Genomic DNA, 1,153,433 nt, shown 5'->3' on the forward strand with positions numbered 1-1,153,433 from the left:
AAGTAATTATTATATAACGATTAATTAATTATAAAAAGAATATATAAATGTACTTTGCTTTTTTTTTTTTTTATAAATACGCAAAGATCCAATTTAATTCGTTTTAAAAATATTATAAAGTAATAAGGTAAATAATATTTCATATATAATTCAGTTAAGAGTTGATATTATTTTCTAACTTAGTTAATTTTATATTACAGCATGTCGGTATATCCCTCTGAGCATTCCTCCCTTAATTAATACTATCTAGGCCTCTATTGCCCTTGCGTTCTCAGTGACCCGTTGTAAATAAATATTACTTAGTCTATATCATTGGATGTTTTATTCAAGTATGTTTTTACAAGCACTTTCGAATAGGAATTTTCCAGGATTATATTAAAGATCAACCTACATTGGAGCAGCGTGGGAGTACGATCTCAAAAAGGAGGGAAGCCTTAACTCAACAGTGGGAGATTACAGGATGTTACTTATTACTTTTTGAAACTCAGTAGTCACTAATTTCAATAATTTAAATTACAAAATTATGTGAAACAAATACAGTTAAATGAATATACGAGTTTTATCCTACTGAACAGTCAACAAGTATTAACTCAATGCCTTTTTTATCTATATTAAAATTATAAATGCGAAAGTAACTCTGTCTGTTTGTCTGTTGTTCTTTCACGGTCAAACCACTGAATATGATGAAATTTAGTATTGAATGAACTACCCCTAAAACGCGAACGAAATCGCGGCAGTTAACTAGTACGCTATATATAATCTTCTATGAATTATATGCCTTATTTAATAAAGTTTTTAATTGTTCGTTATATTTGCACGGTTTATTTGGTTACTATTCCATCGACATTTTTAAATAAGTAGATTCTTAATGTCACTGTCTATGTAAATTTGGTCCAATTAGACAATACCGCAGAGAGCTGAGATGGCACAGTGGTTAGAACGCGTGCATCTGAACCGATGATTGCGGGTTCAAACCCAAGCAATATAGAATTTTCATGTTGCATGTGCTAAGGGATGGAAGGTCTTAGCCCGGTAGTGGTACATTAATAGGCTGTTAGTTTTAAGACAATTTCTAAAATTTCTTGCAAATGTAATTGTATATTATAATGCCACATTCGAAACCCCTTGAATAAATCATTTATTTTTATGTAGCTAAGAACCATTATTTGTGTTTCATTTAATATTTCAAAAATCAACGAAATATAAAATTTGTTTGAAATTTGGCGCACCTTACCTTTCAAAGCCTTTATAGAGAGTATTCACATATGAAACAGGATTATTAATAAAGAAAAAGCCCCTTAATTGAATTTTGCAAAAATTTAATCACTATGCAATTTCGCCTCGGCGATTGCTTTAAAATACATTTCATTGTTTGAGCTCGGGGTTAACGTTCAACTTATTACGAATATATAATAAATTGATACATTAATTCCCATACATAGAATATAATAAAAAAAAAAAAACAAAAATTTGTATCCAACTCTATGGGCCTCGAGACCTGCTTATAATCTTTTTTTTTTAAGTAATAGGTAGGCGAAGGGGCAAATGGACTGGTAAGTGCTCACCATCGCCCGTAGACATTTGTGCTGTAAGAAATAACATTGCTTAAGTAATATACATAAGATTTTATGTCATGTGCAACCCGAAACACAACAATACTACGTGAAACTTATACCACAAGATGCGGCGCTTTTGAAACAAGGTATTCTCCTTTAATATACAAGCTACCGTCCCAACTTCGCGCGGGTAGAATAAGGATAACATAAAACGGTAATATATATAACTCTTAATTTAAAAAATAACTTTTATTACTGTAAAGAAACACATTACTTTTTTAATTTTTTTGAAGAGGATTTTTTATGGAATTGACAAGATGCTTTTTACAGCTTTATGGTAATGAGATGAACGTTAAAGGGACGGATAACAAAATATCAGATAATTCATTTCAAGCTTTATTAATCGAGAGAGAGAGAGAGTATTTAATCGAGAGAAAGCTCTATTTTTTTTTTATTGAAATAAATACAGTTATTGTAGAATTTATAATAAATATTTACCAATTTTATTGACCTAGTGTACTGGTAGGTTGCAGACATTCATCAGATATTCTACTGCCAAACTTATATTGTTGATTTCCGTATTGAAGGATTAGGTTAATTTAGGTTTATGTAAAATGTCATGTCGCAGAAGGAAGCCGCGGAGCGGGAGCAGGAAGAGGATGCTACTGCAGACCCGCTCCGCTGAAGACGACCGGGGAGAAGGAAGTGAGGAAGGTGCTACGCGCATCTTCTCCCCCCGCCTCAATAGGCGTCGCAGGGACTTCTGAGTACCCCGGGTTTCCCCCCTAGGTGTTGGAGGCCCGCATAAGCGGGCCGACCGTCAGGGCGTCACGGTAGCATGCAAAAGCGATCCCGTGGTGCCCGCCGAAATAACGGTACCGCTGGTTTTTTGGTGAGCATTCTGGTGTACCGGGGCGCACTCGGCGTCCAGGGCACCGGCGAGTCGCACATACACCCCCACTTCCACATGGGGGAAACGCATAAATGCGTTTTTCTAGCGAGAAAAATATAGATTAGGTTTATGTATAAATATATACTAAATAACAATACGATAGTATGTAATAGTATTTACTTACAGCAAGTAATATATTTAAAGATTATTAATAAGCAATATGAGTAGATAAGAGGAAGTTTGAAAGTGGCACCGGTAACCGAGAAGCTATCTGGAAACCGGCTGTCTTGGTATGGGCATGTTATGCGGAGGAATGAGGACCATGTTGTGAGAAAGGTTTTAAAAATGGATGTGGATGGATATAGAGGTAGGGGAAGACCCAAGAAACGATGGATGGATTGCGTGAAAGACGATATGGTTAGAAAGAATGTTACTAGTGAGATGACGTCCGACAGAGAAGTATGGAAGAAGAAGACATGCTGCGCCGACCCCAAGTAAAATTGGGATAAGGGCAGGAGGATGATAATAAGCAATATGACAATTTGCTATACAATATCCGAGAATAATAAGTATGTGGAATAATAGGTGGATTTTCTTATAATTGTAATGTTTATGTTAGTTATTTTCACAGTTCATAAAAGATACCATCGATTTTATGTATAACATATTATGTCTATAATAACAATTTATTACTATCCACCGTTATTTTTAACTTGGCCTGTTAAAAAAATTAATCTCATCTCAAAAAAAACATTGATAATTAAGGCATATTAATCAATACAAGATTATATTAATAATAAAAAGTGTGGACTTAATATTTGTTGATTTCTAGGCCGGATATACATAAATATATTTGTGCTTTATCGAAATACTCGGTAATTGAAACGGTGGACTAGAACCTACTAGAGTTTCTTATCCATTAATTTCGGTAGAATCTACTTTCCGAACCGCCGGTAGCTGTACGACATACATTACGATTCAAAAGTGTTTTGCGAGCCTACTTGAATTATTTTGATTTCCCGTCGATTTTTTCGCAGTTAAATCTACATTCTGAACCAGTGGCAGCCTTTAGATTTAATCTCGTTAATTGTCAATGTTCTCTTTTAACAAATATTATTTTAATTCTGGCAATTTTTCCGACCCTGACTTTGATTCTGAGAATAATTCTAAGGTAAATTAGAAAATTTATAAACTGTTGTCAAACCGGTGGAACAATTCTGCTGCAATTTCGTTTTAAGTTACATCTGAATATTATACAAAGTAAAATCATATTATTAATGTTTATGGGATATGCATATTAACATAGTATATCTTTTCATTTATTCGAAAGATAAACTGAATGCAGTAGCCCGTGGTTAATTGCTTCTTTAGATTGTAGAGAGGGTGGACATATGTGACGCAATTGTGGCTAACAGTGAGCTTTCTAAGCAAAAGCGCATAAGCGTTATTCCTCTGAGGATTTAATGAAAATGATAAATGAAATTCTGCTATACATAATAATGTTTTGGTTTATGACTTTTTTAAATTAATTTCGACTTGTTTAAGAAACTGCTTTTGTAACTTTTAGGTTTTAGGCGATTTTAACACAAGTTATACTTTTATATAAAAATGATATGTACATACATATACATTAAAGCCTTAATTGTATACGAATAAAAATTAAAAATGACCGCGTTGAATGGGGGCAAGAATACATTTCATCATTGACTCGTAATTCCGATGCTCTGGGCAAAAAATTAACCAGCTCTCCTGTCACCAGTGAAGGCAATAACGCTGTTTTATACTTTTATTAAAAGTTTTTGCACTAATACACCAAGGTTTCAACTACAAACGGGACAAAGAGATTATTTAGAAAAAGAGACAAATATTCCTATAGTTAGTTAGCTTCTGCTTTTTCCAGAGCGACTCCGGCTCTTAAGTTTCCCTGATATGAGACGGGGTTAGAGTGTCGACATATGTAGCAGCACACCAGGGCCCGACCACGTTCCCAGGGAACCAGTGTTAGTTCAACAGGTCTCTTGCCATCATAACAACTAATTTACGAGGCTAAATAAAATCAGGAATGTTGATGGTGGCAAGAGCCCTTTTTATTGTATCATTAGAGAACCCTGGTGAAAAAGCATACCTGAACTCTTTGGACAAGATAGACAAAGGAGTATCGTATCTGTTTAAATTAAACTTTACTTAAAATATTAATATATAAATTTTGTAATATGAATATAAAATTCTATTTAGTAATAATTGTTAAATAAATATGTCCCACACAAATTATCTATACATATAATAAAATTGGAGTGTCTGTTTGTAACATTAAAATAACCGCTTTCTACTAAATACATATGTATATACGGTACATATAACAAAATAAAAAAAAATTACAAGTTTTTCCAGTCTGTCTGTATGTTTGTTCCGAAAAAAATAAAGTCACGCTGCAATGTCCAAATAACTTAAAAATAAAATATATATATATATGTTACTATAAAAGCTCGAACTAAGGTAAATCTAAAGATTTTCCAGTAAAACCTAAGATTTACCGATTATGAATGGTAATGTTTATGTGCAATGTTTACGTGGAATTAATTAATAACAAATTGTTTCGTCATATTCGGAGAAACGTCAACGCTTATTCAGCAAGCACGTGTGCCTTCACTAAAGTTGTAGTTTTAATACAATGATACGTCTATCTGCCACTACAAACAAGACCTGTGGTAGCTGAACTTCACGATCAATATCTATTGGTCAAAACTTGCAAATAAACTTTAAACCAGTATACCTAACTGAGCTGAGGTTTTGAATTCACTATTTACGTATACGTATTACGTACGTAAATCTAGCTTTGTAAATATGACCGTTTATATGAATAAATATTTAAATATTTGATCAGTAAGTGCCTATATATCGTTTAGAGTCAATTAATTACAAGTTGAGTCAGATAAGGATTTATAGGTTAACGATGCTATGTCAATCGTGTATACTGTATATCTAGTACAAAGATACTTTCAAAGCCACAGAGTATAAACACGGTGAAGTATAATCAGTGACGATTACCAGCAGGCTGAGGAGGTACCTGGGGCGGTAGATTAGAAACAGTTCTTTTGAGATGGTTGACAAGAAATTTGCACGAAACGAAAAGGACGACAAGACTTATATAGGCTTAAAAAAAGTTGAAGTACACTTATAAAATAATAAAACAATAATAGATTATTATCGGTATAATTATGTTTAAACTGTATTCCCCAGCATATTAATAGTACTTATTTTAATTTCATTAGGGAAGTACCAATTAAAGCAGGCACGCAAATGATGGCTATGTTATTGAAGTTTGTAAGGAGGTTAGCAGCGGTGTAACCCAGAGCTGTGACCATCCAATACCTGGTAACATCGGAAAATATATTTTTCTCTTTGCAATATTATTGTAATTACACGGTATAGTGCTGCCCCCATATTTAAGTCAATTATAGTAGCTTAATTAGGCACGGTATTAAGTAAATAAAGTAACGCAGTACCTGGATTATGTACTTTTATTTTCCTTTGGAAAACCTAAACCAGTTAAATTATTTGCTGTCCATTCAAATGCAATTACTCAACTATAAATTCCAATATAGATAAATAATGATACTATTGAACTATGTAGATAAAAAATCTACATTTAAAGTGTAGGTTGATGTTATATATTTCAGATATGTTTTGATTAGATATAAATCATCAAATAGTAGTTTCATCCTGGTTTCATCTGCGCCCAATCATGAATAGAAGCGCGTCCGTTTCCTTTAGGGATCGATTACTTTTTTATTACTTCAGTTGCAACTGAGACAGTATTCATATCGTTCACTTGGTGGTGAGGCATTGTGAAAACCCATCTGGTTAAGTACCACCAACTCATCACCTATTCTACCACCAAACAACAATACTTAGTATTGTTGTTTGTTCTGTTTTGAAGGGTGAGTGAGCCAGAGTAAAGCAATTGATATAAACATCTTAGTAGTCGAGATTGGTACCGCACTGACAATATAAAGGATGGCTACATTTTTGTAGTACTTAGAGTCAATGTCAATAGGTCGTGCTGACCACTAACCATCAGATAGCCCTTAAAATAGTCTGCCCACTTTGAAATGAAAAAGGAGGGCAACCCAGTTGGAACGAAGTTGCTTTCACAATACATTACGTATTAAATGTAAGACACAATAAAATAAATTGACAGTGTTTGAGAATAATTCAATGACAAGAAATATAATTGTTATTAAAAATCCCGCGTGAATTAAAACAATAAAAATTAATTTAAATAACGTTCTATAAAACCGTATATAATAGAAAGAGACAAAAAAAGGAGGGGTAAAGATCTTTTGGAAGGGCCAAAACGCTATTTAAGCCGCGTATGAGAACTTGGTTCCAAAAACGGTCGGAAATTGTGTAAATTCGCCTTTGAGTTCAATGAATGGCAAACATTTGTATGATAGAATATATCGAATATATGGAATCGGAGCCCGGGATCTCTAAAGTAAGACACGCAAACCATGTTATGAGGAAGGTCTTGAGCACGGATGTGGATTGAAATAGAGGTAAGGGCCGACCAAAGAAACGATGGATGGATTGTGTGAAAGACGATATGGCTAGAAAGGATGTTACTTGTGAGATGACAGAGAAGTATGGAAGAAGAAGACATGCTGCGCCGACCCCGAGTAAAATTTGGGTAAGGGCAGGAGGATGATGATGATGATTATGATGATTTATTACTGGCATCGCATGCCGCGCATTTCAATTCATTCCTTTACAATTCCGTAAATAAATAATAGACGATAAATTCACGATGCGGATCTCTACGGTCTAATGGTTATATGCTTTATGGTTTTTGGTAAAAGTATGATATTTGTCCTGTAGCTGAACTCTTTCCAATCGTCTCGGATTTGCCGTCCCATCGGATATCATAATGAGGGAATGGAAAGTGCATCGATGTGCGCCCGCACTCGTGCAGTATATGTTCTGCGTTCTGCAGTGAACAGTGAATGTACTCTAATATCACGCTTGCGTTACATTCATTTGTCGAATTTTAATCAATTTAGAATAAAGTATTTAGCTCCATTGCAAATTGAAATTAAATTAAATCATTTAATTTCAATTATAGAACCCTTTACAAACGCTTACCGAATTCAACTATTTAATATGACAAAGTGATAACTTTAATTCATACATATTATTATTATACTCACATACAACTATGCGATAGTAATTTTAATTGAGAATACACTCAGTTTGAATAAACCACTGCGATGTCGCAATTGTTACCGATTTAATCAATCCATTCGAATAGAAACTATACATAATATTCCTATCGCTTTTGTGTCTACGACTATAAGGATTAAAATAGCTTGAACTACAGTTACTCAATATTAATTGTTGAACGCGGTACGAATAATTGAAGATATTCCATTTCTAGTGCACTAATGTTTGTCTGTTCGTTTTAATATGACTCGTTTGTTTTCAAGTCGTATATCAACGATGCTATATGTTTGAGCAACGGTGCTCATGACTATAATACTCAATGCAAAAGTATTCCCAGAACGCGTGCATCTTAACCGATGATTTCGGGTTCAAACCCAGGCAAGCACCACTAAATTTTCATGTGTTTAATTTATGTTTATAATTCATCTCGTGCTCGGCGAAGGAAAACATCGTGAAGAAACCTGCATGTGTCTAATTTCTAATTTCGCATTGGAGTAGCGTGGTGAAATATGCTCCAAACCTTCTCGAAAAAGGGAGAGGAGGCCTTAGCCCAGCAGTGGGAAATTTACAGGCTGTTACTGTTTACATCCATTTAATGTATCAACTGGTCAGTCAAAGACCAAAAGTCATCTTCATTATTAAATCATATAATTAATCCCAATAAAAAGCCGCGTGCACAAATTGTTTAAAATAAAAGAGCTTATCATCCCTGTATGTAATATGTATTTTTGTATGTTTGTTTGACATTAGTTCACCGTGCTTTACGGGTTAATGACTGCGACTTACTCATAATTATATCAAAGTCCAGGGTTTCCTCGTAACGTTTAGATTATATGCGAGTTGCTGTCTACTCTTTATCATTTTCGTAAGCACCAAATGGAAGATGAATTATAAACAAAAAAGCAATTAATAACTTCAAAACAATCCTTTAAAATTGGACCAAAATTCACGCAGCCTCCTGGAATTATATAAAAAGGTACAAATTTAAACGACAAATCACATTAAGCCACTCCATTAATACCGCATACTTACTCGAGTTACCTAAGCATCCCTTGTGATCCGAAGTAATCTTTTTGCTCAGCATTAAGCCGTAGCATAGGTACTATTTGGCCTACTTCGAGCGCACATAGAATTATTTTTGAATAATAAAACTAAAATCAAACTTTCAATCGCAAAATACATTTCAAACAAGTATAATCAGTTTTCAAAATCGCCATATAGTTATTAAATGGATTTTGTTTAACAAAACTGTGACACCCCGAAAGTCTAAGAGTGTCGGGTCCCGTAGCTCAGGTACATTATCTGTGCATATTTAGCACCTCATCTGAGAAATTTCGAAACGATAATGACTTTAACCGATAGGCCCATAATTTTTAACATCAAATTAATTTTTAACTTTTATAAATTAATTAAACTGACCTCCGTGGTCGAGTAGTGTGTACACCGGTTTTCATGGAAACGCTACTCCGAGGTCTCGGGTTCGATTCCCGGCCGAGTCGATGTAGAAAAAGTTCATTAGTTTTCTATGTCGTCTTGGGTCTGGGTGTTTGTGGTACCGTCGTTACTTCTGATTTTCCATAACACAAGTGCTTTAGCTACTTACATTGGGATCAGAGTAATGTATGTGATGTTGTCCAATATTTATATATTTATTATTATTATTAAAGACCGCGCATTGCGTTTATTCTATAAATGGGGCGGAATTAAAATTCATTATCTTCCTCATATTTATTAAATTAATATTTAATAAATAATTTATATAACATTATATGTTAAATCAAATAGCATTTAAGGATGCAACTTGTCTCTTTAACTCAACTACATTAAAGTAAACTACTGTTAAACTCATCGCTACGACCGACGCGTATATAATTTAGAATTAATATTTAGAGCCTCATATGTATTTAAGCTAAGTTGATTATAAATTTTGTTTCAATGTTATTAAATTTCGTGATGTGATTTTAACATCTACCGTCTACGAACATTAATTATTATTTGAATTTTGTATAAACAGCGACGTATTTACAAATAACGATTATAATTATTGTTGAAGTTGAGCAGGGTGGTTACTCTACAACAATACAACAATTCTTTTGCTACCCTGGCCCACCATCCGTATCACTATATATATAAAAAAAAAAAAAAAACGAACCTAACGAAGGAGATCTATTGAGCGCTACATATGCATAGCTTTACACTAAATCAATTATAACACATACACTTACGAAGATAATATTATAATATGGCTTGTAAAAAACATACTGAATATTTGGATTATCGTATTCTAATACTTATAAGTAACAATAATTGACTTAAAGTTCCTAATATACGTCTACGTTATTAATTGCTGGATTAACACCTTTTCAATATATACACAAATCGCATGAAATACGTAAATCTAAGATTTGTTCATCTTTTTTCCTTCCAATGGAATAGGCTATTGTTTGCAAAACGAATAACCATAACGCCATCTAGTTTTGACTAGCGTAACTTTCAAAGAATATGTATTTAACAACAAAGTTTATATAGCAAGTTTATTAAGAATTGAAAATTTGATAAATTAAATTAATATCTACATAATCAACATCAAAATTTTTGTATTTACCGGAGACCAGCTTATTTTACCAAATTTTTTGAAGTCTCGTGTAACTACGAAGACGTTTTATATATTGAGTATTATTATATATTCAGTACTGTGTTACAAAACTATCGATAGATTGAATATAGATAGTTGACCTCGAAAACTATTCAAGATATCGATAGTATCGTTTTGACCAATACCATCGATAGTCAGTGAATGAATTTTGAGAAAAGGATAATGACGAAGTCTAAGTTCTCGTTAATGTTTCTTGAATCGAGGCCCTGATATATCATTGAATATTATTATTTTTTTTAACGCGTCTTTGGGCATCGACGATCGTATGTATGTACCTAAATTTTACACTTTTATATTGTCGTTACCTGTGTTACTAAATAACTTATTTTGAGAAAGTAACATTATCGAAAAATAACTGCCTATCGATACTACAAACCTATCGATACTATGCGATAGTTTCGGTTAAAAGTAATGGTTTTTGTAATATTGTCGATAGTATCAATCAGGTCATGGGGAGCTATCGATACTATCGATACTATCGCTAACACCTTAACTATCGATAGACTATCGATTGTCTGTCTAGCGATAGTGGACTATCGATATGCAGCACTAATTCCGTATAATTTTACCGGTTTAAGTTTACCGATTTAAAAAATATATGTTTTCGAAACATGCACATTATGTTTGTTATAAGACAAACGTATCAAAATCCGTTCAGTAGTTTAGAAGAAGAAAACGACTTTGTTTAATACTTTCTATTATTGTTATAGATAAAACAGTGGCCCGAGCGGACCAACATATAAAAATAACGTTTAGTAATAGATTTTTCCTAAAATAAGGCGAAGAGCGAGTCTGTAACAGTCAACTTTAGCATTTACAATAAATATGAATTACTTAAGTATTATTTTAATGATTTATTCACTTTATTCTATCGTGGCACGTGTTGGCATCGACTTCTGAGAGTTGATTTTCCACTTTTTCACAATGCAATTTTTTAAGTCGCTCCCTCGTGGAACTATGCAAGACAACTGAGTCCTGACGTTAGTTACAAAAACAATTTTACAACATTATGACCGAACTAATCATTTTCAAAAGTTATTTTTACATGTATTTCGTATAAAATCATTGAACCGAACAAATTAACACGACGAGAAAGATAGGGAGGCATAGAATACGAAGAAAAACTAACTTTAATATATAAAAAATAACGGGTTCATTAAAATAACTGTATTTTTTTTATGTTAAAGGACAAACGAGCAGGAGGCTCACCTGATGGAAAGTGATTGCAGCAGATAAGAGAGAGAGAGAGGAATACAGATAAATCTTAGATTTGCGTATTTCATGCGATTTGCTAATAGCTCAGCTATATTTCTCATCTCAGCTCAGTTTTTGATTAATATATCTTTATTTATAATAATACACTAGTACACTTAACTACTTCAATTTTACTTCGAGTTAACGTTCCGATAACAGTTTCATCGACGTTCAAAACGCCATTTTGGCAAATCCATTGTGAATATCATAGATCAATCAAGCTCTCGTTCGACCAATGATATCACGTCAATTTGCTGTCAAATGTTGTCTATTTAGCATTTCTCCTCTTATGGCTGGAATAGAGTATAGTAAGCAGTACTAGCTTAACATTAAATCAACACTGTGCATTACGATTTAAAAATGCTCTTATGAGCCTACTTGAATAAAGAATATTTTAAATTGATTCCATTTGATACCAAATTCCATGAAATTCAGACAGGCAGAACTACTTTCGGAATATATAATATTAGTATAGATACTGTTCCAATTCCTAGTTTCGGATTTAATCACACACTTAAACATTCAGTCTGTATTCCTTAGTGGTCCATCAGAATCAGTAACAATGGAATACATTACTGAACCCGAACAGCACAATTTCCCAATAGTTAATATAATATATAATTTATTAAAGAACAAAATCAAAGCTGCTTGAGGTTATTCTAACGTCACAATATAAATAAACGATTTAAATAACTAGCTCGGCTTACCCGAAGTTTATAAAACACAAACTTCCAACCCCCGTTTTACCCCCCTTTGGGTGGATGTTAGTAAAATCCGTTCTTAGCGATGTCTACAGCCTGCCAAATTAAAAGTTTGTAGGTGTTAAAGTTTCTGAGATTACGATATTAATCAGTGAGTGGTATTTATATACATAATATATAGAATATCATTGTCGTTCGTTCCATAAACATTCAATTATTTCATTTCCAACTCCTCGACATTGATTTTATAAATTTTACATGAAAAATTTTTAAGCATTCTAAGTTTCATTATACATTTCAACATATTGAACATCGACATCCTTAATGGACTATAACTAACTTAGCAGGAAATATTTAAGTGCAGAATTGTTTGCGTCAAATCATAGATGGCGCTAGTTATACATTAAATCGCGGTATCGTTTGCGTGACGCCAAACCATCTAGACCGTGATGCACGTACCTGCGACAGGACCGGCTTTCCGGAGCCTATTTTATCAAACTATCTATGTCTCGTGGACGCACGCACTACGTAGACTCTAAATTGATAAGAAAGTCCTTTAGGATTTTAATACCCTGTCCATGTCCATTGTCCAGTGTCCACCACCACGATAGACACTTACACAATACACTACTTATGCAATCCAATTCAATGGTAATTTAAAATTAAGTACATTTAAAGATTAAATTTTAATTTTCGATTGGAAGATACTTTTGACCGCATCTTTTTAGCTGGAAACGTAAGCTTTACGCGTTTCCAGCAATTAAATACCCTCCTGTCATATGTGGGACTCGTCGTTGCCCACGACGCGACGTCTTGTACGCCCTATTACACCAGAAGACCAAGTAAAAAACCAGCGGTAGCCTCTTCGTTGTTGCTGTTGTGAACAGAGTTACAATTTTAGCTACAGATATATTAACTAATTGTGTAGTCAATAAAAAACATATACAATACATAGTACATAAACATATAAATTATCTAGGTACAAAATAATTATACATGTTACAAACACAGTAATTATTGTTAAATGACCACAATTTTTATCAAGAAGTACTCGACATCATTGGAAATATTACGGCCCTCATCACACACGTACCAGCGCCATCTATCCCTACAGAGTGAAAACGTTATGACAAATACCACGTTCTATATTTTACCCCACGGCTTTATAGTAGTTCTAATAAAATCCAATAGATGGCAGAAAGAAGAAATAATTAAAATCAAATTTATTTACCGAGATGGTGCTATTAACTAAATATTTATTACTTATTGATAACATTGAAAATATCTATGTTACATAATATTTTAAATAGAAACATATTATTTTGTAATCCGAAACTATTATAAATGTGTTTAAATTTGCACTTTGATTCTTATACTTCGTTTAATTTTATGTAGACGTTCAAATTTAATAAAGGTAATATTTACTAACATTTAAAATAATTTTATTTGAAGCCGCGGCTGGACACAACTTCGTCGGTATAAATAATCAAACTACTAGTCAAAAAACTTATATTGCGTTTTGTACGAGGTTTGACAGTACAATCTTTGCTACATGGTACTTACTCCGTTCTCCGTACCCTTTTTTTTTTTTTTTTTCTCGCTGGAAAAACGCGTTACGCGCTTCCCCCACGTGAAAGAAGGTGGGGGGGTGTGTGGGACTCCCCGGAGCCCTGGACGCCGAGTGCGCCCAGGTACGCCGGGTTTACCCACTAAAAAACCAGCGCTACCCTCTCCGTCTTTCGGCGGGCGCCACGGGATCGCTTGCGCATGCTACCGTGACGCCCTGACGGTCAGCCCGCTTATGCGGGCCTCCAACACCTAGAGGGGGTTCTCGGGGCACTGAGACCCCCGCCCCTAGTCCGTTCTCCGTACCCACTCAACCCAAAGCACGCCAGGAAACGATATACCTGCTTTAAATAGTCTCAAAATGTATGTGAAGTAAATAATTTATTTAAAGTAAAATTAAAGTTTATAGTGTCTATGCTTAAGAAAAGAAAGTGCAAGGACCTTTAATTGTGCGGCACCAAAACACAATCTCGCTCTACCAAGGTTAATAATTGGGCTGCAGTCTACGCTGCTTCAACATAGCTGGTCTAACTAACTATAAGATAAATCCCGATTCAAACTATTATTATTAATAGAAAAAAATATTTGTTCTTCTAAAACGGTATACCTACCGTACCAATTCGATTGACACTTGGTATTCTACCGAGATACTCTGAAATATAACTTTGTTATTTATTGGAACGAAGTTCTTCCATGCGTCTTACAGTAGAGTGAACTGTCTAAAATCGTCACGTAAGAATTAAGCATTTTACCCCCTCCAAGCGACCTTTCCCCTCTATCTATTTATCATATATGAGAAACGGTTTTGTATGACATTATTTAATCTTTTTTTTTTTTCTTTTTCTAATTCACACAATTTATTTAATCATTCTCAAACGTTGTCAATCTGTTCCATCTGTTATATAATACATAATATATAGAATTATAGAGAAGGCAACTTCGTTCTACCCGGATACTAATAATTTCAATACATGTCTCGGGAAACCAGTGACTCACTTATAAATAAAGGTACATTCAGGTAAAGTTTTTATAAATGGAGGAATAAAAAACCTGTTTGATATGTCATTATAATATTATTTATTCATGTATATTATTTGAATACATCAAAAAATTTTTGGTGTAAGACGAAAGTCGTTAATGCGTCTGGCCGCAAAACTATCAGCAACAGGTAGTAGGCCAGTTTATAATTTTCTTAAAAATTATTGTACATCGTCAGGAATGTACTACACTATATCTACTTAAAAGAATTTTACAATAACCGGTAGTATTTAAAACCATTAAATTAATCGTAAATTATTAAAATCAGTCATTTACAAAACATCGCATAATTTTATATTAAAATGCTAATTCTAATTTTATGTTTAAATCCGATTCGATTATATTGGAGATTTTATTCATTTTTTTTTTTTTGTTTGGATATCGCTTATTGCACTTATAAAACACACGCGCCATGTTGAATGGCCGTAATATTTCTTAACACTGAAGAGATAAATACTTTTTCTTAATTATAAAAAATAAAAAAGTTTGTGATGTCGCTGCCGCTGTCTGATTCGATTCGACGGCTATTTCTTAATATTACTTTAAACAACAACTAGACTAAACCTATTCTAGGGAAATGGCATAAAATTGAAACTTCAAAGATTAACGCCACACCACAATGTTTATTTTAAGTAGTGTGCCTTCTAATTATCTTACAAACTCCTTATATAATAAAATATCAGAATTGACGTCGATCACTAAGTTTAAACTAAGTAGAAAGCCACAGTTTCAGGATAGTTAGGCATGAACTAAGATTTCCTTAGAAGCTTCCCACGTAATTTAAAAAAATGACACGCATTTCGTATTATTCGAGTTACATGTTAAAATCGGACATTTTAAACATTTACAATCGCCGTTTTAATTATCCAAGTACTCACTTGGGAAACGCTATAATTTTAGACAATCGCTCTTATATCAAACGCCATAAAGTTCAAATCTGTCTGCAATAAAAAAAAGACTTAGCTTTTTATTTAGAAGCGAATTATGAATATTTCAAATGAATACGGCTGACGTGAACTATAAATAACTAAACTACAATACAATACTGACAACGTCATAGATGATTAAAATATACACCTTCTAATAAAATAGGTACGTAATAATCACAAACATACAATGCAGTGTAAATAATGATACTACCATTTACACGAACTATTTACAAAAATTTACATCGAAAAATCATATAAAAAAACAAACACGCCGCCCTTCACGCATGCGCCACGCCTATCAGTAACATAAATAAGTAACATAAATGTTATAAGAAACTATATTTACAAAAAAAAATTGTCATACTTTTGACCTTTAAAATTTATTAAAAATATACAAAACATCCACTAAAGAACTCGCCTCGATATTGTGTTCATATCGTCCTCTCTCGGGCAGTGACAATGGCGTAACAATTATAAAAGAAAACATATCTCAGAATTTAACTTTGTCGGATGATCCGTACGCAAAATTATAAAAAATCGTTGAGTTCATATCCATAATCAGCGAGCGTTAAGTCCCAGAATTACATTTCAAAAAAGCATAAACTGAACGCACCAAAATTAAGAAACAAGCGAAGTATCTCCTCTACTTAAGTGCTTTTTTACTACATCAAAAAACAAAAGATGGTCACACTATTTTGAACGTCAGTTAGAATAGCAAACAGCACGTAGGAACTAAACACTGAGACTTTGTTCGATATAGTAAAAAAACACGAGAGACTATCGCCGATTGTCAAAATGGTGACAGATGACAGATGACAGGTGACAGCTGACAGCTGGAAACCTACGCCCATTAATATTTGAAATCTACCCTCTTTTCTTTATTAATAAACAGAGATATGAGAAATATTTTGCACTGGTTCTCTAAGAGCTTACTTTGTTTTGAGAGTTGGAAACGTTTGACGCGAACCTAAAAAATACATTATGTTATATGCGAAGTTAAGAGACCATTTGCCGATGTCCGTTTTGACCGTTGCCGTTCTGTGATGGGAATAGGACGCCTTCGTATGTCACGCCGTTGAGTTCGATTGACACTACCAGCTGTTGATCGCCTGTGGTCGAATCACCTAAAAAAAGAAATGTTTAGTATGAAAATATGAATAGGTATCTGCAGGAAGGAGGAGGAGTGAGGAAAAGAACTATTAGCGATCTTTATTAGAGAGCGTTTGATAGTACTTTTCGTAATCCTTGTCTTTACACGTGTTTTTTAATTTTCTTATTTTATATGATATAGTTTTTACCAAATGTATATAAACTCTTTTGACTTTTTAAAGTTTTGACTAATCAAAACACAAATGTTTTAAGATAAGTACATACCTCGCGTGGTGATCTTAAAAGCGGCTCCGTGCACCCCATTGGAGTTTCCATTGTGATGCGCGTGCGAGCGCGGCGGAGTGAGCTGCGGGGAGGTGGACGCGGGGGGCGCGGGGGAGGGCGGGCGCGGGGTGCGGCGCTTGGCGGCGGGGGGAGGCGAGCGGCACGCCTCGCGCTTGATGCCGGTGAGACTGGAGTTGGGACTCTCGCTCAGGTTAAGAGCCTCGCTGCAGAACAACAGTTATATCGTTAGTGCTTGTCCTATAATCGACATGGGTCGGGTCGACCCAGCTCAACACTCCTTCGCTAACGTCAAAATTAAATTGAAGCAACGTATAAAAATAATCATCTATTTTTCGGCAACAATTATAAAGTTGCTTTCGATGGTGGCGATATTTCGCTTATTTAATTACAAATAAAGTTTATTATTAAATAGTGATCACCACATATTTATTTAAATATTGTAAAGTGTTGTTTTGGTGTATTTACCATCTGTCTGTGGTGGGTCGACAGCGTTGTTTTAATATCTGTCCCAGCAAAAAATCATTGCCAAGCACTTGATTGTTGAAGAGTGTTTTTTCAAAAGTTTCACAACTGAATTGGAAAAACAATAACTATATTGGCAACCGTTCCTGATATCAAATCATTTAAAATATGGAACAAATTTAACATAGATATTTGGAGTAAAAATATATACGTCCAAAACTTAAATTACTAAAATATTAATAAACACTCGCATTAAACATTTTTTTCATATCTACTACTGTACTGTACTATTTATGGATTATGATCAATTCAATGTTATTAATTGTGATATTTACCGCTGCGGTTCGAGATCAGGCTGTGGGCTGTTGTTATTGTTGTTATATAATGACCAGAGAGTGAGTCGCGATACGTCGATGGCGGAGAGAGCCGCGTCGCGAGGTGATACCATCGGAGCATTCGGTGGAGATTCTGAGCCTGTGAATAATTAAATCATTAACATCATATATGATTAAATATAACGGCATTACTATAGCGCCTTGTGGAACTCCTTCATATCTATAAATAATATACACCTAATATATTTGACTTCATATAAAATAAAATAAAAATAATTATAAATGTGTTATTTAAAATGGATATTATTTACCCATTATAGTACAAAAGGAATAACATTAAAAGTTATACAAAACATTTTTTTACAGTATCGACTTCATCAAAAGCCTATCCATAATCAAAAACTTAAACAGTCTTTATCATTATTCATTATTAACCGCAAAGTTTGTAGAAACGGTAAAATGGCTTTGATAAAACAACTGTGAGCAAAAATTATTACCATTTCTAATTAAGTCACGCTGTTGCTGTATCATCTTCATATACTCGCGAACGCGGAACTCTATATCATGTTGAGAGATGTGGGGCGCGTGTGGTGGTAAGGGAGGCAGGCGTGGTACCCCAGCGACTCCTCCACCGAGAGAGAGGGAGAGAGGCTGCATGTGCTGGGTTAACTGTGCAAGAGACGCGGGAACTCTGTTGAGCTGTGGCTGGAAATAATATTGAACGTAAAAGTTATGGTAACACCTTGATCGCTATTATTGAAGACGATCTATGGCTTATAAATAGTAAAGCTACTTCATCAAGTATATTTTGAAGAACAATGAATAACGAAATATGTAAATAACTTCAATAGGTAAACCTACTTATTACTCGAGTAACGGATTTCATATTTAGAAACTCCGCTCTAACAAAACACAACCAAAACCGTTTTGTTTAAAACTTAATGTATAAATAACATACGATTTTATAACTGGCTGCAAATTTATATTATTAGATATTTCTTTTGTTATATTTCATAAATGTTTCATATTCACCATGGCTAAAGCGGCCTGCGCGTCGTATTGTCCAGAGGCACGCCGTCCTTCGCGCTTGTTGCCCTCTATAGCGGCGTCCAGCTCGCTTCTAGTTGACAGGTTCTTCTTTTCGCACTCGTAGTCGTACAGATACTTCATGTATCTGAAAATAATTAGATCAATATTTAACACCAATTTAAGAAATAAGTTTGGCCAAGAGATTTAAAATATAACAAAGAAAGTCAAATGACTTTCGACCAAAAGCAAAAACCAGGATTGTAGATCTAAGCCCTAAGCCATTGAAAAAAATTCGATAAATTAAATCCTTAAGTTGTAAATGTTAATACTGTTATAAAACATCTTTTAGCTGTTCTATTATCACCGAAGCCTTTCAAATCGTGATGTAAGCTCCTAAGTCAACGTACCTATCAACCGAAACGCGACATTTATAAATCATATTTCAAACTACATTATCAATCGCGTATTATAAAGGAATATAACATTCCTAATCCTATTCTATGACGAGTCAATTTTATTCAAGAACATTGTCAACCAGACCATACAATAACTCATATAAAACGTTTCATATTAAACGCGCTCCACAAAGCGGCGATGCGTCATAAAAAGTCGGCTACCTTTACACGAACTGTCAAATGGGTAAGCTAATTATATGACATTCGTCATTACCGTCTTCTAATTTTATGTATAGCTCGCCTGTCTACGAAATCGTTCATTAAAACGTTTGAAAAATGTTTCAACGCTATCGTAATAATAAATTAAATGAAATTGCGTTCAAATTAAATTTACGAACGTCGATTGAACTTTGAACTCTAGTGTCTTATAATTAATACATATCCTTTAATATAAATGTATGATGAGTTGGGTCCCAATTTTAATATGGAGCGTTTCCACTGAATCACTTGGAATCTTCTGTATTTGCAACTGTTTGCAATTCGGTAACTAACGATTCAAGTGACTTATGTCAACAATTTGACTACCAATACGTTATCGATTCTAATGAGAATTACAAAAGGTGCAGCTCTCCTTTTTAAATCAAGACACATTCAATTTCTTCGTTACGTCTTGAACAATCCGTGTGCCAAATTTTAAGATGATGGAGTTGTACTGAGGCGTGATAGTAGGACAAACGATGATCATTTGTATCATTATAGGTTAACATTTCTATTATAGTGTAATATTTTTATATTCTTTGTGTTAATACGTACATAATTAAATACTTCACTTAGTAAGTGAAACACTAGGTAATTAGTAATCGTAAGGACCGTGCATTTGAAATCCGTGTCGTGCGTAACGATGGCCAGTTTGAATTAGAATACACCTTTATGAGAACCGACAAAAGACGAGGTGAAGGAACTTGAGATAAACGAGAAATTATATCGGTTGAGATGAGTTAGAGGTTATTAATTATGAAGTTGTCATAATGTCGCGCTGGCGGCTCACGTACGGCCATTGTGGGGGAGGCTTTGTCTCCGAGTCGTGAGAGTTCGTAAGGTATAATGACGCAGTGTCGAATATGGAAGGGCTCCTGACAGACCACACGTGGACAATTGAATCCTTTGTGGGTAATCTTCGCCTATATTATTCAACTTCAATATTATCATGCGCTGTGCTGTGCTGTGCTATATTCACTTAAAATATTATGATACTTAAATACCATAAAGCTAGCTTTCTTATGTCATTATTTTTAATGCTGCCATCAGCTTCAACATTTATACTTTATTGCCTATACCTCTCTATAAAATATATTTAGGGGTGCTTAGATAAATAATGCTGCCTTCGTCTTTCCAATGGAAAATCAAAGATGTACGAATGAGATAAATTAGTTTTTCACTAAACCGCCAAACAACGTTTATAAGCAAGACCGTTAGTTGTTAAGTTAATTTCTTACTGTGTGCGTAAGGTGAAGGCTGCCGAGGTGATAGAGGAAGGCAGTCGCAGACCCTTGATGATTTCTTGCCAGAGCTTTTTGTTGATGACCTCTACGAGACCGCCACGGGCTATCACCAGGTTGTAAAGCTCGTAGAGATCAAGAACAGACTTCGCCATTATAGGAAGTCGGTTGATTGGAGTACCTGCAACAATATAGATAAGAATATCAATACATGTAATTACCATTTTTATACATTATAAAGTATTGAAGTCACAATCAGTGAGTTAGTACTCTATTAAAACATATTCCAGTACATATTCAGTACCCATTCAAGCGACAAAAAGACCATTACCGAGTTATCGAACAGCTATAAACGAGCGCTCTATTTAGAGTAGTTAAACCCTTTACAGCGAAACGTAAGGGCAGTAAAGTCGCTAGCATGTTAAATCGCAACGCATCGCGCGATCGATGATTTATGTCGGCGCGAGCGCGTCAGATCACTCGTTTACGATGCGTTACGGACGGATTTAGCGCAGCCGGTGTGGCCCGCGGAAACCGGCGATTGTTCGCGAGTTGATTTACTGTGATTCGGTGGTAAGCGTAATGGCGTGACGAAAAATAGACAACACGTCTCTCGACGTTGCGTTGTGTAAGTACCGCATATTTAACGCATTCCGTACGATCGATGGGAGAGCAAACAACGTCGCTTGTTTAATGCGTATATAAACAAGACTTGTTATAACTTGTTACAACGGAAGAACCATACGTTTTTAAAAAAAATAACTTCTTGTTATTATTATTTTAATAATCTTGTACGGTAATATCTTTATATACTTCGATATAGAATATTAATCAAATACATAGTCTCGTAAGTATATGTGTAAGTATAAAAAGTGTGAGATTCGGCGTCAAAATGTAAAACGAACAATTCGCGCCAATAAAACACTGCGACCTCCGATCGTTTATTGATGAACTGGAGGCATTAGCAAATACCAACAGACTATTTGTCAATCCGTCTTCCTGTCTGCAGTTAATCATTCCCCTGGTTACTCCAGGGTGGGAGCGGGCGCCGGGGGGAGGGGGCGACTGATGGGTTTCCAAACGTCACCCGTTCAGAGATTAATTGCTGTGCTTATGTTTAAGCACAACGTGATGCGCTAAAATTGGAGCAAATGAAGCGTAACTTATTTGTATTTAGGACGCGTTCATTTTATCCGTTTCATGGTAAAGGTTTGGGGAATGTTAACAAAAGACGGAATTATTAACTTCATTATCTGTGGTTATATTAACACTTTATTGTATTTGTCGTTTGTATCATTGGTAATTTATAACAAAGCATTTTTCAAGCTAATGAAGCTATTAATATATAACAAATAATATCTGTGGTTTGCATTTATAATAATAGAGCATAGCATATTTAGTATAGAATATTAATATACTTAGACATATAAGCAGAAAGTAACTGTTAATTTTATTACATCTTCATTTTTTACAATTTGTCCTCTGCCCAAAGGTTGCCTGGAAGAGATCGGTGCTTTAGCGATTAGGGCGCTTGGTGTACCTACCTAATGCAACGTTGTACATTCAATAATGTATTGTGTAAATAATTTGTTAATTGGATATCTTTACTGATCTTTAAAAATATTATAAATGTAAAAGTAACTCTGATTGTCTGTCGATCTTTCACTGCCAAACCAATGAACCGAACTTGACGAAATTTGGTATGAACTTGTACTCCAAGGAAGGACATAGGCTACTTTTTCTGCCTAACACATGACAACCAACCCCCTAAATCGCGAACAAAGCCGCGGGCGACAATTAGTAGAAAAATAAATAAGCAAATTCCCAAACCGATTTCGTTCTATTTCAATATTTCGTATTTACATCGAATCAAAGTAAATGTTAAAATTACTTGAAAGATTAACAAATTAACTAAATTATTTACCTACTGGTTATTTTTAGGCAATAGATAGGTTGTTTCATTCGAACGGGTATTGGCTTCACGTAGACTTGACATAATATACTTATTTGTAAAGTGACCATTCAAAAGTGTTTGTAAAAGCTAATAAGTACTTGAAGCCGTATTGCACTTTCAACGGTTCTCACACTTATTAACGTTCTACATAAGCGGGGTAGGTAGTTATATTACCTATTGGTAGGAAAATCTGAAATGTGCGCTTAACCTTATATTCGTACCTACTATTTCGATATCAGATATTGTATCTACGTAAAAAATATTCAATTAAGTATAAATTAATACTTTTGTTTTTGTTTCACAGTTATTCATTTCCATATTGATACGTCAAACGCCCAAAGCTTTGAGGAATACCTTTGGTTGCAAATAATTGTTCACAATTTTTGCGCACAGTTTGAGCAAAAATTGTGTTTAATTTATATCGTCTTGAGATGTTAAAAATACCTATAAGGAATTATGCTTCAAATGTGTCCAAGGCCTAAGTACTAACGCGCATTTGAGTAACGTAGGTAATGAATTTCGATGAAATTCAAATACAAACTTTTTGCTACATAGAAATAAGGCCTGTTTTAATTTAAGCAATGACACATTAACAAGATATTAAGTGGGGTACATACTTACTTTGCTTAAATAGAAACAGATAGTTTATTGCTTAAATAGCAGTTTCGTGTTATTATGAAATATATTAACTTATATGTAATATTTTTATAAACATAGGAAGGAACAATACCTGTTAAAAAAAGCCGACAGCCTTGTCAATTTTGTCAAGATTTGCGTGTCGAGCAGACAGATTAGCTTCGAAATAGTTCGATATATAATTTCGTATTGCACAAAATATGTTGTCAACGAGAGAGGACGTAATTGGAACCGACGGCTACATTAAATAGCATATACCTAAGTATCTACCTATATGGTCTTAATTCATTTCAAAACAGTTGGCAACTCACACAGTTTTACTATAATTCATTAGGTATCATAAAAAATTACGATTAATAACGCAAATATAACTCACCTATCAACTATATAGGTAATAGACATAAAATAAAGTTTTGATAATTTTAACATTTTATAGGTACCATAAGGTCTGTAAAATACTTTACATAGATACCTAAGTAGTTTAGGTTTAGATTGTTACATATTTTGTCCAACGATAGGTACCTGGGTTTATCTTAAAAAGTGGTTATTATATTATTTCTGAAATCGTTTGCAAATGCTTACCAATATTTAATAACTTGTATAAAATAAATGCAGAAGTATTTCTATCACATAAACCCTAACCTCCATTATCCATCTATATAACGAGTGAGTTCCAAGAAAACGTGGACAAAACCTATTGTTTATGAAAGCAATCACCCCAATAACGATTTCCACTAACCGCCTTCCCCGGCGGAAAACGCGCGATTCGATGCGCGTGCGCCCAGCACCGTGCACTTGCTATTTGAATAACCCTACCGCAAACAAAATCCAAGCATCACACAATATACACACTCCACAAAGTCACACGCAACTTCGTCGGTTAACCAGTAATTTACGACGTATGTCCAATCGCCGACAGAGCCGATCTAATCGTGCCCAATTGTGACAAATTATTGCTTTTCCTACGAAACCTTATGCTAAATATGTATTATGAATTTCACTTTATGAACCAACGTTTTATGAGGCTTCGAATAGAATGAATCCTTTCTCGATACCGCAATAGTTACAGTGTTGCATTCGCATCGATTATATTCTCACCTCGCTCGATATTTATTAGCAGTCGATGCCTCTTAGAAGGGCTAACCCTTTTGTGAGCAAAACTCGCGACTGTCGTAAATCGTCAGCTCCTAACGCCCCCGAATGCTGATAAAGGATTGTAAATAACGAATGATTTGTTCCCTAATCTCCTTTAAGTGTAACATCGCATAAATGTACATTGCGGTTGCAGTTTATAACCGGATTAAAGTTATGATACATTTTTATGGTTAAACTAAGCTTCTTTAACGGGAAGAGTTAAATTGTAATAGGAATTACGTAATGGAAGATGTCATTTGCTAATGTTATATCTAGGTAAGACGTTTGACCTATCAGATGCCTCTCGCCTTCGACGACACGAGCTATAACCGATCGAATCGACATTCAACGCCTACCTCTTATCGAGAGCTATATCAAGGCCCTTTATGCCTCAACCCTGCGATCGGCCAATAGCGAGCCACGGAGAGTCGTCGCCGGCCGTTCATTGGCTTGATACGCTTTTGATTGCGCCGCCCCTCTCGATTCACGACTCGATCAATCTCAATTACTCGCCTGTGCTCTTAACGCACCTACATTCACGCTGTTATTATAAGTTTTCAATAATAAAACGAATGAAATGAAGTGGAATAACAATATTATTTTTATACTGCAATTGGAGATCAGACATCGCGATATGATATTAATGGAATTAATTATTAAACAGTTCAAAATTATAAATCTCAACCGAAATAGAATCACACATATGTTAGAAATGCGAATTGCAAGGAACTAACGCCGATGCGGTTGTAAAATATTTACGATTTCAGATATACATACATACGTTAAATATAGTGCGACGGATATAACTTGAACAATTAAACCGAGGCATTGAATGACATAGGAAAAATCTTTAGAGACAAACGCGTTTAATCAAACGATGAGAAAAACGTTAAAGATTACAAAACACGCTGATATATGATAATTAAGAGTGTGTAATATTATTTCTCATTCGTATATTAAGGTTGTAAACGACAGCTAGCCCCTGTTTAGACAGTCGTTACGAGTTTATGAGCGGAAGAATTTATTGCAGGCCCAAGTGAAGTTTTAATTTAGAAATACGATCACTCTAGTGTTAATTTCCACACTTTTAGAACTTGAGTGGGTATTCATTTTTCATTTAAAAGAAATGTATTAAAACACATCCAAATAGATATTAGGTATCTGTATTGATTAGGAAAGGAATTGTTATATATTATATAATGTTTCGAGTTTCGATTCGTCCACCAAATCGCATTGGAACAGCATGGCGAGATAAGCTCAGAACCTTTTCCTCAAGAGGCCTTTTCCCAATAGTGGGACAAAACATTTTGTATCACACATAATCTTGTGTATATTGTGTGTGTGTTTTTTTTTGTCAAAAACCAAAGGTTATTGATAAGGGTTTCGTATTTAGCAATCCTACAAACTTATCATAACTCAAAATGTATTTATTGCCTGTAGTACAAATTCCGAGAGATACGGTTCGAAAATGACATAAGGCCGAGGATACAACGATCAATCATGAGGGGAGCAGTAAAGTTGAGAACAATCCAGCGTAATTCCGTCTGAGAGACATTAAAATGGCGGCCGCCCTATCCGGTGCAACATTGTGGGGAACTGCGCGCGCGCACAATAACACTTTCTTATTAGAATCACTCGGGAAACTGACAGTTATATCACGACTGTAATACCGAACTCGTGATTAATAATGAACGATTGACGTCGAAATTCTCAAATAATTCAAGATCTTATTCCAGTAAAATATAAAAAAATAACCTTTAAACGTCGCATCATTCAAACCTTAATAACGCATAAATCATTTATACGGACGCAAATCAAAACCGCGCACAATATTTAAGTATTGTATCGCTTAGTGGAATTCAGGAGGCCATTCGATGTAATTGGCAATCATTCAGAAAAGAATATTCTCTCGCTCCAACAATCAAGACAAAGGCGGCCGATAGTACCTACAGGCGAGCCATTACAGGTCAATACCCATTATTATGCGATATTTTCGCGAGCACAGCCCTCCGATATCCCTTACACTCGCATAAGACGGCAAATATCTGTAATTAAAGGTTGTAAAGTTGATTTACAACCGAGGCCCGAGTATCGAACCTCGGGGTACGCCTCGACCAATCCCGTGCCTCGAGAGCCGTCGCACCGCGCCTCGTATCAATTTATTAGAAACGAATGAAAATCGCTGTTGCGGTGGCTTCGGTTCGCTATAATACGCATCCTGCGGTCGCGGATCCCATCTACTCCCCAGCGGATCGTGGTAGATAGTATCGAAGGCTGTTCCGTGCTTTACGACTTCAGCGGGGACGGTAACACCGGCAATAAAATTGCAACAATGGAAATGTCGGATGCGGCTAAAGGCGACGCAACTACGGCGGATCATTGCGATGAATGCAACAATGGAATCCTTGAAATGATGGTGGCAACTATCGCTAAGCATAAAGTTCGACAAAGTTCAAAGAGAAACTAGGCAATCGTACGATCTGACGTCATTTTAGCAGAAGCCGCACTTAAAAAAATTTACAGCAATTATTTGTCTTCACCATTATAGATGACAATTCATTAATAAAAAATGTCATTAATATGTGAACTTTTAATACGAAATATTGATTTTTTTTCAATATTTAGAATAATGGTCAATTTTTCTGAACGATTACAAGTGTAATTTATTATAAACGAAGTCAGTTTACGTTTTTATGGTTGCGGAGAAAATCAACCGTCAAAACGAGTCCACACTCGGTTACAAAGTCGCAACTCAGCTTAGTAATTATGATTTGAAAGAAAAGTTTAACAGCATTTGCCATATTAATTATGTATTATATGGTGATTATATGTGCAAGGGTCTTGAAATCAATTACAAATAAAATATAATGTGCTACGAGTAGACATTAACAAATCGTGTTAGTTAAACTGGTTCCAAATGTGTATTCTACTATACATAACCAATAAGCTTTATTTTGTATGGAGTTTATATAAGCAGTTCAAAAAAAACATTTTAATAGATGTATTCAAGGCTTTTCTTCGCTTTCCGTCTAGGTATTGTTATAATAACATATCTGCCCAACTCTACTTATTTTTATGACCATCGTTTGTCGCTTACGGGAATCGTAAAATAACATCGCAAACCTTTAATTTTCTTTATCATTTATTTTGTTACAAATACAATGTTGCTAATCGCCATTGTACATTGTTAATACGTAGGTACCTACAGATATATTTAACTTTTTAATTATTTTTTTTTTGTTAATGGCATCTGTTTATTATTTTTTTCTAGATATTATGATAAAGGTGTGTGCTCATTGATATAAAAATATTTACTTTTTAAATATATTTTAATGATTTGTTCATTTTTATAAGTTAGTAGAAAATCATTTGATTTTCTACTAACTTATATACTTCATAATTAAATACTTCATAACCATACATTTTAGAATTAATCTAAAATGTATGGTTATGAAGTATTTAATATGTAACTTATGATCATTGTATTCTTGGTTAAAGGTGTCGAGACAACGACTGCCACCGCGTTTAGGGCCTCGCCTATCACTCATTTGAATGACAATCTAAAACACAATACGTAACGACCCGGTCGTGACAAAGCTGATTTAAATCGTCACTTCGGTATTAAACGAAAATATATTTAGATCTTTCGAGATGAGCAATTGTTTTAGGGCCAAGCCAAATAATAAAACTTGACTATATTATCTTTCTATCTATATAAAAAAGCAATTATGAAACACAAGCAACCGGGATGTGGATTCACGTGGAATTAAATCGTAGTTTAAAAAGTCTAAATGCAGAATTAAATCATCATAAGGATACGGAGATGGACCAACTCACACTAGAGCAACGTCATATAATTAGCTCCTAGAAGTCTTGGCTATTGTCTCGCAATTGGACGTTTTCAAGCAATTACTATATAACGACAATAATCCAGCAAAGAAATAGTTAAATAAGACGATCATTTCATTGAAGAAAATATATTTCATAACAATAAAATCATTTACAAAATGAAACCCTAGATTCAATTTAATGAGTAACATGAGACAACAAAGCGTTATAACATAACGGAAATAAAATAATCCAGCGCGTAAGAAAAAACAGACAATGGAGTCAAAGGGCAGGATGACAATAGCAGTCTCTCCGATAGAACAAATGAAGAGGCTGTCACAATGCACCATTAGCATAAACGGACCGAAGACAGTGTCACACTCCGCGCGAGAGAGGTAAACGAAAGGGTCAATTGGAGACTTACTCATAAATAATATTTATGTACATACTTATATACTTTCTAGTTTAACAATGGACGCGTATCACGTTTGATTTACGCTTCGAGATGCATTGTGTGACATATATAATGAGTTTTTTTTTTCATTTCAACGTCTCGTCATTTTGGTTTTAATCCTTGTTAATCTATAGGTACTATACTCACTGCCTCGTTGGTACTATAGAACCCGAGATCTTGGATCCCTAAGTCGGGCTGATAAAAAATTATTGACGTTTTCTATCGTAAAATTGTCAGTAACAGCCCGGAGTCTGGAAGTGCGTAGGTGCCCTGGATAGCAAGTAAACCTGTTGGTCCTGCGCCTAAAATCTGTATCGATGTCTATGGACGAAATCGGGACATCATCATCGTCATCATAATAGGTATCTATTATTATAAGAAACCGAAGAATTTCGTTGTTTTACAATTGCAGTTGTAGTAAATAGATTAATTAAAAAAAGTATTAAATGGAAAATGGGCCTGAAGGTAAATCACCACCACATAGACAGTGACGCCTTAAGAAATTTTAACTTTGACTTACATCACCAAAGACAGTAGCCACTGATGTTGCACTGGCTCACTCAATCTTCAAACCGGAATACAACAATACTGAGCATAGCTGCTTTGCGGTTGGATGTTATGGAATATTTAAAATTACACGACAACCTACGGGAGGCGGAGCAGTGACGTTAAAAGTGAATGATAGCTTCAATAAGTAATTGATTCATAATGAGATGTGTTTATTAAGGATCAGTCTAAGTGGTTACATATACTTTCTAGTAAGTAACGATAATACAGTGAATCAATTCATTCCAAACGGAGTCATCATTGCGTTCGAAGCTAATCCAATTTAACTACTACACGATATTTCAAACACAATTTCCTACCTTGTATAACATTTCGATTCGAGATATAGCTTTCGCTACACGTTTTGAACTATTGACATTTAAGATAATCGAATTAGAGTCCAATTTTGTTTCGAATTAATCAAGAAAGAGATCTCGGTCGTTGCAATGTTCGATAATGTTCAGAGGTATCGTTAATTCAATATCGGCGCTTCCGCCGTCTAACGACCACTGATATGATTACGAGTAAGGAGATATACCTATATTTAAGATTCAGTTAAATTATGACTTAGTTTTTAATATCACACGTTTATTTTTTTTCATTTTCAGGATTGAATAGGATAAATGCGACCTATTTTTAATACCATACGTTTGTTTTAAAGGTCTTTATTTTTTAAATTAAGTTTAGGTTTTTATCAGATAGAAGTTTTTAGGAAGGACCCGCCCTGACTTGGGCGGGTATCAAGGGCAAAATGACAACGCCTACTTTAATTCGGTTTTGATACAATATATTAAATATGATATGATAATGAATAATGATAAAAATGCAACAGTTGAGTTACAAAGTTAAGTCAATTAAATACCATTATTTTTTTTTAACATATCCTGTCTGAAAGTCAACTAGTCATTAGCTCCGAGTTTCTTATTATACATATATATAATCTTGTGTTGAATAATATGCCTTATTTGAATTCGTGAATAGTAAAAGTTATGGAACTCGCAATTGAACTTCTTAAAAAATATCTGTCCAATATTTTCTTTATAAAACAGTTTGGCAATTGTAAATGTAATAAAGAATATCTAAAGGCTCCATAAAACAATTGGGCGCCGTGACATCCGTGAGAAATGTACATAATTGTGTGTCGCGGATGAGATAATACCTCCTTATAAGATAACGAATATCCGGCGCCTACTTAGATACTGACCAAGGAAATGAAAGACATAATTATATTTGCGAAACTAAAAGCCTTTTACAGACGTGGATAAGTTTCTAAATTTAAACAAGAATATATTTGTGGTCTTGTTATTATTAACAGTTACATAAATGTATCATTGTCGGGGAATGGCCTCCCGTTTCAGATTCAGGAAATTCTGCACTTAAATATGTACTGTAGTATGTATGATGTTCGCCTTAGTTTAAACCTCGTTTTATTAAAAACATCTAACTATTGCCACCATCCCCACTATTAATACAACGTACTTATTTAATATTTAATTTTAAGCTTTTTTTTGAGGTTTTTAATAAAATATTATACCTATTTAAAAAGTAAAACCATTTTCTTTCTTGGTGTTCCATTATTCCGAACAAAATTTCGTCAAAATCGTTTCAGTGGTTAAGTGTTACTTTGGCATTTACAATTTTAAGTATTTAACTTGAATTTTATTATTAATAATCTTTACATTAGCCTGGTAATAATTAATTTATATATTTATTTTTATAAAACAGAGAAAGCTACGAACAATCATCTCGAAATAGTTCCAAGATTCAATCCTATCTCTAAATCAGAAGTATAAGTCGGAAGTGCTGTCATCACTATTATAAATAATCTTTTGGCTATAGCTCGTTAACGTGGAGAGGGGAAGGGGGGTGGAAAGGTAATTTAGCCTCATCCATCACCTTCCCTGACCTGAATACAGCTTTCAATCAAGCGAGTATTTGAAATATAGTCTAATTACTATTTATTTCTAGTATTAATTATTAGACAATCAAATTTAAAATACAAAACTTGGAATATTGTACGCAAAAAAAATATGGAGTTTTCTATGGATTTCCCAGAATGTAATCAAATTTTGTAGTGTTGCTAGTACTAATTCAATTGAACGATCATTTATTTCTTAAATTGATGTAACGAGCAATGTGATTAAATTATTATTGAAGTTAATTGGACAATTTTTAAAGTTGATTAGTATGAGTTATCAATTTTATTATTAAGAGATTTTCTTAAAACCTCAGTTAAATTAACAGATTAATTTAATAATTACACAATTTAGTATGATTGTATTATGACGTAAATATAAGGCAATCTATTTCTCATTGGACGTCATTAGTTTTGGGTGTATCCCAATATATGTTTCAATCGATTCTTGTTAGAATGACAATAGTCTTCATTAATATATCTTATAAGATAGCTGGTTAAAATTTGTGTTTATTATTCACGTCGCGCTAACGGTTCATGGGTCGGAAGAAATCGGTCACATGTGAATACTTCAAGCCATTGAAGCATGGAATAAACTCCAAAACTTCTGCTCAGAGATGTCTCAGCCCACCAGTTACTGCACTTGAAATATCTCAGCCACCTGAGAATTAGATTGAATATTTTTGCGAATAACATATCTAGTCACTGGCCAAAATCCATCGGATATAAATTGTTTTTCATCTATTTAAATAGACCGCGCCGAGTGATCCGTGAGCTAATTACCCTCTAACGAGCGGCAATCTGTGACGTCTCCTGTGTATATTTCGATGGCCGTCGGTCGACGAGTGATGCCCTTTATTTCATAGCGAACTGAAGGTGGTACTATTCTTGGTTTTAGGAAATGGATACGCGTCAATCGTCCGAGAAAAAAGTTAAGAACAATGATCTTCCGCGGACGCGACTATCTTTGGAATCTATCGTATCGGTTACGTTCAAGGAAAAGCTGTCATAAGCGTTACAGTTATACCCGATTGAGAAATACTATACTGTCATATACCATGGTATTATTACCTACTGTGTCTTGTATTCTGAGGGTTAAAGACTAAACTATTTAAATAAGCAAAAGTAAACACATCAACAACGTAAAATGTGTCATAAAACAATCTATTTTAACATTTTTCTGTAGGAATGATAAAAATGGACGCCTCCCGCATAACGAGCTATCACGGTTTCAAATGACGAAAAACATGCATTATTTGCAGTAGCGAATATTTGATCTCATTTCGACACGGAATCGAAAGTCCAAGATAGCTGGCGGGCCCTTGTTAGCACCTCGAACTCGGATACGATCGATTAGGCCCGCGGCCGCTCACATTCAATTATTTATTTATTTATTCGTAATTAAGCTGCGCGAGTTATGGATGCGGTCCCGATTTACGACCGAGATGACTTATCAGTTATACTCGATTACGATTATTCGATGAAACATCGACTAGAGAGAATAGTCGATGAAATTGTGTTTGTTTAATATTTTCAAATTTTCTATTTTATCATGTGATTATAAATATATGTTAATAATAAATATGGATATTGGTACTTATAATAAATGTTCGAGTTCGAATCGCTTCATACGATTAGTTGTGAAAGCAGTCGATACTCATTACGACACACAATAAGTTAACCATTAATAATGTACGTTTATCGGAATATCGACAAGGATTTTATCGCATTTCGTTACTCGATAAGTCGGCCCGTCACGAGACCAATTTGCTGGTGGTCATAAATTACTTTATTAAAATAAATCAACCGGTTTATTGTTCTCTTCTCGCCTCATATTTTGTTGTTTTGGAAGCAGTTACTTTTGTTGATACTCTGCGCGTTCTTGAATTCACATCGTAAAATTTAACGTCTGTTTTTCGAATTACGACAAATAAATCAAATATCTTAACAATAATACTTAAATAAATGTTTTATAAATAGCAGCATTTACATTAAATATATTAAAAAGAAAAAATATACATATCCAGTAATTATAATTTGTTTAAAAATGTTAATTAGTTGATATATTATTTTCCTTTTTATTATTCGTATTTTATCGAGTTTATTTGTTCCAATAATATGCGTGTATGACGAATGCAACCGATTGATAAAATTAAAATATTTTAATGGTTTATTAGTATTTTTATGCCTCAGCAAGCTTCGTGAGTTACAATTTAATATAATGCTTAGTAAGGATACACGATACGAGAGCCCGAGGTTACATCTGAACTGTAATTCATCCATTATTGGACTATGCCATAAATATAGACGCCTTCAGCCGAGGTGAAGCTTATTAACGAAGATATATGAAAAATAGTCTCGGTATTGTTATATCCAATAAGTTGTAAGTGCAATTTCAAAAGAACTTCATGTAAATAAATAATTTAAACGATTTAACTATTATCCCAAAATGTATCTACACGAAATATTTTATGAAGGCTTAATATTTTGCTACCTTTACTAAAATTCAAAATTATACTAAAAAAAAAAACGTTCATATATAATTCATTCAACTAGTATCAGAATCATTGCTATAATAATTATTCAAAAGATAAACGGTCCCAGCAATCGTTGCGAGGCGCGAAAGTCGACGGCTTTAATCTGCTATTAATAAGTTGTGTTTTTAATTACAAGTCGATCGCAGCCTTATTTATTCGTATAATTTTATAGGGCCCCGCGGCGAGGACGGCACGCCGGCATAACAATAAAATATATGTGCCCAATGAATAAATTCGATTCATAACGAGAATTATTACGTGTGGCATTCCTTTCTTGATATCGACGTTCGTATTAATCGAAACATCTGATGACTAAGGATGTTGCTATAAAAGTACGACAGCCAATTAACTTACTCGATGAGAATAGTATTACATCACTAGTTATCGTTCTTATTTTAAAAGAAAACTTTAGGCAGACGATCGAATTTTATTAACCTAAATACAGTTTATTTATTTTTTAGTAGAAGTTGATTTGGAATGTTCTTTATTTCGTTTGACTGACGGATTTGGTGCATCTAGTGTTGAACTTTGAATTACATAAAATAGAACTATTTTCGTGTCGTCTGCCAAATTTGATACTGTTAAAATCATGTGACAAATCGAAAAAGAAGGTGACATACGGAGACGTATGTCTAGCCAACGTCCACGGAAACGCGAATAACGAAATATATAAGAAATAAAATAAATTCCGAACGCAGACATCATCAGTATTTGACGTTGACGACGCTCCAATTCTTAAATGCGAAAACAAAGAATTAAAGAAACTTCGTCAGCTGTGTAGGTATTACATCATACGAAATATCTCGAGTAGATTATTCGATATATTATTGTAATTGGTCCTTCCAGTGAAACAATGACATTAATAATGTTTTTGTTATTTACAGATTTGTAATAATTGACGCAAAGATTGTTACGTCTGGAACTCTCGCCAAAATATCGAGAACTTGATACGTAAATGGGTCAATGCAACATTGTACGACCTTTAACAAATGCATCGCAAGTTATTAATCAAGTTTTACACCGTCGTAAAACCAGGGCGGGATTAAAACCACTCGAAATAATATTTTTATGGGATTTAGATCCGAGGTTATAAAGGTTTTATTGTACAAAGTTCAGCCGTGTTTCTAATTTCTTGTAGAGTGATTTACGATTGGAATGACGCTAGACGCGACGTAGACGCGACGGTCGCTTTGTTGCACGCACTTTAAGTAGCATTGCTTTAAAAAAAACGCCATCGATCTGAAGTGGCCGAATCTTTATTAATTAGGTACGTGTTAATATTATATATAGACATAGACATATATAGACAGACTTTAGTATTGCTTAATACGACTGGTGCAAAAACAATGAAGAACTGTCTTTTGGTAAAAACGTACGATGGTAATAGATATTTATTTAAGTTTGTTTTTCTTATGAGAATCAATTCAAATTTCATTGACGAAATATATATCAAATAAAAAAAAAGTATAATTTCGTTTGCGATGTTCATAAATAATAAATAATCAAGGCAACTTCCTTTAACATCCGCCGTTTCAGCTTACCAATCAGTGGAACCCGATCGAATGTAATACAATTACATTGGACGATCTCCCATTGGGAATCGGGATCCGACATATGATTTCCGCTGTCCACTAGAAATAGCCATATTTCAACGAATTCTAGGCATCATAGGTTCATTTCAAAAACAGACAAAAACGAAATAAAAAAAAATCTCTAAGCAATGTAGTATTAGACATATGTTCATCAATTTAAAATAAGATAAAGTGAATTAATATTTTAAATACACAATCATATTGATAATTTATATAAGATAACTGACACATGAATCCTTTAAAAAATTGATTGAATCGAACTCAAAGGAACTCGCAAACATCAGCTGTCAAAATAATAAATAAAATTTTTAATCGGACAATTGCTCCCAAAGTAAACAATAAAATTAAACCTGTTATTATATTAGTTACATTTCAAAATGATTAAATGAATGAATCGCCATCAGTTGGTTTGGTTGTTTGGTATTAGTGGAGTTAAATTAGCACAGTGTTCGCCGTCCGAGCCGGCTCTGCGCTCCGCTACCGTCTTCTAAGACGCGTATAAAATCTTTGATACGCAGCACCGATGGAATCGAAATTCGATATTCGACTCACAAGTTTATTTATCGCGAAATGCGACGATATTTTAGACCGTCCATCATTCAGACAGTTCACAGAAGCGGTAAGATTAATTGTATTTCGGTTGAGTCATCAAAATAATTAGAATGACGCTATTTTCGTTTGTGATGCTAATTTGACAGACGTCGCGGGAGATACCACATCTTCTTGTTTGCCGGCTGGATTCTTTGATTGCTTCGGTTATTTGTTTTAATAAAACACACACATTAATATTCTATTATATCCAACCGAATTAAAAATCACATCAACAATTCGCATTGAACATATATCCTGTGACAAAATAATTTGAACATATCATTAATGTCATAAACTGGCTCGACTCCAAATATATGATAACGCATTTATCATAAAACGGGCGAAGTTTAGGAAAGAACAGAAACGGGTTTAATGTAGGAAATATTTGATAGCCACTTCTAAGAACCGAGTATTTAATATACAGTAGTTAATTTCGAATACGACCGCAATAAATGTATTTGATTAATATCATTCCGGCGAAACAAATGTAACGGCTGTGCGCTATGATCAAAGAGCTGTGTAAATCAGCTCGGAACGGTGCGTGGAACAAAGGCTAAGGTGTTGTGAATTAAAATATAAACATTATAAATTATATAACATCCTTTAATTATAAATTTCATCGCATAAATCTCACCTTCAATGGAATTGCTCGCTAAATACTGAATGAATGAGAAAACAAAATCCTATGAAGAAAGTTGTCGCTTAAGTTTTTTTGTCAATAAATCAACGATTTTTACGTTATAGCAGAAAAGTCAACCTACGTATTTTATCTTCATTTCATTGCATCTAACTTACTACTCTATACTAAAATAAATGATTACAATCGAAGTTGTTTAAACATCGTGAAAAGTTTTAAAATAATATGGTTTCGAAAAATAAATATTGATTTATATAATCGCGGAATATGTTCCGATGATCTTAACAATGACCACGAACTGGAAACTCGCCAATCTTAACATCCAATAATAAACAGCCTTCGTTTGCCATTATTACAATAAATGAAAATTAATTACATGTTTTGTGAAATAGTTTTGGACATGTATATTATTCTTCTAATAATATAAATAGCGCAAGAATTTCAATTTGTCGCTTTAGAGAGTGCCATTTTATGTGCGTATTTTATCTGTTTATTGATTATGTTTTAGAACTAAATTCATAGCATTCATTCTGTCTCTTCAAGTATTTATCTGTTATTGATTTTTCCAATAAGAAGTCACTATTATTATAATGCTCTACAAATTAATTCGAAATGAATGTATTTACTGTTCAGGCGAAGGAAACCTGCATGTTTCGGATGAAATTTTGATACACGTGTATCCACCATCTTTGGAGAAGTGTGGTGATACCAATTAGACTAGACTTACCCTCGAGAGTAGGGAAGATCTTTGACCAACAGTATCCCACTATTGGTCAAAGATAACCGACGATTACTATGTATTTATATTATTAGTTTTAACACACTTTCTTACTAATTACTAGTGTAAGTCTGTACGTGGATTTGTAGTTAACGTACAATTTATGCAATAAAGTATCTAAATATTTAAAATAAGATTTTAGTTACTAATTTATGTAAATACTGCAGTTTTATACGGTCAGAAGCAATTCAACTTCCTAGTGTAAGAGAAAATTAGTTATTTTAAAAGCAATTAAGTTGGTTCCATTATCAAAAGAGTTGGGAAAGTCTGAATGGCGCGAAGATCAGAGAGTGTGTGGACATGTTGTGACAGAGCTCCGAATGATTAATGAGAGAAAACTAATCGCGACCGATTTATTTATAGCTCGCCCAGGAGATCATTTGTTGATATTTAAATAGGCCACTGGGTCTGACTTTAATATATAACTGCAGGATTCGTTTATAATTAACTTAAGTTTTTTTTTTTACGAGCTTCAGTTTAACTTCATGTGAGACGACCAATGGTTGGTTTTATATGGAATAAGAAAAATATTTTCAGTTTTTAGCCGTCGTAGTTCATTAAATTAAATATTCAATTTGTGCCTTACAGTGCTTAATTGACAATACTTTTTATCTATACTAATATTATAAGTGCGAAAGTAACTCTGTTACTTATCCAGGCTTCAACCGCTGAGCCGATTTAGATGAAATTTGGTATCTAGATAGTTTACGTCATCGGGAAGGACATAGGTTACTTTTTTTAATACACTCCTCGGCGGGGTAAAATGGGAATTAAGAATTTGTGTGCAATAGGTAAAGTTTCATAAGATTTCGAACGAGTAAAGCCGTAGGTTCGGCTAGTAATCATATAATATGACAATTTTAAATTGTTTTCATGCAGCTATGCGTTTGATTATTTCTACGTTGATATTTCTAAATGTCGGTCGGTGTAATTGCATTTAATAAAGAATAATTACTTAATTGGAGCAGACTGACTCGCTTTGATTACTTGGAATCATACTTTGCAATCTTAAAGATTACTTTGACGTTCAACAACATATGCCCCTGACTCCGTTTGAGTTAACTTAGAACTAAAGATGGAAGTTCTATTTAAATTACTCATATATTTCAAAGTTACGATTGACATTCAGTGTAATCGTTATCAAAATTATTTAATATTTATTTTATTTAAGTTTATATATAATGTTCAATTTTTTTTAATATGTGGGGACTTAAATTAGAATACAATTAAACGAATTAGATTTGACAATATGGGTTACAAGCAAAGTTGAACGTCTGAACGTGTTATCTAAAAATTTTGATTCCAATTCGATAAAGGAATATTAACCAACAAGATCTTTGTATAAACTATATAATCTTTAACAGTTTAATTTCATAGCAAACATATAACATAAAAAAATAGATATTTCCAAAACATAATATAAGACAAAATGGGGAAATACAACTTATCATAAAAAGGATCTTTACCGGAATAATAAAAGCCCGTACATGTCCTAAATATTGAATCTCTTTTCTTAAGGAAAATGTAAACCCTAAGATAATTACGTTTCTAATTCTGAAATAATTAAAATATTAAAAACCGAGTGTTTAATTGACTTCTTTGGTAATGGGAGAGCAATTTTTGGTTTTAGGACACGCGTTCAAGTTTTGTACATATTTAATTAATTTCTCATACGTAAACATTGTATTTTTATATGAGTATTTTAACGCAGACGTGCTGTATAATTATTAATTAATTAATGTGTTCGCCAATGTTCTGTAATGTTGATATCAGGTTTCTCAGCCGTTATTAACGTTCTAGTTGAACGTACTGACCTCTGATGTACTATTACACTGAATTTAGACGATTACAACATTTCTATTTCTATCGACTTTTTCGTTTATAAATTTATGTACACGAGTTTATATAATAATGGTGGTTTTATTTGTACATTCGATACATTTAGATAAACTATTTCATATTATATCATAGCTATAATATGAAATAGTTTATCATAGTGGTTTCACGCGTGTTATTCGTTCTGCGTCTTAAAACCAAAACTATTTAGGTAACAGTTAAATTTTACTATGATAGAAAGTTCAATCACAATGAGTCCAGTGGTTATCGATATAATCGAATGATTAAATATTAATATAAAAATCTCTATGAATTTAATATAAAAGCTCTATCAAAGTCCTACTATATGGCATGGCAATAAAATATTAATTTCTTAAAAAGCGTTAATATGACTTAAGCCTTTAAATCGGTAAACGAATAAGTTGCACGCTAGAAACATTTAGAGGGGGCGGCAAGGGTGCAATTACCTCTAAATAAGCAATAAATTACATAGCAATGGTGCGCGGGCGCCGCGTGACGCTGCGCGCTGCTTCCGCGAAACGCCATCTAGTAAGTGAGAAAATTGCACTCGGATCACGATCGATATAGACATGAAACATCGACATATCGGACCGAGTCGTGACTTTGAATGATTCCCTTAATATAATTAAAATGCATTTTTTTGCTTAAATATTTAGATATTCGTGGTAAATAATATTCAACAACACAAATTAAACTTATGTTAAATTATTGTAGTTGGTTGCAATGATGCGTAAGTTAATTTTTGTTTATTTATTGAAATATGAGGTACCTATAGATTCATTCACTCACGAAGGCGTACCACGTTGAAATATAATCGTTTTAATGTATTTTTTTGCTGTCGTTACTCTTAGTAGAGTTACACACACTAAGGCATTTTGTAGGCATAAGCGTCACTCATACTAATGCACGCCGTTTATAATTTAACGAGGAGGGGCGCGCCTTCGTTAGCTAACAGATAATTACATCAAATTTATTTAAAAGAAATGAACAAATTTAATCCAAAAGCACGAACATAATTAGATAGATGACTCGATTTTGATAAAATTTAGTAAAGCGATAGCGGGAGAAGTACGTTCATGTTTGAAATTATCCAGTGGCTTTAAATTTTCAATGTTATTAAACTATTGTAGACAGTGGTAGTGGTACAACAATGTTGCAAATCAGTGCATTATCCCCTTTTCCTCATGCCTTGTTGTTGACATTTCCAGAATAGCCCTTTGTTGGGTCCACTCTTTCTGCCTCGTAGAAGTATTATACTTTGTAACTGTGGTCACGTGGGAACGCTTAAAAGCGTTAACTACGTATGTAACATTGACTTATAATCTTTATCTTCTGACAGTTAAATATTTAAAACATCTATTAAATAATTATTAAACAACTTATATTTATGTTTACGCGTATCAATACATAAGTATTATGAAATACGCGATACTTAAAAACTACTAAACTGATTTTTATACAGTTTTCACTAATGGTCGGGGTGATTCATGAGAAATGTTTAGGTGTATAATTCATTAAGATTTTGTGTATATTGTCTGAAATATTATGATGATTGTTGAAGTTGTCTGAAAAAAATTGACGACCAATAGAGATATAGAAGAACCTTATTCCTCCCTGTGTGAAGCCGAATCTGGAAGCTATTTTTTTTTTGTCAATGTTGAGACGAAGGTTTATGGTAATAAAAGGAAAAAAATATTACAGTAATAGAGACTATAGGATTAAAAATTAAATAAAAAAATTAATGAATGGCTGACTATATCTACAATAGTTGTTATCTAAAACAAAACAAAGATTAAATTCCTGCCCTATCAAATACTCGAACGGTACATAGTATTGGCAAATGAGTCATACTCGAAAATTCTAAGCTTTACAATCGTATCGCTGTCTCCAATTCAGGTAGACAAGGTACATACAATAAAACATTTACCCGACGTTGAAAAAAAAACACATTTCAAAGCAATTAACTGGGAGTAAACCTTCATGGCGTCAGAGAGGACTTATCACTTTTTTTTTTAAATGATATTTGTGGTAAATTAAATCCTAAATTGAATAACATAAGATTGAATTCCGTTTACAGTGCTAACAGTGTTGGTGGCCACGTATTTGTTTCTACTTGATAACAAATTGGTCATCTTTGACGAACCTCCGCGATGAAATAATGACTTACTTGTTTGTAAATTAACTTACGAAAAAAGCTACAATCGTTGCTAACAAAAAAATAAATCCATAAAATGGTCAGACTATATTAAACATGTCACGCGAATAATTAAATCACTTCTGCATACGTATAGTTAAAATAAGTCGATCGTCTGCCTTGACTATTAAATTTACTACGGCTCTTGACCTCTCCGTCTTTGAAATAAGGGTCACAGGCATGATTCTACGTAGAGCAGATGTCGCGGCGACAAAGTAAGACGTACGTGCCTGTCGCATAAACAAGGCGTGATGTGTGGGGCCGGCAGCAACAATAGCTAGAGCGCAATTTGTGATTCGACTCTATAATACGCTGTAATTGCTTCAAAGAGAAAACCACCCTTTATTTTTGCTAATTCGGTAACAGAGAAAGGTGGTCCGTGTTCAAATAGCTCATTCTAAACATCACAAAGGTTATTTATGCAACATTGTTTCATTTAATAATTAACAATTGTATAACTGTATACATTATGTAGTTCCATATTTGAATGAGACCGTTCAAAAAGATCATAAAATCAGTCTAGAAACTTCAAAAGCTCTTTCATACAGAGTCATTTATTAAATGTTATTAAAAAAAAGAAATGTCACACACGAATTCGAAATTTAAATAAGAACAGATCTTTCATTGTAGCTCGTATCGAATTTATGACGAATATGATTTATGAGGGTATTTGATGCGGATGGACAGACGGACAACAATAGCCTCATACAAATTGGTGAGGAAAGAATCGTCGGGCCATGTTTTTAGTATTATAATGCGGTCACACTCCCCCTCCCAGCTTTTTATTGCATGATATTCTCAGAAATACAATGAATACTGATTTTATTACTTCAATTACTAATAACATATTCAAAACATAGACAACATATCCATAATCAAATAATCATAAATGTTTGAAAAATAAAATTCGTGCAAAAGCCGAAAAAAATTATAAAAAGGAATAAAGGGTTCGATTTTCAAACATCAATTAAGTCTCGACTGGAGTCGAATTCGATACCTAAACATAATCGATTAAACACGCGCGTATATTGAACAATGCTTTTTGGCGCGAATTAAATTTCGTTCATAATTCCGGTCATTGACCAATGGTTACGATTTTACAGCCCTAAATTCCTTTAAATCAAATCACTTAAATCTATTAACTGGAACTAAGTCTATTTAAATTCTATTTAAATTTTATGAGCCATTTCTATTAATATCTTCCTAAAATATAAATAAATCGTAAAATCATTAACTTTTTTTAAATATGAGAACTCATTTCTAAAGACTTGATTAAACGATTAACAGCCGAATGACCGAATAATTACTTAAAATAAAAAATAACAAGGCTGGTAAATCATTATTTCGAGGTTATATCTCGCTAATTCATCTCATCATTCACATCTCGATTAATCAAAGTTTATCTTACTCGGTCACGGCCCATATTGACTTTTATTAATGAACATTAAAAATATGCAAAACGCTTCGAACGTAAAACGAAAAGGCAGAACTTGATGGGCCGGCGTTTATGGCGTCGGAACTTATCAAAAAGTATTTATTAGAATTAGAATGATTTAATGCCATATTTTAATTCTAGGTTACAATCTATAATAAGCTTTTAATAATCGTATCTTTTGTGTTTTATTTGTATTGCAGTGTATTGTGTACCTACATTATAAATCAGTACGGCGTCAGTAATCAACCAGGCGTAATTAAATGTGCCAATCAGTTATGGTGGCGAGGATGATAGCAAGTTTTCGAGTTTCACGTCATATTTAGATCAAATGTTAACTAAAATAAAGGTAACTTAGTATAAAAACCAGACTTGCGTTATGTTTTATACATCCTTACATTATATTCTAATCATTAGCGTTCGAAAAAAATAAAAATAAATAAAAACATCCGTCTCTTTTCCTCGTTTATGAATTCATTGTGTGTGACAATGTAAGGTACATAAGGCGAAGTACATGTATTTTCTATTTTCAAATATCAACATTTTTAAAATAATGAATGAGTTCGTGTTCATGAATGAAATGTTAATTGTTAATAATATAACCGGGGATCAAAACGCGTCGTACGCTAATAAACTAATTTTATTGGTGCTGAAACAAAGAAACGTTTAAGCCGCTATAAAATATATTTATAGATATATTAACGTAGGCGAGACAATTTCATCAGAAAAATCTCGGGCGGCTGCTGTGATTTATTAATAATCTTTAAGATTACTATCTAATGCGAATGAAAATACAGACACAACTCGCACTTCTTTCCTAGTGATGTAAATAGAAAAAAAAAAAACATTTTCAACGTTTTTTTATAAGTATAAAATTGTATTGAAATTAAAAAGTTGTATTGTTGTCCAAAGAGATTTTATTTAAAAAAATAAATAAACATTATTAATCTCAAACTTTTACTTTTAAATTGAATTTTTTAAATACACTTTTTATTATTAGATATTATGGTAATATTTTTATGTGAAAGTTAGGACGTTGCTATTATATTTATTATAATGAGGTACTTGTAAAGTAACTAACGTCATTTAAATACCTTATAATTGCCATTACAGACTCATTATCTTCGGTTATTGTAAGTTATATTTTGATATCTACTATAAAATATTGGTGCATTTTTTTTAAATTACATAAACATATAGTAATTAAACCTCTTAATATAGTTTATATATTTCCTACGAGTCTACACAATAGGTCATGTACAAAAGCCACAGTACAATTATTATTCAAACTGTTCTTAATATTGATATAATGTGATTATGACAGAAACAATGAAAAATAAACGTTTCATTCTAAATTTAAATTTTAAAATAAATCATAATCATGTTGCGGTAAGACCGTTAAACTTTTGTGTCTGCTATTGAAATAATTCACATCAAACGCAACGAAAATAAATGAATTAAGTTTCGCCTGTTCACATCACTATCAACCTTGATTAATTCTACTTTTATATGTTTGTGGATAAGGCAGCTGTTTCGTTTGATCGCGATACGCCACAGTCGACAGAATGTCTCTAGAATTTTTCACAACGGTGAAAACACGACGAAAATAATCGATCATAATCTTGAGAATTCCTCGGAGTGAAACAATATTATTCGTTTAACGCTGCGGAATTAGAACTACGCGTTATTAATTCGAGTTGAATTTAGTCTGTTCCCTTGACAGTTTTAAAATATGCACTCTATTTTATTTTATCGTTTGGAAGAACGTGTAAAACAATTATGTGTTGCAATACGAAAAAAATACAATAAATATTACATTTTTTTTAATATGTTATTCGATGCTTACTCGGAGTATTAAAAAAGGCAACTAAATTAAATTACGTTTATCTGACACAAAGTCATTCAGTCACTTCCCTTTTCACGTCATTCATTCATTGGACGCGAACATCGACAGACTTGTGCGCTTCTGTTGCTCTGGTACACTTCGTAAGCGTAAAACTACTATCACATTCGTCTTTATTTGAAAACTTTTTTGTTGCAATGACTGGGTGATATAGTATTAATTTATTGCAATATACAGAAAAAAAGCATGACAGCAAAAGAAGTTGCAAAACAGAACAGATAAAACGAATACGAATTTCAAATAAGATTACTGGAGACGTCATAATGCTAATTTTTTTTTATTATTTGTTCCCAAATTGAAATATATAGCAGCGCGTCACAGAAAAGGTTTTTGTATATAATACATGGCAAACAACTTCTGCATATAGTTTTGCTTGTACCATATAGAACTGGTAAGTGAATCCCATGGTGCAACAGATTAAAACGCATACTAAGAATATTTAAATAAATACATGCGATATTTTTTTTAATCGCTGTATTTTTTAACTTGGGCAGAATGAAGGCAGATCACCCTGCATGACTGGCGCGTTTTGTCCGTTATTGGCGCGAGATGACCGTCACAATGTTGCCTGCCAGTGCTATCGACTGACGTTTACCGATTTATTACAAACGATCTGTCAAATGTACTATGTTGGTTTACTGTTTCAATTTTAAATAAATACATTATACTCATTTGCATGTGTGCAGATATTATACATTATTTTTTCATTATTTTTATTTTATCCTTATCGTATTATAGGTTTCGTTTATGATTAAACGTCATTCTGTGTTGAAGAATAATAAGATGTTAAACATGGGAGTTTTATCACATAAGATCAATCAAATTGACCCAAAGTCATGACCAGAAGTTTTATAACACGGTTACTGAATGATAATTTAATAATCATACATACTACAATTCAAACCAACGATGATTCTGAATAAAGTCAATTTAGTTAATCTGACTTTTAATAGTAAAGAAACCTAAGATATCTATTGAATCACCACATAGACAATTATGAGCGTGGACATTAACAATGTTATATTTGGGTCATATATCGGTTTTAAAATTCAATTTCCAGAATAAATACGTGTCAGGGATATACACCCAATTAACATTACTTACAGATAAAAATATAAAAATTTTATCTCCATTTTTAAATATATGTTGCAGTCAGAATAAAAATGATATACATTAATAATAGTCGAACATTGCATAAACTAGCCAGTTGAGTATAAAACAAACACTTCAATAAAGTGTAACATTGCAGTGACAATCGCAATCATCAATCTTCGCCCCAGTGAGATCGGACCGATCATTAATTTAGTTATTTCAAGCCCCGAGGTGACAATATGCTTCAATGAAACGCCGAACGAATTAAAAATTTCATTAAATTTAAAAATTAGTGGTGCATTATAATGCGTTCTTTTTAAATTCCGAACCAATTCTCATTGATAGATAATTCGAATGCATTATTTTCAAATTTAGAACGTCGAAAATAATTGTAAGTACGTTTGTAAAACTTGCGATAGAGAATTTTAGAAGTTTTCAAATAAATCTTGGAGAATTCTTAATTCTACGATTGAACCATTTACATTGGAATTCGGAAATTCCAAATTTAAATCTAAATCAAATGCGTCGCTCATTCCTCTATTTATAAGACTTATAATGCTATAATATTTTTTAATGGTAGTTTTATTTTTCTAAATCAATACAATGATTGTCATACACGACAATCCATGTATAAATTATAAACGTTAATGCGATAGTTATAACTTTTTATATTATAATAAGATTCCAGTTAATCCAGTTACACTTCTAGAACACTATGCATATCGGCCCTTGTATTCCATCTTTCATTCAAAATCCATTTGAACAATAATTGTTCCACGCCCATATATCGAAGTCCCGTCTAATCAATCAGTTGGAAATGAGCATTCGTAGCTAAACAGACGCAAACAAATGAGCGCATAACCCAAAATCGAATTAACTAAAGCTAGTTTAAGATACCAATTAAACCTCTAACAAAGGCTATCCTCGATGACGAAGAAAAAAGTTTGATAGATCCACTCTTTAATCTAATCTATGATCTGCTATATTGTAAACGATAAGCAACTCTATCATGTATAATGTAATGTTCAAATTAAGTTGACGTACAAGGGTTAGACATTTGAGAAGGCTGTTGGCACAACATCTTATATCGATTAAACAGATAATTAATCACGGGAAATGAATCCGAATGAGATGTTATTAGTTATAGTATACTCGCTATTAACAAGCGAAACAATACCATCGCTTGTACAGGTGGTGACATTTGTTTATTTTTTTATTTTAAATTTTATTTTGAAGTAGATCTTTAAAATTAGGTACAAATTAAATGTTTCGGTTTTTATACAAAGCGTAGAAAGTGTTTTTTTTTAAATATTTAAAATCGGAAAACAATAACGTTTAGTAAGAACTAGGAATTAATAAATAAGTTTGAATTTTTATTGTTAATTTTGTTTAATATTTCGCAGTACGCAGTTGCACCCTGTATAATGATGCAGACAGAAGCGGGTTGATGGCCGATCAATCAGTTACTAACGAGTTAGTCACGTGGTAACTATCGTCTCCCCACCTCGATATGAGAAAATCGAATAAAGACGCCCAAAAATTAATCGGTTAAATCGAAATTATAAAGAACGTTAAAAGTTAATTGTTATTGTTGAAAATAAACATACTGGCTCAAGTTATATGTACACTTGAAAAATTTTTTAAGTATTTTTTTAATATATCGCATAATCCTACTACAACCAAAAACTTTGAGTCGGTATATAAATAATAAAATAGTAATCACTTTCATCTCTCATGTTGCAAATAATTAAATAGTTAAATCGATAATTGCGATTTACATGAATCGATTAAAGAACACCCACATCGATATCCCGATTAACATTACCATAATGGTTTGTCGCTTGCCTTAAACTAAACGTCTGAGATTGATTAAAAACAAAAAAGATATAGTGATGTGATGTTAATTTTTTTAACGGTGATGAAGACAGAGTGCCGCGCAGGCGCGGGGCGTGTCGGGTTAACTTTCATTACTCATGAGCAATAATAAATGATAAAACATTATTAATACGAGATCAGAAATGGAGGCTGGCATAAGGATAAGCTGGGTCGAATAAATTAATTCTAGTAATTAAAATACGAGTAAATGATCATAACGAAGTAAGTAATTGACAATAACCAGAGCTATGAACGGACAAATTTTGCTTTTGTAAGTTCACAGATATTTATTGACTTATTAACTAGACAAATAATTATGAGGCAACGAAATTTATTCAAATACCTCAAAGTTAATACGATTAACAAAACATCGATTCGATTCGATTCGAATTGGCTCTCGATACAAATCGTGAAAGAAAAACGACGATTAGTTTCGCTGTTATCGCCTCGCGTAATAACAGCCAGAAGTTTATTGGCCGTGTTCTGAAGTGATAAATTGAATAATAATTTATTACGTACCAGATAAGACCCGGTTCGATTCCGATTCCTGATATCACCAACGCGAAGACTATTGCACGGCCGTGTAAATATTATTTATAACATTTATTTCAATTATGACAAGTCGGACAAGGATGTACGATTAACGAGCCAACTCGTAAAATAGTTCTGAAGTCACTTATTAATTCCGATTTATGGGCTATATTTTATCAGCTTTTCACAAATCTTAAATTTTACACATAACCCGTTATAAATGTCAAATATACGAAAATAAATATCAGGCTGTATTAAAAACTATCGATGCACTAAAAACATTTCAATATATAGATTTAAATAATAAATGAACAGGATAAATTTCACAAATCTTGTGAATCAAAAATTATAAAACAACACAAACATAACAAATATTAATAATAATATGACGAGAAACATAATCTATCCAACGACAACGATGGCGCTATTAAAAAGAGCGATCAATTAAAGATGGAAAGAGAAAAAATATAAAAATCCACTCAAAGATCGAGAAAGACGGACATAGTTATCAATCAAATCGCGCATGCACACGATCTGAACGCTCGAGGCGATTAACGAATCTCAAGCTTAATTATTTCTATTATGATATTTAAAATATAATGATTATCTTAAATAATACAGCGCGTATGGCGAATTCCCACAGTGGAAACAACGAATGTATTTTAACTCATGTAAAAACATTACCAGTAAAGATTTATGCAATGAATGTTAATACAAGAATATTGTGCCTTATAAATAATCTTACAAATCGTTAAGCATCTTATTCATTTAATTTACGATTTAAGTAAAGTGTGGTCCAGTGGCTAGATCACGTGTTCAGTGTTTATAATTCATCTCGCTTAATGCTGAGGTTGTGTCTGATGAATGTCTGTGTGTGTCCTATGTGTATCAACTAAACCACATCGAAGCAGGGAGGTGGACTGAGCTTCCCAACAGAACAGGAGACCTTAGCTCAACGTTGACTTATTAACAAGCTGTTATTTATTTTAAAAAAAAAACATAATAATAATAAGTTGAGATTAAGAAATAAGTTGACACATAAATGTCAAGTAAGATACATTTTAAATAACACTCGTAATACATTCTAGATATTTCATAGTCGAGCTAATTACGTCTAATAGTTCTACATAGACGACGTACGGACATCGTTAATCATATGCGATCTTATCACCCATATGTCGATCCCCACAATATAAAACAGTTTGTAAGAGAAGATAACCTATATCTGATTGTCTAAAACCATACCACCAAGACCTCCCAGATACAACGTCTGCTCCACTAAAATAGCTCATTTTAATTCGGACATGTTATATAAAGGATCGTCGATCGTGGATCGAACATTGAAATCTATGATAAATTACAAGTAATATCAATTGGTTGAGAATTAATCAATAGCAATGATTGTTGGACTTATGTGGGAACTTACCTCGCTTTTGCATGAAGGAAAACAAATCATCAAGGAATTCTTTCCTCTGCGGCTCATCGCTTATCTCGTACAACTGTAACAAAAACAAAAATGAATTAATAATTATATCACATAATTATATAACATCAATAAAATAATACCTTTCAGATTTGAAGAGTAATTCAAAAAAAGAATAATAAATTAAAACACTTGAAGATCACGATGCTAAGTGTGGGTAGTTAAAAATAAACAAAGAAGTGTCAATCATAACTATTTATTATTAGATGACGGTAATCGTGGCCTGAAAACTATACTCAGACGTGAATAAGACAAAGACGGCAACAATGAAACGCTTATCACGTGTATAATATGAAAAATAGCAACGTTATCGAAGCTAGGAATAATGAAAACATTAATATTCACAAGAGGAAGCTAACGGTGCGCAGTGGCCACGTGCGCCGGGCCCGCATGTCCGGAAAAAAAAACATCGCAAATGCATTACATTTCTCATACATTCATGAATAATCTAGCGACGAACATGATAATACTCAAACGAGAATTTGAATATCAACGAGTTGGAAAGATCGGGTGGGAAACGAAACTTAGCCGGCAAAGCTAGCAATAACATTCTTGGTTCTCATGGAGTCGTTGGAATATCATTTTGATAGCCAATTGTGAGTACATGCTATAAGCATTTGTCATGAAGAGCTTGCATTGGATGTGGTGGATTAAGCTCTTATTCATGTCCTTCAGATGTTGGAATGAGCTTCAAAACATAAGATACTTGGAACTTTGTCCATCAGTGGGAGATACACATAAATATTACTATTATTATACTAGAACATATTAAAACACCAGACGATTGAGACGTTCAAAGCGACACATTTTCTTGTTAACATTAAGTCTACAGATAATATATCAACTATTAGTTATTTTTACTAAAATCGAAAAAGAAGTATGTTTTCAAATCGGGAGTATTCATTCGAGTATTTATGAACCGATTTTCATAATTATATTTGCTATGATTACAGGACAGTTCTAATTTGTGGTTTCTGTACCGCGAAATGGGCATATCCCATTTCATTTGAATCGGAAATTTTTAAATTTATTTAGCGTACTTATATAATTACAGACATTTTTTGGATGAAAACATTATTGTATTATTATATATTATAAAACGTTCAATTGCAAGGCCTAATAGCAGCGATAAAAAAAGTTTTTTCACAATTAGACTAGCAGATCTACTTTGTATAAGCGATACACCCCGTTGCCACCGCGCATGTCATTGGTAATAATTGCCCCGATATCCGGCACTTAAATGTACTGGCAATTTAAAATAGAGATAAAACATATCACTTACATACTATGACGATAAACGGTACATTGAAATAAGCGAAGGAAAATTTATTCGGTTTAGCGAATAATTAATAGTCTATCGAGTCTCATATAGAGAATACAGGGAGATCTATATTTTGTTGATAACATTTTACAGTGAGTTACGTAATACATTTCATTTTACTTGTCTCTGACCTATCTATTTACTCTGTGGAAATGAGCGACTCGAACTCTTAATTACTCCCGACATACAATGTTGACAAAAATATTTGTTAAGGTAGAAGTAAATAAATATTTCACTTTATTTTTTTTAACTATTGAGATGTTTTATGAACCTTCTCGATACGTATTTAGTTATTGGGTTTTTCTATTTAATCTACACTATTAATCTATAAAATAAACTGACATACGACATGTAAATGAAATAGTTAGGAGTTAAACGACTTATTAAATTAACATCACCATAAGAAATTCTACAGATAGTTTACATAAACCAACATTCATTTAAAATCATGTCAAAACAAGCGTGTCAAGACAAACATCAAAGACGCCGAATCAAATCTATAAGCACGTGACATCAATATGGGAAAAACCGTTAAGCAAACGTACATCGTCCGGTTTACTTCGAAACGGGCAAAAGCTCATGGACGCGGCGCCGGAGAATCAAACACGAGCTATTTGCATTGAACGAACAATTACATCAGGGCACTTAGCGGCGAGACGAACTGGGCCGTGTACGGACAGCGAAACGCCATTTGACACTTCCTGTTTCCTCTCCTTATATTTGAATACTAGCTTCATTAAAACATTGACACATTCGGGTCATGGCACGCGAAAAAATTTGCATTAATGCGTTGCTGACATTTTCTTTACTCAACGGTGACGTTTCTAAGAACAATTATCAAAGCTTGCCCTAGTCTCATTTATAAAGGCAGGCATTGTTCGAAGAATACAAGTGACGACAAACTTAAAACACACGACTAAGAATTTAAATGAATAATTATCATAACATAATTAAATTAATATAATGAATAAAACTACTACTTCCTTTTCCGAAAGACGAAAAACGATGTTGTTACTTTGACGCCGTATTTTGACAGGGAGATTGGATTAAAAGATCATCTTGACATGTTTTTAAATATAAAGGTTTGGATAGATAATAGAAAATTAATGAATGTTTATATATTTTGTCGTAATTAGTCATCGCATATTTAAAACATCGTACGTTTTATCTGAAAACGACGTTGTACCAATGGTAGCATAGACAGCTAGACAAGATACTTTTGTCGAAAATGCCAAAATGTGTAGAAACGGCTTAAATATTTTTAAATACTAGTTGTCGCACGCGGCTTCCCTCGCGTTTTAGGGGTTGGTTGTCAAGTGTTAGGCAAAATAAGTAGCCCATGTCCTTCCTTGGAGTACAAGTTTGCTTCATACCAAATTTCATCAAATTCGGTTCATTGGTTTGGTAGTGAAAGAGCGACAGATAGACAGATAGACAGACAGAGCTACTTTCACATTTATAATATGTATTAGTATAGCTTCATCTCGACTCGAATGCTTCTATCTAAGACCGATGTGAAGAAGTTTATGTGAAAATTGCCTAAATACCGGGAGCGATGAAAAATTTATTTAATTTAAATAAGTCCAATTTTCATCGGCCTTTGCTAAGCATTTATTCGTAATGTGTGTCTGTCGTCATGCTTGAAGGGTGTTACTAATGATAGCTGCCGGTACTAGCGACATAAACGAGTATAAAAATTTCAATAATTAACCAGCTTAAATTTAAGAAGCAAAAGGTTACATATGAATATACATACATCCATAAGTTCCCAAGCAACGACACGGTTCATTATATATTCCAATTATTACAAAACAGACGTCGAAAGCGCCATAAAGATTTCAACGGCCACTCGATGTGAACAGTTTGCGGACAAATTATTGTATGAAACGTCAGAAATATTATCATAACAGGGTCGCATTGTCGCCCACCGGCCCGTCAATATTTGAATCACAAAACTCGACTGTAAGCCGCTTAATCCCTATTGTCGTGGACCAATTAACGACTCTCCCCTTCCGCTTGAATAAATAAATAAATAACGCAACACCGCTATGATAGAGATTAATAATAATATTTTGACGCGTCGCCAGCTTTAAATGTATTTTGTTATATTTTTATAATTCAAAATAACGTCTTTAGATATTATTATCCGAAAAAAAAATGTACGAAATTGTTAATTGCCTGTACCGAGTTATGTAAATATAATTCTAACAGCACATTAAAAATACTATTAGGAGTAAAAGCGATCAGCGGTAGCTTCGGAAATAATTGATCTCCAGATAATATTATAGATGATATTGTAGTAAATTCGATTTGCGAAAAGGTTAATTCAATGTTTAAACAATACATGAATATATATAAAATATAAGTTATAACCGTTAAATACCCTTGAATATACACGTTATAATCCATGTATTAATTTATCAAATGCATATCCATTCAATTAATGTTTCTTGTTATTTCGTCATTTGTATTTTATAAAGACAATATAAAAACTATATTTTAATGATAAAGTATTAGATATATTAATTTCACATGCAGTTCTCACGTCTTGTTCTCTCACCGCATCACAAGATAAGTAACGCATGAAAATTGTAGAGATCTAGGCAAGATGTTCTTTATTACGTTTCAATCGGCAACTTTCGGTTAAGAAATAATTGTGCTAACTAAAGGCTGTCTTGGTACTCTCTCTATTTAATTTTTATTCTTAGATAATAACATAACTAAGTAACATTTTAAATCAAACTTTAATAAGCTATTATGTGTTACATTAAGTTGAATATTTTTAGTAAATAAAATCAATGTTTACAAAACTTAGAATTCATGAAATCACCGTGAATTCACTAAATATTAATCAATTTTCAAATATAAACGACAGAGCTCAACCATTTTGTTATAATGGCTATGCATCTTCAGTTTTTATATTAATCAGTTAACTTTATGTACATTTTGTATAAGAGATAAATCCTTAATAAGAATCGCCATTAGACAGTCCAAGGCTTCTTTATAAGACATCTAACAGCTGCAATATTATTTGATAGACTATTGTATTCCAATCGATACGAATTGCGTTACAACCTTCACAGTACAATGTAGCACAGTAAACCTAATTCGTTTGAAGTAGTGTCGCCTCATAATCGAAATTCGAACATTATCATTTAAAAAAAAATAAGAAAACAAATGAATGTATATGTTTCGAAAATTTCTTCTAGTGGTAACACTGAAATTCATCGTGAGTTACAGGAAAAAAAATCTGGTCCCAAACAAAGGAGAAAAAGTTACTGTTCTGTCTGTCCATTTATATATATACTCTCGAAACGGAAATTTAATGAATTTTCAAATTAAGTTGCGTTAAGTTTATAGTGTTAAACTATTTATTAAATACCTATATTTCATAGATCATTTTACAAATACTATTTTGATAAAATTTAGTCGTAATAATAACTTAAAAATAATCTATCCAGACAAAACAATTAGAAATTAATAATTCAGATATTACACAAAATATTTCATTATACAATGAAAAAATACATAATAAAACTAAACAGATATAAGGTTATTTAAATGTATAGTTTAGTTATACAGATAGAGTACCATAAACCTGTCTTGTGATGTAATGATTTAAACGAAATGAGTTCGTGATATTGTATTAAGACGATTGGTAAAATTAATTCAATTGTAATTTCATGAGTGACATGATAATAGAAGGGCTTTTACAATAATTGTGTGATATATATATGAATACATTTTGTACATACAATAATAATGACGTTTAGTACGTCCGTTTATTTGATATCCAGTAACCTAAGGTATATAATTACTTTAAGATTTGCGGTTAAAATTCTTTATTGTGTGAAGTGTTGAACTACATCAGATATATCATAAAATAATTTAAATAAAATCTCTTCAACATAAATATGTGAAGACAAACGCGCACGGATGAGAACACTAAAGTACAACGGCACGCCGCCTCAAGACAATTTCAAATTGCTAGCAATAATTCAACGTGTAATATAAGAGGGATGGGTTTATAAATAAACTCCGTACTCACTAGTAAGTAAGACAGCGTTTATGGAAATGCCGTGGATTTACACTTATTGAGTTTGGTTAAATATTGAGCTGAATTTGATGAGCCTATATACATTTATTTGCCCTAGGCTCGGCGGCGCTAGTACGAAATATCATTACAAGTTACTTGAACGGTGTCTTTATGTAATAACTTAAATAAACCTGTGGGAAGACGATTTGCGTAGAATATATTTATGACATTAGTAATTTAATTGTATCATAAATTATTTAAATCTTGCATACTCAATACAGCCAAGTTCTATTAAGAAATATTTATCAATCAATATATAAATCCGTATTCCGGTATAAAGGATGAGTGAGCCAGTGTTATTTTAGGTGCATCTTTGGTATCATATTTGTAAGTACCTACCACATACGTATACCAATATGAATATATTCACTCTGATACTAATTCAATACAAATCTAAATTACTATACAAAGATTAAAAGTCAAAGAACGAATTCCAAAAACTTTTACTTCAAAGCATCCAAAGAAGTCTTACGTCAAAATGAACAGTTTTTATGATAATAAAATTATCGATGTTAATAAATATTCAAGCTATTGTTTTGTTATATTGCAATTTCCTGTCATTTCACACACACAACAATGTAACCTCCATCAAGCATGGCTGTAAAACGACGCACCTTAATGTCTTGTCGTGTGTACGCGAGCTATGATAAGTTGACCTATTTTCAAACCAATCGCTAGCGTATCGCATTTAGTCGTAATTATATCACCCAGTAGCACTTTCCGTTGACAATGATAACAGAAACATATTTATAACCAATAACATCATTTATATTTTTGTAGTAGTAGTTATGTAGGTGAGTTCCGAATCATCTTGCGAGCACATAACTATACTTTACCTTGTGAAATTATTCGAAGAAGACACAGACACAATAAATATCCTGATATAAATGTTTACAATTTACCATTTGAAGTATATTTAATCCTCTGTCTTTCAAAAATCAATGAAAATACTGTAAACTCAAAATTAACAACATCAAATCAACAACAGCTGCGACTGAAGGGTTGAGCAAAAACGCAATGTGACGCAAAGAGCGATATGATAATAATCCTTTGAGATCCACAGGTTTGTCTAGTGGTGATCAGGTATTTCAAGTTTATGTGTGCATAAGGTCCGCACGAGACTTGATTAATACGTATTAAATAATAGTCTTTATATGGTGAGGCAAAAAGGGAGTTATAATCTCGCTCCATGATCAAGGCAACTCCAGTGACAAATACATTAAAATTGCTTAAAATAACCACCCTTACTTTAGGACACACAACGAGCGTAACCGATTAATCACATGTCATCGGTAGATATTTGTAAATTTTTGTTTGTGTACAGTCAATCATAAATGTTTTGCCAGTTAAAATATTAATAGATAAAATTTTAATTGAATTATTGTTAATATACGGTTATAACATTAAAATGACGAACAATATAAGTCATTCCAATTGGTGAGCTGTATTCGGTATTTGCAATCATAATCTTAGTATAACATCGATAAATCGATAATTTGTAGCCGAGTTTCATGTAAACCCTTCGTGTTTATTTATATACCGAAGTCAATGTAACCACAAAATGTTTTGTCACGATCGTACTTAACTGTACCAGTAATCGTGAAGTGTTACCACTTACGCAAAATATAAATAAATCGTAGATGAAAATAAAAATTGTTTGTGTGAATGTATATTATTTCCTTTGTGTGCGATACTTTTCTACTCGAACGATGGCGTCATAGAGAATCTTAAAATGTTGTCATTGATTAACTTTCGATACATTAACAAAGCTAATAATTAAAATAAAATTATATATGATTAAGAAATTGATATAGAAAATAAACTTTCTAAGTTGCTAGTTATAAATTACCTATTTGTTTAAATGTAAGTTTATCTAATCTATGCAATAGAACTCAAAGTCATTTCGCCAATGACACGTGAAATTTCACAGAAGTCCTGAACGTAAACCGCAAGGATTAAAGCTAACTTCGTAGGCGACAACGCGCAAGTGTGTGCGCCACACAGGTGCACCTCACTAGATTTCATTTTTATTCCACTATTAAATAATAACGATCGCTAATGGCCGGTTACTATGTTGAAGAAACGATTCGTCTTCATCGATAGTATATCTGTCTTATTGAAGTTTATGTAATTTTATCAAAAGACTACCATCTGCTACATTCATTGGTACTTACTTACTAGCTGTTATTTAGTAATCGATTTACCTTCGATGTAATGTTAAGTTAGCGTTAAGTATTAAAGTTACAAAACAAATAATCATATGTAAACAAAAATTGAAATTAACTTATTTATGGTGTTTAAAATTAAGGTAAACATGAACAACACTGTCGTTACTTGTGCAACATATGTTAGGAGTTAAGTTTCATAGTACTATGTCAAGCCACTAATACGATTTGCTATACAGATCTGGCGCAATCACTAGTTCAAGTTGCTATATATGTACACCTTGCTATACCTAAATAGGTACCTATATAATAAATACGTACAATTATTTTTCAAATATTTATTAACTATTTACTTTTTAATATCAAGGTGTCATATTTGTATCTTCACATAGTCAATAATAATACGAAAATAAAATATTTAAACTCAAACCTATTTTACTTGACTTGTGTTAACTATCATGGGTTAATAGGTCACGTAACAAGTTGAAAAACGGTAGGCTGACTATCAATTGATGCAAACTTTATAGTATAACGATCCTAGATATTAAGTTTTGTAAGAGAAGTTAAATATACATAGTTTATGTCATTTAGACTAATACCAACGTTATGTCCCTTGTACATGGCATGGCTTGGAAGTCCAACCTTCAAACGGGAACAAAGCAATAATGAGTAATTCTTAATTTAAAATGAAAAAAAAAAATCAAAGGAATTTATTAATTTATCTTTTAATTCGATGTACATTTAAAACTATAACAATGTTGAGAATATATTAAAAATGAATCGTATTATAAAAAAATAAATTTCCGTTACAAACATTGTAACAAAATAATAACGACAGCCGGCGCGACTAAGCGACAATCGTAAAACGGTAAAAAGCAATCAATTTCAAGAAACACCTTAAATAAGCGTTACGAAATTTAAAGAGTTTCAAAGAAGTAACAAAACTGAGTGCTGGGAGAGTCAGTGATGGCAGGTGCGGATTCTCAGTTTCGTTGCTTTAACTGAATTTAATGAGTTAAGCAAATACGCAATCAACGCTCGGTTTAATTTACTAGCGAGTTATACAGATTGTCGCTATTTTAAGTGCGTTGAGAGTTCAATAAAAAAATATTTAAAAAATCTTAAAGTGATGAAACGTGATATGTACGATTCACTTTGATTTTACCCATTTTCATGAGACATTTTTATCTTAAGATTCTTATCTTTATGAATATGTAAAACAAATTATTTTTAGAAAATGTCAATTAAATCGTCATTGATTAAATTACGTACAAACTTTTGCATTTATAATATTAATCAGATTTTTGCGAATGAAAAGTAGAGCGGATTAAATTAATAATTAAAATCGCCTCAGCCTGTCACTTAAGGAGCATAGACTAAATGAGTTAATTGTTACACGGCAAGTCAAAGGTTGTTGACCGCTGAAACAAAGCCTCAATTGATACGAGTGTTGAAATAGTATTCAATGGATTTCAACTAAGGAGCGGCAGATCTCCATAGATAGGTATAATTTGTCCGCTTAAAACACTTACCAATAGTTCGTAGCAACTTACAGCTGAGTTTTAACTTTTTTTTAATGCATCAAAAAAAAGGAAAGTTTTGGAAAAGGTCGCAAAGCCTAGTAGCCTAGTTTTGTTTACAGAAATTAAGAAAGACATCGTCAGGTAACTTCTTGTATCGGACGTTTTACGCATTTATATACATGGAAGGCTTTACTTAGTTGGGAGATGTATTTGTTACTTAAAACGGCTCCTCGCGATTATTAATCTAATAAAATAAACAGAGCTTGGCTGAATTAGAACATGCAACAGAAAATAAATCTTGCTTTATAACGAATTAAACCGTCCATCCTGAGAACGATATCTGATAGAGCGGCCGGTCTTCGCGCTAACTGACTCGCAACCGAGTGTTTACATAAAAATTAAACTTCGTTAACATTCATTCTCTCTTAGATCAATTGACTTCATAACATTGATAATGATTTTTAGAATTTCAAGATAACTTAAGCTAACTATTAAGTAAATAGCCAATAATACGTATGTATTAATAAAATAACATTTATTCCTTGACTTCGTTCGTCACATGATTTATGTGTGATATACAATCTAAATATAAATTTATATTCGCACCGAACCTTAAACATAATACAGCCATAGTATTTAAATATATACTATAAATCATAAAACACTATAAAACAAATAATAGTAATTAAATGAGTAATTATTTACAAGTTTCATTTTCAATAGGAAATATATTAAACGATAAAATTACTTATGAAGATTTATTAGCATAATTAAGGTACCTTGATGTATATATTAAAACAGTTTATATAAATAACAGCTGAGTTTAAGTGTTACAAGAATTATATATAGCATATTTATTATGTATAATTCTATATATTAATACGTCCGCTGTCCATCCATAATGGGTTGCCGAATGCCGCCCTAGTATTATTCCGGCCAAATAATCTTGTTATCGTCAAAAACAATAGAATGCCTAGCCATTAGCGCATAACAGGAAATATTACGAGGTACTGGAAGTGACGTGAGCGATGCAGAGATACAAATTAAAACGTAGTTGCAATATGTATTAGTAATTTGTAGATATCATATTTGATTATTATCTGTAAATTTTAGGAATATGATTGAGAAAAATAAATGTCAATTATTTTGATGTTTGTAGCTGCCAAGTCCACATGTGTATAGGGATAAAATAATCATGATAAACCGATATAATGATTAATACTTATTTTCTTAATTTCGATTTATTATATAAAAATCTATTGACCGAACGTTTTTTTTTTGCAAAAAAATTATGTAAGAAGGACTTTATGTAGCTTTTATCAATTGTTAATATTAATATTATCATCTTGTAATAATGAAAACCGATCATCAATCGTACAAAAAGGCTTATCATTGAAATTAGTCTTGAGTCGCGCCAAAAAAAGTTTCACTTCGATAAATAGTGTTGCCACATCCAGTAATTGTGTTGCTACATATTAATAATTATCCTGTATCGAGTACGCCTCAAGCCGTGTACGCGATTACACGCCCTCCTTTGATCTCCAATTAGATGAACATTTTGGGGTTCCGCATTAACTGCCCCGTGATAGGGGAGCGATACATGCTCATAGACCCCTAATATGATGGGTGTGAATGTAAATACTGTGACATAAACGTAAAGAAAGGGTTGCTAAAGAATGCCTACATATCTCGAAAAATAACGAAATATTGAAAGAAACAAAAATAGTTAAAAAAAAGTCCTAAAAACATTGTCTTCTTTCTATGCCTCTAAAATTAGTAATTTTTTTTTTTAAATAATTTTGAGTCTAGTTATCTCTTTTCTTTTTTATACAATTTAGAATATTAAACGAAACAGACTATTCAATTCTATTTTATAATCAACAAAAATCGATGTATATTCTGACACTAAAATTTATAAAAACATTTAATCGAACTAAAACCACAAAACGCAGTAATTTGATAGGGTGTCCAATTTCAGACCGTCGTGAAGCTATAATCCGTTCTTAAGAGTGTATTACACACCCCATAATAATCTATTGAGGATAAAGCTCTACTCGGTGTGATAAGGCTGAAACCGAATAAATATGTAACATTTAAAAAAATTTAATGATATTTTAAAAAACTACACATATTTGAATTTCGAATCAATATAATATATATAAGAATTTTATCGTTTGATCATTCCACAATGGCGTTCGATATTATTATTCGAAATTCGAATCGATATTCAATGGTCAAAATATTAATGAAATACTTTTTATTTTACGAAAGTGGTGTAAAATAAAATTACTTCTATAAATTTATTATTAGTGAAATAGATTGAATGAATTCTTTACTTCAAATAGAGCTCGGGAAACTCATTCGAATCACTTTGACCGATAAATTGCGAAATTCAACTGAGGTTTTTCACGTTAAGCTGTCATTTGGGATTAGGTACTATATTGCGTCGAAAAAGAATTTGAAAAGTGTATTTTTTACGGCCTGACTTGTCACTGTGAATATTTAGGAAATGAATCATATAATATTAATGTTTTTAATTGAATTTAATTATTCATTTATGTGTGTTAAATTTTAGCTTCATTTTTTTTATACTTCTTGTAGACTTATGCAATTCTAGAATCTAATTATTTAACTGTAGTTTTTATACTGTAGGGACTGTTGATTTTCCTTCATTCTTCAATTGATTAATTAAAACAGTTCCTATTACTGATATAATTTTAATTGTATTTTCAAATTATTTCCATGACAATCTGTAGTTCCTGTTGTTGATTTTCGCATGTAAAAATTCCTACTATCAAATCTAAAAAATGATAATTCGCTAACAAGTGACGTATAAATAATACAATAAAATTTATTTCTATTATTTAAGCGATGATGAAAACATACATTATAATTGACTTTCTCGAGTTTTAAACATTGGATGGTATTTGTAAACGCCATATTGTCACAGCGCTGGTCGATGCGTGTAAATGGTGTTAGCGAGTGCATGCGAGATGCACACACACGCTTTCATTCATTGGAAAATAATAATTAGCGCTAAATTAAAACACGAATACATTTTTTTTAAAAATCTCATAGTCTTATGAAAGCAGACTATAGCAGATAAAAAATATATAACCTCTTGCAAATAAAAAACAGTTTTTTATTTATTTAAATTGTTTTAATTTTAGAATATTGGCATTCTTAATTTAAGTTCTTTATTTTTAAACGCTCTCGTGTAGAATGAGTCTATTATCTATATTGACAATGAACGGAAGTTTATATAACATGAAGTTATTAGTAGATAAATACTAATTGTCTGTGACGTCTTCACCTGAGAAAGACGTTGAAGGAATTTCCCGTATTAACACTTTGCATAAAGATCGGACTTAACGCATAAAGGATTTTCACGTAAAGACTTGAATATCATCACAAAGCTCGAAACAAAGACACATATATGCATCTCACTCTAACGCGTTGTAAATTCTAATGCTTATCTTGTTTAACATTGCTTCACGAGAGAAAGATGAATTGTACGATTTGTAGGGCTGTCAACCTTTAAGAGATCTAAACCGACTAATTTAGCGAAGGTTAATTAAATATTTGATTTAAATTGTGATTTTTATTACTCTTATAGATCATGTTCAATAAAAACGATGTATTTAGTATACGTTCATAATAATTTTGTTTATTTCTTATATAGTTCCAGTACTAATTCACCGCAATCCTTTCAAATGTATATATAAATATTTCTGTCGAAACGTCAATGTTGGTAGCCCTTGATTTGTGCCAAGTATTCGTTCGAACTTCGACGGTCAGTCTAAAAGGCCTAATGAACACGCACACATGCAAATACTTGCATTTATACGTCGCGAATGGTTTGCGTTATTTGCAGGTGTAACAAACGTGCGGTCAATCACCCGTTCGTGTACGGGTGATGCATGTGTGCAATCGTGATAGAGTAGTTCGGACACAACGCTTTTCTATTTATTTCATAATTCATATACAATATAAGCTCTTGACAAAATTAATGATTTTGGTAAGTTTAGTCAATTTAAGGAACGATATTAATGGACTTTCCATTTAATTCAAAAAGCGGTTTAGATATCGCTGTCAATATATTTAATTAATATAGATATGCTTGGGTTTAGACATAGACGCAGTAAATATCATCTTGCAGTTATACGTAGATTTTAATATCAGCTGTAATAATTACTTCTGTAACACTTTACGGTCGCGAAATGACATAATTGATACATACTGCTAAATTTATTAAAATTATGTACACAGCGAATTCATGCAAAACAATAACGTACAATCTAAATACTTTTAACGAGTACTCTTGATTCTATTTAAATTTAACTCAGAAGAAATGGTAAGAAATTCAGTACCTTGTTCCCCTTTAACCAATAAAATTCACGAACAACTAGATACGTAAATAAAAAAAAAATCCTTTAAAATTTGACTATGAATTTTGATATTTTAATTTCGAAGTATACACACTTTTGTGATGATTTCTGATGAGTAATAATAAACAAAACACATACACTTAAGACTTATAGTAAGCCATTAAAGCAAATATTTATCAAGACGTTTCAAAAAGAATTAACATTAATGTATTCTAATTGCTTATTTCACTGAAGGCAACCGAATCGACATTAAAAATTGATGTCACATTTTATAGGATCATCGTAAATTATTAATCTCCTTAATAACGCCGTTTGCAGTAAAAATATAAGTTCCTATGACAGATAAATCATCACGGATAAAAAGGGGTTCTAATCCGATCATTACGATATAGCCATGTTATAAAATCATACGTTTCACGCATTATCCGGTAATAAAATGTAACTCGTAAAGGTAAACGGCCACAGATTGACCACCCCTGGCATTACAGATTATTAGTCTCAAAGTTAATCGTGACTCATTTGACACACCACTATGGATAGCCCCTGACATTTGAGTCTATATTGGTTTTAGTCTATTTTAAAATTAAAAACATTCAACCAAAGAACGAACGAAAAAACTGACATTTCTCTGAATGATAACGCCATAGATATATACCTACACCTCTGAAAAAAAAAACAGTGACTGGTCGATATAGATGTTATATAAGAAACAAACTTGATACTCAGTGCTCGAACCGAGAGTTAACATTTTAAAACAATTAGCGATAAGCTATTTTGATGCTTATTTCCTTAATATATCATAATAACGGTTGTCAATATCGCGTAACAATTTCACGATCGACGTCTAAGAGTAACTTCGAATTTGTTCTAGAATAGTTCCACAGATCTAAGAGTCAATGTATGTAGTAGTCACTAATATTGTAAATAAGATTTATGTAATTTCACAAGAGTCTTTTTTTTTTTTATTTTAACGTAAAATGTTATTACGATTTATAAGTACAACTAGATATACAATCTACAGATCAAGTAAGTCAACGTATTAAGCGTAATACCTATTAAAATATAGACTTAGGTATTAAAAACATATATATTTATTTAAATCGTTGGAATATACATTTAAATATCTTTCGTTTAAAATAAACATTTGTAATTTTGGACTAAATGAATGATGCCTTTGCCATTTAAATTAAATGAATTTTAAAATGTAATAAACACTATGTGTTATATTATGTTCAGTCCGTGTGACGCTCTAGGTAACTTATATAACTTTGTGTTTCATTACATCGTAATATATTTTTTTATAATCAATATAATATTTCCTACAATTTAGTTTCACGATCTCCTAAGGTGACCTTACCTCCTAATTGAACGATTAAATTAATGATGTATTACTAAGAAATTCGATATTGTTACTAATTTCGCTCTAATATTAATCATATCAAAACCAGTTCACCTCGCGTTAATGACAAAAGATTAAACGCCTATTAAAAAATCTCATAAATTATAAAAATTTATATCGAATACTTTTTTAATCCCGATATTAATTTAGTATCGTTTCATATTAAGACTATAATTAAGTTTCACATAAAAAGACCCTAAAATATATCGTCAAAGTTTTATGGAACAGTCTGATTTTCATATAGGTAGGTTATCATCGTCAGCTTTCTGCGCTACTTCATTATGTTATTAATTAAATATTTTGACTTAATAACGTAAATTCGGATACGCGTACCAACTCATCAAAACAAATCATCTTACAGATTATTTGGTACGATTATTCAACTTATACCCGCTAATGATATGACAATATTAGATGAATTTATAAAAACAGTCTACTGTCAAAACTAATCTAATGATAATTTTGTGAGAATTAGAAATGGTTTCTTATACTAATTATTATACCTTATATTGTCGGCATATTTAAATGATAGCATGTACCGGTTATAATATACATTTCAAAATACTTATGTAAATAAAAAAAAATGGTAGGATTTTAATTATATAGGTAGACGTAGGTAAGATAGACGCATATTTGATTCTCATACTTACTCCGTAGCATTTAAAAACAATATTTGCAATGTCCTTATCAAAATACATTACATTATGATCAGATTTTTTTATTATTATCGTATTAACGATTTAATAAACTAAATTTTTAAAATAAAAAATAATGTATATATAATTCAATACATTCAAATTAAGTACATAAACAATAACAATGTAATATTTTTTATTTACTACTTTGATTCCAAAATATTTAGTGACTTTAATTAGTTATTTTATAACTTGCTTAATGACTGCAAACAGAACATGTTTAATCTTCTTAATTTAAATAATTAACATTAAATAAATTATAAAGGTTAGACAATCAACAATTATATCCCATTATGATACATTTATAAAAATACACTTATAATCATGATCGACATTGACTTTTCAATCTGATATTAGATGTTTAAGCAATCGCTACAATATATCGTTTATCGATAATTTTGACAAATGTCTCACATCACTATTTACACTAGACGTTAAACGGATTACTTAACATATATACTTACTTTCTTCTTATCAACTTCAAAAAAGTTAGGCATCTTCGGCGGCTCGGAGTGCATTGAGTTCGAGAGCTGCTCGCCCATTAATGTATTGAAGAAATCCATTAATTCCATCGAATAATAAACGGATACGTTATAAACACTCCGGGGGTCAGTCCGAATCGATTTGGAGATCGCGAAATATTGTAAAAATCTGACCCGAGCGCGACACACTAGCACGTGGGTGACGAGCGATGGCGATCCGCCAGACGTCTTGCTCGTGCCAACATCCGATATAAACTAAATTGAAAATTGAAAACAAAATACAATGCTCGAATCTTGATATGACAATAATAGGCGAGACGGCGATAAGAAAATGAGTCAGAGAGAGCGAGACAAAAGTACGCGCTAGACGGCTCCGCTCCACCCCATCGGCATTGGCGGCGCAGGGGTTGTCGCCAGACGAGATCGCTTGAAATTTAAAATTCCTACCTGCTCGAAAGATAGCAATATATCCATCTAATCGTTGAACGATTTTCGGCTTTATTACGACTACTCAAAATACCTTTTATATCTAAGGAATGTAAGCAGATAAGCTGTTTGCACGGAGCGTTTTATAAGTTGTAATTATAAATAGCAAACGTGTGGATACAATGCGCAAGGTTATTCCAAGAATTCCGTTTGTTTTATAATATATAGGCGTTTTGTTTGATTGAATGATGGCTGAAGAACCAATCATAATTTATCCGATGACTTAGAGCTAAATAAATACAATATATTAAAAATCAATAGACGCTTAGATTTTAGATTACAAATTATTATTATTAAAAATTAAAGTAAATATGACTTGAAATATATTAGTAATGATGACCTGTCAAACCGAACCAAGCTGGTGGTCATCTGAGTCCCACAACATACCCTAATATTATCATAAATTGAAGGGTGGCGGTAAATTTGGAAGTTGGCAGAAAATTATTTCATCACAAATAATCAATTAAAATCCGTCTATTGAACAACATTGCATGGGGCGATCATCTCGTTATTGATATCTGTGTAACGGAGTAAAGTGGGCAAATCTGGCAATACGGGCGACAGAATTGATACGGGTGGTTTTATCCTGATTTTGACATCAAAAGAGTTATTCTATTCAACCTAATAACCAGTTTCGTTAACCACGAATTAAAATTAAAAAAATACTTATACATTTGATTTTTTAAATAAGGAACATATTCCAAAACGAAAATGTGTAAAAGATTAAAATTTATTATAATATTTTGTCCATGGGATTTGCTTGCGTGAGATCTGGGAACCTGCTTTTGAATTAGCTATTTTAATGACGTCATCAAAACCCTCTCAATAACATTGAGATGTCACTGTCATTTAGAAAAATCGATTTTATTATTAACATGTTATCTAGATTGTTCTTATATGTTATCTTAATAATAATTTATTTTTATCTAATTATTTATTATTGTGTTGTTTTAGGTTATGTGTTAACAGAGAGTCTACTACTATTATGCCTTCAAAATTGAATTAAGCCTGTAATCTCGACCGTACCGTTGAATCTCCATCGCACGTGACATTGGCGAAATAATCTGTGCCCTCTTGGCACAAATAAAAGCCAGAATAAAAACAAAAAAAAACATGTTATCTAAATAATTCGTCATATGTATTTTTGTATAGGTCATTTTGTTATTTACCGGCTGTGGTTTTCACCACGTTTTATACAATATTATTTATTTAGCCTTTTTTTCCTCAGTCAAAGTAAACGGTTTAAAATGTTTTTATGCCCTAATAAAGAACTAAATAGCGAGTTTATCACCGACAAACGTAATTCCAAAAATAATAATATCTAAGTGCAATAAAAATTACAATGGAACGGGTCGACGCAGTCATTCTGGCAAAAAGGATCTTTGAAATAACGATTAAAATATTATTTTCGAAATGCACAAACAATAGAGCGAAAGAATGTTTATTTTATTATCAGAAAGGAAGTGAATAGATACAGAGCATTATTGGTTAGGCTTCGGGGAATTTGCCTGTGAAATGGTGAAACAATGGACGGGCCCAGATTGTTATTACCATATGTATAAATAACGCTAAATAAAGGAGATTTTGCTTCGGACAGATTCCATTTTCTTTTCATTTAGATTTGACTGCATTTGACTCCAACAATAATAAAAAAAAAATTGGCAATTTTCCATACTTATTAATTTTATATAAGTAAATTCCCAGAAGAATACTGCTTGCTTGCTTAAATCGTTATTTTATAATAAGCTAGTTCTCGACCGCGCCTTCGCATGCGAGTAGCACATGTCCTTCCTTTAGGTTCAAGCTTGCTATCTATCGAATTCGGTTGAGTGACAGGTAGAGTTACTTTCATATTTATAATATTAGTATAATTTAATCTAAAGCTACTAAAGAACTATTCTATAAAAATAACTCGAAGCTCACCGTAGAATGCTATCGTGAAATATCGTTTAATGGCGACATTCGACATATATAATAATTTTTTTATAAAGCATCATCGCATCATATCATTTCAACACACCGTAACAGCTTATCGCGAAGTGAAAAATGAAGAGAGTCCTTACAGATTATTATAATATGTATCATAAAAATGTATTAAGCAAATAAGAAATTATATCTTTGCTGAATTTTGTGCAAACATTTTGAAAATCTAAATATGACATATAAAATTACATGTGTTCGGTCTGCTGAGTACAATATAAATTTTAACTGGCATAAGTATTTATATATTCCTACATTTTTTTTACTATTGCATACTAATATACAATATATGCTCACATATATACATATAGTAACATCAATTATACTATTTCCTGGAGTTTATCCTTCTGACATTATCTGTATAAGCGGTAAAGACCTTCGCAATTAACATTCTTAGATACCCACCCCCGAGTAGGAATTAGACGTGACATTTCTATCGTTAAATCCTCATTGTTTTCGAAATATCTGGAATTTATTATCCATTATTACAAAGAATGAGTCATAAATTGATAAGTTATATTTCAAGCGAAAAAATCTGTGTATTCGCCTATTATATTCATGATGAGTAATGGTTTCTTTATAATTATTATTTTAAGGGTTAGTTTTGAAAGATAACAATATATTATTATAAATATATCATGTAAGATACATGATTCGATTGCGATGTACGTAAATAACAATGAAACAAATCAAAGAAAAAACAAAAGTTACTCTATGATTAAAATATAGAGCTATATTAGATATATATTACATAACCTCTTTTGAAATTTGGACCAGGGGGTAGTAGTGCAAAAACCTTCATTAAAAGCATAACATCTCGCCTTATTGCCTCCATTGGTGACAGGAGGGCTGGTTCATTATTTGTCTTGTATTTGGAATTGTCATTCAACGGGGAAATGCTGCTAGTATTCTTGTCATCATTTCAGGCGGTCGCGATTTGTACAGTAACATTTTTTTTATTTATTTGCTTAAGGTCTTAATGTAAATAATTCTTATGTAATAAAACTTAATATACCTTTTCAATAATTGTTGAAGTTTTATTACCTAAAATGGTAAAAATGTCTCACAATAACACGAAGATCCCATTTGTGACATTTCGTCTGACGCAAGTTGAAATAAGATATGGCGGACGGTAGCTGTCATTCCCTCCTTTTATTTTCGTAATTCTTCAAAATATACCTATTACTTTATTACAATTATTAGTATCTTAATTATTTATCTGTATTTTCAATTATTATAGATGATTTAACTCCTAACATAAGTGGAGCTATTATGCAAGTATAATCTCGAAATACGTCGCAGATAACCAATAGAGACTCTTGATTAAGCCTTATTCATATAACATTTCACATTTGTATTAACCTGATACAAATAGAGTTCAGAACATTCATTAGATATATTCCAGCGAAATGTTACTGTTGAGGTGTAAAGAGAAACCCTAAGACAATAGACATAACTCATATTTTAGGTATTATTTTTTTTTTGGTAATTAATTAAACGCGTAAGACTACAGCCAAGATTATGGGTCGGTCTTTTTTTAAATTTTAATACCTAAATGGGTACTGGCAACACAGTTATAATACATTTAAAATCTTCATGAATATTTCATACTGGATTTGTCAAAAAAGTTTTTATTGCCAGCATAGAGTTTGAGTATCAGAGATATTTTTAAAACATCCTAGCGATATAAATCTCAATGTTAGCGCCTCATTTACGCTTTTAAATGATAGTTTGAAAACTCGGACATAACCTAGTCGTCGTGTTTAGAAAACATTATTATATTTTTTGCACCATTTGCTAACGTAATCTTATGTAGCAGACGAGTGATGTTTTAGAGCATTTCGAATCTAAAATTGAGATTAGTTTTGTTTTTTTTTAATATAAATATTCTTCTTACTCATTTCGTTAATTAAGATTTAATCTAGTGTGAGATCCTTTCTCTCTTTTAGATTAATATCAATGGACATTTATATCTCTTAGTATAAATACATAGTCTATGTACATTTTTTAAACTATTATACAAATTTTCTTAACTAAAACCTTATTGTTTGTTCGTTCGTTTTTTATTGCTTAAATGCCATTAAATAATGATTAAAAGTGTTAGGCACAAATATAATTAATTTAACAAACAAATTAACAAAGTGGTTTTTTAATTGTATCTTATAATATTTTACAGGTAATTAAAAATATTCTTAGATAATCAAATATGCTTACATACAAATTTATCAACTTTTCCGAACCTATAAGCCATGTTATAAAACCAACTATACCAAATTGTTATTTCGCAAAAAATTAAAATAAATCTATATGACAATCATATTAATAAACTAAACCTATTAAAACGAACACCTTATTTGTATCGAGACATGCACAACAACCCTATTTTAATCGATTATTACGATTAAAAACAGAACACGTTTCGCACAATCCATCGTAGCATCGACACAAGTGAACCCTATTTTTATAATTGAAAACTCATCCACAATTACGAGTTTCTATTATAGTTAACACTCCTCTTTTCGCACGGGGGAAGATTTATCTGCGTCCGATTTTAATTATCACCCAATAGTCAATAGACCCCAAAATAGCCCCCTTTAATTATGTTACAACACATTTAGTTTTGATGTCTATATTAGTAACGTATTCTCTGGATAAGTGTATTATTGCATAATGTTGTTGAACTACTATTTACGATGTTAATGTACTTCTCATTTTCTTTATTTAGTGTTTATTTTTTCGACATAAAATGAATCAACTTAATTATTTAACTGATTATGTCATTGACCTCGGCAATGGCAACATTGTAATAAGTACTTAAACCCTTAAGCGATAAACAAAAATAAACGCTCGATCAGTTGTCAACGAGACGATTAAGGAAAAATAGGACACTATCAATATTCCTTGATGTAACAAAAAGATGGCAACAAATACACGATAGCCCCCATCAGTCATGGCTTACGTTTCACAATAATTAAAGCAGTGTGTAAAACACCTATAAACTGCTAGTAAAGAGTTAATGGACTGGCTTCATTACCACGCCACGCCCTCCCGCTAGGTGGCGCGCTTGTTTTATTGCGTTTCATTCCAATCGAATGATTGATTGTGCGATATCAACTTTAATCATAATTTCTAATAGGAAACATTTCGCGGTTCCAATTTTAAATTAACTTATTCGAACTGGAATCGAACGACATAAAATTTTGAAAATGGAATTAGCAGAATTTTTTTTAAAATAGTAGTAGTTTAAAGGACGATCCATAATGGCAAACTAAAGAAACGACTGTAATTTTTAAAATATTTGAAGTTTAATAAATAAGCATACAGTCATCTAGTAGGATATTCAAAACTGACTTGATTTATAAAAAAAAAACAGCTCTTATAAATAGCCAACCCTAAGTAATTTCTAAGAGATAATCAACGTCAAAATTAAACCCAAGCATTTCGAAAATAGAAAGAAACTCGAATCGTAAGCGTTGTTTACGCTGGAAAATCAAGAATCACATGATATTTTATGTGTAGACGGACGCGTTCCGTTCTCGGCCGGGGATAAATTATTGAAATTGATAAAACAATGGATAACGATACAAAGTGTTTCACAGTTGGGAAGGTCGTAAAAAGGAAATGTTGCAGGCCGTGCTTTGTGATTGCCGCTGTCCAAACAAATCTAGCGCACGCGTTGTTCTTGTGACGTATGTGGGATTAGATAGCGATTTAAGCGCTTTAAGTAGCGCTAAATGGTTCAATCAAACAGATGAAATTAAGCTGTTTTTATATTTAATAATATTTTACTAATGATGTATACGAATAATAAAGATTATACGAATTACCAGATAATGTAATCATATAAATATTAGTATTTATAAAATATTCATTAAATATTTTTAAGCTAATTAATAAATAGTTATCTGTCATCATTAATAATATAAACAAGAGTTCTATAATTAATGATTATTTATATGTAATTTATTTCAATAACAAATATACCTATTTATTTATACTCAAGATTGTGAGATCGGTAGTATGTTTGTGGTTTACGTTAAGCTCATTAAGTGATTTCTCGGAAACTCGTAATTAAGCCCTGATCAAAGGGATTGATTGTTTTGAGTGGAAATGTTAGTATTCCCTGTATAAAGACTTTTAAGGGTCGCTATACGAGAGCCATATTGTCATTTTCCTTGTAATGTATAAATCTTTTTAGGAAAGATTTTTCGCGGAAGCCTTTTGTTAAGAAGGAAATAAAAATTAAAGGTCGAGATTCTTCAAATTGAAGATATTTATGTTCTTAATATACCGACGACTAACGTCGCTATATTGCTAGTGATTATAGTAAGAATTGTGATTAGATGTTACAATATTTTATGTTTAATTAAATTTATACTTTTGAGTTGCGTGATCAAATTCGAAAGTTTATTTATTGTGAAACTTTTTTTTGTAAAATGTCAAGGTCGAATTCGAGTTGATACACGTTTGAACTATATATCGTTGCTATATTTACATTTTTAAATTACAATAGTACCTATTTAATAATAATACTATTTTTCATCTAGTGTAGAGCCTTCAATATTGTTATTATAAATATCACACTATGATTCCCTTTACGTATGTTACGATCGGTAAAGGTGTTGCCATCTTTCAGATATTATTAAATTGTTATAAAATAAGTTACCTAATTACTTTTAATTTATACAAAACTATAAACTGCTCCAGTGAATTCTATTAAGTTTATTTAATAACATTACAAATAAAAGATTCAAGTCAAGCTATACACGATAAAGGCGTGTTCACAGTTATAAATTTGAATGAAATAAAGGCGAATCCATATAGTATGTGGATCGAATTGGAAGGTAATAAAAACAGTGTCGCCACAAAGCGCGCCGACCGTGTTCGACCTAATAAACAATTACCTATATAAATTGTACAATAAAATTGTTGGTCAACGGTTTTATCGAGCGAATCGTAGCCGTGTCGTGTGCATGCAACTTTATAAACAATTCAAGTGATTTTTTTTTTCTTTTTTCAACAATGAAACTACTATTTGTAATTCTGAAAGTGAAAACTGTTTATCATTTCATGTTTTTTACTTTATAAATGGATATTATATAACATAATCTTAGTGGGATTTATTTAAAAAGTGCCATTAAAATCGAGTGAATGACGCTCCCGCCCTAACATGAAATATTCAGGCGATATGTATAATAATAAAACTTCAGCCTGCCCGCTGTAAGCAAAAAACGTAGTGTTGTAAATTTAAAATGAGAACAGGAAATGATAACCCGCGGGTCGACTGCGCCTGCGCCACCCCCGCACGCACACTTACAAATTCGCTTTAAAATTATGTACATCATTTCGAAACTAATAATAAAAAATATTAAAAGCGAATTAAGTATTTGCTAGTAAAATAATTTTTTTCTACTTTAGTATATGATTAAGATATTTTTAAATTGTACGTATAATTACGTCAAAGTCAATATTACAGCTCACAGTCCTACGAATTAATAATAAAAATAACAAATCTTAGGTTTCTTGGAATATGACAAGGTACGTTACGACTTAGTTTTAATATTATCGCTGTAAAATAACATGTATTTAAAACGAAACGACTTTGGAACGACATTAGCCATAAATGGATTCGTATCGATAAATAACTGTAACTGTATTTCAAGGGGATGGTAATCTCAAGGATTGGGTCATTTTTTGTGCTAGTGGATTTATTATTTTTTGCCCGGGTGGCAATCTGGAAATTTTAGAATAATCTTCAGTTGAGAGTCACATGTGCATCCAACGCAACGGCGATAAACATTTTATTGGAATGTTCGGAGCAAAAACTGCTAACCAAATGTTGGTTACGATTTAGGGACTAGAGGAAGTTGTTATTTAAATATCATTTCTCTTCCCTCCCCGTGCTGCAGCGCTACCTGATTCGTGACGTCATCGATATTACATAATTAATAAGTTATGTGATAAATCTCTAATGTAATATCAAGAAGTATTTAAATATATATGTTTAGAATAGTTATAAATATTTTTTTAAATACTTTCAATATATTTCCGATTTTCAAACAACAGATATACCTACATATGCCTATAAAAAAAACAATTTGCAAAATCCAAAAGCACGCAGCGATCTGATTTGGTGTTGCGAGGATGATGACATAAACAGACATGTCCTTGATACTACTGAGGGTTCTATTTATACACGGCAGATGCTCCCCGTGTCCCGTGCGAGGCTATTTCAGGCCTCCCTTTGGACCATCCCTGATCTAATCCTTGCGCGTGGCCCTCTTGTAATACGAAACTAACATCATACTATTTTTTATGAAGGCGTGTGTACTCAGCCTTAAATAACATTGCAAATAACATAAAGCCATTTTATTAATATAACAATATATATTTATTTATATGCACTGAATTTAAAAATAAATCAAAGTTAGCATCTCAGTAAATGGGTAGAGATAAATACATTTTACGACAGAAAGTTTCACTTAAACGTTACATAAAATAAGCGTTGCACTGACATTCGAACCTAAACCTGATTCTGATTACAACCAGGTATTTTTAGTTAAGTAAAAGTTTTTAATACCGCAATTTAAATACGCTATTTGTACGCTACAGACTATATCAATAAAAAAAATTATTACAGATTAAATAGAATATGTTCAATTTGATTAGCGGACATTTAAAATCAGTAATAAATCAGCAAACTCGATATTCAATTAGTACAAAACGTATTTATTTATAGAAGTTGCATAGAGTGCATCGTTGCAGGAGTGACGGGTCACCCGACACGTTAATGTGCGTTGAGTCGATACATATGGCGAGATATCAGATTAGTGGCCATTTTGAATTTTCTGTATTACGCTCGCGTTGGATGGTTTATATTTTGCAATTATAAGTAATTCTTTATGACGATAAAAAATACTAATTTGTATCATTTCATATATATATATCTATATATATGTAATTATTTTGTGTCTGTCTCTGATCTTTTAAGAGGCTGGATTCTTTTTTATTTATGTTTGCGTGGGTCCCTGACTTGTTTAGGTTGGACCTGGCATGCTGGGATCGAGTTTTAAGAATTTTTTAACATAAAAAATTGAATAAACAATATTCTTATTTCAATTAATAAATATGTACACTACTTGGTAGGGTTGTCTGGGAAGTACCAGTCATCACTTATTGGAGCGATATTGTAAGTACAGACACAGAATACATTTCTTCTTGGTTTTAAATGTTGCTGTTCGATTTTTGAAAATATATTACCTACAGCGCCAATGTTTGCTGGGCCTTTACTAGTCAGTATAAATCAAACAGACAAAAAGACTGTTATTAACTATTATAATTTAAATTATTTTTTCATTGTTAGTTTTTATGTATTCGTTAATGAATATTAAACTTTTATATAAACAACACATTGTTGAGTTAATATAAAACATATTGTCTTTAATAGCCGACTTAAAATCGTTAAATACAAAAATATCACAATAACATAAAATAATTACGTATTTAGTTTCACGTAGTCGATATGCAAACACTTGGATAGGTATATTGAAGCAAGTTTTTTGCAAACAATCATATTATAATTTATTTACATATTATCTTAATGATTTTGTCGTAAATTGTTAAATCACGCGAAGATAATATTTGCGGCGTAATAGTTTTATATGACAATGTATCTAAAAATACTTTACAACTGAAGTATAAAAAAATATAAATACTTATTATAATTAAAGAATGAAGTCATACATGCTTAGAAGCATATTTTAAAAATATTTTATTGTTGAATTATTTTAATTATTTATGAATTAAATTACTCAGTGATAATAATTTATATTAAATGAATATTATACAACATAGATCCATTTAAGCCTGAAAAAAAAATCTTAAGCTGGCGTTCGATATTTGAAAACTTCATTCGTTCCATTTATTTCATAATAGGTCTATTTATACTTTTTTTCTTTCTTGCTTTTTTAATTTATCTTTTTTTTAATAGTTAATAATACTTATTGTATTCTTACGTTCGTATACGGCTTTACTTATCGTTATTCTATACACTAATTTAAAATATATTAGATTTTTTTAATAAATTAACAGGGCACCCTATTTTTACTACTTAATATTCACACTCATATATTTTTAATATTAAATTTCTATTACATTTAAATAAACACATATTCGCGATAGACCTTATCATTGTATTTTAGATAGTACTTAACAATTTTTTTATTATTTTACCTAACCAATAATAATTAAATCATTAATATGTTTTTTTTTAATAATTGTTTGCTTAAAATGTTATGCCAGTGTCATACATTAGGATCCTTGATTCCTTAAACGTTTTCAAATTATAAGTAGGTACATACTTCGTAAAAATCATGATTTAACTAGAACCTTCATAATTTATCCGAACATATGTAATAATATTTGTCGTTCATTGTATTGATAATCGTAAAAGGGTATTACAATGTTTGCAAATGTGTAGGTGACGGTTAAGTTTAGAGTCATCGTGGTTGGTAATAAAATTATTTGTGGTATGTATTTGTTATAGATAAATATATTGAAATTTATTGCGACATGATCATACGAATCGTATTAAACATACTGATCATAGCTTATATCAATGTGTTATTTAGTAGGTAAAGAATTTTTAATTCATCATTGAGTCCGTACATATTTATTTCATGCCTCAATAAGAAAAGCGATGAAAAATTAATACGAATATCTGGAATATTCCTTTTTTGAATAATGTTAAATTAATTTAAATAATAATGAAAGATTATTTAAGAAATTTTGATAATTAGCCCCTGAGAGAGGACACGCAGTTACTATCAATGCAACTGTAGCCCCCCGTGCACTGTCTGCCAGAAATAGCCAGTCAGCTGGGGTGCGTCAGAGCGCGATAATACGCAACCGACGCGTGCAGAAAAAAATGTTTATAAATTAAAAAAACTAATTAACATATTCAGATTATCTTCTGATAAACTTATATAATATAAGCTATGTTCAAAGTTACAATATACTGACACCGATCCTAGCTACGAGGTATGCGGATTTTGTTGTTTTTAATTCTAATATCTTTATGACTACCAATTGTAATCAAATATAAACGGTACGCTACTGTTTATAATGACAAAAAAATATAATTTTACTATTTACGCATATTTTATTTTATTTTACAAAGATAAAAAAAAAGAATCGATTAATTATAACGGAACGAGAATATATATTTAATATTTATATAATTTAACATAAAAAACACTGATAACTGAATAAATAATCATAGTTCAAAAAAAGAAGAAGATAATGAATGCAGAATTCTTGTTTTCCATTTTTAAAACATTTCGAATTTTGTCATCGTTTTAAAATGTTACATCGAAACGTCCACAGATAACGTTACAATAACATTACTCAAAGACAATTAGTTATGTTCGTCTAAATGACATTATTATTCAAACGCAAATGACATACATCATCATTGACCAATCGGTGTCATTTACGAATGTTTAAATCAGTTTAGTAAATTTTCATTAGGATGGACCTACACTATAAAAAAAATTATATACCAAGAAAAAAACAATTTACCAAATCACATAAGAAATATTGAACGAAATACACATTATTTTTGACAGTTAGTTGTGATACTAGTAAATAAATCTAATTGCTCTGTCCAACTTAAAAAGTCAACGATAACGTCGTTGATAGACGTAATCGTACCGATTTATGAACAACTGACCATTTTAAGGCTAATTGCGACGACAAATCGGCTATTTAACGATAATAGCTGCATCTAAATTAAAAAAAATATATATATAATGACACGAACGCGTCTTAATTAGGATCGGAAGTCTCGAACGTTTTTTAATGTTTAACTAATTTGTTTGTTAGCTTCATTGTTATTGTATATTTATATTTGGTAAAAGTTAGGTATTGATTTTTATGTTTAAGTGATTGTAGCTCTTATCTGAAGGTAATATAACTGATAGTGGCATGTAGTAGCTCAGGTTTTCTTGTAACAAGTAAATGTACAAAGCGATAATAGAAACTCCTTGTTGTATATTGAGTTACTTATTAAAATTCGACTCGCTTTCAAAGTTAACCTAATTGGCTGAAAACAGCTTCTACATTACACCCATAGTATATTTTCTACGTGATATTTTGTATTACAGAGTTTAAAATCAATAAAATATTTTCTGATACCTAGTAAGCGGTGGAATATTATATTGACTACTTTTCGACATAGCAAAAACTACCTCCTGGACATATGGTTACGAAATCGTTTGTTTCAAGTGTATAAAACATTCCATCCCGATAAACGTATCGAAGCGACCAAACGATAACACGTCTAGACGGAATAAATATCCAAAACACTCGAATACCAGCTCGATGGCTCACTTGGCTAATCGTTTAAGTTGCCAGATTAAAAAAACAACATTTGTTTTTTTCGAACGCACCCATAACCTACTGCCACTTAAAAAGGTTGAAGGCGAATCTAATAGGGCACGTGCATTTAAAACATTTTAAACAAGCTTGTTTCGAGATTACGGAGAGCTTTTTGTGTTGTAATGTTTCAAATACTTTTATTTACGAATTTATACTACTTACCTAAACTACCTACATGTTATAAAATAAAGTAACCACTCTCGAAACACCTTAAACTAAAGCAAAGTGTGGACTCGTGTAAGTTATGGCGCGAAAAGTAATTTGTCATCGACAGTTACTGGTTGATATTATTAAATGAAATTGATCGAAAACATTACAAATCAACGTCAAGGTTTGATCGAGTCTTTTGGTTTTAATAAAACCCTTGAAAAATATATTGCAAAATTATAAGTGATAAATTATATAAATCAAACGTGTAGTCCATAAACAAGGGTGCCCCCCAGTGAGCGTTTCGCGCGTTGTGACAAATGCTGTATCGGCGTGCGCGCTCCATAAAATACTACGTGATGGTATTAAACGATTCATCCATATGCTTCGTTTTTGTTATGTAATTTATTATTTTATTAATATTGATTGGAAATTTAAAAACAGAAGTTTAATATATTGGCATAATAAATTACAGCCTAAGTCATTTAAATATTTAAGTACATCTAATTTAACGTCCAGTACTTATACACCTGCTAAATATTACGTATGCTTGTTTAATTTTAAAAGTTAGAATAAATAAAATAGTTTATTTATGTCCTAATTAAAAAATAAAGAACAATTTTTGATGGTAATATTTACGTTGGTTTAAACTATTATGATCTTTACAACATATACACAATTCTAAGTTAAATTCAATACAAATTCGAGTTGAGTTCGCGTATGACTAAAAATTGTTATGTTTAATTAAAAAATCCTGATACATTTATTTTTGTTAACATGACTTTTTCCGTTAAATAATTTGCTTCATATTTATAAATGAAAAACCAAAAGTAGAAGGTATATTCTGCTCCAGCTAATCGAAATATGTACGAAAACAAGAATTAACTTTAAATCAAACGTCAATCAATCAAAATAAAGTTCTAATTACAAATTAATATACAACAATTTAATTTTAATTCAAATTTAATACGACTTAAACTTATAGTATACTTATAGTATTAATTTTAAAAACAACTAGTAGTTTATATCATGGATTCGGTCGAATCGCACAAAGCGAGCACGTCCAATCGCAAGCTATCAAATCGTTCTATCAAACGCGCCGCAACGTTGCATGCAAAATTTACGTTATCGCGCGACGCCTTCACGGATTTCATTTAATACGATAAAAATATACAAAATTAACCTACACATACTTTTATTAGCGGGATAAAATTGTTATATAGTACAATTATAGCGCAGTACAATTTTTAAAGTCAATAATTCAGATCTGTGAATATATTGGAACCATTTTCAAACTAACTAAATATAAAAAATTTAAGAGTTAGCCTGTAACTTTCCCATTGCAGAGGACTACTACATACATTACATTTTTACATTAACAGCCTGTAAATTGGCCACTGCTGGGCTAAGGCCTCCTCTCCCTTTGAGAAGGTTTGGAGCATATTCCACCACTCTGCTCCAATGCGGGTTGGTAGAGGACTAGATAGTATTAAAACAAAATTCCACCTCTTTTTGGCAAGATCCGACGCATTTTGGCAAGCTCAGATATGGCAAGGCACTTTTCGAACTACAATTTTTTAAATTCCTCAATAACGAATACTAAATAATAAATTATATTTTTAAAAAAATGTGTTCTTCAAACTATGGGCTAATAATTAAATTTTCATTACATTCTTGTAAGAAATGTATTTGTATACATTTTTTTTAAATGCTATAAAGATTATTAAACATTTCAAACAAAGTTATTAAGTCCTTCGCATATTACTTTACTGTACGCTCGCTGAATAGATATTAAAGATTAAATAAATTAACACTACAATTTTAATTGGGCGACGTTCACACCTCGACAATGTTGCTTTTAGAATCGAATATTATTACTTTTGCTTTGTGTAGACACGCATTGTGTGATGCGTTTCAATTTACGAGAGTCGGAGGAATTAGCGCGTGCTCTTTTATAAAGTGCAAGGAACAAAGGCTGCCTGACCAACGCCTTATGGTAAGTGGCGAAAGCAAGGACTTGATGCATAGCGAAACACGTAACTCTTTTCATTTAATTTTAAGAATTGGGTAAGTTTCGGAAATGCTATCGTAAATTATATCGACCTATATTCTTGAAATACATATATTCAATCTCCTGCCGTCTCTTTATGGTAGCTAATGAGTGAACGGAACCTGTTTTAAAAATTGGTAAACGAAACTTTAAAATCCAGGAAAGAATAGCCAGTTCATTCGTGAACCAATTACCGTTTACTTTCACTGGTATACTCATAACATTTATAAAGTATCCACATAGCACAAAGGAGTCGATTAAATGTCCTTTGATGTGAGGCACGGAGCGCGAAGACCAAGATAAAAGCAGTTAACACGTTAATTTTAGTCAAAACCATGCCATATGCGACGCTGCAAAAGTCCGCCACTCATGCGATTACAAACTATGCAACAGATGAAACAGCTAAGCATAATAAAATTATTCATAAAATAGTTATTTATGTTCTGTTAATTTAGTAAAATCTACAGCAACTGTGGGAAGCGCTTGCTTGCTACGAGTACGTAATAGACGCTGAGTTGCCTACAGATCTCCATTATGTCGTCTAATTTTCGAGAAACATCCAATTTTCTATATAATTGTTTTCGAAATAATTGCATAATACGCAAATTACAGAATCTTCTTCGTCTTTTAAAAAAAAGCAAACGAGCTTCGGAGAACTGTCTGATAATGAATGGTAGTCCTTATCCAGCACGTCTTAAACACACGTTTTTACATATTCTTACCGTTAATCGTCGTGTAACAAGGTAACGCAAGCGTGATCAATGAAGGCCTATAATTTTATTTCTTTCTTCCAATGATAAAAGACTTAACGGCTCGTTAACGCCCACGTCGTGAACACTGATATGTTGTGAAAACAATAATACATCTAAATGATTTCTGACGGTCAAAGCTAAATGTTTTAACCGGCAAGCATATCCCGTGGAAGCTCCTGTTGTATTCTGATATATCTCATTTATTATCCTGATTGGACAGGAATCATTGAAAAAAACCAATTTAATTTCGACTGGGATGAAACCGATAATTGATATAATTATGTAAGTACGTATAATAATATTTTTAGCCATAAATTTGTAAGTACGCAGTAAGTTATGGAATTACTTGTATACCAAAATTCATGGATTGTTTTACTAAGCAGTTGTACCAACATTCAAAACTTCAATCTGCAATCAATGAATCGAATAATTCGTTTAACCTATTTTTCATTCGTCCAATATATTAACATTGTTCAATAAACACATCTCCTCAAACCCTTGACTATTCTCGTTAACCCTTAAATGGGTGACAGAAAATTATTATTTCTCAATCCGAACGGAATGAATGACCCCTCGTTTGTACAAAACCAATGAAATATGTAACAAAGAAAGAAACGAGTTGTGTCGGGGTGTTCGGACGAGTAAAGAAAGCGATTATTGGATATACCGACGCATGTTGTGATGGAAGTTATGAATAACGAATTAAGGGGTTGTCAGAGGGGTTCAACAGTTTACAGCGATTACGTTGTTGGAGGGTAAATATTTACCATGCTTTATGTAAATTGACAGATGTCATTTAGCTAATAAAAGATTTGCGAAAAAGATTACCGAAATACGACCTAAAAGCAATTCTCAATCCTTTTGGAATTGTAATTTGAAATTTATTAAATGTAAAAATAAAACAAAAACCTCTACATACCTGACGGACCTGCTTATATTGTTCTTCAAAGCTCCATCCAGCGGCGCTTCCCTCTGATGACGAGGACGAGGCGGATCCTGCTGGTTGGGCGGGCGGTGGAGGGGCGGGAGCGAGGAACGCTGGAGGAGCATAGGGGAAATTTCCACCGCCACCAGCGAGAGCGAACACGCTGCTTGGAGTGGACAATGGCGCTCCTTGTGCCAGTGATGCCAGAGAAGACAGATGAGGGTGTAACGAAGTCTTGAGAGATTCGAAGTCATCACGTACCTGGAAGAATACATTTTTAAGTCATCTTTTCACCTTTTATACGTGTACCTATGTTGTAATATATATTCATATATTGTGAGCATTTTTTTTTTAAACTTAAGTGGCATAAGTTACTAGATTTTACTGCTTAATAAATTATTCAGCATTTTAAGAAGACTTTCACTTGTACAAAATTTTAGCTTAAATTTTACATATTTTAAGAAATATCTCTTAAATTAGGATATATTATTGTTTTTGATAAAGCCTTACTTTCAACTCCCTTTCGAGCGGCCGTGGCGAGTTCCTCTGATGAGTATGGTTAATTTGGTGATTATTTATCTGGTGGCCCAGAGACCCGTGGTGGCTCATGTTGTGGTGTGGTTGGTGGGGTTGATGCATTGGTTGGTGTTGAGGCTGGTGGTTTGCTGGAACGTCTCGCCCCACACCCTCGTCTGAACTATCACAAGACTGGTCTCCGGAGGAATCACCTTCAGACCGCGCAGACTGTGGAAGATTTCATATAGTTAGAAATCAAAGAAGCGTATTATCTTAACCCGTGAATATTTTAACGAAAAATTATGAGGATGATACAATAAAATATAAATCTAAAATTCAAAATTCATATCTACTTCAGTGTTGCAACTACACTTATTTCAATGAAATCATAAAGAGAAAAAATATTGGAAACAAGTAACAATGTATCAGAAAATGTTCAGTAAATAATACCTTTAACGGAGAAATGGTATCGCGCAAGTTTTAAAATAGTTCAAGTCTATCATTATATATGCCTTGAACACCGGCTCAATGTACTGATTTTTCCATTCATATCTAAGCGTCTACGGTCCTGGTCTTAGTAATTGGCGTATTTTTAAATAAGCAAGAAGCAGGTGTCCTGTGAACTAGTCGCCTGGACCTGCAATTACGCATAAATGTCGCGAGGCGTCAGGCGATTAAATATAAAAAGGAAAAATTCGCCCGACTCATTAAATGTCCCTTGTGTCCCTGTATGTTATGTTGCGTGTGTCCAACCTGAGTTTGTTAAATTGCAGAATTATAGTGAGACTCCCGCAATGTATTAAGGTATTTACACAAAAGTTTTTTTTCTTAAATGCCGTAAATAATGTGAGGGACTGGGACGAACGGATTTGCCCTTTATGCGTGTTTTTTTTTTTAAAGAACTAACCAACCAACACTAAAGCACTTTTAAAGCTTTTCAATTTCGTTATGCCAGATATCACAGAAAACTTAATAATAAGACAAATAACATCGAATAAAATAAACATTTTAATGTCACCATTAATCTTACTTAAAATTAAAAGCTTATGAACTCTTAAGATTATTAACTCAACTCAATGGGACTTATTATAGTCAGCTTTAATTAATAATAATAACAAATCAAGCTGTTTTTTATAAAAATATCTCAATTTCCGAATGAGGTGTAACTTACTGAGTGGTAAAATATAAATAGTGCCTTAATGGTTTACATAATTGTACTGTTATTCGATACCTTGTATCGAAATTACTTGCGTATTGAATAACGTACTATGTTAACATAGCAATCGGGTCACTTGGCTAATAATCGCTCGCAAATATTCACGTACAAGTAATTCTAAACACATTTTAATTGATACTTCAATAACGTACAATGTTTAGGTTTTCCATCCGCAATTATTTTAGTTTATGTTCATACTGGTTTCTCGCTCTGATTTCGTACGGGATTAATTATTATTCAAATATATGAAATTACACTGATACAAAGTACTTATAACACTACCGATGTGGGTACGCCTTTGAAAAGTTAAAGGAATGTATTATAAATACATGTTGATATATTTATAAAATTATTAACAAAACAAAACAGAACTAATTCTAAGGAAACCAAAAAATTACAATTATTTAAAGTACGGCTAAATAGAATTAACAAACCTAAAACACAGTCAGCCTGTCAGTCGAATAATCAAACAATATTAAGGATTTCAATGACGCCTTTGATCTAACCTATCATTCAATAAATAATTTATAAGAGAGTACACAGGTACGGTGTCTTCCTAGGTATAGCCTGATCTGTTCTGTAGTCTGTTCTGACCCCATTTTGTACACATTACAAATATAAATATGTGCAACACCAATGGAAAACTTATGACTCGTAGGACATTAGTCCAGACTAACTTCGGGTAAGCACTTGAAAATTGAGATCAAGTTGGGTGGTGTATTTATTTATACACATGTATACCGTAAACTAAACGTATTAAATTTTAATAATACAAAAGAAATCAATACTATGAAACATACAGACCAGTACCAATGTACATATATATGTATAATCAATACATAATGTCGTTCTATTAATATGAAATTTAAAAAAAAAATTCAAATTTATGTGCACACAAAATTATTTAGCAAATGAAGTTAATTATTTGTGGTTCGTTGTTTCTGCCTAAGGCGTTAACTTTTGAAAATTATTTCGCAAACTTACGTACATATATAATGTGATAACGGCACCGATAACAGATGGTTGGCTCCGAAAACACCCGAAGCGACCTATAACGATGCTTTAAATTGTCGCAAATACAACGAAATAATATACTTTATTGCCAGCCATCATTTAAAATACGAAAAGTATTTTTATTATAAAGATAAGTGGTCACCACCGCCCATAGACACTATACAGGCGCTTTAAGAAATATTAACCATTTCTTACATCACTAATACGCTACCAACCTTGGTAACTAAGATGTTATGTCCCTTGTGCCTGTAGTTACACTGGCTCACTCGCCCTTCATACCGGAACACAACAATACTGAGTAATGCTGTATGGCGGTAGAGTATATGATGAGCTAGTGGTACCTACCTAGACGGGCTTGCACAAATTCCTACCACCAAGTGAAAAGTAACTGAAAACTTGAACTTAAACCTATTCATTATTATGCAAAAGATTGATGTCTCGCTTTAGACGAGTTTTACTTGTTGTAATAAGTCCGTTGTGCCAAACATGACAACCAGTTTAGTCGAAGAAACGATCGCCTCCTGGCAATAAATATATGTAAATAATCACAAATTGACAAAAAAAAACCGCTGAGTTTCTTTCGCCGGTCAGCGTATTTTCTTTTCCATAAGTAAGTTTCTTTAACGTAATGCTTGTATAATGAATGAAGGAATTTGATTTAAGATGAAATGACAAAAAAAAAACATTTTCATATTGATTACGTTCGTAGATTATAATTATAAAAGCGTACTGATAACTTCTATATCAACAGTTCTTGAAATACCTTATCAAATATCTGATCATCTAGCGCTGAGTTTTGATCGGATAATACATTGTAGATATCAGTTGACGTAAGTTCAAATCATTACTATTATTAGTAATTATTAAGAATTAGTTATGCTTAAACACAATATCAAATAGGTTACAATAATAGTAACACGTCTTTGTAACGTAGGTAGGTATCTAACAGTCACTACAATAATATCTATGAATGTTAGTAGTAAATGACAGATCATTTTAAAATCTCTAGTCTCAACGGTCAACTCTTCTAGTTTCACCAGTTAATATATTTAATTTAACATTTCCCTTTCCAAGAAGTTGGATACGCTGCACATTGATGACAAACCTCACATTAAACTCCCAAGGCTAGGTATAAATGGCGCGTTTATATAAGAAAACAAGGCATTGCGGATCCATTTCACGCGAACCGACTGTAATGAGGTTGGGGAACCAGTCCCGAGTCGATAGCCGAGTACTTTAAGTTCCATCGGAATCAATATAACAAAACTGTAGGTAATCAGATCGTTCGAAATGAGCGCGGTCGCCGCCAGCCCGCGGCCTCAATTACGGCATTAAAATTATTATTTTATTTCCATTTTTATTTATTATTCGCATTATTATATTGTGTGGAGTTATTATCGGTGAAATGTTTCGTTCGGATAAACGCTTCGTTGGGAACGACACGCAACCTTCCCGCAACGCTCCGTTTTAGGGTACTTTCGGTCGATTCCGATTTTAATACTTTTTCTTTGCAGAACATCGTCCTCGATCCTTACGCTTAACTTTGATTAACTTCGATGTTTGTTTTTCATTGAATATGTAAAATTTACATTAAAGAATTATGATTTAATTATTTCATAATGAACCTTAAACGCGTATACGAAATAAATGTTCCTCAAATCGTCAATAGCTTGTATTAAAACTTCATCAATTCCTACAGAACCCTCCAAATCCATATCGATAAATGTATCCCTATAAGTAACTTAACATATTATACCACTTTCTCATGGTTCACGACTGCTACCGAATTCCGTGTTTATTTTTTTTCATCTTGACCGCAATTTGATTTAAACGCTTTATCAATAAACATAAGACGATTTTGGTAATACGAAATCAACGTTAGGTGCGTAGGTAAATAACTTCCCTGAGATATGATTATATTGTTATCGTTGAACAAAGTAAACAGCTGCAAGCATCGATAAGTAGGATAGAGTTAGCACAATGTGCGCTAATTCCAACTCAAACAGATTCAGTAACGCATTCGTCTTCGACGTCGTTTGTCGAAATCTGTCGCGTGATTTTATGATAAAACTCTAACTGTACTCCGATAAAAGACTCGTCTATATGTGATATTGTATTGTATATGTCAATAAAAGTGACCGGAATTTTACTATAACTTAACACTTAGGACGTCGTAATATTTATCTCCGCTCGGAGCTATCTGCCCTTAGGGTCAGTATGTTTTTCTATTGTAACTGCTTTTCATTGGAAATCATTTACAAACAATTTTTGTACTTATGGAGAGCGAATTGTACATATATGTATGTCCTTGTGTATTGTTTATTAGTCATTGTTACATCAGAGCCAAGATGAGCCAATAGTTAGACCACGTGAATCTTAACCGAAGATTTTGGGTTCAATCTTGTGCTCAAAAGTAATGGAGAGGAAATATATCAATGTCAGATGAAAATCAGCCTTTACCAACACTTCTCATTGGAGCAGCGTGAAATAAGCAGAAGACCTTAGCCCAGCAGTGGATTTATTTAAATTTTTTATAGTTACTTTAGCTTAGAATTCTATTATCATGACAGTTTTTAAAATATCTCCATTTCCGAAGCAACGATATGAAAAGTAAAGGAATTTATCGATCGGAACCATTAAAAACGGACACGCTTATTGTTTAAACAAATAAGGAATGAACTCAACAGCATTCTCAGAAGATTCCCGAACCAATACTAGCCGCGATACAAACAGAAGGACACACCATTGATTAACGCCTTCATCAAACCCATGCAAAGGACTTTACACCCAATCGTATAATATATGAGCACCATATTAGAATGTCATAAAATTTTGGACAGATAGCAATGAATGAGCCATACTTAGAAAAGTGCTACTTTATGTTAAAGTTACCGAACGTTAGACGTAATCTTTACCGGCCGTAAATTTGTTTTACGACGAATATTGAATCCTAATCCGAAACGATATTGTCAACATCATTTGAAGATAAAGCTTTCAGTGAAATCGCTGCATCTTTCCACGATATATACTAAGTTATATTTGTTATAGAAATCGTAATCGTCTCTACGCGAGCAGCTTTTATGAGCCGTAATCAAATAGAAACTTGTAATGAAAGATGTCGTGTACGCTCAGCTTGTTTGATATTCAAAGCAAATACACCAGTAATAAAATATTGAACATTAAGTTGTTAATATCGTCGAATATATACCAGTGCGAAAGCGTGATTTAAAAAATATTAAGTATTCGTGTTAATCACACATGTACGAAGAGCACTGATGTGTCTCTTTAACTATTATTTGATTTGTTAAATTTCTTTGAATACATACATATTATAGAATAGAAATATTATATTTGTCTGATGATATTAAAACTACATTCGAAATTTGAACAAAAACAAAATAAAAGTGCGCGTTCCCGCAGGCTACGTGATGTATACGTTCGCGCATCCTCACTCCCTGGAACATTTATTAGCGGTATCCGTCACGACCAGCTTTGTCCACACATTAGCAGAGTTAGCACCAGGATCCCAGCTACCTGCGTATTTACCTAGACCGAACTACGTATTTGTCTAGATATCCACACTTATCTGGCGTTTCACGAACCTATTGCGACATTCATTTGTGCAATGTCTTGTTGACGGTGTAGGGAAATCTGCCTTTAGGTTTGCGTAAGCGACGAAGGAATTGTTGATTGTACAAGATGCATATTTAACTAATAAACTTACTTATTCTATGGCATAATCGTTCAACGTGTATAGGAAATACTATAAAAGCGACTTGAACGACTTCATATAATTCCGTCAGATACTTTTATGAATCTTATTTCAATGTTAACAAATACAGTCATCATAAAACTGTATAAAAGTGAACAAAGACGAACACAAAACGATATCATAGAGGGAGATAGTTCCCGAGTGTGTCACAATGTTGCGGTATTAACTGCTGCAGTAACATTAACATTAGCGCACATAAAATAACCGCCAATAAGTCGAAGCACACATCAAACCGTCGACAAAGCAACAGGTTCTTGGCTCGACAAACACACGATGTTTACATTACGATCCTGGGTCTTCATTTAATAATTCTCGGGAACTAAAAGCCTTTGAACATTTCATCAGATGACCCTCGCTGTTTGCACACACTCCTGCGTCGAGATGCTAATGTGGACACAAGGACTTGTATCGCCGATCGGCCTCCGATGCTTTTATTGTTAGCTATCCCTTCGAATAGCTCGGCTCCTTCTATTTCACTGTTGTCCTTCACTGTTCGATCTTCAGTGATATCTTCTTTAAACATTCCATCTAACACTTTTTTGTTCGATTACTTTTTTTTTGATAAAAAAATATCTTCTAAATTAAACTGATTTAATTACATTTAAGTAACGACGCAATCGGTAAGTCTATTCGTCAACGTCGAATAGACAAGCCAGGAAGCTACTACAACTGTTCAAAATGAGCCAAGTGTTTGAGCAAAACAAAAGGTGATAAGGAGAGGTAAATAACCTGACCCATTGACGGCGTGACGCCGCGCCGTCACCGGCACACATCACAGCGCACTGGACGCAGCGCGCCGCTAACTCATGCCTAACAGCTGTTTAACGCTTCAAATACTCGCTAAAATATTTTCAGCGTCGATTACGTACCAACTAAATATTCACTTCTTTGCGTTTACTAGCTCTACTATGAGACAAAGAGATTAAAGTCTACCTACTTCAATGAGGTATTTTTTAATTATTCCGATTTGAAATCCGCTTAATGAGGCGACTTAAACACAATTCGTTCGACAATTTGTAATAGATGTCACTTAAAATAAACCGACACATTGAATTCGATCACTTAATTTTATTCAAAATACCGCAACAGCGGTAAGTAAAAAGAGATCGTGTCGCTTATTGTGATGATAATTATTTTGGAAAACAAAAACTAGAAAGCGGTCGGTCAAAGATACCTATCTGTTAATTATTGTCACCAAAATGGCGGACGCTATTGTAAATGATTCAAAATGGCGGAGTAACAAATCAGTGAGTTTCATGTACATTCGTTTGATTGACGCGTGCCAGATAGCACGGCGTTAATATACCTTAATATATATTTATTTATGCATAGAAAGCGCAAATAAAAACGAGTTCTTTCGAATTAGAATCGAGATAAATCTGTGCTTGCATAGTCGTACACGTGACGCAAGACGGCCGACAACATCGATGAGCAATTAATAGAGTGCGCAGGAACATCGGTCCGTAGGGCTATTAACACAATATTTGACATTGGAAAATATCGAAATCGTTGAGACAATTTCGAAGCGTAGCAACGCGAGGCGTTTAAATATTGACGTTTCTCACGAGCGTCGCCGGCGGACGCGGCTCGTGCCTGTAACACACCTCAATGCTTTACTAGCCCTATTCCTTCCGCTTTTCACACAAATAGGTAATAATCGATTGGTTTTATTGCGTGCTATGTGTAGGCGCGCCCGCTCCGCCGCCGGGGTGATACTTCGAAGAATCTTTTAAAATGTAACATGTCGTATTCCTTCGAAGTCAATGCGAGGCGTCGCGCTAAGTGGATGGTCAAACTAAAACATAACTTTGCTTACATAAATATATGTATTGAACTCTTTCCGATCACTCTGAGTGATCAAATGACACATTGCATTAATATTTTGTAAAACTTGAATTTGTCATGTAAACGTCAAGGATCGCTTTTGTTTACATTACTCAGTTCCGTAAACTGTAAACAACCATCATTGCATATAAAAAGCCTTTGTGATTCTCGTTTATTTGAGCTGAGTCATTGCGAAGGTACAAATCGCAAATCCGCGAATTCGTCGCGACTTCGTGTACTTTTAGATGAATAAGGAAGTTTGCTTGATGATAAAATTTAACGTAAAAAAAAAAAAAATTAAAGGTTACATTTTAAATTAGTTTATTTAATTTTCTGTATTGAATTATGTCGAACGGATGTGACGTGCTTAAGAGTATTTGAATAAATCACCTTATTAGGCATTCTCCTTTTGTCAGTTCCCGTATACAAAGTAATTATGACGTCTTTAGATATCTCTGATTTATATTTTCAATGTTATTTCTTCTATCCTTGCCTATAGTTTTCCTTATATTTTAAAGGCTATTTCCTTCACTAATCTAAAATTAACATAAGTATATCTGACTTTATCAGTGATTAATACGTAAAATTAAGTTGTATTAGTTAAAACACCTGATAGGTAACAGTGGATATAGACAGTATCACTGTGGTCTGTAAATGAAAGAAAACCGGCAAAGTACAATACGAACTCTCGAACTGAGGGTTCCGTAGCACCGCAAACAGACACTGATGTAACAAATTTTACAATTTTGGAATGTTTTCCTATACTTGTTTTACAAGAAATTAGTTCTTGACAAGTTTCATGATTCTAGGTCAACGGGTAGTATAGGTATATTCCCTATAGGATTTGATTCTTTGCCAATGTATGGGAAATGCGACATAAACGGCCATATCTTTTGATTGCGTAAACAGGTTTAATATTTTCACAGCTCCAAGGGACCGCAGACCTTAATATTCGGCATTAATTTTAACTTTAAACCTCCACCCGTTCCTGAGACAAGGGTCTTGACGGACAGAAAAACAGACAACGAAGTGATCATCATAAGGGTTCCTTTTTTCCTGTTGAAGTATAGAACCCTAGTAATCATAACATCGTCCAAACGGACAAATAAAACCAATACCAATATATATAACTGATGTAGGTTTATAGGCAATTAAAATGGCTACTAAATATGTAATATATTTACAATTATCTATGAACATTGTAGTTTATTTCGTAACGCATGAGACAATGGCATATGCGGTGTATCGTTAAAGGTTACACCGAAGTTTAATTACTGAGGGTTTGTGGTGCTCGTAAACGTTGGACCAGGAAACTAATGCCATAACCGCAGATAGGTCACCTAACGAAACGGATACCACTTTGTAACTGTACCCGATGATAAAATTAACTTATATTAATTTTTTTTTTCTAACCAAGACGAAGGCATCTGGTATTATCTATAATTTTTTTAATGTTTATATATTTCATAAGTTACTTAATAAACCTCTTAGACTTAAAAGAATACAAATTTGGCTTGAAAGAGCACTCCACATTTAATCAAGTTGATTTAATCAATAAAGATCAACTTTTTTTAAACAACGTATTGTTTTTTTATACAAAAATATTGTCATAATAAATACCCTTGCCATAAATTTAAATGATGGGTAGCTGGCAATGTTTATAAATCTTCCTTCGCCCAAAGAACGAGCAGAGCTGTTATCAATCACATATCGATGTCGGTCCAGTAGGCATGTATTGTCGCGTATCGACAATCGACATCATTAATTTAATTTGAATATTTCTGACTGATATCGATTTGACATTTGACATGGACAACGAGTGTATTGTTTTAGATTAATATTTTAATACCGCTAAAGACAAGGTTAAAATCATCATTTGACTTTGTCAAACTATGCGACGTTATCGCCAAGAAACTGGGAGGCGTTTTATTGTTCCGCAGCCGCAGATTTCCATTTTTGTGAACTAGCCTTATGACAATTGTTTAATTTCCAATTTGTGGTATCGGCTATAAAGTCGCTCTTACTCAATAAAATAACAAATATTAATTATAATATTATAAATTATACTTAACGGTATTTATAAATTATTGTTTTAATCATTTTTAAAAATCATCTTAGTTAAAACTACCTACTGTTAAATTTAAGTAGATATACCAATTACAAACAAAAAAAAAATGTTTCCATCCATCAATTTGATTTCAATAAGAAATTAGTATACCTATTATTTGTAGAAAAAATAAAAGAAAGGCTAAGTATGGTAATTTTAAATTGAACGACAAAATCATTACCAAAGTTACTCAAAAAATACGGGTTATCCAATAATGAGTGTGTTTTATTTTTTTAAAAAAAAAACAACCACAGAGTATATTTTACATTAGCCTTCGAAAAGTCACCCATCAAAACAAACAGGCAAAATCAATATGAACCCTTCCCGATAGCGTTCAAATAACGTCACGTCGATTTAAATAAGGCATAAAAAAAAAGTCGTTTAATATTGACGACAGAGCTTTTTATATAAAAGAACGTGTCATTCGTCTGTCCGTAACGTATCGAAAAAGTCTAAACATTTCACCCATCGAACAAGCAAATTTAATTTTTGTTTTTTTATTTTTTATAAGACGAAGAAATGCTATCGTACGTTTATAATTTAAACTGAATTATGTTATACGGAATAGTATTTTGTAACTAATTTAATGTAAATAATAGTACAAATTAAAAAAAAATTGCTTTAAAAAAAGTTTTCATAATGTTACGAGAAATTTTATTTTATTTATGACATACTAGACGAAAAAATGCTGATTCTGTACATGTTTATAATTTAAAAAATCAAATGAATGTAAAAGTTAATATAACGAATAATTTCGTAACAAATTTATTGTATATATACTGATATAACATGAAACTTATAAAACTTAACATAATCAATAAAATCGTTTAAAGAACAGATAAAGTTGTAGGACGTTCGTAGTATAGTTTGATGGAATCTAACCGATCTGTCAACCATCATTGTATTATGTTAATATATAGGTTTATTCACATCAACCCACGTTTGAATAAATCATAACAATTCCATCGTGAATCTAAATTGTTATTGTGATTTATTTAAGATGTTATCATTAGATTACTGACATGATATTTTTTTACTGAACTTCTGACGTAAGATGTTATTAAAGAAGGGTTAATCTAAAGATAAGTAGGTAAAATATATATACTACAACAGATATGAAAGCTAAGCATTTAATAATTATCTAAGTTTATCTTTCTAGCTCATAAAATTCTACATACGAAAAAATAGATAAAAAGTATAAAAAGGTATTTAAAAAAAACTCCTTACTTCTTTTTTCAAAGTTATTCCGCAATTCCAAATCTGTAACAAAATGATTTATTTTAATTTATTTAATAGTATTAAACAAAACAACATTAAACTCAGTGATGATGTTATAAAAATAAAAAGATACAAATGGTCACACTTTCTTCGTGTTTCCGATTAAAGAGCCGCACCCCGCAGCGCGGGCGCATCTTATTTACAAACAATCGCAGCTTAACTCGCATTCGCCTTTATTAATTTCCTAATACTACCTGAATACTTCAACACAATAAACATATTAACTGTACTCTTTCATTCTATATAAATAAATACGCGAAAATTAAACGCAGAACAAATATGTTATTAACTGATTTGTTTCAAATCCTTAGGCTCGAAACAATAATATAATATAAATCTCCACAGGTAATAAATTTAATATGAATGTCAATCTCAATATATTTTTACTGGTCTCTCATAATAATAATATGACCCGTTCGATTACGCCGTCATAATACAGATTATAATATTTTATTCCGACATTCCCAGTATGATATTAAAGAATTACTCATCCAAATCAGATAATACGAAATACGCATCGAACACGATAATTAATGAATAATCTCAGATGGTATGACATGAAAGTAAGATCGTACTTAAAAATACCAAGCTCACATGCTTCGAATTATTGATAAATCAAAGGAGTTCTCGATGAAAGAGGCACTAAATCAAAGGCTTCATATTTTGACGTATAGCGCACGCCTCCCGGTCACACTGTTTCCGCTAGATGGCGCGATAACCACCTGTCAAACGGAGCTGTCATTACCTTATTAATGGCCATTGGTCATCATTTTGATAGTTAACAAAATTGTGTCATTATTAAATTACTAAAATGTGTGTCAAATATTCCTTATAAATGAGTACAAGTAACTTATAACGTCTTTTTTAAGGATAAGTTAAGATATATATTTCAATGAAAGTGAGTAATACTGTAATTAGACATATCAGCGACATAACAGTATTTCAAAGAACAATGGTTCACCCACGCAACGTCTGGCGTGAATCTTACATTTGCAAATTCATTCTAATTTGCATTTACAGATGTAAATATAATTCCGCATCCGAATGCACTCGGAACCGTGTTAAAAACACAGGCCAGAATTAACACTTTCGCTATTATCCTTAAAAAAACCTACAAACGAAACCAAAGATTGTCCAAACGAAAACGTATCAAATAAAATTCGACTTAACTCCAGTAAATCAAGGTTGAAAATGATTATGTATGAAGTGACTTTGGCTGTTTTGAATTGTGAGTTTTTTTTAAAAGACCACACACGGTCGGCGTCAGCCCCTAGAACAACACCATATCACTTAGTACACTTTACAGGTATATCTAGTAGCGTTAAAGAATCACGTCTTTAATTTGATAGACGCTGTCCTTTAGTCTGTGGTTCAAATAAGAACGCATTCCAAATTTGAAATGTTGTTTATAATAAACATTATGACTGCTTCATCAAGAAGTGATTCTTCAAACATGAATAATGAATTCAAATCGCGTTTAATGAAATGGAAATATTATTTATCTTTAATTAAGGTCACAAAAGAAATTATAATCAATATTTGTGGTGGACATTAATAAATTATGATCAGTGATTTAATTTAAACTGTTAACAGGTTTAATTGCTATGAGGAGAATTATTTGACATTTTAAGATTGCGTTTTTTTTTTTAATTTATTAATTAAAAAGCATTTTTTTAACAATTTCTAATACTTATTTGGGATTGGTATATTAAGACGAATTAAATTACTTTAAGTATACACCATACAATGGTGCTCAACGGAAGCTCATAGGCATTTCTAACATAAAGAATATAGATAACATAATCCTAGCCAAGAAATTCGTAATATATTAACCAAAACAGGAAATGTCCCAACATATAAAGAATCTTTATAGGTAACTAAAAACAAAAATACTGTGACGAATTAACAGTTTTAACTTTCCATGTGACAGGGCCGAGTTGGATAAGTGCACATGTGTAACAAACTTAACGTATAAATAAATACTTATTTTATGTACTTTAAATAAGTATTTCATTTATCACATCACAGTTCACAAATCTTGTGAAGTTTGAGTGAATTTCGAAAATGTCAGGCATGTGTAACGGAAGTGAACAGGCGCTCATACTTAATTTAATTAATTATAGTTTAAGTTTAATCTGTATATAAATACGTTAACTTCAAATTTTAACGTATTTCGTTAACTTGCTAGGGCTTTTACCACTTTTACCACCAAAAGGTAATTCCTACATAGTACCTATTATGTTACGTTTTGAAAGGATGAGTGAGCCAGTGTAACTACATACACAAGCGACACAATATCTTAGTACCCAGGATTGACGAAATTCTAACAGCGGCAATCTCTATGGGGCGGTGGTGACCATTTACCATCAGGTGACTGATTTGTCTGTCCACCTGTATATATTATTTAAAAATTAGTATGGATGGTTTTAAACTGCATTATTTCGAAAAGTCATAGATATTTAATACTTAGGTACTCAGTCATCTCTCCAAACGTCTTTATTGCATTCACGCTTTTGGGGGTGTAAAGAATAACACATAAATAAAAAAATAAAATAATTGGGCATATGTATGGCTTCTGGAACTATTAGTGATAACAAATGTTACCTCACTCTGACTTTAAATTGACTCGTTTAATTTTTGTTTATCCGCAACATGATCTTTAAAAAAAAACACTCCAAAATCCTTGACCAAAAGATGCTAATAGATTCCCAGCTACACGATATTTATTTAAATGTTCAAATATTTCTACTGTTCAAAAAAAAAACTGGAATGCACTATGGAATAAATAACCTTGAAATCAAATTAATAGAACGAATCAATTACTTATATTAAAATACGTATATATTTGTATATGTATCTATATAATGTTTCGTATCTTTATTTGTACATACGTACCCACTTATTTAGTTACAAAACATATTATTGCAAATAATATGCTACTGTATGTGGCTAAGGTTCATCTTAGTGGGCTCCGCAAAATTTTATCATTGCCTTCATTGATAAAAAAGGAAAATGGTGAATTTTGTTTATATATACATAACACAGTAAGCATTAAGTTAATCTTAACAAAATATTTTAATAAATATAACATTGAATATCTTTGTTAATAAATGGGAGCCTTTTCTTGTAATGCTCAACTAAATATATACCTCACATAATACTTATACAAGAAGTCGCAGCGTCTTTTGAAGAAGGTTTTAGGATATAATATTATTATATAAGGTGCTTGAAACACTCGCTTTTTTAAACTATTGATTAGTGTTCTTGTAAAACATAAATTAAAGCATACAAAACAAATTACCATGATAATAAATTATTGGTGTTTAGTCCATCGTTATGAAACCGTAAGGATTTTAGTAACTTTTGGAAGAGCCAAAAAGCTATTAGCCGCAGCTATTAAAAAAAATCTCTCCAGAAAAACAGTGTTCGAGAATTGTGAGAGAGAGTTTCGATGTTTGGTTAGGAGCGACTTTAATAACATTAATTACAAATCCAACAGTTTAAATAACTAAGTCGAATAATTAATTGCAAAAAAACAGATAAAAGGCCAAACATGGGGAAACTATAATTCGTCAAACGCATATTGCATACCACAATTGCATAACACAAGTAAACCCGTATTATATTAACAGAAATCGCCAATTTATATTTTTTTTTTATCAATGAATGCAATGATAAAATTTCGCAGAGCCCAACACAGGAAGAGGCGTGGTCTACAAGCTCCAAGTTAGCGACTTCGACGAATCGCTTGCCACACGTTGCGACGCTTTAAACATTGATAAACAAGTTATTGATATAATATTAAACGACTATTCGACAAATATTACGTATAATACGAAATTATTTCATGTTTTCGAAATACAATTCTATAAATTTTACACTATTAGAATAAATATTATGTTCTAACTTCGCAGTCAAAATTTATCAATTTTCATATATATTTTTGAAATGTCAAGTTACGAATCTACCGTGACAGTTTTATGTGAAGCTACCATCTTTTTTAAACGTCTATTTTATCGAGAATAGTAGGTACCACCCACTAATCGACCTACTGCTGAGTATTAACCTCATTAAAAGGTCTTTTATTATGAGGACATAAGGATCAAATTAATTCTACGACGGTCACCACGTTCACGATAGTTTTCATCAAGCATGATATAATTATAAATATTAATTAAATACTTAAAAAACTGCAGTATTGCCAGGATTAAAAACGATCTTCTATTAATATCGTCATCAAATAAAGTTACAATGACATAGAGAAATCATTTTCAAGTTGCTTTACTGTAGGTAGGTAGTCCTTAATGGTCAAATGGCTACTGTAGTTACGAGACCACACAAGACAAAGTAATTGTGTGACAACTTTACATTCGAGAGGGCAAACAGAGGGGGCGGAGGATCCGTAACCCGGAGGCCCTCGACGAACCGATATGGGGGGCCTTTTTTATTCGGGTGTTTCTTTAAATGGTACATTCGATTCGATTGTAATTAGATATTATTATGTACCTTTCTAATATTAAAAAAATGTTTTTTTGTGTATCGTCAACTTAACAGATTTAAATCATAAAAATGAACCAAACTGAATTTGTTATTAATTTTAGTTAGTCATAGCAATGTTTATTTTCTTAAAAACTTACACACATACATACATGTAATCAGAACTAAAAATAATTTGAATACTTATGTATTTTCCGAAATATCTATAAATACATAAACCGTTAATCTTATGTCATTATATTTATATTTTCACTTAGTTATATATGTAGTTACTTTATTTTATATTAATTTACATAATTATATACGAGCATAACCCTCTGAATTTATACTTTGTGATATTTACAAACACAAGAGGACGTAAGGACCCCACCGGTTGTTATATCAGCAAGTATAATGCAGCGAAAACTTGAAAGTCATTTTAGGGTTGAATCCAGTAACAGTTATAAATATACATTGGATATAAGCCAATTTTATAATACTTTTTAATATAAGATTCTATTTTCAAATTTCCTGATATGTACAGATGTCAAATCATGATATCATCTAATTCTTAAAAAAAAAACTTGAATCATCGCACATTTAATTGAATGATTGAACAAAATGAATGAGTCAAACAACTTTGACTAGTTTATGAGCGTTCCGTTATTCTTGCATGGATTCGAAACGCTAACTACATCGTTTACTTTAATACTTTGTACTTGATTATTGGAATTCCCAATACATAGACACGATTTGTACAAACTGTAATGTGATTATTTCAACATTTTCCCTTATATTTAAGATTTATATCACGTACATAATAAGTTTATAAACTGTTACAGTTGCTATCAACCTTCATTTTAAAAAAACATCCTATTTCAGTAACTCTTTGTGTGATATATATTGATCTTTTATTGCTTTATTTAAATTATTATTATTATACAATTAAATTATTGAATTTCTATATAATAAATAAATATTTGTTTAACTAATTCACGTCTCTGTACAAAAGCAACGAGACTAACGGTACGGAAGACGGTTTACAAATTAAAAGTCATACCTAATTGTCTTTGATAAGCTTCACTATTGTGTTTTTTTCCAGCCATTTTCAAATTGCATTTTTTTCAGCCTATTATCGCATTTTTTGGAGCAGAAAATGACATATAGCACTAGATATCTTCGCTTCGTCGAAGTGATGAGTTGGAAGCTTTATAGAGGCGCTTAGAACGAGCTCCCGGCTACTGATCTACACAATGCATGGATCGCTGTCATTGTTATAATATATCTAATTATAATACGTCGGTAATCAAAAGCGATATAGCTTTATATATTTATTGATTTTTTTTGTCAACACCTTCGACTATTACTAATGCACGTAAGACTACCTATCTATATAAAGAAATTAAAACATAACTAATTTTTTGTAGTAGGTACTTTAAGGTATGTATGTGTGTGTATCTGAAAATGTTAGTATTCGTAGCTATATACCTATTCGTATCTTTATTTTGGCTATTATAAATAAAAAACGAATCCACTAAATTTTTTGTGTTATCTTTTTTAATTCTACTTAAGAGACACAAACGGACTTTATTACTTAAACATACATTACGTATAACAACAAACAACAAATAATAGCATTTCGACTATCAATGCGTCGTCCAATCTGAATCGACAATAACAATGTGTAACACACACGACGCAGCACTCACACATGCACAAGAAATAACTAATTAGCATACGCGATAAAAGAGGCCAGTAAACATCCATGATGTATTAAAATCACGTCCCCGTAACAATTAACACAAACGAGCGAACGATCAAATAATAAAAAGTCTCTTTGTCATTACAAACACTCGACTCGTTCGTGGAATCATTAACAATAATAACTTAAACTCGATCGGTTTCAGAACGAAGATGGCGAACCGCAATTCAACATGGCGGCGGTAATTATTTACGATAGCTATATTATTATATTAATTTTGTTAACATTGTTGATAAACTTGAGTATTTAACATAACTATAAAATTTATAGCGTTTTTGTCCGACTATACGTAATTACATACTTATATAAGTACATTTTCCAACACCCATTATAAGTACGTTTAACAAGACTTCAATCTTCAAGTTTTCATTCAATTTGTAATATTCTAGTTCTAACAACATGTATTTTATTCAGTTCCTTATTTTTGTGTAACTAAATTTAATTTTACTAGCAGGTAGGTATACTTCTATTATATGAGTTCGTAATGAGTATTACGTCGATTTGTTATATTCCGCACTTGTCAATCAAACGAGTACACCTAACTTGGATGAAACAATGTCATTCGATACGTTAAAAGCGCCAAAGCAATCTAAATATTACAAGCACAAATAACTATTCGTATTCAGACATTATTAGGAATTCGAAAACAATTTTCCGTCATAGATATATTCACGCGTTTCAACCTCAAAACTTCATACGCTAACAAAGAGCGAGACGAGCCGCATCACCTCCAACCTCCGATTGAGAAACCCTATTTGAATAACAATCAATAAATTAATGTACGGACGTAATTTATTCATAAGCAGGAGTCTGTGACACACCGACGCGACGAGCGCTGAATCCAAATGTAATTTTATAAGAAACTCGTCTTTTCAACGTTCCATTATGGGCAGAATGTAATACTTTTCTTAACGTATCATCATTATCGGGACACATCACAATGCCCCTTTGAACGAGTGTCGTTTAAGTCGACTAATCTCTCTTTACACGTAAAAACGGACGACACCGAATGAGTTTCTCGTGTTGGAATAATTAGTCTGCAATTGAAAGCGTGCTTTATTTCAAGAGTCCGGACAAAATGGACACGACACGGTTGGGCAACGGTAAAACACTTTCACGAATACAATGATATTTCAAAGGATTGTAATTCCGAAACGGTTGCCTCCCTTTTGTTTGTCGTACGAAGTGGTAACATTTGAATAGTCGTCTGGTAGCGATATAAATAGCCGCTCGTTAATTACCGACTGTAATCACATTTCGCCAAACGCGTTACGACACACATGTCCCATCCCTTCGCTGTTCTAAATTTAAATATTATTTAGGCGGGAGCTCGAGCCACGCTCCCTGTCTCGATAGAATCGAAAATAATTTATGGATCTTTGTCAGAACTCTCAAATAGGTAAGATGTCGCTACGAAGAATCTAAATGAAGAGAACTGCGATATATTCTTGGGGTGTTTTAATTAACAAGTAAACAGTTTCAAGCAGTTTGAAATGAGAATAAATATATACCGATTTATCGAACAGGAACCGGTAAATGGATTTGTTAGTAAATGGTCATCACTGCCTATAATTATTGGCATTGTACCGTACCGTCAATATACCGGTACTCTTCGAATTTCTGACCTCAGTGTTACATCCCTTGTGCTAGTAAACACCGTTTCACATATGCCATAAGTTAGAATATAGATATTCAAAGTAAATATTTATAAAATATTTTTTTTATTAAACCGACAAGTGGTACCTCCTTCGAGGTGCTTGCATAAAGTTCTACAACCTGTAAAAAACGCGGTAATATTTCTAAAACATATATTTGTATAATGTTTCTTCGATTGATTTGACTTATAAAATACTAGCTGCCTGAACCTGCGGCTTTACCCGCGCGAAATTTTTAAAACTTGACCTATGCACACAATCCGTCACCCGTATTTACCCCCTAGATTTAAAATGGAATAAAAATATTTTATTCATACTTATCTATGACACTAGAGGGTTTAGGGTTGCATTTTGTTTTTAAATCAGCGTTACTCATTAACATGCAAGGAACTATTTTTAGAAGTTTTAAAATACGACCACGGTGCTAAAATTAATATGCCACGTACATTTTCGGATCGAATTACTAAGATGTAAATCACATTATATAAAGCAACTCACTAACCATGACAGTGTTAAATCATTTTTGTTCATCTTGTCTAAATTAATGACTTTTATATCTATCTTCGATATGAAATCAGAATGTCTTTGGGGATTATCTGTAAAATGTCTTTATTTACTGTAACTCAAAAATAGATCTATATATTATGTGTAATTATCAATCAATCAACGTCTACGTCAACAATCAAGTAACATGTCTGCCTACTAATAATACCTAAATAATAATTAAAAAACTAATTAAATTGTACACAACTATTAATAGTTAAGTATTTTATATGATATAGGTAGTCGGACAGGCAAATGAGCTACCTGATGGTTACAAAAGTGGTTACCACCGCCCTATACAATGGTACTGTAAGAAATATCATCAATTCACTACCTTCGGAACTATAATTTTATGTCCCTCGTGGCTGTACTTACTCTGATAAGGTCTATATATTTCTGTCAAATATATACATGATTTTATATAATAATGTCATAAGATATATATATATATATATGTCGAAATCTAATTAAAAATGCTTAATACTTTGCTTCAAAAAAGTAAACAAATCTTATGAAACGAAACACGATAATCAAGTGGACAAATTTCGCTTGAAATATTTCCCTTTCACTTCGAGCTATCTTCATAAAAAACGCAATCTAATAACTATAGGAACAAAGATGATTATAATCAATATACCTAAATTAAGCCAGAACCACTGAATTCGCGTGTCGTCACGATCGCCCGGAGCGCGATCCTCGATCCTCCAAACATTTCCAAATCACATCAATTTGACATTATATTATTAGCTGTTATTATATTTAACAATTGCGATTTAATATTTTACCAAGATCTGTTTGTAACCAAAGTAAACTGTATAATTTAAAATAGCAACTATTGTAACTCTTCTTCAAACATAAGGGCTTAATAGGTACTGCCAATTTTATAAAGGTGATATCTCTTGATAAATTTTAAAAACAGTTTCAATTCTGAACGAACAAAGGGTAGGTTACTCTTTCTGTTTTCTGTATTTTGTAAGAAAGAAATGATGATGAACGTACGACATTGAATATAATAATTATAACATTTATAGGGTACACGTATCAAAATGGCGTATCTCCGTATGTCGTCGTCAACATTTCACGAGTGGGGTACGAAATGAACTAACAGAATCGCACTGATATACAGGTTATACGATAGAGCTTATGGGTCCTCTATTTCCGCATTCTCATAATCCGATATGACCGGAGAGAGTTCAGACACAGGACCAAAAAGTTTAAGTAATTTCCTAGGCACGGGAGTATTAACACTGCTATCTTCCGAACCTCGGAATCCAACTATTATTTAGCCCTACAGTCCTATGAAAATTAGCCCAACCTATAGAACTGTGAACCCAAGAACTCAGGCGCTACTAGGTCCTAGAATACAAAACTAAAGAGGCAATAGAATTAAATTTACATGGATATGTTGTATACAATATCATGGTTAGTGTTATAAATTGTAGATAATATATATAGATTAGCCGCAGGGAAACAGAAGCTGTGGTAGCGGCAAATTGATGCCTGTCAGTTTCACCACAATTAGAATCTCGAATGGCGATTGAGTCCGATTTGACGATCGTGAGAATCGATTATTGTAATTATGCGATCAATGCCGCAAGCGATTTTCGATGCATCGAGTAAAATATTAAAATTATTTGAATGCACTTATTTTTGTCCTGGAATTAAATTAATTTAATTTCTAAAATGTCTTGTATTGTAAAGCAAGGTGAAATAAGCGTAGAATTATCCAACTGCTGGGCTAAGGCCCATCTCCTTTTGATGCTTTTCAACTTATTACTTTACGCACGCAATTAATTATAAACACAAATTAAGCACACGAAAATAGACTGTGTTTATTTCGGACTTAAACCCAATACTTTCAATTAAGATTCGCGTGCACTCACCACCAGACATAGTATAGTCATCATTTTGTATAGTTCAATGTCTTACATAACAATTTATTTAATAAATAAAACGACCAATCAAAGTCCACAAATTTACAATCTGTTTTGTTATTAGCGTTATTGCTACAAACATACGAAACAATGTAATAAAGCTATTATAGATCGTATACACAAACAAGACGCTGTTTTAATTTGATTGCACCAATTATTGCTTACAGTTGCAAGATTCCTCGCGGGAAAAACAACTGTCAATCACGACAGGTCTGAGATATCGCACGATTCCGTCTATATACACTGATACCTCAACACGCTATGCCAGTTGATAGATACTCAAACTTTGAGGAACTCACCCCAAAATCTTACTTGGAATTTCATTAGTATTTACTTTAAATATAAGATAAATAAGTATAGCTAACTCACGCAAGATATCATGGGAACATTGGAAAAATGTTGAGAACCGTTGCCTTAGACCGCATTCAATGTTCCACGTAAACGATGTCGATTCCCAGAATAATGATCAGTATCGCGGACCTAATGATACGTTGTGAATTATACCTCTACAAATATAAACCTAGACTAAATAAAATAGAAGTGACACGTTTCAAATACGAGTAGAAAATGTGTTACGATTATCACTTTGATATAACTTAGTTACTTAGCTTACTACTAAGCTATTTACCCAGTTAAGCAAGCATAAGAACCAGTTGACAGCTTCAATTAACTTATTGTTATTTGATATTGGCAACACTGCGTGCTTACTGTAGATTAATTAAGAAAAAATAAATAAAAAATAAGTATTGAAAATAAAAATTTAATGAGCTCTTTTCGAAAATGAAGTGTAATATGACATAAAATAATAAATAAAAAAGTATATCTATAATGACCGTAGTCTCCACTAAAAATAAGCTACCGTTTAATGGGATACGATTTGATATGAATTATTATAATTATAGACTTCTTTGACTAGCTGTGACTCGAATGAGAGGCGTATCGTTCGCACACGCCATTCACATTTCTTAATATAAAATTATTTTAGTTTGTACTGAAACAAAATATTTTCTAATAACTAAAAAAATTAAAATATCTTGATAGGAAGAATAAGAAGTGTTAATAATACTGCACACCTCAAATTCGAATGTTTTGTGTAACCTACGTTTTTCCTAGTATAGACTTTTTGGTCAAAAAATGAATACTAATTACTACTGTACTAAGTACTGAAATTAAATAAAAAAATAACGTATTTGATAACATAATAGACATTTAAAATAATTCGCAATAACATAATTATAAAATATGGTCCAAATGACGTTTACATCACGCATTTTTTTATTTCAATATTCGTTCGACGTGAGCAGTTTGGATTGCCATATTAAAAAAATAATAATAATATAGAATCCTTGCAGAATCGTAGCAAAAATATTTTAAAAAGCGAATATAATCTTGTCCACTCAAATGACCGTTAACACAGATTACATGCGATTACGTGTATATTTTCACTATTTCAATAACACGCATATTAATTAAGCAGACTATTTCCCGCGTTTAGCGTTCGTATCGCTGCTGAGCTGTGATATTTCCTGCGTAATATAAAATTACATTACCTGGTTGCTGTAATGAGAGGATATCGGGCGGGTCGTATTATAAGTAGTCTTAATATTTATAATGAACGACAACGACACCTTGGATTCGCAATTAGTGACAGCTTGGCCTCGTTACCGTAAGGGGCTCGCCCGACACCTTGCGCGCCGTCTTCGCTCGGGCGGACTAATCTGAGTACACCTCAAAGGTTAGCCCCGCTGCAAACACGACTTTGTGAGATCCTACTTAGGACGGAAATCTGTCTGGAGCGAGTATCTTTGGTGGTGATATGGAAGACGATGATTAAGACGGTCAACTTCGAGAGATGACTTACCCTGGATTTGACAATTAATTACCATCTATTAAATGTTACCCCTGGGCCTAAAGAAATTGACTTTAACCTTTAAAAACAAAAAAAAATGATCTTGGTCAACGTTACCAATGAGTGTTCGGGTAACGATGTAGGCCTCGAGGCTGTACCCAGACTAGCCTTAGTCCTTTCACGTTACTGTACCGACTAACGACGGTTAGACAAAAAATTGACATCGTATTTTTTAATGTATTTATCTAATTTATGCTATGTCAAAAATATATAGTAAATGTTTGTAGGAATTTGGAAGAACTATTTCGTTTTGGTAATAATCAATATTCCCTTCGTGTATTTGGTAAAAAAATAAGTAGGTAGGTAACTCGTACATGTCTAAATATTTATGCACCTACTTAAAACCTTTATCATGTGTCAGATTTATGAGATATTCAGTAAAATATAGATGTATAACCCCATTTAACCATTTTCTTTTAAAGCATTTATTATATAAAATCTTCAACAAAGAATCGGTTGCATCTTAATACCTTCGAGTCTTCATAACTTTAAAAGAATGAAGTCGATATGTTCTTAGAAGAAACCACTAACCAAAATGCAAAGACAAAAAAGCATAAATACATTGAAACAAATTCGTACTCTCTCTATTTATATCATTAGAGATAAAAAAAATAATGATGGAATGATTAATCTTGAGAAATACGGCGCCACTTCACTTATAGTGCACAATAACCGTCTAAGTACTTAGAAGTCAGCGCCATTCAAACTTCAGTGAATATCTCAATGCGAGATATTATGCGCTTAATTAATTATATTTAATGTAGCCGCAGCTTTTGTTGAATGAGAAAACTATTATTTTATAAAAGAATTAATTTATCATCTTTATTGTATTGCGGCAGTCGTTTACACGGTAACGTTTTATTATTTTAAGCTGTATGCGCAACGGTTTTCGTTTTATTTTATTTAATATTAATTTAAAAAAACACTTTGATATGAATGTAAATGATAACTTAATATGCGTCAAATGTAAAAAAAATATCTCAAACCCGTTGCACCTAAATGCGATCATGCAATTTTACTAACAAAGCGCCCAAATGTTTATTTAAAAATGTATATCTAAATTGAAGTTGTTTTTTAAAGCATAAAGTAATATGATAAAGTTTAAGAGAAAGAACCATGAACCGGTAGCGGTTGCGTGTTTGCATATATTTTTTTAAACTTTACTAATTTATACGACGTTAGTACAATCGTATGGTATCATACAATAAAATTTACTGTCTCTGGTTGAAATATATCTCACGTTGTCATTGTAAAAAAATATATTAATTTCTTATTATAAAATAAATTCTGATAAAAACATGTTACATAAAGATACAAAACTCCATAATACATTTTACCTTTTTCCTATGAATTATTATATGTTTAAAAAAAATTGAGTTCTATTTATCAACTTACGTTACTCTCTTTAGAAAAAAGTTGTTTTCAATTACTCTTAAGAGATAATTGTTTGAAACACTATTGAATCACTTTTTTATTAAAAATTTGGCAAAAAAAGTTTAAATTGCCTTAACAAAGATAAATGAACAACGGTACTCGACCCAACGATGACCACTGTCAAACAAAAATACCGATATATAGGTACAGTGACTCGAGTCGTTTTGATATTTGTGGAGATCAATTTATTTATAATATTAGATTTAAAATTAAATTTAATAGTCAAATTAAAATTAATTTTTTAGATTGTTTCTTTGTAATGGCTCATTTTATTTAGATTTCAAGCAATATTTTGGTCGAAAATGAATATACATTCTTATAAATAAAGATATAAATAAAAATACCATATTATAATCGTATTACATACATATATAATTGGACCCTAATAACAAATTATTTTACGATGTAATTGTATTTAAAGTACAGTATAGGACTAAATCGTAATACAAATATGTATCAAGATGAGTCGAATGAAGTATAAACGAAAGTGTCAAAAAGGAAATACCCAGATACCTTCCGAGAAGTTTCAATTATTAACAGAAATCTAAATATTTCACTTTTATTGTTTTATTATCATTGAAGAATTTATTTTTAAAATGCATACAGGCATAACAGTTATCTAACTTATAAAAAAATACATATTATAGTAATAACAAAAAATAGTTTAAAAATTAAGTTAACATTCAAAAGTGCTTCTCAAATTATCACAAAATTATGTAATTATGTCCTTATGTTGGTATTGTCTTCATATAAGTAATATTTATTATACATCAGTATAGATATAAAATGAGTGCAGTATGTTTTGTATAATTTACTATATATTTACTGTTTAACATATACTTTAAAGTCCAAATGTGTTTTTTTTAATAATAGGTTATTTATTTTGAAGAGATTCACATTATTTCCTAAATCACAATTGTCGAAATCTGTAATTTAATCATTAATTCCATTACGTTTTGCTCTTTCTACGTCAATTGAACCGTAATGTCAAAAGCACAGAGTATAATATTTAAAAAAAAATATATATATAAGGGAAGTAAACTTGTTTATCGTTGTAAGAAATATTTTTTAATTCGTTTAAAGTTTATCATCTTCAATACTACATATTATAAATCTACGATATAGTGTTTACTCATTTCAATTTGAAACTTGAAAGATGTTAAAATCGGTTATATTATATCGGTCGGCATTTATGATGTGTGTGTCAACAAAACGCCGACATAGTTTGCCGACATCACTCAAATCTTCTCGGGTGTGCTAGTTGTCGGTAAACACATCGACATAATTGAAATTATTTGTCAAGTATTGTGCAATGACGTTGGATTATTGCAATACAGAACTGGCTGAGACCACTTGTGGGTATGTAATGGATTACCAAAGAACATATCTTTATTTATGTACTCAATCAATAAGTAAGTATGTGCTTAGTATTCATTAATTATATCTATATCACCGTGTAAATGGTCAAGCCGCTTTGGAGCAGCATGGTGGAAAGCTTCTCCTAAAACGGGACAGGCCTTTGTCCAGCAGTGGGATGTTATCATGCTTATAGCATGATAGTAAAGTTATAACTTTACTTTTACTTTAGGTATATAATAATCGCATAAAAGTAAACTTATTATGTTATCAATTTTATGACTTCCAAATAACCCTCCCACCAAGTAAACTATTTATTGAGGAAGGTTATTATTATAACAAGGTATGACCCACGGGGGTAAGGAAGGAACGAGTATAACGCGGGTGGAACCACGCGAAGCTGGTACCTTAATAAGCCGCTACCTGTTTGGCTTAACGCAAATTTTAATTATGATTATTTATAGTTCTAATTTTAATATATATAACCAATCCTTATCCAAGACGTAAACAAATAACTTGAATGCTACTTTGTACACGATCTATCCAGCATTATAAAAAATCTAAATTGTTATTATATACCTATGTATGTAGAAGTTACTAGGTTTTATTTACAATATTACTCATAATTATAATACGGAAGATCGAACCTGCTGTTATATTTGCTTACAACGCATGGCCTGAACCATTCGGATATTGTGTCTTAAAATATTTAGTTATATGTTACAATCAGCTTAAATCGATTTCAATTTACATATAACCCTCTTCTCTACTGCTCTGTACTTATGTTATATATAAAACTGGTCACGTATTATATACTAAATACATAAGACAATATATATCTTACCGTAGAAGTAATAACGCGTCCATCTTTACTTGAGGCAAATTAAGTACAAAAAAAAGAAAATACAACATATAATTAAGTCCTTAATTCAGCTGCCTGGAAAAATACACCTGCCCTGAGTCCAGGCGCCACATTTATTTCCCGAAGCGTTTTACTACACCCAAAACGACTATTTTACTTTGATCCCTTACCTACATTCATCTAACCTCACTTTCTTCTTGTTTTATTATACGAGAGAGAGGAGAGGTAGGTCATGGAGTTCTGTTCACTTTTAGTGTTACGTTTTAGTGGTAGTAAATAATTAAGCAGATAATTTGATGAGAGGAAGCTGCTCCGGTGAGGTGTTTATGTGCGGTTGTCTAGATAGTATGACAGGGAACTTTCATTGTTATTTCTCTCGCATGCGATGAGAGCAAAGAGGGTAATGCCAATAATTAGGTTCTCAACATTCATAAAATTTACACCGATGAGGTTTTAATTCGAGATGTTTTAACATACATTCGGCATTCGTTCAATAATCAAATTAAAAAAATAATTATACCATTTATTTTTTAATTCGATATTTGAACGAATGCGTTCTATTCAATAATTATTATTTACTTATTGCAATGGCAATTTATCGTAATCTTAATTAACATATTTAAATGTAGTTATTAAAAATATTACAAATTCAACATTTTACTAATCGAAATAAGTTCGTTTTAAAACATGCGAAAATATTGTAGGTATGATGCTGCTAATTTGGTATAAAACGCTGTTATATTCGGACTTGAATAAAATTTCTAAAGATATAGCAAATGTATAAAATACATGTATAATTGTATATGTAATACGTTATTTACATAATGGTTTACAATCGTGTCTAGTTCGATAACTGTGCAAAATTTACGTATTATTCAAAAGCGGGTTTTCCTACGATGTTTTGTACGTTATTGTGATAAGTAGTTAATTTTTTTATTTTGGTACACGGTAATGTGATACGTAAATACAGTAACCGTTAAATAATCGGTACTATTCGAGGTTTTTATTGTATACGAAATAAAAAAGTAGTGGAACCTTAGTTTTGAAATTTATTAAAAAAATATGCAATAAAAAAATTGCAATGTATTCCGTTCATTCATCAAAATATATGTCGAAGCATCAAAAAGTTTAATTAAGTAGGATTCATTTATTGTTTATCTACATGCTGGCAGCGTCAGTATGGCGTAGAATATCACGTGACAAACGAAAAGTGTCATAATTGAAGTGAATATCGAAAATAGATTACTAACATGAACGACAATCTATATTTCGAATATCATCATTTCTGATAACGAGTTTACGCCTAACCCATCGCTATATATAATATTTTGTATGAATTATTGTGCAATAATTACATGTCAAAGACATAACTTATTACATAGATGACGAACGTTTTTTTCAATATATTCTAAATCGTGATATATTTCTATATTATTCGAATTAAGTCACATGAGATTGACTATAACTGAGTCATACTCCACTATAATATGTATTCACCTAAGATCATACTACTTTATCTTGTTTCATTAAAATATATATTAAAATAACAAACCATATATAGAAACTTTAAAAGAATCGGACTTTGTATTTATTCCTTTGACTTCATAAAATAATAAAATACTAAAAAAAAATTACTAAAACGCGTCTTTACAAAGAAAGCTACATTATTCAAAAGGAACAAGACCGCAAAGCTCGAAATAAAAAAAAAGGATTTTTCATGACATTCTCATTACAATTTATATAAATATTTGTAGTGGAGAAACAACCACTGAGCAAGATTATTTAAAGTCCTATAATATATCTTGATGACTAGTTAAAAATAAACCCTTATATCTACTAGTTAAATAAAATCAAAGTAAAGAATAATATCGATTCGATATCAATACTCGGCTATCGAGTTACGTCTCAAGGGAAGCCTGACAAATGCTGTTAGAATGATTAGTATCAAAACATAAGCTTATGAATGTTGAATAAACGTGGTGTTATATCCGCTTTAATCGAGTTACTGATTTATTTTTATATTTTCCAGAATAATTATATTATAATCCTATTTGTTTTTAAATCGATATTAAGCTACGAGTGACATTTTACCTCATTTATATCGATTCAAATACGATCTACAATAATTTACATACTATTTATAAACATCGATTTTTAAAAGGATAAAATATGATCAATACCTATATTTTACATTAATATGTTTTTTTATGATATAATTTCTATTGTCATCGTTATATCAATGATTTATCTACTTAGATTGAATACACTTAATAAGTTAACTTTATCGACTAATAATAAACTGAAACAAATAATTAGTTTATGGACTAGTATAGTTAATAACTACATGACTGTATTTTTACATGAAAAACAGTAACTACTGAACATCTTGCCGGTTCTTCTCGGTAGAATCTACATTCCGAACCGGCGGTAGCTTCACTTAAAATAGTTTGTTTAATGACGATTCAAAAGTGCTTGTAAAAGTCTACTTGAATAAAGTATATTTTGATTTGATTTGTATATTATTCTTTAAACTCGCTGTGGTTTAATTAAACGTGATCATAATAAGATCATTACTATGTTGTTTCATAAAATTTCTACGTTGTTCACATATTATTATGTAAACCATATTAATTAAATATTACTTGGCGGTAGGGCTTTGCGTAAGCTGGTCTGGATAGGTGTAACCTACTCATGAGATATTGAACCTCCAAAAAGCTGTTCTTAGAATTGTGTTCCGATTAGAAGGATGGGTGAGCCAGTGTTACTACAGCCACGTGGGACATAACATCATTGCTCATAAGGTAAGTGTTGCATTGGCGACGTAAGGAATGGTTAATATTTCTTATAGTGCCAATGTCCCACTTGCCAGACGCCTTCCTATATAATTAATTATATTACCAATTTTTAACCGATTAAATAATAAGGTCTTGTATTAACTTTACTTGTTTGTGTGCGAGTAATTTTGTTATTAACTATGTTTTATGTAAATCTAAATCGTATTTATCTTTACACATTTTTCGACCGGATTGAACCTAATAGTAGAGTCAATGATCTTCAAATAAACTAATAATACCGTTATATAAATAATATTGTAATATTGTTTATCTAAATTTACAATTTTATAAAATCAACCGTTTCATGATAAATATTTAGACTATTATACTAAAGTACATGTTCACACGATGGTTGAATTCGGTTGACGAATAGAAAAGGTACTGAACTATAAAGATTGAATTGTGTCATATGATAGGAATCTGACAAAATAATGAAATAATTTTTCATATTCTGGTATTAGTGCGTTTATAAGGGCGTTCAAAAAAAAAAGATATTTAATGCTGTTTAACATTCATAATGTCTTATAAACCACATAATCCTCTGATATCAATGTAAGTATACGGAAGCTCCTTAAAACGATCGTGTTTCGATCGATGGATAGTCATATTTCCAACGTATCCCATTACGATGTTCGTCTCTGATGTGACATTATTAATATCAATGTATATTTATATCGTATGAAATCTTAATGTAATATATGTTTGTCACTGTAATTAATGAATTATTTTAAAGTTTTTATTCGAATATATCGTGTAAGATCTTCTAAATACTTATTTTCATAAAGTTTCCTCTGTATAGAATCTAGTTACGAAACCAAAAATGTGACTTATATCAAAGGCTGTATAGACTTATCATCTATTTTAAAATATACTATACATTTTTTCAAAACATGGCTCCATAAAATTGTACCTTTGACTAAAATTATTATAGCATACTTATGGCTTTGTTAAAAAAAAATAAAGATATTCTCACTTAACATACTCATCATATTACATACATATGCGAACGGAGATATATTAACAAGAGTAGAGAGAGAAAGCATTATATAGAATACAAGTTAATAGCAAACATCAAATTCAATTAATAATCATGTAGGTACTTTATAGCATTAGCAAAATATTCATACACAAAATAATGCATTAGGCTGTTAACAATAAAAGGGTTTGCTATGAAATATTTAACGCTTTACCGAAGTATACAATAAAACAGCTTTCTCCCTTTCATATGGGATTTACTCCATCGCATCATTAGTAACACGCTAATGACCGCTTCACATGCTTGATCGTTGCCCGCAAAACAATAAATGGCCGTGTATTATTACATTGAATAATTATAAAGAATTAACCTTTTTTTTTTTTAATTTCACCTCTACCTGTAAATAATAAGCATGAGTAAAATATGTTTTTGAACGTTACAGTCTTGCATTTTTTTTTTGTTCAATAGATAAAGATCCTTTATTAATAGATAAAGGAATCTCACACACGACCTATGGCCTATTCAGCATAACGCTAATTTTAAAACTTAACACACAACGTACCTACAACTACATATATTTTCATAATTGTAAATTGAAATTTAAAAAGTTTTAATAATTAATGTTTTTTTTTTGTCCTGTATTTTTATCGTGTGAAAAAATATTCAGCCAAAGACTTTTTTATTGATTCGTGATTGGTTGAAATTTTCTAAATTTTATTTTAGTGAGATAATAATGTTATGAATTATTTATAATGCATAGGTATGTTTAAATTACAACTGTTAGAACACAATTGTCCTTGTCAATCGAATAGTAAAATGTCATTCGTAGTGCCCAAGTATATTAATTAATTAAGTCAGCGGCAGCCTTAAGGGACAAGAAATGTCATGGTGAGTAACATATGTATCACACGAATGATTAAATATGAATACTGTTTAGCATATATTTCATTTTTTTTTTGTTTCTATGCCTACTGGCAATCAAGAAAATTGCAATAATAGTTTATTGTATACAGTATTAATAAATTTAGAATTATTACGTACTTATTAAGACGGTGTATGTGGAATTAAAACAATCTTGTATCATCTTAACCCCTTCTTGACAGATAATGTTATGTAAATGTTAAAGTTCGTTAATAGCTGATCATACAGGTAATCATCTGTAAAAAGCTAAAATAAAAAAAAAGAGAATAAGATATTTTTAGTATGAGACTGAGTACTGATTTGGTTTGATTTGATCCGTACATAAGCTTTCAACGTATAGGTACTTAGCTTGTTTGACAAAATCCCGCGGAATAGAAATACATTTTCACCAATTGACAATACGTAACATAAACACTATGTTAAAAAATAACTTTATCTATATACCTTATTAGGCGAAATTCGTCTTAATAGGTACGTGAAATTACATCTTAGTACGAACAAAGAAAATAAGAAAAATTAACCTTAAGATTTTACTCTTGCCTATTCTTAATGACAACGAAAAAAAAAAAATCAAAATGTCAACTCCAAATGCAACACAAAATTGCAACCGCGAGCCGCGTCATACTTTTAATTAAGGACAGTGCACTGATCATATCGGAACGCGATTATAATCTTCATATGACTTCGCGAAGACCCGGCAATGCCCGCTGCCCGCCGTGATACGAACGTATCGTTTTACATAACTCATTGTTTGCTAGCTACGTTTGTTTATGATACTAATATTTAAACTCACTCACTTATGTGAACTCACTTAAATCCATTTTACGTATGTAACGACGAAATAATTGAGTGATCGGGTTTCAGTATTTATTATTGTTTCTTATATTTGTCCCCATTCATTTAGTCTCAATTCTGAATGTTTATTTCTTACATTCCTCACTATCGCGACTCCTCTCAGTTTAATTTTTTGTTTTTCGTTCTTCATTCATTTCATTCAATTTTTTTTTGTGCTGTCATAGCCTATACTCTCAAACTCTTTTTGACTTTTCATACCTTTTATACAAGTACTTTAATTAGGTAAATTTAACTGCATTGTTTACAAGTAGACAATTGTATTTTTCATAAGATTTTGCTTTTAGTATCGAGATTTAGATATGCCTTTTCCCAATCTGCACGACGGATTGAATGACAATTTATACTTTTTTAATAATATCGCTATCTGTACTTTGATACATCATACTATTTTGACTTTAAAAAATCAACTATGATTTTGCTAGGGACGACCTTTCAAACGAATATCCACAACATCAAATAAAAACCTTATCATTAATGTGGATTATAACAGAGAGACTGATGAATTCGTACGATACAGATATTTTATCACGAATAAAAACTATTTTCAAATCTGTATAATTCATGGTTGACGTTGATTGGTTAAGAATCGATCACAAAAAGGCCTTCTGGAAGTTCGTCACTTTGCGTCATTACTTACTGTCCTCCCGCCTACACCACCCAGGGTTCAAAATATCAGGGATCCTCATGTAATGATTACCGTGACGATTTATAATAAAAACTTTAAGTACTTACGTGATAAAATTTTTAGCAAAGTCTATCATCAACATACCTATATGACTATATATGTATGTCACATATATGACTTTTTGCTATTCATGGTCATGTTCTGTGATGAGTTTCGACTCTTGCAAGATAGCGCATAGTTCAAAATCGCTCGTAAATGGAATTTGGGAGGGAGATGTAGACAATCACGGACCCCTCTTCTTATTATCCTTAGCAATACTCAACAAGTGATACCATTCCCTATACTAAAACACGAATTCACTGGCAGAACGGAATCTAGCATATTAAATACCATAATTATGCTTGATCAATCATAAACCAGCAATATAAAGTGTTGGTGATGTGCGCTTGAATAGCTAACCGATAACTTGACTCTATTGAGTCATCTCGACACATTAATATGACTAGTTATTGTCACATGACTGACAATCTGAAAATGACTGAAAACTATAATGGAAAACGTCATAGTAATTCTTATCATATTAGTTCCCTTGGTTAATAGTCCATTGGAGATGTAGGTATGGTTTATATTCTGATATGGTGAACACGGTGCTATTCGCCAGTCTGCTTAGCTAATTTAAAAAAACCCCTGTCCTCTTCAATTTTTTTTTAATTAAAATGTTTCGATACCGTTCTAAACGATTGACTGTAAAACACAATCAAACAAACATACATTTATATTTGTATTTACAAGTATGTGTTGTCGAAATTCATTAGCTTTAACCGACTTCAAAAATAAGAGGTATTATATTCAACTCGTAAGTTTCTTTTGTCTATAACTGAAAGGGACATTCGTATAAAATTATATTCCTCTTCGTTGATAATAAATTAAAAAAAAGAATTATTTTAAGTCTTTAATTTTCGGTGATCAAGGATTAATAATGTTTTAGTAAGATGAACCACTTTATCAAATCTGTCCTAGAAATATACCTTATTGATTTAACTGTCGTTAGTAAAAGGTACCCAAGTTTGAACAATTGATTGTTCAAAGACACATTTACAGTAACAAACTTAGGTATTAAAATGGCAAATTAATTAAATCAAATCAAATCTAAATTTGACATGACATTTTAAAAAAAGAACTTTCAGAACATTCTAGAAAATACCTACAAAGACTAAACGCTTCTAAAGAAGAGTTGATTTGAATAACAGTCGCGTACAAAATTACCGCCCTATCATTAATAACTCACGAATGAGTGCGATTATAAACATGCAAATTGAATACCGCTGGCAATAATGATAGGTGATATAAATAACATAAGGTACATTAAAACAACTATATATAAAAGGACGTAAGTACAGAACACCTCGGTTAACAAGTCGAACAAATAGCAGACCGTTTGTTACGTTACTAACATAATTCTTATTCAATAAAAATACTTAAAAAATTGTCTGAATAAATTCTCCAAAGCATCGAAAAAGGCTTAGGACTTAAATTTAATCCCCTACTAAAGCAATATAATACTAAAACATCACAGAGTTGAACGGATAGTGTACAAAATTTCAAGTCAATGGGATGGAACTGGATAAGATGAATTACATGGAACTGGTTTACAATTTAGTTGCGAGACTTGACGGACACATGCTACTCGGTGGAGTTAAATCTTATAAAATGAGTGAATGATTATGTTCGTATTCTATGCGTTCACGAAACGTTTAATATTATTCAATTAATTAATTAGTTACATCAACTGATCGTAAAAGGAGGCCTGTCAACGATTTTATTGCAATTTATCGAGGTAGCCCTCATCATAGAAGCCACAAGCCAATCAATATACTAGGAAGGAATAATAACTTAAACGTTAAAGAAAACCGTTAACCAACAGAGTTTTTAATTAACGCGATTAATATAAATGCTATATAAGTCATCGAAGAGGTACCTATTATTGAATAATTTGTTTTTATGCGGGTACCCGCGCCAGCCCGCGAACTATCAAACCACGCATCATACTGAAACATTACAAACTCCTAATAAATATATTGCAAATCAAACTTTATTTTGTACTTGATAGAGTTTTTATTTGATAACTTTTTTAATTAAAGTTAATTGTAATAAAATATAGATAGAAAAACGTCGTGAGCGATAACGTATGCTTATAGCTACGGGTTTAATTTGATAAGTGTGTAGTGGAGTTATAAACGTCCAACTTAAGGTAAATAAGGTAAAATAATCACTTACAAGTGATAAATTGAATTCTCAAACAATAATTCATAGATTCAAGTCAATTGTAAAAAATACATTGGTAAAGAAGGCATATTATTCGATACAAGATTACATTGATGATAAAAAATCGTGGAGTTAATGCTTGTTGACTTCCAGGCAGGAGACATAACATACATATATAATTGTATTTAACTAACATGACTGTATTTTTAGATATTGAAAAAGAGTAACTACTGAGTTTCTTGCCGGTTCTTCTCGGTAGAATCTACATTCCGAACCGGTGATAGCTTTACTTTGAATGGTTTGTTAAATGACGATTCAAAAGTGCTTGTAAAAGCCTACTTGAATAAAGTATATTTTGATTTTGAATATTAAAATAATACTATAATAGGTAGATACTAATAAATATATGACTACATTATACAATGACGATAATAAGTAGGTACTACTAATTAACAAACTATATTAATTATTTTGAATCTGTTATTATATTATGTACTTACAGAAATATTAAACGTATCGTTAATGTTAAGTTATAAAAAGGCTTTATTCTGATAATATTAAGACAAGTAAATTCAACGAACGTAAGTAGATAGCTACTTAGTTATTCTTACGGTAAACAATATTTTATCATTGTGACATGGTTTTGTCTTGGCGAAGTTTAATTTGACGGGCAAAACCACGAGGCGCAGTCAATATTCAATAGTAGTCAAAGTAATCACTTTCCATCAGGTGAGTCTTTTACCACCTATACCATAAAAAAACATTTGAGATAACGTAAAGGAATACAAAATAAATGGGCGATTTAATAACCTCCTTTTTTAAAGTTAGCTAAAATCAAACGATTTAAACATGCGCTTTGAGATCAATGATAGAAGTATTTATTTATAGAATTTCACACTACCGTTGTAACAATAAAGGTCGCCTTCTTACACACCGTTGTGTAACAAGTTTGAAGGTGTTCTTTGTAACCTACCTACATACCTACTTAGTTATGTTAAATGACAATTTATTTTAAACATTATACGTGTAAGATAAGTAACTACTACCAAACGCGTTGACTGGCTATAATAAGATTTATTTAATTATTTTTGTAGTAGTAACAATTAAAAAGAGTATTTCAATACAATAGATAGATATCTATATGTACTTACCTACAAATTTACTCATATCTAATATTCATTTGATTTTGGCCTTTCATAAACGCTACGAGGACTAAACGTCTAAGAAACAAACGAACTTTAAAACATCTGGATAATATTGGAACAATAATTTTATTTACATATAAGAATTGTTCACATTATTGGTATTTGTATATAGTTAAAGCCTTAATGTTACTAATTCTGATGATGATAATATTAATTAAATAATTATTGAGATTGGTATTTGTGTCACCATTTGCATAATCAATACTTAATATAATATTATGTAAAGATCTTTGTATCGCGGTTTCAAATAGGCAATTCGAATCCGATGAAAATCTTGAGATTAGAATCTTTCAATTTACTGACATACAGACTCCCCAATTTTTAATATGAAAGATGTACTTACATATAAGTTATTGTCTGTCAAAATCGAAAAAAGAATATCAGAAATTTTTATAACAATAATAAAATGACTTATTCTTTCCCAAATAAAATATGAAAAGCAATATAAAAATATATGAAAATATATTACTAATTATCAATTTTTTTTTCTCATTTGTCTATGACAAAAGTAAATATTGTACGAGAACAGACATTTTTTTTTATTCTGTTATATTTTTGATCAAACACAATGCTGGAAAACACTTTGAATATTTTATTCTTAACTGGACTTACCCATACAACAAGTAAAAACTTAGAAATTTTCCAACAATTTTTAACAAGGAGATTACTATGTTACAACATTATATGTGCGTTTTACTGACATTTTAATATATTAAGTTTATTATAGTATATAGTTTGTTATATCCACGATAACATTTTTTTTTTATATTTTTGTGATTTTATGTGCGAGCTAAGTTTTCTGTTAAGGATGCTGTATTTGAACAAGTCGTTATTTATACAAATACGAACATAATTTAGCTTTCATTTTTGTAATTACACGTTTTATTTTTTCAGTATTTTAAATAATTCGTAATTAACAATCAGTTTCTCTAATAATAATTATTATTATTAATTAATCACCTATGCATTCCATAGAAATATAATTGCAGAAGGTTAAAAAAAAATTGAAATAAATTAATGTTTTCCTAATATAACAATGATAATTACCAAAATTGGCAAATAGATTGCAAACTGTGAACAAAACCGAAAGACGGCTGAAGTTTTAAATATTATTATGTAGGTATTTTTTTTTATTTTTCCAAATGTTGCCAGCTACATTAAACAATGGTCAATATGTAGGTACATTCAAAGTGATACATATTATTAGTTAATAGACGTCACAGATCGGTGTAACAGTAGAGGACGTCACCCACGCAACCTTTTCTTTATAAATATTGTATGTCAATACCATTATTTACTACATTGAATATAAATAAGCGATAAACCATCGAGTTCGATTCCGGTGAAGATTGGTGACAATGGCGCTTTTGTCGAGTCAGCCATTTTATTTGTATGCAAATTAAAATTCTAACAAAGGGGTCGTATCAAATCAAATCATGGAAAATGACGTTCAAATAGAAACGTAGAAAAAAACAAACACAAAACACAACAAACTTTATTCATCCGTAGTGATCAAAATTGAATATTGATTTTATTATCAAATACTATCAAAATAAAAATAAACTCACAATTTAAAAATATATTAACTATTTAAATTTTTGATATTATTATGACGTATGTAAGTATATTTTATTAATAATCTCAAAGATGTGCTCTTCTTATCTTGAGCATCAGGAATTACCAATTTTTCTTTAGAAATTTATTGTGAAATGTGAAAGTAAGAACATAATACCTATGATGTCTAGGTAAGAAATATTCAATAGAATATTTTTTTCGAAATGACTTTTTAAATCTGTAGGCGCCAACCTTCGTGTAGGATGCGCACGCGACCAGGTAGAGTCTGTAATTCACCTGACGACTTTTTAACACTCGTCAAACCCATTGTTACCCAAACTATGATACGGCATTTATATTTTTTTAAATATAGCAACATTTTCGACACTCTATTTTTAAATAGGTGACACGTTATACACAATTTTTATATTTCGTAGAATAAGTACGAAAATAAATATCAAATCACGACCGCCATATGTCGAGAAGTGTTGTCAACACGAAAAAAATAAATGAATCGAGAGAGAGTCGCCAATTATTTCAATTAATGAAACGTCGCGGTGTCGACAGGAAAAGGAAGCTGGGCTCTGAATACGAGCTAACTTTAGTAGATTGTGCACTGAGTGACAGCTAGATTTGATTAATTAATTCGTGGCCATTCGCCGAGTGGGGATAATAAATCGTGCTCTTCGGCCTCCCGTGAGATGTCGCCAGCGTCGGACACACCGCTGAATAAATGATTGACTCAAACGCAGACATTATATCTGTCTAGACCGAAATAGCATGCTAACGACGTCTTATACAGGTAAGTAATAATGAAGTCGTCAGATGCACTTCCGTTAGATCATTAAAATTTTAAGTTATTTCAAGAAAACCTCACTATGTTTTGTTTGCAACTTCGACTCATGCACTTACAAGTACTGGAAAGTCTGCATTCCTCGTACAGAGTGAATGGATGGTTTATGACCGATTGATATTTACTTTCTATATAAGAATTTCTCTCCATTACATCAATCAACAACAATCCAAGATAAATCTAACGGATGGGTGTGTTTGCGGAAAACACGGTAAGTATAAAAACGAAAATATTTCGGCTGAAATTATTAATAGCAATTAAAAAAAAAGTCCTCAACCCCAGCTGTATTATTTAATATCTTTGATATTGAGATATTAAAAAAATACATTTACTCTTCCACAGATATATTTTAATTTAATCTTCAAATTATCATTTATAATTATTAATCTTGAATTTAATTTATGCCAGGATCATTGCTGTTGCGTTGATAGAATAAAAATAACTTCATAATTCGTTCATAGTAATGGTTTGTTTTACTATGTCTATATATAATAATAAAAAAACAGATAGTTCAAAGTATAATACTCTCACAATAAAATTTATATAAGTAGTTGTCTCCTTCATTTATTTACATTATATGTATGTTATAACACATTATAGCTACGTAAGTATATAATTACATAGAAGCCAACAAAGTTTCAACATAATATATAGAGAATAACTAATAGAATAATTATTATTAACCCGATACAGACTACAACAATGTATTTATATATTTAACTTATATCGAATGATGTCAACTGGCTTTTTAATCTCATTTTAAATTAAGAATGTATACCGTTGTAACTTGTACTCTATGATAGTTGATCAAATAATGTCTTATTAAATGTAACATTTATTATCTGTAGCAATAAAAAGTATACATAAATTATAAAAACAAATAGCTTTTATAAATAATATGTATAATTTGTATTAAGTATAAAATTTATGGCTTCCATGCTAAGCAAAAAGTTGTGTAACTTAATAATCACGCTACTTTGTAATTTATATACTAAGTATATTTTGTACTTAATCTTAATAAAGTTACGTGTGTTTGGAAAACTTAACGTAACGTCAGTGGTAACTGTTTTGCTGCCACTGTCCTAATAGTTTTTTTAAATATATCCAAAAGTCATAATAATTATATCTTCAGAAGGTAGTTAAATTTTTTATTAAAGTTACCACAGTTAGTATTTTCAATGTGAAATTCGAGGAGAACAGTTAGATATTTAGGTACCTATTTCTTTATTCGGAAGTACTATTTCCAGATATTATTTAAAATTTAATTAGTAGGTATATTTTGTAAAGCAACGAATCGAATATTATTAATATTTAAATATAACTACGCTTTTATTTATGAAGTCGTAGATCAATTCGATATTATTAATTATTGTTATTTATTGGTTGGCAATGCGTATATAACTTTAGGTAAGAATACCTACCCAATTTCAATAGATCGTGGTGATCGCAAGATAATATTAGAACCTATTATTGAAATATTGCTACTTACTAAATATTTTAATAATAGGACCCTACTAAATAGAAACGTTTCTTATTTTAGAGCTCGAAGAACCAACAATAAAATTAACAATTAAAAACACCTTTTTGAACAATTTTATAAATAAAATAGGTATCTTCTATTAATAATTAATAAGATTTATTAACTACGGTCTGAGTAAAACAATCCTCTTGCCCTAAACACTTTTACAAGTTTCCGTTATAAAAAAGTAAAACGCCAAAGACAATAATAAGTTTTAAAAATCATTTAAGTATTTGTTTTTCCCGGAATTATACATAACTACATAAATGGTTCCGCTACATAAACAATGCTCAAATACTAAGTCGGCACAGATGGCAAAGGGTCGGCCTTCATCCTGCATTATAAAATCCGGCAAAGAATTTTTTATTAATAATCGTATCGGCGCCATTTTGGTTAAAACCGCCGACACTAGTAACCCCACATGTGAAAATATGTTCTTGCCATAATCGATCACTTAAGCTATAAAGCTGTTAATTAATAATCCTAAGAAAATATCATTTTTAGATTTCATTGAAAGAATTGCTTTTCGATTCGTAAATTAAGATATCTACCTTAATAGATTAATATGATTTGTATAAAGCGTTATATAAGGTTAGGTTCAATAGATTATCTTAAACTCTAAAGCAAATTCTAGCAATAACTAACACTTTTAATACTGCGATACAAAAAAAATCAGGAACAACTTTAAGTAGAAATAAATCGATTACAAATCGATATTCTTATTTGAATCTGACAAGACAAAAGGACATAGATAATATCAAAGTCACTATATATACACTTATTGATTTTATCAATATAATCTGTCACCGGAAAAAGATATACATTAAATATAACCGCAAAGGGAAAACTTTTTTTGTAATTCATTGAAGTAAGAAAAACCTAAAAGTGATAGTTTCTTTCCCAAGTTATATCGTTTGAAATGTTTCATAAGCAGTTAACACAAAACCACGGTTAACTTTAATTTTATCAGTAGCTTCCTAATTAAAACTAAATTAATCATATATCAAAAGTGAAATAGTATAAAAACTTTCTAGTAAGTGTCAACGTCTACATTCCCGTCTCAGGGCGTTATTTTTTTTAAACATATATTGCGGTCTGTCTAAAGTCGATGCAGGTCTGCTCCACACGTGTAGATAAAGTTTTATCATGTTTTTGCAGTAGCTTTGAACATGTGTAAACTGTAACTATTATACAGCATCAGCTTATTTTTTAACGATATTATTGCCGTAAAATTAATACTAATAAAAATCACTTCACCTGATAAAAACGACATGTAATCATTACAAGTTTTTACGATTATGACACAGATAAAAATATCTTTAACGTAAGGTATGTTGTACAAATTCGAAGTACCTATAACTTTATCAATGAAAAAAATTACCTCTTTATTAATCAAAATTAATTAATAAATATTTTTATACACATAGCACAGGACAATAGAATTATAAATATACATATAATACTAATGCATATGTATTGTGAGTAGGTACTATAATTTTTAAAAGTGCCACAAATTAATTTTCAAATACTTTTTTATGTCGGTATGTTTGTGACATTTGTAGCGACGGCTTTGTATGGTTGCCATGCAAAATTTACTTGATCAATTGAAAATATTTCACTGCAGTTTACGATAACAATACAATACTTATATAATACAAAATTATCAAAAATAATAAAACTGTACCTAAATGTTTACAAAAGGAGGTACACTAACAAAATAAATGAGACAATAGCTAAATAACAGGTAAAGTTAACGGTTAAAAGCAAATCAGAAAACATGACTTACCACGGGACTATCGTCTCCAAGGTCTGAATCACGGTCGGCGTCGGCCATGGCGTACGCCGGCACCGGCTCACGATTCTTAACCCGAATCTTGGCGGTTTTTGAAACACGGGAACGACAACACGCCACACAGCGGCACGTGTTCACACGCTCACACACGCACGGTACATGCAATGCAGCGGAAAGTTCGCGCGAAAATATCTACCGTGTATACGAGCGTTACCGCGGCTCGCACGGAATGGTATGGCGAGCCGGTAACACGGCGCCCCCTCTCTACCGAGGCCCCGCCCCAAGGCGTCTCGCGTCACGGCGAATCAAACCTCGCGATATCAAAGTGATATTTCTGTTATACGCTCCGCCCGCCGCATTTATATTGTTTTTATTCGAGCTATAAAACAATCGCGAGCTATCGATTTGTGATTAATAGCAGAAATGAAAAACGACATTGACAAACAATTAGCTCATCTTCACTGAATTAGTTTATGAATGATAATTATTTAATAATTATCATCTCACTGTATTTTCTATGAGGTAAGTAAAACTCATTTTTTGTACCTCCGTGGAATGTATAAATAAATCGATATGTCACAATAAACACAGCGTACTTACTACTTGGCGGTAGGTTTTTGTGTAAGCCCGTTTGGGTAGGGTACCACAGAGTCAACACGTGTTCTACCGTCAAACAGCAATAGCTACCTACTTAGTAGATACTGTTGTGTTCCGGTTTGAAGGGTAAATGAAGCAGTGTAATTACAGGCGCAAGGGGCATAACATCTTATTCCCCAATGTTGGTGTCACAATGGTGATACCTAATATGAAGAATTATTTTATTTCACTACTAATGTCATTTAGCAGTGGTAACTATCTACCATCAGGAGGCTAATTTGCCAGTCTCCCTTTTTATAATATAAAAAAAACTGACTCGAAAGTCGCTCATCCAAACCCTGTAACAGTTAGGTAGGCAGCTAACGACGACTTGGGATACATGTCAGTCACCTCCTCGTGGTGTACCCTGGGCAACGGGGCCGGCTTGAGCTTGCTCGCCGGCCTCGGCTAAGACTGGCGGGAAGAATGCCGCGGGGACGCTCCTGGTACGTCCCTGATCGGCATCAGGGCGGACCATGTGCGTGGCCTCGTTGGCTAGGCGGGAGTGGGAGTGTTCGCTACTCGAGCCTCCCAGGTGTTTTACACCGGCGGTCAGCTGCGGAGCCTACCATCTTATCCGCCGCAGGGCGTCAGCTTCGTTGACGCCCAGCCTCCAGTGGCGGACTCGGGGGAGTTCGCCACATTCCCATGTGGAGGATGAGGGGGAAGGCGCGCACTAGGCGCGCTTTCCATGAATATTCAGCCGCCTTTCGGCGGCTGCCGCTGGTGGGATCGCGGTTGCATGCCCTTGGCGATTCCGTGGCCTGACCACTCGGCGGCATGGTGGAAACCCGAGGATGGTTTTAGTGGGTAGGACAGGGCATTAGCATCAGCGTGCCCTGGCATGGGGCATTAGGCCCCGGTTGAGTCCCACATACCCGTCCCGGTCCCCCGACCGGGCGGCATGCGTAAATGCATTTCCTCTTCGTTAAACAAAAAAAAAGGCAGCTAACGACTTAGATCATGAATTAGGGTAGGTATTTACCGAATGCAGTTATGCAATTTAGAATGTATTTACCTACTAAGTAAGTAATACGATATCAGTACTTAGCATCCTAAAGAACTGTCATATTGATCGTATATTTTATTGTTAATAAACTAGAGGAACTTTCCTCGGAAACAAGAGGAACCAAATTTGAATACCATTTTGTTAATAAGTATGACATAAATAAATGAATTACCTATTCCATTGTTACGTACTTTCCTCTATAGGTAATAATACTCATTTACTTAAGATATACCGAAATATATATTTACGATTTATAGTTACAATTGAAACTCAAAATCATAAGCCAATTTCGAAGCTATTAGTAAAGTAAGATTACATTACATTACATTTACATTAGCAGCCTGTAAATTTCCCACTGCTGGGCTAAGGCCTCCTCTCCCTTTGAGGAGAAGGTTTCGAGCATATTCCACCAAGCTGCTCCTATGCGGGTTGGTGGAATACACATGTGGCAGAATTTCGTTGAAATTAGACACATGAAGGTTTCCTCACGATGTTTTCCTCCACCGCCGAGCACGAGATGAATTATAAACACAAATTTGATTATAAGCACATGAAATTCAGTGGTTTTTGCCTGGGTTTGAACCCGAAATCATCGGTTAAGATGCACGCGTTCTAACCACTGGGCCATCTCGGCTCAGTAAAGTAAGATACAAGACGTAAAACATTAAATGTTAAATTCAAATACTAAACTAAACCTGAAATATAAAAGGTGAAACATCAGGTAATAGATAGGTAAGTATTCATTAAATGAAAAATAACAAGTCTAATGCTATTTCGTCTGCTTCCAGCCCTACTGTTGTTTAACGTACCGTAGGTACCATTTAACTCCAATGGAGGAAGGATTAATCTACTTCTAATGGAGTTTTGTTATTATGAAAGCATCTTTAGAAAATCTAAGGAAACTTAATTTCATTTTGTAATAATACGAATAAGTACCACGTTGCTCCATAACATTGTGCGGAACACACCCAGTGCCGGATTCAACATAAACGCCGACTTTTTGAAGAAAACAAAGATATCAGAATTAGCAGGCCCTAGTAGAACTAAAAAACAGAAATCTACTTTAAAACCTAAAAATAGGAATGCTAAATCTGAATATTTCTGTTTGGTGTGCGTTGAAAAGTATATTGAACTAACCACCGAGGATTGGATTGAGTGCAACCAGTGCAAAAAATGGGCACATGAAGAATGCACATCATATGCAGGAGTGGGCAGTTATTTCTGTGATGAATGCCAAGAGTAACCCACAAAATTTTGTGACTATCCTTTTTGCCCTAATGGTATATCCATTATGCCCGACCCCTACGGGCAAAACGGATATTTGACATATTTTGTGTTGACTTTATTTATTCTCACTCATGTATAATACATTTTTAAATATAAAATACAAAATATATAAAATATATTTAAAAAATATAAAATACAGAGGCCAACCAGTGGCGGGAACAGGGTCCAAGCCATCGGTGGTCAGGGCCCCAGAGAGAGGAACTTCCTCACAATACGCGCCGTGCCGAGGAGTAATGGCTTCTGCATCAGGCTCTTGACCCAGCTGCCTAACGAGAGCCTCTTAAGGTGTTGATCGAGGCTCTTGGCCATTAGGCCATTCGCTGAAACGACTATCGGCACAATAACTGCTGTATCCACATCCCACATGTCGACAACCTCGTGAGCTAAGTCAAGATATTTTATATGCTTATCCTTCTCAGCCTTCACGAGATTCTCGTCACGAGGGATGGTGACGTCAACAATTATCGTGCGGCGCTCTGACCGATCTATCACCACTATATCAGGCTTGTTGGCGACAACAGTCCTGTCAGTGATTATTGATCGGTCCCAGTACAGTGTGATATTACCATTCTCGAGAACTGGGTCGGACACATACCTGTAGTATGGTACCTCTGATACCACAAGACCGTATCGAAGTGCAAGTTGTTAATGGATAATCTTGGCTACTTGATTATGTCTGTGCAAATACTCTCCGTTAGCAAGACGAGAACAACCGGAAATAATATGTCTAAGGGATTCGCCCAGAATGTGACACGCCCGACATATGTCCACCGTGCCATCCCTCACAATATACTTCCGGTAATTGTTCGTCATGATAATTTCGTCCATAAGTGCACAGACAAAACCTTTGGTTTCACCGAATAGGTTGCCGAACCGTAGCCAAGATACGGACGCGATAAAGTCCACATCGGGTCCATGAAAGGCCCGATAGAAGCGTCCGTGTAACTCCTTGCTTTTCCATACCCCCTTGCGATTCTCAGTACTTAGTACTACAGGTTTGCGCCAGTTCTCTTTGCCTAAGGAGAGCGGAGTTAGCCCCTTGTCCATTGTAACTACATCTCGGTACATATCCAAGTCAGTGTGGAAAAAATACTCCCTGAGTTTGTATACCTCACGGTTATGTAGGGTCTTGACATTTAAAAAGCCACGGCCACCACATCTCCGTGGGATATACAATCTCATCACCGAAGACCGAGGATGATGCATCCGATATGCAGTCAGCAGGACACGGACTTTCCTATCCAAGGCGTCTAGTTCTTTTTGATTCCACTTGAGTATGTCAAAAGAGTACATCAAGACCGGCATGACCCAAACATTGAAGGCGCGAACCTTATTGCCACCCGCCAAAAGACTTTTGAGTACTTTTTTCAGGCGACCAAAGAAACGCTCCTGCAATGATTGTTTCATGTCGGTCACATTGATGCCTAACGCTTCCGACACACCCAAGTATTTGTATGATTCGTTAGCGGTCAGTGATCTAAAGTTAATAGAGTTGTATTTTGTGCAGATAGAATGAGTGAAAAGCGCATAAGCAAATAATCAAAACACCTCTTTCAATAATAGAAAAATATTCCATTTTTTAACATTGTTACATACCCTATGCCCTTTGAACATTTTAATACTAACTAGGTACATACATACATAAGTAGGTACAATACATAACTATTTCGTGTTTAGGTACAGGTACGTTTACACGACGAACAGCACCCTATTCCACGGATTATATAACTGTTGTAACATACATACCTTATAGGTTCATTTAAATTCTGTATAATTCGTGTTATCAAGAAATAATAAAATGTATATAGTAATTCTATTAGGTAGGTATTTAAATTATTACAAAAATATAAGATGTCCAAAGACTTACCATTTACCTACAGTTTATAAACAAATTTAAACATAAACAATATAAAAACATCACTTCGTAACTAGGATGAAAAAAATGTTACCTAAGTTTCATACAATTATCAAAAAAGAAAAAAATATCGTCGGTATTTTACAAAAAATAAATAAATAAAAGATTTAAAATAATAGAAAGCTTTCGACATAGGATTAGGTACATCGTAATAATTCGTAAAGGTGTAGGTTTCAGGCTGAGGCTCAGACAAGAGCAATTAATACGGCCGCCAGATCAATCGCTTGTCGAACTGCGCGCTGGACTTGTTTGTTTACTGGACTAAAGTATAAAAGATCGGCGATTATATTTTATGAACTAATATAAATCAATAATAAACTCTAACTACCTGTACATTATCTATATTGTAAAATATTTTTATTGATCTTTATATTCCTACCTGAATGTTTTTTTTTTACAGAAAGTGTAAAATTATTGCACAGAAATGAAATTATACATCCTATGGCTTTATAATGTTCCGTTTGCACTACAATAGATTGTAATTTCTGTATCTGTGATTAATTGTATTTTTTTAGATTCACGAAGAATTAGAAAGAGTAGGTAGATACTTATTTTATTTTTTATTGATAACTTAAATAAAAAAAATCGATACATGCCATGCGTACATACAAACGATGTCAACCATTTTATAACTACATCTTAAAGCAATATCTACCATTTGTTTCTTAAAAGTGGAAATTTTCGCACTTCGTTAACCAAGAAACTTATTTAAATATTAGTTTCTTTGAATTTCATTATTTTGAAAGGCTGTTGTCACTAAGTAAATGTTTAACTAATAAGCAAAGAGTTATTCTTCAATCGAGTCTGCAAAATGATGAACACTAGTGTTGCCAGCCATTAAAACCGAATTTTCTCCAAAATTTGCAAACAAATACCTCAGTTGTGCATTTAATGAGCACTTACCTAATTTTCGATGAGAACTAACTCCGTCTGTACGTTTCAACTTATTGATCGCTAGCCAAAATTGTTTGATGATTTGACGTCTGTATAGCGTTTCAATTATATTCGTAACATTAACGTTTTCGGTCGGTTTTAATCTTCATAAATCAATCAAGTTTATGTGTGATGTTAGTTGAATTCATCGGTTTTTCTACAAAATATTCTCAATCATACCCGCTGTCCTTCGTCCCTTATGGCAAGCCCGCAGTAATCGCTCTGGGCTGATTGATGGACCCCCCTCCCCTCGTCCGCCCGGAATGATCCATGGCCACGAGTTCTATTACTTGCGCCTCATCCTGCTCTTATTTCGCACATTAACTAATGCGAAATTTGTTAAAACAAATAAAAGCAAAAACTGAGTAATTTTCTAGTAATGGCGTGGAATATTAAAGTAAGTAGTTATTATTATTGGTTATCATTACTGACTTCCATTTTAGATTTTTGTCGAAAGTTAATTTATACCATGATAACAGTATGAAGTCCTCCAGACATAACGTCCTCCAGATTTAGCGGTATTGTCTGATTTCAATTTATCACACAATAGTATTCATTTGTAGAGAACTTTTACGGTTTTGTATACTGACCAACTCAATTTTTATCTTACTTTCTTTAGTCTCGAGATTCTACCTCATTGTTACAGTTGGAATATTTGAAGGCGGCAGTTTTAAGAGGTCGAGGCAGAATTCAAATCGTGAGTAGTGATACGCCCGGTGAAGTATTATTGATTTTATTTCTCAAGTATAAAATCATTACCCATCTGAAGGTAGGAATTTGACAATGTTACACAATCACATAAAGATTTTGGACTAGGATCAGCACAAGGCAGGATAAACAGTCCTGGGCCACTACTAACACGTAACCAAACTGGCAATTGGGCAAGTTGATACTAAGTGATCTTCATTGCACTGTAAGAAATATTAAACAACCCATACATCGTTAATGCGCCTCCAACCTTGGGCACTGTTATGTTAAGTTCCTTGTGTAAGTTACGTAGTAAAATCAAATTTTGATTGCCGTTAATCAGTGCAACTATATTAGCGCAACATCCACTGCGTAGATGACTATTCCTTGAGCTCTTCAATTTTCAGCCAAAACATTGGGAGGACTTCTTCTTGACCCAGTCAGCACGTACCAAAAAATAGTTCTGATGAAAGTCTGCTTCTACGACCGAAGAACTTTTCTACAAATTAGTAAAAACTATTTTTATATTGGAATTAATTACACTTTTAATGTTATTATGTCGTTTCTCTTCCTGAAAAATTAGTATCTTGGGACAAAATTCAAATTTTGCCATAGGTGCTTTTGACCCTAACTAGGATGATATTTACTGTGCTTGACATTGGGTTAAAGTTAATATGATTTTTACACCAGTTAAATTTATTTATATAAATATTTACTTCTTTTGTATGTACCCACACTCATAAGGTTAGTCCTAAACTCTTAGTATCGAACACGTTACATACTGTGTAGTAACTGTAGATACACTACCTATTCCCCACCTCGCATAGTAGAAAAACCTTTAAACTTTATCCTTAAATACACAGGTGGCTATTATCCATGTGCCGAGTATTTTCAGGCTGTTAGATAGTTACCTCACAAACCTGTTACAATCGATAAAAGAAAAGTTTAAAAGAAAGTAGCCTGTTCTTATAATATCTACATAAATGCAATTGAACTTCCAATACAGTAGTAGAGCAAATTCATTGGAATACAAGACCAAAAAATGTGGGCGTATAAATATAATAATTTACTATGTATATTTATTGGTCTCTTTGGTCAACGGTTCCAAATACTCTTTGGGCATCTGGAGCACGACCCTGATGGCCTGATGTGGCACGAAACTTAGTACCATTTGGTCTTTAAAATGCCTGTACCTGTACTAATAATACTATTAATACAGGAATAGACGAAAAACAAAATTATCTTAAAGTAGTTAACGGTTGAAGTTTGCTTTATATTAATATTGAACGACTCTTACATTTCGTCTATAAATACATGACGTGACATGACTTATACAATACTATTTATTCCATGCTTATATCAACTAGCAACATTTGGGGTAAGGGATATGGCAACACATTTACTAACGTCATTAAAAGTGTTAAAAATCGAACATAGATGTCGCTTCTGGTTAGTTCTAATAGCTAAACTGGCTAAGTGTGTGATCTAAAACTCCATCGATAGATGTCGTTTTTACTAATGATACTTGTTAATTGAACTATTTGTAATTGAACAAACAAATTAAATACAAGAATACATAGTTCTCATAGTACAAGATATACGACATCGAATTATTGTGTAAATGGTATATAATACGTACGTGTATTGAAAAATAAATTATTCATTTAATGAGTTATTAAACAACAGAAATATTATGAAGTAGAAGTTAGTAATCATAAACATTGACATATACTTATGTATACTACTAGAGAAGCTGTTCAAAATTAAAATTATGTCACAGTGACGGAAAAGGGATTTAAAACGGAATGGGAAGTTAGTTCAGTGATTAAGTAAAGAATATTGCGCGAATGTGGCACAATATCTTGCATCTTTTACTGTTTGTCTCTGAGAGTATTATAGTTAAATTATTTGATTCAGAGTCATAATTGTAATGATATTAAGTAGATTAGAATGATTACATTACATGATCAACATAACAGCTTTTGGTTAGAACCTAAATCTAATCTAAATGTTTTCTAGAAGAAAACAAAAATAAATTTAATACTTGTCAGTAGAAGCAAGATGCTCGTGCCCACAGAAGATTATTGGTCTCTGAGAGAAACTTTTTACGGTATCGAAGAATTAATTTCGGCATTTTTGTAAAAATAGTAGTTTTTAATAATATTTGTGAAAATTAATTATTTTTATTATATTTTCGCTATTGATATATCTGATTTAATTATGTTTGTTAATCTATGTCAGCATGTCGGTTGTACTGCTCCCTCTTAGTTGAATCTAGTAAAGAGTAAGCGAAATGGCATATCAAAATGCCTGTCATGCATGTAATTTTCTCGAAATAATTTGTTTACAAGAAAATACGAATTTAATTATTTACTAACCATAAATAATTATTTAATCATGAAAACAAAGTGCGTATGTAGGTAGGTAAACAATAATGCCTTTTATCATTAAAAAAAATTACACACTAAACAAAAATGTCCGAATTTATTAAGAATACAAAAAAATTGCTGCTTTCAACAACTGTCAGCTCCTCTCGGTCGCTCGCATTCGACTAAATGATTAATGAGTTGTTGTCAATTGACCGTAACTTAGTGACTAGTGCGCAAATCTCAGTAGCGAACAGCGCGTCTAGTAGTATCTACACATATAACTCGAAGATCATCAAAACTCATGTTACGATTAAAACTAAAACAATTATCATGAAATTATATAATTAACGTCATAATCGCTAATATTTTTCATTTATTAACTACTAGCGACTCACTCGGCTTCGCACGGGATATATTTTTTAGTTAAGGAAATAAGATGTGCGCTTAGCAATAAAATAAAAATATTGTGTATTTATAAAAAATGATAAAACAAATTATACATAATATTAACTTAGACCGAAAGACGCTGATTACATATAATAATGTCCATATAATAATGTCCCTACACGGTCGACCCGCGTCGACATTATTACATTGACAATTCCTAATAATTTAAATGTTTTACGGCTAGAAAACTTAGGTTTGCCTGTAGGCTACCTTCTTATAACCTTTTGGTTTTGTGTAATTTTCTGTAATATGTAGTGGACTGTCTGTAGCCCAAAAGCTACGAAAACCTTATTAAAGTCTGTGCGGCTATTTTTATCAGTAATAAATACATACATTTTTTTACATAGATTATGATAACGTTCAAATCATTGAAATAAGGATATGTAATATATAAAATATATAACAAAGTAGATCCTGACTAAACAAAACCTCCCCTGTTAAGAAGAAGCCTTGGAGTTTATTCCACTACGCCGCTGCAGAGCGAGTTGTTGGATACATTGAGCAGAATTTCATCCAAGAGATTTCATGTAGATTATCCTTCACTGTTGAGCGCAAGATAAACACAAAAATATGAGAACTATACTTAGTTGGATTTGAAACCACGACCGTCTGTCGATATCCACGTGTACTAGGTACAATATTCAATACATGAACAGTAAAAAAATAATGTGCCTTTAACCACGATAGAACACAAACTTTATATTTTCCAAAATGATTAAGCATTTAAAGCAATACTTTTTGCTTTTACTGAATTTCATGATAGAACATTTTCTCGGTGGTAGGGCTTTGTGCAAGCTCATTTGGGAAGATACCACCCATTCATCATATATTCTACCGCAAAGCTGTAATATTAGTTATTTTCAATTAGATGAAAAAAAAAAAACAAAATATAAAACATTACGTTTTACCCGTGACAGGCAAGGCAATAGCCAAATAATTTAGAAATGCTTTATAAAATATAAGCTAATTCAAATGCTGTAACAAAATTAAAACACTATTAAATATTTATATGTTTATTCCACTTTCCAATAGTATTTACTCAGCCTACACATATACAACAATCTATTTTAAACGAGAACATTTCAAACACGAACAATAACTTAGTATAAAGGGTCATCAACATTCCTCACTCCCCAACCCTCAGACAATGATAAATTAACATTATTATTGAACTGTACGACTCGGCGCGAAAATTAAATTAGTCAAACACCTTTATTGCTTTCTAGACCGAGTTGAATTATAGAAAGTCCGTCACTATCTTGACATTTTTACATCACACCACACGCGGCTGAACCGCGACGCTCTTCGCCTCGGTTTACATTAACTAGTCGACGAATTATTATTCATTATTTGCTGTTTGGTTGTGTGGGACGTGTTCTCTTATTGCTTTCTGTGGCATTTCGCATTTGCTAAACATTAATGTACGGTCGCGGTTTGCTCAGAACGTGAACAAGTATACTTAAGAATTTCTCGGTAATGCATGACGGTCCTTTATATAAGGCGTGAATGAATAGTCTCATGCTCGCAAAATCTGCCTCGGTATGGCAACACAGCCACATTTGTTTCTTATTGTGTTTGAAAATGCATGTCTTTTATTTGGTACTAAATTCCTAACATTGTTTAAATTCTAGTTCAATTTTATTATGTATTTACATTGGTTCTGTATCAACTAGATTTAAAGAACTGAAGTAATAGCTCGCAGGTCCAGAGCAGGGGTCAGCACGTAGTTTTAAGTGGGGTCCGAATACTATTGAAAAGGTTTTATCGAGGTCCGAAAAATATTAACATAACATTACTTATTTTTTGCCTATTTTTACTATAATATCGAATGTATTGTTCAGTGTGTGGATGTATCCATGTAGTAGGGTATTTATTATCCATTACATACCTACATTACAAAACAGAGATCTCTTCCAAACTTCCATGTCTTTGTATGGTATAGGCTAGATTAATAAAACCACCCAATGTCCTGACATTGCCCGTTTTTATATTATGCCTGCCGATTTTTCGATAAAGAAACGTTTAGTTATATAACGCATAGAGTTTATATAACACCAAACGTATAGAGCTTATACTGTTATACATAACACTATTTCATTTAAATATAAATGTGTAGAAACGTAGATAAAAATCTGTAAAGATAGATCCTTAATGGAATAAGTGTTTTTTCTAAGTTTTCAGTGTGTAAAGGTTCGATGTTTGATTTTTTTTTTCTCAAATTAAAATATTGCTATACGAGTAATATTTATAACAGTATCTATTAATGAACTTCCTCCGAATGGGATCGTAGCGCGCTTCGCCCAGGAAATATTTACTGATAAACTAATTACAAAATGCTTATATTATTTAGTACCTTATGCATATTAAGAGTTTCAAACCTGTTAAATATTTTTGAGTTATACATACACTATTTATTATAGACTTAAAAAAAAAATTCACTTCACGACTGTTATCAATTTTTTTTAATGTTGTCTTAAATAAGTATATAATTATAAATCTAAATTAATTGTCTTATAATGACTATAATCTGCATGGTTTCACTGTTAAAAAAATATATGATTTATAAATAATAATGTTTTCATATAGGCAATCGGATTTCAGAATCAATAAAAGTCAGATTTAGAAAAAGTATAATATATTATACATTTTTTTTTTTACAAATGAGTGAATGAATGCATGATGTTGTATAGCATTCCTTTTAAAAAACCTAATTCGTTTTCAATCGTTCCCGTTGTTGGCCAACAGCGGGTTAAAAATAAATGCTTTTCATATTTCGATCGTTGCCTTATCTAACTGTATCGACGTCTCATTAATTAGGGGGAAGTGACAATGGGGACGGTTTGTTCGCGGGGCTGTTCCGTCACTTGAGCTTGAGGTTCAGGTTGCTTCGCTGGTCCGGTTTTCATGATAGGAATTATCCTCTCTCCAGCGTTCGGTGGAGGGCGCTTCGGTGCTGTTATTGTCAGGACTCCATCAGAGGATAGAGTGCTTGTGAGGTCGACCAGCTCGTAGCCCGAGGGGAGGATGTATCTACGAGTGAACTGTCGGGATATGAACCCGTGCTCGTCTGGCTTCTCTTCGTGCTTGCCTTCTACTACGATTGAGTTATTAGTGGCTTTGACTGTTATTTCTTCAGGAGCGAATTGTTGGACATCTAGTATGACCTGCAAATAGATATATTCATTGATTACATCATAAACAACTTTGTTAAAACATCTTAGTTCCCAAGGTTAAAAAACAAATTGTAAAAATATTTTAAACGTTTCATTTGATCTTTTAATGATAAATCGAATTACCTACCTCAAATTTTTCCTTGGTCAGATTAATAGTAGAAGATGACTCTTGTCTTGCTAGATTCGCCCTCCAGGGTCTGAAGTATGAATTTCTGAGGAGAGAGCTGGATGGGAAGCTGGAAATTGAAGACAGTAGGTCGTCTTTCCTGAGCCCCACACCGAAGTGCTGGTCCAGCAGTCTAGAGGGACGCTCCCAGTCATCCCACCAGTCACGGAACATCATGGGGACAATCGACATCTACAAGAATGATAATTTTAATGATTTTTTCTTTTCATTATCTAATGATAACACGATTTTAATAACATAAAAGTTAACATAAAATTTTAGTAATAGGAACTATTATAATATTTCGTTGAGATATAATTAGAAATAAAATATTGACTAAAATAAAATACATTTTATATGACAATGCTGATACGAATTCAAATTATGTAAGAATCTAAAATTGCTTGCATTATTTTGACGTGAGCAATAAGCATCATTCAAGAACGATCGTTTGTTTTCGTTGTGCGTATTTTTGGCGATGAAGAGCGTCCATCAATTAGTTACCAACGTAATGCCAACGTAAAGATTAACAAAATTATTATTAACATTATCTCATTAAAGATAACAAAACTGCATATATAATAATATCGATATCAATTTGCATTTAAATTAATTTAGAGGAAATAAAATTTAAAAAATCCGAAATTAAAATAATGACAACAAAGTAAATTAAGTAATATTAGTATTCATATGTTTTTGGTATTATTATTGTCAGAAAAGTAAATAAAAATAAATAATTTAATAAGCATAACGCTATTCGGTATTTAAAAAGTTTTTTTTTTAAATTTATAACTGACGGACACATAATTTAATACATACTTTAAATTTTAATAAATACTTAAATTTGTTTCACTCGCGCTTTAATTCCGAAAACTATATAGAGTTATAGCTACATACGTCTGGTTTGTTTGGTTTGTAAATCTATACTAAACACTAATCGCGATTCAAAGTTGTTATTTTGGCAAGAAATAGAGATTATTGTAAAGACACAAACGTCTGGAACGATTCCTCTAGTGATTCACCTGGAAACACATTTAGATCTGATGCAACAAACTGAACTAAATTTCTCTACGTTAACAACTTTGAGTCAAATCTTACATTTGTCACAGATAAAAATAGTTCATTATTTTTGAATATAGAATGATGAGTCATTAGTTTAATTCGATTTGTTTTTCTATTGGTATAACAATTACATTTTAAAATGAAAACAATTTTATCGTTAGGTACCTATGATACCTACTTAACAGTCAGGTTAATTTTATATTTCATTAAAATCTTGTAATTTATTTCGATACACCTCCCTTATCGAAATACTTAAAATGCACAACTAAATACTCGTTTATTTTTTTAATCGTAACGTGGATTAAAATATCAACAGAATTAAAAATTTGAAATATTTACATTTAACTTAAAACCACAAAATAATAATTTAAATACAGTTTATTTTGTTTGTTTTGAACACAAAATAATCGATAAGAATAATTTAAAAAACGCTTAGGTACCTTTAGTGTTTTGTTTCGTTGCAGGCGCGCGCTGCGTAGTGCTCGTGAGACTACGGAGCGAGATTTCAGAACGGATTTAAATAGAACTTTTCAGCGACCCACACTGAAATGATTCAGCGGCGCACCTTGAACTTGAAAATTGTATGAACACCATACTACATGTTTAAAGAAGACAAACATCTCAAATTTAATCGTAAATAGAATAGATAGAGAGAAATAGAGTTGATTTTCTTAATGAAATAGTATTTACCAATATAAAATTATCTTTTCGTCCTTATCGTCGTTAAGTCATAGTTAATACATAATAAATAACTTAGGTAATAAAATTGACATAAAGGACATTAATGTCCTCCCAAATATGTTCAGCTCCTATATATTAGTGCACAAGTGTTTGTGATTTTTAACTTTTGATTTATAAATAAATTATAGCTTAATGATTGAAATTAAAATATTCAAATTTGCCTCTGTTGCTCTAGGGCATCCACCCCTGGGGTACATGTCAGTCACCTCCTCGTGGTGTACCCTGGGCAACGGGGCCGCCTTGAGCTTGCTCGCCGGCCTCGGCTAAGACTGGCGGGAAGGATGCCGCGGGGCCGCTCCTGGTACGTCCCTGATCGGCGTCAGGACGGACCATGTGTGTGGCCTTGTTGGCTAGGAGGGAGTGGGAGGGCTCGCTACTCGAGCCTCCCAGGTGTTTTACACCGGCGATCAGCGGCGGAGCCTACCATCTTATCCGCTGCAGGGCGTCAGCTTCGTTGACACCCAGCCTCCAGTGGCGGATTCGGGGGAGTTCGCCACATGATGATACCATCCCAATTATATTTCAATCCAACTTCGACCCAAACGGAATTGGATCGTTGTCTTATTAGAATATTTCCTATTCTACGGCTGAACAAGTGTGAAAAAGGTTGATTAAGTGTAAATTTGTTAATATATAATAAATAAATGTAATTTCCTCATTATCATAATTTAATCGAAGAGAAGCGGACTGTAGCCTTGCGGCACTTACGTGACAATAATTCAGTGACTGCTAAACCTTTTAATACCAGGACTTCGAGATCTGCAGCCTTATAGGCTAGCCACTTGAATATTGGTCCGGTCGTCATAAAATCTATATTTGTCAAGTACTACTACCTAGTACATACGTAAGGTACGTATCTACTTTGTAGGAAAGATTACATTAGTTTCGACTAACTCTCCATAATTATTAATCGTGTAGGACACTCCCTAACGGAAAAAAGGTTTCCGTAAGTCATGTGTGAGCTATTTACAAGTTATAAGGCCGGATCACCCATTAGGCAGTATAGGCAGCTGTCTAGGTTTTAGGTGCCTGCCTAGGATCTCTATAAATTGGGCAATGAGGTTAATTGTTTATGAAATTGTTAAAACCAAATTCACTTAATGATGAATTAATCATGAATTCATCTTAAAGTAATATAAGTACGTAAAAAAAACCATTCTAATTATAAATAAAAGTGCATTGTGGTAGAAAAAATATATTGTCTAGGGGTTCGAAAAGGTTAATTAATTCCTGCATAGATAGGTACTTATTTAATCTTTCCTTATTCATATACTTAATTGTCTACAAAAATTGTAAGGCTATTAAATAATGTATAAATACCTACTAGTTATAATAGTTTGATTAAAATATTTTTTTATAAAAATTATGGTCACTTTAGTATATGACGTATTTGAATGACTGAAAAAATAATTGTACATTCAAAACAGTAGGTGTCTTTCGAGAATAAACAGTTCAGGAATGGTGGGCGGCAATGAACAAGCGATACAGCGTCTTAATTTAATTCTGCATTGTCTAATGAAATTCATAAAAAATTCCGATTTGTTTCGAGGAAGTGTGACGTTTGGCAATGAGCAATGACATTTAATGAGATTAATTAATCAGTCGTTAAAAGTAGATAATTTATCACTAATGTTTTCACTCAGCTACAAATAGTCCTGACAGGTTATATCCACGTATTACATATTCTACCGACAATCAGCAATACTTTGTAGGTATTGTCATGGTCGGTTCGAGAGGTGAGTGACCACTGTAATTACTGGCACAGGGGTCATACAAACTTGGTTCCTAAGGTAAATACGGTGGCATTGATAACGTAAGGGCCATCCCTTACTATTTTTATTTTTGTTAAATTGGCAGTGTATATGGCCACTAGCCATAGGGTGACTTATTTGCTAGTCAGCTTACATAAAAAATATATTCAGGTGAATGAAATTTTAAAAATCTATAAAAAAAATGTATGCTGATCGGTTTAGTAGTCAAGTCTTCCATTAAAAAGATCATATAATCTAACCTTACGTAGGTTAAAGATTATATGTAGTACTAATAGGTGGTAGGTAAAGAACCTACGTTATGATTTCCAACAGCCGACCGATTATGAAAAGTAGGAAACTAATTTAACTGGCTATATGGCATTGAATTATATTTCAAATATGGAATTCATTTCAAATTTCATCTTAACTCATCAGATTTATTATTACTTCGATATGATACACAATGCCTGGTCTATAAATGTATGTACGCATATTACAATCAGGCGGGTATTTCAATAGGTTACCAAATGGATAGACTGAAATCTATATGTGTAAAAAAAAATTTTTAAAATTCTAAATATATCTACTAATAAATAAAACCGAAATTTCTGTAATTGATAAGAGTAACAGAGCATTAAGGACCGAAACCTCTACTTTCTTGAAGAACAATAAATACCTTTTCACAAACTATAACTACCTCTAATTTAGAAACTGTTATGAATTCTTACTTACTTTTCAAGTTAGTTAGATTTTGATACTACGTAAAATACTATTTCGTAATGTGTTGGGTATACTTATCGAAATAGTAATTTATTTACGAAATAATATTTTGCGAACGCAACAATATATTGTTTCCCTATAGGGAAAATAAAATTAAGTATACGTATACACTTCGCAGAATGCGAATGAAATCGTATCTCCAGTTTTCAATTCGGCACCTTTTATATATTTTATAATTTTATACATACCATAGGAAATAAAATTTGTTTTTGTTATTGTTATTCACAAACTTTGAAGTGTAGAGTGTAATGTCTAAAGAATTCTTAAAAATTTAGACTGCACCGCTGGTTATAATTTTGAAAGCATTGCTCAAAAAATTGTGTTCTAAGATTTATTTATGATAAATAAATAAATCTTAGTGGCACATAAATTCAATTAAAATATTAAACATACACGTTTTAGTTTCATGCTATTCTTTGAAAAGTTTTATAGAAAGCAATAATAATGGAACACAATATATCTGACATTGATAGCTGTCAAAAATCTAAATATCAATAAGTCAGTTGACCTTTTACTAAAATAATCGTGAACGAAACCGCAACTTCAATAATCAATTCCTTTAAATTTTTATTATTTATTTTTAATAGAATGTAACACAATTTTATAATTTCAATATGATGTCATACATCATATAAAAAAATACTAAACAATTTCACAACTAACAATAATTTAAAACGTAAACAAAATAAACCAGTCCTTTAGCCGATCAAGCTTATCAAAAATATTTTGATACACTGATAATGTTACCAATGAATCAAATGAAGTAATAAGTATGTACTTCTTCATTTATTAGTGGGGAAGATTGCGTAGATACGAAACACACGAGAATTGAAAGTGCGTGGTTAAACGTATTAACATTTTATTACCGGCGAATAAGTTAATTCAACATTATGTTACACTGGGTTCAGCATCGATGGACCAGCCTTTGGTTGCTTATATCGGCATTGGCAGCCTTATGTCTATTTCTATATGGTTTTTTCCCTTTGAAATATCATTCTGGCAAACTAGCCTCGATGGACGATCTACCAAATGTTATTAATGGAGTTAGGTAAGTTATTGTCAAAGAAAATATATCTGAAATATATAGGTCGTAATTTTTATATCATATTAGGTTAAGATTAAAAAAATACAGATTATTATCATAATAAAAAAAATTGGTTACATTCCTAGTTAACGAAACAGAACTTTATAGAATTTTATAAATTTTAGTATTGATGGTCAAGAAGTATACAATTCTGGTGAAAATAGTGTAATTCTGATGGTGATAGATGGCTTGAGATATGACTTTGCCACAGAGGAGTATATGCCATTCACTGGCCAGCTGATAAAAAATAAATCAGCATGTCTTTATGTGTCCGTCGCAGAACCACCTACAGTTACCATGCCTCGGATAAAGGTAATTAATACAGAATTACATTTATAATCATCTTGCATATTGTAAATATAAAATACTTTAGTTTATAATGAGTCTGATTGTAGATTATACTGAAATATGTAAAAAATTATTTAGTCACACAACCAAAGAAAAAGTTTAAATTATTAACATGAACCTGTCATTCATAATCAAGTTTAAGAAAAAAAAATTTAAACAATAAATTTTATTTTGTCTGTAAAAGTGTAAGAAAAGTGATTTGTTTTTTGTTATTTTAAATCAATATATTTAATATAAAAAATATTACACAGTCACCAGACAGAAAGAAGGAAAAGGCACAGTGGAGGCGCACAATAAACTTCTGGAGGGATATCTTTGCAAGTGTCACTTTTTGTAATTATATCACATTGCTTTATATTTGGTGCTAGTGCCAAAGAAAAAACAATCATTTCTTTTTTTTATATAATCAGTCTGTTTTTTATGTAAAAAAATTTCATAACTATTTACAAAAAAAGTTTTTTCTTTGGTATTGTGATTTAATGACACTACATAAATTAGTTATTTAGCACCATAGCTTTTATTTTAGCCATGAAATCATTACCATCATAAAACCTTTTATCATTTTGTCTATACTAATATTATAAATGCGATAGTAACTGTCTGTTTCTCTGTCTCTCTTTTGTCTAATACCTGACGACTGACCCCTTTAACAAGCTGCGGGCAATAACCAGTTATGAAATATAAATACCCTAATCCAACCAAAGAATTAGTAAAGATAACCAAACCTTATATTTACATTTTCCATGCGCTTTGCTAATAACTCTGCCATATTATTTAACAAAATATTGTGTAGTGGCAATTAATATATTATTTTATTTTAAGTGAATATACATTTTATTTATATTGTACTGTTTTAAAAACGATGTAACAAAAACCCTATTGGATTTATCCGTACATCGGTATTCGTTGTCAACACTTATAGACTTAAAACTATACAATAAAAACAAAGTAAAATATAAAAGAAACAAAAAGCTGGTACATGGCAAATAAATAATGTTACAATTAGTTGTTTATTCCTTTTTTTTTATGACTATTCATTAACCGGATTAGAACAATATCGTTATTTAATATTACCTTTATAAAGTAAGCATTTCATATAATATTGTCTTAGAACATTCTTGAACTATTTTCATAGCCATTTCACATATTTCATTTCATATATGTAATCACCCAGTCGAAAATGTTGCTAAATGTGGTACTTTGTAAAAAGCCATTGTAGACATTATCGCCTGTAAATAAGTGTTATTTTAACATGAACGTAGTTAGGTTTTGCATGAATAATCACAGTTATAGTAATACTAGTAATAATTGCAATGTGTAAATCTGAGAAGGGTTTTTCAAATCAAAATTAAATGTCAATTTCATGTAATAGTGATTTAAGATTTCTTCCTAAAGAAGTAGAGACATTATGCTTGCCAGTTATGGATAGTTTTGGAAAAGAAAGCATAAAATTTCAATTGGTCACAAATGGTACTAAAATTAGGGTTATGAAAACTAACATTTATGTAATGCATTGTTGCATGTATTTTTCATGAACTTAAAGTGTAATGGACTGAAAAAGTAATATATGAACAAGGTCACTTTAACACATCATTGTTGTTTTTATCATATTGCGTCCAACCTTTGAACCAATTTTTGCCAAACGCAAATTACTTTTTTAAACCTACACAGGAGAAAGAGATAACAATATATTTCTTTGTTTTCCACTTTATTTGATAAAACCAAGTGAATTCATATATTATTTTATCATGCTTATTGATAATAAGAAATGGATTTTCGTTGTTTATTTAACAAAACCTATTGTATATCTTCAGGCAATGATGACTGGAAGCGTTTCGACGTTTGCGGACGTAGCGTTAAACTTCGGCGCTCCCGCCGTGGTCGGTGACAGTGTGTTGCGAGTAGCGGCGGCGAAGGGCCGTCGCACCGTCATGTACGGAGACGACACGTGGCTCAGACTCTTTCCTGGATTGTGGACGGAGTCTGATGGCACCACATCGTTTTTTGTCACAGATTATACAGAAGTAGGTATTGAATACTAACATAAATACGTTCCTATATAGGTTCGCTTCAGGGATGTTATGAATATGTCATTTTCTGAATTTGGATATGTAAATAATATCGTACCAGTGTCAGATAGAGTTATGAAATTAATTGGATTATCCGATTGTTTCGAATAGTTTCAGTTACGAATAGACTTAGAATAAGATTAAATAAAATTTATTAATTAAAAAAATTACAATTGGTATTAAGTTCTATTACCTATAACATCCCTGGTTAGGCGCCCCCACGGGAGCATATGCCTGTATTGTATCAGTACAGATTTGAAAGTTACGTTAATGCTGAAAAGTACTTATATATATTCTGTGGAGTAGGTTTGATGCAAGTATGCTTTGATGACTTTTAACTTCATTTGTTTTCCTTTTAGGTAGATAAAAACGTAACGCGCCATCTTGATAGAATTCTAACACCAGATGAAAAAAAGAAACCTCCGTTTGATCTGCTCGTCCTCCACTACTTGGGGCTCGATCACATCGGACACTTAGAAGGAGCCAGGAGTCCGAAAATTAAACCTAAACTTTTGGAAATGGACGACGTAGTCAAGAAAATATACAAAGCTATGCAAACATGGGTGATTTTGCTTATTTAATGTAATTTTCCAGCAAATAATAAAGCAGTAACTGGAACACGAGATTCTTAGCAAGCAAGCACGACTAAGTTTTCATGTGCTTAATTTGTGTTTATAAAACATCTCGTGTTTGGCGGTGAAGGAAAACATCACGAGGAAACTTACACGTGGCGGATGAAAATCTGTCGCGTCACCAACGCATCGGCACTGCGTGGTAGAGGAAGCACCTTCTCCTCAGATATAAAAGGAGCCCAGCAGTGTGACATATAAACGTTTGTTACTTTTAACAAAAATTAAATTCATAAATATTGTTATTTCCATCGTTCATTTCGTGCTTAGGGGTGAGGTCAGATGATAAGCAAGAAAAGTTAAAAGTAACCCCCCCCCCCTTTGCCCAGGAGCGCAAAGGCGTGCTGCTGCTGTGCGGCGACCACGGCATGCGCGACGCGGGCGGACACGGCGGCGCCTCGCCCGCCGAGCTGCTCGTGCCGCTCGTCGTGCTCACGAGCGACGGCTTCCGCTGCCCGCACGAGTTAGTTTACCTTAATTGAGGCACACGACTACTAGAATTCGAAGTTACTATTTATATTTATATATTCCCAAAAACAATGTAAAGTTGGTCCTACCAGGTGCAACTCCTGACTTGGTAGTACAATCATCAAACATTCAACCAAATTTTCTAGCTGTAGAGCTTTGTGCAAGCCCTGGTCTGGGTGGGTAACATCATATATATATATTGTTGTGTTTCGGTTTGAAGGTTGAGCCAGTGTAATTACAGGCATTACATTTTATACATTACAAGGGACATAACATCTTAGTTCCCAAGGTTGGTGGCGCATTGGTGATGTAAGGAATGGTTAGTATTTATTACAGCGCTGTTGTCTATGGGCGGCGGTGAATCACACAACATCAGGTGGTCCATTTGCTCGTCTACCAATCTATAACATAAACAAAACTTACTAACATTGACTGCGCCACCAACATTGAGAAGTAAGATGTTGTCCTATATTATACCTCGTGTCTTTACTTATACTGGTTCTACTACATCAATATTTTGTCTTGTTCTTAACTCACTCGGAGGCGCTCGTACTGAGTTACTAACTTCGAATTGACGCGATGTCAATGTTCAGAACATTCCGAATGTCAACGAAGCTGTCATCGCAACTTTGAAAGTAAAATGAAGTGTTCCCTCGGCGCCGGCAGGGCGGGCGCGGGCGGCACGGTGGCGCAGACGGACGTGGCGCCGTCGCTGGCGTGGCTGCTGGGCGCGCCGCCGCCGGGCGACAGCGCGGGCCGCGTGCTGGCGGCGCTGCTGCCGCGCGACCCGCGCCAGCACCTCTACCTGCTGCACGTGCTGGCCGAGCGGAACGCGCGCCTCGTGCCCTCCACCGACAAGGGTGAGATCCGATCCCGGCGCTCGAGCCGACCGGTTCGTTTACGTAGTTTTATTGGTGGTCGTCTGCTTCATTAATCTAGTGGCTAGATTTGAGGCCTTAGAGCCTCGCTCGAAACCCCTAGTTGGCCCGAAAAGTTATTGAGTTTTTCAGTAGTAAATATTTCAGTAAAAGCCTGGAGTCCGGAATTTGGAATTCTGTACAATCCCGTCCCTCAAAGAACACGTAAATCAGTAAATAGGTCCTGCGCTTGAACGCGTTTCGATCGTGTTGGATTTTCCTTCCCATAGGACAATGAGAGTGAGGGAATACAGAGTGCACCTGTGTTTGCGCACACACTTGCACAATATAATATGTCTTACGTAGTTGACTAGTCTCCTTGGAGATTAGCCGCGAGGTCAGGGCGACAGTGTCATTATTATTATTGGTAATGTTCAGACCGACCGTAAATCATCTCTATGTTTATGGTGCTTGTTAAAGACTTACACAATTAAAAAATAGTATGAGAATATATTCGCCTATAGATAATTATTAAAATGAAATATAAGTTTAGGCGAATTTACCGAAAATTAAAGATAACTCTCAACAGAATAACTAATCTTGATCTAGATTAAAAGCAAAAAGGTATATTGTATTTCACTTATATTAAACATGTCAAAAAATAACAACTAAAACATAAAAATATAATAAGTTCAATTAATTATCTCGATATTCAGTTTAGGGATACCTCAGGTATATGTACTTGGTCCATTTCTTTTCCTCATTTACATAGATGACTTTTGGTAGTTATTGAACATACGATTGTATTGTAAGCTGATTACTCTTTAATTTTTTAAATAAAACAATATATGTGAGGATAAAAACAACACTCTGATAAAGTTGAATTAGTCAACATACAAAATGTATCAAATTTACTTCTAAAATCAAATAAAGTACTTTAGATACTTAACTTCTATGGTAAATAAAATTATTGATTTTTGATTTTTATATTTTGGTAATATACGATTAAATGGATTTCGACGCAATAACATAAATATATTATGCTGTTCATTTTCTATAAAATTTCACAGATTAACTTGAGGAAAGAAAACAAATTTTTCAAATATAAAAAAAAACTTTGGTAATTTCAGAATTTTACAAACAATTCGAACGCGCTAAAGTACAATTCGCCCATTTCTTGGCCACGGGACAGCAGAGCGCCGCCAAGATCGCAAAGGAATTTTACGAAGAATCCTTGGAGGAAATGTCCAAGTACCTAACGGAGACGACAACCGACTTCGATATGTTTGCTCTCATCAGCGCTACGTGTATTTTGTATCTTGTAAGTACTGCAAATATGTATAGTATACTTGATAAGACAATTAACACCCCTTTAGGGTTACATTCTGAAACAATTAAGATGTCTGTAATCTAAGACTTTTCATGGAGCCATTTCAAATATCGAAAATATATTATTATTATTTTATGAAAACAATAATTGTAAAACATGACATTAAGCAAAAATCCTGCAGAGTTCCTTTCGCCGGTTCTTCTATTTTAACTTTTGACTTATATTGACAGATATTTTTGTTGCACATGAATATCATATTTCGAACAATAAAAAAAATATAATCTTCAAACTTAAATCGTGCAGCTGCTTGGTTACAAAAACATGCAGGCACACTGAAATAAAATACAAATTAAAAATAAAATACACCAAGACATGGACAATTTTTTTTTAGCCATTTCAAAAGACTACATACATACATTACCTAATTATAATATTATGTTAGTTTGTATTTATCTTTGAAGTATTTGAATTTTGTAATTTCCAGCTAGCCGGGGCCCTTCTCTGCATCACACTCTACTCTCTCCAATCGGAGGCGCGAAGAAAAATAAGCTTTCCAAAACTACATCGATCCAAGGCCAGTTCATTGATCGCATTCGTCGTTGTGCTAGTCATTTCCGCATTTACGCTGATTACAGCTTGTTTTATAACGGAAACGAAGAGCCAGTTCTGTTCGTTCAGCCCCCTTTGGAGTATAGCCTTCATAGCAGCGGCCGTGACGATAACAGTGGCGTACTTCATTATCAAGACGACCATAGAAAACACGAAGGATCTTTCCATATTGAGAGATCTGAACGCGATCGACTATTTACTGATCATAGGCACGCTGTTCCATTCTTGGTCGTTCTTCGGCACGAGTTTCATAGAAGAAGAACACATGACGTGGTATTTCTTCTGGAATACGCTCATGTTCTTCATCCTGGTCCGGACGATCGTTGTCGTGGTGATGTATTTCGCGAAACGATGGTCGGGAGCTACGGAATTTCAAGAGAAACCGCATCTTGAGAACCGGATGAGCTCGGTCGGTGTCAGCATCGTGCCACAGTGGGTCTTGCTGATCGCTCTGCATAGGTAAGTTATTTTATTCCATAGCTTCAAGTATATACTACTAGCAAACTTATCATACCAGTCAAGTGACCACCAACACACCAAGGGACACATCGGTTTGTAATTACATTATGTTAGATACCTAATGTAATTACTGGTACAAGGGACATAATATCTTAGATCTCAAGTTAGGATATGAATGGAGGTGACCCAAAATACCAAATAGATTTTATTCATATGTGGAAGGCTGACGAGCAAAGTATGGCTCGTATATCACTACCATCCGTATACTGCTTCAGAACGATTATGTTAAATCCCTTGTACCTGTAATTAAATTGGTTCAGCGGTCACAGGCTCTCGTTCTTGACTAGGTCGTAGAAGGCATGACACTTTTTAAAACAGAAATATACCAAAATTAAATTTTTATATAAAATAATCAAAATAATTTTACATTTTCATATCATGGGTACTATTAAATTTTAGGGTATCTGTTTTTAAAGTAAATTTTACAAATTCCAGGTATTTAAGGACAATGAATCAAACCGGGGATCGTTGGTTGTTTCTCCCAGATACGGCGGACTGGTTGAATTCACCAGAAAACTCTTTCTATCTAGAAGCACATCTTGTTATAGGTGAATCTTTATAAAAATAGTTTTATACAAAAATAAATAAAGTACCTCTTAGTACTCCCTCAATTAAATAGAATATTTGGTACGATTTAAATCAAAGAAAACGGTTTGTCAAAATTTAAACGGTTTTCTGAATACTCAATTCAGTATAATATCGCGTCTTACATAAAATCGCCAGTCTTTTGAAAATCTATCTCTTATGACATAGATGGCTCACCCCTCACGAATCATCATACAATTATCGATTAAATTATTTACATCAGTTAACTGCACTTTAAAACATCTTATACAAATTCTATTTACTTTTTATATTATTTTCTATTTTTAAAGCATTGTAATTACTATTCACATGTGATATGTAATTTTGACAAATTCGTATCTCTAAGCATGTAAAAATTTTCAAATATAATATAAGAATGTCACATTGATTCAATTGTATTTTTTTTTTCAGGGAGTCTTCTAACTCTGGCGATATGTCTTTGGAACATTCGCTTCATGAATAATTATATGCAAATACACTCGGCGCTAACCGTCCTGGCAACGGCGTGCACACTCTGCCATCGGATCGCTACCAACGCCTTAGTTACGCCCTTCCCTATCATAAAGACTTGGGATCCCGTATTAATAGTTAACATATTTTGGGGTCTACTCATAAGCCAAGTTATATTCGAACTCCTCACTTACATTGGCCTCTTTAAAACTTGCGGCTTCCCACTGAAGGGTGATAATAAGTTCGCATATAACAAGCCCAAAGCGAAGAACGAAGATTACTTCTACGATCAAATGGAAGAGCCTTGGAATATAGACGAGGTGAAGCTGAACCTCGCTCGATCGATCACTCACATCATGTACAATGATTTGATGTTGATAATAATTCTTTTGATGAAGCCGCATAATGTTATAATGGTCCCGAGCATTTATTTCACCTGCAAGTTGACGTCCAAGTGTTTGGACCACAAACTGTTGGACGCTAGGATGAGGAAGGGTACAGAAATTCTAGACGTATTGAGCAAGTCCCTCGTCCATCTTTGGATTGGATTCCTGTTTTACTTTTATCAGGTACGCGTAGAGTTGTTTTATTATTTTATGTAAAATTTTATATTATTTTAATGTATAGGCTATTTCAATGTCAATAGGAGTAGGATATTTAAACAATTTTAACCTTGAATCGACATTTAAGCATGACATCATTGGTCGAAATCTAAATATTGAAGTTGTAATCGGATATTTGGAAATAAAGCATATAGAAGTACTTACGTGGAATAGTGTTGTATTATAAATAAAGATTTATTAATAAAGAACCGTTTTTTTAAATTAATAAATCAGGTTTTTTTATGTAGCGATATCGCCTACGATTTTATATTTAAATATTATTATTTACGTCAACTTCCGTCGCACTAGACGTCGAGTGTACAACGTGGGATATTTTATTCAAAACTACCCCGCGTTGGAAGATCTAAGCGGAAAAGTCAGTGCTAATGGGCACGCGTGTTCGTCGGCAGGGCAACTCGAACAGCCTGGCGTCCGTGGAGCTGGGCGCGGGCTACGTGGGGCTGCGCGAGTACAGCGCGGCGCGCGTGGCGGCGCGCGTGGGGCTGCACGCCTACGCCGCGCCCGCGCTGGCCGGCGCGCAGCTGTTCTGCGCCGCCGCCGCGCGCGCGCACCACTGGAAGGGGTGCGTGCGCCACTCCTTTTCATTCTAGATCGTATTGTTGGCACTCGGGGGGGGGGGGTCTCGTTTAGAGCTAAAATTATTTATTTAATATTATAAGTAGTCATCTAATTATTTCATTAATTTTATAACATCAGTACCTACCCTGCCGACTGTTAGAGTAAGCAATTAAATGACGTTTTGACGTTTGTTTCCAGGTATCTGGAATCGGTGTGGAGGGTGATAAACATATTCGCCCTGCAGAGGGTGTACCAGCTCGTAATATATTGTCTTATAGCGATTCTGTTCAGACATCATCTATTCGTGTGGACAGTTTTTTCACCCAAGTTGCTATATGACTTTGTGGCGACGGTGTTTTCGGTGCAAGCTTTGTCGACGATATGCGTGATCGTGCTGTTGACGCATGCGTCGAGTTGGATGGCTAAAAAGTTAACGTACAAATCGACGCTGTGAAGTAAATTTTAGACAACATGTACATTATTATAGTACAATAATTCTATTTAAAAAATATTAGAATCTTAAATGTACATATATACTATTCTTTACGAGGCACGGGAACGGCGAAGAGTCTAGAATAAAATCGAATTAAAAAATCGATTGAATATCTAATCAAGATTATTTATAGTAAATAAAAAATTGATGTGTATTTATAAAAAAAAAAATCAATCGATATTGCGATTGCATAATTTATTCACCATAGCAATGTTTCGACTTGATGCCACTCCTTTGATTTGTTATTTGCGCATCTGTAGTATTTTTTACATTTGTAATAATACTATTATACTTCAAATGTGTTATTATGACAAACAGATATAGTTCAAATGTATTTTTATGAATTATTTATAAAGTTTTATTATATTGTATATACCTTCTCCTCAAAAAGAAACATATTTAGCCCAAACAGTGGGACATTTAGAGGTTGTTACTTTAGTTTTATCATAATTACATGTATGACAATTATATAATAATATGTACTAATCATAATTTTTTTTTTCAATTGTAAATATTTTGAAATGTTTAAAATATGCAAATGAAAACTTTCATACTGTTCTTCTATAATTTCATTAACTTCAAAATCATCCAATGTAATTAAATATATTTTGTAAAAAAGATTATATACCTACAAATCACTAACGTTTGAATTAAGCCACATTCCTTTTTAAATATCATGCTATGTGTACAGAACTTGTGGATCCTTACAAAAGTCGAGGATTCTAATGCCAGCAAACGCCACTCAGTTTTAAATATACTTTTGTATATTACTGTTAAACTTTCTTATATAACATTTATATTATGTTGTTAGAATCAAAGTTATGCTAAAATTAAATGAAGAGATTTATTTATAAATGCGAGCATTGAGTTTATTTGAACCCGTTATAATAAAATACGAATTTATGTATGCATGTAAGATGGATTAATTAAGTTTCAAAGCGCCCAAAGAAGTTTTATTTGAGTTTATACTTCCACCAGCAATTTATTCATCAATAACTTGACATCATCACTTATATGCTTTTTTAGTTCAATTTAAGGTAAACAAAGTTAAATTAATTAATTTTTACGATTTAAGAATAGATTAATACCTAAGCTGCAAAGTGTTGTGTGATGCAATAACTACCTATATATATAACATAACAAAACAAATTTGAACAATTATCTAACCAAAAGTAAATCATAAGTCAATGTTAACATCTTAATTTTTTTTTCTTTTATAATCTTGCACTTATTTGTTTCCGATATTTTATTTATTAATCATTCTGAAAACGAATCGAGTAGTGTCTCGGAACATGTAGTTACCAAATTTTAGGGAGGAACCATTTAAGTAATTACTTCGCCATTGTGAAAATTAAACTGGCTGATCAATGTCTCACCTCTTCGACATTTTCCATATTTACTTCTTGGCAATTATAGAACAATGATGTTGATAAATATGATGATGTATAAATATACCACTTCCACGAAACTGACTTATAACTCAAAAAAAATTGAAATTTAAGTTACTACTATCATGCTTTTTTCGAAATATTTCGATTTTTGTATTTTTTATTAAAAAGAATTTGTTATACTGCGTGTACAATATTTTAAAACGTTTCACCATTCCAATTGTTATATATATAAAAGCTGAATAATTGTACTGATGTGAAGAATATAATAAAACTAAGTTATTTTCAATGCTTTTTATTTCTTGTTACATAATAATGGTACCACCATTGACCTACAAAACCAATATATAAGGATATAACATAAATTTTAACATCTATATCTAATTTGAAAAAGAAGTGATTATGACGGGCGAAAAATCAAAAATATAAGGTATATTTATATACTAAGTTATTCACTATGTGAAAGAAAAGTTTATAAACTGGGCATGAAAATCGTCATCACAGTGTTACCAGAATTCCGAATGATTAGAAAAAGCACCAAGTAATTTTAACAATAAAAACAAAAATATCAAATCAAATATTTCATAAATGCCTATAACATCACCTGGATATAGTCTTAATTTATTTATACAAACTGACAAAACTGTTAAAAATGTTTCCCTTAATACTTTAAGATAAATGTTTAATTATTTTTTTTTCGTATGGAATGAAAGTTGTAAGCAGGTGATAGTCAAAATAAAAAAAATAATACAATCTATTATAAGACTGCACATAGGGTAAGTACATATTTACATTTGGAATGCAAATTCTTTTTCTTTCCTAAAGCATGTAAAGTTTCAAAAAATATTTTTTGCATTATTATATTATCTATCACACTATTAAACCTTGAAGGTTATATATAAATATGTTTGATACTTAAATTATGTATAATACAATTTTATTGGCACTGCCTTTAATAAATATCAAACAGTTGAACATAAAATAAGCTAAAATAATTAAATAAACATCCATAGTCATTACACAAAGGTTTAGCTGTCTGTATTTCTAACCTAAAACCCATTTTATACAATTAAAAAAAATTGTTATAAATATTTTCAATCCAGTGCTCTAGACCAATATTTGAACTGAAATCTATCATAAAAGAAATGCAATTATCTAGTCTGCAAAGCGTAGGAAATTGGAAGATATTATATTTCTAAAAATAAATTTAGCGAGTTATGAATCTGGTTTTTTTTCACTGCTTCTGTCTCGAAGTTATCTCTCCTTGTTCTGTCGACTTGTAAATATTTAAAGCTAGATGATATTTAAACAGCTAGAACTATGTTGTATTTATTATTATTCTGGAACCACAAGAACTTGATACACCTCTCCCCCTTATCTTACCATTTATTCGTTATAAACCTGTAAACAAAAGTATAAATGCATTAAATAATTTTCAGTATTATATTTCGTTGTTTATTGACAAACCCTACACTCCGAATTAAACTAAAAATAACATTTTTATATACAAAAAATAGCTTTCAAGGACACATTGACCAATATAACTATTTATAAGCAACTAGTTGTCGCTCGCGGCTTCGCTCGCATTTTGGGGAGTTAGTTAGGTATTAGACATAAAAATAGCTTATGTCCGTCCTTGAGTTCCAGCTTTCTTTATACTAAATTTCATCAAATTCGAGTCAGTGGTTTGGCCGTGAAAAGTCAACAGGCATACAGACTGAGTTATTTTTGCTTTTATGATGTTATAGATTTGTTCTCATTTAAATGACAAAACAAAGTGTTAGATTACTTGCTAGGTGTAGCGTGTCCTCATTGAGACTGCATCTTGTAACGATATACCAGCACGCTGGCCACCCCCACCAGCAGGCTCAAGAGCAAAGAGCCCCACATTAACATCTGCATAGAATATATTTTAAACATATTACACATAATAATCCAATACTTTAACAATAGCTTCTTTCTGTCTTTTAATAGTTATAAATATTTTCAATCCAGTGCTCTAGACCAATATTAGAATTGAAATCTATCATAAATGAAATGCAATTATCTAGTCTGCAAAGCGTAGGAAATTGGAATATTTATATTTATAAATATATTTTAAACATACTACACTTAATAATCCAATACATTAAAGCTTATTCCCTAACATAATATCTTATTTCCGTCGCTTTATATTATTTACGACATACAAAACATCATATTATGTTAATTTGGTCGAAATTCACACCGAACCACCAAATAAAATCTGACACTGGAGTAATACGAATGTTTGCGTACACTGAGATCACGTGTCGACGCCTACCGCCCGTACCTTGGCCGTGCTGGGCTTGCTGTCGGGCGCCGGCTCGTCGGTGCCCAGCATGCGGCGCGCCAGGCGGCGCTCGAGCGAGCGGTCGCGCGCTCGCTGGCGCTCGCAGCTGGCCAGCTCGCTGCGCACGGCGCCGTCGGCGGGCGCCGCCCGCGCCGCCGCGCGCGCCGCCTCCAGCGCCTCCCCCGCGCGCCCCACCGCGCTCAGGATGCGCGACTTGCGGTACAGCGCCTTCGCGTTCGTCGGCTGGCACGTCAGCACTCGGGTCACGGCCTGGACGGTTTCAATTTACATTTCAATTAAGTATATCGACACTAAAGCGAGGACGACGACGGATCGCATAAATATAATAGCTACTTATATCGTACTTAAAACACTATTTTTTATTTCCCATAATTAAAAATCTACATTCTATATTATTATATTTTGAAGTCTGTCAATTTAATTGTAACTACAATAACTCATGTTGTTACCTCAAGATCGATTCGCTATTAAACCAGGGATTAATGACTACACATACTACTGAGCTTTTATTTTTAATTTCAATAAAAAAATATTTGAATATTATTATATATAAGATAGACCTTACTTGCAACGCAGCGTCATAGGCTCCCGCTTTCAGTTGTGCGGCTGCCATATTGTTATAAACGCGAAGTCGTTCCTCCAAGAGTGCGTGCAATGAGTCCGAAGTGGGAGTTACATCCCCTGAGGGCGTGGGGTCGGTGATCCCGCCCTCGCTCTCATCGAGCACGTCAAGTGCTCGTCGATATAACTGCACAGCCAACTGAGCCTCACCGCGGCCATACCACCAATTACCACGACAACGACGACGTGTACTAAAATTATACATACAATTTGATTATTAATTAAATAAGTTCATCTTAAAGTACTTGCGACATGCTAGGCTCTTTACAAACGACATCGCAAAAGAAACATAAGCCATGGGTCTACTATAATAATAATTTACAAGCAAATCTTTTTAAATAAATGTTAATTAAATAATGTATTTTTTTAATTAACATCAGTTTAATAATACAGTTATTTCAGTTGCCTTTATAATTACAGAATATATATATTGACTTTAAGCTAAATTATCAAACAAAAATATATGCAAATCCTAGTTATAGAATATAAACAATCATTTGAAACAAGTTGATAAACATTTGGCATCATTTTATTATTAAAATATTCATCTATAACAGAGATATTGTGTATGTCATCAAAGCATTCAGTTTTTAATAATAATTTAATAATATTCTTGGCTGTATAACCTTAGTCAAAACAACATATTATTTACTATACTTTGAAAATTTATCAGTTTAAAAATTACTTTATTAGTACATACATACATACATACAACATACAAAGTACAATTATTTTAGTTTACTGGAAATACAAAATTGTATTATAATAAAATCTATTTATAAAAATGGTTTATCACACACCCAATTTCCATCCTTTCTGCGATAGGTAATGTTTCATGGTCCGGCTCCTCAGTCCAGTCATGTAATTCTAGGCGAGCTTCGAGCCATGTGTCAGCATCAATTGGTGTACCTTCATATTTGGCTCCGTTCACTTCCCCGACTAATCCCAGACTCTCACCAGGCTTGAGACCTGTCTCTCCATATGCAAATCTTGGTGCTATTTGAAGAAGACAAACTTCGCCTTTATACATAAGAGTTAGTGCTAAGTCCAATGCTTGAAGGACCTGAAATCACACAGATAAGAAAATAAAATATAGTGAACCAAAGAGCAAATCCCAAACTTAGAGTAAAAGGTATATGTAATACCAAAATTTATGACCAGTGATGACCTGAGCCGGATTCACTAACACAGTCTTTAAAAATGTGTTTATTAACACCTAGTAACTTCAAATAAGCTACTGACATATTTTATGTCCATGATTGACTTGTGACCAAATTTGACTGTGACACCAACTTAGTGTTAAAATGGAATGTTAACATATTAATGGAGGTTGTCTTATTAATTGTATTATTTATTAAATATCTAGTTACACTTAAGTATTTTAGTGCCTAATATAATCTCAAGGAACATTTTAAACATTGATAATTTCTCCTTCATTCTTTTTAATACTGAAATAACTTTGTCTTGAATATAATTCTTATTGAATCATAAGATTTCCTCAACTATCATTCATCATTTAATTCCCAACATACACTTTCGCTTTAAGGTCAATTAACCATAACAATCACGGACAAGAAATTAAATGAGATAATAATCAGGTAATGATAAGGAACTAATTACCACAAAGATAACACATCATCGTCAATGAACTTACGTATGCAAAATATAAATACTTTATTAACTAAATAAATAATATTATCTTACTTCATTGTCACCCAAATAAATCTTAATATGATCCCGTTTCTCTACCAGATCTTGAGACCCATCCCGTAATTTAAGTTCATAAGTAATTCTGCATATATCTGTTCTTTGTGGTCTAGAGCCGTCTGATTCATCGCCTGCCTTTAGAATCTAAGAGAAAAACAAACTTCTTTTTTAAGTTGCTCCAGTTGCAAAATAGTTTTCTGTGTATAATTTATTTTTACCTTCTTTAAAAGTGCCCCTGAGCCTAACACATCCTGCCATTCTTCTACTGGTTTATCACCATGTTTTTCTTTTTCTGAAAAAGCTGCCTCAGCAAGTTTCGCTTCCTCGATCTCATGCGCTGCAGCTGAAGCTAAGTCTTCGAACGAACTACTCTCAGACTTGTCAATCAACGTAGGCTCTCCTTCACTCATCTTTAAACAAAAATTTACTCGTGATTTATACAACGTTTAACTACGTAAATAACCAGTTTGTTAAAGCATAACTTAAAATTGCGTATATAATAATTGTACAACATTTTGTGATAAACCTACCTTTTTATTTTATAACACAAGTATTTTTAATTTATACCTTAATACGAAATATAAACAATGATCAAAACACTTGACATTTATACCTAATTTAATTGTATGAAATACGTGTTAAGATGACAATTCAACTTTCTGAATTGATTGACCATTTGTTTGTTGAATGTAATGAATTTTGCCAAAATGTACAAGAACTATAATTTGCACACAGATAAAAAATACAGTTTACATTAACGATAAGACAAGACAAGTCATATGTTTATGACTTATGTACCTTATGTGTAAGAAACTGGATATGGTAGGTAGTCTTTGGAAAAGTTGTGGGGCTATATTATTCTACTGTTTATTATAGCAATTGGAATTACTTTCTTGGAGGACTACACATCTTGTATCTACATTTTGCAAATCATTAGTTTGTACAATTCTTACTCATTGTTCCTAAATAACTGTGATACATTTCGTTCTACTTCGTTAAATACATGTCTTCCAAATGATATTTATTTAATTTGTAAATAAATATTTATCGAATCGTTATATATAATTCAAATAAATTGTAATGCTTAGAGCTTAGATCCAAAACACAAATAATTAATAATTATTATCAGCTCCCTTATTGTATAATTTTAAAATAATAAAAAATATGCATTCGGAGTACTTTAACCATCTGTTATAAGTAAAATGTCGTGAGATGACAGTGACATAAAACACTTCATAAATTGAAATTTACATTTTGTAATTTTAAAAATCAAATCATTTCACTGATACAAATTAGTGAAAATGCAGAAATATGAAAAACTCGAGAAAATCGGTGAAGGCACATACGGCACTGTTTTTAAAGCAAAAAATAAAGAAACTCATGAAATAGTGGCACTTAAACGAGTAAGATTAGATGATGACGATGAAGGGGTTCCATCTTCTGCCCTTCGTGAGATATGTCTACTTAAGGAATTAAAGCATAAAAATATTGTCCGTCTGTATGATGTGTTACACAGTGAGAAAAAATTGACTTTAGTCTTTGAACATTGCGACCAAGACTTAAAGAAATATTTCGACAGTCTTAACGGTGAAATCGACTTAGACGTGGTCAAGTCATTTATGTACCAGCTTCTTCGAGGTCTCGCTTTTTGTCACAGTCACAATGTACTTCATCGTGATTTAAAACCACAAAACTTGTTAATAAACAAAAACGGAGAACTAAAATTAGCCGATTTTGGCCTTGCAAGAGCATTTGGTATTCCTGTGAAATGTTACTCAGCAGAGGTTGTTACCCTATGGTACAGACCTCCTGATGTTTTATTCGGGGCTAAGTTATATACAACTAGTATTGATATGTGGTCTGCTGGGTGCATTTTTGCAGAACTTGCAAATTCTGGAAGACCCCTGTTTCCTGGATCTGATGTTGATGATCAACTTAAAAGAATTTTTAAACTGCTTGGTAGTATATATACAAATTTATTAAATTTTTTACTATTATTATAAAATTGAATATCTACTTCTATCCTTAAATATTTCAATTATAATGTACCACTTTAAATTATACAGAAGTTTTTCCTTAGGTACACCAAATGAAGACACTTGGGCAGGAGTAACGCAATTACCAGACTACAAACCACTAGCAGCTTACCAGCCTAGCTTGGGTCTTGCACAAGTAGTACCAAGGCTGCCAGCACGAGGAAGAGATCTCCTAACTCGTCTGCTCACATGCAACCCAGCTTTAAGAATGCCAGCTGATGATGCTATGGCACATGCCTATTTCCATGACCTCAATCCATCGGTTAAGAATGACCGATGTTAACAATCAATACACCCCTACAGGTGTACCTCAGAACTCTTATTTAGTGTTAAGAATCAAGACATTGATGAAGTGCAACAGTGTTGTGAAGAAGACACATGAATTTTCTAGAAAAATAATACTTTTCTACTTGTTTGAGTGATCATACAGTTAAGGTTTACATTATTGAATATTTCAAAAAAAATATATACATTTTAAAATCATCAATGATTAAGCTTATCTGTGCATTTTAACAATATTTATATTATTTTATATAAGTGTAACAAGAATTTATGTAACTAATATTTTTTAACATATTTAACTGCCAAATTATTTTGCATCTTGCATTTATTACAAAAATAAAATATTTGTATATTAGATTGAGTAATCCGTAGATGTGATAGTATACATTAGAAAATAGGGTATATAACTGTATCCTTAGATTGAAATTAGGATTTTTAGGCTTAAAGATTTAAATAATATTCTTTATTTGTTTGCATTGTTTGTTGATTTTAATAGGTTTAATTTGCTAGATGCCTTCACATTGAAATTAAAAATAATCAGGAATTATTTACTATTAGGTGGCAACATTTTTTTATTTTTTTTTTATGTTTGTTGACATTAATATAATAAATAGGGGTAAAAAGTAAGATTACCTATTAACATAGAACTTGTTGAAATTCTACATTATATAATATGTCTTAATGTATAAAATAAACAATAATTGATATAATATTAAGGAAATTGTTCCAGTTAATACGATCTCATTGAATTTCTCTTGTAACATAATTTATAAGGGTATATAAATTACTAATAGTAACAAATTTTTCAGGTCTGACTGAATTTAATGTTAACTGACTGTATACCATTTTATAGTGAAGTTCATTAAATATTTGAATTAAACAAAAACTTTATTTTAGTGTTTAGTGTGTGTGCTTATATTTCAAATAAGATAATGTTTACACAATATTAGTACATTTTCCCTTAATTTAAAATAATACTTTTTATGACAATTCCATTTCTGCTCTCTTCCTTTTTCTGTGATTTGCTATCATACTAGCTGTTGTTAGGGGGCAGTCGCCTATTTTTAACCAACTAGAAAGAGCCCTTTCTGTAACTACTGCAGATTTAGTTCTTTCCCGCTCACTCGCTGATAAAGGTTGTACAGAATTTATAGAATCAGTTGATACAGTTGCAGATAATATCATTTTGAATCTTTGTCTATATGTCTGCAAATAGTAATTAATGTTTCATTAGATTTTATAAACTGATAATATAAAATAGTTAAGTGAACATATTTTTGAGCTTGTGTTTTTGATTAACAACAGAACAGATAAGAAAAAAAATTATACATATTCAAATCTTTATTATTTAAATCATTCTTAACATAATTTATTGTCTTTGTTAGACAAATAATTGTAAATTGAGAATGTAAAAATTAAATTTAGCTAACTCACATTTAATAGTGTTGCTGAAACTTCACTTTTGATATCATGTTTTGCAATATAACATCCCAGTTCATAAAAATGCTGTCCCAATTTATGCATATCGACTGTACATGCGTCAGCATTTAGGATTTCTCTATATGTTTCTTTATATATTTTAGGTAGATCCACACTTACTAATGGAGGTCTTCGTGTATATAATGATTCAGCAAGCCATAGAGGTATTTCTATATTAGTTCCAGCTTTTAGGTCATTTTCAGCAGCAGAAGGATCCAGAAAACCTTAAAGATAATTGTAATATAATATAAAAATAATTGAAATAGAACAACTTGCAAAACTTTACTGAGGTGAATCAAACATTACCCATTTTAGGTAAATCGAGCAAAAATTTACACGGAACTTTCTCATTTGTTACTAAAATATCGGATATGGAAAGGTAATTTGAACTAGACATTGTAATAATAGGAATCGAATCGAATAAAACAACAAATAAAAATTAGGTTTCGAATCTTGACATTGACATTTGTCATCATACAACAGATACCGGCTTTGTCATTTAAAAATTGACAGTTAGACAGATGTACCAACCTAAGAACAGTTGCGAAAAAGAAAAAAAGTATAAAGATAGATTAGGATTCCAAATTATGAGACACATTTCTGATATGCTTGAACTAGGTTAATCAACGTGAAGTTGGCTCTCTGAGAAATTCAAGCATGTATCGCGGGTTGAAAATATAATAATAATCACCCAATTCAGATTCGCTCTTAGATTGGTTAAGAAATTGACTTTTTTTGTCTCCATTAAACCAGTCTCATCATCTTTTTTTATCAAGAAATAAACTAAATATTAAAAAAAAGCTGTACATGAATCAATAAACAGGCTAATCTATATATATAATCATTAACATGTTTTGGAGAAATGTGTATAGTGGGTATCAAGCCCAAGTAATATCTCCCTTATTATGAATAATAAGTTGCGATTTTGTATTATATTTTTTGATTGCTATTCATATATTTATTTATATTTTTCACACTTTTATCAATAAATCGTTTCTGTAGCAGTCAAACCAGAGTGCAATCCATTTGTACCTAATGCATCACTACTTATTTTTAGTATGGTTAAGTTAAAACTAAACATCGTGAACTAAATACAGCCTAGGGTATAAAGTTTTTTTATCATATACAATATGAGTATCTCATAAAAAATAAAAACATATATACATATATATTAAAACAGTCTGTTCAATGGCTTCCACAAAACAAAAAACACATTTTTTTTTACAAAAAAGACAAATAAGATTGTCAATTGTCAAATACTAAATAAATTTATTCCAACTGAAAATAAAAAAAAAATTGAACATATTTTCAGAAATTAATACAACTATTGGTAAGAATAACAAAATATATAATTAAGTACTGAATAATTAATGCAACAATTTATTAACAATGCTTATAGACTAAGTCAACAAGTTCACTCTTCTTCAATCCAGTTAAAGCTGGTAAATTTTTGATATCCTTATATTTTAATATTTGTTTTAATTGTGGTACTGTATACTCATTGACTTTTTCACTTTGCAGTCTAGCACTTAAGAGACTTTCATCAATATCATCAACTTTTTGCTTCTTGGTGCCACTTTGTGCTGATGATGAAGCAGTTCTTTTTATAGATAAGGCACCAAATAGTCCAAACAGTTCTTCAAACAAATCCTCATCTATGTCCTGAAACTTATCAGGATTTGCCTTTGTTGTATCAATAAATGGTTCATTGCCATCATCCTCTAATGCAATTGCTTCTATAGCTCTATATTCTAATTCTAATTTGGGATTTATAAACATGTCTGCTTTATAATCAATTGTTATTTTATTCAAAATATCTGACATTAATCTTTTATGTGCTTTTTCAACTGACGGGCTAGCCTCATTCTCATCATCCTCATTTATATTTAATTCTCTGACACTTTCAACAAACGGAATAATAACAACATCAAAGCCAACTTCTACATCTAAGTTAAGGGGTCTTGAACAAGGGCTTAGTGCTACAATAAGTGGCTTAGCGTTCACTCTTGGTGACAGAACACATATAGCAACCATATCCATATCTTTGCAAGCTCTGTGTAAAGCTTTGAAAGCTACTGTTGAACCTTCTATAATACTTTCATTTGGAAATAGAAAGTATCCCATTTTCAAGTACCACTTCTCTTTACAAACAATGGTTGCAGGCTTAAAACCTAAGAGTTTCAACATAGGTGGACCAAATGGATTGGTTATTAATTTTTTTTCACTATCAGTGAACTCAATCCTTTCACCTCCAATGTCTTGATAATGTAGTAACTCTGATTTCAGCAAGGGAATTTGTTTTGGTTGACTATCCTCACCATCCTCCAGAGTGACTTTCATAGTTTTTGTCATACTTGTTAGAACTGTATTAGTATCTCTATCCAAATTAACTTTTGTTTTACCATTTTGGCCAGGCCTCTTTAAGAGTGTATACAAACCAACACCAATATTGAAGTCCTCACCAATTTCGAAATTTAGTTTTGCTACAGCTAAGTTTCTGTGTGACTCTTGATACATTAATTTTTCAATTTCTTCAGAATCCCATATAGGCTTTGGCATAACAAAATCTAGCCCTCTATTAGCTATTGTAAAAAGTTTTTCATAGTATGTGTCTATTTTATACTCATGTTGCGAAACATTTATTACTCTTATATTTATACTTGCATCAACTAAGTCTATCGCTCGGTTAAGTGTTGGCTTTTGATCTACTCCAATAGGTGGGGTATCGAGATAAGTCAACATGATAACAGTTCTAGAAGACAACTGTTTTTTACAATTGGCAAATGTTTTACTACAATGCCATAACACATCTGAGAGCTTTAATTCTTTAGCTTCTTTAAACGAAGTTATATCGCTATTTTTAAGTTTGTTATAATCGTCGAGGCTAGGAGAAGTTAAGGGAATTATCTCAACAACTGGTTTAGAGTCAAAAGCTGATGCAGTAGTCTCTTCAGTACCGAATATGCAAACGCTAATGTTTTGACTACTCGATGAACGTAAATGTTGTCTTATCAGACGACATGTTGCAACATGTACGGTTGCAAATATATTGTGCTTTGAATTTTCAAATGCGTTAATTAAAATAATTGTACCAGGCACACCTCTCCATGATGGTTGAAAATCATTCTCTTCATCGGAATCCATACTGTTTTTATTATTATATCTAGGTTCAAATATTTCTTGAAGTATTAAACTTTCATAAGATTAGGTTTATAAACATTAAGCTTACAGCTACAAATTACAACAGTGGACTGTCAACTGTCATTTGTCATATGAATGACATTTTTTAAAATTGACATTACTAATTTATTTTTATTTTTAGGCAAAGATTATTAACATAATGGATTATAAAATATCTTGAATTGAACCACATTATCATTGGCCTTAAATAAACTTTAACCATGAAAAAAGGGGGAATACTAAATAAAATTAAAAAAATTGATAGCTTATAAGTTGTTAACATCTATGGACGGATCGTCGTAGAATGGTTATAGTCACATACCGATACGTTCAATAATTATAAGACAAACAAAAACATACATATATTTAAACAAGACAGGCAAATAAGTTGTATTAAATATTAATAATTACATCACTAATACGGCACCAACGTTGAGAGCTATTATGATTTGTGTCCCTTATGCCTGATGTTACACTAGAAAACTAAGTATTGTTAGTTGATGATTAATGATGATTATGTCTATGTGAACAGTATCTATATCTTATTTCTTAGCATCGATTTTAAATATCTATTTTTAATTTTAAAATGGTCATTATAAACGTTTTACTATTTCAATCAAAAATTATAAGAGACCATTCCTTTAATCTCGCTTTTATCAGAATATAGTTCAACCTGCTTAAGTTATAGTTCTGAAAAACTATTTTTTGAACGCTGAAAATGTCCCTATCATTGAGTTAAAGTTAAATTGAAATATAAAACTTAAAAGTCATGGTTTTTCTTAATATTGTATAAGAAAACTGAATACAAAAAAAGTCGATAAATTTTATGAATAAAAAAACAATGTATTTAATTTTAAATTTTGATGTAAATGAAGAGTTTTATTCTTAGAAAATAAAACGAAATAACTCGAAAGGAAAGATTCATTCTTTCCTATGGAGTTGTTACTTATTAGTTCTCAACGGAAGGATTAACGGTATGCTATTAACAAAAAATGCAATCTTTGCATACTCTTTGTTAACCGATTGAATATTAGCATGAAAAGACTAGTACTGTAAGCGAATCCTATAACCACCCAGCGGAGGGTGTGATTAGCGTGTCAGGGGGCACTGGGCGGGCGAGGCAGGCAGGGCGCGAGGCGCGAGCTTGCGCAGTGCAGCCGGCGTCACGGGCGTGCGCGACCCGTCATTCGTTTGCGGGATCACGTCGCGGTGCCATCTAGTCGTGCCGCCGAGACCGATCTCGAGTGAGCTTGCGACAGCGTAGCGGCGACCAGAGCCGTGTGACGTGGCCCTCGGGCACGACAAATTCGTACCAGTAGCACGCGTGCGCGATCGTGCGCGTGCGCGGCGGTCCCTGCGCGCGACGACGAGCCGCGAGCATGCAAGGAGCACGGCGCTGCCGCGCGTAGCGAGCCAGGCCGTGCGCGCTATCGCCATGGGCTGCGCCTCGTCCGCCGAGGAGCGCGCCGCTCTTGCACGCAGCAAGCAGATCGAGAAGAACCTGAAGGAGGATGGCATCCAGGCAGCCAAGGACATCAAGCTGCTGCTCCTTGGTAATAGGGCTTCCTCTCTCTTTTTCGATGATGCGCGCGCAAGTCCCGCGCCCGCCGGTGCTCTATCGACTGCCCGTCCGTTCTTTCCAAAACCGGCATCCAGCGCATTTGTATTACCGCTTGTTGCTTTATGATTTTTACTTCCTTATTTGTTCACAATTTGATGAACAATAGTAACTATTTATTTGCTCCTCGAAACAAACGCTATAAATTAAGAGATATTTGTAATGGACAATAAAAAATATTTATTCTTTATTTTAAATATTTGTTCATGTTAAGTGAAGCACTGAATAAAAATAGGTACGGTAAACAGTTTAGACAAAACGAACTAGTACTTAACCACACTCCACAGCCTTGTCATTCTCTATAAAATATAATGACTAATAAGTTTGTTTCATAAATATAAAATAATATAGATGTTTGATGGAGCCTTATAATAAATGTTTAATTAAAGAAGAAATTGGTAATCTAGCGAAAGAATAAACTATTTAAAAAAATACCTTTATATAAAACTTAACGGATGTTTCTATAATTATTAATTTAATATTTTTAGAAATGATCCAGAAACATTCTCTAGAAATTTGTTATTAAAAAAATTGAGAATATTGTTTGTTTGATGTAACTCTCTTATTCAGCATTATCTACTAGTTTACAATAATGTAACTTATTACCAGACAACGGTTGTTGTCTCAATCACTAGAAACTACCTGTAGGCTATAAGTTCTTTGGGGTATTGCCAAGTGATGTCGATTAGGCAGGGCGATAACTTATCGTTATCAATATTACCAACTACATGCTGTAACAGCATCATCTGCCATTTATTTTAAATTATTATATATATTATTTTTTTGTCAATTATGACTTTTTATTTGATATCTAATCGACTTTAATTTATTTAGGGTAATAATATTATCAATTTAAGTGTATTTAAAATGTCTAATATTCAGTCGTAATAATTAAAATATTGATCATTTTATTGTAGCACTTATTTTAATAATAATAAATAAACAAGGTTCAAAATAACTTTAATTGTTCGCAAAATATAAAAATATCGCAATTTTAATATCATTTTGGGCAGTCGTATTATTTTAACATAATTTTTCTACTCTTTCTCGTGAGCATTTAGTTTTACGCATGTGTGAGAGAGCCGGAACGAACGATGCCGAATCAAGCCGAACGTCAGTCGAGCGGGGCGCGGTCGCCGTCAGTCGTCACGGAGTGGAGCTGGTGCTTGTCATCCGGCCGCCATTATCTCATATGAATTCATAAAATCAATTAAAGTTTTCGCTGTCGTTACGGGTTTGAGTGTCGTGTTTAGTACAGGATCGTGAAAGTTACAAAGATTCGATCGTTTTTACCAGTGTTTTTACACGCTGAAACAGTGATCAGTGATATAGTTAGGTTACTGTGTTGAGTGTTAACGTTGTGTAGGGTGGCTCCGGTTAGGCCGGGGCGGCAGGACGCGATCGGAGCGTATGCAAAGGGAGCGGTGAGAGCGCGCCCGGCTCGGGAGTCGGGGCGGACGGCAGCCAGAGCACAGGAACAGCTGCCGACATGGGTTGTACTCAGTCGGCCGAGGAGCGCGCGGCAGCTGCCCGAAGCCGACAGATCGAGAGGGACTTGAAAGAGGATGGCATTCAAGCCTCTAAAGATATAAAGTTACTGCTGTTAGGTACGATTTATCGGTAATGTAGTTGCCGGCATTCATGGCCGCACCCCAACTTGGCTGTTTGGGTTTGTGGAAGTTCTGAACGAATGTTTATTTGCGGTTTATAAAACGCTACGTATTCAATTATTGAGTACTCAGTATAAATATAATGAAATAATAAATAGGTGCATAGTTAAATTTATTGATGATTATGTACAATCAGGTCATAGGCATGTAGGAATTGCAATTAGCTTTCTCTTGAAAGTAATCAATATTCTGGTATGCATCATTGTTCCGTATTCGTACGAAAGTGTTTATTTGTTTCATAATTAACATACAAATAATACACTATCACATTTTGTTTGTATCAATCAATAAAATTGATAATTTTGTCATGTTTTCTATCATGTTTTTGTTTAAACTAACTTATTGTAAAAGTGTATATCAGTAATACAATGTGTAATAATTTTTCCTGCATATCACATTTTCCTCATAATAATGTATATATCAACATAATTTAAACAATGTGATACATATAATATATGTATTATATTACATGAATATATTTATATGCATTTATATTGCCATTTTAAAATTAAAATAATAAAAACCAGGTCTGGGTTGTTAACATCAATCAGAAGACAGAACGTTTTTATATTTGGTTATAAGATAATACATAGTTCTGTATTAAGTAGATATTATACAGTTGATGTATATAAAACTTTTCACAAGAAAACCCTTCTCTTTGTTACAAGAAAAGATTAAAAGCCATAGATAAAAATATAATTCTATTCAATACAGTTTTTTTTCATAATGAGTACCAAATAAACACAATAAAATACTATGTGTGTTGGATTTGGCTGTTTTTTAAATAAAACATGGACAACAAATATAACATTTATTGATGGGAAATTAAGGCATAACTGCAATATTAAAATAACCAATGTAATTAAAATGTACGTTAATGAAATATTAACAAGAAAAGATATTATACTATTAAAATAAAAGTATTACTTTTGAAACAAAGATAGGTATAATTATATCAGGATTCAAATAATACTTTTGTAGGAATTGTTTTGAAAATGAAAACAATTTCCTTTTTTTTAATCATATTATACAATAATAAAAGACAAAAACAGTTTAAAACTGAAATGTAATTGTTTGTAAAGATGGAAAACTATTTTAAAGGAACTATATACTATAATTTAAATTGCTAAGCAATAACTAACATGCTAAACTAATATTGCTCCTATTCAGCTATTTTTCCTTATATTTTATAAAAAGCAAACTCAAATCTCAACAAAGGTCATCGGCTACTTTATATTATACCTAACATGTGACAACCATCCTCAAAAACACAAGTGAATCTACAGGCGACAGCTGGTTTTATATGTAATGTAACTTTTGAAGCATTTCATGAAATTACAATAAATTGTATGACTTATTGCAGTTTTGCAATAACTTTATATTTACATACTTTAGCACTTACAGAAGCATAAATATATGTAGTAACGTTAGGTTTTCCTGAATACAGTAGTAAGTCATAATCAGATATTGCGAATAGGTATTTATTTACAATTCAAATTAAATTCAGTTAATTTTAAATGAATGCAATTAAATAAATTATTGACTTAATTTTGCAAAATGGCTTTACTTGGAATTGGGACAGTATTTTGTAAATATTGTTTTAAGTGTTTGCAAAACTTAGAAAATAATCAAAAAGAGTGCCATTTTATATCAGAAATTTATTTTCGATTCAAAAACTACATTCAACAACAATCACTATCTGTCTATGAAAAATAATCTTAAAATTTGGTATCAAATAAATTACATACAATTGTGCTGTCTAAAATGACATCACACATATTTTTTCTAAGTTTTTATCTATAAGATAATTTGTAATCCTGTACATTTCTTATTTGGTAAATTTCTTACACAATGCTACACTGGTTAAATCGTACCTCTGCTAAAATATGTATTATTCAAGTACCTATCTATTAAGATACATTCATACAAGGAAATGGTTAACTTTATTAGTCATTTACAAAGTTTTTTTTCTTTATGACTCAGTAGGTGTCAAGAAGAGAATTGGAATGATTTTTAGATCAGAAATAAATATGAGTTAACTTATTCTTGGAAGTGTTTTGACTTTTACTTTTAAAAGCTTATTTACATTAGGGTAATAACCACTTTTTCATAACGCGGTACATAAATTAATTAGAACTTTAATTTCGCAAATGAAATAGGATTTTTCGTGCAGTCTAATGGTAAATCAAAATTCGTCCACTGACAGCGGAGGGCGCATTGCAGTCTTGGATAAAATTTCCAAGCTGCTTACTTTTGCGTTTTTATATTTATTTTATACTTTTTAATGGTGCACTGCTCATTTATAATTAATTAAAAGCTATTTACTAATGAAATAATTTTAAACGTGCAAATTAACCTTCAGATTTCCATTGAATGATGCGATCGTTATTAAATGTAAACTTACGAAAGCTTAATACATTCATAGACTTTTTGAACAAAATATTTGTAAATACGATTTTTATACATGGCTTCCTATTCAAGTACCAAATTAGATATCTGTCTTTATGTTACTTATCTTATATCTATGGCATTGATAATCTAATCTTAAAATATGATATAACAAAATCCAATGTCAGATTTTCAAGCCTCTTTATTGAAACAACACGAAAGAACTGTTAATGATATTGGCCGTTTTTTTTTATTTAAACCATTGAATTATCGGCATTATTTCTGTTCGAGTCCGTATTATCTGATCTTGAACCCGCTATTTATTTATACGTAGTATGAAATGATAGACGATTTTATTGATTCTGATTGAGTCCTTAGCCAATAAGTTATCACCACATCTTTACGCCCCCATAGAGAAACTTAATCTATCACGTCCTTCCAATTACTTTTATACGTTCTTGTTTGGACAACGTTATTAACGAACATATAGTCTCTTGTTAATATTGTCTAGAATTATATGCGGAAAAGAAACATGAAAAATGTTTGGAAAATGAAACAAAACTAATAGAACTCTCTGTAGTATTAGATAATAGTTAAGTTCGAACTATTTTGTTTTGTCAGCAATAAAAGTGCTGCTTTATTCGATCCTCCACTGAAGGTGTTCTACATCGTTATCATTTGACTTTTTTGTTTATTTGAACCAACTTTTTATGGAGTACCTTTCTAAAAACACAAATATATCAAAATCAACACCATATTTTCTAATACCTAAACTATGCGTTTTAGAATACATTTTACGATTCAATATAGCAAGTATTCTACGCATTATCATGCCTTACATTTTATCACTTTGATTTATTTGTAATGTCATTCACGAACGGGATATCTAACCCATATTTTAACATAATAAATATATAATTTGTTCGTGACAATGTAATATTAAATATGTTTCGTATTATGTACACAACATATTTTATGGTACGGATCGGGATCGTTTCACTGTCTATCAGTGACGCTGTTGAAACTTTAATAACCCTATCGTTTAACGTTACCAAAAAGCCGGCAGGTCGGATGTTATAGACAGGTTTATCACGCGGTCCGCGCTCGAGCACGCGACCAACGGTTTTATCACGATGATATCACAAAAGCCCCTATTTCGACACATCAGATCGCACAGATAGAATATCCGAAGATTGACGGGTTTAATATTTTATGTAACAACGTTTACGTGGTTATTTTGAATCATCAAAGAGCGAATTGAACGTGAGATTGATATGATTCGAATAAAACTTGATTAAATATTGAGAATCGAAACATTTGTGTCTGATGTCTCGAGACAATTCGACTTATGAATCTTCTGTCTTTGACCGTATACACAATTATGAGTTGAAGCATGTGTTTAAAATATTCAATCTTTTGCATCTGATAGTTTTCATGAATATTCGGGTCATAACGATACCAATACAAGATAATTAAATTAAATGAAACAATCACGTATACAAGCTCAAGGTAAGGATAATAAGTAATATATCAAAATATTTTGACAATAGATAATACTATCAGATGATATTTAATTAATTCAATTAAAACTCAATTAACTAATTATAATCGGTAATTCACTTCAATTGAATCCTTGCTGTAGTAATTATCTACGATGCATTATTTGAAGGTAAGAACAATAATTGTGTGATTGCAACTATAAATTGAATCAAGAGTGGACTCGGTAGGTGATATGTGTATCGGAGGTCAAAGATCGGCCGTTCGCGTCGACGGCGAGCCAATTAGATACAAGCGGGGTCACAATGATCAGCCTGGTATTTGACAGGGTTACTTTTGCAACACCCACGTTACCTACAGTGACTTTTATTGATTATGATTATTATAGTCTTACGAGTTATTAGTAATGCCAAATTAAAATATTTTATTTATTTAGTAGGCTTAATTTGATTCGATTTGCTGTAATTATCTTGTATTTTTTAATAAAATGCGTTTATAGTACGAGTAGCACAAGGTTCGAGCTGTAGAAGCTGAATGTTATAAAAAAATATACATTCACTATAATATCCTAGTATAGGCTAGACTAATACAAAGGGCTTAAGGATACACACTCAAACAGAAGCCTAGACTTCACAAATAACAATAAATATTTGTACAAGATTACTCGAATATATGAAAAAATACCTTCATAACAAAAAATCAGTATTTGAAAAAGGAACGATAAAATTAATATTTTTATAAAAATATGTAATTAATTATTGTGTTTAAGATTTCCTATACTAGAGACAACTTTTTGAATAATAAAATTCAGCTGCAATTCATGAAATAATTACAGACCCATTTTATTCAAGCTTTTCTCTCAACTATTTTGTTATATCTATTATTACCTCATACTTAGATTTTATCTAAGCACTTTTATATCCGATTCCTATACATAACTTACTAATTCTACTATTAATACTAATTTCCGAGCAGCGAGCTCATACATGCGGTCTGTAGAAAATTCTGGCATGCAAGAAATTGTATTGAGCTATTATATAATAATCAATATTTTAAAATTACTTTTTAATATATAATATGGATCGAATTTTAAATCTATAAATTTCTGGGAGTTTTTGAAAATTTGTGTTAAGAAGAAGTCTTACTACAGCCAAAATTTTATATATGAATATTCGTCAATCAAAATCAGTCTAGAGAACTAACTAGAGAAAAAATCTGTCTAGAGAACTGTCTTTCGTAGCTCAAATCGATCAAAATATTATTATCGAGTTGAAATCGAGAACTAATTTGTAGTGGAATTATTCCTTCCTAAACTCCACGACTATAATTTATTTCGTGTTAGACGGTAATGAATTTCATCAGGACGTAAGGAAATATTCATGTATCGCATGAAATTCTTCCTCATCTGTATCCACTAAACTACATTTGAACAGTGATTCAGGAGATCTTTAACATAGCTTCCTCCATTGTCCAGCTTACCTTGGGACATTTACGGGCTACTACATATACTTGTTATATACATATATATATATTTGTTAAGTGGCATATAGTATAATAATAATAAGTACAAGGTATGTACGTTTTTATTAGAAATCTTAAAACGTTTTGTTTCGAAAGCTCGCATTCGTATCGTGTTTCCCGCAATCGACGATCGAAAATCCCGCCGTAGTAATCCTATGTTCTCTTCTATTTTTATTTCAGATACGAGACATACATTTAGTTGAAAATGTACGGTTTACATTCGTGAGGCAATTAACTGTTTTTATATCATTGCTAGTTTTATTGCGGTGCTTTTTATTCGTGCTAACGTCTATTCTTAACCTATCAACTTATGGTATATTATATTGTATTTCATTACAATTGATTTCTTCCTAATCTCCTGGTTTGCTTGCGCGCTTTTTCCCGGATAAAAGCCGATGACATAGACTATTATTTAAAAACGAAGGGGTGCTTTATAAATAAATTAAAGATGATTATCTTAAATATCTAAATGAAATGAAAGATAAAAGTGACAGTTAATATTATTATAGTATTATTACTACTAGCTGCTCCGCTCGGTTATACTCGCGTAAACACAACTGCTCCACCACTGAATGATTTATCTAACGCAAAAATATTTTTTGAAATCGTACTGGAATCTATAGGTAGCTATAGATCCGAGTACGATTAGTACAGTAGTGCTATCTCTGTTTCATGTGTGTTTAAAAAGGGTAGGAAGTGTTTTACTCCTGTAAAAGTATAGTTTATAGATAGATACATTTATGTATGTATATCCGGATTGGTGCCATTGTAAAATTCTTATGCTATTATAATATTTTTAAAAGTGAACTGTACACTTATGCGTTTCATAGCAATGGTTTTGTATTAAAGCGACTGTGTTATCAAAACTATGTTAGATACATTATTTAAAATATTTAGTCATTGAATTAATAGTGCACTTCCAACTGTTGGGGTAATTAAGAAATCTTCACCTGCGGTGTTCTCTGCACCTTTCGCTTGGAAAAAACTGCCTGCCCAAATTCGAACCTGCTAACTCTTAAGTGAATAATGACCACTGTTTTTTAAGTAGCTATATTTATTAATAAAATAAACCTTCTAAAACTTAAAGACCCAAATACTTTTCAAATTATAATAACAATAATATTTTACAATATTAAATTCGACACAAATTAGAATGTTTTTTTCATAACTAGCGTATTCGACATATTTAGAAATCGTTATCGAAACAACATACATTGTTCATGACAGTATATTAATTTAATTTTTTATTTCAGGTGCTGGCGAGTCGGGAAAGAGTACTATAGTTAAACAAATGAAGTGAGTATATTAACTTTAATAATATAATATATGATATAACTATCTATAAATGTTTTAAGTGGTATAGATCTTCAGTGACAAATAATAATTTTAATTATCAAATAAATAAATATTGTTTAATAGTTTTTTTGCTGTCGTTACCTTTAGGTGTCTTACGCACACTAAGACATATAAGCCCGAGTGTTATACACTTATACTAATACACGCTTGTGATAATTTAACGTGGAGGGGCGCGCCTTTGTGATTTAATATAGATCTATATACTAGGATGGGGCAAGACCTTTTAATAGTGACAATTACTTGACAACAAGTATACGCAGTTAAAAAAAAACAAATGAATAACTAAGTAACGACAGATATATGTCGACTGCTTTTAATTTAGTTGAATAAAGTCACTTTTCAAACGTCAAACCGAACATTATGATACACAGATAATTTAATGAATTTAAAAATCGCAACCGAGTTATGCGCACGCGTGTTACACGGTACCTTTCGAATAATATTAGTTTGTTTTTCCACTATAGTAAATACTACGTATATATATATTGATGAAGGTGTTGGTATTACCGTAGGTTCGTTCAAAATAGATTAATTGAGATAAATTTTCAAAACACTCATCTATTAAACAAGTCTTTAGCTTACATTTGAAATTTTTTTTTTTATTCCTTGGTTTCATACGGTAGCTTATGAAAAATCTTTACAGCCATGAAATAAATGTATTTTAAGACTTTCCCGTCATATTGATTCGATTTTGTAATAAAAGATTAATTAGCAATCACGATTTGCATGATGCAATTTGAATAACGATATTGTAACAGAAAGCGCACATTGAATAATTATTTCTTATTGCACGCAAGTCGTTAGGCTAAACGAAGCCCAGTGCGGTGTTAAATTAATTGAACAATTTTTCACTAATATTTACCACGTATATAAAGAAAATTATTCAAATATCTTTAAAGTATCAAACTGTTTAAACATCGACGTTTAGTTAGCCCGAAAAATAGAGAAACCGTTATTCGAACGTCAAAACTCTTTCCGGTTATATTGTATACTCGCCGCTCCCTAAAGAGGCAGGGAGAAGGACGAGTGTTAATGTGTTTGCGCATACATTTGTGAAAAAATTCTGCGCAGCGGACTGACGGAATCCCGTCGCCGAAATTCGACTAGGACTCGGAAGTAATTTATCTATCTGCTCTCTGAAATTTTAATAAGAGACGTCGCAAATTTTCTGTTGCAATGAGTACCACAGATCACGTTAAGCAAATGTGTGAATGCAAATCTGTGCAACGAGGCCACTTTAATATATCATATGCTTATGAATGCTCTTCACATCAGTTATCTCACGATGTGAGTATCTGAAACTGCATTACAACGATTGGTAGATGATTGAAGAAGTAAATGTTGTTTACATTATAATTATTTACTAAAGTTACTTTTTACGGTATAGGTATTCGAGACGATATTAGTATTATTTATATTGTTAATTACTACTAGTCTATGACAACAAATTTAAAAGATAATTTTATTAGTTTATACATTCAAAAATCTTAGTATAATTACAACTTATTTCTTTTTTTAATGATTAAAATAGAATGGTATTGTCTTTTTATATACAAATTCTCACCTCAAATTCTTGCACTTTATGGAAATGTAATTATTAATACGCGTTGTATTCTGATTATCTCGACAAAATGTGAAACAGTTCCGTTTCCTGTGTAGTCCATTGAAATGTTACAATTTTAGAGTCAAACTGAACATTTTCTAGAGGACGCAATTTTATTTGTGGAACATGTAGAGGATGTCAATACAACCTTAACCCCAAGTTTGTGGGGTTGCCGCCCTTGTCCCCCGCCCGCCATCTTGAAAAAAGGGGTGGAAACATATTTTTAACTATATCTCCGAAAATATTAATTGTACGGAAAATTTGTGAAGATATAATTTGTAGCAAATCGTTGTGACTGGTTTAGAAAATGTTCAGTCAATGTAATAATTCAATGGACTAGTGTAATATAATCGTTTATCGAAAAAGTTAGATTTTATTAAAGATGAACTTAATCATTCTATGTAAGTTGAATCAATAACAAGCTAGCAATGCGTACAATTATTGGCAAGTGACGAACAGAAGCGACAGACGTCAAGGAGCTCCATTAGCAGTTTATGATGAAGTAATTGTCGAGAACGATAAAAGCTCAGTCGTCATCGAGTAGGCTTCATTGTATGCGACTTCGAGTATTGACCAATCAAATAATTGGGATTAATCTCCCTTTTTGTGTGTCCACTCTCATCATAAGTAGTATTTTTGTGATAATGTATTTTTTTTTTTTTAAATTATATAGGGCCCAAAAAGGAGCAAGCTAATCAGTAATTATTTTCTTCTTTTTTTTCTAAATAAGAAAGTATGTTCTTAGAAGAATTTAATGAGATTTAATTTGATGACGAAGTATGTGCTTACATATTATTAGCATTTATCTATGCTATTTATGTAATAATATAAGGATAAGGATACTTATATTATTCGGAAGTATTGCTATGGATATATGGTCACAAAAAATTAAGCTAATTTCGACGAAAAACTGTATTAGTTAAATATAGTAAGCTCGTATTGCAAGGCGTAATTAAAAACCTAACATATTATGTAATGTTAAAAAATAAGTTAAGAAATCGACGTTATATATTTCTGTAGCATTATAGAATCGGACAAGTGTTTCTAGTTTGATTTAGCAACATACATCTAAAGTCAGAAACTTTTAATATTACCGAGATAGAAACAGCACCATGTGTTTGAGTTTGTCGTAGTACGTAGCTTGGGATCGAAGGATGACTTAAATCTTGTATATATTAGCAACAAATAAAATCAGGATCAAGTGTACTGAGCAGCTGTGTTTCCATAAACAAACAGTTTAACCGTCTTTTAAATGGTTTAGCTTAAAGCGTGTGTAAATAATTTGTCGCTTGTTATATTTTAAATATAGAATTATTACACTTATTATAAAGTCAATACCATAGTTACGGCAAATACTTCAATGGTACGAATTATCGATTATATACGGAAGTATACCAAAAGTTAGAAAATGTTAATGTCGAGGGGCGACTTGTAAAGGGTTTTTCGAAAGAGTCAGAATACGAAATACTTGTCTAAGATTAATAATTCTGAAACATACTTTGAATGATAATTTAATATCATAAGACAAATTATAACATTCGTAGATATTTTATTGGTATTAAATATTATATCCAAATTATATCTGATTTGCGATGGATAAATGGAACTTTGGTGACGCCATTCGCGTCCCGGATGCGGGCAAGCGGCCCTGTGATAACTATGTAAGTGTGACGTCAAATTTGCGACGCATGCGCGCTGTCATGTCCTCCACGCCTTTACCAATATACGAAAGTCGATGATAGAATCGTCATGACGTATGAAAACACTCATCCAGTTATTTTTTAAGTTCAATGTTTGATTTTTCATAACCCGAAGATTTCAAGCAATTAGCACAAATGTTATGTATTTCACCGCCGTGACTTATGGTTTTCCCCAAAATAAATGCTAGTTTCAAATAATAAACGGGTTAGTAAACCGAGCTGTGTATAATTTAATAACAGTAGAAAATATATTCTTACTGCTTATAAACAGTCTACATTTCTCGTTAATGTCATTGTTTTTTAAAAATAGAATTTCGCTGAGATTTTATATGTCCGGCGCTTCCTTTGTTCGTATTCTTGAAACGTATTGCCATAAAAAAGTTATAATAAAACACTGGCCGAATTATATATGCGGGACTTCACCAATTTATAAATTCTATTTCATGATTTATATTTACAATCGTTTTTATGCCTAAATATATTCCAAGATGGCTCGTGTTCACGCTAATATACCCTCTAACGTTTTTAATATTATGTCTAGTTCTTTTTTTAAACTTATCAGTATGTTTTACATTAACATTATTCCAAATACATATATAAAATCTGGGACATTATAAACATATTGATAAACCTTTATTAAATTACCTATACGATAAAACAGAATCGATACAAGTTTATTATTGAAAATAATAATTAATTGTAAGAATTTGTAATGAGTGACATATTACGAACGTTTAGTAAACTGTTTCTTTTCAAATGTAGGCGTTCTCTTTGAAGTTTTTTTTTTTTGGTATAATATATATTTTTATTCAACAGAATCATTCACGAGAGTGGTTTCACAAATGAAGATTTCAAACAGTATCGGCCCGTGGTATACAGCAACACGATCCAGTCACTCGTCGCCATATTGCGCGCCATGCCTAACCTGGGCATCACTTACGGGAATAAGGATCGTGAGGTATAGTATAACCATTCTTTTTTAAATAAAATAATTCCCAATTTTATCCAGGGATAAATGTCAGAACTTTTGAATGCTTTTAAAGTTTTTTAATAAAATTTAATTTTTATTCTATTTTTAAATTTCAAGGACCACTTTTTAACTTGTACCTTGCACTCTTAATAGGCATAATTATATGTTTATATTGTTAGCATATTGTTCTTAAAACAAAATCAAGTCTATAATGCGAAGTCAATTAGTTGTTTATATTTAGAAACGTAATAGATAAACAAGTTATTTTAGTATTTTTAATAATGAAGATGGATTATTTGATATCTAATATAATCAGATGCTTAAGAATACAATGCTGTTATTAACTAATATGTATGTTTTATTTATAAAAATAATATATATTGTATCACAAGTGACTTAAACTTACTTATGTTCAAAAAATAATTACTATTTTCCGCAACGAAAAACGTGGATATTATTGAAATTGATTATGCTTATATAGTTTATAGTAATCATACTAGAGAATAATTTTTAAGGTCTTTACGAATAAATGTATTGGATTATATAAATTTAACCTTCATATACAGTTAAGGCAAACGCTATAGGCTCAGGTTGTACGTAATATAGTCTGTGAATTTAGCTTGACATACTGCAGTATAAAGTAAAAATAGTCGAATCAATACCTTATCTACGTTTGAACGATAAATTGTATATACTATACTGACCCGTCTTTAACAAAAATGTTTTCGTGTGTGTGCGTATATCATTTCTCTGGAATGTTTTAGAATATAAAAAAATTTAACATACCATTTACTTGGTGGTAAGCCTTTGAAGGGTGAGTGAGCCAGTGTAACTACAGGCACAAGGGACATATCTTAGTTCCCAAGATTGGTGGCGCATTGGCGAAGTAACTTGGTTAATTATTCTAACAGCGTCTATGGGCGGTGACCAATTAAAATCAGGGGGCAAATAAAAAAAAAAATAGAATAATAACTACTTTCTTAACATGATTGTTTGGGTTTATATAGTCGGTATCTTATTTAAAACATATATTCAGTTTTTATTGATGAAGTAAATAATATTATTTCTAAGCTCCCGCTAACCGACTATGAGAAGTTGTTAGTTTGAATTTTAAGTGTATCAATAACAATAAAACGTTAGTTCTCGTTACATTTCACACGAGCCGGATTTTGGCACACTGGAGCTACTAATGCACCTCTTAGTATCTAATATACAGTTTGAATTGTCGAGTTGTAGTTGATTTTGAAACACGAAGTATAACGAATGTGTTTCTTATGTTAGTGTAATGTTAATACAATATATGAAAATCGGCTCTTGTCTGCGGATTAAAATAGCCTAAAAAAATTGGTATGTGTTTTAAACAAGCAAAAAATGTTATAATGTTATTTAATTGTTATAAAAATATTAATATATTACACTAATTAGTCGTACCCTTACATAATACTATTGATAACGATTACGAATCGATCAATACAATATCTAAAACATTGCATGTTTGAGTTTTAAATGAATTCGACAGTTATCGATTTCTCTATTCGAGAGCAAAATCGATCTAAACTGTAGCAATGTTTAGTGTTTTGTGTGTGCGTGTAATTTGTATTCGGTTCCAAAAATGTAAAACATTCATGCTCTGCAAAGTCATTGTAGTTCACAGTGTTATCTTAATGTTTTCTTTCACTTGTGGCGTGGAATCATAAAAATGTTAAATATTACCAACATTAAGAAATATTTTATAGGAGATAGTGTTTTTATCTTGTAGCGTACACGTATAGCCTATACAGGAGACTTAAATATAGCAATAAGCAGCTTTTATATCGAATTGATATAACATTACATGAGATCTTGTAATCTATGGTAAATTATTTATGGTATTCATTATGGATCTTAAAAAAATTGCGTTTTCAAAGTTGGTACAGTTTTAATAGTAGTTAAGTGAAACAGTTTTGTATTATAAATAAAGATATATTAATCAAGAACTGTTTATAATCAAATCGCATGTAATATGTAAATCTAAGTAAAATCTAAGTTTGTTTATCCTCACTCCTCCCATTGAAATAAACTTCATACAAAATACGATTAATACAAAGATAATGACATAAATATTAATCTTATTATTAAATATTCCAAACTGTTCAGGTTTCGTTTTTTTGGTGGTTTTGCTCGTCGCTCTACTGTTCTTAATTTAAAATAAAAAATAACGCATTATTATAATCTTCGTTTTAAGTATTTGATTCCGATTATAGAATAGTATATCGGCCCGTTAACCATAAAACATGTATTACTCGGAACGTTCTATAAATAATATTTAGTTCGTAAAAATTAATCTATTGCATCAGGCATCGCTCACTAAGTGCCCGAGTTTCCCCTCGATGATAACTCGCATTACGAAGTAATTTCACTAAGGCAACATTGCCATAAAATATTTTTATAACCTACAACGTGCTTGATACAGATTAATTTCTAAAAATCACTTGTGTCGTTTTTATTATCTGTTTGTCTTTTATTCTTAATATTCTTTTTTTAAACGATCGCATAAGTTTAAGATTAAACAGGCTTAGGTATTATTATAAATAGTATTTCAAAGCGAAATGGCTGTTTTATGTAATGTATGATGCTAATTTGTGCATTGATCTTGGTTTATATCTGTAACATTTATTGTTCATTAAAATATGTTAAGTGCGTTTAGAACGTATTTATGTCACTAGATAATAAAAACGTGAATGTATGATTTTCCTCGAATCAAATTGAAATGATCAAACGAGCTGTATACATTTTTGTGAATCATTATCAGTCGTTGGAAATTAACACGATTTTTTAAAAATATTTTCTTCAAGTCGTTAATTAAAGTATAAATGTTAATATATATTAATCTTCCTTATTATAGATTACTCTTGATTATCTTACTATTAGCGCTTGGATATTTTATTAACAGATCGTTGATGATGATGTAATAAAACGTAGCTTATTTCTGTCTATCTATTAAAATTGTCCTCCTTTTTTTGTTATTGATACTCAGCTGAATCTGCGGCTGTACCCTCGCGAAATTTATAAAACTTTACCTTTCGCATACAAACCGTCAACCCCAGTTATAACTCCTCGAGGATTGAATTAAAAAAAAAGGAATGTGCATCCCCGGTACTCTAAATCTCGACTCAAACTATCTTCATATCAAATTTCATCTAAATCGGTTCAGCGGCTTAGCATCAGTAAATAGTTTCAGAACTTACGTTGAATAGTTTTAAAACTTTGCGAGGCGCGGTAGTGTGAAACCTACGAATGGAATACGTCGCTACTTTAGTTGAGTTAGCCTACTGGCTAACCAACACGATCTGGCTAGCTTAATTTTTATTAGTGTCAGTGTGATACACCATTAAACAATTGGATACATAGTAACAGAGCCATCTTGCATCTTGCAGAAACAAAAGGAAAGGTCACCGGTCAGTATTTCCTTATTCATGAGGGTGGGCTTTGCTTTAAGACTTCAATTACGATATTTACATTTACTTGAACAATAGTTACTTGTTCATTCCGACTCTTTTAATGGTATTATTTATAGAGGGCGTGGGAGGGTGTGCTCTATGTAATTCTAATTACTTTACCTGTGTTTGCCAATCGTCATCTAGTAACATCATTCATCAGCTATTCTATTGATAAATATTAATATAGTATGTTGTGTCCCGGTTTATAGGATGAATTAGCCAGTTTTATTAAAGGCGCAAGGAATATAATATCAGATTTAGTGGTCGGTAGTGCAATTATGGTGTTACTAGTTGTTTACATTTCATGTAGTGTCATTGTTTATAGAGGGATGGTCACCATTTAATTATCAATAGATGGCTTATTAGCCGATCTGCAATTCTAATAAAAAAATGTGTACATATTTTTTTAAATATAGTTTTATGACTTTAATTACTCTGAGCAAGCTGATATGATCGAGTGGTTCGAACGCTGCATGCGTCTTAACCGATGATTGCGGGTTCAAACCCTGTCAAGTACTACTGAATTTGCATGTGCTTAATTTGTGTTTATAATTCATCTCGTGCTGGGTAATGAAGAAAAACAGCATGAGGAAACCTGTATATGTCTAATTTCAATAAAATTATGCCACATGTATGCACTACCAACCCGCATTGCTACAAAACTCCTCAAAGAGAGAGGAGGTATACAAAAGTCAAAATAAAAATGGATATGGTACCAATAATGACTGCCGCGCGTAGAATGTTGGCAATAACGTATACAATGACAATTTTTCCGTTATAGTAAAATAAAAAAAAATTGTGTACTCAAGTTGTTGTACCTTGATTTCTTTCGTATTCTAATTTTTGTTGATTTTTTTTGTATTCGCAACCCAATTAAAATTTCGTATCTCATTCTCTTCGCCCCTTGCATATTTATAATGTATACAGTTTGGCGACAAACAATGGATCAATCGGATACGCCATTCAATTTATTATGCCGTACCGATCGAGGCATTGTTCTATAATATTTGATAATTAGTTTGGTGCTCGATGAATCAATACAATGCCATTTGAATATACTTTGTAATATTTTATAACGTGTCTGAGACAGCTTTTTAACAATATCAAAAACACAATTTGATTTTAACATAAATCTAACAGGCACAAAGGACCACGAGGGACATAACATCCTGGTTCCCAAAGTTGATGATGCATTACTGATGTAGGAAAATGGTTAATATTTCTTTCGCCCTTGTCTATGGGGCTTATAAGTACTTACCAACAGACCCATTTGCCCGTCAGCCTTAAATAGGTTTTATATTATATAAGAAATAAACACGTTATTGTCCATTAATTAAATTATATATTTAAATGAATTGGATTTAAACAAACCTTTTAAATAGTTGCTTATAAAATTTATATAATAATGGACATTTGAGCTAAAGTTTTAATGGAAATAAAATTAACTCGTAACGATGTTATATACATATTTAAAAATGAAGTAGTACGCTGTAAATAATTCTAGTTTATAGATAAGACAATAATTTATAAATACGTTGCGCAATTACAATTCTATACATTGTTATTGAACAAATAATATTTTAATAAGTGATTTAAATATAAATATTATAATATTTATCGCAAAGGTGAAACAGAGACAATTGAAATATATACAAATACGCGCCAATATTTTTAACCGGTAAACGAATGATATGTGGATTTTTATCTAAGTTTATATATTTGTAAACGTTTTGTAACGTTACCATAATATTGTGCATTTAGAAACAATGTTAATGACCAAAATGTCTTATGTGATACGTACCTGTCCTACTAATGTTGTATATGAAAGTTTGGATGGATAGCTGTTTGTTATTCAATCACGCCAGACCGGCTGAACGAATTTGAATTTAATCTGCCACAGAGATAGAAGAAGTCTGGAATGGAAAATATGTTACTTTTTATCGCCGACTCGTGCATGACTGACCCGCGGTAGCAAGCTCGTAGGTAATATTTTCCTTTCATTGTAATATAATATGTGCTGAGAATGTCAAACAATAGGTGCACATGTATGCGTTACGATAGCTTATCTAAGTCTGGTTCCTCACTTTAAACTAGAATGTACACTGTTAGGATTTGGATGTTTACATTAAAAATAACAATCAAAAGATAAACCTTATGACGTCATTCATGGTGAGAAAAATGTCTATTGTGCATTTATCTATAGTCTGTCTTATTTCAATTACAAAAAAAGTATAAATTTTGCCATCATCATAACGTTATCCTAGAGCACCAAATCAATGACAAATGAAAGTATTAGTATGTATAAATAACTTGGTTTACATTATGGGCTCTAAGCGACTTTTACAATGAACGTGAAGAGTGATCAGCGAGTGAGTGAGGCGTTCAGCGTCACACATATCCTGAACGATTCGATTACGCAATCGCTGAAACAGAGGACGTTTTGTGAAAACATTGTAATTAATCGCTTCGTCACAAGTCGTGACGCGACTTGTTGTCACATCGGATCTACTATTTGTGTCCTTACTGTACAAAATGTTTACAAATTGTGTCAATGATTCGACGAAAACACGCTATTAATAAAAAACGAAAGTAAGTTTATCCGCCTGTTCGTTATTTCGTCATCGAACCATCGTAATGACGTATGTACATTTAATTTAACATCTATACATAATATGACAACATAGTCAAACAGACAAACAGATTTTAGGGCTATTGAATAAAAAAATTAAATAAGGTCACATAGGATTCTAAAAAAAATTTGAAGTAGGTAGAGTACCTACAGGGAAAAGTAACTATGAAGTTTAATTATATTAAGGCGATTTAAATAATCTTTCTATTCTAAGTTTTTAGTAAAGCGAAACGTCGTCGTCAAAAATATATTTAAGAAGGAAATTGTTTTTGAATTTATAGTTGGGAAACGGTATAAATATTGAAATGAATTTGTATGCTAGGAAAGCCTTTAATCCAATTAAAGTGTTAAGCTGTGCATACATAAAACGCATTGAAATGGCTCAACCGTTTTTATTTAAATGTTTTCCAAAACAATTTTAAAATCTAGTTTATTCGGGAGTTAAAACATTATACGTTATATATTATATTTTACAATTGTTACTTTGAGTGTTTTACTAGGTTTTTTTTTTCATATAAGCTTATAAATATGTTAATAGTGTTTCTGATTTTCATGTCGCGTTTTAGTAATGAGATCTGTATTCAATTCAACTTATTTAGTTTACCAACAGGGATATACAAACCTTACAACATAGGATTCTTAAAAAAAAAACCATTTCTGAACCAACAAAATCGAAATGTGCTTAACTTTTTTTTACTTCGTAGATTTTTTAATTAACATTAAAAATGTTTTCAAGTGTCAAGAGATTTGCTTTAAAGTAGTTTATATTATTTGTATATATCCTTCTGGTCAGCTTTCTATTATGTATTTTCTAAATTATGAATGTTAAATATGTTATAAGTGTCTTACATAATGAACATACATAATTTTGCCTGTTTAAATAATTAAAACTGAAAGTGTGTACAAAATTATTCGTTCCGTTCCGTTTCCACAAAAAAAAAAAATAATTGCTCATGATTATTCGGTCATAGTACAACTACGGAACTATACGAATTGAATTAGACGAAAATGTATGTACGTGCGCGACTTCGTTTTAAAATATTTTATAACAGATTGTATATGAGAGTTCCCTGCTCTTGTGATATGAAAGGAGTTTAATTACACGGTTCGCACCCTTTGGATCGTTTCTGTTTATTATCTAAGTGTGAGTCAGTCACGTTGGCGCATAAATGGCGCCTCATCTAAAAACTTCACGTTTGTACGAGTGGATCCATATCGCTAGCTATGAATATGTCTATTCGGATGATACGGCACATGCAGGTTTCCTCACGATAATTTCCTTCGCCACCGATCAGAGGATTAATTTTAAAAACAGATAAACACAGGGAAGGTCTCTGGTGCATGCCCAGATTTTAATTCGTAATCCTTGAATAAAATTCACTTCAATTCTAATAAGACGTCTCGGCCCTTATGCAGCAGCTGGCGTTTATACAGATATTACTAATTCGATATTATATAATATCAATTTGACGATGAAATTTTGATTTGAACTAAAATCGATATTATATATTTACTGAACCATTTTTATCACTGTTATGCTATCGCGTTTTATATTTAGATGGCAACATCGAACGTATGTATATAAAAAATGGTTAATTCTATTGATATTAAATGTTAAAATGGAATGTAATATAATATTGTATGATTACGATGTACCAACATTAAAATTTAATATAATTACGTGGTTACAAATTCGAATATTATTTTTTTGGTACAATTATTTATTAATTATACAAATGTTTATTATTATAAATTATTTCATGTATTTTATGTAAGTAAGGATTTATTTTACTTTAATGATAGGAAAATATTTTTTGAATGTTCCATTTCGATGTATTATAATAAATACATGATCATTTAATTATGAAGTTTAATATTGTCATGAAAGGATTTTGAATTTGCACAACATACGCTACACACTAATTGCAAATTAAAATAAATTTAAAAATATTATTCTTCACTATTCTGTGTGTGATTTACAAGTTTTAGTTCCTAAAATATATATTATTATTCAGAGCGACGGCAAGATGGTATTCGACGTCATTCAACGGATGGAAGACACGGAGCCGTTCAGCGAGGAACTTCTAGCGGCCATGAAGAGGCTGTGGGCGGACGCCGGTGTTCAGGAGTGCTTCGGCAGATCTAATGAGTACCAGCTCAATGACTCGGCTAAATAGTAAGTGGAATGTTACTTAATTATTTTTGAAACTTTATATTGCCAGATGTCAGGATCGCACGAGTTAACTAATTACGGTAACTTATTTTAAATTCACGTTTATTGGTTGTTATGATTGCTATCTAAGACGGAGACAGCCGATCATATTTCTAACTAACATAAAGTTAAGAAATGCTAATTAAATTTAATCCACAATCGCAAAATTTATCAGTATTAAATATTAAATGCTCAAAATAAACAGGGATCATTGTATCAAACATATTGCAGCGATGATAAAAATCATAATTGTATTATGTAAGAAATAAATTATCTAGTATGTTTGAATGATCATTAATCATCATCATCTTCATATATTTGTTAAAGGTATATTTTTAAAGGTTAGGTAATATCATAACGTACCAATAGGAGTTCTATAAAAATATTAAAAAACAACTCACAATCTAATGTTTCTTAAAAGAACTTACGTACAAACTTTATTTGAATTTATATATAAATATAGGATATAAAGGAATATAAAGTAATATCTAAGAATTAATTGTGTAGGTTAAGTCTTCAATTTGTCATTTTCCTTTTTTTCTGTTGTCTAATGTAAACTGCAGGGGTTCATTTGGTACGTAGGTCGGTGTAACACTGTACGTCAGTTCCCCGTACCTCCAAGACACGTTGTATTTATGAAATATCTGTAACACGAACATAACTTTACATACCTCTAGTCTGTGAAACGCTGATCACAATCGGATTAACTAAATTAAATTCATTCTCAATGGTCATTGGTCGGTGTTAGCTGATGACGCTAAATGCGACCAATGAGATTTCAGTATTTAGTCGGATTATTTTAACTAACTTTGCTCATAATTCCGGAAACTGGCGGTAAGTCGGCTACAAATAAAATAAAATCTAGAATGTTCTACAGTTTTCCGAGAACTTTCTTTATCTTGGTATAAATAATTAGTACTGGTATTAAATATTAATATCATTTCCACTTAAGTATGTTTCTTAATTACAATTTTTCTATTCATTCGCTTCGAGCTTTGTTCGCTTATACAAGCGTGGAATTAATGAAAGTATATACAAACAGAGGGTTGTACTTGTACCTTTGTAAGATTTTAATTTTTTTTTTCAGACGGTACCTCTGCATTTTTATTAAAATGAAACACTTTAATTGCGTTAACGGCTTTCTTTGTCGTATAACACAGTGGACGTCATTAAAATCCTTCCTATTATATTTCACGTGCAACCATGACAGAGACGAGTGTAGTTTTCAATTATTTTTATGCGTACTAACTAACTAGTAACACGTGATTTTTTTCCTCATACGCCGTCAACTTGTTCAGTACAGTTTAATAGCACTTATACGATTATTATTGTTAGCATAGAGAATGCTTATAAATGCTTATTAAACACACGTTAATAAAACCTTTACGTATGTAGTTTGTTTGAATAGACGTACAAACAAAGAAACGTTCAAATTACTACAAGAGTTTTTAATTTAGCGACTTTTTTTAATGAAGTGGCAAATATTAGTTTTTTTTTAACTTTATTTTTATCTGTGGTAATTCTGTGTACGTTTCACGAGTGCTGAGATGACCTTATGGTAAATCGAGTAATTATTAATCGAAAAACGCGAGTTCAAGCCCAAAAAAGTGCATAAATAGACTCAGGTGAATACTCACGTGCTTAGTTTGTGCTATAATTCATTTCGTACTCGATGATGAAGGAAAACATCGTGACGAAATCTGATTATGGTGGATTAAAATTTGCCCACGTGTTCTCAACAACTCGCCTTGAAGCAGAGTAGTATAACTAGAAACCTTCTCCTTAAAAGGAACGGACTAATAAGGACTAAAGAAATAGCATTAGGGCTGTATTGTGGTTCCATTACTTTCCCTTGATAAGTTTCACTGATAGAGATTACTTAATATTCGATATTTGAAATTCTTTTCAGTGAAACTGTATTTTTAGTGTAGCAAAGAAATATTTGGCCGAAATGTGAATAGCAAAAATTCGATACATTTACGTTACCTTAGCGAGCATAAGTTGCAGTTCCACTTCAGCGAATCTCTTCCCGATACACATACGTCTGCCAAAACCAAATGGAAGAGACGCAAATGGATGGATTCCTACTTCCCTCTGCCTTTTAGCTATTAATGCTGCTTTAGCGTGTTCGCAAATCTTATCATTCGATTCGTTTTCTATGTAACAAGATTTGGAAGATACATGATCGTCGGTGCGTTCTGTGTCTCTCAACCAACGTTCCGGTGTATAGTCGTGCGGATTTGGAAAGTATCGTTCCTCATTCGACATGATGTAGTGAGGGAAAACGATGTGCGACTGCGAAACGATATCTAACATTATAATTAATTTAAGTTTTCTAATTTTAAATGTCTTACTCATGAAAGCGAAAATCTATGTGTGCTTAGGATAATGTTAATGAAGGAAATTTTATCGTTAACTAGTTGCCGACCGCGGCGCCGCTCGCGTTTTGGAGATTGGTCGTCAGGTGTTATCTTGCTTCAAAGGAAATTTCATCATTTTTCGCTTCAATAGTTTGTCCGTGAAAGAGCAACATACTGACAGACATGCAGAATATTAGTATATATGATGTTCTTTTAGTTGATGATATGTGATAAAATGAAGATAATAAACAAACCCCTTTCGGAACTTCATATCCAGATATGATAGCGTCGGATTGTAAGCAACGTCCATTTCCTAAGATGACCGGTTTCATTCTAAAGGCAAGAAAAAAATCAATCAAAAATAAAAATCGTTACATAGTCAAGTTAAATATATCAGGTTTATGTATCATAGATAATACTAGTAAATCAACGCGTTATATATAACTATCGAGTTTCTACTATGCCGCTGAACTTGTTCTTACATAGCTTCTGGTTCTTATGTTACATATACTTCATCGATAATCCGAACGAGGTATGTCCTAAATTTGATCGTATATTACGTATAAAATTTATCGTTATATTAAAAGAAAAATATTACAACATTTACTTTATATCGTATAAAATAAGACGCGACATTGAATAAAACATGAGCTGAAGCCCGAGGTTTTCAGTAAATATATCTGCATTGCTTTTACGTAGTGCTGCAACATAAATAAGAAACCGCTTAAACCACAAAGCGTTGGGAAGTATGAGTTACGCTGCATACAAAGCAACTTAATACTTAACTCAGATCAAAAGCGAGCTGCACCTTCATGTCAAATTCGTGTAAATCTATATATTTTCTAAATCCTCTACGATAAGAATTGTTAAGTCTCTTTAATGTCTATGTTAAATTTAACTCACCGCAAAGCTTCCTTTATACAAGCGCGTAAATACGGTAGTCGTTCTAAATCTTGGCTATTGAGCAATCTACCCACAGGAAGGCTATTGTCTAGTTCCGCTTGCAACCTGCATTGTGCTCTTGAATTTTTCGCAAGTAAATACATCGTGCTGGCCGCAGCCGCTGCGGTTGTGTCTACACCGACCAATAATAAATCTAAAGCCAATATCGTTGCGACTTTCTCGCCGGAACTTTTAGCAATTTTAGCGCAAACTCCTTTATCTGTCAATCTCTTCAAGCAAAGATTTCTGAAGGAGTCCAAGGCGTCGACGTAGGTTTTGTATGCTTTAGTTGAATATATCCTCCACAGTGGAGCAGATAGTTCGAGTTCTGGTACACTGTGGAAGAAACCGTGAATGTTTTTTATGATTTCTTTTGCATCGTTATCTTTTTCACTTAAACATCCTAATCTCGTGCCCAGGGCCCACGCCCCAACTGCTGAAAATGGTAATTTGATATAAATATGCCCGTAAGCCATGATCAATCAATGTGACATTGATGAATTCTCGTGTTTCACTTACATTCTAAAGCCCATTTGTATAATTCCGTTAGAAAATCTTTAGGCATTTCTCTATTATGATCCATAATTTTTTCCATTCTGAAACAATTTTTATTCCCAAATTAGTTATTGATTAGAACGAATAATTATTTGTATTCGTAGGACAAGTTCTTGGACATAGTGTCCAAGAGGCGAAATTCTTAATTTTCCTAAGTGTGATAAATTTGAACGCGTCAAATCAACATAATCGGAACGTAACTTTTTCATTGAATGAGATTGTTGTTTCCCGCAGTGACTCAGTACACACACACAGCATACAAAACAAATAAGCAGACGCCGTCGATGTTAGGAACGGATGTGGTCATTAAACCGTGATTCTGCACTCCGCTTACATTTGCCACTAGACTCTTAGATCTCGTATTATAACATACTCAGACGTGGAAACGTTTCGATGAAGTCGGTTTCATGATAATGTTATGTACATTATTTTAAATTTATGTAAATTTAATTCGAATAATAAATTCGCGTTCGCATTCCGTTGAATTGTTGATGTGCTTCGATTTGAATTCACGTTCGAAACACGACAGGTTTTTGATAACGCGATAGCGAAGAGTGCCTAATGATGTCTTGATTCCAGAACACATTAAAGAAGGTGCTACTGTCTATCTAAGGCTATAAATATTTTATAGAAACCTTTATAATGGTGCTGTTCGTGTGGAAACATATAAGGCTTTGATATAGCAACGCTGCACTTTTATATTTTTGGATAAATTTAATAGTAGACATCTACATTGTAAACATAATTCTATGGAAACTCTAAATCTAAAAACTACTGAACGTATCGGAATCGTCCGAAGATGGTTAGTAGGCTATTATTTTTTGAATTCCGTTGATCTATTCCTATTTTTTTAATCATTATTCAGCCAAGCGGTCTGGTAACAGTGTATAGATAAATATAATTATTAAACAAAAATTAATATAAGTTTATAAGAAAAAAGTATTTCAAATAAAAAGTAGACGTATAACATCAATCACACACTACAATTTGTGCGTCTTTTTATTGCAATAAATATGTAGTAATTAGCACGAATTATAGTTAATATTACTATTGTGAAGAAAATTACATTAATGTTTAAATTATCAGTTCTGAAATGTTTGGAGCTGTTCTGTATGAAGATAATCTAAATCTGAACGCAATGAGCAGAACACGATCATGAAATAACCAAAAATCATGTGCGACATTGACAATTAAACATACATCTTCACATAAGTAGCACTTGCTATTAAAAGTAGTTTATTTGTAATTTGCACATCTGCTTATTTGCCATTAGCGAAACAAGATACGAATTATTCAAAAATAATAAATAATTATTGAGTTTTTGCCATGTTAATATTCAAAATATTATGTATGCAAATTTTCAGTATAACCTTTAATTATCCGAAGTACAATAGACATACAATATACCTTTGTTCTATAACATAGGTTTCAAACATAAACAATGCAACTATAATCTGTAAAAACTAAAACATAGTCGCTATTTTAAAGAAGAACACGTGGATCATAAACTAAGATAACCACTGCTGTTTCATGTGCTTAATTTGTGTTAATCATTAATCTCGTGATCGGCAGTCAAGGCCAAAATCATAAAGTAACCTGCATGAGTCGGTTCATGGTGGTTCTCTGTGATATATAAGATCGAATCGTTCTTGTTTTATATATCCTATAGATAGCCTGTTTAAATTGAAATTTATTTATATATCTCATTATTTAAAAAATAAACATCATTTGGTAATAATAAACCCTTGAAGAATACGCCAAAATATGGTTCTGTTACCTAGTGAATAATAAATTACTGCTTACCTGTCCAAAAAATCTACGGCCACGTCGTCAAGTGATGGTACAGCCGCTTTTGCTGCTTCCGGAGCCACGAGAGCTTTCGAAACTTTTGATCTGAACTTTGACCAAGGCATGCCGTGTCTGTATGCAAATATTAATAATTAATGCCATTTTTCCCCTTCATAATTAAATTTATCTCATTGAAAAAAGTTACAACCACGGCTAACACTTACACGCCTATTAAGCCGGGCTCATCGCCAAAAAAATCCTTCCGTAGTTCCTGTTTGTAATGCTTTAGACATGGTGCCACTGCTCTGTGCGGCATAGAGTCCTCCCGCCTATACACTTTTGCTGTTTCTTCGGCACAAAATGGAAATACTAAATCTGGATGTCCAAACAATTTGGCCACTTTAGCGGCTCCGCCAGCACCAGCTAGTGCTCGTAGATTCCATAGCGTAACATCTAAGCTCCGTGTTTGCCACGGTTTCTGTCCAATAGCAAAGCGCCAGGAGTTCCCCAGCAGAGGAAGAGGCCTAGGACCCGGAATAGTCGCGAAACGCCTTACAACACTCATTGCGTGCAAAACACTAATGGTGCTTCAGCTCCAGGAGATGTTACGATGAAGGAAGTGGGGCGACTACGTTACGTTTTCAGTCATTTCGTAATAGCTGTCCAAGTTGACGACGCACACGTTCCTTAACAATGCTCTTCGCTCTAATATTTATCGTTATATTTTTTTATTACCGAACATGTTGCCTTTGCCTAATATAGATTTATTATGATTATGTATGGATATATTCAAAACAAATAATGATTGGTGCGACTTTTTTTAATAATACATTTTCATAATATATATTACCCTTAAAATTATAGAATTTAACAATGTTGTACTCGGTTTCACAAAAAAAGTAAGTTAAATTAGTTATCTATTGAGAGAGCAAGAAACTAAAGTTGCATGGAAGCACTAATCGTTCCTTTTTCACCATGCGATGGTATGTTGTCATGCTCTTTAACGTGTGTATGTTAATAATAGTAATCTGTTCACAAAAATGCTGTCATTTTCGTTTAAAGTTTAAAACAACTAGATGTTCTTTGCGCAATTTTTCGTTTAGATTTGTTCCATTCGTTTATATAGTCGGTTGCCAATTGAATCAAGTGACGTCATAGACCAATGTGATGTGTCCAATTAATGGTTCCCTCAATGGGAGTTGGGTGCGGTGCGCTCACGCCGATTGATTCGTCCGGTCTTCGGGAACATACATCATTTGCACATCTTCCGCAATCTCTCCATTCAAACATGACAATACATAGTTGACATACAATCGAGATTTTCATTCCGGAAATTTTTAAATATATTTTTTCGTTAATTATGAAGCTTTTATGCCATTTCACGCTTCTACTAATTGGACATTTGCGACTACGCACCGTAAATTCAGAAGGACAATACACTGTTAGTTAGAACATAGTTAACATCACCGCATACTTGGGAAATTCATAGAAATACTATTGTTTATTTAAAACATGTAGGTACTTTGAATACAATTGATAATTGAGTTGCAATACTCAATTTTTAATACTCGGCTTTGTGCAAGCCCGTCTGGGTAGGTACCGCCCACTTATCAGATATTCTACCGCCCAACAGCAGTACTGTGTGGAACACAACAATACTGGGTAAACACATTTTTATATGGATAGTGTCGATGTGAGCACGCATCGGGGTTGCATTTTTAAAGAGAAGTTTAAGCTGAATAAAAATGTATTGATGTGGAAAAATAAATTCTGTGGGATAAATTGCTTTCGATGCGTTTTTACAAAAATATTTTCAGTTCCAATATGCTAACAATCTCTTGGAATCGATGTGCAGCGTAAATTTTATCTGAAAATATAAGACAATTATGAATTATTCGAAGTATTATTAAATGAGCCGCGATAACGCCAGTAACATGATACCTTAAGTCGTGTTTGATTTGCATGAGAAATGCGTCCGACGGATGCAGTCGCGTCTACAAGAAGTTCTCTGTTCCTTCATCCTCTCGTCTCGATTCGAATAAAGAACGATTGCGTTACTCCATGAATATATTATACAACGTAGCGTTACGATATTAGTTCTTAATGTCTGTCATGAAACGCTCAAACAGTCGGAAAATTGCTACTTAATGTCATCCTTTCTATGCACGTAACGCGTATTGCATTATGAAGTTGCCCGTAATACCACTTTTCAACTCGTATTCTAAATACTTGTAATTTAACTAACATAATTCATAAAATTATTTATTTTATTATTATTATATTTAAAATGTTGGACAATAGTAACTAGTTTGTTTTTTGTCGGTTATTCTCAAGTGCTTGTAGAGCCTACTTAAATGTTTATTGTTTTGGTATAGTATATGAGGTCAATGACATTTTATCTGAAACGCATTATGGTTTTAAACACGGTGTGACAAGTGTGTCCTTTTCATTTAGAGACATACGATTATTTAAAATTAGTTTTATTTTAAATAGCTAGACAGACTAGAATATGTACCTCCTGATGCTGAATGGCCATCACCACACTAAGAAATATTAACCACTATTGGTCGCCCGTGGCTTTGCTCACTTTTTAGGGGGTTTCGGGTTAGGTATCATAAATATAGCCAATGTCCTTCCTTGGGGTTCAATTTTGCTTCATACTATAATTTCATCTAATTCTCCTATACGTAGACAGACAAACAGACTAAGTTACGCGTCACCGCTTTAGGAACTATAATGTTATGTCCTTGTTGCCTCTAGATACACTGTTATTTTGGGATTATTTCGTAAAATACCCGTCTCTTATAAAGTTATGTATTATTACATATTGCGAGGCTTGAAGGTAATTTCATTTTCAATTAAACTTAACGCGGAGAGGAGGATGCCATTCGACTAAGAGAGGACGCTATAACTATAAAGTTTGTGCTTTAAAAAGTATTTAATTATTTCATTGTTAAATAATATATTATGTTAAATAATAATGGCTTACTGTTATTGTTTTTAGAGATAGTTTAATAACAGACTGAGCGAAATTAAACCAATATTTTTGGACAATTCGAAAACAACTGAATAGTTTTTTCTTCGAATCGAATTCGAATGATAAAGATTTATTTTTTTTATTTCACAAAACAAAACACTTATACCGTGTACCTAAGACAATTTTCGATGTTCAAGTATTTTGGGTCAAAGAATGTATAGATTTTGAAGACACAAGTAAAGAAACATTGAACCTATTTATAAGTTAGTCATCCTTTCCAAAAAAATTTTTTTTTTTATGTACTAGATGAGAGTCAATAACATGAGATAAACAGTTACAGATATGTTTAGAGCAGCGTATGATCAATACTTCGCATGGGCGACAGCAATTGAGATAGTAGAGGATGTGCACGCTACGACGAGGGTTGCTAGGGTTGACAGATTTATGTACAGTTCGCATGTCGCCCGCGCCAATTTGGAAACCTCTTTGCATAGTTTCGAGTTGCCTACGCTATTGCGGTACAGCGATGAAACCTATGCTCTTGTCGCTATTTTATCGTAAATATATGCGACACTTATACTACATAACGTAATGTTTATAAAACAAATTCATAACGTTATTTCGAAATAGTCATAAAACCTAGTGCTCCATTTTTAAATAATTCATTGTAAATGACATATCTGTCCCCGAAAAGCAATATTATTTCATTTGTTAACATGAATCGCTTCAATGAGCATCATTGTACATCGATTGCGATATTTGAATGTGTGAAGTAGACACAGCGAATCGGGTGTGCGTGTCGTGCGAACGAGATCGCGCTGGCGATCGGTAACCGTAGCAAGACATTAAGCTTACCGTACATAGAATACTTAACGTGCATCAATGTAGTAAATGTCGCCGTTGACAATCTCTGTCTCACTCACACCTATTTGCGTTTATCAAATACGTCAGAAGCCGCAAACTGTGAGAGTGAGAAGGATATATAGTAGCGCCTCGTTGTACGTAGCTGTGGACGCACGGGATTTAAAGGGCTCGGTCGGCGGCGTGCGGCGGCGCGGCGCTAGCTCGTATTGATCGGGCGTTGCGCCCTGGACCTGTTGCCGGGCACCCAAGCACTTGAGCCCCGATGTACGCATATATGCAATCTTTGTCTGAAACGTCCGTTGCAGAAAAATTATTGCATAAAGATACTTCCTTTTCTATACTCTAACATGAGTCATTTTTTACATAAATGATAAAATAATTTATGACTCATTCGACTCTACCTGATTGTAACAACACATAACTTAGCATTTTAAATAACTTCGGTAAATTTGTATTTTAATTTATGTATTCCATATAATCTACGTAATCTTTATATAGATCAGTATAAAATTGAAGTCTTAGCAACGAAGGATGATTTCATATCTGAAGTCCAAATCTCTCTTTACTCAATCGTGATACGTGTTACGCGTAAAACAAATACTGCAGTGATATTGATTTATTTGAATAATTTCAAGACTCAATTGATATGCTTAACGTGTAAAAAATATGCCATTAATTTACACGTACATATTTCTGAGACACACTTATAATAAACACTTCATAATTTCAAATGGAAACATTGTGGTTCCTTTGTCTCCCTTCCTCTAATATTTGATGACGTAACTGTTTTCTGATTGAAATTAAACTCATTTACGGAAATTGAGTTCTAATATAATAGTTTCGGGTGATACGAATATGTTTCATTCTCCTCTACTGACCCATTTAGTGTTGACAGTGTCTTGACGTCATCGAACCGCAACCGGCGAAAGAGTATACACCCGCTTGGAATATTTACCGCCTACGACGTTGATTAGACACGTGTACCTATTAATATAATCATGGAAATTTTAAATTATACATGACATTACGTTTCAATAAAATATAACGATCGAATATAGAAAACGAGAACAAAAATACAGAGTGCGCAATCGATACAATTTAAATCTCCGATCTATTGGTACTCGAAGCAATTAAGCAACGTATTCGCCGAGTCCGTAGCGTATCAATTTTCCAGTATAATATAATAGGTCTTTAGGCTGGCAAACGTCCAAACGAGCCACTAGTGACATTGAAACCCTCGACGGTACTTCAAGCTCTCGCTTTCAGCACATTGTGCTGACGAGAGTAAGATGCAAATGTGCGGTACGAATTTTTGTACTCGACTAAACTTTCACATTCGCTCGTTGTCATGGTTTTTGTCTCGTGTGCTTTAAAATCGTTTCACGCGAACAAACCACTTGTTTAACGGCTTTAATAGTGTCGATGTCGACTGTTGGTACACATCCGTACTCGTAGAAGACGAGTACGGATGTGTTCGGAATTACAGATACATACGACAGTGCCATTATGAGATATATTTTGGTAATTGGCTGTTGTACTGGTTAGTGATTCATGTTGAGATTGTTGGAGTTCTAGTTAGATTAGTTGAGTGTTTTCAATCAGGTAAGAATGTGTTTTACGTGGAAGGATCTAATATACCTATTATGAAAAAATATTATGAAGGTTACAGTTGTGGGTTAATTACGTTTAATTCTTAGTAACATCGTGCATGTATTGTTTGTCTTATGTCACTAATCGATATACATAAAACGTCATCTCGTTAAACCGAGTAAAGACAAAAACCTCGTAAGTAGCTAAAAATTTACAGAATTCTTTAAATTTTTTATACTTCATTATTAAATACGTTATGGTGCTGCCACACTGTAGTTTTGAAATATTTTTAAACATACACTACCTAGCTTATTATATTAGATACTGTTACGTTTCGTTAGATGTTTTCAACTCTTTATACTGATGAAAACTTAGCAACATTGTTGTATGATATTTTACATATATGTATGTGTTGCATAAACGCCCCGAGAATGCAAGTCGCAATGAAAAAAAGATTTGTAAATGTAAATAGAAGCGAACGCGATGGGCTTTTATTTTTAGTTTAGAAAAAAGAAAAAAATGCATACTATGTTGCAATTTGCTTTGCAAATAAGAAAACATAAAAATATTTATTTTGTCACGAATTTTAGTTTGCAACAAATGTTTAATAACTGTCTTTGAAATATAACTGTTGTATGGCAGCACCATATAATATTGTATAATAATAATAATAAAATATCGTGAAATGTTACGATCTATTCCGATTAAGAAAGTTTGTTTTTGAAAACATTTCGTCTTCAAAATGTCGTTTGCCTCAGACACTGTTGCACGCTATTGTTTAAAAACCCTGACATATATCAAGGGGTGTCCGTATAGGTAGAGTTTGGGTTTAGCCTTTTGGCCGATCGCCAGCCGTTGCCAGTTGCCTAGACTTGTGATCAGCCTTGATCGTAAACCGCGATCGGCGAACGCTGAACTAAGCGTTTGTTTCGAATTCATAACATGCCAAATGTTACTTAATTCTTCAGATATATTTAACTTTCGTTTTCGACATTGATACTTGTCTATACATATTTTGTATACATAAAATGGAAAACTTTTTGTTTGTCAGGCTTATAGACTTCGACTACCTTGGACGGACCATCACTGAGATATATTTTTATTATGCGTTTTGTCACAGAGAAGGTTTTTATGCTGTCCGTCGAATATTGTTGTAAATATATTGTGCTGCAGTATATATCTTTATCGTTTAACTAACCGCCATGATTATTGGTATTTATAACTACATAAAGACTGTATAAAAAAGAGATTCTTCTCGGTAGAATCTACATTCCGAATCGATGATAGCTTTGTTTTAATCATGTAAAATGATACAAGAGTACTCGCAAGAACCTACTTGAATAAAGTATATCTTTAGTTTGATTTGATTTGTTATACACGCACGACATCTGTCAGGTTTTGCTAGTGTCTTAAATTTGATAATTTATTCATTGCTGTTAGATAATTGAACAAAAGTTCTATGAAAAATCGTTATTGCTAATCTATGGAAATGTGTGTCAAATTAAGGAAGATTTATTATAAATATTTTACAACGTTACGTGCTTAGGTAACAAGTTAAGCACGAAAAGCTTGCGTGCGCTGGACAAAGTTTCATTTGGTTCGCCGATTACCAGGTGCCTTGCCGGCCTTTCACACGACACTTAGCGAATAATCTCTCTAGGTCAACAATAGGAACAGATATTATGTGAAAATAACTCGTCTAATCTTATACTATTCATTTCTAATTCGACCCAGATTAATACTTCTCTCTTTTATGAATGAATACGAGGATATAATTGGTCAAGGTAATTCTGTAGGTGTAACCAAATTATGTTTTCTTTCTTTAATGGAGTTATTGAAGTGGATTATTTAAACGGTCTGTAAGTTGCTCGGACGCATCTATTGGCTTGATTCGAATACAATTACTTGGTAGCAAGATTCCGTCACAACTGACTCATCGTGGCCGACTCTCGACCTATTGTCATTGAAATGTTCTAATGTTTTATATTATCATCCATTGAAACGAGCCACGGTATAACTCAAAAATTATAATTTCTTGCCTAAATATTACTATGACAACCGAAATTATCGAAATAATTTCCATGGATAAAAGAACATCTCAAATGTGTATACCCACCTAATTTAATGTCACAGATAATGGAGCTGTCGGAATCAACAAAATAGTAATTACTTGGTGGTAGAACTTTGTGCAAGCTCGGGTAGGTACTATCCTTTCATCACACATGCTACCGCAAATCAGTAATACTTGTAATGTATTTTGGAGGGCGAGTGAGACAGTATAGCTACGGGTACCAAGGATGGCAATGTAAGTCATAGTTAATATTCCTTACAGTGTAAATGTCTATTGGTGGTTGGCTACTTACCGTCAGTTGGCCTGTTTGCCAGTCTGCCTACCTAATTTAAATATAACTAAATAAATAGAAATGGGAATTCCAATTCTATAATTATGGGCGCGTTTGTAATTTGTAGGCTACCCGGCTGTGTGAAGTTCCTGTATATAATAATATTCAAGAATCGCGTGTTGTCTGGTCGGTTCCAACTCGTTAATATGTATGTTGTGCCGACGCCCCGACTCGAAGTCGCCGTTTGCAACTGGTGGCGCACCGATTCGAATGTCTGCTTTACAAATAACAACTGTATTAAGTAAAAACCAGCTGATTATTTCGTTTTTCATCAATAATTTATGTACAAATGTTTACTTTCTTATTACGACTAGTGTTAACTCGCGTCTTTATAGTTCTCCTTGATTATCACTCCGCACAACACATTTTACTTAGTAACGGTAATTATCGTTTTTTATTGACAGCCTGGTCATGAATTAATTCATTACAAGTCTCGATTGGTTGACTCGCCATTGTCAAAACCGAATGAATGCTGACGAAGGTTGTATTTTCCAAAGTTACGTGAATTGAAATCGCGCGAAATTGTATGTCATAATCACATCGATGAATTTTAGTCATTCGATTGGTCGTTATAGTTTTTGTTTCTAACGAGAGTTAGTTAAATATTGTGACACATAAACCATACTCGCCGCAATATTTTACATAAGGCGATAAAGGAAAAACCCATGACTAAGACTCGCCCTGACTACATTTTATGGTCGCGTTCGAAAACGTATGCTCGCAAGCTTCTGCTACCATATTTTTTATACTCGCTCTGTGACAATGGATAAATATATTTAATCTTTAAGGTATTATTACGAGTACACGCATAATTAACCACTAATGATAATGAAATATTTCTAAAGTACTTTAAATTGGAAAAGTATTAAATTTCCGGACTATATATATGGATATTAATATCAAAGTATATATTCAATGAAGTCAATGTTTTCAATTTTAAAGGATCTTTGAAACAAAAATACAATATGAGGCAGTTTTAAGCCTTTATAGACACTAGATTTTGCGCGGTACTCCATCTTGGTCAAATTTCATTTACCATCTCACTCTACGTCTCTCGTCTACGACTCCATTCCGATAACTTCAGTTGTTTAATCGTGATGATAAACAAAACTATCAGCCAATCTTTCACATATACTTATATACTTACGTATATCATACAATATTATTCCATATTACTAAGATAAATACCTCGTCTCATATAGTCAAGGAATGTGACACGTACTTCAATTGCACGACACCGATAAAATTACATGAGTAATACAATTGGCTCGGTTTTATTAAGAGCACTTACCTTCATATTCTATTAGTAATTGTCGAGTTAATTAGATATTCGTATTAAGAAGGGGGGGGGGGGGGCTATTGTCGTCCCCACTCCTAACGCAAGTGATAAGCTTAAAATGAGGGCTGAATAGGAATATTAGTTACTCCTTAATTAATTTAGAGCATTGCTAGTATTCTTTTCTAATAGTATTTAATTTATTTTATACAAGTGGACATTATAAATTATTTGAATATAAAAACTATTTATGGGTGTAATATGAGACAATACGATAGGAATGGCCGATGAAATATCAACATAGATATAATATTTTACTATTAAGTCATCTAACGAGCTGTCGGCATCTAATTAGCATGAATCACACAGCTGCCGTTGGTCTAGCGTTTGCATTATTTGAAGTACTTGATTCAACCGAAATTGTGGTTTACTGTTAACATATAATAAGAAGTAGACTTAGAATTGGAAATCACACTCCTGTATTTCGGAAAGCACATGAAGTCCTTGCATTAACTCATTCCGTTCGTCTCAGATTTGAGTTCCATGATCGTCATCATCATCATCGTTATATACTTGTGTATGCGCACGCTTTTTAACTATAAATATGCCCTGCACGTCCCATAGGACATAATAACGTATACTCTATTCCAAAAATAACAGGAAAAAAGCCAAATAAACAACATTTGACAGAAAATTGACGCGTATTGTGTTGAGGGCTTGTTTAATCTATGATATTGACTATGGATTTGGGAAAAAAAGGCGCTTAGAACGTCGGCGAAACTGTTATCGGAATTTTGGAAAAATTAAAGTGGAAAGAAGTAGTTAAGTGTAATAGTTTTGTATTATAAATACAGATATATTAATTATAAACTCTTAAAAGTGTACAATATAGCTGAGTTATTAGCAAATCGCATGAAATACGTAAATCTAAGGTTTGTTTATCTTTTTTCCTACTTCCATTGAAATAGGCTATATGGTATAATTCGCTTGCTGTCGTTCCATTTGTTTGGAATAGGCGCATGTTCCTCCTTTATTAAATTATATTCTTTTCATTCATTCATTTCAAGTCATCGTCCTTTCCATTCATACCTAACAAAGACTTTTCTAGTGAATGCTCGCCCTTCGAATTACACGTCCATGACAATCGGCTTTTTTGTCAGTTGTACTTTGTAGCATTAGACGCACCCATGACAAACGTACGTTCAGTTAAAAAAATCGAAGTTGGTATTTGATACGTCTTAAAAATATATAATATACCAACGACTTTGATGATTCTTTCAAATATTTATACTTAGCATTTAATAGGGAAGGGTCTCATATAACTTTGTTTATGATTTCAGAAATCCTTTCATTTAATACAAACTTGTGACAAAAACAACATATATTTGAGTTTTTAATCTTCTCCGTAAGTAATTAATGCTCAATCTGTGATGAAAACTCCATTCATTTCGGTATTAACATGATGCCGCTAGCAATCCACTTTATTGATCGCAATGCCGCTCTGATACATATCTTCGCGTTTGAAACTACAAATTAACTACTCGAGTTTGTGTTTCAAGTTCGTTATTGTGTATTCGTAAGTGCAAAAATATTTTTCCTGTTTGCTCTTCGTTAGCGAATCATATAATGTCATTAATTCGATCACACTTCGAAAACCATCATGATAATTACTAAGCAATTGAATAATTAATCCAGTAACACTTTTTTTATTATTGTGAATGTAGAAAGGCTGGCAAAAATCGCATAAGCACTGGAAAAAAAACATATAACGTCAACTATAGGAATTAAGATGTCCCCGTTATTATTCTTGGCCTCATACTTGAAACCATAACTCAGTATTTTTTTTTGTGTAATAGGTAGGTGGACGGGCAAATGGGCCACCTGATGGTACGTGGTCACCGCCGCCCATAGACATTGACGCAGTTAGAAATAATAACGTTTCCTTAGATTAATGCGCCACGAACCTTGGAGTTAAGATGTTATGTCCCTTGTGCATAGTTACACGGCTCACTCACCCTTCAAACCGGAACACAACAATATCTGATGAGTGAGTGGTACCTACCCAGACGGACTTGCACAAAGCCCTGCCACCTTTCAAACCTTTGGATTTGCACACAAACCACCATTGCATATAATTATTCATTCATAAGGCTATTTCAACCAGAGCTTTGTAATACTCAATTGTGTACATTTAACTTTCAGTTTCCTCGATGATCTCGACCGGTTAGGTGCCAGAGACTATCAACCCACCGAGCAAGATATTTTAAGAACCAGAGTCAAAACCACCGGTATCGTCGAAGTGCACTTTTCTTTCAAAAACCTTAATTTCAAGTAAGTTTTAAAACTTCCCACTGAATAAAAATCTGAATTAATTTTAATTTATATTTCGTCCCGTTCGAATAAAATATTTGATGAGTAGTCTTTTTATTGCAGATTGTTTGACGTGGGCGGGCAGAGATCGGAGAGAAAGAAATGGATTCATTGCTTCGAAGATGTGACTGCGATTATTTTCTGCGTCGCCATGTCCGAGTATGACCAGGTCTTGCATGAAGATGAAACAACGGTAAATCAATTAAATTCATATAGGTTTAACCAAAGATAACTTCATACAAATATACTTTATTCAATGTCTTTAGAAAAAAGTGGTGCTTATAACTCGTAGATTTCTACGAATGTGTTCTTCTGTACATACGACAATGATGCCTTTATGTGTCATACGGCACTGATGTACTCGTTAGATTACAAGTTAAGTTATTAGAGCTACACTTTGCTTATTTGAGTCTTATCAATTGATATACCTAATTAGATAATAATGAGTTTTCAAGGCGAGGGATTCAATAAACGAATTACTAAGATTTGTTGTAAAGTTTGGAAGGGAACTTTCTAAATTTTGTGATAATTGCGTTCAATTTGCGTCTTTTGTCATCGTAGAGATGATAATAATTCAGTTTATGATACAAGCGACAATAGGTTTTCTATTTAAATCATAATATTCGAGCCAATGCAAATATTATATAACATTCGCGGTGCAACTGATAGAAGATTTACGCGTATTGATTTATTGTTTTTTTTTTCAGTTAGGTAATAAAAAAAGTCTCCTTATTTATTAATATATATTATTTTAATAGTAAACCATAACCAATAATAACCAGATTGTGTAAAGTACCTCCAAGTTACCCTGCATTGATGGGATGTGTTTTTACTTTATTTTTATGATGATGTAAGTATCCGGACGACCAAATGGGCCACCTGGTGGTAAGTTGTCCCAACCGCTCATAGACAATGGTGCTGTAAGGAATATGAACCATTCCTCACATCGTCAATGCGCCACCGGGCTTGGGAACTAAGGTGTCTTGTGCCTGTAGTTACACTGGCTCACTTAATCTTCAAACCGGAACGAAAAAATGCTGAGTACTGCTGTTCGGTTGTACAATAACTGATGAGTGTTTCGTAGCTCTTCCACCAAGAAAAACTCTTCTACTTAAAGTCCGTCGTATTATTCTGTTATATATCTACGGATCTTCGTACTGTTTATAGATTCTATGTGCACGCTAAGTTAATAACGTAAACTCTTTAAGCAATACAGTGTACCTCATATTTGCTTTGAAATATTTGCTGTATTTCCTAAGGCTACATGAATTCTTTGACAAGAAAACTATTACGAGTAATTCGTGTACTATTCATGTTATTATACGTTTCGTTTTAAGTGTTTTCGTTTAAACTTGTGCAATATTTCTGGCTGTTACGCAATCGCACCACTTGTGTATTAGTTATCAATGTTTGTAATACTCTAACTTCGTTCAGATAACTTTTTCTCCTTTGCAAGTGATTACAGTCCGACTACGTACGTGTTATCTCAAAAAAAAAAAATCATATCGTTTATCTTGAACGCTACCGAAATATTCAAAAATATATTTTCGACTTTTTTTTTTGTCTGATAGTAATAATTGTTTTTTTTTTATCTGTTTATAATTTTTGTATGTGCTATAATTAAATATGTTACAAGGAAAAACGCATTGAATACTTCGTTTTCTTGTGATAAATCTCTTTTACATACAACAATGTATAGCATAAACGACTCTTTAGTGATTTGAATATCGCTTGGAGTGTAGGGCCTGTCAGAACTAATTCCATCCGCTTTTATCTAGATCATTTCAAAAATGACTTGTTATTCTAGAACCGTATGCAAGAGAGTTTGAAGCTGTTCGACTCGATCTGTAACAACAAATGGTTCACCGACACGAGCATCATTCTCTTCCTCAACAAGAAGGATTTGTTCGAAGAGAAGATCCGCAAGTCGCCGCTCACCATTTGCTTCCCTGAATACACGGGTGAGAACTACATCTAATATGATCTTTAAGTAACGGTGTGTTTGTAGTCATTTTTATTTCAAGTGTATACTGAGGAATTGTTAGTATTGATTGTAACCTGGAGTACATATTAGCAAACGGGCAACAATACCCAATATTATCCAATAACTAGTGAATGTGTTTATCGGTCAAGCTCTGTAAAAACATTTAGTATGTATATAACGCGTGCCTCCGACGCAGGTGCGCAAGAGTACGGCGAGGCGGCGGCCTACATCCAGGCGCAGTTCGAGGCCAAGAACAAGTCGACCACGAAGGAGATCTACTGCCACATGACGTGCGCCACCGACACCAACAACATCCAGTTCGTGTTCGACGCCGTCACCGACGTCATCATAGCCAACAACCTGCGCGGCTGCGGCCTCTACTAGTTAGTGCGGGCTACGGCGAGCCTGTCTCTCAACCTTAATGTCTATTCGTTAACGTATTACTTGCCGCCATGCCTCCGAGCGCCGAGCACCGCCGCCGACCGCCGCCGACGCCACCGCGCGACCGGCGTCAGACACGCATCGGGACTTCCGCGTCCTCGAACGAAATTAAATACATTTTGTACCGGTTGGATACAGATCAAAAAATAAGTCGTCTTAGGACACGTTACTGTAATTCATACAATATTCCACTGACGCGGCGCCCGCGCCGGCCGCCCGCGCCGCCGCGGCGCCGTCGCCCGGCCTCGTTCGCGGCGCTCGGCCGCTACTGCGAGCGAACCAGTGAACGATTTTTTCATAATATTTATCATAGAATGTATTTTTGTGGTCGTACAGCAGTGTCACTCCCTCGTTACGCGTATCGTATATATTTTCGAGAAGTAAGCTTCGCGGCCCCGCCTAGACCGGACCATCGACTAGACCGCCTCGCGAGTGGCCCCCACGGCGTTACGGCGTTTAGCTTCCGTTCGTACGGTCGTCCTACGCGACACGCATCTCACACGAATCAGCGCAGTTGCAATTTTATATATCTAGTGTTCAATTCTAAATTTTGGTGCTAGGCATAAATTGACACGTGGGTCGTGTTCGCGGTCTAGTCGCGGTCTAGGCGCGGCCCAGTCGCGGCCCAGTCGCGGCACCGACGAGTCGCTCCGGACGCATGTGCTTATATACTCACTCTCTTACGGACCAAAATCAGAAAGGAACCAATATTTAGCGCAGAACAGTAGTGATATGCATGACTACGTTCACAGGCCTACTTTAACTTACAAAATATCATTCCATTGTTAGGTATTATCACTTACGATGAAAAATTTATTTTTTATAAACTTTTGAATGCACAAACTGTAACCGGCTCGGATTAAGGAGATTCGTTTCGCATAACTTGTGTCTAAGCTAAGATTGTATCCTCGAACAAGTCAAGTATTGTTTAAGTTAAGCGACGTACTATGCACAAACTGTTTATTCCTACGAGAGAATTCGTTCTTTATGCCATATACAAACATATATATAATTCTTTTGTGTTCATATTTTTTCTATATCACGTTTACTGTAACCTTAAGACGTAGCTATTTAAGATCAACTGTTTTATGCAATTATAAATCATGGTAGGTATTTATTTGTCTAGCGTACTCTTATTAAACGATGGATCGTATTCACGTTTAGTTCTTGTTATGAGTGGTAACGGTCATGTGAGTGTTGATCATTAGTTTGGAGGGCGGCGGAGTCTGTACCGCCGACGCAGCGATCGTTATATTAAAATTGTATAAATTCAGAGACGGTCGTCACCAGGATCGCACGTATCCCCGGACCGGGTTCTGTTAGCATTATGTGTAAGATATGTGAGTATATAAACTTGTATACACTCGCGAATTGGCGTAATCAATATTATACATATATAAACTATATAACATAATTTATTATTAATACTAAAATAAAAAAAAACATCTTACTTTTAAGCGTTAGGACAGTAATTGTATCAATAAACATTAATTAATAATGCGATTAGGCAGTACCTTTACTATTATCATAGTTAGGTGATTTAATTTCATTTTATGTTTTATGAGTATGTAAAAAGTGATTACTTAAATGAAAATGTAACGCCTACATGTGACCGCGCGGGCCACTCGCCCGAGGACACCTGGCGGGAGGGGGGCGCCACGGGCGGCCGGCAGAGGTAAGGAGAGGCACGCAGAGGCACTGAGTGGTCCGCGCCCGAGCGTCCGGCGCTCGCTTGTTGCTAGGTAGGTTTTTTATGTAACAATATGTGTATGTAAAACAGAACTAATAATTATAATTAGCGCAGTTCTACATTCGATCCCGATACATAATTTAGGTAAGCTTCATACTACATTTAGAGAGGAACGCCGCCGGCGTGCGCGCAGCGGGCGTCCCGTCGCTTTGCATTTCGATGCGTTCCTCCTTTGCTGAGCATTAACTTGTATGCTTTAATATTTCGAGTGAATGTGATGTAAATTTTGTACACTGCCGCATTGTTTATTCGCTCGAATCACATTTAGTTTATAAGAATCGTGACAGTGACCGAAACGCACACGCCACAACACGCGACAACACGCGACAACACGCGACGTCTCCTTAGTTAGGGATACAAAAATTGTGCACAAACTACTCGGCGACTCCCGCGACCCTCGCGACTCGTCTGCAAGCTCAAAGCGACCTTTCGGCAAAGTCACGTCACGTGGTTTGTGCGTTGGCTTCTTATTTGAAGACTGAAATGTTGCGGCTCAAGAGTTCTTGCGCTTATTAGAGTCACTGGAGGACGTTTATGAAGTTTTTAAATAAATTAGCGTCGAACGGGACGAAATAGATGCCCCTATGCATTTACGACGTGTTTCGGATCCGAAGGCATTGAATTTCGACGTTCAGTTTCGTTTTTTAATATTCAACATTGTAATTTAGTCACTGAGACTCGAATACGTTATCACCGTGCTTCATTCATATTTACCAAAGTTATTACTAACCTCACTATTTATACGAACTTCGTTCTCTTGACTAACTCGCGTCTGAGATTCGCGGTAAGGGCGAGTGTGGCCGCACCGGATATAGTCGTGTGGAAACTAATCCGAGTGCGATGTGAACCTTATTTAGAATTGAAGACATGTAACGTTAACTTGTAGCGCGTGTGTGGGACGGCGAGGTGCAGTCCGACTGCCCGCGGGGGGAAGGGGGGGGGTCTTGTGGGGTCGATTCCGCGAACTCTTTCACAGAAGACAGCGCGCCGAGCGGTCCCGTTTATTAAAAAAAACAAGCGTTTTAAGAGAGTAAAATTTTTAGTCACTAGTGGGTAATTTTTGAATGTGATTCAATCTTATCTTTATTTTTCTATATCGAGTGACTTTGTAACTGTTTATTTCTTTACGTTAAAACTTATTTTTTGTAATGCATTTACTGAAAGCGAAGTATTTAACCAACGATGTAATTAAACAATATTTTCTCTTTTTTGTATCTCGTCTGCACTGGTATTTTTTATTGAATTTACTATAAATGTACTTTAAGTGTATAATTTTAAATAATTACTGAAAATGATTATATTCTAATTTTTATGTTCAAATAATAATGTTTGTTTTATTTCTTAAACCTCATTTATATCCCAACCACATCCCACATTGACGATAAAACACACAAATAGGAAGGATACATTTTTATTTTAAATAAAGAATAAATAAAATGAACTTAAGCTACACATAACATAAAGCATCATGTATGTCTTTAGATCCTAGCATTACTATTCGACTTACAAACTGGAGTGCTATCTGTAGACGGCTCACTTGCATTACTACAAAATATACATTTCTCTCACGCTTATTCCAATACCGTTACTAAACTAAATTTAAGAAAATTTATATTTTAACACTATCTACTTGCTGAGAGCGGAATTTACATTTTGCATCGATTCTTGTGTCTTAATTCGCAGCCGTTGATCAAGAAAGCAGTAGTTGCGGATCGACACTTAACGAACTCCTCTCCTCCGTCTATTCCTTCAACGACAGTAAACGGATAAGTACGTGTCGTTGTTTATAAAATACAATTATTTTGAGTGTTAAACCGTCGTTTTAAGTTTACTGTCAACTTTTGACTCTCATGATTGTGTAAACTTAGGATTGACTTAAGTAATAAAACGACACTTTTTGTTTAGGGCCAGTTTTCTGTTACGTTAGATTACATATTGTTTGTATATTGCGATTTCAAGTGTCACTGTTTGTTTTATGACGCTTTTAAAATTATTAAAAACGTTTTGTGTTGAAAGTTATCTGCAATTAATGTTTCATTATGTTTAATGACGTTATGACTTATCCCAGATACGGCTCACTTGCATTACTACAAGATATACCTATATGTCTATGGCAATATTATGCGATATTAATACAAGCCGGTACTTGCTAAAAGGCATTGTAATGCCTCTTGAACTTATTTTTTAAGGAATTATTTGATCATCTTACGCGCCGACACTTGTCCCTAAATCACTGATGTTAGCCAGCAACCTACATGCCGTTGATAAAATATCTATTTTAACTACTATACACATACGTATGCTATAGGTATAGTTAAAGTTTAAAGGTATGTCCCGGTATGTCATATTTCTTCCAAATGACTTTTTACTTAGTTAATGAAAGTTCCAGTCAAATATAAAACAGACATTTCGCAGTTTCTCTGAAGAATCGCTTCGAATATCAGATAATTAGAAGGAACTACTTTACTACGGAGGTAGGACTACACCTACCATAAAACCGATAACCGATTATAGTAACGACAGGCACAAGGGACATAAAATCTTAGCTCCCTTGGCGGCCTATCGGCATTTTAAGGAATGTTTAATATTTCTTACAGCGTCAAATTTTAATGCAGGTAGGCGTAGGGACAATTTTGCCACCTGATGGTAAGTGGTCATCCCGCCCAGAATCATTAGCGATGTTTAGCGAGGTTCAAAGTTGTTGGCTTTTCGCTCAGACAATGCAAAAAATTTAAAAATACCAACCTTGTTCGACCATTCTTAGAATTTAATTAATATATTAAACAATATGATAAGAGTCATTACCGTATGCATTGTAACTCCTGCAGCAAGGTTTTTTTAGGTATTCATGAATTTCAAAATTCAATGGATGTACTGCGTGATTTGACCCCATACACATCCTTAATTTCATCTATAATTGCAAAAAGTAACCTACGGAGTAGGTTTACTACGATTTAGTGCTTACAATTTATTTCAAATTCCCAGTTATAAAATCTACCTCGGATATAACTACTACGAGACTAGCCAACTGCGAAACATATTATAGTGTCAACTGAGTTCGCAAACACAAGTACAATCTCTGACTCTCATGATTTAATCAACGAGAGGTCAAATCCGCCACGGCCGAAAAGAGTTCTTTTATAGGCACTGGAGTTTACAAATATTCAGATTGTAATTCCAAGACTCTGGGCTGTTACCGATACTTCTCGACTGGAAAATGAATTAACTTAAATGGCCCAATGATTGTGGCCTACATTTAGGCTCTCGGGATCTTCGGTCGGATGATGACCTATAGCTATAAAGCTATAGGTCATCATAGTCTATTTCAACCACAAGGATAAAAGTCAAATAATCAATATTTGACATCGAATTGACGCGATATCATTGGTCGAGAGCTACAATAATCTGTTATATTCATTATGGATTTGCGAAAAAATTGGGGTTTTGAACGTTGACGAAGCTTTGAAAGTAAAATTAAAGCGTGTGTATATACGTAGTTAAGTGGAACAGTATAGTATATAAAGGCATATTACTCGAGAACTGTTAGTAATATACAATGTAGCTGTGTTTTTAGCAAATCACATGAATTTCTTTATCATTTTCACATCAGGTTTATGTATCTTTATTCCTTCCTCGATTAGAATACAATTTAGAGTAGACAATTTAATAACGAAAAAATGCTAAAAATCTAAATGGCCTTAATTAAAATAAAATCTCAGAAAAAAAAAATATTTTGGAGTATTAGTATTTCACATAGTTTTTTTTTTATATTTTCAAAATTTAGTTGTGCGGTTTTATTGAAAGATCACATATAAATAAATCAAATTCTGAATGGTAGATAATTGTTTGTTATAACGTTTCTGATTTTGATGCATACCGTGTGAATTATATACATGAGAAATAATAAATAATAAAATTAGACTTTAGTTATTTATTATCTACTCTAATTTTTCATTCTCAACAATAATCAAATTCATTAAAATAATTTTTTGCTATAAAATATTTTATATAAAAAAAAACATAATTTTTTTACGTTAGTCTGTACTCTATAGTAATGCTATCTGTAATCTGTGCATTCACTTGTCAAATTTTGTTTTGCATGCTTATGCTTATAGTTGCTATAGTTTCAATAACTCCTACGTATTAAGTGCTTGGATTTAAATCTAATTTCTACTAAACAATAATGAAAGACGTGATTGATGTAATGGCGTTACAAAGTAGTCGTCGAGATCGGCGATTACCTGATTATAGAAGTGCTCCTAGTCACAGTTTAGCAACAAATTTCATTTTTGAGTGCGGTATAAAACTTGGATTACAGCCGGCAACCGTTGCTACTGCTGCGATATTTTATCATAAATTTTTTAAAGAAGCAGATAAAAATGATTATGACTGCTATGTCATCTGCACAGCTTGTCTTTGTGCTGCTGGGAAGTCGCGGGATGAGGCGGTGAGGCTAAGAGACGCCGTGAACGTAGCCTACAATTCTATTAATCGCGGAGCTGGACCTTTAGAGTTAGGCGAAGAATACTGGTCATGGAGAGGTTCTGTGGCTCAAGCTGAACTGCTTGTTCTACGTTTATTGGGTTTTAACTTGGACGCACCATCGCCTCATCGATATTTACTGCATTACCTACGCTCGCTGCAGGAATGGTTCCCAGTAGCTCAGTGGCGATCAGCACCGATAGCTCGGACAGCAATGGCCTTCTTGCAAGACTTCCATCATTCGCCTTTAATATTGGATTACCGAGCTCCTCATGTTGCTGTAGCATGCTTGACTTTGGCATTGCATGTGCTAGGAGTATCAGTTCCACTGGCCTCCACATTAGACGATGATGCTGCCTGGTATTCTGTTAGTAATTTTTTATCTTGAGTAAAGTTAGAAATTTCATTGATTTTAAAATTCTAGAAAAATCTGCAGTTTGATTGGCATCAATCTATTGTTTAATTTTTATCTTTATTGTATTATTACAGGTATTTACAAAGGACTTACAGAAGGAAAAGAACTGGGAAATTATGGAAAAAATAATGCAAGTATATGGTAGAGAACCAGAACCCATATGATATAGAAAGAAATGAATGTTCTTAAAAAGATATCCAAAATAAATATATCAATAATTAAAGTATTGTTTTTCTCTACGCATAATATTATGTATCATATCAGAAAAAAGACAATGCACATTATAAATTTAATGGACTGTAAATATAAACAACACATATTTTGAGACTAACAAAATATGTTTATTAAAAAGGACTTTAAACCAAAAATATAGGATACACAATCTTTAATTATAATTATTGTAAATAAAGATTTTTGCACTTATAAAATTTAATCGCTTCTTGAATAAAGAACTTTCTGAATTAGAGTTTTATTTTATATCCACTATCAATTTGTAGCAAAAAAAGATAATTATTGATATAAAATCAGGTGTTATGTCAGTATGTTTCAATGATTGGTTGGAATGTTTTGTGATTGATAAGTTTATTACTTTCGATACTTTTTTTGTAATAGTAGAAATCAGGTTTATCATCACCTTTGCCATAAATGGCTGTAAATTATGGGAATTCATTTTGTTTGTCAACAATAGTGAATCTTTGCTAAACTGTTTGCCATGTATTAGAAATAGGCTTTTAACTTGTACTACCTTTATGCTTTAATCTTAAGGTTTTAATTTTGAGATGCAGAGAAATCATTTTTCTTGGTTTTCTAATAAATATTTCAGAAACGTAAATTCATAAGTAAGGTAAAATATTGAAAGAAGTTAATAAATATAACTATATAATTGATTTCTCATTCCTTTGAGGTCACCGGTTAACTGCAGGGGATATATTGCACAAATGTGTGTGGCAGTCAACACGACTATGAGGTGCACTGGGTTCATATGGTCTTTACGCGGCACGGGTTTGCTAGCTATTCTAACTTACAAACTGAGCTGATATTGAGAATTTCTTGACTAAAAAAATCCTGTTACCCTATATTGGCCTGATCCTGATTTGAATCAAGGATCTCAAGATACGCAGCCTCATAAGCGAACTACTATACTAAAGAGACAATTTATCCATACGCACCACAAACATACTAATTTTTAATAGCAACTGTTTCAACATACCAACAAGTCGGCATTATAAATAGCTGATCTAGAAATAACTGATAAACAAGTTAGAATATATTTTGTTAATTAAATAATTGACTCCAGCCATTTCATTGAAAATCATATATACGAGTACTATAATCATACAATTATATTATTAACTTTAATTCCACCTATGGGTTTTATTTTATTTAAATAAGAAAAGTAAGTACCTACAATTAATTTTTGGTGTAAATTATGATTTTTTAAAATTGAATTATGTTTTTTATATATTTTATCATAGGTAGGCGGATGGGCTAATGGGCCAGCCGATGACGGGTGGACCACTGTCCATAGACATGGGCGGAAATCTAAATCTCTTTACATCGCCAAAGCGTCACCATCCTCGGGAACTAACATGTTATGTCTCTTGTGCCGGTACTCACCCTTCAAACCGGAACAAAACAATACAAGTATTACTCTCCCCCCGGACCACTGCCAAGTGTAGACGTGTATACCGTGTGTTTTTGATTTTTATTTTAATATATGTTTATTGAAAAATTTTTCAATTCCATTAAAATGTTAGGAGCACATAATTGCGCAGGAGTTCATACAAATTGTTAACGGTTGCGCAGGAGTACTTTCAGCCTGAGAAGAAGCCATCCTCGTCAACTAGCCCCTCCTCCTTGATCCGCCCAAGAAGTGGTGAGTGTTAATCAGACCCGCCCAGTGACCAATCATCAACACTGTGGGCGGTTGCGCCTGGTGCTTGGACCTTCCCTCCATATTGTTAACGCAAGCTACTATCATAGTCCTCTGTGGTCCTGGTACTTAGTGAGTGCCTAACGTCAACGTTGCATAAGTAAACTATTAAAATGTTACGAACTCCTGAAAAGTCTAGTTCCGAGTCTAATTTACGTCAGATCGAAGTTAACGAAGAATTTACACCGAATACTAGTTTCGTAAACACCCGTATAAAGCGTAAGCGCTCGGAAGAGATTCTTTTTGAATTTTCTGAGTTTAAGAACGACATTAAGGATATGTTATCTTCTTGGATGTGCGAACAGAATAGAGAAAGGGCGCAACTTACGGCTTCCTTAAAAACTATCGAAGATTCACTGTCGTTTTTGTCCGCCCAATACGAAGATATGAGAAAAGCAATGGAAGCTTTGGAACGCGAAAAACAGAAGGATAAAGAATACATACAAATCTTAGAAAACCAAATTGAAAGCTTACAAAAATCGCAACGTAAATGCTCATTAGAGATTAAAAATGTTCCCAAGTTAAACGGTGAAACAAAAACCTCGCTTATGGACATGGTTACCAAATTATCGAATACCCTGAATATTAAACTCGAAACAAATGACATCAAAGATATCTATAGATCGTCCAACAAAGGAGATAAAAAACCTATAATTCTGGAACTGTGTTCATATATACAGAAAACGAATATAATGAAAGCCACTAAAAAGTACAACAATCAAAACAAAACTAATAAACTAAATGCACAACACTTGGGGTTATCGAGCCATAATACACCGGTTTTTCTATCAGATCACCTAACCCAAAAAGGTAATAGATTGTTTTTCTTAGCCAGAGAATTCAGCAGAACAAACAACTACACATTTTGCTGGACCGCCATTGGTGATGTGTTAGTGAGGAAGGATGAAAACTCTCCAATTATAAAAATTATAAGTGAATCACAAATTAAGAGTATGTATGAATCTAACAAATGACTAGTTACTCTAGAAAATTACTTACTTCCTTCTATATACTTTACCGTTCTTTCCTACTTCAAAATAATTGTATGTTTAACTATACATTTAATATTACAAATAATACTCATATACACTAACTCGTATCACTATGCACACCATATATACAACTACTCAAGTTGTTCACACACTCATACTACACTGCTACACATCTATTTCGTATTAATAAGTTTATTATGTGAAAGTTATTTGGTTTTTGTTAGATTTCTTGTGTTACTTTCCTTATATTATACGTGCTATATTCATTTAACTGTAACCTTAAATTCTCAAATCTTTTATCACGGTTATTTATTGTTTGACAATACAACCTTATATAATAATGGATAACACGCTGCAAACAAGTACAGATATAGACAATTTTCAAATTGCCCAGGCTTTAACGTGTAACCCTGACGAATGTTATTCCCATATTATTCAAACTAATCATCTCACTATCCTGACACAAAATATAAGGAGTATTTATAAAAATTTTGACACTTTTCAAGTAACACTAAAATCATTGAAAATAGAATGTGATATACTTGTTATGACAGTGTCATTTATCGAATGATAAACCCATACCTACTCTAAATAGCAATTATAACTCATATTTTACGAAAAATATTTTAAATCGCTGTGACGGAGTAATCATGTATGTAAATAAGAATCTTAATTGTAACGTATCGGAACCTTGTATAAAAAATTCTTCTTGTCTAGTGCTAACGCTTCCGGACACGGTGATAATAGGTATATATCGTACACCTTCTATAAGAAATACGGATGACTTTATTTTTTCACTTCAAGCTTTACTTCAGCGATTTGATAATTTCAAGAACATTATTCTAACTGGCGATATCAATATAGACATTAAACATGATAGTATAGACCCAAGCTGCCCTAATTATTTAAATACACTCGCATTTCATGGAATTTTACCAGCTCATAGGTTACCTACTCGCGACAAAATGTGTTATGATCATATGATGCTCAAAACTACTATATCTGCAAAGTCAATTGTACTTAATAACGCTCCTACTGATCATTCAACGGTCCTTTTAAATCTTACATACAAGTATAACCGAGTTTTATTTAAAACAAAAGTTATTACTGATTATGTTTCAGCTTTTAATGATATAAAAAACAACCTTGTGGATATATTGACTATTGAGGACCCGACAATCGCTACCGAAACGTTGATGAATAGTATAAAGGTAGCATTTAATAGTAACAAAAAAACAATTACGATACCTAACAGAAAACGTCACTTACAGCCTTGGATTACCCCTGGTGTTTTACGTTGCCTTAGGAATCGTGATAAACTCCATTTAAAACTTAAAAGGAATCCTGATAATCAGATATTAAAAATAACTTACACTCGGTACAGAAAATTTTGTCATAAACTCGTAAGAAAACTAAAAACTAGCTATGAAAAAAATAAACTAGATAGCGCTCAAAATTCTAAAACACATTGGAAAGCTATTAAATCAATATGTTATATTAGTAAAAATAAAACTGAAAATACACATAAACTCATTAATCTTTCGACGTCCCCTGTACAATCTGCTAACCTTATCAATGAACATTTTTCTAATATGGGTAGGAATTTGGCTGAAAAAGTTAAAGATTCACCCCCCTCCTCATCTCACAGTAATTTGTCAGAAACCTTCACCCATATAAACTCCTTTGTTCTCCTCCATACCGACCCTACTGAAGTAGATATGATTATAAATAGTCTTTCAAGTGACTCTGCTCCTGGTTGGGACAATATTCCTACGTCATTTATTAAAATGGCCAGGCACACTCTTGTACCAATATTGTGTCACATCTATAATCTTTGCTTCACAAACAGTTGCTTTCCCAAACCTTTTAAACAGGCTATTGTAACACCAATATATAAGGGTGGGGATGGGGACGATGTCGATAACTACAGGCCGATCTCTGTAATTTCCGTACTAGCTAAAATTTTTGAAAAACTCATTAACAATCGCTTAAAACAATATCTCACTAATAATAATCTGTTGTCTTCAAACCAATATGGCTTTAGAAATAGCATTTCCACTGAAGACGCAGTTCTAGCATTAACGAATGAAATAAGCAATCAATTGGATTCTGGTAACAAATGCGCTGGAGTGTTCCTTGACTTGGCTAAAGCTTTCGACACCGTGTCCATTCCCATCCTTCTTGAAAAGTTATATAATTTTGGTATAAGAGGATTGCCCCACGCACTACTCTCGGATTACTTAACCGACCGTCAGCAACTACTAAAGTTGAATGAGTATGTGAGCCAACCCTCAAGTGTCAGTTATGGTGTCCCACAGGGAAGCGTATTAGGACCTACCCTGTTCCTAATTTATGTAAACGATCTCTGTAATTATAACGTTGAAAACTGCAAAATTTACACGTATGCTGATGATACAGCCCTCATCTTTAATGCTAAATCTTGGGACGAGTTACATTCTATAGCTGAGTCGGGAATTCATCGAATTTCTTGCTGGTTAAGGTCTAATCTGTTAACATTAAATATAAATAAAACTAAATATGTAACCTTTTCCATCCGCAAAACTACACAACCTGACTCCCACTTTAATCTAAAAGTTCATAACTGTAATTATCCTGATTTAAACACTTGCTTTTGTGATAACATATCGAAAACAGATAAGATAAAATATCTTGGTGTAATTATTGACCAGCATCTCACCTGGAGACCTCATATTGAGAGCGTCGTTGACAAGATAAGAAAAATTACTTGGGTTTTCAAAAAACTTAGACACGTTGCGAGCGAGGCCACTCTTATTACCACCTACAAAGCACTAGCCCAATCTATATTGAGCTACTGTATCCCTGTATGGGGAGGTGCGGCTAAAACGCATTTAATAATTTTAGAAAGAGCGCAGAGGTCTCTCATAAAAGTAATGTTTTTCAAACCGTACCTTTTTCCAACTTTTGATTTACACAATCAGTACAAATTACTGACTACTCGTCAAATATATATATTAAATTGTATACTTAAAATTCATCATCATTTACCTTTTGTTCCCTCTCAAACCCAAAACCGTAGGCGTAAATCTGTTTGTCCTATCCCAACTAGTAAAACCAAATTTAAGAAAATGCAATACAATTATCAATCGTCATATCTTTATAATAAACTAAACAGTAGACTTGACTTCTACAGACTGACAAAGACCAAAGTAAAGCGTGTTCTAACTGAAACATTACTCACGTAAATTATGATGAAACTGAAAAATTGATAATCAATCTAAACCTTTCGCAATTATAATAAAATTTATACATGTTTAAGCGCACGCACGCACACACACACAGACACACACACACACTTTTCTAGTTGTAACAAAGTCATTGTTGACTTTCTAGTTGTCCTGGTGGATGAGCGGGGCACCCAGTAATACGGGTTTGCACCTAGTACAGGGGCCCTTGCAACTTGTTTGTAATGTAATCCTTAAGTCAATAAAGTTTATTTTGTTTGTTTGTTTGTCTATAGGTAGCTTTTTATTATGTATTTCACTTCGAGCACATTTAATTGAAAACGAAACGTCCATAATCTCCAATCTTGGCATCATTGATTTTTTTTTATTAGATTTAATATTATGGATAGGAAATATTTTTAGTATACAAAACTACGTTTAAATATGAGAAGGTGAAAGTAAACAGCAATTAGATCTACAAACAAATATAATTCAGTTTTCTAACATTTTACGATACATAATTTTTATAAATGTACAGGGTAAGCTCATGACGTGGTAAAGCGGTACTAGTTGCGGTTCAGACTTGCTACCAGACGTACAGTGGGAGTGCACCGAGGACATGGGGGCGGCTGCACCGCTCTGATATGCTTTATCGTGGAACATGTATGACGAACTTACAGCTAACATGAATTTAGAATAATGAAACGTTCGAATTCAATGTGCTGTCAGGTTACAAATCTACATTAGACACCAATGACTAGTAATTTATAAAAATTTACGCTAAGTTTAAGCGTATCGAATTTCAATTTTACATCAAATTGCCAGAAATGTTCACCGCGCCGAGTGATCGATGGGAGCGCTCGGCGTTACTTCTGTGCGTCCCTTTGGAAGACAACAGAATTTGAGTCATTTCGACACACGAGTTTAACATAACATTTGTGCTATCAAAACATTGTGTGCGAGTTGAACAAAACAATTTATACGGATTTACAATTACATAATTACCTAAAGCCTCCTAGCTGATGCGTTAGGACATTAACATCAGTATAAAGAGAAATATTACGTCTTATGCTATCATTTTATTTTAATCTATAATTTATTTCACACTGACGATTCAACATGATATCCACGTAGAGGACATAAATGACAGTAATTATTGCACAATACTATTTAACAACTACTGGGTTCAGTACATCGGGGACACACAGACACAGCGTCATACAAGGAAATATCAAACGTCGAACTTATGTTAGGTTGCCATGTGTATCAATTTACTTTAATTTGAATAATTCTATATTTTATTAAAAGTATCATGTAGGTTGGAAGAATATAATTTCCGAATTAGAAATATAATTCACAAGTTCATCAATATCTTATTCTGATATATTTTTATAGATGGCAACCCCAAAAATGTATTACAGAAGAGATAACTTTCAATCACATTCCACACACATCAAAAACCAATATAACATTATCTGGATGCATGGAAGTTAAACATTTCATTGCATAAATAGATACAATTTGTATATTTAATAATATAAATAAATCTGTTCTAAAAAGTTGTAATCAGACCCGCTGATTATTATATGGTCATTGGAAATGTCCACCATGTTTTTAGATATATTGCTATATTATAATGTACTAAGAAATTTTGAAATTTACATTAAAGTTAGAAATAAAATAATTAATAAAAATTAAATTTAATTCCCAACGGTTACATATAGTAAAACATGGCGCACATTATTTACACAAAGCGAAAGTCTAGCTCTCAGAATACAGAGTATAACAATATAATCAAATATACAAAAAAATTAGTTTTAGTCAAATTTCAATGAAAATTTAACTAAAAATAATAATTTATACGGTTGCAGACAGACCAATTTTGTTATACTCCCTATTCAAAGTACACGGCGTTTTAATTGAACTCGACTGTGAGACTGGTTCGTAATGGACTAAACAAACTCACAATACACACAAGTCCATATAGAAAAAAGCAGTACGAGTGAGTCAAAACACGAGATTAACAATAAAGTTCTACAAAGACAGTTTCAATTATAAATTTACCAGATGTGCTCATGAAGGCACTTGAAGTGATTTCCTCTATTGCAAAATAAATTTAAAAAATAAACTATAATTCGATAACAAAAATAAATCATTTTTAATAAACTTTGATATTAGCAACTCGGGAATGTATAAGCTAAATGAGGAACACAAACCTGTCGCATTGAAACTGTTAATATACAAGCAAGCATCGAGAACTATGGACGAATCAATCGATATGATATTATGTACTAGAGACGAAACTTCCAAATGGAAGTCGATAGAGACAGTAGGGCGGCGTTATATTAAAATTAAAAGTATCATGACATCATATTTTAATATAATTAAATAATTAAAATGTTCTATGGCAACTGAAATATTTTGTACACGTTTTGTACGTCAAAAAAAAAAAAAACAAACAACACACGACACCCCTCAGGATCTGTCTATACTCCATTAATTTCCTAATCTACAAATATTTAAATTACAATAAGAAGTGACAAAAACTAACTACTACATGTAAATATAGACTTACATATTTAGTGCTACATATGATTTTATGTATTCAACTACTTTGGCTGGATTTACAAATGAAGGCAGGAATTGAAATAATACTGGGGCGCTATACCTGAGGGTTGGATTATGGCGCGCACTCGATATGCGGAGGTAGCACACAGACACCGCTCCATTCAGCCCGAACCGAATAGTTCCGACCGAGGAGTTTGCATAACATATCGTTATATATACGCGACGAGGGAGTATCATCATGAACAGACAATGCAGGCCCGTTTCAGTTCACACGCTTCTCTGTATGGTGTTCTCAGTAGACATGTTACAATCATAACAAACCTCAGATCTATTTACTAAAATAGGACGAGGAAATGACAATAAAGAATATTTTATAAACGTAATATTTAAAATAGATAACATAAACAAACTTCTCATTTAAAATATACACGCAATGGTTTATATAAAAATAATAATTAAATAAAATAAAAATGAATTCGTCGGCAACGCAGCGACCACATCTCAATTTGTTCTTTACAATATGCCTCATTGTAAATACGCATCGTCCTGTACTGTTTACACTCACGTAAATATTAAATAATTTGGCATTCACTAACTGATTGTAATATAACATTCTCAATATACATAAATATAGAAACATTTTTTAAATTAATAAAATTAATAAATTAATTAGTTAGTGAGAAGATTTAATCTAATCACCGATAAAATGAAACTTTACCTAATTTAATATATATTTTTTTTAATGAATTCAAGCCAGTGTTAGGTGTAACGAACAATCTTAAAAAATAGAAAATGGCGGTAGCAGAGATTATCCTAATATAAGACAGGATTCAGCGCCGTTTAGTATTGCATTGTCGTCCCACTACTAAAACATCTTTTTTTTTTTAATTTAAAGACTAAATGCCATCTTCCCAGTACATACTTATCATGATTTGACACCCGCCCTGTCACCGAACTGACATTTGACACTTCAAGGATAAATTCCTTTTTTAAATTATTTCAGTCAAATTGAACATTTGTGAAAAAAATTACAAGAAACTACGTTACAAATGGAGATGCGTCACGTTAAGTCGTTTATTAAACAGTAATGAGCTGAGCTTCACTCGAGAACACGATAACACTACATAGTTTCACAAATTTGTACGCAAATCATTCAAAAAGCGCCAGTCTAAAATGGACTCTTCTACATTAAAATAAAGTTCAACGAATTAGTTTAGTCTACATCAAACGAGCAGTGTAATCGATGACAAAGCGTGGGATCATTATTTACATAGCTACTAAGGCATTTTATCTATCTAAAATAAGCGTATTATTGTTACAATGCAATATTATCCGACGCTGGTAGATTTATTCCCCCCTTCCTTAACAACGTAATCTTTATTTTAATTAATACAAAATAACATGGCACAAACTTCAAATATTTATGAATATACGAAGAACGAAAATAAAATATAATGGTATCGTTATTAAATGATGAATAACTAGGGTATAAATAACTTCAGTAAAATTACTACAGCATCATTTAGATGGAATCCATCTGTTAAACGGCTGAAAACCATATTTTAAGTAAATGTTGCCATTAAATTTTTCAACTCCATCGAATATCCCGACTCCGGTTGTTATAGCTTTAAGTCACATTCAAAACAATTTTCCACAAAAAGAAATACCCTGTTATATAAAACAATCCAATGCTATTGAAGAAAATACTCGCGATTTTAGAAAATATCGAAGATAACGTTTCACGATTTGAGCATGAATTGTTTAAATATCAACTATGGTTTCCAGCCACATCCGTTTATGTTAAAACTGAACACGAAAGGTAATAGAGGGTGTGATTACGGCAAAGGGGGGCTCGGTGGGGGGGCCGGTCGTTCATCGCACGTCGGTGAGGTTGCTCTTGTCGCCGAACAGCTTGACGAGCTGCTCCTCGTAGTCGTCGATGTTGCGTTTCATTATCTCCATGCACGGGCCCAGCAGCCGCTCGAAGGTTTCCACGTCGAGGACTGGAGTATTTAGTCATATTTATTAATGATTGTTCGAAATGTTTACAAATAGCGGGTTTGAAACTATTGCCATCATTATAATGATCATAAATTTATACTGGTCCACATTAAATAAACATTAATAACACATAAATGTCCCAATTCTGGGCTAAGGTGCAACAATAGATCAAGTTCCTCTTTGAAAAGGTAATGGCTTATTAGCAATACGATTTGACGTCTAACCTCGTGGATAACTGTTATTCACATACGCAAGTTAGATTGAATATTTTCCTTCATAACATAATATCAGACAAATAAAATTTTGTGAGTGACAGGGTTCGAACCCGCAATCTTCGGTTAATATTCACGTGCTCAACTTATTATAAACATTTTAAATAGTATACGTTAACATGTATCATTGTCCCCTGTCCGATGACACAATACGCATATAACTTATTAAGGATTTAATAAGGTCGTGAATTGGGAATTATTTATTTTTTACTTTTTGAATTGAAACTAAAAACAAGTACAGTTTTTATGTATCATATTTAATAATTGAGCGATTTAAAGCCATGTTTGTATCCAACATATATCACGAACGTGCGAAAACGTTAAGAAAACATTACGCTATAAGTATTTCGCCCTTGGAGTTAAAATGATCACTCGTTATTTTACGCAATGAACTCCAACGAATTTAACCGATACTTAAATATAAGACATATTCAGCACCGCCTTAAGGAATACAAGAACCCGAGCACGAGCAGTGTTCTGGTGATCTCTCCTCTAAGTAAATATTTTTGGGAAAACTGGTGCGCCTCACCGATGCCCTTCGTTAAGACAAGTCTATTCATAAATCGCCAGAAATCGAGACGAAATGACTGATTTATCGTCGTGATGATCTTTATATTTTCCAAACGCACCGAATACTATGATGCTAATAGATAAGTCATATTATGTAATCAGAGCGACAACGCACAACTTAACATATTATTATAAGTGTCTGTTGTAATATTGCAAACGTTGCTTCGTAAAACTTACATGCGACTTTGGTGGGGCCAACGGCATATGCAGAAGCAGCACGAGGCTTATGGGTGACGAGAGCCAGCTCACCGAAGTATCCACCTTTGCCTGTAACAACAAAGACGGTAACTCGTAATTAAAAATAAATGTTCGTATATATTTTCATGATTAGTAGGAATAGAAAAGGTTATGGTCTGTATAAGATCACGCTTTGAGTTATTTATACGTATCAGATAATTTTAATAGAACTTATATTGTAAATATATATCGTTTTAAAAACATTAATTTCTCAAAAAACAGTAGTTTTTAGTCTACTCTTTTAAACTTTTATGATATCAATCTTTCTAGTTACTAGAACGTTTCTTTAACATCTAAGCTTCTTCATATAGTATAAGCTAAATTATGTGACATAATATTATATATCAACAAAATGATAAATATGTAACTGTATCGAAGTATAAGAAATTGATGAATCATTTCCATCTATCGCTAAACTTAACTTTGAACGGTAACCTTATCGCCATATTCCATTGTTTACTTTCAACGTGACTTCTGATGAAACGGACCATATAACTTCTGAACTTATAACCCGTGCAAATTCTAAGCCATTTATAAATGGCGTCGACATCGACGCTGATAAAAAATACACGTTTTCTAATATATATTTTATGTTATATTGACATAAAATGACCTAGGATTTTTTTAGTGTATGTTTGAAATAAATTTTAATTTAATTAAAATTTATTTCAAACATATTTTATTTTTCTAGGGTTTAAAGCCAAGTGCCGTAAACGGAGCGTTTCGAATCCAGGAGCTAGGGTTCGGGGAGCCCTGTGTAAGGGATGGGTCAGACAGTGCGAGTATATCTCACCGAGCCGTTTGATCTCGTGCTCGTTGCCGTCGTCGCGCGCGATGCGGATGCTGACGGAGCCGTCCTCCACGAAGTACATCCCGTCGGCCGTGTCGCCCTGCCGGATGATCAGCTCGCAGTCGATCAGCGTGCGCGGCAGCAGCGCGTCCGCGAGGTTGGCGCGCTCGTACGGCTGGTGGACAGATAAGATATTATTTATTTACAGACAAAAATATATATACGAAGGAACGAAGTTGCTTTCGCTATATATTAGGTATGTTAGGTACATAACAGACACAATGAAATAAATTAACAGAGTACGAGAAAAATTAAATAACAATGACCATTTATTTTGTTAAAATACCGTGTGAATTAAAAAAAATAACAAGAACAGTTTAAATAAAATATACGTTGTATAAAACAGTTAACAATGGAATGAGACAGAGATTGAAAAAGACGAAAGGTCGCCTAGAGGGTGCATAACTGTTCACCATACTGTAAGTTGCGTGAAGGAACATTGTTCAAAATAGCTTAAAATATTCTTATATATAAACGCTGATAAAATATGCAGCTTCAAATAAAATGCAAAAAATAAACCGTTGTAGACACAATATGACGTAGTTTTATTTAAAATATGATGTTATTAATTTATTTTTTAATTTAAAATGTGACAAACGCATTAATTATCTGTTTATTTAACCTTGCAACATTTCTCAGGGTTCTCAATAACGCATTAAAATTATAAATGTAAAAAATCGAATATTTAACGACAAATATAATCATTAGAGAATATAATAATATCCGCGAGTTCGTAAAAAAATAGGTTGAAGCACTTGTTTATTTTTCAACGCACACATGTATACTTTGAATAATAAACATTTACACGTGTGAAGGTGGGTTGGTATGCTGTTTTGAAATATGGTCAAACGATACAATCATGTTCTGTTTGGCTACCAAGTGTAAGTTCACAATTTGTATAAAATTATTTTTTAAACTGTCACAAGTTTAAATCTATGTTTATTCTATTTTTTTTGTTTTATACATCACCATCAGTATTGAAATAAAAGATTTAGACATATATCATGATAGTCGCCCTCAGTTCAATCGAAAAATAAAGAATTTTATTCGTGCCTAATTCTAATTTTATGGTTTATCTTATTGGTTTTTATTAATTATTATTTAATAAATAACACCTAGTTAAAATGTATTATACCTCTTATTTTTAATTATTGCTTATGTTTAATTTATATTTTCAATACATATATTGTGTAATATTATATTGATATTGCATGATGATACCTGTAAGTAGTAGAACTTTTGCCTTGATAATTTTGAAATGTATTTTTTTTTGGATGTAATATTGTATCTACTGTTGGTCGTCCTAACGAAAATAAAATAATTCTTAGACGAAGTTCTAGACCATTTACTCCTGTCAGTCTGATTTTCTTTTGTTTTTTGTTCGTTTGCTACCCATTGAAGAGCTTTAATGTTATCAACAAAAAAAATTGGAAAAAAGAGTACAAAAGTTTTTTCGCAACACACAAACATCTTCCAAAAATTACACTCATTATTTTAACATCGTAATATTATTATTATTGTTTTTTTTTTTTGTTTTACTCTTATAATGTATTTTCAATATAAAATTGAATTACCCGCAATAAGTGAATTATCAATTCTGAGAGCCGAGATATGCCAGTGGATAGAACGAATTGATCTTCACCGAAGATAGCAGGTTCATATCCGGACAAGTACGACTTATCAAGTATGAATTTGCATCATCTACAAACAACGCGACGAAATAAGTACCAGAACTTTGTCATTTCGAGTAGAAACCTTTGTGTAGGAGTGTTATATATACGAGCTGTTATATATTCTACGCGCATTCTCATTTGAAGTATATCACCCAATTTATCAATTTCAATATTTTGAATAGATTTACGAACGTTCGGGTTTATGTTCGGTATTTCGTAGTTTATTATCACACATATGACGTTGGCGACAACTTGGCCTCGTCATATGTCATTTGGTGCTGACGTCAGAGATACCTTTGCCAGTTAGTGATACTACATAAATAGACTATACGCCTTTGTATTTTGCATTTTTGCATATTTAACAAGCGCTATTCAAGAAATGTAGGATTTGTATAACAAGAGCTGAAATTATCTGCCTATCTTATGCACATTATGAATGAGATGGGGGTCAAAGGTCCCGACGTCTGCCCGTGTTTACACTTCTTTCTTAGCACCAGTAGTGCTATTCTGTTATAACTCGCTTCGTATCTCACTCGTGAATTATTTAAACTGATTAACAGTGTCAAACATTGCATCAATATTATGACTCTTACAGTTTCATATCATTATTTGACAATTAGCGATCGAGTGAGCTTCGAGTTCGTTCTTGCAGAACATCTCTAATATTCTTATCTTTTTCACGTAGCATGTTTACGATGACGTTTGTGATTTGAAGTTTTTGTGGTGATTTAAATTGTCGTGGTAAATATATAAAGGACACTCGTATCATAATTAGAATAACTTTAGACGATAATATCGAAATATTGCCGTTTAAACCATATGGTCATTATATATGAAGTAACAGATATTACATATGCCTGATGAAAATACATGTTTTTCTATTTAAAAAAGTCCACATTTTATTTTGAAATATATTTTACTATTTTGCACTTTTGACGACACTTGAATTTATTCAAATAATTACACGATCAATATGTTGCAGCGGTCGAATTGATATATCATTGCCAATAGGAAATACGAAACTGTTTCATTGAATCTGTCGATCGAAATTTTTAAAAAGTCTGATAAAACTAAGGATTATATTAATATTTAAAATGAAACTAAATTCATGACTTTGCACAGAAACAACATTACATTCAATAAACAATTATTTAAAACGATAAAATGAATTACAAATTTTATTTAATCATGACAACTATCTTTACGAATAACGCCAAACTACTGTACCGATTTTGATGAAATTTGTTATGAAGCAAGCTTGAAAACCGAGGAAGCAGTACTTTTTTTATACCTGGCATCTGACGATCAACCCTTAAAACGAAAGTAAACTGTAACTGTCGTCTTTTAATAAATGAACTTAAATATCGGTTATATTTAAACATTCGCAACATCCGATTTGGATTTCACATATGTTCTGAATTATAAAGTAAATAAGTGAAAAATTATTCAGTTATGTATTCTAACTTCACTGCGATCGCATATTTAAAGCTTGCTCGATTATTCAAGGTAGCTACGTGAGTTAAAACTGTGACATTTAACCGTGAACGTAACGCTTGACTAGGCATATAGGTATTTCAAATTTCAGGGATAGGTCAAGAAACACGTCAATAGAGTAACAGAGATACTAATTAGGTACTTTTTAAAATCTGGATAAATTGTACAATATGATAATCGTTCAGAGTATCGGTTATTGTAAGGACATATATTCTAACTACGTATAGTTCATAGTGGTATGTTCCGGTAGGATGGATTCCAGTGTGATTACTGGCAAAGATATAACCGACCACAAAATGCCACTGGTCCTGCACTTGAAGTTTATCCGGTAACGTCAGATTGCCATTCTTTCTGACACACTACGTACATATATGTACTTGTATATATGATGTCCTGCGCAGTTGGATAATATGTCTTGAAAATGGAAAACATCATTAGAATAATGTGTGACTGGAAACGCTCCTGCAGTGTCCAAAATAAATTTTCTTTATTCAATTAACAATAGTAAAGCAGACCATTAAATGAGATAATATATCTCGATGGTGATATTGGGGGTGGTGGTTTTTTTTTAATATGATATCGGTAGGCGGACGAGCAAATGGGCCACCTAATGGTAAGTGGTCACCACCGCCCACAGACAATGGCGTTGTAAGAAATATTAACCATTCCTTACATCACCAGTGCGCTACCAAACTTGGGAACTAATATGTTAGGTCCCTTGTTCCTGTAGTTACACTGGCTCATTCACCCTTCAAACCGGAACACAACAATACTGAGTACTGCTGTTTGGCGGTAAAATATCTGATGAGTGGGTGGTACCTACCCAGACGGCCTTGCACAAAGCCCTACCTCCAAGTAAAAGATTGGTGGTTTAAGAAGTTTAGACATAAGTACTGTCGTCTTATACCAATCAGATCTCCTGATATAAAAAATTCGAACAGTACAGTGAGGAAAAATATTCCGAGTAGAATTAGTCCTGAAGTAAATTTTAAAGTAGTAGGGTAAGTAGTCCGTATTTTTCTTTTATTGATTAATGATAATTAATATTGTACACGGTGTCCTACTTTACGTCGCGCTAAGCCGTGAGGTAGGCTGGGGCGAAAAGGTCTCTAGGCCATGTACTGATTACTTTATAATAATTATTTATGACAGACGTATGAAGCATTACCTAGTCACTTAAAATAGTGTTGTTTTAAGTTAGGAACTATTATTCGCCTTTTAATTATTCCAACTAAACTATCGACTTTGTATGAGTGCGTTATTAAAGATAATAAATTAAATGTGTGAAGAAAGAAGAAACTATAGTATAAATTACTAGGTGCTCATAAGTAAAGCCTCCGAGCACGCGATACATTAGTCCAGGGTCAACGGTTTAGGGGCCATTTTTATCCAAACTCAGAACTGTTGATTTTCTTGGACTATCTATATTAGCCACTAACCATTCTTTATCAAATATTTTTATGCCAGTGAAATATTTTTTATCTCGTGCCTGTAATTATGCTGATTCCAAGCGCTAAAGAAACAAACTATCAAACTGAGATTGAATAACACTAAGACGAAACTATCTTAATCTTTCTCTATATACATTAACATTAATAAGTAATACCCAAGAGATATATAGACCTTAGAGATATATACCTTTGGAAATATTAACCAACGATTCAAATCTGGATGGGTACCAAATAGTTTACATGTCTTAAATAAAATATTGTTCGACGAAGAAGAAAAAGAAACAAATCGCGAACAAACTGTTTTCGAATACTCTACACCTTCTCCACGGAGGAGACTTAATAAATTGATTACTAAGCGAATTAATTATAACGTACTTTTAAAAACGCAAGGTATCTTCAATGTCAAATACCTTCAGTGTAATTTTCATTAGTGGTATTCAATCCAAGCAAACGTAGCAGCCGATACTCTAACCACTTCGACCGACCGGCGCCCTATTTAAAAAGCTAATAAACCTTTTACTCATAGAATTCTAGCCGATGCTCGCCTCGCTGGACGTAATTAAACTTCAGCAATGATTCTTTTTTTTTTTTAAATAACCCATACTTTAATTTGATATGTTCAACCGCTTTGCAATATTTTATTTAAAGTCTACCTTTTTGAAACCATTTAGGTAACAATTATACAAAATCTTATTAATATTATTATCAAGGAGTAAGATTACACATTTTGGTTATTCTTAAGTAGAAAACTTTATCTAAATTTAGAACGATTTCATCGCAATAATGAAATAGATTAGGTATTAGTAGCCAGGCAGATTATTTTAATGAAACAGCTGGGAAATATAGTTAATCTGAGTAAGGAAAAACGACTGATTACTTTTAAAGTACGAATTTATAAATAGATACTCTTTTTTATGGTATAGGTAGGCAGACGGGCAAATGGGCCACTTGTCGGTAAGTGGTCACCACCGCCTAGAGACATTGGCGCTGTAAAAAATGTTAAATGAAACAAGCTTGAACCCCAATGAAGGACATTTTCTATACGTAAAAATTACGACCGTTACATACGGACGAGGACACGTGTGAAAACGAGTATTCTAGTATATATAACATATGATCAATAAATAAACTCGTACAACTTGTTTAAACAAGTACATATCTGGCTCGAAGTTGTCAGCTAACTCAAAGCTAAGCTACCTTAATTAGATCAATATTGCGACACTTTGCCTACAATATAATATGACCAGTTAATCTGGTCTTTGATCTGAATTAAAAGATTTCGTTGATAAGTTTTATATCTCAGCACTAGACTTTTTCGTGACTTGTGACCTGACGTCATCGATTATATAGTTTATCAAAGTTGATTTGATAAAGTACATGTGAAATATTTGCGGAATATTCTTTGATATCGTTATGTCCGTTATATAATGAATCCATAACAGGGTGTGTTTGTACACGTAATATAATTATAAAACTTTTTGGTTCCAAGTTTATTTTTTTCTTCTGATTTATTTTCTAAAGCAAACAAAAATCGTTCACAAGGATGGTGGATATTAGTAGGAGGGATCATCAAATCTACCATTACATTCGGAGTTAATGATTGTTCTTATGACATAATCCACCGTATTTCTTTATTTAAAAAACACCAGCTCAAATAGTCGAAGATTCTTATTTAATCTTATATATGAATATGTTTACGGGCTGACCAGCGATGAAAAGTCGCAGGTTTGATTCTGATCGCTTTGTCTATTGTAGTCCCCACTCCTAGTATAAGGTTTAGGCGAAATTGGGGGGTTAAATAGGATAATAAATAGGATAATATACCTATGTTTTTACGTTAAATTTCTGCTATTATTCTTAAAAAGAATAATTGTTATTTCTTAACTCAATAGTTATATATAGTCTTTGCTGCTGGGCCATTTCAGGCGATAGATCATGGGGTTCTTAGCCGAAAGTCACCAGATCAAATCCGAGTATGCACCAATGACTTTACTTAGGCTTTAATTACGTTTATAATTCATCTCGTGCTCGGTGATGTAACAAAACATCGCGAGCAACTGTTTTGTTAGCGGAATAAATAAAAAATATATGAATTACCAAAACTGAAATTATCTTTAATAAAATAAACGGAATAGAAAGCTTGTTTCTTCTTAACATTTATATCGCTCGTATGAAGCACTTACGTCGAAAGTCAATTTAGTTAAATTGGAATTTTTCTGTCGGTGTCACTTGGAGATCGAGATACTTTTGGGATGGTTTCCGAGCGCTCTCACGGGAGCAAAAACTTTAGCTTTGAATGTTTAAGTAGTAATTGTCTTCAGTCTGTTTCATTCCATATTGTAAGAATAAACAGAAAAAATATGTATATTTTACCAAAACTGTCATATTACTAAGTCAAGAGGTACGTTTGTTTGATGGATTTAAAGTGTGATTCTAACACATTAATACAATTTTATTATAAAACTGGATTTTTTATCCGCAATCCGATTAGAGTAATCCTTTTCGCGTTAGATAGTCCGTATTGACGAAGTTTATAGGATATATGACTTCAGTACAAATAGCAATACAGTAAATATAAAGATCAACCAATACAGAGATTTCTATATTGTATAAAACTGACACGCATATATTACAAATTGAAGGCGAAAATCGCGACTCTGGTAATTTGAAATTAAATGAAAATAATCGACATTCTTGATGGTAAATTCAAGTTGAACTGATTTTTAAAATTACATTTTAACTTGAAGTTGCCGTATAGTTATATGTAACGAGTTATCGTCCGCGGTTGCCTCGCGTTTTAGACGTTGGTGTTGGTATAAAAAGTAGTAAAGTCCTTCCTTGGGAATCAAGCTTGCTTACTAAATTGAGTATGCCCTTGAAAATTTTTCAGACAGAAAATAACTTTTGCATTCTTACATAACATATATACATTTTAAAATAATAAAAAAAAACCGACTACAATTTTTTTTATTCAAATTTAATTGAGACAAAGAGATGAATATTATCTTAAGAAAAAAAAAATACAAATCGTTTAATGACGGAATTTCTAAAGAAACAAACATATAAAAATTAACAACCGAAAAAAACCTCCTTCTTTTATGAAATCGGTCAAAAAACACAGAGACTGCTTGATAATAATAATCTGTAAATGTCCTAAGCCTAGTTTACACAGCTGTTTTCACAGCTGGGACAAGGCCTCTCGTCCATTTAGAGAAGACAATTTGGCCAACTACGCTACTCCTGTGCATGTTTTTACATGTGACAGATTTTAATCCGATACATGCATGATTCTTACGATAATTTCTTATGAAGATGTAACCACCAGTTCTGACCACAGTTTAAGCACATGAAAATTCAGTGGTAATCAGGGTTTTATCTCGCAATCTTCAGTTAAGTTTCAAATATTCCAACTATCTCGTTTCTAAACTCTAAAAAGTCTATATTAAAATAAAGTACTGTTTTTTTTTTGTTTTCAGTAAAACCACGTCACGTCCAACCGAAAGAAGTCTGCAGCTCGTTTGAAAACTGTTGACGTACATAAGCGGCTGTTATAACGTAAGCATTTACACGGAAAACGTGTGTATTGATTGATGTTAAGTTTTTTAAAACCGGCCATGCGTATTTTCGGAAGTGCCGACGAAATAAGTCGGTCACGTGAGAAAGGTATTCTCTTTGTAATGGGGATCATTTTTTTAACGATTACTCATTCACGTATACTGGAAAATAAATAAAATTTAATTGACTTAACGTATGACGCACTTGAAATTAAGATGTCTATTAAAACGACACTTGTACAAATATTGTTACTTATTTATGTTGTAAAAAAGAGTTAACTAAGTCTCTAACAGCCTGCTGCTGGGCTCACGAATATCACGATAAAAGATAAATCTGACTGATTCATTGGTTTAGATGCGTTTATTTAGGAATCGAACAGTCACACAATTATTTAGAAGGATAAAAGATATCCTTTCGTATTGCATCATAATTTGTTATTTATATCATGTTTTTTCTTCTTCAGATAATCGTATCTCAACGGACAATTTTTTCGTGACTTTAGTGAATCTTCATACTTTGCCCTTACGTCCCTGCATGTTTCTATTATCAGATGCTTGGTGCGAATAACATTTAAGCTGAGACTTTAATGTAACATTTACTGGATCTTTTCCAGTGTTCCGAAACTTTTCAGGCGCTAATTACCGATCAACTTACAAAAATACAAGGTTTTAATTACCAAAAATAATTAGGAATGTGTCCCTTGCTTGTTGTGTACAATTCTACGAGGACGACTTTTTAATTGAATATGTATCTGTAATCTTCCTTGAGGGGTGACCCACGAGGGCATAGCAGTAACGTTTAACGTGGGCGGAACCGCGCTGAGCTAGTCAAGTGCCCATATAGCGTATGATTATTGTCAAAGCAGTTGTATTACAATTTCGCGACATCACAATTGGACGGAATTTCGTCATTCACAATATCACGGGCTAATTTTAGTCACGTTGAAATTTCAATGTACACATTCTGTGACATTTGGCTTGATATCGTTTCATGAAAATAGTGATCGTGTTCGGTCCTCGTGTTTGAAATTCGACCACAATCATTAATTAAATAAATAAATAAATTAAATAAATATTGGACAACATCACATACATTACTCTGATCCCAATGTAAGTAGCTAAAGCACTTGTGTTATGGACATCAGAAGTAACGACGGTACCACAAACACCCAGACCCAAGACAACATAGAAAACTAATGAAGTTTTTCTACATCGACTCGGACATTAATAAACGAACATTTTTCTAAAATTTAATGGTGAAACCTCTTACACAGCTTCTTCTCTACAGATGGACGAGAATCGAGTTTAAAAATGTAATAATGAGTCACACACACACACACATATTATTACACGAGAGAGAAGCAATATATGATGTAGAAAGAAAGAGGTATATTTTTAATACTTTTTTTATTGATGTGCAAGGTCTTTCCTCTCACTTACCTACAATCTATCGTGATCGTTAAAAGGGACGGAAGTGTGTAACAGGAAGTCGGCGAAGCGCGCCCTATTGGATTTGACTAATGACGCGATGCTAGAGTTAGCCGTCAGTTTGTACCAACTCATTTTACGAGAGGATATTAATGTCGCTTATTACAAAGGGGAGATGTCACACGTTGAATATCATATAAGATACTGTAAGATTCATTAAATCGTTTTGAATTTCGACCACACCGATTCTTCGCGTCTTCTTCGTCCTACGTGACATTAGCGAAATAGTCTTCGTCTAGTCGGCTCAACTTAGCCTTTAATATAAGATTTTTTGCCTGCACATGAAAAATCATTCCGACTATTTGAATTGAATAGATAAAACCCACAAATCAAAACGCTCAAGCTGTGCTACATCCTACAACTATGAATAACAATTGTAATTTAATTGAAAATAATGTTTAATGATTAATCATAACCAAAGTTCCGTACAGTTTCAGTTAATATCCACCGCTATTGTAATGTCCTTGCGACATATCCATTATGAAAGTTTTGAAGAGTATTTGTCCGTCATAATATTATTTGTTATAAGTAGATGTGCCCAGCATGTCGCAGTTGCCGTTACCCTCATGTAAATCCTGAGTATTTCCTTACTATGCTTCACCAGTCACCGTTAAATTGAAATACTTAATACAGATTTGTTTTGGCGTTGACGCTACCTGTGTTGTATGTGCATGGCATATAATTACTCACTTGAATACAGAACGGCAGTGAATAGTTGTTTTGCTGCATATTAAAGAACCTTTCGAACTTATAGATTCTGGACTACTATATTATTGATTACTATGGAATAATTTGATTCTGACTACGTTAATGTCTACCATCGAATGAAAACAATCCTCACAAATATAACATAGTGTAAAGTAGTTGAGGTTATACCTGGAGCGCCTTCAGCATGGGCACCTTGTCGAGCAGCTCCTCGTAGAGCTTGCGCTTCTTGAAGGCGCTCTTGAGCAGGATGCGGCGGAAGGTGTGGCGGTCCATGGCCCACAGCGCGCCGGGCGACTGCGCGCGCACGGACGCGGCGCGCGGCATGTTGTACATCAGCGCCAGCTCGCCGAACGAGCCCGAGCCCTCGTACGTGTGCACCGCCTGCACACACGCGCCCCGTTACTACTCCCCTCGCTGCCCTAGGGACCGGCTCACTCACTCTATGACAAGGGTCCCGCACCTCCATGAGCACGTAGTCATTAGTCCTGCGCCTGAACTGCAGTCTCCGTTCGTTTTGGATTGCCGTCAACATATTATTTTAAAGATCGGTTATTCTTAAAGACGAGCCAACTTGAAGCGCAAGATATATGTCGGCGAGAGAGAGTGAGCGAATACAGACACAATTCCCTCACACTTCGTCCAATGAGACCCAGCTGGAGGAATGATCAGGCGCAGTACTAAAGGCCTGACATGCTTCCCTTTTCGCGGCAAAGTGTACGATGAAATTTAATTTTGTAAATAAGTTACATACATTGTATATTATATCTATGTACATTGGTACCTATTACACCTAAAATATTTTAACCACATACGCAATAATTAAAATATAATATTATTGCAGCAAAATTATATTTAATAAAAAGCGTACCTATTCAAATTATTATTAAATATTCAATCGATATAATATTACAAGTAAAGAATCAACAGTTTATGAATAAAAATATACAGAAAAAAGTACCTTTTCGACGCCATCGTCTCCAGTAACGAGTACATCGAACACTCCATTCTCGATGACGTAAAAGTTGTCGCCATCGTCGCCTTGTCGAATAACGTACTCGCCGGGTACTGAGCGCTTCTCAAACATCGCATCTAGTACCTAACAATTTAAATAAATATATACATTTTTATTCGTGTTATATAACTAAAAAACTTATTTTATTTGATGTCGATGTTTGTTTCTTTACCCATTACTAATATTAAATGGATAATGATCCCTTTAATAATAGTAACCATCGCTGTGTTTAACTAAGCATCCGCTAGACAAGGTTCAAAGGGAACGCCGTTAGTTTTCAACATTTTACATCTGTTTTTTCTATAATTATACTATTCAAATAATATCAGTAATATAATAATTGATAAAAGTTTGAGTTTAAGAAAGTATGTCTCTTTCAGTACTAAAGTCGCAAGAATATAAAAAAAATATTTAATTCAATTTCAACTACGAATTATAGAAAAATGCAAAAAATCATATTACTCGATCAAGTTAAGTCAAATTTAAAATAAATAATGTCGAAGGATTAAGGAAAAATACAATCGTGTCTTAGTGACACGATTTTGTTAATTTAAAATGAACACACATATTTGCTCCACCTTACGTCGATAACTAGACCGACATTATGCATGCAAAAGTTGTTCATACATGATTACACTAAGCCCTATCCTCTACGGGCGCGATGAACATGAATCCAAGCGAAAACCGACATTTTTAGTTGGAAAAGTATTGCCATCGTTCAGTTTAGGGGGACGCATTTTAATATAACTATTGCAAGGTTTTGATAGATGTACTTGTTAAAATTGCTATGTATTTCGCATAATATGTAAAACATTGCAAATTATTAAAGTTGTTTAAAATTTATTATTAATAACTTAAGTTGGTTTTATCCGATTAATATAATATTTCGATTATTGGATGTTAATTTGACTAAAATTGCGATAATCAAGCAGAAGCGTTCGCCAATCACAGCGACGACTTGTTCATAGTAGAGAATGGCTGGATAACAGCAGGCACTCTGGCCTGAGCGCTCAACGAGGACACAACCACATAGTGTAATATTATATTATAATTAACGAAAGTAATTACGGTGTTTAATTACCTAAGACCCCTATACTATTACATATTACAAATTAAAAAAAAATTAATAGAATTTGAATCAATGGAAAAAAAGTAATAATGATTTATTTCTACGCGCGTTATGTCCTTTCGCAGGTTCTACGTGATGGACACCGTAATGGCACGTAGTGGATGCCATTATTGTTTTTTTTTTATGGTTCTATGGCTGTGATCGTTCGTCGTAATATAAATTGGTTTGATGTGTGAGCAAAAAAAATACATTGCCATTTGCAATTGCTTGTCAAGAGTCATCACAAGCTAACTTGACGATTGAATGACCAGAACAGTAAAATTATACTATTTTTTACACAAAAGAGATAGTTAATTTTAGTAAAACATAACTATTGAAACGAAACACAGATTTAAAATCCATCTTCGTTAGAAATAAGTTATATATTGCTTAGCCCGCCCGCAATTTTCAGTGACAAAAGTAATATTTTTTACGGAAAATTTTAACATAACTTTAACTTAAACTCATTATGTGTGGAATGACAATGGTTTGAAGTCGATATGATAAAAATATTGTAAGTGAAAAACAGTTACGGACATAGATAATATTTACAGACAAAATCAAGCTATCTGATAAAACAACCTTCATAAATAGAAAAGGACTATTAGAACTTAAGCTTTAAAAAATGTGTACACGTCACGTGTTAATATACTATTTATATTTAACGTTTGATAATGAAATATATTGATATTATTAATTTTACAACTGATTTATGATAATTTATTATTGCTTTATGGTATTAGTGTAACTACATTTTCTGAATACGCATGACGGCGGGATTTTTGATAACACGAAGAGATAAAAAAATAGGTAAAGTTATTTTGAGTATTTAAAGGAACGCGGCTTTATAATATGTATATAAAATAATGTCAAACCTGCTGCATTTGTTGTGCATCGAGCGAACGGAATAACAAAATGCCACGGACTGCCTCGGCGAGACGAGCGCGTTGCGCGTCCGACTTCGGAAACACGGCCGGTGCTCCCTCATCAGAATCATCCTCCTCTGGATCATAGGTCTCAGCAAATACCGACTTACGTCGATTGTTGAAGCGCGCCACTGGCGGCTCTGTTTAAACACACCTCATATAAGCGAAATGAATTTTAAATATGGAACACTTTCTAATAATAGACAAACTAATTTCATTTTAATTGCACTAGTTACTAGAACAATGGTAATGACCAAAATCGACCTTGGCATTGTAAACCGTAAAATGGAATTTGCAGTTAAAAACTGTCTTATGTTTTTATAGCTTGTGTTAATACAGATAATAAATTGATTTCATTAATTTTCGGTGCGAAATATTACTCTACAAATATCTTGTTCTCTGTATTTAAAATGTAAAAAAAAAACATGTTCCTATGTAACCTACTTAGTGCAATACAGGATGTGAACTATTATACAGCTATTGCATAATTACACTAGCCCTGAGTCTTGTCTTGTCTTTAAATATACCATTTGACAATTTTGTAACCAAGTATCACCTCTAAAAATGTAATATTACATCCACACATGAAAGTCAACTTTGAATCGAAATTAGTGAATTTTAGTTAATTAGAAACAGTCACAAACAAGATTTATCAAAATGTTTGCTTTACAAACGAAATATGATATGGAAGAGTAATATTGAGACTATGATTTATTTGTTTACATTTGCACTGGCAGCCTGCCTAAATTATGTGTGCTACATACCATGTATGAGGTATTTGCTGATACCTTTCTATTTCCATATTGTAACCAATTTCTTATACCCTAACATATATTTTTGTTTAGAAGATATACGCTTCATTCAAATCAATAAATAATCCAAAGCACATCTTTAAATTGCACATGTGACATAATCACAGTTCACATCTGTTAACAGTGAATGATTTTAATTTTTACTTAAATAAATTCCAAGGCTTGTTTACTGGTATTTTTCATCATATGTCAACACTTGGTTTTGGTAATTGTATGTAACATTTCAAAAGGCCACACCTGTTCCGGCTCACGTTGAAGTGAGTAGTGGACGTAAAAGATTTAAGCTTATAATCTCAAAACTTCAAAGTGTTTGAAAATAAACAAATAAATGAGATCACCATATAGTAAAACAGATAAATTGGAGGATAACACTACATCATAACAAAACAAGAGTCTAAAATATCTTGAGATTGGTTTAAATTATATACCTATGATTTCATAATTGTAGTTTTAAAGCAACTATTAATTTAAATTATTGTTTATCTACAAGCATGGACTATAATTATATTATTATTTTTGGGCAAGAGATTAATGAAAGACTATTTGGCAACAACATTTTATGTCAATTTTGAGTATAAACCCAAATATCATTGAACTAATTGTTTGTGGCACAGTGCCAATCATTCGGATTAGTTTTTCAAAGTATCATGTAAGATAATACATGATGTTAAAATACATATAAAATAATATTTAATGATTTAATTATTGCTATTTATATCCTTCTAGAACTAATTCAAAATCTTTTTATTATTCCATTAATAGTATTGTTTAGAAAATAATCACTATCGATCAATTTTGTTACTTATATTATTGAATATGAATATAAAATATCAGTAATTATAAAAAATATGTGCTATTAATATTATTTTAAAGCTTATGCCAACAAAATTATTTCCAAACAGATTATTTTATATTTTATTTTGGCAGTCGCATAAAATGTAGCTATATGGCAATAGCATCTAAAAGCAATCAACCACATAATATGATAAATGTATGATAATTTTATAACCATATAAATAATAAAAGTACTACATCAATTTCGGTCTTGAATTATATTGATTTGAAAGAAAAACATATTTAAAAATGTTTTTCTTTCAAAAATGTGGTTTGCATTCAAGTATTTATAGTTTACTACAATCATTGAGCTTTTACTATGTAATCTCTTATGTCTTTATCAAAAACTTATTTTAATTTGATTCTCTAGTAAAATGCAATTAATATGTGTGTGTTTTTAAACACAAAAATGTATATTAAGTATCACATGTATAGACAATCTGAAAAATCAATAGTGCAACAGATTGTACAAGAAAATTTATAGTTGTATATAAAATAGTATCTTGTTGCAACAGTTTCATGAGTATGTATTTAAAATTAAGTATTCAGTTCATTCATATGGAAATGACATTATGATCACACTATAGCAATCTCATTAACTAACCTTTCGACGTCGTATCGTCGGGAGAGATTATTATAGAGAGAAATAGAGATAAATGTACCTTCTTCATCTGATATTATAGATTCGTCAGGAGTGCCTGCTGATGGGCCCCGCACTATCGTCGTCGTTCTGTTGTTCTGTAACCTCGTGAAGAACTCGACTGCGTAGTTAATAACGTCTCCCGGTTGTTCCAGTAAATAACTTATGGTAAATTCCAATAAGATTTCTCTAAGGTCATCCGGGACTTGGATCCGTCCACCTTGAGGCCTGCTCATCTCTAACCGCGCCGCTTTGCTTCTTCGTTACTATGCCCCTTAGGGAACGTCAAGCGACTCACCAAATTAAAACTTTGATATCATAGCCATTGAATTAGCTAAGCGACACACCAACGAGCAATCTTACGATGGGGAAGTAGCACTTCATACAAACGTTAGTAATAAACAAAACCACACTATTAACTGATACTTTTAAAATAAATAATTCTGACTACGAATGGTTAAATGTAATGACACACTTTTCTCAAAATATTCGTCGTCCTCCAGCCTGACAATTATAAAATCTCCTTTCACTGAAAAGTAAAAATGGCGAAATCTGGATTGCCCTACTTCTCTAGACTACTAATCGGTCGCCTAGTTTTCAATTTGCATTGCCATATAAAAATTATAAAGGCATAGACTAAGGACAGATGCACAAAAAGAAAAAAAAATAACGATACATAATTTATAACTGTTACATAAATTAACTATTATATAACTTTTGTAGCTATAATAAATTAAATGGTTATATTAAATGAAATAAAAATTTTTTATTGCAATACGTTGTTTTTCGAGTAATTATGATTGCTCTCAAATATCTCACATTTTAATGCATAACATTTAAAGAGGTTACCTTTTATTTATATAATAATCTAACAAATCTATACCTAATTTGTGTAAAAGATTCAGTCGTATAGGATGGGAACAAATTTAAAATCACGTGATTAGGAGTAAAATTAAGTAAAATGTACGAAAAAGTATTTCAAAACAATCAAAACATTTCACTTATAAATAAATCAATATTATTTGCCAATAAAGAATCAATGTTCTTTATTCATTATTTCTGTTAAAATCTATTGTCTAAAGTGTTTAAGTTCTTCATATTGTTAGTTTTTATATGTATAGCAAGAACATGGAATTCGTCCTTGTCACGTCTATCTGAATTTAAAGGAGATGAAACTGTAAAGCGCAGCTAATATTATTATTTTTTTATTTTTTATAGGTGTATGGAATTGGCGTTTGTCTTCCATCTCACCTGATGGAAAGTGTAGATGAAGACGAAGGTGGTACACGCCCATCCAAAAGAAACCTGTTCACTCTACTCTTAAAGGCTCCAGAGTTCAACTCATCAGGAAAAATAGACCCAGGCAGGTCGTTCCAAATTTTGGCGACTCTCACCAAAAACGAGCTGTCAAACCGTTTAGTTCGAATTTTGGGTATGTCAACACGTATGGATGAAACTTTTGCCTGCGCCTAGTAGTCCGATAAAGGAATGGAGATGGCTCAATCAGTTCGAAAAGAGCCTTCGAGCACTCTCCGAAGTGTATCCTATAAAAAACCGATAAGCTGGCAACTCGACGACGATGCTCAAGGGTGTGTAGTCTGCTATTTGAGAGCTTTTCGTTGTTAATTAACCTACGGGCTCTTCGGTCAACTGAATCCAAAGCTTCCAGATGAAATTTGGCTGCACCGTCCAAGAGATGACTGCAGTACTCCATGCGGGATCGAACTTGGGCAGTGTAAAGATTAAGCAGCTGTTCAGTGCTGAAGTACCGCCGAAACTTTGAAGAAAAAAGCTATTATTATTATATTAAAATAACCATCTCTGAAACGCGCTACATCTTCTAGTACAAGTTTTATGAATATTGGTGCAGTAGTCTTTTTCAGTTAGGCTTTAAGAAAAAAAAAAACATTTTCACATTTATTATTATAATTTGTATGTAACGTGAAATATCTAATTTTCAACTAATCAATAAATAATCGTCCATGGTTGGAAGATATCTTAGTATGCGTGAGAAGATTTACATATTAAATTAATATTAAATTATATTTGTTAATTAAGTTGATGATTTAACCTGAGGGGCGCGTTTTTATGAGTGAATAGAGATTTATAAGAATGTCTAGCATGGTTTGCGCAAACCCTTTGTAATAATTTAAATGAATACGAAAAACTTGCGATCACCGATTGCAATATAAATTACTAATGGTTAGTGAGACTAAAATATGATGATTTCTTTTTTGTGTCCTACTTTTTATCGAATCAAGCATAATCTGTTGGTGCGAAATAATCTGTGTCATTGACAAAATTATGTAATATTTTGATATGTATTATTGTGATCAATATAAACATTTACGATTTCAGTAAAGCGTTTTATGAAGTGAATGACGCTATTTTACTTATTATGTTAAATAAATGGAAATTGAGCTGGCTTACAATTTAGTTTGATGATAGCACTTAAGTCGTAATTGTTAATGTAAATTAATCCCTTGAATTATTTTATCTAATTTTCCAGCGTACCACAAGGTTCACATTTGGGACCATTTTTGTTTAAAACTTTTAATTTTTAAACAAACTGAATTTTACTGTTTTTTTTTAATTCAAATTATTGCTTATTTGCTGATAGTTTAAAATTATCAATAGATATTAATATAATGGTTTTAATATTATATTAATATATGTAAAAAAAAAATCGGTTTTTATAAGTCTGCTTTTAATCAAGTAGGTAAATACGATCGTGTTATATTGTTTTTGATATTTCGTTATTTTAGATATTGAATTGTTTTGTGCCACATATTGAATACTATCTAAGGTACTTTGAAAAAATGAACGAATTACATTATTCATACAGTTATACAAAATAATCTATGTTATGTAGTTTGAAATCCCGACTAAGCAGAGAAGTAGAAACATACTTTTTGTTTAAAATTATTAATAAAATTGTGTTTTATTATATATGAGTCAAACTTCTTATTCTATGAGTCAAGTTTTATTCTATGAGTCAAACTCAAACTCAAAATGGACCAAATATTGTCAATTTAACATATCTTTATTGTATATAAATAGTAATAGTTATTTCAATAAAATTTCAATCTATATTTTATTATTAAGAATTGGAAGCATTGAAACATTACGATTTGTTGTTAATCTATAATCATATTCTATATATTATATAAGTCTAGCCTAGCCTCGACTTTGGATTGTTTTTCTTGTTGGCATTTCTGTTCAACTAATTACAATAATCCAGATCTTCTAACGTTTTTATTTAATTTTAAGGCATGAGTTTTCAGAATCCATAGCCAAATATTATATTTTTTATTATGTGCAACATGTTCGTAGTATGTTTAAACCAAAATATACTTACAAATTTCGAAAAAAATGCGTTCATGTATTGCTAAAGTGAAAGTGAAAGTCAAATAAAACATAATTTTATTATTAACATTTGTTTATTATTTCTCCTTATAGATCCCATTTGTATTAGATAGTTTTGGGAAGTAATTAGTTTGTATAAATATAAATTTCAATTAATCAGTTACTACTTCTAACTTGCTTAACATATTTTTTCTTATGTAAGCATATTTTGTGAAGGAATTTTTCACTGGAAACACGATTATCTGATCAGGTGAATCATAACTAATGTATTTAAATAACTCTGGTACATGTTCATCATCTGAAAATAAATCTATCTCTCTCTTCTCTATAGTATGGAGTGTGACACATTCGCATTTATTTAAATATATGCAAATATCTTGCACACTCCGAGTGGAAATAAATTCAAAATTGTTACTCAAAAACGTCAGAGAACAGCCTGGGCATTCGAACACCTTGTTCATTATAACTCCCGCCCATTTAAAGAATACGTCATATTGTATCTGTGCTTCTAGATTGATCCACGGTGTAGGTATTATACAAAAGTCTGGCCTCACTTGTAATAAATAACGTTTCGAGAACTTCGTTAAAACTATTCGGTTCTCGTATATGCCCACTCGTTTGATGACCGTTTTTGCCTCGAGACCTTCGAGTTTAGTATTCAGCATGTCTCTTTCCATCGACAGTTTTTCCTGAAATAAATTAACAATTTTCATTATGTATCCCTATTTCTGATGTATTTATATTAAATATTATATTGGTTCTTACCTTTAGTTCTGAAAAAGTAAAACCCTCTTTCTTTTTTAGTAAATGTGATATTATGACGTCATCTGTATCAAGGTCATGTGTATTTGAAAAGTCAACTACTGAATCCCTGAAAGATGAGTTTAAAATAAATTTATCAGCATCAAATAATTTTAAATATGATGTCCAATAATTAAAGTATTTATTACAATATACACACTCATATCAAATATATATAAGATAACTGAAACAACTATATCTTTTGATGAAAGTTAAGACTGCAATTTTATCCTAAAAAGAAAACTTAAAAGTATGCAAAGTAAGATAATAAGTATATAGTATATTTTTTGAGCTTTAATTGATTACGTCAGATAAACCTGTTCCATAATAATTGATTTCGGCTCAAGAATTTAAAAAAATATAACAAATAGATACCAAAAGGGTTATACCAATATTGCATTTGTAAACTTGTGAGATGTATTAAAAAAAAATTTCATAAATTAATTGACTAAAGACAATTGGTCAAGGTGCCGCTATCTTAAAATTTGTATATTATTCAAATTACTTACTTCGATAAGGTTTCTAAAATGCTCTTATATTCAAGATTTTTATAAATTTCTGCAAAGTTATTCCAACTAACTTTACCCTTCCAACCGACCATACCAGATTTTAATTTGTACTTTGTCTCAATGTCGATCACATTCATTTGTTCTTCTTGTACAATGGAACCAGCAGACCCGGTGACCACGGGTATTGTGTCAGAGGTTATGTCCAAAACGTCACAACTGCACATTTCACACAATAAACAGTTAAGCTCACATGATCCTTTCAATCCATTTTGAGGTAAGTCAGTACTTAAAATTTCTGCTAAATTGTCTCCAAATTCTGCCTCTAACCTGTTGATCCACTTTCGCTTGTACACTGCGGCAATTTTATAGGATGACTGGACTATGTCATCAAAGTTGATCTTATTAAAGTGGTTGTTCAAAATTTTTTCTCTAGCAGCAATCGCACCACATTTCCTAAGATGTTCTATTGCACTCCGTAAAACTGGTTCAGAATATTCTTTGAATATTAGATATATTTTTTTCGCAGTCTCCGTATTTAATAACTGTTTTATAGACATCATAATGCTTAAGATAATTGCTTCCTTTAATGTTGCAAATTCCGGTCCAGAGGTTATTGGCGTTTTGTACATATTGTATGATCGATTAGCGGATGACGGTGTAATAGTGTAATTTTTATCGAAATCATTTAGATCCATGGCTATGCAGGGTACTCGTTTGAGAAATGGTTTTGTTTTCTCTATCTGTGATATAAGCCAAACTAATTCCATCATTGGTAGCCTAGCTTCATTAACATATCTGGATATGTTGGCGTGATGACGAAGCCTCAAAACCTTCAAAAACCCTTCATATTTTTTTATCATATTACGGCGACGTCTTAATTCATTTATGATACAGTCCTTTTCATGAGTCAGCACAGAATTTGATTCCAGGCTTAGAGCTCTTTTATGGCAATAAGCTGCTGTTTTTTTAGGATCGTTTATAGTTAAAAGATCCCTTGCCACAGTATTCCTTATCTTCAAGCAACCAGGCTGCGAGATTGGGCTCATTATTGTAATTGCAGCTTTACACATCATAATAATTTTATCCTCAAATTCTGACCATACAATTTGCGAATCTACGGCTTTCTTGCGTGAGACTCTATCGGTGCCTTTTTCGGTAGTTCGATCTTTCTTCGTCTTTTGATTTTTTATGACATCTGATTTCGGTTTGGGCTTTTTCTTTCGAATTCTTTTCGCTTTGATTTTTTTTGGTAATGGCTGTGGCACTGTCGGATTTCTAAAGATGAACGTACGCCACAAACGTGGTATATCCATAAATATGCTTGAATCAAAACCGCATGGTCCTAAGCCATCTCCAAACCGTTGTCCATTATCATAATCAGTTACATTGTATTCATTACGCATTGGGTGAACTAATCTGTACCGCTCACGTTTTGGCATATTGATTGTTGTATTCGAACTGATAGCGATTACTTCGTTCCAATAATTTGTAATATCTTCCATTGAGTTAAAGGAAAATGTTTTCTCTAGTGCACACATGTCAGCTTCTTGTCGTGGCCACTTTCCTGATGTATCTATTATTTTTGCATTTCGATTGACATAAAAAACATAAGTGATAATACTTCCATCTCTACTCATGATTGTTGACGGTTGATTGATCAACTGAACGAGTCCCAGAACCGCAAGAACTTTAAGGCCGACCCTTACTGAATTTTGGAGACTTTTTGACTGTAGCAGAATCCTACTCAAATGATCTGACGTGTCTCGTAATTTTGTGACGTAAGAATCCTCATTTAATTTAAGATGACAAATATCTGATATGTCTATATTATTTATATTGCCAAGAGCAAATTCAACAGTCATTTCCGGTATAATATAGAATAGCGAACCAAAACCAGGAGGGTATGTTGGGTCAAATTTAGTATCACTGAAGTATATCAATTTAGCGATAAATTCATGCAGTTTTTGGATTTTCATATATCTTGGATAAACAAACTGTGACAATGGTCTTGTTATTTCTGACGGATTGTTATGTTTCGGTTTTGCATTCTTTTTAGTTTTAGCACAAATTTCTTTATATTTAGATTTTATTATAGAGTCGGTGGCTTTTATGTTAGGCGAGCAAATTAAAAATGTAAACTTGTTATAGTTTTTGGGTCTTTTTAGTTTTAAAATTTTAAGCTGACCATCTTTCACCAACTTTTGGACAAATAATTTAAGTGCCTTCGTATCCATCGGTGGCTCATCAATTTCTTTGGAAACCAAGGTACTTAATGTTTGAAAGCCAATGACGTATTGAACTTCATTTATTATTTTTAAAATTCCATTTGCGAATTTTAATTGTCTCAAAGTTGGATTTTTTCTAGAGTTTAGTATTGAATCCTTGACATTTTCGAAGCCTTCTAACACTTTGATTTCCGTAATTTCAGGTTCAGCATTATCTTCAGTTTCTTTGTTATCCATTTCAAGCTTGATTTTCTTTACCGGTACTTCATATTCAGTTTCATCACTAGGTTCAGCTGCAGGTTTAACATCTGTTTTATCGCTTACAACTTTGCTACTGTTAACATAATTCATAAGTTTATTTCTTTCATTTGCATATTCCTTATCCATTTCTTTTGTAGCTGCTAATGCTATATATCTAAAATAATAAGTTAATGAGTTGTGGTTATACTTGCTCGGCAAACAATAATTTTCTTTTATAAAAAAACATGTTTAATTTTTAAATGACCTGATGGCTGGTGAATAGTTAACATATCAATTAAAAGTAAAATTAAAAAAAAAAACATATGAGCTGTGTGGGTATGTGTATGTTTTAAAAACTATGCATACCTGGCAGTTCTTTGTCTGCCTTTGTCTTCTAAAAATTCTCTCACTATATTTCTTGCCTTAAAGTTTCTACAAATAGTTCTACTTGTGTAAAACTCAACACCAAGAAGCTGTGCAACTTCAATTTGTGTCAATCCATTTAGACCTGCATCTAAAAATCTTTCATAAGCTTGTCTCATTAAGGTGACTCCAACTTTGTACTGACATTTCAGAGGAACATCATTGCTTTCTTCATCTGACTGTGATTCATCACTTTGTGACGCAAGTGTTATGAATCTTTTTTTAACAACAATTTTTTGCTTTTCATTTTTGTTATTAGGATTTCTTTCTAACTTAACTTCCCTGTCTTCCTGTTAAACAAGAGTTCCTGATTAATACATATTAAAATAAGGTATTTTCAGACTGTTCTTAAGTCCTTTGACTTAGATTACACCTACTTTTTTATCATTATTTATTGTCCACAGGAGTTTTCTTATATCTGGTTTACTAAATCAGAAAGTATATGGACATAGATTGTAAACTAAAGGTAAGTGCTCTTTTGAACAAAATGTGTTATATTTTTAGATTTCCTTCATCTAAACCATAACAATTTAATTTTCAAGTCACACCTGATTGGTACTCTAGGATTATACTTAACATAACATTAACATTGCAAAATTATTCTTGTAGTTTTGTTATCTCTACATCCTCTACTGAAAGGTATACATAATTTCATAATTAATAGTAAATTTTATCTTTTTATTAATTTGAGACAATTCAACTTAAAATAAATATTATTCAAAAGCAGAAAGTGTACTTACAAAACTGAAAACATTGATGGCCTTTTGAAGTCTTTTACTCTGTTGGGGAGTCATCAAGCCCTTCTTGATCATCACTTCGTTTTGTTCAGAATGATCTTCTTGATTCAGTAAATACTTGACCATCTCAAATATCTTTCCAACTTTAGGCAGTGATTTCAGTGTTGGCTGGTGGAACCTTTTTAAGCGAAGAAGTATACTTTTCATTGCTTTTCCACCAGTTACTTGAGTGCAATACTGATTTTTGATTAAGTCTAGTTTTTGTAGTGCATTTCTATTGTAGAATAATAGTTTTGGTTGCTTTACAATTTTGTTTAAATTCGTCATTCCTATTGTCATTTGGCCCTAAAATTTTATAAGATGATAAAATTTAAATTTGGCAATATTTTTATCTTTAAAGACACAGTAGGGAAAACTTAATGTCAATAGTAAAAGTAAAGATGTATCGGTGCACGGCAAATGTTTACCTCAATCAATCAGCTTCAAACTCAAAATTTACATAAACACACAACTGTAAATTATATTAGTATAGAATATTTGTTCCTGTGAAATTGAAGTAAGATATGGTAAAGTATTATAGTATCAAAGAATTAAGTGTTTTGTTTTTGAATGTATCTTTACAGAGCTAATTAATTAATGATATAAATCATATTATTTTTATGATACATTTCTGAATATTACATACATTTTCTCTCCCTTTTCCAATGACTTCTAAAATGCAATAATGTACAGGAGTCAGTTGATTTAGGTATGTCATTGGCAAATGTGATGCCAAAGATCTCCATCTTTCTTCCAATGATGCAACTAGAACCAATTTATCACCATATTGTGATAATAATTCTTCATAAGTCATTAATTGTGCAGCATCCTTTGGTATCAAAAGTCTTGTATCATAATTAGGGCATGAGCCATACTCATTGGGCACTGGATGAAACTCATAGGGACCGTCTAGGTAATTAGGCTGAAAAGTTGGTGACAAATAAACAGTTTTATTTAATATTAAAAATATTTATTTAGTTAAACAATAATAAACAAATAAAAACAGAGTTTATACTATTTTCATATATTTTTACTTTGTATAGCCTTATCAAATAGCAGGAGGAATAATGATAACTTTGGCATTGAATTGATATAATATAATTGATTCAAGGATTAGATTGATGGAAAATATGTGTTTTCTATATTGGTGACACTAGTTATCAGAACTTTGGAAGTAAAATGAAAGCAGATATAAGTAGAATAGTAGTGTATCATTAATAAAGATATATTAATCAAGAACTGTTTGTTGTGTACTATAGAAACAATATAGCAGAGCTCTTAGCAACAATTATTTCTTTATATTATGTGTGTGTAAACAATAATTAACACTTACTGGGTCTAACATGTGTCCCGTGCGTTCCTCTATTATTGAAAATCGATCTAAGATTTCTATGTATGGGTGTGGTTGGCTGAGTTGGTAAAGCATAATTGATTCTGAATCCACGATGAATTTCCAAAATTTTATCTTCATCTTTAAAGTTATTGTAGAAGAAATACGCTTTTCCATGCGTCTCCATAATAGATCAATTCCTATACCTTCTAAGCCATCTAATGCGATTTCATCTATCAAAAATTGCTTATAATCAAATGTAAAATGGCTATGTGAATTGCATTGCATTTTAATTAAAAATAATGTAATTTTAAACTATTTTGAAAAATATTTTTATTTGAGACTCTGTCAAATTAACTATTGGTTGACACTGACAGTTGTATAGATACGATCAAATTGACTTACAACGTTTCGTTTTTTTGTTTACGCATAATCAGAACCATTAATATTAGGAATGATATCGATATAAACTATCTACTATTGTGAGCGCATTAAATTTTTAATTACTCTTGTTTGTATTTTGCATGGAGTAGTTTATATTTTAGTAATGTTAACTGCATTGCTTAACGATAAATCCCTTCAACAGATTCAGTGTCAATTTTATCCACCATAAAAACTCATCAGTTTTATAACAAAGATAAATATATCTAAGAATAGCACTTCAAATATGTGCTATATTGAATGTGCTGTTCCTAGGTATATTTATTTTCATTAAAGATAATTTTTACAGATTTTTTACGATGAAGGAATTATAATTAAATTCTGTCATAATTTGAGTTCTATGATAATTCATATTATTCACACTTTATCTTATAGTTATAGTTGCTTGAATATTCTATTTTTCCTTGAATATCTACTTAGTGCGTATCCAAAACTAGAATGTAGATCTCCAGGTAAAATGTTTGGCAACATAATCTACAGTAATATCCGATCTACAACATTGTACAACTGAAAATGCTTTTATGTATTTGTTATTTCTTTGCAGCGTCAACATCAGCGTATTCATTTTATAACTAAAATCTGACTGACTTATTATTCTGTTTTTAGAATTAGAAAGTGTTAATATCTTACTTCTGTCATCCTTCATCAGATTTTAAATTATGGATAACAAACAGAAAATACATTCACTGGTATAAGTTAGGGTCATCAATAATATAAGATATCTCAATCTTATAAACATAGTAGTAATAAAAAACAGTACCAAGTTTCAATATTTTATTTACTAAAGAAAAGGAATACATTTTATCCTTTGCTAAAATATTTAGCATATATTAATAATATTTTAATGAGAAAATGATCATAACATTTGTAGACAATGAGGTCAAAAATACAAAACAGTGCCCTTTAGACCGTCTATTTTATATTTTACACGTCAATGTTTCCCTTCTATTCGTCTCTAGTTATAAAAATTGCACTCTATAAATATGGGCAGCGAATACGGTGTTACAGTTCTATCACTGCGTTTGCATTTGCATTATAATATTATAAAACTCCTACTTAACCTATGGAGTGTCTAAAAAGCAAACCAACGCGGTCAACGTAAGATATATTATTAAAAGTTCATGATTAAACGCTATGTTGATGAGATAGGTAACTCATAATGAAATTACTTCGTATGTTAAGAACAGATTCCTCAAACTACCATCTGATCCGTGTGGAGATGAGATTAAAAATATCCATTCAAAAAAACTTTACTCGTAACAAAATTTAAGATAATTTTAAATGGGTATTTAAAATCTATTCTGTCAATATGGGTGGTTACTAAATAGTTTTACTAAAGGCACACTAAATAAACTCACTAAGGCCGGGTTCTGGGATTATATATTTTGCTGTAAAGTCTACAGATGCAAGTTATTTTACTTAGGCACTTCCATAGTTACCGAACCTTCTATTTGTCGTGTACGCTGATATACTAACGATCCGAAAGAGTAAGAAGTAGAAAAATATTGCACGCGCGTTTAACAGACTTTCTTCGAGAGTGATCGCGATAATCGTCACTGATTCTAGACACTAATAATAAGAGAAATGATGATTGTTTAATATAATTTTTGTCATTTTTTTGGAATAATTTATGTCATCTTAATTGTATTATGTGTATTTGTATTAAAAATGTGAATGTACGTATGTGTAATATAATAGCGTTACAACGGTTAATTACGAATATCCTTCAGTTACTTTAAACAATATGCTCAAATATAGAGATTCTTACAAGTTCATGTCAAAAACTAAATACAAAAATAATAGTTTTAAATGACCTTTGTAAGCTATACAACTGTTAAAGTTAAATTCAATGAACGAAATATAAATTTAAAAATGATATATGATGGCTCCATAAAATTTGGCTTTCGTTATCCTTAAAAAGAAAAAAAAATAATATTCGTGATTGTGACTCTTAATAATTACACAAGTTCTTATTTGTTTGGTTATGTTTTGGTGTACGGGATAATACCAGTTCAATGAAAGTATAAATTTTTGTAACCCTTTTTTAAATGTATTGGCGCTGCCACACTCATAAAAAAATATTGAACATTTGTTAAATAACATTGATCACAAATTGTAGCAAACATTATCAAATGTTTTCTTGTAAATGTATGATACATAAAGCCATTAAACATACGATATACTTCGAAAAGTAGATCCAAACTGATAGTTATAAAATATTATTCAACAACGATATAACTTATGACGCTTTCATCAGTATGGGACCGAAAAAAACATGTAACGAATTCTAACTAAAACCTAGCTTATACATATTAGTAAATGTTTGTTTAATAACGTTTTAAAACTTTCCAAAGATGCTTGCAGTGTGGCAGCACCATAACGTCCGTATACTGTTTTAATCATTGTTATTGTAATTAATATTCTGCAGGTAATATATAATTGTATTCATTGCACAAACCACATTGCACTTATTAAAAAAAAAATGCTCTTCCTTGTCCAGAATTCTTGTCGGTGATATAAATTTATTTAAAGTTCTAAAACTAGTGATTATTATCGCTCCACCACATCTAACAGGCGTAGCTACTCCTATAAACAAATTCCGTCATATATACACGCTATAGTTAACCTATGTGATGGTTAGTTTGAGACAACGTGATGCAAACTTGCTATTACTTAATAATATATTTTCATTAATGTATCGGATCTTCATTAAATCGAATAATCTGTCATAACAGATATTTATCATTATCATAAAGTCTTCAATTTCTAACACTAAGGCTCCAAGTCTCAAAACAAAATTAAGCGGTCTATATAAACTACGTATGTACGTTAATACGCTCTAATATAATTCTCAATATTTCATAAATAATTAATAATTTACGCTTAATACGAGACTTTCTAGGCATGTAACTTTTACGAGTATAAAAGGTGGTTCAGTAATTTTAAATGTAGAAATGGTTATTGTACATTTCGTTAATATTACTTTTTTTTTAATTATTACAAAACAATTGTTAACAATCCGCCTTCAAAAATTTCTTCGCACTTAAAACTAACTTATTCTATGTACTCGACAAAAAGTATAAATTACGTTACAGAAACCGCTATTTACATTTACATACTAGCCTCTTACGTATGTTGCATTTTTATATATATTTCAAACTTTTAAAATGGTAACATTATTCGACATTAATGAGATATTATTTAACTGTGTTGACAAAAAAAATATTTGAAACAAAAAAAAGATTAAAAAAATATTTAATGTATTTTAATGATTATTTAAATATATTTTTATCATTACTATCATTATTATCGTCTTGTAAAATTATAATTTTCAGTATCATTTTCAAAAATGGAATCCGTTTATGTTATCTATTTCATTTAAAGTTTGACAGTTACCGTTCTAAAAGTTCAAAATTATGTTCGCCCGAATTATTCTTGCCGAATATAAAGCGTCTAATTATCAAATGATTTAATATAATTATTAGAAACAATTATGTGCGTTATCATTATCAAAATATATAAGAAAATTGGCAGTTACGTTTACAATTAAAAATAACAATTACAATTTACTAATAATAAGTTTAATTGATTAATTCTATAAATAAATAATATACTTATTTATATTAAAAGTCATGGCATCTTTGGTATATTCGTGTGAAATAATGTGAGTATTGTTACGTCAAGGCAATATTTAGAATGCCTTTTTATGAATTATAATATATAAAAAGTTAACATACTTATGCGGTTTTTTATTTATTCTCAGCTATTGTTATCGCTACTCTAGTTTTCATTATAACATCAAACCAAAATAAATACTTAGCAGTGTAGCATTTACACTAGTTTAGTAACACGCGCAAGTAATTTTTTTTATTAATACAATTAAGGTATCATTCTGTGATTATTATTCTATTTCATGGTGTCTTTTTACACAATTTAGTGATTAAATTTGTTTTGCAGTGCAGTCTTAAATATTGATAGAATCATTAATTATTTAATCGCGCTAATACTTGCCCGTGTGACTAAGCCAATAGTGTTCACGATACAACATACAAATTACAATCTTGCCACACACACTTAGGCACTAGATCATTACAAATAGAATTGACATTTTCTTTACACGCATTAAATTGTCAACAATTAGCGAAAATGATTATTAAACATTCCGTTTTCAAAACAACTCGCTAGCTAGTTCAAAGCTTTTGTGTTCATAAAATAGCAACAGGAACGTTTCAGAACAGAGTTTTTTAAAGTTTGGCCCACGTGTATGGATTTTTTTTTAATTTAGAATCAACGGTTATTTTAAAGAAGACTTTATTAAGTTAAGCGTACACAGTTATTTATTTTGTGACGTTTAAACAAACAACTGTGTGCGTTTAGCTTTAACGTTTTACTTATGTACACAATGATCGTTTGATCACAGCATCTTTACAAATGGCGTATACCAACACTCTAAATTGGCAATATTGCACCGCAGTGCGCTTACGCTCTAGTATCTATGTATACATAATCACTATTTCTAGAACATTATCGAATAATTATCAAAACGATCCCCTAATAATCTAGATACACCCATAAGAAGCACTTTTTAATCAATGAATGAATATCAGAATTTACATATTATTTATACATGGTAAATATAATTTATATCATATCTTTATTCTTTTTCGTTTACTTACTATAAAACGCAAACGGTTTTTTTTTTTCTCAATATAAGTCGAAAACATCAATTATTGTGCGGTTAAAATGTATTTAATTCGTTTTTAACTTTTTGTTAAGATATGTGAAATGCGACACATTCTTATCAGGAGTTTTATCACGCAGCAGTTAAGAGAAATTAAATCTGAATACTGGAACCTTTACAAAGTTAAGGTTTAAGTTCTGTTCCCGCCCGATGTTTTCGACTTATATACGATGTTCTATTTTAGAAATTCCTTAATATAACCTTAATCTTGTGCTACTAATAGTAGTAAAAAGCGATTTGTGAGTTCATTGCAATTTTTCATTTTAATACTTCGTTCTTTATCGTAGAGTAAATATTAAAAGAAAACTTGCAATGTCCCCAACAACTCCACACTAACTAGTCATCAACATGGTACCAACAAAACTTATATTTTTACCTAAAATATAAGTAAACTATGTATATTCTAAACAATCTACAAATTTGTTACATTTTTCATCATACATATCGTTAATATTGTTCTGTCGTTTAAAAAAAATACATTTTTGTCATCTTCTCCGATGTACCATCGACTTGTTTTCGGGTAAAGACGAGTACGTATATTTATCATGGAAGAGAGATTTCCGTCACGATAACGGTGACTTTGTTTACAATCCTAGTCGTAACAAATTACATGAACAACACGCTATATTCTTTGCCTATCTTGCAAATTTAGAAATTTGTAAAATAGGCTCTAAGTTACTAATTTATAGGCAGCTCACTTGTACGACGCGTCGTAACATTACATTCGCGAACAAGTGTCTTCGTTCGCGCGAAACTGACCGACGACCTCGTTGAACATTCAATTTTTTAGTCACTTCAACTACTTCGCTTACGGACGGTCGATAGGTCAAAGTTATATCGATTCGAAATTTGAATATTCACGTTTCGATTCGTGCGCCGTCAGTCAGCTCGGTCGGCTATACTAATCACTATCAATCGGTACAATAACAATGTGATCCATCCATTACAGTTCGAATAACGATCACGCACCATTCTGGAATGTCTTTTGAGTTTCAAAAGTTCGTATCGCACGTTCGCGGCGAGCCGAACGGGGAAGGCGCTCGGGTCGACGACGGAACGCGGTGGAGGTCCGTTCGGGCGTTGCAGAGCCGCGGGGGAAGTGTTTGAGGGGGCGGGGCGGGCGCGCTAGTTGCGGTAGATGTACGCGCAGGGCTGCGGCGCGGGCGGCGGGGGCGTGGGCGGGCGCTCGCCCGACGGCGACGGCGAGGACGAGGGCGGTGAAGGCGACGATGACGACCCGCTCGCAGACGCCGAGCCTGACCCGCTGCTGCGCTGCGACACTGCAATCGGAATGCTTTATTGTAGCGAATAGTACTTTTTCGCACTATTGAGTGTGTCTCAACACCACTTAGCTTAGCTTAGCTGTCAGTCGCTCGTGGACTATTCTCGAACAAGACAGATAAGAGGAGTCTTCTTCCTTTGCAGCATCAGTTAGTTAATAAAGTACTCCTATTTGAGAAAATCCTTGTCTTTTTAAATAGGATTTCGATAAAAGATAAGAGTCTAATAAAATTTTAAGTCTAGTGACAAACATTAAGATTTTTCACGCCCTATCTTTTTTTAACTTTGCGTGCTAATCAAAAAATGATCACTGATTCTATAAAAAAATAATGTTATAGTATATACATAATAATGTTTAAAATTATATTGTGTTAAATATTTCTTTTTTTTTTAAATCAAGTTAAGATTTTTAATTAAATAGGGTCAGCTCCCTTTATAAAATGGAAACAGCGTCAATACATATACTATTGAATTTTATAATATTAAGTGTAAAACGAACGTACCCAACGTATGGTGGTGGTGCGTATTATGCTTATGATGGTGCATCTGGTCGCGCGCGTCCGCCCCACTTGTTTCTCAGAGGTACACTTTTTTCACTGAGCGCGTGGTCGAGAAGCCATTGTCGTTCCCACGCCGGTACCCATCGCCCTGCGGTCCGAATATTCCTGCGTTAACTGACATGCCGCAGTGAATATGGATGCATGAGAACATGAAATTAATGATGCGTTAGTGATATTATGAAATTATTATGAGTTAATGGCATATTTGTTAAAGTAAATATATCATTTCAAACTCATTGTAATTTCTTAATGAATACAAGCAATGATTAGAATGATTAATTGATGTAAAATGATTAATGAAATTGATTAGTTAAATAGACACTGAGATATAATAAAACAACAAGCCACGAAGCAAATTAGATTATCGGTGCGAAAATTGTCGTGTTAATAATATTATTCAAATGATTATTGATAGTGAGGTGCAGACGATTTAATAGTAAAGTAATTGTGATGGAAATTGACTGAGACAAACCTCTTCATGGCGATCATAAGCTTTAGACATTTTTTTTAAACTTTTGTTGTTCTTATAAAAATATAAAGGAATGATTAAAACGTTCCAATTCAGTTAAACAGTTACACCTACATACAAAGTGCTAAATAACTCGGAAAAAGTGCCTTATTAAAAAACTACTTAGGTGAAACATTATTTAAATGATGATAGAAAGCATTTTAACATCAATATACGACTCGTAAATGAAATATAACTGCAAAATAAAACGGAGTCAACGTCTGAAAATTTGACAGCGGTTATAAAATTTAAAATATTAATTTAATTTTAAATACGAGCGAGTACTCGCTCTAACCACTATCATCATTCAAACGAGCTCAAGAAAGAAGAAGAACAAAGCACAACTGACATTGACCTGGTGGGAGCGAAGCGTCCCGAAGTTGTCCCGGCGGTATGCATCGGGCTGGAACTGGAACAGGGTCTCGTGGTGGGGATGGTAGGGGGGATGCTTGCGCAGAGTGGCGCGTGGAGACGCAGGCTTCGGCTGTGGCGCCAGCACCGGCTCCGCGTATGTCACCTCTTCTACCTGCTGTAGGAGCTTCGGCTCGGCTTGGATTCTGGAAGAAGAGAAATATTCACGTTCAGAACAATTTAATGCTCAGATTCATTTGTCACATTGATTACTGCTATATTATACACTACTCATACTGTGACCCTCATATCTGATACCTAAAAGAGAGTACTTGAAATACTATACCTGTTAATATTCTGCCGCTGCTCAAAATATTCATACTCCGTATCTGGATAAGGCATATTATCGTCGTCGTCCTTCTTGCATCGTCTGCCGCATATGTAGCCGGCTGCAAAACCAGCACCTAACGCTGCAAGCGCTCCCGCTGCGACTGCTAGCGCTAGTGTTTCTACAGAATAAGCGGCGGGCGGTGGATCTGCTTGTAGAACTTCAGGACCTGTACAAAAAGGCGTGATTTGAAGCAATAGGAAATAATGAAAGCCAGTTATTGATTTTTAATTATTATTTTCAATTATTATACCTTAATCTACACATCTATAATTGTTTTAACTCTTATTCAAAACATACAATCAAATTTAAATTATTCTTAATGTCAGAAGCTTTTATAAGTTTTATAACTTTAGAATAATCATGTTATTATTAAATTGAATGTAAAGCTACCAAATAATATTGCGTTATTAAAGCAGTTATCATACCTTCGTTGTTATTGTTGTTGCCTTTGCCATCTTTATCTTGCACAATGTTGATAACTTCTCCCTTATTCTCACCTCTTGCATCATCATATAACCCCGAGCTGAGCCCTCCTACAGCACCTGCGTCTTTACCTTAACAGAAAAATTATATTTGGTCAGTATCTTTTTTACGTTTATGTCATAAAAGAGTAACGCTTAGCAAGTTAGCTTACTATGTGGACAAGCAGCATGGCTTCCTGTGCTGACGCTTTGATAAAATGAGTTCTCATCCAGCCAGCGACTGACTCCGTGAGAGTACGCACGACACCTGCCGGCCTGCTTGTCCCAGGCACAGTATGGGTCTTGAAGCGCTACGCATTCCCTGTTAATAAAGAATATATATGAGTACAGATTTGTCAGCAATACAAGGAAATATCCACTTATATATTTAATTAGAAAAGTTTAGAGACGAATTGTAATATTTTTCTTTCTAAAATATATAATAAATTAAAAACAATTTGTTAAATTTTCACAATTTAAATTTATTGTAATTGATTTCTTCAACAATTGTTTGTATTTTATAACTTACGAGCAAGAGCTTATCTTGTCACTGGAACAACGATGTAGTCTCAGGCTGAGCACTTCTCTATCTGATACGGCGATGAGTCTTGCTGCATCACGACCAGCCCTGGCTACTCTCAATGCCCTAACAGGAGAACCAGCAGCAAAAGCTTGTAACTCTTCAATAACGACTGGTACAGCACGCTTGTTTGAATCGTATGATACGGCATTTATAGCTTTGATAATTTTGCCATTATCTGAAAGAGAGAACAGCGTTTGTATTGAAATGTACATTTTCAGACAGAATTATTAGTTTCTATACCTAAAAAAAATTGGTCTTATCATGATAATTACGACATACCAGTTCCTATAAATAAAACATCGTACGCTTTTCCACCAGGCGTTTTCACTTGAGGATCCACAGCGATTTGCGTAAAGCGATAGCTGAAAATATTATCAATTATTAATACCAGAAAAACACCATCCTATTTTTTTTTTTAAACAAATCATTAAAACTTACTGAAAACTGGTTCTTATAACTATTGGCTCTCCAAAGAAAGCTGGAACTGATTCGTCCATCAACGCATGAGTCTTGATGAAGTTTAATGTTTGATCTGGCAATTGTCTTGAGTCGTTGTGACAAGTACCTGGTCGAGGTTCTGGTACCTGTAAAATAACAAAGAACCATATTATTAACGGAATATTCTTCATAGATCAGAACTAAATCTAAATAATTTTCTCCAACACAACTGTTAAGACTTCTGGCTGGCCGCTAGACCAGTTAGTTAAGAAGGAAGCTTTCAGTATGAAAACATGGTATTTAAATCTAGTCAATATATTTTAATACCTTTGCACTATTTACTGGCAGCCAGTTGGAATTAATTGCACTTTGTTCCTTAAAAGTTCCTTCAAAAGTATCAGCAATATCTTGCATGCTGAACGCGCAAACTGCACTCCCTGATATACTGTTAGGAGGAGTTGTGAATGTGCCATAAATTAATTGAGCGTTTAAGCCACCGTAAACGCCTTCAATCAGCTCCGTCGTTGATTCTAAAAAAAACAGTTTTTATATATTAAATAAAAATATGGAATTGTATTATCACCGGTAAGAATTTATGAAGTCCACAAAATCTTCTAAAATTATTGTTAATTTAAGTAATATTTATATATTGTTGTACTTACGGATTTCGTTGAAATAGAAAGGGAAATCCCCAGCAACAGAACAGTTCAGTCTTGACTTAAGAAACGAAGTCCATCGTTGCTTGAAACGATGCGGCCCGCCGCGGTCGTCGCGACATACGCGAGCAACGCGCGAGAATACCGACTGTTAAAATAAATTAATGATATATTCATGAAATTTGTAAATTTGTACATCATTCATACATATACAAATAAGACCTTCACCTTAAAACACAATTAATGCAGTTTCATGAAACTAATAATTTTGATAAATATTTAAAAAAATATTCTCTATGTTTTTTTATTATTATTAATGGAGGAGTATTAAACATTTTTCAGAACAGTTCTCATCATCACAAAGATTATACGTCGTTTTTAAACGACATATGAAACCAAATGTAAGCAATAATTTTCTTAACATCTACGATATTTTTTATTATTAAATTGCTTATATTAAGAAAGCTCACTGTGCAAATGCGTAGTAATAATATTTTCTACCAAAAATTGTAAATACAATACATACTTTTCCGCAATTGATGTATTCGACAGCAGTTTCTCTAAAGAAAAAGTAGACGAAGTTCCCATGTACTAATGAATTCACAAAATCAGGAGCTGTGAACAGAATAATTACCATTAGTCGCAAACAGTTCGATATTAATGCATTATGTAAACTAACATGATTAACTACAGCTCCCTTAATCTAGGGTTGCCTTCAGTCCTTTGCTTATAAAGCAAAGTTAAAATCTGTAAATGAAATTGCATAATATCAGACTTTCATACTAACTGAATTTTTAAAAAATATCGTTTTTTTGTTATTTCAAATGATATGCTTATGTATTATTTTTGAGTATACCGAGCGTGTGATGTCAGCAACAACTCTATGAATATCACAACATAGTGTCGATAATTTTAATACGATCCTAATCTGATTTATCGTCTGTCGCATCGGATATCATGGCTTTGACGGCAGTTCCCACCAAAACGCGTTCTAAATTCAATTAATTTGACGGATGTATATTTGACAGCGATGTTCGTGAGCAATAGAGCATACCATGTGTAAATATTATTGTCGTCGAATCAGCGTAGAAGGGATGTTTAATAACTTTAGATACATTTATTTATTAAATTAATATTTAATTAATTCAGAGAGACAACTTATAGTTAGGAATTGTTAATCTAACGATTATCAGAATACATTTTATCAAAATCTATATATTAAAGAAGGTTAATTCCTATAAAATATTTACAACATGACCCTAAATAGCGGACTAGGTTATGCCGGTATATAATCAATGTAAGAAATACATGTATAGCTTAGCTATATTGTGTGCTACTAATAGTTATTTATTTATAATAGAACTATTCCACTTTAATTTTATTTCCAAATTTCTGATAACAGCTCCGTCGACGTTCAGAACGCCATTTTGAAAATCCACAATGTCATAGATTATTCAAGCTCTCGACCAATGATATGGCGTCAATATGATCGCAAATATTGTTTATTTGGCTTTTGTACTTTTGTGGTTGGAATAGACTATAGAATATAGTTTAGCTGACTTGAATGGTGTGAAATCACAAGGAATAGCTAGTTAGTTTAAGTTTAAGGTAAAATACAATAAAGTTGTGATAATTTTAATATGTACCTATAGCTCGAATTGGTACATCATACCATAAAATAGAAAGAAGTATTTTACGAATTTTATATCAAAGAAAACATTTTTGTGCTATCGTGTAAAAACTATCGTGTTAGGTCAGAAATATAAAAACTTTTTAGAATATACGGGAGTTCCGATATGTAAATTGTTTACCATTCAAAGTCATGGAGTCGTACGGTTCTGTTTGTAACGGCTCTCTGTAGATAATAGGTTCCATGCCGCTGAAGTCTGCCACTGTTCCCGAATACAGTTCTCCATCTGGAAAGATAAGCCAAACGTTATTTTATTATCTTTTGTCACTCAAAAATGAATTTATTAATTAAGACTTTATAATATGGTGTATTGGCCACTAAAAGGAAAAAGTTATATTAAATAGTACAATTAAAAAAAAAAAACATTAAAATTAAAAACTATGGTATACTAGGCGTTTTGTAATGAATTTTATAATACAATAATTTAGAGTCAGAGCGTTTTAATGCCTCGTTGTAATTTTTTCTATAAAAAAGGAGCCGATACCACTCACGGCATTTTCAAGTTTGCTATATTTAATATATTCTTAATCAGCTTGTCTTTGTCTCTTAATTAAATATGTGAAGGTTAAACCTGTATGCTTATTAGAATGAAGATTTATATTTACTGTGCTTCCGTGCGTATAATATTGCTTTCATCATCAACGATAAAAAATAACGGAAGCCTGCAAATCGTATTTGCTATTTCATGACGACTCATAAATATCAGTGAAATTGCCTACTAACCGTACGTTCCATCCTTTGTTTCACAGTCAGCTTCAAGTTAAAACGCAAAACAGTGTATGCAAAAGTGTACTCTATCGTATTCTGGGTGATATCAAAATGGCTCGTTCGAATTTAATTCATCGCCATATGTATAGTGTGGTGGTCTGTGCCCTGCAATGTACCGCATTGCAGTGCTTCAGTCGTTAAGAGAAAGCCATTGCAGTAATAGTCAACTAATATATAGTAATTAACGATTCTCTCTTAATTGGTAGAGAATTCAGTATAAGTTTCGTTCAGAATTTAGTGTTAATTATAGTTTTAAAGTTTTTAGGTACTTACTTGCTATTCTTTTTCAGTTTTTAACCCCAACATAAGAAAGAGATAGGTATATTAGTTTAAGTAATATCAAATTCGTTAACGAGATTTGTGTACAAAATAATTGTCCAATCAGAATTTCGTATCAATGAATTAAATTTCAACCATTAAATAATTTGAAAGTAAATAGAAATCATTTAAATAAATGTTCTATATTTGAAAATTTAAATAGTTTTGGAATAATAAAAAACTTTACAAAACATCGTTGCATTTATACCAAAACGCGAAGTTAAATATATTGCTCGTGCAAACGGCGCTGAATTGACGCAACTGTAGTAAATTGCACACCTGAATAATAATTACCATTTTAAAAGACATCATTACCATGTCACTGAATAAACTTTAAATGTCTGCATAAGCTACGTTTTAGTTTCAACGCCTTTACTTGCAGGATAAATGTATGTGTCCATAAAACTGCGTTACACTACTGCAGACGTTAGTACAGTGTAGTGGTCCCATGGGGCGCATGGCTTAATTGGTCCAGATCAATAGAAGATAACTATCTCTACCCTTGGTAATGGACGCCCGTACTACACTTTCTACTTAGTAATGCAGTATATTGTACAGATAAATTAGTGGTTTATTACGATCTATTGGTTGATATATAATACTTGGTGTTATTTACAGTAACAATACTGCCAAGCATTTATGAATACATATATCGATTTTAAAATAACTCCACATTAGTCATTAAAATGCAAAGGGAAATATATATTCGAATAATAAATCTCAGTGTTGCCCGATGTAATAATCTTTGTTCGAATCGAATATTGACTTATAGGCTTAATAAAACAAACTGATGCGTATATCTTCAAAAATACTGAAATCTGTATGATGAATTTCCACAATTCCATTCTTAACAAAACGACATTCACAATTATAAGTTTAAATGATAATGGAATGAATACACTTGCATAATTATATTTCTCTGTCATTTTTAGATATATTCGGGTGATGAATGAGCTCGAATTTGTAAGGGGGAATGTTACGCAAAGAAAATTGTACAAAGGACGGTAATTGATGATGTTCACCGTTGTTGCATTAAGTGTTTATTTTAGGGTGAATTGTGCTGAATTGTCCAAATAAAGTTTGCCATTTAATAAATATTTTCTATGTTCGTTTGAAATTTAATCGGTGTAAATGCGGTTAACAGATATTTTATAGTTTATGGACGGAACTCGTAGTAACTAGTAGTGAATACCTTTTTAAATATATTTTAAAAAGTTTAAATTTATATCGTTTAATTTTTGACACATGCACTAACAATTATATATATTTTTTCTCATTACACGAATTGATTTTTATTAACTGTGGGGAGTTCATTTGTAGTTTCTATATTTATTTCCGTAAATAAGCACGATACCCATTTAACAATAGGAATATCATATTTACTACATTAACCTAGAGTTATATATTTTAATAGCACGACTGTTCAATCGATTGATTTTATCTGCGTGTGTCTGTCATATTTATAGATAAAAGAAACTAAGTTATTTTTCCCATATCCGATCAGGTTAGATATTAACATTAAAGTCATTGTTTTGTCTCCAAATCTTCGGAATAACGTTAACCATAGGAATTCTTATCGGTCTGTTGAACCTCTGCCTTCTGTGACCAATAATACAATGTTAACGTGTCCTAAGAAACGAATAATAAATGAATTTCTCTCGCAAAGGTGAATGGGTAAGAAAATTATGTTTGTTTGTTTGGGATAATCTCCAACTTGTATACTTCCGAGCACAATGAAGGCCCGAGGTATAAGGAAAACATATGGGTTCTTTTGAACAAAAAAAAAATATCACTAACTAAACATTCCCGGATTCGTTGGAGATTTTCGTCACGGCTGGAGTTTATTTATGAGTGTTTAGACTAGTATCACGTTCTTACGTCTTATGTTTTATGAGTTTTCCGCTCATAAGACAGATTTATGTCTTATTAGGATAATGTATTACGTTTATAAATATGTGTGAGAAGTGCTAAATTCAGAAAGGTTTTATTAACATTTATGATATATTTACAAAGGTGAGACAATGTTAGGCGAGCCACACGTAAGTGTATGTCTCGTTTGGTGACATATATATGTTTTAAATTTTGAATGTTATTTTCCAAGGGACATGACATCTTATTTCTAAAGGTTAGATAATATATAATATATTACATATTTCTTATAGTATCAATGTCTACGGGAGGTGATGACAACTTATGATTAGGTGAACATGTATTTAATAAAAATGTGATATTCATAAGTCTTTTCTTCTAAAAATTTCCGTGTTATCCTTACACGTACTAACGTCCACAGTACATCATTTTGTATAGTTGTCACGTTATAAAACGTACTCGATCCCTTTCAACGCAACAATGAGTGGCCATTGTACGCCACCAGACTGTAAAAGTGGGTTCATTCGATATAAAAAAGATTTCTTTTCCCTAATTTCCTGACTATGAGACTTTGTAACGGCACATATGTGACCCCATTGTCGTTGACGTACCCAGATTATTTATCTAGGAGGGTCACAGCGGGCCGGTATAAAAAATTGCAATTTTTAGCCAATTTGGTGAACTTTTTTTAATTAGTATGTTTCCTTTTATGACATACAACAATTTCACTTTTGTTTTTTTATTTTCGAATGGATATAAATGTTTAACCGTTATAAATAGAAATTGTTTGCCTGTATAAAATATCGCTTAGAAAGAATAAAAGCGATAGAAACTTTATACCAATTAAAACAGTAAACGTAAAAGTGAAACGTACAGGTGAATCTTAGCCAATGATTGCGGGTTAAAATCTAAGCAAATACTACAGTAATTTAATGTTCTTAATTTGTGTATATATTTCATCTGGTGCTAGGAGATGAAGGAAAACATTTTCCTTATGATAATAATCGATAAAATACTATATATGTAATTGTGTTTCAAATGTTATTCTCAAAATGAAGAGAACATCGAAGTCCAGCAATGGTTTATATAGTCAGTTTAGAGGCAGGAGTGACCTGTAACTTTTTTAATAATTAAAATATTACGAGGGAAGTAAAAGAAGATAGTTACCTATACATATAAATATTTCAATTATTTAATTCAATAAAGTATTAGATTCAGAGTTCGAGTTGGTAATTCAGAGTCTAAGGATAAATGTAACAGTAATCGTGAACGATGCGGGTATAAGATTGAATTGTGACCGTGAATCGCTTAACGTCCACGTAAATCGTGCGAGCCGTTGCTTTTCGCCCATTCATTTGGAGCTTATTCGTGCGCAATCGGCTTTAGTGCCCCATGACGCGTCACATGTCCTCAACCGACTGCCTAATTGCGAGGACATTCTTTAGTGATAAATCCAGCTCTATATTTTTAGTAAAGCATTTAATTTAATTTTGTTTTAAGCTGAAATTATTAAAACCAAATTTAAATTATTTAAAATGTGCTCTTATAGGCACTTCAGAATTGTCGTTTTACAAGATCATATTAAATGTAAAGCTACCATCGGTTCGGACCGTGGAAGTTCTTTGAATAACATATGTAGGAATATTATTAAAAAAAATGGAATCATGCATGGACATCAACAAATACAGCAGTAATACGGCTTATTCATTACCTACTGTTTTTTTAATATAAGTTTTAATTTTGTTAATTGGCAAGATATAATTTATCTGCGAAAATAAAAAAAAAACGAATATCTCGCTCCAGGAAGGATTTATTGATACTGTCCAGTCAGAAAATATATTAATGAATTATATTTACGATCATATTGAGGTTTTATTTTTGATTAAAGTGTATAATTACTTGATGTGATTTATTTTTCTTAATTTAAAATGATTTTATTTAGTATTAAGATATGATGTTATTAATGAATTCACTTTAGTAATTTGCTTTCCTTGTTAATGTTAATTTGTATTATTACATATAATACAAATTATCAAGTATTTGTCTATTATCTTTAAAAATATTGTGAGGAAAGAGAGTTTTTTATATTCATATTGTAGTAACAACTTTTGCGAGTTATATGACAAGTTTTCCAATAAAGCTTCAGTTTGTTTGGAAATACCCAGATATATAGTTATAAATTTAAACTCACCGGCATAAACAGCAGTGGAATTGTGTTCTGGGTCGTACGGGCACACCGCTTGACCGGATTTCTCTTTCTCCATGTGATAGGAGTCTCTCTGCACGCTGTACTCTCTGCAGAATGGTCTGAAGCTGTTGGTGCCGCAGACCAGCAGCCGCCCCGTGCCGAGAGACACGAGTACGCGAATGTAGTTCTGACAGCTCTCCTGTAAAAATAATGACCATTTTAAATACAATTTTATTAAATGATGAATGTTTCTTGCTTAAACACTTTCTGAGCGAATGAACGGATTCCAATGAAATTATATATATATTATATAAGTCTATTCTATCGTGGACTATAAGAAATCTTCATTTTATTTGTTTTGAAATCATAAAATAGATTGTTACATTTTAATTCCCGTTTAGTTTAATAATAAGAATACTTAGGTTTTTTATGACATTTGTAAATATATAAATCTAATATAAAATTTCATTTAGTTGGCAGGTCTCCCCAACGTAATACGTTTTATAAATACCATCATACCATTAACATATAAAGCAAAGCTCATTTATTTCTACGCCGATACCCCACAAGATAACCCTCTGAAAAGCCCGTACAATACAAGCGTTACGTACGAAACAGGAAAACCGTTTTGTTTTTCCTAGAGATCATGTCACTAGCAATTTGGCTTGGTTTCACGAGAAGTCATGGTGTCTTCTACGCCATTATCCTCGCCCGATACGCATAAATGACAATATTTCTGACGCTTTATGAGAATTCACAGACAGTCACTGTAGAGAATCGTGATCATTTGATCGAGTAATTCGTGAATGTATTTAAAATTGAATTCCTTTAACGTTTCGATGTGATGTTCTGTATTTTTTGTGAATGCCTTGTTTTCCAATTAATTGAATAGGGTTCGGTTTTGTCAATGTAAATTCGTTTAAACATCTGAAAGCCAATATGTAAGGAATTCAATTTGTTTAATCATTTCATTGTGTATGTTTTATAAATCGGATGTTATCATCTTGTTTGTAAAAAGTAAAAATAATCTAACGTATTGAGACGATCGATTAAAATTTTAACGTGTACCAATAATTTTCTATATTTCTTGTAACTTCTTGTGTACAAATATATCTTGTCATTGTTTCGTATCGTATTTTAGTTTCATTTGTTACTTATACGATAATATTATTCTATCTATCTAGGTGATCTTGTATCAATCTTTGATGAAGTTCAACTCATCTTGTCTCCGTATTCCGTCTGATAACATGCAATGAACGTGGATATGATTACATTTGCATTGCCATACACCTCTAGCTGTCCGTCTGTAATTCTATTCGAGCACAGTGAGTCGGAGTCTGATTGGATCTCATAGTAGACACGTATTGAGCATCATCGGTATGAACTAATACTAAAATGAAAACATGTACCCGTTTTAACATTTAGCTATTCCTCGATATATATGTACATATTATATATAATTATAAGTATTCATATTTATTAAACATTGGAACTATTTCATTGTGTGTGAAATCAATTAGGTTGTGATGAGTACTTTGGAATCGACATTTTAGAAGATACATTTAAGCTACCACTAGTTGCTATTGTAGATTATGTTTTTTATGAAGGTGGTGGTAAGTAGGCAAACTAGCAGTCGGGCCACCTGGTGGTAAGTCGTTATCACTGCCCATAGAGATTGGTACTGTAGGAAATATTAATGATTTCTCATATTCATATCATATTACCAATGCGCTATCGATCTTGAGGATATGTTACGCCCTTATGCCTGTAGTTACCCTGGCTCACTCACACTTCAAACCGGATCACAAATATTGCTGGTTGGCGGTACAATATACGATGAGTGGGTGGTACCTATCCAGACCACCAACATAACAGTACCATAATTGTAGAATAATTATTACGATCGTAACTCTGTCTGTTCGTTACCCTCTCACAACAAACGACCGAATTGATCGCAATGAAAGATAACATGGATGCGTTCCTTACATTTTATTGAATCCTCTAATATGACGATTCAAAAATGAACATACAATATTACTCCGTTAAATAATATTTTCATTTACACTTCATATCAGCAGAACCAATCATAATTAAGAATAATTTGATTACAAATAACGTTATATATGTATGTAGATAATATTATCAAGGGGTAAAATTTGTTTGTTTGTATGTACGAGGTTATCTCAGAAACGAATGATCACTTCCAAAGAAAAATCACTGCTAGAAATATATTATTCTTGAGTGTTATAGAGTGTAAGCTACATTTATATCATATAATTTTCTTTATTAATAAATTGCCACGTGCGAAGTTGCGGCGGGTGGCTAGTCATAATATATTGCTAATATAACTTTATATGCATATTAAATTACACCGAGCCTTAGAGATTATCGTGTCAAGTCCGACACCTGTGAAGCAATAATCCTGACAATGAAGACATGCACAGTATATTAAGATGAAGAGATTAGGCTGGTTTTCAAAGGATGCGAGGCGAACAATGGATTTTAGTTTGTATATAAGTCACTAGATTTGTATGGATAATTTTCAATGTTTAATACGCTTCATTGATCCCTCGTCATTATTGTTAAATTGTAATTGAAATGAATGATTATTCATTACTGTGTCGTGTATGTTAAATCTACTGTATTGGTGGACTGTTGGATGGGTTTTAATATACATAGTCTTCGATATACATTTTTCATTATTATATATATACATTTTAAGTTGGAAAAATCGTAATCAAAATTAGATATACTGTGTTTTAATAAATTAAATTCGCTCGTAATAAATTCGTATTTATGAGTATTTCCAATTTAAGGTTTCGTACATAAAAAGGCAAAACAGAACTCTCGTAGGTTCACTGCGTTGTCCGTCTGCCCTAAGATCATTTTTCGCAGAAATGCGTTGAGATACCTAGCTTAAATACCCAAGAGTGCTATCCTCCAAAGGAGTAATTATAATTAACTTCTAAGTCAAAGTAATCAAAAGATACGGCCGCTTATGCTAGTAAAGCGCCAGTAAAGAGAAAAATCCAAAAACTGTAAATTTTTACGTACGTCTTAAAAACCAAAACAATAATACTCGAGTCGCATAACGGATTAAATTGAGATATTATAACTATAGTTTTTACTGAAATCTTGGTACGCGATAACAACTCGCACTTGGCCGTTTGCTAACAATTTGCAACATGATATCTAAAGTCTCAGATCGAGTGTTAAAGTTGTATAATATTCGTCTAACGATGGCATCCTAAATATATTTACTTTTTTTAAAATGTTATCGGAGACTAGCCTGTCAGATTTTTCTTAAAAATTTTAGGTATACCAGGAGATTAACAATAGGTTTATATAGTATCTTTTATAATAAAAAATATTGTTTTATTTATCTACCTCTGGTTATTGTTCCTTGAATATTGGTAGAATACGTTTCTACTACCATAATAGTTTCATGGTGAATCTACAGAAACAAGATTTTTTTTTTCTTTTAATTCAAAAGAGTCCGGTAAAGTTTAACGTACCTTATTTCGTTAGTGTGTGGGTGTTGCAGTAATAACACAGCGATTAATTTTGCAAACTTATCCTGATGCCAAACCTCCTTGCGAACGCTTTTGATGGAGTTCCGCCACCATGCGGGCGGTTGGAGCCATTAAGGGATCGATCGATATGTGCTGTTTAACAATTTCTTGTTTTAAATTGACATTATAATAGGCAGAGTCACTTTGTGATATATCCAAATATATTTCAATTTGTCATGTATCTAAAAAGAAGATTTAAATATTTTTTTTTATAATTAAAATCTGTTTTAAGAGACTAGAGATGAAATCTAAAGTAACTATCGGTTGTACCGATGAGAATCGGCGAGAGACTCTGTATTTACACTTTGCCAATTAAAAATCATTAGTAGTTTATTAAATACAATTAAATTTGAAATTATTATATCTGCTGCAATATTGTATCAAATTATTATTTATTTGTATATAGAAACATAAATACAGGGATAATAAATAAACATCGTCCTCAGGGAAATGCAAATATGAAGATATGTTTTTATTAATTCCGTAACTAGTTCGGAGTCGACCGTATCGAATTTCACACTCAAGTGTCAGTCGTTTCGCAAACATTGGACCGCCATTAAACGCATCCGCAATTCCAAATTACGTTGTTAATGCCTACGTTGGAAGCGATTTATGGCGATTCATACACCATGGATAGCTTCTGGAACTGCGGTTAACTTATTGTACTTTTTATATGACAGGAACAGTCAATGTAACGGATATGTTTTATATTTATTTTCCGTTTATATCGGTAATTACAGACTTTCATCAATTTTTTTTTAAACTGAGTTTAATCAACGGGTTTGATACAAAGGACTGCTTCTACCAGATCAAATTAGTAGCATGCGTCTTAAGTTTTAAAAAAACTTTTCCTACGAGAAATTATTTTGTTCTCGATGTTCGACGATTAATAGAATTCAAAATGATTAATAAATGTATGAGAGAACTTTCCAAAATAGAATAAGACTTTTAAAGATTCTCATTTGGAAATTGGAATATTTAGTGCTAGAATATATTACGACGGCGCGGCGTGTTTCATTTAAAAGCCTTATTTAGCAATTTATTCAGAGTTTATATTCACGTAATCTTGTAGTTTATAAATTACGTTGAACTAGATTTTTTCAGTAAACTAATTTCGGCCTTACTTATAATTAAACCTCGTTTAGCGGTGTTCAGTTAAACTAAAGATACTCTAAAGAATAAAACAGCATTGCTTAAATATTCAACCCCAAAGCAACACTTGGAGATAAAGCCATTAGATTTCACTTTTAATTATAACTTTTTTTATAGTATTGTTTGACGGAAGTCCTAATGGATCACGTAGTGGTTACAACTGCCCTAAAAACAATGGACTGTGAGAAATATTAACCATTCCTTACATACATATATACATACAACCAATTCGACACCAGCCTTGGGAACTAAGATGTCATGTCCCTTGTGCCTGTAGTTACAGTGGTTTACTCACCCTTCAAACCGTAACCCAACAATACTAAGTATTGCTGTTTGGCGAAAGAATATCTATTGGGTAGCAGGTATTACCTGCTACATCCTGTAACTATACCAAAAATTCCTAATGTTATGTATAAACTCTCAGTGAGTAAAGTTCAATGATTAAACCGAAATTTAAATTCAATTACTATAAACTAGAATACCTTATTTCAATTTAGCAAAGTTTAGAAAATTGCATTCGTGTATTCTAAACAGTTTATTTTAAATACAGAATGCATTTAAATTAAATTCGGGTTGGAAACGTCTCCAGACGAAGCACGTCTGGCAACTGACGACTCGCAACTGAGGCATGAATATCCGAACGAGCCACCAACAGCCTAATCTACTTGCAGATGAACGTGAGATGTCGACAAGGAACATATACGACCCAGGAACTGTATTTAACTTAATTTGTCGTACAAACACTGTTTTTTTAAACCTTCGATCGAATGTAAAATAAAATAAAATAAAATGTATATATTTTTGTTCAATGAGGTTTTCATATAAAACTCTTTCGTTGAAACTTGCGTATTGTATAAATTCCAGACCACATAATAACCTTACCTGAAATAAAATGTTCAGGTATTCAAACGTGCAGCGAACGAAATTTCGCTCGATTGGCATTTTAATTTGCCGGTATTCGGTAGATGTTCACAAAGTACGGGCCCATTTCATATGCTAGTGCTAGCCCAATTCAATTACCCTCCAAGGTAACAGTGGTATTGAATAAGGTGAAGTTATTGTTCTATTGTATTAAAATATCTGAATAGTTTACTTAACGTGTGGGCGACGGTGTAATTGTTTAAGCATGTGTGTGTGAAGCGATTTTTACATAATTTATTGTAAGCGTTTATGAGAGTAATTATTTAATGTTGAATATTTTATAACCATTATTCTGGTACATTATTTAAGGTTTCGGTGAAAGAATTATTATCGTTTCTGTTTAAATAAAGTTTAATAGCATTATTTAATGTATTTTATAAGTTTTTAATTTTACTTTTAAAATTTTTTGTGTCCCTACAATTTTCGTTTCGTTTAATTTCGATCGGCTTATTGCGAATTGCGAAATTATATAACATCAACATATATAATTTATTCCAATTGGTATTATTATTATTATTTTAACGTTTTACTATTCTTGATTTTTCATCTTTGTATTGATAGTCATCGATTCTGCACCGCAGAGTAACATTAGATTGAATTACGCAAGGGTTTCATTCATCTTTTCGAAACCATGATAACTCTTTTCTTCAGGACAATTTTGATGTTTCTATATTTTATTAGTTAATCTCTAATGACTTACCTCATCTTTTCCTTTGACGACACACATTTGTACGTCATTTTCGGATGAATACCACACCAGTCTTCTCTGTTCTGTTAAATCTGTCAAACTGAGATTGTAGACGACATTTCTGTAACAAAGAAAAACATCATATTAGTTAATTTAATCCATTTTTTTAAATAGTCTGGCAAATGCGCTGTCTGCTCATCACCATGGTATTGTAGTAAATATTAAATACGCTTTATATCCCTAATGCTCCCTATACTTTGGGAATCACTCGTCCCTCAATCAACTACAATCAACCCGAAAGACTTCTGCTAGTTTGTTTAAAATTAAGAAAACATAATGATTTAGTTATGTGGTAAGATTCAGGCAAGTTTATAATTCATTAAATTTTGAGAGCGTGTCTGCGTTGTAGCGTAATTGCGAAAGTCGCACCCCTTAATTAAGATATTTGGGATGAAATTTCATAAAGAAATTACTGTGAACTTTAGCAATTATAACACGCTAGATGGCCGGTGTGACTTACCTACATAATGTTTTTGAGATTCAACAGACAAAGTTGGGCGTGTCTGAAATTTGAATTGATAGCACGGTTCAACTGGCGTCGATTGACAAGTTACAATCGCTGTTTGATTGTTTTATTGTTATGTATTATGAAGCTAATCCTTTTTAATTAACGTTTCGAAATAATTTTGTATAATGTTTTGATAAGTAATTGTTAATTTCCTTCAACTATACATTTTTCTCACCTCTTCAGTAACTACTTTAATTTTGAAAGAAATACTGCGAAAAATTGTATATATATGTATATTATTTAAGTTTGTATTATGTTTTTTGTATCATATTGAGATTAAATTGAATTTAAAGCTACTTCAGTAGGAAACATTTTTATTTTATTGTTTCTTGATAAGATTTTTTTTAAGGTTTTAAATATGGTAAATAAGTGGTACACTACACCACTCGCGTTTTAGGGGTTATCCCGTCCGTGGGGCATAAAAAAGTAGCTTATGTCCTTCCTTGGAATTTAAGCTTGATTTAAATCACATTAAATTCAGTTCAGTGGTTTGGCTGTGAAAAAGCAACAGACAGACAGAGTTAATTTCGCATTTATAATATTAGTGAACTACCATTAGAGCTGTGCAGACCCTTCCGAGTTAATACTTACCGATTTTATTCCACCGCCAAACACTGATACTTTGTATTTCTGTTTGATGCTTATGTAATTACAGACACAAGGGACATAAGTAACATACTCTGGATCCACTATTAGACAAAGACCTCCTTTCTTCTTAAGTAGTCTTGATCTACGCTACTCCAAAGCGAATTGGCGGATGAATATTTTACTAAATGGTACATTGTTTAGTTTTGTTTGAGTTATAATTAGAAAAGATTTTGGAAAGTTGGTTGAAGTGGTCTCAAATAGACCACGTATGTTACATATAATTACATATTTAATGTACTCCTATGTACAGTAATGGAATTTACTCGAACCATTACTTGAACGAATTAGATACATAATTGTAAATGCGGTCTAAAACAATTATTATTATAAATTTATTTAAGCTCCAACTGTTTTTGAGGTCATCGTTCGTAAGTTTATGAATATGTACTTTAATTATATTCTACGAAAACTTTGATTTCCCAAAAACAAATATACAATATTAAAGTGCGCTTCTGAATCGTCATTTATTATAATAATAATAATAATAATAAATAAATATTGGACATCACATGCATTACTCTGACCCCAATGTAAGTAGCTAAAGCACTTGTGTTATGGAAAATCAGAAGTAACGACGGTACCACAAACACCCAGACCCGAGACAACAAAGAAAACTAATGAACTTTTTCTACATCGACTCGGTCGGGAATCGAACCCGAGACCTCGGAGTAGCGTACCCATGAAAACCGGGACTAATGTATATTTAACCGCGAAAAACCAGCAATAAACTCAGCAGTTGCTTGTATTTGACAACTAAATTACACGGGTAGTAATAAATTATTATAATTATTATCATATTAAACTTCATTAACCAATCACGTGATCTTGTGATGCGTTTGCAAAATGGCAGTCAGAACAAAAGATATATTTAAGAGTATTTTATGAGAAGAATTTTTCGTAATAACTAATTACAGTATTTTTAAATTAATTTAATTCTCTTTTGATGAGGAGATACTGCTACAATTTATATTATAATTTGAAATCCTCCCCTTCATTTAATATTGCTAGCACTGGATGACATAGGAATTTTTCTCATGAGCATTTTACCGTTGAAAAATTCTGTCAATACGATGATTCTTGCTCATTCTTGCACATGCTTCATTTTGCTCTGTAGTTACGTTCATGGTTCATAGTACATTGGAATAATGCATAACCTTCAGCGAGGGCTCACTATAAAAGAAGCAAAGTGCCTGTAATTTGGCAAGAATATGGGGGAGCAAATTTGTGGGTTTCGGACCCTATCTATATTTTATACGCAAACTGTTTTTTGTTCCCTTAACGAACTGGGATGAGCCAATCAATTTACCCGTATACTGACAATAGCTAATAATCCCATTACATGAAGAGAAGTACCGTAACAAGATTTCAGAAGATCAACGTCGATCAAATTTACCAATATCGCTTCTTTCATTAAGACTCGTGTTGTGTTATAATGTAAACAATAGATCATTACATTACGTTCCATAAATATATTTGTCAAAAGCTTTCGAATAAGGTAAAATAATAAGAATTTTTATGCTATTCAATAATAAAGGTTAGGTAAAACAAAATAAATGTCTTAGCATTGATGCTAATTTGATCGGAAAATGTTTTCGTTTTAGGTATAATAGCGTTTTTATAAACATATTTTCATACTTCTTAATTATCGTATTATCTGTAGTGGAAATAGTTTTGTCTTAACTGTCCTGAGCAGATTCGGAAATTAGCATTCGCTAAGATATGATTTTTTGAAATTCCAATTTTAAATTTTAACTTTGTGTTAATTTTAAACGTAAGATGTTAGAAATAATAACTACTTTTCATTTATAGTGTCTAAAAATTAGAGAAAAATGTTATATCTTCATATATATAGGCAATATTCATTATTAAATATCTCTTGCTGAGATTATGCTATTTCATAATTTATCGCCGTAATATATTCGAGACTGAAACAATTTATAAATTATGTTATATTTAGGACAGCAGGGCTTGTTCAAGAAACTACACAAAGGCTGTCCTCTATCAATTATTCGCTTCAGTGATTCCCGCCAAAAGCCCGCGGCCATCTTGGGCCGTTTGAATCAGCGCCATCTATTATTCGGTATTCGCTCATGTTTTTTGTTGCCGAGACATTCTCTAGTCACAGTTCTCTGATTGATGATTCAAGTTACAATTACTTTCGCGTCTCCATTGGGACTTCTTCGTGTGGTTTTATTGCTTCTTTAATAAAACATTATATTACTAGATATTTTGGGAATAAAAAACTGACTTTAATTTAAGAATGTTCGTCAAATATTTTGATTACTACGTTGAAACTTTTCAAATGTTAAGAATTACTTTCTTGACAAGTATTTATATTTAAACTTTTTTGGGCACGTAAAGGAGAATGTCGTATCAAGACAAAGCTAGTTGAAATTTTTATAACTTTTACGAAAAGAAGATTAAAAGTTTACACGATATGGTAATTGGATGAAAAAGTTAAAATTCAATACGTTGCTCGTTTTTGTTATAAAAATGATTTTCTCATATGAATTCGCATCTGCCAATCAGTCTGTCTCATCAATAAACATGACTGGCACGGACCCAATGATCGAATCGAAATCGAAACATCAAACACGATGGGGCTTTTAAAACGAGATTTACATATTAAATAATATTATTGGTTAATCCACAGTTCGTATTTGCGTGTGTCGACGATACGATGTATTTAGTTTATTGAGCAGTGACACTTGTGGCTATATAATTAAAACGTATCATTAGTTTTAGAATTATACCAAAACGTTTGCAATGTGAACATTGCGTACGTATTGGTACGTTTTCAATACAACATTTTCGCTCTTATGTTCTATTCATTGAGTTCTCATGATTTAAAACTTATAATAAATATATATTACAAATAGGCAATAATGTCAGTAAATAAAAATATTTATTAATAATAATAAAACGAAGTATAAGATAGATTTATTTAAATAAAACAAAAATTATTACAAAACTTATTTTTAATTTAAAACATAAGGTAATTTTTTTTTGAATAAAAACAATAAATCATCATTTTTTATATACCTTTAATATCAACAACAAAAAAAGTTACTTAATTAATATTCATACAATCAAGCGGTTGTTTTAAATTAAATCAGTATTAGAGTTAAATAAAACGAAAAACAAACTAAATGAATTAGCTCACGTCGTCACGCCATGTCCGTACTTCGTGTTAAATTTTTCTGAAAAGGATATATCGGCCTTAAGGGATTACTGGCGCATAAAGTGCACACAGGAATAAAACAACGGAGGGAGATACAACAGTATTGTCGTCGGAAGAATAAATTATTAGCGTAGCCGGCTAACAATGTGACTTTATCTTAGCAACAAAAATCCCCCTTCGATCTGATGTTTTCATTTGTAATCAGTACAAAACTACCGCAGCTCCACCACCCCCGGGTACAATACGGTAAAAAGCGAATGTCTAATCTGAGGCCATTCATTTCGGCTAATTCTCGACGGGAGTCAGTAAAACAGAGGTATTTATAAATTAATCTCTTGTTTATTTTCGGACTAATTTGAATATTATTTTCTAGGTATTTGTCGTTGTTTAAATTTTAATATTCAGTAATCTGTGTTCGGTAATATCGATTTAAATACGCTTTTGTAATTTATAAATATCAAATTATAATATTATATGAAATTCAAAAGTTATAAAAATGTGTATAAGATTTGTGATTTTTTGATGCATGACGAAAATATCGTATTAATATTTCCGCTGTAGCTTATCAGTAACAAAATGGTAAGAACGTTTTTAGAAAAATTCGAGTGTATAAAAGATAGAACTTCACTTTAGTAGAATAAAGTTGGAAAGGAGTCCATATTTTAATGTCTTGAAATATATCGTCTAGTTTTATAAATTACTTTTAGACTGATTTATATATTTTCTTCCGAATTGTACTTGTTTGAACGGAGACGGTCTAGGAATATGAATTTCAGCGCTAACCGGCGAATTCCAGCTGATGCAATTTGTTTGCATGTACTCGACACTGTTTCGATATTGGAAAACTTTACGACGTTCAGTTTAGAACAATATCAATACGACATTCGGGCACGTGTACTATATTATATATATATCTAGATGTGTTTACTTTCCGCTGGAATTCACTGCGTCCGATTTGATTTGGCGCACCGATACCTTTGAACTGAGCGGTTTGATTTTTTTTCTCAAGATATAAAATAGTACAGAAATGTTCTTTCAAAGTTCGGGTTGCAATGTAATAGGGGAATTTGTTGATGGTATATTACTTACTAAATTTTGATTTAATTAATAACTTGTATATGAATTTGGTTTGGGACTTGGGCTGGGTTTTGATGACTTTAAATTTGACAAATTTAACAGCTGTTAATATTTCAATGGAAAAAGTTAATTTTAAAATCAGTCAGTTTACAAGCATTCAAAATTATGCACATTATATTTTAATTTCTAATTCGTGGAGAAAAAATATGTTTGATATGATTACCATTTCTAACAACTTAGACTAGCTTACTACTTGTAAGCTTGAAAAGTAAATACGTAGAAATTCTAGACACAAAAGAATTCGGTTTCAGTGTTTGTCAAGTGATAATAATTTACGTATAAAGTTATCACACTCGTCATACGTTTTTACGGACTTTAAAGAGGTGTCGACTTCATCGAGGCGTCACGTCGGAGTTATAAGCGTAAGTTTTCGATGTTTGTCATCAGCATTTGACTGTCAAATGGGCACTCACGTGAGATGCTGGTGCTTGATATACGGCAGCCATCTTGTGAACGTTTTTACATGGCGGCGGCGTCAATATTGGAAAAGTTCTGGCGCTCAACCGGCCGAGATAGCACTTCACATGCTGCAGAGATTTATTGCAATTGTTTCTAAGCAACATTTATCACTCATTCCCTCGATTTATGACTTCTTTTAGAATTATATTGGCGCGACCAAACTTCTCTTCATCTCTATTTAATTCCCATAATAATACAAGTTTTATCGACTCGAAAAAGCAGAATACGCGATATTTGCTACGAAAATCATTTACAAATTGTCTAAAAATATTTGCATTGATTTCGAACGAAATGTTAAAATAAATACGGATGTGAATAAGTGCACTGTTTGTTGTTTATTTTAAACAATAACATTAATATCCGGAGTTTTAGTTTGATAACTGTCAAATACGAATGAAATATTTACAAAATTTGTGTTTGAAAATTGGTCGGAATGGGAAAATAAAACTTGACTCATTGGAGCATTCACTCAGCGTTTTATTTACCTAACGAACTGAAACGAATACCAAATAACGTTACCGATTGACTTGTGCAAAAATTCAATGTTTGCGTGTCAATAGTAGGTACATGCGTAATACTATGTGCATATAGATATAAATATATTGTGTTTACCGTACGCAATTTATTTTTTAATGCGACGTTGTTATCGTTGATATTATTTAAATATCAATAGTTTATTCATCATTATTTTGAATCACTGAAAACATTTTAATATTTAAATTTCCTCGCGAGTAACTAATCATTGTTTTTACACCTCTTATGAATTACGATTATTTAAAGAATGTATTCTTAATACGTGCCTATAAAATTATAAGATCCTTTTAAAGAATGCGATAAGTTTAACGCTAAAATTAGTAAACTAAAAAATAGTTCGTTGTTTTACGAAATTTAAATACGTTCCGTTTTTATTTTTTATTTTAATGTTCTCCAAAATAATATCTTACGTTATCTAAAAGGAAAAGTTCAGCATACATATGTTCAAACAATAGAAATTCTTAGCGATTTAATTAAAATCCTACAAAATACCAAGTAGCACGCTATTGTTGTCACTCTGACGTTGCCTTGATTTATGACACTACAATGAGAAGGGTTGTTGGAATATAAATTGATGATGGGATTTTTGTCGAGGAGTCATATAAAAGTAGCAGAAACATTAATCTGGTTTTGAAAGTTGAAACGAAATACAGCAATATATTATATGATCCTTGAAAATAAATCGTGAAAAAGATTAATTTTATTAAATAAAATTAGTGATAAATTTGAGCATTCATTTTTTAAACTCACAATCACAGATATTATATTATATTTCTTAAAGGAGGTACGTAAGAAATATAAACCATCCATTACTAGGTATTGCTGATCGGCGGTAGAATATGTAATAAGTGGGCAACAGCTACCCAGACGTTATTTACTTGATGGTAGGGCTTTGTGCCCTGTCTGGGTAGGTACCACCCACACGTCAGATATTCTACCCCTAAACAATAGTACCTAATTAGTATTGTTGTATTCCGGCTTGAAAGATGAGTGAGCCAGTGTAACTACAGGCACATGCGACATAACATCTTAGTTACCAAGGTTAGTGGCGCAATGGCGATGTAAGGAATGGTTAATATTTTTTACAGCGCCATTGTTTATGGGAGGTGGTGATCACTCACTTCAGGTGGCTCATGTGCACGTCCGCCAACCTATGCCATAAAAAAGACGGTAGCCCGCTCATTCATTTTTAAATAGTTTATTTTGTAAACAGGCAACATTTATTTAGAATAATACTCATATTACTATTATTCCCAACAACTGAATGTTGAACTCGTGTTAGAGGCCGAGATTGATTCGGCAACATTTCACTTTACCTGCTAGATTGCCATTAAGATAATATTTAATTTATTATTACATTACACTTTTAATAAGCCATTATTTCTTAAATCATTTCTTTACGTATATCCAACGAAATGACGGCCTAGATTACTTCTTATCGAAAGTGAATCGTAAGAATTTCCCTAAGTCTCCTTATCTCGACTCAACCCCTCTATTTGCAAATATAATATATGCCTCACTGTCTATACTATAAACTTATATACGTTGTATAATATATTGTCTTATTTCGAGGGTAGGTAAAAATTCACCACTTGATGGTGGTTATCACTGCCAGTATACATTCATATTGTAAGAAATACTAATCAGTCAGGGTATCACCAATACGCAACCAACCTTTTTTTTTCTCGCTGGAAAAACTACCAACCTAAGGAACTAGGATGTTATGTCCCTTGTGCCTGTAGCTACATTGGCTAATCACCCTTAAAACCGGAACTTAACCATATATTTCTGTTTGGCGGCATAATATGTGACCGTGCAATAAATGTACATATTAATTATTCATATTTTAAATTAAGAACGCGTTATAATAAGCAATACGCATACATTAGGAAAAAATTGCATTTTAAGTAGTGTATTCCTTCCATGCCTTATAACACAGAAATATGTATGTATATAATTTTTCTAAGCGTAAATAATTCGTATGGAAGAAGAATTAGGTCAGAGAATTCGCATGGGAATTAAGATGTCATGTCCCTTGTACCATAGACTCGCAGAAGTCAGGAATACAAAGTAGGTAGTGCTGTTTTGCGGTAGAATATTTGAATAGTTAGGAGGTACCCACTTGTAACTTATCATCAACATCAACATCAAAATACGACCATCAACATTATTACTAAATAACAAAAAATAATATTATGACATATAGGCGCGTTCATGACATATTTTATTGTATTAGAATCTTATTTATTGTTATAATTATGATAATGGCATTCGCGGGGTAGGTCTGTGATTATGCAATTACAGTATTATGTAAGTATAACCTAGCATGACATAAACCAAAACTTGCGTGACTCGGTATAACTAAAATGTAAAAGCTTTAAATGGAATACGGATCAGTTTTACGTAAACCGAAACGTAATTACCATAGTCAAAAATATTACTTAATTTAAATAAATAATTATATTTTTTAAGTACTTTCGAGGTCGAATTATTCATTAAAATTGTTAATCAAGATTGTAGATCTTTTAAATTAAAACCTTTATCATATAAAAAATAAATAAAATTCGTTTTTTTATTTTTAAAGTATAGAAGAATAGGCAAAGACAAAATTGTTCAGTACATTTTTCTTCATTCTTTGTCATCCCATTTTATTTTCATATCAGTTGCTATTGACAACCTTTAGAGTCAACAATAAAAACAATATAGAAATAAGAGTAGAAAAAAAATGTTCGTAACTTGCAAAGTTATGTTTTCATTGGAACTTAATTCACCACACTTCTCCAATGCGTGGTGATGGATACTTGTTTTCTTCATACGGATCATGAGATGATTTATATACACAAATCAAGCACATAAAAACTCTGGTCCTTCCCGAGTTTGATCCCACAATCTTTGGTTAAGATGAATGCATTAATACACTGTTTATTTTTCATGAATAAATATATTTTTTATTAAGTTAGTATTGTCGTTACTCGAACTGAGTTTAAGAATTACATTGTATTCAAAAAGAGAATAATACTTTTTGTGTGATAGATTTATACAGGGCTATTGGTAATTCGACGTATTCCCGTTAGTAGGTGATAGGGGTGACTATTTGCGATAATTTTAACCCCCATATGCATAATGCAAAAGTGAACCATTTTTGGGTTATCGCGTTTTTTAGATTTTTCAAAATAAGTCAAAAATGCAACTTCAAAAATTTATTTTAAAAAAAGTATCAATTAAAATCTATTTTTTTCTTCTGATTTATAAAAACGATTAAACACTGGATATTTTTCAATATTCAAACAATAATTGTCGGTCCAAATTTAAAATTGCGAGACGGAAAACGATATTTTTTCAATATTTTGTTTTTATTTTTTTCCCTCAAATATGCCTGAAAAACAAAAAAAAACATTATTAAACTTGTTCTGCAGATTATTTTAAAAACATAATCGTTTACTTAGCTTTCTGAAAATGTATAAAAACCAGGAATTTATTTCAAAGCAACTGAAATAAAATGATCAGAAAGGACGCTGGTGTAAATTCGTATTGTACGAATTCGGTCATGTTCGAATATTGAAAAATATCCAGTGTTTAATCGTTTTTATAAATCAGAAGAAAAAAGTAGATTTTAATCGAAACTTTTTTTTAAATAAATTTTTGAAGTTGCAATTTTGACTTATTTTGAAAAAATCTAAAAAACATGATAACTTAAAAATGGTTCACTTTTGCATTATGCATATGGGGGTTCAAATTATCGCAAATAGTCACTACTATCACCTCCTAACGGGAATACGTCGAATTACCAATAACCCTGTATATATATTTTCTAGTAAATATTTACTAAAAACAAACCAAACCTTTTGAAACGAGAAACCCGTTCCAAGCCAGTGATTTATTATTCATGCGTTGTAAAACGAAATTTAGTAAAATTCCCCCAGGTTAAAACAAATAATTGTTTAATATATATTTGCTGTCCATACGGGCGCTTGTGAAAGGCGGTAATAATATCTGAGCGAGAGGCAAATAGTGCCGCCATTAGCAATTTGAGTATAAATTCGCTCTCGAAGGCGCGCCCCCCACGTAGATTATTTTTAAATGAAATACACTCAACAAATATAATCTAATTATTATTTTTTCGCTGTTTTTACTCTTAGTCGTCCCACGCACATTAATACATCTTATAAGTACTAGCGTCACTCACTCATTCCAATGCACGCAGATAATATTAAAATGAGCGCGCCTTTGTGAGTGAACAGATCAAATACTCTACCGTGTGCATAAAATAATTAAACTAAAGCAAATTACGATTATTCATTGCATATATTATTGGAATTTTATATTCTAACTTGGCTCTATTCTATTGTTGTTAAAGTTGTTTTGAATATTTTCTAGCTAGTAAACATACACTTTACAATTATTGACGCTTATATTTAATGTACAGAGTTACTTTAAACATTGGTATCATAGATGGCGCTAGTAGTATTACCAATGACAATTGGTTCGCCATCTTGTAATAATTTGGATGATTAGTTAAACCATGCTGTATTATTTTTTCGATTGTAAAATCTATGATGAGAGAAAGAGAGAAATCGAAGTTTATATAAAAACCCACAAATCTTTATAAAAAAAAACCATTTGACATGGTTTCATTTATCTTTATATATGTGTATGTTTTTTTATGAACTTACTTTATATTTATATTGAAATATAAAATTTGTTTCGTAATAGTTAAAATGATTAAAGCAAACTTTCATGGGTTCAAAAGTACTGAACTAGATTTACAGGAATATTATCGCGGAAAACATAAAACAAAGGTCCGTAACAACTGGGAGAAAGTGGCGTCCGTACACTTAATAAGTTAGAGATCTATTTTCCTCTAAACTACTTTATTTGTTTGGGCCACAACAAATACGCAGTTCACAAAGTTTCCTGGGCACCTGAAATTGCATCTACGCTGTGTTGTTTAATCAAAAGAGAGTTGAGAGATTACTAATGGTGCTCTTTACACGCGCTTCGTCTACTAGTCGGACTAATGACATTAATTTTAGTTTAGTTTAACTTGATTTATTTAAAAGTTAGCTCAAAAATGTAAGATATTAGCGAGCTGTTACTGTTGCCTTGACCAAAGACTCTTATTAAGGTAGTAGTAGAAAGTATGGCGGAGGAGGTGAATTTGGTGAATCCGCTGCTCTACTGCGGGTACACCCGACAGTTTTATTGCGACTCATGTAAGGTTTCCAAAGACGTCCAATGATTTGATTTGGCTATGATTATATAAACTCACTTGATGTGGATTGCTTGACTTTGACAGATCTATGTCTTCAATCTTCTTAACAATTGCAGCTAGTTGATACTTTGGACACAAAAGTTTTGGTCAAAGACCTTTTGGATAATTTTTGTACAAACTGGAGATCAACAGTTGCAATGATAATGACGATGACTTCCCTTGATTAATTTCAATCACGGCGAACAGTCTTAAAGAGATTAGGCAACTGCACACGGGATAATACAAGCATGTGCGTAAACACAGGTCCACTCTGTACGCTGACTGTTATAATCCAACCGTAATAGGACGACTATTTCGACACGAGAGAATGAATTCAGGAGGTAGACCAAGAGTTTTTAATGTTTTCGTGGCAAGGGAACGTCAAATGGCAAATTTCTAAGCTCCAGGCCGCTACTGAGATTTTTTTGACCAAAAAATCATTGGTTTGAAATATTATACGCATTGATTTATTTTAGTTACAGTTAATGGACTTTCTTTCAGGTATCCAGTTAATATGCAATCATTATACCGAAGTCATTAAAATACAACTATTTATTTTCGCGTGATGCGTGCACAGTCAGACTGTATTTTGTTCTCTGTGTCAATAGTAATTTAATAATTATATATATATCATGAATATCTGTAATTGACGAAGGGTTATCATCGAAGCTGTGATTGACAGTTATCGCAGCTTCGATCTATGGCATGACTGCCATAGACATTGGCTCCGTAAGAAATATTAACCATTCCTTACATCGCTAATGGGCCACCAAACTTAGCTAGTAAAATGCTACCCACGGGCCTGTAGTTACACTGGCTCAGTCACCCTTTTAACCAGGACAAAATTTCGTATGTAAAATAATTAATTAATAAAAGTTACAAAGTGTACCTAACCAGAAGAGCTTCCACAAAGCCCTATCACCAAGGACAATACAGGTATTTGGGTTATACGTATTTCCGGTGATTTGATATTGTTTTTCCTAAAAGTTGTTCTGTGTAAAACGTTTATTTTAATTGCTTTTCAAATAATAATGATTTAATTAATTTTATGGCGTTTGATTGAAATCTTTACCCCTGTTTTCCTGTAGGCCGTTATAGTAAGTTTTATTAAATTGTTAATATTGCGTTTGTGATTGTTGTTATACAAGACAATTGTTATAAAAATTAAAGCTGGCTATACACATGGCTAAATTTAACACACTTACAATCAGACAGTAGAGCGGTAGTTACGGCAGTATTGACGACTACGTTCGTTGAGCTGTTGTATCTTTCATGCAAATTATTTTTTTTCTTAATTCAATTAGTGTGCTTAATTTAGTCAGGTGTATAGCCAGCGTAATGATTATAAGGGCTGTGTTAGATGTAGTTCAGTTTATCTTTATATATTATAAATTGAAGTTGCGTCAAACAAAGTCGGCTATCTACACAAACTATCTGAGGAATATAGTCGTGGATATTGTGGGCGGTACAAAGACCAATGCTATCTGTTAAGTTAGCCAGTAAGCCAGATGTCTGAATTGCACTAACGTTATATTTAGTTGAGGATAACTAGTCGACAATGGCTTCTATTTATATATTGTTAAATAATAGTTTTATATTAGCTTAAGCAGTAGTTAAGTTTAGATGTTAATATAATATGTACATTTACAATGATACAGAGATAACGTTCTATAATTGGTAGGATTGAATTGACATTAAGTTGGTAATAGTACAAGTAATTGTCTTGCTTTTTGATAGCCTGTAAAGTTGTAAAGGAATTTCCGCAATGATTGTGATTATTCGGTTCTTTGGTCAATATTTTTTCAGTTGCAGAACATAGTTGAGAAGTGGGCAGTGCGTAATGCTTTAGTGTTTCGATTTTCTTTCCTGTTCTGTCCGATTGCTGTTTCATCAGAATATGGTAAAGTAGAGTAGTACGTAAATATATTCCACCTAAGTAAAAGGAATACTGTTTAGGTGAAAATTTGGAGTTTATTCCATCAGCTAATTCGGATAATATTGGTAGAATTTCATCCGACAAAAAAAAATTTCCTCGCCCGATTTTTCTCTTATTATGTTTCTCTGGGCTTGAATCTGAGGTATTTGGTTATACCCATGTGTTTTATCGATTTGGCCATTTCAGTTGAATTTTTATACATTTATTTACAAATAACAAGCACAGCAAAGGAGACGGCGTTAATTTAAGTACGCCGCATCCGATGGGGTGAGCAAATGAACAGAAATCAGAGCAGAGAGGCCCAGGGGAGCACTCGGGTCTAGCCGAGCTCTTGATGGATGCGATGATTACCTTAATTTCTTTTTTGCCACGGAGTCGAGTCGAGTGTTCAAAAGATCCAAAGACCTACGCGGATTGATGGAATGTTTGGTTTTTCGTGTTTGACTTACATCGTCATGAATGTAGGTTACGATATACTTGTGTATTAATCCAAGTATTTGTTATTTCTCAACGTAATCGTGATCTGATCATATACTAATAAAGTATGATAACAAAATTATGTGTTGCCACATATTATTTATTATTATATAGTTTAGTCATTATGTTTATTCTATAAATACTAGAAACTCTAATGTCACAGTAATTTATGCCGTGGGTCTTAGCTGAAGGTTACTAGGTCAAATCAGGACGTGGGTGGTGGTTAAAGAAAATTTACGAGGAAATGTTGTTATGTTAGAAATTTTACGTTTTGTTACTTACTAAAGTTTATCGATATATGAGCTGTATATGTACATACGTCTGTCTTAAAAATAATCTATATACTACTAATAAAGTAGAAATGCATATTTATGACTAAATTTATATGTAAATAGTAACAAAAAATATAGTTTGTTGATGTTGTAATATGTTGTATGTATGATCTAAAAATACTCTATAACATAGTGCCTCGCGTCCGCCATATTAGATTTGTGACGTCATCAACGTGAATTAAAAACTGTGACGAGGTTCGTACATGAAATAGTTTTTGAAACGATGCTGATAAACTATCTAGATAAAAAAATAAAAAATGCGTTACGGGATCTATACTCAAAAACCGAATGAATCAAATAATATGAAAATATTTGTAACAGCTCCACAGAATTTATAATTTATTACGATTTAATTAATGATGATATAATGATAAATTATTTAAGATTTATAAAATGAAGCCGAGGTGGGCCAGTGGTTAGACCGCTTGCATCTCAACCGATGATTGCAGGTTCAAACCCAGGCAAGCACCACTGCATTCATATGCTTAATTTGTGTTTATAATATATCTCGTGTTCGGCGCTAAGAAAAAATAGTGAGGAAACCTGCTTGTGTCTGGTTTCAATGAAATTTTACATGTGTAACTAACCTAACCTAACCAACCTGCATTGGAGCAGGGTGGTCGAATAAGCTCCAAAAACTTCTAAACAAAGGGAGAGGAGGCCTTAGTCCAGCAGTAGGAAATTAACAGGTTGTTTCTTACTCTTTTTAACTAACAAACAGATGTATGTTCATATCTCATAATCCATTAATCTCCACACGACCCCGAGAAATTTAGATGAGAAACAAAATTTCGTATGTAAAATAATTAATTAATAAAAGTTACAAAGTTGATAAAGTTACGAAGGGGTGGCTTAATCGGAAGTTTTGCGCAAACATGATAAGCGCTTTCGCTTATCAAAATTCTTAACTTAAAAATTATTCAGCCCACAGCATACTGTACACTGTAATCTGAATTTTTCGTTACATATTTGTGTACGTCTAATGATGGAACTGCTCTTCGTAATTCGGGGCTTTGCATTATGTTTGTCTAAGGAGGTAATGATTAAAAAAGTTAAATGTCGGTCTAAAATATTTACTATTGGCTTTTATTTACAATGTTACATTTAGATTAATAAAAAAAACACGACTGCCCTGAATAATTGAATGAATTTATACATAACAAGTGTCACTTGGGATCGTGTAATGATTCTTATACATCAAAATCTGTTCAGGATATCAAAAAAGAAATTCTCGTACATTTTTTCCTTTTTTTGGGCTCCGGGCTTGGTCATGTACTTAACTCCTGTTTAAAAATATTTAAAAGATCTTAATAAGGTCGAGATAAATCGATGATTTAAGGCATATACAGAGTATTTATTTTTATTTTCATGCGAGATATTATATAAATTTAAATGGAAACAATCAAAGTAGCTTCCTATTTAATTGTACCACTAGGTGGTAGGACTTTTTACAACCTTAGGTAGGTATCACCTATTCATCACCTGTTCTACCGCCAAACAGCAATACTTAGTATCGTTGTGTTCCGGTTTGAAGGGAGAGTGAGCCAGTATAGCCTGTAATGGCTTTACAAGGGACATAGATCTTAGTTCCCAAGGACAGTCCAGCCAAAGTATGACACAAAAAATGATATATATGCTGTAATGTGAAGATTCAAACATGCTTACAAGGGTTTATTGATACAGGGTACATTGTTTTTAGGTGAATTTATAAGTCATGATACGGTTCCTTATTAAAATGACATAACGCTTTGTTTTAAACTAATGGCACATTTAGATATTATCTGTGCACACAGCTGGTACGGCGGTCGAAACGTTAATTTACTTAAAAGGGCACAAAAGGCTCACACCCTGTATGCCGGAATAATATTACAGGGACGCGGGTCAAATAAAGGTTAAAATCCACTTAACATAGCGCGATGAATCGTTTTCGTTTTATTTACCTGTATCGCATGTGGTTTTTGAATTCTCATTAAACTAGTATAGTAGAGAAAGAATAAAATATAAAATTAAAAGTGTATATTAATTTATTAAGCCGAAGGCAATAAGGCGAGTTTTTCACTTGAGGCTTCGTTTGGAAACGTATGAGTAGCCATCATAAGGTTAGATTAGAAAAAGTGCATTCGACAATTGAGGTGAAGTGATTCCGGATTCTGCTTTTGTCTAAATGAAATACATAAATTATTAATCACGTGCTTAATTTAATTCAAATCTATTTCATTCATACATTACTTCGTATCAAATTTTATTAATCTAACTTAGACAGACGAGTGTTACTTTCACATTTCTAATGTTTTTTTACGATTCATATTGTCAACTAGCTTCAATGATTTAAATTAATTAAAAAAAAAGTCGATTTCGTATCATGTATCCTGTTTGAATGACATCACATAACATACATTTATGTACTTCGTTCTTTATTAAATGTAACAAAAGGAAGCAAAAAACACTATAACAGGTGATTGTTCTATATTATTGTCAACATATATTTCAATTATTCAATCGAACTTTATAAATAAGTTGATGATGGTAACGTTTATTTAATAATTCCATTTATTAGCAGCGATTTGTTTATCATGCGAGATATTTGTTACCCTTTGTTAAATAATGCAATCATTTACTATATATATATATATATATATATATATATATATACATACACAATATAATTGTTGTTGAGTTATATTAAGTACTAACTATAAAGCATGCGTTACAATGGCTTTTCATTTCTTAATTGTAATTGATACAACTCGCGTGGCTATTATACGATTGTGGCACTACGCCAGAAACCTTCACGGAACTGCCGACGATAACTGTACAAAGTTCAACTCAATGGAACGAACGATGCGTAAACGCATACGCATAGAATACGAACAGAAGTTTATTTTATATATTGTAATTATTATGTAATTTTTTAAGGAGACATAGGGATTTAAAGATTAAGACATATTTTTAAAGAGACATTTTTTAAAGAGACATAGAGCATAGGCTTTATGTTTTCGTTACATTAATAAATTAATTATTTAGTAATTATAAGGAGGATGATGATTATGTTTTTTAATTGTAACACCCGAAATGATTTGTTGGATACTCAGGTTTTTCCAATCTTGAAACAAATCCCAATTGAAAAATCCATTAATACATACATTTAGGACATTTCAATCGACAAAGATATTTTTTTCTTTGATTACCAAAAAAAAAACTAGTGTAATATTTGTTGTCCTATTTTGTAGGTGGACAACAATCCGATTTTAACACGTAGGCGAAGCTAAGGAAATTAACCGTGGGCCATAAAACATGCAGATTAACATATGATAGTATCATGATACGTGGTATAAGTTATGTTGCGGATTATTTTGAAGTTACATTATTATAACTTCTTGGAAAACATTTGTGAAATTTGAAATTCTAGTAATATCGTCTCGTAATAATAATTAAAACCACTCTAAAACAACATTATTACTTAGCATGACATTATATATTTATACAATTACCTTTGGTTTTCTTTAGACGCATTTGGGTAGGTAGGTGAGTGGGTATATTCTAACGCCAAACAGTAATACTCAGTATTGTTATGCTTCGGTTTTTGAAGGGTGAGTGAGTCAGTGCTACTATAGGCACAACGGACATAACATCTTTGTATTCATTGAATTGTGCTCACTAACGCGAATTACTTTGAGTGGTGGTGACCACTTACTATCAATCATATGAACCGTATGCCTGACATCCAATGTATTTCATAAAATTATTTGATACATATGTAAAAGTATTATCCTTTATTACTTTTTAACATAAAAGTAAAAAAAAAAAAACAAAACTAAAAAATGCTCGCTAAGAACAAAAGATTTAATAAAAACCACAAAACCGCCCGAAGGGATTGAATATTATCTTCTATATAAAGAAAATCAATAGCATATTTTCGGAGTCAGCCGAGTTCGGCGCCGTCTCGTTAAAACAATGCGACCCCAGCTCTAAAGAAGTTCAAGGTGAGAGTACATTTTTTAGGCTAAAGACAGACGATGAAAACGGGTCGACAGCCGACACTGATTCTTATAACAACCTCTTTGCGCTCTATAGTATATCCCGAGTTCTAGTTATGCGAATTTCATAGCGGGGCGTAACCATGTCATGTAAATCTGATTTGGAAAGAAATGCAAAGTTTGCAGGAACGGATGAATATTTCAAATTAAAACTCGACTCCGCGCTCATTGTGAGAAATATTGTCCAATTTGTCACACACTCGAGTTTTCTTTATGAACTCGTTTGTGGTAGCTATTTTGTGCATTCGGTAACGTATGTCTTTCTCTCTAAATAATAGATGCAATTTACTTGTTTAATTATCGTGTAACTAACTTGTGCTACTAGAGCTTTATGCTAGCCTGGTAGTTACGACTCATTCATCAGTTATTCGACCGTTAAATAGCAATACTTTTTGCATTGCTACGTTTGGATTTGAATGGTGTCTGTGTGTATGTAATTTTGTATAGTGTCAATGTATATGGGAGAGGCGGAAAATTCCCGACTTCCTCGCCAATAAAAGTAAATAAACCGATTTATGGAGGACTGCGTAATCTCAAAAAATCTAAAGATGTCAATAATAGTTTTGTAATTACTGTAAAATTTGACTCCTTCTTTGGTTTTGTTAGCCGATATGACGCAGAACGCGTGCATCTTAACCTACGCTTGCGGGTTCAAGCCCAAGCAAGCATCACTGAATTTTCATGTGCTCAATTAGTGTTTATAATTCAGCTCGTGCTCAGCGGTGAAGGAAAACATCGTGAGGAAACCTACATCTGTCTAATTTCAGCGAAATTCTGCCACATATGTATCCACCAACCCGCATTGGAGCAGCGTGATGGAATATGCTTCGAACCTTCTTCTCAAAGGGAGAGGAGGCCTTAGCCCAGCAGTGGGAAATTTAAAGGGCCGTTAATGATTTTCATTGTTAATGTTGGTTTAGTGGCAAGACAAATGGTCGCAGATCCTGAGGTCCTGGACTAAAACCCTAGGTCGGGCCGTTAAAATGTTACTGGATTTTTCTATCGACACATTTTAGCAATAGAAAGAAAGAATTGAAGTCCATAGTCTGAAAGTTGGAAGTCTGTACACTCCCGTGCTTAGGAAGGAACGTCAAGCCGTTGTACCTGCGCCTGAGCTCGCCGTTCGTGTCGGATTACCGTCCCATCGGATTATAAGAATAAGGGAAAAGCGAGTGCACCTGTGTTTGCCCACACACTTGTGCACTATAGTATGTCCTGCGTAGATGACTAATCTTTCTTGAGATTGCCGCCGTGGCCACAATCGGTCAGGATGACATTATCAATACCGAAATTGCGTTTAAAATATCTGCATTTTTTGAGTTTGCAACTAACTACATGCAATTTTTATTTGTTGTTGTGATTTGTTTTTAATGAATTTAATATACACTTCGAGAAAATTAGTCTAAAGAGTTTTTTATAAATACTAAAAGAAAAAAATATAGATTAATGTTTAAGCTGGCGGCATATCTGCTGACAACGCATTGGAAAGTCATATTAGGCTAATATTAAGCCATAAAAAAATGTATGTTTAAATCAAAAAAAGCTTTAAAAGTAGGCGAGGAGAAATGGTTCCCTTTTCTATATTGTCAGTGCAACTATTTTCATTTAACATTATGTAATATATATTTAAATGCAAACTTTTATTATTTGAATAATATCAAATTAGAGTTGAAATTTAAACAAATTAAATTTCGTTTAAGGTATAAATTTATATTCAAAGAAATGTACTAATGCCTTCCGAAAGAGGACACAGGCATAACAGTCAGTAAATATTTATTTTCGTTATTTTGAGTAAACAAGCTATGATACCGTGATAACGTGACATGTCTTAAGTGATGCGATAGAAAATATCGATAAAACCTAATTTATTTGTATACCAGTTTGTAATATAACAGGATGCTTATAATTACAAGATATAGTTATATACTTTGAATATTGTACTAATTAAAATTAGAAATATAAGAAAAAAAAATATTACCATGAGAAAAAGTAAAGTTATCCGGTGCCTAACAACTACTTTTTATAATCTGTTATCTTGAAAGTGAACGAGTTTTAATTAAAGAAATATTTTTCTCTGTAGGAATAAACGTTAACATAGAAGTTATAGCCAATTATATAATAAAACAATTATTACTAACACTAAATCAATTCGATTAATAAATTAAATCAATTATTTATCGAGTTAAAGCGTATTGCGATATATTATCGACATCCCTTTACGCAGCACTAAAAACATGGCGTCTATAGGCCGTCGGGCGAGGGGTGCTTTAAGTTTTCCTCCAAACACCAGCCAAAAATCTTTACAAATGCAAGCGAGAGGAAATGATCCGACATAGCACGCGTTTGAAAGAGAAGGATATATTGCATTCGACTTAGCTCCGCGGTCGCGGTTGATACAAGAGGTTCCATACTTCATCCGGTATGGTTAAAAGTACCCTAACTTAGCTACGAATTCAAGTGGAGTTGCAAAAACAAATAAGTATCTCGTCTGAATGTAATGTTGCCTTTATAAATAAAGAGGTGTTGCTGTGCATATATTTAAAGCTAGAACATATACTTTGATAAAACTTTCAGTCACCGTTTAGTGGTTTTATTTGCTTTCTTTGCAAGACTTAAAAGTGAATTAAATTACCTTTTAAAAATACTAACTCACTTATAAACCTTGTTTAGCGCGTGTCTAGTTAAACATTGATTTCTCTCTTTCGTTCACCGTTGACTTTACATTCGAAATAAGAAGAGAGCAATGTTACACTAATTCCCGAACCAATATTAAAAGTAAGGCTATAAGTGATCAGTTTGAAATCGTTTTATAAATACTTTTACCTATAATGTGTATTGCATGACGTTTTGTTTGTGATCTCATTCGTGAGGACGTGCGACAATTGTTGATTATTTCACTATCAACTTTTTGACCGAAGAACATTTGTATTGAATCAGATTCAAGTCAGTATGAATTTTCGTCAATGTTCAAATATTAAATATTGGACAACATCACATACCTTACTCTGATGTAAATACCCCATGTAAAGACCCAATGTAAATAGCTAAAGCATTTGTGTTATGGTAAATCAGACGCAACACGGTACCACAAACACCCAGATCCAAGACAACATAGAAAACTAATGAACTTTTTCTACATCGACTCGGCCGGGAATCGAACCCGGGACCTCGGAGTGGCGTACCCATGAAAATCGGTGTACACACTACCCGACCACGGAGGTCGTCAAATAATAATAATTTAGATATCTATAGCGCAGTATATTTTTATATTTAATGAATAATATAATAATTATATTTGTATATAAATTAAAGTGAGAAGTGCCGTTTCTTGGTTTCATTTAATTATCTTTAATAATATTATAAAGGCGAAAAATTGTATGTGGATGTTTGTTATTCTTTCACGCAAAAAATACTAAATGTATTTTAATATTTTTTTTTAATAATATAGCTTATACATCAAAATAACACGAAGGTTATCACTTATAAAGATATTGTTTGAATAATATCCGACAAACACTTAAAACGCGAGCGAAGCCGTGAGCGGAAATAGTAGGATGTAAATACGGGTCAAGGGATACTCACTGTCATAATCTCATGGAATGACAAATCCTAAACTCTCGGAAATCATTCGGGAATAGGATCAATGATTTGAATAGTTTTCCGAAGAACGGGAGTGAAAACATTGCCATCTATTTTGAATTTATTGATGAAAAAATCAAATAAATTGTCGTTGGCCTAATCCGGGGTTTGAACCCAGGAACTCCAGACCTGAAGTCTTATGAGTTAGCCTCTCCACCAGTTTTATAAATCGCATTGGACGGGTATCCGATTATGTAATAAATTTGCTATTGCTTTTTTATACATAGTCTAATATTAAATTCTTAAAATATCATGAAATATCAATTCAATTTGTGGATAGTTAAATAGACTCGAGTAAGTGGTTATTGATTTTCATAAATAGGATGTACATTTAATTCTAAGTACCTCTTATACGAGAGTGTATGAGTTCCTACTGGTACTCGTCGGTTTATTCCGCATTTCAGAACAGAAGGTGATAGTTGGTAGTTTTGTTTCAATTCGCTTGATTGTATTTTAATTGTTCATTTATTTTTTTATTTTTATTCATGAATAATGTAATTGTAAAAAGGCATAAAAACCATATTTTTTTTTTTGATTAATTTTAAATTTAAATTTGGATTGATAGATTATGATACTTCAGGCTCAAGAGACATGATAGTCAACGAGGTTAGTGGCACATTGTCAATGCCTACAATATTTGGACGTTTAATGTTTAGAGTGGTAATATATGGGTGATGGTGATCGTTTTCTATTACCAGGCTCATAACTATTTTAAATAATAATAATGGAAATAAAAACAAACTTATTTTTGTAAAATATACTAAGAGTGCTTAAATTATGTAGATATTTTCTAACTGAGATCATATCATTTTCGATGGCTCACATCAATTAATTTGGAACCAATATTATGTACGTATTATATTGTTATAACGTATTATATTGATTGTAAAAGAAAGTGTGATATATGATTTATTTAGATCTCGAACTAAAGTAAGATGAACAGTAAATACGGCACGTAAGAAAAGCAAAAAGATTCATTTAATTGAATCCCCTAGGAGAGTTTGTCGAAAAAAATCTTATAAATGAACGTCGAGAAAATGAAATAAAGAGAGGATCGGATTAAATTGATATCTGAACAATGTGTTTAATGAATAATTTTAGTTAAATACACATTACACCATGACAAATAAAAATTTAACATAGTTCAATACACACACTTTCCAACACATCACATCATGACAAATAAAAATTTAACATAGTTCAATACCGCAATTAAGATGATAGCATTTGACATACAACTGACTATGTTAAACGCCTGTCTATACCAACGCAAAATTCATACATTCAAATCATAACAATCCACGAAGAAAAAGGTATATAATATACAAATGGTATGATACCCTCCTCGTCAGATTTGAGAATCTTCGTTTAAATTTGTTTTTTCTTGTTTTCCACGTGAATTAATTCTTAATTTGCTACTGATATTCCACTGCCTTTGATGTAAACGTTTTAGAAAACCTAACGTATTTAGATTTTTCAATTAATTCATATCTAGTTCAAGTCATAGTCATCAAGTCTAGTTAAAAATTCAAAACGGTCGTCAGGGTAAATATGAAGTATTATAATGGTTATTGAAAGATTTTTTAATAAAAGAACACCAAATATTAATTACGGCATCATTCGTTTTTTTTTTTAAATTATAGTTATAAAAATATAGCAAAGATCTACAAGAGGTTATAGTTTACGTGCTACGCTTACAAAAGTAGTGTAGTGTAGGAGTAGAGAGTGGCGGCGGAGAGGGGCATAAGGGCATAAGGGAGGCAAGGCATACAGTAGGTCTTACACTTAAGGCGTTTCAATTGTGGTTTCATATCAACAAGCTTTTATTTAATGAACATGAATTATAGAAGATAATTTTATAATTCGTCTCGTGCTCGGCGGTGAAGGAAAACATCGCGAGGAAACCTGAATGTGTCTAATTTCAATGAAATTCTTCCACATGTATATCAAACCCGTGAACAGATTGTGAATTTACTTATTTTTATAAGACGTGAACTTAAATAGCGTGTACGAAATGTCAGCAATATAGGTTGCGTGGTATAGTTTTTAATTGTTATATTTGAACCGACGCACTAGCAACTGTAATAAAATTAAAACTGTTAAAATTAAATTTACCTTAAAATTTGCGACAGCAAATGTCTAATTATTTTAAGATTAGTTCTCTAGGCCGTTAGGGTAAACGAATAAATTTTTGTACTCCAACTTTAAACATTTAAGAACATTAAAATATAGAATGAAGTTTTAACATAATTATTCATTAACTTTTTGGCAATATTAATATTTAACTACAGTAAATATTTTAAAATAATTTATTGATGTCTTTAAAAGAAAAGAAAAATAGGTTTTCTAAGAATGCACGATGTCGTCCTGATCGATTTTAGTCACGGCGGACAATCTTAACTATCCAGCCTATAATACAGGTGATTTAGTGCACAAGTCTGTGTGCAAACACTGATTTATTCTCTATTCAATCTCATAATCAGATGCAATATCAAATACGACACGAACGGAACGGAACGGAGGCGTAGAACCAACGGCTTTTCATGCTTTCTGAGGCACGGGAGTATTCCAGAATAACAGAACAGAACTTTCGAAAGAAATTACTCAATATATTTTTATTGCTTCGACTTGGGGTTTAGCCCAGAAGTAACTGTAGCCTTATATCTAGCCACTAGATTAGCTATACAAAATACATATGTACACATATACATAAATGGTATGTTTGTTTTATAGTTTTATACTAATAACAAGAGCCCGAACACTAACAATAAAATGTACCACAGTTGGACAATGGTCTTGTTTTCTGTCCGTCCTGTTACCCCCTAACAGAATGCTTAGAGTGTATTTTATGACATTGTTTATGCGTGCAATGAAATTTCCTCCACATGTTTTCCTTCACAGCCGAACATAATATTTTGTACACAAATATAGAGTCCGTGAAAACTCATCGGATTTAAACTTGCGATCATTTAAGATTAACATTTTCTATCCAATCAGTCAACAAAGGTATCAGCAAAAGTAAACTTTATTGATTTACAAAGATGTTATATCGATAAAAAGAGTTACATACCTGCTACCAACGAGTAAGTAATTTCCATCTCGTAACAATAATCTGAAGAAGTCTGTGTGTGTCTCGTTTCCAAGAAACTTGTGCGTGTCGTCGACCCCTAGAAGCAGAAAAACAAGATATTAACGACCATTACGTAGTATCATTGGCATATACAGAGGATTTTAAAAACTTATCTTTATTGCTTAGAATGTTCTTAATCATTTGAATGTTTTCTAACAAACATAATTTTAGTATTGCGGGCGATCGGTTTGGCTCAAGCTACCTGTACCCAACCCTAATGTGGGTTATTCGACGAATCTTAGAATGTTAATGTCAGTACAGCAGTGCTATTTTGTAAAAACTCACTTCGTATATCACTCGTTAAAAGCTGAATATTACGAGTGACTCACGAAGTAATGCTGTTCAGCAATAATTTTCTAGTTTGCTTTTACAGAATAGGTCTTTGCAAACATCATACTGATCTTATCTCATATTTTTATTATTGTCTTCCATCTTTAATATTAATTAAATTGAAGCGTCATACGTCATACGTATTTTGCAGATGCGTAACGTAAACGCAGTCAATGTAACTTATCACACTCATTGTGGACGTCATTTGACGTAGGGTTATAACCAGCTCATTCTGTTGGGTGGAATAAACCCAGACAATCATATTAAGATAAAACAGTATGCTATTATTATAATCACTGGCATTCGTTTTTATATTCATTCAATTACTACAAATGTTATAAAAGTATATATTCGTATGTATTTAATAGAATAATTGTTTCATTTACAAACAAAATACATACAATATTGAATCATTTTGGAACAGATTGATAGATAAATAAATAATTTTCAAATTGAACCATTAGTTTAATCAATGTCGACTGTAATAAAACAATTTAATAAACTGTTTTATTTATATAGTTGTTACTGTAATATCAAAATATTCTTTAAATATAAAAACATTACGCTTATTTATTGATCGTCAAGTATTTACCACCGGTTCTGAAAGTAACCTCAGATTTTTCAACAGCTGTTGTTTAAACTGTATATTTATAGTTAAAGCAGGCATCATTTAATTTCCAAGGTATGTTATTAAATATAAATAACCATTATATCAATACAAGTATGTAATCGTAAAGTGAAAGAAAATGGAAATAATTTCATAGCAAAAAAATTAAATCGAATATTTTTTTCTTTCAGCAATATAACATATTCATAATACGTGAATTGAAACGTTAAATATAATATTCTCGATCAGATTTCTGTATTCACATACACCTGATACCAATTATGTTAAAAGTAACGTAAAAGTTTCGATTTTATCTCATTAGTATACTGTTACAATATTCTATAAAGCCGGGAAGAAATTTGCATTTCCATTAGTCGGGTAACAATTTATCGTGAGAGTTAAAGGTATAATGTGACTTATACGGTACATTTAGGGTAATGGCGGAACGTTTTACTTAGATAAACTACGATTTTAACAACGTTGGTATTAGACAAGATGTTATCTTTTATGCGGAACTTCTTTTGGCGCGATGAGAACAATTTAAATTTCGAATTAGAATATAACGCCAAATTATACTCTGTATCTGTATACTAGTGAGTGGCGAGCTCCTTTTTTTTTAAATTAATACAAGCCTAAGATTATAATTTATAATACCTCTATAATTAAACTTTTCTTGCATTATTAAAATATAACGTAGGTAAATATATTTTATTACACTTTTTTTTTAAATAACGATACATATACCGTAGAAGACTTAAATTTTTATTTTATTTTTTATTTACTTTTAATATAAATATCTAAACGTACTATTCAGTTATGTAATTAAATTGTTAACAATATTTTCATATAATCAATTTTCCTCCAATAGTTGTGAGCAATATGTTCGGTGCAATGATTAATTAATTATTTTTAGCTAAATACTTCCAATTAATTGAAATTCAAAATTCAAATTCCTCATAGTGGTCGTTTTACAACACGCTAGATAATTAGAATTTATACAATACAATGCTTTTCAAAATTAGACTTGTTTTCACACTGACGTATTTTATAAAATTTATGTATCGCTCTATTTATTAAAGATTATAATTACGTCCAAGAATTTATATAAGATATTTTTCAAAGTAGCCAACCGAATGGATAAGCTAAGCTCATTTTGCAGTAGCGATCGATGTAAAGATAAAAGCGTTCACTTGTGCATGAAACGATATTCATAAAGGAACCTACTTCGATCACTGTTTGCAAGATATAAAACGCGCAGTGAGAATAAGACGACAAGTAAAGTATTCTGGCACGTGCGATAAAATCTGAGATTACTCAAAGGGTCTTTTTATGTGTAAAGATAGGTTCAAGTTTTTCACAATGATATTGGCAGTTAAGCTCCCAATCTATTCGTCGGCAAGTAGGAGTTATGTATTCTGTAAATCATTCGTTCAGGATTATCGTTTCATTTTCGTTTCTATTTATATATCTTTATAATTTCGTCGTTCGTTTTAAGTCATTAAACAGGGTTGCCATAAAATTTGACATTTACAAAATTTTCACGAATATTTAATACTTGGCAGATATATTACGTAAATGTGTAATGTTTTTTTTTATATTTCAATTCAAAATACTTGATTAGTAATTATTAGAAAATAAAACTAGTATAATAATAATTTCTAAGCAACACAACATGTTAGAGTTCATATTTAAAATAATTTTGTCACGTCGTAATGGGTGTACTTTTAATTTGTATAGTTATTTATCATCTGTATTTGTCCTTATATTTGATGAATGTATACTAAGATGAATATGTCTAAACATACAAGTATCACGATGTCCACATTTGTGCCCCATATCTTGAGTTTTTTTCCGTAACAAGATGGCACCCGCGCCTTGTTTGAGAGCCTTACGTCATACGGTTCAATGATCTCGTGGATTACGTTTATAATTTGCGTCATGTTTTTATTTCCAAACAAAACATGCTTTATCGTTGTTTAAAATCATATGTTATAATTAAATTTAATAATTTCAAGTCATTTTTGAATAGAAAAACTGTTTTGTAAATACTATTGTACATATATATTTACATAAATAGAAAATAGTCGTAGCAGGCGAGAAAATACTAACGGCCACTGATACCTTATGGTAAGTGGTAACCTTTACCTTAGACATAGCTACAGTGAGAAGTATTGATCCTTTGTTATACCATCATCGCGACACAAACCATGAGAACTTGTGACTATTAATAAACTGGTTAACTCGCCCTTTAAACTGGTGGTAGAATATACTTTGGTGGTAGAATGATAATCATGGTGGTATCTACTCACGGGTTTGTAGAAAGCCTACAATTTTAGTAGTGTGCATACAATGTAAATATAAAAATCTAATTTTAAGTTCCTCACTTTCTTGTATCTGAGAGAAGTGACCCGTTCTTCGTAAAATCACTGTTTTTTCATGTCTGTATTCTTAAGAAGGCTCTCACCGAGTAAGTAGGTCAAGGCGCAAATTTTCTCGCTCTGCGGCTTCGCGTGATATCGCCAACCATCGACTTTTCTCGGTTATCTTTAACATCTGGGCCACGAAGTTTTATTTTTTTTTACGTTTAACTAAATTGCGTCAATCGAACTTCTTCTACGATATGGTCAGTGGAAAATATTTTATTTTTGGTGAAAGGAATAAATGTAATTTGAAATTAGTTAAATTCTTATTTCTCATTATGAATAGTAACTCACTCTCACGAGAACACATTCTTAATATAACGTTCACTGAATGCGAGTTCGTACGAGTTACATATAAATTTTACTACAAAACATTTGATTAATCTTTAAAATAAGTTTAAAAGGACAGCAAGTTAACAAAACAATGCAATATTAATTATTTTAGATTTTTAAAGTTTCTTTTTATGGTTTTTACTAACTACCTTTTCTGGTTATTTTGACTAATAACAATTCATCTATTTAGAGAACTCGTGATCATTTATTTTGTTTCCTTAAAGTACACGTTCGGTAAGTAGTATATTCTGGCTAAATGCCACCAAATACACACATTCTATTATAGCCCGTGCAATTATAGGCTTAAGTTAAGTTCCACAGTTTACAACGCATTTGAAATGCAGGGCTTTGCTAAATGTCTCAAAATTTAAGAGCTATTTTAAATTTACAAAAAAAAAAAACATTTATTTAAGACTGACTCTGTTTGAAAAGATAATGCAAAATATGATGTAGTTAAATTAAGTGGGGTCGCTAAATCTATCTCCAGGGGGACATTAAAAAATCTAATTACTGTGAAATCATTAAAGCGGAACGGGCGCAGCTGGGTGTGTGAGGTGAGGCCTCTTTATTACAGTACTTATTGTGTAGACTCAGAATATATATTAATACTGTGTTTTAATTTTCTGTAACAAGTATCAACATTTTTTTGTAACCAATTAATGTTGAAGTATGTGCACTTTCAGAATTTTCGTATTTTTTTTCTTTATGAAGCGTATGTGTCTTGTTTATATAGTATAACTAACCAACTAGCAGCGGGATAGTGTCCAGTGACTTTTGTATGATTTTTATAATGAAATTAATTCATTTCAATATTGAATTCAAATTCAGTTATGTGATTTTATTTGTTTGTTTAAATACAAATTATTTATTTAAATCCAAGCTTTTATTAGTAAAGTTCATCTATATTATTTAGTATAGTTTATCTACAAACGGACGGAGCATAGTTGAGGAAACGATAATCTGTGATAAAACGAAGTTACCGCTAAAATTCTACAGATTTATCAGATCTTTGGCTCGCAAGTTTGCAGTCAGTTCTGTCAATAAGGAAAGTTTTAGGTACATTGTTGCTATTCTATTGTTCTCTTAAACATATTTCTCGTATATATATTTCGTGTAAATTTTAACCGGTGATACATTGATTCAAACCCAGGCACCACTGAATTTTCATAGTCTTAATTTACGTTCAGAATTAATCTCGTGAAAAGTATAACATCGTGAGGAAACTTTTCTTGAAAATTTCAATGAAATGAGGAAGACCTCATGTGTTTTTACAAACTCGCATTGGAGCCGCGTGGTGAAATAAGCTCCAAACCTTCTCAAGACCTTAGCATTGCGAGCTTTACAGTTTATCGCTTGGCTTTCTATGGCTTTATATGTTATTTTACTTGAATTTTTGCTTTTTTTTTTTAAATTATCATTTCACTAAAAAGATAATATGTTTGAATGTATACTATAACGAATGAGATAACATTTTTCTCTTAAATATAAGCGTCTCCTTTTATAAGTAAGTGTAGTAATTTATTAAGTAATCGAAATTATTAAAAAAAAAAAAAAAAAGAATTCTAAACTTAAATTAAGAATTCGTTTACAAGTTAATATAATACATTTAATTTTTAAACATTCCCCGAGTAAGTTTGATTCAGTTCAGAAAATTAATAATTGATAAAATTAATAACCATTCCAATTAGCATTTACTTCTCAGGCGTTCATAGGTATATAGAAAATCATTATTGCCTCGCTGCAATTAATTATCTCTATAAATAATAAGTGTACTACGTTCGACGTGAACTTTATAAGAGCGGAACTAGTTAAAAAGCACATTATTCATGTTCATTAAGCGGGTAGAATTAGCCTGTCGCACCACAAGCGAGCTACGAAAGAGATTTCGCTATTCAGTCGTTCGTGCAACGTAAGCTTACGGAAATTACCTTAACCTTTAGTGACCTAGGGAGGTGATATCTATTTCCTGGATTCATGATATCGTATTATTCTGATAAGATTTTGACATTCGGATAAGGATCATCGGATTCTTTTAAAGTAAGTTCCATTTAATTTATATTTTTATAAATTAAAGGCACATTGATATAACATCGATACAAATCAGTAAATATTTGATTAGGTAGACCAAAAGGTACAGATAATATTAGTTGAGATATAAAAGTGTGGTATTTGTTTTAGGCAGGTAGACGATCAAACACACCTGGTCTTAGTGAACTTCGCTCATAGACATTGTGGAAGGTGTGTAAGACACTTTTTACGCCTTCAATGCTGATAGAACCTAAAATACTGTGTGACTATTACACTGGCTCACTCAGTCATTAAATCAGAACACAACTATTTATAATGTATTGGTGGTTGCCAGTAAAAATTTGGTGTATTTTAATATTATATATTATTTTAAAAATAACAAGGGCCAGATCAGAATAAACATAGATACAATATCATAATACTTAAATAGAATTATTATTGTCTTTTTATTCCTTTCTTATCTTAATATTTAATATTGCATGTCGTAAATACTTTTTCTTAAGGAATTGTAGGATTGCCTCATTTTAAAGAATTACTTATGTTCCTGTTTAAGCTTAAAGTTTGTGGCAGGAGTGGGGAATTAGGACGATATTAGCCCAATGGGTCAGGATGAAGCCTGCGATTTTTTACATCCCTAGGCCCGCAAACTATTGCGCTATACCGCTTTAATTTAAGACTTCTATTTCAGTTGCAATAAAAAAAAAATCGACTATTTAAAAAGGTAATTATTTTAATACTTGGATGTGCTCTTTTTTTAATAAAACCCATTAGTTCACTGTTCCAATAAAAAAAATATGTTTCTAAAATATTTCATGAAAGGCGGAGGTCGGTTTAGTATTCAGTATTGTAACAAGAATAAAATTTCCGAAACATATTTGAAACAAGTGTAATAACCGTATGTTTTTATCACAATCCGAACTTGACAATATCAATGATATAACCTTTATAGGAGACACTAAAAAACGAAATAAAAGTAAGAATAAGTGGGATTTGATTTCCGCTTATCGATGTGGAAAGTCATGAAAATATATATAAATATCTTTGTATTTTTGATGTGAGAAATCTATTGGCACGCCTCGGGGGAGTCTGAATCTTACAGCCGTATTCAGAGACATCATTAACTTTAGTGGCAATTACATAACTATTTTTACAGAACGATTTTTAAAACAATGACCTCATCCAGGCTAGTATTATTAACGGAGCTCTAAGACTAAGGTTTCAAGATCTGACAAGAGCTCAAGAGGTTGAATGAGGTTGTTATTGTTTAAAAAATCGTTTTTTTAAAATGGTTAATTGGCTTTAAATTTAATTGACGTCTCGGCTGTTACACCTTGATGACAGACTTTAGAGGCTATATTATGACGTCATGCCCTCACTATGTCGCTCACAACGCGCGCGCACGCGCGTCTGTTGCGTGTGTACGTGGCACGTATTTTGTTGCTACAAAATACTATATTATTATTATTGTTACGAATAATAATATCATCAATTGGAACTCTTTATGTTTTTTATTTATTTTCTTTCATATTTATTTATTGGTTTTCTTTTGTTCAAAGCAAATGCACGCTAGATAAATTAGGTTTTGTGGTGTTATTAAATCAAATAAAAGTTAAGCGGCTGGGATCGGTCTTACTTTGATTTGTATTTGATCTTGTTATATTATTTTATTTCTTTTAAAAAAAGTCTTATTAATAACAACTAAGAGAAAGGCTATGATTAAAATCAAAATTCAACGGAATACCGGGATTTAGGACGTGCTATTCAAGCTCTGATATTTTTTTAGAATACTACAAGACTACTGTGTAATAGTGGTGAAGGTTTTAAAGACATAATTCTTATTTTAATATAAATAAAATCTTGAATAGCAATTTATTGTTTGTTTAACAAAAACATTAATAACTAGTTGTCGACGGTTTTGCTCGCTTTTCAGGTTTAGACGTCAATGTTAGGCATACAAAGCATGTCCTTCTTCGGAGTTAAAGATTGCTTAGAACCAAATCTCATCAAATTCGGTTCAGTACTCTGGCTGTGAAAGAGCAAGTGAAAGACAGACAACCAGTCATCATTACTTTCGCATTTTATTATAGATACTTTCTTCTTAAGATAAGATGGGCCCTGCAACCAGCTTAGTAAATTCCCCAAATTTAGTTGTCACTTTACTAATAATAAAAATACGTAAGTAAATCAAATCAAATCAATTTATTAAAGTAAATTTCACAATGAAACGTTTTTGAATCGTCGATATTTAAATACTACCACCGTTTCGGAAAGCAGCTTCCAGCGAGAAGAAACGGCAAAAAACTCGCATAGTTGCTCGGAAAAACGAAAATTCCGAAGAGATTGTCCACGAATATATAAATGTATCGTTCTAACAATCCCAGCAAAAATATCACTTATCATTAGCTACGTATTTCGTCCAATATTGTACAAAAGAATTGTAAAAATAGACGAAGAAACAGTACTATCAATCTTCATTATCTGGAACGAGTGTAACAGTCACGGCCGCAAATGGTAAACGAAATAGATGGATACAGTGGTCTAGAAAATCTGTTGTCACTAACAAAAGAATAGGATCAAGTGAAGTGAAATGGGTGAGACTGTCGAGTCTATATCTCTAGTCTAATTGAAAACATTTTCGACTTTTGGTATCACTTATGATTGGAAATTGAAACCGTTAATTATATTTGATTTCGATCATGAATATCGTATAATTTTTTTGTGGTAATAGTTACTTGGCGCCCATTGTGGGACCTTAAATTAAGTATGTGTAAAATAAATTACCTATCATCATATGGTATGGTGTATATGTATATTTTACGGGTATTTAATGTTATTGTAAATAATATATAAACTAATATAAGGACTGTCGTGTACACCCCTACCCCTTTCTATCTCTGTTTCTTTCCTCTACCTTAAGGTTGCCTGGAAGAGATCACTAATTTAGTGCTCTTGTGCATCTTTCTTAAATATGACTAAACTATGTCTTTACTAGTGTACGATAAAGAGTATTTTGATTTTGTTTTTTTTTCAAGATATCGGGCTTTGTATATGGAGAGGATTTACATCCACGCATATAAAGTAAGTATTTTAATGTGTGTACTAAAATAAAAAATGATTTAAGCACTATTTTTTACAATATCGAAGGTACGTATATATCGATATAAATGCTAAAATATACTAAATAATACTATTTGCTTTCTTGACTAAAGATGCTTTAGTCGCTTTAATTCAGAATGAATACCGACTGTCTTAACAAAATTTTAGCTTTTAATTTGTAATGTTATATTATTACCTTGAATTTTATGAAATTACTCGTAAAACATTCTGAAAATGGTTTCAATTTTGTGTATGAAGTAAAGTCATCAAAATAAATGATGCATGATTATAATTAAAATGATATTATTCTTGCTTAATAAACGACATATAGTTCAATTTAAAATGATGAAAATACAAGATTGAAAGAATAATGATTTTTATCAAGATTTGTTTATTTGTGATTGATTTATCATTATAATTTGTATACAATTCATTTATACAAAAATGTATTGTTTGTAGAGACGTGTCATGTTATAGTGTATTGTTCATACTTTACTTAAATCATTATTCATATTTAGCTCAAGGAATGAACTTCGCATGTCATTGTATGGGGTATTGTTGTTCAAAGTATTTTGTACCTACTAACATTATTTAATAAAAGAATTGAATTAATTTCAATTACATTTAATCGAAATGTGTAAAAGTACACAATATTTTATCTAAGTATTTGTCATTCTCCAATAAACCAAATCATTGTTAGTATTTTCTACGTAATTTAAAAAGAATGAACATTGTTATATAATGGATATGTTGTAAAAGTGTCATTGAGCTTTCTTCTTCGAAATTTTTAATATAATTGATGTCTTTATTTACTTGTCAATGTATTTATTTACTAACTACTGTAATCAATATTGTTTAGTTAAAAAATAAAATAAACATCATGGAATCAAATGAATATATTTCTCGCTTTACGGTATTCATATATTTTTGTTCAGAAAACCGTCATATTGTAAGTTTGTTTATATGACGTGAAAATCCATACGTACGTACATAGCATAGCATTTAGCTAGAAAATTCAATTTTAAATCGTCTCTTGGGTTTTTATTAAAATTATTTAATTATTAATGTGAGAGATTAAACACTTCAAAGGAAAAAGCACAAAGGGAGCAGCGTTCCAGTTTTCGTGGTATGTTCAATTTTTCACCATTAATTTTTCGTCGTTTCAACCTTTGTATCGTACAGTAAGTAAGCGTTATTAAAAATGTATGTTATTTTTTTATGTTACCGAGAAGGTGAAAACGAGAGGATGAACGGGACTAATGAAATATATTATTAAATCATTGATTTACATAGACAAAATATACTATTTGGAAGCAAATTTTAGTTAACTACAAGCAAGTCTGTGCGATTTTATGAAAGTGTTCCTTAAAATTGGTGGTAGGGCTTTGTGTAAGCCCATTTGGTTAGGTACCAGCCAATCATCAGATATTCTACCTCTAAACAGCAGTCTCAGTTTTGTTGTGTTCCAGTTTTATGGATGAGTGAGCCAGTGTAATTACAGTCAAAAGAAACATAACGTCTTAGTTCTCAAGGTTGGTGGCGCATTGCCAATGTAAGAAATAGTTAATATTTTTTACACCGTCATTGTCTAAGAGCTGTGGTGACCACTAAGCGTGATGATATCATAATGTGGATATTCATAGGGTAGAATTTATTTTACGGCCAAGCACAGTTGATTTAAAAACACAAATTAAATAAAACTTTCAGTAATTTTCTCACTATTTACAAAAACTTTGATGAGAAAAAGGTAATATTTATAATTATATCAAATCTTAAATAATTAGTTTTCTCTACAACATCTTCGCCTTATTCATTAAAAAAAAAAACAAACTGACGATGAAATTGTCGTAGGTAACAACTTGTACATTACTTAGATGTTGTTGGGAGGACAATTTTTCCTCTTCGTTAACTATAATGGCTTGAAGGTTTCTTTGTGCCTTATGTTCCGAGTTTGCAGAGATTTTATTTTATAATATATTAATATTATGTGATATTATTTTCAGTCTTGGTTTAGTGAAGGTATTTTTAACTATGAAATATCGGTCTTGAATCTGATATAAAATTAATAAAATCTAAATTTAAAAGATAACGTTTAACTAATATATATACCTATAGTAGGAGTTATTTAATTACTTCTTCTCAGTCTAGTCTCTCTCTCCCTCTCTCTCTCTTGATGTACAAGGTTAACATTATTATTATATGTTGTTGATGATTTTACTTCGCATTTTATAGCATATACGAAGTTTTTGTATGCAATGACCGAAATGTTGCGAGCGTATCAATGTAAATTTTAATTAAATGTCTGTTCTTGCTGAAAAAACCGAATGAGTCTGAATAAGGAAACTATCAATAAAAATAAGACTCCAATATTAGCAACACGGAATCTCACAAGTATATAAAGGCTATATACTGATTTATTTCAAGTTAATGCATATAAATAAATATTATTATAATTAGAGACTATCTTGCTGTACAACCAATCTCCCCTAATGCAGTTTTAATATCACCGAAATTGCTGGTCCAATTTACTAAGTTTAATTTTCACACACAACAATATAACATAGAATAGGAGGACTATGTGATTTATATCATTAATTTTAGAGAGATTTCAACAAATCGCTCATTTAAATGTAATTTAAGATCACCGATATAAGTATCGAAATATTTCTTTTTGTTATGAATATGGAAATAACGTCGTCGATGTATAAAATCAAAGCTGTATTTAACATAATATTAAGGACAGGAAAATGAGCCACCTGATGGTTACCACCACCAAGTATAGAAATTGGCGCTGTAAGAAATATTAACCTTTCCGTACATCACACTAATGCGCCATCAAGTTTGGAAGATATTATGTCCCTTGTGCCTGTAGTTACACTGGCACAATCGGACTTTAAACGGCAACACGACAATATTTAGTAGAAGTGGGCGGTACGTACCCAAAAAAGCTTGCTAACCCTATCACCAGATAATAATATACAATGTACATTAACATACCATATTTGTACGTGCATATGGGCAAAAATAATTCAACTCAGGCATGTCTTATTTAAAATTTAATGTTGCCGTCATCTGTAATCGGATTTTTTGAGGTCGTAAAATTCTCAATTCTCCATTATTGTTTACATATAACTCCATCGCAGTAGTGAAGGTATAATTCTAACGTACATTTCAGGTTGATATTGTTAAATTCCCTTTGTTTTCATTAATTATATGATTCATTTAATTATCACAAAGTTACATTTACGGATTCTAATTTAAAACCCAAATGCGAAGTTCTCTTATATATTGCAACGCTTCCGAAGAATTACCGAAACACAAAGGTAGGGTAACAACAGGCTTGCGTACGTAGGTGGGCATTGTCGTAGGACATTTTGTACTTCTCGTTAACTGTAATGGCCGCGACCATCTCGCTCAACGACTCTCGTATCTTATCAGCGTTTCTTTTCACACAATACCTGGTATTTGTTGGCGAAATTTCGGGCTTGTTATGCTGTTTAATTCGGATATTTCTCGAATGTTTTGCTTAGAACCGATCTTTGGAATGAATGAATGAATGGGAACGTTTTTATACGCCTGTTTATAAATTTACAGTTTTATCGAAAAGACTACTGAGTTTCTTGGCGGTTCTTTTTAGTAGAATTTTCTTTTCGAACCGGTGATATATTTACATTTCATTCAATATTGTAATGTGACGATTCAAAAAAATGTAATTTGATTTTTAATATAATATAAAAATAAAATAAGGAACGGATTGTAGAGGCCACGCAACTAGGCAAGTCCTCCTTTCGATGGGTTTGAATTCCGCCATGATGCTTTAATGCAGGTTCATGGGTACACGTGACAGAATTTCATCTGACACACGCAAGTTTCCTAAGAACGCTTTTCTTCAAAACTTTAAGTGAATGATGAACTATAAACACAAACTAAGCACATGTAATTGTAGTGGTGCTTGCTCGAGTTTGAATTGTATAAAAAATAAATTCCACAAGTTTTTGCCATTGGGCAATCTCCTCTATTCAAGTGAAAATTTTAAGCGACTATCTAAGTGATAATGATAGATTAAAAAGTATGAACAATAAAGTGGATGCACTTGTATAAAACCACTATAAACTAAGAAACTTTCGCTAAGCATGTAACTTAGTCAACTTTGTTATCCCTATAACTTACGCTCAAAGTTATACCGACTACATATTAAACGATGGATGCAATAACCTTTTCAGCATCGCACTCGAGATAAATATCTATTTAATTGAAAATTTATCGGAAGTTATTAGTTAAGAAAAAAATATTAACGTTTATTTGTTAGTCATTTTTATAATGTATTAAGTAATCAATATTATATATTTAGTCAATATTAGATAATTATTTAGTCGAAATCGAAGAAGGATTAAAGATAATCAAACCTTAGATTTACGTATTCCACGTGATTTGCTATAGAGTTATATTTTCCAATAGTAGCAATCTTCCCCTATTAAATTATAAACAAAATATAATATTTAAACAAAACTTGTTTATTTATCAAAACAATAAAGGGAAACGATTTTATTACTATTAAATATTATTTATTAATCTTAGTATATATCGTTACATAAATAATCTTAACATGTTAAATATAGTACGTTTAAAAGGAAAAAAGGCGTTTTTTATAAAAAAAAAAATTAAAGGTCAAATTTAAACACGATGATTCTATGTGAAATAGGACGTATATACAGAGTAGGTACCGAGCCGAGCGTGATTTAGTACAAAATAAGAGCAATGTTTTATAATCTGCGGCATAATTTTATTTACGAGGGTATTCTTTGAAGTTTTAGCTATCTAAAGCAGGGAAGATCATCCGAGATACAAACAGAATCCACTCCTCGAAGATAAATTCATCCTAAATATTAAAAGGTTTTTACAAAAGGAACATCGACGAGTTCTGATGAAATTACAAAAACAGATCTCTTGATCATAAATAGCTTATATATTACGCCGGTTCTGAAGAGCTTATATGGATGAGAGAAAATATTTTATTAAATACGTCATTATTGGTAAACAAGTTTATATTACATAACATTTAAATATATTTACTTAGGTATCTCATTTACAATTTCCGTATTATTTTACTTTGTTTGTTAATAAATTTAATACATATGTTAAAAAAAAAAATTAAAGTTTACGAATCGTTTTATATACTGTTTATTAACCCGGATTCACACGGATACAATAACGGTATCTATACAACTTTTAGATCGTAGACCAAACATAAAAAGAAAATCTTGTTTTTTCGGCAAAGAAAGTTGAAATTCTCGGCCGTTGTTACTGTAATATGCATATATTATAAACATATTAACCTTCCTCTTGAATGCACTCTGTTTATTGATGAAAACCGCTTTAAAATCCATTGCATAGTTCATAAGATCTAAGCGTACAAACTGCAGGAAGCGACATTGTTTTATACTACGTAGAGATTATAAACACCCTAACTTAACTTTACATAAAATATTATAAGCTATCCAAATTTTATGCGTATGCATTTAATTTTAAATTGAATGGCCGTTCAATGTTTCTACAGTTTACAATCTGTGTCTACACTGGTATAAAATAGCAGTCCTACAATTTTACTGTTACATACAATCGCTAATCTTGACCGAGTTGATGGGCAGGTTGTTCGTTTATTAATTTTTGGTATAAGATAAGTACATTTCTATTGATATCGTTCGAATCATATTAATGACGCGTCGTTATATAATAAAATGTATTAAGGATAGTAGATTTATATATATCCTGTCAAATTACCACATTGGTTGAGGTTGCAAATGTTTTTATCACCGATTCGTACTTCCGAGCAATCTTATGACATAAAATATAATACCGAAGCACTTAGGAGCTTCTTAAGCGGCAAAATTGTGAACGGAACGGGATTATGCAGGTAAGTAAGTTGGCACTGATTTAATTTCCCTTGCACCGCGGCATCCCTCCTCTTTACCCCATTTCCTTCTCAAAGTGCGCTAAATTTGTAAAAATTGTAAAGGAAACTTTTCCGCACCGCTAGAAAAATAGTTTAGTTTCTCAAATAAATTACGTTGTCATGTGTATTTAAATGGATTGCAATTTTCTAAACGAATTCTCTTATTTGTTGGGAAATTATGACTGTGATTTATTATTTCGTTTAATACTGTTTGAATAAATGGCCTGATGTAGTATCGTATTCTTCTATATGTAGGATGGTCCAAGAGGCCACCTGTTGGTAAGTGGTCACCACAGCCCAGAGATATTGCCGTAAAAAATTACCTTGGAAACTGAGATGTTAGTTTTACTGGCTCAGTTACCGTTCAAACCGGAACACATCAATACTAAGTATGGCTGCTTGGTGGTACAATATATGTTGAGGGGATGGTACCTACCCATGGGTTTGCTCAAAGCTCATCGCCTATTAAATGTAATATATGTATATATAATTTCATTATAATGAAACATAACGCAAAAAAATTGTTAAAAATCGAGCGACAGACATTCTAAATTTCGCGTAAAAGGCGATGTTTTTTACTCAACAATAAACAAATAATATTTTTAAAATATTAGTGTTAGTTATTAGTTATTACTATATAGGAGTGAAGTTAATATTTTAATAATATTTAAAAATCCCAACATATCTCAGTTCATAAGAAATAACGACCGACATACATATATAATGTCTCAGCGAGGGACGTGTTAGTACTTTGTGTTAATGCATCAAACACTTCCTTTACTCGTAGGTTGATGTACACTGGAGCACGTTGACGGCTCGATTTGAGAGGCTTAGTGTAGCAGGTATTGTATTACGATGCAAAATTGCATTTTTTCCCCGCTGACTTTTCAGTTTTGAAGTGCGATTATCGGATCTATTCATTTTTATCTGAAATTCATTGGCAATATATTAGGAAGGCATGCGTTCATTAACCACATGTGTTTTTTAGAACTTATTTTTTTATAGTAGCTAGGCGGATTGGCAAATGTGTCAACTCATTGTAAGTGGTTACCATGGCTCTAAGGAATACACCACCATTCATTGGAACACAACAATACTAACTATATCTGTTTGGCGGTAGAATACTAATAGAATATATATATTATATACCCAGGTATTGTTATTATATAACTCACTCACTTTTAAATATTATTTATTTATTTTAGTAAATTTCGAGGTGATGTTCACTTCGCCCATGGACACTGGGTACTTCAAGAGGTTTGATTCTAACATACACTTTCCATACGCTGCTACATATATCTATTATGTACTTTATGTATATAACTCGCTGGCTCACTTAAACCGGAACGCAATATTAATAAGTATTAAAATTTAGCGGTAGATTAAATTAATATTTAGTACGTACCCAGAGGGCACCGAGCACTTCCATCGTCAGAATGTAGTAAAAGATGCATACATTCGATATTGCAGAGCTTAAAGCAGGATGGTGAAAAACTCGATATTGTTATTGTTTTTTTCTAACAATATACGTAAACGGGGCAATTGTTTAATTCTCGAGGTAAGTATCGCATAAAAAATTAATGGATTAATAGAATTAGTAACCCTTGATTTTACTTTTGAAACTATTATACATTAGCAGCCTGTAAATTTCCCACTGCTATGCTAAGGCCTCCTCTCGCTTTGAGGAGAAGGTTTGGAGCATATTCCACCACGCTGCTCCAATGCGGATACACATCTGGCAGAATTTCTTTGAAATTAGATACATGCAGGTTTCCTCACGATGTTTTCCTTCACCGCTGAGCACGAGATGAATTATAAAGACAAATTAAGCACATGGAATTCAGTGGTGCTTGCCTGGGTTTGAACATGAAATCATCGGTTAAGATGCACGCGTTCTAACTACTGGGCCATCACGGCTCTATTAGTATTATATAATAATGAAATAATTCTTGAAACTATGAAATAAAGGTCAACCAACATACAAAAAAGTAATTTTTTCAAGTACATAAACAAAGTTAAACATAAAATTAAATTGTATGTTATAACAGTACACTAGTATTACAAAATAAACAAGTATATCATACAAGTGTAACTGCTAATGAACTACCTACTTAATTTGGTTGGTTTATCTTGCAAACTAGGTGTGCGAAACAACAATTACTCCGAGGCTTTTGAATTAACTACTATGAAACACACTTATAACGTCAAAATTTCGAAGAGATCATTGTTTCATTAAAGCAAAACTGACCCGGAAACACCACTGATGGCAAGGCTATAGGTAGCACATATTCACCAGTTATAACCACTGAATAGTATTTATGCTGGAATCAATATTATCTTGCGATACAAATACATTGTTGGCGACAGATTGATTGTGTAAAGAATTGTTTATACGTCATTCACGTCAATTGTGACCACTTTCTACCGGTGTGATTCAATGTTTGCTCGTTCGCCTAACTGTACATAAATAAAAGATAAATAATTTCTCTTCTATTAAAAAATCTCATCATGTACATAAATTATTACAATCCTATTGCTTCTAAGCTTCCTATTCTAATACACTATACATAGAAATATCTGCAGTGGAATGCAATCGGTATACAAATACATACATATTTACCAGCCGGAAGCAGGGATGCTCCGTGGACAGATATCGATGTGTTACGAACCAACTTCTCGATTAATCTTGTACACCTACTCTACCTTTGTTAGCTTTCCAATACCATTATAGATTCAACTAAATGGGCACTGTTAAATTGATATCGATGTGACTGGGAATCGATTCCGAAACGTGGAGTGTTTCGGTAAGATTTCTTATTTATTTACTAATGTAATTGTTATTAACTGTAAACTGTACAATGAATGGGAAGAATCGGAACTCACGTGTAATGACGTGGGGTTTTGTTTGAGTTAAAGATAATAGCTCGCTTTACAAATGCTCTGTCTCTTTCTTTGAAATGTGAAACGAAATAAGGCAGAAAGAGATAAACGACTGTTCAACTAAATACCCGCTAATCAACTTTTATAAATACAATTTTCAATATAAAATACCGTAAGAAAAAAAGTTAATATTTAGAAATATTATCATTTTTTGTTCGCAATACACCAAGACGTAAATATAATCAAACAATAACTCTAGAAAGCTTTCTATAGGCTGACCTGAAAATCCCGGATAAAAGAAATCTTAGTCTTTTTTATTTACATATTTTCCTCTGAGATATATTTTTTATTTTTTAAATATAAAATGTTTTGATCGCAATTACTTAGATGCGACGCCTTGAAAATATCATAAATATACAGGGTTATTGGTAATTCGAAGTATTCCCGTTAGGAGGTAATAGGGGTGACTATTTGCAATAATTTTAACCCCCATATGCATCATGCAAAAGTGAACCATTTTTGAGTTATCGCGTTTTTTAGATTTTTTCAAAATAAGTCAAAAATGCAACTTCAAAAATTTATTAAAAAAAAAGTATCAATTAAAATCTATTTTTTTCTTCTGATTTATAAAAACGATTAAACACTGGATATTTTTCAATATTCAAACAATAATTGTCGGTCCAAATTTAAAATTGCGAGACGGAAAACGGTATTATTTCAATATATTTTTTAATTATAATACAAAATATCTTAATTGTAACTTAGCTACTGTTTATGTATCTAAATTTTATTTTAAATTTGTATTAAGTAAGTAAGTTAAGTAAATATGTAAGTTTTTTTACATTGGTTATTATTTTAAATCAATTTTGTGAGAATTTTAAAGAGCGACCTTTAGTACGAATTCGGTCATGTTCGAATACGAATTTCCACCAGCGTCCTTTCTGATCATATTATTTCGGTTGCTTTGAAATAAGTTCCTAGTTTTTATACATTTTCGGAAAGCTAAGTAAACGATTATGTTTTTAAAATAATCTGTAGAACAAGTTTCATAATGATTTTTTTTGTTTTTCAGACATATTTGAGGAAAAAAAATAAAAAAAATATTGAAATAATATCGTTTTCTGTCTCGCATTTTTAAATTTGGACCGATAATTATTGTTTAAATATTGAAAAATATCCAGTGTTTAATCGTTTTTATAAATCAGAAGAAAAAAATAAATTTTAATTGATACTTTTTTTTTAATAAATTTTTGAAGTTGCATTTTTGACTTATTTTGAAAAAATCTAAAAAACGCGATAACTCAAAATTGTTCACTATTGCATTATGCATATGAGAGTTAAAATTATCGCAAATAGTCACCCCTATCACTTACTAACGGGAATACGTCGAATTACCAATAACCCTGTATACAAAAGTATCTCTTATATGAAATCCGTGTATAATTGATGATAAAGTCGTCGAGCCATGACTTTATACGTCACTAGACAAATGGCTTTTAAAATTTAACATTTTCGAGATTTTACAAAATGTCCCGATACTGTGATTTACGATACAGTTGGAGAAATCTGATGTGAATTTAAGGTATTTGTGGTTATATATGAAATGAGACTCAATTCAAGGAATTTTCTTTTACTATTTTGATGTTATAATCTGTAAAGAAGCGTCTATGTGTGCGTTTATGCGTATGTGTTTCTTTGTGTGGGTGTGATATGTTTAATGTATAGGATATTGTATTATTTCATCAAAAAAAAAAACACTCAGACAAATTGTTTATATTAGTAAAATAATATGGTATAGCGTTGTGAATGTGTGTGTTTTTTCAAATGTCCACCATACACTCATCAGTTACACCACCATTCAGCAATACTTTGTATGGTTCTAGATAGCGTAATTAAATTACATTTAGCTAGAAATAAGTTTAGCTAGAACTATAGGCAAACTTATTTTAAATACACATTGATTAAATCTCAAATAAAATTTAGCAACAGTTACAAACATAACTGGGTTTTAATTATGACATTTTTATGATCTCAAATACGCTGACGATAATATTTTTTTTTTTTTATGAATCTGAATTTTTATTAAATACTTAAAATTAAAACTACAATACTAATTTGTAGTTTTTATTTTTTTTTTATCAGTGACGCAAACACTACTCAATTTTTAAAAAGATCTAATGAAAATGAAAATTACATAGGTAATTTAAATTTTGCAAAAATTTTAAAATCTGGTTTTTTAGTGCGCAGTTATTGAACGTCAATTTCCTTCAAATGTCTATATCTTTAACATAACAAACGTTTTCTGAAAACATATAATTTAAAAATCTGGTTTCTTAGTGCGCCATTATTAAACGTAAATTTCCTTCAAATATCTACATTTTTAAGATAAGAAACGTTTACTGAAAACATAAAAAATAACCTATATATATAATACACCATAATATTTACAAAGAAGTAAGTTGTTCTTGTTTAATATTTTAATATTCATATAAATCTGATTGGTATCCAATTTGTTAATGATATATTGAAGTTTAGCAATACGAGCTGTAAAACCTAGCACGATTTTGTTTAAGTCAATAAATCAATTTTTAATTCGTATCAAAACAAGTAACATTATAATTTCACATTTTCCATATTTCATATGTATAATAGAAGATGTACTAAAAATGTGCTGCAATTTGAATCTGTACCTTCAGAGGATGTTTTAAAGAACGCATAAGAAAAAGGGACGTGGGCGTGCGATGTAATACCACTGAAATCGGGGAAACATATCGTTCGACGTGATGCTTTATTGTGACATTAGATTTTAGTAATAAAAACGATTTGAGAAAAATCAAAATGATAACCGTGTGAAGTTGAGGCTGGCAATTTTAATAGTGCATAATATTATTGAAAATAATTTATATTACGTACTTAAATGATGATTTTTTTAATATTTATATGTACATTCATATATTCTATAAACGTTAATAATATACATATTAAGTATTTAAATGCAAGAAATATTTTGTTATTGAAAAAAATGCTTTAAATTCGCGGCAATAGTTTATTTTTTTTTCAGAATGGGCGAATATTATTGCCATATGTAATAATCGAAAAACAAAATTGTAATGTCGCAAATGCGGTACCTTTGCCACCGTTTTTTTTACTATATCAATTTCCCACCAAGAAAAGTAGCATAAAGTTAAATCCGTTCGTCTCTTTCGCGCTTAATAAAACATAATATATTTGACAGTGACAGAGTATAAAATGACGTTTATTAATTACGCTTAAGAAATACCGCTTTGAAATGTAAAAAAGATTCTTTCTTAAAATTACTTCGCACTAACATACGGATTCGGCACGCTTTAATGGAGATATTTCACTTTAAGAAGCAAAAACATCGAAAATAAAAAAAAATCCTGCACGAGAACGCAATAAGTCTGAAAGGCAAACTTTTGAATCGCTAGGTTTAAAACTTAAAGACTCAATCTCTTTGAGTGGGGTTTAAATTTGTTTCAAAGGAGAATGCGTTTTAAGATACTGTATCGAATGGTACAAAGTGGTTTGTGGGGTGGTCCAGGGTGCGAGGTGGGATGAGGCGAAGGGGGGAGGTTGAGAGGACAAGAGCTGTCATTTGCAAGGACTTCAGACGCAGCGAAGTTACACAAGTTGTCACCAGGCTTTATTTAGGTTTTATACTTATTTTACTCTTCACTTGCGTTCAGGTTTTGACGACGCTGATAATTAATTTTAACTTTCTTTTGTTATTAATTAAATTCAAATGTATTCTTTTGTGAATTACATTTATAAGGATAATATATTCTAGTTCCAGAGTACTTACTTTTTCGAATTTTAATTAAATTTGCATAATGTTAAATTTTATTAAATATAATGCTACGAAATTGAGGATGCTCCGTTATAAATACCGAACTACGTTCCTCGTAATCAAGCCAGCGACCGAGTAGCAATGGTTCTAAAGTTTAGTCTAAGTAATTAGATGCAAAGCTTAGTATGCAATAAACCTACCGTGTTATGTCTCACGTTTGTAGGCTTGACCTCCCTTTATTTATAAAACAAATATGACATTACACTGACCACGCTATTTTTATTTTATTTCTCCACTTATCCTTATTGGAGAATCTTGTTGGAAAATCTTCATGCAAATGGGCCACCAATTGGTAAGTGGTCACCACTATCTATAGACATTGATGGCATATTAAATTTTAATTACTTCTTACATAACCAATTCGCCACCAATCTTGGAAATTGAGATGTTATGTTCCTTGTGCTGGTATTAACACTACTCACTCACCGAAACACTATAATTTTAAGTATTACTGCTTGACGATATAATATCTGATGAGTTAGGTACCTACCCAGACGGGCTTGCACAAAACCCTACCAAGTAAAGTAACCTTAATAGAATAAAGACTTTTTACAATATTAGTATTAAAATTATTTACACCATGAAAGTACGCCTAAGAAGGTTGCAAACAAAACATTAGGTAATTAAAACGGTTAGACTTCACACAATCTTTGCCAATTTGATACAACCATAATTAAAAAAATATATATATTTGAACTGTAAAAGAATACGTTTTCCTTCGTATTTTGCAGACAGTGTAAGTGAAATACGAACACAAGATAACACGGAACAAGTTTTGGTCACCGGCGTCTCTATAATTAATACTATCGAGTATCGTACAACGGAAGTGCAAAATGGCGGAGTGGGCAACATGGATGTACTTCCGGTCGGTCGCCAGGGGACAATTAATCTTGTGTACTTATTTTGCTCTTAGCAATGAGGACTGTTAGTGTCGAAACTCGGGCTAATATTTATACGGAACTATGAATGCGGGTTGTGGATTCTTAATAATTGTTTTCTAGAATATTACTTTGTTCTTATCTATATTAACAGAGACTGTGAAAGTTAATATTGAAGTATATATATATATATTTTATATTATACGTATAGCACGTTTCCTTTATTAATCGTTTATTCTCTTGTGATTTATGAGCTCAATGTTTGAGATGATTATCAGGCTAAACTTGAATACGCAAAATGTTATTGATTAAAACCGAGAGAGTCCCAATGGACATAAAACGTAACCGAAGGTCGCTAGTTCAAAACTGATAAGTTCTAACAAAATATTCTGTTTATTTATTATAAGTATATCAATTTATAATCCTGTTCTTGTTTTTTGTTTCTGATGTTGAATGAAACACGTCATCCACCAAACTTAATAGGAGCAGCGCAGTGGAGCACAAACCACCTGAACAGACATTTATAGTGCGTTAAATGAATTATGATATTTTAACGTCATAACTATTATTATAAATTCGAAATTAAATAAATGTTTCGCATTCACGTCTTAAATACTTGTCATCATAAAATTTTGTTAACACTTTATCGGGAATCACAAAATAAGAGCCCCTTTATACGGGTCAAACTAAAACTGCAACCATATTGACGTTATTGGATATATTGAATATCCAGTAAGAAGAATGATAACGTTCATTATAATGTGTGCATTCCCTCGATTTATAAAATATATTGACAATAAAATTAATATAATGTCCTTTATGTGTGTTCAGGAACGCGTTTTTGGGTTTCGTTCGTTTAAATTACGGTCATAAACAAACATGTTTAACATCGTAATACTTAAATTTATTAATTATATATTATCGATTAAATAACTATTAACCGATAAAAGAACTAATGATCTACGATATTATAAAAAAAATATCTAGGACTTTAAACCAAAATACAAACTTTTGTCTTATAGTATCCCATACGTATTTTATTTGTTTTTTTTTTGTTCTATTTTATCTGGAACCGTATTTTACATTCATGCAAAAGGTCTTTTTATATTAAGACCTTAATTACATACAAATAAAATTTAAACATGAAACATAGGGTTTACTACTTTTGTAGTACAAAAAAGAGGAGTAAAAATCTATATATTTGAGGGTAGAACAATTAATGAAAAATCTCGATGTGTATTTTAATACGACACAGAGGTATATATTTTCACCAACAAAGCTTATTATTTACGAATAAAAGAAATCGTTACATCTCTCCAATATCTATATCCTTCGATCTCATTCACGTAATAACGTCATTAATTCGTTTCGGCTCCGGAGAAATTTTCATTTCAGTCGAAGCAATTGACGTATTTGTTCCTATATCCAATTAAATATTTGAATTCGATTGGAAACGTCATATAATTGAAAATTATAATGTATCTGGAAATTGAATTCTGATGTTATGTTATAATTTTGATATTATATATCGTTGAATAACAAGTATCAATGTAACGTTTGATTTTTTTTATTTTATCGAAAGACAAGGCTATGTTGTATACAGCCACACTGTGCTTAAGTCTTAACTGAAGACTGCATTTTGTTCTGGATCAAACTCAGCACAGTACACATCTATTCACTAAACCTCATTACCTCCAATCCTACTATTCAAGAGGAGAGGAGGCCCAGCGGTGGGATCTTTATGCGTTAAATACTTGTAATTATTATATATGTGTAACGTCTTAATGATTTGGTGAAAAGGAACGGAAGCATGTAACACGACATCGGGGAAGAGTACGCTATTTGATATGACCAACGAGCGCGCGCGTTGGTAGAGTTAGCTGTCAGATGATACCAATTCATTTTCTGAGAGGATATAATGATAATGATGCATATTATCGAGGTGTGACTCCAATTGCGACTATTGTAAGGTTCATTTTTCTATTCCAAATAGTTAGACAGATTAGCGAATAGGCCAGGTCATTATTTGTCATCTCTGTTTATAGACATCTTTGATAGATATTATATGAAATATTTATTATCCCATACAGCATCAATGGTACCTAAGATGTTACGTTGGCTCACACACTCTTCAAAATAAAACACAACAATACAAAGTATTGCTGTTTAGAAGTAGACTAACATACAAAGTAGAGTTACACGTGTTACGCAATACAGCTTAAATTAAATTGCAAATGTCTTGTTTAAATTAAAATTGATGACGTAAAAGAAGATTCAGTCTCAGTTGTCACCTCGTAGCGTCAGGTTTATTAAACAGGTAAATTATCCATGAGCATTTAGGAGCTTCTAGTGTTTCTATGATCTCGCAAAGTTCTAACACAGTTGTTACAGAGTATTTTCGAAGATTCAGAGGTTGCATTAGAATTCTCTGTATGTAAATGTTTGGTAAAACTGCTGTATATTTAAATATAATTCGAGTCGTGTCGGTGTCAAGTATATAAACATTATGTTATGTAATTTATATTAATGAAGGTTTCGTATTGCTCGGGCGTTTTGTAAGTTTATATTTTGTATGACGCTTTTGTAGTTTAATGGTGAGAATGTTGTTACCGAAACTTTTACGGTTACTGTAACGGGTAGTTTGTTCCTTATACCGTTTCATTAGAAGTTATGTACGTGTTTTTTTTAATTTTTTATGATAATTTGTTGTTGCGTGCGAGATATTTACGTATTTTTATTATACCTGAAATAAGTATGTACATGAAATTTAATATATTAGAACTTTTGATAGACTGATTCATTTTTGTTCAAATAAATCTAAATATATTTGAATACGTTAAATAGACAGAAAAACGGACATGAAAATAATAGTTGTTTAGCGTTGGTTATTTTAATACCTTTATTAATTATTTTTGTTGGTTGGTATGGTTATTACAAAATAAAAGACAGACACGATAATTTTATTATTTTTGTAAAAATGAAATGTTTTAAAATAATGATTGTTGGTGTAAAGTATCTAAATAAGTAATAAACTAGTTTCAGTCCGCGGTTTTACTCACGTGTTAGGGGTGTACTGGCAAGTGTTGGAATTCTACGTCGTTTTCTGTATCCTTTAAAAATGTGTATGCAATGTTCATAATGATCTGTTGAGTGTAACAAACAAACAGATTCACTTGTATACATATACAATACATATTTAATACAGTTAGTTATTTAGTGTTTGTTGTCTAGAATATATTTGACATATGGGTGTTATAATTATTTACGAGTGTGGATTTAATTTTAGACAATGCTTATGTACCACTATAATATGTAATGTTTGTACTATCCCGATTCCTTACTGATGTTTTTTCTTTATTAAAGGATTCTGTAACAGATTACCTATAGCAATAAGACCATCTTTTTACACCCAAAATCTAATTTTAATTTATTTTACATTATTTTTCTTTCATAGTCATTAAGAATACTCAAAAATCAGTATATAATTATTATTATAATTACAAATGCACGTTGTTTAAATGAAGTCTTTAACACAATAAATTTGTTTTCAGACGACTATAAAGTCGTAACGAAAATTGAACGACGAGAAATGTTAAGACTTTCCACGTAAAACGTGAAATGAAAAATCACGCGACACACAAGGCTCGCTAGATCGCGTTAATTTAGAAATCTCGCAGGTAAGTAATGGGAATATCATTATTCGCAGCTGCCGCCGATTTTAATTTCCTGCATGCGAGCCGTTGCAGACGACGATTTATTTACTTAAATAAATATTAAACTTCAACGACTTGCAAGAAATATTCCTGGGAGTTTCACGTTAAATACTATCCTTCTCAAAGCTCAAAAGTACTCCGAAGCATATTATAGACTGTTAACAATATTTACTTTGTAAAATAGAATCTACTCATTGTTGCCTTATTTGAAGGGTAGTTTAAGGTTAAAGAGGAACTGGAGGAAGGAAGCGAAGTCGCAGATCACTATGCATATATCTACATGTCTTAAATCCACAATACCCGAATACGGTACGATGTCGTGACGTAGCTCGTTGCGATGTCGTGTTGGAAACGATTAACTACGAGAGTTCAAGCGGCTTAGTATTAACGACACCGTACCCTCCAGCGTGGCAAGAACCTTGATTTCAACGACACGACGCGTGTGTGTTTATATGTGGTAGCCTTAATCGAAGGGCGTGGGTTCAAATACGAATACGTTTGTAATGTACGAGTGTTTATGTTTATAGTTATGTTAGTTGTTTATGTTTATATGTTTCATTTGTAATGTACGAGTGTTTTTTTTTTAAACTGACTTACATGGATGAATTTTCCAATACTTTTATTGATTAGAAGACGCATCTGTCCAGTGCGGGGACATACATACACGTCATTCATTCAAAGTAGAAGCATCAGCAGGAGTACTTTTAACATTGAAAAGAATACTTCGTATCTTCGTATATTAATATATACAAAATATTTGTATAAAAACAATGCCAGAGAAACATTTATTTTTTGTATGTCGTCGTAACCATTTTCATTGGAACATACCAAATGGAATTCACTATTTTTTTTTTTATCAATTATGTTTTTATTCTATTTTGAACTGACGTGTATTAATAAGTGGTGGGTGTTAAATGCGTGATTCTCGGATATTGTTTTTTTTTTTTAATAGAATCAGAGTGTATTATTAAATATTGCTATTCTTTTAAATTCAAATTAATTTTGACATAAAACTCGTTAATGGCACCTTCTTTATAACAAATATGATTTTTAATCGATTTTGGTCACACCGACCATTCAGGGATTAGTCAAGCCTGTAGAGATTATACACACAGGTATATATGTAGACACAGGTGCACTCTCTCATTCATATAATACGCTTTTTTTGAATTCGTAAAGGCAATGGCGGGACCATTGCCTTTACGTTCTATTAAATTCCAAATCCAGCTACTATTAAAAAAACTATAACTATTTATGACCTGGGTTTTGAACCTTGTACCTTATATGTTAGCCGCTACGCCAACGAGGTAGGAAAAAAGTTTAAGTCGTGAAGTTGTTTCATTTGGTTTTTTAGTATAAAAAAAACAAAAATATTATATCGTATGATTAATGTATATCGTATTGTGTTGTGTGTGTGTATTTGTGTTCTTAATACTAGACAATAATAGTCATACGCACACATAGAAAACAATGGTCTTGTGTTCATATTTAACAAACACTACCAATGTAAGCCTACGTAAACCTATTCCATTAAAAATTGGAAAAAAGTCAAATGTGCACACATCGCACGAGCTCCGTCAATGTTGACCGATTTTCGAGATTTTTCGTATTTTTCCCGAAAATGCCGGCTATTGTACATGTGACACGAATTTCGGCTCAATCGCTCCAGTTGTTTTTAGGTTACGCTCTGGATATATCCTTTGATTGTCGGATATATAAAATGGTATAGAAATAGTCATATATATGTTTATATATATATATTCATTGAAGAAACGACTTGAGTGCATACCACGCTTCTTTACTCGTTAGAAAAATAGTTGAGTAGTATTTTTTTCGAAGAAGAACAGTTTCGCTTTAAAATTTTATACATGACAACATTGAAGGTCCGAGGACAAAGTTCGAATTCTGGCTCTTGATAATAAATTTGATTGTTTATTTTAATGAATTCTAAGCAGCAGACCGGATTGATTGTCTTACACTCCCGTGCTTCGGAAGGCACGTAAATCCTTTGGTTTTACATCCGATCTCTCTTTGGCTGTGCCGGATTGCCTGCCCTGTCGTCTAAGTGAGCCGGAAAGAGAGTGCACCTGCGTTTGATGAATATAATATCTCCTGCGTATATAACCAGTCTCTGTGAATTGCTGTCATGACCCATATTCGGTCGCAAACACTATTACTATGATTCCAAATCGAATCGATATATTGTATTAATTAAATTTATTAACTATGAATTCATAATCTTAAGTTTTTTTAGAATATGATAAAAAACCTGAAGAAAGTATTTCTTAATTTACATACGTCCTGTACAGGACGTATAAATTTAATTGTAATAATTTGACTATGAATTTTATTTGAGAAGACGAGTAACTACTGCTTTATACCAGCTCTTGAATTAAATCATTTAACGTATTCCTGTAACGTAAAGATTCAAATGTGTTCCTAAAAACATACATAAACAAAGAATATACAGTCATATCACTCGTATATATTTAGCTATTTGGACTTAATTTGCAAAAATAAGTTAGACTGTTATCTCAAAACGAGCCAGTACATATTTGATGCCAAGAAATAGGCAATAAGTAAACGTAAGTTGTGGATAAGGGACGGAGACAACGCCAAGCGAATTTACGGAAACAAGATGCTATCTTACATTTCAATATTCGAAAATTTATTCAATTTTACTTCGTAAAAGGAAATTTAAATGAGATTCGAAATGTTGGAATATAAAAATTATTTAAGTAAGTATTTGTATCTTGACGATGTGGCACAGTGGCCTAGTGCGTGTTCAAATCCGAGCTCTGAATTTTTATGTCAATTTTTGTGTATATTTCGTCTCAGAGGAAAACATCGTGAGGAAGCCCTATAAATATCATTCACGTGTATCTATCAACACGGCAGCAGCATCTAGCAACCTCTTTCTTAAAATGAGAGGAGGCTTTAGCCCAATTTTGGATATATACAAGTTGTTACTTTTTGTAGGTATTTTTTTTTTAATTTAATTACAAGTCGTGTTTAGTATTGCAAGTTGTTTCATTATGAAATGTGTTGAGGAAATAAACAAGTTGCAGTAAAAAAAAACGAGCTATGATAATTCTGCAAATACTAAGAGCGTGCTACGGCTTGAGGCTTTAAAAGATTTCCAAGTTTAAAGCTGCAAATAGATGATGTGAATGTTATACACCAACCAAATATAAACATTTATTATAAAGTAGTTCTAGTTTGGTAGTTTTAGCGTGTTGAATTTTCTAGCATTAGCGCGTTATTTATATTTGTTTTTAATCAAATGTATTTTTTTTAAATAGTTATATTCCAAATTAATTCAAAACAATTCTTTAAAGGTTGAATTCACGTTTGGTATAGAGTATATACCAATATGGTCGTGATGGCTGTACTATAGATCAACATTTTATTGAATTTAATTGTATCAGCTCTCATTAAAAAAAAACTAACATATTCAACATATTTTTTTTGGGATATAGGTTTGTCCGTTACGATATGTAAGGTAAGGCGCTGTAAAAATTAATCATTCCTAACTTCGTCAATGCGCCACCACCCATGAGCGCTAAGATGTTATGTCCTTTGTGCCTGTAGTGTCACTAGCTCTCTCAACTTTTAAACGGGAACACAACAATACTAGGTCACGGGGAACACAAAGTTACGGAATGCAATAATACCAATTGTTGTTTACTGGGTCTGCTCAAAGCCCCGCCACCAAAAATTTTCATAAATATAGTCAATAATAATTTATAATATCTTTGAATAATAATCAGAAAATATATTTTCTTTAGTCTAGAGATAAACTTACAGAAACAAACTTAAGATATTCAAATAGTAATTATGATTTGCGTTATCAAAAGCGCGCTCGAAGTCCGAAGTCGGGCTCAATATTGGCGGTCCTCGGTAGTTGATTTGCTGGTATATATTTTTAATTTCCCTTAGGGGCGAAATGAGTTCAGTTTCATCCCATTTATCAGTTTTGGGATACATTTAACATCTGATGAGCTCTAGATCTATGAATGGACTGTGACGTCATACATTGAAACATGCATTATGAGTCATAGACGTTAGATTTTAAGAAACATTTGAAATTTTATTGATTTTTATATTTGTGCCTCTTATTTCAGTAGCAATTTTTTAATGAATTATACATAGTTTAATTATTTAGAACGTATTTTTAACAGATGTCTAAATAAGGATGACTCTGTTCTCTTTGTGTGTGTGTGAATTTTTCAGAAGTTACTTAAATGGTGTTAACGAATCTTTCATTGCAGTAATCAATATATTTATTTGAAGGTTTTAAATAAGAATCGATATGTCTTATGTCTTTATAGATTTAATACACATGCATCATAACAGAATAACGCACGTTCAGAGAAAAAGTCGTGAGGAAACCTGCACGTGTCGAATGTATTCTGCATGGACTACCTCATCAAGTCATCAAGTACTACTGAATTTCCTCATGCTTAATTTGTTAATTAATTAATCTCTTCCGTTGCGTAGAAGAAAACCATCGCGAGGAAACCTGCAGCATTCATATTCATATTTCTATAAAGTCATATGTCCATTTATCAGATGGAATTTTAGTATTTGTACATATGCGTGTATATTCGCTATCTTTAACCAGCGAATCGTAATGGAATAAGTTCCAAAACTTCTTAACAAGAGGGACTGTTATTGACTAGTTACATTTGTACTCAAATTTATTTATACATACGAAAACTTCATTTTTTGTCGTACTGACGTAGATAAAAAAAAATTGCGACGTTTTTCGTGATTGGATATTTTAATTCCCAATGAATACTCGTTAAGGGGAATTTAAATTGGTTTGATGTTAAAAATATTATATTTTTATTTCATCATACAGTTATATATTATTCAGGATATACAGGTCAAATTAGATTCTATATTTTGGAAGTATAATTATATACAAGTATATCTGAATTCGTGTCGCTTCAATGTGTAAAATATTTGAAATTGGCGCTTGGATATTGATCTTGATATTAACTTGGTGGCAGTTTATGCAAGTCCGTCTGGGTAAGTACTAACCACTCATTAGATATTCTACCGCCAAACAGCAGGTTGATAGCGCATTGGCGATGTAAGTTTTGGGTAATATGTCTAACAGCGTCGTTGTCCATGGGCGGTGGTGATCATTTACCATCAGGTGGTCCATATGCCCGCCTACCTATCCTACATGTATAATAAAAATAATCTATGTACTACTTTATGTATGCACTTCTTCCTCAAAATTTGCTAAATGTTTTGTGTAATGATAATTGATAAATACATACAGAGATAATAATGATTTATTTTCATAACATAACTCAACAATTATATCATATCTTTGTTTAAAACATCATGATATAAAGTTTGCAACAAATAAATTTATGTAATACAATCAGGGATCAATGATTATTATCCAAGTGGTGGGTTCCATTGAGTCGAACATAATCCTATACGAGTACAGACGCGCATAATGAGTTTTGTTGGCCGCAGAAACAATTAGGAACTTTTGTGTTAATTTATGCATAATCTGGTACACAGCTATACGTTCGTTTTAATAGATTTATTAAATATTTGAGATAATATTTAAATCGGTAATCGTGCAGACTTTCGATAACTAATAATTATGGGTAATGTTAGCACTATCTATAAAGTAATTTAAATATCATGAAGTATTTTAAAATAAAGTACTCCTGTTGCGTCTGTATGTGATAAACTTAAAAACTACCAAAACCATTTTTATACGGCTTTCGCTAATGGACGTAGTGATTCATGAGGAAGGTTTGAGTGAGTAATCATTATTATGGTTTTATGTAAAATGGCCTAAATATAATGATGATGATTGTTGAAGTTGTCAGACAATATGCTGACCAATAGAGATGTATATTATTCTAACCGAAGCCGAGTCTGGTAATTAGTATATTCATATAATTCTGACTTACAATCTTATTATGTAAAAGATTGTCTGCATAGAAACGACCATAGACAAATAAGTCGATTGAAATCAAATATAAATTGTCTGAGGATGATTGCATGAGGATTATGAAGTTGTAAAGGCTTGACAAAAATATCGTGTATGGGGTAATGAATCAAATTTATTTTTCAGCAATATTTAGTGATGTTATATTCCGGTTTGAAGTGTGAGTGTGCCAGTATAACTAGAGGCATACTGCTACAATGTACATAAAATCTCAGTTCCAAAGGTTGGTGACGGATTGGTAACGAGATTGCGATATAAGGAATGGTAAAAAGTTCTTGCGGCGTCAATGTCTTTGGGCAGTGGTGATCACTTAATCAAGGCAATTTGGTCATCTTCCTGTCAAAGATACAATAAAAAAAACAACAACGACAAGATATTAAACAACAAATTACCCAACTTTATAAAATCGATTATATCTATATAGTTATATAGATAAAATATAAACATTTTAGTTTTGATCAAGGCATAATAAAGAAAAACTAGTATCTAAGATTTATGAAAAAGGTAATACCTTTAATAAATCTTAGATACTATATATTTAAAAACATAACTATGCGTGAACTGTGTGTTCTTAAATCAATAAGTAAACTTGTTATATTTTCTTCGGTACCAGTATTTACACAAGGCGAAAAATATACAGCCTCAATCTCTTGCTTTGGGTACGCTTACCAAGAAATTGCAAATGTAAGCGTGTTCCTAAACAAGTTTGACAATTTATTTTGATGATAATAAAAAAATATTGAATACAAATTTATCTTAAACGACAAATTCAGCTTCTTATAATTATTAGTATTCTTTTAATTTTTAAACTGTTTCTGTCGTCATTGTACATTTTCGAATTTCAAAATTAATCATAATTTAGAAAAAATAAAACGCGTACCTATATCTTCTTCCGTCAAAGATGTATTATAAAAAAGTTTCACCTTGAAATTTTAATATCATCGTAACAAGATAAATTTCAAAGACATACTAATCTTATTAAATCAGTTTTATTATTCAATGTCGCTGTATATTAGTCGGAATATAGGGGATGTTCAAGTGAACACTCGACACTTTGGCGGTGTAGTCACCGATATGACAGGCGCTTGCCAAATGATAGCTCATTCGGGTCAATGTGGCCGATAGTATCGTACTTGGTAACATATGAGTGCTATTGATATATAGATAGATAACATAGAGTTCATTTGTACTGATTATATGGATTATGGATATCGCAGATTGGTTATAAGATTCGATCTGCCTTTATTAACATTCCTAGTTCTTGTGTTCAATGACGATAATTATGACTTTTATATTTAATACTGATCAGTGGTTGGTATCTACCCAGACGAGCCTTACAGCGAGTTAAAGTGTTAGGATATTTATGTAAATCACATAAAATATACTAATTAAATAATATTTGAAAACAGCACATAAATGCAGCGAAGGACAGTCTTTAGCCAGGTAATCACCTAAAGAAGATGGTATGGCCCAATAAGGTGGAGAATTTTCGCGTACCTTGGTTGGGTTTTATTTCCAACAGTGGAGTGTGATTGACTGCAAGACCAATTGTACTTTTAAAAACGTGCGAGGTTGTGTATGGGTGACAATGTTAAATTAATTTGTATCGTATTTTGCTTTATGTGTACGAATTCGTTATGAGGTATTTCGTCAAAAGCAAAATCAGAGCCTGCGACCTGATCAAAATCAATAACTTTAAAAGTCATTGCGATGACTTTATATTGCATATTTAGCAGATAGAGTTTTTATGATTTTTTAAAAAGAAAACTTTGAAAATCTTAGAATATAAATCAGATACCGCCATTTTAAATTCAAATAACTGTGTTTATTTTAAGTGCAATCGCAATCAGAGTGCCTCTACAGGTAGTCCAGTGCGCTTTATCGGCAAGTCGCCGGCGGGTCGCAGGATCGATTTTCTATTTGTAGACGCTCTCCTGTATTCCTTTCAATGGTTTAACACTTCTTTACTTGAATTTTTATTTGATATTATACGTCGCCTTGTTGGGTTCGAAGAAATATTTGCGATTTTTATTATTTAGCTATTGATCGACGTGTTATAATTACCTACTAATAATTACACTATGTTATTGTATGACTTTTGCTTTAATGTCGTATTTTGTTGACGTATTCAGAAAAACTCCATATAGCTGTGACGTCATGTAATGGTCAGCCGTTACCGGACCGTTCTAACTACAATGCTGTTAAATTGGATTCTTATGTGAGATCGGTGGTTCTTGGTTTTTCGAACTCGAACCTAATTTTGATATTTCTCTGCTTTGAACTCATTTTTTTTTATAAATAATTTAAAGGTAAGCATTTTCTTTTGATTTTCGAAAGAACAGTCTTTACATTGATATATAATGTAATATAATACTTGTCATGGTTGTTAAGATATTTTTTTTAAATGTCAAATAGGTTGGCGGACATGCAAATGAGCAAACCGACGGTAATTCGCCACCGCCATTGACATTAGCACTGTAACACTACAATACTAAGTGTTGCTATTTGGTGGTAGAATATATGGTAAGTGGATGGTACCTACAAAGATGGATTTGCAAAAGCTCGCATTCCGTGGACCATTTATATTCCGGAGAACCACTGGTTTAGACTTACGGTACCCATAACGAGGTATAACTATATATAGTCAAGGATGGTTCCTTGACTACGCGATTTTTGAGTAAATAGGTAACTCTATGTCATTTAAATAAATAAGATCGAATAATAATAATTATACTATTATTATGTATATATGAGTTTTCTAAATACTTTACTTAAGCATTACCACTGGTATGAAAAAAAAATCCTTAGAAACTCTTTGTGAATTATAAGCCAACTTCAGAAAGGTCATGTGAGTGAGTATGTATGCTACGCAATATTATCGCTGAATTCATTTAATTGTCTATATTCGGTACGGGCCGCCTAGTTATGTAAAAAGTCACAGGTTCGATCCTGCGCCCTAGAGCTATTGTCGTCCTCCACTCCTAATGCAAACTTTAAGCATAGGTAAATAGGTATACTGGTAATTCCCTAATTCCCCATAATGGGGCATTGCTACTTCTCCTTAACAGTTATATTGTCTTCATAAACGTTTCTTAGGCGTTATTAAAATAGTTTTTGGAGGTTTTATTTTAAGTTTACATGACTATTTTTCAAGGCGTGTTTGTTTTTAAATATCAATGAGGGAAACATAAATGTTTGATGTGTGTTAACAATGTATTTAATCAATTTTATGGAAGTAATAATAATATTTAACTTTTAAATAATTTTAAATATTCACATTCGTTTAATGGTGAAATTTTCGTAGTTCCCAAAAATAACCAAATACTTGGGGGTGGGGTGAGAGGAAACGGAAGTGGTGCCATAAATCCGCTGTTCGAGTCCGCATAGCGCGCTTCCGGGAGGAAAATGTGCCCAATATCGCACCGCATACATTTTTTTATATCTCTGGTATCATAAATGTATTAAAATACGGGTTCGTTTTTATGGTGTGTGCTATCATCGTAAAAAATATTGCTCATCCAAATGCATCGAATGTTTAACGAGTTCGTTATTAATAAATAATGTTGAAGTTAAACTTCTACGGGCACAATAAAAGTGACAATTCAAGGTCAAATTTGAGTTTAACGTTTCTATATCGATTAAGAGAAGTTTTACCGTTGCCGGGCCTTTTTTTGACATTAACGGACTTCGATCTTTGATGAAAATAATAGCCTTTTTATCATTCAGTTCAGTTAATTATAAATGTTATTATTTCTATTATTATTTTATTATAGAATCAGTTATTATATATAGCCATATATAATAAATAATTTAAAATTAATTTAATTTATGTAATCCTGATAATAAAACATACTTATGTTTTTGTGATGTAGGAAATGTTGTTTATGTAGTAGTAGGTAGAGTTCGAGAAGTAGAGCTTAGCTCGAGTGTACCGGCTTGGGAGAGGCCTACGTCCTACTATACATAGTCTGACCCGGGATGATGGTGACGATATCAAGATTATGTAAGGATGTTGGCGCACGTTTGAGGCCAACAATTGAACAGATGTTTTAAGTCTATATAATTATTCATAACACAAAATCAATCATATAACACATAGTGTGAAACTATATCCGTTTTCAATATATATTTTTGGCTTTAACAATGTTTCGTCATAGTTTTGTTTGTTGTAAAGTAACAATGAGCGATACGACTGTGTCAAACTAACGCCTCTTCTAAGTTCAGCATCTTAACCGTTTGATACCGTTCGAACGAAGATTGATTCGGCCCGTTGTGACATCATCCATCACTCACTGCGCAAACACGTTTCCACGCCAACAATACCAATAGTGTCAATGTATGCTATACCTACAGAAAGTGTCGAGAAATTTACTACGAACGAATTTTATTAGTTTGAAAGAGAGGAACGAGTTAGTTTGATTTTACTTTTAAATATTGATATGTTCGTATAACAAAACTAAACTATACTAAATATTTGAAATTTTTGAACAGTTTTCTATCTATTTATTTCTAAATAATTAGAAAACTATTGAAAATATATCATTGAAATTCCATGGAGTGTTTTGTGGATAATATATTGAATACGATTTGCTTATTTATTTAATTAATATATTTAACGTAAACTACACGTATTTTAATTTTAAATAATGCATATCATTTTTTACCCATATAGGGTTGGTTTTATTATTGTAAGACCGTGGAATAGTCTGACAATAATAAAACGAATTCATTATTTTCATCCTCTTAATTCATTTAAATCTTGGCGACTCCCTCACAGGTGAAATGTTATTTTTTCATCTACTTCTCTATCTCTACTATCTCTTACTAATAAATGATAGGACGACTTTTGTAATGCCTAACTATATAATTACTAATTCAATATGCACAAATCTTACTAGAAGATGGAGCACGTTTCGGAGAACGTTTTAGTATATAAGTATACCTAACGAATACAATCCTACTCCACCCAATATATAAACTACATTTCCTACATCACAATAACAAAAGTATGTTGTTTTATCAGTATTACATCAATTAAATTTATTTAAAATTATTTATTATATATGGCCATTTATAATTGTTTCTAAAATAAAATTATTAATTGAATGAATTGAATGATAAAAAGGCTATTCATTAAAAAAAAAAAGGTCTGGCAACGGTAAAACTTCTCTCAATCGATATAGAAACGTTGTAGTATTACTATATAAGTAGCTGAGTTTCGCAGTTTTACCCGCTTTAAATTTATACTAGTGACGCGATAAGCGTGAAATTCATGCTTTTGAATATATATAACACAGATAAAAAAAAAACAAGTTTCAGTTTTAAGTAAAAGATATTTTATATAATCATGAATCTATTTTGTAATGTACGTCTGACAAAAAATTACACATTAATAAGTAATTTCGTATAAAACAAAGGTTTCGAAAATAGAAAGGTCCAGACATACCGATAGTTCGTTACTAATGGAAAGAACAAAAGCTTTTCACGGCTCCGATGTGTTGCGTCAAAGGCGTGTGAACAAAATACGCTAAAACATGTGAACCATTATGAACCGTTTGAACGTATAAATTTACTAGCTTGCCTTCATAATTAACGACATTGAATAATTTACATCGATCTAGTTTGTCCGTAATTTTTAGTTTGATCGTAATTTGTATACCATTTTTATAGAAATTTATCATTTTTGTCTCAATTATGACATAAACTTAATATAAGGTTAGATGAATGAATAGCAATGGAAATCCTGAAAGAAATAAAATAAAAAGATTTTATAAATAAATCGATTATTTTAAATAAAGAACGCTATTTTTTTTTCTATAAACAAAAACAAAGTACCGAAGGAAATCCGCATTCATCTCAATAGAAGAACACAAATTATAACGCGTGATATAAATCTACTTGCGCCAGTACTGGGCAGATTACACGATACTTCATACCCCAGAGCCGTTGTAGGGTTAGTATCTGTAATTCCCATCTCTTGGTACAAAGCTACGTTGATTACGCTGGTTGCCGTGGGCGACGCAGCTCGTCTGTATGCGACCTAATACTGCCTTTTTATTTAGCGATCGATGACAGATTAAAGGGGCTTTATAGTAACGAGCGGTTTGAGGCAAATGAGCAGTTGTAGCTAGACCATATACTATAATTTGTAGTGTTCGTGGTCATTTGCGTTATTTTGTAGGCGTTATAATAGTCGAGAACGTGTAATGATGCCCTTATAACTTTTACACGGATAATAGTCGGCGTAAGACTGTTGCTAACTTGTTTATCTGTTTCATAATTTTTTTCTTCGCGCGTATAATTAAAAAATCAAGGTATAGTATTGTAAAAATAACAACAATGGAATTCATTTTAATATCAAATACGATCAATTGTCTATTAATATAACATTTTCGTAGCGAATTAAAAAAAAAACCTACAAGTAAGCAAGTTTTGAGTTACTGCGTTGTCAAGACGTTTTTGTTTGGAATATTAATGAACGAAATGATCAGCTTGTCTTTATTGTTCGAGGGAATTCTACGGCTTGAATTTAGTTTTGATGGATGTTCCGTAGATATCAATCTTTTAGACATTTGAATTGGAGGGTATATATTATAATTGTTTTTCACATAGGTATGTAGATTTAAAATGAATACGCTTAAGAACCTAAGTTAGTAATTTAAGCATTTAATTAATTTGAGCAATCCACAAGAATATTATTGTATAGGTATGTGTTGGAATTCTAAAAACACACATGAAAAAACCTCTTGATGTACAAATTGTGACGTGTTGAGTTCCATCCATCAATATTTATAGCATAAACGTGTTATAGTAACTCCAGCACTTATATCGATTGATTTTATTGTATAAAACTATATGGATGCTTGATATTTTGCGGCTATTGTTTAAACTTGGCCCGTCAGTTAAACAAACAAAGGCTCATTACCCGAAAAGGTATTCGTGTAACATAGTATACTATAGTCGTTACTCGTGGTAGATGTAAAAGACATTTGAATAAATATTCGTTGATTTTAATGCACGATAAATTATAAAAATGTAATTAAAACAACTATTTCAATTGTCGGAGAGTAACTGAGTTTCTTGCTGGTTATTTTCGGTAAAATCCTCATTCCGAATTGGTGGTAGCTTTCCATTTAATTTAATAACGTAACATGTCTCATAAGTGCTTGTTTCAATTTATTATGATTCCTTCTATTTGAATAAAGAATATTTAAATTTTGATATTGCAGACATCAACGTCATAATTTATTGCACGCAAATATAGTTTTGTTGCGTTTTTCATATTTATATTCCATTTCCGGCTGTTGTGGAGATCTTTAGAGAGGCGTTTGTCCAGCAGTGGACGTCTTCCGGTTGAAATTGTCAAAATATTAACAAGTACTTATGAGAACTAAAAATACCATATAAAGTTTGCCAGGCAATGTTAAAACATTTGATTGAGTTTGAAAGTAACTAACAAAGTACGGTTATTTCAATTTACATATGTAAAATATCTAGTTATATTTATTGTTTAAGTTTTGTGTTGGTTGTGTTGGAAGAACCACCAATTTATTAATTATGGTACTGCTCAACAGCGATACTTGTCTCAGTGACGGATGGTGAGTGGGACAGTTTAACTGGTACAAGGTCAGTATTTAATAATTATATATGTTACTGTAAAAGCTCGAACTACGGTAAATCTTAAGATTTTCCAGTAAAACCTAAGATTTACCGACACGAGTTGGTACATGTAAGTATTTATTATAAAGGGACGACTTTTTCGGACTTTTACCATTTCAACCTAACCTAACCTAATATGTAAATCCTAAGATTTACCAAGTGAATGATGGTAAAAGTTTTATGGACATTTACCATTCATAATCGGTAAATCTTAGGTTTTACTGGAAAATCTTAAGATTTACCTTAGTTCGAACTTTTACAGTAACATATATAAATATTTTTTTTAAGTTCATTATGGTAAGCGATGTGAATTTTCCACCTTCAAAAATCACTTAAATAATTAATTATATGTTTGAATAGAATTATTATTGAAAAATCATAAGTTCTCGGCTTAAGACTAGTATTGTAATCAGTGTTCATGTAGATTACATTCTGTTACTAATTGAGTTATTAGACGGCAGTACTATTGATCAAATGAGCCTAGCATTACGTAATGCAAATCAAGACGTGTTCGAATCACGTTAATGCAACTTAGCGATATTCGCGCGATAATCTTTACAAATGAATAAGGAGACGACTTTTTTAGGAATGCTTAACTGCCCTGTACTGAAACACTGGGTACACACACGTCATGAAGCAAATATCTTAAAATTATAAATCACTAACATAGCATTGTAAAAAATATTGTTACTAACATTACGTTAGCTAGCTAGCTAAGACTGAAATAAATTGATTTATTTGTTAATAGAACAAATACTACTCAGAATATGCAACACCTTTTGTAAAAGGTTTTAGTATATAATATATAAGAAGTTGCACTTCGCAGCTTCACGCGCTTTAAATCTGCCTTATTGACGTGAGAGGCGAGAATTTCATAATCTTTTCACATTTTTCTCCACTGTTTATGGTTAAATAAATAAAATTACAAAAGTCGTATGCGACATTGACTGTAATACTAATACTTATACGGTTCAAAATAGCGTATCAACGTAAGTCGGTTATCAAAATTACCGTGAATAATTTACGAAGCGAATTCTTATAAAAACGTTAATTTATAAACTATGTAAGAATTAATAATAATTATGGAATATTAATTTAATACCAAATAATATTACTTCAACGTAAATTGACGTTAAAATATATAATTCTATATCATTTGATGGCTTGCATATAAATAAAGCGAGATAAACTGATTCGTTTTATAATATGACATGACGTTACGCGGCCTGCGGAAATAATAAATTAAATTCTGGTACACGACAAAAACTGTGTGCTTTTGTATTCAATATTTTGACGAATGATTTTTATATGCGAATTGGGTGTTGATTATATATGTACATTTTGATGGCAGTTTTATATTATCTATCGTGTCTATAAATTTAAACTGTGATATTGTATTCGATCGCAATTTAGATTATTAATATGAGATACTATTGAAATTATTAAAGTCACTGAGTACCTTCTGTTTAATTTTAATTTATAATATATTTCATGCTCCGAGATGAAGGTTGACATTGAGAAGACACTTATGTAGGCATATGTCGAATGCCATCGTAATTCTTACACGTGTGTATCTACTAAACAACATTGGAGCAGCGTGGTGGCATAGACTCCAAATCCTCTCCTCAATAAGTGAGGGCTTTTGTCAAACTGTGATATTTACAAACTGTTATTTTATTATTTTTTTAAATTAAAAAACTAAGTTTAATTATATTGTTCCTTGGAACTTTCCAGAAATGCTATCAACTTAGTTGCTATGTACGTTTACGAAAAGTCCGAAAATACCTAAGGGTATACACCTATATATAGTGTGGCAACACTTTACAAGCTGCATACAAGTATTGCCACTCAAGCCGCTAGAGTACCGCAGGCGATGCGCTTAGGGCATTTGCACACGGGATTAAACTACGTTTAGGATAAGTGTGTGTCGATAATACGTTGATATGCTTGTGTCGAGTACAGTTTGCCGAAGGGTATAAGAATTTGTAATTAAAATCACGGCTTTGCAACATTTGATGTTGGAATGATTAAATGAGTTATATTAAATAGTTTTCAGGGGCATTTCATTATGTCCATATTCTTAGTAATGTAATGAATGTCTGTATGTATGTTTATTCGTTTGTTACGCTTTTACATCTTTACTACATCGATTACTTATTGTACGATTTTGCATACACGTTGTCAGCTGCCGCTTGTCTCTCATACGCGGGTTAAGTCGGGGGCGAATACTAGTTTTATATATCCGTTTGCACGCCCCACTGGAGCAGTGGAATAATCTCCTATTTGTCTCCTTAAAGGGAGTGGAGCTCTATATCCAGCAGTGGGATGTTAAGAAACTGTTATTTACTCTTTAAAACACATATTTATAGTATATTATTTAATGTTATACATAATATATGTCAATATTCTTTAGGAAAACGTTACAATCCATTTTTATAAGTAATATATGATCAATAAAATGTTGTTAGAAAGAATCGAATAAGTTATTTTGAAAAATAAAACGTCCGAACAAAAAACGTGGCGTTCGAATAATTCTTGCGCTAGCACCTTTAAGCTGCTTAAATTACATGGAATTGTCTTGTCTGCTTGTATCTGCGCTGTCTAATGGACAGAATCGCCTCCGGGTTTTGCATTTGTACATTTTTATTACAAACTATATAATGTTTTAGATTAGAAACGTACTTAATATACATTTTTAACTTTCAGGAAAATATAGCTGTGTTATTAAGGATTTTTTGTTTTTGAAATGAATGTACCTTTGTATAACCATAGGTTATATGCTCTAGGTATTTGACTCAGTGAATCTCGTCTGGGTACTTTGTAATTCCACGACCAAATAGTAATCTTTCATACACCGGTCCAGTCTGAAGGGTGAGTGAGCTACTGTAATTACAGGCACAAGGAACATAGCGATTTATATATCTACTATGTAAATACGAAAGCTCGTAATAATTTAAAAAAATGTATAGATTTTAATAGCATATTATCCGTTTAAAACAAATGTCCAACGGTTACTTATAACTTGTTAAACGTACGCGTTTTTAATAATTAACAGTATTATATATAAAGATTTAAGTCCATCCGATTACAAAACCACACAACGGACCTATTTACTCATTCACAAAGGCGGAATTTTCGCTGTATCATCCGGGCAGGCGATAATAGGATGCGTCTACTCGCATTTGTAATGCATGGCCTATCTGATGCAACCTCAAGCATTAGACTTGCAGATATTTTGTCGCCGGCGGAACTAACTTCTGAAATATGGTCGGTGAAGTCTTATTTATTACTTCTAGGTTTAACTGTTAGCCAGTAATGTAGCTTATGGGTGGTTGCCAACAATTTCGGTTAGGCTGCGCTTATGCGGCATTAGGTAACTACCATAGCTGAGCGTGTAGGCACTAGCTTAACTATATTTAAGCTGACGACTCGTGCTAATTTGTAATACAATTTAATTATTATTACTTTATAAAAACAATACGTGTGCGTCTCGGGATGCACAGCAGTGATTAAGTTACCTAAGTTGAACTATTTAATTTGACATTGTTTAACTTGAGAAAATCTTAGGTTATTATTTATATTTTATGTATATTAATATATTAATAGATAATAAGGAAAGATTATTTATTAATGAAATATATTATTGATTATAAAATATTTTTATTATTTTTAGTTAAAATTCTTGAATTTCTACATTAGAATTTTGTGTATGTACATTATTAGTGTCGTTATTTAATCCTATAAATTGCCTACCGTTATCGTACGCGTAAGGGAAAGGGAAGCCATTCAGAGTGGCTTCGTAACGCGTTACGTAACAAAGCGCTTTACCCTCCCATAAGAAATTATCACTTCAATAATAAAATTAACACTCGAAATAAATCTCAAAACATGACCTTAAAATATTAGAGAGTTATAAGCGATATTGACTATAATAATAACGATAAATGATATACGTATCAAAACAGCGTATCAAGTTATTCGGCTTCCAACATTTCACGAGTGAAATACGAAGTGAGTTTATACAGAATAGCACAGCGGATTCTAAATTTAAATATTACGAAAAATATATACGAATATTTGTGTATTGATTGTTTCTTATATTGGAAAAAAACGCACGCAATCATTGATTCTCATACATTATTCATCTTTTATACTATCGACGAGAATGACATTTAAAAGGCGAAACTGAAATACATTTTTCGAATAATAATATAACTTTAAAATGAAATATGCCAGGGATTACTGTTTCCACGTAGATTATTGTGACAAAGAACGTATACGTTAAATATGCCGTACTCATAGCCACATATTCCGAAAACATAATCTATACATTCCATTTTGATGCTTGCTCCATATAACTTAAAAGTCACATTGCTGTGTAATTGTATCGCACATTTATAAAGTCGGTTATTTTGCTTAATGGACGAAAAAAGCTATTCGCTGATCGTCGCCGCAAAATATAAATCACGACACCAAACAAAAGACTCGGTAAACGAATACTTTTTCAATTAAAGCGGGCCTTTTAATTAAACGAATGCTTAAGCCTGGGTTCAATGGGCCAGCATTACCTAATGCCGATTGACACTTTTACAGCGGTGTGAACGGTGGAAAAATTTTATTAACCAATTCAGAGTAGCTTAAAACGATATCTGCCCGAAAATGGGCCGGTTCGGTAATTTAGTGGGGTATTTTTAACGTTTATTTTGTAATACAGGTGATTGTATAAAACGGGCCCAGTTATAAAAACTAAACTCATTTTTTGTTTAAATCTCAAACCAAAATCAAGCTATTATTGAATGGTTAAATAAATCCTTGTAATATTTTCATATTCTTTAAAATTATTCGGATAATGTTTAAAAGTTAGATCAAAGTGACGTTTAGGTTGTTCCTAAAAGAGGATTTAAAATATTAATTAACATGTTCATTTTTTTCCGTCACGCCAAGCTTTTTGATGGGCCGCCATTTTGGTGAAATTGTTAAAACGATTGCCTCATTCCAGCCCGACAGCACTCCAAATTAACGAACTCTTAAAAATCCCTCGAAAACTGTTCACATTCGTGCAGTGCAACGCATTAATAATAATTGTTTATTGCGGCCAGTAACGTGATCAGAATATTTCCCGCCTATTAACAATCAGAGATGAACTTTGGAAAGTGTAACCTTTGCTAACAACTTAACATGTATTTTTTAAAAAAAGTAGTATTTATTAAGTGTGCAGTAACTATGGAATCGCTTTATTATTTTTATTTTTTCATCCAAAGATATCGGTTTTCCTTTAACGTGTACGTTGTCGTATAAGAAATTTCTTTATACATAAAATATTCCAACCTCGGCAAATTATAGTATTTTCAAAACGTCTGGATTAAGTATTCAACCCTATTTCGTAACCAATTATATGGAAAAAACTTCTCTTTTGTGCGTGGTTCCGTTTTGAATGAAGGCGAGTCGCCTCTGTAAGCATAGAAAGCGCGCTAGCAATTTGTCAGTCTAACCTTTTGCTTGAATTGAAGCGCTTGAGGCGTTTGCAGTCAGTTTGCGCATGCGCGGTGTTTAATGTCCCTCACTCCAGACGCCTACAGGAATGGTTTAATAGGACGTGTATGGTGTACATGTGGTTGTGTTTACGTGCATGTGTGCGTGCCGAAACAGCCTTTGTCATATTGGCATGAATGAGAGAGAAGCACGATCAATATTTTGAGGTCCGCAAGCCGAGGGACTTATGAAATTTTTAGTAGTTTCATAATGTGCGCCTGTATCGGGTAATTAAATCAGCGTTACGGTTCGTCAGACTACTTTATGTAACTGAAAATATTTAAGGTTAAAACTAGTTACTCAGTTCAGTAATAAGGATTTTTATTTTAAGGTATTATTAATTTATACACACTACAATGATCCCATAGGCCAGATTTTCTCGTATTAAAACACTAAAAGACACTTGTATATAACGTATCTTGCTAGTTTGTATGTGAAGCCCAATTTAAACACTTACCTTACAATTTAAAAGTCTAATTTAGAATGCGCTATATTTTTATTCAAGTATCAAACAATCATCATTATGAAGAATAGGTTAATCCATACATTTATTTGAATTTATATTATTTTTTAATAATATAATTATGTCAAAGGTATAACTTAACTTTGCAATATTTTTCAGTCATTATTAAAGACCTAAAATAAATTATTGTATAACGATCATAATTAATATATATTCATTTGTAATATTAGACAAAATCCTATCTTTATAAAAATGTAATATTATAAAATAAACTAAGTAAGTGTCTTGCGGAAACACAGTACTTTTGTTTTATTCTCTTCCGTTCTTTGAAGTACTCCGAAACACTAGTGTAATTTGACTCCATATTCTTTTGAGTTATTTCCATTTGGATATATAAATATATGAATACCCTCAATGTTTCTCTTGTATATTTAATAATAAAATATATTCTTACAATTTTGAATTTCGAATGTGCGTTCCTTTTCCCTTTTTTTCAACAAAGGCGATGTTCATGATGCCAGTCCTTGTTGTTGCTTAAGTGGAAACGTCTCAATATTACAACAATCTAACATATTATAATACACATTTATCTAAATCAATTCTACATGTACATTTAAATGCAACTGGCGTTTCTTTTTAATGAAAAAAAAATGGGGGCAAATAATTAGAACAGTGCAAGCAAATGACAGAGAGCGCTACGACACAACGAACAAAGCGAGATAAGAGAGCTAAAGCTGGATACACACGTAGTCATGAACACGTTTTTAAACTGGCAACATTTTGTATTGCTTCAAGTTGTTTTGTTTAGAGCCATCACCTAGTTTACATGATATTTAAATTTGAGTTGTATTTTTATATGGTACTTTTTGTTGCTGTTCATTATTATAGTGTTCATCCAACTTTAATAAAATAAATAGTAGTAGATATAGTTACAATAACATGGCACGATTAAGGCAAAAATAATATTATAAAGTTTTATAGGACACAGTGCAAATGACTTGAAATGTTCAAGAATTAAAAAAAATAACCGCAAATCAAAGGACAGAATAAAGAAAAGTAATGTGAATTAAATTTCGGTGATTCCTTCTGTTTTCGGAGCATTGAGCTAAGCTCAAGATTAATTAAAATCAGTTAATTTAGGCTTTCGAAGGATCGGATTTCATTTATCTGTCGCCGATCAGGCATTTGACATTTTCATTGAAAAATCAACGCTAACATTTATATAATAAGGGAGATTGTATATTTTACAGATATTTTTATAATCAAACAAATTGAGTTTATTTTTACGATTGGTTAAATGAAATCCAACCTAATAACTTACACCCAAAGACTCAATTTCCAGCCAATTGAGAACTGAAAATAAATAACTTTTGAAATCAATTCATACAACAAACATTCCTATAGCTTTATTGTAGTACCTTAGAGTCCTTCGCCAAGAGGCAAGACTCACCTGAAACTGAAGAAATACTTTTTATTTATATTGAAACACATAACACTTAGTCTTAGAATTACAATAATATAGCCCGGGTGACCCAGTGTATAGAACACGTGTATCTTAAACAAAGATCATGTGTCTCTGTTTATCATGATTATACCTGCACTTGTCGGATGTAATTCCATCTGTGTATCAGAAGCTGGTGATGTGTTCTCGTAACTTCCAAAGTGCCAGCCCAGCAGTTGGACATTTTTACAATCATACAAATATATAACATAACATATTTTTCTAACATAAATAATATATCGTTTTCTTCGAATAATGTAGAAGATATTATTAATAGAACCCTTTCAAATTATGTATTACACATCGTATACAAAGACCTATAAATAATAATTAATACATTTTGTTATCAATCATGTGCTTATTTATTTAGACAATGCATGTTTTGCTATTTAATGCGAAATTAGATTAAACTATAGGAAATTGCAACCTTGTCATAATTTGTGGTCTTGATAATCAATGTAGCCAAACATTAGGTTTCTGTAATAGAATATTCTAAGCATCTGCTGATAGTAAAGTACCAATCAACCATTACAACTATACACACACACACACACACACATAATATTTAGTATTATTTTTTTCACGATTATCTTCCAAATGAAATAATAATATGAAAATTTGATGCTTTTTTTGAATAGAATAGTTACAAGTGAAGATCAAAGTTGAAGGCAATCAAAATGCTTAAGCTAAGTAAGAAATCGGTTTTCTTTCAAATCCATTTCAATTGAAAGTTGATGGAGATATTCAACAAATAATTCAGTGATATTTTTGATCCATTGTTAAGCCGGAGTTTCACTAAAGAACTGAGTATATATCTCGATCTATAAATAACATCCTACGACCATTCGCACTAGGGTATGTGTATTTTTGATCAGTAAAATGAGCAATATATGCCCACGCGGTCATTGACAGATCGGAAGAGGGCGAAGCGGATGCACGAAAGGGTGTGCAGGGGGGTGTCAAACGGATAGATGTAATGTGAAAACATCGATCACTGAATACATACTTATTTCCTTCATGAAAGAATACAAAGTACATTCCTAACATAATTACAATCTAGATTCCAATTTTAAATTTAATTTAATTTTTAAAATGGCAATTTAAAAGTCCTTGAAGAGCTGACTTAAATACGGTAAGTTTTAGTTTTTTTTATTGATCGACGTAAAAGGTTATATTTAAAATTACGATATATAATATAATTTAAATTAATTTACATCCCAGATTATTCAAATTTTATTACAACATATAGTGAAAAGCCGGCTTTATGGATCACCCAAGATCAAAGGGGTGAAATTGTACTTGCAAATAATCATAATATAATATTTAGTGTATTATAAGAATTACTGCTATTGAGTTTTATTGGATTACTAGGGAAAAATTATCTTGAACTTTTTTTCTTTATTTGGAATGTTTTTGTATTCATAATGTTATTGTGGTTATACAAAATAGAGGATAAAATATTTTTATCAATTTTGAAATCAAATAGAAGAGTCGAAATGGCCAGTAGTTAGAATAATAAGATATTATGAAGACATGTATGTATGTATATCCACCATCCCGATTCGGGGTAGCGTGGTTGAATAAATTACAAATCGACTCTTCAAAGGAAAGCCCTTAGCCTAGTAGTGGGGCATTTACAGGCTGTTTCTATCTTCTATTCTATTCTGTTCCGATGTTCTATCTCCTTAGCCATATAATGATATATCTCATACTGAATATGAATGTGGAAACGGGGTCGCGTGCAATAGCTAGTCATCCCATATAAGATTTCTTCCCCTATTTATCACCCTCTATGCAAATAGTCGGCGTGATGGATATTGCGAAGGGCTCAGTTTAGCAATGTGTCGAAATTAATGTTTTTTCGGCGCCAAGTGGTATGAGTTTTTGACGGAAATCTAGCTATTTTTCACCGAGATGATGTTGGTGTTAAGAAAACATATTCCTTAGAAATATTATATTTGAGCTATCAATCATTCGAAAATTAATTGTTTTTTTTTTTTTCAGAATTAATAATCTGAATAGAATCGATGAATATACGAGAAAAAAATCTTTGTTCACTAATTGACTTAAATATCCAATAATTACTTGAAGAATTTATTATGATCAATTAAAAGGTCATAATTAATTTTAATTGTTGGAATGATGTCAAAATATTTTTAGTTTAATTAACGTCCAAAATTTTAGAGAGAATTAATCATTTAATCGACACTAATAATCTTCTAGGCCACTTGTAGCTGTAGTATGTTGTAGTGGTTAATGGTAATCATCACAATGCAATATTGAAGGTTGGACAGGTTATATATGTACTTTATACATATATGCATAATGTGTTCTTACATTGGCGTTTTAGTTTGACAAATCATTCGATGTTTGTCGTCCACTTTTAAGAATTCAATATTAAAATAAATTTCAATCATATAATTAATCAGTATTAGAGTTGGACAAATTGGTGTAATTATTTCATTGAGTATTTTATCATTAATCTTTATATATGATCTTGGTTATATCTTCAGTGCACTTGGTTATCATCTTAAATGATTTATTTTTACATCAATCTGTTAGTCTAGGTTAATCATTCGCAACAGGTTCAACTTATGTTTTTAAACGTTCACGATTATTATATAATGTGTATTTATATTTGGTACATATAAATATATTATGCTCTCTCAATTCCTTTTAATTGCAGCGATAGGTTTTGTCTTTACCGTTAATTTTGCCATATTCCACTGGGTTGTTAGGTAATCAACCGGTGCAGAATTAATCGGCAGTATTGATTCTGGATTAATTAGAACCGTTGGTTAGCAATCATCACGAGCTAATCTGCTGTGATCTGGATATGACCCGAATTGTTCAAGTTGATAAGACGACGTCTTCCTCGAGTTTTTTTATTTTTATCCTTTCAATATTTATATCCATTGGTTATTTTATAAATTTATCATTTTCTTGCAAATGTCACTCATAACAGATAAAATTATTTCATTTTAGAAAATGTGTAGTAAAATGAAAAACAGATGAAGTTCAATAAAGTAAAAAATGATATAAATAATCCAACAAAGGTCAAAAAGTAACAAAGAGATAAACCAGAATTTCAGTTTCCACATTTAAAACAATAAGTCCTAAGCCAAGTAAAAACTGTTACACATGACAACATTAGTTTCTTTAAAGTTTTTATTACGTAAGGAATAAAGACGATGTTTCCGGTTCTATTTGTGAGGCACACTGTACATCTCGAGCTTGTCTTGTCCATTAATTACGACTCTTGGTGTTATACTTCCTTTTTTATCTTCGTCTTCACGTTTTTTGCGAGCAATTTATTTTATTCCGCTGACTTTGCTGAATTTTACTTACAGATTGGATATGATAAACAGGACGGACAAAATAAAAATGGCAGTACCACTTTTATTGTTAATTACTCTTTGTCCCTTCAAGGCGTAGAAAACTGTGTATTATTTGAACAACACAAATTCTCGATTTGATCCAGCACGTCTTCAGTGTTCATGAGCACATTCTGATGGTCAAAGATAAGCTGGGTGTCAGATTTGAATGAGAAGCATTCGTGTCTACTGACTTGAATGCGTTCAGCGCCGTCGAATCACATTTGATTGACTTTGACAAGAACCAATGACAATTGATTGTATATCAACTATGAACATAGTTCTATTATTAATCGCCTTTTTAATTGTTGTTCAATAATCCGATGATGTAAGAGAGTCATCGAAAGAACCAACGAACAGTTTTCACATTTCGTCTTTAAACAACAAATGCGTTGATTACATAATTAGATCCAATATTTTGTTTTTATTTTGTGAGTGAGCATTCATCAGACACCTGTTTCTTATTACTTGGTTGCATTTAAGAATTTATAACGCATCTATCTACTTTTATAAATATCTTTCGACTACTATTTTTTTTTAATTGTATGTTTAAGCCCAATTAATTTTATGTATTCGTTTTAATTGTATAAAACATGATCAATGTTTATTTATACTTGTTTAAAAACAGCAAATTGCAATATTAGATTAGAAAGTTTTTATTTATTCAGTGACGGAATCAACAGACATCTGTGCTTTATTACTTGGAAGCATTTAAAAAATGTTGAAGTGCGACACTTTACTCCAATCAATATATTTCGAAAATATATATTTAAAAATGGAATGAGTGGTACAAGTGTCACTGCACACATTTTAGCCACTAAATTCAACTCGATTCATTTCACTTGATTGGTTTTGTCATGCGCCAATAGCAATTGATTATATTGGCAACACTGTCAGGCCATCTGTCTGGTTATTGTTGTATGACGTCATATTATAGTATTGTTGCCAAAGTTTATGCTGTGGTAGCGTCTATTTGGACATACTTAGTCATCTTAATATCTATTCTATAAACATTAAGTAACAAAAATAATTTCATAAAATTAGAATTAAAAAACTCATTAAAATATTTTTACTTAGTTAAAGCTCCTATAAACACAATCAACATTTCGATTTATTAGCGTCTAATCCCTGGATATTCAATGCAAATATATTCATCAGAGCTAATGCACAGAAAGTGATCATCTGTCATGGCGACGGATAAATCAGACTGGATTAAACCGGTTTAGGGTGATGATTGGAAGAAAACGATAAGCTCGTAAATAATTTTATCCAAATGGACTTTTTAATATTTATGATATAACAATAGTTTTGTAAAAAAAGAATCTGTTGAAATTTAGGGTCATTTAAATAATTTTTAATAGATATAATTACTCGGTCTATCACCATGCTTCAACTTTATAAAATCGTAGATAAACATAAGTCTTGAACCAATTTAGATTTACAATAAATATTCTTAAGCACGGTTAGAATTAAGGGCGTTACCGATTGAAATTGTTTCGATATTCAGTGTAACAAAAAAGATAATTGGTTTTAAGTGATCGTTACACACTTTATTCCCAATGTTGAAGAGCTTTAAAATGTAGTATCAATTGGTGACGGTAAAATGTCAGGAGTCAATGAAAATACAAATAATATTCAAATAGGCTTTCGACGAAGTGTTTATAAAAACACTAAGGTATTTAGATTAGGTATCAAGATCATGATTATCTAAAGTCAAAGCCATTAAGTTAAAATATTCGACTGTTAGAACGTTAAATATTTCAACAATCAGTCGTTTAAAGTGTGGAAGCTAACTTCCATCGGGCAATTAACGGCATTTGCAATTCAGAGTTCGCCATCGTTAGCGACAAAAAATTACCAGACGAAAAAATTAAGAAGCAAAGAGTAAACATAAACGAACTGGCTACTAAGATAGCCTTAAATTTTCTACGTAAAGAATGGAATTTTAAAAGTTCGAAAAAGGAATTACTTGAAACGTGACTTTAAAGATGGAACCTCCCTGTTAAATTTTAAGCGCATCGCCTAATTACGTTTATTCTTTACTTAGAGCTCCTTATTCAGATTTTGTGGAAACTTGAGTGTTGTTTTATTCTTTTCGAAGGGTTTTATGAATATTTTAAAAACTTTCAACTCTGCTTCAATCCTTTCCAAACAAGGGCTGCAGACGTACCTGGAACAAGTAAAGAAAATACATTATAGATTGTGAAATCGAAAGATATTCCCTGGTGGAACGGGCTCGGTATATGTGAGATCAAACAATACTTTTATGCTTTAATATATTCCATATAAGTAACATATAAAAATGTATATACTTGCAGCATTCCAGACAATGTTATTGTATGGTTATGTAATACGCTATATCCCCAGTCAATTCCACATACTAACAAATAATGATTACTATAATACGTCACATGATATATTTTGAAATCGTTTTTAAGTCTACATTTTAAAATAAATAGTAAAATTTAATTAGAATGATACTGAGTAATTTTCCTGCTTCTTGTCAACTAGTCTACTTAGTTTTTTATAAAATATTAAATATGTACTTCTTTTTAAAATAAGTAATGATATAATACTTAAATGATGCACGCACTAAAATATCGTGTTTACTGCAATTCGATTTTCAATCATTTACGAGTGAGCGCGCAAGTGATACATACAAAGTAAGTTCATACATAATATCACTTTAAATACCAGAGAAGCAACATATAATATGTAAGGTATACAACACTTAATAAGATACAAGTCCGTCCCTACTTGATACGATTGAAATTCAAACTAAAATTAAACCTCAATTACCCACCCTTAATGTTGAAATTTCAAAATATCCTTTAGCAGAAGATTACATTGAAAAAGACTCAATAGTTCTGGTTGAGCGTTTATCTATGCTCATTCTTAACATCGTAAGTCAGTCATATATTATATAAAAGTTATGAGAATAATCATACATTGTATATGACGGGTTAGAAGTTATAGAAGTGGATAGTTGCCAATATTTTTCACTAAACCTTCAATTTATGAGATATAGGTCAATCTATTAGGCTTAGATATGGTTTTTTTTTTTCATTCCTGGCTCTAAGCCCGCGTTTTTTCACTGCAGATATGTACAATTAGATTCGTATCAGTTTTCCGATAGAAATCTTAATATTTTTTGTAAATTCTCTGCCTTGCTTATTTAACTCAATGGATGTTTATGTTATAAAATTATTTTTTATGATTTTTAATTTAATGTCATATAAAGTTGATATGAGAATTATTTAAGGGCATTGATCGAGTTATTTTTAAAAAGCAATGTGTTTTAAATTTTAAAATTTATTGAAATTAATATTCATAGAGCTAGAAGCGTAATTTTAAAACTCACCATTACGTCTACACCGGACCGTTATGGCTAACACTCCCCCGTAATTACTAGTGATGAAATATTGTAAATTATATTAAAGGATTCTGAATCTAAAATCGTGAAAATAGAGTTTATTTTTTCTTAAAAAAATTTAAACTTTGGATACTTTTCAATATCTCGTCGTCATTCGATTATAAGCCTTATTACGTTAACATAAAGGCCTAAATACCCTACAAAAGAATCAATGACATTTGACTTAGAACACAAATATGGACATTAGCGGATTAAAAGCTCTGCAGTCCGGTATTAATAGACGAATGTCGTGATGTAAATAAATATAAAGGGGCTGAGTTTTTAATTCGTACATCTGTCGCCTTTGCGGTACAAAAAGTGGGGTTATTACCCCCTTAATAAGGTCAGCTGGTTGGTTTTGAATGGCCGTGAAGTTGACCTATTATAAGAACTCGTAGTGCCCTTTCAAAACAAATTCGAAAGAGGTGGCCTTATTAAAATTAAATTAGCTCTATTGATTGTTATAATGTTCCAATAGTCAAAGGGTGTCAAAGTGTTACTTAAATTCGATTGAACGCAATATAATATACATTTAATTTAATTTCGTATTCGTTCATTCAATATTGACTTAGTTTATTTATTGTATATTTTGTTACGAGTTAAAGAGTTAATAATTGTTTGAAATGATCATTATACCATTAATAATGAGTATACTTTTAATTTCCATAATAACTATTACGCTTAATATCATAGGTTTACATTTTGATAGCAATTAAATTTATTTTACGTATAAACATTAGAACATTAAAGAAATATTCTTCGGCGATAATATTTCTCAACCTGTCATAGTTCATTACCGCGCTGGCTTCATCGAACTGCCAACCGCACAGGCGCGGGGTAGTTATCGCCCGTAACCGGTATCCACTGGTTATGGGTGGATATTACTAGTCATTACCGGAGTTTGTCAACTGAGATGAAGTTTCAACTAACGGTTATTATTATTATACGTAATAAAAGGTAAGTAATAAAAAAGTAATAACGAAGACTTTATTCTTCAAACAAACTATGATTATGATTATTATTATTTAATGATTATGACGTGTATGTCGTTTTAGAAATATCCAAAATAATAAAATTAAAATATTCATTATTTGTGACGACTATTCAAACTAACTTTTAGAATATGAATATATTCTAACTTAATATTCATTTAAATTGCAAGTCTTGAAATAATCATATTTATTGTATATAAAAAAAAAAAAAAAAACTTGTCTATGAAAGGCAAATACGAAATTTGTTCAATCCTCGCCTCGCTAAAGGACTGCAATGCGCCGGGCGCCGACACTAATTCAATAACAACACCACACGGTCCGTACGTCTCTAAAAATAGAATTTTCTACATTTTCTTGATTTCACAACCGTTTCATATCAGTGTGATGCAATTAACCGTTGATCCTTCATGTGAATAAGCTTTTGTTTTACCTTTTACGACTGTAATCGAGTCGTCTCGTTCGTACATACAATTTTAATGAAATAAAAACGTACGCTAGCTCTGAGCGTAATTCATCAGTTTAGTATTCATTACATATTTTTCTTATATTAGATAACATAATAACATAAAACATAATCAGCCTGTAAATTTCCCACTGCTGGGCTAAGGCCTCCTCTCCCGTTGAGGAGAAGGTATGGAGCATATTCCACCATGCTGCTCCAATGCGGGTTGGTGGAATACACATGTGGCAGAATTTCGTTGAAATTAGACACATGCAGGTTTCCTCACGATGTTTTCCTTCACCGCCGAGCACGAGATGAATTATAAACACAAATTAAGCACACGAAAACTCAGTGGTGCCTGCCTGGGTTTGAACCCGAAATCATCGGTTAAGATGCACGCGTTCTAACCACTGGGCCATATATTAGACAACATTTACTTAATATTTTGTATGATTTTTAAAAGAGCATTTCACAATTCATAGTACTTAAATTTTTTTTAGTTTATTTTGTGTTAGTCCGATCAGAAATCTATACTAATATTATAAATGTAAAAATAACTCTGTCTGTCTGTCCGTCGCTCTTTCAAGGCCAAACCAATTAACCGAATTTCACTAAATTTGGTACGAAGCAAACTTGAATTCCAAGGAAGGACATAGGCTACTTTTTTGCCTAACACATGACAACCACCCTCAAGCCGCAAGCGAAGCCGCGGGCGACAACTAGTTATTAATATAGCATTAAGCATTTTAGCGCCAAACAGCATTATATACAGTTCCAAGTTTTGTAGCGCTTTATGAGAGGATTGGTTAATATTTCTTACAGTATCTGTCTATGGACGGTTGTGATCCCAGTTTTTTGTATCGAAAAATTCTCAATAACAGCCTGGATTCTGAAATTTGGATTTACGTACACTCGCGTGTCTTGGTGAGCACGTCAAACCGTTGCGTCTATGTTTGTGTAGTGGTTTAGTCTCTTGAAATTAGTCGCCAGTGCTCAAATCAGTTACGACGACATCCCATCATTATGTGTGGTGACCACTTGCCATCAAGAGACCGTTTGAGATATATTAAATAATATATTATTCCGTCAATCTGCTATGCAGGTAGCCTCTGAGCAAAAGATGAAACAAAAATTATGCACATGAAAGTTCAGTGGTGATGTGAATCGAATCCTCGGTTTATATTCATCTGTTTTAACCACTGATTCATCTCGGTTTCGCTAGATAAACTTAAATAGAGGACAAATCCCAGAAAAAATATAAAAGCATCGGATTGTCTACTATTGGTTATAGGATTTACGATTCCTGGTATGGAAATTCGCTAACCAAACTATTGGTTTAACACAATACAGTTTTTCGCTATTGTAAAAAATATATTTATATGTTAGTTCTCGTAAAGTATATTCATTTATCCATTTAAAATATTATTTGATCACGAAAGTTGGAACTCTGTGAATATTATAAGCAAAATAAAGATGGTATATTTGCAGCTAAAAACGGAATATCTTATGAATAGTAAGCAAGAGATGGCCCATTGGTTAGAATGCATGTAGTTTAATAGATGATTGCGGGTTCAAACTCAGGCAAGTGTACAACCACTGAATTTTGATGTGCCTAATTTGTTTTTATAATTCATCTTGTGCTAGGCGGTGATTAAAACATTGTGATTAAACCTACATGTATCTAATTTGATTGAATTTGGTTGTGTATCCACTAACCTGCATTGAAGCAGCAAGGTGGAATAAGATCCAAACCTTCTCCTCAAAAGGGAAAGGAGTCTTAGCCCAGCAATGGGACCTATATAGGCTATTGATTTAGTATGATATTAATTAAGATATAATTAGTAAGAAGGTAATTTTAGTCTATTTGCTTTTTACCGATTACTTAAAAACTACTTATTCGATAGATGTGGAACTTTAATATCATTTTAGTTAATAGTTTCAGACATACATACATGTGCTATATAGTATATAAATTTGTTGTATATTTTTTGAGCTATACCTTAATAAGCCTACCTAGTCGACGAGTTAATTATTGTAAAATATGTTTTCGTCGTGACCCTTCCCAAAACTACAATATACACTAAAACGTATATAAACTAATATTTGCATATATAAGTATAAAAAATATAGAATATTCAGTGAATGAGTATATTTTATAAATGTTATATATGAAGCAAATATTCCACAGTATATTCATACCCGAAACTCATAAAATAAAAATCAAAATGAAACGAGTTATCTATGCGAAAGTGTTTTGTTTGTAAAAGTTTTGTTATTCAACAGAACACGAACTTGTATTGATCAAATATGGTTTCTACGTAACTTATTCGGAAATTCGTGAACGTTGTCAACTTATTCGTGTTCGTTTATATTTGACTCTATTCATCATTTAAGGTTTTATTGATATTTCGTCTAGGTCGTCACTGTCTTTATGTTATACAACATATGAAATGAAATAAAATAGTACATATCTCACACAATAACTATTAAAAATATACAACAGTTCGACCACAATAGAGTTATTCCGTAAGAAGAAATTTTAAAAACCGCATACTGCCGTGAATTTTCAAAAAGTTACACGCGATATTGAACTTTAAAATTATCCCACTTAAAGGATAATTAGCATTGAAACAAATATACGTACATCAAGTTATGTATAAGACAGAATATATGAATAGTTAAAAGTAGCTCGTATTGACTTGTGTACATAACAAAGTGACTGTTATTGTACATCAGAGAGGACAAATAGGCTGATATTTGTTCAAAATATGTTCCCTCGCACATTCCGAGACACGTAACATTTAGTACAAATAATACAATAATATTATTCTATCGGCGCTTACAATTAACGAAATTGCCAATGGTGTTAAGGCTCTATTAATTTATGACATATTTTTGTAGTTAATACCTCTTTGATATTTTTATATTCTATTTGACGATATTACTGTCTTAATTTTCATTTGATTTTCTAGTGTCGAGCTTTAAAGATAGGGTTGGGCCAATAAATTTTATGCGGTTTTTCTGTCAGTAATTTTTCGGTAGCAGCGTGATTTTAGGATGTTGGTAGTGCAATATTAGAGAATATGTACAACTGTCAGGCGTATTCCATTGGTGTTTCATAGGACTACAATAGTATATTGATTATAGAGAGTGCGTTTAGGTAGGTAATATTTCCTTCAGTTGGCTCATCACTGAGACAGTTCCAATTCTGTCACAAGGATGTTATTATTATTGATGATTTATTTTATAGGACCTAATTTATTAAAGCGTTGATATGTCTATCAATGAGTTTTAGATACAGTCGGAAACAACAGGATCATCTATGTATGTTTTCGTAATGGTAAAATTTTTAAACATTAATGTTATTTTTGATTGCTTTAAATAAATAATAATTAATAATAAAAACCAATTAAAATTAAAATATTTCTATGACTCAGAAATAATATCCGAAGCATTCAAACTTCCCGCCAAAAAGTAAACCCAAGGCTCTGTGACATGCGATCGCGTGCTCTTTTCTTTTTAATGTATTACGCTACAAGATATTGATGCATTAAGCGGTAAAAATATATATTATATTAGTAAAATATAACACTACTAAAATCAATAGTTCATAGGTTAGTTAGAACGGAAATTTCATTGCTATTTACGTCAGTCCTGTATATACATTCTTGACTCAGAGTAAATGGAGCATAGCTGGCATTAGACAAATTGGCCGAGAGCCAGACCTCCTATGGCGCGAACTATACCATGTATGGGCATATAAGGTAATTATGTGATTACTTTTTCTTCTTTTTGTGTAAAAGAACATGGACGCAATATTATTTGGTCGTTATTTAGTTTGTAAGGGATGTCTATTTCTAAATAATCTATTTTATGCTTACAATCTATACTAAAATTACATTACAATACCTTTAAACCGCTGAACTATTTTAGGTGAAATTTGTTATGAAGATAGTTTGAGTCCCGAGAAAGAACAAAGGCTACTTTTCGAGAGGATGATTGCGGGTTGACGGTTTGTGCGCTAAAGGAAAAGAAATAGAAATTTGGCTTATATAACATATTAAGTGATTTTTTATTTTTTCCTTAATTAGTTTGTAATCGTGACACAAGTTTGTCAAGCATTCAAATTGATAATTACAAGAAACAAAAATTTGTAAATTAAAAAAAAAAATATTTTAATTGGATATTGAAGTTAATCATTTTTTGTGTTTCATTGCAATCGGTTTAAGATAAAAGAGACGATACATTTTCTATTGTTTTAAAACTAGTGGAAGAATTGTTTCCGATTTTGAAGGCAATTTCAATTCAATTCATACAAATCTAAAGAAAGTTCCAGATTGTGAAATTTTCTCTAATTCACATTTCTTAAATTGATGGTATGTTTTAAATAAAAGAATAAGAGAATACGTTTATTTAATTGCGCTCATTTATATCAAGAATATCGTTTGTCGGTGTAATTGTCAGTGAAGGCTGTTATTATTTTTGCAGCGCCCGTCTCCTGCCAAGTTGAAGTGCGATTCAGTGCCAAATGCTGGCGGGATACTTGAAGTAATGTTGATCGAATAATTACACGAGTAAAAATGTGGCCAAGGGATTACAAATGTTGAAATAGTAAACTTTTTTTAAAATGCTCTTTAATTTTTTTGTTATAATTTCAATAAAAATAAGTAGTTAATGTATTATCAAACAAAATTTGGCACTTTTTTGGGATTGTTTTTCTTCTAGAAAAATAGCGAACGTACTGAAGATTCCTCAGGCTTAAATAAGAACGGTAAAAAAATAGATTGATTAATTCAATACTACATTTTCCGTAATAAATTTTATTCCAAAATTCTGATTTGTATGTACAAAGTTTGTTATGAGACTATGTTGGTAGTTTTATTAGCAATAAAGATATAAGATATAAGCTTATGTGCATGCTGCTTTGTATCCACTCCACAATAAGTCTTTAACTTTAATGTATAATCTTTAAATTTCCCGAAACACTAGTTCTAAGATTAGAAGTGAGTTTATTTTCGTTAATTTCAACTTAATTATATTACATCCTATTAAAATACTTATTCAAAAATTCTTCTCTTAAAAACATGTATATTGTCTAATCCGCTACTCATTATCATTTTGCAGTCACGTATATTGTACTGTAACAAATGTAATGTATTATAGTACTATTCGCTTGCTGATCTGATAGATATGTCAGATATATGTCTGTTTACATTATTTACTACAAACAGTTTCAAACCATACCAACCAGATCTGAGATGTTGAATCGATTCTGTTTGTAAAGAACCTTGTCACTTTAAATTTAACTGGATTTAATTTTGAATTACAACAGTGATAGAAAAACGGATGCGTAATGCAATGGTCCTATATTTAGTACAAAGTATATACATTCAATTCTGTAAGGTAACGAATTATCTGAGATTCTTGACTGTATATTCTGCGATTCTGTAAACTGCGAACTTCAAATGAGATTCATGAGTGTGTACTTTAAATAAAGTATATAACTCAGATGAGTTATATTGTTAATTATCAGTTTCAAATTAATTTGTATACTTTCAAACTTTCTGATATCATCATCATATAACATATTTTAAATTTTATCTGATACGATGACATATGCATTTACAATATAGAAGTATATTTAAAATATATGTTAATTTAAGATACGCCTATCGGATTGTAATCGGTAGTATGTAATCATAGCTAAAAAATATTGCCAAGTTTTACCTCAATATTATTTATCAGAAATAATTTAATTCGCTTATGCGTTACAAAACTCATACGTATAAAATACGATAGATAAAAATCAACAGTATTCGGTACCTTTATAACGGCAAGCGCTAAATGTGATCAGCCTTTTTGAGATTTTGCGGAAATTACTAGACAGATTAATGTCTGTGCTAATAGATTCAGCGGTATTGTCACTTGGAGAGATTTTTATATGGATTTTAAGGGATTATGAAAAAGTTTTTACCAACTTTCTGTTCGGCGCGCCGTTGCGGAGTTATAGGTAGATTTTATAATTTTTAAATTTTTGCTCTATTTGTACATTCGTATTTCTGATAGTTGATTTTCCGCAAAAAAGTCTTTTAGAAATTTGTAAGATTTTTTTAAAATCTTAAAAACATTTCTATCTTTATAATATTTATATATTTTTATGTTTGGTAAAACAAATCAATATACCTTCAAAAACAACGTAAGTTTATAGCTCAGTTTTTTATACGTACATAGCCCAAAATAGGCAAAGATAAAAAAAGTTAAATAGGTTTATTTTTATGGCATATGTGGTAAACGAGCAGCGGCTCACTTGGTGGAAAGTTATTATTTTTATTAATTTGTTTATATATATATATATATATATATATATATATCAGAGTAATATTTAAACCGAAATATGTGTACACACTTTTCTCATTTTCCGTTTCGTTGTTTTTTTTTTCAATTAGCAAGCAATACTAATTAATAGTTTTATTAGCATGTAGTGTTTGCTTTTAAATGATTTTACTTTTAAATAATATATAAATAAATAAATAAGTAAATAAAAAGTACCACCACCCATAAACATTTGCAACATCTTACAAGTGCCTTGCTGCCTTTAAGAAATCAGTAGGCTCTTTTCCCAACTCGTATCGGTCCTCTATCAGTTTGTCAACCGATCAATTTAAAAAAATGATTTCTATTTTTAAAGTAAATATTCTTGATTTGAAAAGTTCTTTGGAATTATTCATTTTCTGTTAGTATCCACATGCCATTAAACGCACTTAATCATTACGTGACAAATTCATTAACTAAAAGTAAAAAAAAAATGTCTACTAATACGAATATGATTTAGCTTGAAGAATTTATTAGACATTTGATTAATTTTAAAAAGACGTGTTTTATAGTTATGTAAAAAAATTCGATTTATATCGAGAACTGTACTGTGACAAGTGGAAATCGTCTGTTATCTAACTTCAGTCCTGTCCATTTACTATCGTCGCTATCGAATAAAAATATTCATAAATATGACTTGCCTACAGCGTAACATCTGCATAGTGAGTTAGTACCACTAGGTTTTTCATAAACTGAATATATGAAGTATTACTATTTAACAATTAACTGCAAAAAATATAATTGAATTATTAGGTTTGTTAGTAGTAAATATATTATTTATGCTCGTTAAGACTGATTAAATTCTTAAACAAAATAATTTAAAATCTAAATAGTAAAGAATGTAGCACAATTGGAGCCACAGTAAGCCACTAAATCTACGAGACACTTGAAGCAAGTATGACGCTACGCCAATTTATGCTGCGCTACGATTTAACTTCGAACTTCGTAGCGTATAGTCGTAGACATGGCTACGAAGATGCTACGCTGTGGTTTTACGTTCCATGACTTATATTTTCCTTTAAAGCGTTAAATCAATGTCAATGATTTATCTTTAAGCAATAAACTAAAACATTTTTTATAATTTCGTAAGAGTATCTAGTTGAATCGATAAAGTGCTTGTATAATTTTCATCGCATCTTCATCCGTAAGGAGTCTTAAGGATCGATTTACAGTACCTATCCAGTATCAGAACGTCGTTTGAGATAACCCAATAATGCGCTCTAGAACTATTTATTCGATAGTGTTGCTATACAAAAGGTATTACGCTTTCAGTGTTTATGATAGTCTGTCGAAAGAGTACCCATCAGAGGGCAACCTGCTTTATATTTTCAGACACTTATTCTATATATAAGAAAATTACTTATTCTTAAAACCGCTACCTCTAATATTTGAAATCACCACACTATCAGTGTATACGTTAAACGTTTGTTTAACGCAATTGCAATATCAGTTTTTATTTTGTTTAAGCATATATTAGATCAGTTATCAGTTGACGTATAATCAAAAGATTAAGTTATAGTCTATATTAAATCTAATTAACATAACATAATTCGGTACACCGTATCGCTATTAAAGCTTGCTAGCTCATGGCAAAGAGGCATAAATCTCAATCATAATTTGTGTGCGTCAGGCGTGGGCCAACGGACCAATGATTGATGGGCTTTGCCCGCGCGCTCATTCCAAATTCAAACTGGCCAACCAGAGCGTGGTCGACTTGCAAAATGGCGGACAATCAATTTGCGCGCAAAATTTATTAAAAATGTATTAGCTTGACTCTGGTTTTTGAGACCAGACAATTTATTGTTATTTAAATGCAAAAGATTAAAATGTTAAAAATAATAGTCGATACATGTCTGTAAAGTTTTTAAATAAATAATCATATCATATCAATGACAAAGATATATTACTTGAACAAAATATGTACGATCAATAAAACAATATAATCTAAACAAGCAAGATATTATTTCTAGGTTACAGAATTAAAAAAATTCCTAAGCTAATGTATTCTAGCGATGTAGGTCGCGTACTGCCTCGAGTGGCAAAGTTCACGAATGTATTACTTTTTGACGTACAGTAGCGCTCGCAAAATGTTAAAACGTTCATTTTGTCAAGGTGCGTTAGCAACGTAATGAATTGTTTTATATACTACGCTTGTAATCTTACTCTTGATATATACTAATATTAATCATAAAATAAAATTCCAAAATTGGCATACATTTGGCAGTGTTATTTTCATTGTTTAATATTTTTACTACTGGTAAATGTACCATCTAAATTAATGATAATTGCCAGTATAAAGGACGACTACCATAATATTTTTGTAATATTACGTTACCGGTCAGGACAATCAAAGGTATAACCGTTTAGAGTTAACGGGAAATAAAGCTATTGGCTATTAAATAAGTTTGATATGGTGAATCTTAACCGAAGAATCTTAACGTGTATGAACCACTGAATTGATCTGTCCTTAATTTGTGTTTATAATTCATCTCGTGTTTGATGTTTGGTCTAAGAAAAACTGCATCTATTACATGAAAATCTGCCATACGTGAATCTATCAATTGGTATTGGAACATCGTGGTTGAATAAGCTCCATCTTCAGTCAGAAATTAGGCCTAAACCCATCAGTGAAACATTTCCAGGCTTTTATTTTTTATAATAAAATTAGTACTTGTACTCCTCTTTTATTATTGTTTCATTTTCAATCGAATAAAACATCTTTCCGTTAAAAAAACAGGTCTACTATATATTTCCTAAATTGAATATTGTTGGTCCTATTCCGTGTCCAAATACTGCTGGGAACTTTGGTAATTTTAACATTTCTGACCACCACTGTATAGGGTCGCTCGACAAATGTTGCTTACTCCGTGTGAATTGGATATTGCTCGGAGTGTTTGATCAAAGTTGAACCAAAACTGTATATTAATAGCTCAGTTTCTCGACTTCGACACCTTCGAGCTCAACTTCGCCTCTGAACTAATCTTCGAGTCAGATATTACGAATATTCAATTTCTATAAGCTATTTGTTCAAATGTACGTTGTTTGAAATATTTAAATCTTGCTTAAGGCTTTTTTATACTTTTTATCGTTTTTTTTTTGTTTGATATTATTATATCTTTTATACTTCATTTACAAGTTACACGAATATGTTTGGGCTGATGTTGTAAATGTTTTTATTTTATACAAATGTTCATACAGGTAGTAAAATTAACTACTCATAAAAATAAAGAATCATCGTAATCCTTAAAACTGTTTTAAGGATGATTTCAATATCATCTTTATCAGTTATTTTAACTAATATTATTAACTTTGAGTCCTAGCATCGAAAAGCGTCAATAAATTATACATGTGGCCAAAGTTATTATTGTAATTATCAAGTGTTTGTACATCTAAATCATTCCCAATATTGTTGTATTATGTCTTATTTAATTAAAAACATCTCATGTGATAGTTATTATCTCCTCTCTCATATTGGCACGTAACTCTTAGAGAACTTCTTTCACCCAAAGTTGTCTGTGAGAGATCGCCATAAATGATAAGATCGCCCTTGCGGACAATTTGTATTGCTTTCTTCGTTTACTTTTATGTTATCGGTTATAAATATGTTGTGCAAGTAAAGTATATAAATAAATAAATAAATAAAATTGATATCTTATAGAAACTAGTTATATATGAAAATATATTTTATAGTTATACGAACACAATGTAATCGGAATAAATTGACTATTGTAAACATACATGATAAATAAAAATTAAATCACAAAGTTTCCATAATAAATTCAATTTGAAAGTCTGCACGTATTGCGTCAACTTCTTTATGCGGAATTAAATGCATTTCTCGGGTGTGAATAGATAGTAATTGCATTTTATTTTACTAAAAGCAACAAAGTAACAACGGATTAATGTCACACTGAAATACCGAGTAAAGAGACGAGAAAGAGTTCTCTTTACAAAAGAGATTAGAACGTAATCCTCGCTTAGAAAATAAAACTATATTTTCTCGCATAAACGATTTTTATTCATAATTAATGTGTTTGTTATAAATATTAGTATGGCGGCTTTCATATAAACATAAAGGCACGTCAACACGACTCGACTCGTGTAACTTTAGGTTAACGCTTTTTTTTTTTATTTAGCATTATATCTCTGTGCTAATACTTTAAAAAGCTGATGTTGTTAAGTCGACTTATATATTTAACCGTGTTAAACGATACTGCTTCGCCTCTGTGAACTATATCTTGATGTAATATTTAATAATAATAATGAATTGACTTTCCAACATTGTTTTGTATCTATTTATAATCGTTCTGTACAACAAGCATAAATTCTTCAGTTTTATATAACAAATAAATGTATATAATTTGACTCGAATATAGATTTAAATGTTTTCGAAGTTCCATTTTCAAACAGGCCTTATGTCATCGCCAATACAACATCACGACATTACAGTTAATGTCGTGATTAATATCAGTATACTAATTAATTTTGAAAAAAAAATCATCCCATTTATAAAGCACTCAAAAAGTTTGAAAAATGGCGATTTTTCTGACCTTACTTTAAAATTATACTACAATTATGAAATAATATCTCAATAAAGATGATAATGTTTATATCATGTATGGATCAGCTATTAATAAATAATATACTTTTTTATGTTATCGGTAGGTGAACGAGCAAATGGGCCACCTGATGGTAAGTGGTCACCACCGCCCATAGACAATGGCGTTGTAAGAAATATTAACCATTCCTTACATCACTAATGCGCCACCAACCTTGGGAACTAAGATGTCACGTCCCTTGTGCCTGTAGTTACACTGGCTCACTCACCCTTCAAACCAGAACAGCGAAATACTGAGTACTGCTGTTTGGCGGTAGAATATCTGATGAGTGGGTGGTACCTACCTAGGCGGGCTTGCACAAAGCCCTACCACCAAATAAGTGTATACTTACTGTATTAAATACTTGAAATACGAACTAAGTTGTTCAAGATACCTTTCTGTTCAATCCAATATTATTTTTATAGGGAAATAATATTTTATTATCAACAATTAAATTTTAACAGTTATCCGTTATATAAAAACAAGAAGCGAAATTCATTGGCTATAAAATAACACCGAGTCACGCTTTTAATCCTATAAAATTTATGTTTCAGATGAGGCTTTGCCGAAACGCATTATTATTTAAAGGACCTTCTACGAGTATATTTCCAGACTAGCCTTTCGTTGTTATGAACAATTTATTAATAAATTAAAGCGGTTCCTTCGGGATTCTACGCCAACGTTTTCGGAGTACTAAATGGTAAACTATTGATAGACGAATCGATAACAAAACATTATTTGTTAAAATTTTGAATATTCTAAATATTATGTAATAATGTCATTGTTAGTTATAGTCCTTTAGTAGTAGTCTTTAATTCAATATAGAATCATTACACTTACTTATTGATTGTTATATTAAACACGAAACCGGTTCGGAAAAGAAAGTACCCCGACCTGAGAAGAACCTATTATATGATTCCTCCGCTTCACTTCAGAGTTTGGATATAATACGTGTCCATTCATTGTATGGTCCTATCAGTAAATAAATAAATATTGGACAACATCACATACATTACTCTGATCCCAATGTAAGTAGCTAAAGCACTTGTGTTATGGAAAATCAGAAGTAACGACGGTACCACATACACCCAGACCCAACACAATATAGTAAATTAATGAACTTTTTCTACATCGACTCGGCCGGGAATCGAACCCGGGACCTCGGAGTGGCGTACCCATGTAAACCGGTGTACACCCTACTCAACTACGGAGGTCATCATTAAAATAGTAAAATAATTAAAATAGTACAATAATTTTAATACGAACTGTCAGTCCCTACCTCGAGATTTTTTTATATTGGAATATAGTCTTTTCAATTTTTAATAAGAATGGTTATTTCACAAGCATCAATTTTAGGTCCTTTTCTATATTTCGTGTTCATAAGTAATATTGTTAAAAATATAAATAAATATACATACACCATTTCTGTATATTTAAAAAAAATTGCGTATTTTATTTGCTAATATTTAACGCTATTCCACAAATGTGTCATAATTATGAATGTCCTCGACGTTCTATGATAAATAACAGGGAGCGGGGGTACGAGCCGGAACGCGACGGTCAGTTTTAATGAGCGATTTACGTTGTTACCATTATCTACATTGCCTAAACTTGGTTAATACTTCGAAAATGAAAAGTACATTCTTTGTTGAAAGATCATTGACCGTATTAAAGATAGATGACGGATAAATTAAAAAAAAATCTATAATAGATTTTGCTATTAACATTCTCAAATATCTCTAAAGATATACATACATACGTAGTCATAAATTTATGAATTATTAGTATTGTAGCATAGTATGTTTCAAATATTATTATCTATTTAAATACCATTATTTAATAATAATAACTAAACAGAAATGTCAATTTCCGTTGCTTATATTGGAGTAATTGAATATGTAGGTGAGTATTAAATATTTTATGAACCAGACGTTCAGTTGAGTATTTTGTATTCGTCCTCAGTTTTTCTAATTAAGCGGGATTATGCCTTGTCAAAGCTGTCCGTTTGATCTTAATGCGGATTATAAGAATATTTCACATAGCGAAATTTCCATTTAGATAGGTGCCAATTGTGATATTTTCAGAAAATGTATATATATATATATATGAAATGTGTATATATATTAAATATTTCAAATAAACAATATTTCATACGTTCAGTTAAGATACTATATTACTGAATATTACTGACCAAAATTACTAAAGAGCAATATCAGATGCCTTCTAATAAGAAAGAAAGTGATGTTCTTTAAAACAAATTTCGGCAACTTTGGTCGAGACTAGCTGACTCAGAATATATAGCGTTTGTGCCTATATCATGCCCTTGCTTTTGCTTTGCGTAAATTCCGAGAGTCGTGAGTTTAAGAGTCGAGAGTTATTCAAGTACAAACGCCAAGCATAGAGTTAGTAACACCATATCTCTGATCTAAAATGTATTTCGTAAAATTCATTTTCATTTCGAGAATGATAAGCGTGAAACATTTTATATTAATATTAAGAATTCAAAGTTGTAATAAACTTGCCATTTCTCGACGTTAAATAAATAACCTTTATTTAATGGGTGTAATTAATATGGACTCGCAACATGTACCTGTCTGTCTGCTTTTAAGGAGTTTCCATCGGTATATTTTAGATTTAATTTATCATGAAATTGATCATCTGACAGGTGAGGATTAAGGAAATGTTCGCGATCAAAGAATTCGCTAAAAGTATTAAGCAAGGGCGAGGCGAGTTCAAATTATCATTTATCATTTTGTAAAACGATAGCTGTGTCTTATGGATTCTTGAAGAATAAGTAAAGTGCTGTGTTGAGTAAGGTTATCGCAGTGCCATATGCTTACATATATGGCTTAGAGGATAATATTCTTCCATCTTAACATAAATATAAATATTTTTTATAAATATTGGACAACATCACATACATTACTCTGATCCCAATGTAAGTAGCTAAAGCACTTGTGTTATGGAAATCAGAAGTAACGACGGTACCACAAACACCCAGACCCAAGACAACATAGAAAACTAATGAAGTTTTGCTACATCGACTCGGCCGGGAATCGAACCCGGGACCTCGGAGTGGCGTACCCATGAAAACCGGTGTACACACTACTCGACCACGGAGGTCGTCAAACATGACGGTCGCAAATTCAAATTTGGACTAGAGTCTATGAATTATGATTGTATTTTTATTTCATGTGATCAATGTTTTCATTCATTACGTGTTCGTCATCAAAAGGAATGGAGTCGTTTATCTACGAAATCACAGTGGATGATGGAGACAGCATTAAACAGAGAGATCGGTCGCCTGGTAAATGTTCTTGTAATACTACATAAAAAGTTTCTTCAACTTTTTGAGGACAAAATTAAGTAGTTAAATAAAAACTCACTTGTTCGATATATCGAACTAGAAGTATACTTCATACGTATACTGTTAACCGAATAAATGGTATAAAAATGTATTATTTATTAAATAAAATAATAAACAAATTCTTTGTATTTATTTCTGAATGATTACTTTTAATTTAAAATGAAAACAATTAGATCAATATGACATTTTTTGACAAGAACATTGAGATATTTTTTAATTTGTAATTTACTATAATTGTAATGTACCCGAACAATATAATATACGAAACATTACTAGTTTTTCATATATTATCGATTATAATACTAATCATGTTTGTTTTTTAATAATTAAGCATATTCATTTCACGGGACTAACAAGACGTTAAATTTTGAAAAACAACCAACCCCGACGAAGGTCCGACAAGTACGGTTGGCAACAAATACAAAACAACTAACAAACGACTGTATTGCTTTTGGCGTAAGATCTAATTTACAATATCCGTTTAAAACGGAGGTGGAGTACAATTAAAAAGCGGAATGTAAGCCGGGGATTAACTGACCTAGAAATAATGAGGCGAATCGTTGAATAATACGGTAATGTTGCATATTTTACTTTTTTATACTTTGTTTTGTGTAATAATAAAGATTTTTTTCTTTAATCAACGAGTATTTTGAACGAAAATTGTTATTATTGAGGAATGTTTAATAAAGGACAAATCGAATGGTATTCATTAAGTATATACTATTATTAAACTTGCTCAGAAAAGAGGAAAATTCAGTTACATTAATTACAGCAGGTCGTATAAATTAATTCACCAACCTGCATTGGACCTCTAAGCCTCTTTAAGAAAAGTACATCTTTGCTCAAGCAGTGGGACGTTTACGGCTATTGCTTTAATGTATATATTTTTACTTTTAAACTAGATGTATGCGTTATGGGACCTAAGCTATCTATAGAGTACAGATGTTTGAAGTGTCTGCGACAGCACGTAAAAAATATTGTTCCTTCGCCGAAATTATCTCCAATTATGAGTACGGAAATAGGAACATATATATATTAGATACAAAAAATCTTTGTATTTACATAAGTTTGTTCTATTCCTACTTATATTATCTACAACATTTCTACATACAAATCCGTTAAAGTTCATGCATCTCTTACAGATAAAAATAGTAAAATATAATTGGCTGGCTATTATTTGCTTAGCAGTAATTCAGCTTGTCCATCTGCCTTACAGTTAATAAAACAGAAACTGAAAATAATATTTTTCCGCACTGGCAATCTCATCACAATTATAGGAAAAGAGCAAATGAAATAATCCCGTATCCAGACAAAATTCAGATGTTATCACAGCAGTAACTAACCGGAGTTACACTAGAGCGAGTCAAATAAAAGAAGTAAATAAGAAGTAAGAACTACTCTACTTGGGTTTTGTTAACTTTATAGTTAACGTTCATTCGGCGATACGTACTGAAAATCATTGGGTACAAATTGTTACTTTAAAACTCCCGTACCACGTTACTATTAAAATACTTTTAGAAAATTTTATATGTTTTCTTTGTAACATAATTATAACATAAACATAACATAATCAGCCTGTAAATTTCCCACTGCTGGGCTAATGCCTCCTCTCCCGTTGAGGAGAAGGTATGGAGCATATTCCACCACGCTGCTCCAATGCGGGTTGGTGGAATACACATGTGGCAGAATTTCGTTGAAATTAGACACATGCAGGTTTCCTCACGATGTTTTCCTTCACCGCCGAGCACGAGATGAATTATAAACACAAATTAAGCACATGAAAACTCAGTGGTGCCTGCCTGGGTTTGAACCCGAAATCATCGGTTAAGATGCACGCGTTCTAACCACTGGGCCATCTCGGCTCATAATTATAGCTAGGTGTAATCAAATCAGATTCCCTCATTCAATATAGAAGCATTCCACTTACTTATTAAGTAAGTAAATTATAAACACTACTGTTATAATACCAATATTAATCAAGAGACACTTGTTAGGAAATTTACTTTTTTCTGTAGAAGGCTTTCTGCCTTCGTTTAAAAACCCTTGTCTTAATGATTTTGAAATGTAGAATTTTTTGTTGGTTTCGTTTTTATTTTTAATATCGAGTTCATATTTAAAGGTTCTCAACACATCTGTACATGTATACTATAGATATTTATATTTGGTTATTATTTTTTTTGACGGTTTTCTTTGCGCTGGGTTCAGTATAGCTTAAATTTTCATATCATTCTTATAGCGTACAGCCATTTTTTATTATATACCTTGCAAACATACAAGCATATCTCGATCATTTCTTCCGCCACCAACCTTGGGAAGTAAGATGTTATGTTCCTTGTCTATATTTACACTGGCTAACTCACCCTTTAAACCAGAACCAAAAACATTAAATATTGCTGTTTGTCGGAAGAGGATATATATAAAGGTTTGACATTCGGAAGAAGACACAGTATTGTTTTTAAACTAATCACCGACAACAAACCATGAATAAATGTTACAAAGTTTAAGCCATGTGTTAATTAATCTAATAAAATATTTACGAATTAAAATCTATATCTATTATTAAAACGTTATAGTTCTAAGAACTCCGTTTGAAGTGTCACTCCAGGCTGTTCTGAAGCCGGCTAACTTTCTACAATAAGAAAACCGATAGAGTAACAAGTCGGAAAATTTTCTCTGCTCGTTTTAACCGCAGCGTCGGGAATCAGGTCGAAAATATCGAGTCGAAAATTTCTAGTTTGTTAGTTCAGAATGACACAGCCCGAAGATCGGATTATACATTAAGTACCTTTCTCCATTTAATGGTTTTATTTTGTAAAACGATTCGTTTCAGATCAATTTTTAATTCGACATTTTTGTTTTATATTATTAAAATTATAATAGTATGTAATAGATTTTATTTACATTTAGTATGTGTACATAAGCTTATATTTCGTACGAGTAATTATTTATTTAATATATAACATGATAAAACGTTTTCGTACTAAAAATCTGAAGAAAATTTTGAATTCAACAGAATGTAGAATAAGTACGTTTTGTGTAATTCTAAGAATAAGATAGCAGTAATTGGCTGAAAATTACAACATCGTTAAGTTTACCTTTTTGCCTGAAAGTATTAAAAAAAAATAAAAATAATGCGAAACAATATAAATAATGTTGAACCTGTTAAGTCAGTGCCTGTTCGTATATAATAAAAAAAAAAAATAGTGCTTATATAATAATGTGACTATTTTCGACACTGTGGTTTGTTGAAGAATAAATAAATGTAAATGAATAACCTAATATGGCCGTTGATTTCATGTTTTATTTATTTACTTACGTAGAGTACAAAACAAAGACATTACGTCTCTTCAGCACATTGCTAACTTTTCTTCTTTAACTAAACTCAAACAAGTTCAGAGTTGGTGACATGTAAGTAGGATTTATACAATTATGTAATTTAACGAATACATTCTAGCTAATAAAGTACTTAATATTACAAAACCGATTATTCTTAATAATTTTCAGTCAATCGCTTTAGCGGTTAAAATTCTGTAATTCTAATGAAATTTGCTGAACATAGAATCGACTAGGACTTAGAATATGTCATAAGATAATCATTTAAATTAAGGTATATATAAATAATAGCGAATATCGGAACATTTACATTGATTTCTAGATATTTCTTCACTCTAAACATTCAAAGCAAGGCACAAACTATTTACTTTACATACAGGCTGTGTTTCATAATAATGCTAGTACATGACGTCACAGGTGCACGGATATTGAGTTTAGTGTATTAGTGTCAGACACGATATTATGCAAATCAGTGTACGAGCTCACAAGTTTTGGAAATTTGGTTTAATGTCATCCGACACTATTAAACTTGTGTAACATACTAAAGTAGATAGAACTTGTAGTTATGTTGTTGTTATTAATATAACCTAATATTAATATAAATTAATCAACACGCATAGACTGTATGCCAATCATCACATTGAATATAAATGTAAGTAAAATAAAAAATAAATAAATTGTCTATGACTTAGCATAATAAAAAAAAAGTTATTTTTCTGTAAAATATTTAAATGAATATATCACTTCTTGATCGAGTTTATTCTTTTAAAATTATTAATTTAGACATATTACGTAAAGAAGTATATTAATTTCGTTGTCTTTCATTTACACGACGACACAACAATGGTATAGAGTTTAATGATCCACAGATAATGTAACATTTAATTAAGAATATTGTAAGTTTTCTGCAAGTGACAGGTGGGTCCCCTATCAATTATGGTATCATGCAATACTACAATTACGAGGGTAATCCGTCAATCGACGGTAACCACACACTTGGAGGGGATCCATGAATGCTTCACAGTAATTTTAGATAAGATATTTGATTAAAAGATCTGATTAATTGATGGTAGAAAGATATTACTATTTTGGCAGAAACATTTTGACAATTATTAAATTTAAGTCCTAAATAAATAAAAAAATATTCCATTTTAAAAAATACAGAAAATATGTTCGTTATTAGCGGCCAAATAAAAGAAAAAATATAATATACAGCATAAAGTATCAGAAAAGAGATAATCCTTATCAAATTGCGCGCCAAAATTTATACAGCGGCCTCCGCCATTTTATATTCAATTGCTTTCACAAAATGGCGCGCGTTATTGATATGTGACAAATAAAGTAATAACATCGGAGTACATTAGAGGGTTTCAGACATAATCTTGACCGATAAGGAGCGCGCACGGCTGCCATTACTTTTATTGTTAAGCTGTAGGGGGGCGATATAAAGTGAACAAGTGACTGGGTTGCCCAAATGCATTAAACATGTAAATATGGTATGTTTTTGTTTTGATTTCAGAGTTGATGATTATGAAACTCCTTTCAACCTACAGTCTCCTTAATGCCACTCGAATCAAAGTTATTATGATAGAAATATTAATAGTTTTTATCCGGCTACTGAGAAGAATTTGTTTACGTACAAAGTATATAATAAATTGTTTATCATATTTCATATCATATCCATACGTAAGTAAGGGGTACTTGTAAGCATTTTATATCGGCTATATATTATGTAATTGCACAATACTCCAACTTTTTCTGTCAAATGTCAAATTACTCATAACAGAAAGAGATGAATAGGCATTTATCAACGATCTTTATTAATAAGACCGCTATTGAACATTAATGATATCTCAATAAAATAAATAATTTAGTTTTATGACAATAATATCTATGCCAGCTATAAATACTTTGAAAAGTATGATGAAAGCTCATACGTCGTTTCTATTTCGACTTACTTCGATTCATTGCACTGGCCTTATTTGCTTATTTGCTTTGAAAATGGATTTGGTGTCAAAGATCACGTACCTGAAATGAACAACGGTATAGTATTAATAATTTGTTCCTATGAATATATAGTCGATTTTGGGCTTAAGCCTCTTTTTGAGGAGAATATTTGCAAGTTATCCCAACATAGTACTTCAATGCTAATTGGAGGTACACATGTGTCAGATTTTCGATACATGGAGATTTATTAAACATAAATTAGGCACATGAAAATTCAGTGATGCTTGCCCCGGTTTGAATTTAAAATATTTATTTATAATTTACGTGATATAACCACAATCTCGACTTATATTTATGTAAATGCTTACGAATATACACAAAAAACTCGACGTCCTTACAGACTAAGGCGGTATTTTTTATTATAATTTGTACTTAACTTCAATTTAATGATATCGAGTTCAGGTTTTTAGAACACGTCTAGAGTTCATATCATCGTGACTTATTTTCATACAATTATTTGTTTTCAATATAATTGGTGGAAAATGGTAAATATTGAGGTTCTAGCCGCAGTTCGTCTCGGTACTCTCTATGAGCGACAGTGGTAGTAAATGACAATTCAATAGTTTTATAAGAATCTACTCGAATAAAATAAATATCGATTTGATTCTACGTGCTACGTGAAAGGAACACACATGTGTGCGTTAATGAGTGTATGCATAGTTGCACACACATACACTCATATCTTTGTATTTTAATACAGCAAAAAATAACTGGCACAATAAAACCCAAGGGCTGCATATTGTTACTAAAAATATCCAATCCAGAGCTTAATCTCTCTTTACGATAAAAACACGCACCGAGATTGGAAGCGCCGCGGACTCGTAAAGTAAATCAAAAATTAATTTTATGTGTCTCTCATTCTTATGATGTTCTTTTTCAGAATCTCAGAGCGTTGAGTGGTTTTACTTCGTAATATCAATCTGACGAATCACGTAAAAGTGTAGCATTAGGAATGTTTTAAACCTCTCGAGTTTTATTAGTGAATTTGTTTCCTCTTGAGATTATGTAAAGTAAGTCAAGACAAATAACTGCTGTTACATTACTTTATGTGTAATTTAGTGCTCGTTGGTTTCGTGGCTAGATGCTAAGGATGTAGATTATGATGTTCCGGTTTTAATTGATATTTAATGTCAAGAAATCCTCAATTCAATTTGGTGGTGTAACAGTCAAAAAAAGCAACGAGAGGCAATATCTGAATTTTCTACGATTGTAAAAACTGTTACTTGTTCAATATAAATAGAAAAAAGGTTAGATATGTTTTATTTTAAAGTTTGTTTGTTTTATATGAAAATTCGCATTGATGTTTGTAAAGGTTATAAACAATGTCAAAAGAACGTCGCGGGTTCAAGGAGCGAAACTAAATATCTATAATATTTTTTTAGCATGCATTAGCAGCCTGTAAATTCCCCACTGCTGGGTTAAAGGCCTCCTCTCCTTTTGAGGACAAAGTTTTGGAGCATATTACACCACGCTGCTCCAATGCGGGTTGGCGGAATACACATGTGGCAGAATTTCGTTGAAATTAGACACATGCAGGTGTCCTCACGATGTTTTCCTTCACCGCCGAGCACGAGATGAATTATAAACACAAATTAAGCACATGAAAATTTAGTGGTGCCTGCCTGGGTTTGAACCCGAAATCATCGGTTAAGATGCACGCGTTCTAACCACTGGGTCATCTCGGCTATAATATATATATTATTAATCAAGTGAGTTGTTATAAGTAAATAAAAATGGCCTCGTTAGATAATTTGTTATCGTATATAACCGGCTTGGATGAAGATCTGAGTAGAACGGGCAAGACAATCAGTTCTCTTTGTCTCAAATGTTAATCATAATCGATTATTACACACTATACTTAATTTTACATTCCTTTTATCTATATATTTTATCCAATTAACAATCAGATGAGGTGATAACTTGGTGGTATAGCGTTAAGTACCACCCGTTCCTCACATATCCTACCACCAAACAGCATTACTTAGTATTGTGGTTTGAAAGGTGAGTGAGCCAGTGCAACTACAAAAACGAGGGACATAACATCTTATCTCCCAAGGTTGGTGGCGCATTGGCGATGCAAGGAATGATTAATGTTTCTTACAACGCTAATATCAATCTGGTGGTGACCATTTAACATCAGATGGTCTATTTGCTCGTCCGTCTACCTATATTAAAAAATATTTATACACAATCACCCGAGAACATTTCAATCAGAAAATTAATCCCTCGGAAATTTCTGTCAAATAGTTTCGAAGAATTTCCAACAAGCGGAAGATTTTATCAACCTTAAAATAGCGACTAATTCGAGTATGCCATCGTTAATTAAGATAATTCCGAGAACTAGGCAAGTTGGCAAAGAAATTAATTTTACCTGCAACTGAGAGTTTTCTTTTGTTCGAGAATTCGAACTGTTTCCAGTTTTAAAGATGATAGTTTTTATCTTTATCTATAATCGACTTTAACATCGACTGTACGTGAAACACAAATAGCACATATGGAATGGCATAGCACAGCATGACAATAGCAAGTGTACAATTTTATAACAAGTTACCTCCAATAATTAAGAATTAAAATTGAATGCAAATATTTCAATCCAAATTAGCATAATACATTGTAAATACCTACTTTTCATTTTATAAATGTGCTTTGTACTCACCTACTAATGCAAACATAAACACGGTGGGCTAAGGCCTCCTCTCCCTTTGAGGAGAAGGTTTGGACCATATTCCACCACGCTGCTCCAATGCGGGTTGGTAGATACATATGTGGGAGAATTTCGTTAAAATTAGACACATGCAGGTTTCTTAACGATGTTTTCCTTCACCGTCGAGCACGAGATGAATTATAAACATAAATTAAGCACATATAAATACAGTAATGCTTGCCTGGATTTGAACCCGCATTCTTCGGTTAAGATGCCATCTCGGCTCTCCTACTAATAACGTGTTGTATATATTCGCACTGGAGGCTGCTATCCGAATTGGTGGTAGAGTTGAATTATTGACGACTCATATTTATTTATTGTAAGGTTTACTTGAATAAGATACGTTTCATTTGATAACAATGTTATCTACTTTAAACGTATCTATCTATCTAATTTAAACGTAAGCAATAAACGACGTATACGTGCATAATATTATCTTAAAAAATTGTAAACAATTCTCACGTAAGTGACTTTTTTGTGTTTTTTAAGAATATATATCTAAAAACCTAATAGATATATAAAAAAAGATAAAGATAAAACAGTTCAGTAACTTTATCGCGTGTGTTTGTTAATCGATATTATTATTTTTTACTTCGTATTTTCATCGACGATATTTAGAGTAATCAATAAAAAAGTAAAGAGTAAAAAAACGTTCGAAATATAAATTCACGTAAGTTTTCCTAAAATTTTCAATCATGATTCTGTCGTTCGAAATTCGACCACTGTGGCTGTTATATTGGAACGGTTATATTTAAAACATTGTATATCTGTAGATAATAATGAATGGATGATTCAGTAGAATTTGTGGTTCTAGGGAAGCGATAGAATTAATTTATTGCTGTAACTGATTGGAATTAATGCAGTTTTCACAGAATCATCATTTTTATACTATGTTTATATTGTACTAAAATTTAAAGTAACTATGTTTGTATCGCCAATATCTCAACGAAATACTGAAGTGAAAGTTACAGGTACGATGCTGGCTGACTGGGCTATTGTCGTTACCAAAATCAAATTATTTTTGATTCAAGTAGGCTAATAAAAGCACTTTTGAATCGTCATGTTACAGGGTTGAATGAAATGTAAAGGTACGACGAGTTCGGAAAGAACTCTAGACTATTCGAGAATTAAATAAAATTCTTGAACGAAGACTGGATGAGCTGCTAGTATTCGTATAGATTCCTCGCAAACATAATTCGCTAGTGTCATCCAGAAAAAAATGATAGTTCGTATGAAGAGCGGGAACCTTCGGAAAACTTATTTGCAGATATTATACGATTGAATAAAACAAAATTTTAAGGTTTTTACTTGAACTATGTAAATATATTTTAAATTTTAACAAAACTATGAAGTAAGTAAGACCATAATAAGGTGAGAAATGTATATATTCTTCTTTGTTCGTAAGATTTGTTACGATTTTCGCTTGGAGATCCAAACCGAGCGGAGGAAATTCTCATGAAACACTATCTCTAATGTAAAAGTTGCTCCAAGTTGGTTCGAGCACATGTCAAAAGTTGTCGACTTTTTGATGTGTGCTGCGACCAAGAATCCGATCATAAGTTATAAGGTTCCATCGAAGTGTCGCTAAGAGGAAACCCGTTTCAAATATTACTAGATATATTTTTGTATCATTAAGATTGTAAGTTTTGTTATACAAATAATGTTCTTCTAATTTATTTTTTTATAATGTTCTTTAATAGACATATTTTCACATCAATAATTAATTTCCAATTGTTTATAATAAATGAAAAATAAAACGTTCGAATATGCTTTTGTAAGTACTTTTGAATCGTCAAACGTTACCACCTGAGTTAATTATTATTATCATTATTATTACTTAGTTTGTTATTATTTGTAGTAATAGCTACTAAGAATATTATTACCGTAAATTACGTATTAAATATGAACACTAGCGACATGGGCGAAACGCTCGCAACGGTGCAATTTTTTACTATAAATATAATTTTCACCTTATATCACTTAGAGATAATGTAGATTTCTACCAGTGTAAAAAAATATAGGATTGGATCCTCACTATTAATAGTACAGATTTCTTTAACTCTAATAGTTTTTGCAGCGCACGCCAAAATAGCTCGCAGGTGACAGTTTATTTCCGACTTACTGAACACTTATCCGTTATATTTTGCTCAGTTTACAAAATATCTATTACTTTTATGTGTTATACTGAAGTATAAACTATATTACTGTAAAGTTTCATTAAAATCCAATCAGTGGTTTTACTTGAAAGAGTAACAAACATCCATACATCGTGACGAACTTTCATATGTATTTATTAGAAGGATGAAATAATAATAAGTTTTATTTTTTCTTGTAATCATTTAAATGATTTTTCTTAAGGAAAGAGAATTATAGAGAAGATAACTTCTCCTTAATTTTATTTTTATTTCGTTCGTTGAAAAACCGCCAGTTGGTAATAAAAACCAAATATAAAACAACTTAATTTTCCTGTTGTACTTTTTTATTATGCTTCTTAAACATTCCAAAACTACAAGAATTATGTTTACCTAATTTTGATTGAAATAAACTTTGCTTAAAGTTAATTATGTTATGTTTTAAAATAGTTATAAATGTGTACGCCATGCTTTGGGGTAACGCTGCGGATATTTAAATACAAAATCATGTTTTCATTACACCAAAAAGGACTGTCTGGTCTATTTATAATCTTGGAGCTCGAGGCAATTCGGAATGTTTACAATGAAATACTGAATCTTTATAGTGATATATGTACATTATTACAATATGTATGATTATGAAACAGTGGGCTGTATAAGGAGTACCGAAAATGAACCCTAATGACCAAGCATTAAGGTTTGTTTTTGCATATTTATCTAACAATAAAATCAGCAATTATCATTGTTTAAACACAAAACGTAAAGGTAAACTTATATCACCAAGTTTCCTGCTCCGAAAAGTTAATACATTCCACGTTTCGATAATAGACTTCTATAGAATATTTTAACTTTGCCTCTACTTAATTAAAATCTTATATTTTAAATAAAAAAATATAGATACGGCTTACTAAACAATTTGAGAAATTTATTTCATTTGAGAAAACAAGTTACCGTTGAATTTCTTGGCGGTTGGAAGAATCTACATTCCGAACCGGTGTTTAATTTTACATTCAATTTAAACATGTATAATGACGAATTGTAAGCGTTTAAAGTGAATCTACTTGTGTAAAAAATATGTAAGCAATAATTGTTGCTTATATTTAAGCCACGTTTTGGTAAGAAGTATATATATTAGGACTAAAAAGGAAAAACAAAAAGTTTATACAATTCAATAGCCGTGATATGGGAATCTATTTTTCGTCAGTTTTCTAATCACCCAAAAGTAGCATCATGGCGACCGTTATTAACTCAATAAAATCTAAAGCGACTGATACACATATAACGCCTTTGTGCAAGCTCGTCTGGTTAGGTACCACCCACTCACCACATAATATTCTACCGCTAAACATTAATACTTAGTTTTGTAGCCTCCCGGTTCGGAGTGAGCCAGTGTAACTACAGGCACGAGGGACATAACTTTTTAGCTCCCAATTTTGGTAGTGCATTGCTGATATAAGGAATGGTTAACATTCCTTACAGCGCCATTGTCTATGGGTAGTGGGTAGTGGTGACCACTTACCATAAATTGGTCCATTTGCCCTTACACCTATATCGAAGAAAAGAGACAAATGTAGTATCAATATAACTGAATTTTAGTATATAAAATATGTATAAGATATACCATGGTCTCGAGACGCAAAGATGCAGAATGATTTCTTATATATAAAACTAAATCAAACATTACAATTCCAGATTCGTTTAAAAATGTAAAGTCGGATCCGCGTCACTGCCACCAGAAAAGTAGGAAATGCATTTGTAAATTAGATTTTCAACCCTCCGGCGCCGTTATCATGTCTTCGACCTTGCCTTTTAACACCCGGTCACATGCGGAGATTTTGGTATCCCCCTTTGTCTATGTCATTTGATTTTCTATTTGCAAAACGTTTTCAGTTTATTCATTGATTACATTTGCCAGCACAAGGGATGACCCTTTTTCAAAACTGCGTGTTTTGTCACCATCTCACCAATTTAAGTACGGTTAAGTGCGAAAGGGCCAAAGTATACAGAGTTATTTTATTTAATCTTTTGTTCATTAGGAGACGAATGTAGCTAATGTCATTTTTTTAAAGAAACAACAATTTTACTTTTTCCGCTCGGCATATGAAACGAGGAAATTGTATATTGATATTGTATATTTACGAGTACAGAAACAAAATAAAAAGTACTTTCGGGTGATGAAAGTGAGAAAAACTTTGTATCATTACTCGTTATAATTAGAAAAATATCGAAATACGCAATCAGCGGCTTCAAAGCGGCAACCATTCCATCTACATTCGCAGAAAAAAAATATACAGAGAAAGCCCATAAAGAAGTGCAGTTTAGAGGCATCTCGTGTTTTTCAATCCCATAGCCCTCTCTCCCCCAGCAATAAAGAACTATAGCCTATAATATACCTAAAGATAATCCCAATCTGCCAATGTTGGCGCGAAAATTGCTTCCTTATTTCTATTGGCTTAAGAGACAGAAAACAATATGTTGGAAGTTGGCGGTTGGATGTTTGCAAATGAACAAAAAACACGAGAAAAGCGGTGCGGTTTCGAATGGTGGTTTCGTTCACACTCGATTTGGTACGTAAATTGCAGTTCGCCTCTGAGTTAACACGAGTCAGATACAGATATCACAAATAATACATTCTAATCTTGGGAAGGATTTGAAATAACTTACAACAACAAAGATTTTTACTTTTAATGCAAATGGAAAAAAATACTTCTGAGGAAATTTCGTTCAAACAGAATAACATTTCGCTGAAAGGTTTCGATAATTTGTAAGGATTTAGTGAAATCCAAAATGGGCGGGCAGGAACCTAGTGGACATGTATTTATCTTCATCCCATGTACCCTTTGGAGGGTGAACAAATTGAATAAAATGGTTAAATCGCCCGCTAGTGATTGCTCATCCAACATTCTACCGTTACCTTCAAAACTTTAAAAAAATATATTCGAAAATGGAATATCATGTCTGTTACTGTAAATTAAAGAAAAACACTTAAATATCATCGATGGAAAACGCGGCTAAATCCTTTAGAGTGTTCATTTTATGACTCGGCAATATTTTCCCTCATAATGGCGTAGAGCAACCGAATCGTCTGCTTCTGTTTATAGCACTGTAACGGTTCGCTGTGCCGAAACTAATGATAATGTAATTAGCTCCGTCTGATCCTAATGGGATTAAAATTTGCTACAGTTACATTCCATAAAAGACATACTACGTCTGTTATGAGAGGAGTTAAGTGATATGAGGTATCCCGGCCTGTATCAGTCCATTGTTCAAATTGTGGGGGAAATGGAAAAAGAAAAAGCGGTAACATAAGGTAATGAACACAGAGAGGTTTAATACATAGTCTAGACTGTTCCACGCGGAGACGAGCCTTATTTTCCTTTCTTGCTTATATGGTGCTAAAACGTTGTGATCAAAAGATTGTTTTACTAATAGAATATTAGCTTTTGTTTTTAATTTTTTTTTATATGTAGCATGTTAAGCAACAATCGGAATGACAATATCTATGTTACCGAAAATTGAACTTGTCATTATACTTTGTTAGAAAACTTGATAAATGAACGTTATGAAAATAAATAAGCGATCTCAGTGATATACCCCAAAACCAAAATAATTAATAATTTTATTAATTATGATGAATGTATAACAATGTTTAATTGTATATAGAGTATTCGACTTTAGACTTTATTTGTAAAATTAAAAATATTATTTGTACATCAAAAATGTTTAGGCCTTTGAAAATTCACCACAGAATCATCTCTAAACGTAAGAGGCGTGAAATGAGATGCTATAATTGCTTCATATTTACGAACCGGGCGAGGTGGAAAAATTGGCCAATTACTTCGGGAAACTTGTGCAGGTCACGTTCCATGTATTTAATTAGACAAGTGTTGAATTTCTATTTACGTTCCGTTTTCATTATGTGGCCGAAAATATCTGTAAATGTATGTTATTTATAAAAATAAATTCGATTTTTAAATGTATTTAACTTCTATAAATTTTAAAAACACACTTTTGTGAAAGACGCCTAAAATTTTGTTTGTTTTTTTTTTTAATTTATTGAATTTGAAAATGGAATGGAGATGTTTTTTTTTTATTGAAAGGTCTCATTGTGAAACATAAACCATTATCAGTAATAACGTATGTAATAAAAAGGCATAATTAATTATAAAATAGATTGTCATTATAAAATGATGACACATGATTAAAAAAATTTAAACACCTAAACATCAATCGCCAACATAAAACTTACCTATAAAGTGATTGAAGTCTTAATCAGCGAAAAAATAGAGTTAGTGACCTGACGAGTCGGCTTATCCATATAAATGAAGTGGCCATATTAACGAAGGGTGTCTGGGGATGAGATTGCGAAGAATCAGCATTAAATGTAGGGGTAACTGCACCCAATCCGTTGGAATGGACCGTCATTGATTTATAGTCGTAATATAGTCCACTAGAGGAAGTGCTAAGAATTGAAATTCTTGGATTTCTTTGATTCCATTTGAAAATTTGAGACTACAATTTTCTTATTATATATTGAAATAGATAGATATTATATATTGAATTAGATAGATATTATATATTGAAATTTTCCCACTCCGTTAATAATATTATATTGTAACCGTCGAAGTATTTTGCTAACTTGAAATTTGCCCAGCAGTGGATTACGATTGGCTGATAATGGTGACAAGTGTTTCACTAAATAATACTAATCTAGTTTGTTAAAAATGTAACAATTGTGTAGAATATTATATTAATCTTTATTGAAAAACAAATCAGGAAAATCTATTTAAGCTAATTCCTAAGGAAGAATATTTTCTAATATTTTTTTAACTAGTTCAGACACATATTTTTTTGCATTCTAATTATTTACATTTGTTAACTAATACCGTTCAATTTTTAAATATAACGGACTTTTATGGAATTCCCAGAATTCTAAAATTAACAGTAACGATAAAAATAAAAAATGAAATTACTAGCAAATAGTCTTTCGTGATTTGTTTTTTGTTCAGTAGTTTCATAAAGAAATATTTTAAATCGAAATTACGAATAATGTAGCAGTATAAATTAATTCTTCGATGATATTTTATATCAACATAATTATTAAATTGGTACCTAATTATTTGATTAGGACGTATTTTTATAGTAATATATATATATATAACAGAAGGGTTGTAACAACTCATTATAATTACAACAGTCATCTCAGCGCGAACATTTAACGGCTAAAAAATTAATAAACATCCTCAACGCCAAACCGTGAATTTGCAAAATCATATTTTACACAGTAATTATTAATACAAATCACGTACAGTAAAGCTTGGTGATTATGAATGGCTGTAATAAGTTTTATAATTACCGTTTCGCGTAATTTATTTGTCCGTTATAAATATTCGGGTAAACACGTCGACATATCTGGCGCACCTCAATAACGCGGTTATAATAATGAAACATCGTCGGATCGACATCGACAAAAACAATTTGTCGAACATCGTTGCTGGAATGTCGATAATTAAACAAACCTGCACTAGATATTTCGCTTGCGCCGCCGATAGATCCATATATTCCGCTTCTATTTTACTTTTTAATCCGAACGGCTATGAATCTATTCACTGGTATAAATAACTGCAGAGGGAATAGAGTTCATCGATATCGATGAAAATCAGTGACAATAAATCCTCGATATCTGTAGGTCGTAAAGATGACGAGAACAAGAGAACGGTCTTATGGCTTAGCGATAAAAAAAAGTAAATCGAACACCCAGCAGTCGATGTGATATGTTGGGATTAAGACGCGAACATCAATAAGTAGCTTTCAAAATTCCGCGCACACCGGGACGGGAGAGGCGCAGGTAAAAATTGAAAGGTGCTTCAAATATGTCGTTAGAATATTAAATGGTAGAATGCTGAATAATGCAATGAGTGCCTTACGAATGATATAACTGTGATTATTGTTGAAGTTATTTGCAAACCATTAGTGTTCATAACGAATTTTGAAATTCGGATATTGCGTGGCAACGTTTTTAACTTGGTTAAGTTTATTTTAGGAGAAGAGATTATCAAATATCTTACTGAAAATTAAGTGATCGCGCCTTATATACACTGACTGACTGACTGATACTCTACAATCGCGAGACACTGACCAAACTATTGTACAATTCAAAATATTGATGTTATCGATGTGCTACCTGGAGTGAGACCGATAATCACTCAGACGGTTCAACCCCATAGCCGTAGTACTACTAGTACTCAAGGATATAAACTTAAATAAACATTGTTATTAATTTAATATTTAATAGTGTGATAGAAATGTTATATATAATTAATAATGTGATAGAAATATTTTGTTATTTCTAAAAATTTAATATTTAGAAATATATATTTATTTCCTTTGCATATTCTTTAAATATAAGTTCGTTAATGGTTCTGAGATATTAGTAAAATTATATTAGTAAATGTAGTAATTATATTAGCAAATCATTAGTAAAAAAGACTCTTTTTAAAACTGAATTCTGTTTTTGATATATTATTCTATCATATTATTTTAGATATGATCAAATTAAAATATTATATAATGTATATAACAACGTTATCTATGTTACCTATAAGTCTAATATTATATTGATTTGCACACAAAAACAGAACAGGGATAATCTCGGATAAGCATGCCGAAAACTGAAGGATATAGCTCTAAGCTACCCAATACCCTTATATTTAGACATGCAATCCTCTTAATGTATAAACGAGTTGGTATATTTCAAACCGTTTAATGCTTTAATAGATTAAAAATTTAAACGAGGCATACGTATATGGTGTCTTTGATGTAAAATTGTCCGTGAATTTAAAATGTCTAAAAAGAGTTTGGATTCCTTTGTCTAATGAGATTTTTACAGCACATTCCGTATTAATGTATTTTATCGATATTCGATATATTTTACGAGTGTATAAAATATTTTATTTAATTTTTATATTTTATAAAAAATGCATCAAAATCTTTTAGAAAAAAAATGCGATATGCAAGAAAAATTACACTTGTTTATTCGTAGATGTAAAAGAAATAATTTTGGAAACGAAATAAATCTACATAATATAATTAATCTTCAACTCAGCATGTACACAATTTGAATTAAGTTATACTTTAACAGTGTTGCAAGCATGTAGAACTCTCTTAATAGACCTTAAGTGTGAATACAAAAGTATAATAGCGTTAAAGGGTGTTTACTGCCTCCACTTACTATCTCTAATGGGCCATGTGCACTTTATTGTCTAAAATTGCATTTCCTAGATGAAAATTCCAATCCTTTTTTGTCTTTACGACACAACGGTACTAAAAATTCATGGGAGTTTACGCACTCAGAATTGAAGGAGTGAATCGTGGTATTTACTCGTAATATGTGTATATCGCTTGTTATGTACAGTTGACAAAATAAATTTGCGTATATTTTACACACTCATGTTCTTTTTCGTGACAAAAATTTTTAAATTATACGGTCCGATTACATCTAGACTTAAGATTTTGGTTAGATTGTTTCGATAATAAAGGACGACCAAAATACTAAATATTTTTTAATGGTTCAACCTAAGACCTACGACCCTACGAGTCTGCAACCGTATAAGCTAGCCAATCAAATAGCAGGAAATAAGGCACATTGAAAATCTTCTCCATATCACAATGCAGCACACGACCCATTAAATTCACTTATCATTATAGAAAGGATTTCCTTGGGCTGTTCACATTACATTAACTTTTTACACGGCGACGCGCCCCTTAAATATATATCATGACGTAGGGGAGAGTTTGTGAGAATTATTATAATGCGGATATAATAATAATGATTTGAAAATGATTATTAGTTTGATAATAATTAATTATTATGAATATTAGCGTTTTTGTTGTCGGTGCCTCTTGTTAGAAGTCTTCATTTCATTTCTTCATTTCGATATACATGGTGTTGTCTTGTAAAATGTATATCTTAAAATATATTTATATTTTATAATATACTTACTTTATTTTCATACTATATGTCGATCATTAGGCGACCTGTCTTTGTACGCATATGTTTTTTTTATATATGTTATCACGACCTTGAGACCTATTCTAGAAGATAACTTTCAAGGTATAACCAAAAACACTGTATAACTATTTCGAAAGTATATTATACCGTATTAATTTTCATAAATAACTCGGTAACACTGAATTATACTTTAATTTTGTAACTTGTCTCCAAGCTTTTTTATAACCGAATAAGGAAGTCGTCATCCGCGCCCATAGACATTAAAGTAAATTTTAAACATTCCTTACATCACCAATGCGCCACAAACCTTGGAAACTAAGACGTTATGCCCTTTGTGCCTGCAGTTACACGGCCTCACCATTCAAACCGAACAAAACAATATTAAGTATTTCTGATTAGCCGCAGAATATCTGATGAGTGGGTGGTACCTACCCAGGTGGGCTTACCCGAAACCCTACCACCCAGTGTACAAATATTCAGCTAATTATAAAACGTGAATTATGAATCATAAAACGAGCGATGGCTATCTTAATCTGTTATTAACGTATTATATTATAATGAATAACATAAATTAATCGTGTATTTACTAGATTTGTAACTAAATTACTTAATTTTATCGTCCTTTGTTTTCTGCTGTACAAGATCATATAAGATATAAAAAGCGTTTATAATTACATTACATAAAGTTAATTTAGCAAATAAAACAATGAACGGAGCACTTTTGTATCAATACTAGACGTTCCCACAAATTGCGTTTTTGAAACAGAACAGATAAATAAAATCACAGGTAAGTTTATCCTGATGCATATTAGTCTCAAGTAAATCATCAGTTATATTATGTAACTATTCTGCCCAGGGATTTGCCCACGTGTGGAGGTGGCATGCAAGTGTTAGGAAAGAAATGTATCCTATGTGCTATTTCAGACTGTAATCTATGCCTGTGTCAAATTTCATATCGATTCGTTTAGCCGGTCGGGCTTGATTGAGTAATAAATATCCAACCAAACTATTGCATTTATAATATAATTAAAAATTCGGCGCTAAACCGATGAGAGAAAAAACAAATACAAAAGTTCTTGAAACTGAGACGCTCAGGGAGTGTGGCCAGTATTACTATCAAAAATACCCTAAATTGAGCGGAATTATATCTTTATTTAAATCAAAGAAATTAATATGGAATAATTGTCCAATTATCTTCATACAAATGGTATTCCTTTATAGTGGACGATAAGCTATATGATATCCAAACAAATATAGCAAACGAATTAGTTATCAAAATCGAGTTTCAGTAATAATTTCACTGAACCGTTAAATAAATGTAATTAATTTTATTATTTAAATTATAAGAAAATGACCAAAATTAGAAGTGTGTTAGCAACACCAAATATGGGAAGTAGGAATTGAGATAACGGCACGGATTCCAGCGGATTGACACTTTAATGTTGTTTTAAATAATTATTAAAAAAAAAACATAAACATAAAAAATATTTTCAATGTAACATTGTATTATACAAATAATGCACATTATACATATGTAAACGAATCCCTTTTTCATTTCAAAATATCAAATTTTATTATTTCATCTCTCACGTATCTAATATTCGATCGCATAGTTTCCATAAAACCATACTGTAAAGTTATTTAAACCAAATAGTATATCAAAATTCATGCTTCGATGCAACATATTCGTATAAACAAGTCATATGCGAAACGTCTTGTTAGTTTCAAGTCTATGATCACGTTCTTGTACGCTTATTTACGAAGCTGGCACGATACCAAGAAACCCCACTATATATCAATGTTATATATTAGCCTAATATTTTAAAGCCTTTATAAACTAGCTGCTAGTTCGTAGCTTTGCTTGGGTAAGATATAAGATAGTGTAGCTATACCTTAAATTAATCAGACAATATTCCTTCGTGGTGGGAACAACAAATATAAGATAGAATATTTGTTTTAAAGCATATATTATAAGCAGTACGAAGATTCTTAATAATTTGTTAATTCAGATTCCTTCTTAAAATTTATGAATGAAATGTTATCCTTGACACTAGGATGATACCCAAATTATATGCAAAGGAATCGGGAGGAACTTATTCTAGATAAATATAGATATCTACTTACTATATGTGTTTTAAAATAATGTTCATATTAAAATATCGTAAGATACGATTAAAAATTGTTTCCTTTTTTAATTTTCATTACGAATTCCCCGCTAAGTTGGCGTGGAACACGGTCTAAGATCTTGGCGTGTTCTTGAGGTTAACATCATAACTTAGCGTTCCTATTGCTTGAGCCAAATTTATGTTCCAATAAATTTTTTAACTTAACTTTTTGGCAAGAATGTCGTGAGCTTGTATCTGCTTAATATTAAAAGGAATATTGCTGATGAATATTTTACTGCATTGCAAAAATATATATATATTTATGTAGTTTATACGTCGAATGTGCTTGAATTTATATTCTATTATTTTTCACAAGGTTAGCGAATCAAACAATTTTAATTCTTTTTTTTTTAAATCAATTGACGTATTACTAATATTCCTATTTAAAACTCCTTATAAGTTTATCACTTGTGTTAGGAGCGGCGACGACAATAGCCTATGGGTTCAGGATCGATCCAGCGACTTCTTACATCGCTAGGCGGCCCGTAAACTATTACGCCATGACGTTTTGAAAATTGATTTAAATGCTCATTATAAAATGGTGGCATATAAGTAATTCTTTCGGGAGTGTTATCATCTCTTCAGTAAAGTTAGCCGCATCGAAAAGGATATTACAGGCCATAAATTGTTATTATACTGTGTCGATAGTACATTAAACTTCGATCCTCCACGAGCAAATTGGCCGACTTATTTCACATTTTCCATCATAATACCGTAACATCGACTGTGAGAGGACACGACGCTTATAGCAATTTATTCGACGTCGATGGGTACAAACAGTGTCCTTCTAATCGACGTTTTAGATTTACGAGACCGGTAAAGCGAAGGATTAAAAAAGGCAACGCGATATACATGTACAGACTGAAGTATATCCATACATCCGACGTGAATATAAGACTGTAAATGAGGCGGAATTCAGAGGCTTACGTCATTCGAATCTCCGCGTTTGTCATTATTAAAGGAAACATTTACTAAGGAAAACGTTTTCTGCATTGCAATCGTAGCAATTTTATATATTAACAGATTAATCTTCGTCAGTACGTTGTACTTTCTTACAGCAAATATTTTTAGCTCGATGTACGACGAACTTGCCCTTTTAATTATCCACATTCCGGGTGGACAATTTGTCCGCTGGCTTTCGGGCTCGGATATTAATTTCGATACATTGTCCCTACCCGACTGGAACGACGGCCATTATTTTCGGCCCACAAGACACGATTTAAACGCTTCTATCAACGACTAAATTTATAATGATTATAATCGAAAACGCTGAAGAGGCGAATGCTTGATTTATTTGCTTGTAAATATATCTTAAACAATAATATATTAAGTATTTAAATATTGTGAATTTCCTAACAAATCACTTTAATTTGTAAATTAAGACTAAAATCAGAGACGATGGGGCGAAAAATTTAACTTCAAACGACTTCGCTTAGATATGTTTTAGATAAAGATTATTTATACAGTGTCTTATTTTACAAATCCAATTTCCGCGTGAATACACGGGCTGGTTGTAAATAACGCAGACAAAGCCTCGCAAGAATCGCGTACCGTTCGATACATTATGCAGACCACGCTTCGTTGCGCCGAGCAATGAGCTCTGTAAATATACCGGGCACATCTGAACGACGTTTTTCCACTTCCTAACATTTTTTCCACTAACTTTACACACTTTTCGAAGCAGTTCTAAAACTTTCGAGTGATTGAAGTAGCTTAGTAACTTAGTTTCTGTTTAATTTCAATATAGAACCATGAGCGCTTAGATTTAAGCGCTCTTCAAAAGAACAAATGTTTAAGCCGTCATAAGCCGAATAGTATTATATTATCTGTTTCCGTATATTGCATGATAGCGGTTTCTGTATCGTTAGTTTTGAAGGATGGTTGCGTTAACTTCACAACAAACAGTTCTCCCCTCTGATAAAATCATGTTTTGTGGGTTGTACAAAAAATTATAGTCGCAGCTAAGGCGCAAGACATTACGTTATTAGCTGTGTCATCTGAAATATACGAATGAAGCCTTATCGTCACAGTTGGAAGGCACTATTTCACGTACTTTTGTTCTCCGCGTCACTTTTTTGGCCCGTCTCTGGGGCGTAGAGGAAAAGTCGTGATTTACAGACGACAAAAATGTTATTTTCGTTACAGGCTGTGTGAACGTTGGTTGTGGGCTTGCGTGACATATTTTTCTAGTGTCGAGGATGACAAATGGAAAGATAAATCACGACGAAAGCCAGCTTTTATTTTAAAAGTTTTATTCCTACGTATGTTCTCCTAGTTTATTATTTCGTCTGATGATTTTATTTATTGTTAAAGTTCGACTGATCAATATCTATCACGATTCTGAAATATAAGTTAATCATGAGGATTGGTTGGATATTGGATTACTATTATACTGCGCTTAACAATAGCAATTATTTTTTCGTTTTGTAAAGTAATCAATATTCAGTCACAATTTTTCGTCGGTAGATTCAGTGAACGATAAAGTTTATCACCAACGAGAGTATAAAATGATAAAGGAGGGATTTGTTGTAAGCGCTCATTTCCGCCGGCGTCGAGTTCGTTATATTCGGTTTTGCACCCCTGACGAGACTGCCATCGCCGATTCAACAATGAAATTTATATCAAACAATGATATATTCCAAGATATTCTTTTCTAAATTTAATATATATATTGTATAACCTTTTTGGATCATTAATTTCATTTTAATGTCAGCGTCAAATTCGCGCATTTATTATTACCATTGAGTAAAATTTATAGAAATATAAAAATAATATATTTAGCATATGCTTAATGCTCGTACATACTGAGGATAAATAACATACTTACTGCTAAATAAATAATATTATAGTACAAATATGTATAGGAATGCGTATCAACGCGGAATGCTTACGGTGTTTTTCAGTGTTGGCTCAAAACCGTTAGCTATATGGGATACTCATACGCAGGATGGTTATATAACAAGGTTTTTGGACCAAGATATTAAGTCAATGGTCTTAGAAATAGGTGGAACTAACGTAAGTACAACATACATAACTTGTCCGAAAGGCCAAATGGTTTTAGGTATTACGATGCCGTTTTTGGTTATGATAGTGAAGAATTTGAAAAAGTACTTTTCATTTGAAGTTACTATTCTTGACGAGACAGGAACTCGAAGGAGATTTCGAGTATCTAACTTTCAAAGTAGCACTCAAATTCTACCTCTCTGTACAGTAATGCCTATTGGTCTTTCTGAAGGATGGAACCAAATCCAGTTCAATTTAGCAGAATTCACTCGTCGGGCGTATAAGAAACAATATGTTGAAGTACAAAAGCTTAAGATAAATGCCAATATACGGCTTCGTAGAGTTTATTTTACTGAACGTCTGGTACCAGAGGATCAATTGCCACCAGAGTACAAATTATATTTTCCACTGACGTCTAAATATGCGAAAGATAAAAAAGCCATTCAATCAAATTTTGATAAAGAAAACGTGAAACCGTCTACGTCACAATCTTTAAAAGAATGCAGCACTGCACAGAGTCGTGAAGATTTAAGAAGTAAAGTAGATTTAGTAAGAAGTTCGAAAACTTCCGTTCATTCTAATAAAAAAGTGCCCTTAAATGAAACCAAAGCTGATTCAAAGACAGCTATTGAAACAGTTAAAGAAGAGTCAATTAACGCAGATAAAGAACAGGAACAAATAGCAGAGGATTCTATAAAAAAAGAGGAAAATGAAAATGTTAAAGAGGAAAGTGGAACTAATAAAGAGGAAACTGAAACTAATAAAGAGGAAAGTGAAACTAACAAAGAGGAAAGTGAAACTAACAAAGAGGAAAGTGAAACTAACAAAGAGGAAAGTGAAACTAATAAAGAGGAAAATATAGATAATGAGGAGGAAAGTGAAGTTAAAAAAGAACCCGAGGAAGAAAAAACAGCAGCTTAATTTTCTTAAGAAACAGAAGTCTGATTTGTAGAGAAGAAAGTTATTTGAACCTAGTATTATAATATAATATTCTCACATATTTTTTTGTTATATTTTCTTATAGCACTAGTTTTAATCTTGCAGCAAAATATAATATAGTTATTCAAAAAAATATATTACTTTTTATTTAAATGAATGTAATTTTTTGCAGTGAAAATATTTTCTATATTTATTCTATTTTATATTATGTTATATACTTATTTAACATACTGGCCTGTTAAAAATGTTTGAATACGTCAACGGTGTTGATATTATGACATTTAATAAATGTTGTTATTATTTTATATTAACCAGTCCAAATATTGTTTGAAATCTTGAAATAAGTACAATAGAAAATGTTTAAAAATACATATCAAAGTGGATTGTTATCAATATTCTACAGTTGTGGTTCAAATCCACTAGCAATATGGGATATGGAAGTAAAGAATGGTCACATAAAACGCCTAACAGATAATGAAGTGAACTCTATAGTACTAGAAATAGTGAGTACAAATGTTGCGACAACTTTTATTACGTGTCCAAAGAGGAATCAAGTGTTGGGCATCAAACTTCCTTTCCTTGTGATGATAGTGAAAAACCTTAAAAGATATTTTTCGTTCGAAATAACTATCATAGATGATAAAAACATGCGGAGACGATTTAGGATTTCAAATTTTCAGTCAACGACAAAAATTAAGCCTTTCTGTACAAGTATGCCGATTGGATTATCTGGTGGTTGGAACCAAATACAGTTTAATTTAGCCGATTTTACACGACGTGCTTATGGAACACAGTTTATAGAAGCGCTGCGAGTACAGGTGCATGCTAATGCTCGTTTACGGCGAATATATTTTAGCGAACGACTTTATACTGAGGAAGAGTTACCTCAGGACTATAAACTATATTTACCACTGGAAAAAAAGTCAAAGAAAGCTAAAAAGGAAAAGAAAGAAGAACAGACGGCGAAAAGGATTCCAGCTCAACCTCCTGCTACAGAAGCCCCTGTTGAAGTTGTTGCTGAACCACCAGTGGAAAGTAAGGTTAGTGCAGCTACTATACCACCAGTAGCTGTTGGGCCCGGTGAAGTGAAAGAAGTAGAAATGGCAGTACACACTGAGTCTGTTGTTGATATTACACCTGAAACAGTTGTAGTAGAAGTATCGTCTAAAGAAGGTGAAGAAAGTATATTAACAAAAGTGGAAGGTGAAGAAAATGAATCAACTGCTGAACAAACAACAGAAATAAAACCAGATGAGGATATACCTGTAGAAGAATGAATGTTCTTTATAGGTTTTTACCGTTTTTATTTTTAGATCCAGTTTGCATATATTTGTATATCTAAATATAATATATTGAAATTTTGATGTCTTTTGCACGTAGTCTAGATTATATTGTATTAATAAGTTACTTACGAAGCAGAATCAGTTTGAATTTGCATACCTGAAAAAAAAAATATATAAATTATTATATGCAATATATTATATGTTTAGTGATTAAAAGATCTACAATTGACAATTAATATTATTAGGTTAAAGTTAAATGTATAATTAATTCAGAATCAAATAATTTAATTAGAACATATTTAAAATTTCATTCAAGAGGCTCATCCAAAAATCACAGCCTCCATATTCCTTTTTATAATACTGAATACGTAAGCCGGAATATCTTTAAATATGTAAACAAAATGTTCCGTTCTGACCTTTCTCCTCTGTAGGTTTACCTTTAATAATAATACATGTTTTTAACAACTATGGAACTATGATAAAAGGCAACGCAGGTAGAGCTTTAATGTTACAAATTGAAGCAGTGTTTATCCATAATATAATCTTTTCCGGATTTTTTGACTATACTTCCTGAATATAATATAACTACAGTCTACATGGCATTCAAATATTACGTTAAGAACAAGATTTATCAGTAATGTCTATCATTTCTCCACAATTATTTATGATTAGAAACCTTTCTTTGATAAAATAATTAGTAGTAGTAAATCAATATAAAGTACATAAATATTACAAAAAAAGCAGACCTTAAATAAAGGGTAAAACTTAAATAAACCTTTCAAATTATACAACTGCAAGTATTTTATGAGATAACTTATCATGTTACGCGTTTGAAGAATACTGAACAAGAATTTTGAAAGCAAAGATCTAAATGAAGGCCTCGATTTCTGCATCATATACCTTTCAAAGCTTCAATACATTTTACATTAGTATTGTGTGTGATAAATATGTAAAATGAGGTTTAAATGATCCATCGAAACGAACTCCATTTCAGCTTTTAATAAATATCAGGCCTACATTAATAAATAAAACCAAACATTTATTTCCAGACTTGTTTAAGTTAAATTTTCATTTGAAATGTGCATTTTCGGTCTGAAACATTATTATGATGTATCCAAAACCGCATATATCTTTTAGCGTATTCCCTCAGCATAAACGCTAGTAATAAGTTACCGTAGCGTGGCGAGCTATAAATCACATAGCAATGTGAATTTCTTGTAAGGTCAAAGGTACGAGCGTATAGCGTGTATGTCGATGTTTCTTTTTTGGTTTGAATCATACTTGGAGGTTATTTCTATATACTATATATATAATATATTTTAATCGAAATAGAATATTATATGAAGTTATCATAAAAGAAATATTTAAAATAATTAAAAAAAAACAAAACATTTTTTCTGGAACATTAAGTCAATATGCTTAAAACTAAAATCTATGTAAAAAAATCAAACAGTTTTAAAAATAAAATAACTTAATTTAAAACAAAAGTCAAATGATAAAATGATACTGACGGTACGAAATATTTTCATATTCTACCTAACAGTAAAATAATCGATGAGTATTCACATTTGATAATTAAAGTCATTCAGAAAAAAATGCAATACGAGTCTGGTCCGCCATTAACTTTAAACATAGAGCGTAACACTTAACGAACTACAGCGGCATTTCAGTCTGCCTTGCTGGCTTTACGTAATATTAAATCTTTAATTTAATACCATAATATTAAACGACAACAAAACTGATTATACTCCAACTACTGAAAATGATAATACCACCCTTTAATTTGTTCATGTAACACTAATTAATACTAAAAAAGACTGAAAGATAGAAGATATAGGTGAAGTGATTAAGCCTTCCATGCGATCCGAAACAATGGAAATTATAGCGGGCATTCGACAGGTCATTGACGTTGTAAAGATAGAGCATAACACGACAACAAAAGATGTTTGCTACCTTCCCACCCTACCTACGTCTCTAACTTTATAAAATGAATTCTGATAAGCTTGTGTCAGACTTTTATCACATCAAATGATTACTACATTTTAAAATTATTATTAACAAAGTCGTTTGAATTCAGTTATTTGCCAATGATTATAATTTATTAGCTTAAGTTAGATTAGCTCTGTCTGTAGAAATAATTCAAAGAAAATATATATTGGTAATAGTATTTTTTATGTCACGTGATTTCATTAAATGTATATCTTTGAAGCACGTATGTTTGCATTAAAGATTTCTTTTTTAATGTGGCATTTACTTATACTAGTTACGAACAAAATGTCACGCATAAATATATGAAGTAGGTTGGCGCGAAAATTAGATAAGCTCTGAACAGTCTAAAATTAAAAAAAAAAAACAATTTTCTTATATATGAAATGAAGGACTTCGAAATTTCAGTATTATTTATAATTAATTAATCTTTTATAGTCAGTCTGTCAAGATGTTTCCTTTTATTTTTTTTCCATTTCTATATAAAAAAACCGTTTATAATTAATTAAATAACTGCAACGAAAACTATTTTGACTCTTATTTGATACGGATATAATAATATGAGCTAAATTAAATCAACTAAAAGCTATTAGGAGCGTAAATCAATATAACATAACATGTTACATCTTAAAATTCAACTCGAGACGTAATTGTGAATTCAATTAAAGTTACACAAGTCAATTATTAGCCAGCCACAAGCAGTGCTAAAACAATTTGCCGCTAGACGTGTTTCTTAGATCTAGTCAGCTCACGGCGCCTAATTTTTGAAGTTGTAAAATTTACGACAAAGGGAGCATAATCCATCCCAAGTACGGCCAAGGTGAACGTGCCTCGCATCAGTAATAAGGTACCGTCAACAGAAATATGATTTAGAACAAATATATTGAACTTATATTCTTCTAGTAGTATTAGTTCTACTTATTAATTTGAATCACATCAATGTTCATCTGACCTTACTACTTCATTCATCACAGTCCATAGATATTGGCACTGGTACAAATATTAACCATTCCTTACATCGCCAATGCGCCACCAACCTTGGGAACTAAGATGTTATGCCCCTTGTGCCTTAACTATACTATATTTATGCTAAGTATTGTTGTTTGCCGATAGAATATCTGATGATTCGGTGGTACCTACCCAGACAAAATTACATAAAGCCCTATCATCAGGTAAGTAGTTATGATTAATTTAAGTTACTTGGCAAGATTAAGCGATTGTATAAATAATTCCCGATGTTTATGACATGTCGAATACAATGCGCTTTATTGGACTCTATAGGGCACGCAACATCTTCACGGTCTATTCAAATATACATACAATAAATCCAAGTTTCTAGGGAATTAACGATTATTATAAGATATTTGTTGACCCAATTAGAACATGCTTTGAGGCAAAATACAGAATAAATATATACTAACACGAAGATCTTGCATTGTTTAAAATAGCCTTCTAGAATAAAGATAAATTAATACTGTGGACAATTTTAACTAATATTATAGATGCGAAAGTAATCTGTTTATCAATTTGTTACATCCTTACGACTAAACCTTTGGACTTTGACATTCAGGTCAGAGAAAATTTCGCGCAAACAGCTAGTAATAAATAAAACTGTACTTCTATTTAAAAGCCTGAAAAAATTAGAAAAAGTCCTCGTAAGACGTTACCAGACGTTATTATTATTTCAGTTGACGAAAAACGAAAATAATTTCTCGTCGCTTTGCATGGAAAGTTATGAACACACGTCAGAACATTATGACTAATGACAGACTTCCATGCTTATTGCGGAATAAAAAAATATATTCTTTATTTACAACGTGAAAAAAATATGTTGAATTATGAAGATATTTTTTTTTTAAAAACCAAAACAATTTTATAATGAATGAAAATATTGAAGATGTTTATAAAATCTGACTTTTATAGAAGTAATATAGAGAGTACATGGAATAAAAACTATATATTTAACAATTAATTAATGTGATAGTTGTTTTTTTAAAGTAATTAGTCTATTAAATCAAATCAAAGTTATAATATCCCTGAACTATGTTAGCCTACTTTTAAGTTAGACTTTCGGAAGCACAATCGAAATAAAAAACAACGATAATTAAAAAAAAAGCATTTGCAATATACGAAAACATAAACGTTCTTTCAAAATAAATACATTATTTAATTATTTTGTGCTGTAAACACTGAATCAAGTCAGAAAAATGGGGTTCTTTTTTTTATACATATGTACATATGGCTTATTATTACTATAACCTTATAGTAATTTAAGTCATAGTAAGTAAGTGAGTCATATTTTTACGTTTCTTTTCATTTTGTTATTAATGAGAATATTAAATATAAATTTTTATTTTATTAAAATTGTTTAGAAATTGTTTAAAAATTATATTGTTACGTCACGATAGATAACATTCTAAACGGTAGCAATTACACATTTAATGTGTATGGCAATATGGCTGAACAAATCTTCATAAAGGTATTTTAATATAAAAATATGGAGTTAATAAGCAGTTTAAAACAGTTGACTGCTGAGCACATAAAATATCCTTACCGCTGACCGAGATAAGTAGACTGGCGAAATTAATTCTCAGACTCTTAACAGATTTATATGCTGTCTCTACAGCAACACTTACCCGAATTAAAGGAGCTATGTACTTGTGGATGCAGATTCAATTACAGTTCCAAACTGTGTGTAGTGTCGTATAGAGTGTTGCTTAATAGATGGGTATTTATAACGAAATCGTTGACAAAAATCTTATTTCACTTGTAAACTTCATTTATTCTTTTGGTCAACAGTTATTTTCTGCGGTGGTCTAATTCTTTAACAAACGATATTTTAACGCTAACGGTAGGAATAGGTATGAGGATCATGATAACATAACAAATAACATACGCATTGAACATAAGGAACAGTCGGTATTTCTTACTATGGAGCAAAGGCCACCTAACCTAACACCAATTCGGGTTGGTGGATAATATTAAGAACATGACAATATAATTATGCATATCTCATTGTTAGCAAAATTTAGTGGATCTTACATTTTAGCAGTGTTTTCTGATTCTCAATTCCAAATGTCAGTACAAAATTTCGCGTTCTTTAATTTGAATGATTTTTATAACACCTCTACGAAAATCATAGGACAGTAATAAAAGAACAGCCACGGGCAGTCACTAGGCTTATATAAAATCATAAACAACCCTATCTTTACGGTACATAAAGCGGGTCACTTTTACGTGCCCAGCCTGCTCGTATTTTAGCTTGTGAATCTGCGCCGCTGTCGTGCACAGATACGCTCATATTGGTTATTTACTGAACAAAAATACATTAGACAATTTTATAACTTGCAACACTAGAACGAGTACTCACAGATAAGTTCGCTCAGTACATTAAAATTTTAAATATTATTTTGATGAATAAAACTTATAATATTTTTTATTTCACAAACTATAAAAAGTTTTATTTTAATATTATATTTAAAATTGAATACTTATAGTATTGTTACGAGTGCGGCTTCTTTAATTATTAATACAGCGTTCAGTAGGAATTTGATAAAGATAATTATAACGTATTGATAATTTTAATATATTATATTGATCCATCTAGAAAGATCTAGAATTCACATAAACTCTTATTAATAGGTGCATGAACCAACGTACACAGTACAAAGGACATAACATCTCCGTTCCCAAGGTTGGTGGCACATTGGCAACTTAAGGAACGGTTCAAATATCTTACAGAGCGAATGTCTACGGGCAGAGGTGACATGGTAAATACCAGGCACCAGGATCCCCATTAACCCGTCCGCCGCCATTTTTTTTTTAACTTATTTTACGCAGGCAGATAAGTAAATGACCCCGATGAAAAGTAAACCTTTATCTTTAATACCGAATATTTATTATTTAAAATAATTCTGTCTATTCTTGTGTTCTTGGTTTGAAGGGGGGTGGGGGGCATAGTTGACGAGATATTTAGATTTTTGATCCCGTGACTGACGGTGTATAAAGTGGTGGTAACAACTACGGTAACCAATCACCATAAAATGGCGAATACTTCAAATAAATTTAACAAAAATAATAATTTGTGACTACCAGATTCCGTTGTTAATTTTGAGTCATGACGAAATGATGGAATACGTTATAAATTCATTTAAAATGTACCCCTACAATTTGAATAAATTATACATTTATGTTCACATCCATTTTATATGACGGAATATAACGAATAATTCAATTTTAACACATTCAATTGTATAACATTATATGGATTGGCACATTATAGTTCTGGCAATTTGTTAAAATAATATATGAAATATTTATGATCAATTTCTAAAAACAATATGTATATAATAAAATATTCGTTCGAATTTTAAGTTCTATGAAAATATTTCTATATTTCTATTTAATTATCAGTATTTGTGTAGTTAGAAATCACGTTCTAAATTCAAGTTTATTCCTCGGTGTTGCTACCTCTAAAAGTTTATAATATTTATATTTATGGAGTTGCTTATCTTTATTATTGTCTTATACAAGTAAAGTAGTTTTACATTAACATATATTTAAATTAAATAAACTGAAACTGGTACAAAAAGTAATCAAGTGAAACTCAATACAGCGGTTCGAACAAATGTGAAATCATTTTGCATCAGAAACGTTTTCACGAACGTTACACGTAAAAACGTTCCGCTCAAGTTCGACCTTGATTAATTGAAATATTATTTTTAGAAATTCATTTTCAAATCTATAATAGTACTTATATTTTCATTTTGAATGATTAATTAAGAAATAAATGAAACATCCCACTTATATATATATGTAGATATATATATATATATATATATATATATATTTGTAACATATAGATGGGCGGACGAGTAAATGGGTCATCTGATGATAAGTGGTAACCCCCGCCCATAGACAATGACGCTGTAAGAAATATTAACCATTTCTTACGTCGCCTATATGCCACCAACCTTGGAAATTAAGATATTATGGCCTTTGTGCCTTTAGTTACACTGGCTCACTCACCCTTCACACCGGAACACAATAATACTGGGTACTGTATGTATACTTTAGGTGGGGGTTTATAAACTTCCTCACTGCACAATGTTGTTGTCGATTTGGTAAATACATATGATCAGATTTTCATCCGACACATGATGAACAATAAACAGAAATTAAGCAAATGAAAACTCAGTGGTGCTTATGGATTTGAACCCGCAATAATCGGTTAAGGTTCACTCGGTCTAAGCACTGAGTCATATTGGCTTAACTTGAAACGCAATGAATAAAATAATATCTCTCTGTATCACATCTCATTGATTATTTCATACATCTTATACCGATCCTATAGTATATACCAATTTATTTAACAAGCGAAAACATTGCGCAATTGAACGTAAACAAGGCCTAAAGTCGTTGTCACACTGCATGACATTTATTATTGTTCAACTCGAATGCAGCAACTTAAGGACAGAAGAGAAATTCGTACTTTTATATATTTAGTGTGTAAGAAGTCTTACAGAAATGCAACTGTGTTTTGTCAAGCAGTCGTATAATAGAGAACGCCACGGAGTATAATAAGCTATGATATGTATCATATAACAGAGACGCGTCGTTAAATTACTCTGTTATGCTTTTGTTTCCTCTTCCATGGACTAGGAAATGAAAATTAATTCGAGCACATTAAAACAATTTTTAATGAACACACATCCTGTTCATGTAACAATCAAGAATGTGCATGTGTGCGTGTAAGTTAAAATAAGTCAGAGATATTTTAAATGGAATATCTCGTTCGAATTTTGTATTTTTAGAGAGAAATCATTATTTTGATGAATACTGGAATTGGAATTGTACGTAAATCGGTTTATGGACTTCCACGTAACTGAATGCCTGACTTGAATGCTAGTTGAGTGACGGTAAAGTGAAATACGCTGGAGATAACACAATAGGCAGATACACAGGCTTACGGACATATGAGGATGCTTCAAATCAATGCCTTTCTCTATTATGACGTTGAATTTAAGGTAATAGATTTACTTATCAAAATCATTCTTTATACACACTATTTTTTCGTGGAGGACTTTTGAATCATTTTAAAGGATTTCTATGTACCATCGGTTCGGAATGTAGATTCTACTGAGAAGGACCGGTAAGTAACTCATTAGCTTCCACCGTTTCAATCACAAATCAACACAAATTATTAATTTTCTACGAAAACAAATCCAATGAACAAATATAATACTTAATTATGATGTACACACTCAATTTTTTGTTTGAAGATCAAATAATTGCACTCTGGGTAATCTATTTCTTCACCAATATTATTATTATCACATATGCTAGACTCATACAGCAGTTCCTTACATTGTTGTGTTCCGGTTCGAAGGATGAGCGACAAGCAGCCAGTCAAGACTGGTACCAACCTCCAAGAAAAGAGCGTACACATTTTTAAAAGTCCGACAACGCACCTGCAAGCCACTGTTGCAGATGTCCGTGGGCGGTATTAGCCACTTTCCATCAGATTAGCCTACTGCCCATTTTCCACCAGTACCATATAAAAAAAACTATGAAAAAAACCTCGTCTTAGAAAAACTTTTTAGCTTATTCTACATCCGATGCTGGTCAGTGGATACAAAAGTGATTGACTTTTATGCCATGCGGGTTTCCATCATCACCAAGAACGAGATGAATTTTAACATATAAAGAACTTCCTAAAGGAAACTCAATGTAATGTCTGTCTGTGTGTCTTCAATTGTTATTAATTATCTAGTAATAGTGTTCTACATATTGTTCTTTAACTTTAATTATTATATAAAAATATAAAGAAATAGGTATTTCAATAAAACAGGAAAATGTAAGTCCGGTAACATGAAACTTTTTATATTAAAATTAAAAAGTCTACACGTTTGAGGCACGTAGGGATGAATATTCATAGGGTGCTGGAGATAGTATCGCTTAATAAACACCCCGTGTACAAACAACGTGTTTAGTTACCTTGGACGGCAAAAAGCTTGAAAGCTGTACATTGTTATCTAACCTCGAAACACCATGTATAATTGTATATAGAAATTAAAAATAAAACTCAAATAGCAATATTATTAGCTTATATAATAATAATAATTATTATAATATTTTATTGCAGACCATTTGTTAAATATTACATTAGTGCAGTAATTCTGAACTGTCAGAAGTCAGTTCCTTCCTTAATATTACATCATAACGCATAGTATGGACATACGAGTATGTACAAATGAAACTGGGAAGAAACTCAGTAGTTATTCTTTTCCTCCATTTCAATTACTGACCTTATTAACAGTAATTAAGATTTGCACACTTAAATTGTTGAAAATGATCATTTTAAACCGTTTAATTATCAAATTTTACAAAATTCTTAGATATTAAGTAAATGCTGAAACTAAAGGACCTGCGCACAACTCTAATACAATCATTTAGTTCCATTGCGCAACGTATTTTTTTTAATTAAACAGAATTAAATTGCTATTACGCTCATTTTGCTGAAAGGAGTTTGTATATAAAATTTAAATTAAATACGAGATATATATAAAAAAAGTTAAAGACATTCTTGTTAAAACCGCCTCAATAGTTCATTCTCTCATAGTTATATATATAGATCCAGAAATGAAAAACTTGACTTGCCTCGTCAGTTTAGAAGTTATCTTATAAAGGATTAGGGCGTGAACTGGTGGGTTCTTATGGACCGGGACAATAAAAAGGTTATTGTATTGATAAAATAATCTAACAGCCTGGAATTTGAAAATACATAGTGTATCTCGTAACACAAAAAGCACGTCTCTAGTCGTGTTAGATTGCCTTCCTTCGGAATGATAGTACATATATGTTCCGTGTGTTATCCGTTACCTAAGGAATAAAGGCATCGAAGATGTCTTCAAGTAGAAATTATAAAAAAAAATAGTTAAGCAATGATATCTCATTAAACACACGATATTAACAAGCAGTAAAATGCACAACGCGTTATGCATTTAGTTAATAACAAGCAAACGAGTGCGCAAACAATATCAGAGGCTGACAGTTTAATTTCGCGAGTGAATTGTTCTGTTTGAGCGCCGTCGACTCGGATCGGTCACGCGGGTTTAATGGACCGGTGACGTTTAACCAAATTATACGCGGGTTAATCTAGGGTTTTATTGTGATGGAATTTAAAAGGATTCTAAATTATGAACTGGTTATTTTTTTCTCCGTTAATTAGTATATATGGACGTCCATTGAGTTCCAGCTTTTTCGCTGTGTTGCCATTTTTATTTGTTTGCATAATTGAAGTTGAAATTATCACCGTCGCTTTAAATTGAAAACTGTAACTTATAAATACAATGTTTACTGTGCATTTCTGTAGTTTTAATTTTACGAAAACATAAAAAATAATTATCTATTAATTATATGTTAAACTGTTATTAGCAGACTTTAAGAATAGATTTGAGTTATTTTCGCATGCGCTCAAACTAATTTTAATGATAATTTTTTTACCTAAAACATTAAATAAATATAATGACAATGATTATGAGCTAATGGTTCATTTGATCAGATGAGTAGTTCTCAAAACCTTTTCGCTTTGTTATTAGTAAATGGCCGTCCCTTTGTATAATATATTTAAATAAAATTACAATCGCCGTAAAAAATAATATAGTTAAATTTTGTTTCACAAATTAGTTAAAGTAAGTTTTGCATGGTAAATACAAGTAACATTGGTCTAGTAAATACAGGTATAAATCACGAGTCCACCGACCCACACTAATTAGGGTTTAATTTACGTGAAGAGGGCAGCACTGACCTAAATCGCCGTTCATATGTCTACATACTAAACTAATTTTGATAAAATTATGACTAAAGATAAGATAATAATAGCATTATGTAAATTTATAATTATGTTTACACATTATTATATTAAAGAGCGCTACTTTATAATAAGTGTTTCATTAATAAAATACAGGCTAAAAAAATCTTGAATATATTTTCAATAGATTGATAATCGTCTCACTATCTGAAGGTCATATATTCAGATTTGGGATCTTGATTTAAATTTGGGTTGATTTGTTCCAGTAATAGTATTCCTATGACACGTTTTACATTCAGATAGAGGAAAAATATTAGCCTATTCCAATGGAATCAGGAAAAAAGCTAATCACAAAGCTATATTGTGCACTACTAAGAGTTTATGATTAGTATATTTATTTATAATACAACACAATTGCACTTAACTACTTACCTATTTCCATTTTAATTTTACTTCCAAAATTCCGATAACAGTTTCGTCGATGTTCAAAACGCCATTTTTTCGCAAATCTATTGTGAATTTCATAGATTACTCAAGCTCTCGACCAATGATATCGCGTCAATTTGCTGTCAAATGTTGTATATTTAGCTTTTTTCCTATTATGGTTGGAATAGAGTAAAAAAAATATATCACTTATAATTTTCCCTTAAAGTATTATTAGTAGGTTAATAATACTTATGATATTATTGATATGTAATTTTATTTCATATTGTAATAATGATAAGGTTAAAATTCGAAAGTTTTAAACATAAATCTGAACCGTAAGTAAGGGTTTAACAATACTAGGATTTGTTGAAATGAACATTAATTAAAACATTGAATCAAAATGTAACCGTCAATCTTAGTCATATTTCGAAAGTCAAGTTGACGATAATTGAAAAAGTTAACACTTTCTACTTACATCGGGATCAGAAAAGGCAAATTATTAAACCAATTAAAAGTTTTCAACATTAACTGAATAAACGCACAACAAATTTCCTATAAAGTTAATCCATTCGCAGAGACTTTAATCCATTCTATACCTTCAATACGCTTGAGCCTTTAATTTTTTTGCAATCGTAAACGATCTCATATTTTCAGTAATTTTCCCTTTTTATTCTATTTAAAATACACACAGGTACAATTCTCAAACCCATCATGAATTTTTAAAACATTATTTTTGTAAATATTCGTATTCAAACGCGAGTATAGCTTAGATTACTTGTATTATTGCAGCTAGTGTAGGCAGAGACGGGATAAAAAATTCAATACGTAGCCAACATCTTGCTATTTGAATGTGAATCTTATTATCTGGACGTGTAAGTGGCAAATCGCTAAGTAGGAACATCCAACTCATTTTCCGCCAACATTGAATATTCTGCCGTGTTTGAAGGAAAAACAAAGTGTTAAATTGCGTGGGGAGTCACCTTTGAGTTGGTCGAGTTGGATGGGTAGTTTGAATCTTTTGCTTGTAGTTTTAGAGTTGTTTTTTGTTTGGAGTGGTGGATGAGTCTGGTAGGAAACTCTTCCTGTTATAGGAGACAAGTAGAAGGAATGTGGGTCAAGTGGCAACCTACAGAAGTGCGCGGCGTGAGTCCGTCACTATATTCTTGTTTAGGTTTTACCTGAATTTTAAAAAGAGACTTGTGGCGATATAATGTCACTGAAATATAGTAAAATATTCAGTAGGAAGCACTAATTATGTTGGCTAGTTTCAACGTTATAATTTAAAAAATATTTTTTTTATTAGTATATGACATAAACTTTTGTCCGATATCTTAATGCCTCAAAACAACTTTGTACAGTCACTCTGTTCCATGTATACGACGTTTTCTTTATTGTTAGGACTTTAACATACTTACTTATATAAAAAAAAAAACCAATATACATATATACGTATGTAGATGTATTCCCGAACTCCGTATTCGCCATCACCGAAAATATTAAGGTACCTTCCAGTCTAGATTTAACAGGCATCTTCTATATGTATATATGTATGTATATATATCAAAAGATAACTATAAACATGTAGTTACACTGGCTCACTTCCTCTTCAAACCGGAACGCAACGCAAATGCTAAGTACTGCTGTTTGGCGGTAGTTTTATTAATGTTCTAGTTACGGCGACGTTTGGGGGCGTGGTTTTCAGGTACTAGCTACATTTATCCGCGATAAAAGTATGTGCCATTCCTGCCTGTTATCTTTGCGCCTTCTATCATTCAAATCTATTGAATCGTTCTGGCGTAAACGAGTAAGAAACATCGATAAACACTTTCGCAATTATAATATTTCTATGATAACATGGACGCATACACATACCATACATATTTATGTATATTGTATCCATGGTTATTTTATCGTGTGGATTAGAATAACGAAAAACAGAACAATATTAACTTTTTCTTAGAAATTAAGATAACCTTGTACCTAAATCGTAAACTAAATATACTTTATTCAAGTCGACTTTTACGAGTACTTTTGTTTCAAAATGTCATACGATTATACATAACGTAAAGCGACTGTCGGTTTTGAATTTTAATTCGACCGACAACTGAGGAATGCAAATCAGTACAGTGGGATATGCAATAGAAGTAAGACGGATTCAAAACTAGACAGACACAGAAAGTTATAGACAAGACATAAATGGTATATATATCCGCGACGTCGCGGGAGCCAATTGGATTCAGCTCTTTTTTTTATTGTTATTTAGTCTTTTATCATTAAAAATATTTATATAACAAATAGTATACGAAGATAGACATGCATTTAAGAAGTGCCAATAAAGTCAATGGAGTAACTACAATATCGAAATTCCCAAAACAGTCAAAAATATGCGTAAGATTTTCATTAACATCTGCCATAGCAGATGCAGATTTATGAAACTAGCGGTACAATTGTGGATCGCCAGCACGAAGATTAGTTTAGGATACTGATATGCGAACATATGCTCCAGGACTATAGAAAAAAAAATGGAAATATAGAAACAGTGTGAAAGTGGGATGAAGAAATAGCATTTGGTATTTTAGATAAAGGAACATTTTCACAGAAAATTATCCATTTAAGACTACCAGCAGATCGCATTAGATCACAGCTACGTAAACTTCAGTCATATTAAAAGTAATGCTTACAATTCAGAAAGTATTACTTTCAGTATAACAGATTTGAGATGAGGTTAAATTAGAATGATCAGATATTTCTGATGGTTGGACGTCGTGATAAGGAAGCACTTACAAGATATTAAAACAAATGGCACAGTTTAGTAACGAGTGTCGCTTTTTATTAAACAATTTATTTTCTTAATAATTTATAATCGTCTAACCACAAAAGCCAAAAAATAATTGATATCTCTCTAGGATAATAAAACAAATTGGAATTACTGAGAACAATTTCATGAAAAAGCCTTAGTTAGAGACAGAGGAGATATTTTTTAGGGAATATCAGGTGACAATTATATATTCGAAACCCTTTTCTGTTAGTTCAAGTTATTAGAAGAATTTTTGAATTGGGAAAGGAAGATTTTCGTATTACTTTTAAATTGGCATAATGTTTAAATTAATACGTTGGCAACATTCATTAAATGAATTACTTGTATACTAATGAGTATTGAAGACTTACGATACGATATGATATATGTTTAATCAAAGCAACAGGTAGATTGAAAGGGGTGTGGCTATTTGTGTTAACACGAGGAATTGGGCGACATTTATATTCAAACTTCCATTAGTATTTTAGGTATATGAGTATCCTAAAACTCTCAAATCTCACTCTCAAGGTGTAATTTTGTAAAAATACCTAACACTTACTTAGATCTCTAGTTCCGTTAGGAAGACTAATTGCCTGTTAAAGGTGTTGATTTCTTTCCGCAAACTCAAATTCAGGTTCCCGGATATATATGTACAATATCGTATGAAGCGTGCAAATTTCCTCACGAGTATTTTCTTTGCTACAAAACAGGAAATTAACTGTTGATACAAATCCCAGAATTAAAATATACAGTGACGTTTCTTATAATTCGATTTCTCATAATTCGATTAAGGTACACTTATATCACACAGTGCTATTTCATGAGGTGAAATTTAAAAATTCAAATCTTTCAAACGGAGCAGCTCTATCCGTAGTTTTGATTTTTTGTAAAAGTCCAAAATCGTTTCTGAAGCTATTTGAAAAAAATAATACTTTTTTTTTTAAATTAGAATTAATTCCTTTGCTTATAAAACCTCTTTCTTCACTGGATTTCTGGAATAATATCGCTTATTTTTAAATGTAAAATGACAAATTCGTTACAGAACGGTTTTGCATTAACAACGATCATAATCTCGAACATTTGTAGTACTTATTTGCAATGCAAAACAGAAACGACTTCAACAATATTAAACGGATACGAAACTAAGGAATTATGAGATGTACCTACTCAAAAGGCTTTTGATATTTACAGAGAGGTCACAAGCCAGCGTAATGTTGCCTACACACACATAAATATATTAGATATATTTTTATGTATAATTCTTCTATCCGTGTCATTGAACTCCGAAATGGCTGGACTAATTTTGAGAAATTTATCTCAGAATAAGAAAAATAACTTACCTAAATCGCCTATAATAAGTCTGGCGGACAGCTAGTATAATATATATATATATATAATAACCTCACTTTCATCGATACTCTGATCCTGTTAGAAATAAAAGGCACTTCTAAAGTCCTCCAGTACAAACCGCGAGATCTAACATATCATATCATTCTGTAATTACACTGGCTCACTGACCGGTCAAATGAGAACAGTAATAGTGCGATACTTTTTAATACTTCTTCTATTTACTTTGAAGTTGTTATAAAATGCTATAATTTACAGATTTTATTCTTAATTTGCATAATTTTATTAAAAAATAAATAGATAAATGATAAGAAAAAATTATTACGCTATTTTTCTATTTTATACGAAACTCAAGCGAGGAAAGTCGCAAGTATAGGTAGTAAATAATTAGACGTAATTATACAAAAAAATAAATCTCAACACTATTCAAGGGGAAAAGGCTTGGTGCGATGTTGCTATATAATTACTTTGTGAAAATGTATCGCCGAAAATAAAAGAAACCTGCATTAGTTTACGTGATAAAGGGTTTTATATGCGATGCACAAAGTATTTTTAAAAAGCAAACTAATTTTCTCACAGAAAAGATTCTTTATATAGGCGGGATAATGAAATGTTAAACACTCATTTTGAATTCCGTTTCACGTAAGATTCGTTGAAATTTTCTTTTTTGATAACGCTATAGTTTTAGTTTCGAGAAGTTTATTAAATAATGCACTAGCTTTTATAAATTAATAAGAATACATATTTTTTTCGTTGGCAGTACATATTGCCTGGGAATCCCGCATGAACCAGATATTTAACTGCCAGTCAACAAACCTTCAATTACTGTGTTCTAGTTTGAAGGGTGGGTTAGTCAACTTATTTAACAAGGGACATTGATACATGAAATCTACAATGGTTGGTTCCAATGGTTGGTCAAAGCGATGATATATATTTCTTACAGTGATACTATTTATTGGTGGAAGTAAGTTACTCCTCTATCGTATGCCATTTCTTCGTTTGCTGATCTGATATAAACAAAACAGCACAAATCCGGTTAAGATTGACGTGTCTGCTGAGCAATCTCGGTCAATATGTACAAAACATACCTAACCTAACCGGTAGTACCCGGTCAACGCCGGTAGCAGCGACACCAGCTCCACGTAATATTCTCATAAAATTAAAATTTATAAAATTGTTGTAAAATTAGCAATGTGAATATTTAACAATTTTGAGAAGGCTTTACGTCTAACATTACGTCAACAAAGGTAATCGTTGATTTGAATTTACATTATACTACAGGCTTACTATATTAGTGTACAGTAAATTAATGGTTTCCGTATAATCCTGATTTGGACCACATGTATTGACGCAGTGGTCAGACGGTGGCAATTGGTTTCTGCGGCGTAGTTTATAGGTTCACCTATGAAAAGTATTTGTACGGTTCACCGAGGGTGACCGAGCGTTCTCGGCGTGTTTTGAAACGCAAGCTATTCTCACTAGGCTACGTTAAATTTTGTGCAATATCTCATTAATCACACTTCTTAAGTCTAGGTATAATTTGGTAATATAAAAAGTAAACTTAGTTGAAAATATGAAATGAAATTTTGCACATTACTTTTGAAGGGTTAAAAGGCCATAAATAAGAGGGTATCTTGCGATCTCACCGCCTTAATCACGCCGTTTATCTTTAAACGGTACATTAACTACGAGAGCTTCTCGAAATATTCTCTTCACTGATATTAAGATTCATTAAACTTCTAGTTCGTGCTACTTATCAGGTCTTCCGCGGAAAACTCCAGTGACCTTTAGACCCATATCGAATTCGCTAGAAAAAGTGAATTTTAAATGGTTAAATTCCATTTTTACATTATTTTTTTTACAAATAATAGAGTTGTTTTGATTGTTTTCAGGCGAAGTAATTAGAACTCCAGAAATAGATTTATTTTCTTCCAATATTTCAAGATACGATTTTTATTTTTAAAATACTTTACAGTCAGGCTATGATGTTACGTGATATTGCCGAAATAATACTGCCTGTTGGCACAACTAAAAGCCATTGAAAAAATAATTGAATTGAAATAATAAAATGATTTATATTATATGAACAATCTTAATGATTTAAATGCTTGGATTAAAAAGTTCATACAATCATCTTGTAAGAACCCATACAATGTTTGATTAACATTACATAATAATTATTTACTTTAATTACATTTTGATTAGGAATAAATTATGGAACAAACATGGCACAATACAGCGGTCCTTTGTCAGATTGATTGTCAAGATTAATATTTTAAAATGGGTTCTAAATTAAAAAAAAAAATGACATTTGAAACGACCCTTTCGGAAAGCGATCAGAATGTTTCGGCAAGCACGTTTTGGTACACTTCATTAAATTTAACCTAAAAGTTCATCGCGCTGATTTCATATTCAATTTACCGCTTACCGGGACCGCCATAAATTTTTTATAGGGACATAAAAGCCTTCTTTCTGGTGGTACATCCTTTTTTTCTATCGTATGCTTACAAAACGGGACACGTGATGGTATTAAGGTGCCCAACGAAATGACATGGCATTTTTAAGTGTAAAAAATATATATTATTTGTGAATCAATTCATAAATGAATGTATCTGATGGATTCTGATCGGTTTATCGCAGATTCAAATTCGTTTAAACAATATGGACTAATTTCATGTGCTAAATTTATTTTTATGTTTCATCTATTTTTGTTGCGTGTTTTAGTTAGAGTCGTCATATATACACGAATTATTATCGTAAGAAGTCAAGTGTGCACAAATGTACTAAGTGCCTAAACTACTAACCGTGGGAGGAAACTACCAAAAGCTTTGCCAATGAGTTGCCGTTTGACTTCAGATAGATAGCTTGGCAGATAAGTTTGACAAATCCTTTTCTCTCAGTGTTATAAAATAGACTGCATTGAGACAAAACAAACGAGATGAAAACAAGCGTATGATGAGTTTATCTCGCGCTCGACGGTGAAGGAATAGGTACGTCACGAAGGGAGATAGCCGCGACTGTTTAGAGCGGGACTGTACTTGCTTTGCTTTTTTATGGTATAGGTAGGCGGACGACTGCCTCGTTGATCTAGTGGGTAGATATAGAACGCAGACCCCGAGGTACTGAGTTCAAACCCCAAATCGGACCCATAAAAAAGTTATTGATTTTTTCTATGGAATAATTCTCAGTAACAGCATGGTGTCTGGAAAAGAGTGGAAGTTGGACATGTGTACAGTTCCGTGTCTCTGAAAGGACGTAAGGCCGTTGGTCCTGCCGTCTTAAAACAATGTGTTTGTACCCACACTTGTGCAAAATAATATGTGAGTAGCTGTGTTTGTGCAACACACTTGTATACTATAATATGTCCTGCGTCGTTGGTTAGTCTCCTTTGATATGCTTCTGTGGCCAACACAGGTCTGGACGGCATTATCATCAGACGGATTGACAAATGTGCGATCTGATAGTCAATGGTCACCATTACTTACAACGCAAACGTACCACCGACCTTGGAAACTAAGATGTTATCCCCCTTGTGTTGGTTGAAATTTACAGTTACACACGAGAGTTACACTTAATAAAAAAAAAAACCTGTAATCCGTTCGTCACTTACCGGATCCAATGTATATCATCGTGGGATTCCTCTAATACACACGAAAAATTTCATCAATATCAGTCCAGGCGTTTAGAAGGAGTTCAGTGACACACGAATGTAAGTAGGAGGTCTTGTAACAAGACGTGTTATTAGATATAGACATAACTTTTAAAATGCCAATGTCTTTGTAAAGAAGTGACTACCCATTAGTCGGTCCATTAGCATGTCTGGCTTCCGACTTACAACAAAAAAAAGCATACTTAGAAGTCAATATTGCACTAGCATTATATTTTTTATCATTATGTGTTCATAGTGTAAATAAGTCCAGAAGCCATATAACGTACTAAGTAATTCCATTATATAATGCACTCTTTCAGACATAGCAGTTTGCCATTAAAGTTAATGAAGAGTCGTGTAGTATTTTATGGCGTTATATAAGTTTTATTGCTTTTTCTCTAAGAGGTTCAATCCACGTTGCTCGGTAGAGAAAAAGCGCGCTCATTACCGCCTTCCGGAGTAACGCCTCTTCTTGAATATTACAAAACAATAAACATTTAGAACTGTGTACTTTTATTTCCCTTTTTTTTAATATTATTATTATTATTTAACTTTGGTATTAATATTTCACTTTTGAACTTGTTTCAGACTATTTAAATAAATTTGTATGGTAATGTAAAACTGTTTGGATTGATATTCAATTAAACGAATAATAACAGTTATTTATCGTAACATTATCTATACTAATATTATGAAAGTAATTCTGTCTGTCTGTTTATTTGAACAAAATTTGCTGAAATTTATTATGGAGCAAGCTTGAACCTCAAGGAAGGACATAGGCTACTTTTTTTTGAAACTGTAACCGCGGGCGACACCTATTTACTTATAAAATAAATGTCTCATCAAAAACTACCTTTATTCCTATAATAAATCATCAAACAATTGTATTTGGAGTTTTATGTCTTAACATCTCAAGTATTTGTGAAACTAAGTTTACGTATAGTTTGATACTCGGAAACTAAAATAAACTCTATTCTATCAAACTCAGAGAGTAAAGTCGTAGACAAATGTAAGGCGTAATTTATTAAATGTATAAAAGGAGAAATATCACTTCTTTTTTAAAGAAAAACTCTAGCATATATTCATATTTTTAATCAATATCAGTGTAATCGTTAAGCGGATGTACCCGAGCGGAAGCCGAGGGACGACTCGACGCTGGCGGTTAATTGCGCGAAAAGTGAAGCCCTTCGCTTCAAATATCGAACGGATTTTAAGGGTCCGTTAGAATGTTGATATTATGCATGTTTCTATATCAGACAGGAGATTAGTGTAGGGTAAGTCTTGTAGCAAGGAGCGGTACAATCAGAGAGTTCTCTTTTTTTTTAAATCTATATACATAAACAAGTCTCCACAAACGTTTGATTGTTAGTACTGACGTATCTCAACAAACCGTATATAGCGTAGTCATTTGTTTTTCATTGGCTTTAATTTTAATATGCCCGCATGTTATAACAACAGGATAATGAAGCATAGCCTAGCATGATATTATCCATCTAATGAATTATAGGACATGACTGCCTACCTAGTATTTTATGCAATACTAGGTAGGCAGAAATGCCAATAGACCTCCTGATAGTAAGGGGTAACGACTGTTCATATATGTACATTGGCACTGTAAGAAATATTAAACATTCCTTACATCAACAAAGCACCACTGACTCTAGGAGCTAAGATGTTGTCCCTTATGCCTGTAGTTACACTGGTTAACTCACCCTACAAACCGGAACACAATAATACTAAGTATTAGAATATCTGATGAGTGGGTGGTACCTAAAAGACGGGCTGCAGATTAATCTTGCTAGAATTAATTTCCAGTGGTAGCTTTAAATTTATCTTGAAATTGTGATTTAAAAGTGTTCGTAAGATTATTTTTGAATTAAATGCATATTTAATTTCGTTTTTACTCAACACAACACTATTATGTCCTTAAAAATGTTTTGTACAGTTAATTTATCTATTACTATATTTATTTATATATAATAATTGTAGCATTTACTTATTAAACTGGACAAGAAAAAATAAAAGAATTCTATATAAAAAAAAAATTTTTGATTTTTGATATTTTCTTCCGAAAATATAATTACATCAAATTCAAAAACCAATACGTAAATAATGTTAATTAAACCACGAGTATTCAGTTCAGTGCGGAAGGCAACTGATTAAAATAATACCGACTGATTGACTTTTTATTTACTTTTAATTATGATATTTATAAATGCTGGAGTAAGCAAACTCTAATGGGGAATGAGATCGATGATATATTTCATAGCTAAGACACTAGCAATTTTAAACGATTTGTATAAACGTCTGCTTTTTAATTAGATGTAGTCATAAAATTAACTTTGACTATGATTTTTTTAATAAAATTTTCGAATCGAGAAGTCAATAGAATGTCTGTATATATTTTATAATATCATAAAGTTTTCTTAACAGGCCAACTTGCTATATAAAAATTATACATGTACATACCATAGATTTACAGTTACTAGATAGCGCTCTTTAAATAGTATGAAAACAGATCGTGTCATCTTTTTTATACCTACGATGACGACACTCCAGCCATACTTGAATATCATAATAAATAATTTTATAATTAATAACAGCTGTTTAAGCAAAAAAAAACTTATCGACGGTAACTAGAAGACTTTTTACAGTTTATAACAGCACAATTACACGGACACAAATTAAGTAGCGCGTTAAATAAATTTCGAGCGCGCTTGGTTTGGACATCTTGTGGTATCTAGTCTATTCTAAGTCTGTGGTACGTAGGTACTCTTAAATTTTAAATAAAGAACGTATCAAATGACATTCTTGTGAAATGGATTATTTCTTTCGCGTGAAACTCGTAACTCAAAGAGGCTTGACTCATTCTTGCCATATGTCTCGTAAAGTATCAAGTACCGATCTATCGTATACATTTTGACATGTATGATATAATTTAAATGTAAAATGTGAAACGTTAAAGCCTTTTATAAAGGAAAATGATTTGCGAGGTATCTACTCAAGAATATGTGTGTAATATACATATATAGGTTAGAATTTCTAATATAGATTTATTCATTGTTTTTATTTACAGAACGACATTAAATATGAAAAATCAAAGGTGAATGCCCTCGAACAGGTAGTATCAATCCGTTTGAATTCAGTTAATATTCGATTTAAGTTTTGAATAAATATTTATCGTTAACATATTTTAACTTTGCCTCTCTGAAGTTGGTTGAAAGCATCGTCCAAGAATATTAGTACATAATATTGTAGATTATATACATTTAATACACAGATAATTGAATGTGAATAATAATCAAGGTTGATATTAAATAGTCAGGCAGTTTTAAGATTATTCATATTATAAATGAATTCAAAGTACGAATTCAATAGTTAACTCGTATAGAATATTGATAGCGGATTCAATCGTCTACATACATATATGGAGTTGCATTTGGCACAGCTGCGTTCCGACGCCATAAAAAGATCCGCCAAATTGCCCTGAATATAAATCACTCGCTCGTCACGTCAATATACTGATTTTAAATGTACGTATTTTGTATTAAATATTGATGTTATATAAGTATTGTTTTGGGAACTTTTTGGCATGGTATGTGTTTTCAATGGATTTTTTTTAATACGGCCAATTAAAGATAAATCTAGTTACATGTTTATTTATTTTATTTATTTATTGGAAAAGTTACACCATCAACATATCACTAAGCACTTAAAATTAATATCTGTTGGGTAACATACAAAGTGATACGTCTTTAAAGGTGTAAACAACATTAAAATACATGTTAAGTTCAAGATAATGTAATTCTGTTATTTAAACTAGTGGAATGAGGAAGTGTTACTGAGTTTCCGGTAATGTTCTTATGCCAATTATAATCTTGTAAAATTATGCTTTAAAGTGCTTGTAAGAGCCTACTCGAATATAAGATATTTTGATTTGATATAAACAGTTTTCGATTTTCCTTTATTTTTATTGAACCTGCCCGTTCTTTTATAATTTTTTTATATCAAAGTCTGTTTATAAGAGATAGGACCGCATACGTGCATCATTTTATTTATGACGTTTTTATTAACTTTCTGATGCATAACACACATACTTTTAAAAAATACTAGGGTTGTTGTGGAACACCTCGTCGGAACGAAGATGTTTTCGCTGTATATTTACAATGTCAATTACCACACACACTCTAATGAATTGCAAAATTTGAGAATCATTAAATGTCAAAAAATCAAATTGTGATTAAAGTGCCGTGTGAATTAAAACCCTATATAATAGAGAGCCAGGGAGAAAGAAAAAGAGTGGAAAAGGTCACCTGAAGTAGGTTGTTCTCCTCCTCTTTTAACCTGTGTTCCTTCAAAAGAGGCATGGAGAGGCATCTTGCAGGCGATAGTGAGGGCGGCTAGTACAGTTCATTCTTCCCGACTGTATTGGCGGTCTTCGCCTATGCCTAAAACCTACCTGAAATTGACCCGTTATAATATACAGAAGAGATTATTGACCAAGTTCCGCGCAAGAATGAAATTATAATATCACGACATTGACAATAGCCTTGCGTCGTATCGATTAAGTTACTACTTGGAACTTATTTTTGTATTGACTTTTTTTTATTAGATTGCTAAATCTTTAATCTAAGAATTTACAAGCCAATACATTTTTTGCAAGAACTGATCACAGATAATAAATTGCTAATAGGTAAATATGATTGTTTTTTATTAGTTTTAAAATTGGGCTACAAATCAGTCGACAATATTCAGTGATTCTAACTCGAGGATGATTACGAAGGTCACGGATTCGATCCGGGCACTTGTATCCAATAAATCGAATGAGTCGGACGAAATTCCACCACATGAGTGGTACGACTGAAGCTCCAAGCATTTACTGTTGTTCTTCATACTTACTGCATATACACATTTGCTCTCATACTTAATCAAAAATCTCCCTAGGATTCAGAAATACTCGAGTTAAAAAATAATAATTTCACAAAAATATTGATAACAAAAGCAGACAGACAGTTTCATTGGAATGAAACATCAAAAGTGAGAAAGATATTATAAAAGTGTAATACAAAAAATCCGAGTTTTAATAGAAGGCTCGAACTAAGTTTTATCTTTGTAATCCGGCCACAAGGCAAGTTTCACGAGTAAACGAGTTAACTTAAACGATTTCCTTGCGCTGCGAAAAAAAAAAACCCAGAAGTAATGGCACTCGGGTGAAACTTCCTCAGTCTCTGCTAAAGATAGATAGATGTTAACAGACTTTAATGATATTCGAATCATATAATATCGAAAGATAAGATTTGTTTATTTTGCTACGTTTGCACAAATACGGTAATCGTTTCTGGAATCAAATCAGCTACGTGGTGTGTTTTTACTATCTCATTGGCTAGTTTATAAATTCCCAGATCAAGATGTCCTAGTTTCAAACTCAAGGTCGGACTAATAAAACTTATTTACGTCGAGTTAGAGGAGTCGAGATTATCCCGGAGTATAATAGGCCGCATGAAACTCCCTTGCCTCCGAGAGCACGTAATGTGTTGTTACTGCGCGTGAACTCTCCGAATAGCTTTTTAATATTTTTTATCGATATGATGTATGCATCATGTATTATATGGATTTTATACGATAGTACTAAAGTTTTACGTGAATGTCAATAACAACGGAGCAAGATTTAACGTAACCGGATGTACAATGAGTGTATGCTTGATGCGACCGAATAAAAACATTATTTATTAAAACCAAAAAGTTACCGACATAGAGAGATGCATTCAATATAATTTATACTAATATTATAATGTGAAAGAAACTCTGTCTGTCTGTTATGCTTTCACGGCCTAACTACTGGACCGAATTTGATTAAATTTGTAAGATGCAAGCTTAAACCGTAAGTAAGCTTCCAAAAAGACAAACGAAGCCGCTAGCGAACTAATTTACGATATAGGATAAAAAAAATAAGTACAATATATAATTAATAATTCTCATTCACCTTTACATAATTTAAATGGATTAGTAATTAACAACTGAGACGCAACATTAGAATCAGCGACGTATATAACCTTAAGATATATAAAGATGAATAAATATATATAACAATAAGTTTTAATATAAACAGAAGGTCTTATGAACGAAGTTATTACGGTAAAAGTCAAATTTAAGATGTAACACGTAATTACAAATAAACAAGGGATTAATTCTGCGCTACACTTAAATCTTATTAAATGACACCCTTAAATATTAAAGCCGAAGCTATTGTCAAGTGTTCTCTAATTGCAGGCTCTCGTTAATTAGTGTCTGAGACGCAAGCGTGAGTGACGCCAGTGTCAAGGCCCCATGTAGGGGCACCATGTTGGCAGAAATTCTTAGACGTATTCATTTATCTCGTGAATTATATCAAGAAATTTCGTTTTACTTAAACATTTTAATTAAAATTTGAACAAATATTTTTTAATACATATTTAACCTTAGCCTTAATGTTTACCTTAATCTTTGTCTATTTTTAATATGGCAATATTGTGTATGTACAAAATGTATATATCTTAGGATTTACAGGATTTTTTTTTAAATACTTACGTCAAGTTTACTACAAAAGCCGTTATAGCTCAGTGGTTATATGGCGTGAATCTTAACCGGTGATTCTAAATAAAAACCCGAGAATGAACCATTAAATGTTTCGCTCGCCTTGTGTATTTCAGTTATTTCCACAGTATAATGTCGTATGGTATCCTACTCTGGGGTAATGCAGCTGACATTAATACCATTTTTGTACTGCAGAAGAGGGCTATTCGTGCAATTTATAACCTGGGCCCAAAAGATTCGTTAAGAGGTAAATTTAAAGAAATTAAAATAATGACTGTCGCTTCTCAATTTGTTTTTGATAATGTTATGTATATACGCAAAAACATAAATGATTTTCCCAGAAATTATGACGTACATTCTATTAACACTAGGAACAAGAATAAACTTGTTACTCCAAATACCCGATTACATAGGGTTAGTAACTCTGTTTTGGGGCAATGTATACGTTTTTACAACAGGATCCCAGAAAACGTTCAAAATTATTCAATTATAAAATTCAAAAGAATCGTTAAAGAGTGTTTGTGTACTAAAGGATATTACAACACTAATTACTTTTTAGTTGACTGCACACCTTGGGAATGAAATGATCGTCTCCATACTGTTTCAAATAACTAAAATATAATCATTATTGTACATGCAAAATGGAAAAAAAAAAATATCCCGCTGAGTTTCTTTCGCCGGTTCTTCTCAGGTCCGAGGTGTTAAATTTCGAACCGGTAGTAGATTTTTGACTATCAATAAGCAAGTGTAAACACTTCTATATTGAATAAAGATTTTTGACTTTGACTATGTGCTTAATATGTGTATATGATTCATCTCTTGCTCAGCGGTGAAGAAAAATCAGGAGGATGTGCGGTTGATGTTAATCTGCCACATGTATCTACCAACTCGTATTGTAGCAACGTGTGTGGAATTAGCTCCAAACCTTCACCTTAAAAAGGAGAGGAGAACTTACCCAATGGTCGGACATACTGTTAGTTTAATTTTACCGCATACAACGTCAATGTGCCTCGAATTGTTAAATGAAATGGTGTATAGAATAAAAATGTAATGTATTTTCCAAATATTTCCAAAATTCTTGCATAGTATTGACAAATGCATCAACTGTTTTTTCGATTAAAAAAAATAGAGTTTATTATTTCACTATTATTATTATTACGGTTGTTGAAATATTTCAAGCAATTATTAAATTAATTAGTAGAAATGCACCTCTGTACGATGAATATTTCATGTGGATTAACAATTTAACACATGGATGATTGTGTAAGATATTTCTAGAAACAGGGGTGTAACCCAGTATGTATATAGGTATCACGTAACGTTTATTAATTTAAATAAAAGTCGCAATTATTTAGTTGAAAACTAAATGCTAAAACATTTTTTTATCAAATTATTATAAATATTATATTTTACAATAGTTTTGAACCATCGTTAATTTCAACTCTCATATTTTATTTTTATAAATGAATTCACTGTTGTATTATAATTATTCCATTGAAAGTAACAGAACCAAACGAGTTTATATATATTTAAATTGTTGGAAGATGTACTGAACAAAACTGGCCACGTGACCTATTCCTAAGTAAAAAAACAAAACGAATAGTGCAAATAGTCGTCAAAACATATTGACAAAGCAACAGTTGCCCATTTTTCGTCAGTGTAGACGCAGCTTTAAAAAAAAAACTTAGTAAAACTATATATACTAATGTACCAAGCGTTGTTGTCTGGTAAAATTAAATGAAGCGTCGATAACTCAAGATAGATGCCTAATGACGTGAAAGTCACGTCCGTTCCTAGCATAAAGCTCAGCTCAGTGTAGGAATTAATAAAAAATTAAGTAATTTCAAACAGTTTTTTTTTTAAATGTAACCAACAATTTATAAAAAGAATAATATATAGGCCAATATATAATTGCTAAAATATAATGGTTAATTGTTGACATTTTTTTTAAGCTTTAATAGGTTACTGGCAATACTGAGCTCGTGGATCAAATGATAGAAGTCCAAGTGAAATATGTGATGAATTATGTGTTTTTCACACTGGTTACCCCGCAGACTTATTTTTCTTAAATCGTTCCGTTTAAAAAGTCAATGACATTCCTATATAGGTCGTAAAAAGATCGTCGAATTGTAAATCGCATTTATAGACTGTGTGTTGATACACAACTTAATTTATATTGTCAACTTTGGATTTTGAAAGCCTATGCTATTAAAACTACAATCTGAATTAGTTTATCTTATAGCTTATAATATCAGGACCGAAATAGGTTGTTAAAGTGGTCGAAGAGGAAATTTTTAGATCGGTTTTCCATAAATTCTACTAAAACTATATTAGATGTACAAAAAAATCATATACATTATTTTTAAATCACCAAAATTCTACTAAATAATCAATATTGTTTATAAATAAGTCACTTTAAGCATTTTTATGTTTGAAAATGCTATTATTACTAATCAAACAAACATATTCATTTTAAACATGTTTTTTAATGAAATGGTCATTTGTGATTCAAACTTAATTGAATTATGTACTTGTAAAATCGTTTGTCTTGACTGACTAACGACACAGCCAGACAGAAAGATGTAACACAGATTTACGTCATACGGAAAGATTTTGGGAAATTTCAATTTTAAGGGAAAGAAAAATGGGACGATTACCATGTATGTATAAATTTGTACGAACGTGACGAGCATGTTACTGTAAGTAAATAACATTTATTATCCTTAGCACTAAAAGAAAGGTAAGTATAATTTCAGTTTAATGGTATCGCTAGAAATGTTTAAAAATATATTTTCAAGATTTGACCCACATATTAACAAATGAAGTTGAAATATGAAACACATACAATATACACGAACACGAAACACGCAAATATGTACACAATACGTCACAGATAAAAAACACATGAATAGAAATTCTCCTCAATATTATATATAATACGTAACAGGAAAGTCATAATTTGAGAATATATTTTAATTATTTATTTTTAAGTTCTTCTAACATTTTTAAAATTGTCCATTCAGGCCTTCTGACCATTCTATGGACTAATCATGTACTAACATGGGCGGCAAATGTTTAAAAAATAAAAGTCCACATGAATAACAACTACGCAACCGTGCAACGTGTAACATGAACTTAAAAAAATTAACCTGACTGGTCACAAAGGCTTACCATGTTTGCTTGTGGCTACGTCGACACTGGTTATGACTGATTGATTATGAAAAAAATATACAGGAAATTACCAATTACGTAACTTCGTATGTTCTAGTGTTGCCGTTTGGGTAGAATTAATCTGGACATTACCTGAAACAAAAAACAATTCAATTAGTTAATATTATCATTCTAATTTTAAGCAATTAACTATTTCAGAGAGAAACTTTTTAAAGATTTGTTGTTTTATATTAGAACATTTACGTAACAAAATAACTCTGTAATTATTTAAAACTATAATACAATCAGGGAATTTTAAAAACACTGTTAATGAAAGAGACTTTTTCAACCGCATTTGAATTTTAGATTTTAATATTGAGTTATGACTTTGGAATTTAAAAGAAGAATGGTCTATTTTAATTTTTAACAATATTTTTTGTTGAAGATAATTACCGTATAAATAAAATTGGACACATATATAGAATAAAATATAAAATAAAACAAAGAAATAAACTCAAATTAAACTTATAACCATTGTAACCATTTTCACATAATACTCGCTCCAAACTCACTCGGAACTTATTTGCCTGCCAGCAAACATGTTTGTTTCCTCTGCTTTGATATAATCTTAATGGCGGTTGCTTTACCTGTCCCGTCAGCGAATAAACTTAGCAGACAGTTTATGACAGTTCCACATCGGCAGAAGTTTGGGCGAACTTAAATTTACCCTTAGTTTATTACGCGTTAACAAACCTACGGTGTGAGTTCTTTGTACCTAAATTTCAAGACAATGCGTTGCATAGTTTTAGTTATATTTCATTTAACCTCAATGTACTTTTAGTTATGACATACCAAATTATTTTTTAGAGGATTTATAATAATTAAAATTTAAATAATAATAAATATTGTATGATTTTTTTTGTGAGATGTGTTTGAATTGGATTAACGAAAAAATAATAATAAAACAATAAAATTTTTATTTAATTTATTTAGATGTTAATATACTTTAATGTTAAAATAAACATCTTAATGTAAATATATTTAACATGGAACAGCAAACCGACATCCTAGCAGCGGTCACAGTGAAAACAATTCATTTTCAATTATCTCAGCATCATGCCGTACGACGTTACTGACAAATGGTCTTTGCACTTTGAATTACAACCAATAAATCGTCGGTAACGCTTATTGGGTTTCACGGATCCGTTCGTTATTTTACTAACCCCCGGCTATACGTCTTGACCAGGGGAAACTATTTACGCTTTGTATGCTGCCATAATTTTACTAGAATTGAGTGTAAATAAGTCCAATGGTACTTCAATATTTAAACGCGAGAACTTCACGATGGTTTAACATTTGACGCATAAAAATTATTACTTCGTTCGTTAGTCTATTTCAAGTGTGAAGTATTTATTTATTTATTATATATTATAAAACCGCGCTTCGTTTCACGTACGATAAATAAAAAAAATGTATTTTAATGACATGCTTACATAATTTAATGTCGGAAAAGCGTAAATACGGAGTTTCATGTCGATTCTTCTCGGTTAAATTCGAAACCGGTAACTAAAATTCTATCTTGTATTTTAAAATCATTTATAAGAGCCAACTTGAATTAAGTTTATTTTTATTGATTGTGAATAGTATATATATTTAAGTAACTCTTATTATTGCTTTATCATTGCATTCGATATTCAAATTGACTTTTTTCTTTCTAGAAAGAAAGCAATGAAAATCCATAGAGCTCAGAATAAAACATAAAAAATAATATCATAAAAGCTTTTACAAATCAAGTCTAGCGTAAAAAATATTTTGATTAATGTCCGTAACTTGTATGAACATAAAATTTTAGTAGTTTTATTGTTTTTTAAGAGTGACATCTGTTGTAGCTAAATTTCCAAACATTGTTTAGAAAAAATATTTATAGCCGTTGTTGTTTAAAATATATCACAGCAATTTAGTATTTTGATTTCTTCTTTTTTTACTAAAATACTTCAATAATATGTCTGATCTGTCAGTTGATTTATATCACATTTGAAAAGCATAAAGTCGAGAGCAAAATTCAGAATACCATACGATTAAGTTCACATTAATACCTCATTTAATTATAGTAATTTACTTAAAGGTGAAGTTTGCGAAACAGCCTGCAGATAGTACTAAAAAACCCAAACAATTATCAGTCTTAAATTTAACGGTATAGAGTTGTAATTGGCTTGTAATATGAAAATAGCTCCAGAGGTGGCCAGCGAACGCATATTTCACTGGGAACCCCTGTTTACTGTTTCTAACTAAACAATGTTCGTTATAATAATTACTCTACTTAGATATGAAATGGGGGTCTCCCATTGGAGGAAAACGGTGAAAATAGTGTCCAATAACTTCCAGTAATTGGATTATAGTGGGCCGGCAGTAAATTACGATAGGTAATGGCGTATAAGTCATTGGTAGAAAACATAAGACATTGGAAACAACGTTATATGTCCGAATTATAATTGCTGTTTTAATGTCAAACTTCTATCGGCGCGCTGTAAGACTGACTAGTTAGACTTGATTTATATATATAGCTATGTACTTCATTGCTACTTATTATTCCTGCTTGACGACCACGGCTTCCTTCATACGAAATATCAAATTCAGTTGTTTGACCACGAAAGAGAAAATAGAAGTAATAGATAAGAAGAAAATTATAAATTTATTTTGCATGTATTAACTAGTATTCTTAAATTATATTCTTTCAATTTCAGTGTTTTACATCCACCGGTCCCATGTTTACATTTTTAAACACGAAGTGAGTCATACACGTTCTTTGCTATGAGTCAACCGAACAAGCGATCGAGATCGGATCGGGAGAACGTCCAATCGGTCTAGCGGTTTTCAAGTAATCGAATCACGAAATAAAAATTCGCAAACATGTAACCTCCTTTATATTCGTCAACAAAAACGTGCGTGTAAACGTCATAATGTTTTATACGAGAGAGATAGAGAATTTATCCTCAAAGCATATACTCCTATTGTTAAAAAGAGACACATATATATCTAAGACACACCTAATAATAATTCAAATTGACAAATATGATGCGGATCCGATAATCATATAACATAGACGTTCCTCTAATAGGAGTTTTGATTTTGAACTTAAATACTAAAAAGGCTGAAATACATCAAATAGTATAAGTTACATTCCACTTATAAGACGTTATATCAATAAATTCGTTCTCATAATAATCTGATTAATTTCAAATCTAGGAGTCTATAATAATTGTGTCTAAACGAATACTATTGATTTTTAATATCAAAGTTATGTTTTAATTTGTTGAATTACAAAGCTAAAAGTATTGCGGTATTTTAATGTAAAGTAAACACAAATATTTCAAAAGATAATTCTATTCTAATTTATTACACACCGTTCTATTTTTTGGTCAAATTTTCATTTGTATTTACTGTACTGTTTCCTGTTGCGTTCTAAAATTTATTTTCGTAACTTTTGTTTCACAAAATAAATATATAAAGAAAATAAGTCCGATCCATTACGGCATCAGTATAGCGTTTATTATATTGTAACAAGATTCCCTCGGAATAACATTGTCCAGTCCTTTCAAAACGACGCTCGAGTTAACGCGAACAAATACAGTATTCAAGGAATGTACGTATTTGTTTTCGAATCACGTAGCCGCGGGGTGGGGGGAGGTAAACAGCGTTTCGGAGGGGGGATAACGGGCGAAAAATTGCGTACCAATGGAGACTGAATTAGTATAACGCTGTAAATGAGAAAGGTACCGTTGTTGCTGAGATTTCTAACTCCCTTGTGCATCTTCGAAATGGTAACGATTATAGCGCAGCGCTTCGTGGCTACCAATTAGATTGATAGATTTTCGCTAGCATCTATATAACTATTATTAGATGTGTTAAGGATGCTAATTCTATAACTAGCACCAAATGGTGCTTAAGTTTTACGTGACTCGTTTGAAAAACTAAGGGAAGATTTAATACAAAAATTCTTAAATACCAGAAAATTGTTGCGCTTTGTTAAAGTTCTCCCTCGGTGTAATTAAGTTAAATGTGAATACGGAAATTTTCTGAAACAACACCTGCATATTTTAGAACCATTTGTGCCATAAACGCATACTTCCCTATGTTAATTTCCCAGTAATTTTATGCCCGTAGAGTACACGAAAAACACAAAGACGTGCATAGCCGAAATGCTAAAGTTTCTCTTAAAGAACCGCTAGGGGACGCTAACAATGCGCCGCCATGTTTGATTTCTGAAGAACAAAGAAGCCGGTACAATGGCCGACCGACGCGCTACAAGTACCCAGTCACATGCAACTTTCTGTATAGTCTTTGGCGAACGTGTAAAGTTACATATTCGGAATGCCAATGTTTGAAACTGACGGCCGCCCGCGAAGCCATCTGCGTATATATCAGAACTTTTTAATCGAGAAGTTTGTAGATTGTTCTTTTTACGAATATTTTTCGAACGTTACTTGGATTTTCGTTTGTTTTGTCAAAAAGAAAGAGCCGCACTACTAATGAGCTAATACCATAACACGTATAGGGAAAACAATTCGGAGATAAGTCATTCCGGTCTACTATTGAACTTGCAAAGATACCCATAACATGTCCTTACTAGATCATCAAAGTTACATTTTGCTACCAAGAAAATCTATTTACTTCGAAAACTGTTTCTACGCATGTATATATATGTATGTAAGTACCATTTGATTATAAATTGCATTATAGTCTCTGTGTCTAAGGCAATAAAGTTCACATATTAGACAATATGCAGTGCTAACCCAATATGATATTTCATGTCATATTGATAATGGATATGGGGTCACGAGGGATCATTTGATAGCATACACTTAATTTAATATAATATATACACTATTACTACACTATATTATTTAATAGGATGTAACAATTAAAAATATTAGTTGTTTCAATAGACAATTGTTTTTTTTATTGGACAGAATTTTTTTGATCTTGGTCCCAAAAACTAACTACAGACAATGACGATTTAAAGTACACAAAAAAAAAATTACAAGGTAAAACAAGTTAGGTCGGCATTGCTTAGTCGAAACACAGCTCTAGTTTTGAGCTGGTGACTTTACCTCGGATATCACACTACAAAAGTGTAACTAATTATAAGAATATTACAAATTTCAAGAACATCTGGATGCAGCTGATTATTGAAGACATTGGTTTTGTCCACTTAGTTCAATAAATTAACACGAAAAAAAACATAACACGTTTAAAATGAATAATATCGATTAAGTTAATAAAGTAATGTTATTTTGTTTTACTACACGTTCTAAAATAATAGCAATTAAAAGTGAAATATACATAATTTCAGTATCAAATGTTGGAATATGAGATTCATTTGAGCATACAATTTAATCCCGACATCGCTCAAGGCGTGTAATTGTATTCATGATCTACTGTGCGTCCCTTACGCTTGCAGGACTCAATGGTTTTAATGACCCTCGCCGAAGGAAATGACGCAAAGGCTAACATGATTTCAGAATTAATTTCGGACATAATCTTGATTGTTATATTATTGTAATCCCTTAGATTTTTATTTTAGGGTTCGTTTTTTAAATGCAATTATTTAAATTAATACTTTTTAGATATGTTATTTAAATTATGCTAAGTTCTATTATAAAATATTATTATACTGTGTAACTACAGCCGCAAGACATATTACATCTCAGTTTCCAATGTTGGTGATGCATTGGTTCTGTAAGAAATGGTTAAAATTTTATACGGCGCCAATGTCAATGGACAGTGGTGACCAATTTGCCATAAGGCCAAGGATAAAAAAATTATGTCAGACTATATTCAATCAAATACGAAAATAAGAAGTAATTCTGCAACGTCATTTTACAATATTGAATTTATTATATCTATTTATTGGGGTCGGAAATTAGATTCTACCGAGATGCATAAAACCTCAGTTGATGCTCAATTTAAGGATAAAGTATCTTTAATATAAAGAAATGAATTAGAACATATATATTCGGCACGGGACAGAAAATAGCAGCATAGGTCTATAAATAAAATAAAAAACTTGCAAGTTTTAAATGAAAACTGAATAGCGGTCTCAATCGACTATAATACGACACAGAAAACCAACTAATTGAATTGAATTATTTAAATAATTGAGCTTACGTGCTAATTGAGAACTTAGTGTCTCCGATTTACCTAGAAATTGCTAACATAATCATTTAGTGAGCGAATTAACACACTTAAAATATAAGTGATATTATAGGTACGTTTCCACTGAAATATTTATTATCAGTACCAACTATTCTCAGTCCGCAGGAAGTCTAGATATCAACAATTACATTATAATTTGATAATAACTGACACATTTTGTAGGAACTTGTTGTGTCACCAAATCATGTGGATAGCACAATTTCTTTAATTTTAAAAGTCATTTGATGACTTTTTTTTATTATTATTAAATATTTTTTGTCGAGTAGTGTGTACATCGGTTTTCATAGGTACGCCACTCCGTGGTCCCGGATTCGATTCCCGGCCGAGTCGATGTAGAAAAAGTTCAATAGTTTTCGATGTTGTCTTGGGCCTGGGTGTTTGTGGTACCGTCGCTACTTCTGATTTTCCATAACACAAGTGCTTTAGCTACTTACATTGGGATCAGAGTAATGTATGTGATGTTGTCCAATATTATAATTAATAATAATATTTATTTATTACTTATATCTAACCATGAGTTAATTAGATAGTTACATTAGTTAAATATCGTTCGATTTATAATAAAGTTAATGAGCGAACGAATTGCTGTGGTGTTTTCCGATAATCTGTTCTGAAAACGAATTCAAATAATTGATGATTGATTTATAACAACTTTTATATGGACGATATTATGAATAGGAAATTAATTAACTTTTAATGGGAAATAAATCAAATGAATACGCTTATACTATAATTTGTACTTTATTTACATATATATATATATATGCATAAAGCAAATGGTTATAAGCTTTTAGAATTCATCCCACCATTCCACGCGTTCATGATTTTATATACAGTAACTATTTTAAATTTTTATTTGTATAGAGTTAAGGACTTAATATTAATAATTCTTATGTAAATAAACGTATTACGTTTAAGGAAGGTCAGTCATTTACTAAATTATTTCATCAGAATTTCTTTAAAATCCTACGAAATGTATTTGATTAATAAGTCTCATATATTATTTGTTTAATAAGTCTTAATAAACATTTATTTCCTCGTGTATTTCAATAAATATATTCTGTTACATAAGACTCATAAATTGATGATACCACTTTATATCAATTATCCGAATTTTGAAGTTATGCTCAATAGAGTAGGTACACCAGTATATCCAAAACTATTCTCCCAGATCGTCAGGGGACCGTCGCAAGCTGGTACGGACACAGCTACACAAATTATTCATAGCCGTAGTGAATTGGTTCATCCCCGTACTAGATACGAACTGAGCCATTTATTGATGATTTTAGGCATGAAATGATTTGTACAATTTAGTGAATATTCAGTTATGATTTGACTATTATTGATAGATATTGTATTAGAAATATTGGTGTTAGGGATTTACAAGCCCGTATGTAATCACCCAGTAATCAGATAGTCTGCCACCAAACAATAATTTGTTAATTACATAATAGAGTATGTATGTTGATATAAATTGCTCATATTTCTAACAGTGCCTATGTTTATGGACGAAGGGGGTTACCATCGGCTACCTGATGGTAAGTGGTCACCACCGGCTATAAACTTTAGCGCTCTTACAAATATTAATCATTTCTTACATCAACATTGCAGTACCAACCTTGAGAGTTAAGATATTATCTCACTTGCGCCTGTCATTGCACTGGCTCACCCTTCAAACAGCAACAAAACAATACTAAGTATTACTGCTTGACAGTGGAATATATGATGAGTGTGTGGTTTCCAGAAGAGCTTGCACAAAACCCTACTAACAAGAGAAATTAGCTTTACAATCTACTTAAGACTTATTAATTGATATTGATAATTGAAAACTTATAACGATATACAAATTAAAGTCTTTGAGACCGTTTATACGTAATTCTGATTTTATATTGAAGCGTGGTTGGTCAATCAACATATCTAGGGCTCCAGGATCACTCTCAACATAGTATCGGAGACCTCTAATAAAATAACTACAACCCTAATAAATCCTCACCGAGTACGACATACGTTTTAGACTGAATTGTTGACCCGATTTAGTTTAAATAATTCATAAATCTCAAAGGCTTTAGTAACTAGATATTACATTAATTCGCGCAATATTCGCGCACGTATAAAATTAAATTACTCGAAACATACATTTTGTTCTAGAAATTTCTTCCAGTATTCAATCGAAAACATACTTTATTAAATATGCTAGCTTATCTGCAAAACGTCTTCTAAGTTATAATAGAAAAACTTTAAGTATCCTTTTACGAGCACTTTTAAATAATTATTTTGTAAGATTATTTAGACGAAAACTTATTTATCAGTATGGAAATAATTTCGTATTTTTAAGCAAATGAGAATAGATAGATACACAATGTTATAATAAAATAGATAATATAAAAACAGAGACTGTTACTCCACCCGGCGTACATTTGTAGAGAAATGAAAACTTAGTGATGTTGTTTTACTTGGTGGTAGGAATTTGTGCAAATCCGTCTGGGTAGACCACCACCCACAAATCAGAAATTCTGCCGCCAAACAGCAATGTTTGGTATAGTTATGTTTCGGTTTGAAGTGTAACTACAGGAACTTAGTTCTCAAGGTTGGTGGCGCATTGGCGAAGCGGTTAATATTTCTAACAGCGTTAATGTCTATGGGCGGTGTTGACCACTCTACATCAGTTGGCCCATTTGCCAGTCCTTCAAAACTTCAGCCACAGCGTCCCAGAGGAGACCAGCCAACTACACTGGATATATTAGAGTAGCCAAGTATATGCGTAAACACAGGTGCACAGTGTACTCCTTCACTCTCATAATCCGATGGGACGGCAAATCCAATACGACCGGAACAAGTTCAGGCGCAGGACCAACGAGGTACGAGTGAACTAATTTTTCGACAAAAAACCCACAATCTTTTATCGGCCCGACTTGGAGGTTTCAACCCAATCAGCGGAATCAGCGGCCTTATATCTAGCAACTAGACCAATGACGCAGTCTGTATTCAGTCATCATCGTAAGAAAAACATATAGATTAAGAAGTCGCAATAAACAGCTAGTGATGTTGGTTATAACGAACTCCATCGGCGTCAAATTTATTTTTCCAGTGGATCCTATTTATATGTTTAGGTCCAGATTATCTCTCGTGTCAAATTTCGTTACGATCGCTTCGATGGCTCAGACGTGAAAATATAACGAACAGATAGACTGAATTACTTTCATCATTAATATATTAATTATGAGACTAAATTTACTATAACAATATAAAAATATTGTTAATATTTAACACAATATGTAAAAATTTAAAACGAGTAAGTTTTCCAACTTTTTGAATCATCTCGAAAAACCGCCAAAAAATAACTTTCCACCAATTAAATCATTAACCAATCCTACTTAGTTATAATAATGAAATATATCCGAATGAATATTTGCCCTGGATAAATATCAACGAACATTAACATTTTTTTATCATCTACAGTTACCAAATATGTATGTATACTTCCATACGAGTATATTATGTAACAAGTAAATTGGGATGTTGTAATTAGTAGACTTGGTAGTCAATCACGCGTGACATTTACACATTATCTATTAATTCTATGATTTTAATGAACATTTCAATTTATGTCGCTTGTAATTCGGACGAAATAACGAATGAGTTATGAACTTGCCATATGTTGCCGTAATGGATTCGAATTGGAAGATCGAATTTGATAAATCTCTACGTTCCGAAGTCCCAGGAGTTCAATCGCGCGTGTTTTCAAAGGATTTCATCTGTTTCTAATCAATATGTATGTAAATTATATCAGTAATATAATCTATAATACTGGATTTAACGGTTGTTCTTTTGAATGGATTAAAGGAAAGTTATAAAATTGAACGCAGAAGATAACTTTTTGACGTCATTACCGTCATTAAGCTAATTTTACAGCAAAATAATAATTAAATTAACTGATATTTTAAGTGTTTCAACTTCAGAATAAGATGAAACAAAATATCCTTAGAAGAATCCCTTTCCCTTTTTTTTAAATAATAATATTTATTTACATTAATAATATTTAAAAATTATACCGCACTGAGCCGAGATGGCCCAGTGGTTAGAACGCGTGCATCTTAACCGATGATTTCGGGTTCAAACCCAGGCAGGCACCACTGAATTTTCATGTGCTTAATTTGTGTTTATAATTCATCGCGTGCTCGGCGGTGAAGGAAAACATCGTGAGGAAACCTGCATGTGTCTAATTTCAACGAAATTCTGCCACATGTGTATTCCGCCAACCCGCATTGGAGCAGCGTGGTGGAACATGCTCCAACCCTTCTCCTCAAAGGGAGAGGCCTTTAGCCTCGTAGTGGGAAATTTACAGGCTAATGCTAATGCTAATGAAAAAAAAATCCTCCTACAAAGGCCCAAAAAAACGGTATTTTAGATTGACGTAGTCGCAACATGTAATCCACGTGCAAGCTGAATGTCATCGATCAAATTGTAGCAATTGACATAAAACATAAAACTAAGTACCCTCTTATATTATATAATATTTACGTAGGCATCACGATAAACCTTCTTTTACATTCACAAAAGAACAAAACAAAGAATTTTATGATCAGTACAAAGATGCGACTTACGTAATACCGACGTCATTCGTCAAGATAAGGAAAGAGCAGGTATTGTGATAAGGGATCCCATAAAAGTAAGATTTGCTGCGGAGGCATTTGAGTCAGACTAAGTGTTTTTTCTCCATACTAAGCCATGTTCTTTTTCTAAACAAATGTTGCAAAAAATACTTGGATACAGTTTCAGCGGTGATAGGCTTTGTACGCAGTATTCTATCAGCCATCACCAGGAAAATTGGTAAATTTTAAGCGTACCTACCAAAAACCTTTATATAACCATACTATTATTTAAAGGCAGACCGACATTAACACTGCAAGAATTATTAACCATTCTCTAATTGGGAGCTAAGATGTCATGTCCCTTGCACCTTGTGCCTGTATATAATTTTCTCTTTCCTAAGTTCAATAATGTCAAAGAGTTTGGTCAATGTTAATTAAAGAAAAACAGTCTTTGAAGAATAATTTACAAATTTTCAGAGAAAGGGTTCATAGGTTACAATTTTTTAAAATTATACTCTTCATTTAACTTGTCGTCATTTCCCCTTAGAACAAATGCCATCCATTTGACCGTTTGAAACCTGCGGCTTTATTTATTTTGACATTGACATTTTATGTCATACTTTTTATTATCCCATTCGGTTTTTTTTTAAAGTGATAGGTCCATTAAGCTATGAATTGAATCAATATGCATTTATACGCTTATTTTTACATTATTTAAACAATTGAATTTGAAAATTAGGAATAAAGATATAGAAATAGTCGATCCGACTTTAGTTTAGGATTTTTTTTTTATTTTAATATCCAAAATATAAAGTTATTGTTTATGAACATATAATTTAAAACGATCCTTCTATACGAAGTTTACAATTTTTGGACTATATAATTTAAAAGTTTCGTGTAATTCACTTATAAGCAAAGCGACTCTCGATTCATTGAACAGTAATGAAATTGTTAAAATGAATGCTCTCAGCATTTATATATATATTTCATTGCAAACGTGTATGAGATGAACATACATTAATGAAAGCTTTGTATCTCTACGAGTCCTAGTAATTCAATTTGTATAAATAAGTTTTAACAGAATTTATAAGATAAAATAATAAATATGCTACTGGGAGTATAACTTTTTACCTACCCATCCTAATTCTACCTTTAAACACCAATACTTTGGACTGCTTTGTTCCGTTTGAACGGTGACCGTCAATTAGTACTCAGTGTACATATTTACAAAGATATATCTTAGTTCCTTTGATATTATTACATAGATAGCGTCTTTTATTGATAACACTTTATTGTCAATCATAAATTATCTTCTATAAAGATACTTAAATTAATTTTAATATAATACATTAGATAAAAGATAACAATTATGCATTATATTTAATACAAATTCACTATTGCAATGTTGACACACTTATACGAGATTTTCTCACCTAATACAAACACTTTTACAATTTATGGCCTGACATATTTACTGTGTTTAATTTACCGCGTTTACAAATTATAGCTCTACATGTAAAGCGCTTAAAGCCACTACATTAGCGCTTTTGAAATGCTTTGTAATCGAAGTCTATGTATTTCAAGAGCTCTTTGAAAGTCACTTGCAGTACTGAGTTTTATAATAAACTGTTGCTTTTTTTTAAACAAATAAACAAAACCCTCGTGCGAAAGAAACGAAAAGGTTAAGAAAGTGAGAGCGTGCATTGTTTCTAGGGCAATATGTTAAGTTAAATTTGCAGACTAATTTTACATACTTAATTTTTGATAATACATATTTAATTTTTTTTATAACTCAATAACTAAATATATACACGCGCCTATAAAAGTCATATATTCAATTTTGACTTTTCGGACTAATTCGTACTAATTCTTAACTTAAAGCTTGTAGTAATAATTTCTTGAAAAGAGGAATTTCAAAAAGCCTAAATAAATATCTCACCACCCATCACATCTTATTCTACCGCCAACCAGCAATAGTCATTATTGTATTCTGGTTTGAAAGGTAAGTGAGCCAGTGTACCTACAGGTACAATGGATATAACATCTTAGTTCCCAGAGCAGGTGAAGCATTGACATTGCATTGAAAGTATGGGATGCTTAATATTGCTACTATTACTTACTTACTTAGTAATTACTATTTACCATTAGGGTATATTTACCAGTCTTAATACCTACATAACATAAAATAATGTATTCAAGCTTTTGAATCGTCAATTACCAGGAAGATGACGTTCCGAATGTAAATTCTACCGAATAGAATCAACAAGAAATTTAGTAGTGACTCTTGTGAATCATTTACGCATTTAGAATTATGTTTTCATAAATATAAACTGTAGCTTTAATCGTATAATATAAAAATCCCAGTAGATAATTTTAAAAACAATTTTAATATAATTATGATTAACTGTCAAGAGAGTCGAAACCAATAAAACGCTTACTCTCATAAAACGAGAGAGATATAGAGAGATAGAGCGAGACAGAAATAGAGATACTTCTAAAAATTAAAGACAATAGACAAGAACTCAAGAATCTCCAAATCGTAGATATTTGTCAAAACTTTTATTAAATTCGTTCTTAATACAATGACTTCTGAATTGGTATTTGCGAAGCTGGCAAACCTGATCTAGTTAGCATAAAGCACAAAACACAAACATTGTTCCTCGTATATTAGATTTATTGTTGAAACAAATCTGATACAAGTAACGAATATAAGGGAATATAATTCAATAAGCGAACAAATATTGTGAAATCATAGTTTCCGTCACATTCTGCGGACAAATGTAAACATCTCCAAAACAAATTACTGCCTCATATATTACGGTGGCATTTTGTTTTTCGCGTGGTTATAGTGAATATCAAGGTCGCAAAAGGGTAGTAAATTGCTAGATTCGTACGTGAACATGAAATATAATAGTATTTTGTTATATTTCTATTTATAAGAAAGATTAAGAATTATGTTACTCATTATGTTGTGTTTTGCTGAAAATATATTTAGCCTTTATTTATATGATCTTTAATTAAAGGAGCGCTTTCTTATTGGTGTTAGGGCTTCGTGCAGATCCATACTGTCTGGTAATTTCGTCACATATAAGTTATAGTAAGAAATTGTTTATTGGTTTTTGTGACGAACACCCCGATTTTCCTAAATGATATTCCAAGTGATCTTCGATCCCTAGCTGGTATATTCTTTTTGTGTTTTCAAAATTTAATAAGTCTCTTAACTTTCAAGAAAAATACGCTTGATATATATCTGTATTCCGATAATGTTAACAATATACATAAAAAAATATTATTAAAATAATTGTTTGGAGACTGTGGTTCTGAAAACAAAATCACATTTTAATATCTTTTCGTCGTAAACATCAACCTCAGGGTATATTTTTAAGTGTTAATATAGTTTATTTCGCTCAAATATGTTTAATACATATTATTTAACCTAAACAAAGTAGCAGTTACTAGGAAATAAAAAATACATTTGCAATAACAGATCTTTACAGACATTCGTGATTTCTTCCTTATTACATTCGAAGGAAGCCAATTAGTCCAATTATAAGTATTTGTTATTACAATTGATCAAGCGAAAAATAAACAGAAAACTCGTCCTTAATTAGGAAAGTAAGGAATCACTAAAACAACAGACAGAATGTTGATAAAAAAACATTTCTTTCTAAATTACTAAATTATTGTAAATTAATTTGAGTCTAGAGAAGAGTTTTGTTACATGTAAACATTCCAATAAACTTTATTCTCTAACAGCATTTTTCAATTTGTCGAAAATGGCTTTAAAAAAGATCCGCTGTAATAATAATATTAGGTACCAAGAGTAATTGGAAAATCGAATAAAATTATATATAAATCCAACAAGGCTTAGTTAATATTACAAACAAAATGGCGCATAATATATTTATATACTCAACTATAGAAAGTAGTTCCCGTCTAGACTCAAACAAAACGTCCCCCAGTTCCCTCTAAAAGGTTTACATGTTCATTTCGCTGTTACAGCCCCTAACAATTAGGTCCCTACTAATCGATAATTCGAATATTCCCAACACGTCGCAGTAAATTGGCTAGCGAAATTCATGTCCCGTGCATCGGCATAACATGTGGGAAATGCGTATGAATACATTACCGGTTTCATCGAAAAAGATCGAGTGAAAATTCGATATTTAAAGTAATTCCTCTTCAACGAATGACGGCTCATACGGCCGTGATGGTGAGGCTACGGTTCGAATGAATCTCGTTACGACGAGGGTAGGAGTGCGTTATTGCTACAAGTTTATTTTTATTGGGACGTTTCTTATTTCATCTTGTCATTTTTATTTTTATTTCTATGATACCACATCCAACGTTATTACAATTCATGTTTCTTTAATTTTTTTAAGGAAGGCACACGAACAGAAAACCCGCTGAGTTTCTTTCGCCGGTTCTATCATCTTTTCCGAATCGATGGTAGTGTATTTGCTTTTATGGCTTCACTATAATGTTGCACCCGCTCCATTTTGTTATATTATTGATAGGCGGACAAATATGCCACCTGATGGTAGGTGGTCGCCATCACTCGTAGACATTAGCGCTTTAAAAAGTAATTCGCCAATACATCACCAACCCTGGGAATTAAGTTACGTTTCTTGTGCCTGTAGTTACACTGGCTCAATCAACCTTCAAACCGGAAAAGAACAATGCAAAGTATTGTTTTTAAGCGGTCAAATATGTGTATTGCTGTGTGGTACCTACCTCGAAGGGCGTACAGGAAGCCCTTCCAAGTATAGCCTTTTATTTTATACACTGTTTTTCTTTATTTTATTTTTTGTAATTAATAAAAAAATGTGAACAGCAAGAGCCGACAAACGTCCATCAACGAATCTATCGCCTCGATGTTTCTAATCTAGCTCTTAAGTAGATTAAGAATCTTTTCTATTTTGCGAGTGATCATTTGAATGTAAAGTAATTAATTCTTGAAACCATTTTTTCGTCAAAGAAATAAACTTCTGAAAATCGCACATAATCTTGTCGAATTTTAATTAAAAGTAATAATTATCTCATCCATTTTCATAATGTTAATATACTCGACATGTTTCTTGGGATAATTTTAATTATAAAAAATACCACTTTTAACAAAATTTACACGACTCAAGAAATGTAGTTCAAGAGACAAGAATATTATTAGTTACATTGAAGAGAAGTAATTAGTATAATTCATATTTGACGGCTTATGGATGTATGTTATATATTTCGAGAGAGTATTTCATGATTATTTTGAGTTGATTGTAAATTATTGAATGATTTTGCAACGAATATTCGGCTACTATTGTCGGTGTCATCTGCCTTTTGTTTCGTATCCGGTCGAATATTAAAACGCTATTCGGCCGAATATAGATTTATTTTGAAAATAGAATATGATAAAATTAACTTTGTATTATTTACTTTTGCGTCATTTAATAACGAACGCTATTGATGCGGTTGTTGTATGAACGAGAACCAATCACGACGCAGGATATCGAACACCGCGACTAGACGAATTCGCAATGGATCCGGTCGAATTTCATGGATAATCAATCAATCATACAAACAAAATTAAAATTGTATATTTGGTATCGAATGTAATATTCACTGGAAGCCTAATTTTAAGCAGTATCGGAATAGTAATAGTTTTCACTTACAAATAACTTTTTATCTCGAGAAATGTTATGGTTCCCAAAGAAAAACCAAAAAAGTGGATCTCTTTCAATATTCACGAATGAATTCTTAGGCTCTGGAACTCGTAAATAATAAATTAATAGTAGTATTATCATACTGAAGTTGTAACAAGAAAAGTTTGTTGTTTTTTCCGGATTTACTAAGAGACTACTAATCTTATTGCTATTGAAGTACGTATATGGAACACTATGGAACTGTGTATATACATATATTCGTATATACGAATCCTGAAAAAACTATAAACCGTATATATTTATATATAATGCGTTTATGTTATGATATTTATGTGCATGGGTAAAATAAATCGAAATACCACAGCAAGCAGGTCCTGAGAGTGTTGAACGAGAGAGTCAACGGATGTGTATGTTAAAACGATACCGGAGCCTCTTCGATCCGTGTAGTTGATAAGAATGCCAGATAAAATAAGAATCCATTCCCCAAGATTCGACTATCTACCGAAAACAAGACACAAGCTAAAATAACTGAGATTATTTTTTATTATAATACAGGAATACGAATAGTATATTTATGTAATAGGGGGGGGGGGGCAAATGGGCCACCTGATGGTAAGTAACCACCGCCTTAAGGCATTGGGGCTGTAAGAAATATTTACCATTCCTTATATCACCAATAAGCTACCTTGGGAGCTAAAATGTTATGTGTCTTGTGTCTGCAGTCGCACTGGCTGAATCACGCTTCATATTTGAACACAACAATTGTAAGTATTGCTGCTTGGCGGTGGAATATCTGATGAGTACGTCGTACCAACCCAGTCGGGCTTCCACAAAGCCAAAACCCCAAGCTTAAATCCAAAGCGGAAAACTTCTACTTATATAATAATAATAAATACTAAAGCTTTACTAAGTTAGTTTTAATGTAAATCTGTACAAATATTAAAAAGAGGTAAAATTTGTTATTTTGTTATGTAGCTGGTAATCTTCGGTGCTAAGTATCGAAATGTCATTTTTTTTTATTTGAGTGCTTTAGATATATGCGTTTCATATTCTTTTTTTGATTAATAAACTGCATACGTGCGAAGCCGGGGCAGGTCGCTAGTTAGATATGAGAACTAATCACGTGCGTAGTTTACCTGTTAAATCGTTATTCCGTTTGATAATACTAACACTAATTCAATATAATATGATAACTCGATTATCCTATATCCTATATTCTATATAAGTAAATACAGCGAAATCTAGACCTTATTAGCTTAAGTATATGTATGTATGTTGTAATGGAGTACATATTACTTTCTACTTCCATTACTGTCAGCCGGTGGTAGCTAATTCTGTATAATAGAGACCACGATAATGATTCTCTCGATTATCGATTCGATCTCTAGAACTGATTGTGAAGAGAGGTTTATCGATATTAAATATCGATGGAGCATTAGTTTATAAGTTTGATATGATTGCTATTATTCAATTCAAAGCGTATTTTATATAAAAAAATGACTAAAAACCTTTGTTTCGTAATACAAAAATTGACTATAGTTTTTAAAATTAGAACATGTGTTGATATAATTTTTTTTTAATTTTTAACATTCCAAGGCATGTTTTACTTGTCACGTCAAGGAATAATTCTTGTTACTTTACTAATAAACAACACGTACACAAAATAAAGACAAGTATAAGTGATCTAAATATTAACATTATTTATAAATTTAAAAAGTGAACATTTATAATCTGCAGGGTTTTATTACTCGTATTATCGTATCAATATAAGTCTTGTTTAACTACAATAATATTGTCGTTAAGTTATTATCGTTAAAGCTATCCAACGTCTCGATATTTGGTAATAAAATTATTAACAGTATGAATGACGCGGGGAGTTTTAGGGAAATGCATTCCGGTGACAGATGGCGGCTGCTAATTCCATAATCATAAAAGTGTATTACTTCTATCAGCTTATAAGGATAAAGGAATTAGAGTCAGTTTCGATTATTTTATTCCTTCGGTAATTATATGAAGCTTTGATTAATGGTGATCTGTTCGAATTTCGTCCAAACCAGCGTAGTTACAACGACTTTGTCTACGAAGAACGAGTATATAAGATAGAAAAAATAATCGACCCAAATCATCAGTCAAATATTATCCCGATCCAGAATTCGAGATCACGTTAAGCAATTATCATAGAATCATAATAGTTCAATTCAGTGTCATTTTATTACTCGTATCTGAACTCGTAAATAATATAATATTTGAAATCGCAATTTATACGACTGATACTAAACGCTACGAACGGTGTCAAGTAATATCGTCTATACTCGTTATAATAAATTCGTTTCGATAATTTTCATTAGTCATATAAATTGCTTAAGTTCGATGTGATTTTATTATAGAAACAACATCAATCAGTAGGATTATTGGCAACAGGATCGTGATATGTCGGAAAGTGACTGCAATATGACTCCAATAACGAAAACATTGCTCCCAATTCTTTGTAAACAATCTCTATATTATACTAAAAAAATCTTTTTTTTCTTTTCAAACTCATACTCGAGACAGCGATATTTTAATCCTTTCATCTATACATATAATAAAATTGGAGTGTCTGTTTGTAATATTAAAATAACCGCGTTTTACTAAATACATATGTATGTATACACGGAACATATAACTAAATAACATTTTTTACAATTTTTGTCTGTCTGTCTGTCTGTTTGTTCCGGGTAATCTCTGGAACAGCTGGACCGATTTTGACGGGACTTTCACTGGCAGATAGCTGATGTAATAAGGAGTAACTTAGGCTACTTTTATTTTAGCATTATATGTATAATAATAATAAAGTCACCCTTTTTTATTAAATTCAAACGCGCACGAAGTCGCGGGCACAGCTAGTATTAAATATGAGACTGCATACATTATAAGTGTCACGATTATTAAAATTTGACGCAGACCTTAGATAATTGACTGACTAGTAGAAAAACTAGTTCTTATAAAAACGATTAATAAAAATGCTAGAGACGATAATATTTTATAATAAAGACGTCCAAACAACTTGAAACGGAAAAAACAATTCATAACAAAAGTTATTTTTTAATAACTTTAATTGAATAATTATGTTATCTCTCAGTTGGTTATGATATTAACGTTACAACAAAGTTGCTGCTTGCTACAAGATATAAACAGTAAAGATAAATTCAGCGAGTCAGCCTGTCTCATACTGTCTAGATATTATACTCGTAAGTTTCAAATAATACATTTAGTTACTTACAAATGATGAATGCACAGCGCCTGTTACTACGTCTGGAACGAATTTTATATTACGATATTATAGCATGATTCACGACATTTAGAATTTCTAGGCCGTATATGCAACACTAGCTTGCAGCAGCGATTCCGCGTGTAAAATTCATATTTATTTTATTATGAAATAACTATCGAAAAACATGTACAAACTTTCATCCCTATATTGTCATTTAAGGGATTACATAATATGATTATGTATACATAGGTTCTATTGTAATTTGTAAAAATAAAAATTAGGACGTTTTAACTAAAATTCAAAGCAAATGAAGCGTTTATCAATGATAGAACCGTTGAACTAGATCAAATATTTATTCTGTAGTTTAATATAATATTTTGTTGTCTTTCTTTGTAATTATAAAACTAGAACGTAACTTAATGTCTTGTTTTGTTTAATTGCCTGTGTCACTTGAATGTCAATACCAACTATTATTAAAATACCACAAAGTTTTTAACTGGATGTGTGTCAGTATTACAATGAATTAGTACATTACATTTTGTTTGTGTGTGTGTATTTAAAAGTGTTTTATTTTCTTCTTTAAATTTATATATACAGTTTCGTGTTCATCACAATAATTTTACTGATTCTCCACACAAAATTTAATCCCCTATATACAATAATCAAATTATATATTTTTAATTATTATTTTTATTTAGATGATAATAAGTTAATGGATAACTTATAAGTACATAATTAGTTACAGTATATAACGGTTTAATCAAATGTTAATAAAGCTCGGCATAATAAACGTCTAAAAAATATGATATCAACGTATTTTAAAAATCGAATAAAATGACTTCAAATCGTCTCGAATATTCGCATTAAAATAAAACTATTCTTGCAATGAATAAAACTACATACGCAAAGATGAAAACAGTCGCGCTTAAAGTGCACAAGAATAAGGTAGCCGTGAATTCACACACAAAATCTCATTTCTTACACGCTCCATGCAGTTTTATACCGCTGCAGCATCCCGTTGAAGGTGTTAAGCGGGGATAAACAGGATCAGTTGTATAAGATTTAGCGAGAATAGTGGCTGTCGGGGGATGCCGGCTCGAGTGGCACATTCCGTTTTTCAACTTGATAATTTCATTTTCGAAATGGAAATAGGATTGGGGATAGACATGCACTTTAAAGAAACGCTGTTGACTATATTGATTCAATTCGAGTGTTTGCTTAGGGAATTGAAATAGTAAAATGTAATTAATACATATACAGAAATCAAACGGAAAATACAATTCGAGTAGATATTATAAAGCATATTTATTTGAATGATATTCGTTTATTTGTTTTCTATACTTCTGTGATATTTCAGATGTAAATAAATATTTATAAAAGAATGAAATAAATATTTGTACGAGATGGGAATATTTTGTATTTTCGTTATTATTTTTGAATTTCGATCTATGTCCCTTTGACATTCCGAACGGCTATTTAATATCGTTCATTTAGAGATAGGTAACATCGTTGGTCGGTACATAATGAACCAATTAATCATTGGTAATATTAATTATTTGGCGTTTATTCTAGGAGAATAACATTTATACCAAATGATAAATATTAATTATTAGAATGCGTGGCATTATCATTTTTTTCAGTACATAATTATATAGCCAGGCCTATTGATTGGTACGTGGCTCTCAACCGATGATTGCAGGTTAAATCCTGGGCAAGCACCTCGTGTTTCACGTGTTCTATTTGTGTTTATAATTCATCTCGGGCCCGGCGGTAAAGGAAAATATTTGTATCCACCAACCCACATTATATTAGCATAGTGGAATTATCTCTAAGCCTCCTCAAGAGAGGATGCCTTAGTCCAGCAGTGGGGAATTCATAGGCTGTTACTTTGCTTTTTACTTTACATAAAATACGTAGTAGACGTCTTTATGACAATATGCTAGAATAATTCTGCCAACAATAAACAACATACAAATGGACACATAAAATCAGATGTATAGATGAATTAAAATAAGTAATAATATTAAATGATTGTGATGGAAAAGGTGAATATACTAACGGGACACACAATGAAACGTTTATATATGTATATAGATCATAAAGAAAAAAAATATCACATAATCGCAACCGACATTTTTCAAAGCGGCGTCAATACACGTTCGGTGGCGAGTGGGAGTTGATGTGCGCGTATACACGTTACACACATGATTCAAAATTGCTTTCTGATTGCAATATACTTCAAGAAATTTCAACGCTACTAACCCATGGAGTCCTGGTCTTCTTTCATCCGTTATTCCAGGTCTATTCTACCACCTAACTGTAAACTATGAAACTAACTTCGAACTAAACCAGTTCCTTCAATTATAATATGGGGCTATTTATTAAAAGGCAACTTACTGGAACTGGTGCTGCAAATATCAAATATACAAGGAGGTCAGAAAATATAATCTATACTAATATTATAAATGTGGAAATAATTCTGTCTGTCTGTCTGTCGCTCTTTCACTATCAAATCAATGAAGCAAGCTTGAACTCCAAGGAAGGACATAGGCTACATTTTTTGCCTAACACATGACAACCAACACCTAAAACGCGAGCGAAGCCGCGGACGACAACTAGAGATAAATAAGAGCCGCAAGCATTTAATAATGACCGCTATGTCACAGACAATGTGTAGGAATTACGCAATAATGGATGACATTACGATTAATAAGTCGAGACCAAAAGGTCTTATATTCGGTCTTGGTAGGCCACAATAATGCAAGTCCCATTTGTCAGGATAAAGTGGCTACGGAGAAAAACTGTTCTCACGGAAATATATTTTACCAAACTTGTTTGTTTCAGTCGCGAACGTTTTGCCAATGAATTAGACATAGGTTGAAGTTATTGGCAGTTACGAAAGTTCTTAGAACGAATCGATTCGATAAACAAATGTTTGTTGATTCAACGTACCAGTAAGTACCAGTCTTTTGAAATGTTATTTCATTCGTTAGATTGAATAGTCTTAAAATAAATGTAAGAGTTATTAATTAGTCTTTAGTCAACATTTAAAAGCAATGCTATTTAAACACTCTTTACTTCTCTGAAAGTGTTATATTTTTTACGTCACGTGATAGATTTATTGTTATAGTGTTTTGTGTTACCATGGGCATTGTAGCTTTTTGAACATTATTGATTCTTGTATTGTACTTTATACATAAATTAAATTGAAAAGTATATAGTGTTTAATAAAATAAATAGTAGATGATATTAAGTGAGTATAGTAACGTACGAAGTGAGGTTATAATATATTTTGGAGTCGAATAAATATTATATTCTATTTAAAAAATCATATTAGATAAATTACAAGATTGGATAAAAAACTATTAAAAATAAAGTTGTTAAAATAAATCTTTTAACAAAGCAAAATAATTCTCCATTTTAACAGTTAAGTAAATTTTTAAATAAAGCGAAATTGAAGCGCGTAACAACAGTTTACGGCTGTAAAAGGAAAACTATGAAGGCTCTAGTTTTTTAGGCAAAACTGTCAGCAACATTTGGTGAAATTTATGCCTATGTTGTTCCGAAGTTAGCCGTCCGCCGCGGTGCCGCTTGCATGCGAATAAATTCGCCAACAGTTTGACAACTATTATTTGATGGTACGTAAAAAGGTTCGGGTTTTGTCAGGCCTTTTATATTTAAATTTTATTTTTGTATTTTAATTTAAAAAATATATTTTACTTTTTTGTTTCTCGCCATTCAAATATTTTAAGTGGCGTGAGCCTAACAAAAATCGACTTGTAATTCAAATTCATTCATTATACGCAATAGATTCAGAACATTTCGCGCCATTAGTTTATACCTGCTATATATAAAATATTTTTTCAAAATTCATATTCTCACCAATAAACATGATCGAAAACATTATTATTACTTTAACCTTAAAAAAGCATGACAGCAATACACTAAATATACTATATAAACATTTATAAATAAAATTAATTTAATTCATAATAACAATTCAAATTTAAAAATGGAAGTTAAAAGGCACGGATGGAAATTCTATGGAGAAAGAAATATATAAATAAAAGCAACTTGTTATTATATAACCAGTAATAAAACGTAGTAGTAACAAAGGTCTTATTGTATTCAGTTACATTTTTATTTAATTACAGACGTAATGCTATTGATTGTAAGCAGTTTATAGCCATGAAGTATCTTGAAATGGCTTCATCAAAGCTTAGATCTCACGCTAAGCCAATAGTCCAATTCGAATTACTAAGGCTTCACTTTACGTATAAATTCGCGAAATAGTTTTACAAGAATCTAAGTAAGGACAAGATTCACAATTTATTCATAATTAATTTTGTAATTTATTCACAATTTCTTGGTATATTTGGAAAATTTCATCTGGATTACAAACAAGGCAGAGATCTATTCACTCATGAAGACGCCTTCTCCCTAAAGGGAGAATGTTCCTCACGTAATCTGACGTTTAAACATTTTACATAATAAAAGTATGGAAGACAATAATTTCAAACATGAAAATTAACAAACATTATTTTTTTAAATATCAATGTATCTCAAATACAATGCAGTATTGAATCGATAAAGCTTGCAGTTATTATTCGCACCCCTTGAGGGCGCATTATACGTGATATGCATTTCGATATCGTATTCCGGAATTTAATTTCCGTAGCACATAATTTGTGGTCAATTTTATTGACACGTCACGTTCAATGATTAATTGTAAACCGCATTTATTTATAATGTAGTGATGTGGCAGCTTTTGTTTTGCTCCCATCTCCCTCTATAGCGTAAACAAACGAAACACGTTTAATTGATGTGAATTACGGCCATTTGGTTGTAAATACTATTTGTATTGTCGTCTCTTTGTAACATAAATATTGCAAAAAACAGATCTTACACGAAGTAATATAATTCGTCGGACTATAAACAAAAATGCTACGCCTGTGAACAGGTTACAGTTCTTTCGACTAAAGACTCTTGCGTTGCATAATAGCTTGCGCATAGTAAAATTACGAGTTAATGGTGCTGTCAATAAAACAGACTCTTGGAAGCATCAAAACTTCAACAGTAATACGAATAAAATGTCCTAGAAAATACACGAGACTGAGAACCAGTGTAAGCTTAATAATTAATTTAATAATAATGATGCTAAAATACGCGATACTACGAAATTAATTGGTGAATTTAATTCTTTGTGAATTCAGAGAATACATTATTACCTTTTTAATTACAATAAAAACCGTCAAATCCAATACTTTATTTATTCATAATTTTTCATGAGTGTAAATATGAAATTTAAATGAGAGCTAAGTTACTAATTGATGGTTCAGTAAGCCTTACAATATATCATGAACTACTTCTCTAAAAGTAGTTCTCTTTGGTATTATAAATTAAAGCATAGTCTCTATTCTAATAGACTTTTACAATTTGTGAACCGGAGTTTAAGGATAAAATGTTTGATTTCATACAGTAAGGAAATAGTCAATAAATGCTTACAACTCGGTAAAGACGTTTTCTTGTGAAGTAACCTTGCTGCTCTAATGTGGCAGCAGTTTTCGTGTATATCTTCCTTCACCGCCAAATATGAAAGGAATTTTATGCACCTGTTCTATCCTATATAAAAGATAAATTACTGTCACAGGCAAATAATTACATATTTTCGTTATAAATATAACTAACGTCTCGTTATAGTGTAATGAAAAACGATTTAGGCAATTGAGAATTTTCAATTAAGTTATGAGGTGGCCGTCGGAATACTAAAACGTCCAGACAATTTTATTATTACAGCTCTCTATTCTGAATGGATAAAAGGTTAAGGCCTTCTGGGCATGAGTCTGCCTCCCGCCGAACAGCTGGCAAGTTGCCAACCTCCTACACTTCAGAACCATAGCGCGAGTATTCAATAATATTGCGCAACAACAGCTTTTACTCCACGGAAAATAAAGGCCAAAATGCAGCAAAATTATTTATATTCAGTCCACCGTACAGTTTACAAATCGGCGTCCGTTTTTTGTTTGCGCGCATCTATCCTTAAAACCGATCCCCTAAGGACGAAATTCAAAAAGCCAAAGAAAAAACATGCTGAATTCAAATATGTTGACGCCATTGTGTTTCCAATAGGTTCTATATCAATAAAGTTGAATGCCTTGTATATAAAACGTAACCCGCAAGTCCCTATTTCGCTGCCCGTACACATATTGCACGTATATAAGAGTATGTATGGTTATACATTCATATAATTTCAGGTCAAAATACGTAAGTGAATCTTGTTTGCATAAATTTACCATATTTACGAATGGTAAAGGATTTCCCTCTTAGCTTTTATTCAATTTATTTTGATTAGATTCAACAAGTCACGCTCTTTGATTTCAACATTTATACGAAATGAAACAAATTTTCTGATCGCATTCCGATTTCGTATTTAGGTTAATTAGAATATCCGTTCCCTCGTATAAAGTGCATGTGTGTTTTTAGCGAGCGGGAAAAAAATGTGGAGCTTTAAATGTAGATAGGAATGTTGGAATTTTTATGTAGAAATTGTAATGAAAAGAAATATTAAATTGAGATATATTTCATCTCATATAATAAAAAAATGAATAAACTACTTTGAAGAATTACAATAGTATACGTAGCTGCAAAAAATTTGGAAGAGTTGATTTATCGTGCAAAAGACCATGCAAGCGTGTTCGTGAACTCGTTTCCAATTTGTTATTCTTCCAAATAAGTTTTATGTTTTTATATTTTAACTAATTGAGGATTGAAATATACACATATATTATAATTAAATAAAAATAGAAATACTTTTATTATTTTAATCACAAGTGGCGTGTGTCGACACATGATACACTAATTTGGAAATTATTCGGTCTACTGCTTTACTGTCACTGAACTTTCTGTATGACGTTTATTTTATATTAGATTTATTTTATATTAGGCGATCCCAGTTAATCTTAACGTAATAGACGTAAATACTTATATACGAACTTAAACATAGAAGCATATTTCAGAGAACATAGTTTCAAACCCTGGAGATACCAAGTTTTGGATCTCCAGTGTCTTTATAATAGGTAAGCGGACGGATAAATGGGCCACCTGATGGTAAGTGGTTACCACGTACCCGTAGACATTGGTGCCTTAAAAAAAATAACCATTTCTTACGCCAATGCGCCACTGACTTTGGGAACTAAGACGTTATGTCCCTTATGCCTGTAGTTGCACAGGTTAATCACCCTCCAAATCGGAATATGATAATACAAAGTATTGCTATTTGGTGGAAGAATACCTGTGGGATGAGAGGTACCACCCATCGGACATTTTTGAGCATTTTTTGATCATCACAGCTTTGTTCAGCGCGTCTGGGTAGGTACCCAGACGCTGTACAAAGCTCTACCACAAGGAAGGAAATTGGACTAACAACAATAATTCCATAAATGCTCAAACCATGCACGTAGCTTCACCGAAAACCAAGTATTATTTAAATTGAAAAAAAATGAGAAAGCATTCCAAAAAAAACTATTTTTACGAGAACGCAAAGGGTAAAAATATAAAAACCACACAAAAATTCTGGTGTTTTGTTGCAGGACCGGCTTAATAATGATGTAGAATTGTTATCGGAAACACAAACGTGCGATTTTATTTCAAAGGATATTGTGTTCAAAAATCTCTAAAGCTCAACGGCATAGGCTGTTTACATAATCGTAGTTGGTTCTATCCTAAGAGTTTCGTCTGTTATTATATATATTAAGTATAATTGTTAATGGACCAATTCTGATATTTAATGATTATTTTTGCTTTCATCTTTATTCGGACTCAGGTAAATTTTATAAATACCTAAGCGAGAATAGCAAATATGACACGTGGTAGTTTAACAGAGGCTAATAAATGTTGCCACTTTTAAAATATACGATAATTCTTAATGATAAGTTAACTATAAGCATAGGGTATTATGACATTTTGTTCCATTGAAATTGAAACACAAATATTGATTTTTAGCTCTCGAATGACTGATAAGTACCGGACCCAGACTCAGACGGGCTTCCACAAAGCCCATCAAGTTAACACTAAGTTGGAAGTGTATATACGAATTGGTAGTTTTAAGAAAATACAATTATTGTTAGTTTTATGCATTTTTGTTTGAAGAGGCTAATGACCTATCAGTCTGATTTTAAAATAATTTTTAATAATGTTAATAATAAAATCATCATATATAATGAGAAACATTGCAGCTTTGAATAAACTCATATTAATATTCCAAGCGAGAATTTCAGTCTCAGTAGAGGTATTACATAATAATAATCTCGAAACTCATCACAGAACACGAGCGTGAAATGTCGGAAAGTGATATGGAAAAATGACATAAATAATTATACAGATACACGTATCAAAATATCGTGTTACCATAAATTGTTTCTCAACATTTTACAAGTGAGATACGAAATGAATTCTTACAGTATCGCACAGACGCGTAATTAGAAATCTAACATAATTAAAAAACAAAAAAATCCATATAGTTATTATTGTTATTATCACAGCTCAATAATGTAAACGATAGTATAAGCACGAAAGAATACTTACAAAGAGAAACACCATTTTTTATATAAAATATATAATTTGTGCATTTCGATTGTCTAAAATCGAGATACTCTCTGATTATTTGTAGATATAAACCTCATGTATAATACAATTGAAACAAAATCAAAATCAACTGCAACAGTCAGCTCATCTTCCAACAAAAACCAATTCAAAATGAACTGTACGGTCCACGTAATAAAGAACAATTGAATGGCGCTTTTAAACCCAGATGCGCCGATAGCAAAGGTGAACGGTGAACGTTTGAATCGATCAGAAAGAACAATGAAAAATGAACTCTATTCTTCAATGTCAAGGTTGACTTTACGCTGAGTTTCAGAGGCTAGAGGAATAACCTTAGGACCCAAGGCTGCCCTTGGCATTACGCCAGAATATTTGTACAGATATGGACATGTCTGGCTGTAGTTTTATGGCTTTTAGATAAATTATGTTGCTGAAAACGTAAACCGCAACTCTTAATGGATCTTTAAATGTGGAGGCAGTTTACTCCAGTACATGCTTACATTTAGTAGTAGATTTCGTTTTTATTTTTAAATAAAAATATATGGAATTGGTTAAGGAAGATTTTCTTATTGTTTTTCTAACGTTATTCTAGATTATAGGTACTTGAGACGTTTTGTAAATGTGACCCTTAAGTATTTAAATTATAATCGATATTTTTTTAATCACGTAAAGGGAGACGAGTAGGATTTTGTAGTGTTTGGAATTACGATAGTAGATAGTAATCGATGGTTGGAGGTAAACCTGGGCAAGTACTACTGCATTTACCTACTTAGTTTTCGTGTTTATAATTCATCTCGAGCTTGTGGGTGAAAGCATGTGCCATAAAATCATCCACATGTGTATCGACCCATCCGCATTGGAGTGATGGAATAAGCGCAAACCGTCAGCTCAAACGAATTTGCCAGCAATGGGACATTTACAATGAAATTCTGCCACATGTGTATCCACCAACCCGCATTGGAGCGGCGTAGTGGAATATGCTCCAAGCCTTCTCCTCAAAGGGAGATGAGGGATATTTACAGGGTGTTACTGTTGGGACATTTACAAGCTGTCTCTTTCTTGAGTATCAAAGTATAGGCCTCCCCTCTTTTAAAGGATAAGGTGTACTTAACAAAAAATATAAATGTCAATTTCATATAAATTAACAGAATGTTAATTTAAAAAGCGAATTCTAAAAATGGCTACTAATCAGTAAAAGTACGTTTACAAAAGCAGAAAACTCACTTATCCGCTCAAATAACGCTATAATAAAACAAATGTGAACATTTCTCTCCTCTTTCATATTTCCATACATTCAGTAAATTAACAACCTTCTCAACGAACAATGGCACCCGATTGTAAGCAGTGAGTTTATTTGAATTCATAGTTTTCATATGACGAGTTCGCTGCGTTTTATATTCGCTCTGTTATTTGAGAAAACAGAACATTTCAAGGCGTCTGCTCGGGAGGTAGTTCAGACGTAAAATAACACGGTACAAAAACTATCTTTTTTTTAAATTTATATGTTTGATAAAAACACCACGTTATTCCATGCGATTTTACACTAATGGATTACTTTTTTTTGTTATTAGATATATGTGTTTTTTTTAGAAAAGAGCCGTAGTTAACATGTTTAGGACACGTGAAAATTAACTGTAAATTTTTGGGTTTCAAACCGGACCAGTTCTACTGAATTTTTATGTGCTTAATGGCTGTGAACGAAAACGTTGTGAAGGGAGACTGCTTATGGAAAATCTAGCACATGTGTAAACAACTCGTACTGGAACAGCATGGTGGATGGATACCAAAACTCCTCAAAAAAGGGATAAAGTTTTATCCCAACAGGGTAACATTTACAAGCAGTTATTACGAAGGACATTTTTTTACATATATGTGTTTTTTTCATTCGTTTTCATTAGGTACTTGGTTTTAAGTCCCGACTTAAATCAATATAAGTAATTTGAGTTTTTGGGCCAAGATATTCTTACATAGAATAATAGATACGTACTGGACGATATTATCAGGACAACGAGGTTCTTAATCATAGATCAATTTAATCAATTATCTTAAACTATTTAATATAAAGTGTAATATGAAAGAATAAAAGAAATCGCTATTAAAAGTGAGTTCTGGACACTTAATATATTGTGACGTGCTCCAATTAAAAGAAGAACTGTGATGATCTTACAATGGCCGAACAGTGAAATACGCCTTATTGTTGAAAGGTACAATAGCTCTGACTCCGGGAACAATAAGTCCTATTATTTGAACGAAAGAAAATAAGGTATTTTCATTAATGAAGTTAAAGTTTAATTGCGTTTTGCAAAATGATCTTTTCCGAGACGACCGCGCGGTTACCGCGTTTAAATACTCGGTACGGTTCGCACAAAACGTATATTTCTTATACTTTGTTGTTATACAACGTAAATTAAATGTTTTGAAATATCCATACGCAAAGATAATATAGTTATGACGTCATAATGACCATATTTTTTAAGCTCAATCCTATTGTAGAAATATTTTGTCTAATTGCTATTTTGTTCGTATATTATAATCCACAATTGACATCGACTATCTGTCTGTGAGAGTCGAATTCAAATCCTTTATTCAATATAGAAGCACACACATATAGCTTGTCCAAAATTTACCAAGTTAAGAAGAAAAACCTTCAAAATGATTAAATTAAACACAGACGAAAACTATGTAAAACTATTCCACTCCAATTGTGAGCTGTTAAATACATGTTAACAGCTCACAATTTATAATATAGCTAACCGATCCAACATCGAACTGTTAGAATAAGGATCTTTATGTGGAATTTTAATTTAATTCATTTTATAAACGTTTATATTGAAAGACAAATATTAAAACATTCATATTTATTTATTTAGAAGGAAAATATAGTGAGCATAAACTTGCATATTTCTACTTCTGTCACATGAATATCCACCAGGAGGAGCAGCATGGTGGAATAAGCTCCAAATGTTCTCCTCAAAAGAGAAACGAAGCTCAGCAATGGAACATTTACAGGCTTTATTTATTTAGAGGATATATTTTTTTGAAATACTAGATACATTTTTATAGTAGAATAGATTATTTTCTAAGACGCAGCAACGATTTTTATTTTGTAAACATAAAAATAAGTTTAAATTAATTTGATTTATATGTTGTCCGTACGGGTCGGTCGCTTATCAACGAGTAGGCCTCAGGCGTAATTACATTGGGAAGTCAATTGCGGGTTGTGGCTGTGTGCTGTCTCTTAATAGGAAGCGGGTTTGATTCCTTTCATTGTTTAAACGAGTACATGGAAATGTTTCTTTTTACCTTACTACTTCTATATAAATTATAAAGTCTATTATTTTTTATTTATCTATTTATAGTATCGAAAAACAGCCAGTCAATTGACTAAGCTTAATATGTAATTAAAATGGTAATCTGATCATAATACGTATCAATATTAAAACAAATATTCCTCTTATTTTACACTTCTCAGAATATATTCATCAATATAATTATATAAACGGTAGATCCCTCAGAATTTCTGTAATAGGCGTCAATTTTTCAGAAGAGGGTTCAGGGGTGATAAATTCCATAAATGATAATAATATACGTCTTTGAGATGCTATTACCAGCAGATGCGAGGGAAAAAAATGCAAATATTTAGACACTGATAACGCTCTATTAGAAGTCACTTATCAAGATTTTTTTTTTTATTTCATAAGATATGCAAAACTAGTACTTGCTATTAACATTAGAAAGACTATTATTCTTTATTGTGATTTTATAAAATAGCAAGTCGACCTATAGTACTCGAAAGTATAAATCACTATCGATGTACGACAATGCGCTTTCAAAAACGAGATTAATAGATAATTACACTGACTCACTTAACCTCAAATTGAAACACATATTATTGATGTTTGACAGTAAAATAATTCGTGGATAATAAGGACTTAATAACATTTAGTTTATCATTAAAAAGTATATATAGGTATAAAAAAAGTTGAGGTACTTCATATGTGTTTAAATTTAATTTTATACAATATATTGTATATATAAAATACTCATATAATATTTCTCCGCGTAGTATAATTATCTAAATAACAAAAATAAAATTGATTTTGTATTCTGTTTTTGTTGCGTATAATATATATATATTTATTTGTAATGTAATAAAGATTTTTCAATGAAATACAAAAACGTATCCTATCAACAACTTGGTACAGCTTCATTTACCAGAGACATATTCCAATTTATCCCAATTCGTATTCAGCACGCGTAACTGACAATTGTAACCCTCAGGTCTAAAGTGGTCAATAAGCAAAGTTACAAGTGTGTAACCAAACCCTCACTATACAAATGACTCTATTTAAGAGAATCATTCACGGTCGTCCCTCAAAACGAACAAATATTTACAAATTCAACACTGAAATGGCACGCCAAACGTTGCCACTGTTACGTCAGGGTCTCTATGTCCCGTCTATTTACTTCCCTTCCGGGGTAGGTTAAGTTACATTGGTAATAGTCGATCGTTTGTGAGGAATGTTAAAAAAAGGCATCAGTATTCTGTTCGGCGTCGACGGGTTAGCTTTTTGATTTTCTTGTCAATGAATCGATATTGGAAGATTAATGTGTTGATTCATGGTGCTTATTTTTTTTTATCTGTTAAAACTGACTTGTTTGCACTAAAGTTCTCATGAAACAATTAAAATTTTGTTTAAGCAATTTATATTATTTTTACTGACATACTATTAAATATATTATGAACTCTTAATTAAAACCGAACGTAATGTGTATTTGTTTATGAAACTAAAAACGTTTATTCAAACATAAAAATCCTCTATTTACTAACAAACTTAACCCGTTCTACTACTAAACTTTTCGTTCACTTGTTAAAACGTAAATAGTAGACTTTTGAAATCTAACTTGAACAAAGTTAGTAAATCAAAAAATCATATTTCCGAAGGTTCGGCTCTTGTTGAAAACGCTTAGGTGCATAGCTCTGATTCAGGCCAATTACGGTACGACGCAGCGGCCTAGAATTTCTAGCTCCACCAACTTTGAGAATACCCCTTTATTGGTTTGGATTGACCTTGTTTGAAAATTCAATGATCGGTGTATATAAGACAGCATGAAATACAATTTGAAAAATCTGCTCTAAGAGTTATTTTGTCTGTCACGCCTCATGTGTGATATTTACACATATAACGCCAATTGATTTGTTTGACAATGTAATTTCGAATCTGACCTGTAGGCGCCTATAGCTAACAATAGTTTAATGTTCCTTTAAAATAGTTGATAGGATATTAGAAATTAATTGTAAATAGGTCTCGATTCATTATTTAAAAATACCCCAAGCAATAACTTATACCATATGATATGAAAAATCTTTTTCCTTAAATAAATACCATGTTTACGAAATGGAAAGTCAAAATTAACATAAGAACAACATAATGATGGCAGGCATTTTTTTGGTGGTAGGGCTATGTGTATTTGGTGGTAAGGCTTTGTGGAAAAGAAAGGAAAATATCCCACTACGGAAGGCCTGTGAAATAGGTTGACTCTGTTGTAAGTACAAGCAGACTTAAACCTAAAATTGCTGATTTATGTTCAAGCAAGTCGAACTTAGTCATGTGTGAAATTCAATTCGTATTGGTTAATGAAAAAAAACATTTTGAAAAACCCTTCATATTTCGAATGATATTATGCCTAATTTTTTTTATGATATAATGGTAAATGGTCGCCACCGCCCATAGACAATGGCGCTGTAAGAAATATTAACGATTCCTTACATTGCCAAAGCGCTACCTTGGTAAGTGGATATTACCTACCCAGACGGGTTTGTAAAAAATTCTACCATCAAGTAAATCCTATCACCAATGGTGCTCCAAACCTTCTTCTTAAGAGAAGACAATGGCTTATATGATCATATTTACTCTTAATTAATTAAAAGTCATAAAAATCTCCCTCATATGTTGAATATAGTTATAAAAATAATAAAAAACACGTCTAAATTAAGATGGATAACCCGTCCGTTGCTCGCCGTCTATTACCCCTGCCCTCTAAAACTCATCGCGTATTCGTTGTGCGAGCAAAAAGCGGTTGCCAATTCGAAAAGACAATTTCGGTTGGTTGGAAAGGACTATAACTATGTGACTTGTGTTTATAATATATATATATTTCTGGAAGGAAATAAGTTTATTTCAAATCAGAATGTTATTATTTTTACTATATTTTATGTATTAAAATAACTTGGGTTTCTCGATTGACAAAGTCTTTTCATTAATAGCAGTAAAACATACGTGCGTTTAATTTCGTAGTAAGTTATATACACTAGACTACAAAGCCGAACATTTAAACAAGTCTAATAATATTTTTTTATTAAAATATAGTTAAGCAGAAGCGAAAATGGGCGACCTAATGGTAAGTGGTCACCTCCACCCATACGCATTGTCAGTTTAAGAAATATTAACCATTCCTTGGACAGCCAATGCGCCTCCTACCTTGAGAGCTAAGATGTTATGTCCCTTGTGCCTGTTCCTACTCTAGTTCACTCTCCCTTCCAACAATGAATATAAACAACAATACTAAATATTGCTGTTTACTATTATTGCTGTTTGGCGGTAGAATATCTGATGAGACGGGCTTGCAAAAAGTCCTACCACCAAGTAGATAGTATCTACTTGGATTTTAATAATCCTTATCACTAATAATGAATTCTAGTGAAATAGATTAGTCATAATAAAGGTTCATTTTGTTAAATATTCTCGACGAATCAGATACCCTATTTCGTTCTCACCAATGTGCCACCAAACTTTAAACTTGGATATTTTGCTCCAGGTATCTGCTAGGCTAACTCAAATATTTTTCTAATACCAATGATATTGTCATCCATTGCGAAAAGTAATCATCCTAATCCGACTTCAGCTTCATACTTATATTATCATAATTATCATAAAAATAACCTCATCCGATTTCTAGTCATATTATTGAACTATGGAGGAATATTACCTCTAAATTTTCTTATAATGTTACGGTACCGAAATTCACCAGTATTAAAAGAAAAAGTACGATTTAAATGAGTGTGTCGACGTAAGGTTCGAATAAACGTAATCTTTTGATATGAAAAATGCTATCAAGGTTAGTAAAGCTATACAATTGGAACTGGGAGAGGCTCGTAAAAAATTTGATGGACGTAAAGTTCTAGAAAATGTAAACGATGAATATTAAATGGATTGTATAAATAAAGTTCGCTTTTACAGAGTGATTTTACGAAAGCATATTTCTTGAAATAACTCTCTTGAGTTTACTTTATTCTTTGTGAGGGATGTTTCAAGTAAAAAAGGAATATCACCCTTTGCGAACATTAATGAGTTCTATAAAATGCATTCGATGGCCACGTGTATTATTGATTCGTAATTATTTAAAATTTCGTACAAGGACTGCATACTTTATGTAACGTTGGTGAAAATTTCGAATATAATAAGTTACGAAACAAAAAAAGCAATGTTATCACATACGATGAAACTGCAAAACTATTTCATCATAAAAATGCAGATTAAAAGGAAAAATGTATTATCTTTTTAAAATCGCTAAAAATCAATAGTCGTGAGCAGCGTTGCGGAAAATCAAAGCGACGTCCGCACTCCCTCGATATTGTTGAGATTAAAACTATCCCGTTTTATGTCTATGATTTATGACGTATCGGCGTATTGATAAAATTGTACCAGATCTGCTGTTATTTCCAGCTACATGACTTTTATGTCCCATCTATCGTTTGTATATTTTTCATACGAATATTTCTATACAGACAGTTTATGTTATTGATTCACACGCCTCCATAACTCGATTGTCTGGTAATAATTATTATAGAAATTTCTCCTTCGCGTATTGTACTTTTATTTATCTCCTTTTTAAATACAATTTTATTGTGACTCATTAAGGCATCAAAACTTAAGCGACTACTCACGCGAAAAAATTTAAATTAAATTTTAATTAAACTTATCAACCTTGATAAATTATATTTGCGAGCAAAAAAGGAGTAAAAAAAAACTTTATTGTTAAAAACCAATAATGCACATTACAATGTAAAAAAGCCACGAACTAGATATCTGTGTTTCAGGAGCTCGTATCACCCTTAAATAACTACAACATTTTTTGGCATGTTACATAAAATAATAAATAACAATATTAAAAGAGTATATATTCAAAGACACTTTAGGCCTTAATTTAAATGTTCATTTTATAGAATAAAGCAAGTCACTTAAGCTTGGATCACAATAACGAAAAAAAAAATCTTTCATTCTAAATAAAAATGAGCACCGACGATGAATATCAAAAATTATAAGACTTTACAAAAGAAAAAAAAAATAAAACCGATGGAGAATACTAAAGGCGATACTAAATAACGCCATTTATAGAGCAGAGATTCATAAAGCGCGATACTAGCTCTGTTACACAAGTTACCGTTAAAGGTAACCGCTCATATCGGAAACGGCCTTCATGATTGGTGGTTTCACCCGCATTACGACAAAAGATAAGCCAAGAAATTGCAAAGACCGCGTTACCTTTATAAAGGAACTGGTATTTTTGGTCGCAGATAACTTTTACGGATATTCTACGTTTTAAAATGATAACAACGATTGTTTGAGAATAGACGAAGCCAAATGAATACAATTCGTAAACTTTAATAGATAAAATGAGCCGAGTTGGCCCAGTGGTTAGAACGCGTGCATCTTAACCGATGATTTCGGGCTCAAACCCAGGCAATCACCACTGAATTTCATGAACTTAACTTTATAATTCATCTCGTGCTCGGCGGTGAAGGAAAACATCGTGAGGAAACCTGCAACCTGTCTAATTTCAAAGAAATTCTGCCACATGTGTATTCCACCAACCCGCACTGGAGCAACGTGGTGGAATATGCTCCAAACCTTCTCCTTAAAGGTAGAGGAGGTCTTAGCCCAGCAGTGGGGAATTTACAGGCTGCTAATGTAATGTAAACACAGATAAAATAATTATTTTTACGATCTGAATTAATTAAAGTCATTATTTTTGTATTGTCTTTGCTAACTTCAAGTTAGGAAATATTTTGGCTGAATAAATATTAGAAATATTTTGGCTGAATCGTCGTCATGCGAATTCTGTTGACGATCGATTGATATTGATTACTTAGCAACATTGCGAGAGTTCGTTATACGAATTTAGAGTTTCGAGAAAAAATGCAGAATTATTTTAAAGGGAAAACGAAAGCGAATTCTGATATTGAAAAGTGAGATACAACGAAACGCTATTGTGAAAACGTACTTTGTGTTCTTTTTTTGAATGCGAGTGATAACCAAAACATTGCAAGAATAAAAAAATCCTTTTTAAACTTTTTTTTTAATTCTTTATGATTGAAGTTGGAATCTCAAATATTTTTACTCCTTCGCACTTTTAAGTATATGTAATTTATAATATATTAAATTAAGTAACTTTATTTTAGTAAATAGGTAAATTCTGTCTGATCGTAAATAAAAAGAACAAACAAACAGATACAGGCACGGAACTGGTTAAAAAGTGTGTTAAAGGCTTTTTGCTCAAAACGTTCATACGGGTGTTCATTATTTGCGGACGTCACCCGTATACAGTCCGGATGTTGTTAATGGTAGAAAATGTTGAAAATTGGGCTATTCATTTCCTCTCGTCCAACCGCAGGGAATCGAGCAAATACCAGGTAACGCAGAACGTTCACATGGCGACATTTGAGATCCGACAGGCGAATTTTTATCCGACCTGGAATAAAACAAACTTCGCAACTGAGAAATGTTTATAGAACACGCTATATAATCAACTTAATATAATATAGCGTGTTTGACTCGTGACCGACTTGTTTAAGTATTAACATTGTATATATGGGTATGTAAAGATGGGAACTTGTTTTTTCAGTAAAAAACGAGAAGTGTCGTGAAACACGTGGTTGGAAATGGGAATGACATTAAACACAAATGATATTAGAAAAGATTATTTCGCCAAAAATTCATGATTTCCAGTGTTATCTAGACTCTAAGAAATATTTAAGAAGTCATTTTGATATTACCATATAAAATATATAACAATCATGTTTATTGATGAAATGAGTTACGGCTGTACAACGTTATTCTTATGCAATATTAACTACACTGTGAGGATGTAACATGGATCAAATTGCTGCGGTGTTTTTTTTAATTTAAATCCCGTGTACACCAATTAAAATTGTGAATTTCGTTTTAAAATAGAAAATATAATTTACGCCTTTACTCATACTGTTTTTAAATTATTTTATTTATGGCGTTGAAATTTATATTTTTGTATGACAAAAGTAGATAACTTAATAAATGCTGAATCAGTTTTGGTACAAAATTGAAGTTATCTTATAAAAAATCCTTATTAACATCACAGTGGCACCTACGATCAAATTCTTGTATCTTCTGCAGTCACAATGGTATAATCACCATCTATCAACAAAAACTGTACGCAGGTACAGCAATAGACTCTTGTATTGGGTTGATCAGATACACAGATTAATCAAAGGATAAGAGACACACTGCAGAGTCCAATTTATTGGGTAAACGATAGCAAATAATAATGTAAGTTATTAGGCCTTTATAGAAATTTCTAAGTTTACTCAAAACTATAGCGTTAGTTACTGGAAAAATTCTTACGTTCAATGCATATTTCTTCAGTTTCTCTTTCGCCTTATAGCCTATTCGTATAAGTCCCACGGTTGATCAAACGTCTTTTCCTTCTCCTTCTGAGCTCATTATATCACGCTTTGAGCGTTTTGAAGAGCACATGTTGAAGTTTTTCATTCTATTTTAAACACAAATTAAACACATGAAAGCTCCTTGATGTCCATGTTTTACACACAATCTTCGGTTCAGATTCATTCGTTCTATCCGCAGTACTGTCTCTACAATTTCCTGTTGTATGTAGTTCGGATTGTTTACCAAGTATTATTCATATATCGTCCACACTTTTCAATATTACCGTAGTAATGCATGAAACCGTTTCCCATTCGGTTCGCCTCAAGCGAAACGTAATTAAAGAAAATACAGAGAATGCACGATTCGCATTTCCAATCACGACGAGAATCCATAAAGCTCCGTATCACCGATCGGCGTCATTACGCGACAAATTCCCTACAAAATTCTCTTCCCTGTGGAAATATTTGTGTTTTACAGCGCACCTCATTTTCACATTTATGGTTGAGGATTTGATTTCCAATACTTTACGATCGCGCCGTTATTCCCTAAGGTTGTACGGCTTATGCATATTTATTTTTTACATATCGAGCAGCGTTGCTTTTTTTGTACATCTTAGTTATTATATTAATCCTATACTTGGTATTCGTTAGTCAATAATATATTAAAGGAATCTACACTTATGCTAAAAATGTTAAAGAATACATTTCGATTCCGATCCTCTTTTATTTTCGATACTCCTAAGCATTGATAAATAAATCAATTACTTAAAAGATTCATGTGAAATCAGGACTTGTATACAGTATAATATTTACGGCTTACTCACATAGAGTATCATTAATCTTGGTAATAAATATCAGTGTTATTTCTTCCCCTATATTCTTGTCTCAGTAGGCGGCTGTTATGATCCCCTTTGATGGCCGCTGCGTAGAGAGCACTTAATAAAATGCGTTTTTTCAATTTTATGCGTATTTTTATTTTCTTGGATTTCCCTAACGACATTTTCGATACTTCAGACAAAAAATAATATTAATCAAAACACACGTACACACACACAGGCATACCAACAAATGACATAAAATTTTGGTTTCTTAATTCTTAAGAATATTTTTTATCACAATTTATTTTGTATAACTTAATTAAATTGGAAAATATTTAAAATAGTGTTTTCCTAGAATATTTAAAAAAAATACCAACCAAAATCACCATCAATTTATTATTTCTAGCTTCTTCTGTGATCTGTTTCACATGAAGCAGTCGATTTAATGATATCCCAAGCTATTACATGTCTCAAAATGACCTCGCATGAAAAATGTTAAGACTTTATTATATTTTCAAGTTTACAGTGGAGATGGTGTGTTTTATTCCCTTTATTTAGTTCAAGAAAATGCCGACAGCTTTGCAATGTCCCCAAGGAAATACAGCTGGAGGAACTTTACAAGTCTTATTTTAGACCTGAATTAGTTTATAACGAAATAATGGGATCTTCGTTGGATTATGAAATTTGAAAATGCTGCTTTCGCGTTTTAAATTAACTTCAGTCATTTAGGTTCATAGTATTATTGTCAACATCGTTTAGTTATGTTTGCATTTTTTTAATTAGACAGCATTTTAATTCATTCTAGAATATTTTTTATTATATTAATTTAATTTATATGATGCTTGTCGTCGCCCGCGGCATCGCTTGTTTTAGGAGTTAATCGGCAGGCTTTAGGCGTAAAAAATTTCATCAAATTCGATTCAGTGGTTTGGATGTGAAAGAGACAGACAGACAGACAGGGTTTCTTTCGCCTTTTTAATATTAATAAATAATATTTTCAAACGATATGTATTGTGAGCAGCTTTCATTTAATTTAATTCTTAATATTCATATCAAACACTTTTAGTTTCTCTTTAGAAAACTAGTTTACATAAGACAAGTAAAATGTTTTAAAAGAATGCATAGTTAACTATGTAAGCGGCAACCGCATAAATTGTTGACTTTGCCCGTGTGTGCAACACGGGCAAAGTCGTTTTCGTGTTTGAAGAAGCTGTCAGTGCGATAGTTCGAGTAGCCTCAGTACCGAATGATATAACTGTAAAGCGATGCTACCAGCCCATCCTATACCAACAAATACTGGCTTAGTTTCTTTCGTCACACAAACGTTAACCGCCGGCTGTTAAAACGCGTTACACTTTTACAAGACCTCTATTTTTCAGTTGTAGCTAACTGCTATTTAATTATTCGATTAAAAAACTCGAACGTCGAACTTCTGTACACAAAGAGCACTTCATCAAAATTTCGTTCGCGGTTAAAACTCGTTGCGAACCGTAAGCTTTTAGCGTTTACTCGTTAAAGCAACGAAAAAGCAAGCTGCGGTATTTAGCTAGTGTGCGGCCAAAAGTGATTCGCAGAAATTTTCAACAGCTAAAGTGCCTTGACCGTGAGCCAGACAATAACTAAATAGATTAAAATGGTAGCATGGTAAAATGTCATGCAAGCCGCTTTCTATTTTTGATGCAATACAGTTATTCGGAAACCTTTTAAACTTCGTAATGTGAGCAGCGAACGATACGAAAAAACTTTATTACAGATCACGTCTTGTCTTATTTGAGATTTAAACTATAAACTGTACCAATGATTCCAAACAAAATCAATAGCGTAAAAGAAATCCAACTAATAATAAATACAACTTATTGAACACAACCAACTATTCGAATTATATTTTAGGCAATATCTTATCGATGGATAAAAAATCTTAGAGTAAAGTCGTTTTCCGATAAATAAAACCAGGGGTGTGTAGCAATACATAAATTGGGACTTTTGACAGCTATCCGATAAAGCAGGGTAAGTACCGGAGGGGAGCTACCAGGATTATAATCGGCTCGGCTTGGACAAGGGGAAGTGTCCAGTGACAACGTCTAGAGGGAGCTGCGGTCTCTAATTGTGCTTCCACTTAATTAGAATTCCAGTACTTCGACTTCAAAAGAAGAGACATTTTTAAAAAACTCCTATTACAAATTGACGAACAAAAGTGTGAGGTGTACATCGGCAAGGCTATATTAAAAAAATATATATAATATAATTTGAATAAGTATCTCTCTAACATAATACAAAGAGCACTTTTGAGGATTGAGGTTTTCAAGAATTCGGCGAATCGATTGCCTTCATTCTTAGAAACTGTTTGATTTTGATGGTTTTCGTTAAATTTCAAGAATAGGAGATGCAGGTAATAAATAATTATGATATAGCTTGTTTTGCTGATAGAGTTGTACTCTGTGCATGATTAATGTAAGTAAAAATTTGTGTAATTTTTTTCTTTATGTTCTAAGCGATTAGATAGTTGAAATATTTTTATGCTGATTATTCCAAACATTTGATTAAAAGAAATAATAATAATGAACAAGACTTAAAGTACCTATTTAGTAATAAATAAGGTGAATTATTTATTTTATTTTAAGAAGGAACAAATTTAACCTCGTGCAAAGTGTTAACGTTCGTCCAAAGACACAAGAAGTCCATAGAAGAAGTGTTATTACACCTGACACGCTGTCAACTATTAAATCTAAACAGCAATGTGCATGGAATTACAATGGGTCCATCATTCTTAAGCCGAATGGTTAACACACAGCTGGTTGACAATTGAATAAGTATGTTCAAACCTCATCTAGATACATATCAAGGCAATCAACGCAGTTTTATCAAGAGCAAAATATAAGTTTACTTTTAATTTCGTGCCCGGATTTGAAGAAATTCTTGAAAATCTTTTTGCGTCAGAAGATATAATGACAATTGTATTCTGCAATTCCATATAAGAGGCGTTTGTTCAACAATTGAACGAAAAGTTAATTCCCAATTATTTGTTAGTTTTTATTTAGCAAGTAAAGATTGCAGATTTAAGCGATCCCGAAAATACAATATGAACATATCCAAATACCCTCTTTTCAAATTGCCCCATTAAAACTCTATAGTACAAGAGAAGCTAAAAATTCAAGCAAGGGTGGAAGAAATGAACAATGGCGAATAAACATTTCCTAAAATAGATGAGTGACAGGTCTTTTGTAATGCGAAATTCAACGTCGTCTAAGGGAAATTATTATTATTAATATCATAGCGCGAGGTACACTTTGTCATTTCTGTGGTCAATTTTTTATATTGCGCCCTCAGTGTCAACGCTTTTGTTAAACCTAACTGTTATCTAAGCATAATAAAAGCTAAAAGAAATGAAAAGAGCCGATATAATTTTTTTAAAGATTTTTTTGCTTCGAAATAAGGACTTCTGAATTCTCACTTTAAGACGATACCTTCAAGGTCATTTTTTTCAGCAAGAAATCGCTTAGTAACACCAACCACGCATCAATTACCAAACGTCTATAGTCAGACGATGGGTGCCTACAATACCGCCAGATTATTTGCAAATTGATTCAATTTGCCGAACACGGCTACGCTTTTAGCCTAACTTATATAAACCGAACAGCTACGTCACTCCGTACTAACGGCTTGATTCACACATAAAGAGATCACGGTGTATTAACGCATTCACATATTAAGGAGAATGCAGAAATACTCCACCGATGTTTCCTGATATTAACATTCCATTAATTAGGATTAACATCGATTTAGAGTATATATTCTATGTTGTATACATAGAATTAAGGGCTTGAATCTTATTGAATTAATTTTGATATAAGAAGGATGATTATTCCTGCATAATTTTCGCATTGGCGACCATTCTTAACGATGAATATACACTAAGCACAGGTGTTTTGAGAACAAACTAGTGCGCTATAAATCCTATGCTCTGCCATTCGCAGAAGACTATTGTACGTTGAGAAAAGCCGTTGTTGCCACACTATATCCTCTCACTTTCAAAGTCCATAGAAAACAATCTATTTCGTAAGTTACGCACATATATAGCAAGCGTTTGGCAGCAATTACGTCCAAAACAAATATTTGAAAAATGCCATTATTATAAATAACCCAGATTACATCACGTAACTAAAGTTAAACATGCCTAAAACAAAAGTGACAGGGCTGGTCACAAGGCTATGCTTTTAGTGGGCACCGTGAACGTATGCCTCTTTTAACTTTGTTTGCAAACACGGGCGAAGTCATTACAATATTAAATACACTATCGCTTTGCTACTGCGCCGCTTTGTCATGTCAAGATGTCAATTATAATTAATTTATACAGAGACGAGTTTTCTTGGAATCATTTGAAGAATCGTGTGGTATTTAGGTCAAAATCTCACTATTGCATATGAAAGAAGATTATCTAACTTAATATTTTTTCGCTCTTGGTTTCTTCTGTTTTATAGAAAAATGTTGCATCGGTAAGCCAAAACGTAGAACAGACTGTATATAAAGTCTGATGTGTAGCTTTATTTAGTTAAAACTGCTGGTCTAATGACTGGCTTACACTGAAGGACCTGGATTTCAAACCCTGATTTAGATTAGGTATTTCTGTCAAGAATTTTTACTTATTGGGCAAAAACAATTAAAAACATGATACATCAATTATTATAACATATGATCCAGTACAGATGATCTTCGTGGGATGCGAAGCCAATACGTCTTACGGTTCCAATATCTGTGGTCAGCAACTAGTCTATGTAATATCAATAAAAAATATCCACGGCTATCGTTTCCGTGGAATGTAAATCTTCGTATTTTATAATTATATGATTTCAGGACATTTTTTTTTACTAGCTTCAATAGGTCAAAAATGAAAAGTTCTAACTACGTGAACGTCGACTATAAAGAATGAAAAACAACGTATGAGCGAATTTTATGTTTCAATTTCATCTCAGAAAAATTTATATATGAAAGGTTTCATAGACTGAAAAACAAAACAGAAGCTTATAATAAATATATCTAAGAGTTAGGATTATCTCCTTAACGCACAGAATTAATTTCGTACCTTTCATAAATATTTAATTTTATACACCTAATGTTTTTTTGCAATACAAAAAATCTTTTAAGGTGAAGCGGTTTCTTGGGCTGTTTAAATATGTAAAATATTACTGTTGGTATATTGTAAGCAATTATTACCTAACCTAAATCTACTTTTTACATCAAACCATTTATAAACGACCATGTCCACCTAAATAAATATGCAAGGAGATTTTTTTGAACTTATAAAATAGTAATGAATACTAAATAGGTTTTAAGTCATTGGACGTTTGGGCTTTTTAGCCAATTACGACACTACCTTATATAATCTATTCGTTTATTTACAGGCCTGCTTTAAGAATAAAGATTTTTTTATCGTGTTTCTTTATAGTGTATCAATGACAAAACAATGAAAAAAATCACCAATTACATTTCATAAAAATCCTTTCAAGTGTTCAATTTAAAATTGGAACAGACAGACAATAAAAATTAAAGATCTACCTTAAACGAATACACGCTGAAACATGTCATTGTAATAAAAATATATTATTATAGCAATCAATAGAATATGAACTCGGTTGACCCTTGAAATCAGTTGAAATTACTTAATTACAGTTTCGATACCGTGAGGAGTGTCTTGAAATATCCATAATTACGTATAAAAGTAACAGAACATTTCGGTTCGTGATATATGTACATACATTTTTTTAAATCGACGACGAGTTTTAGAGTGAGACCTATCTATGGCTGAAGGTGGCTCTATGACCTGAAGAAGGTGACAAAAAAGCGGAGAACAGAAATCTTTTGAACTCTTTAAAGAAAACTATGTCTTGCAATGGATAATTGTCAGAATTATTATGATAATGATCCACAATCAGTCAACATTATACAAGGTATTCGTATATGGATGTAGTGACTGTTAAAGTATCACTGTTCATTTTATACCATCCATTATGTTTTCCATTAGATAATATCTATTCGTACCCAAATCCCTTGCTTTAAAATGTCCTATCCTAATTTGAATGAAAGCATAAAAATACTTTTCAGCAAGTTTAATACAACGACATTGTAACAGACGATGTTAAGTTAAACTCTGTCTGACATCGGAATATTCTTCGGAAAATATAATTTAGTTAATGAAGTATTTAACAGAAGACGAATAAAAACAGTTATCGTTGAATAATTAATTACACTTATTACAGTAAAACTCGCGTACTGAATCTTTTATAAAGTTGTTGAATTACGAGAGGCAAAGTTTATCCATGTTTACAATTCAGAGTCCGGCCTGGGTCCAATAGCCTAAAACTATGAAAGTCGTCATATTGCGAGTACAAACTTTCGTAATTATGGTTCTTATGATGCTACCCCACTTCACATCTGTTGTCTTTATTGTGCGGGAGGTCAAATAGGCTCGATCATTGTTTTCAATTTAAGTCGTATATTTCTATACTAGTGCCCTTTAAAACTAATAAAAAACACGCTAGGAATCTGGTACATAGTATGGCCACATAAAATGCTGTTGAGTGTTGAATTATTTAATATTTAAACTTCAATGATATTTGGGAACTGTTATAACTTTAAATATTTAAGAAGTACATTTTTAGCGAGCAAGTTTCATTTTAGCTCTTAATAGATACTGGTAGGTATTAAATAATTTTTTGATTAAATCATTTTTTTAATAACTCAATTATTAATTTCTTCTTACAATTGTAGTTTTAATTCAAAACTTTACAAAATTTATAACAAAATATTTATTTATGTGGTACTGACAAAACAATCTTTTACAAAAGCTTTATACATAAAGCAGTTCGAGGGACGATTTTATGATACTTGATCCTAGTTTGTGACACTCAATAAACCTGTTAAAAGGTAAAGCGGTAAAGAACGTCAGGGGCACTGCAGTTCTGCGTGTAACCGCATTAGGTCGTATGCACATGTATGTAATGTTTTTTTTTTTTTTAATTAATAAAAGATAACCATTATTCAGCCAAATGTAAAATAATAAAAAATATATATTTCAAAAAAAAATTTAATTATAATAAAATAAAAAAGTTAATGAATATTCTGTTAACAAAGTATTGTGTATGTATCTTTATGAATTTAAAAATATAATTCTCTAAAAAGTATTTATAATTGTATTTGTCTAAAAAACGACAATAATTATGTTTGTCTATATTTGTACCGCTTTTGGTTTTAATATTTGCCTTTTCTTTTGATATTTTTTAATAATATTTTTATACTGTTACTGAAAAAGTTTATCAACATACTTTACAACATCAATAACAACATTCATTGTTATTAATAAATATATCTCTCAATACACATCAATCTCTAATTTGTTGTTATTGATAATCAATTAAAATTTGTATTTGTATTTGTTACGGTACGTCACTATATCAGTTATTTTCTAAAACGCCCTGAGATTGTCACTGGAAATCGAAAAAATATAAAAATATACCGATTTTACTATTTCAAATATATAATTCAGTAGGGAGAGTTCTCTGAAGAACACTTACATTAGCTTATCTATAAGAATTGCAGTGTTTTATTATTTTAATTAACCGACCATTAAAGGGTATTTTAATAGCACATACGTATAGAGAAACGTTTATATTAATATAATATTTTAAGTATTTTTAAGAAATAAACAGCTACAATATAAAACTTAATGTAACAAATTAAAATATGGCATTCGTGTCTGAACTAGCTAAAAAAATATATATATTTGAGATATATACGTTTTTCCCCAAGAATTACACAATAATAATTTACAAGATTTCATGTTTTAAACTGAACATTCAGTAAATTGATTATTAAGGGAAAAAAAAAGTTAAAAAAGAAAAAATGATTATGATAAAAAAAAGATAATAGTACAAAAATGAAAACATCCCTGTGAGTACAATGTGTGTGTATGTATGTGTGTGTAGTGTGTAGTACAGCAACCTAATGTGGTAAAACTTATGAGCAACTTTTCGGTTTCATAAATATGTTAGTTTGTGTATATAATCGAATTATTTATTACGACGCTATTAACGCTATTGTAAATTTTACTCACACAAACAAATTGGTGTTTTGATGTAGTTTTAGCCTCACTAAGCCGTTTGCAGCTGGTCACTTACTAAGCACCTTCCTTTAACCGGTGTTGATTGCATCTGTTATGTGACGCGCGTTACCTCTGTTACCTCTTCATTCTACCCATTTCAAACGAAATAGAGATTTTAGAGAGCCAATACACGAATCAACGAGTAAAAAATACTCAAAAGCGATAAGTTTTGTTAACAGGTTTCGTAAAGCTATACAAAAACTAAATGAACGCAATTAACGGTCTTCGTTTTAAAGCGATTTGCTATACCTAATCTTCAACACGTTTTGGTTTAATTAGGATGATGACGATTGATGTTTTAAGATAAAACAATAGACGATTTGCTTTTGATTATCGAATTTCAATGAAATTCCTTAAGTAATTTCACTTTACGACCATTAAACGGGTATTATTCTAAAAGGTTTTTGTATTAATTCTAAGGACTATTTTTATTTTATTTTTAATTTCAAATAATAATTTAATAATATACACATCTTTTATGTATAAGATAGACACAGAAATGTAATGAAAATATTTTATTTAATTCAATGTATTTGAAAAAAATAAATAAATCACAAATTTGTAAAATTTAAATATAATTTATAACGTCATGCATTCAACGCTTCCGCGTGGTATGTTACGCGATGCCCTTGCATGTGAGCATTCGTTTCACGCACCAATGGGGCCCAGTTTTGAAACCAGTTCGAACCGATTACAACTGGACATATAAAGGGCCGCTCCAATTGAATAAACAAGCGATGTTTGTCTCGCCAACTCATTTGTTTGATGCAACGATACATAAAAACATGCAAGTTGTCGATTTAAATATAATATTTTGATTCACAAATTATCCCAACTAATGTTATCTAATGTAACATATGCAAACGTGCAAGTTCGGGTGTTTGTTACGCATCTTACGTTACGTTAACACCTGTTACCTACAAAGACACCCCTTCCTATGCAAAACTAGTCAGAAATAATTGTTTCCGATACCTGGACGTTGTTAAAATAGATCAAAATTACGTTTCTCGAATTAATATGAAAACGTTCGAAACTTGTATTTGTAAGGCTTTCATAGAATAAGCCATAAAAATACGTTATGTCTGTTTTATTGTTACATTTAAGATTCTTGATAATATAATAAATTTTCCATGAGGGATTATCTTCTGTAATAATAATTAAAGTATAAGAAAATATATATTACATTAAGAATGATTTTACATCTGTTATATATGTTTATCATCATATAATATATATTTATTATTTTAAAAAAAACATCCATTCTTAATTCTCATGGGTATAATTTCGTGGAGTCTAACAGACTAGGCGTAGATATTTAAGGGTCATTATTATCAAGTTTAAATGTCTCATTTATTAACTTATTAACATAATTTATTTAAATTATATTCTCGAACATATTCCATTTATTCGGTATAGTATATCGTAACATCAGCTACAAGTGTTAGGAAAATTTCAGCTCGTTATTTTGAGCGGTATATGTTGAAAGTCATTTCCAAGATTTACCCTCCCTTAAAAACAGTTGAAGTTAAATAAGAGCTCGTAAAATTCTTATAAGAAAGTATTCTGAAGTAACTCAATTACTATATTTAAATAAAGGCAAATATTTTGTGAAGTTGTAATGTTTTATTAGGCGAAAATTTCACGCATTTTCGTTTCGGTCTTATATTAACACGGAATATACTGGGTATTCATCGCAGTGGGTACGTTTCCGGACCCTCGTGATCATGTGTCCTGTTGTGGGCGTTATAATTTCACCAATGTCCGCGACTGTCTATTGCCCCTGAATAATAACGCCCAATGTCTTTTCAGTGTAAAATTAGCCTTAAAAATTTAAATATTAAACTTTTTGTATGATAATATTAATATTGGTATAGTTGTACACTCTTGATCATTTTTGATCTGAACTACAAAAGCAGTCCTAAGACAAATCGTTGTAGTGTTCGTTATCTTAGCGATATATCTGTATATGTAATTTTATTATATACTTTAAATTGACGTAAATTAACTAGATACCCTACGTATCTACATTTAAGGTTTACATTTGCTTGTTTCATGTATTTTATTTTTCTTCTTAACTTACATCTTTTGCGTAACTTTTGTCTTGAACCAAGACTTATATATTTTTACAGAAATATGCTGTAAAATCATTAAATTCTAAACTATTTGTTTATTAATTGTTATGTGCATACATATTATGGTAGTTTGAACGTCTGTGATTAATTCTGTTCTTCGGCAGCTCGTCGTGTTTTAATTATGTTTCAGCCATGTCAGTCTGTATACATCATAGTCTTTCAATTTCATTTTAATCATATGAGACAATTATTGTCGATAATTATCATTTGCCGCTGGGTAACAAGCTGCCAGTGTCAAAAGACATTAAATTTTTGGCACAAATCATGCAACATTATCTTTCAGGCAACCCTAAATTAAACGGAGAATATATGCTGCAAATAACATACAACAAAACAAAACATCTGCTGTAAAAAAATATAATAAGATTTCCCTAGATATTATACTTATAATTAGATTGTTTGGGCTTAACCTAACTGTTACACTATCGGTGCTATAACACAGTGGGAAAACCTTGTCAAAATGTACAGGACCTGAGAAACATACGAATATAGAACAATATTATAAGATGAACTTCCCCAACTTCACTTTACTACCGAGCATTAAATTAATTGTATACATTAATGTTGACTCGAAATTGAGAAGGTCGGTTTATTTGAAGCGTGTAAGATTCACAAATTAATTCTACACTATCTTCAGCATGGCTTTTACATAACATACACAAACAGCCTGTAAATTTCCCACTGCTGGGCTAAGGCCTCCTCTCCCTTTGAGGAGAAGGTTTGGAGCATATTCCACCACGTTGCTCCAGTGGTTGGTGGAGTATACATGAGGCAGAATTTCGTTGAAATTAGACACATGCAGGTTTCCTCACGATGTTTTCCTTCACCGCCGAGCTCGAGATGAATTATAGACACAAATTAAGCTCATGAAAATTCAGTGGTGCTTGCCTGGGTTTGAACCCGAAATCATCGGTTAAGATTCACGCGTTCTAACCTTTTCTATTGTTAAAGAAATAATACGATACATTTTTAGTAGTTTCTTAGGTAAATTCATATGATTTTATACGAATACTTTATGGTTTACTAACAGTTTAATAACAGTAAAAAAAAAAACTTTATGGTTTTATTTAAAATATGATTGACGACGAACATATTCTCTTGAAAATAAATAATAAGGTAAGTACAGTTATTAATAGATGTATCATGACATGCAAAAGCGGAACAAGACATGACGAACAGAGTTTGATTACACAAGTAAAACGAACGATTCAATTAGAAAATGCATCAAAATAAACCGCCTACTGCTTGCCGAACCCAACCCTATAGGGTCCCACCCTAAGGGAGCGGTCATTGAACCCTCACCCGACTCTCATGTTACGTTCATTAGAAATTCTTTTATCTGTCCCTTTTATTCATATAAAATATACTCTCTTAAATAAATAATAAAAAAAAGATTCTTGATTGGTAAACAATATTAATTGTCGATCATTTATAAGTATTTATGACAGGAAATAGTTTCTTGTTTTTGTTTTCAATATTAACAATGGTCTTTTTATGGCATCTTTAGTTTCCTTAGATGCCCATAATCATGAATATATTCTTGATGTGACACCTTACATATATGGTAATTAGGTAAATGAACGATTTCCTAAAAGTATTCAATATTGCCATTTAATGTTTCTTTATTTAAAAATACTTTATCAATTTTATCCTCCTGGTCGATTTCTGGCGTTGGGTCAATTTTTTTTGTTCGTAATCAAATCTTAAGTGTGTGTACAAAGGTGCACTGTGTAATCCCATAGTAGAACGTACTTTCCGAGGCACAGGACTGTAAACATGACCATCCTTCAAATTTCGAGTTGATATTGAGATTTTTTCTACGAAAAAACACAGTAACTTTTGTTTGGTCCGATCAGGAATTTAAATTAAAACTTCGGAATCTGCAGCCTTATAAGCTAATCATTCAACAAACTCACAACTATAAACATTCATCGCTTGAGCTTCATTAATTGCAATTTGATAATGTTCTGTTTATAATAAATTAAACAATGAATAAATCTTTTTCTTTCGGACAAGAATGTTGAGTGGAAAAAGGGAATTTGAGACTTACAGCACGTTCTAGCTCTTAGAGCGGAAAATTAAAACCAGTGAGCTGTCACTGGCCGGCCAGATTCTGCACTATCATGGAACTATTATCTTTAAAGTGGCATGAAGTATTTATTGTGTTATTTCGGAGGTATTACTGACTCAAGATTGTCTGACGTCAACACAAGATGCTGTCATTATAAGATGGAACCAATTATTACAAGTTATATATATATATATAATATTTTTTTTTCAAAAAAAATATAAACTGGAACTACAATTATTTCGTATGTTAAATTTTATTTAATGTATTTTAAAATAGGTTATTTAAGGTGAAAAAATTAATCACTGAATCGGATCGCTATTCTGCGAATTGATTACGGATAATATTGCATATTAATAACACGGCGTATTCACGATAACAACCGAAATTTGTACTTACATTTTGCTTATTAATATATTTCAGTCGCGGGGCGGATGATGTTGATTATTAATGATGAAAATTGAAAAATTCATACCTGTAACAAAAATAAACAAATAAACGATAGTTAAGAACACAAAAGCACAATAAAATAAGTATTTGATATGGTATATTTTTATAGGGTTAGAAAATTTATTGGTTAAAGTCATAAATAGTTTGTAAATAGTATTCCACTGAATAACTCAAAATGTTACGGTTGGAGCTTTACTGTTCAATTAATAATAATTTCTGAAGCTGTTTAAAAATCTATACTAATTTATATTAATATTATAAATGTGAAAGTAACTTTGTCTGAGTTTGTGTCTGTCGCTCTTTCGCGGCCAAACTACTGAACCGAATTTGATGAAATTTGGGCTAAGCTACTTTTTATGCCTAATCCCAAACCCCAAATACGAGTGAACCCGCGGATTAAACTATAATAAATCACTATAAATCGGTGATAGTGTGTGTACATACTAAAAACACATTTTATTTAATCAAACTTTGACACTTAAAGATCCATTGATAGCTAACAAATACGAAGAGAAATGCCGAGCGAGTTTATCGAAATTGCAAATGCTAATAAAAAAGATTTGATATTTTTCTAGATTTAATACGAAACCCATTCTAAAAAGGCAACAGGGGGTGCGCCTGCTCCCGTACGAATCCGTATGAATGAATAAAAAATACCTTCCACAAAGGGCGTACGGGTCAAAGGGAGATACCTCTGACACTAATAAAGTCTTTCGACGGATCCCAACGTTTCAAATTAAAAAGTAATGCGGTTTCATCAATTGCAAAGGAGTTTTTCGTGTATTGTTATTCGCTGATGATGGAGGGCTTCGCTTTATCCGAGATTATTCTAACAAAAAATACAAAGATTGATACATATGTACGTCTAGTTTTATTGCGTGTTCGTCGAGAGAGTACCTTATAGACGTAAGCGACATAACATATTATTTCCAAGTCTGTGGTTATTGTTTCTTCCAGCGCCTCTTTGCATGTGTATAATAAAATAAAAAAAATGATAAATATAAAGTCTCGCAACTACGCATTTTGTATTAAAATAAGTAAAATCTAAAACATTTTAGTATCAAAATTCGACACCGAAAGTCTCAAAGGAACGACTAAGCCTCGTAATCACGGTACTCTTACGAACATTTAGCTCGGCAGCCTTAACAGCCCCGACCGCTTGTTACATTCTATCGCAGAAAAATCTCATACCAAAATCTTGGGAATACAACCTTTTCATTTTATTTTAAAATCAATTTTATATTAAGAACCTTATGACAGGTTAGCATAACGCTTCGTTTTCAACAGCAACGAATAGACTTGCATGCAATAGAATTTGCCAGTGAATGCAGACGCGGCTCTCAAAGATGCTGGATTCTAACTTGTACTTGACTTATATTTTGTAGGAATTTATTAGTTTGATAACTAACTTAAACTAAAGTTTAGTATTCAAGAATTTATACGTTTTAACGAAATATTGGAATAGTATATCTTTAATGATTTTTATTTTAAAGATGAACTTTAACATTATTTATAATATAATATTTAAGTATAAGGAAAAATTTTGCAAATTAGCGGATAAGTTACAAATAAAAGATTTTATCATATGATGCTACCATTTACCTTTAATAAATCTTAAGTAATATTTGGTATTACTGAACATATTATTAAAGTTTCAAGTGACTGACTTATAACAATACTCATTCAAAAAAAAATCAAAATCAAAATATACTTTATTCAAGCAGGCTATTTTGAATACAACACTTTTGAACCGTCATTTAACAAACTATATTAACTAAAACTACCACCGGTTCGGAATGTAGATTCTACGGAGAAGAACCGGCAAGAAATTCAGTAGTTACTCTTTTTCAACATCTAAAAATTCAGTCATGTTAGTTAAATACAATTATATACGTATGTTATATATCCTGCCTTGAAGTCAACAAGTGTTAACTCCACGTTTTATTATCGTCTTTATAATCTTGTATCGAATAATATGCCTTCTTTACCGATGTATTTTTTACAAATGATTTGAATTTATGAAACGGCAAAGTTAAAAATGTCTGCGGAATTTTATTATAGAAACGGATACCTTGCCCCAAGAATGATTTATTAGGCAACTATCCCACTTCATTTAATTGCTTAAAAAAATGGCAGTATAACTGATCATTTCGATTATATGGGAACATATTTAAAAGATAATCACATACACAATGAGCAATGGTGGTCTGATCTACGGTGTGAAAAGATAAATAAAACACAGAACTTAACGTAAATATTTTTTTATATAAATACATATCAAAAGTGTTTTATATTTAATAATTTATTATAATAATTGTATCTATACAAAGAAGTGAAGGATACTTTGATAAAGTACACAAACGTTTAATAAACAACCAATTCCTTTTGTGTTTCGTACATTTACAAATGAGGATATCAAGCAAAACATCAATTTGGAAATAACACAAATCGTTGCCAATTCTAAAAAAGGAAACAATTCCAGGCCCACTAGCAGAATCTCGGAGAAAGTCTGGAATTTGTCCAAATTTTCTCAACGCCACACTCGATCTTGCGTTATAGTATAAAAGTCGGCATACATACCCAAGCGTAACGCAATCTTGAAGTAAGCTCATTAGTTTAAACTCAGAGATAGGAAACAGCGTTATGTTCCATAGTTCGTTACATTATCTTGAAACCACTTTACTGGCTTAATAAAGAAGTGAATTATGTTTAAGAGTATCTCTAAAACAAATAAGGACTAACTTTATAACTACTACAGAACAAGGGCAAGAAAATAAAATGCTTCTTCAGGAATTTTAAAGAATATTTTCTAGAATTCTCAAGTGCCACGAGTTATAAACAAGATTTTTTTTTTTTATCGAACGTGACAAAATGATCAGATTATTTAAGTCTGAGAAGTTTATCGAAGAGCAATTTAGATGTAAAATAATTATCTAGAAAATAAAAAATATTGCGTATTAAACACGAGATACTTTCTCGCTTTAATTCAATTAGGATAATGTATATTGTGAATATATTTATTTATAATTTTAACAAATAGGTGACTGATGGGATTTCCTTGAAGAAATAATGAGAAAATTATTTAATACTTCACACGGGTGTAAGAGGGGTTTACATAAACATCCAAAAAATACTTGGTATCGCTGGCGGTCAAAGAACATCTCACCAAAGTTTCATCATAATCTGATGAATAATTTAAGAACGCATAGAGAAATAAACATAGATGTTTACTGAAATACTGAATACACGACGACATATCACCAAATATAGAAAAATATAGGTGATGTATCACATTATACAGTATAATTTAATTTAATTTAAGTATATTAGTAAAGAGAGTTCAAGAAGTAAAAATAATTTTCGATTAAAATTAGTGCTCACATTACCATTGTAAATTCTACAGACACATTAGAAATTGCAAAACTAAATTAAGCGTCCACGAAAGTAATTTTTATCAACATTTCAAAACGTAATCAACTGGAAATTTAATCAAAGATCTTCATAAAGATCAGAGGTATTGAATGGAATACCACAACCTTCTTCAAACAGAAATAATAGGAGTAGATAACGACAGTGCTCGCCCATTATCCAATTGAGTAAGCGAGGACTTCTCTCTTTTGTCCAAGTTTATCTCTCTCTGAAATATGATCTGCGGACAAGCCCTGATTGTCGCGACCCATTCAATTTCGGGAAAAACTCTTCGACCTTCATTAAATAAAGGATATCAATATACTACATTCGCCACATTGTTGGAGCTCCCGAAATGTCCGAACTTGGTACTCGACCTTTGGAATTATGACAAATATTTGAACCGGATCTTGCCAATATGGATTCTCAATAATAATTGTTCCATGGAACGGATTTCGGTGTATTGTTCGATATCGGTTCACAAGTTTTACGTACCGGGTAAATACATCAAAGTTTAATTGTTTATATGAGAATTTAATACAACATAGGGAATGTTTCATTATTGACTGTCAGAATAATAGAATCATGAATATTATTTTACATATCAAATTATAATTTAATACGAATAAAATCGCCAATAAATTTGATTCTATTTTGTATTTTTAATAATTAACACGACAATTTTTAACTAGGCTTTTTTTCTGTTGGAATTCATCAATCATGTTTAAGGACTAAATGTAAAGCTACTATTGGTTAGGAATGTCGATTCTACCTAGAAAAGAATCAATAGCTACTCTTTTTCTAAAATTTTCTTCACGTAATTTATCTCTTTATATTATTTGAATGTGTAATAAGCCATATTAATTAAAAATTCGATTAAAATCTATTAATAAAATTAATATGTATATAATTTCAAAGTTTAATAAATGTACGTATTTTTATAATATAAAATGACACAAATATATAACAAATGGCTGGAAAGTGCAGAAATTCTTGCGAGCATTGCTGACACAGAAGGCTTATGAATGAAATTCCGTCCAAACTATGCGTTGATTGAGGCCTAATTGCAATTCTCGGGGAGGCTTCGATTGCGGTGTAAGAGAGTCCATAGCTCCCTATTGCCAGATATTGGATTTTAAGAAGTTCAATTACTTTTGTACCCTATTTATTATTAATAATCCTATATCTATACATAAAATGGATACAGAATTAATTTAGTGTAATCGTTTAGATAACGAACTGATATTTCATAAAGAGTTTTATAAATTATTGTTTTACAAAAATACTAAGCACAGTTGCTTTTCGGTAGAGTATATGACAAGTGAGAGAGAACTACCCAGACGGGTTTGCACAAAACCCTACCACCAAGTAAATGAGTTCTCTCATCCCTATTCCAGCAGAATTATTGTTCCATAAATTATGAGCACATATATGATTATCTTTCGAACGATACAGCAAATAACCTACATATTAATTGCCTCATAAATCAAAGATTAACCAAAACCTAAATGGATTCTTTACATACAAATTCGACTCGAACGATTCAGGAATGTAGGGAATATAATTTTCATCAGTTCCGGCGTTCCTGCGATTAATGCTCAAGCAAAGACGGTAGCTATGAATAACAGTGCTGTAACAATGGCTTTTCAACTCGTATATTACGCATAAACTATTAAATTTTGTTAGAAGAATGAACATAGTACTGTAGATGAATTATAATTTTAACTATAGAGATTATCAACTGGGTATCTTTGATTTTGGATTTTGCAACTTCTTTAAATAATTATTATTGATTTACAAATCAAGTTTTATTTTTCAAATTCATTATAAACAGCTGAGCTTATTGAATTGTTTTAATCTGTGCAATATTATTGTAAAATCGAATAAGTAATTCCAATATAACCTCAAAAAAATTAGCTCAATAATTTTAACTACTCCGCAGATAATAATTAATATAACTGATTTTATTTATAATTACACAAAATTATAATCCATTTAACGTATAAGAAATTAAAACGATCAGAAACATGGTTAACGTACCAATAGAATCGTTTAAATCAATGATGGATAGGTCAAATTAAAAGAAACATAGTTAGGTATCAGACATCGCGTGTTACTATAATGAAGGTTGGGCCAGTGAAAGGCGCTTTCGTGCAATGGTGTGCGATTTAATGAAAAGCTAACTAAATACTTGATTAAAGTGGAGTTGAAAGGATACGTTATGATTGAAAGAATACGGAATTTATATGAATGAGATAGTTAATTGTAAGAAGAAATTTGATTAATTGAAAACTTTTAAATTAGCATGGAAACTTTTCAATTTTGCCTTCATATTGCCAGAATCTTCTAGATTATTCTATTTGTAGCAGGAGTAGATACAAGTGCTACAAACGGAATATGCTGCACGCTCTAGTGGAGAAATTGTTAAATATGTAAACCACAAACGACTAAAAAATACTGAAAGAGAAGGTCCGATCTCGACTACGAGTTTTGCATACTGCATGCAAATATTTGCAGAAATTCCTTAACGAGAAAACGAACCTGTTGAATAGACTATTAACACCACATATACGCCACTTGTAGTGACTACTCACTACCCATTTTTATTTATATTTATATATTTGTGTTCGATCATTACTCAAGACGAATATTGAGTGACTAGGTATTTACGCTTGTGGACTTGTGGTCTTTTAGTGGAACTGTAGTTAACATTAGACTAACATTTAATTCTTCCGTCATGCTGTAATAAGAACTATCAATTACTGACATCGAAGAATTTAAGAACTTAATGAATATGAGTATGAGTCAAGCAATGATGAGTCATATCAATTAAATCGTATTAGAAGTCAAATACTAAATGTACCGAATATTATACAAAAACAGACTTAATAAAATACTCGTCAGTTCGTTTATGATGATGATCGTGATATTATTTTATTATACAATAAATACAAAATAGTTTATGGAGAGAAACTCAATATATTAAGTTAACTCTAGTTAATGACTAAAGATTATTAAAAAAAAAGAAAAGTTCCTTGATTTATAAAATTTTTCGTGTATCTGTTTTCCACACGATCAAACCGATTTCAGTGTCAGATGGAAGCAATCCGCGATTTTTTAAAATATAAGTGCCATATTATATATAATTCACAACAAGTTATGGTGTATAGAAGTTCACGGCGTCTGAAACTCTGAATAATTGAAGAGTAACAGACGTAAGTAAGCAAACAGAATCAAAAATTTAATCTAATTCGCCTTTGAGCTTCGTTACTTATGCAGCCCTTTACTGTTTCCGCTTAATAGACGTTCGTGAAGTATCAACCAGTCAATCACTGGAAAGTAATGTTTGAATCTTTAATACGTTACAGAGTATTTTAGAAGTCTTGATGATGCCCTCGATTTCTTTATATGGCTTTTGCTGAATGGGTTTTTCGTGTTCGGTTTTTTTTCTTGTCTAATGATTGTTTCACGTATAAACATAATATGTATATAAATACTAATATTCGCCCGCGACTTTATATGCGTTTTAGAAGAGGGGTGATCGGTCGTAGGTTTTATGTATAAACAAGTAGTCTACTCATATGTCCTTCTTTATGATTAAAGTTCATTTTATACAAAATTTCATCAAATTCAGTTCAGTGGTTTGTCCGTGTCCGTGTCAGTATGTCTGTTACTCCACTGGGTGTAGATATATAAATTTATAAGGTGTTTTTTGCTGGCAGTTGTGTTATGCTTGATGTATACTATTTGTGAAAAACTGTTTACAAAAAATAAGCTTTACTGACGTTCCATTTTTGAAATTATTATTCAAATGGTGAACATCTAATCAATGTTAAGTAAGCGATATCGTTCAAACCAAATTTGTTAATTTTAAAACGATAAAATCGATTAGTTTCGATAAATCCAAGAAATATTCAATATCAAAAACGAATAGACGCAAAGTCACGGACACAATTATTAGTCTAATATGATACCTCTTGAACATGTTAATTTGGTTGAAAAACACTGTTTATACGTACTTACACGCTTTGATGAGCCCTTAAAGGAGCGAAAGATGCTCAAACGTGTATAAAATAAACGTACACCGCAAAATTACAAACCTCCGAGCATCAAACTGGAATGTTTGTCTTTGATGTAATTTAAGAAGTTATGTATTTTAAAGGAATCCTGTAAGACAAGAAATTATCTAGATTTTAAATTATTTTAATCATATAATAAGCTGTAAGTTTTCTGTAATATCACAGATACAATGAACCACTTTTTTTTGTTTTAACGAATCCTATTTAAAACTGTTATAATCTTTAATCTACCCAATTATAATAAAGTCTAAAACCATTGATCCTTTAACTTATACTATGACCTTTTCGAGTAACTAATTACACTATTTCATGTAATATCGCTCGCTTGAAACATTAGGTAGAAATGTCACAAGTTCTTGATATATTGGCGGTCTCGGGTCGGCGAGATTGCTTTGTGTTGAAATTCGGTAAGCCACTTGCGCAAATGTTATTCGCATGTTCGCCACGCACGTCTTCTATTCCAGATTGTAACGAAAGTTTCCTGGGTCCCACATCATGTTTATTATATCAATAATACATTGATCTCACTAAAAAAAACAACATATATGACGTCCATCTGCCCGATTTCGGTCTCGGCCATACTCAAGTGCTACAATGCTGCGCAGAACATATTATAGTATACTAGTTGGCCCAAAAACAAGTGCTCACTCACTGGATAAGGTAAATTCGTCAAGAGTGGAAAGAAATCAGAAGAAACAGACCCCTAAAAACTTTTTATTGCCTCTTCCCGAGGTGTCAACCCGGAACCCCGGAATCTGTGGTCCAATAGAAACACAGAGAAATTTAACGAAAAATTAGTCAAAACGTTCCCTTCTAATCGCCAATTGTAAAACTTCGTAAATTGAAGACTCAATTTAAGACAAAAAGGTATATATACGGAATATAGACGGAAATATGAATTGTAAAATATATTTTTGAGCAGATGGTGCCATGGTCGCTTCAGACTGAATAGATGCATAATAACAAAAATTTCACCACTGCAGCATTTCGTACGCATAGTTGCCAATTAGCAGAAAATCTTGGATGAAATACCCTAACGGGAATGTTTCAAATTTTGCTGCTTCAATATATTCTATGAATCTAAAATCCAAGCATTCAAACTCAGATACTATTTGTCAACTCAGTTTCAACAACTCACTTACTCTTTTTTAAATCAAAAGCAAATTATATTTAATCGAGTGTATCGATTACGTAATGTTTAAAGCTATCGCGATATTTATAGGTAACTCTCCACGAGCTGAAGTCCCAGAAACCACATATGGACGAATAAAGTTGGGATATCGTACAATATTAAATGGAACTTTCCATTTATACACGTCCTTTAAATGTACTTGATTCTTTTAATTATTATTTATACATGTAATAATGATCGATGTATTTCGAAAATCATTTAGGTGGGAACCATCCAATCATAATATATTCTACCGCAAAATAATAGTACTTAATATTGTTATTTTGCGGTTTGAAGCTTGAGTTATCCAGTTTATCTATGTGTATATATATGTGTATCAGCCACAAGGGACGTAAAATCTTAGCTCCCAAGGTTGAGAGCACATTGGCGATATGACAAGTGTTAAAATTTCTTAAGGTGCCAATGTTTGTGCTAAGTGGTGAACATTTAGCATCAGGTGGCCTATTTGCCAGTCCGATTACATAAAAAAAAATATCTTTGTGGATGTTGATTTTTTCGAAGAAATAATTTTAATTGTCTAATATATAAATGAAAGAAATAAAATTAAGAAAACAGAGTAATTAAAAAAAAATACTTAAAATGTTACGCATCTACCACCTTAATGCAGCTCTTACGGACCACCACGAAATACATTTTCAAAGTTACAAAGTTTATACATTTGATAAAAGATAAATTTCCCTACAGAGCCACAAACTTATCTCGCGACTCTTACCTGTCCCACTTTCTAAAAGACAAAACATGTGTTAAGTGGTTTCAAACGTCTCCTCCAACTTTGTAACTACTCACCCCTTTGAGAAGCCACTGCCAACAGTATGTGGAGCAAAGTTACATAGAGATGAAAAAATATAGTTATTACCTTCTGTCACTGATATTTTTATACTTACTAGATTTCACCTAGGATAACTCTCTGAACACTCCGAACAACTAGTACACCCACCCGGATACAAAGTGAGTCTTAATTGAAAAAAAGTAGAACAACTGAGTAGTCATCCTTAATTTGTGGTTATAATATTCAAGCATGTGTAACAAACACGCAGCGGAGCAGTGTGGCTTTAACAGCCCCAAACCTTGTCTTTAATAGGAGATGAGGCCTTGGAATATTGGCCATGTGCCCAGCTGTGTAACATTTACGAGTCGTTACATTACTTTACTAAACCTCATCACTGTCTAGTTAATTTTTTTGTTACTAATATTTGTGTCGTAACATTTACATAATCATTAAAACTTCTATTGTTCGATTTATTTTTGTTTTTCATAAAAATAAATTATTTAAAAATAATGTCACTCAAAAATATGTCTTCTAATTTATTTCTAATATGATAAAATGTTATGACAAAACCTGGATTTTGAGGACAAATTTAAAGGAACTTTAACACAAATTGATCAAAGGTTCAAAATAAATACCACTAAATTAAACCTTTTAAGTAAAACACTACAAAATTCAGTTTCGAAAATATCTCCGCTAAAGTAAGTAATGGACAACATCTACTACTCGACATTAATATAAAATTAATTGCGTCAACGAAGTCAAATTAAGGATTCTGCACCTTCGAAGCAAGCTTACTTCAAAACATCGTCAAAGTGTTTTAGAAAACATAAGTTTAAGAAGTCGCTTGACGGTGTTCTTCGGAGATTCGTTAAAGTATATTTTTTGTAAAGGAAATATTTTCTGAAAACTAAAAATGAATAACCTAATCCAAGAACGGGTTATTTGGCGTCAATATCAGAGCACTAAGCCTTTCAACCTACTTTCTAAGAAGCGTCAAATAAACATAAAATCCATTTGATGTTTATCCTCCTTTTTTTCCAAGAACGACCAATGACATTTTGGAAATAATGAGAACATCTTGTTGGTTTAATTAGATGGAGAAAAGACAGAAGCAAAAGGAAACGATAAAAATGATGACGATGATGATGTTCTTCTGACCGATTTTGACTATGACTATATTATTTTGACTCCATGCCTTTCACAATCCGATGAGACGGCAAATTCGACACGACGAGATACGCGCAAGGAGTCAAAATAATATGCCAAAATACTACTCGGCGCTGTTATCTATGTTAATAATTTCGTGCAAGTCTACGATAGACCCGATCTAAACCTATCCACAGTTACATATGAAACGTTAAAAATAACGTTTTTAAGCCGACAACATATATCCGCAAAATTTGTATAATTGAGATATTTCGATATTAAATCCATTAAATTCAACAATTATCACAATGTTTATGAAAAAGGCATATATTATATGAAAAGTAAATGATGAACGAACGAAGCCGGGATTTCATCTAGTTAATAAATATGTGTTGTTTGAATCTATGTATGTCGTTGGAAATAATAAGAAATACTCATAGAACTGCCGGATATTAAAAAATCTTTATACAATCTGTCTGTAAGTTTGTTGTAAATAAATTCTCACACCATTGACAAAGTCTATTTTTAGTATTATTAATTCACCAAAGCGTCGTGAAATTAACTTCAATTAGAGCAATTGACAATGTGTAGCAAAAACATAAATGTCTCTGTACAATACGGAACTTGTAATATAATAATTGATATATGTTTTAAGACCTAAGAAAATGAATTACTGATAATTAAGATAAATATAATCAGTAATATTATATTAATTTTAACGTGTTTGTTGAATAAAATTCTTTACTCAGTGGAATTTAATTGTGCCAGCATAGCGCGATTTATTTCATCTACAAAAAGACATTGAGGTTATTACCTTATTTATTTCAATTATTCATCATTATTACTATTACTGTTAACACGTTTTTACCTTTTCTAACTAACAGACAAAAAAATCAATAATGTGTAAATAACGTTTTCTCTTCCTATTGAGTTTTTGTTTCTGATTTATTAGATCGACAATCCTTATTGGCAAATCAGATATACTATATCGGTAGAAGTATTCTGTAAGAATAATATTAAAATTCATCGCAAAACACGATTGTGAAGTGTCAGAATGTGATGTATGAAATTGACTATGACAATTATAAAATAAATCGAAGTGAATTCTTATCGAATAGTACTGCAGGTCGTCTTTATTTATCAATGAACATTATAAATAGACGAGATGTTTTTTTATCATAAGCAACAATTTACTTTTAGGATTTGTTCAAACAAACAGTAGTCTAGAGTCTACAAAATCCTCAAAACAATACCTTTTTCGATTCACTGAGATGTTAGCGCATAAATATTACAGTAACGCCATATGAACTAAAGATAATGTTAGCGACATTAATTACATTACATTTATAATACATATAAAATGCTAACAAAAAGTGAAAATAGCCAACACTAAAATGACCTAAGTATTATGACTCGAAATGAAAAATGCATGCATTTTCTCAACGATGTCAACATACCATTGAATGTTCACCTTTGCAGTGCGAACAAACAAAATTCAAATAAATTACGACAGCTGCACGGATGCAAAATACTGCTCATTTCATCCTTTTCACTCGCCGCACGTTTTTCATAAAATTCTTTCTCCCGACATTCCGTTTCAAAACATCGCAGTGGCCAGGGGATCTCAAGTCGGATTTAGAGATTAGGCACGTCGAATGCATCTGTACCTCGACTTACTCGGTTCCGCCCAGTTTGTGGATTCGCCAGCTGTTTTTTTACCTACTTTTGTGTATTTTTTTTTGTAGTAGCTTATTTGTTTTGTATTTCAAGAAGTATTTTTTGAAAGTTGGTTCATTACATTAATGAACACTCGTGATTTTGAAATAACTTGTAAAGCTTTCTCGTTGTATATTTTACTCAAAATCACAGCTCCAGTATATAATTATATAAACGATGTATATTTTATACAACAGATGTTTTAAATATATGTTTAAATAGTAAATTAAAAGTACATTAGGTACGAGCATAATCGTATCTTCATATTCTGTACTAAAATTATCAATGTAATTAACATTGTTAACCAGTATCTGGTACAGTACACATCACGTATCATCGAGTAGCTAATAAGACGAATAATAAATAAATACTTCATTTAAAAAAGCTCGGTCTAATTCCTATGTTTCAATATTTCTAAAAGATGACCTACATAAACCGAATTCTAGAGAGATGCTGCAAATGGACAACATTCATGTTTAAAATGATCTCCATTTAAAACTTCGCTTCAAACAGTCTGTGAAATATCACAATACAAACCGAGAAAGAGAAAGTAACTGAGCAATAGAAATGCACAATAATTAACGAAAGCCAAATTGCAACGCAAACCATTATATATTGCAGCGTAGTTTCTGAACGGGGACGGTTAAAATTCAAAGTCAAAACGCCACGAACAATACCACCGAAAGCGTAAAACCAACCGCGACTTTTGAAAAGAACCAGCGAACCATGCGAATTTACGGGAAACTCCCGGACAAAACCAGCTATGTCCTGGAGAGACAAATTCCCGCTTACACGTCGAATAATAACTGCCGACGACAATTCCTGAAATTGCAGCGAATTTTATTCCAATTGTAGAAGTCGAAGAATGTCGGCTGCTCTATTATGATTACGAGATCCTATGTTTTTTCTAACATAGAAATTATTTACTTACAATTAGGACGTTTGGATAATGTATCTTGTATCGATAACAGTAAACAAGTAGGAGGTAATAGGAGGGGATAGGAGGGAATATCAAAATATTACCCGTGCAAACATTGTATGGGCGAATTCTAATCAGTAGAGGCAGGTCTGTTTTGTTAGGCAGCGTCGTTATTGAGATAGTCGTCTGTCCCACATTAAAATTAAATTTATGCAGCTTGTAAAGGCGGGTCAGCACTCGTTCATTATTGAAGGGAAAACGAAAAGCTGGCACTGCTCGTCCATTGAGGTTTAAATTTTAATTCAGTTAATTATTTAGCTCTGAATTTTGCATTCAAAACTCAATTTTGCATTATCACGTATTAATACGCTTGAATTTGATTATAAAAGCATTTATTTTTTATTCATTATAAACTAATTGAGCAAAATATGTATAGTATAAAATGTAAATGTCCCACTGATGGGTGAGGCAGGCCTTAGGAAAAGGTTTGGAGCTTCCACCCTACTGGTCCTATGCGGCTTGGTGACAACCCACACTGAAATATTGTCGCACATGTGACAAAAATTTATTAAATTTAAACACATGCAGGGTTCTTAACGATGTTCACCGCCAAGGATGAGATGAATTGTAAACAGAAATTAAACACAGAGAAATTCAGTGGTGCTTGCCTGAATTTGAAACCACAATCATCGGTTAAGACGCACGCGTTCTAACCACTGGGTCATCTAGGCAATATTATTAAAAATCGTATATATTACTTTTTATAAAGCTAAAACATATCCGCATAATAAAACATTTTATTTTATGCAACAGAATTAATAATTCAACGTAATTAATTCAATTTTAATAATTACCATCCAACATTTAGTACTAGTAACGAACAACTTATATATATATAAACCATTACTTACAGACACTATTAAAATCGTACCATAGACGTCTTACGTTTAATGCAAGTGCAAGTTAGTAAGAACGATCTTACTTTTATCGCTTTTAATTTGAAACGTTGCCAGAAAAATAAGGAGCTCAGACAAGAAGAAGTGGTATTGGCGACGACTGTGCGACTTAACTTAGCTCTTGTACGGCCACGGCCCGAATTACTTCAAATGGCGCCCGACGTGGGACTTTGTAGAAGTAAGCAAATTGTGGTAGAACGCCTAGAAATTGCAAATTCCAACAGTCCCAACGAGTTCTTGGGCTGAAACCCATCTTGCAATTCACTTACCTTTATACAAGCATACATTATTTAAAACAGTAGTTGTACCGAAATATTCCTTGAAAGGGTTTTTTTGAGTGCGAGAGAAATTTGTAATTTAAACGAATGTTTCGTACTGAGGTACTTTTAAATGCGGCTTAAAACGTAAGATTTATATTTATTTTAAACATTTTATTCATATACATACACAGTTTAAAATAAAAAATCTGTTAAGTAGAATTTGTAGCCTTATAATATGAACAATCTACCAACTAATAAATAAAAAAAACGCAACAAATGGACCATTAACACTGCAATTTAAACCGACTTCAATAGAAAGAAAGTAAACCGGTAAAAATGAGAAATTTCAGCTGGTAGAATAAAATTTCATCTATAATTTTAACAAATTTCCTGCCCGATGCCGCATTAGCTAAGTACATTTTGCGACGGAGTATTTTGGGTCGTGATTACGGACCGAAAAAACGCTAAGAGGCTCCCTTCTGCCACGTTACATCTTAATGTAGCCACAATATACATAATGGCAAGATATTTAGACCACGAGTGCTTCTGACTGCTATACATCAAACGAAGACATTACCACAAAACGCCTGTTAGATACTGACAGCATAAAATATTCGGTACTCAGTGATATATTTGAAGGATATGGAAATTGTGTTGGCGGAATTCGAATACGTATGCCCGATGCGTTTTGGGACAAAAAATATTCCGATAACATTTCTAGATTTGTGATATGAAAATGTCTTTTGTTTCCTAATAATATGTATTTTATTGATAAACTCTATTCGTATTCAAATGTTTTATGTAAAATTTAGTAAGAACTATTTACCCGTTTTATTTATCTCTTCATATTTATATCATGTGTCGCTACACGACTAGATTGTATAATTTGTTTTTAAGTAATGTTTATCAAATATTCAGAATAATGTATTGCATGTGTAATTTCAATACTCTTACGAGATGACTACATTTCAACAATATTAAACTAATGTTTGAAACAATCTGACGTATCCAGGTTACCGTTTTTTTTTTAATACTTTTAGACTTGATTTAATAGATAGATGATTTTAAAGATAAGCGAATATCTATAATAATAAACAAGAATCTTGCCTTGATCTTTTGCGATAACAAAGAGATATTTCGATAGTACAAAATGTATCCATGTACATGAGAGAAATAGGATGTGTCACAAGCACTACACGAGTCACACCCTCCGAGGCCCTCCTAATGAAGGACTCGAGGATCAGACGGGAATACGACACTTTGTCTCGGAGTTTTTACTGCCACTACATATGTAGTCTTTGTATGAATAATTTAGCACTGTCTCTTCTTTTGTTTTGAATCAGCTGTGACTAAAAAGTTGAGTGCGAATTCTTGTTAAGTTATTTGTTAAGTTATATAATATTGAAGACATTTGTAACCGAAAAATCTTAAGAGGCTTATGGACTATATATGGATACAAAATATCTACGCCTTATTTTGCTTATATGTGTGTAGATTTACTCCTAGACTACTGCTAGGGCTGAGTAGGTACCACCCACTAACTATTTACTCTACCGCAAAACAATAATATTTTGCATTTGAGTGGGCAAGGTGAGTGAACCAGTTTAATTAGATACACGAGGGGAATAACATCTTAGATTCTGTGGTTGGCGGCACATAACAGTGTGAGAAATGGCTTACCTCTGCTAGCTGATTTGCCTGTCCGTCTGTTTAAAATAAATAAATTGATCAACTTATTTTTCTTTCGCCAAGGAAACTATACTACGTATCGAAACGAACCCCTCATTATCTATCTATTTTATTAAATTTAAAAGCGTAATTTGAACTTAATTTTAAGCCCGTCAGTCTTATTGCGCTTGTATAAATTCTGTGATTCTGTGAAATTTTAAATATTATATCGTTTCATTCGATAGGCATTTTGGAAGCTCGTGATTTTACTTGGAATTTATGCGTAACCTCGAGTAGAATAAATGCAATTGTATTATAGTGATGTAGAAACAAGTAATAAGAAAAATAAATACATAAATTACATCGATTCAATTAAGTTGTATTAATGTTGACATATTACAATAAATTAATTATTTCATCAAATTTTTTTTTTAAGAGAAACGAAATTGATTTTTTTCATTATTTTCAAATTACATTTGAGTAAAATAAGTATCGGATTTAGTTTTCAAAGATTAACCTTCTAAACGTTATCGTTTGAAATTCAGTCACGGGTGTACGGATTGCAATTACCATAGCTGGGAGTTAGATAAGCTTAGTGCAATTTCCGCGCTGAGGAGTAAATGGATAGGGAACATCATTTCCGGGCTAAGATCATTAATGTTTTAACATTTACTTATAAACTAATATCATTAATTATAGTTAGCTTTAAAGTTACCATCTTTTTCTTTCCCACTATCCCACTGCTGGACAAAATACTTTATCTCTTATTGAAGAGAATATCGGAGCTTATTAAAACACGCTTCTCTATTTCGGGCGGGTGGATTTACACGTGACAGGATTTCATTCAAACGATCCGGTGTTTCCTTAAAGTTTTCCTTCGCCCCTAAGCACGAGATGAGTTAAATTCATTAAGTTAATTCACACAACTAATTTGTATTCATAAAGTGAAAACTCAGTGACGCTTGCCTGGATTTGAAGCAACAATATTTGGTGAAGATTCTATTGAGCCATCACGGAGCGTTATATAATATTTTAGAACTACGCGAGAGAAGGTTACAAATAAGTGTTCAACTATTCGAATTACAAAGTTATTTATGTATGTCAAATGAAAAACTTTTTTTATACCAATTTCAATAAAAAATATACCTATTATCATTACATAGTTTAAATAAAGTTGCTTACCGCTGTCTGTCCCCATGTATGCTTAGATCTTTAATATTATACAGCGGATTTTCATGCGGTTTTTTTAATAGATAGATTAAATCAAGAGGAAGGTTTATATGTATAATACAAGCACAATATAATTGAGAAACACTGATAATTTTAGAGATTTCTGAAGTGATGTCGTAAATAAACACATTTTTGCGCTTGCATTGCAAACGCTGGCTGAATCCTACGAGATAGATGAAAATAATATACTACAGTATTTTACAACTTAAATAGGTCTTCAAAAAAGCCTTTGATAGTATATGCCTATCTCTTAGGGATAACCCAAAATAACCATTTATCCTTCACTTTTTGTGAGAAATAATGGCTTATTTTTGAAGCGATTTTAAGAAATACAGCATTAATCCTTATTCAATTAAGTACCTTTAATACATTGTGCATTTAATATAGATCAATATGGCTCTTTACAGCATGTAATTTAAACGATTATTTTCGAAGATATTACAGATTTAAAATGCAGGGACATAGCGGTTTGTATTGGCTATTGACAAGAAGCTATGAACGTCTGTAGTATATTTAGTATCAGCATTGCAGCCGGGGCGGGTCGTAAAATATATAGCGGAGAACATACCAGGATTGTATTATTGTTATACCCAGCGCTACATTTTTTTTAGTATTAATATAAACTAGTCGATATTTGAAGTAAGCCTAGCTAAGCTAGAGCTGCCAAGAATCCACGTACTGGCACAAACGTTAGAATAAATAAGTTCGAATTATATATGTAAACTTCTTTGGGTTGGGTTTGAATAATATATATATTGAAGTGAAAGAAAAAAAAAAGTGTTCGTAATTCGAATAAATTCAGAAGTACAATTTACACGAATAAAATAAACAACTTGCAGTTTCCAACTAATCTATTAATATAATAAAATTGGAGTGTCTATTTGTAATATTAAAATAACCGCTTTTTACTATATGTATATGTATGTATACACGGTACATACCAAAATATTTTTTTTTACAATTTTTGTCTGTCTGTCTGTTTGTTCAGGCTAATATCTGGAACGGCTGGCCCGATTTTGACGGGACTTTCACTGGCAAATAGCTGATGTAATAAGGAGTAACTCAGGCTATTACAATAACTTTTTTGTTAAATTCAAACGTGCACAAAGTCGCGTGCACAGCATATACATATAATTGTTCATTATTTTACTATTAATACTTATCAATACTAATATTATAAAAGGGTAAAATTTTTTGTTCGTATGTATGGGGTTAATTTCCAGAACTTACGATCAATTTAAAAAAAATCTATGGTGGAAAACCACTAATTACTAAGTGCTGAGTGATGATAATTTATATCATAAAAATTTATTTATTAATATATTGCCCCCGTGTGAGGGACCAACCAGGGGCGGATCGCTGGTATCTGTATATGCTCGAAAACAGACAGTGAAAAAAAAAGGTACGTACTTTTCCGTCTATGTTTGTCAACTGTTAGACGACCTTAGGCAAAAAATATTTCAAAACGTGCATATTCGTATTGATTTCCTACAGTTTCCAACAACACTAATATTATAAATGCGAAAAAAACACTGCCTATCAAATTTAAAGACATCTTCTGCCTCAAACCGCTGGACCGATTTAGATTAAATTTGTTGTGGAGATAGTTTGAGTCCCGGAGAAGGACATAGGCTACTTTTTTAATTCACCCCTCGAGGGGGTGAAATGGGGATAAACGGCTTATGTCCTATAGGTAAAGTTTAATAATTTTCGCGCAGGTAAATCCGCAGGTTCAACTAGTAAATAATATTTATTTAAATTTATGTTATGGTCGAATTTCGATCACTGAGCCAATAATATTATAAGTAATTAATAAGGTATGATTCTTACATTAAGAGCGTAATCAATATTTAATATTCTATGGTAAAAGTAAAACAAAAATTTACTAAATATATAATTTTTAAATTAAAAATATTTACCCGCCCGTATTCCCCAACTTGCATGCCTCGAGATAGCGTTAATTAAAGGTGACGCGAAGTACTGAGACTGTTTACTGCCATAACGATTATCATCAACAAATTAATTAAGTTTCCTTAAAGACAACCGATTGCAAGGAGAAACTTTATTAAGTAGCTCGTAAAATACTAACACTGACTTTTGATTTTTAACTTTTTACCTAAAAACGTGATTAAGAGTACACTTGAGATAAAATAAGGTGTATTAAAGTAAAAATTTTAGTTTCTGATTCATTTTGCTATTATAAAATACATTTATATAGAATGTGCGTTCTCAGCACAAATAAAAGCCACAAAATAATAATAATAAAGAAAATGACAGTTTTTTGTTCACTGTTAAAATAAATTAGGTTGTGCTTAGAGCGCGTACATCTTAACCGATTATTTCGTTCAAACCCAGGCAGGCACCACTGAATTTTCATGTGCTTAATTTGTGTTTATAATTCATCTCGTGCTCGTGAGTAAAACCTGCATGTGTCTAATTTCAACGAAATTCTGCCACATGTGTATTCCACCAACCCGCATTGGAGCAGAGTAGTGGAATATGCTGTAAACCTTCTCCTCAAAAGGAAGAGGAGGCCTTTAGCCCAGCAGTGGGAAATTTACAGGCTGCTAATGATGATGATGACACCTTTAATACGCTTTAAACGCAAAAATAATATAACAACGGAAAAGCTTCTAAGAGAAATTGTTAACTTCTACTTGTTCTACTTGTTAACAAAATGAAGTAATCACGAAAGGACAAACGCTCCATATATTTAACACGATGAATTATTTCTCATTGTTCAATGACTATAACATATGTATCAAGAGAGTCATGCTATAGAAACATTAGCGTTGAGTTGCGAAGCAATCGACCTCATTCATTAGTAACAGCCATCGATCAAATGGCTGAAACTGTTCTGAAAGTTGTGTAACTTCTGCCACAAGTAGCGCACTCTGTCGCATCACAAACGATATGCAAATTAACGCAATTGCAGTTAAAGTACGTTATAAAAGCGTTTTATTGTGATTATAAATTGTTACTTTCTCACCTGTTTATTGCAAGCCGTGTACTTTTAGTTGAGAGTAAGTTGAATAAAAATAAATTTTATTTATGAGACAGATCAAAATTGTTTTGTATATTAAGCTGTGTCTTCAGAAATATAAACTTGACAATATTTTGTTTTAACAATGCGAGATGGATACATTTTTTGTAGATAACTCAAATTGTCAACAGTAAAAATTGTCAGAAAATTGTATAGTTATTGTCGAATCTGCAGAATTACAAATATAAAAATCGACAACGTTATAATAACTTATCATTGAAATACGTATTAAAAAAAAAACACACGTCAACTCTTCCTTTACCAATTTATATGACACCAAATCATACAGAACCATTATATACATATGAATATAAGTAATTATATTCACAATAAAAACGGTTCTATTGAATACTATTCAAACAGTTTTGTATAAAGATCGAACAAAAAAAAAATCACAAAACGGCGTATTGCAGATATTTTTAAACGGTTTTCAAACACAAAAAAAATATTTTATAAAGCGCATCCTTACGATCTGCACGTAATAAATTCATTTACCCGTGCGCCGTGCATAGTTGAGCGAAATTAAGCGGGCGCAATAAAGATTTGCTCGTAAAACTATTCGGGCGAAGCGAACAATTCGGATTAAGCCTAGCTCGAGTATTGCAGCTCGGATGCCTGGAGTTAAAGGAACTATATGGACATACAGAACCAGAATGGGACATTTTATTATCCAATGAACTTTGAGATCTTTTGCCTGCATGTAAGAGAACGGTACTGTGTAACTGTACTTTTTCAAGAATACTTTAAGTCGTTTTTGAATAAGGTATTTGTTTAGTCTTTTTTTTTTTTAGTGCAATTTCTTTCGTTTGGAATTAAATTTCATCTGACGCAAAAAATATTTAAGGTTTTATATATGTAGTTTTTTCTGCAATTGAATTATATTTTTTATTTATTTCTAACGCAGACTTATTTTAAGTGGTCATCATCATTATCATCGTCATGAGTGGGTGGTACCCAACTGTGCTCGCAAAAGCCTTACCAAGTAAATCAATAATAAATAAATTATTTGACTTAAATTTTAAAATATGTTCTTGTCTCATATATAAAACATCCCACTCACGAAATTGCAGAGTTGCAACAGGAACAAGATGGCAAGTCGCCAAACCTAGCACCTAAACGGAGTCGAACACCCTTAAAATTGTCTAACGTTCGCTTATTTGCCAAAACTATTCAAGTATTAAATATATTTATTATGTCATAAAGTTATTTTTCTATCGCTTTTTTTTTAAATAATTTGTTTTTTTTTTAAACTCAATTATGGAACGGTATTGGAATTTTGTTGAGTAAGATTTCTTGTTATAATTATTATGAATATAAAAACATATAATTTACTTCATTTAACTAAATTATTTAAAGTGCTGTTTAAATCATTTCATAAAATAAGCAGATTCGACATTATTTCTGCATTTTAATGCCGGCTTGTCTCCTCTCAAGGATAAGGGTTGGTGCTTAATTCTCAACGCTGTTCCAATTTGAGCGTATTTACATTAATAAACACAAATTGAGCACGTAAAAATCTTTGATTTTTGGCTGGGTTTGACCTTCATCCATCTTCGGTTCCACGTTTTGTATACGCTGGGCCACTACTGAGATTTCGCCTCCTATAGGTTCAGGTTTAGCTGTAGATTCTATTAAATCCTTTAATAGTCATTGAATTTGATAACTATGATTTCTGTGTGATATTTTTTTTTCAAACTCAAACTCAAACTCGAATTCCTTTGTTCAATATAGAAGTATTACACTTACTTATTGATAGTCAAATTAAACACCACCGGTTCGGACAAGGAAACACCCTGACTTGAGAAGAACCGGCGAAAGAAAGTCAGCGGGTCTTGTATTTTTTTTCTTGTCAAACTAATTAAATACATATAGTGAATATGAATATAAATAGCTAGGAGGCGATTTCATTCCCAAGGTGTGCTATCAGTCATAAACCTACTAATTGTATATACCTTTCGCACACAAGCGTTCCTTAACAATTTTTTTTTATTTGGCAACAGAAGCATTTTGAACGCTTTTTTCCAAATCTACTAAGAAAAGATAAAATTTAACTATCAAAATACATTTAATGCTTTATCACAAACACTAAGTGTTTAATGCAATATTTTTTTTTGAAGTCTTTGAAATGGAATTTACTGGAATCAGCAGAATTCATTCTAATAAAGTAAAGTAAGCAAGATGTAAAATGTCCCACTGATGGCCTAAGGCCTCCTCTTCTTAAGACGAGAAGGTTTAGCATATACAGCCACTGAGGCAAGGCAGAGAGATATAAAATTCAAGCTCATAAAACCATGGGCTGGATGGAAATTTTACGAAAATGCAATAGATTTTTAGTCGCTACCCGAGAATCACGGCCGAGACCTTGGAATCTCCAACCTCATAAGCCAACTACTAGACCAACGGTAACTACATCCATAAATGTTATATCATATTTTTTAAACTCTATAAAGATAAAAAATAACGTAACCATGTTTGAAAAAAAATCGTAATACAATAACATTTTTAACGAGAACTGGTTTGAGTGTTTCGCCATAATTCAACACCAGCGGGAGTTCACAAATCGAAATATTTAATCCTGGAGCGGAAAACTTATCAGTTATAGAAAGGAAATGGATAATTTCAACTCGTTCCGATGACTCAGATCTGTCGTAACAAACTTTAGATGTTCCCGTGGCTTTGCCCGCATTATCTGACATCGCTGAGTGAATTCAATTATTGTCAGATGAAGTTGTTTTGTTTTGATTCTTACAGACAATAATTCTGTGCTACTTCTTCTTTCAGTCTAAGTTCGTTTTGAGTTTTGATTTATAACACTTTCTTTTTTAACCAATTTGAAAAAATGAAGAGTGCATCTATTATATTGTAACAAAATATACAGTTTTATGTATGTTCGTGTATAATTTTATTGTTTATGAATTTTGATGATAATTTTTGCTATGATAATTAGGTTCAGTATATGGTGGTTGGATATTGTTGTGTTTTTATTCAAATCGTACCAGACTACGTTTCGGAATTTTTTGTTTAGCTAATGTTAAATCAATGTCAAGTAAGGTTAGAAAAACAGTCAAATCTCAAGAATCTAAATAAAAATTGAAGAAGATTCTCGCATTATTTATATATATATTTTTTAAAAGATATTATCTTTAGTTTTAATCTCCAACATTTTTGTATCTGAGGATCTTCTGCTCTTAAAGTAATCTACAAATCAAATTATTTTCTTTATACAAAGTAAATATTTGACATATTTCAAGTCTACTCTAATAAAATATGATTTCTTTGAAAGAACTATAGAAAAAGATACAAAGCCAAATAAACTTTATACAATATATGGCCTTAGGGATATAGGATCGTATTTATTATTATGTTTGCTCCAGCCATGTATTAAAAACGGCAGTCACTCGTGATATAATAATATCGTTGACTTAGGGGCTAGCTCTAAAGGCCGTAAACCCATTGTACCTGGGTTCAAATTCATCGGGTCAGTAAATGAAATGTTACCATTTTTCAATTTTTAATTTAAATAAATCAGTCTTTAACTATTCCGTTGCAGGCCGGTCTACAGGATGGGTGTTTACACCGTTAGTTCTACGCCTGTTTACTCATCGTGTTGAGTTATCGTCGTATCGGGGTTCGGTGAATGGAATAGGTGCACACTTAGCAGCTCCTGAGCAGTTAGCTAGTCGCTGAAAACTACCGTGCTCGAAATTTGGTGGACATTCAATGTTCAATTTTAACAATAAATATATATAATTCTGCGAAGTTTTGTACGTCAGAGAGGGTAAGGCAACTGAAATTAAGCTGTTTTTTTAATGATCATTATTCAACGTAATATAAAAAAAAACCGGACCAGGTCACTAGATCAAATAAAAGCAATTTGTAACAAGCTATTCCTAATATGAAAAATAAAAAGACGCCATTATAAAGTACTTCATTCAAAGCGTTTCATTAAAACATTTTCATTGAAAACGAATAAAAAATAATCTTATTTCGTATTCATGATCCGTGGTCTTTTAATTTTAATAAAATTCATTAGAATCGTGTTAAACGTTAGGTAGCAATAAGAATAATTGGATTAAGAAGGTCCAACGTAATGGACTCTCATTCCGAAGGTTGGCGAAATAATTCAGAATTAATATCTAATACTTTAACTCCGTTACAAGTTTATTTTCATCTACAATAACTGCTCCGAATAATAGGCTTTTGTTTTAATTGGATGTGATTATTATTTTGAAGGACTAGTTATTGAGTAATTGTTTTTATATTATGTATTTTACCTTCCCTTATTACATAATATTCTACTCGAAAATGAGTTATTTTTTACAAAGCCTTTTAATGATTAACTGTTCTCCCATTATGAAAAACGTTGGAAGCTTGGAATTCGGGTTGGTAGTTAATTTATTTTTATAGTACTCTTTAGTAGTAACACTTTGCGAAAGCCGGTTTAGGTAGGTACCACGTACCAGGTCATACATTCTACCGCCAAACAGCAATACTAAGTATTATTGTGTTCCATTTTTAAGGGTAAATGAGCCAGTATATCTACAGGAACAAGGGACGTGATATCTCAGTTCCAAAGCTCGGTGACGCCATGGCGATGTAAGGAATGGTTCATTTGTTTTACGGCTCTTATATCTATGGATAGTGGTACTTATTATCAGGTGGCCTTTTTGCCAGTCCGCCTACCTGTACCATAATGTCATAATAATAAGTGCAATTGAAATTCATAGTCAATAATTTGATTGCTCCTTAACTATTCCTTTATAATATCTGCTTTAAATTATTTCAGCATTTCTATACGTAACGTTTAAGTGAAACATTTATAGCGTCAAAAGAACATTTCTAATATGGACAGAATTGCACGCACTACATTTTTTTTTTAATTAGCAACTATTATTTAAAAATAAAATAGCAATACATTTCCCAATCAATAAAGTAAAAAATTTACGTTTATTAAAATTCATACCAAAAATAAAACAAATATCTCATATTTTAAAAAACTCTACACTATTACGAACGTAATGAGAAAACTCGTGTGACTTCGACAAAAGTCGTTTAATAATACCACGCTGCATATTACAGGCCGGTTGCTTTATTAAAACTCATTCCTACACACACATACGTATGATGGTATTAAATGTAAGACAAAGCATTCACACTATGGTCATTTATTAAAATGGATGAAGTGGAAAGAAGGAGAATTAATAAAAATCCTCGCAAATTATACAGGAAGATTTCCTTACGACGTTTTCCTTCAACGCCGAGTATGAGATTAATCTATATTTATACATATAATAAAAATAAATGCATATACACGGTACATATACCAAAATAACATCTTTTTCAATTTTTGTCTATCTGTCTGTCTGTTTATTTGTTCCGGCTAATCTCTGGAACAGCTGGACCGATTTTGACGGGATTGTCACTGGCAGATAGCTGATGTAACTAAGGCTATAAATTGTTATATAACTTTTTTGTTAAATTCAATCGGGCACGAAGTCGCGGGTATAGCTAGTCTATACTAATATTATGAAGAGGTAAGTTTGTTCGTTTATTTGTAGGGGAAATCTTCGTAACTATTGATGTAATTCTAAAAAAAAACACTAGTAGAAAATAGATTATTCCTGAGTGCTATGAGGTATAAATAAAATTTATATTATTTCTTAATTAAAAAAATCCACCCTTGCGAAGCCAGGCTGAGTTTACCACATGAAAATTCAGTGATGCTTCTCTTGGTTTTAACCATCGATCATCGGTTAATCTCTGAGTCATTACGGCTGTTAAAAAATAAAAGTGTGTTTGAATTCTCAACTGTCATTTTTAAGTTGCCTTTTCCAAATTATTTTATGCATTTTGTCTGTTTTTTTTTATCCATATTTATCTTCGAAATAGGTTAAAAAAAAAACAAATGTATATATACCTATATATAGATTAGTAGTTGTCGCCCGCGGCTTTGCTCGTGTTTTTTTTATTTTAGTCATCAGATGTTAAGAAAAAAGTAGCCTTTTAATTTCCTTGGAATTCAAACTTGCTTCCAACCAAGATTTTTAAATTTAGTTCAGTGGTTTGGTTACAGACAGACAGGCAGAGTTACTTTCAAATTTATAATATTATAATAGATTTATGGAGTAATTCATTTCCAAGCTACAAGTTTTTTCATCAAAATCAGTTGTCTATAAAATTTTATATCAGCTTACAAGTTTACGTACGTATTTGGTCACCGCTATTGCGATATTTCGAAATTCCAGAACAAAAAGCTTTATTTTGCACCTGCGAATATTGTTATATTTCGCTAATAAAAATGATTAAATTTCCAAGTGTTACCACCGGATCGGAATATGGAATCTTCTTCTCAATCATCTTATTTACTTACCCTTTTATATTCAAATAAATAAGGCGTTGTGTGCCGCTTAAATTTTCAACGACTACAAAAATCTGCCAAAAAAACCATCCCACGATTTTCTGCATCAGTATGAAGTTTATTTTTGTTGTTTATTTGATTAATTAATGTATGATTGCTACTTTATATTCTTCCCAAGTACTTTAAATATATGTCGGAGTCAGTCGTCACATCAACGTAATGATAAAAGTACCCACCTTGATTAATTTGTTGTTTACTCGATGATAATTACAATTAGCTAGATTTTTAATGCAAATCGATGAGTGTCGTTTGGAAATCCTGTTTCATGTGATAGCAGACGATTTTTTAAGCCATGATATCATGATAGGACGTGAAGTTTTAAAATACGGATTTAGTGTAAATATGACTAAAGATTCTTTTCATATTTCAAAAGATAAAATTGTCGAATTCCGCCCACTATCCTACATATATATGTTCTTAAATAAAACTCTATGTATCTTAAAACTAAGTCAAAAACCGCAAGCGCGCTGCAGATCACTTAAAAGTAAAAATTTAATACTCCGTCTTCGGTGGTACTTTTAATAATTCAAGTTGGCCGGCGGAGTGGAATAACTCTCGGAACGATACCAGATGCAAGTTAAGTGAAAACGTGCTGTAAAACCAACTAATGTTGCCAGCTTATAATACATCTGTTTGTCAAAGAGCGAAATGTTAGTTATTTTCATTTTCATTTTTAAAAATAAGTTTTATTTTTCCGACGCTATTATGTCATTTATTAATAATATTTATATGTATATATACCTAATATTTATTAATCACGATATATTTACGTTAGTATTTATATATTTTTAATACAGTCATAAAATGAAATGATTACATAAAAGGAACTACCGCAAACTTTTCGTGAGTACACTCATGGAAACTTTTGCTAGTAGCTAGCATATAAGGATGCCGATTCCGAGGTCCTGGACGGATTTCCACATCGGGCCAACAAAACTTATTGTTTTTTAATTTTCCATCGACAAGTTTTAGTAGTTAATGTGTTGCACTCCCATCCCTCGGAATGCACGAACATTCGTTGAGATGCTCCATCCAAATCCACTCCGGTCGCGACGGATTGCCATTCCATCCGATAAGATTGAAGGAATCAGAAGCCAACTGCACTAGCACATATACTTGTGAGTTGAGTTAACTCAAGTATACTGGGATAGGGTATTATTCTCCGAAGAAGCAAGGAGCACTACGTAGACGAGAACAACGCTCGGCCTGTTTTGAGAAGATCACACCTTGTGGTGGTACCACAAATTTGTTAGTTAATGAAAACGGCATTATGACTAGACAATGATATAGAGAAGTATGGAAGAAGAAGACATGCTGCGCCGACCCGAAGTAAAATTGGGATAAGGGCAAGAGGATGATGATAATGATGATGATGATGACTAGACAATGATATGCAACGGACATGTGAGCACAAGGAGTCACACTCCATACTAAACTTTATTAACATTTAAAAAAAAACAAACAACAAAACTTAGTCTTTTATTTTTACTTTGTGTGCGATTCACTACTAATGCTTTGAACTTTAACATTATTTCCCATGAATTTAATCAAAATATTGTGATAGAACTGACGAAAACTTTTTCTTGATTATTTTAAATAAAACTACCTTAATTTATCAAACAAACTAATTGAAAAAAAGAAAGTTTTTTTGCGCAGATGTCCGTTTGTTTTGCGTACATATACGTACATATAATATATCCAAAAACATTCTACAGTTAACTTTTGGTTAAAGTCATATTAATAATTAATTAACTTGTATATGATCAATATCGTGTAAATACAGCCATGAACAAATTCAATAGCGAATTACCATACCGGATAAGGCTTTGAACGACCAATCAGATCACAGTCCACTGGACTGTACGCAGCACGTATCGTCTTAAGATCACACGTGTGTCAAACAGTCCATTGCTTTGATATTGTGGAAACCCAGAGACATATTAAATAGACGTTTTGACATTATATTCTCGAGTTCTTCTCACTTTTGCATATGATTTAACTTTTAAATTTAGAACGAGTTCATGGCCTGTATTTTTTTTTAGACTGTGGTAATAGAGACTTATTTTAGAACGTTTTTTTAAATAAATATAACTCAAAGCATTGAGGATATAAAGAGAAACAAACATTATACAAGAATTGTAAAGCTTTGTTATAATATTTAAAAAAAAAAGAAACAATCTTCAATATTAAACAGTCTAAAATCCCTATACGCTCCAAAATATTTCAATACAAATATATCACAAACTTGCATAGAACGCCTATTACATAAGCGAGATCATCCCCAATGTTCAACGCCTATAAAGTCTGGTTAAATCTATATTGTAACGAGATAAACGTAAACCGGTGTTGCTTGAGCAAATCTACGCTAATCACATTATGCATAAGCCAAATCGTCGATACACATGATCCCCGCCCAGGCATTAACTGTTCACCCAATAGTATCCGAAGGTTTACATAATCGTGCTAAACGAAGCGTTAGTTCAAACAGTTTCATTCACTCGCATATTTGTACTGAAGGTTTATAGCAGCTATGGTCTGTTTGTATGATTTCAAATGTATACATTATGTATGATATGGGGATTTGTTTATTTAATTTTGTTTACAAAATGTTTTCTACGAAATACGATCTTGTGTAAGCATTTTTATTAACATTTTGGGAATTCAATGGTGTGAATACTAAATAATATAGGAAAGGTTATTCAGCTAATACATATCATAAAACATTAATAAGAGATATATTTTATTCAACAGAATTCCGTACATAAAAATAACATAAAGAACAAGCGTATTATGAGTCTTAAATATTCAGCAAAGTAGTAAATAATCATCTTAAATAACTAATTACTAATACAACTTGTTACTCGTTTCAACAGTAATACATTTGTATAATAAAATCACAGAAGATAATTAAGGAATATCTCCTTATTAAAATTGAAGGAGTAAAGATAAATATCCATGCGATTCACTAATAGCTCTATTGTTGATTGATATATCTTGTGTTTTAATAGTGTAAGCCGATTTTTGTCTCAGTCATTATGGGACGATAGCTACGCATAAAAAAATGGTTATGGGCTCATTTTGAAGACTCTTGTACCAGCCGTAGATTTACAGAAAAATAAGGATGATTCTTGATTGAATAGTTACAATGAAACAAATAATTAATTTTAGAGACCAGAAAATAGTTACTGGGCGTTTAGAGAGCGATGTTAAGACTGTATAAAAAAAAAAACGTAAACACAATTGAAGCAAGTTGTTATCGAAAAACTCCAATTCTATCTGAACTAGTGTATACTATTTGACATTAAAAATTTAATCTAAATAATGTTTCAAATTTTTTTCGCACAATGTAAAGATGTGACTTGCAGTTTGCAATGAATTGAAATAAAAAATAATATTTTGAAAATACGCGAAGTTTCGCGATCGATATAGTGTTTATTTATAATACAACACTGTTAACACACCTCAACTACTTAACACCCTTCCCACAGTATTTTTTTCTTACAAAGTTCCGTTAACAATTTTTTCAATTTTTTTTTAAATCAATAATGATTTCCAACTATGATTTAAAATTTCAACCATTGATATCGCATCAATTCAGTGTCAAAGTAGTTTATTAGTCTATACTCCTCTTATACTTACAAAAAGGTCTAGATTTCATGTTTCGTTGCATAATTTATGCAAAAAATTGGTTATTATGACAAAATTTTCTGCGCGATAATATTCACCACCCCTTTGAGCCCTTATTAGATATTCCTTAATATCTTCAAGAAGTGCAAGTAGCAAAAATCCCTAAGTTAACAAAGTGTCGCTGATTCGGTCTCGTCTATTATTCACCTCGGCTAGGAAGTGGCGGAAACTGGTAAACTAGATAAGTTTTAAAAAGGACCAAGTTAGATGAATCTTGACTGCATAATGATCTAGATTAAAACTTGGTGATTGTGATTTTTTAACGCTATATTATAATATAAACGTCAGCTATGTAACTATGTATACAATTTACTTTGATATACCTGTTTGAGATTAAGAGATTACGACACCGCTTAGCTGATCACCCTGAAAATTGACACATAAATGAAGTAATTTTTCATAAAGAACATCTTCATATCCGTTTTGGTGCGACTCGCCACTGATGGGGCCGCTGAACTTCATCTTCTTCAGTACGTTCAATGGATCGCCATGACAGAATTGTGAGGTTAGTAATACAAACACAGTAGATGGGCTCATGTCTTTGTATATATATACGTATGATATATACATAGACAGGACACCGTCTGCCGTTTTGCTAAAATATTATACTGAAAAGGCTCATAAAAATAAAATATTAAAATTTATAAATTGTTGTTAATTTCTTGAAAACAAACTCCCAATTAAAAAGCGTGGCCAATAAGCCCAACATTGGGACATTTACGACTTATTTCTAAATGATAAATATAAAATTTTAATAATAAATTAATTTTATCATTCATCGTAACATACTTAGCTCTAAGACTAATAATAAATTTATACAATCACGCTAAGGATAGAAGTTTGCGACTGTTAGATAGTTGAGCTACAGTTAGTTACTTTCAAACTGACTAAGCTGAAACGTTTGGCAGTTTAGCTTTATAAGCTAATTGTCGACATTCGCTATTAATATTCCATAAGATTATAAGGCTGTCACTTCGTACAGACGATGTCTTCAAAGCAGTTTTTGTGTATGGTAACCCATTATTTTCCAGAGTATACAGCACACATATAAATTTACGATAATATTACCAGTTTGCTGAATTTCACTTAAAACTACTATATGATTTACGCAAAATGTTAGCAAAGAAAATTATATGGTGTAAAAAGACAATAAGTAATTAAAAGAAATATACAACAATCTTATTTTTAAAAATAAATACACATAGATTTAATGAGCGACATAGTTATATGTGACTGGTTATTCTTATTGCATAAAGCAGTAAAGTACAAAATTAAAGGTTATTAATAAACAAAGCAAATTTTCTTTTAATTTAAAAAATATCACAAAATGCTGCAAATCTTCAACGTATTCTGATTAATAACTTACGGATGATATATTGCCAACTGAGCGATCACCAGCAATTATTATGTTTTAATCAAATTTAGACTCATCTTGACGATACGTTGGTATTATTAAAACAAAAAAAAAAAAAGTCAAAAAGCATCATTGATTTTAAATTTGACATAACGTCATTGGTAATACGTAAATTGTTGTTCCATGTTAAAATATACATATAATATGAACCATTCACACTAATAAAGATGTATGTGTGGGTGACAAATGCATTGGAGTGTGTGTTATGTTTTTATTTCATTTAATGAATTTGTAATTAAAGCGTTTCATAATATATTGATTAAGAATAACATACCATTTTGTATTAATTTCAACCAGACCTTTTTTATTAAAATATATAACTTATATGATACATATATTTCCTTATACAATATATAATTCTATAAATTGTTTGGAAGCCTCCAAACTCTGTAAGTCACAACGAACGTCAATAGCCTAAATTACTCCGAAGTCTAGACTTTTGGTTCGACCTGACCGGGTACACTCATTAAACTTGACTACTTAGTTACTAAGAAGATTCGCTCACTCAGAAAATACGATACAATAATATTAAATACCAACGTCTGTGTTATACATTTTTTTTAGGTATAGTTTTGATACTCTTAATTTTCATTTGAATGAATATTCAATTCACGTGAAAATGTTTTTTAATAAATCTTTGTTGATTAGTCTTCATACAAAAAAATTATTTAAAAGAAAATATTAAAAATTAACATCCTTTTGCTGGCCCGATAGGTTGCTATTCTTGCAAAGATTTGGAACTTCTCCACTGCGCTTCTCCAATACGGGTTGGTGATAAACATGGGGGGCTATCCGTGATTAATATGCACGAGATTAACTATAAAAACAAATTAAGCAGTTAAAAATCCAGCATGGTTTATCTGGATTTGAACCCGTTTTAAATCTTTAGTTATGTTGCACGTGTTCGAACAATAGAAATAAGATATTCATCCTTAGTTTTTTTGTCTAAATAACATGTACTTACAGAAACATTATTAGGTGTAATTGTTTACAGGCCATGAATATATTTTCCTTACGAATAAATAATACGAGATACTCCCGACCCTGGATTTACTTAAAGGTGACCCAGTGAATAAGGCAACAAATTTTGGTCACTTCAGTTATCTTTGACTGATGGTCGAAGTGCTAGCGGAAAATACAAGTAGCAGCGTTTACCATTTTTATATTAAATTGATACTACTGCAAGATTATCAATTAAAGATTTATTAATGCACACAAAATTATATAAAATTCTGTGCTGTTCAGTCTGGAACTGGTGTAAAATTCAATTGAAAGTTTCAACCCAATAAGATATGTAGTTAAATTTAAATAAATCAATGCAATAAAATAATCCACAATTACTTATATTGTCCACGAATTCCGCTTATCAACCCGCTTACACTGATACCTAGCTCAAAATGACCACAGCACTTAGCGAATTAAGCATGTCAGAAGTTAATGGTTAATGCAGACGAGGGTAAGGGCGCATTTGGGTAAATTAACCATGTCTGTTCTAACCAAGACAGTTAGATAGAAGTATCTAAAATAATTACTGGATTAAAACTAAATTGTACCTAGATTACGCGAAATAGATTGACCTATCCTAATTTCCAAACTACGTCATTAACAACGAAATAACTTGACGTTAATGAAGGGATAAACGTGGGAGGGGGCGGGGTTAAATAATATATGCTTGCTATTTGTATTACAAATACAGTACAAACAAACAGAAATTCTAAAGCTCAAGATGTCAAAGTTCATTCCGGAGAATTGTAGTCACATGTCATAATCTCAAAGATATCAGGGGAGGAGATTTTTAAGTGCTTTTTTTGCGCAAACACGAGTCGTCTCTATTCCGAATCCGGCGCAGAAATAACGGTTTTATGTACTTTCATAGCCGAGATGTGGCTAGAACGCGTGCATCTTAACAGATGATTGCGGTTTCAAACCCAAACAAGCACCACTGAATTTTCATGTGCTTAATTTGTGTTTATAATTCATCTCGTGCTCGGCGGTAAGGGAAAACATCGTGAGGAAACCTGCATGTGTCTAATTTCAACGAAATTCTGGCACATATTCCACCAACCCGCATTGGAGCAACATTGTGGAATATGTTTCAAACCTTCTCCTCAAAGGGAGGCCTTAGCCCAGCAGTGGAAAATTTACAGACTATTAATGTGTTTACTTTCTTAGGTACGAGGTTTAACTCTGCCGAGATTTTAAATCCGGATAGTTCCAAATAAGAACATTTTAACCGAAAAACCCAACAGCGCCTTTAATGAACTGACCTAGAATTTAAACCATAGACCAAATTATATGCAACCTTGTAATTAACCACTGGATCATTGAGGAAGTTTAAATATACTAGTAATATTATATATACTATAGTAATGTGATCTCCCAAATAACGTATTTTTTATCTTATAGGTAAATGGACGGCCAAATGGGCCACCGGATCTTAACTGGTCACCACGGCCACAGCCATTGGAGCTGTAAGAAATATTAACCATCATCGCCGATGCGCAGCCAACCTTGGGAACTAACTGACTCACTGACTCTTCAAAATAGAACGCAACAATACTAAGTATTGCTGTTTGACGGTAGAACATTTAATGAGTGGATGGTGCCTAATCAGAAAGCTATACAGCCCAGTACCCATAGACATATTAAAAATTGCGCGGAATCAATTTTGTTTCTTACAAAGGCACACACATTTTTTACGAAAAATTAAAAAATAACTTGAATATATTATTAAAATAAATCAAATAATCATATTACTAATCAAACACGTATATATATAAAATATTATATTATCGAGTGCATTTCAATTTTTAATTTATTAAATAAATCAGTTATTAATGTAAACTATTTAAGTAAATACGAGATCTTATTTGAGACATATCTCGGAAGGGTTAAATAAGCCGTAATGGTTCTGTTGAGACATGACACTTGCATTAGAGGATTTGGTCCACAGGGCTCCGGCGTCCATTGAAATAGGACTTACGGTAGGAGAGACTTCTAATACCACGAACACCATTAACCGATTACAATGTTACATGAAGAATTATTACACTGTTTTCAAAATATATTCATATATTTAAATAAAGTTCATTATTAACTTAAACTTATTAAATACTAATAAGTACTATAACATAGATAAGTTATTAAATGCTACATCTATTTACTTTTGTTGCTACAGAAAATAATCTTACAATTTTTGTAGTTTTTTGTTTTTTGATAAATCTTCATAAATCTTTATAATCAATCTTTATTGATTTGTTAGGCTTAAGGACGTATATTGTCCTGACAAATATTAAATACAACTATCCCTCTAATTGTAATGACTATTAAAAAATATCTGATTAGTTTTCTAGAATGTTCTACATAAAAGACAAATGTAATTATTGTTGATCTATTAAAACTGTTGTTGATGCAATAATTAGTGTCACAATTTAATTAAATAAAATATAAAATTTTCATTTCTTATGTAACACAGGGTTAAAAATTCATGACTATTGGATATTCTGTGACAATAATATCCCATTTAACCCAGATCGCTGATTGTTCGCTGCCACGCTAGCGGTTTCCACATACTCTGCGTACATACATATATACATATATGTATATATGGAATCAGTACATAGCAATTTCGTTGAGTAACGTAAAAATTTCACGAGTTCATGCTCCATTTTTCATTGTTTTACATACAGGGACAAATTTAAAAAATTTCAAATGCAAAAACGACGTTTGACACTATGTTAAATTTCATAACGAAAATGCCGTGCGCTAATTTGTCTGCCCATACATTAACTTGTCATTTGATTTTAACAATTAAGTATGTACATTAAAAAAACACTGGTTAATCAAGATTTAATCAGGATTTCATTTTAGAAGTCAGATGAAGATTAATTTATCCGTCAACGTTGTCTATTGTTTTGTTTTTTTTGATGTACAATAAATATTCAAAAACTTCAAATAAAAGCTTAAATTACATACCAACATTAGCTTGAAATATCACGACTTACAAACGAGATTTGTCAAAATTAAGGAAACTATATATGATATAATAACATTAGTATCATTAAGACAATTAAAAAGTTAAATATTCAGCGACATTGAATACAAATAAAAATTTTCAAATGTTTAATATAATATTCTATTTAAGATTTGTTTTAAATTTACGCGAGATAAAATTAAAATTCTTTTCACTTTAAACATTTTAAACAACGACGGCAAATAATCTATTGTGAGAAATTGAAAACTTATGAAACCGCGACCTTTTTGAGATCTTTTGTTTCCACCAACATTTGTGTAAATAGAAGAATGGTACTATTTTTAGTTTAAATAAAAAATATGTTGGATAGTTTGAGGTCAAGATTTATTTATTTTTTTGAATTCCTTTCATCGGGTTAACGCTGTAGAAATAAATTAATACGGTTTTTTTACGATTCTCCAGTGCAACAAATACGTATTGAAATGCGAAACGAGAAAATATTAGCTTGCTTTTTATAATCATTCATCATCATCATTTTTAACATCTTAACTATAAACATCAAAATATTCAAAAATATATGATACGATTTTTGGAAGAGTAAACTTAATGTAGGTAATAATATTTGTAAAAATAAATCACAGTGGAACGTATAATGTGTATCAAGTTATATTTAAAGGCAGAACTTTGGCAACAATGACCTACGACCCAGCGTTCTTCTGCCCATAAAATACTTATGGTAACGAAATAAATGTTCGCGTCTAGTCGCAACGGCGTCAGAGGGTTCATAAATCACATATGTACAAGAAACTGCGTCAGATTAAGAGATTGTAGGAAAGTTGGCGGGTAAACAGGAAAATCCATTAAAGTGAGCCCATCAAAGAAATGCGTGTAATCGGTTTGGTTAAATAGAATGTTGAACTCGTATCGTCACCAGTATCGCTATCGTGAAAATTTGTCGTAATGAACTTTGATGCTTGTTTATTTAACGTTGAAGATACAGCAATAACTTCGACTGTTTGAGATTCGATAGTCCTTTTACATTTCGGAAATTGAATTCATTACGAGCATTGGGCGTATCCAGACTGAAAATATTTCTGGTAATTTTTGTAAGAGACGCTGAGGGTGTGTGACGTTGTCTCACGTACTCTTTACAATTGTGCTTGAAGCATGCGTTTTTATGTAATGGAAGGGATGGTGGTTTTAAGCGTGATGTTAGCGTCACCCTAAGGATTATTATCCCGGTAGAAATATTTCAAAGAATTTTTTTCATCATCCAAACTCGCAGCTAATGCAAAGGGTACTTTGAGCTGTTACTTTTTGTTTGGATAAAAATCTCGAACCTTTTTTTAGGGAAACAGACTTGACACAAAGAGTACCTAGTACACAGAAGTTTATTTGAAGAAGTTTTCTAATAAATTAAATTAAACAATTTGACTTAGTTTGTTCCACACTTATACTTTTCAACCTCGGCTTTTGCTAGACAATGAGAAATGAACCAGGAAAACGAAAACAGATCAAAAGTTACTCCTCCTCATAGTATCTTACCTCGATGGATTTGCTGTTTTTGAATTTCGTACCGTACAAAAAACAATTAATCATTTATATCATAACTTGAATGTGATGAGTTTCAGATAAATGCATATTATTCATTGTTTTACTTTAATTTAGGAATTGAAGTCAAATAGTACGATCAAAATGATCAATAAATGTACTTTAGCTAAATTACAGATACGGCTTTTGACTGAACGATAGACGAATTGAATAAAAACATAATTAAATAATGTTATCTATACTCTATTGATTTTTGAACCCTGAGTTGATTCAATCTGTTGATGATAATTGAACTAAAATTATGCAAAAACAAATATAAGCCAATAAATAGACTAACTTTACAAAATCCAATCGAATGCAACATAAAAACAATTTGGTTTCAAACAAATTCGACAACTCGTTACAACTCGCCGCATTAAGTGAGTTAGGAGTTTCAACAGCCGCGGAAAAGCAAAAAAAAAAAGGTGCTTTATTGCGTTTTTCCGTGAAATATATATAGCAATGAAGTGGAACTTTTGATTTGTGTAATAGCAATCAAACTTTTATTCGAACGGAACAAAAGATTATTTGAAATTTTTATACCTAATATTTAATACATACTAATTCGATTATATTATACATTAAATACGACCTGATGTTAAGTGGTCACCATTACCTACAGACATTAAGAAATATTGATCCTTCCTTGAAACACCATTGCATCACCAACCTTTAGAACTAAGATATTCCCTCTACCTGTAGTTACACTGGCTCACAGCCTTCGAACCGGTATACAACAATACTGAGCATTGCTGTTTGGTAGAATATCTGATGAGCCGGTGATACCTAGCCAGATGGGCTTACACTGAGTCCTACCATCAAATAATACCTAATTAGTGCATACCCATATGATACAATTTAAATCATACACATGCAAGTTACACATACATTACAACAGTGATCCTTGGTCGGATATCGACCCGCGATCAACGTTTATGACACACGTATAATACGCGTGTTCTCTTTATTACTAATGTATAAAATAATCACGAACAGATTAAATGTTATATTCTCAACGAATACAAATACAACTTGATTCATACTTAAGGATTATTCCGCACTTATCTCTGATGAAAATATAATGCTGCTACGTTCAAAGGATAAATTCGAGCACAGTCGCTGTAAAAGATAGGAGCCATGTATAATCTGAGCACAAATAATAAGATAATCTCATGTTGATACTTTGAATCTTAAGGTATATTCGTATTGTTTGGGTAACTATGTATATATAATCGTATCTAATACTTGATGTGCTTGCAACTAAGTTCAGATTATGCGAGGATAGGGTTTGTTACTCTGTCTGGCAATTCTGTTCCATCGAGGATATCGGTCCGGGGTTACACATTCATTAATTTTAGAGAAAGGAGACGGTTCTATTTCAGTCGCTTATTTTTTATGTATGTACAATGATATACGTAATTCCCAAATTTCAAGGCATTCTCATTCAAACTTTAGACCTTTAAATCCGGTCTTGTACAGGCTATCTAACACTGAAAGATTTTTCAAATCGGACCAGTATTTCCTGAGATTAGCGCGCAAACAAACTATTCAGCTTTGTAATATGAGTATAGATTTCCATGGATAAGGTTCATATACATTATTGTAATATTCCACTAGATGGCGCTGCAGCACATCCATGATGTTAGCCAAACGCCGTGACCGCGAAGAATATTTTTAAGACCATAATGAACGTTTACAAACATTTATAAAGAGTAATTGAACAACAGGCATTAAACTAGCAATATTATAAATACTTACGTCCGACTATAGCGATCAAATCAAAAACAGTCCAAGGAATATTGTATATTTATTACGAAGAATACCAAACATGTCTTGAGAAATAAAACTTCAATAAAGCCAATATAAGCTTGCCTTTGACCAGTCATATGAAAAATAATATTAACAATAAATATACAAAAAATAATTTTATACGAAACATTTATTGAATATCCTAAAAAAACAATGAACGAATGAAATTCTACATATAAAAAAAAATCATAAAACGAGTAAATACTGCGTCCTTTAATATTTGGGCTGATATTCGTATAACGTCGGAACGGGAACAAAATCAATAACATCGCGAGGCCATTCTAACATTTGTATAAACAAAGTTACGTCCCGTGGGTAATCACAATATGGCAAACTAGTTTTCGATTCGTATCTTACCCTTCAGTAAGTTACAGGTCAATTTTCTTGTTAAACATTCTACAGCACATCTCTAATTTCATTGTGGCCTAGTCCTCGAGTTTCACAGAATATTCTGAGACAAATATCCTTCGCATATGTTTAAAGTACTTTATATATTTTTTTGTATCACATATATTTCTAAATAGTTTTTTTTCTATTTCTCTAGTAAAGAGTTTTCATTTTACATTTACTTGTTTTTATTTCTGTTTCTTTTTTTTTATTTGTGCGTTTTATTTATATTTTTGTTATCTATTTACATAGATACGTTTTCCTTTAAATCATTCTTAAGTAACACAAACAGCAAATTCTATAGAAAAATTAAGGTGAGAAAATGAAACCTACGCGCAAATCGCGGTTTAGTAAATCCCGAGAAGCGTGCGACATCCTTCAATCTATTTGAGCGTATCACAGAATACGTGTAAAGAAGAAAACAGTTTCCACCGTAAATTTCACTTTAAAACTGTTTCAAACTTCTAATATCGAAATGCACTTTATCTATGAGAGTCTTTCACGCCTGAGGCGAGGGTGCACATCAAAGATGTCTTCACCTACATGAAATTTTACTGTGGTCTAACTTATATCTATAAATTCTTCATTGAAAATGATACTCTAACTTCTACATTGCATGATACACATTCGTTTGACAGCGTTAATGGTTATATCGTTTTTGTTTGCAGTTTTCTCGATGCTTCCGAGGGCGACGTTTTGCGTTTAAAGCAAGCGAAAGCATAATAAAGCCAATAAGATTACCCTTTTATCTCGAACGCTATTTCAGCACACGCCTGACGTTTCGCGCAGAATGGGATTCAAGTAATTTATTTACCATTTAGACACGTTTGTGTTAATTACACACGAAATAATGGCTGTGGCGTTTGCGCTTTCTAATTGCTCTGTTAGCTTTATTTGTACGTGATATTTTGTTGAAACGAAAGACAAAGGGACTGAGAAAAATTAAATATTTTCCTTGTTGATTTTTGCGTAATTTATTTTTTCCTAATTTGTTCACTTCAAGAACACTGCAGAACTGAATGAATTTAATCATTTGTACATTCATTATTTTTTTTAATGAGTCAATTATAACGCGTGACGCAGATCTCTTACATTTAGTTCTTTAAAAGGGAACAATAGGAAACAGCTCTATCTCAAATTTAATTCAAGTACTTTTTCGACCCAAATCTTTGGATGTAACTAGTAAAAGACACGTTAAGGAATTAATACAGCTATTGCTACACACATTCAACTGCTCGTGTTAAGTACAGTTTCCTCCAGGTAGTTATAATGCTCAGCAGTGCGATTCTGAAAGAAATCACTCCGTATCTCACTCGTGAAATATTGACAATCGACTTACAGTTATACGCCATTTCGATTATGTTCTATACATTTTATTATTTAAACCAATGTCATATTCAACATTCTGTCATTTCAAGGTCGTGTTCAGCGGTGAGTTTCGAGTTTCATGTTACAGAACAGCGTATCTGATGTAATAGATCTTGACGCATTTATTGAAATATTAATTGGTAAATAATATTCAAACCTCGTATAGAATCCTTATACGAACCTGAAACAAAAGAAGAAAACATTAAATACATGTCGAAACACAATTGATTATTAGTCAATGGCATAAATACTTTATTTGAAAATATAAGCAACATTTTAAATAAAAAACCAGTTATACGAAATATTTTTTTTTTTTTACAAAATACTTTACTGTACATACGAGATTCTTTGACAATCGACATGATAATAATGCCATCATAACCACAGACAACAAAATGCATAAAAAATTTAAAAAATAATTTTAAAATGAAACTTCAGTCCACACTTAAAAAATCAGAAAGGACAAAAATACGGTGCAATTGTCAAACAATAGCAGATACAGTGCTTCCCCAAAGGTTATCTAGTATGCAAAAAGCAGAAAATTAACCTATATAACTAGAAGTCCGTATGACATATGATAATTTTATAAAACCAGACATTTCAATTCGAAATACAGTACAAAGAACTGCCACGATTTAAGCTTATTTGAATTACTTTCTAGGTTACGAAAGTGTGCCTAACCTAAAACAATATAGACTTGGATTTTGTTATTTTTAGTATTTGAGTAAAATTTAAAAAAAAAGTCTCTATGGGAGGATTCGCGTTTTTTTAACTTATTAGCTTAAGAACGATAATTATGTTAAATTTTGAGCGACGACCCTCATCTTATACGGAATTATGAAAATAAAAGAAATATCGTTGTTAATATTTGTATAACTGTATGTATTCGAAGTATTCGTATTGCCATATTCTGAGCTACTGGTTAAACGAATGCACTGGAAGCGCCGTCTGTTCGTAACGAAATATACAGTTTTATTTATTTGTAAGATATTTTAGTAGCTTCAGTGAGCAAATACCACCTACAATTATAGTCCAGGGACCGGACAATAAGGAAATATAACGCGTATGTAAAACCTAAAATGACTCATTACAACATGTAATATGTATACTACAATTTGTCGCCTGCAGCTCGGCTCGCGTTTAAGGGGTTAGGTATTAAAACGTAGCCCATGTTCTTCCTCGGTATTCGATTCTATATATATTTATATCTATTCTATATATCTATATAACGGCGAGCCGGCAATATTGTTTGGTTCGGGGTCACCATCTTCGTCATACATATTCACAAATAATACAACAAATCGATAGCTGGATTATCGTATATTGATTTTTACAATATTTCATTGGCCGCGACCAGGTCCGTCTTATCCTGCTTGACAGCTGACATTTTATGTTTTTCTAACGTGACAAAGAGTGATTGACTTCACTGGCCATCCAGAATCAAATCTCAAAACTAAGAGATTACAATCAAAGTATTTAATTATCTGACGCTGCGACATATATATAAATTCGGTTAAGTGGTTTGAAAGCGTGACAGACACGAGTTACTTTGGCATATATAATGTCAGTTTAAATTATTAAATTACTGAGAAGAATTTAAAAGACACAGTACAAAATGATGTTCAATAGCTGATGGAAGAAGAATAACGTATATCGTGAAGGCCAAAACGTGTGCCGCATTGTTACCTGTGTCTGTGTGTAAATTATAATTATCTTTACTACAACATGATGTGATAAATGGTAAACAAAAGTAATTACAGGCTCAGCGGACATTAGAATGATAATTTAGGTTGAGGGATCGATAGTGCATTAATTATTCTAGAATATGGGTTTGCCCCTTAAAGTAGTATTTATGAGCAGCGTTTCGTTACAATATTGAATTAAATGCAATTAGTCACTAGATCGGCTCGGAATGTAAATTCTAACAAGAAGAACCGACATTAACAACATTAACAGCCTGTAATCCCACTGTTGCTAAGGCCTCCTCTCCATTTGAGGAGAAGGTTTTTGGAGTATATTCCACTACGCTGCTCCAATGCGGGTTGTTGGATACACATGTGGCAGAATTTCGTTGAAATTAGACACATGCAGGATTTTTCACGATGTTTTGCTTCACCGCCGAGCACGAGATGAATTATTAACACAAATTAAGCACATGCAAAATTTTAGAGGTACCTGGGTTTAAACCCGCAATCATCGGTTAAGATGCACGTGTTCTAACCACTGGGCCATCTCGGCTCGTTCTTCTCCGAAGAACCGAAATAGAACTAAATTTGATGTTATATAATTCTGTCCTGTTATAGTACGAATGTAAACAAAATTAATTACTAGAATTCTGACGTCACCAATACATTACACACAATGGTAAATATTGATATAATTTCCACATTTGAGCACCGGTACTGGTAAACTAAGAGATAAGTGACTTATCTCTTAGTTTACCAGTATTATTCGACAAATAGAAGTCGAATATTTTTTTTTGTAATTTAAATATACTCCAATGAAAAACCTTTTCAATAAAAATAGATCATCACAATTGGTTCATAATATCGATACCATAAATATCGATTAACATATACGACCAATCTAATTTTAAAAATACTTACATAAAGAAGTTGGTTAACTAAACTATATATAAAAATAGCATTGTTTGAACAGCACCATTTGATATGTAAACGATACGTTTAAGAAGTTCCCAAGTAACTCAATCGAGGCGTAACGTATATTATCGATCATGAATATACCCATTTCTCACACCAGTAGCCTTAGCACAATAGCATTCAACTATGTATAGATATATCGTAAGAACATCACGCTTCAGTTGAAATGGACACATTGGAGTATTACAAAACGACCTAATACTTTGTTTTTTTTGTACATTATTTATTGAAACTACCTCGTTTATCTAGTTTTTTTATATATACGTTACAGATCCTGGAACTATTTCCTAATCGAGTCAATAAAATAGATTTTTCTATTAAGAAACTATTTTAGTTGAGGAAATAGCATGTTACTCTCACATAAAATTCTCGGTCTTCTTGGTGCCTTCTCTCGTAGTTATAAATTTAAAAAAAGAATTTCAATTTTAATAAAATACATTTTTAAATTTCGAATAATATGAATAGTCTTATTTATTTAGGAGACCAAAAATAACAACTTAAGTTCCCTTGTAATTTAAATAACATCTAGGCATACTAGTTTAAATGTTAATTTAATTTCCACAATGGCCGTGTCTAAATGCCAGAGGACTAGCAAAAAATGTACTCAACTAGATCTCGTAATTTCACTAATTAACTCCGAGAGTCACGTACAAATTAAGATGGCGAAGAAGTTCGAGAATACGGGCAAATAGACTAACGCTCTAAACGTTAATTTGAATAAAAATGGAAATTTGATGATATCTGTGAGTCTTTATCGTCTTAGTGTAATTCTTAGAACAATCGTTATAACATACTAAAAATCTTAAATTCGACACAATTAAGGATATTTTCCTAACATCATCATTCACCAATCATTGTGTTAAAACGAAGAATTAATGAATGGTTACTTGTGTAGAAAAAATGCAATAACAGAATTGATGAATTAATTTTAAAAAAATCGTTTCATTGAAAATCGGTTATTGTAATTAATTAATAAAGAAAAAAGTTTAATAGGTAATAATCAATTCTCATGAAAGTAAAATGTAGGTATCTACTATTCAATTAATAAGCCTATTTGCCTCAGAAAACTTCGAATGAGGGCCAATTGGAATGTGGGGAATTGTAAAACAAATAATTGATCTCAGAAATTTGCCAAAAACATTAGTTTTCAAGATGATTCCTCGAATTAAATCATATAAACGATTAAATAAACGACTAACCTCCAACTACTGAAACGCTGATCAAACTCAGATTAACTACTTAAGCTATAACCTGAATGGTCAATGGCAGTCTGTGACGTGATAGGCGACCAATGAACGTTCAGTATTTAGTCGGAATAGTAAGTCTAATATTGGTCATCATTTGACGCGGTAATTATTATCAAAATAATTTACAATCTAACTATCTACGTATTTTTTTTAATTAAACTTAAACAAGCCGAATATATCAAATCTAATATTTTGCTAGCTATCAAGTAACAAATTACTGGCAGTGTAATTATACATTGTCAGTCTGTGCTATTAAACAATTCCTTACACGGTCAATGTATCGTTAACAACCTTATCTAAGATGCCATATCTCTTGTATATTTCACTGTCACACAACAATGTGAAGTTTGCGTAGAATGAATAATATCGTAAATTAGAAAAAGCAATATGCTACTGTTACCGCAAAAGGTCGTATGACTGAAGAACAGAGTATTACATTACGTCTTTTTTACTATAATTTTGTTTTTCTCTTCTGTTACGTATTTATGACAACCATACATTGGTTTTAAACTTAACTTTAAAGCGTTAAATTTACACAATAAATAAAGTAACAGTATGTTTTGTAATCTTACGTAACATTAAGTAATAATTACTTAATGTTACATACGTCTTTTTGTTTTAGTAGCGGATATTTATAATAATTGTTTTGTATATATCTAGTACAGAAAACAGAACTAATCCATTTTGTATATATGTAGTACAGAACTAAGCTTAACAGAAAATCGCGTGAGCGGTGATGGCACGTTAGCTATCAACCAACATACCCATAATTATCAGGAACGTTGTGTTATTAAAATAAATAATAGAGTAATATCAAAGATATCTACAATGGAATTACTTTGAAATTATGTTACATTTACTTAAAAAGAAGATAAGAAATTGATACAAATTTGTAAAATATTTTTTTCATAAAATTCGTTCAAAAAAGTAATTTTAAATTCTCCGCCTGGAAAACTTAATTTAAGTATATTGACAAATTATACAGTTGTCTATTGTCAGCGAGAAGTTAAGTACCGTAGATGGTATGGTAAGTGTTCTATCCACACTCAAGTAGATATTGCCATTTTCAGAGAAATTTCTTACATTGCCAATGCACTTCTAACAATGAGATCTAACTAGTGCATTCTTTTATAATTAAACTAGTTCATTCTTCCAATATTTGATTGTAGGATAGTTTTCAAAGGGTGTTAACCTAGACGGAATGGTCTAGTAACTGTTGAACATTGTTACTCTATGACTATAACTCACCACGTGATCGGCGTTTTTTTATGAAATAGGTTGACGACGGGCAAATGGTCCACCTGATGGTAAGTGGTCACCACCACCCATAGACATTGTCCCCGTAAGAAATTTTAATCATCCTTTACATCTCCAATGCGCTACCAACCTTGGGAACTAAGTTATTACCTACCCTATGCCTGAACCAAACACAACCTGAACACAACAATACAAAGTATTGCTATTTGGCGGTAGAATATATCATGAGTGGGTAACCAACCCTAACCTACCCAGACGGGCATAAAGCCCTACCACCATATAAAATTGTATATATGATAATATTTAATCACATGTACCTTCTCTTAGCGTTCTGGAATAGACTCCAAAAATGTTCTGTATGAGGAGAGGGTGCTTTTTACAATAGTGGGCTAAAATTGGAATTTATCAACAAAATTATTTGTACGTTAATTTTTGTCTTATTAATCAAAGTTCTAATCTTTCACCAAACAACAAATGACAGCTCCTAACAGTTGTTAATCCCTTAATGATGTTTCTAGTCTACTTTGATATGACAAGTAAATTCATAGCTTATTAAACAGACGTGTTTCTCAAGTTTAATATCAGTAATGAACGCGCAATGCAGTAACGTCAGATGTCACGTGCTTGTTTAATATCAAATTTCGTACTTCGCTCCACGAATTATAATATGATAATGACGTAGATGCATGGCAGCCTAAGCATAGAGTATACGACCGATTTGTATCTGATTAACTTAATAATTATTGCATTAGTCACGCCTCACACATGTGTAACTATTGTTATATGTCTATACTGAATCATTATGTACAGAAAGACAATGTTTAAGTGAAAGAATATAATAGAACCGATCATTTTCAAATATATTCGTTTATAAATTCAATAGAGTTTTAGGCTCGTGTTCTATACGAGCATATTTATTTAAGGTATGTTCACTTGGTTGAAAAATATCAATGTTTTTAATAGAAACGCAAGATAAAATTATTATAATATCATAATAAGAATTTACATTCCGAACGAGGTAACTTAAGTAGAACTGATCTGCTAGACTATATTTTAATGAAACTATTCATCAAACTTAATAATTATGAAGATCAATTGCTTCCAAATTTCTAGGTACACCAAAAATTTGTAGAACTCTATATGTTCATTTATGAATAGTTCAACTAGCTGGGAGCCAAATAAATATTGACAATATTCGCTAGAGATATACAAGTAGAATTGAGCCAAGTTGGCTGTTACGTTTTACATTTTTGATCACGCCCCAGTTTTGTTGAGGGCTTTTTGTGTAGTGCCTGTGGCGGTAACAGGCTGCGGCATGTCCCCAATATTGGTACAAGACACGTTCCGTACTGACATGTTTCGAGACGGCTGCCAATGTAGCTACGAATGAAAAATACTATGGAAGAATGATTACGATTTCAACGAAAAATTGCTTAAGAAGGAATGAAATGGAATGAAATATACTATTTGTTTTTATCATTTAATTCTTTGAAAATTTATAATTGACGTTATGTTCTGAAAATAGCAAAGAGGAAACGATTTCATAGAACTTGTAAGTCAAAGATTAATTATTTTCGTTTACAATTAATTATAATCAATCTATAAAAAATGTCTTAATACCTTGTATTAGAGAGTATTATGAATGGTGATGAATCTTTAAGGGAAACTTAATCAGGACTGAACTCCTGTGGAAAATTTGACTCGTAATGAATTATGTAACGCGTTGGAAAAATTGGATGGGCTTAGAATCAATACCAATTTTTTTCCTCATTATCGGAGAGGCGAAAGAATATTTTAATTAATTAACAAAATAAAGATCTTGAAACTTTGTTAAAATATGGACTTTCAAAAATCAAACGCAATTAATATTTCATAAAACTTTAACCTATTTTCAATAGCCGTGATGAGCCAGGTGTTACAATACGAGAATCTTCACCGTTGATCCTCAGTTCAAGCCCGGGGTAACCACCACTTAATTCATCTACATATATTGTTTTAATAATTCATCTCGTGTTCAGTGACAGTGAAGGGAAACATCGTGATTAAACCTGCAAGTGGTGGATGAGAATCTACTGGACACTGTATGTGTCACATGGCGACTGTAAACTAACTCCTAACCTTCTCCTCCAAAGGGAGAGGAGGTCTTTGCTGAGTGGTACATTAACGAACTATTACTGTACTTTTCTCAAATTTAATTTTTAATACCACAACCTTATATACAAAAGGATTCCCATGTGTGATTATATCATCATTCATTGAATTCGACATATTCGGTACCAAGCCATTAAATAGGAACTGGATTATATTATTGGCTATTCCTTCAATTAGATACAATTCCCCTAAATCAACTGGAAATAATCTAAAAATGGATATAGACGCCGAATGAAATTGAAACAATTTCAATCATTTGACGAACATGTTATTTCACTTACACTTTTATAGCATATAATAATATGACATTTGATGTCCCACAGCTGGGCAAAGCTCATTTATTCGATGCAGCATATACATGTTGCTGGAATAACATGTGCCGAAAAATAATTAGTAATATACAGGTTTCGTCGCGAAGATTTTCCTCCCGCCGAGCACGAATAGAATAAAAAAGAAATAATGTTCAATGGTGTGTGAACCCGCGTTCTTTATTTAAAATCCTCATTTTTAATCCATTATTCCACTTGAAAAAAGTTTATCATCTAAAGATGAAATAAGTTTTGTTTCAATTTTTATTTAAATATCACGATTGTATTGTTATTTTTAAATTAAATTAAAATTCTAACGATAAATGGCAAAATGGGAATAAATAATTTACGAGGAAAAACCATTGGTTATATTAAGAGTAAACGTCCGCAAAAACCTGTTAACTTAGATAAGTTGTCATTGAGTAAAATGTCTAGCATTATGTAAAAAAACTAGTTTTATATAAATGACGTAATATTTTCTTGTACACTTATCCTATGTTCCATTCCATTTTACATAATCTCGAAGAAAGCGATCAGTAAGTCAGAGGGCCAAAACGACCCTAAATGGAATTATTACGTATCGGTACATTTCTCCATTACATAACCGACCGATAAGAAACAACACAGCAATAGAATAACAACTTCAAGTGTCAAGATTCCATTTGCATTCGCAGGCTAATGTTTTATGGGGTTTGTGGGACAAGTTACGACGTACTATGGTTTATGACACGCACTGGATCCATGGGGTACGTGAGGTGGCCTTTGCGAACATAGATATTTAGTAAAACATTATGTTATATTGTTTACGTAACTGATGTGTAGTAAATAACAAATGAATTTGTTTTGCAATTTACTTCATAGAGAAATTTCGATGGTCGTTTCGTTTGTACGTATTTATGCGACTCGTGCTTTAAATAACACTGTCATTCTCTCGAAAGTCGATTTCGGACATGGATAAGTTACTCATCGATAGAGAAATTCATTTATAACAAACAAAGTTACAGCATTAACAAAAGTCTGACATGTGTCACGTGATCGACGTTTTATTGAAAAGACGATGTAAGTCGAAAGATTTGATTCACAAGTATTTATCTTCGCCCACTTATTGACCACAAGACTACAATAGTCTCCTTGGTACATTATCTTTTTAAGACTATACTAGAAAAACAAACAAATGTATATAAAGCGTTTTTTTTTTGTTATTAGTAGTAATAAAATAATAATAAACGTTCATATAGCTTTTCATGCTGGTCGTGTATCGAATGAAAACTAATAGAAATGTATATTGGAATTCTCACTGGTTGATAACTGTATTACTAAATGGGGAGGTCTGACACAGGCGGATGGATGATCAGTCCCGATTGAGCAACTATTTCACCCAAATAGCTTAATTAAATTTGCTGCACCGAAGTTTATACAATTTGGGAATTGTGATGACCAAAAATATACTATGTCATTCTATACCACTGTACGTATTCAATTTATATCTTTAAAAAAAAATCAGACATTGAAGTTAATTAATTATTCCAAATGAAAATACATTTTTAATATCATTCCGGGTGTTCATGATTTGTACAGTAGTTATTATTTATCATTTCTTATCTATTATCTACACAGTTTCATGAAATCCTAATTTATTAAATAAATTTATTGCATACAAATACCTACTACACATAAGGTACGAGACATTCAGTAATTTAAAAACCTTATAGTTAAAGCAATAAAATTTGTGACAAAAACTTAAATAGTACAATAAAATTTTAGATATATTTAAGAATTTAAAGTAATATACCGAAGAATTGATATATAACATGTAGGAATATCAAGTAAATGTTTTAATTGTACATTTACGAACATCCAAGTTTGAATTTAGTTGAGTGACATATTAATGCCAAAATAGCACAAATCGTAAGCGTAAAGCTAGGAAATCATTACATCACTAGTGCAAAGTTTTGCTTAGTTTCCAACATAATTTGCCTTAGCGACAGCCCAGTTACCAGCTTGTTGACTTGGGACATGTCATAGTTGTGCCCTATTTAGCTGAGAAACTATATCGATAGCCGATACCGAATATCGGAAGCTGCATATTTAAACGACTATGTAACATAAATTAAGTTTCACAAATTATTTGTAAACCATGATGCTAAGTCACGATGTCAGGGTTACATATTCAAATATAGACGTACACGACCGATTCTCTAGTGGGCACTCTTCTCTTCTCACACCTGACGAGGATTTTCACAGTTGTGAAACTTTTTTACTTTATGTCATATTATCTTGTATATTAGTAGCGTAAGCCGATTTTGTCTCGGAGATTATGGGACGATCGCTGCCCATAAAAAATCGGTTATAGTCTCATTTTGAAGAACTCCAGCCATAGAGGTGTAAAAAACTCAAACAATCTTATAGGAAATACATATCGATAAACTCCAATACTAACTGAACTATTTGACATTATAAATTTAATTTTAATAAAATTTCATCATTTTGGTGCTAAATGGGGAAGATTGACAGTTTCAGTTTACAATGAAATTTAAAAATAAAACAAAATCTGCAATAGGTTTCGACATACCTAAAAAAATCTTTTGAAAAAACGCAAAGTTTCGCGGGTGACCCCCTAGTGCTTATTAATAGTGGAAATCTATTTCTTAAACGTTTCAAAGGAGGAACTTGCCATTATTTTCTAATAGAGAACAATCTTTGAAGCAAATTGCATAGACGTACAAAATCAAAGGAAAATGACATAGAAACAAAAATGTTATCTAGAAATATTATTCAATTTGTCTAGACTCTTTATAAAACTCTTTTATTCAAACGAAATTTAAACTCAATACCGAAAATTGTATCGCTTTGAATTTGAATATAATTCGGTCTATCAATACAATATGGCGGCTGGGTGCTGTCAAAACGCACGGAAGATAAATGTTAGCTATAACTTGACACACGTCAGGATGATTTGTGATCAAGTCAGTTATATAAGCGCAACTATGCAAGTTAGTCAACGGTATGCATGTGTACAATATTCACGGATATAAGCTAAAACATAAACATATACACTCTGATTAATATATGAGCTGGTGACATCTATAAATTAATGTTGCTAGCACTTAAAATTATTAATGTTGTATTAGGTTTGCTACGTTGCTACATTTAATAAATATGTATTTGAATAGTAAAAATATTAAGAGGCTTACGATGTAACAAAATCTTTTGTATAGAATATAATTAATATTCATGTTACGCTAATACATGTTACATATTATTAAAATTAGCCCAAAAGTAAAGAAAACATAATAATTAAAAAACAAGGAAATAAAGGAATAATTAATTATTTCGTATTATACTAATTGGAAAACATCCCATTTAAGTCAGAAAATATATTAAACATACAACCATATCCGACTGACCACATCTCAGAATGTCTTGTCAAGCCGGCATATGTAGATAAAAACGTGTGATCACAGGTGACGTCGCTTGAGTGACCTGTGAGAGGATTACAGCAATAAGCCGCTCAGGACGTCGCTTCAAAGCGAGGACTTACAGACCTCTTACTGGGTTTTATGAACCCTGTGTCCCTTATAATATACACGTTTATGGTCGACTGGAGTAATGACTAATGTAGGGATTTAGGATACATGGTAATAAGACCTTAAAATAATGTCTTGCTCTGTTTATATTTTGACAAAATATTTTCCTCATAAATGTTTTGTCTACCATCTTCGTCACTAATGCTTTTTAAAAAAGAACACATTAATTCTATTTTTAAACATTACATACGTTCAAAGTTAAGAAAAATCAAATAGACGATTCGTAATAGTATATTTTGTTGATATATTAATACGCATTCGTATGAGTGTAACCTCTCTATGATTTGAAATAAACCCTCCCGTCTGTTATATCAGATTTCAGGTAACATCACATATAATACTCTCAGGAATAAATCATTTGTCAAAATTGTTTGAGCCTAGCTGCCGCTGAATGCCTAAGCTCTGTATGGAATCATTAATATTATCCATATATTTGACTATAAATGATTGCGTCTGCGGTTGAAAAAAATCAAAATCATTTCACCTAATAATATTTCATGCATCGCTTTGATAGGTTCACTTAAGATATTATTAATGGTTCCTATATAACGACTACTGTTACACAAATTACTTCAGGGCCTCGCCATGATATTGAGGTTAATACTAAATAAAAGATACGGAAGAAATGGCCGAAGCGTCTCCAGGGACGAAACTTGAGTGTTTACCAGAAGTTAGTAATGATCTGTTTACTACTTAGGAATACATTACTAACGCTGTTATGTCATAACAAAAATAGACATTGAAATATGGTGATAACTTGCCCTTTTAATTCGATGATTTTTAAGTTTTGACTTGGTGGTAGGGTTTACTGCAAGCCCGTCTGGTTAGATACCATCCACTTATCATATATTCTATCGCCAAGCAGCAATACTTAGTATTGTTGTGTTCCGGTTTAAAGAGTGAATAAGCGTGTAACTACAAGGGACATAACATCTTAGTTCACATGGTTGGTGGCGCATAGGTGATGTAAGGAATCTTAACTCCTAAGATTTACAGCGTATTGGCGATTTAAGTAATGATTATTGTTTCATAAAGCACTAATGTCTATGGACCGACTTACCGTGGGTGACCACTTACCATGAGGCAGCCCCTTTGCCTGTCAGCCTACCTACTCACCGATCTTCTTGTTTCTAAATTATTTATTCAATCCTATAAAACCAGTCAAATCGCTGATGAGTGAGTAGCCTCCGCTTGACAGCAACATTGATAAGTTAGAACCGTATAATCATCTAACAATGAAACTGCTATCGTATATACGACCAATTACGATCAAGCAGCCAATTCAGTGACTGTCAATATAAAAAAGTTAACGCACTATCCGAACGAAGAACAATAGCGAAAGAAACAAAACACAACTTGGATATCGTATCAGTAATCCATGACAGTGAGGCGTACGTGGTCCTCGAGGGAAATACATCTGATTGCACTCATTCACTATTCCACTTGGCGGTGGAAACGAGTGCATTTCTGATTCACCTGCTGTATATTTTCCTCGCGATTTGTTATGACTGAGCATTTTCTTATTGTGGATATTTGTGCATCGCTTATTTATAGTAACCGTAGAGTCGTTATTGTTTATTATTAAAAAGTTCATAATGTTACATTGAAACGAATGCATATAACACTAGAATATTAAATAATTAAATTGGAGACAGACATGGTAATATGATATTAGATTAATGTATTTTACCACGTTAATGGTATATGTAATATTATAACTACAACTTTACGAAGAACTAGAAAAAATAGAGTTTTTTCTATATAACTACAAGTTAATTTAAGAGACTTATGAAAAAGAAATCAAAAGACACGAAAGAAGGAAAGATTTCGATACCACATTCTACGAATTCAAACAAACAAGACGATTGAAATTTCACGTTAAATGTGTGGTAAAAAGAGCCAAAAAATATAACTGATAAATCGCTAGTTTTTAAATAGTCCTTTTAACGGACGTTGACATTAAAACAGATAATATATAAGAATTTTCAATAGTGATCATTCGATGCCCTAAAAATCGATTAATCAGTTGCTCGACCACTAAGTCTTAATAAGATGATACATAGGTATAGCTATAAGCCATTGAGAATGTAATTATCCTGTAATTGCCCTAATATTACATAATTGATTGTATGTATAAAAATGCACTATTAATATTCACCTTGCACCAAACAATCAATGAAACATTCCATTTAAACCTGAAAATAAAAATGAACATATTCGTTCTAAGATTATTGTTGCTCTGTGTGTGCACTGTATAACAACCCTATGTTTTATTTATTCATTGCATAAATAACAGTAATTGAAAATGTAACGATTTTAATTACATTAATAAATTGCATTCATAAAAGCAATCGAATATTTTACTTCAGTATTACCTTGGCTTACTGGCACAAAGAAACTATCCGTTAATATTAAACGATGGCATTGGAGCGTGGTATGGAAACCGGAGCATCCTTAGAGACTTTGGCAATAAAATATCGATCACGTTTCAATTACCGTGATTACAGTCAGCCAATAATTACGTTACATTGAGTATTCTAGGAGCACGCGGCAATAATTAACAAGTACGTTACTGTAGCTGTAATTCAACTGTGCAATGGTAAAAGGCGATATTTACAACATTATTTTAGAATTTGCTGATTCGATATCATTGATCGAGAGCTGGAGCGAAAAAGTGGCGTTTTGAACGTCGACGAAATTGTTATCGGAAATTTGGAAGTAAAATTAAAATGAATATACTTATATTAATAATACCAAAACTATTTCACTTAACTAAGAAGTTAAGTGAAATTGTTTTGTATCGTCATCAAGACTCATCGTGGAATACGTAAATCTTAGGTTTGTATATCTTCATTCCTTATTCGATTGGAATAGACTTTAGACATCAGTGCAACATCTTACAAAAAAATAACCATACCTTAATCTTCAGCTATTGCACTGAACTTGGAAATTAAGATGGTAAATGACTTGTGACTGTAGTTACGCTGACTTGCTCGTCCTTCTTAACGTTACTAAGTATTGCTGATTGGTGGTAGAATATAAAAGTTGGTGGTATCTACCGAGAATGGACTCGCAGTAAGGCCTATCCCCAATAAATGATTCTGGATAAAACCGAATATAATCGTATAAAAAAAAAAATAGGTTACGATGCGATTACAATACGTTTTTATTGTTAAGTATTGTACGTGTATGACGATCTGTGAAAATTATAAGAGAAGGTTCGGAGCTTAATCCACGATGCGGAAGACTCACGTGGCAGCATTTTATCGAACACATAACCTCATCATTGTTTCCTTCACCGATACTAAAATTAATATGAAGCACAAAAAGATTCTTTGATCTTACCCGGGTTCGAACCCGCTATCAACAGATAGAATTCATATGCTTTAGCTATTTGCTTTTGATACGTTTACTTCTATTAACTTTTATTAATAATTATATATTACATATCTGTAATCCTGGCTCACTAATAATCACATTAAATAACATTTCCATTATGTATTTTGTAACCGTATTATATATTTATAATAGGAAATAACAACTCATTATACAATCAAACAATAAGCCAATCCTACGAATGAATAACACAAACTAACCAAACGGTTCGCTGTAGTTAACTATTTCTCGTTAACAAGATATTATGTACTGGTTTAACAAGACGAATCAGTTTAATTATTTGCATAAATAAATAAACGTAATGCGTGTGATTCGAGATTTAATTGCTAACTAATCAAACACCCAACTGTACTTACAATTTAAAGTGCATTCTAATTAATATACATAAATATAAAAATAATATTCAAAAGAAGTCAAATCTAACATTATCTAAAGGCTATTGTGTAAAGAAGTTCTGTATTGACTTCATAACATTAAATTTAACGTTGCAAGTCAATTTGTTATGACATATGAAAATAAAATGGAAAAAAATGACATATAAAAATTCTATCCCATTTACAACTAATTAAATGATTGATTTTCCTTTATAAGGCGTGTTACGTAGTGTCCTCAACACGCAAGGACCAGGAACCGTGACGGTAAAACTTGCACAACCGAAGTAAATATTAACGCGGTGCGCAGACGCAGCGGCACACACGTACGCAACAGCCGAAATGATCCGCAACATCGCTGTAAGTCAACTTCTCTAATTCTAATCACGTGGACGGATTAAGTGAATTTAAAACTGATTCATTTAGCAGTCTCGGTGATTATTAATATTAAAAAATAACTTATATATTATAAATTAAGGTGTTATTAAAATAGTTCAGATTTATAATGCCTTTGTTTTACTTTTGTTAATTCCTAAATAGATCAATTTAATAATTAAAAATTATTAAATTTCAGCTAATTTGGGCCGCAGTAGTCGCCAGCCATATTTGCTTGGCAACTCCCGTGCCGGACCCGGATCCTATCCACAGAACTCAGTAAGTACTTTGGTGTATAATATTCTCTCCTTACTATTTAGTAATAGATGACTCTTAAGATGTAACCATTTGTCAATTAAAATCTGTAGAGCTATTCCGTTGGGAACTCAAAACTCACAGCAATAATGCAATTCTCTAGGATTTCACTTCGTATCTCACTCGTGAAATGTTGAAAAACGACTTAACGACTTTTTTAATTATTAAAGTCACTGTCGCATATTAAATTCTGACATTTCACGTCCGTGCTTTGCGGTGAGTTTCGTATTTCTTCTTACAGAATAGCTCTACTGAACACGATCGTGAAATGTCAAAAAGTGATAAGCGAGTGATTTTTTATTAAAATTTGAGAAAAACAGATATCGATCTAGGTATATCTATATTTTTAGCAAACAAATGAAATAAAACGGTTGACAAACAGAATAAAAACAGGTACTGTTTTGTCTGTACCTACATATGTAGTCCTTTCCTATATAGAAAACATTTGAAGGATACGTTTATTAAGATATCATATGACCCTTAGTCGATTTACATTGTTCCACGAGCGAGTAAATATGAAGGGACTCTAACAGAATACCACAACTGATACAAAAGAACGACAAATGATTAACCTGAGTTTACATAATTTGTAAAACAAAATATATATTACTATATAATTCAAACACATTATACAATACGCATTAGGTCAGCGTTGAGAGGCTTAGTACCATAAATTTTTATTACTTTCATGTAAATGATTCGTAATAAAGAGAATTATTCAAAGGGATCAAAATGTTAATAATAGCTTGAATTAATCACATCGGTTTTTGTTACTCTGAATACACTTAACGACGAACTTTAAGTATCTAGATAATGAAATATCTCTTGAAAGTAACAAATTATATTTAAAGTAAGAAGGTAATGTATTACTCTACTGAAAATGCCTAAATGGTATCCGTTTCAACTTAAAAAACGTTTAAGAATCGTTTGGGAGTCCCTCGATTATATTATTGGATAAACCTAATAATTATTCAACAAATAATGAATTTAGAATGAAGCAAAAGTATAACTTTACTCGAATTCATTCCACTTCGATTCATAAGAAATACAATTATTTTAATCAAAAAGAACCAAGGTACTTTATAGTTGTTTTAATGAAATAAAACGGTTCATTCATTATCTACGTATAATGGAATTTCTTTATCTTTCTTATATTGTATTCAACTTAATTGATACATTTTTGATCTTGGATAAGTTATGTTCTCTATTGAACTGTAGCTTTACACTGACTGACTGAATTGTGGATATTGAAGTAAAATAATGGACCCTAACTAATCCCTTAAATCGCACTTTATTATTTGTACGTTTTACAAATTAAAACATGCTAAAATACTAATTAATATTACATAAACTTGCTATATAATAGGTTTTTGCGCACAAAGATAACATCGCACCATCAAATCTAAACACAATCTTGGCATGTAATGCCTGACATATTGGAACAAATCAATAGAAAAAGTTGACAGGACGGAGCCAGACAAGCATCGCTAATTTTAAGAACCCAAACGCATAAAATCTTAATTTGATGCCTTTGAGTGCTACAGCTTTGGATTATCTTTGCTTTTCACAGTAGACCTGCCCAGTTATGTTATATTTCTGTGTTCGTACATTATTTTTGACAAATTGCATATATTATTTGTGACTATGAAGCTTAAACCTTCCTTTGAATTTGTTGAATCAACTACAATTAAATCTTTTCTCTTTTTGCAGTGTGAAGATTCACGTTCCATATGAAGTCCACACCGTGCATCATCATCATGTCGAGAAAGTTCCGATTATAAAAGAAGTGCCTATCGTCAAAGAAGTGCCAATTTTCCACGAGGTACCAGTGGTAAAAACAGTGCCTATCTATAACACTGTACACGTACCACTCATTAAGACTGTTGCGATAGAAAAGCCAGTTTTCATACCTTACAAAGAACACCTAGGTTTATATCACTGAGAAGCAAATTATGCATACGCCTGTAGCAGAATTTGTGGTAATTTAGGTTTCCTTCAGCAGTTTACTCTATTAACAGTTTAACAGTTTTCTAAAACATAAATCTTCAATTCAGATTAATAATTCAACACGAATAGATTTGGTGACGTTTATATGAAAAAAGCAATAGTTTCAATATATCTTGAAGAAAAACAATTCTAAGGCAAGAGAGAAAAGTGAACACGCTGAAAGACATAAATTCTAGAAGACTGATATCTTGTATCTCTAATGTTTTTATTATTAAATATAAAAATAAACATTTTTGCTGTTGATTTTTATTAAAATGACCAAAAAGATCATTAATAGATTGGTTATTAACAAAAATTATTTTTAGTTTTCTACTGAAATTATTTAAAATAAAATGTAATAAAATTGAGATGTTTCATAATAACAAAATACAAAAATAAATTAAACGTTTAGCGAACCATAATAACTTTAAGCATAAGAGAAAAGTTTCGAATATTATAACCATTTTAAAAGTATGCTATAAAATTTTGATTAGTGAAATTCATAAAGGAAACTACCCTCGAGTAATAAAAACAAAATATTCCACCTGTCGGCCATTAGCACAAGACTAGTTAACAAGACTCAAACTTAATTACTGTAATAACCGGCTGCTAATAAAACTAACATACGTATTGAAGCCTTTAATAATATTTACTTTGATAATTGTGATTGGTGACAGTTAATAAATTATTTTAATAGTTCATACGACTTTATGTTTTTTGTAATACAGTTATCTGCATAACTGCACTTTAGTTTTACAAAACAAACTATTAAAGAAAACTGTAAAGGTGTTTAGGCTCAGACTACTTTTCACTTTCAGTTGTCACCAAATGTTAGTAACGAACGTTTCTGCAATTGGCTTAAGTTGTAAAGCGGAGGTCAAAATAGGAATAAAATTATTTGACTTTTGAAATATATTCTATGACTCCAGTAAAAAATCGCGTTTATAGTTCATTGTAGTTTTTACCTATGAAATAATAGGATAATAGATTCAGTAGTTTTTTTTTAATATTATACATTATTTTTTATCAATATAAACATAGAAATTTAATGAAAACACATCGAAAATATTGAGTTTCAAACAAATTTTAAACAAATACTACTACGTAAATATCCAGGCTTTTATCGAATAAAATATCAAATATAAGCCCAATGCGATAACAACAACCAATAGAAATAACTAGGGATCACCATGTGCAAAAATCAATAGGTTACCTATAGACACGTACGTTGAAAACAATTTGTCCACGCGTATTACGATGCAGCACTTCGAAAGTGGCAACACAGAACGTCCCCTGGGAAACACTCGTCACGCGCCGACTGCCAGAGGTACGATTATTTATTCAGTAACTAATACTTACACTTGACACACATCACGTTTCTTACGGCCCGCCTTTCGATCGACGTGACAGCGGCAAATATATAAAGGCACGTATATTTTGTACTTGGAAAATTATATTGTATAGAGGTCATCGTTATATCGAAAAACATCTATTATTTTATAGAATGGTAAAAATATGATGTTTGAACTTTTCATAGAATTGCTATACTATATCAACTCGATATAAAATAACAATGGAGCAGGTCGTAAGCTAAATGGTAGAACTTTGGAAGCTAAAAAAGTTATAGCATTAAAGTCTTTGATATTGCGATTATGATATACGTAGAGATATGCTTTTAATATGAATTTGCCTACAGCTACTCCGAGGCGTAGGTTAATTAAGGAACACCTTCTGCACGGTGATTGTAAGACACATTTTCATAGAACAATACTGAAGTTTGACGAAGATTGAAATTTAAGTTTTTTTTTTTTATTTACAAGCACATTTCTAAAACCAATGACTTAAATATTATTTTAATTTATGAATCTTGAGTCAATTTGTAAAACGAATGGTTTTTAAATATTGTTTTAATTTATGTATTTTTTACAAACAATTTCGTAAACGATTACAGTATAGCATAATAATAATACAATATGTAGAATAATTGAGAATTCAATTGAAACTTTATTATTATGGCATAATTAATTTTCGTACAATACGGAAGCGAGTGACAATAGTACAGTACCTACTTATTAAGTTTTCAAATAGATATCTATTTAGTTTCCATATTTACATTGCAATTTAGCAGCAACTCACAAAATAGCATTGCATTTTCGTTAACAGCCAAAACATCAGTGTGAAAGTTGTTTGCACGTAATAGCAAGGCTCATTGTTTGTGCGCGTTATCGCAATTTGCAGCGGGCGGCGATCGGCATGTCGGCCTTTTGTGTTCTTGTCAAAACCGAAAGCCATTTATTTTGTACCCATCCGATGCTTAAAAATAAAACATTCACTGTACTCATTACTTCGTATTTTGGCTTTTTCGTGGTCCTATGACAATTTTCGGAATATCATGGCCGATTCTATAATAATGGTCATTACCTAGATCTTCATTATGTTCAGTTCGTTTTTCAAATTTCAAATCCATATAAAATTTAATTTAGTTGACCATTCTAACCTACCACCTGTAAACCAACCATCAAATATCATATTAGGGTCCTTAATACTGGACCAGCAGTTCTAACAAATACTTGTGGAAATCCCTTAAATTTTTTAAGGTATATTGCCTGATCATCAAAGTAAACGTGACACTTGAGAGAAGGCTATAATTCTTTTGAGTAACAAAAGATGAGCGACACTAAACATCGATATGAAAGTTTATATCGTGAAGGTTTTGTTTATACAATCTATCGAAATTGCTGCGGTTCGGTATCAGCTTCTCGGGCCATTGTTCTCTTGTCAAATTTGAAAATCGTTCCATTTACAGAAGTTCATCTCCAGTTTTCCGTGATTCTTTCGATTTTAATATTTAGACTATAGTAGATCTTTCAAAAAGTGACAAAAATGTATTTAATGTTTATATTTAGAAAGAAACGTAACACCTTTGACATTTGAGTACTCGCCAAAAGTAGTTCTACTGACTTCTGCGGTCTTAGGTCTCACCCCAACTCGAAGCCGAGCATGATATTCGTAATTGATCCTAAGCCAAGCAAATTTAATCTTATAATGACAATTCATAAGTGTACTACAATTACATGAATTAAAAGCGAAATCAGAGCATTCATCTGAATTAATTCGCAAACGGTTAATTTTCGCCCAATTAATTCTTTTGTCGTCCGAGGGACTTGTTACTGGTAATTATTTATGTCGTCCATGAATACACCTTTGACAACTCAGATATCGTGACGGTTTTAAAATTGAGATGCCAAATTAAAAGCCAATTCATGAACCATTCGTACGAAACAATGGAAAAATTGTCATATTATTAAATTGATCACTGTACTTGAATGTGTTTAATGAGCTTATGCGTATATCGAGCTATTTTATCGCTGATGATGTTTATCCACATTATTAACGACAGTTTTATAATAACTTAAAATATATGGAGAGTCATAACAATACATTAAATACTTTATTACACGGATGACAAATAATATTCAGATTTAATAGTAACAAAACTAAATGTTGAAGTACTTATGAACATTGTAAATAATTTATTCTAAGTTGACAAGAAGAAATTAGTGGCACAGTATGAATAATTCGAACACAGATGCATGTGAGTATTTTTAGAACATTTTATTTATTTTAACGTAAAAAAAAACGTACAGGTGGCAATCGAGCAGGAGGCTCACCTGATGAAAAGTGACTATCACTGCCCATGGGCATCTGTAACACCGGAAGGGCTTGCAGGTTGAATAAATTAAGTATTAATTTAATTAATTCATTAGATGAATAAACTTAATTTTTACTTATTTGTAATATAAGGCACACGGGACATACAAAATAAATCCCACACATAGCACAGCATTGCGGACACAGTACAATACGGACTATTTATAACCCTATAATAAATTAGAAGACTCGAGATGGCCCAGTGGTTAGAACGCGTGCATCTTAACCGTCGATTTCGGGTTCAACCCCACGCACGCATCACTGAATTTACATGGGCTTGATTTGTATTTATAATTCATCTCGTGCTCGGCGGTGAAGGAAAACATCGTGAGGAAACCTGCATGTTTCTAATTTCAACGAAATTCTGCCACATGTGTATTCCACCAACCCGCATTGGAGCAGCGTGGTGGAATATGCTCCAAAACCTTCTCCTCAAAGGGAGAGGAGGCCTTAGCTCAGCAGTGGGAAATTTACAGGCTGTAAATGTATGTAATGTAATAAATTAAAAAGTCAGAACAAAAGCTATTACGATGGCCAATTTGATTACTAACCCTCTAAATCATTAATAAGTATATAACACGGCAGTTTATATTACTCATAAGCCTTTTATATTTAACAAAAACTAAATTAATAAATTACCTCGTCACCTTAAAACATTCTGAAAATGTTTCTTACTGACCCCAAAAGTGTATGCTATATTTAATTTATGAAGTAACATTAATAATATAATTACACTTGCTAATGCTAGTATATTAATATTCGAGAACCGTAAAAAGCAAGGAGTGAATTATTAATGGTGAGAAAACATGCAACGCGTATTGAACAGAGACGTTTTATAGAATTAATTAAATTTTATCGAAACGAATCAAAGTTTTCTTTACTAGTCCTCGCCTGCGACTTCTACCACGTTAAAGAGGGGGATTCTTAGCTGCCTTGGGTACTGTACCCTTGAAGAACTTCAAAACGATTGAGGAGTTCGGTATGAAATAAAATTACGCATTTATAATATTTTGAATCGTCATGTTGAATTTATCAAATGAAATGTAAATTCTACAGAAAAGAACCGGCAAGGGACCCAGTAATTATTCTTTTCCGCCAATTTACATAAAAATGTTAATTAAATAACATCTGATAAATGTTTATAAAAAACGATAAGTTCCCAAATTAGTTTCGTTTGTGTTGCAATATCAGTTAATTTTAATACCAGTGAAAGGCTTTCCCATTCATAATAAGCCGTATTGTGTGAAAAGCTTGTAATGTTATGATGAAATTTATAATTCGTTAATGTATTTACTTTTTTTTTTATAAATAAAACACACCAATAATAAAGGTACCGATTAATTAAAGAAAAGAAAAATTATAGTCACAATAAGATATTTTCTGGATTCTTTGCATGTGTATAAGTTATGGTACAAGTTGGCCGATGAGCAAACGAGCCAGCTGTTGGTAAGTGTTCACCGCCACCCACAGTCCATAGACAATGGTACGGTAAGAAATATTAACCATTCCTTTTATTTATACAATCTCGGGAACTGAGATGTTATATATCCCTTGTGCCTGTAGTTACACGGAATAATGCTGTATGGCGGTAGAATATCTAATGAGTGGGTAGTACATACCCAGACGGGCTTGCACTAAGCCCTACCGCCAATTAGTAACGTTGTTTTGCTTCCTTTAATATTGTTACGTTTATATTTTTTTCAATTTCATTATTATTATAAATTTAAGGCGGGTACAACCGTGTGACACAACTAGTATTGATATAAAATCTTATGGCATTGAATAAAGCATGGCATAGACAACATAGCAATATATTATACATACATGCACAATATAGTAGAACCTTGCTCTTGAAGCACTTTATCTATTAAAATAATCGCATCAAAATCCGTTGTTTAATTTTAAAGATCTAAGCATACACAGGGACAGACAGACAGCGGGAAGCGTCTTTGTTTTAATAATAGTTTTATAACTAAAGAACATCGAATTTAATTATTATTATCATCAATTCTAAATATACGAGTAGTATGTGTATTTTCAATTTATAATATAATTAAACCAATTTTATTTAAATTATTCTCTCTTTCGAACGAGTTTAACGATATTTTCTCTTAGAAATATATTTTTAAAAGTAAGTCTCCTCTGTTTAAAGTTCACAGTGCTATCAAATTGCAAAAGGGTGTCAACGCATTTATAATTCAAAGATACTTGTATAAGCAGCTTGAATTAATTATTATAAAGGTAAACTCTAGAAAATGTATATTTTAGACAAACGATTTAAAACATACATAAAAAAATTACTTAAGTACTTGTACGAGTGCAGTTACAACAGACTTATGTTATACTAAATATCAATTACAGACAAGAGAACAATTTTATTTTATTTAATATTATCACGATTTCATCCTGACCGATTTTAGCCCGATCCGGGATGTGCACTCTGTAACTCCGAGCCCTGGATTAGCTAACCACAAAACCATTATGACATTTTATGAGTTTAATTGTAGATTATTTTATAAAGATGTTACTGACGAAAATGCGACCAATATCAGCGTCTATTGGTGTGAGTAACGCTTGTGCTTACAAGATGTCTTAGTGTGCGTGAGAGGATTAACCCTCAAATTAAAGTAATTACAACAAAAAATAAAAATTACATTATATTTGTTAATGCGAACCGATAATTTAACGTGCCAATGGGCGAGCCTTTGGGAGTGAATCTTTACATATTTATGAGACATACTTTTTGAGATTATTTTTTACATTTTCAGGAAAAATTCTTTGAAATCATAAAACTTGGAGTCATATTATCAATCACGCTCAAGGACGTTTTTAAATTGTATTTAAAAAGAAACATCACTAGTTATTTCTAACAGTATATTCAAACTAATGAAGAATACCATACGTTTTCAGTAGATAATATTTAGCGTTTAAGCTTTATAGCTTGGTCCAATCAGTTCAGTTACAGCATAGTAAGTTTGGATCCTTAGAAAAATACGCGTGAATTATGTATATGTAATAAGACATTTAGGTTGTTATGTCAAAGGCGTACAGATTGCTTTTATTAAAAAAAAAGGATAAAACGCAATCGTACGTATCGTAAAAGCAAGAAAAAGTCACAATCAGTAATCTCATACTAATATAAAACTTAGGAGTTTGATTGTTTCTTTGTATGATTGCGATAATCTTTAACTAATTTGAATTTGGAAGAATCTTTTTAATTTTTTTTTGTTCATCCCTACTTTATAATTTCACTTGTCCCCTAAATAAATGAGTTAATCTAACAGTCTATCTATCTGTTAATCTCTCTATCTACAACAGAGTTTGCCAGGGAAATTTAACGTTTGTTCCTAGCCAGTCGCTCCTCGACAGTTTGTTTGAAGTTTGTCTTCGGCCGCCATAACGCCTTTGTATTGGCCGTCTTATTTGATAATCGAATACTAAGTTGTGTGTTCGGTTATCCTCGTTGATACTGGATCTTGAGTTATGTTTGAGTCTGCTATTACTAAAAGTCACGAAGTAGCCTTTGTAACATATCCATATAGGTAAACATCGTTTTTTAAATCTAATAACCCGACCTGAGAAGTATAATGCCGCGATCTCATTAAAATTGGACATTTTACAATAGGACATGAGCTCTTCCGCTTGTGATATTATTTATGAATTCAATGAGTTACGACCGGAAATAATACGAAATAATTTATTTGCACACGTATACACGTAACGTGTACATATATCAAGAATAAGCATAATAAAATATCAATCTATATTCCAATGCGTAAACAACTTTCAACGGTTCAACATTCGTTTCATTCCACGACAAAACTTACTATATTTAATATAATTTATTATACAAATATATTTAGACGTCAGAGAATATAGTATAATAATGACTTTCCTTGAAATAATCTTTGTAGATCCGAATGACGTACAAAGTTTATTAATGTCTTATAATAGAGTCCACAACAGTGAACCTAATTAATTGTGCCAAATAATAATTATTGCACAGTCATCACAGTTCTATCGTCATTTGTTTCAGCCATCCAGTGAGAGATAAATTAGTAAGATTAGTTGCCTTAAAGATTATGTAATTAGACGCTGGGGGTGAAGTGTCGAAACGTATAATATCTTGCATTCTGGCTACTAGCCTGCGGGCGTCGGGGGAATCGAAACGTTATGCTTAGCTTTCAAATGAATGTTGACGGTGAAACACCAGGGGACCGAATACTTTCTGAGTTATATACTAGTTTTAATTATTACAGACGATTTTTTTTAACGTTATTACTCTATAAATAGAAACAGAACCTTCTAGTTTGTACGTATGGAAGTTTTTTATGAAACGTGTTGTGTGTATAAAACTTAATCTTACTTCACTATCGTAATACACACGTCGTACATATTTAGGTGATACGTAAAAGGGAAGTGGATATATTATTCGTTATTTATAATCGTTGCCGATTTCAACCTGTTTGTAGTGAGTTTATATATAAGCATTATTTTATAGCACTACTTCATCCTAAATAACTGATGATAAATAATCGATGTTATCAAACACTTGGAACTTACTCGTAGAAATAAAAGGTCGTAAAACCGATGGGCGGATTCCAGAGGAGGGATGGTCCAATTTGGCGTATTTAACTGCTATCTTCAGAGCGATAGCATTTTGGAAGTTATTAGCGTAACAAAATTGTGGACGATTTTTCTCCTTTAAAAGTATTTTCGCGATTGTATCTTTTACTAACAAAAAAATGGCATTTTACCTCTGTAATGGCGAACGCAGGATCGACCTTGGTTTTGTAATGAGGTTACAAAGGAAATGATTTATCTTCACTTTTTGTTTATGATGGTGCTATGTCTTTACAAATTGCTTGGAATTTTATATGGTTTATTTTTTATTTCTATTATTCTATAACTTTTACAGAACTGTTTAAATGTATCAATATTTAGCTTACACACTTCAAAAGGTTTTTATAGGGGCCATTTTGTTGTAGCTCGCCATTAAAAGACGCACTTCAAATTCTATACTGTTCAACAGATCCATATGTATATACACACGCAGGCATGACGCCTGCCGGCTTATATTAGTCTTATATATTATATATAAAGTAGTTAGTTGAAATTTTGTACTTGTTGGCTCATGCTTCAAGCTTTTTATATAGTTGGAAAACAAACATACAAAAATATTAATTATATACTCGATATTATTTTCAAATACAAACACATAAACAGTCAGACGAACATGCAAACAATAACATCCCAACTTGAGGGTTTTTTTATGAAAGAAACGCCACCCTTGATACTTACTCAATAAACTTCGATCTATATATAATAATGATAACATTTATTGGAGCACAACCTAACGAAGCAGTGTGTTTGTAGCAAGTCAAGAAAAGCATTCAATAGTTAATCAATTAGAGCTCGTAGCCAATGAAAACAAGCCGCGTAAACAACACGTGGCTGTAAACAAGCGTAATAGTGTATGAAGGGTGTGGCTGAGGCGCGGTGCTGTCCCTTCCGTAAAAATGAGGATTAATTGTACAATTACAAATAAAAATTATATAACATCGTTAACGATTATACACAAAACGATGAGGACCATCGTTTTGTGAAACTAATAATGATATAATAGCTTAGCTCCATTTTTATTTCCTATTAACGAGTTTGGGTCGAAATTTTTGAAGGGTAAATTTTGTAGAACATTTTTGGCTATTATTGTTCCCTTTATTGTAGTAAGTAATGTTATCGAGAAGTGATTATAAACGAAATTTGACAGATTTTTAAATTCAATAGGGACAAATAAAGAGGATACAAAAATATCATGTAATGGAATCGTATAGGAATTCAAGGGTGTATCGTACAATCGCACCATGTAAAGTAACAGCCCGCAACTGCTGGACAAATCTATCGGAGAGGAGTTTAGTTCACCCCGCACTAGGGTGATGGTTAAATCCGTGTGTCAGATTTCATCCTACATACTTCCTCGTGATACGACAAGCACAAATTTAGCAAATAAACACTATTGTCATGAACATTTTAGATTTATTTCGCAGCAAACTATTTTTTTTTTTAATTTAAATATAGAATTAATTCTGTCTGAATTATTATAGACAATAATCAAAATACTTATTAAAATATTAAGTATTTTCGTAATTTTTAGAAGTTATTCTTTTTTTACTTTTTGTGGAGTACAATAAAGTAAGTAAATTGATGTTTATCAGAATTGAATAAGAACCTGTGTTCTTTGATTAAGTGCACATATTCTATTCAATGGCAAACCCAGTTCGATATTTGAAACGATCAACATTTATCTTAAACTCACCGACTTCTTACTAAGACGATAAAACATTTTCTTTTCTATTTTCTATTCAACGATATCACCATTTCTTTGCAAGCACTTCAACCATTTTTCGATGTTTCTCTCTAAAATTTCATTTTTATAATTTATTTTAGCGGTTTACATAATTTATTCTTTTAATCTTAATTCAATGACACATTTTTCGATATCATTATAAAAAAAAAAAATTATATTCTTTAGGCTGTACAAAAATGACCTTGAACTTTAACTTGTAGCGAATTTATAAAATGTAACAATACAATTTCGTGCCCCCATGAAGCTGAAGTATCATTGAAAGTACTAGAACAAAAACTCATGGTTCCGCGATTTAATGAACTCTTTTCTGTGGATGAAAACACTGTACGTACCTATTTGCTGTATTTATTATTTAAAATTATATATTACGATTGTATCTGAATACATTTAACTTTACTATTGCTTAACATTACTATTTGATTTTTTTTATTTAATAAGTATGCAACGGTCGAAGTCAATAGCAATGATGTAGAGGAATTAATTGTCAATTTTCCTGACTATGCAGCAATTAAAAAATGCTCATAGTGAATATTAAAATTGTTATTAGATATCTGCGAGTAATCGCGTAAAGTTTTTTAAATTACATGCGATCTGTAGGGTATCCTGAAAGTCATAGTATTATAGGCAAAATTTTGGTGACGCCATATCGCTGAAGTATAATATCAGAGTCTTAACTTTATATTTCCAATTTCATACCTTTGTTTAGTCACGTGTTTAATTTATATTTGAAATTCGTCTGCAGTGAAGTTATACAAAGTAAGAAACTTCTGTCTCTAAGAAGTTCCGAGTCATGCATATCTGTCAATTAGTTAAAGAGGAGCACAGATTAAACTCGGAAGCTAACGTCTTAGTGAAAAACATTGACTGTTAATATTTTATGTTTGATAAAAATAAAAATAAAAATAATATTATAAAATATAATTAAAACAAATATTGCTATGTTTTAATGATTTATGGTTAATTATTTTAGTCAACAATTAATTCATTATACTGTGTACAGCGTGTGGCCAGTATTATTCCTTCGATGAATTTAAAAAAAAAAAATTTGTTCATATTTTTGTATATATTATAACCGGAAAGAAATCTACCCACCCTTTCTTATCATATTAGCTTTCAAAAGATGTAGATGTGTACAACAAACATGGAAAGAATATTTTAAAAAAATGTGTCATTATCTTCAAACCATTACGACTCGAAACTAAACGAACATTATCTTCTACATCTTGTTACTTCAAAAAACGGCAACATTATAATTAAAAAAGATGAAATTAATTATCTAAGGATTTCGGAATATTTTTTCCCTTAAAGTTAAAAATATTAAAAAAACTAATCTTTATAAAAATATATTTTAACAAATAAATTCACATAAAGAAATTTCCTTATTAAAAACAATCTATATCAAAATATTATCAGACTAACTATTTTAAGTGGTAGTGCCACACTGCATACCTTCGGGTTGCAGCCGAATGGGCCGGCACGCCCGGGGAAGTACCACTCTCTCACTTAAAACCGGCGTAAAGTGGTAGGTATGCTACCGCGTTTCGTCTGGTATGTGAGAGTCCCGGAGACCCGATACCCGATAGAATTGGCGAGAGACTGGTGCGTCTTCCTTCAGGAACACGTGCGTTCTGGTCTCTCGCTATAGCTATCTTAGGGAATTTCAATCATTTCAGTCATAAGGAATTTCAGCCTTCCTTTCCATCTCTGCACAAAGACGGTGAGTCATTGGCCCATACCGCGAAGGAGAAAGCTGATCTTTTAGGCTCTCTCTTCGCGGTGAACTCGACTCTGGATGACCGAGGAAAGTCACGATCCCTAAAAAGGGCAACCGCTCAGACCCGTCCAACTACAGGCCTATAGCCATCACCTCCTTGTTCTCCAAGGTAATGGAGTCCATTATTTATATATTACCATATTACCAGCTGATTAGCGACCGCCAGTACGGTTTCCGTCGGGGTCGCTCAGCCGGTGATCTAGTTTACCTTACTCATAGATGGGCGGAAGCAGTTGAGAGCAAGGGGGAGGCATTAGCAGCCAGTTTGGACATAGCGAAGGCCTTCGATCGCATGTGGCACAAAGTGCTTCTTTCGAAGCTTCCTTCCTATGGGCTTCCCGGGAAATTATGCAATTGGATTACCAACTTCTTGGCAGATCGGAGCATCAAGTTCGTTGTCGACGGTGCATGCTCCGACCAAAAATTCGTCAATGCTGATGTTCCACAAGGCTGCGTTCTATCACCCACTCTGTTTCTTCTGCATATCAATGACTTGTGGCAAATCAGCAACATTCACTGCTATGCAGACGACAGTACCGTAGACACCTCATACACCGGCTGTGCTAATATTTCTCGGGAAAACGTCGAAGAAAACCGGAACAAACTTGTGTCTGAAATCGAGTCTTCGTTAAACAAAGTCTCGAACTGTGGCCGGCTAAACCTAGTCCACTTCAACCCCAAAAGGACGCAAGTTTGCGCGTTAACGGCCAAAAAAAATAAATTCGGCCTCACATGGAATACTGCTCTCACCTCTGGGCGGGTGCTCCCAGGTACCAGCTCCATCCATTTGACCGTATCCAACGTAGAACAGCTCGAATTATCGACGATCAAACCCTTTCTGATCTGCTCGATCCTTTGGCTCTGCGTAGAGATGTTGGATCACTCTGCATCTTTTACCTAATCCTCCACGGGGAATGTTCCGAGGAATTGTTTGGATTAATTCCGGCAGCTGAATTTCACCTTCGGACATCTCGTCAAAATTCTAAATTTCACCCGTACCTAGATGTCCGAAAATCCACAACAGCGCGATTTTTAAGACATTTTCTGCCTCGCACAACCACTCTGTGGAACCAGCTTTCGCCGGCGGTTTTTCCGAACCGATACGACTTGGGAACCTTCAAAAAAAGAGCGTACTCCTTCCTAAAAGGCCGGCACCGTATCTGCAACCCTCCTGGTGTTGCAGATGTCCATGGGCGGTGGTAATCACTTTCCATCAGGTGAGCCTCCTGCTCGTTTACCCGCTATAACATAAAAAAAAAAAACTAGTTGTCGCCCACGGCTTTGTTCGCGTTTTAGAGGTTGCTTGTGAGGTGTTAGGTATAAATAAAAAGCCTATGTTCTTCCTTATTCAAGCTTGCTTCATATATCAAGTTCGATTCAGTCGTTTGCCGTGTAAGAGCAACAGACAGATAGACAGACAGAAAAAAAAGAGTTACTTTCGCATTTATAATATTAGTATAAATGTGAACGTTATATTGTATTAGTAATATCTAGTTGTTTTAATGAAATGTTAAATACTTAGTTAGGAATTGTATGTAGTGACTATAAAGGATTAATTTGTTAACAACTCCGCACACTTTTAATTCCCTCAGAACAAAAGCAACTATGTACATACTTTATCAAGTTTTCTATTATTCATTTAATTTTCTAGAAATTTCACGAAACATTTTGTATCACGATCCATTGCGTGACGTACTAAGACGGCGGCAAAGTTAAAATGTTATTAAACTAATAATATTAATTAAAAGAACGTTATTCACAAGATTTTAAGCTATAACTTAGTAAAGAAATTATGTTAAAATCGTCGAGACTGTTTCCTTGATTATATAATTAATGATAAATCAAATAGTCATATTATTATACCGAAAAACATTGGTACTGAATCGATTGTATGCAAACGCTCTCTTTCTCGCTCTCTAACTCTAATTTGACAGCGCTAAAATATAGCTATCTCGCTCTTTTAACCACAAAGAATAGCATTTTTGTCTTTCTCATTTATATGCCTCTGCGTTTATAGATTGAATACAACGGAACCACATTTCAATTAAGATATTCTCGACTACGTTTATGTTAATAAAAGAAAATAGAGAACATTAATAATTAATAAATTATTTTTTGATTGTTTCTTGAAAATTCTTTCATTTTCTCGGATATAAGGTACAAACGGACACAACTATTCATATTATTGTATTTTCAATATAATGCATATGATAATCGTCTGTAATAAAATCCTTCTAAATCAAAAAACATTTTTATGATATTTTTGAAAAAAATACACTTACACATTGTCCTTCAGTAGAAAATTCAGCGGGTTTTTTTATGTTAATGTTATTAGTAAAGCATGAATGAATTATTCACAAACAATAACGAATATTAAATCATAAAAATTATCCAAATAAACAATTTAATATGATTTTATTTTAAACTAAAACCTTTACAAGTTACTAAATAATTCATCGAAAGCACATTTTCTATGTAGCAATCCGGTAAGATTGTCTTTAAAATATCAAGTAGAACATAATCAGATTTAGATCGTATAGTCTTACGCGTCAAATTAAGCTATAGAGAGCAACAGACAGCCAAGACAGGGCTCAGGAGATCCAGAACAGCGTTTCACTATTGATATTACTCAACGAAACTTGAAACTAAGTGAAGACGTTCAAATAATCGTTGTAGTCTAGTCCTCGTGTTTGGCAGAAGCACACGTTTTAATGGGCAAATAATTTGAACTTCGATCGTCTCATTTGTATTTGAATAATCACTTTTTTCCCATTTCGCACGTTGAAAACGTAGGTTTAAAAAACACATTTGATAGTTTTTGACAAATCAATTCACTTATGTTTTATTAATGGTAAATATTTAAAGAAGTACCTAACTTTTCTTTGAAGTTATAATGACAAGTTTTATTCTAAATTTTTATTCATTTGAATTTTATTAGATAGTAAGTAGCGCCTATCGATTATATTCGTAAATTCTAGTGTAGTCTAACTTAGAAACCTCGTCATCTCAAAGTCTCATTAACAGCCTATAAATTTCCCACTGCTGAGCTAAGGCCTCCTGCTCCCTTTGAGGAGAAGGTTTGGAGCATATTCCACGACGCTGCTCCAAAGCGGTTTGGTGGAATCCCATGTGGCAGAATTTCGTTGAAATTAGACACATGTAGGTTTCCTCACAATGTTTTCGTTCAACGCCGAGCACAAAGTGAATTATAAACACAAATTAAGCACATGAAAATTCAGCGGTGCTTGCCTGGATTTGAGCCCGCAATTATCGTTTAAGATGCACGCGTTCTAACCACTGGCCATCTCGGCTAATGGGAGTCTCGTTTTCAACAAAAATAATCCTTTGTTTTGTTGTTGTTTTTTGTCGTTGTTTTTAAATTAAAAACAATATTGGTGATCGACGCCCATCGATTAAACTACTTGAATTTACTCGTTATTTATTTTACCATTATTTTTTTTCTATTAAGCTAGAGAAGAAGAGCTAAGGAGCTTCAAAATATATATATTATATTAATCTCAGCTAATTAAAAGCGTAAGGGATACCGTCATAAGAAGATATTTCATAAATAAATTGTCTATTTATTAACCAAAATAACTAAACCTAATTTACTTTAGTATATTTAGTTAACCACAAATCGATCTTAGTTAACATTTTGCGTTCGGACGTTCTAGACCAAGAGCTAACACCGTTATGATGTAACAGGCTCGGAGCAGCGAGCTTACACTGCGAACTATTAAGTAAACCCAGTTAAGTAACTAACGAGCTAAGTAAATGTAAACTTGGTCTAATAAATAATTGGTATACAAGTGGCGGCAAGTTTGAATTCGGCGGCTTCTTAGTATCATCAAATGGGTAAACACTGATTGTTCTTGTGCCTTTTAAGAACATATAACTACACGTAAAGGATGAATAAAGAGTATGGAAATATATAAGCCTTTTGCGTTTCCAAAGATAATGTTTATGACGAAAAAAAAAATTGTTTATGATAATTAAACAAAAACTTTTATTAAAACAGTTTATTTTAAATAACGAATCATTCATATAGTACGAGTTATTACATATAATATTTATCAGCTTTTATTGATATAAGAATTCTGTTGAATACAAGTTATGCAATAAATTGCATTCAACACAATGAATACGTAAAGTGCATCGAAAACAAAGTCTGCAGGATCAAATTCGTTGTTGACAGTTGAATTTCTTTTAGGTGTAGTCGATGTATTAAGTTATTCTGAAATACTGAATTTAAATTCTTTAAATCCTTGATTTTATGAGGAGATATTTGCCCACCAGTAGTCCACAATGTTAAAGCAATTTTGTTACTCACCATACCCAAAACCAATCACCATTTCACCTAAAATTATATTTAGTTAGCAAAGTGACTTACTCACTGATAAAATATATTCTTAAATAGATAAATATTTAAAAAACATAAATTTAATCGAAGCTGCATAATATTTTTTTATCTGTTAAAACTTTCGTTACAATGAACTTGTCAAAAATTTTAAATTCGAATTTAAAATAAATTATATTTTAAAAAAGAAATAACTCTTTTTGTGCTATCGTCAATCTCAAGCCACGAACGAAGTTGGTAAATCCACTCTTTGTATAAGATTCATGCAGATGAGCTGCAGTTTCTTTTAAAACAGTTTTAAGCTTGAAGAATATATGATTTATATTTTATACTGTAGAATAATCTTAACAAACCTGCCAAATATATATATATATATACATATATATCAAGTACTACTGCTAACATTTATTTGCAATTAGTTACACAAAGTTTAAGATTGTCAATATACTTATTGTATACAATATACTAAAACTATTATATTATAACACACAGCTTTATGAATGTATATAGAAAAACAAGGACCTAGTAAATATTATAGAGCTTATTGATCCAGTGGATTGCATACGTTTTTGCATTACTAAGGTTTTATGTTTATTATTTATCGTAGTAATTCAGAAAGATATCCTGAGGATACGTGCAAATAAGGTCCAAAATTGATGAGGACTTTGTCCTACGTCGAAAGAGGCTGTTTTATTTTTAATTTTTTTATTGACGGAAATGAATATTTGATGATTCTTCTTGCTGAATGTTGAGCTCGCAATCGTAGCATATACATACGTTGTTATCATTAAAAAGTTTTCTTAAATAATCGTAGAGAAATATTTATCACACATAACGCTAGAGAGCCTTTCTCTTTTCGGTATCGCGAAGACTCTATTTACTTTATGAATATTCAAAGTACGGTTTTAATGTTGGCGACTAACGGTAAACGAGGCTCAGTAATTGTGAGGGGAGTTTTGAAAAAAAATGAAAAACAATCGGAAACAATCCCAAATGTAAATAATACGAGAACAATATTCCTGGCGTAGAGAATAGAGAACTCTTTTAAACTGAATACCATCAAGTGGCGTTGAGTACTCTAAAGTATAAAACTGGCTAGGGCTACTAGCTGGAAATCATATTTGAAATTATTTGACTCGACATACATCATACATATATATGTATATATATTATACGTAAACAAAGTTTTTTATAGCTCGAGACACGAGCCAGTAACTGATGTTGAAGATTCATTGATCTAGCACAAGATGTACTGTTATTTGAAATTGAAAATACGTACCATATTAAACATAATAAAAAATATATAATATGTATATATTTTATTACGTCTCTTTGTCGAAACGATGGCAAAAAAACGTGCCTTATATTGTGAGAATATCAATTTAGATAACTCTTATTTGCGACAATTATATAAAAGGACTTCCGTCTCATTATCTCCACTGGATACACGGGGGTGGTTTATTTTCGTACAAAGAATCACAATTAATGCGCTTGTACAGGGAAATATTCTTGGCAATAATTTACCCACGCTCATAGCTTGTATTTCTGTATCTACTGATTTATATTTTATCGATCTCATTGTTATTTTATACAACAATAAAGTGACAATAATGTTGCCATAATAATATTGAATAAAAGATAAGAAAACAAATAGTATATTTAATATTAACTTCGTTTATTCTTTCTAAATTTTTACATTATGTGCCCAATATAAAATCCCCAAGACAATTTAATTCTTCACACTTTAAGAATATCCCTAAAGACTGGCAACCCTAAGCTGGGCGGAGGAGTGTGGGCGGAGGGGGTGTCAGAGCTAGCCAACGATCAGTCACTGTCAAGTTGCCGATAGCAAGAGACGTCTCGGTACTGCGTAGAATTTTATCGTTAACGATATCAATTCGCTTTTAATCGAAATTTTATTTTTCTTGATAGGCTCGCTTACTGAGACGGATACGAAATTGATATCTCGACTGTATAAAGTAGATATTTCTCTTATGATTCCGAGAAAAATATTGACTTAAAAAGAAAATTCTTAATATATTTTGTTTAATATCATAATACAATATTCATTGAAAGAGAAAATTACATTCCAGGCTTTAGTAAATTAGGTAGATTTATTTACTCTTCTCGTTTAATAAAATCGCGTGTTTTGCCTTAAAAAAAAAAGAACTTTATTGGAGCATATTTATTGGCTTTAATCTCGCTTGTCAAACACAGCTTTTCTCATTAATTAACTGTAATGGGAGCATTTACGATTAATTACCCTCTAAAAATTATTGTTTTGACTTTTTATTATAAAGCTAATTATAACTATTATTAAATATATAACAAAACAACTATTTAACCCTTTTTTTCCACTTGTCACATAAATCAACTAATAACCTTATTGATCTAATCATTTGCATTACAACTTTGATGAAATGGAAAAATTGATATTCAGTCAGTGTTTGTTTGAATCTTCTATTCAAATATGTCAAGTTTCTATTTGAATCTATTGATGCATTCTTATCGACTGACTCGGGTTTTACTCGTATTGGAAGATCGCCCAGAATTTATTACTTCACTGATTTTTTCAATTGCTCTAAATGGTACCTACCAAGCGAGATTTATAAGGCATTCCCTCTCAGAGTCACGTAATGTTCGTCCCCTTTGTCGGTGACCCGTACTCGAGATAAGTTCCAAGAAGTGTGGAAAAAAAATTAAATCGTACTTCCTTGAAGGAACTTCCGATAATTAAAGTGTAAACCCATGTCGATGGTGATAATCTCTATTATATGAGCAGTGAACACTATTGTAGATATGTTTCGTATTATATATACATTCCATCAAATAATTAATATTTTCTATCCTTTATCTATACTGATTAAAAATGATATTAGAAGATAGAGCACCTTTTGTAGTATGTTATATTATACGAGTATAATATTATTGAATAAGTAGTAACGCTTTGCAGTTTCAACCGTTTTCAATTTAGAATATTGAATAATTATTATGAAGGTGATAGTTACTTAATTTTATTATGAAAACTAAAATAATCAACACAATAATAATTCTTTAATAAAAATGACTCAATTTGGAACATTAAGAACTTGACGAAAGAGTAAAGTTTTTGATAAAAGTAAAGATAAAATATATTCGATCTGAGTATTTATTGCGGTAACAAATGACCTGAAAACGAATAAAACAAACAATGAAGTTAACTTTGTAAGTAAATCAAACGTTATAAAACAAATAGAATATAAACTCTCGAACGACAAGAGCTCAGAAAGCCACAAAGCGCGCTAGATGCGGGCGACCATAGTTTTTACTAGCGAAGCGTGACTTTTTTGCTTAGCAGCCCTTCTCGCATCCGGATTTGCATCCTGCACAGAATGGACTTTGAATAAAGATGCGATCGTGTCTTTTGGATTTATATCAAATATACTACTACTCCTTATTTTGAGTGTCAAACAATTTATATCTTGACTCGTTTTTTAAATTTACTATTATATTCAAGGAGACAACTTCTTTTGCAAATCTATTCCGCTTAACTTCTACCCATTTGTTTTGTGAAGAAGAGCAATCAATCTCCTTCTCGTCATTTAAAGCATTTACATGTTTACAACTACCTTATATAACTTATATCGTTCCTTTAGAAACAATATGTTGTAAAGAGCAGTTTTTAATTTTCCTATGAATGCATTATATTTTTTTATTTTCTGCTTAAGAAAATTAAGCAGAAATAGCTTAAAGTCTACAAAAAGTTGTAGACTTAAAGCTATTTCCTCTTACGGAGAAAGGTTGAATGATTGTTTGACTGCATGGAAGAAAAGATTTTTCAACCATGCAGTTCACAATGATAACCATTGGACCACCTCAGTTCTTCTATGTATATTTCGACATTTCCATTAAATTTGCCGGAACAAAACGTAGTCTTTTTCTAGAAATATATACGCAATCTTCTAACTTTGGTTTTAATTTATGTACAAAAATGTTTAAATAAATTATCGTTAATACACGAATATTGGAAAATATATAACTGTTATAAATTTCCACTGCCAAAACCATTCCATTGTAGCATAATATGTACCTAAGAATGAATACAGATGTCCAAGTAAAATAAACAGCGTTCTGGAATATTTTTAAGCAACGCCGGCAAAACCGGCGTCGTAGGCACTGATGCATGAGGCCAGTTCGCTCCCGAACGTGACTGTCGTGATCTCACACACACATATATTTTCATATCTCTTTTGAAATCTTCTATTTCAGTAGAAGCTAAAAACAATATCTATATGCGTTAAATAAATGTATATAATGTTATCATTGTGATATATATATATTTATGTAATAGCAGTGCCGTTTGCTCGGTTTCAATAAATGCATCAATTTTATGTTAAAATAGAATAAAGTAGTTCTAATAATAATAACTTTAATAAATAAACTTTCTATTTATTTTATTTCTTTATTCTTTCAATCCGTGATCGCCACCATTTGTTACCGGACTTCAAACACGTCAGAACGCGAACAATTGAAGGGGCTTGTAGGCATCCCGCCGCATTGTCCACGACTTGACAGAACGCTCGGTAAAAGATTTCGTGAAGGAACTCTTTTGTATCCAGGTTCAATTTGCCAAGTGATCTCATTTGCAATAAACAGCAAATATAACGCTAACAATTATGTACCGATACGCCCTATTTACTAAATACTTACACAAATAATTTCGCTAGAAACAAACAAAGAAATATTCATTAGATGATTTTCACGTAAGTCTATGTAATAAAGTGTCTCTTAAGTGATTATATAAAGTAATGCCGAAAATGTATATTAAGTAAATAAACGTATTAAAGATAGCATTGACAGATTAAGATACATTCCGGGGGATCTCTTAACGGCTTAAGACGATAAACCTCTCATTTTCTTATACAAAATCCTGAGATCCGCTTATATTGTGTATTTTGAGGGAATACAAAAATTTAAAAAGCAAAACCGACAGACAATATTGGATATTTGTAAAAATGGCGAACAAAGAACGCTTTGAAAACATACGTTGCATAATAACATTAAACTTTTTGAAAAACTAATATTTTGTATCTTATATTTATCAACTGTTCTATTAGCAATACATTGTGCACAAATTAAAATAATCAATACAACATTTATAGTTTAAATGAAAAAACAAAATGTATTATTTCAACAATAAACAACCTCAATTATTACTATATAGAGTCGCTAAAATTACAACATTTAACTGTTGTAATAATACTAATTTAAAAAGTTAATTATTAACGATATATTGTGCGCTCGTCCGAACTCGGATCACGTGTATCAACGAGGGGGTACGCACCCGGGCGTGCAGGGCGCCCAACCAGCCCTCTGTTTACTCGATTCACAATAACTCCTTTGTATGACTAACTTTTCGCATTGTATGGAGTTATTGGTATGAAACTGAGAAATACTTAGCGTTTCGCCAGCATTTGTTTACTGATCAATTAAATATTTATAACATGAAAAATGTTCTCTTGTCCTTCTTAAAGAAGAAAATCATTGAAATGTAATTTACAGGAACACACTTCGCATTCACCAGTCTCAAAATAGATTGGCATCCTAACCTTACCTTTGCGTCACTCATCACTACGGCAGTAATTGAGACTGGTGCGAAAGGTCTCTGTCAGCCTTTATTAGCCCGCCAATATAATCTATTGGTTAGATTAACGGAGATCTCTTAGTGGGAACGTTCCAAACGATTTGCGTAAATTGAACTATTGATTGGATTTCTTCGACAACCAAGATCTTCCTTCTGGGATAAAATGTTGACTGAGAAATTCCTAATTTTATTTGAGCCATTTAAAAGTTTGATGTACAATATTTTTTAATAGTCTATTTGAGTTATTTATAATATACATATATGTTTGCTTCCTTATTTTTTTTAGTCATAGATTTATCGAATTGCGTATTTTAAAGCGGTTGTAACAGAAAGTTCTTTCGACAACGATGTATCGATCGCGTTTCATTTTTTCACAAATTATTTTTACAGAACTTGTCATAAAAACGATGATTGATCAGTCCTTCGAGCGAATGAATAAGAGATCTACTAATAATAACATTGTTGAAGTCCATTGTCCGATGGGTTGACCCAATTACGGTTCGCAGACACCACATTGGAACGAAATTGTTCGATCTGTCTGCGGAAATTAAATTTTCTGAATACCCATTCGTTTGACTCGGCATCAAAAGTGAAAGTGTAAGACCATTTGGGTTTGATCCTTTACATCTTTGACACTATTAAATAACAACAAGTACGGATCTTTATTCCTAATTGCTTATATTATGAAATTAAAAGTATTTGACGTAAATTGCACACCTTAAGAAGATTTGTTGGAATAACATTCAAAGAATATATAAAAATGGATCGGTAAAAAGGTTCAGCACATGTAGATCATAAATTGACATGGGATATATTTTGGTGAGGTTGCGATTGCCTTTTACTGAGGACGAGAGGATCACATTAAACTGGTGCAATAGATGGGGTGGATTTTCTCGATTCATTTGTTATTTCAGGACCGCGGAGTGATCAGTTCACAACTGGTAGGGACGTATTGTCGGCCCTCAGGCCATTGTGTTTTTTTACGCTGACAGTGCGTTTTTCCGCTAAAACGTATCAAAGTCTTTGTGAGTACGGTATCTTTAGAATATTGGGCAGGTCGTATTGAGTGTGTTGATATTGTAGTAGCAGCCACGCAAAATATGTTTACCATTGACGATTTATACTTAAAAGTGTTATCAAATTATTGAGTTTGTTTGTTAGTTTGAGCAAAAAAATCTTTTTCGTTAAAAATTAAAATTTAAATAGATATTAACATGACTTATTAAGGAAGATAAGGTAGTATATAGCTACATAAAATACAATCAATGACTAATAGAGGCGATGCTCCGCCTCTTTTTTGTATTAAAATATGAATACACAAAATTATATTACTTGAATTTTTTTAACTAAGTTCAAAAACCTTTTTACATGCTATCATCTCAAATAAAATAGCTTAAATTAGTCTTAATATAATTTTATGACAGAACATTGCACTTAATTACAAAACAATATCAACAACTCTTGAAGATCATTTTATAAGAAATGCATTTACTAATACACCACAAAACACCACAACCATATTTGAATATGGTTATCCAAATCAGATTAATAGTATCAATTTGATTCTAACACTAGTGTAGTGTCGATCAATAATAGGGCATTCTCAAAGCCAATGACCCATGAGACTACAGTAGGTATTAATAACCAGGCTCGTTCTAAGTGCATGTGCAATTGTCCTGTTAGCGGAGAACACAAACAATGCGGGACCAATCACACGGGACGGATGCCAGTAATTAAGACTGCTCGAGTCATTTGAGGAAATACTGACGAATAAATATTATTTCTATGGGAAAGTGAAATTATCTTAAAGAAAGGATCTAACGCAATCGGAGCTCTCTTTATCTAATCAAGAAATATTATATTCAATTAGACTTTTGCAAGTAGTTCTAAATCAAGATTATTTAAGTGACTGCTAGTTCAGAATGTAGATTCCGATGAGAATAGAAATAGTTAAAGTTAAAAGTACTCTTTTCGACAATTAGATAACAGTAGTATAAATATATTTATAACGTGTATACCGAGGTTTACGAACAATTTAGTGAGAATACACTGGACAATATCTAAGTTATTTTTGTGATATCTATGGATGTTTATTGTCTCAGAAATTATTTTAAATATCGCAGAAACACAAGAAAGTTCATCCGATGATATTTTATAAAGTCTGCTATCATAAAAAGGGTAAGACTTAGAGGCTACGTAATTATCGATTTCGGTCAAAGCACATTCTTGAGTTTCAAAACTTGCCCTCGGAACTTTGGCGAAACTTCTAAATTTATTTAGGCCATATTTTTGAAGTTCGATCTGATAAAGTTGAGACAATGTAACAGTTTCATTCCTTTGAATAATGTCTTTATTAAAATTATTGAATAGCTTTAAATAAGTCTAACAAAGTTAGCTACAACATTATTCCTAAACATTTGTTGAATGTAAAATATAATTTTAAAACTAATTTTTATCATTAAAGATGGATATTAGTAATTAATCCTGTAGAAATATAATAGCGTAGAAAGACTTTATCGCACACAAGTCCTATCTATCTATCTTTCCTGGAGGATTGTCTATCTACTACTTAAATACATTCCTTTTAAAATATAAGTTTTAGCTATCGTCTCATTGTAGTATAGCATTGGTGCCCTCAGCATACAAGCATCGATTGAACACTAGGTAAATCTGAAAAAATCAGCAGCCATCGAACGAGGTCGAAGTTTCTAGAACGCTGCAAAATCCTAGTTCAGTCATCAGAAAAAATATTAGAGCAAAAGAAATGAGCGAGCGAGCTCCTAGTTTTATTAAACGTTTTTCCATCGTCGCTCCCATCATGTGCCAAACAGCTGCCGCGTAGGTTTTTTACCGTCAACTCTGACCCCACTCTCTACGATCATTCATGTGGGAATTGGTTTTTATATCGAACTTCTGAAGCAATTTAAAACCTAATGGCTGAGGCACACGACCTCGATTCGCTCGCTCACTTTAACTTGCCTTAAGTGGGTGCTACATTAGTGGTTGTAAATTAATTGGTGCCCATTTTTTTTCGAATACCATGAAATTATTGTTTATTTTTTAAAGTGGTTTCAACAAATGTCGAAATTAAAATGTTGGCAATACTTTTAAAATATAATACGCAATTACATTTAGACAAAATGTTTTAAGTTTAGCCTGTTTTTACTCAGAAGAATAATTATTTATTTAATCAATACTTTCTGATAATGAGTTCACTATACAATTTAATATAGCTACATAGACTAAAAATTAAAAATAATAACCACTTAATTCCATGAATATTAATTGCGAAATTGCATTAAGTAGTTTCTACGTCCAAAATCTAATTACTCGCTATAGCTTCCCGTCCTAGTTATTTATCTTTATCTGGGGCCAATAAAACAGTATGATATTAGTGAAATTCATCATAGCAATACGGACTGCAATCGTGTGGCAACCGCGAAGTTACGAAGAACCCCAGGGAGGTCGTAACCGTTCCAAAGCAATTACGTATGACATGTCATAAAATGCCACATTTGTAAATGTGACCATATAAAGTTGATGAAAACACATGAAAAAACAAAAACCCAGATATTCGTTTATTTTGTAAACCAATTACAATTTTGTTTGGAATAGCTAAATCAAAATCTGTACTTGATAGTATAAAGAAGTTATATATTTAGGGGGTAATCCTTGAAAATAATAATCCAATACTAAACTGTTTTTCACTGGTAGAAAGCTACATTATTCCTGAGTCATATAGGGTACAAATTACATTTATATCTTTATAAATAAATTACAACCAAATCAGAAAATGTTGAATACATACTAAACCTACACATGACAATGACATAACTCTGAATACAAATAAAATAGATGTACAAAATATCCTGAACAATATCAGCTTTGATTAATTATGTCTAGATAGACTGTCAATGCTGAGAACGCGGAGAAACAAAAAGTAGCCCACGGTTACCCACTAAGTGCACGCACACTATTAAACTATATTGGCGAGTGTCAAGCGTAGCTGTCACGCACACCAAGACGATAAAGTTGAACCGTTTGTTTTAGTTATTTTGTACAGCGACACTCTATCTAAATACATAAATAATGTAAGAATAATAGTTTGAATGGATAACAAAACTTTACATTCTCTCAGCCCATTTAATTCCATCAAGTAGCTAATATCACACCGCGATATCACATCGAAAACTTATCAGAACTCCGAACTAATCCAATGTCACTAAGGAAGTAAGTAAGCGTAAGTCGAGTTTGTAACAGGAAACCAGTCGCGAAGTTATACCCGTCAATGAACCTTAGAACTGGTTCATTAGTTATATCGCTTAAATATATAACGTGAATGTTTGTGGGATGTCACGCTGCGTCTTTCGCGATGACTAATGCAATAATATCGTGTTTTATTCCCAGTGGTTTTTAATATTCATCATAGTTTCATCATGATTTTTGTCACAAAAGCCTCGTTTTCCGACTAGCTATGGATCCTAAGGTCTTCGTTAAATCCGAATCGAACTAACAATAAGTTATTAAGTTTTTCTTTAAAGAGATTCACAGTAGACATTGCCCATGCGCTATGTATTTATTACTCTCAGTAGTAGCTAATAAAATATATATATATTTATAAGCGAACAGTTTTTTATCGGAATAGAATATAATAGATTCATTCAAAATCGACCAGTTTAAATGGAAAAAGGTCCAAAGAAACAAGACAGCTTTATGGCAAATACAAATATACGTTTATAATGGTAAAGTAGCCAAACCCAAAGAAGCGGGTAATAATGGAATACATAACAACTGCTGTCCATAGTTTACCCCCATACAAACATACATACATATGTGAGAAACGAGAAAATTATAACGAGATAGATAACATATCGTCGAGGAGTAAAACATGTTACAATTTTTAAAGGTGTAAACACATTTTGATCAAATAAAATATACGTTTTAATCTACATTAAATCTGCTCCAAAGTCATCATATTGTACACGTCGTCATAGCTTTATAGAAGAATTCGGCTGTCATTGATTCAAATTGCTAAGTCACTCAGATGTTCGATATTTAAATCACGTAGATTGTCCTAATTTGTTAGTGAGGTTCGTTGGTACTTCTGAATTATTTATACTTATGAAAATAATTTGACGGTATTTTTTTGTTCGAATTATAAATTATTAGAATCAATGAATGATTAGAATACAGAATATAGATATATACGATATTTCTTTATGAATTTTATAATGATAATGTCAGAAGCGAGTAAGATTTCATTTAATTAAATCAGAATTCTTATATCTAATGGGATACCATATTATTAAAGGCGTTCCGGAAAAGGAGGGAAATTATGTAAAAAAAAAACATTATGTAATTTATATTGATTGTTAATTTATCAAAGAATCTTAAATTTGATTTTAGTTTCTTTATAAAATTATATTTAAATAACTTCACCAAAATCAATCCGATTAATAATAATAGAAATTTATTTATTTATCTTAAAAATATTGCCATCTCCTTTTCATGGCTGCGGGTAAAATATTTTAGTTATGTCAAGTTACTGTAATTAATATCACCATTACAATACAGTACAAATATACTTTATTGTACACAAAAACACGAGAACAAGAAGGAACAAGGAACACAGAAAAAACATGGTACAAAAGGCTAACAATTGACATCCATTCCAGGACAAACTTTGGGCCGAGGATATAATATGAAAACTAAACAATAAATACAACTATAATTATATCACGGGCAACAAATCAAGCAAGGTAATCGTTATAACTGTAGTACAATTAATAGAGTTGGTTTCATTTAAAAATATTGTCGCTGGTCTTTCCAAATGCAGAGTCAGTTCAATTATTCCAGCAGCAGCCGTAGACTAGCTAAATATAGAAGAATCGATACTTTTGCACCGTAGTTTGATTTGGTATATGTCTCGAAGTGGTATTGGCTAGTTTATAAATCTGCAGAACACGATTAACTGTGTTTAATCCCCGTGTTGGAGAGAAATTAAAAGTTATTTGGTTTTTTAGGTTAAGAATTTCAGAATTTCAGTAGCATATCTGGACCCACTTATTTGTAATTTGAACATAGTATGTACAGAATAAATTATATATATTTAAAACCAATGTCATCTGTACATCAATACAAGATTGACTATATACATATATATATACGTATTATATTGGTAGACTAAGTGAAGTGTATGCTCATATGTTATGTCGCCCTAGTCTTCGATATCTGGAAGTGACAGCCTCAACTTCGAGGATGAATTACAACCTCATTTACCGTAAACGCAGTTTTATTATACCACATGTTACTTAATAAGCGTATAAAAATGTTTTCGTACGCTACAAATGGCAAGTTTATTGCCTAAATCTTTTTCGGTGAGCGCGTATCAGTCATTATGTATGACATTCTAAGTAGCAGTTTATTATCCAAACCGCTCTTCAAAAGATTGCTTTGATGTTGATAATACTTTAGTACAAATAAACGGTTATAGTAAATTTATATTTAAAATAACGATTAAATTTCGGCAACAAAACACGACTGTCCTGACAAAAAACGAATTAATGAATTGAAGAATACAATTTGTTTACACATTTTAAATGTGATTCATTCTTCAAAGTTGATTTATTTTTTTCAAAAAAGGAAATATTATATAAGTGTACATGTTTCCTACATTAAATTATGTTCAGAAAGTTGTAATGAAATCAAGAAACTCACAAAGGTACACACATATAGGAACACTACACACATACACACGTCTATAAAATTACACTCCTTTTTGGGCAGTCGTCTAAACATAATGACAAGGCAACATGTCTACTGACTCATTCAGAACAGATCAACTTCAGAAAGAAGCAAATAAATATTCGCATCCGATTAATGAAACGCCAAAACACAAAATGAATCAATTGCTATGTTTAAAACTGCAGTTAGCAACAGAACATTATTTATCATCGAACGCTAAGTTCATTGAACCCAAGTCAAGTTCAAGAGTAGAAAGGGACTGTGTGTTTATTTTTAGGGCACTAAACATACTCAGCTTTTACACTTGGTGTAATGTTTCCTGTTATTTTATTAGCCAAGTTGTTAGCGAAAATGTTATAGGAATATGCTGAAGAGTTTCTAATAACGAATGTTTTAGGGCAAACACATGTTTGGACAGATGTGGGGAAACGCATAAACATGCCTCGATAGAATAGCTTACGTTATAAGTTTATCAATCCTCTAAAATATATCTCATTAAATTACAAATTATAAAATACAAGACTATAGTAGTATACATGTAAATGATTTTAATTAAGCACTTTTTTAATATGATAAAATATCTGACTAATTAACGGCAATTTTTATCAATTTACAGTCGGAAATTGACATCAAAAGTTATATTTAAATTTTATTATTAATCATTTACACAAACATTAATCTAATTAATTGTCATGAAAATTGCAATATAAATGCACAATAAATTCAATTTATTAAACTATATTGAATGAGTCACTACAAACGTAAGAGTTAAATAATAAAAAAAAAAAAAATATTATTATTGCAACATAACTACAGAAAGCAATGTAAAGCTAAAAAGTGAGGATGAAATGTTGAAACTGGTTGTAACTAAAAACCACTCGGTTAGGAGTGCCTATGACGGAATAAAAACAATATAAAATAAACATAAACATATAATTTATTTAAATCTATAACACATTAGTTACATACAAAATACTAAATTTAGTTGCACATTGAAATCAAGAACCAAACGTACAATTATTCATTCAATAATAGCAATAACGGTTCGTAAATAAATATTAATTTAAAGAGAAATGCTTTTCAATTGAAGAGCACGCGATAGAGTCGACCCCAGCGATGGCATTGTAAGCACATTTTGTGCGACCACCTGCCTCATTAATAGAACCAATCACCACACCACACAAAACTCAAACACTCTTGTAAAGTAGCTTTTGACTAATATAAACATTCCATAAAAACAGCTGCTGTTAGTTAATTTTCTCACCTGAGCCATAATCAGAAGAAAAAATTGATCATTACAGATTAAATGATTAATTAAGGTGAAAATAACATTTTATAGTAGAAAATAAAACCACATTATTCAACTAAAATGTTTATAATTCACAAACAAATGTAATCTGAGTAAATTTTAAAGTGAATTGTGGAATATTATTGACTACATTTTGATATATTGCGAATTATATGGAAATTCAAAACGGTAAACCCAAATTTTGTGGCAATATACAAACAATAAAAATGAATCGCACAACCACAGCTCTTTAGCACAAAGACTCATCGTCACATGCCACCTGGCATTGCAGAATCGGTATAGTGAGAAGGTTCTTGGTAGACTGGTTTAAAGTGCATTTCACTTGTATAGTACCTCGCGACGCTGACTGGCCCATTTCTTACGACCCATTGACTCTTTCCTATTCATCGGTGCATTTTCAAATGAGAAGGGTTTTGTCCTACTAAGTATGTTGGTACGTGAAGTGTTAAGTTCATGGAATGTAAAACAATCTGCAAAGACTAAGTAATAAATGTCAAATTAGATTTGGGAGATCATATACATTATTGGTAATAATTTATTAATATTCTTAAAACAATTTTCAATTTCTATACTATGCAAAAAAATCTTTCCGAATTAACTTTTTATTCACGAATAATACATACATTGATTCTAAAAAATGAGGATTACCCTTTCAAATTGTGCAAATCAACTATATTTTTTTAAGTAAGTACAATAGCAAAATGTTATACCGAAGTTGCTACAAACGATGTCCCAACGTAACAACCCCGCATCGGGCTTATTACGAGCTTCCTTTTAATCCGGATTTAAAAACTGCATCACAATGGGCTAGACACACTCGCGCAGTCATCTCACAAAAAGTCTTTGCAGTGCCCGTTGAGGATTTCAACAAATATTTTCATTACAGAACCAATATTTGCGTTGTCCTTTGCAGTACGAGTTGAATAAAGAAATCTGTCATCTATCACCATTATTTCATTTTTATTCCACCTTTTGTTAGATTTGAATAAAGAAACCTTCGTTTGCCAATCGATCGGTACCATTATGATCTCTTTTGAAATGAAAAGCAATATCGTCCAAAAACGTTACAGCGTACTCGAGTTACGACCAATCTTTATAACACATTTGAGAAAGTTATGAGAGTTCTCGTGAACTGGCGCAAAGGAAATGCATTGAAGTACAAACATCATGCATATGTTAAAAATTTTATTTGTCGAATATAAAATATATTTCACGTACCAGTATTATATATGTTCCCTAATATATTTTTTGCTTGATTTTATTCTACAATTTGTGAATACATTCTGAAGAAAGTTAATGCGTGTGCTTGACAAAATAAAAAAAAGAGGGCTTGTATCCCACACTCAGTGAAGACAATATATATCACCGCTATAAAGTTGTCCCTCTCCCGCAAGGCGGCGCCATTCCTTCACCCCCCCCCCCCCTCACCACACTCAAAACATGAATACCGCACGCACGTGCGTGTCGTGCTCTTTAACCACGTCATTTAGAACAAATGCATCGAACTCGACTTATTGCAACTACTTTAGGGTTTACATCTAAAATTATAACCGCAAAAAAACCCAGAACAGACGATTTTTTACCATAATACATTACCATTGAATATACTTTATTTTGTTACTCGCCCAAAAACGTTCTTATTTTCGAATGTTTGAACTTTGGTCCTTTTCGATTAGCGGTTATCGTCACTCATACGATTTTGTCGAGCAATTTATTCTGAAACGCGGTACTTTTACCGTTAACATACAAGACAATTTATTATGATAACTTATATCATGGTTATTGTGAAATTAAAATGAATGTCAGTGATAACATCTTACTTGACATCAAATCTATTTATTTATTTTTAATAATAATATAATACTAAATTAAATTTGACTTAAGCTCGTTCCCCTACGGATAATAACGAAATGTTAATAAAATGTTCAGGAGAGCTCAATCCAAAACAACATCACGTCACAGCAGTATTATGCACCCTAACCACATAACAGTACCCTTGGGTATCGGTTCTTGACGAATGACCCAATAAATACCCATAAGGCAAAACGCGACACGTACAAAACATTCCAGGATATAAAAGTATAATCCTGTTAAGTAATTTATTTCTTCTTCAGGTAGTAAGTGGACGGTTATTTTATGAACCCACTTTAAACGTTCTATAATCCTGGTAGTAAAAGCATAAAGGAGGGCGTCGAAAATATAATGCAACACCATAAAACGTTTGAAATTGAACCTTAGACCGCGGCACCTGTTCAAACCTAGTACAGTCCATAAAACTTGTTTTAGAATCGTGTTCATATTTTGTATTGTGGGTTCCATTCTATTATACTATGATTCTTCAACTTCCATTGCTTCGAGAGAGTTTTATATTTTATTTATATTATAAAATCATTCGTATTTAGATATCTAACGAGAGTCGATTTTAAAGTAATCATTTATTTCAATTTTATCTTAGTATTGACATTTAGTAGCACATACAAAAATTTCTAAAGCAAAATCTACGATTCACATCGAGTTACACGTTGCTCCTTAATGAGTCATCCTCCACCGGGAGAAATTCTGTTTAGCATTCACTTCAAGCCCAATACGTGTCTCGACCCACACGAGACCAGTCAGAACAATAAGTGGGTTACACAATAACGATAAAGCACACGATTATGGTTCGATACACTTTCTTCGTGCATTAGAATCGGTATTCGAAATAGTTTGGAAACTCTTCTGTTTCCTTTACAGAACTTTGAGACAAATTATTGCATCCTCCGTACTGAATGTGCTGAGCGATTTTAGTTCTACATTTTGTATACAATTTGCACAAATTGAACCAATTCCCTCGTGGTATACTTTGTGAATAATAACTGTATCAGTTGTCGACGGACGCAAAGTGCAGTAACATTACCCGCAAATTAGGTTAGTTAGATTGCAACCGCTATCTTCTAAGCCGTGGCAGTAATACTATTATGTACTTATTATCGTTGAGACTAGTTCACTAGATAGTTGAGACAGTTTCAACTACATATCTTAAGTTGTAAATAAGGGTTAGTATCAGATTGCCGCAGACATAAATATTTCTTCGTGTGATTCGATCCTTTATAAATAAACCAAGCGTTGTAAGATAAAACAAAGCAAGTATACATGATAAACTGTAAGATATTTAAATATATTAGCCACCGCTTTTACAATAATATTCAATTCGATTTTGAAAAAGTATTCTGTATGTTATTGAGGACAAAAGATAAAACCAGGGCAATTTTATTGAAATCTTTTTGAGATATCCTTCGTCAGAAAAAAATAAAAAATTGTAGGTGACGTAACCTTACGGATGTAACAATCATACTAAATTCCCTCAAAAATAAATCTCTATGTAAAATAGAACACCGTTAGTTTCACCCCGAGATCTTATTAAATGCTTTAACTGATATTAAAAAATTGTATAAACTCAATTGCTTATACAACATGCTCGTTTAAAATTTATCAAATAACAAGATATTTCGAATAAAAGTATACATACAAGACTCGTTTATCAATTTCGAATATCACGCAAACATCGATAAACATATTCAAAATAACATTATCGAAGTATTCCGAAATGTTGATATTAAGGCAAAATATGTATGAAAATAACGACGTAATAAAAGAAAGTTTTATATCTCCGATTTCCATACAGACCTTTGATCGTGCGTATATTAAACCACATTATGCGGTCAGTGTGAACCCTCTGGTTTGAATTGGTGGATCACATTACTAGAGAGGTGTTGACTCGAGCACTACGAGTGTCCGAACATCAAACAGAAACTATAGCGGTGTAATTAACTCGCTTCGTCATCTCTGCTTACTTCATTTCAGCTTATTGACTTTCAATTGCAATTAATTTACTTAGTTACACTGTATCATAATTGTCACTTAGGGCTTTAATGAAGATATCGTCAGCAGTGTTAATTTGAAATCAATTAACAGGTTCAATTAAGTACGACAAATACAGTACTTTTAGTATGACAAGGTATTTAATGAATTTGTGTTGTGCATTTTTCCACGTCATGTCATTTATTATTCATGATATACGCGACATAATCAAATTAGTCCGTTGATATTTCAAAGTAACGATAAACAATGCGAGCTCCGGATACAATGGACGGATATACGTCCGACAATAACGTCTAGACCAGTAACGTCAGTGATTCCAATTGGTACTTCTTTAATGAACATCGAGATAATTAGGTTATTTAGATGTCATTTCGTTTCGTTTGCAGAGATATGTTTAAAAATCATTCGATCAATAAAAATCATTGATTCTTTTTTTAGAAAGATAACGTTTTAGATTCATTGTAATTTGTATGCTCCCGTATCAATATTAGTTTACTTTTGCTGATAAATATTTTTTCGAAACAGTATAAATAAAACCACCATGTTGAAATGTAATTTATTACCCTAAAAGCTCTACAAATTCACAGTTGATTTTGACTTAACGGAACAAAAGATGAATCCACCAAATATACATGCATAAGTTAGACAAAGTTTCATCCAGTAGGTTAAACATCGCATCGCTAATCCGGGCGTAACATTGCAAAACGCAGAACAAACTGCTTCGCTTTGTGCTGCACTAATGAGAGCCACGTGGCTGTCCCCCGCAATGCAGACTGCACAATAAAACAATGGCTCTATAGTTGTGCACTCCGCCTTTATTCCTCTAGGATAAACTATCGCATGACTCTGACTCGTTATTGGAGTACCACAAGGCGTAATTCTGGGGACACTACTGTTTGTTTTAAACAATGAACAGTAGGTTCTATTTGAAGTTTCGTCTATAATAACTTTTATACGTTCGTAATGTTATCTAAATTACTTAGAAAGCTATTTATATATATTTATTGAGCTTACTTATTTTGTAAGATTGTATATGATAAGTCGCTCGACTTAGGTCACGTGGTTCAGTTTAAGTTGCAGTAAGATTTTAGTTCTTACAGCTTTTGGTTTTTACGGTACATTACATTTGATTATTACGTTTTAAACGACTGATTTTGAATCAAAATTTTGTATTAAATATATCGACTATGTATACTTAATGTATCTATATGTTATGTATGTCATGTGGACATTGTGTTAATTTTCATATTGGAATCACTAAAAATTTGTCTCTATCTTAATTGGAAAATATAAATATCAACAACTCTTAATACACAAAACAATGTCTGAAAATAAGCAACATAAACAACTACTGAATGAGTTTAGCCGCTTAGCCGCGTGGCGTCAATGTCATCAAACAAAACAAAAATAAACACGAACCTTTGGAGTGGTTTTACGAATGTAAGCTCTCGACTGTTGTCAGGGGGTTATAAGGTCGCTTGTTAGCGTTCAGTAACATCTGACAGCATGATGTTAACTGTCATACTAACCTAATTGTGCGAAGACCTTGGGGCGAACGTTCTCCTGCCAGGCAGCGGCGGCAGCGGCGAGCAGAGCCGCAAACAGGGCACAGCGCAGCACGAGCATCGCACTATTCACAAGTCGTCATCACTTGGAGAGCACTCGCGGCGCGCGACTCAGCGCAATATAACGGGCGGGGCGCGCGGTGGCCAGCGGCAGACTGACGGATGAGGGAGGCCGGGGGCTGGGGGGCGCGCCTGCGCTGCCGGCGCCCCGCGGTCTCGCATGCGTCGGGCTGCGGAGTGCGGACCTCGCACGTGACGCAGCCCTCCTCACCCCAACGCACCCTCGCCTATCCTCGACCCTGCGACGTCATAATCGTGTTAAAAAACTGCCTGCATATCCTAATGAACGCTAAACCAGCAATTAAACTCTAGAGGGGCCGCCTGCTAGGCTTTTGTTTATTCTTTTCGGTAGGCATATTAAAAATTCGTTAGCGACATCTCAAGGGCGTGACGCTGTTCAACGAATCGTAAGGTTGTGATTACAACTTTGATGGTTACAATAGGGATGTATAGCCGCTGCGTAACGGAAGATTCCATTATTTTCCTCTCCCTAAAATAAAATAAACATTGTCTTCGTTTGATTTATGATATGTATACAGATACCAATTTATACAATACGATAAAAAAAAACAATCTAAGACTTCTGTAATAGAAGATTAAATCACTAAAATCTAACATAACGACTAAACAAAATTCCTGCCGCAGAAGCTCTTAAAAATAGATTTTCAGATAAGTTATGATAAAGCAACGAGATAAGTTGCCATAAATCATATTATACCTTAAATTAATTTTCTAGAAAAGTTCGTTTCTAATTGTGACGAAATGAAATAAAAACTCAATTACTATGGCAACATAAAAACAAACGTACGAAATAAAACTTTTTTTTTCTAATTACGCACATTATAAAATTAATCAATCGTTACTAAATAAATGCGCAACGAAACCTATAGCGGAGTAAAAAATAATAATTTATTAACACAAAGTTCTAACTCCCGCGGCACGCAAAAGAGGAGCGAAACTTTATCGAAATAAAAACTTTTTTTTTCAACACTAGGGGTCCGTTGGTAGCATTTTCATTATTATTAATACGATAATGTCGTTCCCTGGTTACAACATTGGAATAACATGGAACTGTATCGAAGTAAATCGTGTTGAGTTAGTGTACCATGGATATGCATTGTATTAGAGCCGTGTGAAAATCAATAAAATAAACAGTTATTGCGCTGGACTGGGAAGCCCTCTGTGCATCTAAATTACGAAGAATTAACTTCCTTTAGGCGTTAAGTAATACAAACACTTATGTGTTTTTAACCTCATTCTTATTTAATTCGAATGAAATTTACAATAACGCATTTCTAGAACACTGTAAATATTGACGTTCTTAGATAGATTTTGTTAGAGAAAATATAAATATGTTATAATCCAATCAAGAATAAGGAATAATATGTGTGAAGGTGATATAAATTAATTACGTGGGTACGAATCTAAAATTACAGATCAGTATAAGTGTTAAGTTTCCAGTGGAATCAGTTCTTTCGCGTAATACTTTTACTAGAACATTAATAGACCAATGAAGAAGTTCAGAAAATATCCATCCAACCGAAATTTAATAAAATAACTCTAACTAACTTACGATTTCCAACCCTAAATGTTTAAAAAAAAAAGTTAAGGAAAGTAAATTTACTATTTATGACGTTTTGATTGTTTATTGCATATAAGTTGTAGTCAGCGGTGGTCGTCAAGTGTTTGAGGCATAAAAAAGTAGTATAAGTCAACTTACGTAATCCTTGGAATTCATGCTCGTTCATGCAACATTTCATCAAATTCGGGTTTTTTCTGGTTAGGGGATTTAACCGTAAAAGAACAGAAATTTCGCATTTAAAATATTAGTATAGATAAGAATATAACGATCTTCCATTTTAATTCAATGATTAAGAAGATTTATGTATACATCTTTAACTCAGTGTATGTAATAAATTATAAAATTTCTTCAAGAAGTAATATATTTTAAAAGAATAATATTATCTTGCTTAAGTTTTTCTTGTATTTCCATAGAACTGTAACTACAGTTCTTTCACTCAGCACAATGAATATAATTGGATGGTTGCAAATTGTTATTGAGTTTTCAAATGCAACGTATTTGCCTCAGTACAAATATAAATTGTTTTTATTTTATTCTCACTTGAAACAGTAACAACAATAGAGCTTCTGTAAAAACAAACTCGAAACTCGTGAACTTTAAGTGATTGTTACATTGACCATAATAAAATTATAAATAATACTTAAAGTATCAAATAGCGTATTAACTTATGACGATTTCCAACATTTCCCGAATGTGTTACGAAATGAGATCTTACAGAATAACACGACAGTTCTATGTCATACATTTTATGAGTAATAAGTAACTTTATATTATATCTTAAATTATTTTTACTAGTTTCTATTTAATGCAATAATGTTGGTTAAATTTTGTAAGAAGTCTAACCGTTTAATTTTACTTTTCCGACAGAGTTGATATTTTAAACGTTGGTTCAATTCCCATAACAAAGCATTTTAATGGTAAGCATGACTTGATAACACCCAGGATTGGCTACAAGCGAAGAAACTCCTCAAAAAATACTATAGACACGAGATTTCGAACACTATATAAAAGTTTGTTTTTAAAATAGGTTTTTACTATTTCATTATTTAACTTGCAGCATTAGCATCGCAAAAGCAAATATAGCATTTTCTCTTATCCTACAAAATTCAAATTTTATTTCTAAGTTAAGATGCTTGCATACAGTTTAATGATAAGCATGACTTGATACAACACCCATTTTTCAATAAACATTACCTCAAATTTTTACCATATAAACTGAAAATTTTCGTGTTGAGCTTCGAAGAATCACGACACCTCAATTGATTTCTTCATTATTTAGACCGACTTGTATCACTTATTCTTAAGTTTAACATAAATGTCATCAATCAAGACCCAAAGAGCCATTATAAGCAACTTTTTAAGTAATGATATTGATTAATTTAAAGCTTAACGTTATAAAAAATATCAAAAGAGTAAAAGTTATATAAAATATCGTTATATAAAACTGTAAACATTAAAATATATATATTACTAGCGGTCCGGTACGTGCTTCGCTACGTATAAGTGATATAATACAAAAATGAGTTAGAACATCGATTAACTTCTTAAAAAAATATATTTAATTTAAATAAATATACTTAATTACTAGCTATTTAAAAAAATAATTCAAAACATTTGGATAAACAATATTTTTGGTTTTTCCATTTTGAGTGTGAATAAACAAACGGCTGGAGGTACCGACTCTGGAACAGGCAACATCAAGTTGGCCGTGTGAAAAACATGATTCTTCCAAATTCACACCACAAACGAGAAGTGTTTGCCCTTGTGCCTTGTTGATGGACATCGCAAATAATAAACGAACAGGATATTGTAATCGTTTGAACTCGAATGGCATATCAGTTTGAATCATAGGGATACGCGGTATCAAACAAACTTCACCTTTAGATTTACCAGTTAAGATCGTAGCTTCGATCAAATTTGGCAATAACTTTTTCACTGTCAATCTGGTGCCATTACACAGTTTTGGTGAATTAATATTTCGCAATAATATAATTAAAACCAACTTTCAGATATAAGCAGTGCAGTGGCATACCGGCCGGTTCCAATGAATTTTAAAATTCAACTGGAAAGTTTAATGCCTCATCTTGATTCATAGCATTGTCAATCGATTTATATGTCATGAATACACCTGACAATTTCTCTTGAATTTGAAAATTAATAGCATTGATATGAATGTTCTTTGGTGCTAAAATTGCCGCGTTCTCTCAACCAAGCATGATTTTTATAATTCTGAAGAATATTCGGAAAAACACATTCAATCAATTCTTCTATCGATTGCACAATAGTACAAAAATTGTTCGGTATAACGATCAATCCATTGGTCCTGTCGATTTTTATTTTGCCCCCAACAATTTCTAACAATTATTTTGAAAACTCATGGGTAGCTGGGTCATTTTGTAGGTTAATACGCATATTAATGTTAAGTATAAATTTTTGTACATATCTCCAAAGGACTGATGACTTCAAATAGGCATTTATTTTATCAGCAGGAGTTGATCGAGGAATGACAGGCAGTGTTTGACGAAAATCCCCTGACAGTAATATCAAAGCGCCACCAAAAAGCTGTTAATTACCACGTAAATCTTGCATTGTTCGATTAAATGCTTCTAGTGATTTTTTATTCGCCATTGTACACTCATCCCATAAAATAATTGACGTTAATCGCAGAACTTTTGCCATAGCATAATTTCTCAAATTGGAGTTTCAATCATCTGTACATTCAATGGCAATTTTGATGCAGAGTGTGCGGTTCGACCACCTTCTAATAATGTAGCAGCAATTCCCGAAGATGCAAGTGCCAATGCAATTTTCTGTTCCGATCGAATAGTTGCTAAAATCAATGATATATAATAATGATAACGAACGTTTTGCCTGTACCACCAGGTGCATCCTAGAAATATAATCCACCTGAATTATTGGAAACGGCTTGCATGATTGTGTCACATACATGTTTTTGTTGAATATTCAATTTGGTAATATTCGATTGTACAAATAAAGGCAAATCATTAGAATTGAATTCCTGCTCACGTTGCAATTCTCGATCAAACAAATCATGCATTACACGATTTCTTGCATGATGACGCATGCGAACTAAAATGTCTTCTGCCATATAATATTTATATTTGTTCCATAATTCAAGTAAATTTGATAGCATACACGTTGATAATATAATGGCAAATAGCATTCGTATTTGCTATGGATGAGCTGAAGTAGATGCATCATGAAGTGTTGAATCCCAATGTGCATCATCCTCCAACAAATGCAAGAGTTGACATGCTTCACGATATGTTTGACAAAAATGACCATTGACTGTTCTCAATTCTTGAAATGATTTTGGGCCATTGACGTTAACTAATAACAATCGCAAATAAAAACACTTTTAAATAAAAGCATTTTTTGGATGTACTGTATATATTCTTCCAATTGCGTCTGTTTGGAAAATTCCTGGATGCCCATCGACTGCTGTTCCTTGTTTACGTCTTTGAAATTTTTTCGAAGACACATTCCATGTGTCTGTTCCATACTGAGGCACTTCAGAATATAACAAATTTATTGCAAATGTATCAGTTTCGCATAATTTGAAAAAAGCTGTTAACGTATTTGCTGGTGGTTGTGCTGCTCTTTCCAATATATTTGCTTCATTAAAGTAAACACGTTGGCCATTCTCAAGATGCACAGCCAAGTGAACAACCATAGGATGTCTTTCGTGCATTGGAAACGACAGAATCCTCCATATGGCTTCATTACTACTAAAATAGCGCCCCATTTGATACTGAGTAATTTCATCATTTCTATTATCAGCAGCAACATTGAAAACATCCATATCGCTCCCTCTATTTACATACTTGCAAATATATTTAATGGATTTGACTGAATTACAATACTCCATATTTATATGAGCATTGAATATTTTCGATAATAATGGACAATACGGAACTATCCAACGATTATCAATTTCAACGTCCTGGTTACGCATCCTAATGATATATATAACGTTAGGTGATCTACGTCGATACAACGGATATCCGTCATTGCCAGTTATTGTGTCTGAAGTCAATTGCCTTGGGTATCGTTTCGAACACTTTCCATCAATCATACATGGCGAATTCATATTTAGTTCACCGCACGGACCATGTATCATGTTTTTAACGACAACGTGAAATAACTCTGGATCAAAAGTTTGATCGGGAATTTCATCTGATATAACGTTATCGATTTGATCCGGAGTTATTTTACGTACCAGCCAAATTAATACATGAGCATGCGGCATTCCCCTTTTTTGCCATTTAATGGAGTACATATGGCAACGCACCTCTCCAAATACACATAATTTTACAATTAAATCCATAAGTGCTTTCAAATTTTGCCGAAAAACACGTGCTGTAATGTCATGACGATCAGTTGTCGACTGTTCTTCAAATAAATTGTTTTTAATATCATCCCTCTGCAGATTACATATCAATGTAATGAACAGATCAGGTCGACCATATTTTGGCATACATATCAACGATGTACTGATGATATAATTTACCAGATCTCAAGATATAATTTTGTGCTTGTGGACGAACCATCAATCGATACGAATAAAAATTAATGGCACTAACTTTTTTCTGTATATGTAGACCTGAAAATAAATGCAAAATGTGACTTTGGAAAATGAATTTGTCAACACACAGAAAATAGGATAATTATTTACCGGTTTGTGGATCAGTCATTCGTATATTGATATGGTAGCCATCGTCACCTTTCCAATGCAATATTGGGTATTGTAATGCATTATAACTACGATGAAGTTCCGAAACACGTTGCAATTCCTCATTTCTGCGATGAAGTACAATATCACGGGATTGAAATTGATCCCCAACAATTACAATTGCAACCTCATCAATTGTCGGTGCATTGAATCGCCTGGCATGCTCTCCAAAAGGTGTTCTATCAGCCCTTATTACGATTTTGTGATTATCAGATGGCATACGATCGAGAGCAATTTTAAACAATTGAACTAATGCGTTATGCTGATGGAAAAACCATTGTAGCTCTCGAATAATTTCTCGTCTTGTATTAGAAACAATTGTACAACGTTGATCCAATTCACGATTTTCATCACCAATAAAATAAATGTGCAAAAATTGATGATCAGCGTCGGGGTACGGCAATAACGAACCAACTTGATACATTTTTAAAACTATCGAATACTTTATGATTAAGATTTATATAAATAAGGGACAATCCAGTTGAAGTATTTACCTTAAACGTCGGCATGAATTTATCTCTAATAATTTTAGTAGCACCAAAAGAAGTAATTTGAAATGCCGAATTGTATTGTTGAATATGACTCAAAAAATGCTTCGATGTTTGAGATGTCCCAAATATTAATGAATATAATGGTTCGGGTGGAATTCCTAATGCTGGCAATCTAACTTTGCCATTAGCACAACACATGCCGGGCGTATCACCTGAAAATTTTGCCGCATCACAATGTGAACATATTACGTCCATCATTCCAATGTATCCGTACATACTATAATCAATCTGACTGTTGTAATTAAAAGCAGCACATATCGTTTCAGTGAAAGTAGCACGACGTATTCGTGAACGCCGTGGAAGATTCAGTACAGGCCCAGGGTCAGCAGATCTATTTCGTGCACTACGTTCACGCTGAGATGCATTAGCTTGTGTGCGTTCATCTGCAGTCTGTGATCGTCTTTGTGATGTCACATAATTTGTATTACGCGTTCGCCGACCTATATTGCACGTCTGGCTCGTGGCATTGATCCTTCATCCTTCATATAGAAAAGAAAAAATGAAATTGAAAACAAATTGCTACGTTAATAGTGGTGTATCAGTATTTATACATGTGTGTCTGGAAATATACGGGATGAAATATTGGTGGTTATTTTCCCGGAAGATATCGATTCAGTTTCGCGTAAAAATAAAAATACAAAAGGAGTAGGTATTGACTACTAAATCAATTCTTTGCGGGAAAACAACCAACAAAATTTCACCCTGTACCTATATAACTGCATTCGTTGTCAATGTATAAAAAAATGTCAATAAAATAGTCCATTACAAAATAATAAAATACACAGCAATATATTTTTTCAAATTAAGAAACACGCATACATGTGTAAGCCGACTTTTATTTAATGTTTTAAATTATTATTTTCCAATTTATTTTTATTAACAATAAAATATTATTGATTGCCGGTAATTATATTTTGTGAATGGCAACAAAATGTGTGCGGAAAAGGAGGATACGGTAATTTGATTCATTCGGTTTTGAGCGTTGAAGGAAAAACATAAGAAATAAAAAAAAGAGAAAAATGTAAAGTCAAGGGAAAAATAAAGAAAGTGATTGTGATATTTACGGAGTTTTTTTTTGGACATATTTTGTTAAGTTTACACATGTAATCACTTCAACAGTTCAAAACTTACCGTTTGTGTAAATGCGTTTGACAATTTAATTTAAATAAAGCCTGCTAACTACATGAAACACGGACAGCGCACTAAAAAACTGAGTAAAATTTAAAAATTTAAAGTACACGCTACTTTTAAATCGACAAAGGTAAATAAATATTTATATGATTTTAGTTTTTAAATAGCTAGCAATTAAGTAATATATTTTTTTAAGAAATGAATAAATGTTCTAACTGATTTTTGTATTATTTCTAATGACAGCTCAATCATTTTTAAAATAAGAAATCGTGTTACATGCCGGTATTTAATGCTATGCCATGGGTTATTTGGAAATAATAAATTGAATTAAGACGTATTACCTATTGAAACTGGTGAATGAGTGTACTCATTTTTAATTGATACTTACTTTTAATTCGACAGACAATTCCCCGTCTAAAAAATCTCCATTAACAAAATGACCCGCCATTTATCGAAATCATTTGTTACAAAAAATGTGATTAATGAAGAACCACTCGACCGATTTTGTGCAAACTTCACATAAACCATCTACTAAATAGTCCAAACAAACCCTGAAAATTTGGTTTGGATAGATGAGCCCGTTCTTGAGTTATAAAGTGACAACGAAAAATGCCACTTATTTTTATATATTAGATTTCTAGACGTTTCTCGAATTAATTCGCGTCAAATTTATTTTTTCCGTATTTATTTGTGCCTCGGTAATTTTTATAATATATTATATTATTTATCAAAAATTTTTCTTATTTTTATCAACCGTTTCTCTTTCACTTACACTTTTTATGCTGATTTCGTTTCTACAGTAGTGTTCCCGCGTAAGTTAATTCTTTGAATATAATAATATTATTCTTTTGTTTATACCTAATGACGTGTTCGACGTGAAACATTTAAAAATAAAAATGAACAATCATGACTTATTTTGATATTAATATAGTATTCTATTGCAACATGTTTTGGTGATCGCCTCTACCCTTTATCTATTGATAAACTGATCATATATATATCTTTCGAACAAAGCGGCCCGCGAATAAATATTATAAAGTCTTAAAGATTAAATGTATGCTTAAGAAATTGATTACTTAGTGTTCGTTTATATTTTACGAGACTAATGAGGTTATATCAAATAAAAATTTTCGTCTTCGAGTCTTTATTACTTGATTTTTCCTTTTTACTGCAGGCGTTAGTCGGGGTCTGGGCAATGCAAGTCTCGGGGCCCCTTCACGCTTTTCGAATAAAAAAAAAAAATACTTTTTCTATCCCAATGGAATTTCAATATTAATTACTAAATTACTAAAATATGAAATTAGAAAAATATTTCATTAACTATGAATTTAAAGATAAATTCCCAATTTGGCTGACTAGTGGCCCCGATTCGGCTAGGAGCCTACACCTACCGAGTGGATAATCTAGTCCTGCGTATTTCAAAACCGGGAGTGACCCACTTGAGTGACCCATTTGAATCGTCACGTTATCCTTCGATCAACAATGATAGGTTTAATAAAATATCCATAAAGTCTACCGTAGCAACTATTATTCAATTTTCACAATATTATTCTTCGACTAAGTGTTAGTTATCTTTGTCTATATATAGTTAAATTATATATTAGTTATCTGGGAAAATTACACATTATCCAGGAGATTATTACACAACAAATTTCCCTGTAGATGTAGAAATGGTAAAGCTTATCAAATAAAAATATATTGAAGTATTAATAGACGTTCAAAGTTTCCATCAACTATTAATATATGATATTCATATATTTTTATATAATTGTCATCGATACCACAAGTAGGTGGTCTTAGCCTTTATTCTTCAGTCAAACGAATCAATCCATAGCCAATCGCAATTGACTGCTGAACAGTCTGTCATGTCTTTCATAAGATTTTTACCTTTATAAGAAACAATAAATTATAATTAAAATAATTTATAAAACTTATTTAGATTCACGTAAATTTTTCATAAATTTACAAATCATTGACATATATAAAAAGTAAGTAATTAACTTTCAACCCTTCCATAATAACACTAATCAAATCATAGAAGTATATATTGTAAACAAAAACAAATAACCGATGTAATAAAAATCGTAGTTTAGGCCGCCGTAAAAAATAGCCATATTGACGGTCAATATTCGCGATTTTCACAAATTCCGAAAAAAGTTCACCGCCATAAAATATTCCTTTCTATGTGAAAAGAATGGAAATAACACAAAGAGTTAATGTGACAGCACAAAGGCTCTCGGTTTACGTTTCATCGTGTAACGTCGTGCTTCTTGATTTGTGGCGAAGCAATGTCTAGGGCTGATGCTTTTCACAATAATACGAGAATACTTGACACATTTTTACAACGAAGGCAGACTTGGCAACTGAAATAGTAAAGAATATCATCAACACGAAACGTCCCATTTAAGAACAAAAATAAAAAGTACCTTAACACGAAATGAGTCAAGTGGAAAGTTGCTTTTACTAAGATGTTTACAATTATCGTGTAACATGAGACGGACAGAACTTACAAGATTTTTTTGATATATAAATATATCAAATACTTAATTCGTCTGAAATTTATTTTGCGCTTTGTTTGAAAATATTTTATTTTGAAGAAATAATTAGATTGATAACGATTTGGGTAGAAGGGTCATTCCGTAGGTTTATTTGAATTTTTTAACTACAAAATTAACCTCATCAATAAAGGAGAAGGGTTAGAACTTATTCGAGTAAACTGCTTTAGTGCTATGGTATAATTGTATCCAACAAATCACGAGCATGAGAATAAATATAAATAAAAATCAAATAAATAAATATACAGTCGTTCTTGTCTGGATTTGAACCTGTGATCTCACTTAAGATTGACATCCATCTCCACTCAAAGCGAAAGCTTAACTTATTGATGTTATACTTCTTTTGTTGATATAGAAATACGATAACAAGGATTGAGAATGTTTTTATGATACGCGCGCATAACATGAAAACTACATGATAAAGTTGCTCGGTAAACCGCCATTTAAATTGTTTTTCAAATTGTGAGTGACTATTACGTTAGTGAAAAAAAAAGTAATTACATTTATCATTATTATGAAATTAATATAATTTTATTATTAATAAAAAGATTAATCATTAATATTTGATTGTAATTAAACATTTGTATGCTCTTAAAAACTGGTAATAATTTCGCAACGGAAGTATAACTTTACGCACGCACACATCTTTTTTTAATTTATATCCAAATATAAAACTCACTCCCGGTAAATCCAAACTACAATAGAAACAGAATCAAAAGATGGCGAGTAAAAGTTATCAATCAAGAATAAAATAATATTCAGATGTCACATTATTTCACTTTTAACGTAAAAATTATAATATTTATCAAAGTAAAATTGCAAACCAAATTAGTCGGGCATCGAACAAAAAGAAACAGTTTTACGAGGGCAGCGAGACCACAATGCAAATAGGGCCGGTAGCGTGCGTGGAACTTTCGGTCGACGATTAATTGCATGCGGTCCGACTGATGCGACCACTCATTTTGCTCTCGCAGTGCTTTGTTCTTATCGAATTGAACGTTATATTATATGTATGATAAATTAAACTCATCAGTCAATAATGTGATAAAAAAGTACCATCTTTCTGCTATCATTTAAATAGAAACACGGCTCAAATAAGAATGGTCACTCATGCGTCTTTTGGTTCGTAACTAATTACATATGGTGTCCGTTATCCGAGTACTCATTTCGGTGTGGCAGCGTTTTATTTGTAACGAATTAAAATGTATACAACGTCTAAAACAAATTTCAAGTTGTGATGCACTTTTATGGAGTCATGAGAGATGCTACTATTACAAATACGGGTGGCGCGTTTTTAATTCGGTCACAGAGACATTTACCGCAATCTCCATTTATTTTAGTATTTATTTTGTTTTAAAATTTACGTAAATATATTTTTGGTGTAATATACGATTGCACTTCAACAACTCAAAGAAAAACTCTTTAAATAAACCAGCCATTTCTTATTTTCTCATTTCACTCTCGGTCAATAACCTTGTAATAGCGTACAGAATACATACATATCTACGAAGAAGGTTTCTACATATTCACGTTTATAATCCTGACAAAAATGTTAATACTGAAAAATTCTTATAGAAAGGCACGATGTAATGCAAAAATATTTATATAAAAGACAAGGCTTTTAACACACAAGCTGGGTGTCAATTTCTTCTTTTAAAAAAATCTACGAGCAGTCTCTAAAACTCTTATTTTTAAAAAACAAACAATATTGCTTAAGATAATTAATAAAAAATTTTGACGTCATAAAATATGAATTTAATTGAATAGATTATTAGAAGGGAATTAGACTTAATAATATCAGAACCATACTTTTTGGTCGAGTCATGGTAAACAGACAGACAAGAAACTATTAAAGTAAAAATGACTTACTATAATTTATAACTTTTAAATTTCTTATCCCCATATGCTCAATATATTTCAAATGCAATTAAGTATTATTTATTTAAATCATTCTAATAACAAATAATATTATCTTTTGTCTTAGAAAAACATAATAATTATATATGGGGTAGTTTAAATACAGTGCGCAACACCAAATTAAGAGATGACCCAGTGGTTAGAACACGTCCAAGCACCGCTCAATTTTAATGTGCTTAATTATAATTCTCGTGCTCGTACGGTGAAGAAAAACATCGTCAGGAAATAAGCCCGCATGTGTCTAATTTCAATGAAATTCTGCCACATGTGTGGCATCCACCAATCCGCATTGGAGCAGCATGGTGGACTAAAGTCAACTGTGGGATATTTACTGGCTACTTTTACGCAACACAAAGTAATGTCCAATATATTGTATTATCGCTATTACCTTCAAATGATTATCCCAGCACACTATTCAGTATTCAGGTAAATCATATAACAAAAGATTATATAGATGCTAAAAATGCGTGGAGCGATAAAAAAGTTAATTGTATTTCAAAAGTGTTTGTATAAAAAAGACTACTAAAGAGTTATCTTTGATCTGCGTATGTTTGAGGATCTAGTTGTTTACCTAAACGATTAAATTTAAATTGAATAATTCGATGAATGAAAACATCTCCAATTTTTAATTCAAAATAGTCGCTAATGTCGTATTATCTTTACCGACGATTAGTTTTAAAGCCGTAGTAAACACCACAACGGCTTTTGCTTCTATTTACTATGTAAATTAGAACTTAGCTATTCTAAGCGTTTACTTTGTTTTTTTCTTTAAATAGAGTTCTCGTTCGAAAAATAACGTGAAAATTACATTGGTTTTATGTTACTTGCTTATAAAAATATATATTGGAGGATTCTTTACATAATTTACTAATTTAAGCGAGATTCCACAATCATCTTCAATAATATATCGTATCATTTTATAAATTCAACGTTCAACGATATTGTTTATTAAAATAATTTGAATATTATAATATTTCATCTCAATAATCAACTGTAATGAAATGTACTTGATACTTAAATTTAAAAGTACTTCAATTTATAAATCATATTTTATATAAGAATTTATATGAATGCCAAAAGATTCAATTATTTAATAAATAATTGAATTTACCATAAGTTATATTTTAGGCGAACATAAATTTCATTTATAAACCATAATTTCGTTACTGGATATATACTCTATCCATCCATAGCAATGAAATCATAGATATTAATTTTTAAGTAGAATACGATCAATAACGGACAATTTATCATAATAAAAATAGTTGATAAAATGAAAATAATGTGTCCAAAGTAAAATAAGTAATGTGTTTATTTGAAATTATTTTAAGTAGATTAGTCATTTCAGGATATGTTCCAGTAGCTGCAGTAAATCGTAAAGAATACTGACATAATGGAGCGAACGCAGCTAGTCCTGTGAAAAAGAAACGGGATCCAATCAATCTACATTTACAATCATATGAGTATCGATCCAGACGTATAGAAGGCACAAATCTTCTTGATATTAGCTTTCTTAATGCCAATTTAAAAAAAATAAAAAGACTTCTTTATTTAAAAATACCTTTATCGATCAGCTGTTTTTATTACTGTTCTATTTATTCGTTAATACAAATAGATTAGCACGATAAAAATATTATTTAAAATTAGTTGGTATTCCGAAAGATACATCGTAACAAAATTGTAGTATGTGAGTTTGTAGTATATTTCATATAATTCAATTACTCTAATATGCCTATACATTATTTAAAGCATACGAAACTCGTTACAATTTTAATAGCATAATCAAATATCCGCATAAAAACGCCAATACTTCGAGTAAATTTGGCGTGTTGCCAAAAACGTTACGAAATTGAAACAAATCCATTAAGTTCGTTTTATAACGTCAAAAATATTTTATCGCAGTGCAGAGATCGTCAATCGAATCGTTACAGTGAATAGTTTAGAATGACTCCATTCGATATACGTAGAGGGTGACTTCTATATCAGATGATACAATTTTGTATATTCTTTAGTTTGTCCCTCGCTTCCATTACATTTGTATATATTACATTTTGCTATTGAGTAAATCAATTATTTAATAAATCTCATCTAATGAACTTATTATGTTTGTAAATTATGTAATAGAATAATAATAACAACACATTACTAAGTACGAATGCGTGTAACGCAATAAGTTCTTTTAACTAAGAGATGAAAGACATTTCATTATATTTTAATAAAGTTGAATAAAAACAATGAAATAGATTCGAACATAAACAAGCTTATCATTTGTTAGAAGTGTGATTATGATATCACAAGAATATAAGTAATGAGAAAACCGTTACATAAAGTTATTTGAAAGGCACGAATAGTTCCCAACCGGAGCTAGGTATGAAATTGAATTGATGGCAAACCGGCATACCGCCTTGACGTCGTCGGCTGGCGTGAAATTATCTCAGCAAGTGCAACATCTCAGATTAAGTGGCGTCGATCCTTACTACTGAATAACCTAACCGAGATCGATAGCTTGCTCTACTTCGTTGATAAAATAAACACGAAAGAAACTAGCTTGAGAACATTATTGTCTTTGGCACGAGTGAAAATTTATGATGGCTATTCGAAGTTAATCCATTTTAGTTTTATTTCAATATAAATGTAAAAAGATTTATCAGTAATAGCGTTATAATAAGACACGTATTACAATTACAATAAATTATTATATTTTTTTAACTAATTGTATATTTAAGAAAAAATAAAACTTACATAACAAATTATAATTGGTTTGTATAGGCTGCAAATCTTTAGGTTCTAAAAAAAATCCTCAAGCCGGGCCATTAAAAAGTCATTGATTGTTTCTGTCATGGCATGGCTGTGGAAGTTGCCAGTATTTACAATACTGTGTCTCGCAAAGAACGTGAAGCCATTGGTCCCGAGCCTGAACTCTTTCCGATCGTGACGATTTTCCCGTACCATAGCATTATGATAAAGGAATAGTGCAACTTTTATTTGCACACACTAATATGCACTATAATATATCCTGCACAGTTCGCTAATCTTTATAGATCATACATACATCAGACAGGAAAACATTTTCGTCGGGTACTTACGACAAAAAATACCAACATTTGAATACATCTCATATATTATAGCGTGTTTAATTGTACAGGCTTACGTGGATGTACATAATATTTTTGTATAATAATAATAATATTTAAATTTTGTACAATAATAAATATAATAATAATAAATGTATAATACTTGCGTTATGCGAAACCATGTTATCTATAAACAAAGTTTAAATAGCTTTCGATGCAATATTGATAGGACCAACTAAATACATTTATCCGCTGGTGCGTACGTAACGTGACAGCTTTATTATAGTGCACTAGCTCTATAGAAACATTATTCCATTCCAATCTAATAATGTTAAAGATAAATTTCATTATTACATTACAATGGATGAGCATTATATTAGAATAATTAAGATATTCGTTGATGGATTCGTTGGATGAGGTGCTAAAGTTACTCAGAGTCGGATTTAAAGGTCCGGAGGCCCTGGGGCCACAAAGGAGTGGAGGCCCTAGAGCAACAGAGGTGTGGAGACCCTAATAACTATATTATGTTACTTTGAATATTTTAATTTCAATCATTAAACTATAATTTATTTACTTGTATCGGTAACTTTTAAAACAGTTATTATAATTTGACTATATCTAGATATTTGTTAACTCGTCGGAATATCTGTTGTGGAGGCGCCAAGGCAGTTGCTCCGGTTGCCCTCCCCTAAATCCGGCCCTGAAGTTACTGTTCAAATGATTATACGTTTCAATAATTGTATTGTTCTATAAAAAGTGAAGTTAAATATCTTACAGTAAAACTTGTAAAAAATATTGTTGATAATTAAAGATCCAAGATGACTCAGTAGATAGGAAACGGGAACGGGACTTAAAATTCGGGTAAACACCACCAGCATATGTGTGTACATCAAAATTGCAGTGAAACAGAGTGGTGTAATACGCTCTAAACTTTCTCCATAAGAGGAAATATTTTTGGCCACTAGCGAAATATTCACAGAATACCAGTTTACTTTGCTTGAAAATATTTGTCGTAATGTATTGTTTTAAGGGCGTGGATAATGATATTACGTAAGAACACGTACTGCTAAGGTATCTGTTCCAATCTTTACATTCGAACCACGATCTCTTTTACGCTCTCTCAACCAGTTGTAATTCGAGAGAATCAAATTAACGTGTCAGTTCGCTCGTTTTTCTTCCGAAACTTGTGTTTTAGCTCTGAGATAACTTTGTTAATTAAATTTTGCATTTTTTTTTCTTCTACCAAGACGCTCAGCTCCACCTGAGTGGAATTAAGCTTTTTCATAGACTATATGAAAAAGAATTATTAAGAAACTTCGCATACAAGATGGTAAGATGTGTTTTTTATGATTTTAATATTTATATTAATTTTTATAATAGCGTATTTCATATATGTTTAGCGTCAAGTTAATTTGTAGAATATTATGCGAATAATGGAACATTATTATTACAACAATAGTCTTAACATAAAATACATTAATCTCAATATGATGAAATTTATATCTTTAAAATCGAGGAAATTACACAGCTGCCTGTTAATATGGTTACCGAGGTAGTTCCCAAAATAGAGTCTATGCTCAGCAAGGGTTAATAAGAGGGGATGTCGTTAATTTAGCCCCGTTAAGAGGGCTGCTCGTGATATCGCGTCGAGTTACAGAAGCCTTACAGAATTACCTTGCGGTGAACGGGACCAAACTATTTAGCCTAATTAACAGAAAAAATGGTATTTAAGTACCGTATAGTATTACAGGGTAATCGATGACTATTTAATATTAGTATAAAAAAATAGTTCTTTAGAAGTATATAATTTTCAAATAGTTCTCAGTTTTAAGTTACGTTCTGTTTTTATTCTGAGCTGTGTGTACTTAGTAGGTTTTTATTTTGCGTTCAATTTATCCTCATGGTTAAGCCTTAAAAGTATAAATAAATTATAATATAAAAAGGATACGGACGCTTTTGGAAACCACTTTCAATATATTTTCGGCCACGTGAACAAAAGTAATCATTTGAAAAATGGGGTATATGTTAGTCAATGCAAATAAAATAGGACAGTTCTAACAAGGGGAAGGGAAGCATACAAAAAGTCTAAAGTAAAAAAAATATAGTAAACAGATAAATAATGAAGATTCATGAACTTCAAGATGAGATGGCCCTGTTATCAGTAACACGTAAATCTTAGCCAATGATTTTGAATTCATATCCAGGACAACATTGAATTTTGAAGTGCCTTGTATTATGTTTATAATTAAACTCGTACTCGGCCAAGGAAAATATCGCGAGAAAGCTTATAAGTCATCGAGCCAATCCAAATCACTGGAAAAGTGTGACGAATTGATCTTCAAATCTTCTCCTCAAAATAAAAAGATAATTTAGTCCAGCACTGGCAAATTTTCCGACATTTACTTTAATTTTATAAACTTACATTATAGACCAACTGTGCAGAAAATCGTAAGTGTTCGATTACCGAAGCCTTACGGCGAAGTTAAGAAAAAAAAATGTTCTATGTATATCGCATTGCGACAAGTTCTCGTAAAGTTAAATAAAGGATTAGGGGTTCAAGTGCCACATTACCCAATCAGTCTAATTTAAAGATCCTATTGTTATACGAAAGGGCGTTATGGAAGTCTGTCATTAGAGACAAAACATACATCGTATAATATATATTTTATTTGATTCCAATGAATCGTTCCGGTTACACAAGTAGAATTAGGATCTACGTAAAACATTTGTATTGAAATACATATACACAAAGAATGAGTCAAGTATGCATCTTAACTGATGATCGCGAGTACAAATCACTGAATTTTCATATACTTAATTAATATTTATAATTCATTTCGAACTCCGTGGTGAAGGAAAACGCCGGGGGGAAACCTGCATGTGTCGCATTGGAGCAGCGTGGTGAAATAACCTCCTAAATCTTCTCCTCAAAGAGATTGGAGGCCCTAGCCCAGCCGAGGGAAAAGGGTGTTACTATATACAAAGAATAATTATTGTTTTTTTCACCCGCAAATCTTTGCAGGCGTAAGCAGAGCAGCTCACGAAACCTTTATCACAATCGGATGAACACTTGAGAAACGCACTAGAGGACTAATATACAAACATTAATTTTAAATTAAGAAAATTTTATCACAGCTAAGATTATCCGTTCTTTAGAACAACATCTTCAACGGAGATCCAAATCCGACTACGGCCATATTAAGTTTTTATGCATATCATTTATTTAATTTGTTTATATTATAAATTATTTAATCAAATCAACTCGTGCTCGCCGAAGCAAATATCGGTAGGAAACTAATAGATTTATCCGACCCGCAATAGTGCAGTATATGGAATATGTCCATACGTTCTGTTTAAGCATTTGCCCAGTAGCGAAACAATTGACTATTTCTTAACCTTAAATTATTTGACGCCTCAATTTTTCTTAGTAAAAGATAAATAAGTGTAACACTTTTGAGAGTGAATAACCTCATTCATAGAAGGTTCTGGAAATAGCTTTACTGAGTAAAGTGAAACATAGAATAATAATGGAATAGATGATAAGTCTAGACAATAAAGTTCTCATCAGAAATACGAGAGAAGCTTGAACTCACTTAAGAATAACATAATATAAAATTAACTCACTTTTCTTATTTAGTTTAACTTACTTACTTTATTAATTGCTAATAAAAATAAAATTGTTTGAAAATATTTGAAAAGTATTTACAGGGAAATACCTACTAAATGTCTTTTATAAAATAAGAGCTGAAGAATGGGTTCAGTGACGTTCCCTGGAAGAGGCACAGGACCAGTGAATTAAATGTAAATCAATCACCGGTTTGGAAAGTAGATTCTGCAAAGAACGCCAAGAGTATGTACTGACATACTCTTTTCCACGGTTTTCATTACAGAGTTTATGTCAATAAAGTACAATTCCATTTTAATATATCCTGCCAAGAAATCGACAAATACTAACTCCATGCTTTTTTATTATAAATATAATCTTGTATTGAGTAATACGCCATATTTATAAATGTTTTTGAGAGTCCTTTATATATTAAGTGCGTATGTCTATATTTAATAAACAAATGTATTTACATTTGTCATAGCGACATAGGGTACCATTGAAAATCAGCATTGGGTTTCGGAACCCGACTTGGAAGCTGAATGGTACACCTATTTAGGATACGATTTATATCATTGCCTATCAATTTTTTTTTTCTTTGTCGTTGTTTTTTATTGTAGATTAAGTAGTATATACTTTGTTTAATCTTTAAAACTTTTTTTTATAATTTTTATAATGCTTTAACTCCAATACGGTTAATATTAAAAATATATGAAAAATAATCCAGTGTATCCATCATCTATATAGCAAGAAATCCCTGTTGTTATAACGAAGCCTTATGTAAGGCCGCGAGCATTTATTGAAGACGATGAAAAACGAAATATAAATTAACTCATGTAATTACACCATCCCCAAAGCAAGTATGCATTCGAGATCCCCACGAACATAAAAATAAACTGCAATATAAAATTTTACACACCCTATGCTTATACTAAGGGATTTTAAGATTCGCTACACTGAACGGTATTTTTATTAACTATCTAATATAATAAAAAGAAACAGTCTGTAATAGTAATAAAATAAAAACAAATATAATTACATTTACCTTTATTATCTTTATAAGATAAATAATCTGCACAAAATATTATTTGAATGTGAATTAGGTTAATATAAAAATGAGAATCATACAATTTTAAACAATTTTAACTTTGATAAATTCAGACGAAAGTACTTATACAAAATAAAATTAATTTAATTTTGGCATTAGCGACAATGAAGGATCTAGTCCTAATTATAAAACGTTGACCAAGAATCATTCCGAGATATTTTTTCTTTTAAGAAGATTATGTTGGTTACATTTTAAAGAATTATTTTAAATCAGATCATTAGATTTTTCTTTCATATAATACACGATTTCGCACAACATAATGCAATAATATGAAGAAATCGGTCAAATAAACATGAATTTTATGTTATACGTATCTAAGACAAAAGCACTGCCCAGCCGAGGTGGCGAAGTGGTTAGAACTCGAGAATCTTAACCGATGATTACGAGCTACCCAGAAAAACCCTTAATTTTCATGTGCTGCATTTGTGTTTATAATTCATCTCGTAATCAGCGAGGAAACCTGCATGTGTCTAATTTCAACAAAATTCTATTACATGCTTATTTACCAACCCGCATTGTAGCAGCGTGATGGAAGGGTCTCCAAGCCTCCTACTCAAAAAGTAAAAAGGTCTTAGCCCAACAATTTGACATTTATAAGTTGTTATTAGACTTTACCCGGTGACTTGCCTCAATAGGATAAGGCTTAAATCATCCAAATCGATAGGTTTAGTACGTAAAGTGTATCTAGCATATAACGTCTTTATTTTAAAGACGTTTATTTCTTTTTTAATTAGTTCTGACAATAATTGTACTGTACTGTACTTTATGCAGTTCGAAATAACGATTTCATGTGTTTATATTTGAATGTCTACACGAGGAGAATAAAGTTGAGTGATTATTGATGAGTTGACAGTATCATCGACAAAGGGCCATTATGTCGGCTACAAACCCAAACTACACTGTCAATTCCCTTCATGTTTGTTAAGGGCTGCTCTCTTATAAATATGCAAATGTTATTCTGCGTTTAGCGAGGCACTGAGATAATATTTATATTGAAATAGGCATCTGCCCTTGAACTCTTACTATTATTATACTGATCAAACAACCCTTTACATTTGATTGAAGGCTATATGGTCTATGTTAGGATTTAACTTCTCAGTTTAATCCGATACTAGTTAAATGTTTCGAATGATTTACTTGTTTTATAACTATACTTGAAGCTACTCACTAAAATGAATAAGGTATTGCATTTAAACTTATGGAACTATTGTTTTATTTATGGTCAAGTAATAAACTACCTTAGCGATTACTTAGCATTTCAAAATCCAGGTGACAACCTCAAACCAAAGAATAAGATGGAGCGCATAGAACTTATAAATTAAGCCAGTTGAAGTAATACAAAATATCAAAGCCATCCCGCTAAAAGTGGGAAACACATACGCACGCAAACACGTACACGCACAGACATGTGCACGCATACGCACACAAAAAGTACGCACGGCAGCGTTAGTCTACTGCCGTCAAATATAAATTGAAAACAAGAACGCTGGATTTTTATTTTATAAGTATGATGAGAAATGTAATACTATTATTTTTAATATGTGACTATTTTATTCCCAATTAACTACGGCAACACATCGAGTCGTACGGTGTTATTGCGTTAATTTTTTTCACAAAATATATTACTACTTTTGTGGGTAAAATAAAGTGTAATCGTTAATACTTTTATTGTATAAGTTGCTTATTATTTCCTGAGAGGTTTTATGTTAGGGTTTTGATTAAGTATAATGAGTTCTGTTACACAAATGACTAGAAAAAAATAAGGATGTACACTATCTTTTTTATTGAACATCCATTAACGGATTGACTTTTTCCAAAATACTCTTTATTATCTACTTTAAGGTAAAAATGGGATTGAATATTAGATATGATATTTCATAAAATATAACTACAAATACACTAAAAAATACACTCAATTTTTGGCTTGGCTCGGGGCCCCTAGTCCATGTGGGGCATTTTGCCTACACTGCTTAATATAATATAATCTTGGCTATATATTTATAATATTTATATTTTTTTGAATATAAAGTTTTGTAAAACTTCTTATTTGAAAGGTTAGGTTAGGTTAGGTTAGATCAATGATAACATCAACATCTTTTCAACATTTTCAAATACATAAAATCTTAAAATATTTTGAGTTTTTTAAATACTGGTAACTCTACAAACACACCGACGACCTTGTTAATATGCCACCGCCACACACACTAACAGCTTCATTCTACTTCACATGTTTTACGTCCATCTTATTCTGTAATCTGAGGTGACAGTCCGCTAAAATGACGGTTACAAGAAAACGCCACTTCCCCTAATAAAGAGCTATCGTAAAAAACCACTACAATCATAATAACTCGCCTGTCTTACAATGGACACATCCATCACAATGTTGCTTAAAAATTAATGTCTGGCCAAGTTCCATTGACCGTCTAAGCCCAAATAAAATACGTATATGACCTGGCTTAATCCAATCATTCCGGTAATAAAAAAAAGGTAAATTATATTATTCCCACAGATTTTCTTATCAATGTATAAAATATAACAAATGACTATATAAATACTTTTTTTGAATAAATTAAAATTAAAACGATAGATCCGATATAATATTTTGCTGATCAATAGAATAACTAATGAGATTGACTCAGTTTTTTTTCCTCCCTTGCAATTTAATTAAGAGATATGTTCACAAGCCATAAAATGAGATTTCCACTTCGTTGACGCTGTAAGTGACTACCCTACACAATTATGGTTTAATTTAAATATCATATATGTATATATTGTGCGTGGATTTAACTTTGATTCGAACACAAACATTTTATTTATAGACGAGATTGTTAAAAATATACAATGATTCCGTTTTTAGTGCTAAAATATTACAGAGATATGGAAATCGTAAAAAACGAGATAGAATATATATTATGTGTATAAGCATTTCGCCATTTTTCTCAAATGCCCTGCTTCACACGTTGCTAATGAGTTTCGGAAAATATAACGCGTTCTTAAGCGTATTTTAATACGCTTGTACAACCTTTTACATTTTATAGTGTAACATAATGTATAAAAAAAGAATACTAATGTAAGTATTTTAGCTGGATGTCTTTATGTTATTTTAATATTATATAACAGTTATAGAAAAAATACTTTATTAATCTTTAACAATTATAAATAGTTTAATGAACAAAATGCAATAATTATGTTATATACTGAAAAGTGAAGATATAATTAGTATTGATATTTAATGTTTATATATGTTACGGTAAAAGCTCGAACTACGGTAAATCTTAAGATTTTCCAGTAAAACCTAAGATTTACCAATTAGGAATGGTAAATGTCCATAAAACTTTGGGATTCGAACTTTTACCATTAACTTGGTAAATCTTAGGATTTACATGTTAGGTTATGTTAGGTTGGAATAGTAAGGGGTGCATGTCAGTCGCCTCCTCGTGGCGCACCCTGGGCAACGGGGCCGGCTTGAGCTTGCTCGTCGGCCGCGGCTAAGACTGACGCCGAGGGATGCCGCGGGGTCGCTCCTGGTACTTCTCCGACCAGCGGAGTGGACTGTCTGAATATCATAGATTAATCAAGCTCAGCAATCAAGCAAACCAATGATATCGCGTCAATTTGATGTCGAATGTTGTTTATTTGGCTTTTTTCCTCTTAGGTACCCTAAACCCTTTCCCTTGTACACCGCACAACGTGTAGGCATAAATTCATAGTGATCAGTTGAGTAGTTAGGACGTGAAAGCGTAACTAACAAACTATTCGCATTAATATTAGTTACAAATAGTGACATTAATAGAAAACTATTAGAAATATTGTTTTTGTGTATAACATTGAAGAACGTAGAAGTTATCCACAAATGTTGCGCTCATAATTAATAAGCTAATTAATTAGAACCATTACAATGCAATGTGCATTTTAGAAATTCGTTTCGAATTTGTGTTATTGTATGTGGTACACTTTGGTCGTAATTGCATATATTAATAACATTTAGCGGTTAGTTTTACTAATATGATTATAACTACTATTCATCGAAAATTTGAATTCGAAATTTAAATTAGTTTTATGTGCATATAATAAATTATATATTTAACTATTTATAACATATAGATAAAAAGCGAGCATCGTTTGTTGATTTACAAGCAACATAGTTTCTTTTATGTACAAGATTTATGAAAAAAAGTAACTTTACACTTTCTTGACAGTTCTTCTCGTTTAAATCTTATGTATGTGCAATGACAATTCAGAAATGGATCTAAGATCCAACTTTAATAAAATAATTATTGGTTTTATAATGAGCATGTTTAAAAATTCCTATGTTTAAAAACCTTCGTTATGCACATTATTTTTATAACTGATCAACCAAGATTTAATACAAAGTATTTATTTAGACAGTGCGAGCCGAGATGGCCCAGTGGTTAGAACGAGTGCATCTTAACCGATGCGGGTTCAAACCCAGACAAGCATCACTGAATTTTCACGTACTTAATTTGTGTTTTTAATTCATCTCGTGCTCGGCGATGAAGGAAAATATCGTGAGGAAACCTGCATATGCCTAATTTCAACGAAATTCTGCTACATTTGTATCCAAAAACCCGCATTGGAGCAGCGTGGTGGAATATGCTCCAAACCTTCTCCTCAAAGGGAGCGGAGGCCTTAGCCTAGCAGTGGGAAATTTAAAGACTGTTAAAGTTGTAATGTTATTTACTTAGATCAGACGGTAGTATCTAGTAGATTTGTACCTACTAGGTAAGCCAGTAGAGCTATGTATTGTATTGTTACACTGTATTAATACCGATTACTCTTATCCTACAAAACAATAAAGAAATAAAATAAGTCTTAGGGGACTTACATATTGTCTAATCTCTATATATACATTTCAATGAATTAGAATTCCAATAAACTAATATAATTATATCACCCCGTAGTACATACACTTACTTATCTTTTTTCTTTACCTGTAATGTATATCAATATATCAAAGGTATATATATCTTCAAATGCATTACAATCAATGTCAACAACCCCATTTCCATTCACCGCAATAGGAACGAATTAAAAGCGTTTAAGGCAATTACACAGTGCAGTACCTAACAACGCGACACGGGACATAAAAGGTAACTATTTGTTTTGCAAACGTTCACAGAATTTAATAGTTGGCCTAGTTCAACTAAATATTTGCTCATCTGTTTATTTCAAATGAATACTATTACGTTTAAGTTAATTGTATGTAAACGGTCGTTAATATCTTGCAACTCGAAAAAAGCATCATAAATAAAAAAGCCAAGTACAAAGATCTTTTAAGAGTTTTATCGACTATATTTAACTCTTCAGGTTTACAATGTAAGAGTTTCTAACGAATTGCAATTTTAGCATTACAATATTTTAAATTCGTCCATATTCGCCTCTCAATGTCTAACTACTGGACATAGGCTTCTCCTAATTTAAATCATCCGGCCGATCCTGCGCTCTATAAATCCGCCGTCTTCAGATCGTTAGTTCACCTGATTAAATTATTATTGGATTCCTCGATTTAATTTTATATTTAAGATATTTATCGAGCTATTTTTATGTTGTGTCTTGTTAGTAAATAATTTATGTTATCTTCTACGAGCGTAGCATCGTAGCTGTTAGCTACGTCGAAATAACCAAACATAAACCTTTTACACGCCGTTTTATACACAAATATTAAAAAAAAAATCGAAATGTTATCAATTTTGATTATCAGATTTCTTATTAATAGTGTGAAACATTTAAGTACTTCAGGCACTAACTTGAATAAAGATCAATTTAAGATTACTCTCTATATATACTTTCTACTTGAGCCGAACAAAAAATTTCAACACTTAAGACACCTACGTGGCAGCACTTAATGAGGTCAGAAAATACGTCCAGGAATGGGCAGCGTAGTCCCCATCTCAATTCCGTCGAACATTTATGATACCCGTAGAACATTTACGACTGTTAAGGCACGTCGGAACATAAATTCAACAACGACGGATGAATAGCAGTCAAAATTCACAGAAAAAGTACAAATATCAAGTTCTATTTTTGTGCACTTTAAAGAAATCTTTTTCCACTGTAAAATAAAGATGATTTACACAAAAAATGATTGCCTGGGTGCAATGGTATGTCCACATACTCCAAACTACCAAAAGTCTAAATATCCCAAGTGATCTTCGAGAAAACTTACATAGGATTCAAATATAAATTAAATTATAAAGTCAACCGTTGAATGCAAACTTAGCTCAGTTATTGAGATATTTTTTTGACGACAGACGACACAAACATTCATTCGAAAACTTAACACTTTGAGTTTATGAATGAATGTGGAAATATCACAAAATTTGTACTTTAAATAGGTATAAATCATATTAGAGTATGAGACTCATCAAAATAAACCAAATGAGCAATAATATGGGATTTACTATAGTTACCATTAAAGAGTTAAATTTTCATTTCCTGACTTCATCAACATATCGGCACGATAGTACCAAAATATTAAATCATAATTATAATATGTTCTTAGTATTATGCTTTTTTTTAATTGTAAAACTTTTTTAATTTAAGTAAGTTATTTTATGCCCAAGTAAATAATATTGAAAAAACACTTTCAATTTTCAATGTACCTATACGATTTATGTAATTATTTGAAATCAATGTTTAATTATTTTTACTTGCATATTTCTCCTGTTAAATCAACAACGAAATGTGATTCACAAAACAAGTTTGCTATTAAATTAACCAAAATCTACTAATACCGCCAAATTTCGCCAAATAAACAGTAATTTACTAAAGCTGGCCTCCTAAAATACACGATAATCATTCGTGGATGGTAAACATAACATTGTGGTCGTTATGATCCCCACCGTTAACCATAACTACTATTACCCCATGAAAAAGCTTTTTGCGAGACACATGAATGACTTCCACAAGGCCGAAAACAGGGACTGTTCTATTAAAATTCTGGAAATAACAAAAGGGATGCAAAGTGTCGCTATCCCTCGTCTGCTTACCTGCTGTCCCGTGTTTAAAAAGGAATGTGATACAATGCCAGTTATTTCCATTACTCTGAAAATTTGCGTCCGAAAAAACAAACGAAAAACGAATACTCCATAGAAGAACCAAGTCACAGCATTGAAGGGTTATCAAAATAAAATGCGACCACTTATTTTAATGGTGAATGAGAGTTTATATTTGAAAAAGCTTAAAAAAAAGAAGCCCTAAAAATATTATGAAATACCAAGTCTGATATGCCTCAAGTAATCAAAATAGCATCGTTTTTTAAGTATATATTTTTTTATAAATATTGTATACGAGGAAGTAATTACTCCCATAAAATATACACTAAAGCAGAAAAGTGATCCAAGTTACCAAAATAAGTTAAAAAATCTGCAAACGGGCTGCTGAAAGTAGGTCACGTATATTTTGCTCATAAATCTGGAATGGGCACTAGATTATTTTAATTGAAACAGGGCACAAGCATTGCTCTTAAAGAGAAGCAATGGAAGCCGAGAGGAAGTATTTAGACTATTTGCCGGTAAGCTGATATTGTGTAAATCTCTTAAACTATCACGACTATAATTTTTTTAAATAATAAATAACACTAAAGATCTTCAATAAAGAAAAGGATAAATTATCTACTTTATATATATATTTATATAGTTTTTACCATTTGTTTACCAAAAAATATGTTTCATATGAAATTAGTTAAAATAAGCTTTAAAAGAATTCTATAGCATTTGCTTGACCCCGTTACCAAGTGTCCGGGTTTAAACAACTCTATTAGTACAATTTATCAATTTAACAATTGTTTCAATTAATTTTATAGAGAAAATTATATGGCATAAAAAATATTATATATAAATGGGAATAAAAACTTATTGCCCAAGTACATGAGTTGTACAAGTTTGGTCTTATATTAGGTAGCAGTATATATTTCGGACGAATTTTACATTTTACACATAAACTTTAACCATTATGGATTTTCTTTCACTCTGCGTGCAATAAATGAATGAAAACTTTCTTCTCTAACTTCCAAGATACAATTGATAACGCGCTCGAGGCTAACTTTTTGCTTACCGCTCCATTATTGACGTCCAAGCTCGAAGAAATCAGACAGACTGTGATATCTTTAGCCTTACTGATTTTGAAGTTTGTTACAACTCTACTTTTACTCTAATTACGTACGTAATGTTGAAAATATCTTCTAGAAAACATAACTCAATAATGCAATACATAGAAAAGAACGGGAGCATGCTATTGATGGATTCAATATGGAAACTCCAATGTTTCAATTAAAAACGAGACTTCTGAGTTCTCGGTTTGCTGGTCAACTTTTATTAGTTTCTGGAGTAGGAAAAGTAATCAAGTCTGCAATATATCGTACACCTAACTCGAGATAACTCTTAATTGTTTGATGTGACGCCTTTCGGATACGTGCGCCAGTCTAGCTTCCTTTTATCTTGTTTGAGAACAAATTTTAAGTTTTTAATGCATTTTCGTTTAAGATTAGCGAGCCTTATTAAATAAATATAATTTAACTTGCCCTAAAGTCCTTAATGAAAGTGGATTGTGATGTAAATTAATCTTTTGAAGTTCGTAATAGTTTTAAGGAAGCTGCTTTTATAGTTTGAATCTTAGCTCTTAATAAAATTTTTAATACAATGAGTTTTTATATAATTAAAATAAGGGGCATCGTGGTCATTCCTCAAAAATATGTACCAATACTTATAAATATATATGTATGTACCTACAGTACCCCTATTGAAAGAACACGTCAGTAAAATACGAACGTATTCTTTCAATAGAAGTATTTAATTAATTAACGAAATATTTTAAAAAAAATAAGCTATGAATACGAAGAGCTGAGTTCGCAATTACGATAACAAAAGCAGTGGGAAAGCTCGAGAAATACGTTTTACTAAATGAAAGCATAAAAAAGACGCAAATGTACGAAAATGGGTCATCGAATGAAGTATTGCACACGTCCAGTAAAGTGAGACCCTGGTATGAATCCTCTTTGCTATAAAATGGAGATTCAAAAGTTTGCGAAAGGGATCTCGGTAAATGGATGTAAAAGTGGAGAACAGAAGACGGAACGCGTACGACAAGATTCGTAAACCATCCGATGGGATCGTGCCAATTGTTTTCTTTGTATTCGGACGTCGAATGACGCGGGGCTTTCAACTCGAAATTCTGTCACAAACGCTCATGTCACGAAATGCTACACACATTTTTCCATAGCATATATTTCAAGCTTCAAATTTTCGACATGATTTTTTTTTTTTATTTCTACAGTTACAATAGGATATTATTACAGAAGTTTATGAATGAAAAATATTTTATTAAATATATATAGTCATATAATATGTACTGTATTACATAATATGTTTTAGTTATGTGATTGAAATAGGTGTTATTATACACGATCGCAAACAACGTAAACTAGAGAAGAAATTGTTCAATATCTTAACATGCGGCTTTGCCCGCACGAAATTTATAAATCTTTACCTATAGCACACAATCCATCATCCCACATTTCACCCCTTCGAGGGGGTGAATCAAAAAAGTAGACTATGTCCTTCCCCGGAACTCAAACTATCTCCACACCAAATTTCATCTAAATCAGTTCAGCAGTTTAAGCGTGAAGAGGTAACAAACAGAGTTACTTTCACATTTATAATATATGTATAGATTATGCATAAAAAAATATTCCACCTACAACAGTACCATACATAGTGGTACAGTACATAATAGCAGCAAGCCTGACTGGATAGGTACTATCCACTCATTGAATATTCTATGGCAAAGAAGCAATACTTGTATCGTTGCATTCCCATTTGATGGGTTAGTAAACCAATGGGTCTACAGGTATCAGGGACATAACATCTCAGTTTGCAAGATTGATGGAGCCTTGGCACAGTAAGTTATGGTTAAAATTTTGTGCAGGCAATGATAACCACTTACCATTATGGGTGGCCCATTTGCCAGCCTGCTTGTGTATGCTATAAAAAAACCACCTAAGAAAAATAATCACCCAATTTTTGGTTAAATGATATAAAGACAATTATTTAATATTCATACAGATATTATCAACATTCAAATCTGTATGAATTATAATTATAAAATAATTTTCAAATCCATTCAATCAAATCAAATTCCCTCATTCGATACAGAAGCATTACACTTACTTCTTGATTGTCAAACCAAACACTAACACCGGTTTGAAAAAAAATATAACCTGTCATGAGAAGAATCGGTAAAGGAAACTCAGTGAGTTTATTTTGTCAATTTGTTATTATTTACAAATATTCAATAACAAAAGAGATCCATTCACATATTTGCTGTAGAACAATTTACTTAAGTATTATTAATTAGTGAAGTAACTAGTCATAAATGTGTTTTCATTATGTTGGCAATGCTGGGCAAAGAACTCCTCAGCCCCTTATAATATTTGGAATTAAATCAACCATCATAAACTGTGGGATAGGTGAAACAGAATTTCATCAGTTACATTTCTTCACTCTGTTTTTCTAAATTCCACAATATAAATTACATTAACAAATTTATTAAATAAAAACTTAGTGTTAATTGCTTAAATATTTAGAACACTGTCCGAAGATTGTTATCCAATTCTGGATGCAAACTAAAGTAAATTTCCAAATATATGTCATTTACTTGGACACTTCAGCCCTTAACTACACAAGTACTAGAAATATCTTAAATATAAAATGGAAATTATAATATTTAAAAGTAGAAGAGCAAAAAAATATTTGAAAGCAAAAAAAAAATTAAACAAAGATCAATGTTTATTCGTTTATTAGTATGATTAAAGTATACTACTGTTATAAAAAGTTGCAAATATTAATAAGTTAAATTATAATTAGAAAAACATAAATCAACTTAATCTCTGAGGTCTAAAGAAAAATGTTCACAATAATATAAAAGAATTGCATATACGTTTATAAAAAACAATAAAAAGAAAACATTTACATTTTAAACTAGACATAAAAACATATATGTATTAAATAACCTTACAAAGAAGCTCTCTAAAACTACTTGAGGAGCATGCCTTTAACATTCAAATCATATTTACAATTATCTCACCAATAATTGCGGTGCAATAACGGTTTCACTGTTTACAAATATTATATTGTTTTAGATAATTTATAGTTAATGATTCACGGAATAACTTATTTCTCAAAATTATGTTGAATATTTAGCACCAATTGTCACAAGATCACAAAACGTTCTTTTACTATGTAATTTATTTCTAATAAAACTCTAAACAATCGATAACAACAATATATTACAGAAATGCTGTATTAACCTATTTCCGACTTGTTATTGTTATGCCGCCATCTTGATTTTGAACGACAGAGGCTGTCAATGTCAGAATGTCAGAAAGACATTTTTAAAACTTAAGCTACGAACATACTTCTTTAAAAAAGTAAAATGATTGCAGTATTGGCGCAAAGAAAAAAACACTTTACATTTCAATAGAATCCAGCGTGACAATAATAACAATCAATTAATAAATTTTAATTGGTTATCGGTTTAATTAATAAATAATTTATATTTGAATGTTCCATCGAATATAAAAGAAGCTTCATAATATGATATGTTACGTTTAGTCGTTAACATGAATTAATTATTAAAATATTTTTTTTCCCAACATTACAAATCTATATTGGATATAAAAATACATAAAACACTGGCTAAGATATAATTGGGTAACAAAAAACAGCGGTAATTTCAAACTTTATTCCTACGTCACTCAACAAAATCACTTCATAAATGACAGAATGACTTGATATACAAAAAATTTACATGAAAAATCAATCATGAGCTTTACTAAATTATAGTATGAATTCTACTAAATTAAAATTTAAAAATAAATAATACTCTATGATATGCCAGGACCAGATATAAGAACTGACGAAAATGTTCATGGCGAGATGTCTACAACCCCCACAACAACTGTTCACAGTGGCGTTGAAGCTAAAACCGAAAAAAAGTTAACAGTTCTTGAAACACATGGTTACATTTTGGGCAGAACCATAGGCTCAGGTTCATATGCCACAGTCAAGGTGAGATGTTAATCGTGTCAAAGTTAATTAATATTGTTAAGGTATACTTACTTCAATCATAATATTTATTCATAACTAATCACAAAATTATTGTTAGAAGACCTTGTAATGACAATCTTAACGAGACCATAATTTTTTTCAATATTATTACAAATTATGTTTACTTGAAATATTATATGATATGATTGTTGTTAGTGTAGTCGTTTTTAATTTTTATTATATTATGATAGGTAGCCAATAGTGATAGACACAATTGTCAAGTGGCAATAAAAATAATAAGCAAGTTTCAAGCACCTGGCGACTATCTGAAGAAATTTCTTCCCCGAGAGATAGAAGTCGTAAAAGGACTGAAGCATGAAAACTTAATACGCTTCTTACAAGCAATTGAAACCACTCATAGGTTCTGATTCTACTTTAAAAATATGTCAAGTAGTTTCCGTAGTTAACGTTATTAGTAACTGTGTTCCTTATTATATTATGTAATGTTTCCATAAGATACATTAATTATTTTATATGACAATACTTATTTCAGCTTGTAATTTTATTTGTATTTTTTATTACTTATGTAATTATTATTACTTTTATTCTTTCTATTTATTTAGTTATAGTTTTTGCCTTGTTTTATCCTTCTACATAATATATTATACATAATAATTTTGAAAATATTGAATTAGGTGTAAATAATTGATAATCTAAATTATTTATATAAAAATATCATCAGTAGACGTTCCTACTTCCTAAGAACTATCCAATTTTTTTATATTTGAACACAATAAATAATTTGACTGATATTTGAAACCGACGCAATTTTTAACAATTAACTAATTGCAGAGTGTACATTGTGATGGAATATGCAGAAAATGGCAGCCTTCTGGATATTATTCGGAAAGACCAACATATCGATGAGTCACGCGGTCGTCGGTGGTTCAGACAGCTCGTGGAGGCGGTAGATTATTGTCATGAGCGGGGTGTTGTTCATCGGTAAGATTGGACACAATAGACACAAACAGGAAAAAGTCAACCACAACTAATAGGCTTATTTTCAATTATTATATTCTCAAAATAAGTATTTCCTTCACGATCTGCGATTTTAGGAGGATATTCTTCCAGCTCCAGTGGCGCAATCGGTTAGCGCACGGCACTTATAGCGCAGTGCGTGCGAGACATGCCGAGGTTGTGAGTTCAAGCCTCACCTGGAGCAACATTTTGTAACGTTTATACTTATACAACTATGTACATTATACCTCGATTTTACTGACGGTATTTTATTAATCATATAAATTAATAATATTGATGTCGAGAACTTCTGTAGTTTTAGACGTTTCGTGATATTGATATTTTTTAATTTATTGTTCTCTGTTCACAGGGACATCAAATGTGAAAATCTCCTTATGGATAATAGTCTGAATATCAAACTATCTGATTTCGGTTTCGCAAGAGGCCATATGAAACCGAAGAACGGAGTCTATGCGTTAAGCGAAACATTTTGTGGGAGTTATGCTTATGCCTCGCCAGAAATACTAAAGGGTGTCCCTTATAGACCTCAGGATTCTGACATTTGGAGTATGGGCGTAGTTCTCTACGCGATTGTGTATGGTAGACTGCCCTTTGACGATACTAACTATACCCAACTCTTAAAGGTATCAATTAGGCTATGATATTTTATTTATATTCGTAGGATTACCTACGAAAGAATTATTGTTAAAACAATTATGTTTTAACAATAATTCTTTCAAAATCTTGAGTTGTTTTTGGTTTTATGAAAATATGGTTTTTAATCTTAGTAGATCTTCTAAGTTTTTATATTATAGTATAAAATAAAATTCGCAACTATAGAAATTCAAGGCCTCAATGCCGAGATCAGGCAGTTCTTCAGGCTGTGAATTTTTGATTCAAAACTTTGATCCAAAACCAGGCAAGCACAATTAAATTTTCATGTGCACAATTTGTTAATTTCTTAGCGGTGAAAACATCATGACTTGCATAATATTATGCGTGCGATTATAATTCTACTTACAACATAACTTAACATACTAGAAGATGTATACACTCATAGTTTGGAACAGCGTGATTGGACAAACTCCAAGCTTCCTTTTAAAGGATAAGCTGGGGAACATTTAGAAGCTGTTATTTTACTTTTATATTTACTATACACATTTTTAATATATTGTTTGCGTTTTTATAGCAAGTCCAAAACAAGGTCTCATTTCCTCGCGAACCGAAAATATCGACTGAATGTCGCAAGCTAATCACAAAGATTCTAGCTCCTCTGAAATTACGTGCAAAAATACCTCAAATCTTAGCCGACCCCTGGCTTAGTCCACACCAGTCATCCAAAGATGAAGACTTAGATGCCAAGCCAGTAAGTCTGATGGCCAACGTCTGTTATTGTTACTCACTGTATATTTCAGATTTATTATCGCTAATTATATTTCTTTTACAGGATGCAGCGAGTAAAGAGGAAATAAAAAGCGTAAATATGAATGGAACCGTAACATTTGACAGAAAATTTGAAGAAGTGAAGTAAAAAATGGCAATTACTTATTTAAAATAGCTTAATTTTATCAGCGCAATAAACGAGTTACATGACAATATTTTTTTACTAAAAAGCGAAACACTTAACTTTGTACCAACTTTATTTCAAAACAAAAACTTAATACTCCATAACCTAGTCAATATGTCGTTCTTAAAATAAAGTTAACCTAAATCCACAGTATCATTACACAAAAAATACTAGTAATAAAATTAAATGCACATGGATTATTGGTGTAGTAGAAAAAAACAATATTTAGGACTACGTTAAATCTTACAATCTCTTAGCTTTATTCCTACAGTATGTTTCATCATCTTGCACGTTATCAGCGGCCTTTCTTTCTTTATTTTTCGCGTGCTTGATACACATGTACGACAAACCCAACGTTATCACGTAAATAAAAGTTGCAACCCAACAATTAACAGCTATCTGTAAATAGAAGAAAAACAACCTATTGAATGTTCTAGATATAATGATCAAGGTAGTAATATAATTTTGTTATATAAATTGATTAATATTAAATGATATATTCATTTACCTATTAAATAAATTAAAAAAAAAAACAAGTATTCGTCTTGATTGTACATTTCAAAATGAGCTCGACATTTTAGATGGTTTTAAAATTAATTACAGCATTTTTATATATTGACAAAAATGACACTATAAAAGGGCTCAATATTTTATTACCAATTGATAGTTTTCTTTAGTTTGTTTCATGAAATCGTCATAATCTTCATACCCATGATGATCAGGTTCCGCCTCTTCTATAAACGCAAGTACTTCCATTTTAAAGAAAATCCCCATTACAAACTAAAAAAAAGTTAGGTTTCAAATATCTTCTTATTTCACAATTTTCTGAAGGGATTTAACATTAAACCACAATAAACGGGAACATGGCACAGCAGCGGACCTAAATTGTAGCAGAAATACTATTCGCTACTAGATTGGTTTCGGAGGGAGCCGCCGCTATAGTGCAACATATTTTTACCTTTATTTGGGAATCTGGTAAGTGAGTAACAGTACGACGTACATACAGCTTAAGAAGTACCTTGACACTTCAGTGTTCAAACCACACCACTACCTTTAATATGTGACTATAATTACATTTCAAATTTTTAAAGATAATTTATAGTTATTTCTATTACCAATTGCAGAATTGCCCATATACTCAAAAGCATACAACAAACACCACAACCTAGAAGAAGACTCATTTTTATAATAAATTTAAGCTTCTTATAGCATAACTTGCACAGAGTACTATTTTATGAAAATAATGATATTTAATCAATCGACTTCTGACAATCAAATATATTTTAAAAAATGACATTTATTCACTTTTTAACTATCGATAATAAGTTTTGATTAAGGCCTATAAAATTGGGAAAATAGTCATTTTTTTTTAAATTTCCCAATTTGATACATGTAATGTTATTTGTTTGTATCCTGTGCTCGTAGTGGATCTGCCAAGTGTATCACCAACCCACATTGAAGCAGCGTGATGAAGCGCCAAACCTTCTCCTCAAAAGGGAGATGAGGCCTTTACCTCGACATTAACATGGGCCAATTCTTCTAAGTAATAACGATTACTATACATTCCAGATCCTATTACGATCCTTAGATTATTCTTCACAAAAATAATTCTCTGCTGAATCTTAAATGGGGACCAACTCTACTAGTTTATAACGGTTTCGATACATTATATTCCAATACCACACCGAAACCGCAACTGCATCTTTGTGTAATTACCATAGGAAAATGACTGAACAGCAATTATTACGTTTCTATTCGATTGCGATAAATTGACATTTGGTTAGTAAAATTGGTTGTTACTTAATACATTTAAATTAATTTCTCATATTTTGTTACTAATGAATTAACAATGTGTACTCGATATCTACCAAACTAGTATTGACTTGACTGTGTCCTTATTTTGTTCTGCGGCAAATTACGATAGCATCTTAGCTTTAATAACGCAATAAATAAAAATTCTATAACGTTTTTAATATAGGTTGGTGAAGGGCAAATGGGCCACGTGATTGATAAAGTGGTGACCGCAGCCCATAGATATTGGCGCCGTAAGAAATTTAAGACATTCCTTACAGCAGTTACACTGGCTCACCCACCCTTAATGCAGAACACAACAATACTAAGATCTGCTGCTTGGCAATACAAAATATGATAAGATGGTACCTACCCAGATGTGTTTGCAAAACTGTACCACCAAAACAATATAATCTTTATAACTTTATTTTTAGCGGAAAGAACCTCACTTAAATGTAAGAGTATAAAAAGTTATTTTTTGTTATCATGAGAATGTGATAAAAATAAATATTTTTTTATATAGAAAATAAAAAAAAAACCAATGTAACATTAATATTTAATTCAAGAAAAACTATAGAACCATTTTACAATGTACCTACAATAATTACAGTTATTTTATGTACAATTTATAGCGATCATTCAACAACATAATACTTTCACAGGATATGGGACTATTTCATTGCCAAACTAGTAGTAGTAGTAGTGAGATAGTATTTTTACAAGAGTAATCTTTGTAGAGGCAATAAATTAAACAATATAAATTAAATAATCAGCGAGGGTTGCCATATCAATTAACTTGACAAATTTATTAAGTGCTGATTACCTTTTATTCAAATATAGTACTAATATTCTGGACGATAAATGTTCTCAATACAATATTGGATTTAAATGTTTAATTAAATTGCTCAGACCAATATGGTTCTGAAATAAATATTTATTTTGAAACAAGACCTATATTAAAGATACATTTGCTTAGAAAAATAATATACCTAAAAATTAATAAGCATTATATGGAATAAATTTAGATTAATTTAAAGTATTTTATACAATTGGTAGAATCTTAGGAGTAATTTCATTGGGTATTTTATTTTTCTAATCAAATTAAATGGAATGGAGCTGTAAACACGGAGGTGTACTTATAAAGTACTTTGTATGTTTACATGCTAACTGAAGAACGATTGTTCATCCAGAATTGATGTCCAGATATTACAAGAGTGATCACATAGAGCAGAGCAGCAATCCAGCAGTTGTATGCATTCTGTAATAAAATAATTGTTGTTTTTATTTAAGCTTCTCAAAATCACAAATAATTAACAATAAAATTTATAAAAATTTAACATACTACTATTCTTAAATGTTTTGTTCATTTTAATGGTTCTGCAATTCTTTTTCTTCTTAACAGTATGTTATAAGTATTTTAGTATGTTTAATGTGTACATACCATGATGGGTTTTCACACAAAACCTTCATAAATTCTAACATGTTCATAAGTTATTTGAATTTTGAAGAAAACATATTTGATTTGTTTTGTAAATTATATTATGTGAAATTATACTCATTTTTACAGAAAGAAAATATTCTTTTCATAAAATTGAAATATTCCATAGAATGGTCCAATACCTTGACATTTATGAGTCGAAGATCTGATTAACACCAATTTTTAAACTATGTTCAAAATCTATAAATTTGATTAAAATTTCGTAATATGCACATATATATATGTGAATAATTATGATATGATTGAATGGGCTAGCAAAGATGTTGGAAAGTACTTGCCTGAGAATAACCATTTTTCACTTCAGCTACGAAATCTTCAATGCTGTGGTGATTTTCTCCAAGTGGTAAATCTTCTAAGAGAGCTACAGCTCCATTAAAGTAGAAAACGCCCATCAAAGTCTGAAATTTTAAAGTATTTATCAGATTCTTTGTAATTTTACCTTAAGTGTAAGGATCAGTTTTACTTACCAATTGTATGATACCCCAGACACTCAAAACTAGCCCGCAGAGGGAAAGTTTTGGACCACAGAGTTTGCAAGCCATTTTGCTCGTTTATTTTATAAAATTACGAACAATTGATATTATTTTATCGACCACTGTCTGTCAGCAAGTGTCAAAAACCACAAAAAAAATGGACACTCACATGATCGTTTATATCTATGGTGTAGAGTATAAAATTATAAACAATTTTAACACTCCTTGATTATAATATTTTTATCATACGATTAAAACCAATTAGCATTAACAGTTATTTTAATAACGTTAAGTTTTATTTTATATAATTGTCATGGGTTACACAATAATATAAAAATGAGTTTCAAATTTTGATAATTACAATTCTCATGAAATCTAACGTTAATTTTCAAATAATTTATCATTTATAATGAAATACAGATAGAGTTTTTCCATCATAAGCCATTTGTGTAATTTTAACTTAATTATTTTGGAGATATTATGAAACTTTCTTTATTCTAAGCTAATACTAAATGAGGGTGGCAACATTGTCAACAAACATGAATGACACATTTTTCTCATCTTTATCGTGTCTCTGTACTGTGTAAACTGAATAAAAATTCGATAATGGTGGACCGCTTAGGTAGGCTATTAGTTTTTATATTTGACATATAAGAAGGGCCCTTTTGCATTGTTTTCAACGTATTGAGTTATTTGTTATTCGTTAAGTGGATAATCGGTATCATTGTTTGTTCGCTTACTACTTTCCTTTGACGTCAAACTTTGATGCTGCACCACAATTGTACAAGATTGTTTTTCCTTTTTCAGTAAATAGTGAAGCCAATGCTAGAAGAATCGCTATGGTGGAAAACTGCTTCGGCAGTTCGGGACAGGTGTGTTTTTATATTTATTTACATAACTCTATAAAGTACGTAAAGAAAGTTTAAAACTTCACTACATTATATTCCCTTTTATCAACCGACAAACAGAGCAGATAAATTTTCAGTAAGTATGATTGGTGGGTTCGGTCAATGTTATCATTTTTATCAGCTTGATATATTTTTCATATATATTTTATGATTATGCTTAGTACACAAATTTAACTGATTTGTTTAAATAGTATAATAATATGGCTATTATTTTATATCCACTTGTTATGTAAAACTGCAACAAATGCTTTATTCCAAATTATTAACCATGATATTTAAACAACAAAGTTGCTTAGAACTTCAAAATATTTAAAAACCTTTATTTTGTGTAAGTGTAGTAAAAAAAAGTTAAAGATATGCTGTATGGGCTCAATTTCATTTGTTTGTTGATTTGACTATGTTCATAATAAATTAATAATAATAATTAATATATGTGTATTTTCACAGCCATTAGCAGAACAGGGCCGAGTGCTTGTAGGTGAAGGTGTCCTAACAAAAATGTGTCGGAAAAAGCCCAAAGCTCGTCAGTTTTTCCTATTCAATGACATACTTGTATATGGCAACATAGTAATAAACAAAAAGAAGTATAACAAACAACATGTTATACCTCTGGAGGAAGTCAAATTGGAATCACTAAAAGATGAAGGGCGTAAGTACTGTATTTATTATAAATAGAGCCAATGTTTGACTAACTCACCGAAATAGATTTGAACACCATATTTTGGTTTTTGTTTAGTAAAAAATAATCTCATATGCAAGTTTATTATTTTCATCTGATTGAAAGATCTAATAAGAAACAATTATAACAGTATATAATAATATTTATGAAATAATTACATCGTGGTCTAGGAGAATATAGGTCTCAGTGTATAATAAAATAATCTTCAGACGAAATATATATCAGCTACGAAGTATATTCTGTTAAGCTCTCTTAGGTTCAATAGTACTTGAATTTTTTTCTATATTTTGTCATAGAAATTGTCATCAAAGGATCTTAAAAGAGCCATGAAAATATTCTACTTAAGATCGCAATAATCCCTAATGTCTAGCAAGTTGAGGGTTCCTAATGCTGTAAGCCAGTAGATAAATTTAACTCGTTTTATATTTCCAACAATTTTTGTAAGATTAAATGATTATTACATCATTAATATATGTCTACTGTTAGGTATTATTTCTGCCTTTACACAAGATTTTTATCACTTTGATGCAAATTGATGAAACAAAATTAGAATCATGCTCAGCCAAGTAGCAACACAATTTACCACGGTGAAAGTTAAATAGCTATATTCAACTGATTATCTTGGCATTATATTATTATATCGTTCATTTCACATGGATCACATGAACCTCGTTTAAAAATTAAGTCGTTTTTTTCTAGAAGACTGACCAGGTTAAAAAAAAAAAAACGAATATTACAGGTTGTCTATACATGTTCTTTCACATGTTTTTTAAACTATTATTTTTTTATTAGTGTTAGGGATTAATATTAATTTAAAGTAAATCATTATCCCAGTTATTTGTGTTGATAAGCTTTACCTAATTCATTTTCCTTATTATTAATAATTTCTGTATATATAAACATATATATTAAATCTATGATGAACTTTTAATTTTGTTTAAACAATTAAATGGGTTAAAAAATTGCATAATTCATATACTAAAACTAACATTTTTAATTATTTTTGAATATCAACGGCACTATTATTATAAATAAACATGAGTAATCTGATACAATTGTTACAGAGTACATTCTGACCATACTTCCCATTCTTGATATATTTTTCATAATACATAATGAATAATCTGATGAAAAGTATGAAAATGTTCCTAATACATTTACAAAATGTTGAAGATATCATCCATGCCGATACTCCATTAACTTACAGTGGTTTTTTGTAGAGCCTATTTTTATTTCTGTCTTGTATTTTACTATACTGTCTTGCTCACTTTTGGACTAGGAACATAGCAATATAACATTTTTATGTGGAATTGATGAGTGGATTCTCACCTGGGCAGATACGCACAAAGCTTTATTACTCGTTAATTTTAATACAATGATATAAATAAAATTAGAATGTCTGGTTCCATTTCTTTCTCAAATTGTCTCATATAATTATATTTCTATCTTTTATAACACCAATATATTCACTAAAAGTGAGAATACAACAAAAAAACACCTAATTATGACTCGTTGTTGTGATGAATCACACAATATCATTATCACTTTTTCTATTTTAATGGCATTGATATTTATGTGGTTGAGTCAGTGAGTCAACTTTGAACTTATAAATATTTATATTAATTTTGCATACCACATATTTGTATAAAGGTTTACTGACACAGCTTATCTCAAGGGTAAATATATATACTAAATTCAAATAAATGTATCTATATGTAAAGAGGCAGTCAAAACAGTTATATTTATTTTTTTCTTTTGGTTGATATTGACGAGCTTTTGTGTTATCAACAAAAGAACCTGGAAAACTGAAAATTTCGAAACATGCAAACTGTTATGTGTGTGTGTTCTCATAATTTTTTTGGGATAATTATGGTCGAATTTTAATCACTGCGGAGATTTAATTTGTTAGTCAATGAAACAATTTAACCTTTACTTATATGATAAATTATTTATTTGTAGAACATAGATTTATATAGAGTTTTTTTTTTATAATTATTACTTTTTATTTTTATAACATTTATAATGACTAAATAAAACATTTTAAATTATTGTTTAATTTATATTTAATTTAAAGGGATATATTCGGGCTACATAAGGAACTCTCAATCAGAGATGCACATTTTAACTCTGATCTGAGCTTAAAATGTGCCTCTACAAGAGTTTTCATACAAATGTACAGTTTTTGATATAATTACAATGAATTAATCTAAAATTAAATATTTATTTTAGAATATCGCAATGGTTGGTTGATCCGGACTGCATCTAAATCTTTTGCTGTGTATGCTGCCACGGCAACAGAAAAAGAGGAATGGATGGCCCACATAGAGAAATGTATAGAGGACTTGCTAAGAAAGAGTAAGTGGTCACTTATATATAATTTTTAATTCACTTTGTTATATATATGACGTAAATTACTTTAATTATTGTATTGTTTTGCTGTCTTTATGTTAGTCGTCTCACTCACACTAAGACATCCTATTAACATTGTGTGTTGTGTTGACTAATGCACTCCGATGATTTTACGTGGGGGGACCATTTTTATTCGGACTGAATAATTTGGATATGATTTATATAAAGAGATTTCGTCATTTTACAAAAATGGATTGTTATGTGTTGTGGATTGAACATATTGATTCAGATTAATTTATTTTTAGTAATAATATTAATACGAAAGTTTGAATGGATTTTTGTGACTCATTCTTGCCAGAACGGCGGAATGGATCTAAATTAAAATTGGTAGGGACAATACAGCTTATAATCTGGAATAGGATATAGATTACTTTTTAGCCAGGAAAAAAATACCTAATACTTGTACCTCATAGGCGGACTAAGCCGCGGGCGGAAACTAGTATGCTATACGTAGCCTAATAATAAAACCTAGCTAAGAAAGTTTGTTGAATTATTATCATGTACATTATAAATTGGAAATATGAATAAGTATTTTAAATGTTTTTTTAGGTGGGAAACAACCACCATCAGAACATGCAGCAGTGTGGGTGCCAGACAATGAAGCCGCCATTTGCATGCACTGCAAGAAGACACAGTTCACTGTTCTTAACAGAAGGGTAAGTATTTGTTTTTTTCTCTCTATCTCAATCTCTTATTGCACTATTTATATTAGTTTTATTGCACTAGTAATTTTGATTTAATCATTATATTTTTTTACTGTCAGTATATTTTTAGAAATTATACTCTGTGCTTACAGTATTTGTGTAGGCTTAGTTTGAAATCAGTATCAGGAGCGTCGAAAACCAATTATGATACTTGCTCTTTATAACGTAAAGGATAAAAACGTTACAAAATATTTTCATAAAGTAACTTTTTTCTAGCATCACTGTCGCAAGTGTGGCTCGGTCGTGTGCGGGCCGTGCTCGTCCAAGCGGTACGTGCTGCGCGGGCAGAGCGAGAAGCCGCTCCGCGTGTGCCTGCAGTGCTACGACGAGCTCACCCGCGACCGCGCGCGCCCCGCGCAGCCGCCCGCGCCCAGTGAGTGCGCGCACGCTATACAAACACAATACTCGCGCGTTGGATATGCACGCATACATTGACACACATTACGCACGCGCACAGTACACTTGTACGCACACGTCCATTACCGGACACGTTGAATACGTGTTCACATCCACACACAAAGGCATATGCAATACTTTTCCAAGTACTAAATTCCAAACTATAATTAATATTCTCTTATAATGTGTTTTTCAGAAGTATCAGAAAATAACAATATACCTTAGAGGCCGTCCATTAATCACGTGACATTTTTCTTAGCATTTTTAATAATTAAGTGCACTTTTGTCGTTTATAAAGAAGACAAGATGAAATGGCGGTGTCGATTGCCGTTCAACTATCGTTCCAGTCAAACAAGTTTTAGTGAACACTTAATCATTTTCTATAAATCACTGACAACTTAATATCTACATGTCACTCAATACACTAAGGTTTTTGCAGCAACGCAACTTTTCTACTAATTTCTAACTTAACCTCACATCCGTGTCCCAGTGAAAGCTGAAATCACGGGTGCAGGTTCCGGCGGCGACTCCTCGGGAGACGACGACAGTGACGACGACGACGACCGAGTGCAGCCCGACCAGAAACATGACGAGGTGAGATATATATACCTACAGCATCACAAATACTCACTCATACAGCCTCAGAGTGTAAATTGGAAGCACTCACTATACCATATCCCAATCGAACAAGGAGTAAAGATAAACAAACCTGAATTTTACATATTCCATAATAAGATTCTTTATTCGGGTATTGGTAATTCGACGTATTCCCTTTAGGATGTGATAAGGACTGACTCTTTACGATAATTTTATGATAATATGTATCATGCAAAAGTGAACCATTTTTGAGTTATCACGTTTTTAGCTTCTTTCAAAATAAGTATAAAATGCTACTTATTTTATTTAAAAAAAAGTATCAATTTAAAAAAGGAAAAAGTTGTTATTTAAATATTGTTTGAGATTTTTTCCACAAAAATATCTTCAAAAAAAATCTTTATTAAAAAATCGTTATGAAACTTGTCTTGCAGATTATTTTAAGAACTTCACCGTTTTCTTAGTTCTCCTAAAATGTACAACTAGGAACTTATTTAAAAGCAACCGATAAAAAATGTCCAAACATGAAGCTGATGGAAAATTCGTATTCGAACATGAACGCATTCGGATTAAACATCGCTCTTTAAAATTCCCACAAAATGAACTAAAAACTCAATGTAAATAAAATAATAACCCTGTATATAGTACATCACTATTAAACTCGACCCTTTACTTCCAAAGGAAATTCAAGACTAATTTATTACCATAGATTATTCAATACCTCGACCAATTATATCGGAAAAAATGTCAAGATTGTTTATTTGTATTTACTCCTTCTGTATTTTAAATAGAATATACGTTTTGTACCACTCAACAACGATGTAACAACAATGACTGTACCAGTGTAGACATAGACTAACAATATACTGCTGCTTCTTTTAAAGGAAGCATTTCCAGCACCTTTGAGTCCATCAACACGATTATGTTAAATTTAAAACCAACTCTGGCCTGGATACAGCTTGATATCAGAGGAAAATGTACTTTTAATATTGTAACAGGGGCTGTATTAGCTACTGAAAGTTAATTAAATCAACTTAAATAGTGGTGTCACATAAAAATCATAACCACTTTAAATGATATTCTATCACTGAGGTGTAATGCTAGTTTCGTGTTCCGACCACACGTTAACACATTAAAGTTTTATCACTCTGCTTTTAAAATATGCTTATTTTTAGGGTTTTACAAGTTATAACGGTGTGAAAAACGGATTCGGAAATAAAGTCACAACAGTATAGTACATGTTGATATTGTGTAAGTCGAGCAAAATGCTAGATTAATCACGCTTTTTGATTTTTTGTTTGTATGGTTTTGTTCATGGTGTGTATTATTCCACGCGTTCGTGTTATGTGGGAACAAGTTCACCTCTCATTATCAATATGTTGTTACTTTTAATGTTATGTAGTTTGCTATTTGGTCGTTTTCATTAATTATAAACAAAAAAATCAAATAGATATTTTTTATGATCTTTTTTATACGGATTTTCATAATAAACCAGACCATTGTTTTAAATAATTATAATACGTGTTATTTTATTTAAACCTAAAGAACAGTAAGTTAGTCCTAATTTGTAAGTTGGATTGTATTTTTTACTAATCGTTTGAAGTGTTATTTTTTTTTATTACTTTTAATTGATTGCATAAACATTTGGCTCTTTCATGCCTATTCCCATTTTAATAAATGTCCTTAAATAACATTTTATTCAATTTAGTCAAATAACATTTTTGTTCTCCATAGTACTGATAAAAATAAAGTCCTTCTGGTTTGGAAATTTGAATAGTTGCTTTAGTGTTATGAGTTTTATTCCCACAATTAATCGTGTTATGTGTTTTTCCACTCACTGCCTAATGTATCCCTTTTTTAAAAGCCTTTATAGTAATTGTAACTCAACATAGACCTTCCAATAAATGAACTTCGGGTCCACGCTTAAAAGTATCCAAAATAAAATGTGAAAACAGAAACTGTCGATACACTTATTACAAGTTTAAAGTCGTCTGATATAAGAAACGGATAGGAAACTCGGTACTCTATTTTAACGCCACTAATGGGCGATGTCTATTTTACCAACCTGAAAATATGTCAAACCTTGTTAATTTTTAACCAGCTCCACGAAACTGATTAAGCTGCATGCATATAATATTGGTGTCATACAGTCTAGTATACTATATTTAATTCGGTTGAATATGTGGATTACATAAAATCTTATTTACAAAAAGGTTTTTAAACATAAATATATTCTTATAAATATAGTAGTTTATTGTAGTTTCTATATAAATGTCGACAAATTAAAAATAAATAACAAATAAAACCTTCATTCAAAACTACATAAGCTTATAAATTGTTACACGCAAGATTAAGCTGTATAATGATGATCTAAGACATAAATTAATATGTATTAGTTTGTCTATTGTCATATTCACACCCACGCTTATATAACTCACTACACTTTTTTATAAATTTTCTGTAAGACCCGATGTCCGTTTGTTGGGAGGCCAGTACTACTAATAAAATCGAAATATTTTTTGCAGCCAAAGTTCTACAGTGACGGTGAAAAGACTGAAGAAACTAATAACCATTCGTCCAAGGATACCAAGTAAAGAAATAAGCAACAATGTCCCAGTACAGGATATGTAATTTACATAAATTATTATAATTTTACACTTTAGTAATAATATTGCCGTGGGCTACGTCGTTATGAAAATGCAACCCAAAAGCTTCATTCTAATATACACAGAATTAATTAAATTAAAAGAAATAACAGATAATATAAAATATAATCATATCAGCCACAGATTATGTTACTGTCTGCCAATATACAGAAGAAAAAAATGATTTTTATTAAGAATAATGATTTATTGAATAGATCATATTATAATATAGTATTATTTGGTAAAAAATATGAAAAAGACAGAGGATATAATAAAAGTTATTTATCTTATATGATTTGGTCGGTATGTAGAAGTGTTTGTGGTAAGTTTTTTTAAAGTAAATTTATGTGGTTATTTTTAATAAACTACGTATTAATAATAACATCGTAGTGTCTATTAGTGTATGTGATATCATCACCGAAATGAACACCGAGATGGCCTTCTACTTTAACATTAGATAGAATTTTCTATGTATTTTATAAATCCAGTGAGTTCAACCGATATAATATATTTTTATATAAAAAATCATTTCAATAACATTTTTTCTAGATGTAAATAAATATAAAATGCTAAACAGCTTTAAAACGCTCAAATATATTCTGAACGGGCATCGTTTCTAATTTAATTCATATTATTTATTTACTTTATGTTTACACTTGTGAGTTTCGCTCATAAAACTATGCTATTAATATATATTAAAGTAAAGTTATGTTATAATGTTGAACAACTTTGTTATAAACAGATTATGGCCTTTTTTCATGAAAATGAAGGTTTTTTATAAATGCACAACTTAATTTTGAAATGACAACTTACAGAATGACATAAAGTAAGTTCTAATTGTAATCTCATAATATATCAAGGCAATCAGGTAAATAAATTTGTTAGATTTGAAGCAATTTTATATCAGGATAAACAAATTGGTAAGTATGAATATTATATGAAACTCGTAGGTTTTTCCAATGACTAACCCCTCAAATATGTTGACTGTGTTGAATTGTTCAATATTCAGGGATATTAGACATATCACAATACAAAATAAATCAAATTTATATAATCCTTTACAAGCATTTATCTAACTTAATTTATTAAACCAGTTGAACTAACTGATTGAGCTGAAATTTTGCATACACCTGTTGGTATACTATACTAATATTCATTTATTTTAATACATGAACAACATTTTTATTTTGGATAATTTTGAAACTAATATTTGAACTAAAATTAGTCACTACAATTTGTTTGATTTAATTTTATGTCATGTGGAATTAAAGGTTTGGTTATCTAATCTATTGATAATAATAAAATCGAAACAACACAAGTGTAAACATTACCAATCATGGTTCTAACACATTAACATTGCTGAGCTTAGACAAACACATTCGATTCGAATTAAAGCAATTTCGATCGTCTTCTATCAACTTTGATCGCGTCCAATCAAATACTTATGACATACATTTTGGTGTTACAAGCGAATACGTCGATCGATGTGCAAGTTGTCTAGGTCCGGTGGTTAGGCTTAGTCATTTATGTCAATACATATTTAATACTTTACATGAGTTAGCCTATTATATTATAAACTTTTTAATATAGTTCATATTTTGCTATTACGATTGTTGAATTTTATTATATGGTTTACATAATGTATGTAGTTTAAATTGCATTCATTTATAAATCGTTTATGTAATATTTTGTATGTATATTAGGAAAAATAGTAAGTAAGAGGTGCATTGATTATATTATGTATATTGTTTCGTATGAAACCGTTACATTATTAATTTAAGGTATTTTTTCATATTAGATATAGTTTGTTTGAAAAAATTTGTTCGCAAAAATTCTAAAATAAGGTCACGGTTTAATTATTTATAATCATAACATAGGCCTAAAATGTTAACACGTCGAGAGCGTACTGTTACTGTTATTTTTCGAAAAACTAAGCGAAATATAACATTATTGTTTAATATTCGGTTGACAAATATACAATAATATTTTTTATCTTTGATTTTTATTTAATACCCATCAGAACATTGATTCAAAATTTTGACTAATTTATGATTTTTATTATGGAATGGAATGGAATGGAAATGGAATTTCGTAAAAAAAGCAATTTGAATGTCGGCGAAATTATAATCGGAACTTTGAATTAAAATATCTAATTCTAGTTTATTTATTTAAGACCTCATTGAAATGGTCAGAATTATAAATTATTCGTTCAAAAACATAACATTAATAAAGTGCAAGTTTCGCAACACAGTCGTCCAAAGTTTGTGAGATCTTATGTAAAACCAAGTCAGTTATTTTGTATCTATGGATACACCAGTTCAACAGAATTGGTGATTCAAAATTTGATATTTGTGGGTTTTGAAAACACCTTGGAATTTTTATGGTCGGTGAGTAAGTAACAAAATTAAAGAACTTAAACTGGCGAGTTTATAATTTTTGTTTAAATATTATATAATTTGGGAACATAGCTAGTCTTCATATGTCCTATTCAATACTGAAAATTCAGGCTTCTTGTTTTGTCCAAAACCAAGTTACAGGTTCGAATTGCCCTGATTGGCTTCCAAGAAAAGGATGTTACGGCTGTGTAAAACCTGGCGTGGGAACTGCCGTGCCCATATAAGAATAAATCTTTCAGAATCGATTTCCAATAAAAAAAACACTACACATATTTTTCGACTCTACTTTTATTGTTATAAAAAGTAATTTAAATAAGGATTTAGGTATAATACTTTTTTTACTTTGACATAGTAAATGATTGACAATTGTACTTATACTAAAAAAAAAAAAAAAAATTATCTTAATAAAAATAAATTTATTTTTGGACATAAACTTTATATATCTTGGCCTTTGTTAACTTATCGTAAAAAAGAGTGACGAAACATAAATTTAAATTATACATACGAATTGCCTTTGTTAATTAAATTTAAGTCTATTATCTTAGGTGTTTAATTATGAATTTCTATTTGATCAAACTAGCATTCTAATTTACATATATTCTTAGTGTCTTAGCTCGCAGTATTCGCAGCAAGTTCAAACCATTGCCTCAAGGCGTCTCCCAAAACCGTTGGTAAAGCACTCATGTCCCGTAGTATAAGGTAAAATGGGAACGGGAATGTGTCCAAATACGATACGAATCCTGAAAATGTGTTGGTGACTGGATCCAAGAGCGGCCGCCTGATGTCCATTATCGAATCCTAAAAATAATAAACAGACAAATGAAACTTAGAGCCGGAAATGTTTTAAATTTTCTTTTTAATAAGAGAAAGAAATTTTACTCTCGTCAAAAAAAATCATTTCAAAATCTGTATCACAAGTAAATGATTGAAATATTATAAAATATGAATTGATGTGTTAGGTTTTTATTCCAATTAATAATTTAAACATATCATCGAATTCTCACCTTGTTATCAGGGTTGTCGATAATCACGTATACCAAAAATATACCCTGTTGTCTCGCCCGTCTAACAGCTTGTATGACTCTCGTTTCTCCTTCAGAAAATATTCCTCTACCGTCGCTGACTACGACCAGTAACTTCGCATTAAAGGCGTCACTTCTCACAGACTGCTGGTCGAACATGACTGTACAGAAATCTAATAATTGGGCTATTTTTGTCTTCGTCTGTTCAAAGCGTAATTTTTCCAAAATCTTCGCGCCGGAATGTTCTGAGAATTGTTCCGTGAACGGATGTAATAAGTTCGGTTTCTCGCCGAAACTTAACACTGCTAGGTCGCCTGACTCGAGGAGATTCAATGCCTGATTAAAATATAAATAAAATTATTTTCACATGATTAATGTAACGTATACGTATACAGTAGTAGTACATTCGTTTAAGTCATAAGATGAACATATACAGGGTCATTGGTAATTCGACGTAATCTCCTTAGGAGGTGATAGGATAAGTATAATAATTGCATGTGTTAAAAATTTCAAATAATTTATTAGGCGAAATGAATTTATATTTAACATGGTAATATTGTATATGTTGACCTGGGAAACTAAAGCTAAACTCTCAAAGGCCAGCTCTTTGCTCCTGTTGTCAGACATCGAGCTGGAGTCGTCGATAGCGATAGCAATCTTGTATTCTCGCTTGGCGGGTTTCGTCCGGCGCAACCAGATGCGGTCCTTACGGAAGTGCGACGCAATGTACGGGATCACACGTCGCATGTTGATCGCACGACCGGTTCGGAAATCACCTGAAATATCATTTTGAATGTTTTACATATGACTTATTTATATGCAGTTATTACTTTTACACACACACACACATATATATATATATATATATATATATATATATATATATATATATATATGCATGTAGAAGTAATAACTGCATTGTTATAAGTCTGTGTTTAATTGACTATACAATATAGTATATTGTACAGGTAAGTACTCTATATATTTATATAACCCACACAGAAAGAATGTATTCAATACAAACTATATAAAGATAATAAGATTCATATGTTTTGGTCTGATTTATATCTGGTATGATTAAACACACAGGTGAACACACATACAAGTTACAAACACACACACTAAATAAATAGTGCAGGCGCCACGTACCGGCTCTCCGGGAGCGGCCGGTGGGCTCGAGCACGAGGCGCAGGCGCTCGCACAGCGCGCGAGCCGCGTCGGCGGAGTCGCGCCACACGCCGCGCCACGCGCCCGCCGCGCCCGCCGCGCCCGCGCCGCCCGCGCCGCCCTGCCCGCCGCCGCGCTCCAGCCACTGCCGGACGCTCAGATACTCCTCGACCGTGATGTCCTCCGCATGTTGCTGTGTTTCCTCTAGTCTAGAATATCATCATTTATTTTTGTGAGCAAATAGTTTGATGTAAGTTTATTTTAAATGCGCCGTTAATCTGTAGACTATATTGTAAGGCGATTTCGAGTCGAGTCAAAGAAAATTTAATGGGTCTTCATTTAGCTGTTAAGAAATACTCTGTCGCATGAACTCTTGCCATCTCATCAGACTATGAGTCTGAGGCTATAAACCGGGTGTCCTTATACTTCTGTATTATGATATCTTCTGTGTAGCTAGTTAGCCTTTAGGATAGAATGGTGCCACCATTGGCCGAAAGGTCAAACGTCTCTTGATTAATATATAAATAACTTAACTTACTTAGTATGGTAAGTAGTCTCCCTTCCCCTCGGTACATTTACTGTTAATATTTTATCTCCTTCCACTTCGATACCGGTTTCGCCGGTAGCTTCCTCGCCGCCGTCTTGCTTATTTCCAGTTTTGTCTTTATCTTTGTCTGTGCCATCTTTCATTTTCTCTGATTTAATTTCTTCCGATTTCTCTACCTGTAAATTTAAAGTTTTTGCCTTATGATAGGGAAAATCCAACAGGATTTTGTTTGGTATTTTTTACGAATACGCACGATTCCGAATTAAAAGAGATGTGCAACTGGTAAAAGATGGCTATCGGAAAATATATTTTAACCTGAATATCTTCATCGTCTACATCCATCGGAACTTCTTCATCTTCTTTTAATTTTTCAGATTCTTCATCTTCTTGCTGCATTGTAGGCTGTTCATCCGCTTGTTCTTTTGTCGCAGCATCAACCACCTAAAAATTAATAGAAACAGTATAAATTAATCGTATTTAGTTCCCCATTCAGTAAGAATGGATAATATTTCTTAGAATGTCATTACCCAAAAGAGATGTTTACCATTTCCCATCAACTGCATCATATTTCATCCGTGCGACTTCTTGATTATTACATTTTTTTGTTATTGTTGATTATAAAATTATTTTGTTATAATACTATAGAATTCGGAATTTAAAAAAAACGATCCAATTAGACCAAACCAATCCTCAGTAAGTAATATATTTGTATTGCAAGTTGAATTATTTACCTGAAGGTCATCTTTCTTCGCTTGTTTAACATGTTGGTAAGCGTCTGCTTCTTGATCTTTGTCTTGTTCGGGTTCAACGCCTTCTTCTGCATCCTCCTGTTCTACATTTAATGTGTGTGCTTTCTTATGTTTCTGTTCATTGACATCACCTTTATATGAAAAATAAAAAAATAACAATTAAAAAAATGTTAAATTATAAAAGAGATGAATCAATTAAATCGACTTTATTCTGAGATAGCATACCGAGTGTTCGTTCTTGATCGGTTTTACCCGGTTTGTTCTCAAATCTCTTTTGATTGTCTTGCGATCTCTCTGCTCTTGCCGCTTGCTTTTCACCACGATGTCCTTTATCACTTTTATCTAATTCAGATCTTCCCGTGGACTGTATATCTTCACCTACTTGTTCTTGAGCTTGTTCCTGTGTTAATTGTAATGGCATTATTATGTATGTGGCAAGTAAAGGCCGAGATGGCCCAGTGGTTAGAACGCGTGCATCTCATAGATGATTGCGGGTTTAAACCCAGTCAAGCACCACTTCTCTCATGTGCTTAATTTGTATTTCCAATTCATCTTGTGCACGGCAGTGAAGGAAAACATCGTGAGGAAACCTACATGTGTCCAATTTCAACGAAAATCTGCCACGTGTGTATCCACCAACCCGCATTGGAGCAACGTGGTGGAATATGCTCCAAAACCTTCCCCTCAAAGGGTTTCAAAAATTAATAGGCTGTTAATGTTGATTAGTGTTGTTGTATGTTGAAATGTTATTATAATTACATATAAATTATGTTAACGATAGTCAGTTTCTAGTAAATTTCTGCGACTGCACCAGTCTCAAGGGAACTAACAAACAAAGCAAAACATATTAGAATTTCTGTAGCTTAATTGTTATAATCAGTTGGAAGTGTAAATTCGACACGACTGGAAAGATTTCAGGTGCAGTACCAACGGCTATACTTGCTTTTCTCGGAGTTACAAAATATTTTATTGTAGCCAAATGATATAAATGACTAGATATATTAATATTAAATATTTTGACAATTTTTGAGGTAAAGGAAATATATATTAACTTACATATGGCGCTGCATCTTCGTCTTTAGCTTGTTCAGTGTTAGTCTCAACATTATCATTCGTTCCTCTTTCCATTTCTGCGTTTTCCACCTTATCTTCAGCAGAAGCATCATCATTTGAAGGGTTAGCTTGTGGATTAGCTTCGTGTTGTTTATCTTGCTTCTCATCCTCTTCATCAATACTGTCAGGATTCTTTGGCAGGTTTTCATCTTCCTTAGATTCTGGTTCATTTTCATCCGGTCCCATTTCAGGTTCAGGTTCCTTGTCTGGGTTTTCTTCATCCACTTTAGTATTATCATTTGGTTCGTCTACATCATCGGTTTCGTTATTTTCCTTTGACTTATCATCTTCATCGTTTTGTTCCGGGTTTTCTTTATTCTATAATATTAAATAAAACGATGTTATATACCAACTAAAATTTTAAGATTTCTCTAAATGATTTAAATTGTATAATAAACAAATTTCATTTATGGAAATTACTATTCATAATATTTTGATTCTTTTCACGTAATATCGATACATTTAACTATGATAAATATAAAGTCAATTGTCTTTATATATAACGAAGACAGACATAATTTAAACGAATTAGAAACAAAAAAAAATATATATATAGTTTCATTATTAACTAATTATAAATTTATGTATAAACTGAATCTCTATCATCAATCATCATCATTACATCACATCCATAAGTATCGCTTGAATTATTATATAACAGAATCTGTTTTAATATGTTTAATAGGTTACCAGTTATAGATAATATTAAATAAAAGAAGTCAGTCATAGCAGTCAGAATGAATGCGAATCGTTGTTATTTCTATGACTTTTGCTCAGTCATCTTCGAAACACACAGTTAATCAATAATTACAATTGTAACAACAGTTCTAAAAATCGTCAAACACTTTTTAAATACGTTGCAACAAGAATTTATTGATTACAACGATTTCAGTGTGTCGAGCTAAATTAGCGTCTAATCCGTCATTAAATATTTACCAACTGAAATTTATAACAATGTTATGTATATTAATGATATATTTATAAAATAACTTATGATTGTTAATGTATTGGGTTACGAGTCAAGTACGTACCTGTTCCTCACTGTCATCTGCTTCACCATTTTCTTCATCACTAGACACTTCAAGACCGTCTCTATTCCCCTTTTCCTCTTTTTCCTTACTTTCCTCCTCCTCTTGTATTGTTTCTTTCATTGTATCGATTTCAAATGGATTTTCCGTTTCTGTTTCACCATCCTTGAATTTCAACGATTTATATATTTAATACTATTAAAATAGTAGTATTACTCTAAACACTTCCACTATAACTAAAACTTTTAAAAAAATGGGTCACGTGATGGTACATGGTCACTACCATAGACGATGGCGTTGTAAGATATATTAAACATACTTACAACGCCGATTCGCCACCAACCTTGAGAGCTAAGATGTCAGGTCTCTTGTGCCTGTAGTTACAGTGGCTCACTCTAAATTCAAGCCGAAACACAACAATACTGAGTACTGCTGTTTGGCGTTTGAATATATGATGAGTGATATCTACCCAGACGGACTTGCACAAAGCCCTACCATAAAGTAAATCTATGTTTAAGCATTTGTAACAGATATATTTCAAAATTCAAACCTCACCTTGTCATCGTCCCCATCTTCACCATCCACATTCATGTTATCCGGCATTTCGAAGTCTTCCGGTTCAGGTAGTTGTTGTTCGTTACCATGATATGGATCAATCTATAATATTAAAAAACCAACAACATTTATAAATATATAAACGCGTTGATACGTTCAGTATTGATTATTTCGGATATGTCATATCTATCTATATAATGTATTTTTAAAATATTAATATAGTTTTACCCCCCAACCTAACTGTAGGGTAGGGGTAAAACTGTTTGTTATTTGATTCTAATCAAAAGATATACAAATATTAGGTACAGATTGTAATGTAGACCGTTGGTATCCTAATTGTTTCTATTCGTGTTTGTATCACAGTATTACTTCAAACTATTAGGAGATATGTAACAGTGATTTTATTTCAAATGACTAACATGATCATCATCAACTTCTGGTTCCTTCATTTCATTGATATCCTTCTTTTGTTTCTCCTTGCCTTCGCTCCCGTCGTCCGTACCCTGCTCTTGTTCCTTGGCTGCCATTTCTTTCTCGCCAGTACTTTCACCCTTACCGCGTTCTTCTTTATCTTTCTTATCTTTCTCTTCATCTACATCTTCTTCATCTTCCGAACCCCAAATTTGTTGATCTAGCCTGATTAATTAAATAAAAATAATAACTTAAATTATTAGTTTAAATTTGTTACTAAAATAAATAATAAAAAAAATATTACATTATCGCCAAAGTGTATCTAATTTCACTTTTTTTTTCTTTATTCAATAAAATAATTACGTATATTTAAATATTTTTTTATTTTATTTATTTATTTATACATAAAAGTTTACAAAAACAAAATACTTATAGAAAGCATCAGAAATCCACCCAGATTATTGTAATATATACAATACATGCAATATTATATTATATTATATACAATTGTAATAAATGCTAACATAGAGTTAAATTTACCATAGAGTTTATTCGAAGGATACAAGTACCTGAAATAGGTCGAGCCTGTGTCTCAGACGCTTTTCTCGTCCGATGACGTTATACAATTAAAATGATAAATTATTTCATTTGCTAAAATATAGAAGAACTGAAAATTATGGGCAGGTCATAAACCAAAATCAAGACATATTTTCAGTTACACTTTCACATTGCAGTTTTAATTAAAAATCAGTTCTACCAATAGACGTTATATTGTTATCTCTTATTATATCTTATTAAAATATTAATGTATCTGATTAAAATATAGTATGTTTTGCAAGTGATGGCAAATAACACAAAGATCCTTAAGTTTGAGGATATACATACTTTTCAGCTGCATTCTCAGTTTCACCCATTTGCTTGTCTGCCTCATCGTTATCATCCTCATGATCAGATTCCTCTCCTTCTGAAACCGTACAAAAAATTTCAGCATAATACTATTTTTTTTTTTTATTAATTATAAAAACTAAATCAAATCTTACATATTTTGTAAATTAGAAATAATTATAATTAACTTTATTGGTGGTGGTAAAAAATTACTTGGTGGTAGGGCTTTGTGCATGCCCGTCTGGGTAGGTACCACTCACTCATCAGATATTCTACCGCCAAACAGCAGTACTCAGAATTGTTGTGTTCCGGTTTGAAGGGTGAGTGAGCCAGTGTAACTACAGGCACAAGGGACGTAACATCTTAGTTCCCAAGGTTGGTGGCGCATTGGTGATGTAAGGAATGGTTAATATTTCTTACAGCGCCATTGTCTATGGAAGGTGGTGACCACTTACCATCAGGTGGCTCATTAGCTCGTCCGCCTACCGATAACATAAAAAAAAAAATTATAATAATCAAAAACTAAAGGTATATTTTATTATATAAGCCATATTTTAGATTCCATGGTCTGCGGATCTCTGACAGTGTAAGTCTTAGATTAAATTTCTCAAGATATCAGTGTTTACGGGCGAATATGATAACTAAACATGAGATGGGCAATTTTGTTGTCTGCCATTCTAAATATTTCTTTTAAAATATTATATTAAAATGTATACCTTTTTCTTCTATATCTTGTAAGTGTGAATCAAAGTCATCGGTCATGTTGACACCTTTTTCTTCTTCTTTGCAATCTCTATCATCCTGTTTCTTTTCTTCGCCAGGACGATGCGCGTCATCCAGTTGATCCTATCAATGTCCATTACATATAGTTAAGAAGTAAAGTATAGTAACTGTTTGTTATGTCACGGAAAAGGAGAAAATTTGGACCTTATTCCACCAAACTGCTTAATATCAAAGAGAAATAAGAAAAATTACATATAAATGTAACAGCTCAGAAATATTTGTCAGAATTTCATCAAAGATATGCCAACTTAATCGTGATATTTTCCTTCACCGAGCACGAGATGAACTTTAGAACAAAACCATCACATAAAACATAGTGGCACTTGACTCAATATAAATCTCTAATTTTCATATAAAAAGGATAATCTTACCTGATTCTCGATCCTTTCAGACACATCCTTTTGACCTTCTCCTTCTCCAAGACCCGTACCACTCGAAAGCTTTCCTGGGCCGCCGTCACCATCACCTTCCTCCATATCAAGGTCAGATTGTTTGCAAAATCTAAAATCAATCGATTATACTAGTTGAAAACAAATATTTTTAGCAGTTATTTGAATGATAAATTAAAATAACATTCTTAAAGTTTAATTTTAGACTTATAATTTTAGGCATTTCTTTTAGATTGGTTTGGAATATTCATATATATATTTACAAAATTAATGAACCACTTATATTTCAGTCACACGGGTGAATTTAATGTCATCAACTGTTTAATTAGAAGCGATAAAAGTCTGAGATATATAAAAATTATACTAACCCTTTTGTTGCGAGATCCGAAAAGATCTTAAGTAATACAGATAGCATTTTACACGATACTCTGTGTACAGCCACTTTCTGCGACACGAAATATTGGACAAACAAAACAACTTGTTCCAAGATTGGGACCAATCTCATAACCGCCGTCCTAACCTCATCTACCTCTGACCTAGTTGCGATATATTGAACGTAATCTCCCAATAAAGATCGCATTTTGGTAATCAAAGTGTCCAATTGTAACATTTTGGAATCAGTAGATAGTTTCTCTTGCAATAATTCTTTCAAATGCCTGTCTTCTAATATTTCTTTCGATTCCTCTTTTTCGTCGATAATTTCATCGATAGCGTTTAAAACATCGATATTTTCCATACTTTTGTCAGGTGGTAAATGTTTTTTGTATAGAGACTGAATGATTAACAACATCGTCGCTGCAATATCTTCGGTCTGTGTAACTATTGCGTTAGCTGATAGTTCATCCATGTCTTGGTCAAAAGGTTGATCCATTGTGTCAAGTTCATTTACAGTTTCTTTTAAATATTTTACCAAATTCTCGATACCACGTAGAAGCGGATGTCGAGGTGTATAGTTATCAAAAATATTTGTCTCAAGCTTGAAGTGATACTCCATTAAAATAGCTTCACTATATTCAATTATTTTAATCAAATTACTTTTAGCATCGTTTGTTATATCGATATGGTTTTGAGAAACAACATTGAATTCTACAAATTCACCAATTTGTGTCGGGATGGTATTGGTCAATTTATAAAGAGCCGTTTTTTGTTTATCTACTATGGATATGATGGCCTTTGTTTTTTTATATAGTGCTCGCCATTCTTCACTATCCTTGAAACAACGGGATATAGGGGATTCTGACAAAACAACATCGAACTCGGCCTCGGTATTTGAGTTCATCGTTTTTTCTGGTAGAGATTTCAGTACAATACTAAATTGATCTAATACAATACTGGTCTGAGCGTAGCATTCGACTAGAATGTTGAGTTTTTCTTTTAACGTTGTAATGTTAGTTTTGTCAATATCAGCTTCTAGAGCATTCGTTAGATTTGTCGTAACTGTTCGTAAATCACATATGAATCTTGTATATTTGGAAATTGATTTTTTCTGACTATTTGTAAGTTTCTAAAAAAATATAATTGTTACGTTAGTTATAAAATCAAATAAAAAATCTCTTGAATTGCTTTGTTCAATTTATGTATATATTATGTTATATGAAAAACATCGAACATTTCAATGAAATTTTTAAAACATACCAATAATTGTGCAGCGAATCCCTTACAACGTTCTATATTCTGCATACCGAGATCGCTATGGGGGGATTGCAGGGCGGCTGCAAACAGTCGGTGTCGGGCGATGTTCCTCTGGAAGTATTTCTCGCAGCCAGACCATAGCATGATTAGTGTTGGGTCACAACGCCTAAAATTTAATAATAATATCACATATACATACTTTATTTAAGTAGGCTCTAACACTTAGCTAGAACGTCGATAACTATAGAATTAGAAAGTAGATTCTACCGAGACGGCGGTATAATAACTCACGTCTGGATTGTATTTACCCAAAAGAGCTTATATCAAATTAAGACTTCCTACGAGCCCATCTAGGAAGGTACGACCTCCTGATTATATGTTCTACCGCCAACCAGCAATACTAACTATTGGTTGTGTTCTGGTTTGAAAGGTGAGTGAGTCAGTGTAACAACAGGCACAGGGGACGAACATAGTAGTTCACAATGGAAATGTCTATGGGCCTGACGGTCGGCCTAAATTCAATAACAAACAAACTCCATCTCCCATTTAGATATAAATTTTCCAAACCTGCTCTTTAAATATTTCATCGCTGCCTCCAAATCTACGGGCGGAATCGTAAAGTCGTATAATTCTTCTGCAGCTGACAATATGACTAAGCCGGTGCGATAATTGAGGCCCATTTTAGTGAGATACTTAAATAGATCCGCGAGTGCTTTTCGTTTCTGTTGAACGATATTCTTTGCTTGGGACTTTTGTTTTTCCTTAGCTGCTGTTGAATCCACCTAAAAAATAGTTTCACCGCCTTTTTAGTATAGGGGAGTAATTATTATAATGACAGCAGATAATATCATAGCTTGAATCGGTGATGGTGATGTACCAACCCATTAACAAAAACATTCCCAAGAGGATTGGTACAGACCTGAGTGACGCATACTCAAACGAGACTCACCTTCTGCGAAAATATAATCTCGCTGAGCGTAAGTCTGAAAAGGATGCCGCTACTGAATACCCCAAGCAGAAAACACACCTACCCCGCCGTAAAAAGCGCCTGGGCTTGGGAGGTTTGTAGAGGCCTGCTTAGGTGGGCCATCGGGATTTCACGCTAGGATGCGCAAGCGATCAAGTGGCACTAAGATCGGAGCGGATACCATTGACTTTTGGGCACTTGGTTTCCAGTGAGTACAATAATCGGATAAGAACAATCGTATAATGATTTAATTTTACTTAATATATCTTACCTCTAATGAGCCCAAATGCGCACTCGTCTCAATAACAAGCGTTACAAAGTCATCTAAAGCTTGAACTAGTGCAGGGTATCCGGTATTCGTGATTGTATCCTTACAAAGCGTCTTAGCTTTGTTGAGTAAGGATGGAATCTTAGATAAAAGACTAACTTCTGATATTATTGCGCAGGGCTGTTCCGTTTGGTCTAAATATTTCTGAAAATTAATTTTCATTATAATTTTATTAGTGTGTCAAGAAGAGTTATGAATATGTTTTTAGTTGTTATGAGTTATGCTATATGTATAATTAAATTCAGATCATGTATAAATATTGTATATTTTTTTAATTACTTAATTAATTTATCAAGATATGAGAATATTTTTAAAATTATAATATTAATTATAAATTAAATTAAAATTTACTAACTAAATTTTGTTTATAACGTCATAATGTTAACAGTCTTATGATAAAAACGAGTATACAAAAATTTTAAATGAAATCACAGGAATCAACCAGCAATCATTCATAAAGTTTTTAATTGAAAAAAAAAATTATTATTATTAAATTTATACAAATATCTTTATTTTAAAAATGGAATTACAAACCGACCTTTATATTTCTGGCTAGTACGATATGGTTCTGCGGGTCGATCATATAGGCGCCTCCGGTAGCACTCGCTCCAGTCGCTCTCTTTGGACGATCCCAGATACCGACGTGGTCTGCGCCGACTTCACTCGTATTGTCGACTAGACAACTTGCCACGCTCTCTTTTAGAACTTTCTGCGAATAAAAAATTAAATCATAAATATACAACAGAAGGGAAGATGTTAAAGGAAACTTACAATCGTATTTGTAACAAATATTTTCGTAGATTATCATTATTACTTATAATGTATATATTAATATATAGCCACACTATGACATGGTTTACAATAAAAATATGACGGTAGGGCTTTGTGCAACTTCCTCTGGGTAGATAGCACCCACTCTTCAGATATTCTACCGCCAAACAACAGTACTCAGAATTGGGTGTATAGCTTCACGTCCAAGGCACTCTTAATTTCCAAGTTTGGTGGCGTATTGGCGACGAAAGGAATGGTTATATTTTTTATAGCGCCATTGTCTATGGTGGTGGCGGTAACCCCTTATAGCCTACCTAACATTATTAATATTATCAAATAAGACTACAAAAGTAACTCTATTTTAACTAAAACGTTTATGTGCAATAAAAAGTTATAAAACCTCAAACTCCTTCGTGTGTTTATGAAGTGCTTTGTGTGCCTTCTCCACTGTATCCTTGACACTCCAGTAGCTAAGATCTCTGTCCCAGGTACAGATTTTGACGAAATCCTTTAATTTTTTCTCAATCGGAGCTCGTTTCTCTTTAATAAACGCAGCTACTTGAGCCGAGAACTGAGCGTAGAAGTTGTATGTGTTCCATAGTATTGATAATAGTTCATCTGCAAAATTGAATTAAATATTTAAAGAATATATAAAAAAACATCAAACCATATCGAGTTCTGCTATCAATTTAACACAAACTCACTATTGATAAAGTTTAAATATTTGTAATACTTCACCAAATAACTGAAATATTTTATAGGGAAGCTCATTAGTAATCTTCTTATACCATGCATCAGATATATTTATTAAAGACGCACATACGCACTGTATGGTCTCCCTTAATACGGCAAACTATTTAGTTACCCACAGACTCAGACCTGGCCATTCGGACAAACATCAAATAAGAAACCACGGCTACTTGCGGCCGGATAAATATACTTTATGGGAATTTATACTACATTCAAATTGTACTACGTTTATAGAACGAGGAAAAACGTAACGTGGAACTATTGAGCTCATTCTTATCTGGGGACACCAATTAGATCACCTTAAAATTAAAAGCACAGTGAATCCCAACACGTGCGATAGACTGCGTAACATGCGTAACGTATGCGTCCCATAATACACTAATTCAAACATACTCGTACCAGAATTTACATTACTGAAAATCCCTCCAGCTTGCATCTATAAATCTCTAAACTTACTGAGGACCCATTATCGGCAAATAAAAATAATTTCAGTCATTAATAAACAATAAAAAAATTGTTGTGACGTAATTCATCGCAATGACCGAGGAAGTGTTCTGATTTTGTTTTTATTTTTTAATTCCTTTTTAATAGTAAATACAATACGAGCACTTACCTCGTCGTTCATTGCGTTCCAAATGCACGAGATGGCAGTGATACACGAAGACGATATCTAATCGGACTTCGAACTCTGCGAGGTTTGATTTCTCCATAAAATCTTTGAGCACTGAGACAACTCTCGCAGACGATACCGAGTCATCAGAGTCAGGGTCTAAATACGAGTTGATTACTGCGTACATATAGAACCAGTACTTGTGGGCTTCTGCCTGTTTCCTGTTTATAAATGATTATCACAATTACATGATATACAAAATAAAATTGATTTTTATAAAAATAATACTGTACAAAACATTGCTTCAATCAGTCGCTGTAAGGGAATGTACCGTGATACATACAGGGTTATTGGTAATTCGACGTATTCCCGTTAGGAAGAAAAAAGTAGATTTTAATCGAATCTTTTTTTTAAATATATTTTAGAAGTTGCAATTTTGACTTATTTTGAAAAAATCTAAAAAACGTGATAACTCAAAAATGATTCACTTTTGCATTATGCATATGGGGGTTAAAATTATCGCAAATAGTCACCCCTATCACCTCCTAACGGGAGTACGTCGAATTACCAATAACCTTGTATACACTCCATATAGACACATGAAGATTGATCTGTTGGTTTAAGGTTAAAATTCAACGAAAAGCCTACTTGAAGTCAGTATATTTTTATTTTGATATTAGATTTCTTACCTTTGATAAAGATTATTGAGACATTCCTTCCAATGGCTCATTTCAAGTTTTCTCCAATTAATAATTTGCTGACCGACTGCCAAGGAAATATCGATCATATTGTTCCCTTTATGAGCATTTTTATTCCACTCCTCAATTTTGTCCCGGAGTAGTTCCAAGCCCGTCAAAAATCGGGATATGGGACTCGTTATCGAGAAACCCAGGATCCTATCGACTATCACTATAATCTGTAAAAAAAATAAATAAAAAAAAAATAAAGTCACGAGCGTTTTGTTTTGTAACGTATTAAAGTAGCACGCAAAGATGCTAAAATTTAATACGCTTCTTGGCACATTGTCCAAGAATATTATCGATATCATTCTTGAATTAAACTTGGTCGATTCATTCTGAGATCTAAATAAATCTGAATATGTGGATGTAATATTGTCACATTTATAACCAACAAGCCAAACAAACTGTTGTGAAGTAAGGTTAAAATTTACCCCTTAAATAGAGAATGCCCAATAGAACCTTAACAGGTTATAACTGCTCGCTGTACTCTACTTGAACATGTGTTACACGCACGATAAAAGCATAATAGTCAATATTATTGAATATTTTAAATAATTATATTGTTTTAACTACAGGCACAAGGGATGTAACATCTTAGTTCCCAAGGTTGGTGCCAATGTCTATGGGCTGATAGCCCATTCTGCCTATATATTTACAATAAAGAAAAGGAAGATATTATGTACAAAATTAACTTTAAATAATATATAATAGTAGAATCAATATGTACTTACATCTTTAAGTGTTGGAAAATCTGGCCACTGATCTAACAACTCATTTGTGTTGTCTTTAACTTTTTGTAACAACGGCAGGCACTCCCTCGTTTCCGACACCCAAGCCGAACGATAGAAGTCCAGTTTTTGATTAGGTACATCTGTTTAATGGATAATGTTCGTTATTTACAATAACATAATAATTAATGTATTGTTATGTTTTGTTACATATTCTACATTAAATTTATGTTTAATATTTATTTATATTCGTTGACGACTTTAAGTAGCATGAAATAATATAGCCTCTCTAACACACAAAATTAATATGATATTTTAGTTGGATTAATTAAAAACTGGTAGTCCCTGAGATCAGTTCTTTCAAACTCACATTCACTAAAGTTTTATAATGTTCATGAACACAGATAAAATGGTGGAATTTTATGCAAAAATTTAATACGAGCCGGATGATACCTACAAAAATATGTCATAATGAAAAATAAAATGTATCCTAAAACCTACTATTATTTAGTAGAATCACTTTTTTTACTTACCATTACCATCGACTGTTGCTTTAATATGAGATACCAAAACGACTAAACTTGGTGAAATTTTGCCTTCGAATTCCGCATCCAGTGCTTCCCATGCGTTCTGTATAACCTTGCTAAATATTGGATAGCGCAGTAACAATGGACTTACAACATCATTTCCTACCAATCTCTTTGGGCTGGTTAACCATTCCGCACTCGTCATATTACGAACGAAGTTTGAATGCCACTTGTAAATTAGTGTGACATCTTGGGAGTTTATTAAATATTTTGGTTTATCTGTGGTCGGTGTTTTAATTTTCTTCTGTTCGAGTGATGGTGGTTTGAACTCAGCAAAATCGGTTTCCGAATAGGATGGGAACATTTCCATTATCTCCTCATAGGCTATTGCTTCTTCGTCTTCATCCTCGCATTTTGATCTTAAAAATAAAAAATAAACTAAAACCTCAAGATACTTGACAAATCAACGAAAAAGTCGTTAGTTTCAGTCTTCTGTCCCAAAAACTTATAAGACTTTCTTATAATATAAAAAAATAATCTTACTTGGTAACATAAAGCGCTTCTTCGTCCTGCTTCTGTTTTTCTATTTCTTGTCTCTGCTTCTCCCATGCTTTAACCAAAGCGTCAAGAGTATTCAACATTGCATCAATCGTAACTTTGTCAATGCGTTCCAATGCCATACTATTCATGCTGATTTCTGATAAATTCATTTTAAGGACCCTGCAAAAATATAATTTACATTAATCATTCTTATTATATTAATTCAAAACATTTTCCCTTTTTTCAATACTTACTGTAGACGTTCTACTTCAGCTTGGTATGCATCCTCATTTACAGCAATTATATTCCTATTTAATACTTGTATAAAGCTGGATGATACAAATCGATTGAGGTGCTTTTCCCTTGCATCCTTAGAAGGAATGTTATCAGGATAAGACAAGAGGGAAGTTAACATGTTATGCAAATTGGGACCTTGTTCGACCTTGACGACAAGTTCCCTGATCAAATCGTTCAATAATGTAACGCTATAAATAATTTGAGAAAGCGAACTCTGCAAAGGTTTTGCTAAATCAGGAAATGCTTCTGAATAAGATGAGTCAACTTTTTTATTGAACGCTTTCGTTGAATACAACCATGATGAAGTCTCCTTAATAACAGTGTGTGCGTGTTGTATTATTGATTTATCATACGTGTTTGTTTTTATTGCTTCAAACAACTTGGCACACGTTGATATCAAATTCGTTGAAATTGTAGCTACTGTTTTATCTGATAGAACGGACTTTGTAAAATGCTTACAATCCTGAAAATAGTACAGTTTATATTTATATAAATAAAATTAAATAAGATATATGTAAAATAAATAGACACTCGTTGTAAGTGCTCTTTAAGAATAAATCGCTACAAATGCTATAATGTCAAATCTTACCTTTACAAAGTTATTGTAAGATGGTTTTTGCGGTCTGAACGTATGCCCAGATGCATATTTATGTACTCTTTGAGCAGTTTTCTGTTTTAAATCCATCAATATTTTACAGTAGGGGTGAACTTTTATCAACTTTTCTTTATTTTCCGATCCATCTTTATAACAAGCTACAGTTATATCTGCTGCCTTTTCTATATTTCTTTGCTCGCTTATAGTCCCAGATACAACACCATACAAATAATATACACTTAGTAATTTATCAAACATATTTATATCTTCTTCTATATATTGCACTTTGAGTCGATATTTTTCAACATGATCTATTTCGCTAATTTCAGCCATAAATCGAACGAAAATTAGACTCGTCAAAAGAGACAGTTGTGAAGTAAGCATCTTTATTTCAATTTTAGTAGACGTGGTATTTATTTCTTGGGATAAAATTTCCAAAAGTTGTTTTTGTATATGATTTGATTTATTTAACATATCTAGAATTTGTTTGTCATCTTTAAAGAATAATTCTAGAGATTGCGTATTATCATTCGAAGATTCAATTGCATTTTCCGTAACAATAATTTGTTCTGAGAGTATGCAATGTAAACAATTGACTAGATTTTGATATCTTTCTTGCTCGAATGCCGCATCGGATTTCCTAAATTAAAACAATATGTTTTTATTAATAAAAAGTTAATTTGCAATTCTGTAACATTGAAGTGAAACGAAAACCTTACAATTTCATATCAGCCGCAGCATCTAAAGTCCCAATATTTTTCCATAGAGTATTTAACACTGAACCTATTTGCATTGAATACTCTACGCGATCTATTAAACTTACATTTTCATATGCCAAACTAGGATGTGAATCTGCAAAAGGATAATCAGATAATAAAGTTTACTAAAAGCAATATACCTAGGTCACCTCGCTCAATTTAATAAATATGAATATTTATAATGGTTTTGAAGAGACGAAATGTATTTTCTCCTTGTGAAAGATTATTAAGAAAAAGTTGGAATTACCTGGCGTGTCTTGATACGTCGTCAATTTCTGAACGAAGTAAGGCATCAAAGGCAGGTTGTTTGACACTCTCTTTGTATTTGCAGGAATAGTATCAGCGATATCTTCGCTGCTAACTAAACTGTGCATATTTAAAAACGGTAGTGGATAATTTACTGGAGAATTGGAGAGCAGTTTATAAATTTCAGACATGAATGTGACGGAGAGTGATGAAATCCTGAAAAGAAAACAAAAGTTAAAGGAAATTAATTAAATTTACACAAAGTACGCAAACTTAATTAAATTATAATCACCTCTGACGTGCAACCTCTTCATCTTCGCCGATAATTTTCTGACTTACTTGGAGCTGACTTATTAACATTGGAGGAAATCCTTTCATAACCTTTACAAAGTTAATTAAATCATCTAAAATTTTCCAGCCATCTTTGCCAAATTCATTGCTTTTAAATCCATCGTTAGGTAATTTACTAATGAACCTTAATAAAAGAGGTTGGAAAACAGTAATCACTCTTTGTACTATATACAAATTAATAGGCAATAGTTTGACTTCAGATCTTAATTTAATCGTTTTAGTGGAATTTTCATTTATGTCCTTTATATTATCCTGGATTTCGCCTACTGCAGTATTGTCAGGTACATCGAAGGCTAAGGCTACATTTGATAAATAAATAGGATCTCTAACGACTTTGATAAGTTGTTTGTTGAGTGACTCATAAACATTTAAATGGGTTTTATTATAAAGTTCTACTTTTGCAATACATAAATCGTATTCTTCTTCATTTTGATACAATTTTGGCTGTCCATAATATTTTCGTAATTTTTTACTTACTTTAGCAATTTTCGAGCAATCTTGGTCGTTGATTAGATTTATAGACGCTACTTCATTTTTAAATTTCTCTATATGTTTTTGATTTGTTGGTATTTTAAATAACTCTCCAATCAAATATTTTCGTACCCATTTACAATGAACATTTAACAATGGAATAATTTCCTCCTTTAAAATTGGTGTTCTTTTATTCCTTGCTTTTTCGAATATTGTCATGGAACATATTTTTATAAATCTATCACGCCAGTTAAGTAATTGCAGCAAAAAGCATACGAAATCATCACTCATTGAAGACAAACTTGATTTTATTGACCTTTCGATGTAATTATCAATGATTTGAAGATAGATTCGACAATTTTTCAAAATAGGATATTCTACAAAATCGTCAGTTAGTTGTCCTTCAAAAACTGCGCAGGAGTAGTTGAATGCAGAAAAACCGGTAGATGACAGGAAGAACTTTATAACAATGTTTTTCAAATTTAAAAACAATTGTATAAACTCTGCATTCACTTCGCAAACGACATCATTATCTAATGTATATGATTCTACGAAAAACCTCTTGCAGGGTTCAGATATGGAGCGTTGATTCAAAAAATTAAATGCTACATCATTCAAATCCGAAGTTAAACTACGTAATTTATTCTTATTGTGCATTTCTCTGTTTAATTTTAATATATGATTAACTATGTGTAATAAATCTTTTGGACATCTTTGATATATAATCAATGTGCAAAATAAAGAAATTAATGCATTGTCTGTAGATATTTCTTCATTTGCTTGTTTGATTGCGGAGTATGCAATTTGTTTTGAAATTTCATAAGAAGAATTAGAGCATAATCCTTTAACAGTCAGTGTGTGATTAACGTCACTGAAGACGATGGGTTCATATTCCTCTGTTCCCAATTCAAGTTCTAAGGCTTTTAGCATTGTATTTTTCATTTCAGATAGAGATGCGTTTACAGAAGTAGCAAAGTCACTTCCGCTCCTCGGTTTTATGTAAACATCTGAAAAACTGTTCAACAAAGCCGTCTTACTTGATATGCCACGGAGTAATTGTTGCCAAGTTAAATGAGCTGCCTGAAGCAAATGCGAGACAGTTGGACGATCTAACCCTGTTAAGAAAACATGAAATCAATTAAGGTTGCAAAAGTACTAAATAATATTAAACATAAAATAGTTACCTTGAACGAATGCCGTCATCGATTCATGACATCGTATGCAAATGTCATGGTATTGGCTCGGAAGTCCACAAGAAGAAAGCAGAGCAACTAAGTCCATGTAATCCATTGTCTCTGATAACCCTAAGTCCCAATCTTCTGAGCTTAGTAAGAAAACTTCGACCCCTCTATTTCTCATGGCTCGAGATATTTCCCCATATTTTGGATCCATTGTAAAGAAAACTCTAAAGTTTGAATGTGGTTTAATTTCACTTAATTCACCTCTCTCTGGTATATTCAGTACTCCATTCGGTTCTAATAATCCATTTAATCTATCTAACACGGCTGCTGATGTCAAGTTTACATTATCTAATAGTAACCATGAACCTTCTTCCATTGTTTTCACGAGCAATGAATCTACCCATTCAAATTTACCACCGGCGTTCACCGACAAATGTTTGGTCACTTTGATTTTTAGTTTCTCTAAGTTTTCTATAATTTTCTTTATTCCTACGACCGTTATGTCACATGATCTTGTACATTCTAATAACTTCTGACAGTGTTCAGAGAGGAACGTCAATTTTTCTTGGAAATTTTTGGTCTCTTCATCGGTGAACTTTTTATCTACAAAATTTGATTGATACGACTTATACTGATATAAGTTGCTAAGAAATTTATCTGATTTCCATTTGTTTGTTTCTTTCAGTAGCCAAATATTTCTAACAATTTGCAATGTTACTGTTTCTATTTCGTCATAAAGATTCTCCAGATTTCTATTAAAGTCAATTTGCTCAAAACCTCCCAATAAATCAGAAACATCCATTGCTGACGTGACAGGTACAACATGAAGTTCATTTCCAGTTAAATCCGCTAACACTTGAACGATGCTACTTTTACCAGTAGCTGTCGGACCCACCAGTATAGAGAGCCAATTCATTTTAATATTTTGAGCTAAAGCTTTCAAAGTCGGTAATTGATTCCTCAATATTAATAAGTTGGTTTCTAACGAACGTCTATTTTTAAATGTCTTTTCTTTATTCCGCTGTAATTTAACATCCCCGACGATAATTTCGTCGTCTTTTATAACGAATTGTGGACTAGAACTACTTCTTGGATAAGCTGGACTAAATATTTCATCATATATTTGTGTCATTTTGCCCTTGTCATCTTCGGTTCTCATACGGTTTACATATAACATATCAACAAATTTTCCCGGGGCTAATTTCTGTCCAAAATTATTATCATTTATGAGTGCTTCACACCATCTCTGAATGTCTCTCAAATTCATTTCCCATGGTCCACCTTTGTGTCCCCATGCTTGCATTTGTGTTATCTCATGTGTAATTCTACAATTGAATTTTACAATCCTGTGTAAAATATCTTGAGGTAGCTGAGGATATTGCGCTTCTACGATAAATAAGAGGTCATCCTTCGTAAGTGTGTCGATATACACTTGCGTGAATCTATTTAAGAATGAAACTGGCAATCCTCTTCTTGCTCCGCCTTGTTTCAACGGGTTCTGACATGCAAATAATTTAGTTTGTTCCTTTACTTTAAAAGTTTTACCCAGTTCTGGAATATATATTTCACCTCTATGATCAAGACATGCATTGAGACCTTCGAGTACTGGTTGAGGAGCTAAGTTCAGTTCATCTAGAAGTATCCAGTCTCCATTTTGAAGAGCATTCAAGAATGCTCCTTCTTTAAATGTAAATGAACCATCTTCGGAAGGTAAATCAGTTCCAAACAAATCAGTTATGTCCTGAAATAAAATGTAATTATTAAAATAGCCTCAGAACTGTAAAACGAATTGCTTTTATTAGAGTATTTCGATTTTGATCCCATTTTCAGTATGATTTTAGTATATTTTAGTTGGAATAGTGTACAAAATTAATATAATAAGTGCGATTTTTTTATCATTTTATCTTAATAAACAAATAAAAATATAAAATAAAATGTTTATAGTGTACATTATTTGGCAACATAACAAAAAAAGATAATAATTGAACTTACCGTTTGGTCACTTAAATTGATGCGGACCACTTTATGCCCAGAAGATTTAGCTAAAGCAGTTACTAAACTAGTTTTTCCAACACCTGGATTACCTTCTAAGAGAATAGCTTTATTTAATTGTAAGCCACGTAATAAACGCAGAGTATTTGATCCAGTGGTTGGTGCAGTAAATGTAAAGGTTTGTTTTTCATCTAAATTTTGATGAGGTCCACAGTCAATGAAAAACGGTTTGATACCGAATTTAGACTCATTTGCTTCGGCTTTAAGCACCAATTTCTTATTGCTTAATACTTCTTTCAATTTATCTGTATGTTCATTTCCAAATGTTATAATTTGATTAAGTAAGAATTCTATAGCGTTTTTTCGTAAAAGAACTAACGTTTCAGAATCAATATGGCCTGTGAGAGTTGTACCGAAACAATCTAAAAATGTCATACAAGCTCCATGGACATAAGCCTCGGAAACGTCTAATAATGTTTTTGTAACTGTCACATTAATAAACTGGACCCACGAGAGCAAGTCTCGTATACTAAATGGGAATTTGTTGGTAACTTCTGAGTTTTTTAACCAATCCGTGAAATCTAAAATGCAACTGCCAATACCTGAAGTACAATCTTCTTGATTTCCTAAAGTAATTCCTTTACCAACACTTTTTTCGAGCACCTTTAGTAAATCGTCCTTTGAACTTACATGATCGCACCATATTTCTGTAAATCGATTACGGAGAGCTGGTGATAGTTCTTTTTTACCAAAATCACCACCTGGATTCATAGTACCAATAAAGTGGAAATTTGTAACTGCTGATATAACCACAATATCTGAACTGTTTTCCATGCCCCGTTCTGACAGGACCAGTTGTCGTTCAGGTTCAAGTAGGGAATTAAGTCTCTCTAACACACTGTCGTCGGCTAAAGAAATTTCATCAGCTAAAAACAAATAGCCATTCTCCATAGCTTTTATCAACGGTCCATCTACCCATTCAAATAACCTGCCATCGTTATTATATTGCCTCACTGGGCGGAGCCCACCCAAGAAATCTGAACTTTCTGTATGCATATGACAATTAACAGACAGTAACTGTCTTTGACTTAAAGCAGCTAAAACTTGGCAAATTGTAGTTTTTCCGCATCCCGTTTCCCCAACTAATAGAACTGGTTCATTATGAATAAATGCTTTTGCTATTAAAACTGCTAATCTTCTCATATTAAATGTCCAAACTATGTGTGAAAATTCGGTAAGCTGATTATTAAGGAGCATTTCTAAAATAGACTTTGACACAGGAGACGTAGTCGAATGTAGACTGAAAAGATTATCGGGGTTTACTGTTCTTTTAATATGTTTCTCTATAACTTCCTCGATTATATTTCGTTCATCTTTCTGACGTACTTTACCAGCCAGAATTAAATAGCCTTCATCGGCAATGTGTTGGTCCCAATCATAAAACTTTTCCGTTGTTAATGCTTCTTTGGAAGCATGTTTATATCTTTGACCCCATCTGAACAAATCTCTCAACGTAATAAAGCCATCCTTGCCTTGAACTGCAGCTGAGCCTCGCCTTCTTACTTGTAATTCTGCCATTACTTCGATCATCTTTTTACTATAAGTAGGAGGAATATGACATCGTTGATGTAAAATGGTTTCCAATTCTTTTCGGGGTATTTCATCAAAGTGAAGTTCCACGAAACGATTTCTGAATGCTCTTGATAACATTTTTCTACCTCCGTACAATCCAGGAGGATTTTGGGTTGCAAAAAGCATAAAGTTTGGATCAGCTTTAACGACTTGCTGCGTTTCGGGAATGAAAAGCTCACGATTGTCATCTAAGACACGATTGAGCGCTTCCAACACATCACTTGGTGCTAAATTCAATTCATCAAGAATTATCCAATAACCCTTTCTCATAGCTTCAACGAGAACACCTTCCTTAAAAACTAAATTCCCGCTGGAATCTGTTGCATATGAACCTATGTATTCTTGTAAATCTGTATGTTCGTGATTATTTATCCTCACGCAATAGTTTCCAGACGCCTTGGCAATATAAGTTATGAGAGATGTTTTTCCAACTGAAGTATCACCTTGAAGTAAAATGGGTAATCTGCCTAAAGATATAATACGTGCAATATCTCGAAGGTTCTTCCGTACAGTGGGAGTTAATATATATCCATCGGGAATATTTATATCTAGCTTTCCCTGCGGAATCCAATGCCCTTCAAAGAGTAAATAATTCTGGCCTTCAACTTTTGGTTCCGGTATTAATTGCTTCAGTACAGAATTTAAATTCTTTTTTCCTATGACTGCCCTGAAATATAAATTTTAATTAAAGATAAAAATAATATAAAGTATCGAAATTTAGAATTGAAATATTTAGTATATTGATTTATATTTAAACTTTTCTACTTACTTAGCAATCATAGCCTCAACTTTAGGATGAGATGATCTATCTAATTGTGTAAGAAAAGAGAGACAGAAGGCTTCATACAATGATCGAGCTACGGTGCCACATTTTGCTTTAGCTGCGGCTGAAAGAGCCCTGCATAGCGTTCTCAAAGAATAATGTGGTGCATTACCTGTAAAATATAGATATAGATAGAAAATCTACATAGACTAAAACATAATAAAATAACTATAATTTAATATCTGTACCTGCTCCATCTACTAAGCTCAGTTTTGCTTCTTTTTTTATTGTGGCGTAAAAATTATATATTGCTTCCAAAACAGCTCCACTTAAATTCATGTGATATAAATAATCACCTATGAGCAACATTAAATCATTTCTGACTGTTAGTTCGTCAATGAAAAACTCTGTAAATCGGTTTCTTAAACCGACTGGTAGGTCTTTTTTCCCAACATCTGTAGCTGGATTCATGCAAGCAAATAGAGTAAAATTGGGATGTCTTTTAATGGGTACTTTGTCACCTTTTTCGAGTAATTCTATACTCTCGTTTTTGTCTTCTAGTAATCCAGCAAGACATTCTAATATTTCTGCCGATGCAAGATTAATTTCATCAAGCAAAACCCAATACCCATGTTGCATTGCTTTAACAAGAGATCCTTCAATAAACGCAAAAGTCAATCTAGAAGCGGATTTTACTTGTTGTTCCAATTTTAAAAGTTTATGCCCAAAACCCACCCACACCTTTAACTTTTCCAATTTATTTTCTGTCGTCAAACGAGTTATAGCTGCCTTATGACTTTGTTTCATCAAAGCCAACAATGCGGTCCAATTTTCCGTATCGTAACATGATTCTATATGATTTATAAATTTTTTGTTCTTTTCTACATTATAAAAACCTTTGAACATTTCAATGTATTCTGTTTTTATTGGTCGTACGACATATTTGAGATCTACTGGTTTGTAGCCTCCAAGTAAATCAGCTGAATCTGACTGTTGATTCATATTTATAACGACAAGTTTATGACCAGTTTGTCTGGCCAAATACTGTATAGACGATGTTTTACCAGTACCCGTTTCTCCAACAAGAAGAACAGGTTCGTTTGATGTGACACAACATGCAATTTTTTCAAGTAAGCAAGCTGATTGGCGTGTAAATGAAAACACCACTTCTTTATTATCAAAATCTATTGTGTCCAAACGTTTCTCAACTCTAGGAACTTTAGATCTTCCTACTTCCAACGAATTTGGATGTAATGAAACATTTGGTTTATAATGTTTGCAATAAAATTCCGATTTCGTTTCAACAATGCCCAAACACGTGCCAACCTTCTTTGCTAATTCTAACCTATGTTCTGGTGAGGATATGGAACTTGTGAATATATCCAGGGCATCTTGAAGTACTTTAAGAGCGGAATCTGGACTCGAAATATTAAAACCGACTACAGACCTAGCACACCATTTCATAAGATCTCTTGTTGAAATTAGTCTCGAACCTCTCATTAGAACGACATTAGAATTATTTTTTTCATTAGTTTCCGTTGACTGTAAAGAAGCGTCATGGTTGCCTACAGAAAACATCATGAACACTTCTATCATCCTTGAACAGATTGTCGAAAGACTAGAATATTTGGTTTGTATAATTTCTGCCAACTCTGTCTGAGATAAAGGTTCAACATTTATTTGAGCCAAGTGCTTTTGCAATAATGTACTTGAATTTGACAATTTCTTCTGGAATCCATAATTAGTCACTACAGTTCTGTAATTTGGAACATAAATTAATAAATACCTTTTAGTAATTAACATTTATAATAAAAAATTTCTCCCCCAAAATAAGTTGATTTCATACCTCTGTGTAACAAATAATTGAAATCCTGGAGTAACTGGTAATGCGTCTCTATATCCTGGTACGCAAAGAGTGTTTCTTTCTAAAAGGGAACTCAATGTTGAAGCTACGTCTAAAGCTGCACAATCAATATCTTCCAATAAGAGCCAATGACCATTTTGAACCGCCTATAAATAAAAAATATAAGAATGAAACCCTCATAAAATCTAAGAACTATTTCATAAAAAATATTTTTACATTCTTTAAGATTGCCAGTTTCTTCTTCTCATGTATTGTTTTGCATAAGAATACAGACACATAAATCTGGCAAAACACTATTTATAGTTATAATGTGTTAACATACCTCAGTAAGGACACCTGTTGCCCATATAAATTCACCAGGAACATCAGTACATTGATGGGAACCCAGCAACATTCGTGAGTCAGTTTGATCACCAAGCTGAACTTTTTTAAAAGCTACGCTTTTACGTCCCGTGATAGCTGCTAAATGTTCTACGAGAGAGGTTTTTCCGGAACCCACTGGACCCATTAAAGAAAGAGCCTTCCCTGCAAATATTAAATATGGATAATCTCATGAAATTCCATGTTTCAAAGTGCAATGGAGTTAATTGAACAAATGTATTAAAATAATTCATTGGTTTAAAAAAATTACAATATTAAAACTATGCAATAAAATAACTGGAAAACATCACTTATTAGACCATTTGCAGCAAGTAAGAACAATAGAAATTGCATCAATTACGCAAAACTAATCACACTTGGCTAAGGAAAAGGTAACATAAAGTATTCTGTACAAGCTATAGGTATATCTTTAATGCCAGTTTGATATATTGTAAAATGCTTATGTATAATACTGCCTTAGTTTTTAACGAGAGATATCCTGTAAGAAATTAGGTAATCTTTTATGTATATGTAGGAATCATGAAATCATATCATATCATAAGGAACTTACGTTATCTTAGCCTATTATAAAACTTTGATAAATAAGGCATATTACTCAATACAGATTTATATTAAAAATTATATTATACTTTACTGACATACTCTGTTAATAAAATGGTACAAAAGCGTAACTACTGAGTTTTTCCCAGTTCTTTTCGGTCGAATCTAAGTTCTGAACTATTGATATTTTTACATTTAATTCAACACAGTAACATGATAAAAAATGCTTTTATGAGCCCATTTGAATAACAATATTTTAAATTTAGAATGTTATAGTAGAAAAATGTAAACATAAATATTGAGAGTATTCACATACCTGATGCAACAGCCAGAGCTAAGCTTCGTAAATTATTTATGGTTGACTTAACGGGTACTAAATGACCAGACTGAATATTACTCTTATCATATATTGGTAACAATATGCCATCAATATTAACAACATTGCTTGAATTCATATTTAACTCATTTATATTCCCATCAATAATGTATGTTTCTTTTGCACGAGGAATATATTCTATTTCATTTTGTTCTTTAATATTTAAATTTTTCGATAGCATTTTTGATTGTGCCTCTGTCATATTTGTTAGTATAACCATACATTCCTTAACCATCCTATAAGAAAGATCATTAATTATAAATAAAAATATGTATCTTATTAAATGTCGGATGTTATTGATACAAACTTACCATCGTATTTCTGTATTTTCATGATTGCTAAAGTTTACCACAAACTTTGTCCAGTCCCATTGTGTTGATAACTCATTCGGCAATTTACTAAGTAATGTATAACAACATAATACTATTTGATAGTCTGTTATCTTTTGTCGGTAATCCAGCAATCTTCGTTTTTTTGGTGCTACATTGTAGGAATCTTCATGATGAATAAAAACTTCATATGGTGGTATTGCATTAATTTGAAAGTATTTCAAGGCATATCTAAAACAGATTCAATTACCAGATACAAGCACTTATACTCAATTGAATTAAAGAGTGTTTATGTCAGATGCCATATTAGCCAATTTTACAAGATTTTTTTAAGGGATTTAAGATTTTCTACTTGAACAAAAGTATAGTACTCATTAATAGAATCTATGTATCAGAAAATCCTAAATATTTATTAAAAATGCATGTTTTCAGGATTTTTCTAATTCAGTGTGATTTGAAAGTTGTTTTACCCATAAAAATGAGTTGTAAGTTATTTCTGTAAACTGTACATAATAGAACAGATTGCCTTCTATAGAATGTATTGATAAAAAAAAAATGTGTATTCCTATATTGTTTACGAGAAAAAAAAGTAATGTAAGCCAAGCTAAGTGCTCAATAGTTACTTCATACTTCATGTATTTTGTTCAAAACGAACTTTACAGATTAAATACTTATTCAATTATAAAGTTTGTCTTAGTTTATGGAAAGAATACATTTTTTATTAATATAATAACATATTTACATAATCACCGGCACTAACTATGATTACATATCATTTTATTCATTAATAAATTGCACCTGTGCAAAGCCAATGTGGGTCACAGGTTTATTCAATAGAAACAATTTACATTTGAATGGATGTTTTCTGTGTATCATAATTAAAAGCTAGTTATTAATACAGTTTGCTCCAAGAGATCACAATTTAAAAATAACTTATCTGTGTATTAAAATACTTCTCTGAGAATGAATTTCAGTTGAATATAATATATACTCATCTGAAACTGTCGGTCTATCCATACTCAAAATTAAAGAGTTTAATTTAATATAATAATTTTGGGTTTAATTTTGCCTCTCTTTGTGTTTACAATATTTTGTACTCAATATATATTTAAGCAACTTATTTAAAATATCTATTACATTTTATTTTATAAATTATATCTAAACTTACTGTAGAACATCAGGGTGGTCACTTAACAAAGCCAAAGCTATTGAAAATTCCAAATGGTGTGTTTTTTCTAGATCAGTACAATGATCATAGTTTTTGTTTGAAAATACTGGCTTCAAAGGGATCTTGCTCGACACCAGTGCTAGTAGTATGTTAGAGAGATATTTCTTGAACAAGTGTGCATCTTCAAAGTTCAAAATAAATTCTGACAATTCATCTATCACGAGATTGATTTCAGTTTCATCATTTTTCAGCAACTCCTAAAAACATATATTTTCTGTCTGTATTTATAGATTGAGAATTGAGAGCCATTTAGCCAATTAGATAAATAATATAAGTGTGAAATACATATTTAATATATTTGTTGTTTTTAACCAACATGTCGCAGATTCAATATTCTGAGATATACACATAATAAAACCAGCCATGAAATAACATTGTGGCTTCATGGTACAATTCTTAAACGGTGTCTTATCACGATTTTGTTTACTCAGTCTGTTCTCTATTTACTTGTTTTATTACATAGAAAATAATTAAACAATGCAAAAATATAATCCATCAATAGTAATAAATAATAAAGATATGTAAAACGATGATATAAAATATCAAAGTTAAATCAAGTGGAGGACTAACCAAAACATGCTGACAAGTTTTTTTCAAATTTGAAGTTTTAGCTTCTAATTCTATGTTTTTAAGAGACGTCACAATTTTATCACACATTTTCGTGAAATTTCAAGTATTGTTACTAAATGGTTTTAGCGTATATAGTTTTTAAAAATAAAAACATTGTCGCCGGTACAATAATGTGCCTCTCACGTGGGTTTAGTGATAACTGTGACATTGACACTTGTTTTTTTTTAAATTACATTAAATTACCATACGGCTAAAATCGAATATTAGTATTACTTTTGTAAACACATGGATATGTAATAAATCTACTTTTTGTAATATTACTTAGTATAAACGCCATAGTTAAAAAAAAAAATCATTACAAAAAAAAATTGTGGCTTTTTTCCACAATCACAGTTATTTGTAATATTTATTGCTTTGAATGAAATTATATTAGTTAAGCATGATTTGTTTGCGTTGAAATGTTTTTAGTCGCTTTCATATCTATATGCAACAATAATATGTTGATATGTTAAATAGAAAATAACAATTTTATGAACAATTACTTAATAAATAAAGTATCAATGCATTTAACAAATAAACCAAAAGTTAAAAGAATATTCATGCACTTTATTCTCTAATAGTTTGAACAATAATATTTTTTAAATTTGATTCTCATTAGAACCTTAACGCTGTCTGGCAGATTATTATAGATTTAAACAATTCATTATTTGCCACAGTATTCCTATTTTGTATTGTTTCCCTTCTGTTAAGGTTCTCTTTTGAGGAAACAATTGAATAATTTTCATCGCAAATTTATTATTTCTCGTAAATATTCAATGCGGGTCTCGTGCAGCTTTTTTGTGCTTCAAAGATAGGTATTAAATCGGCAGAATTTCAGACAGAAGCATGATAAACAATAGTTGCTGCTCTTTCTAAAACATTTAGACTAAGTTTATTCAATTTTGCGCATACTTTCTTTCCAATTACAAAATTAGTCTATAGTTATATCCAAAAACGTAGCTATATCGTCCATGTTTATGCCATCATAGTTAACATGATTTTCTAAGCTGTCAAAATAGTGTCTTAAAATGTATGAATTGGTTTTTATAGGTTTGTGAGGCTTTATTTGCCTAACTATTGATGCACTTTGGTTAACTATGGTTGTATCATTTGCATACTGAATAATATTTATCGCTTACAGAATCAGCTTAAAACGTCACTGTTATATAGTTTTATTATAGGATAGGTCACCCAATAAAAGTATATCAGATCGTTCTAGAGATCTCATGATGAGTCAGTAATTAGTATATCGTTCATATATACTTATATAGATAAAACAGTCAATTGATACTCATAAATGAAGCCAGGTTTAATTATTCATTTTATTCAAATTTCAAAGTTTTTATTCAAATTAGATTGTACTGTTCTGTTTAACTTAATAGCCTTAATAATGACACAGAATGTGGTGGTTTAATAGTCAAATTAAATATTTAAAAAAAAATTACTCTTTAAAAAATTATTAATTTGATTTCATTGCATTTTTTTTCATATAAACAGTTTGTTTACTATCCGTAACCCACACTCAAGAGATATCAATGTAGAATAATTATTAAGATCAGTTTATAATTGGTTAAATATCACTTAACATGTGCATGTTAATTAGTACAAATTAGTAGTAGCTGACTTTATGTGTATAAAGTTAGTTACAAAACAATATCACAAAATATGGTATAAGCTGTATAATGGAGCAGCGTTTGCCTTTATTCAGTGGAAATAAATAAAATAATTACAATGTATAATGACATCACTCATTAAAATTTAAACGTCACCATTTAAAAATATGATGAAAATATTGGCGCGAAATAATTTGGAAGTGTTATTATGACTATCTTTTATATTATTGAACAAAATAAATTTAAAGAAGTGTTTTAAATTAGAGGAAAACAAAGGGCAGCGATAGTTAATGGTGTTTGAAAATGGATGACTCCCAAAGTTCTGATATCTTCTCTGAAAACAGTATCAACTTACAGAATATTACTGTATCCTTTTTATATAATATTTTATTTTGTGTTAGTTTAATAATTAACCTATGTATACAATAATTTCATTCAAATCAGAGATAGATTAATGCAGAATCGTATGACTTGCTTCTAAACAAAATAAAGAATTCTACGCTTGGGAATGTCAGTCAACGGAACAAACTTTCGGAACGCTTCAATTTAATTTTAAACGATTGCAGCAGTTTAATATTTCAGGTATATTACTTGAAGCAAAGATTTTAAATATCGAAACATTTAGTGATACATATATTTTTTTATACTTACTTTTTATGTATAAAATATGTTTCAGGGTCTTGAACTAATTTTATCATTACTAGAAGAGTCAGCAGTGCCAATTGATAAAGTAATCAATTATATAGACGATGGTGCATGTACATTACAAATATTGTCGAATTTTATCAAGAATGTTATTGAAACTACTGCGGTGACATGCTGTACAATGAAAACATTCCCAACCTGTACAGGAAATATTATTTCTTTAGTCTTCTCACATTGTAAAGATAGGTAAGTTATTTTCTTCTTTTTATTTTATATTAAAAGAGTTTGTCTCATATGTGACTTTGATTATAGAAAATTGTGAAAGTAATTCTGTTTGTCTGTCACACTAAATTACTGAACTGAATTTGATGAAATTTGATTTGAAGTTTAAACCCCAAAAAAGGACAAAGGCTGTTTGCTGTTTTTTATGCCTGAAACCTATGACCGCCCCCTAACATGCATTCAAAGTCAAAGGCAAAAACTAGTGTCTAAATGTCTAAATATATATAATAAAATTTAAACTAATATGTTACATTTAGTTTAGAATTATCAGCATAGAAAAATATATTTTTGTATGACTCCCTGTGTTGAAGTCTCTTAACTTTAATTAAGTTAAAATTATTCTAAAATTTGGAAGTATATTAAATTTATTAATTTAGTTACATGTATCCACATGAGTTGAATAGAGTCACCCAAACTTGTAGTTTGGTCATTTGTAGTTGGTGATGTACAAATCAGACAAATGTTTTTTGAAATGTTTTGAAAGACTGTACCAGCCTCAATAAATAAAATAACTGAAGGATATTATATATAAAAAAGAATATAGTTTATATTTATTATTATGTTTCAGTGAATGTATCTATGGTAGATATTTGTACAATGTGGAAAAAAAATTAAAAGACTTATTTAGAAATTGTCATGAACTACAGTTAACATATTTAATGGCTTTGGGAAAGAACTTTTTATTTGATTTATCTGAACAGGATGAGCAGGAAATACTTATTGAAAGTTTGTAACCATTATTATTTATATTGCCTTATTATATTCTACTATAAAGTTGTAAAAAACTGTCTATATTTTAAATTTACTTTTTGTATAAAGATATTAAATTTTTATTAAGATAATAGTCGATTCAAATACAAATTGAAGTGCATAAGGTTTGTTTTAAATAGGTAATTGAAATTTTCAATAAACTATTTGATATTTTTTCATTATATTTCAATTTTTATTGCCTTTAAGCATTGAATATTAATTTGAAGATTGGTGAAGTTGTACAAGCATTGGATGTTAAGACAATGGCTGAGCAATGGAAAGCATATGTCATGATTTGTGAAAAATATTCAAATTTCTTATTAGACAAAAATATTTACAGTAATTGTACAAAACTCCTGGCCTCCACAGTAGAGGATAATATTAAAACTGCCCTGCAGGTAATGAACATGGATTTCATAAACATATAACATTGTATATGCTTAGTATAGATAATTACTAAATATTAAAGATATTAGAAAAATCAAATATTGTCAAGGTCAATTAATATTAAATTACCTGCCCTTCTCTCTGAGACTATAGAGGAGGCTCTTTGATACCACGGGGTGACTTCTTGGCTGAGGAGGCTTTTGGAAGCATACATCCGGGTCCCAGAGATCCTCTGGGTAGGGCTGATGGGTGACTTGTTTGTTTGACTTGGTTGTTTTGACTTGGCTTTCCTCAGGGGTAGGTTCTCGGCCTAATACTGTGGAACGTCGGTTTCGACTGGCTCATGTGAACTCCTGACCTTCCACACTTCCCTATAGCAAAGCCACCACACTTTTATAGTGACTAGTATTATATATAAATATATGTATACATTATGTAAACGGACAGGAAAATGAGCCACCTGTTAGTAATTAGTCACCACTAGGAAATATCAACATTCAAACTGGAACACAATAATAAGTAATGCTGTTTGGCAATAGAATATCTGATGAATGGGTGGTTCCTACCCAGGTGGGCTTGCATAAAGTATACCTACCACAAAGTATAAAGGATTCCATCAATATTAACTTTTCACTTTAAGGATTGCTTGTGTAAGTAATTTATATGCTTACAAATATTTCAGGTAACAGAAGATAAAATTGTTATGAGATCATTGAAAGTTGCTAATTTTTCTCTAAAAATCTTGCTTAAAATTTCCTCAATTTTCAAAGGTGCTATTTGTGTAAATTATCAACATATTCTGGATTTACTTCAACATATAAGTCTGTGAGTTTAAAATTTTTACTTTTATTATTAATAATGAATACTTATAAAATTCTTTGCATTTTCTTAATTTTATAAATGATGGCTCGTTAATGTCCCACTAATTGCTAGGAGCTGCAAGTAGCTTCGATTTATTCTATAATTGTAGATTTACTCTTAAGTTTTGTTTTATCAATCACAAGATGCAATAATTAAATCAAATTAAGCATATGAAAACTAGGTTGGTCGGATTTGAATTTACAATCTTCATATGATCCAAGAGGATATTATAACATTGATCATACATTTTATCTCATTATAATAACCTTATATAATAATTTTTCAGATGTAATAGCAATTACCATGAATTAACATTAAATAAATCATCTGGATTTTCAAATCTCATGTATACAAATCTAATAGTGCCCACAGATGCTTTGATCAATCAACTTGTGAATGAGGAAAAATTTATAAAAGTAAGTACTTACACTACGGAGTAAGAACGCGCGATTGTAATTTCGTACCTATGTAATTTTGTTTATTATGCGTGTATCACACATATGTGACTGTAAATGTGTGCACATGTTGCTATAATTATCACCATCTAAATTAATTTAAATATTTATTATTACAATTAAATGATCTAAAAATATAGTTTTCCTTATATACTATTTTTATATAATATACATAAAGAATGATACAATTTTATAAAACAATAGAATAATGTATTCCATTTGACTGTTTCAGTTGGTGCTCTCAACAAATACAAATGATATTAAGGATCAAAATATCTTAGCTTATATTTTGTTTAGGATATCAATTATGAAGGCTTTATTGCAAACCAATGACATAAGCGGAACAAAATACAAACTGATTGAGTGTGTGTTTTCTATTCTACCAAACTGTAAGTATGTGTCAGTGTTGTATTTATTCTCTTGTTACTTGACTGAATAGTCTGACCCTCGTGGGTGGACTTAACAACAGTCACCACACTGCCTCGCCTCGGTTTCTAAACTTACTAAAATTGTAAAATATCTTTTGAGTGCAAGGGATATTAAATTTTGAAAATAATAATGTATTTTAAAAGAAACAGCTCTCTACGCTGTTTCTTCCCAGTTCTTGGTGCTTTCAAATAATTTAGTAATACTTAAAGATGATATATGTTTTTGTGTAGGTCATGTGTGTTTCAACATGGGTCTGAAATTCAATTCCATAATAAATGAAAGCAACCAATCTTATGGTCTTTATGAATATTTATTAATTCACACGCTAGCTTTAGCAGCGTGCATGACTCAACAAGAATACATTAAATTGGAAAAAAGATTCTATGAAGCGATTATGGATGTTGATTATTACACTGCTGTGTTTTGTTCAAATGTCTGGATTTCATTGTGCAGGTAAATCTTATATATAAAGTTGGATTGTTTGTATATTTGTTTGAGATTAAAAAACATTGCTAGTTCGATCACAAAGTTTGTTGAACCTCGTCGTGAGATGGCGCTGTAGCTCATTAAATTTTGTACCGTTCAACCGATCGCCATGACTATTGGTGTACTCGTATATACGTATATAGACAGGATAATATCAGCTAGGTGTAGCTGAGTACCTTAAATAAAACTATTAATTTGATCGTTATACTTACGTTTTAACTACTGAATAGATCATCATGACATTTTATATATACAAAATAATATACAAAAGGATTAAAGAAAAGGACACGGATAACATCTCCCCTCACACGTGGGCGAAGTCGCGCGCAGATTTATAGTTGTCACGACCAATCTTTATCATTTATTTCTTATAAATTAATTATATTTTGTTGAATGGTTACTGAAATTTTCAAAAGTTATTATGAATGAAATGTATAAAGACGTTTTTCCACGAAAATATTTAATTGTTTTTTTTTTTCAGGATGAATAATTCTCAATTACAAATAAATACTTTGCAAAATTTACTAAAAATATACCAAAAACTGGAGTCGAATGGATCGTTTGCCACATCTCCGCAACAAGTTAATTTAAATTATACAATAGAATTATTTTTTCAAACTCTAAAATATCCGGAAAAGCTGTTAATTTATAAACACTTTAGTATCCAAGATAAAAGGAATATTGGTATTTGGTTCGCATTAAAAATAAGAAACTTACCTGAGAATCTCGAAATACATGCAGAGAGAATAGTGATTGAAAAATTGATTAAAGTTTATGATGAATTGTCAAATAATAATACATCTTATGAAATAGACAATTTGGTAGGTTGAATGGCAAATTGACTGGCAAAAATTGGTCGGGGCACTTGGTGCATATTTCTCATATATATTTTTTCAGATTAAATATATGAAACTAGCGTCCACTTGTTCATTTGTTGAATGTTGTTTGAAATTGGACGATTTGATTGTCATAAGTTGGTGTCGAGCTTGTCCTGATTGTAGTAGTATTGTTCTTCAAAATCACCCCAGTGTGGTCCAGTACATGGCATGTTTAACTAACTTAACCGAAAGTTATGTGCAAAATTTTGAGAACAACACAAGTCTAAATAAGGTAAGAGTTTTTATAGTCACTGTCAAAATGTTATCTAAATAAAATTAGTTATTATTTTTCGCTATGACGTGACGGGTGTAAGGTTGGCAAAATGAATATTTATTTATAAAAATAAAAAAATGTATTATTATTAATTGAATTTAAATCTACATTTCATACAGTTACTGATTTATTCATAATTCTCAGAGTAATTTATTATCAAAATTAATATTTGTTGATTATTTATTGCAGTTGACATTTAATTTTTGATATAAATATTTATAGAATCTTGAAAGTTTATTGGTTGCAAATTTTATCCATACAATCATTATATGAATACTTATTTGTGTTCGTATTAAAATTCGTAAAAGTAGTTGTTAGCACTTGTGTGAACGACTTGGCATAGAACTATCTAGGTACAATAGATCGCCTAACTTATATTGGCTATATTATATTCCAATATCGGGAAGAACAAACAACAACAGATAAAAAAACCTTAAAAAAATCTGCTATATTTATGCACCTCATAAAGTTCATGATTAAATATATTTTTATTTTTAATGGAATAATTTTTTTTTCACTTTAATATATATCCACTTTAATTTGACTTTCAAAATTCCGATAATAACTACATCCACGTTCAAAATACCACTCTCTCACGAATTCATAATGAAAATCGTAGATTATTTAACATCTCGTGTTTACTCCTGTGATTGGCTTAGGTTATAAAATGTTATTTGGTTTCAGATAATACGTGTGATGTCAAGTATTATGCTCAAGGGAAATTCTGACCTCATAATACTTATATTGAAAACGTTTTGCAAGTTACTCTGTCAATGTGAAGACGAAGATGATTCGGCGATGGATCTTTTGATAAACACGTTACAGACTATAACGAAGGACAATGCTGTTCAGAACTGTTTGTTCAGTATGATCACATCACACGATGAAATAAACAATTTATTTACACCTATTTTAAATAAACATCCTTCATTAACAGATTTGAGGCATCGCTTTGTGGAATATAAAACTAAGTTTCAGAATACTATTGGCAGAAAGGATCAACTGGAAATTGTATCAGAAAATATATTCGAACATAAATGTATTAATGATTACAATGTTGATTTAAAATTGGAAGCCATTAAAACGAGCAGTAATTTTGATATTGACATCGATTCATTGTTTGAAGAAAGCGAGCCAGCCAGTAAAAAGGCCAAGTTAGATATGAATGTTGAGAATCTCGTATCAAATATAGAAAATAATGTGTTACAGCTCTCTCAGGCTAAGGAAAATATTCTAAACGATCACAAGAATAGAATCAAAAATGTGTGTGATAATCTAAGAAATATAATTTCCTAATTTTATTACGTTTTTTATTTGATTTTCTTACTTTTATCGACGTGTAAATAGGATTTTTTAATAAAACGAGAAATATTTCACATTTATATTTATTGTTGTGTTAAAAAAATCTTTACAAATAAGTGAAATATAATCATAACCATACGTCACCGGCATTACATTGACAATTTTTAATCATACATTATGATACACCTAGAAATGGATACGTGGGGATAAAGGAAATCAATTAAATAGTATTGGTGTTCAATTAGCAGTGTAACACCGGCCGGAGGGGAAACTTAAAATAGCTTTAATTGATACTCGGAGGTAATAAGACAGCTCACGCGCCGAACAGTATCAACTAACATCAGTCGCACTTTACGATTTCACCGTCCAATCGCTGACAAATTACTCGCTACGGCTGTACAGTACTGAAAACCACTCAATGTCATGTAACACAGCAACAATTACTAAATACAATATAGCTAACACTCATCCCTCACTAGCCTAACCTACTCGACTTCCGTAATCATTGTGATGGCGCCATTTCATATGTAACACTTAAAATTGGCTAACTAAAAGTTAAAATACGAATATAATATATTATTGCCCTAGATAGCAAACTAAGCAACTTCAGAAGCGAAGCCCGAAGCACTTTATACAGCTATAACTTAACCGAGTTCTCTAAATAAATTAACGAAATAATACAGAGTAAATAGTCGTTTAGGGTTTATTATAAAAAGATAAAATCATTCAGTATGAATAAAAGTTACGTTTATTATGAATATAAAATTTACATAAATGTATGATCGTTTGATTTACGTTTCCATTCTAACACTTCACCAGTTGAATTCCAAAATCGAATTACATATATCAGATCAGCGAGACAAGTTCGGTTAAACTTAATTTTACAAAAATACGATCAATAAATCAATATTATTCCATGTAAAATATTTTTAAAAGCGTTCATGTCAAACATTAAAGTGATTTCTTTCATTTATTACAAGATTTCGTCTCGCTCATGTGATACATTCACAAACATGGCCAAGTAACTATTGCGACGTAAATGTAGACTTTCGAGGCACCATTTCTTGTATGAAATATGAAATCTATATTATGTGCGCCATTTCTGTCTTATCAAAATGATAATAAAATTATCTCTATATCGAAATTCTTTGTAAATAACATTTCGTTTAAAATTATTGCGATTCGTTTGGAATGGTTGGAAGAAAGTGAACTACAAGGCAGTATTTTGTTTTATTACAAAATTTCTAATATCACTTATACCATTAATAAGCAAAACTACATTCTGTACTATATATACACGGTGCGAGAAAATATTAAAAAAAAAACAATATGCAAAATTTGCAGTGACATCAAAATTGGAATAATTGTCAATATAATTATGCCTTTAACGATACTAATATTTGCATTTAAATGTTCTGAGGATGTAAATAAGCTCCGAGGAAATTTCATATCGAGTTTCCCGAACATAAAAATGCTAAGCACCGGGTTTAAACAATAAATATTGCACATTACGATACAGACGTGCAGTTTTAACAAATGAGTAGACGACATCGGCGAGTTACATCCCGATACGTTATAAATATAAGTTAAATCTAACGTGATAGGATACAAAACCTACTAATATTCAAAAATATCAATTTCTTAGGCCAATTACATCTTATTTTAATTTTAAATAAGAAGTTACGTTCACTTGTCGTGTTTTCATTTATAGTAGATTATTATTTGTGGCATCATTACACTTTCGCTTAAACTAAAAAGTCTTGGCACAAATAAAATATCAATCGAGGGATACTCGTTTACGTCCTAACGAAGAGTACGATTACGATAAATAGATAGGAAACTCAAACTGCGCACGCGCTTCAATAAAAATACATCGTCAGCATTGCGCGTATAAATAAAACGTCTCGTCTCTAATCGAACGTACCGAAGCGGCTAATCGCGTATAAATTACATAAATAAATCCCTAAGTCTAAATACCCTCAGAACAGTTAATAATGTATTTATATAAAATTCAGTTCTTTAATAGGATTATTTGGCATCTATCACCAATATCGTTATTCTAATTTAAAAATGGTATACGAAGGTGAAAATACCTAATCCGATAATAATGCGTCTCTTCGAACATAAATCCTCACGAGTCATGCGAAACGCATGAGTATAAAATCCCTGCCGAACCTAAATTTCCTCCTGATCACGCACACATGCGGTCCCGCGTCCCGCGTCCCGCGTCCGCCCGCGTCCCGGCGACCGCGCCGCGCGTCCCGCTCGTCCCGCCCGTCCCGCGCGTCCCGCCACCAGGGCGCCCTCGCGTTCCGAAACTAAGTGGAACTAATTCGAAGCTAATCCAGACAAAACTGCACTGAACGTCAACACAATCGACTATTTCTATTTCGCTGTCGAGAAGCCCGGGTATGTTTCAACTTAAACGTGATAATCGTTTACAAAAGCGGCACGTGTTCTACGCTTCGTTTAATCAGCATTTATCACCTAGGGAATCGTATTTTCTGCGAACGTCCATCGACGACTTATTCGATACAGAACTGTAAGTTAACCTATCGTACGCTAAATACATTTAGAGAAATTGTAGGCAGTCTAACTAAACTTACTACCGATCCGGGAGCAATAAAATTCAGTACACCGCATCGAGTAGCGGTCGCAGAACGAACCATGTAATTTTAATTTCCTTAATATTTTAGCAATTATAGTACTGATTCAAAAACGTATCCATAAAGTTATCTTACTCCTCTAAAGGTTATCGCTAAATCTGATATAGCAATCATAAGATTATTTGCAATTTTATTTCCCACGAATCGATATTAATCGTTACAAACTTATCGGCTACTTCAACAATGGGGTACAAGGTATCGAGTCCGCGAAAATGTTTACATTGAAATGTGTATAATGCGAACATCGCACACGCAATCGGCTCAATTACAAATTCGGTCGAATCCAAGATTACTCGTATTTGAAACACTAAATATCGAGCTCGGCTACTCGAGTCGAGCGAGTAATAAAAACTAGACGTCGTTAACACACGAGGACGTCGATCGCGTCGATGACACTCGTTTCTTCAGTCGCGGGGGTCGGTGCGATTGCGTGCGGCGGCGCCGGGCGGAGGGCGCGTCTAGGGCGCGTCTAGGGCGCGTCTAGGGCGCGTCTAGGGCGCGCGGTACAGCGTGTTGTGTCGGTGGCACAGCGGCAGGCCCGCCTGCTGCAGCTGGCCCAGCGTGGCGGCGTGCGGCAGCGGGCCGGGCGCGTGCGCGCGCGCGTGCGCGTGGGCGTGCGGGTGCGGGTGCGCGTGCGCGTGCAGCGCGTGGTGCATCTGCAGGTGTTGCATCGATGCGCTGCTGTGCAGCATTTGCAGCTCCGGCGGCATGTGATAAAGGCCAGGGGTCTGTGGGCGAGCGTTTAAAGTGAGAAATTTGACCGAAGTTGATAAAAAATTAAAAATCACAGTCAACTGGAATCCAGTTCCATTAAGAACATTCTTTTGAGCTTACAGTAAATTCACTGCACTTGTTGTTACTTGTCCATCTTTAAGCATCGTTTGAAAAACTATTATCTATCCATGTCTAAATAATGTATGAAAGTATGTATGTATATAATAATATGTAGTTTATATTTATGTATATATATATTGATAGTCTATAATTATATACTATATTATCATGTGTGTATCATTGGGATGTAGCTGTGTGCAGTTTATTATTATACATTAGTATAAATATTTTTATATTATAGTTTTTTATCTTCTCTCTCTATCCATTTCTGCACTGACGTGTTTTCGTTCTAAGCTTCTATCACCAGAGGTTGTCTGTGAGAGATCGCCATAAGCGATAAGACCGCCTTTGCGCACTATTTATTTAATGTTTTGTGTTTATATTATGTATTCCTGTGTTGTGCAATAAAGTATTTTAAATAAAAATAAATTCAATTTACGTTTAGTCATGAGAGCAAAAAAATGTACTCACGTGATGCGCGTGTGCGTGTCGGTGGGGCGGCAGGGAAGGCCTGGCTCAGTAGGCCGAGGCCTCCTTGTACTCGGAGTTGTCCATGGTGAAGAAGTCCTCGAGCTTCCACTGCAAGGTCTCGAAGGTGGGCCGCTTGAGAGCGTCCTTGTTCCAGCACTCGAGCATGATGTCGTAGAGCGCGGCGGGACAGTTGGGCGGGCACGGCATGCGGTAGCCGTGCTCCACCTGGTGCAGCACCTCCGCGTTGGACATGCCTGCGAATGAGCAACGCTTGACTTAAACATCGGACGGAACTTGAAGCAAACGTAGTCTTGTGACTTTCAGTGAATATAGTAATTGTCAAACATAATTAATGTTGTACATTGATAAGATTCAAAGTGTCATATTTAATTGTAAGCGCACAATATAAAACAATTAAGCTCCTACGGTCAACTGCGTTGCATTGTTCGTAACATTCCCGTGACACTGACATTATCGTTGACTTTGAACGGTAGAAGGTGACCATTTACAATCGGGTAAATACGCATCAGGTGATATGTGAATATTTTAAGTCTTTAAATTATATCGACATTATTAAAATGATAATCATGTAAATAAGAATAGTCTGAAAGTCAATGAGCCCTGAACAACTACTTGAAGGGGCTGAAGTTACACTTTTAAATTCTATGTCTATTAATTATGAGTGTGTATGTGAGTCCTATGACGTCACAAAATGTCGAAAAGCCATTCTTACTCTTATATGGATAGTATATTTGTTACGATCGTATTCTTCCTACCTGGATAAGGTGTCCGGCCATACGTGACGAGCTCGGTGAGAAGAATACCGAAGGACCAAACGTCGGATTTGATAGAGAACTTGCTGTAGTTCGCGGCCTCCGGCGCGGTCCACTTGATCGGGAATCGTGCGCCCACGCGAGCCTCGTATTCATCCTCCTAAATTGGAAAATTAACACGTTCATTGGATATTTTATTAACTTCTAACAAATACAGATTACTTAAACGTTTCAAATGAAAAACACTACTCTATCTAATTCAAGAGTAACGATGCGGATTCTGTCGCACACAATCACTAAAACAATTTTAAACGACAAAAACATTGCTCTTTCTCAATCAAACAAGTTTGAGGTTTGTACATAATAGAAATATCATCGAACGGATAATTTATGTACTCATATTCTACCAATGAACATTGTTTTGTATTACTATAATCTGGTTTGAAAGGCGAGTGAGCCTTTGTAATTTAAGAGAGAAGGGTAAAGGACTCTTCGTTGTCTTGCTTTCCAATGATTGTTATCGACTTAACGGTGGGAGGGAATATGTATTTCTTTAAGTGGTCTATCGATAATGGTGACCAATTACGTCCTGATGTCCTTCGCTCGAATTAACTTTATTGTTAATTAATGCAGAAATATTCTATTTAAAAAGCATTTGGTTCACTATGAACAATATCAGAAGTTTACATTCTTCCTGGAAGAGCTATCTATATTTTATTTCAAATTTCTCAATACCTTATAAAATGACGTTGAATGTCTAATAAAAATAGATAAAATACCTTAATGAAGACGCAATACAATATTAATTACAGGAAATATAAAGATAGACACTGACTGATAAATTAAATGATATAAGTAACAATATTATACATTTACATAACAAACCGCTTTTATACAAAATAACCACTAGGTAGGTTGAATCTATCGACATCACGGCTGCGGCTGTGGATGTGACATCAGTATAATAAGAGAAGAGGCGACATCGTGACGCAAAAATCATAAAAACGTGATCATTAAACTCGTGTTTCAAAACAACACGATCACTACATTATTCCATAGCACATTACAATGGCAAGAGTAGAGACAAACAAACCTTAGATTTACATATTCTATGAGATTTTCTAATAGCTCTGCTATATTATGCACTACGAACAGTTAATGTATTTATAATATAATACTTAACAACTTATAGCCATTTTCATTTAACACACAGGAGTCCGATAACAAATACATCGACATTCAAAACATCTTCGACATTCTGTCACGAATCCAAAACGAATACCATATATAATTTCAGATCTTGACCAATGATGTCGTGTAAATTCAAGGTCAAACTTGTTTACGTATATCTACTCGTCCTTCCATCGGAACAGACTATTGTTAATTATAGCAAATCGTAAATATGTTGCAGTGTTCATTCATCTGTATGCAAAAGTAAATAGTTGAGTTATGGACAACTTTGTAGAAAAGTTGTGGTATCTATTAACGGCACTAAACATTGCGGTATGGGTTTTGCCACCCAGTGTGATTAACCTCAAAGTGAAATGAAGTGAGCTAGAATGTCGTAGACGAACGGCTTCTGCTTAGTTTTCTTTACCTTGTTAGGAATAACGATGTCTGTACTGATTTTCCTCAGTGATTATTGTTTTGGCCTTGCGCTCACAATAACTAATTAAAATTGCTATCTGCTTGAGATAAATATTTCAGATAAGGTATGACGCCTTTGATTTTATTATACATGTAAATAGTTCATCATAAAAATATATATATAGGTATGGTAATTATTACTTCACAGAAACGAATTAGAATAGCGTGGAATTGGAGTCCAAGATTTATTTATGGAGTAAACTAACCTTTATGAGCCTGGCGAGACCGAAGTCAGCAATTTTGACGATATTCGCTTCGGCCACGAGTACATTTCTAGCTGCAAGGTCACGATGAATGTAGTTTTGAGACTCGAGGTACGCCATGCCGGCTGCGATCTGCGCCGCCATATCGATGAGCGTCTGAAGCTTCAGGCCACGGCCTTTACCTGTAAAAGAAATGATTGTTTTAAATTTATTTTAAAAAATATTTTTGAAATATAAATAAACTCGTATACAAAAAAAGACGATCACGGTCGAACATTGGGGAAAACAACAAATATTGCAACAGTTTTACTCATTCAATGGCCACAAAAACAAGTGTTTTTGTCTGATTCGTCACGTATTCGCAAGTACTTCTCAGTGTATTTCTTGTACAGACAAAGTAAATCTATTACACGTTTTAACGGATATTTTTTAATAATGGTAATTTAAAAATAGTCTAATTACTAATATATATACTGGACATATTCTGTTCGTTTTTTGCCTCCTTGTAAAGCATGTGCATTATAACACTAACGAGTTGAAAATAATTCCATTAATAACTGTATGCTTATTAAATGATTGGCATTTTTCACTCTTTACCTAAATACGAATGTGTGCATAGTCCAGATTTGTATAGAAATATTTTTTTAATTCATTTATTTTTATTACAATGTTATAGATTATTAGACTTTTTTTAATTTATGTTGAGACCGAGAGAAGAGTCATACCTTGTAAATATTCCGAGAGTGAGCCGTTCTTCATCAGTTCGGTTATGATATAAATCGGTTCTTCGAGAGTGCACACGGCATATAATTGAATCAGTTTGCTGTGTCGAAGTTTTTTCATTATCTGCGCTTCTGCCAAGAAGTCTTTCGGGTCCATTGTACCAGATTTGAGCGTCTTGATGGCAACGGGTGTCGTGTTGTTCCATAGCCCCTCCCATACTTCACCGAATTGCCCATGACCGAGTTTACGTACAAATTTCAGAGAAGATCGGTCGATTTCCCACTGATCGCGGGTTCGGTGCGAAAGTCCTTCTGTGACGGGTTTTTCAACCTATAAAATAAACAGTTTATAAATATAAAACGATTTATTCGATACTTAATTTATAGCGAATGGTTTCGAAACAATAGATAGTAAAATTGTAGTTGAAGTTCCCATAAATCTACAGATCTGGTAAATCGGCACAGTGTATTGGTTGTAACTTTTACTTGCAATTAATGATGTATTCAGAGCCCATCACGCGCTGAATTATTATGAAGTGGATTGGACATAATTGGCTTTAAAGTCGAATTACTTATGTGACCAGGTCGATTGTGTCAACGGTCGTAAAAAGGATAAATTGTGTGTTGATCGAGTGACATTAAAGGATGTTCCAGACAGATAGGCGACGTATAGAGACTGTAATTTGAGAAGTGCATGTATTTTTTAATTCACAATGCGTTGTAAGTTGAAACCGGCGGTTCGTGGCGACGGCGGCGAGCGACCGCGACCACTGCGTGTGTTATTTCGTTTTCCTGTCATAAATAATCAATAATAATCAATTTTAACCTGAGATAAATAACGTTTGACTTATTGCAAATTCTATCGGACCAATCTCTAAATAACTCTCTCAATCCCTTTATTACCTCATCACGGCTAAATCATCGAACCGATTATAATGTTATTTGACAGAGGTAGCCTGAGGCCTGGGATTTATACAAAAATAAGTTTGACGTCGATAGAGTTGCATGGAACAGCCTGTATAACATAAATTAATAGTTAATAATTCTAAGAAATTATATTGGTTATTAATAAGGCTTCATTTAAACGATTAATTGTTGCTTCAAGTTTTTATTATTTTTTTTTATTATAGAGGCCATACGGAAAATCAGTTTAATTGATGTCTTATGTTCAAAAATGCAAAAAAAGTATCGTAAATAGCAAAGTTGATGTAATCACGCCCGCCGCTTGGTAACCTAAGTTGATGTAAAATGTGCGAGTCGTTATACAACCTGTCACATTGACGTGGGCTGTTATTTGCATGTCCAAATAGCGGCGAGCGTGTCGCCTGTTTGTAAATAAGAAAACGATCCGAATTCCCAGCTTAAGCTACCAGACTTTAATCAAATGAGAAATCTTTTATTAATTGGCATAACCAGATTTCTTTTGCCGGGAAGGCCCTAGATTATGTCAGGAAACGGGTCTGTTTACGTTCTCTTTTTTACGCATAAAAGGGGTTCAATTAACATACTAAACGCCTTAAATCTCTTATACTTCCTTTTGTAACTGTTCAATTAAATAATTCTGTGTCTTAATATTCGTAATCGAAGGTTATCGAGGATCGTAATTATAGTCACATCGAAAGCAATGTTCTTCGTTAAAATCCAAATATATTTACCTACCAAAATACCGTTAATTACATATTTTGATGATTTTCATATCCGTAAAGCTTTGTTCATAAGTATAGTATTAGTAATAATATATTTTACTAGCTACTCGACCTGTATTCACACGGATACAATAAGAGTCTATATTCAACTTTTAGATTCAATAACAAATATAAAAAGAAGAATTCATGTTTTTCGTTCCATTTTGGAAATCTGAAATTCTCCGCTTTTTTCAATCGTAATAATGTACACGTATTAGTTATATGAAACTTTCTCTTGAATCACTTTGTTTATGATGAAAACATAATTAAAATCCGTTGCGCAGCTTAAAAGATGTAAGTATATGACGGCGATAAGCGACTTTGTTTTATACTATGTAGAGATATGTATCTACTTTGTTGGTATCAAGAGAGTGAGGAAATATTGGGGACACAAATTTGTGCACTTAGTTAACTCCTACATATCAAGACAGTCCACCAGAGTCCACTGTAGTGAAAATACGGCGTGGAAGACATTATTGTTTTAAACAATGTTCATATATTAATAAAATAACCATTTCAATAAATACTAGTATTAGGTACATTAACAACAATAGGATTATAGATTCAGTAGGAAGCTCACTTAATTAAAAATACAATATTGTTAAATGTCGTTACTACGAAATATCAGTAAAAATAAATTAATATGATAAGAGATAACTACGTGAAGCCGAGATGGATTCTTTTAAATAACAAGCAAAACCGTCAGTAGATGTTGTCTTGCGTCTGGCATTTATCGTATAACTAAAACCTTCTCCGAAACTCGCTGCATATTTTGGTATACATTTTATGTATTAGCTCACAGGATATCTAAATCTATTATAACTGACGGACAACGAACAAAATAAAATCATTTTTTTTTCAGACAGGTGTTCAACAAAAATGCATCTCATTCTACGTAAAAGTAACGGATAACCGTAAAAGCTACACGAAATCCAAAATTTCTCGGAAGTCAAATATTGACTTTCGTCAAGCTGCTTAGCGAGCGGTTTAACCAGTTAATACGTGCCTATACGTATGTATACTACCACACCTGTCATCTGATCGACAGCTCGACCATCCGCTAGACGAGCGATTGGTCAAACTGCAGACAGCTGAAAGTGACCATTTGTTAAATAATAACTAGTTTTTGATCTAAGAAATTATTATGTGCACAATAATGTCGTTTCTGTTCTAAGAAATCTCTCTTAGTTTGATTGGATTTAAAGATTTTCCATCCTTGTTAAACCATGAAGAGACGGTAATATTATTAATAGGCATATTCATTCAATCGGAGCAAGTCCCGTGGGATATTAAATTATTAACCAAGTATTACAAATTTGAATGATGTCTAATACGGGATACATCGACGGTGCAATGAACAGAGTTTATTATTTTTTATCACAGCTACATTCATTTTAGTATATCGTGATTCTCATCAAAAAGACTACACAGTGGAAAAAAAGCTTAACTCATTACTTTTATACGTTTACAGACGGTCAAATGTCATTTGGGAAAATACAACGAAGATTTATTACCTATCTTTTTATTACCTAACTTATTTCATATTTTTTTACGAGACATTTATGTACATATATAATATAATTTACAAGCTAAAAGCGTCAATTGGTTTTAAACAAGTGTGCTTTTCGAGTCATAGAAAGGCTTTGTGACGTCATCACAATGGCGGTCTGCCATATTGCGAAACCTGTTACAGGCGTGTGTACAAGTTTATTGTGCATATAAAAATGAATCATTCTACACTTATGTTTTTATTTTCATTATAACTTGATAGACGAAGGTAATATAAAAATCAATACAGGCGAATAGTTTTCGAATCGGACTTATGATGGTAATAGGATATTTTGAATGATTCCATTTGTATAATTCGCACTGCGTTACTAAACACTAGATGTTGCAACCATTATTGGCTTCGAAACCGCATAGATGTTGAGAAATGCGAATCTAAATATACATCAGAGACGATGTAATTTTATTATCCTAGAAACGTACCGAACTGATATACTTCGAGAGATCGCTTGAGTTCGACTTAACAGTGAAAATCTAATCTATAAGACGTTACGTTTCGAAACAAGGACAAAGTTATTTTGTAACTGATGTCGGCACGTGTCTTAAATCTAGCCAGCAAAAATCCACCTTAAAATAATAATATATTTATTGCAGAGATCAGCTCTTCTTACATTTTTTGACAGCTATCAGTAAGCTACAAAACAAGCATTATATATCACGTATAAACATTATTTTATACAAACATAATTTCATATCGAACTAGTAACGTTTTTGGGTTATTTTCAAACATAATATAAATAAAAATGTACACAGTACGTTATTTTATTCTCAACAAAAATCAATGTTACAATCATTAAAAGTATTGTTGTTTGAAGTTATTGATAAATTTATGTAGCAAGCATGCAAAATATGTAAAAAAATGTTCCCGGGTTATATACGTATATGTATAGAAAATATTCTTATGCACAGAAACATAAATTCTTAGTTAGTTACTAAAATTAAAATAGATTGTATTTGCAAATGGAATTTTAGTATGAATTATTCTGCAAGTTTTAGAACATCCAAAAGAATTCAACCTTGACGAAACCTGCATCGGAGTTTCTTATTTGAATCCTCTTTTTATACTAATCATTGGACCGTTTATCTTAGAAACGATGCGCGGCTACAGCTTCTTATACAATTACATCCATTACACGGAAAACATATGCATCAAAATTCAGAAAAACTAAACAAATAGTTTAGTCATTGATCATTAACAAAACTTAATTAATTATGCTTTTTGTATCACAGTTACAGTTATACCGAACTACCCAACACTTCTTTAAACTACGAAAGTATGTTCACACGTATAAACCTTTCAGGGTTTAAGGCTATATGGCGTCGTGATAATTTAATTTAGGTCAGTACAACGCAGACGACGTTGCTGATAAGAACTAGTTCTATAATAGATTATTGCAAAATTCTTTGAACTTGAAAGTGTCAAGTACGATATATAAAATCATATTAACATAAGACACTGCGTCACAATATCAAACGACACGTTATCGCATAACTATGTCAATATTAACATATTTACATCCATCAAGCCACGCTAGACTCCTTGAGGTTTTACTTTTAACTTTTTATGATGAAAATTTAACAGAAATATAAACATTCGAATATGAGTAATTTGTATATTGATCTCTTTTGTTGGATGTATAAACTGTTTTAGTAGATCTTAGCAAAACTCGTGATAAAATACTTTTACTGGTACTTTTTTTTGGTTTTTTGCAAGCATTAATATACAGTTGCCAATCAAAAATGAGTTATTCAGTGAATGAACATCAATACGTACCTTTCTAAGTTTGAAGCGTGAGTGATCTAGTGTTATTACAGTATACAGTACATAATTGGATCACAATTAAAACAATTGATGCAATCACATAAAAAAACCAAGTATATTAGGAAAAAAAAATCATTCAGCACGATTCGTTAACTTGTTTATGAATAATTTATTTTCTAAATACAGGTTTATTACAGGTCTATAGTTTCTTCGCATTGCAAGTTATAAAAAAAACAAAACAATTTTATTTAAATTAGACAGACATGTAAAAGTTCAAATTTTAATGCGTGACATTTATCGAAGCGTGTATAGATAGCTATATATATGAAAACATTAAAGATAAATATTAAACGCAATTACAGAAATCTATAATTAATTAAATTTCATTTGTTAAAATTAATAAATAAAATATACAATAAAATTCTACTCGAATAAAACAATGAAAAGTAATAAAAGTCTTTTCGAACAATACGGTTCATTAAAGTATAAACGTCACTGGCTTCATTTAATCGCGTGTCGATAATCAATTAATGTTGTTTTGACAATGGCCGCCTTTTGTTGATATAAGTCAATAGAAAATTGATAATAAAACCGAGTTAAATATACCGAAACATTAAAATCCAATTCATTTTGTATAACGAGACGGGTTTTTACATTTATAGTTTTCTTATCTTGTATTTAATTATTGAATATGTCAATTTATTTATATTATTTTTATTTATATTATTATTTATATTATTATTTGATATAAGTCAATTTTATTAACGTTTTTAATAGCATTTAAATGTCATGCGATTTTTTTTTGTCGAGAAGAATACAGTAGTTCATTTCGACAAGTTGTTTTTTTTTTTAAATTGGTATAAACATAAAATATATTTGGATTCGTGGCGTTTAAGACGAGTTGGTTTAAAGGACGATTATGAGTCTAAGAACCTGAGATCGCGGCATAAAATTTGTGTTAAATCTTATATCCGCACTCTCGGATAAAATTAACATTTTTTATTTTAAATATCTCTCATTGGAATGTATCTGTATAAATACAATTTTTTTTTATTAACAAAAAAATAATTGGCCCCTGTTTTTAAATTAAGTTTTTAATCAGCCGAAGGCCAATCAGTTTTAAGGGCATATTTTGTTGCTAAACGATCAATAACGATATCTTTATTTCGAGCAATTTACGTACGAATTATATGCTAGCTGCACGTCCAAGATTTGAAAGTTTACAATAAGGATGTACAGAAAATGTATAATTAATGACAATATATACTAATATTTTAAAACCAGCCAGCGAATTTGATGAGATTTGGTATGAAGCAAACTTGAACCCCAAGTAAGGACATAAGCTACCTAACACCCAAACCCTAGAACGTGAGTGAAGCGCGGCGATAACTAGTCACACATAAAGGACAAACAAACATACATACATACATACATACATTTATATATTCATATAATTGTAGGGACATATTGTTTAGAATATCGTAGTACAAAAAATATGCACGTATTTATTTTACATATAGTAATATCATCACAACCATCAGTACAGTTTCAGTACAGTACAGTTTTTGAAAAGTTTTTCATAATAAATATGTATGTATATACATATATGTATATAGCGTTAGGCAATCTCTTACACAATTATGTAATTAAGATAACAAGGCGATCAGAACTATTGAATACACTATGAGAAATAAATCAGGCTATTTAAAAAAATATTTATAGTAAGTTTGCGATTAAAACGATTTTATTAAAATACTAAAATTAACTACTTTATACGTCTTCGAGAGAATATTATAAGCACAGCTTCACATTTAATAAAATAAAAAAGCTTCATAAACTTGAAAAAAAGTTTTATCGAAACCTAGAACAAATATTAAACTCTCTGAATCCTTGAGGGAGTTTAGTCACTCAATAGATTACCCACACGAACGTTTTGTATGAAGTACAATATCGTTTAAAATAAATGTATATTAGGATATTCTATAAAATCTTAGTGTGTGCCGAGATGGTCCAGTGGTTAAAAGTCATAAGCTCCTAATCTTCGCCTCAAATGTAATTTTTAGACAAATACATTCTTAAACCTAATGTTTATATTACTTCGGAATATAACTAGCTCTGTTGTGAGTTAAGTTTGAAATATATATGCCAGTTTCATACAGTATGCCGTATTCTGATGTTTATGATTACCGTTCTCCTTTTGTGGCAGCTTTATGTCATATAACCTTCCTCAATAAATAGACATATATATGGATAGAGTATTAAATAATATTATCGTATCCGACTTTTTATTCCTGATATTAACACAAATACAGACAAAATTTCCAGATTTATAAAAAATAGGGATATATCAGACATATTTTTATACAATAATTCGAAAAATATCTAAAAATATATTATATATATATATAATTGTATTTAACTACAATAACTTTGTATTTAAAATGTAAAAAAAATGAGTTACTACTGAGTTTCTTGCCGGTTCTTCTCGGTATACATTCTGAACTTAATATAGTTTGTAAAATGACGATTCAAAAGTGCTTGTAAAAGCCTACTTGAATGTAATAGTTAAAATTCCAATTGATTTGTTACTAGTTGTATAGAGTTGAGTAGAATCTTACAGCCTATGTGGCTATCGGTGACTCATTAGATAACAACGCTGAACATTGCTACGTGACATTGTGTAGATTTGAAGGGTGAGCCATTATATGTGAAAAACATAAACAATATGGGCTTTACGGTTGCCAGTGATAATAAACGTTGTCTAACACCATTACCAGAACGCAAGTCTGAGATTTTATAAAAGAATAAAAAATAAAAAAAAACTAAAAAGAAACTCAAGTAAGACGAAACGTTCAAAGCAATCCAGAGTCCAGCCTACGGGTCAAAATTTGATGGAGAACCTCAAAGTTTTTGTTTTATTATTTCGCGAGGCATGTGAAGGTCGGCGCTAGTTATTAACTTTTTTTAAAAATCCACATACGAACTCGGTTATTATAAAGTTTCCGGTTCTCTTAACGTATTAATACTTGAAGAAAAATTACGAATATTACTTTCGTGCGGTTACGAGCAAATTATTTTTACATTAACAGTAACAGATGAACGGAACTCGTTTCATAACCGGATAAAAAATAAAAAAAATAAAGATTGCGTCGTGAACATTTGTAGACCAACAGCTATAATATCGATAAATAATTGCGGTAATATTTTGTATTAATAATAAACTTCTTTATTTTCTCCCTCTAAATATATAACTATTTATTTATTTATTAAGATTCACCAGTGGTAATTACACTGTTAAAGTAATAGTTATGCTAAGTTACAAAGTTCTTATTGCTAAATGCATTACCTTTTAAGGTGAATACCGCATGCGAAAATAAGTGTGAGATAGTTATACATAAAAACAACAATTCTATGATCCTATGAAATTAAACAAATAAACAAAATCTACCAAACATATCAAATTGTTACATATAATTATTTATTTATAATATAGTTTATTTTTTTCACGAGCGTTAAATTTGCATCGTGTACGCCCGTGTCATCCACCAACCCCCGATGGCGCAGCATGGTAGGATAAGCTCAAAAACATACAAGTGGATTTATAGCATTTTACTTTGATATATGTTTCACAGACGATACATAACCAGATGCATATCATAAACAAAACACCATACTTGTTCCCCAAATTGATATGGCAGATTTTGATTTACTGATATTACTGGCTAAATAATCTTCCCGAAAAAGTGCTACCTAAGGACAATATAACTTTTCAAATATGACTCTGAGTCTCTGAGATTGACGCGTTTAATCTGCTGGAGCTGATAAGATTTACTCATATTTATTTTTATAGCGAAACAAATATAATTAACTACACATTCGTGCAAACTTAAATGATTCACCTTATTTAATATAAGGGAATTTATAAGTTATTTTTTTATATGCTTATCAAATATGTAGGTACATAAAATCAGTGTGCATTTAATTTTATTTACTAACGTACACACTGGTATAGAAACTAAAGAAACGTGATTTTTTTATCTCTTTGTATATGATGATGTCCTCCTGGACGATTTCAACCAGGGCAGGCTATTTCAAGGGAGAATAACCAACTATGCAGGACATATTATGACATACTATGACCTCCGTGGTTGAGTAGTGTGTACACCGGTTTTCATGGGTACGCAACTCCGAGGTCTCGGGTTCGATTCCCGGTCGAGTCGATGTAAAAAAAGTTCATTAGTTTTCTATGTTGTCTTGGGTCTGAGTGTTTGTGGTAACGTCGTTACTTCTAGTCTCCACTGAGAATTTTCCGACAGAAAACCCAATAACGTTTTAATGGCCCGGCCTAGGGTTTGATCTCAAGACCTCGGGATCTGCTGCCTTATATCTAGTCACTAAGCTAACGAGACTCTCAGTTTTGTATAGGTATATGTATTACGGTAAATATTATGTAATAAATATGAAAATTGAAATCCTTAATTTTATTTTTCATTATTACTTACTGAGTAATGAAAATACCGAGTAAGAATTTTGCAAAGTCTTTATTAATAATTGATTGACTAAAACGTTTAAATATATCTAAATTGACTTATTACCGACTAGCACATAGCCGGCAAACGAAGCGATGCCTTTTTCCACTTGAAACCTCTTTCTATTTCACCGTCTGTATATAATGTGCAAACAACAACTGTACAAAGTTTCAACTCAACCGGTTGAACGATACGCGATCACATATAACACGAACAAAACATTTTAATACGAAAATTAGATTCAACTTTGTATCTCGTAATAAACGTTCAATCATTACGGGCCGCAAAAATGCACGGGAATTAATTGAAAACTGTACGTAGTGTGATATTACGTTGACTACACAAATCTGTCTATCATATATCAGTCGGACGGGAAAATTATTAGTATTAATTACATAATCCGATACCTATTCGAAAGAAACCGTTCGAGACTGTCTCCGCTAATGTGGTCGGACCCTGAGCCTTATATATCTTTATTATGGATATTTTTCACGTAACTTTATATTTATTTACCATTTATAGATAACATGACGTAACGATTCGAAGCGTTAGTAGGTTTAAAGTTTTAAAACAATCTTCTAACTGTGACATAATTTACTCAACATTTAATATCATTATATAAGATCTTAAAATGTCATTTTCGTATAAAATAACATATTTTACGGCAAAAATATCGCAATACTGATACAATTCAATGTATTAATTTATGAAATATTTTAGTTACTAATGATTAATTAACCGACAAAAACTTAACAAAGATAAAATCATAAGGTAAAACAGTCTAAATATATTTTGAAGTTACCGGAGGTCAAATAAAAATAGTAAAGTCAATCAAAATAACACATATTCTATATCTTTAGGACAGGAAGCTGAAAAACAAGCGAATTATAGATGAGCGAGGGCGCAAAAAGAAATCAACATGTTCGTCTTATTTTGTTTAAACATACCTAAGTAAACCCGACTTCAGATAAGAAAATTCCACTGTCTCACATCTGTGTGACTGACATGGATGGATTGTTCAAGTTCAGTTTGCGACTTGCTAGGTTTCTTATTAACAGTATTTTTTTCAAAACGGCTGCTTCTGCATTAGCGGCCTCGACAGCACCACAGCGTTTGATGACGTTGATAAACCATGTATTAATTGAGAAATGACTTAAGTCAGAGCGCATAATTAGTTGGAATTAGTCTTTAAAGTGTCTTCTGTAAGATCGCACTTCGATTTTTAACGTCATCGGGAAAAATTTCAAGTCCGCTTACGTCATCATAAATAAATTAAATTATGAATGATAATATATGATTGTTATTATTTATTATGCAGTGAAACATGCACTATAAATGCTTCATCGATCATGTAACCGTATCGATCGTGTAATAAAATTGCAACATAAGTGCGTCAGTACATAAAATATTGTGTCGGAAATATATTCGAAGATGTTTCGAGAAAAAAAAATTTTTTTCTAAATATTTCCAATGAATATTAAATAATAATGTCAAGAACGACCGTAGAAGTCTGACCAAACTGACTGTATTTGTATATTATTATTAAATATCAAAAACAATGACATGAAAAAAGATTGAAATACAAAATCTATTAAATTTAAATTTGGGTCAAAATATAGTATATATTTATACCGGAATATGATAACATTCTCAGTGATATATAAAAAAATATACAAAATTATCAAACGAAGTCGTGTACAGTCCATAGTCCATAAATTACAAAATATCTTTATTATATAACAAAACGGAATTTCCGTAATGACATGGATATAATAACGTCTTAATCGTCTTCCAATCATAAACGTTTAACATTTTTAGTTAACGAGTTAGTTCCTTGTTTTTCCTTGTTTTATAATAATAATAGAGTAGATTCACATTGCTCATGAGTCCTATCTCATATAACCGGAGAACCGGTATAGAATAGTTTAAAATTTTAAATTATTTTAATAAATGATTATCGAAGCTGTTTATTTAAAAATGAGCCTATATATAGTCAGTTACTTTTAAATCAAAGATTAATAATAAAGTGTTTACTCTATTATATATGTATAATTCTTCATAAGCTTTTACTTCACGCGTCTCTTATTATGCGTGGTTCATATCTTGTAACAATATTTACGATTCAAAAGATTGAGCTAAAATTTTGGGCAAACTTTAGGCTTCTGATAAGCTGACAATACAATATAGAATACTGATGCGTTTGTAGTACATCGATTCAACGAGAGCTTGGTTTTAATTCTTTTTTTTTTAACATGCTGTTTCCCAATGAAATTTATGGTTGAGTAGAGACTTCTCTATCTATTTATCTCTGTGGTTTAATGTCACATTAACCATATAAAAATGATTAAAGCTTTTTTTATATAAAAAAAATAATAAGTTGATGGGGAAATGGTTCATCTGATGGTAAGTTGTTACTTTCGCTCATAGGATTATTAAGAAATATTAACCATTCCTTACAACACAAATGCACTACAAATCTTTGAGAACTAAGATGCCCCTGTACTTGTAGTTATACTGACTCCCCCCCCCCCCTTCAAACCGGACACAACAATGCTAATGTTGCTGCTGATGATATTTGCGGTAGAATATGTAAGTAATGGGGGAGGGATACCTACTCAAACGGTCTTGCACAAAACTCTATCACCAAATATAACGCTATAGAGAGTATTCCTTAATTAGCAGAACTTTATCGACATAAAAGTGCATATTTAACGAGCTAAAGAGTAAGATGAACAATGTTTTAATTCATATTTAATTAAATAAATGGAACAAATCAAACGATTACGAATATAGCTGTCATTAAATAAGAATTAATTGAGATTACACGTAGTTAATACGTGTCGAAAAGCGATTTCTAGTATTATTTATTGAATAGGAATTTACACGTGTCCAATCACTACAATACTATATTGCGAATTGACGAATGTCTAAAGCATATCCGAACGAAGCATTACAGATAAGAAATTGAAACCTATAATACTCTTTGTTTTGTAGCAATTCATAAATTATTCATAAAAAAATATAAATTATTCACAATTAGAATTACAAATTTATAAGTATATTTTTATTCTAGAGACACTTGGTAAGTTATAGCGTGTAATTTTAGACGATGTCTTTATGAATGAAATTAATATGTGGATGATTATGAAAAAAATATTTGAAAAGATATTGTTATGTATTGTTATATAACAATAAATACCTATAATACTTAATATGACGGTTTTCTTTGATGGTAATATTATCTTTGATTACACGCAAATATACAGTATATATCTCTGTAAAGATGGTACAGATAATAAATTACACGTATTTTTAATGCAATAGAAAACAATCATAGTCAACTAAATGACACTTGTAGATTACATAGATATATAGAATTAATCTTTCGTTTAGAGTTATGATAAAAAATATTTTTCCAAGTATTCATATAGGTAGAACGGTGTACGGTTTAAAAGTAAGGTTACAAAACAAAGAACACGTGATCGCGTCCGAGAGAGCTTTCGGTGAATTGAAAACGTTCTCGGACACATACAATACGTCGTGAAATATTTCTCACGTAAACAAAGGTGTTCATCGCGAACCATAAATTTTATGGTCGTCCCGATATTGGATTTTGCGATTTATATTTACATAAGCATACGTAACAAATGACATGATTATTTATGATAAAAGCCTTGAAGTAGAATATTGCAATTCTATTTATCTTTACATATTTTAAACGATTCTTTTGTAAGATCAATGTCCTTAACTGCCAATAATTGTTCAAATTTATTAAAAAAAAAAAAATGTTTCTTATTCAAATTGTGATATTACCAAGTAATCGGTTAACATTGTAATCGATTTCTTTGAGATAATTTTGTATCGAGTTTTTAAATAGAATAGGGAGGTAGGTATATACAGTCAATAGTCAAGTTCGCACCAGTAGGACTGTATCTTACATTCCAGGCACGCATCGCATGTAAGGAATGTATTGCTCAAGAGATAGGCATTAGTAATCCTACCTTAACGTTTACATCGAAACAAAAAGCTCGATGTCACTTATAAGGTATATTATAGACGTTCAGGCACTTGTAGGGACTTCTGGTGTCAACTTTATTGTTTAGTAGTAAGTGACGTCTATAACAATAATACTTCAATAATGTTTTTTTCACGGAAACTAAAATGATCAAATTGATTTCAATTCGAAATACCGTTCGTTTATATATAAATAATTAATAAAATAATATTTTTATAATTATTAAGCTAAAAATATTCGTTAGAGATCCATTGTTTAATAGTTCTATTGTTTGCAAACAATATTGAGATATTTGTGTAAGCTTTGAAACGTTAGTTTTATCGCAGTCGCGACCCAAACGAGGTCATGGCCTAGAAGCCCAAATGCATCGGCATCTTATTTTATTTCTCATAGACTACAGTATGTAGATGCAATATAATGCAATTGTTTTATTAACGGTCAATACTTTATAAATTAAAGTTTTGATTACTTTCTACTACACGGATTGAATCCCTCGTGTATTCCATACTTCGTAAAATTTATGCTAAATCTGTTGTATTAAGCTTCTAAATTATTCGATAGCCGATATTAAAATCAAGAGTTTATTTTGTATTTTATACAATGCTCTATTTGCAGAAAAGTAACTGAAAAACAATTGCATGTACCCCTAGTGTATTTACAGTTACAAGGGACATAAAATCTTATTCTCCATACCCAAAATTGTAGTTTCTTGGGTGGTGGAAAAACGGCGGTATTCTATTTTTAAATATAATGCATAAATAATGGAATTGAGAAATAAATTGAAACAAACAACCCAATAACATATTTGGCCTCATCCAGGATTCGAACCTAAGCTAGATACCAGATCAGAAACAAATCTTTGATTATATTTACATGTCTAGATAGAATGTCGAATTTGAGAAACCGTCGAAATTTGGCGAATATCATGCGTAGCTGTAAAACACACCAAGATGCAAAATTAGTGCGACACTCTATCTAAATACAGATAATATAGATATATATATGTTTTGGTATAGAGACTGACCTGGACACATGGCTTGTTAAGCGATACGCAGAGACCATCCGCGTCCTTACTGTAGTGCTCGACGAGTTCCTGCAAAGTTCGGAAGGTAGTGCGTCTGGCAATGAAGAATCCCCCTTCGTCTAGCTGTCTGATGCGGTAATGCTTTACCGTATCACCGTCTCGAACTGTGGACAAAGGATATGTTAAGCGAGCTTAGATAAAATGCATTCGATGTATAACCACAAAGTTAGCTATTAGAAGTGGTCTTAAAAATACTCTATAAACGAAGTAACAAGAATAAATTTAAAACTGTTATTCTGAACCGATTTTAAATCAAATTGACTAAGAAAAATCATTTATATAAAAAAATTGTTATTCTCTTTCAAGAATAGGAAAAATGGCTTCAATTTCAATTTTGTTTTCTATTCATTTAAAATATTTACTGATCGTCTAAAATTTTAAAAAATCATATCATTTTCTTTTTGTCGATCTTATGTATTCACTACTTTTAACTTCGCTGCCGTATATAATACTCGTATATTATTATCTATATACATATGTATATGTAAACATTCGTCAATTGCTATGTTAGCTGTGTGCAGGCACGATGTCAAAAAAGTCGATTTCGTGTATTGCATTAACTAGCTTTGATAATAAACGTGTCATATACCGTTCAGTTCCTTATACTTAATTAGTGATTTAACATACAAAAAAACCGGTAAAAAATTTAGAATTAAATTTTATGTTTCTTTTGTAAAATTTATCAATAAAATCATCAAATCAATAAAAAAAAAAACCATGCAAACAGCAGACAAAAAGAGGCTTACAGTTTAATATTGCTAATTACGTGAAATCTTCGTTTTATATTTTTTTGTCAATTTAGAAGCAAAAAATTACTTTTAAAATTTTAGCTTGGATTTATATTTTTCGATAATAATTATCAGTTATGGAAAACACTTTACGTAATAATTTAATATATGTACATATTGTGAACTCAGAACGTTATTCCAACTAAGACTATGAAATTAAGACTGATTTATTAATCAGTACTATTGAATAAGGAAATAGATTAGGTTAGTTTTATTTCTATATTCCGTTAGCGTGCCATCGTCAAGAGTTCTCAGGACTAGGCCATAGCATTACCACTATTTATTACCAAATATCGATCGCTTTCAGAACTAAAACTAACCATCAACTTATGTCATCAATGGGCTATATACTATTGGCGGTGGTGACCACATACCGTCAGGTGGATTTGCCCGTCCTCCTACCTATTACTTAAAAAAAATACTTTTGACCGTCATTAAGAACAATATTGACCGAGAAAGATTTCTAAATCTGAATCTAACACATACAAAACCGCAAAAACCGTGGGAAAATATTCATACCAGCAAAACCGTATCGATAAGTGATTCCATACGACACATTTGCAACCGAAATTCTTCACACCCAACGAAGCGTAACTCCAACTCCGAAAAACGATCAATATTCAATACATATCCAGAATATTTGTATAAAATTTATATATAAAACATTTTTAGTCACCGTTTCCAAAAAACATTAAGCTTAAGTACATACTTAGAATACTAAGTAACCCGATGCCGTATTTCCTGTATAAATAACACGTCAATGAGTTAATACATAAAAAGATTAAAACGGATACTTTAAGCGCCCCTATTAACATTTTATTTTAAAATCGATAACTTATTTTATTGATTCTATCATATTTAATCAACAGGAATGTGTGTTTTTTGTAATGTATCGAATTAAACATAAAAATCCAACGCATAAAATGATGCACAAAACATAAATATTAAATTAATTTATCGATTGCACTTTGATACGTCTAATTAGAATTCAATGAAAAACTAATTATTTTATAGGAATGCAGTATGTTGTTTTATAGAATAATGTAATGGAAACTTCTAAGGATTTTAATGTTTTTCATTGAAATAAAATAAAAGAAAACGTCAAAGTCAACATAAAATTACAGGGAACATAAGCAATCTCGTCTTTGTTACCGACCACTTAATCACGCCATATAAATATTAGGTTATTGTAAAGGATGTAATTAATTTTATAATATTAATGTTAAATTAAGCTTAGATTAAGACAAGTAGTTATTGAAATTACAGCTGTTTATACCGTCCTTACATCAGCTCGACGATGCAAAATTATTGTACTGGCAAAGTTGCAATCGACACAATTAAAAATAGGTTAAAATCAACTAGGACGTAATTTAAAAAAAAAAAGTAATATTATAATCATTGTTATAAAACTTTTGTTTTAAGAGATTTATGTATATAGATTGTAATGATAATATAGTCACAAGATTAATGTCATCACAAACCAATGAATAAATATAATTTCACGATAGAAAACGATATTTCTCAAGTTTCTATTATCCCGGGAAATACCCGGAGGCAACAAAATCCTTAATTCATTCCTGTAATCCATGCGAAGCTTTGATGTTAATGTTATTTAGATCTATTTTTTTTTCTTCATTTTAATAATCATTTTAATTTGCAACCAAGACACTGAGAGATTTCTTGGTAATATTTATATATAATTCACAATATCAATTACAAATATGACTTAGATACATATTTATAGCGACGTTATCATTTTAATTGAATTTAATTGAAATGTGAAAATATATCTAGGAAAAAAATATTATTAATATACAATTCACTATATTAGTTTGTTACCAGTAATAACAATTACAGTCGCATAACGCATTACACGTTTCTAAAAAGGCAATAAACACTTAAAAAGTCATCCATATTAAAACTATAATTTTCCAAGTAACGACGACAAGAGAAAAATATCTCAATTATTATTATTATTTTTTCCTTGGTGATCTTACGTAACAGTTACGTGGCGTATGCGTGAATCGTTTATCGATACAATTATTTGATATACTTCTGATTTCGTATCGATTTTACTAATCGAGTGAGAGCCGCTGAACTATATTTATTCGTTAAAATTCAACGAAGCTATCGCTTGAGATGTAAGGCCCGATTCGAGGCTATTAAACTTTTGCATATTCCAATAAAAATGCAGCGAATTCGATTCGATCAGCTTTCTTAACTGATTATGATAACAGTGAATTGAGAGATAAAAATAATTTGGGATAATCCAAAAATATATTAAATTATAATTATTTATCAAAAAAAAATACATTTTATCTGAGCGCAAGACTTCGAAGTTAATATTGATTAAAGTCTAAAGTTTATCTTGTCTAGACAACTTCTTGTGAGCACGTAACAATGCTGAGATATATATTGATACATTGTATATACACATACATATCTCTGGCGTGTCTACAAAATAAGCAATTTGTGGCTAAACTTCTAAAAGGTTTAACCTTTTATTTTAGCAATCAAATAGCTCAGGTTTAAATTATATTCTGACTCAACTGTGACTATATTACCATAAGAGAAAAATATAAAAAATAACAACTGTCTTATATATTCTAATTGTACACATTATGTATTTTAGTATATTTATAAGATATATAATTAAAAAAAACTACGATTCATAAATGTTATCTGGAAGAAAACCATAAAATAACACACACACTTTATACGTATTTACTTTTTCATATGCCTCTGTATTTCTTACATGTATGGTGTACAATAAAATAATATCTAATATAATTTTATGACGTAAGTATATATTGTATTCGCATTATATTTAAATAATTAAGCTATTATCGTTTTTATACGCCGCCTCCTTGAATTTGTATTTAGTTAAAGGTTGACTGGTAGAGAATGCCCGCAGGCGTCAAGTCCGGATTTTGTTTCAACTGTGTTGGTTAAAAGAATTATAAAGATAATTAATTAAGAGGACAGTCCTTGCGGAACGCCAAAATAGCGCTTACTATTTTTAAAATATCTTAAAACTGGAGCATTGGTTATGGATAAAAAAATACATTCAGTATCTCAATAGATATATCTCAAGTTTCACCGCATGATATTTATAAAATTTGTATCAATAACCTGGTAAATTAATCGTCAACATCACTCCAAACACTGAAATCGACCTTTTCTATTAGAATTTTTTAAGCTATTTAGCGGCTAGTTTATACATGTATTTTTGGTTAAATGGGAACACGAAAGTGTAAATAATAAGTTCACCGTGTTCAATTTCTATTATATCTCACAATATTATAGTAATTTTTATTTAAATATTGCTTACTTTTTGGCATTCGTCGTCCATACATTTTAGTATGGAGAAAATAATTTGACGGTTTTGACTTATTATTCGACATCGCTGTCAATAAATTTTCAGTCCCTCCCCAGAGCCCAAGGTGAGAGCACGTCAATTTTTATTTGGAGCCGACTCTTATAATTTCGTAAAACGTCTACGCACACATAGACAAGTTAGCATAAGGGTGGGGCGCGAGTGTCGTGGGACACAATTGTTAATTTTTATGCTGCGGAGCTGAGTCTTCCTGTCAGGGACGATAAATGAGGACTCCACTGAAGTTTGGAATCCAATGCTATTCCCAAAAAAAAACCGTAATATCTGGCTACATCAAGACGGCCACCATTTAAAGATATATTATAATTTTGCTTTCTAAACTTTGGTAGGGTAAAAACTACACATTTCGTTTTTTGAGTATTCAAAACTAAATTATTTACTGTAAACCAATCGTGTATCTGTGATAATGCACCATTCACATCGTCATAGTCAGTTTTTTCCTGTCTACCTTAAAAATCAGTGAAGTATCGTCAGCAAACAACATTATAACACAAATAACTTTAACTTAGAAAGGAAGATCATTTATATATAGTAGAAATAGAAAGGGACCCAAAATTGATCCTTGTGGAACACTCATTTATAACGTAGATCCAGAAAACTTTATGCCATTAATGAAAACTTGCTGGACTCTTTGACTTAAATATGAAGCAATGAGATCAAGAGCTTTACCTTTAATACCGTAGTATTTGAGCTTATAAAGAAGCGTCTCGTGTTCTACACAATCAAATGCTTTAGACAAATCACAGAATACTCCAATAGCATTTTGTGATTTTTGTCAAGCATCGTAAATATGTTTAAGAAGTGCTATTCTCGCATCAGTTGTCGAGCGACCTCTTGTAAAACCGAATTGCTCACTATGAAAAATAGTATTTGTACCGAAATGGACGAGAAGTTGATTTAAAATATTTTTTTCGAATATTTTACTTAAAAATAGAGTATTGAAAAAAATTATATTTAACTTCGTTATTTATATTTATAAAATTTAAGAAGTGATTATTTAATGTGTCTTTACTTTAATTTAATTCGGTATATCTACCAACCTTAAAATATCAAGAAAATAATTATTATTATTTAGTTAGACGAAAGCAGTTGAAACAATAAAAATCATAATGAATATTTGGCATCTTAATGCACTCTGACCGCACCCTATGCTAACAAATAATTTATAATTGCGTTTGCGAGTGACAACCTTATAGCTAATACATTACTCGTAATTAAATGTATTTTTATAAATCCTACGTTATGAACGCGCAATGAAAATTTAATTTATTCGTTGCACCGAAAACAAGCAACTGATTATCTCCGGGGATGCGTACGATACACTGCACAATGCAACTGTATTATTGAAAAGTACCTATGTGTGTGTTCTAAAATTAATTCCCACGCTTACAAACTACGCTCTTAAGAACTTACGTTTATTTAATATATTACGTGATTATAATATAGCAGAATAACATTATGTCATAATTTGAAAGAAAATTAATATCTATGATATATTTGGAAAGCAGGCGAACGGCACGTTGCTATGTAATATCATCATTTTAGTATAAATCTATGTTTTATGATTGACATATAATATTAATTCGTCCTAATAAAAAGCGTTTAGTTATGAATACAACAGCGGTATTTAAATAAAGAGTAATCGTTACAAAACGGAGATAGTCTGCGAGATGCATAACATATTCTCACGGTTTACGAACGTAGGGTCTTAGAAAAACTCAACCGGTTTAACATCGGGAATCGAATCTTCGAGGCTATTTCGAGACGGGTTGTGTATTTTAATAGTCACTTACAATTTTTTAAGCCTAGTGTCTGCCCTCGGGTTTAGGTCACGATGAATTTAGCATTTTCACTTCTCTCTACACTACTTTCTTAAGATATAAGTATTCGCGTCGGGTCAGCTTTTAATGTCAAACGAAATGTTGCTCTCGTTGTTTGTATTAATTAAATTATACGCAGACGGAACGATCCATTTGATGTTTTGGGAATGGGATGGATACAAATGTCAATTCTGATCATTATCATGCGATGAAAAAATGTATTAATCCAAATCAATCCGAACTCGAATGTAATTTTTAACGTTTTTATAGCGATTAAAATTAAACATTTAGAATATAAATGTATTGTTTATTTAAATTTCGAACGTTATTTCAATAAAATTAATTTTATCTTTTTTCAAGCAGGCTTTTATAAGCAGTAATAAATCGTCATGTTACAGGATTTAATGTCATGTAAGGCAACCTACAGTTCGGAATGTAGATTCTATTGAGAAAAACCGGCAAGAAATTCAAGTATTTTATCTATTTCTCTTATGAAATACACAGTTAACTATATACAACTACATTTATATGTATATGAAAACAAAGAAAACGAACTTTACGATGTTTTTTTTTCATGTATATTTTTGTATTGTGTAAATATCACTCCAGAAATGAGCGAAATTTTTATAAAATTATTTACTGATTCATTATATAGATATATTTTCTTTGTTTTCCTTAAATAAATAAAATAGAGTTTTCCTTATATACTTTTTAGTTTATCTCATTTGTTATAGAAAATTATAATTAAAAATATATTATCTTATAAAAATATGCTTAATTACCTGACAATGAGAAGTCATTATGACGGCTCTCTGAATCTCTGATGAGGAAAGCACCATGTTCGTTCTCCGGCAGAAGCAGTTTCTTTTCAGCTTCGATTCGCTTAATTTTACGGAAGTACCATCTGGAATAAAAATAAAAATCTTGAGATTGGCAATCACGACTGTAGTAGGAAATTAATAATACAGCATGATGAAAATCACTGCAAAAATAGAGATAATTTTTAAACTGATGTCAAATATGTTCAAATTGCATACAGACGAAGTTGCGAACACACGGCCCGTTCATATCAGGCGACTGATATTATAAAGCTTAGTTCTGTTTGTATAAATATATAAATATCAAGAACCACTAGTCCGAGTTGGATATTCCATTTGGTATTGCATCGAGGAAAATTAAAGACTCAATAATTTCACGTTATGACTTAAAAGAGCTGAGCAGTTACGATAAACGTCAAACGATCTAGAAAATGTACTGATATTTAGATAATGGAAGGTATTTGGTATTGGGAGTTATCGTGTGATTACGAGCTATGTATGGTACAAATTTAAGACGGATTAAACCGCAGTGGATTATGGCTATTATAAAGAAAAAGTGTGAGCACAAATCTCATTGAACTCTCTTAATCCGACGGGAAGACAACTCAGGAAAAGAGTTTAAGCACAAGGCCAACGGTTTACGAGGTACGTCAGTTTATACAGTCAACTATCAGAAAACTAAAGAAAAAAGTCCGATAACTTATGGACTGAACGGGGCACACGACCCAGGGTCCCAATATCTAGGGGCCGTATAAACTAGTCACTAGACCAAAGAGACATTGGAGCAACGTGGAATATAGCTAGTTGATAAAGTGTCGCCCAGAAAGCGGGGCGACAATGACTCAACGTTGACGAATGAATAAGTATTTTGCATTCAATTGGCGTGAGCGCGCTGCGAAGAGAGCAAACTTATTGTGTTAACACGTCTAACATAGGAGTACAAGCTTATGCGAATTGTATGATTATTATAAGTGTTCATAGCTAAAGAGAAAACGTAACAAAAAATAATACTGATTTGCATTTGTTTTAGTTGAAAGTGCCTAGGGTTTTGTGCAAACCCGTTTGGCTAAGTAGGTACCACCCACTCATCATATATTCTACCACCAAATATTAATACCTTGTATTGTTGTGTTCCCGTTTGAAGGATGAGTGAGCCAGTAACTATAGGAAAAAGGGACATAACTTATAAATTTCCGAGGTTGGTGGTTTATTGGCCATGTGGACCTCTTTTGCACGCCAATGTCTATGGGCGATGGTGACCACTCACCATTAGGCCCGTTGACCGTTTGCATACACAGTATAAAAAACAACAGTTCGATCAAAGATATTAGGAACATCATAATTTTTAATAAAGGTATATTAAGTCAGGATGTTCGTTTTATAGATAAGCCAGTTTAAATAACTCCAACTCAAGCTAAAGCTCAGCCTTTCCCCTTATATCGTGTATACACTATTTCACTGCGGATTGACAGGCAAATGCGTGTCAGAATTTATCACATGCAGATTTTCTCACGATATTTTTTTATTCAAATGAACTTCTGCTGTTGCTGGTCAACAATTGCCGCGACCTTTGTTTAAGATCAACCGGTGGATACAATTTATGATCATCAGCCCGTCTTGATTCATGAGATATATGTGTATATTGTATATATATTATATTTAAATCTAATTACTTTAAAAACGATCAAACATGATGACAAATCTATCACGACGTTTGGATATATAATATTCTCCTTATGATACATTTCGTAACTCGAAAGCCTAACAATGGTATTGCATGATATTCCGCTACGCAGCCGAGGTCGTCCGACTCCCGACCAAACCGGTAGAATAATTTTAAAATATTGTGAAAAAATATCCTCTTTTTCAAAAACGAAGTATATAAATACTATTTGTGGAAATATTTTTTATATTAATGAGGGTTGTTATGTAAAATTGATGCAACTATTAAAACCTTTGTGAGAATTGGAGTTTTAGTAAATTTTCCGTAAAAGTATTTATTTGGAAGAAGTTTTAGCAGCCTGGATATTTTTTTGCACAGACTAAAGGCGACGTGTATATATATATAAAATTTATGAGAATAGATCAAAAATAGATATCTGATAAATGGATCCATTTTATGAAATAGGTTATCTGACGGACAAATTGGCTACCTAATGGTAAGTGGTCACCACCGCCCATAGATATTGACGACGTAAGAAATTTTAAACATTCCTTATATCTTCAATGCGCCACCAACCTTGAGAACTAAATTATTAGTGCCCTTGTGCCTGTAGTTACACTGGCTTACTCAGCCTGCTTGGCGGTAGAATATACAATGAGCGGGTGGTACCTACCGAGGCGGGCTCGCACAAAGCCAAACCACCAGTTTTGCATGACTCCATCCATTTATTTATATGAATTACATATTATATGAATACGATATTAATAAACAAAGAACGTAACCTATTCAAATTATGGGATAATTAGCGATGGTAGCCATAATCTAGTATTCAAGTGTTGCATTTGTATTGAATTCGTGATGCGGTTCGGTTCAAGTGATAATTATAATTATTCATTGGGATTATTCCGAGAGGCACGAACGAACAATTAGATTATAATTAAGTAAATATATGTTTTTCCTTTGCACACATACAGACGTACCTTGCTTTTCCTAAGGTTGGCTGGGAGATATAGCTTATATCATAAAGACCGCTTTTTGTACTATATATATTTGTGCTGTGCACTAATGTATCAGTTTAGTTATCTAATACATTAGTGCATAGCACGAATTTTGGTAAATGTTGCTAAATTACGGTTAGTTATAATATTAAGATTAGAGACGAATTACGCTGGCGCAAGTAAATAAATCGTTGATTATATCATTATTTTTATCGTTTTATATGCGCGAAAGTCTCGGAGAATCGAACTCTAGTTTTTATTATACTTGATGTTTAAACACTACTCATAAACAAACTACGTAATGTACTAAAAAAATTTATTAGAAAAGGAAATTGTAAATCGCGTTTAATTTTAATTTCAATACATTCACTGAACTATTTATTTTATCTGTAGGTACTAACCTGTCCTTTACGCTTACAGGGCTAAACTGGAATTTAATGAAATTCAGTACGAAGCAAGCTTGAACCCCAAGGAAGGACATAGGACTTTACTATAACAGACTTCCTACTTCATCCCCAGAACGAGGGTGAAGCCGCTGGCGAAAACTAGTATTAATTATATTTAAATAAAATAACAAACAATATTTAAAATAATATATTGTTATAAGCTTAGTATAAACCTGCGTGTTAAACAACTTGGAAAAATAAAATACCGTTACCGTACCTCATCTGGTCGCTTTTTAATTGAATTTCAATAATTATTTGGGACTATTTAATTGGCGAGGCTTATCATAAAACCAGTCAAAACGCCAGAATTAAACCTGTAAATTATTCAACTACCGTTTGTTCCCATTTTATTATCAACACAGCTTTTAATTTGTTTATAAACAATATATATATTTTTTGCATAATTATAAAATTAAAAACAGTTGCATAAGAGAATAAAAGGCAATCTTAATATGGTTAAGGATATTGATCATTAAATATATACGATATTTTATTGTATGCTGAGCACAATTAGATAGTAAAATCTTAGACGAGGATAGAGGATAGATTGTCATCAATGTCGAAATAATAATAAAAGTAAAAGGGCGCTGCGTCCTGAAACTTTTATTACCAGCTAGTGTGACCTTGTCACGTGCTAAGGGCATGCTAAGGGTCATAGATCGGTAACTAGGTAGTCCTGATCGAAGGTCTTATAATGGAAAACGCATTCGGAATTGATTGATTTAAATCAAGTGCAGCCATCATCCTTATTGACACATTGACATATATAAACAGAGCATGAGTTGTTTCAGCATAAATATTAATATCTATGAGATTATATATGGTATTATTTATATACATAACATATTATGATTATATCATTATTGACGATTCCGGCAATGGGGGCCAATCTCAAGCCAATCTCAAACGTAAGTGATTAATTCCTTCCCTCGTAATCTGATGGGACACGAGAGTAACCACTATTACATACAGACTCTAGGCTGCTACTGGGAAATCCTCGACGGAAAAAAACCTAACAACTTTTGTTAGGCCCAAGTATAATGGGTAGTCTGAACCGAGTACCTCGGAATTTGCAGTCTTATAAGCTACCCAATATGCCAATGAGGCTATATAATAATACAAGAATCATTACTAAAACAGGTTCGTTGAATGAGACAGCCTTACTCAGACTCTCATAGCCTAATTAAATTAAAAGCGAGTACAGTTCTGTAATAATATTACAGCAGTTATCTATAAGTAATTGGTGGAGGATTACTTGGTAAATACGTCATGTATATATTATTTAAACTTATTTTTCCCAGTGGCAATTGAAATTACAAAAACTTTGTCTAATTGCAACGGGTTTGATAATACCGTGGCTAATCGCGGAGCTCGGTTGAGTCATTGTGTTTGCAATTTGTATGCATCAAGAAAGCAAACGCCCGGGGACAGATAAAACTCACAGGACGAACACATAATTTAAACACGCTTTTAACTATAACGTAACACGAACGCTTCACGACTAATAACAATATGAAATGTAAAATTACAAGCTGCAAACGCACCAGACGTCAGACCAACCTTGACCTGCATGTTGTGAAAATGAAATCGGTTTCTGAATAGATATTTCCTCAAAAAAAAAAAAAAATAGCCGTAGACCTCTTCTATTTATGTTCATTTACATTACAACTAGGTAGCAATCCGCCCCGGCTTCACAAAAACTTTTATACCGTAATACGTATTGGTTATAACTATTACACATTGGTTTACGCGGTGCATCCCAAATAAGATCCCAGTTTGCTTGATTTCTATCAACATATTTGAGCCAATTAACACATAACATTAATGATATAATAAAACCATTTATTATATTTGGAGTTTATCGCGTGTAGACAGACATATTTATAATGTTAAGTGATAAAATACTAGTTTTATATAAATATATTACAATAGACATTGCGGCACGAACAAATCAAAATGTTAAACTATTTTTCATTAGGTTTAATCTTATACAAATCAACTTTAGTTTACTGTATTACCTTTGTCGAATAAAGTAAATATAATCTTGTATATAAAATCAGTCTACTAGATCTCTTAATCGCATTCATCAATTCCTGACTTATTATCCTTGTAAATACTGGAAAATGTTTTATAGCGACCGACATAGAATAGTGGAGTATTTCTAATGAGTCACTGTCAAGTAAAATTATACAAAGATATGGGCATAAAATTGTTTTATCACCTACAATAGTACTCGATGGAGATAATAAAATACAAAATTTTATTTAAGTTCTCACATTTTCGTTGACAACTTTTAACAGCATGAATAATTATTTAGATACGAAGTTACCTAACGTAAACTTTAGTCTGGAAAAAAAACGCTGACGTCGTTCTCTCAAAACTGGTACACAGTAACGAAAATTATTCATAAGTTCATTATTAATAGTTTAACGAGAATAACCTTGAAAAAAAAAAATTAAATATATCTAGCAAACAATATTCTAACAAGTTTCTAAATTCATAAAGTTTATTTAAACAGGCACCGCGTTACATATTTATTTTACATGTTTCAATTGGAGAGATTCGAAAGTTCAAATAACAAACTGCAAACATGAATAGCTTCATTTATTATCGAGACTTGTCAGTTAGTAGAATCTGTATTCAGATTAAAAACGCTGTCAGGGTTTGTCTGACTAAAAAAAACAACCTAAAACAAATTTCTTAGAACATCATGATCTTTATATGGCTGGATTTTTGATCAATTTTTGAACTAGAAACTTCGGTAAAAATTAAAGGAAACTTTTGTTTTAGTTTTTTTATATCATTAGTAAGAAATAAGATATAAATGATATATGCTTAATTATATAATCGCAATTAATTTAGTTATGTGACTAATTGTCAGAGCACAAAATAATAAAACAATTGCCAATAATATATATGGAGTATAAAATCGAAATGTACAAATTATCCGATAAATTTATCACATCGTAAAAAACCTTTAAATCTCGCACTAAAAATAGATCTTCAACTTTTTTCCATAATGAGAGAAATGAGAATTTTACAATGGGCTATGGGTGGGTTGGCGATCGTTGAACTTTTGCGTGCCGATGCAAGAACGTTTTTTTTGCTAAGCCAGTCCTACCTGACTTAAGGTTGTTCACTAGATGGGTAATCTAATTATAGGGTTTCTATCCCGATAGACATACTCGTCTTAGACTTCGATGCTAGTTTTTTTTAGGGAGAGCTAGTTCGTTGCCTAGTTAGACATTGTTAAGACGTATAAGGGAGATGACAATTAACCGTATACCTGTAATAAAGTCAACTTTTTTTATTATAAATAATTACATATAAATACAAAGATGTTGTTTCCAACGATTCTATTGACACATCTATATTAAGGACGAAAAAAACGTGTCAACTACATGTGAATCAGGAAATATGTCACATGTTTCGAATCGTGTTAAATCTATCGTTACATCCATGAGAAAGAATATCGATGCACGTGTAATTGATTGTACCGTTGTTTATATACAAACGATCAAACGATTAATAAGTTAACTAGTAGGAATAAAACTAACGACTAATTATACATTGAAGTTATCATCTATTGTTTCATAGAATTGTGTTAGTTTTTATAAGATTTTATAGTTCTAGTTTTTTCTTTGTATAACTTTAAAAATAATACCAACCAAAAAGGTTATATTCTAAATTCATATTCCTGATATTCCATGATATTTCTCCGAAATAAATGTTCGTATCGCTTTTGACTAACAGGTAATGTAAACATACATTTGAGCTGATATTTAGAGCAAGAATAATTCACTTGAAAAGATATGCGTGAACTAAAAACCCCATTAAAGATAATAAAATAAACGGTATTTTTGCAGGCAATATATGTTTGTCCGTTACTTATTCAGAGAAGTGACAGATAAGGATAACATTCATACACATCAAGACATCCTATGAATTTACAATAAGGACGTTCAGGTAAGTAGTGTCAAGTAAAATTTTCATCCATATAATTTAATCACTAAAAATAAACCCGTAATAACTAAAATTCTGATTGACTGTCAAAGAACAGCCCATACAGTACGGTGTCTAGAAATCTGAAATTTGGAACATGGGGTTAATTTATTTATTATATAAGCATTCACTAAAAATGTAACTAAAAGAAACTTCAACTCTAAGAGACGGACAGGGAGGAGTAATTTTGTATGAATGTTACTTATACGAAATCAGAACGGGCGGCTGGTAAAGTACATTTTTGAATTCATTGTATATATTGTATTTAGATGGTGTAAACAGGAAAAGAATGAGTGTTACAAATGGTCGATTTAATAGTTTATTAACTCAATGGATAAGTTAGCGAATTTTACAATGAGTCGTTAACGGCTAGTGCTATTTGTTTTCGTTCAGTTATGGACATGATGATGACGATGCGGAATACAAAAGCATCAGTAGGAGGTACTGCGAAAATTTTAGTCACATCGTCACAAACAATTCCTTTTTTTTCCAAGAGCAATTATATCCGAATATAGTCCATCTACCTATATTTCAATAGATAACAATACTGATAAGATAATAGTTTATTAGTAGGTACTTAAAATAGTATTAACGATAATATTATTTCAATTGTAGACGCCACTTGATTTATATACGAAAATAGTTTATAATAAATGCCTGAAAACATCAGTGCACGATGATTATTATCGACGAAGGCTCACAGCGCAAGCGATCGCAGCACGCATAAAATCACAAAACAAACCATAAAAACTTTTGCATTGTTCTTTCGCAAGAGATCTCTGAACCTCACGATAAGTACAAAACATTTTCTAACATGTGTATAATATTACAATGAAATATCGCGAAAGAGGAGATAAATATAATTAATTACATTTAAAAATATTGTCTCGGTTACACCTCCTTAATTATAAGCAATTATAAACTGACAACAGATAATATATTACATCGAGAAAGCATTTACGTTTACAACAAAAAAAAAAAAGAAATAAATCGACAAAGAGAATTTGAGAGACGTCACGAAATGTTACCCAAATCAGTGCTGGCCGCAGTGAAAGTGAGCCAAAAGCAATTAATGTTGTTATTAGACAATATAAACGCTGCATTGTGATAAAAGAGCAAAAGGACAAACTATATTCACTTCTTATTCCAGATGCGTTTTCTTTCCGTTTCGAATACAAAATTCGTATTCATGATTTGTAGCACAAATTACTTTTGTCAACCTCATTGCATTACGAAATTTCACCTCGATTAATATCATATTAAAAATCGATAGATCGTTCACTGTCTATTTCAACTGTTACACAATATAAAGTGCGATTAACAAACGATCATTTCTGGTAAGTTTTTTAAACGAACACACGTCGTTTTGTCCGAGATATAATAAATTTATGACAATTGTTGAATGTAATCAAATCAGATAAACGACGTTATCACAGTAATATAATCAACTTATTTTATCTTATAGTAATAATCGATAAGACATTAGTGATTACTGAAAGTTTTTTGTGTATTATAAAATATATACGAAAGAATATTATTTTTGCAAATACAAAAAATATATATCTCATAAAATATTTATTTACTTAAACAAAATGCTAAAAGTTGTGATCTTTTATGGAAACATTGTTCAATTGAATATGTTACATAAGAATGAACACGAACAGTTTTATAGACATAATTGTATAAATCTATGTATACCAAGACCATTTTCCGATGTGAATTCATTTTGTTTGTTTCAAATCGTACTTACGTTTCATTAGTACAATAGCTTTGTTGATAATCATACGACCAAACAAGCTTTTTTGATAAAGAAACATCAACCGACATTGTATTAACTTAGAGTAATAATAGTCAGTGACAACCTTAATATTGATAGTTGCATATGAATAGAATATTAATAAATTACATGATAAGATCATTAATAATAGACAAGAGTTCAATGAAATGATTGGAAGAATTAATGACATTGAAATATGTCCCTGACCCGAACTACCACATCAAAAAGGTTTTAATGTAAGCATGAATAAGAAATTTTGTTCTCTTAATTGTGATTTCATTGGAATGTGGTGATTTACGTTATATTATTCAGTTGTAATCATTATCAATATTTATTATAGGAACAGAAGTTTACAATTGTGCAACCAGAGTATCCCTCAAGGCTGATCAGTGAAACCGACACCGGCACGTCCGTATACCTTGCCTCACCACCCGCTGCTTTCCGCGCTCTCTAGTGGTTGGGACTTCAGATATATATCATAAATGGTTAAATATATATTTTTTTATTACTTGGCAACAATAATTTCTTATATAAAATATTGTTTCATAAGTACTGTCTATGCGTGCCTATTACGGTCCGTAGTTAGAGGTTTCCACTTTATTAACTATTCAGAATTGAATGAAACGCGTATTCCGAGTGTTGATAATTCCAAAAAGGATTAAGGAAGTATATAAAACAAAATCACGAACTAAAGATGCGTACAAAATTTAAATCACAATTACTTCCGACTGGTCAACTACAGTTTTCGTGAGCGTTACCTTCATAGGTTACTTCCTGAGCTGACTTCCAATCGCCGAACTACCGAGAGGAAGATTGCCGTCGGTGCAGCGACCGACCGCGCTAACGTAGCCTTGGACGCGAGCTCCCTGCATTCTAATCAGACGGCCTTGCGGAAGCGCGTGCTCGGGACAGCTCTCGTAACACGCACTTCTCGATCGGCACCTTATCAAAAGACCCGAGTAACGATCTTTCCTGATGCTCATTTACATCACCCGAATACATAAATTTGCTCTCATATGAAAACTTACTGAACGGGCGTACAATTTTATAGTACTATAATTACAGCTAAGCAGTTAGACAAATTAATGGAAAACTGAGTACCGTTAAGGGAAAGAATCACGAAGACATAATATGTAAGGAAACGTATGTACTAATGTATGTGACAATAGTCAATATGAATGATTAGCATGAAAAAGTGGCCTGGTGGAAGCCAAAAAGTGGCAACCAGTTCCACTAGTTAAAGTTGAATGTTTGACTCGTTCAGCAGGTTTGGATTTGACTAAGTAGATCGTCATGGCTAGTTTCATGGACATGCGTCAATGCATCCGAAATATATTTATAGTGGGTTAGTTGTTTCAAAATAAGTAGGGTGTAACATTGTGTACATGATTGTAAAAAAATAACTTACGGCATTGTATTGAGTTTCATATATGTATCTAGTGGAAGTTCGACATGTTTATTATTTTCATTTGTTCCTGAGAGCCGGCGTGCAGTTCTCATCCAGCTTCCTCTTTGTCTTCTAAAGCCTTTGTCGTTTTTTACTAATTGAAGATGCCTTTTAACAATATCATGCCATTTCCATTTTACTGTTGCCGGTGAGTCACTCGCTGCGTCTTCCTTACAAATCTGTAAACCATCACTAAACCTTCTCATATTTTGTAAATAAATTTCATTTGATTTAGGGGGGAGGCTTCTCCTCCTTTCTTCGGGAACAATGCCCGAATCATGAGAGTTCTGTTCAGCTATCCATTTTGATATAAAATCATTTTTATCACAGACTTGTGTAATCACTGGCTCTTCTTTGGGTGGTGGTGGTATCCAATCCAAGCTCACCCACTGACTAGATTTTGGTTTCGACTTAAAAATTACGTCTATCTCATCATCACAGTCCGACGAGCCAATCGAACAAACAGATGTTTTTTTCCTTCGAAAACGCGACCGAACAATCGGCTTACAAGTAGATAACGATTCAGGATTTGTACTGAAATCTGTAATGTCCTCCCGTCTCACATCCTGTAAACTCTTAATAGTCTCTATGTTAGCATAAGAGTTTTCGGAGCAAGAGGAGTCTACACTAAATCTACTTCTTTGCATTGGTTTAGATTTAACAATAGGATTTTCGCTATTATTTTCATTTCCCCCGCAACCAATTTCCCGTTCATAGGTTAAGGACAATCTCCTTTCATTTGATTTTTCATTTTCCATTTCTATTATTTTAGCCATACTAGGAAAACTATTATCTTTAGCACTTTCTACTATTCTATTAAATTTATGCGTACATTCTTTATCAAAATCTTCGTAACTATTTGTATGCGTAGATACAGAATTGTCTTCATTAAATTCTATAATTCTAGTAATTTTTTGTGGCACTTCAATTTCTTCATCATGATTTAATGGCGAAGATAATTTATCATTTTCAAATTCAATTATTCTAGTTATTCTTTGTAATGGTTCTTTTTCTATTTTATTCATTAAATCAGCATTAAAATCATCTAATTCAATTATCCTTGTTATTCTTTGGGGATACATATCTTTTTCGAGTTTTTCTTCACTTTTTTTACTAATACAAAACTGTGTATCAGTTTCCGAATACCTTGTAGTAGAACAACTAGAATTTTCAAAGATTAGTTTTTCTTCTAATGAATTATGTCGACTTTTTGCTTTTTGTAGTGCACTCTCGGAGAGGAAAACACATGGGACTTCCACTTGCATTGACATCTTGCGACGTCTAGTTGTGTTCTCCTTTTCTTTATTAATGTCATTATCGTAGTTCTCAGGCACAGCTGTGGGCGGTAAAATGATTTGAGTACCGGCCACCATGCGTAAAAAGTCTGTTACAGCGGCTATATGGGCTCCAGTGACAGCACCTTGCAACTTAACACCGGAAACTTGGTGAGGCACAAGTTGGTTATCGCGCATACACCATACAACGGGCAGAGCCCCTTCCGACACCATCGTCGTGTTATAAAGTTTATATAATAAAAACACTCGATCAACTACTTCAAAAGTTACTTTTTAAATATCACAAATTAAAATAATAAATAATTAAATCACTGACGTTTTTCTGGGCTGCAGCCTCCTATGAAACAAACAAAATTCAAATATTCAAACACATAATTGTGACGTATATGGGGCGACATAGCGCGAGCGCGGCGCAAGTGCAAGCGATGCGTTGCGCTGTAGTCGTGCGCGTCCGGGCGCGGCGGAGGTCGCGAGAGATAAGGCGGTGAGAGTCGCATGCGCAGCACCGCCGCCCGCACCCGCGCCCGCCCCGCCACCGCATAAGCCATCTTTGACGATCATACATCAATTTTTATCCAATGCACTTCTTCAACCAATTATATAACGGTATAGATTGACCTATTAAATCCAAATCTTGATATTCTTTACAAATCATATACACGTCTTAGTAACAGCAATTTTTGTTTAAGGATTATATTACTATAAAGTGTAACATATAAAAACCGATAAATAAAATCAGATCAAAGTGTTACGTTTTCGACAAATTTCATTATTTGCATTACATATGCAAGTACATCAATTCAAGATTCGCATTACTGACGCAACGAATGGATGGCTGGAAATTAGTAAACCGTTCGGCTACCGCGGACATCGTTTATTGTAACCGAACGATTAACAGCTATTTACATTCATCGTCAGACGTCGCTCATTACAATTTATAGCTTGTAATCTATGAAATATTCCAAAAATACATTAAACCGTTTGTTAATTAAAAGATGAGCTATTTATTAGACGGTGAGTCGTAACTTTTCCACCTCATGTACAGACATCCCGTCAGGTACAGTTATACGGCATTGTGTTGGCCCCTTTGCGTTGCGTTCATGGGCATCGTCATGCGAGCGAATTTCTTATCTCCGACCATCATTTCAACTGACGATGATGCTGGAAGACGGCAAAAATTTGCTACTGAATATAGCCATTCATTTGATATAATAATTTAAAATGATTTCATTTTAGACATACGGGTAACTTCCATTTTGCACATTGAAATATATGTAGCGACTGAACATTTGTTTCTATTTATTGGTAAAAATAATTGGATACTATGTACAAGCCAAGTGCAATTACACGCGCAAATGCCAATCAACAGTTAGGATTGGCGCCGGCGCAGCTTGTGATGCGTGGCCCGTATGTGGGACGGACAAATCAGGTATTAATTATCCATACAGCGCCTAATCAACCTTTGTATGGGTCAAAATCGAGGAATGACATCTTGATAGATAGTTTAGCACCTTCAATTACATTTATGCTTAAGTACAAAATGGAACCAGTCGGAAATAATTAATGTTATGTTATTATGTAAATAAGTTATGTATAAATATAAAGTTTGTTTAATGAGTTAATGATTGTCGTTTATTTTGTATCTAAGTGAAAAAAAAATATATAACTAAATTGACGCACATCTTAACAACCTTCAGCAGTTAACTTTAAATGTATGAGTCAAAAAATTCCAACGATATATTTATATTGCAGCAAGAGTCAAATTTCGTATCCGTTTAGAGTTTTGGCGGTCAATTAATTTATTAAATAGATAAAACATCTTAGTTTCTTTCGATACTAAGATTAATCAAATAATAATCCAACTTGTGTTTTAGAGAAAGTTCTACTTCATTATTAATCTCTAGTCACGCTTTTTTTTTTAAAAAAAAACACAGCTAATTTTCGCCAAGTTAAGAGCAGTTATAATTATCCCGGAGCAAGAAAATGGTCTAGTATCATTTTATGTTAGAAGGTAGTCTCTATTAATAATTTAGATAATACATTTTCTATCTTATCTTGGCGTAGATACATCATGTAACATCATAAGTGTTAATAACGACGTCATTAATACGACCTCAGATAACGTGATCGCGGTTTCGACGAAACACTTTCTGTTTAGCAGAATTCTGGTAAGACCCAGCAGCAGGAAAAAAAAAACATCTTAGATACGCTAATTTTCAATAACCTTCCATTTTTAAATAAGTATTATGTGTTTTAAACTGTAAAAAATTGGAATTTATTAATTCGGTTGGGTTACCTCAGAATTCTCGTCATTTATAAGCCAATATTGAATTTTTTTTTTGGGACTCTAAAGCTTCCCTTTTGTCCTATTTGAAATTAAAGAAAAACATTTTGATAATATATTTATATTATTTTTACTGCACGATGAGAATAAATGTTGATATATTCAATCATTTAAAGAATTCATTGATCGATCATTAATTTACAATTAATATCTAATTATTTGATAGCCATTCCATTCCCCCTAATTGTCATAATCATAGAATAAACTGATACTCTTGCGACAAAGCCGATGGTCAAATGAATACATTATAAAGCATTTTTTCCACATTGCATATAACCTACAGTAATGATTTTTTTATATTTGCAGTCTATATTTGCTTAGAAAAGTATTCATCCGAAATAAGGAAATTTGTAGACTTTATTTGTATTCCAACTTATTTTTTTATATACAATCAGTCAATTATACTTGAAGGGTGCTTGAAATTTAAAATTTATCATATTTATCTTTGAAACCTGAATACCAAAAGACTTTGTAGGTCATTTCGATTAAACTTCACACTCTGTGACAGCTTGACAGAGATACATCGGAAGCAATTATAATGATCTTTATCGAAATACGAATAACTCTTTTATTATACGCACTACTGATATTTTTATGCGATCACACTAAACACGCATATTAAATGCCTTTAAGCTATAGTTTTAAAGTGTACCTCTATATTTTTAACGTATTTGATTTTTTCCTAATTTCTTTTAAGGTTTTATAAGGACGCATATGAACCTAACTATATGATGGATGCCAATGCAAATAATTTTCAGCTGCAACGCCGTAATAACCGTAAAAAAATAAGGAATATGCCGTCAAAACGGTTTCAACCACGGTATCAAAGATGTTATATTCGTTGCATCAAACACATTTTAAAAAGAACACTACGGAGGGAGCCATACTCAGACCACCGCCAAGCACAAACATATATTAAGAGATAAAATTGACTTAAATTTAGTTGTATTTCCATACAATGTAAAACGAGGTAAAACAATAACTTGTATAGTCGAGATGGTCAAGTGGTTAGAACAAGTGTATCTCTATAGCTCTATATCTACGATTGCGTTTTCAAACTCAGGCAAGCACCACTGAATTTCCATGTGCTTTATTTGTGATTATATTATATCTCGTTCATCATATTTAATATCAATGAAATTATGCCATGGACCAACCCCCGTAGTGGAATTAGCTCTAAGCTTTCTCATGTAAGGGAGAGGAGGCTTTTGTCCACCATGGGACAATTACAGGCTAGTACTTTTTTAACAACCCATATTTATAGAAATGGCGATGTCACCTACCAGATCTGATCTGGAAGGGTAATCTGTTCTGATTGACTAACAATTTTACTCGTTTTATTCATAACTTTAAATTTAAGCTCATTTAAATCGAAACCTTATGTACGTCAAACTAAATGACGAAGGTGTTTCCTACAATTTTTTGTGCCTGTTAATTTTTAAAATGCAATGATCATAATAAGGAAAACTTAAGATTAAAATGTAAACAGAGTAACAAAATACGTCTGTAAGATTCTTTAAAATAGTTTATACTAGCGACCCGCCCCTGCCTCGCAAGGGTGCAATAGACAATATAATATGATATAAATATAAGCAGGACTGAACACCCTTTAGCACTCAGGAATAATATGGCTTTCTACCAGTGATTTTTTTTTAGAATTTAATTAGTTCTGGAGATTACCACCTATATATAAACAAACAAATTTTCCTCTTTATTATATTACTAAAGAAGTATAGACTACAGAATATAATTTGTATGATGTACAACTGTTTTGAATCGTGAAATCTCTAGGACACGAATTCATTAGTGGAGAACGATTATTAGTGCTAATGAATGTTAAATTAGTTCTTAATAATTTGATAAATGCGTGAATTTTGATGGATGTGTGTTTGTTACTCAATCATGTTAGAACTACTGAACGGATCTGAAATTTAACACGGAAATAGGTTGTAGTCTGGAATTACTGGATAGATTATTTTTTATCCCTAACTCCTGTAAAGAATGTCAGCCAAAACCGCGGCCGGAAAATAGTATAACATAAACAATTTCCAGCGGGAATTACTCGTTGTTGACAAGAAATGGTAGTGGTAACGATGCTTTGAGTGGCTGTCAGTGCATATTCATGACGTTCAGTACTAGCACATTAATTTCGTGGAAGCCGTGGCCGCGGCGACATTGGCGCCAGGAGGCGGCGCCTAAGCGAGTCATACGCGACGTTCGCTTTTTTACCAACATACATTAACATGGCACTTTCAATTAATACTGTTCCGTTCGACCGAACCTTCTTGTTATTACTGCCGAGTGTTTAATTACAACTTTTAAATTTGATTTATTTCGTAAAGCAAACATTAAAAAACACTAGTCGAATATTCGCTTAGGATCACTATTTGGTACAATAATCAGTGAAAAATAATGAAAAATAATATAATAATATTTGACACGTATTTAACGAATAACTATCGAAGATTACGTAATTTGAATCTTGTCTAACTACATTATAAACAGATGATCGGTGACGCTGATGTTCATTCATAATATTCAAAACCAATGAAGTGCAAATTGATTCGAGTGGTAGAGTTCCGTTATCCGTACAACGATTATTTTATATATAAAAACAGTTACGCAATGTCTTACATAGTTACATATCTCTCAGCAGGTTTTGCTGTTTCTGTGAGTTCGATATTGTTTTAGACATACAAATACTTTAAGTTTTTTTTAAATAACTTGAGAATAAAAAAGTAATAAATTTGAAGTATTTCAGTAACTTGAACGAATACTTCTAATCCATTTTATACATGCTGGTTTTTGTACGTATGCCGGTTTTTTTAATATGGGTGGCAGATGTATACAGTACAACACGCCTTAAATAAAAATTTAAATATTAACACAATTAATCAATTTAACAAATCACAAGCCGCTGTAATGAGAGTCTAGATATTTTTATTAAATTAGACATATAAGCATATATTTTTTGTGATATATTTTTGTAAGTGGTCATTAGTTATACCGTAAACGGTTCCTTGCGTTCGTTGGTTTGTAATCCACTCGAACAAATGTTTAAATTAAATTATAAGTTGGAATTCACTTCAATATTTTGAAGAAACATAATTTGTGGCATCTAACAAGAATTCTTAGCAAAAATTAAATTACAATCACCGAAAAGGCTTAAAGATATAATAAATATTTCATGTAGAATATGTAAAATTTACATAAAAATTATATCCTTTAAAATTTTTGGTTAATATCAAAGCACATCACATCACATATTGAGAACTGAAACTTTAAAACTTAATAGTATTTACTTAAACTTTCTAGATATACCTAACAATAATTGTTTGAATTATCTATTATTTGCTCGATCAGTATTTTTTTCTAGTAATCAGTACCTATTCTAGCCGGTCGTTATGAGTACCATCCACTTAGCGATATTTCGCACCAAGTATCAAACGTAAGCGAGCGAATCAGTTTAATAACAGGCCCTAAGGATATAAAATCATAAATCTTATGTTTGGCAGCGCATCAACTATGGAGTGGTTTATACTTCTTGCAATGTCAGGCCAGTGCCAGCGTCTATGGCTAAAGGTGATCACTTACTACCAGGTAGATTATGAGAATGTCGCAAGGCTAACGAGGATTTCTTAAAAAATTGAAACCGAAAATAATAATTTACACTATTTTTAATTTCGTTAATTTTTAGAGCATACAGACCTATTTTGTAAAATTAAATAATATGTTTATATTATGGCTTGTTAACTTATTCTTCTTCGCAAATTTTTATTTTAAAAACTTTTTTTTCATACTCAAGTGTACAAGATTCTTTTGTCGACAAGTATATTTAGTTGCATAGAAAACTGAGACCGTTTGCATAGAAAAAAATATGTATGTAACGTCATTAAGAACTACAAGAACTATGCTTTCTTAGTTGTGACATAATCACGTTTTATTACGATTAACAAAAATACTTAGTACTATCCACGCACATCAGTGACCTGGGAAGGTTTATTTATTTATTTATTTATTTATTTATTTATTTATTTATTTATTAAGATTATTATTAAGGTTCTGTATAATTCTCGCATACCCTGAATCGGGCAAATAAAAAATGATTAGGCTTCTTGTCAAGAAAATCCTAGTGGAAATCCGGAATCTGAGAGTTGATGCTGGTCCTGCGGCTGAACTCTTTCGCGTCATGACGTCACATTGCATTATGAGAGTGAGGGAATAGTGTTTGTGTACATTTCTCCCGGTCATATTGTATATGCAGATGGCTAGTGTCCTTTGCGAATGAATGGTTGCCGTGTCAGAAATCGGTCAGGTGATATCCTCTGGGAGGATATACGGACATCAATACAAACTACGCGGCATTTACATTGAATAAATGGCACATTTTTAATTTAGTATTTATACTATTGTAATATTTTAGTTACTGAAAAATTAATGGACTTCACGTTCTTTCACTCGAAGCGCGTATAGAGTGGCGTCTACATTATTCATTGTAAATGTAGCAGCGATGCGGGCACAACTGAATACGAGGAAATGACTAATGTAAACAAATACCTACTCGTCTATCAAGTCCATTCAAGACACAGTTCTTACGTTTCCGCTTTGATACTAATCGAAAAGTATTCGCATTTCGAACCTTTTAGAGCTAAAAAGCACCAACATTGAATTCAGTTGCACCTTACGAGACACGACTTCAAAACATATTTATGAGAAATATTCGCCAGTGTAATTAAGAGAAAATACACTTGAATGTATTTGATTGAAATGGTTGGAAATTGAAAGCAAGTCCTCCTTTAAATGTCCAAAAAACAAGTCTTGAAATTAACATTGCAATATCTAAAGAAATTTCTAAATATACGATTTACATAAATTTGTAACGGGACCGGGTCTGTAAATCAAATACATTTATTTTGTCTGTATGAACGTATCGTAGAAAATCTACTAGAAATGACATAAATTAATCCTGAATTATAAATGTTCTTTGTGGATAGAATTAAAACTCCTTCAAGAACAGCTGAAACGAACTGCGACACGAAAAGCTGTGAATCTTCTATATTTATTAACAGGTTACAGGTTAATTACGGTACTTATTTTAAAATATTTTCTAATTATATTGGACAACATCACATACATTGTTCTGATCCCAATGTAAGTAGTTAAAGCACTTGTGTTGTGGAAAATCAGAAGTAACGTCGGTACCACAAACGCCCAGACCCAAGACAACATAGAAAACTAATGAATTTTTTCTACATCGACTCGGGTGGGAATCGAACCCGGGATCTCGGAGTGGCGTACGCATGAAAACCGGTGTACACACTACTCGACCACGGTCGCCAATTGTCTTTTTAGTTATCCTAAGAATCCTCAATAATTGCGAGAATTGCTTAAATTTAAGCTGAAGAGCATACTTGCATTTATTGAAATAGTGCACAGAAGAAGAGAAATTACGTACTAAGTCGCACTGCAGTGCGAATGTAATAAAATATTTATGATGATAAACAATTTTATCATGTATTTACTTATAGAGGAAAATACACTTGCGTCTAGATTGTACAGAACTTATAGTTTACAGATAATTCAGCTTACTAATTTAGTTATTGATTTCCTTGAAGCAATGAGGTAGTTACTTTTACCTTATAAGTTACGAAGATATTGTATGCTATGTAAGAAACAGGTACACTAGTATGTTGCATTTTTTGTGCACACATATATCACAGTACCTTTTGAATTATATGAGATTTTAATTTCCTTTTAATGACAAATATCACCATAAGTATATATTTGATGAGCATTTATTTCAAAAAACTTTGAAGATGGAGACATAAAACATGTTAATATACGATAATCATCCATAAGACGGAACACACAATTTATTAATAAATATTTAATTTAATTAAAAATGCTGAATATTTAAAAATATTTGTTTTTTGTTGCGTCCATCTAAATTTTTGAGAGAAATCTCGATAACAAAAACCGAAGTAATTATTATTGGCTGTTGGGGGATTCCAATTAAAAGGCGAATTGGAAATTATTAGCAACGTAATGTGCAGTTTAATTTGCCTGTCGTAACGTTCGCGAAGTACGTCAATCTGGAGATTACGGTTTAAGAGCGTTCTAGACGCGCACGTAGAAAGTTGCGGCGCGACTGAACGGCGCCTACGTATGTCCTGCGCACCGCATTCTCTCGTCCGAGCTTTAAAACACGACTAAAAAGCACAAAATGTCTCCGCTAAACTAAACAAAGTATATCTTGAAGCTAGAGCCTTTAGACGATAGAGAAAATAGACAATTATTGAACACATCCAAGGCTATCTGTTCTAAGAATAAAACGCTAATGAATAGTTTGTTGCTCCCAAACGCTGGTGCTTCATAAAATGGGCTATAGAATGGGGAATGCGCTTAGTCTATTTGTGTTTTTTATCGGTAGGGTTGAGTTCTTAAGCGTTGTACTTGTAACATTTTATTGGTACTTACGTTTTTAGTTTTATTTAGATGTACAATAGTTTTAGTGCAAAATAAAGAAATTAGAGTTAGTTTTTCTAAAAATATAATAATTTTATTTTAGATATTAAGTAAACTTGGTAATTTTAAAATAATTAATTGTAAGAAAGAGTCATAGTTAATAGATATGATATTGTATTGTTTGAGAAACTTAAGTTTCCACAGTTTTTAAGTAGTTACGATTAGCGATCAATCAAATATTGTTTTATCCAATATTTAGCTGTATTTAATTAATTTATTATAGAATTATGATTTATTTATTATTAATTCAAAATATAAAGATAGTAGTCAGTGTAATTTAATTTAACGTTTGCTTAGCTCGTATCTATTCATGCTAAGGGGTCAACTTATAAATTTCATTAATTACATAGAATGTGGAACATTATTTTACATATCAGATGGTCCTGCGATTGCGGTTTTTATTTATATACATATAAGGCTAATTATCGCCATTTTGATTCACACTGTATAACTAAACATAGTATCAGATAATTACCCAGCTTCATCTGTTGCAGAATACTAAAAGCCGAACGCTTGCAAAGGATAATGTAATAAACGGGGCGAAAACAATACGTTTAAAAAAGATTTCATGAAAGAGAAGCCTTAACCTACATTTCAAAATGATTACAAAGGAATGTCACGAAGTAGCAAAACATTGTTTGGTTAATGGTGTATAAACAATCGCTAACCGCGGAGCAGCGCGGGTCGATGAACGACCTAGCTCGCGCAAGGCGTTTCCTCCGCGATGTAGAAACAGACTCAGACGTGCGCGATTAGAACTGAACTCGCACTTTATATACGACAAATACGCAACAAACAAATAATTATAAAAACAATCATGCAAACGACTTCATTCGTGTAAGAAACAAATGCTAGCATGTTTTATTCAAAACTCACCTACGTAAAGTTTAATTAAACATTCAAAGTTTTCGGTAAGTTCATCCTTCAAGTTATTAATTTCCTTTGTACCATTCAAGGCTTTTATTTAGTTCTAAATTGTTTCTTCATAATTTAAAAAAAAATAATGTAAAACAGTAAAAGAAGGTGCGTCTAATTTAATGTGTAAACGTTTTCATGTAATACTTTCGTGCTTATTTAACAATACAGTATTACGTAAAAAAAATTTAAACATTTAAATTTCGACTCGAATAGCATATTAATGCTTCGTATAAAGTTGGTGTCTAAGAACTCTAAGATTCACGTATTATATATATATTTTTAAATTAATATTCTAGACAAAATCAGGTTGAATCGTTAATTAATTTGAATTGAAATAATATTTTTATAATCATAAATTCTAAACGGAAATTATTATTCATTTATTATCTTTTCACTAATCTATAAAATTTCATGCGACAACCCTGTCAAAACAAGTTATAATAACCATTTTATCTAGATGATACGTACTTCACTTTTTTAAATAAAACGAGCTCAATATGTTTTGAGATCGTCTCGTAATTTATTGATAATAAAATGAATTTAACGCCCCGTACGAGATAATATTGGCTGTTAAGATTTTAAGAGATATAAAATAAAATTATGTTTGTATACATCATATTGTAATCTAACATAAACTCAACTCGTTTTAGAAAATATTTTATATGACATATCTTAGGTATTAAATACAAGAATTTACTTGACCTTTATTAAATAATTATCCAAATGAATTTACCTAAATTTAAAATATAACTGTTTTATTTTTTAATTGATTAGAGATTTGTATCAAATTAATTAATTTGTTCAGGATGTCCAAAAGTCTGTAATATGGAAGGGCGCTAAAGAAAACTATTTTATTATTAATATTTCAATTGATTTGATTATTATCGTTTGAAAAATGTCATACCCTTTTTAAATCTTTGTAACGAAGCAAAGGTCGTTCGGGAGATAAATCTGCACTGAAGAATAGAAGGACAAGTGGTTGAGCCCTCAAAAATAATCAGCAATATACTCTTGCAAACCGACGCGTTTTCTTATGAAAGTAATACCTTTGATTTTCCTAATCTCTTTCTTTGAGAACTTCGTTCAGTTCAATTGGAAAGCGTAGACTGTGTAGACTGTGGTAACCCTTTCTTTATAATCAATCACCGTTTTTGTGCTATTGTAGGGACTTCTGTTTTTGACTCAGGCTCCAAGTGATGAATCCTCGATTAGTTTCCAACTTATAATTCTCTACGAAAGTACAGTGTAAAATTGATCTAAGACGCGTCAATTATCAAGCAGTCGGAATTCTCCTTATGTAATTAAAATAGTGGCTTTCCTAGCTTTTTTTTTGATTGACGATTCCTAAACGAATGTCGTTAAAAATTTGGTATATACTCTTTTAATAAGTTCCTAATTATGGTGGCACGAAGTAAGAATTCAGACCCTTTACCCTCCATTATGCGATCTTTCAGACCGCAATCTATATCAAACGAAACCTTCTTATTACTTAAACTATTCGTCGATTCAGGGTTATAATCTCACGTAACGGTACAAGTATAAAAGTTGCAAACTTAAGCATTTATAATATTGAGAGGAATATAATAGGTTTGACACATAAGACACGTCAACTTTTATCTGCACAAGGAATCGTTAATGTAAATACATTTTATACTTAAAATAAACAACGATCGCTTTAGAAAAGCCGGAAGTATCAATATCTAAGAAAAAATTAATTACGCGCGAATGTTTTGCGGTACACATACCAGTTTCGGCATTGCAAAACTCTCACTTATGAATGTCGCATTCACATCTCGTGTATGCGACGCTTCGTTACCGATAAAATTGGCATACAGCAAAAAATATTATTTTCACTGTTCGCTGAGGTTTCTAATCATATCTGGGTCAACGGAAATTTACAACGCGTACGATTCGCTGAAAGCCTTTTACATCATCACGGTGATGGACAATCGCCGGTACCAGGATCTGATCAGTACGAGATACGTGATAATTGGCGGGACTTTTTTGCATTACATTATGCGGCTGCCAACAAAAAATTGTTCGACCACGGATCACATACTAATTTGCAATGCGTCATATATTTGAAATTGTAATTAGGATTAGCTACGTCAATAAAATGACAGCGAAAATGTACGGAATGACAGCCGCATTGGAGATCGGAAGGTAGATTTATACAAGCAAAGCAAAAAAAATGGGAATAAGTGAAAGTATTTATTAAATGTCATAGTGAAAATACTGCAGTTAAAAATTATCAATAACAAAATCGACGTGGGCGCTCACAGTGCAGTGATAATTGAAAGTGCCATCAGGCACTTCAGCGATCCAGTAAGTCTGTACCAGATAAAATGTGTGTCAAGTTGTTTTCACGGTCTTGACGTTTGACTACACAAAATCGACCATGACATGGGTGCGTGCGGTTTGGCGTGTGGGTGGCTTTACATATTATCTATACCATTTCTCCGAATATTTGTACCTGGTATATTACCACGTAAAATAAACCTTTTTAATTCTTCTAAAATGAACGGATCCTGGTGTAAAATTATGTGTGTTACACAATCTACTAATCTACAAACACACGTTATAAGGTTTCATTTATGTTATTATTACTGTCAAGGGAACTGACCTAATTTACAAAAGTTTACAACGGGTCGAGTGTTGAATGCTGCCGGGAGTTAGCTACGGCACGCACGCGACATTACAAAGTCGTCAATACAAGGGAAATTGCTCTCCGGTCCATTCTGTAAACAAGTCAACATGCTCGTTTCAGTTTCGTCACATCTGGACACTTTCTAAAGAAACTGCAACTAATAACTGTGGCAAGAAGCAGCCTGCCTTCCAGTTGAAACATGCGATAATAAGGTATAATTGCACACCACCTCTGTGACTATATTTAGAAGCAAACGCTCAGGATCCAGCCGCGTATGCGACTTGTTCAATTACGTAAAGCGGTTGAGCCCATTTCTAATCTAAAAATAATCGTAGGCTGTACAGACATCGGCGCCACTAGGATCGTACGTGAAAGTAAAGACAATTATATTAAATCTTACCAGTAATATAATTAAATAAAATTCCTTTCATGAATATGTAGGACTTTGTCGCGGGTAGCATACTAAAACACTAATTATATATTTTAATGAATTATAAAACCAAATATTTAATTCGGATATAAAATTTTACATGTTTGGTTTGTCTTTAATTGCATGATTTGTAAGCTTTAAGTTGAATTTACACATCGTAAAGTTTTATCGAATATGGCAACATTTATACATTTGAAAATAGCAAAGGGCAAATAGGTATTATATAATACGTGTCAAGTGTAAAAAAAATAATAAACAATGAAATGAGTTAATATTTTTCTTTATACAATATAATATAAATAATGTACAGATTTTTAGTGACGCCTGTAGCCTGAACTAATGTTTTGTGCTCTATTGTTTCTTGTGTCACGTTTCATCTAGTTTACGATCACGTTTCCCCAATAACTCCAAGAAATGGATCGTATTTTATGTTATTGCCTCTTTGTTACTTAATCTTGCGAATGAGTAATGACATAATTATTCATACACATTTATTTGCATCTGTCGATTTTGTCACACAATTGACATCCATAGAATAATAAATTGACTATGATTTCAATCACAAAAAAAAAAGAAAAAGAAAACGATCAACAGAAATCGTCTATATTATTATTAAATAGTGATCATAAGTTACATTTTATAAATGTAGGCAATATTACAGATACTGATAACATAATTCTACTGCAAATACATCCGTGACGCGGACCGGGTAATACATCAGTGGCGCCAGCAGTTTTTAATCGTTCGTCTGCGCGTGTGATGCGAATTTTCCCCTGCACTTAGACCATTAGCGAAGGGAAGCTATCATTTGCGTGGCGACGGGGCGGATCCACGGGCCAACCGGATTATTACTTGTAAGGCTTCAAGCATTAATTGGGGTCTTAAGTGAATTAAATTCGATAACTATATATTTAACTGCTGAAACATACCTACCTGTTCCCCAGCATTTTATCAGCTTCATAACAAAAAAAAATTGCTATCATTTTTGAGCGTACTAATTAATATGAGATAGAAAAGTTTTTTGTCGTGTGTAATTGTTAATTTACGTGATTTCGTGCAAAAGATTCCACGCGATCGGATCATTTTATTACATTGTAATAACTTTTAACCTGTAAAAGTGTTTATTTAGTGAAGTAATTCTATATATGCAGTTTGTCTAGTCGTGAATGTGAATAGGGGCAACGTTCGTACGCGATACATCGTCTGCAGTGACCTTAATTGCATGCGATCTCGGCCACTGCTCTCTCTTAAATCAAACTTGAGGGCCCTAGAACCCCACTTATCACTAGACGTGTAGATCATCCGCCCTAGCACGTGAACGCGTGGCTTATGCAACAAGCCAATGACCGCGTAGACTCGTCTGCGTTACATGTCCTCAGTTTTGATAGGATCAGAAAATCAACTTCACTTAATACTCCTAAGAGATCGGACGTTTTGTGAAAGGCCCAATATATTATAAATTCATATTTATGACGATTATATAACGTTTCGAGATTAAAAAAAACTTGATGTCAAATGCTTTACTAACGCAGACAGTAATACAAATGATGTAATTAACTAACTTGTTATTTATTTGTTTAAGTTAAGTATGTAACTGAGTACCTGGCAGCTGAACTGGTAATTTTTTATATTGTGTATGTTTTATTGCAAGCAAACATCTAAGTTCACTGTTATTTTCCTAATTAGTTTCAAACATGTAATGACTAAACAGATCGCGGCCGCAAAACCAAACAAATTAAAGATGAAAATTATTATTATTAAATGTTATTTAAACATACATGTAGTACAGGGGTGTTACAACGACAATTTATGTTAACTAAGTGCAGGTTTACAACGGATCGTTATGGACGGGACCGGGGCGGTGAACTCGTGCATCCTGTCTTCTCAGCCGGTGGCGAGCCATCTTTACTAGGAAATGTGGGTTTTAAGAAGCCGTTAGAGGCACACCCAACACATCACCTGTTGGGTCAATTGAACATCTCGGCTCATCCGTTTCGACGCCTTACAAATAGGACAATTTCTTCAGAGAAAATCTTAACATATATCTCTGAGTTTTTTTTTGTTTATATTTATTGCTTCTGGGAGTATGTCGATAAATTGAAAAATTAACATAACCTGTGGGTAATCATCTTTAATCGCGCCCGTATGCATTGCGTACAATATTTCAAGGACATTTTTCTAGAAGCGATTAAAATTGTGTATTTTAAAAATTATATTTGTTTAAAAATTGAACCGGTGATGTTACCTACGTTTAGCAAGAAACTGTATTATGATATAACTACTTTTTATGGAACGTTAAAGTGTTTCAATTAGCAATTTATGTAAAACAGCAATGTGTAATAAGCTATAAGATATCTCAGTTTATTTTACAACATAATACAAGTTTTGCTACTTCGCAACAGTTCAGGTTAAAATTAGAATAGTATTTTTAGCCGTATCGAGTTTTGCAAATCTTTTAATTTTCGAAATTACAACGACTCGAATGTTCTGTGGAACTAATTAATAAATAGTTTTCGTGTAAGCCAATTTCAAACTGTATGAATTAGCGCTGTATTCGCAGTATATGTAAATTGTTTATTGCTAATGGTTGATCAGAATGCGCTGGTAAGTGTCGTATGTCGGTTGACGCGACCGTGCGATTCAGCGAACCGGCTGACTTCCTGTCAATCCAGGATTGCGCTTGCATGCCATGAATAAACACAATCCATGTATCGAGTTTATCTTGAAGAGGTGAAGTTTTTTTATGGAAAAAAGAAACAGAAATGAATCATGTACACTGAACATCCGGCAAGTGAGACAAAAGAGAGACACAAAGAAAGTCTTAAGTGTATCAAGCCTTATTGGTATACAAATTATTGTATACGTATAATTCGACCTGGTGCAATATGATAAACAGTAAATGCTCTTGATTATCGAATTACTATTCAGCTACAAATATAATATACAAATTCAACAATACAAAATTGACTATCAATTTTATCGCTACGAAAATCGCAATACTTCATATATATTCGAAAATTTGATATTGTTAACGAAGAGTTAATGTTATCTTAAATTATTTTGACAATGGTCGTTGACACGGAGTCACGTTAATATAATGGGAAAATGCAATAAACGAAAGCTCTTTTAAGAGGAGAATGATCTTATGTTTTCTAACGCTAAAGACACATAAAATGTTTGTACTGTTGGTGGTTTTATTCAAGTCATCAAGCACACCGTTAAGTAAGCAGCAGGAATAGCTATTAGTTAAGTATCCAGGCGGCACGAACTCCACATACAAAGTATAGGAACTTCGCCATTTAATATTTGTCTTACAATTTGTTTGTTTGATCAGGAAGTGTTTCCTTGTAAGCGCGTCGGTTTTACCGAGACGGCACCTGGTATTAGTTTTCATAGTTTATACTTTAATGCACTTGATTTTCCTTATGTTTTGTTCCCCATATTATGCATTAAGCTAAATGTTAGAAAGATTTCGAAGAGCTCAAAAATATTCTAGATTTGATTTTAAGTATGAAATTTAATCATAAATTAATAGTAGTAAAGTAAAAGCGATTTTATTTAAATATAGAGATGAATAAGAGAACGAGATGATCGACAATTTCCAATTTATTTGTCGAAGTGAGTCGACCTTGTTTGCACAGCCACCGTGGAAGTGCGGAACATGGCGGTTTTAATTATTTGAAGGCAGCTTCTTTGTCTCAACGTACATTTTAAAGCCTTGTAAACAAATAATATTGTTTTCGAATGCACAACACAATGTAAAGAAATCACTAATAAGGTCGTTTTATATATTATACCCTGTCTTAAGCGTAACGGTATACATTTACATTTGACTATTGTATTAGCAACACACGAATATAATGGAAATGACCACAAGTTATTATTGTTTTATTTGATTTACTGTTTATATATACTAAACATGTTTCGAGGAGAATTTTACCTGGAAAATTGTGTTACAAAGCTTAAAGAAATTTACAATAGATATCTTAGACAGCCTCAAGTTTATAATTAAATCAATGACACACATAATACAGTCAAAATAACAATTGTCTATATATTTCAAAGTCAATAAATTCTGTGGGCGGACGGATAACTTCCGTTTCTATAATAAAATTCGGCAATTATTTTTAACTTTGTCGATTTATAAATTCAAATCATTTGTAAAAATAAAGCATATTAGGTACTCAAAACAAGATTATATAAAAAAGCAACACCTGAGTTTCTTGTCGGTTCTTCTCGGTAGAATCTACATTCCGAACTGGTGGTAGCTTCACTTAATATAGTTTGTAAAATTACGATTCAAAAGTGCTTTTAAAAGCCTAATTGAATAAAGTATATTTTTTCATTTTGATTTTTATACATTTTAAGGTTTTAGATAAAAATCTATTTATGTTCCACACAGAAATATACTTTATTTATGTAGGCTCTTGCAAGCGCTTTTAAGTCATAATTTTATATGGATATACATAATATTGTTGTTTATAAAAAAAAAATATACCATCGTAATACAATCTTTGTTAAAAACAGCTCGAAGGGAGCCTCGAGCTCTTAGGACTTTAAATAGCTCTAAGGGCAGTTGAATTAAAATATCCAATATGTACTGTTAGCTGTATAACCTTCCTAATCCCAATGTTGCTGATCCGAGTCTGCAAGAGATGACCAATGACTATTCCACGGGAGCTTTGAATATATAGTAATGCTTAAAATAACTATTTTATCAGTTACACTAAGAATTCTAATGTCTAACTAACTAAAATTGCTGTTGTTTTTCATTTGTTTGTATAAATGCTGAACATTTTATTTTACAGATATGGAATGGTTTCTACATATTCAAGTTCATGTTTTTTTTTTTATTTAAACCATGGGGACAAAAAAACCGTTGCATGTTTATTCTGCTAAACAAGTTACACAAAAATTCAATACAAAATACTTGAACGCAAGAGATTTGTGTTAATATAATGAATGTATTTAAGATCATTTTCCCGCTGCTTCAACTGTTAAGGTTGTTTTATAGCACGTTCTCAAATTTCCATCCTGTATATTTCCATTCACGATAAAATGTACTCATTGCGAACATTTAAAAGACTAAAGTGAATTTTATTTCAATATATATATCTTTTAAATAACTGTTAAACTAATTGCAAAACGTGCCAAATTATCTCACTTCGTAAAATTTATAGCTTTCTCTTTATTAACAGCTTTTGTAATGTTTAAAGAGAATCTTTGATGATACGTCTTCATATCCTTTCATTGTCATTATTTAGGTTTAATGATACGCTTATTACGCATAAAAATTATATGGTTACAATGAAATGTATACTATGTATATTATTATCGGCGACAGAGGAAACTGCAAAGGACGTTTTTGTTCGCTCATACTTCTAAAATACATTACAAATCATTAAATCATCAGCTCTGAATCGTGTCTTCCTTAGTTCTTATAAAAACGACCAACGTCATTCGTGCACGGTGAACACGTAGCCATTCGTTCATAATTATTAGTATTAGTTATTAGAATGAATAAATATACAAATCAAAGGATGTTTTTCTATCAAAATCTTTACCGTTTCAAATTATATAATATAATGGCGATTGATATATTCACGGAAAAATGCAATCAAATCACTTTGGGGTTAATTATTTTCGATAAAATTCATAGACTAAAAAATTATAGATTGCTCGCTTTGTAGCACTTTGAGTGACCTTCAACGAGTGGGTTGATCCTGCATTTCATGTCTACGTTACGTTACGGCACCGTATGTCTTGGCAGCTAAGAAGCATTAGCAGAAAACTTTTTTTCGTAAGGAAAATTTGGGAGGTCTTCCTAACGTAGTCCAATCATTATCATCATGGCAAATACATACGGTACTATACGATTCTGGCACTAGTCAAATCTGAGGAGCTGAACCCGCGCTAATATCTTTAGCCTATTCTGGATCTCCATTTGAAGAAAAAGTGTAGATAAACCTTAGATTTACAGATATACTATGCAACTTGTAACTCTTCTATATCCTTCACTACAAATGGTTCCTGAATATCATACATTTATTTATAATACGCTACACTTTGCTAAATACACATTAAAACATATATATAAATTTGCGAATCTATAACGAACACAAGATTTTTCAAGATCTCTCCAATAATACGTCAATTGAATTCTCAAGTTGTTTATTTGATTTTATTAATTCTTTGATTGGAAAAGGTTACATATATTTTAACGAAGCACAGACGAAGCTGCGACGGATATTGCTTGTCGTATATAAAAATGTAACTATTCGTTGATAAAAAGTTCACGACGAAACCGACAATTCGTTCTTTGTAGTATGAAATAATTTGTAGCTATTAAACCGATTAAATGCGTACACACAATGATAATTGTTATTAATTCGACTTTCTATCTCATCCGTACATATAATATGTTGACATGTTACTGCCGTGTTGTATGTTGTATGTTATAAGATAAATGCAACAAAAATGAGCATAAAGATACATCATTTTATTTTATCATCATAAGTTACGTTACGGAGAATTTCATTTATCATAATCGATGTTTCGATACTAACGACCCTTGCATTCCGACCGAATGACCTAAAAACCTCCGGACGATTTCAATTTAGAAAACATGCAGTGCTTTTATATATTGCTTCGATTTAAAAAGTAATTAAATATAATTGATAATCGGAATACAGGAAATTGTTCTTAAAGTGAAACGTCAATTTTTATGTGATTTTTAAATAAGATAAGTATTTAATAGAAATTATTTTTAAGGAGCTTCTTATTCGAGTCCTTGAATAATATGATTTCCTAACAAAATCAGCTACGAGGGTCATTCGAGGTTTCTGACTAATATAGTGTAAAAGTGTGCACACGAACACGGATACTACTATTTTTTTCCTTCTTTTTAATAGTAAAGGTTGGCAGACGGGCGAATGGGTCATCTGATGATAAGTGATTAATACCGCGCATAGAAATCAGCGATGTAAGAAATATTAAGCATTCCATACATCGCCAAAGTACCACCAAACTTGGGCGTTGTGCCTGTAGCTACACTGGCTCACTCACCTTTCAAACCAGAACACTACAATACTAAGTATTACTGTTTGATAGTAGAATATATGAGTGGGTGATACCTACCCAGGCGGGCTTAGACAACGCACTAGCACCAAGTAACAAGACACGATCGGTGAGAGGACGGCTGCAGGATCAGTGCCTTGTCGAGCTACGACCTGGGATTTGAACCCATGACCTGGTCTGCAACCTTGTAAACGAATTTCATATATATATAACTAAATGGCCTTCCTGACTTCGTACGGGTAAAATAAGGATTCGAATTTTCATATTTCCAATTTCAAATAGCGCAGTTTCCGTTTCCATACAAAGTTTCCCAGGGGGAGATCCCTTTGGAGTCGAAATTTCCAGAAAATCTTCTTATCAGACGATTACATTATGAAATAAGCCTGTCTCAAATACCAACTTTTTAGACTCAGTATGGACAAACGATTGCATAAGTATAAATATACCTAGCCATGCTCAAACCTACTTGTTTTAAACGATATTTGTCAACTTAAAATTATAATGATTCTTAGAAGATATCCTTTTCAAAAGTATAAATTTAACATACGAATAGCTCGTGTGATGTTCGCATTATCCTATATTCAATGAAATTAATATTATCATAACGAGTTTGTAAATATCTAAAGAATGCTATAAAATTAATGAGCCTCTAAAACTCGGCGCCAGGTAAATTATAAGAAAAGGAAGTGCATCTATGAATAAAATTATTGTATCAATTCGTCGTCGATGCCAAAGTTCCGTAACTTTTGTATGATAAAAATTCGAAACGTCATAAAGTTTTCTAAACTAATTTAAAAGGAATTTAAGAAAGAAATATTGATGCAGTTTTGCCGTTTCCTTTTGTTAATTTATACTAATATTATTAATGACGAGATTGCCCAGTGGTTAGAACGCGTGCATCTTAACCGACGATTGCAGGTTCAAATCCAGGCACGTATCAGTGAATGTTCATGTGCTTAATTTGTGCTTATATATGTTATTATGAAGTTCACCCAAACAAAGGGGTAAAGGTGGGGTTGAAGATATGAATGCAAATGGTAAGTACGCCCCCCTGACGCGAGCTTTAAACCAGTTGATTATATATTAAGCACATTTTTTTTAATTAAATGGAAATATAATGTACAATGAATAACGATTTGTCAATGTAACTGCTCAATAATCTCTACATACAGACATAAAAAAATATTTCTTGAGGATTTTAGCCAAGTCGTGTGTCAACGTATGTATTCATTGAATTCTTTTTAATTTAATTAATTAATTAATTAGTGAAAGTATCATGTCGATAATTGACAATAACATGACAGATTCTATACCTACTATATTTACATTCAATCTATACAAATATTAATAAAAACTCATAACGTTATAAAATGTTTGTTTATGGATTTCTTAATATGGCTTAAAATTGCGTCATATGCCACAGATTATATAAAATATCCCACGTGTTAGCGATATATATATATTTTTAACGGTATAATCAGTTTAAGCCGTAAAATTAAGAATTGACTAGACTTTTATTATTATGAACGCTTAAGTAACTATTTATATTTCTTACCGAAGGTCACCAATCAACCGACCGTAATAAACTTTACTTGATCATAGGACGTTTGGCAAGCGCGTCTAGGTACTACCTACTTATATTAAATTCCGTCGTCAAATAGTAATACTAAAGTAAGTAAATTTAATCAATCAACATCAAATCATCTTATTTTGAGTTCGACGCCCATTGACGAAGTAAAGGATAATCAAAAATGTCATTGCCCATGTAAATTGGCTGTTGTGATCTCTTACATACACATTTGTAGGTCCATATTGATATGTGTAATAAATTTGGATTGACAGCTCAAAAAAAAAAATACACGGATGTAGTCGCGGGTAGAGTTAGTACATTATATTTTGAATAAGCTCGAGTATTTTCAATAACAATCTGTCAACTGTCCGATCAGTCTCAGCATGTATCTACCTACTTTCGCTTGCATTTTTCTACCATACAGATATGACAACGATCGGAAGGATTGCACAATACGAACTTAAAATATTCGCAATTATTATTATTGTAGCGTTAAATTCAAACGAGTCATGACACGTCAAAGTAGATAGTATGTGAAAGCAGATTCGAAGAAAATTATACAATTAAATAGTTGAATTGTTAACACTTTTGTTTTGTCCAATTTCTTGTAAAATTTTCCTGTACACATTTTATTATTTAATATCTTAACTAATATTATAATTCATACCACGGTCTATATTATATAACAAAATAAATATAATAATATGTTGAATATTATTTCTGAGCTTAATATTTATTCGGTTAAGAATTTCTATATGCTTAAGCTGAATATCCATTTATTTAAAAAAAAAAACGTTGAAAATAAATATAAGTTAAGGTAAAGTTAAGATAGATTTACCTAATTTGTATTCGTATTGCGAAATTCGTTACGAGGACCGTTTGTTCGTAACCGTACAATTTCGAGTTATGGCATTTGATAGTAATAAGTATTTTTGATGGTTTTAAGGCTGATATTGAAATGCACAAGTGTGTGCACAGCACAGCTACATGGAAAGAGGATACCTCTTATCGTGTACTGGTAAAGTACGACCGGAGAGAGGTCAAGTGGACCAACCCTTTTATGAGCAATTCGAGTAACTACTTACGAGAACTTAATAACAGTAAAACCCAATAACATTTATTGACCTTTTCTGAGATTTAAACTTTGGATCTCGGGCTTCAACTATAGCTAAACAAAAGAGGGATTCGAGAAAATTCTATATTAAATTAAACAACTAGATAACCCGTGTGTTTACCCGCACGAAATTTATAAAACTTTATAGTATACAAACCTTCACCTCCAATGGGTTACAATGGGATGTAGATAATATATATATATTTTGGTATAGGTATATATATAATCTATACCAAATTTCATCTAAATCTGTTCAGCAGTTTAAGCATAACAGAGTTCCTTTTGCATTTATATGATTAGCAGCAATTGATCAAAGCTTGGATGTACTAAAATTTTCCTGAACAAAAGTCTTTTTATGTTTATATTTATATTCCATAGAAAATGTATTTATGCATCCCTCTTGCCGTACCAGGGGAGGAGTGTGGAGCATCTGGCGCTGTGCCAATCTCTTACATCATAATGAGAGAATATTATATTTGAAATTATATTTGAGATTTTTAATATAAATAAAATATAATGAGATTATTATACAATCTTACTCTCAATACATGTATTGATATTTGTAATCTGTAGAGCTACAAGTCAAGCTTGTTGCTTGAAATTCAAGTATTTAATATAATAAAATATTATGGTCTATATTGATATAGAATGTATTATTAAGAAACTGAAGTAAGTTATATCTATGATGATAGGAAACAGACTATTTTACCAGATTCACATGTAATAGTGAAGACTCAATGCTGAATGAGCATGAATATATTAATAAATTCAATAAATCTTGATACTTTTCAAATTAGCTGCTTAATAATAAGAAACTATTACTTATAGGTATACTTTTATAATGGGTCTTTAGGGCCCATTATAAGTCTTTTTAAAATACTTTTTTTAATTTTCAATTTAAAATTACTTACAATATGAGTAGCGACAGCTTCCATGGACTGAACATGTGGGTTTTAACTGAAAATAGCTGTTCAAACCTGGGACTGGACTTGTAAGACCTTAGTAAATAAGATGTTATGTTTCTTGTGCCAGTAGTGACAATGGCTCACTCACCCTTCAAATCAAAACAAAGCAATACTGAGTATTGCTGTTTGGCAGTAGAACATATGTTGAGTGGATGGTATGTGGTACCCAGATGGTCTTGCACAAAGCTTTATCACCAAGTAAATGTGGTGATGTTTTTGTAAACACATTGTTGTCAATAAAAAGTAAACAGACACCACTCTACATCTAAATGAAGGATTTCTATACTGTGTGCATACTTTGAATGGCTAAAAGTATGTTTATATAAATGTATTTCATTATTTTCACAATAATTTACACATAATTTAGATTAGGGACATGATTTACAATTGCTTAGATTATTAAAAAAGTTAAGGAAATAATATGTTTCAATATATTAGAGATTTAGAGATAGAAAAACAAATTTAAAAACATGTCATAAATAAAAATAGAACTTATTTTGTTTTCCAAATGTGTAGACTAACCATATAAATAATTATATTGATAAATTTAGTTTAGAAAGTTATCACTGAACATGAACAGCGGTGCCGTAGATAAAAAAGTATAACCAGTGTAATGATATGTTTAAATATATGATAAAAAATAGATAATTTGGTATCATTTCAAAGTTTTCTTATAAATGAATGTGAATTTGAAAAGTGACAGTATTAATAGCTTTTATAGTATTAAGATCACCTTTCTCTATAAATTCACTCCATCAGTCTTGAGTGCATTGTAATGTGTGCATGCCCCTTGCTTTCACTTCAAACTTAATGAGTCATATTGCCTATTATAATTAATACAATTTTTTATCTTTTTACTTAAATAATTTATTAGAATGACCTCATATTATTTGTGATATATATATATATCTATATTCTCATTATTTTTATTACTTTTATTATATTAATTACATAAAGAACATAATAATATCATAATAAGGATACCTAGGTTAAAATATTAAATGTTTTTATTGATATCACATTGTTATTGTATTGAATGCAATATTTATATTTATTATAAAACGTACTATGTTTAGAAACAGTAATTAAATCTTGCAGTATTTATAACGCAAAGGAAAAGAAATCGTACAGGAACCGCTCACTATTGTAACGATTGCATAAAACATATTCGACTACTTACGGCTCGGCTTCTATAGATTGCAGGCGGGCGACATAGTTCGATGGAATGTAGCCTTCGTGTTTTGTTTTCTTGCTTCTAGCTAACCACCAGTCTCCCTGTGTATCGTTAAGGATTTCCAAATGCTCCCCTTTTCTAAAACTAAGGTCCTCATCGGTCCTTGCATCATAATCATACAGGGCAACAAATATTCGGGTGGGAGGGACCTCGCTTGTATCTGGGCCTTGATTCACCGTAGATCTTATTGGATCAGGGGGCGGTGTCGGCACTGGTGTTTGAAATTGTCTAGGATCTTCCTCATGGGGGTTGACCCGCTCATTTTTATTTTTGGAATCCTTTTCTCCCGTGCTACTAAAACAGTTCCCCATTTTCTCTTTACAAGGTGAGACTGGTATCACTTGTTTTACGTCAAATCACACACTTGTATAAATCCAAACAACTGTTTAAGTCTTGATTGTCCATTAACATTTTATTATGCCACTTATAAGTCAGAAAATATAAACGAGAAACATAATTTTAAGGTAAACAAAGAATATAAAACCTCGATACGACATGACTACTACAGGCTGCCATTTTGGGATATCATAGACACTAAACAATTTAATAATATATTGTCTATGATTTATATTTTTAAAACTTCATATAACTTTAAAACGCTATAAATAAGTGTTATTATATATATAAATTAATAAAGAGGTAAAATACTTTAGTATTTCATTGTAAATAATTGTAATATATATTTTAAAATATAGAAATTGCCACAGTCTCCATCTCTTAATAATTAGTTGAACTATTTATATCCATTTTTAAATCATACAATTGACATAGTAGTGTTTTAAGACGTGGATAGATGTCGCTTTTACAAAGTATACTAATTAGCTAATTGTAGCAAAGCCAAAAGGAGAGTTTTATTTTAACTTTATGGAAAGTCATTTATATTTAACAAATACCAATAAAAAAACAAAATAATAAAAAATCTACCTGTATGTATATACTCAGGTATCGTCTCGATTAATTTGGTTTTGCATGAATGAAGTTAGTTTTAGGTGACTTCATATATTTCTCTTTTCGTATAATTTATCCAAATGGTTCGTGTAATATTGCACACGGTGCTGCTCGCCAGTTCTGTTACTTGAACTTGGCTGACACGCTACTGCGTGTCTAGTTCTGAACTTATCTGAACTAGTGCATATTATATATATTGTCATTGTAGTGACGTTTATCCTCCTTACTTAGTTGTCGCCCGCGGCGTCGCTCGCTTTTATATACTGAACCTTGCGATGTGTTTGCAGTGAAACATTAGGAGCATTAGCAAAAAATATTCGTACGCTTCAAATCAATTATTTCGGTTTTTTTATATTTCTCACATGTTTTAATAGGCTCTTCACTTCTTATAAAAACAAAATTACTTATACACGATATATAATCTAATATGTATACATAATTATATCAGTAAATGTACCGTGTATGAAAGAGCAATAACCATATTGGGTAAGATATTTATAAACCAAAAATTATAATTTTAAATAGACACGCTCTTGTAATAAGAAAGCAGCTTATGGAAGAGTTTAAAATAATTCCGAAAATAATGTGATTTAAATTGTTGATGCAGAAACAAATAGAAGAGATAATATACAGGATGCATTTATTTCCGTTATTCAATCTAATAAATTAAAACAACGTCTATTTCAAAATTAAGACTTATCACTCGATGATGTTTACAATCAAGCCTTGTCCTGAGAGGTTGCAGAAGTCAGTTCCCCGCTGTAAAGTATCAGTGTAAACGCTATCAAAATAATAAATATAATTTTTCTTTTCTTATACGATCAGAATCATCTCAATATGATACTGTAGGTTTCCAGTCATGCACTAGACATAATTTATTAAATTATTGGAAACAAGGCCATTTCGTCATTTGAATCATCTGCATGCATAGTAGCTGCTGCTAACTCACTCACCCTTACAACTGGAACACAACTATACCAAGTATTGCTGCTTGGCGGCAGAATATCTGATGAGTGGGTGGTAACTACTCAGAAAGGTTTACACAAAGCTTTATCACCAAGCGCACAAAGTCCTACAACCAAGTACAAATATTTCTATCAATGAAACCAGCAATGTATGCAATTTTTTATAGACTTCCGCTTACTATCGAGACAGTCGCCTCTGACCATTTCCCTCTGACCATATTTTCTAAAACAGTAAACCTCAGAAGAAAAACATTATTTTATTGGTAAATCTTTTCAAATTATATTTATCCATCCGTCAAATATTTGTATAATTTATCTTTAATGAGAACATACTTTGTATATATATCTAGGTTTATGACCTAGTCCTACTCTGTAATCCCGACAGGTACACATAACATCATGATCCCCGCCCATCTCCTGACACGCGGGAGAAACCGCTCTATTTAGGCGGATATTAGTAATGTATAAATATAAAAAAAACATTAACGATAATAATATAAAAGCAAGGAGTTCTTACTAAAAGGTAAATTAAATCATTTAGTTTTGTAGAGTAACTACGTCTTAATAAGAGCGAAGATTTATATTCAACACGGAACAGCTGATTTATTTAAAAGTATTGAAGTTTTAATTTTCGTTTTAATAAAAAAATAAGACGGTAAATTAAGTATAAGCAGGCCAAAACATCTATACGAAATGGCCTCGTATAAAGTGATCTGAAATATTGTGATACCTATGTGTCTACCTAGACAGATTTCAAAAGTGTGATAAAGCGGATAGTTGTTTGGCTGTGTAAAAAATATCCGGCGGGCTCTAAGAAGAGAATATTCGTAGTTTTTTTGTGAAATACTGTTTTCAGAAGGTGGCCTCATATACCCAATCAGACAAAAGCACTCGTTACCGGCAAATCTGGAATTAAGTCTTTATTGACCAAAATTTACCACGAATTAATTTTAAGTAAGATTTTTTTGTATTCCCTTATAAATATTTTTTTTTCATGCCGTTTAAGGTAAAGAGTCGTATTTCTTTTAGTTTCTTTTGAATGTCCTATTTTGTTATTCGGCCGGATACCGGACCTTACTGTCTCGAGTGTTCATGGATATTTATATACCTTTAAACTTTTTAGTTATTGTATTAAATAACCATGTATCTATCCAAATAACTATACAAATACATCCAACTGTGTCATAACTTAGGTAAAGATGTTAATTTTATTTATATCTCCTGTAAAGGGTTACTCAAAACTTTTTTGAAATGGGTCATGCATTATATGACGTGGGACTTTTTTGAAATGGGTAGCGTCAGAGTTTCATTTGAAAACGCTAGATGAAAATTTATATTTACACGAATTTATTTATTGAAGGTGAGAATGACTTGACTGCTTAGTCACTTACCTTCACCTAATCTGAATGAGAGAAACGACACAACAAACACAATTTCCCACCACTAGCCGGATACTCTACTCTATATTTAGTTAATTGTTATATAAATTAAGTTAATTTTATTTAGATACTAGCGACCTGCCTCGGCTTCGCACGGATACAATGCTGGTACTAGATATACTACAGTATGTCTTCATATACAAAGTTCAAAGTTTTTCAGTCATTAGACAATATAAATCGCTAAGTCCGCGCTTTAAATCTGTAGTATCTTTGAAAATATTCATTTAAATTACGTTCTGCAAAGCCAGCGTTTGCAATGTAAGCGCAAAAAAATGTGTTTATTTACGACATCATATTAGAAACCTCTAAAATTATCAGTGTTTCTCTACTGTATTGTGCACGTAATAAACGTATAAACTTTTCTCTTGAATCAATTTATTTATTAAAATCAGTTGTGTAATTTTAAAGATGTAAGCATACACAGGTACAAATAGACAGCGGTAAGCGACTTTGTTTTATACTGTGTAATGATTATGTGCATATTTAACTTATATTATAATTTCAATATATCTATTAATATTTAAATTATGCTTATGATTTCCCGTAAACGTTCGTATTAAACTTTACAATCGCTAGTTATATTTTTTTTCGATTTTATATATTTTTAACTTTTTTTACTTTTTGTAAAGTTTTCGAAACGGTATCGAAATCGAACGATACATATACATTTCTTTCAAACAGAGACCTTTAATGTATTTGCTTTTAAACAATACGTCAATCCGTTTGATCATATATTTTAGACGTAAATGTATTTTGCGTATTTACATGATCGGCAGGGTTATTCTGTAACAAGAAATTCGATACTCACCGCAGAACACGACCATAAAATTTCAGAATATGATATGCGACAATGACTTTAATAATTATAAAATATACATGTTACACGTATCAAAACATCATAGAAGGCAGTCTGATACTGCATTTCCAATTTGAATTGGAATTATTCCATTAACTAAAGGTTAAAGTTAAGTATTTACTGTTTTAGTTTAACTAGATAAAGTTACAAATTCGTTTCGATGAAAATAATAAGTAGTTGTATTTAGCTACCTGGGAATACAGCATTATTACCTAAACTTTAAAATTATTTGCAATGTCTAGTATCTAAATCTACAATAATTTACAAACAAACAATTCACTAAGACTTGTTCAAACAAAAAACAAATGAAAGATAAAAAATCTTTAGCCGGAAAATGATCTAATATCGAATATTTAAACAGTCGAATTTTTTTCCTCCTTTTTTCCTCACTCAGCATTTAATGTAACCTCCCTTTGCTTTTAAAATTACCTATAACCATCTCGATATGCTTTTCATTGGGGTACCAATAATGCTTTGGCAAGTGATTTCGCATCTTTAAGTCTTTAATATAAGCTGATTTTTTGGTTACATTTTATCGAGTTTATTTCAAATATTTTTAACGTATCTTTAGTAGTTATCTTTTAGTATCTTTTAGTAACTTTTATTACTATCATAACCATAATATAAGGCTTTCTCTGTAATAGAAAAGCATTTTAAATTTATTTTTGTTCTTTATTTCACACATACTTACTTACTTAAGTGTGTGTGAACTGTAATAAAAAAAAGAAACAAATGAAACTCGGTCCGAATATCAGGATTCAAACCAACGGTTCAATAATCGCTATATAAAATATATCGTTAGGTCCTAACCTCCGCATGAAGCCTTATGTAAAATAATACAGAATAATTCATTCTAATAAAGATAAACTGCGTAGATATACGAGTAACTCGTCAAGTTGTTATCTAGCACTCACATATAAGGGTTAATTTATTCATACCCACCTGTGTATTAATTAGGCGATTATAATAAACTTTTACGACGTTTTCGAAATGATACGTTATTAATATGGAAGGCACTATTCTAATAAATTTATCGTCATTTTAAATGTCAGAATGAGCAAAGTAAGTCATCGGTTGGACTTGTTAATTTGGTAATAATAATAAAAAATGACACGTGATACTAAATTTCTTAGATATAGGTACGTATAGGTACTAATTTAGTTTTTTGTTGTTTTTGGACGTCGGTAATTAATTTTATTCTGATCCCAGTGGGTATCGTAATAAACTGTAATTAATAGCGAAGCTATTCATTCAACTTTTTTGTTTAAAAAAACGTCGTAATTTATGATTATAAGCACATCTATCAATACATATTGGAATCGTTAAAGTAATAATTTATTTATTTATTTATTTATTTATTTAATTATTTCTATTATTATTATATTTTTTTTTCAGTAGAAACCTTTGTAAAGCTAAGCTAGGCCCCTGTCATGGGGGAACGGGTTACATTCTTATCAATTAAACGCACTGCAATGACGATCGTCGGGGCGGATTGGAGAGATGCTGGGACGTGTTGATATAATGCATTTGCAGCTCCTCGTGGTTTGCTCCGCTCATGGCTCAACGCTGGTATACTTATTAGCGTTATAAATTAAAAAAAAAAATCTAACAGCTTAAATAATGGACATGGTTTAAAATATAATCAATCAAGATAAGCAAACTATAAGAAACAGCAGTTGTATCATGTAAAAAAATATATCAAAGTGAAACTTTCAGAATCACCACTGAAAATTTTTGATTTAGCACTTTGACCCTTATAAATGGGAGCCAGCAAAAGTTTAATGGCTGAATCCTTGTAAATATTCTTTTATGCACGTTATGTTCTTCGATATTCGCAGAAAGCCTTATTCAATTTTTAATCAAGACAAATATTACCAAGTATGTAAGAGATTTATGTTGCTAGTGTTTATAAATAAATATTTAAAGATAAATTAGATCGAACGTAATATGACAATTTGACGATAATGATATTGTAATCATTTAATATTATTCATATATACGTTACATTATTTTATAACATATATGGAAAATATGAAATATTATTTTAATGATTATTATTTTTTTTTTATTTCTTAGTTTTTGGTGATATCGATGTTGTATTTTTCCCTCATTGTTATTATTTTATTTTATTTATTATTAATCAACTGCATTTTTTTTTAATGATACGTGTTGTTGTATAGTTTACTTATTTAATGTAGAAACTTGATTTGTCTATGATCTAAGTTTATGTTCGTATTTTATTAATTTAATCTTGTACAGTTAGTTACCTAAATTAAAAAAAAAAAAACTAATCCCATTACTAAGGAGCAAACGAAGCGAACCAAAGTCGTACTCGATAAGTTGTCTGTGTGTGATAGTGAATTTTGATTGGAAATAATTTTACTGTAATCTCACGCAATGAAACAAGTGACATTACAATACGATATATTGTGTTAATAGATATCCCCCGAAATATTTTTCTCAAATATCTTCCATGTACAGATTTCGATCAATTACGATTTTATTATATTATGTATACATAACATTTTTTATAACTTTATAATAAAGTAAAAAACCTTTTGTATAATTATATATTATAATTTTAATAGTTTTCTTGTCACCAGCATAAAAAATGTTATTATTAAAATTGTACAATTATTTGAAATTCAACTCCGTCAACCAATCATAATATAGGCGTAGTTAAATAAAAGTCCGCAAAATATTTAAAAGTACTTTTCAGCTCGCGATAAATTAGTTATTTCTCGCTTCGTTACCATCCTATTTTGTAGACCGTATTTTATTGAAACTTACATATAATATAAATCAAGGCTATTACTGCGCAACATATATGTTATCGGATAAATGTATTTCATATTGTAAGTTGTCGCAAAATTGTGAAAGACTTAACGTAACTTAACCTTTTTTTAAATAGACTAGTATTAGCTGAACTTTAAGAAGACTCGACTAGCTTTACCGAAAGATTGTAAACTATCGAAATATACGTATATATCAGATACAATTATAAATATACGTGATTTTGTAATCAAAAACTAAAACTAAAAATTCCACTCACAATTTTTACGTGGCTTTTTGAAAGCCCGTCTACGGTACCACCAACTCATCAGATAATTTACCGCCAAACAGTATTGTTGTTTTCCGGCTTGAATTGTGAGTGAGCTAGTGTAACTACAGACTCAAGATGTTACATCTTAGTTTCTAAGGTTGGTGTCACATTGGCGATGTAAGGAATGGTTAGTTGTGCTACAACACCATTGTCTATAGGTGGGAAATAGCCCGTCCGCCTATCTATAAAAAATATATTTTACATAAACAAACGGTCGTTACAATTTTACGGCGATATACGTCGGAATTACCTTATTTGACCAATAACAATCACACTTAAACAAGGCCATGGTATTAAATGCTTTAAACAGACCCAAGAGGTCTCATTAGTAAACGGTTTAACTAGAGGGATATTACTTAAAGCGCTTAAGCGTGTTGTTTAACTAGTACTTAACTAAGTGAAAAATAAATATAATTAATAATAATAATTCGATGTTGTATTGCAGAATAATTATTTAAGCTATAATAGTTTAATTAAGTCACTACGAAAGATGAAGTAGCTTTTTGAGTATGCTATTGTTATTAAGAAACTTTTTTTTAAATGAGTCTTTTCGATGTAGACTGTAGATATAATTCATTAAAAAAAAAACATTCACGTAAAAACGTTAAAAAATTATCACCTAGAAAATAAATTTATTCCGTTTTAAAATTAAATACACTTTACAATAATTGAAAACTTTTGGATACATATGTGTTTTAATTTATTTTTAATTTAGATCATAAAAGTCTTCAGGATCTCGGAGGCAATTAGTGACAAAAAACATCTAATACAGCGGACTATGTTGACCAAGATTGTTTCAGAATGAGGCAAACAAAAAAGGCTTCGTGATTCTGTAAGCGGCTACTGTCACGACACATCAATAAGCCCATTTTTTACTTTATGCAAATAATTACATATGCAACAAAATTTTATATTGTAGTAAATTTTTTATATATTATAAATTATATTGCATTTTTATGTATTGATGTGATAAATCATTCGCGTTTTGGAGATACCACTGACAACACCGTACTATGCGATAACAAATGGTATATCAATAGTTACAAAATGTATTTTATTTATTAATTAATGTCCTCTATTTTTATTTATTTTTATTATAAATTCTTTCAGTAGGCATCCGTTTTAAAAGCAGCTTATTTGCCGGACGATCCTTGAACGCCAATTTTTTTTTCAACAAGATGAGACTATCAAATGAATAATGTTTAACATAGATATCAACACTGAGTCAATATTATTTATTTCTTATATATCGTCAGTGCGTAAATAACCTCTAGGTCTTTCGTCTGGGTAGACGAAATATCATTAAATTAGGGTCAAGTTAATTAAATCAAATACAACAATATGTTTATTATAATACAGTAAGTAAGTTTAAAATTGAATTTGAATAAAAAAGTGTTGGCTATGAGGGAAAGTTTGATTTTATGCATCTATGAATTCGTTATACAAAATGTTTCTACTGACGCCATCCGCTTGCGAAGCTCTCATTGCAATTTAGCCTTTACCACTTATTAAATAGAGATGTAAACGGAAAGGCGGAGTTTGAAAACTATATCATTCATTGCGAAAAGTTATATTACTGGTCATTTAAGTTCCCGAATCTTAAATTCGCAGAAATTTTAGTGGAAATAAATCCAAATATTATGTTTCATTTTTATATTTGTAGATTTTTATAGCGATGCCTCCGTGCCTTTGGTTGTATTTTTGCTCGATATTTTTTCATATTTTTTAGGACCGCTATGAATAATATAATCGGTGAACTATTTATTTATAAAAAAATACACTATATATTTTTACTATTCTAGTATATATTTACTTTAATCATAATAAATAACCATCATTATACAAAAGGAATTCTCCTATTCTTATGAGGAGGAATTTATTCCACAATACCGCTCCCTTTTCAAGATTCAATTATAGAAATTTTCTAGCAAACGTTTCTATTACTAAACGCAGAGTTGCAAAACGTAGAATCTGTTCCTTAGTGTCAAAGACGAGGTTACATAAGACAGCTGACGATTTTATTGAAAAAGTAATCTTAACTTCGGTCCTTATTATATACTTATTGTACATAAGCGAACATACTCGTATTGATGTTTGAAATGTAGACTTGCAAGAAATCATTACCTATTGAGAGATTATTTTCAGCAAATGTAATTCAAATATCATTATTCAACAAACAAGTATCACACTTTTTCATTAATTGTTGAAATTCTACCGAGTGGTAGAATTTCGGAAAGAAACAGACCTGAGAAGAATCTGCGAAAGAAGCTCTGAGGGATTTAATTTTTAATTTGTCAGATATTTGTGTTAAAAATGATAACTAATGATAAATTTTTTATATTTTTAATTACCTGGAGGCGATCGTTTCATTCCCAAGGCGTGCTATCTTTTTTTAAAGTATAACTTTAGCACACAAATGTTCTTTAACAATTTTTTTAACCTTACAATAGAAACAATGTGAACATTTTCTAGGTTGCTGTTATTAAAGCGAATACAACCCCACAAAAAATTACTAACCCTGTATTGTCGGATACATGTGAGTAAATTCAAAGTAGAAGTATCTATTTAAAATTATTTAGGCCGTTATTATTTAAAATTATTTATGTTCTTATTTAGTGATGATCTGATCTAAAAATTAATCTGTCTAAAATAGGCTTTGAGGTCAAACGTAATTAGAGGCTTTAGTCGTCCAAGCGCCCCATAAGACTAGCGGTAAAGTTGTATTTTCCTGTCGTGTCCTGAGGACTACGATAATGCCAGCGGCGGCTTTATAAAACGCCAAGGAGGATTAAGGTAGTAGATTGTAGTACCAAACAATACCACAACGTATATAAATAAATAAACCGTTAAGTTATCTGCAATAAGTCAAATAATAAAAATCGTTAAAATTTTTTACTTATACTAGCCAGATCAATATACTGAGTCAACTAGATAATGTATTAGAAAGCTTGGGTATATGTTTCGTTGGAATACCCATTGCGGTTGCCCTGTGAGAGAATTTTCGTATGTACATATTAAAAAAGCATTATTTTCTTTATCGTAGGGAGGGAAATCTTTTCCGATAGCAAAAAAATATACCTAACATTTATTTGTGGTAAAGTTCTAAAGAGAATTTCATTAATTAGGCATTCCTACAATGAAATGTTATCTTTACATAGTATAGAACAAAGTCGCTTTCTCTGTCCCTATGTCCCTTTGTATGCTTAAATCTTTAAAACTACGCAACAGATTTTGATGCGGTTTTTTTAATAGATAGAGTGATTCGAGAGGAAGGTTTTTGTATATAATACAAAGACAATATAGTTAAGTAACACTGATCATTTTAAAAGTTTCTAATGTGATGTCGTAAATTTATACATTGTTTGCGCTTACATTGCAACCGCTGGCTGAACCCTACTAGATAGATCAAAATAATGTACTAAAGAATTGTACACCTCAGAAATAACAATCCATACTTCCATATTAATATTATAAATGCGAAAGTAACTCTGTCTGTCTGGCTTTCACGCCAAAACTACTGGACCGATTTAAATGAAATTTGGTACACAAATAGTCTAGAGCCTGAGAAAGGACATAGGCTACTTTTTATTTGAAAAAGTGCTGTAAAGGGTTGAAAAGGGGGATGAAAGGTTGTAAGTTGTTGAAACTATTGTCATGTTTAGAATTTTTAGAACTAGAAGCATAAAACTTATATTTTAGGCTGTACACTTATAAAATAACATATCATGACACCCACTCAGGGGGGAATTTTGGATATTCTAACTCTAAATGGGTGAAATAGGGGTTGAACGTTCGTATGGATTTTTTTAAGTTAGAAACATAAAACTTTATTTTTGGGATACTGATTAAAATGAATAGATACTTATTTAAGTGTTTCTGCATATTCTAAGTCGGACATTTTTTATACAGGTTAGTCTGGAAGTCCGTCATTTTTAAGTTAGAAGCATGAAATTTTATTTTCGGGCTACCGATTAAAAATGAGTTGATTCGCATTTAAGCGTTTCTTGATATTTTAGGCCTAAAGGGAAAAAATAAGTGTTAACATTTCGTATTCAGGTTAGTTTGGAAGTCTGTCATTTTGAAGTTAGAAGGTCGAAATTTTATTTTTGGGCTACCGATTAAAAATGAGTTGATTCGCATTTAAGCGTTTCTGGATATTCTACCCTAAGGAGTGAAATACACACCAATGTGGTATACAAAAAGGTATTACATTAACGTAACATTTTAAGTTAATTTGTAAATATATTCATATTCTACGCAGGCAAAGCCGCGGGTAACAGCTAGTGTAGTTATATAAGAATGTAAGTTTTTTGTGATTCTTTCAGATAACATATGATTATATATTTAAGACCTGTAAATGTCCCACTACTGGGCTAAGGCCTCTACCCCAGTTGACGAGAAGGTTTCGAGCTCATTCTACCTACGCTGCTCTAACACGGTTTATATGTAGTCTACTACATTAAAATCTATTCGTGTGTCTGCGTTTCAATCAAAATCAAAATATACTTTATTCAAGTAGGCTTTTACAAGCACTTTTGAATCGTCATTTAACAAATTACGATTCACGATCAAAATAGATTTTGATCCGACACACGCAGTTTTCTTCAAGATATTTCCTTTATATAATTATGAATATTATACTTTTTATTTACAATGTCTATATTATAAACGAAACAATATGCACTACAGGCGGTCATACATTTTTTCTGGACCACTTGGTATGGCTTTGTGCAACCATAGTTAGGTACCACCCACTTATCAGATATTACTTACTTAGTGGTGATTCACCATCAGGTGGCACATTTAAAAAATATAAATTTATCATACTATCTATATATAATAGAAGTATATACGCATACATAAATTAGTACATAACTACATAGTATTAATAATATAGGTCACTCAAAGAGTTAACTAATTCGTGATAAAATGAGTTCCTTGCATACTAAGCAGAAAAAAATGTAGTGACTAAAACTACAACTACAAATAAATGGGCTAAAACAAGCATTTACTAAACGGCAATTTGGAACAAATTACGATATTTAGTGTACTAGATTCTATTGTTCTCAGAACTAAAAGGTGTGCAAAATTCAGCTTTATCGGTTGAATGGAAATGGTTGTGAGATTCGGCCCACATACACTAACAGATGAGGTTTACAAAAAGTATGTAAAATAGTCGATATTCTTTGTAACAATAGAGCACGGTTTTTTGATGTTTAAAAATAATATATCGATACAGAGTATTATAATTTTTTTACCAATCACTTTTTTACCAATTCGTATGCAAAAATTAAAATTTTTATTTATTCCTTTATAAACATAAAGTAACCAATTTTAATGAAATATTTTATTCTTAACTAGCAGAACCTAGCGCGCCGCGCGAAATTTAAAAAACATAAACTTCCAGCCCCCGTTTTACCCCCTTAGGGGTGAAGTTTCGTATAATCCGTTCTTAGCTGATGTCTACGGCCCTATAAGGAATTTACCTGCCAAATTTCAAATTTGTAGGTGTTATATCTCAAAAAATCTGATTTTTGACACATTAGTTATAAATAAACTGTCACAGAGACTAGCGTCTGCCTACCGGGTCCGCTAGTCTGTGTCCACTAGTTTAATCTATACTAATATTATAAATTAATGAAATACAACCAAACTACTAAACCTTATTTGATCAAATTTTGTCTAATAGAAGCTTGAGCCCCAAATAAGGACATAGTCTAGTTTTTATACCTAACACTCACGACTAACGCCTTAAAACGCGAGCGAAGCCGCTGGTGATTAGTATAAAATATTACCAAATCTAGGGATAGCATACGACTTCTTCACATCTATGTTTATTTTATTAATCTTTTCTTTTTTTTAATATTTAAATAATATTCAAATTTAAATTCAAAACTGATATAAATTAACGTTATTTTTTTAAATAGCACGTAGATTCCATATTTAAAAATTAATTTTTCGTTTTTCTTAGTAAAACGTATATTATTTAATTATAATTATTATATTAAATAACATTATCTTAAATTAATATATTTTTTCCAAGCGAAAGCGTCTTCTTCCGGGAAATTATATTTAATATTGGCAATATTTTATTGGTATGTTAAAAGTGGTTTTCGGTAATTCAGTGGGCAGGAATATTTATTTTATTATATTTTCGGAAAACATACAGCATGTATAATACAAAAACATTTGATACCAAAATAAGTCTTACAAAAGCCAACAAAGTTTCCATTGTTACATTAAAACGTGGAGTAAATTTAATAAGTATAGTGGCTAGTCATATGACTAAGCTCTCTCGTGTATCCATCCCATAGGACTAAGCGAGCTCATAAGGTGTATACGTGTGTTGCCAGACATATGTATTGTGTACACTGTACAATATATCTAGCATAGTTCTTAAGATGGGCAACGGAAATAACTTTAATATTTCTTATTGACTATCTACGCTGGTATATAAATAAAGAATAACCATTGTATTTAAAACTATTAGAATAATAACATCTTAATATTTATGTATCATGTCTATGATTTTAGTAGAATTCAAGTTGACGTAACTGTAACAAGAAAAATAACTACTGTAATGAATAAAAACAATGAAAAAAAATACTGTAAAGAATTAATTAGTCTTTTTTATGATATAGGTCGCCAGGCGGGCAAATAAGACACCTTGTGGTAGGCTGTCACCACTGCCCATAGACATTAGTTCTGTGGGAAATATTAAACATACCTTACATCACCAATGCGTCTTTTGAGCTAAGTTATTATATCCCTTGTATACAGACACCATTACACTGGCTCACTCACCCTTCAAACCTGAACATAATAGTACTATTACAGCTACCCAGACGAGCTAGGACAAAACCTACCACAAAGTATAATCTATGGGTCTCTAGAACCGGTTGATTGCATGATATTGTTTTATGAAAGCATTTACACAGGTATAAATATATATATTTTTTAATTTATATAGGACGTCAAATTAAAATGTTTGCGTATAATTTTACATAGTATCAAATAAGTAATAAGTATAAACAGTAGGTAATAACAACAATGTCCTAGATTTACGGGCATACAATCTCGTTAAAATGTTATTTTAGTGTATGCGAAGAATCTAATTTCACATCTCATATTAAATCTAGCTACATGTAATAAACAATGTAACGTATTAAAGCGTTGATTTAGATCAAAAATCTGAATAAAATGTTCACATAGATATACATATAGGTACTATACTGGAAAAATATTCTATGTTTATTTGTTTATGTAAACATGATTTTTATTAAATCCTATTAAAAACACAAGAAAACAAGACAAACAATTTTTAAATTAAAAATATATATATCTATAATCTTTGTCTCTTTTCAGAATATAATCGACTTTTATATCGAGCGTGAATGAATGAATTGATGTTCATTTACATTCAGTCATTATCGAGAATGACATAAATAAATAATAAATATTTAAAAAAAATAGCCGTCACAGGACGCCTGGCAGATGTGAACATCTGTCCTGTGACATCGAAATTAATGGCTATCAAAACAACCAATAAAGAAAGAAACATGGAGTAATAATAAAAAAATACTTTAATTAATTATATTTATATTTTTATGCGTGCCACGCACACACATGCAAGTTGAGAGTGGCGGCGGAGAGGTGGCTTGAATGTATAAGAAGGCGTCATGCCGTTGCCGTCACGGCATACGAGTTGTTTCACTTCAAAAATCCACCAAAACCATTTTTTTTTACATTAGCCTGTAAATTACCCACTGCTGGGCTAATGCCTCCTCTGCCTTTGAGGAGAAGGTTTGGAGCATATTCCACCACGCTGCTCCAATGCGGGTTGGTGGAATACATGTGTCAGAATTTAGTTGAAATTAGACACACGCAGGTTTCCTCACGATGTTTTCCTTCACCACCAAGCACGAGATTAATTATAAACACAAATTAAGCACATGAAAATTCAGTGGTGTTTGTCTGGTTCTGAAATCATCGGTTAAAATGCACGCGTTCTAACCACTGGGCCATCTCGGCTCCTACCAAAAACTATAACTACCGAAAATTCATTTTAAATTAAAAAAATCATTAAGTCTAGCTCCAAACCTTTTCCTCAAGGGAAGGCTCCACTTGATTTCCGTCTCCGCAAAATCAATTCAACCTTCCATGGACAAGGTGTTCGGTTCTATAATAAAATTCTTCAAATACTTTTAGCTTTGCCAATTAATATTTACCAAAATGTTAAGAAAACTTTGATTAATACGGCGTTTTACTCGGTAAAGGATAAAATATTGTGGAGTAGGCATTTGTTGATTTCCTTGCAGGATAAGCAATTCAATTATTGTATTTAATAAACTGTGTACCTAACTGATTGTTGGAAAACCGACAGTAAGATAAAAATATTGAAGAACTCTTAAAAGAGCTTTAATATTAAAATTCAAAATGCAAAGGAAGAGATGCGCAATCCTATTTTATCTGATAATGAAGTTCTTAGCGTTCTGATGTTGAAATTAAATCGAAAATTAGAATCTAAAACATTTTACATTGGTTTTATAAATATAATCAGTAGTATAAATTAGTATAAAATTTATTTACTAACACTATAATACAAAATTATAAATCATAACAGGCTATATATGACGACCTCCGTGGTCGAGTAGTGTGTACACCGGTATTCATGGGTACGCCACTCCGAGGTCCCGGGTTCGATTCCCGGCCGAGTCGATGTAGAAAAACTACATTAGTTTTCTATGTTGTCTTGGGTCTGGGTATTTGTGGTACCGTCGTTACTTCTGATGTCCATAACACAAGTGCTTTAGCTACTTACATTGGGATCAGAGTAATGTATGTGATGTTGTCCAATATTTATTTATTATATTTATTATTATTATACATTTTTTTTTACAGTGAGGTGGTTTGAGATCGTAGTAATTCAGCCTAGTTTTTCTTTTTATTTTTGTTAGGAACGCAGACGCCTAATAGGCCACCTGATGGTAAGTGGCTATAATCACCCATAGACATTGATACTCTAAAAATATTAACTTTCCTTTCATCGTCAATGTGCCGCCAACTATGCGAATTAAGTCTACTAACAATACAGCAATACAAAGTAGCGTCCCTGATATGTGTGTGGAAATTTCTCGTCTTTACACCTGTAAAATAAATTATTATAAAGTCATAACTACTTTTTTAACGTAATTTTTTTTTTAGATATGACGTAATTTTGTATTTAACGACTATTCTCTACGAATATAAACTTTACATATTATTTGTTTTAAGACGTTTTTATTATGGATAACAGATGTGTAAACAATCTAATTAGTAATAATCAGGATAAGTACTATTAGCCGATATAGAAGATATCGTGAGGAAACCCGCATGTATCTATGAAATTTTACCGCGTGTACCGCAACCGCATTTGAGCAGTGTGGAGCGTCAAACTTTCTCCTCAAAAGAAGAGAAGTTCGTTGTTTTTAATTGTTTTTTCAAAGAAAATTAAAAAAATCCAAATTGTCTGGTCATAACTGAATAATGGCCGTTTTGTTTGTTCTTTTGAGTTAAGTAGAACAATGTTCTAGAATGGCAAAGAGATCAACATATTGGGTATATGTTAATTTTTATCTAAATTTACAGCGTTGAAACTCCCTCAAAGAACGTGGTATGTCAGAAATCCATATGCAAAATTAATTATAATAATTATAGTATTTAAAGGACACAAGAATCAAAATAGCGTATCACCTTGAATCGGCTTCCAAAATTTCACGTGGGACATGCACTAAATTCTCACAGAGCAGCAATGCTGGCTCGCATTAATCAATCTCTTTTGTGTATCTTTCTTACGTGACATTGTCAAAATAATCTATGCTTACGTAGTATACGATCAACGACAGACTACGGTGACGGACCCAAGTAGTAACAGTGTACTAAATAAAAACGATTAAAAAAAACTCTACGATTCTTATTAATGTTTAACATTTATGATTACTGAATAAAGGACATTTCTAAATCTATTATTACTCAGTGCCATAAACTAAATCGTACTTTTTTAATATTAATAATAAATAATGAATTATTAATATTTTTTCTTTTTTAACATTCGTAAATCACTGAAACATTTAGGGAATTTTCCAGAAATAACTAATTTAGTGTATAAAAGCATTATAATTAAATTATCTTGTTCAATATTTTCGTTTTAATAGATGTTATGTTGTTTGGTAGATTTCGTTCGATATTATTAAATTTATGGGTGACGCAACCTAATACTATATGACATATTCATACAACGTATAATTATCTCTACCCCGTTTCTGATAGTGTTTGAATTATTGCAATTTTCTTCGTCTATCCAACGTAAGCTATCATTAACGCTTGGCTTTATTTTATGCACTAGTTAGAAATATATACATATATGGACATGTCACGCGATCTTATATAGGATTTTTTGGATTAATCACATTTTCTTCGACATATATTATATTAAAAAAAAAAAAATTACTTTACTAAGAATGTTCTAATAATATTACATTTATTTATAATATTAGGCAGAAATAATTTTATGTTTAATTGTCATAATGCTTTTTAATTACCAATCCAAAATTCGTGCATAGATAAATAAAAACAAAAAGACATCCTCATTTCAACTCTAAACAGAGAATCACAGCTGTCAAAACAGAAATCGGGCGCACTGTCAAAATCTTCCGAACAGAAAGTTAAAAACATCTATCATTAATGTTTAAATCATGCAGTTTATACAATAAATACTCATAATGTATCATTGGTGTTTTGATTATTGTAAATGATTCAGAAATAATTCCATAATTAGTAATTATTATGCGATTGGTACATTTCGAGCTCCACGTTACAATCTATATATCATCAAATATCGTCCGGATTTGTTAGCGCAATATTTATCGTGTGTCTCGACTTCTTAAATCTAAAGGTTTTCAATAAGCTTCTTTCAAATAAACGTTTATGGGACAATGTGATAAAATAAATTCTACTTCGAGTGTGTAAAGCAACAGGCGGCAATGGTTCAGTGTAGAGACGTCGGTCGGCTCGGACGCCCCGCTCTTACAAATCGTACATCGTGAAAAATGAAATATTTTCTGTTTACATTTCCAATCATATCTTTAACAAATATATAAAAGTTAAGTTTGCTTTTATAAAACTGTGCTAATAATTTTCCGTGGGAGGAACATCCGTAAGTAACCTCTTTTATCTTCTCAACAAACATATACTGTTGCGTAAACATTTAAAAATTTGGCGGTTCATTTGTTACGTTTAATAAACATTGATAATGTGAACATGTAAACGGTTATGGTGTGCGAAAGAAATTTAGTTTAGATTTAAAAGTGAATGTGTTAAGTAAACATAATTATAATTTTTAACGATATTTGCAAACAGAACACACATTTCCTTATCAACGGAATGGTAACTAATCGTATCTGTTCGTGAAAAATTTGGCAATGAATTGAAAAAAATTGATAAAAATTATAATATCATTACCATATTTATTAAAAAAGCTAAATTATCATTAAACTAATTTATAAATGATATCTTAATAAATTATAATATCTTTCCGAATTTTCATCAATAAACAGAAAATAAAACGATAAAAAAGGACCAATATTCAATTTTATAATTGTTTTTATTAATTTTCTTAAATAAGTTTTAACATTATTTTAGGACTTATTAAACATTTCCAACTACTACAATTTAAAAAAATACAACAAAGTAAGATAGTATTTAAGTTAAATGTTAGACAGAGAAAGTATAAAGATCTCTTAACAATATAGACAGTTCCTACGACAAATCTTTGAAATAAACAGAAACTCCCACGTATGTAATTAGTAGAGTATCAATTACAAACATATAGTATTCTATACCTTATTAGTTAATTCATATATATTATTAAATCAAAATCAATAGGCATCCTTTATTCAAACAGACTATTGGGAACCGTAATGTTGTTGCTTTTAATGGAATGTAAATCTACCGTCTGTTCCGAATGTAGAACTGACAAGATTTTTTTACTTTAATGAAATATAAATTCAACAATACACTATTACAATGTATGTCATGTAAGTAACTAATGACAAGAAAATCAAATCTTTTTTATCGTATATATCGTATATAGTTCTCGTATTGTGTAATACGTGTTAACGTCTTATATCATAAGAGTAAAGATTCGTTTTAGGCGAAGTTATAAGTTAAATATTGCTTATAATTTATTTGCAAACGACTATTCAGTACATAAAATGTTTTTTTTTTATATAATGGTGATATCGATTTTATATAGTATTAAACATATACATATATTACAATAAAGTCGATACGGGCCGTTGCACTTCGTACGAGAAAATTCATACAAACGTAATGCTAATTCTCTACTTAAAGTATTTACAGATTTCTTTTGTTAATGGAAATTTAACTTATAAAATTACCTATTTTAAAAATTTTAGCTTTCTAGGCTCAGTAATTTTAACTATGTATTGATATTAATATTTCAGCAAAATGCGCTAACTTTAGAAAATGAAAATTGTATACAAAAATGTTATTATGTTACGTAAAGTATTAAATAAAAGATGTCTTCAAAGACCTTTGTTAAATACCTTTTATTACTTAATTGCTGTTACAGTAAAAACTACAATTGCATAAACCGTTTAAGCAAGAAAATATTTTATTATTTTGCTCTTCAAAGATTTCAGTTGTTATGTTAGTTTTTCAAATGGTTATTTTTCTTCAGAAATTTAATTTGTGTCCACGAAGAGAATTATTTAAATTTACTTTTTAAATATCAAAATAAAATTACACCCAATTTAGATACGGAAAAATAAATAAATAATGACATATTTACATCGAACAAGTAAACTCAATCAAAATATAAATCCGAAGGCACGGAACACACGCAGTTGAGGATTTGTTAGTTTAAAAAAAAACATTCTAACATTTAAAAAATAACCTAAGACAATCCTCACCAGTATTATAGTTGCTTTTTTTTTTAAACAACAATTAAATGACTTTGATTTCACTTCAAATAAAAAAGCTTGGATGTAATTGCTTAATTCCCAAGGTGCGTTCTGTGTCTATAAAGCTAGTATATAACCATAGCGTGAAGTTATTATTTGTAGGTTTTCAGGCAAGATAAATATATAAAAATATTTAATTAATATATTCGTGTAATTAAATTGGTGTATAAGAGTATAGTTACTAGAAATAAGGTAGCAAAAGTGGACCACTGAATGGTAACCATACACAATGACACTGCAAACAAATCGCTTCTAACCTAAGAATTAAGATCATATGTTCCTTGTGAGTGCGACTAAACAGTAATCTTTTTGGGGGTACAAAAAATAATGGAAGGGTCGTACATACGAAGACGGACTTGAATATCAACCACCAAGTAAATAATTTCTAACAAATAAAATAATTAATAAACGATTCTTATCATTCCTTTTGTCCTTAATCGTAAAAAATAATAAAAGCGTTCCGTTCAATTTTTTCTTTATCGTTATTGGTTCGACAATAATTAAATACTATTTTTTATATAAAACTTGAAACTATCAGTAAATACTACTTATTTCTAAACAAATTGTTTTTGTTCCACGTTGTAATATAACTATTAAGATACATTAAATTGTTATTGTTGTAACATTCATTTCAGTAATTATTTGGATGAGTTATATTACTATGTTATTACTATATTGTGAAGCATATACGGCCAATAGGTACACGTGAATCCTACCCGATGATTGTAGCTTCTAGCATGACTAAATTGATCTCGTGTTTGGTTAATGCGAACATCAAGGAAGAAAAGGAAGCCCTTCAAACTTCTACCTTAATCAGAGAGGCCTGTTCCCAGTCGTGAGAGACATATAAAGTATGCTAAATTATACATATTACAATTTAGTTGTAATATGTATATACCTCTGGGTCCTTTGTAATTGTTAAGCAGGTAATTTCCGAGCACTTATTAGCATTGCATTCTAAGATAAGCGCATTTAAATAGCCTTAGAGAGCTTTGAAATTTAAATTATGAAAATAAATGGGTTTTAAATATTTTATAAAACATTTAAGCAGGAAGTACGTGAGGCCTTTTAGTAAGATAATACAAGATTATTAAGATACTAGATGAAAATCCGACTTCACTCGGGTAAAATAAATAAAACTAAACAAATATAATATATATAATACTAACTACAGTCCAACTGCACGAAATTTTTATTGGGAACACGCTTTCTGAATTCACCCGTAAACGTTGACATGGTCGACCGTTGAACTTCTGTCATTGAATTTCATGGATTTAATATCGAAATATCTCGATTACCTAAACGAATTTTGCAGATATGTGTTATCAATTTAAAAAATCATTATTTTTATATCGATCTATAAGTGGATGGATACGATCGGATCTATCGTAAACCTGCACGAAATTTTAATATAGATTTAAAAAATCGTGTTTAGACTTTGCAATACAAGTAATCATTTGGTATCTAGTTACGTGTCAAGTCATGTTAAAGTCAAAATCTTTATTCGTTGTTCGTAGACTTATCAAATTTTCACTTTAAATAAACATTATATGGAAAAATATGTTATTAAGTTTATATTTGAAAAGGCTCGTTTATGCAATTGTTTTTTATTAAATAAACATTAACGAGCGTACAAAATTATAAGTATTTTTCATTATTTCGCTACTCATAATAAAATTCCTAGAAATAATTTCTCACATGGAACTAAAAACTCTCCTTTATAATTATATTTGCGAAATGTCTTTGAAGATTTGTAGTCAAACGAGCATACGTTATATATTAACAGACCACGAAATTAAAATATATATTATATTTGCGTCTGTATGTTTAGTATACCATATCGAAAATAATTGCGTAATAATTGATTACTTCATTGATTGCAAACAAAGTTAACGTTCGTATTATATTTATGGTAGTTAACTTTTTTGTCGCGTACACTTTTTATATATGTATGTATGTTCGCTGATTACGCTAAAACGGAACGAATTTGAATGATCTAGCCTTTATTCTATTGATGTAGGTCTCCAAGTTGTCCCTGATGAATCTTTGAAGTACGATATGCTATTTTTTAGTAAATAGATAAAAAAGTATTTTACTTATTAATTTTATTCCTCAATAATACGATACCGGATTTCATTATATATATTTTCCGGTATTTATGACTTTCTTATTTATTTAGTAATGCATCTTTCATTAACGCTTTACCTTAAAAATACACACATACGATTTTTTTTTTAATTTTACTCTCGTTAGTTCATGGAATCAAAATAGTTTGTATACCTTTAATATAATTTAATAGAGATCAATCCTGTTATTTCAAATATTACTTGAACGCCCGTCGATCCAGTGTGAATTGTGAAAATACTGTACCTTGCGAAAAAAAACCACTAATATAAATAAATTTCATTAATCGTAAGTTTTTGCGAATATCTATCTATAAACAAAAATAAGTATCAAATGTCAAAGTCAATATAGATCAAATCTTTATTCAATAGTAGTGTTACCCTTGATATTGATAGTCAAAATGTAATTAACGCCTCGGACCAGAGAAGAAACGGCGAAAGAAACTCAGCGGGTTTTTTTTTGTACATCAATTATAACGTACTTATGATTAATTTTAAAATGGTTTTTTTTTGCATTGCCTTTTCACCCGATAATTTGTTCTAGTACTTTCAGATATTTTACACGTTTATTGATCTTGATTGATTGATTGATCAATAGACGTGGGGCATACGTTAAGATTGAAATGTTTATAATATATAAATATATTAGACTCTAATTCTTTTTAAAATATACTAATCCCATTTATTACACGAATTCCTTTCACTAATTTTTTTTTTTTAATATTTTTATTTTTAATGTTACGACGGTTATGGTAAGACGGACAGAATAAAAATTATAAGTAAGTTAATTATTATTATATTCATGACAATTTTTTTATCTGTTAATTAATAAATTAAATAATTTATATTGCTATTTAAATATGAATACAGAAGTAGTAAATTCTTTGGGTACTAGGATGTTTTACTTCTTAATACATTTTCTATTATTTATTTAGCTCGTAAATGAGTTCGAAAATCAATTTGCACTACAGGAAAACTTACCATTGTAACAAGGCACTATAATAAATCCTTATTAAGGCGGCAATTAATTACAAAGATTAAGAACTACGAGGCCATTAAAAACAGGAGCATTTAAATAACTGATCACAAAATAAAGAGGTTTTACTTTTAACATGGTTCGCAGATGTCCTTAAATCGTTTGAATTCTTTGTAAATAATAAAGTCATAGTTTTACTTTTTATTTTTACATGGCAATGATTCGCCAAATTTTTTGACGCATCACTGAAATGTTCGAAATTTAAATCATGTCATTTTAAAGACTAAAAGTTAAGAGTAAGAAACATTATTATAATTTTGTGTTAAAATACGCACTCTATGACACGGCCCTAACTCCTGCGAGTCGTGCAAATTTACATTTTCACATATGCATTGATCTTTACATTAAAATGTTACGGGTATCGTGTTGAATATATATTGAGTTGTTGTTATTTACTAACACATAAACACTTGAGAAAGTCGAAAAACTTTTTCTTAATATTTTTTTTTTATTGTTTAACGATTAGTTCAAACGCGTAGCAGATGGTAGGGCTCTGTATCGACCCATCTGGGCGGACAGGTCTTTTTTTATTTTGTGAAGGTAGGCGGACTGCATTGCAAATGGGCTACCCAATCATAAATGGGTGGTGGTGATAAACATATTAATTATTGCCACCAACCTTGAATTGAAATTTTATGTCCCTTGTGCCTACAGTAATACTGACTCACTCAACCTTCATATTGGAACATAACAATATTTAGTATATCTGTTTGGTGGTAGAATATATGGTGAGTGATTATTACATACCCAGGCGGCCTTTCACAAATCCCTTTCAAGTAACTAACTAACTACGTGGTGGTACCGAAAAATAGCAATATACTGTATTTCTATGTTCAAAGGTTGAGTGAGCCATTGTAATTCAAATCAATTTTATTCAAGTATACTTCAAAATGAAGCGTTTTTGAACCGTCAGTATTTAAATACTATCACTGATTAGGAAAGCAGCCTCCAGCGAGAAGAAACGGCAAGAAACTCGCATAGTTGCTCTTTTCAAATAAACATATTTACAATGCTGTTTTTTACAATAATTAGTGTCCTGTGATAGAACCCGAGCCTAGAACCGGGCATTTTTTCTAAAAAGTATATTTTTAATGGATAATAAGATTTATTAATTCACCCTTAATAAACTTTTTAAATTTTGTAAGTGGTTAATTGATTATTTCCCGGTATCTTATATATATGCGTATACCAATGCCCAAAAACGTTCTCTGTACCGTATGCAACCGGAAAGTAGGGGTTACAAATTTATTCTTATTTCTTGTATTAGTGGTATGTATATCAGATTTTATGGAACATTTTTGTATATTCTTCTGTATAAACATTATACTATTATAAATATATTGTGAAGCAGCAGTTAGTTGATACAGCTATTTCTTTAAATTTTTCGCGTAATTGCAGGCCAAAGGGGTATAAATACTAGAGCTCGCGGTTGGCTGATCATTGACGGTGTAAGATGTGTTTATACTCTATCAGGTGGCCCATTCACAATTAATAAAAAAGACTAAATCAATGTCAAATAAAAATTCATTAATTTCAACTATTTTAGAAAACCGTTTTAATAATTGATCGATTCTCATGACATATAATACGATGTGCAATACGAAATTTCGACATGATTTTCCGAATATTATGTACCCAAGTGTGAATTAACGTGAAATAATTAACTCACGACAATAATATGTGCGGTTTTATTTGATTTCTCATGTGAAATACCATATGAATAACCCCACTTCGTAATAATATTATTGTTTTGGTAATATTCCATTAATAAGAATGAATGAATGAATTTTACACGCGAAGCTGGTTAATTCTGTTTGTTTTATTTTTGCTTAAACGCTCGATATGATCCAGTGGTAAGGGCACGTGAATCTTAACCGATGATTGCGAGTTCAATCAATCAATTAAGGTAATATCGTAAGGCCACCTGCATGTGTCAGTAGAAAAAAATTATACATTTGTACCCATACATTGGACCAGTTGGGTGATATAAACTACAATCTTCTCCTCAATAAAAGGAGAGGCCATAGCCCAGTATTGCTATTATAAAGGCTGTTATATATTTTTTACCATAAATTTTACTCTAAAATCATTCATTCGTTAATTTCATTCGCATTCAACGTCAAATAGCAACAAGTAAGACAGAACAAAAGTTCATTGACCTTTTTCCGTTTTGTTATAAATGGTCAAGAACACAATAACGTTATAACGCGTCATGTACCTTTACCATTATAATGATGAATCAACATTATAAAGTGTTTTCTATATCGCATAAGCACACAAACTTTATTTACCTTGTTCTGGACCGTATTTATCATAAGGTCAAATGTTTTACATGAAAATGTAATTAAATATGATCCAAACAACACACGTGTTTCATATCGTATCAGGTTTGTATGTGATTTATTTAAATTGCACTTTAAAAATAACTCGTGATAATAATTATCAAGGTAACTTCGACAACTATCGATTTTAAAGCTAATTCAAAATTATGTTAATGTTTATATTCACTTGATCAATTAGTTTGGTAATATATCCAAGTTTAAAAGAAATTTATATTTCGTTAAAACTATTTTCTTTTTATAAACGGTTTTGTTAGCCAATATAGCAGATTTATCGACAGACATTTAAAAAAAAAACATAGTCCGGTCTTTGTTTTAAGGAATAACATTTATTTATATTAATATAATATTTTTCTTAAGAGATGCAATTTTTTTTTATTTTTAAATACTATTCAAACTTATAGAATTTTTAATAAAATGGGATGCAGAAATCCAAGTGTTACCATATTATAAAATGAGTTATTCCGTAGTTTGTCTCGAGGACTTGTAGTTGTAGTATTATTTTAAAAGAAGGATATATAGACTCAATAGACTCATGTTTTAGAATATCATAATTCAAATAATACTAAGTAAGGAATGAACAATAATTATATATTTTATGTGTGGTCATGTGTTGACAAATACATAAACACATGCAAATTATTTATTGACCACCATTTTTATTTTTTTTATTACTTTCAAATTTGATAATGACAACTGTTTAATTATTCCTCACGAAAATAAATAAATTGTGAAAAAACATTCTATAATCTTAGAAACTCCCTACGAACAACTAATGATCGTACTTTATTCAGTAGTTAAACTAATAACACATTCAGAGCTGATATTTCTTAAGTTAGTTTTCGATTACGTGAAAAAAGAGTAAATCGAAAGTTGGTGAGTCTTAATGACATTAAGAAAGAACAATTGCCTGGACATAATACAGTCAAATTTATCGAATTATTATTATTAAATCCAGACGGAAGCTAAAGATTTACCTTAGCGGCATTTCTGTGTACATATGGTTTTTATGTCACTACTTGCTGGATGCAAGGATGTCACTGACCTTAATATAATTACTAGTATAGACGCAAGAAAATAGAACGAACCCGCTCGTTTAAACATCCCACTCGATCACGTTGAAAACCGGTGTTTAATTTATAGTATCAATAATTTATTTATTTATAAATATCAATGGCCGTAGAGCTATTCTATAAGATAAAGAGAAAAATCGAAACTCATCGCAGAAAACGATTCTCTAATGTCAGAAAATGATATGAAATAACTATACTAATATTATAAATGCGAAAGTAACTCTGTCTGTCTGTCTGTTACTTTCACGGCTAAACCACGGAACCGAGTACGATGACATGGTATGAAGCAAGGTTGAACTCCAAGGGAGGACGTAGGCTACATTTTTATACCTAACCCCTGAAACGAGAGCGAAGATGCGGGCGACAGTTATTTCTTGACTATTGTTACTATAACATTTTGAGCATACAGACTTTAAAATAGCTTATTACGATTTAGACTATTCTTAAAGAACACTACTCCAGACCATACTTCTTTAGACTTTAAAAAAGTGTAAAGAAAAATTGAATTCTTTATTTTAATTCTCTATCCCAAATGAGTCCATACAAAGTATTATAAGGATAAAAATTGTAGAATATAGGATGATTAATTGGTACACCTACCTGATATGTCGTTTGAGTGTAATATCTGTCTATTTAAAGAAATACGGTAAGTATTTCCCACCGGTACTCCTTGATTCATATTGCGAACCAGTAGATAAATCTGGCAAGTTTTATAAACTGACGATTCGAATTGCTTCTGTAAGCAATTTCAATAAAGTATTCTTGCAAAGATTTTTTTTTTAATTTGTAATTTTTTTTTTTATTTTGGAGAAATTGTTTATTACTGAAATGTTTAATTCAAATGACATAAAAATGAACGATTTTGTGTAGGTAAAAAAAGAATAGCATTCATTATTTTATCAAGTAGCTCATTTGCCAGTCGGCTTACCTTTTTGAAATAAATAAATAAAAAAAAACTCGCTCAGACGAATCGTTAAAAAGTTTGAAGTTTGAAGTAAAAGGTAATTCGATTTTTTAGGGAATGATTAAAATTTCTTACAGCGTCAATGCGTATGGACAGTACTTACCATCAGGTGCTACATTTGCTCATGCGCTTAAAATTATTATAAAATAATAAATAAAATTACACATTGATTACAATTTGATTATTTTGAACTGTACTATAGAAACAAACTAAACTTTTGGCAGTCGCAATGTTGTGTATCTAGTTATGTTGGCCCAAAGTGTAAGAACAATACAAGTAAATGCTTAATCAGCATTAAAGGAAAGTAACATGAATCATCTCATATCGTGGGAAAGATATTTGATGTGAAAATCATGTATTAGAAATAAATTCAATTGATTGTAGCATGAGCTTCTGTTCGGTCGATTCATTAGTTTAATTAAAATAAGTTTAAATTTATTTTTTTATAAAAATTTTAAAAACCACTCGCGCTCTCTTCACTTTTTCTATCTATTGCGTGTTGATATTATTTATGCTTTCCGGTTAAAATAATTTCAAATCATATCGGGTATTAATCAAAATTTAAATGAGGAATAAATTCTATATCAAACGAATGTAAATAATTAAATAAAGATACCTTTCTATTGAGCATGTTATTTGAATTAATTAAAAAATTGTATTCGTAGTGCGTCCACTGGTTTCAATGTGTGGGTAAGTACTTTATTTAAAAAAAATATTTGCAGATGTCTGTCTTAAATTGTTCAGTACTCATGTACTCCAGTCGTATTAAGTTCTGCAGTGCTGTTGTGTAACTCACGTGTTTCAACTCATTTCGTATCTCACGTGTGTGATATCCAAAACTTACATTGATATTACGGTTTGGTTGCGTCATCTAGTGCCAAAACTTACATATAACTTGGACTTCACGATCGTCCTCCACGATTAGTTTGTTGTTTGCTCACACATTCTTAACTATGTCAACAATATACATAATAAGGTACATATAATAAAATTTAAGAACAATACATCCAGCATTTTTAATAAAAAGAAAAAACAAAACAATACTCTCACATCCATATAAAATTACTAACAATATAATTGAAAGTCAGTTGAAGAACTTCCGATAGAATTATGCCAAATATCCAGTCTCAAATCATTAAAAAAATATATTTTGAAAATAAATAATAAAAATACGTATATTACGCACATCTACACACTACACACGTATATGAAATAATTTTGAATTTAGAACGTTTAAACTATTGTTAAGTTGCATAAATATTTATAATTATTTTAGTTAATCGCTTGTTCAAAATCGAAGTCCTAGCTCTTTAGAAGCATTTCTCATTTCAAGCATTTTTCTAGAAGCAGCAAAAAAAAATTCAAAATTAAAAGCGAATACAAATTCCTAGTCGTGTCAAATATTTATTAATACTTTTTTTATTTTTATTTGGGCTTACGATACGGTTGAATAAAGATTAAAGGTCTTTCGTCTTTCAGATGTATAACTATTATTACTTTGGGTACTTTAGTTTTTAATGATTAAGTACATTTTGTATTTGGTTTATGATATGTTGAATGGCTTATGAAGTAGTACTTAGTTCTAGTTTCAATAGCGAATGAGGAAATATCCATATCGGGTGCAAGGGAATTATCGCCTCAGATCTCGCAGTAGTCATTGCCGTTGTAAGAAGTTTATTCTTTTGTTTAGTTTATTGCTAATATAGTGTCTTTGAGCAAAGGTAGGAACTTACTATCAACTTACCAGCACCTTACGTGTCCATTGTCCACGATATGACTTATTTTTTAAGCCTCAGACGTTTATTAATTCGTTAAATGGTCTAATATGTACAGGTAGTCTCACCATGTATTTATCATATTGCACAATATGTATTAAAAATATAAATTAAACATAATCAATGATTAGAGATAAGAATTATATTATTATTAATTATTATATAAATACCGTAGAACAATAGTGCAGTCATGTGTTAGAAAAAAATCCCTATTCTGTTTTAATTTATTTAAAATTAAAAAATGCTTTAAAATATTGTCTGCACATTTGTGCTCGCTTTGTACGAGCGTTTTGAAAGAATTTAAAAGAAATGAGTAAATGCATGGTATGGCATGCAAACAATTCGTCTACGTTTCTGTAATCAAATCGAAATAAACTTTGTTTGGTTACAAGCAAATTTGAATCGACATTTCACAATATTTATGTAGTTGTCTATTGTCATCGCAATTTAGATTCTACAAAGAAAAATCCGGCGTGTAACTCATTAGTCTATACTGATATTATAAATGTGAAAGTAACTCTGTTTGTCTGTCTGTTGCCCTTTCATGGCCGTTCACCATTGAACCGAATCTGATGAAATTTAGTATTAAATCATGTTTGAACTCCAAGGAAGGATATTTTACACATTACTTTCTTATGCAACGAAGCCGCGCCGACTGAGTCACCTACTAATTTATTAGGTAGGTATATTCATAATCATTATCATCATCATCAGCAGCCCATACTCATCCACTGCTGGACATAGACCTGTCCAATTGCACGCCACTGTGACCTATCTTCGGCTACTCGCATCCAGCTTCTGCCAGCCGTCTTGCGCAAATCGTCACTCCACCTTGCCTGAGGACGTTCTACGCTACGTTTGCCGAGACGCGGTCTCCACTCTAGAACACGTTTTCCCCAACGGTTATCGGTTCTACGACAAATATGGCCGGCCCATATTCATAAATTACATTTCAATTAATAACCTTGTATGAAATTCAACAAACACTAGCACTGCGCTCTTTCATTAGAATTTAATTATATTATTATTAATATGGAAACTTCGCGTAGTAATACACAACCGGTTTAAGTTTAGTTTAGTTATACTACACACACGTTTAATTCAATACAACATTTGTAATTAAATTCAATCAAAATGAACTTTATTCAAATAGGTATAAATTATATATAGCATAACTGACATTTGCTTAACAACTCAAGTAAATAAAAATATTAAGGTTATAATTAAAATAGCTTTTATTTAATACGTAATAAGGATTAAATTCAAAGATAATTTAATGAAAAGCGACGGTATGCTATAATTTTGGACTGGTATTATGTAATTCCATTGTTTGTAAAGTGGCTTTGTAAACATTTAATAGACCTTTTGATGCGTTTTAAACAACGCTTTTGATTGTAAAATAATATATTAAATCATGGAATTTATCCTTAACGATTTGAATTACATCAATTACTTTATTCAGGTTCTAAGGGCTATTGAGTCAATGTACATTTTCTGACTTTATTGTTACTTGCTTCAGTACGAATATCAACTGGATAAACTTGATCGTCTCTTAAATAACTCTTTGCGCTACATTTTCTGTCTTCGTAAATTCGACCATATCTCTCAGTATCGTGATAAACTAAAACGGTTTACAATTCGACAACGTAGAGACTTCCGATTACTTTCATCTCTTTTCTCTATTCTCTTTGATCCTCTCTCTCCCGATTATTTGAAAGGCAAATTCAAATTTCTTTGTGATAACCACAATCGTCAACTACGTTCTAAGGATTCTTACCTTCTCTCTGTCCCTACTCACACTTCCGGTTTCTAATTCCTACTCCATTCAAGCTGTCCGATTGTGGAACAAAGTACCCGAACATATTAGAAAAGCTACCTCAAAATTTACTTTTAAAACTCGTCTACGTGAGCACATATTGTCAGAAAGCCCCTAGCTCTTATGACTTCTGTTATGCACTATTATTGTTAAATTAGCTATTGTTATATTATATATATGTTTTTACGATAGACAGTACAGATCAATATTTATTTTATAGATATTATATGGATATGTATGTATATGTATTTTTTTATGTAGTTTTATATAAGTATGTGCATATATTGTTATATATTGTTAATTCATTTTTAATTACCGCCTTCATGATTTTCTGTTAGCCTAAAGGTTGACTGGCAGAGAATGCCTTCAGGCATTAAGCCTTTTGTCCCATTAACTTTGTGGTGGTCAATAAAGTATTTAAATAAATAAATAAAATACAATTTTTCGACTAATTTATTTTTTTAAAACATTATGGAATACAAATATCAATTCTCAATTTGTAATTATATTTGAAAATATTATTATTATTAAACTTGATTTTACGCACGATGAGAACATACGTCACTAAATAGAAAAGCTGAAATGGCCCAGTGGTTAACACAAAAAACTTTACCGTGAATTCGATTTCACGAACCATCAAACAGTTTTCATTTATGGCTTTAGTCCGCATCGTGTCTAGCGCTAAAGATCCACTTAACGTTCCATCAACCACCTAAAATACTCTTTAAAAGATGAGAAGGCCTATACAATTTATTATGCTTTAATTCCATGAATATTATGGAAATAATGATGAATGAATCATCGATTCAATCGCCGCTGAGTCGCAATGGCTATCTAGATTCCTCAGTGCGGGTACATTGTTGGTACCAGTTACCGCCAAATGTCAGTAATTTATTTGATATGTGTGTTTCGTTCGGTATACAGAGTGAATGAGTCAGTGTACAGACACGAGGGAAATAATAAGTATGTGTGTCATGTATGTATGAGTCGTCTTGAGAATGAAATGGTGTCCACAAGCGGTCCGACAGCGAATAGACACATTCTCTCGTCTGACTTCTTGTGTGTTAAAAAAAGGCACATGTAAATTATAAAAATGAAAATACATACTGGGTAACTACCTTCACCCCATACAAAATAAAAATATTCTTTATTCAAGTAGGCTCATAAAAGCACGTTTGAATCGTATTTAATATGACGTAATCATAATCTTACGTTATATTACAGTGTTGAGTTCAATTTAAAGCTACCAAGCGAAGAAGGCAGCAGATTATTATCGTCTCCAGTTTTCACTTATCCCCCTGTTGGGGTATGGTGATGACAGTGCCTAGAGCAATGCCCTACCTACTGCGGTGTCCTGTTCGCCGTCCATTACTACGGACGGGTCGTTAGGGTCGGGTGAAGAAGAGTCCCTAGTGGCGTGTGCAGCAGACATCTCTTAGTCCTCCGTTCATTCTCAGAGCGATCAAGCGCACCGGATGAGACACCGTACGGAGAGGATCAGCGGACGACCTGCTTTTTGAATGTCTGCGCACGACGGATGTCGTGGTACAGAAGGAGGGTTCGGAGACATCTTGCTGCCTGCAACAGATTATAAATACGAGCTACGAAGTAGACCCCTTTTTTTGGATAGCGCCCAAGGGTGACGGACATTTTTGTATTGCGTTGATTACCCTCATAATCAGCCTGTAAATTTCCCACTGCTGGGCTAAGGCCTCCTCTCCCGTTGAGGAGAAGGTATGGAGCATATTCCACCACGCTGCTCCAATGCGGGTTGGTGATTACCCTCAGTTAATAAATTGTTAGTAGGCTAAATTGTCATATATAAATATATAATAAATTACGTGTATTTACGTATTTACATTAACATGATTACATTTGACGTCTTCGAAAGACATACTGTATACGTGTTTATCGTGCAAGATAAGACAGCGTTTCGACAAAATCAGTGCATTTTCATTTGAATAGTTATCAAATAGTCAGAAAAAATATTAAAAGCAATAAGTCATCAAACAGTGAGCGTTGGAACACTGAGCAGTACCTTGGCAAGTAGTAGTAGTTGCGGCCAACGTTCACTAAGCAGCTGATCTGAAAGCACGCCGACCATTCACCACCTAAAGCTTCATAGCGCCACCTGGTAACACTTTTGTTTCGCTTCCGGGGATATAATATAGGAAAAATGTCTAACTTATGTCCGTATGCATTACAATTGAAACGAAATGTAAAATAAGGCAGGCGAGCATTCTACCACTGAACAAAGCCGAGATCGCCCAGTGTTTGGAACGTGTGCATTTTAAACGATGATTGCGGGTTTAAACCCAGGCAAGCTCCACTGAATTTTCATGTGCTTAATTTGTGTTTATAATTCATCTCGTGCTCGGCGTTAAAGGAGAACATCGTGAGGAAACCTGCATGTGTTTAATTTCAACGAAATACTGCCACATGCGTATCCAACAACCCCGCATTGGAGCAGCGTGATGGAATATGCTCCAAACCTTCTCCTCAAAGGGAGAGGAGGCCTTGGCCCAGCATTGGGAAATTTAAAGGCTGTTAATGTTAATGTTGTAAAATAAGGATGTAGTAGATATGTATCGATTTTATTTTAAATAATATTAACAATGATCCGATACAGGCCAGTGGTTCAAACACGTGGATCTTAATGAAAGAATTATCGTTTACTATCAAACAAACAAATCATTCCTGTTTATACTATCCTATAGGAACTGGGATAAAAACGTATCTGCTATTATCTATCTGCTACAGACTATAATGTATCTCTGTGACAAGTTTCATCCAGATCTGTTCAGCCGTTCTAGTGTGATTAACAAACATCCATCCAACCAAACTTTGGCATTTATAAGGCGTTATGGCATAATATACAAGTAAAAAATTATTTTTAGTAAAGAGAGATAGATATTACATTTTGCTTTCGTATATGTTTTTTTTTATTTAATCATAATTGTTAGAAAACTGACAATTAGCTGGGCGTATGACAAGCGCCAAAGGCGTGTTTGCGAACTCTATAGGATAGTCATAAACAGCAAATTGGCACGGAAGTTAATTTTCCCTTCGCTGTAGAGTGGAATTAAGTCAAGTCAACGAATTATTATTTATCAATAAAGGAAACACGACGCTTCCGAATTTATTTTACATTACATTACATTAGCAGCCTGTAAATTTCCCATTGCTGGGAATTTTACAGGCTCCTCTCCCTATGAGGAGAAGGTTTGGAGCATATTCCACCACGCTGCTCCAATGTGGGTTGGTGGAATACACATGTGGCAGAATTTTATTGAAATTAGACACATGCAGGTTTCCTCACGATGTTTTCCTTCACCGCCGAGCACGAGATGAATTATAAACACAAATTAAGCACATGAAAATTCAGTGGTGCCTGCTTGGGCTTGAACCCGAAATCATCAGTTAAGATGCACGCGTTCTAGCCACTGGGCCATCTCGGCTCAGTGGTTAGAATTTATGTTTCACACTAATTTAGTTGGCAAGCTTGCGTGCGATAGAAAATGACATTACACCCTGCGCGCTTCTATGAAAGCGGTTCTGTAGTAAAATTTACTCGTCTTAAACTAATTCCGTAGTGATACATTCATTTTAGTCACCTGACAAGAACCAGATTGGCTTTGCATTTATATTTTCCTAACGTTTATTATAACAGAATGTCTTTTTAGTATATACTATTATAGATGTAACAATGAACTTTTTGTATCGTATTTTATGGGAAACTTACTACGATTATATTCTTTAGTAAAAGCAGTTTAACTAATACAATAACTCAATATATTATCTATCTAAATAAAAAAAAACAATAGTGCACTGTAATAATAATACGCGTATATGCCATTTTATTTGCTCTTAAATAAACAATTAAACATTTGAGAGTATATAAAAATACGTTTATACGTGGTTTGTAGGTTGATTTAAAATCTTATATCCCTTGTGTTTTTAATTACACTTGGTCATTCACCAAATAAATAATGGCGAAATATATCGAATGATGAAGCACAGAATTAACATAGGGTAGATGAAGTGGCCGCAGGTTACGGGAACAATTTGTGACCCACGTATTCCGCTTAAACTTAAGGGGAATATCTATAAGACCATGGTCAGACCTGCTGTTCTATCTGGATCAGAGTGTTGGGCTACAAAAGGGATGACTGAAAGACAATTGCTTGTGACGGAGATGAGAATGCTGAGAGGAATGTGTGGTGTTACGCGAATGAGTAGAGTAAGGAATGAGTTCAAAAGAGGAAGGCTGAAAGTGACGCCGGTAACCGAGAAGCTGTGTGGAAACCGACTGTCATGGCCTGGATTTGGATGGATATAGAGGTAGGGGACGACCAAAGAAACGATGGATGGATTGTGTGAAAGACGATATGGTTAGAAAGAATGTTACTTGTGAGATGACGTCCGACAGAGTAGTATGGAAGAAGAAGACATGCTGCGCCGACCCCAAGTAAAAAATTGTATCATAATATACAAACCTTTCTATTAGTGAAAATAGTAATTAACTCAACGGATTTTTAATCCATTGATTTAATAATAAAAAGTAAGCGGAGATACAGACAGAGATACACAGCGACTTTGTTTTATATTTTTATATTCAAAGCATACATAGTTAACAATTCTGCATCGTCAAAAGAGAAAATAATTAAATTAAAAATAATACCAGCAAAAAGGTATATTTAAAAAAAAACGATATTATAAACAGATTGACAGTTAATTGTCAATAGGTTACGATAACATATATTTTTTGACTATTCGAGTGACGTCATTAATTATTTTGTTGTTTGTTCGTAACTTTTATTTTACTCGATCCGTTTTGATTTAATTTTATCTGCATAAATAAAGCTATTCAAAAAAGCTAAATTAATGATTGAAAATAGTAACATAAATGTTGAAACAAAAAATGATTTGCGCAATTATTATTATTGAATATAATAAATCTTGGACTCATGATTCGAGAAAAATGTTCTTAATAATTAGACAATATTGATTTCTGCTAATATTATTTGAATATGTCAATATGTCGTATTCTCGGCGCCAGATCGTCGCACCGCAGATTTTACGTACCATTCTACTAAACTTCATTTACATACGTAAAGTTTAATACTTATACGACCTCTATGTGACAAGGTTAAACCTGTTACGAAAATAAATGACGTATGACGCTAATTTTCATCAATATATTATCGAATTTTATTCAAAAAAAGAATATTATTATCAAAATATAATACGCAGGAGGCAACACTGTGGCTAATACGCAGATAAATGTCTTAACCGAGGATTGCGATTTCGGTTTTGTTAGGAAACATCTATTAACGCTGAGATCCATCTTAAGCTATCCTGGAGCCCTTGGGCACCCATGAATTTGGGGCCCTTTTGGTAGATATTTACCATGTAGAAATAATTTGCTTATAGCCTTAAGTATAGTTTCAAATAAAGGTGCCGTAATTTTCGTAAATTCGTAGGAATCTGATTGGTTGTACAATCTTACAAGATAAATATGTTAGTTATTTCTTACAAATATGTCAATTTCGAAAATATACATAGCAGTCATGGTGAGCACAAACGTTTGAAATAAATTGTTGGTTCTTCCGGGCGCTCTGAGAATGGGGGCCCTGAGCACGTGCCCCGTGTGCCCTTTGGTAAATTATGGTAATGTTAACGCTTCTTCTTGAGAAGACCGACTCCTGTACCATGATGGCAATCGGAATGACGCTCTCTTATAAAATTATAAAAAAATATATTTGTATATTATTAACTAAACTTCATATTCATTTATTGGTCCTCATTTCATTTTAAATTGTTCCAATAATCATCTTTTTTTTCTATGGTGAACGTTTTCGAGGTGCCCTTGAAGACTTATTTAAAAAAAAATTGTTTAAGACGAGTAAATTGAGCACTTCCGATAAATGGCCCCTCTTATCAATGGTACTGTAAAGGTACTGTATGTGATGTTTAAATGACAATGTGCTTTAAGAAGCGTGTCGCCTGTGCCGAGAACGATCTCATGTAAACCCGTTAAATTTACATATGTTCTACACTTTTACACTGGCTCACTCACAGTTCGTACCACAAGTTGACTATATTCCATTATAAAAATATCAGTTAATCCGTGCATATAAATATTTTTTTCCATTGATATACATTTTATAGTGTAGAATTGAAATCGATTTGTTATTTTTTGCTAACAATTGCGACGCTTTACGCGAACGAGTGGATCTCGTGATGAGTTGTTAGATTTGTACCTGTATGAAAAAATAAATAAAAAACAATTCCTTTTGTATGAAACAAGGCGACGATTTTACACGCTTCATGCGTTATGCTTTTTGTGTTGTAATATATTTTTTATTTATTGTAGGATATTTTTTAACGATAATATTTAATGGACATAAAATGATTTCAATCTTTTGTCCTTTTAATTAATATGAAATAAGCAGTACAATACCTATTAAGTGTTTGAGATTTTAAAGCCATATATATATATATATGTTCTTTTGCTTAAATATCTTTCAATATCTCTAAAACACATCTAAATTAAAAAGTTCAAAAGTCTCTTTGAAGGATAAGCATGCCTTTCGTAGCTAATTAGTTCTTTACACACACTGCTTCCTTTGTTAACGTTATCCGTGATCGGGTCATCTGACTCTATAAGAATAATAAATTAAAATTATTCGCGTCCAGATAATTCAAAGAACAGACTGTAACAGACAGACACGAATGATCGTACAAGGGTTTCGTTTTTCATCTGATGTACCATCCAATCTTTTATTATGGGCTAGTTCTAAATATACGAGTTGTTTATCCGTTAAGTTTTTGCGCAAATTCCGGAATAATTACCTCTCAAAGGATTCTATCCTACCATGGTTAAGATCATTAAAAAGTAATTCAACTTTAAACTATTTTATTTTTGAATCACTTTATTCTTATCTCAGAGGATGCTAGTTGAATTATTCAAATTGAAAATTACTTCGTATTACGTCCATTACTACTGAATCCAATCATGTACGCGGGTCATAAAACTGCGATAATAATTAGCATAAAAGTTAAATTTGAGAAGATTTTCATTGTATTGACCATATATTATTGTGGAAATTCTATGGAGCATAATTATAATTCTATTGTTTTATTTATTAAGCTTTTATTTAACTTGCAATGTATGTACGGGTGAAATCGTGTAACTCAATTTAGAAGTAGATATCTTTAACCGGTTGAGCTGAAATTTTGTATACTCTTTCAGTTTGGATGACAATGCATGCTTAACTATATGACGTCATTCTAAATCAAACATGGCGGCATACCCAAGATGGCGGACAAGACGGCGGATTTTGTTGATAAACAAGTAATTTAAATAATTTGATGTAAAAAAAATTCAAACGAAGTAAATACGAGTACTTATAACTCGCGACAAGTTTTTATATCATATAAATTGTGTCAAATGTGTCAAATGTTATAAGTTAATAGAATTTTTTTTTTCTTTTTAGCGCATTTAAATAAAAGCTTGTTTTTAAAGGTTCCTTACTTTTAATTTATTAACTATAATTCTTGTAAATTTTTAATTTTAAAAATATTGATTTTGATGCTATTTGAAAGTCACCTTTTGTAAATTTACTCTATATAAAAGTAAAACGAACGGATTAAAATGAAAAGGCTTATGCAAATTCTAAATGAATCCTTTGATGTTTATCGTTTAAAATAGAAACAGGATTCCCGACACTTAGATAATTATAGAAACTTTCGTTATTCATAACGATTACACAAAACCTGATAATTTCCCTTTTGTGGAGACTCAGCCTTAAGTTTTGCGAACATCGCACATTTAATATTTCGAAATTACTTAAACGAAGTTTATATACGAGTAGATAAGCAGTCGGATAGCCCGCAGAATATGTTGCACACTAATTATAGTTATCCAAGTTACCCGGGTATTGGGATGGAACCGGGAATTTTACCCATCAAAGCACAAAATTTCTATGATGTCCTCGATACGGATCGGTGCCGTTTTGCGCTTGCGGCTCCGCAATGCTTTTTTCAGGTACTTGTAGCTAGTGAGAATGGCACTTCAAAACTGTCTAGACCATCGTGTTTTTCATGGTCATCTGATACTGGACACGTGGCGACTCGACTTGAAAATGTTAGTATCCTAAATTAGCCTCATGCGGTGGCTGAAATCCACCTGTATAAGCATTCCCAGTGTAATAGCAGGAAAAATATAATAATCATTAATATATAACTTTATAAACATAAATTTTAATAAAGCGAATATATTACTGATCTTAATAGTACATGTTACTACTCTAGTATTTATTTATGTAAAAGTTTGTATTATCTTTTTTTTTTATATTTGATCTATACGTGCTATTTGTTGGGAAGGATGGGAGGTTTTCTCATTCATATGCTTGATCATAATTTCTATAAAAAAATACCATATGTATTAAAAATATACATACCTATATAGATGCTGATATTTTTAAAAAAATGGTGTATATTATATCAAGATACGTGCGCCGCTATTTATGAGTAGCTACTATTTTATTTACAAACATTCAATTGCATGTCACATATTTCCTTCTTGAAATTTACTAAAACGGGGCATATTTTCTTCTCTTAGCCTTGAGTATGCCCGCTGTGACGCCCGAATTTGCTAAGAAGGACATCATATAAAGGCAATTAACAAGCTTGCGAGGTAATATTCTTAAATAGTGAAGGCTGTAAGACTTTGGTATTTTTATTTTTATCTTATTATCTTGGAGCTCGTACTCCCTTCGGCATATTTTTAATAAATCTTCAAAATATTTTTACAAAAACATTATGTATATATATTTTCGTAATAATATAAATCTTTTTGAAAGAGTATGTATGGACTATATGTATGGACATTAGGATGAGAATGTTTTGATGAGACGAGAGGAGAGAAAGGTTAACCTATAAAGCCTAGTTTTCAGCTGTACAAAGTCCTGCATTATTAATGATAAAAAGTATTAACTTAGTGTTTGTTGATTTTCAGGCAGCATGTGTATAAAATTGTACTTCATTGATATAATTTATTCTGTAAATAAAATGATGAAATAAAATATCTACTGTGTTTCTTTCCGACTCTTCTCTGTAGAATCTGATTGGCAAACTGGTGGTAGTTTTACATTTATATTATATGAGCCTACTTATATAAAAAAATATTGTATTTTGTATAAATTTTAACAGAATTAAAGGAAAATTCTGGCCATATATTTCTTTCTAAGGCATTTTCTGACTCGCACCAGCACTCTGTGGAATCAGCTTTCTCTCACGGTTTTTCCGAACCGATACGACTTGGGAACCTTTGTCCCGTTTGCTGTTGAAACACTTGGACCTTAAAGTAGTAGTGAAAAAAGCTTCAATGAAAGTATAAAAGCTCGCCTTTTTGCTTCTACTGGTGACAGGAGGGCTGGTTCGTTTTGTGCCGAGAGGATCGGAATTGCAATTTAACGGATAAATGCTGCTAGCATTTTCGGTCACGATTTATACAGTGCGGTAACTATTTTTAATTCATATATTCAAGGACTTAATGTTAATAATTCTAATAAAAGGATAAATTTATTATATTGTTGCAAATAAATAAATCGTTTATATCGAAACGTTTTTCAATTTCGTTAACGTGCAATTTAATAGATTAAAAAGCTAACATAAATGTCAACATCGTTTACTCCACAATTACACGTACTGAATATTTTTCCAATAAGCTACGATTTTAATTACAGCCCTTATCGATGTTATCAAGCATATAACTAATAAACTGATATACATGTCTGTTATATCTTATGGGGGATTTCAATGGCGTTAGTTTATAGTTGATAGTGAAATTTTAAGTGCGATATAGAAAACAATATTGAAATAAAAATATGTATATGATTTTAAGTTGATATATGTTTTGATATGGGTGGACTTTAATAGAGATGGCTCTTGCTTCATAAAAAAAAGGACTGGGTGTATGATAAAATATACACGGAACTACTCACCGTCAAACTACTAAGACTCCGCCGTCCGTCCGCCTGTTGGTCTGTCAGTCACCAGGCTTTATCTAATGAACTGTGATAGTTAGAGAGTTGAAATGTTCACAGGTGATTCTGTTGCGCTATAACAAAAATACTAAAAAATAGAATAAGATTTAAAGGTGCTCCCATGCAACAGACATTATATTTTTGCCGCTTTTATAGATAATGGTACGGAACCCTCCGTGCGCGAGTCGATTTTTTAATAAAGAGTTGTAAACACAGATTTAAAGTAGGCTAGATACCGCATGTTCTTTAGATAATATGAAAACCAAGTATGTCAACTTTTTTATAACTACGATGACGTCACTCCAGCCACACTTGAAGCATACTTGAGCAACAAAATTACTTACCAATGGTAGGTTAAACCTTGATTGACTCGATTTACTACCCCAGTAGAATTTTTACAGTTTATAACGGCACAATTACTCGAACTCAACCTAAAGTAGAATCGCGTTTAGTACGTGCATAGCTCAAACTTCGGGCACACTTGGTCGGCAGGTTGCGGTATCTAGTCTACTTCAAATCAGTGGTTGTAAGCATATACATATAATACTATACAATCAGTATTAGCAAAGCAATTACACGCTTCAGTGCTTTATTCATAAGCTTATTACTTTGTAATAAATGAGTAAGTAAGTCAATAAAAATAGGTAATCCATATTACTCATAGAAAATACTTAAATTAACTACGAATATATTATATGTGTATATTAAAATTTAGAGCATATTTTATAAATATATTATAATTTTACACACATTATTAATTTATAACAAAACCAATTAAATAATTTGATAATTTTTTTGCAAGAACGTATAAGATCGATGAGTATGTTAGTATGTATTTTTATAATATTCAATTCAACTCTTACGTAGACGCACAAAATTCTTGATCAACAGCACACACATAAATTGCCAAACGTATTAATACATACACACACTAATGAAAAGACGTCGGCTTAACTTTATTTATTTTTTTAGATTTCATAACGTGTCTTAGTTATTTGTAATAAAAAAAAAATTGAAAATCCGGTTAAATCTAGTTTAGGAGTCAAGGATGAAATAATATAATTGAACCTTTACCATAATAAAGAATATTATTATTTTAATTAATATTGCAATAGCTATTAATGTATGAGTAATCGAAGGCTGAACAAATAAAAAGATAACATTTCTAAAAAGCTGCATCTGCGAGCCTCCTGGTGTTACAGATATCCGTACGTAAACATAAAGTCATCATCACGCCTGTCAGAACCTCGGAGTAAAATTAATAAAACATAAGGGCTCATATTTCATTTCTATATGATTCCTGACGCACTATCGGCATTAATATTTATGTTTGGAATTTGTTCGTGTAAATGAGAATATAAATTATTTTATAAATCTCGTCATGAATGATATATGAGTATATAATTATGCGTATTTTGTGGGAAAATATGTTGCTTTCGGGTTGGTAACTATTAATCTGTCTTTTCTTGCTTCAAAAATATTTTTTTTTACTAATTCCTTTGCAAAGAAATTGATAATACATCCATAGATATTATAGAAACAAATTATACTAGAATTAGACGATAGAGAAAAAACGAATACTGGACGATTTCCACAGTACAGAACTAAACAGACAAAGGCAATTTAAATTTCACATAAAATGTTGTGCAGCAAAAGGAATCAGCTCAGTGTAGCTGATTCGATGCACGTCACTGATTTTCAGCTGGTCCCGTTACCTTAGACGTTATGTAAAATCCTAAACTGTTCCAGATCCAGATTCAAAGTAAATATTTTTAAACGAAATCACATGTAAAATCTATCATACGATAAAAACTAACTAAAATCTATGCTAATTTTATAATTGCGAAAGTTACTCTGTTATCTCTTCACCTTTAAATCGCTATACCAATTTAGATGAATTTTGGTAAGGATAGGTAAAATTTTAATTTTAAAAATAAACTTCGCACGGATAATGTTCGCAGATTCAGCTACCCACCACCAAACTACCAGAAGTTTAATTTAAAAATATCCTAACTAATATTGTAAATGCAAAAGCGAGTTTGTTTGTTACTTTTTCATATCTTAGCTACTTAAATGATCATCATAAAATTTCGCATATAGGATGTCAGGGGCATAGAAAAGGACTTGGGGTACCTGACACCTGTCTCCCAAGTGGAGATATACAAACGGATATATAAAATACTCGTTGTCATCCGCGGCTACGCTCAATGAATGAATGAAATGAATGAACAGACAGATAGACAGAGTAACTGTCTCATTTATAATATTAGTATAGGTTATTAATTGTGAGAACCATTCAAGTTAGTATAAAATCCCAAACAAAACGTAATAATAGAATAGATAGATATTCGTATTGCGTACAAATCAATGTGTGAATTAAAATAATAAGTTCTAGATATACTTGTGTTTTAAATACATGTAATTGAAGATTGGGTATAGATTCAGTTTAAGAGGCTATCAAGAGAAATTCTATTGTAAAATAGACGCGAATATCAGAACATTACCGGCTTGTTGAGAACTCTGTTGTTTATAATGGTGCCTCTAGAGGCGATGAATATAAAATACTTATTGAAAGAGTACTTGCTTAATTCCAACTTTTTCTCTTTGTGAATAATTTTACCAATAATGTCGATAAAGAGATTTTGTGCGTAGTTAATTAAATTTTAAACATTTTCAAAGTCTTTTAAATTCTTATTAATTTGATCAGCAAGTTGATGTTAAGACTTTTTTTATAATTAGTGAGTTACGTATTAATGAATATCACTGTAGTACACATTAATTAGTTCGAATTTCTAAAAAAAAAACTATAAATAAATTTTTCATAAATCTTGAATGTTTATAAAAATATCCTTCTTTTAGTTTTATTTTTGTTTCAGTAACCTCGATTTTTCCTCTTGCTATTATTATCATAGAATAAATTATTTTTCCCTATCTACGTCAAATCTCATAACTTAGTGATCGAACTTTGACAAGATTTCGAGGATGAACTGAGTTCATTTTGATGACTTGCTATTAAATACAAAAGAGATTTTTTTTCAAGTTGTTCATTGTTTTAATTCTATTTTCAAAATTAAATATTCATCTTTGTTTAAAGGTGCACGATGAAGGCTTCGACGTCGCGAGTGAAATAATAAATACAGCTACGAGTCGTTTGTATAAAGAAACGTATTCGTATCAAAGCAGACGGAATATGATCATATGTTAGTGTTAAGTGATGAACAAAGGTGCATTATCCATCACAATGCTAGCGGGCGATGACACACGACACAAACATACCAACATCAGTTACAGTATAAACGATACTTACAACTACTTCGACGACTCAAGATTGTTGACGCTATTACAACAAAAAGGGAGTAACAAGACAACGAATATAGAAGATTGGTTGAGAACGTTGGAGGATTTGAGAAATAAATATAATATATCTATTATTAAGGAGTGCGATCGTTTCGAGTACTGTGCGGGAGATATCAGAAACTTAATAATAGCATATAACAGTATCCACGGATATATCAGCTTGTTGGTAAGTAATTCACACTGCAGATTGGTTCTAGTGTCCAATGCTAATCCAAACAGCCTCGTCTATCCTCGCAGACTGTGATCTATTTACATATTTAAATGAACTCGTGAATGGGAAATGGTCGAACAACAGTTTTCAATTTGGCTGAGCGTTTTAATAACGGTGAGCCAATGGCCGGCCAACGTGTTTTGCGTAAGCTGATATTGTGTATAAATAGGTGATAAAACAAAAATGTTCGAGTATGCACCATAAATAGTGATACGGGAATATTAGGTCATTGACTTTTATATCGCCTATTGTTTTATGAACATTATTGCTTCCACGAGAAACCTATTATTTTGATTTATTATTATATTAATGCTATAGTTCGTTATAAACGTTTGAATATGGAAAATTAGTCTGCTATAGGCAAATAAAAGAGGATTGTAAGTTATTACGTAATAACCGATCCGAAAGTAATCAGCAAAGAAAACTTTTGCACCATTGACCTCAATCATAATAATATTTAAATGATACGCGTAACAATATCATATTACGTTAGTTTTACAAATTTCAAGAGGAAATGAGGTATATTTACGAATTCAATCGACAAAATTACGAAGTCTCATGGTTTTTTTACAGATCTGTCTCTTTGGTAGTTTAGCGAATGCGTCAAACGTAGCAGTTCTGACAAGGAAGGATCTCGCTGCAGCTCCGATTAATCGCCTGCTCAAGTGGCTGGCGGTCGCTGACGTGTTTGTCATGTTGGAGTATGTTCCCTTTGCCATCTACAGATATCTGGTAAGCGATGACGCGAAGATCAAGTTATCATACATTTTCAAGTCAAATAAATAACCCTTCATTTTGTTTTTTATTAAGTGTAATTTATATTTTTATTTGTTTTGAAAATATACACGTAAAAATGGATTACTTGACATTGAATGGTCACTTTCGCTCTTAAACTGGTATTTCAAGAAAAATAAAGTACCCTGACGTTGTCAATAGCGTCAATCATGGGATCTAAGATATGATGTCCCTATACATGTTTATGACACTAGGTCACTCAAATTTCAAACAGAAAACAAACAATGCACAAAATGCGATAATTTCCATCGTCGGCGTCGACAAGATTCTTACTACCGGTAAAAAGTAAAATACAAAATTTTATAGATTCAGTGGCTGAAGTTAAAATATGTACTCATGCTTTTGCATTTAGATCACGCTACTACACGCGGTGTTACCTGCGTTTTGTGTAAATATATGTACATATATTAAATATCCTACATTTCAAGATAGACAATTATGAAATAAATGCTGTACAGGTAAATTCACCCACGAAGGTTTGCCCTTCCACGCTAACTTATAAACGTGCGTTAGTATGAGTGATGCTCATGCTTACAAGATGTCTTAGTGTGCTTTAGATAACTAATGTAAGAATAAAGATCCACGGCGTTAATTTAACATAGAGAGGCGCACCTTCTTGAGCAAACAGATCTGAACAGAAACATAGTTTAAAAGGCAGGTAGAATCACTTATTTATTAAAAAAAAATGCGTTGTACTAAATTTTCTATTTACTCATATTAAAAATTCCACAAATTTTAAAGAGATTATTTGCAATTTCAATAATTTAAAATGTCTTTCATTTTAAATTACTTAAAACCCGTTTCGATGACAAATTTCTATATTCATTCATTTATTTATTCAGGCAAGCCATTCGTTTATATTTATCACTTGGCCTAGATTTGACGTTAATTTTTCTGTTAAGGTCCCTGGCGATTATTGGCCGCCTGCAACAAGTTCAAAGTTTTCTTTATCCAGTTTTATCCAGAATTTTTTTAATGTCACCTACCCATATTTCTTTAGGGCATCCTCTGGCTCTCTTGCCACTTAGACCTGACCAATTAGTGACCATATTTGTCCACCTTTCATCCGTCGATCTGGCCATGTGTCCATCCCATTTCCACTTCAGTCGTTTCATATGCTGGAGAGCATTGAGCATGTTATTGTGAATAAAACATTTAATTTCGTTCCAAAACGTTAAACTCAAATCCCGAATATAGTTCAGTTTGTTTAGGCCCTTTACCAAAGTAAAGTTGATAAAAATATATTTTACTCTGGACCACAAAAAAGACTGAATATAAATTTAATGACGTACGTGAACTGTGCTCTAACAATGGGTGTTGAATTTTACATTCTCAATGTCTTGCTAACTGTAAATCTTATATATAATTGACGCATATGTCTACGTGACTGTAATCTTCATGTTTTGACGTAATAATACACATTGAAGCTTAAGCCAGATATGCAAGACATTCTGAACAGAGAAACCCAGATCTCTGTCATTTATGCCACAAGATATGGAAATAAATCAGACATACGTAGAGGACCAGATCCTATTTCCATTACAACCATAGACGGGAACCGTCAAGTCAAAATATAAACTTATCTCGAAACAGCTAATGACGCACCATCATTAGCGAAGCGAAGAATATCGAAATGACTCGAAGTAATGTCAAACGTACCGTCGTCGAGGTACTAAGAAAGAAAGTTATCAAGACATTTCTTTGCCTCCAATCTCCACAAGATGGGGAAAGAGGTCGAGAAGAGAGACATAGTGATATTACTTGTGACGTTTAATATATGTTGACTAAGTCTTATCTACCTGAATAATCCCAACATAAATTAAACATATTAAAAGTATTATTATAAAGTAATCATTATATAATCGGTCATGATTACAATTTGTGTTAAATATAAATATTCCATCTAATATTTGTGTAACATACATACCAGAATTAATAATAACTAGAGTGTCACCCGCGAAACTTTGCGTTTCTTGAATATATTTTTTAAGAATTTCGAAACCTATGACAGGTTTTGTTTTGATTTAATTTCATGATAAACTGCGAGTCACTCATCTATATTTGGCGCCTAAATGATGAAACCTTATTTAAATGTTTTTTTTTTCTTATACAGCCGTAATACCGCTCTCTAACCGGCCAGTAACTTTTCCGTTCTCTAAAATTAATTATTTGTTAAATTGTAACAATTTCGTAAATAGCAATCATGAATCCTCTTTAATGCTCTACACATCTACGACTGGAGCTCTTCAAAATGAGACCATAACCGATTTTTTATGTGCAGCTATCGTCCCATAATCACTGAAACTAAAATCAGTTACGCTATTAATATATAAGATTTATTTTAGTAATATAAAAATATGCAAAATTTATGGAGCGTAAATCAAGCTTTCAAGCTATACTAGTTGTTAATATTTTTTATATTCCACTTCAATGAACTGATAAATTTATACCAGGGGGAGGTTTCTATTTTCATATTGCTAATGCGTTAAGCTGGATCATTTGTAATGAATAGATATGTTTTGTCGATTTTGGTGTATTTTACCTGAAATTGTGAGAGAGAGTCGAGATGTTCCTGTAAGTGGAATAGGTGGATTTTAACCGAAGAGGTTCAAATCTATTTAATCTCTGCGCTATCATATGTTTAATTTATGATTATGAATGTAATTCATCTCATGGTCGACGACACAGGTAAAGTAGGTAGCAAAATTCTGCCAACATCAAATGTCTATAAAACGCAGCGACCAATGCGTTGAGCAACGTAGTGGACTAAGCTCCAAAACCGACTTATCGGACGAGGAAGGCTTTGCTCAATATTCACAGGCTGTTATTGTATATAATTAAGACAGTTTCAATAAATCTGATTGTAAAAGAATGAATTAACTAAATTTATAAATAAAGAAAATAACGATAAATCATCTACAAAAATAGTGTCATGAAAGTCGGAATATTTATGGCCTAGACACGACGTGATGTTAAATACGATTACTTATGAATATCATACAATTTATTCCATAAAAAAAACATATAGCACTTCTAAACTCTTTTGCGTCAATATAGCGTTAGCCACGAGTCAATTATGTTATATGCGCATTAACAATTCGCAACAAAACCCAAAAACATCGATATAAATTATCGTTCTATGGTAGAGGAAAGTCTATCGAAAGGGTACTCGGAAAATAATTAATGTGATGTCGAAGGTAACGTGTGTATTGCCTTCCAGCTGTTCCCCGGTCAAGTGGACCGGCCCTATTCCTGGGCAGTGTACATGCTGTTCCACATGCACTTCACGCAGATCCTGCACACCGCCTCGATATTACTCACGCTGTCGTTGGCCATCTGGCGATATATCGCTATCAAGTAAGTACCTATTACATTAAACAAATGTTAAGTGTTGCTCGAATTATTAATTGGTTTCATTTATTATTCACTTTAATATAATACGATTAGTTGCTCGTATTTTATTTGATTTATATCAGAACTCTGTTATATCAGTAATATTTGCACAATATTTTAACACGTTATCATTGTTTTCTTTATCAACGTTGAATAAATATTAAAGTAAAATAAAAACTTAAAAATGGAACACTCAATTCCTTAGCACACTTTTTACATATTCTATATTTTAAAAAAAAAATATTTCGAGAGGTTTCAGGTTTTATAAAAGAATCACGTATCGCTCTAATTCAAGATTTAAGAACTATGGTAACAATAAAGAAGATAAATTATATGAATAAGATTTATGACCTCCGCGACATCATAACTTAGACGTCCGGTGCAGAATATTAAATGTGTTTAAATAAAAACAATGTTTATGGACTACATATATCTATTTGCAAAGATTACGACTATGGCAGGCGTCGGGCGCCTTGCCAAGCGCACCTCGTATCTTATAGACGAAAATGTATGGAGCTATATTTTACAGGAAAAATTTTCAATCTTATTCACAAGGAAACGTTTATTGCATAAATATTTGTTATATTTTTACAACAAGCAAGAGATATATCTTTTATTTTCCAATATTCTACGTTAATACCATATTAGGATTAGATATTAAAGATTGTAGATTATTAAAGTGTAAAGATTTATTTTACAATCATTATTGAATTTGCTGTTCATAAATCATTAAAATAATATGACTATGAGAAATAAGCTATTTTTTTAAATTAAGTTTGATATAAAATTGTCTTCAAGTACGTGTAGAATATTCCAATGGAAGAAGGAATAAACAAACTTTATATTTACGTATTCTATGATTATGATTTGCTAATAGCACTGGCTTTCTTGGTTAATATGTCTGTATTTAATTCCACTTTAATTTTACTTCCAAATTTCCGTTGATAGCTCCGTGACGTTCAAAACGCTATTTTTTCGAAAATCCATAATTAATATCATAGATTATTCAAGCTTCGATCAATGATATTGCGTCAATTCGATGTCAAATGTTGTTTATTTGGCTATCGTACTCATGTAGTTGGAATAGATATATACATGATGATTTAGAATTCTGAATTTGGCGAACTTTTAAACTGATGTTACAAACATGTTGCAGTGAGATACCTGATTCAGTTTATTAAGAAATTCGTTTTGTGAATAGTTCCCCAGAAACCTCCTACTCTGCTGCGTAAATCGGCGTATTAATCTGATATTCCGGCATTGATAAAAACGTTCTGCTATCTACAATACCTGAGCTATACTCCCCAGAGTTCAATTCAGCATTTTTGAAACTGACTAATTGGCTTAGCGTATCTAGCGAGGTACAAGGGACATGTCCGTTACATCCTACTTGTAACAACTGGACTGCCTCTTAGATCCTGTCTTGGTTCGGCCCAATTGAATCGTTAAATTCTCAGTAGTATACAATAAGTTATGAGTTGTTTATACAATGTTGGCAATTTTGAAACTCCTATGCATTGGAAATTATGCAAAGGTAGGCCTGCGCTTGATCTAGCTTAATCTCATCAGCAGGAAAAGGAAAAAGAGAGATAAAAATAATAGAGAAAGCACTTTTAATATTTCATGTGCAGTGCGCCAGTGCACACTACGATACCTTGAATTTATGTTAATTATTGTTTTCTTTTCTCAATTTCAAAATATAATACTTCCTATTTTTCATTGCATCGTCAGTTTATGACATCAAGTTTGTACATTGTTATTTACATTGTACAATTTAAATAAAAAAAAAATTACATAATGTCGTACTAAATATTCGGCCAAATATACGTACAAAATCAAATAAGAGTTAGTTCTTGTTAAGTGGCTTGATATAAGGCCGGGATGGCGATAAGGCGATTCGATAACAAGTTATTAGGTTATGTGTCGAAAAATTATTTATAACAGCCCGAAGTCTGGAAGTTGGAAGTGCGTATACCAGCGCCTAAGATTATCGGGTTATGAGCGTGACGGTTTACATAGTGCAACTGTGTTAGCGCAGACATTTGCGCTCTAAAATATATATATTACGTAGTTGGTTGTTCTCCCATGAGATTTGACACCGTGACCGAAATCGGCCGGACGTCATCATCAATATTATATTAATTCTAAAGTGACTCTATTATTACATTGGCTTATTGTGTGTATTTATGTTTTTTGATAGTGAGTGTTAAATCAATAAAAAAATACTTTATCGTCGGACAACTAAGTTTCAGTTATATATAAACAAAATATTATGAAATTCATCTGGAATGCAGCTGACAGTCACAAATTTGTTACCACCATGACAGCCCAAGATGGATTCCCCTATTTTTACTACGTCTGAAAGGTGACGTCACTTCCTTGACCACGTCACGCAGTTTTCGTTCTACAATAAATTACAATTTAATCGATTGCATGATCGCGAAATATTTAAACCTGCAATGTTCAGGAATATTCGTTCAATAGTATAAATATACGCATTAAAATTGCAAAAATAGCTTTTATTACACGAACGTCGTAAACTTGATTACAATGGGTGAGAAATAAAGACTATTTTTACCCGAAGAGTTCTTTAGTAGACTTCCAAAGTTTAAAATAACTTTTGAATTTGAAACCGTATCGTTTAGACTTGTACATATATAGTAAGCCGAGTTCCTTAACTTAGAACATTCATTTTATTAAAAAAAAGGTAACTGCTCTCTTTGAGGTTTGAAGGTTATTCCACCACGCTTCTCCAATGCGGTTTGGTTTACATGTCTTACTGCTGGGCCAAAGCCTCCTCGCCCTTTTGAGGAGAAGGTTTGGAGCCTACTCCACCGAGTTCAAGCCTCCGAGTCTTCACAAAATTTCATTGAAATCATACATATGCATGTTTCCTTATTATGTTTTCCTTCGCCGCCGAGCACGAGATAAATTATGAACACAAATGAAGCACATAAAAGTTCAGTGGTAAGCACCTGCCAAGCCTGCACAAGTCTGGGTTTGAACCCGCAATTAACGGTTAAGATGCACGCGTTCCAACCGCTGGCCCAACTCGGCTTTGATTAGTATAATTAGTTTCAATTACTGCTTGTAGTGAATGGATGTATTAAGATCATGAAATGAAACCTTTTTAGAAAGCACCAGGCTTTGAGGAAACATGAAAGATGTTTTTTCTATTATATAAATGTTTTTATATAAATCTTTCTCAGGTATCCATCTCACGGGCCATCTCTGTGCACGGAAAGGCGCTGCTCTCTTGCTATTATAAGTAGCTTTTTGCTTCCTCCGATACTCTGCATTCCTTCCTATTTCGTAAGTATTTCTTATATTATTATTTGCTGATATGACTGTTTTAGATTCATAGACTAGAACACTGTTTGACCGACTATCGTATAGTTTGCCACATATTGATTTGTAATGGAAAAGGTTTTTCTACTTCAAATTTGTTTTAACGTATCGTAACGTAACGTACAATACTGACAAGGCAACGCACTAGATTTTTCTAAAATTAAAAAAAGAAATCTCTAGCAACACTACGGGATAGAAATGAAGCATTCGCGTTATTTACATTGAAGCGTTGCATATAAAATAAAATGCAATTAAAGATACTTTTGAATTAAACTTTGAAACTATTGAAGGAAGTTGTCGCATCCCTTTTGAAAGCTTAGACAGGAGTGGTAGGAAACTGCGTGAGAATTCAATTTATTGAGGCTTCATATTAATGGTGAAGAATGGTTTTGAAAAGAAATTTACGAGGACAACGAAAGCAACTGTATTTTAGTACATCTTTTTACAGCTTAATATCTTATGCAGTTAACTTCGTTTCATTTTCAAAGTTTCATTTCATTTATCGTAAAATATAATAAATTAATTTTGTCTCTTTGTGTTTATTCATTCATTAAATCGTTCCTCATTTCTATAAAAAAATTATATATTTACATTTAGATTGTTCGTGTAACACGTGGCGGTTGCTTTTTATAATTTATACATAAATATACATTTAGTGAGTGAGCCAGTGTACCTACAGTCCCGATTGATATTAAAACTTAGATCTTATTATTAGCCGCACATTGATGGTAGTAATTCTATATTTGTGTGACGAAAAAACATGAAAAATAATGATCATTGTAAACAAATAAATAAATAGTAGTGCGTCTCCCGCGAAACTACGCGTTATTCAAAAGATTTTTTTAGGAGTTTCAAAACCTATGACAGGTTTTGTTTTCATTTCATTTCAATGTAAACTGAATGTCACTCATCTACGAAATTATAAAAGCTCTTTTAAATGAATATTTTAATATCAAATAGTATACATTAGTTCAGCTGGAATTGGAGTTTGTCGAAATAATTTTGTTTACGTTTTTCTTTTTTTTTTATACAGCCGTAATACCGCTCTTTAACCGGCCAGTAACTTTTTTCCGCTCTCTAAAATTAATTCTTTATTATCGTAACAATTTAATAAATTGCAATAAAGGATCCTCTCTAATTTTCTGCACGTCTACGGCTGGAGCTCTTCAAAATTAGACCAAAATCGAGTTTTTATATGCTTATTTAGCTATCTTTCCATAATCAATAGGACAAAAAATTGCTTACGCCATTAATATATATATATCTTTCTGTTTATTATTATAATATATAACAAAGAATAGCATACGCGCTTTGCCCACACAAGGGATTACAGAGAGACAGTTGAGAAGGTAGATCATAGTTAAGAGAGCGTGATATAATTTGCCGTCACGGCATAGTGACCGCTCTCACACCCGAGGCGCAAATAGATTTTTCACATCATTATAACGTAAAAGATATAGAGAATTTATACGAAAGCACGGACAGTATGGCTTTGAGGGTTTAAGGAAGATTTTTCGTTTCTGTTCATTTTTAAGTCGATTGACGAAACTGATCAGTCACCTGTAAGTAACATTATTACTCTAAGAAAATGCTTTTATAAAAAAACAAAAAGCTAATCAGTTTGTTGAAATAATTACTTACATATAAATTATCTACTTTCAAATTTTCTCTTTAAGTGTTTTCGCTTGTTGAACTTGTTTGAACTTCGACGATAGACCGTACTACAATATTACTAAACATGGGAATTTTGTTTTTAAATCTCAGGAGATAAGAATTGGTAAAATTGAATGGAAAATCTCAATTGAAAATCTTATTGGATCTAATGAGGATTAAATCGGCTTAAAATGCGAATTCAATATGTGTGTACCTAAAGTTTTTTTTTGCGAAGTGGTACTTACCGTCAATAAACAATACTTAAAATTGTTGTGTTTCAGTTTGATGGGTGTGCGAGCCAGAAACTGCAGGCACAAGGGACATAACACCTTAGTTCCCATTGGTGGTGCATTGGCGATGTGCGGAATGGTTAATATTTCGTACAGCGCCAATGTCTATCGGCGGTGGTGACCAATGAGTTCATTTTCTGTGTTCCATATTTAAATTACCTTTCAACAAAATATGTGTGAAATGGAATTAATTAAACGTCATCAAACTCAAGACAATTGAAAATTATTATTTGTTATAGTACGACTATATTAAATAGTACGTTATTCTACTGTCTGTTTCATATTTACGTCGCATTCCCGAAATTCGTCTTATCAAATGCCGCATACGCATAGCTAGGATGTTACACAAGAAGTATCTAATTCAATAAGACGCCGCAGTATTTCATATAAGCTGCTGCTACGTATACTTTCATTGCAGTTTTAATAAAAAATCTTTGAAATTGTGAATTCAATATTGATTTCGCAACCTTTGATTAAAGCGATATATTATGGTCGCCGTTAATTAAATCAAAGAAACACCATAATGTGATATTATTAAGTTTATAAAAAATTGGATCCAATAAAATTTTATTTAAATAGTTGTGGTAATAGGCCACCTGATGGTTAGTGATCACTGCCATCCAAGTGCATTGATGGTATAAGAAATATTTACCATACCTTTAGAAGTTACATAAACATAATCAGCCTGTAAATTTCCCACTGCTGGGCTAAGGCCTCCTCTCCCGTTGAGGAGAAGGTATGGAGCATATTCCACCACGCTGCTCCAATGCGGGTTGGTGGAATACACATGTGGCAGAATTTCGTTGAAATTAGACACATGCAGGTTTCCTCACGATGTTTTCCTTCACCGCCGAGCACGAGATGAATTATAAACACAAATTAAGCACATGAAAATTCAGTGGTGTCTGCCTGGGTTTGAACCCGAAATCATCGGTTAAGATGCACGCGTTCTAACCACTGGGCCATCTCGGCTCTTTTTTAGAAGTTCCATATTGCTATTGAAACACTTGGACCTTGGAGTAGAAGTGCAAAAAGCTTTATTAAAAGTAAAACAGCTCACCTTTTTGCCTCCACTGGTGACAGGAGGATGACTGTTCAGAGGATCGGAATTGCGATTCAACGGGGAAATGCTGCTAGCATTCTTGCCACCATTTCAAGATCAAGATTTATGGAGTAACAATTTTTAAGTCATATTTGTATATATTGAAGGATTTAATGTTAATATTTCTTACGTAATAAACATAATTTTCCTTAATATGATGTCTATGCGTCACCAACTATGAAATTATGACATTAATACTCTAGGTCTGTAATAACACTCACCCTTCAAACCAGAATACCGGTGGAATACTATTGAAGAACATTACTATTGAAGACTATATAAGTACAAACAATGTACAAACCTATATAACAGGAGTTACATTGAAAGAGAAACACGTTTTTTTTAATATCCTCCTGACAAACTGACGAGAGATTTCAAGCGCAAGACCAACGAGAAGACCAAGACAGTTAACAGCTTTCTAAGTTAAAGTTGCAATTGAGTTAAAACCTAATAGCTGTAATCTGACCCGAGGATTGAACCAAGGACCCCGAGTTCTGCGACCTTATAACCCACTAGACCAACATGGCAGTTTTATTACAGAAGATCATGTTCGTTATGATTCTTAGCGTAATAAAGCGTATCGAGTTCTATTAGCTTCTTACTCGTGTCGCCGCTGTAGGAGATAATATCGTCGTTAAATAAATTAAGATCTTATCATGTATCTTTATTATATTTAAAAATTGATTAAAAAATCTATATAATTTTTGTATTCTTATAATCATGATCATACCATCAAACTACTACTCAATAATACTCTAATCAAATAAGCGTTTTTTAATCGTCTTTTTACATACTGAATGAAATGCTACGACAAATTTGACACCGCTCATTATAATGTTTGGGACCTTATTGTTATAATTATATTTAAAAAAGAATGACCCAATAAACCATCAATTACAAGCTTCCACTTTTGAATTTATGGATCGGCACAAAGAAGATATTTGTTAATTTGAAACAATACCTATACTAATATTTTAAGTAATTCTGTATTCCTGTTTGTCTGTACGTCTGTCTTTAGTAGTACATCTGTCTGTAGTCTGTTACGTTTTGACGGCTAAACCACAGGAACGAATTTGATGAACATAGTATTGAACTTCAAAAATCTAAAACTTACGACCATCTGCACCCCCCTCCCCCCACCTTGTCAGCCGGGCGAAAACTATTTCGATAATGTCAAATTAAGATAAGTGCTCATAACTGTGTTTGGTTGTATTAAAATCCTTATTCGCGGGTTAAAAAGTAAGTATCGTCCTAACTATGTGCTTATTTTCCTCTAGCCCATTATAGAACGCTTCATTAAACTTCGAGTATTCCCCAGAGAATTGTATCTAGTGCATTCTCACAATAATTGTACGATCGGAACTGATATTAGTGTTGCGTTTTACGAATATCTAATTTCATTGTATCTATTGAATTTACATGATTGGGAAGCTTTGTTTTCTTTTTAATTCCATCGAATTGAAGCCAAAACCGCTAATACGTTATAGAGCTCTACCATGATCTATAGTAAAATACCGCTCATATTTTGTTAAAATAAATATTTATAAGTGAGGCATTATAGTCAACACGATGAGATATACGTATATAAATGGTATTTATAAGTGAAAAAACACCATTTTGATAAATAATGTTTTGATGAATACTCTCATAAGGAATGGAAAATTAAATAAAACTCATCATTTACTTCTTCCTATCTATTATCTATTATTCCTATTCTATCCTACTTACAAATCTCTTTTGCAATTTTTGTGTATGTGTAACAGTTTTTGCGTTCACTTCAAAATGGCTTTTTCTCTCTCTAAAAATGTTTAATTAAAAATATGCAACATTTTAACTTACTTTAAATAAATGTTTATAGTTAGTTAGTTTAGTGTTTTTTTTGTTTGTTTTTGTTATTTCCGTCCTAAAACTATAAATTAAATTATGAATTTTCTTTTAAATTAAACCGAAATAAACAAACAAAATTTGTGACATGTTTAATAATATAAATACGTATTATGTAGTAATAACAGTAAATATAAAAAAAATGGAGTTACTATTTTAAGAAATATGAATTAATATTTATGACAATGGTGGCAAGAATGGTAGCAGCATTTCCCCGTTGAATCGCAATTCCGATCCTCTGGGCAAACGAACCAGCCCTCAGCCCTTCTGTCCACCAGTGGAAGCAAAATGTTGTTTACACCTTTAAAGACGTATCATTTTGTATGTTACCCAACAAATATTAATTTTAAGTGCTTAGTGATATGTTGATGGTGTAACTTTTCCAATAAATAAATAAATAAATAAATAAAAATAAAAGGGCGAGGTTTTATACATTCATTTATATATGGATCGTAAGGACTAAATCCTAATAATTTAAGCTTTTGATGAAAATTTACCACTGATTACCATCGAAACGCTGTCTGCCATCATGATTACATAATTAGAAGATATACTACTTCGGATTTTTTTAAAAACTTTACATGAGAAACAATTCAGCGATAAATTATTTTCGTTTAACACGTGGTAACATTTAAGATGCCAACTTTTTTCGACTTAAAGGAACATTTTAAATTTATCTAACACTTATATGTATAAAATATATAACCTATTTCCCTCCACCTAGTATAATGTACCTTTCAAATGACGATTTTTTTATAAATAGGTGCCATGTTTGCATTTGTTACTTTCCGCATATAAACAATCTAACAAAATTCGCGATCTTTATAACATCGGTATACAAATGTAGCTAATGCTATAAAAGTGCTTGGAAAAAGTAAATTTTGATTTAGTTTACTCAGTAAATACATGGATTGAGCTTACTGTTTTTGAGATGAAGCTCATTACGTCAACGTAGTCGGACGTAAAATTATCGGCTTAGTTGGTCTTTGAGCGAATGCTGCCAAAAAATTGTTCAACTCTAAAATTTCTTTAGAAAATTTCAAAACGACAAATCTTTTATGTATAAATCACAGCGACCATTTTATCTTTAGTAAAATGGGAACAAATAAGCTATACAAGAACCGAGACGGCCCAGTGGTTAGAACACGAGCATCTTAACCGATGATATCGGGTTCAAACCCAGGCAAGCACCCCTGAATTTTCATGTGCTTAATTTGTACTTATAATTCATCTCGTGCTCGGCGGTGAAGGAAAACATCGTGAGGAAACTTGCATGTGTCTAATTTGAACGAAATTCTGCCACATGTGTATTCCACCAACCCGCATTGGAGCAGCGTGGTGGATGCTCCATACCTTCTCCTCGAAGGGAGAGGTCGTCTTAGCCCAGCAGTGGGAAATTTACAGACTGTTAATGTAAAAAAAAAGCTATACATAGTTCTAACACATTTTATTGGTTTGATTAACATAAATAACTTATTGAACTTATCGATACGCATTAAAAATAAGCATTTTCCGTAAATAATAGTAATTTATATTTTATATGATGATGTGATTGTATTTTAATATTTAATTATTCTTTTATTTAAAACTAGCACTTTGATTAAGTTCAAACAATCGGACTCGTAGATTTTGAGTTTAGTTAATTCAAACAAACGAACTTTTCAGTTTTACAGTGTTAGTAGAAATTAAAAAAATACGCAGTTACTCTTAACGTAATGCTTACGAATTAAAGACAGGTTACATAAACTAGTATTGAAGTTAAAATGATCTCTGTATGTAAATATAGGTTAAATAATAAACATATATATTAAATATATTTATGTTAAGGTATTTGTTTTAAGGCTTAAATAGTCTTTATAGTTAAAAATAATGAATTGTTATATTTGTGAAGTCACGAATTTTAAAACTTATAGAAAGTGGTTGTGGAATATAAATATAGTTAGTTATACATGGATTTTTTTTCGAGTACAGTATCCTAAAAACTAAAAATACGTTACAGCCAACAATATTTTACAAAATTCTTGATTTTCTTATTGACTTCAAATCAGACGTTGGTTCTAATATGTGTCAGTGTATTGAAACTAGAACCGACTAACGTTGGCTTCCAACTTCGAACTGACCTAATTTACACACCGACCATATTTCATGTAGGCGTGGAATAGTAAACTTTGTACGCAATATAAGTGCAATATATTAACGTGTAACAGACAGAACGACTTATATTTTGACAGGTGTAAAAAAATGTGAACACAGATACAAATTATATAGTTATTGACAACAGATAATGAAAACTGTTGTATAATCAACTCTTAACCTAATGCGTCAATACGTTGTAATGTTAATAAATAAAAAAAAAATTAAATTACGAACCCGTGAATTTGGATACGATGTTTGCCAAATGACAGGAACATCAGCTCCAAGAATATGATCAGGCTCCAAAATTGAATGATAAAGGTTAGAAATATTTCATTAGGATAAGGTGGAAAACACCCGTCTTCTCTCAGTCTTCTATAATATACATTATTTGAAATCTTTGTTCAAGTTTATAAGGGACCCCAACGTAAATTTAACTTTTCAATGTCATTAAGAACCCTTAAAGTCTCGCCAACAAAAACTCAAAAAAATTAACTACCTATTACACAAAAAATAAATAAAGATAACTTTGAAAAGTTCTTTCGTGTTAAAGTCAACTAAAATCCTACTACTCTCTACTGGCCTCGGACCTAGTATTCCTACTGAGAATTCCTAAGAATTCTTAAAAAAACTATACTAAACTTATTTTTATTTAAAACAAATATAATTTCAGAAAAAGCAATCGAACAAAATCTATTGTTTTTGTCTTAAAGCTATCCAAGTTTCTACCCAAACATAATATAAAACTGGTCTATTTTTGTAGATTGAACTTGTAATGATGGTGTCATAAAACTTCTTAGTTAATAACGCAGATCACCGCGCTGTATTTGACTTTCGAATTGTAAGTGGACGAAAGGTAATCGCTGATGTTTTTCGATGAAATTCTCTTTGATATGTTTTCCTTATTGCTTAGACAAATTGGTATCTACTGTTTTTATGTCATGATTTACTGAGATTAAATATATATTGAGATTTTCCATTATTAGAATGGTACGTGAATTCATGTGGTTTTTGTTTCAACTATATTTTGTTAAAATTTTTTCTTCGAATGAAATATGTGGCACATTTTCCCTAATACGTCATTTTTAGTTATTTATTTATTGAGATAGTAACACTATCACAATATCACTATACACTAAAATACATCTTTAAAGGTAAACAATGTTGACCTAAATAAGAAGTGAAATTAAAACATAACAAGCATAAAATATAACAATAATGTAATTAAATATAAAATTAGAAAACATAACGAAAATAAATATTTTGCTTATAAGCTATTCTAACAAACCCTAAGATTAATTAAATAAAAAAATAACACGAGTGGCTAACCTATACTTCTTTATTTATTTATAATCGGATTCCGCTCGGTCCAGGTTGAGGAGGGGGTAGTTCTTGTAAGACTATGATATTGATTCAATGAAATCTTAGTTTTGTTATTATGAAAAATGTATCGAGTAGAGTATATTTACCTAAGTCAGTTTTTAAGAATATTTTTATTGAATATATAGGAATAGTACGAGGAACTTCTAGGTTGATGTGCTGGACTAATTCAGGCGATAATATTTCCCCATGAATCAATTTATATAAGCTCAAGATATCGCTCATTTACTCCTCATTACTCATTTACACTGTATACAGGAATTAAGCGATCGCCTGCTGGCTATTCCTTATAATAATAAAAAAATATAAAAAGTACCGCTGATATTTTTTCTCAGGTCAGGTATTTTAATATCCAAAGTGATCGTAGTTTTTAATTTGACCAATAACATCTGTAACTTCTACATTGAATTAGCATTTCATTTTGAATATCACCACAGAAAGAGGATTAATATATTATTCATGACTGTCACCGTCAGCTAATAAAAAAAAAGTCAAGTAGATATAAATATTATTATACTATAGATACTTGTAAAATGTGCATGTAAATTTAGTCCTTACATTCTATTAAGCAGATCTAAATGGTTTGATTAAACCGTGCCTTCAATTATACGACAATGATAGATACAAGACGATTAAAGGGCATAAAATTATTCAGAACAAATACAGCTAAGTTAGGTGATTGATTAAGGAAGTCGTGCGGCGCTGAACAATTAATGGTACTTGGTTTATCGGCCAAGGTTTCTCCGCACCTCTAATTAATCGATTCTGATGTTGCTATTTTTATCAAATTCGATTCTGTGTCGGAAGTAGGTTTCTAATATTGTTCATTGGCTGGTACCCTACGGTTTATACATAGATTGAAAAGCTGCAGATTCCGATGTTCTAGGTTATTTCCCGGGCCGGATCATTAATTCGGTCCGGGTTTCTATTGAGAAATCTATTATTTTTTCTTTGTAAAGCCCTCGGTCCTGAGCTTGAACTCTCTATTTGAGTCGTGGTCGTCGTCGTATACTGCCGTGGGTCTTGATGTCTCTGGTTAGTTTATCTATCGTGCTTAGTGGTGAAAAAAGTATATCACGAAACGCAGGTGCCCGTTAAAATTCTGCCACGCGTATAACAACCCGCATTGGAGCAGCGTGGTTAAATAAGTTTCAAAAATCTCCTCAACAGCAGGGCCTCTTTTGCCCCGAATTCTTGATGTTTTGCATATGCTTGAGTCATATATTGTACATGTGCTGGAGTAAGTTTAGAATAATGTCCTAACTTTGTATAACTGATACGAAGAATACAAAAAATAGTATGACATGACATGGACAGATGTAGCACAGAAAAATCCTTACTCAGAATCTGATGTTCTATCGACAGTAGAAAAATACTGGCGTAGTTAAATGAAGCCCAAACCGTTTCTATCTGAATCTTAAATTCTTAATCCCAGTCGCATGTTTCGTTCAACTTAAGCCCGAGGCATTTAAGCTGTCTTGATTTACTGTTAATTAAGAATGGCTATCGTTGATAAAATTCGGCCAGGAGAATATTATTTCTCTTTGACCGTACTAACTTATTATAATATGTTATTAAAATGATCAAAATATACATATTACTTAATATTCATAATTCGTCTTAGTCAAGGTAGTGGGTATGAATATTTAAATCAAAAGAAAATTCAGTTCTATCGAAACTTTTGATATGATTTTCAAACTTTCACTTAATTTGTAATCCAAAGCGTTGATCAAATTCGAATAAGGTGCTAGGTGTACTTTTTGATATTCAAATATAAAGATAATTTCACTTTTAGATTGATTTCGAATATTACGTCAATCTTTATTTTGGTTAGTTTTGAAATAAATTTATAAATGCATGATAGTTTATACAGCTTAAAATTTTGTCCGTAATGATAGCTCTGGGACTTGTACCTATGATATGTATCTCATATTATATATTTTTTTCTTTATAGGTATTTACTATACACGAAGATTTTACTTTAGACCGATCACCATCAAAGGTTTACTACGTAGATTCAAATTACGACGGCAGCCTTTATCAGATCAACTTTTGGGTTCATGCTGTGGTGATTAAGTTGCTGCCATGCGTTATCCTGACCGTAATTAGTGCGTGGTTAATCCGGGTATTGTACCGAGCGAACAGTCGGAAAAAGGCACTTAAGGGATACAGTGCGTGTCCAGCAGATACGGTCGTCAATGGTAATGGGAATATTTTCAAAAGAAAGTCGACGAAGCGAACCAAGTCTGAGAGGAGGACAGATAGAACCACGAGAATGCTCGTCGCAGTACTCTTGCTGTTCCTGTTGACGGAATTCCCACAAGGTATTTTGGGTGAGTAAATAAAACAGATCTAATCAACATTGTACATTTCTTGTCATTTTGAAATAAGACAAAATCTGATTATTTCAAGAAAATGAAAAATTTGTCATTTTTCTTTTTAAGAAGCATTTTAAAATATTCAATGAAATTAATAATTAAACTTAACTAAAATACGTGAACATCATTGATAATAACGTACAAAAATACACACCATAATTATATAATAATATATTTTTAAGGCGGTTTAGAAATGAAATGAAATGAACACTTAATTATATAATAATATTTTAAAAAGAAGATGTTTAAGAAGACATTTCCAAATTTACTTATTTATATTGAAAAAAATCTATTTCAGTAAAAATATAAAGCGATTTAATTGAAATCTATAAAAATAAAGATAAATTAAAGAAAAATAAAGCAAAACAAAATATCTTAAACCACGCTGCAATGAATGCGATTCATGACAAAGACAATTTCGTCGAATTCAAACGTATTGAGGATAGATTCTTGTTTTCATTCAATTTAGTTTTACCAGCTTTCCAGAGGGTACAATATAACTAAAATAAATAGACACCAAAGTGTTCGAAGAAAACTAAATTTATTAGGTTGTTAGGTATTCGATTAATGCACTCAACACTCAAAAGGACATTATGTTGTTTCAGTAGATGGTATGAGTACAGGGTTAATTCATAATTTGAGTCACTGATGTTTCGGGATCATTATACTGTGAATTTATTTTATTTTATTTTTGGAAGATACGCGAGAATTGTTTTCAACTGATTTGAGCCGGTTGAGATTTATACCGGTACTTTTAGGGCAGTTTTAAAGCCCTTATTAAACTCATAATTGTGTCTCCAAACAGGAAGTTTTGTATGTTATATCTCTTTTAATTCGCTCTCTCACTGCTCAAACTGAAACACAGCGCTATAAAGTATTTTTATTTTCGGTAAAACAGTTGATATAGCTCGACTTTAATTAATATAACATTTCCATAATATAAAAAACATCTTAACTTATTTTAATATTAAATTCAACACATACATCTTTAACTGAGAGCTTAGCATGTCCTCGGGACATTAGTCGGCACATTTAAGATCCGAAATGGCAATATCTCAGAACCTAATCCCATTGGGAAATAGAACCCAAAATAAATTACGAGTATGTTTTTCTTTATCAAATACTATAGATACACACAAACCGTTAAAGAATAATTATTTTATATTTTTATCATAATATTTGTTCATTCTTCTGTTACAATTTTTTCAAGATATGCGAAGTAAAACTTTTTTCAACGTAACTTTACACGTCTACGCCAATTTAGGACGAGGTAACGGGTAGAGACGTGATATTGATTCTGTTTGTACTAAAAATAAATAAGTTATTGTAAGAAAAATCAATTCCATCTACATTATGCGTGATTTATTCATGAGATATTTATTAGAAGGGAGTTTCTTTCGACTTTTTAAGCTCTATAGCTTAGCAGATTTAGGACAAATAAAATTTTTAGTCTCTATAGCAGAGGTCTCCAACGCTTTTATTTTTCCCAGATCACTCGCCATGTTTATTGGTTTTCGGTAGACCTTCTGCTTATCTAATATCATTCTAGGAATTCAAATTACCAGTGGCGGCGCAAGACCAATTTTGTGAGGGCAAGTGCCTAAATAAAATCCAAAAATGAAAGACCCCTAATTCTTTTTTCACTCACATGGACCCCTTGTAGTTCGTCATCAACCGCTGGGTTTTGATATAGTCCAGTTCGGTCCGGTTTTAGTTTGATCGTGACGTTGTATGAATTTTAACAGCATGGAATGATAATATCATTGTAGTAATCTATAATATAATAACAATAGAATAAATATTAATAAATAGTTGCAATATTTTTTTTCTCTTTTGTCAGAGATAAACTTTCTAGATTATATTAAAAATTTTTGCTTACGTCTCGTATCTTCGTGACATCTGGTGACAATATTCGAATGTCAATATAAATCACTTTACCCTCTGTTACAATTCTGTTGAAATTGTGTTCAGTTCAGCTGGAACACGATTTTCCTTTTTTCTTTCCCTGGCTCATCGTCAGACATAACCTCTGGGACTATATGTGGCCGGTGGGAATAAATGCCATTCACACAATTTGTAAAAACTGTTTCAGAATAAATGCCGCGCAATACGATATTGTTAGTCTTTTACAAGCGCCAGTTAGATAAACTTCATCGGGTAAATATTAGATACTCTGTTGGAAATATTTTGAACAGCCGTCGAATGGTTCCAGCAACTGACACGTACATATATATATTTGTTTTTATTTTTACGAATAACATTTTCATTTTAAAGTTTTCAAATACTTAAATTTTAACGGTTCTGATATTTTTATCATTGAAATTTGTTATTAAATTTATATTTTATGTTGTTTTAAAGGTAACATTTAAGCTCTATAAATAAAAGTTTCAATTAAAATTAATTATAATGCTGTACATTGTAATAATAAGTTTCTATATAACGTGCCTCATCAACGCATTAGCGGTTTGTTTTTTATGTGGTTCCAAATGCATTAGCACGTTTGTAACATTAGAAGCTTCTGTTTATAACACAAAAAGAAGTGTAGTATTACAGCGTTCTATTTTCAAAAACGTGTATACTTACCAACCAATTTCGCCACATCTTAACACATTTCGTATATTATATTTGTTTGAAAATTAGTTTGAATTCAAGGAATTCATTTGAAGACTAATTAATTTAAAAAAATATACTTATATATATTCTCAAGATCTGATTTCGCGATTGTATTGTTAATCTGTCGGAGGATGACAGCCGAAGATATGGCTCAGTGGTCACTACTGGAAGAAGTTTGTTCCAGTATTGGCCAAACATAAGGATATTTCATAGAATATTTCTTGGCATGTAGTACACCTAATTAAGAAGAAAAAGAAGAAGAATTTGTAGCTCTTTTTGTTGAATGTAGAAAAACATATGACTGAATAAGCTAATGGTCATTTTATCCAATTACAATTCTTAATGTCCTGTTACGCTTTCAACCATGTGATTCAGTTTGTTTTGTCTGTAATTGAGGTGAAGCTAAAGAAAAACGGAACATAAACAGAACACAAACTCGTTGGTTATCAACATTAATATAACCTTTTGTTTTATAAATAATTTCTTTATTCAGGTTTAATGAGCGGATTACTAGGAAGATGTTTCTTCAAGCGGTGCTACGATCTCTTCGGGGAGCTGATGGACGCCCTCGCCCTCCTCAACGGAGCCATCAATTTCATCCTATACTGCGCCATGTCTAAACAGTTCAGGACGAACTTCAGGCAAATTATGTGGAGCCGATGTGCTCCGGCTCCACGAGCGAGCTCACACACTGAATTGCAAACAACATATGTATGAAAGAGGTGGAAATAGTCAGACATTTGAAGACAAGAATAGAAAGATAAAGTTCTGTATAGCATTTGTATGTAGAATTTTAATGATTACTCAGTTTACATATACGAGCTTCAATGGTATAATGGTCGAAGTTCATTTGTGACCAGGCGTTCATTCTCGGTTTATTGTTAAGGTTTCCGCTATTACAAATCAAATAAATATTTTGTATAGATATAATGATATACATGATAACATGAAGGGGTTTAAAAATAGACTTGCAAAATTACTCTTCTCTGTATTTCCTTTGAAATATAGGTAATATTTTAATGACATTTAAAGAAATTGCAATCTATTCAATGAAATTGGAATATCAGTCACAATCTGGTACAATTCAGAAACTGGTGTAGGATTAATATTGTAAACTTTAAAGTCCGTTATAAAAATAAGCTGTTTATGTATCCCTTAGCCAGCTTAAACATTAAAGAAATAAATTGAATATTAGTGTAAGTGTGATTGAGTTGTATAAATTGAATTTACGTTAAAGCCCGCTTACTATGTTTAAAAATACGATTCGTTTTGCGTCTGATCAGGTCAGTCAGAACTGTCTACAATTTTATACTCACGGATCAACACCTACCAAAAACGGATTATAGGGTAAATGTTTGAAGATGACATATTGTAGCGTTACGATGAAAAATGTAATAATGAATTAGAAAATATTAAATACTACTATCCACTAGCAAAAATAACGTTTTTTGAATAAAGTAACGGGCTTTGATAGTTAAAAATGGAACTTCATTGTGCTGTGATGTTTACATAAATCTGTTTAAACTAGTTTCGTGATTGTTAATGATTTATCTTAAAAGCCAAACATTAAAGAAACTATTTTAAGAATAAGACTTGTATTTGAATTAGTTCGAATGAAAATTAAAGTTGAATTTTGTACAGAATTATGTTTATTTTCGATATTTGAAATAAATGAACGTAGAATTATAATATTATTATAGAAAAGAAATATTTAATTGATTTTAGTAATGTTTATAAGAAATATATGTTTTATATAGGTGGGAGGGCTTTGTGAACGGCCGTCTGGGTAGATAGTATGTTCTCATCATATATTCTACCGCCATACAGCTACACTTGGTATTATTTTATTACATTTTAAAAGGTGAGTGAGCCAGTGTAATAACAGATACAAAAGATATAAGATCTTAGTTCTCACATATTTCCTGCCTACCAATTTAAAAGAATAAAAGCTATTTATAAAAATCATTTTATATTTTATTTATATTTATGAAATATGGCTTTTATAAGTGGCGAATGGAGCAGTGAATAGAATACCGACAATTTTGGCAAACCTACTGTTTCATGTGTATTTTGTTTTGACAATTCATCCAGTGTGTTCCGTGAAGAAAAATATTGTGAGAGATCCAGCATGTTTAGTTTAAAAGTGTGATTTATTCATGAACTCGTATCAAAGCAACGTTGTTGAGTAAACTATAAATCTCATCTTAAATCGGAGTCAATGTTTATGCCAAGTAATCGGAAATAAATTACTTTTACAAATAAAATGTTTTAAAGTTGCAATCATAAACGTTCCAGTGCTTTGTGAAACTCACCTTTCGGAAAGGATAATGTAGGTATATAGTTTGGAAAAAATATCCAAGTAAGCTGTCATTAAAATAATGATTTTATCGAGTGAAAAAAATGTGTAACGAATAAATAGGTCATACCATCGATATCCCAAAGATCGCTGACACGGGTTTAGATAAGATTAACATAGCGTTGGATGGACAGAAGTGATCCTTTTCCTACATTTATTATGCTAATAGCTTCTTTGTTCAGGTTTTTATGACTTTCATATCACTAAGTAGACCCTAAGCCGGATATGAGGGTATGACAGTAATTCATCTCATACTTTGCAGGAATGTTATTATAGATATTTATTTTTATGTACAATTTTTGCTTCAACATTTCTCATGTATGGAATTTTGAATGTAAAGTGTACTTTGAATTGTACAATATATGTATATGAATTATTAATAATTGTTAAAGAAATTGAGAGTATATTTTATTTGATACAAAAACCACCATAACAAATTGTCCTTTTGATATTAAGATTAGTGCTGATAGATTTAACAATTTTGGATAAGTTATTGAGCGGTAATAGTACTTTGGCAAACGTAAGCGCATGTCGCCCTTGGGCTAGGAAGACGCAAAAGGCCATTCTCGAGCGAGACTACCTAATTACGCAGGACGTATTATAGTGAAACAAATATGTGCGCAAACACACTTCCTTCACTCTCATAATCAATCAATATAATCATAACCCAAAAAATGGCAAAACAACCTGAAATAACTGTACATACTTTTTAAGAAACGCAAAATTACTGCCACCTGGTCTGAGCTGCTATTGAGATAGTTTGACGGAAAAACTAATAGCTTATTCTGTTTTTCAATCTCGGGATCTTATAATCATTGCAATTGGATTTTATATTATCGGTCAAAAGCATAAAGCTTATAACGAATTCAGCTGTTTGTTGTGATCCACGAATGTCTAACTTTCGCGCGATGTTTTGTTTAAATACTATACTTTAGATAAGAAATCTAATCAAACTTTTAATTTAAAAAATCTCATATCTCAACATAATATTGGTTAGTGGACGGAAGTTTTAAATTACACTCAAATCCAAGCACTCACTAGAAAGCTCTTACAGTAACGAGGTTCCTAACCAGCGAGGCGAATCCGTAGTTCAGAGTTTCCCGATGTCAGATGACAGATTTATGATTTTCCTAGCATTCGTTTGTGTTAACACTTTTAGATATCCTATTCTGGATCAGGTGTTCTCGATCCATCTGATGTGTTTTGACCATCAGGAAATTAGTATACAATAAAAATAAAAACAATGGTATGGTAAAGATACCCAAAATTTGTCTATATTGACCACCAAGGGTCGATGACTTGTAGGTCACAAGACGTTCATGTGTCCGCAAGAAGAATTGGAGATCTGGGCGATGTAAACGCGGGTCTACGATAGTGGATCTTATTTAAGCAGATCATTTAGTTTAGGGTGGTCCTGTAATTTTTATTTTCTTTTATCAGACTGACCGACAATGATACTATTGCATTATCGTAGGTTTTGAAGATATCACACAAAAAGGTGTAAGTTATTAGTTAGAAAAGGGTCGAAACCGAGAAACATAGATTTGTGGTAGGCTTTGTGCAAGCCCGCCTTGGTAGGTAACACCCACTCATCTGATATTTTATCCCAAAACAGCAACATTCGGTAATTTTGTGTTCCGATTGAATGAAAAGTGAGCCAGTCACAATATCTTAGTTGCCGAGATTGGCGCCGTATTGGCAATGTAATGAATTATTAATATTTACTACAGCACCAATGTCTAAGGGTTCCTACCACTAATAAAAACCAATACTTTAATTGTTATGTTCTGATTTGTAGGGTAAATGAACTAGTGTAATTACAGGTACAAGGGACGTAACATCTTAGTTCCCAATGTTGGCGGCACATTGATAATATAAGGGATGGTTAATATTTCAGTCAGTACCAATGCCGATGGATGGTCACCTCCGACCATTTATCACCAGGTGACCCATATGCTAAGTTCGCCTATCAAAAGTAATTCAATAAAAGATGATTAGTTTATCAAGATAGGTCATATCACGCTGCACGGGATCAGATAAAATGTCACCTGACAATTTAATGTTGAACCGACTCAAAACGTAGTCGAACTTTACTCAAATGTAAAAATGATTGATTCACTTATAGTCGATTTCAATATATAAATAAAAAATATAGTAAATTTATAGGGTATACTTTTTAAGACTTTTTTATTTTATTTTAAATATCACCATTTTGAAATATATTATAATCTAATTAGTTTTTATTGGCATATATATATGTAAAGTAGTCGAATCTTATTTGTATTGAGGCCTTTTTTCATCTTTTTCGAAAAAAACCTAAAAAAAATATATTTAAGTTAATGAACTTCATTAATACAATTTCTTATTCGTTTCAAAAATGCTAAATACAATCAAAAGTAATACATGTAAATAAGCCTAATATTCAATTTTTGAAAATGTTCGCCTTCTCCATCTATGACGGGTTTTTTTATTCGATAACAAATTGAGTGCCAAGAAAACCTTCAGCCTTATTTTGCAATATATTTTTCATAATTATTTTCAACGTTTTTTTTACGCAATCGATGCACGTAAATCGCTATGTAACCTCTCAGTCGCCTAATAAATCAGTGCTGGCTGAGGTGTTATGCTGAAAAGACCTGAGACACTTTTCTCAGTAAAAACGGGGCAGGGGCTATACGGTCTGCGCGGGGCATATTATTCGGTAGCGCTAAATCAAGTAAAGTCTACGTATATCCACTTCTAGTATATCATATTATTTTTTCCTTCTTTTAAAAAACTAAATCTCAAAGCAGTTATGTCACTAATGAATTATGAACTTGTCACTACATGTCTTACAGAACAGAAGTGAAATAATATTTAAAAATGAACACACAATTGACAATCAATAATTACATAAATTAAAACGAATAATAAGTAATGTCAGAAAATAATTAAAACAACAAATAACTTTTGATTAATACAATTATTATGTGTCCAAAGTACTCAAACTTCGCACAAAAAAAGGTCGGGTACTGTGACGCATAATTGTGCAGAAAAAGAAGTTATTTTATATATATATAAAATAAAGGAATGGACCTATTTGGTGGGAAGATAGTTAAGCTAATCTGTACTGTACTGTCTAGCAGAAAATCTGGAGTATTTGTATGATTGAATTTGTGAAGTTCGGGAACAACTAGTCTGAATGTGATCGATAGTTACTTTATTGAATTAGGTTATGCAGTTTATAACACTACGACATCAGGCACTACATATGTAAACCAATCTCAAAGCAGTTATGTCTTAGTTATGGCTACTATGAAACCGGCACTTAAAATCCAAATTTAACGCGAGTAAAATCACGAAGCACAGCTTGGTTTAGTTTGAATATAAAATACATACTTCTCGTACTTTGTTTTATATAATGGGATGAAATGAAACATATAATAAGGATTTATCGAAAACGGTACAGATAAATAAACCACAGACGAATTTGTTATTCCGCGGAAGTCAATGACATAAAGAATTGGTTTTGCTATTGAGACCGATTGTGATTAATTCTCCGTTCAGCGAGCAACTTGTCGGAGTGCTGTCAATGATCTATAAGATACGAGATTCCTCAAAACTTCGCTTGCCTGGAACTTCCCTGTTCGTAGCTTGCCTTTGAGAACTGGTGCAGTAGGTATAATCATTCATATGATATTAACATAGGATTATTGACCCAGAAATAGGTTCTCATGTCCAAGTTTCGCTGTTCAATAATAATCATAAGTACCGATTAAGATATCCTAATTTTTCTTATTATTTTCTTGTTCAAATCCGTCGTTTGTAGATATAGTCTGCATAATGTTCTTACCATAAATAAACCTTTTATTTGACATTTTAAACAACTGATTAAAAACAGAATCACGAATATTTTCTCTTCCATAATTAAATCAATTTTACATTTTTGTTTATTATTTTCATAATTGGGTACACTTTTAATTTTAATTGAGTTAACATTGTTATTTATTAAAAATTGTTATTAAATAATTTTATTTTTTCTGTTTTTTTTTATTGACATGCTGGTCCCGTCTCTTAGCAGAGAAACAACGTTAAGAGCCGGAGCCGCTGCGGAAAAAGCTGAATCGAACAAACGATCCAAATATGGTCTTATTCCAAATTATTTTTTTGTTCCATTTGCTGTTGAAACACTAGGACTTTGAAGCAGTATTGCATAAAGCTTCATTAAAAGTATAATACATCCACTCACTGCCTCCACTGGGTACATGCAATACAATACATGGGATTCAACGGGGCACGCGGTCATGATTTATACAGTAAGTATTTTAAATGCTTATTTGTATATAATTAATATTTAATGTTAATAATTCTAATGTATATAAACAAAAAAACCTTTTTATGTGTTGTTTTGTTTATGAAGAGGAGAACACGTGTGTTGGTAGAAAATTCTATTTTTTGGCTGTGCGACAACGAAATGAATTGCCATATTTCTTCGTTTGTGTTGGAATTGATGTCACAGTTAGGCGGTGCCATCTAGAGCCAGCTCGCGTACACTCGTGAAGAAAGGTTTAGCAGGAATTAGAAAGTAATAAGACTCAGAACACTCACCGTGATAAAGTCGATAGAAGGAATCAGGGCATTGAAAGCAAAGGCATCGATGCATGATCGCATAAGCTCTAAATCTTCTTAAACAGGAAAGCAAGCCTTAGTACAGAAGTGAAACATTGACAGGATATTACTTTAAATAAATTATTCAACTATGTAATCAGATTCGAAACACAGCTAGTCATTACCAATGAAGTTTGATAGGAATACCTTTTGTTTTTGACTGCACCTTAATAAGCATTAAACGTAAGTTGAAATAAAAATATCGACTAAAACATTAAAGAATCAGATGAAGAAGTATGTTGCTTCCACTATTAATTGTTTCGTGATTTTAATTCAAATTATCTTTTACTAAGTATGGACTAGCGTTCAATTATAAATTTTACGATTTATTATAGTCTTTTAAATAACTGTAGTGGTTTATTTTTTTTGGTATATTAATTTATATAAATCTAAGTATAAATGATGCAAAATGTAGTATTTTTAGGGATTACTTCTATAGTTATAGTCTATAGTTTTTTTCACTTTGGTAATGTAAATACTCCTCGTATTTACAGTACTAATGTGAAAAAACTCCTCGAGTTGATTACTTTGGTAGAAACATCGCATAGACACGATAACTAACGATAAACTTGTATCATCAAGATTTCGACTCCACAAAGGGTACTAAGAGAAATGTTTTCGATTTTATGAAAAACATACGCAAATTTCCTATATCAGTTCCATTTATAAATATTTATGAATTGTATTAGATTAGCATTTGAACAAACAACAAAACAAACGATCTCTTATATTAGTATAGATATAATAATTGTTCACTCATTCACATTCACGAAGCATTCCGCTCATTCATTGCTGCTGCACAGCGCTATTCAATCGCTCGAACTAGCGAACAACTTAATTAATATTGTAAAGCGGAAACGAGAAACAGTCGAAAGGTAACTTGTAAACTGTTTTACGTCTTCTAGGAGGAAAATAAGACGAAAATTTCCTTTGTTTTTTTATAAATCATTAAAATTATTGTATTTGGCATTTAAATTGTTTTGAAATTTTTCGTAACGAATTACTTTTTTTAATGAAGACTTAGTTAAAGATAGAACTTTATAAACTATAGATTAATTCAAACATTTTAAACTTCTATTCGTTAATTATTTTTGTTTTAATTCAAAAAGTTAATAATTCAAGGCATCTAATGATAAGTAGTCATCACCGCTCATAGACATTGGCGCTGTCAGAAATAATAACCACTCCCTATATCGCTAATGTTGGGAACGAAGGTGTAATGTCCCTATTATACTAATATTCTATATACGATTTGTTTGTTTTCAGGCTAAGCTACTTATACGATGAATATTACATAACAATTAAATATGAAAATATGTACATAAACTATGTATGTACGTGTGTTATGACAAACTAAGTTTATTTCTTGCATATTATTTGAGACAGTTTTTTCTATGCCGTTGGAGAGAAAATTATCTAGTGGAGGTTCGAGGTCATTCTATATTCGTTGACAAATAATAGACTCACAAATTTAAGAAATGTTATAGACATTTTGGAATGAACATCACAGACTGTATCTGTCCTTATTTGTTAGATAAAAAATGTTTTGTTTACTAAAATAATAATTGTTGCCGCCATCGGATTTTCGTTTATATTTTTATACTGACTGTTCGTAGTAATTAATGTAGATAATAGAATTAGATTAATCGAAAAAATGCAGTGAACAAGTAAACACGTATTCTTGTAAGAATATAATTTGCTTAATAATAAATAATATAAGTGCAACCTGATTTCTATTCAGACTAGCTGTTAGCCGCGGCTTTGCTCGCGTAGAATATGAATATGTTTACAAATTAACTTAATATATTACGTTAATGTAAGACCACTTCTATTGCACATTGGTGTGTATTTTAGCCCTTAGGTTGGAATATCCAGTATCGCTTAAATGCGAATAAACTCATTAGTAATCGGTAGACCAAAACCCTTATTTCACCCCCTTAGTGGTAGTATATCAAAAAACACTTAAATACGTATTTATTTATTTTTAATCAGTACTTTAAAAATAAAGTTTCATGTTTTTAACTTAAAAAATGACTGACTCCCATAAAAACTTTCAACCCTTATTTCACCCCCTTAGTGGTAGATTATCTAGACACGCTTAAGTACGTATCTACTCGTTTTTGATCAGTATCCCAAAAATAAAGTTTCATGTTTCTATCTTAAAAAATGACGGACTTCTATACAAACTTTCAACCCTTATATCACCCCCGTAAGGGTAGAATATGCAGAAACACTTAAATAAGTATCTACTCCTTTTTAATCAGTATCCCAAAAATAAAGTTTCATGTTTCTAACTTAAAAAATTACGGACTTCCATACAAACGTTCAACCCCTATTTCACCCCTTTAGGGGTAGAATTTCCAAACTTCGCTCCTTAGTGGGTGTTTAATTTAAATCGGTCCCTACTGGACCGATTTAAATTTTTGTCGTGAAAGCGAGGCAGACAGACAGACAGACTTACTTTCGCATTTATAATATTAGTAAGTATGGATTCGTCTTAATATAATTTTAAACCATTAATTAATTTGACACACACTTTAAAACTTTATCATATTTTGTTAGTGATTTTGTAATTAAAAATTACTGAACATGATTAGTTTGTGTTATTTTCTGGGATTAGATTACGTACAAAATTTCCCCTTTTTATATTGTATAAGTCAAGTCTATTATTTAAAAAAAGAAACAATAATCTTATTCGCTTTTGTTTCTCTTTTTCTAATCATTCTAAACACAATATAAAAATTAAAACATCCCAAAAATGTGTTCAGCTATATTTAAATTGTTTATTCTACTTTTGATTTCAGCAAAGTGTGTTTTTATTTACTAGTTTTCGCTGGAAACTTTACGAGGAAGAGTGTGTAGATGATAGGCACACTTAGGTTTTCCGGAATAAAAAAAGCGCTATTCCAGCATTTAATCTATATCTTTGACGTGTTCGATTAACAAACATCCATCAATCCAAACTTTCGAATTTATAATATTGGATTGATTAAAAGATATTTTTGTTTTACCTCGTTTTCTACTATGGAAAACATTATTACAAAAAATTACTCTTTATGTTATAAAAAATAATTACGGTCAAAGTTTGGAAATTTTCATGAAAAAGATACACATAAAACGATCTTTGTCTTTCTAACTTTCTTTACCAAATTTTTCCCTGGAGAGGTAAAACATATTTTCTCATATTTTTCCGTTGGTAATTTCTAGGGTAAGTTATAGTATAAAAGAGGATAGAAATGAAGATGACAATGGCCGTAATTTTGTTTGACGTAATTCACTGTTACAGAATGTCCTACGATTCAAACGTTGGGCGGATTTTACACAAGTTCATAAAAAATAAGATAAAAATACCCCGTTATGTATTGATGTGATATTAAGAAATATTCTGAAACTAACAACATACATTCTAAAAAAATTGTACCTTTGCCTAAAATGCGATATTATAGTAAAAAAAATTATAGAATTGAAACGTTTGATGAATTAGGTAACGGAGTGGATTAGAGGCCGCTCGAAGGCAAGAATTTGTTTGATTCCTTTAAAAAAAAAAGTTTACATTCGATGCACTTTTAAAATCTATATCGTATGTATTAAATAATATCAATCTTTTGAAGTACTGTATGCATGAGTTGAGGTGCAAAATCATTGCGTTTGTGTGTGTATGTGTGTACAGATTTATGTATATGTGCATAAATTAATTCATAAAACATTAACTGTATTATACTGGTCTGGTTTGCGGCCTTTCGGGATTACGTATATGCAAGATTTCGTCTTGAAGCTGTCTGTTATCGTATAAACTACATTATTATGTTTTGTTATTAGCTGACCTTTTGTTTGAGTTAAGTTCCTTTTCTTGGTAGTAATATAGAAAAAAAAATGAAGAAGGAAATTGCAATGTTTGTATAGTCTTTGTAGACCAATAAAGACTAGTTTATTTGTCTATAGCTCATATCCAGTGGGAAGAAGATCTTCAGACGCTACATGCACTATTTTATTGATAAGTATGATCACAATAGCGCGAGGAGTATCTAGGTTAGACTAAAGGGAATATTTTAATGTTCACGTTAAAACATCTTGAAATCTCAGAATTGTTATTTTAGGTATAAGAGGATATCAGGGAAAAGTACGAGATCATTTTTGTAGATAAAAATATGATTTATAAGTTTTGCATCAGCTACGTTTACGATAATATTCACCGTTTGCGAAAACAATGCAAAAATCCGACATTTTTGAACCTTAATACATTTTTAAGCAGATTTTGGGTTTTAGTAAATATTAATTATATTTAACTGAACTTTATACTTTTTATTAATCAAAAAAACTATTCATAAAAAAATATATATCGCTCATCATGTTTTCCCCATATGAAGGACGGTTATGTGGGACTCATCGACGCAAAATGCACCGGCATACCCGCTAAAAAACCAGTAGTACCCACTCCGTGTAATCGGAGGCATCACGGTATCGTTTCAGCATACAACCGTATCGCCCCGACGGTTGGTTGGGTTACCGTGTCCCAGAGTACGGTGAACGCCGTAGTCCAGCAACGCATGCGGTAGAGGGACTAAGGCGTGCCATCCCTAAGCCCGTGGCATGACCTAATTCTACACTCAGGTTACAAGAAGAAACTCGTCAACGGTCAACATCATAGACACGAAGCTCTATACAGAGCTTCTTCTTCTTGAAATTAAGGTTAACCCATATCATATTACGTATGTGATGTACTGGATATTAAATTAAAATTACTTATCAGTTAAAAAGTGGATCCAATTGTTTTCATTTATCATATTATAATTTGTTCTCCAAACTAAACGGAAGTGAACATTTATGAATTGACGGTTTCATATTCATTTATTAATCCGATTACGCACGATCCGATAAGGGCACGGTAAATTTAACGAATCATTGGACGTTTTACAATAATTTTACCCGTGAGGATTTAAATACTAAACTATATTTTTGTTTATGCTCGGTGGTTAAAGAAACCAACTTGGACCAAATTACACTAAAATTGTGGCACATCACCAACCCATAAAATCTTCGCTATATCGCTGAGGGGAACGTCGAAGCGAGAGAGCGCCTCAGCCCAGTCGATGGGACACATACAAGCAGCTACTTTATTTTACTTTAACATTACAATTAATTTATATTTAAAAGTTTCCTCAAATAGAATTTGCCGGAATTACTTCAATGAATATTAAATTAAGGTGATATAACTTGCTCTGAGTTGAAATGAACTTTGTTGTAACTTCGGTGTAATATTGAACTTTTTTGGATGTATGTTTTTCCTTGAGGGTAGCTCGTAAAATATATTACAATTGAAAAGCTTATTTTCACATGCAAAAGTTATAAAGCGAAATTCAAAGCAAAATTAGAATATTATTAATTTATAACAAGTGAAACTTTCACGTGAAAATTTATATTAATGAAATTTTTACAAATAATGTTAATGTCATAACTATTTCTTTGAACCATAAATCATACTTGGAAAAAACCATGGAATTGGCCAAACATTTTTTATCAGTACTTCTAGCAGATGCACTAATAACTGGTGGCTATTGTTGGAGAATAAAAGCCAAAAAAGGGCTCAATCGCATGCTCTGGGAAAGGCCTTACGCCTAGCAGTGGACGAACACGGTTCGATGATCAAAATCTTTTACCGAACATTTAGCCGATTATATGTAATCAGTAAAAACTAAGTTCAGACCATAACCAGAAATAAAATTAATTTTAGATACCTAATATGTTACCCATTTTGTGTCATTGTAATTATTAGAATTACATATGTTTTTTATTTTAAAGATTTTAATTACTATAATTAAAAACCAATTTTTTATATTTTTATTCTTCGTCTCGCAAAAAAACCTTCTTTCATTTTCAATTTAAAAGGAAATTTAAGATGCGGCCGGATCTACTTAAAGCTTCTGTGTTTTACATGGAACGTTTGAGTTTCGTTTGAAACGTTGAAAAATTCGAATTTAAATAGAGTAAGCATGCATGGACTCCACTTTTTTAGAATACATTATAATTGTAATTATAACACCAAAATTTACATGTATTTTTATTCTGGAAAACCAGGATAAAAATACACGTACATGACAATTTTTATCGTCAACGGTCAAATAGTGCCGATGTTCATATGACCCCAAATAAAATTGGGATAACGGCAGGAGGATGAATATGGTCATGATATCAGTCTATATAAATTAATGACAAATTATTTATATTTAACTTCATAAAAGTAAATATAAAGTCTGCCATACGCACTAGTGAAGACTGTGTAGAAGTCACTCTCAACCTCTGCCATGAACGGAGTACGGCACGGAAGTAGTATCAGCTACCTATGTTTAGACAATCTCTCGGTATTCTCTAAAGGGTCTTTGAAATCGGAAAATTAAGTGTAAATAATTAAAAAAGAAACATTTAAAAACTTAGGCGACGGAAATTAATTGCTCGGACTGTTATCTTAAAGTTTTAATTCGGAAATAAAATTTTATACAAAGAAAACAATTTGATGTAAAGTTTTATGCGCAATTAAAAAGTTCTTTTTATTTTTTTATTATTATGTTTATTTGCTAAGATATACATAAAATGGGTACGGTGTCTCAATATATATTTAATTTAAAACTACAACTCTGAACGTATTGTGTATTTCTATTCTCTATCATACACATCACGAATGTACTTTTATTTTGCAGCAATCAGTTGACAAACTATGTTCATAGACAAGTTTAATTTTAGGTAAAATTTAATATGTCAGTACTCAAATTTTCCAAATATATGACATTGTTGCTTTGCGAGTTGCATAACATTCAGAACTCGTTAGATATATTACGTAGATATTAAATAACTTCAGCTTAATTTTCTCTGGTATACTCATTCTATACTAGTTGCCCTACATTCATTTCTGTCAATATTTTCGGCGCTTTGTGACCAAATAGTCAGGCTGCTTTGTTCATCTGCACGCATCTTAACAAGCGAGATTCACAAAAAGAAAAAAATTGACTACTACTCTACTGACGCATATACTTACGATAAGAATCTGCTGGAATCTGAGCTGGTTGAGTCTTTAAGCATTATTAAAGGAAATTTAACCTCAAAATGGTAAGCGTGTTTAAAATGCACTTGCGAGTTTCCCATGAGACATAAGTTTTGATTGGTAAGGTTTTTAATTATTACCTGCCATAATTACTTGTCTTCATTAAACTAACATAATATCCTGGCCGACTGGCTGATTGATTCATCATCGCTAAGCGTAAATTATTTATGTTAGGTCCATGAAATTTGGTGAGTAGGATCGTTTTAGTGAGTAGACACCCATTAAGGACGGAATTTTTGGATCTATACCCCTAAGAGGGTTAAACAGGGGTTGAAAATTTATATCCGTCATTTTTGAAGTTGAAGCATGAAACTTTATTTTCGGCTACAGATTAATACTACCCTTAAGGGCTGAAATAGGAATTGATATTTCGTATATAGCTTAATCTGGAAGTCCGTCATTTTTGATGTTAGAAGATGGGCGCACCTATAATGCTACTCAGCGATTTAAAACCTACATAATTATGCAACGGAACTAGACTAAATAGTAACTAATAGTAACTCCATTGTTATGTCATAGAGATGTGCAGGAAGTGGAAAGAGAAATGGTGTATTCCACAAATATCTTTGATACCATCAGATTACCCCTTTGAGTTCAAGAGAGTACAGTGCGTACTGTAGACTTTAAGTGCGTGCTTAAAGTCTACTTCGCCATGGCAATTAAAAAAGCACAAAGTCAAACCTTTGAAATTGCCGGAATAGACCTAAGAGAAGACTGTTTTTTGCATGGACAGTTCTATGTTGCCAGTTTGAAAGTGAGTTCTGCAAGCAGTCTGGTGGCTCTAGCGCACGAAAGTCGAATATGTGGTATACAAACAGCCGCCAAACAGCAATACTTATTACTGCTGTATTTCAGTTGGAAAGGTAAGTGAGTCAGTGTAACAGGCACAAGGCACAAAACACCTTAGTTACCAATGTTGGTGGCGCATTGGAAGTTTAAGGGATGTTTAATGTATATGGGCAGCGGTGACCTCGTACCATCAGTTGGCCCACTTGCTACCATCCCCCATCTAAATGATGTCCAACTGATATTTAAATACATTTTGAAGTTGCATTTTTCACTTATTTAAAAAAAGCTAAAAAAACGTGATAACTCAAAAATGTTTCAATTTTGCATGATTCATATAGCGGTAAACATTATCTCAAATAGTCACCCCTATTACTTTTAAACGGAAATACGTCGAATTACCAATAGCACTGTATATATTTTTTAAAATATTTTTCCTTATTTTATAAAGGTTTATTATACTTTTCTTGAAAAGCAACGAATGTATATTTTATTAACCAATAATATTTAGACAGATGTCTACGGGTACCATTGAAATACCTAAAATTAAATATCTCAAACTTTGTTTTTAATTTAACTGTTAGATTGAAGAAGAAGAGATAGAAGAAGGATTTCTGTGCTTGTATTCATTTAGAAGCTCAGATCATTAAATTACTATATAAATAAACAAATATTATAACGTCTGCATATATTTGATGTTAGATTATGTTTGTACTGTTACACGATGTTGTTTATATTAGAGCAGTTTGTATATTCATATATGACGGTTAAACTCGAAATTATGTATTAGAAGTATGCAATTACTAGTATAGAAGCCATACCTTGACAGTGAAATATTTATGAGTATTACTATTATTATAAACTTAATTTTAATAAATTGATTAGTATTTTAAATTATATTTAAATTAAATTAAATTATGTTTATAATACACCAGTTGTAACGTATTCCATTGAGAAAGTTTTTGTTATCTGTGCTAATGTCTGACTGTTGTTCTTTCACGGCCAAACCACTGTATCGAATTTAATACAGAATGGTGTTGTCAAGTTTGCTTACTAGAACTCAAAAGTAAGGACATAGGGTACTTTTTTATGCATAACTGGCAATCCTTAAAACACGAGCAAAGTGAAAAATAACTAGTAATACATACGCAAGGGTTACATTATAATGTGAGGTACTGTGTAAAATAGTTATAAATAAATAAATAAATAAATATTGGACAACATCACATACATTACTCTGATCCCAATGTAAGTAGCAAAAGCACTTGTGTTATGGAAAAACAGAAGTAATAACGGTACCACAAACACCCAGACCCAAGACAAGATAGAAAATGAATGAACTTTTTCTACATCGACTCGGCCGGAAATTGAACCCGGGACCTAGGAGAGGCGTACCCATGAAAATCGGTGTACACGCTACTCGACCATGGAGGTCGTCAAAGTTGTTTATTCAGATCATAGTTGAGGAGGTTACGTTATAAATTATACTGATTATAGGCTTAATATATTCTTAAATTGTTGTTGCTATCTTTAGCCTAAATCTTCTACTATAATTATGTTAATATTTGGTATCGTATCTTCAAATTAATTTCCAATAGTATACGATCTTTAATTAATTTAATTAACTTCACGCATACTGCTTAAATTTATTTATGTTATTATGTTATCACTATTTGTGAGGGTAATAATATTATTATATTGAATAAATATATCTGTTACAATATATGTATTTTACCGAATTTTCAAAGGCAAAAACGGAATGACGTGGAAACGTCGGAAACCCTCTTGGTCGAGTATCTGAAAGGTATAATTTATTTATTTTACTATAAAGTTTATATAAATCATTATAAAACACTAGGATATTTTTAACTCCTTAGTTTATTTGGTATATAAATGTTTTGCCATCAGAGCATTTTGGCGTTGTATTTTATTATTAGTAATAATTATAAATTTATTTCATAAACAAAATTACCAGGGTCATTGTTTTAAACTTGAATTGTTTATATGTCCAGAATTAAACTAAAACAAACGAGCCAACTTTATTACCTTGGTGAACGTGACAGTTACGCTAGACTCTCGCCAATCATCATACTACTTTACAAGAGTGCGCGTACATAGTGACCAACGATTGGCCAAAATTTCTTTCGATGCGCTTCGAGTTTTGACGTCTGTCTAGACATGTAAATAATAATAATTTAATCAAAGATTTTAAGCACGATACGCCAGAAGATTCCTCTCTTCTAAGTTTACGTTTCACATATCTAACTAATTAGTATTATGAAATAATAATAAAATGTATTACAGTAAATATGCTAGGTCTATTTTCAGAATACGGACAGTTATATAAAATAACGAACCAGGAGAATTTTTAATTTACTAAGAAAAGTAAAGTAAGCTGTGTTTATGTGTGTGTTAGTGTTGTAAGATTCGTTTGTATAATTAATTAAATGGAATAATGATTATTCGAAAACTAGGCTAATGAAGAATTTCGAGAACAGTAAAATTTAGAAAACATCAAACACATTTGGCGTCTAATTAATTTACTGAAAAAGAAAGTTAAAACCGAATGAAATTAAATTTGAGTTTTTTATCGATAGCAGAGCCCTAGCGCAACTGTAATTATATGTATATCTGTGTAATTTATATTCGTTCCGAAACCACTCGTATCTCAAACATTTTCTTTTTTTTAATTATTTATATATATTTTCGTATCGTATCGCCTACGTGCCTAATACACGTGTATATTTCTATATATAATACATTAAAATGTGGGCTAATCTTAGTCAAATTTCGGTGCAAATTATTATTTATCTTGCGCTCGGTCATGGGAAGCGTAGGTAAACCAACATATGCCGGATTAAATCTAGTACGTGTAGCCACATGCATTGGAGCAGCGTACCGAAATAAGCTTTAAATTAGCTTTCAATGAAGGTCTACGACTTTTCAGTTTGTGACTAGATATGTTAAAATATCTAATATAATGTTTTGGTGTGTCTAGTCGAGTCTAATGTAGTGGGTTCCCGCCATAACTCTCGCCGGGGCTAGGGGGTCTCTGTACCCCGAGAACCCCCTGGGAATTGGAGGCCCGCAGAGTTGGGCCTACCGTCAGGACGTCACGGTAGTATGCGCAAGTGATCCCGTGACGTCTCCCAAAAAGACGGAGTGGGTACCGCTGGTTTTTTAGTGGGTATTCCCACGCGAGCCCCACATCATGTGGGGGAAACTCGTTATGCGTTTTTCCAGCGAAAAAAAAAAAGTCTAATGTAGTGGGTTGGTCGTCAAGTGTTATAAAAAAGTAGCCTATGTCTTTACTTAGAGTTCAAGCTTGCTTCATAACAAATGTTATCAGATTCGGTTTAATGTTTTATCTGTGAAAGAACAACAGACAGTGAAACAGAGTTGCTTTCCCATTTATAATATTAGTATAGAATCTTTAAATAGCATTTTCTTTCTGCACGGTATCATGTTAAATGTTTTTTGACGAAACTCGCTTACGCAATGCTTAATGGATCTCTCTGTTGTCCTCTGGTATTTAGGGCAATACATATTTTGTGATTCATGTTGATTATGTTAAGAAATTGTATTTATTTATCGTTAGTAAAAATGAGTAAAGGGAAATATTTTTTTTTCTCAACTAAATTAACTTTTTATAGATAGATAGTAAATCAAGTTGTTATTTTATTTTTATATTAGTTATTATTACCATATGATTATAAATAAATACACTACCAACCGACAATGGTAAGGTTTTTGTACAGTACAGATTTTTCGTGTTGTTTTTGTTTTATTATGACATAAAGAGAATAATTTATAAATTAAAGTGATAAATATATCAATAAAAATTATATATATCTAACAATTTTCCAGCCGCGGTTTAACACTCATTTGGAACAGGCGTTAGGGACCCTGTGTCTTTTTCAGTATCCGTAATAACGTATGTATATACAAGGTTTAACGGTGATCTTTTGATTAGTTAGCGCAAAAGCGTGACAAACAAACTCACTTTCGCATTTTTAATATTAAAGTAAAAGTAAAGTTACAGCTGGTAAATGTCCCACGGGTGTTTTTTTCGGGGAGGAAATTCTCCTCTACCCTCGAGAAGGCTTAGAGCTTGCGCTAGTTGTTTTTGTCGATACACCCAAACCAAAGAATTGATATTAAAGTAGATGCAGGATTACTAAATATTTTTTTCTTCACCGCCGAAGACGAGACTGTTTATTGACACAAATTAAACAAATGAAAATTCAGTGGGGCTTGGATTTCCTATGGATATCCTCTGGAATATATCGGATCCATTAAATTTTATTAGAAAATAATTATTGATCATAGATGTGTATTATATCTAACAGCGTCGTTAGACCCCAAATCTGGCGAAGCCAAAATCTCCGTACTATTGTCTAAAATTCATGACCTTATAAAGGGCCAGTTATCGCCCCATATGTCTTCATCGTAGGTCATTTGGAAACCTTATGTCACACTCCAGTATTTTATCGCGTCAATATTATTAAATATTATAATATATATTTTTCAGAACACCGCGTTTACTAAATGAAGTGAATTACATAATATAATCAGATTATAATAATTGATGACTTTCAGCCAATATATATAATATATAATTGTATATAACATCGTGTATTTCAAATTTGGATTAGACGAATCGGAGCGTGGGCATCATCTTGCTGTGTTAAAAACTAATTAAAATCTGTGACCTAATCGTTAACGGATTTAGAATTGAAGACTTCAATCTAGTCAAGGTTAACATCATCTTACCGTAGTCCATTCAAGTCCATTCTACCAAAATTATGTTTCAGAAGGATTCTCGATTTAGCTTTAGGTGGCTGTAATTTATAGGATAGATAGATAGAGTAAACCGTGGTAGGAGAAAGCAAGAGCAGAGCACTGGCCATATTTTACTACATGGTCGGTGGAATAGACTAGAATTAGATCAAGAAGAGAAGGAGTGCATTTAGGGAAAGAGTGAGTAGCATCCAGAGGTAAAATTTTCACATCATCTCCATTTAAGAGAGAATTCAAATGTGTAGCACGATGATCGTCTTTTAAAAGACAAGTATTCATTTGTTTTTAAATGAGGAAATGAACCTTGAGGCAAGAGTAATATTACTATCGTTACAAATATTACGATGCAATTATCATATGTCTATAAAGATATATTGAATAACAAAAATCTAATTTATTAAACTTCATTACATGGAATAAATCAAAGTCGTTTACCGCTGTCTGTCCCTGTATATGCTTTGATCTTTAAAATTACACATCGGATTTTGTTCCGTTTTTTTTAATAGATGATTGATTCAAAAGAAAAGTTTTGGTTTATAATACATGTACAATATAGTAGAGAAACACTGACTTTTTTAGAGTTTTCTAAAAAAAACGTATTTTTAATAAACATTTTTTTTTCGCATTCTTTGCAAACGCTGGCCCTACGAGATAAATCAAAATAATAATTAAAAATCCGCGATGGTTTATGTCTATTTCTTAGGGATAACCCACAATAACCATTTTTTATCCTTTATTTTTTATAATATTAATTACTTATTGTCGAAGCGATTTTAAGCAATACACCATTAATCCTTGTCCGGTTAAGTACCTTAAATACATTGTGCTTTTAATATAGATCAATATGGCCCTTTGCAGCATGAAATTTAAATGAATATTTTTGAAAATATTACAGATATTGTCAAATGACAAAATAGCTGTGAACGTTGTAAGACATTCTGTAGTATATTTAGTATCAGCATTGCACCGTGCGGTCCGCTATTTAAAAAGGTATTTTCTTAAATATTTATTTCATATTGCGAGAGATATATAATTTCATGCAGAGCTATGCCAGACGTTTCTTTTGTAACTTTAAAAATACAAGCCAACTTTACGACATATTTATTACACTTAGGGAAAGGACACATGCCAATAAAAACGAAACATCTGTTAGCAATATTATGTTTAAACTTTGGATAGAAATGATGGACTCAACAGTCCCTACTTGAAATATTCGATGTAAATGTATACACAAACAAACTTTATTAATATGAGTATGTTTTTTTTCTTCTATATCATATACATAATTAGATATAAATAAAATATTTGATATACATAAATATCAGTGAATGCTATGAATGTTATGTTTATCTTCGTTAGTATAAATTATCATGTATGTATTTAAGTACCTTTTTTAAATAAATAAATAAACAAACACGTCAGCTTACACTATAGTCACGTTCGTTGAAGAAACTTGGTACTAACATCGTACGAGTAGTGTTTATCGTCTATTTCTTGAACCATTAGTATGTTTATATGTACGTTACTGCCATAACATCTGCTTTATAATCGATCGTCAATAGGCTCTTGTCGTAATTAACTAACAGAAGCTAGACACACAAACAAAATTATGAAATGCTAAATATAAATATACAAAAATGGTTATGATGAATGTTATAAATATTTATAAATTTATATGAGAAATATATTTAATTTCGTCTGTATTTTAATATTAGGGCAAAGTAAGAAATATTAAGAGAGTTACAAATTACATAAAGAACCGAAACATTTATTTCTTTTTTGATAAATGTTATTTATTAAATGTTCATCCCAACATCGTTCGGTATCATTCAACTACGTTACCGCTCCCAATTCAGCCTTTGAAGTTAACATTTCCAAAAATCCTTTCTTAGTGAGCGCCTAAGTCACGAAAAGAGTAACTGTGTTAAATCTCAAGTCAATTGAATCTACAGATATATATTGAATTGCATTGTATAACCCTGCGTGGGTTGCCCTAAGGAGGACGGTAGCCGGAATGGCGTCACGCTAGTGAGGATTGCGCAGAGTGAGATGGCCTTTGCCCCCCGAGGAGAGCTTTGACCAGCCGTGAACGGAACACAGCTCGTAAGGGGCTTCAGATACGTTCTATCGACCTGATCCCGCAGCTTATGGGTGGGAATCTCACATAACCCAGATGCTCCCCTTGACAGTACCTTTTTGAAGGTTTCCACCGCGTGAATACAAAATGGTATAAAGGTGAATCCTAAAATATAAGCCATTCTGGATTATTGTTAAAGTAAATGTCATTCAGCTCGTTCAGAACTATTTGTAATTCCGTGTAACTGATGAATAAATTAAATATTATCAACACCACAAACATCTAGCGTTATGCTGTCCTTAATAATCCCCTATCACAACACACACGTTTAAACCTAATATTGTATCATTATATTTATTCATTTTACTGGGATGTAGGACTTTGTGATAGCCTATCTTGGTAGGTACTGACCACACATTACTAATTAGTAATGCTGTTTAGCGGTACAATTGTACTAATACTCAGTATTGTTAGGTTTGTAGGGTAAGCCCAAGGTAAACCAGTATCATTCAAGCACCAGCGACATTGACCATGCAATGAATAGTTATTTTTTACAGCGAAAATGATGGATGGTGGTGATCAGCTACCGTCATGTGGTCTACATGGCAGTGCACCTACCTATATTATTATGTATATGAATATATATTATTCATCTTATACAAGATCATTACTATCATCGTTTAAAATTCAAGTTCGTCGAAGTCTTGATTTTCGCCTTAATGAGTTTAGTTTCTGGTTTATTTTGAAACTACGTGTCAAAGGATTTAAGTGATTTGCGATTAGTTCGAATTTCATATGCCATGTTTATACTGTGTGTGTGTATTTTATGTTTATGTTTAGTTAATGATTCAAAAATTTTAGCAAATGTCGTCAAGATTGGTCTGTAATATTTTTATATATGATTTATTTCCCCTTTTTAAAAATAACAACGATAATCGCTATTTTCTATTTACTTGGAATTTCCCCAGGGCTTGAAGATTTATTGTATATTAATAATAAGGGTCTGCCCCCTTATTTATATCAAGACTTCTAAGTTTATTACTTCGTACTCGGTTAGACAAATACTGTTCAATTTTGAATTAAACCATATTCATTATGAGTATTTGACAACGGCAATCGTTATGTCAAATATTAGCATATTGGATTTCGCATTTCGAAAATGAATAAAAAACAAATTGGATTTATTGTTATATTAGACTACATTCTATCAATGTGACTTCTATAGTTTGAATTTATAAGAACATCGCATCTGTCTTTAAGTAATTTATATTGTGTCTCATGTAAAGGATCTTCTTATTGGACTTTGATAGTACCATGTAGGATAAAGATAGAATTTTTATTACTAACAATTTTCTGTGGTACATATTTTTTTATGACCTTTTCAATTCTATATAAAATACATTAGTTAATTAATTCATATATAAACAATTTATGAAACCCCATTGTATTGAGGCACGATTTTGGTTGATTAATTTATACTTTACATGTAAGAAATTGTAACTTGTGATATTATTATTTGATATACATCGGCGCAGCAGCATTATTTATTTATGTTGATGTGTTTTAAATAATTTCAATTATGTTTTAAAATCATATTCTCATAAACTGATTGCTATGTTTATTGTTATTTGTCAACATGTTCTATTATTGTTAAAATTAGTTTCGTTAAATTATAATTATTATGAATAAGTATGAGCCATGTAAATAGTAGAATAATTATAAAAAAAATCATAAGATTGCCCCACTCTCTTTTAGTTATAAATACATACGAGTGGTTGTTGTCGCACGGGGGCTTCTGTGACGAGTATCCGAACAGGTTAGAGCTCTCTATTGTCAATTTTATCTGAAGCGATTATTTTGAAGAAGTTGGTTTTACTTGCTTTTTTTTTTATTTTCTTTACAACGTCCACGGGCTCACAGTAGCCCGTGCCTTTTTTTACATTTTATTTTTATAAATTGTGGCGTTATTTTATATTTTTACTGAACATCAGCAGATCTTCGCTGGACTTCGACCTTGTCGTCTTCTTGGAAGACGTGGCCCACACTGAATTTTTTTTTTTTTCAATTTATCATAATATATAAATAGTCCATAATAAATAATATATGATAATACTTGCTTTTATTATGGAAAGTTACGAAAACAATGAAGAGCATATATATACATTATATGGATCATTGAGATTAATTTCGTAGATTTCTAATGGAGGATGGTACCTATCTATTGGACGTGCAGAAAAAAATTATCTACTGAACGTTGTTTGAATTACTAAACACAAGATCTTATATTTTACCGTATGTATTATTTATGCCATTGTATTGAAATAGAGTTGTAAGTGACATGAATTCATTTGTAAGAGTACTTGCTGAGTTTTTTGAATATAAGGTATATTACAGTCCCTTGCTATACTTGTAGATGATTGCTTATCGTCTATCCTTTCAACTTTATGAGCAAACCTTCAAATACCTCGATAGATCGTATAGACAATACTTATAGAGATAGATTTTGTGCCAAATACAATGTTTATCCTCAGATTCATATATCGTCCCATGAGTGTACTCTGCAAGGTTGGTGTTTCTAAGAAACCGCAATAAAAACCCCCCCGCCCTCCAGTAAGTCAGTATTGCTAGATTCACGGTCTCTACGAAATAAAAACATTTTAGTGATTGTCTTATCTATGAATTCATTATTTGAGACGAATATTTTTGAATATTTACTGAAACTTGGCATAACAGTTATGCTAAGTTTCAGTAAATATTATGACATTGAGGTAAAATTGAATATAGCGAAGTATATGTATGTCATCTGTATCTTTTCCTTATATTCCATATTTTTTTATAAAATATATGATAATTATGTACATAAAACAACACACTAACAAACAACATATACAATAAATTACAATTTACACAAAGCAGCCAAGAAATTTAATGAGTCGTTTAAATTAAAAAGAATACTATTCTAATGATTCTAATTATCAGTACGTCACATGAGATTCATTTCCTAAGATAAATATTATCATAACGTGACGTGATATTGTTTTTCTGTCGTAAATTTACGAGTTGCCGAATAAATATCTTTAGCTGTGGAAGTTAAATGTTTCGAGATTTATACAGGTCTTTTTGTCTCCAGATATTCCTAGATTTGCTGTATTTAATTTGTCGCGTGTATTTGTTTTATTAAAATTTATTATACTGATCAAAAACCGATCTCACATCAGAGGGCTGCTGAATTTGACAAGTACCCTACTAATGTAGTGCTTAACGATTCTTCATTAAGTTATGCCTGTATATTTAGATACAGTTTCATCTATCATTGGAATGTTAAGTTTTTTACTAATTTGTTCAATTATATTGCATAAATTTTCATTTACTTTACTCAAGGACACAGTGTAATTCGATGTTCCTGCCCTAATTTATTTTTTTAAATAAATTAATAGCATTGCTTTGAGTATTTCTAATCTGCTATAAATCGTGGATACAAAGCATTTCAAGTGATACAGAGACTGACATTTAATACATTTTAGCCTTTCCTGAGTGACTAGTGTCTATTTAACACATTATACACTACAAAAATATTTTTTAAAACTTTAGAGTAAGTACAGAGCGTCTGATTCTTTTGCTGGTAAGAGCAAGACTTCACTTCTATCTGCCTATGGAGCTGCATGGGCAATTCAAATATTATTTATTGTAATTTTTTTAACTAGTTGATTCAGATTCTCAATTTACAATTTCAATTATACTTAACGTTTATACTATGTAGATGATGACTACAGATCAACAATTTGAAATATATTATATAGATATTTACGGAAAGAATTTATGAACACTGATTTATTATTTCTGTCATCTTCTTCTAATATTTGATTTAATGTTCGAAAGAAAAAGATAATTGTATTAGTTTACTAATTCACCTCTAAACCTAAATTTTTATATAAAACCATTAAGATATTTTATATATGATAATATTTCATAATTATAGAATTATAATATGTAGGTATAACTAATATATTATGTACATGTAATGTAATGTTGTTTACACCTTTAAAGACGTATCATTTTGTATGTTACCCAACAGATATTAATTTTAAGTACTTAGTGATATGTTGATGGTGTAACTTTTCCAATAAAAAAATAAATAAATACACACAGCTAAGCTGTAATTTGTGGTCCCTGTATCAATCGAGTACCATCGACAGCTATTCGCAAGTATAAGAGGACCTTTCTTAAATGGGTACTTGTAGATCTCTGTAACGTATCTTTTTGCTCAAGAGGTACGCTATATAAAAAAGGCAAATATGCTGTTTTGATCGGAGGGTTTACAGAGTCTAGGTACGTTACCAGTCATACATTTTATTAGTTGTTCTAGGCTCGTATTCATAAAAAAAAAAACAAAAGACGAACCTGTTCCATGACACATTGAGAAGGAGAATATTTTTATTCACGTTGTGGTAGGGTTTTGTGCGAGTCCAACTCTCTAGATTGTGTTCCAGTTTGAAGGGTGAATGAGTCTGTAGTACATAACATCTTAGTTCCCAAAGTTGGTGACGCTTTGGCGATGTAATTACAATCAGGTGGCCCATTTTCTCTTGCCTACCTATATCTTAAAAAAAATAATGATGTAATAAATAAATAAATAAGACATTATAATCTAGGATTCAGACTAAACGTCACATGCTTACTGTTCATCAATAAAGGTGTGACTTATTCGAGTAGACTCTTGCGAGACTGCGATCTTTTATTACAAGATTGAATTAATGTAAAACAATACAAATTTTACCTACAAGGAACATAGTCGTTACGCTTTTATTTAAATGAGCGAATACTAACTCCATGCTTTTATCATTCATATTATACAAGACATGAGATTCGTAAGTTAGTTAGTAGTCTAATTTTAATGCGGGTAAAACTGTGAAGCGCAGCTATTTGCATACTAAAACCATTTTCTTAATGCACTGCATCTTCTGATATAAGTTTTCTGTTTGTTAGTCCGTAAAGCAAGTCGAGTCAAGTTTTCTGTATGTTTATTTGTTTCGTAGTTTTTTTCAGTTAAGCATCCAAAATCAGTCTTCACTTTTATTAATATAGATTATTCATTTACGAAATAGCGCTCCTATACTTTAAATCTTATATATTAATAGCCGATTTTTGTCCCAGTGATTATGGGACGATGGCTGCATATAAAAAATCGGTTATAGTCTCATTTTGAAGAGTTCTAGCCGTAAATGTGCAGAAAATTAAAGAGGCTTCTTGATTGCTATTCACTAAATTGTTACGATTCAACAAAGAATTAATTTCAGAGAGCGGAATAAAGTTACTGGCCGGTTAGTGAGCGTACTACAGCTGTATAAGAAAAAAATGAAAACGTAAACATTCTAACTGCACCAATGTATACTATTTTATATTAAAAAAATCATTTAAAAGAGGTTTCATCATTTTGGCGTCAAACTTCCTAAAATCTTATGAATAAACGCGAAATTTCGCGGGAGACCCACGAGTAATTATTATCGGCGTAAATTAGGATGAGTGAGTGACGCTCGTGCTTATAAGAGTGTGCGTGTGCTTCGTCTTAGTGTACGTGAGATGACTAAGCGTAAAGACACCAAAATTTACAGATCAGATTATATTTTTTTAAACTATTGATAAATTAATACTTCAATGTGGAGGAGCGCGCATTCTTCTATTTTTAACATAACATTTCAATTTATTAATTGGCAAAGTTAACGGTTCGGATTGTTAACCTTAGATTGAGAACCAACTTCCTAAAGCATCACCAAAGTTGGCGAAATATCAAATGGATTTGTACATTCGTATTTCCACTGGGACCATTTATTTCTTTCTATATAAATTGAACCGAATGAAAAACCGATGTTACAAATACAAATCGATTTGAGGATAGTTTTAGATTGAACTAGTTTCAAAGTGGCTGGAAAATATTACTTAATTAAAGTGAACATAAAACGAATTATAGTATCATGGATGTTACGGAAAAATAAATGTACGTGTTGAATGTTTAATTAAAATATAAGCAAATTTATCTTGAGACATCGTACTCTAGTGCTGGACATAAGACTTCCTCGAGTTGCGAGTCTAAACTCAGAGTTCAGCGTCATCGTCACACATTCAGTCAGGTTGCTGTTTCCGATACGTGGAAACAACCACATCTACTTAGGCCTCTTTTGCTCCACGGGCGATCTGTGGTTCGATATATGTGACCCATTGCCACTTCAATCTGCTAATTAAACTTAAAAAACTATAACGTAAATAATTATATTTACAATCCCAATAAAATTAATAGGTTATTTATGGCAATAATTCACAGATATCTGAACTTATTAAAATATTATATAATAATTTACCTAACCAACCTTAACCGGACGGTACCTTGATAATATAAGTCAATGCTTGGTTCATTTGGGAATCCTTTAAGAGTATGTATTTGTTAAAAAAGGCACAATTACTAAGTGTCAATATTTTTCTATAGGTACGTGGACCAGCACATGGGCCACCTGATGGTAAGTAGTCACCACAGCCCATAGAAAATGGCGTTGTAAGAAATATTAACCATTTCTTACATTATCAATGCTCCACCTACCTTGGAAACTAAGATGTCCCTTGTGCCTGTAGTTACACTGACTTACTCAACCTCCAAACTCGAACTGAGCAATAATAAGTATTGCTTTTTGCGGGTAGAATATATGATGAGTGGGTAACCTACCCAGGCGGGCTAGCACAAACCCCTACCACCAAGTATAATACGAGTATCACATTTCTAACACCTTTAAAACTAAGTGGTAATTAATTAATTGATTAATAATTAATTAAACTATTAGACATGAAGTTAAAACTGTAAGATATTAATTAACAGTCGGATTTTAGTCAAAAATTAAATATTACGCTTTAGAATTATTAAATTAAATATTTTGTGCCAATTAAGTACTTAGCGGCTTTATCCTACATTGAAAGCGTAATTAATTTAGTACTGGTATAAATATATATCTTAAGAACATTACATACAAAGAAAAGTAATACATTTAAAATAAACTATTCAAAATGTAAATTATACTTATAGTTAGTAATGTCATGTCAGAAGTAATGTCAAATGTCAGTTATCAATATCAACGAGCCCATATTCTTTAATACCTCTGTGTTAAGGTAACGCCTACTCGCCTTATCTCTCAAGTTACTTAAACTTCAGTAGATTACTAATGACCAAACAATGATAGCTTTAGAAACGAAATATTTTCTTGCCACGTGAATTATACTTTATTTGTTTATTGGTTTTCATAACAAATTCTTTCAATAACCATAAATTTTGATGTATGACGTCTGCTACAAATTGGACCAGTGGATAGGGTATGTGGATCACTGAATTTTCATATCAATCTTTTTTTTTAAACTAATACAATTCAAATGGTCATTTTTTATTTAAAGCTGATCGTTCGGTCTGTTCCGATTTCTATTTCAAATAAAACAAAGAATAATTTTATATTCGTAATTTACAATTGTACATATACCTACTATTTAATTGAAAAATGTCCCGCTGAGTTTCTTTCGCTGTTTCTTTTAGGTCCGAGGTGTTTATTTCAGAAACGGCGGTTGGTTTTTGACAACAAAAAAACAAGTCTGACTTTTTATATCGAATTAATGTTTCGAGTTTGACTTTGAATTGAAAATAAAAGATATTAATACCAAAATAGAACATGCCCACGAATTCTCAATAAATGTAATGAATTATAATTCAAAAAATATTCATAATTTACATTTAATTTGAATAAGTAACAACTTTTCTCAAAAAAGTTGCTAAATTAAAGTTAAAATAAAACTTGTAAATGATTGAGTAAACAAGCTCCAGCTTAACATAAATGATTAAAATGCACTCAAGTACTCAGCGTTCTACAGATAAACCAAGCTCCGAATTTCTGACTAAATGTATTCTTAATACAAATGTAGGAGTTCTAGCTTGGTCTTACTCAAATATATATAACATTTTTGTATATTTATATAATTATCCTTGGTTATGATACGAGCGACAATATTACTAGCAGATCTCTCTCCACAGAATTAAAATTGTGTCAGTTTTTCGTTAAAAACAAAAAAATATCTAAATTATATCGAATAAAGACAAACATCACACATACAAAATATCTATTTTCGAAATTCAAATTGAATATGGTATTTAATTTTCTATCTATTTTTTTATGTATATAAATTATCCGTACCTGGATATGTAATTTAAACTCCTCCTAAACAATTTCGATGGTTGTTTTATTTCATTTTAGTGATGACGATTCATAATTACTTTTATGAGCCTACTTTAATAAAGAATATTTTGTTTTTGAATTTGGAGTGGACCTTGGGTGGCTTAGAGTGGCACTCGAAGTAAATAAAACTCTAATTTCACTCGGACGAAGTCGGGTCGAAAAGCTTCTATTAGAATAAAATTTAACAATCATCAAATAAATAATTGTAACTTTTGTATTTATTTAAAACGATCAACGCTAAAATTTTTAATCGGTAACTAATTGGGTAATAATTATTTAATGCGGCATAAACGTTAAATAAATATATAATCTAAAAGATATATCCTTGAAATATAACACGACAATGACCCGTAAGCTGCAACAAAGTAAAAAAAGATTTAACTAAAAAAAACCAGTACACATTTAACGTCAAACATTAATTATCGTTTACGTGAATCGGATATCTGTTTAACATTACAACGGTAAATATTATTTATAAAATCAGAGTCTAGCCCGATATGATACCGGCATACATAACTTCTCAGTTGATCACGGACGGGCGCCCGGTGTGTAGGGCTGGTGATTCTCCTTAAATATTGCTCTCTTTCTTAATACAAATCATGTTTGGTTTGAACAGTGTTACTTAAAAATGTGTAAACAATGATCGATCATGTGAGTATGCTTTTATATGTATCTTTTAAAAAAGGAATTTTATTCTAATTATTTTTTTTGTACATTGTGTGATTTTAAATGTAATATTAAAATATTCTATAATTGTTGTTCTGCGAAAAGGACTTTTTTTTAAATTATGTTTTATTTTAACGATGTATGTTTCAGTATTTAAGGATAATGCAAGTAGTGTTTTTAAATTAAAATAATAACAGATATTTTATTATTATATAAATACTTATTAATTATTAAATATAAAAACTATTTACGTGATTTTTTTTGTATCGATTAATTGTTTGAGTTATCTTTGGTTCACATTGAACCAAATTGAAATAGAACCGAATTGAAACAAATAATAAGAAAAAAAAACATATTTGTGACAGATGTAAAAAAATAACTTTAATGAAGACATCTTGGAAAAATAAATTCAAAAATTTGCATATAAACATAATTCGTTTTCGTTTTTTAGATTTTATATTAATTCAGTACTTTTATACTCAAGACAATGTTATATACATAATATACCTAGGTAGCTGTACGAACAATAAACGGGGTTACTATTAAATTAAAACTTTTTGCTATTATGTAAACATTGATTATAATGGCTGAATAAAAAAAAAAAACAGTCGGTTAACTTTTTAATTTCGTATGTAACGTTCCAATGAATTATTTTGAATTTATTTTCGACTACCTAATATTAAAGCTGTTCTCGTTAAATTGTGGCGTTTTAGTATTATTTTCTCATTTAAAAACAATTGACTTATTATTCATGATGTCTGTTTTTTCGATTTGTTTATTCAGGCCATTTCGAAATGTGTAACAAAAATATTTACCACAAAATACATTGCAAGAATCTTATTCTTAATAATTTAATATTTTAACGTAATCATTTACTTTTATTTCGCTCAATTATTAAAAAAATAAATTTGATCCGTTTTTCAAATTTGGAAAAGCATTTTATCACCTATCATCGTGGCATCGTAGAAAATGCACAAGAGGTATGTCTCTCACATATTCAGTGTTACATAGCTCGTTTAGATCGAATCGCAAGAATGCGCAATTGATATTACTTAACAAAACTACGAGTTCTTAGGTAGATATAACGTTTGATATAAAGTTAGTTACTGAAAGCAAACATCACAAAGGTTAAAATAATAACGTCTAGACGGCCATTAATAGATTTAATTTAATTGACATAACATTGTATTTAAAATTTTGGTAAAGAGTAACTGCTGAATTTCTTGGAGGTTCTTCTAAACGTTCTGGGTAACTTTACATTCAACACATTTGTGTAAAATGACGATTCAAAATGGTTTGGCCTACTTATATAGCCTATTTTGATTTGATTAATTACAAATAACAATCTTAACCATTTCCCTGTCCTGTCAGTCGCATATAACTAATAGCTTATTATATATAATATTTATATAATATTTTAAAAAGAAAAAAAGAGACAAAAATGTCAGTGTGGGCCACGTCTTCCAAGAAGACGACAAGCTCGAAGTCCAGCGAAGATCTGCTGATGTTCAGTAAAAATATAAAATAACGCCAAAATTTATAAAAGTAAAACGTAAAAAAAGGCACGGGCAACTGTGAGCTCGTGGATGTTGTAAATTAAATAAAAAAAATAAAAAAATATACTAATAGGTATCGTTTAACTATTGTGTCTTGATTTAGAGCACAATTTTCATCATTGACATTTAAAAAAAAGATTGATTTTGTATTTGGTTGATTGAGGTTAGGTGGATACACGTTTACGGTAGTTCTTTATCAGAAACATGCAGGTTTCCTCGCGATGTTTCCCGCCACCGTGCAAGAGATGACTTATAAACAAAATGTTGCGCTTGGAAATTGAGTGGTGCTTGCTTGGCTTCGAATTCGCGCTACGTATATTGTGTTCTAATAATATCGGTTCACGTCACCTCTCCCCGTTCTTTAAATTTTTATAGCGCTGTGTGTATTTTTGTTGTCATGATACATAAAATATTTTCATTATATACTTGCTGTCGATCGGGGGTTAGGAGTTGTAAGATATTAAAAGGAGCCTACATCCTTGGGGGTTCAAGCTTGCTTCTTAGCAAATTTCATCAAATTGGGTTCATTGGTATGACCATGAAATCGTGACACAGAATTACTTTTGGACTTATAATTTTAGTATATATGAAACAGCTGAATTGACACTTTTCCTTCTGATTTGAAGCTAATGAAGTCTTAAGACAGTGCGTGTTAAATTCACCAATGACATTTATTGCGAATATTAAAAAATATATATATTTAAAGAAATAGTTTACCGTTCTACGATTCATATATCTTAAGCATGGAAGCAAGAAAATTTTCCACTAAAGAATGCTTAAAAAAATGTATAACTTTGACGAAATAATTGAAAAAAAAAAACATATAAAAGTACCGTGTTTGGTAGTTACAACAATAACCATCGCTCCTAAATTTCCAGTACAAAAAGGCTCGCGAGATTAACGGTATTCTTTCTAATTGAATTTCGAAAGATCAAACGTAGTTTCAAGTGTGATTAATATTCAAGGAGTATAATAACCAAGGAGTATACAATTACCGGTTGACTAGGATTTTATACCGTGAAATGAAGAATGTCCCAGTAGAGTATCGGCGAGTATGGCAACTTGTTAAAAATAAATAGCTACGTATTACGTGTTGTTATCAAAGTCACGATATATTCTTTTGAAATCATCATTATTAATCGACGTACGCTTTTTGATGTGTCACATAATTTCTCTAACTTTTGTGAAATCTGTGAGAGTTATCGTGAATAAGGACCACATGTAACAGGATGCTGGGGAAATGCGCGCTATTTGATTTGACGAAAGAACCAATAGAGTTGGCAGTCAGGTGGCACCAAGCTAATTTACTTGAGGATATAATTTTGATGTTGCTATTACCAAGGTGAGACGTCAGCAGCGTGATCCTGTTAGAATTTACTTCATATCTCACTTGTGAAATGTTGAAAGTCGACTTACGGTGATATGATATTTTGATACGATTTATCCTATAATTTTACAATTATTAGAGTCAATGTCGCTTGTTACATTTTAATATTACACGCTCGTGTTTTGCGATGAGTTTCGAGTTTTTCCTTAGAGAATAACTCTATTGATGTTTCATATCATACATATATACTTTTCCCGTTTCATTATCTTTATATATTTCAATATTATATCAGGCATCAATATAATATATAACTAATAATGTATATAATATCATTTATATGTATTTGGATGTCCTCCCGACCGATTTTGGTCAATACAGCCGTTCTCTATGAGAGTTCTTCATTCTCTAGCCACGGGACATATTAATATAGTGCGGATAAACAAGAATTGCATTCTCATAACCCGACTACGAGGCACGTGTATTTAAACTTCAAACTTGTTAACTCAGAGATTCTACAAAAAATTTCTTAATAGACTTTTTATTTCCGCGTCAGTTTAAACTAAAGAGGCAGTTAATTATATATATAAAAAAATAATGTCGCTTACTTATTTATTTCTATTTATTATAATTAACAACTGATATACGTTATATACAAAGTGATACGTTTTTACAGCTGTATACAACATTTACCAAAATATAAACCAAACTAATCTATATAAAGATTGAACATCAAATATTAATAAGTAAATTATATAATTTAATAATTAATGTAGTTAAATATTTTATTCCTATGTGTCTGTGGTTAAGATAACGAGGAAACAGGATCATTATTACAACTCGGAACAATGGAATCGTACCTCCTACTTCCAACATATATTTTATCTCTGAAAACAAAAGATTTTCAGGTCTAAGTCAATATCGATTTCGAGGTCGAGCCAGAGATCCTAAGCTCCACTTTCCTTCCACGGGAAGTAATTAAATAGAAAATACAATCTTCCATGCTTTAAGTTCAGTCGAAACTTGCAAGTAGTGGAGTCTAGGTTGCATCGAGTCGTGAGCTGAAGTGAGGTGAGCAGTTAACTTATTACATTGAATATTCTTTGCTATATATATGAATATTTGGTCTCTCTCTTGCATTAGGGTTGTAATTGTTTTTGCTTTTTTTTTTAAATATGATCTGAAATAAATGATTGATTTTGATGTAAAGTAGTCTTATATTGAGCAACTTAACATGATGCAAGTTAAAATAGAATTATATATCTTAAAATTCCTGTAAGTTTTCTTAGTGTTCGTAAATTATAAACTAATATTTTTGATAGAGAACTTACATAAGTATTTCTTATATAATAATAAATAATATGGTATTACCAACGCTAAACCGTTTTTAATGACAATTACTGACAATTTCATTGATATAGCTTTTTTTTTTAAATAATGTTCAAGGAAACAGTGACGGTAAATTTCAAATGATTTGTTTTCATTATGGCGACCCTTCTGGGGTTGAATTACGTAATTAATGAAACGAAAACATTGTCAAATCGTTTGGAATGTGTAGTTTATTCAACAATTTCAATTAATCATCATGGGGTTATATTCAGACGATTAGAATAATTATATATATTTTTATTACGTAATTCGATAGCAGATGGGATACCGTACTGGTATCAAATATCTTTAAAAAATCTGTCACTACCTCCTTGTCTAGGATTCTAACTAAACTTTTCATAAAATCAGATATACTTAAAAAATATGGAGTTTATTAAATGGTTAACCAATGAACATATTTCATTTAAATTTTAATCAAATCATTAGTCATACTGTGTCGTGGGAAAGGAATTGAAGTTTGAAAAAATGATCCCACTCATTCCTTAATGGTCAGTAACGCACCTGTGCGACCCCGGTGTTGTCGATTCTCGAGATCGGTGCGAGTTACTGCCATGGTGAGGCTGCAGCTCATTAGACATTAGCCTTAAAAAAAAAATCACTGTTTCGGTGGAAGAATTCGATTTTTTTAACGACACAAAGGTTTGCTACCGATGTTTTTCTTTATGATCGAGAAAGAGCATAAATAACCACAAATTGAGCATCGGATAAATGAATATAAATATATTCAAATGTTAAAATGACATCGGACTTTTATTACAGACTTGAAAATTTAGCCTTAGAAACGACTTATTGACTTTTCCAAGTCCTTTTGAACTGTTTCATGTTTTTCTCTGTCCTCCGTACCTTACTCTCGAGTTTATTTATTCTTGTAGCTTCATATGTATAATTTGTGTGTTATATCTGTTGCCCGGGCTTTGCTCGCGTGGAAGTTGAGTATATTTACAGATTAACTAAGAATATTACGTTAATTTAAGACCTCATTCACCCCTTAGGGTAGAATATCCAGAAACGCTTAAATACGTATCTACTCATTTTTAATCAGTAGTCCAAAAATAAAGTCTCATGTTATTAACTTAAAAAATGATGGACTTCCATACAAACATTCGACCCTATTTCACCTCCTTAGGGTAGTTACTATAAGCCTATGTAATACTCATTATAATATCGATTACTATTAATGAGTTGTTTTGCACTAAATAATGTCGATAGTTATCGAGGGTTAAAAGGTGACCACTGCTACCTCAGCAGTATATTTTTGGTAAACATTGTTTTTTTTTGCAAAAATATTATAATTTAAAGTAGTTAGTATTACAAATCGATTTCTGACATTTCACGATCGTGATCTGCATTGAGCTCTGTCTTTACAATACAGCTCTACAGTACCAGTGGTCTCTATGTATGAGTTCAAATTGCTAAATAGAGTTAAAATTATTTTAACATTAATTAACAGCCTGTAAATTTCCCACTGCTGGGCTAAGGCCTCCTCTCCCTTTGAGGAGAAGGTATGGAGCATATTCCACGCTGCTCCAATACGGGTTGAAATTAGATACATGCAGATTTCCTCACGATGTTTTCCTTCACCGCCGAGCACGAGATGAATTATAAACACAAATTAAGCACATGAAAATTCAGTGGTGCTTGCCTGGGTTTTAACCCGAAATCATCGGTTAAGATGCACGCGTTCTAACCACTGGGCCATCTCAAGTTAAAAACATATATATATATAAAATTAATAAGATAAGTCGAATTCCAAATATGTATATAAAATATATAAGGATGTCATAAAATTTTTATGTACCTTCATTCAAGACGCCTATTATCCACTTTGTGAAAATAGGTAATCCATTAATGGGCCTCGTTTGACAGGATAATTAATCACTTAAGGTATTAAAGGTCATTATTATCATTTTATTGACGGAAAAAGTAGCCTTATTAACACCAAGTCAATTGCTTTGACAATAGACTGTTATTTTATTAACGGAAAATTGTTAAACAGCAACATTCATTTGTTTAATTATTATTTATAATTCAACTCGTGCTCGAAGGTCAAAGAGGATAATTGTTTGTTGAATCAAATTTGTGATTCGAATAATGTTTGTTCTCCTATTCTCTATTGACCTTGAAATTTTTCATACTTGTAGAGAGATATTTCATCGTAAAAACGCAGGTACGACATCGGTCACAATGTAGACCGTTGATGTATTCCTTCGACGCCTTAACACGAGATGCATTATAAACAAAAATTAAGCATAGAAAATTGAAAGAAATTGAATCGGCATTTTTCTGTTACGTTTTACATGTTATAACCACTGGGCTCGTCACTCAATTTTCGGATCAGTGGTACTCGTGTTTAATCAAATTCAATTTTCGCGTATGAAAAAATAAATTTATTCTGTTGTCAAAGGCTACGTATAGTAGATCAAATTATTCCATTGAAGAGAATATTATATAAATTTTTGGTTTAATATATAATTTAGGTTTGATGTGATACTATATGGAATCCAGGCAGTATTGTGATTAAAGCAGGTGTTTCTCGCGGGTTCACACCAGGACAAGCAACGCCGAATTTTCTATTTGCTCAAAATAATGTTGACGAAATCTCGTAAACAAATCTAAATTTCAGAGTAGAGGGAGCATTCTCCTCAAAGGTAGCGAAAGATTAGAGGGAGATTTTCTGACTTTGCATTCTAGCGATATTCCATTCCAAAATAAATAAAAATAAAACTACTTGCACCAACAAATTGACAGTATTTAATAAATAATATACACGTTGATTATATATATAGTTATTTATTTCTGAAATTTTATCTTTAGTAATATTATAAATCAAAAAGTAACTCTGTCTGTAACCTTTTCACGTTTATAGCGCTGAACTGATTTAGATGAAATTTCGTATGGAGAAAGTTTGAGTTCCGGGGAAGGACATGGCTAACTAACTTTTTTTAATTCACCTCTCGTTGGGGGTAAAATTGGGATGAGGGGTTTGTGTACTATAGGTAATGTTTTATAAATTTTGTGCGGATAAAGCCGCTGGTTGAATTAATAGTCAGCAAGTTGAATAAATATATTCAACTCGCTGAACCCGCAGCTTTACATTTTTTAATTAATACTGACAACAGTTAGTTACCTATTACTTAATCTAACTTGTTTTAAATTTTTCTTAAGAAGTTTTGCTGAAATTTGAAAATATTTTGCCATTTATTTTTATATAATTTAATACAATAGGAAGTAATAATAATAATTATACATGCTGTATTCGCTTTTATATATGTACTATTAAACAACATTTTGTTATTACATAATATTAGGAAAAGAAGAAAAGAAAAATAAAACTAATTATATTATGAAATGTAACAAATACAAGCAAACTAATAAATAAATAGATAAAGTATAAGCATCCTGGGGTGCCACTTTGATCGGGAATAGATAAAATAAATGTGTAATAATGTAATTCCTTCGCGACGCGTCCAGCCTACATGTACTTAGCCAGCCATTACTAATGCATCTTATAGCATATGTACGGTTTATATTTTTTCTTATGCGTTCTATGAATCGACCTTTCATTATTTATACGTCTAGATAGATTGTCAAAGTTGAAAACGCGACGAAAAATATATTGGCAAACTGTCGGTTACCATTTGTTGCGTCACACGCAGGAAGTAAACCCACACTAATACATAAAGCGGTATGATGTTTGGTGAGTTTTAAACGTCACGTCACGCACACCAAGATAACACAGTCGGTCCATTTTTTTTGTGTACACTCTATCTTGATATATATAATCTAAGCAATCATCAAATTATTTGTATCACAGACACGAATATAGTATTGACGTAACGAGTCCATGATCAAGCTATTTATTATTCTATATCGAAATCAATGTCCTGTATTAAACGCATTAGTAAAATGAAGTGTGTCTTCTACTTCGTGTTGCAAACTCAATTCTTTGACATTTATGACAATCATAAAATAAATTACATTTAATTTAACGCTTCAGTAAAATTATTATTGGAATTAGATTTTATTAACTAATTCGTTTGGTGTATTTGTTGGGATATTATTTTGCATCGTGTCAGATCAATTTATTACCAGCCATCCAGTATAAATTTTTAGTGTTTGTATGAAAATTGTTGGAGTATTTAATATCACAGATTTCTTTTGCCTTATAATTGGCTTACATATTATATTATATGAATATAATTTCTATTTAATTTAGGGTAACGATACTGGCCAACTTTCCTAAACCTATCAAATTTTCAAGAAATTTCGTACTCGTATTTTTTTGCATTTCTCTATCACCGGTTTAGCATCGATTCAAACTTCAAATTCGATATACTGAATATATCGGTGAGTTATTTCGGCGAAGCTAATAGTTGAGTTTCTTAATTTGTGATTGCATAGCACTTCGGTGCTGCTCCCATAAATATTACCTGAAACATTAGCCTTATCCGGCCAGGCGATCGGTGTTCTAAATTGTTGAATATATCATTATTTTATCGTCAAAGGCACTCAAACATCAATTTTAACTGAGATACATTATTCTAATATATAGCACATTGATTTATCAAACATACTTTTATACGAAGTAACGCACACTGAGTCTAGCTGGCATAATTTTTACTAATACAATAACTCAAAAAATTGTAGTTAAATTTAAGAACTGTATTTGTATTACAATCTGTAAAACCAACAAATTTACAACTTTTACTTAACTGGTTATCTAAATTAAAACTTATCTCTATCCCCAGACGAGTTTTAAAGATAACAGTATTAATAGAATAAAAAGAATGAATGGTACCAGTATGTCAAGTCATTTTATCTTTTCCTAATTGATTGCAGCCATGGCTGCCATTCCCTAGGAAAGCTAGGAAAAGTGCAGGACTTATTCTATAAAATCATCCATTAGATAATAGTCTATATATAATACTGCTGCCATAACAGCTGTTTTTAATTTTAATTATTATTACTTATCTTAATCCCCAATATAAATAATAATTATTTTAAATACGTGTAGTGTTAGTCTCGTACTAAGTACTCATTTTACTCACTTTACACGTTTCACTCAGAAACTCAATCACGAATTACGTCTAATCGACTAAAGTGGAGACTAAAATATTAAAAAAATAGTGGAGTCAACTTTATCAATGTATATTCAATTCAGATTCAGTAATTCCGATGCGTTCACTTAATTATATATAAAAAAAAAAAAAACAATATTAAATGAAGTTCCCTGCATAGGTGGAAATTTTGTTTACACTGGTCAATCATGGACTCACCAAATGCATATAATAAGTTATAGTTTACAAGTTGCAAACTGCAAACCTGTGCATCGAATTGTGCATTAAAAAATCTACACTAGTAATCTGATAGGATGACAACAAGTCACGACTGGCTCACCTAATCTATTTTTTTTTTTATTTATGTTAGAGGTGGCAAACGAGCAGGAGACTCACCTGATGGAAAGTGACTACCACCGCCCATGGAAACCTGCAACACTGGGGGGCTTGCAGGTGCGTTGCCGGCCTTTCAGGAAAGAGTACGCTCTTTTCTTGAAGGTTCCCAAGTCGTATCGGTTCGGAAAAACCGCCGGCGAAAGCTGGTTCCACAGAGTGGTTGTGCGAGGCAGTTGTGGATTTTCGGACATTTTCTCTAGGTATGGGAATCAGCGTTTTAATGTCCTTCCGGGGCCCGAGAGTATTACACTTCTCAACTTCCTAAGTCTGGACTGGGTTGGTAATTAATTCAATAAACTTTTTACGAGTCCTACTCTACACCCTTATAAGCTTCTACAACAATGAGACATTAAAAGAAATGAATATTTGGCTCAATGCTCAAAGCTATTCATAATGACTATAAAGCAGACAATGACTATAATTCATTTATAGGTACAAAACTTTTAAGTATTGTCCGAAACATCTCCCAAATGAATTTGGTGAACATTCGTGACATTATTCACCAGGAAATTTCTAACAATTCTTCAATTATTCACGATCCTTAAAAATATTGTAGTGATAAATTGACATATTTATTTATTTTTAATTTCCTATAATATTTATTTTATATATTGGGGTATTTTTCACACTGTTTTTTAACGATTCCTTAGTTAAGAAAACTTGTTCAAGAAATAATATATTTTTTAGCTTTAAGGCTGCAAGGGTAAGCCTTAAAAGATCTTTAGCGCTTATATTCTAATAGTAAAAATAATAAAAGAGTAAACATAGTAATTCATTTCTAAAGCAAGTGAAATTGGTGATTTTGGGCGTTGGACTACGTACGTAATGGGAAATGCAATTGCTGTAACGGATATCGACAAAATCTCTTATATAGAAAATTAACTTCAATGTCGCTCCTCTTAATCAAGATAGATGCTTATTTAGAAGTAACACAAGAACTCTGCTTAAGGAAACATATCAAGAAAATAGAAAATGAAATCCAAAATTCGCGGATTCGATTGGGCCATTATCTAACCAACTCTTAGCAAATAATACGTATTATATAAATGACCTGATAAAATATATAATACCTGACTTGATAAAATGATAATTTGTAAGCTGAACTGAAAACAAATATTCTTAGAATTTTCATTATCGTTCGTGGACGAATTTCGACCAATGGTCGAAAACTACTGTATCTAAATACTTTCAAAACAATGTCACCAGTTCAGCTGTTTGGCTATTACACTGAAACTAGAACGCCCGCAAATAAAGCACTGACTGCAATAAATGTTTGAAAACTTAGGCTTGAATTGAGAGATGACCCGTTATGAATTATCAATCAAAGTTGTATCGAATTGAAATTTGAATATTAGCGATGGCCGCTTTTGTTTTAGGAGTTATTATAGCCCAGTAGATAAAACTCGTCAGTCTGAACTAAACCTGAGAAGGTTCAAATCTTTTGTTTATATTAAATTTGTATTTATAAGTCACCATTCAGTTTATAAGAGGAGAAGAAGGTACTGTATTCCAGTTATACCAGCAGTGGAATATATGTGTCACCGTAAGATTATAAAAATCCGTAGATTACATTCTGACGAGATAGATTGTTATCTGTCGAAATATTGTGAACTGTGAAATATGATTGCAATTTAACGCATTATTTTTCGCTATATTGTAATCTGTCGAAGTCAAACTATTAGATTACAATCTGTCCCCTGATTGGCCGGTCTTATTGTAAGAGCGACAAATCATACGTCACCGTTATTATTCGGTAGCTTACAATCTATCGAAGTAAATTTCAGTTAAATTATGAAAACTCTAACCTAACCTAACCGAAATATTATGAACTATCGAAATTATTTATATTTTATTGCAAATTGAATAAACGTTCACAATCTATTACAATTGCGCGAAATAGATTATAATCTAACGGTATTTGCAATTTGACGGTGAAATAATATGGCGGATGCCGGGGAGGCGGGGGGTACGTAACGTTCAACCAATCAGCGCGCGAGATGCATTCCGTTCTACGCCAGTTCACAATTTGCCCGCTTCCCATCGATAGATTACAATATAGCGAAAAATAATGCGTTAAATTGCAATCATATTTCACGGTTCACAATATTTCGCCAGTTTAAAATCTGACTAGATAGATTGTAATCTAACGATGTTTGTAATCTTACGGTGACATATGTACATGTTATATAAACAGTTATTTTATTTGCCAATATTTTATTACACTGAAAATCACACACAGTGGTAATTTCGACAATAATTTTTATCAAGAGTTATATCGTTTCGGTAGCTTTACAAATTAGGTATATTACATAAAATAAGACGAATGTTTGGTTCCAAGTTTGATAATAAACTGCGGTTTAGCGTTGGAACTTTACTTTTAGTTTTCATTAGCATATGGCGTTCAATTATTTGTATTTCTCGTTTTAAAGTTCAAAGTAGATGCGACGAGAATTGAGCAAAATAATTTATTACTCTGACCTGAGATAAGGTATAACCTGAACTCTTTCATAAATCAGAGTGCGAGCACTTATTACGCGTACAATTTTATGTTTTAGGCTTTACGGTTTCATATAATAAAAAATTCAACCTTGATTTTTCTTTTTGATTAATGTTGTTCATGAATTTTTTTAAAGCGTTTTAGTTATTATTTTTTCTAAGAAAAAGCTTCTTTGTAAGTTCTAAGTAACTGTTTTCCATTATGTCATATTTTAATTAACAAAACTTGTTAGTCTGTATTAAATCTTGCAATTGAATTTTAAACGAGTTCTGTCTCAATTGAGCTATTAAGCTTTTTTATAACATTAAATTTTTAAGTCTACTTATTTTTATTTAAAGTTAGGATATATACATTCATGAACGCATTATTTATGTGCCCCGAATCGGTTTCGGCACGGCAGCCATTTTCATGTTCAGTTTCTCTGCAAACACAAGTGCACCGATGTGGCATAAGCTTCGACACTACCGAAAACTGTTCCAGCGATGAATCAACAGCTTTAAATGTTTGACGTTACTGAGAAATGGTCTACGTATCCCAGTAACTTTTTAATGGTTCGATCCAGACTAAGAACGAAATCTATCTCGGAATCTGAAACGAGGCAGACATTTTAAGTAATTACATAAAATTCTAGAAGCTGATTATTATTTTTAAATTATAACTTGGTGAATTCACAGGAATAGAATCCTTTGAGCATAACAACCAAAGAGCTCCTGCAAATAAAGCTACATGTAAAATGCTACCTGTTTTTAAATGTTAGAAACTATTTTTCTCATTTAAAAATGTCGCCTTTTATTTCAGAGTTGTAATACCTTTGTGATTACAAAACAAATGTATAATATTCACGTGGATTATTTTTTAAACATATTCGTGACGATTTTACGGCGAAATTCAGGGGATCGTCGAAAGGCCATTAATATTTGTCACCTAAATTCTCGTAGGTCGACAAACAACAGACTATTTTTACTTACAGAGATTTTGTCGGATAATTCATGCAGAATTATATAATTGCTGGTCATTCTCATATAGATGAAAACTTTCGCTTCTTCCGCGTTCATATAATTATAAAATAAGAATGATTTTTATTGAAGCCTTATTTATATACAAATAGAACTTAAAAATAGGTAATATTGAAATAGTGTCACATGTGGATCTATCTTAGAGCAGCGTGGGGAAAATTGGGGAAATTGCTGCAAACCTTCTCTTTATAGGGCGAGAAGACTTTTCCTCGGCGGTTCGAGATGCTAAGGCATCTACAATGCCCTGTGGTGCCGCCGCCGACTCCATCAGCCTCTTTGCAAAGCCTCCTTTTGAATTGATGGACTTTTGCACCAATTCAATATCGAATTATCAGATACATAATTGTTGTTGTTGATAGATAATTTGTAAAAAGAGAATGCAGTTGTGCACTAGAACCATTTCAGAATATCTGCTGTGGCTGGAATCGGTCAGGAGGACAGAAACACTTTATTATGTGATAGATGTCTTTTTATATATGTAAATTTTCCGTAAGTTTTTTTGTAACTGAACTCCTTCTAAACGGTTTGCTAAGTACAGCGGAATGAAATGGTTTTTGATGGCTTAGATTGGACCCGTTAAGTGGCGCTGCGATCGGAAAGAACATAAAATTCTTATTTTAACCGGACGAAGTTGGGACGAGAAAACTTATAAATAAGTTTATGTATTAGTTAAATAAAATGAGTCAATCTTTTTTATTTAAAAGACTTTGTGTAATTTGATTAATATTGTAGCTAAAATAAAATATAGAGATTCCAAAAATACAATAAGTTACGTTTGTATTTCATTTATTATAATTGAAACAAACCCGTGGGTGTTGGACCTGGGTATATTATTTCACGCGCAAATTCATAATATATTATGTTCGTTTATTTTGAGATACTATTATAAATACTCAGAATCCGGAGTTATTATATAAATACAAAATATGAGCTATTAAAGCATTTTTAGTACTAATAATAATAATACCTTTCTTTTTACGCAATGTAAATCTTTACAAAGGACCTCAGGAGAAGCTGGGTTATGTGGTATTCTTACTACGAAAATCCACTACAATTGCCGTTTTTGGATCGGATATGCAGGATTATGTCGATGTAACGCTGCAGTAGCGCTCGATGTAGCTCTCCTCGGGGACGAAGGTGATGTCGCATCTCCGCATTCCTCGCTAGTGTGTATATCAGGTATCCTACTCAGGGTCGTCTGATATATGATATGCGAGGTCCCCACCTCACGTGTCCAAGGCCACACGGTTTTGCTATATTTTTGAAGTCCAGACGTCGTGGCTGTGAGTGGGTTGAGAAGACGCCGAGTGGGATCGATCTTTTCACTTTACGGCTCCACCATCCCCTTCTTTAGTATGACGGTCGAACAGGAGGCAACAGTCCTACAGGCACATTACCGGCGGCGCTTCGCCGAGAGAGAACTTATTCGATCTCGTGGATTATGATATTACTCTCCGCGTGCTCTTGGGGCACGCCTTCCTAATTCAAGGAAAATAAAGCCTAGCAAGCCAAGGCAAGAGATATATTTGTGTGTTAAGTGCATTTTTTTTATAGATATATCCTATGGATATATCCTAATATGGGATATGTAAAAATTCGACATTCAAATTTGCTAATCAGCCTCCCTAAAATAAATTTAAAACAAAACTATACTTATAGAAAAATTGTGATTTAATTATAGGTGCCATCAACATCAATAGTTATGATAAAAATGTAGTGACTTTTACCACAAATTTTATAGCCTCTAGCTTAAAATGTTATATAAAAGAAAAATAAAATAACAAGAAGTATGATTAAAATAAATTCATAGATTATAGATCGTTTTAAATATCACATGACATCAGATCTAAGCACGTAAGAAAACCTACCGCACTATCAAAACACAAAGTTGTGAGTTATTGAAAAATACGAGTAAGTCACTTACGTCAAAATAATAGGGCATTGCTCTGAGCTACTTTCTGAACACAGCATGATAAATACTAGCTGTGTCCGCGACTTTGTGCGCGTTTGAATTTAATAAAAAAGTTATTGTTGTAGCCTAAGTTAACTCTTTATTCAATCAGCTGTCTGCCAGTGAAAGTTTCGTTAAAATCGGTCCAGTCGTTCCAGAGATTAGCCGGAACAAATAAACAGACAGACAGACAGACAGACAAAATTGTAACAAAAATAATATTTTGGTATTTTACAAACAGACACTTCTATTTTATTATATGTATAGATTTACAACGCACCTAGACGGGCTAATTGCGAAATGTTTTTAAGATAAACAAAAGCGAAAAGGCAGCTTCATGTAAGGTATATAATTTTAGCCAATAAGTAACGTTAGATGTTCTGCTAACTCCACTTAACAAGATGACGGAGGCCAATGTCTGTAATTACATCGGTCAATTTGTGTTTAATACACGGTGTACTGTTGGACCTAAATAATTTTTAATAACTACGTTAACGGTTGTGTGGGTAGCATATAAAGCTGCATATACCTACCCCCTCTTTAATAATTTAAAATACGCCAACATTTATTCGAATCGATCAGGCCAAAGAACTCGTGTTGCTTTCAACCAGCCTCATCGGTTAATGAGAGTGGAGGGGTACAGAAAATTACTGTCAAATAAATTGAATACTAAATATAAATAATGTTTGCGACACACATATCAATTATGTACAATATACATAAATAAAAACATAGGATTATACTTCATTATCGTACTATTAAAATATGTTATGAAATGGATAGCTAATTTATTTATCGTGTATACTATACAGTCCTTAATTTACTATAAAAAAATAATATTAACAGTTTCAAAATAATATTTTTGTCGTTCTAAAATAACTAAGTGCGCGATCTTAACACTACACTACACAGTAATAACACTGTAAAAGAAAGTTCGATTTTTAAATATAGTCTTGAAGGAAATTATCCAGTCAAACATAAGAGAAAAAATCCGGTTAAAATTTCAATTTTATCCGAAATAAAAGGAAAACTGTCTATAGTTTCTCCATGGAACATAATAAATATATTTAAAAAAAAAATAGAGTCTGTAAATGTCACGCTGCTGGGTTAACTTTCTCACATTTTAAGGACAAAGTTTGGAACTAATTCCAGTGCGCTGCCCCAATGGTGCGCTGGATACACACGTGACAGAATTTCATTGAAATTTAGTTATACAGGTTTTCTGGTGGTGTTTTCCTTCACCGCCGAGCACGAGATGAATTATAAACACAAACTAAGCAAATGGAATTGCAGTGGTGATTTCCTGGGTTTGAACCCGCTATCATCAGTTAAGATAAGATAATAAATACACTGTTATAATCAACCAAATAAAACGCATTAGACAAATCTATCAAAACCAAATTATTTCATTTTAATAACCAACATATCCCAAACATCTTACTTCTCCTTTACGTTATTGCAGAAGTAGTACTTATCCCAGACCGAAAATCGGACTGAAATTTGCTAAGAATATTATTATTTTAGGCAACGAGGAATATTTGTTTGTACCCGTTGTACGCAAACTTTTAAGACGCATTGACAGGAAAGGAAGTATTTAGATGTCTTTGAAATTGTTTGGCTCTAACTTTAAATACAAAATTAATAAAAACTTAACTCTAAAGACTCCGGAGGCCATAGTAAGATGTTGTGAGTAACAGCGGTTAGTACTTAATAATAAACGGGTGTGATTATTAAGCGGTTATATCATAAAAAACAGCATCACTTGATACAATTGAATGTATCACTTTACAGTGCAATCAATAGATAAGGACGCGTTTAAAAGGAATAGAGGACATGAAACGAATTTTTAATTTAATCGATGTTTAATATTTCTGATTTTATCACAACAAAATAGCTTAATAGCTTGATGATATTATTCATACAACGGTCTGAAGTTTCAACTTATTAGGTTGGAATTATTAAGTCAATAGCTAACGACTTTACAACGGATTAAGAGCTAGCTCTTTATCCGTTGTAAAAGTCTATCGAATAGTAATTCGGCTAAATAAAATCTTTTTAAATTTTCTTTTGAATTTTTTAAATTTCCCAGGAAGAATTAAGGTATTTATTTACCTTAAAAAAGTTTATTTGGTAAAATTACACTACATTTAAAACAACGAAGATGATATTGAAATAAAATTGCATGAACTTTCCTTTCACTGAAAAGAACTCAAACTTGGTAAATCGTTATTATTGAATAACTGGAGAAATTAAAAAAAAGCCACTTCATTGAATCTGCTCTCTGGTAGGCTTTAGATTTTCAGCGAAGTAATCTTCGAAATTTTCAATAAGATTTAATTAATTAATTCATTCAATTAAGTTCAAAGGCACATTTGACAGGCTTGATTTGAACAAACTGTATATAACAAGGTATATTTAGTTTTATTTTATATAAAATACTAATCAAAAACGTAATTACAAATTATAAATATTTTTGTTTAGAAATGCATACGTACTGAATGGGCTGTAGGTACAGTGTACAATAATAGGACCATGTGAGCGAACCACAGACAGTGGAATGTCCTTTATCAAACCTACGACAATTACCGTTCGGAATACATTTGAAATTCCAACTATGTCGTGTATTTATACTGTGTATAAATTCGCATTCTCTACATACTCATACGACATATAATAACTATAAAACACGTTCTTACAAGAACTTTGGAAGTGGTTATTTTACGAGATTAATTTAAATTCAAGATACTAAGGTATCTCGGAATATTTATTCCGAACTGGCAATCATCAGATGTTATACTTTCCCGATAAATCATATCAAATCTAAATATAATTTATTCAAGTAGACTTGTAAAAACACTTTTGAATCGTCATGTTGCAGTGTTTATTTCAACGTAAAGCTACCATCGGTTCGGAAAGTAGAATACCTTACCTAGAAGAACCTACAAGAAATTCAGTAGTTACTCCTTTCTTCCATTTTAATTTCCGAGCATGTCAGTAAAGTACAATTCAATTTTATATATCCTGCCTAGAAACTAATAAATACTAAGTATATGCTTTTTTTTTCTTTAATATAACCTTGTATTGAATAATATGCCTTATTACTCAATGTTTTTTTTTAAATGAGCTTTAAATATTTTTATAGTCAAGTTAACAATAACTGTGGAATTTTATTAAAGAAACAAATATCTTGGTACCATAAGAACCCCAGGAAGGATGCATTAACTTTGCGCAGTCGGAAGCTATGTGTCATTAGTGTTCCAACCACCATGAGTCGTCGAATCGACGAAGGTTAGTATTAACGTTATTCTTGCAGAGTGAATCGTTAATAAAAAAATCGTTATCTTTTTATTTGAAATCATTGTGGAAAAAAAATCATATACAGCAATATTTCTCAAACTTTTATAATATTCAAGTAATACTTCAAAAAGTTGACGCTGAATATTTGTATGCTTTCGGTACAGTTGTTTGTTTAGTTGAGTTTTCGACATTCAATTCCAGTGCACGTTTCATAGCAAAAGTATTTTTATGCCGCTTGGCGTAAAAATTATCGAAGGCTTATTTATTTTCAAACCAAGTAGACAAGTAAAGTATACTCAACAACTATATTTGTGAGATCAAAGAAATAAAAGCATATGTAAAATATATGTAATATATATCAAAATTGCGTAATATTCAGATTAAATTGAGCGTGAAATGAACCGCGCGAATGCTTTAATACAATTTCAAATGAAGCTATTTTTCGCATGCAGTTTCGAAATTAAATTAAATAAATTGTGAATGATTAAGCGAGTAGGGATGTTTCTGCATAAATTGGCCATAAAAAACGTAGTGCATAGTCGCCAGATTGATGTTGTTGTTTATTACCAAAGTGTTCATGTTACTAAAATAGTAAAATTGACTGATGAGACTCATTTATTGGAATTGATGTTCATCCAAAGAGTGTATGATAATTAAATGTATAATGTTGTATAAAAACAACGAATACAGATTAAGGCGGCGAAAGGGGTATGCCGTTTGCCGTCACGGTATACGAGTCGGTTTTTCCCACAAAGTATTGTTAGTATTACCACGGTACCCGACTTTTGCTACACAATAAAGCTGTTGTATTCTATCTCATTCTTGCAGTAGTTTTTGCACATATTATATCTTAAAGCAACGCATAATTTATAGTATACTTTGATTTGCTTATCTGCCTTCTGGCAGACAAGCGAATCGACCTCAGGGTAAATGGTCACAAGAAACAAATAAATCTTTGCCGTTAAAGCGGTGCTAGCTATGGGGTCTAAGATGATCCTTTGTGTCTGTAATTACACTGGCTGACACATCTTTTAAATCGGTAGACAGCAATACAATTTTGTGATAGAATAATTTATGAGTAGGTGGTTCGACCTTCTCACAATATAAATTATTCCACCCACAGGACCCTTCACCTATCATCGGGTTTATAACACAATAACACAATTAGATATAACGTTTAAAGCTCATAAAGCCCTTATCGTGTCAAATAACAGTAATATTGTTATTATTATTTTATGATATCGGTTGGCGGACGAGCAAATCGGCCACCTGATGGTAAGTGGTCACCATTACAATTAGGTAGACAATGGCGCTGTAAGAAATATTAACCATTCCTTACATCGCCAATGTGCCACCAACCTTGGCAACTAAGATGTTATGTCCCTTGTGTCTGTAGTTACACTGGCTCCCTCACCCTTCAAATCGGAACACAACAATACTGAGTACTGCTGTTTGGCGGTAGAATATCTGATGAGTAGGTACCTACACAAACGGGCTTGCATGGAGCACTACCAACTAGTTAAATAAAAAAAAAACTATACCTCATCTTTAACAATAGTTACATAATATTTCTGTCGATAGTGACAATAATATCTACATGAGTACTGAAACGTGTGACGAAGTGAAAACTGTTACTTCGACAGTTGTTATGATAAGTAACATTGTATTGTAAATAAATCAATCATTGTCATGTCTTGTTATTTATTATATCCAAAGGCAATAAGAAAACTTTTCGCGGAATAATAAACTGAAACGAATACTTTATCCGACTGTAAATTTACTATAACCTGGTTACGTTAGGTAAATATTTTTATTTGATTTAACGAATAACAGGAGTAAAAAAAATGGTTTAGAAACATAATCAAAAAAGATAGAATTTTTGACTCGGTTTTATAAATTCGGTGTCATAATAAGACATATTCAGTTGTAACTTTTTTGGCGGAATGTTTATGTTTGAACCAAATATGTATGAATCATGAATCGAATGAGAACTCTCATATATAACAATATAAAATCACGACATTGATAATAGACCTGCGATTTATAAATGTTATATTGATTTTAAATGATATATTTTTACGAACGATTATGCTTGGTCTCCACCAAAGCGGAGATGGAGAAATTTATCGAAAATAACCAATAGACATAGAAACATAAGTTGCAAGGAAAAGACACATAAATAACTATCATTAAAATAAACAAAAGCAATCAAATAAAAAAATATACATTCATATTTATGTGTGACTTAAGACAGTAATTTTATTTGAAAGTGTTCCAGCATTTAACTCGAACAGGCACTGAAAATCAAAATATTATTCATTTATTTTTTGTTGAATTTCTTGACAACAAAATATTACAACTCTTTATTAGCCCGACCCTGGATTTTAACCCTGACCTCAGTGTCTGCAGCTTTATCAGCTAGACACTGGATCACCGAGATAGTGTCCAGACACTGGGTTGTTACTGAATTGTTAATTACACACAAACAACTTCCAGAAGTTGTTTGTGTGTAATTATAAACTCCGGTCGTGACAGGTTGAGAATTGAGAGAGTATTTGTATTTACGCACACACTTGTGCAGATATGCACAGCGTAATTGGCAGGACCCTCTTTAAGATCCATAGTTTACTGTGGTAGCTGAAATTAGCAAGGACAACTATATCATATTTAAAATTAAAAAAAACAATAACGATGACAAAAGTTATACATGATATTTGTTGAACCTTTGTAAGTGACAAAGATTCAACTTAATTTTAGTGTAACTTAAGAAACACTTAGCGGAAAAACCAAATAAAAAAATATCTATTTCTTTGAATACAGTATGAGCTATCTCATATTTATTCCAAATAAAAATTCAGCTCACAATCTGATTAAAATAAAGAGATATGAGGTTGTATGATGTGAAATAATTTATACAAGACAACGTCCACCGTCGACGGACAGCAAAGATACTTCTATTTGCGACTCTTGGTGTGCGATGACCTTATAAATTCAATTTGCACTATCAATAATATCAGTGAAAAGAAATATTTGTATTGGTAGAAGGAAATGAAATCATTCATACAATGAAATATGTTTGATATGATTCTGATACGTCAGCGAGAGCATTTTGAAAAATCACGAGTGGATTTTTAGGAAACAATTAAAGCAATCGTTCCATATAATATTATATTTTATAAAATTTAACGTATTAGTTAGTATGGGTGAGAATTTAGGATTTCCAATTAGATAAGTGATACCATAGAATTAATTACCTGTCACAGTGACTATCAATATATGACATTTGACAAGATGTCGATATTAATTCCATTTTTGGGCACACGCCAAAAGACAAATCCTTGTCGGGCAGTAAAAATCGATGGCATTCATTGTCATTTATATCATGCTTATATTGTTATCACGCGAAATGTATAGCAGCCAGTAAGGTGGTCATCAAAACTGATCATGGCTAATGTTTGTATGTTTATATGTACGTTATGTACAATTATCAAATCTGTTAAACTAATACACACGACAAATTATTATAATCTTCCAGTAATAGTTAGTAACAGATATGTTAAAATCATGTTTCATTAATGAAATATTAGATAGCAAATGGTCGCTGACATAGTGCGCTGGTGACATTCCGATTCCCTGTTCGACAAAATCAAAATGGCTGCCTAGCTCCGCTGTCTTGCCCGTGAAAAACACATTAAAATAAAATACACTTTACATAGACACGTCGTCCCTTATATAAATAAGTTAGATATCTAGTTAAAATTCAATAAATACCTTCAAGATTCAATTCAAGATACATTCATACATTCAAGATAAATTGGTTTCGCTACATTCTTTCGTATCTACAGTAGTACACAATATAGTTCTGTTTTCATATTTAGGAGTATTTTTAATTAATTAATTAATTTATTTCATTTATTTTGTCTCAGACATAGTCCATATTTTAATTTTAGTATTACGTGACAACCTTATAATTAATGTTAGTAAAAAAAAATATTATAATAATAAAAGCAAACAAAACAGAAACAAACACAAAAACAATAATCGCCATTCTTAGACAGCATGTAGCCGTATCCAGTGGCGCAGTATTTCCGAGTCCCAGCGGTCAGCCAGTGCACACAGAATGCCGTTCGAGCTAGTTCGTAACCACTGAAGCGCAGATGCACTCCTCTTGCGAATAATAGCATAAAAGCTATCAACACGCCTCTCAGCAAACATTTCGGAGGCGCTACAGTAGCGCGGCAATCCGAACAGCACTCTGAATGCATTGTTGTACTGAACTCTCAGAGCGCTGTATGCGCGCTGCGTATACTTAACCCAAAGGCTGCAAGTGTAAAAGGATTGGCAATATGCTTTGAACAAGGTTATCTTTACACGTTCAGTATACCATGCAAACTTTCGGGCCAGCATGTTACAGCGCACGGCCAGCGCCCTGCGCTCTCGCTCCAAGTCTTCGTCATCGCTGAGGTTGTCTGAAACCCAGTGACCCAGATACTTACACCGTTCTACTCTTCTTAAAGCAGTGCCACCAAGATGTAAAGGTGGAACATTAGTATAAACTTTCTTACCGGCTTTAAACACCAGGAGTTTACTTTTTTCGCGTTGTATCTCAGTCCCCGGGCACCAGCATACCTCTCACATATACTGAATAATTTTCGTAACGCGCCGATAGAGGGCCTTAGCAATACCATATCGTCAGCGTAACTGATGTTATTTACGCAGATGCCCCCCACATGACAACCGATACTGCTATTACCCAGCTCACCAAGCAGCCCATTAATGTACAGGTTAAATAGACGAGGCGAGGTCAAGCCCCCTTGTCTCACACCGCACTCCAACCCATACATTTCCGAGTGTTTGCCTGCCAACCGTATAACCGTTCCAATTTTATTTAATGTATTTCGTACAGTATAGACTATATTGGTTTAGTACTTGTTGATAGGCAAGCCCTCCGGGGTAGGTACCACTCATCACATATTTTATCGCCAAACAGCATCGTTTTGTTCCGATTTGAAGAGCCTGTGTAACTAAGGACACAAAGGCAATAGCGTTGATCACAAAATTGATGGCGCATTGGTATTGTTAGGAACGTTTAATATTTCTTACGTCGTCAATATCTATGGACAACGTGTCAATCATTGTAAAGACACAAAGACGGAAGACAAATTAATAACAACTATTAATTTCCGATTTCGCAAAGTTAATACACTTCCTGGGGCACGGTATTCGATTTCATAATAAGAAACCACAGTTTCCTGATTGAGCCGATTAAAAAATTTAAATCTCATGTCAAAAATACATTAATAAACAAGGCATATTACTCAATACAAAATTATTTTAATGATAATATTAAGTATTATTAAGTATTAGGCTTACTATTTGTTTGATTGTTGATTTCTAGGTAGGATATGTATAAATTTAATAATATTTTAATGATATACTCTGTAATTATAATAGTTGAGAAGAGTAACTACTGAGTTTTTGCCGGTTCTTCCCGGTATATTCTACTTTCCGAACTAGCCGTTGCTTAACATTTAATTCAACACTGTAAAATGATCAATGAAAAGTGCTTTCATGTACTTATTTTAATATTTTGATTATTATTTATAATTCTGGTGATCACTCACCGTTGCTTATCGATTTAATAATAAAATAAAATCATTCAAACAATTAAATTAAAAAAATATTGTCAGTGATTAACAGCTAATTTATTAATTTGTAATTTAAATTATTCTCGTATATACTTAAAAAGTAGGTAGTAATACTCATAGCTTACTATCAATTAGGTAGATTTGGGATAGTTGAAGGAACTACAGCCCATTTCGAATTGATTGGATAAAGGTGGTCGGTCTTATAACGACGATCTGAACACTTACGACACTCAATGCTAATGAATGGATATATTCATGTCACTACCAAAATCGGAATTAATTATAATATTCAATTAAGCATTTTAAGTAATACGTTTTTTACTATAGGCTACGTCTTACCTTAAATATATCCGATGGAAAATGTCCTTAGGATCATTATCTGATCAGTGTCTGTCTGTCCTCTAACTCTAAGTTTGGTGACAGTATACAGGTACAACGTTAATAAAGAAATTTAAGATTTTGGTAAGTAGATTTTTATGTCAGAAAAAATATATTTAGGAGCACCATGTGTGATGTCTCAAATGACATTAAAGAAAATATACAAAATTTGATCGTTTCTACGCTCTTATCTCTGAAACTATTTAGCATAAAAGTAAGAGTAAATAAGAATTATTAATTTTGCAAACAGACTTCCAAAATTTAAAATATATTAAAATTAAGCGTTTCTATCTTTTGCCAGCATATCGATGGAGCTCACTTTTGTTGCTAGTGATAACTTAATCAAGTTCGATTTTAGTGACCGGAGTAAACTTTGGATAATTTTGAAAAATATTTAATTTTATCTGATACATACATATTTTATATTGATATTCCTATTTGAGAACTACAATATTTTTTCCTCCTTTTATTTTCCTTCGATATACTCCATGAGACATATTTTTAAATCTTTTATATTAAAAATTGTTGCAGGATTCGCAGAAGAATCTTGTTAAGCTTGTGAAGATTTGAAGTTCGCAAAAATGTCGTTCGAAGAAAACGTTACGTCGAACATAACGCAGACGTTAACAAATTTGTTTGAAGAAATGTTACTAGCGACGGAGGAATCCAGTGAGAACAAGAGCGTTGATGTTTCAAAGTTTTTAACAGCCCTGAAAGAGAAGTCGACTAAAAGTAGCCACGACGCGTTTGATTTCGGCACTCTGGTGAAGTTAGTGGATGGCTGGCGCTCTAAACTAAATCTCACTAAGCCGTCCGAAACGACATGTAACTACTGTGACGGCAACATCCGAGATATAATTCTAGCGTATAATAGCATACACGGATACGTCAGCTTAATTGTGAGTATCATTAATCTTACTTTGGGTAAATCCGTTTATGATGATATGGGAAATGTTTGAGGGTGTCCAATGTGCGAATTCATTTATATATTTTCGATATGTTTGATTATATTTCACGTCCATTTACCATTTATCATTTTATATTTCTTCTTTATATATGTTTGCCTTTTATGTCAATTATACTTGATCTTACACAAAATAAGTTTGTCTTTTCTTAGAAAAAGACTTTCAAAAATAAGTCATGTAAAATAAAACTTTCCAAGAAACGAACTGCATAAATTGTAAACTTTTATATTTCCAACAATTTATCTTTTAAGTTAAGCTATCCATATTTATTTGGCAAGTGTAATTTTGGGTAAATATTTTGTATCAAATAATGATACTGAATTAAAGCTACCCGACCCAGCTTCCCACGGGTAGAATATTATTTTACATAAAACTATAAAGGACAAACATATAAGAGACAGATAATTTGTAACTTGTACTAAATCATTGTATTTTATTAATTTGTAATTGTTCTTGGATACAAACAGTTGTATGAGTGTCTTAGGTTTAATATTTCAATTTATTTAGTATATGATATGCTTAGTATAACTGTCGTGGTTACCTGCATATATGGCAACTGTTATTTTATTTCGTTTTCAACAAGTACGCAGAAAATTCCACCAAATTTTAATATATTCCATGCCAACATTTATGAAAATTAATACTATAAGATCATTACTTTTTGGGCAAACAAAATAGATTTCCAAGTATGGATTCACTGTTGATATGATTTTAAAATAAAATATGGCCTGTTGCAACAGCGGATACGAAACAGGTCCTTTGGAGGTGTTCTGTTCAAACATTAATAATAATCTTCGCAAATTACAATAAATCGATCCTCCTTTGCCTGATCTCTCCCCAATTATGTATAGCCTATTCCAATTATGATAAAAAATCCTTAGACTTACGTATTTCATGCAATTTATACATGCAATAATAACTCAGCTATATTGTGTACTACTAAGAGTTTATGATTAATATATCTTGATTTATATAATACATTTCCGATGACAGTTTCGTCAAATGTTACCTTTTCTCCTCTTATAGTTGGAATAGTGTATATGCTTGTCATCTCATCGGAATATGATAATGAGTGAGTAGAGAGTGCTCTGTGTTTGCTATAATAATATTTGTACATCACAACCAATTCTTGCACAAGAAGAAATAATACTTTTTCTTTAAAATTGCCAAATTTTATAGAAAAAGTATAACATATTTTCTACTTTATAAAATGCCATCTATAGAGAACCTGCGTGACCTTGACGTTTTTTCACGCCACAACAACTGCTCTTTTTGTACAAAACGCAGGTGCGATCTTGCGTTGAATATTGCTCGCTCGGAAGGCATATGACTCGATTCCATATATATAGAAAAAAACTCGATTCCATATATAAAAAAAAAAAAATACTATATCTTCATTTATGGATATAAATAAATAAAAGTAATAAAAATATTTATTATTCATAATCTTTTGACACGTTATACTCTGACATTACATAGTTCAATACATAGTTCAATTCCTTTAATAATAATATAATATGAAGGTGGTACATTGCTATACATTATTGAGTCAGAGTGAACGTATACTATACTATACCGAAAGTCACGGAGAATGTTATGTGCCCCGCCATCTACTGGTGAGTTGCCTTTTTCGTGAAAAAATACCTGCATTTGCCAAGATTCATAAACATTCATTTATTAATATAATTTATACAGAAATATATATAGCATAAAAAGAAATATACAATCTCGTGTTTGCTCTTTCATAAATAAACTTAAAATCTTTAAAAGAAACGAAACAAGAAAAGCGTGAAAATTATTGCTATCATATTTTTCAGTCACGTTTTTACGACTGTATTTAATTTACGGAACATTTATTGGACTATGAAAAAAATACAGGTACACGAAACAGCTACATAAACGAAATTTACTAAAATTTATCTCCAGTTTTACTTAACAAGGTTACTAAGATAATCGACATACATTGAACCATTCAAGCGTTACTGATAATTATCTTCAAAGTAGTTATAATCGGAATCATAGAAAGAAATAAAGATCTTTATTATTATTTCTATGATCAGAATCCAGTGTTTTCGAATAATCGGGAAATCTATTCATCGGAACCATTGGAAATACTAAAGTTTATTTTGATGATTAATTACTTTTAAGAAAAATTACGTTATAAAATTAATAATCTCGAAAGAAACTATAAAATAAATAGATTTGAATAGATTTTGTTTACTATATGGCATGACATTGTCCGCGTGGAATAATTAAAATGAGAGAAAGCGAAATATTGATATAAATGCTCTTTAATTATCAGCCATTTTTCAGACTGATTTGGCTACTGGACCAGCTGCGCTCCTTATTGTTATTGTGAAGTTAAGCCAAATCGATAGACAGGCTATTTAACAGAACTATTTTAATATCGACTAGCAATACCTTAGGTCCGTGAGATCAAATAAATATTTTATTCAGCTTTATATAATATTCAATATATTTCATATTCAGATAAGTCCATATAATATTTACGTTTAAGTCATCAATTAATTATTGGCCCTTAAAGCTCGGCTGTTCACATTACTAAGTAATGAATTGGGAATAAACGTCAATTAGTACCATTAATATTTGCCACTCGACTGTTCAACGATTACTAATTTTTCAACAGTAATGTACTTGGCCTACTTTATATCATTAAATTTATTCGTATTTCTTTCTTTAACCGATAAAAAAATAATTAGGTACTTCACGGTACGAATTGTGTCTGGTTTTCTTAGAAACATTCGTCAATAGACTTGTTTTTTTTATATTGAAAATAGATTTAACGTTTGAATGGAGCGTTGAGGTTCACGTATGAAATTTACATCGTACGATTATTTAATTTATTTTGTTTAACACTTTAGTAAATTTTAATCTCGTCGAGAGGAAAATGTTTATGTCAGAAGTAATGGTTAAATATTTACATAGTTGCAAAACAGCTTTTGAAGAAAAGACGCAAATAGATTTTGTTCTTTGTGTATTTGGCATACTTCAGTATTTATATGTTTTAGGTTAAGACTAATGGAAAGTGGTCACCAACGGCCATAAACATTGGTGCTGGAATAAACATTAACCATTCCTTACATCGCCAACGCCCCACCAACCTTGGCAGCAACAACGTGGTGCTCCATATGCTTTTATTTGGCTTATTCAACCTTCTATTCGAAACATAACAATACTAAATATTGCTGTTTGGTGGTAGAATATCTGATGACTGGATGGTACCCAGTAAGCTTACACAAAGCTATACAACCATGTAAATACTACTGAATTTGTTTTAAGTTTGTTATTTACAGTATTTATGAATTTCATAAACTGATGTTGAATCAGGAGAAGTTAAAAAAATGGCTTAATTTAGCCATATGTTTCGAAATTAACCAATACGATATATTTTCATTTTATTATTATTTATATATCCTACACAAAGGTTTAATGGTCTTCATTTATATTCCGTTTTGTTGTATTCGGTAGTTACGTAATAAACTTTAGCGAAAATACTTTTGGTCATTAAACTTTTGCAATTGGAAAAGTTACAAAATTATCTGGTATCTTGTTGTAAGTGCGTATACTTATTAGCATAAAATACTTAGTAACTTTATGTATTTAGTCAAGGAACAGGGCCAACAAGTTTAAAGGCTAAGTAGAGTTGTAGTAACTTTAAATGAAAAAAGCTGAAGAATTTCTGATTAAATATCGGTATTACCACTAGAAACATTGTTATACAAAATTACGTTAATATTATTATACGTTGTAATACAGAGTCTTGATGTGAAGATTAATTGACAACTAGACGACTAAGTCTCTAACTACGACGCCAGCGAGCTATCCCAACAGGGTGGAAGTAGCCAACGGAAATCGTACTTAGAAGAGTGATATTCCTTGGCAGCTTTCAAAATAAGGTCCCAACAAGGTGGAAGCAGTATTTATACAACTATCGAGGTCCCTAAGGCTCGACACAATGCAATTTTATTCTCGGATATTTATGCAATTTACATTGTTACAACGTTAGCGTGATTTAAAATACAACTAACGCCATATATTGGCATATACAGTGAACTAATGTAAAATGTGATGTGAAATGTTTGGAGTAGGAACATATTGCTGTTACAACGTTTAATATAAGTTCAACAAAAAAGTAATACAACCAAAACAATTTCTTTTGATGTGTTCAGTCAATTCAAGTGTCACGTCCATACCACCTGCTATCATAACAAGATTTTTCGTTTCATTTATTTTTGTCTTTTGTTTTTTAATAAATTGTTTATAATGGAAAAATTGTTTGACTTTGTAGTAATATGATATCATTAATTTGAAAACTAAAATTATCAATTCATTATTATAAATTCGTGATAACGTCGGCGAAATTGATTTTGGAACTTTGGAAGTAAAATTAAAGTGGGTTGAATTATGCTTCCGTAGTTTTGTTATGTAAACTGAGATATATTAATCAAAAACTGTTTGTAATGTATTCATTATTATATTACAGCAGAACTATTAGCAAATCGAATGGAATATGTAAATATCGGTTTGTATATCATTACGTCTCCTGCCATTCTCATACAGAATATAAAACACACAGAGTTAGATTTTTGTACATATTTCCGAGTCATTTTTTCTTTATAATTTTTAAAATGTCAAAGGACATTTTTTATAATTGTATTTATTTTATTTCATTTCGTTTCACAATTATAATAAAGAAAATAATTTAATTTATTTTAAAGTCATTTATTGCAAAAAAAATTGACAAACAAACAAACTTTGTGTTTTTTATATCAAATTGTAACGGGTTGTTAATGGTAAATAGAACTAAACTCAAAAGAACAACAGAGGTGCGTTGAATATGAAATAAAATAAATATTTTAAAAATATTGAACATTTGATATTAACTTTTTATTTGACTAATATTATTCGCCAGGATATTACGTCACGTGTCAAGAATTTTGATTGTGTTTACTAGTATTTTGTATTTTGATTAGAATTACAAGTTAGCAGCTCACACGGTATTAATGTTATCCACCGGAAAAACAATGTTGTACAAAGACCTACCACCAAGTACATTTTTTTTAATAAATATCATTGTTAATTATTAAAAATCCTTTATATATCCGAATGTATTTTCATTACGCGCCCCAGCGGCGTTGGTTAAATTTCATTTCCCAACTCTATCTCGCATCTTCTCTTACTCATTTTTCCTCTTCATGGATTACATTATTCTGTAGCTTTTTATAGCCAGTTAGTATTTTCAAGCCTTGATAGCATGGCAATCATATTTTCATGCCTAGTTTTAGCTACAGCAATATCCAACACTTTAGTTTTGTTATATAATAGCTTCCGCCCGCGGCTGCGCTCGTGGGTGAGAGAGGGCCTATGTGTTAAATCAGAATATGTATAAGCTTTTCATTAATTCGAATAGTAAAACAGAAAAATTAAAAACGGTGTCTGAAATTGAGTCTTCGTTAAAGAAAGTCTTGGTCTGGGGCCTAGAAAACCTAGTCCATTTCAACCCCAAAAAGACGCAAGTTTGCGCGTTGACCGCTAAAAAATCACCATTTGTCGTATCTCCATAAACTTTTTAATTTGTTTTATCGTCATAAACATTATTCGTTTAATATTTTCGCGTTTAATCCGAAGGTATTCACGAAGTAAGATGGGCTCGTGACCATAATAGAGGACAAAACAATGCCGATATACTTCTAAACTACATTGACTATTGATAGACAAACGACTATTTTTTTATGTTTCATATCAAGAAGGTAGTCTACCGAATGGGCCTTTCAAATAAGTAACCATCGCCCTTAGATATAGGGACAAAGTAGGAGTACATAACACAGCTTACACTGTGAATGCAAAGTTACGTAAGATAAATATTACTATACTGGCACATTCATCTTATAAATGAAACATTATTAATTATTCTCCGTATTTATTACATCGCACAAAGTAATAATGTTTCTCTGTAGTATGATCGATGAATAGATATTAGTTATCCAGACATCATACACAAAGCCCGATAAAATAATAGAATGATATCGAATTCGCCTATTAAAATGGTAATGTGTCTTCAATTTTACATGAAAACTGGGAGCTACAATTTTAACAAACTAATTCCATTAAAATATGACACAGTTTATTCACTGATATTTTCATATATCAATGTGTTACTACAGACGAAGTCGAAACGTCAATTACTGGGGCAGAATTAAATATTTCATAGTTATATGATTATTAAAAAAAAAAAAACATAAATATTTTCGGTACTTTTTCTATTGAAATGATTCTTTGTTATCAGATTTGTTCTTTTAATATAAGCTTTTTATATAAATATAAATATAAATATAAATATAAATATTGGACAACATCACATACATTACTCTGACCCCAATGTAAGTAGCTAAAGCACTTGTGTTTTTTTTTAATGTAGGTTCGTTTGTTGCACCTCAGGCAACTTTATTCGTACAACCTTTTCCAACACAGAAGGACAAATGAGCAACTAAGATATTGCATTGTGGCGATATCATTGGTCTCTAGAATAATCTGTGTTTCATTATGGATTCGAGAAAAATTGTGAGGTTGGTGGGGCTTTTTGCAAACTCGTCTAGGTTCCACCCACTCATCCGATATTTAACCATCAAACAATAATATTTAGTATTGTCATGTTATATGGTATAACTTCTTAGTTCCCATGGTTGAAGGTGTGATGTAAGGAATGGATAACATCTCTTACAGCACCATAATAACTTAGGATGGTAGGATGATTCTCTATATCCAGTGGCCCATTTGAACGTTCACCTATGTATTTCATAAAAAAACGGCATTTTGAATGTCTAAAAAATATATTTATATTTTTTTTAACTCCACGCCTGAATTCTTTTATTATGGAAAAAAAATTGATGTTTTTTATAGTGTTCATAAATATTTCTTTCGTCTAATCTAAGTTAGAAATATAATATTCTAGGTAAGAAAAACTTTTATGTGTGCAATTCAGACAATTATTAGTAACAATAAGTGCATGACATCATGCAAACCGTAATACAGGTATCCTAGCCTGGTATCTATTGGTCTTCCCATAGCACATAAAACTTGCTATATCTATTTAAGTATACACGTAAATACTGCTTAAAAGTAATTGAATGGTGTACTCGGAAGTACGAGTACGTTAAGCACGTTATTGAATCTGCTCGATGCTGTGCAGTATTTATCTGTAATGTCTCAGATTAAAAAAAAAAATCTTTTTAGATCATTTAGATTAAAAATAAGAAATTAAACTTCAAAGAAAATCAAACCGAGCATTGAGATACATTTTATAATTTTATATTATACCAAATATTTGTCATTAAATATTTTTACAGATATTTTTTTATGTACAAAACTTGCGGTATATGCTGATAACAGTTTAAGAATTCCTTTGTGTCCTTGAATGGGATCAGAGGTGCTATTACGGTTATAACAGAGCAACTGTTGCTATCAAATATTTGTTGCGGATCGATAAACGTTGCAGTATTATGCTACTGCATAGGTCCATAATACTGATTTACATTTTTTTATTTGATTTGATTTTATATCAATTTGCAACAGTTGCTATGCTATAACCGTTATAGCACCAAAGTCATACTTAATACTACCATAAAACTGTATTGTCTTTAAAACTGAACCAAGGTGTAAAATTTCAGATTCATAAGATAAGTGAAACTGGCTCTTAGTCAGATAGCAAGATTGCACAACAAAAAAAAAAAAACATTGCAAGTTACATCGAATACTTATAAAGCTTTAAATATTTTATGTAACTTTGTAACGTGACGGCGTAATTACTCGCCGTATAGAAATCGATAACAAGATATATAATGCTGTAAACTGAAACTGAAAACACTGCTGTAATTTAATTCTTTAATCTCAAAGTCATATCGTACATAAATTTGAGTATCATCATCCTCCTGCCCTTATACCAATTTTACTTGGGGTCGGCGCAGCATGTCTTCTTCTTCCATACTACTCTGTCGGACATCATCTCACAAGTAACATTCCTTCTAACCATATCGTCTTTCACACAATTCATCCATCGTTTCTTTGGTGCGTAAGTTTGATATTAGATCAATATTTAACGTGATTTCCGAATCACGGGAGCAACAATTTACAGTCATTATTACTCTGACCTACAACTGAAAAAAAGTCAATAAATATTTATTGCTGCCGAGATTTGAGCCAAGGTCGTCTCAATGATTAAACATTATCAGTTGTTACACAAAAAGGGCATTCCTTTACGTCCTTAACTGTCAACTGACACTACTTTTAACTTATCATCTAACAAAATTTAAAGTTAATGCTACCAAAGCATTCACATGTAGTTTCTACCGATAAGAACAAGCACGAAAAAGTAGTTTCAGTTTTGTAATGATTACAGTACAAACATCAGAGACACATTACAATTTGTATACACTATAGCAAGTAAAACGTATAGAAAAAGTCTTGTCTATATTCGTATTATACTATATTTATACATAATATATTATTATATTGGTATTGTCCTAATTTATTAACATAAGAATTAATAACATTAAGTGCTTAAATATATACAAATATGAATTAAAAATAGTTACTGTATAAATCTTGACCGCGTGGAATGGTGGCAAGAACACTAGAATGCTTTTATTATATTGGTATTTGTTATAATTTTTATTTACAGAAGGCCTATATGATTAATATATAAATAAACATTTTAAATAGTTACTGTACAAGCATGATTCCGTTGAATCACAATTAAGATCCTCTGAGCGAAAAATGATTCGTTGTAGTAGTACAATTTTGAGCTTAAACTGTAGCTAATATGGTTTAGTTATTATTATCCATTTTTATAATCATTTGTTTATTGCACAGGTTTGCCTGTTCGGTAGTTTGGCTAATTCTCTGAACGTGGCTGTGCTAACGAGACGGGACCTTGCTGCTGCGCCCATTAACCGCTTGCTGAAATGGTTGGCGGTTGCAGACGTGTTCGTTATGATGGAGTACGTACCATTTGCTGTGTATAGATATTTGGTGAGTATATTTTGGTTCCTTGTCATAATTAAGTTAATAAAAACAAACACTTATGTTTAACACATCAAAAGGGGAATATTTATCTTACGATATGGGTTCTTTATTAAAAGTAATTATATCATTATTGTACCAGATTAAAAAATATATATTTTTATTTTTTTTTTACTTTTATTGTTATATAATCTAAAAAAATGCTCTTTTTCTATAAGATCCATGTGTTTTGATTGCTAAGGGCACAAAGATATAATTTGGAATAAGGAACGAATATTCTCGTCGTTTTTTTTGCTTTTGAGCTGCATGGTTTTCGTATAGTATTATTGTTAAGCGGGCATAAGTTATCCTTTGAAGTCCGAATTAATCAGTGCAGATCAATAAGCCTGTCTTACCTCAGATGTGTGTGTGAGACTGTGATTAGAAATTAATTAAATTATTAAATTTGTTATTTAATATAAATATAATATACAATTGTTAACAAATTTAATAGTGAAGAGGGGAACTTTTAATGAATTTCATCCGTACGAAGTAGGAATGAACGGTTGTATATACTCGTAGTAAGTACGTACGAAAATGTATAATTAAATTTTGTATGAAAAATACTTATAGGATATTGTTATCGATAAAAATCACAGGTTATATTTTTTTACTCTTACTCTGGTTTCCCTTAATATAAATAGCCTTGTAGTCGATGTTAACGCTAGCGAAGGGCTCATGAGCTCGTTTTAGTTGGTTCGACCAAAATTAGTTATTACATTAACACAAATTAAGCACATGAAAATTCAGTGGTGCTTGCCTGCCTCTTAATAAAATTAGTTATACGTAACATAAATTAATTTCTACAATATTATAAACATGATCCTTATTACATGCATAGATTTTAGAGGCTGTGGAGTTCTGTACGATCCCGGCTCAATAGATACAAAGCACTCGTTAGTTAATTACTCAATCACAAATATGAGTATATTGCACGGTTTTCATATTGCTTTTATGATTACATTATAACTATGAAATCGAATATTTAATGGTATCTATATAACCGTTTATAATTATTTGAGATGGAGTAACTTTAATACGATTAAGGCGGGTAAAATAATTGTTTTAATGGTCAAATATATGCACCATTGTGATGCTGTACTATGTTTAATAAATAAATAAATATTAGACAACATCACATACATTACTCTGATCCCAATGTAAGTAGCTAAAGCACTTGTGTTATGGAAAGTCAGAAGTAACGACGGTACCACAAAGACCCAGACCCAAAGACCACATAGAAAACTAATGAACTTTTTCTACATCGACTCGGCCGGGAATCGAACCCGGGACCTCGGAGTGGTGTACCCATGAAAACCGGTGTTTACACTACTCGACCACGGAGGTCGTCGAAATATGTTATATGTTGTCTAATAAAACTTACTATATATTTCTATTTATTTTAGTTTTGTAGCAGACTAACTCTATTGTTAACATAAACATTATTATGTTTTCGAAAGTGATTAACATGTAATTTGTTTATGAATAAGCTTACTTAACTTCGTAACTACCCGACGTTTGTATCACTTTTGATAATAACAATATGTTTAAGATATAAGTATAAGAAATGATTAGAAATTGGTAAATAGAAAAACAAACTCAACTTAATAATAACTATATAGTTGGTCCTTTGGGATGTACACGATCATAAAGTAGTTTGTTCACATGGCTGGTTTAACCATAATCATTGGGGACTGCTTAAAACTTATTTAATATTAAGAACTATTTCAGTAAATTTCACTGAAGTATTTGGAAATTTCTGTATATATATTTTTTAAGAGTTTTTAGAATTACCAAGCAATTTAAAAGAATATTCCTCTCGTATTTGTTCACGATTTCCAATGTTTTTATAGATTTTTTTTTCAGTAACGCATGTTAATACAACAAAAGTTTCAAATTTATTTTTTGTAGAGGCACACCATTGCATCAGCCAATTCGAGAACGTAATAACAAACTCATAGGACAAAGCTTTATACACGGGCGTCATATTCCTCTAATACGACAAATCTATTAACTCTAACAATGCTACTATCGTATGCACCATGAGTATCAAATAGTGTACAATTTTATACAATAGCCGTAATGATCCAATGGTCATATGACGTGAAGTTTAACAGATGATTTAGAGTATAAACCCGGGCAAGCTCCACTAAATTCTACTATACTTAATTTGTATTTATAATTAATCTCGTGATCAGTGAAAGGAGGGAACTGAGCGAACCGAATCTTCGTGAGGGATGATTTGGTGGATGAAAAACTGCCACGTGTATCCACCAACCCGCACTAGGATAGCGTGGTCAAGTAAGCTCTAAACCTGCTCCTCAAAAAGTTGAGGAGCCGGAGGAGGAGAAACTCAGTCGATACTCTTTTTCAACATTTTTAGTAGTGAATTTATGTCAATGTTTTTTTTAAATTATTTATAAATATTTCTTTTCTTATTTTTTTGATAACCTGTATCAATTGACCTATCGTCCATTGCCGGCTTGACGTTGATTTCTGGGACACTGTATATCTACAATGATAGTCATTGTTTTTTCCAAAATTAACATAAAATGTTCTGGTATATGCCCTAAAATTATAAGTTGGAAAATCTGATAAATCTGTAGTAACCATCACAAATATCACCTAAATATCTGCCACGGTTTTACTATTAGGTAATATAATAACCCTTTAATGGTATTGCGGGATGAAATCCAACTTTTGTGGAGGATAATTATGCACTAAATGATATTCAAGATAGACCTCAAGTTAAGAACTCGATCTCCTGTGTTCCGCACGTTTTAGATAGTGCTTACTTTAGTGTAGGAAAAGGTGATCTTGGAAATGATCCACTCAAAGTCGTCAGTGCATGGTGCGCGAGGCCATCCTGGAACTATAGTTCAAATTTATATTTTTATTTATATATTATATAAAACGTATGTATAATTGTAATAGTATTTCTAAAATACTTAGTTTGAAGAGCAAAAGCAACTAATTATTTCATATCATGCACTATTAATAAACAAACTTGATATATAAGCTAGTGCTATTATTATGCTTACCATAAAGGTTTTAGATCTAGATCTACGATAAATCGATCTAATAAAGCCGCTGGACATATTTAAGACAATCATTTAGATACCGTTGTTAATAGTGTAAAAAAGTAAAAAACAAATAAAGTTGATACTTACGATCGATAATTTATCAACGTTAACAGATTTAGACAAGTCCTGCCTAGGTGGTATAATTGTCTTGTCCAATCCATAGTTTACGATCATAGCGGTCAATTTTAAGAGAGACTAACCAACTATGCAGGACTATAATATTGAACAAGTAAACTCTAATTGCTCACCGATGGGGCGGTAAATCCGACACGACCGGGTAGTGTTCAGACGTAGCGCCTTAACTTTCTTTCCAAATCACGTGTGTGTAACCATTCTTAACTTGTAGACTCCGGGCTGTTGTTGATTTTTATTTCCTACAGAAAAACCAATAACTTTTAATCAGGGAGACCTGGGCCGCGGGCTATGCAGCCTTATATAAGCCACTTAACCAGTGAAGCAACTGACGGATTAAGTGGTATTTTATACGCATTCAGTTAATAAATATGCAACTTATATTTTTCGCTACTTACATTTAAATTATATATATAACTTATATTGTTCGCTGGAGTTCGCTACTTTAAATAATAGTTTATGTAGATATATTTTTGAAAATTTCCTTTTAAAATCACGATACTTCAATTTTATTTTTCGTCTACTGTAAATTTATTAAACGAAACGCTGAAACATTTCCAATGCAATGACTTATACTGTATCCGATACAAAGGGTAATCTATCCAATTCGTAAATTTTGGAATACTCTTATTTTATTCTTTTGTCATTCATTTTTAAATACGAGTCCTCTAAAAGGCATTTCTGCATTCATTTTCAATAAAATGATTTTATTTTTTAAACTAGACAGTAACAAAGATACTAAAACCTGTAGTAGACTATTTTAGTCATTTATTTTGACGTAAGAAGTGGGTGTGAGGCGGATTATTGAGTTTCTTTTTTGAATTCGGATTCGAGACGATAAATACGTGTAGGTTTTGATCTCAAGAAATCTTCATTAGCTAATATTAAAGGAGGTATTTTTCTAGTAGTAATCTCAACTAATTATCCGATTCTAAAAATATTTGAACATTATTCCTGAGTCCTATAAATTATATTTATATAAGTTTTTTCATTAATATATATCCTATATAACTGAAGTCTAAGCTAATGCCAAGCCAAGTTTCATTCAGACTCATCAAGCACTTCAGCTAAATCGATATAAAGATAATAAATACTTTTAAACCCTGTGGTTTTAGCCTTTGTATCGATAATAATGCCGCTGGATGAGTACTTTATCAAAAATGGCGCAAGATTAGATTGATTACTTTAATGTGCCCGCGTTATAACCATAACAAAATAACAAAAAATATAAATAACTATTAATATTAATGAGCTTATTGGTAGAACTTTGTGGTAGTCTGTCTGGACCCACTCATCATATATTCAATAGCAGCAGTACTCAGTATTGTTGTGTTCCGGTTTGAATTCAGAATAAACCAGTGAGTCAGTTTAACTACAGGCACAAGGGCCATAACATCTTAGTTTCCAAGGTTGGTGGCGCATTGGTTATGTAAGGAATGGTTAATATTTCTTATAGCGCCTTTGTCTGTGGGCGGTGGTGGCGTTCCTAATATTTCTAATTTATGCTAAATAAAAAATTATGATTCATACATCACATATATATATATGTATGTATACACATTTGATCTATGGAAGCTTGAAATTTTGATTGAATGAGGAAATTCTAATATTATTAATGATTTGTCTAGAAATTATTTAAAACATTTTGGAAGCATCGTCAACATGGAAAGGCTTGTAATAGTTATCACTCTAATGACCGTATAAATTACTAAAACTTGTGACACCATTTTACCATATTGATGCATAAATTGCTTTACTTTCTGCTAAACAAGCTGAGCGAGATGGAGAACGAATGTGCTTATTTCACTGGAGATGCTACTTTAAGGGTTAAGGAGATTCCTATCGCCAACTAACTTTCGTCTTAGAACAAGAAAGCGGAAACGCTGTGGAAAGAGGGCCCTACAAGACATTCATGTGATTTCCCCACCAACTCTGACGAAATAATTGTCTGAACGTAACAAGGAGGAACGACCTAAAACTCCGAATGAAAGTGTATAAATTTCCTTTTATGTTAATATTATTTAATACATATTAGTTTATATGATATAAATCTTTGTTACGTTTCATATCTTCATAGGAGAAATCATGCAACTCAATTGGATATCAAATCTGCTCGATCGATTCAGGTAAAATTTCACCCACCCCATCTATTGTCTTGTAACCAGAACGAAATTCTGTTTACAATATAATAGATCTAGAATACTCAATTCGTTACCGTGCATGCCATAATTATAGCTTCTTTATAAATGATCATTTTGTAACGATATATTTTTCATGTATTTTCAATTAAGTTTCAAATTATAATTTGATATCTTTGTCCTCCAGATATTACCAGGGCAACGTGAAATGCCGTACAAGTGGGCAGCCTATTTGCTTTTCCATATGCACTTCGCTCAGATATTCCACACAGCATCGATATGCCTCACACTCTCTTTAGCAGTTTGGAGATACATCGCGATCAAGTAAGTCAAATCAATTAATCAATCTTACGATGTCATTCATAGCCTAAATTGAGTTGTTTTAAACATTGATCTAATCATATACTGAATTTTCTTCTTTCAATTATTATAAAAAAAAACTTTTATTTTCATGGCAAAGAAACAATGATAACATTTTGAATGTAAATTCTTGGCTAATTTTAAGCTACGTGGTCGATCCGATCAGACTCAAAAGCATTTTGTCATACATCGTCCATCCGATCAGGGACCTGTTCGAAAAGCAATTTTTGAGCTTTTAGTAATATATGTCAATTTATTTTTCATTCGTACTGATAATTTTATGATAAACTAAAAATGTTTATTTTGAACCCAGTATATATCATTTATGGAAATCTCAATGCAAACTTCCTATCTGAAACACACCATTCAGTATAAATAACGTAAACATTTCGATTTACGTTGTTACAATTACATAATGTACAAACGTCAGAACCTTTTATTGAGAAAATACAAAACTGTAAGCATTGTAGAAATAGCCTTTTCTATAAACGAAACTGTTTTACGAACTTTTATTAAAATTCATCCGTTTGCATGCAACTGAATTTTTAAAAATTTCCATACAACTGATTTAGCTGATATATTGCACGAACTTTTTATTAATTTCATTAAGTTAATTTAAACTCTATATACATAAATAAAATCAAAATAGTTTAGTATCTATATCTTTATATTTGTCAAACAATTTTCTTTCAGTTTAATACTAACACTAGTAATAAATAATCCTTTATTCAAAAAAAAGTTAATTTAACTTAATAATATTGTTGTTCTATATAGTTCAGATCGAAATGTATTACATTTTAAATACTTTATTTTTTGTCTTTAATTGTTCGTAGTAAAAGATAGTTATAATATATAAATAAAAAAATTTAAAGAGTAAATTAATATAATAAAAAAATAATTTGTTTAAATAAGTCGACCTCCTAGAGTATGTACATACGCAAGGAATAATAAATAAAAAAAAATAAATAATAATATTCAGACTTTTCTAGTATTTTCTTTATTAAGATCTCGTTCCGCACCACTCTACTACAAATTGACTATTTATTTGTTATATATATTATAGATAATTATTTTAACGACAATTTCCTTCCTCGCACACGCACAAAATTGATTGTCAAAACAAATATTATGGCACATGAACACATGATCTTCGGCTTAGATACATTCTACGTACTCAGCTGTATTAGCTTTATCAGTATTCTCAGTATAATCCACACTATAATTAATTGGCCACAGGTATTCGGACAGAAACCACGTTCTCTGCACCGAGAGACGTTGCAGCACGGCCATACTGAGCAGCTTCATTCTACCGCCCATCCTTTGTATTCCTACGTTTATGGTGAGCAAAATTTTACATTTATACTAATATTATAAATGCGAATGTAACTCTGCCTGTCTGTCTATTGGTCTTTCACGGCAAAACCGTAAACCGTGAACTGAATTTGATGGAAGTTGCTATGAAGAAAGTTTGACCGCCAAGGAAGGATTAGGGTATTTTTTTGCTTAACACCTGACGAACAATCCCTAAAACGCGAGCGTAGCCGCGGGGGACAACTAGTCTATAATATAACCTATATTTATAGGAATGTTTGTTGATATATTTGTACTAAATTTATTAATCAACGGCTATTGCCTTCGACACTGTTTAACTGATAAAGAAAATTCGGCAATTTTTTTTATTAATGTAGAGTTTTATTTACTTTTTGTAAAAGGAGAACTATTAATAATATTATATAATTCGAATTTCTACTGTGGCAACAAAAAAACAAAGAAGCTCTCGACCTCACACGGTGGGTACTATTAGTAAAGTGTAAATTCAAATATCCATTGAGTAGCATTGATTGATAGTCGAAGACTATATGTAAATGTAAACAATTGTTTCCGACAATATATACTTAGATCTAGTGGCGTAGCTATCGTAGGGCCAGGTGGTGCAATGCATTAGGCCCCGGAGCTCAGGGGGGCCTCCAACCTAACCTTTGAAAAGAACAGCCAACTCCTGTAGCTACAAAATCTAAGATAAGCAAGGTCGACTGCTTCTCGACAAGATGTTTTTTTCCTATCTTTAATTTTGTAGGGTAATATAAGTTCAAGAGGGGATGAGGGCCCAATTCTTTTCCTATGCACCGGGGCCCTTGCTCACCTACCTACTCCACTGCCTAGACCTGATAATAATCGTCGAAAGAAACTCACATAGACACGTTTGTCAATTTCTTGTTATAGTGTTCATATTTCAACTTACAACTATTTTACACAAAAATATATGTACAATTGGGTTTTTTAATGCGATAGATTTATTGAATATACATATAATTAAATACTGTTTGTCATTTTGCATTAAACGCTATCTCCGCCTGAACGAAGATTTCTATTGCTTAATTAATGCACCGTGTCACTCACTACACAACTTTATTTGCAAATCCTTTGAGACAACAAAATATTATGTATATAATCTTTTTATTCACGGCAAATTTATTTATGGGCTATACACTAAATTATAATGGAAATTTATTAAAAATAAATACAATCTTTAACAGGTTAATTTTGAAAAAGTTAAAGTCTTAGAGTTCTTAACCCTTTATCAATAGGCTATTTGAGTGGTTTTTAAAATCCATTTTATATTATTTAGTAGAGGTAAAGGTCCCAGAAAAAGTTGTGTTTTTTAATTCTAGTACATTTACATGTACATTTGCTGAAAAGTATCAAATTAAAAATTCCATATTTAAATAGCGCGCGAAAACGCTACTTTGACAATATGGCGCAGCAATGGGGTCGGTGACGTCACTTGCCTGTATTGTAATCTGTGGCACATATAATCCACATACAGTAGGAAAACGAGGTTAACAAGCAAGTGACGTCATCATAAACCCGACCAATCAGGAGCGTTATGTGTCACGTGACAACTGTTTAAAAAAATGCAGTTTTATTTATGGATTTTCGAATAAATTAATTATTATTTTCAACTTTCGTTAATAAATAACCAAGTTTAAACTCATAGTATATACTGATTACAATAAATGACACTTTATTTTTCGCATTGTCAAATAGCCTATTGTGGATATTTTTGAGATATAAATATTAAAAGATATTTTTTCTTATAAAATAAGTATCAAGTTACTGGTCTAGTTGCTATCTAGGAAGACGCAATTAGCGTCTTCATTCATTATCTTCGTTCATAATGTTTATGGGAGCGACACTAAGTAATATAATATATTTTAGTAAGAAAAATAACTTAATGTTATTTTAAGTAACTAAACCAATATTTCTTGCGGTTATGGACATATTTTAATAAGTATATTTATGGTTTATTTAATACATTTATTAATTTTGGAAATAAGTGATATTATTACATTTTTTAAATTAAAAAAACAATACTAAAACTTTAGGCAATAATAGTTTTCAATTTAAGTAATAACAATAGTCCTTATTTAAGACTTTTTCGTTTGTTATTTTTATTAAATTCTCATAGTTCTCATACTATAAGATACAAGAATCGATGATTTAATTCGCATCTTAAGGTAACATTTCCTTATACGGTATCAAAAATATTGCAAAATTAAGGTACGTTATAATATTACCTTTATAGTTTGTAATGTTCCATTGAAATGCACATAATACTATACACGCTCTATTTGAGAAGTCTTTTGATTTATAAAAGGCTTTCGTACATAGTCGTATTGTAGACTGTGCAAAGATATACATGTTATAAACCACTGGTCTATTTGACTGTTGACCTAAGGGCAGAGGCCTCGCTAAATGGTTTCCGTTATTCCCTGCCCTGCCTTTATCCTTGTTTTGCAACCGTAACGAATTCATCATCCCATCTCTAATATTGTCGTCCTCGTTCTGTCATTTGTTCCATTGGTAACTATGATATTGTTATATTGGTTTTTTTTCTTCACCTCTTAATGTATCCATTCATTTCTATTCCAGACCATTTAATCTTGATTCGTTCAATTGTTTTCTTTATCTCTTGTACCGTTGTTAATTACACACGTCTTCTGTGTTTGTCTTTTAGTTTTATTCTTATACCTGCGATTCTCCTTTCAATTGCACTCTGATATCTTTGTAATTTTTAAGGTCATTTTGTGTTAGCGACCAAGTTTGTTATCTGTAATCGAGTACATGTTTCAATCTGTACTAATTATGTAACTTGCCAGTATATAAAAAAGAAATAAAACGAAAAACATAAATAAAATATACATATGTTCCAGATTAAATGAGAGCAAAACGCTGTTGTGTGTGTTGCCTGATGTAAAAATTGAAATTTATATCTGACTATTTTTCATAGTTTTCTTTAACATTGTTATTTTCGCGATTTAAATTTAATTTCAATCAACTCCGTAATTTCATCATACTTGGAATAAAATATTATTCGATGCTTACCATATTTCTGAACGTGTATGAGGTATAAGTATCGACGATTTGTTTCGCTTCTTAAGATAAAATTTCCTTATACAGTATCTAAAATATTGCGAGACTAATATATATTATTATACTACCTTTATCGTTTGAGATATTCCATTGAATTGTCTGGCAAATAATACTTTATAAGCGCTATTTGAGAAGCATTTTCAATTATAAAAGGCTTTCAAGGTCGTATTGTATTGTTATATCACTGGAAAATCTCAACGAATGTGATATACTTAGATAGAGATAAGATAATTATTATTTTTATTATTTTGTCTACATTGTATGTGAGAATATTACTACTTAATTTGTTACTGGTGATCAAAGGGTTTGCTTCTTAAAAAAAAGACTAATAAATCACCTACCTACGTCGTAAGAATAGATTATAGACATATTTTATTTCTTGTTATAGAATATAATAATTCAGGACATGATAGTAAATTTGAATAATATATATATATATATATACTTTTTTTTAAATATCGAGTGTGTTTTTCTTTTTTATGTCACTTAAAAAAACAGATTTATACATTTTTTTCAATTGATTACACACAATTTCCTTAATGTTCTACAACTCTTTATATTTTATTTACTCGATGCTGTATGTAATAAAAATAAAATGGTACCATTAATATGGAAACGATTCCGATAAACATCTAGTCGCTATAAAACTGTATTTTTATATTTTCACTGTCCAAAGTATTAGAAAACATAATAAAACTGACTAACGACCAATAAATGTTTTATAAATTGAACAATTGACAAGCCTTAACTTGAAGTTATGTGCACCGTAAATAATTAATATTTTCTATTTTATTTTGTGCAGGTATTCGATATCCACACAGCTGTCGTGCTCGAACCGAATGGACCCATGGTTCTGTACCACGTAGATTCGGATGAAGAAGGTCAGCTGTATCAGATAAACTTCTGGGTACACGCAGTGGTTATAAAGCTATTACCTTGCTTTATACTAACAGTGATTAGCTTGTGGTTGATAAGAGAAGTATACAGCGCAAATGAACACCAGAAAAAGATTCGAGTTTACAACACCTGTCCTACAAACGACAAGTTATTAAAACGTCAATGCAAAGGAGACAAAAGAACAAATCGAACGACGAAGATGTTAGTAGCTGTATTGCTATTATTTCTGGTGACAGAACTGCCGCAAGGAATTTTGGGCCTTCTGAGTGGAGCATTAGGTCGATGTTTCTTTAAGCGATGCTACGATTTGTTCGGCGAGCTAATGGACGCGCTGGCATTGCTGAATGGAGCTATTAATTTCGTGCTGTACTGTTCCATGTCAAGACAGTTTCGGATGACATTTAGACAGATGATGTGGCGAGCGCATCTTCATCGGTGGCCGCCACCGCAAGCTTCTCATTCGGATGGTTTGAATACGTATGTATAAGTACGATTTCATATTTTTCAATTGTGGAAAATTAATATTATTTCAATTATTTTTCTCAAATAGAAGCCTTGATATAAATTTGATCATGATTATTACATATAAAATAACGTAAAATTAAAAATAATATGATATATATATTTTCTTTGTATATTGAAACGATTGAAGCAGTAAATTACCTCACCTTAAAGTTTAAATCGAACACGAAATACGAAAAAGTCAAATCAAATCATTTGTTTCTGTTTCTTTACAAAAGCGGTAGAGCGGTAAAGCGGTAAATTTTGTTTTCAAAATAAGATCAACCGAATTGAAAACCTACTTTTTCATAGTCGGCGTAGTACATTTTAGTGTGTCGACTTTTTTTCCTTTTTTAAGGAAAAGCTTAAGTTAAGACAATAGTCGAAATGTTTGTCCTTACCTACCTACGCCTGTCGAAAGGTTTGTCGTTACCGGTGTAAAAGTCTTCAAGACTTTTCAGGTAGACGACAAACGTTGAGCAATAGACTAAGAATATTTCAAATTATATTTTATAATTTTGTTACAGAGCAAAAACATCGGTTCCTTGAAACAGGAGGACACAAGAGAGGCAGGCCTATGTTTTACAACAATTTGTATGAAAAAAAAAACATAGACATAAATTCTTGTTACTTCAAATTTAAATTAAAGTAAAGTGGGTTTAGAATATGAATTAAATATGTAATTAATTGTTTAAGGCAAAAATGTTGAGTGTTTATATTTATTATAGAATAAGGCGAATTTGAATCTAGTCATAGATCTTAATTATGTCTAAGTACAAAATACTAAATAAATGTGTTTTTAATGTAAATATCCATTTCCTATACTAAAAATCTGGCCCGTAACTATATTATCAAAATGGAAAAGTTTATTGAACCAACGAACGAATCCTTTGATTGTAAATATCCCAGTTCACATATAAATTTATATATATACATTAGTGTGGGAGCATTAGTCATACTTGTTAAATAACCAACGTTAACAAAATTGTGAGGCATCACACTTATGGCCACAACAATTTTGTACGTTACGACGTCGTGTTGCAATGCATTATAGAGTCGTGTATTTCCGTCGGGTATCGTATAAAATGACGACACGACGTCGCGTAGCGTTACGTTGCACGACGACGTTTTTTGTATATCAACGAACTAAGGATGAACTAAATGTTTTTTGGGAATATAAATTATGTTCTAAATCTCACCCTGAAAAATATAATTAACAAGATAATGTATAAGAAAAACGTGTTAGTAACTTAAACAAAATTTAAGCGTTTAACAGAATTTACGTTAATAACGTAATGTTTATCGTTTATAAATAATATTAGTATTTTTCGATTATATAAATTAAATAAGTTCTATGATAAATTATTCGTACTTAATTATTGTGTACATGTCATTGAACTTGAAAAAATACATAGAAAAATAAGTTCTTTGTTGAAAACCCGATATTGATCCCCTTTTGTCTGGGTTCCATATAACGTTTAATTTCAAGCAATATTCGGAGATTATCCTGAGCAGATATCTATTCTCCTGAGCTATATGTATTTTGCTATTATAACAATAAAATATTTCTTCTAAAGATATTTTTAAACGAATAATGAAAACTTAGACAAAAGTACTTTCTTTTACTTTCACAAAAGTAGATATCACTTGAAAAAAAAATTGAAATAGATAAGAATATTAAAAAAAAATCTACACAAATACCAAATATACCTGATGAAAATCTCTGTTACCATTTCTAGTCTAAGCTACACAAGACACAAAACACGTAACATACACTTGATAATTGTATGCAATATGTATTCGACATCTATACAAATTATGAATGTGTCAGGATTTGACACGATATATAATAATATGTTATAACGTCTATGCATTCGCTATCCCAAAAAGTTAAATAATTTATTGTATATATTATTATAACAACTGTCACAATTAATTATCAATTATATATTATTATATATTAGATCACTCGACTTCACAATAACTTCGTCTACCCAGATCGGGGCACCGTACAGCGCCATCGACTTCACTACGCCGGAATATAGACGCCGGCATAGCGACTCCGACCATCCCCCCCCCCCCACATGTTGATGAGCCTCGGGCCGAGATGTTCAAAATGCTGCCCGAAGCTCCATCGTCCGTCCAGGATCAGGCCCAGATACTTCATCTGGGCCTGCACCTTGATCACCGTCCAGCATTCCCATATGGTCCACGGTGAGAGCCGTTCCGACCTCGGCGAGGCGAGCCGCCTCCCGAAAGTCCCGCCCAGTCGCCGTGACGAGGGTGTCGTCAGCGTAACACAACACCCCCATCCCGGGAAGGACGGGAGCTCGCAGGAGTTCTTCATATTCTTGGCGTGGCGGTCGGCAGCGGGTCTCGCCGAGTCGGAACCCGTTTCGGATTCGTCTTGATCGACGAATCGGACCGAGGCGTCCGACGCAGTCTCCATATCGGAGTCCATTGTATGTTGTTGTAAGCAACCAAAGAAAGCGGCTTCCCTCAGGAAGTACGTGGCTGAGGGTGGCTTAAGGCATCATTTATGATGCCCAGAGCCCGTGCTTTCGGGAACGACAATAAAAATTTTTTAGTGAAAAATTACCCTCCCTGTTCTATACATAAGGGCGGGTGGGAGTTTTTTCAAATTTTAGGTTTTTATTAAATATCTCTGGAACGGAGAGGCCATTCCGGGTGTTTGAGGTGTCGACGGATGCAAGAAAGAGGGCCCCACAATCGCGCCGAACAACGGAAAAAGATTGAAAAAGAAATAAACAGAGAAAATAAAGAAAAACGTAAAAATAGACAAAAAGCGGGCAAAACCGGGAGAAATTCGAAGTTTTATAATAATAAAAAGATGGTAGTGCTGAGAACAAGTGAAGTGATTTTTTTCAGAATTTTTCGGGCGAAACTACTGATACAAAATTTGAAAAAAGTACTTCGAATATTTAGAGTTTCGGATCGCTTAAATGGGTTATAAAGGGCGATCCGATTCTTTTAACGAATAATCGATGTAAAATAGGAATAAGGATAAAAATAAAAAATAATTACTTCGGAACGGAGAGCCCGATCCGAGAGTGAGATACCTTGATGAAAGCAGAGCAAAGGGCCCCACAATCGCGCCAAAGTACTTAAAGAGGTAGCCCCTACCAAACCCTAAATGTCAGCTAAATAAACCCTCAACAATTTTTTTAACCATCTCAATAGCCTTCCCACGAAATTAACTCCCCCCACCTTTGGATTACTTCAACCCCGCGAGCCATATCTCGGAAACGGTCCATCGTAGATACCCCAAGATTGATATCAAATGAATCGGGACGACGAGTCGCAACATCTGGCCCCATCAGAATTGTGAAACCACATCAAGATCCACGCACACCACTCACAACAGCGGAACTTCACCGGAGGTACTTGAATGCAGGCTCAAATCTCAGACCCCAGTTACCACCTATCCTGGGCAGAAAGACGCGAAATGGGAGAAGACGGTACCTGGCATAAGAGGGCTGGAAGAGAACATCGGCAGTCTAGGTAGCCAGTTAGATGTTCTGCGACAAGAGTTGATGAAGACCAAGAGCCTCGTCGCGAACATCTCACAGTTCCCCGAATGCCTGCACCTCAGAACCCCCCTACGGTCGACGACACAAGCGAGCGATAACACCGTCGGTAACTACTAACGTCTTCAGTAGTTGTGGTTAGGAAATAAGTTTGTGGACATGTATGTATTTGAATGAATTGTTAAGATGAAGTACTTACCTATATATAATTAAGAACTAGAAATGGTTATAATTAAGAATTATTAACAATAAGTAATTAAACATATACAAAAATTAAAATAGTCACTGTTCTATGAATACTATTTAATCATTTAAAATATATATGTATATATTATTATAATAACATTATTTAATAGAAATACTAATAGTAAAGTCAATACGGACTATACGTCCTTCAGTAGAACAAAACTATTTGGAGAATAGTTATAGTATTGTAATAATATAATATACATCAGGAATATTGTAATTGTAATTAAACAAACCAATAAATGAAGAAACAATACATATTATTAAGCCTGTGGATGTTGCTTAGAAGTTAGGAGGCGAGTTTTAATGGTTATCTAAAACTTCTCAACCAATATTCGTAAAATGTATATCGGACAAGGTTTTGCACCCGCTTAGCACAGACTGTTACAGTGACAAACGTGAACTTGTTATTCGTTTCAAATAAATAATAATACTTACCTAACAGTTTTTCATTTTAATTTTTTTTTTGAATTAATTTAGCTTTGTGCCTAAGAAAATATTTAATAATAATCGTATTAATTTGGTGGTATTTCTACCGCTGAGCAGCAATAGTTTGAATGGTTGTAAGTTGTAATATGTTCCGTTTGGAAGTGGTTGTGAGTGAGTCAGTTTAAGTACAGGCACGAGGGACATAACTACTTAGTTCCTAAGGTTGGTTATCAAATGCCACTGCTTTTATTACATATACATATAAGTCAAGTAAAGAGTTGTAATTAAAGATCAGCCCTTTTATTACATACATTATGTATATTTACAATTCTTAGAGGTATATAGGCAAAAGTGCTAGTACTCAAAAATGTTATAAGTATACCCTCCTAAAATAGCTTTTTGTTCAAACTTTACGTGACAAATTATTGAGATAAAAATCTCAAAGATTTTAGATTAGATTCTTTTTCAAAATTTAATCGGATCTCCTGTAAAATTTACTTTCAGTTTTTCCTCTGTACGTAGAACACCTCGATGATTTGTAGAAGTAAGTTTCAATATATAAATATACGTCCTTTATCATGAATGGATTTTTATAACTATTTATAATACACTAGCGACCCAGTCCGGTTCGCATTTCGCAGGATGCAATGCTCAAACAAAATATACTGCAGAATATTTTTATATACAACGTTCACAGCTTTTTTGCCATTACACGATACAAACCACTATCTTTGTCCCTCCAATTAAAATCTGTAATATTTTCGAAAATATCAATTATAATTACACGCTGTGAAAGACCGTATTGATCTATATTAAATGCACAATAAGGATTAATGCTGTATTGCTTAGAATCACTTCATAAATAAGCCATTATTTCTCGTAAAAGGTAAAGGATAAAAAATGGCTATCGTGGGTTATCCCTAAAAGATAGACATTTATCATCGCACACTTTTTTGTAAGCCTTTTTAAGGTATATAATACTGTTGTACATTATTTTGATCTATCTGATAAAGTTCAGCCAGCGTTTGCAATGTAAGCGCAAAAAAGGTGTTTATTTACGATATCACACTAATGTAATTTAATTTTAGAGGTTTGTAAAAACCTTTAAAATTATCTGTGTTTTTCTACTATATTATGCATGTATTATACACATAAAGTTACCTTTAAATCACCCTATCTATTAAAAATCTGCATCATAATCCGTTGCGTAGTTTTAGAGATCTTAACATACACAGGGACAGACAGACAGCGGGAGGCGACTTTTTTTTATACTATGTAGTGATATATAATATTTGTATGTAATTATACTGAAAATAATATTTAAAAACGCCCGAAATAGAACTGTGAGCAATTAATGAGTAAAAAGTGTAATATTTATTATATTTCATTTATTACCGATACAAAAGCTTGATACTGAAAAATTCTCGGAATACAATTATTCCTATTGAGATACAATGCTTAATTAGGAAAAACAACTTATGACATACGTCAATTTGTCATGGCAATGCAGAGAATATTCAAAATTATTTTATACTGCTATGCTCAGATTATAAAACAAAACGCAGATGCAGCGTTCAAGAATATTATACTAAAACAACAAAAGCAAATACAAAATCAGAAGCGAAACCAAATTCCCAGCCGTATGTGTAATAATTTACAATTTGATAATAGGTCAACACTAATTAGAATTGTATCTGATGTGCTAAAACACAGAAACGTTTGCACTTATAACGTTTTTAACCTCGAGGCTTAGTCTTTGAATTAAGTAAGCATCACCGCCACGTGTTGGAAGAACGAAGCACTGCTTAAGAAAACTTTAATACATTTTATAAGTTTGCGTTTAACTTCGCCTCGTAATATGTTTGGGTAAAATCTAGCAACTTAGTTTTAAGCCAAACAATAGTTTAAACTCAAAAATTACACTCTTACTTGGTACCATTGGATGACAATATAATCAAATATATTTCCGTGGCCTAACTAAATGGGCTAAAGTACATTTTTATTTAAACATAATATATAATTTGCCACATCATTTTAAAAATAATAAATATATATTTGCTAAAGCGGCAAAACCATTAACGGCATAATCGTTACTAAAAATATTACACAAAACGGCATTTAGTATTTGAAACAATCAACATGTTTTCATTGTTACTATTTTGAATAAAAAAATTAAATTATTATTAAATGACCCTTACGTCATTGATATTGGTATTTTTAGTACCAGGTAAACCGTGGGGGTAGATAGCTTTAAGCAAGCCACTCATCAGATTTTCGACCTTAAAACAGCAATACTCAGCATTTTTGGTTTCTGGTTAATATTATTTCGTGGATTCGCAGAAATGCACGATTTAAAATGATTTATAAACTTTATCATTTGGTTCATATGACCGAGGACCAATGGGTAATATTTTTTATTATAAAAATAAGAAAACTCTTGTCAGATATATATCGAGGTTTCTATTTCAAGTGAACTCTTTCATTTTAAAAGATAAAATAGCTACTTGGTCCCAGCAAGCCCGTCGGGTAGGTACCATCCACTCATAAGATATTCTACCGCCAAACAGCAATACTTAGTATTGTTGTGTTCCGATTTAAAGGATGAGGGAGCTATTCTAACTACAGGTACGAGGAACATAAAATCTTAGTTCACAAGGTAGCCGGCGCAATGACATGATATGTGAAAATATTAATTACAGTACTAATATTATAATTTTTTTTTTACAGTACTAATGTCTTTGGTTAGTGGTGACCACTTGATATCAGGTGACCCATTTTCCATATATAACACAAAAAAACAGAAGTAAAATACTAACAAATATTTTTAACCTTATTTTTTACCTTTAACCTATGCAAATACATAATATATACGATACGTACGTGCGATACGGATACGTTTTTTTGGAATCCATGAAAAAACTACTAGACTATTCGCGAAGATGCACCGCGTTTCGAAGGAGGTTTTAGTATAATATTATTAGATAAATCCCTGCGCTTTGTATACCCTGTTCAAGTTAGCGTGATCTTTTTGATAGACGGGCTAGTGATGAGAAACAGAAAATATAACAGTATATAACGATGGAATACGTAATTCAAATTAGAATTCAATATTTTTTAACTTATTTTTCTAAAAAGAGTTATATCAGCTAAAGAGACCCAACCACTAGCCAAAGAGACCTCAACCAAAAGGACTCCCGTTCGTAACAATGATCTTTAATAAGGATTTTTGTAATCGATATTTGTAGCAGTTACTGCCTGTGATTCGCGTCCCTACCGTTCGACCAATGTAACAATGTACAAGCGTCTATTATTTTCAGTGTTTCTATTAAAATTTTACTTTGAAGCAATAATATATAATAGAAAAAGTCTTAAAATTTTCGGATAACGCTTGAATCTTTAGGAACTTTTGTATTATATGTTTTTTTTTAAATATTTTTACAATTTTTAAAATCATTAAATTAAGTAAATACTATGTTCGTCATTGCAAAGTTATGTCGATCAAAAAAAATAAAATCAATATCAAAAAAATCCTCTCATAAAAGAAATGATAAGCAAGAAGAGGGATTGCAGAAGGTCAGAGATACAGCTGCTATTATTTTGGAAGATATACGCTCACGGCGCTATGAAACGAATAATTATCCACCTTCAGATGATTTTTTGAGAAAACTAGAGATCATAAAAGTATGGTAAACATGATGTTTTGGCTAAGTTATCATGAACATTGATGAACCTGGTCGACTTTGGAGCGCTGTAACAGCGTTTAAAATTGACCAAAATTTATAGAGCAAGATTTTCAGAAAAACATGCTCTATAAATTTGTTCTGATCTAATTTTGTGTTAAAATGAACAGAAAAAAGCTATTAAGCAAAAAGAAATTTTTTTAGCAAATTTTCTCACTTTTTTGCTTATAACTTTTTAAATTTTAAGTTTATGGTAAAAAGTCACACAAATTTTCCGTACAATTAATAGTTTCGGAGATATAGTTAAAAATATGTTTCCACCCCTTTTTTGAAGATACCGAGCGGGGGACAAATTCGGCAACCCCACAAATTTGGGGTTAAGGTTGTATTGACATTACATTACTCTACATGTCCCACAAATAAAATTGCGTCCTCTAGAAAATGTTCAGTCAATGTAACATTTCAATGGACTAATTCGCTTTAAATTAAAAACATATGACAAGTGACAATTTTACGATCGTATAGGGTTCGATAATAAGCGTGTGGCTGTGTGCGACATTAAAATTATGGCAACTATACACGCATACATTATAAAATAAAAATAGTCTCAGTATATTTATATTTCGACCAGCGATAACAATAAAGCGAAAAATAATAGCAGAATAGTGTAAATATAAAATACTATTTGTTGCCCTCAGCTTCGCTCGCGTTTCAGGTCGTAAGGTATTAAGCATAAAAGTTAGCTACTCTTTGGAATTCAAGCTTGCTTTATAACATCAAACATTTCATCAAATTCGGTCGTGGTTTGGCTGTGAAAGAGCATCAACAAAGACAAACACCAAGTCAATGAATGTCTTCGAGTTCAATGCAAAATTTTGATCAATTCGCAGTCCAAAATTTAGACTGTGTTTCTGCCTGGCAATTAAATGCAGTTCATCAAAATAACATATTTACATTTATAAATATAAAAATAAAAGTAATTATGGATGTCCTTGAGAAGGATGGTCTTGGATCACCAAGACCATCCTTCTCAATATATAATACACACACACACATTTTTACTATTACAACTCAATACAAGGTCATCGGTTTTTTTTTATCAAACAGAGATGCCTTATAATGCTGTTTTCCGATGTGAGACGACTATTATTCCGTGGAAAACTACTAAGAAGATAAAATCTTATACAAAAATTGTACTGGTTTTTGTTTATCATCTATGCGTTGGTAAATCTTTTATTCGAGTCGAGACTTTTTACCGCTATTAGTGGTATTTGCATTGGGTTTTCGTCGTCGGTGATTTCTGTTCCGGGTATCTTTAAATTTTAGGTTTCCATATCGAAAATCTTTGTAGCAGCAGTAGAAGCTACTTAGTAGCAATAGTAGAGTGAAAATATTGTTCCTACCAACAATCCCATTTCACGGAAATCACGTACCGATGTTCCTGAGCGTGATCTTTTTTTGTTTTTTTGGCATTGCAATCCCGTAAGATGGTGAAAGTAAGTAAATACAATGTTAACGACATAGAATTGTGCATCATAATTAAAAGAATATTAAAAATACCTATTAAAAAACACAATATTTAATCCTAAAATCCTCGAAAATCGTTTCACATACATTTCCAATTTTGGCATCAAAACTTTAGACGAAAAGGGAAGTATGTACATATTAGTATGTACATAAGGAGAATTTATATCTATAAATTCTCCTTAATTACAATATTCAGGACTATAAGCAGTTGTCTTTATTACAAGATAATTAATTATTAATTTATTATAATTATTATTTATTTCTCAGTGTAGGGCCTGTGTATAAGTGTTAATACTGACGGTTATAAATTAAGTATGTTTCAAGATATCATTATGAGATCTTGAAACGTACTTGATTTATAATTATTTTTTATATATACGAGTACATCTATTTTACAACAGTTATCATTTAATAAAACCTTTTTTGTGACTTTTACATATAAAATAAGCCTTACCTCAATCTTAATTAGATCTGTTGGCAAGTAAAAAATAATATTTTATAATTATTTAATATTATTATGTAACTTTTTACAAAAATATGTAATAATAAAAAATAGCTAATAAACTTTTAAGTAAGCGGATAAAAATAAAAGATAAAATTGCGTTAATTATCTTTTTACTAATGTTAATGTAACTGTATACTCACGGGAAATTCCGTGTTGTGATTTTTTTTAAGTCTGTTATGTACAAACGAAGAAAAATATGGAAGACAAATTAATAAACTGTTAATATCTGTTAACAATAAATAATATTTTTTATATATATGTTATAGAATTTTATTAGAATGACATTAACACAACATGATTAACGTTTTAAAGGTTGTCATATGGGAGAGACGTCAATTGTAAAAAAGATAAGACTGGCACATATTTTGTTACACAGCCTGTAGTGTACACAGATCTATAGTAACATATTCATTAGCATTAGATTTATATTTTATATAAATATATATTATCTGTGTATTTTATGCATCTGTCATCTCGAGTGACACACATCGCAAAAGCGCGGGAAAAGAGGATATATAAAAATGGGCGCGCGGTGAAGACGGTGTGTGTGCACAGCGAGCTGATATTTAAATATAATATTTATTTTATTTAATTGGTAGATCGACTTTACATGTGAACATTACAAGTGGCGACGAGGAAAATTGTGAGTTATTTTTTTTGTTTCAATTATAGGAAAGGAAATTCCCAGGCAGATATATTCACTTTCCTAACATTTCTAATTATATCATAGTTATTTATTTAATTATACTGATGTTCAAAACATACTAAACAAAGAACTTTACTATAATTAATAAACTTAAATATAATTAATCACTTTGTAGTAAATGTATCAATACATTGACGCCTACTACAACAACTGTTGGAAAACTTTAATATTTCATTATCTTATTGAAATATTAAACATTGTGATATATAATAATCATAAAAGGGACTCATTGTTATTGAATACAAAAAATTAAGACGAATTCGATTCCAGATGAGGGTGGATGTAGTTCAAGCTAAGCATGATATGGTAGGCAATAATTAGAATCTTGTAGTAGATGTTCGATGTTTAATTTAAGATTTTATTTCCAAGGACTTAAGTCTATTTAGTCTAATAATTTTATACACTTACATAGGACGAAGTTAATAATAACGTTAATCTATCATTAGGAATAACACTGATCACTTAAATATAAATGGAGAAACATTTAAGTTTGTTTTAAAGTTAAATATATTGTACCAGTGAGTACAGGACGAGAGCAGCATATAAAAGGTCGGTTATGGTCTCATTTTGGAGGGCTGCAATCGTAGATGTGCAGAAAAGTGGAGAGGATTCTTGATTATAATTTACTTAATTGTTATAATTTCACAAATACTTAATTTTAGAGAATGAAAAAGGTACTGGCTGGTTAGAGAGTGGTACCTACTACAGCTGTATAAGCAAAAGTTGAATAACGTAAACAAAATTCAAGTAAATTGTTATCGACAAACTCCAATTCTAACTGAACTAAAGACTATACTATTTGACTTTAAAAATTAAAAAAGGTTCCATCATTTTGAGTGACTTGCAGTTTATAATGGGATGAATTCAAAACAAAACCTGTCATAGGTTTCGAAATTCCTTAAAAATCTGTAGAATAAACGCGAAGTTTCGCGGGAGACCTACAAGTAATAATAATTGTTAGGTTAGGTTACTCTTAATATACGAAAATAATAATTTAATATAAATTACTCTTAATTACTTTTAAGTTTACCATATACAATGGGATAGACGTACCTGTGTTGGACAAAGTCCCGAATAAAATATGTGTCCCACATGTGATATATGGGTAAGAGACATATGAGCAAAAAATGTGAATGGTGTGATATCAGCATTAAATTGCGAAATTGGGATAACACGAGCATTCAATTGGGAAATGTATTAAGTACTGATTTCTGTAAGTTATCATTGACTAAGCTAGTCGTGGTTTTGGTGCATTAAATTGCGAATATCATGAGCATTAAATTGCGTTGGATATTTGAGCATTAAATTGCGAATATCGTGAGCATTAAATTGCGTTGGATATTTGAGCATTAAATTGCGAATATCATGAGCATTAAATTGCGTTGGATATTTGAGCATTAAATTGCGAATATCGTGAGCATTAAATTGCGTTGGATATTTGAGCATTAAATTGCGAATATCATGAGCATTAAATTGCGTTGGATATTTGAGCATTAAATTGCGTTGGATGTTTGAGCATTAAATTGCGTTGGATGTTTGAGCATTAAATTGCGTTGGATGTTTGAGCATTAAATTGCGAATATTATGAGCATTAAATTGCGTTGGATATTTAAGCATTAAATTGCGTTGGATGTTTGAGCATTAAATTGCGTTGGATGTTTGAGCATTCAATTGCGTTGGATATTTGAGCATTAAATTGCGAATATAACGAGCATTAAATTGCGTAAGGCATTTGAGCATTAAATTGCGAATATTGTGAGCATTAAATTGCGTAAGGCACTTGAGCATTGTATAGCGTAAAAATGTTTGCGCATTCAATAGGAAGTATGTAATCAACATTCAATTGCTAAATTGTATATTTAATTGATTGTACTCAAAGTCGTTATCGACAGCAAAAAGTTATTTGTCTACAGATAACTCCAATAACGCGATATACCTTTGAAAAGTTCGAATGCGAGGGAGATGTAGGGTCAGCTTCCATTAGATGGGAGAGATGGAAGCGGGGCCTATATATTTATATTGAGGCAGCGGGTATTGATACCGAATAAAAGAAAAGATCTCTGTCTATTACAATTCTTTTTTAGGAAACGATTTACAGGAAATATTTTATAGTATTCCGGGAGCTAATGATAATGAAGGTGATTTATTTAACATAACATTCAAAAGTAACATGAGTATTTTGCTCCAAAGCAAAGAAATGTATGTGAGCATCATTTATTAAGATTTCATCACTTATTAAAGCAAGACTCTGATGAGAAGTTTCAGAAGTTTCTAGTAAAATTAAGACATCAAGCTTGTAAATATCAGTTCTTGATCAAGAGGACCACATTAACGTTCAAATAATAGAAAAGATAGATCAGACGATTTGAGAAAGACAATTTTAAAAGCAGGAGACAAGTAGACCTTAGATGAAATAGTAATAGGAGCTAATGTGTTAGAAACCATAAACAGACAGTTGGAAATTTTTGGACAAAAAGTGTGGAAGTACAAAGCTTTTGTCATGTGTTAAAATTAGACCTGCGAGAGGGAAGGCCTATTTAAAATGTGGAATTATAGACCACTTTAGGGTAAAATGTTGAACTAGAGACCCTAAAAAGAGCAAGCTAGAAGAAGAAAGAACATTGTAAGTTCTTATAAGACCGAATCAACATATAATATAATAAGTATATAAAATAAAATTGATAAATTTTTAAAGTGGAAAATGATTTAAAGATAAAAAGTAGCATTGGTGAAACAAGAGTGACATGCTTATAGACTCTGGCTGTATGTAGCATAATTTAATCACATGACAGACCTAATAAATTATGAAACAAAATAAAGCTCAAGTAACAAATATGAACTGGTATTCTAACAAGACTTTTGTAGCTTATGGTAGTGCAGTACCGCTAGATCTATTGAGGTCATTTCAAATCAAATTTAAATTTAAAGAAGTTTAAGAGAATACGACAGTATATGTGATAGGAAGTTGGTCCCGAAATTTGCTAGGGAGTTGGTACAAAAATATATATTAGAAGAAGTAAATGGCTCATCTAGTAGGGTATCACCTATAGTTCCAGTTCTGAAAGAAAGTGACGTAAGATAATATTATCGTAGATGTATAGATATTTATGAGCTTAGTAAATTTTGTGAGGAAGTGGATTCCTCATTTAGCAATAATAACAGAACCACTAAAAAAAGGTTCGAACGAAGTAAGACATTGGTGAGAAATATAGTAGTATTGTATTCGGTAATAAGACTGAATTAGAAAAAGAAGTGTTAGCGCTAGTATGGGTAGTTGTACATTTTGATATGTTACTTTATGGCAAAAAAAAATAATTAAATAATTACGGACCATAAACCATTAGAGGTAGTGTTTAGTCCAAAATCAAAGCCATGTGCCAGAATTGAAAGGCTACAACCATATGATTTTGATGTCAAATATAGACCAGGTAAAACAAATATAGCAGATCCACTTTCGAGACTTTGCAAATTGGCTTTAGATCTGAAAGTAATTGATCATGACTACGTCCTGAGTATAACTGAGGTGACCACGTCACGTCCACCTGTCACTATACCACTGCAGGAAATCTATATCAGGATACAGAAATATCAAAAGTAAAGGAACTTTATAATACTATTTGGGTGAAAGTATTAACACTTATATTATATCACAAAGTGAACTTTGTGATCGAGATTCCAACAAATTTAAGAAGTCGAGTGTTAGGATCTGCCCATGAAGGCCATCCCGGCATCGTTGCAATGTATATTAGATTAAGAACTAAATTCTGGTGGCCGAAGTGCGACAAAGATGCTGAAAATTGGTGCAAATCCTGTATGGGATGGTATGGGATCACTTTGGTGTCTGCTCCGATCTCCCAAAACGCTTTAAAGTGGAGGGAGTTGCTATCTGAACCTTAGACTGAAAAGAAGCTCTAAGAGAATATATGATAATGTACAATACGCCACACCCCATAACAGGAAAGACTCCCGCAGAGTTATTCTTCCATCGTCATTTCCGAGATAAATTAGCTATGATTCAAAACAATGACATATGCAGAAGATCAGGAAGTGAGGATCAGAGACAAACAACAAAAAAGAAGGGAAAAGAATGCAGACAGTCTTCAAACTGTAAACTAATGATAGGGGATAGGTATACGTAAAAACATAACAAAGAATAATAAGATAACTTTAAATTACGATCCAGCTCCTCACACTGTAGAATCGAGTAAGAGTGGGGACGTAATAGTCCACAATGATGAGACAGGTCAACAAATAAGCCAAATGTAGTACACCTAAAAATTATGGTAGGACACTGGCATGTACTAAAGGATAACGATAGTATTGTTCCCGGTGAAAAGCCAATTAAAGAGTGATGTGGAGGTACAGATTAGTAACCATCATTTAAGACGAATGAAGATCAGTAAAATGGTTTCATTTTGTCTACCTGGTTGTATAATAAAAAAAAAACTTATTGTAGAAATCGAAGTTTATTATTCATCCCATATACTATAATATTTTATATTTATAACAAAGGAGGGATGTAGTGTACACAGATCTATAGTAACATATTCATTAGCATTAGATTTATATTTTATATAAATATATATTATCTGTGTATTTTATGCATCTGTCATCTCGAGTGACACACATCGCAAAAGCGCGGGAAAAGAGGATATATAAAAATGGGCGCGCGGTGAAGACGGTGTGTGTGCACAGCGAGCTGATATTTAAATATAATATTTATTTTATTTAATTGGTAGATCGACTTTACATGTGAACATTACACAGCCCAAAGATGGAAGTATAAAGATTTAATGATGTATCTGTCAGTGTGTGTTCCTTTGTTGAGCGAGGCATTTGGTTTCTTGGTCTTGGGACAGCACCAGCGCCAGACGTGCGTGCTGACTGAATTAGTAAAATCAACATGTCGGACGACAATAGTAATCGTTTAGATGGCTATCCATGTGAATCTCCGACATATATATACTGATTGACTGTAATTGATTGAAACAAGATGAATGTACTATCTAGAGAAACCATTGTTCAAATGGTCATAAGTCAGCACTACATTATATTTATATATATATACAATTTATATACAATTTTGTTATAAATTACTCTATAACAAATTTTTCTAGCGTGCATTGCAATTAAGGTTGTGTAAGGTAATTGTACTAATGTTTGACATATTTGTCCGTTTATGTTTATTAATTTACAGTTATGGTGAAAGAAATATATTCACAACATGTAACAAAAATAATCTTTTGTAATTTCAGTAGTTTAAGATGACAAAATAAAATCACGTTTTATAATAATTCTCCAACAAATATATTTTTCAATAACTTCCAATCATCTCATTATTTCTCGTGACAGAACAATCTTTTAAAAAAAACAAAGAAGTATGTATATGTATATGTGCCAGTCTTAAATAGTGAGCCAAATAAAATAGTATTAATTAAAGTTTAACAAATTATTAAACAACTAATTACAACAGTAATTTTATAAGTAAATAATAATGTAAAATAGTTTCGATTACAATCATTATATAAATAGACATTTAATTGGCAATATCAGGATTATTTAAGATAAGTGTGCGTATATTCAAACGATTTTATATATGAACGATCCACAAATTTAGTAAGTTTTTAATTAAACAAATCAATTACACAGATATATTCACAATTGTCATCAATATCGATTCGTTAATAAATCATATACACAAACACACATAAATCACTGAATCTATTACAAAATAATAAAGATAATATTGGAAATTAGCGATTCGTCGCATACGTGGTGCGCGGGAAATCTTGAATGTAACTGTCGATTCAAGATGGCTGCCGCGCTACCATTGACGCGACGCTTCACTAGAGCGCCGTTCAACTCCCATTGACACTCTTTTCCGACCAGTATGAATAAACAAGATGGTGCACCATGCGCCGTCATATATAATGTGATATAATTAATTATGACATCCTATGACGTAACACCGTTTTTGAAGCTAGGGCTACTCGCTAACACTTTATTTTTCTGAAACAAGTATAGTTATCCTACGACGTGATTGTATATGATTTTCTTTTTATTACTACTCTTACAATTTGGGCTATAAAGCATATTAAATGCCATTTTAATAGAACTCTGAGGTGACAGCCAAACCACAATTTATTAGAGCTATGCCGCACCTAGGCAGGTAACTAACCACGAAACGAACAATAAATGTGCCCAAATTGCGTATTTATTCCCTAAAAGTTATGGACCATGATAAAACACAGCGTTTTATTACTGAATCAATAACATAAGTAATCCTCGAGCTTTGAATCGTTTGTTATATTAAGTTACCAACTCAAACTTAATAAGTATTCAGTGCATTGAATTACTGAGTTTATTGATTATATTCTTGGCTAAAAAATGTTCAATTAGTTGTTTTGTTTGAATTTAATTTCTTTATGAAAAGATTTGTTACTTTGTTTCGCGTTGGCGTTTATTGAACTGCACGAGCCATTTCAGTAGCGTAATTGTCTTTTTTTAATATTATTTTGTCTATTTTAATGTTAATGATTTTTACATTGTCCACGCTAAGTACTGCCTTTTGTTGCGTGAATAATAAGAAACATACATTTATTTTATAAATTACTATATTAAATATGAAAGTAGGACTTCTTTAAAATCGCTGTAATTTGAATTTGAAGCGAGACTGCAACATGAACATTACAAACAATAAAAAAAAAACAAATAATGTAAATAATTATATATATATATGTCATTATACACACATATACGTTACATACACTCATATTTTTTTACTACTTAATATGTATTTATTGATTTCATTATAAATTCTTTTAACAAATCAATGTTAATACAAAAGTACGTCGCGTGACGGCAACATTTTTTCATCACAGGATATATTTAATAAACTCTATTTGATAATATTAAGCACATCCTACATATTTACAGAAGGCTGTAATAATACCAACGCCAACGCTATTATGATCATTATTTGCCTAAAATTTAATATGCAAGAGCAATGGCTTAATGTTTTATAGTCATTGACCTATCTATCTTTGTATTTTTCGGAATCATTCAAGATAATTTTTACAATCTTAGATACATGATATACTTGAACATTAGCAAAAAAAATAAATAATGTCCTAGTATCCAGGCCAGGTTCGCCGAAAAAAATAATACTGGTATTACCTGTTCATTACGTAACGTTTTTCTTTTATCGGTAAATGTCATTCTTTCTTTTATTTTTTTAGTTTTTTAAACTATATATTATATTTTATATTTCAGAATCTGATGTATCAACGATTTTTTTGTAACGTTCAGATAAATTAATTAAACGTGATTAAACGGATTGTAAGACCAAATAGTCTCATCTCTCATACAATAAGATTTCACTTCTCGAATTAAAAATACCGATAAAAGATTTAATTCTCATATCACTGATTTTCTAAGCATGTTACGATGTTTCCGATTAAGTGAATCAATAAGAAATTCAAGTCGGAGTTGACTAAATTGAAGAAAATGTAAATTGCCCCGTGCCTAGGGTGCGAATTCAGTTCGTGATGAGAATGTCACTCACACTTAAAAATGCTTACTAATGGAACTCGATTTAACCTCGAACCGAAGATAATGTGAATACATGTAATACTAGATGTTCTTGGTGGTAGGGCTTTGTGCAAGGCGGTGGGTTGGTACCCCCACTCATCAGATATTCTATCGCCAAACAACAGTACTCAGTATTGTTGTGTTCCGGTTTGAAGGGAGAGTGAGCCAATGTAACTACAGGCACAAGGGACATAACATCTTATTAGGCGCATTATATTAGTAAGGAATAGTTAATATTTCTTACAGCGCCATTATCTATGGTCGTGCTTATCACTGTGGTGATGACACTTAGGTGGCCCATATATATAAAAAACAGACATGTTATTGTAACTTTTTAAATAAATAAATACATTCATTTTCTTAGTATCCCCAACAATATTACACATAAAAAAATAAGATTTGTATCTGTGTGTGCTCTTTCAATTATAGGAAACCTCAAACTCAAATCAAATGTACTTCATATAACTAAGTAACAGTTAATATTATATTTATAAAACTCAAATATATGTTAAATTATGTAGAAAATCACATAAATAATAATTAAAAAACTTGTGCTATTTTAGCTAGATATGTTAGTTTATAAGTGTACATATAATTTTTATGCTTCTAGTTTGAAAAATAATAATACTTTCAACAACTTATAACCTTTCACCCCCCTTTTCAACCCCTTACAGCCCTTTTTTCAAATAAAAAGTAGCCTATGTCCTTTCTCAGGCTCTAGACTATTTGTGTACCAAATTTCATTTAAACCGGTCCAGTAGTTTTGGCGTGAAAGCGAGACAGACAGACAGAGTTACTTTCGCATTTATAATATTAATAATAGTATGGATTTGTTACAAAACTATTGTCTATAGTGATCACATAGCATTAGGTGGCCTATTTTTCTCTTCTGCCTACCTTTGTGATAAAGAAAAAAGAAAAATGTTCTTGCGATATCTCGTAGTAACTATCACCCGTAATCGGTCTGAGATCTTCATTGTTAGGTAATTGTTACTGCAGGTATCTACAACCATTTGCAAAGACTATGGACAGCAGATATATTATACTTTTGTAATTTTGTATTTCATGTTTCGCTCATTATTTATTATCGTGTTCTTTATTAAAACTTGTTTTTTGTGTATTGGAGTATTGTATCGTATTTGCAATAGTAATTTAAATGATCATTCAATGTTAAAATACATCGAGTAAATCATTATACTTAATCAACGTCTTTTGTATTTGAAATAATTTAATTGTAAATTTTAAAAGAATCTTTAAGGAACGTTTGTCTGCTAAAGGATATTTTATAACCAATGACTTTGCATTCACATTGGGAATGAAAAGCCTTGCCTCCCGACGAACAAATAAAAAAATAACAAAATATTTTTGTGAATAATTGTAACTTTAAATCTTTGATAAGAATAAATAATCTTTCACGGCCAAACACACAGCTTGTTCAATTTAATAAAAGTAAAATTAGGCCGTAGCCGAAAACATATTAAATTTATATGGAAATTATGCGATCCAATTTTCAGCAAGAATTCCGTCGTAGTACTATGCGGCTAATATTTACGTTTATGTTATTAACCATTGTCTGAAATGGCGAGCAAGTGATAAGCAGTTACTTTGAAAATGTTTTGTCGCCAAAAGCAATCATTTTATACAATTATACATCTCGTTTAGAATGGATTTTCACTTTTAGTCGAAACGACATACATATTATCGCCACGATAAGCGGGGGTGTTCCTTACCTTTTAAATAATTACATAATCAACCACAATAAAACTGTTACTCACTTCCAACGTATGTATTATTCGTGCCGTACGTAGGCGGACTAGCAAATGTGTTACCTGAGAGGAAGTGGTCATCACCACCCATAGAAAAAATCACTGTAAAACTATTCCTTACAACATGAATGCACCACCGACCATGGGAAATAGCATTTTATGTCCCTTGTACCTGTAATTGCACTGGCTCTATGTGAGCCTTCAAACCGCAACACAACTGAAGATGCAGCGAAGGAACTTATTGCAAACCAAACCAAGTACAATGTCCTGGTAAGAAATTTACATTTACTCATAAATAAAGCAGAATTATTGACTTTAAGCTTAAAAATAAAGCAAGTCTTTGCAAACGACCGTTTGTTTACTCACATCTTCCAAGCTATACGTTGGATTGAATTGGATCTTGATACGGTACACACCATAAATATTATGAAATAAAACCTTTATAATATCCATGCGAAGTTATAATATAACTATATGCCTACGTTCTCAATGACTTTTTAATATTTTATATATTCTAATGGTATTCAACAAAATGTAGATAAGTTAATAGTAAGTAGAGTATTTCAACTTTGTATTTAGTTAGTAAAGTTTGTCGAACTTGTTTCTGCTATTAGGAAAACATATTACCTAAAACTATTTCAAAAAAGTTTAAGAGTGTAAGGAATGAACGAGAAATAAACAAGGTCAATGACATTAAAATGTTATTTTGAAACATTAATTAAGCTTTATTAAATGTGTTTAATTTTCCAAACAATCAATGTCAACAATAATTTGTCACCGTTAATTGTAAGCGGGGTTAATTGTAGATGATTTTTTATAATATTTTTTTATAAAATAAAAAATGAGAACGAAAAAATGTTTTACATTTAACATATAAAACTAATAAATAATAAAAAATAAAAATATTTATTCAACTTATTACGGTGTACACACTAAAGGTTGGAGCCTTCTTTTAAGTGCAGCAACCTCAAAAATTTTTGAATGCTATCAAGCTCTTACAATTACATCATCAATTAAAAAATGCATCTAATAATGAACGTTTGGTGTTTCTTTACGATGAAAATTTCCAAACCCATATTTAAAAAAAAATTAAACCACCTACATTATCACATACGAAAAAAAGCACCAAAATCGACACACGCGTATAGAATTATACCCATATCAAGATATTCCGTTTGTGCCATATCAAACAGAAACCTATTGTAATAAAGCTTTAAATGAGATTTTAATTGTTCGAATGCTTAATCACAGGAAGTATCGGTCCCTTTATTCCGAAAGTATAAATTATTTGATTTTAAGACCTCTGAGAACGAAGCAATAAATTTAAATGACAATAAATATTCAACTGTTTGTATTTAAACCAAATTAATTACAGGTGAAACCGTGGGGTAGATCTAGTATGCGTTGTTAAAATAATTAAGATAATTTTCCTCTTTCAAATATAATTAAGCGGCCCTCAACTTAAATTGTTTAAAACGAAAGACTCTTTAACATCGATAATTACAATAAACGAATTATAAGGAAATTACTTTCGGTTATCAACTTTATATCCATTTATTGACTTCATTAAAACTTGCTGAGAAGAAAACCGATGAGAAGTTAAATTATTAATTAGATTAAAAAATTTTCAATGTCGAGTAGCTTGAATAAAACAAGGACGTAACTTTAACTCTAAGAACATACCTATCAACAAATTAAGAAACATTTTGAAGAAAAAGTTTCGGTCTAATCTATATATGTGGTATAAAAAGTGACGACTACCGCAAAACAAAACGGATCAAATACAATTAAAATAGTCTCAATAAATTCTTGTTCAATTATGCGATCTAAACTCAAACTCAAATTCCTTTATTCAATATAGAAGCATTACACTTACTTATTGATATTCAAATGAAACACTACCGTTCGGAAAAAAAAGCACTCTGACCTGAGAAGAACCGGCGAAAGAAACTCAGCGGGCCTTTTTTTGTCTATTTTATTATTTACAAAATTGAATATGAATAGAAATTGCAAGGAGGCGATCGTTTCATTCCCAAGGTGTATCAATCATAAATTCACTAATTAAACTAAAAAAATTACATTTAATTAAAAAACAGTAAGTCTGGGTAGGTACCACCCATTCATCAGATATTCTACCGCCAAACAGCAGTACTCAGTATTGTATCTCTATATATTTAACAGACTTAAAAATTTCGAAACCTATGACAGGTTTTTTTTATTTAATTTCATTGTAAACTGACGACGTCTGTTCGCATGATTTATATACTTATGTTTTATTTTTTATACAGCCATAGCGCTGCTCTCTACGTAGCCAGTAACTTTATTCCGCTTTCTAAAATTAATTCTTTGTTAAATCATAACAATTTAATAAATTTCAATCATGAATCCTCTTATTTTTCTGCACATCTACGGCTGGAGCTCTTTAAAATGAGACTATACTATTTTTTTGTGTGCAGCTATCGTGCCATAATCACTGGGAGAAAAATCTTTATGTATAAGATATATCATCAATCATACACAATGATACATATGTATCCCGTATAAAAATCAACGGCTACAAACTCCAAGTACTTTTATGATATCTATAATCTTGTAAAATATAATACGCCTTTTGTATTTATACTTATTAACACATAATTAAAATTAAAAATGGTTATTATTAAACGCGAAATCGTCGTTTTTTGTAAGTTTACCTCTGCATCTCGCGGTCAATTTTTTTGTTATTTCAATGTTACAGTATGATTTATAATCACACAAAATACCCACAACATATAAACCCGTATAATAACATTATCTACAGTTTTATTAGATATAATATAATCTTAAAATAATTTCCTTTGCTATAAGTTCAAACAAATTCTTCTCCTTTGAAAATTTCTAATTCAAGATAAATTCGATTAAATTAATGATGCCAGCGTCTTATAAATATTAGTGAATAGACTTTAATCAGATAATTTAATCAGATGGTATAAGTAATAATACTCGGTGGTAGGATTTTGTGCAATCCTTTAGGTAGATACAACCTACAGCCAACAACATCACATTTGTGTCGTTGATAAGATAAAAATATGTGACATACAGTAATACTTGGTATTGTTTTATTCCTGGTTGATATTTGTGGCCAGTGTAACTAGACACATCCTAGGTTTAGACAGGATGTAAATAAATCGACTGATTTTCCTACAGTGCAAATGTCTACGTGGTGCACACTTAATTTTTGATCTATTTGCCAGTCAATCTAACAATTTCATAAAAATAAATGTTATTGCTGACAAATATAAGAAACACATATATATTTTTTATAAGGGAAAAACATCAAGTCTTGAGTCATTCTTAATAGTTGAATTAAGAGCTATCACTTTTAGTGTTGTATTTGATCATTATAGCTATTATGTTAGAAAAAAATCGAAACTCATCGCAGAATATATTCACGAAGTATCAAAAAATATGTGACATTGACTATACAATACAATAATAAATAAAAAATATAATACAATACAATAATAAAAAGAAATAAGTATACACGTAGAATTAAGGCGTCAATATCACTGAATCGGTTTTTGCTATTTCACGAGTGAGATTTGAAGTGAATTCTCACAGAATAGCACTACCTTGTTAACGCTTTCAAAGAAAACATATTACTTTATTATGAATTTTTCTGCCTCATTGAGCTAGTAGATAGGTTTTAGTGAGGTGTTTTTAGCGAGATCACCCTCGCCTTCTGATGAGAGCAGAACATAGCACGAGATATGTCATATCAATATGATCCCACAGCCTCTCAATCCGTGTCGACGACGTCATCACATTGGTTTTTGTGGGTAGAAAACCCACATGACCAGGTACCAGGGGCCTTCTAACGAAATATAAAGTAGCTACAGTTGTATGGTTACGAAGTCAGTCACATTCTTCTCTAATAGAGAAAAATCTTTCACCACGACGCGAGTCTTGCTTGATATATAAATATCAGAAAAAATAAATTCTTTTTATTATTATTATTTAACGACAAAACAAAAATACATTATCCTTGTAGCTTCGGAGAATTGGATATTATGAGATAATTGGCTACATTGAAATAATTATTTTTTCTAGAAGATATAAATGTTCAAAAGAAACTAAATCATAATAAATTTTATATAAGAAGGCACTTGACAAGCACCTTTGAAGCGCTATTAATGTGATTAAATTTAATCTAAGGCCAGCATTTGTGCGGATTGTCAGTACATGCTACAAAAGAGAAGTAAACGGAAATAAAAAAAGTTTCCAGACCCAGACGTTTCTCTACTATAATTTTTTTTAGCAATTAAGTTTATGTAACTAATAAAATATGTACAACTAAATATATATATCCTACTTGAAAATAAAATAATATTGCATCCATATTTTTATTAAAATCCTGCACTATTACAAAAAAAAAAAAGTGTACCTACTGAGTTTCTTGCCGGTTCTTCTCGGTAGAATCTACATTCCGAGACGGTGGTATCTTTACTTTAAATAGTTTGTTAAATTTCGATTCAAAAGTGCTTGTAAAAAGTATATGTGCCTTGAATAAAGTATATTTTGATTTTTGATTTTGATTTTGATTAGTATATGCATTTTTTTTAAATACTATTTTATAGATATTATATGTGTATGTATGTATATTTTTTTTTATAGTTTTATGTTTAAGTATGAGTATTTTATGTACTGTCAATTAATAATCACCGCCTTCGTGGTTTTCCGTTTGACCTAAAGGTTGACTGGTAGAGAATGCCTTCAGGCATTAAGTCCTTTCGTTCCCTTTACGTTGTGGTGGTCAATAAAGTTTTTAAATAAATACATTTGTTATGTAAATGTACCATCAATACAGTCGATCTGACATATTATTTTCATGAGTCAAGTAGTCTTGCATAGCAAAAAAAACATTAACATATACTTCCTCAAAAGGATCATCCCGAACTCAATACTGGTATTGGACATTGTTAAGTTTTAAAACAGTTCAATCACTGGCATGCTTAAAAGCATCTGCATGTATATAAAGTTTGTCCCGGAGAATTCACTGTAAAATAACCTTAAAACAATGTGTTTCGCTTGTTTTATCTAAATAACATTCATGCAGAGTTAAAGGGTATACTTGTAGGATGTCAATGCATTTATTATACAAGTGCGATGCAAGTCAGCATTGATTAATTAATTCGATTGGTATGATAATTTTACATTATAAAAGATTGTCAGGAGGACTCCCTTCGTGTATGTCCACAATATTTATTATTATCCTCGGTTATTACAGACACTATGCTAGTTACGTTAGATTATTAGTAGATTGTCTAACACTCGGCTAAGAGTTCCACGTAGCTTCTCGCTTAGAGTACAGGATGTATAAATGCTTTTCCAACGGAATAAAAAACTATATAGTTACCACTTTACTAGTAGTATATTTATACATGTGTATTTCTGTGAAATAGATTATAAATATTGTCAAAGAAATAATCGTCCGGTTGGACAGCTGCCAAAACTTTGATGGAGAAAGTCGTAAGTCTCCAAAATGTCTACAATGACCCATAAATGCTGTTTATGAAAGGGAAAACTTATTATAAATTTATATCGATTTTATTAATTATCGTACGAGTTTCGATATCAATCGATTTATTAACATTGACTTGTAAGTACTTTAATACTGTTATCCGTGTATACAAAATATAATTTAATACTAAAAAAAAGTATAGTAAAGTTCATCTATAACTTGACGCCAACTTCAGACTTTTCTTAATGAAAAATGCAATTAAACTATTTTTTAAAGTCGGTTTAGTTAGTTAACTTTTGTAAGATGTTGATACAAAGTACGAATTTAAGTATGAAACTGACTAGACAAATGGCAAGGACCTCTTAAGTAGTGCTGATATTTCAACTCTGAGTTTTTCTTGGTTTCACCAGTTTTCTGAAGTAGTAACAATTATGTATGTTAAATCGTATTAAGACCATTATCTTTCATAAACTTGAGATATCTAAACAAACCTATTAATAAGAGCTGTAAGAGCAATTAGCAATTCAATGGTCTTACACATAAAGTCTTAAGTTAAATATTGATACAATGCGCTTTACTTCCCTTTGTCTTCAATCCTTCTTAGCATATTAAAAACAGATGATATTTTATTCATCTACTCAATATAATAAATTATAAAATCAAAAATATATTAACGTACTAAGTTATGTTATCATCTAGATAAAACAAAAACAGTTTATATTAGTCGAATAAATGGCGAGCTTAGCGTCATCGACATGGCGGAGCTCAAGGGTAGACGGCGTGGAAGTTTTTCGCCGAATCAACTCGTGCCTTATCGTGATAACCTTCATTAAGAAATCCACTGAGTCTAACAGTCTTAGTCTAATGAGCCATTTCTAGGGGGCTCTTGAGGGTCTAAAATGTCATTAGACGAGGATTCCATTAATCGTAAAATCGCATCAGTTACGCGTTCCCATGTTTGTCTTCTTAAATTATTACGTAAATTATCACGAGCAACCATAAACATTAGTAATAGTGTTTACAGATTAAAAAGGGAGAAAGACAAAAAAAAACTGGAATTCTTTTTTTTATCTGTAGAAGTTACTCATATAGTATTCATCATTTCATAATTACATGATTTTTATCTCGCACACAAATGTAAATAATAATAATTCATTATGAAGTATTAAAGTAAGAAAACAATAATAGCAACACTACCTTGTATGTCACGTGTGTTTTTTGAATTTATAATAATTGTTAATTGCCTTATTAATGACTAGAGACGCGCCCCGGCGTTGCACGTGTTTTCTTTATTTATTAATAAAGAAAATTATGTGATTAATACCTTATAGCACTTAGGAAGAATGTCCGGATATTATACCCAACAAAAAAAAACCCTTTTTTGATATTAGTATTATTCATATATTTTTGTTAGCTTCTTATTCTACCCGAGGCACCGATTGCGTTAATGTTTCTTTGTGATAATAAGTTATTGTTTTGCTTTCATTAGTATGACATGGTTGTTAAACTATTTAAATCTAATTAGAAAACTTTTATGTTAATTCGAGTCTTTGCAATTTTTTTAATATTACTTCTCAGGAGATTTTTTCAGTTCCATATAAATTACAATATAATTAATTGATTTCATACATTAATCACTACATAATATATAAGCCTCACTACAAATCACGTGACTCACAATATTGAACAGAAAAGTCAAAGTACCCTCTTATTTAATATCAATGTTATCAATACAATTCAAAAATAACTTAAATTAAATTATTATTATTACAGAATTGATTAAAACATACATACAAGCCTTGTTAGTAATCGTCTTATTATTTATTTATTCCTTACTTAATCTGACACGCGCTTTCAAAATAAATTCGTCGCATATGTATGTATGTATATACATGTATATAATAATTATACACATATAACTATGATAGTAATTAGAAGTACGTTAATTAGTAATATTCGGTAGCATCTTAATATAATAAGATGTGCTAATTGTAGCGAATAATGTACACACAATATAAATTAATATTAATAATTAGACAAAATATAATAATAATTGCCAATGAACATTTGTACCTACTATACGCAATGATAAATAGTCGTTCTCGTATTACAAATGCGTCACCAACCTTGGGAACTAAGATTTTATGTCTCTTGTGCCCGTAGTTACACTGGCTCACTTACCTTTTAAACTGGAATACAACAATACTAAATTACACATAAATATTGCCGTTCAATAAAATATATGATGAATCTACTCAGACGATAATGCATAAAACTACCATCATCATCCTCCTGCCCTTATCCCAACTCTACTTGGGGTCGGCGCAGCATGTCTTCTTCTTCCATACTTCTCTGTCGGACGTCATCTCACTAGTAACATTCTTTTATTTTAACAACATAAAACTACCAACAAGTAATATTATATCTCCAATATCAGTGCACTACAGACATGAAATCTCTCTTGATTGATAGTGGATTGACATTGAAAACTATGTAGTTGTACACTGTTCCTGTAATTGCCTGTTGGCACACAATACTCGTAGTTCTGTAAATACCAATATCGTTAATAACTAATATTATGCTTGCGTATCGATGTTAGTGCATAGTAAATTGTGTATCAGAATATAGGAAGGATATTTATTTAACGTGCATTCACGATAATTGTTGTTGTTATATGTGCATTAGAAACATTGTTACATAATGTATAACATACTAGCTGTTGTCCGTGACTTTGCTCGCATTTTAGGGATCGGTCATCAAGTCTTAGGCAAAAAAGTCACTATGGTCCGTGGAGTTCAAACTTCCTTCATACGAAATTTCAAAAAATTCTATTCTATGATTTGGCCATGAAAGATTAACAGACAGACAGACAGAGTTACTTTTGCGTTTATAATATTAGTATAAACATAATCAGCCTGTAAATTTCTCACTGCTGGGCTAAGGCCTCCTCTCCCGTTGAGGAGAAGGTATGGAGCATATTCCACCACGCTGCTCCAATGCGGGTTGGTGGAATACACATGTGGCAGAATTTCGTTGAAATTCGACACATGCAGGTTTCCTCACGATGTTTACCTTCACCGCCGAGCACGAGATGAATTATAAACAAATTAAGCACATGTAAATTCAGTGGTGCCTGCCTGGGTTTGAACCCGAAATCATCGGTTAAGATGCACGCGTTCTAACCACTGGGCCATCTCGGCTCTTTAATAATATAGATAAAAAAAACACTAATAATGACGTTGAATATTATTATAGTAATAGCATTTCTGATTAGCCTAACGGTTGAATAGTTGAAAATGCTTTGAGCCTTTTAGTCCGCAAAATACAGCATGTACAGCGTGTAAATTTCCCACTGCTGGGCCAAGACCTCCTCTCCATTTTGAGGAGGAAGTTAGGAGCATATTCCACCTCGCTGCTCCAGTGCCGCCGCCGAGCACGAGATGAATTATAAACAGAAATTAAGCACATGAAAATTTAGTGGTTTGAATCCGCAATCATCAGTTAAGATGTACGCGTTCTAACCACTCAGCCATCTCGGCTCATTTAGATCTCCTTTTGTGTAAAATTTTAATAATATGATTGTGACATTATTTGTGTATTTTGTTTTTCCATATAAAATCCAAACTTAATAAAAATATGTAATCTAGGCTATGCTGCACCGTTACCTTGTACAATTTTCATTATCGCGTCTTCTAGCTCCTGCAAGCTCGTCCATTACGATTCAATCTCCGTCACATATTGCCGTTTTGATAGTATAATCGCTTTTATGCTTTTCTGGAGATATTTTTATCCCTCGTCTTTTTAAGATTTTTAAATATAAATATTGTAACAATAAAAACTTAAGCAAAAGAAGCTTAGGTATAGACACCGACTTCAAAAGTTACTGTTAAACTGGTTCATCATCCTCCTGCCCTTATTCCAATTTTACTTGGGGTCGGCGGAGCATGTCTTCTTCTTCCATACTTCTCTGTCGGACATCATCTCACTAGTAACATTCTTTCTAACCATATCGTCTTTCATACAATCCATCCATCGTTTCTTGGGTCGTCCCCTACCTCTATATCCATCCACATCCATTCTCAAAACCTTTCTCACAACATGGTCTTCATTCCTCCGCATAACACGCCCATACCAAGACAGCCGGTTTCCAGAGAGCTTCTCGGTTACCGGTGCCACTCTCAAACTTCCTCTTATGTACTCATTCCTTACTCTATCCATTCGCGTAACACCACACATCTCCTCCTGTATGTCCGCTGTTAGAGCGTCCATAATTAGCAGGAAGAGGTAAGGTAATAAAATAAAATAATAATTGGAATATCTCTCTTCTCATATATAATAACTGCTTAAAATCTAAGTTGTATAAACTTTTAGTCATCTATCTATACACATTATAAAATTGGAATGTCTGTTTGTAATATTAAAATAATAGCTTTTTACTAAATGCATATGTATGTTTATTAAAATTTTAAAGTACATTACTGGCTTCTAAGAGTTATACGTTCCGTTTTACTGAGCATAATACAAATTAAAAATAAAATAAAACATATAATAAAAAATTAAATAAAGAAACATTTCCGATGAATATTAATATGCGGTAACGTAAACTAAACTATCTGTCCGTGGTCCAACTCGAGATTTCGAGACTGATGTTTTGACTTTGAGCTAAATTCCACGCACCCAACGCTATCCCCCCTCGAAAAATAGTGAGACGCGTCATCGGGGATTTAACTAAAGGTACATTTTACATGGAGTTACCGGTGCTTTATAAAAAGGAAGTCATATATGGTATTAAAGTCTATCCATTGAAGGCACTTTTTAAATATTCAACCGCCAAACAGCAATCATTCTTTGTGGTGCGGTGTTTCGGTTGGAAGGAATCAGTGAATGAGCCCGTGTTATTACAGGTACAAAGAACGTAATAATTAAGTTCCCAGGGTTGCCAGCGATATGGTGGTAATTTTTACAGTGCCAATATCTATAGTATAATGATCATTTACCAATATTTGGCTATTTTGCATTCTATTTTTAAAATAAAATCACGTATAAATGTAGAGCTTTATGCAAGCAACGTCTAGATATTAACAACTTAGTTTTCAATGTTTGTGGCACATTGGAGATGTAATAAATGGTTAAAATTTCAAATGGCGCCAATGTCTATGGGCGGTGGTGACCACTTATCATGAATGGTCCACAATTAAATGTCTTCAATAATAGACAATGCAAAAAACAATGTCCTCCTCCTTACAGAAGTTCAACGCGCCCTGAAAGAAAAGTTTTATTGTGAGTCATGAATAAATTTTTAAATGGTGAGAAAACTTTACTCTTATAAGAAATACGCTCTCGTTTCGATGTTGTTATTTATATCTTTTATATTTTGTTTAATAACTTGGACATACCTTTAATTAAATATTTTAATTTGAGATTGAGGATCAAATTACAATTAAATATGAGCGAATGTATGCATATCTGTATACAAAGTATAAATACACACCCCGACACGCACGCACAAAAACACAGTAAATATATTTCTTGTGGCCAGTCGTGTATAAAGTGTCTAACAACATTTTGAATTAATTACTATTGATATGTAGCAAATAAATTCGAAACATACACTCACACAATCACAAAAGCGCAATAAATAAAATCAGATAATTTTACACGTCATATTATTTTAACATACATTAAATACGTACATTCCGTTTTTGCTTTGTTTTGATTCCAATCTTATTTATTTAATAAATTTCCACATCTTATTCAAAAGTCAACAATAATAAAGATTTAATGACAAAATGTATTCTCTTATTTCTATTTATAGACTAGCCACCCGTCTCGGCCTCGCTTGATGATAATAAGGTTCTATAATATAAAAGTTTTATCCTAGCTTTTAATCTAGCTCGCAGCCGATATGACTATTTTCGACATCTTCTACCAAAATTGTCATATTTCAGATAAATCTAAACCTTTCACCTGGATTTCTTCATCATTGAAAACCATAAGAAAATCCGTTTGACGCAGCGTGTGGACTCTGGATGTTATGGTGAAGTTAAAAATAGGTTCTCTTATCTAACTTTAATTTCAGTAACATTCTGTTTCCAAATTAACAAAAATAGGAACAATAATAAACAATATGACGTCGTTTTATTGATTTCTTAGATTGTATATTATATTATTTCGATTAGATCTTAAATAATCGTAATTTTCGATTTCTTAAACATGTCTTTATTTTCTATTTTCTATTATAAACTCATCAAATATCATTTGAATGTAAAGGTGCTGCTACATTGCAGTTATTAAATATTTTCAAACATTATTGAATATTAAAGCAACAGTCTGTGAATGCTTGGCTAAGGCCTTATCATATAATAATTCTAATTCATCGAAAATTCATTAAAATCAAACATCCTTCGCCGTTGAATGCGAGATTAATTATAAGTCACATGGAAATTCAGTGCTTCTGGTCTGGGTTTGAGCCCGCAATCGCCTGTGAAGATGCACAAGTTTTAGCTCAATAGATATTGGCCCAGTGGCCATAACATACCATCTCGGCTCTCAATGAACATTAACTAACACTATATGATTTAGTTTACATATATATGTTATCAACGATCCCATATGGATGAAAACATTGCAACACTGATTTAAAACATTTTATAACTATCAGTTTGACTTTGGATATATGTAGGTAACTTCTGAGGTAGATAATTTATTTAATAACATTAATTTTAAATGACACGAAAACTTTTGCTACTATTTGTGACAAAATGTTAATTGAATGTAATAGAAATAAATATGGAAATGACTTTCTCATTTTGTTATTATTATTAGCTTTTATTTCTTAGTCTTTCTTTATTATCGCAAGATTTTATTCTTATTATTATTTTTGCTTTTTGCCTTATTTTTGCAGAATATATTTGTAATTATTTTTCAAAAATTTTTTTCGTCATTGCAACCCCTCTGCCGCCTTATACATCAGTGCGGGGTGAGACGTTGTGCTGAACGGACATGTTATACTTTTCTCCTCAAAAGGAAAGTAGATATCGGCTCAACGGTTTAGGAGTTTAGGTTTATATATCTTATAAAGATATATTATAGGTATTTAACACTCTGCATCTTGTTATAAAAACGAGGAAAGAATCGTAACTATTTTTATATTTCACTCCAACCGTCATTGAGAAAATTTTTCAAGAAAACAAGGTTTTTAAGTAGTTTATTCTCAATATTCACGAAGCAACTCAAAGCATTCTAATTAAAAACTCTTAGTAATTATATACGAAAAAAAAAACCCAAAAATAATATTTAATTACGAATTGTGCGACTGTATAAAGTTCTTGTGAAACATTTTATTTTCCTGTTATGATCGCCAATTACGAATACTAATATGTTTTCTTATAACAATTAAAAAGACTAGTAGGTCTCCCGCGAAACTTTGCGTTTTTATTCAAAAGATTTTTTAGGACTTTCGAAACCTATGACAGGTTTTGCTTTGATTTCATTTCATTGTAAACTGCAAGTCACTTTATATATATATATATATATATATATTTGGCGCCAAAATGATGAAACCTCTTTTAAATGTTTTTTTTTTACAACAAGTACGTTAACGTTTTACGTTTTTAATTTTTTTCTTATACATTCAATCTTATACAAACAAATTCTTTGTTAATTCGTAGCGTTTTAGTAAAATGCCATCAGGAATCCACTTTAATTATCTGCACATCTACGGCTGGAGCTCTCCAGAATGAGATCGAATTTTTATATGCAGCTATTGCCTCATAATCACTGGGACAAAAATCGGGTTACATTATTAATAAATCAAAAGATGTTAATAATTTCGAAATCAACAAAATCTTGAACTGAAACATCGAAATCGATGGTTATTGAATCAATTTATGATTTTTGAAAACCAATAAATACATATAAGCAACGTCAATGAAAACAAAGAATTTCTTTAGTATTTTTTTTTCTTTTTAATTTCATTTTATATATTTACGAAGTATATAGTCAGTATATAGTCAAGTATATAGTCATGGCGGCGGATTTCTATCCCCAAAACACGCCAATAGGTATTGCATATCAGAAGCACCTATAACTCCGACACAAATATTTTAAATAAATACGACGTTACTTAAATACTATATATTTATATATAGTATTTGTACCATTTAATCTGACCTATAAAAATATTTATCATAACATTATTACATAAAAATCAGTACATATTAATAGCATTTTTCCTAAACATTCCTAAATATGTCGTGGATTATTTATTCTACTCCTTGAAGGTATTGTTAACTTATGTAATATTAGAGCATAAAATAAGAGGAAAAAAGACAACACCCAACACATTATTACAAAAATATCTGTCTAAGTATATAGAATCGTAGTTGTGTTTGATGATTTCATGATTTGAATCTGTAAATTGTTTTAATTTTTTTTAATTGTGTTCTCATGTAAATGAGGTAATTGTCTTCATGAGAATAAATAATCTTTAAACCTAACACGCCTTTTCTTATTAATAAAAGTTACATTGGTTATACGGACAATCCATCCTAGAAAAATGCGGTTTATAAATATATGTATACAGGAAAACGAAATTGTCATCATTTTTATTACTATATGTATTTAAAACGAGATATTTATGGGATGTTGACGGCATTAGAAGTGTCCATCGGACTGCCCCTTTCCCATACGTCAACATCTACCCGCAAACTTCAGTCTCGTGAACAAGACATTCGTATATAATGTCGAAATATCGGGCTCCACCTAATAAATATAAAAAACATGGTAAATATCCCGTTTCAAATACTTGTAGAAATTGTCGTCATTTTTATTTTTAAGAAGATAAATTAAAATGTAGTCATGATCATTTTTTTTTCAGTTTCTGTATATGGATATATTTATTTTGAAATTGCATAATTACCACTGTTACGCGCAGGAATTAATTATACTTAATTATTAAAATTCTGCGAATATTTTGTGCCTTGCGATTAATAATTAAGATTATAAGTAATTATATTTAAAAAAAACTTCATACACTTGCCATTGTATCTGCAACTAGCAGATAAATCTTGAGTCCTTCCGACAGTTAAGAGGTTGTTTAAACAAATATGACGAACGGGAACGACATACTCGTAGTTTTGTGATAGTAGGAGTTAAAAAAAGTTAATAAGAAAATAACTTACGATTAAATCAACATAAGATATATTTAAATAAAAAGTTATAAAGTAGAGTAACATTGTGTAAATGTATATATACAATCAAGCGGCTTCAATGCGGCTTGAACTTGAACATATCTCCAAATATTTCCCTCAAAAGACTGTTTTCATCAGCGATCCCGAGATAAATTATAAAAGTACGGGTTTGAGCTCCCAAACTTCATTTAAGATTCAAGCTTTCCAACCACTAGACCATTAAAGACAATAAGATATTCAAAAACTGCCTATATTGTTATCGTCAATGTCATCTTGGCATGCGTTAATTACTTGAAGCTCCTTATTTGTAGATTGTTTAAAATACCTAATATAAAAACTGAGTTAATTGTTCAAAGACGGATTATAAATGAAATAACAGATAAAGTATTTTATGAAGGTCGATTCTGCATATGAAGAAGGATGCATAATTAGATAAATACGATCGAATATTAAATCGACACCTTGCAAATGACATTTTTTTTTGTTTTACTTTAGATTCGTATTTATAATTATTAAGAATAGATGTATATTATATTTAAAATTGAACCCCGTCGAACACCGCGAAATGGTATTTGTCTTTATTTTGTTTTTTCATAAACAAAACGGCGGTAATTTGCCTGAAATTCTCTTGTAATAATAATTTCTCTCTCTAAAATTATAACAATATTATTAAAGTTTTTGCAAATAGAATAAAAAATATATTCAAAACATAAAAAAAAGTTATCATAATTAAAAAAACATATATTACAAGGGGGGAAGATTACTACTGCGATAGTTGTTTTCGGTAAGGATCTGAGAGACTGTGTTGATGTAATTCGAGGCCCCATCCGCATCCCGTGCTGCGCTCCGCTCATGACTCGGCGGAGCTCTCCTCAGCTGCTATTAATAAGATTCTATTACCCTTTTCTATTTTATAGCCAATGAATGAAACATTTACTTACCGATTTATTCGCCCGTGCTATATTAATGCATCGTATAACACGCACGCTTATCTCGTTATATTTCTAAATCTACCTTAAGCCGTATTAAATTGCAAAGTGTAAAATATTTATCTATATAAAATGATTAATATTCACGTGTTATTCAATATGTTAAAGATAAATTATATGTACTGTAGGTATTTTTATTTCTTCCTTTTATGGCATAAAATTAAATTTGTTATTTAATTTTATGTTATAATTGAAAAGTACTGCCTGCGTTCTTTACTTCTTCTTCATAATTCTGTCAGTTATTATGAAAAGGGTTACATGACATTCTGAATGTGAAATACCACTGTCGGTTACGTTTCATAACTCTACTCTAAACCAACTTTCTTACCATAAACGTAAAGTAAAAAGTAACAACTTACAAATATCCTCCTGCTGGGCTAGGTTTGAAGCGAATTCCACCACTTTGCACCAATGAGCGTTGATGGATATGTGTTGTCTCGTCCGACTCGTTCAGGTTTCCTCACGATGTATTCCTTCAACGCTGAGCATATTATAAACACCTCAAAATATCGTAGTGCTCTCCTGGATTTGAAGTCGCAGTTTTTTAATTAAGAATCTAACCACTGGGCAATCTCAGTTCATACCATAGAGATTAATTAAACTTTGTATACTCTCCGTTGCATACTTTATGAATATGCGGGGGTGTTGTTTTAACCCATTTTCCTCCAAAAATACTATTGTATTACTGTTGTATACAGTAATGTTAAAAGCATATTTTTACAAGCGCTATAGGAATTCAATTAGATTCAAAGTAGCAATAGAAATTAATTTACACATATTTAAAGTATCTAATACATAATCAATTTTAAAGTATTGTATATATGTATGTATATCGTTGTTTGATATAACGCTTTACACATAAATAAATTATTCCATCTTCAAAAGAGCTATTTGAGCTAATTGTAATCTTAGAACTCGAGACTCGAAGTCTAGGAAGGAAGGCATATTAGGGGCATTAAACATTAACCCTAATATGTAGCTAGTTGTCATACGTGGCTTTGCTCGCGTTTAAGGAGATCGTCAAGTGTTAGTTATGAAAAGTCAATTACCTTACTCTTAATTCAAGCCTGCTTCACATCAGATTCTATTCAATTTGGTTCAATGGTTTGGGCGTGAAAGAGCAACAGATAAACAGACAGACAGAGTTACTTCGCATTTATAATATTACTACATAACATAAACATAATCAGCCTGTAAATTTCCCACTGCTGGGCTAAGGCCTCCTCTCCCGTTGAGGAGAAGGTATGGAGCATATTCCACCACGCTGCTCCAATGCGGGTTGGTGGAATACACATGTGGCAGAATTTCGTTGAAATTAGACACATGCAGGTTTCCTCACGATGTTTTCCTTCACCGCCGAGCACGAGATGAATTATAAACACAAATTAAGCACATGAAAATTCAGTGGTGCCTGCCTGGGTTTGAACCCGAAATCATCGGTTAAGATGCACGCGTTCTAATTACTAAAACCATTATTCTCTGTAAAATAATACTTACGTCATATCTTTGCAATATTTCCTAAAATGCTAATGGATAGACAAAAAAGCGTTATTTAAATGTCAAGAAGTCAAGAAATATGATATCGTACCAGGAATAAATGAGCAAATAGGATCTCGATCTCGAAATCAAACTATTATGTTTAAGTTTTATGTATATTATTATAATATTAAAGTTAAATATTGTGTACATTAAAGTATTACAGTTATCTATTGACTATACTTCCTATTGAGATCTCTCAGAAATACAGCAAAGTTGTACTATATTCATATGTACTTCAAAACTACGAACTTCCATGCAAATTTTCATACCCAATTGTGCCTCCTAAAGGGATGAATTTTCGAAAGTTTTGATTAATGACTGACTTTTGTTCATAAACGCAAGCCTAAATACCGAATTTCTAACTTTCAAAATTGCGTGACGTGGATACATAATTGAACCGTCAATAGCGCAATGGTTTACGTGACGCCTAGCGATGTAAAAAGACACATGTTCGATCCTAATCGCTCGGGCTATTGTAATCCCCACTCCTAGCATAAACGACAAACTTTAGGAATATTAGTAAAACATTCTTCTGACTTTCATCCTGATTTACACACAATTGGGAGTTTTTTGAGTTAAATTACATCTGTCTTAAAATCATTAACATAGAAAACCTAAATTCCATACTTTCTAACATCAAAAACGAAGAGTTTCTATGCAAATTTTCATCGCTTATTTAAACCCTTTCTCAGATGACCTTTGGAAATCCTCTCTTAGTGCTCATCTTGCCATAAGGAATTCCTGTTCAAAATTTTATTTTCTTATACCCATCTTAGTCTTAGGCTGTGGGTTGTATGTCAGTCAATCAATTTAAAATACACCGATCTAAGAAGAAATGAAGCAACTATTTTTGAATCTATTACAAAATGAAAGAGTCGTGTAAAATTTTTGGATGATTTTAAGAGTACCAGTTTATAATCTGAGATTTAAATCCTTAAGAACTCGTATGAAATGATTCTATCAACAACAGCTTAATGTATATTTATTTCTCGTTAGCAATATTTAACACATGATTCTGAAGAATATGTTTATTTTAATAATAATATTGTACTTAATACTAAAAGTTTCGGTAAAAGTTCTTCAGGCGTCTTCAAGGTCGTAAAAGAAATAAGAAAGAAAACGGGTGTATTTGATTGTTTTGCATGAAACCTATTTTAGGTAATTGAGCATGTATCTTATACTACGGGGTATAAGACTTGTAATCTAAAGTTACTGATATAAACGAGCTTAACAAACTAGTTAAAGAGAAAACAGAGTTTAAAATTCAGTAAAAGAGCTGTAATTAAAATTTGTTAAAAAATATGAAAAATATGAAAAGAGACCCACCATGCACAGTATGTTCGCTTCAACATCTCAAAGTAACGATGATGGCTTGCATCTTACAATATCTCATTACTCATAGCAAAATCTGGAAAACCGCACACTATCGGAGAACAATTAATTTTACCCGCTGTTGAAGAGGTTTTAAAAACTGAATTATAATTAAAATAATTAGCCAGTAGCGCAGCCCTTCCGCATACCACCACTCCGCCCTCACGTCGGGTGCCTCTCACCAACGACTTAATATCGTAAGAGCTGTTAATTTTGCTATGTCAATCAACAAGTCACGAGTACAAACGCTAATCAAAGTTGGTATAGATTTAACTAAGGGTTGCTTTACCCATGGGCAACTATACGTTCCATGTCCACGTGCGAGGAATGCCAGTAGTGTTGTTGTTTAGCCCAAGAAAATCGTACACCAATCGTACATTTTATATAAATACATTTTTCAATAAAGCTACTAAAACAAACTATCGATTCACATAACAGAACAATTTCATTAAAATTACCATAGGTATTTGTATACGCGAAATAGATACAGTATTAATAAGTTATAGTAAAATCTGCGAACTGAACAATAACTTTTTTGTTTAATTTAAACGCTCACGAAGTTGCGGGCACAACTAGTAAATAAATAAAAATTAAACCCGTGTTTTTTTTTAACATCCATATCTTTGATTTCCTCAAATTTAAATAAGTAAAATAAAAATAAAATTTAAAAAGTCATTTTGGAAATGTGAGGATGACGTGATGATGAGAAAGTCTGAGGTAACAAACATAACCATAACCAAATTGAAAACATCCTCCTTTTTTTTAAAAGCGCTTAAAACAATATCTCGTGCCGTAAACAAGTGACGTTTTGTGAAATAACTAATAAAAGAGGTCGATCTTTTATTATATAAATACTTACAAGAAGACTTTTGATAGTAGTTAAAATTAGAACTTAATTCCATTAAAAAAAAAAAAAACATCACGTACATCATTCCCCAATAATCTTTGACGTTATGTTCGATATTAAAACCAATAGGTAGAATTATTTTCTGTTAAGCTGCGTATACCCTAGAGGACCCAAGCACGAACGGAGCGCAAGCCGAGCCGTTCGCTCGCGGTGTCAAGTATGGACGCGCAACGAGCCTACAATGATCACTGTCCTCGAACATAGCTTTCCGAAGTGAGCTCGTGGCTCGCGGCTGGGATGGACGAATTGATGGCTTTTGCAGTAGGCAAAGTCTTCTGATGAACTTAATGATCTTCACGTTCATCCTGTAAACGTTAAGTGACGTTAAGTTTCGTTGTACATATGTACTTAAACCCTTTTTCAGCAAAAATTCTGCTGAAAGACGAATTCTATGACGTAGGTCGCGTGTTAGTCTCTACTATTGAACACTTTGTTGTAATGGTTAATATTAGGTTTTGACAAGATATCTAACACTTCTCTGTAAAAAAAAAATGTTAGTGGTATATAAAACTGTGGATGAGAAAGAACATGTCAATATGGCCATATTGATCTATATCAAATGCACAATGTATTTAAGGTACTTAATTGGATAAGGATTAATGCTGAGTTGAAAGTGCAAAAAAAGTATTTATTTAAGAAACCATATTAGAAACCTCTAAAATGATCATTGTTAATCTACTATAATATACATACCTATAAACCTTCCCATTGAATCACTCTATCTATTAAAAAAAGCATCAAAATCCGTTGCGTAGTTTTAAAGATCTAAGCAAATATAGTGACAGACAGACAGCGGGAAGCGAATTTATTTTATACTATGGAGTGATAATAATTAATAGGATATTTGATTATTAATTGTTTTAATTTAATCGTAGAATGTGTTCATTATGTACCATTAACTGACTAAATATATATAAAGATGGTATGCGTTATACCTAAAAAAAAAACAAAGTAAATAAAATGATATACAAATGGTATTCTAATATTTGATACGGAACCCTAGTCCCTGCTAATAATATTCTATCAAAAGTGCTGTTACATTAAATACCTGATCTCCAATACTCGAGTCGACTTCGTTAAGAACTTTCCAAGATCATGACCGTGATACTTAAGGCACGCTCCGACCCCTTCAAGCCTCCCAATAGATTTTTCACTCTTACCCAGGATGGGGACAGAAAATGTTTTGTAAAATATACAAAAGATTCCTTCAAGCCAAATAAGTGTGTCCGCTCCTTTGTATTTCATTCTTATAATACAAAGACATTTTCTGAATGAAACTGAATATAAATACATATTATACATACGTACATATTTTAAAGAATTTCTATAAAATTTAATAAACTATCATTATCAAGCTATCCCATTGAAAGAACGTTTGAGATTTCTTTAATGAATGAACAAGCATTGTAACCCTTCAGTATGAAATTCAAAACGTATTTCTTAATGCATCTTTTTATAATAAGCACATCTTAATCTCAAAAAGTAACAGTTTTTTATCGTTTAAACTTTGCGTTGTTAGTTCGTTAGTATGTTGTTTTATAAAAATAAAGTTTTGTAAATGTGAAATTTAGTATCGTCGCGCGCCAATAGAAATTTTGTATGCCGTTACGGCAAACGGCACACTTAGCCGTCATGACAGTGTACTTCGGGGCGGTAATATATTACATACGAAATAGTATATCAAAAATATATTATCGATTATATAATTGTTACTATGTGAAGAGAAACAATCATATAAATAACTTATAACATATTTAATTTTACATAATAGAATGTTAAAAGTTTATTTACGTAGTGTGGTGACCATTTATCATCAGGTGGCCCATGTTCCTATCCGCCTAAATTACAAAAAAAAAAAAACAACAAACATTACTTAAATTAAAAATAAAGTATGAAAAAAAATAGTAATGTCTTATTTTATTAAAAATATAGTAATGTCGCATAGTTTTCAACTCATATTCCTTCTATATATGTTTCTTTAAATATACAAGACATACAAAGAACATTGAACTACAATCGATGGAATAAAAAAAACGGAGATCGGATTACAATCGTCTGTGGTCGGACCACTAGATGATTATAATCCGATCTAATAACACCGATAGTATAAAAATAGTTATATACAAATAACAATAAAAGACCGGGCAAGTGTGAATCGCACTCGGGATTACGTACCGTCCACTGCGGGTTCCGCACCACCAGACAGATAAACAAACAGACACTGTTGTAACAACAAATTTACTATTATACTTGTACTACAAGATATTGCTTCTTGCTAAATTCGAGGTCAACGGGAAGTACCCTATATGAGATTCCCTATGCGATTGTATGAGAAATTCCAAAGACATGGCCTATTTTTTTTTTACCAGATTAATTTTTCACAGAATCAAGTGACCGTAGATCTTAGTATTTTGTATTAATTTCAACTTTATACCTTTACCCGTTCCAGGGAAAGAGGGTCTTGACGGACAGAGGGACAGACGGAGAACGAAGTGATCTATGAGGGTCCCTTTATGTTCTTATTTCTCTATTTGGCAAAATTTATTTTCTTCAAATTTCATTTGCACTACTTTCGGACTTACAAGGGCAGTAGACGTATTCTGTAGAAAGAAACTCGAAACTTACCACAGAATACTAGCGTGAAATGTCAAAATGTGTTATGCGATATTGCCTATAAAATAAATATGAAATTTATAATACACGTATCATGACGTCGTATCACCTTAAATCGGATGTCAACATTTCATAAGTGAGTTGAATAATAATGTGATTTTTTATAGAACCCCACTGCTGGTCTACCAATACAAAAAAGCAAGTTGCTTTAAAAAAATCTCAGCTTCTACTAATATTTCAAAGGTTATATTATTATGATTTATTTTTCACCGCACGACCACACTGACACCGCTGTCAATTAAATTAATTGTTAATGCATTAACGGTGCACTTGGCCCGAGACATAGTCAATATCTATCAGACAATAATACGTAAGATAATATTGTAATTAATGGTTCATAATTAGGACTGTTTTGCGTCTTGATAAAGAGTGGGTTCCTCCTTCTTGGCCTAGGCCAAGCGGGGTACGGGCCTCGAGGCATGCCTCCTTGCCTGGGCATGTTCTCAACGGTAGCTCTTAGCTACCGTGTCCTTGAGTTTTGACCCAGTGGGTCAGGGTCTTGTCGACCCAGTGGTGTGCGTCTTGATATATATTGTATAATAAAGTTATCCATCTAAAATACTAGATGTCGCTACATGTATCGAGATATAATTAAAAAATGATAACACATTTGCACATTTTGCTGTTCTATTTTTATAACGTCGATCCCAGATGGCTTTGCTATTGAGTATAGTATATATATAAACCTAATTTGAACACAGACACAGAAATGCTTGACAAAATGGACCAAAACATCAGATTGCGACTCTCGTAATGTATTGAGCAGAACCATCAAGATATAATTTTCTATAAACATTTTACCGTACAGCTATGTTAAAAAAAAGTTATTTACTATATGACTTTTTGTTTCATCATTGTTAATAAAAAAGGAAGTTCCCGCGCTGCAGACTACAATAAAATAGTCCAATTTGTACTGATATATGCCGGTTAGAAAGTTTATATTTTACAATTACATACACGTGAGATATAAAATATTTAGATATTTTGACTATCGAAACATGACATTGGATAGCTTTTGATTCGTCAGGTAGCATGCGAAAACGATCCCGGGACGCCCGTCGAATTGACGAATATGGTACCGCTGGCACTGAGCACCGACGAGCACCCAAATGCCCCCAACTTCATGTGGGGAAAACGCTTAATGCGTTTTGCATGTGTTTTTACTTTTTACAGCATGAGCTTTTCCAGCAACAAAAAAAATCGTGGCTGCATTTGTTTGAAAGACATCTTACAGTACCAACTTAGCAAGGTAGCCACTTAGAATGAGATGGACCTCGTTTATAAATATAATTTTAATCTTCCTGTTAGAAATAAATAAAATTAAAACATCATTTCTTAGTCTCGAGCAAAGTATAATTTCAAAAACTATTTTTTTTTCTCCACACTAGTTGGACATCTAGAGTTTCTTTTAAATTAATCATTAATCGACGTATATCTTAACATATTATTTTATATTACAACTATAATAAATTATCGATATGATATACCACTTAAAAATTAGAATATTTACACGGTAGCTTCACCACAGCGTGACGTCTTACGTCAGCACTATGTGATTCAAGGATTTTGCAAATGCGAGTATATAAAGGAGTCTTATTAAGGCATAATATTACATTCATTGAACTTCAATCAGTAAAGGTGAGCCTCCCCTTACAGGTAATCATAAACAATATTGTAAATTTTCAAAATGTTATTTTTTTTTAAGAACCTTTTGTATACTCGTATGTACATAGAAACTTGTTTCAAAAAACCCAAAATGATCTGAAAATATCATGATCATATGATATTTGAACTTATTTCGAAAAGAATGTTCAATGAATACCTTTATTTTTTAGATTTTGTGTCTTTAAATATTCTATAACTTATATACTTATATAATTTTTTTATTAAATTACATATTTATATTTGAACTCTATTCAAATTCGAAGATAGAATCCTGTGTCATGGTATAGTACGTGTCAGTTAGATATCAGTCATATGTAGATCTGAATTCGAGCTGCGTGTTGGAATAACCTAAAAAAGCTCCAAGCTCCCCGAACTCCTCCTTTAAAGGCCTTGACTCGACGGAGGGATTTTAACAGAACGTTAATATACTTTTATATTTCTCATTCAACAGAACTCAAGATGAAACTCATCCTCGTACTCGCATTCGTGGCGGTGGTCGCCGCACGACCCGACGATGACTTCAGCCGCTACGATAACTTCGATACCGACGAGGTGATTAATAACAAACGTCTACTGAAAGCTTACATGGAGTGTTTCATTGAAACTGGAAAGTGTACACCTGAAGGCAACGACTTTAAAAGTAAGTGGTCTCAGTATTAATTAAATTAATTTGTCAAATTGAATCCTGGAAGTATATCAAGTTTTTCAAGTCTGGCAGGTGCAAATTATTTCTTCTGTCTTATTGTAATTTATACTTTCAAACACGCACACACACAGGTTAATTTATTGATTACTTTTACTGTTTGCGATCGAACTTTGATAATTATCGTACTAAAGATTTTAATAATATTACGCCGAGCTACACCGAGCTATCATAACGTTGATTATACTAGAATATATTGTATCTATTTTTAAAATATATAATTAAAGGGAACCCTTGTACTACTATAAATATTTTTTTATATTTATCAGATTAATAAATCGTATATGTAAATAGTAAAGTTATAATAATATGTTGGTTTGTTATTCAGAATGGATTCCTGACTCCGTGGAAGATAGCTGCAGCAAATGTTCTGAAAAACAAAAGACGCTCATTGCGAAGGTGATCCTTGCCATTAAAGGAGAATTCACTGATGGCTGGGTGAAAATTAACGAATTATATAACCCTGAAGGCAAATACGATACAACCCTCAATGAATTCATTGAAAAATACGGACATTAATTTTCACACTAGCACTCTTCTTTTAGTACTGCTACTTGTTGGAATCAAAACCGATACTAAAGTATTGTCATTTATTAATAATAAATATGTATAATACACAAATAAATATTATTATTCTTCATAAAAAAATCCTACCTTAAAACGGTATACATACATAATATATATATATAATATAATTATCCTTTTTAATAAAAAGTTGTTAGACCAGTATTTTTGTATAAGAAACTGTCTGAGTTCAGCTAAGATTCATTTATATCTAGAGTTTATTGACTTTGACAATTTTAATAATAAACCGGTTGAGCGAGATAGAAGCAAAGTTCGCTTATTATGTAAATTCGTTGCATTACAATTATCGTTGAAAATATTTCATTTTTCGATTCAGGATACGCGTTTGATTTCAAAATCATAAAAAATCAAACACTCTAACCCAAAAACACTATCATATGTTTTTAAAATCTTTCATACTTTCGATGAAATGTATTTTTTATTCTATTATACCTAAAAGTCCTCTATCAATCCTCGAAACTGTTTAATGTAATGGTTTTCTAAATGCTAACTCGTTTTTTAGGATATTGAATGAAATTTACTAATTAATCACTCTAATTACTTACAAACGCAAGCAGTAAATAAAAATATAAACACTGGACGAAAATCAAACTCATTTTTTCTATCTAATAAAAAAAATGTCATTCATAACCGCGTGTGGACTCCTACGTGGAGTCATAATCATTCAAAGTCACAATCCTGAACCCATATAGAAATCAAGGAAATCTGAGGCATTATGATGTTTTTCAACGAAACTATTTACAGTTTTTATATCTAATACATAAATCATTTGGCTTTACCAGGTGTTAAATAAAATTTTTATATGAGGAATCTGAACTTGTGAATTGAATCTTTATTAGTCTCTGCGATGGGAATTGACATAGTGTACGTGGCTTATATCCATCATTATTAAATACATACATCAGTTATTTAATAGTCATGTTGTGAGAATGGTTTTGAGAATGGACGTGGATGGATATAGGTAGGGGACGACCAAAGAAACTATGGATGGATTGTGTGAAAGACGATATGGTTAGAAAGTATGTTACTTGTGAGATGACGTCCGACAGAGTAGTATGGAAGAAGACATGCTGCGCCGACCCAAAGTAAAATTGGGATAAGGGCAGGAGGATGATGATGATCAGTTATTTAATAGTGTATTGTGTAACCAATAATGTTAGTCCAACATATAGTTATAATATATAACTTTATTTGTTACTATCTGTAAATCAGATATCAGAACTTTTGAACACAATTTTCATATTGATGGCAATACAATCTAATAGATATACTTGAATGTCATGAAATAACTTCAAAATAGCTATTTATTTTAAAGTCGACTTAAAAGAAAATATATATTATTAATCGCTTCATTTATTTGAAAAAATATATCAAATTTTATACATATTTTATTCATCCTTCACTTTTTACTAAATAATGTGAGATGTGATAAATCATCAAAAAAACTTTAAAACATTCAAACAAAACAGACTGTATCTTGGGAGTGTGGCCAGCAATGGCATATGATTAGCTGAATGAGGACGACGATGATGACACTGTCAAATTATCGTTGAGAATTAAAATGCTAATGCGAGTTTCCGATTATTTTTTTTATATATACGTCATAGAGTTAGATACTGAATTGTTTCCTTCCACAAACAATGCTACCTTGGACTTTGGTACTAAGCTTCAGTCGCTCGCGTCTGTACCCACTTAATAGTTACATTCTTCATTTTGGTATTATCAAATTTGTAATAACTATATATAACGTAGTCACAGATTAATTGTATGCAATAAAATCAAACAGTATAAATACTACAGTGGAATACTTTATGGGCATAACCTATATTTTAAGTTTATCAATACATATATAGAGTACATTTTTATATGAACAATTTAAATGTAACTTGTTAAAGGCCAAGTACTCGAATGTAATATTTCTATGTAGTATATTTTTTTGTATTAAAACGTTAAAATGAATTTATACGAATAATTATTAATTGTGATGATAACAATGACACGACTATGATATATATATATATATATATATGTGATATAAGAATAACAAAATGTAAGCGTTAATATAATCTGGATTGTTATTTAACTAGGATACCAGTAAAGCAAAATGGATTATAATATTTATTCAATCCAAATTACTATAAATATATCACAGTTTAATTATTTGTAATCAAATCAGACCCGACCACGCGTTTTTGTGGCTACGTTATACGTTGAATTATCTTGTATGATTATGATTAGCCAACATTTTAACATTAACATTAACAACCTGTAAATTTCGCACTGCTGGGCTAAGGCTTCCTCTCCCTTTGAGGAGAAGGTTTGGAGCATATTCCACCACGCTGCTCCAATGCGGGTTGGTGGAATACACATGTGGCAGAATTTCGTTGAAATTAGACACATGCAGGTTTCCTCACGACGATTTCCTTCACCGCCGAACACGAGATGAATTATAAACACAAATTAAGCACATGAAAATTCAGTGGTTCTTGCCTGGGTTTGAACCCGCAATCATCGGTTAAGATGCATGCGTTCTAACCACTGGGCTATCTCGGCTCGGTTTAGCCAAAAACGTTTTCTAAAATACACTGAATATATTTATATAAATTTTATGTCGAAATATTCAGCTATTTATGTATGTGGCGCGATTAAAGAAAGAAGTCACGTTTACCTTTTATAAAGAGTATGAATAAACAAAAAAATAATAATCCTGCTTTGAAATACTTGAAAAATGCTGGGAAAGTCATGTTATTTTATAAAATACTAATAAAATAATACGTTCTTCCAAGCAAACGTTTAATAAATAGGGTATTACTAATAGAAAAAACATATTTATTTTTATAAATAAAATTTTAAATATTTACAAAACTTATATATTTTTTATAATAATACAATTATTTTTGTTTTGGTTGCCTATCAATAAATTAAATCTCATGTCAAAAAATATTGTTATAATTATTATTCAATCAAAGTTTGTAAAAAAAACCGTGACGTTCGTTTTTGTCGATTTCAATGGAAGATAAATAATAAATTTCATTTATAAATAATTATTAACATTTAGACCGTGATTATAAACAAATAAAAATTAAAAATAGTTACTGTACAAATCATGACCGCGTGAAATGGAAGCAAGAATTCTATCAGCAATTCCTCTGTAACATTTGTAAATAGTATATAAATTAGTAGAAAACATTAGCTACTGAATTATAGAAACCATATTAGTGATAATTCAATATTGTATCATGGCAATCCTGTAGTTTGTTTAATGGTAGGTTTTCAAGCTTATTAAGCAATGTTTCTATGCAATGTCGCTCAGTGGCTAGCACACGTGCATTTTATCCGATTGCGGGTTCAAACCGAGGCAACTGAATTTACATGTGCTTAATTTGTGTTAATAATTCATCTCGTATTTAAACTCAGACGGTAATCATCTTGAGGATTTTTGCAAATATATTATTGCACTGAAATTCTGCCCTTCAATAAGTCCCAAATATGCCCACCAACCTTTATTGAAGCAGCACGGTGTAATTAGCTTCTAATCTTCATCTTGGACGAAAAGCAGGCCGTAGTCTAAACTTTATTTACGAAAGCCTCACAAACATGAATTGAACAGAGCTTGACGTAGAAATATGACGTTTATCTATATACTAGCGACCCGCCCTGGCTTCGCACGCAATGCTGATACTAAATATACTACAGAACGTCTTACAACGTTCACTATGTCCCTGCATTTTAAATCTGTAATATGTTCGAAAAAAACATTTAAATTACATGCCGTAAAGGGCCATATTGATCTGTATTAAATGCACAATATATTTAAGGATACTTAATTGGATAAGAATTAATGCTTTATTGTTTAAAATCGCTTCGAAAATAAGCCATTAATTCTCGTAAAAAGTAAAGGATGTTTATTTACAACGCAAAAAAGTGTTATTTACATCACTTTAGAAACCTCTAAAATAATCAGTGTTTCTCTACTTCATTATGCATGTATATAAACCTTTCTCTTGAATCAACCTTTAAAAAAAACCGCATCAAAATCCGTTACGTAATTTTAAAGATCAAATCATACACAGACAGCGGTAAGCGACTTTGTTTTGTACTATGTAATAAAGATTGCTTTTAACATGATAAAGGTGATAAGTACTAGAATTTTATAAATTGTAATATAAGCAATAACTGCTTCGAAGATAAATGCAAAGACTTTATCACAAATAAAAAAAAAAACGAAATCTACAATATACTAATTTATCATTTATTTAATTTGAAAAGAACTAGCTGCCCGTTTCGTTCTTGTGAAACAATAATTTTATTTACTTCCCAATCTAAATAAACCCACTCAAATAAACACAACAATATTATCAAAATTTTTACAACCGTTTACAAGGAGTTCAGTTACATACATACGTACAAAAGATTAATATGTATATAAATATTACTAAGATATATATATATATGTAGTATTAAATTAGAACATGTACCAGAGTAATATGAATTTAGTCAAAAGCAAACAGGACTCAGTGGAAACAAATTAATGTAAAAACATAATTAGAATTTAGTTATAAGATGAAACCGGCGTTTAAAATCCGAAACAACGTAATCCGAAACACTTTTATTATCATTAAATAATAATAGTGGACCCTCTAATTATATAAAAAAATGAAAAGTTTTTAATGATTACAACAATCTAAAATCTGAAAACTGTCTAAATAAGACAATTACTAAAAACAATTTAAAAAATCATCACCGCTTGTTTTGCAACCTCTATTTACAAACATTTGAAAAAAAATACGATTTTCATTTTAAAACATAGTCAGGAATGTAAAAAACAATTAACCATAGATACAGTTATCCTAAAAAAATATCTATATACAGTTTAAATGGATAACTAGAAAAGCTTTCGATTCGGTGCCACATAGCTCGTTAATAAAGATTTTACATATTTACAGAATCACTCATGCACTTCTCACAACCCGTCATATATTTATAGACTAAAACTAATAATTAGTCAAAAAAAAAAAATTGAAATGTTTGAAATCAAATTTTAATTAATTTCCAAATTTTAAGTCCTTCGTGGTTCTTTCTTGCTAAGCTTAATTAAAATAAAAGATTTTGTTTCTAAGATATAAAAGTGGAGGTTAGCATTGATAAATGTAAAATCCTGGTTATCAATGACAAACCATTAGAAGAAAACAATACATATAAATATTTGGGTTACAATCAGGCAAAAACAGATATTAGAAAAATAAACTAAAACAAAACTTAAACAACAATTTAACTACAGACTAAATAGCATATTGAAAACACAGCTCAATTCTAGAACCATAATTAAAGGTATCGACAAGTTTTCTATTCCTATTTTAAAATATTTTTTCGAAATTGAATAGTCTAAAAACGACTTGAAACAACTTCAGCGTAATATAAATACCACAGTGAAGAAAAATAGAAAGCACCAACACCAAGAGCTTGCGTACAAAGACAAGATATGAGGGAGGGGTAGATATTATAGATATAAAAACATGCATTATAATCAAGTGCATTTAGAGTAATAGAGGTAACAAATTACAAAGACACAGTCAGGTTACGAATATAGTACACCAAGCTCTGGCTCTAAAATACAATTTAATATCGAACAAGATATATATACTAAAATTGCATTATAAATATACTGTAATAAGCAATACTTACAGATAAAACACTACAATAGACGGAACATAACAATAGACAATAAGACACAAAAAGCAGCTTTTTAAATGACATTGTCATACCTAATACAAGCAATCAGCAAAGCACCATAAATGACAAACTTACTAAATACAAGGAACTAAGAGAAGAACTGACACATGTTATGTGGCACTTGCAAAAAGTTACATGATCCTAATAATTCTTACTACAAATGGCATTATACCTAAATAAATGAATGTCTTTAAAATTTCTCATTCTTCCAAATTTTCATTATAATAAAATATGCAGAAGCTCGAGATACTGAGCATATGCCGAATTGTGCCCAAATTCGTTGAAACGGAAAAGGAACAGGAATTCCTTTAAAACTAACAAATAACAATAATAATAATAAGTTTAATCATTTATTTCTGACATTCTAACGTACAAAGTTAAGAATATCCTAGTAAGTTATAAAAAACCTGTAACATTCGCCTCGCACTCTCACTAACATTAAATTATAATCAAGAACTTTAAGCATTATCAGTTTAATCTGGTTAGTTTTTTGTGCTAAAGTTTGGCAGGCGAGCGAATCGGCCACCTCGGATCGGATACCAAGTGGTCACCGAGACGAGAAGCATTGGTCGAGATCAATAAAAACAATCATATATGATACAAAGATAGGTATTATGATTCGTAGAAAAAATTTAGTTTTGAATGTCGGTGAAGTTCGTTTTGTTCTCGGAACTTTGGAAGTAAAAATAAACTGGATATAAGCAGTGTATGTAATGGAATTATATTTTAAATAAATATAATTTTATTTATCGAGATGTCATTATGGTGGATAATGTTGTAAATTTATTACGAAATCACACGAGATATATTACTCTAAGGTTTATTTATGTAGGAACCAAAGCCAATAGTTCCAACTATATCAACAGACTGGATTTAAAAGTTATGATCAGGTTAGATTATTTCATAATTATTCACAAACATAAAGTATTTAAAAAATCACGGTAAACAGGGAAAAGATTATAACACAAAATTAATAAAAAATAAACAATAAGTCTAATACATTCAAGTAATATAAAACAAATATAAACGAAAACCCTACATTTAAAATAAGAATATTAAAAAAAAAAATGTTATTAATTGTTCAAGGATTTTTGCTCAAGTGCAAGTATATAAAAGAGTCGTACTACGAACAGAATAGTATATTGAAACAAACTTCAATCGATAAAGGTAAGCTTGTTGGCTAATTTATTTATAATAAAATTCTTAGAAATATTATATTATTTTTATACATACATGGTGTTTTTAAAAATGTTTTAACAATCTATAACATAACATAAACATAACATAATCAGCCTGTAAATTTCCCACTGCTGGGCTAAGGCCTCCTCTCCTGTTGAGGAGAAGGTATGGAGCACATTCCACCACGCTGCTCCAATGCGGGTTGGTGGAATACACATGTGGCAGAATTTCGTTGAAATTAGACACATGCAGGTTTCCTCACGATGTTTTCCTTCACCGCCGAGCACGAGATGAATTATAAACACAAATTAAGCACATGAAAATTCAGTGGTGCCTGCCTGGGTTTGAACTCGAAATCATCGGTTAAGATGCACGCGTTCTAACCACTGGGCCATCTCGGCCTGTCTGAACAATCTATATCGAATAATTATTACTAATAAAATTGATGAAAAATATATTATTCAAATATAGTTTTACTAGTACTTTTGAATCTTCAAGTGTTACTACAGGTTCGGATTATATTATATTTTTTTTTTTGTTTTTAACGAATGTTTTCGGAAGATATTCACATAATTTATATTGTGTGCAGTGCAATAAACTCTTGCGTGATAGTTTCTGAATTAGTACCACCATTAATAAGTGACTCGTTAATTGTATCGCATATTTTGTCTTAGACATATTAATATTTGTATAACTGTCGTTGATACTTACGTGAAAGTTTTTGGAGTAGTACCATCACGGTGTAGCAGGTAGGCGTGAACCGTGCGTCGTAAGAAATAATTTTTCAGCAAATAATTGTTGTTAACTTCCTAGAAATATTCTAAAATACGTTCTAAAATAGCACGTGATTCGTATTGGATATTTTCTACAAAATTTGTAATACACGTACAAACACGTACGCAACACACACACGACATAATTTGTAAAAAACAATTAATTCATAATTTTATATAAAAAATATATATTATTTAAAAAAAAAAAAGTTACTTTAGATAGCTTTTAAATATAAAAATTAAAATTTAGTTTGTAATGGACAAAATAATTATATATATTAATTATTATTTATTTCAATAAAGTTGACGGTTAGAAAATTGTTAATGATGTTCATAAACAACAGTTTCTAACGAATGGGTACAAGAACAATGCGTTTCATTCATTATTTAATTTTTGGCTGCCATTTTCTTCTCGTGATCGCAGATCCCGAGGTCTTCACTTCAAGGCCCAGGTTGGGCCGATGAAATATAATACAGCCTAGAAATCTGTCAGGATGAATTTATTATTATTTAATAATGTAAGATATTTCATAATCATCTCTTACCACAGAACTCAAGATGAAACTCATCCTTGTACTCGCATTCGTGGCGGTGGTCGCAGCACGGCCCGATGACGACTACAGCCGCTATGAGAACTTCGATGTTACTGAATTGACTGAGAATAATCGTCTACTGAAGGCATACACGGAATGTTTCCTGGGAACTGGAAAGTGTACGCCTGAAGGAAGCGACTTCAAAAGTAAGTTGACATTTTTTTTATGAATACAAATTTAATTTTGTGGGCTTATAATAATATGTAGAATAACCAGAATATTTATATCTATGAGAGATATAGATAGGGCACAAGCGTGACCCCGCAAGTAATTTTATCACTCGCTCTCATATTCCAGTGGAAGGCATTTTACCCGACCTGAAATTGTTTAGGCACAGGAATAATAAATTTGCGTGATTTTCAAGGTATAATAAGTATAATGCTGCCAACTATTTTTAGAGCAGAATCTTCAGCCTAATAGTCTAGATACTAGACACAAGGCAGTTTAAGTCATCAGTATTTTCTTTATAACTTTATGCATAAACGACAATTTTAAAATAAGTCAAAACAGAATGACTACCCTCTCATGCGTTGTCTTTTAATATTTAGAATGGATCCCTCAATCCGTGCAAGACAACTGCAGCAAGTGCTCTGAAAAACAAAAGACCCTCGTAGCCAAGGTGATCATTGCTACTAAGGAAAAATTAGCTGAACAGTGGGAGAAACTAAACAAATTACACAACCCTGAGGGCAAATTCGACAAAACTCTTAGTGAATTCCTAGAGAAATACGGACATTGATGTACATGATACTATGTTACATAACTATTATACATGTACATAGTTAATTAATTGTTTAATCAATATAAATATAACGAATATACAAATATTTATATTATTTTTTTTAACACCTAAAATAAATCCCACTCATATTACGACAAGCGCTTAGTCAGTTTATTTTAGTTTTTCCATATTGTTTTGACGCTGACTGACTTTGACTGATTTTTCGCTGACTTTAAACAAATAATATATTAATTGTAGAGAGGTAATTTGAACATATATTTGAAGTGTGTATGTTCAATTTGGATTAACTGTTTATTTTTAATTACCCAGTAATTTTAATATTTTACAAATGTTGTGCACATTCACTGGGTATTTTAAAACATACCATCGACATCAATATTAATATTCATGTGTTTAATTTGTGATTATAATCGTGTGCTCGACGATAAAGAAAAACATCGTTTCTTTATCTGTCATTCTATTAAGAATTCCAAATTCAAATTAAATTCATAATATACCTGTGATACTTCTTGTAAATATTTCACTGGTTAAATTGCCGCCGCGCCGTTTTTCGTATCGCTGTGTGTGCGACTATGAAAATATCGAAATTTCACATTCGAATACGAGTGTTGACATGGCATTAATGCAGAACAAACGGAACTCAATATCATCAAAGTGTATTTATATTTTTATATAAATACACTTTGATGATATGCGAATATGCTATATTTAATTGTATATGATAGCTTCAATTATACAAAGGAAAATACTTGTTAGCTAAGGAAATACTTATGATAGCAGTGAAAAAAACAAATATTACAGTCTTCCTATAAAAGTACGATACATAGTTTTGATATAATAACATACGACGGAATGACGATATACATTTACAACACACAGGTCGTCTCCAAGTACTACTTTGACGTATCCTGTATCCTCTGAAACCACGTTCTTCAGATCTTCGAGGTTTTCCTAATACTGTACCACTTGGTTGTATCTACTATCACGGTTCTTCACAGTATTTTTTAAAACCATTCGTCCATCTAGGAGTATCCTGTACCATTTTTCCTGAGTCGTGCTCTCCATTGGAACCTACCTTTCACTTTGGTTATCTTTTTTTTTTTACCTGGCAGCGTCAATGACTTGAATTGCTATGCTATGAAATATGTTGATTTCCTCAATATATCAACATCAGAACATTAAAAATAAATTAAAAGAGTCATTAATTAAATATAATGCGACATAAATAATGTGTACCAAATATATATACTACATACGTAGGCGCAAAACATACGTCATATATATATACAATTTCGTTTCCTATCAAGTGACCTGTTGATAATTGTAAATAAATTGTTACCGCCGCTAAATTCAGGAAACTCTTCAGGATCTTAAGGCTTCATCTACGATTAGTGCTCTAGTCGCTACCACTGGTGAGTCGTTGTGAGGAGTCTTAAATTTTTGGAAATTGGTTATTTTCGTCTCGCATTCGACATTTTCGACGAAGCCGCTGTTTGAAATGTAGGTCATCAGATACATTTGTTATTCTACTGAGATGTAGATTTCATTACATATCAAATCAATGATTTCCATGTTAAAAAATTCGTAAATAAAGTATGATTGTTTAAATAAAAAACAAAAACAATTAAAATAAAATCCAACTAAATTCTTAAATGTAAGTACAAAGTTTTTTTTAATATATATAGTATAGGTAAGTCGAATGGATAAGATGCTCAATAAGAAATATTAAACTTTCTTTAAAACGCCGGCAAGTCACTCGTCTACTACTACTACTACCAAAATTATGAAAGATATTTTTAAATGAAAATTTTAATGTCAAATAGTATACATTAGTTCAGTTGGAATCGGTGTTTGTAGATAAAAATTTACTTTAATTTTGTTTACGAAAAATTTTCACGATCCACAACTAAAACATTGTTATTTGAAAATTGTAATTTGTTTAATAAAATGTTATTGCAACTAACTGTGAGCATTGTACTTATTACATCTAAAATTAATTCTTTGTTAAATCGTAACAATTTAGTTAATAACAATCCTTCAGAGCTCTTTAAAACGCCCGTGCTTACAAGGCTTCATGAGACGACTTAGACTAAAGACAGCAAAAAAAGTCAAATTATATGATTAATTTTTTTTTTAAATGATTTATATTAACGTGGAGGACCATTGTAAATGGGTCTCTAAATATTCAACTAACGATAAGATTGTCTTAATATATACACTGAAAAAAAAAAAAACAAAATAAAGTATAACTATTAAAATTGTTTTTTAGTACATTTGTATCGTCAAGCGTAACAACTTGTTTATAATGTGTATTCTACCGAAAACAGTAAGCAGGAAACGCAGAAGAGGCTCTTGTTTTCTATGATGACCCTGTATGAACGTTTGCAGGTGTGGCCTATATCCTGTATTTAATCCTGAATTTAGACACATGCAGGTTTCCTCACAATGTTTCCCTTCATCGCCGAGCACGAGATGAATTATAAACACAAATTAAGCACATAAAATTCAGTGGTGCTTGTCAGGGTTTGAACCCGAAATCATCGGTTAAAATGCACGCGGTCTAACCACTAGGCCATCTCGGCTCACTATTAAATATATGACATAATACCAAATTAACACTAATTTAATTTATATGTTTTTCTATATGAATAAAAACACTAATAAGTTTTTATTATTTAATTTAATTATGTATGAAAACCAACACTAATGATTTAAATATATGTTAAATACGATTCACGGTGTCTTATCTAAATTTTAGTATATAAAGGAGTCGTAATAAAAATTTGTTTAAAAGCGTGTTTGTGGCTTGTGAGACAAACTAATGAATAAGGGACTGCCTGTTGGGGAACATACTTCAAAACATAAAGGTAACTAATCCTGTGCCTAACTTATAAAGCTAGACTCAGTCCTTCGAACCCCAGAATCCAAACACGGGTCCGGCCAAAAAGATATCAGCTGGGGGCTCGATAGTACTCTCGCCAAGTCTCGGACAGACGTAGATTTGTTTTTTGATACTTAATTATGCTTCTAAATTTATATAATACGAAAACAAATAGTTTTTAACTATCGCCAGTCAAAGGTCTTCAAAGTGAATTCAGTCAAGGTGTAACCTATATGGGAATGAAAATTATCCGAATTATTAAAAAAACAGTTTCAATTTTTTTCCCTTTGGAAAATTAGTGTCTTTAGAAATAAATGTATCATTGTATATTAAACTGAAATTTCGTACAAATATATATAAATAAATAAAATAAATTAATAAATAAATATTGGACAACATCAAATACATTACTCTGATCCCAATGTAAGTAGATAAAGCACTTGAGTTATGAAAAATCAGAAGTAACGACGGTACCACAAACACCCAGACCCAAGACAACCTAGAAAACTAATGAACTTTTTCTACATCGACTCGGCCGGAAATCGAATCCGAGACCTCGGAGTGGAGTACCCATGAAAACCGGTGTACACACTACTCGACCACGCAGGTCGTCAATGAACAATATAATCATAAAAAATGCATAAAAGTAACTACAACTAAAAAAATATTTAACAAAAACAAAACTTAACAAAACAAAAGATAAAATTTTGATTTTATATTACAATATGAGATATAAAATCAAATCAATAAAAAATATAAAAAAAAAAACAAAGAATTATGAAATCCTCAGAAAGAAGCCTTTTTTTTTAGATTTGAAATTAATTGTAGCTTTGAATAATAATAATGACCTTCGACGTATGATAGACCAACCCAACCAGAACAGCCGAGTAGTCGAAATAATAAAAATATAATAAGCGATGCATATTTGAGCTACAAACTTATATATTTAACTAAATTAATTACTTTAATTTTATAAATTGTGCGCTAGTAAATAAAAAAAAGAGGTTCAGATAGATTAATTGTTAACAATTTTGTAAATACGAACAAGGAAAACATATTGTTTGTCTTTATAATCGTACTCATTTTTGTTTGATATGGTAAACAAAATAACTGACTCGGTTTTACGTGAGATTTCTATTTCCAGTGGAAGTTCTGCGATCTTTTACATTTGTTGTTGCGTGTTATATTTTTCTAAAAAAAAAGAGAAAAGGCTGTGTTTTTAGGAATAGCATTGGATTCCAAACTTTAGTGGAGTTTATTCATTCATTTATCGTCCCTGACAGGAAGACTCAGCTCCGCAGCATACGCGGTCAGAGAAGTTAGACCACTAACTGACATTGATACCGCTCGTCTAGTATATTTTGCTTATTTTCACAGTATTATGTCATATGGCATATTACTTTTAGGTAACGCTGCTTTATAATCTTGGGAGCTAGAGACTCTCTTCGGGATGTTTTTAACAAAGTAGGAATACTCACTGTTGCGTCAAAGTATATTTACAACATTATGTATATTCACAGTAGCATTGATCACTTTGATAAAATCAGTGATAATAATCATTGTATGTGCACAAGAAGTAAGGATAAGCTTGTAACGCCAAGTTTCCGACTCCGCAAAGTCAATAAATCATTCTTGGGGCAAGGTATCCGTTTCTACAATAAAATTCCGCAGACATTGTTAACTTTACCGTTTCATAAAGAAGGCATATTATTCATTACAAGATTATACAGATGATAAAAAGGCGTGGAGTTAAAACTTGTTGACTTCCAGGCAGGATATATTACATACATACATGTGGGAGATAATAATTTTTAATCAAATAGAGTTGTAGAATGTTAGAATTGTAACTTAGCTACTGAACTGTTTATGAATCTAAATTGAATTTTAAATTTGTATTAAGTAAGTAAGTTAAGTAAATAAGTAAATTTTTTTACATTGGTTATTATTTTAAATCAATCTTGTGGAAATTTTAAAGGGCGACTTTTAGTACGAATTCGGTCATGTTCAAATACGAATGTCCACCAGCGTCCTTTCTGATCATTTTATTTCGGTTGCTATGAAATAAATTCCTAGTTTTTATACATTTTCGGAAAGTTAATTAAACGATTATGTTTTTAAAATAATATGCAGAACAAGTTTCATAATGTTTTTTTTTGATTTTCAGGCATATTTGAGGGAAAAAATAAAAAAAATATTGAAATAATATCGTTTTCCGTCTCGCATTTTTAAATTTGGACCGATAATTATTGTTAAAATATTGAAAAATATCCAGTGTTTAATCGTTTTTATAAATCAGAAGAAAAAAGTAGATTTTAATCGAAACTTTTTTTTTAATAAATTTTTGAAATTCCAATTTTGACTTATTTCGAAAAAATCTAAAATACGTGATAACTCAAAAATCGTTCACTTTTGCATTATACATATGGGGGTTCAAATTATCGCAAATAGTCACCCCTATCACCTCCTAACAGGAATACGTCGAATTACCAATAACCCTGTATATACAGATAATTAATTTCCTTACAAATGAAGATCTTACCGCAAATACAAATAAAACTACAAATGACGGAAATGTGCTCAAAGTTATTTTTTAAGATAATAAAGGAAATTACTTGAGATTATAGGTAACTTAAGCCCGACTTTGTTTGTATTCCTTTCAAAATAAAAAGATTAGTAATTTAAGGCGATTGTTTACGAACCGCTTTGCGACATGGACGTTACGTGTAAGAGAGATAAATTAAATATTATCCTCAAACACTGATATATAAAACTTTGGTTTTTGGAAAAGTAATTACGAATATATTAGCAATGATTGACATGTAAGGAGTTGACTCGTTGAATCAAGGCGGATATATCGGTTAAAATATAATCACAAATGCGTAAAACTTTTATTTGATACCCGTGCGGTGGTAGTTAATAAAATATAATTTTATATGCTATTCTGAAAAGATAAGTATTGCTCGTTTAGTATATTACGGTACAAATATCAATAAACAGCATATACTTTTAAATTTATATTAAACTGTATAAAACTGTCAATTAAACTTTAACAAGTTTAATCGTTATTTTATTTATTAATTTTTTTATTTATAATTTATAAACGGGACTTGTTTTAATTTTGGTACTGTTTCTTTTAGTCGTACGTCTCATATCCGTGCGGATGGATAGTCGTATGTATTTATACGTGTGTGTGTGTGTAAGAAGATATATATTCAATCAATTATAACTACAATTTAAGTAGGCCAATAAAATCTTTATTTATTTATTTGGGGAGCCAACGTAATATACAAATTATCTTATTCTATATAAACATGATGTCTTAACAATATTGCAATGTAAATAACTCTCACAGGCTCATCTCATCATGTAATAACAACAAAAAAGGTTTCAAATTGAAAACATACAAGAAAAAATAACAAAAAGATAATATCTATAAAGTATAACACGCTGTACATAAAACAAAAAAATATATCTACCTGTGGAAAATGTTCTATACCTTTCATTATTTTAATCATACGAGTATATACAATTTCTCATAAATGTATTTAAATGCCTATTAAACATACAATAACAACAAACTTCATATACTCAATTGCTTTCGATGTGAAATTTAATATTTGCGACATCTAAATTTTATGTTTATTTTACGTTCTATAATAACTTCGTTCCAGGCTTAAGCGCATTAAGATTTAAGCCCTAAAGCCGAAATCCTTACAATACTATAGTAGAGTAACATTTTCATTAAATATTCAGAGCCTTCTGTAAACGGTAGATTTAAGTTTCGGATCCTATCATTGTGTAATTCTTTTCAACAGTTGGATGGTTCACATGTGTCATTCGGTGAACAAAATGAGATTCAACTGCTTCGAATATTTTTCAAATATAAATAATTAGTATTTATGTTCTAACCCCTAATGAATCTGCCAACAATTATTGTATATTTTTTTACTATATTAATATATATTTTTAATACAAACACAACAGTTTACCTATACTCACCACACACATAATATACCACGTATACAAATATGTTTACATAATATAAACAATAATGTTGGTAATCCAATATATTAATCCATCCAGTGTACTCCTGGAATTAAAATACGGCAATCCTAATGTTATGAATTTCAAATTATTGTAATAACAAGAGTTCATTCGATAACATATTTCAAAGTTCGACGTACATCTATAATATTGTATTGTATTTATAAACGGATAAGTTTATACGAATATGAAAAACGGATATAAATAAAAAGTCTTTTAATGTCCCACTAGTGGGCTAAGGCTCTCCGCTTTGGAGAAGTTAAAATCTGGCACGCTACTCCAACACACTTCACACCAGGCCCATTCGAATTCGTAATATGATTATTACGAATTCGAAAATTCACGACTTCCAACCAATAATCCATCTTACTTTACTTTAAATAAATAAAACTATTAATTATTAACAAATCTATTTACTTTTTAATTTGCATTTATTAAATACTTAAACGCAAAATAAAAGAATAATTCATAAAAGGTATAATTACGCCAACTGCTTGATATGGGTCTTTTTTAATTCACGCTGCTTTACGTGTAGATGACGTTTTAGAAATCATCATGATTCTGTAACAAGTAGGTATTTTAATGGTAGTCTCGTTTGTCAATGAGCACAAAGTGAATTATAAAAATAAAATATTAAATGTTTAGAAACCCTTCGTTAAAACACTTCTGTTGAAGTTTTTAAACAGCTAGACAAGTCAGCAATATTGTTAATTAAAGTTAAATTAGAAAAATAGAAAGCAAAACAAAGACCTGGAACAATGAAGTGAAAACATCAACAAAACATAATCTACTCGCTAGTGTTAAGGTCACGAATACTACCGCGACCTCTCCAGTAGGCTATAGCAGACTTCGTAAGTAGATATGTACATAAATTACAGACTACATAACTTTATATTGCGTATAAGTTGATTTACTTGAAAGATGTATGAATCATAGATAATTTTATGTCTAGAGTGTCGCACTACAAAAGATCTAAAACAAATGAGCTAACTTCATTATATATGTGTGTGAGCTAGCTAAGCATGTCACTCGCCTGACGTCATATTATTTTACTAGTGTGCGTGTGCCAACTGTCGGTCATAAATTTTTCGATGCTTTGCCAGCTTTGACTATCTATCTAGACATAAAAATAATCAAAGGTACGTTTGTCGTAAACATGTTTCTTTTTAATAGAATTTATATTTCTAGCACAATAGGCCTTTACTAACAAATTTAGTCTATATTACAGATAGAGATTTCAATCTTGAAAGTCAATTCAGTATCCCTTAGGAAGTTTTTAACAAAAATTTTGACATACAACGCAGACTTATACAGGATTATTGGTAATTCGACGTATTCCCGTTAGGAGGTGATAGGGGTGATTATTTGCGACAATTTGAACCACCATATGCATGATGGAAATGTGAACCATTTTTGAGTTATCACGTTTTTTAGAGTTTTCCAAAATAAGTCTAAATTGCTTTTTCAAAAATTTATTAAAAAAAAAGTATTAATTATAATCTATTTTTTTCTTCTGATTTATAAAAACGATTAAACACTTGATATTTTTTAATATTTAAACAATAATTATCGGTCCATCGGATCGGATAGTAAATTTTCTAGTTGCGAATAAAATTATAAAGTACTTATACTTTAACTTTATTAAAACCATATTCACAAATTAGATAAATAGATTACAATTATGTGCCAAACCTTGGTGGATTGTTGTTCTAAGCATTTTGTACCTACCAACATTATAAACAAATATACCAGATTGATTCAAAAATATCGAATTTATCTTGATTTGATTGATTTCACATTCTACTAAGAACAACAATGTTCATTTTGTAAACTTGTGTACGTAACAGCCTGTATATTCCCACTGCTGGGCTAAGGCCTCCACTCTTTGAGGAGAAGGATTGCAGCTTATTCAACAACGCTGCTCCAATGCGGATTGGTTGATATACCTTTGGAACCAACCTTTGGAACTAAGATGTTATGTCTCGTGTGCCTGTAATTATACTGGCTCACTCACCCTTCAAACCAGAACACAACAATACTGAGTACTGCTGTTTGGTGGTAGAATATCTGATGAGTAGTTGGTACCTACCGAGATGGGTTTGCATAAATCCTAACCACCAAGTAAACTAAAAGTAAACTCGTGTACATAATCATAATTATAACTATTTATATATCTACAGAATTAATATCCACGGTAAAAATATAAGACTAGCATAGAGGCGATAGATACTTTGTTATTTAACTTACGCTAAAAAACAAACTGTTTGATATGTAATAAAATGCCATAAACAAACGTATCGAAAAAATCTTCAGGATTTGTAACATTCTTGAATATATCAGTTTCGTCTTAAGGTAAAAGGAAACGTGCTTTAGACAGATCCTTTCAACTCCAAACGCACAGGTTGTTTCTCGTTCAAAACAAATTGTATGAGAATATTATTCAGTTAGAATACTTGAGACTGACAAAGTGGCAAGCTCTAGAAGTTGATGACGTTGAGATTATGCAACGGAAAGACGTTTGTTATAAAACTTTTTTATTTATTAAACTGAAATATAAAAGAAATATTAAACTGACTTCGCTCGTTTCTTAAGTATTTACACTCATTTTAACCTATCTAAAGCACATTAAAAGAATAATGTTAGTGCTAATAAAATTACTTACTAAGTATACTTAGCGCAAAGATTAAGCCGAGCACTTCAGAAAGGTAATATTGCCATCATACTAAATACTACCACAGGACTATATTTTTGGCAGCGTGTATTATCTATGAATAATATATTTATAACTACTTTTATTGTACAATTGTGTTATCATTTTCATTATGTATTTCATATATTCTAATTTGTGATAAATAAATTACACCGATCTATTACTATAATATTAAACCACAATAATTACATTCACATGTTTAAATTTTGAACGATCGCAATTACAAAATAGAACATATCATTATGCCATTTGATTTAATCCTTATTATTTGTCCGCGACCAATTTCATACGTCCAATAAAATAAATGAAATCAACGAAAGTAATTTATGACAGAACTATAAATAAATATGAATAATAAATAGAAGAGATGTTTTATTATTAATATTAATATGATACTAATTAGTTAATTTGTAACGCTGTAACAAATACGCATTATTTATTATTTTAATTACCTTTTTGTTAGAATAAAATATATATCAAAATAATATTATAATAGTAAGTGAAAACAAATTGTTGATTTCCGTATAAAAAATTATATGTCCATGATTTAAAATAAAATTAATAAATTGTAAAATTAAAAAGAAACTATTATGTGGTCTGCCCGCATGTCAGATCCACCCTATGTGTATGAATATCGCAAAAATGCATTTAAGTGGCTTTGAAATGATATAAAATATAGTAGGAACCGAAGTAAGTGTCTGCCATTAATTTTTTCTATATATTTTAAGATATAAAAAACGGCAGACATGCTGCGATCACGTTTTGACATTCAATTTTTATGCCTTTCGACTCCTTGGCACGCTTAAAGGAACCCTCGATGGGAATAGTGGACCTCCATTTCACGAACGGCAGGTGAAACAGTATGGCATTGGTAACACCTGGCATTAATATGAAGTTTGTTACTATACTGTAAGTCTGCTTAACACTGGCTCTTAGACTGGTGGTGATACCTACTCACATTTGTGCATAAGATTCAGAAAACTATTTTATTACAAAAAATATTTCATTAAAAATACATTTTAGATAAATATTTTATTTGAATAAAATGATTTCTATATCTTTTATTAACCTATATTTAAAAATGTAACGTAAATATTTAATTAAATATACATATATTAATTAACACTAACACTTCAGAATAATGAACTGTTTCATATAAAATTACGTATCCTATAAACTTAACAAACTTGAAATGAAAATCCAATGTCATAAATTAAAATACAACTAGATTAAATTTATACTACTTTGTAATAAATTAGTTCACTTCAAAACTAATAAAGAAATATATTTGCCTGAAGAATTTAATTCTTAAATAAATTGAAGTAAATTCTTCTTTTCTTTAATTAACTTTAATACGTGTAATGTTAATGTTTGCATGGTAATGTACATCATATATTTTTTTTAGTTTTATCATTCTCTTATTTTAGAAGTTACAGGGAGGGGGGACACACATTTTACCACTTTGGAAGTGTCTCTCGCGCAAACTATTTAGTTGAGAAAAAAATGACATAAGAAACCTCAATATCATTTTTGAAGACCTATCCACAATACCCCACACGTATGGGTTTGATGAAAAAAAAAAAATGAGTTAAAAATAGTCGAATTCTAACTACTTTCGAATTTGGAATACAATTTACAATGTCGACTGAAATATAAATCTGTATTATTATAAGAGTTTGTTGTACCTGAGAACTTTGCACAAACATGAGTATCAAAGTAAAAAGTCACCTACGTTTTTAAATAAAAACTTTTTCAAAGCTACATTTATTACGCTTCTTATAAACGTTATTGATGTAAGTATTCATAGAGGCTAATAACTTTATATCAGATACTTTAAAAATAACTCAAATCAGTTTTAGATTTTTTTAACATAAAATTTGAATGAATGTTTCTTTGTCTATTATTAATTATTTTTATGGCATAATTTTTCGGACGAGCATAGGGACCACCTGATGGTAAGTGGTCACCACCGCCCACAGACAATGGCGCTGTGAGAAATATTAACCATTATTTACATCGCCAATGCGTCACCAAACTTAAGAACTAAGATATTATGTCCCTTGTGCCTTTAGTTACACTGGCTCACTCGTCCTTTAAACCGGACACACAACTATTCTGAGTACTGTTGTTTGGCGGTAGAATATCTGATGAGTGGGTGGTACCTACCCCGACGTACTTGCACAAAGCTATGAAGTATTATTGTTTTATTCATTAATAAAAACTTCAACTTTATTTAATTATCCGATAGTAAAAAGCCAGGAACAACACTGAACTTTAATTTAATTTTTTCAACCTTCTGACGCAATACTTGTTTGCGAGAACAAGTAAAAATAAGATCTAATAGGAGATCACAAGAGCTCAGAACCATTCAAATGCGAGGATCGAATCCAATTGGATTGCTATATTCATATGCAACATAACATAACATAATCAGCCTGTAAATTTCCCACTGCTGGGCTAAGGCCTCCTCTCCCGTTTGAGGAGAAGGTATGGAGCATATTCCACCACGCTGCTCCAATGCGGGTTGGTGGAATACACATGTGGCAGAATTTCGTTGAAATTAGACACATGCAGGTTTCCTCACGATGTTTTCCTTCACCGCCGAGCACGAGATGAATTATAAACACAAATTAAGCACATGAAAATTCAGTGGTGCCTGCCTGGGTTTGAACCCGAAATCATCGGTTAAGATGCACGCATTCTAACCACTAGGCCATCTCGGCTCTCTCATGTGCAAGCAAGATCTAATAAAAAGAAAACCACGTCAAAAACATCCTGATTTTTTAATTGCCAGCTTGATTTATTCAATAAATCTTGTTTTTCTAACTTAATTTGATGCGTGTCTTACTTATTACGATACTTCAAAGCAAACGTTCAGATATTTCAACAGCATTGGAACAATTTATATTTATTAAATGTAAATTAATTAGAAATATTGTAAATAACGGGGACTGTAAATTTCATATGATAGAAGATTCACAGTATTGGATTTTATTCAGACGGTGTCAGAGATTCAAGATAACCCGATTAAGTTACATGAAAGATAAATAATAATTGCATTAATTTACGGCGAAATCTATAAATAGTTGAATAAAAAGCCAATAGCAAATGGATGTTTTGCCTTACGTTCAAATAAAAAAACATCAATTTACCTAATAACCTTACTTGTTTTATCTCCAATTACTTATAAAAATGTATTGAGAGATTTTATTCTCTATTTCTTTATTGAAGCAGATCAAAGGAAAAAATACAATAAAATTGAAAAGAGCTCTCCAAGAACTAAATGAGTGAAAAATTACTTCGACGCACTAAAATAAATATATTCAAACCAATATTTAAAATAGTAACTGGCTGGTAAATTTTTCGTTCAGAGGATTGGAAGCTCGTAACCAGGTGAGGCAATAAAGCAGAAAGTTATAAAAAACTCATTTAGATACCGTAAACTGAGATGTTTAATACAACGAAAATCAATGTTTCTAAAGGTTATCGTCGATGTTGATAAACTAAAACAATTTACATCTATACTCACATTATAAACGCGAAAGTAACTCTGTCTGTCGTTCTGACTGTTGCTCTTTCACGACCAAGAAATTTGGTATGAAGCAAGTTGGAACTCTGAGGAATGACATAGGCTTTTATGCCTTTCATCTGACGACAAACTCCTAGAAAGCGAGCGCAACCGGGGGCGACATCTAGCTAATTATAATTTTATTTAACATATAATAGTAATACTTGTGCAAGTAGCGAGCGTCCTCTAAATCTGTTATTAATTTAGAATTTTGTCAAATAGGACGACAATTAGTCCCTATTTTTATTTATGAGACAAATTATAGGCAGAATTATTTTCTGATAAGAGCGTCTGCTAGTTTTAATGAGCTTGTCGAAGTTTGTGAAGATTTTGATGTTTTCTGCAGAAAGCATAATAATGTTAAGCGATACATGACAGAAATGTTTACAAAGACATAGTAATTTATAACTTTTTAACTTGTGGTCTCACTGGCTTTTTTATTACAGACACTTAGTTTTATTTGTATTGTTGTTATCATTTTTGTTTGTTTTTTTTCATTTATTTTCGTATTCTCAGTCTCTTATGAGAACTGTTATTGGCCTAACAGTTATTATAGTAGCGGCACGCTATGATGGCCGTTTTGACGTTTGCCCGCTCGTGAAGTTTCGTATTTAATAAATAATTACATCAAAGGAGCAAATTGTTGTTCTTTATTGTCAATAGTGACGTGCAGTTAGTCATAAAATTTATCGAACGTGATTTCTAAACTACAAATATTAGGGTACCGCGAAGATAACTTTTTTATTTATTTTTTTGCGTAAACGTGTACGTCACACTCTCACACTCGACCTCGTAGTCGGTGTTATATTTGTGTTGACAGTAAATATTTTATATTTTATTTTTTATATTTTGATAGTAAATGTTTTTGGTTTCTTTTTTTGTATCAATTTATTTCTTGTATGTAATGTGTTTATAAAGTTATTCATTCTAATTCCAATTTTTGATTTAAATTGATATCGTTCGAATATATTACTTAAACTTATTTTATATTTTTTTTATTAAACCTTTTTAATCAGATACTACTTGCAACAAAAACTTCAATTAAATTACTTGCAAAAAAAAAGATTTGAATATATTATATCGATAATAAATTTACATTTCACATCATTTTTTTAATGTGTCAAAACGGCCATCGTATCTTGCCGCTAGAATAAGTATTTGTTATTTTTGTTTATCAACGGCTGTATGTTCTCCAATTAAATAAATAAATAAATAAATAAATAATGTAAATCGGACTAGTGGAATGGTTGTGTAAATTACTTCAGATGTTTTGTTTCTTCGTTCAAAGCTGATAGTTATGTATCAATAAACTACTCATACAAAACCAGAATAAAAAATGACTTTTCGAAAAGAACAAAATTCTATCTGATTTTATTATAAAATCAAAAATAAATTCAATTATTTTAATTGAATAATAATAAATAACAAAAACCAAATGAAACGACTAATTTCCTATGACTCAGAAATAATATCTCCGAAGCACCCAAACTTCACGCCAACAAGTAAACCCAAGCCTTTGTGACAGGCGATCACTCGCTTTTTTTTTAAACTATTACGCTACAGGGTGTTAATTCATTAGGCAGTATGACTACATTAACAGAAAATATAACACCTGTGTACTTTTTATTAACCTACATTTATATTCGAACGCGTCCTGTAACACGTTACTTCAAAAAAAACGAATGTTATTATAAGTTTGATTAAAGGTTAAAGTAGATCAAATATAACGTGACTTATTTCCATAGAATATTTCCCATCGGCCTTATTTAGGAGATTTTCTGTATGAATATTTATGACCGGTTTTACAGCTGAATAGGGGTTAAAAATTACAAAATTTACGTAACATTGCCAAAGTCATAACACCGATCGTAAATTAATTATTTTACGGTTTCAGGTACACACCTCGAACATTCAGTGGGAGTTCGTCAACAAGCCGACAATACGATTCAGTATAAACAGGTGTGTATATACTCAGAATACGCAATGGAGGAACAAAGATATACAACCACGTTTATTTTTTAGATTTTATGTTAATTTGTTTTTCAAGACCTTACCTCACTTTTTTTTCAAGAAAGTGGGCCGAGAGTTACCCATGAAATCTTGATCAAACCCATGAAACCTGCGTTTTTTACACAAAAAAAAGTATATTGACAGTGATGACACTGTACTATACAAAAAAGATAGGTATTCTGTTAAATTCGAAACTCACCGCAGAAAACCAGTGTGAAATCTCAGAATGGGACATGCGACTTTAACTATTATACTTTAAAGGATACACGTTTCAAAATGGCATATCAACGTAAGCCGATTGTCAACGTTTCGCAAGTGAAATACGAAGTCAATTTTGACTAGAATACTGCTGTACTGAAAATTAATAATAATAATACACAGAGAGTATACAAAACTAATGAATATTTCGAACGTTCTATACTGGTAACTGACGTTAATAAATTGAATGTAAGTCTTTGTTTGTTCATGAATATTACTAACATATAAATAATATTGATATGTCAATGTTATACAATCAGAAATACTATTATTAATAATTGATTTTCAGAGAGTATGTACAAAATAATATTATTACCTATTAATATTACTTCTAAAGACGGTAAAATGTTAATTCGAGTTAAACCAAATCACAAGACTAATTTAGTAATTTGGTCATGTTCTTTCATTCAAAAACACAACGATATATTTAAAAATCGGTGTATTTTTTATTTATCTTCATTGTAATCAAATGCAAGTACGGTACAATAATTATTTATATATATTTTTTATCTTAATTATTATGTTAAAACATCACATCAGTTTCACAGGGTAAATACTGATCGAGAGTCATCAGAGGAGGACTCCGCTGAATAACGTGCGGAGGACAGCTCCCACAACACAGGGAATGTCGTAACAATCACATAGCCTTTTCAATCCGTGCCATAAATGTCCAACCCCGGAGGTTTAATTGGTGAGAACCCCACATAACCTTTCTAAATGTTTAGCCTTCGTAAAATGTGACCAATTGTGATGACACTTATGTTCACATATTTAGTATGATATAAGTTAAAAAAAACTTACGAGCCGTCGAAGTTACTCCAATTGATTGTTCTATTTTTTAATCGATATTATTTGTAAATTGTTCGGTACACATAAATAAAAGTAAAAGTTAAGCAACAACCTAGAAACGTTTTGAAGTTTGGAGCTTCCTCCACGACACGGCCCCAATGTTCCAGCGAGTTGTTTAGCTTCTCCACTAATCACGAGATGAATTATAAACACAAATTTAGCCCATAAAAAATATTGGTACTTGCGGGTTTAAACTGAAAATCAGCGGTCAAGATTCACGTTTTGTAACAACTGGGCCATCAGGACCTCATGCATTAATAAAATAATAAAAAAAGACATAGGAACCTCATTTATATTTCAATGTAAATGTGAAATTCAATATATAACTTCATAATAAACGTATCAAGGATAATTGATTAGATATTAAGTCGCATGTTTACGCAAATAGACCAGAAATAATTGAACACTTGGGAGCCAATGTTCGACGCGTTATTACCGAAATACAGCCTGATTTACTGCGAAGAATGTGTGAAAATACCTGATTAAGCCATGTACGCGCCAGCTACGGCGGCCGCACGCCCGAAATCATTATCAAACATAAACGCAATAAAATTGTCGGTTAAATAAATTCAAGGAAATTAAAAACATTTTTCGGTGTTTAATTTCAATTTAAATTCTCTGCCCCTTTATATTGAACAAAGATTTTAAATTAGACTCTATCCTATAGAAATAAAGTCATATTTGTGTCAAAGACAAAATTTCAGAGTGCAATCGCAAAAGATCAAAGTTATTAACTATTTGCAAATCTATCTAGATGCACGAGTATATACAACGTAGTCATCAGATATTTTGTCGCTAAACATCAATATTTAGATAGCTGTGTTTCGGTTTGACCACTGTGAACCAGCTACCGGCAGAATATTTGAATTCTAAATTCGGATTCTACGGGGAAGTCTTTAACAAAACCCTATCATTGCTTACAATGATATTCAAATAAATAAAATTGAAGTGTCTGCTTGTAACGTATAACGTAAACGTACGTAAATATAACAGCTTTTTACGAAACGCATATTTAGTATATACGATACTTATAGCAAAAAACTCACTCAATTTTATTTGTTTGTATCTGTCTGTTGGTCTGTCTACTTATTCTTGTCGAAAAGAGCTGGACCGACTTTGACTTTAACTGACATATAACTGATTTTATGAGGAGTAATTAAGGATGCTTACTTACTTGCTGGTGGTAGGGCTTTGTGGGCCCATCTGTACCGAATTCCGCTGGACCAGTTCCACTGGATCACTTATCCTTCGAACCTAATCTACATCTATAATAATTTCATGGGTTTTAATTTTTTTGCGCAAACTCTAATTATTTTTCTAAAAGAAAAGTTTTTTTTATTCTTTAGGTAGATGGACGAGAAAATGGGCCACGGACAATGGCGCTATGAGAAATATTAACCATTCCTTACATCACCGATGCGCCACCAATCCTGGGAACTAAGATGTTATGTCCCTTGTGCCTGTAGTTACACTGCCTCACTCACCCTTCAAACCGGAACACAACAGTACTGAATACTGCTGTGTGGCGGTAGAATATCTGATGAGTGGGCGGGCTTGCACCAAGAGTTTTGTGAAAAAAATCCAATCTAAGATTAAATCCAAAGAGAATCCGTAACCAATGTTATTTCAAAAGCGAAACAAGAATAAGAACATAAAATGAATAGCAATGATTGTCTCGCTAGACCTTTATTGCATCCGTCGCCAGTAAGAGAGCTAAGCATAGTACGGAAGCTTAAGATTAATTATGGCTTGTAGCCAACACAGAGTTTCATGTTTATTGCGATCTAAATGTTTTAATTAACAATTTCTTACTTTAAAAATATATTACGAGACATAATTAATTAACTCTAATATTATATTTGATTATTTTTAAACAAATAATATAATAACAAAGTCTGTCTATCTGCTTGGTATCTCGTAATGACAAAACTAGTGATCCAACACTAATGAAAGTTTACATTGACAGCCTAATACAATTATCACAGTCATAATTATAATTATGACTGGGATAATGTACGTAATAACAAAATTGCATATATGTATGTCAAACTCTTAATTAAATACGGACCGAAATCGAAATTTGGTAATTGATGTTATATTACTAACAGTATCTAAAACGGGATATTTACCATGTTTAATAAACATGGTAAATATCCCGTTTTAGATACTGTTAGTAATAAAAATAACCATGTCAATTTAAAATCTTATATTGATGTTATATGTTTTAGTGTAAATACCATATTTTTTAAATTGCTCTAGAACTGTTACTTCGAATCGTAAGATAAAATTAAAACCACACGTATTATCTTAAATACATAACTATAAAGTTGTAGTTGTAATGAAAATAATAGTATTTTCGTTTATTCATTTAAAAAGTTTTTTTTTATGCTTTTAGAATTGAACCATTATTTTACAATGTACCACATACTTGCCAAAACGTTTTTTTTTTTTTCATTTTGCGATACTTCGATTATTTGAACCATAGATCCCCATCGATCTACTCGTAATAATCGACTCATCTAATTTGAATTTTGAAAAATCGTATTCGCAACTTAATGTTGCGAATTTATTTATATTACCTATGCCTTTTTTTATTTGTATATAAAATTTGCAATTATTTTAATGCAGTAAGACAGTCTTATATTTTTTAAGCAATGGTTTTACTGTATTGCTTCAAGGTTTCTGTATTTCAATTGCAAACGTTCCAAGGATATTTAGAATGAGAGACAAACATTTCAAGTGTCATTTCACTTCAGCATTTTCCGCAACAGCTCCGATCTATAAGATTATTTTGTTCTGATATCTTGAGACGGTGCCAATAGAAACGTATATAGCATCCCACAATAGGGTCCGTTTCCATTCCCAGGGAACGAGTGTCATGTCACGTCTTCACGGAATTGTTCGTCTTTTATCATAATCACGAGAACATCAGAGGATTTTTAGAGGATATTACATGCAACCAAAGACCTGACTTAAGTTAAGGCCAAGCACGGTCTCTTTCACTTGCTAGGCTAGGAAGCAAATTATTAGCATTTATGGATATAGTCACCCGAATTTCTATAAATGTCTAAAAATCTCGTTAATATTTGTGATTTGGATTCAATTTTAATTTTTAATTTGTGAATTCTAACTCACATCAATATCACTGTACCGAATGAAAAAGCAAGCTTAGATCATACAATAAATACAAATTACAATCTTAAGCAACTTCAAGAAATTGGTAGACCTGAACAAATTTAGCCACGACGATCCATATCACTAACCGTTTTCGCAGAAGATATTTTAGCGCACATGTGTGTATCACAAGCTTAGATGCATCATATGCCCTCAATGCTTTCAATATTCTCATAATTCATGTCAATTTAACTCACGTGAAAGATTAACGGACGCAAGTGCTTTATGAATAACAGCTCCAACTGCCAAACCTTCTAATTTGATGTCGAGAGTTTCTAGACCGAAATAAAATAACTTTTAATCGATTAGACCCAGAATCTGAAACCTTTAAACTATCCTCTCAACTTTCTTGATGGCAGGACTTAATGCAAGCCCGTCTGGGTAGGTACCAGTACAAGATATTGCTGTTCCGGTTTGGATGGCGATGTAAGGAATGGTTTATATTTATTATAGCATATTTATTATAGCATGATGACCCATATGGCCGCCTAATATATAAGAAAAAATATTTTAGATAATCTTCAGTTGTATGAATGACATGCCATTTATATTATACCCCCGATTATTATTATAGTATCTTTTTCAAAGTTAAGTAGATATGTAATTTAAGAATATAAATGGTAACAAAAGGCGTAATTGGAGAGTATGTATAGGATGTCATGGCATGTTATGTTATTTTATATGAGTAATATTGTGTTTTATTTTAAGAACTTCTGTAATTCTAATTAAATCAAAACAAGAGAGGTGTATTCGGACACACAGTCAGAACGAAGTTGCTTTCTCTCAATATTATGTATTAAATAGACGACACAGTAAAATAAATTAAAAACGTTTTAAAATTAAAAAAAAATGTTATTAAAATTACCGTATACGATAAAAAGAGAAAGAGAGATAAAGGTCGGTCAGAGGGTGATAACTTTTTCTCGCGTAACGTTTCAAGAATTTTGGTATTAAATTTATATAAAGTGGATGTGAAAGTGAAATGTTTCAGCTCTATGAATGTTAACCCCTAATTAAGATTTAAAAGATCGAAATGATTTAATTCATTTTTGTTCCAAGTGTGAAAGCCAGTAAATATTCCATTACTGGGCACAGGCCAAAGATGTTTGGAGCTTATCCACCAAGCTGCTCCAATGCGGATGTATTAAATCTTATAAAATATTACGATAGTATTTGTCTCGTAAAGTTGCTTCTCATTTTGGCAATTTCATTTGGCTGAAATTACCTTTTAGATATTTTAAATATTTTCTTGAATAATTACTTTATGGATTTTATGGATCAAATATTAATAATATTTATGTACTCATAAACTCATTAATGTAATAATATCTCAAATTAATTAATTTGAGATATTATTACCTTTACCACACCATACGATAGACAAATCATGTTTTTACTTTGTAACATCGATACATTATTATTACTCATTTTTCTTGTAGGATTATTTTTCATGTTATTAGTAAAATTTCGGTCTATGAGACACGTTTTTATGTATAGGTTTATTGCGGTCCCTAACTGATTTTTTTTTTTAACTTTATACTCGAAGAGGCAACAAGTTTGTGCCGACGTATTAGATAAAGGGAAAGGCAAAATAACAGCTCTTAAATATCATTTTATAAAATCACGAATAACTTTAATGCAAGTTGGGAAACACAAGGAGATTTTCATATGAGGTTTTCCTTCTGCGCACCTCATTAAGCACATGGTATCCTAGTCGCGCTTTCCAGATTTACACCTGTGATCTAATAAGTTACATAACGCGTTTATGGAGGATTTTCATTTCATCTTATGTTATTAAAATCCGATGGGCTTATACTCTAATTCGTACCTACTTCTTAGTTTTTCAACAGACTTGAGTCAAAAAACCAGGTGACTAATTAATATATAAAATAATCGTCATATTATTTTTAAAATAACAATGCCCGAATCTGCCCACCGCATGCATGCGTGTACAACAAGGATAAATTAACGAAAAAAATAATTAAATACGAATCTTTTTTTATATATTAATAGCGTATGCCGATTTTTAGTCCCAGTGATTATGGGACGACGGCTGAATCGTCCAGAAAAAATCGGTTATAGTCTCAATTTAAAGAGCTCCAATCGTAGATGTGCACAAAATGAAAGAAGTTTCTTGATAGCAATTTACTAAATTGTTACGGTTTAACATTACATGGCAAGGTATGGAGCATATTCCACCACGCTGCTCCAATGCGGGTTGGTGGAATACACATGTGGCAGAATTTCGTTGAAATTAGACACATCCAGGTTTCCTCACGATGTTTTCCTTCAACGCCGAGCACGAGATGAATTATAAACACAAATTAAGCACATGGAAATTCAGTGGTGCTTGCCTGGGTTAGAACCCGAAATCATCATCATCATTTGGACAATCTCCGAAAAAGCAAGCAGATAAAATATTAGCTCTATCTTCGGGAAAATATCCTGCTGCTAATAAATACCGGCGATAATGTAGTGGTAAAAATTCCTGATGTAGACCGCGCCAAAGCCGATGATAGAAACATTACGGCTGTTTTAATTTCTCAGGAGACAGAAGGAATGTATAAGTTAGTCACTAAGCATGGGATTCTAAATCAACTTTACGCAAGGAATCAGTTCACTGTCTGCAAAGAAACGTTTATTATAGTACATATCGTTCCCCAACAAGAAGGTACCATCAGAGAACGTGAAAAAAAAGAGTCACATCATGGCGGCCAAGGATTACAACAATGCTGCTGTTCTGGAGAATGCGTTTCTAATAGGTGTTAATGTAAAAAGTCAAACCTCATGTGTAACTCAAAACACAACACAGCACAACAGCCTTACTTGTAAGAATAAATAATAATTACGACCCAGTTAATGAATGTCATTTCATTTTAAGTATTTTATTATTTTAGTCTTCAAAGCGTGATACCAAATACTTGTATTGATCTCTATCTTTTTTAATTTGGTATTTATTGTATAACAATGTTAATTAACGTAGAATTGTTATCAATGACAATGTTATTTTATTTCTTAAAATAAGCACTGTAATTATTACTTTTCAAAGAATATAAAAATATAATTTTATAATCATTACCTAGTCATACTTGTTTTATTACATTATCCAAGTCTTCGAAGATATTATATAAAATTGCTAGTTAATGTGATTATTTCTGTGTCAATTATCACTTTATCTAAATTGAGTAGACATTATAAATAATGGCTAGATAATATATATAATATCTGTATTTATTACCTTGGCTACAACATTAGGAAATGCAAATGAACCGAGAAAGCTTATTTTTGTATATGTTGTAGGGAGAGCTTAGAAAAGCTTAATTTGAAATTCTCGACCTCGATTTGCTATGTGCAGCTGCCATCTTGAAAAAAAGGTTGTTTTTTGTTTTTTGCGATAAATCGGCTGTGCGTGATACGAGAATTATGATAAGCTACTTTTTTGTTGCTTTATTTACGTTCTACAGTTTAGGTGCTATACATTTTTGCCTATTCCGGTTGGTGGAAACACATTTGACAGATTCACATTCGACACATGCAGATTTCCACACACTATTTCCCTTGACCGCAGAGCACGAGATGAATTTAAAAAAAAAATTGAAGCACTTGCACAATCTGTTCTGTTTACCCGAATTTTAACCGACAATCATCGGTTAAGATTCACATATTCTAACCACTGGGCAAAATAATAATTAATCAATAAACTTGTTCTCTGTATATTTAGGTATATGTGTAGTTTGCTTTCCTATTGATGTCAGATATTTCTTATTACGTTTTTATTACTGCTTAAATGGATTTGTTATAGATGCAGTGCATAAACTAAGCTAAGATATACATAGGTTGTTATCGTTACAATCTACAAAGTAATCTGTTCTAGCAAAATGAAATGCATTGCAACTGGTTTATAACTGAGTTATTTACTTTTATGGCAGAAACCATGAAAATAACGTTGTGCAACGTTGTAGAACATATTGTAGTTACGTAACGTTACTGTTATTTGTTATTTAAAGCAATGATAATATCATTACCTATAATGACAATATTACTTGTGAGATGACGTCCGACAGAGAAGCATGGAAGAAGAAGACATGCTGCGCCGACGCCAAATCAAATTGGGATAGGGGGAAGAAATATGATGATGATGATGATAATATCATACATTCTATTTGTTGTTTTGGCTTTTATTTGTGCTAAGAGAGCACAGATTATTTCGCAAATGTCACGTGGGAATCATACATCTTAATCCTTTAGTATGAAAACTGACATAACCTATTTAGATTTGACATTTGTCAATATTGTTTTTAGAATTATTGTAGTCTACTATATTATATGTAACTATTATATTATGGAAAGACAAAAATGATTAAGATTTATTTTTAGGTATTCTTAATAAGGCTACAATTCAAGGCTATATATAGCATGCTTGAATGCCAAAATCTATTTTTCGGGCAAAGTTTCATAGAGCATCGTACATTGTCCTTTTCCCCCGGAAAATTTTACTGTATAATCGAATAGAATCAATTCAGTTGTTTGGTATGAGCTATTAGTAATATTCATACACACTCGCAAAGCATGACCATACATAAACCGTACTACTAAAACATAAATCAAACGTTACGCACACAATAATAAATAGTATGTATATTGATTCAATTATTATCAAAAATATGGAGAATATAAATATATAAATATAAATATAAATATCGTACAACATCACATACATCACTCTGATCCCAATGTAAGTAGCTAAAGCACTTGCGTTATGGACATCAGAAGTAACGACGGTACCACAAACACCCAGACCCAAGACAACATAGAAAACTAATGAAGTTTTTCTACATCGACTCGGCCGGGAATCGAACCCGGGACCTCGGAGTGGCGTACCCATGAAAACCGGTGTACACACTACTCGACCACGGAGGTCGTCAAAATATATATTTTTTTTAGTAAAATTGTTTTATATGAAAGGGAACTTAATACTGTGAATGATAAAAAGGGTGAACAGTTCGAACGTTTTATACTGAAAGATCGATGTCAAACTTTAAAATAATTGAAATTGAGCTGTAAAGGTAAGGTATCGTGTGCCATGGGATTTAAAAAAAAACCTAGAATATGTTGTTTTGTAGACATACGTATGAAATATTTTAACACTACTATGTACATTGTTGAAACAGCGGTACGCAAATACATAGACTTTAAGCTGTTATAGCCTTCGATAGACTCGATCGGTTTTGATGAAATTAAACCCAATCAGTCATAATCGCATTTATTACCTCTGAACAAACAGTATTAGTAATATTAGCTTTGGTTTAGTAATTACTTGCAAATATCAATATCAACTTTTAATAAAACAGTAATTTTGAAATCTCAGTCAGATAACTCTATTTCATAATTTTTATATAGCTATTTATCATATTGTTTAAAAAGAAATAAAATAAATGAAACGAATATTAAAATATTCAAATAATTTTAATTCTTAATACAATAATACGTAATCTATACGTCATTAGTTTGCAATCTAAGTACATTTTTACTCATATAATAAATATAGTACTATTAGGCCAGTTCCTCAGCGGGAGCACTCGCCTGCCTTGTAACAGTTCAGAGCGCCGATTCTAGTGACAAATTGTCACTCTATCGTAATCGAATCGTAATATAATCGTTGATGCTCAGCCGTTTTCCTATTACATACATTAGCAGCCTGTAAATTTCCCGCTGCTGGGCAAAGGCCTCCTCTCCCTTTGAGGAGAATGTTTGAAGCATATCCCACCACGCTGCTGCAATGCGGGTTGGTGGAATACACATGTGGCAGAATTTCGTTGAAATTAGACACATGCAAGTTTTCTCACGATGTTTTCCTTCACCGCCGAGCACGAGATAAATTATAAACACAAATTAAGCACATGAAAATTCAGTGGTGCCTGCCTGGGTTTGAACCCGAAATCATCGGTTAAGATGCACGCGTTCTGACCACTGGGCCATGTCGGCTCTATTGTAATTTTTCCTATTCTACAAACATAATGAACAATTTCGATATAATAATATCATATAAATAAGTAGAATTAACCTTCAGTTACTATAAAGCTTAGGTTTATTTTTGTGAGGAAAAGTCAGTTGTATTACAAAATAACCGGGAACGTATCATAACTGTTATAAGTTAGTAGTATTAGACCTCAGATTCGAGCATTACATAAGTAAGGAAGACAAAGAGAGCATCAGTCCTACACAACAGTCCAAAACAACTGACTCAAATTCTTGAAAGGGAATTTCAGATTGTTACATTGCAAGCAAATGATCCCGGTGAGCGAACTCTCTATGTAGTAGTACTATGTATAAATGAAGTTATAACTAACATTTAATCCTTTTCAAAAATAATCTAACATCAATACAGTTGATCTTTGGTAAATTCAAATACAAATACCTTATCGTAACTTATTAAGAGTACTATAATCTCCAAGCAAACATTCGTGTTGTTATTATTATTAAAATTTATTATATCATTAACATTGCAGTACATAAAATAATAATAATATATTTATTTAGTATTGACTCTTCTATGTATTATTTTTATATAAAGTTTTATTCGTAACACAAAACAACAACAAGATATTCTCATATATATATATATATATTATTTACATCTATGTATATCATCATCTATATAATTATTTTTTTTAAATATTAACATAGTTTTACTATTACAAGTGATATTTATTTACTTTATTTTAATTAAGTATGTTACCAACAGAGCACACAATAACACGGATAACATTAAAAACATTTGGAAGAGTACAGACATAAATGTAGCCTTTATTACATGTAACACAATACCTACAATACATAGAGCAACGGCTTTATACACTCTAAAACTAAATACTTCTCTAAGGTCCACCATTTTCTCTGAACTCCACACAGGATAAACAGGCATACATGTAAAATATATGTCATTCGCGATCGAAGCAACCAGCTAAATAGCCATTCAGCCTTTAAATTAAATTATAAAATAGGTTATCAGATTATAATTGTAATTTTTTTTTAATTAATACTACTAAATATTAATATTACTGGTTATTAGTAGTATTGAACTTATTTTAATTTTAACGCAACCCTATACGCAAACGCATTAACATATGCCTTTACATATAATACTAAGAAATAATTTTATAAAAGTAAAATAAGCTTGTAAATGTTTCACTGCTGGGCCGAGGTCTCCATTCCCTTTGAGGAGAAGCCATGGATTTTATTCCACCATGCTGCTCCAATGCGGGTTAGTTAATATACATGTGGTAGAATTTGATTGAAATTAGATACACGATGTTTTCATCCCGGCGTTCTTATTATAAAAGTGAATTTAGTAATTATAAAAATAAAAATTAATGATATACAATTTAACAAATGAAATATAAACTATAACATCAATGCACAAATAAAAACATACAAAACAACATCGTACATTACAACTTCATTGTTAGATATATTAAGTTTATTGAGAAAATAGAAGTGAAATTATATAAAGGTATTAATAAAAAACAGTGAGATGCTGTTACTTCTCTTGTGATTACTGAATTTATTATTCGAAGCAACGCAAGCTTTTTCAATCATTTTTTTGTTAATCGGAGACGGCCACGATCGTCTATGAAATATTCAACAATTACTCTCAATCGGTAGAAAAAGTCTGCGCAATTGATCAGAAAAATCACATCAATATCCAATAAAAAGAGTTTTTATATAAATGTATTACTAAGATAACATATTTTAAACAAAAATCATTTTGAGTAGGAGGGTACTTATGAAATATAATTTATATATTAAACATTGTTTTACCGTTCAAGGGATGAGAGATTATTGTGCTTGTATGATGCTGAAATATAAATTCTTTGTGAATCTCATATTATAATCTAAAATTCTCCCTCAAACAAGCAACAGCTTTTGTAAGAGGTTAAATATTGATTTAAAGCTATGAAATTAAACAATTCCTATGGTTATTAACTAGGAGCCGAGATGGAAATTAGAACACGTGAATCATAAGTCAAATGATAGAATTTGCACAACTATAGCGATGTATTTTAGTTTCATAATGCTTTTGTTTAATAATATAAAAATATAGCAAAAAAATAAACGTCTTCGAAATAGAATAAGACCGAACGGGGAGTATCTTCGGCGTCCCATACCGAAAAAAAAAATAGCTACATAAATGACGGACTTCAGGGTGACCAGTATAAAAAATATACAACCGAATTGATAAGCTCCTTCTTTTTTTTAAGTCGATTACCAAAATAATTAAAGCGATCAATCAAAAACACAACGTTTACTAAAACAATAATTTTATTAGTGCACTGTAATTGCGTACGATATATGTATGTATTCTATAGATACAAGTATGTTGATATGCGTTTTATGGCGGTCGAACAAGTGGGACACTGACGGTAAGAGATCACTACTGCAGAGTGGGTACCCAGATAGGCTTACACAAAGCCCTATCACAAAGTGAACGTATTAAAGTTATATAGTAGTAGCCGTTATATAGTAATCTCAATAGTATTGTCTGATGTAGGGTTTTAACAAATGTCGTAATTCCATACAAATTCAAGGACAAAGAGTTATCTAACCTACTCTTTGTCTAAAATACTTCCTCGGCTAACAAAATAGCCAGATATATAACAACCAATAAAATTTACAATTAGTGATATATATATATACTAGCTGTGCCCGCGACTTCGTTCGCGTAGTTGTCGGAAACACTATCATGATTATCGTTTGATTGGTCACGTTGGTTTTTGTTATTATAATCGTCAATAAGATTTAATAATATGTTTTACAGTACTTCAGCGTAGATTATATTTTTAGTTTTATTTTCTTGTGGTAGAAGAACATACTGATTTTGCCCGCAACCCGATCTTGACAACGCGACATATAGTTGGTCGTGTGAAAAGCAGTCTTGATGTAAATCGATTCCTACGTGTTTAAATGTTTGGCCCTGTGATTTATTAATGGTTACGGCAAAAGATAACTTAATGGGAAATTGAATTCTTTTAAAATTAAAAGGTAAATCATTTGGAATCATTGGGATGCGAGGTATAAGCACTGTTTGACCAACTGCCGGACCAGTCAAAACTGTTGCAACGATCACGTTATTGCGAAGGAATTTTACTTGAAGGCGGGTCCCGTTACATAAATTTGGTGGTTTAAGATTTCTGAGTAAAATTATCGCAGCACCTATTTTTAACTTCAGGGAATGTGGTGGAAGGCCGCTCGGGTTTAAAGAATTGAGAAACTCTTGTGGGTAATGGACAGCATCTTCTTGATCCATTACATTATCAATAGATGTGTAGGTAGTTATATCGCCTGGAAGTTTGGTTAAAATTAGGTCGTTAATTTCGTCAACGCTACTATTTCTCGCCGCCAATATTGCCCTTTGACACATCCATTGGTAATCTTTATTTTCTATTTCGACGATATTAGGGTAAACTTTTGATATTAAATCCTCTATGCTAGTCACTTTTTTTCCTAAATCGCGATCAATTTCAATTTTATTTTCAGAATGAGGTACTTTTCCATCTCCTATTAAAAGTAACTTTGAAGGAAAATTTGTACTTCCTCCCCCCAAATGTGCTCTCATATTCTTTGATAGTTTTAAGATATGGACAAATTTCCATAACGGTGAACTTTTAAGGCAAGACCTTACAATGTCTGCTCTAGTTCCTCTTAAAATTAGCGGTAAAGTTTGTCTAAATAAATTACCAACATCTGTGTTTTTATTGCTTATTGTTATACGGTCAATTATGACAACCCTTTTCTTAAACATAAAAGAAATATTGTACAATAGTGTACGATTGCGAATATTTTTTTTGTTAACAATTCGATGCAGGTGTATCGACATCTGGATGTAAGACAAAAGAAAAAGTCAATTGTAAATAAATAAATCACAAACAAAATTCATACTCTGCCAAAACAAACAAAACGTTCAACAGGAAATGTAATAGTAAATCTGAATGACTTTTCTTTGTCTTGGATTAGGAGAAAAGTTCATGAATTGTAATACCTGACGGTAGACATGTTTGCTTAAACACTCAATTTTGATTCCAATTTTCTGTCATTATATAGGACCACTATGTACGTATAGGGTTTAAAAAAACATCAAGAAGAAGTGTATTTATCGATAGACCAGATTTACAAATTTGGAGTATATCATATATTTACAAACCTACCTTGGCTGACACCGCCTCCAAAAATAACAATAATTTTAACTATAATATATTATCGTAATAACTTTGCTGACTTTTAAATAGTCTAAATATTTTTAATTTCATTTTACATAGTATAAATCTAAAAAATATTGTGATCATTGTTTGTTATTCATAGGTTTGTGTTAAATTAGATTTAAAGTGGGTAGGTACATACTTATCTCCTTGCGTGGAAACACAGAACGTACCTAGATATTGGTAAGTAGAATAAGTTACTTGATTATTAAGTTGTAGAATAATAAGCAATTATTTTTTACTTTTTAGAGCATATTACTTTTTTTCTCTTTTGAAGTCGGTTTTTTTTTTGTCAAAATTTTTGTTTCTAAAAGATTCGGCCGAGTATCGCTAACGTGCTCCTTAGAATTGTTCCGTTCCCTTCCGTACCGTTACTTTGTCAAGGATCCTATGCTCAGAACCTTACCAAACTTTCACCATAGTACCCTTGAAGTATATCCTTTATAATAAAAAAAGAATCATTAAAATTGGTTGGCACAATTTTGAGTTATTCACCTATTTATCGCGCACATACATAATGCACATTTAAGACTTATATCGTTTTCATAGGAATACCATCATCGTAACAGGATAAAATTAAAATGGGGCCCCACGGGAAGCACTACCTTTCAAACAAAAAAAAATTATCAAAATCCAGTGAAAAGTTATGAGGTAACAAACGTATAAAAAAAAAAATACAGACGAATTGATAACCTCCTCTTTTTTGAAGACGGTTGAAAACAAATAATATTAACTTAAACGTAATAAGATAAACAAACCGAACAATAAGAAGTTTAGATTGTTTCTCCTTTGGTGTTATTATTTCATAAGGTGATTATAGTACAACCGTGTTGAATATGCTTGAACGTAATAGAAATTACTTGAAATATTGAACCACTAATTTATTTGTGTAGTCATTTTAAACGATATTCACCTATTTGCTTATTTGTTTATTATATAATTTATTTTCTCAGTGATGATTAATCTGCATCGGTGAAAGTATCGCTCGCCATTTTGAACTTTTTTACGTGTGTAATGTAATTTTTATACCTTATTTATACCGTGAAACGTTTGAATTGTTTACTTGCAAAGTACGAAGGAATGTTCATTGAAATTTTATCTTATATCGTAAGTTAAAACTACAGCAGATTATGATTTAAATGTAACCGATTTTAAACGATAAAAAATAATGAGCAAATAAGCTGATAACAAAACCTAATTTTGATAAATAATTTAACTATTAAGAATGTTAATTTTTTTAAGTCGTTATTTGCATTGCTACTTCGCAGAACTACACCGCGGGTGAGAGTGGCGAGCGCGGCGGCGGGGCTGACCCGCCTCCCCCTCAGCCGCCGCCGCGCCCCGCCTGCTAGCACACTCTTAACAAATAGACGTATAGTGTCACGGACTTTTTTTTATTATTAAAAGAGGAATATATCTTTCATACACATTTTTTGAGTAACTTAAAACGTTTATGCTGCGCACGCATCGAAAGTCCATAAATGTGAATAATTTTCCCCGTTTTTGCAACATTTCTCACTGTCGCTGCGCTCCTATTGGTCGCAGCGTAATGTTATATAGCCTAAAGCCTTCCTCTATAATTGGACTATTCAACAAAAAAAGAATTTTTCAAATCGGACCAGTAGTTCCTGAGATTAGCGCGTTTAAACAAACAAACAAACAAACTCTTCCGCTTTATATATTAGTATAGATATTATGTTAGAGGTGGCAAACGAGCAGGAGGCTCACCTGATGGAAAGTGACTACCACCGCCCATGGACATCTGCAACACTGGGGGGCTTGCAGGTGCGTTTCCGGCATTTCGGGAAAGAGTACGCTCTTTTCTTGAAGGTTCCCAAGTCGTATCGGTTCGGAAAAACCGCCGGCGAAAGCTGGTTCCACAGAGTGGCTGTGCGAGGCAGAAAATGTCTTAAAAATCGCGCTGTTGTGGATTTTCGGACATCTAGGTGGTGTGGGTGATATTTTGAATTTTGGCGAGATGTCCGAAGATGAAATTCAGCAGCCGGGATTAATCCGAATAATTCATCGGAACATTCCCGTGATAAATTCTGTAGAAGATGCCGAGCGATCCAACATCTCTACGCAAAGCCAAAGTATCAAGCAGATCGGAAAGGGCTTGATCGTCGATAATTCGAGCCGCTCTACGTTGGATACGGTCGAATGGAAGGAGCTGGTACTGAGGAGCACCCGCCCAGAGGTGAGAGCAGTACTCCATGTGTGGCCGAATTTGTGCCTTGTAGAGTCTTAGACGATGGGCCGACGTAAAATACTGTCTTGCCTTGCTGAACACACCGAGCTTTTTTGATGCCAATTTGGCTTTGCCTTCCAATTGACCGCGGAACTGAACGAGGCTTGAAATATCGACGCCAAGTATTCCTATACTAGCTGTGGCGGCTAATGGAATTTTCTCAAATAGTGGAGATACGACAGATGGTGTTTTTATATGTTTAATATAAAAACTATATTCGTATTATTATATATTATTTTAGACATATAGTAAAATATGTACATAACCCACATTTACCTAATAACAAATAAAAGTATTCCGTCCGTTTTGACCCAATTTTATGAAAGGATGACCAAATATATTCTCAGAAATCCATGAATAAAGTAAACATAATTATTTCGGATCATTTATTGACCTCGGGCCCTAGGGTAGACGCAAATTACCACGGAGGATATTTGATTATTCGAGGTTATAGTATATTTCATGTTAAGTACTAGTTATCTGGCTCTTCCCACTTCCTACAATGGGAAGTTGAAATTTCCAAAATATTTTTTCAATGAACGTCTACTTCGCAACAGGTGTAACTGTGATTAGTTTCAAGTCAATCAGACCTTTAGTTTCGGAGATCTCGTGATGAGTCAGTAAGTGGTATTTCGCTTATATATCGTATGTATAAGCTACGTATTCAGTATGTAAACAAAAAATATTACAAAATATCTAAAACCATTTTTAATATCCTTATACAACTTATCGTGTGTTTTACTAACCAAATTTTTGTTGCTACTTAATTTTGAACCCGTAATCCGCTGTAAATTTCCACGTATCCTACCCATAAATCCATCACGTTCGTTCATATAATTGGAATTAATTAATGTAGTTTTAAACAAACATTTTGGAATCCGTTCCAAATTTGAATATTGATCAAATTTATAGACGTTATAAAATATAATTTGATTAGCTCAGAACCGGTCTTTCAGCTCAAATCATCCAATCAGAATTGTAGATTTGAAGACAAAATAGAACGACATTTTCAAGCAAAAATATATTAAAGATAACGTTATATTACATTCGCCTATGACTGAAATAGTTTTGACATTGTAGATTACGCGTAGATTACGCGTTAAGCCGTTAGCTATGTTCATTAAAATAGCTGTAATCTAAGAGCTATCAAGTACTTTGTTTATTTAGATTACAAAGTCAATATGTAAAGCATATTTATAGTTATGTATATTTTATTCACGACCTACTTAAGAGTAGTCAGGATATATACCGAGCAAGCCCGGGACTAGAGTGGCGATTTTTTGGCGAAATAAGTGCAACCTCACGTCAATGTTTAAAAAATCATAAATATGTCCCTAATATCTTGACGACAATGTATAAAATACTGCCCTGGACACAGTAAATAATAATATTACATTTTTTTTCTGAAGCCCTGGTCAAAATTCCTAAAGAAAAACATATCTGTCGGAATTTGAAAATTCTTCGGAATAAATGACAGGAAAATCTCAAGGTTGATTTAAAGTAAACCATTTCTATATCTATCTAAGGTTTGAATGAAAAGTTTATGAAGGAAATAATTCAAATGAGCTCCACGAATTTTAATTGATTACGTTCTATATATTATAATATTTAATATAAATATCCATATATAAAATGTAATGTTATGTTAATACATAGCAGTTTAATGTGACCATCTGTACTGTTTTCTTTTTCATCGTCCATGCATTTAGAGTTTTCTTTATGTTTTATGACTTCGTTATTTTTTTTATTATTACTGAAATTTATTTTGTCAATCAATTGAAATCAAATAAATAGTCAGTTAAACTTTGATCCTAAATTAATTAAAGATTGTTAAGGTAAACTATACTTAAATAAATCCTGTGATTTCTCACTGTGAACTTGATATATCCCAATAACAAACAAACTATAAGTTTCGCTGCGATATACATAAACAAAAATTTACTTAAGCTTGACTTTAGTTTTAACATTTCTAATAACCGAAGCGTAGGCGTTAACGTAACGTTTTCACATTATCCGATACGATGTCGGTGTCGAACGACGATAGCTGACAGCTGATAGCCGACAACATGTGCTATTTTCACATATTTTCGACAAAATCCTTCTGATTCGGCCATTTGCTCCAAAGCTTCGTGCGGGCAGGTCATTATGGCAGATTATAATAGAAAACTTTATTTACTGTATCTATTATATTTGAGACGCAAAAAAGTAACTGTACTAAGAAACGATCGGATACATCCCATTTTATTTTTATAACCTTCGTAAGTTTTATCCCAAAAGCATGGATTGATTCTACCAGTCCAAATAATGTAATTATTAATGTAGTCATATTTAAATGATAATGACGCCATGATGATGTTTGACAACAAAACAAGTAAACAAAACAAAAACGCACACAGAGACAATTTAAATGCACATATAGCACACTTACAAATAATATCGTCCGACGATATCGGATCAGCGCCCAACATTGATATCGGATCGGATAATGTGAAAACGCTTTAACATATACGTGTAACAGAAACGTATATATTATTGCGGTTATATTTAGAAAAGAAAAAAATATATTTTTGTTCCAAATTCTAAATGGTTTTCTTTTTTTTGATACGTCTTTTGGTTCTACTAAATGGACAATGGAAAATACAAATTGTTTATTGTATATATATTTTTAAAAAGAATGAAATATATAATCTTATTAGTTATCCAAGTGAATAGGTAAGTAAATTTTTACCGTATTCTTTTTTTTAAACCCAAACAATGAAAATCCTCTTTGAACAAAGTTTTCAATAATCCAGTGTTCACAGCTTAACAGTTCGTAGTCGTCGCAAACTTGTAAAACATGAATTTTCATCGTTTTGGGATGATGCCAACATTAAAACAACTAGTTAACCAAGTTTTTCACGCGACACTAATAAAAATCTACTTAATTTTATATAATATAAAATAGATAATTATATACGTTTAAAAAAAACACACATATTTATTTATAAATATACACAATATCTGCAGATACATGTGTCAAAATTATGAAGTTCTAAATAATGTAAAGTTCCGAACAGACCATGGACTACTTAAAGTGACAATTCTATTGAGTCAATTGAAAAAAAGTAGGAAAAATTTTAAACCACAACCAAAAATCCCGAAAACAGAAGAAGAAATAAAAAAATATACAGATAATCTCAAACTAAATTTAGAAAATGAAACAGTAGATATCAGAAATGTACAATCCTACTATGATGCGTGAGAAGTAATTATAAGGAAAAGTCTAACTAGCCAAAACAACCCTAAAAACGAAAAATGACACAAAATTTTCAGCGAAGAAACAATAGCATTAATTAACAAACGCAGTAAACTAGCTATAATAAAGAAAAAAGATGTTAATATAAAGAAAGAACTAAGCAAATTATATAAGAAAACTAGCAAAGCGATCAAAAGAGACTATAGTATGTACAGGCAAAGGATAATAACAGAAAATCTAAATAAATTCAGAAGTACAAAAAAAGCATTTAAAGAATTAAATTCAAGGAAAACTTGGATACAAAAACTAGAAAGCCAACATAAAGAAACTAAAACAAGACAAGAAATTATACAACAGGCAACTACTTTCTACCAAGAACTATACAAAAACATAGATAAAACCATAGAGGAAGACAGCGAATCAAATTATTGTCGTAATACAGAGTCTATTGGACCGATAGAAGAAGATGATATATACGCGCAACTTAATCAACTAAAAACAGATAAAAGCCCGGGTCCTGATGGGATAACCAATGGAGCTTTGAGACTAGGCGCACCATTTTTACTTAGACCTCACAGAATTATTCAACCTCATACTAAAAGCCGAAAGAGTACCAATCCAATGGTGTATGTCAGACATCATACTAATATATAAAAAAGGAAACCCTCTTGATATCAACAACTATAGACCAATTAGTTTACTGGCAAACATATATAAAATATTCTCATCTATAATTCTTCAACGCATAACACAAGAGATTGAAAATGCCCAACCAATCGAACAGGCTAGAGGCATAAAAATAAACAACAGCTATCTAAGTCATCTCAGATTTGCGGACGACTTAGTTATATTGTCTGACACAGCGAATGAATTACAAGATATGCTCCGCTCTCTGCATCAAGCAAGCTCAAAAGTTGGCTTAGAGATGAATGCTAAAAAAACATGATTTTATCATGACAAATAGCATAGAAAGGTATATCAGTATAAAAGAAAAATATATAGAATATGTCAACAGCTACATCTACCTAGGTAAACAAATGTAATTTTCGAAAACGCACAATGAGGATGAAATCGAAAGAAGAACAAATATAGCCTGGAAGAAATTTTGGTCACTCAAAGAAATTCTAAAAGGAGACTACTCGATAAACCTTAAGAAAACGGTATTAAACACCTGTATACTGCCTTCTCTACTGTATGGCTGCCAAACATGGATATTCACAACAACTGCAAAACAAATGATAACAAAAACACAAAGAGCTATGGAGAGAAGTATCCTAAACATAAGAAAAATACAAAAAATCCGGAGCAAAGCAATCAGACAAATAGCAAAGGTAACAGACGCCCTCATACAAGCTCTAAAATTGAAATGGCAGTGGGCAGGTCACATATCGAGATACAAAGACAACAGGTGGACAATAAATGCTACAATGTGGAAAGGGCCCATCGGCAAAAGAAGGGTAGGGAGACCGAGTAGACGGTGGGCAGACGACTTAACGGAATTAATAGTAAAGGACTGGAAAAATATCGGCAAAGACAGAGATGAGTGGAAAGGACTGGAGGAGGCTTTCACCCGTGGAGGGGTCCATAATCAATAACAAAAACTAACTTTTACTAACATTTAGACATAAGGAAAACACTAAAATTTAACAAATACTAACATTAGAATGGAAAATTAAGGTTATGGAAATAAAGGCTTTATTATTATTATTACATGTGTCGTATCTGAGTTCCTAAACTCAATACTAATTTTTATATATTGTGTCTATAACGAACTGTGGAATATTAAATACGGAAAATATCAAATGAACGAAATATTTCTAAATAATATCTCGTTAACAAAAATCTGTATTTATTTTTTGAGTGGAATAAATTTATACGTCTGAAATGTTTGATTTTGCTAACGAGTGCATCGTAATAAAAGAAAACTCAATAAAACCCTAGATTATTTTATTTTATTTTAGAAATAATTCAAAACTCCTTAACAAATAATTAAATAAGCATCGTTAAGTGTTCCTCAAATTTACATTTCTTCAAAAATACTTTTATTATTACAAGTTAAATAAATCAAATAAACGCTAAATATAAATTACTAAGCTAATCTCAGTTCTCTTTAGAGATATTTTCACAGAATTATAAACATGAATACTTGTCAAACTATTGTGCAATGGACTCAACTAAAGGAAATATCCTTTGATTACTTACATACATATTTTTATATCCGTTTGTTAATAATTTAGCATAGAGCTGTGAAATTCATGACGCGTTATATGAATTTAGCCATGTAAGATTTTAGTTATACTGTTCTTCAAATGTTAGCTAGCTAACTTAATATTGCAGCGAACAGCGAAATCATCAGACACTATAGCACAGATTCATACAATTTAACTCTGAGCACGGATTTTCAGTACTACAAATACGTAAATTTGTGTACAAGTAAATGTACTACCGACATTGATTTTATCTTTTCACTGAAATATTTTAAAGACAAATTGAATTGATATACCCATTGCGTAAATTAAATTAAACCAAACAGTGTACATATACTGCGACCCTTCGATACTTTATCTTATTTGAGACTACTGTGGATATTCGACAGGTGATACAAAAATAGCTCCTCTTATTATACGATGCGTGGGAGAAATCAGTATATACTATTGGGAAAGTCTCTTATTTATATCTAAAGCTTTGCTTTGTGTTGGACACGATGTCCTTTTGTTGAATCTAAAACATGAACTGTTATTGAACTTATGCTGAATATATTATATTGTTTGATTATGATACTTGATTTATTTTTAAGTTGGCATAATAATTGTAGAAATTATAAGAGTATCACAATTAAAAAATAATTAGTTTTATAGTAAACTACACAAATATTATTGTAGGACCTACCTGCTTTCTGATTTTCGAAAGTGTAAAACTACTTACTTCGGCAAGCTACTAATAATTTTAACCGACGTTCTGGTACTACGAGCTACTTTTATTAGCCTAACCTGGAATTTTCTAGAACTCTAAAGTAATAAGATAAACTATTATGAAATCTTTATTATATACAAACTACTTTGATTAACATGGAAATTGTGTGATATTTAATATAAAGAAAGGTTTTTAAGTTAATATGTTCCAAAGTAAATACATATATCCATTTTCTCGTACCGAGCAAGAGTTGACTTTATAACAAGAATCGTAATTTTTAGTTACAAACATGACGAATCGATCCATTACTTTTATTTCTTGGTTAGCATATTCACGCTGATTTATATTTTTATTAAGTACATTTATTTTTTAGTTCAAAGCAATAATATAATGTAAAAAAAAACTCTTGAATTTCTGATTCTAATTTCTGCTTAAGAACCTTTTGTCTGATCTTTAATGTTAATACTCAGTTGGTATTCAAATATAACCTTTATACTATACTAATACTAATATTATAAATGTGAAAGTAACTCTGTCTGTCTGTCGCTCTTTCACAATCAAACCAATGAACCGAATTTGATGAAATTTGGTATGAAGCAAACTTGAACTCCAAGAAAGGACATTGGCTACTTTTGCCAAACACATGACAACCAACCCCCTTAAACGCGAGCGAAGCCGCGGGCGACAAATAGTATTGGATAAAAAATATAATTACCATGATCAAGTTTAGGAGACTATAAAAAATAAGATTATCCGTATTCAAAACTACATGTCTGTATGTGATTTACTAATAATGAACGTAATGACAATCTGTGTTATTACACAAAGTTTATTAGGAATGTCATTAATATTGGCTAGCAAATTTGTTCCCACATTCATTGCTTTGAGAAAATAATCGAACTTTTTATGTATTAAATTCTTATTAATAACATAAATGTACAGGTATATGTATTACGGTTTCACGTCCTGACTACTCAACTAATCATTATGACATACGCATTGTCATAAATACAAAACAGGACATAGATATACTACTTGCTCCCTCACACGCGGATTAAAATTAGGTATGTATAAAAACTCCTTATTTATGAGCATATTGTTATTAGAATAGAAATTATAATATTCTTTGTTTTGATAATATGCTCACACTTGCTTGGATTTATAGCAATTATAATGTTACTTAAAAGTGTTAAATATTATATAATAGGTGGCTTCTATACGTCGTTGAAATAATACTGAATAATTAATATTTACAATAACGAATTTAAAATACGTATAATATTTATTAGTTGCGTTTTAGTGCACTGTTTATTCAAAATTATAATAAACTAATTATATAATAAATAATAAATATATAAATATGATATAATAATAATAAACTAAATAACTCATATTATATCTGCTCTTTACTGGTTTTGTTTATATAATCGCTACGATAGGTAGTTTATATTTTTAAAACAAGATTTCACTTAAAAACATCAAACATATTTCGTATAACATTTGCACAATACATCGTAACGACTACGATCAAATGACAAAGTATTTACTAAAACTCCACACGAAGACAAATTCCACAATATTATACAAAAATATGTTTATATTTAACGGTAACAGAGGCTATCCACTAAGTGTAATTTTACATAAGCTTCCAACTATAATTATAATCGGAATTGCAATTCAAAGGGAAAACATTGCTCGCGTTTCTGTACTCCACGCAGTCTTGATATCTGCAATAGTCATATTTAATTAATTCCCTAATGCATATATAATTTCTTTGTTATTTTGTTACATATTGTAGAACATTTCCATAGTTTTTAAAGTTTAAGAACAACACATTAAACATCGACGAAGCTTCACACTAAAGCTCGTAACAAACTTGCTACGTAATTGTCTGGCGAGACAATATTTTCTTAACAATAAATGACGTCATAAGACATTGAGGTCACTTCTACCGAGAACATATTTTTATGTCCTGAGGGAGTTTGGAAAAATATTCTAATCTTTCATATAACACGAAATATACTTATGATAAATGCTTTGAATGACTAATGAATTCATATAAAATTAAATGTAAAAATCATATCTTACTTTTTTTAATGTTAATATGAACAAGGACTTCTAAATACAAAAAATACTAACCATTATCCTTTTCTGACTATCGTTAATTAGTTAAAATGCTTTCAGCTTTTATGAATGACAAAATACACCTTTAGTTGATTCATTCGTGCTCTCTTCTTGCTTTTATATTTAATTAAACTTCTCTTAATCTAATATCTAATAAATACGCTAACTGACTTTATTATTTAAATATACATTTACCGTACAAAGTATTAACACTAATCACTTTAGAGTCACAGAAACTGTTTACGCACTGCAGGAAGATTTCCGTGCAAAATTCTGCCTCACGGTACCGAGGTTTTTCCGCTGAAACAAAGAAAAACAATTTAAATTTTGATAGTAAATATATATATGTAAATAGATCACTAATTGAGTGACCACATCTCCTGTACAGTGTATAACGTATACATCCTCCTTTTTGGATTTAAATAAAAGAAATACATTGGACACGTGCTAGGAACCTGACAATGTCATCGTTCACAGCAGAAGAAAAAGTAACATCGTGTCAATTTTCCATTCCTAGGTGAAGGCCTTTCCACTTGTGGTTGTATTATTTGGGCATTTTCGATCGCGCTGGTTCAAAATAGTTGCCTCACGGTATGTGTCCAACACACATGACAGATGATTACACGTTTGTTTGAAGGTTTCCCCGCAATATTTTCTTTGTTACAAACACGAATTAAGCTTATGAAAACTTAATGGTGCTTGGCCATGGCCCGACACCTTCTAGTAAAGTTCACGTGCGGTAAGACGGTTCACAGCAGAGCTTGAGGTGAATTAAAAATTCAACATATTTAAATACTTGGCACTAGTGCCTGCCTGGGCCTTCTATTAAGATCAAAGTGCTGGACCCATTTAATCATCTAAGCTTTTACAAATACGATAATTATAAAATAATCAGAAATGCAAACGTCTTAAGCTTAACATGAAACCGCGTTCTTGCAGTATGCTGGCAATCTCCTGTCCCGACCACAAAGATTTTTAAATGCCCGCGCTTTTAGCGATTTTAACTTAATTTACTCAAATATATGGTCAAATTCGGAATGATCGGTCTCGCCTACAAAGAAGTCCGTCCCCCACGGCATGCGTTTAAATTTGGACTTTAAAAATTTGATATACAGGATGTTATAACGGTTTGGAAAAATATAAAATTCGTAGAGACAAAATTAAGGTTACTTGGTTAAAATAGCCTTCTACATCACCGATAGTCCAAGACCTAACCACCATTGCACACCATAATTGCACCTCTGCACCCTGGATTTAAATGAGCTTTAATTTCTTTCTTTATGATTATTGACTTACTATACGAACAATTTGATTTTTTTTTACATTAGCAGCCTGTAGATTTGCCACTGCTGGGCTAAGGCCTCCTCTCCCTTGGAGGAGAATGTTTGGTGCATATTCCACCACGCTGCTCCAATGCGGGTTGGTGGAATACACATGTGGCAGAATTTCGTTGAAATTAGACACATGCAGGTTTCCTCACGATGTTTTCCTTCATCGCCGAGTACGAGATGAATTATAAACACAAATTAAGCATATGAAAGTTCAGTGGTGCTTGCCTGGGTTTGAACCCGAAATCATCGGTTAAGATGTACGCGTTCTAACCACTGGGCCATCTCGGCTAAATTTGATACTCAATAAATAAAATAATGTCAATTTTAAATGTCGAATTTCTTTATATACATAATTATGTTTGAAATATTTAATACACACATATTTTCAAAGGAAGGTTCAAAAAGAACTTTTAATCATCCTTATACTGATACGTTATGTTGATGCATTCACTTATCTCTTGCCGACAAATTACAATCGTTTTCTGCGGTGAATTTCGAGTTATTTCATTGAAACAACTGAGAACAAATCTATACTTATCATTGTAAAATATACGAGTTTAAAAGCCAAAAAATACACTCCCGAAACAAATTTATTTCTTAAGTGTATTTTTTTAATCAAAATATTATTTACCTAAATAAAATAAATTAAATAGCCTCTTTCTAAAGTCTACGAAGACTTCTTACAATGAAGGGGATGTAAATAATTTAAGCCACGAATTATAAATTACCTTTGCTAAAACGGTATGATTCTGCTAAGGGAACAATAATAATAATTAATTCAAACCATTCTAGGAACAGTTTATTCGATACATAAAATACTTTGAACTCATGTTATGCATACATATATTTATTTGGTAAAATTTATGAAGCCTGATATTAATTCATTTAATTGATTTTTGAAATAATAAAAAGGGTTCCAACCTTAACTGTCCCTTATAAAAGTAACGCGGAACCCATTAAACGTTATTGTCACGCTTAATTATGATCCTTTAGAATTAAGAGACCGTTCAAATCAAAATTTTACTCTTCAATAAATTTTCTTAGATCTGTCGAAGAAATTAATTAACTTTTGTAAGATATATCGAAATTGGGAGAGATGATTTTTTTGTGGACTTTTCCTAAGCCTCCTAAAGAAGCGTTTTACTTACATTATTATGAAAGGATTTTATAGGTGAAGTAACAAAGAGATTTACGATAAATATCAGCGAACAAAGATGGGAAGAAAGCCTTCATTCAGCGTGATTATGATGAATGGTCTTATGTAACATGTTACAATTTACTATGGAAGCTTCAAACTTGGATATTATTGCGTTCGAAACGAAACGATTGAATACGCAAACGAAATCAAAATATTGAAATTATAGTTCGGATTGTAGATTCTTCTGAGAAAAACCGGGATGAACGCAGTGATTAAACTTTTCATTAATCGTAAACATGAAATAATGATGGCTAATGAAATATACATATACAATTATACACACATCGATGAAATTGGGTCATAAATATAAATAATAATACACTCGGAGATAAGCTCTTTTATTATCCACATCATCTAATTATATAAATTAATTTTAAAATGTATTGTAAATATATTTTTTTCTTTTAAAATTACATAACACATTCTTCTTTTTTCATTAAAATATATAATCTAGTAATCTCTTTAATTTTTTAAACACTCCTTGACATTTTAGTAATATCGGTACCTTCCCATTTTTTTCAACGTATCCTTTATTTTGCAATTTAAAATAAATTGATTTAAAAAATATTGTCAATAGTATTTCAAAGCCAAACCGTTGCAGAGGCTAGAACGCGTGAATTACTACAATTAACCTATTATTTTTTTACTAAACAATTTTTATATGCTTGATTTGTATTTATAACTCAACTCATGAAGGGAAACATTGTGGAAAACCTGCATGTGTTGCGTACTACAACACTCTGCTCTATGGATGCAGAGTGATTGTTATGTGACTGAGTGAGTGATATGTATCAGCTTTTATGGAATATTTTAGTATATATTATATTCATGATTTTTATTCTGTATAAACATTATATTATCATAAATATATTATTTAATACTCTTATTTCGTTTTTTAGAACTACTATTGTAAATATTTCGGAAAGCTCTTTTCTGCAGAATAAATATCAACATTCCATATGACATGAGACTAGGAAGGTAGTCTAATCAAACTAGCCTAAAAGTACTCAATACTCATGTATATAATTTATTGAAATACAATCGATATAAATTAATTGTATTATTTATTTAAGTCAGACATAGATATAAAACCCATGAAAAAATATATATAACATTATCAAATGGGAGATGATAAGTGTCATCAAAACGTGTTGCCAACGTATGCCAGCGACAATATGATATCGATACCGATGCCCCTACGAAGTGGGTACAGCTGTTCTCAGTTTTTCGGTGAACTTGGGCCCACCGAGCATTCTCAGCACCGGCGAGAAAGGAAAAACGCGATAATAAATTTCTAACGTTTTCTAAACTTTATAATGTTTCTTTTTTCATGTTTGCTAATTGCAAAAAAAAGGAAATGATAAATATTATTTGTACAGTTTTTTTTAATTGTTATTTATACACGTGGAGTTTGCCTTAACTGTTACTTAAATTAGAAAAAGGTAAATCATATTATATAAATTATCGCAAATAATTGTTGGTGAATCTAAATAAATAAAACAGAATGAAATTTATACACAGTTCTGTATTCCGCTACTACTCAATACCATCTAACGCCACTTGAATATCGCATCACGAATGATGAACCTGACCTACAATAACCCAGTACACGTGTGATGTTTACAGAGGCTGTGTAAAACTTGGGCGACGTAGGTGGGACGAACTTGCGGTAAAGAAACTTCCAAAGTTAAGTTTGAACATTTAAATTTAAATATTTTATAAAGTACAAAAATTGTATTACAGGTTTTTCTTTCGTATTTTATGTGCACTTATATATATAAAGTAATTGCATTGTTTTTAATAGAAACAAGCGGTGCTCTTGAATGGGCCGAGAAAGATCTGATCTTGCACACGATGCACTATGTTATAAATACAATATTCAATCTTAACGTGTAATAAAAGTATTACGTGTTTTTTTTTAATATTGTAAGCAATGGCTATTTTTAAAGAATTACTAATAGTATAGTAGAATTAGTAATAGTAATTACTAATAATAAAAGTAGAGGACTTTTACCTCCAGATAAAAGTTAACTATTGGTACTTGGATACCCACTTCTAACGTCAATGTATTGAAAACAAGTTAATCTAAGAAGTCAGAATCGAAACTGTTACTTACACACGGCGTTTATGACGTTGATCTATTGAGACTTATTTAAATAATGTTAAAAAAAATTTACTCGTAAAACGTTTTTATTTTTCAAAAGTTTTTACTTTTACGTTTAACGTGACAATAAAAATTAATTCATCTGTAACGAAATTAGGCCATACATATGTTTTAGGTAAAAACATACTTTATTTTTGCGACAAAGCGGCGAAAATGGGCAAAAATTTACGATTTTACAAGCGAGCCAACTTAGCTCTTATAAAACGGCTGAGGCGCCATTCGACCGTTTGACCTCTCTGTCTGTGATATTTATCAACAACATTTATAAATTAAATATCTCAGTTGCCATTGTTCCAGAAAATTTCAATTTACGAAACATCAAGATATTTATTTTAATTTAATGAAATGATCATTTAATGAATTCATATTTAGCCAAATAATATTGAAATCCGTTGTAAATTTGATACTAATAATATTTGTAAGAGCGTACAAGAATTCGTATTTTTTTTAATTCAACGACAAAATTTTGCTAATAGAGTTCACTACATGCCCATGTCGTGAACCTTTGCTATGTGATTCATAATAATTATCAGATTTTTTCAACAAAAACCTCAATGTTATATATATATATATATATATAACATTTTCCTAGTCACGTTACTATTTTCAAAAGTAACGTTCTCAGAATAAGACATATCAGTATACGCTACACTATAAAATAAATTTTCATTCGAAGTTCTTTCAAAGCGTTGAAGTCCTTCAGAGGACCTGAGAATTACCTAAAACACTTAAAACAAAAGTGATAAAAAAATACGTTAAAAAACTAAATCCTAACTACAGAAAAAATTGGGCTCTTAGCGGTTGTAACGATATCTCATTTTCATTTGCCAAATTATGATAGATATTTTTAATATATGGAAAGATAGATAAACATACATACATACATAAATGAAATCATATAAATTAAACTAAACCATTGTTCGGTAATATAAAAAACGTATTGTATTGAGATGAGAAGTATGTAGCCTCCATTCTAAGCACTCGACCTATATTCATTGTATATTATATAATATATTATGTAACATGTTATGTAATCCATACACGTCATGTTAAATAATAAATCTGTATGTTATTCGAGCTTGGCGATATCTCATACTTGGTGGCACAAAAACTATGTAAGGATTAGTTTATATATCGAAAAGTATCAAAGATTATGGATGAAAGTGACCACCTACCATCTAGCAACTCATATGCTGTCTGGTTTCCTGTCACAAGTAATAAAAAAACTTCCTAAGAATTTAGTACAGTATTACGCTGATTATCCGAACGTCGATTAACCGAATCGCCAATTATCCGAATCGCTCCTAAGTATAAAAAATTAAAACCAAGTATTTTTTGTTCATTTTTATACTTTGTATTTTTTGTTAAGGCCTGGTGGGACTTACTCTGATTGATATGTTCAAGTTATCGTTATTGTAGAACTGTGTTTGTTATTAATAAAGTTTATTCTATGTGTGACAGTTCGTTTTTCTTTTTTACGTCTATGTCCGATTATCCGAATTTTCGATTATCCGATTCGTCCCCTGTTCCAATTAATTCGGTCAATAGGCGTTCTACTGTAGCTTAAAACAAAATCATTTGAAACCAGACGTAGTCACACTAATATTACGCAAGGAATATGCCATAGCGTTCAACAAGAATATGGTACACATGTACTATAACTATAAGGCCATATGAAACAGGCATTCGCATCGAAGAAGGAGTACAGATAAACAAAACTTACATTACCATATTCAATGCGATTTACTAATAGCCATAAATGCCATATTCACACTACAATCAGCTCTTAATATGATAATTCTTAATACAATACTATTCCACTTAAGTACTTTTATTTGCTTGCGTTTTAGTTCCAAAGTTCCAATTTCAACTACACCGTCGTACAAAACGCATTTTTTCACGAATCCGTAATGAATACAACGGATAATTTAGGATATCAACCAATTATATCACGTCAATACAATATCAAAGTTTTATTTATCTTAACTCCCACTGCGATTGAAATAGGCAATATATCATCTCTTTAATGTAGCTAGTTGTACCAGCGTAACATGGATTTATTAAACACACATACAAAGAACAATAGCAATTTACTCACATTGACATTTAAACTTTAGTGATGCTCTGCAGCGGTTATCTTTTTATCTTTTCAGTGCACCTGTCGGGACAAAATAATTTGATGCGTTTCCTTTTTTATCCTAACAATTGTTATTTATTATTTATTCACTCATTACGCAAACAGTTAGTAACATATTTAAAACAAAATTACAATATCAAGTAGCTGATCTGTAATAACAAATAAACAATGACTTATTATAAATTAGTAATATAATTATTAATTAATTTTATTCTAACAAAAGCGAACAGAAGCTAACAATAACAGAAAACATAAGCTGAGGAGAAAATTATACGTACGTATTTTGGTTGTGGGAGTCCGAGTGTGAGGGATTAGGAGGCAGGAAGCGAGCGAGGTGCCTTTGTAGCAATAGCTGCCTAAAAGTCTGCCTGAACTGTCTTGACATCGAACAGTATAATATGAAGTTTATTGCGCCATTCAGCAACGCTAAGAAGTCCATCATTTCTCCAAAGAGGTCGTAACAACGCTTGAAGAAGCACCAACCGATCAACCCGCTCATCAAACCCAATATCCCTTGAGGCAGTTCCGTAACAAGGAAAAGCAGTAAAACGGCCAGTAACATCTTCGTCGTCCTATCCGTTCTTTTATCCGCTTTATGTTGACGTTTTACCATTTTCTCAGCGGCCGGACAAGCGCTATAGTTCCTCAAATTTTTCTGGTGCTGATTGGCACTGTACAACGCTCGTATAAGCCACACGCTAATCACTGTCAAAATTGAGCATGGTAGCAATTTTATGAGTACAGCATGCACCCAAAAATTCAATTGATAAAGTCTGCCCTGACTGTCTGAGTCTACATGGTAGGCAATATACGCCGGCCTGCCATTTACGGCGGTGATATTCTTTGTGTGAATGTCAAATACCTGTGGAATATAAACAAAATGTTTGCATGCATTCTATGATAATTTGTATTGTATTAAAAGCAGGAGCAATGTGCGGAACTATTAAGGAAATAGCTAATTTAAATTAATACAATAAGTGTATTGGAGAATGTGTGACCTTGGAATGTTCTAGATTATTATTATCTTGTATTGTTCATATTAGATATTATATTAGCTTCAAGCGCTTGTAATATTTAATTGCTTAAATATATGAAAAAATAAATTAACCATTATCTTATTACTCACCATAAACGTGGGTATGCACAAAATTGGAGGCAACAAGAAACTAGTCAAGATGGCAATACTACATCGTCGCTCAGTGCACAAAATGTGACTTCTATCCGAATATCTGAAATAATAAAACACGTTTAATACCAATACAAGTTAAACCTAACTTTCTCCGTGATAAATTAAGGAAATAAAAGAACTTGGCCTTCAAATAGTTATATATTGTTTTGTAGGAAGACGTTGCTATAATGCAAATTTAGACATTATAAACGAGTTAAAAGACTTCGTCCTCAGTGGTTTTTATATCTTTTTTATATCCTATTAGTAAGTTAAAGTGTATAAAAAGTCAATAAAAAAAGGTTCAACTCACTTTATTGCAATATATCTCCATATTGCTAACGACAATGTGAGGCAAATCGACGCGGTATGTAATATTTGAGCGAAATGCATATGAAAGAGTAAGTACATCGCCCACGAATACGGAAAATCCAATTTCTCGGGTAGAACCTTAAATGAAATTGCTGTATAAATACTTAGCATTAAGATGGATTTATAACCTTACAATATTTTTTCCTATATTATTAAATAAGTACAAAAAGAAAAGATTCGCTTTAAACTTAAAATTATTTAATAACGCTTTTCAAATAAGATCACTACTTCATACGAAATCTATAAATACATCGTACAAACTATCTCGATCTATTTTTAAAATGTGTAAAGTTAAAGTGCCAGGGTGACAGGATCGAACCTGGGACTTCGCACTATTGTATATTTATTCGAACCCACACTGCTATTTTCATAAACCGATTAACTTATTATTCATTGTAAAACTGCTTATATAAAAGTATAATCTTCTTCGCAGTTATATCTTCTACGAAATATAAAGCTTTGATCGATATATTTATAGTAGTTTAAAAAAATGAATGATTTTTTGTAACTGAAAAGAAATTGATTTTCAAGTTTTTGATGGTTAAGTATTTGAAGCCTAATTAATCTGTCTCTTGTTAAGTTAACGCTAATAATTATTACTATTTGAAGATATATTTTAAAGACAAACTTTAAGAAAATAATATTCTATTATAAAACCTGCGTAATATCATCGGTGGTGGAAAAAAACAAGAGCCATTTTTATATTGAAAGTATCATTTTATATATAAATACTAAGTCCGATCTTATTAGGTCAATGACATCCAAAATTGTTTTGCTTATTTATAAATAAACATCACAGGCTTAGCAAATTCAATGCCGAACGAAACAATTAAATACTTTAGACTTCACTTGAATCGGAATGCGTATTAACAAGATACAAGATGGCGACTATATCGGCTAACCACTAAGATATATACCATACGAGTGTAAAGACATCGATGTATATATTTAACACTATTATACGTTACTACATAATACAAATAAGTCAAATCGGAACTAAATATATCGATTTCGATGTTTGTTAATGTAGTTTTAATTATTATTTGGTAATAGTTATGCAAAGTATTGATTGTAATAACTCACCAAGTATTTATATATGGCAAATGGAACGTATTCAAGCATGACGAAAACGTCTGCGACAGCCAGCCACTTCAACAGGCGATTGATAGGCGCCGCTGCCATATCGCGGCGTGTCAGCACCGCCACGTTCATTGTATTCGCTATCACACCTATTGTGCACACCTGTGGGTGGAATAATTGATTAAGTCACTATATTTATGGTAATATTTTGACTGCCGCGTTAGTATCGTGACTGCTTTATACGGCTGCTAATCCCGATTAAAACCATGAATAGGGTCGTTAATATGTTTTAAGTTTCTCTGTGACAAAAATCAATAAAGCTGTTGGTCCTGAGTCTTGAGTTAATGCTCGACTCTGGCTCTGTGTCGTGTTAAATTACTGTCCCATCGGATTATGAGATAAGATTGTTTGTTTGCACACATACTCGAGTACCTCCTATTTGTTAGGGAATGGCGATTGTTACCAAAAGCGATCAGGAGCATTAGAAACATCATCGTTATTTGAAAGCTATTAACTATTTCAATGAGATTATAAAATCAATAAACGTGAAAAAAGTAGATGCAAAATTTACCAGTTGTATGACATTAATATTAATCGAAAGCCGTAGATTCAAATTGGGGCAGCCAGCACTGTTTTTTGAATTGCATAAGCTCAAAACCTTTTACATACGAGATTCTAGACACATTCATTTATTTATAAAAAAATATGCAACACGGGTCGGGAAAATTAAATGATTGATTAAAGAACGTCAAAAACATCCATGCAACCGCACAACTGTAATTAAATTCAAATTGTATCTACAAGATATTTCAACAATAATATTATTGTGCTATCTCGTTTTTTATAAATTGATTCATCGATATCCACATAAAGAATGATCCATGAAAAAATCTGCCTTAAAAAAATATAAATAAGCGTAACGTGTTTTAATGTTCCGACTTTTCCCACGTAAGCGTGATATATGGCTCACGCAACACCATTTGACAATCTGTTACAGGATTTAAAGGTAATAAACGGGAGCTATTTATCAAATCGACAGTAATGTCCCATTGGAAGAGTGAGAACAGTATTTTTTTTCTTTTAAATTCAAACTACATTTCTGTACAGACAGTAATAATAATGATGTATAACCGTATAAGTATTCCGTTCTTATATATTATTACCTTTTATTTTTTATTGACCTACACCCATTTACTATATTTAAAAAAAAAAACATTATGCTTACGGACTGGGAAATAGAATTTTCCTATTGACGTTTGTAATATATATCATAAATTTACCCAATTATCCCTTACTCAAGGGCTTCTGATCCGCAAATTCAGTCAATTATTATTAATGATATTTCTTTCTTTGAGGGTTTTGCTGGTTCTACTTAAAAAATTAATATTAATATAAAAGATTGGTTAGATCAGGAATGTAGAATGATTCCTATTTAGTATATACTATACTAATAAATAGGGATGTTATGGATATGAAATTTCGGATACGGATTGGTTACGGATATAGGAATGATTATTATACCGGATACGGATATGGATATGAAATTATTTCGGATTATCCGTTAGTTTCGGATAATTTCGGTTACGGATATTAAATTTTTAAGGAATTTTAAAAGTAAAATACAAATAGGTAATAAAATGGTTTTTCTTTATATGTCACCATTTGGTAAGAAGTGGTGTCACCAGTACACCCCAAACGGTGTACCCTACCGAGGTACTGTCTTACTAAAGTACTTAAACTGTTGTACTTGGTATACATTTTCCACCATAGAAGTAGATTTTCACTGAGTGTCAACCTTTTCTCTCTATTGTATTCATTTAATAATACTTTTTAAACAATTAATTTATTGTTGACGGTATCATCATAATCACCAACTATATTTTGCTCTTCTTCGTCACTTGCGCTTAATATTTCAGCTAGGACGCATTTTGTACCAATTCAATCAATTACGTAACACAACACCTTTGTTTCAATTTGTCGAACTATTTGTGAAAGTAAAATTACTCACAAGTTAGTTAGTTACAAGTATGATAAGGCGACAACGGAAGAAAACAAACAATGCGCGCGGCTTGAGCGTCAACTGCGCCCGGCCGATCAAAACAACTTGTCATAACTTGTCTCAATTAGGCTCTGCCCCTATCCGATATTATCCGAAACTTTAATTTCGGATTCGGTTACGGTTACGGAGCTCTCTAGCATCCCTACTAATATACTAATTACCAATATTACTAATTTAATAATTACTAACATAATTAATATTAATATTATAAATGTGAAAGTAACACTGTCTGTCGCTCTTTCACTGCCAAACCAATGAACCGAATTTGACGAATTTTGGTATGAAGCAAACTTGAACTCCAAGGAAGGATATAGGCTACTTTTTTGCCTAACACATGACAATCAATCCCCTGAAACAACTGTACGACAACTAGTAGACTATGAAGTCCAAATTCACCTAAAAATCAACAGATGTTACTCCGCTACTCTCAATTTACTCGGCTTTGATTTATGGACTCTATGAATGCTGATATCGACAACCTTCGCATGATGGAAATAGAACGTGATACTATTACAAGACCAACGGTTGTCACTCCAGTACAGAAATGGATTGCTGATATGAACTCGAGTGCCCTAATAAGGTAAAATTAAATGTGGATGGCGTTTTCGTTAAAAATATTACCATAGAATAGAAAATATTTTTCGTTTCATTATAGTTTCAGGCATGTTGGTTTTTAAGAACTAAAAAATTAGTGTTTTATGACTGTTAGTTCTGTTAGTTCTGGCGAACTTTATATGAATGAAAGACTATTTTTTTTCCCACTGCACATTTTTTCACACATCACAAGCACAACAAGAGCACAAGATAATTTATAAGCTCAAATTAAATACATAACAATTCAGTTGTTTGCACGGATTTGAGACAACAATCTTTGGTTCAAATTAACGTATTAATATGCTCATTATCTTTCTAAAATAATTTGTTTTTAATTTATAAAAAAAACGGTTAGCAAGCGGGAAGCAGCTGATATATTAATCTTATAACTTATTTAAGTTAAGTATTGTATATAAATTGTAATAAAAATTACCTATGTTACCTAATATACTGATGCAGTGAAATGAAGATGTAATGTTACAATATTATAATCACACACACATAAACATAAAATTATTAAATATGTAAATTGAATCGTTTGGGAATGTGTAAGATGATTACAATACATTTCATCAATTATTCAATTTAAATAATGGTAAGCATATTTACAAGGTACATTGTATATATTACACTATATTTTAAGAAATATATTTAAACCAATAAATAATAAAGTTACTAATTGTCTGTGTTTAAAAATGTTACAAATAACCTATAAAAATATCTTTCGATAATAATATTCGTTTTAAGTATCCAAAAATAAAATCAAATCAAATCAATTTTATTCAAGTAAACTTCACAATGAAGCGTTTTTGTCGTATCGTCGGTATTTAAATAGTACCACCGTTTCGGAGAGTACCTTCCAGCGAGAAGAAATGGCAAGAAACTCGTAGTATAGTATAGTTGCTCTTTTCAAATAAACAGATTTACAATGCTGTTTTTTACAATAATTAGTGTCATGTGATAGAACCCGAGCCTAAAGCCAGGCGTTTTTTTTTTTTAAAAAAGTATTATTTTAATGAATAATAAGATTTATTTATTACTTTAGTCATAATAAACTTTTTAAATTTAGTAAATGGAAAATGATTATATTTTATCTTCCATTTCTTTTATCTTATCTTATTATATATGCGTATACCATTGCCAAAAAACGTTCTCTGTACCGTATGCAAACGAAAATTATATATATAGGGGTTACAAGTTTATTCTTATTTCTTGTATTAATAGTATGTATATCAGCTTTTATGGATTTTTTTTGTATATTGTGAAGCAACCGTTAATAGGTGTATTAACGGCTGCTTCACAATATACATAAAAATCCATTTTCTAATTTTCTTTAAATTTTTCGCGTAATGATGTCCTAGGGCTAATATTGTAAATAGTTCTGATAGCTCTTTTCTGCAGAATAAATACTATTTCAATATCTGTTTGTTATGTTCTCAAGTGAAAATTATATGTAGAATATGTATGACTCGCTGTTTTATTTACAAATAGAACCTAAAGTTTGTCTTGCATAAATACTGATTACCTCGGTTCGCGTCCATTATCTTCGTGCAGTTTTGCCAGAACTTATCACTTCAAACAAACTGAAGGAAGGTTTTGCGTTGGTGAATTTCAAATTTACGAAGATAATCATATGATTCCCCTGGTCTTGTTATACTAGGTACTTAAATGGCTTGAGTATAAATGGCTTTATCTAATATATTTTTATAATAATATTATTTTCAGTAAAATCTACGAAAGACAACTGAACTTTACGCCAGTGTAATTTACCATTTCCTAATTCACCTTAAAAAAGGAACAGGTTTTCTATCGAATTGTGTTTCTTTTAATAACAAAGATTTTATATTTATAACAAAAGATTTATTAAAAAAACCCCTGGATTTATTACTCTGTGATATGTTTTCCTATGTCACTGTCAGTATAACCTCATACTTTCGCTGTCAGCTTCTCAAAATCAATATCATAAATACTAAAGAAAATTAAAGAAGAAGTTAAAGTTAACTGTAAGAATTAGTCACAAGCAGCTATTAATTCTCTCAAACATCATATTAAGTTGTATTACCTATAAATTAGGACAATTTATCAAAAACTAACTGCCTTACTGCAGCGTGAACGAAGTACTTTCGCAAAACAGAGTAGAAATTTTCAAACCTTACTAACCTAGACCAAAGCTTGATAGAAATTTAGCCTATAAAAACCAATCTGAAATTCAATACAATTATTTCCATGACCCAATCTCATCTATCTTTTATAGAAAATCACAGTAAATATCTATCTTATTTTCTAAAAAGGAAATATAATGACAACTGTAATTTAGTTTAATTATCAAAGCATTACTCTATAACAAAACGAGTAACATATTAATTGTGCACATTTTATGTAGATAAATATTGCCTATTATATAAGAAAGCCGAACTTTTAGAAATATTAAGAGATATTTAAATAATCTCGTGATAAATATGCGGGCTGTGTTGTACGACGCATTAGCACAGTACGGGCGAATATTTTATAGATCTGTTGTGGAACGTTTATGTACTACATTGCTTAAAAGATATCTCCGAATAAAAACCTTACCCGGCGACAGTCAGCTTATGATTTAAAAAATACTTGCAAAACTTAATCTAAGGTTCACGAATATAAAGTCCAAATTTTGTTTCAAAACATCACATTCGGAGGTTAGATTAGTTCTAGTCCTCTGTCGTTGAAGGAACAGGCGGCGCTAACGGCGGGCGATGAGATAAACGAAGTGGCAATTCGTGAGGCGCGGGTTTTAAGCCAGTGGAAGTTGTGATCAGTATCTATCTATTATAGACCGAGCGCGTTATGTTATAAATTAACCTCATCTTAACATTTCTGGAGATTAGCAGTTTCATTGTTCACGATATTGAATTTAGAAGAAATAGTAGACAATGTGTATTTGTTTCTTCTCAAGATTTCTTCACTACATGTTTTTTCAATATAAATGAAAAATTATTAACTCTGTATAGCACTGTCCTATACTTTGCTCTGTCTGAGTAGTTTATTTATAGGACTCGTATGCACCAAAGCAGTCTTCTAAGAATTCGGGCCTACGCTCAATATGTAGAAGTGCCGGAAAAGTGCCGTTTTAAGATCGGTGCCAACTGTGTAGCATCTTTAAGCAACACGATCGGAGGGAGTGATAACGACACGCAAACATACGTAACGACAATTATTGCTACAAACAGAAGCTCTATCCCAGCGATCACATTCTGAACCGATCGATCGAGCGATCTCATAGAAGAAGCCTTCAGGATTGACATAATTTATTATTATTATTTTATTTTAGGAAAACAAACAGTGAGATGACACTTATGGTATAAAAATATACAATATAACATACATCAGCTAAGTTTCCACTGATACTAATTACACAATTATAATTATTAGACACCTAGAGGAGTAGAGTTATTAAAAATATAAAAGTGGGTAGTTATGAAAAAAATATTAGAGTGTAGATGGGACCTAATCTCAGTTTATTAACACGATTTCAAAATGCCGCGAACAAGTGGATCTCTAGAATTAAGCGATTTTACTCGAGGACGGTAGGTAGGTTGAAGGTGGTAAATCTCAGCGCAAAATCAGTGCTGGATTAAATATGCCTTTGTCAACTTTTAATCGGGTTATCGTGCAGTTTAAAAGGAATGAGAAGACAAGTGTTTCCCCAAGATTAGGGAGACCTAAACCTTCTGAAAGACAAAAACGGGCGCTAGTTCGTGAAGTCTTAAGAAACCCCGAAATATCTGTGAGTGATGTGGCTATATCTTCAAATTTATTACGAAGAACTGTTCAGAGGTACTTACACTTTAATTCTAAGGATTCAAATGATTTCTAAGGATTTTAACTTTTGGAGGCATGTGATTTTTTCGGATGAATTGTCAATTCAGCGACAGTGGACGGAAATGGGTCTGGCGTCGCTCTGTAATGCAATTAGAAGACCGATATTTGCAGCAAACTGTGAAATACGGCGGTGTGAGTGTTATGGTTTGGGGGGCTATTTGGTATGGCGGACGAAGTCGCTTGGTGTTCTGTGAAGGTAAAATCAATGCTGAAAGATATATTTAAATTCTAAAAGAGGGACTTCTACTGATCTTTGAAGGAAGAAATTTGAACCGCCAAGATTATGTATTCATGGAAAATGGTGCGCCATCTCATAGAGCTCAAAAAACGACTGCCTGGAAATCGCAAAATGGGCTTAAAATTCTGCCGTGGTCAGGTCAATCGCCCGATATGAACCCTATTGAGAATGTCTGGCACATTTTACAAATGAATATTGCAAGAAGACCTAGGAAGCCCTCGAATAAAAAAGAATTGGAGGCGATGTTGATTGAGGAATGGAGTAATTTAAGACAAGATCAGATCGATGATTTGATTCATACTATGCCAGCTAGTGTATATTGTAATAAACATTTTTTCTAAACTACCCTGTCTATTTACTTTTGACACGGCAGTCAAATAGTTAACATTATACAGTTAATGAGATCTCAGATTAAATTAAATCTCACACAATTATGAATAAAGTTAAACACATAATTAACCGAAACAAAATAAAAAAAATATATATATATATATATATATATATATAAGGCATTGATAAATTAATTACAGGTTAAATGTTTATACATGTCAGTACATATTTTATAAATTGATACATAAATTTATCTTATTTACTCTATTTTTTAAAAGAACACATTTTTTCGAATAAAATATAAATATCTGAATATACTCTTATTATAATTTTAGCAGCTACGGTATAGGAAGATATTATTAGTACTTTTCGTTTTACGAATCGGCACATTAAATTAACTAAAACTTTAAAACGGAGTCTAATACTAGCCTGGTGATTCTGCAAGAGCTCTTTGGGATCGCTGCTTACAAGGAAACGTATCTTCATTCATATTATAATTTAAAATTGAATAAAGTAAAATAAAAAAAAAAGTAAAACGTAAAAATATAGTGTCTCTCTAATACTATTGAATGGGAAGTTTCTGTGTGGGCAGAACAAATTACACTCTATTTTTAATAATATTTGAATTAGCTAATCTGGAACAGTTCATTATGAATAATACTTATTTACTTTGGTTTTGCAGCCTATTAAAGCATATTAATTGACCTTCGTCCATATTAGGGCTCACACTTAGTACTTAATATCATTAGTATCACATTGAGTACTTGATAAATTGGTAATAGTACTACTAAGATGCCCACCATTCTAGCAGGTCATCTAAAATACTACTTTGATCATCTATGCAAATACAAATATAGTTGGAGATAATTTGTTTAAAATTCTATTCTTTTCAAATACATGAATAAAAATATTCAGGATATAAACTTTTTTACAAGAATAGAAATATGTCGGCCTGAAGCTAATTCAGAACTCATATTTTTTATTATAAGAATAGTTGAAGATTTCTCCCACGCTGTTCAAGTGTTATTGGATCAAGTTTTTTATAAACTAGCGACCCACCCCGGCTTAGTACGAAAAAGCGCTTTTCGCTTTTTTTTTATTTAGAATGTAAAAAAAAAGTAATACGTTTAGAAAGAAATATTTAGTTTATAATTTGCCTATAAGTCTGTCACAAATGAGAATTATTAAAAATATATTTGTAATGTCTGTGGTTAATGTACAAAAAAAAATCGCCTTATTTCGTCAACTATTTACTGTTCTTAGTTTAGGAAATCCTGATAGTTCGCATACCGTTGTTAAGATAATATAATGAAAATCAATTATGTACGCTGCGAATAAAGCTTAAAAAAAACATCAAAACAATCTAAAAACTCTTCCCGCCAATCAAGTGTGAAACCTGAAAACACTCCATTTGTCATTTTTTTTTATTATACATTCGTTTCAGTAATTGTTGGTTTAGAATTACGAATAGCAACCGATTTTCCGAGATGATATAATGTTGATGTTGCTTTTTTCTAAGATCAGATGTCAGATGTTACATATTTTATGCGACTACTGTATGACTCACTTGTTTTTTCCCATTCAATGCGCGATATGGTCGTGTTCTTTTGTTTTTTTTTATCTATAATATATGGCCAAAGCAACTCATTTATACCAGAATAAGGATTAACAGTTACTAATTTGGTATAGATAAAAACAATTATGAGTTTACCTTAAAAAGTAAATAAGTTAAATCACATGTTGGATTTTCGGTAGGCTTTATACGATTTTTAGTACTTTGTTAGTCATGTAAGCTTAGAAAAAACATTTTAATTTCTCTTCATAAAACACAGTCACAATTCAGCCATTTTGTATAAAACATTTACAAATAATATGCACAAATCTAAAACGAATCAAAATCTGTCGATTTTAAAAGAAACAGATAGAAACAGAAGGCAACTTTGTTTTATACTATTTTTAAATATGGATTTAATTGGATAAATGTTTAATAATTATGACACTAATATCGATATTTTTAAGTCGTTTTACTAGTGTCTTAACGGACATATTTAAATAAAAAACGGTTATTGTTGCGCAATTATAATAATCATACAAACAACTTCGCGGACTTTTTTGTGAGTTATAATGTTAATTGAAATACTACAATGTTTTATACATGTTTAATTAACAGTTTTCGCAGCGCACACCAAATATTGATATATATATATAAACTAATTTTGGACACGTTACATGTTACATTATTGCTATTTTCGTAGGAATTTTCTTTTTTTTTTTTAATAAACTTTAGCTCATGTTTCCTCGAAATAATTAACTTTACGTTAGTCAAAGAGTTTTTTAAATCTGTTGAGTAGTTTTTAATTTATTCATAATAAACAATTCTACAAGGAATCAAAACTTAACTCTTAACAATATTAGTATAGATATAGATCATTAAAAAAAATAAAAATTTGAAAAAAACCTTTTAGAGATACTTTGAATATAACTCTGTAAAATGACGATTCAAAGGTGCTTGTAAAAGCCTACTTGAATGAAGTATATTTTTATTTGATTTAATGTGATTTGACTTTGTAATACAATTATTATTTAGGGTAATTATTTTTAAAATATGACTGATTCATAAATATTGAATACGAGACATAATTTACTGTAAGTAGAATAAATTATCAATTTAATGTGCATTTTTACATGTGCTAGTGTGTGTTGTAATTATTCAACTCGTGTTCGGCGGTGAAGGCAAGCATCGTAAAGAAGTCTCCACGTGTCGGATGTAAATTTGGTACATGTGCATTGAAGCAGTGATTGTTATCCAATCACTGCTTCTTATTATTCTTAATCTTCAAATTCTTAGCCCAGCAGTAGGATATTTACAGGCTCTAATTTATCAATAAAAAAAACAATCCATTTAAATCTAACACAAAACATTTATTTATGATATAGGTAGGACGAGCAAATGGGCCATATTATGTCCCTTGTACCTGTAGTTACACTGGCTCACTCGTCCTTAAAACAACAACAATACTCAGTATTGTTGTGTTTCGGTGGTCGGTATCTACCCAGACGGGCTTGCACAAAGCCTTACCACCAAGTATACCATACATAATATAGCCTGTAATCTGTTTATAATTGCATCAAAACCAAAACAAGATTCAGCTGGTAAAGTTAATTAAAAGTTTGTGAAAATTATTGTGTGCTTTTGATCAGTATAAACTGGAAATTTTCAATCGCTCTGTTAAAATAACTAATGCTTTTAATCGCATGCCGGGAAGTTTATACAGTGAAAAGATTTAAAAGTTGAATACAGAAAAATATCAATGTCTCTCTCTCTCTCTCTCTTTAAAAACGAACCTTTTTTTGATAAATCTCATAATTAAAACTAAATCTATTGCATTATATTTATTATATAGATATTTGCTCTAACACAAATTTTACCAAATAAATATTATATTATATATTCATATAAAGTTAAAGTTACAAATCACAAACCTCCTAAAATATGAGATTCGATTACTTAAACAAACATTTTTTAATTCTTATAAGGAAGTCACAAACAAATAAAATCTCTCTCGCACGAAGACGTAGGTACTAAGAAAAGCATTTCGCGGTTAATTCGCTACTCGTACATGTGTAACATACTAACTCCTCCGACTTTGCATAAAATAACTAATAAAATTCATTGTCAAAATATACGTACAATCTTTATTTCTATATGAAATTTATATACACTACTGTTCGCACTTATTTTCACAATTGCGACCACATTAAACTTTAGAAAAACATATATTAGTTTATGACAATTGTTTTCTATTATTTTCATTAGATTTATGAATAAGACTTTAGCTCGTTAATAGTGCCAATAAGTTTTTTGTTCTGAACAAAACAAAGAAAACAAAATCTCAAAGAAAAAAGACGCGCAGTTTAATCACTGTCTATTTGTGTAAAGATTGGATATATATAATATGTAGTAACGTGTTGTCTATGAGTAGTTTATAAATGATTCCAATAAAAATATCTGAAACATACATACTTCTGAAACAATCATACATACTGAAACTTATTTTTTATGAATCTCGTTATGAAAACAATTATGAATAAAACCATGTTTAGAAGGTACTTATCGTAGCCAATCTCATTGTTTGCCTCCTGAAGTAATCAGTCACCTTAAAACAATCTTGGCTTTTAATAATATTCTTCCAACGTTGTAATAAATACTGGTGAAATAATTCTAAATAATATCATAAAAAAAAAAAAACAATTTAAGAACAATCTTTTGATTAATTTAACACAATACATGTTTGTTTTATATAACAGTATATTTACTGGAAACATAAATATTTTTTTATATTATTACAATAAAATAATTGTTTGTATTTATTGTATAATTTGTTGGTTCGAGTATTCCATTAAATGAATTGATTTGGAGGTTTCTATCATAGTACAATAAAGACAAATTAAACGTAAGTCAATAAATAATAAAGTACCGTAATACGGCCAGTTTCACATATAATTCTACCTAACATACCATGAGGAAACTGTTTTGACAAGTTCTTTTCTATCGCTTCAGGTCTTGACAGCGTCACCATCCAATCACTAACGTCAATTTGGAAGGCGAGTCGCCTACGTGATACGATTACGTGACACGGATGTGCTACGCACGTCCTAAGGGTTTCTTCTAGAAAAACTCACCTTGTCTTAAAACATTGGACGGTGGAGAAGTTATAATAAATATATTATGAATATATATTTCTGAATATTACAAAAATATATAAAAACGAAAGTTACACAATAATATAGAATGTAAACGCAAACACAATAAATCAGCGAAAAATCCTGAAAATCGAAAACTGTTTTCTGATTCTTACAATTCTTACAGTTCGCCCTTCCCAAGAAATGGGAATATTGTCGGCAATCCAAAAAAAAAACAAGTATCATCTATACTAATATTATAAATGCAAAAGTAGTTCTGTTTGTCTGTCTGTCCGTTGCTCTTATAGGCCAAACCACTAAACCGAATAGGACAAAATTGATGAAGCAAGCTTGAACTCCAAGTTAGAATATATTTAAGCCTTACATCTTACGACCAACCCCTTAAATGCGAATGAAGTCGCGGCAACAGTACTTTATGTTTTTACAATAGAAGCCATAGTATGGCTCAATTTACATTAACAGCCTGTAAATTTCCCACTGCTGGGCTAAAGCCTCCTCTCCCTTTGAGGAGAAGGTTTGGAGCATATTACACCACACTGCTCCAATGCGGGTTGGTCGATACACATGTGCAGGGATTTCGTTAATATCTGACACATGCAGGTTTCCTCACGATGTTTTCGTTCACCGCCGAGCACGGGATGTATTATAAACACAAATTAAGCACATGAAAATTCAGTGGTGCTTGCCTGGGTTTGAACCCGCAATCATCGGTTAAGATGCACGCGTTCTAACTACTGGGCCATCTTTATATCTGTACTACGTGATTATTAAGTTCTTGTTTAATCTGTGGGTGGTGTTGACCGGTCCGCCTACCTATATAAAAAAAAATGCACTTATCAGCCAACGTGTGTTCAACCATGAGTATATCGGTCTGGAGGATATCATCCTTGATTATATCTTCCAGACCGATTTGAGTCACGGCGAGCATTATTAACTCTGACGACCGAAGAACATATTATAGCGCAAAATTGGATGCGCAAACTCAGGTAGATTCTATTCGCTCAGTCTCAAAATCCAATGGAATAGAAAATCCGGCACGACTGGAAATAGCGCAAGTGAACTTGCTAAAGGCTTCACATGCTTTGTGAGCATGAATGTGCACACACAACTTACAAACTACGTGTTGCTACGGAATATTTTCGACAGAAAAAACAGTTTTTCGAAACGTCTCGGAGTTAGAACCCAGTATTCGATCATCAGGTCGTCAATTACAAAAATAATTAATAAGGGGATTTCAACGAGTATATTGTTTAAGGAAAAGTTAAATTACAAATAATAAACTAAGTGATCTATCGATTGAAGTATATCTAACTAATATAGTGTCTCATAACATCAATAAATCATCCAGCGAATGAGGTATTAATAATTTTATTGAAAAATCGTACAGCCGTGAAAGCGACCTGCGCGTCAACTCCATCATTTCACAGTCGTTGCCTTTAGATCGTATTTAATATGTTTTGAAAGTTTACCCATAATTAAAATATAATATGCTACTATTTTTTTATTATTTTAACTAACGAATTATTAGAGAGACGATTGTATTATACGTCAATGACGTTTTCATTTCATTAACAAAAAATGTTGCCAATGCAAAAAAAATACGAGGGACAAAGAAGTGTGTATTAAAAAAATAAATAATAATTAACTGTTCATTAATGCCGCGTTTTATTTTAAAATTTAAATTGAAAAACAGAATTGTAATTATTTTGTTATACATATATGACATTATTCTTATTTTTTACTTGTTTCATAAATCATATTCCGCTTTTATTAATAGTCAGAAATATAAGTAGTCCACTAATTCAAATTAAATCAAACAATTTTATTATTTACAATTTGATTATTTAAAAAATATTTTCTAGAAACAGATTTCATTTTAATGTTAATGATAATAATCTATCTACAACAATAATAAATGAGGAAGCGTGTTGTAGTAATGTCTAACTGAAAAAAAAAACTACTTGACCAGTAAACATAAAACTTCTACCAGAAGACGCAGCTCGTATCGGAGAAGGTTTCGCGATGGCACTCCCTTTCCAGATCTAATTAATTAATAAAAAAAAAAAAACGAACTCTTAGACATCTCACGCATACTAAGACGTGTTTTGTAAGCACGAGTGTCACTCACTCATTCAAGTGCACGCCAATAATAATGTATTCTATATCTATAAACATAACATTAAAAGCCTTTAAATTTTCCACTGCTGGGCTAAGGTCTACTCTCTCATTGAGGAGAAGATTTAGAGCATATTCCACCACACTGCTCCAATGGGGGTTGGTGGATACACATGTACCAGAATTTCGTTGATATCTGACACATGTAGGTTTCCTCACGATGTTTTACATCACCGCCGAGCACGAGATGAGTTATAAACACAAATTAAGCACATGAAAATTCAGTGGTGCCTGCCTGGGTTTGAACCCGAAATCATCGGTTAAGATGCACACGTTCTAACCACTGGGCCATCTCTATATCTGTACTACGTGATTATTAAGTTCTTGTTTAATCTATAATAACGAATATAAAATGCAATCATTATGCCATAAGAGTCGCGCGTCGTCTCTTCATTGACGCTACTAAGCCGCAAACATTCAAATGCCAACGAGAACTATAAAAATTTAATCAAACAAACAAATAATTTAACGTATTAAAACGCAAACTAAAACCGGCTTTAATGCTATAATAATAGCTTTTATATTCAAATGAGATAAATTAACAATTTCTTTATATTATAAATTGGTTTTGACTCAATCAATAAACATTGTTTAAATAGCAATCAAACGGAAAGCATCATTCATCGTAATGACACGCATCCCTTTAAGCATCAATCTATCAAACGATATTTCCATTCATACCAATCAATAGATGATGAATTTCTCCTCTCAATACCATTGAAATTAGACAATACAAATGTTTATTTTTGAAATAAGGGTGATTACTTAGAGTAATGGATAAGCTTCGGTTTTTATGATAAATATAAGTTACCTACGTTTGGTTTCGACTCAGAATAGGCTTATTGTTATAGTGTTTAGAATTCCCATAGGATCTTTTTTTTTAATATAAATTTCACATCAATATCACTCTCCTTTAGTTTACTTAATGTGTTATGTAATAAATGGTCGCAGTTGTGTTCGCAGCGTCGTCGTGTTGATGTTTGTTTGTGATAAAAAAAATTGTTCGTTAATGATACAGAATGATTGTCAAACTCTTTAAAAATAAATGTAATTTGTCAATTTTTTATCAACTCAATAGGACTACTGAGCGACGTTTTTCATACATTTTCTATAAGAAAACTGACGCTGTTTAAATTAAAAATTAGTACCTAACTCATAATTGTATATATTTTTTAAGATTGTCATGTTATTAATGTATCCATCGACTATTATAAAATATTATAATAATCATAGTTTTGTACTTTTAAGGTATTCGTAATTTAAATTCTTTACAAATCAAATCAAAATTTACTTTAACCGAATAGCCAGTTTCGAGGTTTTATTGAATTATCATTTTACGCAATTAAATTACAATTAAAGCTACCACCGGTTCGCAATATAGATTCAACCGAGAAGAACCGCTAAGAAACTCAGTAATCACTCTTTTCCTACGATGAGTTACACAAAATAATTACAACAATTTTATTATTACTTATTCCGCATGGAATTCATCGAATAATAACTACACTTCTTTATCATAAATATCGTTTATCGACTAATACGCCTTATTCATCAGTTTTCTTCGCATGTGATTGAAATTTATTCATTCGTTAAAAGTGTTTGAAGTTTTTTTATGGTAGAAACAAAAACTTTGCACAAGGAACATAAGACCAATCGTTAATCAAAGCCTAGTATTATAGTAAAACTGGTATTTATTATGACGTATAGTAAAGCTATTCATTATAAAGTGTAATCGTTTAGACCCGTGCATCTTCATAATCCTAATACGAAATATGATAAGCACACAAAGTAATGCATACTTTATACTTTTGCCTAGTTGAAGCAGGAACCATAACTGCATATGAATATTTATTATATAAGTATGACTAAGATTAATTACATCAGAATCATTGCAATATAATATTATATAAACATATAAGATGATAAAAGTGCGTTTATTTTTATGATTTAATCAAGTTCAATGTCATGAAGTATATCTATTCTTCTCTTTTATACACATCATAATTATTAGCATTAAGTCCTTAAATATATACAAATATGAATTAAAAATAGTTACTTAATAAATCTTAACCGCGTGTAAATAAAAAGTAAATAATAAGACGTATATAATCACTTAAGTAAGTCACACGTTGTAGGACAAAAAAATAGATGAAATATAATAAAACCTTTCATATGGTCAACAAGGTTATTTATGAGCACACTAGCTATCCGCCGCGGCTTCGTAAGGATAAAAGGATCTACATTCAATGTTTCATATCGTAATACATTTATCTCAATTGGTTTACGAGGCGCACGCCAATGAAGCTCCCAGTCAGCATGTGTCCGACATCTCCAACAATTTATTTTTTTGGCAATTTATACACCTTTAAAGGATTATACACTTATACCTTCTTTATAAACCAAATCGTCCTTTGGTGAATCTCATTCAACAAACAGAAGATCAGCGGGCGGATATTGTTTTATAATATGAAGTGATCAGGTACTGCAAAAAAAGGTGGTCCTCAAGAGACGCCCGACACGCACGAAACGTCGAAATTGATAATCACTGAACGAATCAACAACTACAATAATATGGAAGAACCTAAATATATATTTCTTATTATTATTATAATATACATCGAGGAGGCATGACGGCATAGGAGAACATTATGCCGTTTGTCGTTAAGGCATTCGAGTTAGTCTTATCCTGAAGCACATAGATGTTTCTTACGCTTTATTAAAGTCCCCTAGTATTTTTTTTTAATTTTAGGTCTTTTTTAAACAGTTTATAATTAATGAACAACAAATATTACATCGTAAATAATATCAAAAATGATCAAAACTATTTTACAGTTGTTAATTTTAAAATTCTATTCGTTCGCATATTCGTAATTAGTTCAATAATTAACTGTGTTTTATAATTTAGCTTAAAGTTGTAGCATGATGTATCATCTATTTTATTTGCATTGCAATACTTCCATTCATTTTTATGATAAGTACCAGTATCATAAACAATAATAGTACTTGTTCCAAGCACATAAAAATAGATGGTTTTCATTATTATTAATAACAGACATAATTTTAACCACGTTGCTAATTTTACTAATTTTTGTGATGCAATTGTAATGAAAAAAAAAGATGCTATTTGGACATCACAAGAATACCTCAATGGAAATTGTACATATTTGGATACATTTTTGGAAAGCTAAGAAAACGGTTATGTTTTTAAAATAATCTGCAGGACAAGATTCATAACGATTTATTTAGTTTTTAAGGCATTTTTGTGGAAAAAAAATCAAAAAAATATTGAAATAATATCTTTTTCTGTCTCGCATTTTTAAATTTGGACGGATAATTACTATTTTAATATTGACAAATAACCAATATTTAATAGTTTTTATAAATCAGAAGAAAAAAATAGATCTTAATTGATGCTTTTTTTTAAATACATTTTTGAAGTTGCATTTTTGACTTATTTTGAAAAAAACTAAAAAATGTGATAACTCAAAAATGGTTAACTTTTGCATCATGCATATGGGTCATCATGGGTCACCCCTTTCACCTCCTAAAGGGAATACGTCGAATTACCAATAATCCTGTATATAACAATCAAAGCCATTATAGATATTATTCCGTTAGATATAAGGGTGCCTTTTGTGTTATCATATTATTTTAATCTGTCTACTACAATTGTCCTGTCTTGGTATGCAATAAAGCATATTAATATACATTAACCATAAGATATTTAATAAAATGTATCAATCACAATTCGATAGAAAATATTGTTAATTTATTATTCAAATCATAATACTGCTTCTAATAATGTATTATATATTTCTTATTAAAGATAAAAAGGATATCTTTATTTTTCGATGAAATCAAAGCCGAAGAGGCTACAACACTTACTTCAAGTCTTTCTTGTATATTTTCTAGTACCTTCAGTAAAAATATTTTCATCTTTTAACTTATCTTTTGAATACACGTTCCGATTTTTGCAAACGTTTTATGTGAAGCATAAAATTTATCGTTGATGCGCGTTTTCATATGAAACAATAAAAGGTTAGCTTACATTTTTTTCTATTACATAAGCTTTAATGTAGTAAATTATATCCATTCTAGATGAAAACCCGGCTTCGCTTGCGTTAAATAAATAATACTAAACAAACACGGTTTATCATTTACTTCTCATATAACTTTTTTATAAACGTTGTGATTTCACCAAACATCTATATTGTCTATTTTGGTTGTGAAAACTAATAATAATCATTCTTTACAGCTTTCCTGAACGCACCCGTAAACGTCAAACATGGCCGCCTGTCGAACTGTTATGTCATTGAATTTCATGGATTCAATATCGAAATATCTCGATTATATAAATTTTGCAGATATAAATATGTTGTCGACTATAAACAATAATTTTTTGACGATCTATAATCGTGGATAGATATCGATCGGGTCTATCGTAGACCTGCACAAAATTATTAATATAGTCATCAATTTTAAGGAGCTGACTTATGACGCCCTGAAAACGACGTTTTATTGACAAAACGTGACCCAATACGTAACCTAGTAACAAATTTAAAGCAATAATAACAAGGGATCGCCACTTACGGCGAGGAAACAGGAAACGCTAATTTGGGGCAGAAAGACCGATGCTTGACTCAAGTTGATTTCTGGATATTGATACGAAACAAATAATTGTAAATTAAATATGTTACAGTTACTCAGGTCAAAATAATGTTTTAGTCTCGGTCGTTTAAAAAGACAATAATATATTTATAGCTGAAATGACCTAAAAGTTAGAACATGTAAATTTAACTAGGACAACTTTTCTATGGAAGAATTTCATAGCCTTAATTTCAAAATCGAAATATAATTTGTTCAAGTACAAAATGAATAATAAATATAAATAAATATTGGACAACATCACATACATTACTCTGATCCCAATGTAAGTAGCTAAAGCACTTCTGTCATGAAAAATCAGAAGTAACGACGGTACCACATACACCCAGACCCAAGATAACGTAGAAAACTAATGAACTTTTTCTACATCGACTCGGCCGGGAATCGAATCCGGAACCTCGGAGTGGCGTACCCATGAAAACTGATGTGCACAATACTCGACCACGGAGGCTTCTAAAAGCATTTTGGAATCGTTATTTAACGTAAGCTACCACTGAAGCTACCACCGGCTAGAAATGTAGATTCTACCGAGAAAAACCGGAAACAAACTCACCAGTTACTCTTTTCCAACATTTTAAATATATATTGTCACGCAGCAGTGAATATTCCTACTTTTATAAAAACATCCCGATGGGAGCCTGTACCTCCAATATTATAAGTAAGCCGGACTGTTCTCTTTTGTAAATAAAAACAGATTCAATATTCTTAGTGCGTTAGAAATCCATCTCGTACTCCATGGGGAAACAAACATCCGTTGCGCATTATGAAAATCTGTCACATGTGATCACATGTAAGAGCCGAGATGGCCCAGTGGTTAGAACGCGTGCATCTTAACCGATGATTTCGGGTTCAAACCCAGGCAGGCACCAGTGAATTTACATGTGCTTAATTTGTTTATAATTCATCTCGTGCTCGGCGGTGAAGGAAAACATCGTGAGGAAACCTGCATGTGTCTAATTTCAACGAAATTCTGCCACATGTGTATTCCACCAACCCGCATTGGAGCAGCGTGGTGGAATATGCTCCATACCTTCTCCTCAAAAGGGAGAGGAGGCCTTAGCCCAGCAGTGGGAAATTTACAGGCTGTTTATGTTATGCGTTATGAGTTGTTAATGAAGTTAATTTGCATTTTATTTAGTCAGGTAACTTTACAAAACTGGTATTGGTAATGTGAACTTGTTTTCCGTTAGTGTCATCTGTTAGCACTATTTTATTTCATTACTTCCCAAGAATATACCTTCCATATTTTCACGACTTATCCTAACGAGTTGCAAGGCTTAGAAAAAAATCTACAACAAATCGTATCGACATTTTTTTAAAAGGATTTTCAGTCTTATACTTAGGCAATAGAGTACATTTCAAGAAGAGGAGTCCATGTTCAATATAACCGTTTCACTTAAGCGTATAAACCTCCCTAAAATAAACAAGGTAGTGAATGTAAAGTTGTTTTAGGCATTTCTGTTATATTCTCATTCTTCCAGCTTAAGTAATTGAAGTATATTATATTGTTAGTAAATAAAGCATAGTTTTATTTAAATTTTATTTGTAAACAGATATAGAAAAAGTAACGTGTATTTAAATAGCGATTACGCATTAATTATGCCGTCGAAGCTATTAAAGTTCTATTTGAATTCATTAAATTAATTTATCAATGAACGTTAGATCAAGTTTCAAAATAGAAGGTAATAGACTTCGATTTATCACGGAATGAAAACACATTACTCTTAAATAAACTTAACCATTTAAACTTACGTAAATTACATAATCAAAGTATTATTCTATTGCTAAGTATTGATCGTTATTGTTATTTATTTATGTCTTGAATATATATCTCATACTTTTATAGATTTTCTAAATAATTATAATAACTAGCGATCGTGGATTTATCGAAATCACTTTAACAGTATAAGATATTGTTTTAATTTCCAATGTATGACATTCCATTTTCATTAAGGTAGTAAATGACGTAGTTCAGCATTCAAACAAAGTTCGCCTAAGAACCAACAGTCATAAAACACAGATTTTCGAGTTCTAAACACATACATCCTTGAAAATATAATTAAATGACGGACATTTCCACGTAATCATTCATTTATTAGCAAAAAATATTTGCTATTTAAAGATACATTTTAAAAGTTATTGTTGGTGTTTATATTACTCCTTATTACATCAGCTATTCGCCAGTGGAGTCCCATCAAAATGGGTCCAGCCGTTCCAGTAATTAGCCGGAACAAATAGACAGACAGACAAAAATTGAAAAAAAGTTATTTTGGTATATGTACCGTTACATACATATGCATTTAGTAAAAAGAGGTCATTTCAATATTAAAAACAGACACTCCAATTTTATTATATGTACGGATGACACTGACTTTCGCTGCTGATTAGGATTTTAAATTTATTTTATTTATTAGTCAAGTTAATAGCAGCGATCCACTGCTGTATGTGAGGTAAAAAGGAAAAATTAGGTTCCATTTCTATCATGCAAAGGCTATCAAGTTGTTCGTCAAGTCCATAAATAAAATCCGAGTGAATGGAGAAACAAAGTCCGTTATTACAATCCGGTTGTAGAAAAAAGAAAATCGGAAAAAAAAATACTCAACTCAAACATCAAAAGAACCAAATCTCACAGGGACAAAACATTGATTCACGTTTCTATCAAAGTGAATGAATATGTTTTACAAAATGTATATTCATTTCTATTAGCACTCAGCGCTTTAACTCTTTCTCTTACCTTACGGATCCAGCGCTTAATGAATGATTTCGAATATTTTTTGTGAATCAGCAAAAACAGTGCGAAATCAGTGAATCACCTATTTAATTAGTTTTGAATAATATGAAGTATCCGTTAAATTTTAGTAATGATATAAAGTTTAAGTCAAACATCTGTTGATGCTTTGGCGAATTTAGACTATGTCCTTTGAAAATATCTGCTTCAAAGCTAAGATGCGTTTTTTCGAGCTATTTCGAGCTATTTTTAATTTACAAAAGATAAGAGAATTTAGAAAACTTAAATCATAAATGTTTTATTTTATTTAATTTAATGTATTTGTAAATTTGTATAAACTATGACTATAGTTTTGACACTACTGCGTGCGCGCAATACGCTTAAAAATATGTTCAAAGTTTTCTCTTTACATATGTATATATAAATAGATTTAATGTATTTTGTATACATTAACATCCGTTGTGTGTAACACGTGTTAATTTACCATTCAAATAACATCGGAACATGAAATTGATCTCATGACACACAATAGATCTATTGAATTCCCAAATTAACTTCAGCGAAATTTTCGTCTTAGACTCAATTAACACACACACAATCATACACGCATAGTATAAGTATGAGCTCTCCGACGAGTGAATGACCTTAAGATGTTTTAACATGGTACTTGGCGAGTTCTTTACTTTTGCGCAAAAGTTAAAGAATTAATGATTTTTATGAGTTTCTATTTTTTGCATATTATCATTGAAAGGTACTTACCATAAGACTAACATATCCATGAATGCCGTTGTAAGCGTGGATAACGTCTCGAAAATCTCCCTCACAATAACCACAGTAGCCGTCCGGCTTAATGGATAGATTCAATTTGCTCTGAACATCGCTCACTACTTTAATTAAAACTGAGCCAAAATTCTCGGGTTTTCCTTTTGATGCCTGCTCTTTCAAAGCTGATAAAATTCTCGTCTCATTGATGATCTTGCTATCCGAAGAATTGCCAGATGCCGCCAAGATCTCTTGAAAAATATCCAATAAAGTTTGCGAATTGTTGGACATTTTGCTACTTCGTCTTCACTTGGATAAGCAGTATTTGAAAATCGATATGTCCATCAGCTAGCTATGACGATTATATCTGAAAATAAAGTAACAATATTAGATATACGCAAACTTTTAAGAGACATATAAGGGTTCTGTGAAATAATGATAAATTGCCGTTATAAATATTGATAAATGACTAGGCCATCGAATGTCTTTTGATATACTCAAATAGCCTATAAAAACAAAATTGCTTCTGGCAGTTGTCCAAGAGATCTACCGTAAGACAATAAATATATATGACATTGAAAAGTTAATTTCAATTCTTAGAATATATCAAAAGATTAATACATTTTATAAGATTCGAAACTCCTAAAAATGTATATTTTTTATATAAAATTTTGTATAGTTGCAACTTTTGTTCTATTTCCGTTTGATAAATTTTTACTTCATATCATTTCAATTTTAAGATCCTCAGATGTTTTGATAACCTCGAAGTTAAGTTTTCGTAGACATGTAGACCACATGACTTCTAAGCCAGCTAAATTATTGGGCTTTGTCTACAGACAAAGGCAGATATTCGAAGATTCTGGTTTATCAATTCTGTTTAACAATATTATTCGAAGAGTCTTGGAATATTGTAGCACAGTTCAGACTATCAGTCACATTCTGACCGAATATAATGAATACAGTTTGTAAATTAATTGTCTTTTCCGGACTTAAAATGTAAACAATCATCTACACCTGACTCTCCTCTTACACAGTATACATTGAACTCACTAAACGAGAGTAGAAAGATTACTGATTTGGTTTTTCTGACAAAATTAATTAGAGGCCTCATTGTTGCGCCTGAATTAGTTGACCGCATAATTCTATTGGTCGACTATAAATCGAAAGACGTTTTGTTTACCTAAAACCAAAAGTAATTGGTCAACATAGTCCAATTTAATGAATGCAATTCTTTCCAACTGTTTTCGTGAAAGTTAGATAGGATAGTTTCAATTATATCAAGCCTAGTATGAAAAATTTGTTGGCACTTAACTTTCGCATCCAGTGGTCATAGCTGTATGGCAATTTATAAATAAATATTACTATAATTCGACTTATTTAGATTAAGAAATTATTGTCAGTTTTGCGAATAAAAACAAAGTAAAAAAGATGTTTAATTATGCTATTGTTGTTTTATGTTTTATTATGTGTATACATACGCTTAGAAGAACTAATTAAAAAAAAAATCTATCGACTATTTAGAAATGAGAGACGATAATAAACCACCAACAAAATTATTCCCTTGATATGTACTAAGTGTACAGTGCACGAATATAATATATTCGTGCTAATTGTTAGCACAGTAACTAGGTATTCGGATTCATCTTGAAGATGCAATTAAGTGATTGTACAATAGCCCAAGCGGTCTCGTAAGGTGATTATTAATTGTAATTTAAATAATTTATCAATATATATGTGGTAGGTATATATGTTCGTTTTCACGCCAATCTGAGTTGCAATATTATATTTGCCAAACATGCAATATATGCTTAACTAATCAATTAATCATATCTCTTAAAAAAAGTCTCTGTACAGAAAACCAAATATTATCTGATACTTGCTGTTACCACTTACCATTGTGGTCTTTTTGCCAAGTAAGTAGTAACTTTAAATTAATAATATTGTCCAAACTTGGATGTATTTGCAAATTGGCATTCCGGCATTGGCACCCGTATCCATAACAACACAATGAAAACTATTATGATACAAAGCTATCATATTGGAAATTGCCTGTCGACCTGAGTTGTAGAATAATGGAGGTTCAAAATAATTAAGATTTTCATATCCTCGACGAGATGCTAACAATTTCATTATAAAGTAATTTCTGATGTTAAAGCTATCATAGCTTGCTCTGATAAGAGGAAGGTACGTTACTTAAAATTGTATATTAATCATGAGTCAAGAAACGACAATATGAGTATGCGTATAATGGTACAGGCCAATTGGGTATCACGGTAGAGTATCACTCAGCTCGACTCTCCGACTATTGTACTGTAAAAACAAATAGGTAATTTATATTGAGTATAATCTGGTGGTCTAATGGTTAGAAATAGCGGTCCGCAGATCTCGGTGGTTTCATAAAAAATCGGTAAGCATATATTGAGTTTCTATCGATAAAATCTCAGTAATAGCTCGGTATCTGTAGGTTGGAAGTATGTACTCTCTCGAGCCTCGGAATGCACATAAAGGCGTTGGCACAAATTTAGTTAGCTTGTGGTCGTTGCGGTTTAAATGCATGCTCAGAGACAAAGAAACGTTTAAGAAAACACATAGAAAAAGTGTGTAGCGTGTGAGCTCTGGAAGATGTGTAATAGCAATGGGTGATGGATGGACGGACTGGACGTAAAGAGTGATTGGTCGGCACTATACGGATTGTATTTTAATAGATTTTTTTATTTATATACTACTTTAATATAAAACGGGGGTCCTTAATCATATATACATAGAATCAGTTCGCTATTAAGTATAAAACACACTTTAAAACATAAGACTAATAACTTGAAATAATGAGCTCCTAGCCGATTTTGGCCGATATTCTAAACGGAGACTATTAAACTGCACAGAAAATATTATAGTAGGTACAAAAATGTGAACACAGGTGCACCTTCCATTTCCATACTCTCATAACCCGACGTAACCCGGTGCGACGCACCCTGACACGACTGTAGAGAGTTCAGACGCAGAAGCAACGGCTTTACGTGATCTCTGAACCACAGACGTAAACATTGTCAGCTCTGGACTGCTACTGAGAATTTTTATACAATAAAACCCAATAAATTCTTATTAATCTCACCTGGAGTTAGGGCTCTTAAGCTCTGCAGCCTAATAAGTTTATTATCCAAATTTATTATCCACGAAACTCACTGGTTAGTAACATTCTATATGTATTAGTTAAAAATTTTCCTTAATTTTATAAGTACTAGATAACTGTACGATAATTAATTATCGATACTCTTGTATTATATATAAATATAATTAGACATCTTTACGAAAAGAGCCAAAGTAAAGTTCAGCTAGAAGACACGGGACCATCAATAAAAATAGAAAGAGGGGTTAGGCAGGTAGACCCCCTCTCACCCCCTTTTTTCATAGCAGTGCTAGAGGCGGTCATAGGTAAACTAAATTGGAAAAATTTGGGAATCAATATTAAAGGAAAATATCTGTCACATCTAAGGTTCGCTGATGACATTGTGCTTTTGACTGACAATCATAATTAATTGGAATACATGATATCCTCTCTACACAAAGCTAGCAAGGAAATTGGATTAGAAATAAATCTAAACAAAACAAAACTAATGACGAACAGCAGCCACGAACCTATAAAACTCGAAGACATCAAACTAGACTATGTAAGCAACTTCATATATTTAGGAAAACTAATTTCATTTAACGCACAAAATAATCAACAAGAAGTAGAAAGAAGAACTCAAAAGACCTGGAACAAATTTTGGAGCTATAAAGAAATACTAAAAGGCAATTTTCCTGTGGAACTGAAAAGAAAAATAATGAATTCATACCTATTACCCTCCTTGACGTATGGTTGTCAAACCTGGAAATTCACCGATAAGATTAAAAACAAGATAATGACAACGCAAAGAAGTATGGAAAGGAGTATGATGAAAATAAACAAACTTCAGAAAATTCCACACAAAATAATCCGCAAGAAGACAAATGTTATAGATACGCCTTAAGCTACGCACAGAAATTAAAATGGAGATGGGCGGGCCATATAGCGAGAATGACCGACGACAGATGGACTAGACGTGCCACGATATGGAAGGGGCCAGCCGGCTACAGAAGGAGAGGGAGGCCACAAACACGTTGGGCAGACGACATCACACAAATAGCTGGACGAGACTGGGTAACAGAAGCAAGAGATAGAAATGTATGACAATCTCTGGAGGAGGCCTTCACCTAAAAGGGTTCTTGCCAAAAAATAAAAATAATACTAATAAAAATACTATTGTTTTATATTATAAGAAATATTATAATTTAAAATTTATTATAATAATAATATAATTTAATAATAGAACAATTAATTTACTTCATTCTGTTAAATTGTTGAATTATATGTTGTTAATCTATAATAAAAAGTTAATATTACTGTTAATTTATTAGTATATGTTTAATTTATTTCATTTTATTAAATTGTTAAATATGTAATGTAAATTTACTTGGTGAGAGATAAAAGGCTTTTTTATTTTTATTTTTATTTTATTTTATTACTCTTGTATTAACATTAAAAACATTTAATATATACAAACCAGGAAATCGTTTCAGTAGACGAGTTCCTGTACTTACTTAGGACAATGAGATTATCCCAAGCTTTTGTTTGAATTTGAAAACTTAATTTGAATATATATTATATATATTAGATACACAGTCGAACAAAGAAACAAAACGTAATCTATTAGGTAAATCTATATTATAATAATTTATAAACTAAATTGTATTTACTTTTAAAAACGAAATACATATAACAAAAATGTCATATGGTACGATATGTTCTAATCTTAAAATATATACTACAAAATTGTTATCTTTTATTTTAATTTATTTATATAGATACTAAAACAAAAGTTTTGTACTTTTATAAAACATAAATAAAGTTATTGCTCGTAAAAAATCATAAATTATCGATTTGACTTCACTTGCCCTTTTTATATGAATTTCCCTACAAATTTTAATTTCTCATTTTTTTATTATATGGCGTGGTATAGATGCCAATCGAGCAGGAGACTCCCCGGATGGAAAGTAACTATCACCGCACATTGTGCATTGACATTGCAACCGGCCATTAGAAGAATAATTCTAAGAAATAATGATTAGTAGAAATGCTCACCGTTGTTCCAGAAAGAAAACTTAGGCAAAATGTCATCCCATTTCTCCCACCGGCTCAGTCTGAGCGTTACATGTCAGACAGACATTTTAATATTTTATTAAGTAGATACATAAAAATATATACATAGAATATATGATGAGTGTGTGGTACCTACCCAGACGGGCCTGAAAACATAGCCAAGGCCCTACCACCTGTTTCGATAACGTGACTTTTTGTAAGCAGAATTGACCCCCAGCTTGATACACGTATAGGAGAATATTATCCAATAACATACATATTATCATGGTGTTTTGCTTCACCACTAAGCACGGCATGAATTATAAGTAGAAATGAAGGAAAGTTAATGTTCATTGAAGTACATTCTAAAATCAACTGCAACTTAACACTTAACGAAGTTCCGTTCGTTAGAACGCTACAAAAGTTGACTCAGCTCTTATACGCCACCTACTCGTAAGTAAGGGTAAATAAAACTTTTTTTGATGAATGAGTTTGACGCTTTAGATATTTTATATATTATTAAAGTTTAGCTCATAAAACAATATCGTAAAAAGTTGTGTTCGCCACAAATATTCTTTTAAAACTGTAATTTTCATGTGCTTGTGTTTATAATAATTCAATGGTAATGAAAGAAAACATAGTAAGGAAACCTGTACGTGGCGGATAAAAATCTAATAAGGGTATCCGCCAACCCACACTGGAAATAAACCCCAAACATTCTCCTAAAAAGTGTTTTTTTGCCCAGTAGGGTAATTTTAAGTCTCCTGCGCATCGCTCTCTTTAAAGTTTTCAGCGTCAAGTTGGTATTGAGATTGAGAGATTGATTGGGGCGATATGTTTCTGCATATATCGAGAAATATGAACAAGACGAAAGAGACGTCGTCCATTTGGCCTGTTACGTGAAATACTTAGAACTCACTCTGGCCACCTACATATGCCTAGTGCATTGTTGCACAGCGAAATTTCACCTCTTCTGAGTTAACTCAAAGATTTAAAAGGATAGAATCATTCATTAATGTTTACCGTTCTTAATTTATAAATATCATACTATGGTACATAGTTTAGATCCTTTATGGAACGGATCGGCGCTAGTTGATTTCGGCTGTAGGTATCCAACTTATCACCAGTTGAACTATTGCACTTCCCATCTTGTTATTGTTTTTAATATAATTTATTTAAATAAAAAGAATTATGGAACAAAGTATTGGTCAAAAACAAACAGCCATAGCAAAACAAGAGGTTTTTACAGTTTCTCAATCATTATGAAATTTAAATATATTATAAATGCAAAATAGTAACAATTAAAAAATTAAATCACGTAGCACAAGAAAATAACTTTAATTAAGTTGAGTTTTCCGCTAAACGTTCTTAAATAATCTTACTAACACGATTTGGTGGTTAATTCTACTTTAGATAGGAAACCTAGGTTCTCAAGCCACGTTTATCGCGGCTGGAGTACCTAGGTACTACGGTTGCAGGCTAAGATAATAGGATACAAAATATTGATGCGTTCATTTAATTAATTACAATATAAAAAAAAATATTTTATTGAAACATATAGAAAACGATCATGTTGAGTTATCGAAGTCCTTAAAACCTATTCAAGTATATAATTTAATAAAAATACTTTATACGAAGCAGAAGTAATCTTCAAAGGATTGAAGCGTTTTACGACCTGTTAAAGGTCAAACGAGGTGATGTGGAACTCTTACCCACTTAAACAAAGAAAGGCTGAAACAAAAATCACTTCCACGGACCACTCGATCATTTTAAATGTCAGCTAGTCTAATAAATGGTAGTTTTCTAACTGTCGAGTTTTGAAACTAAAGTTAATCCCAATAATATATCAGTATCGTTGAGACTAATATATTAGTTGTCCAAATTCGCTCAAAATATTATCGTTTAACATCGGATGTAGCAAACCAAAAAAATATATTTTGATTTTTGGCTATTCAAATCTAATTATTTTGTTTAAACAAATTACATATAATTTATAATTCACTGTTTAAATATTCATATATAACATTTAATGTAATGTAGTTACCATCGTCAAAAATAACAATAAATATAAGACCGTTGGCATAAAAATACCTTTTCCATCTTTATTTTCCATTTGCAACATCTGTTATTAGCATAAATGTAGCGAATTTAATCCCATTTATGGTAACTTATTGAGCTGTTTAATAAAAGAGCTTTCTCTCTAATGTCCTCATAGTTAAGCTTTTAATAAGAGTATTTCGAGTCTTACACGAATTTCGGGCTGTAAAATAATGCGTTAGAAGGATTACAGAACTAAACAATACCACTATTTATTTATATATTGTTTATTCATTATTATATACACTAAAAACGGAACTAAAATATACAAGCATTCTTTGATTTCTGCATTGCATGCATTACATGCAGCATGTATGCCAAAGTAACGCTATGTTTGTTTCAGTCTTGACGCCACACTTTTACATATTTGTTTTTGTTTTGGCTTTTATTTGTGCCAAGAGGGCACAGATTATTTTGCCAATGTCACGTGCGACACTTTTGCATTAATTTTTTTTTTCTTTTTTGATAATTATATAAAACGACATAACAGTGTCAATTCAGTGGAATCCGTGCCTTTAACTCATTTCCTACTTCCCATATTTTGGTGTTTTCCATTTTTCTGTTATCGCTATAGCGCCGAATTCAACTTCAAATTCGATATACTGACTATATCGGTGAGTTATCTTAATAGTTGACTTTCTTAATTTGTGATTGAATAGTATTTCAGTGCTCTAACCGCATATATCATTTCAGAATATAATAATAATGAATTTTGAAGTTTGATAAATGTAATTGTACGAACAATCTGTAAAACCAACCTATTTCTTTGTAACTTGTTAATATTTATATTAATAAAAAACTTATACCTATAACTAAATATTTTATATGACAACATCGAAATTTCCAAAAAAAATATCTGAAATATCTCTTCCAAATGCATATGAAATAGGTTACACAGATAAAAACACAAAGTAAAACGCAAAATAGATTACTTTACGATGAACTTAGTTTTTACTGATAAAAAATCAAAACAATTTTTCAGAATAATGGATTGTAATGGAATTACATTCAGTTACTGACTGCTAAAACTGATAACTTTAAAAGCCGAAACAGCGAAGCGACTTTTAAGAGTAGAAAAATATTCACAATTTTATTGAGAATTCACAACTACTACTATTTTACAAATACTCAACACCTACTTATTATAATGACAACTATTTATAAAAACGTAATATTTCGAGGTTATTAACACACACCGTTATTAAGAACAACTAACAATTAACAATATTAACTAAAAAAAAGATTACACGAACAAACACAAAGCATGTACAATAAACATTGGTTACAAAATATTTTATATAGTCTACTCTTGGTCTCGAAATTGATCCAATCGCCAAACCAACCTATAGTTAACTAACCTAACCTTTGATAGAAAAATTTATTGATAAAATTAAATATGGACGCCAAAGAACATTCCAAATTTAAAACAACATCTACCCGATATTATTTTTTTTCATAAAAATTAGTAACAGTAAGACCTCAGGTATATATAAATAAGAATATTAATGAATAAAAATAAATATTAAATAATAATAATAATTTAGAACATAACTCAACTTTTACCCGTGGGTTGCTATTGGGGAATGGGTTAGTTAATAGTTCTTAGTTTAAATAAAGTAAATTTCGCAATGGAAACCTCATACCGAACAAATGACGATATGAAGTTCAACTAACGAATAGCCAACGTGGAGTAATGAGAGGGATGTAGAATAATTGATTCTCTAAAATCTGGATCTAGTTTTAAGCTCTTCTTTAGCATCTCAAAACGAGTTGATTAAATTTCTCAGATTTTCTGCTAGTAATTAATTTATACTAATCATTCCAATGATTAATTTCTTAGAAAATGATTATAAATTAGACCAAATAAAGACTCAATTATAGTTTTTGATCATGTGTCGATACACCGTCCTCGTAATGGAAAATGCAAAATTAGTGTGCCTGCACCTAACTGAGTAATATGGGCAGATCTGTATAAGCTGGGCCAACCACGAGCAGATATTCGAAACACATTCAAAGCTAGCTGCTTAAAGATAAAAGTCTCAGTTATTATTAACACATGATTAGTAAAATGGGTACAACCTTTCTAAATAATATTTCAGTATTCCATTACGATAATCTTAGTAATTTATAAGCCTCGTTAAAATATAAAGACAATGTTACGAATTAAATAGAGAGAAGGATTTGTAAGGAATTGCAAATTGCAAACCACTTACAATTGCAACCATTCATGAACAGACGACTATAAAAAATAAAATAATAATAAACTATAAAATAAATAAAAACTGAGTGGATCGCTATTTTATTTTTTTACCGATGATAGAGCAATATCACGCCGCTTCGCTTTTGAATTGTGAAAATATGCAGTTTAGAGTTAAAAAAATAATATAAATTTTGAACAATATGAAAATTTACTATAGTCAGTTCAACTGAGTTTGTTTACTATGATAACTATATTATTCTAATTACAAATTTATGATTCGTATTATTTTAAGCTTTATGTACAAAACGGTCTGAGACTCGATATATTATATTTGAACACAAGCAACTCACAGCACACATACGAACCTCAACGCACGCTCGTGGCTATACGAGTGTTAGTGTAATTAGAGGATTTAGAAATAAAAGAAAATCGCAGTTCTTTACCATTGTATGATTAGCGCAACTTATAAAACCAATTTGACTATTGACTGAAAAAAACAACTTAACGCTAAACAGTTTTCAAATGTACTTTCGTTTTTAACAATAAGAATTTTATAACAACAATAATTAATGTCATCTTCTCTATTATCATTTATATTAAACGAGACAAAGATCCCACTAATGGATTAAATGTAATAATTTGGTTACTGTAACAACTAACAGCTGCCAAATACACCCGTCCAGACGTTTCTTTTACCTAAGACGCGTAAATCCCTTGCACGTGGTTGGCCTCATGAATACCTTCATCCATTATTATCCTTCAGGTACATAATTCGTGCAGACATTTGTCAGCGTACCGTAAAATATTCCGTCAACTTCAGAAGCATATTTTTATATAAAAAAATATTTTCAGATTGTAAGCTTTAACAAACACTAATAAAGTTGTGAACTGAATAATAGTATTTAATGGTATCATAATAAAAACATTAAAAAATACCTTAACAATGTATATCATTTGAAAAATATAAAGTTAAAATAACGTTTTAAAAAACAAACCTTGAAGTTATATATAGCACCGTCTATTTACTTCCATTGGTGAGAGAAGGGCTGGTTCAAATTTTTTGCCCAGAAAATTGAAATTGCGATTCAATGGTGATTCAAAATATAATTTACACGTACGTAATATAAACTTAAACAATGTAGTATCAAAATGACCAGTTTGTGCAAAATTTCAGGTCAAACGGTTAAGTAGTAACTAGTTCCACTAGTTCAAAATTCATTTGCATGATTTGACCCAAACATATGTTAACAGTGAGTGATATTTATTTAAATTTAAAGCTGTCAAATAAAAAACACAAAGGATGCATATGTACTGAAGTATTGATCAATAAATTTATAATTAATATTCAATTACTTATGTATTTTATTCAGTGTATACAGAGTGTTTAGCTTTTAAAAAAGCCATCGCAGAAATCAATTATTTGAATCAAACGTTACAATTAAACACGATCTATATAAATAACATATTTAAAAATAAATCAAGAATGGGGCCCAACACAAATATGTCGTAACTAGAAGTGGTTGAACAGATTTCAGCGGGTAATGAAAACAAAACATCATTTACTTGTGAGCACAATTTAGTGTCGAACTGATAACTCAATTAAAACGTTCGTTCATCTTCTCGCAGAGCACAAAAGAGTTATTTCATTATTTCTCACTAATTACATTGCAATCTCATTTATACTACACTACACTACGACGGATTCCAGTTTATCAGTTCCTTTAAGCCTCAGACAATCCGTTTGCCCGTTTTTATTTGTACGAGACTCTTTGTTAATAGAACTTATTTTATATAATGTACACGTCTATTGTATTATCTTTTTAATTGTGTTAAATAAACGTGTTGTATCGAACTCTCTAATCCTCTATATAAAGTAAAAAAAATAAAATAACGAACACTTTTCTGAATTTCAACATATATATTTTTTTGAAATAACTCAAATTTCAATACAGTAATATTTATTTCTATCAACAAAAAACTATATTGTAATATTTTTCTGTATAAAATCGTGGTAGGAATTTTATATCTATACGAATAACCGCGATAAACTGAATCAGCTGATAAGAAAACACATGTAAACGTACAACAGAAAGTTTTGACAATATTCATTTATTTTCATTGAAATAATTTTCCTCGGGTGCTTTATTTGTATGTGATGTAGATGTAATGTGTATGTAAAATTTCCTAATAATCGGTTGAGTAATTGAACGTGAAAGCGTATAAATTAAGTCATTTTTATAGTATTAGTTACGATTTTATACTTTATTCCATAGGTATTTTCTATAGCCTCTTCCAATGGAAGTAGGAATAAAGATAAACAAACCTTAGATTTACATATTTCATGCGATTTGCTGATAACTCAGCTAAATTGTGCCCTACTAAGAGTTTATGATTAATATATCTTTATTTATAACACAACACTATTATAATTAACTACTTTTTCCACTTTAATTTAATTCCAAAATTCCGATAACAGTTTCGTCAACGTTCAAAACGCCATTTTTTCGCAAATCCATAGTGAATATCATAGATTAGTCAAGCTCACGACGAATAATATCGCGTCAGTTTGCTGTCAAATGTTGTTTATTTGGCTTCCTCCTCTTATGGTTGGAATAGAGTATAGGTAAGTGCGTTCCATGTTAGACAATAGCTCTGAATAAAAAGAAATATTCCATAACATAGCCGTATAATAGTGTGACAAGCTGACTATGCTCTTAGGAGTGGCCTTATAGATTATTGTTTGTAAGAGTCCGCTCTGTGTTCGAAATTCGACCATCATCTTTATAGAAATAAATGAGAAAATCATATATGTAAGGTACATATATGTTTTTCTCTTGTTTAAGTCTTGCTTCAGTTTTCCTCTGTATGATACTGTAATCTCATCAATAGATGTCAAACAAAAAATATATTCAGTTAACAAGCGAGGAAAAAAGTGCCTTGGACTATTTGTCTCTGCCTATTTATATTACTCAAATTGTTTATATATCGAGATAGATAGTCGGTCTACAAATGAACTAAAACAAACGGGATAACTTTATTATCTTATGTGACAGCCATACTTTACTCGTGTGCGGGTACTTAGTGGCCAAACGTTGGCCAATATTATTTTCAACGCGTTCTCAATACTCACTTTTGACTCAGTTTTGATAGTCTATTAATATCTATAATCTATAATATCATATAATAAGACATATTAAAGATTAAAAAAAAATACATGACGTGCTTGTTATTGATAACAAATATAGACTACTCTGGTTCATTATATATTAATATGGTTAATAAATTTGACCAAAAAAAGTTTTTCATCAGGATAGGATCGTCAGATAACTTTTACACAGCAATGCAATTACAATTTCAGAACAATTATGAAACTCGATGATCTAGACAGAATTTATGTAATTGCACTCTCTTCGCCCACTCAAAACGTACCGTTCTCCAATGCCAATATCAGCTCAGGTAAGTTGAATTAATGATTTAAACCATTCACTGACGTTTACATCTACCCTCAGCTGATTTCATCCAAGTGTTCAAATGACATTTGACTATTTATTAAGTATTTTTATATAAATTCCAAGTTACTTTTTGCAAGGATAACAAAACTTGGTAATGATCTAATAAATAAACTCTATTGAAAGCGTAGACTTGGAATATGTATTCAACTGAAAGTAAATTCCAATCGACGTAGCACGTTTAAACACATCAAAAGAACAACATTATTATGTAACAAGAAAATTTTATATTTAGTCAAAAACAAACGTATAGTAATACTACGCATTTTCATTCTAAATAAAAACTAGCAGGTACTGAATAATATACTCGTTTTCGAAGTGAAAATTTAATATAAGTTTTAATTAAAAGTCAAAGTTTGATTGACGACGTGCAAAATGTACTCAGATATTTTATTACAATTGCAAACAAAATATTCGAGAAATTCTATATATTTTTATTTTACGAAGATATAACTTTGGTATACTTAAACAGTATATATTTTTATGGAGATATAAATAATATTTTATGGCGACCCTAATTAGGTCAACGTTATTAAAAATCTTGAGCTCACTGATTCATAATAATTACGTTCCAATTAACTCTTTTTCCCAGAATAATATATAAATAGATATTATAAATCCTAATCTCTGTAGCACACAAAGAAACCTAATGATCTATCTGAACAAGTCAAAGTAACAGCTTATTGAAGTTGGTACAGACGCGCATCAACTTCAATTAGTTGTACAACAGTCGAAGATGCTCGAATATTCTCGTGCTATTCATTCACGTGTCTCAGTGGTGTGGGTTATCAGAAAAAACCACCTAGACATGTTTCCACTATTGAGATCAATATCTTCCCAATAATCCCAAGAGTGCTATGAGCCTTGTAAAATACACGCGAAGCAATTGTCCCTTCACATCTTGAAAGCACCTTCTATTTGTATAGTTATATGTACGTATAGTAATATACTAAAACATGGTGGAAGAAAACAATTCTGAAATAAAATCTAACTGCATGTCAATTCACATGAAGGATGTATGGGATAAACGAATCTCCCGCCCCATGTAAAATTGTCGGCGTTCATTAGTATGAGTCACTCGAGCTTACAAGATGTCCTTGTGTGCGTGGAATTAATAACATTAGAGCAAAAAAATAATACAAATACGATAATATTTGTAATAATTAAAAGATAATTTAACGTGAACCGATAGATCTATGTATACTAAAAAGATATAATAGTTTTATTCTTGCCGAGATTCGTATAATATATCCTAATATTATTATAAATGCGAAAGTAACTCTGTCTGTTACGCTTTCACAGCTAAGCCGATGAACCGAATTTGATGAAGTTTGTTCTGCTTGAAACCCCAGGAAGGACACTGCTACTTTTTAATAACTAAAACCTACCAATACCCGTAACACGCGAATCTGTGGGCTAAAACTATTGTATAATAAAATTTAAAATATTACACTACATAAAAAAATTAAACGAGCAAATCTTGGTCTGTAAAACATATGAACAAGGAAAACTAAAAATTTTAATTCACAAATCTTATGTTGAAATTGCCAATTGTTTAAGAAACCTACTTTCTTCATAATACAACGTAGAAATAGCGAGGTACTTTGGCACTGGCAAACATGCTCGATTCGCTCCAATACCCCGACACTTTTACGAAGTACGGAATACATCGCTGTATTAAATTTTAAGGATATGACATTTTGTAGTGTACTTGGATGAATACTGACGTGTATATCAAATACAGTATTCATAAGATCGAATATAAAGCAAAATTGATAGTGTTTGTCTCTGCATAGGGCAATTTGTTTCAAAGTTACCAGATCCTTTAGCTGATATATTTTCGAAAAAGGCATTTACACGTATTTTTTCTGATAAAATAAATCTTAACACCGATTTCCATGTTTCAAACATTTAAAAAAAAATACCATACAAACTTTCATCCCAAGTTTCATCTATTTAGAAAATAAATTAATAAAAAATCTCTTTGACCCTCGCCAAAATACCGATTTTCATGTTTTTAACATCAGAAATAACGAAAAATATTAAATACTATTAAGTGGATTATTAATTATATTTACGAATAATCTAGAGCTGGTTTGAAGCAGACTTTAGGCATTCTTAAAGCTCTTTAAAATGTTCAAGTGACTAAATAACTAATGATGATGATATCCACCTGAACGATTTCGGTCACGGCGACTGTCCTCCTTTGAGAAAAATCGGTCAACTGCGCTGGAGATATCAAAATTACCGAATTGAAATATGAATATCATTCGACTTTTTTCGATATATAGAAGAAGTAAGGGACAGCAATATGTCATTGGCCTAAGACACATTAATCCGCCTCTGATTTCCTCTCTTATATTATTACACAATGGGACAGATATCCGAAACGACAGGAAATAGTAAAGGCGCCGAACCACTACTCTTTTCTCACCACACGCAATAATATCATTAGCAAGAAAGATTACGGCCTTATAAACATTGTTAAGCGGATGTTTAGTTAAACACTGATTTATTTCTTTCTGTCATCATTGATTGTATATACGAAAGAAGGAAACAGCTAAACAATTTTATATGTAAATATTTTATTTTATTTGTTTTATATTTGCCTGAGCGTATAAAGTTTCACACGAACTTTTAAAGGATCGTGGTAATGGTGATCTACCAATTAAATTTTATGACATGTATTATTTTAAATATTTTTAGGTTTTCTTACGCAGCTGAGCCGAGATGGCCTAGTGGTTAAAATGCGTGTATCTTAACCGTTGATTTCAGGTTCAAACCCAGGTAGACACCACTGAATTTTCATGTGCTTAATTTGTATTTATAATTCATCTCGTGCTCGGGGGTGAAGGAAAACATCGTGAGGAAACCAGCATTTGTGTAATTTCAACGAATTCTGCCACATGTGTATTCCACCAACCCGCATTAAGGCAGCGTAGTGGAATATGCTCCAAACCTTCTCCTCAAAGGGAGAAGAGGCCTTAGCCCAGCAGTGGGAAATTTACAGGCTGCTAATGTAATGTTACACAGATGTAAATTCATATTGATACTATGAAAAAGGACTAGAAAAACAAAGGACAAGATAACTTCATAAGCGAATATAAAAAGAACTATTCTCAAAAACTCGTTTAATTTGTAGTAAGATTCTTTGATATTCCTTGTAAAGTCAATTAAAATCACAATGCATTATACAACAAGAGATAATTTACCAAGTTCTTTTAGATTTTCTTCACTAAACCCACTTTCAAGACAGGGAAGATCAATCATATGACTAACGTAGCAGGAGAAAAGTAGATAAGCCGTTAAAAGTTTTATAAGAAGCAAATAGCGACAATAAAACGGTACGCAGATATATTTATTCGCAAAATATTTTGTTATTCTGTATTTTAAACAGTTTACATGAATCGTGAGTGGTGTTATAGACAAGATCTCGAAATACTACAAGTTTATATTAGCAATCATATTATTTATATAACACGAATGCATACATGTACGTGCTAATATATATATATATAAAGATCCGTAAAGGACGATGTGCGTGGGCTACACATCATTTTTTTTTTATTCTGGTTTCTGGATAAAAGGTTGTACTAATTTAATGAGTGTAAAAAGATTGCAACTAGTGATTATTTCACTTGGTGGTAGGGCTTTGTGCCGTCCCGTCTGGGTAGGCACCACCCACTCATCAGATATTCTACCGATAAATAGTAGTACTTAGTATTATTGTGTTCCAGTTTGAGGGGTGAGTGAGCCATTGTAACTACGAACACAAACGGGATTACATCTTAGTTTCCAGGGTTGGTGGCATATTAGCGATGTAAGGATTGTTTAATATTTCTTCCAGCAGCGGTTTGGGCGGTGGTAGCTACTTACCATCAAGTGGTCCATTTGCCCGTTCGCCTACATATATCATATAAAATAATAATAATATCCCACTGAGGGATAGAGGCCTCAGTTATTTTTAACACATAATTATTAGAACTAACTCAGTAAAAACAAAAAATAAATAAAAGAAATATCATGTGACTATTACAGTCGTGATCGACGAGCAACAGTAAGCGGTAAGGATCATAACGATTTTATTAACGGCTAGTATCTGATACGCAAGCAAACCAAGCCGATGTAGAGTTTGTTTGAATAAAGTGTCAGCATATTTTCTTTTATTTTATTTGATGAATATCAGGCCTGACCTCCTGAGAACATCCGTATTTTAATCCCAGGTCTTACGACAACCCACCGGCGAGCTTTAGTCATTAAAATCGCGGTAAAGCTGACTCAACGATCAGCAAGTGCTATTATCTAAAGTCACGAGGTTGAGTTAACGTTGAGGCATGATATAAATTTCGTATTTCCGAAAACACTTTCAGTGATAGTAACGTGGTACGATGAGAACGGTGAAAAAATTTTTTTTTCCTAAAAATACGTAAATCAATAACAACAAAACTGATTTATCCCCACAGTTTAGTAACAGCGTCAATTTGTCATTAAAAAAAATTAAATACATTATTATTATATAATGAAGGTATAGACGTATGAGCAAGCCAATTTTAAGTATTTATAGATCATATTGTTATCTTATATATTAATAGTGTAAGCCGATTTTTGTCCCAGTGATTATGGGACGTTAGCTGCACGTAGAAGATCGGCAGAAAATTGAAGAGGATTCTTGATAGCAATTTAATAAATAATTCATTTTAAAGAGCGGATAAAATTACAAGACGGGTAGAGAATACTATATGGCTGTATAAAAAATACAAATGTAAAACGTACGAATAGACGTCGTCAGTTTAGAATGAAATTAAACCAAAACAAAACATGTCATAGGTTTCGAAATTCCTAAAATTCTGTTGAATAAACACGAAGCTTCGCGGACGACCCACTAGTTTAATTTTTTATTCGTACTAATAATTTGATAATATGGACAATTTTGGTAGAAACCCACAGAGATAAAGTTACTAATTAAATATACGCACTGTTCCAAAATAATCCGAGATGACCTGACAACGAAGAGCACGTGAATATTAACCCATGATTGCGGATTTTCATTTGCTTAATTCGTGTTCATAATTCATCTGTCTTTTGCGGCGTAAGAAAACATCGTTAGTCAACCTGAATATGTAGTACGAAAATCTGCCTCATATGTATCCACCAAAGCCTTATCCCAGCAGTAGAACATTTACAAGCTATTACTGAATTACTACTACTTCACTTTTATACAAATTTAGTATTTATACAAAATTACATACTTGAAGATTTTATTGAGTTTAACTAATCAAAGGATTTAAGCCCGTATTTACCGACCGTATTCACAAAGGTAGATAATTGTCGAATGAATTAAATATAAACGATAATTTACAAAATTGCAGTTCAGACTCTGCTTCTAGAGAATTGGTTTTATAGGTGCTCTTAAAATCATGTCTTATGCACTGACAGAAAATATAATAAATATAAGTCTTCATAATATTGTATGGAAAGACAGGTTTTCAAGAAAAAGATAACTGTAGCTATTGAAAAGAGAAATGAGTCAGAAATAAGTCAGCTCTCTTCCAGGCAACCTTAGGGTAGAGGAAAGAAACAGATATAGAAAGAGGTAGGGGTGTACAAGGCAGATATAAACATAATATATGAATACATTACAGTGAAATAATAATATATTTAAAATAAAATAATGTACAGTACCTGGTAGCTAACAAGCATACATATATGTATGTGTCTCATTAGATATAAATTATATATAAAATTAAACTATAATTATCTCGAACAAAATACAACATTAAAGTGCAAGATAGTATTGTTTCAAGATAGTTTTAAATGAAGTAAGTGATTGTGCACGTTTTACCTCAACAGGAAGAGAGTTCCACAGACGAACAGCCTGAACAGTGAAGGAATTTGTATAGAATGAAGTCGAATGGGGAGGATTTTTTAAGTCAAAGTCAAACATCTTTATTCAATATAGAAGTGCTTATTGATAGTCAAAAATCTACCACCGGTTCGGAATTTAACACCTCGGACCTGAGAAGAACCGGCGATAGAAACTCAGCGGGCTATTTTTTTTTCCATTTTGCATGTACAATAATAATTATATTTTAGCTATTTGAAATAGCGTTAAAAGTTAGCCTAATATCATCAGAAACCTTGATCAAAGCAGTAGTCGTACTGTGACCAGTTCGGAAGCCAGATTGTAAAGGATTCAGAAGGATATTTCTGGAAAGGAAATAATTTAATTGTGTATGGATGAGACGTTCAAGTACTTTCGAAAGAAAGGGAAGGATAGAAATGGGACGATAATCAGAAAAAGAAGAAGGATTTGCTTTTTTTTGGAAGAGGTATAATTTGAGCGTCCTTCCAGGAATCAGGATATTCACCAGTATTAACGGAAAGGTTAAAAATGGAAGTGATAATAGGAGATATAATGTCCAGGATAGGAACGATCATTTTACGACTAATGTAATCCGATCTAATAGCCTCAGAATCAATTGCCAGGATATTCTTCTTAACATCACGCTTAGTAAATTGTGTGCTTCACTTAATACAGTTTGTTAAATGACGATTCAAAAGTACTTATAATACTGGCCTAATTGATTTGATCTAAATAGGTGGGTCTAAAGATGAGCATACAAAAAATAAAAGTCATATCTCTCTAGTATATGAAGTTATACGAGTCCTCGGATGGATAAAGAAATTAAACATAACAGACTCTTGAATAGTCTCATTCCTTATGATTTTTCTCGAAAATTTTAAAAAGGCCGACATTTTGAGAAAACCGTATCCTCCTTAAAATTAATATGGTGATTAACGCATCGCTCGATTTAGTCGCGATATTTACTTTAAATTTCTAGTGACCTGTTTACGCTGGTAAAATATAAAGTTGGACTAGATGTGTGATGTGAAACTATTTTTATTATAAAACAATATTCAAGAACATACACTATAAAATAATATTTGGATATAGTATTATAATACATTGGATAAAGTTTTGATATATCGTAAACTTTCGAGCGCCTCTGAATCATAGAGCGGCGATCCAATCCATTCACTTCGTGGATCGCATATTTTCACGAAACGGTTTTGTGATTTGAACACTTATCTTAGGTAGTTTTTCAAACGTTTGTTTACGTTTTATATTAGACCGCTTTGTCCATTCAAATTGCTTTTCCTTCACAGACGATATTACGTGATATATTTATTAGACATTATTTGAAAAAGTAATGTGTAAGTTTATTTAAAATTTTAGTAGATATAATTTTGTACGGTTGAAAGAATAAAAATAATCATCCAGGTTATTATAACTCTATTTATGTTGAGTCAAGTGTTTATATATCTTTGAAATTATATTTTAATTTCGTTATCAAATTATTGCCTAATGTGGCGTTCCTTGAGCCGAATCGTATCCCATGGCAGCAACTTTACCGCTGTTCTCTAATCCTTTGTTTGTACATATACTAAACAGTTCGCTGTATATTATCAAAATGAAAAAAAAAATCTTCATTCTTTAAAATCTTTTGTTCTTATATCTCTGATGTATCTAATTATAGATTGTTTCAATACCCATTATTTTGACGTGCCAGGGTTATTGTTTGTGAACTTTAGTGAAGAAATTTTATATTTTAACTTGTAAATGTATAAAAATTCAGGCTAAAATTATGCAAAATTGTAATTAAGGTTTCATTAAACAATAAATTATAGTAAAACGAAATAAATTACAATACTACAGGCATTTAAATATTAAAAACATTTTTAAAGAAGTTTCACGCATTATCAAGTGGCTAGCTTACAATGCTGCATACCCTGAGGTCATCGGTTCAATTCCTGAGTTTTGTCAATAAAAACACTACGGGGTCTAGAAATCAGCCGTGTTTACACGCCTTCGTCCCGAAAGTATTTAAAACCATTGTTCAAGTGCCTGAATTCTTCCCAGTCATGTCCGATGTGTTCCATCGATTGTGAAGTAATAAATACAACATATTTGTTTGCGCACACACTTTGTGCACTATAATTTATCCTGTGCAATTTCCAATTTCCCTACCCTGTCTGGGATGACCATCGTGGCCAAAATCAGCGATTAGGACACATCATCATCACAGTTTCAAATTGAAAATCTTTACTAACGATAAACAAACAAGAGGAATGCATAATAAAAATTATGTTTTAAAAACAAAAATTAGCAATTAATCTACTCCTACGTATTTTGATTTTACTCGACTCTGACCCTTTAGAATATCTTTATTATCAATCAAAATTTAATAAATACCTTTTACGTAATTGTTTTTCATAATCATTTTAGCATTTATAAGATATATATGTAGATTAATTTAAAAACACATTAAAAGAATTACACACTCTATATAAGTAAATTTTCATTTTTAATAAAATTAGAATTGTATGCTATAATTGTGAAGTGCTTTTTAAATTTTACTTGCTCAATAAATATATAACAAAAAATATTTTTCTATGTTTATAGTCGTTATAAATAACTAACTAAAATATTTAAACATGATAAGGGTACTTAATAACGTAATAATTTACCAAAAATCGCAACAATTATTATATATTTTTCAAAACTTACCTTGAACTTATACGTTCGATCTAAAAGTTTTCTTAACAGTCTACACTAATCACGGCCAACTTTACGATTCGATGATTATAGTTCACTCAAAACACTTTAGTTGTTAAAGTTTATCATACATTGTCAAGATAGTAATACTTGAAAGCGAATGCGACCCGCTTCACTGGAGATACGCTCACAACTGAAATAACGACGCTGCGTAGGGCTCCACCGCCTACTAGCTGTCACGTCTTCTCCGGAATGAAAACATCCGAACTATTATAAATATATTAACCCTCTGTCAATAAACATTGTCCCTTTAAAGTATATTAATATATCATAAGCAGTAAATCTTATATTTTAGTATACTTTTAGTGCTTTTAACTATTTATATCGATATTCATCATTCACTGGAATACTCATAAGTTGAATGAAATAATTGTTTTTAATTAAAAAAAAATGAAAAAATAGATCGTTAATTTTCATACAGGATACAAAAATAAAATTTATAACGATTATTTTATTAATAAAATCATTGAAAAAAAAAATAACTCAAGAAATTTAGTTTATTGCCAGTTCTTATCGATAGAATTTAGATTCAAAAATATTCCAAACATGTAGTCGATTTAATGGCAATAATGATTGTTATATTGTATTCATATTTTATTATATTAATAATACCTAGCGCGTGATCTTAATAGAAAGCAAAAATGAAGATTTCTAAGTAGAATTAAGTCTTTGTTATGTGGGTGTATCTAGAATTTTATTTTCCTCTTCTAAGAATATTTAAAAGTATTACATAACGTATCTTTTTTAACTTCAGCTTTCAGTTTCAGATACCATTAGATTGGCAAATGTTCAAATGATATTGATTCTTATTTATATATTTTCAGACGTTCTATATTAAGATTTATACCTTTTTGAATTTATATATTATATAACTGATTAACTAAATATGAAATAACCAAACACATAATATAGTATGTAGGAACACATTGCAAGCAAGAAACTAGGTGTAGAAAACCGAGTTTTGTTATTTGGAATTAAAATGTAAATTTTCATAGTGATTGATATGGGGCACAGTAAGCCCAAAACAAAACTCATTTATGTCGAATAGTATTAAAACTACTTAACAATAACATGAGGGTAAACGCAGTGATCAATCTCCTCCATGAATCCGTCGTGATACGAAACATCCTTGACATTATATATTAAATCACATGTACACAACAAAAAGCTATTTATAAAATAATTGAAAAAGAAAATATTATTTTTCATATTACATAATATTTTTATTTAAAGTTACTCGAAGGTCGTTGGAAACTCTGAGTTGGTATTCTCTTTGATCCCCACTTACTGACTGATATAAATATTGATGATGCTTTAAAGACAAAAATCAAAATCCGGTGTAACAATCACGATGTAGGGCTACGTTGAAACTATTCCCTTGTACATTTAATTTCCTAGTTCATGCGGTAATATTTTGACGCAAATACAAAAATCAAACAGTTTAGCCGTTAATTATTATTTTTAGGCTATGTTTACTTACTTTAATCACTTAATTTTGAAGTATTCTTACTTTATTTGTGTGTAATTTTCTTAATATAATTATAGTTGATTCTATTGTTGTTGTATCGCCTAAAAGGATTACGAGTTTGCCTAAGCGTTGACTTGTAGAGAATGCCTTCAGGCATTGTACGAACCCTTTTGTTCTGTATTATTTTGTTAGATGAATAAAACATTCAAATAAAATAGTATTGTCTCAGTAGTCGAAATGAAACCCGTAATGATTACTGAAAAACATGTATAAATTTGTATTTTTATTTTTTACCCTTATCTTTATTTATTTGTTATTGTTTTTATCTCTTCAATGGCAACGAACAAAAAAAAAAAAGAAATTCGAAAATCGATTGACAAAAATAATAATGAAATGTATTGTATTTGACAATTTACATATACCTAAATTAAGAGATTCTCATTTAATTTCATTCACTGACAAATAGTTAACTATAAATTAATCATTCATTAAAATACATTAAATTCATTATTATTACAATAATTCATGAATATACATTAAATATAATGAATACTGATGGCATACCTAAGTAAATGCTGTATATAGTTTGAACTATCAATGAAATGTATAATAACACACGCACATCTTAGTGGAAATTATCATAATATGGTGTACTTATATTCATCCCTAGACACGCGTGTGATAAATCTACTATTTTTGTTTTTATATCAGACAGAATCATACATAGCCGGAAAATTAATATGGTTTTGTTTTTCATTTACTTGGTGGTAGGGCTTTGTGCAAGCTCGTCTGGATAGGTACCACCTCGAGGTGCAAGGTCGGTGGTGATTAAAGAGAAAGAGATTGACGGTGTAAGGAGAATTTATTTTTTACGGGTCCAATTTCTATGCGAAAGGTGACCCATTTGTTCGTCTGCCTATATATGTATACTTATGTATACATTAAGTATATTTATTAATACATAATAGTTTAAATAAATCTCATCATACATTCAAAAATCAAAACATTAACCTACTAATTGCTCTTATAACAATGATTTGTTTATTAGTTTCGCTTAACAAGGGCAGGTCAGTTTTTTTTTATGTAATACCGGACCGGGCCGGCAAATGGTCCACCTGATGTTAAGTCACCACCACACATAGACATTGGCGTTGTTAGAAATATTAACCATCCCTTACTTTGCCAATGAGCCACTAAGCTTAGGAACTGAGATGTGTGTCCCTTGTGACATTTTGAAAACTAATGTTATGTCCCTAGTTTCGTTTTATTTTTAAGAAATAGAATCATCACATTCAGCTTTTCATACATAGAGTTAACGTTGCTATAAGCGATAGTTAATGAAAGTCTACCAAAGACTTTTTTATGTATGAACAAATCTCTACGTTATGTACGTAATATATAAACGTTCCTTTTAACAATCGTAACCTTAGAAGTTGTATGTACATATGTGTCGCGTGTCAACTCAAAAACAATAGATACATGTACAATAATGCTCCGTTAAATATAGGGACGAAAGTAACAGATACACAATATGTTCAACGTGAAATAATTGTACACAATGACAGTATTAGAGGTACAATTACTTTTCAAATATGTGAATTAATTTCGTCGAATCGATTTAATCACCTTAGTAGCTAGGTGGGGCAGAAGTTTGTGGCCCTGAAAATCCGGTGCCCCTCCTACATAAAACGAACCACAATCGTGAAACCCAAACAATCAATTAGTTAAACATTCCCAATATTTGGATCTGAAAAAATAGCACATTAAAAAAAGAGTAATGTCACATTCTAGTAGTTATATAAAAAAACATATATGAATTATATAAAGTAACACAAAAACAATACCAGGTTTTTTTTTATAATTTCATCCATCGGTTTAAATAAAATATAATAATATTCTACCTATACCAACGAATTAGACCCAATGGTTTAATCAATCGAGTTACTAATGTATGGATGGATGAATTTGCGCAAAAACAACATCTTATAAATTTTGCACGTATATAAACAAAATATTACCAAATACTCGATGAACGACATGTTTACTTAGATGTGATAATTAAACTCAAACAAACGCGAAGATTATATGGAAAAGTGAGAGTTCATTTTATTTATTCTAAAAATATACTTATCTTAATTACAGCATCATGCAAAACCAAAACATCTTGGATGTCATATATGAGACATTTTGCGTATTTTCTTAAGATAGGATTTTTAGGGGACAGGCAAATGAATCATCTCATGGTAAGTGGTCACCACCATCCATAGACTTTTAAGCATTTCTTACGTCAGTAATGTGGGGCAGCAAATTTCAAATCAGGTAACCTATTCGCCCGTCGGCCAATCTAAAACAAATAAATACATTTTTTTTTTACATTATTAAGTGATTATTATAACTAAACGTTGTTGAGGGATTTATATTTAGACATGTCTATATTATTTATAACTCTATGAAAATCTTAATACAGGCCTATTAACTCGCGAAGGCGCGCCCCTCTACGATAAATTATCGGCTTGCATTTGTATTAGTGACGCATGGGCTTGCAAAATGTCTTAGTGTGCGTGAGATGACAAACACATATTAGGTTATATTTGTTATTAACACACACCGATAAAATTTAACATAGAGGCGAGTCTCTTCTTTAGTGAACGGTCTAAATCGAATTGTCAATTTATGAACTGTGTTTAGAAAAATTTTGATAAAGTTTGTCCTTGGTGCTAAACGGCTTACGGGATTTTGGTATCCTGTACTCTGTATTAATCCGATTGAATGATATCCCGCATTAAGCTCGTTTGCCCCCTATAACATAAAAAAAAGACGACAGCTACTATGCACTAAAAACTTTGAATCTTTTGGCCTGGAGAAATGGATAGATAGTATTTTATGATCAAAGGGGCGCACCGTAGAGGTCCATTGATCGCAAGACATCAGGACAGACATGGCGAACATCCTCCCTCGGCACTCTGTGTACCCTGGCACTACACCGCACCCGCCACACTCGATCCGGAAGACTCCTCGAAGCCCCAGCGACCGTCGAGAGGAAAGCCCAAGATTTCCATATACGTGGATCCTATTTAAATATTAATATAACCAGGCAAAGTTTGTCCTGCCTGTGTATATGTATATGAAGATATATCAATAATCGAGGCTTTTGAATGGTGTAGAAGTTGATATGTTGATATGTGTGTTATATGCCTTGCCCAGATTTAAGAATAAAATCTATCAATAAAAAAATTCGTCTGTAGTCACATTTTTCACTGTACTGTTACTAAGATATAATTGTTTTATTTTTCATTTGTGGATTTTTATTTATGGTTTTATATATTAGTTTTGTATATTAGGTCTTATGATTTCTCTTTAATATATATATATATTTTTTTATTATTACTTAATTTCAACAGGTAGACAATAAGTTTTATTTTTTGTTTTTTTTTTTGTGCGAATGTTGTGTACATCTGTAATTGTCACTCATATCAGGTCCTAATTTTTTTTCTCTTGTTTTATCTGTTATTTATAAGTGCTGAATATGTGTGATGTTGATGTACCATTTAAATAAATAAATAAATAAATAATATGAGCTATCTGTCATAACAAAGGTGATAGTGTAAAAATATTACCTAAATATATTTCATTTTGACGAAATACATGTATTGTTGATCGATCAAACAGTCAAAGTCTGGTAACCTGACACAATTTAACAAATATTATATTTTATATATAAAATGTTTATAATATTTTTTTTTAGTAGACAACTAACTAACTCAACAATACAACAATACAGCTAACACCGAACAATACAACGAGACCACAAATAAAATAAAAGTTAGAGTGACCATTCATAATATGAGCATTTAAAGATATCGTTGCATATTTAATCTTTGTACTGCACGTAATCGCTTATAAACATTTCCAATTTAACTTAAACTACATTTAGATTGTATCAATAAAACCAATCTCGGTAGACGACGGATATTTCCGAATAAATATTAACTTTGTGCTTACCCTAATCCTGCAATAAATAGAATCATTAAATCCCTTGTTTAATTTAGATGACAAATTCTAAAACTTCGCTTTAGAAATACATAGAGAGCCTTCACCGAATACTTTCAGTTAATCTTTGGCTTTGATTACGACTGGAGCCTGTGATTTTGATTTATATCGTAAATGGTAATTAGAATTTACTACAGCTAAATGGATATTTCAAACGAGATTATTATATCCGTGACGATGTGTGATATTAAATTTGTTTAATCATAATTTTGTTTGTATACATATAAATTGGCAGCATATGTGTATATGTCTTTATATATTTTGTTGTGATGCGCGTCCCGATTTCACTTAGAAATCGAGGAATTTTATTGACTTTCCGATCGCAACGCCATCTACGGAGTTTAATCCATACGAACCAGGGTCCAACTTAAATACACCCAAAAAAATCACCTATACACCTCTAACCGTTAAGAAGTTTAGTTCTATACAAACATACAGAAAATAATATTAATAAATATTGGACAACATCACATACATGACTCTGATCCCAATGTAAGTAGCTAAAGCACTTGTGTTATGGACAATCAGAAGTAACGACGGTACCACAAACACCCAGACCCAAAACAACATAGAAAATTAATGAACTTTTTCTACATCGACTCGGCCGAGAATCGAACCCGAGACCTCGGAGTGGCGTACCCATGAAAACCGGTGTACACACTACTTGACCACGGAGGTCGGAGGTGTAAAATGTAGGTATACAGATAATAATACTATTCATTATGCACATAGACCGTGATCCTAATTTTACCCCCTCTAGGGTGCATTAAAGAAAGTAACCTATGTCCTTTTCCGGGTCTCAAACTGTCTTCATACCAAATTATATCTAAATCGGTTCAGCAGTTTGAGCGTAAAGAGGCATTTATAAAATTAGTATAGATGGCACCCCGGCTTCGTACGAATGCGATTTATTAGTAATTAAAAGTACGCTTATATTATTTTATAACGTTTTTATTTATAAGTGTAACTGAGAAATTGGGTTACTATAATAATTTCCAGTCGTAATTATTTTGTGAAAATTTTCTTATTACAATTAACCCGACCCATTTTTTTTGCTTCATACAATTTGGAATCTAGTCTAAAAAAGCATTTTAATCTATATTAAATACCCAAGATAACATATTTATCTGAATAAGGATAAAATAATAAATTGGAGAAAATGGCGGACATAATCTTCATTTTCTTATTAATCTGTAATACTTAGAATTGTTATTATGAGTGAAGCTTACAAGTTATACACCTGGTATTGCGGAATTTTCTATGGGCCTTTTTAAGCCTTACATTTTTCAGTACAACGTTTTCATGTGTCTCCTAATAAACGTATGATAACCTTTTTTCATAAAAAACACCGTCACAGTTCAACTATTTTGAACAAAATTATACAAAACTTCCTCGTTTACCGCTCTATCTATACGTGAAAACCTTATAAAAATACTATATAATAAGAGCTAGATAAAAAGTGACTTCGATTGATACTATGGTTAGATATTCGTATATGTAATTTGTGTCACAACAAGTAAGCCTTTTTAATAAAGTATGAAATGTCTTCACGGCGATCAGCTGAACGGTAAATAAGTTGCAATAAAATGGATGGCATACAACCCTTGCATACGAAATTAAATATTATCATAATATTGCCTGACAAGGGACGTCCGCAGATGTGAAACCAATAAGGTGATCGTTGTTGAAATATATTTTGCAATTAAAGAAAACTGATAAATATATATCGAGGAAAATAAATAAAAATATAATTTCGTTAGTAAAATAACCGAGTTAATGATAATGAAGTTACCTCTACGTCTAAGTGCTTATAAGAGTATTTATTGTGCGACAAGAACATCTTGAAATTTGCTTGCCAAACATTTATCTATGGAGGAAGAACACTCGAACAAAAATAATCGAATCAACGCGACCATTTTGACTGAAGTACATTTCAAGAAATCAAAATTTAGAAAACAATTCTCTTTCCGTAACGAGATTCAATTATAATGTAAAATAGTTGCTTTCAATAATTCTATGTTCAGTAAGGGACTTGCTAAATTAATATTTTAATATAATATTTTTTATATTATTTTTGGATGAACTTTCAAATAGTGAAAACCGAATTTCTTAATAAGAATCCATTGACTGTCTGAGAGTCTCATCTCAAAAGGATTTTGGTGACACGCAATATTTTAGGGCAGGGTAACCTTATTTTTAAAAGCCTAATGATTAAGTTTTGTTTTTTATTAAAAATATCTTAAGCCGAATATTCGTCTTTTGGCAGTCACGAAAACTTGAGAAATCCACCTGTTTTGTACATATAACCCATGCAGCCAAACCGTTCTGACTAAAGATTATTATATGTTAATTAATGTTCGAATGTCCTTTTTTGTAATTAAAAAAGGAACTTATCACCCTAGATCGATGGAAATAAAGCTGATGTCAAAAAAAGCATTTCATGTCGAGCAGTTGCGTTAAAAGCTACGAGAATCACAAATCTCAGTCGTTTTTATACTGACTGTAAACAACTATGTGCGGTCGAGCACCGTAAAGCTGCGTACTAAAGCATCAGGCAATAAACTATGAGCTTTTATCAGCGAAAATTCTGCCAGCGAGTCGAAATTTCTGAAATATTAAAAATAGGTCTCACCTAGAGCAACTCGTTACATAGCACGAAATTGCCGACGTTTTAAATTAAAATGCTGAATATTTTAATTAATATTTTATTTTGTTAAATTCGAACAATATTTTAAAGTTGTTTCAGTAACTATTTTAAAGCAATATATCACATTAATAATATTATGCGGTTTATCCGAAATCGGATATTGATGAATATAAAACATATTTTGTAAATATTAAAATCTATATATATACATCTAATCGGATATATTTACATAGCTGGGCGGTTCTTCATACGTATTTTTTTTATGAAATAAGTAGGCAAATGGGCTACTTGATGGTCCCAATCGCGGATAGACTTAGGCGCTGTAAAAAATTTTAATCATTCATTACATCTCCAATCAAATCAAAATAATATTTAGTCAATACATCGTTCCTTGGTCTTCGTTTCTCTAATAAAACCCCATACAATAGAAAAGGCTATATATATAAACCTTTGATTAGTCCTTCGGTATTTCATGTCATAAGTAAATTTAATCGAGGTAATAGCAATAATTTCCATGAATAAATGATTACATGAGCCGAGATGGACCAGTGGTTAAAAAGTGACCATCTTAACCGCTGATTGCGTATTCAAAACCAGGCAAGCATCGCTAAATTTCAATGTGATTAATATGTATTTATAATTCATCTCGTGCTCAGCAGTGAAAGAAAACATCGTGAAGAGACCTGCATGTGATTAATTTCAATGAAATTCTACCATATTTGTATCTACCAACCAGCATTGGAGCAGTGTGATGGAATTAGCTCCATAATCTTCTCTTTAAGGCTTTGCCTAGCAGTAGGACATTTACAGGGTGTTACTTCACGGGTAGGTATAAATAAACCAAAAAAACAAAACTTACCTCTTTATCTTACCTAATATACGTACAAAATAAAATGAAAATCTTTATATTCTAAATCACAAAAAAAATGTTGTAGAAATACTAAAAAATATCTATGTTTCTAAAGCACATTCCATTGAGAGTGTTATCAATAATGTAAACCTTCGACACATGCGTATCTAGGCACCACCTTCAAAAATCCATTTTTAGTGTCAGTTACCTTTAATTTTCAGTGTATTGTAATGCAGATGATCGTACAGAGACGGAGGCAAATTGTTGGTGAACTCGATAGGACGTAAGAAGTCATTGCCAAATGGAGTTCTAATAAATCTTGTCGATTTTAATGCCAAAAAACGCAAATATGCGTTTTCATAACGAAAGTCACCATTTTTCTTGTTCCATCCCTTTGGGGCACTAAGTTAGTGGTACAAACCAAAATTGCCGTACTGGGTATTGACGTGACCTTAACCCAAGGGATTATATCGTAGCCGTTATAAAAACAGCCTCACGAAAACTCGGGATACTGAACAATGTGCGGAGTTTTTTCACGCCACAACAACTGCTCCTGTTGTACAAAACGCAGGAGCGGTCTTGCGTTAAATATTGCTCACACCTTTGGGACAGCTCCGATAAATACTTAGTGGAAACCTTGGAGCGGTTGCAGCGACGGGCGTTCCACATTATTGGTCAAGTAAAGGTCACAAAAACCCTCGAACCTTTACGTTTGCGTCGAGAGATAGCGCTGCTGAGTGCTTTGTATCGACTTCATCACGGTGAGTGCTCTGAGGAATTATTTTCTTTAATTTCTATCTCGCGACGTCACCGTCATTCTCCATGACTGTTCTGGGCGCGTTTGGGCTATTTACCATCAGGTGGTAGAGTCATATTCCTACCTGATTTAATTTTTTTTTAAATAAACTATTTAGTAGATAATAACAAGTAAAATAATGTTGCATTTATTTCTTACTTAATTTATGTATATTATTTATTAGCTTTAAATTCAAATAAGTTTGGTTCACTTGTTTTTAATTTATTCAATAATAAAATAAAAAACTTGATGTTATTGTAGTATAATTCTGTACAAGATAACACACAGAGGCATGCCTTTACCGTGTATACATACATATGAATTCAGTAAAAAGCTGTTAGTTTAATATTATAAAAAGACACTCCAATTTTATTATATGTATGGAAGATATTACTTGATGGTTGGGCTTTGTGCAAGCCGCTTGGCGAGATATCACCTACTCTATCTAAAGTTCTACCGCCAAACAGCAATACCAAGCATTGTTGTGTTCCGGTGTGTAGTGTGAACGAGCCAATGTAACCACAGACACAAAAAATAAAACATTTCCCAAATTTGCCGGCGCATTGGCGATGTACCAATTACCATCAGGTGGCCTATTTTTCCGATCGCCACCTACGCCATAAAATTAAAATTTGGTTTAACATACATCGCAATTTTGTTTCGGATAATTCTAATAAATAAACAAAAACTTGGTAATCTGTTATATGATATAGGAAATTTTTTCACATACTACAATTACGGAGCTTTTATCGGTAAAGTTATCCATAGCGTATTTGGCTACAAAGGCTGGACTAATGTCTTTGTGTACTTCAACAAAAGATATAAGATAGTCTCGGTGTTTCACATAAGCTCTATATGTTTCTTAATTATAATAGACTCCTAGTAACAAATCAACTTTTCCTTTTACCAACAAGGTTGTTTATGAAATAAAATGACACAAATAAGTTTATATTGAAGGACGTATATCTAAAGAAATTGCTTATGTTAATTTTAAGATTATTCCAATATTACCTTTAAGCTGGTGAATAGTCAGCACTTTAATTGATAACTTATATAAAATATTAAAGTCTTAATCATATTTATAGGAACATTGGACATTCATAGGAAAGTTTTATTAATGTTTCGAGGTTTCATTTTATATATAGCTTCTATTCTCACTGCGATAAATATATTACTACAAAAATGTGTCAATTACAAAAAATAGAATATTTGTCATCGCGCTTAAAAATAAGACAAAATAATAATAACACTCATTTTTCTTACTTGTCCAAATTTTAAAATGTAACCTAACGCTTTTTTACTTAGAAGCATGAAATATTATCCTTTGAAACGCGATACGGTGTGAGTTTTATTTTTATTTTAATTAGAGTCCTGTTTTTAAAAACAATTATGTCCATCCTTGATTTATTATATTTTAACAGTACGGTGGATCTTAAGTGTTCCGTGTCTCATAATATCAAAAATCATAATCAATGTAAATATATGAGATTTTTATTACCTAAAATAAGGTGATGTAAAAAGTCCCTCGGTAAAAAAATATAGGAAGAACAGAAGATAAATGACCCAGTTACGCTACGAAGTGGAAGAACATATTTTTTTACATATTTTACTCTTATGAGACTTCGCGTTATTAAATATTGTAACGAGAATTCATGAAACCCTTTGTTAGCTTAGGCTTGTTTATTGATGGCATAAAATTTTTATTTATTTTAATATCACAATTGAACCCTACTACAAAAATCATTACTAATGCTCCAGCTACAATTTTCTTATAGACTTTTAATGAAATATGTACTTACCATTCAAACTGAAATTAAAATATACACCTACAAATCTTATTTAAAATAAAAAGTATATAACGAAATAAGAACCTTATTATCAGATTCCTAATTAGATGGATGATACATCGTAGCAAACTCAAATAATATTTTACTCTTCAAAAAACTATTTATAACCTTTTTTAATTTTTTTGATATTCATTAATTATTTAAAATAAAATATCCTGCAAATTAAAAAAAAAGAACTCTCACATTTTGATCATCTATATTATCTTATGTATAATAATGTCGTTATTTGATTACATCTACACTAATATGATACATGGAAAATTAACTATGTGTCTGTTTGTTACGCTTTCACGGCCAAACCGATATACCGAAATTATTATATTTAATTTACAATGTTTGGTATGAAGCAAGCTTGAAGAGCCGAGATGGCCCAGTGGGTAGAACACGTACATCTTAAGCGATGATTGCGGGTACAAACACAAGCACCACCAAATTTTCATTTGGTTAATTTGAGTTTGTAATTCATCTCGTGCTCAGCGATGAAGGAAAACCTGCATATGTCTAATTTCAACGAAATTCTGCCACTTGTGAATACACCAACCCGCATTAGAACAGCTTGGTGGAATATGCTCTTAAACTTCTTCTCAAAGGGAGAGGAGGCCTTAGCCCAGCACTGTGAAATTTAAAGGCTGCACATCTTATACTTGAACCCCAAGCTACTTTTTTATATCCAAACCTGAACCAAACGGAAATGGCTGAAGGCGAAAACTAGCCAATAATAAAAAAAAATACATTATTTTAACAAGGCCGAATTTGACGTTCACTTGCGTCAAAAATAAATATCATATCTAATATTATAAATGCGAAAGTAACTCTCTGTGCTACCTCTTTACGCTTAAACTACTGAACAAAGTCCCGAGAAAGGATATAGGCTTGTATTTTATATCATACCCCCTTGAGCGCGGGTTGACGGTTTGTGTGCTATAGGTAAAGTTTTATTAATTTCGTACGGGTATAGCCGCAGGTTTAGCTAGTATTCATCTTATATATTCATAGCGTAAGCCGATTTTTGTCCCAGTGATTATGGGACGACGGCCGACGTATTAGATAAAGTGAAAGGTAACTCAACAGCCCTTAAATATAATTTTATAAAATCACGAATCACTTTAATTAAAGTTGGGAAACACAAGGAGATTTTCATATGAGTGTTTATACTTGAATTCGTACCTACTTCTTAGATTTTCAACAGTCTTGAATCAATAAACCACATGACTAAATATATAAAATAATTCGTCATATTATTTTTACCTACAATCAAGTAATTTCGACAATTTTGTCCTTTGATTGATTGATTTTGAATTAAATGTTTTGGTGTGGTATTAAAACTACTTCTTTTTTTATTGTAGCAAAAAACAATTTTGAGAAATCTTTTTCCGAAGATTTAACCTTTTATTTGTAACAGGAAACTAGTAATTCTGAACATTAAAAATGATACTAATATCAAATATTAATTGTATCTTCGTCGTAACTAATATCGCCTGATGTCATTCCAGTCGTGTCCCATTTGCTGCCCCGTGGGATTATGAAACTGAAGGAATAGACAGTGCAATAATGTTTGCGCACACAATGGTACACTATGTATCGTAAACCAGTATGTACATTGTACATAGGTCATGTATATATGTTCAGCGCAGCTGGCCAATTTCCTTAAGCACGACTGCTGTAGCTAAAACTTATGTTTTATGTTTCTGGTATAGGTACCATATCAGCTATATTACGAATTTTATATATAAACTTTAAGAATATTTTACTTACTTTATTTTCCAAACGGTAAAGATGGTAACTGTGTTGAAATCTCAACGGTTAATATCAATTGTAATGGTCAAACATCACTAAAATTCGAGTGTATATTCTCAATTATATAATTATTACAAAAGAGAGAGACCAGGGACGGACCGTAAGTTTAGGGGGCCCTGGGCTAACACTACTTAGGGGCCCATCTAAGACGTATCTGTACGTAGACTTGAATTAAATTAATTTAATGGGTTTGATTAATTGCAGGGCTCGCAGGGCTGCAAACCATACGATATGTTTAATTTAATAAAGTTATGTTCTTTCGCATTATCGTCTATTTTTAACTTTGACTTGACTTACCGGGCCCCTTAAATCCACGGGGCCCTGGACTGAAGCCCAAAGATCCGGCCCTGAGAGAGACCACTACTATGAGTACCATAACCAATCAGTTAGGACTTAGACACATTATCACTGCTAGAGAACGCTACAGACTAACTAAATACTCAGAAGCAATTATTCCCGACAAATTTCATCTTATCTAGTAATTTCACCTGATAATTCTGTGAATTGGGAATAATTAACATTGTGAAAGCTAAATTTATGGATTCTGAAATTGTATGCACATATCTCGCAGATACGTACACGCATCGATTTATTTTTTCTCATTACACAGATATAATAAATGTTTGCCTATTATAGTTCTAAATAGTTAGAAATGCTTTATCCAATAACCTTATGTACCACCATTTTTCTTCCTTTTTTGATTCTTTCTTGAGTTTGGGTTGTATGCAGAATATGATTGTATAAGGAATAATATATTGCTTTAGGCTTACTGGACCTTACAGCGTCATAAATCGAGGTGCCGATTACCGCGACTCAGAAGAGCAAAGGAGTGTAGGGAGCTCGCGTCAGGTCTCAGTGAAATGTCTGAAGAGTGTCTCCTGCAAGAACGCAGTTCAAATTCCTCAGTTTGTGACTGCTAACATTGATGGTGCAATGTGTGATTTACGTTTCAGTCACGTCCTTGCTAAAGGAGCGTTTTCGTCTGTCATCGCTAAAGGTCATCTGATCTATCTGGTATGTTCCCTTTAACTGTAAGACAAAATTTGATTGATCTATTTTTAATAACGTTGTCCCCAGGAATCCTTCTACTACAATCATAAATTAAGCCAATATAACTGATGTTTAAGCAATAGAACAAAATTGTTTCGAATTTAAGCTTAAGATGTTTTGATTTTAACTTTTCTCATATAATATGTTATACAATCTTGTATAACACATACTTCGGTTAATGTTCTCTTAAAAGTTGGCTGAGAATATTCTGAGCGTTGAAGTGATAAGTAGTATCGATCGACTTTAACTTTCCTGTTTACTTAGAAGCTAAGTAAATTGGCTAATTACACTTTCGCCTCATCAACTAGGGTGTTTGAGGTACATTTGCAAACTTTGGATTCAGATTAAAATTTTCTACTTCGATATTATGATATTGAAATTATTTTTTGTAACTTTACAGTATTTAAGTAGAGAATATACTCTTATTGAATCTTTTTGAGAAGTCGCTGATAATAACTAAATGGAGATTATATGTACATACATAATCAATGAGCATGTGTTCATCATTAAAATGATGAACACATGCTCATTGATTCCTAACTTTTACCTTTTTTCGCAGGTAAGTCTTTAAAGACTTTCCGCCTCTTGGGGCCGATTTGTTATGTTGAATTATAAATTACTAAAAGCCCTGCGTTGACCGTCTTCAAAACGGATTGGAGTTTGCAAGAACATCGCATCCGTGGCACATCCCGAGCCATGTTCCGTTCGTGGTTATGCGGGGTTATCCTGTATGTCCATAAAGTAAATCTCACAAGCAACTATGAAACTATCAAAATCGTATAGGTCAATTCAGATTTAAAATTTTATACTTTATATTTAAAAAAAAACGCTTTTTTAAACTTAAATATTTTACTATTTTTGAAACATACCACATACGTATTTTTTTTATGGCGTTGATTGGCGAACGAGCATATGGGCCACCTGATGGTAAGTGGTCACCACAGCCCATAGACAGAGGCGCTGTAAGAACTATTAACCATTCCTTACATCACCTATGCCTGTGATTACACTGGCTAACTCACCCTTCTAACCGGAACACAACAATACAGAGTACTGTTATTTGGCGGTATAATATCTGATGAGTGGGTGGTACCTACCCAGACGGACTTGCACAAAGCCCTACCACCAAGTAAAACGATGATTTAATAATATGTATTAAGTTAAGAGGACAGTCCTTGCGGAACGCCTAAATAGCGCTTACTGTTTTCGAAATATCTTAAAACTGAAGCATTGATTATGGATGAAAAAAAACATTCAGTATCTTAATAGATAGATCTCAAGTTTTACCGCATGATATTTATAAAATTTGTATCAATAACTCAGTAAATTCATCGTCAACATCACTCCAAACACTGAAATCGACCTTTTCTATTAACGTTTTTTAAGCTATTTAACTGCTAGTTTATACATGTATTTTTGGTTAAATGGGTACACAAAAGTGTAAATAATAAGTTCACCGTGTTAAATTTCTATTATATCACATAATATTATAGTAATTTTTATTTAAATATTGCTTACTTTTTGGCATTCGTCGTCCATACATTTTAGTATGGAGAAAATCATTTGACGGTTTTGACTTATTATTCGACATCGCTGTCAATAAATTTTCAGTCCCTCCCCAGATCTCAAGGTGGGAGCACGTCAGTTTTTATTTCGAGCCGAGTCTTATAATTTCGCGAATCGTCTACGCACACATAGACATGTTAGCATAAGGGTGGGGCGCGAGTATCGTGGGATGCAATTGTTAATTTTTACTTTTCAAGATTTATCGACTATTAGTCAAGTCACATATTATTAAGTTAGTTCTTTGATAAATAAATATTTTTGTAATAATTAATAAAAATTGAACGATTTTAATTGGCTTTTTAATTACCCTGTATGAATCTACCCCATGGCGTACGAATTTACCGCATTTACTGTACGAACGTACCCCTACCATACCAATACGTGGGGTACATTCGTTCAATTATTTTCTGTAGAAAAAAGCCTATAACCCTTTAACCTTTTGTCATAAGAATTTTGGACTTTTTTGTAACAAACTATAATATATTTGTTACACTTAAGCACATAAACTAGGTAAATACGACAATTAATCACATCGTAAAAAAATAAAATCTGAAAAGTGTACGAAGGGCAACTATTTTCCCCTAATGTCGAATTAATTAATAAATTATAAGGATGAACATAGTGAATACCCGAATGAACCTGAATGTAATGTAATTTTTGCACTATCCTGCTTATTTTTTTCTCTTAATATGAAATTTAAAACAAACGCCAACTCATACCCAAACTCATGTCGTTTAGTTCGTCTGCTTAATTCCTAATTATTTAAATGCTTAATTAAAATAGTGCATAGTGCTAAGCAAAAACGGTTGATATACATTCCATTTTGTACTGATGCTATACTTAGTTAGTACCTTTCATGACCAGATACCGTCAGCGGGCCGCCCCCCTGATTTTTGTGTAATATAAAATAATTTTAATTGACTTGTTTAACCAAGAAGATTTATGTCTTTAGTTAATTAAAAAAAAACTGATTAATATTTACCTCCATTATTTTTATTTATAAAATTTAAGTAAGTGATTATTTAATGTGTCTTAACGCCCTAATTCGTTATACCTACCAACCTTAAAATATACAGAAAATAATTATTTAGTTAGAGGAGAGCAGTAGAATCATTAAAAATCATAATGTATATGAGGCATCTTAATGCACTCTGACCCTATGCTAACAAATAATTTATAATTGTGTTTGCGAGTGACATCCTTATAGCTAATACATTACTCATAAATAAATGTATTTTTATAAATCCTACGTTATGAACGCGCAATGAAAATTTAATTTATTCGTTGCAACGAAAACAAGCAACTAATTGTCTAGGGGGTGCGTACGATACACTGCACAATGCAAGTGTATTATTGGAAAGTACCTATGTGTGTGTTCTAAAATAAATTCCCACGCTGACAAACTATGCTCTTAAGCCTATTTTGCCCGAGTTACAATTTAGTATCAGTCATCAATCAATGAGTTACGTGGTATTAACCCTTGAATAATGCAATGAGACTGCTTCGTATTGCAACGTCCATCCAAGTTAGTGTAACAAATAAAGCCTGCAGAATGGATATCTTTGAAGCGTGACGTGACACATTAATATAACAATGCATATATTTATATAATAAATAATATATTTCTTAACTATCCAATTTATTTATATTTATAAATAAACTAAGAGGAATTATTTGACAAAGACATTAAAAAACATAATCTTACACATAAACAAGATATCTGTCTGAACAAGATAAATAAATAAGTATTTGAGTATCACAAACCATATTATAAGTAATACGATTTAATTTTTCAAGTATTTATTTATTCTTAATTTTTAATAATATCATAGTATATCAGTGTTGTTTATTCAACAATAAATCTCTGAAATAATACGGTTACAATATTTTTTTCCGCGAAAAATGTGATTTTATTTTTGAAATCTGTAACATTGATAAATATAAAGAAAAACTTTTCTGATGTCAAATGTGTTAAAGAAAGACCGAAAGAACTATTATATAACAGTCCTTTCGGTCTTTCTTAAACTACTAGGTATATGTCTTTAAGTTTTATGAATTTATATTGTCACAACATTACTTTCCCCAAACATATTATGATCTTATTTAAGGTTAGGTTATGTATTTGTTATTTATTTATTTACAAGGCCCCTAAAATAAATGATTGATCTAGTCAATCACTTTTTCTAAATATGGAAACTATATGCGTAAGTCAATAGAGTTCCAATTATTTTCTAATAAGTTCTCATACAGTTATAATTTTATTCCTTTTACTAATTTTATAAGAATCTATTAATACAATCTCAAAAACCAATACCGGCTGTAATTCTTCGATATTTCTTCCTAAGTTTTAAGTATACTTTCTGAAACCTATTATAAGTACTATCGCCAAAGTGAAATAGTGTCACGCTACCGCAAGCTTATGAACAAATTCCTTGGAGTACTTAAACAGCATCCGTCGCATAGTTTGCACGCCTCACAATTAAAACTTTTCTGTTAGCTAACTTGGAACGACTTCTATTAAGTGTTTTTACAATATTTTCTTTAAAGATATTTGTGAACTGTTCAAACAAACTGTTGAAAAATTTGTTTCTGTTTTTATAAAATACGTAGACGAATGAGCAAGTGGACCACCTGATGGTAAGTCACCACCACATAATCACATTGGCGCTGTAAGATATAATAATGCGCCACCAACCTTTAAAACTAAGACTTTATGTACGAGTATACACATCACTCACCCTTCCAGCTAGAACACAACAATACTCAGTTTTGCTATTTCGCGGTAGAATAGGTATTGAGTAGGTAGTACCTACCCAGACAAAGCCACTACCACGTAATATTTTGTATTAACCATTTTCATATGCATTTTTTAAAGATTTCAAAGTTATATGTTTATTTACATTCCAATGTTAAGTTCAATTTTAAAATTAATTGAAAATTTTAGATATGTTTCTTTGAATAATGTTCAAGGGATTATTTTTTAATACATTTTTAGTAGAAGTTTTTCTAAATATTTTAACAGTATGCCTAGTAAGTCAAACTGGATAGTAACCAATCAGTTTGGTGTCGATCTACGTATCTTATATCTAGTTTAGTAACGCGTTCGGTGTGCTGATAAGGCTGTCTCATATCTGTAGCGTTGAGGGATATTTTATAAATCCAATGTTGACATTTTTTATACAATAATGAAAAAAAGGTGTCCACCCTTGGTATGCAGGGTAGAGGCCTTCTTCGATATAGTACATATCGCTCTTTATAGGCAAGCAAATATATTTATTAATTAAATTTATTTTTTATAGTACTATCATATATTGAAAGTAATTTAAATTTATTTAAACTACATATGTGTAAAATTAGCAGATATGATTATATAATCATAAATTAAATCAACTAATTTATAATTAATATTTTAAGTTAATTAATTTTAAAATATAAATATACATTTTAAAATTAATTAAAAAGAAAATACAAAAAAAAATGTATCAAACTTTTAAATAGTAATCAACGTGTTATAATAATTCAGATAGGTATAAAATTACTTATTATTCAAAACGATCTTTTAATTAAAATGGTTAATTTGTTTTTAATATACTAATCAATTTTAAAGTTTACTCTTTAAGAGCCTTAATGTTAACTCTTAAATTTATTGGTAGATTATTAAAAATATTTATACATATTATATAGCATTTTTATTGAAAAAGGATTTACTGACATACTGGACATTAGACATCTGTTGAAATCATATTTCCCTTTTGGCCTTGCCGGAGTCCTGTAACTATTTGTCCAGAACTTATTTGCTAGCGCTCTTGCGCTCGATTTCCGATCGTGTAGGATTCTCCTTCCCATCTGATTATGAGAGTTAATGAGTACTTGTGATGACGCATAAAATTGTGTACATACTATAATATGTCCAGCGTATTTGGCTAGTCTGCCTTGGGAATGGTTCCCATGGCCGCAACCGGTTAAGTGATTAAATTTTGTTTAAGGATAAGGTTATAAGATAAAATACAAACAGTGTTCAAATTAATTTATATTTAAAATTGATGGCAAATAAAATAGATCTTGAGTAGCCTCATTTATTGTAAAATACAATTTAATATTTAATAATAATTAAAAAATGCAACATTTAATCGACATACGAATTACACTAATGTTGAGAAATTCAATATCACTATTACAAATTATTTAAATTATAGAAATAACAACAAATTCAAACGAGAACATGAGACCTTTTCTTTAAACACCTATTTAAATTATTTGACATTTTGTAATTTTCATGGCTTTTTACCTCGTAAAGCTGAATCATATTTTACATTAAAAGAAACCTTCTTTCTATATAATAAAACTTTACTTACGTCTAATATTTAACACCTAATATATACACAGCGATACGTGAATTTAAAAAAAAACATGCATATCAACTATAATAAAATTAAAAATCATAATTATTTACGTTCTTTTTTTGAATTATGTTTACGAATCTTTTCTTTTTAATTCTGGTAACTGTCAATGTAATTATTTTGAACTGGTCTATTGTACTACGTAATCATTTATTACGTAAACATATCTCAATCTGAACAATACTATTATCACAGCGATAATATAACAAAGTAAAACGAAATGTGTATTACGTATACCGTGTTATCATATTGAGAGGTCAAAGAGGTCATACATAAAATACGTCACGTAAACCCTTCTACCTGTTGAATTTTTAAACCTCTGTTCAATCAACTTGCATTTCTTAACTCTCGCAATTCAATATGCCATAAAAATGTATTAAAACAAAATATTGAATCAAGATAAATAATATGAAATCCGGAAATAATAATAAATAAAATACGTATAAGTTATGAATTACAATCGTCAAGTTAAATTGAAAGCAAAGCGTTAATACGTAACCACCTTAATATGTAATCATCCTACGGACGTGTGTATTTTATAATTGATTTAATGTAGTGCAAAGATTCATTCTATAATACAATGAAATCATTTTAAATCAAATCTATCATAATTCATAAAATCTGTACTGATAAATTGAACTGAGTTTCATTCGTTTCTAAACGTCGTCTAAAATATAAAAATGAATTCGTTACAATTTGCAAATTCAAAACACGTACTCGAGATTTCTATGGGAAACTTTGAATATGCTTTGAATTCTCGTAATTGATGGAAAAAAACCTAAGAATCAATCCAAAAAATAATTAGCGTTTCAATTCTCGAGTATTTTATTTTTTTTTGCACTCACGTGAACTTATTGATGTTTTATTTTTTATGTTATTTGCTTTTAAATTCAAACGTCATGTTGTAACGTAATGTTAAAAAGCTATCACATATACGCATTTCTATGAATAATTATTAAAATGGATAAAAAACGATTACAAACATTTGGATCGGATTTGATTGTTATTGTACAATTTATATTAATTTTCTCGTAACTGTGTGATAAAAAATTGAAAACTATGAATTGGACTATCTACCATTTTTAGTCTTTTTATGCCTAGTTACTATATTTCTACAAACAATTAGTTTTGTTTATGGTTATTAGATTTGTCTATGTCGATTCCAAGGACTGAAGTAAATATAAGTAAACCACTTGATCTCGAATTGACTTGACAAAATTGGTCAGCGTAAAATAACCTATGGTATTCATCATGGATTCGTGAAAAAATAACCTTTTTTAACATTGTTATCGAAACTAGAGAAGATGAATAGTATTGTATTATAAAGATATATTAAAACAGATTTCATGGCGTATGTAAATCTAAAGATATTTTATCGTTGGAACATTCTTTACGAGGCGTAATTAAAATCTACTATTGACTTGTTACAGAGACGGCTAAGAAAAACGGATAATAAGATAAATGTACGAAAATGACAGATACGGGTGTTTTCCACAATTTGTGAGCAAAAAAAATATGTTTCTTTTAATATAACGGCCAGGCTTAATATGTAAAACAGACACAGTAAAATGATTTTATCACACCTTGCATTTTGTTTAACCAGTGGTATCTTTTCTTTTAATATAGTTCTGTAAAATTACGATTCAAAAGTGCTTGTAAAAGCATACTTGAATAAAGTATATTTTCATTTCTAGCAATTGATTTTATAGGGAAACGGTTCTAGATTATTACATTTTGTCATTCTTCTTTACATCGTACAATTTTTAATATAATTATGAATAGATAATATTTTATTAAAGCGAAAATATGGAGGCTAGTTTCGTTGTATCAATTCAAGCAATTCAAAAAATCGTCAACATTCCGATCGAGTTCAAATTAATTTTAAAGTCTTATATATAAATTCTGATCACTTATATTAATTAATTTAATTTCCATATTTTTTAAATTTAATTAAATTGACATTAGATCGATACACTACAAACTTTAAAACAAGCGATTAGCCGCAAAATTTATAATCTAAGCCACGTTTATTTAAAATGTTCAAATATATAACAATATCGGCGAAGCTAATAAAGAAGTTTTAAATAAGGCCAATCATTCCATTTAGCACCGTATTACGTCTTGTCATCAGTCTCATCTTCAAAATACATTCACATGATTCGTTCATTCGTTCAGTTTAATGCTAAAATATATAAACAAACAGTTACCATAATATAGCTTCAACAATACGACAAATTAATAAAATATGTTTCTTATCATAATATATCATAAAACATATTTAACATTCAATAAAACTAACTGTCACAACAGCATATTGTAAATTTATCATAGAAAAAAAAATATGTTATCCATATGGTGTTGCCACACTGCAGTTAGATAATGTTTTAAAACATATTTGAACATTTTGTTACAATTTTTTGCTAATGTTTTTTAATGTTATGTAACATTATTTAATATTAATGATATTAAACAAATTACCGACCTCGGAAAGTATATTTGAAGTAAAACTGAACTTGTTAAAAATGAATAAAACTGTTACCCGCAGCGTCGCTCGTCATCAGTTGCTAGGATATTAGAGGCATTAAAGGCCTATCGTATGTCGTAGTCTTCTTTGGAGCTCATGCTTCTTACCAAATTTCATTAAATTCGATTCAGTGGTTTGGCGGTGAAAGAGCACAGACAGACAGACAGATAGACAGGGTTACTTTCGCTTTTATAATATTAACATAGGCGATATTTTGATGCAAAAGGTCAAACATCTAACTAATAGTAATAAAATGTAGCATATATTTATAATATTATAGTTTTAGTTAGCATTCAATAATGCTTTAAAGATTTAACAAATGCAGTATGGCAACACCAATACATAATTTGATTAATCTTACAATAAAAATGTATCTTTAGTTAACATTATTAAAAGATAATTTAATATCATCTTTGGTTTTGAAGCAATGCAAGAAATTATTATTAAACTTGAAAATATATATGTTATCAAAAATTTGTAAATTTATATAAAACAATCACTTGTACACGCCGGGGTATAAGATTATTTATATTAAATTAAAAATAAGTCAAAGAAAATATCATAAATATCTCAAGTTTAATAATGATCGCCTAGCAAAAATCATTTAAAATATATATCATTTAAAAATTATATCTATAATCTAGAATTGACTAAACACAGTCATAATAAAATCTTTCCTAAAGGGCAAGTTCATATCTGTCGCTACCATAAGATTCACATAGTTTCATTTCACTAAAACTACTTATAAAATAAATCTTAATCATAAAATCCTAATGTGATCTAATATAAATTGCATGGAGGTATTGTTTATAACAGAAAACCTGTAAAATCATTTGATTGCACTTATTATTGTATACATATTTACATATAGCTATTACAAAAAAAAAATTAAGGCAAATGCGCAAAGGAACCACAATACACATATAAAATAGCTAATTATATATTACATGTCATTTGCTTGTTATTTGCGTATGCGCAACGGATTTGTAAAGTGATAAAACTTATGTCTACTTGACGTCATAGTTTAGCGATGCTTTAATATTATATGGCGGGCGTTAAGCTGAACGCTATGTTCCAGTATATAATTTGTTGGTCAATAGTTTTGACGTTACTTTTAACAATATATCAAATTGAAATTTTAAATATCGTAGGAATTATTCTGTATATACGAACATAGATCAGCAGAACATTATTTTCAAGGTAAAGGATTTTTTTAATCCAATACATATCGTCATTGCTAGTTTTAGAAATTAACAACATAGAAACATCCTATAAAAGTAATGTAATCAATATCAACATCACTCGTTTTATTAAATGTGGATTTGAGGGAAATCCTGTCTTATTACCGTGAATTAAGATTGATATCAGCTCACTTATACTCGTCCATAAAACGCTTGCACATGTGCACGAGATCGATGAACTTCGGTCGCATGTTCGGGTCGAGCGCCCAACACTCCTTCATGAGATGCCTAAATATTTCTGAAGGGCAACCCTCCGGTATTTGGAAACTGTTAAAATAATAATTGTAATTAGTACCAATTGGGTATTATATATTTCACAATGAAAGGAAGAAAATATTAATAAACCGTAATCATGTTTAATTTATAACAAAACTATTTTTATGTTACTCCTTTTCATAATAATAAAAAATATATATTGAATTAAAAACGAAGACATGTGATGATTGTCATATTGCCCCCCTAATAGTAAGCTGATATTTGTGGCATCGTTACAAATTTAATACTAATTGTATTTAATTTAAAAAACGATTCTTATTTATAATTTATAATAAATTATAAAATAAAACAAATAAGTAATAATTAATTTTAATTATATAATCAATCAGCATAATTGCAATAACTCAATAATGTTAACACTATTCAATAGGGGCCTGATAAATTTCGCTAACAACAAGCTACACTGCTCATACTACGTATATACAAACGAAGTTACCAGGAGGCCCTCTCCCTGGGCCGCTCCACGTCGAACTTGGGCACCTCGTGGCGTGCGCGAGTGAAGATCTCCCACGCCGTCACGCCGAACGACCACACGTCGCTCTTCGTCGAGAAGTGCCACGGCTCCACGGCCGACTCCGGCGCGTACCTGCGACGCCGCGGGGTTGGTCATCATAATTACTCATATGTATGCAGACACCGCACACAAAACATACTCCACTAGCGACCCGCCGCCGCTTTGAAATTTAATAAAGAAATTGTTATGGTATAAATATAATTTATACCCTGTGACAGTAAAAAAGTTCTTTTTTCCGTTCAGTTCCTGAGCTTACTCCCTACATACAAAAAACTGATTTTACTTCTTTTTAATATTAGTATAGATTCAAGTAGCTTCATACAAATGAACCTTTGATACATGTAAAGCTACCAGCTGACGTTATATTGTCCGTTGATAAAAATAAAGAGTAAAGCTACAAACGACAATATACTTACAATATTAATAGGGGCAGGGGTGGCTAAATTTGGTGAGTGAACTTATTTTTAATTGTTACTCCAACAGTGTATAAACTAATAAACGTTTATAAACTCAAAAACGTGTTCAAAGCACATAAATAACCTAATTCAATTGTTCACGTTACTAAATTTTCCGTGATTTACAGGGAGTAGGACGGCATCTGCCATAGGTCTAGTAGTCGGGTATGTAGTCAAGATATCAAATCAACCCCGGAATAGCAGAAGTACCAATATACAAACATCAGGTGGACCAACTTGTCGATTGTATTGTAGGTAAAAACTAATGTATATGTACATGCATATGTTCAATACAAGTAATTTCAGTACACACCAATTAATCGGCAACAATCTCTCGGTCTTGATCCGATATGTGTTCTCTTCTTTAGGAATAATCCTCGCCAGTCCAAAGTCTGAGATCTTAACGTGATACTTATTGACTACAAGGATGTTTCGCGTAGCCAAGTCTCGATGCACTACATTTTTTGCAGACACATGATCCATACCCTAAAAAGTAAAACAGGTTATACTCAATCAAAATTTAAATTAAGGTCTATTAAATAGTTTTTAATTTTACATACACATCCTAATAAATTATAATGATTTATAGTGTTCTTTTTTATATATGCAATGCAGAAAGACTTGCCATTTTTTTGTTGATAATTGTAATTGTTTCCAATTTTAATTTAATTTAAAATTATTACAAAGATAGCCCATAAATAGGAGCATAAATAATCTTCTTTTTTTTAATTATCCACAGTCTCTATTCCTTCTAAATGTAAAAATGAATGACAAATTACTTAAACAGTAGTTTTTCAGTATGCTATGTGTTTAGTTTGATTAAATGTACATTCTCAAATTTCTTATTATACTTCTTATACGCATACGTAACATTCCGTCTTAGTAATATATAATAAGATATAAAGTTACCGTAGCTATATCCTTCGCATATTTAAGCAGATGCGATATACGTAGTTTGTCCCCTTGGAACTTAAGGTAATAGTTGAGCGACCCTTCTTCCAAATACTCCATAACAATAAGAACGTCAGACCCATGGTCCCAGGAGTAGCCGAGGATTTCCACTATATTTATGTGTTGTAGCGACTAAAATAAAAAAAAAATACTTATCAATAAATATACAATAAATTTAAGGAACAGAATGTACCATATTTTAATAATATAATAAGGCAAATTTGTTACCATATGTTAACTGATTATCTGAGGGTAAGAATATTTATTTACACTACTATTTCTTTAGTAAGCTATGAGCAATTAACGTTAAAAGTGTATGTCATTTTAACTTTTGTTGTTTCTTATATTTAGAATATGAAGTCTATAGTTTATTCCATGCTTACTTTCATAATCTCGAGTTCATTTTTAAAGTCCTCATAGAGACTGCCATTCCTCTCGGATGCCTGCCTTGTCAATTTTTTAACGGCCACTTCTTTTCGTTGAGATTCCTGGTTGTCTCGCTCCATCCATCCTTTGAACACGTGACCATAATTACCCTGCAACATACAAATTAAACAAATATATCTCACCAGTAACGGAATTAGGGGATGACAACCCCTCTTTAGACACTCAAATAATTCTGACGAGTTATTAATATACGTGAAGATAGATGATCAAATTATAATTATATAATACTAATTACTGTTTTAAAAGTTACCGATACAAAGAGTAAATAAATGATTAACAGGTCTTACTGATAGAAATTAAACTGTTCAAATTAATTCGTATATAATAATTAGGGGCCGTATCTCAGTCAGTGCCGAGTTAAAACAACGGAACCACAAGAGCGGGAAGCGACGGACATCGAGAAGGAGGGCGGACACTCACGCTGCCGATCTTCTTGGTGACGGTGACGAGGTAGGTCTTGCCCTGCGACACGATGGACTCCATGAGGCGCGGCGCGGCGCAGGCGGCGAGGTCGTCGGGCGCGTCGGGCGCGCCGCCGCCGCCCCCCGCGCCGCCCGCGCCCCCCGCGCCGCTGCGCAGCGCGTACGTCAGCGCGTTCATGCTCTCCAGCGAGTTGGAGCTCTTGTTGTCCGCGAACTGCGCCGCCCCACCACGCCACGACGGACAGAAATTACGTTTAGAGCATTCATCGATCGACCCCCGAGCGGAGTCGTCGAATGGATCGGCGTTGGGCAGAAACTTAGGATGTTATATAATATGTCGATTTATTGGCAAGATTTACGATGTGATGATTCCAATTTTTACTTTACGAATGCTTAATTATTTAATGTCACGAGGACGAGGATACTCGTAGATCATTGTTAACATTTACGTGATCCGTATTTTAAATCTACACACAGAGGTGTAACTTACCGGATTATCGTACTGATCCGACATGGTGCCGTTCATGGAGGCCGCGCTGCTGTCCACTGAGATCAACGATTTGTTGCTTCCGGCGTCGCTTAATTCGCTCGGAATAAACCGGTCGCCTTGAAAATAGAAGAATGATCATTTCTTAGCCCAACTATTTCTAAACTTTTTACTTTTCATTCACTATCTATAAGGGCGTCACTTACTTGACACTGTTTCTGCGTGCTCCATGTGGTCTAAGGAAATCTTTGGTTCTTCATACTCGTGGAGCGGTACGTACTCTGCAATATAAAAATATTTTTAAAATTGAATATAAAATATTAAGGTAGACTTTTGCCATGAATAATTGATATAAATTGAAAAAGTGGAAATAGGATTCATTATTTAAATACAGTGATTGTGATTCATTATTCGATAAAATATATTCTCAACACGTAATTTAAAGTACATTTCATTATAATCTATAAATATGTATTGCTACGTAAAACATAACACATGCTTTGGCTGTACGCCGAATTTAGATACTTTGGTAGTTAATATAATAATAACCTCTCGATAAAAACTTAACAACAAAAAGAACGGTTTAGCTTTTTTTATCTTTTTTTTAAATCGGTGCAGACATAAAAACAAATCTCCCGCTACGTGAGGAAGGACTCCGCAGCGGGCCGTACCGCGGTGCAGCATGTGGTTCATGTCCCGCATGATCTCCTGCGGGCGCAGCGGGTCGCTGTGCCAGCACTGCCGCAGCAGCGCCCACACCTCGCCCGGGCAGCGCGACGGCCGCAGCAGCCGGTCGCCCATCTCGTAGCTCTGCGGGACCAGCCGTTCATTTGTTAAATAATAATTAGGGGTCTCCAGACCTTTAAATCCGTCCCGGGCTATACCTTCTCCGGCAAGCGACAAAAGTCCCTATTTTTGGACATTTTGGTATTATGACATCAACTATCGAGTAATTAGAGATGAAAAATTAAGCTAATTGAATCAATATATATTTTAGACTCAATAATTTTAATGGTATCACGACCTGAAAGACTTTGATACGAGATCTTTCTAACCTATTTCTATACAGTCGTAAAATATTGACACGTATTTGGAGAAAAAAAAAACAGAAAAAGGGAGTAAACTTTACATATTCCACAGTGAGCTATTGAATTACTCACCCTTGCAGTCAGCACGGGGTTGGTGTCGGCGGGCGACTGTCCGTAGGAGAACACTTCCCACAACGTGGTCGCGAACGCCCAAATATCACCAACGACTGAACGCTTTGCGAGATTCATGTCCGAGAAAAATTCCACCGGCATCCAATGAACACTGTGAAAAAAAGAACATATTTGTAGTTTTAATAGTAATTTCCTTCCAAAAAAAACAGTATTTCAGACTTGAATGACTATCAATTTCTCATTTGACATACTACAATTATTTATTGAGAAATTACGATTAAAAAACTGTTTTGAAGTCATATAATTTGGATGTGTTAACATTCATAGCATCCGCCACTAATACTATGACTAATAAATGACAAGTATTGATTCATCGATCTTCTTCATCTATTTAATAAAAAAAAAGTGGTTGCCACTGTCAATAAGTTTCGGTACTGTACGAAATATTAACCATCCCTTACAGTGCCAGTTCGCCACCAATGGGGAAATAAAATGTCCCTTCGTGTCTATTTCACACAATGTTTGATGCATATACAAATTTTAAATTTTAAATACTTACTCTTGCGGTGTATACTGTCTAAGACTAGGGCCCGATAGTTTGACAATGATCCGGTCGGCTTGGTGAGATGACAGCAAGAGCCGTCGACAGCGTATCCCGCCGTGGACGACTCCGGCCTCCGACAGGTCCCACAGCGCTCGAGCCAAGCCTGCGGCTACTTTCTTTAAATGTAACGGCTTTACGCGTTCTTCGTTTTCCCTGGAAAAAAAATAACAGAAAATTATTATAGTTAAAAAATAAAAATTTATTACAATTATCAAGAAAAGTAGCAATGCCCCAAATTAATTAAGGAATTACTAATAATCCTATTTACCCCTCCTTTTAAGCTTATCACTTATGTTAGGAGCGGGGACTTTGCGCTATTGACGCTTAAACATCCAGCAAACATATTATTTCTCTTTCCTAATACCGCATCGACTCATTATCAGTTGTAATTACGGTCAAGAGCAAGCCCATTACTCAATTAAAAAACCAACTTCATGTTATAATTGTTGTTTTATTTCTGGAAATTAATCAATCCTGATTGATATGTTACAATGGCATCACATCGGCGACCAAAGATTTAAAATATATGTTAGATTCCACAAGTAACATTCAAATGTGGCAAAGTTATATGAAGGAAGTAAACATACCCATTAAGTCATGTTATTAGTATGATTATTGAATTAAATAAATTTAAATTAATATATAAGAAATGCATCAAATCGTTTCGTGAACAATCAAGAATTTAAAATAAGAATCATAATAATTACGCTCCATCTAATTTGTAGTCACTGAATTAATGATTAGCATCAAATTAGAGTTAACTTTAAATTTTAAATTATATCTTTAATATAAGACAGTCAAGTACAACTAAAACATACTGTTAATGTTCGATACCTTAGGTAGACATCAAATGGTCCGTAAGGCAAGAATTCAAGCACCATCGCTGTCGGTGAGCTGAGAGTAACGCCATACAGCCGGACGATCGAACTTGACTGCACGCAAGCCCATTTACTCGCTAATTCGATAAAATCCTGCAAAAAAAGCACATAACTAAACCTTCCAATAATAAATTGCTACATAAATAATTATTAAACATTTTATTCATATAATACTAATATACTATATATAACTTTAAAACTCATTATCATCGGTTGACTTCAGAGTAACCGTTTCTAATCATACAAAAGATGAACATAAAAAAATATATATATTAGTAATGAGGATTAGTAATAATAGACGATAGTTGATGTTTAGAAAAAAATGCATTAGATAAGATATCGACAGACAAGACCTAAAGAACTTGTTTTTATTTGAATCTTTGATTAGAAATACCCTTACCATGGCATTCTTGGAATATATGTTTTATGTCTGATTACACCAGCTCACTCCAATACTTTACAAAGTATTAACGGGCGGGTGATACAAAATAATTATCAAACTAAGTTATAATTAATAAATATTATTAAATGAGCAATGATAGACTTACCTTCAGATAATCATTAGCTCTGTCCCTCTGAAGAGTTTTGAAAGCAACGAGAAGCTTTTTAGTTTCATCGAGCCTCCATAAAGCTTTGTATGTAGCTGTGACGTTTTCGGATCCCACTTTTTCAGAGCCTATTTACATAACGGATTAATGGCTTTGCTGTTTAGGTATAAACTACATATTATAGCGGTTATCTTTTACCTGTATACAAGAGTATGTCCTTGTTTGGTAGACATCGGGGACTTTTGTTATCCTTCAATATATCTTGCAACTCGGCCTGGTCTATCCTGACACCTTTTTTCAGTGGTTCCCCGCAGAGGAGTAACTGAGATTTGTCTGGAATGAGAATTAGTATTTTATTCTCTAAATATTAAGTCGATTTTGTTTCGGTTTTCAAAGGCCTCAACCCCTTTTCAAACCCTTTTGGCCTTCATAGCGTCATCAGTTAAGAGGGCGAGTGCTAAGACTCAAGCTGAATGTTAGGAACCCATTTAAAGGCTTACGCGCTTCTTAAAAGCTGCTTCCTGAGAAGCTAACCCGCGCCTTAGGATGTCGTCGTCGGGACGTCACCACGTGTGTAAAATTATTGGCATCACAACAAACGAAAATAAACTTTTGGGAACAAAGAGAACTAACGGCGGCATATGGGCGTAGCTAGTCCTACCTTTTATGCCATATTGTAAAAAAGGCAATCTCTTTAAGAAAAATTATCAATTGACTAGCCAATAAATAAATCATACACCGGGGATAGGCTTAACTTAATACTAGGTATAATCAAGCACACAAAGGCTTGTCAATAATTTTACTGAATTGTATAGTATTGTCACATACCATATTCCGAAGGAGGGATACACTCGTTTAAAAATATCCTCCCTTCATTATTCTGATGACAGCTGACCAATCTTTCAATGCTGAAGTATTCCTCTTTGTTAAATATGTAACAATGTCCTTTGTACTCTAATCTGTATGTCTCTGTGGTACTGCAATAAAAGAAAAAAAACATATTTATGGCAAATTGACATCAAATTTATACGATATCATTGGTCGCTTGAATAATGTGTGATATTCACTATGGATTTGTGAAAAAATGGCGTTTTGAACGTCGAAGAAACTGTTATCGGAACTTTGGAATTTAAATTAATGTGGATATAAGTAGTTAAGTGTAATAGTATTGTATTATAAATAAAGATATATTAATTATAAATTCTTAGTAGCGCATAATATAGCTAGTTCTTAGCAAATCGCATGAAATACGTATATCTAAGGTTTGTTTATCTTTATTCCTCCTTCCATTGGAATAGGGAAAAGAAATATTTTATAGAAGTGGACTTAAATTATAAACTAATACGTGTGAATTTTGTGAATTAAAGTGACACACAATTTATAATTTCAACATACAGAACATCGGTGTTCTAACAATTTTGTTTACAACATTAAAAATATAAAAGTATTTACCTATTCTTTGTACAAACGTCTAAATAAAATACATTGTAGTCATCCTGACACTGTCTTATAATATAGCACCCGTGTTTTTTACTTCTTTTTTCTTCTAACTTCCGGTACGAAAACGCACCACTGGAAATTGCACAAAAATATTAATAACTAATATACATTTAAATATGTAGTTACTTGTTTATGTTTTGTTACTGACCCGACTGGACCATGACATTTTATCCTTTGCAATTCTTTCAATGAGGGAGTCTCGTCGTCTTTTGAAAGGTTAAACGTCCATTTCACCATTAACCTGTTAAAAATATTATTAATAATATGTAATAATTAGGATAAAAAATATTGAAATAATAGTAATTTCACTTACCGATAATAACCATCGCATAATGATATAAATGACGACAATTGTTCCTCGGATTTGAATTTGAAAAACAAAGGCGTCCCTCTTCTAGAAACTTCTAAAGAATGATCACCGTTTCTCGTCAAATAAATCAACTCTTCTATCGTGCAAACGTGAAACCACTGAAACACATAGATAGTCATTTAGGTGATCTTTATTCAGTATCAGAACAGATAGATATTGTGTCAATAGATTCGTAGCTTACATCTCTTTTGCAAGTATTATATAGACGTATTCCGGCCTGGTGGGGGTGAAAGGGTGCGACCACCACTCTCACAGGTACCACATCACTACCGTTCTGCCAGAGGACGTTATCATACTCCTCTGCGAGATAGTTAGGCGCTAATCCATATAATTGTTGTAGGTAGAGATTTTTGACATAACTGTAATATAAAAACAAAACAATATGATATTTTTACTTTGTCTCAAATATATGAGGATTATTGAAGTAAAATAAGCAATTTTTTTTAATACCGACTACATAGTTATATGGCATTTTTTCACCGTCATTTAAGTTTGGCTGTAGTTTTTAAGAAAACTATTTACTCTAGAATTATATAGTTTTATTATCATTTTCAAATGTTATAGTAAAAGTTTAATCTTTTTTGTTCGCTTTTTATAAAGAGCATATCACAGCTCTTCAAATATATTTTTTTCGGTTTAATTTTTTCTTAATATCTTTAATGCGTAATGTTTTAAAATTAAATTGAAATATTTCCTTATTCTTGAACCTATCTTTTTTTCTAACTGTTATATAAATAATTCGTATACAATACGACCGATTGGTTTGATGTTTTGTAGTCGTTTTGGCACTTGAGTTCATATCATAGTAACTACAATAGGCGACTCGTGACTCGTATCGGATAATTGTTCGTCCGCTAAGAGTTAGGGCACAGTTCAACGCACTGCCTCGAAAGGTGCCTCATCATTCGATTCTGTTAATTCAGTCATTTTATTCGGCTACCGGAAAATAAACCTACAGTAACTTCTCTCTTAAAATGTTAATTTTTGAAAAAATATTCAACTTTATGTCTAAAAGTACCGCGCTTCATAATACTTAGTCTAATAGACGCTACAATAATAGTTAGCTAGTATTTAACAAGTTTATCAGATGAATGCAATTATTATCTAAAGTATGTGTTTTTGGCTTCAATTGTGAACGGAAATTTGAATGCAACTATCACTCTGTGTTGTCATTATAGAGTAGTAATATATTTCTCCGAAAATAAAAGACCTACATGTTTGAAATTTGGCAGGCTTGCTTGTTTGGTTGAGTTGAAATCAACGAAGAAAATTTACCAACAAACTTATTTATTATAGAAGGGATCACCCTATCAATGGGAGTTTCCGTCCCTAAAATACAAATTGTGCAGGTATATGCTCAGTAAGCATGTAAAAATTAGCTTTGGCCCCACATTTGTCATCGATACGTCCATCATTATGAACGAAAATCATCAATCTAAAGAAGTTGAGCTGTCAACAAAACTACGATCCACGAAGTGGTTAATGCTAATGTTAGGCTTGCCGAATAGCAACGCTGATGGACGACCAATATATTATTTCGTTTATAGCTGCTATATTAAAAGTTTAAGTTTGACTATACTTTGACAGTACATCCTTATCTCTATTAAAATCATTTCCGGTAATACGTACCTACTTTTTAATTACGAAAATGGCTCGAAGTTTTTTCGGTAATTTTAGAAATATCGACAAATTAAATATTGAAGATCCGACAAAGAATAAATACATCTTATCCCTTGGATTCCGACGAACATTTAACATATTCCATGTTGACAGTAATAACCCGGTTGATGATGGTGAACCAAAACACTAACAAAAGCATTCCTATGAAGGCTAGTCGTAAAAGTCTGCCAAATCCTTCTTAAACCACAAATTGATAGGATAAGGGCACAAAATAATAATGATAAAATAATAATCTAATTAGAGTTAGAGTTTCATATTAATTATGTATTTAATAACATCTATTTTACATTACAATGGTAGTTAATTTTTATGAATCGCGTAAGCAAGATAACCCCAGATAAAATGTTATTAAACACTACAACAAAAAAAATTAACCGGAAATTTCATTGATATATGAGTTTAAATACGTAACTTAATTCTTTATAACAATTTGAACGATAAATGTGTAGAATACTCACTTTACATTGTGACCCACGGAGCACAACTGTGGGAGATAGTCATGGGCGTACTTCTTTGGAAAAGGTCCATGTCTTCTGACAATAACCTTCGGGATATATTTCTTGTAATTACGAACCACATCATTGAGAGGTAATTTCTCTTCTAATATTGCCCGAGTCCTGAAACAAAACAATACATAACTACTTATTATATTGGAATTATAGTAAAACTTGCTAGCAAAGTATCTGTATTATTTTCACATGACATTATCTATAGTTATAATTATGCCTTATATGAAAAATTATATTACGCGATTCGAATTAAAAAAATGAAAATTTGCTCATATTTGCCAATGACGCTGATGTTCAGAATCCTTCTGAAAATAACGAATACTGGCCAGAATTCTTCGATTAACTCAGTTTTAATCACAACAGAAAAGAAGTTTTATATGTTGTATTAGCGTTGTCAATTGAAAGCACTCCAAGAATGTTTGAAAAAAAGGTAGCTTTGCTATTTAGCGTGTAAACCATGCCCTATGGAGGGATGTTTATATGTTTCAATTTCTAATAAAAATGTGGAAAATCGATGAGACAGGCCTCTGATATGACAAAGGACAGGCAGGCATTTTTATAGCCTCGAACACGTAAAGTCACACGTCTGAAATATATCCATTTCTTTTGGGTTTCTCATCCCATCGGACTATAAGAGTGATAGAAAGGAGTGTGCATCTGTGTTTCAGGTCACAAGAACTGTAACATCTCGGGCTTTATATGGGTTTACGTTTGGGCTTATCTCCGATATAGTGGCCGCCCTGGTCAAAATCGATCAAACAATTATTACATAATAAATTAATTATAAAAGATAATTCATTGATACAAATATCTTATTATAACAATGTAAAATTAAAGACATATTAATAAATATAGTTTCTGTCGTAGAGACAGCTATCACTGATTATGAGAACCATTGTTTCATTGAAAGGTAGATAATTATTCTTTATGGACTATTGTTTAGCAGAGCATTTAGCAGAGTATAATGTTACATGAAACTCCACAACCATACAATATTTAAGTAACTAATTGCCCTGAACTTTATATATTGATCTATATTAAAAAAGATAGATAAAAAAATGTTTTAATTGAACACACATCACGCAAAAATCTACGAATATATTGACATGAAATTTTCTGCGTGTATACAATATAATTGAACGTATAAAGTAGCCACATCAATGCGTCGGGTCTGTTAGTTCATATTATAAATTTGAATTTATTTATTTGTTCGTTTGTTTGTTATGCATTAACATCTGAACTACACGGATCGTCATGAAATTTCACAAATACGTTGTAAGATGTACGAAAAATAACAAGAGGTATCTAAACATGCAACCTTCCTAGGGATTGCAATTCGGAAATCCGGCGTATCTGGCATCATTATACGTCCACCGGATCCGGTACCAATATACCGGATCCGGGGACCGGATCCGGTGCTAGCAATTTTGGCAAAATGTTAGAACTGTTGCATGAGTAGACACTTTAAATGCGCTTAATTGTTAAAAACTCTTTAATCTAGGCTTGATTAAATTACATCGTACTGCGGAACATACTATCAGCACTTCTTAAGCACTAAAAAACTTCGGTTTTGATAGTGAACTGATATTATTGGTATGAGCAAGAGTCATGGTCAAAGCAGGTAAGCTTATGAATTGTTATGCTTCGGCTGTAACAGCTGTGCTTCGCACATTAGCTATGATTAGCTATGGTCGATATTTTATATAAAAATAATGAAGAGAAGGCAGATGACCGCCTGGCAACAATGCCAACAACATCAAATTAATCAGATACAGAAGACGAAGACACAACGAAAGATGATGAACAAGGAGTTACAGTTACAATAACTGTTCCTCGTCATACTTATCTTTCTAAGATAGAAGTAATTCTTAGATACAATGAGTTTCTTCAATAAGTGCGAAAAGTGGTAAAGCTTTTCAAAAGATTGTCTACTAATACCGATATGTAACTGCAAACGTATGTGACAGACGAAACAAGTAAAGAATAACGCCTTACTTTGGATTACCGCTAAAAATATTAATTTTTTTTTTTTACCGTATGTTGTTTGAAACTATTTTTTTTAAATTAAAATACAAACTCATTATTGTGGTAATTGTGCCACTCATTAGACAGATTTATCAAATCGTATTTACCTGAACCGATCGGTTCGATGGGAATTCGGTCGAATCCGGCTGAACAGAAAATTACGCCAGATTGCAATCCCTAAACCTTCCCCACCTCCTCCTCACATAAGGACAAAAACACGGGCAATTTAGGTGTATAAAATGATTGTGACCTATAACAGAATCCGAAGTTGTTTTTTTTTCTAAATAGAATGTATAGTGCATGACATGTGGTGTACTGACAAGCAAAGCAGACTCTAAATGTACCACGGGTGGACAAAAGACTTCTTCACTTTTTAGAAGCTGGAGCAATGAATGATCAACCCTTTCACTCAATGACGACATTTATTATTATTAAACGACATTATTACAATTATTTGCCAAGGTTAGAACCCATCCTAATTTGAACCTTCAGTTTCAAATGGTCTATCTACTGGATAATATCAACCGACCACATCAAAATCAAAACTGAGACTAGAAAACTTAAACATCATCATATATATTTTAACAAAAAACTTTCCCAATAATTTATATCCATAAAATTATATGTTGCATATTTGTCTGTTTATACTTTTAACTAATTATAGTGCTATCAAATTAATTGCATATTAATGGCATTTGCAATTCAAATAGGAACCTTTATAATTTGTACAATATGAGTCAAGTCATAATAGTAATTACATACCAATAATAGTATTTAAGAAATGTAGTAATATAATGAATTTCACTTGTTGATAAACAATTAAATTACTTTGTTTATAGACATTGTGATGTCTTTCCCTTAATACAAATAATTATCTAATTTTTTATCATGATGTAAGAAGAGAAGTGTTCACATATTACTATTAAAAAATTCTTTATCAGATAACAATTGTAAGAGTTTCTAAACTTATTGAGCAAAGATAATAAATAATATGTATTTTGATAAAAAAATATCAACAGTATCGCATTTATAAAAAAACTAATTCAATTAATACGATTTAGTACAAAAAATATTCATATAATTAGATAAGAAAGCAATTAAATTTAACCATTATATATATGTAACTCACATATAAAGATATATAAATAAAGAACACACATTAATTACAGTTGTAAAAGGTTACATGTCTTCTTAAAATTAAAATAATATGTTAATTAGCTATTTTAATTATGTTTAGGAAATGTAAGAGATAAAATAATAGAAATTATATTTAATTAATACTATATAACCGATTAAAGCAATACATAAATGATTAAATATGCTCGTAGTATAATTTATTTCTATTAAGTTCAATAATGAATGAATACTTGATATTATTATCTAAATGTTGCTGAACTTTTGACATTATCATTGATAGTATATGCTTTGAATAATGCATGTGTTTGATATACATAACTAACTAAAAAGAATAGTAAATGTCGTCACAAATATGCATACCAAAATTGTTATTTATTTTGAATACTCTTTCTTAATTTTTACCTGGTGGTAAGACTTCACACAAAGCTTTCTGAGTATGTAACACCTATTCATCACATATTCTACCAATAATCTGCTGATTATTGGTAGAATATGTTGTACTTAATTATGTTGTTTTCCAGTTCACAGGATGAGACTGCTAGTGTGACAACGAGCACAAGGGATATCACATCTTAGTTCCTAATATTGGTGTTGTGGTGGTGATATAAGAAAATTTAATATTTCTGACAGCTCCAATATCTTTGAAAGTTGGTGACCAGTATCAGGTGGCTTATTTGCAGCTGGCAGAATAGACTACCTTTTATTTAATATTAAGAAAGTATTATTAATCACATTGATGATAAGCAATAAATCTATCACAATTAATAAGAAATAAATTTTTGCAACACTAAAAGATGCACATATTTGTAATTTATACACATTTCAATTAAACCATTGATTTACTCACATATCTGCAATACCAAGGCCCAGCAACTCTTGTTTATGTTCGGGATACTTGATTTCTGGTATTTTGTTCTCATTGACATCATTGCGAGCTTGTTGAAAGTAATAGTCATATGTTGTTTCATCCAGAGTTATTAAAAGTCCAAGGCGAGGTACCTATTAAAATGTATACTTGATTAAATGACAAAACTTCCTTCATTTCAATTATTTACAAATAATCCAAGAGTTTTAGTTTATATTTTTAGGCAATAGCACATATTAAGTATTAAATAGACCTTAAAGTAAAAAAAATATATATATTAATCGTTAAAAGCTTACGGTTCATATAAAAAGATTTAGCATTAAAGTTAAACATAATTCTTAGCGATAATTTATTACTTATTTAATTACTTAGGATTAGTAGGATATTATGGACCTTACCTTGAACCGTATTCTCAATTCATAATCTCGTGAACTCGAAAGAACTTTGCTGTTATCTTTGAGGAAATACTCTGTACCTCTGATCCGTAATGCAAATAACGTACGCGTCAGTGGAGGAATGTTATACTTCTTGCATAAAATTATACACAATTCTTCTGCAGTAAAAGAACTTGAACAGGGTATTATATTAGGCGACGAATCAATCACCACCGACACTTTAACTGTCTCGATCGCTGCCATGGTTTATTTTGTAAACTTAATCACAAAAAACCAGACGCCAACAGTGATAAGATTCAATCTATTTGTATTTTTGAGGGATAACATTAATTCTTGTTTGCTGTATTTCGTTCATCTTTTCTTACAATCGCGATTAATAATGCACATAATAAATCAATGAAATAAGTAAAATGTTTATTTATAAACCAACTAAGGTCACCACTGCTAGCCACTAGCTAGTTAGGGATGGCCTAAGAAGTTTGTAAGTCCTTAATAATCAAAAGTCAAGAGATGCGCGCTATATATCGATATTATAAAATAAAATGAAATTGATATTGGTGCCTAAGAATATTAAATACAAGATTTTTTTTTAATAAATATAGTAAAAAGTAGTTTGTAAATATTTTACATAATAATATGTTATATATTAAAAGAAAGAAATTGATACACATCTTTGTCCTATCTATACAAATCGGTTACTTTAGGATCAATCGCATCAACATTTCTGAAGCACATAATATAAGACATTATTTTCAAAAAATCATAAAAACTATATAAGTTTTCTCGTAAAGCTTTTGTATATATCATTTTAATGTAATTGTGTGAATAATACCTAAAAGTATCTTTGGTTTCAATTTATTTCATTGCCTAATTATATCATCCATTATACTGTCACCATAATTGCATTTCTAATGTGTATAAATATTATTAAATAATAATATTTGATTTTATATACAAAATTTATTTACAAAAGCAATAATAAAAATAATATAAATATATTTCACAGAGTATAGTATTTTATGATAATTTTAACTCTTTTTAGTCTTAACAATCACAACACAATAGCAACACTACTATCAATTTTCGTCACTCGCCGCCATTTACTAAGGCACGTCTTTGTTCAGACTTCAAAGCTTTTTTTTTAAATTTAACATAAATTATAAACAGCTTCACAGTCTTGATTTTCAACTTACGACGGTGAGTTTACATTAATACTTAATTTACTTTGATATGTTTTGTAAAAAACATACGCTTTACGTACTACACGTGTGGATCTCTGAAGTGCCGGTGAAGCTTGAATTCTTTTTTACCAACCGATTTAGAATTTTAAAATAAAAAGTCAATTTATTTTATCCAATAAGATATGTTTATAAGTGATATTGTTTGTTAAAGAAATTTATAAAAATGTTATACTCTGATTACAAGCATTAAACTAAGCGTAGGGTAGGTATACAAAAATGTTTTGATATCGAGCTGATGTTGCATTATTGGAATTCTTTTTTTCAATCTCAAATTTGAAGCTTCTGAATTAGTATTGTTATCATTTTACATTGATTTCAGATGGATGATGAATGGGACGATTCCTGTGATATTGTAAGTACTCTATAATATATAATAATAATGTGTCTTTGTAGTAAAAAGCAAGCAAGCGATAATATATTCCAAGACTAATTACCTTATACAGAGCATATAAAGAAATATATCTTCGAGTGATGTGAAATACAATTATCTTTATGAAATTCTTTTGATTTTAACAAAGTATGTACCATATATATCAGATCATTAGAACATTCTAATTATTGTAACTGAGATTGAATAAATATTTATAGCATACACAAGCTTAAATATAATTTTTAACAATACAAAGCATATCTCTTTGATTTGATGAAAATTATTCCATAAAATGCATTCTGCGGAAGATTGTTTCATGTTACAAACAGATTTAATTGTTCTTTTAGAATATTATTCAAGCAAATGAATTATATTCAACATCAAAAATGTCATCTGCTTACCTTCACTCATATAAATATGATATTAACATATTATTATAAAATCAACAACTTGATTGTATTAAAAGTGAATACTGTTAGGGACTCTGTATATATAATTAAACTATACAGATAAACTAAACTTTTATATGAAAATTAAAATATATGATATGCATGTAGTAAATGGTTACCTTACTATATGTAATAATTTAAGATCGGAGACAGCACAAAAACTGTTTCTTTATTACTGGGAATATAAAGATTTAAAAAAAAAATTGAATAGTTACCAAGATATGTGTACCGATTATGATATAGATATGCATAATCAAAGAAGAAATCAAATTGATATAATACTGTTAAACTTCCGTAAATGGCAGATTGATTTTCCAAGTTTTCTATCTGCCTTTTCTGTGAATGTTTTCTCTAAACTGTGAAACAAGCAACTATTGAATGTACCTACTTAAACTACTACGTAAACTATGCTTAATATTATATTTTAATTCATGTAATAAGAAATGTCACTAATTTATTCAACATTATTCTCTTTGATCGAAATGCAATTTTAAAATTAAATTGTTAAACTGCACTATAAATGAGGTATAAATTAACAAATCTTACAGACACTTCAAACAATCATGGTTGTATTTTATCAGTTTTATAATTTCATATTATTTTAATTTTATAACATTTTCATTAGTCACACTAGTAAAATAGATTTCAGAAATTAAGTCTTACCACATAAGTGAAGAACTGCTATGGAAATCCAAACTTAAATTTTGCATTTTGTCAAAGTCGATTAAACAATAGTTCTTTATAAAAAAAAACTGCTTGAAAGAAGAAAAATAATTGTGCTTTGACTTTTTAGTTTGAATCTTTATAAAACTGTATATTCAAAGATTATTATTTTTAGTGTTGAATATATCTTCATAAAACATCCATTGATCAAATATTTTCTTAATTTGAAAAATTGTTACCAGTTGGGTTTTTCTATTTATAGATAAAAATTATTTAGATTTGTTTAAGGAATGAAAAAGTATCCCAGTCCATAAGAAAAATTGACTTCATAATATTGGACATAATGCAACAATTATTCCATTCAACTTGTTGAGAATTTTTCAGAAGACAAACATCCTAATAAACTGTTTATATCTATATTATAATTAAACTATTTTACACAGTACATACAAAGCGACAATGTGAAATCTTTAAAGACATAATGAAGTGTAATTAAATATTCGGATATGAAATCATAATATTAATGAATGAGTTATTTATCAACCAAATTCATCCAACTGTTTTGAAAACTAGGTTTCTACCTTAATGTGAAAGTTTTATTTATTAATGAACAAATTTTACACATGATAAATAGTTATTATATTTTTATTTTCAGGTGGTACAACCGCCTCCGACTATAAACAGCTATGCTGACAACAATGTGGACGAAGGTCACAGCTTGTCCAGGGGCAGAGGGTTTCCTTCTTTTATAGAAGACAATGAGGGTACAATCTAAATTATAATCTGGCAAAAATTATAATCAGCAAAATTGAGTAATATTTGTTATACGAAATAAACTATCTATTTTTTGTTGCCGTAAAAAAGATGCATAAAAAAATTTGGTATGATAAAAAACGCTTATAATTGTTACAGACTTTAATAAAGGGGACAGTAATGGGTTCGAGCGTCGAGGCCGCGGCGGAAGAGGAGGTCGTGGTCGAGGGGGGCGCGGGGGACGCGGTGGGAATCGCGACCGTGGAGACTATGAAAATGGTGGTACGTAGACTTTGTTGACTACTATGGTTCTTATTTATTTTAAAATTTTCTACCGTTATTCCAATGCTTATGCATTACTGAACTAGAATGATTTGTGTCCTTGTTTCATTAATAACATTTTAAGATATTTTACAATTCTTTATAATAAATATTTGTAATCAACTATGTAATAATTTTATATTATTATTAAAAAAAGATTAAGTGCGACATTGTTTCCTCCTCATTGTTCCTATTCCATCACGTGACATTAAGTTCTTTAAGTATGTTCAAAATATTTGGTTTATATATTTATCTTAGAAATTCGTTAGATTTTTTTATGAGTCAAAACCCCTCTGGAAATCTATATATATAAAATAACAAGTCCTGACTGACTGATTCATCATCGCCGAGCGTAAGCTATTAAAGTTAGGGCCTTGAAATTTGGTCAGTAGGATCTTTTTATTGAGTAGACACCCACTAAGAAAGGAATTTTGGAAATTCAACCCCTAAGGGTGTGAAATAGGGGTTGAACGTTTGTATGGAAGTCCCGTCATTTTTAAATTAGAAACATAAATCTTTATTTTTGGGCTACTAATTAGAAATGAGTAGATATGTATTTAAGCGTTTCTGGATATTCTACCCCTAGGGGTTGACATATCGTATATAGATTAATCTGGAAACCTTCATTTTTGAAGTTATAAGCATTCATCTTTATTTTTGGGCTACTGATGAGAAATGAGTAGATATGTATTTAAGCGTTTCTGGATATTCAGCCCCTAAGGGTTAAAATTTCTTATATAGGTAAGTCTTGAAGCCCGTCATTTTTTATGTTAGGAGATTGGCGCGCCAATAATGTCAATGAGGAATTATAGACCCCAAAAATTATGCAACGGCACCAGACTAACATTAAGAGTTCTCTATCGTAATCTCATAGGTTACAGTTATGACTGTACTAGAGGAGAAATAGTATATATTCCACAAATATCTTAGATACCATCAGAAGAATACCCCTTTAATTTCAAGAGGGTACAGTTCGCGCTTAGAGTATGCTTCACCATGACTATTAATAAAGTACAAGGCTAAATTTCTAAAATGGGCGGAGTAGATATAAGAGAATACTGTTTTTCGTATGGAGAGCTCTAAATAGCCTGTTCGAGAGTGAGCTCTGTAAGCAGTCTGGTGTATCTAGCCCATGAAAGTCGAACCAAAAATGAGGTCTTAAATTATCGTAATATTGTAATTTATTCTGTAATATAACTAATTTCCACGCGAGCGAAGCCGCGGGCAACAGCTAGTGTCACATATTCTAACCCTAAACAGCAATACTCACTATTGCTGTTTTCTGGAGCAGACTTTTTAGTAGCCATGTGAAACTCTCCTATACGTAATTTTATTCTATCTTCTATTAGTCTTATCAGCAGCCACGCACTTTACCGACACTTCAGCCATATCTGAATACGTAATAAGAACATTTCGTGAAATTAACAGCCTTTATCTCAATAATGAAATAAAATAAGTCATGATATGAAACACTAATATAGTTTATATTACTGGATTTAGTTCGAATACAAAAGAAGCTTTTTGTTTATTATTTTATGTTTGCAATTATTATAATTGTATAATAAACATTTTTCATACACTTTAACAATACATATTAGTTTAAGTTAATAAGTAGTTATATTATTTCTCTAATCATAAGTCTTACATATAAATAGTCTCAGAATTAACGAAATAAGAAAAGACTTAAATTTAAGTTATATTTTATTTTTGTTAACAAATGGTCTTTCAGGAACCTTTCTAAGATTGTTCCATTAAAAATAGAGTCTTGAGGGCCACTTAAAATATCAAGTGCCTAATAAAAATTTCATTTGTCACTTGAGTTTATCAAGTAAAATACTTTGAAATGTGTCACAAGTCCATACTAGTTTGTTTGTTTTTTAAGCGATTGAATTATTATTACAGAACTAATGTATTAAATTTTTTGTGGTATTTCCTATAATAGGTGATAATTATGATAATGGAGAGAGGGGTGATCGACATGAAAGAGGTGAGCGAGGGAGAGGAAGAGGTAGGGGGCGTGGAGGAAGAGGAGGTGGTCCTCGGCCCAACGGTGGTGGAGAGGGTGAGCCTACAGAGGGAGGGGAAGATGAGGCAAAGAAAGCCCCAGTAACATATGTACCGCCGGAACCTACAGAAGTTGAGGAGGAAATATTCAGCAGTACAATCAGCTCCGGAATCAACTTTGATAAATTTGATTGTATAGCTGTAAAGGTAGGGTTACCTACTTATTTTTCTTTTAATGTACTTTTTTAGAATAGATTAGAATCATGGTTTAAACAAATGAATGTAAATAAATAACTATATTTTATAATTATTATATTGCAATTTTTGCCATAGGTGACTGGAGAGAATCCTCCCCGAGCAATTGACAGTTTCGAAACGGCAAATCTTCGAAAATACGTGCTGGATAACATTCTCAAGTCAGGGTACAGAAAACCAACTCCCATTCAAAAACACGCTATCCCCATCATAATGGGCGGAAGAGATTTAATGGGATGCGCGCAGACTGGATCGGGAAAGACTGTAAGCGATTATATTTTGCTTTTCATTTCACGTTAAACATGTTTTTTTTTCTTCATTTAAATGAACTACTGATATTTGACTATTAGTAACTGAAGAAATAATGTATTTCAGGCGGCATTCCTTCTTCCGATTATTAATACACTCCTGCAAGATCCTCGTGAGTTGGTCACCGGACCTAATGGATGCGCACAACCACAAGTGAGTTTGTTTCTTTATATTTAATAAATGTTGTTTTTCTATATAAAAACTAAGACATTGAATATTCGGGTTTGGGTTAAAAAGCTTTCTTATACTGATTTTGTAACCTATAATTAATTTCAGGTCGTAATAGTGGCACCTACGCGCGAATTAACACTGCAGATATTCAATGAAGCCAGGAAATTTTCATACGGTTCGGTTTTGAAAATAGCCGTAGCATATGGTGGTACCGCAGTACGACACCAAGGCGATAACATTGCTGTAAGTTTGTATAGGATCTTTAAAATAAGAAATTAGTTAATAAAAAAATGCCTGAAGTTAGTAATTGATTGAAACTTAAATATTAATTTAAACGAATCCTCGATTGATTTATATGTTACTTGTGTACTTTGCTGATTCAGGATTAACGGATAATATATTTCTATCATAGCGAGGCTGTCATATATTGGTAGCAACGCCGGGACGTCTTCATGATTTTGTAGATCGCAACCGCGTATCATTTGATGGGATACGATTTGTAGTGCTTGATGAGGCAGATCGTATGCTTGACATGGGCTTCATGCCTAGTGTGGAGAAGATGATGGACCATCCTACTATGGTGCCTTTAGTAAGTATTTTTATAGTAATTTATATTTAAAAAAAATAAAGACTAGTTGACAAATACCAATTGCCGAAGAAAATAATACTTAATACCTTCTAATCTTTAATGTCTGAAATGAATGTCTAAATGAATTAGCAAAACTGCAATAACTAATAAGTAACATAATTCATGTATTATACAGACTGAACGACAAACGCTGATGTTCTCAGCTACTTTCCCTGAAGATATTCAACATCTAGCAGGTCGTTTCCTCAACAATTACCTGTTTGTGGCTGTTGGTGTGGTAGGTGGAGCCAGTACCGATGTGGAACAAATCTTCCATCAAGTCACCAAATATGAAAAACAGAATATGCTTAAGAAGCTCATAGAAGAGAATGGTGGGCATTATGTTTAACAAATGTCATTGTAGTCTTTGTTTGCCAAAATATTGTATTAGACATACTAGTTTACAAGATTTGTCATTATTATTACTACTACCTAAGTTAATCAATACTTTTTCAGATGGCAAACGAATACTCGTATTCGTGGAAACAAAGCGCAATGCCGATTTCATAGCGGCCATGCTGTCGGAGCAGCAGATGCTGACGTCGTCCATCCACGGCGACCGCATGCAGCGCGAGCGCGAGGAGGCGCTGCACAACTTCAAGAGCGGCCGCCACTGCATCCTCGTCGCCACCGCCGTCGCCGCGCGCGGCCTCGGTCAGTCTGTCGTCGGCGACACTGTCGTGGGAATATTGATCGTTCACGCTGATTATTATCTTAGTGTCTAGAGAAACAATGGAGTAGAAATTAATACTTAAACTTTAAATTTTGTTACAGATATAAAGAATGTGGATATCGTCGTCAATTACGATCTCCCTAAGAGCATAGACGAGTATGTGCACAGAATCGGGAGAACCGGTCGTGTCGGCAATAGGGGCATGGCTGTATCATTCTTTGATTCTGATCAGGTCTGATGTTTGATAAGAATTGAGCATTGACAATTATGATTTCTTTTTTTTTTTAAGTTAAATTATTTAGCTTATTTTAACATGTCTGAAGTGATTAATAATATTATATAATTTTTGCACAGGATGTAGCCTTAGTAGCTGATCTAGCCAAGATTCTGAGGCAAGCTGAGCAGCCTGTACCAGACTTCTTAAAGGGAGGAGGAACTGCCACTTATAAGGGCAACAAGTATGGTGGCAGTGATATTAGGGTAAGGAAAATCAATTTTATCATTTCTAACTATTTAAGACTCATTACAACTGAACAACTTTACTTTACTTTGTTGGTTGGCTTTGTGTTAGCCCATCTGAGAAGTACTACCCTTCTGACACACACTATACCGCTAATCAGCAATACTACGTATTTTTTAGTGATCTAGTTTGCAGGTTGAGCCGTTGCAATTATAGACACAAGGGACAATACCTTAATTTTAACTTAGTTCCAATGTTAGTGATACAGTAATGATGTGAGGCATGGTTAATGTTTCTTAACGTACCAATGTTCAGGTCTGTTGTTTCATATGATATGTAGTCATTATATTAACATATCAATATTTTTGTCCTTGTGCTTACAATTATAGAGGACAATGTTTAACGAGGTATGATTACATTTATTTATTTAACATATTTAATACTTTATAGCAATGATTTAATCTAAATCTTTTACATGGTTAAACATTACGGTGCAGTTCTTGTTTCTTATGATGCAATCTGTTTAATAAAACTTTCATATTTTTTGTCCTTGCTTGCAATTACAGAGGACAATGTTTAGCGAGGTATGTGTTTACTTCTTATTTATTTTTAAACACATTTCGGACTTTAAAATAGCAGAAGCATAAACTAAATATTTCATACAGTTACACTGTTGTTATACTACGGCTGTGGTATGAAGACCACAATTGTAATAAATACGCAACCTTCGTTTACTCCTGTTTTAAACAAAATAATAAAAAAGAAATGTTGAAAAGGACAAATTCAACACTGATTGAAAACATAAAATCTTAATTTTACTTCCCTTACCCCACACAAAAATTAGCATAGCAATAAAAACTCCCGCATAATTTTGTTGTGATCCGTCTTACAACTTTGATTACGAATGAATGAAAATCTCTGAATATGTTTATAAAATAATCAATGTTTTATTTTCAGAATTTCAACAATGCGAGCACAACGGTCGATCAAGGCCAGGAGCCAGACGAGGAGTGGTAAATGTGAAGGACAACTTGATATTAGTCTGTAATGTTTCCAGTGATTTTGATTATATTGTACAACAAGTGGTGCGTGTATATCTCATTGGTGCTTGCGGACTTCGAGACTGAGTGTGTGAACAAAATTTTAAAATTTATATGTGTGACATATTTAGAAACAAATTATTATCTGTAATGTAATTCAAAATATATTTGTGATGTATTATTTTTATTAATGTAATTATGATCATGATATATTACAAAAAGCACATCTCGAAAGTTCGGAAGTATATTTATTTCGCGTTCATCAAAAATTCTGCTTTTATAGACTAATATTGATGTTTGCTATCGCGTCGTAATAGTTACGAAATCATCCTTAGGTATTATAGTCATTAGTCTAATAGCCAGTTAATAATTTGTTTCTATGGTAAATCTATCTATACTGTATCCCTAAGTCCTATAGAAGACTGTGTTTTTATGTGACAAGTATTGTAGATTAAGGACTAACACATAAGTTTTAATAGCCTTGTAAAGTGCTGTAATGTCTTTTTTTTTTTTTTCTGTTGCACAACACCTTTGATTTGAATGCTTACCATTTGATTGTACTTATTATGTTAGTTATTCTTAAAGTTACTGATGGTATTGTTTTTATTTTTTTTAAGTGTGTTGATTTAATTTTTTCTAGGTTGTTACATCCAATTCGAAAACGTTTAAAAAACAATCGTACAATGCGATATTTTATACGAATCTGTGATGTTTAATGTTGAAGTTGCTCAGTTTAAATTTTAACATAGTTACACATAATGTTAAGTCTATTTACTGCAGCTTTTGTTTACAAAATTTTATACCTGACTCGTTCAAAAGTTCTATATTTTATATTATTTAGTTTAAGAGAATCTCAATAAATACTAAACTCGAGACATAAAGATGAAACGAAATGTCCATAAACTATTTTCTTAATGAGAATATTTCGTTTCTTATATTTTATTGTACAAAAAGAAAAACAATATTTCAATTAATCTGTGATGATTATTATAAGTAGCTTAGTTTGACTTCCATTACAAATTACCATAGGTCATTGTAATATTTTTAGTTTACGTGAAAAACGTATCTTTTCCGTATGAAAAGAAACATTTATATTGATCCGATTATGCAGGGTAAACCATCATAATATATTGCAACATATATTTTGTCAGAGTCCTAAATGAGGACAGAAATGGTACAAATGTGTAACTATGTATACATTATGACTTAAGATAAGTATTTTAGTTTGTAAGATGCTTGTTTCCTTTTACTTTATGAATAAACAACATAATTTCAATGTAAAAGTTTTATTTTGTACCACTGTATCATATCAATCCATAAGTTTTTTCTGAAAGTTGTGACTTATAATTATTTTTATACAATTTATTATATTTGAGAGGGACACAATCTATATAATACTCAGTTAAGGTGTATATCTATCTATCTTGCGAGAATGTAAATTGCCGAAACTTGGTGAATAGTGATACAACTTAAACGTAAAACTGTCGGTATTTTCTAATTTTTCGATTAATATTCGTTAATCGTTAACAGAATTTGTTATGGTTTACAATCTCTTGGCAGTTGACAATATCGCGAGATCGATTTAATGGTGCCATACACAATTAATAAAAAATATAAAACATTTTGTCAATAAAATGTAATTTTTAATATCACAGTTTTTTATAAATATAAGATTTTACTTTAGAGGTAGCTTCTAAAATACTTGTCATGAATACAATCAATTTTTTTTGTTAGCCACGATTAACAAGAGACTTGCACAAGTATGTGTGACAATGACCACAGATATATGATAACAGGCAAAATCGTCGGTAGACGTCTGCCAAGTGTGGTATACTAAAACTCCGAATCGCACTGCATCTTTTGGTATACCATTTATATATATATAGTTTTCGTAGTTTTTTCAGTAGGGCAATACTAAACAAATCTAACGGTCGGGTAATATAAGAGGTATCGATATAAACTAGTTGTTACCCGCCTGTTTTGCAGGGCATTAAAATATAAAAGAAGGATCAACGGAATTCCAAAAATCCAACAGCCAACAACCATGTACGGACGATTCCTAAATATCATAGATAATCATGTATATATTTTTTTATAATTTGCTTCAAGATAATTCGACAAGTCGACATCTAAATAAATCTTATGCAGTCATCTCGTACGATAAAAGCTGAATATATCAGGGTCCAATAAAAATTCGGACGTGGCGTGTTAGACAGGTAACCCAAAAAACCTGTTAAAAACTTGAGCAATCAACGTTACATGTGTTCCATTAAAATTTAAAATATCAAAAAAACTTGCATAATAAATTGTTTATGAAGAGCATATTACAAATAACCTCTTCCTTTTCATATATTTCAATTTGGATGAATTATATACCTGTAACAAAAAACGTTAAAAAATTGTTATTTATGTATATATTACAAAATTAATTGAAACCCATATATTTAGTATCATATTTACCATCATAACTAAGTGGAGAATAATTTGCAGATGATCTATTCCACGAAAAATATTGTACAAATCTGTAACAATGAAATTACTATTAAATGATTTTCTAATAGTATCTTTAATCTAAGAAACTTCTATCGATTTATCAGTTCAATCAGTCAGTCTTCTACCTAGTGCATTGTTATTATTTTGTGTCTCTACCCTTTCATTTGTTTTCAAATTTTTTTCTCATCACCCAGTATGATCTGACCTATTCCAATCGAAGGAAGTGGAAGAAGAAAAACGAATCTTACACATATTCCATGGGATTTGCTAATAGCTCTGTTATATTATATATACATAATAATACAACAACAGTTCTAGATAAATGTATCTTTGATATACACTATTCCTCTTAACTACTTATATACATTTTAATAACAACTGGGACTATTTAAAGTCAAACCTCTAAATTATTTTTTAAATTTTAAGATAAGTCAAAAGGTCGAATGTACAATTCCAAAGTTATAATAGTCCTGACTATAGTCTCACGCTGATCATAATCAATGGCTTTGGATAAGTCAATAATTCACAGAAAATCCCTAAGGCATCTTGTGACCACCCAAAATTCATAGATATTCTTAATAATCTCGATAATTCTGTCTGTTTAATTAGGCTAATAATTATTTTAAGATATTTTTTCAATTGTTTGCCCAGGGTAAATAAACAACCAGTATTGAGACTAGCCTCTGTACTTGTTGGAGATTGAAGAACTACCAGATTTAAAAATTGGAATGATTTTACTGTTTCATCAGTTTAGCAAATATACCACATTGATCACAACTATTAAATATTATAAAATACGTTGCAATCACATCAATAACTGAATATTAGAAATACCCCACAGATCAATTAATAATTTTCAAAAACACTATGATTGTACGTCCTTTCTAGTAAAGCTCATAGATTCGTTGTCTTCTATGAATACCAATAGTCGCCCAATCATTACGTAATTAAAAAGGTTTATGTATGAACTAATTCAGTGAATTTGTTTCTAATTAATTAAAAAAAAACATAGTAGAGTGATGTATGAAACACGTTTAACCCGTTATTTTAATTGTTTTGTTTCAAAGGAAAAAATATAGTATGTAATGTTTACGCACGACATTAAAAAAATGAAACTAAAAGGAAAGGACACATTCCAACATCAAGTTAAAAGAGAAGGACGAACGGACGAGTATAAATTATTGCCGAGGTTACAGACTCAAAACGATGATACCTACAAAAGTAATATTTCCAGTACTCTTCAATTTTATAGAATGATTCTTTTTCACTTTAATTTTCTCCAGATTTAGTTTATATTGTGATCTTGAATTTTATAAAGAAACATTATTTATAATTTTTATACAAATCTATGTAGGTATATTAATTTATTATATATATATTTTTTAATGAGAGTACTACTCTTTGTACTAAAAAAAATGTTTATCCTATATAATACGATTGCGATAAATAATTTACTACTGTGCATAATATGATTAATATGTTGTATAATAAAGGTAGCTAACCAAACGTAACACACATACGCGTACACACACATGGCTATTTATATATCTCTATTTCACACACCAAAATCTTTTAAATAATTGCTTATTGGAACTTACCCCAATGTAACTATACTGATCACTATCATCGAGCTGCTGAGAACATATATAGCACCAGGGAAAGTCGCCAACGTACTCGCGTACAGTGAGTTAAAGATAACTGGATATATCATCGGACAAATACTTTCAGCTGTGCTTACTAGAAATAAAACTTTAGCAACGTCCTCGACTGGAATCGTTTTTGTCAAAAACGATCGTACTAAGGGGCCCGATAGACCTTTGAATATTGATACTCCGGAACCTGTAACAAAAATGTTTAAAGTTAAAACATATTTTTGCGTAAAAAGAAACCACTTATTAATAAATAAAAAATTTAAAACAATCATTCCATTATCGGTATATGAAGTAATTCATGATTTTCTTTTCACTGGCAATACTATGACCATTTTACCGTGTAGTTCAACTTCAAATATAAAAATGTATATATCAACTACCAGATCAATCGAGTAAGGGGATAGTAAGAGTACGTCTCTCAAGATTGGACTTATTTGATTCCTTCTTCATATTTATTTAAACTTTAACGTAACTTTCCTTGCATAGCAAAGTAGCTAATAGTAACGTATCCTAGCGGATATCCTTTTCTAATGCGTTCGCAAAGACTGTGGAAACTAACTGAATTGCGTGACAAGGGTTTATAATTATTTTTAATATTACTTGAAACACGGAACTGCTTAATAAATCTTCTTAAACATTTTTGCAATGAACGGTTGGATTTAATAATGTCTTGCAAATACAATATTTATTTTATTCTGGTTTTTAATGTTTCCTAAAATGAATGCTACTAAACTTTAATCGTGTTAAAGTAAGATATAGCCAATAAAGATAAAGTAATCTTAACTGTAAGTGCATTTTATCGTTTATAAGTATTATCGTGAACAGCTTCACAGAATAAGTAAATACAGAACTTACTTAAGTACATGTGCCAGGATTTGATTGCAAACAATTTTATCAAATTATCCGCTGTAGCTGAGATCAATATAAATATTGCAAAGACTATATCTCCAAGGCGAAGTACTTTCTGTACCACGACAACACCGAAGAAACCTCCCAGGAACAACATTGCTGTGCTCACTGCTGAGTATTTTGTGTATTCTTGTAATGACCAATGTAGTTTTTGTCTTGTATAAAGATACTCCAAACCGACTGTTCCAAAAACGGCTAAAACTGTAAGGACTCTGACAAGACACAGGAGGAAAATTTGAGCTCTCTGACGATTAGGTCTTTCTTTCAAACATTCTTGAACCATTTCTTTTATAAGTAATACGTCTAAGATTTTCGATACTCCGCCCTGTAATCATTATTTTTTTTTTTAATTAAAACGTGAAAGTGTAACAAACGAACTCACTCTCGGATTTATGATATTAAATAGGGTTTACCTGTAAAGCACCGTTCAAGGATTCCCTTATCCATATGTTGGTAAAAGCATATGCTATCGTACTGATTGTAGCAGATAGCAAAAGTAAATATGTATTACCTATTTTTAAAATCAGATGAGTGCTACACGTGACTCCTAGTACAGTACCTAATGAAGTAGTTGCGTCTATCATTGTCATTCTGAGGACAAAATGTAAAAAATTAATAAATAATGCAAATTGAAAATTCGAAATAAAACATTCCATTACCAATTCTTGTATGTTAATAAATTTAAAACAAGCTCTGTTTCTAAAAAGACGCAAAAAGGTTCTGCAGATGATTTCTAGTTCTTTAGAAATTGATTTTGTTGGGACATCCTTTTAATCGACCAAAAATGAAGTGGTTTTTAATATTTATATATATAAATCTAGAGCTATTTTATTATATTTATAAACCGATTTTGATGACTATTTTTGCGTCGGAGTCCATATATCGCTCCAAGGTCGACAAGTTTTTGAAGTCCGTTTTCGTTTTATTTGTTTTTTTAATTAATTTTCTTTTATTTAAACAAAGGTTTCAATCCAAATTGTTATCTCTTTCTCGTAATCGAGTCCAATTTTATTCATGATAGGGCTGTGTTTGTCTTCCTGTTATTTTACAACCAACCAACTATACTTTTGTATTACTGTATTCTGGGTTCAAGGGTGAGAAAAACAGTCTAATCCCTTAGGACATAAGATCGTAAATCCATGACTATGTCTATGGGCAGAGTTGATCACTCACATCAAGCTTAGTAAAAATATCCATATCCAATTTAGATAAAATGTGTCTCTATTAAATACAAACTATTCAAAAACGATGTATAATTCTAAAACATTGTATTACCTTAATAACGTACTACTGGAAGAACTGGTATCGCTAACATAGCAGTAGGCACCAGTAAATAATACTACGAATCCTCCACTAAGAGAAAATGGCACTGCTGTTAATATTAGCCACCATGGACCTAAGCTATCCATCATTCCAAAGATAACTAGTAAGATGCTCGTCATTGTCAAACCTACAAAAAAAATATTAAGACCAATAACTATTAAAATAGGTAGAAAGGTTAAAAATACATAGCTAGTATTTTTTTTCTTTAATTATGATTTTTTTTTTTCATAATTGATAAATTAGACAAACAAACAAATATGTCCTTGGCCTTGCATGAATTACTTGTGCCTATAAACATACGCAAACAACGATAAAGGAGACTATATTTTTAAAAGATATTAAACAAAAGAAAAACTTAATAAATGCCAACATTTATAAAGAAATATTTTTCTTGGAATTGTGTAATTGTGCTACAAAACTACTCTCACCAAATAAAGGCCAAACTATTAAAAGTTTTCTGCCATATGTATCAGACCAGACACCAAGAAACAAAGATAGAAAAGCTGGGAACACATACTCCAGCACCATCTTTACGGTCGTCACATACGTAGAATATTTCTGCACTTCTTCCTCTAACTGTGCCGTAGCGTTTGTTTTAACGGGTGAAAGGAATGGCTCACATTCAGCCACAGAATAATTTAAATAATGCACGCACGTTCTATAGAGGATGATATTACTGATGGCTGGACCTAGATAAACAAAACAAACCGTTTTTAATTATAAGGGAGTAATAACATAAATTGCAAAAACCAAACAAAAACATTGATTATAGGTATTGAACATTAAAGGAAAAGTTATTTACCTGCTAAGGTCACGGCCACTATAGAGAGAAATAGCGGTAATTCAATTGTCGTTGAGATCGACCTCTTTGGTATTGGTAGCTCATTGCTGGAATTTATGTCATCTTCGTTTATCATTTTTGTACACCTTAATAGCTAAAACTCTGGAACGAAATCTGCCAAAAAATATAAAATTGGTTCACTACCATTGAACTTGAATGATATTGAATTAAAACACATCATGTTAAAGTAATGTAAAAACAAAGCCGCGTTAAATAACCATATTAAAATACAATGCTTACTGTTCTTTGTTTTCGATATGGCTAAATTTAATCAACGTTTTTATTAAAACAATAGCGAATACTGACTATCAAATTCCTTGTTATCGCGCAACTGAATTATCATTCATTATCATACCTAACTATGATTCAATCGCAAATCAACCCAGACTTTAAAAACAGCATGAAATGCAATATTTAAAATATATCTTGACATTTGTTGTTATTCCATTACGTACTACGTTAAATGAATGAAAACAAATTGTATTGCATATCGGCAATGCACATTGCCTGTCTGTCACTAACTATCCTAAAGGAAATCTAGTTCTAATACTCGATTAGTCACGCTCATTGTGATTCATTTTGCACTGTACAGTAATACGGAGTTATTATCTCAGCCTCATTATTATGCTTTGTTGTTCTGGTGTATTCTAATTACTGTTATACAACATAGCTATTGCTTTAAATAAAACAAATGTAGAATATTTATTTCTTTAATAAAATTGTTGTAAAGCATTTATAACAATATATTATATTATACGTCTATAGTGACAAACGTTGTTTAGTGGATGTTTAATTGAACACTCTCTCTCTTGGTCATAATTGATTTAACGCTTGAAAGAAGAAGACAGACTTTTTTTACTGATCACCTCCTAAACGAAAGTTATAGTTAAGACGAAAATATATAAGCAATAATATACAATTTTTGTTATCATTATGATGTGGTAAACATTTCTGAAAAACATAAAATAAAATCATGTATTGGCAAGATTTAAACTACATTCTTAAATTAAGACAATTATTATTTGTAACATTCAAAGTACGTCTCAAGAAAAAAACAAAATATGGCCATTGATTGGATTATTATGTCGAGACAACGATAAACTCTACTGTTATCCCTACCGTGCGAAACCGCAATAAATCTTATTCAAAAGGCTTGCCGATTTACAAATATAGCGAAATCATTGACTTAGTTTTTTCCTAAAATTTGAGAGTAGGTAATAAAAATTACAAAATATAAAGTATTATTGAGTCTGCGTGCGTCTTTAAAAAGGGGGCAAAACTGTTGGTACAATATTCCTAATTTAATTTACATATGCATAGAGAATACATTAACTATAAATTTATGTAATAACTATATCACGCGCAATGAAGATAAATATATAACTATGATATATGAAAAGGTACAAATAATACAGTACGTATATCTTTATATTACTTTGTAAGTCATATCTTAATTGCATAAACATTGATGGTATATTTCGTATCTTAACACTACTTATCTATATATTACCTTAATTGTGTGTATTTGTGTTCCGCATTGTGTGGCGAACGATATATTTATCTTAAGATAAAATATACATAACATATATTCTCGTGTGTGCTCACTTGAGTCCAGAATAAAAAGAACTAAATGGTTCTCACACTAAAATCCTAATAATCGATTTTTAAACTGGAATATATACGGTAGACATGAAAATATCAGTTCTAGAGCAATGCCGCCATATTTAAAATATCGTAAAAGGAGAGTCGCGTTAGTTAAGATAAACAAGATAAGAATTCAATATATAACTTGTAAAATTACAATTTATTTTTGTTTTGCAAGAACATCTCTCTGGACTGTATACAAAATTCAATAATTCATTATCTCAAAATGTATGTTCGTGTCTCAGTTATATCACACAATATTGAATGTAATCTAAAATCTTAGACTATAAAAGAAAAGGCGAATGGAGCGCGCGGAACACTATAGTGAAGCAACAAAAGCGAAATAATAAATCAAAAGCGAATGCAATTTCCCGGCAGTGTGTGCAGTAATCAATAAATTGTTAATACGTCAATAATCAATAATTAAAGTGATTGCACTTTTAACGTATTATGGCGGAGTGCCTTTTTTGTCAAGGCGTCGCGGCAAACTAACGGTCGGTTGGGACCTCTGGAATGGCTTAAGTTGAGCTCGTATTATATATTTTTTTTGTTTTCTTTGTTATTTGAATAGGCTAGTAAAGCTGTTTCATAAAATACTGAGATTAAACTAACGATGATATATATTTCAATGAATTCTAAGGCAATAAAAAAATATTTCTATTGTGGTCAAAGTCTGAAAATTTGACGATTTTAATAAAAGTTTCCTATTTTAAAAATATTGTACAAAGTTTCTTCAATCGAGTATCGATTTCTTAAAATTATGTATTATACAAAATCTCAAAAATCCCAGTCAACCTGTTTCTGTCATAATGCAATTAAAAGTAAGTTTACGGATGCGATCGGGATTTTTTAAGACCATTTAACTAAAACAAAAAGACGCGTCGTAGACTACTGGGAATTAGCATTCGCTTTTGTTGATTCACTCTAATATTCTGCGCTCTCCATCTGCCCTTTGTTTTAAAATCTGAATAGGTTTATTTCTTTGACCTTAAAAATATAATCATTTAAAATATTAACACATATAAACATTCATATAATTTATAGATATTGAAAATGTAACATTTTACTTCTGTCACTACGTTTGACAATTATCCTTAATGATGTTATTATAAAGTGCAATATTGGACCAAAATTTTAATTTTGCAACCTTAGTTTTTTTTACCTTTATTCTGATATAGAGCAATTCGACATTGTTCGACATTTGAATTTATTTTTTATAAGCTGTATTAATAAAATAAACGATTCTGTAAATATAATAAATTAACTCAAAGTGCAATCACTATGAGTACAGTCAGCATAATAATTGTAATTAATAAAATTTTCACAATTTATTTAATTGTACTTGAGTGTACAATATTATAAGCGATACTTATGTAATTTAATACATTTACAAATTTTATTTTAATCTTAGCTACAAATATGTAAGTCATCGGTCAAACTAAAGGTCAATTTTTAGATACACTTTATTACTATGTAAAAAAGTATAACAAAATAAAATAGGTCATTGATTTACACTTTTTATATTTAGTCTATTACACATGATATATTTAAAGGCGGTCTATGTTTTAACTAAAATAATCTACATAATTCTGTTGAGTAAATAATTACATTTATATTTCGGTAAATATTTTATTTTAATATCATTTTGTTAATATCACAGTTTATTTTATGCAGTTCATTACTGAGATACTTCAAAAAGGTACAAAATATAAAAATAAGGGGTGATGTAATTAGCACCTGTTACTATCGAGTAAAAAGTTTTCTTCAAAATTATTACTTTTACTTACATGTACTAACCAATTAATGTTTACACACGGTCTACATTAAAACTGCAGGGCAGCTGCAAAATTGCCGTTTAGAAACAGTTTTAGTGCGGTTTACATAACTGCATCGAAACGACTCAATCAGATTCCGCAGTATGTTTACAGTCATACACATAAAATAAACAAATACTTTTCTAAGCCCTCGGGTGATCTACAATTTGTTTTATCACCATCAAACGATAAGTTATATCAATGGCAAACAAACTGCGCAATTAGTGCACACCGCGTATGTAGCCATTTTTATTTACCCGGTTAATATTACATTTCCGCTTTTACACTTTAAGCAAACATACTGTAAATTGTTTTAAGATGTTTCAGATATTTTCATACGCGATCTTATTACATAAAAAAATTATCAAGTACGTATTTATATTGTTAATGTTGACTTTAAAGTATACAAATTATAATCTACATTACTTATATTAAATAGACTATTTATTATTAATTATCAAACGCATTAACTATAAAAAATATATTCGAAGTCATTTCAGATGTCTTATGATAATTTTGAGATCCATTCACAGAATGGCGTTCAAAGTGACATTCACACAATTATGACAGATCTAGATTAAACATCAAAAATTAAAAAAAAAAAAAACATTTTTATATTACTAAAATAACTTCTCGTCCCTCAAATTATTGGTAATAAAAAAAAAACAAACCGTAGACAGCAACTTGAGGTACATAAACTATAATATAATAGTAAGTTAATAGACATTTTTGTCATTATAAGGCACGAGTATGATATACTAACAAATAAACTATTTATGTAACTATTTATTTTGTTATTATTATTTGTGACGTTTAAGTACCTAGATGCTGTTATCATGGTTACAAAATTACGATTCGTTGGATAAACTGTCATATATTATGGACGTTTGTCGCCATCTGAAGTATTGCACAAATCTGAAAAGAAATAATCTTTATTAATTACTTATTTGATGATTACTAATTAAAAAAAAAATCGTTCAGCCCACACAACTTTCTTAATTTTGTTTTGTAATTATAAAAAAATAATAATCTAAATTCAATTAAAAAAACAATCCAGACATCATAATCAGTAGTTTTCGCCTTATGAAAGATAAAAAAACTCAGTCCACGAATAAACGTAAAGGCAATACTTTTAAAAAGACACAAAATTAAACTCTTGAGAAATAAAATATTTAAATATAGAACCGCTTACAATTATCACGTGGAAAATTAAATTATTAATTTAAATTAATATTTAACAATAATATTTTTTTTAAGTATTTAACCTATTTCTACAAAGTAATTTATCTTATAGAATAAACAAATTCGAATTCTATGATTACTATGTAACTACCAACTTTGTTTTAAATACGGTTTAGTTTTGTATTTGTCGCCTTAATCTTTATTTGTAAATATATAATATTATACAAATATTATCCAATTTTATGTTGTTCTCCTGACCCAATTTCCAAAGGAAGCCATTGACAAGGAGACTAGCCATCTGTCCAGGGCTTATAGTTCACAAGTGCGTCAACTCCCTTATCCCTCACTTTCACAATATCGAGTACCCGGAAACAGTTCAGGCGCAAGACCAGCGACTCTGCTTTCCGAGACACGGGTGTGTAAACAATGCCACCCTGTGACTCAGTGTTTCTACATAGAAAAACCTAATAATACTTTCATTACGAATCCCGACAGGGGTCGAATCAACGATCTCATTGTGTTATAAGATAACTAATTGGTTTGGAGACAGATAAAGATATACCTACTAGAAATATCACAAGGCACGTATATCAATTTTAGTTATGTATTATGGTCATCACAATTTACTGTCATTATAAATAAAATTGTATCCTACACAACGAATACTATCAAGACTATATAAGTACCTACATGTGTAAGTGTAGTAAAAAACTTGAATCCTAAACGATGATGACGAGTGCAAACACTATGTGCCTAGTTTTTGTATTCATCCCGCGCTCGATGGGTGTTTAAGTAGCTGAAGAAATTCTGCCCATATAACCAATCCAGGCTGGTGCGTTAGTGGTCTTATTAGCGCTAAACCATCTCCTTAAGAGTCGAGCCGCTATTTAATTGGTCAATTACAAAAAAAAGGATGTAACTCTCGATTAAATAAAAAGATTACGCTTCAACAGGGACATGTTTATCGCAATTAAATTGCAAGCAACAATATCCGTGTAGCGCAAGGTCAGTTCAAACGACTGCAATAAAAAGTATTATAAAACAGTATACAATACCTATATATTTCATGTATATACTGAATTTTTACAATTTATCTTTATGAAATTTTTTAAGGCAAATTGGACACCTGACGGTAGCCGGTTGACATTGGCGCTTTATGATAAGATTTATGTTCTATTGTGAAAATTTAAAAGAGCTTGTATATATACATATATGCGTGTAGGCTACGCGAATACAGTCGATATTAAAAAATGCGTTCGTGACAAAAGTTTTTATAAAAATGTCAAATACGTTATGACGGTAACAATTATTCATACGATGTTTTGTATTGTTACGACACGCACGGTAATGTGAACACAAATGATTGTGTTCCAGTTACAAGGGATAACATCTTAGTACCCAAGGTTGGGGGCGCATTGAAGTAATCGCTAATATTTCTTATAGTGCCAGTGTTAATGGGCAATGGCCACCATGAGGTGGCAAAATTGTCAATCTGCCAAGTTACATGACATATAAAAAAATCAACACGGTACAGAATGAGCAGAATGATAAAGTTTGATCCAATTATATTCTAATAAAACATAATTGGTTTGATCGGATTTATTTCTAAACAAAATCTAACAAATTAAATTTTTTCCATCAATAACAAAATAACAAAGAACGTCTGCCTTATTTAATACAACAAGCGGTCAGACATAAAATTACAAAAATACTTTTAAATTTTGGGCCTTGGAGAATACAATCATTAACTTCAATATTCAAGAAAAAATTGAAAAGTCTAGTGAACAAATACATATCGGATAGCAACAGAACACCCGCTGTTTTGGGACACCGCTTTAAGTCCTTATAACAATACGTTTCATTGTATACTATTGCGAGAACTCTCAATTGTTTAGTCGATTTTTAACTTAAATTTTTAATGCAACGAAATATAAAGTAAAGGACTTACTACCTGAGTAAATAAAGGACAGAACTATGAAATCTCCTCTATATTCATCTCTCTCGCTCTGGTTGTCTCTTTCTCTAAAATGTAGCGGTCTTTAATTACTCTTACCTACTATATAGACCTCAAGAATAAGTCATTGAACTGTTGCGAAAAGTATTCATGCTTATCCTTCACTTGGATCCCATCATTGTTGGATCCTATATTTTAAATATTAATTTGCTTCATTTATTGAATGTATATATAATTGAATATTACGTTAAAATATAAAATCTAATCGTAATCCAAATCGTACTCGAATACTATTACATATTAATATGCAACTTTTTTCGTAAAACGAATTCAAGTTGTATACATTATTCATTAAAATAATAGTTATAATTTTATAACGTTAGAAGTAAAATATTGCGTTGTCAATTTATTGTCTCTGACAATTACGAATTAATACGAGTTTGAGGGGACGTCATTTTCAATTCCAATTTATATTCGCACGTTAGGCGAACCAACAAATAGGTCCCCCGATGGTAAGTGTACACATATTTACCTACCATACTTGGGAACTACAGACAAAGGACACCTTGCGCCAATAGTTATATTAGCTCACTAACCCATCAAACCGGATCAAAACAGTGGACATGTGGACATTATGCTAAATATTTGCAACAGACGCGTAATAATAAGTATAATATAAAATTAAGTGTTTTTTCCAAAAGTATATAAAAACTTTTTAGTCAGAACACATAAGACACAAGCAAGACACACGACTTCAATTTAGACGAAAACATTTTTATTTATTACATTACGGACGACGGAGTTGGCAACCGGTCGTAAATATAAAAAAAAGGATTTAAATGCATTTATTTTTCCATTTAAGATTAAGGACCTTGTTTGTAAAGAAATAAAATTAAGAGTTTAAAACTTTTGCAATCAATAAACCGATTTCCAATATAAATTAATAACAATAATTATTATTAATAACAATAATCAATAAACCGATTTCCAATATAAATTAATAACAATATATTTATTTGTATTAAAATAATACGTAAATATGATAAAGTAGTATCGTATCGGACACAATAAGCTGCGCTTATAAATTACTATTTGCAGGAAGAATAAGAAAACTGAAAAGTCACTTTACATAATTCGTATAACTTACTGTACGTACAATACAAGCAACGCCAGCGAAGTTGAAGGCAATTTTTTTTTTTTAAACCCATCGTGCTATTATTTCTGATTAATATACCTTTGACCTGACACTAGAAACGTATGAAATATAAATCTCTTCTTAACTATTTAATTCTAAGTCAACCAAGTGAAGTATTCCTTATAACACAGCAATACTGTTTTGTTATTTGTAAGTTAATAATGTAAGGTGATTAAGATTATAAATGTGTTCATTTCTCAAAATAAGATGTTCTTATATGATTTTGTCACGATTTGTAGGTACATGAATAGGTACAGATATACAATTACACATTTACACGAGTTGTTTATAATCCAAGTAAATATTATTGAATAATGACAACAACAATAATTATAAGTATATGAAATATATATATAGATTATTAATAAATATGTAGCGAATCAAAAATCACAGGGAAACGGTTAATTTTTAAATAAATAAAATTCTGTCCACTAATAACGTTCAGAACGTGTGGTTACAGGTTAATAACCAGAGTGTAAAACGTTCATTAAAACCGGTCTTCGCGTTCTGCCTTGTACTCCTGCGCATTATTAATTCAAAAATCAAAATCAAAATATACCTTATTCGAGTAGGTTTTTACAAGCACTTTTGAATCGTCGTTTTACAGAACTATATTAAGTGAAGCTAGCACCGGTATTATAATTATATTTTTTATAAAATTCTCGGCTAATGCTTATCCATAATGTTTTTTTTTTAAGGAACTAGTTGTAAATATACAAATGTTATCTTTTCTTTTGTCTAGTCCGAGAATACTATTTTTCTCGTAGTCGGTACATAATTTTAAAATTTTGAGTATTTTTTTTATCACACCCGGATGTAAGAGTAGAGGGATCTTCTCAAACCGAAGTATGTGGCCTGGGTGCGCCAAATTCAAATGATAGAAAAAAGAAAACTTGTTTTGCTAGCATCCCGCAACGTGCGCGTAATCAAAGATTAAATTTTCAAATCAGTTGAGTTTATAAACATATCCTGGAGGAGAAGCAATAGTAAGACATCGGAAATCCGATCCCTATGTGTAATGTATTTATATATAATGTTTTGAGATGAAGATTAATTTAATTACATTTAAATGACGTTTATATTTTCTATTTATTAATTTTTTTTTTTACATATTTCTGCAGTTCGTGCATCTGACCGTTCATGCAAGGCAATTAATAATTAATTTAAAGATATTTTGCAATTCAAATCTAATATTTAGATTAGCTCGATGAACGAAGCTATTACATGAACTCACAACTTAATAACAAGCGATTTGTAGAAAAATTATATCCATGAAGTCTTGTTATACGTATATATGACACAAGAAAAATTTTGGTTAAAACACAACAATTTAATATAACTTCTCCTCAAGATGTTGTGTTGAATGACGACAATTATCCATACAAATTAAAAATGTATTATTAAACACAGTATTCACTATAACGAGAAGAAACTTTTAAAACGTATAAAACTTGTTTTTTTTTACTTACCCTAAGAATATTCCACATAAAGTGGTTATCGCCGCACTCAGCACGTATATGGCACCTGGGAATGATGATATCGTGAAGGCATACAATGAGTTATACAACGCAGGCGATATCAGTGGACTGATGCCCTCGATCGTACACATCAGCGCAAACACCTTCGCTATATCTTGCGGAGGCAGTATCTTCGTCAGCAGCGATCTTATCAGAGGTGACGACAAACCTCTAAACAGAGATATAGCAGAAGCTGAAAATAATAATGCTGTTACAATACATTCATAATTACTAGAAATATCTAGATGTAATAACTACGTACTAAATTATTTATTTAAAATCCATATAATCATTTTCATAGTTACATTAAGCCCTTAATGTTGTAATTACTAAGTAACGTTGTATTGTTGTTTATTGATGATATTTTATGCATTCAGGTTAAGTGCTATTGAATAATAGAAAAATAATAAAATAATTAACATTATACGGGTAACATTTAGAATTATTTAAAATACCCTTAATCTATATGTGCAATTTCGTAAAGCCTTTCCCAACCGCAGTACATTTGTGTGAGCAAGATAAATAAACTTTCACATTAATAAACGAATTGAAAAGGAAATAGTAGACGAGATTTTTATATGATATTCAGTACGGATTCGTGATGAACCTTTGAATCGGCAAAGTTATCGAAACTTTGGAAGGAAAATTTAAATGGATATAAGTTCGTACAGAATAATAAAGCAGAGCTTATCATTAGGAAATCGAATGAAATATGTAAATATAAGATTTGTTTATCTTAACTACTTATACGATTTGATTAGGTTAAAGTAACAAGAACTAATTTATTACAAGAAATTATTCATTGTTCGTTATTCAAATAACCTAAAAATATATATAATTGTTATAAACGGCAAACTATTTAGGTATTATAATTAAGTGGGCAGTTTTGTTTTCATTTGTATAAGTTGGCAGACTGGTAGATGGGTCACCTTATAGTAGGTGGTCACCATTGTCCATTGATATTGGCACTGTGAGATATATATTCACCGTTAAATGCCAAACGCGCCACCAATCTTGGAAACTAAAATGATATGTAAAAATCAATCGAAGAAATGATTTCACATAACGACTCGTCTTAATTTAGTTACTTGTTTGTAGCGTATTAAGCTAGGTTCGACTTATCGTTAGATATATACCAAAGAGTCGTTTGTAATGACCCCAATACTATAGATGTTTCTAGCAAAACTACAAACTTGAAATAGGAAACTTGAAAGTAGAACGAACTTAGGCCCGCTGACTAGACTTTTGGTATGAATACATAGAATACATATAGAATATTACTAAACATGAAAAACGGTGATTTTGATCCTCAAATTGATACGAAAAATTAAATTGTACGAAAATAGTTCACGCTAATGTTATCGTCTTAAAAAGCGCTCGAACGAATACAAAGTCGTTGGCGCCATCTTGTTTAGTACTAAATTAAAGACACACAACTGTAAATGATATTACCTGTCTAAATCCGACACAACGTGTTTTCTATTTTTGTATAAATTTCTAATATTATCACACTATTAAGACTTCATTTTAGGTGCTTAATATAAAGTTGATCTTTAATATGTTTCTTTGTCTGTATATAGTCTTTCTTTTGGTCTAAGCCATTTTGTTATTGACAGTTTGATACAGTTTTTGGCATAATTGTGAATAATGTAGTAACGAACTATTGATTGTACAAAAATAAAGAGGCATCGCTACGAAGATCGGACATTAGATAATACGAGTATTAAGTACGAAATAAACAGATGAAAATGTTCCTTTCAATAAAACTTTGACAGTGGTGATACGTTCCGTACTTATTCACGTAATATTGAATCTTGTATTGATATATGTATACGTTATCAAATAAAACTCAATAAGACAAATATCTGTATTAAAAATATTTAGGTATAGAACAACAGTCGCTCCTCAACACATGCAAGTTGAATAATTTTAAAATCATTCGAATTAAATAGATGAAACGTCGAATTAAACAATATAACCGCAAAAAACATTAGGTACAGTTTGTTATTTTATTATTTGTCACATTATCGTACATTACGAATAAATAAATAACAAATTTATAGCAAACTAATGCTGAATTAATTAATTCAATTCAGAACGCTTTTGTCGTTCAATTACAATTAAGATTCATTTTCTTAGTTAAAAATATATCTCGGGCATCTAAATAGTCGAGGCTGTACAATGTAACGTTTAAAACAAAAACAATAAAAACAAATCAATTATTTTCTTTCGGTTTTATATACTTTGTTTAAGATCGAATATAAATATTAAATATATTAAATTCTAAAATGAACCCTGTAAACTATATTTATTATTAGAACGTGATAAATATAAAATTTGTACTTTGATTTTGTTGTATTGATAATACTTCGTATGAAAACTGATATAAATTTATTAAATATATTAAAATCAAACAAACAACTCACCCAGATACATATGCCACGAAACAGTAGCGAATGTTTTAATTAAATAATGGGCAGTTGACGATGAGAAAGCAACGATAGAGAACGCCAAATCCGTCACTTTGAACAGTCTCTGGACTAATATCACACCGAAGAAAGATCCGAAGAATGATATCGTCGTGTTAAAAGCCGAATATATAGTATATTGTTTTATCGCCCAGTGCAGTCTTTGCCTCGTGTACATGTACTCCAAACTCATGAGACCGTACATAAGGAATATTGACAAGCTGTTCGCAAATGTCAGCAAGAGTATTTGGGCACGTCCATGATTTGGTCGCTTTTTGAAACATTCGACAAACATCTCTTTCATAAGTTTAATGTCTAATACTGTTGATATACCTCCCTGGAACAAGAAATTTACAATTATTATGCTACATGTAGCTCGTATACGGAGTCTTCCGCTTTCACCAAGAACGTTTTGGAATCAAATGGATGAAATTTTATATCTATATAATAATATTATAAATCGGAAGAGTTTGATTGTTTATATGGTTGAACGCGCTAATCTCAAGAACAACTAGTCCGATTTGAAAAAGTATTTCAGTTTTAGACAGCCAATTTATTGAGGAACGCTAAAGGCTACAATATTACATATTAACCGGAAGGAACGGAGTATCAATGAAAAATGTTGTAAAACGGGAATAAATTATATCTTTTGAGCGCTATTGCTGCGAGCTCTGCGTAAACGGTTAAAGTTTCGCAAAAGTCATGTATGGTATGCATGAATTTATAATATAGCCGAGCTAAGTCGGGGCGAGCAGCTTCTGCATAATATAGGAATAAATCAAAGTACCTACCATGCTGTCTGAAGACAATCACAATTAGGAGTTTAATTACAAATGGGGTATTTTTTTTTAAATTATAATAAATAACATACCTGGACAGCGTTAGCTAAAGATTCTTTCAAGCAAACATTGGTAAAAACATAAGCTACTACGAACAACATAGCTGATATCAACAGCAAGTATACATTTCCAACAGCTCGCAATACATACGAACTAGCCACGGCACCAATAACACTGCCAGCTGATACCGATGCTTCGACTATCGTCATCCTATGAAATAAGAAATTAAATATTATACAAGTAATTTCTACAGAAAACTTAAACTATGTACCTTGGAGCTAGGAACCGAAATAAAGAAAAGATCGACAAGACTGTTGTTATTAACCAATCAGTTTCAATTTTTGTTATAAGGTACAGATCAGGCTATCACATTCGCCTGGGCAGCCATTTCAGATATAGGTCCTTGATTTGTGCGTCAGGGATTAATTGTAATGGAGCTTAGGTTTGACATCTTCTACTAAGGTCAATCTTAATCAGTCAATAGGAGAGAATGGAACGTAAGATTATTAGATTATAATTATTACTCCTTTCTGAGAGAACCTTTCTTAATGTATTATTTTCTTGGAGAACATTAGGTTCATATTACTTACCTAAGAGATCTCTTATCTTTGGTAGTGATGTCGCTCACATAGCAGTAGGACCCCGTGAACATAGCCGTAAAACCACCAGACAATGAAACTGGTATGGAAGTGAGGATAAACCACCATGGGCCTAAACTCTCCAACATACTGTAGATAACGATCAGACCACCACTCAGAGACATTCCTAAAAGAGAAGAAATATGAAACTTAACGCTATAAATGTACAAACATATCTAGTTTATGTTGTTTTTAGTTTATTTTATTTTCTTTATTTAAAATAAGTAGGTGGACAGGCAAATGGGCCACCTGATGGTAAGTGGTCACTAACGCCCAGACACTGGCACTGTAAGAAATATTAACCATCTCTTACACCGGCAATGCGCCACCGATCTTGGGTACTAAGATGTTATGTCCCTCATGCCTATATTTAAACTAGCTCTCGGAAACCGGCTCAAAGTTATATAATACTAAGTACAGCTGTTAGGCGGTAGAATGTGATGAGTATCTTCCCAGGGGTAGTGCACGTTCATCATCATTTGCATGTTCTGCTACTTTATTAACTCACACACACTTTAATACTATATACTTATTAATAAAACTTTTCTTAAAGTTTAAACAAAGAATTTTCTAGAAATCGTATTCAGCTTGGTTGAATCTTTAGATACCTATTGCAAGTTTTTTGGTCACTTAGCGATATCACCGTACGATTGTAATATCTATCACATTTATAAAAGGTCAAAAGTAAATCGATAAATTACATTTTAAATTTAAATTTTAGACTGCATAAAATTATAATAAAAATAGCCATATTAAAACGAAAAGAAAACATGTATAAACAAGTTTATTTATTTATAGATCTAATTCAATATTCGTTATATTATAGTATAAAACAAAGTCGCTTACGGCTGTCTGTCCGTATGCTTAGATCTTTAAAATTACACAACGGATTTTGATGCGGTTTTTTATAATAGAAAGATTGATTCAAGAGTTAGGTTTATATGTATAATACATGCACAATATAGTAGAGAAACATTCATAACTTTAGAGGTTTCTGAAGTGATGTCGTAAATAAACACATTTTTGCGCTTACATTGCAAACGCTGGCTGAACACTACGAGATGGATCAAAATAATGTACTACAGTATTGTATACCTTATAAAGGTCTTCATAAAAGTCCACGATGATATATGTCTATCTCTTAGGGATAACCCACAATAACCATTTTATATCCTTTACTTTTTACGAGAAATAATGGTTTATTTTTAACTTTAAGCAATACAGCATTAATCCTTATCTAATTAAGGAACTTAAATACATTGTGCATTTAATATAGATCAATATGGCCCTTTACAGCATGTAATTTAAATAAATATTTTCGAAGATGTTACAGATTTAAAACGCAGGGACAAAGCGGTTTGTATTGTCTAATGACTGAAAACCTGTGAACGTTGTAAGACATTCTCTAGTACATAATATATTTAGTATCAGCATTGCACGCGTGCGAAGCCGAGGCTGGTCGCTAGTTCTAAATAAAATATAATGAATAAGCTAATTTTATTTTAATTTTTTTCTTGCGAAAGAGCTGTGATTACGCGATTTCTTTTTAAATATTTTGTAATGATCGAAATTAGTGACAAAACATATTTGTATGAAGATTGTCTGTTTATTATTATAACAAAAATTGTCGTAGTTACAACCTAAACTATTACTATTCACTAATAATATTTGTTTTGCATTGATTATGTGATAACTGTTATTGTATTGATTACATTAGTAAGTAAATAGTCACTGCAGTAAATATCACAAAAGTATTCAAAGCTTTTAATATTATAAAATCAAATGAATCGTGCGAAGGATGTCAATTAATTTCCCGGTGACAAAGTAGTTTTAATACAAAAAAACTTAACATAGACGTGGTCTCTATAATTATAGATATAATTTTGTACTTATATCTTGGAGCATAAATTAAAAAATATATATATAACTTCTCGCCGATTTCATTATTGCTCAGCTCGGCTCAACATTACTGATACAATAGAATAGGAATAGTACTTTTTTAACATTTGAGTCAGCATTGCCTATCGATAGTTGACCTCGAAAACTATTCAGGATATCGATAGTACTATCGATAGTATCGCAGCTCTCTGTAAGCAATACTATTGGTAGCAGCGATACTATTGATACTATCCATAGTATCGATAGTTTTAGACTATCGATAGTTTAGGTTAAAAGAAATGGTTTTTGTAATACTATCGCTAACACCTTAACTATCAATAGTGGACTATCGATATGCAACACTAATTTAACGTATTTTGTGATTTGTCAGAACCTTTTGATTGAGTAGACCATGAAACGCTTTTATATAAGAGCTAGAACATTAGATTGTTTAACGTAAAGTTCTTGATTTAATCACTTTAAATTTAGTTCAAAGAACTCATCAATTTTATATCAGTAGAATAAATTAAAATAAGTCTATATTAAAATGCCGATTTTATGTCCTTTTTTATTTTAAGTATTTATAGATAATTATTTTTAAAGAAAGAGAGAAACTCTTTCTTTAAAAATAATTATCTCATTCCATTGTTTGCTAATTATGCTTCATTACGTTGAAGAGTAGTCAGAAAACAAGTTAATTATGACGAAGTAAATAACGCATTAAAATTCTTAGAAAATTAAAACATATTTAAAAAATTGTTTTTGATGCGACGAAAAATCTAAATATTTGTACACATACGTAAAACTAGGCTACAAATTTAATTTACATAGCTGTAAATATAATTTATACATTATTAATTTTAATAAAGAATACGCAAAAACATACATCTTATGCTAATACTGCATATGTTAAACTTATTATAAATATTAATGTATGGAATAAAATTATGTTTTTACATGAGGATGTGAGTAAAACGTATTTGTATATAACATCAGATAATAAAGATGCATTCATAAAATAATTTCCATGACATATTTAATTCATAAACTGCATCTGTAGATGATTTCATTTCTGTAGCTTTATATCCCACTGACAAATTTACTTGCGGGAAATTATGTATGTTGTACGCTCATAATATAGCACCATCGCGTGCGAAATATCCGGTGTGAAAGAGTGTTTAAGGCAAAATTATTTAAAATACATTTGTGTTATATTATTTGCCACAACGAAGAAGCGACCAGGTCCATGAATAAGAAATAAGAGGTCTTATGACTATTAAAATTACGATTAACTAGATAGGAAAGAAGGATTTTCTTTTTGTTTTACTAAAAACATACACAACATGTGATGTATTTAAATTAGATATAGAGCAGAGATAGCTTACACCCTGATTTAACACATAGTCTACTTAACATCTGCCCCACTATCACACAGAAACAAAGCCATAGGCTGTATCTATTTAATAATAAAAAAAAATCTACTCACCAAGTAAAGGCCAAACAACTAAAGGTTTTCTTCCATGAGTATCAGACCAGACTCCAAGGAAAAGAGAAAGGATGGCTGGCGCAACTGATTCTATTATTGTTCTCAACATAGATACAAACGTTGCATACTTCTGTACTTCTTCTTCTAAATGTTGACTACCATTGTTCCTTGCTGGTGATAAAAAAACCTGACACTCTTCTTGAGTATGGTTTAAAGAATGAACACATGTTCTGTACAAGACTAAGTTGCTTATTGCAGCACCTGAAAGAAAATAAATAATTTAAGGGCAAGAAAAAATCTATCAATATTTATAAACAAACTAAACAGTATTTAAATTATAATAAACACAATATGAGTTACTCATTTTTGGTGAAATATGTCAAAAAATTTACATTGTAAAATATTCTTAAGTTATTTAGTAGTATTATATTTATGTATAGTAGTAGTATTTATTTTGACAGGAGGGCTGGTTCGTTTTTAGCCCAGAGGATCGGAATTGCGATTTAACAGGGAAATGCTGCTAGCATTCTTGCCACCATTTCACGCGGTCAAGATTTATACAGTAACTATTTTTAATTCATATTTGTGTATATATATTTAAGCACTTAAAGTTATTTAGTTATATATTTAAGTTTAAATAATTTCTTAGCTTACCTGACAATGATACCGATAACATGGTGAAAAATAAAGGAAATTCCATGGTTATTCTAAACGGCCGAGGAGGAATCTGATTGTCACTAACGGAATTAATATTCGAGTTATTTTCGTCAATATTTTCATTTTCTTGAGCCATGTTTACAATTTATTTGATACGATAATACTTTATTAGTTATTTAGTTCCTAAAGTAAAAGAACTCTATTTATTTTTAAGAGGATGTACTTTTATAGAAAAGGAATTAATTGAACGCGGTGTGAGAATCTGCAATATTTTGACGCATTCTCCTCGACACTGTTCACCCGTCCAAAACCGAGGGCAATTTAACTTTAAACTCATGACGGTGTGCAGTATTATTTGCTTGTTATTGTTTTATTTTCATCTGACGGCTGTCGCAAATAGACATTATACATAATATGACATTTGATGCATTATACTCTTTTTTTCTTATGAAAACGTTAAAGACATCACATCATGCAGGCTTTGAGATACATCAACATATTAATCACTGAAAAATATATTATCATTAAATATTTTTGTCACTCTATTTGGTCAACTCAAATATAAATAAATATTATTCTATTGTATATGTATATTAAAATCAAATTTCTTAATAAAAATATCATCTATACTCTCCAGCCTACCATGCATTGAAAAAACTATTCATAGCTTTGCACTTTGTAATAATTAATAATTTCAGTTATCTTTATATTTATGTTAATTTAAAGTTTCTTTATTCTTTAGTTGCTTATATAAAACACGATGTTATGGAAGAGTCTCTATTACGAGTATATATTATGCTCACTAGATAGATCCAATCTTAAATATGCTTTGTAAACTGTGATAAAGAATAAATACTTTTTTTTAAATAGATATTTTAAACTGAAGTAATTAATTACTAAACACTGAAATGAACTCAATAAAATTGGATTTATAACTACTACTGGTACTTAGAGATATACGTAAGCATATTGAGGCGCGAAGCACCAACATTTTGAAATGGGAAGATAAACCTTTCTTTCCTTTTTTTCTTTAGTCAGGATATTAAGGGGCACTGGCAGTTATAGTTAGTATACTCAATTACTCAGATGATCCAAAATAATATTCAACTGTATTACCGGTTATGCTTTTATGATGACGGTACAGATCGATAAATTTACCGGTTTTTAGCTTGAAAAAGACATTCTAGAAGATACGCCATAAAATTAAAAAAAAAAATCCATCTTGTCTATGACAAATCTTACGAAGGCGAGCTTTTCGGACAACAATTTAACGTTTATAACGCTTTACTCGATTTAAAAAAAACTATAAAAATAACAAAATTATAGGTATTTGGATTCATAAGGTATGTGACATTATCGTTTCTTTATTTTTGCCATTAAACGTTCAATTATCTCTAAAAAGATTTTGATGAGTCGTCGTCTGTCATACGTGCATCCGCCGTTAGTTGCTTCTTAAAAAAACTTGTTATAATTTTGTTAATTATATGTTATATTTATTTCATTGTTTATTATTAAAGAATATAATTAAGATTCAAAGAAGGCGCCGTATCAAACACTTAAGTACAACACGTACCGACCTATTTTTAGATCGGCTTTCTTTTTTATACAATGCAGTGATTTGGTTATTAGCCGGTTGTGAATATTTTCACAGTAAAAGTATAACTGTTTATAATATTGAAATTGTTTTTAGGTGTTGGCAAAATATTAGTTCAAGATGGCTGTAAATGTGTATTCCACAAATGTGACATCGGAAAATCTATCCAGGCACGATATGTTAGCGTGGGTTAATGACTGCCTTCAATCAAACTTTGCTAAAATCGAAGAGCTATGTACCGGTGCCGCGTATTGTCAGTTCATGGACATGTTGTTTCCTGGTAGTGTTCCTATGAAGCGTATTAAATTCAAGACAAACCTAGAACATGAGTACATTCAAAACTTCAAAATATTACAGGCTGCCTTTAAAAAAATGTCTGTAGATAAGGTAACTATAACTTCATTACATTTAAATCATTGAAATATTTTAACCATGAACGCTTTAAGACGAGCAGTAATTTTACCCGCTCAACATTCAATAACAAATATAAGGTAAGTAAGGTGAAAATCATCAAATTGAAAATTATTTTTGTGATGGTTAAAATTATTGGAAATTTTACTTTTGTTAATAAATATATAAATGTTTTTGCTTTAAATGTGGTGATTAATATTGAATATGAACTAAGGATAATTTTAGATTGCAGATATGATTCACAATATGCACCTTACTTTGTCTTATCTGTTAATGTTACTAATACTTAAAAGAAATCATCATTTTTTTAAAAAAAAGCATTAATTTTTATAACAGGGATAATCTATTTTGGAATATCATTATTAAAAATTTGTTTTCATCATAGAAAATGTAGCTGTTTAGATTTTTGTGGAAAAGTTTTGAATCAACTAGTTTTACATTTGTTCTAAAACCGTTGCATGAACAACAATTGAACATAGGGATAAATCACTTTTGCTCTAAATATTTTAGTATTGGTCTGATGTAATTTTGTAGGTAATACCAGTGGACAAGCTGATCAAGGGGAGGTTTCAAGATAATTTTGAGTTTTTGCAGTGGTTTAAAAAGTTTTTTGATGCCAACTATGATGGAAGGGAGTATGATGCGTTTGAGGCCCGCGGTGGTTTAACGATCGGGTCGGGCGCGTGCGACAGTGGCGTGCCCCTGTGCGCGGGCGCGGTCCCGCCGCCGCCGCGCGCGCGCCGCGCTGTGCCGATGCACCACTCGGGCAGTACGCATCCCGCTCCTCTAATCACATCACGCACGTAGACACGTCACGCATGACCGGCTCATATCATTCTCACATCCACAAATTACTGACTAAATTGTTTGCTACTATGCTACTGGTCGATGCAGACGGTCTAAGTGCTTGCACATCTCGATCTCCCATACAGGTAGCCGGCACCCCATAGAACATTTCTTTCTTTTGTTTTACTTTCCTTTTTCTTTCGTAGATAGTACCCATTGACAGACTGGTGAAGGGTCGGTTCCAAGATAACTTTGAGTTCTTGCAATGGTTCAAGAAGTTTTTCGATGCTAACTACGGCGGCACCGAGTACGACGCCATGGCGCAGCGCGAGGGCCTGCCCATGGGGCACGGGGCCGCCGGCGCGGTGCCTCGGGGCGCGCCTCCGTCAGTTAAGAAGCCGGCGGCGCCCGTCGCCAAAGTCGCCGCTAGACCCCAAACCAGTACTATTTGTTTACTTTATTAGTTATTTTTTCTTTTTATATAATTGATTTGTTTTTATATAAAATATAGCATAGTATTTGAATATAGCAATATAAATATTCTTATCAATTATTATATTAAGTTATGTATTTGATATAATAACAGGAACCATTGCGACCTCTATTTAATTTTTATAAAACAATAAGTTTATGTACAGTATAATATATGTACTATACCGACCCTTTAACTTATTACGAACCATTATCATTTTTGCTTTTCTTATTTATTTTTACTTTATACTTCTATTTATATATATATATGTATTATTAGTATATTATATGAATATCATTTGGTACACTATTTAAGCTTGATTTTAATTATTTTTTTTTTTCTATTATTATTTTACCTATTTTAAACAAGAAGTTATCTATGGAATGCTTTTGTATTGCTCAAGCAAATTAAACTCTTGTCTTATTGAGTAAAAAAAATTGCAATTAATTTATTATAAAGGATGAGTTCAAAAAAAAATGTTTTGTAACTATACTGCCTATGTAACTTTACTGAAAGTTTTTGGTTAAAAGAAAATAATTTAAATTTTTTTTTGTGTAGTTGGCAAGGCGAACAGTACAGTAAGATCTCCACCGGTCAACTTATCCAGAATAAACCAAACTGGAAAAGGCGACTCCAAAGTAATTGACGAACTCAATCACCAGGTATCTGTAATATATGTAAATACAGTACCAGCCTTTGAATATCCCAATAGTGGGCAAAGGCTTCTACTGTGTAAGATGCTTGAGAGCTGAGTTAGCCCAGAGTAGAGAACATAGTTAAAAATTGTAGGCTTATATCGGGGCAAGTACCCTGGGCTTTCACATGCTTAATTTGTGTCTTAAATAATTCTGCTCAGCGGTGAAAGAAAATACTATGAGCAAACTTGCATCAGTCCACAAGATATATATTATGTATATGTACATTCACATTTTAAGCTCCAAACAAATTCCAAACCTTGAATATTTTGTATATATGTAATTTTATTAATATAGTGGCAATTATGATGTTACTGAATTTTCAAATTATATAGTTGGACAAACATAATTATTTACATTATATCACTACTATTCATGGAAATAAATCAATCAAAACTACAGTTTATAGCAAAATAATGTATTCCAACTTTATTGAAAGTAGTTAGCACAAATTTTAATAAAAAGTTTTAAAAGTAAAATATAAAGATACATAGAACATATGGCATCCATACGCGTGATTTTTCTCGGTCATGGCTTACTCGTTCACTAATTAGGGCATGCCTTTATAAGGAATCAGATAAATATTTAAGAAACCGCATGCAGATTATTGTTTTGTGGCTTGGTGCTAAAAAGATCCAAGTACATTTTTGAATAAATTGTACAATACATTTTATTACTTGCCAAATTATTCACAAAATAATAAATTTATTTGTGCTAAAACAACATCACTTTTAAAAATAGTGTTAAGATGGACAATATTATGCAAAAAGGCATATGACATATGAAAGTAAGCTTGATTGACATTGGCATGGCATTGGACCCTTTTAGCAACAAGCTACGGAATAAAAGAATGCTTATACTTTATTAGTATTTTTCGTTTTCTAAGATTAATGAATTAAAAGCAACAGTCGACGGCCTTGAAAAGGAAAGGGACTTCTACTTCGGAAAACTTCGGGATATAGAGGTGATCTGTCAAGAGATGGACGAAGAGCACAATGCTCCAATAGTTCAAAAGATTCTGGACATCTTATATGCAACTGAGGTAAACCATAAAATACAACATTAATTATTTAACAGTGACATAAATATCAATTATTCTAAAATGAAATATTTTAATGAGGCAATATATTATATTTATAGTGCAGGATAATATTTTTGATTTCCTTGTAATTGTAATGATCACTTGGTTTGTTTTATTACAGGATGGATTTGCGCCGCCAGAGGAAATGGACGGCGAAAACCCTCACCCACCAGAGGAAGACGAATATTGAGAATATAACATCTATGCGTATCATAGTGCTCTTTGTATATTATAAACTCGAAATTATATCGCTTAAAAATCATCGACAACATCGAGTGCTTTGTATTTCACAGCCAATGAGTCAACAGTAACAATGTAATAGGTAATAAATTAACAAATGACAGTGGCCCAAAATGGCTTTATGTAGTTCCTAACTTATACATGTATATTTGGAATTTATCAAATGTCTACCAGTGATTCAATGTTACATGGATTTGAATATATTTATACCTCTGTATATATTTAAGATGACCTCAATGCAGTAATGTACACATGGCTGTGTCATACAAAAGTACATTCTTTATTTATTAGGAGCATATTTTTCTTGACTGAATTTCTGTCTTATCTTTTTTGTTTCGGTAGAATCATTACATTGAAACAAAGAGTTATATTTGTATGATGGATAGGTTTTTAATGTGCAATGTGGTGCAGAAAGCGTGCTTATATGTATTGTCTTGAAACTGATCGTAATATTTGGGCCACTGTTGCCTGTTTAAACGTGCATTTAATAGGTTGTTATAAATGGAAGAGATTTACTGTTACTTGTTTAATTGTGTTTTAACAAAATTTACTGTAATTAAATTTGGTCGTAAAATTACTCTACTATACAACACTTAGAGTGAAAGTGAATTAGATCTGATAAATTTTGAATTACTTTTATTGACGAATATTTACAATAAATTCGGTAATTGACATGTTTCAAAATTAGTGCATATGATATAGCCTAGGGAATATATCAACATTTTATGTATACCGTAATTGACTACATTTTAGTTAATTGAATAAGAATACCATGTTTGTGCACTAATAGTTACTAATAATAGAAACGATGTTAATGATCAGATTGATTTGTTAATAGGTTAGGAAGTGTCTTAGCAAATATGTTGCGATACTAACGACTTGTTGGCGGGAAAGATGTTATCGCTGGTTAAACTTAATAGATAATTAATTTATTTACTCCAAAAGCATACAGAAATTGCCTTAACTGCAAATATTAAATCATAATTATAAAATAGCCTCTGGATATCAGATTGTCGAAGTCTTATCAAATAAATAACTACATTAATATAAAAGTATTTTATTTCTCGCAAAGGTTCTGGTACAGTAACCCTGCATTTCCGCAGAAGTATAGTTCGACTTTTTTTTATAATTAAATCAATTGTGCTCGTAACTGCTACGTGTCGATGGTCGCTTTCGAATATTTTAGCTTATTTTATTTTTACATCCCTGGCATCGTATTCGTCGAAAGATTAAATACAATTCCAGTTGTATTTTAAAAAAAATTAACATTAAAAACATCATCAAAATCATAGTTTTTCAGTATACTCGAACCATTAATATATTATATTATCATAATAGTATAGTAGTAGATACTATAATACAACATAAGGACGGTTCCATACTGGGCTGTTTTGTAGAAGTACATCTCAAGCTTGAATACGTCAATTTTTCAATCCGGCGAGCATTCGAATTCTTGTCTAATTTATTCTTCTCGAGCTTGGCGGTTAAACATCGTGAATAAAATTTCACCAACCACTTTTAGAATATAACCGAAATAAACAAACCAATTACATAAGTAATATGTACAACAATAAACATTTGACAAATGGAGCGACTTTAAAAAGGTTCTTCCACTAATAATTTTCACTTGTGATGAAAATTAATGCAAAATAAGACGTATGTTGATACCAAGTATGATCAACAACAGTAATTGAACAAGATTGGAGTGTAATTCAAATGCAGTTCAATCTACTTTGATACAGTCGGCTCAAACTAAGAAAGTAATCACCTGAGTTATTTTATATGTATGAACAACAACAAATATTAAATTCACATAAGCCAAACTCAATATAGCTGATGTGATGAAAGCACATGAAAGAAGTTTAAAATCAAAACCTGTGATGTTACGTAATAAACAATACAAATTATCCACGTATGACGTAAAATATTATCAATATTTATTTTTATATCAGATGAAATCTCCTGTTCAAGATACATTATCTGAAAGACAAACGAAAAAAAAATGGTATAAGAAAAATCAGTACCAAAAATGTATATGTAATGAAGTCGACACCGTCCACTCCGCTTAGCTGACTGGGCCGCTTTTGCAACGCACACCACAATTATTTTTGTTGATAATTAATTATATCTTATCAAAAAGAAAAAACGTATGCTGTGAATTAATTTAAGAAGATATATGTCCGGTATTGCGAATTTTCCGTTAAGAACAATTCAACCATACATTATTGTCTTGTAACTGTAATTCATTACGCAAAGAAGCTTTTAAGATGCACGACCTAGTGGACGAATAAGATCATAAATTTAGCTAATGGGTATGTTCATATATAGGCAACTGGAATAATGCATCTTTCAAAAGGTGAAAGAATTTCTCAAATAGGTGCTGTGGGTACTTTCCGCAAGGCTGCAAACTCACAAAAATCACGCTCCTCTATATAATTTTAGTATAGATTACATCAGGAAAGTAAAAAAATATAACCATTATCACTATTTATTTTACAATAATTCTTATTACATTAATTTAAATATTAGCTATAGAAGAATTGGTCGTCTTTAAATGTCATACTTAAATTAAAATTAATACTAATAACTCCTATTGACAGACATGAATTGAATAAAAATCGAACAATGTACTTATATGTACAAATTACATAAAATCTATTAACCATTTTAAAGTGTATTCATTGAAAATCAATAACAATGCGATTCGTTTCTTTAGTAAATAAATTACGCAACATGTATATTAAATATAAATATCTGGAATCAAAAAATTATCATGATATCTCAATATATTATTAAAGCGGTCCCGCCGATACGGCAAAAAACTAAAGAGGCATTTCATACTCTTATATCAAAATATACTTTAATTTGTATAAGTTGAAAATTCATTATTCTACAAGTTAATGTACATCACTATTGACAAGTAACAAACGACAGTCCATTCATTTTACATTTTTTGATCTAACTCTTAAACTTCTGCTGGAAATGTTACTAATATTTAAACTTGACTGTTCAGTTGTAGCAGATAATTGCTTTTTTTCATTATTTTTTCTAGGCGTTTGTCGAGTCCTATTTAACGTGCCATTCTTTATTGTAGGGTTCTTAGCTGGTTTTGTATCTTTATTAGATGTCTCGTTATTTTTTTTATTTGCTACTGGATGTTTTTTCTGAACAGGCTCATTGCTCTTTTCCTTTGTATTCTTGGATTGTCTTCCTCGTTTTGGTTTGGTGGTAGTTTCACTAACTTGGGTACTTAAATTAGCCTTTTCTCTTTTTTGCTTCAGTCGGAGACTTTCTCTAGAAGTATTGCATTCGTTTCTATCCTGTGAACTTTGTTTATTTGTTTTTGGTTCTTTGGTTTTAATTGTTTTCACATTCGACTTTTCTTTGTCTTTACTTAATTCACTTTTTAATTTGGATTCTTTTTTTGTTTTTGAGGATGGTACTACTTGTTCCTTTGCTTTTACTTGTTCTGTCGTTTTTATTTCTTCATTCTGTTTAGATCTAGTTGTCCTATTTAGCATTTCATTATTATTTTCTTCAATTTTTTCTTGATACTTATCAGATTCTTTTCTTCTGGAAATTCTACTAATATCTGACCTACATGACATACTGCTATTGATACCCTTATTTTGAAAACTTCTTACAGTTAGAATAGTACCTTTTGCAACATTTCTTTTATTTATATTTAGCTTTGAACAGTTGCTTGCAACTTCTTTTTGAGTATTGTTATCTGAAAAAATATTTTGCTAGTTACTTCATTCTTAATTGAATTAAAAGTTTAAATTAAGTTATAGTTTTCAAATATTTACCTGGCTTTGTTACGTTTCTAGATGTCCATGGTGTTATAGATCTCTCTTCCATGTCACTTTCGAAGTCAGTATCCCAAAACGATTTCACACAGCTGGACACAGTTCTCTTGTTATGACCTAAAAAAATAATCATTAAATAATATGATGTAATATTATATTTAAATTTTTCCCTTGATCATTTTGAATATACTTACATTGTGTTTCATGTAATTTATTATTATCATTACAATGATTAGGCTTTAGCTGCAATTTTTGTATCACAACTTTACATTGCGGTGTTAATTTTTTATCTTGATTTTTAGGTTTTACTTGAACATCATTTACTTTACATTTTGCAGTTGTTTGCTTATCTGTAGTTAACAAAGAATTATTGACTTGTTTATTGTTGGTTTTTTTGCTATTTTCAGTATTTTTAAATATTTCTTCATCTGTGTAAGTGTCACTACCCTCATCATTGTTGCACATTGATATAACAGATGCCACATCCCACTTATCATCATTTTCATGGTTGCTTTTACCTAAGTCTTTCCTATTTGTAGCAGCTGTGATATTCATCTGATCAGGATGGACAATCTTATGTATTAAATCCAAAACATTATCATCCCCAACATCACGACTCAGACACGATTGCGATGAAACTAACTTTCTCACTTTGTTTTTTTCTCTGCATGCACTGTATATTGTGTTTTGTGGGCTGTGTATTGCCAAATTATCGTTACTTATATTTTTACTTTCAGCAACATCCAATTTTTGTGTAAAGAGTTTCCTCTTCAAGAAACTGGGCTTCATTGAAACGTCTGTAGTAGAATTGTATGTAATTTCTGCTTGATTAGAGCAGTCTGGTTCTAATTCAGTATTTTGTAGGTATTTGTTCTGTAATTCCAATGCATGTCTATCTTCAGGATTGTGTAATTTATGTTGTGGTTGTGATAATTTATCAATTGGTAACTCAATTTCCAAACTTCCAGTGAGAGGCTGACGGGACTTAGCTATCAATATTTCTGGAATTTGATCTTTTTTTGCAATAGAGGTTTTTCGTATGGGCATTTGTGGTTTTTTGAAGTTGAAGTCATTTTTTTGAATATTAATATCATTAGATATGCAGTCATTCCTTTTTATAGGTGACATGGTAATCTTATTTCTCTTTCTGTCAGATGCATTTGTTTCTTCAACTTCGAGTATCCTTTTACGTTGTTGATTAGAATTTTGCTGGCTAATGACATCTCTTGTTATATTTTGTGAAAAAATTTCTTCCTTATCACTATCAGTATCATGATTTATATTATCACCTGTTACTATACAGTGATCATCTTTATTAATATTATTAAATGGTATGAAATTTGTTAGTGATACTTCATTACTCATTACTGTTGATTTGTTAAACCTTTGGGATGGTAATAAAAATGATGATCCCTTTTTAAATCTCTCTTTTAGCATAACCACAGAGGTATTTTCAGTGTTTTCTTGAGGTATGTGATTCTGCCTTAAAGAAGTTACTGCAACTATATTTCTTAGGGAATTCTGTTTAAAATTATTTGTACAGTCTTTATACATATTACTTTCTTTTATTGAAGTCCTGAAATGTGATAAATCATGTGTTTTCAAAGGTCTGTGTATGGATCTCGGTATATTTTCTTTGTGAAGTATTGTTCTGGATGATCTACAATCATCACTACTGATCGATGAATCACTGCCTTGCTCTCCTGAGTCTTCACCTGATCGTTTTCTATTGCCTTTCAGAAATAACTTAAGATTACGTCGCTTTTCGATTTTTTTTCTGACCCTGTTTTTCATAAATTTATTGTAAGCTTCTTTTATCATTCTTAAATCATATTTGTTAAATTTTACATTTTTGAATGCCAATGCAATGTCGGCAGCACTGACACTTGCATTAGAATCTAAAAAAAAGACATTGATTAAAATATATTTACTATAACAAAAAAACATTAGTTAGTTTTGTAATTACATAAATGAATACTAAATTATTTCTTAAAATTTTGTTTTCAATATACTATCACTGAATCAGAAATTTCAGAAAGAAGCAGGTTAGTTTTCCGTTAGTCAGTTTTTCTTTCATTTTACCTGCAGTGCAATTTATCACAATATGTACATGTTTTGATAATAATTTTCAAGAATATTTTCCTTCAGGCTTTTATTTTAATAGACAAAAATATATTAATGTATAAAAATTAAAAAGTATTCATAGCCTAAAATATATTTTAAACAAATTTAATATACACAACAGTAATATCAACAGAATAATAAAACTTTAAAAATAAGTATCATACCAATGCTTCTCATAGACACCGGTGATCCACTTCTTCCATTAAAAACTGATCTCTGAGAGCTCATACCACGAGTGTATAATGAATTGTGAAAATTTTGTATACCAGAGTCAGGAAAACTTCTAAGTGACATCGGAGATGTTTCTCTTCTATAATACATGCTTCTGTTATCAACACCTCGCATGCCATATCTTTGCCTTTCTAAATGCGGCATATTAAAAGTAGATGTCATCATATTGCTTCGAAATGTATAGCCTGTTATATTTGTATTATTAAAATTCGAGTTAGCGTTGATAGTCTGTAATTAAAATTTATATAAATCACTTGTGTTGTTTAGAAGTGTACACATTATTTATTTTGTAAATCTTATGTATCACAAAACTTACAAGACAAATTATAAAGTAAAATTAGATTAAAAACTAAAAACAAGCCTTTGGTAATTAAACTACTTAAATTATTTCAAAATAATAATTGTTTACTTAGAAAATAAACTAAAACAAAACAAAAAAACTTACGGTTGGGTCGCGTTGATATTTAAGAACATTATTTGGCATTAAATCCTCGTCACTGTCCGACATTTTGATGTCACTTATTTATAGAAAGTTTTATACATTAAAATTAAAACATTTACATTAGTTTTTTATTGACTTTCACAGAATATCGCCTAATACAGCGATAGCGAGCGTCGATTTTATTTAAATTTGAGATTTAACGGACGTTCCTATTAAGTGATCTATAAATAACTATAAGTAACAGATAAAATATAAATAGAGATAGCTACAGATAAAATATTCTAAGCCACACTGTAGCTCAAAGATGATATAATATATTATTTTCTATTTTTAAAATGTTTACCGACAGAAAAGAAGTTGAAGTTGTAGGAGTTGCTACAGGTACTTACCGACCGATAATTTAATTTTATTAATAAGTCAAGCTATTTATTTACTTATGTAATACTTTTTTGGAATCTGACGAAGTGGCAATCTCTAAGATTTAAACTTGAAATGCGAAAGTAGTAAATGTTTTTATTAAAACTTTAAATTGTTTTTACTCAATAAATACGTTTTACCACAAAAAGGTAATAATTGATATATTTGATAGTGTACTACAAAATAATTAATTTTATTGTGATTATCTGTGATTGTGTCAAATGTCGATGTCCGTCAACAAGTGTCAATGTCAAAGACATGTTCATAATTTCATATATCACACTTTAAAAAAATATAACCATGCTGTTTTTTATTTATTAATGACAAAATATGAGTGTTTATTAAATATATTATATTTAATAAAAAATGGCTTTTACTACTCGTTTATTTGTGGGAAATATACCAGATAATTTCAATGAAAAGGCTTTACGAGATGCGTTTTCTTCATATGGCGACATAACCAATTTCGATTTAAAATCAAAGCCTGGTATAGACAGTGATAAAAAAACCTTTGCTTTCGTAACAATATCTGCGTCAAATTTTAATGTAGAATCATGTAAGTATTACTAAGTTAACAACTTTATTCTTGAAAGTCAATATAATGTATAATCATGGTCCCTAACGAAATAACATTAATATCATTTATTAACGTCCGCTGTTGGCTACGGCAATACTTAATTGTAGATTACATTGTATTACATAAATGTGAAAACAGGGGTTCTTTATTCCTTTAATCTCATATGTGGGCCGGCAATTTAATCGGATACATGTCAGCTGTAGGATATATGGCTTTCCATGCTTTTTGAACCTAGGAATGTAACTACTGTTACTGAGAACTTTATAACCTTAAACCTGAACTAGAAACTTATTTTCAACCATGCTAATGAAGCCTAAGGACTGAAGTTTAATGCATATAATATTTGCATTACAGTCTGTACATTTTTTTAAGGTATAAAACATTTTTCCAATGAAGAATTTCAAGGAAATAGATTACATGTGACTAGAGCTCGTGAGAGCTTTTTAGAACGGTTACAAAGAGAAAGAGAACAATCTCAAAGAAATGACAATAAACAGGTGAGATATTTACTTTGTAAAAAAATTGTAAATAAATGTTTTCTTGTAAAATATGTACAAGTGATATTTTTCAGATTGAAAATGCACCGGTGAGCTCTTTAGCTAATACCTTTCCCAAAATTGACAAGCCAAGTTTAAATAAAAGGAAATTTATTGATGATGAAATAGATGATACCCCTATTGTGAAGAAAAACAAAGTAAAATATGCAGAAAAGTCCAATAATTTATCATCAAACTTTGCCAATGATGATTATAATAAAAAAGAAAATTTTACAACAATACCATTTAATCATGAAGACGATAATAAAAAAGAAAGCACATTTCAAAATGATGAAAAGAAACAAAACTCTGACAAGAAGAGATTGGAGTCAATGAAAAGAAAGAGACAGGAATTTAGCGAGAAGAAAAATATTATTAAATCTGGCTTAATAAGTATTGTGAGTATTAAAATATACAATTTGCTTAGCTTAATTTAAATAGTCAATATACAAACACATGAGCTTTGACATGTTCCTGTGCAAACAACTCTAAATAACTCTACTTTAACACTATATTCATGGCCATTAAAATAAAATATTTTAAAGATAGATCAATAAAATTGACAGTTTATCTTATTAAAATTTAAAACAAAAAAAATGCATCTGCAATATACTTACCTACAATTACTTTTATACAATATGTTGTTTAAATATAAATGATACTAGTCATACTTGATTTGTTGCGCATTTTAGAAACAGTATTGACAAAAGGATCATTTATTTTCAGGATAAAAAACCAAATAAGAAGGTGATATTTTCTGACACAGAGGAAGATAATTCAGCTAAAAACAGTTTACCAAATAGTGGAAATGTCAAACAAACTCATAATGGAAAGGCAAGTTTATTTGAAGATGAAGTCAGTGATGATGAAATCAATTTCGAAATAAAAAAGCAGTTTGAGGGTGTAAAAGGACAAAAGGTAAGTTGGTAAATGATATACTTTGCAATAAAATAAAATTTATATTTGAAATTTATTATATTACATTACACTTTTTTAGGTTTTAGATTTACAATCAAGATATAAATCTGATAAACGTTTCGTCTTGGACGAAAGGTTTGTTGAAGACGATTCGGCAAGTGAAAAGGAAGACAATGGAGAACAACGAGATGAAATTGAGATTGGGCAAGCTGATGAAAAGTCTAAACAACTAAATATTTTGCAAGATGTACTTGGAGTTACTATTAAATCTAGATATGAAAATCAATATGATACAACAAATAAAATAAAGTAAGTTTTGCAACAAAAACTTGCTTTAATCTTACTATTTAAATAAATTATGTAAATATCTTATTCTTTCATATTTTGTGTTTTAGAACAAAACTAGGGATGCTTAGATTTGATCCAATGCAACCAGAGCATGCGAAATATTTAGCACCAGTGGAAACAAAACAAGAATCAACTAAAAAATCTAAGAAGAAAAAGTCTAAGGATATGGAATCTAAAGAAGAGGAAATAGCACAACCGGAACCCGTTGTGGAAAAAGTTGAAGTTTCAAAGGAACAATTTTATAAAATAAGCGACACACTAAAAGAAGCTATTACTCAGCCAAATTCATTTAGTTTAAGGAGTTTGTTTACAAAGGATGATATTGCTCAGGAAGGTTGGTAGATTTAAACAAAGAAAAAAGCCATATCTAATGCTATATTTTAATTTGCATGTTAAATAATGATCAATTGTATATTCTGATATTTGAAATTATAATTAAATACAACTATTATCATTTAATACTCATGACTGTTTTATGGAAATGTAATTATAATTGAATGTATTTTATGTTTCATTCAGAAACTCCAGAAGAAGATCAAAATTATATTTCCCTTCCAAGTAAAAAGTTATCAAAGGTCAAAAATCCATTGGAACCTGGTGAAAAAAATCCATTTGTTTATGATTCTTCGGAGTCAGAAAATGAAGAAGACACTAATCAAAATTCTGATAAAGTTGTGGAGGAGAAAATTGAAACTAAAATGGTCTGGAGAGAAAAGTTTTTCTTTTCATCAGATGATAACAGATTGAAAGGTAATGCTAAATATTCATTTATAATTTAAATGTTTAGTGGTAAATTAAGAGATATATGCAATTAACATTTATTTTTTCTTTAAGATGGATTATTATTCTTCTGTAAGACTAATGAAAACACTGTACAGAAAGAGAGGAGAGAATTAAAATCACTTATGAAAAAGAGAATTTATAATAAAGAGAGAAAGAATACTATGTTCCAGAAAAAAATTGGTGGAAGAAAGAAAACTATGAAAAAAAAGTTTAAGAAAGGTTGATATTAAAATGAATAAACATGTCACATCTATACTTTTATTTTTAAATCTAACACTTTTATAAACCAGAATAATTATCTCCTCTTCCAAGTAGGCTTTTTCCTTGCACCAGGTTGTCCAGGCTTCTTTCGTTCCCGACGTCTATGATCTCTTGTTAATAAGCCAGCTAACTGCATAGCTTCAAGCATGTCCTTATCGACAAAACTCCGTAATCCCCAAGCTATTCCCCATCGTATGGCTCCTGATTGTCCTGATGGCCCTCCACCTTCTATGTTACACACTATGTCTACTTTATCTTGCATTCCAGTAAAAATTAACGGAAAAATGACTTGTTCCCTTGATTGTGTATCTTCAAAATATGTCAAATCTTGCCCATTAATAGTAATCTTTCCAGTACCTGGGGATTTAATAGTGACATCACCCCTGGCTTTTTTACGCAAACATTCATATGTTGTTACAAATGCATTTCCATTTTCATCATAACTTGGTTTAGGGATTTCTAGAGCAAATCTTTGAGTTGCCAGGGGTTTTCTAAACTTCTCAATAAAATCTTTGTATATATGAGAGTGAGGCAAGGACACAAGTCTGTCCATGGCTAATTTAAAATTGTCATATTCTAAATCAGTTACAGTTTCAACTAACAATTGTTCAAGTTGGTCCTTGGTTAGCCAAACACTGCCAGTTATATTCAGCAATAATTTTTCATCTGTTACTTCTTTTTTTCTAATTACTTTATCCCCATACTTGTACAAGTCTTGAATATTTTCAGTGATATCATACAATAATTTGAAAAAGTTTGGCTTGCCAGTATAGAATAAAAAGTGATGTGGCCATCCTGCTTCATCAAATTCGGCAGCCTTACGTGCCGGAAAAACTTCCTCTGGTGGTTTCATTAATGGTCGAGCAGCGCGATCGTATATGCCACTGGGAAATAAGTATTCGACAGCGCGGTCAACATCTTTTTGAGTAAACGTTTCTGGATCCTCTCCCATCATATTTGCAAGATGCCTTTTGCCAATGTTGTATTCGAATTGCTGTTTCTTCATAAATTCATCATGTTCCTTGGCTCTTTCTAAGTAGGCTCTCATTGCTTTGCTAACCTTTTTTTTCTTGCTTAAAGTCTCCCAGTCCGTAAAGTTGTTATAAAAATTATCTTGCGATGTTGCTTTGGAGCTATAATTGTAAACATTTTGTAAAATTATACTTGACCGACTCGCTATAGGCAGTGCCTGTTTTAAAGTTAATTTTATAGCAAATGACATTTTATTATAACATAAAAACATTTTCAGAAAGGCATTTTCGTCCGTTTCAAATACGATTACGGAGTACAAAAACTTTAAAAACGAAATGCAGTACTTTTGCAAAATAAAATTACTTCATAACCTAGTTATTATTATTGAAGTTGACGTTTATTTTATATTTCCGGTAACCCTACCACTACCTTTTACAGTAGTGTTTCCAGAACTAAAATAATATTAAATTGTGTTCGTAAAGCCTTTTACCCTTGTTCCCATACACGTTAGACCAATTTGTATGACTTTTTTTAATAAAAAAAATAATTCTAAAGTTAGCACGAATTATACATCTTTTGTTTTTTTTTTTAAACTATATTTGTTATTTGATGCTTTGCGATTAGTTATTCTTTATTGGATTAAAAAAAAATCCGAATGAAATTATATATAGCCTATTCCAATGGAAGTAGAAATTAAGGTAAAGAAATCGTAGATTTACGTATTTCATGCGATTTGCTAATAGCTCAGCTATATTGTGCACTACTAAGAGTTTGTAATGAATATATATTTATTTATGATAGAAAATGATTACAGTTAACTACTAATATCCACTTTAATTTTACTTCTAAAATTCCGATGTATTTTTTTCGTTTCGTTGACATTCTAAACGCCATTTCGCAAATCCATAGTGAATATCATAGATTAATCAAGATCTCGACCAATGATATCGCGTCAATTTGCTGTCAAATGTTGTTTATGTATTTGACTTTTCTCCTCTTATGGTTACTCTTACCAATCAATCTCTTTCGTATCTTCTCCTTCTACGTGACATTGGCGAAATAATTTGTGCCCTGTCGGCACAACTAAAAGCCATTAAACTAAGAATTGAATAGAATAGCGTATATAAATACATATTACACAATTTCTTCATCGATTATCAAAACAGATTTCACGAGTTTTAGTAAAAAGTTTTGCCTGCTATTACAATTTTTCTTTTACCAAAATGTAATCTGACGACGGTTCATTTACTCTAAACTGTAAACATGTCAACTCTCAACTCTAAACTATAAATGATTTTGATTATAAATAAATAAAAAGGGAAAATTAATCATTTTTTGGAACGCAAACATGAAATTTGTACTATTATATTCAGCGTGTTTCAGAGAAACTCTCTTAGTTCAGACACATTTTTTTCGTTAATTGGTTATGTGGTATCAATTTAATGTCAATGTTGCTTTTTTTATTTTGTTCTCTTGTCGTTGGAATAGACTATTCACGGTGTGGTTGGGACGCTTTGAACCAAACTCCCTATTTGCATGAAAATGTGTCCACTAAAATGTCATCTATATTAATATTATAAAAAGGTATAATTTATTTGTATTTTATAAATTTAGTATGCTAGCGTTAATCTCAAGGGAGGATATAGGCTCCCTTTTATACTTAAAACCTATGAACACTAACACGCGTCCGAAAACTAGTACATAAATAAAAGAAAAAAAAATTGTTGATATTAGGTTTTATTACATTTATTACATTTTAAACACTAAATTATAAAATCTATTGCTACAAATGTGTCCAAAAAAAATAGCAATCAACTCAATATTGTGTAACATGATAGTTAAAACATTAAAAAAAACTTCAGTACAACTCAAACTATTTGAATGACACAATAATATGTTAGTTCGTTTTTTACAACCGGTTTTTAAGGATATATTTTTATTTTATTTCACAAAAATATAAACTACATTTTCTTATAAATACGTTTATGTGTGTTAAACTCAATATCATTTTTCTTGTCAATTTTTATGGTTGCGTTACCGAACCTTATTACCTTATATTAGAGTTGGAACTCTTGTATTTAATATAAAATATTATATGAATATCATTTTAATATGAACCTTTCATAAATAAATAGTGTAATAGTATCGTGATGTAAACATAGAATTTTGTGCATAATTTTTATTTTATGTTCAAGGAAATAAATCTAATAAAGTATTTATTTGCAAATAACTAAAATTTCTAAATAAATATAGACAAATAAATATACTATTATACTTTTATTACTTAATAAATAACACAGTTTTAGCTCTTAGTTCTCAAAATTACACGAAACGTACTTTATGTTTAACATGGCATATATTTTCGTCAAAACATTTAATAAAAAAAATATTTTGTACGGAGTGAATAGCGAGATAAAGTAATAAAGGGTGGGATGTACATCAAACAACTTAGTGCTTTATACTTCTAAGATTTTTTTTTTTGTAAATCATTAAATACATGACAAATGCACGATATATTCATACTAATAAATACTGATTATTATTAAAACAAAATAAAATTGATCATGATATTATACAGTCATTTAATTTACAAGTTAATTTTAGAGATAAAAGGCACGGAAGTGACCTGAAAATTAAATATTGTCGTATAGGCGAAACTTGTATGAATTCTTATTTTTATTTATATTCGGAACAAAAATATATAAAACGATATTTTTAATAAAATTGACCTAATTATCAGTACCTAAAAAGAAAACGAATATAAAACAAGAATATCTACAATATATGAATACGTATTGTAACGGAAAGGACTATACGAATAGTGGAATGATTATTTAGTGTATATATAACATTTATAATTAAGTTGTCACACTTTCCGATGACACGAAATGTATACGATATCGGAGATTAACAAATACCATAGACTAAACTAGAGTTAGTCATATAAATATAAAACCTTTGTTTCGATATTAGTAAACGGATAATTCATATATTTATATGATTTACGTCATCAAACAGTAAGGAAAGATTACAGGGTATTCGGAACTATAGACCATATTCGCTTAATAGGAACATATTAATGATTACCAAGTGAACGCTTGCGGTCATATACCATAAGATCTTATGACGATTCTATGTATAACTTTAATGTAGGACCATTTTAATTACGTGCTTTATTTTACTCTTGGTTTGGAAAAACATCACCTAAATTATTTTCGAAAAATGAAATTAAATGCTTGTTAAAATAGAGTATAAAATCTTTCAAGATCGTTAATAATATATTACAGAAAATATAAAGGATATTCTGGTTTGTTTATATTACGTGTCATTTGAAAATGCGGCGACTTATAATTATAAATCATCACCTTTGATTGGAAAAACGTTCTTAACAGAAAACAATACTTCTTGAAGTATTAAATATTGGTGTCAATTTATTGAAAATTAAGGATATCTTGGTACTCTTTATATTCTATACACATATTAGACTAGTAATAACGAAAGGTGTTCACACAACAAACTCTGTGCTGTTCACACTCGAAGCAACTCCATAACGCGCACTCGATGTGGGTTACGTCGGTTCTTCTGACGACATCAGGGCCTCTGATTGTTCGTCTAATTCTGATATATTCCTTATTGCTCTGTAATATTAAAAAACATAAATTAATAAATAGCAGAGGCTTATAAATATCACACAGCTGGGTTAAGTTTGGAGTTTATTCGGCCACGTTGCTCCAATTTATTTGAATTTTCCTTAGACACATGTAGGTTTCCTCACGGTACTTTCCTTCACCACCGAGCACATGAAAATTCAGTAGTTATTGCCAGACTTCACATCCACAATGATCTGTTAAGATCCACGTGTTCGTCTCTATCAAATTAAAAAGTCAAGTGTTTTAATCATTTGTATCGTGTGCCTTTTTTGCTTAACTACATAAAAGGCCCTACCAGATTAAAGACTGGTGGGTCAAACTAATTATAGCATCAAGGGATTATCTTATTGATAAAGGTAATTCTGATTTTTTTTAATGTATGCGGACTTGTGTATTCCTACTTATAAAGAGATTATTAACGTTGATCTTTATTATATGAATAGCGCATACGTCGAATTGTAAAACAAAATCTGTTTCAGCTATTGGTTATGATTGGCAGATTTATAATTTAATTTAAAGCTAAGATTTTTAATGTTATCAGCGTCTCTCTTGATAGTATACTACTTATAGTCATTTTCGTAATTCTCGTCTGCTCATATATATTAATACTGAATATATAAGTAATAAAATTTATGTTTGACCTCAAAATAATTGATTCAGACAAGTTTGCAGTACGTTACTTCATATCGTCTGCTTTCCTACTAGGGATAAGTATTACATAGGAAAACGTCATTGAAACGTACATCTTTGATTATTTATATGGTCAGTTAGCAGTCAAGTCAAGGCTGGGAAAGTGTCAAAAAATATAGTGACAACTGTATTTTCGCAGTAAGTGAATGCACACAAGTAAAGTAATATGATGTTTCACACACACCACGGTAATAAAGTTGGTTCTTTTGATTTAGTCCTTTATGTTAAAACATCGACATAACTCAAAATGTAAAAAATAATTTTTGTTTGTAAACTAATAGCTCGATTCTAAAGGATTAAATTGAAAACATTTTTTTTAATTAATTGACGAAAATACCTTAATTTTTTACTACAACTAAAAGGTTATATAGCTCAGCTAATTTGCGTGGTTTAAATTTTATTACAATTCTACAACAATTTCAAAAATATGGTATTTACACTAAAAAATACAACATAAATTACCAAAGGTAGGTACGATATATATATATATATAATCTAGGTAAGACGTAGAGGGACTCACGCGAACGAGTCGGCGGCGCGCAGGCGGGCGGCGAGGCCGGCGAGCGCGGCGGGCGCGGGCAGCGCGGCCACGAGCCAGCCCGCGCCCGCCAGCAGCGCCGCCGCCGTGCGCCACGCGCTGCCGCCGTCGCGCCACGCCTCCGCGCACGCGCACAGCGGCAGCGTCAGCGCCAGCGTCGCCGTCGCCGTCGCCGTCGACGTCAGGCAGCGGCCCCTGTCACGATCCTCATTACTACCCCATTGACATTTATTTCGGGTCGGGGCAATGTGTAAAATGCATTTAAATTATTTGGTAAATTTTAACGGCAACACTGCTTTATTATGCTTTCGCTGATGGGTTTGTATATTATGTAATATATTATTTGATTAATTCTTTTTTTAAATATTAGTTTTAGGTAGCTTTAACATAGCTTATTCTGGTTTAAAACTGTGGAACAACCTATAGAATTTGATAATGTTAGGATTTGATCAAAGTGGGACTCAGTATTTATTGTCACTTTGAAATTAAAGCTACAAACTCACCACAGCCATAAAGATTCCAGCAGCAGCGGTCCCAGTGCAGCATCTAATAGTAACCAGCTCCAAAGTCTTGGAGACGGCAGCTCGGCACGTTCAACACCACTGACAGCCAACACGCCACCGATCGCCCATGCCAGACAGCCGCAGGCGCAACCCACCACACCTACATCGAAATATTCTTTTAGGCTCCGTGGTATTATTTATATGCGTTATATGTATTTGATAATTATTAATAAATGAGTAATTAAATATATATTTGTGATGAACTTACCAACTAGTAAAAAGGAGTTAATTCCATCCCCTTTCCTCAGTTCTTGTCGAAATAGCATGAGATGTAAAGAGTAACAGAAAGCAGATCCTATAGCTGCTAAAACAGCTGTCCAATTACTTTGATGACTCTCTGATACACCCAAAATTACCTAAAACAATAAAAGAAGGTAAGACGGACGACAACCTATTGAAACATATACTTTATTCCATCTAATACTTACAAGGCCCGCTGTAGTGAGCAGGACAGCGACACATTTTGAGAGAGAAAATCTATCGGATGGTACTTGAGCGAAAAGTGCTCCGAACGATAGTGCGAACGCTGCAGTCGTCGATGTGTACAGAGTCGCTGAACATGAGGATGAGTGAAGTAAACTGAGGCGGTATAAATAGTTGGCGATAAACCACTAAAACGAAAGAAACATTTAAAATAATTTAATATCTTTATAAACAACCCACAGGTGGGCAAAAGTAAAATGAGTCGATTCCATCGCACCCTTCCAATGTGCGTTGATGGATATTTATCCATCAACGTATGTACATGAGTCAATATATTTTTTACATAGCGGTTTTTCTCTACCGTAGCCCGAGTACTAGATAAATTATATCATTATAATTAAGCACTTTTAATACTGTATCGGTTTGCTTTTTTTCTATAAATTCAGTCCAGTACGCAAAATATAGTCATATTAATTAGATTTTGGACATTTATATACTGACAAATACATTTAAGATCAGAAAAACAATAAAGAAGATCTATGCGAATCGCGTTTTTACTTTATACCGATAATTGTAAGATTGCAGGTTTAAATGAAAGATATCGTTACTTAGCGACAAGACCTTATAGTATATGTATGTCTTTGGTGGGTTACGAGTTTTTATTACTAATTATGTGTAGGACCGTGCGAGTGAGACAAAGAGAGCTCTCTTTGTCTTTGTCTCACTCATTATCTGGTCATTACAGGCAAATAACTCATGTCTTATTTATTAAATACATAAAGAGTAGGAATTTTCCCGTTTCCTTATAGTAAACGACATTAAGCTATTATATATTATACAGTTAAACGTAAACATACAGATAAACACGTATCACCTCTCTTTACGTCGCGTGCAATGTAAATAAATATTTCGTATAAACAAAATATTATTAAACATATGCAAATTGTACTTCATTAACGAAGTAAAATGTCGTAATTAGCTACTAAATTATAATTATGTAACTCATTGTTGTTGGGGTTTTACCGATAACATAATTGGTTTAATAACTTCAATATTGTATTAAAACTATTTTTCCTATATATCAGAGGTCGCGTAATCAACAAAAAAATAAAACTATGTTAAATCAACAATTCTGTCTGAGAAAAGGATAGTTTAATTTTTACCTGAGAATAAAGTAAAATTACGTAGCCATTATGTAATTACGTGGTTTATTAAAACAATGTATAATCACACAACTGACGTAAAGACACACATATACAAATCGAGTAACAGCCGTTCGTCTTGTCGCTAGCTTAGATGGCTGCAAATGACGAGGTCCTGGGCTTTAATAGCAGTGTTTACACTCTCTTGCTTCTTTGATCTCATTTCGGATGTCACGTCCTATCGGATCGCCAACCCATCAGAAATAAATGACCGAATGGCGAGTGTACGTAATATACCAGTTGAATGAGAATGCCGCCGTGCCGCCATTCGCGGTTTGCATATAATAATCATACTCACAGGTACACAAAAAACAAGAGCAAGTTTTAGATGTCGTCTTGTAGCAGCAGCTGCGGCTCGACGCTGCGCGTACTCTGTGGCGCGAATGGAAGCAGACCACGACAGGCGCGCCAACAACGCTTCCCCTGCCATCGCCGCTGACATTACACGCACCTTAACAACAAATATCCAATATCACTACATAAACTTCTTAATCCAGGTTGATGGGGTTGCAAAAATCCTGGGCGCCACGCCTCAGGGAGTGATCACTGATGGTCAAATGCTTTAAAAATATTTTTCTGGGGTGAGGGAAGATAACCAGAACACTTCTTGCATCTGAGGTTTGTTGTGCTTAAGACGGGTCTGACTTTGTGTAGATAATAAATAAATACACAAAAAAAAAAAATAAACACAGGAAAAGTTTCTTTGTAATCTGCCTTTTGTAATTATACAACGACAATGTTGTTCATTTTCAGGCTTGTATTGTTTTATCAAGAATTATAATTATATCTTATTGAGCGATTAATGAGATTAACTTTCTGAATTATGGTACCCTCACATATTTCTTAATATTGAGACTAGTACACAACAGCATACATTAGTTTGAATAATTTTAATAAAATAATATTGCATCTGTAGAAACTCAGGAAGTATTTGTTTCCATTATTATAAAATTAAACATAACTATTTCCAGATAATTGTTTGAATATTATTAATGATTAATAATGATAATATATTTACATAATTTGCGTAAGTAGCTTTATCAAACAAAATTTATTGATTAGGGGAAATAAAATATAATAAATATAATCCATTTTATCTTTTATATGAACCGCTGTCCTAGTTATTGTTTAAATTTGGAATATCCATTAACAAACAGCATATTTTTTGTCATAGATTTTGTATTTAATAGAATTAGTCATCCATTTACTTTTAATCTTTGTAAATGATATATATATAACTTACTTCTGCTACTTTATTGAATCGTACAGCTCTCGGTGTTGCGTCATCACTGTCTGTAGTTTCTCCTGCTCGTACAGGAACAAAAGTCGAATCACCCTAAAATAAAATATATTTATTACAGTACTATTATGTATTATGAGGTGAAATATGTATCTTCTATACATAAAATTATATAATAGTATGGTTGCTTGATCTTTGGCTAATAATTATTGTAAGAGTAGATATATTAAGTACTGTTTAGGGAAAAAAAAATTATCTGTTTGTATTTTTTAAATATTTATCTAAATAGTAACTGTTAAAGTAAAAAATATATATATTAAATAGATTTAAAAAAATATTGCATACCAGGCTGTTGTTAGATTCTGTGTAAAAGCTCTCATCATCTGTCTCTGCAGTTGGCTCTAATAGTTGCTAAAAACAATACAATACATTAGTGACACTAGGGTGAACATATTAATTTTTTATAAGAATTCAAAAAAAGGGTTTAAAGTAATCAAAAAGCTATTTTAATTTTACTGTACGGTTTAAATTATTTGTTTTTGAATACTGATTTATAGCCTTGCAGTAATTTATACAGGCAACGCTATGTAACCATATATAAATATAACATTTACTTACAGTGTAATCCGCAGGCTGACAGGGATCTCTTGTTGGTGGAGTGAAACATAATACTACAAGATACACAAATAACAATGAACTCCTTACGTATGTCACTAAAAATGGTCTTTCAAGTTTCTTTTCTATATATATGTACTGAAATAAAAATAAACTGGTTAATGTCAGTTAGAAGAACAATAAGTGAAACAAATTACTAGTCAACAAAACTACCTTTGTCAGCTCTGATGACACAACCCATAACACGCTGACAAGAAATAGAATAAATAATCCAAAGGCAAATTTTCTTTTACTAAAAGTTTGACCATCATCTTTGTTATTTTTGTTATTAGATGTCACTCCAAAGTAATTATGGCATAAAGTCAACATGAAGACTAAATCAAAAGTTATTCGAATTGAATAAAACCAGATTAAGGTCTATTTTTGTCCATTTAGGATATGTTAACGACTGTTTATCGTTTAGTAGATACAATGGTTCTATTATTCATCTATGTATATTGTATCACAATATATTGTTGTTTCTTTATATTTAAAACTATCACCTCCTATTATATACTTCCTAGTTTTAAGAAGGCCTCGGAATACTCAAAATTTCATGAGTATTTATTTCTTTCTAATATTATTTAGTTAGTATTCTGTTGCAGAAATATCACCGAGAGAACAGAAAACCGATAGCCTTGACACTGTCAAACGTCAGTGTCAAGTTTCAAGTGTCAACACGGATTTGATGAAGTTTGTTGAATGAAGATTATATAAGCGATATGTTTATCGATAAGATAGTAAAAACTTTTAGACTTCTTGATAGAGAATTTGACCTTCTCAATTCTCAATCGAAGAAACTTTTATTTAATAGTTCTCAATTTTACACTATATGTGTATCATCATTGTTTTTTTGCTTTAACTCTATTATTTTTAACAGTTTTATTTTATATTATTTTACGTGGATATAAAGTTACTAACGAATTAGTTTTTGTAGTGCTTTTGCCCAGTGCCCGCATTGATTTTGTACATTCTATCAAATTATGCAATTTGTTAATTTTTGTTTATTGCAATAATAGGAAAATCGAATCGATCGAATCGACTTCAATGATAACATTCAACATTGACATTTAATATCTTTGGCTTTGAATTAGAGAATTAGTAAATAGGTTATAAACATTACGAAAAACTAAACAATATTTATTATAAATAAAAACTAAATTATTTAAAAATGGATGTGGTTAAGTTTATTGGAAAGTACCTTAATATACCTGTTGGGCCATTGTGCTACAATACTGACAAAGTATATGAATATTTTTATTCTTTTATTCGTAAAGGATAGTTAAATACGTATGTTTTTATAATTTATACATCATTGCAGGTATTAACTACTGTCCTAGATAAAGAAAATGTAGAAGGCTTTGCTAGTATATTATTGAGATTAGCAGAAAAGAGTGGTGTCACTATGAGCCTAGAGGAAAAACTTTTAAGTTATCAATGGCTTGAACATTTAGCTGTTTACATTAATCAAGCTGTTACAAATCCTACTTTTGCTAAGAACTTTTTACAGGTAATTTCTTAATATATCCCTAATTACTTTAGTTGTACCACAAATTAACTTACAGTTTGTTATATTGATTATCTTTTCAGGGTATTAATAGTACGCTCAGGAATAGTTCATATTTAACTGGAAACTACCTGACCATAACAGATATTGCAGCATACCATGCACTATATCCATTGGTTGTAAGTATATATAATACACAATTACAGTAATTATTCATAGTATCTTCTAATTTAAAAATAGAAGTTATAATAAAACTTGAACTTTAAAAAATTAAAAAAATATTTTTAGCTATAATGAATAATATATATTTATGTCTGGAGTGATTCAAAATATTAATATATTTTTTTAATTCTGGATGTACATACTCTGTATATTCAACAAGTATTTCATTGTTAATAATTAAGTAAATTATGTCATTTCTAGGAACGTCTCACAATTTCAGAGCAAGAATCATTGTTACATGTTTGTAGGTGGTCAAAACATATCCAGTCTAAACCAAAAGCTAGAGGCAGTAGATCTCCAATACAATTTAATACATTGGTACTAACAGTTCTGGCCCCTGCAGTACACTAAACAATGTAATAAATTTAATTTATTACTAAATTTTCTTATTAAATTTCTTAATGACATTTTTAATTACATTTGTAATTACAGAACTGAAATCCATTGTAATAACAAAAATAAAATTTGTTAAATACGTCAAATGTTTTATTACACTCCTTACATCGTTTCACTGTTCTGTTTAATGATGTATGCTGCTATGCCAGTAAGTATCGAAGTGTTTTTAAGTTGATATATACATTAATAATGATATTCATAGAGCTGGTTGGTATAGCCAAACAGTAGTTGAGTCCTATATGTAGTTATGAAGGATTTAGGTACCACATGCTTAAATATACATAATTCTTATCTATAAAAATATTTTTTGAGTGTGATCTTGAAGTACATGTATGTATGTTTTGAAATATCCAGTCAACTGGGCAAACTTAACATTACAATATTTTTTATATTATAAATGGGATAGTTTGGAAGTTGGTCACAATCTAATGTTTGGCCCCACTACTAATATTACCTACTACTAATAGTCGTACACCTTTTTTTTTATTTTACTTATCATTATTAAAAAAGCAAGGATTTATTTTTAACTTGCAAACCCAGGCTGGATCTACCTACTAAGCTAATAATGTAATTTGGTATTAAAATAAGCACTATTTAAATAAATAAAAAAATATTATCTATCAAATAAAATTTATTATTTTACAGACTCCTAAATCCATACCACTTTGGAAGAAACACCCGTTACCTAAACAGGTGTACCCACATGAGTTGAAAAATGTTAACTTGGATGAGCCAGTAGTATATTTTCCTCAACCATTCTCATTTCCGGGATATCCTGTTATTCTGTATTTAAGAAAATAAAATAATTGTAACGACAAAATTTTCAAAATAACGTGGGCGAATTTTTTTAAGGAACATATTGATAGAATATAATATTTAATTACAGACTTTATTCTGTTTTGCTTCTATACAATCTATTCTAATAATTAAAACATTCTTATGCACATAAATATCTTTCTTATAACTTATAACTGCAAGTGGAATCCGTGATTTCTACAAACATTTATAATAATTACGATAGGTATCTAAATGTTTCTTGAAGACCAAAGTTTAGAAATATCAATAGAATCAATACAGCGAAGTACAGTTCGTTTAGATTAATGTTTGATATAGTTCTTCTATAATAATTCATTTCCTGAAATTAAAAAAAATGTGCTCAGTACGTAAAACGAGATCTAAGATGGTTTCGTTGAGGGATCACGTAGATTTTAAACTAGTCATTTGTGATAAATCTGCCGTAATAATACATCTCGTCATCGACGTCGACGGAAAACATAGCAAGGAAATTTACGTGTGCCTGGAAAAATTATGTTACATGTTTATTTATGCACAAGCCCTCCTTGAAATATTGTGTAGTGGACTAAGCCCCAAACTTTCTTGAAAAGAGAGGAGGCCTTAGCCCAGTCGTGGAACATAAATGGGCTGTTACTTTAATTTTCTTTTATACATTTTGTACGTACATAATGTATTATTTTATTTAAGGTATATAAACCTATTAAACCTTGAGTTCGTTGCCGATTGCTGATTTTGGGTCGCATTTACTTTCCTTTCGGCAAATCGAAGCATCAGACAGCGTTCTAGTTTGTTAGAATAAGAACATCCATTGTCTTCGGACTCTGGAAAGTATCAGAGATCGTTGGTTACCATAATGACAATATACTTCAGCTAATATACTAGCCATTATACATTTCAGATTGCATACTTAATTACTTCGTTTTATTGCGGTACTTTTTTAATTCGTTCTGGTGGCCCTATCCGACATCTTAGTACGTCGTAATTCACAACATTACATACATTAGCAGCCTGTAAATTTCCCACTGCTGGGCTTAAGGCCTCCTCTCCCTTTGAGGAGAAGGTTTGGAGCATATTCCACCACGCTGCTCCTATGCGGAATTTTGTTGAAATTAGATACATGCAGGTTTCCTCACGATGTTTTCCTTCACCGCCGAGCACGAGATGAATTATAAACACAAATTAAGCACATGTAAAATTCAGTGGTGCCTGCCTGGGTTTGAACCCGAATTCATCGGGTAAGATGCTCGCGTTCTAACCACTGGGCCATCTCGGCTGGGCCATCTCGGCCATCTCGGCCAATTCACAAATGGTTCCTAAATTATGTTTACAGCAAGTATGCAATTTATTAAAGATTATGTTATATGAAGTACCCGATTGGTTAAATCACAAAAGGCTTGTCATCTTTATGAATATTATTAAATATTGTGCAATAGCTACAATCGTTTTTCCTCTATTTTTATAAATTGAACAAAATGTGTATGTAGTAAAACTCTCAGAGCAAAGAATATTCTAGAAATGGCAATCACAAGGAGTTGGAATGATTTTAAATACAACTAAAGTAAATAATTTTCGAGATCGTAAATCGTTTGAATTTATCACATAAGCAGTAATGCTAACTAATAGACTAAATTAAGCTGACCTCCAGGAATAAAATATTAGATGACTCTCTGTAATTATTATATTGATTAGTCTCATATTATTTATTAGTATTAGCCCTACATCTATTTTTATATTATCGATTTCTAAATATTACTAGTTAAATTAATTAGATATATTACTATTGAACCACATTAATTTTCGTCAGTCATGTGGCAGACATGATAGTTATGTAATCTTGTGTTCCTACAAATTAATTGAGTTTCCACATAATATGCTATTATTAGACATGTATAATCATATGATCATATGATGTACAGATTATGTATATTTATGTGTGGCTGTCGGCTCATGGTTGTGTTATCCAGGCCCAGATTATCTAAAAGGTAGTGTAGGCAACTGCCTAGAGGCCCATAGACTGGCAGGCAAAAAAATAATTAATTATTATTAATGAAATATGTTTCCAATTTGAATATGGTGATGGTACACCTTTTTAATCATAATTATGACTAAAATTAGATTGGTACGAACAATCTATTTAAAGATGTTAGAAAAGGGTAAATGGGCTCCGAAACGTACATTGCCTAAGGTTCTTGACATATTAATTCCGCCCTGGCCCGAAATAAACAGATAATATCCGTATGTGTCAAATATAAATGAATATATAAATGCGTAGGAAGTTTTAGCAGTTTTAGTAGCATTGATTAATTAATATTTTACCAGATTGTAATTCTTGAAAACAAGCTCGAATTTGATTCTGTAGTATTGCACGTGACTGTTGAGAAGTCACTGAACTTTGTACTTTGTTCCACATTTCCGCTTCACGGGGGATACCCTTTGAATCTACCTAAGAAAAAACCATATTTGTCACTAAGTATACGTTAGCTATTATGTAACGTTTACGTAAAAAAATATCTTACCATTTGCAAATTGGCAAAAACACATTGGCTGAGGCACTGAAAAACAAAAAGTTCATTTATGAGACATTGCTTTTTAATTATACCAGGGAAAAATAATTGTGAAAGTGATGATGTCGTTTTGACCGATTTCAGCCAAGGTCACTTTTCTTTAGAGACTAGCTATTTGCGCAGCACATATATGTTGCACAATATAATAATAATAGTAATAGCCAGTAAATTTCCCACTGTTGGGTTAAGGCCTCCTCTCCCTTTGAGGAGAAGGTTAGGAGCATATTCCACCACGCTGCTCCATTGCAGGTTGGTGGATTCACATGTGGCAGAATTTTGTTGAAATTAGACACATGCAGGTTTACATGCACGATGTTTGCCTTCACCGACGAGCTCGAGATGAATTATAAGACAAATTAAGCACATGAAAATTCAGTGGTGCTTGTCGTGGTTTGAACTCGCAATCGTTGGATAAGATGTACGCGTTTTATTAGAACTTAGAAACTATACGAAATTAAGGCATAATATGTAACACCCGATTTGTTAATCAGATGATATGGATTTACTTAGATAAGTTTATTAAAGTAACTTTAACTATATTCTAGTAATATTAAAGGTATGATTTAAAAAATTACCTGATCATTGTCGTTTTTATTTATTAGCATTTCGTTCCTCTTTATTCGATCGTTTTGTGTGTTGCTATGGTTACCATTAATTTTATATTTATTTTGTTTAACTGGACGTGGAATATAATTAACAAATTTCTCTTCTTCATTTCCAGCTCCATATCCCGTATAATCGTAATCCGAACCGTTTGAAACGTGCATCTGGGCCAAAGTATTAGTGTTCCGTCGTGTATGAACGTAAGGGTTTATATCTTCCTTTGTATTAGCGTCTATGCGCGGTATCTGGTAGTTGTAACTATCTACGTCAAATCGCCTCTGTCGTTTCCCGCTGTCTTTGGAATATTCTTTATCGTGGATGTGATTGCAACTATTTATTGCTGCAGCAACATCTTCTTCCATTAAGTGTATATTGCCATCCCCAGCGCATGATACCAGAATAGGTAGCATAAAAAATATCAACCACGTTGTCACCATCGCTCTCAAATAACGCTGCCATTTTCTCACGGGGCTATAAATTTGTTTTGTTCAGGATGTTCTGCTATTATGCTTGACAGTTAACTGACAAGGTAATAGAATCTGCATTCTATTGTAATATAAATACAATAAATAAAGTATCCTTTTGTTATTTAGTGCATGTGAATACTTGAAGATAATTTTAATTGAATTGTTTTGTATGTCAGAGTAATGTATATGTAGGTAATGTAAAGTTTAGCTTGTCATAATAAACGATGAGAAATAATGAATCAATAAACCTAAGGATTACGTCCTTGGATTAGAGCAGTAGTTCCCAAACTGATTTTTCTCGTGGACCACTTTCAAAATTTTACTGGTTTCGGTGGACACCCCGGGTGCTGCTACATTTCTACCACATTCTTAAAGTCACCAAAAAATAAAAATTGTATCGCTTCTGAGTTCTGTCCCTATATTCCGATAGGTAAAATAAAAACGAAAAATGGTACATTTTATAAAACTTTATTTATTAAAAGAATAGAATTACAAGAAAAAATAAATAAGGTAATATAGGTTCAGGTCATAATTTTAATTAATGGGAATGATGTATTTGATGGAGTGTCAGCAAACGATCAATGTTTGGCTTTATTTTTGTGAGCATTAACCGTAAATGCCCCCGCTCTGTGATGTTTAATTTGCTCCTTTTTTTTTGTTAAGAGGTTTGTAACGGCACTTAGACTCCTTTCGACAAGGTATGACGAGGGAAAAGCTATTAAAAATTTCCTTGCGATTTCCCACAGTCCAGGATATTTTTCGGGTATTTCTGCTTGCAGCCAAAATGTGTGAAACCAAATTTCACCTTGAGCTCCTCATTGGTACTTAGCTCGAGCAGCTCCTCTTGTAATACAACATTGGCCACTTCCGTTTCATCAAATGGATTTATGATCCATGGTGATATATCCATTGTCAGCATATCTTCAACCCTGGTTTTGAACTCATCATGCAGGGCACTTAAATGTTGACTGTAGGTATGGATATTCTCATTAATACATTCTACCTGCGACAAGTTTGGAAATTGAGAGAATTCGCGGCGACTAATGTTTTGCTTCATAAATTTCAATTTCCCAAGAAAAGCCGAAATTATCCCCTTTGTTTTTATTAAATTCAGGCTGTCACCTTGTAACTGCAAGTTAATATCATTAATTTTTTTAAACAAATCTGTCAAATACGCAATCTCTGCTTTGAATTTGATTAAGTTTTCTTTTAAATCTGGATCTCTACTTTCTAGGAACTCTAATACGGCATCGAAAACAGAGTAAAATCTCGTTAAGCATGCACCTTTCGACAACCAGCGTACTTCAGTATGTAAGAGCAGCCGTTGGAAGTCTTCATCATTTTCGTCGCACAATTGAGCAAATAAACGCGTATTCAATGCATTGCTTCTGATTTTGTTGACAGCTTTTATTACAAAATGAAGAGATTGGTTCAACCTGTTACTTAAATGTTTTGCCACAAGATGTTGTCGGTGGATTACGCAATGAATAGCTGTAAGTGCTGGTATAATTCTATTGAGTTTTTTTTTTTTTTTTTGTTAGAGGTGGCATACGAGTAGGAGGCTCACCTGATGGAAAGTGACTACCACCGCCCATGGACATCTGCAACACCGGGGGGCTTGCAGGTGCGTTGCCGGCCTTTCAGGAAAGAGTACGCTCTTTTCTTGAAGGTTCCTAAGTCGTATCGGTTCGGAAAAACCGCCGGCGAAAGCTGGTTCCACAGAGTGGTTGTGCGAGGCAGAAAGTGTCTTAAAAATCGCGCTGTTGTGGATTTTCGGACATCTAGGTGGTGCGGGTGATATTTGGAATTTTGACGAGATGTCCGAAGGTGAAATTCAGCAGCCGGGATTAATCCGAACAATTCCTCGGAACATTCCCCGTGTTAAATTCTGTAGAAGATGCAGAGCGATCCAACATCTCTACGCAAAGCCAAAGGATCAAGCAGATCGGAGAGGGCTTGATCGTCGATAATTCTTTTGAGATGACTTATAAACCCACGATATCGCCCGACCATTGCAGGAGCTCCGTCTGTTGCCACTGAAATAATGTTTGTAAATGAAATCGATTGTCCGTAAAAAATTACTCAGGACATTAAATATTGATTCGCCTTTAGTGTCAGTCTCCAAAGTTCTGGCAATTCTTCGTGATTTGTGAAAAAAACAAGAAAAACAGGTAAAAACGGGCGAAATTAAGAGTTTAGAAAATTACAAAATGCAGGGAGCAATTGAGAGAGCAAAGTATTATTTAACGAGATTTTTTCCGCGAAGAAAACACGAAATTTTTTTTTAAAATGTACTTCCTACTTTATCATACAAGACGACCAACCTCTAAAACACGAGCGAAGCAGCGGGCGACAGTTAGTCGTCTATTATGTTAGTCGTCGTATGTTTTCTTTAAAAAAAAAAAAAAAGTAATCGGTAAATTAATTTATTTTTATTCATCTGATTATCTGACGTTTAGCGTTGTCCTTTACTTAATCCGTTTTTAATAATAAAATAAACTGGATATTCTCATATAACGTGTTTTATTATTATGATTACTTACAACAGGAGAAGTACGTTTGCATTATAATTAACAGTAAACAAACTATACATCATACAAACAGTATATCCATACACATCCGAATTAACATTGAAATAAAATAAAAAACAAATAGTTTTAAAATATTATAATTTATTAAATACTGGCAACTCACATCGGCTTCGCACAGGTTTATTAGAAAATTAAAATGTGAAATAACGATTTTTTTTTTTTTAATTTGTATATTAGTTCTGGAGCCTACCTTTTATAATATTAGTTTTGCATCTAGCAAATGGGCTTGTAAAAACGGGTGCAACTATAAATACCTTTATTTTTGGTTTAGTTCCATTTACGTTAAACAAGCAGTATAGAAAGATTAACGAGGATTTAAAAAAAAAAGGAATGCAAGAAAGTAATTGCGTTATTTTTTTTATAAGTATGTTGATCATTTATTAATATAAACTTGAGATTGATTTTATAAATTAAGATGTTTTATACATTTTGGAACTTACATCAATCATAGGTTGTCGCTTAAATAAGTTTAATACTATTAATGCTTATATAATACTTATCAGCAAACATGAAAAACTAAAACAGCGAACTGCATTTATTATTTTACACTGAATTTGTTCATAAGGATCGTGAATACTATGCATGAAAGTCAAATTTTATTAATATTCGTATTAATAATAAATATTTAGATAATGATCGGAATTCCCTTCAATAAACATCAATATAATATAAATGGTTGACATTGATTACATAATTTTTCTCACTAACGTCATCTACTGACTCATTAAAAACAAATTAACGCTTAAAAGCGTGTTAAAGATCTTTACATTACGACATTGTGGTTAAAAAAACTTATTTAAATTTTAACCACGAACAACTAAAACTATTTATAATTGAAATGCATAATGCAAATAAATTGTAATGGTGATTTATAAAAAAAACATTTTATCCTTTTCCGTAATGACCCCATTTCCCATTACCCCAACCACTCCAAACAGGCCTGCTACTGCTGCCGAATAGCCTTAAGCCAGAATACTCTCCTGGTGATTTGTAACTCGTGCCAGCTAGAACCGCTTTACCTAGATTGCCATAGGCTTCAGGCATACCCATATAACCGCTACTATAGACACCAGTGCCAGAGCCTCCTCCATATGTACCAGAAAGATGGAAACTTAGGGGAATATAAATTCCTTTTGAGCTGGATGAATGAAATCTTGGCCAAAATGTCTCCGATCCTTCCATTGACTCCGGTTCGAGCGAAGTTTTGTCGGAATCTGTAAAGATTGAGCTCTTTTATTTTTTTATATTCAAGTACCTAAAACATACGCAGTGTGTTGAGTTTATTCACCTCAATAATTTCAGTACTGGTTTCTACATACGAGACGCTAACGTGTTGTTTTTTTTTCTTACACGTGTAAATTAGACAGTTAAACCTTTTTTTGCTTGCAATGATTAAGTATTGGCTGATTCATTTAAGTCATAAAAAAGTAAAAAACGACAATTAAGATTATTCTTAAGAAAGCGATTAGAGGTTAAGACTTTAATATAACAATAAATAAATTGAAATAAATTTGAATATGTGATTTTTTTTTTAAATTTTGCTATTTATAAAATAACAAATAAACATACTTTCTAAAATAAATGGAGCCGATTTGCCTCTTTCTTTCATCCTCGGAACCATAGATTCCGACCACATTTTCTGTGCATCGTTGTCTTTTGATGTAGTCAAAGGGGGACTGGGAGCCAAATACAGAGATGGATCCAAGACAACTCCTTCTATTATGCTAGTTATTCCAACCAGACAAAGTATAACCTGTGAAATCCAATCAAATATTTGAGTGCCTTAAAGTGTTTAATTGAAAAAACTGTAGTATGTATATGCAGTATAATTTCGATATTATCATTGTAAATAACACATAAAAGTTCACATTAAACAACACGGAAAACTTAAAAATCAGATGTAATCATATAATCTAATTTGTATATTTATATGTATATTTTTTTGCTGTTTGTACTCTTATGGTAATCTCACGCACACTCATGTAAGCATGAGCGTCATTCAGTAGTATTACACACTGATAAATGATTTAATGTTTTTTTTTTTATTATTAATAATAATAGTGTATAACATAATTTGACATTATACGAAATTATTACTAATAATTACAATTAAAAAATATATATAAATAATAAAAAAGTACTACACGTGACTTTGATTTATAATGAAACTCTTTACTACAAGTAGAATTTTGCTGGCAGTTAAAAAGATAATAGCTTTACATAGTATAAAACAAAGTCGCTTCACATGGTCTTTTGTCGCCGTGGTACATCCGTAACGTACGACCTACACAAAGATTTCGACATCGATTCGATCGCGAAGCACCTCAAAAAACTTCCACGGCGTATTTTGAGAGAGCCCAGCAACATAGTAATCCGTTGATAGCACAAGCCTCCCTACTTATACACCTCCCTCAGAGGTAATCTACCTAATAGACTCAGGCGACCTATGCAGGTCCTGGACGACGAAGACGATAGCTTCACTATCGCAAACGCGCCATTCGTAGGGAAAACCACCACACTACACAACTCACACTCACAGCGTTTCCGCCGGCGGAAACGAGGACCCAGACTAGCGACGTCACGGAGGCGGCCGTGACGTCAGTAAATTCTATCAGTGCTTAAATTCACACCCCACCGACTACGTTCTGAGCCGAGGTGCGAACTCATAGGAGACACTCTCAGGACGAACGTCAACCTCGAGTTCAGTGCTCAACTTTAGGGCTGAGTCTAGTACTCGCCCGAACGCCCGGTGACGCTGTAAAGGCCAGTAGGGCCAACAGCACTACTTCAAACAAGATACAAAGTCGTCTTTAGGTACACAATTTTTAGATTGCAGAACAAAGACAACAGGAAAAATTCTTGTCTTGTTCGGATAGGTAATTTGAAATTCTCGGTTTTTTTCTACTATGATATGCACGTATCATATAAAGCTTCCTCTTGAATCCGCTCTGTTTGTAGATTAAAACCACATGAATTCCGTTGTGTAGTTAATAAGATCTAAGGGCTGCTAGATACGTTTAGATCTTTTATAAGAAAAAAAATAAAATAAGAATTTTTCCTTTTTCTAAAAGTTATATATACCCTTTTTGTATCGACGTGAAGCTGGTACGGGTAACTAGTTAGATTATAAAGGTAAAATTTAGTGTAGAAAGAAGTCTGAAAGTGTAGCCCAGAAGTATAAAATCACCGATTTTTAGTTGCCGTTCCTCAAGTAATAGCTTTTTTATATTCAACTTTATGTATAAGAATATAGTATTGTTATTGAAATAAAAGAAATAACGAAAATATTCTAAGATACTGTTATCAGAAGTAACAAGTTCTACAATATGATTAAAATATGTTTTGTAGTAATTTTTCAACTCGTTGATATAAAAAATAAATACATATATTATCAACAACGATGTAGAAATTTATACAAAGAATGAAATTAGTAACGTTCGTGATGGCTAGTAAAAAAATTAATGGAAAATAATGTAGTGCAAAAAGCGTGTAACGAAATAATTGAGTAAAATTTTATAATCGATTTAGTCACGGAGTGTGTTATTTTTTTTTAACTAACTTATGTTAGCAGCTGAACCTAATAAATATGTGTATCATCTAGTACCAACATTTTAATTAAATAAATTTCGCAACTTGTAATCAATGTAAGACAAAATTATACTCGTTGAAATACTCAAAAATAAATAAATAAATACTAAATGCATTATCAGGTCAACTCTATTAAAATATGTCCGGTATTATTCAAAGTTTTACTGAACAATTTGACGAGCGGTAAATTTTAAATATCACAACTATTTAAAAAAAAAAGTGTAATTGGTTGAAATAATAGCTAATTGGCTGGAATAGGATATTAAACTCATAAAATAAAAAAAAAAAACTTACGTTCATTATTTAAAATTGTAGATAATTTATCACGTGTAGTATTTTGTACGCTGTGTTGTTCCAAACTAATCGGGAGCACTACTGGGTGAAATCCTGATGTTTTAAATAATAGAAAGAGGAGTGCCTTTCTCCTCTTTCCGGTTTTGTTTTTAACTCAGTTCAAGGTCGGGTTAAGGTTCTCATAATGTTACGTTTATTATGAAGTGAAAGCGTCTTACACAGTATGTCGTCATAGGTAGATGACATTGTATAACTTTTCTACAATAGTTTATTATATAATTGATTTTATGTAAATATGTAAATTCATACTTTCACTTTAAATTTTATTTTTGTTCTTACTTCATATTTTAATTACTGTTTGTATAAGTTTTTTTTTAATATTTGGTATTGGGGTAGTATACTTTAGTTCCGGTTTGAAGGGTGAGTGAGCCAGTGTAACTTCAGGGACAAGGGACATTACATCTTTGTTTCGAAGGTTGGTGTCGCCATCACCAGCGCCATATCTGGTGGCCCATTTGTTTGTCCGCCTACCTATATCATGGAAAAATACCCAAAATAAATTATTCTTACTAGAATTTTTTTTTACATAATTCTATTCATATAACCTAATTTTTTTTTACAGAATATATATTGTTTTCAAAATCTTTCACGTCCAATACAAAAAAGGACATTTCCAGACAAAAGTGACTCGTGATACCTATTTCGAGTGTATATTACAATAAATATCCAAGTATATATATACATATATTGTAATATATACTTTAGAACGAAATAACATATTAAATGGCTTAGATTCTGGAGCAAGGAATTCGATATAAATTGTGAGAATAGCGTACAATATTCTTTAAAGTTTTTTTAGTAACCTTAGTCATTAAAATGTTTCGGATGTGTGTGATATAAAAGAGCACTTATTAAACCGACTTAATCGGTTAACGTGCGTTCTTAATAGCTGTATGAGTAAAACAAGAAAAACCGTAGTATCGTATAATTTATTTAAGACATGTTTTCCGTAACGCATAAACAATAAAGACGTATTTAAAACAATTTATATAGAGACCTTGTATTTTTTTAAATCCAAAAACGTAATATATATCGTTTATTTGTGGGAAAACAAAGTTTTTAGAACCCCAAAGTAAATATATTACAAACAGTAGAAACAAATTTAACTTTAGTATTCGTTGAAATTTTACCAGCGTATACTAAAATATTATCCCCACATGGGACCGAGGTCGCCCCAACCAAATTTGTATTTTAGCTCGTCTAACTGAAAAGGAGTGGTGAGATTTTCACAAGTTGTTACCGTTAATATAACGCAAAAAACAAGAATGCTGTATACCTGAAATATAAATAATAATTCAGTTTTATTCATTTAAATATATTTTTTAAAGCTGGATGCAAATACAAATCTTTAATTGTCTATGATTTTTTAATAACATTTTTCATTTACATTAGTAGCCTGTAAATTTCCCACAGCTGGGCCAAGGTCTCCTCTCCCTTTGAGGAGATGGTTGGGAGGATATTCTACTACGCTGCTCCAATGCGGTTTGGTGGAATACACATGTGGCAGAATTTCGTTGAAATTAGACACATGCAGGTTTCCTCACGATGTTTTCCTTCACTGCCGAGCACAAGATGAATTATAAACACAAATTAAGCACATGAAAATTCAGTGGTGCCTGCCTGGGTTTGAACCCGAAATCATCGGTTAAGATGCACGCGTTCTAACCACTGGACCATCTCGGCCCTTAATAACATTTTATTATAAATAACGTAGAATATATTTTGATTATTTTATTACTTATTGTTAGTATAATATATTTATGAACTTGTTTTAATACTTTGTAGAATAATTTTAAAATAACACTTACAGTGTACATGTTTATTAATATCAAAGAAAACAATTTTAATGTGCAGTCGAATTCTTACGTTGTCCTGATATTAAATTAATTCTTTTTCAACTTAAGAACTGCAGTTTTTTGCTTATGATTTGGATTGATCTGAGTCTATATAAATAATTAAACATATAGTTATACAATTAAACTAGAAATATTATCCGTCGATATATGACAACTACATTGATTATCAAAGTAATTACAGCATTATATACATGCATTCATAACGTAACTAATGTGTTGGTAATTGATTTTCTAAGGCCTTCAATTAGTCTACATTTTTTTTATACTAATAAATTAAATACAAAAAAACTTCATTTATAAAAAAATGGAATTTAAAAAATAAATTATTTCATCTACAGTCGATGGAACTTATAATCTCTGACGTTCTAAGTCTCTAAGACATCCACGGTTATTGCAAATACACCGTTAAATGGATCTGATGTAATGAAACTTAATTCTTGTTCATAATTATACATATAATTATGAACATTTTCAACATTTAATTCTATTAAAGTTAATATAGGCATGGAATAGTAGTTTTCGTCAGGGCATCACGGTAGCATGCGAAAGCGATCCCGTGGCGCTCGCCGAAGAGACGGAGAGAGTACCGCTGATTTTTTAGTGGGTACCGTAGCCCACTCGGCGTCCAGGGTACCGGCGAGTCCCACATACCCCCCCACTTCCACGTGGGAGAAACGCGTAACGCGTTTTACCAGCGAGATAAAAAAAGGGCATGGAATAGTTACAATACCTACAATCATAGTGCAGTGAAGGTCTGTGATAGACTTTCGGTCACGGCAGTTAATCTAATGAACTAACTTTGGAGATATAGTAGCTTAAAAGTTATTGCGTCAACACAGATTCACTGGTAAATATAAATTGTTAGTGAGTGTCAGGAGTAGCATCGCCTTTAAGGGTTGTGTGGCGCGGGACTGGCACTGCCGACTTGTATTTTATCCAGAAAATAAATTTAATAACTGTTAATGGAAACTGGAGTTGTGCATGATGAGATAGCCTATAATTGTGATGTATTAGCAAATGCATTTTTAAAAAGTTATTTTCTTTTATAAGATAGTTATATATTAATATTGCACATTGTGTTGGCTTCCTATTTAATAAATAAAATGAAATGAAATAAAATAAATGTACCTCCTCGTATTTTTGGTCTTATGAAGGTCAGCAGCTTAATAAACAAGCTATATTTTAAACACAGAGACCGCTTTCGATCTTTCTAAATTCGGAATGTCAGGGAGCAATAGCGGTTATGCTTGATTCCCACTAAAACAGATGCAATGGGCGGTTTCGACTCGGACCAGAGAGACTTGCGCGTTCGTTTCGATATAGTAAAAATTAATTAAAATGACATTGATTATAAGTTTAATAAACATTATTATAAAACTTTTATTTTATTCTATCGAAATGATCGTCATTTTGATAGAATAAAATAATAAACTTATTATTTTATAAGCTACCTGCTTACTAAAATATGTCAAGTTTTTTTTTAATGAATAAGTAATGAATGAATATAATATATTTATGTTTTAGTATAAAGTATAGTTTAATGGATACATCGAACTGGAAGAGTCAGAGGAAGGTCACGAGGACAAAGCCGGCCAAACATCTCGGTTTTTTGAAGTGTTAGGTTTGTGGTTTAAAATTCATCTTGAGACGAACGAAATGTTCATGTTTATTTTTATGAATTGATTCTTTTATAAGCTACATTTATATATGGAACTAACAAAGTCATAATGTAAACAAAATACATTTGATTTGAAACACTAATATATACAATTTGGAATACAATGTAATAATTTGATACTATCGAGATCCACACATATCCATAAAGTAAAATGTGTAATTTTAACTTTATTTGTAAAATAATTATAATTATTTTAAATGCCGTATTAAATATTGATTGCTTGTAATAAGAAGGATTCGACGCTTTTTTTAGAATCTTAATTTATATTTAAAGATATTTTTCACTTTTATTTCTTATCAAAGTCATTTTTAGTAACATAATTATATTAATATTTACACAATTGGAATTTCTTATATCTGTAAAAGTATGCGTCTATAAAGATATTTAGCTAGTAAGAATTATTAATGGAAAAATTAAACCAAAAATATAGTTATTTATTTCATACGTGTATCTTGTATATCAAATTGTTGTTCTAATGTACCAAATATATGTATATATTAAGGACTTTTTATTTTTAAACGATAGTAGCAATGAAAAAACAGACCTTTTCTAAAATAAGTAATATTATTTCGTATATATAGATATATATTTATATATTTGAATATTTCTTGTTAAGTAAGTCATAGGGAATTTTTGGGAACAGGTCTTCTGTCCTCCTCATGAGAAGTTTTGTAGCTGTGTGTGAAATTTTCCCAGTGGATACTGGTACATGTGCAGGTTTCTTCACGATGTTGTAAACAAAGATGAAGCATATGAAAACTATTATTCAATTTTCACGTTAGGCGGAATTTGATGTAAGGAGATAATAATTAATTTATTTTTAAACAATAATTATATAGATTAAAAATCTACCATAAATAAATAGTAAGTACCTAAGAACAACCAACAAAATAAATTCAGCGAGATTATAAACAATGACACAATAAAATTATAAATGCAATAAATCATGATTTAAGTTTAACTGAATTTATTCATATAATGTAATTTACATGAATTAAAGACTTCCTTATATTTCCTCAATTAACGCTATTCTCAAGTAAGCAATCGAGAAAATAAGAAGTAATTAAAAAAAATTGAATCGAGTTTACGCTTCGAGGATTCACTACTCGCACAGTAATATAATTATTGAAAATTTGTAATAAATTAAAATATATAATATGTTATGTAATATATAATATTTTATTTGTTTGTTTTTATTGTTATCATAATTTAATTTGTGTTATAAATAAAAAAAAAATGTGTAGAACAGACGAGAAAAAGTAACTGAACTTTTTTTTTAACTTTTCGCAGTAAATAGATCTTTTTAGGGACAAGTACAATCAGATTAAAAAAAAGTAAATAAATTTTCCTTTAAATTATGCTACTTATTTCACGTTAATTTTTTACGGTTTTTATAAAAACATATAAAATGCATATTTAAATGTTATTATATGCTTTGATATCCGATTATTTCAGTCCTTAGTCATGGTTAGAGATAAAAAAAACTTCATTTTTCTCTATTTGAGAATTGCTGTGTAATATTGTTAGGTAAAATCTTACTCATTGTCTCACAGAAAAAGTTATCTTCTTCTTTAATTAAAAGTTTAGTAGTACTTTAAATAAATAACATTAATCAAATTTAATAATATAAACCACTTTATATACACGATAAATTTCGATTTACAAGTTTTCTCTTATCTGACTACACGGAACCTTCAAGAAGCATTACGAACAAAATACCTTGATAATTATAATAATTTTATTGTAAGAACCAATTAAACGTATTTAAGCAGAAAATTATATGGTGATTTCTTCCTATGTTGTTCTTAGTGATAATAAATAACAATACAAAAAAAAAGTTAGGAAACCACATAAACTATTTAAAAAAAAAAAAGTTAGAAAACTACATACATTTTATTTAATACAAGAAATATGACCAACAATTATTCTAAATTATGATTGTAAAGAAAAGATGGAACTGCATAACAGTTAATATTAACTATAATATACAATACTAAAAGATTAGAAAATATTTTGAAAAAAAAGTCCAGCCAGCTCAGAAAGATATAGGTGAACATATTGCTGCCTTAACATAGGTATTTACATTTTATACTATATAAAAAAAATATTTGATATTAAAATAAATATAGGAAATTGTAATGTTTAAAAAAAAACATTGTAATCCTGATGGATCAATTATTTATGTGTATATCAAAAGATCAAGATGGATTTACAAGATTTAGAAGAGTTAGATCTATAAGTTATGTCATTTATGAACAGTAGTAATAATCATATTTTATGTATTACTGAACGTACTGGATAATAATAACAAGTTTATGTTTAACTTCAACTTCAGTAAAGAAAAATCGATATGCGGTGGCTTATTATTATTTAATTAATTAAACTTTTAAAAATGAAAGACTTAGTGTGTTACTATGTTGAACTGACTATTGAAATTGACTGTACAGTTGTTGAGCCCTTCAATGATTTACGTGTATATGTTACTGTAAAAGTTCGAATTACGGTAAATTTATTTATTTATTCTTTATTGCACCCAAAATTACAATATTGCTACACAAAGTTGCATGAGGTGCAACAGGCGGCCTTGTCGCTCAGCAGCGATCTCTTCCAGGCAACTTTAGGGCAGAGGATTATAATATTTACATATATGGGAAGGGTACAGTAATTTTACGTCATAATATATAATACATACATAATATAGTAGTACACAATACACAGATAACAATAAATATATATAATATAAATATATACTATAATAAATATTTACATAAATAAATATATAAAATATATATAATAAAAAAAGGAGATATAACAGAACAAAAAATTAACAACGACAACGACTGCTTAATACGACAAGTAAAAGTCCTTAACCATTTTTTTTTTACTACTAATTACTTTTAATAAATACTTTTAAAAACGGCTAATGAATAAATCTTAAGATTTTCCAGTAAAACCTAAGATTTATTTATAACCGATTATGAATGGTAAATGTCCATAAAACTTTTACCATCATTCACTTGGTAAATCTTAGGATTTACATGCTAGGTTAGGTTAGGTTGGAATGGTAATTAGTGGGTAGGACGGGGCCTTCTGCCCCGGGAGTCCCACATATCCGTCCCGGTCCCCCTTCGGCCGGGCGGAATGCATAAATGCATTTCCTCCTAGTAAAACAAAAAAAAAAGTTTGGAATGGTAACAGGGCCGCGGTGGTGAGCCACGCGCGTTCCCGTAGTTCTGTCGCCTTGCGGTAAGGCGGAAATCCGAGGAGGTTTTAGTGGGTAGGACGGGGCCTTCAGCCCCGGGAGCCCTACATATCCGTCCCGGTCCCCCCTTCGACCGGGCGGAATGCGTAAATTCATTTCCTCCTCGTAAAACAAAAAAAAAAAAAAGGTTGGAATGGTAAAAGTCCGAAAAAGTCGTCCCTTTATAATAAACACTTACATTTACCAACTCTTGTCGATAAATCTTAGATTTTACTGGAAAATCTTAAGATTTACCTTAGTTCGAGCTTTTACAGTAACATACACAGAGCTCCGTATTATTAAAATAATCTGGATCTTATAAAAGTATTATTAACATTAATTTATTAGAAAAGAGTAGCATATATATTAGATTCAGATCTTTACTAAATTCATATAACCTAGTTAACTTTTCCTACAGCCAACTACAATCACTGAACTTGTATCGATAATATATTTATACTTATATATATATTGTTTTCCATGCCACAAATCTGTAATAAACTCAGATCATTATGTTGGCTTAATTTAATGCTATTATAAAAACATTAATGTTGAAAACAACAAACATTTGTTCCAGTCAATTTGTAACGAATGAAGAAGTTTAGAAACAATATTACCTATCAATAATATTAATGTGTTTCATAAAATATTTTACGATAATTGAATGGCATTTTTTTTAAATTCAGTCAACACGAGGTGTTTTCTTTAGCCAATGATTGGGCGACTGTCGGAATTCACAAGAGTAGGAAAATATTGTATGAACTTCATAATCGAACATCGAACTATCCTTTTATTAATTATGTTAGTGCTTACTAACATAGTTAGTTCAAACTATCTGAGCGTGCGTTGCAAGGCCAAGTTGCGGAAATAAAATTAAAATTACTTGGAATATTAATGATGATAAACTTGGAAGAATCAAAGATAATATTTTCCAGTTTAAACTATTGACTATAAACCAATCACTTCAGATCGGGATGTCGCAAATGTTTTATTAAGGATTTTGCTGAAATTTTAATTTTAACTACGAAATCATTCATTTCTTACGGTTCCGAATCCATATTGAAGATATAATAACTACTTTTAAATCTTAAGTTATTAAGATATAGCCGATTTGTGAGGGATGTTACGGTTATCAGTTCAAACATTGATGTAATTGGCGTGCTTCCTGACCTAATGAAACAAACAAAAGTAATCCCATTTTTTAAATATGGTAGTACTACAGACCCCAATAACTATAGCATTATCTCTGCACTACCAAGTCTTAACAAAATATTGCTACATACGTCAATGCGGCATTAAAGAAGCCGACCTCAATCTTCTGATTTCGTACCTAAAAATCGAGTTCAGAGGGTTGATATAAGTGGTAGGAGACACACATTATATTGTATTGTTTGCCGATGATACCTCATTAAATAAAAAAAAAGTCAATTGTTAAATGTAGAGGTTACATAATATAATGCTCTCTCTGATGCATATAATAAAAAAACAAAATGTTTAATACATTTACTATACTAAACGTAAGATTTGTCAATATTTAAAAATACATCACTATTGATAAATATTGACTCAACCGAATTTTTTAGTTTAACTTTAGATTGTATACTACAATTTCGTATTAGTAAGTTGTCAGTGAAACATATGTTATTCATATAATTTGCTTTTAGTGTTTTATTTTTTTAAATTGATATCTAACTTTTATTTAATAAAATTAGCTCGTAAAAAATGTAGTTTGAATATATAATGTTGTCCAACCACTTGAGTGTTCCCTTCAATTTTATAAACCTCTTTTCGATTAAAAGTGTAAATTTATTTGATATAAATGACAAATAACAATACTGTGTCTTCTTCTTTCGAATGTCGAATGAGACTAAATAATTAAAGTTTATAAATAAGACCATAATTATTATTTTTTTCCGTTTTAGTTCCGTTTTGTTTTATCTACTGGGTTTTGTTTTAGCAGCATTACATCTTAGGTACGATTTCTGTATAAGTATAATACAACAAATTGTAAGTGTTTTCAAGGCATTAATTAAGACTTTATTTAGTATATCACTACAATTTATCACTCCATGTATTATTTTATAAATAAATATTAGATTTGTGATTTTCCTCAATGGATAATTAACGTAACTTACGTTATCGCGAGCCGAGATGGCTCGGTGTTTAGAACATTTGAATCATATTGTTAAAGAAAGATTGCAAGAAGACTCAAGAAGAAGCAAGAGGTCAAACACGGGCATGCTTCTATTTAATTAGCATGTGCTTAATTTAAGTTTATAAATCAGCGGTGAAAGGAAATATCTTGAGGTAAGATCCAGCAGAGAGTGATTTAGAGGCTTTTACATTATTTTGTGTTTAGCAATTTTTGATATGTTGTCAGTGATACGAAGTAAATAAAGCTCTAGTACGTCTTCTAATTTTTTAATACCTTATAAATATATATGTATGCATAGATCAGTCGTACAAGTCTATCAAATCCAGACCAAACAAGCTTATGATGAATTTAAAGTAATATGAGTATTCTTATTTCTTGTATCCGCTGTTAAAAGGTTTTATGGCAAATGGAAATTGACAAAGAATTATCTCATTTCATGGTATATTTGACTGTTATTACAGATATTACAGATTTAAAATTACTGATCGCGAATTGTTTCCCTTAAATAAATTGTACTAAAATTTATTCAAAATTAAAATCACAGTGAAGTTTCCAAATTTCGGACTTATTGTTTAACGTCCCCAGCCGCGACCGCCGCCGAAGCCGCCACCGTATCCACCACCGTATCCACCGCCGTATCCACCTCCGTAGCCACCTCCATAACCGCCGCCGTATCCGCCGCCATATCCGCCGCCGAAACCACCACCTCGGCCTCCATGGCCGCTGCCCCATCCACGGCCTCCATAGCCGCCACCACGCCATCGAGACTCTTGAGGAACTAAACTTTCTTCAGTTGTTTCAGGCTCTCCTAGAGAGCTCGAAGGTGCCTTAGGACTAGGCAGCGCTAATGCGTATGCCATGCATACGCATATCACCAAACTTACAGACGCTAGCTGCAAAAGAAATGTTCACTTTAGAAAAAAATAATAAAAATATCACTTTTATTTAAACATAACATAATTTAATTTTTTTTTTTTTTAAATATTTATTTGTTATTATTATTCTGTTAAGTGTAAATGTTACCAGGCTAGAGTTGGGTTAGTGGTTATATTATTGGTCGATAAAATATTATTAAAACCAGATGTTAAATCACAAAATTACTAGATTCTGTTAGACTATTGACTGTACTTACAGTGTTCATGGTGCTAATATGTGCTGGACAATGTGGTCTCTGGCCAGTGGTGCCGACCTATTTATACGTATGCTACTCGTCCACACCTCCTTGTGACTAATCTTCTATAGGTAAATAACCGCTGCGTATGTCATCTTGTGTATGCATACGTAAATTGCCTTAATTGTTTTTATTACAGATGAAATACACTATATTAAATTATCATAGATCTGGTAATTCTATACCTTATTATTGTCTTAACAATAATGGTTTTAAATATCGTGTTAATAAGATTTCGAAGCTTGTTCAACTTTAATTATTTAATTACTTAATTAAGAATTACTTAATTTAGTTTTAGGGTTCTTCTTATGATTTATGAAGGTTATTTTATTTTTATTGTTTTATTTGTAACTCCACAGACATATTGTCCATACCTTTTAATAATAATAAATAAATATTGGACAACATCACATACATTACTCTGATCCCAATGTAAGTAGCTAAAGCACTTGTGTTATGGAATATTAGAAGTAACGACGGTACCACAAACAACCAGACCCAAGAAAACATAGAAAACTAATTAACTTTTTCTACATCAACCCGGCCGGGAATCGAACCCGGGACCTCGGAGTGGCGTACGCATGAAAACCGGTGTACACACTACTCGACCACGGCGGTCGTCAAATTTGATATTTAATTTGTATTTTTTTAGTGTGCCTTCATGTTTTTGTTACCAGACAGAATCAAGATTTAAGTTTAGCATAAATTTATTTATTCTTGATATATAGTATTCATATGCAATATAAATGTCTGTCAATATAAGTATCGATCTGCGATAGAAGTCGAAAATTTAAACAGATTATCACAGTTAACATATAAGATGTACTTATACAACATTCACGAGCTATGTGATAACCCAGTCATTCCAGTTCCTTGTTTTAGAATGTATCTTTGAAGGGATGTTATTTGTCTTCGTGGGGTTTTATGTATTAAAGACTGTTTTATATCGAGTAATGTATCATAATAATCAGCCTGTAAATTTCCCACTGCTGGGCTAAGGCCTCCTCTCCCGTTGAGGAGAAGGTATGGAGCATATTCCACCACGCTGCTCCAATGCGGGTTGGTGGAATACACATGTGGCAGAATTTCGTTGAAATTAGACACATGCAGGTTTCCTCACGATGTTTTCCTTCACCGCCGAGCACGAGATGAATTATAAACACTAATTAAGCACATGAAAATTCAGTGGTGATTGCCTGGGTTTGAACCCGAAATCATCGGTTAAGATGCACGCGTTCTAACCACTGGGCCATCTCGGCTCATAATGTATCAGGAAGTTCCCATAATGTTGAATCTGAATTAATCGGTAATGCTACTTTGAAGCGTCCCTATGATAACGAAAACTAGTCGTCCCGATATATATCGACTAATTCATGATAATTCCTTTATTCCAGTATTTCCTAACAACGTTTAAAGTTATGAAGTAAGTACATCTTTATCTTCGTATGAGTAAAAATTGGAATTTTACTATGTAATAAAAATAAAACTGTCTTTTAATTTGGTTAACCGTGGTTTCATTTATACATAGAACTTTCGTTCCCGACGACCCAACATACAGTAGAGCCCCAATTGGGTTGTACTGCATATTTTTATTACTTTGATGTGAAAATAGCCTAATTATTTAAGATACAGCTTTAAAATATTATACTTTCATGCGATTTAAATATGTTCGTACTTGTAAGGAAACTTATGCAAATCCCTTTTGAGATAAAGCCTCCGCAAACTGGTTGAGTTGTTTTTTAAACTACGTTTATCTTTCGAGGTCATTTTTGTAGTGTGATGTCGTTTCAAGATGAATCATAATCATTTTTCTAGGAATTTGGTTAAAATTACGTCTTTCGAATAACAATAGCGAAATATTCCATTTCGAATTGAATTAGTTATTTAATATGTGAAAATTTATGTTCGAAAAAGATTTTTACGTTTTTAATCGGTAGCTATGTATTCAGCTACATATGTATAAAACGCAAACAAGTATGACTACTTAAAGCTTACCTGTCTTTAAACAAACTATAATTTTGTACAAAATATCAGAATTGTCAATTAATGTTTATACAATATGGGATGAAGCCTTTTTTGGCCGAGTTCAAAGGCTTTGAGGCCCTGAGAAATGAAATGGAGTCAACGAGTATTTTTTAACGACGCGAATTTTATTTTGCGAACGTGTTATTTTCGTTTCGATTGATCGGATGTGTTTGCTTATTTGTATAGTAGTAGTAGTAGTAGTAGTAGTAATTGTAAAGTATATCAAATTGTGGAGGCCCCAGGGACAGAAATGATTGCATAATGTTTTTTTTTCTAAATTAATGAATAAGTTTGAATAATTGAATGATATAGGGTTTAAACATTGGTGCGAAACTGAGGGAAGTATAAACGAAGTTGATTCGGAATTAAACAATTAATGAATTCATTACGAACTGAAACATAAAACTTTCTAAAAAATGAGACACCGCATTCGCGACAAAAATAACACTTAAGCAAATTCAATATTAATATTAAGTAGCTGGACTAATATTTTTATTAGTATTTTTAAATATACTTCAGTAAATGCGAACACTTTGAGGCGTCTTAAATGCCTTTAACGTATATATTTTTTTAACTTTTTGCTATTCGGCGTTGCTTAATCGATTAATTTTCAAAGAAATCATTTTTAGAAGTAAACAAAATTTTAAGGTATTAACTTTGTGTAGTTAATTTCCAAACGGATTTTTTCCGAACAAGTGCAAACGTTTTAAATAAATAATGACGCAAGTATTAATCAAAGTATTATGCTATAAGTTATTGATACGACTTAGATTCCACCCACGCGTATGTATCTGTTGGGGCGTAGTTTTTTAGCCTACCCGTTATCGTTAACCTTACCCTATGTCGTTTAGTCCATAATGAAGTGAAATCTACCAAATAATAACTATTGGATAAAAACCGAATACTTATATACTTACCGCAATATACCTGATTTATTCTGAAATAAGTATTTTCAATATATACTACTAAGTATTGGATGCGTAAGCGAAGTCTGTGATAATATAAAATCTTTGAATTTGTATTTTAATTAAATAATTACGATGTGATGATTTATAATCTGCGACGTTAATATGACTAATAGATCCCTTTTATTAATATGTATTGTGTCATTTTTTAAACTGTTAAGTGAAATTGCAAACTTAAATTTCTAGTATATATTATTTTTATGTAGACAGTATTAAAAAAAAACAGAAAAAGTATTGTTGTTCGATAAATCGATAATATGCTTAAAATACTTCTAGAATCTGTATTTTGTATGGTCATATCATTTTTAATATAAGTAAGATTATATGTAATCGCTGGCATTTGTTACTTGATGGTATCACTCGCTCATCACATAATCTACCACAAAACAGTAATATTTGAATTTTATTGTGTTCCGGTTTAAAGGTTAAGGGAGCCAGTGTGACTGCAGGCACAAGGGACCCATCCTAGTTCCCACGATTCGTAGGGCTTTAATGATGTACGGGATGGAACCCTTCCCGGGCTAATTCCTCAGAATCTGCAGTCTTATAAGCTTCTTACTGCAAACGACAACAAGGTATCCCAGTTAACACATAAGAGATCACGAAATATATATTTTTATTTATTTATTACATACAAGTCGATGGATGTTATTTTATTTCAGCCCAATCGCATTCGAAACGTTCGAATAAATCCCTTTTATTGACGATGTAAAGCTGACTAGAAAATCTTACGTGTTATGGTTCTGAAACCCTTCACACTGGAGTATACTTCAGTGTGAAGGGTGGTTATATACCAATAACAAGTGTAACTCGAAAAATCATAATATAAGTTCGTCTTTATATGCTTATGCTATTTCCCTTAAAAATAATATGTGAGATCTTAAGGAAATAATTAAAAATAATTATATTCTCATAAGTCATTATAAAAAACCTCATAGTCGCTTTGTTCGAAGTAATCATTAGTGTATTAATTAATATACTTTTTATTGTTATGTATATAATATGTATATTATGTAAACAGTTTCCAGCTGTTAATTTATTTAAGTAAAAAATAAAATATATTTGGCATCAAATTAATCTTGAATTTAAATAGCCTTGTGACTGAAAACAGTATCTATTACACATCCAAATTAAAAATGAACTTTCGATAAGCCTACATTATAAAATAATATTCGAAAATGAAGAAAATATATTATAACTATAATTATTATATAGGTATACATAATTAAGTTTTTATATGGATTTGTAAAAAGTTGCTATATAAAATCTAGAGGCAATTGGACTAAGGGGTCTTTACTTCAATAACATTGGACTTTCATACAAACTTCCAAGCCACGTTTTATCCCCTTATGGGTGGAGTTTCGTAAAATCCATTCTTAGTGGATGTTTAACAACAAGAAACAAGGAACCTATCCAAATTTCAAGTTTGTAGGTGCTATAGTTTCTGAGATTTCGTTATTAATCCGTGAGTGGTATTTCGCTTTCATGTATATATATATATTTATATAAACTCATCGTAATATTATACATGTTGTACATAAATTTTCGTTGAATGCTATTGTTTTCAGAATGAACGTTTAAAATAAATATAGCTACTTAAACAAAGTTACCGCTATTTCAAACTGTGTAAACACACTATTTATTCACATTTATAATTTGCCTTTGATAATAAAGACTAAAGGTGATATCAGACGGTTCATTCGAGTGAATGTTCTTTTGAGTGAATGATTAATTTTTTTTTTCATTCCATGTTCACACGGCTTAGCTGGAATGACGTAAAAAAGAATATTCATCCGTAGTTTCTTTCAATTTGGCGTCGAATGAAGTTGTGTCTCTTGGAATAAGTTTAATTTGTGATCATTTGATCAAAAAGCTAAAAAAAAAGATTAAGAAAAATGCGTTCGAGACAAAATGGCCAAATCCGAGTGAACGTTCACTCTGTGTTTAGACTGTTCATCTTTCGTTCATACGGAGTGGGAATGAAAGCCGAATGAACCGATCCAACGTCGTTGGATCAGTTCACTAATGGATTCATTCGGCACTTTTGTTTCACTTTGTGTTTAGACGTGTCACTTTGAATGAAAGATGCAAAATGAAACACGAAAATGAACCAAAAATGAACCGTCTGATTCCACCTTAATTAATATTTGAACGGGATCCTTTTTTGAATAGAAAAAGTTTTATTTCAATCAAAGGTACACTCAAAAACATATTTAGAGGGTAAAAAGAGTCAAGATTTGTATTTAGCGACATTTACTACCCTACGATTTTAAATATATTTACTATGTTTCTGTTCCTATTTGTTCAGTACATAACGGATATACGATGAGAAATGACCTATGAATACCCTATAAGTCAGATTGTAATGACAAAAGACACATGGAGTACATCCAACATTATAGTGAAGCAACAAAAGTGAATATGAAATTAAAGGCCCAAACGATTTGTGAAATCTTGGTCCTGTAAGGGCTATACATCTTTATTGGGAATTTAAGGTAATATGTATATTAAGGTTATATAAGGATTCTAACATAAAAAAATACTTTAAAGTTTGGTTATATGAACAATAAATATTTTTTCCTTATGTATAGACAAGATTTACATATCGAGACACAGTATTTCCTTTTACTTTACTTTTTTTAGTTCGTTGTGTTAATGTGTAAATCTATACCATGATTAAATATACTTATACAAGATAAAATTGTAGTACTGTTTCTTTATTCTATTTTAAGAGACTGTATAAAATGTGAAATCATGTAATAATAAAGATGTATATAGTCGGTTTAAAGAAGTTTCACTTGATAAAATAACCTGAAAAAAAAATTTGGATATCATTTTTCAAGACTCAAAAGGACTCAGAAGAAAAGGAAACTTCGATTAATAAGTTAAAGTAAGAAAAGTATAATTTTATAATATTTATAATTATGTTATGTTACTGTTTAATAAAATAACAAAAAATACGGTCGTTCTTTTGCACGCAATACCTTTTTAACTTTGTAGCATTATATTGTCTTCTTGATATGAACGGTAAGTTCATGAGCGGCGAAGTAATAACAGTGGAATTATTTATCAAACTCGTTTTAACGGTTGAAGAGATTACAGAAGTTAAATTTTTAGTATTTCGAACATATGAATTTGTTCTGTATTCAGCAGGATTTTTTGTAATTTTTGTTTGGTTTAATATCACACTTAAAGTATCATTATTGTTTTTTGTAGAAATCGTTAATTGTTTAGGGATTTCTGATGTTCTCGTCGGTCCATACCGAAGGATTAAGGGTGTACCGTTGTCAGTATTTATTATATCTCTAGCTGGTGGTCGTCTTGGATTATTGAATGGTCCTACTAAATATCCACACTCTAGTCTACCACCGCGAATTCTACATCCATTTCCTAAGTCAGCAACCTTGTTGGTAATATTGCCTTTATTTTTATTATAACCGCAAATAATTCTATCTTCGACTGTTTTGCAAAGCGTTTCGTCGTAATCATAACCCAAGAAAGGTTTCTTTGTCGTCTTTCCTTTTTTTTCTTTTTTCGCTGGCATTCGGAGGCTTTCCTCTAGCCAATCTTCTTGACTGTCGTACAATTCTTTTGAACGTCTTGTGAGTTTAGCTTCATACGATAATGGATCAAACAAAACATGTCCAAGCTTAGGAGCAGATTCGATTTTGTAAATGGTCGCACTTAATAAAAAACAAACCTGAAAAATATATTAAAGTTTTTAGCAATTTTTATAAGATTTGATTGACGAATTTTAAGTTTCGAAAGCTATTTCGCCTATTACTATTTAATTTTTAAAGGTATTAAAAGTATATAATTATAAATAAAAGGGACTTCTTAATAATTCGCAAAAGTCAAACAGCAGCACTTACTGATAACAACATTGACATTGTTTGTTTATAAAAGTTGATATGGTGTACTAATTCATCAAAATTAATTTGATTTCTGTGACTATTAATTAAAGTACAGTCAGTAACAAAAACATTTTCTTACATAATTATTGATATAAGAAGAGATAAATTAAGGACTATTTTAGATCATTGTTTTAACTTGTAAAAAGCCGAGATGCCCCAGTATTTAGAACGCGTGCATTTTTTCTGATGACTGCGGGTTCAAACGCAGGCAAGCACCACTGAATTTTCATGTGCTTAATTTGTGTTAATAATTCAACCCGTGCTCGGCGGTGAATAAAAACACCGTGAGGATCGTGATGTGTCTAATTTCAACGAAATTCTGTCATATGTGTATCAAAGGGAGAGGAGGTCTTAGCCCAACAGTGGGAAATCTACAGGCTGTTACTGTGTACTTGTAAAAATAATATGAGTAAATTCTCATTTATTGTTTTTAAAGGTATTCAGATGATGATGTAATCATTTTGAAGTCAAACGAATAACTATTATAATTAAATAACGTATTTTAATATTAGAGGTACACGATTAAAGAGGTAACACTATATTTTGTTACAATATTTTTTATCTACAATTTATATGATTTTATGACATCGTTGTCATAACGTTTATGATTATACGAGTTCAGTTTCAGACCCTGTTTAGACTAAGGTTATTAAGTTTTTTCCGTCACAAATGTCATTGGCAGAATATTATGCGCTAACAAGCGCAGATACATAGGCATTACAAAAAAAGTTATTAGTACCTTTGCTTCACTATGTATTTGGCGTGTAGATGCTTAAAATGAGAGTACCACTTCACATACATAAATATATAAACTTGAAATGCATAAATTATGATACTTAAGTCTTAATATGTTCAAACGTTTGATCAAAAGCAAAAAAAGTAAGTGTTAAATGATAATTTACTATATGTTTTTTACAATTATCATTCGTATTAAGAACATTATTATTTTTAGGAGTAGAACAAAGAAAAATAAGGCCAAAGAAGAAAAGAACTTGCTGTCAAAGATGTAGACGTAAAATTCTTAAATGGTGTTGTAGAAGAATAAAACGATGTATCAAAAAGAAAGTTTTTGGTATACCAGCTCCAAAGCTGAGAGATAACCTGAAACTTAATAAAAGTCAAGGGGCTCTTAATAAAGATATGGAAAAACTTTCCATTAAAAAGCCAGTAATCGAACTTTTCAGAAATTATCTATACAAATCGACAAAAAGTATTCCGATGAAAAATGCATTTATTGATGAAATTGATAAATATTTTGAACCTCAATCTATAGGAAACAGATTAAAATCATTTGTCTCTGATTTTAAAGAAAGAAATTTATCTCTCGATGTATTAAAAGATTCCAAATTATTTTTAAATAAAGAAGAAAAAAGTAGGTTTAATAAATTTGCCAAGAAATATGAAAATAAAAGTGCATTGCTTAAAAGTTATGAAAACTTGAGGAAAAAAATTCCCTTGACTGCTTCAAAAAGTATTATATTTCGAAATATGATGGATGATTATAAAAAAGGCAATTTCTCCTTTACTGAGTTAACTGATAAACAGATATATGATATAAATAGTATGAACAGTCAAGATCTCAATAAGTTATTAGTTCAATTTGAATCGAAGAAAAAAAAGAATAGTATTTTCAAAAACATAGACAGTAAGAAAATAAATTCAAAGTTTAAAAACTTTTCATTAACAAATTTAGAGTTCTTAAGAAACATTAATAGCGACGAATTGAAAAAACAATTTTCATTGACTGCATCAAAACATAAGATGTTAGGAAATATGATTGAAGATTACAAAAAAGGGAAAATTTCACTAACAGCATTACAGAGCGACTTAAAAAACGACAAGAAAATTTTAAATAAAGAAAACTTAAATCAAATGTTGAAATATTATAAGGAGCAAAAATCGAAACATCAACCAATTGTGAAACAATCTAAATTTAAACAACTTAAGTCTGATCTGAGGGCAAAAATTGACTTTTTGTGATTTTACTTTAACCAATACAAAAATAAAGGCAAAAATAATTCTTCTGACATTTTATACTATGAATATCACTTTAATAAGCGAAAAATTAATTAAAAAAATATTTTTACGTTGTTTGTGATAAGAGACATGTTTACAAAGTATGGTGGATTTACTATGGTTAGAATAAGCGTTTGTTTTATTTTAGTGTTGAATGTGTTTTAATGATGAAGATGTTTTTGTAAAATTATTATAATTTTTTTAAAAATTTGAATTGTATCAAAACCTATCAAATTCTCATTACAGATTTGGATAGCGGTAATACCTTCGATAATAATTAACGCTAACGATTGTGGTAAGGATAGTATTGAAGTACAAATTAAAGCACCCGGACAAAAACTCAGTTATTTAGAAAGTACAGAACAAGTAAAGAAAGAAAGAAAAAGAAAGCGGTGCTGTCCTTATAACTTTGATGGGAAATTATGTAGAACGGTAGGCGATAGAGTTTTATGCGGATATAATAGAAATGTAGGTGGACCAGAAAATGAAGATGAAGATTTGGTATTACAAAATGGCTGTCGTATAAGGAAAGGAAGGCTAGAATGTGGGTACAACGAACCACCATTTTTGAATTCTCGAAGGCCACCAGTTTGGGACTATGCTTTGCCAGAGGAGAATGACAACAACCTACACATATTGGATGTTTCAAGTAAAGAAGAAAAAATTCAAAAGTTGAATTTATTGAGTACAAATAAACCAAAACTAACCACCCGGTGTGTTGAAATAAAGGAGCGCATTGTTTGTAGACAAATATAACGTTGAATATTAAACTTCTGTATAATTTATTAAGCGCCTATAATTTTTAAAAGGCAAACACTAAGCACACGATAATTGTTATTTAGATTAACTAGGAAAATTATAATTTTTTATCAAAAGTATGTTCAATTTAAGTTACTAATTATGTTTCATTAGTGTATAACCACCGTGTAACCATTATGTAGCAAACGTCAAGAACGGCACTCGTAAAGTATAAAATAAGAATGAAATAAAACGTATATATAATAATTATTATAAATCTTTAATATATTTAAATAAATTAGAACGAGAAAGATATATGTAATATTTTTTAGTCTATTACATCTTGAATGCAAAGTTTGTATTGTCTAGTGATGTTGAACCTCTTGACACTACTATTTTCATTTCGATAGCGTGCAGTTGTAGCGATGATTCTTTTGTGAGACCTAAATTTTAGTCGAAAATTCCGTGATCACCTCTATAAAACCTTGTCAGACCACTGTCACAATAAAAAGCTACCCCACAAATTAGGTCTTAGGTTCCTGGACTCAAGACCGAGTTTCCGACATTGAACAGTCGGATTGCTGATGCAATGTATAGGCTAGTCCATATTTGTAACAATACAGTTGTTTTTAAATGCTACTTGGGACCTCATTTGAAGAAATCATTTATGGCAGTTGAACGTTGTTTAAATAACATTATAATGTTTCTTTAAAGTCGTATGCACTTAATGTAAGTAAACTGATGACCTCTAATAACCTTATGTTATATTTTCCAAATTGTATGTTTTAAAACCGAAGTTATTTGATTTTATCTATTAATTAAACAAAATATACAAACATATTTACTTAAAGTAGGTCAACTGAATTAGAATTGGAATTACAATGGTAAAGTTATATAGGATTTTGCTATTTACATAATTAAATTATCCGTATGAATTTAGTTTATTATATAAAATTACAATATGTAACTTTCTATTCAGAGATTAAATGGAATATGGATAATGGAATATGAAATATGGGTAACCTTGTCCTAACGAAGCATTTAGGGTTTTCATTTGGTTTTTACAATTTTCTCCCTTATAATCCCTTAAAACTTGTAGCGTTAAATAAAAAATAATATAGTTATTAAATATGTTTACTGAATAATATCACAACCATAGAACTATTTAATATCTTATATTTCAAACATCACAGTAATAAAAGAGGGCTTCTTGTATTACATCGGTTTCTTTTATATCGCATGTATTGTTAAGTAATTAATTTACTTTCATTCCGACAGGAAATCTAGCGCGTCCAATGACCCTTCCAGACCCGGAGTTTCGTCGTCAGCAAAAAATCCAAATAGTTCCTTCAAAATTCTCGTTTCCCTGTCTTCTTTTGGGAATAAGTAGTCCAAGAATTTGGTGATCGCATCTGCCATGCTTCTCGCTTCAGTCTCAGTACCGAAAAATCCTTGGATAATACTGTTAAATACATTACAAGAGCAGACAGTGAATAACAAAGCGAAGGTCGTTGTTAATAAAATTATTTTTCCAGGTGTCATGGTTCTGAAACAATGTTTATTTTTTATTCGTGATTGTGAGACTTTATTCTATTAATTTATGTTTTGTTTATCATTTCTATAAAACATGAAGTCTGTTATACATACTTCGATGTAGGCATTGGAATGGTATATAAATTTATGAATTAATAAATAATTACTATTGAGTTGAATTAAATAATCATGGCTATGTTACCTAACCTAGTTAGCCAGGTTAAGGTTGCAATTTTATTCTTACAATACGAAGTGTATTTTATTGAATGAAATATTTGTTGTTTGTTCGGTGGTACGGTTATAGATTAGCCTGTTTTGGTAGGTACCACCCACTTATCACATATTCTAGTGCTAAAGAGCTATATTTATAAACCGTATTGTTGTACTCCGGTTTAAAGGATGAGTAAGCCAGTGTGGCCAAAGGCACCAGGGACATAACATCTAAGTGCCTATTGGTGGCGCTTAAGTGATTGACGATGTTAGGTATAGTTTATATTTCTTACTGTTCCAAAGCCCATGAGCGTTGGTGGTGCTTACCACTGCTTCTTACCACACAGAACTTGCTAGTTTAGATAAAATAAGTAGGTATCTATTTTAAATAGAAAAGAAACATTTTATAAATTATAATGAAGTTAAGGCTAACAACGAAAAACGATTTTTTTTCAGATTAATGTATCGCTGTTAAAATATAGTAATTGAAAAGTCTACGTTATAATCTCGGTAATTTTAACAAATACTCAGAAAAAGATGTCGTTTTAAAAAATGAACTGCGGTATGCTTGCTTTGTTAACAATATAGAAATGGTTGTAATTATTATACCTCAATGAAACAAAAATATGATTTAAAAGAAAACAAGAAAAAAAACACGCAAAACAATAAACTCAAAAGGTGACAAATTACAACCACATAAAAAAAAAAATCTGTATTAAGTTAATTAATTAATTATATGAATTAATTTAGTGTTATTACTTGATGAGAATTGATTTGATTTTCTTCCTTTTGAGAGAATCATGTACCTACCAAACAATTAAAAGTATGAAAAATTATTAATCATAAAAAATATAGAATAATAGCCATGTCTTGTCCATTACAGATTTAAAATGTTCGAATTTAATAAAAAAGTAATCTTTTTTTTTTAAATCGTGAAAATATCTCTCGAAGAAAGAATTAAGCATTTTTTCCTTAATATTTTTCCTCATATTTCAAACTATATCTATATTTTTGTTTATATTATCAAAGAAATAAAATATTATCATTTTTTTATTTACTTGAAATTTTGGTTATTCTATCATTTCTTAATACACGTGCAAAAGTTACAAATCACATATTCAGAAATCCCGAAGCGAGTGAAAATTGTGTTGCAAGATTGAAATCTTGGAAATGCAATGTAATGGATTACATTCATACTTACGACTTGTCATTATAAAGCGTTTAATAAATAAGAAAGCTGATGAAATACATTGAAATTATTTTCTTGGAACTATAATAATTAAAAGTCTTAGGAGTATAATTAAGGTTTATTCTAAAACAATATAACGCGTTATAAGCTTGTAAAATATTGATGTAGGGATATCACGCACTGCACAAATTACCTTAAACAAGTTAGATTCGTTTTTAGACTAACTTCAAACTATTATTCAACACCTATTCTAAAAGTAACTGATTCGGAATTTAAATATTTATATCTTTTTAAAGTTTTATGTTAAAAGTAAATGCAGTAAAATTTAAGAAGTCAGTATATTATGTTAAAATTAATTGTATTAAAATGAGTCTCTTTTTAATTTGATAAATGTAAAACATGGATTCTAAGAATGCTTATAATTTAAATTAATGTTTAAAACTCTTAGAACAACAAGTAAACTCATACAATTTCTTCTTGTGTAATTACTGACCCTGATATACCCTAGAATTTATATTGGTCTCGTAAAATATTATTTTTATTTATTGCGTAAAAACTTTCTCGGTACATATAATTTAAGCAGACTTTCTTTTTTGGTACCACATTATTATATATATTACTTATTATGTTAATTTTTATTCGAGTCTGCTCAAATACTCATTTTTATCTAACGTGTATGAATTTGCGGGGCTGGGTTTTGTTAAACGTTAGATTCGTGGCATTCAGATATCAAAATAATAGACCTTCGTACGAACTGGTCCAGAATTCTGGTGATCCAAAAGTTTACTTAGCTCAAAGATTAAGCCTTATAGATGAGAGTTTTAATAGTGCCAGCGTCCTGAGTACGATGTCAAAGTGAAATATTGGACGGCAAGTTTTTACCAGAATTGGTGTATCATGTCTACTTAGTATTTTGTTGTATAATGTTGAAATTAGTCAATATTATTTGAATTTAGATGAATTGTCTTGGTTTTATTTTTTAATAATAAAAATACTCTTCAAAGGCACTGTAGCTTTTTTTTTATTATATAATTTATGTCTTAATAAAAACCCATATGAATTGACATGGAAGTGATTTATTTGATGGTTCAACTTCACCTATAGACTTTCTTAGACTAGACTAGACTTAGTTCCATAACTGTAAGAAGTTTGTCTCCTTTTAAAGCGTCAATCAGCCGTCAATCACTGGATATAGTATGTTATGTCCCTTGTGTTATAATTACTGGCTTACTAATCCCTCCAAACGGATCGTATCGATGTATCACCGGTATTAATATTATTATTTAACATAATAAGTAACAACTACAACTACAACTACATGTATAATAACTGTATCCTTGAATCCTCAGGAACACCGAATAAATACAAATACTTTTAACTTATATTTAATAACACGATATGCTAGAAAAAATTAAAAAGTGTAAGTCTTACCCAAAAATCTTTAATTATTTCGTACAAAATATCTATTCACTATGTCATGAAAAAGGGACGACACCTTAATAAAACATCAATTGTTTAAAAAATAATAATCGTAATATTCACTACACAATTAACACATTGTTTGAATTTCCGCATATCCATGACATAAATGTTTTTGTCACAGTTTTATTTCGTATATCATACGAGGATGAAGATGACTCCACGGAATTATATGAACGACTGTCGCATGAGTGAATCCACGCCACTTTCTACCACCCGATTGCCACTTGGGAGTGGTGCTTAATTAGCATTGATTATGAAACACATGCTAACTTAATTCACATAATCTGTGTTACGATTTCTTTGATTCTGTACCACTTATTTTAATATTTTTGAAAGTTCTGATGTTAATAATCTTACATAAAGTGAATCCCGTTTGTCATCAAAGTATTCTACTATTGTTTATCCGTTTGTCGTGTATCATATTTTTTCTCCTTGGCACTAGCGTGATAATTTCACGCAAATATTTCCGTCAAAGTAAATTGCGAATATCGTGTAAGATATTTTTTGTCTCCAAACATTTTTAAAAAGAGATAAAGAGAAGCATGCGTTGGACAGTTTTAGGTAAATGTACAATTTAATGTAATTCTATTTATAAATTAAAATCCGACTTAAAAAAATGGTCTGAATATGTACTTCAAATAATTAGTTATGTAATACGCAAACGTACATAAAAAATAAATATGTATTTATCTGATTGAAGTCAGTAAAAATTCGTTCGTTTTAAATGTTTTGCTTTTCGACGAAAATAATATAGAGGTGTGTGAGAAAGATATTGTTTTAAAGTCGTGACTCATACAGTAATTATAGTTAAAAAAATGGGGAAAGGAAATTGTGAACTTTTTTAGAGGATGATAAATATTTTACAACGGATGTATATTATCATTCTGGGCATGCTTTCGAAACCAGTAATTTTACTTTCCAACGATTGTTTACCCTTCGTTCTGTTAACAACTCACGTCCGAATTCTTTATTGATTTATTCATTAACCTTAACGAAATTTTTAACACATTACAAAAACGTATAC

General features: G+C 31.7%; 42 protein-coding genes, 1 long non-coding RNA gene, 1 other non-coding gene and 1 pseudogene across 59 annotated transcripts; 20 read left to right on the forward strand and 25 right to left on the reverse strand.

The window, feature by feature from the left end:
* Positions 1–14,898: 14,898 nt before the first annotated feature.
* On the reverse strand, positions 14,899–126,020 carry LOC113398418 (protein dead ringer). 4 transcript variants are annotated; one of them, XM_064217726.1, is made up of 12 exons: positions 125,794–126,020; positions 94,419–94,451; positions 83,253–83,486; positions 82,746–83,003; positions 49,840–49,912; positions 20,925–21,108; positions 19,037–19,178; positions 18,502–18,709; positions 18,005–18,143; positions 17,673–17,777; positions 17,187–17,410; positions 14,899–16,936 (listed from the first exon to the last, which is right to left on the reverse strand). In XM_064217726.1, the coding sequence occupies exons 1-12, from the start codon at positions 125,839–125,841 to the stop codon at positions 16,809–16,811; spliced, it is 1,776 nt and encodes a 591-aa protein (XP_064073796.1). In that variant the 5' UTR covers positions 125,842–126,020; the 3' UTR covers positions 14,899–16,808. The 4 variants fall into 4 exon arrangements, with proteins under 4 accessions (XP_064073796.1, XP_026492941.1, XP_026492949.1 ...); XM_026637156.2 differs by having other exon boundaries at positions 82,737–83,003; XM_026637164.2 differs by lacking the exon at positions 94,419–94,451 and having other exon boundaries at positions 82,737–83,003.
* Positions 126,021–137,700: 11,680 nt separating this feature from the next.
* On the reverse strand, positions 137,701–140,127 carry LOC113398188 (protein lethal(2)essential for life). Its single transcript, XM_026636802.2, has 3 exons — positions 139,924–140,127; positions 138,383–138,613; positions 137,701–138,246 (listed from the first exon to the last, which is right to left on the reverse strand). The coding sequence occupies exons 2-3, from the start codon at positions 138,611–138,613 to the stop codon at positions 137,896–137,898; spliced, it is 582 nt and encodes a 193-aa protein (XP_026492587.1). The 5' UTR covers positions 139,924–140,127; the 3' UTR covers positions 137,701–137,895.
* Positions 140,128–143,296: 3,169 nt separating this feature from the next.
* On the forward strand, positions 143,297–155,161 carry LOC113400037 (GPI ethanolamine phosphate transferase 2). 2 transcript variants are annotated; one of them, XM_026639406.2, is made up of 13 exons: positions 143,298–143,803; positions 143,965–144,151; positions 144,439–144,504; positions 146,002–146,211; positions 146,616–146,819; positions 147,215–147,348; positions 148,020–148,213; positions 149,341–149,531; positions 150,025–150,608; positions 151,104–151,216; positions 151,665–152,272; positions 152,716–152,888; positions 153,083–155,161. In XM_026639406.2, exons 1-13 carry the CDS (start codon positions 143,646–143,648, stop codon positions 153,336–153,338), a joined length of 3,078 nt encoding a protein of 1,025 aa, XP_026495191.2. In that variant the 5' UTR covers positions 143,298–143,645; the 3' UTR covers positions 153,339–155,161. The 2 variants fall into 2 exon arrangements, with proteins under 2 accessions (XP_026495198.2, XP_026495191.2); XM_026639413.2 differs by lacking the exon at positions 144,439–144,504 and having other exon boundaries at positions 143,297–143,803.
* Positions 155,045–160,171, reverse strand: LOC113400050 (peptidyl-prolyl cis-trans isomerase FKBP8-like). 2 transcript variants are annotated; one of them, XM_026639435.2, is made up of 8 exons: positions 159,956–160,171; positions 159,644–159,835; positions 159,423–159,569; positions 158,519–158,781; positions 157,663–157,909; positions 157,077–157,346; positions 156,555–156,661; positions 155,045–156,166 (listed from the first exon to the last, which is right to left on the reverse strand). In XM_026639435.2, exons 2-7 carry the CDS (start codon positions 159,833–159,835, stop codon positions 156,575–156,577), a joined length of 1,206 nt encoding a protein of 401 aa, XP_026495220.1. In that variant the 5' UTR covers positions 159,956–160,171; the 3' UTR covers positions 155,045–156,166; positions 156,555–156,574. The 2 variants fall into 2 exon arrangements, with proteins under 2 accessions (XP_026495220.1, XP_026495211.1); XM_026639426.2 differs by having other exon boundaries at positions 159,644–159,852.
* Positions 160,172–160,639: 468 nt separating this feature from the next.
* Positions 160,640–162,640, forward strand: LOC113400068 (cyclin-dependent-like kinase 5). The gene is made up of 2 exons (XM_026639461.2): positions 160,640–161,384; positions 161,506–162,640. The coding sequence occupies exons 1-2, from the start codon at positions 160,727–160,729 to the stop codon at positions 161,742–161,744; spliced, it is 897 nt and encodes a 298-aa protein (XP_026495246.1). The 5' UTR covers positions 160,640–160,726; the 3' UTR covers positions 161,745–162,640.
* Positions 162,623–163,703, reverse strand: LOC113400076 (DNA replication complex GINS protein PSF3). Its single transcript, XM_026639472.2, has 3 exons — positions 163,529–163,703; positions 163,178–163,446; positions 162,623–162,949 (listed from the first exon to the last, which is right to left on the reverse strand). The coding sequence occupies exons 1-3, from the start codon at positions 163,617–163,619 to the stop codon at positions 162,725–162,727; spliced, it is 585 nt and encodes a 194-aa protein (XP_026495257.2). The 5' UTR covers positions 163,620–163,703; the 3' UTR covers positions 162,623–162,724.
* An 850-nt stretch (positions 163,704–164,553) lies between these two features.
* LOC113398218 (X-ray repair cross-complementing protein 6) lies at positions 164,554–166,464 on the reverse strand. The gene has a single exon (XM_026636848.2). The coding sequence runs from the start codon at positions 166,364–166,366 to the stop codon at positions 164,606–164,608; it is 1,761 nt and encodes a 586-aa protein (XP_026492633.2). The 5' UTR covers positions 166,367–166,464; the 3' UTR covers positions 164,554–164,605.
* A 1,125-nt stretch (positions 166,465–167,589) lies between these two features.
* LOC113399969 (guanine nucleotide-binding protein G(o) subunit alpha) lies at positions 167,590–211,670 on the forward strand. 2 transcript variants are annotated; one of them, XM_064217677.1, is made up of 9 exons: positions 167,590–167,955; positions 176,350–176,392; positions 180,572–180,713; positions 188,849–189,009; positions 206,002–206,130; positions 206,233–206,362; positions 207,977–208,130; positions 208,350–209,876; positions 209,918–211,670. In XM_064217677.1, the coding sequence occupies exons 1-8, from the start codon at positions 167,838–167,840 to the stop codon at positions 208,535–208,537; spliced, it is 1,065 nt and encodes a 354-aa protein (XP_064073747.1). In that variant the 5' UTR covers positions 167,590–167,837; the 3' UTR covers positions 208,538–209,876; positions 209,918–211,670. The 2 variants fall into 2 exon arrangements, with proteins under 2 accessions (XP_064073747.1, XP_064073746.1); XM_064217676.1 differs by lacking the exon at positions 167,590–167,955 and adding an exon at positions 169,144–169,627.
* On the reverse strand, positions 189,532–195,329 carry LOC113399961 (probable cytochrome P450 49a1). Its single transcript, XM_026639295.2, has 7 exons — positions 194,915–195,329; positions 194,706–194,822; positions 192,867–192,943; positions 192,309–192,783; positions 191,660–191,738; positions 191,032–191,340; positions 189,532–189,689 (listed from the first exon to the last, which is right to left on the reverse strand). Exons 1-7 carry the CDS (start codon positions 195,253–195,255, stop codon positions 189,570–189,572), a joined length of 1,518 nt encoding a protein of 505 aa, XP_026495080.2. The 5' UTR covers positions 195,256–195,329; the 3' UTR covers positions 189,532–189,569.
* A 2,760-nt stretch (positions 211,671–214,430) lies between the features above and the next one.
* Positions 214,431–215,464, forward strand: Koko (kokopelli). The gene is made up of 2 exons (XM_026639327.2): positions 214,431–215,193; positions 215,316–215,464. Exons 1-2 carry the CDS (start codon positions 214,528–214,530, stop codon positions 215,403–215,405), a joined length of 756 nt encoding a protein of 251 aa, XP_026495112.1. The 5' UTR covers positions 214,431–214,527; the 3' UTR covers positions 215,406–215,464.
* Positions 215,465–221,838: 6,374 nt separating this feature from the next.
* Positions 221,839–244,167, reverse strand: LOC113400087 (cAMP-dependent protein kinase type II regulatory subunit). The gene is made up of 7 exons (XM_026639483.2): positions 243,590–244,167; positions 241,231–241,421; positions 239,194–239,331; positions 238,404–238,616; positions 227,811–227,982; positions 226,958–227,047; positions 221,839–225,940 (listed from the first exon to the last, which is right to left on the reverse strand). The coding sequence occupies exons 1-7, from the start codon at positions 243,801–243,803 to the stop codon at positions 225,810–225,812; spliced, it is 1,149 nt and encodes a 382-aa protein (XP_026495268.1). The 5' UTR covers positions 243,804–244,167; the 3' UTR covers positions 221,839–225,809.
* A 2,863-nt stretch (positions 244,168–247,030) lies between these two features.
* LOC113397274 (uncharacterized) lies at positions 247,031–253,553 on the reverse strand. Its single transcript, XM_026635558.2, has 7 exons — positions 253,241–253,553; positions 252,554–252,829; positions 251,872–252,213; positions 251,075–251,421; positions 248,244–250,883; positions 247,699–247,804; positions 247,031–247,622 (listed from the first exon to the last, which is right to left on the reverse strand). Exons 1-7 carry the CDS (start codon positions 253,523–253,525, stop codon positions 247,086–247,088), a joined length of 4,533 nt encoding a protein of 1,510 aa, XP_026491343.2. The 5' UTR covers positions 253,526–253,553; the 3' UTR covers positions 247,031–247,085.
* A 6,018-nt stretch (positions 253,554–259,571) lies between these two features.
* On the reverse strand, positions 259,572–604,503 carry LOC113399192 (semaphorin-1A). Of its 3 annotated transcripts, none has more exons than XM_026638284.2 (18): positions 604,334–604,503; positions 572,860–573,194; positions 302,084–302,180; positions 276,827–276,935; positions 270,485–270,680; positions 265,460–265,564; positions 264,175–264,263; positions 263,655–263,796; positions 263,320–263,522; positions 262,993–263,138; positions 262,834–262,916; positions 262,501–262,729; positions 262,145–262,293; positions 261,936–262,064; positions 261,466–261,676; positions 261,124–261,325; positions 260,204–260,348; positions 259,572–259,699 (listed from the first exon to the last, which is right to left on the reverse strand). In XM_026638284.2, exons 2-17 carry the CDS (start codon positions 572,954–572,956, stop codon positions 260,277–260,279), a joined length of 2,259 nt encoding a protein of 752 aa, XP_026494069.1. In that variant the 5' UTR covers positions 572,957–573,194; positions 604,334–604,503; the 3' UTR covers positions 259,572–259,699; positions 260,204–260,276. The 3 variants fall into 3 exon arrangements, with proteins under 3 accessions (XP_026494069.1, XP_064073740.1, XP_026494056.1); XM_064217670.1 differs by having other exon boundaries at positions 260,204–260,374; XM_026638271.2 differs by having other exon boundaries at positions 261,118–261,325.
* LOC113397283 (cilia- and flagella-associated protein 20-like) lies at positions 395,153–396,220 on the forward strand. The gene has a single exon (XM_064217780.1). It carries the CDS (start codon positions 395,153–395,155, stop codon positions 396,218–396,220), a length of 1,068 nt encoding a protein of 355 aa, XP_064073850.1.
* LOC113398674 (cilia- and flagella-associated protein 20-like) lies at positions 396,538–397,599 on the forward strand. Its single transcript, XM_064217724.1, has one exon. The coding sequence runs from the start codon at positions 396,595–396,597 to the stop codon at positions 397,513–397,515; it is 921 nt and encodes a 306-aa protein (XP_064073794.1). The 5' UTR covers positions 396,538–396,594; the 3' UTR covers positions 397,516–397,599.
* Positions 535,161–537,630, forward strand: LOC113399772 (uncharacterized). The gene is made up of 3 exons (XM_026639003.2): positions 535,161–535,268; positions 535,483–535,562; positions 537,309–537,630. The coding sequence occupies exons 1-3, from the start codon at positions 535,251–535,253 to the stop codon at positions 537,538–537,540; spliced, it is 330 nt and encodes a 109-aa protein (XP_026494788.1). The 5' UTR covers positions 535,161–535,250; the 3' UTR covers positions 537,541–537,630.
* Positions 604,504–605,021: 518 nt separating the features above from the next.
* LOC113399834 (testis-specific serine/threonine-protein kinase 3-like) lies at positions 605,022–607,911 on the forward strand. The gene is made up of 6 exons (XM_026639090.2): positions 605,022–605,316; positions 605,547–605,716; positions 606,148–606,297; positions 606,683–606,956; positions 607,502–607,678; positions 607,760–607,911. The coding sequence occupies exons 1-6, from the start codon at positions 605,140–605,142 to the stop codon at positions 607,841–607,843; spliced, it is 1,032 nt and encodes a 343-aa protein (XP_026494875.2). The 5' UTR covers positions 605,022–605,139; the 3' UTR covers positions 607,844–607,911.
* Positions 606,426–606,517, forward strand: Trnai-uau (transfer RNA isoleucine (anticodon UAU)). Its single transcript is given in 2 exon segments — positions 606,426–606,463; positions 606,482–606,517. It is a non-coding gene; the product is annotated as a tRNA-Ile (tRNA).
* Positions 607,912–610,214: 2,303 nt separating the features above from the next.
* LOC113399794 (ribonuclease kappa-like) lies at positions 610,215–611,830 on the reverse strand. The gene is made up of 3 exons (XM_026639039.2): positions 611,636–611,830; positions 611,447–611,566; positions 610,215–610,928 (listed from the first exon to the last, which is right to left on the reverse strand). The coding sequence occupies exons 1-3, from the start codon at positions 611,708–611,710 to the stop codon at positions 610,827–610,829; spliced, it is 297 nt and encodes a 98-aa protein (XP_026494824.1). The 5' UTR covers positions 611,711–611,830; the 3' UTR covers positions 610,215–610,826.
* Positions 611,831–612,148: 318 nt separating this feature from the next.
* LOC113399524 (pleckstrin homology domain-containing family F member 2) lies at positions 612,149–621,968 on the forward strand. Of its 2 annotated transcripts, XM_026638679.2 has the most exons (9): positions 612,149–612,263; positions 612,449–612,513; positions 612,997–613,198; positions 615,458–615,583; positions 616,187–616,293; positions 616,558–616,714; positions 617,228–617,331; positions 618,507–618,582; positions 619,857–621,968. In XM_026638679.2, the coding sequence occupies exons 1-8, from the start codon at positions 612,185–612,187 to the stop codon at positions 618,564–618,566; spliced, it is 900 nt and encodes a 299-aa protein (XP_026494464.1). In that variant the 5' UTR covers positions 612,149–612,184; the 3' UTR covers positions 618,567–618,582; positions 619,857–621,968. The 2 variants fall into 2 exon arrangements, with proteins under 2 accessions (XP_026494464.1, XP_026494456.1); XM_026638671.2 differs by lacking the exon at positions 618,507–618,582.
* An 806-nt stretch (positions 621,969–622,774) lies between these two features.
* On the reverse strand, positions 622,775–652,373 carry LOC113399109 (midasin). The gene is made up of 41 exons (XM_026638151.2): positions 652,189–652,373; positions 651,559–651,815; positions 650,373–650,621; positions 650,002–650,297; positions 649,087–649,289; positions 648,747–648,910; positions 647,149–648,656; positions 646,907–647,072; positions 644,506–646,804; positions 642,517–644,254; positions 640,803–642,447; positions 640,512–640,726; positions 640,226–640,358; positions 639,501–640,146; positions 638,869–639,374; positions 638,618–638,794; positions 638,081–638,493; positions 637,551–637,690; positions 636,769–636,995; positions 636,083–636,300; positions 635,120–635,337; positions 634,487–634,657; positions 633,892–634,092; positions 633,221–633,435; positions 632,657–632,819; positions 631,390–632,525; positions 631,004–631,133; positions 630,566–630,695; positions 629,850–629,928; positions 628,973–629,189; positions 628,554–628,655; positions 628,002–628,163; positions 626,914–627,288; positions 626,083–626,257; positions 625,840–625,988; positions 625,424–625,549; positions 625,100–625,284; positions 624,544–624,770; positions 623,965–624,170; positions 623,377–623,730; positions 622,775–623,170 (listed from the first exon to the last, which is right to left on the reverse strand). Exons 1-41 carry the CDS (start codon positions 652,273–652,275, stop codon positions 622,982–622,984), a joined length of 16,197 nt encoding a protein of 5,398 aa, XP_026493936.2. The 5' UTR covers positions 652,276–652,373; the 3' UTR covers positions 622,775–622,981.
* Positions 652,374–653,981: 1,608 nt separating this feature from the next.
* LOC113399166 (FIGNL1-interacting regulator of recombination and mitosis-like) lies at positions 653,982–660,588 on the forward strand. The gene is made up of 12 exons (XM_026638245.2): positions 653,982–654,206; positions 654,291–654,422; positions 654,517–654,731; positions 655,336–655,493; positions 655,725–655,915; positions 656,587–656,729; positions 657,052–657,181; positions 657,453–657,609; positions 657,880–658,102; positions 658,617–658,956; positions 659,033–659,245; positions 659,972–660,588. Exons 1-12 carry the CDS (start codon positions 654,144–654,146, stop codon positions 660,581–660,583), a joined length of 2,577 nt encoding a protein of 858 aa, XP_026494030.2. The 5' UTR covers positions 653,982–654,143; the 3' UTR covers positions 660,584–660,588.
* Positions 660,589–660,656: 68 nt separating this feature from the next.
* Positions 660,657–663,739, reverse strand: LOC135193769 (uncharacterized). Its single transcript, XR_010309419.1, has 2 exons — positions 660,990–663,739; positions 660,657–660,938 (listed from the first exon to the last, which is right to left on the reverse strand). It is a non-coding gene; the product is annotated as an uncharacterized LOC135193769 (long non-coding RNA).
* Positions 663,740–663,847: 108 nt separating this feature from the next.
* Src42a (Src oncogene at 42A) lies at positions 663,848–726,354 on the reverse strand. Of its 3 annotated transcripts, none has more exons than XM_026638229.2 (8): positions 725,768–726,354; positions 689,334–689,455; positions 682,487–682,650; positions 667,909–668,236; positions 667,187–667,365; positions 665,337–665,493; positions 664,561–664,814; positions 663,848–663,983 (listed from the first exon to the last, which is right to left on the reverse strand). In XM_026638229.2, exons 1-7 carry the CDS (start codon positions 726,130–726,132, stop codon positions 664,606–664,608), a joined length of 1,524 nt encoding a protein of 507 aa, XP_026494014.1. In that variant the 5' UTR covers positions 726,133–726,354; the 3' UTR covers positions 663,848–663,983; positions 664,561–664,605. The 3 variants fall into 3 exon arrangements, with proteins under 3 accessions (XP_026494014.1, XP_026494005.1, XP_026494018.1); XM_026638220.2 differs by lacking the exon at positions 725,768–726,354 and adding an exon at positions 699,664–701,465; XM_026638233.2 differs by lacking the exon at positions 725,768–726,354 and adding an exon at positions 697,617–697,841.
* A 17,800-nt stretch (positions 726,355–744,154) lies between these two features.
* LOC113399406 (G-protein coupled receptor dmsr-1-like) lies at positions 744,155–792,618 on the forward strand. Its single transcript, XM_026638533.2, has 7 exons — positions 744,155–744,326; positions 770,427–770,855; positions 771,474–771,632; positions 774,916–775,052; positions 778,298–778,400; positions 788,833–789,211; positions 792,363–792,618. Exons 2-7 carry the CDS (start codon positions 770,547–770,549, stop codon positions 792,584–792,586), a joined length of 1,311 nt encoding a protein of 436 aa, XP_026494318.2. The 5' UTR covers positions 744,155–744,326; positions 770,427–770,546; the 3' UTR covers positions 792,587–792,618.
* Positions 792,619–822,421: 29,803 nt separating this feature from the next.
* Positions 822,422–869,281, forward strand: LOC113399412 (G-protein coupled receptor dmsr-1-like). Its single transcript, XM_026638547.2, has 7 exons — positions 822,422–822,543; positions 847,599–847,966; positions 856,922–857,080; positions 862,651–862,787; positions 864,060–864,162; positions 868,060–868,631; positions 869,183–869,281. Exons 2-7 carry the CDS (start codon positions 847,649–847,651, stop codon positions 869,202–869,204), a joined length of 1,311 nt encoding a protein of 436 aa, XP_026494332.2. The 5' UTR covers positions 822,422–822,543; positions 847,599–847,648; the 3' UTR covers positions 869,205–869,281.
* LOC113398707 (uncharacterized) lies at positions 845,092–845,885 on the reverse strand. The gene is made up of 3 exons (XM_064217794.1): positions 845,804–845,885; positions 845,426–845,609; positions 845,092–845,362 (listed from the first exon to the last, which is right to left on the reverse strand). Exons 1-3 carry the CDS (start codon positions 845,883–845,885, stop codon positions 845,092–845,094), a joined length of 537 nt encoding a protein of 178 aa, XP_064073864.1.
* Positions 869,282–912,433: 43,152 nt separating the features above from the next.
* Positions 912,434–913,809, forward strand: LOC135193788 (allergen Tha p 1-like). Of its 2 annotated transcripts, none has more exons than XM_064217767.1 (3): positions 912,434–912,478; positions 912,939–913,127; positions 913,519–913,809. In XM_064217767.1, exons 2-3 carry the CDS (start codon positions 912,947–912,949, stop codon positions 913,707–913,709), a joined length of 372 nt encoding a protein of 123 aa, XP_064073837.1. In that variant the 5' UTR covers positions 912,434–912,478; positions 912,939–912,946; the 3' UTR covers positions 913,710–913,809. The 2 variants fall into 2 exon arrangements, with proteins under 2 accessions (XP_064073837.1, XP_064073838.1); XM_064217768.1 differs by having other exon boundaries at positions 912,446–912,460.
* Positions 913,810–920,624: 6,815 nt separating this feature from the next.
* LOC113399845 (allergen Tha p 1-like) lies at positions 920,625–922,818 on the forward strand. Its single transcript, XM_064217766.1, has 3 exons — positions 920,625–920,675; positions 922,011–922,199; positions 922,602–922,818. The coding sequence occupies exons 2-3, from the start codon at positions 922,019–922,021 to the stop codon at positions 922,790–922,792; spliced, it is 372 nt and encodes a 123-aa protein (XP_064073836.1). The 5' UTR covers positions 920,625–920,675; positions 922,011–922,018; the 3' UTR covers positions 922,793–922,818.
* Positions 922,819–963,245: 40,427 nt separating this feature from the next.
* LOC113399421 (G-protein coupled receptor dmsr-1-like) lies at positions 963,246–994,988 on the reverse strand. The gene is made up of 7 exons (XM_064217644.1): positions 994,623–994,988; positions 972,516–972,674; positions 971,374–971,510; positions 971,022–971,124; positions 970,174–970,757; positions 969,857–969,916; positions 963,246–963,365 (listed from the first exon to the last, which is right to left on the reverse strand). The coding sequence occupies exons 1-6, from the start codon at positions 994,914–994,916 to the stop codon at positions 969,892–969,894; spliced, it is 1,302 nt and encodes a 433-aa protein (XP_064073714.1). The 5' UTR covers positions 994,917–994,988; the 3' UTR covers positions 963,246–963,365; positions 969,857–969,891.
* Positions 994,989–1,040,464: 45,476 nt separating this feature from the next.
* On the reverse strand, positions 1,040,465–1,056,128 carry LOC113399132 (tyrosine-protein kinase hopscotch). Its single transcript, XM_026638194.2, has 22 exons — positions 1,055,669–1,056,128; positions 1,055,253–1,055,404; positions 1,051,193–1,051,351; positions 1,049,236–1,049,413; positions 1,048,998–1,049,152; positions 1,048,833–1,048,925; positions 1,048,637–1,048,756; positions 1,048,013–1,048,161; positions 1,047,383–1,047,517; positions 1,047,185–1,047,312; positions 1,046,593–1,046,729; positions 1,045,714–1,045,911; positions 1,045,155–1,045,305; positions 1,044,666–1,044,804; positions 1,044,201–1,044,275; positions 1,043,998–1,044,113; positions 1,043,506–1,043,721; positions 1,043,022–1,043,174; positions 1,042,597–1,042,770; positions 1,042,001–1,042,173; positions 1,041,155–1,041,304; positions 1,040,465–1,040,709 (listed from the first exon to the last, which is right to left on the reverse strand). Exons 1-22 carry the CDS (start codon positions 1,055,906–1,055,908, stop codon positions 1,040,571–1,040,573), a joined length of 3,330 nt encoding a protein of 1,109 aa, XP_026493979.2. The 5' UTR covers positions 1,055,909–1,056,128; the 3' UTR covers positions 1,040,465–1,040,570.
* Positions 1,056,129–1,056,721: 593 nt separating this feature from the next.
* LOC113399211 (ATP-dependent RNA helicase vasa) lies at positions 1,056,722–1,066,278 on the forward strand. Of its 2 annotated transcripts, XM_064217639.1 has the most exons (15): positions 1,056,722–1,056,862; positions 1,057,226–1,057,258; positions 1,059,044–1,059,152; positions 1,059,301–1,059,423; positions 1,061,405–1,061,673; positions 1,061,800–1,061,985; positions 1,062,097–1,062,183; positions 1,062,307–1,062,444; positions 1,062,614–1,062,790; positions 1,062,966–1,063,161; positions 1,063,286–1,063,483; positions 1,063,604–1,063,734; positions 1,063,857–1,063,982; positions 1,064,352–1,064,369; positions 1,064,920–1,066,278. In XM_064217639.1, exons 2-15 carry the CDS (start codon positions 1,057,226–1,057,228, stop codon positions 1,064,977–1,064,979), a joined length of 1,851 nt encoding a protein of 616 aa, XP_064073709.1. In that variant the 5' UTR covers positions 1,056,722–1,056,862; the 3' UTR covers positions 1,064,980–1,066,278. The 2 variants fall into 2 exon arrangements, with proteins under 2 accessions (XP_064073709.1, XP_026494079.1); XM_026638294.2 differs by lacking the exon at positions 1,064,352–1,064,369.
* A 246-nt stretch (positions 1,066,279–1,066,524) lies between these two features.
* LOC113399387 (probable peptidoglycan muropeptide transporter SLC46) lies at positions 1,066,525–1,072,607 on the reverse strand. Its single transcript, XM_064217642.1, has 9 exons — positions 1,072,461–1,072,607; positions 1,072,182–1,072,334; positions 1,071,808–1,072,068; positions 1,071,332–1,071,506; positions 1,070,470–1,070,647; positions 1,070,003–1,070,381; positions 1,069,094–1,069,334; positions 1,067,463–1,067,524; positions 1,066,525–1,067,378 (listed from the first exon to the last, which is right to left on the reverse strand). The coding sequence occupies exons 2-9, from the start codon at positions 1,072,294–1,072,296 to the stop codon at positions 1,067,371–1,067,373; spliced, it is 1,419 nt and encodes a 472-aa protein (XP_064073712.1). The 5' UTR covers positions 1,072,297–1,072,334; positions 1,072,461–1,072,607; the 3' UTR covers positions 1,066,525–1,067,370.
* A 3,781-nt stretch (positions 1,072,608–1,076,388) lies between these two features.
* On the reverse strand, positions 1,076,389–1,089,843 carry LOC113399376 (probable peptidoglycan muropeptide transporter SLC46). Its single transcript, XM_026638499.2, has 7 exons — positions 1,089,490–1,089,843; positions 1,088,836–1,089,096; positions 1,085,424–1,085,598; positions 1,084,866–1,085,043; positions 1,083,953–1,084,331; positions 1,081,479–1,081,719; positions 1,076,389–1,076,593 (listed from the first exon to the last, which is right to left on the reverse strand). The coding sequence occupies exons 1-7, from the start codon at positions 1,089,626–1,089,628 to the stop codon at positions 1,076,527–1,076,529; spliced, it is 1,440 nt and encodes a 479-aa protein (XP_026494284.2). The 5' UTR covers positions 1,089,629–1,089,843; the 3' UTR covers positions 1,076,389–1,076,526.
* Positions 1,089,844–1,090,583: 740 nt separating this feature from the next.
* On the forward strand, positions 1,090,584–1,095,823 carry LOC113399541 (microtubule-associated protein RP/EB family member 1). Of its 2 annotated transcripts, none has more exons than XM_026638696.2 (6): positions 1,090,584–1,090,835; positions 1,091,183–1,091,473; positions 1,092,032–1,092,266; positions 1,093,314–1,093,417; positions 1,094,337–1,094,492; positions 1,094,653–1,095,823. In XM_026638696.2, the coding sequence occupies exons 2-6, from the start codon at positions 1,091,207–1,091,209 to the stop codon at positions 1,094,719–1,094,721; spliced, it is 831 nt and encodes a 276-aa protein (XP_026494481.1). In that variant the 5' UTR covers positions 1,090,584–1,090,835; positions 1,091,183–1,091,206; the 3' UTR covers positions 1,094,722–1,095,823. The 2 variants fall into 2 exon arrangements, with proteins under 2 accessions (XP_026494481.1, XP_026494474.1); XM_026638689.2 differs by lacking the exon at positions 1,092,032–1,092,266 and adding an exon at positions 1,092,490–1,092,724.
* A 1,427-nt stretch (positions 1,095,824–1,097,250) lies between these two features.
* Positions 1,097,251–1,101,613, reverse strand: LOC113399143 (uncharacterized). The gene is made up of 5 exons (XM_026638207.2): positions 1,101,381–1,101,613; positions 1,100,869–1,101,163; positions 1,098,775–1,100,478; positions 1,098,581–1,098,697; positions 1,097,251–1,098,501 (listed from the first exon to the last, which is right to left on the reverse strand). The coding sequence occupies exons 1-5, from the start codon at positions 1,101,441–1,101,443 to the stop codon at positions 1,097,711–1,097,713; spliced, it is 2,970 nt and encodes a 989-aa protein (XP_026493992.2). The 5' UTR covers positions 1,101,444–1,101,613; the 3' UTR covers positions 1,097,251–1,097,710.
* Positions 1,101,614–1,102,046: 433 nt separating this feature from the next.
* Positions 1,102,047–1,105,209, forward strand: LOC113399222 (probable RNA-binding protein CG14230). The gene is made up of 8 exons (XM_026638305.2): positions 1,102,047–1,102,350; positions 1,102,744–1,102,868; positions 1,102,943–1,103,305; positions 1,103,634–1,103,825; positions 1,103,905–1,104,134; positions 1,104,221–1,104,507; positions 1,104,693–1,104,923; positions 1,105,008–1,105,209. Exons 1-8 carry the CDS (start codon positions 1,102,161–1,102,163, stop codon positions 1,105,178–1,105,180), a joined length of 1,791 nt encoding a protein of 596 aa, XP_026494090.2. The 5' UTR covers positions 1,102,047–1,102,160; the 3' UTR covers positions 1,105,181–1,105,209.
* Positions 1,105,201–1,106,608, reverse strand: LOC113399445 (small ribosomal subunit protein uS9m). The gene has a single exon (XM_026638591.2). It carries the CDS (start codon positions 1,106,458–1,106,460, stop codon positions 1,105,252–1,105,254), a length of 1,209 nt encoding a protein of 402 aa, XP_026494376.2. The 5' UTR covers positions 1,106,461–1,106,608; the 3' UTR covers positions 1,105,201–1,105,251.
* Positions 1,106,609–1,107,910: 1,302 nt separating this feature from the next.
* LOC113399398 (solute carrier family 35 member F5) lies at positions 1,107,911–1,115,822 on the reverse strand. Its single transcript, XM_026638520.2, has 10 exons — positions 1,115,324–1,115,822; positions 1,115,114–1,115,248; positions 1,114,841–1,114,906; positions 1,114,499–1,114,591; positions 1,113,554–1,113,706; positions 1,112,059–1,112,241; positions 1,111,839–1,111,986; positions 1,111,571–1,111,730; positions 1,111,050–1,111,262; positions 1,107,911–1,109,827 (listed from the first exon to the last, which is right to left on the reverse strand). Exons 1-10 carry the CDS (start codon positions 1,115,477–1,115,479, stop codon positions 1,109,758–1,109,760), a joined length of 1,377 nt encoding a protein of 458 aa, XP_026494305.1. The 5' UTR covers positions 1,115,480–1,115,822; the 3' UTR covers positions 1,107,911–1,109,757.
* Positions 1,115,823–1,116,252: 430 nt separating this feature from the next.
* LOC113399615 (uncharacterized) lies at positions 1,116,253–1,117,354 on the forward strand. Its single transcript, XM_026638794.2, has 4 exons — positions 1,116,253–1,116,392; positions 1,116,471–1,116,659; positions 1,116,740–1,116,835; positions 1,117,080–1,117,354. The coding sequence occupies exons 1-4, from the start codon at positions 1,116,321–1,116,323 to the stop codon at positions 1,117,227–1,117,229; spliced, it is 507 nt and encodes a 168-aa protein (XP_026494579.2). The 5' UTR covers positions 1,116,253–1,116,320; the 3' UTR covers positions 1,117,230–1,117,354.
* Positions 1,117,355–1,118,147: 793 nt separating this feature from the next.
* Positions 1,118,148–1,121,748, reverse strand: LOC113399566 (uncharacterized). Its single transcript, XM_026638717.2, has 5 exons — positions 1,121,209–1,121,748; positions 1,120,586–1,120,621; positions 1,120,386–1,120,512; positions 1,118,767–1,118,890; positions 1,118,148–1,118,409 (listed from the first exon to the last, which is right to left on the reverse strand). The coding sequence occupies exons 1-5, from the start codon at positions 1,121,671–1,121,673 to the stop codon at positions 1,118,403–1,118,405; spliced, it is 759 nt and encodes a 252-aa protein (XP_026494502.2). The 5' UTR covers positions 1,121,674–1,121,748; the 3' UTR covers positions 1,118,148–1,118,402.
* A 493-nt stretch (positions 1,121,749–1,122,241) lies between these two features.
* LOC113398737 (SCAN domain-containing protein 3-like) lies at positions 1,122,242–1,125,071 on the reverse strand (annotated as a pseudogene).
* Positions 1,125,072–1,125,174: 103 nt separating this feature from the next.
* Positions 1,125,175–1,128,270, reverse strand: LOC113399610 (uncharacterized). The gene is made up of 3 exons (XM_026638782.2): positions 1,128,177–1,128,270; positions 1,125,864–1,126,047; positions 1,125,175–1,125,508 (listed from the first exon to the last, which is right to left on the reverse strand). Exons 1-3 carry the CDS (start codon positions 1,128,180–1,128,182, stop codon positions 1,125,180–1,125,182), a joined length of 519 nt encoding a protein of 172 aa, XP_026494567.1. The 5' UTR covers positions 1,128,183–1,128,270; the 3' UTR covers positions 1,125,175–1,125,179.
* A 9,402-nt stretch (positions 1,128,271–1,137,672) lies between these two features.
* On the reverse strand, positions 1,137,673–1,138,431 carry LOC113399776 (glycine-rich protein 3-like). 2 transcript variants are annotated; one of them, XM_026639014.2, is made up of 2 exons: positions 1,138,299–1,138,431; positions 1,137,673–1,138,059 (listed from the first exon to the last, which is right to left on the reverse strand). In XM_026639014.2, exons 1-2 carry the CDS (start codon positions 1,138,305–1,138,307, stop codon positions 1,137,739–1,137,741), a joined length of 330 nt encoding a protein of 109 aa, XP_026494799.1. In that variant the 5' UTR covers positions 1,138,308–1,138,431; the 3' UTR covers positions 1,137,673–1,137,738. The 2 variants fall into 2 exon arrangements, with proteins under 2 accessions (XP_026494799.1, XP_064073792.1); XM_064217722.1 differs by having other exon boundaries at positions 1,137,673–1,138,055; positions 1,138,295–1,138,418.
* Positions 1,138,432–1,146,089: 7,658 nt separating this feature from the next.
* Positions 1,146,090–1,148,003, forward strand: LOC135193800 (uncharacterized). The gene is made up of 3 exons (XM_064217795.1): positions 1,146,090–1,146,120; positions 1,146,194–1,147,377; positions 1,147,504–1,148,003. The coding sequence occupies exons 1-2, from the start codon at positions 1,146,090–1,146,092 to the stop codon at positions 1,147,219–1,147,221; spliced, it is 1,059 nt and encodes a 352-aa protein (XP_064073865.1). The 3' UTR covers positions 1,147,222–1,147,377; positions 1,147,504–1,148,003.
* Positions 1,148,004–1,153,433: the final 5,430 nt, after the last annotated feature.

This window comes from Vanessa tameamea, chromosome 18 (genome assembly GCF_037043105.1).
Source record: "Vanessa tameamea isolate UH-Manoa-2023 chromosome 18, ilVanTame1 primary haplotype, whole genome shotgun sequence".
NCBI classification, from domain to species: Eukaryota; Metazoa; Arthropoda; class Insecta; order Lepidoptera; family Nymphalidae; genus Vanessa; species Vanessa tameamea.

What these genes read in the sequence shown, in the direction of transcription:
- LOC113398418 (XM_026637156.2), bottom strand. Translation starts at nt 125,841, where the DNA reads ATGGCCGACGCCGACCGTGATTCAGACCTTGGAGACGATAGTCCCGTG. An exon ending in TTGGAGACGATAGTCCCGTG is followed by an intron (nt 94,452 to 125,793) that starts GTAAGTCATGTT and finishes ATTTTGTTACAG; the next exon opens with ATTTGGAATTGCGGAATAAC. An exon ending in CCTGATCTCGAACCGCAGCG is followed by an intron (nt 17,778 to 18,004) that starts GTAAATATCACA and finishes TTTCCAATTCAG; the next exon opens with TTGTGAAACTTTTGAAAAAA.
- LOC113398188 (XM_026636802.2), bottom strand. Translation starts at nt 138,613, where the DNA reads ATGTCGATTGTCCCCATGATGTTCCGTGACTGGTGGGATGACTGGGAG. An exon ending in TGACCAAGGAAAAATTTGAG is followed by an intron (nt 138,247 to 138,382) that starts GTAGGTAATTCG and finishes ATCTATTTGCAG; the next exon opens with GTCATACTAGATGTCCAACA.
- LOC113400037 (XM_026639406.2), top strand. Translation starts at nt 143,646, where the DNA reads ATGTTACACTGGGTTCAGCATCGATGGACCAGCCTTTGGTTGCTTATA. An exon ending in CTACGTGTATTTTGTATCTT is followed by an intron (nt 149,532 to 150,024) that starts GTAAGTACTGCA and finishes TGTAATTTCCAG; the next exon opens with CTAGCCGGGGCCCTTCTCTG. An exon ending in CGCGCGCACCACTGGAAGGG is followed by an intron (nt 152,889 to 153,082) that starts GTGCGTGCGCCA and finishes GTTTGTTTCCAG; the next exon opens with GTATCTGGAATCGGTGTGGA.
- LOC113400050 (XM_026639435.2), bottom strand. Translation starts at nt 159,835, where the DNA reads ATGAGTGAAGGAGAGCCTACGTTGATTGACAAGTCTGAGAGTAGTTCG. An exon ending in CAGGGGCACTTTTAAAGAAG is followed by an intron (nt 159,570 to 159,643) that starts GTAAAAATAAAT and finishes TTTTTCTCTTAG; the next exon opens with ATTCTAAAGGCAGGCGATGA. An exon ending in GCAGAAAGGATGGAAATTGG is followed by an intron (nt 157,910 to 158,518) that starts GTGTGTGATAAA and finishes GTATAATTTTAG; the next exon opens with TACACGTCGTCGTTGTCGTG.
- LOC113400068 (XM_026639461.2), top strand. Translation starts at nt 160,727, where the DNA reads ATGCAGAAATATGAAAAACTCGAGAAAATCGGTGAAGGCACATACGGC. An exon ending in AAGAATTTTTAAACTGCTTG is followed by an intron (nt 161,385 to 161,505) that starts GTAGTATATATA and finishes GTTTTTCCTTAG; the next exon opens with GTACACCAAATGAAGACACT.
- LOC113400076 (XM_026639472.2), bottom strand. Translation starts at nt 163,619, where the DNA reads ATGTCTAGTTCAAATTACCTTTCCATATCCGATATTTTAGTAACAAAT. An exon ending in GCTCGATTTACCTAAAATGG is followed by an intron (nt 163,447 to 163,528) that starts GTAATGTTTGAT and finishes ATTATCTTTAAG; the next exon opens with GTTTTCTGGATCCTTCTGCT. An exon ending in TTTCAGCAACACTATTAAAT is followed by an intron (nt 162,950 to 163,177) that starts GTGAGTTAGCTA and finishes TACTATTTGCAG; the next exon opens with ACATATAGACAAAGATTCAA.
- LOC113398218 (XM_026636848.2), bottom strand. Translation starts at nt 166,366, where the DNA reads ATGGATTCCGATGAAGAGAATGATTTTCAACCATCATGGAGAGGTGTG.
- LOC113399969 (XM_064217677.1), top strand. Translation starts at nt 167,838, where the DNA reads ATGGGCTGCGCCTCGTCCGCCGAGGAGCGCGCCGCTCTTGCACGCAGC. An exon ending in CATCAAGCTGCTGCTCCTTG is followed by an intron (nt 167,956 to 176,349) that starts GTAATAGGGCTT and finishes TTTTTATTTCAG; the next exon opens with GTGCTGGCGAGTCGGGAAAG. An exon ending in TTCAAAAACCTTAATTTCAA is followed by an intron (nt 206,131 to 206,232) that starts GTAAGTTTTAAA and finishes TTTTTATTGCAG; the next exon opens with ATTGTTTGACGTGGGCGGGC.
- LOC113399961 (XM_026639295.2), bottom strand. Translation starts at nt 195,255, where the DNA reads ATGAGTGTTGTAAGGCGTTTCGCGACTATTCCGGGTCCTAGGCCTCTT. An exon ending in TGTATAAAGGAAGCTTTGCG is followed by an intron (nt 191,739 to 192,308) that starts GTGAGTTAAATT and finishes TCTTGCCTTTAG; the next exon opens with AATGAAACCGGTCATCTTAG. An exon ending in GATATGAAGTTCCGAAAGGG is followed by an intron (nt 191,341 to 191,659) that starts GTTTGTTTATTA and finishes ATCGTTTCGCAG; the next exon opens with TCGCACATCGTTTTCCCTCA.
- Koko (XM_026639327.2), top strand. Translation starts at nt 214,528, where the DNA reads ATGAAAGACGTGATTGATGTAATGGCGTTACAAAGTAGTCGTCGAGAT. An exon ending in ATGATGCTGCCTGGTATTCT is followed by an intron (nt 215,194 to 215,315) that starts GTTAGTAATTTT and finishes GTATTATTACAG; the next exon opens with GTATTTACAAAGGACTTACA.
- LOC113400087 (XM_026639483.2), bottom strand. Translation starts at nt 243,803, where the DNA reads ATGAGCAGGCCTCAAGGTGGACGGATCCAAGTCCCGGATGACCTTAGA. An exon ending in TATAATATCAGATGAAGAAG is followed by an intron (nt 241,422 to 243,589) that starts GTACATTTATCT and finishes GTGTTTAAACAG; the next exon opens with AGCCGCCAGTGGCGCGCTTC. An exon ending in TGGCCCCACCAAAGTCGCAT is followed by an intron (nt 225,941 to 226,957) that starts GTAAGTTTTACG and finishes TAAATACTCCAG; the next exon opens with TCCTCGACGTGGAAACCTTC.
- LOC113397274 (XM_026635558.2), bottom strand. Translation starts at nt 253,525, where the DNA reads ATGCAATGCAATTCACATAGCCATTTTACATTTGATTATAAGCAATTT. An exon ending in CGGGACACATGTTAGACCCA is followed by an intron (nt 252,830 to 253,240) that starts GTAAGTGTTAAT and finishes CCAACTTTTCAG; the next exon opens with CCTAATTACCTAGACGGTCC. An exon ending in TTACTTTTTCAGAACTAAAG is followed by an intron (nt 247,623 to 247,698) that starts GTAAGAACCAAT and finishes AATTTATTTCAG; the next exon opens with GAAAAACTGTCGATGGAAAG.
- LOC113397283 (XM_064217780.1), top strand. Translation starts at nt 395,153, where the DNA reads ATGTATAGGAATGCGTATCAACGCGGAATGCTTACGGTGTTTTTCAGT.
- LOC113398674 (XM_064217724.1), top strand. Translation starts at nt 396,595, where the DNA reads ATGTTTAAAAATACATATCAAAGTGGATTGTTATCAATATTCTACAGT.
- LOC113399772 (XM_026639003.2), top strand. An exon ending in GATCCTATCCACAGAACTCA is followed by an intron (nt 535,563 to 537,308) that starts GTAAGTACTTTG and finishes CTCTTTTTGCAG; the next exon opens with TGTGAAGATTCACGTTCCAT.
- LOC113399192 (XM_064217670.1), bottom strand. Translation starts at nt 572,956, where the DNA reads ATGCTCGTGCTGCGCTGTGCCCTGTTTGCGGCTCTGCTCGCCGCTGCC. An exon ending in TTCCACTGCTGTTTATGCCG is followed by an intron (nt 265,565 to 270,484) that starts GTGAGTTTAAAT and finishes TTATCTTTCCAG; the next exon opens with ATGGAGAACTGTATTCGGGA. An exon ending in AATACATCAATTGCGGAAAA is followed by an intron (nt 263,797 to 264,174) that starts GTATGTATTGTA and finishes TTATTTTAACAG; the next exon opens with TCGGTATTCTCGCGCGTTGC.
- LOC113399834 (XM_026639090.2), top strand. Translation starts at nt 605,140, where the DNA reads ATGCCAGGACCAGATATAAGAACTGACGAAAATGTTCATGGCGAGATG. An exon ending in GTTCATATGCCACAGTCAAG is followed by an intron (nt 605,317 to 605,546) that starts GTGAGATGTTAA and finishes ATATTATGATAG; the next exon opens with GTAGCCAATAGTGATAGACA. An exon ending in ACTATACCCAACTCTTAAAG is followed by an intron (nt 606,957 to 607,501) that starts GTATCAATTAGG and finishes GCGTTTTTATAG; the next exon opens with CAAGTCCAAAACAAGGTCTC.
- LOC113399794 (XM_026639039.2), bottom strand. Translation starts at nt 611,710, where the DNA reads ATGGCTTGCAAACTCTGTGGTCCAAAACTTTCCCTCTGCGGGCTAGTT. An exon ending in TCTGGGGTATCATACAATTG is followed by an intron (nt 611,567 to 611,635) that starts GTAAGTAAAACT and finishes TTAAAATTTCAG; the next exon opens with ACTTTGATGGGCGTTTTCTA. An exon ending in TGAAAAATGGTTATTCTCAG is followed by an intron (nt 610,929 to 611,446) that starts GCAAGTACTTTC and finishes ATTTTATTACAG; the next exon opens with AATGCATACAACTGCTGGAT.
- LOC113399524 (XM_026638671.2), top strand. Translation starts at nt 612,185, where the DNA reads ATGACACATTTTTCTCATCTTTATCGTGTCTCTGTACTGTGTAAACTG. An exon ending in ATCACTAAAAGATGAAGGGC is followed by an intron (nt 613,199 to 615,457) that starts GTAAGTACTGTA and finishes TATTTATTTTAG; the next exon opens with AATATCGCAATGGTTGGTTG. An exon ending in TCACTGTTCTTAACAGAAGG is followed by an intron (nt 616,294 to 616,557) that starts GTAAGTATTTGT and finishes ACTTTTTTCTAG; the next exon opens with CATCACTGTCGCAAGTGTGG.
- LOC113399109 (XM_026638151.2), bottom strand. Translation starts at nt 652,275, where the DNA reads ATGTGTGATAAAATTGTGACGTCTCTTAAAAACATAGAATTAGAAGCT. An exon ending in GGAACGCAATGAACGACGAG is followed by an intron (nt 635,338 to 636,082) that starts GTAAGTGCTCGT and finishes TCAATTTTGCAG; the next exon opens with ATGAACTATTATCAATACTA. An exon ending in CAGATGACAGTGAGGAACAG is followed by an intron (nt 627,289 to 628,001) that starts GTACGTACTTGA and finishes TTAATATTATAG; the next exon opens with AATAAAGAAAACCCGGAACA.
- LOC113399166 (XM_026638245.2), top strand. Translation starts at nt 654,144, where the DNA reads ATGGATGACTCCCAAAGTTCTGATATCTTCTCTGAAAACAGTATCAAC. An exon ending in TTACTTCAACATATAAGTCT is followed by an intron (nt 656,730 to 657,051) that starts GTGAGTTTAAAA and finishes ATAATTTTTCAG; the next exon opens with ATGTAATAGCAATTACCATG. An exon ending in ACAACACAAGTCTAAATAAG is followed by an intron (nt 659,246 to 659,971) that starts GTAAGAGTTTTT and finishes ATTTGGTTTCAG; the next exon opens with ATAATACGTGTGATGTCAAG.
- Src42a (XM_026638220.2), bottom strand. Translation starts at nt 701,210, where the DNA reads ATGGTGTCGGAAGGGGCTCTGCCCGTTGTATGGTGTATGCGCGATAAC. An exon ending in TTAACAAGCCATGTGTCCAG is followed by an intron (nt 668,237 to 682,486) that starts GTCAGTCTCTAT and finishes TTTATTTTATAG; the next exon opens with GTTGAAAAACCCGTCACAGA. An exon ending in TGGCCGGACACCTTATCCAG is followed by an intron (nt 664,815 to 665,336) that starts GTAGGAAGAATA and finishes GCTCATTCGCAG; the next exon opens with GCATGTCCAACGCGGAGGTG.
- LOC113399406 (XM_026638533.2), top strand. Translation starts at nt 770,547, where the DNA reads ATGAACAAAGGTGCATTATCCATCACAATGCTAGCGGGCGATGACACA. An exon ending in TTGCCATCTACAGATATCTG is followed by an intron (nt 771,633 to 774,915) that starts GTAAGCGATGAC and finishes ATTGCCTTCCAG; the next exon opens with CTGTTCCCCGGTCAAGTGGA. An exon ending in TGGCGATATATCGCTATCAA is followed by an intron (nt 775,053 to 778,297) that starts GTAAGTACCTAT and finishes AATCTTTCTCAG; the next exon opens with GTATCCATCTCACGGGCCAT.
- LOC113398707 (XM_064217794.1), bottom strand. Translation starts at nt 845,885, where the DNA reads ATGTATGGGTTGGAGTGCGGTGTGAGACAAGGGGGCTTGACCTCGCCT. An exon ending in GTACATTAATGGGCTGCTTG is followed by an intron (nt 845,610 to 845,803) that starts GTGAGCTGGGTA and finishes TGGTGTTTAAAG; the next exon opens with CCGGTAAGAAAGTTTATACT. An exon ending in CTGGCCCGAAAGTTTGCATG is followed by an intron (nt 845,363 to 845,425) that starts GTATACTGAACG and finishes TTACACTTGCAG; the next exon opens with CCTTTGGGTTAAGTATACGC.
- LOC113399412 (XM_026638547.2), top strand. Translation starts at nt 847,649, where the DNA reads ATGTCGTTCGAAGAAAACGTTACGTCGAACATAACGCAGACGTTAACA. An exon ending in TTGCTGTGTATAGATATTTG is followed by an intron (nt 857,081 to 862,650) that starts GTGAGTATATTT and finishes TTTGTCCTCCAG; the next exon opens with ATATTACCAGGGCAACGTGA. An exon ending in TGGAGATACATCGCGATCAA is followed by an intron (nt 862,788 to 864,059) that starts GTAAGTCAAATC and finishes AATTGGCCACAG; the next exon opens with GTATTCGGACAGAAACCACG.
- LOC135193788 (XM_064217767.1), top strand. Translation starts at nt 912,947, where the DNA reads ATGAAACTCATCCTCGTACTCGCATTCGTGGCGGTGGTCGCCGCACGA. An exon ending in TGAAGGCAACGACTTTAAAA is followed by an intron (nt 913,128 to 913,518) that starts GTAAGTGGTCTC and finishes TTTGTTATTCAG; the next exon opens with AATGGATTCCTGACTCCGTG.
- LOC113399845 (XM_064217766.1), top strand. Translation starts at nt 922,019, where the DNA reads ATGAAACTCATCCTTGTACTCGCATTCGTGGCGGTGGTCGCAGCACGG. An exon ending in TGAAGGAAGCGACTTCAAAA is followed by an intron (nt 922,200 to 922,601) that starts GTAAGTTGACAT and finishes TTTAATATTTAG; the next exon opens with AATGGATCCCTCAATCCGTG.
- LOC113399421 (XM_064217644.1), bottom strand. Translation starts at nt 994,916, where the DNA reads ATGTCCAACAATTCGCAAACTTTATTGGATATTTTTCAAGAGATCTTG. An exon ending in TTGCCATATATAAATACTTG is followed by an intron (nt 971,511 to 972,515) that starts GTGAGTTATTAC and finishes ATTTCATTTAAG; the next exon opens with GTTCTACCCGAGAAATTGGA. An exon ending in GACTCCCACAACCAAAATAC is followed by an intron (nt 969,917 to 970,173) that starts GTACGTATAATT and finishes TTGTCCCGACAG; the next exon opens with GTGCACTGAAAAGATAAAAA.
- LOC113399132 (XM_026638194.2), bottom strand. Translation starts at nt 1,055,908, where the DNA reads ATGGCAGCGATCGAGACAGTTAAAGTGTCGGTGGTGATTGATTCGTCG. An exon ending in CCATTTGATGTCTACCTAAG is followed by an intron (nt 1,045,912 to 1,046,592) that starts GTATCGAACATT and finishes TTTTTTTTCCAG; the next exon opens with GGAAAACGAAGAACGCGTAA. An exon ending in AGATTGTTGCCGATTAATTG is followed by an intron (nt 1,041,305 to 1,042,000) that starts GTGTGTACTGAA and finishes GCGGCGTCGCAG; the next exon opens with GTACGCGCCGGAGTCGGCCG.
- LOC113399211 (XM_064217639.1), top strand. Translation starts at nt 1,057,226, where the DNA reads ATGGATGATGAATGGGACGATTCCTGTGATATT. An exon ending in ATGGATGCGCACAACCACAA is followed by an intron (nt 1,062,184 to 1,062,306) that starts GTGAGTTTGTTT and finishes AATTAATTTCAG; the next exon opens with GTCGTAATAGTGGCACCTAC. An exon ending in ATCCTACTATGGTGCCTTTA is followed by an intron (nt 1,062,791 to 1,062,965) that starts GTAAGTATTTTT and finishes TGTATTATACAG; the next exon opens with ACTGAACGACAAACGCTGAT.
- LOC113399387 (XM_064217642.1), bottom strand. Translation starts at nt 1,072,296, where the DNA reads ATGATAAACGAAGATGACATAAATTCCAGCAATGAGCTACCAATACCA. An exon ending in CCTTGAACGGTGCTTTACAG is followed by an intron (nt 1,070,382 to 1,070,469) that starts GTAAACCCTATT and finishes TAATGATTACAG; the next exon opens with GGCGGAGTATCGAAAATCTT. An exon ending in ATCAGTATAGTTACATTGGG is followed by an intron (nt 1,067,525 to 1,069,093) that starts GTAAGTTCCAAT and finishes TCATTGTTACAG; the next exon opens with ATTTGTACAATATTTTTCGT.
- LOC113399376 (XM_026638499.2), bottom strand. Translation starts at nt 1,089,628, where the DNA reads ATGGCTCAAGAAAATGAAAATATTGACGAAAATAACTCGAATATTAAT. An exon ending in AGTTGTTTGGCCTTTACTTG is followed by an intron (nt 1,085,599 to 1,088,835) that starts GTGAGTAGATTT and finishes CTTCTCTTTTAG; the next exon opens with GAATGTCTCTGAGTGGTGGT. An exon ending in TTATGTGGAATATTCTTAGG is followed by an intron (nt 1,076,594 to 1,081,478) that starts GTAAGTAAAAAA and finishes ATTTCTTTTCAG; the next exon opens with ATTTGTGCAATACTTCAGAT.
- LOC113399541 (XM_026638696.2), top strand. Translation starts at nt 1,091,207, where the DNA reads ATGGCTGTAAATGTGTATTCCACAAATGTGACATCGGAAAATCTATCC. An exon ending in AAAAAATGTCTGTAGATAAG is followed by an intron (nt 1,091,474 to 1,092,031) that starts GTAACTATAACT and finishes GTAATTTTGTAG; the next exon opens with GTAATACCAGTGGACAAGCT. An exon ending in TTGACGAACTCAATCACCAG is followed by an intron (nt 1,093,418 to 1,094,336) that starts GTATCTGTAATA and finishes TCGTTTTCTAAG; the next exon opens with ATTAATGAATTAAAAGCAAC.
- LOC113399143 (XM_026638207.2), bottom strand. Translation starts at nt 1,101,443, where the DNA reads ATGTCGGACAGTGACGAGGATTTAATGCCAAATAATGTTCTTAAATAT. An exon ending in AATATCAACGCGACCCAACC is followed by an intron (nt 1,101,164 to 1,101,380) that starts GTAAGTTTTTTT and finishes TTTTAATTACAG; the next exon opens with ACTATCAACGCTAACTCGAA. An exon ending in TAAATTACATGAAACACAAT is followed by an intron (nt 1,098,698 to 1,098,774) that starts GTAAGTATATTC and finishes TTATTTTTTTAG; the next exon opens with GTCATAACAAGAGAACTGTG.
- LOC113399222 (XM_026638305.2), top strand. Translation starts at nt 1,102,161, where the DNA reads ATGGCTTTTACTACTCGTTTATTTGTGGGAAATATACCAGATAATTTC. An exon ending in AAAGAAATGACAATAAACAG is followed by an intron (nt 1,102,869 to 1,102,942) that starts GTGAGATATTTA and finishes GATATTTTTCAG; the next exon opens with ATTGAAAATGCACCGGTGAG. An exon ending in AATCTGGCTTAATAAGTATT is followed by an intron (nt 1,103,306 to 1,103,633) that starts GTGAGTATTAAA and finishes ATTTATTTTCAG; the next exon opens with GATAAAAAACCAAATAAGAA.
- LOC113399445 (XM_026638591.2), bottom strand. Translation starts at nt 1,106,460, where the DNA reads ATGTTTTTATGTTATAATAAAATGTCATTTGCTATAAAATTAACTTTA.
- LOC113399398 (XM_026638520.2), bottom strand. Translation starts at nt 1,115,479, where the DNA reads ATGTTGACTTTATGCCATAATTACTTTGGAGTGACATCTAATAACAAA. An exon ending in CTCTTGTTTTTTGTGTACCT is followed by an intron (nt 1,112,242 to 1,113,553) that starts GTGAGTATGATT and finishes CTTTCGTTTTAG; the next exon opens with TGGTTTATCGCCAACTATTT. An exon ending in CTGGAATCTTTATGGCTGTG is followed by an intron (nt 1,111,263 to 1,111,570) that starts GTGAGTTTGTAG and finishes GGATCGTGACAG; the next exon opens with GGGCCGCTGCCTGACGTCGA.
- LOC113399615 (XM_026638794.2), top strand. Translation starts at nt 1,116,321, where the DNA reads ATGGATGTGGTTAAGTTTATTGGAAAGTACCTTAATATACCTGTTGGG. An exon ending in TGTGCTACAATACTGACAAA is followed by an intron (nt 1,116,393 to 1,116,470) that starts GTATATGAATAT and finishes ACATCATTGCAG; the next exon opens with GTATTAACTACTGTCCTAGA. An exon ending in TTGCTAAGAACTTTTTACAG is followed by an intron (nt 1,116,660 to 1,116,739) that starts GTAATTTCTTAA and finishes TTATCTTTTCAG; the next exon opens with GGTATTAATAGTACGCTCAG.
- LOC113399566 (XM_026638717.2), bottom strand. Translation starts at nt 1,121,673, where the DNA reads ATGGTGACAACGTGGTTGATATTTTTTATGCTACCTATTCTGGTATCA. An exon ending in ATAAAAACGACAATGATCAG is followed by an intron (nt 1,120,622 to 1,121,208) that starts GTAATTTTTTAA and finishes TTTGTTTTTCAG; the next exon opens with TGCCTCAGCCAATGTGTTTT. An exon ending in TTTTTGCCAATTTGCAAATG is followed by an intron (nt 1,120,513 to 1,120,585) that starts GTAAGATATTTT and finishes GTTTTTTCTTAG; the next exon opens with GTAGATTCAAAGGGTATCCC.
- LOC113399610 (XM_026638782.2), bottom strand. An exon ending in GGCTCCATTTATTTTAGAAA is followed by an intron (nt 1,125,509 to 1,125,863) that starts GTATGTTTATTT and finishes CAATCTTTACAG; the next exon opens with ATTCCGACAAAACTTCGCTC.
- LOC135193800 (XM_064217795.1), top strand. Translation starts at nt 1,146,090, where the DNA reads ATGTTCAAACGTTTGATCAAAAGCAAAAAAA. An exon ending in TTTGATCAAAAGCAAAAAAA is followed by an intron (nt 1,146,121 to 1,146,193) that starts GTAAGTGTTAAA and finishes TATTATTTTTAG; the next exon opens with GAGTAGAACAAAGAAAAATA.